The sequence below is a fragment of the Marmota flaviventris genome, chromosome 2 (genome assembly GCF_047511675.1).
Source record: "Marmota flaviventris isolate mMarFla1 chromosome 2, mMarFla1.hap1, whole genome shotgun sequence".
Taxonomy (NCBI): Eukaryota; Metazoa; Chordata; class Mammalia; order Rodentia; family Sciuridae; genus Marmota; species Marmota flaviventris.
Window position 1 is genome coordinate 65,744,361 of NC_092499.1, and position 1,153,433 is coordinate 66,897,793.

Sequence of the window (1,153,433 nt, forward strand, 5' to 3'; positions counted from 1 at the left end):
TGTCTGACCACCAGACAGTGACCCTTGTATGTCCCTCCCAGCTCTCTGCCTTTGCTTTTAGTTCTGCCTCTGTAAATCCTGCAGCCTCTGTCATCCCTCTCACAGCCTTTTTTGCTGTATCGGAAGATTAAACTCTGAACTCCCCACATGCTAGGCAGGTGCTCTACCGCAGAGCCACATCCCCGGCCCCTTTCTCAGCCTTTCTGTGACTTATGTATCATTGTGCAAAGTGTGATGTGTGACTCGAGTGCTGTAGGTTTTAGTGATTCAGACTAGAACAGATGCCAGGCACAGTGGCATACACCCGTAATCCCAGCAGCTCGGGAGGCTGAAGCAGGAGGATTATCAGTTCAAGGCCAGCCTGGCCAACTTCACAATACTCAGAATAAAAATTTTAAAAAGGGCTGAGGTACAGCTCAGTGATATAGCCCCCCTGAGTTAAATCCCCAGTAATACACACACACACACACACACTCATGCACACACACACACACACACACTTGAATGGAATAAGTGGAATAAGAGAAGTGATAAGTGTCGTGGTCACAATGCCAAGTGAAATTAAGAGTACTTGGTGAGTTAAAGCTGGTGAGACTGATGTAGCTTGTGACTTTATTGTTATTTAGTTAGTTGAATGACACTGTGGAAAGATACAAATGGTTTTGGTCTCTGTTAATGGCATAGCTGCTCACAAAAATAACTGGTTTGTTTTGCAGTAGTGGGGATTGAACCCAGGGTGTTCTGCCACTGAGCTACAGCCCCAGCCCTTTTCATTTTACTTTGAGACAGGGTTCAGTAAATTGCTAAGGCTGGCCTCCAATTTGCCATACTCCTGCCTCAGCCTCCCAAATATCTGGGATTATAAATGTGCACCATTGTACTGTGCCTGGCAACAACAATAATTCATGAGGAAAACACTGTTTAAACTGTGAAGCTCTGGACACATGTGGCAGCCAATAGCAGTGGCCTGTGAAGCAGGAGCAACAGGATGAAGGGGTGGCAGGACACATAGGCCTTCCTGTGTTCTTTTTCCCTAGGTGGGCTCTGTGTCCTTATTGAAATCATATAGTTTTAAAATTTATTTTATTTTTATTTATTCATTTATTTTATTTTTATGCAGTGCTAAGGATCAAACCCAGTGCCTCACACATGCTAGGCAAGCGCTCTGCCACTGAGATACTTTTAAAGAACATTTCAATGTGCAACAGAGGAAAAAGTAAAACTGTGTGCCCTGGTCCAAGTTACAGGCTATGAGAAGACTTAAATGAGATAAGGCAATAGAAAGGGCTTAGTATTGGTTCCTGGTGTGCAGTAAGCCTTAAATAAATGTTAGATATCACCTTTATCATGGTCGTTATTGACAGAATAAGCCATTTTTAGTATGGTTTTAGGCCAATTGAGCTTTGTGAATTTGAGTAAGTTGCTTCATTTCTGTGGGCTCTGATTTTATAGAAAAGGAGAGAATGGGTCTTGAGCCTTAACAATCCCTTCCAGCTCTAGGATCCTACAATCTCTTTGACTCTAATGGGCTAATTCCACTAGCCAGGGACTGACCTCATGACAACAGATACGGTGGCCAGCTGCCCACAGGGCCTGGCAGGAGGTTGCAGAATGTCCACTAGCTCCTCCAACCAAAGCCTATCTGTCTGCCCAGCAGCCTCTGAGGCCCACATCTTGGGCAGCAGTGGGGAGAGGCTGCAGGTAACCAACAGTGAAGGGGAGGAGACAGGCCTTAAGCCCAAAGTTGGAAGAAGGGGCAGTACTGAATACAACAAATGTTTGCCCTCGCTGAGTCCTAGTGAGGGAGGAGGTTGTGAGGACAGACTGAAAATGCAGTGCCCTTAGCTCTTTTAAGTGGCAGTGTGTGTACTGGTTAGAAGTCTGGCTAAGGAGCCAGGACTGCCTGAGTTGGAATCATGACTCTTCGATTGATTTATTTATCCCTGTGTGACTTTGGTCAAAGTACTCCACCTCTCTGGGCCTCACATTCCTCATGTCATAACAATAGTTCCCCCTAGTGGGTCCTTGTGAAGATTAAATATATATTAGTACTTAGAAAACAATCAGGCAGCTGGGTGCCATGGTGCATACTGTCATCCCAGAAATTCAAGAGGGAGAGACAGGAGGATCTCAAGTTCCAAGCCAGCCTTAGCAACTTAGTGAGACCTTATCACAAAATAAAAAATAAAGAGGGCTGGGAATGTAGCTCAGTGGTAGAGCACTCATGGGTCCAGGACTGGAAAAAAAAAAAAAGTGCTAGGCATGTGATGAGAAGAATGTGTTGGTTGTCACATCCCCAGCCCTTTTTGAAAATTTTTTTAAATTTGTTTTAATTAGTTATAAATGATAGTAGAATGCATTTATGCATTTTGATATATCATACATAGATGGGATATAATTTCATTTTTATTTTTGAGACAGGGTCTTCCTAAGTTGTTGAGTCTGGCCTAGAACCTGTGATCCTCCTACCTCAGCCTCTGAAGCTGCTGGGGTTACAAGTGTGTGCCATCCTGCCCAGTGTGGGGAGGTCTGAGGTGTATTGGAGGTAGAAATGGCTTTCCTGAGCCCCTGTGAGACACCTGGGGAGCCTGGGAAATGTATGCAAGAGGAATGTTCCCATAAAGGTGTCAGAACATGCCAGAAAATATGGTCTCTTACAGTTCCTATACCCCCCCCTCACCTCCCCACCCACTCCCAGTGCAGAGGCCTGAGAAAACTCAAATTAGACCTGCTTTGCTTTCTTTTTCTTTCTTGCAGTACTGGGGATTGAACCCAGGATGCTTAACCACTAAGCCATGTCCCCAGCCCATTTTATTTTTTAATTTTTTGAGACAGGATCTCACTAAATTGCTGAAGCTGACCTTGAACTTGCAATCCTCCTGCCTCAGCCTTCCCAGTCACTGGGATTATAGGCTTTGCACCACTGCACCTGACCAGACCTCCATTCTTAGGAATTAAATGACAGTCTGTGTGTCCCTGAAAGAGCTAAACACTAAATTATCTGCTCTTAAGTATCTGGTGTAAATGGGTCTTCAGATTAACAATGTTTTAGAAGAACTGAGGGAATAAGAGCTAAAAATGGATGGAGACCTAAGTCTTACCTCTTAGGGCACAGCAGGTGGGTAGGGTCCTGTTTGGAGGGTAGTGTGGGGATTCCAGACAGAAGCACAGGACAAAAGAGGGCAGCTTCATCTTCTCCTGGGAACCCCTGGGCCCACCGATGGCTGCATTTCTGCCAGCCACAGCCCTCAGGGCAGCTCCTTCTTGTACTCTCCCTCTATAGACCAAGGACCTTACCTGCCAGCGGCCGCCTCAACTGCGTGGGTCTCGGCCTCCCCCTAGTGGCCAGTAGGTGGAAGTTCCCTTAAAACTGGTGGCAAGGATGTGATTTTATAATAGCATTTGAATAGTGCTTTAGAGTTATAGGGGACTGTCACAAGTATTTAAGACACCTACATCATCCACCTTGAGCATCCTCCCCTCCCCTGCACTCCAGTCACCTCTGATACTCCACCTTTCTGATTCCACTGGCTCAACTAATTTCTCCTAATGGGTAGAGGAAAGAGTGCTGGAGCCCAAGGAAACCTAGGGAACTGTGAGTTCTGGCTTCTTTAGGACCTTGGGTCCTTGCCCCTGCCAGTCAACACCAGCGCAGGAAGCAGGCTGGAGAGTGCAACCAGAGACTGCAACTGCCCTCACCTGGCTCCTTTGCTCTGTGGTCCCAGCTCCCTGCAAGATGCTCAGGGTTGCCCTGCTCCCCAGCTACAAGAGTTTCAGGCTTTCCTAAAACAGAACATTACCGACACTATCTACCCAACAAGGCAGGTCCCTTCGGTTTCCATATATTTAAAATCTCACAGTCAGGGTTCCTGGTCATTGATTCTTTACTGAACTCATCGTGGAAAATCCCAAGGATGAGATTCCAGTCTTTTCCTTTCTTCAGCAACCAGGCTAGAGATCCTGTCAGACCCAACAATATTCTCCCTTGTGTGCAGAATTTTCTAGACTGCTGTTCTGATGATCTATCTATAAAAAGTAACCTGAGAATCATATTGAATATTTCAAATGTTAGATACTGAGTGTGTTTGGGTTTTTAATGTGTTATTTTGAGAAAACCACTTAGAGACATTCTGTTTCGAGCAGCATAAGCCAGCCATTAAAATGTTCTCATTCCTAGTATTAACTTTGTTTCCACAGGCAGGGAAAAGCTGGGTGAGATGATGTCCTGTCCTTCCAAGTGGGACTTGAGGAGGATTAAGATGATGAGAGGGAAGTCTCAGGGAGGAGGGGATGGAGGGGCACTGGGCCGGCTCTGCTGGACAGGGTTGGGCTAGGACCCCCTGAGAACAGACTTGCAGATCATAGCAGTGGGAGTACCCTTGCTGAGTCCATGAGGCCCCAAGGACCAGCCAGGCCTGTGGGCTTCCTGCTGTGGGGAAGCAGTGCCCTGCTCAGGCAGGTCCTGGCCCAGGACAAGGAGAATGTTAGATACTGAGACCTGGATGATGGGAGGGAGGATGAGGGAGGGGCAGGGGGTTAGGTCCACCTCCTTCTTTCTTTACTATCCCCTACATTTCAGATTCTGCATTTTTCCTTTTTTTTTTTCAAGAAAGTGCCTAGTGCTGGGCATGGTGGCTCATGCCTATAATCCCAGCAGCTCAGGAGGCTAAAGTGAGTTCAAAGCCAGCCTCAGCAATTTAGTGAGGCCCTAAGTGACTCAGCAAGACCCTGTCTCTAAATAAAATGTAAAAAGGGGCTGGGACATGACTCAGTGATTAAGTACCCATAGGTTCAATCCCCAGTACAAAAAAAAAAAAAGTGAACAGTGTTAAGCATTCAGCTCCATCAGACCATGTAGATGGGAAAAGGGAGATGGATTCCTCCAGCGATTGCAGGACCCCTCAGCAATCCCCAATCCAGGGCTAACTTGCTCTTGGTTGTGACTGGGTAGGGTGGCAGCTCGCACTCACACTTGCCAGGAGGAAACAATGCCCAGTGAGATGGAAACAAACAATATGGCCCCTGAAGGAAGCTGTGTGGGCACGAACTTCAGGGTCCACACCCTTCTCCTCAGCTCTGCCCTTCCAACTGTAGCAGAATGTGCCACAACTCTGTCCCATCTTTTCCCAGACTTACCACTTCCTCCTTCCTGTGCTGTGGGCACCCTGAAGCTTACTTCCTTCTGAGTGCTCCAGTTCTGCCCATGGATATAACCCCTGCCATGCCTGTGTCTCCCTACAATCAGCCACTCTTGGCCCCTGCAGAGCTTCCCTGCTGCCGGCGCGGCAGGTCCCAGAACTGTGCTAGGAGCTGGGGAAGCAGAGCCCTAAAACAGCACTGCTGTGGAGAAGCTGGCAGCAGAGGGGCCTGGAGGGGCGGGCATAGGTCAGAAAAATAATTACACAACCACATTGTAAGCAGTATCTTAGAAGTTTCTACAAATGGCCAATTTTTAAAATTCAGTCTTATAAGCAACATGCCCTCCCCAACCCCTTTTTGTCTTTTTCCTTCTGCTTGGGATAAATGTGATGTTTGTTGCTGTGGCAACAATACACTAATAATGGAAGCAAAAAAAAAAAAAAAGAAAAAGAAAGAAAGACAGAAAGAAATGAGAAAAGCCTAGGTTTTGAGGGTAGCATAGAACACTGAACCAATTCTGGAGCCATCCCCTGGACTTTTGGTTGGTGGGGGGTGCTGGGGAATGAACCCAGGGCACTTTACCACTGAGCCACATCCCCAGCCCTTTTTTAAATATTTTATTTTGAGACAGGGTCTCACTAAGTTGCTAGGCTGGCCTCAAACTTGCAATCCTCCTGCCTCAGCCTCCAGAGCTGCTAGGGTTTCAGGTGTGTGCCAGCATGTGCGGCTCCAACAAGTATTTAATTAGAAACTGAGCCAAGCAATAAGCAGTTGGAAGAAGAAAGGAGCAGATGCTGTGAGAAAATAGGGTGTGGTTGCCCCTCCACATCCACAGGTTCTCCATCCACGTGGGAACAGAAAATTGCATCTGCACTGACCATGTACAGAATTTATACCCTAAACAATATAATATAACAACTATTTAAACAACAGCATGTACATTGCATTAGATATCATAAGTAATCTAGAGATGGTTAAAAGCATATGGGAAGATGTGCATAGGTTATAAGCAAATATACCATTTTATGTAAGGGTCTTGAGCATCTGTGCATTTCGGGCACTCAGAAATGTACCCACCCCAACAATGTGCTTTGCTAATTCTGTAAATATGTAGGGGCTGCCTGATCAAAGCCCCATGCTTCCTTTCTTTGAGAACACTGCTCTGAGCAACCCCAGTGCTCTCTGTTGTAAATTTTTCTTCATTCTTTTATCTTTTGGTCTTGCTTGCTGGCTTCACACTTTGTGTAGAATTCTGGAACGAGACCCCCATGGACATGGAGGGACCACTATTCATATACTGTAAAGGCTGGAAACCAGAAAGGCCTCTCTGAGAAAACAGCCTTTAAGCTGGGAGCTGAGGAGGGAGGAGGAGGAGGAGTGAATTAGGCAGAAGCTAGCCATAGCTGGGAATAGAGCTAAGGGCTATTCATGCCAAGACCCTGGCACAGGGGGAACTAAACCCGCTGGAGAGCCCCCGAGGAGCAGGATAGAGTTTGAACTGCTTTAAAAACTTGTCTTTGGTGAGGCGTGGCGGCTCATGCCTGCAATCCTAGTGGTTCTGGAGGCCAAAGCAGGAGGATTGAGAGTTCAAAGCCAGCCTCAGCAATTTAGTGAGGCCCTAAGCAATTCAGTGAGACCCTATCTCTAAATAAAATACAAAAAAAGGGGCTGAGGATGTGATCAAGTGCCCCTGAATTCGATCCTAGTACCAAAAAACAAACGAACAACAACAAAAATCATGTCTTTAGTGTCTCCCCCAAATCTGTGTCCCCACGTTTCCTACTCTCACTGCTCCTTCTTCCACACTGCCCCCTCTCCCACAGAGAACCCTGTGTTCTGCAGCTCTTTGACTATACACCCTATTTTTGAGGTTCCCCCAGACCAGCCTTTCCCTGTACTTAACCTTTGAAATGACCCTCCCTCTTTTCCTCAAAAGCTCTAAAGAACTGCACTTCTCAAAGACAGCAAAGACCAACCTGTAATTGGGAGGATTCAGACAGCAAGCAAAGGATTTTAGGCAGATGGAGGGCCCTGGAAATCACACCTCCCACCCAGCAGCCTCCCTGCCTCCTTCACAGGAGGTCTGTGGGCTCTACCTGGGAGGTATCTGCGGCAGGTCGGGCTCTGCGTGTGGGCCAGCTACTCCCTTTCTTCTCTAGATACACTAGTAACCTCTGAAGGTCTCTTTTATCCAAATTCCTCACAGCAGCAGTACCTGGGGCTTTGTGGGGGAGGCTGAACAGCCCTCCAAGAACTAACTTTAAAAGTTCCTAGGCAGGAACCAGGTGTGGTGGTGCACGCCTGTAATCTCAGCAACTTGGGAGGCTGAGGGAGGAGGATCACAAGTTCAAGCCCAGCCTCAGCAATTTAGTAAGACTCTATCTCAAACAAAAAGAATAAAAAGGACTGGGGATGTGGCTCAGTGGTTAATTGCCCCTGGGTTCAATCCCTGGCACGCCCTCTTGCGTGTGTGCGTGCACAAACATGCACACACACACAAAGTCCTAAGCAAGGCTGGGGCTATAACGCAGTGTCAGAGTGCTTATTTGCATGCACAGGACTTGGGTTTGATCGCCAGCACTGCTACCAAAAACCTGTACTAATGAGTGGCAAAGATGAGCTAGAGCTCAAGCAGAGATCTCACATCTAGAAATTATGGATCCAGTCCCAATTCCCAATATTTTGTTCTACATGTCCACTCCCGTTCGTTAGGCCATGGGGTCCTGAGCTTCAGTCTGGAAAGCACGATGATCCTCACTAGTTGAGATCTGTGTCATCTACTTTGCTAGCCACTGGCCACATGTGGCTAAGTTCTAATTAAAATGAAATAAAATGTATACTTCAGTTCCTCAAGTAGCCGCATTTTAATGCTCAATAGCCATTAGTGGTATTGGGCAGAGCAGATATAGAATATTTCCATCAGCAAAGAACAGTTTGTGGGACAGCACTGGCTGAGAGAAAAAAGACCACTTGTGAGTAGGAGATCAGTCTATTTTACTGGTCATCTTGCTTAGCTGCTAAGCGAGGCAGGCATCTTTAGGGGCGAACTCCTATGTTAATGCACCTTCAGTGAACTTTCTTTTTATTTAAGCTAAAACTTTTTGAAGAAACCTATGAAGAATCAGCCAAGGTCATTGAAGTCATTCTGACTCACTCTTTTAGGTGCCTAGAGTCAACCTGGCTCATTATAATGCTGAGTTCAGCACACCCAGAACATTCATGATCTGTTATCTTCTTTTTGAACATTTGTTCTATGACCTTAAGCTGAACATGCCCAGGAATGCATCCACCATCTTTCCTTTATGAACTTAAACTGAGTACACTCAGACATGTATCCACCTCAACCTGTGCTTTCCTAATGTGAGTATGTATAGGCTCCCTGAATCAAAGCCCCAAGTCTCCTTTCTTTGGGGGGAATGCTGCTTTGAGCAACTCCAGTGCTCTCTTTACCTGTTGTGGGTAGTCAATCTTTCTTCATTCTTTTATATTCTAGTCTTGCTCACTGGCTTTACACTCACCAAGAGGGGAACCCATTGCCTTCAGTTATAATCCCTCTCCTGAACCAAGAGAGAAAAGGAATCAATGGGGAGTTGGAGAAACACTGGGAGGTTGGCCTGTGTGTATGTATGTGCAGAAGCACATGTGTATGGGTGGTGGGCAGACTAGGAGTCTAGCCCTCAAGGCTCCCAGATGAACCTAGCAACACTCACCACTTGCAGAGTTGGACCTAGTAGGTAAAGTCACAGAATGGGGGTCCTGAGGGACATAGATGTCCTGAACTTGTTCTACCTGGGAGAGAGTAAGGTTGGGAGCAGGGAGGAGGCCCACCACTCTGGAATCCAATCCTGACTCAGGACTGAAGGAGGACAGGTCCTTCTGATGCTGTTTCTGAGACAGACAGAGGGGAGAAGCAGTGTGAGAATATGCAATGCCAAGGTGCAAGCCCTTAGGACAGAGAGAGGGATGTGCAACCCTGATTTGCTATCTTGGCTCAGGGCTAAGACAAAGATTTAGTGGGTGCTATGGACTGAAGGTTGGTGACCCACACACATATCTAACAAGCCCATATGTTAAAATCCTAATCACCAATATGATGGTATATGGAGGTGGGGTCTATGGGAGGTACGGTAGTCAGCTCAGATGCTATGACCAAAATACTTGACAAAAACAACTTAGAGGAGGAAAGGTTTATTTTGGCTCACAGTTTCAGAGACTCAATCTGTGGTCAGCTGACTCCATTGCCCTGGATCTGAGGTGAGGCAGACATCATGGTGGAATAGCCTTTGGTGGAGGAAGGCTGCTCAACTCATGATAGCCAGGAAGGGGTGGGGGGAGGGAGGGAAGGGAAGGAGGGAGAGGGAAAAGAGCCAGGGACAAAATATAGCTCCTGTTATGGTTTGGATGTGAGGTGTCCCCCTAAAGCTCACATATGAGGCAATGCAAGAAGACATGATTGGGTTAGAAAGTCTTCATCAGTGAAGTCCCCTGATGGGATTAACTGAGCAGTGAGTGAAAGCAGGTGGGTGTGGCTGGAGGAGGGGGGTCCTTGGGGACGTGCCTTTGAGGTCTATATTGAGTGGACTCTCTCTCTCTCTCTTTCCTGACCATCATGTGAGCCGCTTCCCTCCACCACACTCTTCTGCCATGATGTTCTTGCTCACCTTGAGCCTCAAGGAATGGAGCCTGCTGTCTATGAACTGAGACCTCTGAAACCATGAGCCCTCAAACTTTTCCTTCTCTAAAGTTGTTCTTGTCAGGTCTTTTAGTCATACCAGTAAAAATGCTGACTAAAACAATCCCCAGGAGCACACCCGCAGTGTGCTGTTCCTCCAGCCGTGCCCTACCTGCCCACATTACCAACCAGCAATCCACTCACATTATTAATCCAACCTATGGATCAAGCCACTGATTAGATTATAACTCTCTCATTCTAATCAGATCACCTCTGAACGTTGCTGCACAGGATAACACATGAGCTTTTCGGGAGTCATCCATAACAAACTCTAACAGGAGGTGATTAGATCACGAGGGGAGAGCCCTCATCAGTAGGATTAATGGCCTTATAAGAGGAGACATGGGAGAGATGGTCTTTCTCCCTTAATGTGAGGACACAGGAAGAAATCCAGCTGCAAACCAGGAAGTCAGCCCTTATGAGGAATGGAATCAGCCAAAGCCTCAATCTTGTGTTTCCTAGTCTCCAGAACTGTGAGAGAGAAATTTCTGTTGTTCAAGCCATATAGTCTGGTATTTTATTGCAGGGCCCAAGCAGTGAGAGTGGGTAAAAGAAACAGACTTCCCAGGAAGTTTGTTCTATAGAAGATTTGCAAGGGGGGGGGGGGGGGACTGGGCAGTTCCAGGGCCTGCTGCATACCAGGTCTGCTCTTGCTGAGTGCCTGAGTCTCTTACTGGGATAGCATTCTCCCAAGTTGTTTTTGTTTTGGGGTGGGGAGAGATTGGTACTGGGGATTGAGCCCACAGGTGCTTAACCACTGAGCCACATCCCTAGCCCTTTTTTATTTTGTATTTTGAGATAGGGTCTTGTTAAGTTGCTCAGGGCCTTGCTAAATTGCTGAGGCTGGCCTCAAACTTGCAATCCCCCTGCCTCAGCCTCCCAAGTCATTGGGATTACAGGGGTGTGCCACCAAGCCCAGCAAGTTGTTCCTGGTTCTGAGGGAAGTGTGGACTATTCTCTACCAGGACCACTTTCCAGACACCTACACATGGTAGGTGGTAGACTTCCTACCCAAGTCTACTTCCAGAAGCCAATAGTGCCCTGAGCAGGAAAAGCACCCCAGGGTACCTCAGAGTAGTTCAGTCCTGTAGCCCAGGCAGGTCTCTGGAGTTGTGCTGCCCTCTGATATGCCTCTATCTCCTGTATTGATTGATTGATTTAGTCCTTTGTTTTGTTCAGTTGGAGCACCAGGCCAACTGGGCTCATCTGCTCCTTAGGAGATCATCTCCACAGAACACAATATACTATGTCAGTGCACCTCACAAGAGCCCATAATTTGGAATCAGACCCAACAACCTTGGCAAGTTAGTTCACCTGCAAATGCAAAGTGAAATGTCTACCTCACAGGGGTGTTGGGATTCATGGGTGAGTTAGCACGGTGCCCCAAATATGGCAGATATTATTAGTATGAAGTTGTTCTGAGCCTGACTCTGGGGCTGCAGGAGGGGGCTTCAGAAGAGGGGCCACTGAGGTGGGTCTGAGGAAGAAGTATCATCCTACTGGAGAGGGAAGTAGGAAGGACCATTCTGGGAGAAGGGTTGTCATGCTCAGTCCTTGGGGCTCTCTGCTTGGGCTGGACCTCTCAAGCCTCACCCATTTCTCCTATCCTAAGCAGATCACCAGACATTTTGAGGACTAAGAAGTGGAAGGGAAGCAATGGCCATGATCCTGGTGCTCTGGTTGGGACTGGACACAGATCTGAGGGCTGGATTGCTCATAATGCCATAGTGCCCCCTCCACCATCTTCAGGAAAGTTGTAATTCGGGGGTCAAGGGCAAAGTGTTGTCCTCAATATAAACTGACTGATGGCGGCTGCTAGAAAGGGAGGGCAACAACCACCACTCTAGCATGGAAAAGCAAGAGCTGTTCTGGTTCTCAGAATGACCTCAGAAATCCTCTGTCAATCTTTGAATAATGGTCATTAAATACTAAATAGTGGCAATAATTTTTTAAACCTGCAGCTTTTCTGCTATCAGTTTTCTTTCATGCTCTAGAGATAACTCATTCATCCAGAGTTCACTCTCTGGCAATGTTGCTCACATGAAAAACAAGGCACAGACTCAAAAATCAGGTGAACAAGAAAAAGCCTGGACCTGAACATGGTAGGTTCATACCTGTGATTCCTGAGATTTGGAAGGCCGAGGCTGAAGCACAGCAAGTTCAAGGCCAACCTTGACAACTTAGAGAAACCCTGTCTCAAAAATAAAATAAAAAGCGTTGGGGATGTAGCTCAGAGGTATCTCCCACCAAAAAAGAAAGGAAAGAAAAGAACCTGGAGAAGCTGTGTTTTGTGTGTCTTTTATTTATTTTATGGGATGGTCAGTCAGGTGTGGTCACAAGAGGGCACACACGATAGGTGCAGGCAAACAAAGTTCTATAGGCAGGAGGTGCAGCCTGTCACTTGGAGCCTCATAGGTGATCGATCACAGGGGGCCGGAGGCAGAAGACTGTAAGTGATGAAAAGGCAGAGGCCAATATCTTTATTGGGTTCCCACGGGAAAGGCCAGGCAGGCAGGGTAAACCGTTTGGGAGTGGCTAGTTTGAATACTTTTAGAGGGCTCTAAACTATAGGGTGTCTCTAGTTGCCTGGTACCTGGTCCTAAGATGATTAAGGCAGAGGAACATTATCTCCAGGGTGTAGAGGCCAGATAGTAGAGGCTGGCTCTAGGTTGGCTGATCTGCATATCATCAAAAGCATGTTCCTTGCTATTTCTAAGAATTGACTAGCCCTGAGAGAGGCTGTCTTTCCACAGGGTTTGGAGTGGGGTGTGTGTGTGTGTGTGTGTGTGTGTGTGTGTGTGTTTTCAGTGCTGGGGATGGAACCCAGACCCGTCTGCATGCCAGGCAAGTGTTCCACCACTACACTACACCCCCAGCCCTCCAACTAGGTTTTTTAAGAAGTCAAAACATTATGATATATAGAAAAAAAATTTTAAAACGCACACAACTGGAGAGCCTTGCATGCCTCACACAGATGCCTCATGCAGATGTTGTCTATCGTTATTTTAAGCACCATTTTCCAAGTTGAGGCTATTTATTTGAGTCTATCAGATGGTAAGCAATTTACAGAGTAACTGCTGGAGGTGGGCACTCTGACAGCAATGAAAAGTGGCCGTAGGCAACATAGGAGAAGACAGAAAAACAGACCAAGGACCCACAAAGCACAATGCCTGGGTCCATGTCCAAGGTCAAGTGTTTGAGGAGATCTCTGTTCCTGCCTAATCCGCCTCTTACCCAACATTTATTCTTCTAGCTCCTATCATCAGGCTCAGTTTCCTCCTTTGTAAAAGAAAATGATGGCCCACACAAGGTCACAGCCTGATAGTCAGGATGTTCAGGGAGACTGTTGGGCTGGGCAATGACAGTCCTTTTCTTGGATTTACCATGCCCCTGATGCTTTCTAAGTGCTAGGTGACTAACTTTGTTTAGTCCTTTCAACAACCTTAGGAGTGAGGCTCAGGCAGTCCTATAGTTTCCTGTCTGTTTGGAAGAGTCCCATGCTTGTTTTAATACTCTGCTGGATTTTTCCAGTTCGTTTGGTTCCCCATACTTTTTACTGGTGACTTATAATTATACATAATAGTGGGATTCATCCTTACATATTTATTCATGCGCATGCTAAACAGTATAATTGGGTCACTATTTTGAGAAATCGAAAGTCCAGTAGTCCATTTCAGAATACAGTATTTAGCCTTAATTGGGAGGTAAGACCAATTGGAGCAATTTAAACTAGAACCCTTCCCTTTGCCAGTCCCAATTTTAAAAACTAGCCATCGAGTAGAACATAATCCAGAGCTCCTCCTATCAGAGCCAGAGGCAGTGCTGCTTTAGGAATAAAAACAGACGGCTTGCACGCCCACTACACCTTGCTTGCCAGACTTTGAAGTACACCCTTGCACACCAGCAAATTTGCCCTGCCCATCTACTTCTGATCATGTATTTGATTCTTGGTGGCACCCGGGTATTTCTAGCAATATCATCCTCCAGTATTTTCCCCTAAAGCTCTGCAGTTAATGTCTTGAAGTTCTTGATAATTCTGAAGCAGGGGCATGCCCTTTCCGTTTGCCCCAGGCCCTGCAAATTATGCAGCTCGCCCAGGGTTCGAGGTCTTTCCTTTAGAGTGCTGGGTAACTTGCCCAAAGACACTTAACTGTTTGCCACTCAAGGTGTGGTCTCTGACCAATGGCATCAGCGTCACCCAGCGTCTGTCACCGTTGCTTTTTCCATCTCTGTATTTACTGGAAACATATCCTTATTTGTATGGGAAAGATTTCAATTTCTGATCTTCAAGTGAGATTACCTTTACACTATTTAGAGAAGGTGGGCTTCTAAAGGCCCCAAGTTGCAGTCCACCGGCAATCCCGCGCGCCAGCTAATTGGGACTGTCTACTCTCACTAGGGCGGAGCTAGCAATGTGCTTTGAGAGCAAATTTAAGGAGGCATGTACCCTCGGGGCCTGATCCTGCACCAGCAAGTCTCTGAGAATTTAAGCCTCCTTAAATTTTGCAACCAGGGCTCCTTTTTGCCTCGCCCTTCTGACCGCTAGTGGGCTGCCTGCCCAAGCGGCTCTGCAACTCTGGGTCCTTAGAGCCTCAGTTTCCATTCGGGAATTCCTGGTTAGAGAGGCTCCTGCACGAGAACTCTAAAAAGGGGAGTGACTGCTTAAAATTAGAATTCAATTTTCCCGCCATCTCTTCCCATTTTTTTTTAACTCTGGGAAGTCTGCAGCTTCCTCCGCCCCTCCCCGCGTCTCTGTTCACCGCTCAGCGTTGGAGATGGTTGGGGCCGGCCGCACCTTCTGTTGATTTCCCCCAACAAACAGCTCCACCCGGCAACAGGCAGCCCCTCCCATGGGCGGAGCCGGGGCGCTTTTACACCCGCCTCGTGCAGGTGGGAGGCCAGCCCCGGGACTGGCTGCTCTCCAGAACCCGCTCCAAGCCAGTCCCAACCCCCGCGAGGGCAGAGGCTCCCTGGTGAGCCTCCTCGGGATCCTCCTCAGCAAGGGACCGATATTCCGCGGCCTCGGAGAGCCCTTTCCTAAGGAGAGCTGGGGAGGTCAGCGATCTTCCACGGCCAAAGTTCCCAAGAGCCAGCTAACCTTCAAACCCGCTTGGAGAGACTTCTTTTTTCTACCTCCCTTCCCCTCTCTTTTCCCTCAGTAGTCCACATGTAAGTTATAAGTGAGATTTCTTAAAACGAGGATTTCCTAACCCAGGAATCAACATCTCCTGGGAATGGACACAGTTCCTTGCTGCCTTTCCATGACATAGGAAAAAAAAAAAAAAAAAAAAAAAAACTTGTGCTATGGAAAAATGCGGTCCTTTATGTGAGAAACCCCCTCCTGCTGGGGAGCACTGGAATGCAGCCCTGTGCGGGGGCACGTCTTGGATTGTGGAACATGGACTGCCCTTGGGCTGTTCACCCTCCTACTGGAGTCCCTTTTGTGCAGTAAACAACCTGCATTGTTTTAAGTGGTGGCTCTGGTAAAAGTCCTGCTGGTGATTTTTTTTTTTTTTTTTTTTGGTCCTGGGGATTGAACTCAGGGGCACTCGATCACTGAGCCACATCCCCAGCCCTATTTTGAATTTTATTTAGAGACAGGGTTGCTTAGTACCTCACAGTTGCTGAGGCTGGCTTTGAACTTGCAATTCTCTGGTCTCAGCCTTCCAAGCCACTGGGATTACAGGCATGTGCCACCGTGCCCAGCCCTGCTGGTGATTCTGATGATCAGCCGAGTGGGAGCCTCTGAGGCCTGGAGAGCTGATGTGACCAGAGACATACCCTGTGGTCAGCACATGTCATTATGGCCATCCCATTCTTGCTCTGGAGTTCTGCATACATTCCCAGGCCAAATCTCTGCCTGTCCCTTTAGCCTACACAAAATCAGCTTCCAGGAACAACATTTAGGGAAGGGTGGATGGAGGAAGTACAGAAAGAGAAAGGAGCATGGAAAGAGGGGAGAGGCTCTTATCTATATCCAGCAATTCAGCCCTGTCTGATCAATCACATGGCTGAGTCATCCTGCATCCTGCCCCACCCCATCCCTTTGTCTACCCCAGGAATTTCTCCTTCCTGGATGGGTTATGGGGGGTAGGTAGGGTTGATGACCCTAGTAGGGATACAGGGAGTGTGGGCTCTGGAATTGGCTAAAAGCTCACTGAGCATTCTGGAAAGTAACAACCTTCTCAAGATGCCCCAGCTCTTTCAATAGGACAGGAAGGAAAGAGATGTTGCAAGCCAAGGAGTCCTTCTGGCATTTCCCTGTGGCACCAGTATATGAGGGAGTACTGGGATGGAGAGGTGAGTGGGTCAGTCTGCTTTCACTAAGTTACATTGTGTTTACACCCATGTGTGTGGCCTGGAGGCCAAGGCCTATGTATCACCCTTTGTGCTTTGTACTTAGGATATGCTCAATGCAATTCTTCTGCTCTGGTGAAAGAACTGATGAATGGTTGAATGGTTATGGATGTTCTCGACTTATAATGGAATTATGTCTGAATAAGCCCAGTATAAGATGAAAATGCACTTAACACCCTAAGCTACCGAACATCATAGCTTAGCAACACTGTAGAGCATACTCTGTTTCCCCTTATGATAGTATGGCTGGCTGGGAGCTGCCTGCTGCTCACTGTGCTGTACTGCATTGACAGAGTATGGAACTCATATTGCTAGCCTGGAAAATGAGAAAAATTCAAAACCCAAAGTTTCCATTTAATGTGTATCACTTTTGCACTATTGTAAAGTCAAATAAGCTGAACCATTTTATTTTTTGATGGTGGTGGGGTTTGCTGGGAATTGAACCCTGAGCCTCTGCATGCTAAGCCTATGCTTTACCGTGGGGCTACACCACCAGTCCAAGCAGAACCATCTCAAGTTGAGGAAGGGCTGTATATATTTCTGCTATAACAGGGCAACTTGATGGATGGCCTTGAGCAAAGCCATGGATTAGGCAAAATTTCTGTTTCATGTTTGTCTGTGGCCCTTCTAGCTCCTTCCTCTCCTGGCTGATTTTGCTCTGCTCACCACTCCACACCCCTTCCCTTGATTGAACCTGGGATCTCACACATGCGCTCTGCCCCTGCACTACACCCTCAGCCCCTGTGTGCAGGACTCCATACTTCCTCCTTTTCCTGTGGGTGGTGCCCTTGTCTGGGACTTCCACTGCTCCTTCTCAGCAGCTTCCCAGTTCTGAGCCTCTTGCAGGAGTCTCCTATAGCTGGTTGCCCCTAGGAGGTGGGTAAGGGAGCCAGTTCTACTGACAGGTGACACAGACTGTGCAAATGAGAACCGCCCCTGCTGATTCTGAGAAAATTTGCAAAGGTTTCTAAAAAGTGCTGTATTTGATGCTGGTGTGGACAGTTACACTGGCATCAAACGCAGCTGGTGAGGATATCAGGTGGCATATTTCTAGAAAGCAGTCTAAATTTTTAGGGCTAAGGCTGTAGCGCAGTGGCGGAGCGCTTGCCTAGCATGTGTGAGGCACTGGGTTTTATCCTTAGCACCACATAAAAATAAATAAAGACATTCTGTCCATCTACAACTACAAAAAAATTTTTTAAAGAATTTTTAAATTTTATACCCTTGAACCTAAAATTATACTTTAGACATTTACCTGAAATAATAGAGATGTGGCAAAATGTTTATGCACGATATTTATCATAGTACTTTTTTACATAGTAAAAAATGAAATTCAATCAAAATGAAAGGATTAAATATATTATGATACAGTTATAATGAAATTTTATGCAGTCATTAAAATTATGGCTTTGGGTTATTTTAATGGTCTGTTAAGATGTTTATTAGCTATAAGTGACAAAATTACTGTTCTTTTTTTAAAAAAAATTTTTTTAGTTGTAGATGGACACCATACCTTTATTTTGTTTATTTATTTTTACATGGTGCTGCGGGATCGAACCCAGTGCCTCACATGTGCCATGCAAGTGCTCTACTGCTGAGCCATAACCCCAGCCCCATAGTGTTCCTTTTTTAAAAATAAAATTTAATAAAAATAAATGTTAAATAAAATAAATAAAAATCCTGATTGTCAGCTAGGCATGGTGGCTGTAGTCCCAGAAACTTGGGAGGCTGAGGAAGAAAGATCCCAAGTTGGAGGCCAGTCTTAGCAACTTAGCAACATTTTGTCTCAAAATAAAAAATTAAAAAGGCTGAGGATGTAGCTAAATGGTAAAGTGCCCCTGGATTCAATCCCTAGTACCAAAGAAACAAACAAAACCCTGATCATTTGTCTGAGTGATAGAATTTGTGGTTTTATCAACTTTTTCCAAATTTTCTATGATAAGCACAAATTTATTTAAGTATTTATTTATTGGTACAGGGGATTGAAGCCAGGGGTACTTTACCACAAAGCTACACCCCAGCCCTTTATTATTTTAGTTTGAGACAGGTTTTTGCTAAATTTCTGAGGCTGACCTTCAACTTCTCATCCTCCTGCCTCAGCCTCTCAAGTTGATAGAATTTTAGGTATGTGCCAACACACTCAGCACAAATTTATTTTTATGGCATTAAGAATTACAGATATTTGTTTTGAAGTCTTTTCTGGATCTGCAGACGGCTCCCTTCCAGGCCTTCCTTAGCCACACTCTTACTGCAGGACTCTGATGCTGGTCACTGCTAGGGGAAGTGCCCCTGTGTTTGTCAGGGACCAGCCTTAAAGCACACAGCTCTGGGAGCCTGTATTCTGGCACTACTTTTGTCACTAACTGGATGAAGACCTTGGACAAGTCAATTTATTTCTCTGGGGCTTTGAGGGGGGTCCTCACTTATAAAATGAAGCATCTGATTAGATGATTGTTAGGGGTTGGATGGTGATCCTGTGATTCTGATGAGTGTCTGGAGTCAAAGTATTCATTTCAAATAAAGTTTCACGATTTACCCTTCATATATATATATATATATATATATATATATATATATATATATATATATATCTTAAATTAAGGATGCTCACTTAAAACTAAAGAAATGACTCTCTAATGGTGGAATGTTATATCAGTTTGTGAAACACCTTCACCCAAACACTGACCTAATAGCTTTGGACACACAGCCAACACATGCTAGTCATTACTGGTCCTTAATGACAAAAAAAGGGAGGAGGGCTGTGAGGGTCAGGGACTCTTTTATCTCAGCCCCAGCCTTGAGAAGTGTCTGCCTGCAGAACAAGATGAAACCCTGGGTCTGGAACTTCCTTTCCTGGCAGGCTCCCCTATTCGCTACTGTTTGCTTCCTTCTGTCCCTCCACCTCCCTGTGGTCGAGCTGGGCTTATGTCAGCAGTGTTCCCTGGTAATCTGGTGGCCCAGCCACCACAGCCTGGGGAAGGAAGGGGTGTGACTCATGCCCCACGTCCAGTGAATCACAGAATGGGCTGGACCAGGGGCTTCCCTAGGAGGGCAAGAAGGTTCTAGGTGTGCAGAGGGCTGAACTCGCTGCTGGTAGGAGGGCGCTTTCTCCCTTTCTCATTTCTCATTTGGGAATCCTTCTTGCCAAAGACATCTCTTGCAAATTCCACCTCTTTTAAGCCTCAGAACCAGGACAGCTTCTGTGAGGAAGAAGGAGCTGAACAAAGCTAAAGAGGATTAGAACTCCCCAGTCTCTCCTGTCCTGGGTTTGAGCCCAGCCAGCTTTCAGAGCTGGGACAGGTCCTGGAGAAGCAAATGCATTTGTGATGCTCTGGGCAAGTTATTCAAGGCTGAAGAACTGAGATGAGAAACCCACCACATGGGGTTACTGTGTATTAAATAAAACAAGTATAACCTAGCGCCTCTAAAGAAATCAGAGTGGAAATCCCGTCCAAAAGCCAGTGTGTCATTATCCTGGCAACACAGTGCCCTGCCAGCTTTCCCTGGGGCCTGGCTTGGACTCACAGGGGCAGCAGTGTGGCAGAAGGCCCAGCTCCGGGGCCCCTGGGGTGGCCTTGGAAGCAGCGGTGGGGCTTTGGAAGACACCCTGTCCCTTCCACAACCGGGGGGCCCCTTCTTCCACTATGGTCTTCTGGTCCCTTCTGGGCATCTGAGGGCCTTTCCCTTACCTCATCAGGCAAGGGGAGTTTGACAGGGCCCTTCACACTGAGTGCAAATGGGTAAAGGTGACTGTGCTCCAAGACAGGTCAGTGCTACTGCTACTCCTGTTTCCTTTTGGGTGATTCTGGGGATTGAACCCAAGGGCGCTTGCCATTGATCTACATCCTCAAGCCCCGTCCCTATTTTTTTTTCTTCTTACTTTCTTTCTTCTTTTTTTTTGAGACAGGGTCTCACTAAGTTGCCCAGACTGACCTCAAACTTGCCATCCTCCTGCCTCAGCCTCCAGAATAGCTGGGATTGCAGGTGTGTGCCACTGTGTTCTATTTCATGTTTCCTGTTGTTTCAGTGCCGGTATGGCTTGGTAGTGCATTGTTGTTGATCTTGTCTTGATACTTGATAATCTGTTCATTGTGGATGTTTTGGGCATTAATTTTGATTTTTTTTAAATATATATATATTTTTTTTAGTTGTTGATGGACCTTTACTTAATTTCTTTATATGTGGTGCTGAGAATGAAACCCAGAGCCTCACACATGCTTGGCAAGCACTGGACAAGGATCAACAACCCCAGCCGCGTTTTTTTTTTTTTTTTTTTTTAAATGGGGATTGAACCACGGGGAGCTCTGCCACTAAGCTACACCTCCAGTCCTTTTATTTATTTATTTATTTTAATTTTTTTTAGTTGTTGATAGATCTTTATTTTATTTATTTATACGTGGTGCTGAGAATTGAACCCAGGGTCTCACACATGCCAGGCAAGTGCCTTACCACTGAGCCTCAGCCCCAGCCCTTATTTTTTATTCTGATACAGGGTCTAAGTTGCCGAGGCTGGCCTGGAACTTGCCATCCTCCTGCCTCAGCTTCCTGAGTTGCTGAGATTGTCACCACCATGCACCATTATTTTTAAAAATGTTAAACTCAAATATTATTTATCTACGTTATTGAGTTCCTTGGCTCCTCCTTAAATTTTGCCCGGAATGCTGGATTCTTTGGTTCTTGTCCCCCCACTCCCTTTGGCATGGTAGATCTTGGGGACAGAATGTTTCCTGGGCACCAGCTCTCTCCCTGCAGACTGCACCAGCTGTCTTAAAGTTGTGACTTTCCGGTTAATAAGGACTCTTCTCTGCCTCCACCAGATGCCCAGAAACACTTGTCATCGCACTTCCATCCTACCCATCCTCCCACTTCCATTTCCACTGAGTGCAGGGAAGGTTCCCAAATCCTTTCAGTGCCCTTTAGTTGCGTAACTATCAACCCAAGTGCCAGTCTAGCACCGGGTTAAATCTGGGGCGGAGGAAACTGGGCAGAGACTGGCAGAGTTATGAAGCGCAGGGCACCCCAAGGGCGCCCTGCCAGGTCGGAGAAAGCTGGGGCGGGGTTGGCAGACTCTGCACCTAAGTCTAATCACCGGCCTTGGAGCACCTTCAGGTGGGACGTGGTGGCAAAGATCCCAACCCTGCCCGACTTCCTGCCCGGGAGGCCCCGCGGTCTCCGGCTCTGGACAAGCGCCAGGGAGGCGTCGCCCGCCGGTGTCGGAGCGGCTTCCTGGGCGCAGTGGGCGCGGGCTGCGCGGGCGCGGAAAAGCGCGAAGCGTCGGGACAGCTCACTGGGGTGGCCCGGGCGTGCGGGCGGCTACATGGAGGACGGCGTGCTCAAGGAGGGTTTCCTGGTGAAGAGGGTGAGTGCGGGTCGATGCGCCCACGGCGGGGCCCCGCTGCTTCTCACCTGAGCGGGGCCAGGCGCGCGCCGAGTCCCCATCCCCAACCCCATGGTGGGATCGGGTGACTGGGGCCCTGTTGCGCGGAGCTGCCTGCCGGTGGGAACAGAGGGGTGCACGGAGGTTGGACGCTGGCACCAAGGCGGAGTAAAGCTTTCCAAAGAAAAGAGGGGCCGCGGCAAAGGCACGGCGAGGATCGCGCTTGTATAGTGCGGTGTGGGGTCAGGCGACGCGTCTGAAGTGGGAATCTTAAAATTTATTGGGCCTGGGAATGTAGCACAGTGGTACAGCGGGAGTTTAGCCAGCACGAGGCTGTGGCGCTCATCCCCAGCACCACACACAAAACAAAACAGATTAAAATATTATGAATAAGGGATGGAGAGAGAGAGGATAGTTAACCGGCACAGGGGTACAGTTGCAAAGAAAGAGTAACTTCTAATATTCTGTAGCTCAATAGGATAACTATGATTGACAGCAATTCAAAATAGTTAGATGGGAGGATTTCAAAGTGTTCCCAACCCAAAGAAATGATCCATGTTTGAGGTAATGGATATGCCAATTACCCTGATTATTATACATTGCATACATGTACTGAAAGGTCACATTGGACACCTATACATGTGTACCACTATTATGAGTCAATTTGAAAAAGAAAAAAGTTATGAATAGTATATTTAAATATATTTTTATTTATTTATTTGGTACTGATGATTGAACCCAGGTCTTGCACATGCTAAACAAATGCTCTACCATCTAGCTCCACCTCCAGGATAAATATAATTTATTAAAACAACAAGAGCGTGCTCCATAATTACATCTTGGAGGAAGGGGGAATGCTGTATTTCTTTAGCACTGACTGTGCCAGTCCTGGGTATTGTCTTGTTTAATCCTCCCCTATAGTCCGTACAATGTGAATAGAGACACATTGCCCATTTTCACCAAGGAGGAAGCAAAGCTCAGAGTGGTTAAGTAACTTGCTCTGAAAGTAGTAAGTGCTGGAGCCGGGATCAAATCCCTCTGGTTGACTCCCTCCTGTCTACCAAGCAGCATGTGCGGTGGATATTATTTAAATGAGGAAAATGAGGATCAGAAAAATGAAAGAGTTTGCCCAGAGCTAGTAATAGCTGGGATGAGAACAGTCCTTCCTCAACCTCGCCCCATATGGCCCACAGTGAGCAAGAGTGCAAACAAAAGCAGAATGCTTGCAGTCAAGGTGGAAAATGAATGAAAGAGCAGCCACAAGAGGGGATATCAAATACCACCTTTGATATTTTAAAGAATTTTTAGGAGTGAAGTTGTAGTTTAATGGTAGAATGCTTGCCTGACATTTGCAGGACCCTAAATTCGATCCTCAGCACCAAACACAAAATTAAAAAAAAAAAAATTAACCCTGATGTTAACAGTAACTGTTTTAGCTAACATCATAATATAACATGCAGATAAATGAATCTGGGACTGAGCATTTTGCTCTTTCCCCTGAGTTACAGCTTTGGGACAGGGTGATGAGGGATGAAGGGACTGTCCCTCTTACTGCCTTTCCTGGTGGCCAGATCCGCTCTATCTGCCCTGAAGGCTCAAATTGTTTTCTTATTCCATTTATAGTGTGTCCACCTTGTATTGCACGGTATTTGATATTAGAAGGCAGGTGTGTTATTTGCTCAAAGCTGTAAGGAGGATAGGAGGCTGATGCCAGATCAAGGGTCAGACTGAACATGAGCAGTCCCAGAATTCCATGCCCACTTCATGCCCCTGTGACTATGATGACAGCCTGGTCCCCTAGGGTCTGTGGAGGTCGCTGCACAACCTGTGGGGGGACTTCTGCTGTCTCCCACTGCACTGTAGCTTGAGGTGGTGGGATGAGGTGGGTGGAGAGTTTTGGTCCAACTGTGGATCACCAGTCCCTGGTAGGGGCCTATGGAGGGCTGGAGTTTACTTGAGGTTCGTCCCCCTCAGATGGGGCTCTATTCCAGGGGTTACCTACATGATTTCCCACCTCTGCTACCACACTGAGTCAGATGACCTGCTTAGGAAAGCCAGGGTGCAGAGAAGTGAGAACCATATGGCCCCCCAGCCTACCAAAAGAAAAGGGCTTGGTTGAAATACCCAAATACCTCATTTCAGCCAAACCCAAAGTGTGGGATTTGAAGTCTGATCCTAAGGCAAGTGGAATCCACGCCTCTTCCTGCTCCCTGAGGAAGGTGGCCTCAATGCCCCTGCTATGGGCACCACCTGCTGATCAGTCCCAATCACCATGCTCTGTGTCCCTTTATCTGCCAAGTGGACCAGCAGCCCCTGTGTCCACTGAAAGTTACAGGAGCAGGACACTAGGAGTCTGAAGGTTTAGCAGGGTTTACAGCCCAGAGGTGGGGGCAGGGCCCAGCTAAAAGCCAGAGTACAGCATAGTCATCAGCTTTCAGCAGCGGGAAGGCCATGCTGGAGACAGGCAGGGGCATGATGGATTTGGTTCGTAATCCCGCCCAGACAAGAAGGAAGCAAAGCTACAGGCAAAATGCAGGGAGCTCACAGGGTTTGGCTATCAGGAGAGAGGGGGGAAGGAGGCAGGAAGCCTGGGTGGTGGGACCACAGGTAGGTGGCCCGCAGAGGTAGGGGCACTTTGAGGCATTGCCACAGGGCTCATTATCCTGAACCACATTGCAATGTTAACATGTTTTGACCTGGGAATTTTATATATAGGACTCCATCCCAAGGAAATACTATAAAAGCTTTATGAACAAAGTCTTAGATCTATGTTTGAAAACAACCTAGAAACTACAAATATGTCCTCCTAAATAAATAAATGATTAGTTAAATTATGGTTATGTGGATGTTAAAAATGTTTATTGTGTTAAAATCCAAGGAGTTAAAAAGACACAAGATATGAGAAAAGAAAAGATATGCATAGAAATAGAAAGACCAGAAGGAGTTCTGGAGGCTGGAAGTCCAAAATCAAGGTGTAGGCAGGGCCATGCTCCCTCTGAAACCTATTGGGTAGGATCTTTGTCAATTCTTGGTGTTCCTTGCCTTATAGATGTGTCTCTGCAATCTCTGGGTCATCACATGTCTATCTTCTCCCTGCATGTCTGTTGGTGTCCAAATTTTCCTCTTCCTCTAAGTGTCAGGTAGGCATTCAGGATGCCAAGATGTGGAGGCAGGGTATAAAGGATGCCGATGGAGGACTAGACAGGAAGAGTCATGTCCCTGTTTATGGTAAATCCCATTACCATGACAGCTCCCTCCCCTGAGGACTTATCACCATGACAATTCTCAGCACAGGTTTGGTGTTTTAAAATGACCAATGGGATAGGAAGGATAGTAGAATGAATCAGACATTATGACTCTATGTGCATATATGATTACCCGACTGGTGTAACTCTACATCATGTACAACCAGAAGAATGAGACGTTATACTCCATTTATGTATGATGTGTCAAAAGGCATTCTACCGTCATGTATAACTAATTAGAACAAATTAAAAAAAAAAAAAGACCAACTAAGAAAAAATAATAAAAAATAAAATGACCAATGGGGGTAAATTAGATGGTATGCGAATTAGGTTTTCTAAAGTAACTAGAGGTGGAAAATTAGACAATATTCCAATCAGGTATCATAAGATAACCAACAGGGGGAAAGTGGGGTAAGGTCTTCAATCAGGTCTGTGTGGGGAAGAGAATGCCGCACAGCTCAGCATTGTAAGACACTGATTTCCAGACATCAGGGCCCTGAGCTTCTCTTGCTTGGCCTACTCTGCTCTGCTCTACCTTACTGAGTGCTACTTCCACCGTCATCTATACTTTGCCTGTTACTTGTGTATGTCTTGCTCAATTCTTTCTTTGGGTCACCAAGGACCTGGACCTTGACAATAACATAAGGACTCCAGTCACACTGGGTTAGTACCCACCCTCATCTGGTATGACTTCATTTTAATTTAATTACATCTACAAAGACTTAATTTCTGAATAAGATCACATTCACAGGTACCAGAGGTTAGAACCTCAAGGTATGTTTTTGAGAGATACAATTTATCCCGTAATAAGTACCATCTTTGCTTTTGGGCGGGGGAGAGAGGATTGTAGGGCCTTGGGTAGACTGTTTTGGGCCCCTGTTTCCTCATCTTTAAAGTTGGGGGTAGAGTAGGCCTTTCCTAACTGTCTCTTCAGCTGGGACATTCTGTGTCACCTAATCCCAGCCCTGAGGTGCCATCCCATCTTATGGCCCCCTCTTTCTTCTAAAAGGGCACCTGAAACTTAGCCACTCAGTGCTCCAACTGGCCTCTGGACACAGCCAGCTACTTGCAGACAAGGTGTATAAAGAGGGAGGCTTCTCTGTGCCTGGGGACAAATGTGCTGGTAGAGAGAGGCCTGGGTTCTTTCTCAGCTTTACCACTGTTTTTAGCCCCTGACCCACTTGGTCCAGTGACTTTGGACCAGTTACTTACAACCATGCTCACTGTGTCACTTACTGTAGATCAGGGACACTGGTGCCTTCCTACTAGTTTTGTGTAATGTTCCAGCAGCTTCCAGCTGAGCTCCCTACTGCAGCCTCATTTGCTTCATTCAGTGGTCTCTTCCTAGGCAGGGTGGGGTCTCTTTCTATGCTGGGCAGGAGCAGTGCTGCACACCTGTAATCCCAGCTGCTCAGGAGGCTGAGGCAGGAGGATGGTGAGTTCAAAGTCAGCCTCAGCAATTTAGTGAGGGCCTAAGCAACTCAGTGAGGCTCTGTCTCTAAATAAAATGCAACAAAGGGCTGGGTCTGTAGCTCAGTAGTTGAGTGCCCCTGAGTTCAATCCCCCAGGACCAAAAATAAAAAATAGATTGATTAATTAATTAATTTAATTTAATATAGAAAAGGGCTGGAAATGTGGCTTAGTGGTTAAGCACCCACGAGTTCAATCCCAGGTATATATATATATATATATATAAAGAGAGACCTTCTCTCAGAACAACAACAACAGCAAAATGAGTTGGGGATGTAGCTCAGTGGTTAAGCACTCCTGGGTTCAGTCCCTGATACCAAAAAAAAAAAAAAAGAAGAAAGAAAGAAAGAAAAAATAAAAACAATCAGTGATCTCTTTCTTTCTCTTTTTTGTGAGAGAGGGAGGCAGGGACTAGGAATCGAACCCAGGGACACTTTACCACTGAGCAACATTCCCAGCCCTTTTTATTTTTTATTCTGAGACAGTCTAGCTAAGTTTCTGAGGCTGGCCTTGAACTTGTGATCTCCTGCGTCAGGCTCCTGAGTTGATGGAATTATAGGCAAGTGCCACTCGCCTAGCCAGAGTGATAATTTTAACACAAGAATCTAAACCTATTGAACTTCTGCTTAGAATTCTTCAAGAACTCCCCTCCCAATATTAAAATCAAACTGCAACACGGAACCTAAAGCCCTTGGTGACTTAATCCCTGTCACTTCCCCTCTTTCTTCCCCACAGGCCTTGGAGCCCAAGATATGTGAGCCTATGGGGAATTTCCCCAAAGCATTAGCATTGTTTTGTTTTGTGGTTCTGGGGATGGAATCCAGGGCCTTGCTCACGCTAGACAAGTTCTTTCTCTACCACTGAGCTGCGCCCTCTCCCTGACAGTGGCGTTATGCAAAGCCTTTCGAGCCTTCCTGACTCCACACAGCCTTCAAGACTCAGCCCCCCAAAAGAATTAAATAGACACTTCTCCAAAGAAGAAATACAAATTGTCAACACATATATGAAAAAAGGTTTAATATCATTAGCAATTAGGAAAATGAAAATCAAAACTACACTGAAATCTCCTCTCACACCAGATGGCAGTCATCAAAAATAAAAATAATAATAAATGCTGGAGAGAAAGTGGGGGAAAAGGAACACTGTTGCTGGGATTGTAAATTAGTATAACCACTACGAAGATCAGTATGGAGGTTCCTCAAAAGACTAGGCATGGGGTCTGGGGACATAGCTCAGGGGGTAGAGTGCTTGCCTTCCATGCAGGAGGCCCTGGGTTCAATCCCCGGCAACACACACACACACACACACACACACAGACTTGGCATGGAATGACCATATAACCCAGCTATATCATTCCTAGGTATTTATCCTAAAGAATTAAAGTCAACATAATATAATGTCACATGCATACTCATGTTTATAACAGCACAATTTACAACAGCTAAACTGTAGAAGCAGCCTAGGTGTCCATCAGTGGATGAATGGATAAAGAAAATGTGATATATATATATATATATATATATATATATATATATATATATATATATAATGGAATTTTATTCAGCCATAAAGAAAAATGAAATTATGTCACTTGCAGGAAAATGTGTGGAACTAGAGACCATCATGTTAAGTGAAATAAGTCAAACTCAGTAGGTCAAGGGTTGTATGTTTTCTTTCATATGTAGAAGCTAGAGAGGAAAAAGGAAAATAAAGGTGGGGGAGGGGAATCTCATGAAAATCAAGGGGAGATCAGTAGAAGCAAGGGATTGGGGAGTGGGAGGGAGGGAGGGGGAAGTACTGGGGAGTGATACTGGTCGAATTATATGGTTTCATTGTGTGCATGTACAAATATGTAACAGCAAATCCCATCATTGCATACAACTCTAATGCACCAATTTAAAAATGTCGGGGGATAATCTTTAAAAAGTTTAAAAAGACAGCTCCAGTATCAGCAGGGAATATGCCTTACCCCATTCTACCTCTTCTGTGCTTTCTCGTCCACCTGGACTCCTCCTTGGTGTTAGGTATCTATCAATTACCTATTGTTTGTAATAAATTAGCCCCAAACTTAACATCTTAAAACATCAAGCAATTATTGTCTCACAGTTTCTGAGAGTCCAGTACACAGGAAACCTAGCTGTAAGATTTTGGCTCGAGGTCTCTTCTGAGGTTGCAAAGCGTTGCCCTTGATGAGACAGTCACCTGACCTGGTCAGCAGGAGGGTTCACTTCCAAGCTCACTCCCGGGCCTAAGGTCCTCACCTCTCTATAGGGCTGCTCACCACGTGGAAGCTACTTTCCCCAGAGCAAATGATCAGAAAGGGAGAGAGACAGAGAGAGTTTGCACGAACCAATAAGAAGCTGCAGAATCTTTTATGACCTAATGTTGTAATTGGTGGTGCATTCCTATAATCCCAGCTGAAAGAAAAGTGGTGCAGCACACACACCTGGGATAAGAAGTGGATTTATTGTCAGGAGCCTGACGAGGCTGCTCTGTACAAGAGAGGGACAGCAGTAGCAAGGAGGGAGAACAGCAGCAACTTCCCCTTGAGTGTTATCTTTCATAGGCTAGAATCCTGGCCATGCACTAGGGGCGGGTGTAGTCTTGACTGACATACTAAGCATCCCCTCATCTTGTGGAAGGCAAATTTGTTTCTTGGGAACAGAGACAGGCAGTTTTCCTATCTCAGAGGGGGAATAGGAGAACAAGCATGTCCCTTTATCGTCTCAAGGAGAAAACAGGGAAATCAGTAAGTTCCCATCTCAGGGGGCAGTAAGTTTCCTCCCATCTCTTGGTGAGAGAACAGGGAGAGACCAGCACGTCTCCGGGCTGGTAGGTTTTATCTCAGGCTAGTTTCTGTTTCTTGGGAAAGAACAGTATTCATAAAGTGGGGGCTGGGGAAAGGAAGATGGCTGCATTTGTGCTAACCAGTGACTTGGGAGTCTGAGCAGGAGGATTGCAAGTTTGAGGTGAGCCTCAGCAATTTAGCAAGGCTCTAAGCAACTTATCCAGATCCTGTCTCAAAAAGTAAAAAGAGCCAGGGATATGGCTCAGTGGTAAAGCGCCCCTGAGTTTAATCCCCAGTACATCAGCAGCAGCAGCAGCAACATCTTCATCATCCTTAACGTCTCTTGTCAGAAATGATTTACCACTATGCCATATTCTACTAGTCACACAGACTGACGCTTTTAAAATGTGTGAAGAGAAGGAGAGAATCACGGGGAGTCTTGTCAGTCAGTTGACTATTTGGCTATTCTGGGTCTCTTATTTTTCCAAATGAATTTTAGAATTGCTTTTTCTAGTTTTGTGAGGAATGTCATTGGGATTTTAATGGGAACTGCATTCACTGTGTATATTGCTTTTAGTAGTATAGCCATTTTGATAATATTAATTCTGCCTATCCAAGAACATGCCTTTCCATCCTCTAATGTCTTATTCAGTTTTTTTCTTCAGTATTTTATAGTTTTCATTTTAGAGAACCTTCATATTCATAGTTAGATTAATGCTCTAGTATTTTATTTATTTGAGGTTATTGTAATGGAATAGTTTTCCTAAGTTCTTTTTCAGCACATTCATTATCTGAATATAGGAAAGTGACTAGGTCTCCATCATTATACAAAGTACATGTATGAAGACTTGAATTAGGTGTCAACATACCTTATATACAAACAGAGATATGAAAAATTGTGGTATATATGTGTATTAAGAATTGTAAGGGGGCTGGGTTATGGCTCAGTGGTAGAGTGCTTGTCTCGCATGTGTGAGGTGCTGGGTTCGATCCTTAGCACCACATAAAAATAAAATAAAGATGTTGTGTCCACCGAAAACTAAAAAAAAAAAAAAAATTAAAAAATTCTCTCTCTCTCTTTAAAAAAATAAAATAAAAAAATAATTGTAATGCAAAGAAAAGTACATGTATAATGGCATAAGTTGACATGAACATACTTTATATACAGAGATACGAAAAATTGTGCTCTATATGTGTAATAAGGATTGTAATGCATTCCACTGTTGTCGTGTATTTTAAAAAAATAATAAAATCAATAAAAAAAAAAGAAAGAAGGTGACCAGGTCTTACCAAGTTTCCAAGGCTGCCCTTGAACTTAAGATCCTTCTGCCTCAACCTCCCAAGTATCTGGATTACAGATATGTGCTACTGCCCCCAGCAACTCAGGATTTTTTGTGAGGCCAGAGAATCAGGCTGGAATGCCTTACAACCAAGAATGTTGCAGCCAGACAAAAGTACCCAATGCCGTGGGTTAGTGTTATCTCTGTTAGAAGATGTTTCTACTGGAAAATTTGTTGCTGAAAGTTTTGGACACTTGTCTTTGATAACTCTAGGATCTGGGTGTCAGAAGAAACTGTCCTACTATTGCCCTTGCCAGAAGTTCCCATTTCCCCATGTTTGTTTGCTGTCAAGCACACATCTGGGCTCTGCCTTGGATTGACAGAAGCCTGGTCACCTACCTATTCTCCAAGTGCAAGGGATTCTGGGAAGTTTAACATTTTGTCCAGGAAAGTACATCTCTGTATTTGTTTTTTTCTGCTCAGCATCTGTTGGTTACATTTTTCTCCTCTTCCATCACCGGCCTCCTTCCTCTTTTCCCTTTTAGGAAGTTTGGTAGGGCTGTCATAACGAGTATCACAAACTGACTTAAACATCAGAGGGTTTTTCTTTTTTTTCTTTTCTCAAAGTTCTAGAGCCTCAAAGTTCAAGATCAAGGTGTTGGCTGGTTTGATTCCTTCTGAGGATTTTCTGCTTGGCTTGTGGGTGGCTGCTTCTTGCTGTGTCTTCACATGGTCTTTCTTGTGGAATGTAGATCTCTGGTGTTTCTGTGTGTGTCCAAATCTCTTCGTATAAGGACACCAGTCAGATTGGATCAGTGCCCACCTAATGATCCCATTTTAACTTAATCACTTCTTTAAAAGGCTGTCTCCCCTTACAGTCTCATTCTGAGGTATGGGGTTGGGACTTCAGCGTATGAATTTGGAGGCACGCAAGTCAGCCTAAAAGATCCATGTTTTAAGGTTTCAGATTATTTTCCCTCTCTTCACCTGATGACAGCACCTGTACCATCCATTAACCTTGCATGCTTTTCTCCCTAGCCCAGCTACAACCTGGTGTGCCAGTCATTTTCTGCCTTGAATTCTTCAGCATCCAGAAGCCCCAGGCCAGCCTGGCTAGTGCCAGGAGTGTCAAGACCCCCACAGCAGGGGGCTCCCAGGGAATGAGGACCAGAGACTGGACCATGTAGAGAGAAGCAGAGGGCCCTAACAGCTGAGGAGTCAGATTTACATCTTTTTTGTTCCTTTAAATGTGTCTTCCTATGTCAGGTACAACTGTCAATCCTCGGACTGCATGTACCTTTTGTCAGGAACAAAGGGAAGGGATCCTGCTCTTTTCTGTTGTGGTGGTGGTTCTGGGGATTGAACCCAGGCTGCTCTCCTATTGAACTACATCCCCAGCCCTTTCTCTTTTTTTGAGACAGGATCTCACTAAATTGCCCAGGCTGCCCTTAAACTTGTGATCCTCCTGCCTCAGTCTCCTGAGTAGCTGGGATTATAGGCCTGTGCCACCGTGCCTGGTTCTACAACTTTTGATAACCTAATAGTTCTCATTATGTGCCGAGCATGGAATGGAATCATAGCACCACAGATATGAGAACTGAAGGGGTCTTTGATATTAATAAATGCTAGGCAAGGCCATGAGTGATTTCGGGACATGGTCTTTGATCCAGATAAAGCTCATCTTTCTAGGTTAGAACATAGTTCTAAATTGGGTTCTGCTTAGAAATATGCCAAGAAGGTGCTTTCCTGTGTACCAAACCCTACTTTCCAGTCCCTCAGCAGAATTCCTCTATCCATTGGTATGTTCTAGAAACTAGTTCTCTGCCTGCACCTGACTATGCTGACCCATCTGAGAACATCTCAAACAACCTGCCTTGTATGCCCACTGCAGCTGGTTAGGCTAGCCTGGCAGGTCCCTTAGCGCTGTAGAGTGACTGGTGCTTCAGCTTTAGAGATTGCCCAGACCCTTTGACTAGTAACATTCTTTCTAGGGATTATATTTTAAGGAAAGAAAATTAGAGACATAATCAAAATTTATGTGTGAGAATACTCATTGTAGCATGGTTTATAACAGCAAAAAAAAAAAATCAAAACAAATTCAGTCACAAATAATAGGAGATTGGCAAGTAAATTATACATATGAAGAGTAGTCATAAAGAATATTCTAGGGGGCTGGGGTTGTGGCTCAGTGGCAGAGCACTTGCCTTGTACATGTGAGGCACTGGGTTCAATCCTCAGCACCAGATAAGAAATAAATAAACAAAATAAAGGTATGTGTCCATGTATAACTAAAAGCAATATTTTAAAAAAAGAATATTTTAGGGCACAGTGGCACAGGCCTGTAATCTCAGTTAATCTGGAGGCTCAAGCAGGAAGATAGCAAGTTCAAGGCCAACCTGGGCAACTTGGCAAGATCCTACCTCTAAATTAAAAACAAAATTAAAAAGGACTGGAGATGTAAGTCAGTGGTAAAGCTCCCCTGGGTTCAATTCCTACTACTGGAGATGTAAGTCAGTGGTAAAGTTTCCCTGGGTTCAATTCCTACTACTAGAAGGAGGAGGAGGAAGAGGAGGAGGAGGAGGAGGAGGAGGAGAGAGGAGGAGGAGGAAGGAGGAGAAGGAGGAAGAGAAGAAGGGTTGCCCTGGGGTGGGGAGGTAGAGCTCGATCTGCACCAAGGCTACCTGGGGGCACCCTGGTGCCAGCCGTGAGTACTGGCAAGTATGGAGGGGCTCCCGGAGGACAAACGCAGAATCCTCTGTGTGGTTACTTTGCTGCTATAGCAGGACAGGATGAGCAAATAGATGCTGCTGAATTGCAGAGATGTCTGCCATAGTTGTGCATTGCTGGAGGATACAAACCTTTTAACCTGGTGACTTGTCAGCTTGCAATTTCAATGGTGGATATAGACAGGTTTGGCATGATGGGCTTCAATGAATTTAAAGAACTCTGGGCTGCATTGAATGGCTGGAGACAACACTTCATCAGTTTTGATGGTGGTAGGAGTAGAACCGGGGATCCTCAAGAATTGCAGAAGGCACTAAGGACAACAGGCGCTGAGGCGACTCCCCAAACTGAGTTCAATTGCAAAACAATACAGCACCAGTGGAAAGATCACCTTAGACGACTACATGCCCTTCTGTGTTGAGCTGAGGGCTCTCACAGAGAGCTTTTGAAGAGGGGACGCTGGGCAGCAAGGTGTTGTGATTTTCCTTTAGGATGATTTCATTTAGTGTTTCCTGACTGTCTAAGAGGAAGCTGTAGGGCGGAGCATGCATTCTCTCTGGAGTCTGCATTTGCTAACTCTTTGCCTTCAGCAACATGTAAACGTACATGGCTACTTCCCCTGACAGCTATTGTAAAGGTTTGTAACTGTATACACAACTGAAGGTTTGTTTGTAGTTTTGATAATGAATTCTTTGGAACTTGATAAGGCCAAGTCTGTTATACCAATTAGAACTCCTTGAGCTATTATCAATCATGCTTTATTTTCCTGCTAAAGCTCTTTTATGTAAATCTGAGTGTGCAAAATGTTTAAGTCACATTATAGACTTTACATTGTGAGACATGTAAAGCTTTTAATGAAGCTACAGGTGTTATCTTTCCTAGGAGAATGTGGTTGAAAGTTTTGTGTATGGAATATTCTTATGAAATGGTGCATGCCCATTTGGATACACAAAATAAACAAACGTGGTATTCCATGTCAGGGTTCACTGAAGTAGAAATTTAGCTCAGGCTTTTGATTGATACATATATATTTTTTATATAGAAGACAGTTTAATGTTTTTTTTTTATTAAGCCAAAGAATAAACAGTAGGTCAATGACAAAGTTGTGAATCTGCTTCATGTGAGGCCATCCTTACATGTAACTCTTATTTGATTGAAATAAAATCTAAAGCAAACATAAAATTAAAAATTATATTTACATCAGGAAATGATAAAATCTTTTGGACAGAAGAGATACACATAGGTTTACACATGAATGCACAATCACATAGTTTACATAACTCAAAAACACTATATTATCACCCAATTATGGAAATCATATTCTGTATGCTATTCAGCCATTGGTTGACTGATACATATTTTGATTGCTTTATAAATGGAAAGGGAACATTGAGTGATTATTTTCTGCCTCTTTTTTTTTTTAGTTTATTTTCTGCCTCTTTTTTTTTTAGTTTCTTTTTTAATATATGACAGCGGAGTGCATTACAATTCTTATTACACATATACAGCACAATTTTTCATATCTCTGGCTGTATACAAAGTATATTCACACCAATTCATGTCTTCATACCTGTACTTTGGATAATAATGTCCGTCACATTCCACCATCATTTATAACCCCATGCCCCCCTCTCTTCCCCTCCAACCCCTCTGCCCTATCTAGAGTTGTCTATTCCTCCTATGCTCCCCCTCCCTACCCCACTATGAATCAGCCTCCTTATATCAAAGAAAACATTCGGCATTTGGTTTTTTGGGATTGGCTAAGTTCACTTAGCATTATCTTCTCTAACTCCATCCATTTACCTGCAAATGCCATGATTTTATTCTCTTTTATTACTGAGTAATATTCTGTTGTGTATTCGTGCCACATTTTTTTTTATCCATTCATTTATTGAAGGGCATCCAGGTTGGCTCCACAGTTTAGCTATTGTGAATTGTGCTGCTATAAACACTGATGTGGCTGTGTATTTTCTGCCTCTTTAAAAAACATATAGATAATTTGAGGGGCAAATACTGTTCCCAAGTCTGTCTTTGTCATCATGCTTTCAAACCTTTGTTAATTAGACTGAAGAATCTCGTATACTATAAACTTAACTGTGTAAAAAGAAAATGGATAAAAACAACTAAGAAAGTGTATGAAAATATTAGCTGTGGTTACTTTTGACTAATGAGATGGTAGGTGACTTTAATTTCCTTTCCACTTTTCAGTGTTTTCCAAATTTTCTGTGTACGCTTCCACTTTAAAGTCAGAAGATGTGTTTTTAAAATGCTGGTGACCCATGTTGACATGTCATGTGTTCGTGCTTTTAAAAATATACAGCAAAAGGACTGGAATGAGTGTCTCAAATGTTGATCTGGCCACTACCTTGTAAGGCAGGTCATGAATTTGTTTTTCTTCCTTCCTACTACTTTCCCAAATATTCTCTAATAAATACTGTTTCATATATATATGAAAAAAGAAATATAATGGTGTGAGAAAATGCTCAGCAAGGCTAAACAAGACAAAAGTGAGAAAATAAAGCCATATGTAATATGGTCTTTTTATGTGTGTGTGAGTGATGCTGCGGATTGAATCCAGGGGCACTTTACCACGGAGCCACATACCCAGTCCTTTTAGCTAATTTTTTATTTTGAGACAGGATCTCTCTCTAAGTTACTTAGGGCCTCACTAAGTTGCTAAGGCTGGTCTTGAAATTGCAATTCTCCTGTCTAAGCCACCCAAGTCACTAGAATTATAGGCATGCACCACCACTTCTGGCTTGTAATATGATATTTATTTTTTTCTTTTCAGAACTGGGGATTGAACCCAGGGCCTTGCATATTCTAGGCAAGTGCTCTACCACTGATAAATATGGTCTATTTTTTTAAAAGTGAAAACTAAAAGGGAAAAAGACTGAAAGGAAGTGTCAAATGTTAACAGTGGCTGTCTCTTAGTAGCAGAATGATAGGCGTGTGACTTTTTTTTCTTCCTAATAATTTGCAGTTTATCTAAAGGTTCATGACCAGGAACAGATGGTGGGTATAGCTCTGTGGTAGAGCACTTGCCTGCATGTGCAAGGTCTGGATCCACTCTCAACACTACATAACACACACAAATTTATAACCAGAAAAAGGCCAAATGGCAACCAGAAGGTCAGTGCCAAAGGTATTTGCCAGATATCCCAAAGAAATGACTGAAAAAGATCCAAAATACTGCTGTGACTCTGTTTCCATAGCACATCTGGTTAGCACTCTCCATGAACATGGTGTCCTCCCCTCTCTCCCTCACCTCGGGCTTTCCTGTCTGTTCACAGGGCCACATTGTCCACAACTGGAAGGTGCGATGGTTCATCCTTCGGCAGAACACACTGCTGTACTACAAGCTTGAGGGGGGTCGGAGAGTGGCCCCTCCCAAGGGCCGGATCCTCCTGGATGGCTGCACCATCACCTGCCCCTGCCTGGATTATGAAAACCGTCCGGTATGTGAAGGTTCCTGCTGTCCAGCTCCCCACCCCAGACACTCCTCACCTCTGGCTCTTTGGGAAGGTGGTGTGGGTAATGGGAACAGCTCGGAGTTATAATTGAAAGACTTGGGTTCAAGTCATGGCTCAACCATCTCCCAGGTACCTGACCTCAGACCAGTAGTTAAACCTCTCTCAGTCATCATTGTTGTCTGTAAGATGGGATGAGATAATTACACCCAAATATCTCCTATGAAGATATGGGGATATGAAGACATGGTTTAGATGCTTTATGGAGAAAGGCATGGTGGCACACACCTGTGATCCCAGTGACTTGGGAGACTGAGACAGGAGATCATGAGTTCAAAGCCAGGACTGGGGATGTGGCTCAGTGATTAAGCACCCCTGGAGTTCAATCCTAGTACAAAAAAAAAAATATTGCAATGAATGAAACCCCTGAACTCATAGGTTAATTTGTTGACCTACCACCTCTTTTTTTGTGTATCTGTGGTATGGGAATTAAACCCAGGGGTGCTTTACCACTGAAATATACCCCTAGCACTTTTTATTTTTGAGACAGGGTCTCACTAAGTTGCCCAGGCTGGCCTTGAACTTGCAGTCTTCCTGCCTCAGTCTCCCAAGTAGCTGGCATTACAGACGTGAGCCACCACTCCCAGCTAACTTGTTGACCTGATATCTCTTAATAATCTTTAGGAAACAGTGGAGAGCAGAGGTATTGGTAGATGGGATGGAGAGCAGTGGCACACACCTGTAATCTCAGTGACTTGGGAAGCCGAGGCAGGTGGAGCTCATGTTCAAAACTATGGTTTAAATTTCAAAAAAAGAGAAACAGGCTAAATTTGCTGGAGTTATGAGCTTCATGTTAATTCTACATAAAATTCTCAAGCGGATTTGTGATTTGCTTAGTTCATGAGTACTTGGACTAAAAGACACTGAGAGTAGCCAACAGATCCACTAAGAACAAATCATAAAGTATATATAAAATTACGGAAGCTGTAAAAAAGGGTGCACCTAGATTTTTTTTTTTTTTAATTTCTCGTCTCTCCTGAAATTCTTTTCATTAAAATGGTTAATTGCAGACTGACTGTACAGGTTCTGGATCTGATTTCACTCTCTTTTTCCATGATACTGATGAGTGAATGTTAACTTGGAGGAATATCTTCATGGGGTTCCTTGGGGCCGTGAGCCAGCCATGCCTTATTCACCATTTTCACTATTAGGTTTAGGTGAAGAATATTAAGTTTGCAAGCAAAATAAGTTGGGAGTTGACATTTGGGAAGCAGAATCAGAATGAAGTAGGATGTTTCAGAAGTGGTAGACCTGGCCTACTTGGATGACAAAGATCCCTCAACTTGTCAAAGAAACTCCTTAAATGCCCATTTAAATTAAAAAGTGCCAGGTGCAGTGGCACACACCCGTGATCTCAGTGACTTGGGAAGCTGAGGCAGGTGGAGCTCATGTTCAAGGCTAGCCTCAGCAACTCAGCGAGACCCTGTCTCAGAATAGAAAATAAAAAGGGCTGGAAACGTGGCTCAGTGGTAAGCCCCTGAGTTCAGTCCCCAGGACCAAAAAAATAAATGAATGAAAGATGGAAAAATGAAAGACTCTACAGTGCCCGGAGCTGCCCACACTCCTGTGCTCCCAGGCAGTAGCCTCTGATGTTTTGCACCCCTCAGATCCTGGAGCAGGGCATTCCATTCCGTGGGCCATCTGTGAGGGTGCTCAGTATGTGCAGAACACTTAGCAAGAGTGAACTGGTTGAGGGTTGGGGATGTGGCTCAGTGGTAGAATGGTTGCCTAGTACGCCCAAGGCCCAGGTTCGATCCCCAGCACTGCAAATATAGTAAACTGGTTGAGAAGGAGTGTAAACTATATCATATCATAACACAGAGCATGGAGTTGGGTTCTTGTTTCATGAATGTGAAGAATGAGAACCTTGGATACAAGGGTGAGAGTAAAATAATAAGTAATAATAATAATAATTGATACTATTATTAATAGTTATTATTAATAATAAAATAACAGATAATAATAAGTAATAATAATTACTTATTAGAGTAAGAGGAAGAAAGCAGAGCTCTCAAAGAGAGAGGGGTCTCAAGAGAGGGATACCAAAGAGTGACTCTTGTCTAGGAGTTTATATAGTTTATATAAGTTTAAGGAAGTCAGCCCCTGCCCAATCCTGGGTGTGGTGTTTATTGTCCATGAGGTACTCGTGCAGCCTTTAGGCCCATCAAAATATCCACCAGGCATTTCCCCTCTTTGGAGAGGCATGGATCCCAGTCACGTAGATCCTGATTTTAAAATAACCTTTTTGTAAGTTTCTTAGCAAATATCTGCAGGTGCTGATTGTGCTTTACTGCCCAGGAAGTTGCCCGGGGGCCCATCTCCCAGTCCTGCCTGCCTTATCTCTTTCTCCTGATGTCAGTGGAATGTGTGAAAGACCTGGGAATGTTTAAACTGGAGGGAAAAGAGGGTCAAAGGTGGTGTCACTAACAGTTTTATTCAAGGTGACCATTAGTAAGAAACTCAGACTCAGTGAGCATCTCTAGCTAAGGGGCAGAGGTGGGTCTTGGTCCCATTCAGCCTGGCTGCCGAGGCTGAATGCTTCCCATTTCAGTGCAAAGCTGTCGTGGGAGGAGAGACTGCGTGACCCCAGAGGCAGAATCAGGACAGTGTCCTGGAAGCAGTCCTTGTGCTGACTAATCTGCCCCAAGGGGAAAGGCTGCCTTTGGAGGCCTTGAGCTCCCCACTGCTGGAAGTGTCTGAGCGAAGTTTCACAGACCACTGGGGTATAGACAAGGGGCCAGGGCACAGGCGGTCACTGGACTACCCCACCTTGGCCCTGTCGTTTCTGCTGACCGCGTGCTCTGGCCTGTTGTGCCTTTGAGTGCCGGTCTGACTCTTTCTTCCCACAGCTCCTCATTAAGCTGAAGACCAGAACTTCCACAGAGTACTTCCTGGAGGCCTGTTCTCGAGAGGAGAGGGACGCATGGGCCTTCGAGATAACAGGAGCCATCCATGCAGGGCAGCCCGGGAAGGTCCAGCAGCTCCACATATTAAAAAACTCCTTCAAGCTGCCCCCTCACATCAGTCTGCAGTGAGTGCCCTGCCTGCCCCACCCCTTCAGCCTCTGGCCTCTCTGCAGCCTCTCCTGTGCGTGTGCGCCCAGTGGGGAGGGGAGAGGTCTTTGGGGAGGGGGGCTCTGTGGTGCTACACAGGCCTGGCTGGGACCACCTTGTGCTTCAGGGCTGTCAGCTGTCCCTGTTTGGGTCATACTGACCTGGGAAGGAACTGAACCACTAGCCCCACTCCTATGTAACCTCTTAGGACTTTGCCACTTTTGTCCACCTTGTGAAGGAGGTAGAGACCCCCCCAACTCCATTTTAGACAGGTGCTCAGGGCTGTGTCAGTTTCTTAGGGCTCTCCACCAACCAGGTCACTGGTCTTTTTGTAGCCTGGTGGCACAGATGATGTTTTCTGGTAGCAGCTGCAGTCTTGCTGGGTGGGGGTTCCTCGTTCATTCATTCAACAAACTGTTACTGAGTACCTCACAAATATGCGCAATTATCATGTACCAATGTTTAAAATCAGAAAGAAAATAAATAGTTATTGAGTGCCTACTGCATGCCATGTACTGTGTTGGATGCTTAGCAGAGGCAGGTAGGAGTAAACAGGATCTCATCTCTGCGGCCTTCCAACCCCAGTGTATACACATAAAATGAGGAAAGATCTTCTGTTGGAGGGAGTGATCGTCCCATAGAGCAGAAGGAAAGCTGATCAGAGGTGGAGGTGATAAAGTAGGGACGAATGTTGCAAACACTCCCAGGCAGCCAAACCCTCACACCCATCACAGATGAGGGATGTGGGCTGGGAATGCACCCCAGTGACTCAAGGGTAGAGCACTTGCCTAGGATGTGTGAGGCCTGGGTTCCATCACACACACACACACACACACACACACACACACACACACACAGACATTGTGCGTCCATTCTGGGCTTTTAACTCCATGCCAGGAACTGAAACCTGGCCTGTGCGCTTTCTGTGTGTCGAGGGGCTGGTAAGCCGTGGCACATGTGGGGAGGACTGGGTGGGTGGGTTGTGGCTGGATTCAGAGAGGCTCAGCATTGAGAAGTAGCTGGAGGATTTGAGCTGAATGCAGCAGATCATAGAGAACCGTGGCGGCTCCTGCACACTCATGTTTTGTGTCTTGCTGTCCTGGGGATTGAACCTAGGGTTTTGTGCATGCTAGGCAAGTTCTCTCCCACTGAGCTATACCCTCAGAACTATTGTTGCTTTTAAGTAAATCCACAGCTCTTTCGCCTCACTACAAGGGTGATGATTAGATGCCCGAGAAGAGAAATGTCTGAGAATCCTATCAGATTCTGATGCGTCATGGAAGGCCCCCTCCCCTCTGGTGTGTATCACACCCCTTGCCACATGCCTTATTCCCTGGCAGTGGCTCTTGGGCCCTCCCTTGAAGCTCTCTGTGACGAGGATCCTTCTCCTTTGCCTTCCTTCCATACCAGCCGCATCGTGGACAAGATGCATGATAGCAGCAGCGGGATCCGGCCAAGCCCCAACATGGAGCAGGGAAGCACCTACAAAAAGACCTTCCTGGGTGAGCCTGCCCATCCCAGGGGCCGGGCGAGGTGGTGGACACTTGGGACCCTTGGGACCCGGGGCTCAGTGGAGCGCTTGACTAGCCCATATTGAAACCAGAGCTATTTGCTGAGCAGTGGTCTGGCCTGAGATGGCCACATGAGTGTGGCCGCAGCTGTGTGTGGCCGGTGCAGCCTTCAGTCTGCTCTTGGCTAGAGCCCGAGTCTGCCTAGGAGGAGGGGGAAGGTCACAGATAAGCACCCTAAGGAGGGTGGGTGGGCGCCCGTGGTCTGATGGGTGCTGCCCTTGCCCTGATGCAGGCTCCTCTCTGGTGGACTGGCTCATCTCCAGCAGCTTCGCGGCCAGCCGTCTGGAGGCGGTGACGCTGGCCTCTGTGCTCATGGAGGAGAACTTCCTCAGGCCTGTGGGTGTCCGGAGCATGGGAGCCATTCGCTCTGGTGACCTGTCTGAGCAGTTCCTGGACGACTCCACAGCCCTGTACACTTTTGTAAGTTAGTGGGTCCCCTCTTGCCACCAGGGGAGAGGGAAGAGGCAGAAAGAATGGGCACAGGGAGAGGCCGAGGGTTGGGGACAGCTTTGTCTTTCCCCTGCAGCCCCAAGCCTGGGCCTGGGGCTATTTCTGTAGCACAGTCCTTGCTCCCTCCTTCCCACTAGGCTGAGAGCTACAGGAAGAAGCCAAGCCCCAAGGAAGAAATCAGTCTGAGCACAGTGGAGTTAAGCGGCTTGGTGGTCAAGCAAGGCTTTCTGTCCAAGCAGGTATGGCTGCCTTTGACAGGGAGGAGGGGGACGCTGAGGAGAGGCAGGAAGGAGCCCCTGGGGGGCGCTGAGAATGCTAGAACACCCCCATTACCAGCAGGGTCTGCAGAGCAGTTGCAGAAGCCAGTCAGATCATCACACACCCAATCACATGTGTACCAGTTGTGGGGAGTATTCCGGAAAAGCATAAACACATGGAATCATCACAGCACTAAAAAGCAACTTCTGGGCTGGGTGTGGTGGTGCACACCTGCAATCTGAACAACTCGGGAGGCTGAGGCAGGAGGATCACAAATTCAAAGCCAGCCTAAGCAATTTAGCAAGGCCCGAAGCAACTTAGCAAGGCTCTGCCTCAAAATGTGGTATATATACACAGTGGAATATTACTCAGCCTTAAAGAAGAGTGAAATTATGGCATTTGCTGGTGAATGGATGGAGCTGGAGAATATCTTGCTAAGTGAAATAAGCCAGTCCCCCAAAATCAAAGGTTAAATATTTTCTCTGATATGTGGATGCTAATTTACAATAAGAGAGGTGGCTAGGGAAAAATAGAGGCAGAGGGGAGTGAAGGGAGGGGAGCAGGTATGGGGGTTAGAAAGGATAGTAGAATGAATCAGACATTATTACCCTATGTACATAAATGATTACATGACTAGTGTGATTCTACATCATGTACAGTCAGAAGAATGAGAAGTTATACTCCATTTATGTATGATGTGTCAAAATGCATTCTACTGTCATTTATTACTAATCAGAACAAATTAATGAAAAGAAAAAAGGCTGGGGATATGATTTAGTAATTAAACACCCCTGTGTTTAATCTCTGGTACCAAAAACAAACAAAAAAACCCCAAACAGCTTCTGCATGATTGTTTCATTTCAAAAATTTGTGACCTGCTTCTTGCACAACAGGATCCCCGTCTGCGTTTAGGTTCTTTACCAGCCACACAACTGTGTGTTGACCCCAGGCCCCTGCTTCTGCTGAGCCTGACAGGAGTCCTTACTGAGGGCAGTACTGAGGCCCCTGGAGGAGCATGAAGAGGGTACAGGAGAGACTCATGAGTGTCTTTCAGGCCAGAGGCTAAAGAAGGTTTATGATCTAGGGTCTCAGGCCAAAGAGAGTCTTTCTCCACACACACATGCAGATTAACCTTTTACACATTTAGTTTTTATCGCGTTCTATAATGGATTGCTTCTTTTTCTGATGCAGAATGTAATGGTGGTTTTGCTGTAGATGTATGCATGTGTAAAAAATGCACAAATATACATGCAGCTGTAGTTTGTTTTTGAACTAAGTTGACCATTAAAAAGCTGGTGGGAGTTGGTGGCCTTGGGTTCAGGTTGACACCTGCTGCCTCTGTCCCTCTCTTTTGCACCAAGTAATGTCAGGATAATGCAATCCCCTTCCTTTTGATGCCAACTGTCCTTGGCTCTGTCAACTAAATATGAGGGTGTTTTTACAGGAGGCTCACTGAACGGGGGTCATGTCATGTGAAGTCTGTGACATATCATTGCAATCTTCAGGTGTCCTGTGGACTGTTATTATTTACTTATTTTTTTATTTTTTATTTTTATTTTTGACTGGGGATTAAACCCATGAGTGCTTTATCATTGAGCTACATTTTATTTATTTATTTATTTAAAGATTTTAAAAAAAATTTAGTTGTAAGTGGACACAATACCTTTATTTTATTTGTTTATTTTTATGTGGTTCTGAGGATTGAACGCAGGGCCTCACGTGTGCTAGGCAGCGCTCTACCACTGAGCCACAACCCCAGCCCCACATTTTTTATTTTTTATTTTGAGGCAGGGCCTCGATAAATTGCTGAGGCTGGCCTTGAACTTGCCATCCTCCTGACCCAGTCTCTTGAGTTGCTGGGAATACAGGCAGTGCCACTGTGCCCAGCCAGACTCTTTTGTTTTTAATGTGGTTTTTATTGGGGTAGGCTGGCTTGTTGGGGTTTGGTGCAGGGAAGTGGAAGAAGATGGAGAGCTGTCACCAAGGACCGTGGATCCGTTTCTTTGCTGCAGGGTCACAAGAGGAAAAACTGGAAGGTGCGACGCTTTGTTCTGAGGAGGGACCCTGCTTTCCTGCATTACTACGACCCAGCCAAAGTGAGTGCCGGGAGCCCTGCTGCCTCCAGACACCTCCCAGCAGAGCAGCGGCCTGATTCCTCCCCTCACCCTGCAGGGCCAGCTGCTCCTTCCTCTCCCTGTGCGGTCGCCTGCATAGCGAGTGGATTCTTCTGTGCCCACCTCTTACTATGGAAAAGCTTCATTATTTTGAGAAGAAAAACATCTTTTACTTTCCCTAAAGCCTGCTTCCCAGCCTCTTCCCCCTTTGCCATCTGAAGAGCCCATGGATTCTGCCACTTCAACTCCTTGTTCTCCCCTATGCTTTGAAACATTTCTTTCGTTATTTTCTTTTTTTTTTTTTTCTTTTTTGTGTGGTACCTGGGACTGAACCCAGGGGCATTGTGTCACTGAGCTACATCCCCAGCTTTTTATTTTTCATTTTGAGACAGGGCCTTGCTAAGTTGCTGAGGCTGGCATCAAGCTTGTGATCTTCCAGCCTGAGCCTCCAGAGTCCCTGGGATTGCAGGCATGGGCCACCATTTCTTTTATTTTCTTTCTTCCTGTTCTTTCCTGGTTTTCTTTCTTTTTTTCTTTCTTGTACTGGGGATTGAACTCAAGGGTGCTTTACCATGGGGCTACATTCTTTTCTCCAGTTCTTTTTATTTTGAGACAGGTCTTGCTAAATTGCTGAGGCTGGTCTTGAACTTGCATTTCTCCTGCCTCAGCCTCCCAGGTTGCTGGGATTACAGGGGGCGCCACTATGCCAAGCTACTCCATTTCTTTTTATTATATGTAAGCCATAATTTACTTGTTTTCTTTTTTTTTTCATAGATCCAAGAATTGCTTGCTCTGAATTTCAGAAAATAAGTAGAGCCTCATGCTGAATTGATCTAAAAAAAAAATGAATGGTCTTATAGTCAAGGCAGGCCGCTCAGCCTTATCTTGGTACATGTATGATTTTCATTTTTTTTGAGATAATGAAGAGTGGTTGGGTTGTAGTGGCTCATACCTGTAATCCCGGATACTCTCCGGTTGAGGCAGGAGGATCACAAGTTCTAGGCCAGCCAGGGCAACACAACTTAGTGAGACCCTGTCTCAAAATAAAAAAAGTGCTAGGACGTAGCTCAGTGGTAGAGTGCTTTCCTAGCATGAAGCTTTGAGCTCAATCTTTAGTGCCCCCAAAACAAAACACAAAAAGTAAAGAGTTTCAGTCAGGAACCCCTACCCTAAACACAGAGCTGGTAAGAGCCTATGGTGCTCTGTCAGGCCATAAGGGGGGTCAAGGACCAAGGAGGGACATGGCAGGAGGGCTGCCTGAGGGGTCAACCAATGAGCCTTCCAGATGCACAGTTGAAGCTGGGTGTGGTGTACTCACCTGTAATCCCGGTGACTCAGGAAGCTGAGGCAGGCGAATTTCAAGTTTGAAGACAGCCTCAGCAACTTAGCGAGGCCCTAAGCAACTTAGTGAGAGTCTGTCTCAAAATAAAAAATCAAAAGGGCTGTGGATGTGGCTCAGTGGTAAAGTGCCCCTGGATTCAATCCCCAGTATCCAAAACACAAAATAACACCAACACCTTCTTCAAACAACAACAACAACAAAAACCAACAACAAAACCCCACACATTGATCTCAAGCCTACTTATAGGATAAAGGTCAAACTTCTCTGTGGCTACCTCAAGTCCTTTTTTTTTTTTTTTTTTTTTCACTGCTGGGGAGGGAACCCAGGGCCTCAAGCATGTGAGGCAAGTGCTCTACCACTGAGCGACACCCCTAGCTCATCAATTTTTTACAAAGCTGGGGGCGGGGGAACAATCAACAAAAAGAATAAAATAAAACTTCAGTTTTGCCTTAACTCAGTCCAAGGGACAACTACTGTCCCTTGATGAATTTACAGAAGCCCAGTCAGCATTCCTTAAAGACAATTTAATTTCTCCCTGGCTTTGCCTTCACCCTTCCTCCTGCACGGGCTCTCTGCCCATTGCCACACCCAGGGCTCACTTCTCAAGGTTGATTCAGGTCTTCCCCCAGAGGCTGCCCTTGCTCCGTCCCTCTAGGTGTGGATCTCCTCTTCCTCTGGACTGTCCCTTCCTTAGCATGATCAGTATCATCATCTCTGGCATTGTTACTTAACCATTTCATTTTTGCCCTATTTCTTGCTGCCTACACCACTTATTGTGAAATTCATTATTGATTAATTGAAAGGACCCAGGGGGCTGAGGCTCCTGATGTGTAATTGTCTGAACCATTCAGAGATACGACAAGCCACTTTTGCTTCATTCAGTTTCATATCCACCATGTACCAGAGACTTGTATAACCGTGTCTCCTATGCAGGAATATCAGTGTTCAGAAGTATGACTATGTCTTTTTCTGATTGCTTGGCAAGACACACAAGAAGGTTAACGAACTGGTGCATGTTTCTCCTGGTAGTACTGGATCAGAGGCTCAGTTTGAGATATCTCCAAGAATGAAACAGATTGATATTTAACTCTGCTAGACCTGGTGACAGAAATGTTGGTGGCACTCCTGCTACTGGGTATGAAAGGAAGAGGCCCAAACTTCCTTACTGGTAGTAACTTGGACACATGATGCCTCAAATTTAGCCTCATCTATTACAATTTATCGACTCCCTCGGTGCTGGGAATTGAACCCAGCAGGCAAATGTTCAACCACTGATCTACACCCCCCACCCTACACATAACTTGGAATCCTTCTTTAACTGTCCTGAGGATGATTATAGGGGAGAGTGCAATTCTTCCTTTTTGTGCGTTCGCAAAATTCCTAATTAGATCTCTTTTTCTCTGCAGGAAGAGAACAGGCCAGTGGGTGGGTTTTCTCTTCGTGGTTCACTGGTGTCTGCTCTGGAGGACAATGGCGTTCCCACTGGTAAGGTGCAGCTTCAGTCCTGGCCTGAAGATCTCAGGGGCCTTCCTCTGCATTTCAGTAATCCCCCTCTCCTGCCATGGAAGACTGAGCTCTGGGTGCTGAGTAGGGCTTTAATCAATGAGACAATGAATGGTGTGAGTTTTGAAGTCAATTTCAGAAACAGAGGAAAAGTCCATATGGCATGTTCTTAAGAGTTTTAAGGATACAACTCAATATTTCTCATTTTAAATATTCTCTTTCCTCACATTCTGTGATTGCCCATAAACTCCTACCTATGAATCATAGCTCGGCTCCCACGGTGCTTCATTTAGTAGCGCACTTTTGTATCTGTTATCACATTAATTCTACAACAGACAGCTATGGTAGGAAGATAGTCCCATTTTGTGGATGTGGAAATTGAGGTTCAAAGTCATACAATTTCAAGTCAGACACCGTATTCTGTGCCTGCTCTTAACTTTCACATACTGGATTCTTGGATGATTCTTTGAATGACACTGTAGGTCTGTGGCTAGCATAAGGGGCCAGAGAGAGGATTTCCAGGAAATGTCCAGACTAACCAATAGCAGGCCTTAAGGTGATGAGGAGGGAGAAGGAAGGAGAAGGCAAAAACATGCACCTCATGGGATTTTCTAACCATGTACATAAGAAATATTCCTATTTGTTCCTTTCTCAGATGACTTTCATCTGGTTCAAGCTGAAAGTAGACATGGATATTTAATCACTGATTTATTTTTCCTACCTAGGGGTTAAAGGGAATGTCCAAGGAAATCTCTTCAAAGTGATCACTAAGGATGACATACATTATTATATCCAGGCCAGCAGCAAGGCTGAACGAGCAGAGTGGATTGAAGCTATCAAAAAGCTGACATGACAAGACTCTTGGGGAGCAGGACCAGGATTCCTTCCTCCTACCAGATGATAGACAGGATTTCCTGAGAATGGAGTGTGTAAAGACTATCATGTTGGGCTGGGGATGGAGCTCAGTGGATCTGGGTTTGATTTCCAGCATCAAAAAAAAAAAAAAAAAAAGTTTAACATTATACATTTTGCACTGCTTTGGAGTGAGACTGCTGGAGTGAATTCCTCAGGTGCCAGTGGTGGTGCTGTTTCCTTCTCTATTTTCCCATTACCAACCTGGAAAGCTATTCTAGGACAGCCATTAGGCATCAGTATCTTGACTTCTGCCCATCAGGATAGACAGCTATGTCCTTGGATCCCTTTTTGGAACTCTCTGTATATTTAGTTTTTTTTAAATGTGGTGCTGGGGTCAAACCCAGTGCATCATGCATCCTTTTTGAAACTCTGGCCATTCTGTAATAAATAAAATTCTACTCTCGAAGTAGCTTTCTCTGAAATGTCAATATCTTTTTTTTTTCAAATGCAAATCAACATTTGTTTCTGCTTTTAACTTCTAAACAAAGTTTTATAGTTTTCAAAGGTTTCATAAGTTGAGTATGGAAACATTTCAAGTGATCTGTCACTAAGACTTTTTTTTTTTTTGCCCAGGAGCATTCTACCTCTGAGGTACATTACTTTTTGAACTGCAAATTGAATCCAGGGGTGCTTTACCACTGAGCTAAACCTCCAGTCCTTATTTCTTGAGACAGGGTCTTACTGAGTTTCTGGGGCTGGCCTGGAACTGGTGATCCTTCTGTCTCAGCTTCCTTGGGGTTATAGGCCTGCATCTCCATTCCTGGAGAAACTTTGGTTTTAGAATGAACACTGAGACAAATAGGTACCAACGAACACCCCCAGTTGGGAGATTAACCTAAAATAGTGAAAAGTCTGTATCATAGTATTTTTAAACAACATTTTTATTATTTTCAAGTTTATACAGTGATCTGGCATAAGCCATTGCCAGTGTTCTTGCCAAGTACAAGTGCTTGGACTTCAATGAATAAATAAAATATGTAACCTATATTTAAGGGGAGTGGCTACTTCCATAGTGCTTAAATAAAAACTTGTCCTCTTAAGACTGAACCGTCTCCTCTATTAATTTTGTCCCATAATAACTGACCAGGATTGGGGAGTCCAAGCTGTTTTACCTTATTCCTACCCTTTAAAGCACCATTTTCTATTTGGCCTTTTGCTAATGTCTAAAGTCTATTGAATTTTATTGCTTTAAAACAATTTTTAAAAAGCGTTTATTGCTTTTTGAGTATTGATTGGTGCTTATCTGAATTAAAGTACACTTGGTTTAATGACTGCCCAATCTCAAAATTGGCACAATGGTGCCTTTACATGGGAAATAGGATTTCTAAGAATTGGAAAGTAGGTGACCTTCAGCTTGAGGCAAATCAGCGAAATGGTACTAGCATTAAAGCTTCTTAAAAATCCCTACCATTTAAATTGTTCTTGATGTACACGTGAATTATAAATGGCTGAAGTATGCCAGCTGAGTAATAACTCTGCTTAGCATGATAGTGATTAACATCTCTATAGCTCCCCAAAGTATCTGAACATTGTATAAGAATCAGCTTGTCTTGCTATAAAATCCATAAAAATAAAAGAAGTTCAAACCTTCCTATTTCCTTTTCACCATTTTCAATTAAGGTATGCACAAACAAGACTCAACCTGTTGCTAATTTGGTTGTCAGAACTAACCATTTGACCACAGAGGCTGAGGTGGAATAAACAGGTAACCATGAATATTTTCAATGAAAACGCTTTGGTGGAGAATTAGGATTTGGATAGGCTGCTCAACTGTCATTGTCTGTCCTGTTAGAGTTGTTCAGGAATATGTTGTTTACCTTGTCCTCATGTATCTTGTCCCTGTTTTAAGTCAGCATATAGACACTTTAGTTTAGTCTGTTCTCGTCCTCTTATCAGTGAAACACTGATCCTTTCTTTGGCTAGGGTCAACAATTTACAAAATTGTTGCAGAACTGAGCAAAAGGCCCACATAGGATAAAAAAAAAAATCAGTCACCATGGAAACCACCAATATTTTCCAACAGTTATGGCTTTCAAAGTATGAAAACTTCAGTAAACAAAAAAAATTCAATTTCCATGCATACACCAAATGCATACACCAAAGGAGCACCTGTTGTATTTTGGTAACATTTTGATGCTAGGAATTTTTATAAAACTTTCTTTGATGTTTCAAATATAGAAGTAAAAATTTTGTGTCAATCTTTAATACATCCAGATTCTATTCCCCATGTGGCATGTTGGCTGGCAAACTTCTTGGAATGGGCCATCTGAAGTTAAGTCTTTGTATTAAAAAGCTCACACAACCTGACAAAGTAAACAAACGGACTAACTTTCATAATTGGCAGAAACTCTTTCACCAATAAATTCTTCTAAGTATTTTCTAGTCAGTTCCCCTTAAAAAAAAAAAAAAAATAGGATCATACTTTGTTGCCCAGGTTGGCTTCAAACTCCTAGGCTTAAGTAATCCTCCTGAAGCAGGTCTGACTATAGCTGTACACTAGAGCACCCAACTCCAAAAGCTTTAATGAGTTACATCTAGTCCTGGGTTGACTAGGATGAGTTAAGATTGATCTGCAGAGTTTTGTTTTGTTTTGTTTGGGGCACTTTACCACTGAGCCACATATATTTAGAGACAGGATCTTGCTGAGTTGCCTACGGCCTTGCTAAGCTGCTGAGACTGGCTTTAAACATGAGCCCCTCCTGTCTCAGCGTCCTGAACCACTAGGATTATAGGTGTGCACTACCGCGCCCGGCTGACCTATGTTTTAATAGATGTTCTTAGGGCTAGCAGTAAAGTTCAATAACTAGTACCTCAAATATCCTAAGAGATTAAATCTACAAACACACCAAAGTAAATCAAGATTTTCTACACCGGACTACTGTAGCTGTACCATCAGATATATTACCTGTGAAATTAATTTTGTGCATATACTTTTATAACAACTAGTTCTTGAAGATAAAATGTCAAAAAACCCACTATAACTGCATTCAGACAGATCTATATTCTGTTATAAAGAGAACCAAAGATCTATGTGGTACCTAGCAGATATTTTAAAGGGGGTGAAAATATATCAAAAGTTGGGTAATGATACTCAAAATAAGTAAATCAAAGAAGCAGCATCTTTAAATACAAACATACTTTACCATCTTGAATCAAACTCAAGCCAAGTGGTTAGTAGATCAATAAGGACCCAGTATCATAAACTCTCATAACCACAAGTTGTCATCAATCTCAAATAGGTTAAAAGGCACATAACAATGTAATTCTTTAATTGCATTTTAAGGCTTTACACCCTCTAAGGGTCAATATCACTGTGATTGAGTTAAAAATCATTTTCTCTTAAAAGGGTTTGTTGTACATATCCTTTGATAACTTGCTCTTATATTTCTGCATCTAGACCAAAATAAAGATAAAAGAATTAGGGTCTTATCATTCAGAATGCTTTTAACTGGTGACAAGAAGGAAGAGGCCTATAGTTAAATATCCCAGAAATTTATTTGATGTTTGCTTTAATACATTTTATATAGAAAGATTGGGATTGTTATTGTTTATTTTGGGGGCCCCTGGTAAATCTCACGGAGGCACTGAACTACAAAGGGTGCCAATCTGGAGACATCAGAAATGGAAATCACAAGCCCAATTTTAGGACTGTTCTAAGCTCAAAGATTTTCTCTCGTGAAATTGGGCTGCTCCCTTAAAAAACGTGTCAGAGTTACTGTGTGAAAACAGCTGACATTTAGGAGGACATTTCATGTTTTACAGTGTTGGAATACTTAAATACTTGGAAATAAAAAATATTCGGCTTTGAAGTTTTCAATACTGGAAAACTTTCAAGTCTAGGGTTTACAGCCAAGTCATGTTCCTCAAATTAGACTATGCTTCCCACAAAGTTAATCTTCAGCTTTTGCTTCCATTTCTTCTGCATCATCATCTCCATCCACTTCTGCATTTTCTCTCTCAAGCCTCTCCAGCTGCCTTGCAAGTTCAGTCTCATCTGTATCTGTGACCACCTTGGGCTGTGGAAGCAGAGGCATAATTTCAAAGTAGTTAAACAGCAAATTCAATTTCAATACTACCATTGCTTAATGTTTTAACTCTTTTCCCTGCCCCAGTACTGGGGATTCAGACCAGGGCCAGTCTACCATTGAGTTACATCCCCAGCCCTTTTCTGAATTTTACTTTGAGGAGGGTCTTGCTAAGTTACCAAAGTTAGCCCCGAACTTGTGATCCTCTTGCTTCAGCCTCCCGATTAGCTTGGATTACAGGTGTGCACCTGGCTAATTTTAACTCTTAAAAAAACCTTTCCTTTCTTAACAACTGTCATATCTATTCACTTTTGAGTGTTGACTTAACACTAACAAATTCTACTAGTTAAAAAATAGAAGAAATTTGAGAAGTACAAGAAAAAGAACTGTGTATTAAAATGGAACTTTATTTTCCATCATCTTTATAATCTAAAACTGTTATCAGTGGATATTACTCCAAGACCAAAAATGTCTTACAAAGAATGTATCTTCTGGGCAAAATAAATTACTGTTCCTTTTCAGAGAAAGAATCATACATATATACACACAAGTACATAGTATGGAAATTATGTTTCAATTCTTGTTGAGCTGAGGGAAAGACAAGAGCTTATTCCTAATTCTAAGGTCCAATTTTAAACATCCCACATTCAAATTCTAACAATAAATTTCTCATTTCTACTGTCTATTTTCTCATTTCTACTGATGTAACATCATCAGTGAATGCAGGCCTGAATGTCCATCCCACAAAAACATTCTATTATCTATAAAGCCCTTTTTAGGAACTCTCTGAATCAATGATCATTCTATATTTAGTAGATTTACAATCCTAAATATATTCAAAAGGCAGTGATCAGGTATTTTGGAATAAAAATCATTTATAGGTGACTCAAGTTTCCTACAAACTTTAAGAACAAAGGAAAAATGAAAGCACTGAACTCACCTCCATTTGAACATTGAACACACCCCTCTTTTCCTCAATCTTTTCTTTGATAACAGCCATAGCTTGATTGAGGACAGAGAGACCTTCTGTCCTCTCCAGGGTTGTCGTGGTCATCACATACCGAGGAGGAGCTATTAGATTAATCTAAAGAAGACAAAAACTCAATTATGAATGTACCTATACAACACAACTACTAAGATGTTTGAGGATTTGTTTATTAATCTCCTGCACTAACAAATCATCCCAAAACTCATCTCTCAATTCTGTAGGTTAGCAATTTGGAATGTTTATTAATGTAGCAAAAGCTAACTGATATAATGATATTATCTAGTATCATGATACAGTCCACTACAAGACTATGAAAAATTATGATTTGGGGGTCTATGGTGGCTGACCTAACTATAGTTATCATTAGCACAATGGTGCTAACTGCCTCTAAACTGAAGAAATCCTTAAGACATTCAATTTTAAGAACATAAAACATGATCTTTCTCATGTGTAGTGCTGGGGATTCAACCCAGGGCCTTGGGTGGAAGAAGACTCACCTTGATGGGCATTGTTTCTGTAGAACAATTCAAACCTGCTCTCAGGGCTTCTTTTACAGCATCAATGCCTTCATAACCATAACAAGCCACTTCAATATCTAAAATTATAAAAATCCAAAAACTGATACCAAAAACACAAGAAACATTTAAAGGTTTAAAAGAATCAGAGATATAGCAAATGTACTAGCATTCAAATGCTTATGAAAAGGTCCATCATCCTATCAATTAGAAATCAATCCCATTAATTTTCACAATTAAAAATATTTGACTATGTAGTAAAACTATCTTATCTATATTAAACCACCTAATAACAAAACTATAGAAGACAAATTTAACAAACACTTTAATAGAAACCTGTCTAGAATTGCTTAGGAATTGCTATTTGACCTAGCAATTCTTAGGAATTAGTCCTAAAGAAAACTATGTAAATGAGTAATTTATGAAATATTATCCAGCTATCAAAAAGAACAAGATTCTTATGCTCTGCAAGGAAAGGTACCAGTGACAACAGAAAAAGTTAGGTGGTGGAAATTCTACATGGTATGATTCAAGTTTTGTAAACAAAAATTATATATGACTGTAGACCACTTTTTTGGGGCGTGGTGGTGATTGTGGTGGGGAATGAACTTAGGGCCTCTTGAAGCATGCACTCTACTATTGAACTACATCCCTACTCCTAGTGTATGTTCTTATATAGTATTTGTATAGGAAAAAATATCTCAAAGAAAATATTTCCAGCTATTAGCAATCATTCAGTCCAGAATCATAGTCTATTGAAATATTTTTTTTTTTGCTGGGCGCGGTGATGCATGTCTGTAATCCCAGCGGCTGAGACAGGAGGATCACAAGTTCAAAACCAGCCTCAGCAAAAGCAAGGCACTAAACAACTCAGTGAGACAAAATTGGGCTGGGGATGTGTCTCAGTGGTAGAGTGCTCCTGAGTTCAATTCCTGGTATTAAAAAAAAAAAAAAAAAAAATTTTTTTTTTTTCCTTTTTCACCCATGGTGCTAGGAATCAAATCCAGGGTCTTGCACACACTAGATAAAGTACTCTACCACCAAATCACACACCCTACTTTAAAAAGAGGCTAACCTCAAGTTAGCTGGACTCATGACAACAATATATACATTTTATGACTCTGAACAAGCAAAAATAACTTCTTGGACTGGGAATGCAGCTCTGTAGTACAGTGTTTGCCTAGAATGCAAGGGACCCTGGGCTTGATCTCTAGTACTGGAGAAGGGGAAAAGCACCCAAATCTCAAACTTTTCTTATTGTAAAAAATATTAGAATAATTTATACTCGTAGATGCAGAAACATACTCCTTGATAAATCAAATTACTTAACAGCTTTTTTGGAACATGCAAAATATTTTAAAAAATTATTTAGGAAGTCAATTACCTGCTCGAATTTTGACAGCTTGTGGGGTCAAACGCCTATTAATATTGTTAATAAGTACTTCCCGTTCATCTTCATTCAAATCTAAACTATCCAAAATAGATGGATCTCTGATTAAAAAAAACAAAAACAAAACAAAGGGCAAGGTTACAATATCGATAGTTATGAACCATGACACAATACACCACAGAACAATGCATGTAACAATAAAGCACTGGCTTCAGTGTCAGAATTAGAGTTGAAAAGCTGGGCATGGTGTTATATGCCTGTAATCCCAGTAACTTGGCGGGGTGAGGCAAGAGGATCACCAAGTTTGAGGCCAGCCTCAGCAACTTAGCAAGATCTTGTCTTAAAAAAAAAAAAAAAAAAATCATGGCTATAAGAATGGTAACACCTTAACAAGCAAAGGGAAAACAGTTACAGAAAGTTATGATAGATAAGGAATGGCATGAGTAAATATCAGGTCTGTATAACATGGGGTATAGTTAGGATGCTGAAGGAAGACAAATGAATACAAAGTTGGCAAATGACATATGTTTCATAAAAGAAGAATCATCTATCAATAAATTATCAATAAACGTGAAAAGCTGCTAATAACAATATGCATGCTCACCAATAATCAGGATCATGCAAATCAAAAGGTATTAGCAAAAGGAAAAAAAAAATCTTGAGACACACACCAAATGGTGTTGAGAATAAGGGGATATAGGAATATCTACAAAGTTGTTAGAGGGAATTCAAATTAGAGAAACAATCTGAAGAGTAATTTTGAAAATCAAATCAATAATAAGAATACACGTGTGTGTGCGCACATACTCACACCTATGCACACATAATCTGATGACTTGAAAATTCCATTCCTGTGTACATATCCTAGAAACATGTACACATGTACATGGATATTCACCATAATACTGCTTGAAAATAGAACGAAAGAAAAAAACCCCCTAAATATCGCTTAATTTTTTTTTGGTACTGGGGATTGAACCCAGGGGCACTTTACACTGAACCACATCTCCAGTCCTTTTTTTTTTTTTTTTTAATTTAATTAATTAATTAATTTATTTTTTTGAGAGAGAGAGAGAGAATTTTTTACTATTTATTTTTTAGTTTTCAGTGGACACAATATCTTTATATAGTGCTGAGGATCGAACCCAGTGCCCCACACATGCCAGGCGAGCCCGCTACCGCTTGAGCCACATCCCCAGCCCATCTCCAGTCATTTTTATTTTTTATTTTGAGACAGGATCTCACTAAGTTGTCCAGACTGGCCTTGAACTTAGAACACTTGTGGTCTAAGCCACATAAATCACTGGGATTACAGGTGTGTGCCATTGTGCCTGGCTAAATATCTCTTAATAGAGGAAAGACAAAGCATATTCTCAAAATGAAATATTATATGGAAATTAATATGGATGTAGTAGGTATACATCTATTTGAAGAAATTCTGCTCAGTAAAGCCTTATAAGGCAAAAAGATACAAGAGATTAAATGTTAAATATACAAATTATTCTACGTGACTTTTATGGATATGTGTACACGTTGCAAATCCCTTATCCAAAATTCTTAGAACCAGAAGTGTTGTAGATTTTTTTCAGATTTTGAAACATCCGCATATACAGAATACAGTATTTTAAGGGAGGGGATCCAAGTCTAAACATGAAATCCAATTACTTTTCATATATATCTTACACATATATCCTGAAGGTAATTTTATATAGTATTTTTAGTACCTGTATTTTTTGGAGTGTGTGTGTGAGGTACTGGGCATTGAACTCAGGGGCACTCAACCACCGAGCCACATCCCCAGCTCTATTTTGTATTTTATTTAGAGACAGAGTCTGGCTGAGTTGCTTAGTGCCTCACTTTTGCTGAGGCTGGCTTTGAACTTGCCTTCTGAGCCACTACGATTACAGGCATGTGCTATTGCGCCTGGCAGTGTACCTAGATTTTGACTGCATCCCATTACAGGAGATCAGGTGTGAAATTTTCCACTTGTGGCTTCATGTCTGTGCTTTAAAAGATTCAGATTTTGGGGTATTTTAGATTTTTGGATACAGGATGCTCAATGAAATACAATGAATACAATGAAACCATAAAAACAAAATGATAATGATACACACTAGTAATTTCAGAATAGAGGTTACCACTGATACATGAGGGGAATGGGTCTAGAGAGGAAAAGCACTGTTTCTAATGATTTCAGAAGTTTAATTTCTTAATTAAAAAGAAAAACATGAAGCACACACAGCAAAGAATCAGCATTAGTTAAACCTGGGGAACTGCTACACAGGTTGATGAAGCCAGAGAAGAGTAAAAGGGAGTAATACATGCCAAGGCTTAATGGTAATGGAGGAGGTGCTGGAGACAAAAGCTAAAGGGGCAAGCTAGGACCAGTGATGACAGTGAACCAGAAAATATACTGACTGCCTAGGTGTGGTGGCACACACCTGTAATCCCAGCAATGCTTAGGCAGGAGGATTCTAAGTTTGAGACTAGCCTCAGCAACCTGGAGAGACCCTAAGCAACTTAGTGAGACCTGGTCTCAAAATAAAAAATACAAAGGGGCTGGGGGTTTCACTCAGTGGGTTAGGGTTCAATCCCTGGCCAAAAAATAAAATAAAATAAAAAATAAAAGACTGGGCTGGGGATGTAGCTCTATGGGAGAGCACTTGCTGGGCATATGTGAGAATCTAGGTTTGATCCTCAGTACCATAAAATAAAAAAATAAAAAAAAATAAGTAAAAAAAAAAAAAAAAAGAAAGAAAAGAAAAAGAAAAAAAAGGCTGGGCATGGTTGGCATGTCTCCAATCTCTGTTGACTTGGGAACTTGAGGCAGAAGGACTGCATGTTCCAGGCTAACTCTGGCAACATAGTGAGAAACTACCTAAAAACAAAAAACGAACAAAAATGCTGGAGATATAGCTCAGTGGTAGAGCGCCCCTGGTTCACTCCCCTGACTGCAAATAAAGAAATGAAAATGTACTGATCAAAGAGTGCAGAACAGAAGAATAAACAGTGCTTAATGGTTAACAGAACAAACTCTGGATGGAGCCACAATGTCTGGGATTGAATACTGGCTCTATGATTTGTTGGCTTGGTTACCTTGAACAAATTATTTACTCTTTTCCTCAATTTCTTCAACTATACAGTAGGGATAATAATGGCACTAAACCACAGATTGTTAGAATTATGAGAAGTTAGCTATTATTATTATTATTCCCACCTTTCTACAATGTGATTAAAAAAAAAAAAGTCACATGAAGACAAACTGGAATGGTATGCTGGGGGCTCTACTAGATCCATCCAGGTCTTGCTCATCCACTCTAAAGTTTATACGATCAACACATCCTGGCAGCAAAAAGGCTGGAAAGTAATCTTAGTGGTGAGGCAGCTCTAGAGCATTAACATCTAGGAAGAACTAAGAGGTAAAGAAACAGAGACATCAACTACAGAAAACTGAAAGATTCTGGCTGCTAAATGAAAACAGTGCTTGCTAGAATTTGAGGGAAGGTCAAACATTTTTTTTTTTAAAGTATAAATCAAAGAAACCAGAGAATATTTTTATGCTGATGGAGCAAAATCAACAAAGGGAAAAGATGAAGATCAAAGAGGAAGTAACAGAAATCACTGAGCAGGAGCTGGGCACAGGGTAGCAAAGATTAGATTGAACAGGAAGGAAATGAATTCCAGGAGCACAGAAGAAAATAACAGGTAGGACAGAGATAAGTATGTTCATCATAGTGGGCATAAGTGGAGAAGTGTCATGGTTTGGATATGAAGTGTCCTCAAAGACCCATGTGCTAAACGCTTGGTCCTCAATGCAGCAATGGAGCTTATGAGAAGTGATTGGATCATCAGGGCTCTGATCCTGTCAGTGGGTAAATAATTTGAAGATATTATTGGGAACTATAGAAGTGAGACCTGGTTGGAGGAAAGTCACTGGAGGTATGCCCTTGGGATCTGTATCTTGTCCCTGACCCCTTCTTCTCTCTCTGCTACTTGGCTGCCATGAGGTGAGCAACTTTCTTCTGTTACACACTCCAACCATGATGTTCTGTCTCACCTCAAGTCCCAAGTCATGGAGCCAGTCAACCACTGACTGAAATCTCTGAACTCTTTCCTCCTCTGTTGTTTTTCTCAGGTTATTTGTCACAGTGATGAAAAGCTAACATGAGAAGTCCTTGTGCAATGGCTTCTATTTTCTTTGTAAAATAAAAAGGGAAGTGAACACACCAGCTAAGAGTGAGAGAAGAGAGGTAGAGTGTTTCTGACAAAGAACATAGAAAAGCTCTAAAACAGTCACTATAAAAATGGGAGGAAGAACTGACAAACAGCAGAGAGAATGTGAGGCAGCAGTGAAGATCCAGCAGAGGTTGGAAACCATGAATATACAGTGGCACCAACCTGTGAAACTGATTTTTCCTAGCAGCACTCAGCAGTCTATAAGTACACAGAAAGAAAGCAGGAACATCAGTCCAAGGCTGGATGTAACAGAAGGGAAAACAGGGCAAAAGCTCATGATATTGACAAGAAAGTTCTTGAAATGATAGTTCATGGCATCTACACTGGGTAAGAAAGAGAAGGCAGGAAAGGGTGAAAAGACAAAGAAAAAAAAAAAAAAAACAGGTTTAGAGTAGAGAGTATAAACCTAGTGAGTATAACACAAAAAGGAAGTACACAATTTAGGGTCCTAAGACTTGGAATAAGCATTTATAATATAAGAATTTAAGAAACAGAGTAGGACTAAGTGGGAGCCAAGACAGAAAGAACAGAATATGCATACATGCCAAGGTGGCACACACTTGTAATCCCAACTGCGAGGGAGGCTGAGGCAAGAGAACTCCAAGTTCAAGGACAGGCTGGGCAACTTAGTGAGACTCTGTCATAAAATAAAATAGGGTTGACGATGTGATTTAGTTGGTAGAGCACTTGCTTATCATGTGTGAGGCTCTGGGTTTAATTCCTAGTAACTAAAACACATGGGTGCACACAAATAGAATATGTGGATTAAAGGTTTTAGAGGCACAGCAAAACCTGCTGATAAAAAGGCCCAGAGTGAAACATGGAAGAATGGCTAAAGTGGCATGGTTGAAGGTCAAAGAAATGAGGTAAAGTAAATAAGAAATTATAATTTTGGATGAGATATCCACACTGGTCTGAAGTCATCTATAATAAATAATGAAACCAGGAAATAAAAAATAATGTATAATGGAGTAGTGTTAGATGAAAGCAAATGGGTTATGAACTATGTAACTATTGTATATGAAATTACAAAGACTTGACTATGTAGGATTGTCCTAATGCATGGGGCTTTCGTTTAATTTTTTGGTACCAGGGATTGACCCAGAGGTATTTTACCACTTAGCCATATCCCCATCCCCCCTTTTATTTTAATTTTGAGATAGGGCCTAGCTAAGTTGCGGAGGCTGGCTTTGAACTGGCAATCCTCCTGCCTTGGCCTGCCAAACTACTGGGATTACAGGTGTATGCCACCATGCCCAGCTAGCATGGGCCTTTTTGTACTTAAGATATTTTTATCTAAATATGGCAAGGACTTAATAAATGGATGGTGTGAGTAAAATGCTGGGCTATCAACCTGTATGCCAGACCCAACAGCTGACATATCAGTACAAGCAGAATCAAGGTGTTCTTACGAGACTGCATGCTTAAATGCATCATAGGCACCATAACCAGGTCTCTTGTATTTGTCATCAAAGACCCAGGCAGTCCTCTGGAACAGGCTTTCCAGTTGCTCATCCTTGGTATATTCTAATACCTCAGCAACATGACGAAGAATGCTATAAACCTAGAAACAGAATTAAAAGCTCAATAATTTCAAGAAAAGAAATCTATAAAAACGTTATTGCTACATTTCAGTAGATAGCATAATTTGACAGTAATTCTTTAACAACAAAAGTTCTCCATACTAGCTTTTTTGAGCTAAAAAGAAATATTCACTTTCTCATAATAATGTATTCAAGTGAGTATAACACATAAAGGAAGTACACAATTTAGGATCCTAAGACTGGGAATAAGCTTTGACAATGGGACCAATTAACATCTCTGAATTTGTTTCATTTGGGAAAGGGAGCTACTGCAAAGAGCTCTTACATGTATCAGATATATACAAATACATACTCTAAATAGAAAATTGGTGTATAAACATAAGTTCTTATTACTCCACATGAAAACATAGAACCAATTGAAACTTTAAGATTTCTTTTTCTCTGCTATCATGTAACAATTATCCTTCAGCATCACTCACTTGCAAAACTACTTTTCTAAGCTCCCCAAAATAACACAGGATTTAAGAAAAGAAAAAGTATTTGTTTTTCACATATACTTTTTAGTTGTAGATGGACACAATACCTTCATTTAATTTACTTATTTTTATGTGGTGCTAAGGATCAAACCCAGTGCCTCACACACGTGCTAGGCAAGCACCCTACCACTGAGCCACAACCCTAGCCCTGAGGAAAAGTACTAATATTGGCTGTTTCATTTTATCACCTTATCATTCTGGCAACTTTTTTTTTTTTGAGACAGATGAAGTCTTGTTGCATTGCTCAGGCTGGTCTTAAACTTGTAGGTCCAAACAATTCTCCTGTCTTGGCCTCTTGAGTAACTGGGGCTATAGGTACATGAAATCGTGCTGGGCAAGTTTAACAATATAAGGGAGACCCCCCCCCCCCCCCCCAAAAAAAGAGGAATGTCTTAGAACATTCCTCAAACTTGGTGGGACTTGAGATTCTGCATTGCTATTAAGTAGTGGGGTAATGCCAATGGCCCATGTTGCTGCTCCAAAGACATTATGAATGTTAAGGTCCTATTAAAAAGACATTATACTGATAGTATTTTCAAAGATATAAACCATAATATATTTTACTGATGTGGGAATGCATTAGTAAAACAGAGACAAAGAGAGACCTAGATAATAGTCTGATGGGCATTAGACTTTTTTTCTCTTTTATTGAAATTTAAAAAATTGGAACATTACTTCCTTGGTATTTTATCTAGAGGACAGGACCGCACATGACAGAAAGGAACAAAAGATACCAGTGGAAAACACAGAAACCATAAACAATGGTATTAAGAAAGGAGGGTCCTGGGGCTGGGGTTGTGGCTCAGCGGCAGAGAGCTCGTTAGCATTTGTGAGGCCCTGGGTTTGATCCTCAGCACCACATAAAAATAAATAAATAAAATAAAAGCACTGTCCCCAACTACAACTAAAAAAATAAATATTAAAAAAAAAAAAAATAGAAAGGAGAATCTGAACTGAGGGTATAGCTCAGTGGTAGAGTGTGTGCTTAGAATGAACCAGCCTTGCAGTCCACCCCCAGTATCACAAAAGGAAAGAGAGAGAGAGAATGATCAACCGCCTTATTAATAACAGGTTCCTGTTTTGATATTTTAACATTTGTCTCTGCTACCTTTACCTGAGAACAGTGTTGAAAGATAAGAACTACATTTTACACATCCCAGTCAGAAATAAGCTAAGCTGGTGGAATGTGATGATCATTATTATCCAAAGTACTTCATCCAAAGTATGAAGACAGGAATTGGTGTGAATATACTTTGTATACAACCAGAGATATGAAAAATTGTGCTCTATATGTGTAATAAGAATTGTAATGCATTCCACTGTCATATATAAATAAAAGATAAAAAATTAAAATTAAAATAAAAAAAAAAAGAAAAGAAATAAGCTAAGCTACCACATGTGGTGGCATATGACTGCAATCCCTGTTACTTGAGAATCTAAGGCAGGAATATCACTTTTTTCCCCTCTTTTTGGTGTTGGGGGATTGAACGTAGGGCCTCACACATGCCAGGAAAGTACTCTACCACTAGGTCATATCCCCAACCCTAGGAAAGCCTACTGAGTTCAAGAGTAGCCTGGGCAACATAGCAAGACCCTATCTCATAAAAATAAAATGGGAGTTGGGGTTGTAGCTCAGTGGAAAAGTATTTGCCTAGCATTTGTGAGGCACTGGGTTCGATCCACATTAAACAACAACAACAACAACAAAAAATAAAGGCATTCTGTTTACCACTACCAGAGTTAACTTATTCTATAATGGCCTCAAAACACTAACTTCTAGTACTGACTTGAGAACATTAGATCACTAGAAATGCTTTCTGGTAGTGGCTTGATGAGATAAATAACATTGTAATTGTACTTTTCTGGAATTAAGTCTTCAAATTAGATTTCCATTAACACATAATTGAAAATAGAGTAACAAAAAAATGAAAGTTTTTGTTTTTCATTTTTCTGCCAGGAAAGGCATATGCTGATATTTATTAAATACAGTGCACAAATTTGACTCAAAAATGAACTTACGGTTTTAGATTTTGTGAATTTGTCTTCACATTTGATTGCTTCCTCTGGAGAAACTCTTCTTTTTGACAAATCGATATATCCTATGAGAAAATTTTGGAAAAAATCATCAAGTGCCAGCATACCATTCTGACCAATTCTTACAACCAAGTTGATTACTATAATCTTACAATTATTCCTCACTAAAATCTTATCAACAAAAACTGTGTAAGAAAGATGAGAGATTCTGATCTGTTTTCAGAAATGTCTTTTAAAACAGTCTCTATTACTTTGGTGGAGGAAATTAGCTAGTCAAATGACTCTCTTTCCTCTACTTTCTTCCCTGAGCTTTTACAGAGTAGAAAGTCACTCTGATTTGGTTTAGTTTAAGAGGTTAACCTCAACAGAGGTCACATACAGACATCAAAGGAACATATTAAAATTATCATCTAGCAAGTGACTACCATATCCAAGTGATAATGATAGACGCTTTACTTAAGCACCTCATTAAACTCTTACAACAATTCTGCATAGTAGATCTTTCTTCTAGGTTAACTTGTCAAGGTGCATCTGTAATCCCAGTGGCTCAGGAAGCTGAGGCAGGAGAATCACACGTTCAAAACCAGCCTTAGCAATTTAGCAAGGCCCTGTCTCAAAATAAAAAAGGGCTGGGGATGCAATGGTTAAGCACCCCCAGGTTCAATCCGTGGTACAAAAAAGAAAAATAAGTTCTAGTGTGGCAAAAACCCGCAAATTTGTTCCTTGTTAGGATTTCCAGTGCAATGCTAAATAACAGTGATGAGAGTGAACATTCTTGCCTTGTTCTCTATCCTAGAAGAAAGTCTATCTGTAGTTTTTTTCCTAGACACCCTTTATTAGATTAACAAAATTCCCTTCTATTTCTAGCTTGCTAACTTTTTATTAATGAATGAGTATTGAGTTTTGTCAAATGCTTTTTTACATTTATTAAAATGAATGACTGGAATTCCTTTGACATTGTTAATGTACCTGGACTGTTTCAGATTCTGAGCATTTCTTTCCTCAAAAAAACCATGATTTATACATAGTAAACTTCACCACTTTAGTGTACAATTCTGAGTTTTGTTAAAAAATACAGTCATGTAACCACTACAATCAAGAACCACTAACCCTTAAATCACTGTAAAAAAACCGAACAGGTTTTGTTGTGAATATACATTTTAATTTCACACGGATAAATACCAAGAAATTGGTATTGTTGGGTTGCATAGTACATGTACTTAATAACTGCCAAATTGTTTTCTAAAGTGCATGTACCATTTTTGCATTTCCATAAGCAGTTCGTATCTATCAGTTTTTTTAAAAAATATATATTTTTTAGTTGTAGGTGGACATAATACTTTTATTTTATGTATGTATATGTGGTGCTGAGGATCAAACCCAGGGCCTCACATGTGTTAGGTGAGCATTCTACCACTGAGCCACAACCCCAGCCCCCCAGCCCACACTTTTTTTTGAGAATAGTCTCACTTGTTGCCCAGGCTGGACCCCAAACTTCTACACTCAAGCAATACTACTACCTAGACTCTCAAGTAGCAGGGACTATAGATGTATACCATTGCATGCCCCAACATCATTTTGTTTTGTGGTGCTGGGTATCAAATCCAGTGTTATTAATGTGTATTTCCTAATGACTAATCTTGTTCAACATCTTTTCATATGCATATTTGCTATTCATTTCCTTCTTTGGTGAACTATATATTCAAATCTTTCTCTCATTTTTTAAATGAGTAGTTTAGGAAAATATTTTAGGTTGTTAAAATAATCTGGTTTGTTTTTATCCCATCCAGTTGTCCTACCACCATCATTTAAGGGAGTTACTTCTACTCAGTTACTTCTGCACTTCTGTTGATCAATTATATTAATAAGAGTATAATCAAGTTTTTTCTCCCTTTTTCCTCTCTTTCCAGTACTGAGAATTGAACCCAGGGATGCTCTAACACCAAGCTATGCTTCCATCCCTTTCCATTTTTTATTTTGAGACAGGGTTTAAGTTGCTGAGGCTGTTGTGATTCTCCTCCTGAGCCTCTAATGTAGACTGGATTACAGATGTGTGCCACCATGCCCTGCTACATAAAGTTTTGAGTGTTAAACCAACTGCATTGCATTCCATATACTCTACTTGGTCATGCTTTACTATCCTTTTTATACATTGCTGGATTTGCCTTTTTTAAAAAATTTTCTTTATATTGCTAGGGGTCAAACCCAGAAACAGAGTGCCTGCCCTGCATGTTGGGCAAGCCCTTTTTTACCTCCTCCTCCTCCTTTTAATATTTTACTTGTGGGTAGACACAATACCTTTGTTTATTTATTTTTATGTGGTGCTGAGAATCGAACCCAGTGCCTCACATATGCTATGCAGATGCTCTACCACTGAGCTACAACCCCAGTCCCTCCCCTTTCTACCTTCTTACAGTCAAAACCTAGATAACTGTTTGCAGATTTTTAATGTTTTCTAACACAAGCAATTAAAATTATAAACTTCTCAAGCCTTCTTTAATATATGGATTATTTAGATGAGCTTTTTTTTTTTTTTTTGTGGTGTTAGGGAACGAACCCAGGGCCTTGTGCATGTGAGGCAAGCACTCTACCAACTAAGCTATATCCCCAGCCCATTAATTGTGCAAATACTTATTTTTTCCACTCAAGATATAATGATATTGATTTTAAACCAAGTTCTGGTGTGATCCAAGAACATACTTTGTAGCTAGGCGTGGTGAAACATGCCTATAATCCCAGTGACTGAGGAGGCTGAGAAAGGAGGATCATAAGTTTGAGGCCAGTCTCAGCAATTTAGTGAGACCCTGCCTCAAATTAAAAAATTTTAAAAAAGGGATAAAATACAGTTGTAAAGCACCCTGGGTTCAACGCTCAGCACTCAACCCAAAAACATACTTTATATGTACTATTTCAATACTTCCAATGTTGAAATCATTGCTCAAATTATCCTCTATCTTGGTGAATATGGCATGCACACGTGATAAAATGCATATTCGTTTTCTGGAAGTAATGTTCTCTCTATATAACAGTCAGGTAAAGGTCTTTATTGGTTTTCTTTTTTTAGTGTAGTTGTTCTATCAGCTATTCAGAGTTTCAGCAAGATCCTGTCTCAAAAAAGGGATTGGGGATGTGGCTTAGTAGTTGAGTGCCCACCTCTGGCTTCAATCTCTGGTGCATTTACACAAATCTAGATGGCCTCACTATATTGCTGAGGCTGGCTTTAACTTGGAATCCTCCTGCCTCAGCCTCTTGAGCTGATTACAAGCATGTATCATTGTGCCTGGCTAAACTCATCACTATCTTTTTTTTTTTTTTTTAATTTTTAATATTTATTTTTTATTTTTCGGCGACACAACATCTTTGTTTGTATGTGGTGCTGAGGATTGAACCCGGGCCGCACGCATGCCAGGTGAGCGCGCTACCGCTTGAGCCATATCCCCAGCCCCAACTCATCACTATCTTAAGTGATAAATAAATGTTTTTTCTTTAATATAGATCCCTATGATAAAGTTAATAACTTAAACACAGTAAGAGATTAATAATAATAAAACAGAATAATTAGAACACCATTGTATAGTAAAAGTTATGTGAACATAGTCTCTCTTGAAAGAGTTAAGACAAATAACATTTATGGAATGTGAATGGTTAGGAAACCATGGAAAGTGAAACCAAGGAAAAGGGTGGATTACTGTATTAACTATATTTTCTGTATTCTTTTTTATTTATGTTTATTTCTATTACACACATTAGCAAATGCTTTACCACTAAACTATACTTGCAGCCCATGAATTCCTGTTTTTTTTTTTTTTGAGATGGGGTCTTGCTATGTTTCCCAGGCTGGCTCCAAAGTGAACCTCATTCCTCAAGTAGCTGACTATAGGCATGAGCCATCACACCTGGCTTCTAGTTTATATATTCTGACATTTGTGGCTTCAATGACTAGAATAAGAATGTCCCTTAAGACTAGCCCCAAATCAACCCAGGAAATACCAGACAACAGGCAGAAGCCTACAACTTAGCCAATTCTAAGTTGTTTATCCTGCCTTGGCCTAGGATTTCCCGCAACTCCTTCTGCTTTCTGACTAAAACTTCAAGGTATGGCATGGCATGGGAATACCCCTTCTCTCAAGAAATATAATAAAAATCTTCCTTTGATGGCATTGACCTCTCTGTGCCATCAGTCATCTTCAACAAATTAAAATCTTAAGTGTACAAAAAAGACAAACACAATACTTCCTCACAAATGCTAGGCAAGTGCTCTACCACTGAGCTACAACCACAGCCTGATAAATGAATTTTAAAAAAATTAATAAGAGGGGTAAAATAGTATTTTACAATTACTCACATATTTCTCATATTTTTTTTACCGTGAAGAATTTCCTTTATCATTTCTTTATTTATGCACGTGTGTGTGTGTGTGTGTGTGTGTGTGTATATATATTTAGTTGTAGGTGGACAGAATATCTTTACTTATTTGTTTTTAAGTGGTGCCAAGGACGAAACCCAGTGCCTCACACATGCTAGGTAAGTATTCCACCACTGAGTCACAATCCCAGCCCCCGCTTACTATTTCTTATAATGCAGCTCAATTCAGCAATTGATTCTCTTAGTTTCTATTTACCTGAAAATGTCTTTGTTTTGACTTTCATTAATCAATATTATCTTAGGATACACAATTCTCATGTGACAAATTTTTTTCCTTTCATTGGCTTAAAAATATTAGGCCTCTATTATTTCCAATAAGAACACCATAGTAATTTGTATCAGCATTCTTATGTATGTAACATGTTATTTTCTTCTAGTTATTTTCAAGATTTTCTTTCCTAGTAAATTTGGTGTGCCTAGACATAGTTTCATTAGCATTTACCCTGTGTGAAGGCTATACTTTGCAAAATTTACTTTTCTAAACAGATATAGAAAACTTTTGGCTGTTACTTTTTCAAACATACTTTCTGCCCCCTTTCTCTTGTCTCTTCTATTATAATAGAGCTTTTGATATTGGGTAGATGATTGAGGCTCTCTACATATTTTTGTACCCCTATCTTTTCTGATTTGTTTATTTTCAATGAACCATCTTCAAGTTTCACTGAGCCTTCTGTTTTCTTCAATCTATTGTTAGCCCATACAGTGAATTTTTCAGATATAATTTTCAGTTATGATTTATATTTATTTCTTCTTTAAAAAGTTTTAAACTTCTCTAAGATCTCATTTTGTTCATTCCTTACAAGTATATTTTCCTAATATCTTTAAGCAGTTATAACATCTGATTTTAAATCTTATCTCCTAATTCCATCATTTGGATCACTTCTGAGCCAGTCTTCAGTGACTGCCTTCTCTTTCTAGAGGTTATATTTTCCTATTTCTTTGTATGTATATTAAGTCAACTTTACACTGCTGTGACCAAAAATATCTGACAAAACAACTTAAAGGAGGAGAAGTTTATTTGGGACTATTTGAGAGGTTCAGTCCATGGTTGCCTGATTCCACTGCTCTGGACCTAAGATCAGGTAGAATTATCATGGCAGAAGGGCCATAATAGTTACTATCCAGCACAATAGTTCAAATTATTAATTCTTCAAATGGATCAATTCACCAATTAACTCACAGTCCTTATAAACTAATCACTTCACCTTTTTAACATTCCTGGCACTGTCACATAGGCTTTTGGGAAATACTTCATACCCAAACCATTTAACAGAATGTTTAGCAATTCTGAACGCATCCTGGACATTGTTGAGTATTTGGCAGAGACTCTGGATTCCTGTGAGCTACTCTTTTTTTTTTTTTAAAAGAGAATTTTAATATTTATTTTTCAGTTTTCAGCAGACACAACATCTTTGTTTGTATGTGGTGCTGAGGATCGAACCTGGACCGCACGCATGCCAGGTGAGCGCGCTACCGCTTGAGCCACATCCCCAGCCCCCTGTGAGCTACTCTTAAGAATAGGATCCCAAGTTCAAAGCCAGCCTCAGCAACTTAGCAAGACCCTATTTCTAAATAAAAAATAAAAATGGCTGGGGATGTGGCTCAGTATTTAAGTACTCCTGGGTTCAATCGCTGGTAACGGTACCCCTGCCCCCATAAAAAAAAATGATTTTTAAATTCCACAACTCAGGAAGCTGAGGCAGGAGGATTGTAACTTTGAGGCCAGGCTTGGCAACTTAGCAAGACCTTGTTTTAAAACAAAATACAATAAAAATGGTTAGGGAGTAGCTCAGTGGGATACTGGGCACAATCCCCAGTATCCCAATTAAAAAAAATATATATTTTAATAGGCAATTTACTGTCTGTGGGAAGTAACTGAAATCTTCAGATTTTAATCCTGTTAGGCTGCTTGCTTAGACACTACTCTCATGTTAGTAGTTCATGGGTCAGCCAGAGATTTGGGCAGAATTTACATACAGACTTAAGGGGTCTTCCTTTGTGGATTTCTCCTTTAATGCTATCATTATCTTTAATCATATCATAATGCTATGATATCTTTAATGCTATCATTACTACCATTTTCCACCTGCTATGATTGTCTAAAATACAAAACTGCAAAATATAAAACATCCAGTGTAGTTCCTTTCTTCAAAGTATTGACTTGCCTTCAGTTTTGGCCTGCTTTTGCTTTTTTCTCATTGTCTTTTGGTAGCTGTATTTTTATGTGTCCAGGGTTTATATATGTACATAGTCCTGATAAATAGCTCTTATGTTAAAAGTTTCATCTAATAGGACCCTAACCCTTTTGTATGGGCTCTTCTGCACTGATTTTTTCTTTAATCCTACCCTCTAGGATCCAGATCTAGATCTTCCCCTATCAGAATATTCAAAATCTCATTTTGAATAAAAACACACTGATTTATTTAACAAGTCTCCATTTTGATTGTTTCTTTTTAATTAATACTGTACAAATGCTGCTTAGAAATAGTTATATGTATTTAGCCAGGCACAGTGGCACAGCCTGTAATTAAATAAACAAATACTAACCCAAGTGGTCTTGCTTAGATGGCTAACTGACATACTTCTCCAGCAACTTTGGTTTATAAAAAAGAAAGAAAGGAATTTTTAAACAGTAGTACACAAATTAAAAATACATATATTTAAAAATAAATTGAGTTAAATTCTTATAATTATTTTATTAATTTTTCTCTCCCACTCCTTTTGGGTAGTATTGGGGATAGAACCCAGGGCCTTGGCACATGTTCTTGAGCTGAATTACACCTCCAGACTATAATTTTAAAAGTTTTAAGATATTTTTCTCTTACCTTTTTCTTTGTCCACTCTAATAACAACCACACATTCATTCCTGCCAATTCGGATGAGTTTGTTTATAGAACGGATACGCCGTCTGGATAATTCACTGAGAAGAATCATGCCTTCAATGTTGTTGTATTCTAGCAAGCTGACATAAGCTCCCATTTCAGCAATGGACCTTACATTCACCATCACTACATCTTCCACTTCAGGAAATTTGTGTTGGTAAAATCTACAACTTAGACCCGGCATTCTGCAATTTAAGCAAGAGAATCAAATTAAGTGTTCAGTTAAGGTCAAAATAAATGTCAATTTTCTACATTTTGCCAGCGAAAGTAAATAAAAGATAAATATAGTTATTTGTTTTCTCATCTCTTTGAACTTCTTAAATAGTATCAGAAAACAGATGGGTATCCAGGAACCAAGCTTTAATTTTTATTTTGCTCTACCTTTTGTAAGCTTGGGTGATCCTTTGCCATGAGTTTTAGCGAAATCATAAAAAATAATGACCATCTATAAAGTACTCTGAGACTTAAGGATTAAAGGAATATTCAAGAATAAAATACTATTTTATTACTACCACTTTAAAGAATATGAAATGATGGGAAGCATCACCACTGTTATAAACTTGTCAGCAAAATCCAAGCTACTCTTTCTCCGAGTCAGTTAAGATTGCATGTTACCACCCAATAAGTAAAGGGAAGAATTTTCTGACAACTTAACCCTTAGCCAATATACCAATGATATATACAATCTTTTTTATTTTGTAGTGCTGGGAAATGAATACAGGGTCTCAAGCACACCAGACAAATGCTCCAACCCTGAGTTACATCTCCAGCCCATTATCACTTATTATAGCCAAAATTAAAGTATCAGATATCAAGGAAACCAAAACCTAAAAATTTATTAATAACAAAATGTTTAACAATTTTTTTCCTTTTAAAACACACTTTCCCCTCTAATTTTTATTTTGTTGAGAACCCAATTTTGAGAACAGCTTTATAAATCTTCGTTTACTACAAAGTTCAAGTTTCTCTCAACCTCTAGGCTACTTTCAGTACCACCTTTCTTATGATCCATAAGCTGGCATTATGTCATGGGTAGAAGTATATTTGAACAAAGAGGCTCTCAAATTAATAGTGGCTGATGATTTTCATGTTTTTCTATTAACCTTAACCCATTTACTGTTGGCAGAGTTCAGAAGACAGGGAGAAATAGGACAGAAAAGCCTAAGAAAAATCTGTGAAAACTTATTTAATAATATTTTTGTTAACAGGGAAATATGGCTGCCAATAACTGACTTTAGGCAGACCACCTACATTCAGCATATGGAACACCAGAGTTATGCTGCAGTGCAGTAATAGAGCTGCCACCTGTCACCCATGTACACCTTACCACTGGGAAGATATCCATGGGACTTATATATCCTTCCATTAACTACCAGGTCTTATATGATCTGGCCACCACCTATCTCCTTGAGGTACCACTTTCTCACTTATTTCCACCATTTTACAGATAAAGAATTTGAGGCACAAAAACAACTTGCTCTTTCATATACTGATACCTATGAAGTTTGGATCCAAAGTCTTTGTTCTTATAAATCAGTATATATTTTTTCTCAGTATTACTGGCAAATGTGTTGCAGTAAAAAAAATCTTAAACAAAAAGCAACTTCAATATAGATATTCAGTGTTGGTAGCATATACTACAAATTCAGGCAAACTATTAGCATCAATCTATCTTGTTTAACAAAAAACAACATATGTGGCAGTGAAGTATTTTTCTTGTAGCTTGACAACATAAGGATTTAGCAAACAAAGGAAGCAGACACTCAATGGCCAGAATTATCCACTAAGAAACAGCTGAAATGGTTGTTTCATTTTAAAACAGGGCTCTTTCAGGGGTGAGGGAGCAGCTGTTGTCAAATATCTGTACATAATTATATTTGAAAGTTTAAAGAGTCTCAAATAGATACCAAATTAATGATATGGAGCAATTTTTAGAGATTTAACAGATATCAACTACATTTTCTTTTTTTTTTTTTTTCACCAAGTTTCTCCAAAAAGTAAAAGTGATGCTTTCAGGGAAACAAGGTTTAATTTAATGGTTAACAAACATAGGAAGTTAGAAAATAGGGTAAGAGAATCCTGAAAAGAGATATAAAAACTACTTCTTTAGGAGGCAAAAAAATCTCTTCCTAACATACAGAATAATGTAATGCTGCCAATGATGTTATTCATAGCAATGAAGGAAAGTAGCTAGTCACTACAACCATCTGCATATTGTTTAATAGATTTGAACATGGCATCTTATGAAATGCTAGTAACATTTTTTAAAGTGAGTTTAAAAAAAAAAAAAAAAAAAAGCTTCCCCCCGCCCCCTCAGGAAAACAGAAACCACACTAGATATTTACTTGGCCTTTCCTATCATTTTCAAAACATTCAGATTTTTTAAATTTGGACTTCAACAAGTGTCAAGTCAGGCCAGTAGCCCCCTTGTTCTGCCCTACTTACTATCTATAGTTGCTAGGGAAAGGTTCCCTTTGAACTGTTTTTCTCATCAATACTTCACAGGTTTGTGAAGGTGTCAATTGAAAATATATGTAAAAATATTTTGAAAAGTGTATCATACTACCCTAAAATTCAAAAAGGCAAACGAAGTATCATTTCTATTTTATAACTTAATTTGTTAATCTACTAGGTACTATACATTACTGATATAAGATTCTTACCTAAGGAATTAAATATAAAGTATGCAAACAATTACAATATAAAGTACTACAAAAGACATAGTGAAACAATCAGTTAACAGGGAGCCAAGAAATAGAAATATTAAATGACTTCCTCAATGATAAATGCATACCAATTACTAAAGCAAAAGCTAAACTCAAGTCTTCTGACATTAAGTCTGGAGTGTCTAACTAGAGAGCTTCAATAGGCCAAAGCACTACACAGCTATGTGTTCTGATATAAAAGAAACCAATTACCTTTTGAAAGATAATAACCAAACTTCACACTAATTTCAAATACTCTGCATTGTCAGTAATGTTGCCAGTGGTCGGTAGGACTTATCCCTTAAACCAGGGCATGGTTAAGTCACCATAATGGATACAGAAGTCTACATTCCTTTCCAGTGTATTGTGTTGGGAAAACTCATGCGCCTCTAAAATAATTCTTGGTTTGTAAGTGCTATACAAACAAAACTTTCAAACTGTCTCAATCGGGAGAAGAAAGTTAAGACTTCTTTGTCAAGTCCTTTCTAAAAAAAAAAAAAGTGCTTCTTGCTTAACAAAAATTAAAGCAGCCTAAGTTTGGCGGATAACTAAAGGGACCGTACGATGTATAGGCATTTAACTCTAAAATTTTGGCTTTTAGTTATGCAAAATTCTAAGACGTTAGAATTTTGCATTCTCACAGTTTCCAAAATGAGACGAACAGATACTAACAATATTCAAGGGATAATTCATTCTACAGAAACGCACAACTCGAGGGATAAGGTATCTTAAACTTCAGTTTTAATTATCAGATTAATAAACTATTCTACGACCCAGCTCTTTTCCGCATGGGAGCCCATTCTACTGGTTGTCTGAGAGAGTCAGGTATGAATTCCAGAGAACTGGGAAATTTCTGGCAATATCGCTGGGCGGGAGAAGTGGGGACATACAGATTTAAAATAATTCTCAGACTAGGAAAAGGGCCAAGCGCTCAGCGCCCCGGAGCAGGGATGGGGTGTCAGGGCGTTTTCCCGAGATCGCCCCACCTCGGGGCATGCTCTCTTTAAACATACTGAAGAGGGAGTAAAATCCACTTGGCCCACTTTCCTTCCCGAGATTTCTCCGCTGATACAACGCTGGCTCTGGCACACAGGAAGACGGACACAGAGCCGGAGAGGAGGCCCTGACTGAATCAGCGGGCGGTGGCGATGGTGTCCAGACACTTCCCGCGCCGGGTCGGGAAAAGGAGGGGGAGTTAGTTCGGGGCCTACCCTGTCGACCACTCCTGTCAGTAGACAAACTAACGTGAGTTCTCGGGTAAACCGAACTGCGGGATTAGTCACCTGAGGTATGTGTGTGAATCCCGCACTAAAGTCCCGCGTGGAGCTCTTTAGTCCGAACGATCAGACTTGGTAGATCCGTACCAGCCGCCCAGCCGCCGCAGCGTGCGCCTCGCACAACCCCAGCGCGCATGCGGAACCACCTCGCACCACGCAAGCGCCGAAGTAAAAGGCCCCTCCTCTCCATCGATCATAGAGTGTGGGTCCTCCGAGGACCAGGGATGTGGACCACAGAAGGATCTAAAAATTACGTTTTCTAGCTATCTTTAGATTTTTACAAGTAACCTCCGAGGCGTGGCAAGCAGGCAAGATTCTGATTCGTTATCCTCGAAGAATAAATCCTCTCAAAGTTTTAATTAACCATGAGATGGCGCTGTGACTAGAGACGAAAGATGGAGGAAGAGAAGAGGTGTTCTCTTTTTTCGCTCAGCACGTGCAGCGATTTGCTCAGCAGCCAGGGAGCTGGAAGGGGAGGGGCTGGGAGTCGAACCGGAATTCCGCGGTGCGCGCGCCTTCACATACGGGCATCGTCTGTGTCCAGCCCACTCCCTGACGTCTCTGACAACTGGAAGCGGAAGTGAAAAATGGGTATCCCTGCTACCTCTTAGCAACGCGAGGGGTCAAGTGACACAAACGTTGACTCCAGTAGAGGAAGAGACGGTGGCGGCCAGTACTGGAGCTCTTGCACCCTCGTTTGCCCGGCCGGGGATCCGAGCCGAACAGTCATCGTCAGAATGTCGGGCAAAGACCGGATCGAAATCTTTCCCTCGCGAATGTAAGTAAAAGAACGAGAGGAGTGGCGCTCTCAGGTTCAGGAACGCCTGCCTGGAGCGTGATCCCTCCGTACCCTGGACCACCAGTGAGGTTCCTAGTTTCCCGGCCTATCCTGAGCTGTCTTCCAGGGTCTTGTCTTGAACCCAGGATTCTCCTGGGTGAACCAGACAGGACAGGGAGATAGGAAAAGGCGCCAGACCTGCTGGCTTCTGTGGAGGTCCGCAGTCTTTATTCGTTAGTCGAGTCGTTTATTCCCCTTACGGTTGTTGAGCCACGCACTGGATTTATATAAGTCAAATGTCGCCATCTCTGCCTTCACAGAGATCACCGTTTAGCGGCGCGACGGAAAAGTCGAGGGGGTTTGTTAATGAGAAGGGACGTTTACCGCCACGGGAAGCATATAGAAGGTCCCTTAGTCAAAGTGGGGATTGATTCGAGTCTCCCTAGCTTGGACGTCAGATTCAGTCTTGGATTCCCTTACTCATTTTCCAAGATCCTGAAGTGTCAGCGGCGGTGGGACGGTATCTCTGCGTTTCTGAGGCAGTCCTCTTGCTATCACCACTGCACCCTTTTAGACCTCTGTTAAGACTGCTCATCACATTGTTAAGAGGATATTTGTTTACTACGTATCGTTCTTTCCCATCAGCCTGGGGGCTTTATCTAGGATGAGAGAGCATCTTGATTAAATCGTCCATAAAGAATCTACAGAGAACCAACCCATGCTTTGAAATCTGTTCAGTCCTGTACTGCCTTTTCTATTGCCCTGAAATCCTTGTCACATCGTTGGCCAGTTGTAATGAAAGTTTTAAAGTTTTCACAAATGTGCTTAACAACTTGTGAGAATAAATATTGTTCTTGTTTGTGCTCTTTTCTTTCTTTTTTGTCATCGAGGAAGCAGAAAATAAGTTTTGATTCTGATACTTAGATCTCTGCGTTATCCTGTCCTATGGGGTGTTTTTCCTCATCTTGTAATTTTTCTTACAGTATATGAGGACTCTTAAACAGTTATTTTCAGACTCTAAACTTCTGTCTTTGCCAGTGTCACTATAGCTCTTAATGAAATGAAAGAGTTGTAAATTTGCTCTTTACTTTCACTCAACTGACTTCCTAATGGTTGATTGTACTAGGCAGGAAAAGAGCTAGTTGTGGAGAAAAGCCTATCCTGTGAAACAGATAAGGATAGTACTCCCTTGGGGTAACTCCGCAACTCCATCCAAATCTCTGCACTGAGAAACAACAGTGGCTTGGAGCAGCATAAGGCCATGTCCTAGGATGACCTCAGATTCCCATTAAAATATGGTCATGGGGTATAGCTCAGTGGCAGAGCACTTGGCTAGCATGCATGAAGCTCTGGGTTCCATCTCCAGCACTACAAAAATTACAAAATAAAATGCTTGCCTGAAAAAGCTGAAAGCTGCTAGGAGAATTAAATATTTGTTCTATCCAACTCCTGATCAATACAGCCATGACTTCCCTTTCTTAGAGCATTTACTGAAAAGAGTTTTTCTGTAAATCTTTAAGAAGTGTCCCTCTGAAGGATCTGAGAGTACTTTTGAAATTTAATCATTGGGAAGGATAAGGTCTCTGTCTCCCAGTCTCTGTGGCAGGATAGAACCCTAACTTCCATAATTGCCAGCTAACAGACACACCAGGCCTAATTGCATTTACACTGACCAAAGCTTTGTTATTTTTCACTTCTCTCATTCAAGGCCCACTCCCTCATTTTCTTTTTTAACAAGCCCAGTTACTTCTACACAAATCAAAATGTAGCCCAGTGCTTTCCCTTATGTGACACAGTGGTTCCTGAATAAAATCTTTCCCCACTGTTTTAGCTAATGTCTTTTCTTTTCAGTAGTCAGAATGATAACATGTTTTTGTTTTTACTTTTGAATTTTTTTGAGTCTAGAGAAGCACAAATGGACTTTGGGCTTAGACAAGAAAAATGATAGGTTTGTGAAGGTGGAAACTGCTATTTGGGAGCACTCAACTTGTGAGTTGAGAGGAAAATCAGTTGCAGGAAGTAAATATTTTCCCCAAGGCTTGACAGCAGTTCTTTGTCATGTAGTCAGATGTCTTTGATTCAGCTGAAAACAAAGTCATTGTCCTAGCTGAAGGTCATTTTTTTTTTTTTTTTTTTGGTAGGCCTGAGCAGTTCTGAAATATGTAAAAGAACAGGTTTTAAAAGTCCTAGGCTAGGGCTGGGGTTGTGGCTCAGTGGTAGAGTGCTTGCCTAGCACGTGTGAGGCACTGGATTTGATTCTCAGCACCGCATATAAATAAAAAATAAATAAATAAAGGTTCATTGACAACTAAAAAATATTAAAAAAAACGTCCTCGGCTAGAAAATGCACTGGCGACTTCTGTTTCATCAACAGTCCACTCATGATATATCCTCTGAAATGTTGCTTTTACTCACTTATGCACCGAAGAAAACAAAAGTTTAGAGTGGAAGCAAAAGAGACATGAAAGATTTGGAGTCAACAGAAGTCAGGCAAATCCAGGTTCTTTTGCATATTAGCTCTAAGTGCTTGGGTGGGTCATTCATAGAGTCTTCTGAAATTAAAATTTGCCCCTTTCATTGAGATGCCATCATCTAGCAGGATACTAAAAATAATAATAAATTAGCAGAATATTAAATTATTATTAAAATTGTAGGCAGACACTGTGGTGTACATCTGTAATCCCAGCAGTTTGGACACTGAGATAGGAGGATTATAAGTTCAAATTGCCAGCCTCAGCAATTTACTGATGCCCTAAGCAACTTGGTGAGACCCTGTCTCAAAAAATGAAAAGGGCTGAGGATATATAGTCTGTCCCTGGGTCAAATTCCCAATTAACCCCCCCCCCCCACCAAAAAAAAATTATCAACCAGTTTACCTGTACACTCTAAACTTATTGGAATCTTCAGTACTGGGATTTTACCAAAATTTGATCCAAGTCCTTTCAGCCCCAATTCTGGTATGTAGTGTAAACAATACTGTATATTAAATGCACACATTAGTGTGGATAGCTCCTGTTCAGGCTGGAAACTGAACCAGCTTCACTTGATTAGACCTCTTGAGGCCAATCAGGGCAAAGTCAGCCACTGCTAACTGCTTTGCAAGGCAAGAACTGTTATTTGCTGCTACTAGACATCTTTAATGTGGGGCAGAACTGAGAGAGTGCAGCTTAGTGGTAGAGCACCTTCCTAGCATGTGCGAGACCCTAGTTCAGTCCCTAGTACCATGAAGGGGTGTGGGGGTGTGGGATGGGGGGGTTGAGGGGTGAGGAGGTTGAGAGAGTATTAAGATGAGGCAGTGTGGCAGTGGTTGGGGTACAGTGTCCTAGGTTGAGCCTTTTTAAAAAATGGTACTGGGGATTGAACCCAAGGATGTTCTACCACTGAACTATATACTCCCAATCCCTTTTTTTTAGTTTTTATTTTGAGATAGGTCTCCTTAAGCTGTTTAGACTGGCCTTGAACTTGTGATCCTGCTGTCTCAGCCTTCCTAGTAGCTGGGATTACAGGCATGTGACACTGCACCCTGCTTGAGCCTTAATTTTCATTCTTTTGCTATTAGAAATAAGGATGGAGTACTCATCCTTAATTTTAGATGTGTTTTTGTATACATGTGGGAATAAATCTCTAGGATAAGTTCCTTGAAGTGGAATTGTTGGTCTTGAGGTTAATTGCATTGCAAATTTTTCTTTGGGGTGCTGGGGGTTGAACCCAGGGCCACATACATGCTTGGCAAGTGCTCTACTACTGAAGTAATCAGCACCCAAATTTTGATTTGTGTTAGTGAACAGAATATTTCAATCTCCATGGAAATTGAAACATTATTAAATATAACAAGTTAAGTAAGTATTTGAACTATGCTGTCATCATAAAATAAATTTCCTGATAGGGCATATTATGATTTAATAAATACTCCAGATATTGATTATAGAATTGTTTCTGTTGTAAGTAAATAAACTTTTATGGAACAATAAGGGTAGAAATTTCTAGTATTGAGAAACAAGTTAAACTTCTCAGCTACAAATTTTGTATTTTCTCTCATTATAGCAAAAGAATAAAGGATAATTTTAACACTATGTTACAGAGGTATTTTATGTCTTTGAAGCAAAAACAATGAATGTTTTTGTTTGTAATTTCTGTAGGGCACAGACCATCATGAAGGCTCGTTTAAAAGGAGCACAAACAGGCCGAAACCTCCTGAAGAAAAAATCTGATGCCCTAACTCTTCGATTCCGACAGATCCTGAAGAAGATCATAGAGGTAGAGTGAACTTTGCTTAAGCAGTATTTATTTTATAAACATCTAAGGAAAATCTAGCATGGACCTTGGCATTTTATTATTTCTTTTTTTCTTTTTTGGAATTGGAATTTGAACCCAGGGCCTTGTGCATGCTGAGCACAACTCTACCTCTGAGATATATCCTTAGCACTTAATTTTTAGTTATTTTAATTAAATTTTTTTCCTTCAAAAGTAAAAACACCATTATGACAAGTGTAATACTAGAGAAATGCTAGCATACATACATATAGATTTTAGTTTTGGGTAGTTCACTTAATGAAATCCAAACTCCTTAATATGCCTGCAAAGCCACAAAGCCTCACTTGATCTGATCTGCCTCCTGCCTGCCTCTCTGACCTCATTTGGAGCATTCTTTCTGATGTCCTCCAGGGCCTATCAACTTTTTCTTCTCCCTAAAATGCTCTTTAGGAGTGGCTCACCTGGCCATTCCAGTCTCTTCAGAGAGGTCATTGTTGATTACACAATCTGATGTAACCACCATTTTTACTACTGTCACAACTTTGTATTTTATTTGTATTGTAATATGTACTACTACATAGCATTTTCTTCTTTGTTTTGCCCCATTAGACGATATAAGTTTCAGAGACTTTTCAGCACTGTATTTCTAATGCCTAGAATAGTGTTGGCGTATAGTAAGTTTTAATCAGTACTTTTTGGGTGAACGATAAGTGAATACAGAATTATATATTTTAAAAAGAAAAGGTTCTCTTATATCTTTCCTTTCCCCACAATAATCCTTTCTTTGTTTTCCAGAGGTAGTTTTTCTTGACACTGGTTTATGGTCTTTCATCCCTATGTCACCTATTTGGTAGCGTGTACAAAAATTACCACACATGCAGAGGTTATATACATATATAAAATCCCATAATATTTCCTGGTCTGCTCCCTTCTCTCCCCTGCCCCATGATGGCAGAACGTGGACAGCTTTCTATGTCAATACATAAAAATCTGTCTCATTCTTCTTCTTCTTCTTCTTTTTTTTAGTTGTTGACGGACCTTTATTTTATTCATTTATTTATATGTGGTGCTGAGAATTGAACCCACTGCCCCACACATGTGAAGCAAGTGTTCTACCACTGAGCCGTAACTCCAGCTCTCTCATTCTTTATAATAGCTTCATGGTGTTTCATTGCATGGATAATGGAATTTAACCTTACCTCTGTTTTTTTTTTAAGGTACAGGGGTCTGAACCCAGGGCATCCTAGGCAAGTGCTCTACCACTAAGCTACATTCCTGGCCCTTTTTAAAAAATGTTATTTTTGTGGTACAGGGGAGTAAACCCTGGTGTGCTTTACCACTGAACAATATACTCAGCCCTTTTTGCTTATTTTTTTAGGTACACATTTTATTTTGTAATCATTTTAGATTTATAGAAAAGTTTCAAGGACAGTGCAGAGAATTTCCATATATCCCTCACTCACTTTCAGTTTCCTTTAATGTCATATTTCTGGATATGTTTGTGAAATCTAGGAAACCAACATCAGTATATTACTATTAACTAGGATTTCACCAGGTTTTCTTTAATGTCCTATTTTTGACCCAGATCCAATCCAGGATGCCATGTCACATTTTCAGTTTTCTCAGTCTTGGTTTCCTTATTTTTTCCTGACCTCTTTAAATGAGGCTGTGAATCAGGCATTCACATGCTGGGTCTGAGCATTCATTTGGCCACCTACACGTCTTTCTCTGCTCAGTGGAGCTCATTATAGTGAATAGGAATATATGTGGTGAACTAAGGTTTTCAACAGCAGATCTGAGTGGTCAGAATAAAAAAAAGGCATAGTCCAAGTAGAGTGATTGATATCATCTACTGATTTCAGAGGTTTCAGTCCACTTTTGGAGCTCTGGTCCAAGAGGTGAGACAGAACATAATGGCAGAGGAATGCTGCTCAGCTTAGGACAGCCAGGAAATAAAGAACTTTTTAAAAATTTTGCAACAGGGTCTCATTAAGTGACCCAGACTAACCTCAAACTCCTGGGCTCATGTGCTTCTTCTATCTCAGCCTCTTAGGTAATTGGGACTATAGGTGTGCACCACTATGGTTGACTTATAGTTTTTTTTTTTAAACTCTATTTCTAAAATGTCTAGATCATTTTATTTATTTATTTCTGGTTGGGGGGCAATGTAAGGGATTTATCTTTATCATTTGTAAATGGATGAACAGTTGAATGGTTGCTTCATTATACTAAATTCCCATTTATATCTAGGCATCTTTTTTTTCTTTCTTTTCCTTTTTTTCAATACTGGGGATTGAACCCAGGGGTTTTCTACCACTGAGCTACATCCCCCACCAGCCCTTTATATTTTTTTATTTTGAGATAGCATCTCACTACATTGCCATGCCTGGCCTTGAACTTTCAATCCTCCTGTCTCAGCCTCCTGTCTCTCAGATTAAAGGTGTGTTTTGCCACTCCTAGCCTGGGCTTATTTTCCTATAAAAACACTTTGTTCTACTTCTTATCTGTTCCATACTAGATTTCCTTATTGTAGCTGTAGATTTTTACTACTTGGTCAGCCAACTCCCTGCCCATCTGACCCAATTTTTCTCCTCTTTCAAAAAAATTATTGGATATATATTGCATATATATATATATATATATATATATATATATATATATATGCAAGCATTAAATTTTCCAGCTGTCCTTTAGAATCAGTGTGGCATTAGGATTTTTGACTCTTTAAATTCACTGTAGTGAATTTAAAAGATTAATGAGAGCAAATCACATGTACATGTTTAGGAGCAAGATAAGTTCTTCAGTAAATATTTACTTTTGTATTTACTAATGCATGTGTTCTAATGTTTTAATTATAAAACTCATAGTTTTGCAATGGTATTACTGATCATAACCAAAACTGTTCAAAATTGGTAATTTTTATTTGTTTTGTCATTATCAAATCAACATTTGTTACTGATATTTCATACTTAGCATCAAATAGGATAGCTATTAAAGGAACTTAACTTTAATATAATTTTTCCTTATAAAAAACTTGATTCGATCTGCTGTGGGTTTATACTTTTCCAGACTAAAATGTTGATGGGTGAAGTGATGAGAGAAGCTGCCTTTTCACTAGCTGAGGCCAAGTTCACAGCAGGGGACTTCAGGTAAGATGACACAGCAGGCTGGTTTAAAACAAGTTAGTGCTTTCAGTTTGTGATTTCATTGTAAATCATTCTAAATTTTAAAATGTATAAGCATTAAAGACAAATAAATGACTTAGTAATAATAAGGAGAAACACTTAACCCCCTCACCACTGTTACCATCCACAAGTGTCTTATGTAGTTGCAGGCACAGGATACTTGATTTTTATAGTTCGTTTTTATTTAATGTGGTATCATAAACAATTTTTCCTTATTTTCACATGGCTATACAATCTTCCTCAAGATGTACCATGATTTACTAATTTTTTTCTCCTGATGCAGGTTCTTTGGGTTGATTTTCAGGTGTTTGAATATTAGAGAAAATACATGGGTATATATTTTTTGTTTCTATTTAGGCTACATTTTTGAGAATGGAATCCATTAATTAAAAGGCAGGAGCTTAGCTGGATGTGGTGATGCACACCTGCAATCCCAGTGGCTCGGGAGGCTGAGACAAGAGGATCTCAAATTTGATGCCAGCCTTAGCAATTTAGTGAGTCCCTGAGCAACTTAAAGACCCTGTCTCAAAAAATAAAAAGGTCTGGGGATGTGACTCAGTGGTAAAGTGCCCCTGGGATCGCTCCCCAGTACTAAAATAAGCAGTAGCTTTATGGCTTTTGTCATATCAGTATATTCTTTTTTATTTTTATTAACTTTATTTATTTATATTTATGTGGTGCTGAGGATTGAACCCAGTGCCTCAAACATGCTGGGCAAGAACTCTACCACTGAGCCACAACCCCAGCCCCAGTACATTATTTAGAAAAAGGATACACAGTAGTTTTCAAACAGTCTGTGTCAATTGAAAGTGTTGGTGATTCTCCAGATAACCTTGTGAGGTAGGTAAGCATTGTTATTCTCAGTTTAATACTTCCAGAAGTAAGATGGCTTGTGAGGGACAAGTGGAAGTTGTTTTTAGGATTTTTTAAATTTAGTTTTCTTTTCCCAATGACATTATATTTTCTGAAGTAGGTGCTTTCCTTGGAGGCAGGCCTTACAGTCTGAAGGCCTTATGGCCAAGTGAGGTGGTAGAATAATGTTTGCCAGTGCTGGTAGGATAAACAGCTTGCATTGAAAGTTTTCAGCTCAGGGAGGAAATCAGTAGTATGTAAGTGTGCTTTAGAATGGATATGGGGAAAACACTTTATGTTGGAGCCAGATAGGGAGTCAGGTAAAACCTGAAAGGAAGTTGGAGTAAAACATTTGAACCACAGCTTAACCAACTACACAGCAAACCTAAAAGAAAGAAAGTTTTCTCCAAATTACACTAGCAGAATGGGAACCCCTATCACAGATCCATGTACTGACTGAAAATTCAAAAAATCCATGTACTTTAGAATCACCCGTTGAATATTTCTTATGCCTAATGTTTTAAGTATTGTGCATTGTCTGTTCTCTGAGCCCTTCCTATGGCAGATTTTCCCCCTTTTCTGGCAGAAAGACAATTACCAAAACTTACTTCATTGTGACATCTCATTCTTGGTCTCATTTAATGTGGAGACAAACTCATTGGGTCTGTGTAGATTGATTTCTAAAAATAAAACTAAATAAAGGCTTTGTCTTTTTCTGTAGCACCACAGTTATCCAAAATGTAAATAAAGCCCAAGTGAAGATTCGAGCGAAGAAAGACAATGTAGCAGGTGACTTTTCAACTCTTTAGAATCCTTGGAGGAAAAAAGGTGACATTTAAAAATTAACCATTTGTACAATAATACCTTGATATGCCATTTTTTTCTTATACTTAGAACAACTTGACTGACTTTACATGTTAAAACCATAGGTCCTTATCATTCAGAATTGAGAAGACAGGTTCTGAATTCATTAATTGAAACCAATTATAATTCTAGGCCTAATCTCTTGACTTTTGAGTATTTGGTGAAAAAGAAATATAGGGAACAGTAGTTAAGAAACAGTACTTCAAGACCATGTTTATAAATGCTTCTGTATTTAACAGGTGTTACTTTACCAGTATTCGAACATTACCACGAAGGAACTGACAGTAAGTGTGACACCTTTTTTTTTTTTTTTTTAATATGTGTATCTGGGATCACCTTTTTCCCCTTTATTTTTTTATTTTTTATTTTTTTAAGAGAGGGGGGGACTTTTTAATATTTATTTTTCAGTTTTCGGTGGATACAACATCTTTATTTTATTTTATGTGGTGCTGAGGATCGAACCCAGCGCCCTGCGCATGACAGGCGAGTGTGTTACCGCTTGAGCCACATCCGCAGCCCCTCCCCTTTATTTTTTAATTTATTTTTTCTTGGGTGCTGGGGATCAAACTGAGGGCCTTGTGCCTGTGGGCAAGCACTCTACCACTGAGCTACATTCCCAGTCACCTCTTTCCTCTTTAAATGAACCTGGTCCTGGAAATGATGCTAGTCAGACTGTTTTACAGTTCAGAAGTTCCAGTGTTAGAAGTTCTCTTATTAGCTAAGGTCACATTAGTTAATCAGATAATCAAAAAAGTACTTTGGTAGGAGTCAGAAAACATTGTGCATCTTAGAATATTTCATTTGCCAGGTGTAGTGGGGTGTGCCTATAATCAGCTACTTATGAAGCTGAGGCAGGAGGATCACAAGTTTGAGGCTAGTGTAGGTAACTTCGTGAGGCCCACAATCAAAATAAAAAAGAATAAAAAGGACTGGGGATGTAGCTCAGTGTTAGAGGGCTTGTAGGTTCAATTCCTAGTACTGAAAAATGTTTTATTTTAATGTAGATATATATATATAATTTTATAATCATTTGCTATTTAAAAAATATTAAGCCTTTTCTTTTGTTAAGAATACACTGATTAGATTTCTGTGTTGTCTTTCTGCAAAAACTATACCTATAATGCATTGTTTATAATTCTTTGTAAAGTGGAATAAAATCTTAGATGCTATGATGTAATCTTTTTCTTTTTTAGTTGTAGTTGAACACAATACTTTTATTTTATTTATTCACTTTTATGTGGTGCTGAGGATCAGACCCAGTGCCTCACATGGGCAAGGCAAGCACTCACCACTGGGCTACAATCCCGGACAACTATGATGTAATCTTAATGCTGAATCTTTTTTTAAACCAGAATTGAACCCAAGGGTGCTTAACCCCACTGAGGCGTATCCCCAGCCCTTTTCATTTTTTTAATTTTGAGACAGGTTCTCACTAAGTTGCTTAGGGTCTCACTAAATTGCTGACGCTGGCTTTGAATTTGTGATTTTTCTACCTCAGCCTCCCAAGCCACTGGATTTACAGTCATGCACCACTGTGCCCAGCTGAATCTTTTTTATAGCTCCTTTCCAGTATTTTGTTCTTGTCTCACTCATTCCATTTCTGATTTGGTAGCATTTTTTTGTCTTCCAGAAGTAGAATTGCTTTTTCTCCCTAGAAACAATATTCTTTCTTTTGGCACTCGTGCCTTATTGGTTTGTGTTATATATTCAATTATGAAATAATGCAATATTAAGTATGGCTTATATACAGAAATAGAGAGCATTTCTGAGAGTCCCCTCTTAATGGAGAGCCACTATTGTTAGAACAAAGAGACCAGGCTGGATGCAAACTTCGCAAAACAGCCAAAAGCCTTTATTCAGGAATGGGGTCATGGTTCTGATAGACCCACTCTCCTGTGGAAAATGAGCCACTGAACAAAGGAGGGGACTGGGTTTATATAGGTTATGGGTGATTTAGTGAGTATGTCAGTTTGGGCACTCAGGAATTTGGTCTTTTGCTTGGGGGGTCAGTGGCCAGCACCTGGCAGGATTTATCTTGGAAGAGATTAGTGTTTCCTAGAGACTATCATTCTAGGTTTAATTGAAGCACTTTTTTCCTCGCCTGTGGCCAGCATCTGAAAAGGATTTATCTTGAAAGAGATGAAAGCCATCAATGTATGGCTTTCTTTTTCATTCCCCTTTCCCAGGCTTCACTATTTTGGGATTTTTCGTTTTCCATATCTAATACTGTCCTGTGGGCAACAGGCAGTGTAGTTTCAAAGGGAATAGGGGGTGTTAGCTAATCCGGCAAGCTAGTCAAGTGAAGGGTGGTCAAAAGCTTCTCTTCTAGGGCTGGGGTGTGGCTTAGTAGTGGAGGTCTGCCTAGCACACGCAAGGCTCTGCCAGCCCCAGCCCCAGTACTGGGGAAAAAAAAAAGTTGGGGCTGGGGCTGGGGCTCAGCAATAAAGTGCTTACCTAGCACGTGCGGGACCCTGGGTTCAATCCTCAGCACACATAAAAATAAATAAAATGAAGGTATTGTGTCCAACTACAACTAAAAAACATTAAAAATTAAAAAAAAAAAGTTTTCATCTCTAGCTGTAATAGACTAGAAGCCTTCAGGGAAACTGTTTAGCAGATGCTTCTACAGTATCTGGGAAGTGAGATAGGCACTTTATGTTTGCATTTAATAGGAAATAAGAGCATTTGTTTTTCCATATTTGGTGTTTTTCTGAACTACCTTTTAGGAATTTTATGGGAGATTATTTACTCTCTAATTGCAAATGTTGTCTGACTGGTTTTTTCAGGTTATGAACTAACTGGTTTAGCCAGAGGTGGGGAACAGTTGGCTAAATTAAAGAGGAATTATGCCAAAGCAGTGGAACTACTGGTGGAACTAGCTTCGTTACAGGTAAGTAGCAGCAAAGCTGGAGAACTCCTGTCTGATTTCTCTTATGCTCGTGGAGACATTCAGAGATTGTGCAGGAGCACACTGCCCTTTGTACTTTATGCTTTGCCTATGATCCTGTGTAAAACATCCCTAATGTTTTGATTTCTACAATGGTGGCTTCTGCACAATTGTTCCTACTTTTCCTTATTTACCAAATGTATGTGTAGTGTTTCATTTTCACTCTAATGGTGAGAACAGCCATAGTCAATATTAGTTTCAAATGCAAATATAACATGATTTGTGCATGAAGCCATTTTTTTCTTTTTGTGGCCACTTAATGTATTTTATCTAGGTTATTAATTTTTGTCTTTATATTGGTGCTTTTGTAATTTTTGTCTTTATATTGGTGAGTCTGAAGTAAACACATTATAATAACATGGAAATAGTGTTAGCTCTATGGAAATCTCTCACAAATTTTGTTTTTTAAAGCATGTTGAAAAGAAGTTGTCTTTTAGCTTCCTAAATGTTTTCTATAGGTACAGTCTGAGTAGAGCCAAGTGAACAGGGTATTATTAGGAAGACTTTGTGCTTACAATACTAATTTGTTCTCTTATTTTAGACTTCCTTTGTTACTCTGGATGAAGCTATTAAGATAACTAACAGGCGTGTGAATGCCATTGAACATGGTGAGTCAAAGCTGCTGAGAGGTGCTTTGTTCATTCACTCCTCCCTCCCATCTTGTTAGGCAACTACTAGGACTTAGGCTCAGTACTGAAAATTGAAAGGTGAATAAGACACTGTGCTGCTCATAGTGTGAAAAACGTAGTGTCAGTAGTACCAAAACTTGTAGTGAAGTGAGAGATCCATGTGTATGATCTGGGGGAGTTAAAAATTGTAGAATGTCTTACTAATATTTGGTCAGGCATGCAGGTGGTAAAAGGCAAAAGCTGTTTCTCAAGAACCTTGATGTTTTCTTTAGTTCTTTCTAATGGTTGAACAGTGTATGTTAAATATGTAATTTTAAATCCATCTCTTTAGACTATCCTAAAAGTAAATTTTTCATTTGATACATTTGTTTTCTGTTTCTTTATTTCATTATTTCAAAAACATGACTGCATAGTATTAACAGTGCTTTTTGTTCAAAAAACTGTTTCCATTAAAGTTTTAAGGCAAGAAAGGAGCAAAATTTGAAGCAAAAATTTTCCTTTGGTACTCTGTTAATGTTTTAAAGGAACATTTTTTAAAAATCTAGAAACTTTTTTTGGTGGTGCTGGGGATCAAACCAGGGCCAGGCATGTGCTAGGCAAGTGCTCTGTCACTGAGCTCCATCCCCAACCTCCATTGCTTGCTAGGCCAGGGCACATGGAACTGCAAGCAAAACAAAATGGATATGGTAAATAGTTCCCACCTTCAAGGCAATTCATGTTCTAGAAGCTGAAGAGGCAAATTCTGTGTAAAGTAGAGCTAATAACTCACATAAAATTAACTTATTAGTATTCTCACAGCTTGTTTTTTTGTTTTGTGATAATAGGGATTGAACCGAGGGGAACTCTACCACTGAGCCATATCCCCAGTCCTTTTTATTTTCTATTTTGCTGTCCTCGAACTTGTGATCCTCCTGCTTCAGCCTCTCCAATTGCTGGGATTATAGGCATGTGCTACAATGCCCTACTCCTCTACTCAGTCTTTTTCTTTCTTTTGTACCCAGGGTTGAACCCATGGGTGCTTAACTGCTGAGCCACATCCCCACCTTTTTTCTCTTTTGGTACTGGGGATTAGACTCAGTGGTGCTCTACCAATGAGCTATAACTCTAACCCTTTTTATTTATTTGTATTTGGGACTAAGTCTTGCCGATTTGCTTAGGGCCTCACTAAACTACTGAGGTTGGCCTCACACTTCTAGTCCACTTGCCGCAGCCTCCCATGTTGCTGGGACTATAGATGTGCCAATATGCCTGGACTTTGCTTGTTTTTTTTTTTTTTTTTTTTTTTTTGTGGTGCTAGGGATTGAACCCAGGGCCTTGTGCATGCAAGGCAAGCACTTTACCAACTGAGCTATGCCCCCAGCCCTCTGCTTGATATTTTTAATCGTAGATTGAAATTATATTTTAAAATAACATTTGTAGTTCAATGTTCCCTATTCATGTATATTCAGTATATTCATTGTTGGATCTGTTGTGGTGCAATGTGTTATCTGTATAAAAAAATAGAAGGGCACATACCAAAATATTCATAGTAGTTACTTTGGGGAGTTTGAATTATATTTCATTTTAACTTTGTGTTTTTGTTTTCCAAGTTCTCTGCATTAAATGTATGACAAAGTTTTATAATTAGAAAACTGAGCACTGGTAATTTGAAAAAAGCAACTTTGAATTTCATATATATATATATATATATATATATATATATATTTTTTTTTTTTTTTTTTTAAACTCTAGTCATCATTCCCCGGATTGAACGCACCCTTGCTTATATCATCACAGAGCTGGACGAAAGAGAGCGAGAAGAGTTCTATAGGTTTGTTGAAACTGGGCAGTTACTGATCATTTTTTGTTTTCCGTAATCCAAAGGCTCAATTTGTTGAATGATAAGTTGGCTTATGTTCTTTAGAATTAGCATAGCTTGTACTTTGTTGTGATAAATAAGAAGCAAAAATTAATACAACAGTACTTTTATGCGCAGTTTTGCTTTTCATGATTTTAGTTATCTGTTGTCAATTGCAGTCTGAAAATATTAAATGGAAATTTCCAGAAATAATTTAGAAGTTCTCATTTGCATGTTGTTATAAATAGCATGTAAAATCTCATTCTGTCCCAGTGTTAGGAGGTGAATCATACTTTTGTCCAGCATATCTACACTGTATACCCTACCCAGCTGTCACTTAGTAGCCATCTCAGTTCTTAGATCAACTGTTGATTGTCTTACTAGTGTAATGCTTATGTTCATATAACTCTTACTTCATTTTATAATGGCCCCAAAACACAAAGGTATTGATGCTGGTAATTCAGATATGCCAAAGAGAAGCCATAGCTTCTCTTTATAAGGGAAAAAGTAAAAATTCTTAGTAAGAAAAAAGATCAGTTATTGTATCTAATTTATAAGTCAAACTATAATAGATATGTATGTATAGTATTTTCAATCCACAGTTTGTTTAATCTGTAGATATGAATTTTGCAGACACAAAGGGCCAACTACATAAGAAAAAATACAGTATACAAAGGACTCAGTGCTATCCAGTTTCAGACGTCCACTGCAGACCTTGGAATAAATGCCCTGCATGTAGAAGGGGACTACTGTACTGCCAAAGGCTGTGGAGACACATCAGTGTCAGGTTTTGCATATATCTTAAATGTGGCATCTCCAGAAATTTAGGCCTTTGAGAGAAACTGTTAAGACCTGATTATTCTTTAAAATGAAACAATTTAGATTGGGTGTCTCCTACATAAAAACTGAGAAAGAAACTAGAGTCATTTAATCAGCAAATATGTACTGCATGTTGAGTGTGTGCAGTAGATGGCATAAAGTATTTGGGGCATTTCCAGATAGAATTAGCTCAGCTTTGGAAATATTCATGTTCAGGAATTGGTCATGAAGATTTAGAGTTAGTAGGGATAAATATTAAATTGGTGGTATATGGGGTCAGCATTCCTGGTTCAGAAGAAGCAATAATAACTATCATGTATGAAGATAAGGTTTGTGAATGGCCCTCCCTTCTTCCTTACTCTTAGATAATGCTCTTGTCCCTTCAGCCAACAGAGGAACCATCTTGCTTTCTTTTCAGCACCAAGCAGATCTACTGGAGGGCCCATCCATCCTCTGTACCCCAGTTCCAAGGAAAGGTCCATTGTCCTCCTTAAATGATAAATCCTTCTCTCCTGGTATACTAGGTCCTAGCCAATTTTACCACAATGTGATCTCATTATCAGCTTGTCTCTATCTTCAGTCTTTCCACATGTACAGTTACCTACTAAACACATCTACCTAATGGTCCTATGGCCCTCAATTTTAAAAGATTCAAAGCCAAACATAGGTAGGTGAAAGAAGTAGCATTTAGGGAAGACATGTTGTCTTAAGTGCTTGAACAGCATCTTTGTATGATGTATACTCGCCTTCAGTGATGTTCAGCATTGATCCAAAATTTTAATACATATCTGAATGCTCAAAATTTTTTCCATTAGGGAATGGATTTCAAAATTTATTTAACCTGGATAGGAGCTTGTGAAATCAGCTTATATCTTAAATTAGCATATTATACCCCATATCTTTCTTTAATGGGTTATAAATTACTGATACTGAAATTAATGGTTATCACATTTTGTCCTAGTTAGGTTTATTATCATCCTTGTTACAAAACTAGAAGAAATCAAATCCACTTAATAGTGAAGTTGTGTTTAGAAAATCTCCCCTTTTATCTTACAGGTTAAAGAAAATACAGGAGAAGAAAAAGATTCTTAAGGAAAAATGTGAGAAGGACTTGGAGCAACGGAGAGCAGCTGGAGAGGTGATGGAACCTGCTAACCTTCTGGCTGAGGAGAAGGACGAGGATCTTCTGTTTGAATAATCTTGCCTGCTCTGTTCTTTCAGAAACCCCCAACACTGGTTCCAGCTTAATTCAGTGTAGGTTTGATACATGTGGCTATTTTTTGGCCTAAGAATTTCACTGGTCATAAAATTTACCTGGGTGTCCACTTATGGGGTTACTTTTGCAGACTCATAATTCAGTTATTTATCACAGGTGAATGGGATTTGTAAAACCTGCCCAGTAACTTACAGGATTTACTCACTGAAATGTCATGCTATTCTATTTACATTGTGTTACACATGATCTATTTACCAAGCATTTTAGGACATACCCTTTAGGGAACATTAGTGGTCTTAGGCCAACTACAGTGGATCTGCCTTTGTTTCTACCTACAAGCCTTGGCGCTCTTTCTGACGTTAGTGCAGTCTTGTTTCACCTTGGTACTTCTCTCCTCAAGCTTTATGAAAATCTTCATTTCCTTGCATGACAGATCTCTTCTCATCTGTCATGGAACAGTTCTGCCAATTTAAATGTGTGTTATGAACAGAGTAAAATGATATAAAAAGTAAGTTGTTTCCTTTTTATTATTAATTTACTGCTAAGAATAGTAGCCACATTATTATGCTCAGATTAGTGACTATATTGCCATCCACAAGCTTTCTCTTGCTGAAGTGTGTAGTAAGTGGTAAGTTGCTTATTTATTTTTTTTAACTCCCTCTAATTATCAATGTTTTACTAAAAGGCTTTTTTTGAGGCATTTTTGCATTATGGAGTTACTAATAAATGATTGCTAGTGAGTTAGGAACTTCATAATTCTTTCCTAAACATAAATTTTCATTTTGAAATAAATAATGTAACTTTTTATTATTTTATAAGCAATAATAACTATCATGTATGAAGATGAGGTTTGTGAATGGCCATCACAGGTGATGACTGAGGTTTTTGGTACTATTTGATTTGGCATATTTACCCATGATTCCTCAGCCTTTCAGTCAGTTCCAGGCATTTTGGGCATGACATCCATGGAATAACTCTTAGTTTTAAAATTGTGACACTAGCCTTAATATGTTTTAATGAATCGATTTCACAGTTTAGGCTATTTTTAAGTACTAAATGATTTTACAGACATTTAACGCTTGCTATCAAATAATAGATTAGTTATTATGTGTCATCACAATAATCATAAAAGGTATACTTTAATCCCCATTTCATGGAGGAAAAATTTGAGGACAGGGAACTTCAGTAATGGCCTTAGGTTAAAAAGCGAAAAAGTGGTGACATGGGGTCTCACCAGGTTGTCCAGGCTGGCCTTAAATTCACCATTCTCCTAGCTCAGCCTCTAGAGCAGCTGGAATTATAGGTGTGTGTTTCAGAGTTTTTATACCTCAACTTTTATCCTTTGTGCCTCCCATGTGTTAAAACTAAATACCTTATCCAGGAGATGATCTGTAGAAAGCGTGGCTCACAGAATAAAATCTGAGTATAAATTCTGTGGTGATTAGAAAACCAATTACTGAATTCACAAATATTTTAAAAATAGGCAACACTGGCTGTTTAACTTCTAATTCCCCGATATCTTGATGAGGTAAATTCTCCTACACCCACTCTGCAGATGAGGAAATTGAGGTTTAGATGGGCCAAACAGCATAACTGCAATGTAAGTCAAGTGGTATCTTGATTTCAGAAGCTTGGTGCTTAAACAAGCTTCTGAAATCAAGAAGCAAAAGAAGATGGAGGTAGAGAACCAGAATTATTTGGTGAATTTTCATTTAGATAAATTCAGTATTTCTTAAAAGCTCTGGAGTTTATTGGCCTTGATTAAACTGCCTTTACAACTGCAAATGATCCTATGGTTTAGCATTTATTAAAAAGAAATCAAGAGAAAATAGTGGACAGTTTGTTGTATGGAACTGGAGTGATCTGATCCATAGGAGAAGGGGATAGATCAGGAATAGGAATTGAAAAATAGAATGGGGTAGCAGGTGTTTATGTGGATTAAACTTTTTGCTGGTGTATGATTTATGTCCTTTGGGAGATACCGAATGGTCTGGTAGAAAAAGGGAAAATGAAGTATGTTATGTGTTTGCCAACAATTCACATGCTATCCTTGGCTTCCTTAATTCCTGTTTAATTTAAGGTAAATTTGCTAGAAGTATTATATACCTCATTCCCCTGAAAACTTTTCAAGTTCACAGCCTTAAGTTATCCATTTTTGGTAGTTGTTTTAACTATTATGGAACAGGACCTTCTTACTGTACCAACAGAGGACATTCTGTTGCAACATTCCACAATAAGCAATAGCTTAAAAGGTAATTTGTGTTCTACCCAGAGGTTCCAATGGTATTACTTTTGGCAAACACTTTTGGCGAACACTCGCAACAAGAGATTGGTCTTTAGAAACCTTGAATGGCAGTGGATATAAACATGGCAAAACAAAGTACTCTGTGGCTGTTTGTATTTGAAATATAATTTTACTTTTTATTTTTCCATACAGTGTGCAGTATAACATCTCAAAATAACAGTGCAGATACAAGAATACAAAGGGGATTAACAACAGATGTCAGAATGGTTACCTTCATTAAGGCTATAACCCTGGTTTATATTTTCCACACACATTCATAAAATTACATTCAACTCATTCCTTATCAATACTTATTCCTTAGGCCAGGAGAAACGGGGAAAAAAATCCAGATGTTAATTTTCATAGAAAGTAAATCTGGATTCGTCTAGATAATATTCTTCCACTTGTTCTGACTTAATGAAAATTTAATAAATGAAGACACTTCCTGGTTTGGATTTCCCAGGCATATTTCATTAGCTATTGGTATAATTTCTATAATAAGTGGTTAAAACCTCCATGACTGCAGTTTCCAATCAGAACCATGGAGGGACAAGATAGAACTGGCTAAAATGGCTGTACAACCAGATGTATAGCACGGGTTTTCTCCGTGTTCTGCTGAGGCAGTCGGCACAACAGTTTTCATATTGTTGAAGGACTGTGTTGAACATCAGCACATCTGTATCACTAGGACTCAGGAAAGTTCAAGACAAACATTTCTATCCCCCTACTTCTGCTGATGAAGAAGAGAATTATAGGATTTCATTTTTCCTGGAAATGTCTAATACCTTAAGAGTTTCTAGATGTCATCATGGTTCCTTGGAATAGATCTGTTTGTGAAAGCCATGTCCTGATAAGGTGGGAGCCTAGTGTGGCCCTACGATCAGCAGTGGCACAACAGCCTCTTACTGACACTACCTAAAACCTTACTCAAACTTAACATGGGCTGTCAAAATTTTCAATCTTGAGGTTGAAAACAGCTCTCAGTTACAATATGCAGTTCACAAAACTCCACTGTTGACCACAGACTACCTTTTGTACCTGAGAAAGAAAACTGGAAAACTGAAAAAAAAATTAAGTGCTAAGTATATTCCTTGTTTTTCAATGCAGAATATGGTGTGTCCTTTGCATTTTCCTGCTACCAGCTGGAGTGTTTTAGGCCTGAGGAGACAGTATGAATAGCATTCCTTTCCTCAAACCAGGAATGTTACTTCTTCCCAAGGAATATTATCTTGAAAGTATTTTCAGATAAGACACTCCCCAGCCAACTGAAGAGGCCATGCAAATTTGAATAGAAAAAGGCAACATATAAACTGTCTACATTTGTTCAAATAAAACCATGTAGAAGAGAAAAAATCACATATATACATGACACCGAGACAAACTACTTATTAACAGTTGCTTGTGTTAAATTAAGTGACAAGTCAATATCATTCCAGTGTTTGTTTAGCTTTGGGAACAGGAAATGCTGTAGCTAAAGTTGTTATAAAAACAAAAATAAGGCATTCACATTTGTGGTTGTTTGTCACACAACACATCACACTACCTTAAAGGCACGAAAAGACTACAAATTAAACTTTCTATGACAATAACAGACACTGCATTTTAAAGCTACAGTTACAGAGACAGTATAAAAATCCCATTAGCTTAAAATTTCTTTTACACTTTAGCAAACTGTTCAATTGAGTCAAGAGGCAGACATTGTTAGGATAAACACCTGTTTCTATGTGCTTAATAACTTTTCCCTTCCAATGTTATTTTCCTAAAATGTTCAAATGACTTTCAAGTCTTCCTTTCCTTCTGATCTCAAAGTCAAGTGTCAAGGTATTCCGTGTGTGTGTGTGTGTGTGTGATTTTATTCTAATGCTGAGCAAATGTTATCAATGACTATTTGTTGGTCTATTAAATATTAGTATATGTCACAGCAGCTATAGTCCTCAACAGAATTCCAGTTTGTTAATGTAGCACAGTCAGAATAATACTGTGCTCATATGTAAAACTGCAAAAAACTCAAATGTGCCATGTCTTCCCATGTATATAAAAAACTATTTGCATCACAAGGAAGAAACTTTTTAAACAGTCACACAGTTTGAATGTTTGCCATTCATAAAAAGCATAACTGATACATCCTATTGTACTATTCATATCAGAGAAAGGAAGCAAAGCTATCAAATCACTTGTGATAATTTAACAAAAATATTCAGAAAATTATATCTTTAAAAAGATCAGCGTGTTTTTTATACCTTTAACTACATTAGAGTCTGCTGAGTGTGCAGTCTTATTCACAAAGTTTGAGCTTAAAAAATGGTGCTTCTAATGGAATGTTTTTGTTTTGTTTTTTAAGAATTAAAAGACACATAAATGAATAAAAACCCCCAAAGCAGCTCCAAACCAATGTGGCACGCACCATTTTTCTTTTTCTTCTTTAGGAAAGTATTTCTGATTACTAAATCAGTCTCCTAAGCAAATACTGCTTTTGCTCAGTGCATAGAAGCATAGACCCCAAAATACTCCCAATGAAGTCATTTAAGTTAAATGTTAAATAACAGCAATATTTATAACTATTTGAGACATGGAATATTGTGTATATACATACAAGTTTTTCATAGAAATATGATCAAGCAAGCAGAAAAGATTTAGTTAGATGAAAACAAAAATTTTTACCAGGATAAAATGGAACTGCTCTGTTGAAGGCTTTCATTTAAAATCCCCAAATGAGCCAAGAGCCCCTAAAGCCATGTATGGAGAATGAAGAATGTTGTGCACAAATAGCCTTAGGGGACTTCTCACTAGTTAAAAAAATCTAAGAGCAGGTCTGCAGTTTATCCTGCTGTCTTCCATCTTTATTCTCAATCTTGCTGAAGTATTGGGGCCATCTTCCTATGGCAGTTTGCCAGATCAAGTCCAATCATGCCACAGAAAGAATGTTTCCTTCATCTCAGCCAAGTCGATGGCACCCACTGAGGTTCTGTATCAAGTTTGTTAATTAATCTCAGCAATTCCTGATAAGCTTTATCAAGATCTGAATTCACAATTGCTGTGTCGAAGTAGTGGCCATTGTTCTGCTCCATCTCTCTAGTCTTTTCAATGATTTCTCTCAACTCTTCAGGCTGCAAAGAAAAGTAAAAAAACAAAACAACAACAAAGAAAACTCTGAGGTCATCCTTATCCTTACCAAAATACAGGATGAGTCAGATGGCCCAAGAACAAGGTGTGCCCTTACATTGCTTTCACTGTTTCTCAAACACTTGACCTCAAGAGTTCATTTCCAACCTCTCAATGGGGCCCACCATGGTTTCCTCTGTCTGGCACCTTTAGAACTTACACTATGAATCATTTGGGATTCTATTTCCTGTTTTATACCATCATTTAGGTTTTCATATATTTCTGTCTTACTCTGCTATAAGACAACAAGCTCCAAATGTTAGAAACATTTTTTAACATTTTAGGGCATCATAACCTCTTCCTAAAAGAAATATTTTCTGTAACATACAGTCAACTTTTCTAGTTGGAGCAAGGATTCAAAATCCTTCTACTCTTGACTCTGTTAAAAAATGCCTGCTCTTTGTGTATCTGAAACAGTTATGTAGAAATAATTATGGGGAAAAGGAATGAAAAACAGGTTATTTTTTTCTAAAGAAATATCTTGGGTAAAAACTTTTTTTTAAAGTTTTTACAGGTGTCCTATATATAAGACTATGGGACACAATGGGTTAATACTATATTTGAACCCACAAAACAACTTATGTCATTCAACCCAACTAGTTGTAATAGTAGGAAAATTAAAATTACAACTAGCTTGTCCTGAGGCAGCTTCTTTGTATAGCTCTCTAATTTTCATTCTGGAATGTCATGCATCTGAATATAGTACACAGAATCCTTTGTTCCCTAGCAGGGACTCTATTTCACCATTGCAACTAAATACAATATAATATTTTTGCTAAAACTTAAATCCACTCAAAGCTTGAGATCAGTTTTTATCAAATTTAAGGCATTATTTCATCTATGCCAAAATGGCTTATTTAATACTTTATGTCTGAATTTCTTGTTGAAATTACAATCCATGACCAAGAGGAAATAAAATATTTTAGCTTAAAATGTTCTGAACTGAAAAGCAGACAAAACTGACAATTTCATATTGCCACTTAACTACTCTTAACCCCTTTCCATTCTAGAACAGATTCAGGAATTCAAAGCACAATTTGTTAATGGATTAAGTGGTTACATTTTGCATCATTTTTTTAGTTAGTGCAATTTCATTATATTAAAGATTTGTTTTCACGCAACACTTCACATCACCTGAGTAACAAAGCACTATCAGAAACAGCAAAGGAGACAGTAACATAAATAGAATAAAAAGACCATCAGATACCACCATCTAATCAACAACTAAGGAGTACACATTTTTATAGGTGTGCATGAAACATTCACTAAGACAGAAAAGATGGTGGACCATAAAATAAGGCTCAGTGAATTTCAAATGACTGATATCTGTCAGGGCCTATTCCCTGATTACAATGATTATAAATCAAAGATATTTTTTAAAAATCCCCAAACAAAAATTAAATAATATAGTTCTAAAAAACCCATGGATTAAAAAAGAAAATTTCAAGGGAAATTAGAAAATATTTCTAACAAAATGACAAAAATGGGGAAAATATAAATAAAATGATAAAATAGGGACATAGCTCAATGGTAAAGTGCTTGCCTGGCATGCATGAGGCACTGGGTTTAATTCCAGCACTGCCAAAAAAAAAAAAAAAAAACAATATTAAGCTTTCATCTTCAGAAACTAGAGGAAGTGCAATTAAAGTCAAAGTGTAAGACACTAAGTGCATAAAGACAAAAGCCCTCCAACTCAATTTTTCTGAAGTATTTTGGTAATTCCCTTTACTTTCTATATCAATTTTAAAATAATTATTTCACTTTCTACAAGAAAGGCCTGTCAGGATTTTTATTTGAGGGTGGTGGTAGTAGTACAGCAATAGCTTCTTGAGCTATTATGCATATACCAGACAATTCCACACAATTCACCCCTTTAAAGTATATCACACAATAGTTTTTAGTATGGTCACAGAGTTCTGCAATTGACACCACAATCAATTATAGAACATTTTTATCACCTGCCCCTAGCCCCCAAACCAAAACCCATAACCATTAGCACCTTTTTTCCCTAACCCCAATCACTAAACAGCCATTGATCTACTTTAGGATTCCAGATTTGCCTTTTCTGACATCGTATATAAATGGGATCATATAACATGTGGTCTATTACATCCAGATTCTTTCACTTAGTATAATGTTTTTAAGGTTCACCCATGACAGCATATAGCAGTACTTCACTCCTTTTTTATTGCCTGTTTTTCAAGACTTAAAATGATGCTACATAGAGTCCAGACCCATTTAACCATCATTCCAATGCATCTGGTCAGTTCATTTTCAAAAAAGGTGCCAACATAACTCACAAGGAAGGGACAGTCTTTTCAGCAAATGATGCCAGAACAATTAAAAATAAAACCTCCACCCTCACCTCAAACTAAAACTAAGATTAATTTAATGTACATTACAGACCTAAATGTAAAAATTAAGAAGCTTTAAGAAGAAAATGTAGGATAAAATCTTTACAATCTTAGAGGTAAATATCTTAGACATGCACAAAAATAATTGACCTTGGGAAAATGAAAAGTGAACTTTATTAACATTTCTGATCTTCAAAGGATACTTTAAAAAAAATGGTACAGGGCTGGGGTTGTAGTTCAGTGGTAGAGCGCTTGCCTCACACTGTGAAGCACTGGGTTCGATCTTCAACACCACATAAAAATAAGTACAAGATATTGTGTCCCTCTACAACTAAAAAATATTTTTTAAAAAAAGTATCAAAAAAATACAGACTGGAGAAAATAATTATAATACATACATCTAATAAGGGACTTACATGAAAAATACATTAAAAATTCTTATCAGAAAATGAAATAAAATTTTTAAAAATGAGAAGGCTTGAGGCATTCCACAAAAGAATATGTACAAATGGCTATATGAAAAATCATCAGGAAAATGCAAATGAAAACTTTAATAATAACATTTCACATCTATTAGAATGGCTTAAAAAATTACATATAGCCAGGAATTGTGGTGCATGCCTGTAATCCCAGCAATCTAGGAGGCTGAGGCAGGAGGACTGCAAGTTCAAGGCCAGCCTCAGCAACTAAGCAAGGCCCTAAGCAACTGTCTCAAAATAAAAAATAAAAAGGGCTGGGGATGTGGCTCGGTGGTTATGTACCCCTAGGTTCAATCTTTAGTACCAAATATATATGTATAAAACATATAGATGATAAACATTTCTAAGAATATGGATCAACTGGAACCATTATATACTGGTGGTAGCAGTGCACAATTTTTTTATACAGCTAAAATAGCAAAGGAGATAGTAACATAAGTAGGAGATATTATCATATGATCCAGCAATTCTACTTCTAGGTATTTATTCAAGAGAAATAAAGACATGCCCACCAAAAGAGTACATGAATGTTTGGAGCAGCTTTGGTCATACCAGCTCAAAACTGGAAACAAATCAAATGTTTTTCAACTGGAAAATGAACAAACACATTTGGGTGTATTTATATCACAGTATATTACTCAGCCTTAAGGAGGAATGAACTATTTTTAGATGTAACATGGATGAATCTGAAATCTTATGCTGATCAAAAGTCAGACACAAACATACTGTATGGCTCCATTTATATGAACTTCTAGAACAGACCAATCTATAGTGACAGTAAGCAGATAAATGGTTGCACAGGAAGGAATGGATGAGTAGTAGCTTCAGAGGGGCATGAGAGAATTTCTTAGAGTGACAGAAATGTTCTAAATCTTGATTGTCACACATGGGTAAACATTTGGCCAAATCATACTGAATAAATGAATCATACAATTAAAATGTATATGCACTGAGGTAAAGTATACATTAAAAAATTTAAGTTAAAAGTTAGGATGTTCTAATTAGAAAATCAAGTATACTGTATATTGGTAAAATATTTTGGTATTAAGTTCTTGCTTTAAAAACATTTATAATATGCATCTTTCTAGATTTTGCTCAATTTAACACAGACAGAATTCAATATAAAGAAGACAAAACATCCATGAGAAAACTGTCAGAAGAAAGTTGCTTAACTTGCTTTGGAAGTGTAAAGCCTATAGTATAATGCTGAATCTTTGTTTATGCATTAAAATAATAGAAAATTAGGCTGAACGAGCAGAAGAGAATTCACTCTATTCCGCAGTGTGCTTTTTTTTTTTTTTTTTTGGTGGTGCTGGGGATTAAACCCAGGGCATTGTGCATGTTAGGCAAGCACTGTACCACTGAGCTATACCCCAGTACCTTAGTGTGCATATTTTCCTTCAGCAACCATAGTGTTTCTGGTCTACCTAAGTAGTTTTTAGACACTAAGTTTTATATAGTATTAAGCTAATTTCCGTTATTATATTATATTATATTGTGATCCTCCTCCTCTAGAATAACCAACAACTATGTCTCATATTTCTTTTGTACTGTCCCAAGTGCAGAGGACAACAGATATTCTGACCCCAATTATCTGAATTTACAAGTATGCTGCAAAAATGAAAAAGGAGTAAAGCTCTATTTTAACCAGGTAGCCTACTTAGCTTAGACAAAGCAACCAGAATTATGCTCAACATAATTGAAAAGACCCTGATGTGAAAAAAGTCCCTAATGTCTACAGTTAAAGACATTAAAAAATAATACACAACATACAGATTGAATAGGAAATGTTAAATAGATGTAGAATGGAAAAAGATATCTAGGGGTTGTGGCAGGAAGGTTTGTGGTCATGGTAGAAGGTCAAGATTCAAAAGAAAAAAAAAGTATTATAGTACTTTTGATGCCTATCTTTAAGGAGGTTTAGAGGTACAGCAAATGAAATGAGGCAATGGTGGTGATCCCTCTCTCTTTGTAGTGCTAGGGATCATCCAGAGCCTCACATGTGCTAGGCAAATGCTGGACCATAGAACTATATCCTCAGCCCATGATCCCTGTCTAAAATTGATATATTTAAGAAGTTAGTAACAAAAAAAAGGGGAAGAGTATTTATTACTTTGCCATACAGCAAATCACTTGACAGAATTATTTTATATATTTAAATAACATCATTACCTTCTGATTGATGTATCAGTATATTATTAGTCATTTAACTGTTAATAACATTTAGTATAACATGGACTATCTCACCATATCCAGCACAGATCTAAATTAATTAAAAAATTTTTTTTTCCTGTTCCAGATTATGTAAGAAGACCCAAAGGAAAATAAAAACAGAACAAAGTTAGAGGGGAAAAAAAAAAAAAAAGCAAGGACAGCCTTAATTCTGGTACCATACAAATGTGGGACAGTAAATGAGTGATCCCTAAGAATTTGCTAAGAGTTTTTGGGGTGGACGGTGGCCCACAGAATCCTCTTGGAAATGTCGCAGATTCATGCAAAGAAGATTAAAGAAGCTTTAAAAGAACCCCAGAAGTTATGATGCATTTGGAGTTAACAATAGGAAATGTCTGGGAATAACAATAGCTTCCTCTGATTTGGACAGCTGCCATGGTCTAACCAGTGGCAACTATGGCAATTTTGGGGCAAGAGATAACCTTGAAAAAATAATCAGTTTGAAACCTGAAGCTCATATAGCTTTTAAGCACTGTAATAGGTTAGATCAGGATTATTTTGTGTTTATCTTCCATGAAACAGTACAATAGTACAATTTTACCTTTGGATTCTTGCCCTCTTTGGCCAATAATGCCCGAAGTCTTTCTTGTGAAGGAGGTGCAATGAAGATAATATATGGTTTCAAATCTGAATTCCGGAGGGTCTTCAAAGACTGCATAAGAAAAGATATATGGATTTTTAAAATTATTTTCATCATTGAACTATTTCTTGATAATATACTTGGAACATAATAATGTCATTTAAAAAAACACTGCTGATAAGTATTTTGAAACATCCTCATAACAAACAATTCACAGTATTTTAAAAAAATATTTACTCTTAAGCTTTAGGTGGACACAATACCTTTATTTTACATTTATATGGTGCTGAGGATCAAACCCAGTGCCTCGTGCATGCTAGGCGAGCCACAACCCCAACCCCCAATTCACAGTATTTTAAGATTATTAAGAATATACTACATGACTATACATTCTTATATACTGTTAGCTTGCTCTTTTTTGTTTTTGTAATGAAATATAATTGAATGACACTGAAGGACACAACCATGTGATGCTAAAATATCTTGCTAAGACTGCCTAGAAATTATAATAACCAAATTAAAAATCCATTTTGGAGGAATTAGATTCAAGGCAATTGTTTTTTCTATGTGCTAGGCACTAAATACAAATAATATTAGAGAGAAAATTTCAAATATATATGTTAAAGAAAATTCTGGGAAAGAATATCCAAGAAAAAAGCAGACTGTTTAAATGGAAATTTTCATTTTGTTTTTACCACTGCATCACTGTGTATTCTCCACTGAAGAATTCTACAAAAATGGAGATGATAGACACATTAAGATAATAGGCTTAACTATTCTGAGTTCCTTGGTAAAACCTGTTAGCCCAAATAATACAAAGAATTCTGAAGGAATTTAGTAAAAAAACTTCTTCTTTTACTTCTCTTAAATCAAATGTTCATAATTGAAATAGTACTGCCTTAGTGCCTTTGTCCACTAAAGAACAAAGAAAATCTAATTACTATTTTAGGGTAGCCATTTTAGAGTCAATTCTCCTCCATGTACAACTCTTTAAGACTTTAGGATGCCCTATAGAGTAGAAGGATTCATTATCTTCTAGCTGAGAGGCTACCCCATCCTGGTGGATTCTCTAAGTGTCCTGCTGTCCTCCACCCCCACTTTGGCTCCTGCTCCTGTAGCAGTGCCCCCCACCCCACCCTCTTGCTCTTCCCTGACTTGGGGCAGCTGTGGCCATGGCTAGAGAGTGCTGGCACCCACTCAGATGTGCTGGGGATACCAACACTACACATACATCATTCTCCTGGCCGTTGCTTGGTTCTTCAAGCAGAATCCCAACGAGCTTATAATCACCTGGATCCTGTGGGTGCACAACCAGGGGGCCCAGATCCGTCCCTGAATTCCAGAGGGCTGGAACTGCTGGGTGACCTAATCTATGACACCATCTTCAATTACCACTGTAAGACGCTGTGAAGCAGCTGCGAGATGTTGTTTACCTGGCTGCTGAAGGTCTGGTGCCAGCTGGGAACCCTTGCTGCACTTTGCAGCCACTAAGCTGCCCTTCTGTCCCTGGACTATCTGAAAGGAGGGCATCCAGCTGGTGCACAAGCTGGATATGTTTGACTGGAGCTACTGCAAGCCTCCCTCACCTCCTGCATCCAAGCATGCAGCGCCAGAGGACGTGCCCTTCACCCAGGCATGCAGCAGTGCCAACTGACAGCAGCACCCTTGGAGCTGTGGCTCTCACTGGTCAGCCTGCTGGTCCCGGGCATGAGAATGCTAGAGGCTGTGATGGAAATCCAGACCATCACTGATAGTGGGCTTGTTCTGGTTGCAGAGCTAGCCAGGCTGTCCTAAGATCATGCTGGGGCCCAACCTCACACATAAGGACCTCAAGGGCTACTCAGCCATGGGGTGCCCAGGAGCTGTACAATCAAGTACAGCCAAAGCCAACCAATCTATGGGCTAGGAGAGGAGCAGTTCCTCTTCACCCCACTATTCTAACCAGGCCTGTGGAGAGGAGCCATTCATGTGCTACAACCAGTCCCTTCCTGCTGACAGAGGACACCCAGTGTTCCCAGTGGGCGGGGTGGGAGGCCAGACTCTAGAATAGAGATGCTTTCAGCCAAGAATTCAGGGGAGGTAAGAAAGGAGCCTGGGATATTGTAAGGGAGACAGAAGCCTTGGCCTGTGTCTTCTCCATTATCTTAAGCACTCTTACATCATGTTTAGGGATGCCAAAAGAAAGGGATGTCCTTGTCCCCAGCCACTTCCATGGACAACAGTGACCACAGCCATGGAGGGAGTGAGCCATAAATGCAGTCTCTTGTCCAGTTGGGTTCTGGAGCAGGTGGTTGGGCACAGCAGTGCATCCACCCCTCTACCACTTGAGCCCCAAAGCACTAAAGGGCAAGTGGAAAACCTATGGCCCACAAGTACATCTTAAGTTTTTACTTTTTTAAAAAAATGTTTTAGATGCAATATTTTTACTTAATATTTTAGATGAAGCATATGCGAAACTTTGATTTTAGTGAGGTCTTTATCCTTTGTAATGGCTTTCTCTCAAGGTCGTGTTTTTCTTTAACTGTCTTGTAATGCTTCCCTTTTAATGTGTGCTTTGCTGAATGCCCCTCAAGGAGGGGCTGTTAGCCTCTCTAGATGGGTCTGGTTTCTCTTATTTGAACATGTGGCATCAGGCCAGTGTCTGAGGTTGGATTTAGGGTACCTGAGCCAAAATGACAGTTTTGTTGACAGACAACTCTGTTTCTGCTTTCACAGGCACCCATAAAATGGCAGATATATTACCTCAGAAAGTGCACAAACATGATACAGGATTAGGGCCTACTTTTTCTCCTAATAAGTACAGGGTCTCTGGTCTAATGCTTAGGTTTTTGATCCACTTTGAGTTGAGTTTTATGCAGGGTGAGAGATAGGGGTTCAATTTCATTCTACCACATATGAATTTCCAAAAATCCAAGCACCATTTGTTGAAGAGGCTATTTTTTTCTCCAATGTATGTTTCTGGCACCTTTGTCTAGTACACGGTAACTGTATTTATGTCTCTGTGCCTTCTATTTGGTTCCATTGGTCTTCATTTCTGTTTCTGTGCCAATACCATGCCATTTTTGTTACTGTGGCTCTGTAATATAGTTTATATCTGGTACTGTGATGCCTCTTGCATCACTCTTCTCACTAAGGATGGCTTTGGCTATTCTGGGCCTCTTACGTTTTCCAAATGAACTCCTAAAGCTCAAGAAGTACAATCAAGAATCAATAAATGGGGCTTGGGGTTGTGGCTCAGTGGTAGAGCGCTTGCCTAGCATGTGTGAGACACTGAGTTCAATTCTCAGCACCACATATAAATAAGTAAAATAAAGGTCCAAATAAAATAACACCAACTTTATTAAAAAAAAAAGACTATGTAGTGCCTAATCATAGGGAAATAAGTTTTAGGAAAAGATGAATGAGTGTTTTAAGTGCAAGATGAAGTGATTTAGAGTAAACATAAAATGGATTAAGGTAACTAAATTTAACTTAAGATACTACAAATACATTTTTGTTCATATCTCAATCTAAAATAAGAACAATTAGGAAATAAGTTTAACCACTGGGTTAGACAAAGGAAATGAAGGGAAGGGGGTGGGACAGGAAGGATAGTAGAATGAACTGGACATAACTTTTCTAGCCTTGTATTTGAATACATGACAAGGATAACTCTGCATTACCATAAGAATAGGATCCTAATTAGAATAAGTTATACTTCATGTAAATATAATATGCCAAAGTACATTCTATTGTCATGTATAACTAAAAAGAACAAATAAAATAAAATACAATAAAATAAAAAAGAAAACAAACCACTGTGTGGCCTCAGTTGACATGAGCAACAGATTCAATCACATTAAAGAAACTACGCTGATGCTGAATAGTCTAGAAAAAGTTAAAAAATTTCCATAGGACACAATCTTTAAAACCCAAAATTTCTAAAAATTTTAAAAATAGAAATCTAAGAAAAAAAAGAAATCTAAGAATCACTGATAATTTTAAATTTTTGCTTAGTCTGCCAAATAACAGACACTGACTGAAGTTTCATTATTTATATAAAACCTAACAGACACTGACTGAAGTTTCATTATTTACATAAAACCATTCATTGTGACACTTGTTATTACTTGAACAATGACCTTTAAATTTTCTACCTGTTGTCAAATCTGAATAGAAAAATAAAATTCTTTTATAATCTCTAAAACATTCAAAGTATTACCAGATGTTACTATATTTTAAGTTTCCAAAAACATAAACATATGTAAAGTGAACCTATTTGATTTTACATGCCAAGTTCAACATCCTAAGCCACAATTCTTGCCTCACCTGTGTACGAAGACTTAGAAGACATATTTTGCCAGAGTTGATCACTTGCCGTACAGAATCTATGCTGGTTCCATACAAATTTTTTTCAAATTCACCGTGCTCAATGAACTTTCCAGCTGCTATATCTGCCTCAAAGGCTTGCCGTGAAACAAAGTGGTAATCTCTACCGGCCACTTCATGGTCTCTCCTACTCCGAGTTGTATCTAGGTAAACAAAATTAGATAAGATAATAAGCATGGATAAGAATGAGGAGTGGGGATAAATACATCTAATCAAAAAGAATTTTTACTTTTTAACACAGATTAGGAATTAGTGAATTGAGGAAATATTATGAGCCCATGTGTTTAACATTGATCTTATTCCAGATTGAGACATGAACAAAAATGTGTTCATAGAATCTTAAGTTAAATTTAGTTACCTTGATTCATTTTATGTTTACTCTTTAAATAACTTCATCTTGCACTTAAAACACTCATTCATTTTTTCCTAAAACTTATTACCCTAGGATTAGGCATTATACAGTCTTGAAACACTTTAATTTTCAGAGATGAAGTCTTAATTTCTATCTTCACAATCAGTTTATAGAACTAGAAGCTGATTATGAAGAGGGAATTGTTCAGTGGTCCAAACTGAAATTCACTTAGAAAATAATTAACTATACTGTTAGGAAAATGTAAATTACTCAAGAACTATCTTTACTAAAAATATGCCACAATATTTTGTTAGGGGCTGGGTTGTAGCTCAGTGGTACGGCCCTTGCCTAGCATGTGTGTGGCCATGGATTTGATTCTCAGCACCACATATAAATAAATAAAGGTTTATTGACAAAAAAAAAAAAAAAAATTTATTAAAGTTCTTCTTTCATTGACATTATTTCAATTAAAATAAATGTAAATTTGCCCAGTTAGGTCCTGAAGTGGTAAGCTGACAAGCACAGGGAAATGGAAATGTGGAAATGTGTCCAAACTTACGAGGAACTGCAGATGCAAATCGATCTTTTTCTTTGTTCATGAGCCTTTGACGTAATTCATTCTGGCCACAGTTCTGTGGACCAATCAAGATGATAGGTCTTTTCCTATTTGCTGGCTGATGATAAAGTGACATTTCTTCATAAGTTAAGATCTCCTCATTGTCATAATCTTTAGGAAAGAAAAAGTTAAGCCCTTCAGACAGAATTACTACACATCATAGAGATATGAATACCTATAGATCTTCCCCCCCAAATTGGAAAGAAGCACAATTTACTGTCCTTACAATGCTTAACTTTTTGCATTATGATAGAAACATGTGAGTGATATAATATCATGAGCATTTTCCCATGCTATTATATCCTTGCCAGGGTGCTATGAAAATAAATCAGATAAAAATATATTAATCCTTTTAGAAATTTTTACTGCTTCTTTCATACTGTGTTTGAATGTCTAATACAACTCAATTATACTAATCCTAACATAAAATCACCAGTTTGGAGTGAATACTTTGACAGAAGGTAGGGTGCCAGGGAATAAACTAAAGAAAATATCATTTTTGTAAAATGCAGAAACTAATACTCTACTTAAGGGGGTTGTTTTTAAAATCAGTCATAATGGATATGCTTATACAAACAGCAGGCACAGACAAACATTTAAATGTAGTGCTAGAATACTGTCCTACAGTTGTATAACTTGAAAACAAGTTAGACTTATGCTATACACACTTTCTACACTTATATCTACTTTATTCTAGAATACTAATGCAGAATCATGACTCAAGATGAGATACAAAATATCATGGGGTGGAGTAACATTTGTAAAGTCCATAACCCAAATGAAACGGAGCTAAAATGGTAAGAACAAAGGTAGACAACTAGCAGCCTGCCATGTCTTCACTCACAATACTTCACCTAACTAGGAAAGGGCATCAAACATGAAGTCAAACTTTTTTTTAGCTATAAATTCCATAGGGTCAGGGACCATCTTAGTCTTGCAAATGCTCAATACAGAGTTTGGCACAGGGTCAGTGCTCAAACTACATTTGTTTAAATTCCAGCTCAACTGTTTAAGCTGTAAGAATTTAAGCAGATCATTTTAATATATGAACTTGAATCTATCATCTGTAATCTCAAGGTATTTACTGTGAGAACTAAAAGCATACAGATAGATGCTGCCATGGAATAGAGTAGATATTACAAATGGTAGCTATTCATTAAAAATATTATTGGTATAATTATGAAGAACAAATGTAATTCCTTCCCTTCTCAAAATGCTTTCTCTATTTTGAGTTCCTTCTAACATGTACAACCAGACAACAGTTGCATTTTGATTTATACAGTTAGTTTATCTCTCTACAGGCTTCAGATTTACCAAGTTTTCCACGGTTTAATAGCTCTGAGAGATAGAACAGTTAATTTTACACTGTTTCAAAAAATTAAACAGATATTAATCACAACTATAGAGATAAGATAAAAAACTCAATAAGTTTTATTTTAGAAAAAAATTAAAGCTAACTGACTTTCAGGTTTAGTATAGTATGGAACAGTTTAGTAATCTGTAACATTTTATCTTCATTACTTTGATACTCCTAAAGATTTCACATTCTTGAGTTAATACGTCTTATAAATTGTTTAAGAAGGGGTGCTTTTATTATTTGCCTTGTTTCTAACATGAACCAAAGCACAGGTAGCAAATTCAAATGCCCATGAAGACCAATCAAGAAGATAATTAAACCGAAAATGAGAATGGGTTTTTAAAAAGCTAGGAATGATAGAGACTGTTGAACAAGACAGCAGGTTCTCAAATATAAGGATAGCAGCTATTATTCATGTCCAGTGATAATTGTCAATTAGGAATACAAGCCAGTGTTATTAGAGCTCTTGATTTTAAGAGAAGCTACAACTTCAACACTTTTTAATCTTAGCAACCAGTCAAAAAAAAAAAAAAAAAAAATTCCTGTGCTCCTGACTCAGCTAGCAAGTAACGGGCTCTGTGAAATGAGTTGCCTCTGGAATGTGTGCCATGAATGACAAAATATGTATTTTTCACTTCAGACATGTTTTGTAAGAATTAGTTATAAGCAAGCCATATTTTTAGAAAGAATTTAAGAAATTAAAAGAAACCATCAATATAACACCACATATGTTTAATATTACTTTACTTTTTATCAGTTTTTCCCAGAATTTAAAACATCATATTACTCACAGGACTCTAAAAGAAAATAATTTCTACTTAATGACTTTCTTAAGCACATGTTACATTTAGGGTCAATATAGGACTGGGGAAAAAAAACTCATTGAAAATACTATTTTAATTTCTTTCTAGCATTAGATTTAGACTCCTTTCAGATATAAACCCAGGTATACCTGAGAGTAGAACTTACCATCATTTTTATTGGCATTATATAAAACCTTTTTCCTTTTCTTTTTATTCTTCTTTGCACACCATAGTTTTCCTGTTGAGAAATCACAAGTGAGTGTAAATGTATGTTTTATCAAACAAAGGTACACATTTCAACCTGAAGAACTCAAACTTGTTTTTCATTTAAATTTATATACATTCAATACACTATTCATAGAACTATTTCCCAAAAGTATTTATAATTTTCCATTAATACACTACACAGAGATAATCTTTAATAACTTAAAATCTTTCTTTATCAATCTAATATAATATTTTGCCTCTTACATCATATTTCCCATGAATATATCTTTCTTGACAGTTCTGATATGCAGGTTTAAACATGGTTCCAGATGAAAACTCAAGACATCTCTTATTAATATCAAGTATAAACGTCTAACCTGACTTTTCTGGCTCCTTATCTTCTTCTATGGTTTGCTTCATGGCTTCCCTTTGCTGCTGAAAGCTTTTCCCTTAATAACAGAAGGAAAAAGCAGAAAGAGTAAGATATTTAAGATAAAAGGATAAAACTATTTTAAAATTTTTATTAGAAGTAATTCTTCGTGTGTGTGTGTGTTGTGTTATCCCTTGCAACTCCTTCTGCCACCCATTAGATTAGTAATGTTAGCTATCATATATAAGCCTCCAAATGTTAATCGTTTCAATACTGCTCAATCAGTCCTTGTATCTCACTAAATTATTATAACTATTATAAAAAGATAAATAATAAATCCACTTTAGAAAATGTAATTAGTTCAACTTCCAAAAAGTTTTCATTGAGCATTTAGTATGTAGTAAGTACTATGCTAGATCTTATAATGATTTTGGTCACTTAGGATTATCTCAAACATCAGTTCTAGGCATTAGCTTTCTAAAGTAATATGTGGGTATTCATCACGTTTTGATTCCAAGGCACAATCAACACGCCCTCTTGCATTTATTATTTGTAATCCCTCCTTGTGTTTGTATGTATGTAGACGTTAATAATTTTTACTTTTTATCTTTAAGTTACCAATGATACAAACAATGGAAAATGTATTTTCCTCATAAGATTAAGATTTTAGTATAGGAGTCTTTCAAGATGACTGACCTTCATCTTCTTTTCAGACCTATACCTGAAAATAATTTTTGGGGGGGAGGGGTGCTAAGGAATAAACTCAGATCCTTGTGCATGCTAAGCACATGCCCTACCACTAAGCTATACTCCCAGTCCCTTAAATGTTCTTTTAATACTATGTAGTTTCTATTATATTGCTGGTTACCTGGAACAAGCCCAGCTAGAGGCTGATTATCTTCATCCCCTTCCCTGTAGGCCTGCCACCAGTTTGGATCTTCTTGACTGATGATATGAAGTATGTCCCCTTTTTGAAACGACAGTCCTAACTCTCGACATGGAACATAAGGATCATCTGAGGGGTCATAGTCAAAATGAGCTTTAACATGGATCTAAGGATGGAAAATAAAAAATAAAGACAATAAGCTACAATAATAAAATGGCAACGAAAATATTTATCACAAATATAATTTAAATGTTAAAATGCTTTATCAGTGCACAGAAATGAGCTGAAAGAAGGGTATTTCGTTAAGTAGCAGTATTTTGGGGCTTAATTTGCTGGGCTCATCTGTTGTTTTCTCTCTGTGGATTGCGAATATGTAAAGAGTGTCTAAACTACATTACTGTTCGCAGCTAAAAAGCTAGGGTGCAAAGGTGCCTTAGAAAGCTTGAGAAGCTGAAGAAATGTAACAGAAATTGTCTGACCTGTGAGAACAATGAGACTTCAATAAAGTGTGCAATTTCTAAACCACTGCTTCTCAGTAAACGTAGACTCTAATCTCACTATACCTCTCATATGAACAAGTGTTGGTTTCCCTGGGGCTGTTGTAAGCCTCGCTCCCACTTTCAGTGCAACTGCACCTTAATCTCTCAGCACTTCTTCGAAAGGTTAATGAAACAAACACTCCAAACTGCTAAAATTATCTATGATTATAATCAATACCTGTTTGAATACTAAGTAGGATTGAAATATTATTGAAAGTACAAGTTATAATTTTTGCTAACATGCTTTTTGCATATCAGAATAAATCAAAGAATTGTGCCATGTTATTTTGCATGAGAGGTAATTAAGAACTCACATTAACTTTATGGAAATGTAAGCTATTTCCTATGCCATTTTTTCCCTATGCTTCCGTAAAATATAACAAAGTATTCTTACTTCTAAGGAGGCATAACGGTATTAATATTCTCTTTAATTTCTAATTTCTGCCTAACCTGAAAATGTTATATTTCTAAAATCTGTAAAAATGTATCTTCATCTAATGAAATTTAACCCTATATAAAATGAGTGTTTCTGATCTAGAAAGGTTAAACTACAAGTTCTGAGTTCAGTAAGCCAAGCAATATATCAATAGCCTATAATTCTGAGTCCATTTCTATCCAGGTGCTATTTGACTTTTCCTGAATCTTTTACCCTTACCATCACTGTGGTTGTATACCATAAAGATAATACTGGTCTGCCTCAAAAATCACTTTAATGATGATAGTATAGTATCTTTTAAGCACATGAAACACTGACAAAATTAACTTCTCTCAATCAATGATAACAGACTATATGAAATTTAATAAAATACCTTTTAGCCAGGTATGGTGGTTCACACCTGTAATCCCTACAACTGGGGAGACTAAGGTAGAAAGATGACAAGTTCAAGACCAGACTTAGCGGACCTTATCTCAAAATAAAAATAAAAGGGCTTAGGATGTAGCTCAGTGGTGGAATGGGTCCAATCCCCAATGTATCAAAACAAACACTTTTTTTTTTTTTGTACCAGTAATTGAACCAAGAGGCATTTAACCACCGAACCACATCCCCAGCCCTTTTCATTTTTTATTTTGAGGATCTTGCTAAATTGTTTAGGGCCTCACTAAGTTGCTGAGGATGGCCTCGAACTTGTGATCTTCTGGCCTCAGCCTCCTGATTTGCTGGGATGATAGGCATATGCCACCATGCTTGACACAAACACTTTCTAAGCCATAAAGATAGACACATACATATATGTATATCTGCATTATATAGAGCCTAGAATCTTAATGAAAAGCAACAGCCTCTATTGGCTAAACTGTGTTGTTAGAATGTATGCATATATGAATAAGTAACAAGTCCCAACATCATGTACAAATATAATACACCAGTAAAAAATAATTGGGAGGGGGGATATTCTCTTTTAGAAATTTGGTTTGAGGTATCAGATACAGAATATCTCTTAACTATAAAAAAGTTATTAACTAGTATAAATAAGAGATGAGGAACACTCTGAATATGCAAAAAGCAACACTGAGAAAAAAATGTAAAACAGCTAACAAGTAGAACGTAAATATTGGTCTGCTTTTGATAGTAACTTTTCATTGATATATTTTTACAAGTATAAAAAAAATAAAAATGATCCTAAGTATAGACAGCACAATACATTTTCATAAATGGAACACATGTATAATCAACACCTAATTCAAGAACCAGAATATCACCAGCATCACAGAAGTCCCCACCTTCTTTCACTTGTGTCATGGAGTCACTATTTACCTTATCCTCTCCAAGGGTAAACACCATCCTAATTTCTAGGAACACTGATTTCCTTATATTTTATTTCACATGAATGAAATGGTATGTAGTCTTGGGTCAAATATGGTTAAGATATCTTGCCCAATTTGATAGTATGCTGCTGGCATCTAACTATAGCCCCAAGGAGCCTTTTCTTGATGTGAAAACATTATAGAGTTTTCTTGAACACTTTATCAATCAGTACAAAAATGAATTTTAGAAAGTTATGTGGATTAGTAGTGAACTGAAACACAGTTGGGGGCTGGGGATATAGCTCATTTGGTAGTGTTTGCCTTGCATGCACAAGGCACTAGGTTCAATCCTCAGCACCATTAAAAAAAAAAAAAAAAGGAAACATAGTTGGGAGATTTATTAAAAAGAGTATATATACAAAATTATAATCTTGACATGAGAAAAGTATCTTATAAGTAGAATGATCTAGAGAGATGCATTTAAAAAAAATTGCTGGAGTGCCATCCCTGTCAATTACTAATGCTTTTAAAATTTGTTTAAATAGTTACCTATTAGCCAAAAAAAGCATCACTGAAGTAGTGGAGGGATCATTTTTTGGTTGTTGTAGATGGACAGTATGCCTTTGTTTGCTCTTTCTTTTTTTTTTTTTTTCAGTTGTAGATGGACAGCATGCCTTTATTTTATTTGTTTATTTTTATGCATTGCTAAGAATTGAACCCAGTGCTAGGCAAGTGCTCTGCCACTGAGCCACAACCCTAGCCCTAGAGGGTGCATTTTAATCAAGCTTTTCAAAGATCTATCAAATTGGACTAGTGGTCAGCCTGACTGAGAATTTATCAAATCACTTTCTGAAAGCAGAAAGTGTTTTGCTAAGTATTTAGCAAAGTGTTTTGCCAGATCACCTGCCTGAGATTTTTATTAAAATGGTGAGTTCTTATGCCACACTTTAGACTTTTAGATTCTGCATTTTCATCAGATTCCTGGGATAACTGTTAGGTAAAGAAATCTTTGAGAATTTCCACCCTAAGAGAAATAAAAAGACCAGTGAAGAGAGAACACCTAGGTTTATAACCTTTGCCACAGGTCAACAAAATCTCCCAGATACTTTTCCACTTATTCCTGCATAAGCAGTTCTCATCCTGACTATCCTGATTTAAATGGATTGGCATGGAGTCCCTCTTTGTGTAGGATGGGAAGAGGGGTCCATAAAAATGTGCTTTGCTTATAAGACAAGTTTATCTAGTCACATCTAAAATGTACCCTAAAAATAAGAGCAAAAGCAACATTGAAAAATTAATAATAAATTCTTTAATATTTTTCCAAGCAAAATTTCAGGTCGGAGAAATATAACTATGTGAATGAGCTAAAGTCTAGATACTGCCTTAATATGTATTATATAATGTCTGCCTATATGTTTCACTGATAAAGTCTTGTCAGTTGTAGAAGTTATCTTCACCAATGGTCCCTGTTAGTTGCTTATTTTGTTTTCTATATAAAAAAGAACAAAGTCTTTTATAAATGAAGGAGAGAAGCTTTAGGGTCTAATAGTGCTGTGATAATTCCAGCACAGTGTGGCTGCTCAAAACAGTTTCTAAATAAAATGAAATCTTCTGTTTAAATTTCAAATTATAGAACTGTTTGTACAAAATTATCTCTGGCCCAACATTTTTCTTCTCCATTTTTTTAGTACCTATAAGCTGTTCACAGATGAAGTCTTAAATGATGAAATGGGAATAAAGGGATAAGGATTCATTAGTTTATTTACATCTTTCCTATGGGGCAAATGTTCTAAAATAATTTTCTTAGTAATTTTTATTTCTATATTATATAGAAATATTATATTATATATTCTATATTATATTCTTATTATAGTAGATTTACCTTTAATTTTCAAAACTACTTGTAATTTTTAAAAAATTTTTTCCAGTTGTAGTTAGACACAATATCTTTATTTATTTTTATGTGGTGCTGAGGATCAAACCCAGTGCCTCACACGTGCGAGGTGTGCGCTCTACAATGAGCTACAGCCCCAACCCTTACTTGTAATTTTGTAAGAGAAAAATAGTAAAAATAGTAAAAGTGAGTCAAAAAATGTTGCAGCATCAAGCCACAGTTTTCAATCATCTCCCACTGACTCTGGGATTCCTCCTCTCCTTCATCCACCAAGAAAGAAATTTTCTTTATAATTTGTTCTCTTCTGTTTTTTTAAATAGGGGATAAATTTGCGTTATCTGTAGGACATCCAATTGATGTTTACTAGACAAACAGATATTACCTTAGAGCAACAATAGCAAACCAAATAGAGCAACTGCCCTAATTTGAAAAGGAACATTCATCCAATATACATGGAATTTATATTTTTGGTATTTTCTGATAAAATACTCATTCATAAAAATGTTCTTCCAAATGAGAAAAAAAATTAAAATGAAAATTGTATAATACGTTTTATTTCGTTGATGGTAAAATAAATGCATCTAAACTTTTCTTTACTCTGTAATGCCAGGGACAAAGTAAATAGTATCTAATATTTACTGAATACTCAACAGTCTATGAATTTTCAGGTACATATTCCATCATTAATAAGCAGTGTAATTCCCCCTTCATTTCAATGTACTCCTCTGTTGCATTAGGGCATTAAAGTAGATTTTAAAAAGTCTTATTCTTATTTTAAAAAAAGCAAATTATGTCCTTTTATATTATTTTTCATTCCAAGAAAGAATAATCTAAAGTTTTACAGACTTGTTTGGGAAATATCTGACCTTTTAATTAAGGTTCTATGAGAGAAGAAAGCTACACAATTTGAACAATATTTATGTTTTCTAGGAAAAATGTGCCAGTCATCCAGGATGTGAACTACAAAGGTGCCAGACTCTTGTCCTGTTCTACTAAAATAGCAGCCACTGTTTTGCTGTGTGATACAACAAATATTTAACATCTCAGACACTAGTTCTCTTGATCTAGCTTATTCTGGCTATGTATGACATTATAATTTGGTAAGTGATTATACTGGGGCTGCAGATAATGTCTATTTTGTACATCTTCTTAAATACTTAAATGCTTCTTTTTAATACCACAAAACAGAAGATAAAGATATCTTTTGCTGTTCTTATCAAATTCTGATCCATACAATAATGATTGTCAATAAGCTGGTTTTAATTTATATAGACACTAATTCCACAGATATTTATTCTGCACATCGACACCAAAATTATGATTTCCTATCATTGTTTCCTTTGTGGAAAAGCTTCAATGAGAGTTTTAATAATAGAAGTCTATTTTAAGCCAGATAGCTTTTGATAAAAACTTTGCAAGAGATAGTGCAAAATCAGAGTTGAAAAGGAGGAAAGGAAGGAAAAGAGGAACCCTACACATCACTCTTTTTACTTTGAAGATACCTAACCTATTAATCAAAAGCTATATTTTAACAGAGGTAAACCTGGCATCATTTCTCTTTTCCTCTTTCTCTCCCCTTCCCTTTCTTTTTTAACTATTTATTTTTATTAGTTGTTCAAAACATTACAAAGCTCTTGACATATCATATTTCATACATTTGATTCAAGTGGATTATGAACTCCCATCTTTACCCCGTATACAGATTGCAGAATCACATCTGTTACACATCCATGTTTTTACATACTGCCATACTAGTGTATGTTGTATTCTGCTGCCCTTCCTATCCTCTACTATTCCCCCCTCTCCTCCCCTCCCCTCCCATCTTCTCTCTCTACCCCATCTACTGTAATTCATTTCTCTCGTTTTTTTCCTTTCCCCTCACTTCCTCTTATATGTAATTTTGTATAACAATGAGGGTCTCCTTCCATTTCCATGCAATTTCCCTTCTCTGTCCCTTTCCCTCCCACCTCTCATCCCTATTTAATGGTAATCTTCTTCTCATGCTCTTCCTCCCTGCTCTGTTCTTAGTTGCCCTCCTTATATCAAAGAAGACATTTGGCATTTGTTTTTTAGGGATTGGCTAGCTTCACTTAGCATAATCTGCTCTAATGTCATCTATTTCCCTGCAAATGCCATGATTTTGTCATTTTTTAGTACTGAGTAATACTCCATTGTGTATAAATGCCACATTTTTTAATCCATTCATCTATTGAAGGGCATCTAGCTTGGTTCCATAGTCTAGCTATTGTGAATTGTGCTGCTATGAACATCGATGTAGCTGTATCCCTATAGTATGCTCTTTTAAGGTCTTTGGGGAATAGTCCGAGAAGGGGAATAGCTGGGTCAAATGGTGGTTCCATTCCCAGCTTTCCCAGGAATCTCCATACTGCTTTCCAAATTGGCCGCACCAATTTGCATTCCCACCAGCAATGTACAAGTGTACCCTTTTCCCCACATCCTTGCCAGCACTTCTTGTTGTTTGACTTCATAATGACTGCCATTCTTACTGGAGTGAGATGGTATCTTAGGGTGGTTTTAATTTGCATTTCTCTGACTGCTAGAGATGGTGAGCATTTTTTCGTGTACTTCTCTGAGAAGTGTCTGTTCAGGTCCTTGGCCCATTTGTTGATTGGGTTATTTGTTTCCTTATTGTTTAATTTTTTGAGTTCTTTGTATACTCTGGATATTAGGGCTCTATCTTAAGTGTGAGGAGTAAAAATTTGTTCCCAAGATGTAGGCTCCCTATTTACCTCTCTTATTGTTTCTCTTGCTGAGAAAAAACTTTTTAGTTTGAGTAAGTCCCATTTGTTGATTCTTGTTTTTAACTCTTGTGCTATGGGTGTCCTATTAAGGAATTTGGAGCCCGACCCCACAATATATAGATTAGAGCCAACTTTTTCTTCTATCAGACGCAGAGTCTCTGTTTTCTTATCAAGCTCCTTGATCCATTTTGAGTTAATTTTTGTGCATGGCGAGAGAAAGGGATTCAGATTCATTTTGTTGCATACGGATTTCCTGTTTTCCCAGTATCATTTGTTGAAGATGCTATCCTTTCTCCATTGCATGCTTTTAGCCCCTTTATCAAATATAAGATAGTTGTAATTTTGTGGATTGGTCTCTGTGTCCTCTATTCTGTACCATTGGTCCACCCACCTGTTTTGGTACCAGTACCATGCTGTTTTTGTTACTATTGCTCTGTAGTATAGTTTGAAGTCTGGTATTGCTATACCGCCTGATTCACTCTTCCTGCTTAGAATTGCTTTTGCTATTCTGGGTCTTTTATTTTTCCATATGAATTTCATGATTGCTTTATCTATTTCTACAAGAAATGCCGTTGGGATTTTGATTGGCATTGCATTAAACCTACAGAGAACTTTTGGTAATATCACCATTTTGATGATGTTAGTTCTGCCTATCCATGAACAGGGTATATTTTTCCATCTTCTAAGATCTTCTTCTATTTCTCTCTTTAGGGTTCTTGTAGTTTTCATTGTATAAATCTTTCACCTCTTTTGTTAGGTTGATTCCCAAGTATTTTTTTTTTTTTTTGAGGATATTGTGAATGGGGTGGTTGTCCTCATTTCCATTTCAGAAGATTTGTCGCTGATGTACAGGAATGCCTTTGATTTATGTGTGTTGATTTTATATCTTGCCACTTTGCTGAATTCATTTATTAGCTCTAGTAGTTTCTTTGTAGAACCTTTTGGGTCTTCTAAGTATAGGATCATGTCACCACAAATAGTGATAATTTAAGTTCTTCTTTTCCTATTTTTATGCCTTTAATTTCTTTCGTCTGTCTAATTGCTCTGGCCAGTATTTCGAGAACTATACTGAATAGAAGTGGTGAGAGAGGGCATCCCTGTCTTGTTCCAGATTTTAGAGGGATTACCTTCAGTTTTTCTCCATTCAGAATGATGCTAGCCTGAGGCTTAGCATGGATAGCTTTTACAATGTTAAGGTAAGTTCCTGTTATTCCTAGTTTTTCTAGTATTTTGAACACAAAGGGATGCTGTACTTTGTCAAATGCTTTTTCTGCATCTATCGAGATGATCATATGGTTCTTATCTTTAAGTCTATTGATGTGGTGAATAACATTTATTGATATCCCTATATTGAACCAGCCTTGCATCCCAGGGATGAATCCTACTTGATCATGGTGCACAATTTTTTTTTATGTTTTTGTATCCGATTCGCCAGAATTTTATTGAGAATTTTTGCATCTAGGTTCATTAGAGATATTGGTCTGTAGTTTTCTTTCTTTGAAGTGTCTTTGTCTAGTTTCGGAATCAGGGTGATGTTGGCCTCATAGAATGAATTTGGAAGAGCTCCCTCTTTTTCTATTTCCTGAAATAACTTGAGAAGTATTGGTATTAATTCTTTAAAGGTTTTGTAAAACTCCGCTGTATACCCATCCAGTCCTGGGCTTTTCTTGGTTGGTAGTCTTTTGATGGCTTCTTCTATTTCCTTGATTGATATTGGTCTGTTTAAATTGTGTGTATCTGGGGCTGGGGATGTGGCTCAAGCGGTAGCGGGCTCGCCTGGCATGCGTGCGGCCCAGGTTCGATCCTCAGCACCACATACAAACAAAGATGTTGTGTCCGCCGAAAACTAAAGTAAATATTAAAAAATTCTCTCTCTCTCAAAAAAATAAATAAATAGTGTGTATCCTCCTGACTCAATCTGGGCAAATCATATGATTTAAGAAATTTATCGATGTCTTCACTATCTTCTATTTTATTGGAATATAGGGTTTCAAAATAATTTCTAATTATCTTCTGTATTTCTGTAGCGTCTGTTGTGATATCACCTTTTTCATCCCGTATGTTAGTAATTTGATTTCTCTCTTCTTCTCTTCGTTAGCATGGTTAAGGGTCTGTCGATCTTATTTATTTTTTCGAAGAACCAACTTTTAGTTTTGTCAATTTTTTCAATAGTTTCTTTTGTTTCAATTTCGTTGATTTCCACTCTGATTTTAATTATTTCTTGCCTTCTGCTGCATTTGCTGTTGTTTTGCTCTTCCTTTTCTAGGGTTTTGAGATGAAGTGTGAGCTCATTTATTTGTTGGTTTTTTTCTTTTTTTGAGGAATGAACTCCAGGCAATGAATTTCCCTCTTAAAACTGCTTTTCATTGTGTCCCACAGATTTCGATATGCGGTGTCTGTATTTTCATTTATCTCTAAGAATTTTTTGATTTCCTCCTTTATGTCTTCTGTAACCCACGGATCATTCAGTAACATATTGTTCATTTTCCAAGTGATGTAGGATTTTTCCTTCCTTCTTTTATCATTGATTTCCAGTTTCATTCCATTATGATCAGATAAGATGCATAGTATTATCTCCACACCTTTATATTTACTAAGGGTTGCCCTATGGCACAATATATGGTCTATTTTTGAGAAGGATCCATGTGCTGCTGAGAAAAAAGTATATCCTCTTGATGATGGTTGATATATTCTATATATGTCGGTTAAGTCTAGGTTATTGATTGTGTTATTGAGTTCTATAGTTCTTTATTCAACTTTTGTTTGGAGGATCTGTCCAATGGTAAGAGAGGTGTGTTGAAGTCACCCATAATTATTGTGTTGTGGTCTATTTGATTCTTGAACTTGAGGAGAGTTTGTTTTATAAACGTTGCAGCACCATTATTTGGTGCATAAATATTGATAATTGTTATGTCTTGTTGGTGAATGGTTCCTTTTAACAGTATATATTGCCCTTCCTTATCCCTTTTGATTAACTTTGTCTTGAAGTCAATTTCTAATTTAAGTGGCTCCTAAGACTGCTCACAATGAATCTATATTTTCCCAGAAACCTCTAATAGATATTTCCTTGATATTCAGATTAACCAGTCTTTTATTCTAAATAATGAAGGCGAGAGTTAGCCACTGAAGCGCAAGTAAATGCATTCTTATGCTGGAGCAATCTGTGTTCTAAATTAATTACTTCAATATTCTGATTATGCAGAAAATATCAAAATTAGTATCAACATAACACTTAGATTCATTTTATATATTGAAGATATGGGTTTTCTTTTAGAGAATTCCAGACTGCATGAATAGAGGAAATGTTGATAAAATGTATCAACCTTTGATATTCATTTTTTTAGATATTTATTTTTTAGTTATAGCTGGACATAATACCTTTATTTTATTTATTTATTTATTTTATGTGGTGCTGAGGTTCAAACCCAGGGTCTCACATGTGCGAGGCAAGTGCTCTACTGCTGAGCCACAGTCCCAGCCCCTTGACATTCATTCTTAAAAGACAAAAGTTATTTATTCAGGAAGGATACATTATAAATTTTTAAGTAAGGGATATTCCAACCCTCCTCTGTTTGCAGAGCTACTTTTGAACTTCAGGGATTATTTACAGGAGAGATATATGGAAAGGAAAAGTGCACAGAGAATCAGACTGTTCAAATTCAGAGAATAACTTTTTTTTTTTTTCATTTCTCTTTCTACAAATTGCAAGCAGAAGGAAGGTTGCAGATGCAGCATCAACTTCAATATGTTCCATAAAGAATAAGGGGAAAACATAGAATAATAGCCAAAATACAAAGCATGCCTATGATGAAATATTGAGAAAAAAACGAAATGGTGTTCTTTCTTAAACCATTATGCTTTTATAAAGATAAAGAATAATCAGTAGGAATAGTTCAGGCTTCCCTGTTAATGAAGCACTTTAAAGTTTATCATTTTAAAGTTTGAGATATAATTCATATACTATCAGTTCATTTATGTTTACAACTGGATGATTTTCAGTATATCTGCAGTTATGTAATTATCACCATAAACACTTTAAAAAACATTTTTATCACCCCCACCAGAACAACCTGGGACTGATTAGCAATCATTCCCATTCTCTCCCAAATCCCCACCCCTAAATGTAAGGAACCACCAATCTATATTCTATTTCTATAAATTTATCTATTCTAGATATTTCATATAAATGAACCAATACATGGTCTTTTGACTGGTTTCTTTAACATGGAATAACTTTTTCAAGTTCATTCATGTTGTAGCGTGTATACTTATTATAGACTTTTTTATTATCAAATAGTACCCCAATGTGTGTATAAATCAAACTGTTTTACATTTATCAGTTGATGGATATCTAGGATTTTCTACTTTCTGGCTGCTATGAATATACATATACAAGTTCTTCTGTGAATATGTTTTCATTTCTCTTGGATATATACCAAAGAGTGAAATTGCTGGGTTTCTAAGGTAAATGAAGGCCATCCTTTCACAGAGCTCAATAAATGTCTAACATACAGCAATACACTCTAAGACTTATACACACTTTATAAAAGAACTATTTCTCCTACACTAAGTTAAATAAACCTACTTATAACTTGAGAAAAAGACAAAGTTCAATGTTCAGTGTTAGACAAAGCTCAATTTTCAAAAAAATTATGAAACAGAAATTATTTTCTTTTAATTTTAAAAAGATTCAGAGTTTCAGTTTGAAATGTTCATTATTTTATATTTATTTAAATATAAATAATGAATTGGCCTTTTTTACTTGAGTGTAAGAAATATTCACAGTGAAATTTCTGATATAGATAAGTAATAATAATCAAGGAACAATAAATAATGGACATTTAAAAAATCACTTACTACTGTTTCCTTGGCTGGAGGAGGCTTCATCTGTTGACTGGGAATCAGAACAAATGTCAAAGTACCATGCATATCAGACTATAATGAAAAGATAAAGTGATTGTTAAAATCCATATTTATGAAAATCATCCCATAATATTATGATCAATATTTCCCAAACTGGACTATTCTGGAACTCCTCCATAGTCTTATATGCAAATGTCCATAATTTCCAGATGCCTTGTGTGTGTCATCTACTGTTTTTTTTTTTTTAACTATATAGAGTTTTACTGCTAGGTTCCCTATTATTGCCTAACACTGACTGCTTCATTCAGCAGAAGCCTTCATTCACCTCCAAACTTGACAGGAATCATTATAACTTCTGGTACCTAAGCAGCGGGAGCATTGCTCAATCTATAAAGTTAGTCAATAAAAAGGGTTAAAAATAATGATCAGAAGGCACTTTGCACCAGGCATGGTGGTGCATGCCAGTAATCCCAGAAGTTTGGGAGGCTGAGGCAGGAGGATTTCAAGTGTAAAGCCAGCCTCAACAATTTAGTAAGGACCTAAGCAACTTAACAGAGCCCCGTCTCTAAATAAAACATAAAAACAGGAATGTGGCTCAATGTTTAAGCACCCCTGGGTTCAACCCATAGTACCAAAAAAAAAAAAAAAAGAAAAGAAAGAAATTCTAAGTCTAACAACAACAACAAAAACCCAATTTCTTTAAAAAAAAAAAAAAATATTTATTTATATATCTTTAGGTTTTTTTTTTTTTTTTAAGGTGGGCACATTATTTTGTTTTTATGTGGTGCTGAGGATCAAACTCAGTGCCTCAGGCATGCTAGGCGAGCACTCTACCACTGAGCACCAACCCCAGCCCCCCAAAACTTAGTTTCTTAAGAGCTATCAATTATTCTTCACCTGTATGAACTTACCAACAAGTCAAAAACCTCATTGACATCTTTCCCCCTAATTTCAATGCCATTAATCTCCAGAACTTCATCTCCTTCATGTAAGAGACCACTTTTCTCTGCAGCACCTCCTTTCACTATCCGGCTAATGATGACAGAATCCATTTCATTACGAACTGTGGCACCCTAAAAAACAACAACACCACCACCTAATTTAAACACAGAAATGCAATTTTTTAAATTAAGAATTTCATCTTTAAATTCTAATTTTTTCTTTTCAACAATACTAGCCTTCAATTATCTTGAGAAAAAATTTACTCACATAACTAGAGTAATAATTGTAATTAGATTTGAAAGCTGACTATTTTCTCCACAATAGTTTCTGCTTTAGAAACAATTAGAATTCTGAAATCAAGCAAACTTTTGAAGCATACAATAGCAGAAAAAAGCACTTGCTTTAAAAAAGTGTGAAGATCTATAATCATATTTGTTGTCTTCATGCTGATCCTATTCAAATTGTTTTAGTACATGTAGGCATGATTAATGAACATGACTTTTAACTACAAAGAGCTTTTTAACATTCAAAACATGATGAAGAGGTGAACTCCAATCTGGTTGATTATGCAAAGGTTAATTATTGAAGCTGCATTCAATTAATATTAAAATGTATTACATGGGCTGGGGCTGGGGCTCAGTGGTAGAGCACTTGCCTGGCATGAATGAGGCCCTGGGTTTGATCCTTAGCACCACATAGAAACAAACAAACCAACAAAAGAACTATTGACAACTAAAAAATATTTTTTAAAAATGTACTACACATAAATATTAGTATACAAATTGGAAGCACAACTGAAAAATTGTGTGCTCAAAAACTGAAAGTAAAATATAAAGAATAAAATTTGTTCTGCTAGACTTTTTTTTTATTTAAACATTTTCTCATGACTTTTCCAATTTGTATTCTCTTGGTGGAAGAACTACTTACATAAATTCCTATAAAACCACATTCCTTATATCAAGACACAATCTGAGACACAGGGATTAAAGAATATTTCTCTGATTATAAAGGGAAGATATGTAAGGCAATAATAACAGTCTGAGAAAAGAGATTTGAAAAGTTTTACTTCTAAAAACTGTAAGACAAATAGTAAGGAATATATACTTTCTTTAAAAAATTATTTATTTATTCTAATTAGGTATATATGAAAGCAGAATGCATTTTGATTCACTGTATACAATTGCAGTGTAGCGTCTCACCATGCATAGTCATACATGTACCTAGGGGTAATGATGTCCTTCTCACTGCACCATCTTTCTTGCCCCCATGCCTCCTCCCCTCTGCCCAATCACAGTTCCTCCATTTTTCCCATGCCTCCGACCCCCCAATTATAGATCAGCATCTACTTATCAAAAAACATTCGGCCTTTGGTTTTTTGGGATTGACTTACTTCACCTAGCATGACATTCTCCAACTCCATCCATTTACCTACAAATGCCATGATTTTATCTCTTTAAACACTGAGTAATATCCACTGTGTATATATGCCACAGTTTCTTTATCCATTCATCTACCGAAGGGCATCTAGGTTAGTTCCACAATTTAGCTATGGTGAATTGAGCTGCTATAAACATTGTTGTGGCTTCATTACTATAGTATGCTGATTTTAAGTCCTTTGGGTATAGACCAAGGGGTGGGATAGCTGGGTCAAAAGCTGGTTCCATTCCAAGTTTTCTAAGGAATCTCCATACTGCTTTCCAGATTGGCTGTACCAATTTGCAGTCCCACCAGCAATGTATGAGTGTGTCTTTCTCCCCACATCCTCACCAACACTTATGGTTGTTTGCATTCTTGATAACTGCCATTCTGATTGGTGTGAGATGAAATCTTAAAGAGTAGTTTTGATTTGCGTTTCTCTAATTACTAGAGATGTCGAACATTTTTTCATATATTTGTTGATCAACTGTATATCTTCTTCTAAGAAGTATTTGTTCAGCTCTTTAGACCATTTATTGATTGGGTTGTTTGTTTTCTGGTGTTAAGGTTTTTTAAATTCTTTATATATCCTGGAGATTAGTGCTCTATCTGAGGTGCGTATGGCAAAAATTTTCTACCAAAATGTAGGCTCTCTCTTCACCTCGCTGATTGTTTCTTTTGCTGAGAAGCAGCTTTTTAGTTTGAAACCATTCCATTTGTTGATTCTTGATTTATTTCTTGTGCTTTAAGAGTCTTGATAAGGAAGTCAGGGCCTAATCTGATGTGATGAAGATTTGAGCCTACTTTTCCCTCTATTAGGCACAGGATCTCTGGACTAATTCCTAGGTCCTTGATCCACTTTGAGTTCTGTGCAGGTGAGAAGTAGGGGTTTAGTTTCATTTTGCTGCATATGACTTTCCAGTTTTCCTAACACCATTTGTTGAAGAGGCTATCTTTTCTCCAATGTATGTTTTTGGTTAGTATGAGATAATTATATTTATATGGGTTTGTTTCCGTGTCTTCTATTCTGTACCATTGGTCTACATGCCTATTTTGGTGCCAATACCATGCTCTTTTTGTTACAACAGCCGTGAAGTATAGTTTAAGGTCTGGTATTGTGATGCCATCTGCTTCACTCTTCTTGCTAAGGACTGCTTTGTCTATTCCAGGTCTCTTATTTTTCCAAATGAATTTCATGATTGCTTTTTCTATTCTAAGGAATGATTTAATTGGAATTAAATTTTAATTGGAATCACAATGAATCTGTATAGCGCTTGGGGTAGTATGGCCATTTTGCCAATATTAATTTTGACTCTCCAAGAGCATGGAAGATCTTTCCATCCTCTAAGGTCTTCTTCAATTTCTTTCTTTAGTGTTCTGTAGTTTCCATTGTAGACATCATTAACCTCTTTTATTAAATTGATTCCCAAGTTTTCTTTTTCTTTTTTTTTTTTTTGATGCTAATGTGAATGGGGTACTTTTCCTAATTTGTCTTTCAGAGGATTCATCACTGATGTATAGAAATGCATTTGATTTATAGGTATTGATTTATATCCTGCTACTTTTCTGAATTCATTTATTAATTCTAGAAGTTTTCTGGTAGAATTTTTTGGATCCTCTAAGTATAGAATCATGTTGTCAGCAAATAACAATAGTGTGAATTCTTCTTTTCCTATTCGTATCCCTTTTAAAAATTTTTTTAGCTGTCAATAGATTTTCCCTCCCTCCCTCCCTTTGTGGTGCTGAGGATAGAACCCAGGGCCTCACACACTCCAGGAAAGTGCTCTACCATTCAGCCACTACCCCAGCCCTCTTTCTTTTCTTCTTCTTTTTTTAATATATATTTTTTTAGTTGTACATGGACACAGTACCTTTATTTATTTTCATATGGTGCTGAGGATCGAACCCTGTGCCTCACACGTGCTAGGCAGCACTCCAACACTGAGCTACAGCCCCAACCCAAATTTCCTTTGTTTGTCTAACTGCTCTGGCTAGAGTTTTAAGGACTATGTTCAATAGAAGTGGTGAAAGAGGGCATCCATGTCTTGTTCCAGTTTTTAGAAGGAAGAATTTTTCCAATTCTTCTCTGTTCAGAATGATGATGGCCTTGGGTATAGTATAAAAAGCTTTTATAATGTTGAGGTATATTCCTACTATCCCTAGTTTTTCTTGTGTTTCAAACATGAAAGGGTGCTATATTTTGTCAAATGCTCTCTCTGCATCAATTGATATAATCATGATTCTTATCTTTAAATCTACTGATGTGATGAATTACATTTATAGATTTCCACATATGGAACCAACTTTGCATCCCTGGAATGAACCCAACTTGATCATGGTGCACTATTTGTTTTAATGTTTTTATATGAGATTTGCCAGAATTTTATTGAGAATTTCTGCATCTATGTTCATCAGGGATATTGGTCTGAATTTTTTTTTCCTTGATGTGTCTCTGCCTCGTTTTGGTATCAGGATGATACTAGCTTCATAGAATGAGTTTGGAAGGGTTCCCTCCTTTTCTATTTCATGGAATAATTTGAGAAGTATTGGTATTAATTCTTCTTTGCAGGTCTTATAGAACTCTGTTGTGAATCCATCCGGTCATGGGCTTTTCTTGGTTGGTAGGCATTTGATGGTGTCTTCTATTTCCTTTCTTGAAATTAATTTGTTTACATTGTGTATGACCTCTTGACTCAGTTTGGGTTTATCATATGCCTCTAGAAATTTATCGATGTCTTCAAGGTTTTCTATTTTACTGGAGTATAAATTTTCAAAATAGTTCCTAATTGTCTTCTGTATTTCAATATTTCAATATGTTGTGATATTTCCTTTTCATCACAAATTTTAGAAATTTGAAATTTCTCCTTTTTGTTAGGGTAGCTAAGGGTTTGTCAATTTTATTTATTTTTTCAAAGAACCAACTTTTTGTTTTGTCAATTTTTAAAATTGTTTCTTTTGTTTCAATTTCATTTTCTGCCCTGGTTTAAATTATTTCCTGTCTTCTACTACTTTTGGTGTTGGTTTGTTATTCTTTTTCTAGGGCATTGAGATACAATGTCAGGTCCTTTTTTTTTTTTGGTTGACTTTTTCTTCTTTTAATGAATGAGCTTAATGCAATGAACTTTTTTCTTAGCACTGCCTTCATAGTGTTCCAGAAATTCTGATAAGTTGTATCAGAGTTCTCCCTGACCTCTAAGAATTTTTTTTTATCTGCTCCCTAATATCTTCTATTATCCAGGCATCATTCAATATTGTATTGTTTAGTCTCCAGGTGTTGGAGTAGCTCCTATTTTTTATATTATCATTGATTTCTAATTTCATTCCATGAATGCAGGGTAGTATCTTTACTTTTTTATATTTGCTAAGACTTGCTTTGTGGCATAACATATGATCTAGTTTGGAGAAGGATCCATGTGCTGCGGAGAAGAAAGTTATTTGCTCGTTGATGGATAGAATATACTATATATGCCTGTTAAATCTAAATTACTGACCGTTTAATTGAGTTCTATAGTTTCTTTGTTTAGTTTTTGATTGGAAGATCTATCCAGTGGTGATATATATTAAAATACATCATAGTGGTGTGGTGTATTAAAGCCACCCAGTATTATTGTGATGTGATCTCTCTGATTCTTATAGTTGAGAAGGTTTTGTTTGATATACATAGATGCCCCATTGTTTGGGGCACAGATATTTATGCTTGTCATGTCTTGTTGATGTATGAAATGTCCTTCTTTATCCTTTTTCACTAGCTTTGGTTTGAAGTCCACTTTATCTGATATGAGGATAGAAATCCCTGCTTGTTTATGTGGTCCATGTGAGTAGTACATTTTTTCCCAACCTTTCACCTTCAGTCTGTGGATGTATTTTCCTGTGAGATGAGTCTCTTGAAGGCAGCATATTGTTGGGTTTCTTTTTTTAATCCAATCTGTCAACCCTTTAATTGGCTTTTAATTGATGAGTTTAGGCCATTAATATTCAGGGTTATTATTGAAATATGATTTGGATTCCCAGTCAATTTGGTTTATTTTTGGTTTTTAACTTGGCTTGGTTTCTCCTTTGATCGGCCTTTCCTTTAGTGTAGTTCCTCCCTTTGCTGATTTTCATTGTTGTTTTTCATTTCTTCCTCGTGGAATATTTTGCTGACAATGCTCTGTAGTGCAGGCTTTCTCGCTTTAAATTCTTTTGTTTATCATGAAAGGTTTTCATTTTGTCATCAAATCTGAAGCTTATTTTTGCTAGATATAAGATTCTTGGGTGGCATTCCACTTTGTTCTAGAGCTTGATATATATTGTTCTAGGATCTCGTGGCTTTGAGGGTCTGGGTTGAAAAATCTACTGAGATCGGAATTGGTCTCCCCCATATGTAATTTCACCTCTCTCTTGTGGCCTTTAAGAGTCTATCCTTATTCTACATGATAGGCATTTTCATTATAATGTGCCTTGGTGTAGATCTGTTGTAATTTTGTACATCTGGAGTCCTATAAGTCTATTGTATTTGATTTTCCAACTCATTCTTCATGTTTGGGAAATTATCTGATATTATCTCATTGAAGAGATTGTGCGTTCCTTTGATTTGAATCTCTGTCCTTCCTCTATCCCAATTAATCTTAGATTTGGTCTTTTGATGCTATCCCATAATTCTTGGATGTTCTGTTGATGGTTTCTTAGCATCTTCACTGTGTGATCAACTTTATTTTCAAAATTATATATTCTGTCTTCATTATCTGATGTTCTATCTTCCAAGTGATCTAGTGTGTTGGTGATGCTTTCTATTGAGCTTTTTATTTGGTTTACCGTCTCCTTCATTTCAAGGATTTCTGATTGTTTTCTTTCCAGAATCATTCTCTCTTTCTTGAAGTAATCTTTTGCTACCTGCATTTGCTCCCTTATCTCTTTTCTGGTGTTATCAATTTTTTGCCTGTATTTTCTCTCTTATGTCATTCTTTAATTAGCAGATCATTTTAATTATGTACATTCTGAACTCCTTGTCTGATATTTCATCAACTGCACTGTCAATGGATTCTGTTGTAGTAGAATCTTGGTTTGTCTGAGCACTTTCTTCCCTTGTTTTTTCATGTTGTCAATGTGTCTTCCTTTCTTGCAGTGCAGATCTGAAGTATTACAGTTTCTACCCCATAATCTTGTAGTGGTAAGGTACAGGTAATCTGCATGGACACTACAAGATTATGGGGTGAACAGTCCATGGCTGGTGTTCACTGCAACTAAAGATGGTGGCAGCAATAGCATTGGTCACTCAAAAAAGCCATGTCCCAAGATGGATATAATCACTTTCAGAGATGAGTCTAAGCCTGGGCTCTAGGGTGGGTTGACAGGGGGTGGTCTTAGGCCTGGGTCTGAGCTCAAGCGTGGGTCCAAGCAATATATACTTTTTAAATAATATCTAAAGTATACAAGTAATTGTGTTTCAATAAACTCAACTGAATTAAAAGTTTTGTTCCTAATTATTGTTTTGAAAAAGTAAGTTGGGAGAATAATAAAATAAATTACTTATCCTTCTTTGTTCCTCAATAAATATTCCATAAGCTATTATATTCATTGACTTATGGATGAGTAAAACACTATTACTGCTGGGAGCAGTAGTGCACACCTGTAATCCCAGTAACTTGGGAGGTCAAGGCAGGAGTATCCAAGTTTGAGGTCAGGCTCAGTAACTTTGCAAGACCCTTAGTAACTACCCTGTCTCAACATAAAAATAAAAAAAGGACTAGTGATGGAGTTCAGTGGCAAAGGTTCTTTGGGTTCAATCCCCAGTACCAAAACAAACAAACAAACAAAACCACAAAACCAATCCACATACACACATACAAAAAAAATACAATTAATAATTTTTTCTCAACTGAATAAGGAGTATAAGATGAGCTAGAACACAGAATGAAGTACTCCAAACAGAACTCCAATAAAGTACTTCAAAAGAGAAAAACCACTATGAATATACTGGGGTCTTCTACTACTTTCCATATATGAGATCTCTGTGTAGAAAGTATCACTGGTCAGAGATGTGGGACACTTACCAATGGAATATCACGAGCTTTTTCTATACGAACTATTTTTACAGTTTCTCCTCCATACTGGCCAATGCTTTCATAAACTTTTTCATCTGTAATGGGTTCTAGCTGCATTTCCTGCTCAGCAACCTTATCATGGGCCAATAAAAGTGCCTGTTTCAAAGAAATCCACAGCATTTTAAGTATCAGCATGTTTTATTTCTATAAATAGATTTTTAACCTTATCATATATGTAGTATTCTGATCATTAAATCTTTAAAAGTGCTATATTTAGTTGTATGCGCAGAACCATTTCCAAAACTTCCAACTTAAGTATTGATGCAACCCTGTATCTGTTGGAACTACTGATCACTAAAGGTGTGTTAAGTGTACCACTGAATCCTCTGAAGTGGCTTATTAAAGTTCAAAATGCTTATCAAACTTCATACAAACAAAATCAATGTAAAGGCATAATTACTCTAGATAATTAAGATTCATGGAAAATAACCAAAATATGAACTTTTGTCCAATTCTGAAAGAAAAGGAAGTTGTTTACAAAATAATTTGATTAATTTTAAATATGAGAATATATAATCCAACAATAATAATCAATATGCAGAGGAGACTACAAACATCAAGACTGTCTAGACAATGTCTAAGGTTTCTTCCAATCCTAGAGAAGTTTGATTTTGCAAAAACTAAACAAAAAACCAGATAAATTTCAGAAAAAACATATAGATGATGGTTCTGTTTTCTACCTGAATATGTGGAGCACTAAGCAAAGCAGTTAATTCTTGTCCTTCCTTCTGATGAACTGGCCTCAAAATGGTTTGTACCTAAGAAACAAAAACAAAAACTAAGATGATTCTTCCTAGGTTACAGGAAATAACAATTGCACCTACGCAGTAAAATCAAAGTTTAAAAAAATAAAAACAACTTGTAAGAAAAAAAACACAAGGAAAAATTATGAGGAAAAATTAGAATATACTTTTTCACACAGTTTTAAATCTTATGGAAAAAAACAGCATTCCTTATTTTAAAATAAACACTAAATAAGATTTTGGTATTTATACCTATGAATGAAGTACTTCCATCTTGCAAGTTTCTCCTAACATACTACAAAATGCACTAATAATGATTACATAAGGGAAGAAAACTGTTTTAACTTTGCTATTTTATAGTTTTTTAATCCTATGTTTACATAACTGTATTTAAAATCAGAGATGACAGAGCAGACTAACAAGACAAATTTATATGCACATAATAGAGCAAATACTATAACACAATGAACTGCATTAAAAATTTTCCCCAAAGTAGGACAATCTTTGAACTCCTAGGATAAGTACCCATTCTTATGATGAACTGGGGGCGGGCAGACTTTCTATTGCCTCAGCTGTGGGAGGATGGTACTTACCATTTAAATTTTCTTCACAGACTCATGAGATAACCTCAATCTGTGTCTGCATTCATGCTCCTCCTTTCTTTTCTAATGCTACTTGGGTTTTCTTTCCTTCTTTTTAAAAATTCATCTAATTCAATAAACTTTTGTCTATTTTCTTATTCTTTTCAAAGAACTAGCTTTGGAAAGTTTTGAAATCTATTGTTCCTTCCACTTAAATAATTTACACCTTTTCCTTCCCCATGCTGGGGACTGAATAGAGGGCCTTGTGCTCTACCACTGAGTCACATACCCAGTCCCAAACAATTTTAATTCTCTTGTTTTATTTCTCTTTTCAGTTTCTAATCACTTGAGTAAGTTCAGTTCAACTATTTTCAATCTTTTCTTCCTAGCATAAATACTGAAAAGTATAATTTTTGTCTCTGTACACACATCACTTTTCCCCAAAGATTATATCATGTGCTTACTGTCAGACCTCTGATTTTCCCCCTTTTTCTATCTCCAAACAGAACTACCCACCAAAAAGAGCACTTTGCAATAATCAGGATTAACAAAACCAATTAGTGAAATTATATAGAAGTAAATCCATATATAGACTTTTTAATAAGAGTAATTCATGAGATAAAAAGAAACCCAGTAATTTCCTCCCTTTTATGGCTATTTTATATAATTCCCTATTCAAACCTAAGGGATGATAATCTGGGGATTAATTAATTTTCCCACAAGTATATCACAGCAATTATAAAGTAGAATCAAAACCAGTCTGTCCTTTGGTTTTGGTACCTAGAAAAATGTGTATCCAATAGTGCAGCTCTCTGTGTAAAAACAGGAATCGCACTGCAAATATTATCTTGTTAACTCCATTAAAATCTTATTATCTTCTTAACTCCATTAAAATCTTACTAATGGGGGCAGGGGCGTGGCCCAGTGGCACAGCACTTGTCTAGCACATGTGAGACACTCAGTTGAATCCTTAGCACCACATAACAAATAAAATAAAGGCATTCTGTCCACCTACAACTACAAAAAAAACAAAACAAAAAAAATCTTACTAATGGACAAAAGTCATGATCTAAAACTATGGATAACAAAAGGCTATTTTTAAAATAAGGTGTTCTTTAACCTTTATCAAATCTACATCAATTTAAAAGAAAGTCTACAGTCCCTGACCATACACTTTTTAATTGCTGGAGGAAGCAACTCTGAAGAAGAAAGACAACTTTGGATTTAAAATATACCAAGAGTATACAAAAGATACAACTCAACTCAATATAATTTTCTGTACGAGATATATTTTCCTAACTCTATTTTTAAGTCAGTTCTTAAACATCTCTGAGATATTCCCTTTTAAAGACATTTAAAACTCCTGTAAGTACTCATTCCCTTCCCCTATAAATCCAATTTAAATATTGAGTGTCAATGTACATCATCAGCTACTTCTCAAAGGTCTAAGGCATTAAGTCTGTTCTTATAACTCCTTTCCTTTAAAAATGCTCTAGGGCTGGGGTTGTGGCTAAGTGGTAGAATGCTTGCCTAGCAGTACCACATAAAAAATTAAAAATTTTTTTTTTTAAATGCTCTAAATGTTTATCTTAAAAAAATACTCTCGCTCAATGTTCTACTCTTTGGTAACTGTACTATTATTTCCTATTTTTTCTTCAGAGGCAAGTTTCTTTTTTACTTTAGAAATAATTTTAAATTACAGAAATGATATATATTAAATGTAAAAAATTAGAAAAAATATAATCAAAAAGAAAGATATAAAAGGAAAATCTTTTATTATACCTAGGGATAATCATCTCAGTATATATCCTACCTTTATTTTTATATTTCTTTTTTACCAAACTATTCACACCTTGACATATATATCTGACAAAGGATTATCCATATTAAGAACTCTTTTTTTTTTTTAAAGAGAGAGAGAGAGAGAATTTCAATATTTATTTTTCAGTTTTTGGCGGACACAACATCCTTGTTTGTATGTGGTGCTGCTGAGGATCGAACCCAGGCCGCATGCACGCCAGGCGAGCGCGCTACAGCTTGAGCCAAATCCCCAGCCCAAGAACTCTTGATTTTTACAATGAGAAAATGATCTCACCAGTCATTTCATGAAAGTCAGGGAAATGGGCAATAAACATATAGAAAATGCTCAGTATCAATAGTCATTATGGAAATGCAAATTAAAGCAAGATACCACCACAAAGCAGATAGAATAATAAAAAGGACCACACATTTGACAGAATGATAAACAGGAAACAACCCATATATGCATCCCTACAATAGGTAAGCAGCTAAACAAATTGTGGGATAGTCATATAATGGAATACTACTCAGCAAGAAGTTACAAACTACCGGAATTAAGGATTTAGCTCAGTGGTAGTGTCTGTGTAGCATGTGTGAGGCTCTGGGTCTGCAAGGGGGAAGGGGAGAAACAGTTACAAATTACTATTAAATATACAATATAGATGAATCTCAAAAACATTATGCTAAGCAAAAGAGGTCAGATACAAAAGACTATATACTGTCTTATCCCACATTATATGAAATGTCCACAGACTGCAAATTCATAAAATCAAAACATGATCTATGAATGGTAACAGGGCTTGGGAAACGGAAGAAGTGGTTATTGTCTACAAAGGGCCATAAGGGAGCTTTGTGGAATAATGGATGTTTCTACAACTTGATGTTATGGTAGATTTTACAGATATACATATGCCAAAACACATTGAAAAAACATAAAACAAAACAAAAAAAACACCCGTTTTTAAGTGTATGTGGACTATAGCTCAAGAAAGTTAGTTACCAAAAAAGCAAAAGCACCCATGATTATGAAAAAAAATCTGTCATCCCTTACCCCCATACCAAGGTCATTCAAGTATAACCTATATACCTTTCTGCCCAGACATTTAAAATCATCTTCAGATTACTTATATTATTTAGGGAATGAATGTATTCAGTTCAGATGCAATTTTTTAAAAAATGTTTTGTAGTTGTAGATGGACAGAATGCCTTTATTTTATTTGTTTATTTTTATGGTGCTGAGGATCGAACCCAGTGTCTCACACATGCCAGGCAAGCGCTCTGCCACTGAGCTACAGCCCCAGTCCCCAGATGCAATTTTTTTTTTAATGAGGTTGGCTGAATCTGAAGATGTGAAAGCAGCTGACATCCTCAGCTGTACTATTTCGTTATTCTTTATACTTATTTTTGCCAAAGAGATAATGCTATTCATACTTTTATAACAGTTTTTAAAAACTACTTGACTTAGTACTAATAAATTATTAAAACTTTATACTTTTCTATTGCCATTAAATATCAATTTCAATTCAAAAACAGAAATTTGACCATTCTAGTTCTTACTAGCTCTATCATTTGCAGGATCAAATCTAATCTCCTTAGCATTAAATATAAGGACTTTCATCATCTGATTCCTCTTTTCCAGCTCTGGCATTACTCATGTCTTAACCTTTTTGTTCCAGCATTAAACTGTTGGTTGTTCCCTACAAATGCTATACCGTCTCTCCACACTTAACTGTGATTGCACTAGATGGTTCAGCTACCTGAATTGCCTTATTCTATTTGCTTAGATACTATATTCTCATTTTATAAGACTGAACACATTTTATTTAAAATTGTGGAGAGACTGTATCCTCACTGGACTGCATGCATTTGAAAATAAAATGGTATTTTATTCAATTTTATATTTGATTATTGGCAGAATGTTTTGCAAAAACAGCACGAAAGCCAGGCATGGAGGCTTAAACTTGTAATCCCAGTGACACAGGAGGCTGAGGCAGGAGATAGCAAGTTCAAAGCCAGTCTCTACAATTTAGTGAGACACTGGTTCAAATTAAAAAACATAAAAAGGGCTGGGGATGTGGCTCAGTGGTTAGGTGCCCCTGGATTCAATCCCTGGTACCAAAAACAACAAAATAAATGGTACTCAAATGTTTGATGAATTCAGTGAAAGGAGGAGAGGGTAGGAAATCCTCTTTTAATGTCTCCTGTATCTTTATTCCCCACAAAAGGACAGTATGTCCTATTAATTTTCTGTTTAAATCTTTTTAATTCCATGTCCAAATGCTATTTGAAATCTTACATCTGGACAATAACAAATAGGCTCTCTATGCCTCCATTCTTGACCTCACATACCTTCTACAATGTTGTTAGAATAATACTTTAAACTGGGCACTGCGGCATATGCCTGTAATCCCAGTGACTCGGGAGGCTGAGGCATAAGAATCTTGAGTTCAAAGCCAGCCTTAGCAACTGCGAGGTGCTAAATTTTCCTTAGTAACACATAAAAATGGAGAAACACATACAAATCGAAATAAAAAATTACCTATTTATCTACCAATTCAGTGAAAGCCTTGTTAAAAATTTATATGATTATAATATCTTAATGGAATATAAATGTGCATATGTATATACTATACCTATATTTTAGCAGTCAATATGTTGAATACCATTTTATAAATTTTTTTATTATTGTTCTTCTAAGTAACTAATATGACTCATTCAAATTGGGACAAATTTAAACTTTACCTGTCCCTTTACTTTATATTTCACCACTTCTTCTGGTATTATTGCAGTGGCTACTATTTACAGAAAAATGATGAATCCTAGTGGTGAGTCTGGGTATCTTTAATCTTAATGCAGTCTTAAAAGGTAATGCATTGGTTGTTTCACCATTCAATAAGATGTTATTGGTTTCCAACATCAATCTTTGTCAAGTTAACTAACAAAATATGTCTGATCTAAGAATTTTTAATCACAAGGAAAAAGTATTTAATTTTTTTCAGATGTCTTTCTTCCATCAAATTGATTTCTCCTTTCAACTAGTTATTACTTAAAATTTTTACCAAAGTAGATCAATCATAAGATACTTTTAAATTTATTAATATAACTTACTTGGCCCTCAGGACCTAGATTCCATCTTTTAAGATCATATCCTACCCTTTACTCATTGTTCAAGAAACATGTCAGGCTTTCTCAATCACTATCACCTTTGTGCCCTTTGATAATAGAATGCCTTTTCTTAGGCTTCCTGCTAATTTCTCAATCAACCTTCAAGACTCAGCAAATTAAATCACCTTCTATGCTTCTTCCTCATTTCTATCACTCCCCTCATCTCCACCACACAAAGAATTTGGCACATCTCATTGTGCTATTGGCTTGTATTATATTCTAAGATGTTTTTGGATAAGCAAAAGTTCACTTAATGAAGTCCAAGTTCTCAATCTTTTCTTTATAAAAGCACTATAATAACCAAAAATTATGTTTTGTGTTTATTAATAAATACCCTAGATGATCAAAGATTTAATTTATATCTTAATATGTGAAGTTTTCTTAGACTTCATTATTATATAATAATGTTTAACTGATATTTTAAGTGTATAAAAACAAAGAACACTTCCTAATGTCTCACTAAAGTCCTTGAGTTTTTCACTTAAATTTCCACTTTAAAATGATAAAACTGGCTGGGAGAGGTAGTTCACGCCTATAATCCCAGTAGCTCAGGAGGCTGAGAGAGGAGGATTGAAAGTTCAAAGCCAGCCTCAGCAAAAATTGAGGACCTAAGCAACTCAATGAGACCCTGTCTCTAAATAAAATACAAAATAGGGTTGGGGATATGACTCAGTGACCAAGTGCTCCTGAGTTCAATCATGGTACCCCCCACCGCCAGGCAAAAAAAAGATACAACTGTCTCAGTGGCTTGGGAGGCTAAGACAGGAGAATCGCAAGTTCAAAGCCAGCCCCAGCAATGGCAAGGTGCTAAGTAACTCAGTGAGACCCCGTCTCTAAATAAAACACAAAATAGGGCTGGGGATGTGGTTCAGTGGCTGAGTGCCCCAGAGTTCAATCCCCAGTACTGTCCCCCTCCAAAATAAGACACAACTGAAGCATGAGGTAATTTCTTCTTTTAAATTCCAGATTGTTGGAATTATGAATGCTAAAATGTAATCTATGGGCATATGAACAGCCTAATAATTCTTATTTTGTGACTACAAAATCTCACCTTTAATATCCAGAAATACAAAATGGGACAGAGGTGAGGGGGGATAAGCTGATAGCTAAGATTTTTTTCCCAGTAAAATAAACGCAATGGGTTGATTTAACCTTTAGAACTTTGTTATCAGATTTAATAGTCCTCTTTGATGAGGACTATAAGTATGTGCTTTTCTGCAATTGTAATTGCATTAAATATAATGGTCTGAAAGTTAGGGCTATTTCACACCCATGCACTGTACCAACTCCAGGGGAAACCATTCACATTTTAGCACAACCATGTATTGTGGCCCTGACTAGGTTAGCCATTTGCACTCATTTTAAGACTACACTCAGTTCAAGGTCACTCCACCAACACCAATATAACACAAAATTATCAAGTATTTCCCTTGGTGTGAGTTAACTTTTCTCAATTGGAGCAGTTCTGAACTCTTTCTTTTCTCATTCTCTTCTCCAACCACTGTTTTATTCAGCAAAAACAAAGGCTAGCTAGATAAAACATTCCTCACTTAACTGGAGGGAAGAGAATGATGATAATGATTTATTCAGGATTTCTCTCAACCCCACACATTGATTTTTACAATTACACTATATTTGTGAATAGTAATAAGATCAAAGTAATGCTAGTTATTTTTCAGTTTCTGTAAAGAAAAAGTAATTTTCAGACAAACTTTTTAAACTATCATAAGTAAATATAGGGGCTGGGGATGTGGCTCAAGCGGTAGCGTGCTCGCCTGGCATGCATGCTGCCCGGGTTCGATCCTCAGCACCACATACAAACAAAGATGTTGTGTCTGCCGAAAACTAAAAAATAAATATTAAAAAATTCTCTCTCTCTCTCTCTCTCTCTCTCTCTCTCTCTCTCTCTCTATATATATATATATATATATATATTTACTTATTTTATATATATATATATAAATATATATATAATAAGTAAATATAATTTTAAAAATAAATAATCTTGCAGACAAGTGGTTATTTTAAAAATAAAACTAATGATGATTCTTTGTGTGTGAGTGTGTGTGTGTGTGTGTGATGCTGGGGATTAAACCCAGGGCTTCAAGCATGCCGGTGCTCTCCCACTTAGCTATATCTCACCCAATAGTTCTTTTAATAAAACATTTTGCATAATTAATTTCAATAATGAAAGATGAGCTCAATAGGATTTAAGTAGTTCTTTTCTTTAAAACTCTGGTGGATGAAAAGTTTCCTCTCTAGGAACAGATCCCTAGACCATTTTCTCCTAGTTCTGTGTAACACTAGACTTCTCTTCGCAGCTCTTGAATGTTAGGTCTCAGCCATCTTAGACACCTCAATGAGGAAAATACCTCTCCCTTTGGAACCACTCTATGCTAATCTGAAAGTTATCTCCTAACCTAATGTTCCAGTCTGTAGCTCTGAAAGTCTTACCCTTCCTGCAGTCCATTTTCTATCTTGTGTTTGGATTCAATGAAACACATTTACTTGAAAGGCTTTTAGAATTATTATTTAAAAAAAAAATTTTTTTTAGTTGTAGATGGACACAATACCTTTATTTTATTTATTTTAATATGGTGCTGAGGATCAAACCCAGTACCTCACACAAGCTAGGCAAGCACCCTACCACTGAGCCACAACCCTAACCCCTATTATTATTTTTTTAAAATACATTTTAGTTGTAGATAGACAGAATATCTTTATTTTATTGATTTATTTTTATGTGGTGCTGAGGATTGAATCCAGTACTCAAGTGTGCAAGACAAGCACTCTATCGCTAAGCCACAACCCCAGCCCCTAGAATTATTATTTTTATATTATCAAAATAACTTAAAACCCAAGAAGAACGACATAACATCCACTCCCCTGCAACTAGAGATGGTTTATTTATATCTTTTTTAAGCCTTTGATTTGAGAGATATTTGCTGACAGATTAAACATTAGCAACTAGTATCAGAACCTAGAATTTGTCGGCTGGGGTTGTAACTCAGTGGTAGAGCACTTGCCTAGCATGTATGAGGCACTGGGTTTAATTCTCAGCACCACATATAAATAAGTTTTAAAAAAAAAAGTCCATCAACAACTAAAAAAGAATTTAAAAAAAAAAACTAGAATTTAAAGTCAGCATGTTAACAGAAGAAAATTTTACAGTATATTAGAATTCAGTAATTTGGAACATCCACACAGTTTTTTATAGAAAAAACTTCAAAATACCTACAATTAATAAATCTTAAAGAGTTACACATTTATGACCCATGGTTATCTCACTTACAATTTTATTGTATCAGTATTCCTTTTTCTGAGTTTATAATGTTCAATTCTTAAAATTAATAAACCACACTAAAAACATTAAAGACTTGACGTATAGTAATTGAAATAATTTTTACTACTAGTACTACAATTTTATACACAAAATTAACTTTCTACACAAAACTCTGACTCTGAACTAAATATACATTTTTTTCAGGATAAAATACATATAACCAACTTTTCCTATCACAAAAATTGTTAAAATTTAATTAATTTAAATAAGCTTGATAGGTACATCAGTTACTTTACAATAATATTGACTTACTATCATTATTACCTTACTGATGTCAACAAGAAGTTCAAAATACATACCTCTTGTGCAAGATCTTGTGCGCTGGAACTAAGAGGAAATGGAGGACTGGCCTTGTTCATGTGTACAGTGACAGCATTGTGTATCTTAAATGCATTCTGAAAATCTTTATTTTGTACAAGTTGCAAGAGCAGTGAAATATCCTCCTGGCTCTGAGAATCTACTAAAGTATGTTGGATATGTTTAAGTGAAGAAAACAAGTCTTCCACTTCTAGTAAAAGAAAGAAAAAGTATCAAAAGATTAATTGTTTTGGTCTTAATTCAACATGTATTTTAAGAAAAAAATTTCTTAAATCAATTTACATTTTCAGGGAAAAAAACAAAACCTGTAAATATTTTGGAGTGTTACAATCCATGTTCTTTTATTGATTTTTAAGTAAAACTATAAACACTGTGCAAGAGGATAATTTGCATCTTTGAAAGTTTTTTAATTACAAACTAATTTATACTCCTTATAAAAAAAATGAGGGGAGGAAAACAAATTAATAAAGTTAAAACCATCAACAGTCCCATCTCCTAGAAGCAATTTTACTTAACAGTATATTTTCCTATTTTATTTAACAGTATGTTGTAATTGTTTTTTCATATCACTAAGTAGTCTTTTGAAACATATATAATGGCTCCATGATATTTTACTTGGTTAAACCGTACTTTATAATGACCATTACACAAAAGTTGAACATTTAGGTTGCTTCCATTTTTTGCTATTGTAAGTAATAATAAATATTTTAGTACATAATAATCAGTGCTAAATATAAATCTGAGACATATTTTATTAAAATAGTTCCTAGAAACAGAACTTAAGAGTCTGGCATTTTAAAGTTCGAATAGACTTCTAGGGAGTTTTTGCTAATTTAAATCCCATTAGCAATATTTTTTAATCAGTAGTCATCATTTTCAAAAACTTTGATTTCTGTGATTAATAGGGAAGCTGAAGTTTATTCATGTTTACCAGGAACTTCTGTTGTCCCTAAAACTCTAATGAATATGTGTATTTCTTAAAATTGTACTTGGAAGTTCTGGGCATCTGTTTTGTATCATAGGTCTACTAAATGAATATATAACCATACATTTTTCTAGGAAATGGTTATTCCAAAATGGTTAAGAACCATTGGTAATCTCTTCCCTACTCCCCCAAAAGGTCTATATGTAAGAGCATTAAAATAAAAAGTCATTACATTAAAAGTCATCATTTTAAAATTTTTTCTTGGCTTTTAAAATTAGTTAATCATTTTTTCAGTATACCTCCTGTTCCCTTTTCCCCACTCTTCTATAAAGAAAAGTCCTACTGAGGTACTGACTGAAATAAAACCTATAAATGAACCTGGGAAAAAGTTATAGTGGATACTGGTTCATATATACAGTCATATGGAAAAAAGAAACTTCCCATTTAAGTCTTTTTGTTGTTTTTTCCTATAAAACCTAATTTATTGATTGAAACATTTAATGAACTAGTGGAACATATCAAGTTACCAAACACTCAAGTGTTTTCAAATTAGCATTAATATGGGCTGGGGATGTGGCTCAAGCGGTAGCGCGCTCGCCTGGTATGCGTGCGGCCCGGGTTCGATCCTCAGCACCACATACAAACAAAGATGTTGTGTCTGCTGAGAACTAAAAAAATAAATATTAAAAAATTCTCTCTCTCTCTCTCTCTCCCCCCCACTCTCTCTTAAAAAAATAAATAAATAAAGATTTTTTAAAAAAATTAGCATTAATACAAGGAAATATGAACAATACCAAATGTAGCTAAAACAAATAAATCACTTAAGAGCAAATCTGAAATACCAAATGACACATGCCCTGTGATAAAATGAATATGTACTGACAAATAAGTTTAGCAACTTAAAGGTCATTAAAAGTGATATGGCTTCTGTCCTATAAGATAACATACAAAGTAATAAATACCTATGGCATTAGCCCTAATGCTGATTATCATAAATGAAATGAGTTCATTTTCTTTACTCAGTTCTTCATTACTATATTCTGACAAGATTTTTTCCTTTGATATTAAGAATGATGTCATAATGAATAATAAAATCAGTAACATTAATGCAGGGATTCTTATTTTGGTACACATTCTCATTCATATTTTAATTTCATGTAAAAATTCTTAATTTCAAAGGTCAGAATATTTAGTTGTAGATGGAAACAACTTTGTTCCTAAGGGGTACATCTTAAAAAGTACTTTATAAACTGGACAGAGTGGCTCAAGCCTGTAATCCCAGCAGCTCAGGAGGCTGAGGCAGGAGGATCACAAGTTTAAAGCCAGCCTTACCAACCAACTTAGCAAGGTTCTAAGAAACATAGCAAGACCCTATATCAAAATAAAAAGGGCTGAAGAGTGGCTCAGTGGTTAAGTGCCCAGGGGTTCAATTCCAATTAGCAAAAAAAAAAAAAGTATTTCATAAATACATATTATTCCAAAATGATTTTCCACTCATTCAGAGAAATGTTACCTTCTCTGATGGCTATATTTATAACTTAAAATAAAAATTCACCTAAGTTCTTCAATGTTCTGTGCAATTTCAGAGGGAATTTAAAAAATCTAATCAGATCCTACACTAAATCAGTACTGTCAAATATGTACACTCTTCTGTAATTAAGATGAAGACAGGGCTGTGGCTGTGGCTCAGTGGCAGAGCGCTTGCCTAGCATGCATGGGGCACTGGGTTCGATCCTCAGTACCACATAAAAATAAACAAATAAAACAAAGGCATTCTGTTCAACTGCAACTACAAAAAAAAATTTTTTTAAAAAGATGAAGACAGGAGATTAGGCGTGTAGCTCAGTGGTAGAACACTTGTCTAGAATGCCTGAGGTCCTGAGTTCATTTTCTAGCACCATAAAAAAGATAAAGACATACCACAGAAGAGAGGACAGAATACCAATAGAAGAGATTCCCTTCCATAACTCCATTTACAGACAACAGATATAAGGAGAAAGAACCATATACAGAGAAAAACATGCATGGAAAATCACACAGTTACCATGAAAGACTGACATAAGTACTAATTCAGGGAATGGACAAAGAAGGGAGTACTGAGACAGAGAAGAACCCAGAGCAGGGCAGAATAGGGATATATGGTAGAGGAGAAGCAGAGGCAGGCATAGCAAATCTGCCTTTGATAATAAGTTCTAGTCTATAGCAATTTTCCTACAAGGAAGTTCTTTATATATAGTTTAAATTCCTTGCCCTGAAGTTTGATCTATTTCTCCTTACTTGATTTTCAGTAGAAATTATTCTAAGTTTCATCATGGTCTCTAACATTTCATATAATACTTAAATTCTGATTATTTATGTTAAAAGAAAGGCTAAATGATCTTAAAGGGAAAAAATCATTTTCATTTGCTTTAGAGTACAATCAATCAGATAAATAGAAACATACATAGTGGTCCACAAATCCATCCCTTTAATTCTCCAGTCTTAGCCCTCTCCTGAGAATCTAAAATGTAAAAGAATGAAGATTCTAAAATAGGCAACAAAAAGCAATCACCAGGGTTGAGATTGTGGCTCAGTGGTAGAACCCTTGCCTAGCATGTGTGAAATGCTGGGTTTAATTCTCAGCACTGCATGTAAATACGTGAATAAAATAAAGGTTCACCAACATCTAAAAAATAATTTTTTTTAAAAAAGCAATCACCAAGAGTTACTCTATATGAAATCCTATCTTCAAATACATAAGACTCTGGGCAGCAAGATGGGAGAATTTTTTAATTATATAAACACTAAACTTACCTAAGGAAGCTAAGGCATCTCCATCTCTGGAGATGTTTCAAAGCAGATAAATACAAATATAAACAGTAGTACACTCTGAATTAACTTTATTTTTACTTTTTACTCCCACTTACCCCACAAGAAAACAGTTTCTGGTGATCTATTTCAGTATTAAGATTTCTTTGTTTAAATATCAGGTAGTCTTTTTTTTTGGGGGGGGGGTGGCAATGTTGAGATTGAATCTAGGGTCTTGAACATGCTAAGCAGATTTCTCTACAACTGATGTGATGTCCCCATCCATTTTTCTTCTTTAAATTTAAGAACATAAAAATCCCCGAACTTTGGTTTTCAGTGGCCTAGGGCAACATAAATTTTTATAAAATAATCAGAAGCTTAGGAAAGATCCTGAACAGTAATTACTCATTAATAACTTGTTAACAAATTAAAAACAAATACTAGATAGGCTTAGTATTTAGTATTTAGCTCAGTGATAGAGCACTGGCTTAGTATGCACAAAGCCCTGTGTTTGAGCCCCAGCACTAAAAGAAATAATAAAATAAAATCCACCCCCCCACAATACTAAAGTCCAGGGGGCCCCACAATGTTAGAGGAGTATATACTCAAGGATACTTGAGAGATAACAGAGCAACAATCTTATTCCTAAATGTAGAAAAACAATGGAAAACTGTCTTGAAATGACCTCTATTCAACTAAGTACAAAAACCTCATAGTTGTTTCCTGGACAGAACTGAAACCCACCTGGAAAGGAAAACGTCCTAAATCTACAGTCAGAATGCCTAAATCATAGCAAATGATCACTCTTTAATTGTATTATATGTTACTGGATAACCCACCTCAAGTCTCTGGAACTTTCTATAAGATGAAGGGGTTTGAAGCAAGCATGGTGAGACACACCTGTAATCCCAGTAACTCAGGAGACTAGGGCAGGAGGATCTCAAGTTCAAGGCCAACCTCAGCAATTTAGCAAGATCCTCAGTAACTTAGCAAAACCTGTCTCAAAGTATAAAAAAAAAGGGCTGGGACATAGCTCAGTGGTAAAGTGACCCTAGGTTCAATCACCAATACCAAAAATAAAAATAAAAATTAGAAAAAAGACTGAAGGGGGTTGACTAGAATAGAATTTCTCAAGCATATGTTGGTAACTGCATTAAAATATACATAATTTATTTCAACCCAGTATATACACTTGATTTTTAAGTTAAAGGCTAATGTATACTTATGCAATATACTTCCTATTTTCTATTTATTCTAGTTTATTAAAAATGACTGGGTGGTAAGATGACAAATATTAAAAGACACTAAGAAGTGGTGATAAACATGTACAGAAACTGGAACCTCCATACATTGCTGGTACAAATATCAAATAGTATAGCCACTGTGGATGAGTATGGCAGTTCTTCAATAAGTGAAAAACAGAACTACTATGTGACCCAGCAATTGCACTCCTGCATATATATCCGAAAGAACAGAAAATGGTTGTTCAAACAAAAACTTGTAAATAAGTATTTCTAACAATACTATTTACAATAACAAAAACAAGAAAACAACCCAGATATTCATCAAAAATTGAAGAGACAAACATAATATGGTACATCTGTACAATGGGATATTACTCAGCCATAAAAATGGGAAAAAAAGGAATGAAGTACTGATGCATGCTGGATAAACCCTGAAAACCATAATGCTAAGTGAAAAGAGGCCAGTCACTAAACGATACATATTGTTTAATTCCATTCATATGAAATATCCAGGATATCCAAGGAGACAAAGTATATTAGTGATTATTAGGGGAGGGAGAAAAGGAGAATAAAGAGAATGGGTACAGGATTTCTTTTAGGGTGATGAAAATATTTTATAATTATACAGCAGTGATGCTTGTATAACCTTCCAAATATTCTAAAAACTAATGAACTGTATAGTTTTAATGTAAATTTTATGATATGCACATGATATCTTAATAAAGCTATTATTTAAAAAACTTAACAAAAAATTACTAGTTAAGGCTAATAAATTAATTTCATTAGATGATCTCTCTGGTAGCTTCTGGTTCTTACAAAACTTAAATTTTAAGGCTAGAGATGTAGCTCAGCATTTCTGAGGCCATAGATTCATCCCCAACAACACTAAATACATACAAACATACATACATTTTCTTCAAACCTACACTGTGTCACTTACTTAGATATAGCTTTTTCATTTGATCCTAAGAAAGTCCTGAAACTGAGGCTCAGAAAAATTTACATGACCAAGATCAACAGCAATTAAGGGACTGATTAAAAAGTACTCAATTCTGACTCTGACTTCCCTACAATGTCTAATAAACAACTGTGTCAAGTGTTTTTAACATGCCATCAAATAATGAAACAAATTTTTGCAAGAAAAAAAGTTAAAAAGTTAAAAAACTATTACTACTTAATGAAGTAGAATGAAGTTTTTTTTTATATATATATATTTATTTTTTAGGTGTAATGCATGCATGAGGCACTGGGTTCGATCCACAGCACCACATAAAAATGAACAAATAAAATAAAGGTATTGTGTCTATCTACAACTAAAAAGATATTTAAAATGGAAAAAGAAGATAATATTAACAAAATACTTAGGGAGGAAGGGAAGGAGGAAAGGAAAGAGAGGGAGGAAGAAAGAAAGGAGTGATGGAAAATAAATGCTAGTAAGAGGTAATTAGGACCGAGGTATTTTCATCACTATAAAAAAAAATCCCTTACGAAAAAAAAAACATTAAAATTCCTTAATATACTGCTGGAGCAAATAACTCTGTGGTATAGCACTTGTCTAGTGTGTACAAGGCCCTGGGTTAAAGCCCCAGTACTAGCCCCCAAAAAAATCCTTCATAGATATCTGGGTTTGGTGAGTTCACATCCGTAATCTCAGCTTCTCCAGCAGCTGAGGCAGAAGAATCACAAGTTCTAGGCCAGCTTGGGCAATTTCTTAAGACCTTGTCTCAAAATAACAAAAAAGGTCAGGGATCTGTAGCTCTGTGGTAAAGTGCCCCTGGGTTTAATCCACAGTACCACAAAAAGAAAAGAAAGAGGGACTAGGGTTGTGGCTCAGTGGTAGAGTGCTCACCTAGCATGCATGAGGCACTGGGTTTGATCCTCAGCACCACATAAATGTAAAATAAAGATATTGTGTCCATCCAAAAAAACTAAAACATAAATATTAAAAACAAAGAAAATATTTTTCACAATTGAATTAATATATAATCTTTTAATTTACACTGTAATTATGACATCTTTTTTTATATAACACTATTGGTCAACTCTTTTTTTTAAATAATTTTTAGTTGTAGATGGACACAATGCCTTTATTTTATTTATTTACTTTTATGTGCTGCTAAGGATCGAACCCAGTGCCTCATGCATGCTAGGCAAATGCTCTACCACCGAACTACAGCCCCAGCCCTAATTATGACATCTTGAAGGCATTTAACTAATTTCACTATTACTCAACATATTATCTATAAATTCTTAAAACACAGAGAAAAATGCACATTTGAAACGTGAATACATTTCTAACAACAACAAAGAGTCAAATGATGTGACAGTAGAAACTGTTTCAGACTTGGAATAAAGAGACCTAGTGAGACAAATGTAGTATATACATGGTAGCTATCAGCAAATCAGAAAAATACTTTACTATGGGTAGCCACCACTCTGGCCTGGTGAGTAAAGTGCAAGCTCCACAGGCAGTTTCCATTCAAATTCTCCACTTTGTACAGTATGTATCAACTCCAGATCTGGTAAATTAATTCTTAGTTCTACCACTTATAAGCTTTGTGACTTAAGCAAGTGATTTAACTGGAGTTCAATTTCTTTATCTCTCAAATGGAGATTACAGAATCCTTGGTTCACAGGATTATCCTGAATTACATGGAATGTGCTTATTAGAGCACCTCATATAGGGCTCAGTAGACATTTAAATGGGTGGAAAAATGATAACAATAACAACAAAAACTCTCCTTCCATAAAAAAGTGAAAGCATCTCTTTCTTTCACATCTAAAAAAAGTAAACCACTAATAAGTAAAATATTTCATTTGACTTAGCCTAGTTTTAAAGGGAGCAAGAATTAATGTTTAAAGGCAGCATTTTTCAAACTGACTTCTATCAACTTCTAACACTAGTTCAAGTGAGAACATCAGCATATGCAGGAAATATGGCAGTAAATTCAATGAGCAGTTTGGGAATGTATGTTTGATATCTATTATCAATCTCACTAGATTCATAATGCCTATTAACATTATAAACACTCAAAGAAGTCCTAAAGTGAGAAGCTATTTAACCCGGTTTTCTTAAGAATCTGAGTTAGTTTGTCACAGAATTTACATATAAATAAATCCCACAAAACTAGTTTTATTTTTTCATACTATGAAATTTGGAGATAGTATAAGGAATTGGAGCCATATTCCATGTTTCAAACTTGGAATAAAGAGACCTAGTGAGACAAATATAGTATATATATGGTACCTAACAGCAAATCAGAAAAACACTTTACTCTGGGTAGTCACCACTCTGGCCTGGTGTATGATGCTAAATGAACAGCACTTGTTTATCTTATTGAGTCATTAAAGAAATAAATATAATTTAAGCTGCAGTTATTTGTTTTACTACTCTTTTATGAAGTTTAATGAAATTTGAAAATTGCTCTTAATATTCTGATATAAAATTTTGTGAGTATGATATAGAATATGAGTTTCCAAACTTTAAATGTTAGGCCATGTATGTAATTTTTTATACTAAAAAACATGTTGTAGCTAGGCACATTGGTGCACACCTGTAATCTCAGCAACTCAGGAGACTGAGGCAGGACAATCTCAAGTTCAAGGCCAGACTCAGCAACTTAGTGAGACCCAGTTTCAAATTACAAATAAAAAAGAGATGGGGATATATGTAGCTCCATGGTAGAGCACTCCTTGGTTAAATCCCTAGTACCACACACACACTAAAAAAACTACACAAACACGTTGCAGCAATTGAACATTTAAGCTACATGTTTCCACTCTATGTGACTAAAAGTATATAACAATACTTCTATGGCCCTTCCAAGGAAAGAACTGATCTTGGTCTGGAATTCAAATTGCCATCACTTACATTCTCCTCAACTGTTGCTCTTTCCTACGCATTCATATTAAGGCATATATTAACCAAAGCAAAACATTTTTTATTATTCTGCTATGTTTACTTACCTAATATTTTCACAGTATAATGAGGACTTTCTAAGACAATTCCTTCTTCTGTGTCAAACATAGGGTTATCTATTCCAGTCTTTGGAGGAATCTGGGCTAGTTTCTTGAGTCTCATGGAAGAATTAAGGTCAAGTTCTTGCTTTTTCCCTTCTTCTTCTCTCCTACGTCTCATGTCCTCCTGCTGCTGTCGAATACGCTCCAACTGTGCACTTCGTCTTACTGGCATCATCCTGGTGCCCAAATCTCCAGGACAGTCAACAGCCATCTCTCGGTGCTTCTGGTGTTCCTCTGGTGATGCAAGATCAACATTTTTTACTTCGCTGTCTGATTCCTCTGTAACATGCCCATTCATATGGGATGTTGTCATGGTTATCTACAAAAACCTGTACCACTTTTTATAAATCAATTTTTCCTATAAAGCCAATTTTCTTGATTCTGTAGTATAAAATCCATGTTACTTCACAAAAACAAAAACAAAAACAAAAAAACTTCTCACATCACATAATAATGCTACGAAAAATATCCATGAGGGAAATCTAAGGGGAAAGATGGGGGAGAAAAAGTGTAAGAATTACAATATAAAAGCAGACTTTACATAGCCCACTTCCACTTCCACAAAATATTTTTTAAAAGTCTAACAAGCATATAATACTATTTTGCTATGTAGATTATGTACACACCTTTCAATTTACAGTTAATGCTGAGAAAATCAAAGTGCTTTAAAAAAAAAGTCATCTCCCAATAACTTGAAATATACTATTCAATCTTAGGGATAAGCAAAATGATACAATGCAAAGTTTAGCAAAGTAGGAAAGTAAAAAGTTTTGGATACTAATTTTATAAATAATAGGTTGCTTAAAGTATAAAAAAGTATTAACTTATCCTTTCTTTTTTTTTTTTTTTAAGAGAGAGAGAGAGAGAATTTTTTATATTTATTTTTTAGTTTTCGGTGGACACAACATCTTTGTTTGTATGTGGTGCTGAGGATCGAACTCGGGCCGCATGCATGCCAGGCGAGCGCACTACCGCTTGAGCCACATCCCCAGCCCTTAACTTATCCTTTCAAAGTTGCCTCAACATACTATTTTGTTCTCACTTACTACACATAGAATTAGTTAACTGCTAAAGTCATTGATAGTAATCAATCTGGCACATAGCAGGTCATATTGGTGGCCTCCTTAAAATACAGGTAGTACTGCGGGGGAAAATTAATTCATTTTTAGGAATTTTGAGATGAAGAAGTACCCAAATAATGAGAAACTTCAACTAGCAGCAAAGGCATCTAACTATAAAACATTAAAGTAGGAAAGGATCAGGTAGATTATCTGTCTTTGGCCACATTTATAAAAACAAGTAGAGTTAATTTTTTTTTAAATTTGTTTAGATGCCAGGATCACATTGGTTATGCAGCCACGTTTATACATACAGCAATGCAATCTGTACACGTGGAAAAATGAGAATTCATACCCCATTTGAATCAAATGTATGATATGTCAAGATCATTGTATTGTCTTGAGCAACTAATAAAAAAAAAAGAAAATTTGTTTAGAGAAAAGGTAGTATCTATTACTACTCAAAAAGTATTTAAAGTCATACTATACAGGAAAAAGAACATTTTTGAACTTGAAGAAAACTAAATATTCATTTTGACTCTGCCACTTCCTTTATGATTTGAGTTTCTCTCAAATTTCAGATTCACTTAAAAAATTATTCATAGGATTATTCTTAGCTTTAAATAAGATAATGTATGCAAGTTATAAAGTGAAGATACATATACTAGTTATTAGTATTAATTTGTTTCTCCCATTTAAAAAATGTCCCCAAAATATTTTAGACAAGAAAAATATTTTATAGGATGACACTGGCTTTTCATCAAGCCATTTCTTGTGCATAAGTAGGCAGATTGTTTATACAAGTGTAAACCCACACATTAAATCTAATTAGCCTTCTTTTACTCAAGGCTTTAAAAATATTTACAATAATAAACCTACTACCTCCTTGAGTTGAACATCATTTCAGTAAAGAAAATGGTTAGAACAGAATGCCAACTAAGCAAAAACCATGTTTTTAAATTATATTCCTAACATCAAGCTTATTAAAAATATGTTAGGTCCTAATGAAAACAGGAACAGAAACTGCTTAAAACAGATCTACCTAGGCTACCAGGAAAACCATCAAAGCTGACAATCAGGAAAAGAGACAAATTACATGTGGCACTAAAAGTCACATTTTCACAAGAATAGATAGATTGTAGTCTTCCATTCAAAGTTTAGCTTCTTTATTTATAACCATGTTATCTACAAATAAGTGCCTCATTTACTATTAGTTTGTATTTTTTTTCATTAAAATGGGAGCTATTAGACTTATGCTAGGTGATTCTTGAGCGTTATGTTGATTATACAAATGCAAATTCAGCTTATTTAATATTTTTACTACAAACAAAATGAAATTTTTGTAGGAGTTACCCTAGTGTTATTTATAATTTTAATTTTTAAAATCTAGGAGTGTACCTATTTCTAGAAAATTAACTCTCAACCTTCTTTGTTTATATCAATTACTAGATTATTAAAAATTGAACTTAATGAATATAATATTTTAACATATGTTGAGAGCCACAGCCGAAGGGGCCCCAGCAAACTTCCAGCTGCCGGCTGATGATTGGCTCACAGCAGCCCCAGCAACATCTAGCTGATTGGCTCCTCTGCAGTGATGCTCATTGGGCTGTTTCCCTGCCCTTTCAGACCACGGAGCTGCTCATTGGGGGACTTTTTTGGCTCCGCCCACGTGACCCAGCCAATCAGCCTCAAGAGCAGGAGGATTGTGGGAGGTGGAGAGAAGCTTGTGTGGGAGAGAGAGGCTTGTGGAAAGCCAGTGGTGGCAGTTGAGGCTCTGAGGGTTTTTCCTGAGAGGCTGTTTTGTTTGGCGTGTGTGGTTCTAAAAATAAAGTTAGTTTCTTTTGACAAGTGGCTCCTGATTGTGCCCAGCCAGACTGCGGCAAACATATATGCTAGTCTATACAAATTATGATCTAAAATTAAAACTCTTAAAATGTTTCTTAAAAACTCTTAAGAATGTGTGCACATTCACTACACTAGATCATGAAGGAAATTACAGACCATGCAAGAGAGACTGGGCTAGGTGATTTGGGTCAGAATTCTTATGAGTGGACTATTATCATCATGCTTATCTTTATGGATCTAGTCTTTTACTCTTAGAAAAATTTCTGCAATCTGATAGTAATCCACTTAAAATTCCACTTTGGTTATCTCTTTTGGTGTTCACAGTACACTGGGAAAGATGGTATAAATGAATGAATGATTATTCTCCAGTTGGTTTCTCCTCACCAGATCCAAATGCATGAGACAGTTATTTTTATACCCCTAATACTTAGAACAATCATGTCGTATAGAAAATGCTCAAGAAATATTTATTCAACTAAATTTGGAGTGTCACAAATATACAGAGAACATACAGACATGTAAAACTTAGTCTGTGATAGAGAATGACTGAAAACTTAAGGATACATTTCTGTGCACTACTTTTTAAAGGACAACTAAAATTTAACCACATAGAGGAGGAGTCTGTAACAGACAGAATCACATAACCAATAGGAAGGTACAATATGAAACAATAGCACCTTCAGAAAATAACAATGTAGTACCGGATGGGACAATGGAAAAATGTCCTACACGAATAACAATAGGAAAGGGAAGTAGGAGGACAGACCAAGGAGAGTTTTAGAACTAAAGAACTTTATCCTGAAAGTAGTTAAGTATCATTAGAGGCTTTTAAGCAGCGGATGATAAAAATCACATTCAGTTTTATAGAAATATTATTCCCATATAAGGATAGAGGGTTGAATGAAAGAAGGCAATGAGACTAGTTTGAAAGTACCTGTAAGAAAAGGGGTCCTGAACAAAGAGAGTGAAAATGAAGAAAAATTACATTTAAGAAAAATGTAGATTATATAATCAGTTGAACTTTGTGTCTATTTAATATAGCAGGACAAAAAAAGAAAAGAGACACAGGATGAAAAGGAAGTGGTAGTTACAATTATAACAACAGCAACATTTACTGAATACTTCTTTATGTGCCAGAAATATAGTAGTCTGCCCTTACTCAGTTTTGCTTTCTTCAGTTTCACTTTTTTGTGGTTTGTTACTTGTGGCCTCAAAATATGAAATGAAAAATACCAGAAATAAACAATGTTTAAAACTGAATGCATTCTGAGTAGCATGACAAAATCTTATGCCATCTTGCTTAGTTCATGTGGAATGTAAATTGTTCCTTTGTCCAGAATATCCACACTCTTATAGTCATGCTACTCACTCATTAGTCACTATTATATACATAAGAATAAACATAGTACACATAGGGTTTGATACTATCCTGGGTTTTCAGCACCTGTTGGGGGAGTATCTTAAAATGTATCTCCCAAGAATAAGAAGAGACTACTGTGCAATAAGCACTTCACATAGTATTCACTCATTTAATCCTCATGAGAAATTTAGAAGTAGGCCCCAAAATGTCCCCATTTTGTAAATAAAGAATGGGAACTGAAGTAGGCCTTGAAGAGGAGATTAAGAATAAGGAAGGGCCATACAAACCAAAGGTAGAAAGACAAAAGATAGGCGAGAAAAATACAAATAAGGCTAGTTGACTAAAAAAGGAGAATAGCAGACGATAACTTATGAAATATCTTAAAACTTACTTTTGATGACAGCAAGAGAATCATTAAATGTTTATAAAAGGGGGTGATTTATACATAAATTTAATTGAACATTCACCCTTGGTTAGGTACTAGGGTTACAAAGATAAAATCCATGCCCATTACTCTAGCTACCAAAATTTCCAACAGGGACCTAGAAATTAATGTGTACAGAATTAAACTCCTATTTCCCTCTAATCTGTTCATATTTTCTTTGAACCTATTCCTCTGTTTCCAATTCTAATTAATGCTGTAACATCCATGCAGCTACTCAAAACAGCACAATGTTTAAGAAAATAGCTTCCAAGCCTAGTGTTGTGGCTCAAATCTGTAATCCCAGTGACTTGAGATGCTGAGGAAGAAGGCTGAGGCAGAAGGATCGCAAGTTGAAGGCCAGCCTTAGCAATTTAGCAAGGCCCTGGGCAACTTAGTGACAACCTGTCTCAAAATAAAAAATAAAAAGGTCTGGGGATGTAGCTCAGTAGTAAAGCACCAATGGGTTAAATCCCCAGTACCCAAAAGTAAAAAGAAAAGAAAATGGCTTCCAATCAGAATGCCTAGGATCTAGTCTTTGTCTACTCTCCTTTTAAGTCTCAGCTCAAATATATCTGTGGAATTCTCCAATCCCTAACACATTCTTAATTAAGATAGATTACAACTATTTATATCTTTGTCTTTCTATTCCATCAGATAGAACATCCCTGAGGTCAGGACTAGGCTAATTTAACTCTGGATCTATAACACTGCTTATGTTCAGGCCAAGCAAATAGAAAACTTCAGAATATAAACTCCAGCAGTGTGACCTCAGGTTCATACTCTTAACCACTACCCAATGGTTTGCTAAGTATATGACAATATCATGAAGTATGACAGAGAACAGAGAAGGAGAGTAAGACAGAAGGGAAGGAAAATAGAGGTTTAGTTCCAGACACATTAATTTCAAGGTGCCTACAGATCACACAGATTAAATTACTTAATTGGCAGGGGTCTGTTTTGTTCATCTCTATAGCCACGATAACTAGAGTAAGGGCTAAATGCTTAACCAAGTATATGAACAAATTATTCCTCTGTTCAGAACCTCTGATAGTTTTAATACTACCTAGAGAATGAAGTCTAAACTTACAAGGTGAATCTAAGCTTTTAACAGTATTTTATACTTTCCTGCATGAGACTTTTAATTTAGTCTCCTCATTTATGCCTATCCTATACCTTTTTTGTTGTTGTGACTTGCCCAAATTCTGTATGAACTATATCTCCTTTCATCTTCTACCTTCAACACATACCTCAAAGTCCCTAATTTCTCCAAGAAATCCTTCTAGACCTCCTGGGTTCAATAACAAGCTCACCATAAAATAATCCAAAAGTCTATGTTATGTTCACAAGCTAATTCATGAAAGCCATGAAATATACTGAAGTTCTTAAACAAACCAACCAATATATGTGTCCCACAGTTTTTGCATTATAATTTTTAAGCAGGCAATCCACAAATACTCTAGTTTGTTTATATATTTCTTTCAATATATATGAATACAGAGTAAAAGAGTCCTAGTCCAAAGGAACTGCACTCCCCTCCTTTAAAAAAAAGTCTTTTTTGTGACAATTCAGAAGCTGGTAAATGACTGAACTAGAGAAATACCTCCTGATTATATAAACAATAGACTGTCTTATGAAAATAATGGAATATACAAGTTATTGGACTAATTTCCCCCTTTCAATCTTCCAATGGTAAATTAAATAAAGGAAAGTTTCAAAGGTCTATATTTCATTTTCTCATCAGAATTCCTGCTCCCACCCCAAAAACAAACATGATAAAAATAAATCTCTACACAGTTCACAAAGCAAGAAAATACATTTTCAGGTTGGCAGGCCAAAGCTGTTTCAATAACTTCAAACTAGTTTGAGGAGAAAGGGCTTTGCTTGCATGAATTGGTTATAGGACAAGGTAAAAGGAAGTTAAATAAGTGTCAATAAGTGCAAATGATTCAGATTGTGGGGATTGAAATAGCTTAACCAGAACGGGCCCACTGAAAACTCAGTACCAACAAACATAATCATTTGTGTAAGAGCTGGGAAACAAGACATGTCAGCAGGAAAACAATTTCCAAAAACTCGGTAACTTAATTTTTAGGCAGGGGCAAATGGAAAAGACATATTTTGTATGTATTAACATGTTCACAGTCTATACTAGTATCCAGAACTCTTCCAATTTTTTTTTTCAATTCGTCCTTCCTCCACTTCTCCAGCAAGTAATGCCCTCTGACCAGCAGCTGGGAAGTCTCATTGTAAGTGATCAGCATTCCTCTGACATTCTAAGAGGCTGGACTATTTGTTTCCATAGAAACAGCTTTGTCAGCTAACACAGGATTCAGGCCAAGAATAGTGAAAATAACTTACATTATGCAAACTGGAAAAAACCTTGTCTACTATCCTTAGTTTCTCTTCTCTGGTTTTTCACAAAACTCAAGATAACTTTCTTACTCTGTAAAATTCAAAAATCAGATAATTAATCAAGTGTCAAAATCTGTTTCTGAGGGAGGGGAAAAGGAGGGAAAGGTTAGTTCCATATGATATCCAATTCTGTTTGCAGACAACTAGAATTTCTTAGTACAAAGTTATAAAAAGACATCATCATCACCCGTGTCTAACAGAAAACAATTAAAATCGGTGCTGTGTATTATTAGTGCTGTTTGAAATGTCAAATGGTGCATTCATATTGAAAACAGTCTGGAAATTCCTCAAAAAGATAAACAAAAGGAAACCATATGTCCCAGCAACTTCACTCCCAGGTAAAAATCCAGAGAAATGAAAACATACTTCTACACACATGCACACAAATTTGTGCACAAGTGTCCATAGCAGCACTATTCATAAAAGAGAAACAGTAGCAAGACCCGAAATGTCCAACTGATAGAATCAGGGATAAATAAAAAGGTATATATTCATATATAAAATATTATTAGATTTTAAAAAAGAAAGGAAAAAAGTACTGAAACATGCTGCAACTGAGATGAAACTTAAAAAACAATGTAAGTCAGTCACAAAGGACCACACGTACTATATAATTCCATTTATGAAATGTCCAAAATTCACAAATCTATAGAGACAGAAAGTAGATTAATGGTTGATTAGAGTTAGGGGTAGGTGTGTGGAAAGGAGAATTATAGTTGGGTGCAGGTTTCTTTGGAAGATAAGGTAAATTAATTGTGGTAAGCTGCACAACTCTAAAGATAGTAAAAGTCACTGAACCGTACACATGAAATGGGTGAGCTGTATGATATATGAATTAAATTTCAATAAAGTTATTTAAGAAACACAATGAAATACTACTAAAAGCAATAAATTGGTTACAAGTGAAAAGACTGATAATACTAAGCAATAAAGAGGATGTGGAGAATCCAAAACCCTCAGAGAGAATTTAAAATGGTAGAGCCTGACCGGCAGTTTCTTAAAAAGTTAAGCATATATGCTTACCATATGACCTAACAATTCCACAAGAGAAATAAAAATATATTTTTTATTTGTAAAAATCACAAAGATCTGTAAGGAATATGCATAGCAGCATTATCAATAATACCTTAAAACTGGACACAGTGCCCTTCAAATAGTGAATGGATAAACAAAACAAGGGATATTATTCAGCAATGAGAAAAGTATACAGTTAACCATAAATGGTATATAGTTAAGCATAAAACTACTGATACAACATAGATGGTCTCAAAAACATAATGCCACACACGACAGTACATATGGTATGATTCCAGTTATATGAAATTTCTAGAAAAAGAAAAACTAGTACTTTTATAAAAAGCAATTTGATGGTTTCCTAGGACTAAGGGTCAGAGCAAAGACTGACTGTAAACTGGCAAAGGGAATGTTTCATGTCAAAGAATTGTTCTAAAATTAGATTCCAGTGATGACTGTGCAATCACATAAAATTTATTAAAACCCAAACTGGACCCATAAAATGTGAATTTCATAGATATGAAATATATCTGGATAAAGTTGTTTTAAAAACTCATTAAGTTGAACACTTAATGAGTAAATATTAATATGTTATACCTATTCATCTGATTTTTTTTTAATATTTATTTTTTACTTGTAGGTGGACACAATACCTTATTTATTTTTACGTGGCACTGAGGATCGAAACCCACATGTGTTAGGCATGTGCTCTACCACTAAGCCATAACCCCACCCTCATCTAAGAAAACAAAACCTTAAACTATACACTTAAATTGGACATCCTGTTTCATATAAATCATACATCAAAGAAATAATTTTTAGAAGACCATTGCATATTCCAAAAAACAAGACATATGCTGACATCATATAAAAGACCCTGTCATTGTGACAACATGGATAAAACTGGAAAATGCTGTGCTAAGTGAAATAACACGACATGTACATGTAATCTAAAATAACTGAACTTATAAGGAAGTGGAGAGCAGAATGGTAGTTACAAAGGCCAGAGGGTAAAGAATGGGAAGATGATGGTGAAAGGATAAAAATCTCAGGAGGACTTTGAGGGAATATATATTTACAGGATCCACTGCATAATGTGGTATATAGTTAATCATAGAGTATTTTCCATTTCAAAATTATCAAGAGAATAAATTTCAAATGTTTTCACCACAAAAAAAAAAATGTTAAGCATTTGAGGGGATAGATTTAACTAGCTTGACTAATTATTCCATATTGTATTTATAAATCCTAACATCATTTTGTATCCCATAAATACAATTCCTATAATCTGTCAACTTATAATTTTAAAAAAAAAAAAGTATTAAAAGCTTTTTATTCCCAAATCACCTTGGCTCTTCTGAAACATTTTTTGGATGCCAATGTTTCTTAACCAGCGTGACTTTGCCTCCCACCCCCATTCCTAGGGAAATTTAACAATCATTGTACACTATTTTAACTGCCATAACTTGGGGAGGGAGGGGTATTACTGGCATCTACTTCATCTCTGATAAGGCCAGAATGCTTAACATGCACAGGACAGCTCCCCACAACAAAGGGGCCTGAGTTATGGCTCAGTGGTAGAGCGCTCGCCTAGCATGCGTGAGGCACTGGATTTGATCCTCAGCACCACATAAAGATATTGTGTCCACCTACAACTAAAAAATAAATATTAAAAAAAAGAATTATTCAGTTCAAAGTGTCAATAATGCCAATCCTGAGAAACTCTTCAGTTAAACAAAGCCAACCTGGTATATATTATTTTCACTGAAGCATTCAGTCATTCAATATTTAGGATGTTTCTCACATACAAAATTTAGTGAAGTTTCCTTGCTACACAACTAACAGTGGTATTTTAGCTTATTGTGTTTCAAATGTGTTAAGAATTATTGATTTCCAAATAACTAGTAAACAATGAAGCAGAAGATCCTCAGATATCATTCAATTCAGAAAGATATTTAATTTAATCATTAATGTTCAGGAAGAAACTTCAAGGGTCATCTTCACAGTGGATGGGAAGATAAGAGCAGAAGTTCACTTCATCTTATTATCCTGTAATTTTTAAAGTCCAAGTGAATAAAAGTTCTGCTGACTTAAAATGTTTAAAAAACAAAATAAAGCTGGGCATGGTGGCACTCACATGTAGTCCCAGCTACTCTGGGGGCTCAGGGAGGAGAATCAGTTGAGCCCAATAGTTCAAGGCCAGTCTGAGCAATACAGGGGGACCCTGTCTCAAAGAAATTAACAATAACAACAAAAAAACTCTTATTCAGATTCATTCCTCGTTTTACAAATGACAAAGGAAGATCCAGAAATTTTAAGTCATTTGCCAAAATTATACAAATACTAGAGGCAGAGTACAAAAAAAGAGAAAAGTCAACGTGATAATGATCACCAACAGAATAGTAATAAAACAAAGGGAACAAAAACAACTGCCAAGTAAATCACCTTACACTGTCTATTGGGGTCTGAGGAAGAAAGCAAACACACTTACAGTAACATATTCCAATATACGAGCCATACCCAGCAACTGCTTACAACCTGCCTGGAACGGCACAACACTTAAAATGATAGTTAAACATTAAGAATGGCCCACACAAGGAAAAACTAAAAACAGATTCAGACAAAACATTTAATGGTTATAAATGACCATTTTGACACTCTCTATGGTGAACACTGTGTTATGTACTTTAAATATGATTAATCCTAAAAAAAAAAAACCTACAGGTTTAAGAGTACTACTGTTATCCTGAAAGACAAATAAGGAGGCAGATTTAAAGAAGTAAAGTGCTACACAGAACCTCAAAATAAACATTCAAAAATTATAGCAGGTATTTCTGTGTAAATAGTTACATGACTATGTAAATAAATGGTTTAATGTTCATTAAACATATCATATAACCCTTAAGATCTTTATTATATAGTAATTTAAAAGTAATTATTATCCTTATTTTACAGAGAACAAAAGCAGGGTGATTAATTTTAATGGTTTGAGTAATTAGTGATAAAGGTAGTCATAGTAAGAAAAGTAAAAACGCAGCAGCAGTAGTTAGCAGGCATGATGCAAACATTTCCCATATATTCTCATTTAATCCTTCCAACTCCTCAATTAATTTCAGTTTACAGATGAGGTTAAGTGTTGGGTATGGTGGTACATGCATGTAATCTTAGGGACTCAGGAGGCAGGAGGATCTCAAGTTCAAAGTCACCCTCAGCAACTTAGAGAGGCCCTAAGCAACTTAGTGAGACCCTGAATCAAAATTAAAAAAAAAAAAAAAGTGGGCAGTGTGGTGGGGATGTGGCTCAGTGTTTAAATGCCCTGGGTTCAATCCCCAGTACCACCCCACCCCACCCCACCCCACGCAAAAAAGAAAGAAAGATGAGGTTATATTGTTTCTCAAGGTCAGAATTCTAAGTAGCAGAGCCAAGACTCATACTAAGTTTGTATGAATCAACATTAAGAGAAAGAAAAAAAAAACTTCTATTGATCATTAAGATTAATTCTCAGTTTAGTGTTTTGGGTATTTCCTAAAAATTTTTTTAGGAAAAAATTCTTTTAAACGTTGAAATTCCATAAAAAACAAAATCATAGATCCAAATACCTAACCACTTCTTGCTTTTTTTGTTGTTGTTGTTTTAAATTTTTTTTTTATTTGTAGGTGGATACAGTAATTTTATTTTAATTATTTATGTTTATGTGATGCCGAACCTAGTGCCTTACACATGCTTGGCAAGTGCTCTACTACTGAGCTACAACCCCAGTGCCTCTTCTTGCTTTTTTAATGCTTAAAATTTAGCTTTAGTTTTAAGTATTTCCAGGGAACAATGGGGCTGCATACTGGATCAGCCTTCACAAATCTGAATAGTATTGTTATAACAGTACTTTGAAATATAAGAAATAGTGAGGGAACAAGAGCCATGATTCTTTGTTCCCCTTACCTGATGCTCATGCTGGGGATGGACTGAGGACCTCATCCATGCTAAGCAATCAATGTACCTTAAACTACATCCTTATCCTCCATGATCTTTTTTTTCCCCCTGCAACCACATAAGTGGAGTTCCTATATATGTACTGAAATAAAATATTTTGTTTTTAAGCAGTGGTAAGTTTTGCATTTGCTCAAATCAACACAAAGTTCAAGGTCTTTGGAGATAATTAAAGACCACACTCATGGCTGCAATTGGTTAGAAGCCAAATAGTATCAAAGGTATCAAATGACTGGTTACTTGAACTGCCCCATTATCACCTTCAACTCCTCAGTAATAAAAGATTTAATGCATCCAAAGGTTAGAAAAGTTTTTGAAAAAGATATTAGGACTAAAGGTAATTTATAACATTTTCAAACTGACCAGAAAAGGATTTTAAAACATGGTTTAAAAAAACCTGCACAGTGGCTTTTCTATATATGGCTACTAATCAAGAATATACAAGACCTAGTTGGAGAATTAAAGCAGTCTAGATAAGGAACAGAGCCAATGTAAGAGAAAAGATAAAGCCAGGTTTGACTCTGACTGCTAAACTAAATTATCTGAATTTTTTCCTGCAAGCAATGGGAGACAACAGGTTTCTGAAATCTAAATCTATACTGTAACCAGAGTTGACAAGGGGAAAATGTAAATAAAGTAGCCAAAAAAGACAGTAATATTTTACACATGAGAAGATAAAAGTAGTGGTGAAAGGAAAGAAAAGGGATAGTTTCAAACAATATTTATTACAAAGGATAATTTGATAGGATTTAATAACCAGGAAATATAATATTCTATATATCTATATACATACATATATACACACACACACATATATATATACACATACATACACACACACACACACACTAACATATATAATTCTAAAGTACTCAATAAACAACTGAACCTGTGAGAGTTATGTAACCTTAAAATAAGAAAATCCAGAGAATCAGATCCCTCCTCTCACTCTTAGGGAGGCAGAAAAATGGGGATAAGAATTAGAAAACAGATGATTTAATTCCATTTTTTAAGCATTACATTTAAAGTGGGAGTTTTAGCAGGCAGTTAATTACTAAAAAGGACACTAAGGAGATAAGCCAAATCGTCCCATTTTCCAAATAGCACTGAAAAGTTAGATCACATGGCTCAAATGGGATATAAACTAAAATCCAGATGGGTGAACCCTTTTGTAGATCCACAGTACTATATTTCTATAAGATGATATCATGCTGATTACATGCTTCCTTTAAAAGTCTCATAATTACATAATTCTTTTGCCTTTAAAATATGATCAGAGAAAATTAATATTTCCCCTTAAATGATTCATACTATATATGTTAATAGGCTACAAGTTTATTTTAGCACCTGATTGCAGTAACATCTATTGCTCAGTTACTAAAAACTGAGTTAACCAAGTAGCAGACACAACCAAGTGGAGAAATGGCAAAAATAAATGTGAATTTTCCTACTGAACATGAAAAGTGAAACTAAGCTACCAACATTCCAGTTTCCTAGTGATGCTATTTTTAATAATAAAATATTAATTTATAGCTTAAAAAATGAATATCTGGAAAGTACAACAGAACAGCCCATTAGATAAATTAGTTATCCTCTTGGGGTAAAATTTAGGTAGCTTGACAATCGTATCTGTAATATCCCTAAATACATTTATAACCAATTGTATCAAATTGCATCAATCCCACCTGAGAATATCTCAATATACCCCAGCTTGTCTGTTCTCATGCCACTACCTTATTCATATTCACTTTATTTCTTGCATTTCTTTTTTTAACAAGCTGCTTAACTAGTCTTGCAAACCTTGGTATTTCTCTGTCATTTTACATAGTATAGCTAGTCAGATTAACTTTCCTGAAGCACCCCTATTACCATGGAAATGTTCTTTTGAATGTTTTTGTTCCTTTTTCCTTGGCTTACTGTGTACCATTCATGCACCAGGTTAAGCACCTGGCATGAATTATCTCATTTAACCTTTAAAACAGCTCTTTGTTCATTTCTGTACCTTAGCTTAGCAAAATACGCAATTTGCCCAATTTCAAAGGCTAAATGGCACAGCTGGTTCTGAAGTCTGTTTGACTCCATTGCACTTTAATGATTATTCTGTAGGACACATTTTAAATTCCTTCACCTGACATTCATATGGCTCCTTTTGACTTAGTTCTAGAATACTTTTCCCACTCTATTTCTCCTTCCCCTATCTCCCAAATCAAACCAGTTGCTATTTTCCCATACTAGCCCTGCAATTTCCCACCTCCACAGCTTTGACATATTATTTTATACCCAGAAAAACATTCTCTCCATTTATTTTTTTAATATGTTAAATTTTACTCCTCCACTGAGTCTTATGCAATCTTCTTTAAACCCACCTGTTCACAACCACAATCTACCCTCCCAATACACTTAAATCTGTCTCTGCTGTACCGTTTAATGTCTACCTTGAAATCAGAATGTTTACTAGTTTCATCAATCCTAGTAGATTGCAAGCCCTCTGAGGCTTAATATGTGTCTCATATCTAATAAGCTTATACTATGTGCAATACAGTCTTCCCCCGCTTATCCACGGTTTTACTTTCTGCAGTTTTGGTTATCTACAGTCAATAAGAAGGGTGTAGTAGAGTATAATAAGATATCTTAAAAGAAACAATTTTTTTCTTCAGATAATTTTTCTTACGGTATATCATCATAATTGTTTTATTTAATCATTATTATGCTATTAATCTCCTACTGTCTAATTTATGAATTAATCTTTATCACAGGTATGTACATACAGGAAAAATCACAGTATTTATAGAGCTTGATATTATCCACAGTTTTGGATATCCACTGTGGGTCTTAGAACATGTCCCCAAGGAGGGACTATTGTGCTACAAATATTTTTCTGAATGAAAATCTTTTTGCCCAAAGAATTACTTTTTTGTGGCGGAGAGCGGGAACTTCTTACTATAAATGTTCTCATTCATAATTTTACACACACAGTTAAATCAATATGGTCTTCTAAGAAATGGTAAACTGGCCATCAAACTTAAAATACATTCAAAGGTAGGAATATCATTTAACAGAGATATGTACATGAGAGGATGAGTTATGGCCATTCGTCTTCCATCAAGCATGTACTTTCCTTTGAAGCAATGAAGAGTTGATTCCCAGCACAACAAAAATAAATGATGAGAAAAATAACAAAATGTTTTTGCTTCAGTATCTCTTCTGGAGATAAATGTTCTCAAGATTTGAAGAACCACAAAGTCGGTAAAATGAACCAAAGGTTAAAGTCAAAGAACCTTAAGGTCTAAATCTATTTATGAAATACATATATTCCTAAGTTAATATGAAGTAGAAGTGCATTTAACAAATTGACTCCTTAGAAAAGTCCCTTTGTGGGGCTGGGGTTGTGGCTCAGTGGTAGAGTGCTCACCTAGCATGCACGAGGCACTGGGTTCGATCCTCAGCACCATATAAATGTAAAATAAAAGATATTGTGTCCACTTAAAACAAAACAAAAATTTTTTTTTAAAAAAAGAAATGTCCCTTTGTTTTTATCCACCTCAAAAAATAGTCCATTATTTTAGACATTTCTTTACTTTGGAATAAACTAAAACCAAGACCACAGCAAATAGCAATACAATATACATACATAGAAATAGGATATATGGCTGGGGGGTTCATCTCAGTGGTAGAGTACATGACTAGTAAATGTAAGGCCCAGGTTCAATTCTAAGAGCCAGAAAAAAAAGGAAGAAAGTAAAGAAGAAACAGGGTGTATGTATACGTAACATATATACAAAAAACATCTAGGGTAATATTTATGATAATGTTAAAACCACACAAACCCATTTTTTTGAAGGAAAAAATCATTAAATAATTTCAAAGAGTTATTATCAAGGCAATATTCTGAAATCACACAAGTTTAAGGTTCCATGTCAAGCTTCCTGCCTATACTCATCAAAATCTTTTCCACACTAAGAGGGAGCCCCAGAAAGACCTATTGATGTTTCTGACTTAATAATCAAGTCCTAAAGCACTTATTTTTCTGTACTACTTACTTTGTGATTAATATGTCCTACCTGGCATTGTCATATATTATTAATTATCTGCATATGAGTACCAACCCCATCTACTAATAGTGGCTCTTCCAGGCCCTGCACAGTGCTGTATATGCTCACATTATAAACTTGGTACCTATTGCATTAAATCTGAATGAGTATTTAAACAATGGGTGGGGAACATAACTATTACTTCAAAGTACTTAATAATCCAAGGAGAGAAATATCTACAAATTCATTAATGACAATAATAAGGAAGTAAAAGTAAACTGATACAAATAATCACTAGCATAGTGAGAGCATTGTTTTTTAATTACTTTACAAACTGAGACTCTGATACACTTTTGTGTTGTCCGCACAGTTGTGTAAAAAAACCCTACATATCTGAATACAGTTTTTTTTAAAAAAAGAAAATAGCCTCATAAAACTTACTAGAAGACTAATTCAATGCCTTACCCCCTCTACCTGAGTTTTGCCTAGAGAATCACTTTTTTTTTTGTTTTCATTTTTTAATTGATGCTCTGTAGTTGTATATAATTGTGGGATTTGTTATCACATATTCATATATGTATACAACATGACAATTTAGCCAATACCACTCTTCAGAATATCCCTTTTACCTTCCTTATTTCCTCTCCCTAGTCCTTTTCCTCTATTGATCTCCATTTGACTTTCATGAGACCCCCACCTTTCTTTTCCTTTTTACTCTCTAGCTTCCACATGAGAGAAAACGTATAACCCTTAATTTTTTAGTTTGGCTAATTTTTCTTAACATTCTCAAGTACCATCCACTTTCCTGCAAATGACATTAATTTCATTTTTCTTTATGGCTGAATAAAACTTCATTCTTCATTGTGTGTGTGGGGGGGAGGGGTTCCATTCTGGCTATTGTGGATGGTGCTGCTGTAAACCTGGGTATGCACATATTCTTAAAGTATGATGACTTCAATTCTTTAGGATAAATGCCAAGAAGCATATAGCTCGGTCACATGGTGGTCCCATGTCTAGACTTTTGAAGAACCTCCATACTGATTTCTATGGTGATTGTTCTAATTTACAATCCCATCAACAGTGTAAAAAGTGTTCCTTTTCAGAAAATCACTTTTAACTCAGCTGTTTTCATCTTGAATTTACCTCCATATTTCAGCAACATGCATAGAAAGAGACCACATGCATATCTTATGTACACACACACACGCCATTTCCTGTGACTTTTTCAATCACAGCTAATATCTGTTGACCATTTTCTATAGAAGACGAGAATTAACTCTCTTATTACCTCTTCCAATAAGTTATATTTCACTTCTTTGTTAAAGTACTAACATATCCCCACATTCTCTGGTAGAAGAATCAATATATTCAAACTAATCGAGTAATCTATCATTTTCTTCTTTGTGTTTGTGTGTGGGATGGCTTTTGGAGCCCTCCATCTTCCTCTCTCTACTGGGATATTTTCCCTTTGCTCAGATCCATTGATCATCCTTCTCCATCTACTCCAAGTTCTAGAAAGCTGATTACAAAGACTTTGTGACCTATATTCTCTTATCTTACAGAGAGAAGTATCCATTACCTATGGGACATACTTACTTACCTATGGGAAGAAAGGAAAAGGTCTCTGGGTTCTTCATTCTTCCAGTTTCCTCCTATGGTCTGGCAAGGGTTAAGTTCCTCTAAGGTCCCATCAAGTCAATCCACTTCTATAGCAATAGCTCTAGGTAAATTATAGTAACTATTCCTCCCTTGTTCCTTCAAAGTTGAGCTTAATAGGTTTCCTGTTGTTGCTAAGCCTAGGCTGGTTCAGGATCCTTTGTTAATTCCTTTATCATCACCTACACCTTTGTGAATAGTCTTTTCATTAAACTCTCTTCCATTACTGCAGTTGATTTTACCACACTATACTGCATGGAATCCGACAGAACCATACTCCAATGTGAAATCCTTCTCTCAATGTTTAGCACTTAGAGCCATCATTTCTTCATCCCAATCCTGGAGAATTCTCCTCACACATCCCTCCTCTTTCTTAATCTAGCCTCCTCTTCTTGAGAGTCCTCCAAGAATTTCCTGATAAAAGGGGTAAATTTTTTTTGAGATGTTTATATACTTAGTAGTAGAGCAGTTAACATCCTTGAGATATTCTTTTGCTTCCTTGCCCCCTACCTGAATTCCTTATCTTTTTTTTTTTTTTTTTGGGGGGGGGTGATACTGGCAGTTGAACCCTGAGTCTTGTACTTGCTAGGCAAGCACTCCACCACTGAGCTATGTCCCTGACTTTTGGCTGTCTTTTTTGTTGTATTCCTCAAGGAAATATTTATAGTGAAATGATTCTTTTCTTCCAACCGGAGTAAAAGAAAAACATGGTTGCAAAAATAGTTATTTTGGTATAAGGTTTTGTGAGTCTGTGTGAGTTATCAATAATGCCCACCCAGTACTGGGAACTATACAGGGAAACAAACATTATGTATTATTGACTCTATAAAACAATTCAATGTTTTGGGAGGGCAATTTTGCCATATCTACCAAATATTTAAAATAAACCATTGCTAGGCTGGACATGACAGCACTTTCCTGTAATCCCAGTGATCTGGGAAGCTGAGGCAGGAGGATCACAAGTTCAAGCCCAGCATCAAAATAAAAAATAAAAACAAATAAAAAGGACTGGGGACATAACTCAGTGGTAAAGTGCCCCTGGGTTCAATCCCTAGTACTTCTCCCAAAGGCTGGGGATATGGGCTGGTGGCAGGGTGCCTAGTGAGGCACTGGGTTGATACCTAGTACTACGAAAAATATACTTAACTTCAGATTCATGATTCTGATTGTACTGATTGTTTTATCATGTCAATAACTCACACAGACCTCAAAGAATCCTAATTACTTAACTCATACAGCTGTTTCTTTGTTCTTGATGTATTCCTTACAGATTTTTTCCTCCCCTCCAATTATTTTTCCCAATACATGTTTCTAAAGTTTCAGACCTCTTTAAAAACATTACAAGACATTCCAACTTCTGATTTACAGCTTACAAGAGGAAAAAATATGCTCCAAAGGTCAACAAATTAGTAGATGATTACCTCTACCTAGATGGTTTATTGGTATGCAAATAAAATGGGGGGGGGCAGGAATGCATTGTCACTGATGAAATACAAAATAACCATTTTAGAGTCATCAAAACAATATTAAAGAATATTAAAATTAAAACTAATAAAGACATAAAGGGGAGGAAAACATGTTGGGATATCTTAAATAACAAGAGATTAGAATAAAAGGTCATATAGACGGTTACTAAACTGTAAATTCTATAATTTAAAAAAAGGGATAACTAAACTACATTTTCATTCAACATTATAAGTACTCACTTGGTACAAAACCCCTGGCACACACACACACACAAAAAGTTCCAAAGGCAATCTTTATCCTTAAGAAACTTAAAATCTAGCATGGACATCAAAAGTAAATAACAACAATCAAAAAAAAAAAAAAAAAAAAAACCAATACAACTGTAATACTGTTTGATAAGTGCTGTACTAGAACTGCAGAAAATGCCCCAAGGGTTACCTTCAAAGGAAGAGCATCCTAAGAGAACTGGCATAAAGATTATAAGGCCTAAGATAGATAGGAAAGGCATCCATTATGCAAAAAGAAAAAAAATTAATACAAACATATTAACATTGGTAAAATTCAATGCTTTATCCAAACATAAGAGTTAATTCACTACAGTAAAATGAAGTGAATTAACATCATTCTAAATGTAAAATGTAGGCTGCGGGTATAGATCAGGGCAGAGCACTTGCCTAGTATGGATGAGGCCTTGGGTTCAATCCCTAGTACCACAAAAAAAGAAAGAAAGAAAAGAAAAATGTGTAATGAAAATTACCTAATGAAAAACAGCCTCTGATAAAAAGCTCATATTGGGCTGGGGATGCAGCACAGTGGTAGAGCTCTTGCTTATCACGTCCAAGGTCTTGAGTTCAAGCCTTAGTATCATTAAAACAAACAAACAAACAAACAAACAAAAAAAAACTCAAAAAGCTCAAGTTTAAACAAACAAATGATAAAACTACAAACTAGAACCAAGCACAAAGTATGTGCCATTCTGATCTGCTTTTCACTATGAATACTTTGGATACCAAATGTGTAGATCTCTCTTCCTTGTACTAACTAATCTCTAATCCTTCAAATAGCAATTGGGTATTCTACAATTCAATTCACTTATGGTACCATCTACCTGCAGTTAGTTTCAGACTCCATAAGCCTTCAAATGCCAACCACAAATCCTGGGCATCTTGTACTTCTAACCATGCAGTTATTAATGGGGGGGTTCCTCCTTTAATGTTCATAATTTACTAGAATGGCTCAGGAACACAGGAAGACACTTTACTTACTGTTACTGGTTTATTATAGAGGAATGGCCATATGGAAGAGATGCACAGGGCAAAGCACAGGAGAATTGGGAGGGGAGAGTGGATTCCATGTATAACACCTTCCTAGCACCTGATATATGTACCAACCCCAACAATCTCTAAACACCACTGTTTAGAGTCTTTTCTGGAAGCTTTCAGTAAAAGACAGTCATACCTTCACAGGTATGACTGATTAAATCATTGGCCATTAGTGACTAAGTACCCTAACCCCTTTTACCTCCCCAGAGGTAAGGGATGGGACTTAAAAGTTCCAATCTCTAATCATTTCTTGATCCTTCTGGCTCCCAACCTGAACTTATCTAGGGGCCCAGGCAAGAAGTATCTCACCTTCTTGCAACAAAAGACACTCTTATCACTCCTATCACTAAAGAAATTCCAAGGGATTTAGAAGTTCCATATTAGGAACAGGGACAAAGATCAAACATATTTCTTACTGCATCACAACCACATTAGACACTGAGATACTAAGATTTAAAAGTTATAGCTCCTATCCTTAAGGAGCTTATTTACAATTTATCTGCTCAAAATTCTTCATTTTAATTCAAGTATATTTTAAACACTAAGTCAAAGATGATTTTCTTCAAAATAATTCTAATCTTATCAAGATGACAATGTTAAACAAAAGTTCCTGAGGCATGCAATAATACTGAGAAAAACAAGGAAGGGCCTGGGGTAAAATAAACTGAATTCTAAACAATAGAACTTTGGGTAAAATACTCTTGAGTCTCAATTTCCTTGTAAAAGGTATAACACTGATAAAGACTTTAAAATGTAGTCAGTAATCTTAAGAAATATACACAGAATATAGCATACTGTTTAACAGAGATGAAGCAAGGGATACAATTCTGGATAAGAATTAGGAGAAAACAAAATGTACTAGGATTTGATCAAAAGAACTAACAATCTTGCTCTAAAATTTAATATAAAAGGATAAGGTATAAAGTATAAAAAGATGAGATTCTTTTTAAGATGCCTACAAAAAAAAACTATTAGTTCCTTTTGTCAACTGCTAAGTATCTATTGATTACCCTTAAGTGAATCATTTTGAAAAACATTTGCAGGTCACTTTTATAGACCATAGATGAATCACCTGGTTCAAAGGATCTGCCTCTATTTCCATGAACTCTGCCTCTGCAACACCACACACACACACACACACACACACACACACACACACACACCTGTGTATGTTTCAGAGGAAGGACCCAAATGACAATCACATTCACAAAATAATCTCATAATACTGGAATCTTTTATTTAATAAGAAACAGTTAAATTTATAGGTTTATTATATATAAAGTGGAGTTCATATAGTTTTTTCAATGGGAGGCCATTTGATTTCTAATACCAAAAGAAGTACTTGTTTAATGCTTAACATTTTCTTCTGGATTTTTGGTCAGGAAATAGATTGTGTCCAGAACATAGTTAAATGAATACAAAACAATAGTTACAGCCCTTGATAAGCTACAAATTAGCTATGAAGAAAGAATATAAAACAATGAATGCATAGTTTTCCAAAGCAATGGCAGGAATATGAAAGGTTCCTACAGGGAACAGGAGTTTGGACAAGTTGAATTTTAAATGAAAAAAATGAACATAGATTCCTGGAGAGTCATTATTCAAGTCTAGATCAGTGGTTTTCATGTTGCAGGATATGACACATTTGTGAGCCATGAAATGGATTTAGTGATTCTCAACCAACTTTTTATTTTATTTTTTAGTTGTAGTTGGACACAACACCTTTATTTTATTTATTTATTTTTAGGTGGTGCTTGAGGATCAAACCCAGGGTCTCACACGTACTAGGCAGGTGCTCTACCACTGAGCCACAACCCCAGCCCTCAACCAACTTTTTAAAAAACAAAGTAGAATATAAAATCAGAATACACTACGTGTAACTAAAGATGTTGTTTCAGAAAACTTTAATGCAAAAACATAAATGAATTGGTTCCCTATGTAAAATATATTTCTTACTGTGGGTCTGGTCAAGCGTTGGAATGCCAAAGTTCTAGGTAAAAGGCATGGCATGAACGAAGCCTGAGAGGAAGAAATGACCAATTATACTCTCCCCTCCGTATCTATGGGTTCCACATCCATGGATTCAACCAACTGTAAATGGAAAATATTTTAAAGAAAAAATTCCATCCGTACTAAACCGATACAGACATCTTTTGTCACTATTTTCTAAACCATACAGTATAACAACTACTTTCACAGCATTTACACAGTATTAGGTATAAAAAATAACCTAGACAAATTAAAGCACATGGGAAGATGTGGAGAGGCTATACACAAATACAGCACCATTTTTACATAAAAAGCAAGCACATTCAGAGATTTGGAATGCTAATCCCCAATGGATACCAAAAGATAACTGTATATGAAAAGAACAAAGAGATTAATTTTGACTGTACGCATAAAGGAGCAATCAAAAAAGATGATAACTTGGTGGGTTACACTTTAGGAACCCAGACTTTAGGCTAAGGCTTCAAAAGCTACCATGGGGGCTGGGGGCAGTGGCACACATCTATAATTCCTAACCACAAAAGAGGCTGAGACAGAAGAATTGCAAATTCAAGGCTAGCCTCTATAATTTAGGGAGACTCTGACTCAGAATAAAAAAGGGCTCAAGGTATAGCCTGGTGGTAGAGTATCCCTAGATTCAATTCCTCTGTACCACAATAAAAAATAAAAAAGGTAACACTAGGCTTCTGAATAGGTTTTAAATTATTTAGCAAAACACATTATCAAGACAAAAATACGTTGCCTGATATCTAAGAAACCTAAATAATCATATGCAATTCACTATGTACTGCTAAACAACAGAAACATGCATGTTTTAGTTTGGGGATGAGGATTTAACCCAGGAGCGCTTTATCACTGATCTACATTCCCAACCATTTATATTTTTTTAATTTTTTGCATCAGGGTCTATGTTGCCCAGGCTGGCCTAGAACTTGCAGTCCTCCTGTCTCAGTTTCCCGAGAAGCTGGGATTACAAGCATGTACCACAGCACCTGGTGAAATCTATACTTTCTTATGTATTTTCAGTTAATCTTGTTTCTACAACCCTTTGAAGATTTTTTTAATTAAATATTTAAATTATTTCTAAATGTTCTGGTTTTGCCTAATTCCTATCAAAATCTACAGGAATGAATTTTATAGAACATAGATTTCTGGGGAGTCGTTATTCAAGTCTAGATCAGTGGTTTTCATGTTGCAGGATATGACACATTTGACAAGCTTATTTTAAAATTTATATGAGCTTAGCCAAAAAAATTCTTGAAAAAGAATAAAACTGGAGAACTCACATTATCTGACTTAAAGACATTAGTAGTTAAGGCTCTACAGTATTGGCAAAAGGACAGACACACAGATCAGTAAAACACAAGAGTTCATAAATACTGATAAAGGCAACAGTTTTTGATTAACAGACAGGGCGATTCAATGAAAAAAAGACAGCCTTTTCAACAACTGGTTATGGAACAAGTGAATAAATTAAATGAAACTCAACTTATACCTCACACTTCATATAAAATTCACTCAAAATGGATGATAAACCTAAATATAAAACTATGGAACATGTAGAAGAAAATATAAAAGAAGCTCTTTATGACCTTGGGTTAAGGGACACAGTCCTTAGATAAAAACCAAAATTGAAATCAATTTAAAAAAATTAACAAAATTCGTCTTCCTCAAAATTTAAACTTCTGTACTTTATATACAGAAAATTATTGTCATTTCCCCTACTGATTTTTTGCCTTAAAGCAGAGGTATGCAAACTAAGTTCAAAGGTCAAATCAGTCAGGTCCTGCTTTTATAAGTACAGCAATAAGAGGAAAAGACATTTCAGTCAAGGACACACCATATATAAAACAATGATCCCATAAGATTATAGTAGAGAGTAAAATTCCTATCATCTAGTGATGTCACATTTCAATATATTACAAGTCTGTGGTGATGCTTGTGTAAACAAAACCAACTGCATATAAAAGTATAACACATAATTTATGTATAGTATTTACTTGATATTGATAATAAGTATCTATTTTATGGTTTTTATACTTACTATACTATACTTTTTATCATTATTTTAGAGTGTAATCCTTCTACTTATAAAACTGAAACAGTATGCTGGGTTAAAACTGACAGCAACCTCATGTATCTCATGTTCTCTGCATCTCTTTACCATCTCAAAAGTGACTTACACCAAGTGACTGACTTATGCCATCTAGATTTGTTTAGGTATACTCCATGATGTTCACACACAAAATCACCTAACTACCTAAGACATTTCTCAGAACATATCTGTCATCAAGTGACGCACAACTGTAAAGTTTTATTGTAACACAATCACATTCATTTGTTTGGCTACCTTTGTACTCTAAAAGCAGAACTGAGTACCTATAACAGAGACAATATGCCCCACAAAGCTTAAAATATTTACAGAAAATATTTCACTACTGTCTTAAATTAGTAAAAGATCTCAAAACTTCAATATTTAGGGTCTTTGAGACAATTATTCAAACAATTATTAAAGAACTATAAAATTACGAGACAAAAGGCCAAAACTGCATGCATTGTTATAATCTTAAGTGATAAGCCCAACTTTACAAAAATGATAAAACACCTTGATTATAAAGTTTCTGAAGCTTTATTCTTCATAATTAAACTGTCTTCTATATTTGAATGATGGGAAAACTTTACAATTCAAAATGTATTTAATAAGAATGCACCCACATTTTTCATGAAGGAGCATACTGAGTACAAAACAAAATAGTCTGGCTTTTTCTTACAGGCACTTTATTTTATACTTCACTTCACACTTTTTGATTTAATATAGTCACTGAAATCCTTCAACTCTGATCAAGTCAAACCTTTATGTGACTAATAAGCTGGGTGTGGTGGCACATGCCTGTAATCCCAGTGGCTCCAGAGGTTGAGACAGGAGGATTTCAAGTTCAGAGCCAGCCTCAGCAATGGAAAGGCGCTAAACAACCCAGTGAAACCCTGTCTTTAAATAAAATACAAACTAGGGCTGGGGATGTGGCTCAGTGATTGAGTGCCCCTGAGTTCAATCCCTGGTACTCAAAAAACAAAACAAACAAACAAAATATACACACACACTTAAGTGACTAATGAAGGGTCTACAGTTGATTTCCTAGTGTAAAGAAGAAACCTGATATTTCCTTTAAACTTCCATAGGTTTTATTCTTAAAAAACCCTCCAAATTAATTCATCTTCATTCAAAATACAATTCAGTACCTTAAAAGACAGTTTGTCATTTTGTACTTGATTTCTAGAGAATTTCAACCTTATCCCATGGGGCAGACTGAATTAAGATTTCTACACTAAAATTTCTGAAATTTTATGTCTCTCACTACAGCCACAATGACCTTTTTTCAGCTCTTCAAATGCACATCTGATCCACCTATGCTTTTGCACAAAACTATTCATTCCATCAAGAAAATGTTCCCCTTAGTAAACTCTTATCCAACTTTCAGATCTCAACTGAAGTTCTTATGAGAAGCTTTTCCTCACATCATCCTAAGTTAGGTCCATTTGTGCTACATTCACATAAAACTCTGTTCCTTTCCTTCAGAGTATGTAATGTACACCTATGCTTTTATTCTGTCTCCCCCCTTTTTTTTATGATCTCAAACCTCCTAGCTCATGGTAAGGGCAGGGAAAGCAAGGCAATCATTAATTTGTTTAAAATGTAACCCACCTTTTCAAGTAAGTAAGCTCTGCCCCTTCTCAGTCTAAGGTCTCTTTTAGGCAGTAATGGTGATGGAAGAATAACAGAGGCAACATGTATGTGGAACTACTTACATATTGATACTTGCTGTACCAAACTTTTGTTGAAATACCTCCTTAAATCCTCAGGTGTGCAAACTCCATTTATTCATTTTATATACCTCAAATTCTTACTCTCAAGGTCTCATCATCTATAAGAAGTGCACTTCCTTTCAAGGCATTTCTTCAGATTCTATGTAACAACTTATTAGACATTATTCTACCTTTAAGTACTTCATGATTTTTTTTTTGAAATTTTTTTTTGTAGTTGCAGGTGGACAGAATGCCTTTATTTTATTTGTTTATTTCTATGTGGTTCTAAGGATCCAACCCAGTGCCTCACACATGCTAGGCAAGCGCTCTGCCACTGAGCTATAGCTCCAGCCCACTTCATGATCTTTTTTTAAAATCTAAATTAGACTTTATATTTTGAGATAATTTCAAATTCACATGTAGTTATAATAAATAATAAAGATCTACATATCCCTTACCAAGTTTCCCCGACACTAATTTTTTTCCCTCCAGTATGGGGATTGAACACAGGGCACTTTACCACTAAACTACATCCCCATCTCCTTTTTATTCTTTGAGGCAGGGCCTCACCAAACTGCAGAGGCTGGCCTCTAACTTGCAATTTCCAGCATCAGCCTCCTGAGTCACTGGAATTACAGGGTGCATCCCCAAGCCTGCTTTACCCCAAAGCTATTAATTTGAAAAACAATAGTACAATGTCACAATCAGGGTGCTGATAGTGATACAGTTAAGATATACTTCCTCCTTTTTACAGTCACACCAACTCCCCTCCCACCTTTAAAACTTCCATAAACCCCTGGCAGCAACTAATCTGTTCAATTTCATAATTTTGCATTTCAAGAATATTATATAAATGGAACCACATAGTAACTTTTGAGATTGACTTTTTTTTCATTCGTATTATCTCTGGAGACTCATCCAGGTTATAGCATGTATCAGTATTTTGTAACTTTTTACTGCAGAGTATTATTTCATGGAATGGATATACAGTTTAACCATTCACCTACTAAAAGATATATGGCTTTTTTATTATAATACTTTGTTGAAATAAACTCTGCACAAGCAATGTTTGATTAAAGTAATACAAATATCATTTTCTTCCTTCACTTAGCAATTGTATTTATGTTTTTATTTACTTATCCCCAAGCCTATTTTATTTCGAGACAGGGTCTCGCTAAGCTGCTGAGGCTGGCCTTAAACTTGATATCCTCCTGTCTCCTAAGTTGCTACCTTGTCTGGCCTTTTAAACAAGAGTCCTCCAAGTCTCCAAACACCAGTATAGATCAAGTCCTACTAACACGTAAAATGTAGGTAACAGTTATTAAATTATCCTGACTCTTCTGTATACTTTAGTTTATAAAAATCTTATATGATTTTTGTTGTTTTGTGGTTTTTGGAGTTGTTTTTGTGGGGCTGTTTGTTTTAATGCTAGGGATCAAACCCAGAGCGTCATGCATGCTAGGCAAGTGCTCTGCCATAGGAGCTATAACCCCAATCCTCCTTCTTCATTTAAGTATTATTGTATATTTGTTTTTATTTATTCATTCTTATACTAGTTGGGATAGAACCCAGGGAAATCTACCACTAAGCTACATTCCCAACCCCTTTTATTTCTCAGTTTGAGTCAGGTTCTCACTAAGTAGGTGAGGTAGGGTCTTGAAATTGCGATTCTGCCTCAGCCATCTGATTATGTTAGTTTTTAAACAAGCAAAATTACTTTTTAAAAAGTAACCTTGGAGTTACTCCCAGAAGCATAAAAGGCTAGCTCAATATTGAAAAATCAGCATAAATAATCATGTTAATAGATTAAAAGAAAAAAAATCTACACCATCTGAATACATGCAGAAAGGTCATTTGACAAAATTCAACTTCAGTATTAAAACAAAAGCAACAAACAAAAACTCTCAGTAAACTGGAGACACACACACAAAAAAACTTTCTTAACCTGGTTATGAGTGTTCACAAAATGATCTACAGCTAACATATATTAAAGATGAAATACTCAATACTTTCCCTTTAAGATAGTGATTAAGATAAGGATGCTCTCTCTCACTTCTTTCAACATCTCACTGAAATCCTTAGCCAGTGGAATAAGCCAAGAAAAACAAATACAAATAAAGAAAACTTCAAATAAAGAAAAGGAAATGAAAGATATACAGACTGAAAAGAAAAAAGGCTTCTCTATTCATATACAACATGATTGTCTACTTAGTGAATCCCAAGAAATCTATAAACAAACAAAAAACTCCATTAGCAACAACAACAAATTCAGGCTACAGGGCATGGGGGCAACACCTATAGTCCCAGCTACATGGGAGACTAAGGCAGAAGGATTATTTGACTCTATCTCAGGTCAGCCTGGTCTCTAAAAAAAGAAAAAAGAGAGAGAGAGAGAGATACAAAGTTAATTTATGCAAATTAATTGATCATCTATATATATCAATGATCAATTTGAAACTAAATTTTTAAAAATTATCCTTTATACAGGCTGGGGATGTGGCTCAAGCGGTAGCGCACTCGCCTGGCATGCGTGCGGCCCGGGTTCGATCCTCAGCACCACAAACAAAACAAAGATGTTGTGTCCACCGAAAAACTAAAAAATAAATATTAAAATTCTCCCCCCCACCTCTCTCTCAAAAAAAAAATATCCTTTATAACAGAACCAATCAAAATACTTAGGTACAGACCTAATAAATTAACTGAAGGATCTATATGTTGAAAACTATAAAACCCTCATGAAAGAAATCAAAGACATAAGTAAATGAAGAGAATACTGTTTTCATAGATTAGAAGACTCAATACTGTTAAAATGTCAGGTTGATTTATCTATCAAACATAATCCCAATCAGAAGCCCAACAGATTTGTGTGTGTGTGTGTGTGTGTGTGTGTGTCTGTGTATCAATAAGGTATTTTAAATATTATATGGAAAGGCCAAGAAACTAAAATAATCACAACAGCTTTGAAAAAGAATTAAGCTGGAGGACTCACCTGATGTCAAGATATGTTTAAGTTCTGATAAGACAGTGTGTTACTGGCAAAAGTATAGATAAACAGATCAATGGAATAGAAGTTGTCCGTATCTTGTGGATTTTAACAGACAAGGGCAATTCAGTGAGAAAGGAGGATGTTTTCAAGAAACCATCAGGTAGCAACAAAAGAAAATAAATAAAAATCTACTTATAGTACTCTCATGTAAAAATTGACTTAAAACAAACATACATCTAAATGTAAAATATGCAAATATAAAATATGTAGAAACAATATAAGAAAAAAATCTCTGTGACCTTGGATAAGGCAAAAAATTCTGAGCTGCAATGGCAAAAGGTAAGATTCATAAAATAAAAAATTGGTGATTTGGGCTTCATCAAAATTTTAAAACTTCAGTACTTCAAAAGACATACTAAGAGGATGAAAAAGTAAACCACAGACTGGGAGAAAATCTTGGCAGGATACTTATTTGACAAAAGACAACAAAGAACTCTCAAAATCTGGCACTGGGGCTGCAGTTCAGTGGTAGAGTGCCTGCTTAGCATGCACAAGGCCTAAGGTTTAATCCTCAGCATCCTGCCCCCCAAAAAAGAACTCTTTAAGAAAACAATCTAAGCTGGGCAAGGTAGAGCAAGCATATAGACCCAGCTCAGGAGTCTCAGGCAGGGGGATCCCTAGAGCCCCAAAGTTCAAGGCCAGCCTGTGCAACAGAGCCAGACCCTATCAATCAATCAATCAACAGAAGATTTGGACACTTCACCAAAGATAAAAGACAGCAAAGAAGCACATGAAAAGCTGCTCAACATGATTAGTCACAAGGGAACTGCAATTAAAGACCACAATGAGATACTATTATATACCTTTTAGAATAGCTAAAATTTAAAAGATTGCCCATACCAAGCTGCTGATGAGAATATAAAGTTACTGGAACTCTCATACATACTAGTGGGAATGCAAAGTGCTTTAAAAAATTTGACAATGTTTTGGGGCTGGGATTGTGGCTCAGCAGAAGAGTGCTCGCCTAGCATGAGCGGGACCAAGTTTGATTCTCAGCACCCCATAAAAATAAAGGCATTGTGTTGTATCCGTCTACACCTAAAAATAAATAAATATATATTTTTTTAAAAAAGTTTGACAATGTTTTCATTTACTATGCTGGTGTAACAAACTAGATGTCTTAAAACAACACAGATTTGAGTCGGGCAAAGTGGTACACACCTGTAATCCTGGCGACTCAGAAGGGTGAAGCAGGAGGACTGCAAGTCCAGGCAAGCCTCAGCAACTTATGGAGGCCCTAAGTAACTTAGTGAGACCCTTTCTCAAAAAAAAAAAAAAAAAAAATTTTAAAGGACTGGGGATGTGGCTCAGTGGTTAAACGCCCCTTGTTCAATTGTCGGGACCAACAAAACAAAACAAAACACCCACAAATTACCAGTTTACAGATCTGTAGGTTTACAGAACACTCTGTATACAAATCTATAGTATTTGGCAGGGCTGCTTTCTTTTCTAGAGGTTCTAAAGATTAATTCTTTTTCTAGTATTTTCCATCTTCTAGAGCTCACCTAAATTCCTTCACTTGGGGCCTCCTCTCCTCTTCAAAGCCAGCAACTCTGCATCTCCCTGACCCTATTTCCATTGTTACAAGTTTTTTCACACTATTCTTTAGCTTTTCTCATTCCTTTTTTTTTTCCTTACATACATGACAATAGTGGAATGCATTACATTCATAATTATCCATTCACAGCACAATTTTTCGTAACTCTATGTATAAAGTATGTTCACGCCAAATTCATTCCCTTTTTTTAATATTTATTTTTTAGTTGTAGTTGGACACAATACCTTTATTTATGTATTTTTATGTGGTGCTGAGGATGGAACCCAGAGCGTGCCTCAAGCTAGGAAGCAGCGTTCTACCACTGAGCCATACCTAACCCCTTCTCATTCCTTTTTAAAAGGCAATTCTGATACTTGGGCCCTCTGGTATTATTGTATTTAGACTAATTAACTACCTTAATTCAATTTTTCAATTTTGCCTTGTAACCAAACGTATTCACAGGTTTTAGTTATTAGAATTTTTTTGGGGAGGGTACCAGGAATGGAACTCAGGGGTGCTTAACCACTGAGCCACATCCTTACCTGCTTTTTATTTTTTATTTTGAGATACGGTCTTGCTAAAGTACTTAAGGCCTCACTAAATTGCTGAAGCTGGCTTTGAACTTGCAATCTTCCTGCCTCAGCCTCCTGAGCCAGCCACTGGGATTACAGGGTGCACCAATGCACATGCAAGAACATCTTTAAAGACTATTATTCTGCCTATCACAGACTAGGTATTTTGTTTTGTTTAACAAAGCTAAGCAACTTTACCCATATGAGCAGCAACCCCACTTTCAGGTATTTACCCAGAAGAAAAGCAGACATGTTCACCAAAAAAAAAAGAAATCAACTCAAATGTCCTTCAATTGGTGAATGGATAAACAAATGATGGTACATCTATATAAAGAAATAGGATACTCAACAATAAAATATAAGGAATGTGTATTTGCTCAACGACATGGCTGAATTTCCAATATATGCAAACAAATGAAAAAAAGCAGAAACAAAAAGCTAAGTATTGTATAATTCTGTTTAAATGATATTCAAGAAAAGAAAATTACAAGGAGAGACAGTCACTGGTTCCCAGGGATAAAAGATAGGGGAAAGTTGACTACAAAAGGGTAACACAAGGAGATTTTAGGAGATGGAACTGTTCTGTATCTTGCTGGTAGTATGCATAAAAAACTCTTTTTTAAAGAAAGGAAGCATATATAATTTCTTATTCAAATGGGCAGAAATTTTAAAAATCTGACAATGCCATTTGTAGGCAAGAATGAGAAACCACTACTGGTAGGAATGAAAATCATTACACCTTTAGAGGGTAATATGGCTGTAACTAGTAAAGCTGGAAATGAATATCAACCTATTATCAGCAATTCCCCTTTACAAATGTCATGAATTTCCACCACACATGTGCTCAGAGACATGCACAAGAATATTCATTTAACATTGTTTGAAATATTGAAAAAAGGAAAAGGAAGCCAGCATGGTGGCATGCACCAGTAATCACAGCTACTCTGGAGGCTGAGGCAAGAGAATCTCAAGTTAGAGGCCAACCTCAGCAACTTAGGGAGACCCTGTCTCAATGTACTGTACCTCTGGGTTCAATCCCCGGTACTCCACTTAAAAAAAAAAAAAAAAAAGTGGGGGGATGCATAAGGGAAAGAACTGACCCTACCAACCACTTATATGATTTGGAGACGGTAATATATTAATTTATTTAAGATTAAGTAAGGAGACACTGAACTTGGAATGGAGACAATCATTTCAGCATCTATTTCCAAGTCCATCACTAGTTAGCACTCAAACTATAGGCTATTTCTACAAACCTTTCTTTTTCCTGGAAAATGAAGATAAACTCTATAACCACAGCAACTGCTTCCAACTCAATACTTCTGTGATTCAATAAGTATATAATAAAAAATTATGTTCTAAATCACATGTTAAGATACTCTTTTTTCCAAACACACTAAAATCAGAAAAAAAATCACAGAGAAATAGGACATCTTAGTTAGTGTACTGAGATATAAACAGACCAAATTTCTTGGTATATCTGTGAAGAGATTTTTAATAAAGATAATTCAGGAAGGTCATATAAATAGCTAAACCACTGTACTAACCTGAGTCACCCTTATGTAGAATTTATATAACCTCTCTTATTTTAACATTCTAAAATGAGTTAATATTATTGAGCCCCCCCCTTGTCAGGTCTGTCTTAGCCAAGACATCCAAGTAAGTCATACATGGTAAGATTCACTCAACTGTTTTAAAACAACGATAAAATAATGCTTTTCATATTTTTACCTATTTCATACATAAAACGCTTACATTTTGATAATTTCAGTATGCCACAATAGTTTAGACAGGCTTTTAAAACCGTAATATGTTATGTTCACAGGAATCTCGTAAAAAAAAAATAGTAGTTCATATTCAAGAAAGCTTATTTAATAATTTTCATTACCGTCAATATTTACACTTCAAAGACACCAATAACCAACACGTCATTTGTTCCTATGCAGAATTTAATAGGTTATTAATGTCTGGTATAATTCAAAAGGGTAATTAGGGTACGATTATTAAAACATGACATTGCTTTTTTAAAATTAGAAATATCAACACTTTCCATCTTGTAGGTCAAATCAATACTTGAATCAATTTTTGTTATACAGACTTTCTAAATCAAAATCCTTAGACTTGTAAAGGAGAAACGGGACAAACTCACACTATATCGTACTTCATAAAGGGCCTGGAAAAATCTTTCGACCGAAACCTAAATTCCACACGCATTACTGTGTCAATCAACTAAACAGAAGATGAGTTATCATTAGGAAGTTACATAATTTACAACAGAGATCGTCTAAAGCGTCTTTCAATGAAAATAGATTACAATTTACAGGCTTCCAAGTCTAATTTACAATCTCAGAGCAAATTACCAGAAAACATTAACGAAATTAGGTTTTCCTTTCAAAGCGGGCACAAGGAAGCAGGAACTGTTTATCTGTTTAAAGAACGCAAGGAGTAGCAGAATACCAGGAGCTGACTCAGTCAGCTGGCTACATTCCGTCTTCTAAAGGAAAGTGTTTCCCCCGCCGATTTCCCGACCGGCCAGAAAGGCGTCCCCAGTGTCGCCAACTCCCGGCCCAGGCTCAGCAGGCAGACTACTCAAAGCCGCGCGACCCACAACTCAGCTGGGGCGGGCTGGAGCCGGCGCCAAGGTGCGTCCCTGGCCAAGGCACAGGGAGCGGGCACCGCGCAGGCAGCGTTCCTTTGAGGGACAAAGGTTGGACTCGCACCCGCCGCAGCTACCGATCCCACTGCCAGGGGCTGCCGGCCCGGCAGCCTGGGGGTCCAGCCCCCGCCCGAGCGCGGCGTGTGGGGGAGGGAACGAGGGGACCAGCCCTGCCGCCCCTCCCCCGCCGCGCTCCCGCGGACCTGTTGATTAAGATCTCCACAACCCAGCTGCCACCGGTCCGCCTCTTACCTCCGCGCTACGGCGCCGCCAACCTTCGCGCCCCAGCTGCTCCTAAGCACTGCAAAAGCCACAGCCCTCCGGTGGCCCTCAAAATACCGGATAAAGACTCCAGAAACTCGATTCCCCACCTCAGGATCTTTAGTCTCCACCCCCTCCCCACCGCCAGCCTCCTCCGTCGCGGCCGTCGCCGCCAGCAACTCCAACTCGAGACCGCGCGAGACCGGCCCCCGCGGCCGCCGCGAGACCGCGCACGCGCCCCCGGGACTCTGGCGCAGCGGACGCGCCTATCCCAGTCCCTCCCCGGCGCGTCCCGCCCACTGTCAGGCTGAGAGGCTGGCGCGGTTCGCCCAATCCCGAGCCGGCGCGAAGAGAGTGCCCACTCATTGGTCTGCTCTGTAGCTCTGTGCGGTCGGTCGCGCGCACTCGCGCGCCTCTAACTATAAAATGCGAACCTTGTCGCGCTCTCAGGAATTGGGAGGCCGCTTCGGGTTGAACCCTCGGGTAGGTTTTGTGAGGACCTGTTATATCTCTGAGCCAGAGTCGCGAACGGCTAACGCTCTACAGCCCTGTGGCGCTGTGGCCCTCTGTCCCTGGATGACAGTCATCTCCCAAGAAAAATCCGATTCCCCTTGAGCCGGCTTCTCACATCCTGTCAGGCACGTCGCAGAATCTTAACACTTGCTTAAAAAAAAAAAAAAAAAAAAAAAGACACAAACACCTGGATGTGTGTAATGTCCCACGGAAGAATTCCCTGCTTCCACATGCGACTACGAAAAGCTATTTAGCTGGGACAGAGTTCTGCAAACCAGAAAGGAAAGATGCCAAGGGCCACAGCTGTTTCACAAAAACTCTCTGGAGTGGATTTAGTTACTTAGGCCAGAGCGTGCCCATGCCGCCCTCTGAATAGGGCGGGACTCGGGAAGGTGCTGTGAAAGCGAGTCCGGGGGAAACGGAATTCAGAAAGGACTGAAATGGGGTCTAAGGAGAAATACTGTTCCAGAATATTTGCTTTAGCACTGATTTTGTTGTTGAGATGAGGGCTCACTGTGTGCCCAGGTTGGTCTCAAACTTCTGGGTTCAAGTGATCCTCCCACTCTGTCTCCCTAGTAGCTGAGACCACAGGCACATGCCAGCCTTGGCCAGCTTGCCTCACCACTTCTTAAAGCCTCCGGCTTGCTTTAGCTCTTCTAATATCATAAAGTGTGTTTTGATCGTAAGCAAGAACTCTACAAAGCTTCTTATCCGACTTTGAACAGTTCTAATATTTGCTAATCAAACTTCTATTAAGCCCAAATCTGCCTATTCAGATTAATTCCACATTCCTAAAGGGTCACACCGTACGTAGATTATCCTCACTCAAAGTCTTCTGATATTCAGTTATTGTCTTTCCTCATTTCTTCTTACCGTTTTCTTTATTGTCATTTCCAATGTCCCCAGGTCCTTCCCACACACATTCTTGCCCTTAACTCTCCTATGGACACCTGTGGGTTGTTAGTGTTCTAGTGAACTGTGATGCTCTGACTTTAGCAAACTATCAATCCAAGTAGTCAAGATCTTTTAGAGTCCTACCTTTTGGATCATTGTATTCAAATCTAAACAGCAATCTATCCCAGTCTTTTTTCAAGTTGTTTATAAATGTCAAATAATACAAAGCCAAGGACAGAATTCTGCTGCGATGCCAGTAGAGACCTTAATCCTCTTGCCATCAAATATTCCTCAATAGACTTTTGAGTACAATTGGACAACCAGCTCCAAATGTATTCAACTGAACTGTCTTCTTGATCTATATTCCTCCACAAAGTTGCCATGAGAATTTGAGAACTACAGGTAAATGGTCTCCAGAATTCTTAGAAACTGTTAGCCACATTTGAGCAGGAAAAACAACAACAAAGATTAGTTTATGTAATTTATTTGCTTTTGCCTTTTTTGTTTGTTTGTTTGTTTTTTCAGAGAGACAGAGTCTCGCTGAGTTACGTAGGGCCTCACTAAACTGCTGAGGCTGGCTTTGAAATCCTGATCCTCCTGCCTCAGCCTCCCAAGCTGCTGGGATTATAGTGTCTTAAATACATAAAGTGTATTAAAAATACATAAAATAACAAGCCAAGAATCTTCCTCCAGTTCCTCAATGAATTTTTCTCCCTCTGATTTACAGTTTTTAAACCTTGGCTCTATTTACATTTAGGCTGGATTATTCATCTTGTGGGAGTTGTCCTGTGTATTGTAGAATGATTAGCATCATTCTGACCTCTAGATGCCAGTTGTATATCCTTTCCCATTGTAACAATCAAAGATGTTTCCAGACATTGCCAAAGGTCTCCTGGGGATCAGAATCACTTCCTGTTAGTTATGGATCACTAATCTAACTGTTGTAAAATGATCTCTTTAAATAATATCTCTTCATCATACCTTCCAATATCCTGGTCCAGGGCTTTTTCCAAATCACCTCCATTCAAATGAACCCCAGGTATCTACTCTTGCTAACCCAGTCACTTAAATTCCCAAGTTATAGGATCTCAATCTAAAAAAAAATGATGATCATTTATTAGTGTGAAATAGCAGAGCAGCTACTAATCTCAAATTATGGAAATTCCTTTATAAAGTTCCATAAAATATTATTTTACCTCCTAAAGATATTTTCATTTTAAAAGATGAATGAAAAATCTACTCTTTGGTGAAAAGCCATGCCAGAATACCCAAATCAAACTGGTCTTGTATGGAAAAAAAATGAAGCTGGAAGAGTAGAAGGTATAGAAATTGGAGGCAAGCTGATTGGATTGCAGTTTCAGCTTTGTTGCTAAATAGTTCTGTGATTGGATGTGTGACAATCTTCTTGGGCCTCAATTTTCTCATCTGTGACATAAGATAGTTTTTATTTTGTTTCTGGTTTTAAGATTCTGGCATCCTCTGTATTTGAAGTATAACATGAATAGCATAAGAGGTTAAGAGAATATAATATCCACAAATAGAATGAAATGGGTAATCAGTTGTTTTGAAACCTTCTGTCTGAAGAGTTGTTTATCCTTGTCACAAAGCAATTGACCTGCTGAGTCACCCTAGCAAGTTTGTAACTAAGTATTATGGGTGAGTAATGAAATCTGAACTGTAAAATCAAGTGAATGGAGGAGAATAACCTTAGTATAAAAAAAAAAAAAAACTTTCTTCCTTCTGGGCAATTGCTTACCTGTCATCTGCCAATATCCCTTATTAGATATTTATGTAGTAAAATGTCATGCTGTTTTATTTCATTAAAAATTTGGGGGAACATATTAAGACTTCATTTCAGTCGTTTGTAACAGGTCTGAAATCTCAGTTTTCAAATTCTACCATTCACCATTATGGGTGAAATCTTTAAGTTATTATATATCTTCTTTGTGCTAGTAAAAGCCAGGTTATCATAAATGAATTCATAGCCAAATCACTTATAATTGTATGAACCAAATGATCAGGGATAATATGAATTAAAGGCAGAGTATTCATTGCTTCAGATATAAGAGAAGTTATGAAACAGATATTTTGTAACAAAAAATTGCAAAAAGGAAATCATAAGCTTTTCTAATTTGATTGGATTTAGTTAGTATTGTTAGTTTGATATTTTATAATAGTATCTAATCTTTTAATAGATCTAGCTAAAAATATTACATCCCTAAGCTAAGAACATTACATAGTTAATATTACATGGAATATAATATTACAGTGGAAAGTACCACTGTCTACAGTTAGCATTAGTATAATTTAGTACAGGTATTATTCAACTGAATTGACTTTAACATGTGTTCACTCATTAGTAAAAAATATGCTGATTTTTTTGTTACTAGGAATTGAACCCAGGGGCACTCAACCAGTGAGTTAGAAACTCAGTTCTTTTTATTTTTTGAGATGGGATCTTGCTAAGTTGCTGAGGGTCTTGATAAATTGCTGAGGCTGGCATTAAACTTGCTATCCTCCTGTCTCAACCTCCTGAGTCACAGGGAGTACAGGTATGAGCCACTATACCCAGCTATACTGAGCACTTCTTTGTGCTATTATGCTGTAGGAATTGAAACACATGACAAGGGACAAGACAAATAAAATACGAGGGAAAGTATGACAAATGAAAATCAGGTGCTTTGTGGCTTCAAAGAAAGATAAGGTTTTATATCAAGAGGAACTTTCCTAGCTAATTGGGAGGGGGTAGTTAGAAACAAAGAATAAACCGCAGTGAAAGACCTAGGGTAAGAAGAAAACCAAAACTTTAATACATGGCTTTAAAAAAAAATAGACATGGGGCAGGGCAAGTTGGGAAGGTGTTGGTCAAAGGATAGAAAATTTCAGTTAAATAGTAAGAATAAATTCAACTAGTAAAGAAGGAATAAACTAAAGACACAACATGGTGACTATTGTACAGTATACTTGAAAATCTCTGACAGTAGAATTTATTGGTCAATTTAAATTTTTTTAAAAAATTAAATTTTAAATAAAGACAAACCTTTTTCTAAATTTGAATGGCACACTAAGATATAGCTCAATGATAGAGTGCTTGCCTAGCAGGCACAAGACAGTGCATTCAATTCCCACTACAAAAAAAAAAAATCTAAATTTGAATGACAAGTACACATAGAAAAGATATTTGGACTTCTTATGAAAAAATAGAAGTCAGCCTGGGGATATAGCTCAGTTGGTAGAGTGCTTGCTTCACATGCACAAGGCTAGGTTCAATCCCCAGCACCAAGATAAGTAAATAAATAAAAATAAAAGTCAATAATAACCTCGGGGCAGTATATTTAATACTTAGGATGTCATTCACTTATCACAAAAGTTATTTGTATGTTTCTGAGAGGTCCTTTTTCAGACTGGGAATATTTAGATATATAAAACATCATTAATAAGAATTTTTATCTGGGAGAGAAGAGGTAGGTAAATTTGGAACTCTGAAAATTTTCAAATGAAGAAAAGATCAAGACTAAATGTCAAAAAAAGAAGAAATTAAAGTTCATTTTTGGAAAGGACTGAAAAATTGCTTGTATTTTTCTCTCACCAAGCTCCCAATCAAATTTCAATTTTATTTGTATGGGAAAAAAGTCTCACTGTTGCTTTAATTCATATTCATAGGTGAAAACTTATAAATGAGTCTGAGGGTATCTGGCCTGACTGCCAAAAAATGGACTGTAATGCCTTCTGTTCCTTCCTGAACCCACTATGATTGAATTTTTTTTTTAAAGAGAGAGTGAGAGAGAGAGAGAGAATTTTTTAATATTTATTTTTTAGTTATCAGCGGACACAACATCTTTGTTTGTATGTGGTGCTGAGGATCGAACCCAGGCCGCACACATGCCAGGCAATGGCGATACCGCTTGAGCCACAACCCCAGCCCATGATTGAAATTTAACTCTGCTAATTCTTCAAAACAGCTTTTGTGGTAAGCGCAGTGATATGTACCTGTAGTTCCAGCTATACTGGAAGCTGAGACAAGAGGTTTACTTGATTCCAGAAGTTCAAAATCAGCTTGGGTAACATAGTGAGACCTCCTCTTAAAACAAACAAAAATCAGCTTTGTTGGGCTGGGGAATGTGAAAGAGAGCTTTTTCTATTTGTATGAAGCCCTAGGTTTTCCATCCCCAGCACTGCATAAAACAAACAACAAAAAAGATCATGGATTTTAGCCACTTTGGTAAATGCAAAGTTTAATTTGACATGAACTGTCAGCAGTATCTGATACAGTTGATTTTTTCCATTTTCTTCTCTGAAAAGACTCGTGTTTCTCCTACCTCACTAGAATTTCCTTCTCAGTCTTCTATGCTAGTTGTTCTTCATCTCCTTGAATGCTGAAAATTTGAGGTGTCCCAGAGCTGTACCATTAAATAATTTACTACTGGCTGCCTGGGTTTGAATCCCATTTGCTAGCTATCTAATCAGAATAAAGTCGCAAAATTTCTCAGAGATTCACTTTCCTCACTTGTAAAATGAAAATAATAAAAGTACTATTCTATTATAAAAGTAAATTTATATGTGAAAATGGATTAAAAGGAGCTGGATGTGGTGGTGCATGCCTGTCATCCCAGCAACCGGGGAATCGGAGGCAGTATTGCAAGTTCAAGGCCAACTTCAGCAACTTTGAAAGACCCTTGGCAACTTAGTGAGACCCTATCTCAAAATAAAAAGGGACTGGGGATATAGCTCAGTGACAGAGTCCCACTGGGTTTAATCCCCAGTACCACAAGAAAAAAAAACTAAATAAAATGAAGTGATTAGAACAAAGCCCAGCAGAATGTGCATTAACCATTTTTATCATGCTATTTTATTCTTTTGTGTGTTTCCATCTGTGTGTGGTGCTGGGGATTGACCCTATGCCCTTGCACATGCTGGGCATTTGCTCTACCTTTAAGCTATATATACCATATATATACCAGCCCTATCATTGTTATTTATCACTTACTCTCTTAGTGATTTCATCTTGTCTCATAGCATCAAATTCCATGTATACACTGTTAACTCCAAATTTATCTCTAGTCTGAACTTCTGCCCCAAACTCCAGAATCATGTATTCAGTTGTCAGCTCAAAGTTTCCATTAAAATTTCTAATAGGCACTGCAAATTTAACTGTTAGAACTATAGGTTTTTGTCCCATTTCCAGATGATCAGGCATTCTTTCACATTGCGCAAATTCATCAGGAAATCTGTCATGTCTACCCTCAAAATATATCCAGATTTCAACCACTTCTCCCTAACACTCTACTCCAAGCCATAATCATCTTTTGGCTGGATTACTGCAATAACTTCCTTTCCAGTTCAACATAGCAGCCCCAGTGCTCTCCCCAACCTCAGCTCTTACTACTCTTTTCTTATTTCACATCAAACATACAGCCATCTTTTTTGTTCCTCTTATGTTCCAATAGCTTCTGCCTCAAAGCCTTTGAATTTGCTGTTTCTTATATTTGAAATGTCTGGTCTCCAAATGGCTACTCCTTCTCTTCCATTAGGTCTAATTTCAAATATTATCAATGAGGCCTGTCCTGCTCTAGATAAACAGCAACATCTCCCACACCCACATCCAGCACTCCCTTACACCCCTATCCAACTTTATTTTTAATTGTTCTTATTCACCATCTGAATACTATTGTTTATTATTTATCTCCCCAAACTAGAACGCAAGCTCCATAAAGTCATGAACTTTGTCTATTTTTTAAATTTATTTTTTAGTTTTAGGTGGACACAATATTTTTATTTTTATGTGGTGCTGAGGATCAAACCCAGTGCCCCATGCATGCTAGGTGAGCACTCTACCACTGAGCCACAACACCAGCCCCAAACTTTGTCTATTTTATTCAAAACTATTTATTTTTAGATCCCTCAGCATCTAGGATAGTACCTGATATGTAGATGGTAATCAAATGTTTGTTGAATGAGTGAGTGAAATGGAACGTAAGTATGTAGAATAGGAATAATGAAAGGTCAAAGATAAGCTTCAGTTTTGTCAAATATTTGACCTATGACTACCTCATTTTAAGAAAATTTTCAACATAAGGATTATTGTTGTTGTCCCCTGGCCCCTTTCTACCATCCGAATACTAACCAGATGTAGACCTTCTTATCTTCTGAGGTCAAACAAGATTGGGTGCATTCAGGGTGATATGAATGTAGACTGTACCTTGCTTCCATGCGACAGGAGGGAGATGGAAGAAACATTGGCCAATGCAAACAGAAAACTATTGTCCTTTACAAATTCTTTCCTATGGTTCATGGGTAGCTACTATGACAATTCCTCATCTAATTGATACTGCTGAGAATTAGAAAGCAAAATGTCTCCTGAAGGGCTGGGGTTGTGGCTCAGTGGTAGAGAGCTTGCCTAGCACATATAAGGCACTGGGTTTGACCCTCAGCACCACATAAAAATACTAAATAAAGGTATTGTATCCATCTATAACTTAAAAAAATGTTTAAAAATGTCCCCTCAAAAGACAAAATAGATATGACTAATTACTTGCACTTAACTTTTACTTCTGAACTTATTCAAGTTTCTGACACTTAACAGACTACAAAAGCCTTATGTGAGAACCTTTAATGGCCGTGTCCGTTTGGAGCATACACACCTGTGTCGTGAGACTGGGGGATATCAACCACAGGATGGGAATTTCAGATTACAGATTAGGTATAGGAAGTACTTCTAACTAGGAACTTCTAAGAACTGTCGGTGGAAGCAGATATATAAGACCTTGCAAATCTCTTACAGAAAACTCCTAACCTTCCCATGTGGTAGATTCCAATAGAATTGGAAAAGATAGACCTTGGCCCCCAACCAGGTTTTTAAAAGTATATTGGTGGAGTGAGAGATCTGGAACGCAAAGTGGATCCCTTTAGAGCCATTGAGGGAAAAGGATACTGGTTTCTTGTTCTTTTTTTCCAGAGTAATTTTTAGAAGAATGTTTCAAACCATATTTGGAAATATAAACTGTTCTAAATCAAGTAAATGTAAACAACATGTAGCTTGTTCCAGGGTCTGATTAACCAAGTACTTATTAAAAGCCTTCAGGCCTCAGGGCCTCTGGGTTACATTTCAGGCAATTTCAAGAAGGCAGAATAGCAAACAAGTCTCTCAAGCCTTGTAATCCCAGTTCAGAGCACTGATGAGCTGAGAACGACTTGGTGCCAGGAATAAAAATGAACCAATGTTTTTCCTTTTAAATTTAGAATGAATATGGGAGATGAACATACCTAGGACCTTAGTAAAATATGTGAATTTGCTATAATGAAGAAATGCAATGGATTAAAGGGCATCCAAAATTTCAGTAGCATCATTTCATAAAACATTTGGAAATTCTCATATAAAATTTATCCAGAAGGACAAGCTCTTTTAATATTAGAATTAGGGATAAATGAGGTTTTGTTACAAAATTATATATATGATATATAAATAATATAATATATAATATATAATAATATATTATAGTATATAAATATGTAGCATATATAATATATATTATATGTATATGTGTATATATATATATATACACACATACACACACACACACACACAAATGTAAGCTCTTCATTTCTGTGTGTCAGGAAACCAGAAGCAATTTAATTAGGTGGCTCTGCCTTGGGGTTTCTACTGAGGTTACAGTCGGGATGTCAGCTGAAACTGCAGTCATCTGCAGTTCCATCATGACTTGGGACTGAAGGGTCAGCTTCTAGGGAGGCTCACTCACATGGCGGTTAGCTTAGGGCTACAATTCCTGTCATTTGGCCCTCTCTGTAGTATATGACAGCTGGCTTCCCCCAGAGCAAAGGATCCAAGAGTGATCCAGACAGAAGCCATAGGGTTGTTATTTTGTTGTTGTTGTTGTGTGTGTGTGTGTGTTTATGATTTAGTCTCCAAAGTAACACACACACCGCTGCCACTTTATTGGTTAGAAGCAAATCACTGAATCTAGTCCACAGTCAAGAAAAGGCAAGTAGGCTCCCCCTATTGCAGTGAGGAATGTCAAGTATTTGTGGACATATTTTTTGTTTTGTTGCTGTTTGTTTTGTCTTGCTTTCGTGGTCGTGAGGATCCAACTCAGGGCTTTACAAATCTAAGGTAGGTGAGTGATAGCCTTATATTTGAGCTACATCCCAACCCTGAGGATTATTTTTATCTGTGACTTTAGAGCTTTTTACTGCTCTCTAAGTAAAGGACCACTAGAATTGGGTAGATAAAATCAAATAATGCCCAAACCATTATCACAATCTATTATCTGTGCCCACATTCGTGGGTAATAAAAGCTGTATTATCTGCTTTCTTCCCAAACCCTCCCATCCTCATGTAATTTGCCCGCTTCAGTTCTTGCAGAAAATCCTTACCCATTCCTTTCTTATGAGTACTAAAGAAAATACCAAACTCCCATAGCAGGGTTACTTTTCATCCATAGCTAAATATTTTTGATGTGGGACTCTGTCAAAAGATGCCAAAATTTCAAATAAGTTCAAACTTCTATACAGTTGCCCAGGTCTTCAAATTTAGTCCTCAGAAAATTTTAATACATTCCTGTGGCATGAGTCTCCCTTTCAGAAGTTTTGTTTCTTTTCCTCTCAGGGAGCCATAGAGACTCTGCACTCCAAATTCTCAATCTGCTTGATGTGTTTGAAGTTATGTCTAAGGCTTCCCCCAAATAAATGAGGGTAATGAGATTCCTTGTTGTTCATTTGTTTTTGAGATAGGGTCTCACGATGTTGCCTATAGTGTGTGCTACTGTACCCAGCAAATGGTGACGTTCTTATACCAGTTCAACACATGCATACACGCATACACACACAATTAAAAAAACTTATTTGATCTATAAGATAGCTCCTATAGTACTTCACTACAAGTCTATTAGGAAATGTATTCCAAGTTAAAATCCCACACTGGGATTTGATTGACAGCAGTGTATACTCATGCTGTCTATTCAGCCATAAAATGTAGGACACACCCCTGCATCCCTGCTACCATGCAGTGCTGGCAGCAGCATTTCTAATAGTGGGGAAAATAAGCACGGTCTCTGCGGCACAGTAGTGGTGACCAAAGAAGAGTGCACTACTAATGTCTTAGACTGTTTATATCCTAGGGCTCTTCTAACTCAAGTACTTTACATTTAAGGAGTGATTTCATATCTAAATCATGAAGATCTACTTCCTGGGAAGGTAACACTTTTCATTCATATGTAACAGCCATGTAATTGGCTTATTAGTCTTCAGCTAAATTTTTCTACAGTACTGACATTATCCAGACCAGTCTATCTAATTTGATAGCTAGATACATGCAACATTAATAGCTGGTGTTTGTATGTATCACTCATTTGTACATTCATATGGAAAAATCTGCATTTTATTTAAAGATTTCCAAAATATTGCTCAAATTTTTGTTTTTAAGTAGAATAAGTAATGAATATATTTCCCTTATAGTAAGTGTTGTCTTAGGAATCATATTTTAAAGCTATAATTGTCTGTGTTGGGCAGCACAGGTATTGAGCACAGTTAGTACTGTTCTAAGAAATCAATGTTACTCCATGAATTATTTTTATAATAGGTTGATTTGAGAAATATAAGTATAAAAGGAGTACTAGGGGCTGTAGCTGTAGCTCCATGGCAGAGTGCTTGCCTAGCACGTGAGGGGCACTAGGTTAGATCCTTAGCACTACATAAACATTATCTGCAACTTAAAAAAAAAATTCAAAAAAAAAGGAGTACTAGTACAAGATTTTAAAAGCTTAGGTAAATTTAAATGGAGAATGTAATGAAACTTTCTTATGTATTGTTAAAAAGAATAATGAATATTGCAGAAAGTTATGGGATATTTACAAATTTTCTTTGAACATAAAACCTATGTTAAGAAAAATATTCAGTATATTATTAAGATATTATTAAGAACAAGCAGTTTTGTGTTATTTTTTAAACCTAATAAAAACTATTTGTCAGTTTTCTGTTATTGTGACAAAATACATGAGAAAAGTGAATTTAATAAAAGGTTTTGGCTTATAGTTTCAGAGGTTTCAATCCATGTTTGCTTGGACCTGTTGCTTTGGACCTGTGATGACAATATATCTTGGTGGGAGCACATGGCAGAGGAGAATGCTCACCTCCTGGTGGCCAGGAAGCAAAGTCAGAGAGAGGGAGGGGCAGAAGTGACCAGGGTCTCAATGTCCCTTTCAAGGGTACTCCTCCAGTAAATTTACTTCCCACTAGGCCTCACATCCTACAGGTTATACTACCTCCTAATAGCATCACAGGCAACTTTCATGATCCAAATTATAGAACTTAAAGGTCCAGTCTATGAATATACGGTATTATCTTTTAAATGACTTATTGAGGTATAAATTAAATACAATTAAAATCACCCATTTTAAAGTATTTAGTTTAATAAATGTATACACCAGTGTAACCACTCCACCAAATAAGAGAATGTTTCCATATCCTTAAAAAGTTCCCCTAAAATACTTTGCAGTCATTACCTTCTACCTCCCTCCCCCTGCAGTCACTGATTTATCTTTATAAGTCAGTTTTTTGTTCTAAATCTTCATACAAATCATATAGTATACTCTTTTGGTATCTAGCTTTTCTTTCACTCAACATGTTTCTAAAATGTACTCAGGTGTTGTAGCATTTATTAGCAATCTGTGGCTAAGGAGTATCACTGTATGAACATACCACAATTTGCTTAATTACTTATCTGTTGATGGCCATTTGGATTGCTTCCAGTTTTTTGCTATTATAAAACTCCTATGACCATTTCTGTGTGAGTCTTGTTATAAATATGTTTTCATTTTTCTTGAGTAAATACTTAGAGGTAGAATTGTTTGGTCATATGTAAAGAATGTCTCAACTTTCTACAAGGGAACTACTATCTCCAAATTAGAAACTGTTGGTTTATGTATGTTCCTAATTTTAAAATGTCCCCAATGGTAGTGTTTTCTTGTTTTTTTGGAAAGCATCTTCACTCCTGATTATGGAGATGGGAAAGACACTTCTTCCACCTTTGGCACAGCAGCAAAAGTAAGAAGAGGAATTCCCTAAGCTGTAAGCCAAGAAAATGAGTAGAGGCTTTTTCTCTTGAGCGATGCCTTTTCAATGGAAATATACCATGAATCACATGTGTAATTTTGTGATAAATTATTTAATCGCTACATTTTTAAACTTTTAAAAGGAAACATGAAATTAATATTTAAATATTTTTATTTAAGCTAATATATAAAAAATTAAATAGTCAATATATAACTTATTAATAAGGCATTTTATATTCTTTTTCATACAAAGATTTCAAAAATTTGATGTGCATTTCACATGTAAAGCATATCTCAATTAGATGCTAAATTATCAACCATCAACATGAGAAATGTAGCACCACTGTGCTGGGGATGTGCCTTAGTGTTTGAGCACTTACATAGAATGTGTGGGTTCCATTCCCAGAATGGCAAAATTTCTAAAAAAGTAGTCCTACTAATAATAAAGTTGTGTTTAATTGAAAAGTATCCTATAATTCTTTCATTTTCAAATTTAAATTTAAATTAATTAAAAGGAATCTAAAATTCAATTTCTCAGTCACACTAACCATATTTTAAGTGCTCAACAGCCACATAGGCCTAATGGCTACCATATTGGACTGCAAAGTTCTAGAGGGTTGTATGTGAGACAGAAAAGAGGAGATGAGGTGAGAGAAAGTAGCTTTGCAACTCAGTTCACAGTAGAAATGCAGTGTTATTCGTGTGAAATTTGAGTTAAATAGATTTCTATAGTCTTTTAAGAATCTAACCTCCTTCCTCTCTAATTTAAATGAATGAGTTCTAATGTGAATTGTAAATTTGCTTTTAATTTAGCAATTGCTTGGGATTAAATGCTAACTCTACCATTTTCTATTTGTGTGACCTTGAACACATAACTTCTTAGCTTAATTTTCACCATCTATAAAACAGGGAAAATAATAGTTTTTTTTTTTTTTTTGGATTACTGTGGAGACTGAGATAGTGCATGCAAAGCATGTTGTAGAATGACCAGTGTAGTTTTCAGAAAATAAGAGGTGACTTTAAAAAATTTGAATTATTCTTTGGACAGGGACTGTCTACAGTTTCTTTTCTTTTTTGAATTTTCAATGCTGCGGATCAAATCCAGTGCCTGGAACATCCTAGGCAAACACTTTACCACTGAGCTATATGCCTGGCTATAGTTTCCTTTTAATTTTTAAAATTGGGGCTGGGGATATGGCTCAAGCAGTATCCCGCTCGCCTGGCATGCGTGCAGTCCGGGTTCAATCCTCAGCACCACATACAAACAATGATGTTGTATCTGCCGCAAACTGAAAAATAAATATTAAAAAAAATTCCCTCTCTCTCTCTCTCTCACTCTCTCTTAAAAAAATAATAATTTTTAAAATTGAAAATGACCCTATTGATTCAGTAAATACCATCTCCAAGATCTCAGCTATAACACAAAGATGGTAAGAACATAGCCCACACGTTCAAAGACAATGCCCAGCTCATTTTCTTATTTGAAAATGAGAAGAATAAAACCATAGCAAATAAGTTTTTCTAACAACCTCAAAGAAAAAAAGCATTATAAAATGAAAACTGAGTTTATAAATAAAAAATTACATAGTTTTTCATAATTGTTTAGCTCCATTAAAATAGACATCCACAATTAAAATAGTTAAGATTTAAGAAATTAGATTGACATAAATGTGAATTCTTAATGGTTAGTATTGACTTTATTTCCACCACTCAGAAGACACTCTTTGTTTTCCCCTTGCATGGTCTTGTCCTGAGATGAGCTTGTTTAGTTGGGTGGTTTGTATTTACCTGACAAAAAAAAAAAAAAAAAAAAAGCCAGTTTGTTTAATTCAAAATGTATGAAATACAGAATTTCCATACTTTAAATGCAGAATATTCTTAAAGTTATTACTTTCAAGACTTGAAACTAATACAAGTAAAATAAATCATTTTAAAAAGTAAAATTATATAAATTATATTTATAATACATCTTTATTTATAGTATAAAAATAAAGCTCCTCTGGCAATATTAGATTTTAATTATTTACTTTTAGGGCTGCTCATGAATGTTGAGCAGGCACTCTAATATTAAAATATGAGATTGAAGGAATATCTAAAACCTCTTCAGATTTTAATTTCTTAAAATGTTTGTTTTTTTAGAAGCCATCCCCATTTAGGAATCTGAACATGCAAGAGATTGTTTTTTGTACTTTAAAATTATATAAATGTCACTGAATTATTTGTAAATTTTTTTTTTTTAAATTTTTTCGGCAGACACAACATCTTTGTTTGTATGTGGTGCTGAGGATCGAATCCAGGCCTCATACATGCCAGGCGAGCACCGCTTGAGCCACATCCCCAGCCCCAATTTTGTAAATTTTTTATCTAAGCTGAACTACATCCTAAAATTTGGTCATGAGATTTACATATATCATAATAAGCTCAAATAACTTTCACATTATTTCAGCTGTAACAGATTTTCACATTTTTTATTTATTAAATATATAGTATTTCTTAATAATTAATTAATGTTTAATTTTTTGAGCATTAAAAAAATCTATCTTTTTCCATGTATTAGTAATTCAGTTTAAGTATTTATGAGTCACTTTTTAAATTTCAGAAGTCAAAATTTAAGTATGTATATAATTTTTTTTTCATTCTTTTTACTTGTGAATTTCTCTCAATGAGACCCTAATATTTGAAATTTCATTGTTAGAGAATATATCAAAGAAAGAAATCATTGTAAAATATTGAATTATATTTTGAAGATTTCTCTTTTTAAATTCTAAACTATGCTGAGATATGGCCAGACTTGGAATTTTCCCTAGGTGGATGTGGAGACCACCCTGTGTGCTATCCCATCACTGTCTACCAGCACAAAACAAGCCAAAGGGAATATTAAAAGCATTCTTTTTTTTGTGGGGAGGGGGATGCTGGGCATTGTTAAGGAGGAAAAGAGATGACAAAGAATCAGATACAGACTAAAGAAGGTCTCTGCAGCCAAGGGATTATTGTGTATGGAAATTTGGTTTTGAGCCACATTGTTCTCCTTTAAGGTGCATTCCCTCCAGTCCAGAGTATGTATCTTGGCTCTGGTAGCAGAATACAACAGTTACTAATATGGCATTATGTAAAAATGTGGATGTGTAACCGATGTGATTCTGCAATCTGTATTTGGGGTAAAAATGGGAGTTCATAACCCACTTGAATCTAATGTCAAGAGCTTTGTAATGTTTTGAACAACCAATAAAAAAAAAGGAATTAAGCTTATCAAATAAAGAAAAATAAACAGAGTGCTCAAGTGCTAAGCTGCTTTGACAACAAAATGGCAGAAGTCGGGCAGAAGGGTGTGCTCCTCAATTCCATCAGCTGAACAATGACAACGTCTTGCCTGGTTCACCAATCTTTCCAATTCTGTGAACTCAGTTCTTAAACATACCTGCACACATGCAGGCACACAGAGTATTAGCTATAATACGGGAGACAGAGAAAAACAATGCCTCTAAAATTATATTGCTTCCTCTCTCTGCTCCTAGGTTCTTTTTACCATGGCTAAGAGAAATTTTGTTCTTTAGCAACTTACTGCAAAGCTGGTGTTTCAAATTTCAAATACAGCAGTCCAGGGAAATCCATATAGTTGTATGGGTTATGGATTGTACAAAATTACAGTTTGGTGTGCCCTAAATGATGCAGTATACAAGCTGCATAACTGTACATGACAGCACTATTGGTGTTCTATAAATATATTTATAATTTGGGTATGAAAGAAAGAGGGGTTTTCCCCCACATTTTTTACTGGTACATTATAATTATAAACAATGGTAGGATTCATTGTTACATATTCATACATGCACAGGATATAACTATGTATTTTTTATTGGTTCCTTTTAGTTATACATGACAGTAGAATCCACTTTGACATAATTATAAAAGCATGAAATTTACCTTGTTTTAATTCAGTCCCCAATACCTTTCCTACCCCCTTCAATCCCCCCAACCCCTTTTCCCTTCTCTTTATTGATCTCTCTGCCATTTACCCAGTTATTTTTTAAAATTAATTTCTTATGGATGTACACAATGGTGAGATTCACTGTGGTATATTCATACATGTACATAGTAACGTTACGTCAGATTCATTCCACGGTCTTTCTTTTTCCTATACCTCCTCCCTTCCCTTCATTCTCCTTTGTCAAATCCAATGAACTTGTATTTTCCCCTCCCCACCTTGTTGTGTGTTAGCATCCACACATCACAGAAAACATTCTACCTATGGTTTGGGGATTGGCTTATTTCACTTAGCATGATAGTCTCCAGAGCCATCCATTTACAGGCAAATGTCATAAAGTCATTCTTCTTTATGGCTGAGTAATACTCCATTATATATATATATATATATATATATATATATATATATATATATATATAACATTTTCTTTATTAATTCATCCATTAAAGGGCACCTAGTTTGGCTACATAGTTTAGCTATTGTTGAATTGTGCTGCTATAAAAATTGATGTGGCTGTATCACTATAGTATTCTGATTTTAAATTTTTTGGATATATACTGAGGAGTGGGATTACTGGGTCAAATAGTGGTTCCATTTCTAGATTTCTGAGGAATCCCCATACTGTTATCCAGAGTGGTTGCACCAGTTTTTAGTCCCACCAACAATGTATGTTGCTTCTACATCCTCGCTAACATTTATTGTTACTTGTATTCTCGATAATTGCAATTCTGACTAGAGTTAGATGAAATCTCAGTGTAGTTTTAATTTGCATTTATCTAATTGTTAGAGATGTTGAACATTTTTTCATATATTTGTTAACTGTTCATATTTCTTCTTCTGATGGGCTGGGGCTGGGGCTCAGTGGTAGAGTATTTGGCTAACATGCATGAGGCACTGGGTTCAATCTCCAGCACCACATAAAAAAAACTAAATAAACATAGTTCTTCTTTTGAGGAGTGTCTGTTGAGTTCTTTTCCCACTGATTTTTTTTTTTGGTGTTAAGCTTTTTGTGTATTCTCTGGATATTAATGCCCTATATGAGGTGGGGATGGGAAAGATTTTTCTCTCATTTTGTAGGCTCTCTCTTCATGCTCTTGATTGTTTCCTTTGCTGTGCAGAAGCTTTTTAATTTGATGCTATCCAATTTATTGATTTTTTATTTTACTTCTTGCACTTTAGGAGTCTTATTAAGGAAGTCAGTTCCTGAGTCAATATGTTGGAGTGTTGGGCCTACATTTTCTTCTAGCAGGTACAGGATTTCTGGTCTAATACATAGGTCTTTGGTTCACTTTGAGTTTTGTGTAGGGTGAGAGATAGGGGTGAAATTTCATTCTACTGCATGTGGATTCCCAGTTTTCCCAGCACTATTAATTAAATAGGCTATTTTTTCTTTAATGTATATTTATGGTGTCTTTGTCAAGTAGGAGATAACTATTTATGTGGGTTTGTCTCTGTGTCCTCTATTCTGTTCCATTGGTCTTCATGCCTGTTTTGGTGCCAATAACATGCTGTTTTTGTTGCTGTCGCTCTTTAGTACAATTTAAGGTCTGGTATTGTGATGCCTCCTGCTTTGCTTTTTTTGCTAAGGATTGCTTTGACTATTCTGGGCCTCTTAATTTCCTAAATGAATTTCATGACTGCTTTTTCTATATGAAGAACGTCATTGGAAGTTTGATGGGAATTGCACTGAATCTATATAGCGCTTTTGGAAGTATGACCATTTATAACAATATTATTTGATCAATATCATTCTCTAGTATTTCCCCTTTCTCTCTACTCCTTCTCCCTTGGTCCTTTCCTCTATACTACTGGTCTACCTTCTATTTTCATGAGACCTTGCCCTCTTTTTTTTTAATATTTATTTTTTAGTTTTAGGTGGACACAATATTTTATTTTTATGTGGTACTGAGGATTGAGCCCAGTGCCTCATGCATGCTAGGCAAGCACTCTATCACTGAGCCACAACTCCAGCCCCCCATTTCTATTAAATGAAGAAGCCTTTAAAAAAAAGATTGGGAAAGAGCATGAGGAAGCAAAGAAGTGTAGGTGTGTAAATGAGAAGAATCATTATAGCAGTAGCAGGCAATTCTCTTCCAGTGTGTCTCACCAAAGCTCCCCCTTTTCTTCCTCAGGCTGATATTACCTTTTGACCCATGATGGATTCTAAGACAGAAACCATTAAAAACCCCTCAACATTGTATTCTACCTCTTTTGTAAGATTCACTTTTTTTCACCACTACTATTAAAAGATTCCATTTATTAATAGCTTTTTCTGAAAGCATCATATCTATCATTTGAATCTATAGAAACTCATAATTTTAAAAAGTTACTTACCTTTAGTTTTCTTACACATTTTTTTTGGTCAACTTTGCCTCTTTCTGTTTTACTCTCCTTTCCTCACATCTATTCCCCTGAGAAAGGGGGAGACAGGTGAGGCACAGGGTTGAGGAAATTAGAAGTGGATTTGATATGAGAGGATAGAGGTTGAGGGAAAATGGGTAAAAAAGTGGGGGAAAGTGGAAGAGATCATTAGAGAAGAAGTGAGAAAGAAAAAGGCCAAAAGCAGGAGAGAAAAAGGCACAGAAGGAGAAAGAACTTAATTTGGGTCTTAAATTCAAATTATGTTCTAACCACCTCACCTCATCAAAAATGCCTTAATTCTTTCCAGTGGTGTTCACTGTTAGATTTCACAAACCTGTTTCCTTTTAGGGGCATCCTTCCATTTTTATTTTTAGCCCAGACTTCATAAACAGGGAATGAACCTGACTGTTTAGGATTCCAAGGAATATGATTTGTAATATTTAAGAGGAAAGTAGAAAAGAGATAGGAGTGGGAAGGAACTCTCAATATGTCATAAGTGTTTTTCCTCTCTGTTAGAGTCTGTAAAAAAGTCAGGATGGCTCCTGGCATTTTGCCAGAGAAATGTTAGAGTCTGTAAACAAGTCTGGATGGTGCCTGGCAAAATGCCAGAGGGAGTGGTTTGTGAAGTAACACCATCGAGCCATTAAGTGTGGAGATTCCTTATCTAGTTTATGCTAATTAGATAAGCTGTGTGGAATGTATAAATACTGCTCCTGTCCTGCAATAAACGGCTTCCACTCCTGCTGTATCAATCTACACAAGTTGTTCGTCACCCCCCGGTTATTTTGCTGCAGCCGGACTGCGGCACCTCTCTATATACTTTGTCTCATTTCTTTCCATCTTGGAAAAATACCATGGAAGCACAGATAAGCCTATCATTTGGGCTCACTGTAAAGAAATCAGAAAAGCTAACAAGAATAAAGATTAGAAAAACAAGAAATTAAAAGTTAAGAAAGGAGAGAGATGGACTTAGATCCAGAGAGACAAGTTTAGCTTGGGACCTATCATGTAGGTACATAGGCATGTCATAAAAATGGTGTATTGGAAGTATCATTTTACCCAAAAATCTCATGCTGCAGAGATTAAAAGTAAAATTCTCTCAAACTGCTGAGTGGTGTGAGAGATCATTGTCCCTAACTAGCATTGAATGCCAATCAGAAATTTACTATTTTGGGGAGAAATTATTATTCTGGTTTCTAGCTAAAATAGAAATTGGAATTACAGACTCGTTTTTAGTCTACACTTAGACTAAATTTAATGGAAAAAAATATTAAGATTTGGCTTTTGCGGGAAATAAAGTAGTGTTAAGGGTAAGAGTGTATGAATGGGGAAAAATGAATAAGAGGAGAGTGAAAAGGGGGAAAGAAATACTAATCAGGGGGAAAACTGAAAAACTATACAAGCCTAAGGAAAAAATGGGAAGATTGGGAGAGAGAAATAGAAAGAAATGAAAAAGTACATGAAAGAAAACAAACATGGAAAATAGTTAATACTTTGTGGAAAACTGTGTTGCCAATTTTGTATATTGTACTATCCTTGTTATTTAACAAACTCAAAGTGAACTTTGCTACTGCTCATTCATTGTATTTTTGCTTAGCTCCTGATTTCCAGAGCCCCATTTTAAGCTGCCTGCTAGATTTTAAAAGATGGGCCACCAAGACCACAAACATTTCAGCTTAAAATATTATATATTATAACTGCCTCAAAGGCCTTGAGACTACTCATTGCCCTCCTCATCCCAGCTCCTGAACCACGTGCAAGCACATTTTATGGTTAGAGAAACGAGGGTCAGAAAAATTAAATGTTCACGTAACAGAGGAGATACAGTTAGATCTAAACCTGGGGCTTTTGATCCTAACTTCAGTGTTCAGTAGCTGATTTCTTCATCCTTTCCAACCTTCCGATAATTCCTTTCCACACCTCATTTTATGGACTTACTCCTCCTCATCATGTAGTCTCCCAAACCATCATCCTCAGTATTTTTTTTCTTGTTCTCACAGGCAGGCTGTATGAGTAGCTTGTTGACTGTGTATTTTTGTCCTTAATTTCATTCTGACAGCTCCTTACATGGTTCAAGACTTTGTCACTCTTCACCTGGACTATTATAATAGCTTCCTAACTGGTCTCTACTTCTGGGCCTCCTCTGTCTTTTATTACAGTCAGCATATCGTCCTAAACATGACACCAGTTTTGTCATTTTCCTATATTTTAGCAGCTCCTCTTTAGCTACCTAACAGTTGTATACAAATTTCTCAGCAAATATTATATATCTGGCTCCTGCCTTGCTTTCCAACTGCATGTCTCACTACTCCTAAATGGAACTGAACTGCCTTGTACTCTCCTATTGTTTTGATGTAGCTCACATCATTCTCTATCCAGGGTATCCTCATTTCTCCTTTCCTAACTCAAAACTGCTTCCTTTACAGTTTTGCATGATTTCTTCTCCTGAGCTAAAAATATTCTCCACTTTCAAAGTAGAGAATAATAACATTCTGAATTATGTTATTTGTACATGTTATAAGGCCAGGTAACCTGTCCTGTTATTTTTTAATCTCTCCCAGAGCCTACACCAAAGACTCTTCCTGCCTTATATGTAATATAGTCAGGCACCAAATGCTTGTTCAATTGAACAAAATTGAGTTTGTGGAAGAAGAGAATGAAAGAATTAGTCACATACAGAATAAAGTATCAAAGCCCTATGTTAATTTTAAATTTCCAAAGTCAAATAAATGAATGCCTCAGAATGTATGTAAAATGTACTAATTATATAACAATGTTGTTTATAAAACTGCCAAGTAAAATATTTGCCTGTACTAGACATCTCTGAAATTTCTAAAAATTATCTTGATTTCTTTACAAAATACAATCTGTAGTAGAAATTGACAGATGAAAATTCTATAAACCGCAAAGGAAATTTTGTATTTTTCTTATAAATGTCAGTAGCATTTCCCTACCATGTTCTCAGGTTCAAACCTATAATTGGAACATAGGCCTCATATTACCATGATGTTATCCAATACTTTTGGACACTAATACCCAAAAGGAAAGCCTATAATCATTTTTTTCTTTCTTTTTTTTTTGTAGGACTCATAAATGTGACTACAAATGCTTTCAAAGTATTCAAGCTTTTTGAAATATCTTTTTTTCTCTCTCCACTTAAGCCAAGTTAAATGTTACTGTTTCTTGTACAATATTTGTATGTGTGTGTGGTACTGGGGATTGAACCCAGAAGTATTCTGAGCTATACCTCCCCTTTTATTTAATCTTTTTATTTTGAGGCAGAGTCTCACTAGGTTGCTTAGGGCCTTGCCAAATTGCCCAGGCTGGCCTTGAACTTGTGATCTTCCTGCCTCAGACTCTAATGTGGCTGGGATTATAGCCACTCAGTACAGTACCTGGCCCTATACTACTATTTTATATGCATAACTTAAGCTGAGGCCTGTTCCATCTCCCTAGTTAAAAAGAAACTTGGAAGTGGGTCAGTAGCCAGCAAATGGAGGGATACCCATGTATGTCCATAAGACAACCTTCATGTCATAAGTTTGTTATTCCAAGTTATCTTATTAGACAAGGGATTTTATAAAGAAGAAACTGCTTCTCCCCAGAAAATGAAATAGTATCACCTAACAGTGAGTGAGAGACTAAAGATATAAGCAGGAAGAAACGAGGAGCTAAATGATTTAGATTTACCAAAAATTTAGTTGTGCACAATCCCCCTTTATAGTTTGGATTCTTCTTGCTGAGCTAGTCTTGGATTAGTTCATGCCTGATGAGTTATTAAATTCAGGTAATTGGAAAACCAAATGCTACCAGCACAGAAAAAGAAATGGGAAGCAATGCCTGGCCACTTGAAAAATAGTCTGAGGATAGGCTTTGAGGAAGAATTTCTAAATGTAGGGCTCTCAGAATGGATTCTTTTCCTCTTAACTACTCTACTATTCAAGAACCAGAGGCAACTCCCAGACACCAAACATCACAATGAAATATGTGACGGAATTTGTTCCATACCTGAAGGATGTGAATGAGTTCTCATGCTCCTGTAAAAATAAACAGCACATTTCAAAAGTTTTCCATCATAACCACAACTATTTAGAAAAGAATTATTAAGTATGAGATAACTAGTCATTCTCTAAATGCTTTGTGGGTAGTAATGAACCATGTTTGGCAAGCTGAGGCTGTTATTGATTACAATATTAGATAAAATTATTTATTTACCGATTATCCAACCTGTAAAAGCTATAAAAGCAAACTTTATGTAATAACATATAATCTTTTTTATTGCATTTCTTTCTAGTCACTCAGTGAGGTTGCTGGCATCCCTAGTCCTGCTGCCTGTTAGTCCTTCCTTCTGGGCAGAGACAGATTCTAATTGCTGCTACTCAGGAGAGTAAATAAATAAATAAATCAGTTTTATTGGTAATATAAGGTCTCATAGAGACCTTGGAGTAACTTCTGGATTGGATGGTTTTGAGAAGTCACCAATCTGCTAGCTTCTTCACCAACCTCTTGCTAGGAGTAACAACAATTGGGAATCTTGTAGGCAAAGAACATACCTTTATGTATACTTATTAATATTTCTTGTGGCTTATTGGATTAAACAGGAAATTAGTGGTCAGTTTTTCAGATAATTTAACTTTCAGAAATGTCTTTGGATAAAGAAACTTCTTTTTCAGTACCCCTGATTTATTAAAAAAAAAAAAAGTAGCAATAGTTAAAATACTTATTTTCTTAACTTCATTGGCATGCTAAAATATAAACCTAAGTCATTTAATTTTCTTTTCTTTCCCCCTTGGATTTTTTTATTAGAATTTTATGGTTATAGAAGTCATTTAACTTTCAACATATTCTTGCTTATTTGCCAGATTGTCAATAAATATTTTTGACACATGCTGCTTGAGTAAAACACAGAGTTTAGAAAAGTTCCCTAATTATGATCCACTTTAAGGAGTCAGGCAAATACATCCAGTTCAAGTTCTAAAATTAGTCTTTCAGGAAGTAAATTTAAAATAGTAATTTTCTGAAAGATTCAAGATGGCAGACTAGAGGAAGGCTACATTCCTAGTTGCTCCATGGCTCAGGATTCAAGAAGCAGGAGTATTGTACTTCTGTGCAAGGTGGGTAAAGTAGGGATTTCACTGAAACTCATATTGAACAGACAGGGTGTCTTAGAGATTCAGAAATTTGGGTACATTAAACAAAGAAAGACTACATTGGAGCCAAGCTGTTTGCGACAGCAGTGGTAGTGGCATTGGTTCAGCACAGAAGGAAGGGGAACAGAGAGAAACACAATGGACAAATTTAGTTTGGAAAAACCTGAGATCAGAAAAGCAGCCTGCCCTTAGCTGATGCAGAGGCTGTACTGTGCACTGGTGCTTGAAAAGTGGCCTGTGTTTCCCAGCTGGGCATTCAGAGCTGAGGTGGGAGCTATCCTGAGGCAGCCATGATGCAGCTGCTGCTGGGGGAGCTGGCAGATCTGAGTAAACATGGTTACACTGTCTTAGCAAGCTCCTTCCACCTTCTGTATAGCCTAGGGTGTACTTAGCAGAATGGGAGCAAAACAGGCACAGAGAATATTTTACCCAGGGGGATGCAAGTTGGAAAAGTGAAGGGGAGCCCAACTCACTTCCCCTTTGAGTCTGGTGGCTCACATGACTAGCTGAAGTGGTCAGGAATCTGAATGGGCAGGTATGAATATACTCACAAACTAAGCCTGGGAACCCTGGAAAGACTGTGTTTGTGGCCAGAAGAGTAGGTGAAGGATTGGCTCCTTTAACCCATAAGAAGAATTTTTGAGAGGCTCCTGAGATGCACACTCCCTGCAGAGATAATTGCCAGGCCCTAGGGGTATGTTGATATAATCTCTCCAAAGCCGAAACACCCAGCAAAGCCACTGAGGCCTGATTAGATCTAAGCCTCACCTGCTGGAACTCCACTCAAAACTCTGCAGCAGCAACCCCCAGCCCTGGAGTGCATTGACCTGGTCTGTGTCGATAAAACTCCAACTGACAGTACTTCCCTTCCCATTCTATCTCATAGCAGGGAGAAGAGAAGCTGAGAATTATTTGAACCAGTTTCATTTGTTTCTTTTTTTCTCATTTGTAGCATTTTAAAAATATAGTTATTTTTCCTTATCTTGTCTTTTGAGGGTTAGGGATTTTGATTAGTATATTTTTGTTTTATTTTATATTGTTTTTCATTTGTAAATTTCTCTTTCTCTCTTCTGCTAACAGCCAAATTCTATTGTTCTCTCCTTTATACCTCTCTTTACTATGTTATTTCTATTTCTTCTTCTCCTTCCTTACAACCATCACATATTATATCTTTTCTGCATTCTCCTTGTTCACTTTTTGAAATTATGAACTTTTCCCTACCTTTCTATCACATTTTCTTTTATCTTAATTAACTGCATTCTTACAGTCTTTTAGCACTAATTGACTTATATAACCGCTGTCCCCACCATTAATACTGATGTAATTATTACTGCTGTGGATGACATAGTTGACACTTGTTGTTTGTTTTAATGCCAGATATAGTTAATAGTTACTTATTGGTTTTGCTGTTGGAAATTTCTGACCCTACAATTTCTGTTTTTTTGTTTTTTGCAATTAACATTGTAGATGTCATAGTAGGAACCAAGAACTTAGTTTAATGCTTTGTGTTGGTTGTTATTGTTATTTGTTGGTTGTTATTGCTATTGTTTGTTTACCCTTATTCTGTGAAGTGCTGGGAACCTACAGTTCATTAGGTAGAAACTTTGCTGCTGAACTAAACTTTACAAAAGATACAGTGCACCTTGCTCCACACACAAATTAATGGCATTCAAGCTTCCACTATACTTTAATATAAGAAATAGATAAAAACTCAAGCTAATGACCAGGCCCCCGGAAACAACTAGGGGTAGGACCCCAGGTAATACCTATGGATATCCATTGCTATAGCAAAAACAGAGAGAAATAACACAAAAGCTGTTGAACACCTACAAGGGGTCTCAATCCAGATCACTCTAGGACATTTTAGCAAGTGAAGACTGTGCTGTACAAAGAATGGAAGAGAAATTCCTTTTAACAAAGGCATAAAACCTACCATATAAATTTAAGAAATATGAAAAAACAAGCTAGCACAATGCCTCCTAAAGTTCAAATATACCAGCAAATAACCCCAAAGTATTGAAGTGGATTAAATATCAGATAAGGAATTCAAAAGAATCATTATAAAAATGATCAATAAATTCCAAGAGAACACAGAAAAATAACTGAATGAATTAATGAATTAAGTACAGAATATGAATGAGAAATTCAATAAGGAGATAGAAATAGTGAAAAAGAACCAAAAAGAAGTCTTGGAAATGAACGATACAGTAAATCAAATAAAATGTCTGGTTGAAAGTCTCTGATAGAGTAGACCATGCTGAAGACAGAATCTCAGAGCTGGAAGACAAAGTGGTTATCCTTGTATATTCAGGCAGTACTAAAGGGAAAAAAGTAATCAGGATCAGAATATAAAAGAAATCTGGGACAACATGAAGAGACCAAATTTAAGAATTACTGGAATTAAGGAGGGCCGTGAGATACAGGCTAATGGAATGAGTAAACTCTCCAGGGAAATAATAACAGAAAAATTTCCAAACCTTGAGAATAAGATAGACATCCAGATACAGGAGGCATTCAGAACCCCAAGTAGACAAGACCAAAAAAGAACCTCTCCATGACACATTATAATTAAAATGCCTAACATACAAAGAAGGATAGAATTTTAAAAGCCTCAAGAGAAAAACATCAAATCACATTTAGAGGCAAGCCAATAAGAATCACTTCTGATTTCTCTACACAAATTGTACAAGCTAGGAGGGCTTGGAACAATATATTCCAAGTCCTGAAAGAAAATAACCCTCAACACCAAGAATGCTATATCCAGCAAAAGTATCATTCAAAATTCTTCAATATTTCAACTGAAATAAAAACCTTCCATGGTAAGTCAAAACTAAAAGAATTCATGACTACTAAACAAGCACTATAGAACTTACTTAAATACCACACATAGAAGAAATAAAAAACAAACCTCAGAGCTCACTAAAGAACAAATCTAATTTGAAGAGTAGCTAAGCTAATGATAAACAGGACCAAATTAAACATAATACTGATGCAATACGATAAATAAATCAAATGGCAGTAATTAATAAATATTTCTCTATAATAACATTGGATGTAAGTGGCTTCATCTCTCCAATAAAAAGATGTAGGCTGACAGAATGAATTAATAAAACAACATCCAACTATATGCTGTTTGCAAGAGATGCACCTTAAAGGCAAAGACAGCTACAGGCTGAAAGTAAAAGAATGAAAATTGATATATAATGCAAAAGGAGCCTCCAAACAAGCAGGATTAGCTACTCTCATATCTGACAAAGATTTTATACCAAAATTAATCAGAAGAGACAAAGAGGGTCACTTCATATTGGTAAAGGGAACAATCAAGGAGGTATAACAGGGCTGAGGATATAGAGTTGGTAGAGTGCTTGCCTTGCATGCTTAGGCTCAGGGTTCAATCCCCAACACTACCAAAAAAAAAAAAAAAAAAAGAAGAAGATATAACAATAATGTTTTTTTTTGCCCAAAATGTGTGTATAACTTATTACATAAGATATACTACCCAAATTGAAGTCCTGGATAGACCCCAGTACATAATACTTTGCGATTTCAACACACTTCTCTCACCATTAGGTAGGTCATACAGACATAAACTTAGTAAAGACTCATTGGACCTGAAAAATATTATAAATCAAATAAACCTAACAGACATTGATAGAATATTTCATCCAACAACAGCTGAATACACTTTCTTCTCAGAGGCTCATGGAAACTTCCCCAAAATAGACCTTAAGAGTTGCCACCAAACAACTCTTAGCAAATACAAAATATTGACATATTTCCTTCTCTCTCTCTCTCTCTCTCTCTCTCTCTCTCTGGTACTAGGGAGTGAATCAGGTGTACTCAACCACTGAGTCATATCCCTAGCCCTATTTTGTATTTTATTTAGAGACAAAGTCTCACTGAGTTGTTTAGTACCTCGCCGTTGCTTAGGATGGCTCTGAACTCAAGATTCTCCTGTTTCAGCCTCCCAAGCTTCTTCTCTATTATTAGATCATAATGGAATGAAATTAGAAATCAATATAACCAAACCCTGCAGAAACTATAAAAACACATGAAGATTGAACAATACTCTTTTGAATAATTTAATGGATGATAGAAGAAATCGATGGACAAATTAAAAAATTCTTAAGACTCAAATGAGAATGGTGGTATAATATACCAGAACCTCTGGGGCATTGTAAAGGCAGTTCTAAGAGGAAAGTATATAGCTATGAGTGCCTACATAAGAAAATCAGAAAGATCCCCAATAAACAACCTAATGGGACACCTCAAGGCCCTTGAAAAAGAACAAATTAATTCCAAAACCAGTAGAAGGGAGGAAATAGTTAAGATCAGTCCCCAAATCAATGTACTTGAGAATAAAAAACAATACAAAGGATTGATGAAATAAAGAGTTCATTGTTTGAAAAGGTAAATAAGATTTATAATCCCTTAGCCAAACTAACCAAAGGAAAAAAGGAGGAAAAACCAAATTAATAAAATTAGAGATGAAAAAGAAGAAATCACCATAGGCATCTCAGAAACCCAGGAGATCATTAGGAACTATTTTGAAAACGTACATTCCAATAAGTTGGAAAATGTAAAAGAAATGAAGACATTTTTGATACATACAATGTGCCAAAATTGAGTCAAGAAGACACAGAAAACAAAGATCAATGACATGTAATGAGACAGAAGCAGTAATAAAAAGTCTTCTGACAAAAAAAAAAAAAAAAAAAGCCTAGGACCAGTTGAATTCTACCTGACTTTCAAAGATGAACTAATTAATATCACACTCGTTAAACTATTCCATGAAACAGAAAGAGATGGAACATTTCCAAATTCATTCTACGAAGCCAATATCATGCTTATACCCCAAACCAGAGAAGGATACCTCAAGGAAAGAAAACTACAGACCAATATCCCTGCTGAACTTAGATGCAAAAATATTTAATAAGATATTAGCAAATTATGTTCAATTGAAAGGTTAATAATCTTGAGAACTGTTTGCTAATCTTGTTCCCAGAATGTGCTGTCCCCAGCTGCCAAACTGCAGAATGTATTCCCTCACCTGGTTGCAGGCAAACCGCCCACTCGCCCTGACCCATCAATGAACTTCCCTCCCTGCCCTCTCCAAGGAAAGTATATAAGCTCTGCTTAAGCTGTTCTCAGGGCTCTTTGCTCTATTCAAGTGAGCTCTGAGCCCCAGCATGCTGGACCCCAATAAACCCTTTGCTGTTGCATGAGACAGTCTCTTGGTGGTCTCTTCCTCTGACACTCGCCTGACCTTTACAAATAACATATTAAGAAGATTGTATTCTATGACCAAGTTGGTTTTATTCCAGATATGCAAGGATGGTTTAATATATGCAAATTAATAAATATAAATTCATCACATTAACAGAATTAAGGACAAAAATCACTTAGTAATCTCAATAGATGCAGAGAATGCCTTCAATAAAATTCAGCACCCATTCATGATAAAAATATTGAAAAAACTAGAGATTAAAAGGAATCTACATTGAAAAACTCAAAGCAAGTCTCATAGCAATGGGTAAAACTGAAAGCATTACCTTTGAAATCTGGGACAAGACAAGGATGTCTACTCTTACCACTCCTATTTAATATAGTGTTAGAAATTCTAGCCAGAGCAATTAGGCAAGAGAAAGAAATAAAATGGATGAAATATAGGAAAGAAAGAAGTAAAATTATCACTGTCTGCAGTTGACATGATCCTATACCTAGAAGATTAAAAAAGAAAACTCCACCAAAAGAATTAATAAATTTGCCAGAGCTCATAAATTTGGCAAAGAAGCACATTACAAAATCAACGTACAAAAATCAATAGCTTTCTTATTTAACCACAACAAATCTGCTGAGAAAGAAATCAGGAAAACAGTTCCATTCACAATAACCTCAAAAAGCAAAAGCAAAACCTAGGAATAATTCTAACCATAGAGGTGAAAAGGTGAGAAAACAAAAGAAACAAAAAAGAAATTCTATGATGAAAACTATAGAGCACTGAAGAAAGAAACTGGAGAAGACTTCAGAGGATGGAAAAACCTCTCATGTTCATGAATAGGCAGAATTAATATTATTAAACTGGCCATACTACCAAACACAATATATAGATTCAATGCAATCCCTATCAAAATATCAATGGCATTCTTTACAGAACTAGAGAAAACAGCAAAGATATCATCAGCAGAGCAGAGGGTGAGAATCTCGGAGTTCACTTTGAGGAATCAAGTAAGCTGGAACACCTATTGAGGAAGGTTTGCCTCAAGGAGCCCAGGAAGTGAGTACTGTCCAGATTCAAGTTTAAGTTCAACAATGGTATAGCGCTCTCTGTAGGCATTTATAACTTGGTCCAGAAGGCTGGCAAGATTTTTCCAATGACCTCCAGGGAAACAAATGAACCAGAAAAACTAAGACTCAACATTTGATGTAAATACAGGCAAAAGATACTTCAGATCTATGGGAGTTTTCAGATTATACTAGAGAAAAAGGAAATGGAGGAGCTGAAGCAGTTTGATGAACCAGGTTTTATTTTCCTTGACTTTAAGCCCTTGCTCATGCTGAAGAAGCACCATTAACCTGAGACCTTCCCTGTTCCTTTACCCTGAGAGACCATGGTAAACGGGAGCTCAACCCTGTTTAGTGCTCTACTCACCAAGTGTCTGGAGAAGGCAGTCAAAGCAGTATGCAGATACTCATTCCACGAGAACATCCTTCCTTATTTTGTGGCTTTGGTGCCACAGGAAGAAGAGCTGGATAACCAGAAAATTCCGGTGACCCCTCCAAGCTTCCTACCCCTATGCTGGGATAAATGGAAACTGCCTCTTACTAAAAAAGTCATGGCCAACCCTGAACAGATAGCCAAGATGAAAGCCATTGTTAAAAAGCTGTGCTTCAAATACAGAAGTCATAGCTTTGAGAATCCAGTGCTGCAGTACCACTTTAGAAATCTGGAGGCCTTAGCTTTGGATCTGATGGAGCCTAAACAAGCAATAGATCTGACATTGCCCAAGGTTGAAGCAATGAATAAAAGACTGGGCTCTCTGGTAGATAAGTTTAAAGGAACTTGTCTACCCCACCAAATTACAATCCTGAGGGCAAAGTTAGTAAGTGAAACCAAGATGATGGAGGTTCTGGAAGCAAAAGGCTCAAAGTAGAGGTATATGAAGAGGAAATGAATGGTCATGCTGTGGAACTCACTGTGCCCATGAGAAAGAGGCCTACAGGTGTACAGGCTGAAGGGGGGTGTGTGAAGAAGCGGGAGTTGCTGGCCACTCTCACTAAGCATTTTCAGAAGGACTGACTGGTGACCACACATCCTTGCTGTGGCCAGTTGCCTGATTTTTATTCTCAACAAAACGTGTTTTTCCTGAGATGGGAAGAGCTTCTTTCAGAAGCTGAAGGACTTTACATTTGAAACTTGTTGGCACAGAGACTGCACAGCTCTCCCACTTGGCCTGTGCCTTACTCTATGTGAATAAAGAACCCCAACTTTGTACTAAAATATAAAAAAAAAGTTCAAAAAAATAAAAAAAAGTTCAAAAGGCCTGTGCCTTACTCTATGTGAATAAAGAACTCCAACTTTGTACTAAAAAATTAAAAACAGGAGATCAGTAGAGGAAAGGGATCAGGGCTGGGAGGAAGGGAGGGAGGGAAGAAGTGTTGGGGAGTGGTATTGGCCAAATTATATTGTTATATTGTGTGCATGCATGAATATGTAACAAGTCCCATCAATCTGTACAACTCTAATGCGCCAATAAAAAATGTGGAAAAAAAATATAGTAGTAATTTTCTGAAGAGTTAGTAAATAAGAATTCATATGGCCTGTACCAAAATTGATCTGTTGATTTGAATGAGACTGATAATAAAAGTTTTTAAGAGACTGAAGATATAAATTAAGTATATCTTTAATAAATAGGTACAAGTTAAAATAAAGCCTGCTATTATTCTATTATTAACAGTCATGGTAGCACTATTGTCAAGGCATAAGAAGGAATATACATTCTTCATAGAGTAAATACTTCATTTCTAAAAGACCTAAACTGACAGTATTGAAAAGTTTAAGTCTCCATCTTTTTTATCTTTCATTCATAATTAACATTCTTAAATTAGACTCCAGCTAGTCATTATGTTCCTAATACAAATAGGCAATAAAAAAGAATTCATGATTGATTACATTGAACTTAACAGGGTTACTTAGAGTGAAAATTTGTTTTTGTTTTATTTTGTTTTTCTTCATCTGTTTATTTCTCCCCAGTGAAGTCAGTAGATTAATGGCACTGGAAGCCCAGGGATGAAGCCTTGAAGAATTTAAGATAAGTTAAATAGTAAGTTCCTTTATATCTTTTTAAAAATATTCTTTTGGTTGTTAATGGATCTTTATTTATTTATGTATATGTGGTGCTGAGAATTGAACCCTGTGCTTCACACTAGCTAGGCAAGCGCTCTACCACTGAGCTATGCCCCTAGCCCAAGATCCTTTATATCTTTAAACTTCTATAATTTTTTCATTTGTATAGGGGTTCATTTTATCATTTCTAATAGTTATCATAACATGAAACTAAAAAACTTAGCACCTGCAGAACATTTTTTATCCTAAAAATGTGTTATCTTCGTAATTTTAAATATTTTAAAGAGCAGTTAAAAGTTAGCTTAATGATGAGGAAGGCTTTTTAGATAATAAATTATTCTCTGCAAAGATATAATACTGGTTACCTATTATGCATTTGTCAAAATTCACTGAACTGTACAACACAAAGCACGAACCTTATTGTAAACTATGGAGTATAGTTAATAATAACATATCAGTATATCATATATAAGATATATAGGAGAAACTGTGGGGGTGAGGAGAGGAGGTGGCAGTGAGATGGAACTCTATCTCCCATCTGCCCAATTAGTCTGTAAATCTAAAACTGTAATAAAAAGTAAAGTTTGTCAATTCCTTAAATGTTTTTTAAAAGGCATCAAATATTAATCTAATGGTTTTAAGGAATTCGTTATGTGCAAAAGGGCAAGGAGGAAGCTGAAATGATTTAAGTAGTTAACCTTATAATATTTTGATTCATGGTGTGTTTCTTTTTTCTTTTTTTAAAGAGAGAGAGAGAGAGAGAGAGAGAGAGAGAGAGAGAATTTTAATATTTATTTTTTAGTGTTTCGGCAGACACAACATCTTTGTTTTGTATGTGGTGCTGAGGATCGAACCCGGGCCGCACGCATGTCAGGTGAGCACGCTACCCCTTGAGCCACATCCCCAGCCCCCCATGGTATGTTTCTTAAGTATTAGACAATAGCTGGGGACACTGTATTTAAGATATGAGAACAAAATAAAACAGGAGCACATCAGAATGATTTGACTTGATCAATAATTATTTAGGGGAAATTGCTAAGTTGGATGAATTGATTTTATCTTGCTCCTATCCCCCGTTTTAAAATAAATCATAGGCTTTTCTATTAAACCTGTATTTCTGCATAGTAGTCAAAGGAATATTCCCCACTGAGTGGCACATTTTTATGTCCCTCTGCATCTAACAATTCTGTCTCCCCTCTCTATTTCTGATAGCTTCTCTCTCTTTCTCTCCCTTCGTTATCCTCCTTTCTTTCCTTTTTTTTTTTTTTTTTTTAAATCTTGGTCTTTCTTTCTCTGTAACACATTAGACTTTCCAGTACTCCTTCTGGTCATTGTTTTGTTTCAGTGAAATAATTCAGTGGTTACCATCAAGAAATAATAGGTCAGTGTTCTGGGTGAAATTTGTATCTATTTTAGCTACTCTGTGCCTCCAATAGGAAGTAGGGTGGGTGATAACAGCAATTCTCACTTGAGACACATACATATACAGTCATGTTCTGTTGTTTATTAATATATATTTATTTATTTATCTATACCTATATATTAGCTCCTAGTCATATAGGAAAGATTCCTGAAAAAGACTCCTTTGAGTTTGAGGGTTCTTTTTATGGCCTTAAAGGGAAATCCTTATTTTGACTCTGAGCCTATAGGAGAGAGAGTATCCTGGCTCAACCCCACTTTGTACATAGTACTGGCTCCTCAATCAGGCAATGAATGTTCTCCCAAACTTGGGCATGCATTAGAATCACTTGGAGATCAATTAAAACACAGAATGCTATGTCCCTTCCTCAGATTTTATGATTCAATAAGATAGGCCTGAGAATTTAAATCTCTTAACAAGTTCCTAGACACTCCTGTTATTGCTGTCGCTGGTCTAGCAGCCACACTTCGAGAACACTGGCATGAGAACCCTAGATATTAAATGATGTTTCACCCGAGCAGATAATCAGGATCCAACACATTGGATGTCTTGACACTTGGACCTAGAGGCTCTAGAATTAGGGGAAATGTGTTAAGGATACAACATAAACATTACTCTGATTTCAAGGTCTGTGGCTCTCCTAAGGATCATTCATGTTCCTTTGCTTCCCTTGACCCCCTACAACTTTGCTAGGAAAGATTAAAAAGAAAACCAGTTTTGAGTAATTAATCCTTAATCAATTAAGATATTTTAAGGTAGCTATTTTTTGACAGAATAGCTTACTTTCTTTAATCTACATGAATGTAAATGAATTATTAGTGACAATAGTGATCATCTAATATATCCCAGCGCTCCTTTATAAACTTCTGTCACTCTACTTTTTATAACCCTACTATTTCCATACCACCACACTCCTTTTTAAGGAATCCTCCAGAATACACTTAGATTTAACTTTAAGCTTACATTCTATCATTTGTTTAAGCAGTAGATATTCCCAGTGATTAAAATTATATAGTAATTAGAAACACAAAAGGATCTAGATACCTCAAAGGAGAATGTCTAAAGTCTATCCAGGACAAACGACTTAATGTTCATTTCTGAGATATTTCCAGGGACAGATTCCATAACCTATAGAGACCAGCCCTGTTATTTGTTTTTTTAGTACTAGGGATTTAATTTAGGGCCTTGCACATGGTAGTCAAGAACTCTACCACTAAGCTACGGGATCCAGTCCTTTAAAATTTTTATTTATTTATTTAAATCTTGAGACAAAGTCTTGCTAAATTGCAGGTGGCCTGAAATTTTTAATCCTCCTACCTTAGTCTCACAAGTAGCTGGGATTACGGTTTGTGACACCTTGCCTGGTTCAGGTCTGTTGTTTATTGGTATCAAACCCATGATATGTACTTATTTTTATTTTATTTATTTTTTGTGGTACTAGGGACTGAAACAAGGGGTGCTTTGCCACTGACCTAATCTCTAAATTTTTATTTTTATTTTGAGACAGAGTCTTGCTAAATTGCCAAGGCTGGCCTTGAACTTGTGATCTTCCTGCTTCAGCCTCTTGAGTAGTTGGGCTTATAGGTGTGTACCACTGTGCCTGGCTTTGTTTTTGTTATTTTTAACTGACCGCGTGTCTGCTGTTACTTTACTCCATAATAATTTTTGTTCCTTTGTGTTTAAACTAATTTTTATTTTAAATCTACTTTTTAAATTTAGCCCTCTGGTAGACTTTATCATGTATTAGAATAACGACATTTTCACTTACTAAATTAACATTCTCCTATCACCTCAATTTTTTTGCTGCATTAAAAATATTTAATGAGTTTTGTGCCCTTTAATTTTTTCCCTAGGTTCAGTTTATTGGGTAGTATAATAGAAAAATTATTTTAGAGGTACTGCATAATGTAGAACCATTTTTTGTACTCTATTCAATGTGAGTCAAATCTACATTAGTTTTTTTGCTAAGTCTAATCTAGAATTTGAACCAACCAACCTTCCTTCCCTCCTGCCTTCCTTCTTAACCTACCTACCTTCTTTCCTTTCTTCTTCCCTTCCTCTCTCTCTCTCCTTCCTCTATTCATAATATATATATATATATATATATATATATGTATATATAATATATATACATTTATATATATATATATAGAATTTATATATATACACACATATATAGAATTTATATATACATATATAGAATTTATACATATATATAGAATTTATATAGAGAGAGAATTTTTATATACATATATAGAATTTACATATATAGAACTTTTATATATAGAATTTATATATATAAATTTAAAGCAATTACCATGAGCCTGACATGTGTTTTAATTCCTAAGATAGTTATATATGGTTGACATTCCCATTTTACAAATGAGAAATCTAAAACCTAAAGAAGTTAAATAACTTGCTAAGATCACAGAGTTAGTAAGAGAGGAGTCAAGATTTGAACATAGAGATCTAACTGCAAAGCTCATCCTTTAGTTGCTGTGTTAAATTTCTCCTAATTAAGGCATTAATCTTCTTTTTAAACTGTATATGTAATCAATTACATAATAAAACTTTAATAGAAACATCTATCAATAGCTACAATAAATATCAATTCCTCAATCATCAGCTATGCTCAAACTGTGGTTTCTTCCAATCCCATAGTAGAAATAAATATCATTGTATATACATTTTTGGAATTTTATTTTTCCAGCTTATAAGTCCTATTAATTATGTAGCCCTTTTTCATTGAAATTCTATTGCTTTTCCTAATGAGAATCTGCTGTTTCACTAAATCCTGGTTAGCCATTCTTCCACTATTGGTCATTTGGATGACTTACAGGCTTAAAGTATAAAACACTATGTTCAGGACTGGGGTTGTGGCTCAGTGGTAGAGCACTTGCCTAGCACTGCATAAAGGTGAATAAATAAAATAAGGGTATTGTGCCCATCTACAACTAAAAAAAGTTTTTTAAAAACCACTATGTTCAAATAAGTTACTTTCTCCTTTGACTTATTTCTTTAACATGTATTTCTATAAGTCAAGGGTATAACCATTTGTAGCATTGAGTTTCCAAGTCACTCTGTAGAAAGCCCTCCACTATTTACGGTGACATCATAAATGTTATGGACAGCTAGTAAAATGCCAACTGGTAACTGCTTTACTTGTATTGTATTTCTTTACTATTAATGAAGTTGATGACTCTTCAAGAATTTGTCTTCTGGTATTTTCTTTCTTTCTTTTTATAAATTTTTATCTTGGTTATAGATGGACACATACCATTATTTATTTATTTTTATATGATGCTGAGGATTGAACCCAGTGCCTCACACATGCCGGGCAAGCGCTTTACTACTAAGCCACAACCCCAGCCCCTCTTTTTTTTTTTTTTTTTGGTACTAGGGATTGAACTCAAGGGCACTTGGCCAGTAAGCCACATCCCCCGCCCCATTTTGTATTTTATTTAGAGACAGGGTCTCACTGAGCTGTTAAGCACCTTGCTTGCTGAGGCTGGCTTTGAACTCGAGATTCTCCTGTCTCAGTCTCCCAAGTTGCTGGGATTACAGGTGTGCGCCATTGTACCCAGCCTGGTGTATTTTCTATTCCTGTTCTTAAACCATTTGTTAATTGGATAGTTTACAAATTCCTATCAACCATTTAAGTATAAAGATAATCCATTCTTTTTCCATTCTGTTGTTATGCATTTATTTAAAATTGTTTATTTGGCTGATACTTATACTTGTTATGCAGCTTGGAACTCAATTCCCCCAGAGCTCCCATTTCCTCAGCTTTCTGCTCAAAAGTCCCTTCCTCAGAGAGCATGCCCATGACTACCTGTGTAAAATATCCCTCTGCTTTTCTCAAATCACTCTTTTTTCTAAGTTTTTAATCACAGTGCATTCCAGTTGGCATATATATCTTATTTGTTTATGATCTCCCTAGTAGAATAAAACATTTCAGGAGACAGGGGCATGATTATTTTTATAGTCTATCTCCAGTGCCTAGCACATAGGAGGAATTTAATAAATATGGGGAATGACTCCAACTTGGCCATTGAAAATTATTTTTATTGCTTCTGTGGACAAGAAATGAACTTTCCTCTGTAACAAAGGCAATGATAATATTGCATTTTTTCCAGCCTATTTTAATTATTTATTTACTCTTTTCTCATCTGAAATTTTTTGGTTGTACAGTGTAAATCTTTGGCTAACATTTTTCTTTTTGTATATTGTCTGATCTCATCGATTCAAATCTATTTTTGTATCCTTATTTCTATATTCTAAACTTTGTACTGGTAATTATTTTTAATAGGGTGCCGGGGATTGAACCCAGAGCTTTGAGCATTCTAACCATGTGCTGTATCCACTGAGCTGCACCTCTGGCCCCTGTCTTAGAATTCTGAGAGCCTTAATTATGACATGCCTTAAGATGTTATGGGACCCAGTGCCCTGAAGACATTTTCTTTTCTTTTTAGTTTTTGGTTCTGGGGATTTAACTCAGAAGGGCTTTTACCACTGAGTCACATCCCTAGCCCTTTTTACTTTTTATTTTGAGACAACTTGTCTTCCTAAGTTGCTTAGGTCCAGGCTAAATTGCTGAGGCTGGCTTTGAATTTGAGATGCTCCTGAGTCACTGAGCGTACAGGTATGTGCCACTGTACTTGGCTCCTGAAGACACTTTCCATCCCAACTGTTTCTTTGAGACTCATACCCCTATCTTTTCCATATATTTTTAATTATTTTGTTTTGGTACTGGAGTTTTATCTCAGGGGTGCTTAACCACTTATATATAAGGCTATATCCCTAGCCTTTTTTATTTTTTGTTTTTTTCTTTTTTGAGACAAGGTCTCACTAAGTTGCTAGGTCTCACTGAATGGCTGAGTCTGGACTTGAACTTGAGATCCTCCTCTCTTTGCCTCCTGAGTTGCTAGGATTACAGGCAAGTACCACCATGCCCAGTTTTTTAATAATTTTAAAATTTCCTTGAAATATCCTATTGAGATGTTCATTGGTTTTATATTAAATACATAAATCAGTTGAGGATATCTTCTCAACTTTGCTGTTTTATTAAACTTACTGACCCATAAGGAAAGCCTCTTTTCTTTTTTCAAGTTGTACTTTATTTCTACCATGTAAGTTTTATGTTTTTAAAATCAGTTATCTTATTACCACACTTGATTTTTGTTGCTGTTGCTATTAAAAAATGCATTCTTTTTTCAGTATTCTTTATGTTTATTAATTAAAAAAAAATTGAGAGGCAGGTGTAATGATGTACACCCTACTATCAACTACTTAGGAAGCGGAGGCAGGAGGATTGCAAATTCAACATCAGCCTGGGCAACTGAGTGAGACCCTGTTTCAAAATAAAAAACAAAAAGAACTAGAGATGTAGCTCAGTGGTAGAGTGCCCCTAGGTTTGGTTTTTAATCCTGCAAAACACAAATAAACAAAATATATATAAATTTGTTACATGTGTTTAAATTATCATAACTTTTCTATTCTTTTGTATTTATATGATTAATATTAATAATTTCCTTAATTTTACAATAAGCTTGTTGTGTTTTGCCTGTTGAGATTCTAAGAATTTAGTATTTATTGTAGACTAAACTAGAATTTTCTTTTTTGTGTTGTCTTTGCCTGGCTTTATAATCCAAATAGATTATTTGCTTCATGAAATTGTGAAAACAAAACAGAATATTTTTTCTATATTTCTATATTAAAACAAAACAGTACATAAAATAGAAACAAGTCTTAGAGTATCTAAAAAACTGTTCTGGAAAAGTCAAAATTGTCTTACTTAAATGAGAGCTTTTTGATAATTTTTTTCTATTTCTTCAGTTTTCAATTTCTGGTTGCATTAATTTTGCTTTTTTCTTTTACATTTTTAACCTTATTTAGCATTTTCAAGTTATTGAAACAAAACTGTATTTGACCTTTCTCAATAATGTTTTACCATTCTTCTTGATATAACATCTTTTACATTTTTCAATTTTACTTTAAAAACAAAATAGCCAACCCAATGATTTGCCAGTTTTATCCAGTTTTGTTTTGTTGCTCTTTTTGAAGAATCAACCAATCTTTTTAGCACTTCAAATTATTTTAAAATTTTCTGGTTAATTAATTTTTAATGTCAATTTTTTCTGTTTTCCCCTGTTTATATATATATATATGTGTGTGTGTGTGTGTGTGTGTGTGTGTGTGTGTATATTTTACATTCCTCATTTTATTCTTACTAATAGGGGTCTTGCTTTGTGGCCCAGGCTAATTTTGTTTTGTTTGTTTGTTTGTTTGCATTCAAGTTTGCAATAAAGCTATTGAAATTATGAAAATAGTTTTTTGAATTTTCATTAGTGCAAATGTCACTCATTAGATAAATATAAGAAATATATAGAGGCTATGTAGAGAAGAAGATATAGAGAAGTATAAAGATATAAGAAAATATACCCACACAAGCCCTCCAGAACTCAACGTCCTGGCTTCAAAATGTGAACACTGTGATTCTCTTATATTTTGTAAACACAAAATGGACAATAGGCCAATAGCCATAATACTAACTGAGTGGTGTAAGAAGCTGGTTTAAAAATTAAAATTATCCAAGGTTGAATCAAGGTTGTGGGTAGTTAAGAGTTGACTATATCATTGGGCAATTACACTGTATCTGTCTCTGAGAATCTTCAGAGACAAATGGCTCAATTATAAGGACTTTAAAGCACACACCTATTTACATTGCTTTACATCTTAGAAACCTCCACAGCATTTTCTTGCCACATACCTGGAGTCTACTGCCTTGAGAGCTGTGTTTTTTAAATCAGTTGTCTTTTCTTCAGAGGTTTTGTCACTCATTTCTTTTGATATGTTTGCCTCACTTCTTGCTGCACTCAAAGTAGTATGAAAACACCTTTCACCTTGGAAAGTAAGTGTTATGTCTGAGATGGTGACACGTTTTGAGGATTCTTTGAATTCACTCTTACTTTTTGTATCTCGTAGACATCCAGGCTTCATAGTGCTTTCCACTTTTTCCTTTGAAAATGACAAAGCAATAGCAAGTCAGGTAATAGAAGAGTGTGATATAGAAATAGATTATTTATGGAGCAGTATCTAGTACAGTAATCATTTCATTCACATTTACTGAGTGTGCACAGGTGTTGGAGGCAGGCAGTGTGGGAACTATGGCCTGCCTCACTGCAGCCTCATTTTGTGATGTGCACCAGTGTCACCTCACATAAAACAAGTAGCACTTATAATTACAGCATTTCTTGTCTGCGAATTGTGGGGGCAAGGAATGTTTTCTGAAAATGTTAGTCTCCTAGTCTACGAGCAACAAAGATATGATAGAGGCTTGGAGTTCATAATAATACTAGTCTTTGTTTTTCAAAAGATTAAAAGCCTGTACCTAAAATCTAATACCCTAAAATCTCTCCCCATTCTTCTAATTTCCTGGAATCTGTTACTATGCCACTTCTTAGTCACTTACTGATCACAGCAGAATCTCTCATTCAGGCTGGTGAACCCCAAAGCTTGTGTTAACATTCCTCACATCTGTACCTTCTTCCTCCCATTGCCCCTACCTGGTCCATTACCTCTATTATATTTCCTTAAAAATAATGTAGTAATCTGGATCTGGGGTTGTGGCTCAGTGGTAGAGTGCTCAGCACTACCTAAAAAAATTAATAAATAAAAATAAAGGTGTTAAAAATAGTGTGATAATCTTATTTTAAAAGATAACACTTTCCTTTTTTTCCCTGAAAATTAAAGCTATTTATATTATAGAATACTTGGAAAATCCTCTAAGGAATAAAGTGAAAGGTAGAAATTATTCCTTGCATGAAGCCACTGTCCAAAAAAAGCCATTCCTCTGGCACAATTATTTCCCATCTCTTTGTTAATTTATTTATTTTTTATTATATCTGCTTTGACATTGTTTTGAAGTTGCTGCCTACATTTTTTCACCTAACATTTCATTACTATAAGCATTTTCCTCCTGTCATTAATAATTGTGTAAAAACACTTGATTTTTTTCATAATTAAAAATAATTTATCTTTATTATAGGAAACAGAGAATCCAAAACAGTATAAACAAGACATAAGTGGCCCATAGTCCTACAATCTAAAGATTAACTGCTATTCACTATATATATATATTTATTTCTTTGTATGTGTGTGTGTAAATGTATTTTTACATCCCAGAGAACATATTGTTCATTTTTCACTCAAATTTATATCATATACACTTTTCCAGGTTAAGAAACATTCTTAAATAATTTTAATAACTACAAAATAGTAATTCATTTAACAAAGTTTTACTCAGTGCCTATGATATTATCAGGCACTATGGTAGCTCCTGAATAAGATAAATATGACATCTGCTCTTCATAAAATTTGTTTAGCTATTCCTAGTAGATATTTAGGTTACTTCCGTGCTTTCATTATTATAAGCATGGGAAGCATAAGATATGATTAATGTGTGTGCGTGCGTGTGTGCTCAACCAGAACCTTGTGAGTGCTAAGTATGTTCTACCACTGATATGCACTCACAGCCTATAACTAACATCTTTGTAATTAAATCTTCATTTCTGTCAAAGGGTACAAATATTTTTAAGGTTCTTGACTCAGAATTATTTCAAGAAAACTGACCCAATTCTCATTTATACTATAAATCTCTACAAATTCCCAGTTGACTACACTTTTGCTAATATTGATAGTGTTTATTCTTTTAATTTTTAACTTTTTTGCAGTGCAGATTGAACCCAGGGCCTTGAACATGTCAGGCACTCTACCTTAAGTACTCGTACAGCTTTTTTTTTTGAGATGGGATCTCACTAAGTTGCCCAGACTGGTCTCAAACTTGAGATCCTCTGCCTGCCTCAGCCTCCAAAACAGCTGGAATTACAAGCATGTGTCCCTGAGTCTAGTTCTGTGTCTGTTCTTTTTTTTATTTTTTTAGTTGTTGATAGACCTTTATTTATTTATATGTGGTGTTGAGAATCTAACCCAGTGCCTCACACATGCCAGGCAAGTGTGCTGCCGCTGAGCCACAGGTCTCAGCCCCTGTGTCTGTTCTTTTAATTAACAATTACATGGGTTAAATATTTTTTGTAGGAGCTCTGTGCATGGAGAAATAGGAGTCGCTGGTCAATAGGAAGAACAAGTTCTGATATTCTATTGCACAGCATAACGGCTATAGATTGTAAAATACCAGAAAAGAGAAATTTAATTTTTTTTCTAGTATTATTTATGCTCAACTTCTTCTGTGAAACTTCTGTCCTCATCCTTTGATCTATTTCTATTGTGAGCCTAGTGGAGAAATTTTAGCAGTTTTCTTCAGACTGATCTCTTCACCTATTATGCATCCTGCCATCAGATTAATCTTTAAAACAAACAAAAAACAAAACAACTCCTTCATTCCCTTACACAGCCCTAAGTTGCTAAGGTTTTCTCAGAATGAAGTCTCCACTTCTTGATTTGGCATTCAAGGTTTACAAGCAACTTTCCAATCCTATATGCTAATATTCTCCACACATATTATGCTCCATCTTATTTGAATTAACCTGAATATGGCTTTGTTTTTCCACTTCCTGGACTTTGCCTAGTGAAGTTTCATCCCTTTCTTCAAGTTACTGGGCACTTCTCTATATATTTAAAATTTAAAACAGTCTTACTTTTATTAATGTCCTCATTTTGGAGGTGAAGAAACGGAGGATCACGTAGGTCCAGTGAGCTATTCAAAGTCACACAACTAACATGCAGCAGGTTAAGAATCTAACCCAGGTTTTCTGACTACTCCTCATTTCTTTCTATTACACCATAGCTTTCAGGCACTAGGTTAAGTTTGACAGTAAGGATGGTTGCTGCCTATTTCAAGAGATATCATACAACCCCTTTACACCAGGTCTCAGGGATCAGATCTCATTTTTAAACTTAGGTCACTCACAGACGGCTCCACAGGTGATAATTAATGTCACCTGACTGAGAACTGTGACCTTGTTTATTGCTCTAGTGCTTGATTATTAAAGAATCAAAGTCTTCCATGTCACATACCTTTTCCTATTGTTTGGCTCTTATTATGTCATCATTTTCAAACACCACAGTGACTCCTGAGAAGTTTGAGGCATTAGAGCTATGTGTGTCTTCTGTGGCCTCTACGACTTCTGTGATTTCTGTGACGATATTTACATCTGGAACCTCTGGGACCTCATTTTCTGGAACATCTGTCACATCTGTGACGTCGGTGACATCTTCAAGTTCCGAGAAATCTATGCTGTCCATGACATGAATGCCTTCGGTCCATGTGTATGGATGTGGGTTCTGTATAGTTGAGAACTCTGTAATGTCCATGATGTCCACGGAGCCTGTGATATCTGTGCTGTTTGTGATTTCTGAAAAGCTTGAGACCTCTGATGCTTTGAGAACTTTGATTTTCTCATGATTCAAGAGGGAGATGAGGTCCACCCACTGAGAAAATAAGGCCTCCTGTTTATATGGAGGAGCACAGAGCTGTAAGTAGTAGGCTCGGCCACTCACCAGCTTTAATTTGAGGCGCAAGTTCTTAGCATCATGCACAGAAAGAGTAACAAACTGCAGAGGGAGAAACCTGAAAATGAATGCAAATGTAACATTATCTGGAGACCTGGTTGGAGACCTGGTTGGAGACCTATAAAACAACCTTTCCTTTTATATTTTGTGTCAGCTTGAAGAGTGAGACTCAGGAAAAGGACTTTTGTCCCAGATAGTTCTGAAGGAGGACTCCTCAGAGTCATCTCATCCTAATCATGTGTCTAGAACTCTGATATACTAAAAAATGAGAATGCCACCTATTTATCATGAGAAAATATGCATTTTAATTAACTCTAAAAGAGCTGTGTCTCAGAGAAATTAAGTGATTTGCCCAACATTGTAGAGCAAGTGACTGACCGAGACAAGACCAGAGCTAATTCTGATGGCAGCCAGGACGTTGCGTGGAGAGGAGGCGTGTTCTTGGGAGATTATTTATTATGAGTCATCAGTTTTTGTTACTTAGGTTTATTTATTTAATTTTATTTATTTTATTTTTAAAAAAATATTTATTTTTTAGTTGTAGTTGGATGCAATGCACTTATTTTATTTATTTGTATGTGGTGCTGAGGATTGAACCCAGGGCCTTGCACATGCAAGGCAAGCGCTCTACTGCTGAGCCACAACCTCAGCCCCAGGTTTATTTATTTTTAAATTAACTGCCTGTTTGACTTTGTCATAAACCATGTTCCTTGACTTTGAGAACAGTTTTACGTCATTTGCATTAGGGAATGCAAGTGAGATGCTTCTTTGGAGCAATTGTCATCAGCGGTTCCATTTCCACAGGGCTCATGCATATTTTCTAAGAGATTCTTAACCTCTTCTCTTTGTAACTCACCTTGTAAGCACCAGCTTCCCTGTAGAAGGGGATGTCAGGAGACTTTCAAACAGGGGTTCTGAACGTTTTTTAGCAGCAGGTGTCAAATGTGCTAGCAGCATCACATTGGGAGTCTTCTGGGTGGAACTGGAAGAACAGATGCCTACAGTCACCCAGTTGGCTTGATTATGGAGGTAAATGGATTCACCTCTTCTGTTGACCTGAGTGCAGAGAACAAGACAATGATTTAAAAAAAAAAAAAAAAAAAAAAAAAAATATATATATATATATATATATATATATATATATATATATATATATATATATATATATATTTAGTTGTTGTTGGACCTTTATTTTATTCCTTTTTTTTATATGTGGTGCTGAGAATTGAAACCAGGCCTCATGAGAGACAAGGGTTCTCCATAGAACCACAGCCCCAGCCTGAAGATGATTTTTGATGAAAGTCACAAAATAGGAAGCCTCCCTTACTGGATCAATGTAAGAGAAGTCAGGATACAGAGGGGAAATTAATCATGATGTATTTATTCCTTTGTTTGTTTGGGTTAATTTTTGGAGATACCACAAGTGAATAGACATAATCCCTTCATGTGTGGGGGTCTCCCAGGGAAGACAAACATTAAACAACTTAAGTAACTAATTATTACTGTAGCAAGTATTACCAAGAACAAATTCTGGGAACATTTAACAGAGCACTTAGCTTAGGGTGGGATATAGCCAGTGATGTGACAGTAAATGTTTAACAGAAGATTCACTTACTCATAAACTTTTTGAAAATGTAACTGATAGTTGGGTAGCAGGAGATGAAAGCTAATCTCAGCAACTTAGCAAAACTTGCAGCAACTTTGTAAGACCCTATTTCAAAATAAAAAAGGACTAGAACTATGGTTTAGTGGTAAAGTACTCCTGGGTTCAATACCCAGTATTAAAAACAACAACAACAAAATGTTACAGATACATTGGGCAGTGGTAAGAGGGCTTACATAGCATGCATGAGGCCCTGACTTTGATCCCTGGCAACACAAAAAATAAATACATAAATAAATGAAAACTAAAATAAAATGTTACTGATATAAAAGATGAGCACCATACAATTTACATAAAACACACAATATTCTTTACTTTTAATACCATAGAGTCAAGTAACGTATTCTATAAACCTTTGTCAAACTCTTGCATCCGTAACCTCAAGAACATAGATAACTCTTGGAAGATCAAGTGGCGGCGAGGGGGCTGGGGATGTGGCTCAAGCGGTAGCGCGCTCACCTGGCATGCGCGGGGTGCTGGGTTCGATCCTCAGCACCACATAAAAATAAAATAAAGATGTTGTGTCCACCGAAAACTGAAAAATAAATATTAAAAAAAAAAAAAAAAAAAAAAAAAGATGGCGGCGAGGGGAGTGCATTGCCCCCGTGTGCCGCGTCACTGAGTGGGAAAATGACGAGTCAGGACGGCTAAAGGCTATCTTGTTAGGAATTTCCAGCAATAGTGGGGTGCTCCGGAACCTGGAGGAAGGATTTCCATCGCACGAGGATCAGCTACGGGGACTCAAACGTGAGAGATTTGTTGCACGGAGGGTTACACTGCTTATTCAGCAAATCGCCCCACGGCTAGAGTCTGCAGCGCGTGCTGGGAAATGAGGAGATAGCGACGCAGGGATACAGCGCTTCAGTTTCTGCCAGCTGTGCAAGCACCGTACTCAGTGATGAATTCTGGGTTCGAGACAGGGGAAGGAAGCGGTCCAATTCGGTTCTCCACACCGGTCAGACCACAGAGGAGGCCAGCGGCCACCATCTTGGAGAGCTGACGTCACCATCCCTGTTTTCGACTGACCGCAGCTCATTCAGCCATAGAACAGGTAATTTCAGGCTGCAATTCGCCTGCAGCTTGCAGACAGATTACTCAGGCTCAGTGCTAAATAACACGCGGAAACTGCTTCTTGGAGCCTGCTCTTATCAGAGCATACACCGAGCACGGAGCGGCTGAGTTCCGGCTCCCGGAACTGCTCTGGCCCAGGGCTAAGGAGCCCGCGGAAACTGCTTCTTGGTCTGGGTCCTGCTGAGTACTGTGGAGGTAAATACCAACCGAGCCTTCGTGGGCAGCGGCAACAGGACTGAGACGGGGCCTGTGAGGGCCGGTCAGGACTCACCCGTTGCTTTGGTTACCCGGCAAAGGGAACGAAATGCTGCCATTCGCATAGGATACCAACATGGCAGAGATCTGATGTCATCAGAAAGCGGCAGAGGAGAGAACTTCATCAATACCAGCGGCGACAGAAACAGTTGGTCTCCTGGTAGGGAGGGTGAGTCACAGACACCCGAGTCTCTCTTGCTTTGTCTTCGAGCCATAGGGGAGGAGCCGGGCCGCCGCCCACACCCGGAGCAGGCCCAGCGGCTCGCCGGCGTGGTGGTCGCATGACCCCAATTGGAGAGGGGGCGGAGCAGAGCCGCCACCTGCGCCCGCAAGGTGGGCAGACCTGCGACCCAGTGGTACGCGGGCGTGGTAGGAGGGGCAGGGCAGAGCCGCCGCCCACGCCTGCAAGGTAGGCAGACCTGCGACAGACCGGCGGATCAGGCCCAGCGGCCTGCCGGCGTGGTATACTCGTCACCGCAATTGGAGTAGGGGCAGAGCAGAGCCGCCGCCCGTGCCCGAAACAGGCCCAGTGACCTGCTGGCGTGGTAGACACGTCACCCCAATTGGAGTAAGGGCAGAGCAGAGCCGCCGCCCATGCCTGCAAGGTAGGCAGACCTGCGACTGACCAGCAGAACAGGCCCAGGGGTCCGCGGGCGTTGTAGACACCTCACACCAATTGGAGGAGGGGCAGAGCAGAGCCGCCGTCCGCGCCTGCAAGGTAGGCAGACCGCCGCCCGACCCTGCAAGGGAGACTTTTCAACTATACAAGAGCAATATAAATATATAGGGGGAAAAATTTTTCAAAACCACAACAGTTTCACCAAGCAGAAAGAAACGCAAGCAGTATGAAAAGACAAGGAAAGAAAGGACCACAAGCAATGCAGGTCAACTCAACTTTAGAAGAGGTAACAGCTACAGCAGATGGAATGTCAGATAAAGAAATCAGGATATACATGCTTCAGATGATCTGGAGTCTCAAGGAAGACATTAGACAGCAAAATCAGACAATGAAAGATCACTTCGACAATGAATTACACAAACAAATCCAGGAAGCAAAGGATCAACTATACAGGGAGATAGAGGTTATAAAAAAACAAACAAACAGAAATCCTAGAAATGCAGGAAACAATAAACCAACTTAAAAACTCAATTGAGAATACTACCAGCAGAGTAGAACACTTAGAAGATAGAACATCAGACAATGAAGACAAAGTATTTCAACTTGAATATAACATAGACAGCCCAGCAAGACTGTTAAGAAACCATGAGCAGAACATCCAAGAAATATGGGATAACATAAAGAGACCAAACTTAAGAGTCATTGGGATACAGGAAGGTATAGAGGTCCAAACCAAAGGAATGAGCAATCTATTCAATGAAATAATACGAGAAAACTTCCCAGACTTGAAGAATGAGACAGAATCCCAAATCCTAGAAGCCTACAGGACGCCAAATGTGCAAAATCATAAGAGATCCACACCTAGACACATTATAATGAAGATGCCCAACATACAGAATAAGGAGAGAATTTTAAAAGCTACAAGAGAAAGGAAGCAGATTACATTTAGGGGTAAGCCAATCAGGATAACAGCTGATCTTTCAACACAGACTCTGAAAGCTAGAAGATCCTGGAATAACATATTTCAAACACTGAAAGAAAATGGGTTCCAACCAAGAATTGTGTATCCAGCGAAATTAAACTTCAGGATGGAAGATGAAATTAAAACCTTCCACGATAAACAAAAGTTAAAAGAATTTGCAGCTAGAAAACCATCTCTTCAAAACATCCTCGGCAAAACATTACAGGAAGAGGAAATGGAAAATAACAATGAAAACCAACAGTGGGAGGTAGGACAGTAAAGGGGGGGGGAATAATCAAAGAGGAAAACAAACCATGTTTAGTAACAGAAATAAACAAATATGGCTGGAAGAACAACCCATATCTCAATAATAACCCTAAATGTTAATGGCTTAAACTCACCAATTAAGAGACACAGGCTAGTAGAATGGATCACAAAACAAGACCCAACAATATGCTGCCTACAGGAGACGCATTTGATAGGAAAAGACATACATAGGCTGAAGGTGAAAGGTTGGGAAAAATCATATCACTCATATGGACTTCGGAAACAAGCAGGAGTGTCCATACTCATATCAAAGAAAATAGATTTCAAGCCAAAGTTAATCAAAAGGGACAAAGAGGGACACTACATACTGCTTAAGGGAACCATACACCAACAAGACATAACAATCATAAATATATATGCCCCAAACAATGGTGCAGCTATGTTCATCAAACAAACTCTTCTCAAGTTCAACAGTCTAATAGACCACCATACAATAATCATGGGAGACTTCAACACACCTCTCTCGCCACTGGACAGATCTTCCAAACAAAAGTTGAATAAGGAAACTATAGAACTCAATAACACAAAAAATAACCTAGACTTAATTGACATATATAGAATATACCACCCAAAATCAAGCAGTTACACTTTTTTCTCAGCAGCACATGGATCCTTCTCAAAAATAGATCATATATTATGTCACAGGGCAACTCTTAGACAATATAAAGGAGTAGAGATAATACCATGCATCCTATCTGAGCATAATGGAATGAAACTGAAAATCAACCATAAAAGAAGGAAGGAAAAAGCATACATCACTTGGAGAATGAACAATAGGTTACTGAATGATCAATGGGTTATAGAAGACATCAAGGAGGAAATTAAAAAATTCTTAGAGATAAATGAAAACACAGACACAACATATCGGAATCTATGGGACACACTGAAAGCAGTTCTAAGAGGAAAATTCATTGCTTGGAGTTCATTCCTTAAAAAAAGAAAAAACCAACAAATAAATGATTTCATACTTCATCTCAAAATCCTAGAAAAAGAAGAGCAAAACAACAGCAAAAGAAGTAGAAGGCAAGAAATAATTAAAATCAGAACTGAAATTAATGAAATCAAAACAAAAGAAACAATTGAAAAAATTGACAAAACTAAAAGTTGGTTCTTTGAAAAAATAAAGAAAATCGACAGACCCTTAGCCATGCTAGCGAAGAGAAGAAGAGAGAGAACTCAAATTACTAGCATACGGGATGAAAAAGGCAATATCACAACAGACACTTCAGAAATACAGAAGATAATCAGAAATTATTTTGAATCCTTATACTCCAATAAATTAGAAAATAGTGAAGGCATCGTAAATTTCTTAAGTCATATGATCTGCCCAGATTGAGTCAGGAGGATATAGACAACCTAAACAGACCAATATCAATTGAGGAAATAGAAGAAACCATCAAAAGACTACCAACTAAGAAAAGCCCAGGACCGGATGGGTATACAGCAGAGTTTTACAAAACCTTTAAAGAGGAACTAATACCAATACTTTTCAAGCTACTTCGGGAAATAGAAAAAGAGGGAGAACTTCCAAATTCATTCTACGAGGCCAACATCACCCTGATACCTAAACCAGACAAAGACACTTCAAAGAAAGAAAACTACAGACCAATATCTCTAATGAACCTAGATGCAAAAATCCTCAATAAAATTCTGGCCACTCGGATACAAAAACATATCAAAAAAATTGTGCACCATGATCAAGTAGGATTCATCCCTGGGATGCAAGGCTGGTTCAATATACGGAAATCAATAAATGTTATTCACCACATCAATACACTTAAAAATAAGAACCATATGATCATCTCGATAGATGCGGAAAATGCATTCGACAAAGTACAGCATCCCTTTATGTTCAAAACTCTAGAAAAACTAGGGATAACAGGAACATACCTCAATATTGTAAAAGCAATCTATGCTAAGCCTCAGGCTAGCATCATTCTGAATGGAGAAAAATTGAAGGCATTCCCTCTAAAATCTGGAACAAGACAGGGATGCCCTCTCTCTCCACTTCTGTTCAACATAGTTCTCGAAACACTGGCCAGAGCAATTAAACAGACGAAAGAAATTAAAGGCATAAAAATAGGAAAAGAAGAACTTAAATTATCACTATTTGCAGGTGATATGATTCTATACCTAGCAGACCCCAAAGGCTCTACAAAGAAACTATTAGAGCTAATAAATGAATTCAGCAAAGTGGCAGGATATAAAATCAACACGCATAAATCAAAGGCATTCCTGTATATCAGTGACAAATCCTCTGAAATGGAAATGAGGACAACCACTCCATTCACAATATCTTCAAAAAAAAAAAAATAAAATACTTGGGAATCAACCTAACAAAAGAGGTGAAAGACTTATACAGTGAAAACTACAGAACCCTAAAGAGAGAAATAAAAGAAGATCTTAGAAGATGGAAAAATATACCCTGTTCATGGATAGGCAGAACCAACATCATCAAAATGGCGATATTACGAAAAGTTCTCTATAGGTTTAATGCAATGCCAATCAAAATCCCAATGGCATTTCTTGTAGAAATAGAGAAAGCAATCATGAAATTCATATGGAAAAATAAAAGACCCAGAATAGCAAAAACAATGCTAAGCAGGAAGTGTGAATCAGGAGGTATAGCGATACCAGACTTCAAACTATACTACAGAACAATAGTAACAAAAACAGCATGGTACATGGTACTGGTACCAAAACAGGCGGGTGGACCAATGGTACAGAATAGAGGACACAGAAACCAATCCACAAAACTACAACTATCTTATATTTGATAAAGGGGCTTAAAGCATGCAATGGAGGAAGGATAGCATCTTCAACAAATGGTGCTGGGAAAACTGGAAATCCATATGCAACAAAATGAAACTGAATCCCTTTCTCTCGCCATGCACAAAAGTTAATTCAAAATGGATCAAGGAGCTTGATATCAAATCAGAGACACGCCATCTGATAGAAGAAAAAGTTGGCTACGATCTACATACGGTGGGGTCGGGCTCCAAATTCCTCAATAGGACACCCATAGCACAAAAGTTAATAACTAGAATCAACAAATGGGACTTACTCAAACTAAAAAGTTTTTTCTCAGCAAAAGAAACAATAAGAGAGGTAAATAGGGAGCCTACATCCTGGGAACAAATCTTTACTCCTCACACTTCAGATAGAGCCCTAATATCCAGAGTATACAAAGAATTCAAAAAATTAGACAATAAGATAACAAACAACCCAATCAACAAATGGGCCAAGGACCTGAACAGACACTTCTCAGAGGAGGACATACAGTCAATCAACAAGTACATGAAAAAATGCTCACCATCTCTAGCAGTTAGAGAAATGCAAATCAAAACCACCCTAAGATACCATCTCACTCCAGTAAGATTGGCAGCCATTATGAAGTCAAACAACAACAAGTGCTGGCGAGGATGTGGGGAAAAGGGTACACTTGTACATTGCTGGTGGGACTGCACATTGGTGCAGCCAATTTGGAAAGCAGTATGGAGATTTCTTGGAAAGCTGGGAATGGAGCCACCATTTGACCCAGCTATTCCCCTTCTTGGTCTATTCCCTAAAGACCTAAAAAGAGCATGCTACAGGGACACTGCTACATCGATGTTCATAGCAGCACAATTCACAATAGCAAGACTGTGGAACCAACCTAGATGCCCTTCAATAGACGAATGGATAAAAAAAAATGTGGCATTTATACACAATGGAGTATTACTCTGCATTAAAAAATGACAAAATCATAGAATTTGCAGGGAAATGGATGGCATTAGAGCAGATTATGCTAAGTGAAGCTAGCCAATCCCTAAAAAACAAATGCCAAATGTCTTCTTTGATATAAGGAGAGTAACCAAGAACAGAGTAGGGACGAAGAGCATGAGAAGAAGATTAACATTAAACAGGGATGAGAGGTGGGAGGGAAAGGGAGGGAGAAGGGAAATTGCATGGAAATGGAAGGAGACCCTCAGGGTTATACAAAAGTACATACAAGGGGAAGTGAGGGGAAAGGGAAAAATAATACAAGGGGGAGAAATGAATGACAGTAGAAGGGGTAGAGAGAGAAGAGGGGAGGGGAGGGGAGGGGAGGGGGGATAGTAGAGGATAGAAAAGGCAGCAGAACACAACAGACACTAGTATGGCAATATGTAAATCAATGGATGTGTAACTGATGTGATTCTGCAATCTGTATATGGGGTAAAAATGGGAGTTCATAACCCACTTGAATCAAAGTGTGAAATATGATATATCAAGAAACATGTAATGTTTTGAACAACCAACAATTAAAAAAAAAAGAAAAAAAAAGAACATAGATAATAGTAAAATGTAGTAAAAAGTAGGAATTGTGAGTTTTGGCTATTTATTGTCATTGGTTTGGATGTAAATTTATATATGTTATTATAATTATTACTATTATTATTATTTTGCAGTACCAGGGATTAAATTCCAGGCTTCATACATGCTATATCCCACTGAGCTATATCCCTAGTAATATAACTTAATTTTTAATAATGGCTGGATTAAGCCAGGCATGGTGCATATATTTGTAATTTCAAGTACTCAGGAAATTGAGGCATAAGGATCTCTTGAGCCTAGAAGTTTATTGCCAGCTTGGACAACACAGCAATACCTTGTTTCTGTTAATAAACAAATAATAAAATAATGATAATAATGGCAGGACTTAAAGACCAACTTGTAAACTTCCTGAACACTTGCCAATAGGCCCAAGTCCAGCCCACCATTGGATATGGGGTCATGGAAATATACTCTGAGGAGGGGACTCCTAACTGAGACCTGAAGAATGTGAGAGGTAAACTGACTGGTGGAGGGAAGAAGTTTCTGGGCATAGGAACAGTATATGTAGAAATCCCAAAGTCCAGTAATCTTGGGCAATAACATCTCTGTTAGTTGGCAAAAGAAGAGACTGTTAAAGGGGTTGACAGAAATGTGAAGGAAACCACAGAAGAGCTACACTGGTTTCTCAGTTGTATGAGAACTAGTTCAATTAAAAAATAAACCACTTATAAACAAATATATTCCAAAAGAAGTTGTGATCCATACTCCTCACAGCCTACCCAAAGCTGTGCCTCTGATGAACAGAATCCTGGATTTGTTCATTATCCACTCTTCAGAGATGGTGACTCAGTTCTGAGGTTAAATCCCAATTAACCTAAAACTGACTTGGGACCCCTCCTGCTTGCCTGTGACTAATTTCAACAGGGGCATGTGGAGAAGGCCTGGCCAGTGAGAAGCAGGTGGGGGCCTCCTGGTGGCTCTGGGAAGGTTTCTCAACCCTCACAAGAACACAGCAGGATGAGATGTTTCTCTTGTGTTCCTGGCAGCTGTCACTGCAAATGTCTTGTTAGAGAGCAAAAAGAGAACCCAGCACCCTGGGCTCTTCACTCTATTTGAGATTATTGTTTTTGTTTGGTTTGGTTTTTTTTTTTTTTTTTCATTTGAACCCATTGAGTCAGGAATCTGAGTAGCTTGCTACCAAGGACATACTGACCAGGAGAGGTTGTGGTGTATCTTGAAGGGTATGACATTTTTTTTAAAATAGTTTTTTTAGTTGTGTATGGACTCAATGCCTTTGTTTTTATGTGGTGTTGGATCGAACCCAGTGCTTCACACTTGCAAGGCAAGTGCTCTGTAACTGAGCTACAATACAACTCTAGCCCTGAGGAGTATGACTTTTTCCCAAATTATCATGTGGGGCTGTGTCTGATCTATAGACTGTTAACTATCTCCCCAGTGTAGGTCAAGTGTCATGCAATGAAAATATTCCAAAGGTAATTTGAAAAGGGCATAGGAAGAAAAGTGAAAAAATAAAATAAAATATTATTGGTAGGAAACAAATATGTAGAAGGCAAAGAGCATCAAATCATGACTTGTTACTAAAACAAATGTTTCTAGAGGCTTCACTTCCTGCTATATTCTACTGGGGCTGGAGGGGTCATGCTAAGTTAGGAATCAGTGCCCAAAACATGTTTACGAAAGGTGAAGTCTCCTTACCTTTGAAGAAGGGTTTGTTATCCTCCCTGTCACCCCTCTGTGGAATCAGCTGAGTAGCTGCTAGAATATGTTGGAATTGGAATTCAGTGTGGCTGTTAGGCATTGATGAGGCATTTCCCAACCTTTTCAATTAGAAGTATGGCCCACCCACTGAGCTCCTTTCTCCATTTATTTATCTGAATATTCTAATGTCAAATGTGTAGAGGAGAGTTTGTGCAGCTTACAGATGTGCTGACAAGCAGTTGCATTCCCAACATAGGCACGTTTTTTAAGGAAAAAGTCAGGTTTTCTCCCTGACACTATCTGAGCTAAGATTCATTATAATCCTTAGTTTGTTACAGATGTTTTTCTTTCAAATATCTTGTAAGTCTAAGAAAGAAGTTATCTGAATGTTTTTCTGTGACAGTATGCTTTAAAAGTCACTTGCTGTGACTTTGGGAATATTATGTTAGAATGACAATTATGGTAGCATCAGGACAGAATTACTAAGAGTTTGTTGGGAACATTTGAAATTAATGATCCTTTAACATTGTTATTATTTCAGTTTCTTTGAAGTTCCAAAACTGTTCCCTTTAATGTTATCACATATTCCCTCACTACATTTAAGACAAGTTTCTTCCCAACCTTTTCAATTGTCTTTGAGAAAATTAAATGCTATGATTACTGGAACTGAATTTAGGGCCCAAGTTTTATTTACCTGTATAAAATTGCTCTCTAACATGGGAGGAGACACAAAAGGGGCATATTCTCCTCCATCCAACATATTTTGAAGATCTCCTGGACTGCAAGGTTGTGGGGCACAGAGTGCATCTTGCTCATTGGTCGACTTCCTATTGATTTTCTTCATTATGCTTATATGCAAACATCAAAAAATTGAAGGAATGGAAGTGCAATTAATGAATACAGAGAGAATACAATATAATTAAGTTGGCTCATTTTTCATTAATTCAGAAAATTTTATCAACATCATGATATGCTTGGCATTTTGCCAGGCACTATAGATACATCTAAATAGGACTGATAAGATCCCTCATGTAGTTTATATGCTATGGGGTGACAGATAGTAAGCACGCCAAAAAAGTGTGTGGGGGGATTGGATAATAGGAACTATAAAGACCATAAAAGAGATATCTGTAATAAAGGTGGCTGAGATCTGTGGCTGGCAACAACACCTATAGGGTAATTAGGAAAGACCTTTCTAGGAGTTTTCTCAATATATACCCTTTCCCCAAATATAATTTCTTACCTCTGTAACTAATGATCCCACTGTACTTTATGTCATCCAGTGTTCTCTAATCCTTTTTTGTGAGTAGGATAGCGAAAGTAAACTAAACTGGTTAGCTTCCTGTTCTAAACTGAGAACACTTCTTTCATGCTATTCATCTATGACTGAGGCTTAGCTTTTGGTTGAGAGGAACTGGTGGACATTTGTTTGCTGTCTAACTCTAGTGCTCTCTTGCTCTCTCTCTCTCTCTCTCTCTCTCTCTCTCTCTCTTTCTCCCTCCCTCCCTCCCCCTGAAAACCACTTCAACAGACAACAGTGACTCTATATATTTGGATTTCACCTTTCACTTATCAGAAATAACAATTCTTAACAGAGTAAGAACCCAGAATGTAGTGTGATCAGACATTAAAAAAATCACCTTTCCCACTTAAACAGATATTCCTCCAAAGATACACAAATGGCCAATAACCACATGGATAGATGCTAAATATCACAACTCCAATAATACATCATATCCTTCAGGATTACTGCTATTACAAAAAAAGAAAGAAAGAAAGAAAGAAGGAAAGAAAGAAAAGAAAAGAAAAGAAAAAGAAAAAGAAACAGGACTGGGGGTGTAGAGTGCTTGTGTAACATGTAGAATGCCCTAGGTTCAATCCCCAGTACTGGAGGGAAACAAACAATAAACAAACAAACAAACAACAACAACAACAAAAAACCCAGAAAATAAAATTATTGGCAAGGATGTGAAAAAATTTGAATCCTTGTGCACTGTTGTTTGGAATATGAAATAGTATGGCTGCTATGGAAAACAGTATGGTGTTATCTCAAAATACTAAACATAGAAATGCCACATAACCCAGCAATTCCAGTTCTGGGAATATACCCAGAAGAATTGAAATCAGAGCCCTGAAGACATATTAGTACACTCATATTCATAGCAGTAATATTAACAACAGTTAAGATGTAGAAACAACTTAATGTCCATTGGAAGATGAATGAGTAAACTAAATCTCTCTCTCTCTCTCTGTCTCACACACACACACACACACACACACCCATAGGAATATTATGCAGCAAAAAAAGGAAGGAAATTCTGACACACACTACAACATGAATGAAACTACTTGAGGACGTTATGCTAAGTGAAATAAGCCAGTCACAAAAAGATAAATGCTCGATGATCCCACTTATAAGGAGGTGCCTAGAATAGTGAAATCATAGAGGCAAAGTAGAATGATGGTTGCTAGGGGAACAGAGGATTGGAAGATGGGGAACCAGTGTTTATAAAAAATGTTTCAATTTTACAACATGAAAAGAGTTCTGGAGATGAATGATGGTGATTGTTGCAACATCATTGTAAATCATTTAATGCCACTAACATATATTCTTAAATATAGTTAGGGTGACAGTTTCCTTCCTCAGAGACCCCTCACCCAAGCAAAAGGATAAGTAGTGAGCATGTTTGTTGTGGTCCCAGCCAGGACTGCAGGATACAGAGACCTCTGCTGCCAGATGTGCTCTGAGCAAGGGCTTTGGGCACAATAAGCTGTGGCCAAGGCACAATTATCCCCATCAGACTTTCCACTGGTGGCAACTTCATGGCACCCCTTGACCACATCTTATGCATGTACAGGGAAAATCAAAGAGTCAAGAAGAGCAAGAAAATAAAGAAATTGAAATAATCCATACGAACAGAAATGTGATGGGACTGGGGATGTGGCTCAAGCGGTAGTATGCTCGCCTGGCATGCGTGTGGCCCTGGTTCGATCCTCAGCACCACATACAAAGAAAGATGTTGTGTCCGCTGATAACTAAAAAATAAATATTGAAATTCTCTCTCTCTCTCTTTAAAAAAAATGTGAAAATCAGACCCCAAAAAGAACATTCAGAAAAAAAAGAAGAGATAACAACCACCACCACCACCACCTAAAAACAAGAGGATGAGAAATAATAATTAAAAGAATGTATTTAGTGCTTGTTAAGTGGCAAGAAATAAAGGCTTTAATGCACTCTCTCATATAATTCAGAAAACACTATGAAATAACAGCATTAAGACACTTACTTAAGGCAACTGAGACTTAGAGAAATTAACTTCCCAACATAACATAGCCTGGAAGTCCCCAAACCAGGATTCAGACCCTCCTAGCAAACTAGAAGAGCTCATGTTGTTGCCCAATGTTCCACCCTGCCTGAGGTGCTTGGAGAGGTGGGTGTGAGAACTGGAAAGGGTGAGAGGTGGAAGGAGGAAAAGAGGACAAAAGAATACAGAAAGCACCCTTCCCCTCTCTTCCTGTTCCCTCCTCTTCCTGAGCAATAGAGCCCTAAATGTGTTGGTGGGACAGAGAGAGAGAGGTAGGAATCTGTGCTGGAAGAAGCGGGAAGCCTCAGTTCAGAACCTAAGGAAGGAAGAACTTTCCCCATCCCTTCTACACATGCCCTGCTCAGCTCAGACTCTCCTATCAGTTCATACATCTCCTCTAAAGTCTAGAAAAGCTGTTCCTGTGGGCAGACCTCAGGAGTGAGGAAGGGAAAAAGAGAACTTGGAAAGGGAAGAGGAAAAGGAAGGGAGAGAGAAAGGGAGGAAGAGAGCAAAGGGCAAGAGTAGGAGTGGCACACCCTGTGCATGTCACACCCACAGGACTGTCAAATCTTACCTCCACTCAGGACTGAACCACATCTTCTTTTGGAAAAGAAGTTTGTTACTCACTTCAGTTTGGGCTTCCTCCTTTTCATGATGAAACCTTTTGTGAAAGAATCAAAAAGAAAAGTAAAGTATTTAGCAAGGAAGCTAATTTCATTCCCCACTTCTATTTCATATTCGAGGTCCATGAGTCAGTCTTCTAACTATACTAGGGTGAGACCTGGTCGGAGAGGGCTGTTGTCGATTATCCTATTTATGGTCTGTGAGTAGAACTGGAGTCATGAGTCCCTAGCTCATTGTTGGCCTGAAACTGCCAAACAGGGAAATCCTGGGCTCTTGTGGCCAAGGAAGATATTTGATAATGTGGCAAAGGAAGTAATATCAATTGTACTACCTGGGTGTGTTTAATTGCCATTAAAATGTGTTCTTGTGATTCCCTGAAGCTTTTTGTTGTCAACTTCTGTTAAGAATAAGAATGTCTCAGTACAAAACCAACAGAACACATGTCAGAGACTTGGAAGAAGTTCCTAGGATAGCCCTTTAAGAAATGTGCAGAAGATGATGGCAGAGAGGAACAACAGGTAGATATTGTAAGGGAAAAGTCTAAGTAAAAAGAAGCATCAAGTTATATGATTAACAGCATTTTTTCTTTCTTAGTGATCCATAAAATAGTATCATGTCTCATCATGATCTTGAGGAAATGCAGTAGTCAGCTGGTTCATCCAGAGGTAGGTGATGGACCTGGGGACATAGGGCAGTGTCAAAGCACTTGCCCAGTATGTGTAAGACCCTGGGTTCGATCCTTGTGCCACACAAACACAAAAAACAACAATAAAAACCCAGAGGTGGGTGATGAAGTACACATTTTTGAAAAGAAAAGAAAAAAACCCCACAACATTCCAAAAAAGTGAAAACATCCATGTGTTGGAGGGTATGTCTACTTTTTACAGATACTTGCTAATCAGTAGGTGCCACATGGTCACTGGGTCTAGGGAGTGTTCCTTCTCAGTGCAGTTATTTATGTGGCCACAAGATCCCTTGGATTTAAGACCTAGTCCTCCAGAGATCAGTTGAACAGATGATCTCCCAGGGGAGCTGGTGGACACAGAGAGGAAGGAGAAGATGAGAGAAAGGGAAGTGATGGAAGTAAAGCAGGAAATCTGCAGCCATAAGGGGGTGTTGCCCCTATTTTTGAACTCTGGCACAAAGGTGAGGTCAGCTAAGGGGCAGAAAATGTTACAGGCTCTTTTATAATGTGGTGTGATGACTTTTGTTTCTATATATTTTTTCTAGAATTATTTTGAAGTTTGGACTAATGGTTAAATTTTGATTAGTTTTGTTGTAACTATGATTTTATGTTATCTGTAAATTGTACTGTCTGACCACTCCAATTTTGTGTGTGTGTGTATACACACACAGACACACACACACTCACACACACAGATATATGTATGTGTATATATATATATAATATATTTGGTCTACAATAAAAATATATACGTATTTTGGTCTACAATATATAGATGGTCTAAACATAAAACTCAAAATAAAAAAAACTAAATTTTAATATTTAAAGACTAATTACATTAAGGCATGACAAATGTATATATAATGGAATTATAATACTTACCTGTTGAACAAATTTGTAAATTAAAGCAGAGAAACAAAGCAGGATTTCTACAGACTGTTGTGGGGAAGCAGAGTTAGCTTTATTCATGGATGTACAGTATGTTTTGGTTTTGAGGTCCTGGAGCAAACCCAGGGTCTAACACCCCCAAGTACACTACCACTGAGCTACACCGCCAGCCCCAGAATCTTTTGTTATAAGGTTCTACCAGGATTATGTATTAATTTTCCCAGTCATAGTTTATATTTTCCCCCCAATTTATGCCTTTTGCATGGTCCATCCAACACCCTATACATTTAATTAGTAAGCAAGAAATATACATAATAATATCATAGATAAGGGCTTTAATTATGCTATAGAGCAAGGACTGCACAAAGGAATCTAATTTTATTTGAGAGGGACCCTGACTTATCCTATCACTAGAAGATCCTTAGTCTCTGTTATTTTGTTTAGTGCTAGTGCTAGTGCTAGCTAGTGCTTCAGTCATTTATTTAGTAGACAGTTCCATTGGGCTGTATTTTTCTGCAGAATTGTAGTGTAATTTTCACCTGAAAAAGCATTGTTGGCTTTTTTAGTTAAAGAAAAGGCAGAGAGATCCCATATTAAATCTGATTATAGACCACAAATCATTGCCTGTCACGCACTGGAAACCTATCGCAGTTGTCAGGAGGGGAGCTCCTTCAGCTTTGCCCCTGACTCCATGTGGTGCTGCTGTCCCTAGGACTTCCCCATCTGTGCTTATTGTTTCAAGATTGACCAAGGCCTGTTAAGGATGAGTACAGTATTGGTATGGGGTATATGAATACTGCATTGATGGTCGGGTATCTTTATTTTTCCAGAATAAATGCAATCATCAGAAATTTTTTTGAAATGTGAGAGGTTGAGTCTTAATGGAAATCAGGAAGGGGAGGCAGTGGGAGCCCAAGGAGCCATCATGGAAGTGTTTCGTTTGGGTTTTCTGGTTGCTTAATTCAGTGGAATGTCTATACACACCCCTAAAATGTTCTCTGTAAATGTTTACATTCCCATGTGGTCTTTTCCCGTCAATGTTTTATTATAAATAATTTTGAAGCCTATGGAAAAGTTGAAAAAAATTCTATAGTGAACATCCATATATCTACCACCTATGTTCTCATGTGGTCTTTATTGTGCTTTTTTCCCCTGGTGCTAGGATGGAACCTAGGGCCTCACGTATGCTCGCAAACCCTCCATCACTCAGTGGCATTGCCAGCCCCTATTATGCTTTTTCTTTGTAGTTATATGATAGCTCTTAAATTATGTTGTTTACCAGTCATTCATTAATATGTTCTCTGCGGTACTTTGCACTTGAGATTAATTCTTCACAGTACTTTGAAGCATCCTATTTTATCTACAGGATTTTTTTCTAAGATTCATAATACATTAAAAAATTTTTTTAGGATAGGTCTGTCATGATTCTAGGTTGCAATTCTGGTTTCCTCTTGGAAAAAGATCTGACTGTGTAGCCTCTTCTTTCTTCACAACCATGCTCCCACCTCAATCTTTCAGCTTTGAACAGCAGACTCTGCATTTTGGATCTTCTTTTGCATTTTACTAACTAAAAATAATGTTACTCCAATATATTTAGTCAACTCATAATTTCTAATGGAAGAAAAGTAGATTAGTAGTTTGAAAAATCAAAATTTAATAGTAATCCTGATAGCAAGGTTTCATTTCAAACTCAAACTGTCAATAAGATTTTTAAGAAAAAGGAATTCAATCACTCAGGTTTAAGTTTCTGAGTTTCCTGATTGTTCTGGTTGAAGTACAAGAAAAGAAAATAGAAGGAAAAGAAGAAGATGGAAAGAAAGGAGACATTTCTACCCTCAAATGATCAGCATTACTCAAATTATTGATTCCCTTGTCCCTCAGGTTCACACCAAAGTTGCAGCAACCAAACAGACACTTACATGGAGATGAGGCTGAAATAGGTCTCTGGAAATCTGGATGTTGAATAGGAGAATAACCTCCCAAAACACGTTACCACTCTTTTCACATTGCTTTAGGAGGAGGTGTTTATGTCTACCAGGCAGGAAACTAACCACTGGCAAAAGAAGTGCAAGCCAGGCTGCTCTGGGCATTGTTCTATTGCTCCTGCATCATAATGTGCTGACATAGCCCTGAAGTAAGAGAAGAGCACCAGCGAGAAGCAGGCCTGGAGATCAGCCACTGAGGTGACTTATCCTCAGCATTCCTGGGGAACAGGTAGAAGTTCTTGTGGCCTGTGACAATTTCAGGGTTTCCTTGGGGGAGAAAACAACCTAGAAATAGTATTACAGTGGAAAAGATAGTATACAGTGAAATTTGAAAATACTTTACATCGTTTATCATTCAACTGATAATGTGACATTCAGTCTTCCTATATCCTAATTTTCAGATTTAAACATATTTAAGCCACTTTGTGAAGAAAAGCTGCAAAAGGATGCAGCATTCTTATAGTGCAGCTCTACTTGGAAACAGGGTTGAGGGCCAGATGTATAACTTGGCTGTTTTATCTTGGTAACTTCAGCATCTAGTGTTTTCTGGACACTTGTTAAGAAGGAACTCAACAACTGTTCATCAGATGAATAAATGGCTTCAAATAAATTCATGGTTTCCTTTTTCTAAAGGAATCATTTCTCTTGATAATATGTGATTAGGGTTGTTTTTTCCTGCCTTTCTGTGTGTCTGGGGTTCTCCCTATATCCTTCACTTTTATATCTAAGTCAAGTGCTACAGATGCCCATCTCTCTAGCTCCCTTATTGCCTACTTATGAGGACACACACCAGGGGCTGCTAGCTAGCTACTCAGGCCTGGGAGGGGAATTCAGTCACTCAGGTTTAAGTTTCTGAGTTAACTCTAGTGAATTCACTTCATTTAAGTCTTTATATTCTGCTTGCTTTTGGCCAGGCCCAGATAGTATTATAGTTTCTCAGAATAAACATGAACAGTGATGGTGTTCTTATAACAAGAGAGTAACTGCCATTTGGGACCAGGTGTGGCTGTCAGGGAGTTGATGGCATTCACTCCCACAGGATACGCATCAGGAAACTTTCCCAGAAGCAGAGTAGAGGGCTGGATGTATAGCTTGAAGAGTTGATGGCTCAGGCTCTGCAAAGAGTTCAAAACACGTATGTTCAGTCTTCAGAAAAGGGCAGGCTCTCCCTATGAAGGCACTGGGAATGTGTTGTTTTTTTGCCTTGGAAGCTCAGTTCTCCATATTTTATGCTGAGTACCAACTTTCAGATGGATGAACTCTTCCTATAGTCATACCTCTAGGACCAGTGACTAGGTTTCTATTCACCTATTCAGCATATTTCTTACCTAATATAGCATCATCAGGAATACTTGCCATGTTCCTATTCTTCCTGTTCCACAACCAGGAAACATTTTTGCATAAATCTAGTTGCATTTATTCAGTTTTGATGATATTAATTTAATTCTGAAGTAGCTTGATAAAATCATTTGGTGTTTCTTCTTTTTTGAGGCTACTGAAGTATGAAAAAGTGAAGAAATACCAAAAGAGAGAAATAAAAATTATGGTATGTTTTAATTATTTACTTTTCAAATATTAATGCTTTTTAACATGCACAAAATATTAAAACATATTTATGACTTTGTCTGGAGATGATGCCATAAATCAAATTTGAAGCACTTTGTCAACATGAGATCCGTGACCAATTACCCCTGTCCTTGCTCCCATGAGCTGGGCCTGCTTGTTCTTGCCTTCATTGGGTCCTCTCTGCTGTGTGTTGTAAGCTTTGAATAAGAAGGTTCTTCCATGTTCTGTCTCTGGCTTTCTGGTGAGTGCTATGCAAGATCAGTTCTGTTGATCAGTTCAGGAATGAGCACCTATTACACACTGGGAACCAAGCCTTGATAGTCTACAAAGATGAACAGTCTCTGCCTTCAAGGAACCTGCCATAGAGTTGGGGAGAAGGGATGTAAACAAATTATTTCAAGGTGTAGTGAGACAGAGGGGACTCTGGAGCACAGATGAGAGGCACTTTGTTCAATCTGGGGATTTAGGGAAGGCTTCCTGGAGGAGCTACTGCTTAAGCTAAATCTCTGTGTGTGGTGTACTAGGCAAGTGCTCTGTCACTGAGCTTTATCCCAGCCCTCCCTCAAGTAGAGTCTTGAAAGATTAGTTAGCCTGAGCAAAGTCAATGAGGCATCAAATGACAGGGTTTGAAGGAGTAACTGGAAATGGTCTGGTCTCACATAAAGTTGGAGTGGAGAAAAATGAGGTTAGAAGAGGGAGGGAGTAGACTGTAAAGGGCTTTGAATGTCATAACTGGGCACTGGAACCTCATCTCTGCAGAGGTTTTCTACTAAAGAGGTTTCCATGGGGAGATTTATTTTCTGAATTGATCACTCTGATAGCAGTGAAAGGGATAGATTTTGGGAAAGCAATTCTGGCGAGGCACAGAGTCCAAAGTAGTGGCAGAAGGAATGGAAAAGAGGGAGATAATTTAGGAACTGTTAGTAGAGTCAGAATTTGGTGACTCACTGGATGTGGGGAGTGAGAAGTAAGACGACTCAGAAATTTCTCATTTCAGAAACTGAGTGAATGATGGTGCTAGTAACTAGGAAACAAAATCTAGGCAGAGAAACAGGTCTGGGAGGCAGATGGAATGAGTTACTTGTCCAGGAACCTTGTTTAACATGGCACCTTGCATCCAATTGGTGTTTAGTAAATAATTGCCTTCTTTCTTTCTTAAATTCTAGTGGCTTCCCAGTGCTCTTAGATTATGTGACACACATCATAAGTTGTGGGTGTCTATTTAATGCTACACCCACAATACTATACTCTGGCGAGCATGATCTGACTCTGTCCTGGCTTCAGTTTTCTCCAGTTGTATTTCAGACCACTTTCCCCTTCCTCATCGTACTTCTGTCTCCATCCTGATGTTATATTTTTTAAGCCCTTTCCTCTGAAATGCTCTTTTCCCAACTTTTCATATATGGGGCTTATTTTCATATATTAGAACCCAGCTCAAATGTCACCTATTTGGAGAACTCCTTCTCAGTCATTTGATAAGTGATGATCTCTCAGCTCAAAATCCACTATTGCAGTTCCCACGGGAGATCCGGGCTGACCGATCCGCGCGGCCCACTCCGCGGCTACAGACAGAGGGCACCACCGAGAAGCAACCAGCAAGCAGGAAGAAACATTGCTGCAGATTCTGTGGAATCCTGCCGGCTGAGCACCCACTGAGCCCCGGGCTGAGTTTAGGATTTCAGACGGGGAAGGAAGCAGTACAGTTCTATCCCCCACAATGGAAATTCCACCAAGGAAACCAGAGGCCACCATCTTGGAGAGCTGAAGTAACCACCACCACTCTCCGACAGATTGCAACAATAAAACAGGTGTGTGTTACTCAGCTCAGCTCCCATACAGCGGGGAATTCGCATAAAATCTCTCCTAGGCTTTCCGGGGGAGGGATTATCAGAGCGAGCCTGCATAAAGACGAGGAAAACTAGAGACACCTGACCTTCAACTCCCCCTCCCATCAGCAGTGAAAACGAAACCTGTCTAGCCAGCGCTGGGGGAGGGGCAAGCGGAAAAAATCAAAACAGTAGAGTGCTGGGGTTCCCAAGAGACACCCTCCACACCCAACAAACGGCAGGCCCAGAGTACAGTTTGAACTGCCGAGAGGCATCACTCAGGGGAAATCTGGTCTGACAGGAGAAACCAGGACGAGCAGGAGAAACCAGGGGACTAGAGGCCAGACCCTCGCGACTGGGCGGCTGGAGACCACATGCCCGCCGGCGACAGTCCACCCGTTGCCCGTGTGACTGGGCGGCTGGAGAACGCCCGCCCGCTGGCGACCGACCGCGCGACTGGGCGGCTAGAGATCGCCCGCCCGCCGGCGACAGCCCACCCGCTGCCCGCGCGACTGGGCGGCTGGAGACCGCCTGCCCGCCGGCGACCGATTGCTCGCTGGCTGCCCACGCAACTGGGCGGCTGGAGACCGCCCGCCCACTGGCGACCAACCGCACGACTGGGCGGCTAGAGATCGCCCGCCCGCCGGCGACAGCCCACCCACTGCCCCTGAGACTGGGCGGCTGGAGACTGCACGCCTGCCGGCAACCGATCGCTCGCTGGCTGCCCACGCGACTGGGTGGCTCGAGATCACCCGCCCGCCGGCGACAGCCCACCCGCTGCCCGCGTGACTGGACGGCTGGAGACCGCCCGCCCGCCAGCGACCGGGAGCTGAAACCAACCAGAGACAGTCCAGTCCCACCCCCCCCCATTCGGACACCCCGGCAAGGAGCCTGGGGCCCGCCATAGCAGAGAGGTGACGTCACTGGAGCTTGGCCGTCGGAATTCCTTCCCAGCGGATTCCACTTTAGCAGGCATAGTCTACCAACACAAAGGAGAGACAACAGAGATATACAAAACCAAAACAAATCTATAGGAGAGAGCAGAAACACAGCAATCAAATAGAACTGGAAAGTAACGTGAACATCATGAAAAAACAAGGGAAAAAAGGAGTACAAACAATGCGGGACAACTTAATTCTACAGGAGGACCTAGAAGCATCAGAAACAGGGATAGGGAAAGAACTCAAGGCATACCTAACTCAGATGGAAAGGAATATTAGACAAGACATGAGGTAGCAAGTCCAAGCAATAAAAGTATATTTTGAAAATGAATTAAACAAACAAATTCAAATGGCAAAGAACAAGCTTTACCAGGAGATAGAGATCCTAAAAAAAAATCAAACAGTAATCCTAGAAATGCAAGAAACTATAAACCAAATTAAAAAATCAAACGAGAATATTACAAATAGACTAGATCAAGTAGAAGTCAGAACATCAGATAATGAAGACAAAGTTTATCAACTTGAAAAGAATATAGTCAACACAGAAAAGATGCTTAAATCCCACGACCAATCTATTCAAGAGATATGGGATGTCATAAAAAAACCAAATTTGAGAGTCATCGGGATAGAAGAAGGCATAGAGATTCAAACCAAAGGAATGGACAACCTATTAAATGAAATAATTCTAGAAAACTTCCCAGAGATGAAAGATGGAATGGATTGCCAAATCCTGGAAGCCTACAGGACCCCAAACATTCAAAACCGTAATAGACAAACTCCAAGACATATAATTATGAAGATAGCCAACATACAGAACAAGGAGAGAATATTAAAAGCTACGAGAGAAAGGAGGCAGATTACATTCAGGGGTAAACCAATTAGGTTAACGACTGATTTTTCATCACAGACTTTGAAAGCGAGAAGATCCTGGAACAATGTATTTCAAACGCTGAAAATTAATGGATTCCAACCAAGAATACTGTATCCAGCAAAATTAAGCTTCAGATTTGACAATGAAACTAAAATCTTTCACGATAAACAAAAGCTAAAAGAATTCGCAGCCAGAAAACCAGCACTGCAAAGCATTTTGAGCAAAATACTACAAGAAGAGGAATTGAAAAATAGTGCCCAAAACTAACAGCAGGAGGTATCTCAGTAAAGGGGGAGGAAAATAACCAAAAATTAAAAACTAGCCAAACTAAAATAAATAAATAAATAAACATGACTGGAAGTACAAATCATATTTCAATTGTAATCTTAAATGTTAATGGCCTAAACTCACCAATCAAGAGACATAGGCTAGTAACCTGGATCAAAAAAACAAATCCAACAATATGCTGCCTTCAGGAGACTCATATGATAGGAAAAGACATACACAGGCTGAAGGTAAAAGGTTGGGAAAAATCATACCACTCGCATGGCCCTCGGAAGCAAGCAGGAGTGGCCATACTCATATCAAATAAAATCAACTTCAAACCTAGGTTAATCAAAAGGGATAAAGAAGGACACTATATACTGTTAAAAGGAACCATCCACTAACAAGACATAACAATTATCAATTTTTACGCACCAAACAATGGTGTTGCAACGTTCATAAAACAAACTCTCCTCAAGTTCAAGAGTCAAATAGACCACAACACAATAATTATGGGTGACTTCAATACACCGCTATCTCCATTGGACAGATTCTCCAGACAAAAGCTGAATAAAGAAACTATAGAACTCAATAACACAATCAATAACCTAGACTTAACTGACATATATAGAATATATCAACCATCATCAAGTGGATACACGTTCTTCTCAGCAGCACATGGATCCTACTAAAAGATAGACCATATATTATGCCACAGGGCAACTCTTAGTAAATATAAAGGTCTGGAGATAATACCATGAACCTTATCTGATCATAATGGAATGAAACTGGAAATCAATGATAAAAGAAGGAAGGAAAAATCCTACATCACATGGAAAATGAACAATATGCTATTGAATGATCCATGGGTTACAGAAGACATAAAGGAGGAGATAAAAAAAATTCTTAGAGACAAAAGACAATACAGACACAACATACCGGAATCTATGGGACACAATGAAATCAGTTTTAAGAGGGAAATTCATTTCTTGGATTCTTTCCTCAAAAAAAGAAAAAACCAACAAATAAATGAACTCACACTACACCTCAAAAACCTAGAAAAGGAAGAGCAAAACAACAGCAAATGTAGTAGAAGACAAGAAATAATTAAAATTAGAGCAGAAATCAACGAAATTGAAACAAAAAAAACCATTGAAAAAATTGATAAAACTAAAAGTTGGTTCTTTGAAAAAATAAATAAGATCGACAGGCCCTTAGCCATGCTAACGAAGAGAAGAAGAGAGAGAACTCAAATTACTAACTTACGGGATGAAAAAGGCAATATCACAACAGACACTACAGAAATACAGAAGATAATTAGAAAGTATTTTGAAACCCTATATTCCAATAAAATAGAAGATAGTGAAGATATCGATAAATTTCTTAAGTCATACGATCTGCCCAGGTTGAGTCAGGAAGACACACACAATTTAAACAGACCAATAACAAAGGAAGAAATAGAAGAAGCCATCAAAAGACTACCAACCAAAAAAAGCCCTGGACCGGATGGGTATACAGCGGAGTTCTACAAAACCTTCAAAGAAGAATTAATACCAATACTTTTCAAGCTATTTCAAGAAATAGAAAAAGAAGGAGCTCTTCCAAATTCATTCTATGAGGCCAACATCACCCTGATTCCGAAACCAGACAAAGACACTTCAAAGAAAGAAAACTACAGACCAATATCTCTAATGAACTTGGATGCAAAAATTCTCAATAAAATCCTGGCGAATCGAATACAAAAGCATATAAAAAAAATTGTGCACTATGATCAAGTAGGATTCATCCCTGGGATGCAAGGCTGGTTCAATATACGGAAATCAATAAATGCTATTCACCACATCAATAGACTTAAAGGCAAGAACCATATGATCATCTCGATAGATGCAGAAAAAGCATTCGACAAAGTACAGCATCCCTTTATGTTCAAAACACTAGAAAAATTAGGGATAACAGGAACTTACCTCAACATTGTAAAAGTTATATATGCTAAACCTCAGGCTAGCATCATCCTAAATGGAGAAAAACTGAAGGCATTCCCTCTAAAATCTGGAACAAGACAGGGATGCCCTCTTTTACCACTTCTGTTCAACATAGTTCTCGAAACGCTGGCCAGAGCAATTAGACAGACGAAAGAAATTAAAGGCATAAAAATAGGAAAAGAAGAACTTAAATTATCGCTATTTGCGGATGACATGATAATATATTTAACAGACCCAAAAGGGTCTACAAAGAAACTGCTAGACTTAATAAATGAATTCAGCAAAGTGGCAGGATATAAAATCAACACGCATAAATCAAAGGCATTCCTGTATATCAGCAACAAATCCTCTGAAATGGAAATGAGGATAACCACTCCATTCACAATATCCTCAAAGAAAATAAGATACTTGGGAATCAACCTAACAAAAGAGGTGAAAGATTTATATAATGAAAACTACAGAACCCTAAAGAGAGAGATAGAAGAAGATCTTAGAAGATGGAAAAATGTACCCTGTTCATGGATAGGCAGAACTAACATCATCAAAATGGCGATATTACCCAAAGTTCTCTACAGGTTTAATGCGATGCCAATCAAAATTCCAATGGCATTTCTTGTAGAAATAGATAAAGCAATCATGAAATTCATATGGAAAAACAAAAGACCCAGAATAGCAAAAGCAATTCTAAGCAGGAAGTGTGAATCTGGAGGTATAGCGATACCAGAGTTCAAACTGTACTACAAAGCAATAGTAACAAAAACAGCATGGTACTGGTACCAAAACAGGCAGGTGGACCAATGGTACAGAATAGAGGACACAGAAACCAATCCACAAAATTACAACTTTCTTATATTTGATAAAGGGGCCAAAAACATGCAATGGAGGAAAGATGGCATCTTCAACAAATGGTGCTGGGAAAATTGGAAATCCATATGCAACAAAATGAATCTGAATCCCTTTCTCTCGCCATGCACAAAAGTTAACTCAAAATGGATCAAGGAGCTTGATATCAAATCAGAAACACTGCGTCTGATAGAAGAAAAAGTTGGCTACGATCTACATACTGTGGGGTCAGGCTCCAAATTCCTTAATAGGACGCCCATAGCCCAAGAGGTAATAACAAGAATAAACAAATGGGACTTACTTAAACTAAAAAGTTTTTTCTCAGCAAGAGAAACAATAAGAGAGGTAAATAGAGAGCCTACATCCTAGGAACAAATTTTTACCCCTCACACATCAGATAGAGCCCTAATATCCAGAATATACAAAGAACTCAAAAAATCAAACAATAAGATAACAAATAATCCAATCAACAAATGGGCCAAGGACCTGAACAGACACTTCACAGAGGAGGACATACAATCAATCAAAAAGCACATGAAAAAATGCTCACCATCTCTAGCAGTCAGAGAAATGCAAATCAAAACCACCCTAAGATACCATCTCACTCCAGTAAGATTGGCAGCCATTATGAAGTCAAACAACAATAAGTGTTGGCCAGGATGTGGGGAAAAGGGTATACTTGTACATTGCTGGTGGGACTACAAATTTGTGAGGCCAATTTGGAAAGCAGTATGGAGATTCCTGGGAAAGCTGGGAATGGATCCACCATTTGACCCAGCTATCGCCCTTCTCAGACTATTCCCTGAGGATCTTAAAAGAGCTCACTATAGGGATACTGTCACATCAATGATCATAGCGGCACAATTCACAATAGCTAGACTGTGGAACCAACCTAGATGCCCTTCAATAGATAAATGGATAAAAAAAATGTGGCATCTATACACAATGGACTATTATGCAGCACTAAAAAATGACAAAATCATAGAATTTGCAGGGAAATGGATGGCATTAGAGCAGATTATGCTAAGCGAAGCTAGCCAATCCTTTAAAAACAAATGCCAAATGTCTTCTTTGATATAAAGAGAGCAACTAAGAACAGAACAGGGAGGAAGAGCATGAAGAAAAGATTAACATTAAACAAAGACGAGTCGGGGGAGAGAAAGGGAGAGAGATGGGAAAGCATATGGAAATGGTAGGAGACCCTCAATGTTACACAAAATTACATATAAGAGGTTGTGAGGGGAAAGGGTGGGGGACAAGGGAGAGAATTGAACAACAGCAGATGAGGTAGAGAGCGAAGTTGGGAGGGGAGGGGAGGGTGGATAGTAGGGGATAGGAAAAGTAGCAGAATACAACAGTCACTAATATGCCATTATGTAAAAATGTGAGTGTGTAACCGATGTGATTCTGCAATTTGTATTTGGGGTAAAAATGGGAGTTCATAACCCAATTGAGTCAAATGTATGAAAGATGATATATCATGAGCTTTGTAATGTTTTGAACAACCAATAAAAAAAAAAAAAGATTACCAACCAGGAAAAAAAAAATCCACTATTGCAGATTGCCATGTGTACTGTGGCTGGAACTTGGCAAACTGCATTTCTCTCTCCACCTGACTTTGTTAGGTTCAACAATGGGTTGTACTAGGTTAGAGAGAGCTTGGAAAGCAGTGGGAGGGGAGAAGGGACTGCTCCTTCCTATTCTGTCAATGTCACCCTGGCAACAGCAACTTGTTCTAGCTTGCATTTGCTTCCCCTCTTTGAACTCAGCATCTGGCAGTGCCCTCCCCTTAACCTTAGTTCCAAAGTGTCTGACCTCTGAGGGTTTAGATCTGATCACTTTAACTTCTCTCTCCCTTCTAATTGCCCAGTTCATTGTAGGTACTTCCTGTTGTTATTGTCTGATATCTCTGTTTTTTCTTTATGCTTTTCTAGACCTCCAACATCTATTTAATTTATTCCTATATTAAAAGCTTTGTTTTGAAATACTTAGTGTGCAATTTTTGCCTTTCACAAAATGTCTGGGCCCTAACATAACTACTGAACCTGATTTAGGCCTTCACCCAGTCATTCTCTAACACATAATAGTATTTTCTTCAGAGACATTTCTTAGTCTATATTTAGAATACTTTTTCCTTTCCTGTAATCTATATTCTCCACTTGAATATCAAAAACTTTGTGCTATTTATCATTATATCCTCAGTGCCTATCATGGAAACCGGAATACTTAGGAACTTAATTAATACTTGTTATATAAATTGAAATATTACAAAGGACCACATGAGAAATTCTCCATACCAAAAAAAAAAAAAAATCTACAAGAGAGCACTTTCTCATCTTTTTGGTCTTAGGCCAAGTTATTAATGAGCTATGTAACAATATAAATCTCTTAAGAGAGTCAAGCATAATACTTATAAACATTATTTAATCTATACCCATCATCATTACAATAACAACACACAATTTATTTGCTTTGAATTCTTTACTTACATAAACCTAACTTTCTTTACCTAGGAACGATAATGACTTACCTTGTTAGGGTTTCATAAACATCAAGAGGGGTAATTAGATCTACAGATTTTTGTTGGTTAGCAAATAATTTAAAAAATGAAAGTCATCCTACTTGCGTAACATGTAACATCACTTAATAACATTTACTTGGTAAACTTAGTCTGTTTGTGTTCTTTTTTATATTGTGTGGTATGGATTAAAACAACCAAAACAGAAACAATAAAACTGGTTAACTTCTGTACAGCTATATGTAAGAATCTGAGAACATCTTCTGTAGTCTTTAAGTATGAATTACTAAGACAAAGAAGATTTGTTGTTATTTCATATATGCTTAATTCTTAAAATTTTTGGTCAAATAAATGTGAAGAAAGTGAATGAAATTAATGTTCACCTTGCCAAGTAAAGCCATTCTGTTGATCTTCAAGGTTTAAATTTCTTTTGTGTTCACTTCAAATATGTTCATATGTTTTCCAACTCAGAAGGAAAAATGTCCTTTTTCTTCCTCAGGTTAATTGGGCTACCAGAATCCTTAAATCCAGCACTTTATTCTTTTGCTATTGTTTCTCCTTTTTTCAAAAGATACAAAAATCTTCTTTCCACCTTGTTTTCAGTTCAAGTTATCATCTTGTGTCTTTCCTTTCTCAAATTTTATCTCATGCACAATTTCCAAAGAATTCATATTCACAGTTCCATTTTATAATCTTTTGCTTTCAAACCGCTATTGAAATTCTTACTTAGAGCTCACAAATGACTGCAAAATCAATAAATCCTTTTTAGGCTTCATCCTTCTTACTTCTTTTGCATTTGACAGTTGATTCTTCTTCCTTTTTGAGACTCTTGTCCTTGGTTTGTGGAATGCTGCACTTCCATTTCTTTTCTTCTGCAAACTGCTTTCCCCTTCATTCCATTTTCCCTCTAACCCCAAGGTCTCTTCTCTTCTCTTTACAAAGCTTTCCTTGACAATCCTTTCATCCGCCTATGGATCATTTATTTATGAACTCCTAACCTGAACTTTCAAATGCCAACAGGACATGGTCACTCAGTACTCCTTTGGCATCTTAAACACATGTCCAAACTTACTAGCTCCTCCATAAAATCCAATTTTCTGACTTTTTAAAAAAAATTAAGTTTTACATTTTTCTCAGTCAAGATTGAAGACTTTGAATTAGTTCTCCTCTAACCTTCCCATTCTCATCATTTCTACCCCTCATCTGTAAAACCTCAATTACTGGTTCCTTCCTTTTTTGCAGTGCCAAGGATCAAACCCTCAGCCCCTTTTGAAATCTTATTTTGAGACAGGGTCTCACTAAGTTGCCCAGGCTGGCCTTGTGATTCCTTACTGTGTGCCTCAGCCTCTAGAGTAGCTAGAATGACAGCCAGACGCCACCGAGTCTGACTTGATCACTTAACTGGTTTCTCTCATTTCAATTTCTTCCTACCCTAATCTGTCCTACTAGATTCTGCCAAAGACTTTCCCCTAAAAGGATAGCTGTGATCATGACATTTCCTGATCAAGAATCTCTAACAGTTTTATCATCTCTAGAATAAATCTAGACTCCTTAACTTGATATTTAAGAACTTCATAGTTTGGGCCTTAACTATGTACCTTTTCAGCCTTAAAATATATCAACTTTCTGTTTTTATAGCCCAGTGTTCAAGAGTATGGACTCTGGAGCCAGAGTGCTAAATTTGAATCCTTGGTCCTCTCCAAAGCTAGCCATGTAACCATGGTCAAGTTTCTTATCTTTTGGTGCCTTGGTTTTCTCATCTGCAATATGGGAATAAGAACTACAGGGTATTGTGAAATAAGTGCTTACAATGGTGTCTGGCATATAGTAAGCTCCCTATAATGTATTTACATATATTTACATATGCCAGGAACTTTTCTAAGGATTTGGGAGATCAGTGAACAAAATAAAAATCTTTGACTTTGTGGCATTTAACTTTTATCATAAAACAATAATTATTATGGTCCTTAATTCTGTTTTTAGAATATTCTTCTTCCTGTACCTTCATTTTTAAAAATTCTACCCTTCCTTCAAGATCCACTGTAATGTCATTTTACACCTTGAAATTTTACCCTATAGAAGTTATCATTTGAACCCCTCCAATCCTTTTTAGTCTGCTATAGCAACTACCACTTTCTACACACTCTATCATATATTATCAAATATTAAATATATACAACATTATTGTTACTTGCACATGTTTTTGTTATCTCCCCTGATGGAGTGCAATATTAGCTACTCTGTCCTATTCATTTCTATAAATAGTAGCTTAGCATACTTTATACACAAGCACATAGTAAATACTTAACAAACATTTTGTAAATGAATGTAAGTAAAGAACTCTGTATGTGCTTTCATTTGACTTCTATTAACTAATCTTTCCTCAATTGTACATACAAGAGAAAATTTAAGGGGCTGGAGGGGTAGCTCAGTGGAGGCTTATGAGTTAGACACCCTCGTTTGATCCCTAGCACAAAAAGAAAAAGTAAAAAAGAAAGAAAACTTAGAAAAATTTGTTTTCCACTCTGGAATTATTGAGTATTAGTGTCCAATATTGTCGTCTACAACTTGCCTTTGTCATTGTCATCTGGCACCTTTGTAGTCATTTGTCAGCCTTTATAGTTTGCTTTACTATGCCTACTCTACAACATATACATCTCCCTGTTACCATCATTTGAAAAGTACCCCTAAGTTTTTATTAAAGGAATCATTATGGATAGAGTCTATTTTATTTGTTATATTTTTTATAGTCAACACAGATTTTCCCTACTTCTTACTTCATTAAAAAAATTTCCATGTACTTATCTGAAATTTTCTAGTTCATTCCTTGATTATTTCCCTTCATTTCAAAGAACAGTAGCTATTTGAAATTTGCTTTTATGGCATCTAAAGTAGGATTTCTCACTCTAACTCATTAAGTATCTTTCCTCTATAGTACTTAGATACTATTCTCCAACTATAACCAGCAAGGCCACACTAATGGGAGGTTCCTTTATTTTCTAATCTATATTTTCACAATTCTATAGATCATGATGGTATTTTTTTTTCCAAAAACTGTAGTAAGATACAGAGTTTTATTATCCACATTCTAAATTTCCCTCATGCCATTGAACCTTGGTAGGCCATCTTAACTGTTCCTTTTATACAGGCAGAACCCCAACAGAATGGCATGTCAATCAATCTTCTTTTTTTAATAAAAAGGCCAACACAATAAATTTTTAAATAATGATCAAGGATTTTTTTTATTCATTAAGTTTTAGTATCATTACAGAAAATGTTATGGTACAGAGTTGTTTAACATTATTTTGTCTTTGCTCTTGATTTCCACGTGAATGCTGGTAACACTAATATCTGTACAAGATCAGTCTTTGATTTTTTTTTTGTTGTTGTTCTGTACAATTTTAAATGTATTGGTTAAAAAGGCTGTCAGCACTTAAGGAAGCATTTTCTCCCTCAGTTTGTTTGTTCAAATAAAAGGTATCCAGTTACTGCCCAAGAGTACTGTGCCACGAGGCTACTAGGGTAAGAATCTTCCCCGATGCTCTGCAGAGGATGGTTCTTGAGGCAGGGCAGGGCCTCCACCCAGTTACTCTTCTTTTGGCACAGTGCACATAAACACGAGATACATGATAAAGAACAAGCAAAAGCTCTCTGTAAAGCAGTTATGAAGCATACTAAGAAGGGAAATCCAAGTGTTGTCTAAGCTAGTATAAATAAGCAGACAGCCTTGATTTAAGAGCATAAGTAGTTGTATTTTAAAGATGAGAAAAAACACAAGTTCTGCAGGCACCTACCGCTGTCTATTAAAAGCTATCGCTATCAGACCTAGCATTGAACACACAAAGCAATTTGCAAGAAAGGAAAAAATTTGCTTTGATATAATCAGAATAGAGTTGTCTGTTAAGATTTATTCTTAGGTGTTTTTTTTTCTTTTAAAAGGTATTTAAATTCATTTGAAATATAGTTCAAGATGTTGACTATACAGATCAACTTTTATCCAAATCAGAAAACTAGCTGTGCCGATGCATATTACAGGATACAGTCAATGATATGTGGACATGCATCAAAGCTTTCTCCTGCTGGTGATCATCATAGCCGTCCAATGACCATGACATCCACCACCTCGCCCTTGTGGAGCTCCACATACTGCTCTGTCTTTGGAGGTAGCATCAACAATCCATTGGCACTGCGCATGCTCATCAGACGGCTGCTCATCTGATTACCTGGAATGAAATACTCTCATTACAGCAACATAGGCATCACAGTGTATATACTTGAAGCCCTTGCAGACATTTTTTTTTCTTTAAAACTGGCAAACTAAAATGCAGGGCCACAAGAGGGAAAGAGATGATTAATCTTCCTAGTACTTTTTCAGTTGGCCTATAACCTATACCTTATCTCTAGAACTTCAAAATTAGACATTAGAAGTTTCTATTTAAAAGAATAAAAATGAGGATTTTTATAGCATTATGCAAAATGCCACAGATTTTTCCCAATTCAGATCAAAATGTTATATTTAAAATAAAGGCATATATATACATATATATACACACACATATATATGTATATATATTTACTTATATTTTGCAGATGGACACAATACCTTTATTTTATTTTATTTATTTTTATGTGATGCTGAGGATCGAACCCAGTGCCTCATGCATGCTAGGCAGGCGCTCTATCACTGAGCCACAACCCCAGCCCAAATACAGGCTTTTAAAACCTACCAAAACAATAAGGATAATAACAGTAGCAGCTACCATTTCTTTACTAAAGGTCAGACTAGGAACTAGGCATTTTACTTAACTATCTTATTTGACTTTCACAAGATTTAAGAGCCTTAGGTAACCAGTTTAGGTCATGCTAACTGACCAATTAGAAAGCAACTTTCTCTGACAGCAAAGCCCATGTGTTTTGCTGATGTTGGCACTTCATAGATCCTTTGTTTAAAGGGTAATACAATTTTTGTGGAGTTGCATCAAATTTAGGCAAAGTATGCCTAGAGAAGCTGGGGACAAATGTTGAAAGCCTAGGGCAGGTAACTATAAAACTCTGAATTATCAGCATTGATCTCTCTACCTTAAAATTTACCAATAATATTTAGAAAATAGTATAGTCTACAAAGATCATATTATAACTTAGGTTTTCATCTCACACTTCAGGGTGCCCTCCTTTTCCTACAACCAAAATTATGCTTAGAATATTGCTTGAACAAACAGAACAAAATCTTCTGTAATTCTAGATTTATATTTCAAGTATTCAGAAAATATGGCTCAGTGAAATAACTACATTTTTATTAATTCTTCTTGTCCTGTTATTCTGTTTAGGAATGATTTAGCTCATCTAACCTTTCAAAAAGAAAAAAGTGCATAATAATTTTAAAATTAGGTATAACCAATGAAGATTTTATATAAATTTGTGTTTTAACAGAATGAGTATACAAGGGTACCTGCAGATCTGAATGACTAACCTGTACTCTGTGCCCAAGGCAGTGGTTCTTGGTGATGCCAAGTCAATATACAACGATGATATTCTGGGCGAGGATCTAGTTTTACATCACATGATAACTATAGAATAAAGAGAAAAAGAAAGCAAACTTGGTTACCTCATAATTTCTCAAAACTACAGGGTAATGGAGGTCATACTGAAAATACAATTGACATGGAAGATATCCTTGGTATTCTGCTATTTTTATCACTTCCACTTCATGTTTTCAGTATGGGCAGTCAGTCTAGGGGTTTAGTTGCTCTGATGGAAAGAAAACACTAAGAAACTAGTTTTATAGTATGGAGAAGGAGAGATGAAAAAGATAAAGTCTAATTCTTCAGTCTGTTTTTATGGGTTGTGAGGACAGAAACTCCTTCCTATGAATTGGTAAACAGAAGTAGTTATAGTGACAATAAAGGAGTTAGACCTAAATAAACAAATTCAGTATCCATTCATCCATCCATCCATCCATCCTTCCATCTATCCAACTATCCAGTAAATATTTACTGAGGACCTAATATGCACTAGGTACTCTTTAGCTACCCCAATCCCAAAGTTGAAATATATAACTATTTTCAACATAAAAGGGATAGGTGTTTTCCCTTTTCTCACTCTTTGACTTGATTATTTGCATTTATATTTACTGATAGGGTAAACTGTCATTATTCCTAAGTCATTTTATGCTTCTCTCAATCTGTGTGTTCCCTAGTACTAAACTACAAGAGCTACTCATGTGGATCTTTTTTTTTTTTTTGGTAGTGGTGGTTATCAAACTCTAGGCCTCATTGATACTAGGCAAGTACTCTACCAGTGCACTACATCTCTGGCCTTCACATAGCTATTTTATTTGCTAGTGTTTCAGAAAGGTTTTTGTTCCCCCAAACTAGTAATAGCATTATTTGGTTCATGGTGATACTGTGGATGGACACTGGACTAGGATGATAACAGACATCTAGGTTCTTTGAGCTCTACTGCTAACCAGTCTTTTGCGTTAGCAGGCTATTTTGCTTTTCTATACCTGTTTATTTAACTTCAAAATGCAATTGCATTACAAATGGCTAAACTGTCTTCAAGCATTATGATCCTATTTTTTAAATAACTGAATTGGGAAACAGTTATATTATTTTTCAGTAATATATTTGATGACTGAATCTTGAGAGTAAGGAATTCACCAAGCTAGGAATTCACCAAGAAAGGAATTATGGTAGTCAGAGAGAACTTACTAGGAAGGAGAAGAATCACAGTATATATATTATTTTTCAGTCTTAATCTAACTCTTAAAATTTATGTTTAGAGGAAGATATTTATGTAAATTTAAGAAACAAAAGTCAAATATATCAAATTGAAGTGAATGAAAAAATTATTTTTTCATAGACTCTTTACAAACAGCTGTTTCTAGCTGGGCATGATGGCATGTGTCTATAAACTCAGCTGCTCAGGAGGCTGAAACTGGAGGATTATAAGTTTGAGGCCATCTTGGTCAACTTTGGGGGACCCTGTCTCAAAATAAAAACAAAAAAGGGCTGGGGATGTAGTTCAGTACTAGAATGTCCCTGAGTTCAATCCCCAGTACTGAAAACATACAAAAACAAAAGCACACAAACAGTTATTCCTTTTGTAGTCAGAAATGACACTGATTGGGTTTTTTTTTTGCGGGGGTACTTTATTGAAATGCAGAAGTTTATTAACCATTTTTTTCCTTTTTTTTTTTTGTATTAACACTGTTCTGGTCTATTACACTGCTTAATTTAAGAAAGCACTTTTTACTGAGTTTCAATGCTTTAAAGAATGATGAACATTTTGTAAACACAGACACATTCTTTGGTGCTCATTCCCACAATATCACTATGAACCATATAGTGCTATTATTGGGGGAAGAAATGAAAGCCTTGCTGAAACACTAGTGAATAAAATAGGCCTTTGAAGGCTGGGGTGTATAGCACTGGTAGAACACTTGCCTAATACCCATGAGGATTGGTGAAAATGGTTGATATTCATTTTCCAATGACTTCCTTTATTCATTAAAAAGTGGGCAAAAGGCTGGATGTAATAGTGCATGCCTGTAATTCCAGAGGCTCAGGAAGGTAGGAGGACTGAAAGTTTGAGGCCAGTCTCAGTAACTTAATGAGGCCCTAAGGAACTTGGTGAGCCCCTGTCTTTAAAAAAAAAAAAGCCTGGGGATGTAGTTTAGTGGTAAAGTGCCTCTGGGTTCAGTACCCTTCACCTCCACAATGCCCCCAATAAGTGGGCAGAAGGATGTGGACCAAGAGTGTTTTTGGTTTTTTTAAAAATATGTGCCTGGTACACAATAATTATTTAAAAGAAAAAATAATATTATTTGCTATAAGTAGTATTATATGGTATGGCCTACATGTAAATGTCTAAGGGAAAGAATTAGTTTAAAAAAAAAGTCTAGGAAATGAGAAGACTAGCCATAGACTGAGAGAAAAATTTTAACATAAGCTAACATCTGATAAAAGATAATTATTCAAAATATACAAAGAACAATTGAAACACAATTATAAGAAAATGAATAATACAATTTCAAAAATGGACAAAAGACATGAGTAGACACCTCACCAAAGAAGATCTATAGATGGGAAGTAAGGATATGAAAAGATGTTCAACTTAATGTCATTATGAAATGACACATTAAAAACAACAACAATGCATGAACTATATGAACATACACCTATCATAATGGCCAAAATCTAAAACACTTATCAAATCCTCACAAGGATGTGAAGCAACAGGGACTCTCATTCACTGCTCATGGAAATGTAAAATGGTATAGCCACTTTGGAAGACTGGTAGTTTTTTATAAAATAAATATACTTTTGCATAAATCCAATAACCATATTCATTGGTATCTACCCAAATGATGTGAAAAACTTACTTCTACACAAAAGTCTGCACATGGAGGCTTCATTCAAAATTGCCAAAGCTTGGAAGTAACCAAGGTGTCCTTCAGTAGGTTAATGGATAAACTGTGTACATCCAAATTATGATATTGTTCAGTAGTAAGAAGAAATAAGCTACTACTCCATGAAAAGACATGGAGGAAACTTAAATGCACATTACTAAGTCAAGTTAATCCTAAAAGGTGACATATTGCATGATTCCAGCTATATGTTATTCTGGAAAAGGCAAAGTTATTGAAAAAAACAGATCAATGATTGACAGGGATTGAGAAAAGGAAGGACAAGTAGGCAGAGCACATAGGACCTTTAGGATAGAGAAACTATTCTGTATGATATCATGATAGATTACATGTCATTATACATTTATCAAAACCTATAGAATATACAACACCAAGAATAAACATGAATGTAAAGTATGGACTCTGGATGATCACAATATGTCAATGCAGATTTGTCAATTCTAACAAAAATGAACCACTCTTGTGCCAGATGTTGTTAGTGGGAAAACCTTTTTATTTTTTTTTCACTCAATTCTGCTATGAACCTAAAGTGCTCTAAAAATAAAATTTCTTAATTAACAAAAGGGAGAATATTCTGTTTTTCCTCTTTGTCCTGCTCATCTTATAGAAAAGTGACCTCAAAGTGACTTTAAGAAAAGCTTTACAGGGGATGTGATGACTGAGTCTTGAGAGTTAGGAATTCACCAAGCTAAGAAAGGAATGATGGTGGTCAAGAGAGAACTTACTGGGAAAGAGAAGAATCACACATACAGGCAGGGAACCTAATGTTCTTTCTAGAAGCTGCAAATACCTTGTTATGGTCAGAGTGAGGACGGGAAGAAGATGAAACTTGAGAAGAAAACTGGGGCCTTCAGATGAAGGTCCTATGCCCTTTTGAGGAGTACGGATTTAACCCTGGTATCATGGCAAGCACTGATAGATTTTAATTGGAGATAGATTTTAATTTGAATTAGACATAAAAAGGATTTAAGAGCAGTTAAGATTAGAAATCATTAAATATGTCCAAAGTTATAATATTAGTTAATGCTAGGCTATCATTCAAACCCAGGATTATTTGGCTATGAAATTCAGGGGGTGTGTGGATGGGAGAGAGGCTTGAGGAGAATGGTGAAGATTTCAAAGACTGCAGTAGGGAATGAAAGAAGTTGATCCATATGTATAAAAGAACAGGTAAGGTCAATTTTACTTCTGCTGCTAAACTATAAGTTGGAAGTGGTAATTCAAAGAGCTGTATACTCTTTTTAGTGTTTAGTGCCCTGGAAATAAAAATGAAGAGCAAAGAAGAGACAATTGCCAGTCAGAATGTCAGTTATCAAGAATACAAACAATAATATCTGTTGGTGAGGATGTAGGGGAAAAGGCACACTCATACACTACTGCTGGGACTGCAAACTGGTGTAGCCAATCTGGAAAGCAGTATGGAGATTCCTTAGAAAACTTGGAAACCACCATTTTACCCAGTTATCACACTCCTCCGTATATACCCAAAGGACTTAAAATCAGCATACTACAGGATGCAGCCACATTAATCTTTTTTAAAATTATTTTTTATTTATATATGACAGTGGAATGCATTACAATTCTTACTACACATATAGAGCACAATTTTACATATCTCTGGTTGTATACAAAGCATATTCACACCAATTCGTGTCTTCATACATGTACTTTGGATAATAATGTCCATCACATTCCGCCATCATTTCTAACCCCATGCCCCATCTCTTCCCCTCACACCCCTCTGCCCTATCTAGAGGTCCTCTATTCCTCCCATGCTCTACCTCCCTATCCCACTATGAATCAGCCTCCTTATATTAGAGAAAAGATTTGGCATTGGGTTTTTGGGATTGGCTAACTTCACTTAACATTAGCTTCTCTAACTCCATTTATTTACCTGCAAATGCATGATTTTATTCTCTTTTATTGCTGAGTAATATTCCATTGTTTATATAGGCCACAATTTTTTTATTCATTCATCCATTGAAGGGCATCTAGGTTGGTTCCACAGTTTAGCTATTGTGAATTGTGCTACTATAAACATTGATGTGGCTGTGTCCCTGTAGTATGTGGTTTTTAAGTCTTTTAGGTATAGACCGAGGAGAAGGATAGCTGGGTCAAATAGTGGTTCCCTTCCCAATTTTCCAAGAAATCTCCATACTGCTTTCCAGATTGGCTGCACCAATTTGCAGTCCCACCAGCAGCATGTGAATGTACCTTTTCCCCCACATCCTCGACAACACTTATTGTTCTTTGTATTCATAATAGCTGCCATTCTGATTGTAGTGAGATGGTATCTTAGAGTAGTTTTGATTTGCATTTCTCTAATTGCTAGTGATGATGAACATTTTTTCATATATTTGTTGATTGATTGTATCCTCTTCTTAGAAGTGTCTGTTAAGTTGCTTGGCCCATTTATTGATTGGGTTATTTGTCTTTTTGGTGCTTAGCTTTTTAATTCTTTATATACCATAGAGAATAGTGCTCTATCTGATGTGTGAGGGGTAAAGATTTGCTCCCGGGCTGGGAATGTGGCTCAAGAGGTAGCGCGCTCGCCTGGCATGCGTGCGGCCCAGGTTCGATCCTCAACACCACATACAAACAAAGATGTTGTGTCTGCCGAAAACTAAAAAATAAATATTAAAATTTCTCTCTCTCTCTCTTAAAAAAAAAAAAGATTTGCTCCCAAGATGTAGGCTCTCTGTTAACCTCACAGATTATTTCTTTTGCTGAGAAGAAACTTTTTAGTTTGAGTCCATCCCATTTATTGATTCTTGATTGTAATTCTTGTGCCAAAGGAGTCTTATTAAGTAAGTTGGGACCTAATCCCACATGAAGGAGATTAGGGCCTACTGGGATAGGTAAAATTAATATTCCCAAAATGATCACACTACCAAAAGCACTATATGGATTTGATGCAATTCTGATCAGAATCTCAATGACATTCCTCATAGAAATAGAAAAAACAATCATGAAATTAATTCCTGCTAAGGATAGCTTTAGTTATTCTGGAAAAATAAGAGACCCAGAATAGCTAAAGCAATCCTTAGCAGGAAGAGTGAAGCAGGTGGCATCACTATACCAGACCTTAAACTATACTGCAGAGCAATAGTAACAAAAACTGCATGGTACTGGCACCAAAACAGACTGGTAGACCAATGGTACAGAACAGAGGACACAGAGACTAACCCACAAAACTGCAATTATCTTATATTAGACCAAGGTGCTAAGAACATGCATTGGAGAAAAGATAGCCTCTTCCACAAATGGTGCTGGGAAAACTGGAAATCCATATGTAACAAAATGAAATTAAAACCCTATCTCTCACCATGCACAAAACTCAACTCAAAATGGATCAAGGACCTAGGAATAAAACCAGAGACCCTGAGTCTAATAGAAGAAAAAGTAGGTCTTAATCTCCATCTTGTGTGATTAGGCCCCAACTTCCTTAATAAGAGTCCTTTGGCTGAAGAATTAAAATCAAGAATCAATAAATGAGATGGACTCAAACTAAGAAGTTTCTTCTCAGCAAAAGAAATAGTCAGTGAGGTAAATGGAGAGCCTACATAATGAGAGCAAATCTTTACCCCACATTAATCTTTATAGCAGCTCAATTATTAATAGCCAAGCTATGGAACCAACCTAGCTGTTTGTCAACAGATGAATGGATAAATAAAATGTGGTATATATACACAATGGAATATTACTCAGCCTTAAAGAAGAATGAAATTATGGCACTTGCAGGTAAATGGATGGAGTTAGAGAATATCATGCTAAGCCAAGTAAGCCAATCCCCAAAATCCAAAGGCTGAATGTTTTCTCTGATAAGTGGATGCTAATCCATAATGTGGGGAGGGTATGGGACGAATGGAGGAACTCTGGATTGGCCAAAGGTGGGGAGTGCAGGGGAGGGGACATGGGGATAGGAAAGATGGTGGAATGAGATGGACATCATTACCCTAGGTACATGTATGATTGCACAAATCATGTGACCCTACTTTGTATACAATCAGAGAAGTGAAAAACTGTGCTCCATTTGTGTACAATGAATTGAAGAGCATTCTGCTGTCATGTGTAACTGATTAGAATAAATAAATAAATAAAAGAGGGGAGAATTGAACCAAGTTTGTGAATTCTTAGAGTTATAGAAAGAAGAAGAGGCAAAAAAAAAAAAAAAGGTTGAGTGTTTTAGAAAATGTTGTGTGGGGTGTTGTATCACACATCCCAGGATTTGGGCTGGATAAAGAAACCTGTGAGCCAAAGGGGTTTACAGACTGAGGGAAAAGGGGAAGAGTTATAGGAGTGAATATTTATGCTAGATTTTCCATCTACCTGTTAAGTAATTTGCTATTATTCCTAAATGGTCTACCAAAACTGTCAATTTTTGAGATGGAGCCATTCAGAATATGAAAAGGGTGAGTTGCTGAAGCAGAAATAAAGGTATAATGGAGGTAAAACATCTAATGGTCGGAGACAAGGTAGAGAGGAAGATGTAAGCAATTTCCAAATCTGAAAGTCTATGGAGAATGGTGTCTGGAAGGTTTGATGGTAACAATGGGGAACTGAATGTACCAGGGGATTCAGGGGAACAGTTGGCACTAAGAGCTGCACAGTGTGGAAGAGACAGTTTGTGAGAAAATAGGTGTCTAAAGTGGATTCTATTTGAGATAGAGGCCCAGGATGACAAACAGTGACACTGGGTATTGCCGGAGTCCTCACCTTAGCTGGGGTTTGGTTGAAGCTTCCAAAGAATGGTTAAATGAGCTTTATCACACTAACTTTTTGAGGAGCGCTATATAAGTTATTATGAGGTACTATTTCCATTATTCTACCAGAGAGGGCTTTGAGCATATTTTCTTTGTAAATCATGTATCTAAAACTTGTCAAGAAGCTTCAAAATCCTTGCATTTGCTGGTACGGATCAGTTTCATGTTCCTGTTTCCAAAGTTTCCGTAGCCTAGTTATAGTTCTCATTTCCTAATAAGTTAAAGTCAAAGTACTTTGCTTCTAAGTAATGTGCAGTTCTGTTGTTTTAAATATTTATTTTTTTAAATCTACAGGCCATAATATTCTCATGTAACAGGCATTTCATAATATCTTTTAATGATCAATCATTGATCTTACCACAATAAACAACCATATTTCCCTCTACAAATGCAAATACCTCAGCAGTTTTCAAAAAATAGGAACATTTGTTGAAATGCTCTGTATTTCACTGCTTTTAACACCACTCAGGAGCAACCATCAAGTTCTTATAGTGTGCAGTTCAGCAACGCTCAATGAAATGAAAAGGTGGACACATCAGAAGTCTGGTGGATATCCAACATACTCATACTCTCCCCGGACTGACCAGCCCCGTGGGAGATGAAGGTATTTTCCCCTTTTTTATTTCTCAATCACTGCCTGAGATGAGTTGTTAATACTAATGGGAGCTACCTCAGGTACATTTTTAGTGGGGAAAAAGTTGAGAACAAGGGCAGTATAGGGTACTTTGATGGGATATTAAGGAAACACATGATAGGATATCCTTGTGTGGAAGGATTGGGTCAATAATTCTATTTGATAAATTTCTAGGATTCTGTTTCTTACAATGGGGTGAAAATCAGAAGTATTTCAATTCCCAACCATAGGGGGGGAATATTTATTTTAAACTGTTGCTCTTCTTAATGCTTTGATATAAAAGGATGACTTTTTCTGTGCTGACATTTTGAAAATAATGCAGTGAGTCAGTCAGCTTTTTGTTGCTGTGACTATGGCCAGCAGGCTCCATTGCTCTGGGCATGAGGTGAAGCAAGACACCATCATAAAAGGCCTGGCAGAGAAAAGCAGAGACCAAGCAAGGCCCAAGAGACAAAATATAAACCTCAAAGGCATGCCCCCAGTGACCTGCTTCCTTTAGCCATATTCACCTGCCTACAGTTACTACCCAATTAGTTAATTCAAAATATTAATCCATTAAATGGAAAAATTCACTGATTAGGTTACAGCTCTTGTAATCTAATCATTTACATCTGAACATTCCCTCATTAACACAGGAGCTTTGGGGGGATACCTCAAATCTGAACTATAACTTGCAACATTGCCCTACTCATAGGATGGTGACAACAGAGTCTAGCAGAGTATGAGCAAAACCAGCATTAACATCTATCCCACTTCCCCAAGGCAGCAAGACAAAGCAATAAATGACTGTGGCATCTATTTTGGACAGCAATATTTATGTAGTGTCTGTAAACTGTATCTTTTTTTTTTTTTTTTGTACCAGGGATTGAACCCAGAGGTGCTTAACCATTGAGCAATATCCCCAGCCCCTTTTTATACTTTATTTATAGAGACAGAGTCTTGCTCAGTTTCTAAGGGCCTCCCTAAGTTGCTGAGGCTGGCTTTGAATTTATGATCCTCCTGCCTCAGCCTCTTGTGCCACTGGGATTATAGGTGTTTCACCACAGAGCCTGACTCTAAGTTGTATCTTGCATTGGAAAAGAGACATAGTGATTTATTATGCTTCAAGGAAGTGAATAGAATTTTGCACTAAAGTGGCAGTCATGTCAGTGAAGATGTGGGGGGTTATTTTTTGTTACAAACAAAAAGGACAAATAGCCAAGTGTACTGATGACGATGCTGGCAGTTCCATGGAAAAAAGGCATCTAATTCTTGGACCAGTTCTCAGTTCCCTGAATTGACAGGAAATGTGCAGCATGTGAACAATATATCAAGCATCAGTTTGATTATAGAACACAAACTCATCATTGCTGTCAGAATGAATGGCTGCCATATGTAGGCTTTAAGGAGGAGATGGTGGAGGTTAAAATGAGAAATAAATAAAAGGATTCAAAAGAGTTTTGCAGAGTCAAAGAGAAGCCATCTTAAGCTGCTTTACTCTCTTTCTTATATCAATATAGATTTTTCTTATTTTCTTAGTGTTGTAAATATGAAAATAGTGAATTCATTATTACCAGTTTGGATGTCTAAATCGAAGCTTTAAGACTCTGACTTTTTGACTTGATTGGAATACTTTTTGTTCAATGATGGCTTTTTTTTCTTCTGCTGTTTAATGTCAAATAAGACCAATACTTCACATGATTATAAAAAAATCCAGCTGATTCTTTAATGAAATTTTAAGGAAAAGAGATTTTTCTATCTGTCCATCCACAAAATCTCAGTATTTAGAAAGTCAATTATAAGAATATCTAAAGCCTAAATTTTCTTAGTGTTTTGTCCTATGTATTATTAGAGTAATATTTTATTTCCTCTTCCTCTTATATGCTTTATGTTCTTTCAGCTAATCATAACACTCGGTCATACCTGAAGTTCTTTCAACTTTTTTTTGGGGGGGGGGGGGTACTGGACATTTAACCCAGGGGCAATTTACCACTGAGTCACATCCCTAAACCTTTTTTAATCAAGTGTTAATTTTGAAACAGGGTCTTGCTGAGTTGCTTTAGGGTCTCTTAAATTGCTGAGGCTGGCCTTGAACTTGCAATCCTCCTAGCTCAGCCTCCCAAGTTTCTGGGATTACAGCACCTTGGTGTGCACCACCATACCCAGTTATTTCAGAACTCTTGAAAAGTAATGTTTTGGAACTATAGTTTAAATTACCAAGAAAGTTGTTCATCAGTAATATAGAAAGTGTACAATTAGTTGAGTAGTAAGTTAAATTGAGTGGTGTTGCTGGAGAAAGACTCTAATTTCCAAGTAACTTTTACTATACTTCCTCAGTCTTAATAGTCCTTTTCTAAACAATATCATCACCTTTTCCTCTTGAAGCACTAGGATCGCTTTTTAGTTTTATGATTGTTTTTTATTTTTTTTTTAAATTTAAAGACATTTTTAGGTTTTGCTGGACAAAATACCTATTTATTTATTTATTTATGGATCACCAGGTATTGAACTCAGGGGCACTCGACCACTGAGCCACATCACCAACCCTATTTCATATTTTATTTAGAGACAGGGTCTCACTGAGTTGCTTAGTGCTTCGCTTTTGCTGAGGCTGGTTCTGAACTCACAATCCTTCTGCCTCAGCCTCCCAAATTGCTGGGATCACAAGAGTGCACCACTGTGCCTGGCCTATTTATTTATTTTTATGTGGTGCTGAGGATTGAACCCAGTGCCTCACATATGCTAGGCAAGTGCTCTACCACTGAGCTACAACCCCAGCCCCTCTTTGATTGTTTTTTTTTTCCTGAACTGTTTGAAATTTATCAATGACATCACTGAAAAAGTAGATTAACTGCCATTCTCTGTGGTTTATATTAGAAAAAGAATTCTTATCTCTCATTCCATATAGGTCTAGTGTTAGGGCTATGTTAGCTGCATTGTATTGCTTGTCTTGTTCTTAAGTATCCACTCAAAAGTTTTAAGTCTTTCTCTCTGGACTCCTTTATGGATGTCTAGCTGAAGAAAATAATTCACTTCAGAAGCCATGTAGGAGGGTAATAAATGCAACCCTTTCTTCTCCATTTTCTAACTTGAAGGGGTGAATATTACATTTGCCTACAAGATTACTATAAAATCCTAGATGCTTATTCTGAGCAGTTAGAAAACCCTATTCTTAACTGGTCATCAGACTTCCATGTTGGTTTCTGATCATTAGAAGACATTACCCTGGCTTTGATGATGGTTGGCCGAGGATCCAAGATGCCTTGCATCTTTCTCAGTGCAGGCACAACAAAGAGATTACAGGTGACCACGGCTGATACAGGATTCCCTGAAAGTCAACCAAACAGTTATTTATAGCACCTACCATAAAATTTTGCCAAATAATGACATGTGACTAACCACTAGTCTTCCTCTTCTGAAACACTTGGAACCCAACAGGATGACCAAATAAAGGTATAGTCAACCAAATATCATGGAAGGTATAAACATTTGGGTCTTCCAGTAAAATGAATTCTGATACCCAGAAGCTCTTTGACACTACTTATTTCTACTTTCCTGAAAGCCATGAATTGAAAGCCATTACTACTTACTAATCTTGATAATTCTTTTTTTTTTTTGTGCTGGGGATTGAACCCAACCAAGACTTTGTGTATGTGAAGCACATGCTCTACTATTGAGCGGCAGCCCCTTATCTTGGTAAGTTTTAAAGCAGTTAAAATAAACCTTTAAGATTTTAAAATTACTATAGTAACAGTGTTTTGTAAATATGACTTAAATATGAAAAATTACTGTAGTAACATAAGCCTGGTACCAAAAAATTAAAAAATATAGATAAGCATAAGGAAATTTACCTGTAATCATCTCTACCTAGAAATGTCTTTAAATTTAAAAAATGACATCAATTTAGCCTATTATTATATAAAATCGTAATTTCAATTATCTTTTACTTACAAAAATTGGTTAAGAAAGGACTTATTTTTAAGTAGCAGAAAGTGATGAGGGATACTAATATCAAATAAAAAATGAGTTGCCCAACAGAACAGAACCTGGGAAGAGGATGGTGAACCCAGTGTTTCATACACGCTACGTAAGCACTCCACCACTGAGCTACATCTCCAACCCCTTTTAAAATTTGAAACAGGATCTTGCTAACTTGCCCAAATTGTCCTCAAACTACAATCCTTCCCCTCAGTCTCAGCAGTAGCTAAGACTATAGGTATGCATCACCACACATGGCTAGAAAAGCAGATTTTTAAGGAGAATACATTACTTTACCAATTGCCTCAAAAATACATCACCAATGATTATAAAATTCCCACAATACTACTTTATATACAATTACTGTTAAGAAAGTAATTGCTCTTTACAAGAAAAAGAACTAGAAGGAAAAAGAATAAAAAGTTATAAATAATGGTTATTTCTGGGTGGATGAGGATTATGAATAACATTTCTTTGCTTATCTGTATTTTCTATTTTTTTGGTAGGAAATATGTGTTACTATATAATTTTAAGAAGTTAAAAAATAGGGAGCTAGAGTTGTGGCTCAGGAGTAGAGCGTGAGCCTTGCACATGTGAGGCACCGGGTTTGACCCTCAGCAACACATAAAATAAAGGTATTGTGTCCAACAACTAAAAAAAATATTTTTAAAAAAAGTAAGTAAATATGCAAAACTTTTAGGGCTGGGATTATGGCTCAGTGGTAGAGTGCATACCTAGTTCGTGTGAAGCACTGTGTTCGATCTCAGGACCACATAAAAATAAATAAATAAAATAAAGTCATTGTGTCCATCTACAACTAAAGAAAAATATTTAAAAATATGCAAAACTTTTAAATTGTTTAAAATGTGTTAAGATTAGTGATCTTTAAATATATGTCCTCAAGGAAAGTAGAAGTATACTTTAGAAATTGAAAATCCTCAGGGGGGCTATATGTATAGCTTAGTGTTAGAGTGCTTGCCTAGCATGCATGAGGCCCAGAGTTCTATCTCCAGCCCTGTAAAAAAAATTTTTTTTTGGAAAGTCTTGTTTGTAAACTGAACAACTTTGCTGTTTCTGGAATCCAAACATTTGAGTTGCTGCTGCCCTCTTTTGGTTCATTCTGGTTAGGCAGAGAAAATTTAAGTAGCAATTTGAAGATAGGGTTTATTTATTTATTTGGCAGATCATCAACACTTTTATTAGTAATGCTAAAAAAAGTTTCCCAAAATAACATTATTATACTATCACTGATGCTCTGTAGGTTAAGTCAAGACTTCTGTAGACAAAGCAAATATTCTCTTCAAGGCAAAATGTAACTTGGAAGAGGAATCCATTTCTTTTATCTAGTGGTTTTTCAGAGAAGTCAAGGGAACATTAAAGGTCCTATGGAGTTTCTTGCCATAGATATATGGTGAAAAAATACTTAAAAAATTGATTTTGAAAGTGCATGTAAGCTGAATCACTTTTCTTTTTCTACAATCTGAACTTGTGAGGTTCTACTCACATGGGAGTAAGAGTGGTGATGGTAATGTTGTCAGACTGAAAATGTGAGGGATCTGGCTGAGATGTCACAGTATCAGTAGTCCCTCCTCTCTTTCCCATTCCTCCTCTTTCCAAACCACCCCAAGTCTGGCAAGGGCCAGAGGCTGTTTTATTTTTATTTGTTTATTTTTCTCCTGCATGCTAGGCAAGTGCTCTATGACATAACCCCAGCCCTGGCTTTGTATTTCTTAATTTAGTATTTGCACAAGTGAATTAAGCAAAATGCTTATAGTTGTGAGAGGTGATTCAACTGTTAATTTTGACAAATGTTCTGTAAAAGGCAGGTGCCTTGAAAAGATTTAGTGATAGCTAATACTTGATTATCATCTTAGGGTCTGGAATGTGCTTTGGAAGATACTCTCTAGTTAGACTTTCATACCATCCTGTGATGTGGACATTAGTTTCATTTTATACATGAACAGCCTCAGAGAAGGTAAGCAATTTTTAGTTAGTAAAGCTGAGACTTGAATCTAGGACTTTTAGATTCCACTTTGAGTGATCTGATTGGGGACTCGTCAAATGAGAAGTCCAAAAACATTTTGGTTATTTTTTCAGAAAAAACAGAGAATAATTTCAATGATTCTTACCTGGTAGTGCAAAAATAATTTTTCTTACACCATCAATATCCAAAGTTGCAAATGTTGTTGGCAGGCTAGAGTAAAAAAGAGTTATACTTGTTAGTGACTGCTAAATAACATGACAGTAAATTAAGTGCTCAGTTTTTCTGTTATGTGACTACCCATACAGATCACTTATCATGTAAAAACACTTTTCTGTTGACTTACTTGTAAATCTATATACTCTGAAGTATTTCAGTAGTATTTAAATAAAATTTTTTTAGCATCTTTTGTTTTCAAATAACCAAACTTCTTGGTTTTCTGAAATTCATATTCTTTTCTTCTTGACAGTCCATAGAAATATATTTCAAATACCAAAGCGTCTATTTCTCCACCGTTGTAGTCAACAATATCTATACCATTTTTGCTGGATATTTACAACAATCATTCTTTTTATCAGAATATAGCCTGCTATGTCTAACTGCTGATTGTTGAAAGTGAACATTTCTTATCCTTTTAAAATTATATTCACCAGTATACATAAACCTCCTTCCTATCAAAGGAGTTTTTTCTTAAAATATTTATTTTTTAGTTGTAGTTGGACATAATACATTTATTTTATTTATTTATTTTTATGTGGTGCTGAGGATTGAACCTAGGGCCTTGCATGTGCTAGGCAAGCGCTCTACCACTGAGCCACAACCCCAACCCTCAAAGGAGCTTTTGAAACATCTAAGTAAATAAAATACCATGGCTAGAACAGAATTAAAACAATAAACTAAAAATATTATCAAATTATACTTCCTCAATATTCTGACTCTAACTCTTATCATAGGGAGTTCATGAGGGGTGAGTGGCATGGAGGAAGTAGGCAGTTGATATCAGTGATTTTTTAAAAATTAATTATCCTTATGTGAAATTTTTGCTATAATCTTCTTTATATTACTGAAAACTAATCAATACAGAATCCCTAGAGAAGGCTGAAATTTCCATATGGATAAAATTTTATCCTTTTAAGCACACAAATTATTTTTATTTTTATAGGTTGATGATTCAAAACTGAATTACTCATTATTACTTCCTGCAAAAATATGGTGACACTGGTGGGGCTGGGGTTGTGGCTCAGTGGTAGAGCACTTGCCTAGCATGTGCAAGGCCCTGGGTTTGATCCTCAGCACCACATTAAAAAATAAAAAAGATATTAAAAATTTTTTTAAAAATGTGGTGATACTGGCATTTTTGATCATTTATAGCTATCATTAGTATAATCTATTTATCAGATAATATAATACAGTCATGGTAGTTCACAATGGTACTACGGGCTATTTTCATCTAGAAACCATAACTGCACAGTGTTGTTTCTATGGTTCTCATTTCTGTTTTATTACCCTCGTTTTTTTCTGTCTTCCCTTAATGCCAGACTGTTATTTCAAACATTAAAGCTGGCTTCAGGAATAAAGGTCAAAGAGAAGGAGTAATAGTTACATTGTTGGAATGATAATAGTGATAATATAAATTACTATTTTAAAATAATATCTAAGTATAACATCAACTATATAAGTCTCACAATAATCCCAAGAGGTGACAAGTATAATCCCATTTCATAGATGAGTAAAAAAGTGAGAGATTATACAATTTGGTCAAAAAATCACTGAGCTACTAAGTTGGGAAATAAAAGAGCTGAACCAAGGTTGTTTTAACATTATGGTTCATAAATCTTTGTGGGATGTTCTGTGAAGTGTTAGTACATGAACTTTGTGACCTCTATTTAGATCTTCTGAGACTTTTTTTGTTGTTGTTTACTTCTTGATTCTTTGCTGTGTTTTAGAAAAATGAGATTAGATTGTCATAATAGATTTATGGATAAGCAACTTAGCAATGATTATTACTGTGTGATGAAAATAATTTCCAAGATGTATTCTTGATAACAGCTATGCTCACTATAGATGACTATAAAATCAGTGATTGGTAGATTGGTTGATAATAATGCTTTTCTGAGTATCTTTGTCTCTAAAATGACAAAGATAATTATATTGGAAGGCACTAAAAAGAACAAAGCTAAACTGTATTTGAGCTTTTTATGTTTCCTTTTCTTCTACTAGTAATAATTACCTTTAAGTTCATCTTACCTCTAGACAAGTATAAGTATAAAATTCTGACTAATTAAAGGAAGCCCACTTAAACTTAAATCACGTTATTATAGCAAACCAGCACCCAGATAATAAGAGTAAGAAAGGAATGCAAAATACTTCTTGCTTCTAGTGTATGTAAAGTAAATTTTAATTATAAGGCCACTTAAATTTTGCATCTTGCAAATAGGTCATGATAGGTAACGTGGTTTCTCTAAAGGTACTCACTTTAAAAAGATTCTACTTACAAGGAAACATTTTGCTATCATGCATTATTAACCCAAGTGTCTTACTGCTAATCTGTGAGATTTCTGTTTAAACTCTGGAAACCTTTTTTTCTTGGAATTCAACACTTATTGTTCGTTTTGATCTCTTGAAATCAGAGTGTAACAACATTTATACAATGACCGAGGTCCCAAAGTAGTAATGAGTTTAGAGAGAATAAACATTAGCAACTGAAGAAGCAAGTGGTAAATAATAAACTGAAAAAAAGTGTGAAAATTATCACCATAGGGTGTTGTATTTTAAATAACAGATATTATGCAAATAATTCTCTAGAGGTAAGGGCAAGTTATGTCAGCTTCCTTCCTGCCACAAAAGGAAAAATTAATTCAGTTTTTGAGATTAATGGAAAGTACATTGACGTGCTTTTGGGATGTGTTCTTTCTTCTAATCAAATTAATACCATCTAAAGGAATACTATCTAAACCTAGCATAACAATATTTGCTTATGACAAAATATTATCCTTAATAAGAATGATACAAATCCCACAGTTTGAACAAAAAATGGCCCTGTCAGCAATAGCCACATTGGGGCACATTCAGTACAGAAATATACTGCTAAGATTATAAATTCCGTCAAACTGTGGAAAAAGCTTTAGTGATAATCTTAACTTTATATAAAATGACCAAATCATGGAGGTAAAGCCTAATCTCTGTCCTAGAATTGAAACCAGGTACTAATAAATCAGGCATATTAGAAGGGCTGGCTTGTCATTCAAAAGGCTTTGGGAATGTATTGATGCTTCCCATAGCTCCCTGAAAACAACTGGGAAGCCAGTACTCCATTCTCTTAGGGCATTTGACAACATATCATTCTAAACTAATGCATCATTACTGTTGCACTTTACAACACAGAGGTGTGCTGAAATGCTCACCCATATGCCAAAGTCTTTGAAGAGGGAATCAAAGGTTCATTGAGTAGCAGGGCTCTGAGCAGGCAGACTACGCTTGAAGACATGGCTATTCATGTTTCACTAATACCAATGTTTGGCATTCTTTGAAGACTTACAATTAACTACAGAACTTCCCTCCACCTGCCCTTCCTTAGAGTATTATTAGATTTTAGGAAATATGAAAATATTGGTATGTGGTTACTTTTTTTCCTCCCAAGAAACAATGTGAAATCCCACTTATGAAGTATTCTTGTGAAGAATAAAGAAATTAGATCTAAATCTAATTAAATCTTTAGATCTAACTTTCAATCTATAGAATATATGGGAAAACAGGAACATTTTAAACTCAACCCATGAATATAATTAGCCAAATCCATTCTCAGGACAAGTGATTCAGTTTCTCTAACAATTCAATGGCATAACCAAAAGGGAGAAAAATGTCAAAGAGGAGTAAATATTCTCATTTAATAGAGACTTAACTAAATACAAGGAGTGGAACTTACTTGAACCCTGATTCAAATGGAACAATTATAAAAAGGCATTCTTTTTCTTGACATCTGGGAGGAATTTGAATATGATAAGCATATTAGATGCTATTAAAATATTATGTTTATCTAAGAGAATGCTATTGTTGTTATTATTTGAGATGTATACCAAAATGACATGATGTCTACCAGCCCTCTCCCACCCTCCAAAAAAAGAGGCAGGGTAGGGGGGATTAATAAAACAATTATAGACAAACATTGATAGGTACTGAAGCTGGGTGATGGGTACACGGGAGGGGTTCATTGTACTTTCTTCTTTTATGTACATTTGAGAAGTTTCATACTAGACTGTTTAAAAAAAAGAAGATAAAGTAGTTTGGGGAGAAAGAAAAAGAGGAAGAATAAACTGGTCATGTGAATTAAAAAGGAAAACCTGCTTTGCTTTGTTTATACCAAATTCACTGATTCATAAGGAAGATGAATACTTATTTGAAATAGGAGTTACACTTATTTCTTTTATTAGCACAGTTAACTTATAACAGAAAATGTAAAAAGAAAGCAATTAAAACTTGATCAGTTAGAGTAATCCCAACCAACCCAAGAGATAAGATTATTTTCATACCCTGGTTTCATAAAAACCCTGCCAAAATGGATCTGAGCATGAAGATCAATGTCCAGCACCTGCTTGAGATAGTCCTGCAAACATCAAAAAACAATCACTTTACTTTCAAACATTTCAAACAGATTTTCAACACTTTAATGAAGATAAAATGAATTTATAAGATTGTAAAGAAACATCTTTTTATTTTAATGAAGATGATTTACTTAACAAATATGACTTTATTCCTTATTTGTTCATTTATTCATTCAATACATACTTGTTGAGTGTCTGGTAAATGCTGGTACCAATATAGGTGCATGAGGATACAGCTTTTTGAACAAAAGAGAAAATGTCTCTACTTCATAGAAAGTACATTCTAGGGGCTGGAATTATGGCTCAGCGGTAGAGCGCTTGCCTAGGATGGGCAGGACCCGGGTTCAATTCTTAGCACTACATAAAAATAAAAAGGCATTGTGTTGTGTCCATCCACACACACACACACACACACACACACACACACACACACACAAAGATTCATATTCTCTCTCTCTCTGTCTCTCTTTTTCTCTCTCAAAAAAAGTACATTCTAGTTGAGGAAGCTAGATAATAAGTAAAATAGCTAAATAGCAAAATAGTATAATATCTTTACTTGATAGATTATTGTCTCATTTCAGACAGAATTTTATGCCTGAGAGAGAATGTAACAAATATATCTTATGAAGTTATACCTAGGCAGGGAAGCCAAATCTATGTGTCCTACTCTATTCTTCCTCTTTTTTAAATATTTATTTATTTATTTATGGTGCTGGGGATTGAACCCAGGGCCTTATGCATGCAAGGCAAGCACTCTACCAACTGAGTTATATCCCCAGCCCTCTATTATTCTTTTTAAATATATATATATTTAATATATTTAAATATATATATGCATATATACATATATATTAAATATATTTAAATATATATATTTAGTTGTAGTTGGACACAATACCTTTATTTTATTTATTTTTCCTGGTGCTGAGGATTGAACGAACTCAGGGCCTTGCACGTGCCAGGCAAGCGCTCCACTGCTGAGCCACAACCCCAGCCCTCCTCTATTCTTCTTAGTGGACTTAAAACAATATACTTTCCTTGAAGAGAGACTTGGACATTTGCTCACAGATTACCAAATCTAAATAAGTCAATTAAAATGAAAAACAGAAGCAAACTGTGAAACAGATATTCTGCTAACAAAAACCTACACCACCCTGTGGTTATGACAACCTAGAGTGATCTGATAAAACCTGATCTTTGGAATGAAAGGTAACACTCATTGCCCTGCAGTTGGCTTTGTAAAGAAAAAAAATTTACAGTCCTTAAAATTTCTCTTAATTAATGCAACCTCTAGATCTATTACTGAATCTCTTCTCAGTGGATTAGAGTGTCTACCAACTTGCCGAAATTTTTAATGTTTTACAAGCTATGTATGTGTGTTTTTACATATTTGAAGTCTATATATTTTAACTCTATATAATTTCCTACACATACAGACAATATATAGTCTACGTATATATTTATAATATTTTAAATATCACAAGACATTTTGCTTCTTAATCCTTTTTGCATTTCCAAGATTCTGAATCCTTTTCCCTAAAAAATTCTAGTACAGATCTGAACAATTTTTGTTTGATTGAAAATTTTTTTATTTCATCTTCATTTTGGAAGATAATGTTTTGCTGGATATACAATTCCATATTGGCAGTTTCCTGAAATTTAGAATGCCAGTTCATTATTTTGTGGGTTCTATCATTTATGCTTAAATCATTTGTTATTTTCTTGTTCTTCTGAACACAATAGGTTTTGCTGGAACATTCTATGTTGTTGGTTTTCATTAATTTTGCCATGATTACCTAGGTGTAATTTCTTTGCATTTATCCTGTTTGAGATTAGAAGAGATCCCTGAAACTCTGGCTTACTGTCTTTTTATCATCTTTGGAAAACTACTAATATCTCTTAAATATGACTCTTTCTTTCTCCACTCCTTGAACTTCAATTATACATGTTAGACCTTTTTACCATATCCCCACATGTCTTTTATGTACTTTTCCATATTTTATATTCTTTTAATAAAAATTTCATTTGGTTCTTCTCAGTAGATTTGTTTTCTCGTGAAATCTATTTATAAGAGCCAAATGAAAAATTGTTATTTTTTGTAAATATACAACACTTATTTAAAGTCCATGTGAGACAATATAAATATTGGGATCATTTTTAGGGCTATTCTAGAAATTTTTTTCTTCCCTTAATTTCTAGATATTTTGTTCTTTCTCTGGTAATGTCTGGTAATTAAAAAAACTATAGCCCAAATATTATGTATAAAAAATCTGAAGAGGCTCTGGATCATAATACATTTCTTCAAAATTTATCCTGGCAGTTAGTTAAGGTAAACTCCAATTATACTGATCTTATTAGGTACTGAGATAATTTGATGGTAGATTTCAGTCCCTGTGAAGGCTAGTTTATTTCTGATATGTCCTTATTTCTAGAGCAAAACCCTTCAAGGGTTTAAACTGATTTAAGTCTCAAAGTTTGTGGCAGATTCTGAACTCCTAGGCTGATGAAAAAAAAATCTACTTATTTCATTAGCTTCTTAGCTACTCTTTTATGCTTGGCTTCTTGTTTCATTACCTCCCTCCCACCTCACTCTGGTTAGGAAATTAGTAAATTCTTTGAGGGAAAATATGGTGATCAGGTACAATGGCACACACCTGTAATCCCAGAGATTCAGGAAGCTAAGACAGGTGGATTCTAAGTTTGAAGCCCTAAGCAATTTAGTGAGACCCTGTCTCAAAACAAAAATTAAAAAATAAAAATAAAAAGGGCTGGTGATGTAGCTCAGTGGTAAAGCACCCCTAGGTTCAAACCCCAGTGTCAATAAATAAATAGATGAATAAACAAATAAGGTGAAAGAATTCCAGTTTGATTTCTCAGTGGTTCATTTTTCTCTGAGATCTTGGTGTCTTGAATTCTTGCTATCTTAGTTGTTCTCTTCAGACACCTGCCTTTTCTTTTTTTCTTCTTTAAAAAGTTTTCTACAGCTTTTATAGATGAAGTTGGTCTAAATATTCTGTTTTATCATAGCAGGTACAAAAAATCTCTGGGTATTTCTCATGTGCTGTTACAGCACTATGGCCTTCTGACATCGTGCATGTAAGTTCTACTGCTCTTGCTTATAGTTCCTTATTGGACTACAAAGTTTGTGAGCCCAGGGACCCTTTCTAAGTGTGTGTGTGTGTGTGTGTGTATGATTGTTTATATATATAAAATCAATGTATCCCTAGTGAATATCACATACCTTTCACTCATTCATTAGTTCAACAAACATATTTTAGTGCTCTTTGAATATCAGGAATTCTGTGCTGAGGATTTAAGAGTAAACAAAACAGACACAATCCCTGCTACAAAGAGGTCATTCTATTTTACTAGGTGCAAACAGACAATATCAGGTAAACCAACAAATAAAATAATTGCCATTTTTTTTACATGTTATGAAAGATATAAGCAGGTGCTAGCATAGTGAATAAGGGGTGGGGTGGACAATAAGGAAAGTCCATTTTAGAAGAGATGGTAATATATTATCTATTCTTGAAGGATAAGAAGGATTCAGGCATGTGATGTGTAGACAAAAGAGAAATCTAGAGTAAGGGAAATATATATGAAGGCTTCTAAAACAGTAAAAAGTGTGTCTAGAACTGAAAAGCCAACTGGAAGCAGTGAATGAGTAGGTCAGAGGCATAAGCTGTAGCTGCTGAGACAAGTAGAGGTTATTCCAGCAGGGCCTTAGTTTATGACACAGAGTTTGAAAAGCAGATGCTTACTAAATGAATGGGAGGAGTATATAATTTTTCTTGAAAAAAAATTCTTGTTTTCAAAAATTCTCTTTTTAGATCTTTTAGAACAGGAAGGAGTGCTTCATTTTCCTGTGGCATAGGGAAAGCATTTACCAGATATAGTGATACAGACAGACTGAGGATCACCATTGTTCTTAAATTTTTGTCTACTTATTGAAGCAGCAAGAATATTTTGGTATTCTGAAACCTGGCATCAGATGAGAAGAAGAAAAACAAATAGATGAAGGAGCAAGGTCTTTTTTTTTTTTTCAACTCTGGTAAAGACAAATATCAGTGTCAGAAAAGTTGTAAAGACTTTGAAACGAACAAAACACATTGCTGGGTATTCAGTGCAATACAATCTCTGGTTTGTCTTTGAGCTATTTTACAGCAATTATCTGTAGAAAACTGATAGTAAATGTAATGGACTAAATGTACCCCCCTCCTCCTAATTCATATGCTGAGAACCTAATCCCAATGTGATGATAGGGCCTTTGGGAGGTAATAAGGTCATGAGTGGAACCGTCATAAATGGGATTAGAGCTCTCAGAAGAAGAGGCCAGAAAATTAGCTAGCTCTTTTTCTACTACATGAAGATATAAGGAGAAATCAGGTGTCTGCAGCTGACCTCTGGAGGAGAACCCTCACCAGAACCCACTGTATTGCCATCTTGATTTACAAATTTCCATGCTACAAACTGTGAGAAATAAATAAATATATGCTGTTCAAATTACCCAGTTTATGGTATTTTATTACAGCAGCTTGAGCTATGACAGTGAACTAAATGTTTAGCCAAAGAAATATGCAAATGAACACTGTCTGATGAATATAATTGAATACACCATGGGTATCAACCAGTTTTGCATCTATTAGTAACTTTATTTCAGCATTTCTGACTACCTGTGTGTGTGTTCTTTGTTTTTTTTTCACTGCACAATTTTTTTTATTGGTTGTTCAAAACATTACAAAGCTCTTGACATATCATATTTCATACATTAGATTCAAGTGGGTTATGAACTCCCATTTTTACCCCAAATACAGGTTGCAGAATCACATCGGTTACACATCCACATTTTTACATAATGCCATATTAGTAACTGTTGTATTCTGCTACGTTTCCTATCCTCTACTATCCCCCTTCCCCTCCCCTCCCATCTTCTCTCTCTACCCCATCTACTGTAATTCATTTCTCTCCTTGTTTTTTTTTCCCTTTCCCCTCACAACCTCTTTTTTGTAATTTTGTATAACAATGAGGGTCTCCTTCCATTTCCATGCAATTTCCCTTCTCTCTCCCTTTCCCTCCCACCTCATGTCTCTGTTTAATGTTAATCTTTTCCTCCTGCTCTTCCTCCCTGCTCTGTTCTTAGTTGCTCTCATTATATCAAAGAAGACATTTGGCATTTGTTTTTTAGGGATTGGCTAGCTTCGCTTAGCAAAATCTGCTCTAATGCCATCCATTTCCCTGCAAATTCCATGATTTTGTCATTTTTTAGTGCTGCGTAATACTCCATTGTGTATAAATGCCACATTTTTTGAATTCCCTTTTGAATCAGTTGTAATATCTTATGGTTTCCATATTATAAAATTAAATAAAATATGTTACACATGTTCATTTTACATATGTATGAGGTACACAGTTTAATCTTTAAAAATTATACTTCAATTTTAGAGACTCCATTGAGATGTCCCACTGATTTATTTGATAGAATCAATTAAACTTCATTGCCAGATAGGTGGTTTTTTTTGGGGGGGGGGTACAGGGATTGAACCTGGGGCACTTTACCACTGAGCTACACCCTCAGTCCTTTTTACTTTTTGAGACAGAGTTTCACTTAATTGCCCAGGCTGTCCTCAAATTTGTGATCTTCCTACCTTAGCCTTTGGAGTTGCTGAGATTATAGCCATGGGCCACAGCAACTGGCTTAGAGAAGTGCATTTTATGGGCTGCTTGAACTTGGAAATAACTTTTCTTGGTTCCTGAGGTGAATTCAAAAGAGCAGTATAACTCTTTTAGTTTCTCTATTTTGCCTTGGTCCTTTTTTTTGTTTCTGTGCGCAACCAAGAATGTATTCCCCCATGTGACAGCAGTGATTGGAAATCTGGTTTTATGGCCTAAGTATGTGGTGATAGCTGTTAAGTGGATAATACAAATCTATTCTTAATAGAAGACGACAGATAATCTAGTTTATTAGTCTTTCTTGTTTATTTCTCTTATTGTCCATTTCAAGCCCAAATTAAGAATTCTGTGCCTTCTAGGAAAGAAAATAGCTCTTTATTAGTATACAGATTAATTTATGAGTGGCTGAAACTGTAGAACTTAAGTGATCATGTTCCTTATGGGTCTAGGTGTCAGTAATCCAAAAGAGCACTTATCTTACTGAGTGTGAGATGTTTTCTTGTTTCAGGGGGGTATTTATAAACTAGATTATATTGTATCTTAAAAGTGCTCTGTTCTGATTGGCTTAAAGAGGTAATAAATGCTTATATAAATAGAATATTTATAAAATTCTAGATAATAAAGAAACTTAGAGCATTTATTTATTTGTTTATTGATTTTATTAAGAGATAGAGTATAGCTATTTTGCCCAGGTTGGCCTCAAACCCAAGTTTCAAAGGCTTCTCCTGCCCCGTCCTAATGAGCAGTTGGGCCTACAGACACATGCCACTGTACTTGGCAAGTTAACATATTTTAAATGTGCTACACTAAGAAAAAAAAATCATACAATTTTAAGACTCCAAGTTCATATAGTGAAGATAAATCTTTGGCAAATGTGACTAGTGTAATAATTTTAGTTAATAAGAACCCCCCTACCACCAAAAAAAGAAAACTCATCCATATTATTTTCTTTATCAGTGTTAAATATAATAAAAAGTATGTATTTTATTTCAATTGGGTGTTTCCCCCACAAATTATACAGCTTTACATACCAAATGAACCAACAATATTCCCACATAGAATTTAAGATTATAAAAATGTAAAACTGAGTCAGGCATGATGGTGCACACCTTAATCCCAGTGACTTGGAAAGCTGAGGAAGTAGGATCACAAGTTCTAGGCTAGCCTCTACAACTTAGCGAGATCTTAAGCAACTTAGCAAGAGTGTCTCTCAAAATAAAAAATAAAAAAGTGGTTAAGCAACTCTTGAGTTCAATACCCTATACCAAACAAACAAACAAAAAAACCAAACCAAACCAAACAAAAACTAAAACTGAGATCAATGAAGGAAAATAATTACTCTGAGAAACTTAATTTCTTTAGTTATGTTTTTTGTTTGTTAGTTTGAAGGCATGGGAAGTGTGGCTGTAGAAAATTGTATTCTGTGTGTTTATGAGATTTGCTAGTCTGCTAAAATGATTATATATGATTTCTCAACTATCAGTGTTTTCTCAGAGAAATAGAAATTAGTTATTTTCTTAAACATTATAATTAATATGGGTATTTATAATTATGCTAGGAATAATGACAAAGTATATATGTAAAAATAAGTATAATTATGTGTGTTCTTGTGTTTTCCAAGGGAAAATGATATTTTTTCTTTTTCTTGTTTTAGTTTTTTAGTTGTATATGGACATAATACCTTTATTTTATTTATTTATTTTTATGTGGTGCTGAGGATTGCACCCAGTGCCTCACATGTGCTAGGTAACGCTCTACCACTGAGCTACAATTGCAGCCCTAATTTTTTTCCTTAAAGTCAAGTTCCCCAAATTTTTGGTCTCATGACCCCTTTACATGCTTTAAATTAAAATTCATTAATAATTTTTGTTTATGTGTTTTTTTAACCTATAAATATTTACTGTGTTAGAAGTTAAAACTAAGAAATTAAGAAAGATATTTGTTGGTTCATTGGAAAATAGCAATGATGAAGCCATTTCATGTTAATACAAGTAACTTTTTTGGGGATGGGTACCTTAGGTTGAACATAGGGGTGCTTTACCACTGTTCTGTATCCCTAGCCCCTTTTAATTTTCTAGTTTTGGGACAGGTTCTCATTACATTGCTTAGGGTCTTGATAAATTGCTGAGTTTGACTTTGAACTTGTGATTCTCCTGTTTCAGCCTCTCAAGTTGTTGGGATTAAAAGATGTGCACCTCTGTGCCCATCAAATAATAAATTTTTAATACACTGTTTTATAATTTTGAAGATCTCTTTAATATTTATCTTAACATAAGTCTGCTAGGCTCCTGTCTGCTGCATTCAATTGAATGAGATATCACACATCCTTTAGCTGCTGGGAAAACTACACTATATACTCAAAAAAGAAAAAGAATAAAAAAGGTAAATAAAGTCCTAATATTCTTATGAAAATAGTTTTGACCTTGTAGGCCACCTAAAAGGTCTCAAGGACTCTGGTACTCTTTATTTGAAAGTAAAGTGTCAGTTTTTACAGAATATAAAAGAGTAAAATCAAAAACAAAACTTTGAAAGTGACTTATATTTGCCTTGGTTTATACCTCTGAAATGAAACTGAGAAATACATAAAAATTTTAGTAAGTTCACCTCATCCCTATTCCTTTTTTATTTTGAGACAGGGTCTTGCTAAGTTACCTACAACCTTGCTAAGTTGCTGAAGCTGGCCTAGAAGATCCTCTTGCTTTTTGGGGGGTATTAATTAATGCTTTCTCTATTATATGAAAAGCTTTTATTATTGTGTATTCTGCCTTTTGTGCTTTATGTTTATTTTGTCTCTAAGAAATAAAAAAGCGGGGCTGGGGTTTTGGCTTAGTAGTAGAGCGCTCACCTAGCATGTGTAAGGTGCTGGGTTAGATCCTCAGCACCACATAAAAAAATATAAATAAATAAATAAATAAATAAAGGTATTATGTTCGACCACAACTAAAAAAAATAAAAAAAAAAATAAAAAGCAAAGAACAAAGATTCCTCATTTATGAATGAGTCAAACATTAAAAACATGTTATTTACAAACATGTTATTTTCAAATATTTCAGTGTTGCTTTGAAAAATTAGGTAACTAAGTAATTCTTAAATACATATGATCCTATCATAATGAAGTACCCATTTCTCTTTTGATAACTCCTTTGATTTTGTTTTCTAAAAGTCAGACCTAAATTTAGGGGGAAAAACTCAGAGTATCTTTTACCTCTAAAATCTTTGAAATTTCCTAGATAAATTGGGTGTGGTAGTGCATGCCTATAATCCCAGTAATTTAGGAGGTTAGGCAGGAGGCAGGATTGAAAGTTCTAGGCCAGCCTCAGCAACTTAGCAAGGCCCTGTCTCAAATAAAAAAATGAAAAGGGCCAGGCATGTGGCCTTGTGGTGAAGCACCCTAAGTTTAATCCTCAGTAGGGGAAAAAAGAAAAAGAATTCTTAACCAGAAAAATCACAGGTTTGTTTTCTCATAAGAAGACATGCTGGAGTGAGGCTGGAGTTGTGACTTAGCGGCAGAATGCTTGCCTGGAACGTGTGAGACCCTGGGTTCCATCCTCAGCACCACATAAAAAATAAAAAAATAAGTGAAATAAAGGTATTGTGTCCAACTACAAAATAAATTAAATAAACCAACAAAAAAGATGCTGGAAATAATTAGGTTTGTTTGATGTGCTACTATTTTAAGAGCTGTTATATCTGAGAAGCTCAGTCTGCCCTAGGTTAGATTCATATAGGTAAAATTGTAATAATACGAAGATTTTCAAATTGTTTGCTTTATGGAAAGTCTCTGGAGATTTGACAACGTCCTCCCTGTTTTTCTCTCAGGGAAACAGTGAGCAAAACATTTATGAAATTGAGCTGGGGATTAGCTCAGTGGCAGAGCACTTTTCTAGCATGCATGAAGCTCTGCATTTGATCCCTAGCACTGCAAAAACAGAAAACACACACACACACACACCGAGTTATAAAATATATCCCAATACACAGTTTTACTTATTGGCAAATTAAACAGTCATTGAGAATTCATTATCTATAGAAAGTTTGTTTTATTCTAATGTTTGTCTGAAGGCTATGATAAGCAAGTTGATAATATGTGTCTGGGACAAGACAGATTCAGTGCACTATTGAAAAGGACTATAATAGGTACACTAAACTACAGACATTTCAAAGAATAGCCTCTTGGATACAGTTTCTGTATTGATAAACTTTGGATAACTTTTATTCCACAGCAGTGGACTGAATCAGGAATTCCAGAGCTCTTTTGTTTGTAAGCAGATAGTTTCATGAAAATTAAACTGCTAACTCAAACTGCTAACAGAACAAGAAGACATAGGACTGAATGAAGCGTAAGGAAGATTTTACTGTGTATATTTATTTGGGATATTGGTAATTAGTTTAAAACATTTTGTGGCTGCATTGCTCTAGATTTGGAAAACAAAGAAGGCTTATATGGTCAATTAATATTCTTGTGTTCAAATCTGGCTAAACCTATTGAGATTAACCCTTTTTTGTGTTCAATAATAATATCTGAGATACTTTGATCATCTGGGTGGTGGAGACACTGTTGGGCAAAAGTAAGAGACTTTGAAATGGGCAAAAAAGATTACTGCTGTCAATTTAGGTATCCTTCTGGCATATTTCATTATCTTTGAACTATTTTATCATTTTGTAGGGTGTGAACAACTTACAGTAATGCATATGATTCTTTAGTTTTCAAGGCAAAAAGCAGTTATTATTTAAATTTAACTGAAAACTTTCAGTGTTGAATAAAGATGAAAACTGTGAAAAAGCTGTGTGGGGGCAGGATGAGAAGATCTGTAGGGAAGCAATAAGCAATGGTGGAAGAGTCATTTCTTCTTGGCAGGAAAGAGGACAGAATTCTGTGGGTTCTGCAAGCAGCAGGGGCCTCTCCTTCCACTCTGCTTAGCAGGTAATTTGCTGGGGAGGTGGCCAGACTTCAGAAGAGATGGCTGAAGGAAAGAAGCTGGCTGCCCTGAGGCTCCCCACCTCCCCACCATCCTAATGCTGGTAGCATGGCCCAAAGGAGCAAAGACCTGAGATTGAAGGGCACATAAGAACACTCTGGACATTTACAGTATAGATTAGACCGTTTCCCTGATGCTTTCATGCTGCTTGAGCTCCTCCAGATTCTTTGGCATAATTCTTGGAGGAAGTGGGTCTCAGTTGTGGCTTAAATAAAATTTCCTGCCAGTTCTGTTGAATAGGTGATTAGAGTATAATTTAATCAAATAAATTTCTTGCATACTTAAATTTTTACACTTAAGATTCATGTGTGTCTTCTACATAATGCCTCTGGATCTTCCTTTATCTCCCTGTCTTTTCAGTGACTGGTTTTCAGGCTTTTCTTTCTGCTACCAAAGTACAATGAATTTCTTTTTGGGAATATAATTGGCAGGAGTTTGCTGCATGTTTTACTTCTTTCTTCCTGGTTCCTCTATCATCTCATTGTAGTTCAGAAGGTAATAAAGACAATTATAAGCTCCTAGGGCATACTTTGGCAGGCCCAGGTCCTAAAATCTCTCTCTTAGTAAATTAAAGGTGTAAGTGTCTAACTGCACAGAATATAACATAAATAAAACCAATATACTTTATTATGTTGGCCTTATTTACTTGTAGTTTATTTGTAAGCAAATCCCTAGGATAATTGACATCTTTGTTAACAATAATGAGGAAGGTTAGTTTCACAAGTGTTCTGTCCTTTCTAAGGTTGAGCCATACTGCCAAGCCCATGTGTGCTATAAGCTTCTTGCCTCTCTAGAAGTATTAGAAAAGATAAACTTTACGTCTGTCAAATAAGTATTATCCCACAATTAAATTCATTAGAAATTAAGACAAACCCTATATGAAACAATCCCTGAAAATAACAAATTTGTCATATAAATAATCCTGGCTTCAGGATGTGCTCTTGTGATACTGAGAGCAATCTCGTAGTAATGAAAATAGACAAGTTGCAAATTATTTTTTATAGTCCGAAGCAACTGGCTCTACTTGGAGCTAAATACTTCTGGGAGACTTGGAGGAAAGACTAACCCAGCCACCTATCTGAGAATACTTACCTATGCTTCAATATTCTCACACCTGAATGTAATTTGAGATTGTACTCTTGAACTGAGATTCTTTTTTTTTCTTTAGTTTTTGGAAGCAAGTGCTGTTCTCAAATACTCTAACACTAAAGTTTGTGAATGGAAGTCAGTAATTCCTTGTTCAGGGTGTTGAATTCTGAATTTGCTTTCAAAGCCAATGCTCTCAAATTCTAACATTTGCTCTTAAAGTTCACTGTCTAAAGAGGCAGATTATAAATTTAGGCAGTTTTGTAACTACAGTGGGCAGGGACTAAGAACAAGTGTATAAATGCTAAATATATACTACATGTAAAATACAGTTTAAAATAAATCATATTCTTAAAAAATATGAATCTTGTTATAATTTTCAGTTTAAGATTAACATGAGATAAAAGAAAACAATGGGGATTATAAACTATAATATATATTTTATATTTCTGTGATCTGAAATATTTTTGAGCCAAAACATAAGTTGGTTATTGCAGTAAAGAATATTTTACTTTAATAACATTCAGGCTGGGTATGGTGGTACATGCCTTTAATCCCAGCTACTTGGGAGGCTGAGGCAGGAGGATCATATGTTTGAAGCCAGCCTGAGCAATTTAGCAAGATTCTGTCTCAAAATAAAATAAAAAAGGCTGAAAATATAGCTCAGCAAGTGTGAGGCCCTAGGTTCAATTCCCAGTATGAGGAGTGGAGACCATTATTCATGGATCCAATAATCATCACAGCTAACACATTTCATTAAGATATATAAACTTAATGATGCCAAAATATTCACATTGGGATTTTTATAGGACTAAGCACATACCATGTACACATATACTTAGCCCCAAGAAATCATACATATTCCTGTATTTACACATATATTCATTACATTATTATTATAAAAAGAAGGGCAAAAGGAATGTTTAGTTTTTTCTTTCTTTCACTTCTGGGAAGGTGAGCTAAAGGATCTTGTAAGGTCTGCAATAAATATGTGGTGAGTGAGATATATGGTTGGCTCTAGGAGATTATGTTTTAATTTAAGTGGACGTCTTGGGGTGCAGCTTATAGGTTTAGTGCATGCATAGGCCCCAGGTTCAATCTCTAGCACCTAAAAAAAAAAAAAAAAACTGAGTAGAAGGGAAGACATTGGAGCTTTACCTTGGGCATAAATATCATACAAAAAGGAAGTCCTAATATACTAAAATTCATGACAACCAAACAAAAAACAGAAGTCTCCAGGGCAAAAGAAAAACAAACAAAATCAAAAAACCAAAAAAGCATTCTGCAAGTTTCAAGATTCTCTAGGCTGTTCCTGAGGTATGCTCTCTGACCTATGTGCACTGTATTCTTTTTGTAGAGACAAGTAATTTCTGAAGGCCCATGGGCTTTCAGCTTTATGGGGGACTGGTTACAAATACCAGACCACAGTTAAATGACTGTAGGCAAGAATGTTAAAGGGGATAGATCTTTATGAGCCCATTTTTCATACCTTTTCCCCCATGGATACGCCCCCCGATGTGATGATGACATCAGCACGACTGATACCCTCATTCAAGGCATTGAGTAAGTCATCTGGGCTGGAAAAAATAAAGACAAATAAATTAATAATACACACTAGATATAGTGCCAACTTAAAACTGAACCACCTTATTCACTGAGTAGGCATTACCATGAGTACAGCAATAGATTTTGCATGAAGTGAAAATCAAAAGTGTCTCTGATCAATAGAAGCATTCTTCTTATTGTGGAAAAAGGATCTTGTAAATGTTGAAGTAGTGACTACTGGTGCTTTCACAGTGTTTTTGTCTCAGCAAGGCTGTCCAATGAGGGGAGCCAGTGTGGTGTTATAGGATGCCTAACAGTTTTGGATTGTCTAGGAATATCCTAGTTTCAGTGCTAAAAGTCACATGTCTTCGCAAATCCCAGGCAAACCAGGATAGTTAGTCATGCTAGATGTTGGAAAGATCCCATAAGTCTCATTAGAGGGAGTGACTTAAGTGAGCCCCTGAGAAATGGACTGGATTTTGATAAATGGGCAGGAATAGGAAAGGGCTTTGTATGCAAGAGGATCTGCGCTATCAAGAGCTGGAACAGTGATTAAATCTCTTCTGTTACCTAGGTTGATGTGGACGATGGTTTGACTAGAGTAACAGACTTGACTGGAAATGACTGGTTTAGACAGGGTAAGGTATGATTTTTTTTTGGATTGTCTAGGAATATCCTCACATTCAAGAATAAGGAGTTCATCTAACAGGAAATAGAGGGGGAATCCCTAGAAATATGAAGAGCCCATAGGTATTTACTGGGAAAAGAAAAGGTAGAGAGAAAAAAAAAAAGAAAAAGGATAAGGAAGGCAGAGGCTGTAATGAACTTTTCTGAGAGGGTAAAAGTTCAGGATGAATCTTAGGGATTGATACTAAGCACATTCTTGACTGTCAGCAGAAAAGGCAAGTGCACCAGGCCCTTTGATGACATATATGAAAGGCCTGGGGAAAGAGATGAAAAAGATGAAGGTCCTCATTATTGCATGTTAAGAGGGTTGTAAAACATCCCTATCTTGGGATTCATGAAGTGAAAATAAACAAAATCAGAACTTAAGGAGGGACTGGATGGCAGAGCGCAGCTGAAAGGAACTGTTAAACTACTTTAAATCCAAATAAAGTTCCTGGGCAATGTGACCTGAACCTAGAATTTCCCTTTAACTGATGGAGTATAGAAAAAGTGTCTTTGAGGACTACATGTTCAGTCTCTTGTTTTTCTGAGAACTTCTAAGATAGAGGAGATGGTATTTCCCTTTATATTACTTGACTTCTTTTCCCTTCTCCTCCATAGATATCTAACATGGTCATCTGAAAAGGAAATGATACTGGCTTCTGGTTTTCTAGTTTCTGCTTTTAGTCCCTCTTGAGGCTGAGCTGTATTTTTGCTCTTGAATTCCATCAGATAACTCTCTATCCTCCCATTATTTGAAGTCCCTCTTCTGTAAAGCTAACTTCAGCAGATTGTTATTTGAAATCAAGTAATCTCTAAATGAGACAGCATATGTTTTTCCAAATTTCTCATGACTGTGAAGCTTAATGTCCCTTCACTTTAATGCACAACTTAGTAAGAGAGGAAGAAGGAAAGTCAGAGACTACAGATGGTAAGAACTATAACAAGAATATCATTTTACTTTTTTATACAGGCATGAGAGAGGGGAGAAGAGGAACCTAATATCTATCAAATACACAACCTTCATAGACTTTATGAGATAAGCTAGTTGGTAGGTGGCATAGCACAGAGATTAGTACCATGGACTCTAGAGTCAGACTGCCTGAACTTGAATTCTGGCACCACTACTTGCTAGATGTCAAACCTTGGACGAGTTGATTACCTTCTCTTTGCCTCATTTTTCTCTAAGTAAAGTAGGGATAATAGAATTGTTATGAGGACTTAATAGCATAACATATATAAAGCACTTAGAATAGTACCTTGAGCAAATTAAGTTTTAAAGAAAGCATAGAGGTTGCCATTACTATTGCTGTCGAACTGACAGAAGTTGTTATGGTTTAGATATGAAGTATTCTCCAAAAGCTTAAGTGGAGACAATGCAAGAAAGTTTAGAGCTGAAATAATTGCATGACAGCCTTAACCTAATAAGTACATTAATCCACTGATAGGGATTAACTGGGTGATAACTGTAGGCAGGTAAGATGTGGATGGAGAAGGTAGGTCATTGGAAGAATGCCGTTGGGGTACATATTTTGTCTCTGGTGAGCAAAGTTTAGTCTCTCTGCTTACTGATTGCCATGTCCTGAGCAACTTTCCTCTTCCACATCCTTCTTCAGATGTTCTGCCTTACCTTGGGCACAGAGTACTGGAGTTGGCTATCTATGGACTGAGACCTCTGAAACTGTGAGTGCTAAATAAACTTTTCCTCCTCTAGAATTTTGTCAGGTCTTCTCGTCATAGCAGCAAAAAAGCTGATTAAAACAGAAGTTAAGCACATGAACATACACAACAACCTGGAAAAATACAACTTTAGCACCTGGGCAGTTTTTATTCTGGAGAATACCTATGACTAACAGAAGAAAATCTTAGATTGGGATGTAAATATATTCACAGAATATCATGTGGAAAGTCCAGAGGGCAAGATAGGCCATGTCGAGTTTGAATAGTTTCATTTACTACAGGGTATGAGTAAAATTTCCTTGTCCTTTAGATTGGCATGTCCAAGGATATACTGGGATTGTTCTGGCTCTGGGAAGTAATCTCCCAAGAAGAAGGAACAAAAGTAAAAGTTTGAAAAATGGCTCACATAAGGTCCAGCCTACCAATATAGGGACCCTTTTGAGTCATTCAGTTAATTGTTTATGCAACCACAAAATTACCCAGCTATTCCCTGAAAGTAAAATCTATGTATAAAATTAGAAACTTTAAAAAAATTCATGATATACATTTGAAATTAGCTGTTTGGGCAAATATCTAAGAAGAATCATACTGAATAATGGGTATATTGAAAGTATTTTTGAATCAAGTATTTTGAACATATTTCTCATTAATCCTTTTAATTTTGCTTTAGGGAAAAAGAAAGGCAAAATCAATATATTGTATGGAAGCACTATGTGATATACATATGATAGGTTCCTGATGCTCAGAGTTCTGGACTCCTTGCCTTTCTGGATCACATTATCATTGAATTGAGCCAAATGAATAAACAATGGAGTAAGTGGGGAAAGCACCATGTAGATTGTGGTTCCGGTGAGTGGCTAATGAATATTATCAACAAAATATGATTTTCTGCCATTACAAAGAAACATTAACTAATTTCATCAAACTCAAAATATATAATTTATAACATCAATTCTATTAGGATTGCTGTAAAGCCAATAGAAACAAAGAAGCAATGATATGTATATCATCAGGGTACTAGTAGTCTTTGTAGGTGGATAAAGTATGGTTCTTTAGCTGATGATTAGAAATAAACATATTTTTCAGTGATTTTCAAAAATTCATTATTTTCATATTATCCAGAAAGTTTTTCCTATTTTATAAAACTGTGGAGTCATCAACTGTCCACATAAATTTTCTAATTTGCAGAAATAAATTAGAAGGGATTTTGTTCATAATCTTTACTATAATATACCATGTTTCAAAGAGTATGCTCAGTGCTACTTTCTACTCTGTGGCCAGTAGATTAATAAAGTCATTGACTCTGAAGTTGGAAAGGTTATCTTGTCCATCATCACAGCTGGGCCTTTTATTTGGATCCTGCTCTTCTCTGTTCTTATTTGTCCCTCTCTCTCACTCTACTTTCTGCTACATACTCTGGTGTTTGAGGATCTGGTCAAAAATCATGGGTGCTACAGATGCAGACCTGACAACACTTAAAATGATCTATAACTTCATTTATGTTGCATACTAGATCTTCACTTATTACCTCATAGTAAATCCATGAAGTAAACTGAGTATTATTATATCCATTTTATAGAAAAAGAAAGTGATATTCAGATAGGCAAAGTAGCATATTAAAATCTAGACAAAGCAGTAAGTGGCAGAACTGGCTAGAATCACAACCTCTACCTCCTCATGTTTGTTTTATTCCCTCCCTAATCAGAAGTGATTGTGCATTTTTTCCCCAGGCATATGATCTGTAATAAAAGCAAGATTCTCATGAGACTGGACCCTTATGTAAGGTACCTTTTACCACTTGTGATCCTCTTTACCACTGTGATGGCATGCATATGAGGTCCAAAGTGCCCTACCAGCTTCTTGAACCCTTAGGGTAAACAGGACTTTCAATAAAAAAAGGAAAACACTGTGAATATAAGAAGCCAAAACTGGAAGCTAGAAGAATAAGCACAACATTTAGTACAGCTCCTAATGAAATAAAAGCAATTTAACAACAGCAATAATCATAACAACACAAAAAACACTAATGGATATTCAATTTCAACATTAGAAGGGTGTTATAAAACAAAAAAAAATTCAAATTTAGTAGATAGAGGTGAGCATAGTCTCCATGGAAAACTCAATTAGTGGTCTAGAAGATCATGTGTTGTATCTCCAAGGATTGTATAAAAATACAAAAAGATGGAAGTCATACAGAAAATAATAAGAAACTTGGAGGACACAGCAAGAGACTGATATAAGACAAACAGGAATAAGGAGAAAAAGGAGGGGGGGAAATAGGAAAATTTCATTTATTTGGAAAGAGCTGGACTTGAAGAATGAAAAGGTCTATAAGTCCAGGTAAGGACTGTGAAAAAATACAAATCTAAGCATGTTCTGATAAAATTTTGTAATTTTAAGAATAACTTTTAAATCTTAAAAAGCTGCCAGATAGAAAGATTGGTTAGTAACAAAGGAAAAATGATATTGGCCTTGGGCTTCTTATCTATAATATAAAAAAACTGGAAAATAGTATATTAACATCAACATTTCTCTCAGAATAAAGGTGTACAACCCCCAAATACTGTACCCAGTCACACACCTTCACCAGTCAGGATAGAAGAATATTTGTTAAAATGCAAACATTCACATAACAAATCAAATAATGTTCTAGAAAAGTGATTGTAAATAAAAAAGTGAATCAAAATAGAAATCCCAAGATAGGGGAAGATAGACGGAGAGAAAACAGTACTGAAATACACACAGAGACACATATTCACTCATTTATAAAAATATATAGCTAAATCTAAATGGATAATGATTGAATAAATTGGGTAGTTATAATTGTGTTTTAAATATGAATTCCTGAAGTTATAGAGATTTACTATAAAATAATACTTATAATAATACTCTAGAATTAAAAACATTCTAAAGCATTTAAATAAAGCATTACTCAGAATTACCTAAAAGTTGAGAGATTGGGAGGAGATGGAATGTAAAAGTACTCTAACGTTACTGCCTAATTGATGCAGGGAGTGCACAAGAGAAATAAGTACATCTTGTGGGAGCGATATAGTCAGCACCTTGTTTTTATATAATAATGAATAAATATATATTTGATTATGAGTATCACTAATTGGAAGGAGAACATGAAGGGAATTAGAAGATATAGCATGACTTCCAAAATAATAAGGTGATAAAGGATAGCAAGTAGTGTCTGAGTCTAACCACAACAGAGGAAAGGAAAGTTAGAAATAATAAAGTTGCATAATTCATAATAAAAAGTAAGATAGAAGCAAAAAAAATAATGGGCACTATTTATAGCACATTTGGGTAAAGCAAAAAGAATTTTATGCTAGAGTTACAGTAATTTAAGGCAAATAAAAATTAGATTTTTTGTTTTAATCTCAAATCCCATTTTAATATGATTTATAAGGGACAGACTTAAGAAATAAAAGACTGAAAATAACAAGTAGGGCAAAAAGTCACGAGGCAAATGTTAATGAATAAAAAACAGGAATGCCAATGTTAATGTTAAAATGGATTTTAATGTCAAAAGAACAAAAAAGGATAAAGAGAGTCAACAAATTGTGATAAAAGGTAAATCTGTAAAGTATATCTGTCTTATAGGATGGTCTCATCTCATCTCATCTCGTTTAGGCTTGGTGACTAAACTGCCAAATCTTTGTACACTGTGGTCACTCTGTAAAGGTGTTGATTGAACCCTGAATTCAAGTCAATCTCTCTGTAGTAGCTTTGGGAATAAAGAGTAGTTAGTTATTACATTTGTAACAATATTGTAGAAAATACTGTCTGACCATGGAGCAGAAGATGCTACTTAACATTTACATAATCATGGTTTGTTCTTTGAGAAGATATTAATGCAAAACAGGACTGTGTATTAAAATATCTGAAAGGCTATCATGCAAAGGGTGAGTGAATTTATTTGGTATTCCTTCAAAGGGCAGAGTTAGGACTAATGGATGGAAGAAACAGGAAGAAAGACTTTGGCTCAGTGTCATGAAAAATCTTCCTTTCTAGATAGTCACCCAACAAGAGAATGTGCTGCCTCATGAGGAAATGCAATCTTTTCATTAAAAAACAAATTAAAACAAGGGCATGGGATATGGCTTAGTAGTTAAGTGCCCCTGAGTTCAATCCCTGGTACCAAACAAACAAACAAACAAATAAATAAACAAACCTCAAAACAAAAACCTGATGGCTACCAGGAAGGGATTTTTCTTAATTTCTCTATTGAGTAAAGGCTGGACTAGTTGATAATAGAAGCTCCTTTTAATTTTAAGATATTGTAAGTCTATAGAAATAATAAAAGTTACATAAACACTATTCTCTTTGCACATCAAGACTGAAGCATTGAGGGATAAACTGATTTGAGCATTGCAATATGATACTATCTTTTAGATCAAACTCTTTTTTTTCTCATTTTGTGAACATTAGGGGCATTCCATTCTATTATTTGACTTAAGTGAAGGGGAAAAAAAATACAAGTATCTTTTTTTTCCTAAAGCCATGCCATTAATTTTCAACTTGGGAGATGGCTACCAACAAAAGTAAAAACATCCTTGGGCTGAGGTTGTGACTTAGCGGTAGAGTGCTCGCCTAGCACATGCGAGGCCCTGGGTTCGATCCTCAGCACCACATATAAATAAATAAAATAAAGGTATTGTGTCCAACTATAACTAAAAAAATATATATTTAAAAACAAAACAAAAGTAACAACCTTCCTAGAATTCTAAGTCAGTCCCCATGTCACAGAAGTATAAACTTAATAGTTAGAAAAAGAGAAAGGAGAAGTATATCTCAAAATAAATGTATCAGAGAATGAATGTGGCTTTCTCAAAACTATATGGACTAATCAGTTTCTGTGAAGGAAGAGTATAGTGTTTTAGAGACTATAGACCATTTTTTTTTTTGCTTTGCAAATCGGCAAGTCTGATTGCATAGGGGGCCCTACTTCATTAAGAGTTTTTTGCTTTTTAAAATTTGAATCTGCCTTAAATGACTATAATCCTGATTCTGGCATATATTTCTTTTTGCTTTACTACTAGTCTGCTGCAAAATCCAAAACCAAGACAGAGCATTTACCCAAGTTTAGGATTTGTAAATTTCAGACAGCATATTCAGAATGCAAATGCATTTTTTATTTTAAAATATTTAATATAAACACACAGATGGACAACAGCTGCTAATTAGTTTTCTGTTTCATCTGTTACATCAACTGTAAGTTGTATCATTTTAAGATGAGTGACGATGACAGTTGAATGGTGAGAAAAATTCTAGGATTTGTAGATTAAGGAATGGTGAACCAGGAGCGGTGACACATCTGTAATTCCAGCTACTTGGGAGGCTGAGGCAGGAGGATCACATGTTTAAGGACAGCATCAGCAGTTTAGTGAGACCCTATCTCAAAATAATTACAAAGGGCTGGGGGTGTAGCTCAGTGGTAGAGCATCTTTGGGTCAATACCCATTTCCAAAAAAAAAAAAAAAAAGAAAGGAGAAAAAAAAAGGAACAGTGACAGTTAATCATTTGAAGATAACAAAAAAGCTTAGGATATATATTAATTCTTCAAAGGTCAAGGATAAATTCCTCAATTACAAAATTTTCTGTGTGTCTACTTCATGTATGGAATAAAACTATACTATATATAGTCATCATTTTGCCCTTCATCAATTCCGATAGATGTTCTTGTGCTAAAGAGTCATATAAAGAAAAAAAAAGAGAATATGGTTCCAGTTTGAATTTTTAAAAAATATTTTTAAAATTTTTTATTTAAAAAACTTTTTTTTAATATTTATTTTTTAGGTGTATATGGACACAACACAGTACCTTTATTTTTATGTGGTGCTGAGGATCAAACCCAGGTCCCACCTGTGCTAGGGGAGCGCTCTACCGCTAAGCCACAATCCCAGCCCTCCAGTTTGAAAATTAACAAACTAGTGTAAACAACATTTGAAAAAAATTTTAAAAATGAATAAGCAAAAATAATATCATTAATTAAATTCAATTATATAAAAAATTAAAATGAAAATACAAATGGTGAGACAGAATGATCAGAATTGGTTTGGGACAATTAAGAAAGGCTTTCTGGAGGATATTACTTTTTATGAGGTGAGGGTAGGAAAATAATTTCTAGAGGTACAGTAATACCTAGAGGTTATTATTAGAAGAAATGGAAATATCAACTATAATAGCATTTTTTTAAGGATTAAGAAAGGCAACTGTAATAGCCACTAAAAAAATCTTTCATAGTATGAAGAATCTCAACATTAAACATAAGTTTGTTAAGGTAGGAAGAATATTCTTTGTTAATCAAAAGAAAATGAGAGATGTTTGCTGACAAAGTGATCAGAAAATAAATCTATTATTTTGATTTAAAAATTAAAATTTTGTATTTTGAGCACAAAAGGGTGTTTATTCCATAAGGAAAGCAGGTAGTTATAAAGACCAATTGACCAATTAAATTAAAGTCTAATTTCTCTTTGATGATTAGAAAATTCCTTTAAGGACATTAGGAAATAAGCACTAAGAAGTTAGGACACATTTGGTTCAAAAATTGGAAATTGTAAAGTCCTGGGCTTTGCCCATGTAATCACCATACTGTTAAGTCTATCTTGGTAATTTCTGCTAAATGTGCTAGTTTTGTAAGAACTCAATTTGCTATCTCAGTACTTGTTAATCTTCTACTTCATGCTTTAATGTGAAGAGGCAGCTTCACAAATTGGCAACATTGAGAGCAAGCAATTCAAATTCAGAACACAAGACTATGACAGAGGCAAGCAAACCAAGAATGATTTGAGTGGGGCAGGCTTTTGTTTTTCAGAAGGGGGACCCTTTTTTTAAATTTCCCAGTTCTTTAGGTCTTGAAAGGCTACAAGGTCCAAGTCAGCATTTGGTAAGCTGTATTAAAGCTGAAGTAGAAACACAACTCAATTGTCACAGTTTTAGGAATGATTTAAACTCAATTAATGCTGAATTTTATTTTTAAAAAAGTTCCTCAAGTGGATTCTGTATATTTGGAGCATGATTACCACTTGTTACATTAAAGAGGTAAATGTGTAAGATTTAAGCCCGAGAGAAGCTCCCCAATATTTAAAATAGCCTTCTAAATCCATTTTAATTTACACTTCTTTCTTTCCCCTAAGATCTTTTTCTTCAGAAATATAAAACAAGTCATCCCAGTCACAAAACTTTTGCGTTGTGCAATTTTCAGGGATTCATTTTGTTCAGTTCAGAGACACCCAGATGGCAGAAACAGAGTATTAGAAAGAAGCTGCTGTTGGAAAAGACAAGGAGACAGTCCTATCCCTGTTTAAAATAAATCCCATTATCATGACAACTGAGGACTTATCACCATTACAACTCCTGCCATAGGTTCAAATTTTAAAATGACCAATGGGAGTAAAATGGCAGTATTCTAATTAGGTTTTCTAAAGTAAACAATGGGGGGAACTGGAAAGTATTCTAATCAGGTATCATCTGGCAGCCAATGAGAGAAAATGGGGTGAGGTCTTTAATATGATCTGTATAGGGAAGAGAATGCCCCATAGTTCAGGATACAAGACCCAGATTTCCAAACATTGAGGTTTTGAGCCTCTCTATTTTGCTCGCCCAATCTGCTTTACCTAACAGAGTGCTGTCTTCACCTTCAAGCCTATAGAAGGGCTCAGGAGGCTGGGGTAGGAGGATCTTGAGTCAAAGCCAGGCTCAGCAACTAGGAGGCATTAGGCAACTCAGTGAGACCTTGTCTCTAAATATAATACAAAATAGGGCTGAGGATGTGGCTCAGTGGTTGAGTGCCCCTGAATTTAATCCCTGTTACCAAAACCAAAACCAAAACCCAAAACCCAAAACCCAAAAATAATCAGAGATGCACATATGTCCAAATGACCAATATCTTGAGTAAATTCTGGCCTCACTCTATTAGCTGGCACATATAGTACTCTGTACTTATATATTTATCCAAACTTCCTCCTTTGTCTTAAGACTCTTGCCCCTGTAATAGCTCATGCTGCCTAGAAGGACAAAAAGGAGGCTAGTAGGTTACTGAACCAGTCACAGGAAAAAGAAAACTAGGACATCCATGATCCCATATTCAAGGCAGCTAGAAATGGGTTGGCCAGTGAAAGAATATAAACTCACAAAAATCTGTGACAATTTGGAATATCTGTGCTTGACTAGTTTCACATTCAGGGTAGGGACATAAGATTTGGGAGTCCTTGGCATAAAGAAACAGAAGGACAGAAAATTAATGGTGAGCCATGGGAAGTTATTTTTAGGGAATAAGCATAGGAAGAATTATTTAAAAGTCAAAAGAAACAGACTGCAAATGGAGAATAAAGATGAGGAAAGAATGTTGCTAGAGGGGGATATAAAAATTGTGGCAAGAGGCCTAATAGCTGGTTTTGTGGGCATTTAGTTTGTGTTTATAGATTCCATTTCAACAAAGTATTGTTATTCAGATGAAGATAAATCAAAGCTGACATCATTCTGTGGTAAAAGTCACAATTTCTGTTAATTTAATCTTTCTTTTTTATTGGTGGGGACTGAACTCAGGGGCACTTAACCACTGAGCCACTCCCCAGCTTTTTCTTGTATTTTATTTAGAGACAGGGTCTTGCAGAGTTCCTCAAGGCCTTGCTAAGTTGTGGAGGCAGGTTTTGAACTTGTGATCCTCCTTCCCCAGCTTCCTGAGCTGTCAGGTTTACAGGCATGCCCCACCAGGCCCTGGCTAATCTCTTTATTTTTAATTCTACTTTCAAATATGATATTAAGTGCTGGGGAACTTTCTAAAATATTTTTACTATTAGGCTATAATTTCTTAGTGGTAGGATCTATGTTTATTTATTTCAACTTTGTATCTTCAATATGAGTTGGCTTAGAATTCATGGTAAACACATGATTGAATTTATTATATCTTTGCTTCTTCCTGCAATCAATGGATCAGCAGTTTGGTATCAACTGGAAGTTTGTTAGAAATGCAAAATCTTAACCCATCACAGATTTGTGAATCACAATCATCATTTTCAATAAGATCTCCAGGTGATTCTCAGAGGAATCAGTACTTACTGGTGACTGAAAAAACAGTGAATAAATAAATTGTATTGGTCTTATTTCCAGTCCCTTTCATCATAGCTCATGTGATACATCTCAGTTCAATTATCTTTCTAAAATAATAATTTATTATGTCATTTTTGCTAAAAAAAAAAAAAGCTTCAATTTTGACAGAATTGGATAGTTCTGCCTGGATTGCAAAGCCTTTCAAAATATGGCCTCAAATTTTTAGTATATTTACCTGCATTATCCTTCTACTAGACCTTCCTGTTCTAATCATTTGAACTGATCTGAGTAGATACTTATTTCTTCTTCTTTATATTTATTTGGTTCTACTTCTCTATTTTTGATCATTCAGTGTTCCCTATTTGGATTAACACCTCATCTTTTCCCATCTAAATCTCACTCATTCTTCTAATTATAGCTAAAATTGCACCTTCATAAAAACCTCTGACCACTCCAGCCCATAGTGCTACTACTCTTCTGACATATAATATCTTGGCTTCATGATGATAGCAGAGAATTGTGGACTGTTAGTCTCAAGAAATTTAGATTCCATTTCTACCTCTGCCACTAACTAGCTGTATAATGCTGAGTAAGTTATTTAACATCTCTGAATTCCAAAATTTGCCTTTTTAAAGAAAGGAACTAGGAATCCCAACAGTATTATGTTCCATATAGTGTGTGAAAATGTAATTTGGAGAATGTATTTTAATATACACTTAATATTTGTAAATGAATGCTTTTCAGATACAGTTGTTAACTCTCAGGTATCTGAAGTACCACTTCTATAATTTTACTATACTAATAAATTATCCTCTTCTTAGATAAAAGGTCCAATAAATGAAGACAAATTTTAGGCCAACTTAATCTAAATATGTAATGGCTTACTCTTCTACTTCACATTGTCAAAATTATGGTAGGTTTAGATAAGACCAAGAACTGAGAGACTGAATCATATAGAATTTAAAAACCAGATTCTATCCTTTTTATATGACAAGAAGAGAACTGTCACTCTCTACCCATATGTGTGATAGCTTAGACAGGGTTCTGTGCTTGCTGACATTCTTGAGTAATTTCTCTTACTTGCTTTAAACACAGAGCAGAGTTTCTCCTATGACCCTGCTTTGTGTTCCTGCAGAGTTTCCTGCAGAAGCTTATATATAACATTTGCATTCATTAGCAAAAGGCTATGAGAAAGAATGAAGTGAGAGCCAACCTACACAGAATATCAAAAGGCTGTAGGAGAAATGTACTTGTTTTCCTTGCTAAAGTCCTAGTGCAAATTTCCATTAAAATAGTTATAAATTCTTTTCTCCCACATTCTACCTCTGCATTCTAAACCATTCACTTTGGATTTCTAAGAGTAACAAACCTAAATTTGCATGTTGCTTAAAAAAAAACAAACCAAAAAATTGTTCTCAGTTTGATATAAAGCACTGCTATCAAATAAAAGGGTAAACAGTAGAGACTGGCACATTTCTTGAATTGTCTATACCTGCTTATAGTTTGTTGTTGTTTACGGCTATACTGAAGGTACATTTTGGAGTTAAACGTAACAGCAACATTAATAGGAAATGTTCATAATAAATCAACAGTTTGGATTCCAAACAATTAAATATTATCATACCAAAATAAGAACCTTTCAATGGTGTTTGGCCTTTATAGAAAAATGTCAATATAATACAGTAACTTTAAAAAAAAACCCAAAAGTCTAACAATAGAATTAAGAATGGACAGAATTATAGTCCAGAACAGTTTAGGGCTAAGAAGAAAAAGAAAGCTTCTTTTATCTTAGAATATTTCTTAGAGCTTATTAATGCACTGGAGGCAGGGCTAGCACCATCGTTGGTTGGAAAACAACTGTACTAAATCTAGTAAGTTTGTTTTCTACAGTTTGGGGCCTGCTTGCCTTATTTCTTTCTGGCTTTTAAAACTCTTAGATTCATCTTGTCTCTTTTCAGAAGTTGATTTTTGTGTTCTTTAAAGCTATGTCTGCATCAGGATAAGTTCTAGGTGCTTGAAATTTATGTAAAAGAACAGACTAATTCCCTTTCCTTGTAGTAGGTCTTTTCTACTATTTTCCTAGGACTACCGACCCTGATACTGCGTAACTTGTACACTGTATGGGTTCTGAGTTGGCTGGTGGACTTCTTCAGAACTAAAAATCCAGGTAAATAAAAAATGGCAAAGATTTAATAATAACTCTTATTATTATAAGTGTTGTGTTAGTAGTGGGATGCTCAGAAAGCAGACTTGCTTTTGATCACATGTGAGACACCACTAAAGAGTCATAGAAATATTTGGGAAATTTACAAGAGGGCTGAATTAATTTGGTAGGTGGGGATAATATACTCTTTTTTTTTTTTTTTCAGGAGAAATAGTTTTATTTGGACCCAGAGTTGAAGAATGAGAGTAGGACCTGAGATAGCATATTGAGTTAAGGAGTAGAGATTAGCTTACAAAAGGGCAGTCGGAGATCATCAGCCAAGTGGACTCTACTTCCCAGCAGCCTTGCTGTTAGTACAATCAATAAAAGGACTGCTGGGAAATATATTCGCCACTAAATCACCCCAGTGTGCCATCATTACAAAAATGTACAGGTTTTTCATCATAGTGAAATTTCCACAAACCCACCTTTTAAAATGAAATTTTAAAAGATCACATTTTACAGAATTTATACTTGTCTTCAGCATTTAGCTCAGAGGTCTCACCATCTTCAAAAAAGCAGCTTCCCTGCTAAACTTTTCAGCTATAAAATCTATTAAGCAGTGAGAAGGCTGCCTTTGCTAGCCCATTGCAATTCTCTTCCCATTTTCCCTAGCTAGTCAGGACTGAACAGCAGGGTAAGGCTCAGGTGGGGACAGGATGGAGGGGTACAAGGGCTAAATTCTCCCAGTACAACACGGCAGCTGGAGCTTGATGGGACAGCAGAACTGGTGAGACTTGAGGGGAGGGTCCAGGCCCTGTATTCAGTCAGAGTCACGGCTGGAAGAGGAGGAATGCTTGCCATGCTTGTGGTGTTTGTGCATCTTTTTATGATCTTCCTTCATTTTCTTCCGAATCTTCTTGTCCATTATCATTCCTGGGTCTACCATGCCAGGAGCCATGGGGTTCACAGGAGGCATACCAGGGGCAGGTGGTGGGTATGGAGGAGGATAGTGACCTGAGGGTTGATGTCCTGGATATCCTGGTTGTGGAACAGGATAAGGGGAAACATTTGGAGGAAGACATGGCATCCCCTGGGGAAGACCTGGGGGACAGGGACCAGGAGGAAAAGCTGGATTGACAGGTGGTGGATATGGTGGATACCCAGGATTGGAACCTCCAGGGTACTCCAAGTTGGGGGGATGTGGATTTGGCCCTGGGTGCCCGGCACTGGGATTCCACATATTCAGGTGTTTCCCCAAGCCTTCCCACAGTCGCCTGGGCTTGATCCATCCTCCTCCAGTCTCAGCTCTCACTTCCTGGTTACTCCCATACCATGCTTTGGCACCCGCCTCTATTATCCGTTATAATATACTCTTAAATATGGGCAATTATAGTCACTCTGCTTCCGTTTGTATTTTCAGTAGGTGGAGTTGGGAGAAACTTGTGTTACTCAAGGATTCAAAACTCAATATAAAAATCCTACAAAGCTATTATACTTAAATTTAAAAAAAATTAATAATGAAAAATTTGACCATCTCTTTTACTCTTCTCACCTGTGTTTTTCATGTATTTCTTGAAACCAGTGAAAGTGTAAATAGGAATAACACTATCATTAGTAGTTCTGATAGGTAACAGACAGTCACGAGTAGTGGGAACATGAAGTTAAAGGAATAATTCTATAAAGTGGACCTTCTGTGTTGACTCCTTCACACTTGCTTGCTTATTTATGGTAATGGAGATTGAACCCAGTGGTGCTTTACCACTAAGCTACATCTCCAGCCCTTTTTTATTTTTGAGACAGGGTCTCAATATGATGCTACGGCCTTGCTAAATTGCTGAGATCACAGGCATGGGCTACCACACATTTGTCTGCAGGAGAAATGCAGCTCTGAAATGCTGATAAGTTATCCTGAAGAGGGGGACTTTTGTGACTCTATACAGACTAGATTCCAGAACTCAGGGACAAAAGGATAATTCCCTTAACTATAAAAATTTGTCAGAATAGGTTCCAGTTAGAACCTGTATGCATGGGCTAATGTGACCCAGAGTTGTCTTGGATCTTTGCCATGGACAGTGGGGGCTTGAAACTCTGATGCAATCCCATTGTCAGTCAAAAGTCAGAGAATGGATCTGGGTGAGACCCTGGAAACTTACTTGGGATTCCCAATAAAATTGGAGAGAAGAAAGAGCATGCAATCCTTCTTTTCTCTGAAAGAATCTACTCTCTTGGGAGTATCCCCTTTTTACTTTTCCTATTCTTTCTAAAAAACTCATTCCTGCTACTCTGAGCCACTTTCTGGAGTGATGGCAAGAACCAGTAAGATGAAACTTTATAGCTGCCTTGGATCAGTTGGCAGGTCCTGGCATAAAGCAAACACTATATAAAAAAAATCTCTGTACACTTAATACATCCATAGCAAAGTAAAATATTACAATAACATTCCAAGAAAATGTGTATTCTCAAAGTACATAAACACCTCTATAATTCTTTAGCCTCTGAAGAATGTGATCAGTGAAAAATTATGGTATTAGATTTTTCTCTTTGAGAGCAATTCCAACTGGTTAGTGTTTTAAAGTTAAATTTGTAGTAACAATAACAACTTTTCAAAATAAAATACAATACTTACTTGTCTCCAACAATTCCCAAGTTGATTGTGGGGTAACCATGTTCCTGAATTGTTGCTAGGAGGGTTGAACGATTGCTGTCTCGAATCTTTCCTGGTAAGAGGTCATCTTCAGGATTTAGCAGCTAAAAGCCAAAAAAACACCACTAATTATTTTCTTAGAATAATGTTGCCTATTTCTAATGGAAAAATAAACAGAACCAAACAAAACAAGAGCCCCAGATGTACTAAGCATAGTTCGGCACTCCTAACACCTATAACAGTATCTGGCATCATATGTTCAAAGGATCTTTGGAAAAATATTCAAGTAAAGGAGAATGAGAAAATGTTCTTAAAGAATTTAAAACAACAACAACTGCAACAACAGAGATTTCCACTGTGTTGAACAGCAGATCAAATATCACACCATCTTTGGCTACAATTTGACAATAATGTTTTGGAGATACTGGGCCTTCCTAGTAATTGGTCCAAAAACAAAAAACAATGATCTTTTGTCCTCCCAAAATTATTTTCCAACATATCTCTCAATGAGAACATCTGAATGTGTGACATTATATTCAAAAGTTTGAAGAGAATGATCATTTTTTTCAAAAATTTTTTTCTTTTTTCTGAAGTGGGATCAACAGTAATAAAGAAATTAGACCTTTCTAAAGGAGGCAGATGTCTCGTCTCTGAGACAAACTTAAGTAATACTTAGCTCACATTCATAATTCTGTTACTCTGAATTTAGTTGATCTTTAGATATTTAATATCTATTATTAGTATGTCTTGGAGAAAATCAGAAAATGCTATTCTATGGTATGAAGTTCCAATAAGATAGAGCGTATAATAGGAGGAGCTTTGGATTCAGACCCAAACTCTTTTTTCTTAATTTTCTCATTTGTAAAATAATTATAACAACTATCTTCATGGTACGTCTTAGCACTGAGATAATGGGTACTCAGTTTTTTTGCAGACAAATATACAATAAATGTGTTTCTTTTTCCTTCTTTATGATATATGATGTTGAAAGGGCTCTATTTTCTTCCTAGTTGTTCTTATACTGTTATTCTTAGATGCACATACACATGGAATTAGTTTACAATGTGAACATAGACTATTAGATTATAAAATACTTAAGAAAGGGAGTCCTTAACGCAGAGACACACACAAAATATAACTTTAACATTAGGTATAAAATACACTTTGACTTCAGAAAGGTAGAATGTTTTCTCTGATATGCGGAAGGTACATCAAAATAAAGAGTGGTAGGGTTAAAAAAGGGGGAGAGAGGGGGGGAGAGAAAGGGAGAGAAAGGGGAGAGGGAATTTTATCAAAATAGAGTAAAGATCAGTAGAGTAGGCAAAGGGGATTGAGGAGGATGAAAAAGGGACAGGAAAAGGGAAGCACAGTGGAATGAATTTGACCAAATTTTCATATGTGCAAGAGTGGATGTGGCATGGTGGGTCCCAGAATCAGGTGTATCCAAAGGACAGTAATTTTTTTTAAAAGTATGTATTTTAAAAATGTAAATAGATTGAAGAGAGATCAATCAATGGATGGAGGAAGGGGAATGGGATGGAGCAGTGGCAGATGAGGGAGTACTGGGGACTGAATTGGAACAGGTTGTGTTCCATGCTTTTGTGATAATATCAGGGTGTATCCTAGTGTTGTATATAACTAAAAACAACCAATTAAAAGAGACACTTTAATTTCAGAAATGTCACAAGGTTTAAAAAAAGTATTGTTTTTCTTTTTGTGATGTGGAGAATTAAACCCAGGGCCTTACCTAAGCATGTACTCTACTGTTAAGCTGCATCTCCAGCCTAAAAAGTACTTCTTTGAAGTGAGAAAATCTGAAATATTTATTTAGGAGGTCGAAGGCAAGCCTACACACCCCAGAAGCTTAAGATAGTCATACGGCCAATACCTAGGGCTTCATATATCAGTTCTCTTAAAACAGTAACTGCAAGCCCCTTTCATCTTTATTCTGACTCAGTGATACTATGGGGTCAGACTTCTGGCTTTATGTTGCAAAAGTAGCTTTGTAGTCACCTGTCCCCTTATATAGATTAAAGAAAAACTATGAGTATCTCGGGTAGAATCACCTGAAATTCTCCCCTTTAAAAACTATGCTGATTTAACTTAATCACATGCTTTGTGACACTGCAACCCACTTTCATCCTTGGTCATGGGTAGGCAGTGCTTGAAAAGTTGCTACGCTAATATAGATTAATTTTCTGATCTTAGTTAACATATTATTGAAGTCACTCTAATTTTAAAAAGTCAAGGCTTGTATCTCTTTAACTTGTATGGTTACATTTTTTTCCTTTCCCTCACAGCAGGGTACTTATTACCAATTAAGTAAGATTCTCTCGATATTGGGGTGTTTTCTTTGCATTCATATTCATTTCTCATTTTGCTGCAGTTCCAGAAATAACAGAAGAATTAGAGATCATTAGAGGATGAGTTATATGTCTGAAAAGTTCACCTAATAATAGTTGGTTAAATGAGGGTGTGGAATTTACAGTATATTTTAAGTTATTTTTAAAGAAAACACAAAGAATTAAATAGAAGATTCTAAAGCTAAATATACTAGGAAAAACTCACAACTTTCCTGTTTATAACTAAAACTTATTTTCTCTTATACTTCTAGTCATTTTGGAAATGATACCTAACATTTATTATAGTTAAAATACAAAAGAGAAAGAAAAAGAAAACAAAAACCCCTCAACATCTCCATTTTCTATCTACAACATATTAAATTTCAATTTCCTTCTTTTTTTGGCATTGTAACTGGTGCCATTACCTTCCCAGCTTTCAAATATTCAATTTTGAACCCTTTCCTCTCTTTATAGTCTACTTTCTTCCCAAAGGCCTTGATTATTAAGATTCTAATCTATTTCCTCCTTATCCCTACATTTTTCATTCCTCCAAATTCCACAGTAACAGCCTAAGTACCCTGTTCCAAGCATTCATTATATTATGTATGAATTTTTGTGAAAGCCTTATAATTGGCTGCCTTACTTACAAATGCTTTCCTTTTGAGAAATAAATCAGACATCAACTTGCAAAACCATACTGTTACTTGCATAACAGATGTTTGTACCAAACTATGACATGTAACTCAAATTATCTTAAGTTAAAATTTTTTAAGTTTGTTCAGATCTATATCCTCTGACATAGAACCAAGAACAAATTGATTAAGAATAACTTCACATGGCCTTAAGTGCTCCAAAGATAAGACTAATTGTTCCAGCAAGTCACTTACTTTACAAATTCTAATTCGGCATGGACCTTACTTATTATCTTATGCCTTAAAACCAGCCCATAATCAACCCTAGTTCTCAAAATGTTTAAGTACCTTTCTGTAACTTCCTCATTTTGAGACATTACTGAAGATTTGTTGAAGGGCAGTGGAATATGTCACTCCAAAATATACCAATTTGGTATAAGGATGATATTTGAGCTGACAGCATTTGAGAAGAAACAGATACAAGAACAGCTCTCTGCTTTCCCCTTATTTACAAAAAAATAGGAAATAAATTTCCAAATGTGTCCCTCCTTTCCTCTCCACAAGGAAGGACAAACTTATTGGTCTGAAGATGGAACTAGAGGTATCTACAGAACAAACTTTATTAGCTTTTATCTATCATTAGTTTCCCATATATCTGCTGTCTTGTCACTAAAAGTTTAAGATAATTGTTCAATGTTAAAGAGGCAGTACAAGCCAGACTTATAACCATGTCTTTGAGAATTACTCACTTTACCTTGGGTATTGGCCATGTATATATACATGAGGTATACATGGTAATAAATTTGTTTTTCTCTTATTAATCTGACTCCTGTTATGGGGGGGTCCCAGCTAAAAATTCAGAAGGGTAGGTTCTTCTCTTACACTGACAAGGTGATATCCTCTCTTGGTCAGAAACTTTAATATATTCAGCTTGCTTTGATCATCAGGTTTCTGGTGGTCTTTGTATTAGGACTAGGATAGTTATGAAGGTCTTACTAAGACTTATGCAAGAACCCTCGCCATTGGTATTCTCATATTGGTTACATTGCACTTCACTGAATTCTCTGAGACTCTGCTTGGGGGATCTTTGTTTATGATGAAGGAGTAAGTCTAGAGCTTATCTTGAGTTATGATTCTTTTTGTTGAGCTTTGAAAGCTAGGTGATATTTATTTTATTGGTTGTAAGAATAAGATTCTCAGGACTTTTTGGTTATTTGGTTAGATTTGTACTATTTTTGATTTTCATTGGTGGAGATCTGCTAAAGCATTGATTTGATACTAACAATCCTATATAAAATGGCTACACTGTGTCTACAAGAATTTAAAAATTTTGTCCATGTTTGAGAGACAGCTTTGGGAAAGAGCTTCTCTTACCAATCCTGGCCTGTTAATTTTTACGGTTAACATTCAATGGTTTTAGTGTTAGCTAATACATTGATAGATTCATCATAAACTTGTGTTACCATCCTGGAATGACTTTGGCTTCTGTTTTTTCTTTCTTGCATTTATCTTTCTAAAATGCATAACTGCATTAAGGAAAACTTGAAATTACAGTGGCCATTTTGGAGTAGTTTTGACGCATGATTATATAACTATTCACTTAAAAGTATTTTCAGAGCAAAAGGGGGATATTATTCTGGGTATTTTATGATTAGCACTTTTAAAAATTATTATATAAACTTGAAAATGAAATTCTACTGAAAAAGTAAAAGTTCTTTTGTTAAACCCTCTTGAAGAATTTGTCTTATGGTTGTAGTGTTAGCTAATACAGAGAGAGAGAGAGAGAGAGAGAGAGAGAGAGAGAGAGAGAGAGAGAGAAAAAGAGAGAAAAATTTTTTTAATGTTTATTTTTATTTTTTTTAGTTTTCGGCGGACACAACAGGCTTCCTCCTTAATTTCTGTTATTCAGAGATTTAATCCCACAGGCTTGACAGCAAGGGCCTAAAGACAGTATCTGAACTGGTTGGTCACTTTCTCTTTTTTCATGTATTGAAATGGGTTTGCCTGCATCTAACACTTTTCCTCTTTTTGCAAAGGGAGGATGATTAAACTTTTTAGAGTGGTCAATAACTCTTTACATACTCACTTTTCTTTCTCCCTTTTCCTGAAAATTGATATCTCTCTCTCTCTCTCTCTCTCTCTCTCTCTCACACACACACACACACACACACACACACACACACACAAACACACACACGAAAAGTCACATTATAAAGTCTGATGGAGCACATTATTATTCCAAATAGCTTTTGGTTACACTCTGGGAAAAAAAGTTTTAACTGAGAACCATGACAATTGCCTAAGTTACTTGGTTATAAGATAAAGAGGAACATTCAGAGATTTTAGATATGATTTAAGGAGTGTCAAAAATTTTGGTTTATAGAGAGCTGTGGAATTGCTCAGAAGTAGACCACTTCTCTAGCATGCATGAGGCCCTGGGTTTGAGCCTTGCACTGCAACAAACACCCAGAGAGAAAAAGAGAATTTGTTTTATAAATATAGATTTACAAATTATATTAGACAAATGTATATAATGTTTCTATTAAGATGATTTGATGATTTTTTGATTATTTATTATTTTAAAACTTATTTTGATTTTTTCCTTTTTGAGGCTGGGTAGTGGGGACTGAACCCAGGGGAGCTCTACTACTGAGCCACATCTCTAGATCTTTTTATTTTATTTTTGAGGCAGGGTCTTGCTAAGTTGCCCCGGCTGGCCCTAAAGTTGTGATTCTTCTGCCTTAGCCTCCTGAGTTGCTGGTATTACAGGCATGCACCATCAATGATTCTTTAGACAGATTAATAGTTTTGGTTTAAAAATTGTTTTCTTCCTAACTTTGTGACCACGTAAGAAAATTATATTAGAAGAATATTCTAATTATGAAAGCCTTGGGTTTATTTTCCACACAAAAATCCTAATTTGAATAATTTAAATTCCTTTAGTGGTTTTGCTAGAAAATAGCAAAATTTATGTTTATCTAAATTGAATAATGATATGGAATGACTCTGAAAAGAATTTTTTTTTTGGCAGTGAATCTAGGGCCTTATGAATGCTAGATGAGTGCTCTACCATGAGTTACACAGAGTTACATATCTAGCCTATGATGAATTCTTAAAATGCTTCTAAAATCATAAGATTTTTTTATGAATTTAAATTTTAGTCAGATCCTTAGTTAACTCTAAGACCTTAAATTAACATTGATTAGAGAAAATGATAATACTCTTGGATATGTGGACAATATAATGTTTAATGTTCCAGAGCTCTTCTTAATATATTATAAAGTAATCATCACTAACAGGTTTAAAAAGATATATAAAGGTAGAAGAATGCTTATTTGAGATAACTAATAGGTTTTATGTTTACCTATAAAAAAGAATAATTTTTTAAGTAAAAATTATGTGATTGTGCCAGAATATGAAGAAAAATAATAAAGAATAAATCTGTGGGGGCATTATACAACAAACATAAAAAGTTCTGAAGGGAAATGACATTTATTTTCTGGGGAATAATAACCACTGTTATAGTTTGGATATGAGGTATCCCCCTAAAGCTCCTGTGCTAATGTATAAATATTCAGGTGAAATGATTGGACTATGAGAACTGTAACCTAATCATTCCATCCTAATTTGAATGGACTAACTGGATGGTAAATGTAAACAGGCGGGGCATGGGTATAGGAGGTGGGTGACTGGGGATATGTCCTGGCAGTATTCATCTTCCCTGTGACCCCTCCTTTACCCTTCTGCTTCCTGAATGCTATGAAGTGAACAGAATTGTTCCATGCCTTTCTGCCATGATGTTCTTCCCACCTTGGGCCCACAGCAATGGACTTAGTGGACAATGGACTAAACCTATGAAACCATGAGCCAAAATAAACCTTGCTCTCCTTTCTGTTGTTTTTGTTGTGTATTTTGGTAACAGCATTGCAAAGCAGACTAACACAATTATGTAAAATACATTTACATTAAGAACAATATATGGGGGCTGGGATTGTGGCTCAGCGGTAGAGCGCTCGCCTAGCATGGGCAGGACCCGGGTTCGATCCTCAGCACCACATAAAAATAAAGGCATTGTGTTGTGACCATCTACACCTAAAAAATAAATATTAAAAAAAAAAGAACAATATATGTGTCATGATCTGAATATTTGTGTCCCCCCAAATGCAAATGTTGAAATCCTAACCCTGGAGTGATGGTAATAGAAGGCAAGCGTTTTTGAGAAGGTGACTGAATTCTGTCAGAGTTCCTTTAAAATAGGCCCATGGAAGCTTGCTTGCCCCTCTACCATGTGAAGATGCAGTGAGAAAGTGCTCTGATCTTGGAATTTTTAGCATCCAGAACTGTGAGAAACAAATTTCGGTTGTTTATAAACTACTTAATTTATATTTTATTAAAATAGCACAAATGAACTAAGACAATGTGTTAAAATTATTAACAAAACAGTTACATGATGTATTTATTCATAAGAAAAAAAAAGCCTTATAAATTCTGCAAATTGTTACTGAAATTTGATTTGTTTTGTCAAAAATGGTCAAGGTATTTTGTGCCCAAATAACAAAGGTCCCTTTTATAGCCAAACACAGTCTGTTAATTCTCTTGGGTTTTGAGATGCTCTTGAACTATTTTAAATATAAATTTCTAATACAGTTACTTTTTGCTCGTTTTAAAAAATATTGTTCTTTTTTAAAAATAGTACTGAGGGTCAAACCCAGGGCCTTGTGTATGCTAGGTAAGCTCCTGACCACCAAGTTATATCCCCAACCTCTGTAAGTGTTTTTTGACTTTATTTATGACATGTTACTATCTTGCCTCTGACAACTCTTCTGGATTTTACTTTTCCCAAATGCAGAATAATAAAACTGTTAAGATGTCTTTTAAGCTCCATCTGTATTTGAGTTTCTTGGGTGGCTAGTAAATAATACAAAAATTAGCTCCTTTCTCCTTATAAAAGGAGGGATGCTAAGATATTTGCAAACTTTAGTGATAATCTTGTTTTACTTTGTGTTCATATGGCAATGGTCAAATGTGTAGTCTATACAGCCTTATCTGTTGTTGAGCCATATAGGTACAATAAATTATCATGCAGTAAAGAGAATATGAAGGCATGGTGCTTGTAGAGATAAAAGTAACCACAGAATACCTAAAATACAATCACAGTTTATAAAAAGTAATACAAGTCAATCTTGATTGACTCGAATCTCCAAAAGATAATAGTATAATTTGGCATGAAAAGTGACCAGAAGTGGGGGAACTGAAAATGAAACAGAAATTAACAACTTGCAAAACTATACTTAACTTTCAAAACAGACAAATTGCACCATATCATGACATGGAATGCAAACCATCTTAGCTTTAATTGTTTTAATACTAGCTCCTTCAGACCATATGTTCTAGAAGGAAAAGCATGAACAATTTGATTTAATAGTAACTTCACATAGATCAATATGTTATACAGATAAAACTGACTATTCTAGTAACTTTTCCAGATTATAAATTCTGACCAAGCCTCATCCAGATCTTCCCGAGCTTTAATTTCCTTATGACCAACTACCATAACCTAAATGGTATACATACCTGTTGTAATTTTCCTTTTAGAGATACTACTGAGATTGAGTCAAAGTTCTGCCCTTCCTTTCTGAAAATTTAATAGATGCTTAAAAAAACTAATTAATACGTTCTGCAGGGAGTCTTTGTATGAAATTTTGACATGACTGTACAATACCTCAGTGATGCAGAGTTACTGAGGTTATTTTTCTCAAACATCAATTTCATTATTTTTTTCCTCTTTAACTTTACTCACTGCTATCTGCCAGTCAGCCAATCCATGGCACTACAAAACATCCTTGGCAAAATATTCCATAAATAGGAAATGAAAAACAACAATGAAAATCAGCAGAGGGAGGTATTACACTAAAGTAAAAACTAAACAAAGGAAAAACCAAGTCAAGTTAAATAACAAAAATAAATAAAAATGGCTAGGAATACAAATCATGTCTCAATCATAACCCTGAATGTTAATGGCCTAAATTCATGCATCAAAAGATATAAGTTAGTTGACTGGATTAAAAAAAAAAAAGAACCAACAATATGCTTCCTCCAGGAGACTCATCTGATAGGAAAAGACACACACAGACTGTATGTAAAAGGTTGGGAAAAAATCATACCACTCACATGGACTGGACTGTGGAAGCAAGCAGGGGTTTCCATCCTTGTATCAAATAAAGTAGATTTCAAGCTAAAGTTAATCAAAAGGGATAAAGAAGAACATTTCATACTGCTCAACCATACACCAATAAGACATAACAATTATAAATATATATGCCCCAAACAATGGAGCATCTATGTTCATCAAACAAATTCTTCTCAAGTTCAAGAGTCAAATTGACCACAACCCAATAATCTTGGGTGACTTCAACACACTTGTATCACCAATGGATAGATCTTCCAAACAAAAGCTGAACAAACAGACTACAGAACTCAATAATATAATCAATAACTCAGACTTAACTGGCAGATATAGAATATTTCATCCTTCAACAAGTGAATAAACTTTTTTTCAGCAGCACATGGACCCTTCTCTAAAATAGACCATATAATATGCCATGAAACAACTCTTAGAAAATACAAAAAAGTAGAGATACTACATTGCATTTTATCAGATCATAATGGAATGAAATTAAAAATCAATGACAAAATAAAAAATAAAAATTACTCCAATACCTGGAGACTAAATAATTTGCTACTGAATGAACAATGGGTTGCAAAAGACATCAAGGAGGAGATTAAAAAATTCTTAGGGGCAAATGAGAACACTGACACAACATATCGAAATCTTTGGGACATTATGAAGGCAGTACAAAGAGGAAAGTTCATTGCATGGAGTTCATTCCTTAAAAGACGAAAAAATCAACAAAGGAATGACCTAACATTACATCTCAAAGCCCTAGAAGAAGAAGAACAAATCAATACCTAAAGCAGTAGAAAACAGGAAATAATTAAACTCAGAGCAGAAATCAATGAAATCGAAACAAAATAAACAATTAAAAAACTGACAAAACAAAAAGCTGGTTCTTTGAAGAAATAAATGAAATTGACAGACCCTTAGCTACAATTATGAAGAGAGGAGAGAGAAAACTCAAATTACTAATATATATGATGAAAAAGGTAATATCACAACAGAAATGCAGAAGATAATTAAAAATTATTTTGAAAACTTGTACTCCAATAAAATAGAGAATATTGAAGAGATTGACAAATTTCTAGAGGCATATGAGTTGCCCAAATTGAATCAGGATGATATATACAATTTAAACAGATCAATTTCAAGTAAGGAAATAGAAGATGCCAACAGAAGCCTAGCAACCAAGAAAAGCCCAGGACCAGATGGATACACAGTTGAGTTCTACAAGACCTACAACGAAGAACTAATACCAATACTCTGGAAATTATTTTGTGAAATTGAAAAAGAGGGAGCATTTCCAAACTCATTTTATGAGGCCAATATCATCCTGATTCCAAAACCAGGTAAAGACACAACAAAGAAAGAAAACATTAGACCAATATCTCTAATGAACATAGATGTAAAAATTCTCAATAAAATACTGGCAAATCAAATATAAAAACATATCAAAAAGAGAGCGCAACATGATCAAATGGGTTCATCCCAGGGATGCAAGATTGGTCCAACATATGGAAACCAATAAATGTAATTCATCACATCAACAGACTTAAAGATAAGAATCATATGATCATCTCAATAGACGCAGAAAAAGCATTTGACAAAATACAGCACCCTGTCATGTTCAAAATACTAGAAAATCTAAGGATAACAGGAACATATCTAGGCATCGTAAAGGCTATCTATGCTAAACCTCAGGCCAACATTATTCTAAATGAAGAAAAATTGAAGGCATTCCCTCTAAAAACTGGGACAAGTCAAGGATACCCTCTTTCACCACTTCCATTTAACATAGTTCTTGAAACACTGGCCAGAGCAATTAGACAGATGAAAGAAATTAAAGAGATACAGATAGGAAAAGAACTCCAATTAACACCATTTGATGATGATATGATTCTATACCTAGAAGACCCAAAAAGTTCTACCAGAAAACTTCTAGAACTAGTAAATGAATTAGGCAAAGTAGCAGGATTTATAAAATCAACACCCATAAATCAAAGGCATTTCTAATCAGTGACAAATCCTCTGACAGAGAAATGAGGAAAACTACCCCATTTACAAGAGCCTAAAAAAACAAAACAACAACAAGAACACAAAACAAAACAAAACAAAACCAAAAAGCCAAAAAACACCTTGGGAATCAACTTAATGAAAAAGGTGAAAGACCTATACAATGAAAACTACAGAACCCTAATGAAAGAAATCAAAGAAGACCTTAGATGATGGAAAGATCTACCTTGCTCTTGGATAGGCAGAATTAATATTATCAAAATAAACATACTACCAAAAGCACTATACAGATTTAATGCAATTCCAATCAAAATCCCAATGGCATTCCTCACAGAAATAGAAAAAGCAATCATGAAATTCATCTGGAAAAATAAGAGACCCAGAATAGCTAAAGCAATCCTTAGCAAGAAGAGTAAAGCAGGTGGCACCACTATACCAGACCTTAAACTATAATGCAGAGCAATAGTAACAAAAACATCATGGTATTGGCACCAAAATAGACCTGTAGACCAGTGGTACAGAAAAGAGGACACAGAGACTAACCCACAAAATTACAATTGTGTTATATTAGACAAAGGTGCCAAAAACTTATATTGGAGAAAAGATAGCCTCTTCAACAAATGGTGCTGTGAAACCTGGAAATCCATATGCAACAAAATGAAATTAAACTCCTGTCTCTCACCATGCACAAAATTCAACTCAAAGTGGATCAAGGACCTAGGAATTAAACCAGAAACCTTGTGCCTAATCGAAGAAAAAGTAGGCCCAAATCTCTATCATGTCAGATTAGGCCCCAACTTCCTTAATAAGAGTCCTATAACACAAGAATTAAAATCAAGAATTAATAAATGAGATGGACTCAAACTAAAAAATTTCTTCTCAGCAAAATAAATAATCAGTGAGGTGAATAGAGAGCCTACATCTTGGGAGCAAATTTTTACCCCTCACACATCAGATAGAGCACTAATCTCTAGGGTATATAAAGAATTCAAAAAGCCTTTATATACCCTAATCTCTAGGGTATATAAAGAACTCCCCCAAACAAATAACCCAGTCAATAAATGGGCCAAGCAACTGAACAGACACTTCTCAGAAGAGGATATACAATCAATCAACAAATATATGAAAAAATGTTCATCATCGCTAGCAATCAGAGAAATGCATATCAAAACTACTCTAAGATATCATCTCACTACAGTTGAATGGCAGCTATTAAGAATACAAAGAGGGCTGGGATTGTGGTTCAGTGGTATAGCGCTCGTCTAGCATGTGCGAGGCCCTGGGTTCACTCCTCAGTGCCACATAAAAATAAATAAATAAAGGTATTGTGTCCAACTACTTCTAAAAAATAAATATCAAAAAATAAAGAATACAAAGAACAGTAAGTGTTGGCAAGGACGTAGGGAAAAAGACATACTCATAGGTTGCTCTTAGGACTGCAAATTGATGCAACCAATATGGAAAGCAGTATGAAGATTCCTTGGAAAACTGGGAATGGAACCACCATTTGGCCCAGCTATACCTCTCCTCGGTCAATACCCAAAGGACTTAAAAACAGCATTCTACAGGAGCACAGCCACATCTATGTTTATAGCAGCACAATTCACAATAGCTAAATTGTGGAACCAACCAGATGCCCTTCAGTAGATGAATGGATTAAAAAATGTGGTACATGTACACAATGGAATATTACTAAGCAATAAAAGAGAATAAAATTATGGCATTTGTAGGTAAATGGATGGAGTTGGAGAAGATAATGCTAAGTGAAGTTAGCCAATCTCAAAAAAACCAAATGTCAAATGTTTTCTCTGATATAAGGAGGCTGATTCATAGTGGGGTAGGGAGGTGAAGCATGGGAGGAATAGACGAACTCCAGATAGGGTAAAGGGGTGGGAGGGGATGGGAGGGGGCATGGGGTTAGAAATGATGGTAGAATAAGATGGACATCATTACCAAAGTACATGTTTGAAGACAGTAATGGTGTAAATATACTTTGTACACAACCAGAGATATAAAAAATTGTGCTCTATGTGTAATATGAATTGTAATGCATTCTCTGTCATATATAACAAATTAGAATAAAAAATTTAAAAATATATGTAATTTATTTACATCTTGTCAGTCAGATTGATTTTTTCAGTGCTGGGGATCAAACCCAAGGCCTCACAAATCCTGGGCATGGGGTCTACCATTGAGGTCTTGATGCTAACTCCCTAGTCCTCCAGCTGAATGTTCAATTAGAGAATTCCTTTGTGGACATTCTGGCATGTAATAGATTCTTGATATATATTCATTGAACAAATGTGTGAGATTGGGAATACATGTCCACATCACAAGGTCTCTGGTTTAATTCCTAGATCCTTGATCCACTTTGAGTTGAGTTTTGTGCATGGTGAAAGATAGAGGTTTAATTTCATTTTATTACATGTTGATTTCCAGTTTTCCCAGCACCATTTGTTGAAGAGGCTATCTTTTCTCCAATGTATGTTTTTGGCACCTTTGTCTAATATAAGATATTTGAAGTTACGTGGGTTAGTCTCTGTGTTCTCTATCCTGTACCATTGGTCTACAGGTCTATTTTGGTGCCAATACCATGCTGTTTTTGTTACAATTGCTCTTTTAATATGTATAGTTTGCTGAAATCAATAACTATCTAAATAGGATACTCTGTATTAGAATTGATAAGTTTATTTCCCTAATTTTGAAATAATTCTTCATTCTTAACAAGGTTATACATTTACAGTATATTGGGCAGGTTCCAAAAATGCACAGCTTTTTCCCCTTAGCTTTTGAAACAAAGAGGGTTACACCTCTGAGGTACATTCCTAATTTTTTTTTTTTTAAATCTTGAGCCAACATCTCACTAAGTTGTAGAGGCTGGCCTTGAACTTGTGATCCTCCTGCCTCAAACTCCTGAATAGCTGAAATTACAGATGTTGTGCCATGATACCTGGTTACTTAGACAACTTGTACAATGTTCTTATGTTGCCTTAAGCAATTGTCCTGCTCACCAATATATCACATTGGATTTGAGAAGTAGATCATACATATCAAGGGAAATCAGGACCAATACTTAAAGGGAGCTTGCACTGTGACTAGCAAAATTATGTAGTCTTATCACATTAATAGATAAGTGCAAAACTTTTTTGGTCTCCCCAAAAATAAATAATTTTTTTTTCCTGTTATTGTTTTCTGGGTATCTGAGGATCTCAAGCATTCAGAAGAGACTACACTATGCTTTATTTATCTCTTTAATCACCAATTTCCAGTGTAGTGCCTGGTATAAAAGTACCCAGTAAACATTTATTGAACTAAACTACGTGGTCACGGAGAGTCATAACAATAGCTAATTTTGAATAAGACTGGGGGAGAAATGTCGAGCATATGGAACCAGAGATTGCAGAATTTAGAAGCAAATTTCTTTCTGTTAAATATATGTTATGTTAAATATAGTGCTAGTTGGTTTTAGAGATCAAAATCAAAACTATACAGATTAAAATGAAAACAATGTTTATTTTGGATCAATCAATAGTTTTAGGGAATAACTAGTGCAACTATTTGGAGAATAATCAAATTTGGAATGTTGATTTAGGTCTCCATTAGTAAAACCAAAGATTGTATTCTTTCTTTTGCCCTAACCAAAGAACTATAAGGGTCATAGAGAGACCTGAAAAATTTTCATTCCCACGACTTCAAAAATTTAAAAATAATTCTAATAAAGGGCTACTTTCAGAATAAAGTTAGCGATTTTAAAATTTTGGTCCATTATGAGGAGCATGCCACTAGAGATGCAATCAATAGAGAAAAACAAATAAACAGTATAATCAAACTCCTATTGGTGATCAAAGATTACATGGAACTTTAATAAGAAAACCGGTTAGCCACAGTATTCTAATTCATTGATTTATTTCCCACACAGAGGTGGCCTATCATTTCAGCAAAAGGATAGACACAAGTCGTTCTCTTAATAGGCTAAGTACTGAGTATGCACAGTTTGGTATCTATAGCTTGCAGCTAACATTCTTTGTTTATGTGTACTGAGTATGTGGAAATGCCATTGGTTGCAATATTTCATTCTAATAAATGGAAGGAAATATTTCTTAACCTGTAATTACTAGTGCTTTCTTCTTTTCTTTACCCAAATTATCCTAAGGCCAACTTCTATTTCCCTCTTACTAGAATGTGATGTCACTGGTAAGAAACATGATCTACAGTGTTCTATTTATAACACAGAACAGGTGTCAGAAATGGCCTTGAAAACCCTCCCATAATATAAAAAATATCTATATAAATAAAATAAATATATTATATATATATATATAAAATACACACACACACACACACACACACACATATATATAAATAATTTTTTTTTTTACCTCATTTCCTGTTGACATGACTGCAACCACTGGAAATTTATTAACTTCAACTTCTGTGACACCTACAGTTGCTAGAAGACCAATCTCTGAAGGGCCCATGTGGGTTCCTTTGGCCAAAACGCATTCCCCTCTTTTAATATCATGGCCGATGGGTCTGAAAAATCAAAAACAGATCCATAAGTAGAATGACTAAGAATAAAATTTTCTCAGCTCAGAGGGAAACTTTAGTGTCAAAGAAGAAAGAATCTTAGGGGACAAAATATCCAGAAATGAGGCAGGAAAAAAACAATGAACAGATTCTAAAAACTGTATGCTTTTTTAATTTTAAAAGTTAGACAAACAACAGAAGACAGAAATAAGATTTTTATCTATTTCTGCTAAACAGAAATTTTACTTCATTTATGAAAATTATTTTACAGATAGCTTTGTAATATATTATTGTTAAAAATGTCAATTGCAAACTTTCTCTGGTATAAGGCAAAGATTTATATAAAAATATCTAATGGCATTAATAGAGCTAGATAGCTGTTTAACTTTGTGATGAGACTACACAAAGAGGTTATAGTGATAGAAGTAATTTCCATTAGGACCACTTAAGTTGGTCTTGATCTGAAGTGACAGAGGTCTCAGTTAAGTTGCCGAGGGTCTTGCTAAGTTGCTGAGGGTGGCCTTGAACTTGTGATCTTCCTGCCTCAACCTCCCAAGTTGCTGGAATTATAGGCATGTGCCACTGTGCCTGTTTTGATTATTTCATTTTTTAAAATATTTTATTTTTTAGTTGTAGTTGGATACAATTATTTATTTATTTTTATGTGGTGCTGAGAATCTAACCCAGGGCCTCACACATGCTAGGCGAGCACTCTACTGCTGAGCCACAACCCCAGCCCTTGATTATTTCATTTTTAAGGGTAGTTAGTGGAGGATGTGCTATCAGACAATTATGTGAATACCCAGGTCTGGGATTATCTGTGTTACTACAAATTTCTAGATAACCCAGGGGTGGGGTTGAATATTTATGGATTATCTAGGGGTAGAATTAACTGTGGATTATGTATGCTTATGATGACTTTACCTTCTCATGTTGGTTTTGATTATTTCATTCACCTTTATCATCTTCATTAAAAAGTAGGCAGGGAAGATGTTGGATATAGAATTCAGACAATTCATTTTGCTTCTTGTTAAAGCTTGAAAGCAAACTATTATAAATCCATAGCTATAGCAATTATGGCTAATTGCTATAGCTATGGAGATGTAATAGTTATATGCTCTCCTGAGTTTATGATCTTGTAGAAATGAAAGTTGGCTATATATTCTGTATATAATGAATTTACCTGATATCTTGGCCTGGTCGAGCCTGCACCAGAATTCGCACTTCAAGTTCTTCAGTACCCTATAATAAAAGCAGGTCTTATAATTTCAAATAGAACAATCTAACAAAATTTCAGTAGAATTAAGTTTCTCTGACTTTTGTCATCAGATAGACCCAGAATATGTATAATTACAGAGAAACACAAAACAATCTGCTAACTCTTTGAAAATACTATGAATTTCTAATATAGTTTCCTAAAAATTTAGTAGTTTGGTGTCAATAAATAAATAAACATTCTCTATAATTTTCATGCTTCTAAAAATATATCAATTCAAATATTCAATCTTACTTGTGAGTAGCATTTTCAAGGAGTGAATATGTAAATATGTGTGTATATATATATGCATATACATACATATATGTGTATGTATATGATATATGCCTACCCTAATACGTAAAATGAAGATGCATAAAGGAAATCTCTCCCTCTTCAGTTCCCATGAATCGCCAATTCAAACCATGTTGAGGTTCCCAAACATCTGCAGAAATTTCAGTGAAGGACTTAAAGTTTGCCTGAGAGTAGATTTCTATAAACTAATAGTGATCATTGATTTTATATTTATTGGCTGTGAATAATATCGTGATATTGAAACTATGTCCTGTCATCTGTCAGTCTAAGGATGCATGTGTCCTGGGTTTCAATGGTCTGCTGGCTTCCCTGATGCAAATAAATCCCTGTGTGGACAGCTTTAACAGCAGGCACTGTGATGTGTACGCCAGGAGTTGAATTTTATAAGCTGTGCATGTAGGAAGGTGATTAAAAAGAAAATCTCCAGAAAAGTGGCTCTCAGCAAGACTGAATTTTACTATCTCACCAATCTAGGAGAATATATATCTATTTTTAACCTCTGCTTAAAAAATAAGATATCTTAAACTTCTTCACAAAACAAGTAAGATTGCCAGTCATTAAAACCTCACTTGAATCTTCCCTACCTGTATTAGTGGCTGATAATTTGGCTTCAATAATTGCCACTAATTTCAGTGAGAAAAAGGCCTGCTTAGCACACAAAAAATCCAAGCATCCTTCATTTGAGAAAATGGGTGGGGGGGGATTTGAAACTAATATATATTCAATATTTCTAGGCTATCTTTTTGATAGTATAACTTTTTCCTGAACTGAAGAAAATCAAAGGAGAAAGGTTCATTTGGTTGAAATGTTTGGCTTAGTGTAATATTCAAGAACTTGCCCAAGGGTTCCTAGTTGAATTCTTCCTTATTAAATTCTGATTTCATGAACTCCATCACTCACATTTTACAAAAGCTGGTTTCAATGACACCCTTCTCAGCTGCAAGGCACGTAAACTGTTAAAAATCACTATTTTTATCATAAGTCATTTTCTTTTCCTTGTTTGTACGTGAATCTTCTTCAGTTACTCATGTTTCAAATTTAGCTATAACAATAGTATAAAAGAACCCTCCTATGACAAAAGATTGATTTTTGAATGTTAAAGCAATTTCTTATTTATTGGAGACCCAAACATTACATAACCCCTCAAACTAGATTAACCTCATCAACATTGCAGAAAATGGGTGTGACTTCTTATATTGCCTTAGGAACAGTAACATGATAAGACCTGGTGGTTACGTACATCATCTGATTCCCTGATAAGTTCAGTATCTTCCACTTGCACTACTGCATCAGCACCGCAGGGGATTGGAGCACCTGTTGTAACTCTCATAACTTGTCCTGGCATTACTGTCTGAGTTGGCTGGAAATACAAATATGAAATAGACTGTTGATTATCTTGCTGTTGCAAAGGAAAATATGCAGGGAATGTAACATTTTCAGATACAAACCATGAAAAAAAGTCTTATAGTGTTATTCATTTTGGGCCAATGTAATAGATCTTACCTACAAATAGGTATGCTCACACCCAAGCTGACTTTATAGATACTTTAAGGTAAAAACTATTAGATATCTTTCTTTGCACCCTGTTCTCCTCTTGAAGAACTGTCATATTTACCACTATTGTTTCTCATTCAATAATGTGAACCTTCTTAATGTACGTGATTTGACAATCTGTAAGAAAAAAAAGTAGGCCATATGATATGAACAATTCTGAAATCCTAGCACTTTTGTAATGTCATAAACTTTTCATGTTTGACAAATGCAGTACTTTATTATCTAAACTTCCTGGTTAAATAAAGGCAAGTCAGAAAAGCATTTTAATTATTGGTCTAGAAAACTTTCTAAAATATATTAGTTCACTTAATTAATACTAAACATATGACAAAAGTAATAACATCATAAAAAAATGACCCAGTGTTTGTAATGATCTGTATTAAACATTATTTTTTAAATTTAAAAATAAGAGTTCTCATTTGGTTGGTATAAGAGATAGGACCTGCCCTGCTAACTTCTCACTGCATGAAGAAAAGTATATTTCTGTATGATTCATCTGATAGACTTGATCAGACTTTAGGAAAATCACTTGTCTGAGGCTATGATTTAGGTCAGATTTGGAAAAATGAATGCTTCAAATTTCCCCTAAAAGAAAATCCTCAGACAATATTAATTTAAAAGATATCTTTTTAAAGACATCTGTTTAATAAGTATTTAAAATGTTAAGTCATTATAACAAGAATATACTTATCACTATTGAACTATATGCTTAAAAATGGTTAAACAGGACTTTTAATGTAATGTGTTTTTAACACATACACAAATCTCTCCTTCTCCCTCTCTCTCTGTCTCTCTCATTCACACACACACCACTTAGGGATTGGTTAAAGAAAAATACCCCACCTCACCACTGAAAGTACAATCAAAGTAAAATTAGATATTTGTTAGAAAAGCTTTAAAAACCTCTTTATAATATTATTGTCATAAACTATGCCACGAATTACTAGTGTTTATTGAACTCATTGTTTATGCTACGTATAGTATTAAATGTATTAAATATTTTAGAACATAAAATCTATAAAGGCAGAGATTTCTTTCACTTTCTGTTTGCCTCTTCTGATCACATCATCTTATAACTTCTGCTGTGGTCTAAAGGGCTGAACTTGATGGGTTGTTTTAACCAGGTTCACATCACTTTGGCATCTGTCTAGATTCAGCCAATGGGAGAGGCTAACAAGAGATTAGAGGGTAGAAGAGAGAGACAAGCAGAGTTTTCATTTCCTTTGTACTTTTCTTGCTGGGCTATAGTTTGGTAATGATTAGGGCACCTCTACTCAGTGAGAGCCACAGCCCCTTTGGGAGGTCCTGTTCCATAGCTATGAATCTCTGGAAGTTCAGGTACCACAATTTCACTTTACTCTTTCAGATCTCGAGGTGGTAAAAGAACCTTACTGCTGTTAACACCAAGGTGCTTACTTCCCTTTGATGGGTTCCCTTATCCTTATCCATATTTTGGAAATAGTTCCTGCATTAATCTTCTTTAACCTACCCTTTTCCAGACATATTGCTTTATCATCCCAGGGCTTATAAGTGTCTAGCACATAATAGATAATCAAATATTTCTAGATTGAATGAATACTCAATATCTTATTATCACAATTGCATGAAGTATGTGCCTGGTTTCTTGGCTTACAACTCCATTTTTCTCCCTGTTTTTCTCTCACACTCTTGGAGAAAGAGCTGCTTGGGATCAGATCTGGCATTAAGTTATGTAACTTAGATCTTTTTATTCTTTATTTGAACAAAAGACATTCTAGGATTATTCAGAATTATTACATTTTAATGTAATTTTCCACCAAAATAATGCATAGAATTTAAAATGAAAAGTTGAGGGCCCATCGTTTTTTAAAAATTATGTTCTTCAATTCCAGATACCACATATTGTTTGGGGCATCTCTTAATCCACTATACAAAACTATTTTGTGGTACAGTATTTTTTTTTGATGAAAAAGCATTTAAAATTTTCATATAATATGTGTTTTTTTTTGGAAGAGGGATTACTGCCAAATTATCTTCTGAGGTTTTGGAAAAATGGCATTTAAAATAGGCCTAAAGAAACTCTTGGTGGAAATTGAATTCTTAAGTGGATTTCAGGGTAGTTGCTGCTGAAACTGAACTTTGTTAGCCTCTTTGATTATTTCCCCCCCCTTTTACTGTCCTACCTCCCACTGTTGGTTTTCATTGTTATTTTCCATTTCCTCTTCCTGTGATGTTTTGCCGAGGATGTTTTGAAGAGATGGTTTTCTAGCTGCAAATTCTTTTAACTTTTGTTTATCGTGGAAGGTTTTAATTTCATCTTCCATCCTGAAGCTTAATTTCGCTGGATACACAATTCTTGGTTGGAACCCATTTTCTTTCAGTGTTTGAAATATGTTATTCCAGGATCTTCTAGCTTTCAGAGTCTGTGTTGAAAGATCAGCTGTTATCCTGATTGGCTTACCCCTAAATGTAATCTGCTTCCTTTCTCTTGTAGCTTTTAAAATTCTCTCCGTATTCTGTATGTTGGGCATCTTCATTATAATGTGTCTAGGTGTGGATCTCTTATAATTTTGCACATTCGGCATCCTGTAGGCTTCTAGGATTTGGGATTCTGTCTCATTCTTCAAGTCTGGGAAGTTTTCTCGTATTATTTCATTGAATAGATTGCTCATTCCTTTGGTTTGGACCTCTATACCTTCCTGTATCCCAATGACTCTTAAGTTTGGTCTCTTTATGTTATCCCATATTTCTTGGATGTTCTGCTCATGGTTTCTTAACAGTCTTGCTGGGCTGTCTATGTTATATTCAAGTTGAAATACTTTGTCTTCATTGTCTGATGTTCTATCTTCTGTGTTCTACTCTGCTGGTAGTATTCTCAATTGAGTTTTTAAGTTGGTTTATTGTTTCCTGCATTTCTAGGATTTCTGTTTGTTTGTTTTTTACAACCTCTATCTCCCTGTATAGTTGATCCTTTGCTTCCTGGATTTGTTTGTGTAATTCATTGTCGAAGTGATCTTTCATTGTCTGATTTTGCTGTCTAATGTCTTCCTTGAGACTCCAGATCATCTGAAGCATGTATATCCTGATTTCTTTATCTGACATTCCATCTGCTGTAGCTGTTACCTCTTCTAAAGTTGAGTTGACCTGCATTGCTTGTGGTCCTTTCTTTCCTTGTCTTTTCATACTGCTTGCGTTTCTTTCTGCTTGGTGAAACTGTTGTGTTTTTGAAAAATTTTTCCCCCTATATATTTATATTGCTCTTGTATAGTTGAAAAGTCTCCCTTGCAGGGTTGGGCGGCGGTCTGCCTACCTTGCAGGCGCGGGCGGCGGCTCTGCTCTGCCCCTCCTCCAATTGGTGAGACGTATCTACCACGCCCGCGGACCCCTGGGCCTGATCTGCCGGTTGGTCGCAGGTCTGCCTACCTTGTGGGCATGGGCGGTGGCTCTGCTCTGCCCTTACTCAAATTGGGGTGATGTGTCTACCACGCCGGCAGGTCGCTGGGCTTATTCCGGGCGCGGGAGGCGGCTCTGCTCTGCCCCTACTCCAATTGGGGTGACGTGACTACCGCGCCGGCGGGCCGCTGGGCCTGATCCGCCGGTCGGTTGCAGGTCTGCCTACCTTGCAGGCGCGGCGGCGGCTCTGCCCCTCCTCCTATTGGTGTGACTTGTCTACCACACCCGCGGACCGCTGGGCCTGTTCCGGGCGCGGGCGAAGGCTCTGCTCTGCTCCTACTCCAATTGGGGTTACGTGCCTACCACCCCGGCCGGCCGCTGGGCCTGTTCCACTGGTCGGTCGCAGGTCTGCCTACCTTGCGGGCACGGGCGCCGGCTCTGCTCTGCCCCTACTCCAAATGGGGTGACGTGTCTGTCGCGCCAGCAGGCCACTTGGCCTGTTCCGCTGGTCGGTCGCAGGTCTGCCTACCTTTCGGGCGCGGGTGGCGGCTCTGCTCTGCCCCTACTGCAATTGGGGTGTCATGACTACCACGCCGGCAGGTCGCTGGGCCTGTTCCGGGCGCGGGCGGCGGCTCTGCTCTGCCCCTACTCCAATTGGGGTGACGTGTGTACCACGCCGGCAGGCCACTGGGCCTGATCCGCCGGTCTGTCGCAGGTCTGCCTACCTTGCAGGCACGGGTGGCGGCTCTGCCCTGCCCCTCCTACCACACCCGCATACCACTGGGCCTGTTCTTCCGGTCGGTCGCAGGTCTGCCTACCTTGCGGGCACGGGTGGCGGCTCTGCTCTGCCCCTACTCCAATTGGGGTTACGTGACTACCACACCGGCGGGCCGCTGGGCCTGATCCGGGTGCGGGCGAAGGCTCTGCTCTGCCCCTACTCCAGTTGGGGTGACGTGTGTACCACGCTGGCAGGCCGCTGGGCCTGATCTACCGGTCTGTCGCAGGTCTGCCTACCTTGCAGGCGCAGGCGGCGGCTCTGCCCTGCCCCTCCTACCACGCCTGCGGGCCGCTGGGCCTGTTCTGCCGTTCGGTCGCAGGTCTGCCTACCTTGCGGGCGCGGGTGGCGGCTCTGCTCTGCCCCTACTCCAATTGGGGTTACGTGACTACCACGCCGGCGGGCCGCTGGGCCTGTTCTGGGCGCGGGTGGCGGCTCTGCTCTGCCCCTCTGGCTTGATGACAAAGTGAGAGAGACTCGGGTGTTTGTGACTCACTTTCTTTACCAGGAGACCAACTGTTTCTGTCGCCGCTGGTATTGATGAAGTTCTCTCCTCCGCCGCTTTCTGATGACATCAGATCTCTGCCATCTTGGTATCCCATGCGAATGGCAGCATTTCATTCCCTTTGCCAGGTGACCAAAGCAACGGATGAGTCCTGACCGGCCCTCACAAGCCCCGTCTCAGTCCTGTTGCCACTGCCTATGAAGGCTCGGTTGGTATTTACCTCCATAGTATTCAGCAGGACGCGGACCGAGAAGCAGTTTCCACGGGTTCTTTAGCCCTGGGCCAGAGCAGTTCCGGGAGCCGGAATTCGGCCGCTCCGTGCTTGGTGTATGTTCTGATACGAGCAGGCTCCAAGAAGCAGTTTCCGCGGGTTCTTTAGCACTGAGCCTGAGTAATTTGTCTGCGAGCCGCAGGCGAATGGCAGCCTGAAATTACCTGTTCTATGGCTGAATGAGCTGCGATCAGTCGAAAACAGGGATGGTGATGTCAGCTCTCCAAGATGGTGGCCGCTGGCTTCCTCTGTGGTCTGACCGGTGTGGAGAACCGAATTGGACCGCTTCCTTCCCCCGTCTCAAACCCAGAATTCAGCACTGAGTATGGTGATTGCACAGCTCGCAGAAGCCTGCAGAAACTGCAGCGCTGTATCTTTGCGTTGCTATCACCTCGTTTCCCAGCACGCGCCTCAGACTCTAGCCGCGGGGTGATTTGCTGAATAAGCAGCGTGACCCTCCGTGCGGACAAATCTCTCGCGTTTGAGCCCCCGTAGCTGATCCTCGTGCGACGGAAATCCTTCCTCTAGGTTTTGGAGCACCCCAATTTTGCTGGAAATTCCTAACAAGATAGCTTTTAGCCGTTCTAACTCGTCATTCTCCTGCACAGTGATGCGGTACACGGGGGTAATGCACTCCCTTCGCCGCCATCTTCAGAATCCCCCCTTATTTTTATTTTTATATGCTTTGTATAAATGTAAAAATGGTTGAAATATGACTTTTCCTTAATGAAAGTACTGAGTTTGATTTTTTGAGCTTTGTTTAAAGATAGCACTTTATAAACACACTTGTGCTATTCAATGAGCCCAAACTATAAGTGATTTAAGGTTAAGTATTTTAGTACATCAAGAAATCATTTTATAAAATCACTGTCTCATTGTATATATGGCATTCCAATGGTCAAGTTTAAGTACTTTCAGTAAGTGAGCAGTTTGGCTCTTGCAAGTTCTCTGAGTTTGCTATAAAGTATGTGTGACACATTGATTATAGATAAAGGGCATTATAGATAATTTAAAGAGAAACACACTTTGAGTAGGGTTTTGATTTTTTTCTTGTAAAAGTTTTATAAGAACTTATAAGCAGTTTTATAGTTCTTTTCTTCTAGGTCTCTAGTATAGTTGGCGGTCTTAACTACTAGTTTAATAAGGTTTAAGAGGTTCAGAAGGCCCCTAATCTGCTGTTATGGCTACCACAAATAATTTGCAGTTTCATAAGCATTCCATGTAACTATTTTTTAAATTCACCTCTGGATCATTGATTCATGCTGTTCTCTCTGCCTAGAATCCCCCTTTCTCATTTCTGCTTTTGCAGAACTCTAATAAGGTTCTAATTCCATCTCTCTACTCTGCTTATGCTGAAGTGCTCAACTTCTGTTTTGTGGTCCATTGAACTTGAGTGATACCATTACCTTAACACTTAATATATTCTCTTACATTTAGTTGTATATGATCTATTCATTATAAGAGTAGCAATTATGTATTAATGTATTCTTATTTCCAGAACCTAGCAGCAGGTATACACACACATAGTGTCCTTGATAAATGATGGATGGATTTAACTAAAGATTAGGCAAGTATTCCTTGAGTATTCCTGCTCTGTGGACTTATTATAAAATGATTTCTTTAGATGTCCACTGCTGATGGAAATAGGTACTAAGAAATAAAATAAATTGAGAGTCACAAGGTAAGTCATTTATAAAAAAGAATCAAGCCTAGCTATTATTTTATTTACAAAATGGTCATAGGGACTATAGTCAGCTGTGTGCAACATGTCAAAGGTACCAGGCTTAGCTGGGGTTGTGGCTCAGCAATAGACCGCTTGGCTTCCTCCTCCTAGGCTAGGATACTCAACCACTAATATAAAGCACTCATAAGCGCTGTATAAAAATACAAATGGAAAAAATATACAGACATATTATTTAAAAAGGTGGAAGTTTGCAAAAACTATTTCTTCCTTGGCTTAACATGCACTTTCATATGTATCAACATTAGGAGAGGTTAAGGAAACACACAGAAAGATGATGCCAATATTAGTGACCCTAGTTTCCTTATTATAGCATCCATGCATTGAGGAGATCCAGTTCTAACCAGAAAAATCAGTATTTTTACAGGAAGAAAGAATCACTCAATCACAGAGCTAGAAAATGCTTGAGGAGCAGTCTCTGGGGGATATATCAAAATTATGCCATATATTAGTAAATGAGGATTCTCTAAGAGAGACTTATTTTGGTTTTCCAGGTTACCATTCTTTCAACTCTTTGATAGTCTTTTGAGTAATCCTCTAAGATCTTTCACAATGCTCATAGGAGTTTAGAATTAGAGTCCCAAAACTCATGAAGCTGAAATCACTAGTGTTTTTCAGGTCTATAAATCTTACCTGTTCACCAGCTTGGGATTCCCCAATGATGAAACGATCTCCTGGGCCATCAGCAGCTGAGAGATGGAACAAAGTCAAAAATAAACATCAGTATGGACCTATATCAAGGAACAATAACCTAGATTTGGGATTCTAAAATTTCACTCAGATTATGTGACAAAGTTTCAGTAAAGTGGGATATATTTCTGATTTCCTAGACTAGATAATGGCTTTGTTCTTACTGGTTTGATTTTTTAAGTCTTCAACTCCCAAATACCAATAGAAGTGGTCCTACTTGTGTCTTTTCTTGGTGTCACAGGAGATTCTTCCTGTCACCTCAATTTCCATACTTGTGGTTTTCCAATAGGAGGTTCTTGTAGCTTATTATTCTAAATAAAGAATCAATCACAGGAATGGAAAATGCTTGAGGGGCAGTCCTGAATACCACCTTATCCATGTGCATGTATTTGTGATACGTATGTGCATACTAATGGATATCTATGTGAATCTTAACACTTACCATATCATACTTTTCCATCTTTCTATAAATTTATTTTTATTTTAAACATCAGAAATTTATTGGTTGCTCAAAACATTACATTGATCTTGACATATCATATATCATACATTTGTTTCAAATGGGATATGAATTCTTATTATTCCCCCATGTACAGATTGCAGGATCACGTTGATTATACAGCCACATTTATATATACTGCCAAACAAGTGTCTGTTATAATTTATTATTTATCTACTATTCTTGTCTTCATGATAACCAAGTGAAGTAGGATGAATATATGTTCCTTTCTTCATTCTACAGCTGAAGGAAATCACTTACAAAATGAAGGAATTCAGACAGAAAAGATTTAAGTACCTAAAATAAATTCTGGTCGGTGGTAGATGTAATACTAACATTCAGCTCTTAATTCCTAGCACAGTATTTTTAAAAATTATGCATCAGAAATTATGTTACTTCTGAACCAGAATACATAGGCGGTACTGAATCACGTTTTCCACTGCACATTTATTTATTTATTGTAGTGCTGGGGAGTAAACCCTGAGCTTTGCTCATGCTAGGAAACATTCTAATACTGACCCATACTCCCAATCCTGGCTATTTATTTTTAAATTGGAAAATTGGAAAAGACATTTCCAGAATTGGGTGGAAAAAACTTCTCACCCAATCTTTTTCTCCTTGCTACATACAGTGTAGTAGTGGCTGGATGAAAAAATATTCCTGGAAAACTCAGAAGGGTTTTACTGACATATCATTTGGGCTTCAGACCAATACTACTGGCAAGGAAGTGCCTATCTAATGAGTTTATGATCATGACCTTACCTCTACATCATCTGTGTGTGGCAAGAGTTTGGGGTACATATATAGAAAACATAACACCTTATGTATGAATATTTTAATTGTATTTGCAATAACACTGATAGATAATAAGGCAATTTGTCTTAAAAACATGAAATTGTTTGTTCTTATAACTATAAAGTAGAATTTTTTCTAAAGTTTTAAATAAAATGCTATATATAATAAGTGTTTTGTACAGATAATTTTGGTTAACTTGATGGGGATAGGGATAAAAATTAACATTGGATTTTTCTATTGCTAAATGTACTTTATAGATATTATTTCAGTTAATAAATTCTTGGATTTCTTGTATTTTCTTGAAATCCTGTTATGTTTTAGGTGTTCATTATTATATTATAAGAGTGATGCTATTTTTTTTTCCTTTGGTACCAGGGATTAACTCAGGGATATTTGACCACTGAGCCATATCCCCAGCTTTATTTTGTATCTGATTTAGAGACAGGGTCTCATTAAGTTGCTTAGTGCCTTGCTTTTGCTGAGGCTGGTTTTGTTGAGGCTGGGTTTGAACTTGTGATCCTTCTGTCTCAGCTTCTCAGCTACTGGAATTATAGGAATGTGCCTTGTGCCTGGCCTATGATGCTATTTTTATTGTGTCATTTTCAAAAATAATTTTTAAACATAAATTATTTAAATAGTGATAAAAAGTCACTTCTTTAACAATTAACAACATCTTACCAATGTTGTTTAACCTATTCTCCACTTATTTTTGCAGTATTTTAAAGCAAATTATGATTTTTCTTATGGAAAATAATTAACCCGTCATTTATCTTCCAGAATTCCACAATAACTGTACCTCCAGTGTGAATAAATTTATTTTTAATTGTTTCTCTAGTAGAGTAATAATTATCAGCTTGCCACCCTCCAAATAGCCTAGATATTTTCTCTTTTTACTTCTTGCCCAAGAGGAATTAGTATGTTTTTAGATTAAAACAAAACTGAATCTGAATCATGATTCTGCCATTGGCTTTAGGACTTTCAGCAAAATTACTAAACCTTCAGTTTTATTGTTGATAAAAATGAGGATAATCATACTATAAAAGTAACACCTTTCATTGCTTATTCAATCCTCTTATTTATTCAGTAAATTTCTACTGTCTGCTATTCTGTGTCATACTAGGGTCTGGGAATAATGTAGAGTAAAATCAGATATTATATTTCTATTTTAATGTAGTTCCAGTCTGTTACAAGGTTTTTCAAATTCTGGGTCACAAATGAAGGTGGGCAATAAAATCAATTTATACTGTATACTCTAGGCATTCTTACCTTCTAGTACTATAGTTCTAGTACTATATTTTTCTAATTAAAAAACATAAAAAATATATCTCATAGGCTGAGCATGTTGGCAATGCCCATAGTCCCAGCTACTCTAGAGGGTGAAGCAGAAGAAACACATGAGCCCAGAAGTTTGACACCAGCCTGGGCAACAAAGCAAGACCCTGCTTCAAAAAAAAAAAGATCTCATCATCCCGGTAAGAATGGTTAATGTTTCATGAAACCTGTTTTTGCATATATATATATATATATATATATATATATATATATATATATATATACACATACATACACACACACACACATATTAGTGTGTGTGTGTTTGCATAGGTATATACTATTGGCTTATAATGTAACAGAACTCTTAATTAAAGTCACTGATTTTGTGGGGGAAATAGGTATGAATCAAATAATCACATTCATGAATATATAAATACAAATTTGGAAAACCATTCCAAAGGGGAAAAATGGTTTTATCAGAGTATACAATAAAAGTACCTGAGCTACCCTGGAGGGTCAGGGAAAGCTACCTTGACAAAACAATATCTGATTTGAGTATGAAGGATGAATAAGAACTAAGCAGGTCAGGGGTGTGTGTATATGAGGGAGAGGGAGATGCTCCACGATTATGTACAGAGAGCATTATGTTTAGAAGCCTATGGTTAATTTATACTGTTTACTCTAGGCATTCTTACCTTCTAGTACTATAGTTCCTTGAGTACCAAGATGACTCATATTTCAGCTCCATGACAGGCTATTTCTACTACTTGCAGTATCCTTTCCTTGTCAGTGTTTCCTTCTTTTGGGTGGGGGTTCGGGGGATTGAATTCAGGAGCACTTGACCACTGAGCCACATCCCCGGCCCTATTTTGTATTTTATTTAGACACAGGGTCTCATTGGGTTGCTTAGTGCCTTGCTTTTGCTGAGGCTGGTTTTGAATTCGTGATCCTCTGCCTCGCCTGCCTCCTGAGCTGCTGGTATTACAGGCGTGTGTCACTATGCCAGGACTTATCAGTGTTTCTTGATTAAAGACTTCTTAGCTGCAGGCCTTATCAGTGTTTCTTGATTAAAGACCTCTTAGCTTTTAAGACTCAACTCAAGTGGCACCTTCTTTATAAAGTTTTATCTGATTACCCTCCCCTTAAGTCACCTACTTCCCCAGGTATTCCAAAATAATTCTAAGTATGGCTTCAAAAATGTATTTGCAGTTATTTGCTTACTCATTTCAGGGGAATCCCTAGATTTTGTCATACAATAGATGTTAAATAAATGTTCAGTCACAGTGTAAATGTTCAATAAATAGTAAGCATGGTTCTTAAGAATCTTTTTAGAGGCCTGGCATGATAGTATTTAACATATTTTAAAATCAGCTATCATCAAGTTAAATAGGTTGATCATTTTTTTCTGTGTCTGTAAGAAAATAGTGACGCTTATTGTTCATGTAAAATAAGGTCTTTTGTGCTTTTGTGACTTAATCCCAGTGACTTGAGAGGCTGAGGCAGGAGGATTGCAAATTCGAGGCAGTCTCAGAAACTTAGTGAGGCCCTAAGAAACTTAGGGAGCTCCTGTCACAAATTAAAAAAGAAAAAGGACTGGGGTGTAGCTCAGAGGTAAGTGTCCCTGGGTTAAATCACTAGCACCAAAAATCCCAAAACAAAACAACACAACAAAAACCCACCAAACCAGGGCTGGGATTGTGGCTCAGTGGTAGCATGTGTGAGGCCCTGGGTTTGATTCTCAGCACCGCATATAAGTAAATAAAATAAAGGGCTGTTGACAACTAAAAAATATTTTTTAAAAACCCCACCAAACTGAAACAAACCAAACCAAACCAAAAACTCTTTTTAGAAGATGCAAGCAATAATAGTTTACAATAATAGTTTGTTTTCCAGTGGTAAATGTATCTCTATATTGCTGGCTAAGGAAGATTCAGTCAACCAACAACATAGAAAGTTCTTGTTCCCAACAGGAGTTATTTTTATCATTTCCCTTTAACCATGTTTCCTAAACTTTAATGTTCATCCAAATCATCTGGGGAACTTGTTAAAATACAGATTCTGGTCAGTAAGGTCTGGGATTAAGAAGGTGATGCTGGTCCTTAGACTTCCCTTTTTGAGGGGCAGAGAACTACAAAATCAATTGAATACAAAAAAGGTCTAACTAAAAAAACAAAACAAAACAAAAAAAAACAACCAATAAAAATTAGTCAACTACAAAAGCACAAAAGACCTTATTTTACATGAACAATAAGCGTCACTATTTTCTTACAGACACAGAAAAAAAATGATCAACCTATTTAACTTGATGATAGCTGATTTTAAAATATGTTAAATACTTTTTAAAAAAGCTTCTATTTTCCAAGATGAATTATATAAGCTAAGGGGGGAAGGAACAGAAGTGGAGGTTTGGTGGCACATGAACCTAAAGCTTGGAAAAACAAAACTAACCACTGTATGCTATCAGAAAAGATAGATGGGGCTGGGGTTATAGCACAGTGGTAGAGTGCTTGCCTAGCATGTGTGAGGGCACTGGGTTTGATCCTCAGCACCATATAAAAATAAATAAAATAAAGGTCCATCAGCAACTAAAAAAAATAAAAGATAGGTAGATTCCAAGGATTTCTGTAAATTCCTTTTCCTCCTAATTCTGACATAACTGCTAATAAGTTTTCTTTTCTGCTTTGTAACTTTAGAATTTAATTTAAAGGAAGTAATAAAAGCAACATAAACCAAACTCTAATAGTACATGCATTATATAAATAATGTATAAAGCTTAAAGTTAGACTTTGAAATTGCTCTCTTTCTCCTCCTTTTTTCATGTCCAAAAAACACTTATCTTTTTTTTTTTTTTTGTACCTGGGATGAACTCAGGGGTACTTATTCACTAAGCCACACCCCCAGACCTTTTTATATTTTATTTAGAGACAGGATCTCACTAAGTTTCTTAGGGCCTCACTAAATTGCTGAGGCTGGCTTTGAACTTGTGATCTTCCTGCCTCAGCCTCACAAGCTGCTGGGAAGACAGGCATGAGCCACTGTGCCTAGCAACACTTTTACTTTTGTTCACATATTTATTTGAAGAATTTATATCATTTGACATAAAATTGATTCTAGGAGATAACTATTCATTGTGGCACTGTATAGAAAATAGTCATCTTCAAAGCATTTGCCATAGATTTATTCTTTATTTCTTTTTCCAGCACCATATGTAATCTCTCCTTAAGCCTCTTGAAATACTGTATAGTTATTCATTTATTTTCAATAATAAATAATTTCATCATTTCTATGTTAGGACTGAATAAACTGAGGCCTCTATAAATAACATAACTTTCAGAGATCCTAGAAAATATTTTTGACAGAGGAAGAAGGCAGAAGTGTTAACAATTCATCTGCTCTGATTGTATATACTAAAATCAAGATTACAGGAAGAGTTGGGGCAGGGAATGTGAAAAGAGAAGGTAACAACACTGGGGTGAAAGGGTCAATATAGCAATTACGTGGGGAACTAAATTGGGGAAATTGTTTGGAGTTTTAATTGTACTGTCTTTTCTTATGGACAAGTGGGAGCTGGGAGTAGGATGAGAGAGAGATATTTGGTATTCTTTTCCAGGGGAAAATGCCTGTTTATTGTTACTATTGGGAAAGAAGGTATTTATTTCCTCAAATATAGTATTTTAAACTCTCTAAAAATAACTAAAATTAATTATTCTAAGTTATTCATCACATAAGTAATATTCCTCTTTTGCATCTGAGTATTCTACAGTGGAAGGTAATAACAGGCTACCAAATGGGTTGAAAAACCAGATGAGGCAGAAGATGATTCAAATAGAATAGAAACCCTGAGACATGAACATCACTGCAAGAATAATAACTGATTCTAAATCAGAATGGTTGTGGACTGTTCATATTGAATTTTAGTGTACTTTAGAATAATGGATTTCAGTTAAACACATAAACTGTTAATAATAGCCAAGCAGTAAGATAATGGGTTGTTTCATAATGTTCTTTTTGATTTTCTAATCAAAGTATTTTAAACCAGAATGTAAAAAAGAAAAGAGAAATTAAAAATTTACTCAGATGGCAAGAATTTCTCTTAATATATCCTTTCAGGATTGTATGTTATACATGGTTTTCATAATAATTCCTGGGTTATTAAAATAGTCCCTTTCTCTAAATGATGCCAACACAAGTTCTGAAGGGATAAATCTTTCAACTTAAACTTTTTGAATAAATTTAAACTTGAGATTCAGAGGTATTTTTGCCTTTATTAATATCTAGGAAGAAACTGTGAGACGATAGGTACCCACATTGATACTAGTGGGTATAAATGCATCAAGAGGATGATCAGTGTGATCAGTGTTAAGGAAGAAATAAAATTTCAAAAACATGAGGAATAAAAATATTATAGTGATTCTAATTCTTAATATGCCACTTTCATTTTCTTTTTTTTTCTATTTTTATCTTTCAAATTCTCTCCTTCCTGAATATGGTTTTAGGTTTAGTAGATCTTCCTGTTACTTATATCATTATCACTTGATTCCTGCATTCCTGACATTCTATTCTTTCTATGTTTTTAAAAAATCTTTTTAAAAAAATTTTCTTAGTCACTTTATTACTATCTTGACTGTTCAACCCACATACCTTAAAGCAAGTGATCCTCCAACTGGTTTGGAGTTTTATCCCACATGTTTCTGAAGGATACTGGCTAATGCTTAGTGCTCCAGAGCAAGTTAGCAACCTCTTACACCTAGAGGGTTAGCAATGCTCACGAGTGCCACTGGTTATTACTGGAAGGCCTAAGGCAAAGGCAAAGGGGAAGAAAAAAGGGAGAATAAAGGAAGTGGGGAGAAAGGAACTGAGTAAAGGAAGACAGAGGTGGAGAGAAGGAGGTACACAAAGTAGAAAGTGGTAGAGAGCCATAACAATTGCCTCAAGGATTTTTTTTTTTTTTTGGACTAAAACACTGCCTGGGGTGATAGTATGTCAGTGAAGAGACTAATGAATACAGTTTCCTTATAAATGAAAATCTTAATTACTAATAGAGTTTATCTTCCTGAATTAGAGACAAAATATACACTGAAAAATTCAGCTTTGTTAAAAAAAACATGTCTTTTTGTCCACCAAAGACTATTGATACTTCAATTATAATGTATAATAAGCATTCCTACTTTGAGATTTAACCAAATCCACAATAATCATGTTATATGTTATGTCTTTGTTCTAAGTTCATATCTTAGAGAACTAGGAAAATTTTATGAGAAAGAATGTGAATCAGTTGCATGTTAGATAATATCTTAGACTTTTTATACTGTGAAATGTTATTTGAAAATTTTCTTTTTGGGGGAATAACTAAAAATAACACCATTCCAAAACAAAAGAATAAAGAAGATACTGAATAGTAACTTTATATAAAAAAATAATGGATTCTATAGTAATAGAAAGGCTCTTTTATGGCTCATCTGGGTTAAATTTTGGGTAACAAAAAAGGTAAGTGCAATGGTTTCTTTTTTATTGAGTTGCTTTTAGTTACCTCAGTTAAAAATTACAGAATAACATTCTCTTTGAGAACAATACTGCACAAATAATTTATTTCTCACTCTTCTACTGTATATTTCTGTAGTATTTCATCTGCTGTAGTTGTTTTACTCTGTAAGTAAGAATTGTCATTTTATAGTAATACTGTATGGCCACAAATTATAAGATCAAAACTGAATTTAGATGGGGAATAAGAAATAAGAATAATCAATAAAGCTATGGGAAAAATAAAATAATTTTCTTTCTGGACAGTATTAATTCTCAAATACTACAGAAGGAATTGATTTGAAAGGAAAAAAATACAAAAGCCATTAGAAGTTATTTATTTTGGCTTTCTCAGTTTCAGAAGTAGTCTGATCTAGTGATATCAAGCTAAATGAGGCACATTCAAGATAGATTTTTTGGGAAAAAGTACACTAGGGGAAATTAAAATATAAAACCAATCTTCCCACTATCTTATTTACACAGACTATGAGAGTAAAAATTCAGATAAATATCCTTTTTTCAGAGATTTTTTAAGAAAACATGTTAATAATAATAATAATAGTAATAATAGTTATTACCACTAAACATTTAAAAAAATATTGAGTTCTTTTTTTGTGTGGCCAGGCATTTTATAAGGTTTTCTATGGTCTTATTTAATCCTCAAAACAACTCATCAGAATAAGTGTTATTATAATTATCACTATTTTACAAATGAGAAAATCAAGGCTTAAAAATTTTGTGACTTTGTTAAAGTTACATAGATGATTCTAGTATTAGAACCTCAAGTCTGACTTTGGGCAAAGCCCATACATAGCCTTAACCATTTGCTACACTGCCTTCCAATATAAAAAGATACTGCTAAGAAATACTAATAGAACATGAAGGAGATTAATGAATACATCTAGTTACAAGAAAAAATTTACTTTAAGGCTAGATGTGGTTAAAAAAAAAAAACAAAAAGCAAGTAAGAGAAGATACATATTTAACTGACATTAAAAAGGAATTGGCCTATGAGGAAATAGACATGTTTAACCTAATTGAAGTATTATAAAATATATACATGTACTGAAACATTACATGGTACTCCAACAATATGTATAGTTTTTATGTTTTAGTTAAAAATAAATAAATGATTGGACTTTTAAACAATGCTGATAAATTAAGAAATTTTTAATTTTTTTTGTTATAAGCCTTGAATCAATAATTAATAATGTAATAATGATGTATTGTTATTTTGAAGTTGCTGAGTAGATTTTAAGTGTTTTTATCACAAATAATAAGTATATTAGGTAATGCATATGTTGATTAGCTCAATTGAACCACTGTACAATGTATACATATTTCAAAATATCATGCTGTACATGGAAAAATAAAACAAAAACAAAAAAATCCAATAATAGTTTCTAAGGGATTTAGTTTATTTTCATTTTGGGTTCTTAGATTGGATTTTGGGTAGGCATGTGCTATTTAGTTTTTGCTTTTAAGCTTTATGCAATCTCAGGCAACTCTGAGGGCATGGCTGCTAGTACCATCTGGGGCTCCAGAGCTTTGAAATATGGCATCTTTCAGAGAAAGGTTTCCCTCATACTTGCTTTACATGAAGCCCTTTACTAATGTTTGAGTTTGAAGCAAGAGAACAGACTGTCTCACTTAATGCCTATGTTGAAAATTGGCTCACTTTCTTGAGACTGTATAGATATTTTCAACAGAGAATATTTAGAACACTAGACAAAGACCGATTTCTGTCTGGCATGTGTAGGGGTCAATAAATAAATTATAGTAACTGTGTTTTTATTTGATCACTATATATTATTTGTAAACAAGAGTTGTCTTATAACTATCATATTTTCATTGAAAAGTTTTAATTATGATTGTGCCATAAAATTCATAATGGTAGATAAGCATGATTATCTGTGAATTTAAGATATTCTAACAATCACAGGGGAAATAACATAACAGTAATTGGGTACCTGGGCTAAGACAAAAAAAATGAAAAGAAAAAAAAATACAGCATGAATATGATGAACTCAAGTAAACAAAAACATTTACCTCGGACAGCATAGCCATCTTTTACTGATGCTGGGAAGGGGGGTAGGTTGTCTTTTGCATATACATCTTGAGCAAGGACTCGCCCCATTCCATCTGATAGAAAAAAAAGGAAATATGAATATTGTTAACAATGGGGTGAGCAAGCAGTCTTAAACAAGATGGGTGTGAATACTTGTCTGACACCACTTATGATGGGCTCAGTCAGATTTCCTGATTTCAGTCCTAGGGATTAGGAGACAGAAAGAAAAGGTGCATCCTAGTACTTAAAATAAAAGATTACGTTCAGTTAACCATAGTAATTTTGCAGAGATTATATGAATGTGGGTTGCTATACAATCAACAAAGATGTGCTCTGATGATGTGTCATTATTTCTTTAACAACCCAAATACGATGTTCTTTAAAAATAAAGCCAAATCTTCAACATTTTCATATCCATTGATTCAGTAATTTCCCTTCTAGAAATCTACCCTCAGAAAATAGATTAATTTTGATGCACATTTATTTTTAATTTTTATATTTTTATTATTATTATTATTATTTTAGTTATACACGACAGTAGAGTATATCCTGATGAATTTAAACAAATATGGAGTACATCTTATTCTAATCAGGTATCCCAGTCTTGTGGTTGTATATGATGTGGAGATTCACTGTGGTGTATTTATATATGTACACAGGAAAATTAAATCAGATTCCTTCCAGTGTCTTTCCTATTCTTATCCCCCTCCCTTTCCTTCATTCCTCTTTGTCTAAACCAATTACCTTCTAATTCACACCCTCCCCCACTTATTTTGGTGAGTCTCCACATATCAGAGAAAAATCTGATCTTTGTTTTTTAGGGATTGGCTTATTTCACTTAGCATGATAGTCCCCAGATCCAGCAATTTACCAGAAAAAGTCAGGAAGTTATTCTTTTTTTTAATGGCTGAGTAATATGCCCATGTGTATACATAACACATTTTCTTTATTCATTCATCTGTCAAAGGACACCTAGGTTGGTTCTATAGCTTAGCTACTGTGAATTGAGTTGCTATAAACATTGATGTGGCTAGATCATTGTAGCATGCTGATTTTTAGTCCTTTAGGTATAAACCTAGGAGTGGATAGCTGGATCAAATGGTGGTTCCATTCCAAGTTTTCTGAGGAATCTCCATACTGCTTTCTAGAGTGGTTGCACTAATTTGCAGTTCCACAAGCAATATATGAGTATACCTTCTTCCCCACATCCTCAAACATTTGTTGTTACATGTATTCTTGATAATTGTCATTCTGACTATAGTGAGATGGAATCTCAGTGCAGTTTTAATTTGCATTTTTCCAATTGCTAGAGAGGCTGAACAATTTTTCATATATTATTCACATAGTTTTTCTTCTGTAAAGTGTCTGCTTAGTTTTGGTGCCCATCTATTGTTTGGGTTATTTGATTTTTGGTGTTAAATTCTTTGAATTCTTTATATATCCTGGAGATTAATGTTCGGAGGTGTAGGTGGCAAAGATTTTCTCCTATTCTGTAGGCTCTCTCTTCATGCTCTTGTTTCTTTTGCTGTGAAGAAACTTTTTAGTTTGATGACATTCAATTTATTGATTCTTGTTTTTACTTGTTGTACTTTAGGAGTCTTGTTGAGGAAGGTGGTTCCTAAGCAAACAAAAGCCTTCTACAGGGCTTTTGGTCTTTGATACACTTTGAATTGAGTTTTGTGTAGGGTGAGAGATAGAGGTGAAATTTCATTCTACTATGTATGGATTTCCACTTTTCCCAGCATCATTTGTTAAAAAGGCTATCTTTTCTCCAATGTATGTTTTTGGTGCCTTTGTCTAGTATGAGGTTACTGTATTTATGTGGGTATGGCTGTGTGTCTTCTCTTCTGTTCCATTGGTCTTCATGTCTGTTTTTATGCCAATACCATGCTATTTTTGTTACTATAGCCTGTGGTGTAATTTCAGTTCTGGTATTGTCTCCTGCTTCACTTTTCTCACTAAGGATTGCTTTGGCTATTCTGGGCCTCTTATTTTTCCAAATGAATTTCATGATTGCCTTTTCTACTTCTATAAAGAACGCTATTGGATTTTAAATAGGAATTGCATTAAATCTATATGGCGCTTTTGGTAGCATGGCTGTTTTGATAATTTTAAGTCTGCCTATCCAAGAACATGGGAGATCTTTCTGTGATACACATTTATTTCAGAGTTGTTTACATTAGTTCAAAAATGGAAATCAAAAGAGCAATAATATAGGTATTTAAAAAAAGGTCTATCCTTATGATTAAATATTATGCTGCCTGAAATAATACTTACAAAGAATATTCATGGACAAAAGAAAACTCTTAAAATGTATATTTAAAAAATGCACAATTGAACATTTAATATATAATCTTAACTACATTAATATATAAGTATCAATGGGCAAGACAAAAAGGACATGCAGGAAAATACAAAGCATTTGTTATTTCAGAATGTTGGAATAATTTATGATAATTTTTATTTACTTTGCTATCCTTTTATGAAAATTTCCAAGTTTTCTACAATAAGCACAAGTAATTTTTATATTCATAATGGTTTTCATTATTAAACAGAAAAAATTAAAAATAGGAAGGAGTTTCCTGGTCATTCCATTTGAGTTTTAGCATTTGATTTTGACTTCATTAACCTAAATGATTTAGTGACAGTTAAAATGCATTAGGGGATGGGGATATAGCTCAGCTGGTAGAGTGCTTGCCTTACATGCACAAGGCCCTGGGTTCAATTCCCAACACCAAAAAAAAAAAAGTGCACTAGCAATCTATGTTGTAGAGAATATTTTGATAGAGTCATAACCAATTCCTCAGAAGGTATCTTTATTATTAGTTTAAAAGTAGAAGAATAAAAATAAGTAGAAGATAGAAGAAGAGGAAGCAAAAAAAATCAAGACAAGAAGTAATATAGGGTTGGATTTACATGAAGTTTTTCTGTAATTGACAAAATTTCATTGTTTCCACAGCTAAATAAGTGAATCTGTATTTTGGGGGATTTTGATCTTCTTAGCCATCTATGGCTGTACTTTCCAGATCCTAGGATCCAGAAGTTGTACAGAGACATTTTAAATTTTGTACTCTGATTTATAGCAAATAGTATTATTGACTCTTTCCTGTTAGAGAAATGATATCTAAATTGGTAGGGAGTGCTTCTTGATGGATCTGAGCTTTGGATATTCCTAGAAGATTGAAGTTATTCTGGATCTTTGGACCATGTAAGACAGGGAAGTGGTGGTCTGATTTATATTCACATATACAATATTAACTCCTAAATAGATCAGAGGCTATAAGGTAGTCCCTGGTAGTAAGCATTAGGATATTTGTCTAAGATCATGATTAAGCTCTAGGGCTGGAGATTAAGCTCAGTTGGTAGAGTGCTTGCCTCACATGCACAAAGTCCTGGGTTCAATCCCCAGCACAAAATAACTAACAAACTAACTAAATTAATTAATTAAAATAAAATAAAGGCATGCTGTCCATCTACAACTACAAAAATTTTTTTTTTTTTAAAAAATGTAAGCTCTATACTAGCTCAGATTCTAAGAGAATGAGTTTGCTGGTATTTCTGAATAGTTCCCTACTAGTGGTTAATAATTAAAAATAGTACAAGGGCTGTTTTCCTGGCAACCAGCCCTGTTAGTAAACATTTATTAACATTTTATAAATTAATGAGTAACATCACATACAAAATATTATTTAATCCCACAAAAATCTAGTAAAGCATTACATTTACTTTACATATGAGGTTTAAATAACAATAGGTTATTTACTCAGGTCATATATGGCTAAATTATACATAGTAATGGGATTAATTTAAAAATAATCATATATGCATGGAATTTAACTTGCTCCATTTCAGACCCCAGTGATTTCTTTCATTCCCCTTATTCCTTTCCCTACTGGTTTTCCTTCTATATGTATGATGTTTTTTTAAAATTGGTGCTTTATAAATATATACAAAGGTGGAATTCACTGTAGTATATTTGTATAGGTACACAGTATAATTTTGTCAAATTAATTCTGTATTTTTTCTCTTTCCCTAACCCTTCTCCTCCCCGTCAATTTCATTCCTCTACTCCACTGATCTTCCATTTTTGTGAGATTTGGCCCCCTCACCTCTTTTGCCCTTACTTTGTTCTAGCTTTCACATTTGAGATAAAAACATTTGACCTTTGACTTTCTGAGTCTGGTTAATTTCACTTAGCATGATAGTCTCCAGTGCTACCCATACACCATAATTTTATTTTCCTTTATGGCTGAGTAAAACTCTATTGTATATTTAAACTACATTTTCTTTATTCATTCATCTGTTGATGGGCACTTGGGTTAGTTCCTTAACCTGGCTTGTGAATTGTGCTGTTATAAATGTTGATGTGCTTGTCTCACCTTATAAATACCCAGGAGTGGGACAGCTGGGCCATATGGTGATTCTATTCCTATTCTTTTGAGGAATCTCCATACTACTTTCCAAAGTGGTTGTACTAATTTGTAGTCCCAATAACAATGTATGAGTATACAATTTCCCCCACATTTTCATCAGTATGACTCTTTTAATATTCATATTCCAAGAAGATAGGGGCTGCCGACTTAGTATGCTAAATTTGAAAGACTACTGATACAGATAACTGTAGATCTCATAGTAAACAAATGAAATAACACAATACTCTAAGGACAGAAATGATGATTATCTGCTGCTTTTGCACATTTGGAACACATGGAAGTGGAAGGAAGTTGATTAAGGTATCACTGAGAAAAGATTATCAGCTGGCTTGATTTTTCTTTTAATTCCCAAGTTATTCATATATTTTATTGTGCAATTCCATTAAGGAGGCCTTTTATGATACAGAACCTACTCAATCACAATTGGATAAAATTTCATTCTGGAAACTAAAGTATAGTTTGTTCTGGTAGTTTGCAATAATTTTTTTGATTTATAGTTAAATATACAATAATACTATTTGCTATGAATCAGAGTAAAAAATTTAAAATGTCTCTGTACAACTTCTGGATCCTAGGATCTGGAAAGTACAGCCATAGATGGCTAAGGAGATCAAAACCCCAAAAAATTCAGAACAAAAAACTTTGTTCTGGTAGTTTGCAATAATAATTGCTCCCCACCCCCATCCTAACAAACACACAAACATCATAAAATATCCCTCAGATTTCTGAGGATGACTCAAATAATAACTTTGGTTTGAGAAAAATGTATATATGTAATAACAGAGTTATTTAAATGCCACTGAAACTTCATTAGGCTATAAAATAATAATCGTATCATATCACTAAGAATTCTTCAGTGTTAGTTGAAGAGTCATCTATCATAATGTGGGAAATGTTTATATTGAGAATGAGCTTTTTTTTAAAATTTTTTTTTATTGTTGGTTGTTCAAAACATTACATAGTTCTTGATATATTATATTTCACACTTTGATTCAAGTGGGTTATGAACTCCCATTTTTAGCCCATATACAGATTGCAGAATCACATCAATTACACATCCATTGATTTACATATTGCCATACTAGTGTCTGTTGTGTTCTGCTACCTTTCCTATCCTCTACTATCTCCCCTCCCCTCCCCTCTTCTCTCTCTACCCTCTCTACTGTCCTTCATTTCTCCCCCTTGTATTATTTTTCCCTTTCCCCTCATTTCCTCTTGTATGTTCTTTTGTATAACCCTGAGGGTCTCCTTCCATTTCCATGCAATTTCCCTTTTCTCTCCCTTTCCCTCCCACCTCTCATCTCTGTTTAATGTTAATCTTCTTCTCATGCTCTTCGTCCCTACTCTGTTCTTAGTTACTCTCCTTATATCAAAGAAGACATTTGGCATTTGTTTTTTAGGGATTGGCTAGCTTCACTTAGCATAATCTGCTCTAATGCCATCCATTTCCCTGCAAATTCTATGACTTTGTCATTTTTTAATGCAGAGTAATAATACTCCATTGTGTATAAATGCCACATTTTTTTAATCCATTCGTCTATTGAAGGGCATCTGGGTTGGTTCCACAGTCTTGCTATTGTGAATTGTGCTGCTATGAACATCGATGTAACAGTGTCCCTGTAGCATGCTCTATTTAGGTCTTTAGGGAATAGACCTAGAAGGGGAATAGCTGGGTCAAATGGTGGCTCCATTCCCAGCTTTCCAAGAAATCTCCATACTGCTTTCCAAATTGGCCGCACCAATTTGCAGTCCCACCAGCAATATACAAGTGTATCCTTTTCCCCACATCCTCGCCAGCACTTGTTGTTGTTTGACTTCATAATGGCTGCCAATCTTACTGGAGTGAGATGGTATCTTAGGGTGGTTTTGATTTGCATTTCTCTGACTGCTAGAGATGGTGAGCATTTTTTCATGTACTTGTTGATTGATTGTATGTCCTCCTCTGAGAAGTGTCTGTTCAGGTCCTTGGCCCATTTGTTGATTGGGTTGTTTGTTATCTTATTGTCTAATTTTTGGAGTTCTTTGTATACTCTGGATATTAGGGCTCTATCTGAAGTGTGAGGAGTAAAGATTTGTTCCCAGGATGTAGGCTCCCTATTTACCTCTCTTATTGTTTCTTTTGCTGAGAAAAAACTTTTTAGTTTGAGTAAGTCCCATTTGTTGATTCTAGTTATTAACTTTTGTGCTATGGGTGTCCTATTGAGGAATTTGGAGCCCGACCCCACCGTATGTAGATCGTAGCCAACTTTTTCTTCTATCAGACGGCATGTCTCTGATTTGATATCAAGCTCCTTGATCCATTTTGAATTAACTTTTGTGCATGGCGAGAGAAAGGGATTCAGTTTCATTTTGTTGCATATGGATTTCCAGTTTTCCCAGCACCATTTGTTGAAGATGCTATCCTTCCTCCATTGCATGCTTTTAGCCCCTTTATCAAATATAAGATAGTTGTAGTTTTGTGGATTGGTTTCTGTGTCCTCTATTCTGTACCATTGGTCCACCCGCCTGTTTTGGTACCAGTACCATGCTGTTTTTGTTACTATTGCTCTGTAGTATAGTTTGAAGTCTGGTATCGCTATACCGCCTGATTCACACTTCCTGCTTAGCATTGTTTTTGCTATTCTGGGTCTTTTATTTTTCCATATGAATTTCATGATTGCTTTCTCTATTTCTACAAGAAATGCCGTTGGGATTTTGATTGGCATTGCATTAAACCTATAGAGAACTTTTGGTAATATCGCCATTTTGATGATGTTAGTTCTGCCTATCCATGAACAGGGTATATTTTTCCATCTTCTAAGATCTTCTTCTATTTCTCTCTTTAGGGTTCTGTAGTTTTCATTGTATAAGTCTTTCACCTCTTTTGTTAGGTTGATTCCCAAGTATTTTATTTTTTTTGAAGATATTGTGAATGGAGTGGTTGTCCTCATTTCCATTTCAGAGGATTTGTCGCTGACATACAGGAATGCCTTTGATTTATGCGTGTTGATTTTATATCCTGCCACTTTGCTGAATTCATTTATTAGCTCTAATAGTTTCTTTGTAGACCCTTTTGGGTCTGCTAGGTATAGAATCATGTCACCTGAAAATAGTGATAATTTAAGTTCTTCTTTTCCTATTTTTACGCCTTTAATTTCTTTCGTCTGTCTAATTGCTCTGGCCAGCGTTTCGAAAACTATGTTGAACAGAAGTGGTGAGAGAGGGCATCCCTGTCTTGTTCCAGATTTTAGAGGGAATGCCTTCAATTTTTCTCCATTCAGAATGATGCTAGCCTGAGGCTTAGCATAGATTGCTTTTACAATATTGAGGTATGTTCCTGTTATCCCTAGTTTTTCTAGAGTTTTGAACATAAAGGGATGCTGTACTTTGTCGAATGCTTTTTCCGCATCTATTGAGATGATCATATGGTTCTTATTTTTAAGTCTATTGATGTGGTGAATAACATTTATTGATTTCCGTATATTGAACCAGCCTTGCATCCCAGGGATGAATCCTACTTGATCATGGTGCACAATTTTTTTGATATGTTTTTGTATCCGATTCACCAGAATTTTATCGAGGATTTTTGCATCTAGGTTCATTAGAGATATTGGTCTGTAGTTTTCTTTCTTTGAAGTGTCTTTGTCTGGTTTAGGTATCAGGGTGATGTTGGCCTCGTAGAATGAATTTGGAAGTTCTCTCTCTTTTTCTATTTCCTGAAGTAGCTTGAGAAGTATTGGTATTAGTTCCTCTTTAAAGGTTTTGTAAAACTCTGCTGTATACCCATTCGGTCCTGGGCTTTTCTTAGTTGGTAGTCTTTTGATGGTTTCTTCTATTTCCTCAATTGATATTGGTCTGTTTAGGTTGTCTATATCCTCCTGACTCAATCTGGGCAGATCATATGACTTAAGAAATTTATCGATGCCTTCACTATCTTCTAATTTATTGGAGTATAAGGATTCAAAATAATTTCTGATTATCTTCTGTATTTCTGAAGTGTCTGTTGTGATATTGCCTTTTTCATCCCGTATGCTAGTAATTTGAGTTCTCTCTCTTCTTCTCTTCGCTAGCATGGCTAAGGGTCTGTTGATTTTGTTTATTTTTTCAAAGAACCAACTTTTAGTTTTGTTAATTTTTTCAATTGTTTATTTTGTTTCGATTTCATTAATTTCAGCTCTGATTTTAATTATTTCTTGCCTTCTACTTCTTTTGCTGTTGTTTTGCTCTTCTTTTTCTAGGATTTTGAGATGAAGTATGAGATCATTCATTTGTTGGTTTTTTCTTTTTTTAAGGAACGAACTCCAAGCAATGAATTTTCCTCTTAGAACTGCTTTCAATGTGTCCCATAGATTCCGATATGTTGTGTCTGTGTTTTCATTAATCTCTAAGAATTTTTTAATTTCCTCCTTGATGTCTTCTATAACCCATTGATCATTCAGTAACCTATTGTTCATTCTCCAAGTGATGCATGCTTTTTCCTTCCTTCTTTTATCGTTGATTTTCATTCCATTATGATCAGATAGGATGCATGGTATTATCTCTACTCCTTTATATTGTCTAAGAGTTGCCCTGTGACATAATATATGATCTATTTTTGAGAAGGATCCATGTGCTGCTGAGAAAAAAGTGTAACTGCTTGATATTGGGTGGTATATTCTATATATGTCGATTAAGTCTAGGTTATTAATTGTGTTATTGAGTTCTATAGTTTCCTTATTCAACTTTTGTTTGGAAGATCTGTCCAGTGGCGAGAGAGGTGTGTTGAAGTCTCCCATGATTATTGTATGGTGGTCTATTAGACTCTTGAACTTGAGAAGAGTTTGTTTGATGAACATAGCTGCACCATTGTTTGGGGCATATATATTTATGATTGTTATGTCTTGTTGGTGTATGGTTCCCTTAAGCAGTATGTAGTGTCCCTCTTTGTCCCTTTTGATTAACTTTGGCTTGAAATCTATTTTATTTGATATGAGTATGGACACTCCTGCTTGTTTCCGAGGTCCATATGAGTGATATGATTTTTCCCAACCTTTCACCTTCAGCCTATGTATGTCTTTTCCTATCAAATGTGTCTCCTGTAGGCAGCATATTGTTGGGTCTTGTTTTGTGATCCATTCTACTAGCCTGTGTCTCTTAATTGGTGAGTTTAAGCCATTAACATTTAGGGTTATTATTGAGATATGGGTTGTTGTTCCAGCCATATTTGTTTATTTATGTTACTAAACATGGTTTGTTTTCCTCTTTGATTATTCCCCCCCCCTTTACTGTCCTACCTCCCACTGTTGGTTTTCATTGTTATTTTCCATTTCCTCTTCCTGTAATGTTTTGCCGAGGATGTTTTGAAGAGATGGTTTTCTAGCTGCATATTCTTTTAACTTTTGTTTGTCGTGGAAGGTTTTAATTTCATCTTCCATCCTGAAGCTTAATTTCGCTGGATACACAATTCTTGGTTGGAACCCATTTTCTTTCAGTGTTTGAAATATGTTGTTCCAGGATCTTCTAGCTTTCAGAGTCTGTGTTGAAAGATCAGCTGTTATCCTGATTGGCTTACCCCTAAATGTAATCTGCTTCCTTTCTCTTGTAGCTTTTAAAATTCTCTCCGTATTCTGTATGTTGGGCATCTTCATTATAATGTGTCTAGGTGTGGATCTCTTATAATTTTGCACATTCGGCGTCCTGTAGGCTTCTAGGATTTGGGATTCTGTCTCATTCTTCAAGTCTGGGAAGTTTTCTCGTATTATTTCATTGAATAAATTGCTCATTCCTTTGGTATGGAGTTCTATACCTTCCTGTATCCCAATGACTCTTAAGTTTGGTCTCTTAATGTTATCCCATATTTCTTGGATGTTCTGCTCATGGTTTCTTAACAGTCTTGCTGGGCTGTCTATGTTCTTTTCAAGTTGAAATACTTTGTCTTCATTGTCTGATATTCTATCTTCTAAGTGTTCTACTCTGCTGGTAGTATTCTCAATTGAGTTTTTAATTTGGTTTATTGCTTCCTGCATTTCTAGGATTTCTGTTTGTTTGTTTTTGATAACCTCTATCTCCCTGTATAGTTGATCCTTTGCTTCCTGGATTTGTTTGTGTAATTCATTGTCGAAGTGATCTTTCATTGTCTGATTTTTCTGTCTAATGTGTTCCTTGATACTCCAGATCATCTGAAGCATGTATATCCTGAATTCTTTATCTGACATTCCATCTGCTGCAGCTGTTACCTCTTCTAAAGTTGAGTTGACCTGCATTGCTTGTGGTCCTTTCTTTCCTTGTCTTTTCATACTGCTTGCGTTTCTTTCTGCTTGGTGAAACTGTTGTGTTTTTGAAATTCCCCCCCCCGCATATATTTATATTGCTCTTGTATAGTTGAAAAGTCTCCCTTGCAGGCGCGGGCGGGGGCTCTGCTCTGCCCCTCCTCCAATTGGTGTGAGGTGTCTACCACGCCCGCGGACCCCTGGGCCTGATCTGCCGGTCTGTCGCAGGTCTGCCTACCTTGCAGGCGCGGGCGAAGGCTCTGCCCTGCCCCTCCTACCACGCCCGTGGACCGCTGGGCCTGATCTGCAGGTTGGTCACCGGTCTGCCCACCCTGCGGGCACGGGTGGCAGTTCTGCTCCGCCCCCACTCCAATTGGGGTCACGTGACCACCACACAGGCGGGCCGCTGGGCCTGATCTGGGCGCGGGCGAAGGCTCTGCTCTGCCCCTACTCCAGTTGGGGTGAAGTGTGTACCACGCTGGCAGGCCGCTGGGCCTGATCCGCCGGTCTGTCGCAGGTCTGCTTACCGTGCAGGCGCGGGCGGCGCCTCTGCCCTGCCCCTCCTACCACGCCCGCAGACCGCTGGGCCTGATCTGCAGGTTGGTTGCAGGTCTGCCTATCTTGCGGGCGCGGGCGGCGGCCCCGCTCCTCCCCTCTGGCTCGACGACAAAGGGAGAGAGATTCGGGTATCTGTGACTCACCCTCCCTACCAGGAGACCAACTGTTTCCGTCGCCGCTGGCACCGATGAAGTTCTCTCCTCGGCCGCTCTCCGATGACATCAGATCTCTGCCGTGCTGGCATCCCCTGCGAACAGCGGCCGCTGGTTCCCTCCGCCGGGCGACCAAAGCAACGGGTGAGTCCCGACCGGCCCCCACAGGCCCCGTCTCAGTCCTGCTGCCACTGCCCACGAAGGCTCGGTTGGCATCCACCTCCACAGTACTCAGGAGGACCCTGACTGAGAAGCAGTCTCTGCGGGCTCCTCAGCCCTGGGCCAGCAAATTTCCAGGAGCCGGAGCTCGGCCGCTCCGTGCTCAGTGTATGCTCTGATAAGAGCAGGCTCCAAGAAGCAGTTTCCACGGGTTATTTAGCAATGAGCCTGAGTAATTTGTCTGCTAGCCTCAGGCGAATAGCAGCCTGAAATTACCTGTTCTATGGCTAAATCCCATTTTCTTCTCTTCCAGTAGGCGGAGCTGTGCCCTCTGAGCCGAGCTTCTGCCCTCTATGTGCTGACAGAAATCCCTGTAAGGCGGCTCCTGGGAATCTCTCAATCCTGTTAGTCCAGAGCCCTTTCACTTATCCGGCCCCTCCCCCTGTTCCTCCTGCCAGCCAGCCAGCCAGGTCCTGTTCACCGGAGGCGGTTCCCCAAGGATCTGATTACACTTGCAGCCCCACCGTGTGTCCTATATCCCGAACGATGAACACCCTCTCTGTCATTCATCTAAGCCCCAGTGCTGTGGTGGGGTGATCTGGGAACCAACAGTTTAATTTTTCCGGACCCCTTTGGTGGGCACGCCCCCAGAAACTGGCGGCTAAGATATTGGGTGTCGCCGCTGGTGTTAAGGGGAGGTGGGGATCGGGAATCCCCTCTGCTTCCCCACAGACACGTCCCCGGAGAGATTCCGGAGGTTTCCTGGCTGCTTGTATCTGGAAGGGGTGGGAGTCACACACCTGCTAACGTGGATTCCGCTGGGAAGGAATTCCGTCGGTGGAACTCCGGTGATATCACCTCTCTGCTATGGCGGGCCCCAGGCTCCTTGCCGGAGTGTCCGAAGGGAGTGGTGGGACTGGTCTGTCTCCGGTTGGTTTCAGCTCCTGGTTCGCTATTTCATGAAGGCTTGGCGAGAGACCTCTTCCTAGAGTCCCTGCACCGCTCCTGCTGCGCTGCACCTCGGAGGCTATCCGCCCAGACGCGGGGGCCGTGTGCAGGCAGCCGACAGTCGCCGAGTCGCGCGGGCAGCGGCTGGCGGGTCTGAACCTCTGCGCTGTGTGGCGGAGATTCACTCGTCTGGGGCAAACTGTCACCTCCAAAAATCCTACCAATTCCTGGCCGGTCTCTCTTTAGTGGAATTTTGCTAGGAGTTTCTCAGCAGGTCGAATCTAAGCGTATCAATGCGTCTCTCTGACCCCGTTATTGAGGAGGTACTGAAAGCGCTGCCTCCCCACTCGCCGCCATGTTGGATCCCCCCCGAGCTTTTTTTTTTTTTGACAAGCATCAAGCTTTTTTTGTGACAAATGTCTAGTTTCTAATAAAGTGTAATTTGTCATTTTTGTGTGTGTGTGTGTGTGTGGGGGGGGGGTGCTGGGAGTCAAACCCAGAGCTTCATGCATTCTAGGCAAGTGCTCTACCACTGAGCTACATTCCTGGACCAGCAATTTGTCATATCTTCCACATGCTTTTTTTTTTTTTTCTCATTTCTGTGCCTTTGCAGATAATGTTGCTTTAGACAGGAGTGCTTTTTTTCTTTCCCCTTTCCTCCTACTGGCAAATCTCATACATCTTTCAAAGGTCAGATCATATGATGCCTCACTGGTTTTCTTTCTTTTACCAGGGCAAATTAATTCATTGACTAATTTATTTACTCATTCATCAAATGCTGGGATCTACTATGTGCTAAACACCAAGGATAAAAACAGCAGTAGGACTTAGCTGATGTGCTCAAAGAATTTATGTGTATAGTACATGTGAGAAAGAAGAAAAGGAGAAATATGCAGAAGATTATAAGATAGGATAATATGAGCAATCACAGAGATACGTACAGAGTGATACAGAGACATACAGAAAACTATCAACCAAGAATCTGTGGAACATCTAGAAAATTTTCCTAGATGAAATAAAACCTGAGCTAAAATTTAGAGAGTAAAAAGCACCAGGTAGAAGAGGGGGGCATTTTAGACAAATAAAACAGGATAAAGGAGTTCAAACAATCTTGTAAAACCAAGAATCTAAGAAGGGACTTTAAAACAGATAATTAACAGTAATGACTTCAAGTTAACTTACCAGCAGAGTATAAGTCTCTTAACAAATAATGAGATCTGACTTAGGAATTTCTCTCGTGACAAGGTAGAGAATATTTCAGAGGGACTGCATTTATTCTTAATGTTTTGATAATATTTGTATCCATGTTATTATATACTTTTCACATTATATTATGTTTATCTGTGGAACTTCTCTGACTTCTCCATCAGGCTATCAACTTCTTATTGTCATAGCATCTATTACTCATCTTTGTATACTAGTACCAACACAGTGCTTGGTGCACAAAAGATATACAGTAAAGGTTTGTTCAATCACTGAGTATATTAATGGTTATGTCTCATGAAGAAATATCAGACAAGTGGAGAAGAAATTCTTAGCAATAAAACATAACCAACGTTAACCAAAGAGAATAAAAATAGGAAAGGATCTCTTGCTACCTACCCTTTACTCTCATTATTCCCCATCTGGATTCCTCCCCTACCCCCGTATAGTGCTTCCTGATCTCCAGACCTATGATCCTGACTTCCCTAAATCTGTATTATCATTTTCCTTTTTGCTAACCAAAGGAACAATGCATTTTCAAGACTTCATTCAAACAGTGAATCTTTTTTATTAAATTATTTATTTATTCTAATTTGTTATATATGATGGCAAAATGCAATTCATTTCATATTATATATAGAGAGCACAATTTTTCAAGTCACTGGTTGTATACAAAGTATTTTCACATCATTTTTGTCTTCATACATGTACTTAGGGTAATGGTGTCTAACTCATTCTACCGTCTTTTTTACCCCCATCCCCACTCCATTTCCCTCCCCTCCCCTTTGCCCTATCTAAAGTTCATTGATTCCTCCTATGCTCCCCCTGTATCGCCATTATGAGTCAGCATCCTCATACCAAAGAAAACATCTGGCCTTTGGTTTTTTGGGATTGGCTTACTTTACTTAGCATATATTCTCCAACTCCATTGATTTACCTGCAAATGCCATGATTTCATTCTCTTTTAATGCTGAGTAATATTCCATTGTACATATATATACCAAAGTTTCTCTATCCATTTATCTACTGAAGGGCATCTGGTTTGGATCCACAATTTAGCTCTTGTGAATTGTGCTGCTATAAACATTGATGTGTTAAGCACCCCTGAGTTCAATCCCTGGTACCAAAAAATGAGGTATAAATAGTTAAAAAAGATATGAAAAGATACTCAATAATTATCAGAGAAATGAAAAATCAAAACAACAATGAGATATTACTTCATACCCATTAGGAGTCTTCTATCAACAAAACAAAACAGAAAATAACAAATCCAAATTTTGGTGAGAATGTAGAGAAATTAGGACCCATGTACATCATTGGTGGGATTTTAAAATGTTGTAACCACTACAGAAAATAGCAAGGCAGTTCCTAAAAAAAAATCAGAAATATAACTACCATTTAATTCAGCAATCCCACTTCTGGGTATATTTCAATGGAGGGCCTTGAAGAGATATTTGTTTTTCTTTTGAGACAGTGTCTCACTATGTTGCCCAGCTGATTTTGAACACCTAAACTCAAATGATCCTCCTATCTTAGCTTCTGGAGTGCTGGGACACCAGACACACATCACCATGCCCAACTTTTTGAAGGGATATTTGTACACCCATATTCATAGACACAATATTCACACTAGCCAAGAGGTAGAAGCAACTCAAATGCCCATCGATGGATGAACAGATAAATAAAATGTATCTGTTTTATTATCCATTAAATGAATGTATTATATACATTCAATGGTGAAATTAAAATTATTCAGCCTTAAAAAGGAAAGAAATTCTATCACATGCTATAATACGGATAAACCTCAAGGACTTCATACTAAATGAAATTGATTAATCACAATAAGACAAATTCTTCATGGTTCCACTTATATGAAATATCTGAAGAAGCCAACAACATAAGAACATAAGGTAGAAAGAATGTGGTTGCTGGGCACAGCAGTACACACTTGTTTCAAAATAAAAAAATAAAAAGGACTAGGGATGAAGCTCAGTGGTAGAGCTTAGAATGTGCCAGGATTCTGAGTAGAAGAAGAAGAAAGAAAGAGAAGGGGGAGGAGGGAGAAGAGGAAGAGGAGGAGAAGGAGGGAAAGAAGAAGGGGAAGGAGAAGAAGAGGAAGAAGAAGTAGAGGAGGAGAAGGAGGAGGAAGGGGGAAGAAGAAGAAGAATGTGGTAACTTACAACAATGTTAACATGTTTAACAGTATTGACAGTACTGTTTCTTTCTTTCTTTCTTTTTTTCCTTTTGGTGCACTTGGGATTGAACCCAGAGGTCTTCTAGAACTGAGATGCATCTCTACCACCATCATCCCTTTTTGTTTGTTACTGGGGATTGAACCAAAGGTGCTTTACCACTGAGATACATACTCAGTCTTTTAAAAAAATTTTATATTGAAAAAAAATTAATTTTGATACAGGGTCTTGCTAAATTGATTAGGGCTTTGATAAGTTGTTGAAACTGACCTCAAATTTGTGATTCTCCTGCCTCAGTCTCCTAAATTGCTGGGATTACAGGGGGGTGCTACCATATCTGGGTGAACTGTATACTTAAATATGGTTAATGTGGGATTTAAAATGTAATTATTAAAAAAAGAGAGAAAATACTGAAGGGCTGATATATGATACAACATGGTGGGATTTTGAAAATATTATAAATCAAAGAAGTCATTCAAAAAAGTCAAATATTATATCATTCTATTTATACAAAATGTCCAGAATAGGCAAAATAGACTAATAATTATTTATGTTTGGGGGTCAGGTAATCAGAGGATACGAGGATGATAGCTAAAAGGGATAGATATTCTTATTAATGTGATGAAAACAATCTAGAATTGATTGTGGTGATGGTTCACATATCTCTGAATATACTAAAAACTTTTGTGCTATGTACTTTAAAGCTATTATTTCTTTTAAAGTCAAGGATAGAAGTAGTTTTTACAAGGAGAATATTTCTCTCATCTCAATATATAACTATATTTATAAAAGTCATAATTATAGCACACATATACCAGTTAATCTTTATAGACCTTCTTTATATATATTGGGAGAAAAAAATAAAACATTTTATCTGGAAAGGAAGAAATGTCTCACACTTGGTTAAGATTATTAATATAGACTTAACAGTATATATAAGTGACCATCTTTTTATTTTGAACTTATGATAAATATAGGGGTTGCCATTTTTAAGATAAATTAGATTCCTACTAAATTAGAGTCCAGCTTTTGGAGTTGGTATTAATATACCAGTCCAGTTTAAGTCTCTTCAAAGAGAAAAGCATGACTCACCTCAGTTTTGATCTAAGAGTCTAACAGAAGAGAAAAATATTTGGAGAAAAATATGCAATCTAGTGGAACATGGTGAAGGATTCCAATTGGCAACAGACACAAAAGAACTGACGGAACAAATATCAGACATACCTCCTCACTACACAAGCTACTATACCCCTGTGTCTCTCATTAGAGTTTAGGACCAAACAATTACAGGGTCTTTCCATGCAGTAAATATGAGATTTCATTGAATGTTTAACCAGATAGATGATCCACTTGAGAATATAAAGAATACATAGTAGTTCTGCAAATTTATATTATCTCACAACATGAGACAGTCTCTCTTGCATACATGTAAATAACTTACATTGATGTTAAACAATCTTTCCCCTTACTCATAGGTGAAGCCTAAGCATTAGTGTTGAATAAACTTTGGACATGTGATTTTTAGAAAGGGAGGCTTAGTCTTCAAGCCTAAATGGGAACCAGAAGCAGTAACTTCTCGCTGGGTTATTATGACTGTTTTGAGTTTTGCATTTGGTAGAGAAACAACAGTGGGCAGCTGAAGTAGTGGCAAGCAAAGGACTTACTGAACAAATGTAATTTCAGGAAAACATCAGCAAAATTTCTTTTCTCAAATTGCCCCATTCCAATGAGACCTCAATTTATAATAAGCAAAAAGAACAGTTTTCCCAGTACGTAATTAGTGCAACTAATATTCTTACTTAGGAACATTTGGTGGTGAGAGTCTGTAGCCCTTAACAGACTGCAGTGAGCTTTTAATTTTGTTGGAGGTTAGGCTGCATGCCAAGAAGCTATGGTCCTGCTTTCAGAGTCTAAGGAGATAATGTTCCTTCTGTTCTACTTTTATCACACATTGCATATCCTAAATTCTGTAAAATAATGTCTTCAATTTGATAAAGATGAAGACCATACATTATATACACATATTTCTGGTTTATGTAGTAAGAAATCCTAAAGGTAGAGCTATGTATCATTAAGGACTCTGGCCATATATAATAAATGACCTCAAAAGGCTGATGACAAGGAAGCAGTGGAAAATACTGACTGGTACACTGTTGTTTTGTGTGGCATGCTTGCTTGTGTTGCAAGAAAACAGTGGTAGAGTAGTGGATCAAAAAGGGATAGTTGTTAGAGTCTGTAAACAAGTCAAGATGGTTCCAGGGGATTAGGCTCCACAGGTGTGGATTGGGCTATGCTGTCTTTAAATTTAGATTCTCGCCCAATGCTAAAACTAAATATTCAAGGACATGAATTTAATGGACTACTGGACACAGGTGCTGACCTTAGCATCATATCTCGTCAAAAATGGCCAAAACATTGGCCATTACAACAAGCCACTCAAACGCTTGGAGGCCTAGGAGTGGCAACTAATCCCCATAGAAGTGCAATGGTATTAGATTGGAAGGATCCTGAAGGAACTATACAGCCATATGTATTGGATCATCTTACTATAAATTTATGGGGACGAGATGTCCTAGATCAATTAGGTTTGACATTAACAAATAACATCAATCCTAACGCGCCCACTACTAGGGCTAGACAAGGTTTTAGGAAAGAAAAAAGATTAGGAGAACAAGAACAAGGTATAGCAACACCAATTCAAATAGATCAAGGAATAAATAGACATGGATTGGGTTTTCAGAAGGGGCCACTGAGACATCAAAATTACTTGGAAATCAGAAAGATCAGTATGGGTTCCTCAGTGGCCCCTGACCAAAGAAAAGATACAAGTAGCCCATGACCTGGTCAAACAACAATTAGCGGAGGGACATATACAACCTTCTGTATCTCCCCATAATACTCCCATTTTTGTCATTAAAAAGAAATCTGGTAAATGGAGATTATTGCAAGATTTAAGAGCCATTAATAATGAGATGGTTATTATGGGACCTGCTCAATCGGGGATTCCCCAATTGTCTGCTTTGCCAAAAACCTGGTATGTTTTAGCTATAGATATTAAAGATTGTTTTTTTCAATTCCAATTCATCCTGAGGATAGTCCACGTTTTGCATTTACTATCCCTGCACTGAATCATGAAGGTCCTGATCAGAGATATGAATGGAAAGTACTCCCTCAAGGGATGGCTAACAGCCCAACTATGTGTCAAATTTATGTTAACAAAGCAATCCAGCCACTTAGAAATCAAAATCCTGAACTACAAATATTTTACTATATGGATGATGTATTATTGGCACATAAAGATAAAAACACATTGCTAGAATGTTATGCCACACTTAAACAAATTTATTAAAAAATTATAATCTAGAGATAGCAATAGATAAAGTACAATTAAATCTTCCAATTAATTATTTAGGAGTTCTATTATCCTCAACCATGGTCCGTCCACCAAAAATTCAAATATGAGTAGATCAACTCAAATCACTTAACGACTTTCAAAAGTTATTGGGAGACATAAATTGGATAAGGCCTTATCTAGGCATACCAACAGGAGATTTGGGACCTTTATTTGATATCCTAAAAGGTCCATCAGATCCAAATTCACCCCGCATGTTAATGCCTGAAGCAAGAAAAGCATTAAAAATTATTGAAACATATATGGAAAATATGCATTTGGATAGAATTGATAAGTTTGCCTTTATTATTTATTGTACTACCAACAAAAAATATTCCTACAGGAGTATTTTGGCAAGAAGGTCCATTATTGTGGATACATTTATCTTATTCTCCTAACACTATTCTTACTAGGTATCTTGAGGCTGTAGGACAATTAATACTCAAAGGAATAAAAGCAGCAAAGGGAGTGTTTGGAATTTCTCCCAATAAAATTATTACTCCATATACTATGGATCAAATTGATGAGTTAGCTAATGAGTTAAATACTTGGGCAATAATCATGTGTAAATCTAATGTTTCATTTGATAATCACTTACCATCTAATCCTTTGTTGTCTTTTTGGTCTTCACATCCTGTAGTTTTTCCAAAAATGACAAGGAAAACCCCTATCATGAATGCTCCAAATATATTCACTGATGGGTCAAATAATGGTACAGCAGCAGTAGTTACCCCTGATCAAACTTTTACATTTTTAGTACCCAAACAATCTGCTCAAAAGGTAGAGCTTAATGCAGTATTACAAGCTTTTGTGATGTTTAAAGATTCTGTATTTAATTTATTTTCTGATAGTCAGTATGTAGTTAATGCTATAGTATCCTTTGAAGATGCTGGTAGGATTTCCCCTTCCTCTACTGTTTTCTCTTTGTTTTCCACTATACAAAGTCTAATCTGGGACAGAAAAGATCCATTCTTTATAGGACATATCAGGGCACATACAGGATTGCCTGGAGCCCTTAGTTTGGGCAATGATTTAGCAGATAAATCTACACATGACATACATATTTTCTCCACAATAGAAGAAGCTATAAATTTTCATAAAAGGTTCCATGTCAATGCTAATACTTTACAAAAGTGCTTTAAAATAACTAAGGAACAAGCCAAACATATAATAAAACAATGTCAAAATTGTGTGACCTTTTTACCACAAGTTAATCTTGGAGTCAATCCTAGAGGATTGATACCTAACCATATTTGGCAGATGGACGTCACACACTTGCCAGAATTTGGAAAATTAAAATATTTGCATGTTACAGTTGATTCTTCTTTTGGATTTTTGATGGGCTCCCTTCATGCCGGAGAAAAAACTAAAGATATTATAGCTCATTGCTTACAAAATTTTGCCACTGTGGGCGTTCCAAAACAGTTAAAAACAGATAATGGTCCTGGCTATACCTCTACCTCTTTTAAACAATCTTGCTCATCATTTGGCATTACTCACATAACAGGAATTCCATACAATCCACAGGAGCAAGGCATAGTTGAAAGAGCTCATCAAACTATTAAAATGTACTTATTAAAGCAAAAAGAGGGAATTGGAAAGGGGTATATATCCCCCAAAGATAAACTTAAAATAACACTTTTTACTCTAAACTTTTTAAATTTGGATTCATCAGGACTTAGTGCTGCGGAAAGACATATGTATCCAAAAAATGTATATAAGCCTAAGGTACTTTGGAAGGATATTCTAACATGACAATGGAAAGGTCCTGACCCAGTGATAGTCTGGAGTCGGAGTTCTGTTTGTGTGTTTCCACAGGGAGAACAGCAGCCGATTTGGATTCCAGAGAGACTAACCAAAGTGATTTCTACAGACCAAAAAGAAGACGATTTGACTCAAATCCATAACAGCTGATATCCAGAGCTCCAGCTTGGCTATTCTTACATCTGTGACAGTGATTAACCAGGATGCTTTTTTCAATATCTATTTTATCATTGCCTTTTCCCACATCATAAAGTTCTATTTTATTTTTTGAGCTCATACAGACCTAGGTTAATGTTTTTCTGATCAGTTTTATTTTTTGACTGTGGACTTTTTAAACATTGTAATGGAGATTTCACCTGTGTAAGCTACAAGGCCTTTACTATTGTCTTATGTGTTGTATGTTATGTGTACAAACTTGTGTTTTGTGTTGTATGTCTGTATGTGCATATGTCCATAGATCCGATATGAAGAGCGCTCATGAAAAAATGGATCCAAATATTTTTTATTATTCACGTGATTTAAATGGTTTAATTTTAATTGGGTAAACAGCGGTTGAGGATTGTTTTAATATGTGAACAAATAAGGAGGTTAACAGATCTGTTTGTTTACTTTCACCTTTCCTTCTCATTATATTTAATAATTCTGTTCAGAATAATGTAAATTGTTCAGAAAATTGTTTTCTTAGTGCCTGTTGGAATGTTAATTTTTTTTTAGCCATCATTGTCAGAGTTCCTGCCTTCGTCCCAGTGCCGGTGAGGGCGCGGGTAGAAGAATTTCCAGTGTTGCTGAGAACCGGACAAGACTTCGGATCAAGCTAGCTGCCTGCAGAACTTACCTGGACTGTGATTTACCTGGACTGTGAGTTAATCTATTGAGACACTGCTTTACCTGGACTGAGACAACAAACTGTAATCTACAACAAATTGTAACTCGGTATCTTTGCTAACAGTGTCATTGCTGGTATAATTTTTCCAAGGGCTTCTTGCATGAAGCTATCAATTGGCTTGGTATTGTGGCATTTTGTATCTTCCCTTTCTGTTTGTAGCAGGTTATTTATGGTGTTTGTGTAAAAACCACTATGGTCGTTATTTAAATTAAACAAAAGGGGGAAATGTTAGAGTCTGTAAACAAGTCAAGATGGTGCCTGGCATTTTGCAGAGGGAGTGGTTTGTGAAGTAACGCCAGCAAGCCATTAAGTGTGGAGATTCCTTATTGGTTGACTGCTGTATCTAGTTTATGTTAATTAAGATAAGCTGTGTGGAATGTATATATACCCCTCCTGTCCTACAATACACTCCTGCTGTATCAATGTACACAAGTTGTTTGTCACCTCCCAGTTATTTTGCTGCAGCCGGACTGCGGCAGATAGTATTTTTAGGTTGTAAACAGGACACTCATAAAAGATTCTGCTTCCCAAATAATAGTGATTTACAAATTCCCTATTAGCCTGAGTACTGATGTTTTTATACTGAAATTTGCCTAGAAAGTATCTTCATAAAGAATCCTTACAGATTCAAACATCTGACAATGAACATTCACATCAAATTAAGACAGGTTCTGAGGTTAAGTATGAAAGTGAGCATACACTCAAGTGTATTCTCTAAAGGATAAAAGTTAAATATTTAATTGGTTTGGGTGGGTATTTATTCTGATCCAGATAAGCTCTCCTTGCTACATTAAGATATTAGAAAAAATAAGTGACTTTTCAATGTAAGATTGGAAAGGATCTTAATTTCTTACTTATCAGAATGATTACACAGTTATAAAGTTCCCTGTGTAGTTAGCTCTAAAAAGGCTTTACAGGAGGTGAAGGGAAAATTCTATGTTCAGTGCTCCTCACCTTGGCTAACCAAGATTCTATTATTTGTATGAATCAATAGTATAGTGAGTAACAATGTTGATGGATAGATACCACCCAAGACTTCCTAATATATAGCATAGACATAAAACCTTCTGCTATTAATTATAAATTTGTCAAAAAGTTTATTTATGTCATTGCAACAGCATCAATACTGCAACATTAAAAAAATACCATTCCACCTAATACAGGTGAGAAGTTGCTAAAAGGTCTTTTTTACTTTATTTTTTTCTTTTTCACCTAACAGTTATTCACTGTGCTCACCAAAATAGTTGAAGAAGGTAGTGTTGACATATATCCTTATCTGGTCAAAGGGTCATCAGTAAGAACAATATTGACTAAGGCCAAGGGTTAAGAGAGCTACTAAGAAAGTTAAAGCCTGTGTAGATTTGAGTCTCTACATCCTTCAAAAAAACTTTAAAAATGAATATAACATACTTTTAAAATATTGTTTTTTTAAATTTTTTAGGTGTAGATGGACACAACACAATGCCTTTATTTTTATGTGGTGCTGAGGATCGAACCCGGGTCCCGCCCATGCTAGGCAAGTACTCTACCACTGAGCCACAATCCCAACCCCTGAACCACAATCCCTGCCTCAAATGTAACATACTTAAAGAAAGCTTAGTGATTATTTATGACACTAAAATAAATGTTTAACCAGTGAATGTTCAAAAGCATATTCTAACTCAATTTATTTCCCACAACTTCATTTGAAAGACTAACTAGACAAAATTTCAGTGCATTATAGATGTAACGTATTTAAGATTTCACATGTATGAACTCAGAAAGACTGAATGATTTAGGGGTAAAAGCCTTGTGTTAATTAGCTTTCTGTTGCTTTGACAAAAAATCTAAGAAAAATAATTTAAAGGAAGTAAGATTATTTTGGCTTATTATTTTAAGATTATTTTTGGTTTCAAAGCTAGCTCCTAGCTTCATTGCTTTTGGGCCCGTGGTGAGGTACAGTATCATGGTACAGAGGGCATGGTGTAAAAGAACCCTTCAGCCCTTCACCTAGGAAGCAGGAAGAGAGGTTGTGTATTATAAAAGGTAGGGAGCTGGACATGGTATCACACACATATAATCTGAGACACTCAGGAGGCTGAGGCAAGAGGATTATAAGTTTGAAGCCAGCATAAGCAACTTAGAAACCTTGTCTCAAAATAAAAAATAAAAAGGGTTGGGAAATGTAGTTCAGTGATAGAGTGTCCCTGGATTCAATCCCCAGTACTGGCAAGGAAAAAAAAAAAAAAAGAAGATCCAGGGTCAAGATATACTATTCAAGGCTATGCCCCCAAGGACCCACTTCCTCCGACTAGGCCCCGCCTCCCAAGGTTCCACCACCTCCCAGTAGTGCCACTAGCTGGGGACCAAGCCTTTAACACATGAACCTTTGGGGGACATTCCAGACTTAGACTATAATAGGCCTCCTCTGGTAAAAAACAACAACAAAAAAACCCCCAGCCTATTAATTAATGCATACTCATCCCAGCAATCATGTATATAGAATAATACAATAAAATTCCTATGCCTATAAAATATATAGCTTGTTCAAAGTGTTAGCATGTAATGCATTTGTATATTTCCATTTAAGGATGCTCATTACCTGCAAATGTGGTAAGAAAGGGAGAGTATCACAGTTCTTTTGCCATTAAAAAAAAATGTCCCAAACTTTCTGTACAGTTATAGGGTTTGGAATAATAGAAAGGTTATGATTATCAGAAATGATTGTCATAATTTAGCAATATAAAAAGATATAACAGAATTGATAATTAGTTCTTGAGTTGGATTTTATTTTATTGTCACAACTTACATCCGTTATAAATATTTCTATTTATGAAATGTTAAGCTTTTAAAATAACAACTGTGCTAACTATAAAAAGAATAATAATTTTAAAAAATATTTAAAATGTTCTTGGGATTACAGAAAATGCGTCAATCAAGAGCACTGAATCAAGAGCTCACTCTTGTCAGTAATAAATAATGGAAATCTTGCCATACTCGGGGTGTAGGGTGTCACTGACAAATGGGTAGCACTATGTCCAAGGTGGGAATTATTTGGTCAGGTTTTGATGCAGACAAAAAACCCAAAATGTTTATTTCATTGTTTAAATAATTTAAATTCTTCTTTAATGATAATCTTCTTCTTCTCCTTCTCCTTTTTTTTTTTTTTTGTATCGGGGATTGAACTCAGGGGCATTCAACCACTGAGCCATATCCCCAGCCATATTTTGTATTTTATTTAGAGTCAGGGTCTCATTCAGTTTTTTAGAACCTTGCTTTTGATGAGGCTGGCTTTGAACCTGTGATCCTCTTGCCTCTGCCTCCCAAGACTCTAGGATTACAGGTATGCACCACTGTACTTGGTGATGATCTCTTAATCAGTGCCCTAAAAACTTCCATATGGTCCACAGGGGACAAATATTTTCTTACTATTGTTTTCTGTGATTTTGAACCACAGAATCCAGTATTTTAAAATTAATTCCTAACTTTTCCACCATAGATTGGTCCTATGTCAGGATATTACTGTGGCTATTAAAAAAAAGAAAGATCCATTTCGGAAATTTTCATCTTAGAAGGAATAGGAAATTTTGATGCTATTCTTTTTTAGATAAATTTTTAGATAAAGATTTAACTGCAATATTTTTTTCATTGCCTATGTTATGAATCCTAAATTAATGCTATTAATATAGACTATGGCACATCAAAATTGATACTGAATAAACAGATTGTTAAATACATGTACCAAATAAGAGATGAATATTGAAAATGTGAAAAACTAATGAAGTGCCTAAATAGAATAGAGAAATTAAGAGTTGTATTTAAATACTATCTTGTTTTAGCCACAGATACATTCTATAAAGCTATGTGTAACACCTTTAAAAATCTTATTGAAAAATTAATTGCTCCTTACTTTTCTAGCTAAACATGAATTATGTTCTATCAAAATTGCTTGAAGTGAGATATATTCATATGCTTTAGTTTTTATATACAATTATGTAATGGTATACACATAGAAGAAAGTATGATATAGAAAGACAAGTCTGTTTGGTTATGATATAGGGCAATTAGGCCAAAAATTGTCCAATTTCTATGTGAATAAGTTAATTTTATTTAATTATATAACTATAAAAATAACCTTTCTATACAAGGGTGTTTAGTGTGTACTGTGATAAATCACACATGTGGAACTCACCATAGTGGGGGAAAAGAAGCACCTGAAAGCACATATACAGAAAGCTGATTGGTAATATAATATAATTTTTGGATATGAAGAACATAACCATAATTACTTAAGGTAATTATGATTATACTCATACACACATACACACACATGCACATGTCACAAACATTTATAGAGTAGTCCCTCTTATCTGCAGTTTTGCTTTCCACAGTCTTAGTTTCTGCAGTCAACTGTGGACTGAAATATTAAATGGAAATTTCCAGAGATAAACATCAGAAGTTTTAAATTGTATGTTGCTTTGAGTAGCATGATAAAATCTTGTGTCATCCCACTCTGTCTGACCTGGGATGTGAATCATCCATTTTTTCATTGTATTTACACTGTATGCTCTACCTGCCCATTAGTCACCTAGCAGGCATCTTTGGAATCAGATGAACTGTGAAGATATTGCAGTGATTGTGTTCAAATAATACTCATTAAAAAATAACACTCATTTTACTTGATAATAACCACAAAGCAAAGGAGGAACCAAGACATAAAACATGGAGGACAGATTAATTCTGGTAGTATGTAGCAATACTAAAAGGCCTATACTAGAAAAACATAGTATATAGGGTCCAATATTATCAGCAATTTCAGGCATTCACTGAGGGGTCTTGGACAAGAGAGAGAACTAATATAGAGACACTTAATGAAATGTTCATAGTTGAAGAATACAGGGAGAAGTAATGATGTCATAAGATGCAGAAACAGAAGAATAAAATGAGGTGTACATATTTTAGAGACTTAATGAGGTTCATTGGACTAAAGAAATAAGAATAACTGAAAGACCAATAAAAAAAAAGAATGACTGAAAGAATGGTACAAGTGGCCACATTCATGAAAAAATAAAATATCTGTAGCAAATACCAATGCAGACCAATATTCCAGAAGATATCTGCAAGCAGACAGGGTCACTGAAGTGATGACCTTATTAGACTGTAGACAGACATCAGGGGGCAGTAATTTGTATAATAAAAATGCATTCTTTTACTAGAAAGATTAGAATAATCATTCTCAATTCTTTGCTTCGATTTTATAAAGCTCAACCAGGAGTAAGTCAAAAAACAATGAAAAATGCTGCTTAAAAAATTTCTAATGAAACACAGAGTACATGCCTGAATGACCTGAGTGGGTGGAATGTAATTATACTAGATCAAAATGCATACAGTATCTAGAGTCTATTAATGTGGACCAACAAATGGAACTGAGCCAAGGAATTCTAGCTTTTACTTTTGTAATTTAAAAGTCTTAGGGCTATGATCTTAGAATTCCCAAGAGGGGAGAAGGAATTCAGTTACTAAATCCCCAATATAGAAGCTTAGTGAAAGTTAGATTTTATATATATATATATATATTTTTTTTTCCTTTATAGTATCCTAAAATAGGCCTATACTGGGTGGACATTATTTCCATTTTACATTGGTTCAGCTTGTGAAAGGCACAGCAAGGTAAGGAATGTCTGATGGTAAAGCTTCTTCCAGTATACTTTGCTTCCTTTTTCCTTATTCACTGACAGCCCCTGAATAATCAGGTGGAATTAATTAACTCACCGCATGACTTGTGAATCACCTTGATAAGTACTTTCTACTGCTTGGAATCCCAAGTTTCTGAATTTCTCTAAAGGGCAGGGGATTTCTATTTAAGATAATTGCCCATTTTCAGGCAACTAACTAGAAGTCAGAAACAGGAACATGTGCTTCTGTGCTGTGGTCAGTATTTTAAAAGAAATAATTCACTGTTTCAAATTGAATTCGAGCAGCAAAGATTAAAGTTTCCTTGGCTAGAACTGCTAAAACTTTTTCAAAAAACAAAGAGCCTAGGTCAGAGATACTGAAGTCTTTGATCATGTAATCATAAACAAGAAAACTTAGCATTTATGATATAAGATAAAGCTCCCAAGAGAGCAGAATGATTTCTTTGGAAAACTATAGTTTTTCCATCATTAACTAAGAATTACAGAGTGATGCCAGAATATTTTAATCTTACAGTAGTTGTTATCACATAAAATATGAAGTTGTGATTTATTCATGTCACACATTTTACCAGTAAAGAAGATGAATCATAAATGGTAATCTTGCTAATATTATCTGCAATTTTTTTATGCCAGGTATGCCTTTCCCAAGAAATCAAAGGAAAGCTATTTATATCAATGGGGCTTGCTCCTTAAAAGCCTTGATTGCAAACAGGAGCTAAAATGAAAAGATATACTAAAGGACAGATCAGAGACAATAGAAAATTAGTTCATAGCCAAAATGGACTAAACAAACAAATGAACAAAAACCAATTTACACACATATACCACCTTTACGTATTTGCTTCAAAAGAATAATTTTCATACTGATTTGTGAAGCAGTATAGCATACTGAAATGAGCATCAGACTTGGAGTTAATAATCCTGGATTCTAGATGTTTTAATCATAACTTTTTTTCACTTTAAGAATCTTATCATAACTTTCCTCATCTTTAAACTAAGAGAGACCACTTGATTTCCAGGTTACCCTCTTACTATTATGGAATTCCTATATTTTGGAACTCCTTCACTGAGTTGTCTATGGCCTTCACAGCAATCACCTCCAACATTTCTCTACATGTTATATCCTTAGTCTTCTGATCTTATTGTTGAATTTTTGGAGACATACAAAAAAATCATTTTAGAGATGTCATAGCTCCAAACTGGCTCAAAGATTCAGTGGTTCCCAACTTGCCTTACAAAAACATAGAATTTCCTTGAAGGGCTTCTTTAATTATACCACCAGTAATTGCAAAGGCAAAAAATATATATATATATTTGAGAGTTCAGAGAACTGGAAGGTCTTTCAGTCCCCTCAAAATACTTTTCCTATTCAGTGATTAAGGGATGAAATGAAATAGTTTAGAGGTGCATCTAGCTAAAATCAAAATTAACTTTGAAGTTTTGCTCATTAAAATGCAAATGTACAGGGTACATATAACATTTTAAAGTGCAGTGAGAATAAGTATCTAATCCCCTTTCTGTGGAGTTCTGTTCCATTAAGTAAGAGAATAACAAGCCATATTTCACACATAACAATTGAACTTTAAGTGATTCACACTTGGGACTGCTTTTTTTTTTTTCTGTTGCATTCCCTTTGTTCTTTTTTTTTTTTTTATTGGTTGTTCAAAACATTACACAGCTCATGACATATCATCTTCCATACATTTGATTCAAGTGGGTTATGAACTCCCATTTTTTACCCCAAATACAAGTTGCAGAATCACATCGGTTACACATCCACATTTTTACATAATACCATATTAGTGACTGTTGTATTCTGCTACCTTTCCTATCCCCTACTATCCCCCCTCCCCTTCCCTCTCATCTTCCCTCTCTACCCCATCTGCTGTTGTTTAATTCTCTCCCTTGTTTTTTTTTTTTTCCCCCTTTCCCCTCACAAACTCTTATATGTAATTTTGTGTAACAATGAGGGTCTCCTTCCATTTCCATAGTTTCCCTTCTCTCTCCCTTATGCCCTTGTTATTTATTAGGGCATTCATGATAGACAGTTAACAAATATGTCAGTCGGTTCTATCATAGAACATAGGAACAGGAGGGAAGTGAAGTCAAGCCAATTGAGAAAAGACGGAAGTGGACATAAGGAAAGTCTTCATGGAGAGGCTCCTTAAACTTTGATCTTAAAAGAATATATGGTAGTTAGGCAGAAAAGTAAGATAAAGTTTCAAGGAAAAGATAGTGTAAGTAAGGATGTAGAGATAGAATAAGAGGCAAGAAACAGAATGTCAGACTTGGAGAGAAGCAAGTTCTGATGATAAGAAAGTGAGGGAGGAAACTGAAAAAAATTAGAAAGATAGTACATTAGAAAGCACCTTATATGACGAATCAAGGAGTTTGGTTTATTTTGAGGTTATGGTCATCTTCACTATACCAAAGTACTGTAGATAGACAGCATTAATAACAAATTTGCCATTTGAACAGATTACCTTTGCATGAAATTGGATAATGGGTTGGGATGTTGTTAATTGGAGGGAGCTTGTTACAATAATCCAGGAAGCTAATAATGAAGACTTAAACTAAAACAATAGCAGTGGAGATAGAGAAGAAGGAATAGATTTAAGAAGCAAGTTTCATTGAGGTACAGAAAATAAGTTTAGTATTTGTCATATTAAATTTATTATTAGCAGATATAGATATGATAAATGAGTTTGGAACTCAGGCAAGGTCTAGACAATAACATAGATTTCAAAATCACTTTATAGGTTGTATCTGAAACCACTGGCATGTATGAGATCTTGTAAGGAAATGTACAAGATGTAAAAAGAGACAAAGAAAAAACTCTAAAGAAGCTAAATGAAGGAATTGACACAAGGTGTCAAGCCTGCAAAAGAGCCAATAAAAGAGACAAAGTATCACATTGTTTACTTATCTCTTTTCTGTACTAGCCTCTAAGATCCATGGGGCAAACATTTTATTTTTAATTCATCTTTGTACACACAGGACTTAATAAATAAAATACCCATCTTAGTAGATGCACAATCAACATTTGTTGAACAGAATGAGTTATGTTTTTATATATTATGCTGTTTTCTAAACACCTAAAATGCCTACAAGTTCTCATTATAATACACTTGCATAAAAATTTGAGTTTGATCCAACTCCAAGGTTGAATACAAATCTCATTATTATTATTTTTTTATATTTATTTTTAGTTGTAGTTGGACTCAATATCTTTATTTTACTTTTATGTGGTGCTGAGGATCGAACCCAGGGCCTCACATGTGCTAAGCGAGTGCTCTATTGCTGAGCCACAACCTCAGCCCATAAATCTCATTATATTTTATCATTATTGGGGAAACACTTGATAAAGAGGTTAACCATCCATGAACAATTTTCTTACTTATGAATGACAACTGTTCTGATGAACAAACGAAGGGGAAACAAACACATGAAAGGAAAAGAGAATGTTATCTGACAGTATTTTTCTCCTGAGGGAAAAATGAAATGGCCATTTCTAAATCTCTTTTTCCTTTAAAATCTCTTTCTCTAGTTAAACATGACTTAAAATACAGTTTCCTTCTTCTTTCCTTTCTTCCCTTCCTTCCTTCCCTCTCTCTTTTTGTATCATTCTCTCTCTCTCTCCTCTTCCCCACACCCCCCCACCTTTGCAGTTCTGAAGATAGAACCCAGGGCCTTATACATGCTTGGCAAACATTTTAATTTTTTTGGCAGTTTGAAAATTATATTTCATTAACTTAAAAGGTGAACAAAACGTGTATTTAAAATCTTATTAAACTTTTATCTGACATACATAGAGGACAAACAGGATTTCAAATGACTTATGAGACAGTCCACTGCCATTTAAAAATATTCTTTTTTCCACAAAACCTCTTAATTGAAAGACAAAACAAAACCACCAAAGCAACAAATACCTTGTCTTTTATACTGTACAAATGCTAGATGCAAACTTCTGATTTATTTATTTCATTGTCAACTCTGATGATGAAGATGGGAGGCATAAATGTTCCCAGTGCAGTCAAATGATGAAAACAAAAAGCTGTTTCCCTAGATACAAAGAAGTTTTCTTCATTCATGTCTCTTACAGTAGGATCACATACTTGATGCTCATACCAGACCACTTCTTCTTCTTTCCTCTTTTTTACTTCCCTCTCCTTGCTGAAGACTTGGGTCACCACTTCCTGTTTTTTGTGTCCTTGTTTTTAGCTTAAGTATCATTTCTGATGCATACAACATTACTGATTTACGTGAAGGGAACTGTACAAGACAGAGGCTTGGCAAGCATTTTACTACTGAATTATACCCCAGCACATTTTTATTTTTGAGACAGGGTCTTGTTAGGTTACCCATGTTGGCCTTGATTTTGTTCCTCTTGAGTAGCTGGTATTGCAGAAGTGAACCACTGCACCTAGCCCATTTGCTTTTTCCAAGGACCGACATTAAAGGAAACTCTTTTGAAATTTCAAGAGATCAGGGATGGTTAATTTATTTTTATGATAGGCAAAACATTATTAATTTGTTTCATAACTTAATTTTATATTTATATTGTCTTAGTTTAGATTGATATCAATAAATAGCTTAATATTCTAATTTAATAATAAAGAAAATCATTTCATTAAAGTTGATTTCTGAAATAACATAGTTAATTCCTGAAAATTTCCTTACACCAGTGAGTTTTCTAATCTTTATTTTTGTTAATGAGGAATTAAAAAAAAAGAAAAAGTTGAAGCCTAATTATCTATATATCTATCTACCTATTAAAAGAATGTGAGTATGGGGCTGGGGTTGTGGCTCAGCGGTAGTGCACTTGCCTGGCATGTGTGAGGGACTGGGTTTCTCAGAATCACATAAAAATAAATAAAATAAAAGGCCTATCAACAACTAAAACAATATTTAAAAAAGAATATGAGTCAATTATGGAGAATGAATGGAAACTGTATAAAAACTCTTTTTGTCAAAATAGAGTCAGGACTAGAGAGCTAAATCTGGCATCTAATATTTCACTAAATTTTAGGTCTTTTCATATAATTTGTTAGTTTAGCTAGGATAATTTTAAAGTATTTTAATGCTGAAAGAAGTGCATTATCACGTAGTTAAAAAGAAGACTGTAATTGACACTTGAAGCCTATCCCTTTTCTGCTTTTCTTAGAGTTTCCTTGCAGAAAAATTAAAGTGTTTGTACAGATGCTCTCTAATGTTCATTGCAGTTTGAATATTTTATGACTGAATAAAGTCCTTTACTTATAAGATTTACTTAATTCTTTTGTGTTGTTTCTGCATGACAAACTAGTAAGAAACAATATTTTATTCATATTCCATTAAGCAACTTTTTAGCGGGGAAGGAACTACATGTTATTGGCAGTAAGTTCTTAGGAGCTTTGGCTACTGGGATTACATGTTTAAATACAACTCCAATGGTAAATTATTAGAAATGGAAGTTGTTGATTAAAAATTGAAAACACTGGAGAAAACTACTATGATAGTTTGGATGTTGACTGTTCCCCCAAAGGACCATGTATGAAAGGCTTAGTCTCCAGCTGGGAGGTGCTGTGGACTTTTTAGAAAGAGGAAGCTTGTAGGAAGGAGTTCCTTAGGTAAATGGAAATACGCTCTTGAAGGGCACTGTGGGGCTGCAGTCCCTTCCTCTTCCTTCTTTTTTGTTTGATGACTTACTGTTTGTTCTGCTATGTGCTCTCACCATGATGTGCTGCCATAATAGAGACTCAAAGTCATAGGGCTGGAACCTCCAAAACAAGAGTTAAAATAAGCTTTTTCTCTTTATGAGCTAATTGCCTCAGGCATTTTGTTATCATGATGGAAATATGACTAATACAAATTACCTTTCCATTATCTTTCTATAAACTGTTCTCAATATGCTACTAGTAAAACAGCAACAAATAAGATAGATGAAGCAGGGAACTGAGATTAGACTGATTACTTAGTGATTTATGAATAGTGTATTTTTTCATAGGTTACATTAAAATATACATGCTCTTCAACTTAAAATGGGGTTATGTTCTGATAAACCCATTGTACATTGAAAATATTAGTAAGTCAAAAAGTGCACTTAGTACACCAGCCTACTGAACATCATAGCTTAGAAACACAGTACTGTTTATCCTGGTAACCACATAGCTGACAAGGAGCTGCAGACTGCTGCTGCTGCTGCTCATTATCGCAAGATACTATCATACCACATACTGCTATCCCAGGAAAAGATCCAAGTATAAGATTCAAAGTATGGTTTTACTGAATGTATATTGCTTTTGCACATAATAAAGTTGATAAACTGAAAGTCAAATCGTTGTCAGGGACTATCTGTGTTTTCTAAAACATGATTTTAAGACACATTAGCTTTTTTGAGATAATCATGTTTATCTGTTTTATTTTTTCTGTTTATTAGTTTATCAGTTTTTTCAAGAAAATCTAATATGTATTATAATCATGTTTATCTGTATTAGAAAACACAGACAGAAAATGGGCTAAGGAACTGAACAGAGACTTCACAGAAGAATACAATCAAGCAACAAAGGTATTAAAAAATGTTCAACATCTCTAGCAATTAGAGAAATGCAAATCAAAACTACTCTAAGATTTCATCTTTCATCTCACTTCAGTTAGATGGCAATTATCAAGAATACAAGCAACAGTAACTGTTGGCAAGGATGTGGGGAAAATGGTACACTCATACACTGTTCATGGGATTGCAAATTGGTGCAAAAAAAAAAAAGCAGCATGGAGATTCTTTGGAAAACGTGGGATGGAACCACCATGTGACTAGCTATCCCACTCCATGGTCTATAGACAAAAAACTTAAAATCAGCATAATACAATGACACAGCCACATCAATGTTTATAGCAACTCAATTCACAATAGCTAAACTATGGAACCAACCTAGGTGCCCCTACAACAGAAGAATGGATAAAGAAAATGTGTTATATATATACAATGGAATATTACTCATCCTTAAAGAGATTGAAATCATGGCATTTGCTGGTAAATGGATGGAGCTGGAGAATATCATGCTAAGTGAAATAAACCAAACCCAAAGAACGAAAGGCCAAATGTTTTCTCTAATATGCGGATGCTAATTTACAATAAGTGAGGGAATGGTACTGGGAACAAAAAGAGGTACTTTGGATTATACAGATGGGAGTGAAGGGAGGGGAGAGGGTATGATGCTAGAAATGATAGAATGAATTGGGCATTATGACCCTAGGTGCATATGTGATTACACGACCAGTGTAATTCTACATTATATACACCAGAAGAATGAGAAGTTACACTCCATTTAGGTATGATGTGTCAAAATGCATTCTACTGTCATGTATAACTAATTAGAGCAACAACAACAAAAAGACATTATTTATATCCCATTTCTGACAGAGAAATCATCAGACAGACTCAGAGTTAACTATTTTCCTCACTCAGCAATGATAGCTCTCTCTTTAGAGTACTGGTATTTTGAATCAGAAACACACCTGATATCTCCCCCAACACTTTTATTTTTTTGGTACCGGGGACTGAACTCAGGGGGCACTTGACAGCTGAGCCACATTCCGAGCCATATTTTGTATTTTATTTAGAGACAAAGTCTCACTGAGTTGCTTAGTGCCTTTCTTTTGCTGAGGCTGTCTTTGAACTTGTGATCCTCCTGTTTCAGCTTCCCAAGCCACTGGGATTACAGGCGTGCTCTACTGTGCCCGGTTCCCCCCATTTTTATGAAAAGCAACCTTTATGGTGTTATACTTTGTATAATGTTAAGGCTGACCCTATAGTAGAATAGAAATAAAAAACAAAAAGAATGATTATAATTGTGACAGTGATAAACAATCTTTCTCTTTCAGGGCAATTATACCTTCGTGTTTTATGAATCTTACGAAAAAAAAAAAAGAAGAAATAAAAGGGCAAATATGACAGTACCTCGGTAATTGATGATTTCTGTCCCAAGCACCGGAGTCATCTCCAGGACTGTGATAAAGGCTTTGTCCATAGATGTCAGAGGAAAAGGAGACATGCGGTGTCTTCTAGCCACCTTGGTGATATCAACAGCACTGTGACCTAAACAGGAAGATAATTAACTGAGAATATGATGCTGAAACACTGATCAAAAAGTGGAAATGACTTATAAATATCAGTAACTCCTAATTTCAAGTGTCCCCAAATGAATATTACCAGCAACTTTCTTTACTTCTTCCAAAACACAGCTTGCTCTGTGTGAAAAGTTAGCATTGTTATATCATATACCCAAAGCTGGTGAAATTTAATGATACTGGCTAATGGTATTTTTGTCAAGAGACTGTAGTAAATAAACTCATTAATCTTCACAACCACATATGGTGAGGCACCATTCTTATCCTTACTTACAGATGAGGGAAGACAGGCTTTGAGAGGCTGTATACCTTTGTGTAAATCTCAGAACTAGTAACAGAAGAGCCAGGAGTCAAATGTAGGTAGTCTTGGCTTTAGAGTTCATGTGCTCTACCACTGTTCTCAACTTTGAATACTAAAGAAACTAGTTAGCAAAATTAAGTTTTAAAACATCAATTTTTAGGATATACAGGAAATTTTCTTTCCTATGTAAAAATGCATGGAAAATATTATGTTTTTATCTTTCTACTCCCTATATGACCATTCTAGTCCCACAGCATTAATATCACCCATATACTAAAACAACCAATTTTTTTTTTACCTCCAATTTCAGCTTTTATCCTCAATTCTAGATTTGTATGTCAACCTATAGCTATGAGATGGTATATATTTTCAGACTTGGAATCACTTATCCAGCATGTACTTGAATGTGTATGTCAAACATAAAGAGCCCAAAATTAAATTCTCAATTCTCAACCCTCCTATTCTACCCATATGATATCTTATTCTTGAGCAATTAACATCTCAATCATCAACAGTAAATCCATTATTTCAGCGATTATGCCAAAACCTTGGAAACAACCTTGAATCTTCTCTTTTTGTCATAGCAATATTTGAAATATATTAGAACCTGATTATTGTCACTTCCACTGGTACTGCAATAGTTGGAACTATTGCTTATGTCCTGGAAAACTGAATAGCCTCCTAACTGGTCTCCTTGCTTCTATCCTTGTTCCACTTCAGTTTCTTCATAGAGTAATTTACAGTGATCCTTTTACATTTTACATTGGACTATGCAAATCTCTGCTTACAACTCTCTAAAGACTTTCTATTTCAATTACAGTAAAATCTTTGCTAGGTCCTATAAGGCCCAACTTATTATCACTTCCACTGTTCTTACCTCCTAATATTTCCTTCCTTGTTCACTGTGCTATAGCCATACCGGTTCCTTCCTTTACAATGATCCTACTAAATTTATCTCCCCACAGGGCCTTTATACTTGCTGTTTCCTCTCTTGAACCATCTATTCCAGATAGCATCATCCATCCCCCATTTCTTTCAAGTCTCTGCTCAGATTTCACCTCATCAAAGAGGTATCATCAGTATTATCAGAGAGGCATTTCTTGAATACCCTATATATAATACTGCCTACTATTAGTTCACTTTACCCCACTTAATTTTTTTCAAACACACACAGATGTTCATAACCATACAAAAATACATCAAATAATTATTTGTTGAATTAACAAAGGAATCATTTAATGACAAAAAGATTTCTTGGGGCACTATATCCTCATGCATAAAAAAATTGGCCTTACCCTTGGAAGCTTATAAATGTACAGACCAAATGGTAAAGAGAAAGGAGTAATACAAACACTATTGGTTGGCTGTCCTAATTGCTATTCACAGCCTCCTTTTTCTTCCCTAGCCACCCTGCAAGTTAGGAGTAGTGTTATGATATATGATATTTTGGCCATTTAAGATGCCCCTGGGGGCAATAATCTTATTACAAATAAAGAGATAAAGAAACAAAGCTTTAAAAGAAAACAGCTTTTTCCCTGCTACCTTCTTTCTACCTGTAACATGGCTGGATACTGGGAGCCATTTTTCAAGTATGAGAATGTAAGCTCACACAGTAATGGAAACAGGAGGACAAAAAAACAGTCTGAGTCTCTGATGAAAAAGATGAGTTGCTAGGCAAGCCTGTGGACTCCCTGCCTCTAAACTTTTGATGTGGGAGATAAATAAGCTTTTAATGCTTTAAACCACTTTATAATGATTACACATATCCTTCAGAATCGTCATTGCATCTTATTAAATTTAGCACTTTACTCCAACCCCAGCAGCTGCTCCAGAAATGCTCATTGAATTGGCTTAAAGGCACTACCCCAAAGAGTTTCTATGATTAATAACAATATCATAAGTCACCCCCAAAAGACACAGAAAATTACTTATACTCTCAGTATGACATTTATTTTCATGGATAATCAAGATCACAAGAATTCAAAGCTTGTAGGATTTTATAGATTATTTTGTGGTAAATATGAATAATGTTTTCTATTCAGAATAGTGGGTAAACATTTAAAAAAGACTTATGTATGATTTGTCACATATAATTGAAATGTAAATTTACTTATAACTCACTTTTTTTGAGGTCTGAGACTAGTCAATCAAATATACAAACACACTGTCCCAACCAGTGTAATTGAAAAGAATGATAGAGATAGCTGCTTCTGCTTTCTATTCTGCTATATAGGTCTCAGATATCTTTCTATGATATGCTGCACTTAATGGTGCAAATTTTATGTAATCTTATAAAAAACTGTCCTTAAAAATGTTTAGTTTCTGAGAAGAAAACTATATTTTTAATTGTATAGTTTATTTGTTGAATATGCTTTGTAATGGTATAAAAATAATTTTTTAAAGATCAGACAAATATATATCAAGTGTATTTTATATGAACTAGGTCCAGCAGAAAAGAAAGACATGCAAATAAATAAATAATAAGAGCAAAAGGTTTGTAAACTACATGATGGTCCTTTAACTGTAGAGATTGGTAGCTATTATTTTCTTGTTTGTGAATTGCAGCATGAGTAGGTACTAGCCAGGAAATATCACTTTCATTTCTAAAATACTTTTGTACCTTGTTTATAATTCTTCTGGCACTTACCATGTACCATATTACGTTATAGATATTTAAATATCTGCTTCACCTCTGTAAGATTATGAACTTGAAGGCAGAGCCTATAAGCATATTAATCTATTTTTTTAAAGCATATTAATCTTTGTGTCTGTTGCCACTTTTAGAACAGTGCCTCCCTCATGCTTATGAAAGCAGATCTTTTAAACAGAAAGTCCAAAGTTGGGAAGAAAAAAGCAAAGTGGTGCTTCCTGCTTTGTCCTTTTACTTCTCTAAGCCATGAATATTTATAAACTGTGTCACAAAGTGACTACCTTATTGGGTAAATAATTCATACATTTAAAAATAGGATAAACATTTAATTTTAAATTGAAATTAAACTTACTTTTAACTAATATATAAAACAAAATTATACATATTAATGGGATACCATGTGAAGTTTCAACACATGTATATACATTGTGTAATGTTTAAGTCAGGCTGAACATATATGTCTCCTCAAACACTTATTAATTTTTTATGATGAAAATATTCAGAATCCTTTCAAGAAAATAATAACTACCAATCTCTGCAGTTAAAGGACCATCAGGTAAGTACTCCACTGTGTATATGTATCACATTTTCTTTTTCTTTTATAATATTTTTTACCTTAGTTGTTGATAGATCTTTATTTTGTTTATTAATATATGGTGCTGAGAATCGAACCCAGTGCCTCACACATGCAAGGCAAGTGCGCTACTGCTGAGCCACAGTCCCAGCCCTGTATCACATTTTCTTTATCCATTTATCAGTGGATGGATACTTCAGTTGTTTCCATTTCTTGACTATTGTGACTGGTGCTGCAATGAACATGGGAGTGAGTGCAAAATGTCTCTTGGACAGAGTGATTTCACTTCCTTTGGAAACATACTCAGTAATACCTTGCTAGATCATATGTTAGTTATATTTTTAATTTTTTGAATGAAACTCTATAATGTTTTCTACAAATGGCTGTACTAATTTTTATGCCCACCAATAGAGTGCAACAGTTCCCTTTCTCCACTACATCAGCAGCATTGTTATTGTAAGTCTTTTTGATAACAACCATTCTTACTGGGATGAGGGGATATGGTGATACATGGCTTTGATTTGCATTTCCATGATGACTAGTAAGGCTAAACATTTTTTCACACACCTTTTTGCCATGTTTATCTGCTTTCGAGAAATGTCTATTTAGGACTACTGCCCATTTTTTCATTCAGCTATTTGGGAGTTTTAGTGCTTCTGAGTTTTTGGAGTTTTTTTAGTTAAAGAATCAAAAATAGTATATATTTAAGACATATGATATGTTGTTTTGAAATTTTTATACATTGTAGAATGGCTATTTGGAAGTCAATGGGTCCTTGTCGATAGTATTTGCAAGTTAGCCCAGGGATCTTCTAAATATATAATAAGTTAACTGCAAGGAATGTCTCAAAGAGGATAATTTTAATTTTATGGCACATTAGCAGGTAGAGGTGTGTGTCCGCACATGTGTGTGTGCATATATATATATTTTCAACAAAAACTTATTGAGTACATTTCATGTGACAGGCTTCTTCTGACTCATGATCTGTACCAAATCACATAGTATTAAGAACAGTCATCTACTTCATCAATAAAGAAAAGTTAACTTGGTCCCATAAATGTGAGGAAAACTATGTTTGTGATTTTTTCCATTTGAGAAGAAAATGAATGAAATAGATAAGCTAAAGGAATGGCTAATGTATCTTTACCATACCCAGTTCTCTTAGATCCTTCACCAAATGGAGGAGGATTATATATCCATTTAAAAAGAACCCATTTAGAAGAGGAGCAGCGGCCTGCTGAGAGGCAGAGCCGCCCCCTCCCCCTGCGCCGGCAAGGTAGAGGGAATTGTGACCACCCACAGAGCAGGCCCAGCGGCCTACTGAGGGGCAGAGCCGCCCCCCTCCCCGCGCCTGCCAGGGAGGCGGAACTGTGACCACCGACAGAAAAGGCCCAGTGGCCCGCGGTGGGACAGAGCTTCCAATCACTCCTGCAAGGTAGGCGGGCCTGCGACCCACCAGCAGAAGAGGAGCAGCAGCCTGCTGAGAGGCAGAGCCGCCCCCTTCCCCCGCGCCTGCAAGGTAGACGGAACTGTGACTACCATCAGAACAGGCCAGACCTACAACCGACAGACAGAACAGGCCCAGTGGCCTGAGGAAGGGTAGAGCCGCCCTCCCCCCCGCGCCTGCAAGGTAGGCGGACCTGCGACCCACTGGCAGAACAGCCCCAGAGGCCTGCAGAGGGGCAGTGCCGTTGCCTGCGCCTGCAAAGTAGGCAGAACTGCGACCACCAACAGAACAAGCATAGCGGCCCGCAGAGGGACAGAGCCGCTGCCCGCGCCTGCAAGGTAGGCGGACCTACTACCGACCAGCAGAGCAGGCCCAGCGGCCTGCCGGCGTGGTAGGCACATTGCCCCAATTGGAGGAGGGGCAGAGCTGACGCCCGCGCCTGTGAGGGAGACTTTGCAACTATACAAGACCAATATAAATACATAGGGGGAAAATTCAATAGCACAACAGTTTCACCAAGTAGAAAGGAACGCGAACAGTATGAAGAGACAAGGAAAGAAAGGACCACAAGCAATGCAGGTCAACTCAACGTTAGAAGAGGTAATAGCTGCAGCAGATGGAATGTCAGATAAAGAATTCAGGATATACATGCTTCAGATGACCTGGAGTATCAAGGAAGACATCAGACAGCAAAATCAGACAATGAAAGATCACTTCAACAATGAATTACATAAACAAATCCAAGAAGCAAAAGATCAACTATACAGGGAGATAGAGGTTATCAAAAACAAACAGAAATCCTAGAAATGCAGGAAGCAATAAACCAACTTAAAAACTCAATTGAGAATACTACCAGCAGAGTAGAACACTTAGAAGATAGAACATCAGACAATGAAGATAAAGTATTTCAACTTGAAAAGAACATAGACAGCTCAGCAAGACTGTTAAGAAACCATGAGCAGAACATCCAAGAAATATGGGATAACATCAAGAGACCAAATTTAAGAGTCATTGGGATACAGGAAGGGACAGAGTTTCAAACCAAAGGAATGAGCAATCTATTCAATGAAATAATACGAGAAAACTTCCCAGACTTGAAGAATGAGACAGAATCCCAAATCCTAGAAGCCTACAGGATGCCGAATGTGCAAAATCATAAGAGACCCACACCTAGACACATTATAATGAAGATGCCCAACATACAGAATAAGGAGAGAATTTTAAAAGCTACAAGAGAAAGGAAGCAGATCACATTTAGGGGTAAGCCAATCAGGATAACAGCTGATCTTTCAACACAGACTCTGAAAGCTAGAAGATCCTGGAATAACATATTTCAAACACTGAAAGAAAATGGGTTCCAACCAAGAATTGTGTTTCCAGCGAAATTAAGCTTCAGGATGGAAGATGAAATTAAAACCTTCCACGATAAACAAAAGTTAAAAGAATTTGCAGCTAGAAAACCATCTCTTCAAAACATCCTTGGCAAAACATTACAGGAAGAGGAAATGGAAAATAACAATGAAAACCAACAGTGGGAGGTAGGACACTAAAGGGGGGAAAATAATCAAAGTGGAAAACAAACCATATTTAGTAACATAAATAAACAAATATGGCTGGAAGAACAACCCATATCTCAATAATAACCCTAAATGTTAATGGCTTAAACTCACCAATCAAGAGACACAGGCTAGTAGAATGGATCACAAAACAAGACCCAACAATATGCTGCCTACAGGAGACGCATTTGATAGGAAAAGACACACAGGCTGAAGGTGAAAGGTTGGGAAAAATCATATCACTCATATGGACTTCGGAAACAAGCAGGAGTGTCCATACTCATATCAAATAAAATAGATTTCAAGCCAAAGTTAATCAAAAGGGATAAAGAGGGACACTACATACTGCTTAAGGGAACCATACACCAACAAGACATAACAATCATAAATATATATGCCCCAAACAATGGTGCAGCTATGTTCATTAAACAAACTCTTCTCAAGTTCAAGAGTCTAATAGACCACCATACAATAATCATGGGAGACTTCAACACACCTCTCTCGCCACTGGACAGATCTTCCAAACAAAAGTTGAATAAGGAAACTATAGAACTCAATAACACAATTAATAACCTAGACTTAATTGACATATATAGAATATACCACCCAACATCAAGCAGTTACACTTTTTTCTCAGCAGCACATAGATCCTTCTCAAAAATAGATCATATATTATGTCACAGGGAAACTCTTAGACAATATAAAGGAGTAGAGATAATACCATGCATCCTATCTGATCATAATGGAATGGAACTGAAAATCAACGATAAAAGAAGGAAGGAAAAAGCATACATCACTTGGAGAATGAACAATAGGTTACTGAATGATCAATGGGTTATAGAAGACATCAAGGAGGAAATTAAAAAATTCTTAGAGATTAATGAAAACACAGACACAACATATCGGAATCTATGGGACACATTGAAAGCAGTTCTAAGAGGAAAATTCATTGCTTGGAGTTCATTCCTTAAAAAAAGAAAAAACCAACAAATAAATGATCTCATACTTCATCTCAAAATCCTAGCAAAAGAAGAGCAAAACAACAGCAAAAGAAGTAGAAGGCAAGAAATAATTAAAATCAGAGCTGAAATTAATGAAATCAAAACAAAAAAAACAATTGAAAAAATTGACAAAACTAAAAGTTGGTTCTTTGAAAAAATAAACAAAATCAACAGACCCTTAGCCATGCTAGCGAAGAGAAGAGAGAGAACTCAAATTACTAGCATACAGGATGAAAAAGGCAATATCACAACAGACACTTCAGATATACAGAAGAAAATCAAAAATTATTTTGAATCCTTACACTCCAATAAATTAGAAGATAGTGAAGGCATAGATAAATTTCTTAAGTCATATGATCTGCCCAGATTGAGTCAGGAGGATATAGACAACCTAAACAGACCAATATCAATCGAGGAAATAGAAGAAACCATCAAAAGACTACCAACTAAGAAAAGCCCAGGACCGGATGGGTATACAGCAGAGTTTTACAAAACCTTTAAAGAGGAACTAATACCAATACTTCTCAAGCTACTTCAGGAAATAGAAAAAGAGGGAGAACTTCCAAATTCATTCTACGAGGCCAACATCACCCTGATACCTAAACCAGACAAAGACACTTCAAAGAAAGAAAACTACAGACCAATATCTCTAATGAACCTAGATGCAAAAATCCTCAATAAAATTCTGGCCACTCGGATACAAAAACATATCAAAAAAATTGTGCACCATGATCAAGTAGGATTCATCCCTGGGATGCAAGGCTGGTTCAATATACGGAAATCAATAAATGTTATTCACCACATCAATAGACTTAAAAATAAGAACCATATGATCATCTCGATAGATGCGGAAAAAGCATTCGACAAAGTACAGCATCCCTTTATGTTCAAAACTCTAGAAAAACTAGGGATAACAGGAACATACCTCAATATTGTAAAAGCAATCTATGCTAAACCTCAGGCTAGCATCATTCTGAATAGAGAAAAATTGAAGGCATTCCCTCTAAAATCTGGAACAAGACAGGGATGCCCTCTCTCATCACTTCTGTTCAACATAGTTCTCGAAACACTGGCCACAGCAATTAGACAGACGAAAGAAATTAAAGGCATAAAAATAGGAAAGGAAGAACTTAAATTATCACTATTTGCAGATGACATGATTCTATACCTAGCAGACCCAAAAGGGTCTACAAAGAAACTATTAGAGCTAATAAATGAATTCAGCAAAGTGGCAGGATATAAAATCAACACGCATAAATCAAAGGCATTCCTGTATATCAGCGACAAATCCTCTGAAATGGAAATGAGGACAACCACTCCATTCACAATATCTTCAAAAAAAAAAAAATAAAATACTTGGGAATCAACCTAACAAAAGAAGTGAAAGACTTATACAATGAAAACTACAGAACCCTAAAGAGAGAAATAGAAGAAGATCTTAGAAGATGGAAAAATATACCCTGTTCATGGATAGGCAGAAGTAACATCATCAAAATGGTGATATTACCAAAAGTTCTCTATAGGTTTAATGCAATGCCAATCAAAATCCCAATGGCATTTCTTGTAGAAATAGAGAAAGCAATCATGAAATTCATATGGAAAAATAAAAGACCCAGAATAGCAAAAACAATGCTAAGCAGGAAGTGTGAATCAGGCGGTATAGCGATACCAGACTTCAAACTATACTACAGAGCAATAGTAACAAAAACAGCATGGTACTGGTACCAAAACAGGCGGGTGGACCAATGGTACAGAATAGAGGACACAGAAACCAATCCACAAAACTACAACTACCTTATATTTGATAAAGGGGCTAAAAGCATGCAATGGAGGAAGGATAGCATCTTCAACAAATGGTGCTGGGAAAACTGGAAATCAATATGCAACAAAATGAAACTAAATCCCTTTCTCTCGCCATGCACAAAAGTTAATTCAAAATGGATCAAGGAGCTTGATATCAAATCAGAGACACGCCGTCTGATAGAAGAAAAAGTTGGCTACGATCTACATAGTGTGGGGTCGGGCTCCAAATTCCTCAATAGGACACCCATAGCACAAAAGTTAATAACTAGAATCAACAAATGGGACTTACTCAAACTAAAAAGTTTTTTCTCAGCAAAAGAAACAATAAGAGAGGTAAATAGGGAGCCTACATCCTGGGAACAAATCTTTACTCCTCACACTTCAGATAGAGCCCTAATATCCAGAGTATACAAAGAACTCAAAAAATTAGACAATAAGAGAACAAACAACCCAATCAACAAATGGGCCAAGGACCTGAACAGACACTTCTCAGAGGAGGACATACAGTCAATCAACAAGTACATGAAAAAATGCTCACCATCTCTAGCAGTCAGAGAAATGCAAATCAAAACCACCCTAAGATACCATCTCACTCCAGTAAGATTGGCAGCCATTATGAAGTCAAACAACAACAAGTGCTGGCGAGGATGTGGGGAAAAGGGTACACTTGTACATTGCTGGTGGGACTGCAAATTGGTGCAGACAATTTGGAAAGCAGTATGGAGATTTCTTGGAAAGCTGGGAATGCAGCCACCATTTGACCCAGCTATTCCCCTTCTCGGTCTATTCCCTAAAGACCTAAAAAGAGCATGCTACAGGGACACTGCTACATTGATGTTCATAGCAGCACAATTCACAATAGCAAGACTGTGGAACCAACCTAGATGCCCTTCAATAGATGAATGGATAAAAAAAAATGTGGCATTTATACACAATGGAGTATTACTCTGCATTAAAAAATGACAAAATCATAGAATTTACAGGGAAATGGATGGCATTAGAGCAGATTATGCTAAGTGAAGCTAGCCAATCCCTAAAAAACAAATGCCAAATGTCTTCTTTGATATAAGGAGAGTAACTAAGAACAGAGTAGGGTCGAAGAGCATGAGAAGAAGATTAACATTAAACAGGGATGAGAGGTGGGAGGGAAAGGGAGAGAGAAGGGAAATTGCATGGAAATGGAAGGAGACCCTCAGAGTTATACAAAAGTACATACAAGAAGAAGTGAGGGGAAAGGGAAAAATAATACAAGGGAGACAAATGAATGTCAGTAGAGGGGGCAGAGAGAGAAGAGGGGAGGGGAGGGGAGGGGAGGGGGGATAGTAGAGGATAGGAAAGGCAGCAGAACACAACAGACACTAGTATGGCAATATGTAAATCAATGGATGTGTAACTGATGTGATTCTGCAATCTGTATATGGGGTAAAAATGGGAGCTCATAACCCACTTGAATCAAAGTGTGAAATATGATATATCAAGAGCTATGTAATGTTTTGAACAGCCAACAATAAAAAATTAAAAAAAATAAAAAATAAAAAAATAAAAAGAACCCATTTAGGGACTGGGGATTAACTCAGTGGTAGAGTGCTTACCTATCAAGAACAAGATTCCAAGTTCAATCTTTAGGGAAAAAAAAATTAACCTAAGATTTTAGCCAAAAAGTTTGAAAACTATTGGTTCAGTGCTCCATTTTCAAATCAAAAGTGGGTGAATAATGCTCCAGGAAATGTCCTAGGGAAACACAGAATGGAACTAGCAGCTGGAGCCCTAGGCTTAGAATGCATAGCATTCACATGTCTCAGGGTCTCTTACCAAGGGCTGGCAAAGGGTAAACCATTTTTTAGAAAGCATGTATTTCCAAAATAAATTTGGTAAGCAAATACTTGTATTTCCATTTTAAAAAGAAAAACAATTTAAACTATTTTTCTGATGTTGATATCAGTGATTTATAAGGAGCTTCAAAATGAAAGCTTCAAAAAACTTATCTATTACTTCTCTTATTTTGAAAGTTATAACCCTAAGACCCCTTTATTGTCTTGGGCCACAAGAAAACTCAATTGGTGGGAAAAAGGATAAAAAAAGTTCCCCTGCACATCGTAACCTTCTTCTTCATTTTGAATCTACCACAGAAGTCTAAGGAAAAGAGAAAAAACAAAAATGAGGGAGAAACCCATTCATTTTTGCCCCTTGAAGGCCATGTGAATTATAGCCTGACAGCCAGTGGTCCATAAAATTCATTTAGGCAAAAGTAGGAAAGGGGGGCTGTGGCTGTGGCTGAGGCTCAGTGGTAGAGCGCTTGCCTAGCATGTGTGAGGCGCTGTGTTCTATCCTCAGCACCACATAAAAATAAACAAATAAAATAAACATATTGTGTCCAACTACAACTAAAAAAAAATTTTAAAAAGTAGGAAAGGAAGGAATGAGACTTTTTTTTAATGTATGAATGCTGTAATGAAAGGAAGTTGGATTTTTATTAAAGAAAATAGTCTCCTATAAAGCAAAAACTGGTTTTTGGCCACAAATATATTCTGATAGCTACCTCACAAATGAATACCAGTTGTGAGAAAGAGAATGTGTGAGAGCATTGATTCCATTAAACTAATTCATACTACAAAATGGATGAAAACAAACATGTGAAAACACAGCCTACTGAAAAATTACAGTACTCAAGGAAATATTTGTTGTAATAAAAATTACTTGGTCATATATGATTGCTATTGACATTTGTAGGTTGTTTAACTAATATGGCAAAAAGAAAATACAAAGAACCTTAGGATATGGGATCTTTTTGTGGTGTAGGGGGTAGAAATGAGGTAGACAGTCTAGAGAACCTTCCCTCTTATAGCTGTCTGAATTGAGTGACAGGTTGAATTATTATAACATTTAAATTGATAGAATTCATCTGCAATGGTTTAATTTTCTGAAGTAGGTTTACAGGATTAAAGCTCTTCTACAATAGCTTAAGAAAAACAATAAAAAGCTATTCTTATAGATAGCCACAAATGGTTGCTAGAGTTTTCTGTAATAAGCTTAGTTTTCCGTAAGTAAAACTAAACTGGTCTTTTTTAAAAAAAATATATTTTGGGGTTCAATCCAGAGGTGGTGTTGATCATAGTTTCGTTCTAATCTTGTTAGGGAAAGAACCTGAAATGCTCCTGCAGTTTCCTATTTTTCATGTAACAGTTATAGTCACTGAAAAGGCTATGTAAGAACTTATGCAAAAAGAATTTAAGAACTTATGCAAAAAGAACATGAGTTTGCCAGGACTGCCATTATTAAGACACAGTTAAATACTAACAGTAATGTTTATGATATAAAAAGCCTTTATAGGGGCACTTAGAAAATACAAATGATTCCCTTCTATAGAGTAAGGTCACAACCTTCTTTTTGTGGCATAGTGGTCTTGAAATAGAGCATTTACATCAATGAAATCATTGTTCTCACTTTCAATGCATCATTTAAACTTTTGTTGTTGTTGTTCTGGTTTGTAAATGGATACAATACCTTTATTTTATTTTTTTTATTTTTATGTGGTGCTGAGGATCAAACCCAGCACCTCACACATGCCAGGCAAGCGCTCTACCACTGAGCCACAACTGCAGCCCCTCAAAAGTACCATTTTTAACCTACCAATTCTTAGTGTTTGATGTTTCATCTTGATTTGAAAATTCATTTTTTAAATTAAAAGTAAGTGAAGAAAAGATTCTTTCAGGTCTTAGGATAGACTATAATAGAAAAAAAAAAGTTCACAAAGCTTCTTCTTGATTAAATAAAAACCCCAGGTGGAAACTTTATTCTTCAAAATAATCAGTAAAAGAGTTTCCTGAACTGCCTAAAGTATAAGTCATTATTCATTCTTTAATACACAGAAAATCTCAAAGAAATCTCAAAGAATAGACTTGTCTGTCCTATTAACATTACTACTTATGTTTCATGCAGTATTTGCAGATAGAGAATTCCTTGCATTTCTATTTCCTGGATCTTTCTGAATAAAAAACTACCTATGATGATGAATAGCTCTCCTAGGACACTTAAAGAGTGAAGATGATAGTAATATGCTCATCTTAACTATTTAGGACCTTTGGTAATTCAAAGAATGTGTGGGTCAGATGTTCAAAGCATTTAGTTTTTCATATACATCTTTCCAATTGAGAGAAGTGGGTTCAAAAACTCTAAGAAAACACTGGTAAATGGCAGAGTTCATAGACTCAAGACTATAGGGCACTTTGTATTATCTGCAAATAATTTCTCATATTGTCTTCAACTGATTAGTTTTATAGGTTTTCTTATTTGCTTATTTAAGATAATAAATCTCTTAGCGTTTCTGACAAAACTTAGCATGTCTGAGAAGATTACTTATTTTCTAGACCTGAATAAAAAATACTAAAGAAAGTACCTAAGATTTCTGTGCATCGGGATTGTAAAACATAGCACTGATGTCACAAAATGTTAGCTCTGCAATTATATCAACAGTTTCCTATCACTCACAGATTAATATTTCAGTTCCTTAAAATAGTACAGAAAATCCTTCTTTGTTTCCTTTTTAACCAAATCACTCATTGTGCTACCCTTTGGAATATGACAATATCATAGATATCAGAACAGTGTTATTGTTTCATATTTTTCTGCCTGGTATATTATGTTCTCTCTGCTTAGAATGCCTTTTCTTTCATTCTTTTGTTCCCTTGGGAAATTACTACTCTTCCTTCACAACTTTTTTTTTTTTTTTAAGTAAGGATGTATGCAAATAGTGATGGGAACATGTCAGAAGGACTTGGTGTAAGCTTGAAGAGACTTCCTTTGGTCTATTAAAAAAATACCACTTTGGGGCTGGGGTTGTGGCTCAGCGGTAGAGTGCTCACCTAGCACATGTGAGGCCCTGGGTTTGATCCTCAACTACAACTAAAAAATAAATAAATATTTTAAAAATTACTACTTTGGTAACTATCATAGCAATAATTGGTTCAGGCAAAACCCATCAACTGATGCTAAGACAAGAAGGCAAAAACCTCAAAAAAAAAAAAAAACCAATATATTTATATGATCTCAAAGTATATTCCCATAAGACAGTTACCAAATACAAAGCAAAAAACTGTATTTTTCAGTGGAGAAACCTGGCATATACAATCTTAGCCAAGTGATCAAAATTAATAAAACCAGTAATGGAACACATTAACATCATAGGTCCTCTGATATGATGCACTAAAAGGATATATCATCACATGTGAGGTATTCCTGACAAAATGCATAATGAATTGAATCATTAGGATGCATCAGAAAAATCTATATTAGAGGGACATTGTACAAATTGCACAATTGATCTATACTGCTCAAATATAATAAGATCATTAAAGATAAAGAAAAACTTCATGAATTGTTCTAGATTAAAGGAGCCTAAGGAGTCATGATAACTAAATGTAATATATAATTCTGGGTTGGACCCCAGATAAGAACAAAAGAATGTTTTTCCCTTTTGTTATATAGAACACTATTAGAAAAACTGGAAAATTTTAATGGAATAAGATTATATAATGATATTGTGACAGTGCTCATTTCTTAATTTTCATAATTTTACTAAGGTTATATAACAGAATGTCTTCTTATTTTCTTCCATTCACACTGTTTTTTTGAAGGAAATGCACAGTGAAGTAGGGTGAAGAAGTATCGTGTCTACATTTGACTCATAAGCAGTTTAGGAAAGAAATGATAAAGCAAATGTGGTTAAATGTCAAGATTAGAGGGAGTCTAATTCAAAGGTATATAGGAAGTCTTTGTCTTGTAACATTTGTGAATTTGAAATTATTTAAAAAACAATAAAAAAATCAAAGATATTTGCTTAAAAATACCTCCTTTATAAAGCAATGTATGCACTATAAATATTAAGATTTATTGAACACTGCATTAACTACATATCTCATACTAATTGTACTTATTTATACACATCTGTTTTCTTAACTAGATTCTCAGCTCTTTAAGGAAGAAAAAGTATTTTAACATCAAGATCCAAAGATGCTGTGTACTTAGTACAGCCTAGATTATAAAGATTGACATGGGAGATGGGCTGAAGAGATAAACAACACTCTAAAGAGGTTGTAAGTTATTCAGAGACATTAATATAAGTACAGGTTTTTGGAAATATTTTCATTGTGATGTCATTGATATTAAAATACAAAAATTGGAATTGTGTTTTCTTCAGTAGGCTATTGTTCCAAACATTCTCTAAACAGAAGTAGAGAAAAGTAATTTTCCTTTAGAAATTAGAAGTTATTATATCACTAAAAGTAGAACCTGAAAAGTACATTTTAAAGCCCTTAACAAACATTAACTAATAGGTTTCCATAATGCCCTGGAAGATGGACCAAGAGAGGTTCAAAGGTATTTTTTTGAAGTTAAAGGTATTTAACTTTTTGCAGTTAAAGTATTTTATCAGCTCATAAAAGCTACATTTCTGTTACTCAACCTTAGTTGCCCTACATGATGGTGTTTCTCCTGTTACTTCGGTATAAGCACAAAAGGCTTCAACTTCTAGAACACCTATTCCAAATATTAACATCAATGACAGACTAATAAAAAAGCAAATTTCAGTAATATCTTTTCTAAGATATAAAAAATGGGAGAGAAGATGGCAGATTAGAGGAAGGATGCACTTCCCCGCAGTTCCTTAGCACCAGACTTACAAAGCGGGAAGACTGTTCCTCTCAGAAAGGTCGGTAAATTAGGGAATTTACTGAAACTTAATACTGAACTGTAAAAGAAACCATAGAAACACAGAAATTCAGAAACTTCTAACATAATATAAAAATTATTCATCAGAGACACTGCCATGTCAGCTGTATATAGTGGTGGGGAGAGGTGGCGAGGTTGAGACAGCATGGCAGATAAAAACTAAATAGATAAATAAATAATAAAATTGACTTGGAGGAACTTGTGGATTACAGAGGGAGGCTGATCTCAATGAGTATAGCGCTCTTAAAACTGATGGAGAAATAAAAACTTTCCACGACAAGGATAAACTTAAAGAATTCATGAATACCAAGTCAGCACTACAAAGAATACTCAAAGATAAACTGCACACAGAGGAATCCAAAAACAAGCCCCTGATCCCCAAATAAATGAAGTTGGTTACTAGAAGAGTAACCAACCAACTAATAAAAATCCAGACAGAATTAAAAATAGCAAACAAAACAAAATGGCACGAAACAACAAACATATTCATAATAACATGAAATGTAAATGGTCTTAATTCCCCAGTTAAAAGACATAGATTAGCAGAACAGATCGAAATATGCTGTTTGCAAGAGACTCATCTCCTAGGCAAAGATACCCACAGGCTGAAGGTGGAAGGATGGAAAAAAATATTCCACATAAATGAGAATCTGAGAACAAGTGAGAGTAGGTATTCTCATATCTGACAAAGCATATTTGAAGCAAAAGTTAATCAGAAGAGGCTAAGAAGGCCACTATATCCTAGTTAAGGGAAAAATCCAACAATAAAATATTATGATAGTAAATTTATACCTCCCAATGGTCAGCGCACCCAATTACATAAAAATATACTTCTTAATATTAAATCTCAGATATACCCCAATACAATAATACTGGATGATTTCAACACATCATTTATCCCCAACAGACAGGTCATCCAAACAAAAATCAATGACAACATTTCCAATCTAAATACTACTACAAGTCAAATAGGCCAAATAGATAGATATCTATAGAACATTTCACCAAAACAGCTGAATTTAATTTCTTCTCAGCAGCTCACGGAGCATTTTACAAAATATACCAGGTTCTAGGTCACTGAATAAGTGTTAGCAAACACAAAAAATTTGATATAATCCCTTGTACACTAACAGATCAAAGGGACTGAAACTAGAAATCAACAGCAAGAAAAATGATAGAAACTATATAAATACATGCAAATTGAATGACACTTTTCTTTTGGTCCTAGGGATTTAACACTGAGCTATATCCTCAGCCCTTTCTATAACTTCTTTTGAGGTAGGGTCTCAACAAGTGCCTGAGGGCCTCTTTAAGTTACTGAGGCTGGCCTCAAATTTGTGATCCTTCTGTCTCAGTCTCCTGAGAGGGGAATTAGTGGCATGTGTCACTGTGACTAGCTGAACAATACTCTTTTAAATGAAGACAGGATCATAGAAGAAATGAGAGAAGAAATAAATAAATTCTTAGAAACAATTGAGAACAGAGATACAACATATCAAAATCTCTGGGACAATAGGAAAGCAGTTCTAAGAGGTAAAGTTATAGCACTGGGTTACTACATTAAAGAAATAGATCCAAAATAAATAAGTTTATGTTCTACCTCAAGGCCTTAGAAAAGAAAAAACAAAGTCAGTAGAAAACAGGAGATAATTAAGACCATAGCCGAAATTAATAAAATTGAGAATAAAAAAATACAGAGGATCATTGAAATGAAGAGTTGGTTCTTCAGAAAGAGAAATAAGATTGATAAATCCATAGCCAAACTAACCAAAAGAAACAGAGAGAAGACCCAAATGAACAAAATTAGAGATGAAAAAGGAGATATTATCATAGACATTTCTGAAATCCAGAGTATCATTACAAAGCTTTATAGTCCAATAAACTGAAAACTCTAGAAGACATTGATCAATTTCTTCACACACATCATTTGCCCAAGTTGAACTGGGAAGATGCAGAAAACGCAAATAGACCAATATCATGTAGTGAAATTGAAACAGCAATTAAAAGCCTTAAAACAACAACAACAACAACAACAACAACGCCCAGAACCAGATGGATTCTCGGATAAGTTCTACTAAACCTTTAAAGAACTAACACGAATCTTTGTCAAAGCATCCAAAGAAATTGAAAGGGAGGGAACACATCAAAACACATTCTATGAAGCTAGTATAAACCTGATACCAAAACCAAAGATGCATCAAGGAATAAAAACTATAGAGCAATATCCTTGATAAAAAAGATGGAAAAATGCTTAAGAAAATATTCATAAACTGCATTCAAAATACACATGAAGAAGATAAGCCACCATTATTAAACGTAATTGAGCATAAGAATGAAAGGTTGACTCAACAGATGCAAATCAATAAATGTAACTTACCACTTAAATAGAAGTAAGGACAAGAATCATATGATCACTTCAATAGGTGCAAAAAAGTCCCTCCACTAAAAACTAGTACCCATTCATATTTAAAATGCTGGAGAAGATAAGGATAGAAGGAACTTACCTCAATATTATATGACAAATCCAAAGTCAACATCATATTGAACAGGGAAAAACTGAATTTCCTCTAAACCCCAGAAAAAGACAAAGATGTCCACTTTGACCGCTTATATTCAATGGAGTTCTTGAAACAACCAGACAAGAGAAAGGATATAAATAGAAAAAGACAAACTATTTTTGGTTGCTGATGACATACTCCTCTATCTAGAAGACAACCCCCGCCCCCCAGCCCAAATTTCACCAGAACACTTCTAGAGGTCACAAATGAATTCAGCAAAGTAGCATGATAGAAGATCAACACTCATAAATCATTAGCTTTCCTATACTCCAACAGTGATTCTGCTGTAAAAGAAATTAGGAAAACCCCATTCAAAATAACATCAAAAACAAAATTAAATATTTGGGACTTAATCTAACCAAGGAGGTGAATGATATTTAACGGACCTAGAACACTGAAGAAAGGAATTGAAAAACCTTAGAAGATGGGAAGACCTTTCATATTCTTGAATAGGCAGAATTAATACTGTAAAAATGGCATATTTCCAAAAGCAACATACAGATTCAATGCAATTCCCATCAAAATATCAGTGACATTCTTCACGGTACTAGAAAAAGAAGTCATTAAATTCATTTGGAAGAATAATAGATACAGAATAGTCAAAGCAATCCAGAGCAAGAGAGTGATGCAAGAGGCATTACACTACCTAACTTCAAATTGTACTATAGGGCTATAATAACAAAAACAGTATGGTATTGGCATAAAAATAGACCCACAAATCATTGGTAGAGAATAGAAGACATAGAGACACGTCAACATACTTACAGCCATCTGATACTTGACAAAGTATATGTTGCCAAAAGATAGCCTTTTAAACAAACTGTGTTTGGAAAACTAGCTATCCATATGTATAAGAATGGAACTAGATACCTATCTTTCACCTTGAACAAAAAAGTCAAATTAAAATGTATCAAAGACTTAGAAATTAGACCAGATAACTTGCAACTGCCAAAAGAAAACAGGGTCAACACTCCATCATATTGGTGTAGGCACTGACTTCCTTCATAATATCCCAAAAGGTCAGGAAATAAAACCAATAATCAACAAGTGGAGATTTATCAAAAAACTAAAAATGGAACCACCACATGATCACACTATCCCACTCCTTGATATTTACCCCAAAAAACTAAAATCAGCATACTGTAGCAAAATGGCCACATCAGTGTTTAATAGCAGCACAATTCACAAGAGCCAAATTATGGAATCAGACCAGATGCCTGTCAATAGATTTGTGGATTAAAAAAATACACACACAATGGAATTTTACTCAACCTTAAAAAAGAATGAAATTATGGCATTTGCCAGAAAATAGCTAGAAATGGAGAAAGCCATGCTAAGTGAATTAAGCCAGGTTCAGAAAATCAAGGGTCAAATGTTTTCTCTCATATGTGGAAGTTAGAGCAAAATAAGGTAAAGAAGGTGGGGTGTGGTGGTAGTGGGGAATCAGACAACACAAAGATATAGGGAAGATCAGTGAAAGCAGAAGAAGATGATCAAGGAGGAGGAAAGATGAGCTGGGGTTGTTGCTCAAAGGTAGAGTGCTTGCCAAGTATTAGAAAGGCACTGGGTTCAATCCTCAGCACCACATAAAAAATAAATAAAGATATTGTGTCCATCTACAACTAAAGAAATATTAAAAAAAAAGAAGTTGGCAAGAAGCATAGAAAAGGGGAGGAAATGTGGAATGAATTTTACAAAATCATGCTATGTGCAAATATAAACATGTTACAGGGAATTTCACCTTTATGTACAGCCAGAAAAATGAGAAGTTATGCTCTATTTGTGTACAATGAGTTTAAATGCATTCTGCTCTCATGTCTAACTAATTAAAACAAATTAAAAATAATTAAATAAATAAATGAGTGAAACTAAGATCAGTAGAGTAGAAGGAGAATAGAGGGAGGGAAGAGGAAAGGGAAAGGGGCGGGTATATGGGAACTGAAATCAAATTCCATGCATGCATGATTTTGTCAGAATGAACCCAATTACTATGTATGACTGTAATATTCTAAGACAAAGATGTAAAAAATATTAAACATGATCTTTAGGCACAGGTAGATGTTAATCTGTATAGTCACTAAAATAAATCTTAGAATGGATAATCACAGAGAATGAGGTAGAGTCTCTCCATATAAATATTTAGATTTTAATGTATTTTGTTCATATACAAAGTACATATTTATTAGGCACTGGATATAATCCAGTCTTTCTGTAGACCTAAAAATGGAGTTACATTTATAACTAATATCACTCACACAGTGATATTGTTAAAAAAATCATAGTATGATTATAAATGTGAAGAACAAAATAAATGAATATACTGAAAGGGAATAATAAGTAACCTTTCTTTCTTTCTACTTTTCTGTAGATTTTACAATGACAATGTATCATTTTAAAATGTAGTAAATGCTTTTTAATTTTAAATAATTGTTTTCTTAGTCAATCCAAGGTCAAAGTCCAAATTTTGGGAACTCTAGGTAAATTTCCTAACAATATCTGGTTTAATTTTGTGTGTGTATGTTTGATTTGAGACAATGTCTCACTTAGTTGCTAAGGCAGGCATGGCATGAAACTTTCAAATCTTCCTCAGCTTCCCAAGTCACCTGGATCATAGACAGGTGCCATGCACTTGGCTTTGTGTTTTTTTTTTTTTTTTAAATTTTTTCCTAATTAGTTATACATGACAGAATAATGCATTTTGACATAATTTTTTATGTTGACATTTTTACATAAATGAAGCATAAGTTCTCATTCCTCTGGCTGTACAGATGCAGAGTCAAACTAGTCATGCAATCATACATGTATATAGGGGGGTAATAATTCTGTCTTATTCTACCATCCTTCCTACCCTAACAACCCCCTCCCTTCCCTCATTTCCCTCTGCCCAATCCAAAGTTCCTCCTTTCTTCCCTAGCACCCCCCTGCCCCCCAGCATCCGCATATGAGAAAACATTTGGCATTTGGTTTTTAGGGATTGGCTTATTTTGCTTAGTATGAAATTCTCCAGCTCCATCCATTTAGCTGCAAATGCCATGATTTCATTCTTTTACGTTGAGTAATATTCCATTTTCTTTATCCATTCATCCATTGAAAGGCATATAGGCTGGTTCCACAGTTTAGCTATTATGTATTGAGCTGCTATAAACACTGATGTGGCTATGTCACTGTACTATGCTGATTTTAAGCCTTTTGGGTATAAACCTAGGAGTGGGATAGTTGGGTCAAATGGTGGTTCCATTCCAAGTTTTCTGAGGAATCTCCATAATGCTTTCTAGAGTGGTTGCACCAACTTTTAGTCCCACAAGCAATGTATGGTGTACCTTTTCCCCCACATCCTTGCCCACACTTACAGTGCTTGTATTCTTGATAATTGCCACTGAGATCAAGTGAGGTGAAATCTTAAAAAGTAGTTTTGTGAATTGCATTTCTCTAATTGCTACAGATGTTGAACAGTTTTTCATATATATGTTGACCATTTCATTTCTTCTTCTGTGAAGTGCCTGTTCAGTTCCTTAGCCCATTTATTGACTGGGTTATTTGATTTTTTTTGGTGTTAAGTTTTTTTTTTTTTTTTTGAGCTCTTTATATATCCTGGAGATTATTGCTCTATCTGAGGTGCATGTGGTAAATATTTTCTCCAATTCTGTAGGCTCTCTCTTTGCTGAGAAGAAGCTTTCTAGTTTGAATCAATCCCATTCTTGATTTTACTTCTTGTGTATGAAGGCACAGGAATACAAACCATAGGAATGCATAATCTTTTCAATGATATGAAAATTTTCCAAATCTAAAGAATGAAATGGAAAATCAACTACAAGAGGCTTTCAGGACTCCAAATGTACAAAATTATAGCAGACTCACACCAAGGCACATTATAATAAGAATGACTAACATACAGAGTAAGGATAGAATTTTAAAGGCTGTGAGAAAAATATCAAATTATGTATAGGGGTAAACCAATTCGGATCTCAGCTCATTTCTCAACCCAGACCGTCAAAGCTAGGAGGTCCTGGAATTATATAATCAAGCTCTGAAAGAAAATGGAAGCCACCAAGAATTTTACAACCAGTGAAACTAAGCTTCAGATTTGAATATGAAATAAAAACTTTCCACCGCTTTGTGTTTTTATCCATTAAAATCTTTCCATTATTGTAGGGATGAAGTATAGACTGCCTGGAGTGATATGTTAGCTCTTTACTGACTTACTTCCTTTTCATCTTCATCTCTCTCTGCTTTTATACATATGCTTATTCAAATTATAGTAAACTTAACAATTTTTACATGTTTTTTTTCCCCCATATCTGTTTGAACTGCCCTTCTTCTTCGTGCCTAACTAGGAAACATGCTTATCTTTTGAGACTATTAAGATAAGATGTGGGTAGGTCTTAGAATGTAAATCATAGTACTCAAGTTAGAAACTATGAATCATTCTTGACTTCCTTCCCTTCCACATACAGTTCTCAATTCTGTCAGTTCTTGTTTCATAAATCCTGCTCTATTTTTCTATTTATAATGTTCCTACTTTAATTCAGGCCTCTTCAGATTCCTCCTTCTGATCTTGCCCAGACTCAATTAATGTTCTACACAGTAACAAATATTCTTTAAAAAGTTCAACTCTGATCTTTTCATTTCCATATTTCAATTTCTTTACAAGAAAGTCCAGATCCATTAGCACTGCACTTAGGAAGCTCATCTATATGGCTCATTGGAAGTCAAGTTTTGGTAATTTCTCAAGTCTCTTTTCCCCTTACTCCCTACCTCAGCCTCCCTCAACCATCCCAATGCCTGGAGCATAGTAGCAGTTCATAAATATTATTTCCAATCAATAATATTTTTAATTAGATCCTTAATCTGAGGTACAGATTTAAGTTGAGGTGGGAAGAACAATTTGAATAAAGCAGCTATGTAGGATTTTCTGCATTTACTCCTCCAGATCACTCTCCACTCTTCACCTTGCTCTGTGCCATAAGTAGCTAGCATTTATGGAGAGGATCAATATTGTCCCTTTCGCTATGTATTTTGCTTGAAGGCATTGGCTGGAAAATGGAGAGCAAAAGATCGCAGAAAAAAAATTTATTCCTTTGATCCTCTATCAGTTGGCTGGAAGTTCCCAAGTTAGCATGAGACGGGATTTTTTTTCCTTTAAAGTTGAATAATATTCCACTGTATGTGTACAGCTTGTTTTGTTTATTCATTCATATGATGATAGAAATTTAAGTTGCTTCCACATCTTGGCTATTATGAATAATGTTGCAATGAAACTGAGTGTGCAAAACTATCTCTGAGATCCAGTTTTTAAATATTTTGGATATATTCCCAGAAGTGGTACTCCTGGATCACACAATAATTCTCTTTTTAATTTTTTGAGGAAACTTCCTACTGTTTTCAAAAGGAGGTGTGCCATTTTGAAATCCTACCAAAAGTGCGTAAGGGTTCTAATTTCTCCCCATTCTTGCCAACACTTGTTATTTTCCTTTTTTTCTAAAATAATAGCCTGTTTAAAAAAATAAATAAGTAGATGGGAAACCAGTAGTATAAAAGAAGGGGAGCAGTGGGAGAGAGAAGAGAAAACAAAGGGGGAAATACTGGAGAATGAAACTGAGAGAATTGTTATGTGTATATATGAATGTCACAATGAACCCTACCAATATGTATAATCATAATGTACCAATAAAAATACATTAAAAATAGTAAGCTGGGCACAGTGGTGCATGTTTATAATCCAAGGAATTCAGAAGAGAGGCTGAGTAAGGAGGATTGGATCTTTCATCCCACCATGGGCAATCTAGGGGGACCCTGTTTCAAAATAAAAAATAAAAAGGGTTGGGATGTAGCTCAGTGGTACAGTGCCACTAGGTTAAATCCCAAATACCAAACACACACTAAAAAAAGTAGCCTCCTAATGGGTGTGTGGTTTATCTTTTGTTCTCTTAATGTGTACTATATCTACTGATTTTCATACAATGAACCATCCTTGCATCCCAGAGACATATCTTACATGGCCGGTATATAATTACAGTATATAATTCTTCTAATGTGTTGCTCATTTTGGATTCATAGTATTTTGTTAAGGATTTTGGCATCTAGTATTTAAAATCAGATATCTTTTCTTATGGTATTTTTGCCTAGCTTCAGTATCAGGGTAATGTTTCCCTGATAAAAAGAGTTTTCAAATATTTCTGCCTCTTTTTTTCTCCCCAAATAATTTTAAAAGGATTGGTATTAATTCTTGTTTGAATCTTTGGTAGAATCCTCTAGTGAAGCCATTTGATTATGGGCTTTTCTTTGTTGGGATATTTCTGTCTACTGATTGAATAACCTTAGAAGTTATAGATATGCTTAAACTTTCTATTTCTTTATGATTCAGTCTTGGAAGGTTGTAGGAATTTATCCATTTCTCCTCAGTTATTCAATTTGTTGTCATATAATTGTTCACAGTAGTCTCTTAAAATCTTTGCCTCTCTGGCCGAGCACAGTGGCACACACCTGTAATGCGAGAGACTTGGGAGGCTGAGGCAGGAGGATTTTGAGTTCAAAGTCAGCCTCAGCAAAAGTAAGGTACCAAGCAACTCAGAAAAACCCTGTCTCTAAATAAAAAATACAAAATAGGGCTGGAGATGTGGCTCAGTGGTTGAGTGCTCCTGAGTTCAATCCCTAGTACCCCCCAAAAAACAAACAAACAAGCAAAAACCAAAAACAAACAAACAAACAAAAACAACCCAAACAAAGAAAACTTTATTTCTGTGGCATTGGTTTGCCATATCTACTTATTATTATTATTATTTTTTGGTACCAGGGATTGAACTCAGGAGCACTCGACCACTGAGTCACATTCCCAGCCCTATTTTGTATTTTTATTTAGAGACAGGGTCTCATTTTTTTTTTTTAAATTTTTTATTGTTGGCTGTTCAAAACATTACATAGTACTTGATATATCATATTTCACAATTTGATTCAAGTGGGTTATGAGCTCCCATTTTTACCCCATATACAGATTGCAGAATCACATCAGTTACACATCCATTGATTTACATATTGCCATACTAGTGTCTGTTGTATTCTGCTGCCTTTCCTATCCTCTACTATCCCCCCTCCCCTCCCCTCCCCTCCCCTCTTCTCTCTCTGCCCCCTCTACTGACATTCGTTTGTCCCCCTTGTATTATTTTTCCCTTTTGCCTCACTTCCTCTTGTATGTACTTTTGTATAACTCTGAGGGTCTCCTTCCATTTCCATGCATTTTCCCTTCTCTCTCCCTTTCCCTCCCACCTCTCATCCCTGTTTAATGTTAATCTTCTTCTCATGCTCTTCGACCCTACTCTGTTCTTAGTTACTCTCCTTATATCAAAGAAGACATTTGGCATTTGTTTTTTAGGGATTGGCTAGCTTCACTTAGCATAATCTGCTCTAATGCCATCCATTTCCCTGTAAATTCTATGATATTGTCATTTTTTAATGCAGAGTAATACTCCATTGTGTATAAATGCCACATTTTTTTTTATCCATTCATCCATTGAAGGGCATCTAGGTTGGTTCCACAGTCTAGCTATTGTGAATTGTGCTGCTATGAACATCGATGTAGCAGTGTCCCTGTAGCATGCTCTATTTAGGTCTTTAGGGAATAGACCTAGAAGGGGAATAGCTGGGTCAAATGGTGGCTCCATTCCCAGCTTTCTAAGAAATCTCCATACTGCTTTCCAAATTGGCTGCACCAATTTGCAGTCCCACCAGCAATGTACAAGTGTACCCTTTTCCCCACATCCTCGCCAGCACTTGTTGTTGTTTGATTTCATAATGGCTGCCAATCTAACTGGAGTGAGATGGTATCTTAGGGTGGTTTTGATTTGCATTTCTCTGACTGCTAGAGATGGTGAGCATTTTTTCATGTACTTGTTGATTGATTGTATGTCCTCCTCTGAGAAGTGTCTGTTCAGGTCCTTGGCCCATTTGTTGATTGGGTTGTTTGTTCTCTTATTGTCTAATTTTTTGAGTTCTTTGTATACTCTGGATATTAGGGCTCTATCTGAAGTGTGAGGAGTAAAGATTTGTTCCCAGGATGTAGGCTCTCTATTTACCTCTCTTATTGTATCTTTTGCTGAGAAAAAACTTTTTAGTTTGAGTAAGTCCCATTTGTTGATTCTAGTTATTAACTTTTGTGCTATGGGTGTCCTATTGAGGAATTTGGAGCCCGACCCCACACTATGTAGATCGTAGCCAACTTTTTCTTCTATCAGACGGCGTGTCTCTGATTTGATATCAAGCTCCTTGATCCATTTTGAATTAACTTTTGTGCATGGCGAGAGAAAGGGATTCAGTTTCATTTTGTTGCATATGGATTTCCAGTTTTCCCAGCACCATTTGTTGAAGATGCTATCCTTCCTCCATTGCATGCTTTTAGACCCTTTATCAAATATAAGATAGTTGTAGTTTTGTGGATTGGTTTCTGTGTCCTCTATTCTGTACCATTGGTCCACCCGCCTGTTTTGGTACCAGTACCATGCTGTTTTTGTTACTATTGCTCTGTAATATAGTTTGAAGTCTGGTATCGCTATACCGCCTGATTCACACTTCCTGCTTAGCATTGTTTTTGCTATTCTGGGTCTTTTATTTTTCCATATGAATTTCATGATTGCTTTCTCTATTTCTACAAGAAATGCCGTTGGGATTTTGATTGGCATTGCATTAAACCTATAGAGAACTTTTGGTAATATCGCCATTTTGATGATGTTAGTTCTGCCCATCCATGAACAGGGTAAATTTTTCCATCTTCTAAGATCTTCTTCTATTTCTCTCTTTAGGGTTCTGTAGTTTTCATTGTATAAGTCTTTCACCTCTTTTGTTAGGTTGATTCCCAAGTATTTTATTCTTTTTGAAGATATTGTGAATGGAGTGGTTGTCCTCATTTCCATTTCAGAGGATTTGTCACTGATATACAGGAATGCCTTTGATTTATGCGTGTTGATTTTATATCCTGCCACTTTGCTGAATTCATTTATTAGCTCTAATAGTTTCTTTGTAGACCCTTTTGGGTCTGCTAGGTATAGAATCATGTCATCTGCAAATAGTGATAATTTAAGTTCTTCTTTTCCTATTTTGATGCCTTTAATTTCTTTCGTCTGTCTAATTGCTGTGGCCAGTGTTTCGAGAACTATGTTGAACAGAAGTGGTGAGAGAGGGCATCCCTGTCTGTTCCAGATTTTAGAGGGAATGCCTTCAATTTTTCTCCATTCAGAATGATGCTAGCCTGAGGCTTAGCATAGATTGCTTTTACAATATTGAGGTATGTTCCTGTTATCCCTAGTTTTTCTAGAGTTTTGAACATAAAGGGATGCTGTACTTTGTCGAATGCTTTTTCCGCATCTATCGAGATGATCATATGGTTCTTATTTTTAAGTCTATTGATGTGGTGAATAACATTTATTGATTTCCGTATATTGAACCAGCCTTGCATCCCAGGGATGAATCCTACTTGATCATGGTGCACAATTTTTTTGATATGTTTTTGTATCCGAGTGGCCAGAATTTTATTGAGGATTTTTGCATCTAGGTTCATTAGAGATATTGGTCTGTAGTTTTCTTTCTTTGAAGTGTCTTTGTCTGGTTTAGGTATCAGGGTGATGTTGGCCTCGTAGAATGAATTTGGAAGTTCTCCCTCTTTTTCTATTTCCCGAAGTAGCTTGAAAATTATTGGTATTAGTTCCTCTTTAAAGGTTTTGTAAAACTCTGCTGTATACCCATCCGGTCCTGGGCTTTTCTTAGTTGGTAGTCTTTTGATGGTTTCTTCTATTTCCTCAATTGATATTGGTCTGTTTAGGTTGTCTATATCCTCCTGACTCAATCTGGGCAGATCATATGACTTAAGAAATTTATCTATGCCTTCACTATCTTCTAATTTATTGGAGTACAAGGATTCAAAATAATTTTTGATTATCTTCTGTATTTCTGAAGTGTCTGTTGTGATATTGCCTTTTTCATCCCGTATGTTAGTGATTTGAGTTCTCTCTCTTCTTCTCTTCGCTAGCATGGCTAAGGGTCTGTCGATTTTGTTTATTTTTTCAAAGAACCAACTTTTAGTTTTGTCAATTTTTTCAATTGTTTCTTTTGTTTCGATTTCATTAATATCAGCTCTGATTTTAATTATTTCTTGCCTTCTACTTCTTTTGCTGTTGTTTTGCTCTTCTTTTTCTAGGATTTTGAGATGAAGTATGAGATCATTTATTTGTTGGTTTTTTCTTTTTTTAAGGAATGAACTCCAAGCAATGAATTTTCCTCTTAGAACTGCTTTCAATGTGTCCCATAGATTCCGATATGTTGTGTCTGTGTTTTCATTAATCTCTAAGAATTTTTTAATTTCCTCCTTGATGTCTTCTATAACCCATTGATCATTCAGTAACCTATTGTTCATTCTCCAAGTGATGTATTCTTTTTCCTTCCTTCTTTTATCGTTGATTTTCAGTTCCATTCCATTATGATCAGATAGGATGCATGGTATTATCTCTACTCCTTTGTATTGTCTAAGAGTTTCCCTGTGACATAATATATGATCTATTTTTGAGAAGGATCCATGTGCTGCTGAGAAAAAAGTGTAACTGCTTGATGTTGGGTGGTATATTCTATATATGTCAATTAAGTCTAGGTTATTAATTGTGTTATTGAGTTCTATAGTTTCCTTATTCAACTTTTGTTTGGAAGATCTGTCCAGTGGCGATAGAGGTGTGTTGAAGTCTCCCATGATTATTGTATGGTGGTCTATTAGACTCTTGAACTTGAGAAGAGTTTGTTTGATAAACATAGCTGCACCATTGTTTGGGGCATATATATTTATGATTGTTATGTCTTGTTGGTGTATGGTTCCCTTAAGCAGTATGTAGTGTCCCTCTTTATCCCTTTTGATTAACTTTGGCTTGAAATCTATTTTATTTGATATGAGTATGGACACTCCTGCTTGTTTCCGAAGTCCATATGAGTGATATGATTTTTCCCAACCTTTCACCTTCAGCCTGTGTGTCTTTTCCTATCAAATGCGTCTCCTGTAGGCAGCATATTGTTGGGTCTTGTTTTGTGATCCATTCTACTAGCCTGTGTCTCTTGATTGGTGAGTTTAAGCCATTAACATTTAGGGTTATTATTGAGATATGGGTTGTTCTTCCAGCCATATTTGTTTATTTATGTTACTAAATATGGTTTGTTTTCCACTTTGATTATTTTCCCCCCTTTAGTGTCCTACCTCCCACTGTTGGTTTTCATTGTTATTTTCCATTTCCTCTTCCTGTAATGTTTTGCCAAGGATGTTTTGAAGAGATGGTTTTCTAGCTGCAAATTCTTTTAACTTTTGTTTATCGTGGAAGGTTTTAATTTCATCTTCCATCCTGAAGCTTAATTTCGCTGGAAACACAATTCTTGGTTGGAACCCATTTTCTTTCAGTGTTTGAAATATGTTATTCCAGGATCTTCTAGCTTTCAGAGTCTGTGTTGAAAGATCAGCTGTTATCCTGATTGGCTTACCCCTAAATGTGATCTGCTTCCTTTCTCTTGTAGCTTTTAAAATTCTCTCCTTATTCTGTATGTTGGGCATCTTCATTATAATGTGTCTAGGTGTGGGTCTCTTATGATTTTGCACATTCGGCGTCCTGTAGGCTTCTAGGATTTGGGGTTCTGTCTCATTCTTCAAGTCTGGGAAGTTTTCTCGTATTATTTCATTGAATAGATTGCTCATTCCTTTGGTTTGAAACTCTGTTCCTTCCTGTATCCCAATGACTCTTAAATTTGGTCTCTTGATGTTATCCCATATTTCTTGGATGTTCTGCTCATGGTTTCTTAACAGTCTTGCTGAGCTGTCTATGTTCTTTTCAAGTTGAAATACTTTATCTTCATTGTCTGATGTTCTGTCTTCTAAGTGTTCTACTCTGCTGGTAGTATTCTCAATTGAGTTTTTAAGTTGGCTTATTGCTTCCTGCATTTCTAGGATTTCTGTTTGTTTGTTTTTTATAACCTCTATCTCCCTGTATAGTTGATCTTTTGCTTCTTGGATTTGTTTATGTAATTCATTGTTGAAGTGATCTTTCATTGTCTGATTTTGCTGTCTGATGTCTTCCTTGAGACTCCAGATCATCTGAAGCATGTATATCCTGAATTCTTTATCTGACATCCCATCAGCTGCAGCTATTACCTCTTCTAACGTTGAGTTGACCTGCAATGCTTGTGGTCCTTTCTTTCCTTGTCTCTTCATACTGTTCGCGTTCCTTTCTACTTGGTGAAACTGTTGTGCTATTGAATTTTCCCCGTATATATTTATATTGGTCTTGTATAGTTGCAAAGTCTCCCTCGCAGGCGCGGGTGGCGGCTCTGCCCCTCCTCCAATTGGGGCAATGTGCCTACTATGCCGGCAGGCCGCTGGGCCTGCTCTGCCAGTCGGTAGCAGGTCCGCCGACCTTGCAGGCGCGGGCGGCGGCTCTGTCCCTCTGCGGGCCGCTAGGCTTGTTCTGTCGGTGGTCGCAGTTCTGCCTACTTTGCAGGCGCAGGCAGCGGCACTGCCCCTCTGCAGGCCTCTGGGGCTGTACTGCCAGTGGGTCGCAGGTCTGCCTACTTTGCAGGCGTGGGGGGCGGGGGCGGCTCTACCCTTCCTCAGGCCACTGGGCCTGTTCTGTCTCTCGGTTGCAGGTCTGACCTGTTCTGATAGTGGTCACAGTTCCGACTACCTTGCAGGCGCGGGGGGGAGGGGGCGGCTCTGCCTCTCAGCAGGCCGCTGCTCCTCTTCTGCCGGTGGGTCGCAGGCCCGCCTACCTTGCAGGAGTGATTGGAAGCTCTGTCCCGCCGCGGGCCACTGGGCCTTTTCTGTCGGTGGTCACAGTTCCCCTACCTGGCAGGCGCGGGGGGAGACAGGGTCTCATTGAGTTGCTTAGCACCTCACTTTTTCTGAGGCTGGCTTTGAACTCGCACTCCTCCAGTCGCAGACTCTGGAGCTGCTGGGATTCCAGGTGTGCACTACCACATCCAGGTCATTTTAAAATTTTAGTTGAGTCTTGTTTTGTTCTTAGTCTAGCAAACAGTCTGTTAGTTCTGTTGATATTTTCAAATATCCAACTCTTAGTTTCATTGAATTTTGTCTATCATTTTTCTATTTTATTTTGTATTTCTAGTCTACTTTTTTATTATTTCCTTTCTTCTGTTAATTTTCAGTTTAGTTTGTTCTATTTGTATATGTGTGTGGTACATGATCCCAGTGCCTCAAGTTCTTTACTACTGAGTGCAACTCATCACCCTTCCCTTTTTTGAGATGAGGTCTTTAAATTTTTTTAAAAATTTTTTTGTTATATGTGACAGTAGAGTATATTTTGATATATTATACATACATGGAGTATAGTTTCCCATTCTTGTGGTTGTACATGATGTGGAGTTACACTGGTCATGTATTCATATGTGAACATAGGAAAGTTATGTCCAATTCATTCTACTTCTTTTCTATTCCCATACCCCTGACCTTCCCTTCATTCTTCTTTGTCTAAATCAATAAACTTCTATACCCCCACCACATCATCGTGTGTTAGCATCCACATATCAGAGAAAACATTTGGCCTCAGTTTTTTTTGGATTGGCTTATTTCACTTAGCAGGACAGTATCCAATTCTATCCATTTACCAGCACATGCCATAATTTCATTCTTCTTTAAGGCTAAGTAATATTTCATTGTGTATATATACCCACATTTTCTTTATCCATTCATCTGTTCAATGGCATCTAGGTTGGTTCTGTAGCTTGGGTATTATGAATTGAGTTGCTATAAACATTGATGTGGCTGTATCACTGTTCTATGCTGATTTTAAGTCCTTTGGGTATAATCCTAGGAGTGGGATAGTTGGGTCAAATGGTGGTTCCATTCCAAGTTTTCTGAGGAATCTCCATAATGCTTTCCAGAGTGGTTGCACCAATTTTTAGTCCCACTAGCAATGTATGAGTGTATCTTTTCCCCAACATCCTTGCCAACATTTACGGTGCTTGTATTCTTGATAACTGCCATTCTGACTGTAGAGGAAATCTCAATGTGGTTTTAATTTGCATTTCTCTAATTGCTAGAGATATTGAAAATTTTTTTTCATCTATTTGTTGACCAATTACATTTCTCTTTCTGTGAAGTGCCTGTTCAGTTCCTTTGCTCCATCTATTGATTGGGCTATTATTACTTTTGTGAGGGGGTTAAGTTTTCTGAGTTCTTTATATATTCTGGAGATTAATGTCCTATTTGAGGTGCAGGTGGCAAAGAATTTTTCCCATACTGAAGGCTCTGTCTTCATGCTCTTTATTGTTTTTTTTTTGTTGTGAAGAAGCTTTTTAGTTTGATGACATCCCACTTATTGATTCTTGTTTTTACTTCTTGTGCTTTAGAGTCTTGTTGAGGAATTTGGAGTGTTGGGCCTACACATTCATCAAGCAGGTGGCAGGGTTTCTGGTCTAAAGCCTAAGTCTTCGATCCACTTTGAGTTCTGTACTGGTTGATAGACAGGGGTTAAATTTCATTCTACTATATATGGATTTCCAGTTTTCCCAGAATTATTTGTTGAAAAGGCTATCTTTTCTTCAATATGTGTTTTGGCACCTTTGTCGGAGATAACTGTGGTTGTAGCTGTGTTGTCTATTTTGTTCCATTGGTCTTTCTGTCTGTTTTGGTGCCAATACCATGCTGTTTTTGTTGCTATAGCTCTGTAGTATAATTTACCATTTGGTATAGTGATGCCTCCTGTGTCACTTTTCTCATTGAGGATTGCTTTGTCTATTCTGGGCCTCTTATTTTTCCAAATGAATTTCATGACTGCTTTTTCTATATCTGTGAAGAACACCATTGAAATTTTTATAGGGATTGCATTAACTCTGTATAACACTTTAGCAGTTTTGGTAGTATGGCCATTTGATAGATTGTTATAACTATACAATGTTTTATGTAAGACTCACATTAACTATACACACACACACACACACACACACACACACGCACACACACACAAATACCTATAGAAAATACAGGAAAAAACGAGAAAGGAGTCAGAGCGTATCAATAACACAAAGGAAGACAGCGAAACAAAAAATGAGACAAAATGTTAATTTTGTCTATCTACTAAGAACATGGGGGATCTTTCCATTGAGATGGGGTCTTGACTATGTTGCCCTGGCTAGCTTTGAACTCATGGACTTAAGTGATTCTTCTGCCTTATCCTTCTGAGTATCTGTTTGTGTTGTTGTCTGTTCCATTGGTCTTCCTGTCTGTTTTGGTGCCAATACCATGCAACATCACACCTGGCTTGCTTGTTTTCTTTTTTTCTAGTGGAGGTGAAAAGTTATGCTGTTGTTTTGAGATGTTTCTTCCTCATTTATTAATGTAGGTGTTCACCTCATAAACTTTCCTGGTAGTACTGGCTTTTGTTGCAACCCATAAACTTTAGCATGGTGCATTTTTGTTTTTGTCTCAAGATGTTTTCTAATTTCTGTTGTGATTTTTTTTCTTTCATTTGCTGTTCAAATGTATGGTGTTTAATTTACAGGTATTTGTGTATATTCCAGTTTTCCTACTGCTGTTGATATCTAATTTTATTCCATTGTGGATAAAAAGGATAATTGGTTTTTTCAATCTTCCTAACTTTGTTAATATTTTCTTTTTAGCCTGCAACATGATTTATCCTGGATAATGGTCCATATGTGCTTGATAAGATAGCGTGTTCTGTTGCTCTTTGGTGGTATGTTCTGTATGTTTGTTAGACCAAATCTGTTCTATAGTATTGATCAAGTCCTGTTTCCTTGTTGATCTCATTGTTCTACACATTATTGAAAATGGCACATTAAAATTTCTTATTAGTAGCCAGGTCGTGAGGTGCACCTATAATTCCAGTGGCTTGAAAGGCTGAGGCAAAATCAAAAGTTTGAGGCTAGCCTTCGTCAATTAAGTAAAATCCTGTCTCAAAACACAAAAAGAAAATGAAAGCTGGGAAAGGAGCTCAGTGATAGTGCCTTGGTGTGGGTTTCTTTGGATTCTTCCTAGTTATAGTCCTTTGAGCTTCATGTGTATTTTCTCCTTAGAGTTGGAATATTTTTGACTGTTAATTCTTTAATTTTTGTATCCTTTTCTCTTTTTCTTCTTTGATAATGTTTATTTTGATCTGCATGATGGCATCTTATAAATTCCTTTAGTTTTCTTTACTTTTTTTTTCTTTCTGCTCCTCTGATTGATAACTTCAAATTACCTGTATTCAAATTTACTGATTCTTTCTTCTGCTTGGTCAAATCCACTGTTGAACTCCTCTAGTTATTACATTCTTCAGCTCCAGAACTTCTGTTTGGTTTCTTTTAAAATATCTTTAACCACTTTGTTCATATTCTAGGTATGTTCATGCATATTTTCATGGTTTCATTTAGTTGTCTATGTTCTGTTTCAGATCACTGAGTTTTAACAAATAAGTACTTTGGATTCTTTGCTAGATACTCAGCTCTTCTTTTCATGGGTTGGTTTTGTAGATTTATTTTGTCCCTTTGATTGGATCATGTTTCCCTGATGTACCTTATAATTTTTTTTTCTGAGTTTTATGCATTTGAGAAAGCAGGCACATGTCCTAATCTTTACAGAATGGCTTTGAATAGGAGATGACCCTTACCAATCAGCCCCCTAGACTAGGTTCTGGGGAGGTCCTGGAGAATTCTTTTGAGAATGTGATACCTTTGGGCTTAGGCATGTGATTTCTTCCTTTCTTTTTTTAAAAATATTTTTAGTTGTAGATTGATACAAAATCTTTATTTTTTGGCTTATTCATTTATTTTTATGTGGTGCTGAGTATTGAACCGAGTGCCTCACATGTGCTAAACAAGCTCCCTACCTGAGGTACAACCCCAGCCCTGGGCATAGGATTTCTAATCAGCAAAATTTGTAGTTTTCTTTTTTAAGAACTTCAAATTTTTTTTTTAATTTATTTTTTTTATTGGTTGTTCAAAACATTATAAAGCTATTGACATATCATATTTCATACATTAGATTCAAGTTGGTTATGAACTCCCAATTTTACCCCAAATACAGATTGCAGAATCACATCAGTTACACATCCACATTTTTACATAATGCCCTATTAGTAACTGTTGTATTCTGCTACCTTTCCTATCCTCTACTATCCCCCCTCCCTCCCCTCCCATCTTCTCTCTCTACCCCATCCACTGTAATTCATTTCTCTCCTTGTTTATTTTCCCATTCCCCTCACAACCTCTTATATGTAATTTTGTATAACAATGAGGGTCTCCCTCCATTACCATGCAATTTCCCTTTTCTCTCCCTTCCCATCCCACCTCATGTATCTGTTTAAGAACTTCAAATTTATTGTTGCTTCTGGTGTTTGTCTATAGTACCACAGGGTCCCTGATGTTGCAGTAAGCTGCCTTTGTTTTCTTTTGTATTCAGTGACACCCTTGCCCCCACTAGGCATCCAACTTTTGCCAGTTCACTGTCAGCACTACAGTTATGAAAGAAAGAAAGCAGACATCTGAGCAGCCCCCACAAAGAGCTGGATACCAAATGTATGTTCCATTCTCCCTCTTTACTGAGGGAGAAACCAAGATTTGGGTACCTCCTCCTATTTGTGCTGGGAGGTGCTAGCATCTATGTGTGGCCTGTAGACTCTGTGGTGCCAAAGCAAGTCAATCCCATTCTTCCATGTTTTAGCAATCTGCACACATTCAAATTATGCTTGTTTTGTCAATGCAGTGAGACAAAATGCAGCCCTTTGGGCAACACTATGAAACATTGGCATTTTGAATGCCTGTCCCACTCTTCTGCAAGGAGAAGCCATGAGTCAAGTGTTCTCTCCTGATAATGCTGAACTGTGATGGCTTAGGAGAGAGGGGAATCACAGGTAAAGCAAATGAGCTCTTCTTATTCATTTCAGTGTGGCTGTTCTCACTTCTACCTACTTGGGATGATGTAACTTCTTATCTGTTTTCTGGTGTTCTCATAAAAATACTGTGATCCAGGCTAGGGTTGTGGCTCAGAGGTATAATGTGCACCTAGCATGTGTGAGGCACTGGTTTGATCCTCAGCACCACATAAAGTAAAATAAAGACATTGTGTCCACCTATAACCAAAAAATAAATATTTAAAAAAAATTGTGGTCCATATATTCCTGTTAAGTGTTGTCTCTGTTGGAGAATTGGAACTGGGAGTTCCAATCTGTCATCCTATGAATTTAATATTTTTAGTTAAACCAGCTACAATATTGACAGTGAAGAAGGTAAAAAGATTGAATAGAAGAAATTAAAGATGCAATTTTTCATATAGAATAAAATGTGATGATTAAGACAATAAGACAAGTGAGACCAAATTTAAATTGAAGGCACATACTGTTTGGGAGTTAGTAGGTTTCATAAGTTAAAAAATAAAAATATTTAAGAACTTGGTAAAGCATGTAAGGATATATTAAAGAAAACTGATTAAATTTTTGGTTATTAAGGAGATTGGATGAGAAAGTTGAGAGAGACAGTACTTATAAACAGTACCTCAATGAATATTTTAGTCAGTTGCTAATTATTTTTAGTTATTTAAAGAAAGATTGTCTGAGGAACTATAAGCAGCTGTTGTTAGATCCTGTGAATGTTAATCAAGAAGATAAGGGATTAAATTATAGCAGGAGAGAAATAGGAAAATTTTCCTAAACTAAAAACTACATGAAATTAGTGTCCTTTTCCAAGAATTATTTCAAAATTCTCTTTCCTGGGGAATCATAAAAAGAACATTTCATGTCTCTTAAAGCAAGGTGCACGAAAATTAACTAGAAAACCTACCTATCTGTGACGATTATAACCAAAAAGTCTAAAAATATGCTCCAGGGAAGAGATAGTAATAGGTAATGAACTTGGTTTGCATTAGTCAGAATAAATTAAGGGATAAAGGCCAATGTGAAAATATGAAATAAACAGAAGAGAAGTAGTTAGGAAAAACAGCATTTTTAATAAAGAAATTGGTTGTTGATATGTATTGTTTACCTTCTCTGCTTCAATTATGGTTTCTTATTCAGGTGTTGTGTCTCTTGCCTGTTCTGCCTGTGCAAGGTCTTCCTCTCATTTATTTACTTACCCACTGAACACACTTACTGAGAGAAAGTCACTATGCTAGATTCTAGGGATGGTATCACAAATAAGAGAGATGAGGTAGTGACAGGAACTTAGCGCAAAGTGAAGAAGAGAGTACGGAAGACAGAAGTACTGTTCAGTAAATATGCTAGCAATAAAGTAATGAAATTAGCAGGCTTTAGTAAAAAACATGGGGCAATTTGCTTATATTTGGGAGGCAACAGAAAACCTCCAAGAGGAAATACAGCACAAGTTTTGGAAGTGATATGAAATCAACATTTTAGGAAAGAGGAAACAACTTGTAAATTGAATTTCATTAAAAAAAAAAGAACAATGATGGTATATAATAATAATAGTAGTATTTGTAGTACTACTAGTAGTAATCACAACAATAATAATTGACAGTTGTGTAATGATTATATACCAAGCAATTAACTATTTAATTTATACAACAACCTTCTTATTATTCTCATTCTATAAATGAGGCACAGATACTGAACCCTAATGAAAGTCACACAACTAGTAAGCACAGAAACCAAGATTTGAGTGTAGGTAGTTGACTCTAGATCATGTGATCTTTTATAACTTATGCCAGCGAGGATGGGTGTTTGAGATCTGCTGATATTTTTATTGTATATGAAAATACACTACAAAGGTAAACACTTGCTTTGCTTATGTGTAAGCTTGAATTTGGACAAGAAATTAAAGATGCAATTTTTCATATAGAATAAAATGTGATGACTTAAGACAATAAGATAAGTGACACCAAATTTAAATTGAAGGCCCATACTGCTTAGGGAGTTATTAGGTTTCATAAGTTAAAAAATAAAAATATTTAAGAACTTGGTAAAACATGTAAGGATATATTACTGAGAGATGTAATAAACTTGTTACATCAAAATTATTGGGTAACTGAAAATTGTTTTATTGCTTCCTTAAATAGGATGAAAATTTGTGACCTGTAATATTTTAAATGCTAAGGAATTTTAATGGATTGGATCTATAATTATAGGTAATATTCATCAAATCTAGTGGTAGTGACAAACAATTTATTAAGGGTATTTTAATTCAATAATATTAAAAGGAAGCTGCATGCAATGGTGCACACCCATAATCTGAACTACTTGGAAGGTTCAGGCAGGAGGACCAAGGCAAGTCTGGGAAATTTAGCAAGATCTTGCCTCAAAATAAAATTTTAAAAAGACTGGGAATATAGCTTAGTGGTACAGCATCCTTGGGTTCAATTCCCTGTTCTATTAAATAATGAAATTCTCTAATCAAGTAGTAATGTCTCCTAGTAAACACATCTCTGAGATAAAATCTAAAATTTAAAATCACAATAAGCCAGGGATGAATATTTTAGTCTTTGAGCACTGACAAAACAATTTGGCAGAAAAGAGTTCTTGAAAAAGAGGGAAATGCTAAGACAATTTCAAATTAAAGCCACAAAAAATTCCTTACTTTGGTAGCAGTTTAACTAAATCATTATTCCAGTTTCTTGAAAGTGAAGTAAAATCTCTTAATTCATTAAAAGGAGAAAGTCAGTTAGGTCTTTACATATTTAAAAGCTAAAAGCCTCTTTTTCCTTACATTTTACTTTTTTAACTTTCTGTTTTATTCTAACATGAATATCCAGCAATTAGCATAGAAATTTACATATGGTTGAATAAAGGAGGACTCTTTTTCATTAAATGTGGGTGTAGATAAATTATTTTATACTCTAGGGGTATTTTATTTCTGCCTGTATAACTGATCCTGCTTATTACATTATAGTGAGAACTGAAACATCAACTTCACTATTTACTATTACCTTCATCAACATAGTTTTATTAATCTAGAAAACTATTAGGAAGATAATAGTTGTAAATAACTTTATAATTCATTCCTGAAAGTTCCACTAGTTCTTAAATAGAAAGTATCAGAGTGATGTCTTTTGTTTCCTTACAAAGACATCCATAAACAGAACTTGCTCTAGGAGGGCTTCATTGTCTAATTAAGAACCTACAGCAACACATGGAGCAAAAAAGAAAATGTCTGCACAGAAAGGACTGCTGTGGAGATTGGCATAGCTGAGATATCTGGAAATAGCCAAGAACAAAGAGGGGCAAGGGTAAGAGCCATGTAGAGAGTATCATATGGTCCCCAAAGGCCTGATCTGCAGAGGACAATAGCAGGTTTCACCACTGAGGTAACAAATAGTCATTATTTGGTAGAATCCTGAAAGGGGAGCTTCTTTTCAAGGAGGAGCCATTTATTGTTCTGCCTCAGATTTGTGTCCTCCAATCCCATGCATGTTATGGATCCTGGCTCCATGAGCAGCAATGGCTAGGACAGTAGATCATTGCCACAGTGTGGGTGTATACACCCATGAGTCTCTATAGATTTGTGTGTACCTATACTCAGACCCCAACTCTCCAGCTGTTCAACAAAGTACCAGCACCTCCTACCCTATTGCCAACAGTGCAGTTGAGGCACCTGCAATCTGGGCACCAGTGCTAGCATCAACCAGGATCCCTAAGTTGAAGTCTTTCTACATGTATTCCAAAATCTGGTTCCATGGCGACTTCAGGGGCACTGTGCATAGACACTTGTGTCACTGCCACCATAAGCACTCTCATGAGCCAGACCTAGTGCTAAGAAGGATCCCTAGGACATGGCATACTCCTTGGGAGAAAAAGAGATCAGATGGTCCCAGCAGACTTCATCATCAAAGACTTCAAAAGTTTTCACCACTGCTGTGGACACCACAGTTTTTATTGCTGAGGACTTCTGCAATCTGTTGATGCTGACCTCAGCTGATGAACTGTGCTGTTGTGTCCTTTCTGGAGTCAGAACTGCTGTACCCCATCCAGCCTACATCCTCACATCCACCTCTACATGAAGGTCTTTATCCACCAAAACAGGTCTATAAAGTCTAAAAGAGATGACTGTTCCATCAAATATGCAGAAATCAATACAAGGAAACATGGAAAAAAAAAATCAAGGAAACATGACACTACTAAAGTAACAAAAAATTTCCAGCAACTAATCTCAAAGAAATGGAGATTTATGAATTGCCTTAAAAAAGATTCAAAATAATTGTTTTAAGGAAATTGAGTGAGCTGTAAGACAATACCCTCTACAAAATCAGAAAAATGATACATTAACAAATGAGAAGAAAGAAAGGACAAAAGGAGATAGAAATCATAAAACAAACAAAAGAGGAGTCCAGGAGCTAAAAAATATAGTACATGGGAATGAAAAAAAAAATGCAGAGAACATCAACAGCAGATGTGATCAAATGGACGAATCTTTGGAGGTGGCAGATATGTGTATGACCTTGATCTGATTTTACACAATGTGTACATATTGAAACGCCACACTATGATGTATAGATATGTATGAATATATAATTACTGTATGTTAATTTAAAAATGAAATTAAAAATGAATGTTTTTGTTGTGGTGGTGGTGCTAGGGGTCAAATCCAGGGCCTTGTACACTCTGAGCATGTATTCTACTACTGAACTACATCATTAGCCCTCAAAAATAATCTTTGAGCTTGAAGACAGGCCATATGAAAGCATCAAAGAAAGTTTATAACCCAATATGCTTTTAAACCCTTGCACCCAAATTCTTGTGTTGGGATAGGCTTGGGCATTACTGTGACATTGAGCTTTTCTCAGTGAGCTGCGCTATGGGCACAGGCTCTTGATCTCTGCTGCTGGCTGATGCTACCATGGGAATGATGCTCTTCCTGGCCTTTATGGCACCAGACTCTAACTAGAGGAGCAGCTTGGAGGAGTGCCTGGAGTCTAGCAGGGCAGACTTTACAAGTCTAACACTTGTATGCTATTTTTACTTCTAAGGTAAGAAAATGCAAGAGACATTTGTGTGATAAAATTTCCTCCAGAAATGTAATGTATAGCTTAGGTTATGATTGGGAGTGGAACCTCCACCCAACACATACTTTAGCCTACTACATGGAGGAAATGTAAAAATATCTGAGATGTAAAATGAGCCTCACATTACAATCAAATTAAAAGAGCTTTTAATGGAAAGCTTAATTAAAAAACTAAGAAAACTTGGATGGTAGACTGGAAAACTTGTTAAGAGATGGCAATATTACCCAAAGTAATCATTAGATTTATACATTTGCTATCAAAATTCTACAACCTTTCTTTTTTTTTCCCTCTCCAGAAACAGAAAGGCCAATCCTCAAATTTACATGGAAAGGCAAAGTCCTGACTCTTAACGTCCCTATTTCAAAACCTTACTATAAAGTTACGGAGGCTAAAAGAGGGTAGTAGTGGCATGAGGACAGACATGCCACTTACTAGGTATATTCTGAGAAAAAACTGAAAACGGGTACTTAAATCTGTACACACGTTTCCACCAGCACTATTCAAAATAGCCAAAATGTGGAAACAACTCAAATATTCATCATCTGCTCAATGAATAAAGAAAGTGTGGTGTGTACTAAAATGAAACATTATACAGCCTTAACAAGGAATGAAATACGTAGGCACTCATGATCCTCAGCAAAAGCAAGGCACTAAGCGACCCAGTGAGATTCTGTCTCTAAATAAAATATAAAATAGGACTGGGGATGTGGCTCAGTGGTCGAGTGCCCATGAATTCAATCCCCAGCACACTCCCCCCTGAAAAAAAAATACACAGGCACCCTACAACATTACTGAGATTTTAAAAAATTAGGCTAAGTAAAAGAATCTAGACAAACATCATATATTATATTACATGAAATATCCAGAATACAGGCATAAATCTCTAGCAATAGAAAACATTGATGGTTTCTACAGGCTGATGGCAGGGGGAAAATGAAGAGTATCAGTATAATTTGCATTGGGGTTTCCTTCTTGGGTGATGAAAATGTTCTAGAAGTAGATAGTGCTGATCGTTCAGCAACATTGTGAATTTATTAAATACAATTGAAATGTTTACTTTAAAATGGCTGATTTTACATTTTATGAATTTCACCTCAATTAAAAAAAATCAAAGGGAAGAATATGGCAGACTGGCTATGCATGAACTTAGGCAGCCAATGATGAATAATTTGATGCTTACACAAAAAAAAATCCTATGCATTATAGAAATTATGGAATTCGTGTTCCTATGGTGATCAGTTCAGATAGCATTTGAAACATTACCTGATGTTTCATTCTTGGAATAGGAATGACACTTCAGTGAAATTCAAATGTGAATAAATGAAATGAACTGCTTTAGTCATTTTGTATTTGGATTGACTAGCTTCTGAAAAATATGGCTCCCTATCCTCATGTAGTTGGTTAGCCTGTTAACATAATCATTGACTATCTCATGGTCACTCATGCTGAGTGATATCTGAATATTGTAATTAAATTGTATATTGAGGTAACACACAAAACAAAACAAAACCATAAGAACCACACACAATCTGTTCAAGCCAAAACTTTTACCATGTCATCTATATCTCTGGAGATCCCAGCAGGACTTCTCAGAGTTAGCATTGCCTTTTTGTTCAATTTGAGCTCTGCTCAGGTTTTAATTAATTTTGCTTACATACAAATCTTATTCTGTAGAGTAGAATGGCCAACAAGCAAACACATCCCCAAACAACTACTCCCTTTACATACAATCCATGCCTTGCAAACATCCACTGTTTCTAAATTATTTGCTCAGTTTTAATCAAGTCACCACACTTAAAAACTCAACTTGAATTTGACTTTAAAATATCATTAATATTCCAATGTTGAACCTCGCATAATGTGGGGAGCCAACATTCAACATTCTTGGAGATCCTAGGAAGACCCAGTCAAGACAAAAAACTCTTTCCTACCACAGCCCAAGAACCTTGATTTGAAAAATCCTGAGCCTCCTAATTAGAAAAGGGATAGCAATTTTAACTGTTAATAATGAGATAGTCTGGCATTAGAATAAATTCTGATTTCTTTTCTTTGAGCACCCTAATTGCTAAGTTTATTTTGTCTCCTAAGAGTAAAGAATCTTTTAAAGACTCTTTAATCTGATTAAATTTGAAAAAACTTTTAACCTTGGTGAATATCTGCCGTATTATTAAAAACAGACGAATGGTCTCTGTCCATCCTTATCATTTTTTTTTTTGTATCTCCATTAGGTTAAATTTCATAAGGGAAAAGATGGGCATAGGCTCCATTAGGTGTTTTTTTTTTTTTTAAATCTGTATCTGGAAACAAAGAGTTTTAGGTTTCTTCTGAGATTGGTGTCCTTTGAATAAACTTTGCCTTGGGTCATTCATTGCCTATAAGAACTTTCCTTGTTTTTATATATATATATATATATATATATATATATATATATATATATATATATATACACATATATATATATATATATATATATACACTTTGTTCTAATTCAGTCTCCAGTATTTTCCCTTCTCTTTCCTTCCTCTCCACCGTGTTCTTTTTCCTGTACTCTATTAATCTTTTTGATCTTTACTTACAGTGGTTTTTAAAATTAGTGTATTCTGGATGTACATGATGATGAGATTCACTGTGGTATATTCATATATGTACACAGGAAAGTTAAGTCAGATTCATTCCACTGATTTTCCTGATCCCTCCTCCCTTTCTTTGATTCCCGGTTGTCTACTCCTCTGATCTTACTTTTATTCTTTTTTTTAATCTACCTCTCCACTTATTTTGGATTAGCTTCTACATATCAGAGAAAACATTTGACCTTTGACTTTTTGGAAGTGGCTATTTCACTTACAGTCTGCAATTTTTCTTTGTAGTTGAGTAATGCTCCATTGTGCATTACTCAATGATGAATGGATATTTTCTTTATCTATTTATCAGCTATTGTGACTTGTGCTATTATAAACATTGACGTGGCTGTGTCACTGTAGTATGCTGATTTTATATCCTATTGACTGATATATACTGAGGAGTAGGATAGCTGCATCACATGGTGTTTCCATTCCTAGTTTTTTGAGGACTCTCCATACTGCTTTCCACAGGGTTGCACCAATTTGCAGTCCCATCAGCAATGTTGGAGTGTACCCTATTCCCCACATCCTTGCCAGCATTTATTGTTACTCATATTCTTGATAATTGTCATTCTGACTAGAGTGAGATGAAACTGAGATTTAGTTTTAATTTGCATTTCTCTAATTGCTAGAGATGTTGTACATTTTTTCTTAAATTTGTGGGCTATTTATATTTCTTTTAAGAAGTATCTATATAATTCCTTTGCTTATTTACTCATTTGGTTATTAAAGTCAACACCCACCAATCAATCATGTTCCTTTACTCCAAGGATGAATCTTCTGAAAAAGAAATTAGGAAAACTATCCCATTCACAATTGTCTAAAAACCAAAACCAAAACCAAAACCAAAACAAAACAACAACAACAAAAAACAATGACGACAACCTAAAAACCAAAAAACCAAAACCAAAACCATGGGAATTAATCTAACAAAAGAGGTAAAGGACCTTTACAAGGAAAGCTCTCCCATGTTCTTGGATAGGTAGAGTTAATATTGTCAAGATGACCATACTACCAAAAGTGCTCTACAGATTTAATGCAATTCCTATGAAAATTCCAATGACATTCTTCATAGAAATAGAAAAAGCCATCATGAAATTCATTTGGAAAAATAGGAGACCCAGAATAGCTAAAGCAAGCCTTGGTGAGAAAAAGCAAAGCAGGAACCATTGATCTATCAGACCTCAAATTATACTACAGAGATATAGTAACAATAACAGCATGGTACTGGCATCAACATAGGCATGAAGACAAATTGGAATAGAATACAGGACAAAGAGACAAATCTTTATAAATACAGCTCTTATACTAGACAAAGGTGCCAAAAGCATGATGGAGAAAAGCTAGCCTCTTCAACAAAAGCTGCTGGGAAACTGGAAATCCATATGTAGTAGAATGAAATTTAACCCCTATCTTTCACCCTGCACAAAACTCAACTCAAAGTGGGTCAATTAAAAACTTAGGCATTAGACCAGAAACCCTGTACCTGCTTGATGAAAATGTAGGCCCAACCCTTCAATATGTTGGCTCAGGAAATAACTTCCTTAACAAGACCCTTAAAGTGCAAGCAGTAAAATACAAAAAAATCAATAAATTGGATGGCATCAAATTAAAAAGCCTACTCAACACAAAGTAAACAATCAAGAGCATGAAGAGAGAATCTACAGAATGGGAGAAAATCTTTGCCACCAGCTCCTCAAGGCATTAATATCCAAGATATACAAGGAATCCAAAATACTTATTATATCTTGTTATTAAAACTCTGGCTATGGGAGACAGCTTCCCTTTAAATATTTCCACTAAAAATGTGTCAGTTTGGATGGCTTAGCCATTAGATTGCATGATATACTCAAGCAACATTTTGGACCAACTATTTCCAGGTTCTCAAGTTTGTCTTAGTTTAAAACTAAATCTATACTTCTTCCAGGTCAGGCTCCTATTTCTTACATGTATTTATGATATAACTCAAATTTATGTACTCATCTTTTAAAATGGCATAATTTCACCAAGGATAATTTAGAATTACAGGGGCCATTTGTGAACCACTGATGTTACCAAATTAGGATAAACTTTATTCCTACAATATGAACACCTTTGCCAGGGGCAAAGCTGCCCAGATGGCAGAACTCATTGAAGTCACACAGTTTATCAATGAGAAAGAAGTGGGTTAATATATGTATTGATAGTAGATATACTTTTGGTTTAGGCCATGATTTTGAATTGCTTTGGGAAATAATGAGGGGGTTCTTGACTCAGTAGGAAGCCCAGTTAACAGTGGTTAGTACTTAAAAGAACTTTTAAGTGCTTTAATGCCTTCTAAGGAAGTAGATAGTATAAAAGTAGGAGCTCAAACACAAGGAGATGATATAGAGGCTAAAGAAAATTTGTGATCTGATATCATGCTAGATGGGTAGTTCTCATTAAGATTATAGCCTGGGGTGAAGGTGGGAGTTCATAACCCACTTGAATCAAAGTGTGGAATATGATATGTCAAGAAATTTGTAATGTTTTGAACAACCCACAATAAAAAATTAAAAAAAAAAAAGATTATAGCCCTATTAAATCCCAAGAGACTAAATCTTCAGTTTAAAAGCAGTTTGAAGCTGTTACTGTAGAATGCCAGTGATCAGCTACAGAAAAAGATAAAGATGTACTGAGAGAAATCTGATGTAATTTGGTTTGTCAGCTAGCAATCCAATAATAATAGCACCAAAGGACCTCAAATGGAAAATTGCAAAAATTTTACATGAAATTATCCACCACTGTTGCTATGGTTTGAATGTGTTTCCACCAAAATCCAGGTTGAAATTTAATTCCAAATTAATATATATATGCTGTATATATTTCCATATTCTTAATATTGTTCTTTGTATCCTTAATCATTTACTAGCAAGTGTCCAATACCTTGTTATTTAGTTGTGAACTGGTTAAAGGAATCAACCATAATTTTTTGTATCTGTTTTTGTACACATTTTTTTTTTATAGCCACACTAATTCCTTAGGTTCCACTTTCTTGAAATCAATCAGTTTGTTTCTTTGGTTCAACTACCAGGTGAATTTTCAGATGACAATGCGCTAATAAGCCAGAGAGATGGAAATCCAAAATCCCCTATGAGCTCAGTCCTAAATAGGAGGTTCTTATCTCCACTGCTGTTTGTAACTAAACTTTAACAGAAATAGAACTAATAAGAGAACTAGTGGGGCTGGGGATGTGGCTCAAGTGGTAGCGTGCTCACCTAGCGTGCGTGAGGCACTGGGTTTGATTCTCGGCACCACATAAAAATAAAATAAAGATACTGTATCCACCTAAAAACTGAAAAATAAGTACAAAAAAAAAAAAAAAAAAAAGGAGAGAGAACTAGTGTCAGATGTGGTGGTGAATGCCTGTAATCCCAGTGGCTTGGGAGGCTGAGACAGGAGGACTGTGAGTTTAAAACTGGCCTCAGCAATTTAGCAAGGCTCTAAGCAACTTAGTGAGACTCTGTCTCAGAATTAAAAAAAAAAATGCTGAGGTTCAATCCTTGCTACAAGGAAAAAAAAAAGAGAGAGAGAACAAAAGAACTAGAAAATAAAGGTATATTATTTGTAGGCTATCTTATTTTTATAGATCTTACAAGTACTTCTCTTCTGTTTTAGATCTGCATAATGATCTTACCATTATAAAATGTTCTATTTAGTACAAATGAGCAACAACAAAATGTTAGAACATATCTGACAGGCTCCAGGGGTATTCTGGCCAGAAATAATTCCCAAGTATCTCCCAGTAGCTGGTATTGGATTTGCAGTATAAAATTTTTGACTACTACATGCAAACTCAACATGAACTTATTTTTGTTTCTTTGTTTTGGTACTAAGGATTGAATCCTGGATGCTTTACCATTGAGCTATATTCATATCTCCTCCCACCCCTTTCTGCATTTCAAACAGGGTCTTTCTAAATTGTCAAGGCTGACCTCAAATGTCTTCTTTCCTCAGCCTCCCAAGTCTCTGGGTTTAGAGGCATGTGCCACTGTACCCACTTGGACAGAAATACATTATCTTGGCAAACTGATGCTTGTGCTTTTAGGAGATTCCTGGACATTATCCAGGTTCCACTTTAGCCTAAATCTTATTCTACAGGTTGGTTGCTCAGATTGGGGATGAAGTTCTATTCTTTTAGCTTTAGATTCTCCTGGCTCCTGGTTAAGAAAAAGATCATAAATTCTGACCATAATCTTTTTCACATTTGTGTAACATGACTCAGATGTGTGATATCCACAGTCTTAAATGCTACTATACAACTGCTCTTTCATTAGATGATTCAATAAATGATCATCCAACAATGAAACTGAAAAACTTCATATTTCAACAGCATTCCCAAGACACTTCATATACTATTGTGGTACTTCAAGTAGGAGTGAAGATGTGGACTGATCACATTCCTAGATGTTAATAGCCTATCTTTTAACTCAAGCTGAAGAATGATCATAAGGGAACTCTGGTACCCGAAAACATCTATAAATTCGAAGCTTACTATCTTCATTAGCATAACATTATTATTCCTCTGTCTTTATCAACTCAACTTTATGATACCAGAAAACTCTTCCTTTGAAGATAACAGTTGTAAATAACCTTATTGTTCATCCTAGAAACTTTTGGAACAATTCATCAACTCTTAAATGAAAACTATCAAAAGACAGTTTATATACCAAGACTACAAACTGCTTGCCTTGCTCTTACCATCAATCCTGAATGATTATATTATGATCCTTATCCAATGCTAATCAAGACTCCATACTGTTTTAATCGGAACTTCAAAATCTTGTAAATATCCTGATCTTATCCTTTCCTTCCTGAGAGTCTGACTTCAAGACTAAGACTCCCTTACTACAATAAGAATAAACTCAGTTTTTTCATTACTGAAACCATTTTTAAGGAGTCAAAGTGACCTCTTCCTTTGACAAAGTTACCAAAGTTATCTCTTTCACTTTTTAATATTTATTTTTTAGTTGTAGTTGGACACAATATCTTGATTTATTTATTTTTATGTGGTACTGGGGATTGAACCCAGGGCCTCACATGTGCTAGGCGAGTGCTCTACCACTGAGCCACAACCCCAGCACCCAAAGTTATATCTTTATTAAATGATATAGATAAATTCTATTAAGTTCTAACTTTTTTTCCTTTTTCTAGGATCAACTGATATATTGTGCTAACACATTTTGATATATGTTGAAAAGCTGATTATACTTTTCTTTATGTTGATTACAATTTGGAAATGTCTTTCTTGAGGATAGTTAATTCAGTAAATAAGTGAAAAAAGAAAGTGAAGGAATAAGAAGAATTCATCCCCTTGAACATAGGAAACTCAGAGATATCATCAAAGAATCATACCTGATCTGACTCTAAATGAATAAGTAAGAGTTTTCCAAGAAAACAAGGGAATAGACAGTTTATGTAGGGGGAAAGTTCTCAAAGGAACAGAAGCAGAAATTCACACTGAGAAAGTGAAGAATTACTGATAGGTTCTATCGAACTGCAATATGGTAGCTCATGGCAAAGGAAGAAAAATGGGGAAATAAAAATAGCCTAAATAAGCAATGGGGGTATTATATTAAGAAGTTTTCAGGAAGAACAGCTTATGGTGCTGAAAGGTTTGGGTGTGGCCACAGGTATGGATATGAGTCAACATGGAATTGGAAGAAAAGACCATAAACCACAGAACTCATAAAACTATGCATTATGATGTTGAAGAGGCTCCCTAAATGGAACTAAGTGGCAATCTGTGCCATCCACATGACTATTTCATCCTAAGAAAACAGGATAGGAAAAAATTGAACCATCATGATGTCCATCCATCCAAAGTGATTGTTAGCCAACAAGCCAGTAACAGAATTATTGAAATGAAAGACATTTCTAACAACCCAAAGAGCCATGGTAGAAGTGAAAGAAAGTTCCAAAGAATCTTTCATCAGTAAGAAACAATTTTTATTTTTAGTTACCATAAGCACCACCAATGGCTCATCACCATTTCAGGATAAACAATAAATGGAAATTTTATACCGATCATCAGAAAATGTTGCTTTAAAGTTAATTATCTGTATTGTTTAATTTTAGTGAACTTTCAATCATTATTCTTCTGACCCTTAGATTTCTCAAACTAAGGTATTAGGGATTGTGGGATTTAATACATCATTAAAGAGCATCCCTCAAATTCACTTATCTGTCACTTATTTCTAGAAGGTAAAAAACTGAATATTCACATTGATACAAGTGAAAACTTCTGAAAGGATAATATTAAACAATCTTGTTTTATTTATTTAATTATTCATTTACTTTTGTGGGTGCTGGGCAATTTTAACCCAGGGCCTCTCACATGCTAGGAAAACATTCCATCACTAAGATACACCCAAAGCCCTGCATTTATTTTTAAAATAAAAAGTTAATATTTAAATTTATTATTTTTTAAAATTTAATAAGTAAACAATATAAAGGTCTTTAGAAAACAATTACAATGTGGGTAATTGTCCCAGTGTTTGGAGCTAAGTTAACAGATCTACAATACAGAAATGAGAATAAAACAGATTTTTACCCATTTGAAATTCTCCAATTACTATCTGATTGTGAAATAATACTGACACTCTATAAGAAATATAAGCCATTCCATTTGCTAAAGCTCCCAATAGTGTAGGTATCCTGTAGACCCATTTCAGTGTGGACCACTTGTACTTCTCTTGATAAAGATCAGGAAAAATATGGGATGATGTCAGAAAGCTATTAAGTAACAGAAAACAATTATAAAATAATTATCATTTATCCAGAGTTTTATCCTGGGAGCCCAAAACATTTATGGGAAAACTTTCAATATGACATAATTACAGGACATAGTAAAGGAAAAGCTATTTGTAGTTTATTTTTATAAAATAGGAAAATGAATAATATACAAAATTAAATGACTGTTAATTTAATCCAATTAATGATCAAACCAAAAAGCAAAATAAGGATGCTTTACTATTGTTTCAGGATACTACATTTTAAAACATTGTACCTGCCAGGCACAGTGGTGTACACCTGTAATCTCAGCTACTAGAAAAGCTGAGGCAGGAGGATTCCAAGTTTGAGGGCAGTCTGAGCAACTTAGCCAGACCCTGTCTCAAAAAAACCCCCCAAAACAAAAAACAAACAAACAAACAAACAAAAAACCCAAACACCCAAAAAACAAAACAAAATGAAAAAAACCCAAAAATAAAAAACAAAAATCTCTAAAAAACAACAACAAAAAAAGGGTTGAGGATATAGCTCAGTGATAGGCAAGTAGCACTTACCTAGAATGTGCGAGGCCCTGGGTTCAATCCCCAGTACTGCAAAACAGACAAACAAAAAATCCCCACAAAAACATTTTGCCTGTTGAAGGTAAAATCTCTCAGGAATTCATATTCACAAAATGATTATCATGTACCCTCTTAAAAGTCACATATATTCTTTTTGTTTTTAAGTTAGCCTCCTTTTATGGATTTACTTCACTATATTATTTTTAGGCAGTCTGTTTTCAAATAACTTTGTGTCAGTGAAGCAATTAAAGGGGGTATCATCTTAAGGTCAGAGCGGAGTTCATTTCTACCTATTAGAAATGCATCAATGTTCTGCTGAAAATCAATTGGATTAAAGAAATATTCATTTAATAATGATATTAATATTTTAGAAGGTAAAAAATTGAATATTCATATTGATACAAACTTCTCTTATTGCTCTTCTTCATTCTTTAATCAAAATGTTATTTTTAGCATTATTTTCTGTTGAACCATAATTTCTAGTTCAGTAGCCTGCCACAAATGATGAAATACTCACTGGCTCTGAGAATGTTCTCTTTGCTGCTGCACCTGGACTGGACCTGCAGAGAAAGCATAAACTCAGTAATTCAGAGCTTATAATATAAATGGCCAAATATGCAAATTCAACGGGCAAGCTCCTGAGGTCTAGGAGCAAAGGTTTTATATATCTCAGATTTTATAGCATATTAATAAAAATGTTACATTTGTTCCATATATATCTTAATTCATCCTTACTTTATGTAAAGACTGACTTCCAGAAAAAACTGCAGGCACAGTATTACAAACTGGACAGAGATAAAACCAAAGGTAATATTTTGTTAATGTGTATTTGAAATCAATATTGTTGGACCTCCATAATCATTGGTTTCACATTCATGAATTCAATAAACTATAAACCAGAAATATATATATATAAACTATCTGTACTGAACATATACAGACTTTTTTCTTGTCATTATTCCCTAATCAATATAGTATAGCAATTATATTTATGTAGTATATATACTGTATTAGGTATCATAAGTAATATAAAGATGATTTAAAGTATATGGGAAGATTGCATAGGTTATATGTGAATACTATGCCACAGTATGTAAAAGACTTGAGTAGTAGAATTTGCTATCCATGAGGGTTTTGAAACTCTTTCCCCAAGAATACTGAGGAATGAATTTATATGAAAAAATTAAAGTTACTTCATAGTTGTGAATACAAACCTTTAATTTTAAAGCATTTAGCATATCTCTTGACCAGAGTAATGATATAATTCAAGAAATAAAGTAAAACATTCTATTGTAGTTATTTTTATTATATATATGTTAATGAGGGGAAATAGAAAAATCCTCATGTACAACATTTACCATTGATTTAATAACTGTTGTGATTTGTTGATTATAATAATTTATTATAATTATATGTTGGTTATAAAAGATGCTTCTATTGAAAATTAATTAATTCATTTATTTGTCAGCTCTGAATTATGTTTCTAATTTAATAAAAAACCCTTATGTTCTGACTCAATATTCAGGTCAAAGTGGAACATTCTTTTAAAGGTTTCAAAACATTCAAGGACCATGTTGGATGGCATTAACATTGTTGTTAATGTTAGATATAACTGTATTAAAGCTCTATACCTCTTTTTCCCACTCCACAGGAGCTTGCCCCAAGTGGATATGTATACAACAAATTAATTTATATAGCTTAAAGCAATCTACTATTATATGAAACAACTTATGAAAGGAATGTTGTAACTTAGGGTGGGTTATGGTTGTCCTCCCCTGAAAAAAACTGTTAATGTTTAAAGAAATAACAATAAAAAATGTCACAAAATACAGACGGGGGATGAGGGGGTAGGGAAAAAAATCACACACACATACACACAAAAAAAAGAAAGAAAGAAAGAGAAAATAATTTCAAATGTTAAAGTTATTCTCTTTTGGCCCAGATTGTTTTTACTAGTTTTCAATAAACTACAATGAAGAAGCTGATCAGAAAGATAAAACTCTTATATTCTTCTACTTGGAAGTCTAATTGAAGAACAATTCTGGACCAAATGGGAAAGAAATTAATGAATCTTAAGGGAAAAAGAAATACAGAGAAAATGACAAAAAGAAAAGAAAAGGAAGAAAGAGAGGTGGAGAGAGTAAATCTAGATAATAGAAAAGAAGGTATGTGTTAATAAAAGGGGACAATATGTAAATGGAAAATGTTCTGCTAATTTCTTACTAAAAATTCATACCAAGAGGGTAAGAATGACTAATGAACTTGCTGAAAAAGAAATAAGCAAGTTACCATACTATGGAATGAAAATAAGTGTTAACTATACCACTACAGCTTTAAAGGAGAAAAGAAACACATACTAACAAACAAATTAATAGACAAGTTTAATAAAGAGAGAAACTACTTTTTAAAAAGTGATTCAAAGAACACAAGAGAAAGCTAAAAGTGTGAGAGAAAAATCTGGGAGAGAGAAAGAAAAGAAAGAGGAAAATGTTGAAAGACAAAAAACAGTTTAAAGAAGTCAAATGGAAGTCAAGAAAGTCTTCAACAAGATGTGAAACAGAAGGAGCCCAAATCCATAGCGCAAAGCAATGTTTGCGAATGGAAAGTAGCTCCTTTGATCAGTAATAGTTACTCTTAAGTCGAAGCCTCTATTCCTCCAGAGTTCATCTTTAAGCCCTTCCAATCTAGAGTGGAGCTAGTGTATGGATAGAAACAAGAGATTTACAATGAACAGAGCAGTTCAGATGAGTAGTTAAAACGTCTCATAAAATGTTCCAACAGATTTACATAATGTCAATTATATACATTAGATAATGTATATAATGGAAATGGTGGTGAAGAACCAGCTGTTTTTTTTTACCAAAACAACAACATAATACCCTCTTCTCCCCTAGGTGGCTTAAAAATTAAATAACAAAGAAATCATTTATAACATGAATTTAATAAACCTGTATTGCTTTGTGACAATCCAGTTTAGAATTATTTTTTCCATATAGCTTTAGAGGAGACATTTGGATGATGAAAACAATTCAATTCTCTGAATATGAGCATTTATCAGGGTTTGTAATATGCCAAGAGTAGTAGAACCAATGTTTTCTCATTTATGTTACATTGGCTATATAGCCAGATTTGAGGGAAATCATTTAAAATATGTGCGTGTATGTATGTATGTATGTATGTATGTATGTATATACTGAGGATTGAACAGGGGTACTTTACCACTGAGCTACATCCACAGCCATTTTCATTGTTTATTTTGAGACAGGGTCTCATTAAGTTGCCCAGTTTGGTCTCAAAATTGCAATTCTCCTGCCTCAGCCTCCCGAGTAGCTGGGATTATAGGCTTGAGGGAAATCACTTTTGAAATTAATGATTATGAAATTTTCTTTACTTTAGTGATTTTAGCACATATATATTTAGAAAAGCACGAGGAAAATTCTTCTTTAAAAAACTTTATCATTTACGCATTCACCAAATGATATACTATGAACCTGATCATATTTATAAAAATTACTTAATTTCATAAAATCTTTTTATATGCTCATAATGTAATGGGATTTACTTGAAAGAATAAAGAAGCAACTATTACTCTTGTTCTCACATCTAGGAACTATAAGGAAGGAAACACATAGGTCTGTCTTAAGTTTTATGGTTCGTTGTTTTTTTTTTTTCTTCTTTATGTTACACTGGCTTTAATCAGTGGGGGGAAAAAGGAAAGTCTGAAAAGCAAACAAAAACCAAACCAAAACCCTGAGATTTTGGCCTAATATCAAATTTGTCAGGGATTAAAATGAAGGACTGAATGAAGGGTATGTTATAAGATTACTCAATACTGTATTCTTTTGGGTCATGTTCTTTTACTACAGTTAACATCTGACTGATTTTATGGTGCTGACAAAAAAATTCCCCTTTCAATTGGAATCAAAAATAAAATAACATGTAGATATAGTACATTATATTAAAGTCAATGGAGGAAATGAAAAACATAAGAGACTTACTGAAAACACCAGTATTTATTTTCTAATCAAGAGTGCTTTGGGGCATCAAATAATTCATTTCAACATATGTTTACATATAATTTTTGCTGAAGATCACATTGTCCATTAGGAAATATTAAGATATGAAACAGAAAACAAAAGGGGGGAAAGCACATAATAAATGGTAAGGAAGAAAAATGAAAATGCCTTAAAAAAAAGCTGAGAACATTTTAACAAACAACCACAATCTTTAGATACAGTTAGAGAAATCACTTACCTTATGCTTAGGTCATAATAAGAATAGCACAGTGTTTAAAGTCAGCTCTTCATTATGGGAGGTACAATTGAAAGCCATAGGTTATAATAACATGAACTGCTACACGGAAATCAAGATTTTTTTCAGCCCAACATGAAAAGCTAACTCTTATGGGAGAACTTTCAACTTATGTTTAATGCGACATGAAGGACAACTGAGAATATAGACATAAAAACACACTAAAACATAAATCTCATACCAAAAAGGGAGAGATGGCTCAATCTCTCAGGACACAGATTTCATGTGATCATAGTTTGTGACATATAAGGGTAGGCACATCACTCTAACAACAGTGAAAGAAGCATGCAAAAAGTATACTCATCCATTTACCTTTTACCCTCTACCCCACTCATACACAAACAAGCCCACCAAGATACAGGGAAAGAATGTAGTGCCAAGCTGTTATGAAGAAAGCAGGACACACGGAAGCACAGCAGTGGTCATGTGATTTGAGAGGTGTTCTTCCCTTAAACCATCCCATCACCATGCTTATTTTAAAGAAGCCAGGAAAAAGATCCCCTTTCAATGCTGCAGTAGCTACGAGCCCCCAGCATGAAGCTAGTGTGTGGAATTTTGATCACCGTTCCCTGCGATGTCAGGGGCTCTCCAGTGGAAGCCAGATGTGTAACAGCAGTTAGTGGGGATACAAATGTATGAATAACAAACATCCTTTTCCTTCTGCATTTCACAGAAGAGGAGAGAAACAAATAAAATAAAACCCATGTTAAAGATAGGTTCATAACAAGATAATATATAAATATTAAAATGAAGATCACATTTGATTGCTGGTTAACACAACTCAGGTTTCACAAAAACTACCTCTATTTGCTGCTCACCAGGCTAATTCATATTCTTTTTCTTGTAAATGCTACACAGTATAGTCCATATGAAAAAATTTTGAGCAATTGGTCAGATGGGGTCCAAGTCAAGAACAAAAGTCATCCTCTTTGATGTACATTAAGAAAAATCTATTTTTAGCATGATTTTACTGACCAATAATCACATTTTAAATTAGAAATTAAAATTCTATGTGTTTGATTACCTATGCAAACTGAGAAGTTCTAATATTTTAAATTCTTTTTTTACATTGTTAAAACTAAAAAAACAACCAAAAAAGTTTATCTATTTGGAAATGAAATTCCTTACATACTTTACTCTAACTTACTTAACATGGGCTCTTCTTGTCACTAACAGGGTTATATCAATTCACCAGAAAACATTTCAACATTGCTTTCCTATTATTGATGACAGTTGTTAACTTCATCTAGTTTATATTCTTTGTATAAGATGAACTTTAATTCATATGGGCATCTCAAAATTTAATTAGAAGTTCTGTAACTATTCAAAGATGCTGTATTTATTTTACCATTTTCTCTCCCTCATTTTATTCTTAGCAGGTCAACATAGTTTGACCTTCCCTACAGAATGGCTTCAGTATTTTAGGCTATGAGTTTCTTCCATAATCTTGGTTTCCTCATGGGAAATAAAAAAAATTATTGTGGAGCTCAAAGAAGATAATGTATGCACCACTGACTTGAAGTAATAAAGATGGAAATGAAAGTCAGTAGTTATGATCAGGGGATCCACTCATATTTGTAAGATAACTATACATCCTCCTCATTACAATTTCCTCATTGGCTCAAAATTGAGACAAGCTCTTATTTTTGACCCCACAAAAGGGGGAAAAACCCAATAGGGATTGGCCAGTACTTTTCTGAAATGTCATAGTCATGACCACAGGTAGGAATGCAAGTCACATAATCTATTATAGGACAAAGTCTGAACCAGTTCATCTAGAAAATGCCTTGCATTCTTGAGCTTTTAAACTTATTTCCTGATCCAAATTCTACTTGTCCTTTTAGATCTCAGCTTAGATTATATCAGTTGCAAAAAATATTTTAAAAATCCTGAATCAGAAATATCTTCTTTTTCTAAACTCTTTTGAACATTGTTGAGCTATAATTACCATAAAACTCAGTCATTTTAAATGAGTTAAATTGATGACATTTAATGAATTCATGTGGTTGGGCCACCATCACAACAATTTGGTTTAAATTTCCCTAAATTCTCTTAACTTTTATCTTGCAGTACTAGGGATTGAATTCAGGGAGCTTCTTTCACTGAGCTACATCCCCAGCCCTATTTATTTTGCAACAGGGTCTCGATAAGTTGTCCAGACTGGCCTGAAATTTGCAATCCTTCTGTCTCAGTCTTCCGAGTAGCTGGGATTACAGGTGAGAGCCACAGTGCCCAGCTCCTGAAATTCTTAAAGCATCTTATTTAAACCTCTACTAATTTATCATAGTTACTTATATAAAATTTATTGATATGAGCCCCACATAGACTGTAGGTTTATACCTTTAATTCATTTTATATTTCCCACTATGTCAAATAGTTCTTTGTACATAGCAAACAGTTACTAAATCTGAATGTTTATTTTATGTTAATTATTCTTTTCAATTTGAGCAGATGGGAATAATTTCTGTTAATATAAGTATGACTGGAGCCATTTCTATAGTATGTAAAGCTGTTTTACTGCCCACAAAGGATTTTTGCTTATTTGAGACTGATAGTATTAAGATATATAACATGAAAAGTGAATGAATTATAGCTAAGAGATATCTGATACCTTATAGAAAGATCTCAAGAATTTAGGAAACACATAAAGAAACATGGTTATTTAAAAAAGTTATAAGAACTTTAGGGTTAAAAAATTCTGCTTTACTTGCTCTTTTCCCATTGGCTTAGATGATTAATTAAATGGTATAATCATTTAATAGTCATCACATTTAAAACCCTTAACCAAAGGTAAACACACACACACACACACACACACGTGCCTGTGTGTGCACATGTGCACACACACACATCCATAATTAATCTTTGAAATTTTAGTCATCTATGTACTATCTATATAATAACATAAGCCTATGCAGGCACATAGACAATATTTATAAGTAAAACAATTTTTAAATCTTATTCAGAGGACAATTCTTGAATGTTTTCCTACTGTTATATAAACTTTTATTACTTTAAATTTCACTGTTTTCCTAAATCCTGGGTTAATGTGAAAAATTCTTCTTTTTCATATTAACTTCTTCTAAAAATGCTAAAACTGTGGAGGCAACACATCTAATGAAGTGAATGATAATTACAACTGAAAACCAAAGCTTATTTATGTTCCACTATCAGTAAATTGATTACTTATTTGTACTTAAAGGGAATATTGTAGTACTAAAATATATGTATGGCATACCTAAGAATAGAATTGGTTATTTCCATGATTCGAGAAAATGTTAATTTGATAACTTAATTTGATAATTAGTAGTGATTAATGGTGAATAGTCTTAATGTATTGCCTAAATTTTCTAAACAGAGTCACTCTCAGTGACCTGTAGAAACTGCAAGTACTGCTAGGCCTGGTGGCGCACACCTGTAATCCCAGGAACTGGGGAGGCTGAGGCAGTTCAAGGCCCACCCTCAGCAACTCAGAAAGGCCCTAAACAACTTAGTGAGACCCTGTCTCAAAATATAAAATAAAAAGGGCTGGGAACATGGTTCAGTGGTAAAGTGTCCCTGGGTTCAATCCCTAGGACCAAACAAAACCCTGCAAATCCCAGCCTGGTCTCCCTTTGGTACCAATATTTTTGATTTGGTATTTGTTCTGAGAACTTTAATGTTGATCATAAGTATAAAAATGAATATGCTACCTGGTTAAATAATTATTTTAGAGCTATATGAAATGTTTTTGACTAGCAGGAATTTCAGATTATTCATGACAATATTTCCCAACCTTTGATGAATAATTGATTATTTTATAAAGTAGTTTGTCCTCATTCTAGAGGTTAGCAGTCAGGGATTATTACTGGTTTTAGGTAACACAGTAAGGTAGTAATAGAATTTAGCCCTTTTGACTTTCAAACTTAATTGTCTTTGAAGCCAGAATTAGACAGGCAGTCAGTATAGATAGGTAGATCCAGTCAAGTCAGATCAAGGAGGCCAATTTTGAGTGAGTCTGGGAAGTTGGAGACTGTCTCCTGAGGGATTGAAATGTTAATTGCTTCAGAGCCCTTCCTCCACCCTTATCAAGAACCTGCCCCTGCTCCAACCTGTTGCCAAGGTAATCTGTCCCAGGAGAATCTGTCCCTACTCCATCCTACCCTTCCCCCTTCAGCCCACCAGTTTCCCACCTTTGGGCCATCCCATCAAGCATTCCTGGGCCTTGTTATGTAAGCAGGAAGGAGAAAGAGAAGGGGGAAAACAAAGGAAGCCTATGACAAATAAAAAGGGCAGAACACCTCAACTCTTGGTATACCAGGATACAAGCTATGGCCCCTTTCTCCCTCCCGGGAAAAGTCTATGTTACCCCTTTTTAAATAAACCCTGCTTTATTTAAAAATATGCTTGCCTCAGTGTGCTTCTCTAATGTTCAAACTTCAATATGTGGGGAAGCAGGACTCTTCACTGATAACCAGTGGTATGGTCTTTATACCAGTAGTTGACCCTATCTTTCCAATTTACTAAAGACAATCATTACATTTCTTGTTTTTTATTATATATTTTTTATTTGTTCTAATTAGTTATTCTACCTGACAGTAGAATGCACTTTCATACATCATATATAAATTGAGTTTAACTTCTGGTTGTACATGTTGTAGAATCACATCAATCATGTAGTTATATATGCACATAGGATAATAATGTTTGATTTATTCTACTACCTTTCCTACCCCGATACCCTCTCTTCTCCTGTCACTCCCTTCTGCCTAATGCAAAGAAACACTATTCTTCCCTAACACCCCGGCTTCCTTATCGTGAATTAACATCCTCATATCAGAGAAAACATTTGGCCTTTGGTTTTTTAGGATTGGCTTATTTTGTTTACCTTGATAGTCTCCACTTCTATCCATTTACTGGCAAAATCATTGCATTTCTAATGAGACCTCCTGAATTTCCATTGCCTCTTTGCTCCCGAGTATTTCTCTTAGTACAGAGAAGCACTGAATAGGAATGTGTATAAAGTGAAGGAAAACTGGTATAATCAAAGATATTTTGTGGAGCAGCACTCTGAGCTGCCTAGGTTTGAATCTTGGTTCCATCAATATTAGCTGTGAAATACTGTCTGAGTCATAATCTTTCTAGGCCTTTATTTCCTTATGTATAAACTGAATATAACAATAAAATCTATTTATACTCAGAAAAATTATAAAAAAACAGTATATATAAATGTTTCTTTAGAAAAGTATCTCAGAGTGAAAGTATTATGAGTGTTAGTAATTACATTATTACTAGTATTATACTTTTCTCTGGATGACATTCTGAATCTGTAATAAAAATGTTGACTTTTTTTTTTGTGATTTTTGGCAACTCTCATAAGTAAGATCAAGTAAGATTACTTTATGTAAGGCCTGACCTGTATCAAAAGTGTTAAAAATACTAATTAAGAGATAGATGCTAAAGGATAAATATGACCAATAATATAAAAATTGGAAATATTGAACATCATGATTATTATGCATTTTCTGGAACTTCTAGAAGAAAGTTGCACTGGTTTTCATTAAACGTGAGTTTTAAAATACTGAGTTTCAGGGCTGGAGTTGTGGCTCTGTAGCAGAGCATGTGCCTTGCATATGTGAGGCACTGGGTTCGATCATCAGCACCACATAAAAATAAACAAAATAAAGATATTGTGTCCATCTAAAAATTAAAAAAAAAATACTGAGTTTCTAGTTTCAGTCTTCTTGGTTTTCATTATTGAGTGTCTCATCATATCACTTATTCATTCATAAAAGAAGAAAAACTAATGCTTCTACAGAGTATAGTAGTTTTCCTTTATAATATACCATTATTTTCCTTTTTAGTATGTTTTTATTTATAGTTTACCATTGCTTCCCTTTCTAAATCAAAGGCTGCAAAGTCATTATTGGTTGAAAAAGTAGTGACTCTTATTTCTCTAAATGCTTAACTTCCACTAAAAAGGCACATAGAAGATATATAAATGAGATAATCATTAATATGGCCCATTTAATCCAAAAGAAGATTTAAAACATGCACACATATGAACCATTAGAAATATTAAAATGAATTTGCAGATTGATCAACTGATTAATAACAGGGAAAAAGTCAATTACATTGCCAATTGGATATAATTTGCATTTCTATAAAATATGAACATTATCTGTATACCACAACTTATGGTAGTGCAATAGCTCTGAAAATAAAAGGAAGAGAGGTGATTCAGAGAGTCCCAAACAGTACAGCCAGTAATATTTTTTTTTATTAAAAATTATTTTTTTTAGTTGTAGTTGGACACAGTACCTTTATTTTTATTTGCTTTTATTTTTTGTGGTGCTGAGGATCGAACCCAGCGCCTTGGAGTGCTAGGGGAGTGCTCTACCTCTGAGCTACAACCTCAGCCCCAAGAGCCAGTGATCTTTTTGTCTGTTTCAAACTCTTGCATAATTTTATCTGACAACTCTATGGCTTGGGAGTACCTGACAGAATTTACGTCTGTTAATTGATTCTAGTTTTAGAGTTTGTTCCAATTATATACCTTGATTTCAAAGATTGTATGTAATACCTCTTACAGTCACTTTAAATGGACTGCAGTCTTTGTTTTTACTGCAATATTATAAATGTAGTTTATCATATTAAAAATGGAATGAATTTATGAAAATACATTATTATTTTAAAAGTTCAACTTAAAATATAATTTCAAATGCTAAATACATAACATTTTGTGTGTGTGTGTGTGTGTGTGTGTGTATGTGGTGATGGGGATTGAACTCAGAGTCTTGCACATGCTAAGCAGGTTCTCTATCACTAAGCTACTACACAGCCCCAAAACACATTTTTGCAGTTTTCTTTTTCATAAAGTCTGATGAAAACTCAGTTTGGTTATTAATCTTATCTTGTCAAGATTCAACCAAGAGTAAGTCCTAAGGGAAAGTCCTATTAAAATCAAAGAACTGTAATATAAAAGATAACTATATGGTCCTTGTGTTACTATGGAATTCAAGCACTACATTTTTTTTTGGATAAGACATTTTAGACATCTTTAATCCAAAAGGAGAAAGGTAAATAATGATGTACAAGAAAAAGTCTGAAGAAGGAAAATTCTTTCTTAGAACATTGATTTTGGGTATTTTGGGGTACTAGAAATGGAATCCAGGGTACTCTGTCACTGAGTAGCATATCCATCACTTTTTATTTTGAGATAGGGCCTCCTTAAATTGTCCAGGTTGTCCTTGAATTTATAATCCTCCTGCCTCAATTTCCTGAGTCACTGGGATTCAGGTATACACAACCATGTTTGGCTTCTTAAAGCATTGTTAAATTTGAACTTATATGTAGTTAGAGTTGTTTCATCCACTTTAATTTCATTAAAAATTTGCATTTGCTCCATCCATACTCCCTCATACTAGTGTAAATTCACATTCATATAACTTATTCCCAGCATTATCAAGATAAGTCAGATTATTTTAGATGTTTGTAAATTGTTTTTCAATATAAGCTGTATAGCTGTATATCCAGAGGCATGAACTAATTTGATCTCTTAAAGCTAAAGTCTTAAATTATTTAATTTTATAAGCATTAGTTTTCACATCAACAAAATTTCAGAAGAACAATACTATTCATTTATTGAACAAATACTTCTCGAATACCCACCCAATGCTAGGGTCTGATCTAGAAGCAGGGTAAGCATAAATAAGACCTTGGAATTTACATTCTGAAAGAAGACAGCTAGTTAGCAATTTAGCAAGTATATAAATAGGCTAGTTTCTGATAGCAAGAAGTGTTATAAAAAACAAAACAAAACTCAGTAATGGGATAAAAAGTGACTAGGGACAGGATACAGCTATTAGACAAGAGTTCTCTGAATAAGTATTATTTTAGACCTGAGACAGTCAGATGAATATCAAGGGATTAGAACTTCCAAGGCTGAGGGAACAGCTTAGTACTGTGCAAAAGGCTCAAATGTTGGTTGAGTTCCTAACTTCTATGATTATTGTTGAGAACTAAACTAATGCAGGTAGAATGTTTATAACTACACCTGACACAAATATGTTACTGTGATGATAACAATAGGGGTAATAGTAATAACTATTAAGATTATTACACCAACTACCAATTTCTAGATCCTAGAACTACTTTCCTCAATCTCTATTGATCTAGAACTGTTTGCAATCTCTTCCAAATACAAAGAAACTGTTGTGATTGGTCAGAAAGGCCAAAGATTGGTAACAAAAGGAGACACAGATAGTATTTAGACTTATGGTTTTATCAAAGCAGTATAAAAAAAAGGTCTTTTGGGAAAATCTGATATTTCCTAAAAATTAACAAAGGTATCTATGATTAAAGAGAATATAGGAATTGGACACATACACCAATAATTCTAGCTACTTAGAAGGCTAAGGCATGAGGATTATACATTTGAATACAGCCTGGGAAACTTATTGAGACCCTGTCTCAAAAAAAATGGCTGGGGGTATAACTCAGTGGTAAAGCATCCCTGGGTTCAATCCCCAGTACTAGGGATGGGGTGGGAGAGAAAGAATATAGGGATTAGGGATATAGTTCAGCAGCAGAATCCAGCATGCATGAAGCCCTGGGTTTGATCCCAGCACTGTAATTTAAACTACACACACACACACACACACACACACACACTTTTTTGTTGTTGTTTATTCAAGTTTTACTATAAATAAATTTTTGCATAAAAACTCTTGTGGTAGCATATTACAGTTGACCCACTTGTTAGTATTTTCCAAATAGTTGGATCTGTACTTTGAAATGTTGAGGCATTTCAAAATTTATGGGAAGATAAATCACATGGCATTCAATAATCACCAAACTAGTAAAAGTTTATTCATAAATAATTTCTATTTTTAGCAATCATTAACAACCAAACCCAAAATATATTGAGATGCTTTGATTCATTGTTTGTGCTTTTTGTTTCCTTTAAATTCCTGTTTTGTTTGATTTGGTTTCCTGTGTATTTCTCCCACAGATTTATGACACATGGCTTGGTCAGGGTCAGCCAGGGTAGTTTTGGGATATTTTCTTTGCTTTTGGGTTAGTTTATTTTATTGCTCTCTCGGCACAACAAATAGGAAACTGGTCAGAAATGTGTGTGTATACCATATCTCTTTCTCTACATATGATTTGTGTATTTATAAATGCAACACACACAGATACACATTTTTGTGTATGTGCATATTCTATCCCCACTAGCACTTACAAAATATTAAAGTGGTACTATAAACCAGTTGACTATTTTAAAGATAAATTGAAGCAACTAGACATGGTAGTGTATATATGCAATCCCAGCAACTTGGAAGGTTGAATGGCAAGTTCCAGGTCAGCCTGGGCAATTTTAGCATGACTTTGTCTGGAAATAAAAAATGAAAGGGCTGGGGATAAAGCTATGTGTTCAAATATGTTCTATTAACAGATATATCATTGTGTTTTTAGAAATGTAAATAATTGCCAAGGATGGCTGTGATTACCAAAGAGTTGGTACTGCCCTAAGCCATGCCTCAAGGATCTACACATATTTGTTATGATTACACTGGTTTATGGGCATTATACCTACAAATCCGTTAGCTTAGATTTCTCAAATTCAGAATTTGAGATAATCTAAAAAGCCTATCATACTCTTTATTCTAGAAACAAATACAATGCCAATATTTTCAACCCATATTTTTAGATATAAGTATCTATTGAATTGAGAGTGCTGTTAAATTTTGAATTGCTGTCCTAGGTAGTTTCACCATGAACTCTTTTGCTTTTTCTACCCCTCTTAGGGTTGTCTGAGATAGCTTTGCTGTGTCTTGTATAGCTCAGGTGATATAATGAGTAATACAATCAAGTCAAATTGCAGAAACTCATTCAGCAAAGATTTTCAACTCAAAACTCTTCCATGTCAGCTATTAAAACTTTTCCACAATTCTTCAATGATAATTCTTTCTCCTATATATGTTTTTTATTCTCTATTTACCTTATATTCTCTATAGAATTCCTTACTTTTTTCTCTTTCTCCAATTCACCATCCTATTTCTTCCTGTTTAAATGTTAACAACAATTAACTTGGGAGGAATTCAAGCATGTTTTTTTTTAAATTTCTTCTTTGCATACCTATTTATTTACTGAAAATATGAAAAACAAGACAAAGTATAATTAAAATGAAAGAAAAATAGAAAATGCTATTGAATTTGACAATGTTTGATTTTTTTTTTTAAATTCTACAATTCCAAACTTTTACTGTAGGCTTACTCTGCTCAAATATATTATTTGCTCAAATCAATGTTACTCAAGTGTTGATAGATCTAGTCTGAACCATGAACACATATATATCTGTGATAAGATACTTGGGATCAGTTCACTGCCTATTGTCATGGAACAGCTGTGAAGTTCACTGACTTCACTGTGGACTCATCATATATAAACAGTCTGTAGACAGGGTCACTGTATGATTTAAATTTTGTGGGTTTTTTGGGTACAGGGGGATTTGCCTCAGGGGCACTTGACCACTGAGCCACATCTCCAGCCCTATTTTATATTTTATTTAGAGACCAGGTCTCACTGAATTGCTTAGCACCTCATTTTTGCTGAGGCTGGCTTTGAACTTTTGATCCTCCTGTCTCAGCCTCCCAAGCTGCTAGGATTATAGGCATGTTCCACTTCGCCCGACTGATATAGAATTTTTATCCCTGGAAAAGATATTCTTAATTACACTGCTGGTGGGAGTGCAAATTGGTGCAGCCAATTTGGAAAGCAGTATGGAGATTCCTTGGAAAGGAATGGAACCACCATTTGACCCAGCTATTCCTCTTCTCGGACTATACCCAAAGGACCTAAAAACAGCATACTACAGAGACACAGCCACATCAATGAATATAGCAGCACAATTCACAATAGCTAGACTGTGGAGCCAACCTAGATGCCCTTCAATGGATGAATGGATAAAAAAATGTGGCATATATACACAATGGAATATTACTCAGCACTAAAAAATAATAAGATCATGGCATTTACAGGGAAATGAATGGCATTAGAGCAGATTATGCTAAGTGAAGTTAGCCAATCCCCAAAAACACAAATGCAGAATGTTTTCTCTGATATAAAGGGAGTGACTCAAAATGGAGAAGAGAGGAAAAGCATGAGAAGATTATCTCTACATAGGGAAGAGAGGTGGGAGGGAAAGAAAGGGAGAAAGGGAATTGCATGGATGGTGGAAAGGGACCCTCATTGTTATACAAAATACACGTATAAAGATGTGAGGAAAAAAAAAAGAATAGCGCTATCTTAGATTAGGTAGAGAGAAGTGATGGAAGGGGAGGGGAGGGGCTGGGGAGATAGGAAGGATAGTAGAATGAAACAGACATTATTATTACTGTGTGTATATATGTGAATGCATGACCAATGTGATTCTGCAACCTGTATACTCAGAAAAATGAGATATTGTATCCCATGTGATTCAAGTATATGATATGTTAAGGTCATTGTACTGTCATGTGTAACTAATTAAAACAAATAAAAAATGTGGAAAAAAAGATATTCTTAATTTATTTATAGTAGTTGTATCCAGAGTATATCTTCAGATTCCTGTGAACTATATGACCTAGAATTTTGGCACAGTATATTGGAACATTAAAGCTATTCCATGCTATTTCATTAAAGCACACTGAGGCATATACATTTACTTTAACAATAATTAATACGATTCATCTTCTTTCTCAGTGGCTCAAATGGGCTACCATTTGCTGAAAAGGGAAAGGGAAATGAAGAGAAACAGCTAGAGATAAAAATATTGGGTGATTCCTAATGGGAAAAACACTACCATAACTACCATCACCACCATCATACAGACACAGACACACAGACACATACACAGACACATAGAAAAAAAGCACAAGAAAAAATGAATGAGAGTAAGTTGGTTAATGTAAATGAGGTAATAAATAATGAAATGGGGCTTCTTCTAGATTATTCTCTTCTTCACACTTCTTCAACTTTCCAACTACAAGGCAGAACTTTAAAACAACTATCATTGCTGATCTGAAATTATCTCTTAAACCCAAATGGGCAATATTCAAAAAGCGTACCTTATAAAATTTGAGAAGATATATATATGTGTAAAAGAAAAGATAAAAAGATAGACATTTTGACTCACATCGTAGCTAATCTTAAAGAGCTATAGCAGGGCTGGGGTTGCGGCTCAGTGGTAGAGCGCTCGCCTAAAACATGTGAGGCACAGGGTTTGATCCTCAGCACCACATAAAAATAAATAAATAAAATAAAGGTATGTGTCCATCTACAACTAAAAAATAAATAAAAAAAGAGCTATTGCAAAATTTCTTTGTGGGTAGGGTGTTTTATTTGTTTGTTTTTCTTTTGTGGTGTGGGGGATAAACCCAGGGCCTCACACATGCAAGGCAAGTGCTCTACCACTAAGCCATTTCCCCAGCTCAAAAGGATGTTTTAAAAGGAAGTTAAAGAGATTTCAGACACAGCTTAAAGAAAATGATTATGATTATGAGTATAATTATTACATCTTCAAGGATATATGACTCTGTTAAAAAAACATAATAGTTGGGCTGGGATGTGGCTCAAATGGTAACACGCTCGCCTGGCATGCGCCGGGTGCTGGGTTCGGCCCTCAGCACCACATAAAATAAAATAAAGATGTTGTGTCCACCAAAAACTGAAAAATAGATATTAAAAAATTCTCTCTCTCTCTCTCTTTAAAAAAAAAAACACATAATAGTAGATAGCTCTAGCTGAGGAACGTTTTGGGCTAGAATCTTGAAACAAACTTAGTTATGTCTAAAAGTTAGGTAACTGCAAGTGATAAGACAATGACATATTTGGATGGAAAAAGTGATACTTACATGCCCAAGAGCACTTTAAAGATGCTACTATCAGGGATGTGGTGTACTTCAGCATATTGTGTGCCTTGCATGCTTGAGGCCCTAGGTTTATTTTTGGGAGAGCTGAGAGAAGCTACTATCTATAACAGTGAGAATAGTGACTTATAATAATGAGAATGACTATAGTTTTCTTTTATTCCTATGTTGACAGAAGTCCAGCTGATAGACAAGGACAAGCATGTGGGGAACATTTTTAGTATTTGCTATTAGCAAATATTTACAGAATTCTGTCAAGTTTCCAATATATCCAAATGTTCCATAAACAGATATGTCATTGTGTGTTCAGAGATGCAAATAATTGCTAAGTATAGGTGTGTTTACCAAAGAATCAGTATTGCTATTGAGACCCTTGCTAAATAGTGGCAGCTGAGGTTAAACAAATAACACTAGATTATTTTGGCCTGTCCTTTTGTTACAGAACAGTAGCCTTCCAAGAAACTGATGCCCTGCAAAGACCCTCTCTTCAAACCCCAATTCTTGCAATCAAGTCAAAGATTTCAAACATGTCATTCAGAATAACAGGAATGAGTTTATTGAAGGGACAGGAAAAGGCAAAGGGAGATTCTCAAGGGAGAGAGTGGGTCCTCTCAGACACACAGAGAGGACCTCTCCTGCACTCCAGTTCTATTGGGGATCCCAGAGGACTTTCCAGAGAGTCCTGCCCAGATCCACCTCTTGACTTTTGACTGATACCAGGGTGACATCAGACTTTCAAGTCCCCACTGTCATGGCCACTCTAGGTCATCTTGGTTCATGCTACCTGGTTCTAATTGGATTCTTAACCATATACTCTTACAGACTTTATGATTAGGAAGAACTATCCTTTTCTCCCAGAGTTTCAGGATTTGGTCACAAAAGTCCTGGGCTTCTTTTATCAACATTATTTTGGGCCTGCATTTCTCTTGCAGTTAAAAGGTAGTTTGCTGAGTAAAAGGTAGTTTGTAGGCACATTGCCCCAATTGGAGGAGGGGCAGAGCCGCCGCCTGCGCCTGCGAGGGAGACTTTGCAACTATACAAGACCAATATAAATATATAGGGGGAAAATTCAATAGCACAACAGTTTCACCAAGTAGAAAGGAACGCGAACAGTATGAAGAGACAAGGAAAGAAAGGACCACAAGCAATGCAGGTCAACTCAACGTTAGAAGAGGTAATAGCTGCAGCAGATGGAATGTCAGATAAAGAATTCAGGATATACATGCTTCAGATGATCTGGAGTCTCAAGGAAGACATCAGACAGCAAAATCAGACAATGAAAGATCACTTCAACAATGAATTACATAAACAAATCCAAGAAGCAAAAGATCAACTATACAGGGAGATAGAGGTTATAAAAAACAAACAAACAGAAATCCTAGAAATGCAGGAAGCAATAAACCAACTTAAAAACTCAATTGAGAATACTACCAGCAGAGTAGAACACTTAGAAGACAGAACATCAGACAATGAAGATAAAGTATTTCAACTTGAAAAGAACATAGACAGCTCAGCAAGACTGTTAAGAAACCATGAGCAGAACATCCAAGAAATATGGGATAACATCAAGAGACCAAATTTAAGAGTCATTGGGATACAGGAAGGGACAGAGTTTCAAACCAAAGGAATGAGCAATCTATTCAATGAAATAATACGAGAAAACTTCCCAGACTTGAAGAATGAGACAGAATCCCAAATCCTAGAAGCATACAGGACGCCGAATGTGCAAAATCATAAGAGACCCACACCTAGACACATTATAATGAAGATGCCCAACATACAGAATAAGGAGAGAATTTTAAAAGCTACAAGAGAAAGGAAGCAGATCACATTTAGGGGTAAGCCAATCAGGATAACAGCTGATCTTTCAACACAGACTCTGAAAGCTAGAAGATCCTGGAATAACATATTTCAAACACTGAAAGAAAATGGGTTCCAACCAAGAATTGTGTTTCCAGCGAAATTAAGCTTCAGGATGGAAGATGAAATTAAAACCTTCCACAATAAACAAAAGTTAAAAGAATTCGCAGCTAGAAAACCATCTCTTCAAAACATCCTTGGAAAAACATTACAGGAAGAGGAAATGGAAAATAACAATGAAAACCAACAGTGGGAGGTAGGACATTAAAGGGGGGAAAATAATCAAAGAGGAAAACAAACCATGTTTAGTAACATAAATAAACAAATATGGCTGGAAGAACAACCCATATCTCAATAATAACCCTAAATGTTAATGGCTTAAACTCACCAATCAAGAGACACAGGCTAGTAGAATGGATCACAAAACAAGACCCAACAATATGCTGCCTACAGGAGACGCATTTGATAGGAAAAGACATACACAGGCTGAAGGTGAAAGGTTGGGAAAAATCATATCACTCATATGGACTTCGGAAACAAGCAGGAGTGTCCATACTCATATCAAATAAAATAGATTTCAAGCCAAAGTTAATCAAAAGGGATAAAGAGGGACACTACATACTGCTTAAGGGAACCATACACCAACAAGACATAACAATCATAAATATATATGCCCCAAACAATGGTGCAGCTATGTTCATCAAACAAACTCTTCTCAAGTTCAAGAGTCTAATAGACCACCATACAATAATCATGGGAGACTTCAACACACCTCTCTCGCCACTGGAGAGATCTTCCAAACAAAAGTTGAATAAGGAAACTATAGAACTCAATAACACAATTAATAACCTAGACTTAATCGACATATGCTAAGTGAAGCTAGCCAATCCCTAAAAAACAAATGCCAAATGTCTTCTTTGATATAAGGAGAGTAACTAAGAACAGAGTAGGGTCGAAGAGCATGAGAAGAAGATTAACATTAAACAGGGATGAGAGGTGGGAGGGAAAGGGAGAGAGAAGGGAAATTGCATGGAAATGGAAGGAGACCCTCAGAGTTATACAAAAGTACATACAAGAGGAAGTGAGGGGAAAGGGAAAAATAATACAAGGGGGACAAATGAATGTCAGTAGAGGGGGCAGAGAGAGAAGAGGGGAGGGGAGGGGAGGGGAGGGGGGATAGTAGAGGATAGGAAAGGCAGCAGAATACAACAGACACTAGTATGGCAATATGTAAATCAATGGATGTGTAACTGATGTGATTCTGCAATCTGTATATGGGGTAAAAATGGGAGCTCATAACCCACTTGAATCAAAGTGTGAAATATGATATATCAAGAACTATGTAATGTTTTGAACAGCCAACAATAAAAAATTTAAAAAAAAAATCTAAAGGATTAGATTATTATATGAATTTTTCTTTTAGTGTATATGCACACAGCAGCATCCCCAAGAGCCATGCATTAATTCAGGCCATGGTTCTCAACAAGAACTTTTAAGCATGGTTGCCCAAGCAGAACTGAATTGAACTGCTGTGCTGGTATAGTGGGCTAAGAGGGAAAAATAGTAGCAAGTTGGATTTTTATGACTCCAGGCAATACTGTAGAGAATGGCATGGAAAAAAATTTCAAAAATAGATCCTGTTCTTATCCTGAGGCTGACTTAGAAACAGGACAAGGAAAATAGCTAATATAATTGAAAACTATGCCTCTAAAAAGTCCATATGAATCTGGGTTCCATTCATGATTTCATGGAACATGAATCCCAAAATATCTTTAATGTCTTTCTGAATTTGCCCTTGTTCTATAAGTTGCTGCTATGATCTATAACTAATATGGGAAAGTTGGGAAAAGAGATCTATTCTTTAAATACTGAAGCAGAAATAGTAATGAAAGCTACAGCTAATTTCTTTCCTTTCTTCTTTTTGTTCCATCTCTCCCTTCTTTCCCTTTATTTTCTATGACCCCTACTCTTTTTCATTCTTTTTTCCCCTTAAATACAAAACACTTGAGGGCTGGGGTTGTGGCTCAGTGGTAGAGAGCTTGCCTAGCACATGTGAGGCACTGGGTTCGATTCTCAGTACCACGTAAAAATTAAATACAGATATTGTGTGTCCACCTACAACTAAAAAATAAATATTTTTAAAAAATATAAAAATACAAAACACTTGAGTACCCATATACTTACTTATTTCTCTCCTATTACAAGGTATATGTGCAACATTAGTCTTTTCAAGCATAATCCACATCCAACTATTTTCATTATAAAATAATAGTATTTTATAATAAACCTTACTGTCTTTCATAGTTTTTTGTTTTCTCTTATAACAAATCACATGGAAAGTGAGTCAAATGCACTATAAAAGGTAGATTCAGAAACAATATATTCATAATATATCAAGCATGTTTATTTCAAAGGATGTACGTGATTTCAATTTATCAACTACTGTGTTAATACTTCATTCACAGATAAAAAGTAAGTAACAAAAAACTAAACATGAATCTGGGTTCCCAAAGTATTTAAGCTAAAGAGAAGTCAGCATGATGAAAAAAACATATCTATGAAATACTTTGATGTCATAGATATGAAACTATACAAGTTAGAGTTTTCAAAGCTAATGGAAAAGATATCACCTGCATTTTTATATCTAACTTAGCCTATTTCTGATGATGGAATATCTTGTGAAAGTACCCTGAACTTTTCTAATTTTGTACTTTTTATTTAAAATGAGAATAGGAATGCAAATCCTGTCTGAAGGAGATGCTGCCAAAAGGTAAAAGAATACAGTTAAGTAAATTGTGAATAATAGGTATTGATGGATATAGAAAAGCAACCCCCAGGGAGAAAAGGACAATGGGTCCTAGGAAGAGAAGGAAAACAACAGGCTCTGGATTTTCATTATTTCCAAGCAACAAAGGGGTCTGAACTTTCACAAGTGTTCCCTCTGACTGTCCAATCAACATATTCTGCTATGATTCAGTCTCACTGAACCTATAAAATTCAGACTCCTATTGTAACCAGCTGCCATTTATTTCTCTTGAAAATGTGTCCCTCAAGTGCTTAATAAAGCATCACTGATCCGTTGAGGTCTGTTTCCATTTCTTTTTCTCTTTCATTTGGTGCCGAAACCCAGGAAGAGGGTCTTTACCCCACCCTGTCCTAACAAACCTCTACCACTGTTTCATATTTCCTCCCATTTCTCTCTCTCTACCTTATACTCAAAGGTTAATAGCAGTCATATTAAATGGCTGATGAGACCTGGAAAGTGGCTGTTGATTGTCCCACACCTCTGTGACCCTGGGGCTGCGGAAGCCCCTAGCCAGGACTAGCATGGCTGAATTCCCAGACTGTGTTTTTCTCTCTCTCTTCCTTTTTTCCTTATAGATAGAGAGCCTTCGAATCCTCTGAGTCCACTTTGGCTAAATAGCAGCCAGTGTGCGACCTGAAACTGACCCCATTCTTGGGCTAGGTTTTTGTTGCCTCATTGCTACATGGACAGAGAAAAGACCTGTATCAGGTACTTATGGGCTTTGGAGGCATCCTCCTTCTAATCGTCTCCTCTCCAATTCCTCCCTTCTCTTACACACTTAGACCTCAGAGTCAGAGGCCACTTTTTGCCATTTTGTTCCTGCATGTAACACTGGCCTTCTCATTCTTTGGTGAGGTAAAATCCCTTCTGGTATAATCAGGTAAACAGATGAGAGTAAAGATGTCTTTAAAATTACTAATTCACAAGTTTTTCTAGGTGGTCAGACAATTAAGAGAGTGTTGGTTTCTATAAAATGTCTAGAATGTAATATACATTGTTTCTAGCAAGGAAGCGGTAGCTAGTACTGTTAACTACACTTGTCAGATAACTTGGCTTTTACAGTTAAAAATGAGTAAATTAGATTTAAAATTAACAATGGGATTAATCATAAATATGTTAGAGGAGACATCTGATTAATTTACAAAGTTAAAGTGCTAAAAAACATCAACTGTAAATATAAAATCAAGTACTCTTAACTTCTTAAATTCCATAAGATAATATATTTAAACATTGAATTTGTTTTTATAAATTGGTAAATAAACAAGTTTAAGATTGCTTTGTTTCTGGGTCTTCACTAAAGAAAAGTCAAAGATTCTAATCAGGTGTAATTTATATGCAAAGAGTATAAGAGGTTTCAGTTGGGTTTCAACTAAAGTACCATAAAAACATAAAAGTATTTCATCTTATTAAATGCAGTATTTTATCTAAATTCAGAAATTTTATAAGGGTAGTTTCAAAATGTGAATTTTAAAAAGGGGTAAACAGCTAGGAAAGAGATCTAAGAAGGTTCTAGGTATGGAAATATATTTTCTTTAAAAAAGTAAAACTTACAGACAGGATATAAGGCTAACTTCCAGCACTAATACTGACCCCAATTAAATAGAAGGGGTAAATAACTGTAAAGTTATAGTAGACATTACAGTTAAAATCCAGTACTCTTAACTTTACAACTGGATGTTTAAGACCAAAACTTGGAGACTAAAGTTAAAGAATAAAAGGGCCAAGAAAAAAATATAGCAAATATTTGGCTTTTGCCCTCTGAGGTCAGCTTGAACCCAGGGAAAAAAGGGGACTTCTCTAAGGACTTTGCAACTCTGGGCCCTATGACTTCCCAATCAGGGAGATTAATAAGACCCTGGAGAAGAAAAAGCTGATCAATGCACAGGCTGCAAAGAAATGTGTCATGGAAAAGGAGACATTCTTGATGCTTCCAAGGGAAGCCACATAATCAAGGAGAGTCTGACCCATCCTGGCAGATGGTGCTAAAGGAGCTAAGAGGCTGCTCACAAGTTCCCAAGAGTGATCTCCCTGAGGGAACTCAGCTGACTCTTAACAACAGATAAGAACAAAGTCAATTTGACCAGCTTGGTCTTAAACACCTAGCAAAACCAGTTATAACCAAAGTACAGCAACACCTGAGCATTTAAAAGAAAAGACAATAGTTCTTTTAATGGAACTTAAGACATACACTGTGTCAGCCCCAAAGCCGTGGTGCCCCCAAATTCTGAGGATTTTTTTCCTTTGTGAGTCTCGTTTTTATCCATGCCTACCAAAAAATTGGACTGACCTCTGTATCTTGGTATTCCTTATTCATCAAACTGATGTTTTACCTAACAACCAACATTTGCCTATCCTGATTATGGTGCACATTAGACACAAGAGAGCCCTTCCTGCCATGGACTGGCAATGTGACATTACCCAAATACTCCCTATAAGAAAAACTAACTATCTCCTGGTCCTAGTATACAACTTTACTGGATGTGTTGAAGCCTTTCCAACTATCAATAAAAGGGCTTCTAGAGTTGCAACCTTACATTCCCAAGAAACAACCCCACATTTTGGTCTATACGCCTCACTCCAATCTGACAATGGCCCCAAATTCACCTACTCTTACCCCCAAATCAGTTAAATCTTTGCATATAAAATGAAACTTCCACATTCCCTATTATCTGCAGTCCTCAGGAAAAGTCGAAAGGACAAATAGCACCTTAATGGCAACCTTAATTGAACCATCTATAGAAACCCACTGGATTGGATTAAGCTCCTCCCTTTGGCCCTTATCTAAATCCGAGTTTTTCCTAAGAAACCTCTCATGATTAGCCCATTTGAACTCCTCTACAGATGCACCTTGTCCCACTTGCCATTCAACCTCAATCACCAAGCATTCTTTCTGATGTCCTGAATCCTTTCCTAGCTCACCTCAGGACTGCCCTTTGGAAATATGCCCACTCCCATCTTCCCCAGCCTCAATCTTCATGAGGCCCCTCCTGACACACACACCTATATCCCCCTTAAAAGAAAATGGAAGGTCCTATCAGAGTCATTCTGACCACTTTAACTGAAGCCAAACTAGAAGGCCACTCTTCTTGGGTCCATCCGAGCAACTAGAAACTTGCTCCTACTGATGCCGCTTATCAATCTGTTTCCATAGATTCTACCTAACTACACATTAATTGCCTTCCAATTATTTCTGAGAAAAAACTGATGCTCATGTCTAACCCTCCTAATGTCACTTTCTCAGATGTCCTTCCACACTTTCTTAACAACTCAGAGACGAATTATATTTATCACATACACTACCCCTTTGTCTTTCTCCTCCTCAAACACTAGACTTTATCTGGGAAATCTGACTTTAAGAAACATTCATCGACTTGAGCCCCACCCAAATCTTCTTCTTCTTATGTTTTCTATATATCATCTTTGACTTCACAAACAACACATACCAGATGTAGGAGAGCCCTCCAAATTATTTCCTTACTCATGGGACTAGGCATATCTGCTGGGATTGGCACAGGAGCAGCAGGATTGGGAACCTCAATTCATTACTATAAAAAGTCACCAGGTTATTGAAGACATCCAACAAGTTGCTGACACAGTACTAACTTGAAAAAATCAATTGGACTCCTTGGAATCTGTCTTCCTGCAAAACCAATCAGGGTAGAATGCTGTTTCTAGGTAAACCAATCAGGATTGGTATGAGACAAAGTTAAACAGCTCTAGGACCATCTTCAGAGATGAGAAATAATTGATTTCTGTTAGTCCTGGGGGACCTAAAATGATGGACCTCTTGGTTATTACCCTTTATGTCTCCTTTAATATTCATCTTTCTCATAATAACCTTTATTTTTTGTATTAATTTTATACAGAAATAGCTTCTAAATAAAGTGACCCATTTAGCTCAAACCACTTCCCAGAACACATCAAAGCCTTTCTCCTCCTGCACTCACAATCTGATTCTCTGAACTACAAAAATGGGACTTCACCTATGATGACACTGAAGCTCCTTCCATATACCCCTCTTTAAGTCTCAACTGCTGGGATTGCCATATTCTCTCCCAGAACTCTAAAAGGAGGCCCCCCTCTACTTTGCTCTTTTTAGCAGGAAGCAGCCAGATGTGCTTCCAGTACCCCTATTCATTATCCTCTTTCAGAGTCTGGAATAAAAGACATGGAAAAACAACCTCCAGGGAGGAAAGGAGGACAATGGGTCCTAGGGAGAGAAGGAAAACTGGCTCTGGACTTTCACCATTTCCCAGCAACAATGGGCTCTGAACTTTCCCAACTGTTCCCCCTGACTGTCCAATCAACATATTCTGCTATGGATTCAGTCTCACTGAAACCTACAAAACTCAGACCTCTGTTGTAACCAGTTGTCATTTTCTCTCTTGAAAATGTGTTCCTCCAGTGCTTAATAAAGCTGATCCATTGAAGTCTGTTTCCATTTCTTTTTCTTTCTCCTTCATTTTGCTATCAAGTATATAGTACATTTTCAGTTATTAAGACTATAAATATCATAATACACTTTGGATAATGACAGTTGCAACTGTAAAGAGTAACAGGTGTCTACTAAATAACACAAGTGGTTAAAAAATGCATGGAAAAGCCTCAATGGACTCATCCCTTCTCAAAAGATGCCCTTAAAGTCAACTGAGTGGACTTTAAAAAAAATACAATTCCTTTTTACAAACTATATTTCCTATAAATGTATGAATAATTCTGACATATAAGGCTTACTGGACTCTTCTTTGGGGTCTCCTGTACCTCCTAAATGTACCAGGTAACTCAGCAAAGCAGAAAAAAGGACTTAAAGGGAAAAAATTGCATTCTTTTTTAATAAGTAATGTTTGTTAAAAGTAGTGTATTACTTTGCCTTTATCTTTCCTTTACAAAGAGGTTTTTACTTTTGAAATTTTTTAAGGTCACAAAAGCACAAATCTGTTCTAGGAAAATCTGCATTTAGCAAATTGTGTTTTAGGGCTTAATAATATTTTGGTGAATTTTAAAATAACTCCGCCATGACTATTTTGTGAACACAGGATACAAGAATGGTGATTTTCCTACAGAAATTTTCTAATCCTAATGTTAAATAGCTTTGATTTTCAAAGCCAAAGGCACTTCTTCTATTAATATTATAGAACAATACAGCCTGGATACATAGATTATGATTTTTAAAAATCAACAATATTCTAATTGATAAAATTCTTTAGTGATGTCCTATATTTAATTTTTGCAACATTTTCTGTATGCTTAACATGATAATATCTACTCTGTAGTACAGGGATAAATACTTATACTCTATTGGTATTAGCACAGCTGAAAATAGAGCCACGAGTCCGAATGGCCCCTGGCATTTTGCCAGAAGTAATGGTTGAGAGGTGAGCCATTAAGATGATGATATTAAATTAAGCTGTCTATAATTGCTGTGACTGGATGATGCTGGATTGAAACAGGCTGTGTATTCAATTGTATATTAGACCTTTATTGTCCCCCTTGGGAGCCCACTACTTTGGAGATCCCTTTGAGTTCTCGAGGTTCCGAGAGTGAGTGCCCGCTGCAGCCGGGTGGGGTTCCGGGAGAGTTCTGGTTGGTGTCTCGAGTGTTCCTGGAGGAGCCACATGGGTGGCGTTTGGGAGAGTTCCCGGGGAGTGTGCGTGGAGTGCTGTGGGAGTTCGGAAATAAAGTTTGTTCCTGCTTGAGTGGCTCGTGATTTATGCCCAGCCAGACTGCGGCATTAATAACCAAGTAAAAAAAAACAAAAACACCCAATTTTATCAATTTCAATTTTTACATTCATGCAGGAAATATAAATTGACTTTTGAGTGTTTGTTGGGCTTTAGAAAACAATACACCAGAAGTATGACACTTTGACACGCTGAGCACATGGAATTAAAGGAAACTGGGAGGCCTTGGATGATACCTTAGAATCAGTTCCTAGTGCAGTTCCAGTCCTCACCTTTCTAAACCTATAGTCACCTCCCCCAAAGCCCAGTGGATCTTTGTCCCAAGCTTTTGTCTGTTGTTGGAGGGCAGGAGTCATTCATTTCTCCTAAAGTTGCCTATAGCCCCTGCCCTCCTTTTACTTTCTCATATGAAGAAGGTATTTTAGCTTTAATTATTCAGTCCCTCTGAGTTTTCATATTTAGTGTGGTTCCTGCCCATGTATACATCAATAAGTTTAAGTGTCTTTTCTTTTGTTAATTTGTTTATTGTCAGTTTATCAAAATAAACCTTCAGAGGGGTGGGAGGAGTTCTCTTTGCTCCTTCATTTGCTAATCACATCTGGCCTCCTGACTGAGTTTTCATGTAGAAAGTAAAATACTCATGGGATAATCAAGATCCAATTCCTTTAAAATTGTATTGCTTTAATAGGATTAAAAACTTTTTTTTTTTTGCTACATTCATAGTGAATTAGATGTTGCATGAATCCCTTCCATTTTCTGTAATTTTATCAGAACATTCCCTGAGGAACTTAAAGGTCTAATTCATTCCAGTTTTAGAGATGGATTGGGGCAAAGAGAAATTCAAAAACATCTAACCATGTCTGATTATATGAAGCACAGACCTGGCAGTAAAAGTCATCACCTCTTTTAAGTCAAACATATATTTATTTTACTTTGCTCAACTGAATCAAAAGCCTACATCTTGTTTACAAGATACCAAGGAACAGAAGATATTTAATAAGTAGCACTAAATAAAGAATAAGGAACGATTCTGAAAAATCAGCATGTACTAGGAGGAAGAGGAGTAGGAGGAGGAGGAGTAGGAGGAGGAGGTGGAAGTATCCTATTTATAGGTCTAGAATAAAACCATAATATACAGTTAAAATTTAACTGTATTGACATAGAATTTCAATATAAATATCCAGCTCACACATTCATTCAATAAGAATTGATTTATGATGCTGTGAGGAAATTCTTGTCCCAAATTTCCACTTTCCCCTCTTCCTTTACCATCCACCACAATGAGTATTCTAAGAAATACTGACCTGTTAGTATCACCAATCAGAACTTGCCAGGTAAAAACACATTAGAGCAGGCTAAGTCTATTATACATTAAAATGCATTTCTCTGAGAAATAATGTTAAAAGTAGTATATAGATTTCTGCATTAATCTATATATGTCTATTTACCCCACAATTCAGTTAACCTATGGTACAACTATAATTATAAGGTTACATAAACTTCTGAACACTAGCCAAGACATACAGTATCATTTATAAAGTAGTTTTCATGGGAAACTGCTTTCTTTCACAATTTTTGATTGCCTGTAGAGTTTGACACATAATGGAACTCAAGAGCAATACAACAATGACTGACAAAAAAAGCACCTTTTACATTAGCTAATCTTTAGAAGTGTGTATATACACATAAATAATCTAGATACTAAACAAGAAAATGACTCTAGAGAAAAAAACAATTAAAAAAGCCTATAAAACAGTTAACTAGAAGATGAAAAGAAAGACATATCTTTTAAATAGATGTTTATATATTTCATACTCCACAGTCTTCATAATGATTAGGAAAAATCAAGGGAAGAATGGTACAAATGCTGACTTAAATCAATCTGGCTGCAAAGGTAATGACACTTGATCTTTCAATCAGGCCCTGGCTGATTACTACATACAAAACATATTTTATTTAATGAAAAATGTAGCAGATAATGAATCTGAAAGAGTTCATTTGAACTCAACATAACTTTATCTTTGAACCTTTACAATTATTATTGTGGTTGCTCTTTTTGTTGTTGTTATTGCTATTTTGCAGTACTGAGGATTCAACCAAGAGGTGCTGAGAGCCATAGCCAAGTAGGAATGACGCATGGCAATTTCCTTGTCAGCCTATCCAATGTTGCTTAGAGGGAGGACTCTCCATTGTGGAAATGGGCTTGCCTTGGACCCAGGTCATTTGCAGTGATATTGCATGAATGTTTGAGAGTTTTGGTTGAAAGGTGACCCTGCTCAGGGATTAGGGTGGATCCGGGTTTAGGGTGGATCCTGCTGGGAATAGGGCGTATCCTGATGCCTCAGGCGCCCGCTCCTGGAGTTCCCGTGGAGTTCTCATGGGGTTCTGAGAGTATTTGGTACGCAGAGCCCAGTGGAGGGTGAATTTTCCCAGAACGTGTGTGTAGAGTGCCGGTGAGAGTTCGGGAATAAAGAATTGCTGTTTGAATCTACAAGGCGGTGTGGTGGCCCGGTTATTTTGTGCCCAGCCAGACTGTGGCAAAGGGGCACTCTAAAAGTTGGCTATATTCCAGACCTTTTAAATTTTTTATTTTGAGACAGGGCCTTGCTAAATTTTCTGACCTCAAACCTGAGATTCTCCTCCTCAGCCCCTCAGTCTCTGGGATGACAGGCATGTGCCACCCTGCCCAGTCCTTTGGATCTTTCACGTTAAGTCTTGATAATAACAGTTAATACTTATTGATTACTCTGCATATCAGGCATTGCACTAAGCAGTGTTAAGCTGTTCAGTCTTTAGGTAGCATCATCCCCATTTTATAGAAATAGGAAATATAGAAAAGCTAACTTCCTTAAGTTACAAAGCTAGTAAGTTTTCACATTTAGGGGTAGAATTCAAATTTAGCTCCAAATTCAAACATTTAAACTCTTTACTGAATTAATCTTTAGTAAATTTGCATCAAAACCATAAGAAAACTAGTACTATATTAATAATTACCAAAGTATGAAAATCTTTACAATACTGTGAGAAGCTGATTGAAGTTCATTCTTTCAGAAAAATAGACCTCAGACTCTCACATCTGAAGCATAGGCTATTAAGACTATCGATTTAAAAACAAACAAAACCCCAAAACAGGTTATATGAATGATTTCTGAAGATGGAGAGTAAAAGTGTGGCTTTAAATAACAAATGGCTTCAAGGATTAGTGAGCTACTTAAAATAAACAATCTTTCTCAATTCTAGGGTAAGAATTAAGCCCCAACGCAGTTAATACTTTCACTATATAGAATGAGTCAGCCTCTCTCTTTCCTTTTTATTTTGAAACAGGGTCTTGCTAAGTTGCTGAGGGTATTGCAACATGCTTTCCTCCTGTATCAGCTTCCCAAGTTGCTGGTATTACAGGTGTGAGCTATTGCCCTGGCCATGAATAAACTTCTCTTTAAAAAATCTAGAAGTGCACCATCTTTATAAGAACTTAAGAAAGTAGCTACATAAATTACTTCTGATAATCTATGGTTTAGATGAAGAACACTGGTTGAGAAGGAAATACTTTAAAATGAAAAAAAAGGTGACTAGAGGAAACTGATAATTCTACTTGTTGAAGTCCAGGGCATACCTATTTTTCATTACACTAAAATGCACATTTTGTGTGAATAAGCAAAGGAAAACTTACACTGCTGTACTCAAGAAAATACTTATCTGAATCTTTAAAAATTACACTAGGATTGATGATTATCCAAAGCTGTCTATAATTCAATCTACAAGAATGAATTGTAACATATGACCATGAGTTGCTCAGCGTTTGTTAAATTCCTGTTATTTATAGGAAGCTATGCAAGAGTGCATTGACATTACCTCCTAGATCAAAGAAACAATGTGATTATTAAGAAAGACAAGGAGAAATGAAGACAAAATACTGGCCTATGGTACACAAGGGCCCATGAAGGAAGAGAATGATGAGTATCAGCATAATGGGGAATTAAAATCTCTCTAATGTCCACTTCTCTTACTATTGCAAAGAGAGTAATAAAAAAAATACAAATTTATATGATGTTCCTTCTTTTGAATTGGAGTTGGGGAGATATGAATCTAAACAGAAGAAAAATTGGGCAGGTTACTCCTCCTATTTATTTATAAATGGAATATCAGAGTGTAATGTAGGAAGAATCAGTCAGCATACATTTAAAATATTTTAGGAGCATTTACATAGGTTAATATATGCGTTAGGGATTTAGAAAAATGCATGCTAATCTCATGGATATCTTAGATTGGGTTCTAATTCATAATCTAGTCCAACATGTGTTTATTAAATGCTTACTTGTGTGCTAGAAGGGGAAAGGGAAAAACCAAAAGAAGTTGAGTCAGTATCTTTACTGAACCAAGTTCATACACTACTACACATATAGTGATTTGTACATAATTTCCATTCAATCATTAATTCAAATCATAATTACTGAATATCTACTGCTTATTCTAAATGGATCTAGTTTATAAAGTACAGGGGGGCAGGAAAGCACCCCCTAGTCTCCAGCAGCTCAGAACACAAAAAAGGAAGTCAAATAAACATACAATATATTATAAGTGCTATCATAGAAGTAGTGCAAACAGCTAGGGGGATATGTTAGAGATGACTGGGATGGAGGTGGTGGAAATATTATCAGGAAAGTATTCCTGGAGCTGCTATATGAGTTTTCTCTTTTCTTTCCCCCCCTTTTTTTGTGGGGAGTTCCTAAAATAACCAAAATTTATCATATCAGTAATGGATGTTAAAATTTAAAAATTAAATCTTCAAAACAATGGGATCACTAAACCAAGTTAAAAATTCAATGGAAAGCATCACCAATCGACTAGGGTACTTGGAAGACTGGGTTTCAGGCAATGAATACAAAATGTAAAATCTTGAAAATAAAGTTGACCATGGAGAAAAGATGTTAATAGTCCATGAACAGAACTTCCAAAAAATATGGGATAAAATTCAAAGGACAAATTTAAGATTCATCAGGATAGATGAAGGCTTTGAAATACAAACTGAAGGAATGCACAATCTTTTCACTGAAATAATATCATAAAAATTCCAAACCTTAAGAATTAAATGGAAAATCAAATACAGGACTCCAAATATATAAAATTATAACAGACTCACACAAAGGAACATTATTATCAAAATCCTAACATAGAGTATAAGGGTAGAATTTTAAAAGTTGCTAAAGAAATAGGTCACATTTAGAGGTAAACCAATATGGATTTCTTAATATAGTCCCTAAAAGCTAGGAGGTCTTAGAATAATATGTACAAAGCTCTGAAGAAAAGAGATGGCAACTAAAAACACTATACCCAACAAAATTAAGCTTTGTAATTGAAGATGAAACAAAGACCTAAACAAAAGTTAAAGAATTCACAACTAGAAAGACTATACTACAAAACATAATAAAATATTTCATGAAGAAGAAATGAAAAATAAAAATGAAAACCAGTATAGGGAGGAACTACACTAGAAGAATATCCAATCAAAGGAGAATTGAATTTAACTTAAAAACTAGAATAAATCAAAATGACAGGGAGTAAAAATCACCTCTCAATAATAACATTGAATGGAAATGGTCTAATTTCATCAATCAAAGACAAGGCTGGCAGATTGGATTAAAAAGCAAGACCCAACAATATGCTGTCTCCAAGAGACTCACCTCATAGGGAAAGACATCCACAGACTGAATTTGAAAGGATGGTTAAAAACATCATTCACATGGATTTCGTAAATAAGCAAGGGTTACTATTCTCATATCAGATAAAGTGGTAAATCAGAAGAGACAAAGAAGGTCATTTTATCTGTTTAAGGGACTCATACAGCAACCAGAAATAACAATCATAAATTTATGCCTCAAACAATGGAGCATTTACATATATCAAAAAAACTCTTCTCAATATCAAGAATTAAACAGACCACAACGCAATAATACTGGGTGACTTTAACACACCTCTCTCATCACTGGATAGATCTTTCAAACAAAAACTAAATAAAGAAGCCACAGAAGTGAAAAATACAATTAATAATTTAGACTTAACAGGCACATATAGAATATTTCATGAATCAATGACTGAGTATACTTTTTTCTCAGGAGCACATGGATCATTTTCTAAAGGAGACCATATTTATTGTAGGCCACAAAGGAATTCTTAGCAAATATGGGGGGGGGGGAAATAGAGAGATAAATAGCTTGCATTCTATCAGATCATAATGGAATGAAATTAGAAATCAACAATAAGATAAAAAATAGAAATAACTCTACTACCTGGAGAATAAATAATACATTATTAAATGATGAATGGATAGCAGAAGAAATTGGGTAAAATTAAAAAAAAAATTTATAGGTAACTGAGAATAGTGATTAAACATATCAAAATCTCTGGGACATTATAAAGGCAGTTCTATGAGAAAAGTCAATAGCATTGAGCTTATTCATTAAAAGAACAGAAAGACCCCAAGTAAATAATCTAACATTACATCACAAAGCCCTAGAAAAGGAAGAAGAAATCAATACCAAAATCAGAAGAAAGAAAATAATTAAAATGAGAGCTAAAATCAATGAAATTGAGATAGAAAAAACAATTCAAAAAATCAATAAACTAGGGCTGGGGTTGTGGCTCAAGTGGTAGAGTGCTCGCTTAGCACACGTGAGGCACTGGGTGATCCTCAGCACCACATAAAAATAAAATATTGTGTCCACTTAAAGCTAAAAAATAAATATTAAAAAAAAAATCAATGAAACAAAAAATTGGTTCTTTGAAAAATAGAAGATATTGATAAACCCTTAACTAAGTTCACCAAAGAAATAGGGAAAACCTCAAATTATTAAAATTCATGATGAAAAAGAAAATATCAACAGAGACAATGCTGAAATACAAAGGATATTCAAAAACTATTTTGAAAATTTATACTCCAATTAACTAGAAAATCTTGAAGACATTAACAAATTCCCAGAGACAGAGGACCTAGCCACCTAGAACCACGGAGATATAGAATGAAATTGAAGATGCCATGAAGTCTATTAACAAAGAAAAGTCCAGGGATAGATGGTTTGTAAGCTGAGTTCTACCAGATCTTTAAAGAAGAAGTAATACCAATCATCCTCAAACTATTTCATGAAATAGAAAAGGAGGAAACCCTTTCAAAATCTTTCTGTGAGACTAGTATCACCCTGATATCAAAATCAGAGAAAGACATCAAAGAAAAAGAACTTTAGAGCAATATCCTTGATGAACATAGATGCAAAAATTCTTAATAAAATGCCGCCAAATCTCATACAAACACACACAATTAAGATAGTACATTGGCTGAGTGTGGTGGTGCACGCATTAAAATAGCTACTATAGCTGGGCACAGTTGGCACACCTGTAATCCCAGCAGCTAGGGAGGCTGAAGCAGGAGGATTGCGATTTCAAAGCCAGCCTCAGAAAAAGCAAGGTGTTAAGCAACTCAGTGAGATCCTGTCAACAAATAAAATACAAAACAGGGCTGGAATATGACTCAGTGGTAGACTGCTCCAGAGTTCATTCCCTGGTATCCCCTCCACCAAAAATAAAAATATAGTACACCATCATCAAATTTCATCCCAGGGATGCAAAGCAAGTTCAACATATGGAAATTAATAAATATAATTCACCACATCAATAGATTTAAATACCAGAATCACATGATTATTTCAATAAATGCAGAAAGCATTTGACTAAATGCAGCATCCTTGCATATTCAAAACACTAGAAAAACCAGGGATACTAGGAACATACCTCAACATTATAAAAGTTATATATGACAAATTGAAGGTCAACATCATCTAAATGAAGAAACACTGAAAGCATCCCTTCCAAAACCTGGAATAAGACAGGGGTGCCCTCTTTCACCCCTTGTATTTAACACAGTCTTTGAAACTCTTGCCAGAGCAATTAGGCAAAAGAAATAAATTAAAAGAATATGAACAGGAAAAGAAGAGCTCAAACTATCTCTGTTTGCTACTGACATAATCCCATATTTAGAAGACCTCCAAAACTCCACCAGAAAACTTCTAGAACTCAAATGATTTCTGCAAAGTAGCAGGATACAAAATAAACACCCATAAATCTACTGTATTCCTATTCACCAGTGATGAATCAGCTGAAAGAGAAATTAGGAAAACTATCCCATTCACAACAGCCTCAAAAAAAAAAAAAAAATTGGGAACCAATCTAACAAAAGAGGTGAAAGTCATCTACAATGAAAATTACAGAATAATAAAGAAGGAAACTGAAGAAGACCCTAAAAGATGGAAAGATCTCATGTGTTCTTGGACAGGCAGAATTAATAGTCAAAATGGCCACAATGCTAATAGTGCTATACAGATTTAACACAATTCCTATTAAAATTCCATTAACGTTCTTCATAGAAATAGAAAAAGCAGTCATTAAAATTATTCGGAAAAATAAGAGGCCCAGAATGGACATGCAATCCTTAGAAAAGTGAAGCAGGATGCATCACAATACCAGACCTTAAATTAAACTAGAATTATTCTAACAAAAACAGCTAGGTATTTGCACCAAACTGGCATTAAGAAATAGAATAGAAGACACAGAAACAAACCCACATAAGTACATTTATCTCATACTATACAAAGTGCCATAAACATACATTATAGAAAAGATAGCCTCTTCAATGAATGGCGCTGGGAGAACTAGAAATTCCTATGGAGCAAAATGAAATTAAACCCATCTCTCACCATGCACAAAGCTCAACTCAAAGTAGATCAAAGACTTAGGAATTTGGGGGCTGAGGCTGTGGCTCAGCAGGAGGCACTGGGTTTGATTCTCAGCACCGCATATAAATAAATAGAATAAAGGTCTATCAACAAGTTAAAAAAGAGACCCTATGTCTACTAGAAGAAAATGTAGACCCAACACACCAACATTTTGCCTTAGGGATTGACTTCCTCAACAAGACTCCTAAAATGCAAGAAATAAAATTTAAAAAATCAATAAATGGGATGGATTCAAACTAAAAACCTTCTTCACAGGAAAATAAACAATCAAGAATTAGAAGAGAGAGCCTATAGAATGGGAGAAAATCCTTGCCACCTATACCTCAGATATAGCATTAATCCACAGGATATACAAAGTACTAAAACCTTAATACCAAAACCACAAATAAACCAATCAATAAATGGGCAAAGGAACCGAACAGATAAAAGTGGATTTCTTCTTCGCAAAAGAAGAAATACAAATATTCAATAAATATATGGAAAAAATGTCCAACATCTCTAGCAGTTAGAGGAATGCAAATTAAAACTACACTGAGATTTTTATCTCACTCTAGTTAGAATGGCAATTATCCAGAATACAAGCAACAATAAATGTTGGAGTATATTGGGAAAAGGGTACATTTCTACATTGTTGATGGGACTGCAAATTGGTGCAGCAATTCTGGAAAGCAGTATGAATATCCCTCAGAAAAATGGGAATGGAACCATCATATGTCCCAGCTATTCTATTCCTTATTATATATCCAAAGGATCTAAAGTCAGCATACTATAGTGATGCAGCCACATCAATGTTTATACCCGAACCAGTTACAATAGCTAAGCTATGGAGCCAACCCAAGTGCTCTTCAACAGAATCATGTATAAAGAAATTGTGGTATATATGCACGATGGAATATTACTCAAATGAAGAATGACTTTATGTCATTTGCTAGTAAGTGGATGGATGTGGAGACTCTTATGCTAAGTTAAATACCAATCCCCCCAAATTGAAGGATGAATGTCTTCTCTAATATGTGGAAGCTAACTCACAATAAGGGGGGCCAGGAAGATTAGTTCAGAGGATCAGACAAAGGGAAAGGAAAGGAGGGGAAAGTTTATAGGAATAGGAATGACAGTGGAATGAATTTGACCTAACTTTCCTCTATACATATATGAATATACCAGGGTGAATCCTATCATCTTGTACACCCATAAGAATTGGGCCCTAATTGTAATAAGATATGTTCCATGAATGTATCATTTTATCAAAATGGATAAAACTGTCATGTATAACTAAAAAGAACCAATTGAAAGTTCAAAATTAAGCTGTCAGCAGGCCCACTCTGTCTGAAAATTATAGGGGAGTTCCATCTTTGCCCATGAACAGAATTTTAAGGGACAATTGTAATTTAGTCAGGTGAAACAAAAAGTGACATAAGAAAAAAATAAAGGCCTGTAAAATTCACAGATGTTAGGGACTCTGACAACTGGGAAACTGCAAATAAGTATGAAGCTAACTTTAGCCTGATATAGTGAGGGGTTAAGATTGATAGAGACCAATTCCTAGGCATCATGCAGAGCCCATGAAAGAATTTAAATAGGAGAATGATACAGTGACATTAACATTTAAAAAAAAAAAATCTCTGTAGTGAACAGTGTGAAGATGGATTATTTATGGAATAAATAATAAGGGAAGAGAAGTAGTTCGGAGATTGATTTAGTAATCCAGAGGAGAAACCCAACTACATAATTTAAAGTAGTTCTGGAGAGTCTGATATAGATCTTAGAGATACAAAAAAGCTCAAAGTTGTAGAAGCCTGACTGGTCATGTGCGATAAAGGTAACTCCCAAAATTCTCATCTGAATAAATGGGTAGTGTCATCAGGATACAGTGGATACAGGAACAACTTTGGGGACCTGATTTACATTGAAAGTGTTCGTGACTTCGGAGAGAGATGTGGAATTGATGTAATAGTCATATATATAACGGAATTCCAATATAGGAATTGATGTAATAGTCATATATATAACGTTCCTAGAACAATTCTTGATAAAAGTAAATATTATAAGTAGAAGTAATAATCACAATGATGGATTGCAATGATAATAACAACAACAATGGTTGAATAAAATATTACCATCTGCAAGAACTGTCTGTAATAATGAAATTATTCTACATCTAAAGTTTATAATGTGGTAATCACTAGCTCCATGTGGCTACTGAGCACTTGAAATGGCTACAGCAACTGAGAAATTATGAACTTTATTTAATTTTATTGCATTTAAATTTTAAAATCACATTGTATTAGTGAAGATATGGCTATTCTATTAGTGAAGATCTATGTTAGGAAATGTTATAGAGAGTGGGAGAAAATCAAGGTGATTACCAACATGTAAAGAATAGAGAAAAACTGGCAGGTAGACAGGTAAAAATGGTAAGACTACAAAAATGAGGTTTTCTGGAGGAAGATGGATCAAAGCTATAAAGTGAAGGAGGCATTTTTGGCAGGCCAAGAAGAAAGAAGGAACATAAAATGACAGGAAGATTCACCTTGATCAGAGTCATGATAGTTATGTGGCCAACTGTCCTAGTTTGTCAGGAATTGAGAAGATTCCTAGGATGTAGCATTTATATTTTTTTTTTAAAGAGAGAGAGAGAGAGAGAGAGAGAGAGAGAGAGAGAGAGAGAGAGAGAGAGAGAGAATTTTAATATTTATTTTTTAGTTTTCGGCAGACACAACATCTTGTTTGTATGTGGTGCTGAGGATCGAACCCAGGCCGCACGCATGCCAGGCAAGCGCGCTACTGCTTGAGCCACATCCCCAGCTCATGCATTTATAGTTTTATAACTGGAAATTCCCAAGATATGGGACATTCAGTGCTAAAAATCAGTAAAATCCCTTGCAAACCAGGAGGAACTAGTTACGAAAAAATAATGTTAGAATAATGACTGTCCAAAGTATGAAGGATTTATAGAAAGAAAGAAGCATTTATGCTTACTATGGTAAGAAATAGGTATTGTTTGTAGCTTTTTGGGGTTAGAGAACTGAGGGTAATTAAAGTAATGTTCAGGATAATCAGTCTGGCCTAAGAGGAAAGAGGGAGTATGCCAAAAAACGCCCCCTGATTTTTTAGTTACTGTAGTAATTCAAGTCTGAGGTGACTGGGGCTTAAATATCAACAATGAAGAAAAACCAGATCCAGAAAACCCCTTTATTTCTCTAATGCTTACAATGTTTCAGGTACTATACTAGATATTACATAAATTATCAATTCTCTTGAGCCTCTAATGCAGAAACTTCATAAGTTTTAGAAAGTTTATATGTTTGTTCATGCACTCACTCACCATTTCCTAAATATTTCTTTAGTGCCTCTTATATGGCATGCCAAGTTTATTATCTACTTTCAAATCTTCCAATGTTGTAAGTTTATGTATTTTCAAATTTACCACTATAAAGTTTACCACATGTATTAGAGGTAAGAATTCGGAGGACATAATTCAAGTGAAGAAATAACAAAAATGATAAAATTTATAATACACTGGATGTCAAAGGTGAAAAACAAGAAAGACTAATTGATAACTAGATTTCTATGCCAGGAAACTTTAAGAACAAGACCTCTGACAGAAACAAGGAGTTTAAAAAGCAGAGTTCAACATTCAATGTTTGGGATCATAAAAGACATTCAAACAACAACTGGATATGTTAGGTATGAATATGGGTGAGCTATGTCATTATAGCTCATATTATAAAATATCATTATTTGATCTCTAGCCATTTCTAATATATTTAATTTGTAAATAACACAGGGAAAAATATTACCTCATGATAAGCTAATCTGTATTTATGTAAATAAAGTTGAACTTTTACATAAATACTTTATAAATTCTTGGCATCCTTATATCCATGAAGAATAAGATATCTTTCTCTCTTTCCTCTTACCTCCTTCCTCTCAGATATACCAAGCTTGTATATTAGTTTTAAGATATTTACTTCAAAAACTTTATAGTTATTCAGGTACTAATAGTTTATCTTAAATTTTAAATTTCATATGCTAAATAGGCATATGAAAATATCAATGATGACCTCTTTTGTATTTTAAATGATCACAGTACAGAGGCAGTATAAAAGCAAAAGTTCACTAATGAAGCTACAATGGTGTTTAAGAAAATATTTTTATTATAAAAATTGAAAAATGTGTGTCTGAGTAGACAGAAGTGTCCATCATCTTGTTTCAATACTTATCAACTGATTAAAAAATGCTTTAAATAGACAGATTTATCAAATGTGCCTGTCAAGAAAAATCATTATCTTTAAGGCTATGACTTATGTGGATGTCAAGGAAAGGTATATACTTAATTTTCTTATTTTGATCAAAACAATTTATATATTCTAATTCATTCTAAAAATTCAAAAATGAGGTAAGAATCAAAAGATGTTAAAAAGCAACACTTGTATTGTTTGTGAAATATATTATTTCTAATATTTCTTCATGTAATCTCCAAATTCAAAATTCTTGTATACAAATGGCATGAAAATAATATACATAAGAGTGAAAAGAAAGAGAACATCAGAGACAACTACATTGTAATAAATAATAAATCAATTATTAAAGATAGAATTTCTAAATTTGATTTTATGAAGTAGGTGATTGCTTAGGGGTGCACAGTGAAGGTGCAATCTTAGGTGATTGCTTCACTGTGCAAAATCTTTATTTAATGGATACAGTGTCTTTTACTTTAAACATTTTCTAGTTCTGTGCTGTTTAAAAAATGGTCTTTTTTTTTCTTAAATAGGAAATGCTATGGTGTTTAAAGGCCAGCTGTCTTTCTTTTCTCTTTGCCTTCTTTGACAAATCTATTATCTGCAATTTTACTGAAACGTTGTTTGCAAAAGCTCCACACTTATTCAATCAAGGTTGTTTGCATCAGAGTTGTTATTCTTTTTTTCTTACTCTTTTGTACTGGGGATTTAACCCAGGGGCTCTTTACTACTGAGTCACATCTTGAGCCCTTTTTATTTTTACATTTTGAGACAGGGTCACTCTAAGTTCATTAGGTCTTCACTAAGTAGCTGAGGCTGGCTTAAAAACTTGCCATCCTCCTGTTTTAACCTCCTGAGTCTTTGGGATTATAGGCATCCACCACTGTGCTGGGACAGAGTTGTTATTCTAATAAGTATGTTAAGAGTTCAAAGGACAACTGTTTTACATGTTACAATTTTAAAATAGCACCATTTCTTTAGGGTGCTGAAAGTTCTTAGGCAATAAATAAAAATATGGCTAAGTTTTAGTCTTTGTCCATTCAACAAGAAATAATTTATCTTCAAAATTTAAATTATCTAAATCAACCTTGTAACTCAGAAATCTAAGGTAAGGTTTTAAATGGTTCAATCTGGACTAAAAGCATGACAACTTGAACATTTATTTATTTATTTTTTTGGTTTAGATACTGTGTTAGACTTATTTTATATATATATATATATATATATATATAATATACACATATATATTGGAGAATACACACACACACACACACACACACACACACACACACACATGAATGTTATTTCTACCAGGAGATAGTTCTTATTCTATTTTGTTTTTTTAAAAGGAAATTCTGAAGTAATCTTTTCAAAGGATTTAAGAAAATGAAACAGTGTTGGAAAATTGGAAAATGAACACTGGTTAGAAATACAGAAAGTGAGGTTCCTCTCCCTGGGCACAGTTTTTAAGAGACAATCAACTACGTGGAGTAACATTTGCCCAGTGGTATCAGCCAACTGAGGTTAAAAATCTTCTTGTTCTTGTACAGTTATAAATAGGTTCATTTTTGAGCAAGGCTTATTTTTTTCATCTAACAAATGCCTAGAAGATAGTGATGTACAATTCGTAAAGCCAATGTGCTACATTAGGGGTTGGAGACTTTCTTCAGTAGTGGGGGTAAGTGAAGATGAATTAAATGAAGATGAATTAAGGTGGAAAAAAGATACCACACCATGTTTGCCTACTTCTATAGGGATGCTATAAAATAAACACTGCACTTTACAAAACATGCCTATCAAGAGGCTTTTATGAAACTGAAACACGAGGATATTCCTTAAAATTTTAGTTATCAAATTTAGTTTTAAGTCAAAAATTTTGTGAAATAAATATTGTAAATTTAAGATTAAATAGAAAGCCATTATAAGTTATTTCTGTGTACAGGATTATTATGAATATTAGGTTCCATAATTAGTTCTTCGATTTATTGGTTTTTATAAATTAAACTTAAATACCACCTACGAAGACCACAGAAACGTGATATTGGGTGGACTAGAGAAATCCTAGGACAAATGACAATAAAGAGAAACACTTATGACAAAGAAAGCCCAGATCTCACAATGGAAGAAACAAACCCAGATGAAGCCAGAGTTTATTTAAGAGCTGAGTGCCATGGAGCAAATGCCACAGCACACACAATCCCGCCTCCCAAAAGCCACTTCCACATTCCAACCTGAGAACCCTCCTGCACACATGCTGTCAGAGAGAAAGTAATACCCTGATGGATGCTGTAGGCTGTGATTGGAGATGATGCCAATGGTAGACTTCTTATACACTCTCATGGGAAATGGAGAATTGCCTGGATGAAGTGGCAGAAAGAAATGCGTTATATATTTTTTTACACTGGGAAGCATAATCCTGGGGAGTTAAGAAAGACCTATGAAAAATGTAATATGAGATGATATCAACCTTCTCTTTCAAAAGTCTTTGTTGATATCACAAGTAGTTCATTTGCCTGTTAGTACTTTGTTTCTCCATCAGTATGTTTCAAGAAGAAACTAACTCTTCATCTTTATGTTAGCAAATAACATGCATGTCTAATAATGCCATCATTTTTTTGGGGGGGGGGAGACTTGTTCCATTGTGCATATTCTTCTTAAGATTACTTTGTAAGTTTAAGTCTTCCATACCGATTGAGATTATAGTTTACTTATAAAAACATTTTATATTGCTCAAGGATCTTTATTAAAATAATTCTTCAGCCTTTTATGAAATCTCATTATGACAACAGTAGCACCATATCAAATGCATGCTAAATGTATTCCTATACATTTCAAGCACTATTTGATGCTTAATATACCAGATGACAAGGAAAAAGTAAAATAAAAAAATTTACATTGTTTCCTAATAGTTTGTTGTATAAGGATTCTCCTATAACCAGAACTTTTCAAAGATTTGCATTATTTTCCTGAACTTTTCTGTAAATATTTTCTATCCTTTTAGAACTGTATTCCAGATCTAAACATATAAGTTAAAAAGTATATATATATATTTTTTGTTTGTTTGTTTTATTTTAAAAGTATGCTTTGTGAATAAAAGAATAAATCCCTTTTCATCTTAAAGAGAGAAATTAACTTTTCACAAAACCAGTTTTAAAAGAAAAAAAATGTGTTATAATTTACAAAGTAAAATTAAAGAAGATGGCTGTAATTCTACCAACTCAATAAATTCAACTTTGTAAGGCTATGAATTTAGTAAAGCTATTTCTTTCAAAGCTTCTTCCTAAAATTTGAAATCTAAAGATGATAGTCTACCCGTGGTTCTGCATATATTACTTGCTATTTTATTTTATTTTGGTACCAGTGATTGAACCCAGGGGTACTTAATCAATGAGCTACATCCTCAGCCCTTTTTATTTTTTATTTTGAGACAGGATCTTACTAAATTGCTTAGGGCCTTGCTAGGTTGCTGAGGCTACCCTCAAACTTGTATCCCAGGTCACTGGGACTATAGGCATGCCCCATGGTGCCTGGCTGATAGCTGATACTTATGACGGTGTTTCTGTTTTTTTTTTGCATAATATTATTCTGAGATAACTTTTTGTGATCAGAATTAAGTTAACAATACTGGCCTGAATATGATAGCTACCAGTTGCTGTTTAAAGTAAATATATCATGTTGTAAACTCAAAAACTGAGATGTTAAAATCCATAGATTGTTAAAGTCCTTTTACTAAGTAGTCATATTTTGATTCCTCTCAGTTACTCAACAATACCTCTGCTTTTGAAAGTAGACTTCATGGATTGGATATTCAGTTTGTTCATAATTTTAACAAATATGCTTTATAAATAAAAGAAAACCCATTTATGCTATAATTTAACACAACAGGAATAAGAAATCAAATCTCTACAATGGCAAAGAATGAGGCCAAATTTCATGTTGTATATTTTGTTAAAAGAATGTGATTCTCATGACTGATAAACTCTTTTATTAGATAGTAAGAACCTTATGAATATACAAGTGTCAAGGGAACTATTTAAGTATAGTAAGTTTTTTTTTTAAAAAAAGGAAATGAATCCTTTACTTCATAAAAAATAGAGAAATTATATTTCTTATTTTTCAGATTTTTTTTATTGAATAACTAACTTTGGATGCTTTCCTATGTCTTTGTTTAATAGGATGGAATCATCACTACTTCAATGCAAATTCTCAGCTACCAAAGAAATACACAAATAGGTATGCAAAGTGGATCTTTGTCTTCAGCTAATGAGTTGAACAAATTACCTGGCTCAAAAGTTTAATTCTATAAATCTTTATGGAATTAAGGTGGTAACAAGTTGGCTATTTGGGCTTAAGCTATTTCATGTGACTTCTTTTCTTTTTCTGGTGGTATTAAGGATTGAACCCAGCATTTCATTCTTGCTAGGCAAGCACTCTATCACTGAGCTACATACTCAGCTGGCTTTATCCATTTTAATGTGATACAGTGGCTGCCCCACCATACCCCAAGTTATTCCAACAACAATGCATTATAAAAATATAGAAATTTCCCCCTAATAAGTGATTTTTTTCCCCTGGTACCCTCATCCCTTTCAGCCAAGTGCAAAGTGCAAGGCAAAATAAATTAAGGCAGAAGGAAAATAAAATAAAAATGGTGAGGGCGAGCATGTTGTTGACCATGTAAGAAAACACGTGCAAAATATACCTCAGATACACTATAGGTAGATGAGCACGAGGGAAGTCGAGCCTGGTTTTGCAGTGGGAAAAAGAAAACACTGTTAAAGAGGAAACGACAGAATAATAAGGGTCCAGAGGCTCAGATGGCTCCATCACAAACACATTTGCCAGATAATAAAACAGGCTTACAAGCAGACACTTGAGTTTGAAAACATCTCAAGCCTCAAGTTACTTGAAGGAGAACCTTGTGATTTAAAAAAAAAAGAAAAAGAAAAAAGAAAAAACAAAAACAAAAAACCCATGAAAAAAGATAACATTGGACAAATTTTCCTATGGTAGCACACTAACCTTCGTTGGCTTCACATTTGGAAACTACAAGTGAGGGTATTTACACCTTTACTGTACAACTTCATATTATTCCCTAAAGCGAGCACCAAAGCCAGTTCGGTATTTTGATTTATGATTTCCTGTTCTTACTATTACATTTTCAGTATTACTAGATGCCCGCCTTCTTGCTCTTCCTTTTCCTATATGTCAATACCAACACCATATAAAGTATAGAAACTTAAAACATAAAACTATTTGAGACATCTCTTTTATCAAGATGTTTCAATGATTTTCTCGAATAGTTATTTTGTCACTGATTTTTTAAAAGTTATTTTATACTTAAAAATCATGTTTAACCTTACGACGTGGCACATTTCTTTCTTTCTTTCTTTTTTTTTTTTTTTGGAAACAGAGTCCTGCTGTGTTGTCCAGGCTACTCTTAAAAACTCCCAGGCTCAAGTGATCTCTCTGCTTCAGCCTCCTGAGTAGTTGGGACTATGAGTGGATCACTGTGCTGAACTAAGCTTTATTAATTAGAATTGGTAATTTTCTGACCTGTTCTTACTTTCTAGGTTATCATAGTGCCATGTTCAATTATGTGGCTTCTTCCTTCATAAAGTTTTTTTTGGTTTGTTTTCTCTTGATTTGGTACTAAAGTTGAACTTAGAGGTACTTTATTATTAAGCTACATCCCCAACCCTTTTATAAAAAAAACTGAGGCAGGGTTTGCTAAGGTGGCTCAAGTCCTCACTAAGTTGCTAAAGCTGGCCTCTAATTTGTGATCCTCCTGACTCAGCCTCCCTCTCAAGTAGGTGGGATTACAGCATGGATTATCACACCTGCCTCTTTTCTTTTTTCTTTTTTTTAGTAATTTTAATTTTAGATGGGTACAATACCTTTATTTAATTAATTTATTTTTAGGTGGTGCTGAGAATTGAACCCCATGCTTTACACATGCAAGGCAAATGCTCTACCATTGAGCTACAACCCCAGCTCTACACCCAGCTCTTTGAAGTTTTACAATGCCACGTGAGCTAAAATTGTTAAGTATGTATTCTGTAGTTACAAATTGTGCATGAAATTTCAAGATACAAAGTTAGAACAAGGAATTGTAGAAGATGACAAATTGGAAGAATCAAAAACAACTTATCAGATTTGTTCTTTAACTATATTTCTAGCACAACACTGCAGAATGTAAGAGGTGCTCAGTAAGTGTTTATTGAATGAATGAATGAATGAATGAATGAATATATTAACTCTTGTTTCATTTATACTTAAAATAACTAAACTGATGAATTAATATTCAGAACTATTGAAAGCTTACTTTCAAAAAATTTGTGATACGGCTGGGGGAACATTTCAGTGGTAAAGCTTTTGTCTAGCATGTGTGAGGCCCTGGGTTCAATCCCTACTAATGAAAAAAAAAGATATATTGTGATTTATAAGTATCAAGGCCACTTACTACTTTGAGGTAGCTCTTAAAATATGCTCAATTCTACACATTTTAAGAAATTATGCATTTTTCCAACCATACATATCTCATTTTCATAGGATAATAGTCTTAAGAAAACTATGCTATGTCTGTTCTGTTTGAAACAGTTTGAGAACCTTGTTTTCTTTTTTTCTCAGTTCTCTATCTTTTATTATTGGGGAAAGTTACTTGTCAATGAGATCTTTTATTAGTGCCTTATTTTTTAATTAAAGTTAATTCTGAGAAGGTCAATTCTGCTTTGAGTATTAAGTACCTCATAGATGCATCACTTCTATTTCAAATTATTCCATTTCAAATGGTTATTTTATAAATATTAGAAGAGAACTTGATTTGAAGAATAGGATAAGATATACTATTCTTATTTTTTAGCAGAACCAAAAGCTTAAGAGAATTTTATTTATTTTTCACAGTAAAATTGATTTATTGTCATCAGCATTATAATTTATGATATTTATATACTTAATATTTATATATTTAATTTATATATTTAAAAGAAAACAGCCACCAAGATACTCAGGATGTTACCTAATTACTATAGTAAATAAATACATTTTTAAAATATAAATAAATGCCAAAATATCAAACAGGGAAGACTTAGGAAACTCAAACAATGTTCTGCATATAAGAACTGAAAGACATTGAAATTTGCCTAAAGAAAATAGATTCTACAGACAAATAGATGTTTAGATATCTAAGGACTATTGATTATTTACTCTTTAAGAACTAATGTTCTAGCTATTCATCCCTGCTCAAAATTGGCTGATTCAAAACAGATTACTTTCAGATTTTACATGCTATATATTAAAATGTTTTATATTACTTCATCATGTCAGGATATCTTTCTCAGTTATATAAAACTTTTTGTAGAGGTTATAAGATTTTAGGTAAGGTCCAATAGGCTATTTAGCATAAATCAAAAGTCCATCATGTGCTTCAGGGAATTAACTTTTTTTTTAAAAATGCAATATATACAGAAAAAGTACTCATCACATTTTTAATAAGTTTTGAATATGAGGAATGAATTTTAGTTTTATATTCTAAGTCCCCACAGGGACCCTTTCTCTCATCAAGAGAAGAATCTATAATATATACGTTTTATAATAATATTTTTCTTTTCTTTCTTTTTCTTTGGTACTGGTGATTGAACCTAGAGGTGCTCTACTATTGAGCTATATCCTCAGTCACTTTTTACTTTTTATTTTGAGACAGGGTCTTTTGTTAAGTTGCCCAGGCTGGCTTCGAATTTGCAATCCTCTTGTTTCAGTCTCCTGAGTTGCTTGGTCCAGCAATGTGCCCAGAAATAGTTTCATATTTGAAGACTCAGTAATGGTAATTCCATATATTTACTTTGTGTGTATGTGTGAGTGTGTGGGAGAGGTAGTATGTGAAGAGAGAATAGGGAAAAAAAAAGTAATATATATATATATTTGTGTGTGTGTATGTGTGTATAAACTATCTCAGGGGACTAACTCTTTTAAACATGAATCCATGCAGAATAATTACAAACCATATCCAGAAAAATGAGCAGCTCTCTTTTCCTCAAGTTCTAAAATGAACATATTTTACAGTGTCTACTATAATCATTTTTTTTTTTTTTTTGGTGGTACTAGGCATTGAATCCAAGGGCACTCTATCACTAAGTCACACCCCCAGGCATTTTTATTTTATTTTGAGATAGGGTCTCCAAGTTGCTGAGGTTGACCTCAAACTTATGATCCTCCTGCCTCTGTCTCCCTAGTAGCTGGGGTTATAGGCATGTGCCATCACACCCAGTTTATGTCAATTTATATTGACACACTACATAGTTATAGCAAATCTTGGCAAACTTTTTTTTGTAAAAGATCAGAAAGAAAATATTGTAGGCCTTGTGCATTGTTGAAATTTCTTCTTTAACTATTCAACTCTCTCTCTCTTGCAGTCCAAAAGCTACAATTGAGTTGAATATGAAATGAAACAAAGATGAAGATGTAGATAATAGGCAAATGAATAAGCATGTCTATGTTTCATTAAAACTTTAATTTTGGACACTGAAATTTGAATTTTATATAATTTTTACATGTCACAAAATGTTCTTTTTTGATCCTCCAACCCCCACCATTTAAAAATGCAAAAATCATTCTTAACTAGGGCTGGGGATGTGGCTCAAGCGGTAGCGTGCTCGCCTGGCATGCGTGCGGCTCGGGTTCGATCCTTAGCACCACATACAAACAAAGGTGTTATGTCCGCCGTAAGCTGAAAAATAAATATTAAAAAATTCTCTCTCTCTCTCTCTTAAAAAAAACATTCTTAACTAATGGGCCTACAAAAGAATGGGATTTGGCCTACCAGATGATTTGCTGACCCGAGTTATAGAACTCACTTAATGAATATAAAAGTGCAAATATCCCCCAAAATAATAACCTATTCATTAAAACTGTAAGAAAGTAATTTAGAACTAAAGCTAAAGTGAAAATGCTGATCTTAAGAAACCTAAAAAAATTGCAGTCATGTAAATCATTGTATTAGCCCAACTTCCAAGTTCTAAATAACTTCCTTGTAAATTTACCTTGCATGATATTATCTAAACAAAGCATTAGTTTGCAGTATCTTATTCTGTGCTTTTCTATCTTAACACTGTCTGTACTGGTTTTTGATCCTATGTATTAACATTTGTGTTTTCCCTACTAGATTCATGTTTGATTAAATGGAAAATTTTTCTTATGTTGTTTTATTCTTTAGTCATTACTCTCAACACATTGATCGATCTAAGGATTTATAGAAATTTTTGCACTTATTAAATAAGACAAATACTGCTTATGTATTAACACTCATTATTAAAATCACTAAAAACCCATTTAAGGGTTCAAAATATCCTGCTCTGTAAATATAAAGAAAAAGATGACTCATTCTTAATTCAGAAACCAAGAGTCTAATACATCCTGCTTTTTGCTACAGAAGAGTCAATGTAGAATGAAAAATATGTTTTCATATGAGAAATAAATAAGACAATATTATTCCAAAAATTACAAGGATCATTCATCAAGAGAATGCAGGGCTCTTTTCTTTCTTGAAAAAAAAATGTGTCTCTGTGTGTGTATGTATATATTTATATATATACATATACACTTAATATTTTATATATAAATATGTATTTATATATATACATACACACACATACACACACACTATGCATCATATAAATTGATGCATCAATGATTAATTAAATCCTGTCCCACAGCTCTGAATGATGTATCACATTCTCCAACTATTAAATAAAATGTTTAATTGGCAACCTGGTTCTGAAACTTTCACTTTACTGAAATTATTCCGTATTGTTTCAATGAATTGAAAGGTATCCAAATCCTTACTCTTGTTGTGTGAACACATGCAATAAATTTCCACAGAATGGAATGGTCACTGTTTGTCACTTCATTTTAGAAACAAAATCTGTTTAATTTGGTCTATGGTTCTGAGAATAACTTTATTTTTAAGCAACAATTTTTAATATACATGGCATACTTGAGGTGTACTTGGGTAGTAAGAATTAAAAAGTAAAGAAACTGATCACTTAGTTGAGACTTTGATTTGCAAGTTTTCTTAGTTGAAATTTTAAAATCTGGTAGTTAACAGATCCCTTAGAATGATATATCCCATATTTAATCTTTTACTGTAAAAATGTAATCAGAACAAAGTATTTCTGATTGAAATGGAACAAAATATGAAGATGTTGAGACTAGTTAATATATAGCAGTACAAGTGCTTAAAACAGAAATTAAACTTGTAATTTAATCCTAATTTTACACCAACTCCCTATCATGTAGACGTTAGCAAGTCTCGACTTTCTAGTCTTAATTTGACTAAAAGAAAAATATCAGTTTTCATGACTGGTTAGGGAAGAGCATGACACTAAAATACACGTATTGGAATATTTTAGAGGTTTCTAGGATAGTATTCAGATATGTTTAGTCATAAAATTCATAATAACCTTTTTTATTTTAACAACTGTGTAACAGATTCTAGGAACTGATTTTGGACAGTCTTTCAGATTCTATTAAGAATATACATAGAAAAGGACTGGCTCAAAAAAAGTAGAGAAATGGAACATGTACAATTTCTTTTTCTGTTTAGCTATCAGAATTAATGACTGGTAATAGTAAAAACCACTACAGACTTTAGTAATCAGAAATGTAATATGGAGACATACATAATTATACATGGAATATAATTAAAAAGAGGCTGAGATCTCAGAGAATTACCATTTTCCTAACTTTTATTCTATTTTTTAAATAACAAAATTACTATGGCAATATGAATTACATGAATGGTAATAATCTTTGGGGAAGTATATGAGGTGCTAGATTAACAGGAACTTTTTAGAAATCCCAGGAACAGGATGTCAAGGTTAAGTCATAAATTATTTAGTTTAATAATTTAATTATTTTGCTGTATTTAAATAATATACTATTTTAGAAAATTTTAACTTGACTTTTATTCAAGAGATACATTAAAAGGAAGACCAAGCATTCTAAAAGCCTGAATTATTTGTCATAAAAAATACTGTGTTAGTACTGTCTATATGATATGTACAGGATTGAGCGGCTGTGGGTATTGTTTTCCTTCAAAGGTTGTCTTTGGTATATGAACCTTTAGCTCAAGAATTTGTAATATGTTACATGAAGGTGTTCCTGGTGAAGAGAATTGCTGCTAATTTTCTTATTTTAAAACAAAAAATGACATAATTATTTAAAAAATCTGAGTTAAGATTATAGTCTATTAACTCAGAATATATGTGCCTACTTACTTGTCTGATTACCTATGATACTTTAACATTGATCATTTTCCTTGAAAAGTGAAATTGAATAATCAAAGCTCTACTCTTTGAGTCCAGTCCATAATTTATAATGTTGCTGACACATCCAACAAGGGACAAAAGAAATGGTTAATGGAAAAGCCCCAAAATAGAAGTCCCCTGAAAAGAACATCAGAAAAGTGTACTACTATAAAAGAAGCAATGATTTCGAAAATTTTTATTTTGCATTGGGGTCAAAATGTTATCAAATCAACTGCAATGTTAGTGTGGCTTAAGCATCCTCTATCCTGCCAATATAATCTTTATTTTACAATGTGAGCATGATGCTGTAGCTAGAAAAGAAAAAAAGAGGGGGGAAAGAGACAGAAAGTAAAAAAGATGGAGATGAGAGGACAAACCAGTCAGATTTGGAATTACCAGTCAGCAGAAGTTTAAGGGGGGAAAAAATCATCAAGTGAAATCGTACATTTACTCTGAGAGAGTATCCTTTCACATTGCCTTCTAGGTGATCTCTGAGCTCCTCCAGCTTTCGATGGAGCTACATGTAAACATCAGAAAATGAATTGAAAAGGCAACTTGTTCTCTTTTCAGTTTTCCTCTTTTTCCTTTTAAAAATAAGATCATAGCATTATACATTTCTCACTGCCTTTGGCAAACATTTCAAAGCATCAAAGATTTTTGTATAAAAAATACATGCTTAACAAACCCAAGACTGAGAAGCCAACATTTTACTTTATTTTTTAAATTAGAGTATCTTTTCTCCCCAGCTTTAATGTAAATAAATACTATGACTATCCTTATAATTCCCAAGAGATTAACTTTAAATTTTTCTAGTTGGCAGAAATATTGAGTAAAATTATTTAAAGAATATGAAATTTGCCTTTGTTTCTCAAACATACTTTTTAAAATTTAAGGCTGCATCCATATTGAAATAACTGATGAAACTGTAAATATGTCAATTTGTTCGTAAGCATATATGTATATATACATAATTATACTGTATATACATTTAAAAGTAATAAATACACATTTATAACCTGATGTGAACTTGAGATAATCACACACACACACACACACACACACACACACACAAAATTTCACATATAATCCAGTTTAAAGCAAAAGATGCTACAGTTATGGATGCCATTTTTTCCTTAGTTAACTACCATAATTTTTAAAAATGTTGTACTGCACCCTCTCACTTGAATCTGTCATAATCCATATTCTAAACAATAATGGAATTATCTTCTCTTAAAGACAAGGTAAGATATGATACCTCACAAGCAGACAGTGAGGAATGCTACTGATATATCATCACATTTTCCTGAATGAATAATCTTAAGTTGCCTTGTTTTTGAAATAAGCATACAATCAACACTTCCCACCCCTCTGATTATCCTTAGTGAAATAAGATTTTAATATAATAGTTACCCACTATAAAGCAGTGTTAGAGAACAGAGAGGATGGCTTTTCAGGAATAAGGAACACAAACATACAAACACACCTTCATCCATGTGCACTGGTGTGTGCACACACAAATAAATAAATAAACAACAACAAAAAGTAAAACTAAGAAGGCAGAAGAGGCAACAAGAGAAAAGAGTGCAGAAGTTTGTGTTTCATAAATTGCTAAATGGAAATAAATTAGAGGTGTGTAAAATTTTGAAATGACTCAATATTAAGTCTCAAGGCAGTTACTGAATTTTAAGACACTTCAGTGCATTGAATTATTTGGTATTTTGATTAACAGTTACTATTACTGTAAAGACAAATGGGATTGAGTTATAAAAAAGTGCTTAACTTTGTGGGTGATTATTCTGCATGTTTTTAGAGTTCAGCAATTTTCTAACTTGCACTTATGGTGGCAGCATTAAGTGATCAATGACTATGTCTGTTTCTTAAGGGTGAGAACTTGCTTACCCTTTCATTATGATTAATTGTTAAGAGTACTGAGTGACCAAGATATATTGACCAAGTGGTATTTAGCCATTAGCAAATAGCTAAATCAGAAATCTACAAGTTGTATATTGTATACATGAATGGGTAAATGTTTAGATAAACCTGTGTTAATGGCTATAGTTATATCAATTTTTTTTAAACTTAGAGGAAAAAAAGGGGATTTAGAGTGTTTAAACACTTAGCTATATGTGGGCCCACTTACTAGCATCTTATAAAGTTCTTTTCTAGTTCCTAAGATTATATGTATTCAATACAATTATTAACTCACAACGATTTTTTTTCTGGACTGAACTATAGCTGATAATGACACTAACATAGCATTTAATTTTTTTAAAACAAAAATGTTAAAGGGGGAAATAACATTCTAAAAATATATTAGTTCTCTGTGTAAGAGGATATTAACACACAATCAGTGACATCAGTCAGAGGAACGGTTTACTCTAGAACCCCAAATTATAGGCACCTGTAAGGAGGCAGTTGCCCTTTCTCTTGTTTGTGGTGCCATTCAAAGCTAGTTATTTGGCATCTTGCCTTCAGCTGGTTGCTCTATGTGTAGCTGAAACAAAAAAAAAATAATATGACCCAACAGCCAATAAAAATAATTAAAATAAAAAAAATGGGATGGTGAAAAATGGAAAAAGCCCCCTTCCTCCCACCACCCTCCAAAAAGGAAGAAGTGTAGGCTATAGACGAAATCTTGCCAAAAAATGTTAGAAACATATTTACTTTGAGGGATCCAACTCTACTAGCAACTCCTTTGCTTTCATCCGGCCGTCTAATTTGCTACAATGAGGGAAGATGGGTAAAAAAGACAGAATAAAGAAAAAGTGAACTTAAAAATTTTTCTACACATTATTAAGTAATACATGCAAAAACATTAATTGACTCTTTTAGGTATGTATTAGGAGGCCAAGGAGTTAATTAACCCAGAAGGCTGTATGACATGCTTTGTAAATAGGCTGACCACTAGAATTAAATCTTTGTTATGGCACTATTCCTGAGATGAGGAAATTGGCACTTACTTTTGGTTATCTTGGGGACTTCTGATGAAGCAGTATCTGCAGTAGTGTTACATTTGCATTTGGCTTACAAAAAACAAAGAATTACAAATATACCTATGCACTTATTCTTTTTCAGTCTTGAAGTGTCTATTCCATTGTAATACCAGAAAACCTCAATGGTATGACTAGAAACATGAGTGTTCTCTAAGTAAAAGGATCGGTCCTGACAAGCATCATTCTTGATAGACGACAGAGTGAAGCTCCTCTGCTTGCTGACCCAAGCATTGAGGTTGTTCAGCTGTCAATGAGATTCCCAATTAAACAATTGTGCTGCCCAACCAGAAAATTTTAATGCCAGACCAATGTTAGAAAGATTCACTCCTTCAAAGCTTTCTGTTATTTCAGCTGAATTTTCCTCATGTAAGATAGTGAAAATGAAAAGTAAAATTGCTATTTTTAAAAATTTGTTCCATACCATTATACAAGGAATAAAGGAAGATTCTCAATACAAAGTATCTTTCTAGATGAGGTGTTTTATAAATAGAGCTCTATAAGAACTAATGTTTTGGTGAAAGAGGGAAACAAGCCAAAGAATAAAAAGTAAAAAATAAAAAGGGTGTGTATGAGTGTGGAAGTTTCAGATCAAGTGGTTTTTTCCTATTTTCCTTCATTTTCTGTGTTTTTAGCGATTGAACCTTTGCTACATGCAAGGCAAGAAACCAATGATTTTGTAATATAAATTCCTGCAACTGAAAAATAAGGTCTCAATTCAGACTAGCATGGGTGAAGTTAGACATGTTGTTCCTTATTTATCAGCAGATAGTAGAAGAAGTATCAGTGTGATGCCAAGTCCCTAGCTTTAAAAATCTCAGAAAAATAAATAATACCAGAAAACATCTATGGTATACTAAAAACATAAGTGTTCTCTTAAAATAAGAAAACTAGCTATAACTACAAAAGTTTATTTCTTGGAAGCAGGATATACATTGTCTCATGCCTTTTAGGAATGTCTCTGATAGCACAAGGAGATTGATGAGAAAACTGAATTTTTGTTTTGAAAAAAAGCATCTTTGTACATTAGAATTACATCAACTTTTGGTTTTACGTGATATAAATAGTTTGTGTTAATGTTTCATCATTAAATAAATGTTTTGACTAAAAGATAATCATCAATTCTCACTCTTCTTAGTCAAACAGAATTGCCAAATTTAGAAAAAATGCAGATGAATTAGATCATCAACATTTGACCTCTCAAGGGAGAGTTAATTCACAGTGAGTTCATAATATTTACTCACTTTCTTGTGCTATTTCCTTTTAATCTCAGAGAGCACCTTCATTTGGAAAGCTGTCTCTCATCTTAAATGGAGACTCACAATATTTGAGATATAGTCTTGATAGTTTCCTATAAAAATAGAATCTAATGCCTTTCTAAAGGTTTTTAGAAACTGAAGATTTTTGAATTATTGTACAATAACAAGTGCACACTATTTTCTACACTGTTCTTTATTTCTAAAAGGCTTAAAACTGTATTAATTCAGCAACATGAGTTGTCTTCTTCAAGGTTACAGGGGAGGCTAATTACAAGTCTAGGAACAATACCCACCATTGCTGATTTCTAGTTTGAACTTGTATTCTCTAATAGGTCTAGAAATAAATGGGGCTCGAAAAAAAATTGATGTTTATAAAAAGATGTAAATTTGTATGTCTATCTATTTCTCCATCTATGTAACAAATTTTATCTGCTAATATATTTATATATAAAAGAAAAATTCCCTGTTTCATTTCAGTTCCAAATGTAAGCACAAGCACAGAAATTTAAAGAATAAATTATAAGAGAAAAAAAGACAGTTACTCCTGAACTCTGAATGTGAAAAATAGATCATAGAACCGATATAAAGACTCTGGGAACCATTTATTAATGCTTGACATCACTTTTTGACCACAAGTCTGCCTATGAAACTATTATAAAAGAAAGACTAGAAAACCAATGTGGTTTTTAAAGACAGAAGTGGTGGCAAATCAAGTTTCATGGTATTTTTTTTTTTGTTTTGTATTTTTTGGTGGCTCCTGAAACAGATAAAAATACCTAATACTGAAAATTTTCAGAAAGAATTGGAGAAAGGTTTGTCAATATAAACTCAAATTTGAGTAATGGGAAAAAGTGAAATTAACAGGTTTAAAATGTAATATCTTCATTTATTCTAGTCAACTTTTAATGGTTAATTATAATGGAGTAGTATAATTCAAATCTGATAATTTTTTCAGACAATAATTAAAAAAACCATAAGAGTAGCATTTGGATAAGATGGATTCATTTACTTTATTATAATGTACAAGCCTCACCTTGTTAGCTTCTTTTTGAATACTTTTCTATAAAGCCAAACATTCTCTGTCATTAGATAAATAGTTTGCAAAGCTTGAATATCCCTTACCCAAAATGTTTGGAAGTAGAAGTCATTCTACTTAATAGAATGTTTTGGATTTTGGAATATTTGCATAGATTTTACTGGTTGAACATCCCTAATCCTGAAATCCAAATTACTCCGAAATCTGAAACTTTGAGTCCTAACAGGACACTCAAAATGTTTAAGATTTTGGAACATTTTGAATTTCAGATTTTCTGATTAGGGGTGTTTTGTCTTGTTTTTATTGTACAGGGGATGATTGAACCCAGGGGTGTTTAACCACTGAGTCACATATCTAACCCTTCTTAATTTTTATTGGTAGTCAACCTGTATTACACATAGAATCATTGCAATATGAAGCAAGTTTGAGAATTTGATGTTAAGAATTATGAGGATTACCAAGTCTGTTGAGATTATTAGAATATTTACATCATGGAAATCATTTTACTACACTGAAGAACAAGCGAATAACCAAGAGATCAAAAACATTTCAATCATCTATTCAGTCTCTTAGTTAGAATATTTTAAACAAAATGTCCATTAGAAATATTCTGAAAATACTGTACTACACTGTACCATTTCTTTTGCAATATTTGGGAACTCTTTCTTTATGGATTAATTACTGATGCAGCTATATTCAGGGATCATTAACAGGATGAGGCCTAGTGAAATAATTCTGCCATTTGTGTTTACCTTTTCTCTAAGAATATGAATTCTAGAAATATCATGTAACACAAGAAATTGCCTGGATACTAATCTAAAATGATGTCCATTCACTTTCATTTAGTCCACTTTTCTAAAACTGAGCTTACTGCAAAACAATTTCTGTTGTTACTAAGATAGAAAACTAACGCCACTCTGACTTTTGTGGAAATAATAAAAAATTTAAATACTATATTTTTCATTAAAATTAGTATACACTTTGGAGTAGAAAGCCTACTTTTTAATTTTTTTAAAAAAATAAAATATGAAATTTAAAAAAATTTAGGCTTATGCAGTTATGTTAAGGAGGCTCCTATATAACTGGGCATAGACATTTACAGTTTGCTTCAGTTATAAGATGTTTGATGATAATATTTTAGAAAAGGTTATATACTTTGTTTTACTAATGAGGAAATTGATGTCTAGAGCAGTTCACTGGTTTTCTGAACATATTAATTAAAAAGAAAAGCATAGCTGCTATTAAATTCTCCACTCTAAGGTCTTTCCTCTAAATTTAGGCTCTTGCCTATGGAAAGGAGAATAATGTAGGTCTCCTTTCTCCCCAGGATAATATTTTATATTTATTTAGATTGCATAGATAAAACATTTCTTCTTGTTTGCCCTAAACACTGGATCATCTTATTTTTAGAAGTATCTAATTTACTTTCAGATCTACCTTGAAAGACAAAATTTTAACCATATGATATTATATACCGCTTTAAAAATATTATAGGTATCAATGATATATAAATTTTTTCCTTAAAAATTGCTTATCTTCCAACTAATATCACTGAGTATACACTGATATAGCTATAGATTATTTCTGGTAGCTATAATTTGAAGAAGTAGATTTTTTTAAAAAAAGTTTTGCTTAGGAGAACAACAGTTAGGGCTGGGGCTGTAGGTCAGTGGTAGAGCACTTGCCAAATATATTTGAGGTCCTGGGTTTGATCCTCAATATGAGGGGTGGGGTAGGTTCAGCATTAAACAAATTCCTATAAATAAAGAATATACTTTAGGGCTTTGGTTAATATTACACTTTACTAGATTATTCATTTTATATTATTCAGCTCTTTAAAAAAACTGATGTAAAACAACTGTTTCATTTGTGATTTATTAAAACAAAGTAAAAAATAGTGAATAAATAAGTAAAAGTTAAAAAAAAACGAGGACAAGTATATCAAGGAAAAATAATTAATCTAGTGTTTCTGGAGGAAAGACAATGAGATTATAAAACTAAGCAAATAAAAGCATAAAAAAGGAACATTATAAAGAATAAGGAGAAAATGAGAAGTAAAAAATTAGAATCTTCATACAAGTTACAGATTCTCTATACCCTTCCTACTCCCATATATTTTTATCCTTAGGAAATTGTCTTTTAAAAAGGTTTTCACTTCTCATTGTTTATTAACATTTGTAGTCACTAATTTTTACTTTTTATAAATTTATAATTGTGATTCTTCAATTCTATAATAGCTTTGATTCCAAGAAAATACAGTCTATATAAAATCAGTCTTTTAAACAAGTTATTTCCTATACGTTAGTCAGAATCAATTCAATCATGTGTTTTTAGACAAATTTTTATCTGCTTAAAAATATAAAGCCTATCTTTTATGGTATGAATTATAAGGCATCTTAAAATATATAACTTGTAAAGAGTATATTATATGTTATATGTTCTTTAAAAATTTATTGTTTATTTGTATATGAGTAAAAAAAAACCTATAACTTTTTTTAAGATTACAGAATAACAGATATGCATCTACAAGTTATTTAACCCATACACATTAAGTCTATTTCTCATTTTTATGAATATTAATAATGATGTGGGAAATAATCTTGTACATAGTCTTTGATGACCTCTGAAATTTTTGCATAAATTTCTACAAACAATGCGGTATATTAAAACAAGACTTTTAACCTTCTTTGTGAGTGTGTATGCAGTACAAATAAATACATTTTAAGCCAATGTATGCTCGTTGCTTAAAAGGCTATATAAATTTATTTTCTTACTTGTGTGAATAGGAATACTCATGTTGCTGCTCACTATAGCACTGACAATTATAATTTAAAGATAGTTATAAATTTGCAACATTTGTGTTGTTTTAAGTTTTCAGAAATTTCTAATTAGGGCACTTTTTTTCATATATTTCTTTATCTATTTTTATAGGGGGCTACAGGGGATTTGCATGCCTCTTCCTGTCCTTTAATCATTCTATTATTTTTTTTCTACAGGATTAGAAAAACTCTTTGAGTCTATCAATTCTTTGTCTGACATATTTGTTATAAATATTTTATTTTTGTATCAATGCCACTATAGCTCCTTGAGGGCAGAGTTAATAAATAAACCTATTCATTGCTATATCCCCAACACAGTACAGTATTTGACATATAAGGTATAATACAAAATATTCAGAGTCAACTTCTGAATTAATATGTTTTATCCTTAATAAAAAAATAGAATGAATAAGGAAACCTGATAATCCTAACATTTTGGGCTAGAAAATGTCTGGCTAATCTTTAAAATATGTGTAATTTAAATATATGAAGATCTACAGAATAGTTTTGAGATATACTCTCTAATAAAGTCATCAATGGGACATGGATAGTTAATTATACAAATTTAAATCATGACTATATCTAATCAATTTTGTTGCTGAAATGATGTCACAGGTAATTTTTATTTCTGCATTTGCAGAAAGTATTACCAAAGTATTAATTTTTTTTATAGCAACCAAAGCTGAAAGCTAGTTTTTTTTTTTTTTTAATTTGGTACTATTGGGACTGAATCCAGGGGCTCATGCATGCTAGGTAAATATGAATAACATATATATCTGCCACTGATATATATCTTCAGATCTTTAAAAATTTTATTTTGAGACAGGTTCCTGCTAAGTTGTTTAGGCTGAACTCAAATTTGTTTGTTTTGCCTGTGGTTGGGATTACAGGCATGTTATACCACACCCAGTTGAAAACTAGAATTTTAAATTTCATTATTTCTTGTACTTCTACAGTTCGCTTCCTATAACTTGAACAAAAATCTAGGGTATACCAAGAGAAGTCAACATTCCATTCAACAGAGACAAGTCTGATTTAAATGAGAAAGATTTTAAGGAAATTAGTATATATTTAGTAAATAATCTCAAACTTTATGTACTAACATAGAAGGCAAAGCTAAAATAAATGTATTTTTTCTATATTACTTGGAGATTAATAAAATATCAGGAAGAAGGGCTAAAAAGAATATTTATTCAGTTGGAAGAACTATGCCAAAAGAATAAGATTACAGGCCTGTGATAGGCTTTAAAGCCTACTTCATTTAGTATCTTGATGTTACAGATAGAGAAACTGAGCTCTACTAGCTCTTATAAAGACATACAAATTTTAGGCTAGGACTTATGCTCATTATTTAGTGCCTCGTAGTGCAATAATTTTACATACTCAATGTTGTTAGCTTTTCAGACAACTTTGGGTCCATAATTTTTAAGGGGTTGCCAGTAAATCATGTAAATGCAAATGCTAGAAACAGCTTCTTCCAATATAATATTAAGTTGAGTTCATAAAGAAGCAAAAATAATTTATATTGATATCCATATAAGTTATATGAATCATGAGCCTAGAAGTTCTGCATATACTCTCAATAAAGGTAGAGTTAACACAAGTTGCTCAGTTTAATTAGGACACTACTCCAAAATATTTAACTTCCAAAAGATTGCCAATAGTATTGTTTTTAAAACAGGAAAATAGAAAAGAACAAAATATCTAAATTAAGATCTAATGAAAAATTTATGCACATTTATCAGTTAAAATTAAAAATCAAAATAATTTTGTAAAATATTATTTATTTATTATTTTGTAAAATATTATTTATTTATTATTTTGTAAAATATTATTTATTTATTATTTTGTAAAATATTATTTATTTATTATGCTCTACCAGTTTAAAATAATTACACTATGGGGCACTAAATAATGAGCACAAGTCCTAGTCTAAAATTTTTATGTCTTTATAAGAGTTAGTTGAGCTCAGTTTCTATATCTCTAATATCAAGATACTAAACTATAAATCCAGCCTTTTTTATTTTTTTAAATTTTGAGACAGGATCTTGCTAAATTGTCCAGGTTGACACTAAACTTGTTATCCTCCTGCCTCAGTTTCCTGAGTAGCTGGGATTATACAGGTGTGTTTCAATGAGCACAGGTTTATAAGAAAATTTGAAGTATATAAAGATGTTCATGACATAAAAAGATGTTTATATTATCAAATAAACAAGATAAGTTACAGTTTAAAGACAAAAGCTAATATTTATTGAGTATTTTATTTCAAACACTATGCTAAGGGATTTATTTGCATTTTAAAATTTAATTCTTAAAATAATACTATGAGGCAAATACTATTATTATCATTCTTTTTTTTTGGCACTGAAGATGGAACCCAGGGGTGATTAACCACTGAGTCACATCCCAAGTCCTTTTTATTTTTTTTATTTTGAGATGGGTCTCGCTAAATTGCTTAGATCCTTGTTAAGTTACTGAGGCTGGCTTTGAACTTGCAATCCTCCTGCCTGAGCCTCCTAAGTTGCAGGGATTATAGGTGTGCAATACTCTACTGGGCTGTGACAATCAGTATTATTATTTTTCATATTATGGATGAGATAATTCAGGTTATAGAGGTGAAATAACTTTCTGAAAGTCACATATTTAGGAAGTGATAAAATTGTGATTCATTACCAGGCCCACTGGACTCTAGAACTTGAACTCTTAATTACTGCCTTTCCATTATGACAAAATATTTGAATGCATAGGAAAAAAAACAGATTGATACTTAGCAAAAATTCAATAGTGTTTTTTTATAATTAAGGGCATTTTGTGATACATTTTTTAATACTGAATTTTCTAAATTTTTCAAAGTGAGCATATAAATTACTTTTGCATTTTTATTTTAAAAGTAAAAAACCCATACAACTTATAGTTTGTCCTAGCTATAAAATTGTTACTTACATGTTTAATAATTTCTGGTTTGTTTTATCTTAAGAGGTTTCAAATCTCATTTAAAAATTCAGATTTCAGAGTGGTAATTATACATTTCATAGTTAAGTTATACCTAGCTTCAATAATGGACAAAATTCTGCAAATAGTGAATAATTATAAAGGGATGAGTGCATTCCATTTTAAGAATCATTATAAAAGCATAGGGGAATCTTAGACAAATAAAGACACAAATCCATGTAAAATCCTAAATATATAGCAGAATGTTATAGAAAAATGCAAATAAATGAAAAACTCAAAGTTAATAGCAAAATATAATATTATCTAATTTCAGTTTTATCAAAATGAAACGTTCTACAATATGGGCTATGTCTTTTACTCATTAAAAAGTAAAAGAAATTCTTTTATTTGAAGTTTCAATATTATGTTTCACTATCATATCAGAACAAATATAAAACAAGCAGGTTGTTATAAAGGAGGAGACAGTAGACAATAATGAATTAGAGCAGAAGTGGGTTACTCAAATGTCTGTGGGATCAGGTATTGAACGTAAATGAGTAAATAATCTAGAGGATCTAAAGAATGCCAACTAAGTATGGGTTTATGTCAGTGCTAGTCCAGCAAAGTTGATCTGAGTTTTAAGGAGCTTCTGAAAAAAAATGTGTCACTTTTACTTGAAATTTATTCCTTCCTTCTTTCCTTTCTTTGTCTTCTCTCTCTGTTACCTCCCACCACCCCTACTCTTTTGCTGGGGATTGAACCCGGGGCCTTGTTCATGCTAGACAACTACTCTACCACTGAGCTACACCAGCCCTGAAATTTCCCAAATTTTAAATGCTTCAAACTAATTTTAAAAATGAGCCCTCCTTACTATATCCTCAACAAAAACTATCTGTGAACTATCTGTGAATATTATTATTTAAGAAAGGACTTTGTGTGTTTCCTGTGGAAAATTAGTTGTACTCAAATGTAGAAAGTAGAATCACACTGAAAGTGAGTAGGGCCAGCTAGAAATGTCATGAAGTTTTTTCTCATTTTGAATCAGAGTAACTGTTCCCTGCCCAAGAATCAGACTAGATTATGGAGCCCAAGTAAACTATTTACAATACGGAAGCATAATACTGATAATCATTTACATAAAGGATCAGATCTTTTGGACTGAAAACATAACGGTAACATTGTCTTTATGGAAAATATATAAAAAAAGATTCAACATACATCATTTTGACTCACAAGATTTTCAAGAAACATATGCCAGTTTGTTCATTTCTTTACATCACTGCTAGCTAAGTGTGGTTTATGAACCCATTAGGGTTTCTAAGAACCTTTCAGTGGTTTACAAAATCAAAGTTATTTTGCTAATAGTAATAAGACATTATTTGCCTTTTTTGCTATGTTGACATTTGCATTGATAGTATAAAACCAATGGTGAATTGGCAGTTTAATTCAAACCAAGGAAGTGGATCTAATAGTATGAATAGTCATTGTGTTATTCACTGTTGTGTACTAAGAATTTGTTTTAAAAAATCTAGTTTCATTTAACATTGTCCTGAATGAAACAGTAAATATTAACCTAATTATATTAATGCAACTTGATTGTTGAGTGTTACAAAGTAGTAAGTATGAATTAAATACTTCCACTGCATACCAAAGGATGGATGCTAGTTGTCTCAAGAAAAAGCACTTTATGCAACTCTTTAAGTTATAAGCTGAACTAGCCAGTTTTTATATAAACACCATTTTTACTTGAAAGAATTTAAAAAATAACCATTTCAATCATGATTATTAAGATTTAGATGTCTAGTATACATTTTCTTAAAAATGAACAAAGTGAAACTGTCAATCCAAGAAATATTGACAGTATTTTTTTTTCGCCAAAGATAAACGTCTAGCTCCTAAGAAAAAATAAGTCATAGAAAATGTGTATCTGTTACTTTCAGCACTTCTAATACTTTGAAAGTTTTTAGATAAGCTGGGTGGTTATATTAACAAAGATGTTTTCTTGATATAGTAAAATAAAATTCATCAACACTTGGAAGAAATTATACTTTTAAAATGACAGACATGTTAAAAAATTATGCCTGGGTAAAATATCCATTCAAAGTATAAGAGAGATCAATGTATTTGAGCATATATGCACAAAAGACAACTTATTTTTTTTAAATCAAGAGTATTTTTTATTTATTTTTTTCACTAATTTAATGGTTTCTGATCTTTTTGTTGATTCTATGTATAGAACCATATATTTCTATGTTATTAACAGCTGAACAGACACTGGTATGTCAATGCTGAAAGAATTTAAGATAAAAACAAAGAAAGCTGATGTTTAGTCTTCTCATTTTGTTTAGGCTCTTAAAAATGGTAGAAAATAATTTTGGGGCACAAGTAGGACCTTCATTTAGGCTAGAATTTTAGAAACTAAATGAAATTATCCAGAGACTTGGGAATCTCAGAGTTAGTCAATGCACTAGCCATATGACATAATCATTTTCATTCAATGGAAAACAGTGACAATAAGGAAGAGTTTTTAAAAAGCAACATTACTAGGAGAAAATACCAGGGAAGATTATGTTGATATTGGATAAATAATGTCATTTTTATGAGTAAAGGAAATCATATTGCCCTTCAGATTCATACATTAAAAAGAAAAGTAATTCATCCAGTGTAATCTATATTTTTTCTCAAAGAACAATAATAGAAACCTGCAAAAAAGTTGTAATTCTGCATTGTGTTTGCATATACAGTTAGACAATGGTGTACTAAGGAACATACTCTTCATACAAAGATATTTCAAAAACATACTTTAAAGTCACCATATGAATTTTAGTTCAAGAATATATTAATACAATTTATATTTTTTTCTCAGAGGAAAGTATCAACTTGCTAGTTAGTCTGGGCACAAAATTCTTTTCCCACTTTTAATGTATAAGAGAATATGTGATTATAAACTACATTTACTTAAAGTTAAATTTCAGTTGTTTAGGGAATAAAAGAATAAAATTAACCTTTAAAAATATTCTCAAGTTTAATAAAGTCTAAAGAGAATAGCAAAATGATTGAAATTTTATAGTTTTTCTTTTATTATTTTTGACCTTAAGCTTCCTAATTTAATTTCTAAATAGAGATGCTGTTGCCCTTCATAATTGAAACTCAGCAGTCACTTAATTTGTGAATTATACTTATTTTAAAAGAGAAGATACCTGTTAGAGAATTATTCTTTCATCATACCGTTTTTTGAAGACTATCATTAATTTAGAACCTGAGTGCTCTATATACTGCTTAAACTTGTTTAAATAGAATCTATATACCATTTCACTTCTTTTGCTTAGGCAATGAAAGACTAAAATCCCCAGTTTGTAGTTAGAAGATTCACTGTCATAAAGCAAGAGGAGTGAAAATCATTCATCATTCAGTCAGATTTTATTTTATTTGTTGGAGAAAATACCATTCTATGAATAATCGTTTAGAATAGAAAATATATTAGACTTTGATAAGTTTACTAGAAGAAAAAAATCAAAACAGCATATTTTATAGAGAGATCTTGCTCTTATAGTAAAAGAAACTTAAAGGATCAAAAAAAATCTATATTGCAGTATGCACATAAAATGTTAATTTAAAATTAATGTTTAATATTATAGTTGAACCAGAGAAATAGGTATGCACATACAAATGAATATAAAGTATTTCAGTTTAACTACTAATCAGTGATAAAAGCAATAGAGGGAAAGATAGGAATTGGTAATTTTGAATCATTACTTGGATATTTAGCCATTTTGATTTCCTTTTTGTGTGTGTGCTGCTGAGGATTGAGTCCAGAGTCTTGTGTATGCTAGGCAGGCATACTATCACTAGCTATATCCCCAGCGCTCTATTTTGAGTTTGTACAGACGTAGTTAAAAGCTTCTGAATTTTATTCACATAATATTCTGTACTGCTTATGATAAATTGTAACATTTAATTATATTTCATTATAATTTGTGGTTGTCTGTTTCATCTGTTTGTAAAGGCAGGAGACTACTTAGCAAAGACTATTTAATAAATTAATCAATCTGCTGGGTAAACAGAGATTGTGGATTTTATAATAGACACAAAGCTCAGAAATGTTAAGCACCTTTCCTAATGTAGTGTGGTTATTAAGTAGAGAAACAAGCCTTTGAATCCAGACTTTTCATTATCAAATCAAGTGCTTTTTAATGCTGATCATTTAAGACCTTCTAGTATTTTTGATGTAAAGAAAATTCATTTGCACATATATTTCTGTATATGACAGACTGTGCATGCTTAATCTGAAACATAGAAAGGGGATTTCTGTGGGGTTTGGCCAATACTGATAGGTTATTAAATTATAAGTATTCTAATAAAGATGAAGAAAAAGCTTGAATTGTATTTCCAATTTTGTCTTGAATATCATTACATGGATATTTTACACATACCTTAGATTAAATACATTTAGAATCAAAATGCACTTCCCCTTTTCTTTAACCCTGAGAAATTGCTGCTTCTCTTTTACCTAGAACAGAGATAAATACTAAAAGATTTATGGTCTTGAATATGACTCAGTGGAGAAAAGAAAAAAAAAAAAGCATCACTTAAAAAATACCTGATATGTGAAATTAGATTACTGAAGTCACTGAATTAAAACTATTCATGTACTAATGAAGTTTTACCCTGAGAATTCTTGATTGGTGACAGTGCCTTCATAGTGGTCATTATTGCTGAAAATAATTCTTAAAACTTCTACCCAGCACAAATGCTCACGTTTGGTTTTCATGTATCCTTCACGCTCCTAGTAGAATGCTGCTAGAGAGGCCTTCTTTGATCACTTTACCTAAATGAGGTACTCCTACTATACATTTTTGTTTCTTCTTGCTGTGATTTCAATAAGTATTAAATTATTGTGAAATTATAATTTGTTGTTTCTCCACAAGTATATATTAACATACATTTGAATAAAATACAAACTCCACGAAGACAGAGGCTATTATCTGTTACTGGTATCAAAGCACTGGTAAGAGTACCTACTTTCAACTAAGCAGTCTTATAAGACTTTCTATTGGACAGATTAATTTGACTTTCTTTACTCCTTTTAAAAAACAGTATTCAAATTGGTTTCTTTTCCTGTATTAGTATACTAATTCAGCATTAAAAGTGTATTTTCAAAATTACAGAAAGACAATCATTTTTATCTTTAAGGCATAATAGTGTTAGTAAAAATTATCTGAAGGGAATGCAATCTTATTCCTAAAAAAATGCAGTGCTTGGGCTGGGGTTGTGGCTCAGCAGAAGACCACTCGCCTAGCACATGCAAGGGGCTGGGTTCAATCCTCAGCATCACATAAAAATAATTAAATAAAATAAAGGTATTGTGTCCAACTACAACTAATTTTTTTTAAATGCAGTGCTTTATATGAATTCATTATCAGTTTAAGGAAAAAATATGAAGTCTCCTGCTTGCCTAAAGTTTCTCAATCAGCATATTAATTTAATAAATGTCAACTTTTTTATTTTTAGAATTTTACTTTGGTGATTTAGAAATACAAGTAATTTAAAAATTGCTGTAATTGCAAAGTTTAAAAAATGCTCAATAACTACTATGTATAATCAAATTTAGCTAAAACATGTTCTGAAAATATTTATAATTATTGCATGTTATTAAGGAAAAATTATACTGTGGCTGGTTCTGTATTCCCAACATTTAGGTCTTAATACCTGATGAACTAAACTTTTACTTAAATTAGTGGACCTAATAACTTCGACTTAGTAAATAAGTCTAGCTGATACAGTTCAAATTTAATGCAGTCAAATTATAAATTATTTTGTTTTAATAATATTATAACACATATGAGATTTTCTATGCAATTGAGGGTTTGATAACTCATTTTTTTATTCAGATGAAAATGTAGGAGACTGACTCCCAAAGGGCATTAACATTCATTTTATATCTAGAATATTCTGATGGTTTTTCTTCACTGAAAATTTACCATCTCAATTTTAAGTGATAAGTTAATATCAGTTATTTTGGACACATGTGTAAAAACAATGATATACAACACTAACACTCTGAAGACTTTGCTGAGAAGGTTGTATCATGTAATGTACAAACTGCACTATCCACATCAAAAACTGTTTGAGATCAGTTTGAGTCAAATGCAATTATAACACTTATAAAACTAATAGAAAAGTTGGAATTGAGGAACACAGTTACATAGGTTCTTAAATGTGATGACAGGAAAAAAAGTCACAGTTTGAAAAATTAACTGTTAGATCCTTAGGATAAAGATAGTATGTAGCCTGATATCTAACACTATGTTTTATTAAAGAAGATAAAATGTTACTCTAAGTCTTTTGATACTAATATTAGATTCATCACAGAGAGAACTTGAATGCAAAAATGACTAACTTATCCAGAGCAGTGACATTTCAGGAGAAAAAAATTACAGCAATAATTAAATTTGCTAACTAATTTATTATACACATAAATATTTGGAAAGCAAATAAACTGTCTCATCTTGCCCCACCCTGATTCAGTGACAGATTATAAAATATAAAGACTAAGAAATTTCCTCCCTTCCCCAAAGGTTGGCATTAAAACTTTCTAATAAATTTAGATTTGTTTTCAAATATTAGGCAGCAACATTCCAAGCTGAATATGTTTGAAAAAATCTGGAATGATACTAGAGCAGGGAGCTACCCGAGCCTGAACAAAAATTTTAAAAATCCCTTTGGTTACAATATTTTGCTAATCTTGCTGTTTACTGGCCCCAAATACATTTATCTTCAGTATAAACAAATATTTTTACATCTATATTGATGAGTATGCTCAAAAAATAACAGATCTAAAATAAAGAAACAGGAGCTACAGAAAGTGATACCCTTAACCGTGATGTTAGAGTAGATATCTTGCATGAAATTTCTATTTCCTACATCTATTGGGCTAATATGACAATTTGTGAAACAATGGGTGGTGACTACATTATATTCCATTTATTTCTCATAGTATCTTACATGCAATCAAAACATGACAAGCAGGGGATGAATACTGGTTAGTTTTCCCAGGTTTCATAGTAAAGCAAGTATAAGGTGCAAAGAAACTATACTTACTTTTGGTGTTGGGCAGGAAGCTGTAGAGAGGCGAGATGTAGCCTGAGCACGAGGCGATTCTGAAGGAGTAGTGCTGAGGGATGCTGTGTCTCGTGGGAGCACCTGAACACCACGAGAAATAATGGAGTCTGGAATCTGCACAAGAGGAAGAATTACAGTTTAATATTCTGAAAATCTGAATAATGTACAAAATCAATACTGACATCTAGTTTAAATTGTTTTTTTTTTTTTGTTTTTTTTTTGGTACTTGGGATTGGATTCAGTGACACTCAACCACTGAGACACATTACCAGCCTTATTTATTATTTTTTAAAAATATTATTAGTTGTAGCGGGACACAATACCTTTGTTTATTTAGTTTCATGTGGTGCTGGGGTTCAAACCCAATGCCTCACACATGCTAGGTCCTTGCTCTACCACTGAGCCACAACCCCAGCCTCCCAGACCTATTTTGTATTTTATTTAGAGACAGAGTCTCACTGAGTTGCTTAGCATCTTGCTTTCGCTGATGCTGGCTTTGAACTTGCGATTCACCTGTCTCGGCCTCTGAGCCACAGGGATCACAGGCGTGTGCTACCGCGCTACACCCCCATAGTTTAAATTATTTTTGGTATTCTTTGCTGCTCAGGTTTCATGTAGCTGCTGTTACTTATGGTAAGTTATAAATATATCCAAAAGTTTTGGACAGGATAGACTTTCAGATTTAAAATATTTTCCTAACAAATAATATGTCATAAAACATGTACTTGAAAAGCAGTACAGTACCATAAGTAAAAGTAAAGTGCTTATTTTTAAAATATACTAGCCCTGTCATTTAATAGTTTGAAATTTGATGAAAGATACTCAATTCCTAGATATTATTATCCAACATTCTTTACCCTCTCTGCTTATAACTGACCTGTATGGACAGCACTGACAAGATATTTTGTGCTCCCTGACATCCAATTGGGTTTAGTCAGTGGGAGGCACTGGCAGGAGAATGAGGCTTAGGAATAAGGAATGGTATTCTTTTCCCCTGGCTCCCTCTCGACCAGGTCAACATAGGTTAGCTGTGTCCCTCAACTCAAAATCACAGTTCCTTTTTGTTTATAGCTCTTTCTCTGGATTCCAATAGATTGTCTGGTTCCCTTAATCACATTAGGACTAGGAGAAATGATTCTAATGTTACTAATTCCATAGTAATCCACAATGCTCAAACCTGTGTAAATACTATAGACCCTTATTAAAAACCTCTTAAAATACCTATTAAGGTATGTTTTCCCAGGATTCTGATAAATATATCATTTGAATCACGCTTTCCTTTAACTGAAAAATGAGGATGATAGTATTTGCTGAATTACTGTGACAGCTAAAATAATGTAGGCAACATTTAGCACGCTGATACAGTAAATAGTTAATAAATGTTGGCTATTTTTATTTATACCTATCAATATAGTAAAGACTAAAATAAATGAGTCCTATTCCCAAAATACAAAAACATAATGACAAATAGTACAGAGCATTTCTAATATTATTATTTTAGGGAATGAATTTTTTTTTTTTTTTTGGACTGGGGATTGAACTCAGGGGCACTTGACCACTGAGTCACATCCCCAGCCCTATTTTTGTATTTTATTTAGATACAGGGTCTCACTGAGTTGCTCAGCTCCTCACTTTTGCTGAGGCTGGCTTGAACTCATGATCCTCCTGTCCCAGCCTCCTAAATTACAGGGATTACAGGCATGTGCCACCGCACCCGGCTATGCATATTTTAATTTGTGTTTTTGGATACTAGTAATAGCTATGGGTCTACTAACCTAAGAATGGGAACTAGAGCAGTTTCAAGTTATGTACACAAACTTTTATTTTATTTTATCTTGTTTTTTTGTGGCCCTGGAGATTGATCCCAGTGGCCTCACACATGCTAGGCAAGTGCTCTGCCACTGAGCTACATCTCTAGTTCTGTGTATAAGACTTTGAAACACATATCATAAAGGAGGCTTTGAATCATGCAAGCTATAAGATTATGGGTAATTCAATGTCTATCCCTGAGAACTCATTCCTTTGGTGCATATTAAATAGCTGGGATTATTTTAAGACAGAGGATTAAAGAAAAGAAAATTGAATTTTCTTCTGTAACATAGTTTGGTCCCAATATCAATTAGAGATTAGAGGCTTGTTCTGTAAATGGAAGAAAAATGGTCAGAGGTCTGACTATTTTTTGGCTTTTTTTCCCCAGCTACACATAAATAAACTAACAGTTATTCAAGTCTTGTTATTTTAAGCAATTATTCAAGGGCTCTTAAAGTCACTTGGGACTAAAGGAATGACAAGAAATCTTCCCCTGTAGAGGGCCCTAAAGAGGGGGATAAAACTGGTGATTGTTGAAATGGACAAGTGGCCACCTGAATAACTGATTCAGTGTTCATCACAACTGATAGATCCTGCTGTAGCTATGTCCAACTATACAGGCCTCCCCCTTGTCTGTGTCCTCTTTTCTATAATCCATTACTTACTGTGTTACTTTCTGAAATAGTTGTATATGGACACAATACCTTTATTTTATTTGTTTTTATTTTTATGTGGTGCCAGGGATTAAACCCAGTGCCTCACACATGCTAGGCAAGTGCTCTGCCACTGAGCCACAACCCCAGCCCCACTTTCTGAAATTCTAAATCTGTCCTGTACTTTGTTTAATGAGCACCTGTAACTTTCTTGTCCCCTACTTGTGGGTACCCAATACCTTATCTATGTGAACTTTTTTTGTTTTTGTTGTTTTAAAAAGTCTCTTTATTTCTTTTTCAAAATCTGTCTTACAAGATACTTTCTTTTCTGTTTCTTTATTAAAGGGGATATCTGACACATTGGTGGTTTTCTGTTAAAAAAAAAATAAAAGATCTCTATAGACCTTAGCTTTGACTCTTGCTCTAAACAACAGATAAGCATCTAACAAAGAGTTCTAAAAAAAAGCATCAGGCAGACATTTTATTAACAAAAGTTTTGAAAACTCAAAGGAGGCTTTCCCAGGTGCTCTTTGGTCTACTCATTGGAGGGATACCTTTGATTAACCTGTTTAAAAGGGATTTCCATTTGTAAGGGTGTCTCCCTCTGTTGGTTGCTCTTAAACTGGGAAAGGACATTAACTTAAGTATGGAGAGTGGTGATTTGGATCATGGTCTCTCCTGTCTATCTATGCCTGTGCTTGTGGTGGGAACTTTCTGTGCAAAGATGCAGGACAGATTGCCCAGTTGCTATGGTGATGCCCTGGCTGAGAAAATTCTGTGCAAAGCATGGAACTATATCAGTCTTGAACTTGAGTGCCGGGGATAGAGAATTCGGGGCATAACAAGATAACCACAATGTCTCCCAAGTGCCGTGACCTTCAAGTTTGTCTGCTTTGCAGAAGCTTTCCCACAAATAACCTTTTGATGATAAATCATATATAATGAATGGGTTGTACTAGCTCTGGATCACTGTTCCTCTATCAGAGTTCTGTGTCCCTAGTTCCAGTTTTCTCTAAGTGTTTATTTGTCTTTCCTAATCCCCCATTGCTCCTTGCTGGTTTCTAGGGTTTGACCATGCAAGTCTTGGCACTTAAATTTGCATAATAAGCCTCACCTTTAAAATTTTGCTTTCACTGGGCCTAGCCTATGCCCTTCTCAATGATGTTTAGGCTAAACTCTGTGTCTTTAAGATGTAAATTTTCTCCTTTGTTTCAAATAAATCATAACTTTGCAAGGTCAGAGTTAAGATTAAGGATTATATAGGATTATGGTAACCATATCGACAGATTAAAAAATCTAACAAATGGTATAATTTTGCTTTTTATCTATATTTTTATGTATGTTTGTATACGTGTGTGTAGTGTATGTTGTGTCTACATGGTTCCAAATCATTTTATAAATGAGTATTCATAAATAAAAAAAAATGGATCCAAAGATTTTTTAGTTCATGTGAATTAAATAATTGGCAAATAATTTAAATTTGTTGGTAAGATTGTGAGAAATAGAAAGTCCAGTGGTCCATTTTCATACTACAGTATTTAACCTTAAATGTAAAGTTACTGGGGCTATAAGATAAACAGTTGGAAGAGAAACAGAGCAGAGTGGAAGGTTACCCACAATTAATTCACACAGTGCACAAGAGCCTGCCTGCCTATGTAGCAGATTCAAAGTTCTTGCACCTAAACAGCCCCTTGACTAACAGGATGGGGGTGGGGGAGAGGATAATCAAATGAGAAAGTAAGAACTGTCTAAAGTGCCAAAATGTACTCACCCCAGGAAGGTCTTCCTACCACAATGTACAGAGAGAGGTGGAAACAACTAAAAGTATATTTCTTTAAATAACCTAAGAGGAAATAGTAAAACCTTTGGAGATCCTGCACACTGTAGTAAAGTACTCAGCCAGTGAAGAATCAGATGTGGGACCATGCACACTGGAGATAAAATACTACTTGTAAAACACTCTGGATGTGCCTGTTCACCAGACACCTGATCTTGCAATTAAATTAATTAATTAAATTAATTAAAGTCTTGCTTCCACTGAACTTCATGTCTCTGAGTCCATTATTTGGATTTGGGCAGTTCAGCATGTTTCACACAAGACACAAAAGTAAAGATGTCTTTAAAATTACTAACATAAACTTTTTTTCTTTTTCTGCCTAGGTTATAAACCAGTTGGAACTGTATTTGTCCCTGTTAAGATGTTTAAAGTACAGTGACTATTGCTTTTTGGGTTTTTCTTTGTAGGAAAAAGTGGCTTAAAATGTTAAATATGCTTGTTGGCTATCTTAGTTTTTATGGGTAATCTAAAAATAGCTGTTTAAAATGGGTAAATTAGGTTTGACATAAATGAGATGAACATTTTCAAATGTATTTGCTAGAGAGGACATTTGAGACATATCTAAGTTAACATATTAAGACATCAACTGCTAAATATAAAGTCAAGTTCTCTTGGCTTCTTAAATTCTATAAGACAATATATATTTGGGTCTATTAATGAATATGTTTTTATAAATTTTTGGTTTATGGAAAAACAGATTAAATTACTGTGTCATTGGTTTTTTCACTAAAAAGCAAGGTTATTTTTTATTTTCTTTAGTTGTACATGGACACAATATCTTTATTTATTTATTTCTATGTGGTGCTGAGGATCACACTTAGTGTCTCACCTGTGCAAGGCAAGCGCTCTACCACTGAGCTGTGGCCCCAGTCCAAAAGCAAGGTTATTAAGAGTTAAAATTCTAATAAAATATAAAGAATATAAAATTTTAAGTTGTATTTTGATTAAAATACCATAAAAAGCATAAATAATTCTATATTATTGAGAAAAAGGAGTAATTACAATTTCAAATTATTAAGTAATTATTAAGTAGTTCAGACATTTCTTGAAGGTGAGACCTGGACTGGTAGCACAGGTAATGAATGATTGAGTCAGGGAGATGGGGGCTAATTCAAAAGGAAATAAAATGCTAATACCTCTAAAACACTTCCCTTCTCCCAAACAGCTGACAAGGTTTCCTGCCTCCAGGGCATTGTTCTGCCCAGCAAGGAAGTGTTAATGAATATCCACAAGGACATTCCTTTCTCACCTTTCATCATTCACACCTTTTGGTAGACAGAGTGGTAGAAGGGGGCATAGGAAGAAAGGAAACCTGAAATTTATAAAAGGGGCAAGACACCCCCAACTACCAGAAGTCTCTTTCTCTTTCTCTCAGCTCAGTCCCTTATTTTACTTATTTTATTTTTTGGAGTACCTGGGATTGAAGTCAGGGGCAGAAGGCCACTAAGCCACATCTCTAGCCCAATTTTGTATTTTATCTAGAGACAGGGTCTCACTGAGTTGCTTAGCACCTTGAATCTGCTGAGGCTGGCTTTGAACTATGGATCCTCCTGCCTCAGGCTCCCAAGCCACTAGGATTATAGGTGGACATCCTGATTTTCAAGACCTGTTTCAAAGGTTGTTTTAATTTATAAACTTAAAAATGGGAGTTCATAACCCACTTGAATCAAATGTATGAAATATGATATGTCAAGAGCTTTAGGATCTGACTTCCTTAATAAGACTCTTAAAGCACAAGAAGTAAAATCAAGAATCAATAAATGGGATGGAGTCTTCTGAGCAAAGGAAATGATCAATGATGTAAAGAGATACCTATAGAAAGGGAGAAAAATCAGCCTATTCAAGAAATGGGCTAAGGAGGTGAATAGATACTTTTCAGAAATATGAGTGGTCAATGAATATATGAAAAAATGTTCAACATCTCTAGCAATTAGAGAAATGCAAATAAATCAAAACTACTCTAAGATTTTATCTCACCCCAGTCAGAATGGCAATTATTAAGAATACAAACAACAATAAATGGTGGCAAGGATGTGGGGAAAAAATATACTCATACATTGCTGGTGGGAATGAAAATTGGTACAACCATTATGGAAAGTAGTATGGAAATTCCTCAGAAAACTTGGAATGGAACCACTATTTGACCCAGCTATCCCATTCCTAGGTTTATACACAAAGGACTTAAAATCAGCATAGTACAGTGATGCAGCCATATCAATGTTTTAGCAGCTCAATTCACAATACTTAAACTATGGAACCAACCTAGGTACCCTTTATTACTCAGCCTAAAAGTAGAACAAAATTATGGCATTTGCAGGTAAATGGATGGAACTGGAGAATATCACGCTAAGTGAAATAAGCCAATCCCAAAAGACCAGAAGCCAAATGTGTTCTCTAATATATGGATGCTAATTCCCAATTGGAGAGCTAGGGAAGAAGAGAGTTACTTTAGATTAGGTAGAGAGGAGTGGAGGGAGGATAGGGGATATGGTGGTAGGAAAGATAGATAGTAGAATAAATCAGACAATATTACCCTATGTACTCATATAACTATATAACTGGTATGATTCTACATCATGTACAACCAGAAAAATGAGAAACTATACTCCATTATATATGATGTATTAAAGTGCATTCTATTGTCATGTATAACTAATTAAAACAAATAAAAAAAGGCAGAAAAGAATTATGTAGAAGAAAGATATGTACTACAGTCATAGTTATGAAGATATATTTCAGTAAGGAAAATTAGAAGAACAAAGAAATGTTTTCTATGGTAAAGTAAGATTTTTGTCCTAAAGTCTAAAATAGAAAAGAACGGACAAGACTAAGGATATAAACAATTGTAGAATGTCCAATAAGTCAGAGAAGGTTTAAGGAAGAAAATTTTAGGAAATTTGCATTTGTGATTAAGTTGACTATAATTAAGTTATTGAAAGATTTTTCTAAGGTCAAAATTTAATGTACTAATATGAAACTAGAATCTAATAATCTACATTTAAAGCAACAATGTTTTCTATAAACATTAATATGATTTATTTTATTTTATTTTATTTTTTGGTACTGGAGATTGAACTCAGTGCACACAAGTACATCCCCAGCATTATTTTGTATTTTATTTAGAGACACGCTCATGCCATTGCTGAGGCTAGCTTTGAACTTGCAATCCTCCTGCCTCAGCCTCAAGTTATTATGATATATTTGCTACTCTAAATATCTGACTAGAGATGTATATATATCTAAGGTCTAAATATACCATTCTGAGCTTTGCCTAACTATTATAATACAAGAGGTTGTAAAGTTAAGATACGTAGGTTTAATAAATGGTAACTGATAAATGCTCTCCTTTGTACAATATGAGGCATTTTTTTTTATTATATATTTGCTATGCACTTACAATTACCTTATTTCCTAAGCTTATAAAGGTCTAGAGTTATTGATTTTTGTAAGTGCTATTAATGTACACAAACCTGACACTTCTATGTGGCTGTGATGTTAATTATTACTGGCTTCTCTGTATGTTAAACTTATTTGTGCTCCCCGAGTATACAAGTATTCTACAATGCAAAGCTTAGGAAAATATCATGCTACTTTGCTCCAAACTAAAACTGTAGGGACACCCTTTTCCAGGTTTAAGTTGGTTTAACAGTGGTCCAGCTTATGCTTTAAATATAGCCATTACTGCTCTGCCACTAGGACTTATTTTTTTTTTAAATGCTTTTCAGACTATCTTATTTTTTAAATAGCTTTATTCTATTCATTTATTTTTATGTGATGCTGAGGATTGAACCCAGGGCCTCATACATGCTAGGCAAGTGCTCTACCGCTGAGCCACAACCCCAGCCTCACCGTGACTTATTTTTAAAGGGACATGTTTCTTCCTCTTCCTTTCTCCCTTCCCTTCCATAATCTTGGGGGAAACAGGTTACCTTTCTTTCCTAGCATAGGCAGAGTTATCTGCCTATGTACCAAAATAAATAAATAAATAAATAAAATAAAATAAACCATATTAATGTTTTAAGAAAATATTGTTGCTGTCCTTGAGCACACACCCACCACAGAAATGAAATAATTCAGACTTTAGAGATGGCACCAGAGGATCTCAGAAATAACTCTCTCCCAAAGTAATTCAGACTTTAGAGATGGCATCAGAAAATCTCAGAAATAACTCTCTCCAAAAGTAACAAGTGAATTATAACCCAGGACAGGGAATACATGGAATGTGGCCTTTGAATAACATCTTTAAAAACCCTTGTTCCTCAATTTGCAGTCCCACCAACAATGTATGAGTGTACTCTTTTCCCAACACTCTCGCCAACGTTTATTGTTACCTGTATTCTTGACAGTTATCATTCTGACTGGAGTGAGATGAAATCGCAGTATAGTTTTAACTTGCATTTCTCTAATTGCTAGAGATGTTGAACTTTTTTTCATATGTTTGTTGATTGATTGTATATCATCTTCTGAAAAGTGTTGTTCAGTTTCTTTGCCCATGTATTGATTCAGTTGTTTTCATAGTGTTTTTTTTAATATTTATTTTTCAATTGTAGTTGGATACAACACCTTTATTTTACTTATTTATTTTTATGTGGTGCTGAGGATGGAACCCAGGGCCTTGCACATGCTAGGCGGGCGTGCCCTCTACTGGTGAGCCACAATTCCAACTCCAGTGTTAAGCTTTTTTGAGTTTTTTTTTTTTTTTTTTTTTTTTTTTTTTGTGGAGATTCCTCAAAAATGGAATGGAAACACATTTTTGACCCAGTTATCCCACTTCTCAGCATATATTTAAGGATTTAAAAATCAGCATACTACAGTGACACAGCCAAATCAATGTTTATTCACACCCCAGTGTAAAGACTGAGATGATTTTATGATTATACCCTCCACCACAACAGGTATAGTAAAAAACCAAGCCGCACAATCCACAATAGCTAAGCTATGGAGCCAAACTAAGTGCCCTTCAACAGATGAATGGATAAAAAAAATTGTGGTATAAATACACAATGGAATATTACTCAGCCATAAGGAAGAATAACTTTATGACATTTGCAGTAAATGGATGGAGCTGGAGACCATTATGCTAAATGAAATAAGCCAATACCAAAAAAAAAAAAATTTTGAAAGTTTTCTGTGATATGTAGGAGCTAAACCACAATATTGGGGGTGGGGATAGAAGTTCAGAGGATTAAAGGGGAATGAAGGGAAGGGAATGGGTATAGGAATAGGAAAGACAGTAGAATGAATCTAACATAATTGTCCTGTGTATACATATGAAGATACCTAAGTGAATTCCACCATCATGTACACTCACAAGAATGGGGTTCTCATTAGAATACGATATATCCCATGATTATATAATTTTATCATAATGGATTCTACTGTCATGTATGATTAGAAAGAATAAAAAAAAAAAACCTACCTAGAGTGCATATTACTCAGAACTCTGTCATCAGAGTGCCCTAGAATCATGACTATAGAATAAAAGAGCTTTACCGTAAACAAAAAACAACAACAAAAAATCTTGTTCCCCTGGATGGGCAGAGTCCCTGTGTTTCTCCTTTGCTAGCAATGCATTAAAACTTCTTCTTATTCTTCTTTTTAATCAAAACTATGTCCTTATTTCTGGATTGGCATCAGGAACAAGGACCATGCTTTTGGTAACATTTGTGTACTCTTAATTATATTAGAACTATCATCTTTGAGCAAAAATAATTAGCTGTGTCCAAATGTATGGCATTCCAAACTGGGCCACTGTGATAAACAAAAAGATTGGACATTAGTCACCTAGGGAGTACATCTGTAAACAGTGTATTCTATTTTATTTTTAAAACATTTAATTTATTCTTAAAAGACAAATTAAGTTGGAATATATTTGCCATTCAATTCTTTGCAGTTGGATAAAAGTAACCTGATATTGACAAGTTAATATGAAAAACCATCTCAGTCTTTACACTGGGGTGTGAATTTATATGTATTTTTGAAAAGATAATAAGAGCCTGACTAATTTAAATGTTGGCAATGTAAACCATAAAAACCTTTTGCCAATTTTCCACAAGGAAAGGAAAGGAAATTGAAAGATCTTTTTGTCTTTTTGTTTGATGAATCTTTCAGATGTGATATTATTATGTTAACTGTTCTTAAAATAGACTCCAAAAAACAATACATGAGAACTCTGCTTCCTTATACTCCTAAAGTGAATTTAGAAAGGGGCAAGGATTAACTTCAGACATAAAAACTTTAGCTCAGATTTTTTTCAAAAGGTCCATCTTACTTGGGACAAGGCTGTGCCGCTTGCCCTGCTCCATGTTAGGCTTTAACGTATTAATTTTAATTAAGCCCATCATTTAAAGTTCTGTTCAAATGTATAAATTTTTATCATAAAGACTACTATGATCATACCCTCCCCCACAACAGGTATAGTACAAAACCAAGTAGGTGTTTGGGTAAATTATAAAAGGTATTAAAAAGTTTTTTAAAAAATAGAATTTGTAAAAGATTTTTATGTGTGATTGAACTGACAAATTGTCTACCTAGTATTGTCAGTATTATTAATTAAAAAAAAATCTAGTTAGGTATGTAAAAATTTCTCACTGTGGTTTTATTTTCACTTTTCCTGATTGTTAATGAGATTAAGCACCTTTTATACATTTAATGAGAATTTAGATTTAGATTAGATTTGGATTTATGTGTTTTTGTAGAACTGAAGAGATATCAAAGGTACACAAATATCATAAAAGTTTGGTTTCTTGGTTCAGAGCTATCATACAAACTGAATGTCTTCATTCTTATTAATTTTATTTTGTATTTTCCTTGTAAAGCTTTATAATTGTTCCCTGCTAGCAGTTTGCAGACATGCAACTTCTAACAGAGTAATCTGAGTTAATTTGAGATAATAAGCCATTACTTACAGGACACCTAAGATATAATACTATGACATTACTTACAGGACACCTAGGATATAACACTATAACTGACTCCCAATACTAATACTGACCCCAGTTAAATGGAAGTATAACTAAAATTACAAAAGTTAAAATTAAAACTGTCTAATCCCACGTCAAGTCTGGTAGAAATGGTCATTTGGATATTTAACATTTGAGAAGTGAAGCCCCTAACTAAAGAAAATAAAAGGGCTAAGGAATAAAATGGCCATTAATTTGTCTTTTGCTCTCCAAGGTCAGTCAGGACCCAGGGAATTATAGAAGCCCTTTAAGGGACTTGCAACTCCAGTTACCGGGCTCCTGATTATGGGGATAGTGAGAACACTAGAGAACAGAAAGCCAACCCATACTCAGTAAAAAGGAGGGTCATTGAACAGGGAAATGTACCTAGTACCAAGGGAAGCCACATGTGGTCAGCAAGATCTTGACCTACCCTGGTAAAGGATAAGAATGAGGAGCTAGACTCCTCAAATACTCTTAACCACCACCCCTGAGGCTTCTCAGCTGATCTTAATAGTAGAAAGAAAAGAGGTTAATTTTTGGCCAATAGAGGGTTCATCTACTTGGTCTATTTGTGTATGTGTGTGGTATTTGGGGTTGAATTCAGGGTACTCTACCACTGAACTACATCCTCAGTCTTTTTTATTTTTTATTTTTGAAACAGGGTCTCATTCAGATACTTAGCCTTGAACTTGGCCTCAGCCTGGTGAGTTGCAGAGATTATAGGTGTATGCTCCCTACCTGTGATAACCACCCTTCTACTCAACTCCTATTAGATTAACTTTTTTTTTTTAAAGATTCCACATATGAATGAGATAACATAGTATTTATCTTTCTGTGCCTGGTTTATCACTTAACACAGTGATCTCCAGTTTCACTCACATCAATGTGAATGACAGTATTTCATTCTTTTTATGGCTAACAGTCTAAATAGATATTCTCAAGTTGAAAATTATAACTAAAAGGAAAAATCCACTATAGAGATTCACTAGCAGATAAATAATTAGTGAAGCTGAAGATAAGTCAATTGAAATTATCTAGTCTGAGAAGCAAAAAAGGAAAATTAGAAAAAAGAAAAGAAAAAAGTGAGCTATATATGTTAGGTCGGTGGCAGCGACTTGGTGGCAACTTAGTGGCAACTTAGAACAAAGCAGCCCGCGCTGCTTTGAACATCAATCAGATGCTGGCTGAAACGCCTGTCAATCAGCCAGATCTCCTGACTAATGCCTGTCAATCAGCAGGACCCCCTGGCCAATCCTGGAGTTCAGCCAACTCCCCTGACCAATTCCAAGGGGGCAAGGGACCCTAGAGACACCTTTTCCTGTCCCAAGCCCTTCCCTTCCTGCTGTAAGCCCCATAAAAGTCCAGTCCAGTCGAGCTTCCACTTGGTTTCTCCTCAGACCCTTCCCCTGTCCCCTCTGTGGGTCTGATAGAGTTCCACCCGGGAGTGATATCTCAATAAAGCCTGTTCAGCGGCCCTTTTAAATCTGCCAACTTTGGTTGCTGCCTGCCCAGCCTGATTTGACAATATATATATACATACATATACAATGGAGTTTTACTCAGCTATAAAAAAGAATGAAATAATTTGCTGGTAAATGGATAAAACTTGAGAGAAAACATAATGCTAAGTGACATAAGCCAGATTCAAAAAGTCAAGGGTTGAATATTTTTTCTCATATGTGAAAGTTAGAAAGACAATAGGAGGGGTTGGGGATGTGGCTCAAGTGGTAGCGCACTCGCCTAGTATGTGTGAGGCACTGGGTTCGATTCTCAGCACCACATAAATGTAAAATAAAGATATTAAAAAAGATATGTTATTTAAAAAAAGAAAGACAATTGGAATAAAAAAGGGATCAAGAAAGGAGAAAGGAGAAGGGAGAAGAGAAGTGCAAGTGAACTAAGAGGGAGGAAGGAGGAAAGGAAAAAGGGAGGCTCTGGAAATGAAATTAATCAAATCATGCTGTGTGTATGTAAAAATACATTACTACAAATCCCACTTTTATGTATAATTACAATGTACCAATTTAAGAAAAATGAAAGGGAGACTAGTGGAGCAAAGATCAGGAAGAGGGAAGAGCGGAGGAAAAGGGAAAAACTGGGCAACAAAATTGGTTAAATTATGTTATATGTATGCATCAATATATTATAATGAATCCAACTATTATATATAATTGTAATGCACAAGTAAAAACATTAAATTTGGGAGTCTAATGTGAATTTCTTGTAGATAACATATAGTTAAATCATGTTTTCTTCAAACTATACAGCCCATTTTTTAATTGGGTAGTTTAATTGATTTATACTTAATGTAATTATATCAACAGATTTTTTTGCATTTTGTCTTTTTTTTCTATATGTCATCTTTTTTTTCTCATTTCCTCAATAGGTTCCTTTTTTATCATACATAACTTTTACTATACTATTCTGATTTCTCTCATTTCTTTTACTAAGGAGTTTTTAGTTATTTGGTTAGTGATTTTCCTTGGAATTAATTAACATCTTAGTTTATAGCAATCTAGTTTGAATTAGTTTTATTATTATGTAAAAATTTTGCTGTTTCCTCTGTTTATGTTCTTTTCACAAATTACATATTTGTATGTGGGTACCTGTATCACCATAGATTTATAATTGTTTTATGTTGCTTTTTTAAAAAAATTATATTTACCTACATAGAGTACTTTAACTTTGTAGAGTTCTTTATTTATTCATATGAATTTCAATCACTATACAATAGCCTTTCATTTCAACTTTATAGACTCCCTTTAAGATTTCTTATAAGACAGATCCAGCAGCAATAAACTTAGTGTTTATTTGGGTCAATTAGGGCATTTTGAAGTATTTATAAGCGCACATATATGGTTTTTTTGTTCTATCAATGATGATTGTGGAATTTTAAAATTTTAAATTGAGTACCAGTCACTTTTCTAAACATTTTACATACATCAAATATTTACATTCACCTTCATTTTGCCCGTGAGAAAATTGAAGGTGAAAGAAATTATAGTATTTCATGAAAAAGTATCCAAAAGAGACCTAGAGAGGCTATAGTAATATCAGACAAAACAGACTTGGAAGATCAAAATTATACAGGGAGAGAGAAAATTATTACATGGTGATAAAATATCAGTTAATCAAGAATTGGATAACAAATATATAAGAAGCAAAACCTGACAGCACTGAAGAAAGAAAAGTTCAACAATATGATAAGAGACTTCACCATCCTACTTTCAACAATGCTTAAGATAGTTATCAAGACGATCAACAAGCAAAATAGAAGATTTAGACAACAGTATAAACCAACTAGCCCTATATTAACCATATGTAGAACAATTCTCCCAATAACAGCAAAACATTTTTTTTTCTCAAATGAATAATAAGCATTCTCCAAAATATACCTTATAATACTGTACAAACTGTACAAAGAAAGTTTAAAAAGATTTAAATCTTATAATGCATATAATGGAATAAAATTAAAAGTTGATAAGTATTCTTTAAGGAGCAATGGGCAAAGAAGAAACCACAGGGTAAATTAGAAAATAATTTGAGATGAATGAAAATGATAACAAACCAAAATTCATGGAATACAAAAAAAATCAGTGCTCAGGGAGAAATTAGTGGCTATAAATATCTATTTTAAAAATTTAAATTCAATACCTTTTACTTTAAGGAACTATGAAAAACCCACGAAGCAATATTAAGAGGAAAGTAAATGATTCAAGTGAATATAAATGAAACACAGAACAGAAAAGTGTTGAAAGTTTCAACAAATCAGAGTTGGTTCATTAAATAGACCAGTAAAATCTCTGCACAGACTGATCAAAAAAATAAGAGAAGACTCAACTTATAAAAATCAGAAATGAAAGCGTGGGGGGGCACTGCTATTGATCTTATAGGAATAAAAATGATTATAAGAGAATATTATGAAAAATTGCATGCCAACAAATTGGATAACCTGGATAAAATAGATAAAATTTTAGAAGTACAGAAACTATCTAAACTGATTCAAAAAGAAGTAGAAAATATGAATAAAAGTATAAGTAGTAAAGAAATTGAATCAGAAATAAAAAATATTTCTAACAAGGAAAAATTCAGGACCAGATGGATTCTTTAAAATTCTACCAAATGTTTAAAGAAGAATGAACACAAATCCTTCAACTCTTTCACAGAATAAAAAAGGAGGGATCATTTACTGATCCATTTCATGGACCAGTATTCTTCATCACACTAAAGACAAATAAAAACACAGAAAAAGAAAACTGTAGACCAATATCCTTTATGAATAAATTTGCAAAAATCTTCAACAAAATAGTGGGAAATTAGATCTAATGGGATATTAAAAGTATTGTACATCCAGACCAAATTTGATTTATTTCAGAAATTCAAGGAAGGCTCAACGTAAAAAAAAAATGTCACATCACATTAATAAAATGAATTTAAAAAACCCTCAAATGAAAACCTCTCACAAAACACACTCAGAAAATTAGGAATAGAAGGAAATTTCTTCATCTTGATAAAGCATCTATAAAAAAGCATAGACAACATACTACTTAATGAGTGAAGACTGAAAGCTTTCCCATAAGGTCAGGAAAAGGATTTCTGCTCTCCTCACTTCTATTCAACATTGTACTGGAAGTTCTAGCAATGGTGATTCCACCCCCACCCAACCCCAGTACAGGAGATGGAACCCAGGACCTTGCATATGCAAGCAAGTGCCCTAACACTGACCTATACCCCTCAGCTCTTTTTATTTTATTTTCAGACAGGATCTGGCTAAGTTGTCCAGGCTAGCCTCAAATTTGTAATCCTCCTGCCTCAGCGTCCTGAGCAGCTGGGATACCATGCATGCGACATCAGATTTGGTTTAGACATGGAATTTTGAAAAGAAAAATAAATAAAAGGCATCTAAATTACAAAGGAAGAAGTAAAAACACCTATATTCATAGAGACATGATTATATATGTAAAATACTGAAGATTTCACAAGATGAATGGATAAACAAATTAGAGCTAATAAACAAATTCAACAAGGTTGCAGGATAAACAAAGAACACATAAAAATCAGTTATATTTCTATATACCAACACTGAAAAATTCAAAGAAAAAATTAAAACTATTTCATTTATAACAGCATCAAAGAGAATTAATACCCACAATAAATTTAACAAAGGGGGCGCAAGACTTATACATTAAAAATTACAAAACATGGAGAGGAAGAAGATGGCGGCGAGGGGAGTGCACTGCCCCCGTGTGCCGCGTCACTGTGCGGGAGAATGACGAGTCAGGACGGCTAAAGGCTATCTTGTTAGGAATTTCCAGCAAAAATGGGGTGCTCCGGAACCTGGAGGAAGGATTTCCATCGCACGTGGATCGGCTAAGGGGGCTCAAATGCGAGAGACTTGTCCGCATGGAGGGTCACTCTGCTTGTTCGGCAAATCGCCCCGCGGCTAGAGTCTGTGGCACGCGCTGGGAAATGAAGAGATAGTGATGCAGGGACACAGCGCTGCAGTTTCTGCGGGCTTCTGCCAGCTGTGAAAGCACCGTACTCAGTGCTGAATTCTGGGTTTGAGACGGGGGAAGGAAGCGGTCCAATTCGGTTCTCCACACCGGTCAGACCACAGAGGAGGCCAGCGGCCACCATCTTGGAGAGTTGACATCACCATCCCTGTTTTCGACTGATCGCAGCTCATTCAGCCATAGAACAGGTAATTTCAGGCTGCCATTCGCCTGTGGCTTGCAGACAAATTACTCAGGCTCAGTGCTAAATAACCCGCGGAAACTGCTTCTTGGAGCCTGCTCTTATCAGAGCATGTACCGAGCACGGAGCGGCCGAGTTCCGGCTCCCGGTACTGGTCTGGCCCAGGGCTAAGGAGCCCGCGGAAACTGCTTCTCGGTCCGGGTCCTGCTGAGTACTGTGGAGGCAAATACCAACTGAGCCTTTGTGGGCAGTGGCAACGGGACTGAGACGGGGCCTGTGAGGGCTGGTCAGGACTCACCCTTTGCTTTGGTCACCCGGCAAATGGAACGAAATGCTGCCATTCACATGGGATACCAAGATGGCAGAGATCTGATGTCATCAGAAAGCGGCGGAGGAGAGAACTTCATCAATACCAGTGGCGACAGAAACAGCTGGTCTCCTGGTAGGGAGGGTGAGTCACAGACACCTGAGTCTCTCTCCCTTTGTCGTGGAGTCAGAGGGGAGGAGCGGGGCCGCCGCCTGCGCCCGGAGCAGGCCCAGCGGCTCGCCGGCGTGGTGGTCGCATGACCCCAATTGGAGTGGGGGCGGAGCGGAGCCGCCACCCGTTCCTGCAGGGTGGGCAGACCTGCGACCGACCGGCAGAACAGGCCCAGTGGTCCGCGGGCGTGGTAGGAGGGGCAGGGCAGAGCCGCCGCCCGCGCCTGCAAGGTAGGCAGACCTGCGACAGACCGGCGGATCAGGCCCAGCGGCCTGCCAGCGTGGTACACACGTCACCCCAACTGGAGTAGGGGCAGAGCAGAGCCTTCGCCCACGCCCGGATCAGGCCCAGCGGCCCGCCGGTGTGGTAGGCACGTCACCCCAGTTGGAGTAGGAGCACAGCAGAGCCTTCGCCCGCGCCCGGAACAGGCCCAGGGGTCCGCGGGTGTGGTAGACAAGTCACACCAATTGGAGGAGAGGCAGAGCAGAGCCGCCGCCCACGCCTGCAAGGTTGGCAGACCTGCAACCGACCCACGGATCAGGCCCGGTGGCCTGCCGGCGTGGTACACACGTCACCCCAATTGGAGTAGAGGCAGAGCAGAGCTTTCGCCCGCGCCCGGGACAGGCCCAGCGGCCCGCCGGCACGGTAGTCACGTCACCCCAGTTGGAGTAAGGGCAGAGCAGAGCCGCCGTCCACGCCTGCAAGGTTGGCAGACCTGCAACCGACCCACGGATCAGGCCCGGTGGCCTGCCGGCGTGGTACACACGTCACCCCAATTGGAGTAGAGGCAGAGCAGAGCTTTCGCCCGCGCCCGGGACAGGCCCAGCGGCCCGCCGGCACGGTAGTCACGTCACCCCAGTTGGAGTAAGGGCAGAGCAGAGCCGCCGCCCGTGCCTGCAAGGTAGGCAGACCTGCGACCGACCAGCAGAACAGGCCCAGGGGTCCGCGGGCGTGGTAGACACCTCACACCAATTGGAGGAGGGGCAGAGCAGAGCCGCCGCCCGCGCCTGCAAGGTAGGCAGACTGCCGCCCGACCCTGCAAGGGAGACTTTTCAACTATACAAGAGCAATATAAATATATAGGGGGAAAAATTTTCAAAAACACAACAGTTTCACCAAGCAGAAAGAAACGCAAGCAGTATGAAAAGACAAGGAAAGAAAGGACCACAAGCAATGCAGGGCAACTCAACTTTAGAAGAGGTAACAGCTGCAGCAAATGGAATGCCAGATAAAGAATTCAGGATATACATGCTTCAGATGATCTGGAGTATCAAGGAAGACATTAGACAGCAAAATCAGACAATGAAAGATCACTTCAACAATGAATTACACAAACAAATCCAGGAAGCAAAAGAGCAATTATACAGGGAGATAGAGGTTATAAAAAACAAACAAACAGAAATCCTAGAAATGCAGGAAACAATAAATCAACTTAAAAACTCAATTGAGAATACTACCAGCCGAGTAGAACACTTAGAAGATAGAACATCAGACAATGAAGATAAAGTATTTCAACTTGAAAACAACATAGACAGCCCAGCAAGACTGTTAAGAAACCATGAGCAGAACATCCAAGAAATATGGGATAACATAAAGAGACCAAACTTAAGAGTCATTGGGATACAGGAAGGTATAGAGGTCCAAACCAAAGGAATGAGCAATCTATTCAATGAAATAATACGAGAAAACTTCCCAGACTTGAAGAATGAGACAGAATCCCAAATCCTAGAAGCCTACAGGACGCCGAATGTGCAAAATCATAAGAGATCCACACCTAGACACATTATAATGAAGATGCCCAACATACAGAATAAGGAGAGAATTTTAAAAGCTACAAGAGAAAGGAAGCAGATTACATTTAGGGGTAAGCCAATCAGGATAACAGCTGATCTTTCAACACAGACTCTGAAAGCTAGAAGATCCTGGAATAACATATTTCAAACACTGAAAGAAAATGGGTTCCAACCAAGAATTGTGTATCCAGCGAAATTAAGCTTCAGGATAGAAGATGAAATTAAAACCTTCCACGATAAACAAAAGTTAAAAGAATTTGCAGCTAGAAAACCATCTCTTCAAAACATCCTCGGCAAAACATTACAGGAAGAGGAAATGGAAAATAACAATGAAAACCAACAGTGGGAGGTAGGACAGTAAAGGGGGGGGGAAATAATCAAAGAGGAAAACAAACCATGTTTAGTAACATAAATAAACAAATATGGCTGGAAGAATAACCCATATCTCAAAAATTACAAAACATCGCTGAAAGAAATTAAAGAAAATGCAAATGAGTAGAAAGACATCTGTGTTAATGTATGAAAGACTTATGGTTAAAATGGCAGTACAACCCAGAGGGATCTACAAATTCCAATGATTCCCCCATAAAAAATTTAAAAATTATGTTGAATTTCATGGAGCCCCAAATAGCTTAAAAAAAAATCTTGACAAAAACAAAGCTGGAAGATTCTCATTTCCTGATTTCAAAACTTACTTCCAAGCTGTGTATACAAAACAGTAGGACACTGACATAAAGGCAGATGTAGATCAATGGACTAGAGTTCAGAAATACTCTTAGGAGATATCCATATACAAAAAGTAAATATGAAGTCTTACCTCAGGCCACATATAAAAATTAGCTCAAAATCAAACACCTAACTATAGGAGCTAAAGCTATAAAATTCTAAGAAGAAAAAATAGGGGCAAATCTTTATGAACTTGGATTTGGTAAAGGAGTCTTAGATAGGACATCAAAAACACAAGCAAAACAGAAAAACTAGATAAACTGGATTTTATCGAAATTAAAAATCACTGTGCATCAGAGGACATTATCAAAATACAAGATATGAGATACAAAATGGGAAGAAATATTTTCAAATCATGTTTCTGATAAGGGTATAGAATACAGAATATATAAAGAACTCTTATAACAATTCACTTTAAAAATGAGCAAATAATTTGAATAGACATTTCTCCAAGGAAGATATACAAAATACCAATGTTATGGTTTAGATGTGGTATCCCCCCAAAACTCATGTGTGAGACATGCAAGAACGTTTGGAAGAGAAATGATTGTGTTGTAAGACTTTTAGCCTAATCAGTGAATTAATCCCTGATGAGATTAATTGGGTGGTAACTGGAGGTAAGTGGGGTGTGGCTAGAGGAAGTGGTTCATTGGGGGTGTGGCTATGGGGCATATATTTTATATCTGTAGAGGGCTCTTCTTCTTCCTAATCATCATGTAAGCCACTTCCCTCTGCCATGCTCTTCTTAGGAATGGAGCCAGCTGTCTATGGATTGAGACCTCTGAAACCATGAGCTCTTAGATAAACTTTTCCTCCCCTAAAATTGTTCTAGTTGGGTCCTTTAGTCACAGCAGCAACAAAGCTGACTAAAACAACCAACAAGCACAGGAAATGATGTTTAATATCCTTAGTCATCAGTGAAAAGCAAATCAAGGCAAAAGTAAGATATAGTTTCACACTTACTCAGATAACAGCAATTAAAAAAACAAAAAACAAAACAAAAAAAAAGGAAGGCTGTGGTGGACTACACCTGTAATCCCAGCAGCTCTGGAGGCTGAGGCAGTTGGACAGCAATTCAAAGCCAGCCTCAGCAACTTTGGGAGGCCCTAAGCAACCTCAGTGAGATCCTCTCTCAAAAGAAAAGAAAAGAAAAAAAATTACTAGGGATGTGGCTCAGTGGATGAGTGCCCCTGAGTTAAATCCTCAGTACCAAAAAGGGGAAAAAAAAAAAAAAAAAAAAAAAGGGAAAATAACAAATGCTGGTGAGGAGGTAGAGAAATTGGAAACCTCATACAGTGTTGGATATGCAAAATGGTGCAGATCTGTGAAAAGTATTTTGATACTTCATAAAAAATCTAAACAGAGTTATTATACGATCCAACAATTCTACACCCAGGTATCTATCCAAGAGAACTGCAAGTGGGTGTTCAAACAAAATTTTGTACAAGAATGTACATCACAGCATTATGCCTATCAGTGGATAAATAAAATGTGACATATCTATACAATAGAATATTGTGTAGCCATAAAAAGGAATACTGGTATATACTAAAATATGGGTGAATCATGAAAATATTATACTAAATGAAAGAAGTCAACTATAAAAACCTTATATTATATGATTATATTTAAATGTAATATCCAGAGAGGCAAATCAATAGAGACAGAAACTCAATTAATGGTTATTAGCTGCTGGAGGTCAGAGAGATGGGGAACGACTGCTTAATGGATGTTAGAGTCTGTAAACAAGTCAAAATAACACCTGGCATTTTGCCAGGGGAATGTTAGAGTTCGTAAACAAGTCTGGATGGTGCCTGGCAAAATGCCAGAGGGAGTGGTTTGAGAAGTAACAAAAGCGAGCCATTAAGTGTGGAGATTCCTGATTGGTTGACTGCTGTATCTAGTTTATGCTAATTAGATAAGCTGTGTGGAATGTATAAATACTGCTCCTGTCCTGCAATAAACGGCTCCTACTCCTGCTGTATCAATCTACACAAGTTGTTCGTCACCCCCCGGTTATTTTGCTGCAGCCGGACTGTGGCAAATGGACAATGTGTTTTCTTGGTGGGTGGGACGTATGTGAAGAAATATTTTGGAATTAGATAAAAGTGATGGCTGTACAACATTGTAAATATACTAAAAGCCAATGAATTGAACACTCAAACATTTTTTTTTTCAGGAAATGTATATCATGTATGTCTTCAGGACTTCTGATATTGATCCCTTTAGGGGCTATGAATAAGTGTAATAAAAATTATACCAAAGAATGAAACTGTCAAACAAGTATATCTTGAGTTCAGTTAAGTATCTGTCAAGACACTCAAAATCCTTATGGACAAGATTCAGAAAGTGGATTTTTTTTCTTATAACATTTTTTAATTGCAGATGGACACAATACGTCTATTCTATTTATTTATTTTTATGTGGTGCTGAGGATCAAACCCAGTGCCTCACACATGCTAGGCAAGCGCTCCACCACGGAGAAATACATACATCCCCAGCCCCAGAAAGTGGATCTTGATGGACTATAATAGAAGGACATGTCAACTAGTTAAGAAAGTATAAGCAATAGGGTTTCTGGTACTATGTGAAGTGGTCTGAGCTAGTTTTTGATGCTATGACCAAAATACCTGACAAGAACATCTTAGAGGAAGAAAAGTTTATTTTGGCCTCACAGTTTCAGAGTCCATGGCTGGCCAATTCTATTGCTCTGGGTCTGAGATAAGGCAGAACATCATAGCAGGAAGGGTGTGGTGGAGGAAAGCCCTTTAGTTCATGGCAGCCAGGAAGTTAGGGGAAGGAGGAAGATACGCTTGAGAAGGCAGCAACAAGATATAGGCTCCAGAGGCATAACCCCAGTGACCTACTTCCTCCAGTCATGCCCACCTGCCTTACCACACAGAAATGCAGATTATTAATCCACCAAATGAATTAATCAGTGGATCAATCCACCAATGAGGCTACTACTCTAAATCTAATAATTTTCTCTCTGAACATTCCTGCATTACCTAATATGAGCGTTTTGGGGGACATTTGAGGATACAAATCATAACATGGCCTATCCTAAGAAAAAATTTTATCAGTAACTTGAATGAAATTATGCTTAATATACCTGTGAGAGGAGGTAGAAAAAGGTAATATACTAGATGGCTAATATAGATTTTTAAAAGATCTAGTTAGTAAATTAATGGCAGAAACCAGCAATATGAAATTTAGTAATAAACATGAAGACCTGAATTTAGATTAAAACAGTGATGCAAAATAGTCCACAAGAATTTATGATTCATATTTATAAAGGAAAATCATGCTTATTAATTTTGTGTAGGTGGTGAACATATAAATATGAGATATTTTCTTACAAATTTAAAAACTAAAATAGAAGCTTGTTTTTTTACAAGGAATATTTATAAAACATTTTAAAGTTATTCTTCTATGACTTTAGAAATGTCAGCTTTTCTGATGCTTTCAATGGTAGTAAACAGTCCTTATCATTTTAGTTCTCCATATAAATCTGTGTTTCAGGACAATTAAAGGTAAAATCTTGCTGGTGACTACATTCTAGTATCAGTTTTCTATATTATATAGAAAAATTTAGTAAGCAATCAAAAAGTATTTTCATTATTACTTTAATCACTTAATATATTGGCATATCATTCTCTAGGACAAAAATATGCTGATTATTGGTCTCTTTCTTTTTCAACCAACTGTCAGAGATGTTTTACTTTAATGTTTAAATCCAAAGGTTAAATATAGCTGAGTTGTAAAAATGAAATCCCACCTCATCTGATTCACATGAATACTAATACTTAATTCTACAAAGTCCAAGAATGAAAATTTGGTATTAAATGCTGAGCAAGCCACATGTTTAGGTAATACTTTAAAGTTTTAAAGAAAAATTATGATATAGGACCTAAATTTTCAGTGGTATACATGCTATTAACACATGTTCTGAAATCTGGTAGATAACGTTAGTCCTCAATTCTTTTTAATTAAGATAAAAATACAGCTTTTTATAACTTTTCTCTGCTACCATAGCTTTCTTTCACATTGTAATGTCTAGCTTCACTTTATGCTGTTTTTAGTATTCTTTAAAAAAACTTTTAACAGTAGTCCTCTGTCCGATCTGATGTCTTATGAGTTCAGTTTTAAATGGACTGAGTGCCACTTTCAGATTTAATGTCTTCCCTGGTTCCACTGATCTCATTCTTAGTATCACTTTTCTTTGATTGAGTGTTTGGATCCTCACTCTGTTTTTCGAGTACTGGACCCCACACTACCTTTCTTTTAAAAAAATCTTATCATTAGATCCCTTTTTTCTTTCTTTGGATTTTCTCTCTTGTCCTTCTCAACTTTTGCTCCTCTGCTAACCTGATTTTCTATCCTGGCTTAACAAAATAACTGAATAAAAGTAAATATTCACTATTCAAGGGTTGGTATCTTCACTTTCCAAACTCAGCCTTCAAGGGTTCACTTATATGATTTGCCCTTTACACCTTCTCTCATGACTACTGATAACCTTTAGTTCTTCCTTGAAATTACTTAACAGATTTACTAGTTCCCTTTCATTAATTAGTTAAATAAAATCTTTGACAGACTTATTTTATATTTGTGTAAGAGGTACAATTTAATCTTTAAAAATTAATTGTTAACATGCTTCATACTGTGTTCTCCAAAGTATTTGGTTTCATGAATTAATCTAGATATTTTTCTCACTCCAGTGCTGCTTAGAGCTCAAAGCTCCCTTGCTTGGATCAGTAAGCTTCCACACATGCTACTGGTTACATTTCTTAGGTTGCATAGTGCATCTTATTTCAAGGATTTCAAACCAAGGTTCAAAACACTAATTTTCATTTGTAATTAGCTGGTCATCTCTTAGAACTTTACCCTTTTTCTTTTTCGATTGTATTGTAAGGAACTATTGCAGAGTAGTCAGAGTGCCCATGTTGGAACTAGACTGTCTGGACCTGAACACCAGTTCAGCCAACAGGCAGTTCTAAGATCTTAACCATTCTGAGCTTCAATTTTCTCATGGGCAAAATGAAGGTGAATGTAAATATTTGATGTATGTAAAAGGTTTAGAAAAGTGACTGGTACTCAATTTAAAATTTTAAAATTCCACAATCATCATTGATAGAAACAAAAAAAACCATATATGTGTGCTTATAAATACTTTAATCTTCTGACCCAAACTTTATAATGTATTTATTCATGGTCATTTATAATAGTGTCATTTATTTCCAGGCAGGTTCTGTCTCATGTTCTAATCAAATGCTCTAGAAAGACAGATTTCTTCCCAAGTGATCATGTGAATCTGACATGGTTTTCTTCATATCTTTTTACCAGGAGAAAATCACCATCTTTTCCCAGGGCAAACAGAAGATTTTCTTTCATTCAATGCTTCTTGAGAGAATTATTCTTAATCTTGATTTATCCAGAAGATTTAAATCAGTCAGTGAGATGGGATTTCCTATTATATATTTCCAAAGGTATCTTTCCTTTTTGTCTTAAATTTATACTTTTCCTGTCATTATGAATTTTTTTGAACCTATCATTTGCCTTCACACTATAAAGCACAAATTGTCTTCAGATTTGTATCTAGTCTCAAGGAGATGAACTTCACATTTATTTTATTTTATTTATTTATTTAGTTTTTTGTTTGTTTTTATTTTTTATTTGTTTTTATTATTAGTTGTTCAAAACATTACAAAGCTCTTGACATATCATATTTCATACATTTGATTCAAGCAGATTATGAACTCCCATTTTTACCCCATATACATATTGCAGATTCACATCGGTTCCACATCCACTTTTTTACATACTGCCATACTAGTGTCTGTTGTATTCTGCTGCCCTTCCTATCCTCTACTATCCCCCCCTCCCCCCTCCCCTCCCCTCCCCTCCCATCTTCTCTCTCTACCTCATCTACTGTAATTCATTTCTCTCTCTTGTTTTTTTCCCCTTTCCCCTCACTTCCTCTTATATGTAATTTTGTATAACAATGAGGGTCTCCTTCCTTTACCATGCAATTTCCCTTCTCTCTCTCTTTCCCTCCCCCCTCTCGACCCTGTTTAATGGTGATCTTCTTCTCATGTTCTTCCTCCCTATTCTGTTCTTAGTTGCTCTCCTTATATCAAAGATGACATTTGGCATTTGTTTTTTAGGGATTGGCTAGCTTCACTTAGCATAATCTGCTCTAGGGCCACATTTATTTTAGAAGCATAGAGTGGCAGGAGTTTTTTTTTGTTGTTTTTTTTTTCCCCTCTTCTTCCTCCTTTATGTCTCATTCTCCCTACTCTATCCTCTAAAATCAGGTTAAATCCCTTTACTTTCATATTTGAGTTAAATCTAACCCAAATATGAAAGTAAAGGGAGTCCTATTTGATATGACGTAGTCATTATTAGAACATTTTTCATCTTTTTGATGAGACAGTAATATTGATGCATGTTAGAGAAATGCTTTTGGTTATTAACAATAGTATACCTATCTACCTCTAATTGGCCTTTTAAAATTTATTTTAGTTCATAGAACTGAAAAATCAAGAGTTACATATAGCTCTTCAGGGCTTGGGTTGTTGGTTCAAATAATAGAATAAGGATCCAGTATCTCTATCTTTCATTTCTTAGGGTTGTTCCTTTACAATTGATTGTAGGACATCTTCTTTGCAATATTACAAGAAGGATATTCTTGGAATTGTACATATTTCTTTATTCATTTTCAGCAAAACTCCAGAATTTGTGTCCTAGTACTTCAAATAAAGTCTAAGAGACAAGACCCACTGGCTCTGACTGGTTTGAATTAAGTATTCATTGAATCAATAATGGTGACTGGTTGAAATAGTTATGCTACTTACATTAAGCCACTTTACCCAAACTACACGATTGAAGTGCAGTGTAGTATTACAAAGAGGGAATGGGAAATGGCTGCTTATGTGGAACTAACAAATGCCCATTACAAGAGGCATTTCCCAAGTCTTTTTATTTCCTGAAATAGCAAGTCGATCTGTTTGACAATAATTAGTAACTAAGTATTAAAGAATCAGTACATGGATTGTTTCATTTTCTTAAGTATAAGAAGTAGAAAATGGAGTAAGGAAAGTGAAGAAGTAATAAAGAGTCCAACTCTAGCTAGGCTGTAAATTCTTTATGGCTGAAACAATCTATTCATATTTGCATTTAGAAGCACTAGAGCATTAAAGGCTTTCCTTTTCTTTATTTTCTGTTACCTATTTCTTTTCATTCTTTTTTATGGATGCCAGGTACCAAGAACAAGAATATTATACTCTGACAAACTCCTCTTATTATCATTTATCAAAGAAAGTACAATAATGTTATATCTGTTAAAATAACCAATACTACTACTTAGACAGGATTATTAAACATCAATTAATAAATGAGAAGTTCTGAGTGATGCCATATGAGGACATGCAGTAAGTACAGTTTAACAGCCATTCTCAACTTGTTCCTCTAAAGAACAAAGTCCTAAAAATTTAAGGCATGCGTCATATGCAGTAAATAACTTCCCTTTGAGTCATGGTCTAACTTATCACTACTTAGTGATTTATTTTTGCCACTTTATACTCTTTAATCTGGAAATTTTTGGAATTTTCAAACTATCATTCAAAGTATATGCTTTTATATGCTTAAAAGAATATAAATACTTGAAAGTTTGATTCTAAAGATATGTAAATCATAGAATTTGCGTTAAGATTCAACTCCTTAAATGGTTGTAATGAGAACACAGTGAAGGAAAATAAATGAGATGCAAAATCATGAGGAAAAAAAAATGTAGAAAGCAAGGTAAATACAAATTAAATATTAGCTTGACTAATCTATCTAGATTTTTATGACCCCAAAGTAATCCTTTAAGGGGTTATCTTAATTCAGTCAGTCTATTTATTTAAAGATTATCCATAAATTTTCCAAGAAAAAAAATTTGGAGCAACAAAATTCTTGAAAGTCATATGATCAATGCTCATTATCACAAACTACAGAATCAATGATAGCAGAGATAATTAGGCACAAGACAAACTATTACGTTACTTGATAAATTATGCTCAATGGCAGTTATACTTTCACAAGACACTGTTGAAAATCCATCAGAATAAAATAACACATCTTCCATGATATGTTATAGTCCACCTCCAAAGAGAAGAAGTAGGGTGTATATCTGCAAAATCATTAATGAGAAAGCCTTGTCTTACCCGTTCATCTGTACTGCCTGTTGCATGATGGGGATAATTGATGAGACCAGGGATGGGCTGCGCACCATGTGCCATGATAACAGCAGGACTGGTGTAGAATGGATGCTTCTAATGCACAATACATAACAATTATGAATATAGTGACAGGAAAACATGCAACTACACAAGCAAAATGACCAAAAGGAAAAATGGTAAAAACAAATGGAACAATGAGATGCCATAATTTTCTAACTACGGTAACAAAATCAGCTTAGATTTCAAATTCTATAAACGTTTTCCTTAAGACTGAAACTAATGGTACTTTTCACTTTTAGTTAAGAGTAAAAGTGAAGAAAATGTACCTATTTAACCATTTGTTCCAATAAAAAAACACACACAACTTAAATACTTACTAGTATTAACTAAGGACTTAATAGATCATTGAATAATCTGGATATAGATCATCTTGTCTTCATTGAAGGAACCATTTGATACTTGCCTTAATAGAAACTTAGAAAGGATTTCTCTATGATTCTAATCTATATTTTCTCAATAAAAACCTAACTATGCTCATAGCCAAAATATCTGAATGACCTATAAAACTCTGCAAATTACTTCTAAAGCAATTGAATTTCAACCTTCGTGCTATTAATCAATAAATAAACAATTATCATTTTTACAATTGATATGTTCCTTTCTAAAGATACTAAAGAAGATTAGGTGAATTCTACCAGGTAAGAATAACAGTGTAAGTCATTTAGTGACTTTAAAATGACTGAAGTTACTTTAAATATCTCAGAAACTGTTCAAAGAGAATTTGTAATACTTTGATATTATTCTAACAATATTTATTAGTTTATTAAGTTAAAAATGCAAATGTATTATATTCATTTTTTTTCTATACCACTAGGGTAATTTGTGTGCAATATTATTTAAATAAATGTTTAGTTAAGGAACATTTGACAACTGCTTAAAAGCCTTGTGTTTAAATTTTTTTTATTAATTTTTCTCAACTGATTTCTAAGGTTTTTTTAACTTGTTTTCTGCTCTGTTAAGAATATGTTAAGTTTTGATGTTTTTCATATATAAATATTATGTTTTAATATGCCCATAAAAATGATATCTTCAAAGAGTTCTTAATGTCACATTGTTTGTCATGGAAGCTAAACTTCAACAAGTGATAGTAGTATCTATAATGTCTCACAGCACAGAATAAACTTCATTGTCTTCAAGGTCTATATCAAGAAGGAAACATAGTAATAGAGTGTAATGGATATCCCAGTTCTTTAGTTCTTTAGTATGCTCTAAAGAGAAGTATGGAAGAATGGGATGGAAAGAGGGATGTAATCAACACATTCACCTGGGGGTCCTCCAGATCTCTGAGCCTCTCTCTCTCTCTCTTTTTTTTTTTTTTTTTCTGAGCCTCTCTTAACAGGCTTACCTTGGCAGCAATGGCTGCTGCAGTTATATGTGATGAAGAACTATCTTCTGTTGAAGCAACACCACTGTCTTTCTTCTCTTCTTCCTCTTCTTCACATTGTACCCCTTTGTCTTCTGTCTGTTTATGGGGACTCGTTGTAGGAGGAGGGGAGAGAGGAGGTGGTGGAGAAGGTAAATCTTCTAGTTCATCGTGTACCTCCTTTACTTTTACAATGGCATCACGTAAAAGGTCAATGGCATGAGGTAGAGCTGGCAGTATGAACTGAAAGCATTCCTGTCCACAAGAAGAATAAAGGAAAAAAATGAGGATGAAGCTTTCTCTACACATATAAAATGGTGTCAATCAAATTGACTCTTGATTTTGGATTTGCATTTCCTTCTATCAATTTCAAGAATGAATTACATTTAAAGCATTGCTTTTACAATGTGAAATATGAAGTAAGCATGGCATACAGTATTTTCCATAAACTAGAGAATGACTAAGCTAGTATTACAGTACTAGATAAGCACATGCTGCATTTTTTTTAAGCTAAAATCTGATACAACTTTAGGGTTTAAAAATACATCATGAGAAAGGTGAGAAAGGCAAAAGTTTTCAGTTATAGTAGGACACTAGAACTGACAACCCACAGGACAACTAGATTATTTTGTTCAGAAAATAGTCATTATGTGACTATCATAATAAAGTATAACCAGGAAACATAGTACAATATGTAAAAATAGAAATGAGCTTATATATTGACTTGCATAAAGTAAATATAATCTGCAGCTCAAGTGCTGAGATTACCTACAATGTATTACCAAAAGATAAATGTGAGAAGTTATAACCAAAACATAGAGCCAGGTATGTTGGGGAATAAGTAGAAGTATTTCTCTTTCTCATTTAAGGTAACACTATATCAACTAAGATGTAAAGAAATAACTTAAAATTTTGGAGAGATTACTGGAATACTGGAAGGCTGCCTAAACTTTTGACTTCTCTTTGTATGGCTCAATCAGTTTACTATATAATAAGAATTTAACCTTGACAAAAGGGCATTTAGGGCCTTTACTCTCAGCTTCTGGGAAGTTTCTCTAGACCCTTGGAATGACATGCCTGATAAAAAGTCTTTGCCTGGAGAGTTTAGCCACCAGGCACTAAAACTCTGGATACCACCAGCTAAGGTTAGCATTCTTAGCTGGCAATACTCTGAAAGTACTATTATACACTGATGAAGGATAACATTTCCATGTCCATGACTCCAAAAGGAGAGGACAATGTAATTTCCTTGTTTGATATCTTTCTTGTATTCTTCCCTATGTACTTTTCTCCTTAGATGATTTTAATTTGTATCCCTTCCCTATAAAAAATAACGATGAGTATAACAGCTCTCAGTGAGTTTTGTGAATCCTAATGAATTATTAAACCTAAGAGTGGTTTTAGGTATCTTAAATTTGCAATTGGTATCTGAAGTGAAGGCAGTCTTTTAAAGTATTCCAACTTTGTAGTTGGCTGAAGAAGATAAAAGCAATTCAACTCGATGGTCCGAAATACATTATTCTTGCCTCTAAATTTGGGTTTTTGCTGACTCATGAGTGGTGTCCAGTGGGCTGGCCATATGGTCAGGCAGAAGGGCAACGAAAACTGATCTATTAAAGAAATGTCTGCTTGGGGCATGGCCTTAAGGAAATCATTGGGGGAAATTAACAGGTGCATTAACTGATGGATATGTTAATGTTCATCAGAAGAACTTCCTTGTAAGATTAGAAGTTGATTAGAAATGGAGAGTGGATATAAAGTGTAATTGCTTGATGCTGCTACCTTGGCCCATGAGATGATTGGACACTGAAGGGCTACCCAAATGTAAAGATAGGCTGAATCTAGATATAGTTGTACCCTCTGAGACAAAATGCTAAGAATTGTTTTAAGAGACTGCAGAAGGCTATGGGGCAGAATCCAATGGTTTGGGAAAGGCCCTGCATGTAACTGGCAAATCATATTGATGCAAGTGGCTGCTGGTTTACACAAAGAGATCCTAATATTTTCATCCTCAGAGTAAGAGTTTGATAGAGAATAGAATGGGCAACTGAAATATATGTTGTTTTCAGTGAGAGGAGATAAAGGTATTAAGGGCTGGTTTGTGTGTGTCTTCATGAGTACATGATCACATTCAACATAGGAAGTGGAAAAGGAAGGTCCCCACTACAGAAATACTTTCGCTTTTCTGGGAAATGGGATTTGGGGAACAATGCTGGTATGACTATACTTTTTCTTTATAAGTGTACTTTTTCTTTTTCTTCCATGTTACCTCAACTTTCTTTTTTTCTACCTGATGCAGTGGTCTCAGGATCAGTATACAGCTGTAGGTACCAGAAGAGGGGATGATTCTGAAGTGAGAAAACTGTTAACTATATCTTTAAACTTTTATGTTATAATCCTTAAGGGACTAATGTTACCATCTGACCAAATTAGGTTTGAAAGAGTGCAGTTATATTGCCTAGTCGGTTACGGCAGTCTACTAGCTCTTTACCTTTATAATCGTACCCTATATGGATAGGAATGGAGTGAGTGGGAAGCATTTGCAAAACTAGCATTATTGATGACAATCTGGACCACCACGGTAATTGAACCTTGTGTTCCTTTCAAAGAAATGTTTGGGTAAAAATGGATACAAGAATGGAAGCTTAGGTGAAGAAATGCATGAAAAGGTTATGCAGTGAGGAAAACAAAAGATAACACTGGTGTCTCAAAAGAGGCTTAGAACAAAAGATGATATTGTTTCTTAGCACAACAATATCAGACACTTGAAAGGATGAAGTCATATGTTGCTAAGACCACTCCTTTTTTTAGAACCTGACACGCTTGAAAATCTCAGTGGTAACACCTTGGGAGACATTTTGGTCATCCGATATGATGATAGATGAGCTCACTGTTAATTTCTGAGGAGGACTCTAGTATTGGGTCAGTATCTTTTGACTTGTTTATCTACTTCTATACTGTAATGCTGTAATAATGTCATTATTAGTAATATTGCAATATTGAAATAGATGATCAGATGTATAGAGAAACTGAGTTAAAAATTAGTTTCCTCAGAATATAATATCAATAGAAAATGACTGGACTAATGAAGAAGTGAAAATTAGTTCAGCTAATTTCCTTGGTATACAGTTTTGCACAAATATAGTACAAAAAGTACAGTAGGTCAAGGTGGAAAATGAGTATACTACAAAAATATAAAAGTGTTTGCAATAGTCCACATTACCTCTTTCAAATCTATAAATACTGATAATATAGATGTCCTCTTTGATTAATGTTAATTTTTTGCTATATGAAAGCTTGGGCAAAATGCCAGTGGCAATTTGTGTAGTGAAGAACTAACATTACCTCAAGAGAGTTTGACCTTTGTTCTCAGCTACTGGGAGGTGATCCTTAGGTCCTCAGAATATCATGCTTGATAGAAGTAAAAATCCTTTGTTTTCCTGAGCCTTTGGCTACCTAACAGGGGCTTTGGGTTACAAGGGTATTGGTTTTGTCTTTGGAAGGTAATAGAGAGTATACCTTCCAAAGACATCAGTCCAATCTCTGGAAAGGGCTAAAAAACTAAAGGTTAGCCACATAGTCAGTATGTAACACCACCACCTCTGGATACACCAAGAGTGCAGGTGATGATCTCTGACTGACAATATTCTATGTGTACTTTCACACACTGACACCAGGAAAATAAAGCATTCATGACTTTACCAGCAGAGGACAATAAAAACCTCCACATTTGGCATTTTTCCTCTGTATTCTGTCTTATGTATTTTTTCTTTTGGTTAATTTAATTAGTATTTTTCCCTTATAATGAACTATAACTGTGAGTGTAACAAGGGTTGAGGGAGTTCTCTGAGTCTTTCTAGTGAATTATTGAAACTAAGGGTGATTTTGGGAATCCCCCAATTACTGTCAGTAATGTGGAATGCTCCAACTTTTTGGTTTGCTAACTCCCAATACTTGGTTAAAAGTCCTCACACTAAACCATAAATGTCAAGGATGCTTACCTGAGATCCTTTCTTGCTACCTGGTAGGTTAATTATGAGAGTTTTCCCTCTGATTCCACATACAGGCCTGAAAGGAAAGAAAAAGTGGATGAATACTAAATTGCAATGAATGTTTGGTTTAAATATATTCAATAACAAAAGCCAATCAAATTTTCTTTACATATAAACAACTGTTTTAGGAATAAAATCATTATAGTAAGAGATCTTCCAGTTGCTACACAAATTGGGCATTCTGGTTAATGTTTTTATAATAACAATTAGTATGGTGGATTGAAAAAAGGCACTGAATGTGGAATCAGAATAAAGAAGCTACTTTGAAACAATTTGATTATATTCAAATTAGCATTTTCCCCCTAATATAAGTTTTTTCATATCTCATACAGTTGTAAGATTTCAATCAGTGAATAAAAGTTATCAAGTGTAGTAATATTTATGTTCAAAAGTCTAACATATAAAGCACTGAACAACTGAGTGAGATTTAGATTTGTGCTCCTGCTCAAGAAGTATAGAAGCTTTAAAGTAAAATAAGATTTTTCATAAATGAATGCATTAGGGAAAAGGTTAGAGAGCTCAGTTACTAACAGGCTCATTGGTGGACACAGATCACTGAGAGATCATTATCAATTTCCAGTCTACATTTTAACCAATAGATTAGATAAGAAAGATAAAAAGGTGGAAAAGCCCTGCAAGTCTATTGTCAAAGTTGAAGGTCTGGATTTTTGTGTGGCAGTTAGAATCATGTTCTTTGTTACTTTGATCTTGTAACATTATTTCTTTTTCATCTTTTGAAAACAAAGAAATTATGTTAATTAAAAAATTTTACAACTAATATTTTTTTAGTCATGTAAGAGAAGAGTTGTTCACATTTATTTAAAACTTTTCTTATATCTGAAAATGACTACTGAGTCACCTTTAGACTTCTTACGGAAATTCATGTTTTCATTAAAAAATTTAAGGCTTATTTTCTATCCTTTAATTTTAGTTATATTTCTTTAAAATATGCTTTTGTTCTAGCAGTCAAAATTGGATAATGTACTTTAGTTATTCTCAAAATGGCACCGGATAATTATATAGTTGTTAATATGTTTCTATTTCTTAGGAATTTTGCCTGTCTTTCCTAACCAAAGTGCTGTATTACAGCCTTTTATAATTTTGATAGCTAATTCATTATAATATCAGTAATGTGATTGGAAGGCCAACAACTTCTGGCGATTTATTGGATAAATCTAAAATTTCAGTGAAGAACTTTAGTATGCCCTCATAGAATACAATGTTCAGAAGGCTTTTAGCACTTTGCCTCCTCTAAGAATTAAAAACATTCCCATAATAGGGCTGGGGATGTAGCAGAGTGGTAGAGTGTTCCTCTAGAATGCATGAGACCCTGGGTTTGAACCCAGCACTGGGAAAAGAAAAAACAATACACACATACACACATTCATTCTCATAACAATTCTGGCATGTTATGCTCTCACCATTTCTGTAGAAGAGAGAAAAATATAATTTTTTAAAATAAAACATGATAAAATAATCTGACACGCAAAGAATTTGACTGACCCGTGGCCCTGTGAACTTTGTAATTTTACATATTAAGTTCATTCTACCTTGTGTTTCTGTAGTTTCTTTTTCAAAGTATAGTGTCCATGATTTTATCCTGACAATGATGTTCTTTCTATATGTATTTTTTTTCATTCTTTTGGCTAAGCTATGTTTTTTAAAAAAAATTTTTCTATATGTATTTTAAATTTATTGGATATTATGGAAGTTGAATTTTATTTCCAAGAAAATCATAACATCATACCACAATGTTAATAAGAAATGAAACTACAGTTAATTTTTTTCCAACTGTTTAATTTGCAAGCTCAGATTTGTAATATTTCCAAAAATACTTCATCTTCTCTAGATTGACACCCAAAGAGCAGTGCTAATACAACCAATGGCTATATTTTGACGACTATTTCTGTGTGTTATTTATATGTGTGTGTGTGTGTGTGTGTGTGTGAGAGAGAGAGAGATAATGACAGGTTTTGCTACACAGTAGGAGAAATTATTTCTGTTGTTCAATTTCTTTGGCCTTTTATTTTGCCAAAATTAAATTTGTCATTTTTTATTCTCTGTGAATTCCCTGATCTCTTTAAGTGTTTACAAACTAATTATGAAATGTGCTTTTTTATTTCTGGGATGCTCAGAGTCTATGAAAGACAAAAGTACATCATCTTTATATAACATTTCATGGTTAATAAAGTATTTTTACATGAACTATCATATTTAATAATATAAAATAAAAGCACTAGAGTCTTAAAAATAGTCCAGTATTTACTAAGCATTATGTGATAAACAATTAAGGAATTTATAAATGTAATACAGAACATTAAAATACATAAACAAATAGCTACAACACAAGATAGTAAGTGATGATAGAAACTGGTATAAAGTTCAATGAGTTCAAAAATAATAGCAGTACATTTATAGCATGAGATAGGACTTTAGAGAAAAGGGGGCATTTGAGCAGCTTTATAAAGGAAAGTTACTCCAACAGGTAAGGAATGATAGGGGGAAGGGCAAGAAAAAGAAAGTAGCTATGTGTGGGGAAAAAATTAAAAAGTACAAAGGAAAAAAAGCACCAAGTGCATTTTGAGTATCACTCTTTCAATTGGCAAGAGTGCATTATACTTATGGAGGAGTAATGTGAAACAGGAAAAGAGAAAACACGTTGTAGTCTGGTAGATCAGTAATGTTTCAATGTGTAGTCTCTGAATGACCATAATATACATAACTTGGGAACTTGGAAATGCAAAATCTTCCACACTGTCCCTACCTCTTCCTCTCTGTTACTGATCTATGGGGTAAGAAGCTATGGGGTTGGGATCTAGTAGGCTGTATTTTAACAAGCTGTCTGGTTGATTCTGATCCATGTTAAAGTTTGAAAACTACTGTGATAGACTGCTTGAATTTTGATACTAGTTACTATCAGTATGATCCTGGATTAATCACTGAACTTCTCTACTCCTTAGTTTTTAAAACCTAAATTATTGAAAGGAGTAACATAATCTCTTAAATATAATGTATGCAGTAGGTAGTATATAACTGGCCTGTCTTCTCTCAAAAAGTACACTGGGATTAGACAGTGGAAGACAAATTCGCTGTAAGAAGCTAGAATATATTCTTAAGGCACTGGGACCATTGATGGATTCTGCTCAATATTATTAAGAACTATTTCAGGAATAATAGTCTAAGATGAACTGAAAGGGGGAAACACATGATGTAAAGGAAAGAAAATCTAATAATGCAAAACATTAAATATAAGTTGAATGAATTTTGGTTCATGTTCTCTGAGATATCTATTTCAGCATGTTATGCTCTCACCATTAAACAATGATTTGTTCTTTTCTCCCTTCTATTTTTTTTTAATTTTCCCTTCCTTTTTCACAGTGGGTGAGATGTGGAGGAACTTTTCTTTTAGTCAGTAATATTATGGCAATTCAACTAGGATGACATGTAAATAATGTAGCACATAACATTTATGTGTTACTGACTGCTATGTACTTACATATTATTTTCATATTATTCTCATAGTAGTCCCATGAAGTTGGTATTGATTCCAACTTTATAAATGAGGAAACAGTATGAATTTGACCATGGTAACAGTTAAATGTACAACTGGGATAAGAACTTTTCCAAAATATGATGTAATAATATTACTGCCTTTCAGGAAATCAGTTCCTCTTGAAATCGTGTATCTTACTCCCTCCCTCACTCCCTTCCTCCTTTCTCTCTCTTGTTCTTTCTATGTTTTTTAAAAAATCTTTAAACTTTACTCCTTTCAGGTAGACTGAATTAAAAATGAAAAGGAGTTGAATTGTAAATTTAACAGTAGACTGGTTATATGAAGAAATAATCCAGTATATGACTTCAGATGCAACCAGAGCTGGATAAATAGATTATTAAACCAAATAATTTGGGCTTAAATTTTTAGTGAAATGTTTAGAGAAAGAGAAATAAAATAAAACTACCCACCAAGTCCCATCTCAATAAAGTCATCTCTCATGTGCATTATCTTCTAAATTTTTCACATGTAAATATAAGTAACCATCATCTTGGATAGAGATGTTACTTGCTTTTTAGTTCTAGTTTTTAGATAACTTTTTCCATTTCAGATTTTTCTGATATATAGAAGACTAAAAATGGCACTTTTGTCAGAATTGTAGTTAGGATAGCATACACCTTAGTCAATGAAAAACTGAAGCATATTTGCCAAAATTTATACTTGCAAACTTCAGATATTAAAAAGAAAATAGAAGATATAAATTTTTCTTTTTTAGATATCTTCATTTACTATTTTATTTCTTATTTTTTTAAGATACATATTTTTATGTATTTCCTTTGAAAGGGTTTCAGTTTCTTTAAACATCAAATTATAGGAGGCATGAACACCTAATATATTCAATATTAAATGTCCATGTAGAAGAAATTTTTAAAAGCAAAATAAAGAATATATTAAAATCAGTCAACTAGGCTAGTGCAAAAGCCTGAGTAATAGTTTTAATTGTCAGTAATTTTATTATAAATTCATCTAGTTCATTCAATAAATAGTTACTGAGTACTTTCCATGGGGGCTAGGCAGTGTTAGGTAATGGGGCTACAAAAATAAAACAGTCTTGCCCCGGGGGAATTTACAGATATACAGAAAAGTATCAATAAGTGTTAATATGCTTAAATAAATACTACAGGCATATTACTGCAAAAATACTAAGGGAAAAATGGGAAAGGCATTTTAGCTATATGTGAGGGAGGGTTGGGTGGCTAGGGAAACTTCTAAGAAGAAAGGAATATATAAGCTAAACCTTGTAGGTGTTACAGAGATGGAAAATAAGAAGTACACTTTCAGGCTGAGAAAATGGCATGTACCAAGGATCCAGAAGCTAGCAAGAGAACAACCTTATGTGTGTGGTAACAATAAATATGGGTGGAAGATACTGTTAAAAAAAAAAAAGGGAAATTAAATGTTGAGAGCCACTGCCAGTCAGAATGATGCCTGGCATTTGCCAGAGGGAATGTTTGAAAGGTGATGCCAGCGAACCACTGAGATGATGATTTGAGTTAAGCTATATATAATTGCTGTGATGCTGGATTGATTGTATTGTATATTTGACCTTTACTGTCAGACAATGGGGCAGCTCTTGCTGCCTCAGGCACTGGCTATTTTCCAGTTCTCCCGGGGATTCCCGGAGAGTTCCCATTGGTTGGGAAGTGCGAGAGGAGGGATTTCTGGTTGGGGTGTGGTGTGTCCCTGGAGAAAGCTGTGTGCATGGCTTCAAGGGAGTTCCTGTTTTGAACCTACAAGGCTGTGTGGCTGCTGGGTTATTTTGTGCCCAGCCAGACTTCGGCAATTAAATAGGCCTTGGAAAGTAATCTTAAAGTATTTAGTTTTTATCCATAAACTATATCCACAGCAGAACATGAAATTTCACTGAAGAGTTCTGATCAGAGAAATAACAAACTATCTGTATTTCCAAGAAATATTTCTGACTGCAATATGGAAAACTGACTGGGGAAGTCCAAGTCAGGAAACCAGGAAATCAGTTAATAGGTGAAATAATATAAGAGGTGAATTAGGTTGGTTACAAACACAATGAAGCAAAGTAGGCAGGTTATCGTTAAGTGTATTCTGATATACAGAATACAATGTGTTGGGTACCTTTTTCTCCAAAAATACTTTTGGCAATTTTAATACATAAAGAATAATTTTTAACAAAGGGAACATTTTGAGGAAAACTTGTACTGATCTAGATTTGTAGTATATTTATAGCATATTCTATATTAAACTTGATCATAACAGGTATGGGTGTAAAAATATAAAAAAGTATTAACTAAAAAAATTTTTATTAAGTATTAAATAAAAAAATGTATAAAATATACACAATAACAATAAAAACTTACTGATATGCCTACCATCTAGGTGAAGAAACAGACTATAACTGAAATCCCAAAACACTACTTGGTGCCTTGCTTAGATTTCAACTCCCTTCTTCCCCAGATAACTATTATCCTGAGTTTCAAACCTATTATCTTCTTACTTAATTTTAGCAGCATTATTGATATAATTAGGACACAATTAATGGATTTAAACTGTACAATTCAATGGTATGTAAAGTATATACATAGTTGAGTAACCATTACCATGATCAGTTTTAAAATATTTTCATCATTTATGGGGTAAAAATGGGAGCTCATAACCCACTTGAATCAAAGTGTGAAATATGATATATCAGGAACTATGTAATGTTTTGAACAGCCAACAATAAAAAATTTAAAAAAAAAAGAGAAAAAAAAAATATTTTCATCACTCCTGACAAAAATACCACAGCCATTAGAATTCACTTCACATTTTATTCCAACCCTCAACCACTAATCTACATTCTGTCTTTATAGATTTACCTATTCTGAACCTTTAACATAAATGGAATCATATGTGACTTTTTGTGACTGGCTTATTTTACTTAGCATATGTTTTCAAGGTTCATCCATGTGGAATGCACATCAGTCATTTGCTTACTTAAATTAAAAAAACCCAAAATTTCCTTTTCTTGGTGACAGGGTCTTGTTTATATTGCCCGTGGTTGGTCTTGAAGGTTTGGGCTCAAGCAACCCTTCTGCCTTAGCTTCCTAAGCCAGGACTATACTACAGGCATGCACCATTACAACTGGCACTTAAGCATACTTTTGCACACATGTTAATCAAAACATATTGTTCAGTTTAGCATGTTTTAAAAATTTATACAAAAGAAATCATACTGTATATGTTACACAACTGATTTGCTTACTCAATACTGTGTTTGAGATTCCTCCTTCCTGATGTGTGCAAAGCTATAGAACATTTTCACTGTTGTATACCATTCCATTGTCTGGCTATACTTCATTTCATTTATCCATTTTTCTTTTCTTTTTTTCTTAAATACATTTTTTAGTTCTCAATGGACCTTTAATTTGTTTATTTATATGTGGTGCTGAGAATCGTACTCAGTGCTTCATACATGCTAGGCAAGAGCTCTACTACTGAGTCACAACCCCAGCCCCTTATCCATTTTTCTTGATGGACATTTGTTTTCATTTGCTGCTACTATAAACAATGTAGCTATTAACATTGCTTTATATTTCACGTGAGGCTTTCATTAGGATAATGTTCTTCAAATTATTGATCATAAATAATTAATAAGGTGATATTATGGTTTGAATGTGTTCCCCCCACAAGCATGTTGCATTAATCCCTAATGCAACAATGTTGGGGAGGGGGAGCTAAAGGGAGGTATTACTTGATGAACCCAGCCTAATTCCATCTTAAGATTGGGAGCCAACTCCTCACAAAGTCATGAAAAGTTAATTTCTGTTTTACTATAAATCACTGCAATTTCTAAACTTGCTTGGAATGCCTGCTCATGCCTTGAACTCACCCATGCCTGGTTTTCCCTGACCAGATAACAACTCTCTCTGAAACCTTAACTAGGTTATATATATATAAGCTTAACTCATAAATTCTGGCTTTTCCTGACCAGATAACAACCCTCTCTGAAATCCTAATGATGCCTCATAAATTCTGATGTTGGGATCTAAATTTACTCCCTAAGTGCTGAACCATTTAGACCATTAACCTACTACCTTAATGGTCTATGTATTATGCTTGTCAAAATCCTGTTTTCTGTAAGTTCTCAAGACACCCCACTTTTATAACTTTTGTGCTATAAAACTGTGATCCTTGAGAGCTGGAGTACTGTTCTCTAACGGAAGGATTTCGGGAGAGACAGTCCAGGCAGGTCAGAATTACACGCTTGCTTTAATTTGATCTGAAATTGGTGTTGGTGGTCTTTTCTTTGTGTTGTGGTTTAACATTAATGAATTCTCCATCCTCATGAATGGATTATGGGTGATTATAAAAGGGCTTTTTGGTTATGAGCTCAATCTCCAATCTCTGTCATGCATGCTCTTTTACATTTCCACCATTTGCTGTGGAAAGACACAGTAAAAATATCCCAGTTTGATGTGGGCCCCCTGATTTTGGACTTATCAGCTTCTACAACTGTAAAAAATAAATTACTGCACTATATAAACTACCCATTCTCAGATATTGTTATGGCAGCACAACATGAATTTAAGACAGGTAGAAAAAAAAACCAGAAAGTATCAAAAAGCCTTCCTTAAAGTTACAAAAAGTATTGTGTCATAAATTTGTGAGCTCTGTATATACCCACATGTGGTGTATATGCTTAAACACACACACACACACACACACACACAAACACAAAGACATGACTATATGCATGTGTGTGGGTACTAGGTTAAGATGTGAAATATATTTGGTCAAAAGTTTGAAAGCTACTGTTCTAGGGTATCTAGATAGAAGTAAAACTTATGAGTCATAGGAATAGGCAGATGTGCAGCTTTAATACATAAAAGCAAATAGTTTTCCATAATGTTTACCAATTTATATTCTTATCAGCACTGCTGCTACCTGTTCTTGATATTGCTTGAGCTGCTTTTAAAAAAATGTATTTTGGAGTCTTGTTAAGGAAGCCGGTTCCTATTATGACATGTTAAAGTGTTAGGCCTCTATTTTCTTCTAGCAGTTGCAGGGGGTAGGGTTTCTGGTCTAATTTCTAGTTCGATGAACCAAGAAAAGCCCAGGACCAGATGGATACACAGCTGAGTTCTACAAAACCCATAAAGAAGAACTAATACCAATACTCTACAAATTATTTCGTGAAATAGAAAAAGAAGGAGCATTTCCAAACTCATTTTATGAGGCCAATATCACCCTGATTCCAAAAACAGGTAAAGACACAACAAAGAAAAAAAATTAGACTAATATCTCTAATGAACATAGATGCTAAAATTCTGGCAAATCAAATAGAAAAACATATCAAAAAGAGAGTGCAACATGATCAAGTTGGAATCATCCCAGGGATGCAAGGTTGGTCTAACATATGGAAACCAATAAATGTAATTCACCACATCAATAGACTTAAAGATAAGAATCATATGATCATCTCAATAGATGTAAAAAAGCATTCGACAAAATACAGCACACTGTCATGTTCAAAACACTAAAAAATCTATCTAGGGATGACAGGAACGTATCTAGGCATCTTAAAGGCTATCTATGCCAAACCTCAGGCCAACATCATTCTAAACAGAGAAAAATTGAAGGCATTCCCTTTAAAAACTGGGAAAAGGCAGGGATACCCTCTTTCACCACTTCTATTCAACATAGTTCTTGAAACACTGGCCAGAGCAATTAGAAAGATAAAAAAAATTAAAGAGATACAGATAGGAAAAGAAGAACTCAAATTAGCACTATTTGCAGATGATATGATTCTATAGCTAGAAGACCTAAAAAGTTCTACCAGAAAACTTCTAGAACTAATAAATGAATTAGGCAAAGTAGCAGGATTTAAAATCAAAAACCCATAAATGAAAGGCATTTCTAATCAGTGACAAATCCTCTGACAGGGAAATAAGGAAAACTACCCCATTTACAATAGCCTCAAAGAAACAAAAAGAAGTTGGATCCAAGATGGCAGAGGAGAGGAGGTACTGTTTCTGGCTGCTCTGTGGAATTAAACCAAGAAAACAGGAGGCGTCTCCACAAGGTGTCACCTAGATGAAATACAACATCTCAGAGCATTTGACAAGACCCCTATACAGTGGATTTTCACAGAAACCATCAGAGCTACGAACACCTGTGCAGAAATCAGAGTGTCTATATTCCAATAAGACTTTGGACTCCGGACACAAAGCCTGCAGTTTTAGCGCACACATGGCTCTCAAGCAGCGTACCAGAATCACATAGTCAGCTCCGCGCCGCTCCCACGCAGGCCACATGGCTGCAATCTAGCTAAAGGACAAAGCCATCCTAGATCCTCCTGCCTCACCAGACAGCTTGGCACTGGAAGTAGTCCGACTCCATCTTGGAAAACCTCTCTAGCCATTTTGGTGGGCGTGGCTATCAAATGGGACCTCCATTTGAGAAGTATATTATCCTACATCCGACCTCCAGTTCATTGGCCACCGCCAGAAATTATAAACCTTTTTATGAAACTAATTATTATATTTTAAATAATAATTGAATCCAACATTTCTGGACATTGAGACTAAACTGTAAATGTTTTAATAACAATAATTTGTTCATTAGGATCTGTTCACATTGTCCTTCCCCACAAAGGAGGGATCATGGAACCATACAAGAGCACTACAAATATATAAGGTAAAAACAATAACACACCAGTCACACAGAGGTGGGAAAAAAAAGAAATGTGAGCAACATGAAAAGACAAGGAAAGAAAGTACCACAAATAATTCAAGACAACACATCATCAAAAGAATTGACAGCTACATCAGAAAGAATTTTAGAGAAAGATTTAAGACATTAGAGAACAAATACAGGCAGTGAAAGATCACTTTGACAATGAGCTAAATAAACAAATCCAAGAAGCAAAAGATCAAATCAACAGGGAGATAGAGGCGATTCAAACAAACAAACAAACAAATAAACAACAACAACAACAAAAAACCAAACAGAAATCCTTGAAATGAAAGAACTAATAAATCAAACTAAAAACTCAAAGGAGAGCATCACCAATAGAGTAGACCACTTAAAGATAGGACATCAGATAATGAAGATGATACACTTTATCATCTTGAAAAGAATGTAAACAGCACAGTGAAAATGATAAGAAACCACAAGCAGAATATTCAAGAAATATGGGATGGCATAAAAAGACCAAATTTAAGAGTTATTGGGATACAGGAAGGCATAGAAGTACAAACCAAAGGAATGAACAATCTGTTTAACAAAATAATATCAGAAAACTTTCCAGATATGAAGAATGAAACAGAAATCTATATCCAGAAGCCTACAGGATGCCAAATGTGCAAAATCACAACAGATCCACACCAAGACACATTATAATGAAAATGCCCAACATACAGAACAAGGAGAGAATTTTAAAAGCTACAAGAGAAAGGAATCAGATTACATATAGGGGTAAACCAATTAGGATAATGGCAGATTTTTCAACACAGACCCTGAAAGAAGATCCTGGAACAACATATTTCAAGCTCTGAAAGATAATGAGTGCCAACTAAGAATCATGTATCCAGCAAAATTAAGCTTCAAATTTGAAGATGAAATAAAAACCTTGCACGATTAGTAAAAGTTAAAAGAATTTATTGCTAGAAAATTGGCACTACAAACATCCTTGGCAAAATACTTAATGAAGAGGAAATGAAAAACAACAATGAAAACCAGCAGAGGAAGGTAGCACACTAAAGGAAAAACTAATCAAAGAAGAAAACCAAGTCAAGTTAAATAACAAAAATAAACAAATATGGCTGGAAATGCAAATCATGTCTCAACACTAATCCTAAAAGACAATGGCTTAAACTCACCAATCAGAAGACAGGCTAGCAGACTGGATTAAATAAAGATCCAACAATATGCTGCCTACAGGAGACTCATCTGTTTAGAAAAGACATACCCAGATTGAAGGTGAAGGGTTGGGAAAAAAAATCATAACACTCACATGGACTACGGAAGCAAGCAGGGGTTTCCATACTCATATCAAATAAAGTAGACATCAAGCCAAAATTAATCAAAAGGGATAAAGATGGACATTACATACTGCTCAAGGGAACAATACGCCAACAAGACATAACAATCATAAATATATATGCCCCAAACAATGGTGCAGCTATATTCATCAAATAAATTCTTTTCAAGTTCAAGAGTCAAATTGACTACAACACAATAATCATGGGTGACTTTAACACATTTCTCTCACCACTGGATAGATCTTCCAAACAAAAGTTGACTAACGAAACTATAGAGCTCAATAACACAATTAATAACTTAGACTTAACAGGACATATATAGAATACTTCAACCAGTATCAAGTGGATACACTTTCTTCTCAGCAGCACATGGATCTTTCGCTAAAATAGACCATATACTATGCCACACAGCAACTCTTAGCAAATACAAAAAAGTAGACATACTACCATGTATTTTATCAGATCATAATGGATTGAAATTGGAAATCAACAACAAAATAAAAAATGAAAATTTATGCATCACATGGAGACTGAACAATATGCTACTGAATGAACAATGGGCTACAGAAGACAGAAAGGAGGAGATTAAAAAATTCTTAGAGGTAAATGAGAACACAGATACAACATATGGAAATCTCTGGGACACTATGAAAGCAGTACTAAGAGGAAAGTTTATTGCATAGAGTTCATTCCTTAAAAGAAGAAAAAGTCAGCAAATAAATAACCTCACACTACATCTCAAAGCCCTAGAAAAAGAAGAACAAATCAGCAGCAAAAGCAGTAAAAGGCAAGAAATAATTAAAATCAGAGCTGAAATCAATGAAATCGAAACAAAAGAAACAATTGAAAAAAATGACAAAACTAAAAGTTGGTTCCTTGAAAAAAGAAATAAAATTGATAGACCCTTAGCCACACTAATGAAGAGAAGGCGAGAACTCAAATTACTAGCATAAGTGAAGAAAAAGGCAATATCACAACAGACAATACAGAATTACAGAAGATAATTAGAAAGTACTTTGAAACCTTATACTCCAATAAACTAGAAGACATTGAAGGCATCGATAAATTCCTTAAGTCATAAGATCTTCCCAGATTGAGCCAGGAAGATATACACAACTTAAATAGATCAATAGCAAGTGAGAAAACAGAAGAAGAAGAAAAAAAACGAAGAAAAGCCCAGGTCCAGATGGATACACAGCTGAGTTCTACAAGATCTTTAAAGAAGAACTAATACTAATACTCTTCAATTTATTTCAGGAAATAGAAAAAGAGGGAGCACTTCCAAACTCATTCTATGAGGCCAATATCACCCTGATTCCAAAACCAGTCAAAGACACTTCAAAGAAAGAAAACTTCAGACTAATATCTCTAATGAACATAGATGTAAAAATTCTAAGTAAAATTCTGGCAAATCGAATACAAAAACATTCAAAAGGATTGTATACCATGATCAAGTGGGATTCATCCCAGGGATGCAGGGTTGGCTCAACATACAGAAAAGCAATAATGTAATTTATCACATCAATAGACTTAAAGATAAGAATCATATGATCATGTCTATAGATGCAGAAAAAGCATTTGACAAAATACAGCACCACTTTATGTTCCAAACACTAGAAAAACTGGGGATAATAAGAACATATCTCAACATCGCAAAGGCTATCTATGCTAAGCCTCAGGCCAACATCATTCTAAACAGAGAAAAATTGAAGGGATTCCCTCTAAAATCTGGAACAAGACAGGGATGCCCTCGTTCACCACTTCTATTCAACATAGTTCTTGAAATACTGGCCAGAGCAATTAGACGAAAGAAATTAAAGGGATATATATAGGAAAAGAAGAACTTAAATTAGCACCATTTGCTGATGATATGATTCTATATCTAAAAGACCCAAAAAAACTCCACCACAAAACTTCTAGAACTAGTAAATGAATTCAGCAAAGTAGCAGGATATAAAATCACTACTCATAAATCAAAGGCATTTCTGTATATTAGTGACAAATCCTCTGAGAAGAAAATGAGGAAAACTACTCCACTCACAATAGCCATTAAAAAAAAAGGGGGGTACTTGGGAATCAACAAAAGAGGTGAAAGATCTATACAATGAAAACTACAAAACCCTAGAGAAAGAAATCAAAGAAGACCTTAGAAAATGGAAGGATCTACCTTGCTCTTGGATAGGCAGAATTAATATTATCAAAATGACCATACTACCAAAAGCACTATACAGATTTAATGCAATTCCAATAAAAATCCCAATGGCATTCCTCATAGAAATAGAAAAAGCAATCATGAAATTCATCTAGAAGAATAAGAGACCCAGAATAGCTAAAGCAATCCTTAGCAGGAAGAGTGAAGCAGGTGGCGTCACTATACTAGACCTTAAACTATACTACAGAGCAATAGTAACAAAAGCAGCATTGTTTTGGCACGAAAAACAGACTGGTGGACCAATGGTACAGAATAGATGTCATAGAGACTAACCCACAAAATTACAATTATCTTATATTAGACAAGGGTGCCCAAAACATGCACTGGAGAAAAGATAACATCTTCAATAGACAGTGCTGGGAAAACTGGAAATCCATATGCAACAAAATGAAATTAAACTCCTATCTCTCACCATGCACAAAACTTAACTCAAAATGCATCAAGGACCTAGGAATTAAACCAAAGACTCTGCATCCAATAATAGAAAAAGTAGGCCCTAATCTACATCATGTGGGATTAGGCCCGGATTTCCTTAATAAGATTCTAATAGTGTAAGAATTTAAACCAAGAATCAATAAATGGGATGAAATCAAACTAAAAAGTTTTTTTTTTTTTTCTCAGCAAAATAAACAATCTGTGAGGTGAACAGAGAGCCTACATCCTGGGAGCAAATATTTACCTCTCACACATCAGATAGAGCACTAATCTCTAGGGTATATAAAGAACTCAAAAAGCTAAGCACCACCAAAACAAATAACCCAATCAACAAATGGGCCCAAGACCTGAACAGACACTTCTCAGAAGAGAATATACAATCAATCAACAAATATATGAAAAAATGCTCATCATCTCTAGCAATCAGAGAAATGCAAATTAAAACTACTCTAATATTTCATCTCACTTTAGTTAGAATGGCAGCTATTATTAAGACAAACAACAGTAAGTGTTGGCGAGGATGTGGGGGAAAAGGCACACTCATACACTGATGGTAGACTGCAAATTGGGGCAGCCAATATGGAAAGCAGTATGGAGATTCCTTGGAAAACTGGGTATGGAACCACCATTTGACCCAGCTAATCCTCTCCTCGGATTATACCTAAAGGACTTAAAAACCACATACTACAGGGACACAGCCACATCAATGTTTACAGCAGCACAATTCACAATAGCTAAATTGTGGAACCAACCTAGATGCCTTTCAGTAGATGAACGATTAAAAAATATATGGTACATATACAGAATGTAATATTATTCAGCAATAAAAGAGAATAAAATATGGCATTTGTAGGTAAATGGATGGAGATGGAGAATATAATGCTAAGTGAAGTTAGCCAATCTCCAAAAAACAAATGCCGAATGTTTTCTCTGATATAAGGAGGCTGATTCATAGGGGGTTTGCCAGGGGGAGCATGGGAAGATTAGAGGAACTCTTGATAAGGCAAAGGAGTGAGAGGGGAAGAGAGAGGGCATGGAGGTAAAAGATGGTGGAATGAGATGGATATCATTACCCTAAGGACATGTATGAAGACACACTTACACATTGTTGGTGGTACTGCAATTTAATATAATCACTCCAGAAAGTGAGGCAATATGAAGATTTCCCCCAAACACTAGGAATGGAACTACCATATGACCCAGCTATCCCACTCCTTGGTATATATTCAAAGAGTTTTAAGTCAGCATACTACAGGGATGCAACCACTTGAATGTTTATAGCAGTACAATTCACAATAGCCAAGCTATGGAACCAAACTAGGTGCCCTTCTACAGATGAATGGAAAAAGAAAATGCGGTATATGTACATAAGGGAGCATTATTCATCCATAAAGAATGAAATTATAGCATTCTCCAGTAAATGGAAGAAACTAGAGACTACCATATTAAGTAAAATAAGCCAGTCCCCAAAATTCAAAGGTCAAATGTTATCTGTGATATGTGGAAACTAATTTAAAAAAATAAAAAAAGAAGAAAATAGAGAGTACAGAATGAAAGAAAAAAAAGAGTGGAGATCAGTCGAGTAGATAAAAGGGATTGAGGGAGAAAAAGGTGGTACAGAATAGAGGGAGACCAGTTGAATGAATCTGACTGATATTTTGTATGTACATACATGAATATAGTACAGTGAATCTCAATATCAAGCATATCCACAAGAAACTAATTAAAATAAAACAAACAACTACTACATATTATAGAAAGATCAGTAGAATAGATGGAGAAGAGAGGGGAGAGGGGAAGTGCTGTGAGCTGAATTAGCGCAATTATAGTCCATGCTTTTGTGATTATGTGAAAATGTATCCCAGTGTTAACTAAAACTAAAAAGAATCAATCGAAATTTAAAAAGTAGGGGCTGGGTTGTGACTCCGAAGTAGAGCACTTGCCTAGCATGTGTGAGGCACTAGGTTTGATTCTCACCTCATATAAAAAATAAAATAAAGGTTCATTGACAACTAAAAATATTTAAAAAAATAGTTTTTTTAAAAATTAAAAGAATGTACAGATAACATTGTACTTAATGTAAAAGACTCCACATTTTCCCCCTAAGATCAGGAAATAGGCACAGATGTACATTCTCATCATGGCTATGCAGCATAGTTCCAAAAGTTACAGCCCCCAGCACAAGGAAGAGAATAAAAGACATACAAATAAGAAAGGAAATATGAAGAGCAGATGAGACCCGGGTCATTGGCTGATCCTGCAGTGTCAGTAAAAGCCAAGCCTGGGAAATAATCCTTGTCAAAAAGGTAAGGATGTTAACAACCTTGACACTTGGCTATGATGCTAACTAACAGTTATCAGGCATTCCACTACAATTGGCTTCCTGGGTGCTTCCTAGAACTGTAACAGCAGGATAGCCACAAAATTGTTTCTATCTCTGTAACTTTTTAGTGCACAAAGAAGCCTCTAGATAACTCATAAGCCTTGAACAATTTATAATGCCCTATAGTTAACTTCCTGATTATGTGACCCTACATAATAAACTTGTGGAGCTAGTTCTGGGTCACTGTTCCTCCATCAGAGTGCAGTGTCTCACCTGGCCACAGCTTTACTTAAAAATGTCTCTCTGTTTTCTTTGTGTGTTTTTCTCCATCTCCAGTTGCCCCTACTAGAGATCTTCTGTTGATGCTGCACAGGTTGCAGCAAGGAAGAACTAAAACTAGCCCATTTTCAGATATAGAAATTTCTAAAGAATAAAAGCAAACAAGCAAGCAAAAAGAAAACAAAACCAAACAAGCAAACAAAAACCAACAAACACACAAGCCCTAAGAACAAACCCTCCTAAAACTAGTACTATCAGGTAAGAAAGCTAAACTATGAATATCCAATGAAATATATAGTAGCAATGACTATGTGATGGACACTGAAATTAAAAATGCCACTTAATAATGATTCAAAGCAAAATAAAATACATATGTGTAACTCTTAAGAAAAAAAATACAGAAAGTGTGTGCTTAAAACTGAAAAATACAGATTAAAGAAATGAAAGACAGGGCTGGGGATGTGGCTCTGTGGTAGACCGCTTGCCTAGCATGTGTGAGGCCCTGGGGTTCAGGTGTGGTGGCACACGCCTTTAATCCCAGTGGCTTAGGAGGCTGAGGCAGGAGAACTGAGAGTTCAAAGCCAGCCTCAGCAAAAGTGGGGTGCTAAGCAACTCAGTGAGACCCTGTCTCTACATAAAATACAAATAGGGCTGGGGATGGGGCTAAGTGGTCCAGTGCCACTGAGTTCAACCCCTCCCATAAACACACACACACACACACACACACACACACTTTTAACCCATTAAACAGTTGATGGACATTTGTGTTCTACTTTTTAGTTTATTTGAATAATGTTGCTATGGACACTGATGTACAAATATCTATTAGAGTACTTGTTTCCAACTTTCTTGGATATTCTCCAAAAGGTGGAATTGCTGGCTCATGTGGTTATTCGACGCTTTTTTTTTGTTTGGTTTTTGGAAATGCCATATTGTTATACCATTTTACACTATCATGAGTGATAAATAAGATTTACAATTTATCCACAGCTTCTTTAACACTTGTTGTTTTCTTTTTTCAAATATCACCATGCTAATGGATGTAAAGTGGTTTACCATTGGGGGCGTTGAAGATCTTTTTAGATGCTTATCTGTCCTTTGTACGGTTTCAGAAAATATATGTTCAAGTTCTCTGCTCATCCCCCCAGTTTTTCATTGGTGCATTATAATTACACATAATAGTGGGATTTGTTGTTACATATTCATATATGACATGATAAGACAATTTGATTAATATTGTTCCACAATATTTCTATTTTCCCTCTCCTCCATTCTCCAGTCTCTTTCTTCTACTCTCTCCCTTCAATTTTCATGAGACACCCCCCCCCCTTTCTTTTCCTTTCCCCCACTAGCTTCCACATGTGAGAAAACATATGACCCTTAACTTTTTGCATAGCGGTCATACTAATTTATAATTCCAACAACAAGGTAAAAGTATTATTCCCCCACCCCATCCTCTCCAGCATTTGTTATTATTTGTATTCTTGATGGGTGCTTTTCTAACTGGAATGAGATAAAATTTCAGTGTAGCTTTGATTTGTATTTTCATAATTGCTAGAGATGCTGAATATTATTTCCATGTATTTGTTGGACATAATACAATGTAGTTCATTTACCCATTTATTGATTATTTGTTTTTTGGTAGTGTTTTTTGAGTTCTTCTAGCTTCTGAATATTAATCCTCTAAAAAGAGTAGATAGCAATGACTTTCTCCCATTTTGTAGGTTCTTTCCTCATGTTCTTGCTTCCTTTGCTGTGCAAACCTTTTTGTTTAATGCTATCCATTTATTATTTCTTGGCATTGTTTCCTGAGATTTAGGAGTCCTATTGAGGATCTTGTTGTCTGTGTCTATAATGTTGGAGTGTTGACCTTACATTTTCTTATAAGAGTTGCAAAGTTTCTGTTCTAATTCTTAGGTCTTTGATCCATTTTGAGTTGACTTTTGTGCAGAGTGAGAGATAGGGATCTATTCTTGTTATTCTAAGGGATATGCAGTTTTCCAACCACCTTTGATAAAAAGGCTATCTTTTGTGTAATGTATGAAGGTGAAGGTGAATATTCTGCTGCTTAGGTATTTTATATACATGCATTAGATCTACTTGGTTTATTGTGTTGTTCAAATCCTGTATTTCTTTAGTTTATTGTCTAGTTATCTCTCCTTTATTGAATCTTAAGTATTAAATTCTTTAATTATTATTGCATAGCATTCCTTTAATTTTGTAAGTCTTTGCTTCAGCTATTTGAATTGTCTGTTATTAAGTACATATATGTTTAAAAGTATCATAGGTTTGTAAGTATCATATTAGTATGCTGTCTTGAAACTTTCAATAATATATATACTTATTTGTCTCTTGCAAGCTTTTTTGATTAAAGACATTTAGGCTTTTATGATCTAAAGGCTTCTATAAGCTGTCCTAGGGACACTAGCCTGCTGTGGTTCTAGGGGGTTGGGAGATAGCAAGTCCTAAATTAGGGTGAAAGTGATCAAAATTAAATAAAATTTGCCATCAAGACTTCCCCTGAAATCTGCAAGCTTTTGAATACATTCCTAAATTCCAAAATAGTTACTTCAGAAATATTTTGCCAGTTCAACTGTTGTACAGTTGGACACATTGCTGATGCTCACAACTCAACCATCTTCTTTTTACATGCATTAGATCTACTTGGCTTATTGTGTCGTTCAAATCCTGTATTTCTTTTAGTACCATCACAATAAGTACTTCTTCACAATAAGAGTACTGCTAATGTAAATTATTTTAAGTGACACATGTTTTAACAATAAATGGTAAGATAAGTCAATTCAGATATCAAAATTTAAGTTTAGTAATTTTTTGCCCTTAGGAAAAATTATTTTAAACCAATATTAGCATAAATCTATTTTTAACATCAAAGGGAAAAATTACCTCCTCTTCCCAAACAGAAAATGTATTTGTTAAGAATTTTTATATTTTATTCTAACAAGATAAAGCATAAAGACCAAATTGGAAATTATGGCAGGTAATAGGATAAATCATAACAAAAATAGATTGGTCCTATTCTATTTCATATATTTAAAAAACCAATTAAGTACCTCATCTAAATGAACCAAATATTTAAAACACAATTGAAAGATGGGGTTAGGATTATAATGGTAAATGTTTCTATAAAATAAAACACTAGCACTCAGTTTTTCTTTTTATAATTTAGATATGTTTCAGTGAATCAACCTATGCAAGTAAGACATTATTTCATATCTATAAGTTATGTGATGTCCCTGAAAAATTAAGTAGAGATCAGAAATTAAGAGATAAGAAATTAACTGAGAATAAAACCCAGGATAAATCAAACTTAATTTATAGCCACAGTGGTTGCTCTAGTATTATTAGTTTAGAAAGAAAAAAAAAATACTTGATTTTTTAAAATGAATAAGCATAAATGACAGACTCACAGGATTATATGCGGCTATTTTGCAAGCAGTGTAATTAGCTACTGGTACAGAAAGTGCTAGATTTAGCTAAATAACTTGCCAAAGGTGGCACTAAATGTTAGGTAATACTAGGATATGAACTCAAGTATCTGACCTTAAGGATAAAGTTGTTGCTCTTGGATCTTGTGGTGTTGGCCAAGAAGTTAAAAAACAGCATTTCTTACTGATTGTTGGCAGAATACACAGTATTCTGCCTTACATGCAGAGTCACTACCTAACAAATCTGTATGTGAATAATAGGAAGATTTGAGACTGAAGTCAAAACCTGAATAACAATCCTTAATGAGGCTAGTCTGAGTTTGGAGCTGCAATATTATGACGATGATAGTGTGAATACTTAAATCCCAGAGAAAATACTGATCTCTCTGGCTAGTGGAAACTGAAAATGGGTCCCTACTATCTACAGAGCTGGGGTGAAAATCTTAGTTTTTTCTTTTTTTAAATCTTTTGTCCTTTTGTCCCAAAGGTGTTCCAATTGTACAGAAGAACATGAAAGCAAAGTATATTAAGGCTCTGCAAGAAATGTGTTTTATTCAGAGTAACTGGGAAGGAGGGTCCCTAGAAGCTTGTGTGTGAGGAGAAGAAGAGAAAGTGTGTATGTGTGTGTGTGTGTGTGTGTATACATATATATTTTAAAAATACTTATTATTAAATATGTATATATACAAATACATATTATTAAATATATATGTATACATATGTATATAAATTTTCAAAACCTTCAGGAAAAAGATGATTGATTTATTCCAAAATACTTAGAAGTAGCTCCTGCCAATTAACTTTTCACATTCAGAGGGCAGTGCTCAGTAATTATGGGGCTATAGAAAGGGGAGAGACTAACCCAGAAAAGCCTTTCAATAAGAAAAAAAAAAAAGTGGTTAATTCTATACTATATCAAGAAAGCTATCCTTATGTTAAAGGTTTATCTTAACAGTTGTGAATAAAAATTTCTTCAGTTAAATTGTTGGATCCTCAGTTAAACTGTTTACCTTAAGGTAAGGATCATGTCTTATTTTTCTTTCTATCCTTATAATCCCTCATGTTTATTATGGGACCTGGCAAATAAGTATATTATTATGCCTCCTGAATTAAAATGTTATTACAAAAAATTAATAAGAGATGAAGATTAATTATTTCTTAATTATATCTTGTATACCAGTAAAAGTTCTTTTTATGTTCCAAAACCTCTACTTAATTACATAGGAAAAAAGAGATCAAATATAACCCTGGACTACAGAGGTATAGGTAATATCAGTAAGGGTTTTTAAAAAAAGATATAAAAGAATCAACTTGAATTCCTTAAACTCTGGCATGGACTTTTACATATAAAATCTCTACAATGCTATATTAACTCTTGAGTTATTCTTACTAAATTTAATGTTATATAGTACATGTGAAGTAAAGAGAATATAGTAATTAATGCACAGTTTACATTCTCCTGTAGCAGCTGACATTGATGGAATATTAATTAAGTAACCAAAAGAACATCATGAATCACATCCAGTACAATTAAATGGGTACATTTACCTTTACATCCATACTGCATACAGGATGTAAATGGCTATAAATGATTAAGAAATTCTGAAATCATAAAGTTGCTGTGCATTTTATGGTTGCTCTGAGATCCAGTGTTTATAATCAATGGTCATTAAATCAACAGATTCTGACTAAGCTGATAGTTCCATCTTAAATGATGTATATTATACTCATTTAGGAGATTTTAATCTAAGAGTTGCTAAAATAGTAACAACTCAGTCATCAGATTGAAGATGGATGTCAACGAAGGTACAATTTAAACTATATAATTTAATGAAAGTATATATTATTAATATAATAATTTAAATATACTAAATTGCCAAGAGATTATAAACATGAATTGAATTTTTCTTTCATGATTGTAATCAATATTCTCTAAAGGTTTTAACATAATATACAAAAAATAAGTAAAGAAATAAAAATAAAAAAAAATTTAAAAACCCAAATAAAACCAAAACCCAGAAATTGAAAATGGCCGAGATCTAGCTAGACAACATACTAAAACTGAAACCAGGAAAAAAGGTGTGAACTTAAGTGTTGTGACTAAAGTTTCTGACACTTATCAGTTGGGTTATACTGCATAGTGGTCTGGAATTAACTTTCTTTGTAACATATTGGTTACTTTCTTACCTAGAGAGCATGCCCAGAGGTGTAACATTAAGTGATCCCATCAGCATTGCCAGGGCCATCCCTGGCGCTTCCCGTTCTATTACTTCTTTTGTGGCCTGTAATTAAAGATTAAATAGCAAACTGAGTGAAATTAGCCAAAAAAAGAAGGAAGGCAAAGTAGTAAATTCACTAAAAGATAATTATAACCCAGGCATTCTTATATATATTTAGCTGTTGACAGATATTTATTTATTTATTTATTTAATGTGGTGCTAATAATTGAACCCAATTGCCTCACACATGCCAGGCAAGTGCACTACCACTGAGCCACAACCTCAGCCAATAACCCAGGCTTTTTATAAACCATACTTTGTAATTCCTCAAACATCTGTATTTTTTTCAGGCTCACTGAATTAAAGGTAAGGACCCCCCCACCCCCCCAAAAAAAAAAAAGAGAGATAACTTTTATAGTAGCAGTCTTATCATATTCCTTTGGTTTCAATAGTATTTGATAGAAATCACATTTTGCTTAATAACTAAATTCCAAGAATGAAGTCTCAGAGTGTTATTAATAGTTCAATAGATTTTTACAGGGTAAGAAAGGTGGGCATTTTTCTTTGCCTAGTACTCTAGAAATAATTAGTCCATGAAAACCTGAGATCATCTTATATCCCTCCTACTTCTATGATTTTATAATATAATTTAAAGGAACAAGAAGTTATCAAGTCAACTTTACCCATGTGCAGGCTCGAAGAAAAACTCTCCATTTATCATTGATATCAATATAAATTAACCATCTGATTTTTTTAAAAGAATTAATGAAATGATAGGCTGTATATATTAGGAAATTTAGGACAGTACATTTTAAAGATAAGGATAAGGTAAACCTGGAAGAAGCCAGTGAAGGAGAAAGGAAAACTACATTTTCTAAGGACAGGTATAAAGGCACACCTGGGAGACAGTCCAGGTTTTGTGCCAGATAACTGCAATAAAGTAAATATCTAAATAAAATCACACAAAGTTTTTGGTTTGTTAGTGCATATGTAAGTAGGTTTACACTATCCTATTATCTATTAAGTATAAATAGCCTTACATCTAAAACAGTATATAATTCAAAAGTATTTTCTTGCTAAAAATGCTAATGATCATCTGAATGTTTTGCTGGTTGAGGGTGTTGCGTTGATATTGATGGCTGCTGACTGATCAATAGGTATAATAATAATAAATAAGTTTGGATAATTGCAAGAATTCCCAAAATGTGACACAGATATGAAGTGAACACATTCTATTAGAAAAATGCTGCTAGTAGACTTGCTTGAGGCAGAGTTGCCACAAATCTTCAATTTGTAAAACAAATAATTAATGCAGCACAATAAATTGAAGCTCCATAAAATAAAGTACACCTATATGTTGTACTACAATGGTAAAGATACATTTTAGGCTAAATGTAGGGGGCCAAAAACATGACTTAATCCATTTCTAGTCTTGTTTTATATAAGTGAAACAATTTACAATAATTGAAAGCAACAAAGGAACAAAGCTTGCAAAATAAAGTATTCCAGTAAATAAAGGAATATAGAGATATTTTATATCTCTATATAGGAATATATTGATATTTTAATATTCATTAGACATAGAGTGACAGTTCTAAATAAGATTGTAGCTCTTGTAAAAAAATTTTCTGGGCAAAAATTGAGGACTTGATAAAGCAGTGAAAATGCAAATATGTATTAGATGCTAATTGATGTTATAAACAAACTTTTAGAACACATAAATTATTAGTTCATCCCTTAAATTTTTTTCAAATATTACTGTTTTTTAGTTTTTTTTTCAGGTGGACACAATATCTTTATTTTACATTTATGTGGTGCTAAAAATTGAACCCAGTGCCTCACGCATGCTAGAGGAGCACGCTACACTTGAGCCATCCCCAGCCCGCACCCCTTAAAATTACATAGAATATAGGACTACTAAAATTGATACAATCTACTGGTTTACCAAATCCCTGCATGTGCAGTATTTAACAACAGCAGAAATTTTAAAAGAAAACTAACAAAGAATACTTCTCAACAAAACCTGTTTAAATACAGAGGCCATCAGGCAACAGAAAAGAAAACTTTAAATTCTTTTTTTTTTATAAAGTTTTTTTTTTGGTTGCATATGTTCACAATACCTTTATTTTATTTATTTATTTTTATGTGGTACTGAATAGAATCAGTACCTTATATGTGCTAGGCAAGTGCTCTATTACTAAGCTACTATCCCAGTCTAGAAACCTTAAATTCTTAAGTTTGAAAGTGAGTTGCCATCAGTTAAGTTTGTGTTAAGCTAGTACTATCTAAACGTTGTGTTAGTAATATCTATTATGATTTTGAGTCTTCCTGAGAAGGAACACTATTTCTGTGCTATAAAATGCTTTATTAAGGCTTATAATTTCTGAAATCTTAGAGCCTCCAAATCAAGCATAATAAGAATGAAAATAATATAAAAGGAGCTGTCTGGATAAATACTTCACTATGTACTTGAAAAAGTCATCCATATAAGCAGTGGCTGACATTTGATAAGTTTGGAGATTGCTATGGACTCCCCCCCCTCCCTGCCCCCAGGAAGATTCAGAATTTTAAAGTCAGTCAAAATTTAAGATGTGGTATTCAGTGTGAGGAAATTAGATCACTGGGGGGTACTGTTTCAGGATGGATTAATCCTGGTCTCCTGGAGTTGTTTCTTGAGAAAATTAGTTATGAAAAGACTGAGCTTGACCACTGCCTTTATGGCTTTCAGTTTTGCTGTGTGATCCCTTCTATAAATAGCAGTTTCTGCTCCTCTTCTGTGTTTTGATGCAGTCAAGGGAGCCCTCATCAGAGGCTAAAAAGGGCCGTCCAATTTTGGGATTTGAGCCTCCAAAACTATGAACTACAAACTTCTTTTCTTTATAAAATATCCAACTTCAGGTATTTTGCTGAAACAAAGTGATATATGACTATAGAGATCCACATAAAATGATGTATTCCCAGACTAGCACAATAAAAATTGCCTAACAATTGCAATTCATTAATTTTTCTAAATTCTATAAAAATATACCATGTTTTGTCCTGAGGTCACTGAAGAGTGATCTGCCTGGAATATCTATTTTTATTTTTCATAGAATTATCTTATTGAACTTTGATTTTTTTGATATGCAATTGGATCTAATAAAATTGCTCAGTGAAATTCTTATTTACATTATGCATTACTTGAAGTCATTGTTCACCATGTTATACTGTGATCCTCCTTAGAAATACATACAGGTGAAATTTCCTTTAAAGTGTCATAACAAGATATGAATATTCTTCTGTGCTACTAGTTTAAATTATGATGCTCGTGAATCAAGTTACCCTGGTAAACAGAAAAATCTATGGATATCTTTCAGGAGGCTTATTAAACACAACCTAGTTTCATTTTATTTTCTCTTGTCCTATTTTTCACCTTGGTATTTCAAAAAATTCTGTTGTGTTTATTTGGGTACGCCATCATAAATATTTTTCAGGGTATAAAAAATGTATGAATGGGTGGATTGATGAATGTGTATATTCTTTATGTAGAGTTTTTCATCTTTTTAAAAACATACTTCTGGAAGGATCATTAATTCTGTCTTAAAATCTTCTAGAGAATTTGAGCCTACAAACACAGATTTTGTGTATTTTAGAACATAAAAGAAAAATATATATTGTAGTGATGCCATTGAAAGGCATTAGTGCTAATAGTGGTGACATGGTGGGAGAAGCAGAATGTCAAAATTCTCTACAGGACTACATACAATAGGGTATTCTTACAAATACAGTCTTTCTTACATGGGTAGCAAATGTGTCTATTCCAGAAAACAACAGAACACCTTTTTTTCCCTAATTTTTATTTTCTGTTCTTCTTAAGCTGTCTGGTGTAGCAGAAAGATCACCATCTGTGAAGTCAGACATAGCTAATGTCCAAGAGAGTGGATGTTGGATCTGCCACAGAACCTAGGGCCATGACCATCACATAGTATGTACTCAATAAATGTTTGTTGAATAAGGAAATGAATCGATAAATGAACCTACTTAGATTTGAAACCTGTCTTTACTTAGGTGCTCTGTGAGCTAGAAGAAAATATTTAACTTTTCTGAACTGTAGTGTACTTATAAGTAAAATATAGATAATAATAAAACATATCTATATCGTTTAAGAGGGTTGAGAACTAAATTAAGTAAGTCACCTAACACATGGTAGGTATTCGATACACATCAATCTTTTATGTGTTTCTACTTTGCAATTCAACTTACCACTTTACAAGTTTGATCATCCCAGAGAACAGGAATAATACGAAAATCCACAAACCACCTAGAAACAGTTGCTGCTATCCAGAGATGAAGGTATAATGAATGGAGAGCTAAAACCCTAGTTTAAGAGAATTGGTAATTGCAGGGCAGGAAGCAGTAATGGAAATAGTGCAATCTACATTAAGGAAAACCAGCCTAATGAGGTGGGATTGGAAGATGGACAAGAGAGCAAGAGCAGAGTGCAAAGATCTATAAGCTTTAAGTGGGGAGGCACAACTAGAAGGCAAAGAGCAAAAAGAATAAAACTTAATTTAGGATGAAACAAGAGAAAAATACCTGTGTAAATTGATAGAAAATCCAAACAGAAGAATGGTTTTAAGAACACAGCCTTTTCAATCACATGTATTAGTACAATATGAATAAAGGTTATCAGTGACAGTTAATGTGCAGATAGCAAGAATTGATTATCAAAAGATTATTCATTATCAATGGCAAAGAGATGCTATTAAAAGTTTTAAATTATTGTTCTTAATTAGCTTAAAGTTTGACATCTCATTTTCTTATGAAAATAATTATTAATTATTAATAATAAATTAATAATCGTACATTACTAATTTATAAAATTCAGATATCAGTTTTTTGGAATAAGCAGTGACCAGAATAGTGAGGTTTAGTTTGATCTAGCTGCTCTCTTTAAATGACTTTTATTTTTAACCTCTAAATATTTTCTTAACTCTGAAAGTTGCAAATGCATATGAAAATATCACACAGTTGTGATATTTTTCTTGACACTCTGAAGATAACATTCAAATCATAAAGATCTTTCAAAGACTGCTAAGTTGCAAAAATGGTGTCCTAAACAGTGGGTTCTGTAGCTGAGAGAGCTTGTTGATGAGGTGCATGTTCACTTTTTAACTTCAGGGGAAAAAATGACCTTAAAAAGTTATTGCTAACAAGCAATGATGTTTAAATACATATTAAAAAAAGGGTAGCTAAATCTAAATATGTATACATTTCTTACATGCACAGTGATTCTTTATGAAAAATAATTTAGTATAGTGCTTTACTTAATTATATGGACATACTTTTATTAACATAGCAGAATAATTTGTGATTTATATTAATATATTTGTTACCTGACTATGTAAATTTAATACAATTTCCTTCTAACAATTATTACAATGCTCTCTGTTGATTAAATAAACATAAATAGCAAAGACTATCTTTGAAACTCCAGCGAATGACCACTAACAACTTTGTTACATTATTAAGGTGAGACATGCTTAGAGCAGTGGTTCTAAAACTTCAGTATGCATCATAATTTTCTAGAGGCCTTGCTAAAACATAAGTTTTTTGGCTCCACTCCCACATATTCTAATTCACAATGTCTGACAGGCCTCAAAATGTGCATTTCTAAAACTTTCCCTGGTGATGTTTATGATGCTGGTCTTAGGACAAAATATTTTTCTTAACTAGCTTAAAGTTCTATATCTCATTTTTAAAATTATAAATTATTAATTTTTAAAGTTCAGACATCAGTTTTTTGGAATAAGCAGTGTCCAGAACAGTGAGGTTTAGTTTGATCAACAACATTTTGAAAGCCATGCTGCTGATGGAAGGAATGAAGTGAACAATGTATATCACTTGGTCTAATCTTCACAGATACTCTATAAATGTGAGAATCCTTCATCAGAGTCAATTATAGACCTAGCGAGAAAATAAATAAGACGAAAATAGGCAGTTTACTGAGTTATATTTCATTACTTCTTTCCAGTAAGGCAAATAATTTAATTTTATATTTAAAAGAGATTATAATAAACTAACAATTCTGAGGTTGCTCAAGTAAGAATCCTATGGTATACCGAAGCTATCCTTAAAGTATTTTTTTCTTGGGACTACACATGATGGATAAAATTTACATAATGTTCAAGGAGTGTCAGCTATAAATCTCCTTTCTATTCTCATTTAGGAAACACACCAGAAAAAAATAGTCATGCTACTACAATAGCAATATTGAATCTACTTTAATTTAAACAATTATTTGTAGATTTCATTATTTTCATATTTGTTTCAATCAATCTATTTTCTAGATAGTCATAATAAATGACTGAATGTAGGAAAACTAATGCTAGAAAGAAAGAAAAGATACATCTAGGAAGTCAAGGTAATTTAAAGTTTCTGTACGAGATTAAAATATTTTTTTAACTTAAAAAAACAGTATCCCAAATTTACTTGGGAAATATAATCTTTTTGCTAATGTGTACCTTTTCTTTGGAGTTTTAAAGTTCTTAAATATTTATACCTTCTGCTCCTGGAAGAAGCAAAAAACTTTTTGTATGAAAAGAGATACTACATTTTGTTTTTAGTTCAAGTTTCACAATATGTAAATAAGATCCAGCTGTAATGAAAGGTCAGAGGAGACAATATCATTGTAGGAAGAAAGCAAGAAAAAGAGACCAGAAATTTGAGTACTGTAGTCAATTTCATTTTATATGGCATTCAATGAACATATACTGTGCGGTGAGCAAAAGTTGATGAGTTGAGTCAATTGTTCTCAAAGTTTGTCTTGTTCAAGTTTTTAGTTCAAGATTCACAATACGTAAATAAGATCCAGGTATAATGAAAGGTCAAAGGAGACAATATAATTGTAGGAAGAATGCAAGAAAAAGAGACCAGAAATTTGAGTACTATAGTCAATATCATTTTATATGGCATTCAATGAACATATACTGTGCGGTGAGCAAAAGATGATGAGTTGAGTCAATTGTTTTCAAAGTTTGTCTTAGTTCAAACTAGCTAGGTAAGCTTCCAGTGTTTAAAAGTAATTATCTATCTTTAAGATTATAGCATGGCCCTTAAAACAGTCAACTAGTTTACTTAGCTCAACAAAATGACTTCAATGTTGGAGTAAAACCAGGTTGTTGGGCTTGCTGAGAAATAATATGGCTTTGTACAATATTTAAGGCTGATTAAAAGATTTCCAAATGCCTTTTCACTTTATGAAAAGTCTCACCTTGTTTGCTAACATTTAGAAGTCAACATTCTTTTGCATTAAAATGGTTCTCTTTATACATAGACTTGTTTTTCATATTATTTTATTTCTTTATTTCATTAATTTTATAATCAAATTATCAAACAAAAAACCTGGAAACTCAGATGAGTAAATTACTTTTTAGAAGAGATTTTCATGAGACTACTTATCTTCATATTCTGCTCATATAATTAGCATTATCTTATTTCTAACTTCAGGAAAAGGTGAAAAAATATTGACATTTCTATAAATAATTAGCATATACATTATTCATTTTCAGTATCATATAAAAACAACAATGAAAGGGTGTTGGCTATGTATGCCTTTCAATCTACATAGAAAAAAATGTGTTACTCATTTCCTCAAAAGTTATACAGAGATATGGAAAAAATGTTTGGGAACTTTAATCTACAACAGGGTGATTACAATTAATAATACTGTGTTATATACCTGCAATTTGCTAAGACAGCAGATCTCAAATGTTCTCAACACACATCAACAAAAAGATAGATATGTGAGGCAATGAACACAGGTTAATTAGCTTAACTGTGGGAATCATTTCACAATGTGTGTGTGTTTCTGTGCACGTATAAAATCAAAACATCACATAGTACATCATAAATATATGCCCTTTTTGTTATTTATACCTCAATAAAGCTGTGGTTAAAAAAATATGAGGTTGAAAGGTAATCTAATTTGATATTGTTCTGAAAGGCTACTGTCTGATCAGTGAACTGATTAATATATGACCAACCTTTTTTTGATCTAGGCACTGTGGAGTTTTATTTTATTTTGTTATGTGGTTGTAACATTTACTCAATACAATGGCTACCCTAAAACAATCTATACATTGGATTCTTGATATATTATTATTCAGGCTGTGCTTCAACATGCTAATTTAGAACAAAGGAAACACAGTCCTTCTTTAGGCTTATAAGTACTATTTGCAAATGGCTTATAGCAAAATGATTTTATAAAATCTAAAAATTTGTTTTTTGTCCTGAGATGTGATAATTCTCAGTGGTGGCCTTTTAATGAAAGCATCCATATTGAAAACATGTAACTATTATATCTGAGGTTTCCTTTCTGCAAACTGAATTCAAAACAGTCATATGTGATAAAGTGAGAGAAACATTAAATAGGTGAGGTAAGGGAAGTGGCATGAGCAGAACTGCTTAGAAGGGAGAAAAATTAAAATATATAATATATAATAAAATATAATATATATTATTATAATTATTATTTAAGGTATTGCATTTTGTCATCTCATATCAGCCTCACTAGTTTTTAAAATTGGGGGACAACTGGGCAAAAGAAATGGTTATAGTACTTCTTAGAAGCAAGAAAAATGGGCACAGAACTTCTTATCACCTTGAGATAAGCTTAACAAAATAGATATACACACATATTTGGAAGCTATGACATACTGTACATTGAATTAAATAACTTGCTTTCCGCAGGTTTTCTCATAGAAAGACTGATTTTAATTCTACTAATCTCTCACTTTGTTATCAGATTTTTTTGTTCCTGATTTGTAATTTAATTATCTAATAGTCCATCATTATTCATATATTATATGAATATCAGCTTTTATTCTTATGTCTCCTGAATTTTTTTTCTCAGATTTCCATTTGTAGAAAGAAGGCAATGATATTTGCTACCCTTCTAATAAGTTGAGAGTATTAACACAATAAAGCATTTTTGGTTAACTAAATCTCACAACATTCTTAATGCTAGTATGATAACATTATATGTCACATAAACTTACAATGCACTAAAACACTTATTTCTCTTTTACACTCTATTGGGGAGCTAAGTATGAACACCATTATTTAGCTGCATAATTCAGTAATAAAAGAAATATTGATATTAGAAGTTTTAATTTATGGTGTCTTTCTTTAAATATATCAGTAGATATTCTTTATTTAAATAGTTAACATTTCTATCTTGTGTAAAACAGAGGATATGTGATTTATTACTTCTCTTTTTATAAGTGAAGAAATAGAAGAACCAATAAATTCTTTACTAATCCAGAGCCACAGTGTAAATCAACAGAAAATTCCAGAAGGAAATTCAGACCTGTAGACACCAATTCTGACCTTAATCTGTTAATCTAATATTTTATATTTTAAGTTTGTAAAGCACCCTATTCAGACATAGGAAGGATATTTGTACTTGGCTTAAATGTGTTAGAACACATAGGACCTTAGAATCACTCTTAATACATAGCTCAACAAATACTGCGTACTACTACCTATACCGACACACATATCTAAAGTCACCTCTGTTGTGAACTGGAGTCAAACTAATTATAAAAACTGATTAGTTCTATTATAAGCACCATAGAATTGAAGCTATATGGTTTCTGAGTGTATGTAGTTAATTTGAAGATACCTGAAGAATGCATCATGTCAGCAACAACCTTAAAAATTTAAGAGATTTATGAAGCAGTAGCAATTTTGGAGACAACAATTGCCAAGAACAAAGCCTTGGGCATTACTACATAACCTCTCAATAGGTAGACTGGGAAAAGAATGTGAGAAGCTTAAAAATATCTTGTGAAGAATAAAAGTAGCTTTTACTTTAAGTCCAATGGAAAATAGCAATGTAATTATGTACTTGAGTAAAGATGAAAATATACAAACAAGTGTCCATAAGTACTTGTGGTAAGGAGTTCAAATCAGTAAGTCAAATAAGTTTATATTGTTTATTTTTTTCAGGGCAAGCACCAAACTCCAGGCCTTGCATGTATTTGGCAAGCACTTTGCTGCTAAGTTAAATCCCCAAACCCAACTATATCAATTTTTAAATTCCTATAACAACCATGCACTAAAAATATAGCAGTGAAAAAAGTAGCAGCCTATTTTTTTTTTCCTTGTTAGGATGGAAATAAGACAAGACACGTTGAAATAGGGAAACTCAAAGATGCAATGTCCCAGTCAACTTGTCAGTGTTCTGCTATACACTTTGTTATCAGATTTTTTATTAACTAAACTTGACCTGTTAGGTGAAAAACACTTTTGGTTTATTTTCGAACAGAAATAACAGAGGACTTAAAAATAATCAGAAGCCTAATTTTTAAAAACTTCAAAAAAGAAGTACATTTAAACTTTGCCATTAAAAGAAGGCAAAACTCCAGAAATGCAAAGAACCTAAAAAAAAACCAAAACACTTCTTTAAAAATATAAGCTTTTAATATATACACTAAGCTGAAACATTTTATTCTATATTGAGTTTTTTTTTTAAAAAAAAACAAAAACATAATTTTAAGTGTGTGTGTGTGTGTGTTTTATAATACTGATCTGAAACCTCAGAGCCAGGAATTTAATCTCTATTTCAGAACATCCAGACTATGATGCTTAAGAATAAAAATAAGGCAGTTCACTATTCAAAGAAGGCCTATCTAGTCTACTACATTTGACACTGAGAAATGAAAACAGAGTCCATTTCTTGAACAGAACAAATTATACCTCAAAAATGGAGCATAAAGGTATGGATTGGGTTCTTTAGATGAGGACTATATGCAACTGAAAAGTGACTTTATTAGGGCAGAAGACAGGATGCGAGTAAAAAGGAAGAAATTGGTTGCCCCTATTGGCATTAAAAAATTCTGTTTTCTTGTCAGAACGGATAGAAATGACTATTTCTATTGATTCATACACACACACACACACACACTTACACATATATGTTCACTGCTGAGGCTGTTTATTTATAACTTTTTTCCTTCTATATGCTTAGACTCATAATTTTTAATATTTAAATATTTAATCCACCTATAGCTTAATTTTTTGTTATATAATCAACCATTTCCACCAAAATGGATAGTCACTTTTTAAAATACCTTTTATTAAATGATCCTCCTTTCTCCCAGTGATTTTTGAAAATCAGATTTACAAATGTTAAGTTCTAATATAACACATAGGCATGTTAATGAAATACCATTTGGTTGTATTTATGTACTAATTCATTTTCTTGTAATGTATGAAATATTTTAATCACTGTGCCTGTTCCATTTTCACATCTAATAGAATGAAGCCCTCTCATTGTTTCACTATAAACCAACTCTCCCATAGTCCACTAGCTATTTTTATAAATTTGCTCTTATTAAAGGACATTTGGAATTGCCTTTGTATATTCCTCTCCTCCAAAAATTGTGGATTATATTAAATTAATCAATAATTTAAGGCATATAATTTCAAATGAACAATTGTGTCTAAGAACATGTTATGTTGTCCTAATCATTCAAGTTATATTTTGTGTTCACCTAGAATATTTATTTATTTCTGGTAAATTTCTTAAGGTTAGTTTTAGGTATTGTGAAGTTTCCTTTTTTTTTTTTCTTGCTATTGTAAATGAATTCTTTATTGTATTTTCTATTGGCCTGCTACTAATTTAGGTAATATCAGTATGTGAATTGCCATAAAATAAAATATAGCCACCAAATCATTCAAATCCTTTTTCAATTGATTCTTTTGGGTTTTATCACAGGAAATCTTACGTTTAAATGCAGTCTGGTTTCTTCTTTATAATATTCAGATGTCTTCTCTTGTATTGATATATTGAGATGGACAAACTTTTAATGGTGACAGTAACTATCTGTTATTTCTAACTTCAATAAGAATTCATCTCCTCTATTGCTTCAGACTTTTTATATTTGTTGTTTTTTTAAATGAAGTTGAATATTTTATTTCTTATTTTGTTGCATGCTGCTGTTTCAGTGTATAAAAATCACACCAGTAAATGCAGTACATTATAAAACTAAGACAGTACTGTTCTTCTGACACTGTACAACACTCACTTTTCTCCATGCCCAGTTTTTTCCAATGGAAGATCATTAAGTATATTGACCCAGATCCAGGGATGGATGTAAGCAAGTTACAATATTATATTAGGCTTATAGTAAGACTATCCTTGAATTACATACTTTTTATAAGTAGTTTTTACCACAGATAATTTCATAAATTCTGATATCAGCCTAGTACCTACTCTAAAAATCATAAGGAATTGTAAAAAAGATGCATATTGTTTTTATCTGCAGTCATTGGGAAGTTAAGGGGTATCTTCTTCAAGTAGCAGTGTTGAGAGTAGGTTTTTAAATCTTATATCCACCACTAATTTAAGACAACTCCTGCAGTTATTCCACACTAGTTTATTTAGGATGCCATTTTTACTCCTCAATAGATTTTACATATTTCTCATATGCTTCTTCGCTCATTAGGTCATCTAGTTCTGAAGAGTCACTCAGTGTCATCTTTATCAGCCAATCATCTTTATAACAAGATTTGTTCACAAGCCTTGGGTTTTTTGCAAGTGCCTCATTAATTTCAGTTACTTCTCCTGATAGAGGAGAATAGAGTTCACTGGCAGCTTTCACATTTTCCAAAGCACCAAACTCATCTTGTTTTTTCAATTTTGTCCCAACTTCAGGCAGACTACAATAAACAACATCTCCCAGAGCTTCCTGTGCAAAATTGCTGATTCCCACTGTTCCAATACCATTTTCTATAGTTATCCATTCCTGTTTCTCTGTGAATTTAGGGAAGGAGAGCAGAGCAGGTCCCATGCACAGCTTCAGAACAGCGCCCATCCTCACCCTCCAGGGCCTAGGCAGGCAGAGCACAGAGGGCGCAGGAGTTGCATGCAGGCTGCAGGCCACAGTTAGCAAGCTCTGCATGCTCGCAGCACCATATTGGCAAGGGTACAGAGGGTTGCTAACGGCGCCTCTGCCCTATTTGTTGGTTTTTGTGATTAAAAATTTTTATCATGTTTACAATTTTAAAAAATTCTAATTCACTATGTGTTTTTCCAGAAAAATTATACTGAATTTTATACTTTTTTGGCTTACACGCAGATGATTGTATTATTTTTGTGATTTACCTAATAATGATACAAATGGAATTAGAGGGTGTCTAAAATTACTGTCCTTGAATTCTTAAAATAAATCTTACTTGGTGAATGATGTGTATTAAATAAAAACTTGTTGCTGTTTCATGTTTTTGTATATTATTTTACTATTTCTACATATAATCTTCATATGTTATTAGGCCTATAGTCTCCTTGTTATCTTTATTTCATTTTGGAATTAAGGGTTTGTTACCTTTATAGAAGGAATTGGGATTTTATTTTTAATCCTGTGTCATGATATAGCTTAAATAACAGAGGAGTAAGACAGGAATTACCTGTTCATTAAAGTTTTGATTGAACTTACTCATGACACCCCCACACTTCCTTCTTTCAACTCTCCAACTCTTTCTCCTTTCATTTCCTAATACATTGCAATAGCTACTTTATTAATTGACAGATGCTGGAAATCAAGGTACTACTGAAATTTATTTTTACTTTAATTTGAATAAAAGTAAGTTAAATACATAATTATAGGATGTAACACTGACATGTGCATCTCCTCTTCCTAACCATCTAAAGTGTATTTTGATGTAGAACCATTGTTTGAGTTTGTATAGAGCAGAGGTGAGGCCAATTGTATATGCATAGCACAAAATCAAAACAATGTTTCCATTGCTCTTTTTAAACCAAAGATACCTCTCAGTAAAGAAGTGTCAGTTGCCTTATCACTTACAATGATTTCCATATTATATTGCAGTCTTTTTATTTTATTTTTATCTAATGACATTATTTGATCAAGTCTCATTAGCTTAAAAAATGTTTGCATTAGTGTTGTTTGGCTGCAGTGAATGCCTGTCAGAATGATTAATAGAAAGCAGTATGACATGTGATTACATTGTGAATATTAGGATATAATTGTAGGATGAAAGAAAATAACAAGTTTTCGAATGTCAGGAAAATGGGTACTTGAGGTTTACAATAACATTTTTAGTAACACTTTCAAAGTAAAAAATTTTAAATGCTGTGTCTTCATAACTAAATAATAATATGAACCCCTAGCTCACACCATCTACAGAAATTAACTCAATATGGATCGAGGACTTAAATATAAGAGCTAAAACTATACATTGCTTAAACAGTTTGATTCCTTAAAATACAAAACATAGAATTACTGTATTATCCAGCACTTCCAGATATATAATTGAAGGAACTAAAAGCAAAAGTTTGAAAATTATTTATATATATATATAAATAATTTTCAAACTTTTGCTTTGAGATTATATATATATATATATATATATATATATATATATATATATATATATATATATCTCAAAGTTCATTGAAGCACTATTCCCAATAGGAAAAAGATGGAAAGAATCTGAATGTCCATCAATAGAAGAACAGGTAGACAAATAGTTGTATATCCATACAATGGAATATTATTCAGTAATAAAAAGGAATAATATTCTCATATACATTACAACATGGGTAAACTAATAAGCATTACACTAAATGAAAAAAAGCAAAAAAACCTACAAAAGGGCAAATATTAAATGATTCCACTTTTATGAAATATCTATAATAGGCAAATTTATGGAGATAGAAAGTTCATTAGAGGTTATCAAGGTTTAGGTGTGGGAGAAATTGGGAGTTATTGCATAATAATTACATTCTTTCTGCTTGGGTGATAAAGTTCTTAAAATTGGTACTGGTTATGACTGCACATTATTGTGAATATAATTAATGTTAATTAATTGTGCATGTAAAAATGGTTAAAATAGCAAGTGTTTTTGATATATATGTATATATATACATATATATCACATACACATATACATATATATATCTCGGACCACAATCTTAAAAAAATAACATACCAAAACCCTTTGAATTATACATTTTTAATGGATGAATCATAAGGTATGGGACATATACCTCAAGCTCTTAAACAAAAAAGAAAGGTTGATAAGTAATGGAAAACTTGCAGATGGCTTACAAATTATCCTAACAATGAAAAACATTGATGTTAATAATGTATGTTAAGATTTTGAATAAAACCTTGTATAAAATACAATTATCTTAAATGACATTTTATATATGGTAATTTGTACTTTAGTGAATTAAATACTTCACTAAGATGGAAATATTTAATATTTAACTCCCCCAATTTTTGAGTCCTTTCATTGGAAAATAGATGATTCATGTTATAGTTGGTATAATTTTCCATTAAGGCCTGTTACTATACAGTAATAGTTTAGAGAAAGAACAAGGAATGTATTATTCCACCCATTTTCCCATGATTCAGGATAAAAGAGCTGTGAACTTAGAAACAGATTTGAGTTTTTGGACTGATAAATGAAAGGTATTAAGGTACCAAAATGACATGTAGCTATTCCTGTAGTGACTAAACATTTAGACCCCAAAGATCTGGTAGGTTATATATTCTTTGTATTGTACAGATATCTGCATTTAGGGACTAAATTTTTGCTCTAGACAATTTATATTAATTCTTTCTTACTTTTTTAAGGTAAGGAAAGTCTCAATATTCTTTTTGACTTCTTATAAGATGATGCCAGAATGCTTTTAAAAGCTTTTCAATTGCTGATTTTATAACTACGTTTGGTGATAATGTGAAATCAGAATAAGATATTTGATGCAAAACTTAAAAGCAAATATAAAGCTAACAGGTGCTAACACTGCCCCCACCACAATTATAGCATTCTGTTCTTTGAATATGTGCTGAAGAGTAATAGGCATACTTCATTATGCCTTCTTTTTTAAAAAAAAATAAAAATAATAAGTAATGTCAGCAAAGGAATACCTGTTTTTTCCAAAAAATTAAAAAAAAGTGAACCCTGTTGGTGCTATACATATTGTTTCTGAAATCAGAAGTTTACAAAAAATTATATAAAGATTCCCCTTTACTTGATTTTTAAAGGACTATAATACATTTGTTAATTCAAAAAATAAAATTATAAAATTTACAAATCCACATAAGTTTGGGCTAAATACAGTTGGTCATAAAATGAAAAACAAGCAATATGAAAATTATAAGGCTTCATTCAATTAAGGTAAACAGCACTGATTATATGATGAATAAGCATAAATTTCAACTTACGTGTACCACACTTTTTCTTGAACATAGATATAAATTCATTTAAAAATCTTACATAAATGTTTATAATTTAAAATTTTTTACATATTTTATTAAATCTTCAAAGAAATAATTACTATCAGATCAGAGTTCACTAAGTTTTTTGTTAGAATTCTTTACATTTGAAATCATTTATAGGCAGTGCTCTGTTTATCAAGAGCTAATTCTCAATCTCCAGGTCACAGACAACTAGCCTGACCACTATCTCCAAAAGTAATCAACATACTAATGCTACTGCCTGGTGACTACAGAGAACTTTCTGAACTTATTTTCTTTAAAGATGAACCCACAAACAAAATTAGAATAGACAAGTTATCTCTCCCCACTTAAAGGTAACAACTGTAACATCCATACCTAGTTACTCCCAAAGTACTATTAATTCTATCCAGAGAGTCAAATGTCCCTTTATACCCTCACCTGTATGGCCCTCATACAGGTTCTTACATCTTTTATCTGAACCATTCCAATGACCTCTTGATTGTTGTTATAACTCAGTTTATGCCCATTCAACCCATTCTCCATTCTGGTGACAAAGAGGTTTTTCTAAAATGTAAGTTTCAACATATTCTTTCCTTGTTTAACATTTTTCAAAAAAAAAAAAATCTCATTTCCTACAAGAAAAAAAAACTAAATGCTTTTTATATGACAAAGATATCACCTATCCTACCTACTTCTCCCTCTCCTGCAATTTCCCTCTCAAAATTCATTCTGTAGCCCAAGTGACCTACTAGCTAACTTGTTATAGCCATTGTGTTTTTACAGTAGAATGGATTAATAAATATTGATATGCATACAATGGACTATTGGTCAGTAATGGGAATGAACATACAACTACATGAAAAAATGAGTCTATTTTAGAAAAATAGTGGTGAATAAAAGAATCAGACACAAAATGCTACAGACTATGATTCCATTTACATAAAGTTTAGTAAAAACCAAAAGTAATCTATAATGGTAAAGGTCAAAGAATAGTAGTTACTTTTTGCGAGGAGGCACTGGAATTTAACCCAGGGCTTTGCAAATGCTCAGCAAGTACTGTATACTGAGCTACATTCCCAGTGTTTTTAAAATTTTATTTTGGACAGGTTCTTGTTAAGTTGCATAGGCAACCTCCAACTTGTGATCCTCCTGTTTTAGGCTCCTGAGCTGCTGGGAATAAGGTGTTGCTCCAGTGCTAGATTATTAGTTACACTTTAGGTTTGGGTTGTGATTGTAAGAGCATACTGGGGTTTTCTAAGATGCTGATAATATTCTGGTTTCTTGATTTGTCTGCTAGCTACATGAGTATGTTCAGTTTTAAGTTAATTAAGCAGTGCCTATACTATGCATATATATATTTTTTGCATTTAAATAAAAGGTAAACAACAATGACAACCTCAGTGTCTTGTCTTTGAAAGTCTCCCAAACTATGTCCCTCAGATTGACTTCATTTTTGTTCCTAAAATGTCACATATATGCCACTACTGAATCAATTGTTATATTTATTCATCTATTTTTTCTTTTCAATAATAGTTGTTCTGAAATATTTCAATCATAATTTTCTAGCCATATGACCCCAATCTTCAGTACAGTGTCCGACAGTTAATAGGTACTCAAAAATGTTATGTAAATGAAGGTTTCTCAATATCTGTGTAATCTACATTTTGGGCCAGATAATTCTTTGTTGTAGGGGATGTCCTGTGCATTGTAGTATAGATGTTTAGCAGCATCTCTGGTCTCTATTCATTAATTGTTAGTAGCATCCCTCAAAACTGTCAAAATCAAAAATATCACCAGGCATTGTCAAATGTTGCCTGGGGACCAAAATTGCCTCTGAATGAGGAAAACTTGTACATATACATGTTTTTTTATGGGGAAATATAAGCTAAGTTTTAATTTTTTAACCTATAACAAACTTGGGTTCTGAAATGGTTTGCATGTTAAGGATGACTAAAAAGCACTGGAGGGAATGTTGAGCTCTACATGCTAGAAAATGTTTATAAGATGCTTTCAATGTCTAGATAGTAAAATATAATCTACATTAACTGCATCTTAGAACAATGTTTTCTTGGAATTTCCACATAGAAAAGTGATTTTGGCAAGTAAAACAATTATGTAAATAAGATTCTATATATGCAATTAAAAAAGAGTGCAAATAGTAGTCATGTGTACTCAATGTCCTAATTATAAGTTATTTCCCAAGGTCTGTATATATGAATAGGCCATTAGTTCTAAATTATGGAGATTTAATAAATTTCTGCCAAATACTTAATAGTGAAGCTTCCACAAGAAAAGGATAGCTACAAAAGAAACAAATGCATCAGTAATAGGGAGAAAACTCACAAAGGGCAAATCCAGTTTATCAGAAAAAAAAGAATTTGTATTTTATTCACTTCATGCCTTAGGTTCAGAATGTATTTTTGAGTTGTCACTGTGAATGATAAACTAATTGAGTACTTCTTTGTTAATGGAGTCTGAGAAAAGAGAAAGTGAATTGGTTTATATTTTGATTCAAAATGATACAGCAAAGATATGTCAGAATTAGCCAAAATTATTTCTTTACAAGCAATTTCTTAGACTATTCCTCATAATTAGAATCAGTTTTTAAGAAGAGAATATGGATCCAATTTTATGTATAACTAGAATGCACCAATCAAAATATAAATACAAGGCAGGCCAAAACAGTAGAGGAACAGGATTAGGGGAGAGAAGAGGGGACAGAAGTGGGTAGTACTGGGGTCTAAAATGAAGCCAATTATGTTATATACATTTATGAATAGGTAAAAAAAAAAAAACAACAAAAAAATACAAAAAACAAACACTGAGCCAAAAGAAAACTGTACAAAATAAACAAGCATTTTAAAAGAAGAAATAAAACTTGACAATTATGAGAAAAGTTTTCATTTCTACCATATACTAAAAAACATAATATTTTTGCCTATCAAATTTCAAGATTAAAAATGTTAAAGGACATGCAATCTCATAAACATATATGAATTTGTACATATATTCTAAGAAGGCAATCTGGCAACATGCATTAAAAGACCTCACAATTTTGAGTCAGTTATTCTATTTTAGGGAAATATTTCTAAAGTGATCATCAGAAGTTTATATGACAATTTATATACAGAGAATGCTTGTGATAGGAAATAGGAAAGAATCTAAATGTTTAATGGCAGAAAAATTAAATTATTCAGACCTTGTTTCTATTCCGCAGTGACTGAAAATCCCAGTTTTTTTTTTTTTTTTTTTTTTTTTTAGAAGAGCTATTAAATAGAGAAGAGCTTACATTATGAGAAAAGGAGATAGGTTAAAGCAAAGGCTCTGGAGTTATGACTACCTTATACAAATTCTAGTTTTTTAACATGCTAGTTTCATGATCTAGGCCAACATATTTAATCAGCTAATTTTTCAAAAACTGACTTTCCATTTTGTGGTACTGGGGATCTACTACTGAATGACACCTCCAACCCCTTTTAATTTTTATTTTGAGATAGAGTCTTGCTAAATTGCCAACTCAAACTTGCTATCCTGACTCACCTCTTGAGTTGCTGGGATTACAGAGTACTTGTTTTTCAGGTTAAATAAAATATTAAATATAGTGCTTATCATAATGCTTGCCATAGAGTAAGTGTATAATACAGCTATAGTAACAATTAGGATATTAAGACTCTTAAGACATAAAACTGTATATATGTTATATTCCCAATTGTGCAAATTAACCAACTAGTTCTAGGTATAATTGTGGACTGGGATAAATGATGGTTTTTATTTACTTCATTTTAGTTTTTCATATTTTCTAAATTATTGTTTGTAAGAAGCATATATTACTTTTATAATCAGAAAAACAGTATAGTTATTTTAAAAATTTATTAAAAAGATAATAGGAAAAACGTCATCTTTTCCTCCTCCTAAGTAATTTTAGGTAAGAATTAGATTTTTAATAATATTCAAAAAGATTACCAACTTATGCTTTTATGAAATGCCTATGTATGTGTATGTGTGTGTATGTGTGTGTGTGTGTGTGTGTGTGTGTGTGTGTGTGTATATATATATATATATATATATATATATATATATAGTTCTTTTTAGTTATATATGACAGTAGAATGTATTTTGACATATTATACATACACGGAGTACAACTTCCTTTTCTTCTGGGTGCACATGATATGGAATTACATTGGTCATATATTCAGTATATTCATATATGAACATAGGAAAGTAATGTCTGATTCTACTGTCTTTCTTATTCCCATTACCCCTCTCTTCCCTTCATTTCCCTTTTGTCTAATCGAAAGCAATTCCATTCTTCCCTAGTCCCCTGCCCCCAATTGTGAGTTAGCACCCACATATCAGAAAGAACATTTGGCCTTTGGTGTTTTGGGTTTGGCTTATTTCACTTAGCATGATAGTCTCCATCATTTTACTCAAAATGCAATTTCCTTTCTCTTTATGCCTGAGTAATATTTCATTCTGTACATATACCACATTTTCTTTATCCATTTATTTGTTGAAGGGCATCTAGGTTGGTTCCAGAGTTTAGCTATTGTGAATTGAGCTGCTATAAACATTGAAGTGGCTGCATCACTGTAGTATGCTGATTTTAAGTCCTTTGGTTATATGCTGAAGAGTGGGATAACTGGGTCAAATGGTGGTTCCATTCCAAGTTTTCTGAGGAATCTCCATACTGCTTTCCAGAGTGGTTACACTAATCTGCAGTCCCACAAGCAATGTATGAGAGTACCTTTTCCCCCTACATCCTCATCAACATTTGTTGTTACTTGAATTCTTGATAATTGCCATTCTCACTGGAGTGAGGTGAAATCTTAGTGTAGTTTTATTTTGTATTTCTCTAACTGCTAGAGATGTTGAAAAATTTTTCATATATTTGTTGGGAAATATGGAAACTTGAAGACATATTTTCTTGGTGATAAAAGAATAGCTTCCTAAAGGTGGTGTTCAGTTTTACTTTGTAATTAATTACTAACCTGTGTAAGAAACAGGCCTTTTTTTTTTTTTCTTAAAACAATTGAGTTGAATTTATTCCTAAGAAGTTATTAAGGAATTGGAGGTACTGACCAAGCCTGGAGTGGTGGTATGCATTTGTTGTTTTTTTTTTTTTAATTTTATTTATTTTTTTTATTGTTGGCTGTTCAAAACATTACATAGTTCTTGATATATCATATTTCACACTTTGATTCAAGTGGGTTATGAGCTCCCATTTTTACCCCATATACAGATTGCAGAATTACATCAGTTACACATCCATTGATTTACATATTGCCATACTAGTGTCTGTTGTGTTCTGCTGCCTTTCCTATCCTCTACTATCCCCCCTCCCCTCCCCTCCCCTCCCCTCTTCTCTCTCTGCCCCCTCTACTGACATTCATTTGTCCCCCTTGTATTATTTTTCCCTTTCCCCTCACTTCCTCTTGTATGTACTTTTGTATAACTCTGAGGGACCTTCCATTTCCATGCAATTTCCCTTCTCTCTCCCTTTCCCTCCCACCTCTCATCCCTGTTTAATGTTAATCTTCTTCTCGTGCTCTTCGATCCTACTCTGTTCTTAGTTACTCTCCTTATATCAAAGAAGACATTTGGCATTTGTTTTTTAGGGATTGGCTAGCTTCACTTAGCATAATCTGCTCTAGTGCCATCCATTTCCCTGTAAATTCTATGATTTTGTCATTTTTTAATGCAGAGTAATACTCCATTGTGTATAAATGCCACATTTTTTTTTTATCCATTCATCTATTGAAGGGCATCTAGGTTGGTTCCACAGTCTTGCTATTGTGAATTGTGCTGCTATGAACATCGATGTAGCAGTGTCCCTGTAGCATGCTCTTTTTAGGTCTTTAGGGAATAGACCGAGAAGGGGAATAGCTGGGTCAAATGGTGGCTCCATTCCCAGCTTTCCAAGAAATCTCCATACTGCTTTCCAAATTGTCTGCACCAATTTGCAGTCCCACCAGCAGTGTACAAGTGTACCCTTTTCCCCGCATCCTCGCCAGCACTTGTTTGAAAAAATAAACAAAATCGACAGACCCTTAGCCATGCTAGCGAAGAGAAGAAGAGAGAGAACTCAAATTACTAGCATACGGGATGAAAAAGGCAATATCACAACAGACACTTCAGATATACAGAAGATAATCAAAAATTATTTTGAATCCTTATACTCCAATAAATTAGAAGATAGTGAAGGCATCAATAAATTTCTTAAGTCATATGATCTGCCCAGATTGAGTCAGGAGGATATAGACAACCTAAACAGACCAATATCAATAGAGGAAATAGAAGAAACCATCAAAAGACTACCAACTAAGAAAAGCCCAGGACCAGATGGGTATACTGCAGAGTTTTACAAAACCTTTAAAGAGGAACTAATACCAATACTTTTCAAGCTACTTCAGGAAATAGAAAAAGAGGGAGAACTTCCAAATTCATTCTACGAGGCCAACATCACCCTGATACCTAAACCAGACAAAGACACTTCAAAGAAAGAAAACTACAGACCAATATCTCTAATGAACCTAGATGCAAAAATCCTCAATAAAATTCTGGTGAATCGGATACAAAAACATATCAAAAAAATTGTGCACCATGATCAAGTAGGATTCATCCCTGGGATGCAAGGCTGGTTCAATATACGGAAATCAATAAATGTTATTCACCATATCAATAGACTTAAAAATAAGAACCATATGATCATCTCGATAGATGCAGAAAAAGCATTCGACAAAGTACAGCATCCCTTTATGTTCAAAACTCTAGAAAAACTAGGGATAACAGGAACATACCTCAATATTGTAAAAGCAATCTATGCTAAGCCTCAGGCTAGCATCATTCTGAATGGAGAAAAATTGAAGGCATTCCCTCTAAAATCTGGAACAAGACAGGGATGCCCTCTCTCTCCACTTCTGTTCAACATAGTTCTCGAAACACTGGCCACAGCAATTAGACAGACGAAAGAAATTAAAGGCATCAAAATAGGAAAAGAAGAACTTAAATTATCACTATTTGCAGATGACATGATTCTATACCTAGCAGACCCAAAAGGGTCTACAAAGAAACTATTAGAGCTAATAAATGAATTCAGCAAAGTGGCAGGATATAAAATCAACACGCATAAATCAAAGGCATTCCTGTATATCAGCGACAAATCCTCTGAAATGGAAATGAGGACAACCACTCCATTCACAATATCTTCAAAAAAAAATAAAATACTTGGGAATCAACCTAACAAAAGAGGTGAAAGACCTATACAATGAAAACTACAGAACCCTAAAGAGAGAAATAGAAGAAGATCTTAGAAGATGGAAAAATATACCCTGTTCATGGATAGGCAGAACTAACATCATCAAAATGGCGATATTACCAAAAGTTCTCTATAGGTTTAATGCAATGCCAATCAAAATCCCAACGGCATTTCTTGTAGAAATAGAGAAAGCAATCATGAAATTCATATGGAAAAATAAACGACCCAGAATAGCAAAAACAACGCTAAGCAGGAAGTGTGAATCAGGCGGTATAGCGATACCAGACTTCAAACTATACTACAGAGCAATAGTAACAAAAACAGCATGGTACTGGTACCAAAACAGGCGGGTGGACCAATGGTACAGAATAGAGGACACAGAAACCAATCCACAAAACTACAACTACCTTATATTTGATAAAGGGGCTAAAAGCATGCAATGGAGGAAGGATAGCATCTTCAACAAATGGTGCTGGGAAAACTGGAAATCCATATGCAACAAAATGAAACTGAATCCCTTTCTCTCGCCATGCACAAAAGTTAATTCAAAATGGATCAAGGAGCTTGATATCAAATCAGAGACACGCCGTCTGATAGAAGAAAAAGTTGGCTACGATCTACATAGTGTGGGGTCGGGCTCCAAATTCCTCAATAGGACACCCATAGCACAAAAGTTAATAACTAGAATCAACAAATGGGACTTACTCAAACTAAAAAGTTTTTTTCTCAGCAAATGAAACAATAAGAGAGGTAAATAGAGAGCCTACATCCTGGGAACAAATCTTTACTCCTCACACTTCAGATAGAGCCCTAATATCCAGAGTATACAAAGAACTCAAAAAATTAGACAATAAGAGAACAAACAACCCAATCAACAAATGGGCCAAGGACCTGAACAGACACTTCTCAGAGGAGGACATACAATCAATCAACAAGTACATGAAAAAATGCTCACCATCTCTAGCAGTCAGAGAAATGCAAATCAAAACCACCCTAAGATACCATCTCCCTCCAGTTAGATTGGCAGCCATTATGAAGTCAAACAACAAGAAATAGGCTTTTTTTAAAAAAAAAAAAAAAATTTGGTACTGGGGATTGAACCCAGGGGCACTTAACCATTAAGCCATATCCCCAGCCTGTTTTTGTATTTTATTTAGAGAATAGTTCTCATTGAGTTGCTTAGGGCCTTGCTAAATCACTGAGGCTGGCTTTGAACTCACCATCTTCCTGCCTCAGCCTCCCCAGCTTCTGGGATTACAGGTGTGTACCACTGTGCCTGGTGACAAGTAGGATATTTAAGGAAGCTTTGCCTTTTAGGACTCTCATGAAATCTATCTTAATTTTGATCAAAGTCAGTGAACAAGGAAAAAAATAACTTTTCTTTTAGGATATTCACTTAAGTTTCTATAAGAGGATTATTACCTCTGATTATAAAGTATATATACGCATGCACTATTGTATTATGTCCATAAATATACCAAAGAAATTCTGATTCCTGAACATGAGGAATCAAATCTAAGCATTTTTATGTTGCTGATATGAACAGAAAATATTCTCAGTTTCCTCATAAGTACTAAATATTACAAGAAACCTAAAAAGCACTCTAAGATAGTATAAAAATTTTGACATTGGCTTCTATTTTATAAACATCTAAGTACCTAAGTAGTGAAGTTTTCAGGCATTTGATTCCGATGTTCATGAAATTAAAAACTGTTAAATTTGAATAAAGAAGATTTTTATCAAATAGTTTATCCCTTTGAAGCAATTTATTTTATTATTTTTTAAAATTACCTTTTGTAGTTGAAGTTGGACACAAAAACTTTATTTTATTTATTTATTTATGTGGTGCTGAGGAGCGAACGAAGGGCCTTGCATGTGCCAGGCGAGCACTCTACTGCTGAGCCATAACCCTAGCCCAGCAATTTGTTTTCTTTCAATGATATCATATGACACAATTTTTTCATAGCAACATTGAAATATTTGATTGTAGGAGGAAATGGGGAAAGAGATCACGGGATATAGAGAATGGTTATTAGTGCCTGTTATTGTTACTATATTCAAAAACAAAGAATAAACCTACTTTCACAAAATGTTCATGTAAGGAAAATACATCTTTCACATGTTCAACTATCATTTATTTGAGTGGGAGAAAAAATGAAAAGTTAGACGATGATCTGTTTGAGAGTATTTGCCTACAAAGAACTGCCTGATTGCAAGGAAATTTAGAGGATTTTTGTAGTAAATATAAAAAGACTTGAAGACTAATAAAAAGTGAGATAGAAATATTACCTTCTTGGGTTAACTTCACACAAAGAAAGCACATTATACAACTGTACTTTCAGTTTAGATTTCCTTGAAATAAAAATAGGAGCTCAGAGATCACAGGAAAAAAGCATACTTAGTATTAATAAAATAATATTACTTATGTTTTCCTTTATCCTAGGTCTTTAAAATATCTGCATAAGGGGTTTTTTTTTTTAACTTTAGAGTGCTTTCCAGAATGAACACAAGTGAAGAACAATCTTTTGAAGTTTTTCATTATTGTTAAGAAAACAAACTAAATCTGGATGTAATTTCTATTTTAGTGTTTTTCTCTTGACATGAGAACTTTGATCTTCCCAAAGCTGTGTCATTAAAATCAACAACTTTACTAGGACAGTCAGAAGAGGGAAGAAAAACAGCTTATTAAAGTTTATCATAAATGCAGCTTTAAAGGAATCAGCCTGACGTAGTCAGGAATAGGAACAAAAACAGACAGACGTCAAGTTTGAGCCCACATCGACACAGAGAGAACAAATAAATTCCAAATTAAGGTGATTAGTTCATCAAGTATATAATAAAACCAATACATATTTCTGAACCTTCTGACACCAGGAATTTGAGCAAGTATCAATTAATAGGATAAATTAAATCCCTGAACACTGTCAATATTGACTGGTACAAGAGCCGATGCAACTTAGGGCAAAAAAATTCCTCACTGTGTTTGCATTTATATTTAAGAAGAAGCTCATGCATTCTAGTTATCCATTTATCTCTAATCTTTATCTACTCTTTTACTGTACAATTAACATGCCTGGTTTTAGCTAATTATGTTTATTAAAAACTACCAATGAAATCTCTAATCTGTCACTAAAGGCACTAGACTATAAAATCAAAGACTTCTACTGGCATTTAAATTATTGTCATTATCTATAAGCTGTGATGAAGGTTTTTTTTTTTTTTTTTTTTTTTTGTGGTACCAGGGACTGAACCCAAGGGCACTCAACCACTGAGCCACACCCCGAGCCCTTTTTTATATTTTATTTTGAGACAGGGTCTTACTAAGTTGCTTAGGGCTTTACTAAGTTGCTGAGGTTGGCTTTGAACTTGTAATCCTACTGCCTCAGCCTCCTGAACTGATGGGATTACAGGCAGGCACCACTTGATGAAATTTTAATAAGAAGACATTCTTATTCTTCAATGTGATATTGAAGAGATAAACAATTTCCTTATATGCAGCCACTCTGAACATTTACCTCAAAGAATTAGAAGAAAAGAACAAAATTTTGTGGATGGCACCAGAAATGAATTTTTTCTTAAATATCATTTTTCCTGTCCTGGAATGTAAGCTCCTTGAGAGCAAGGTCTTATAACTGGGTCACATACAATTGGCAAAATACATACAGAGCAGTGTTTCTTACCAAGTTATGAAACAATTATTGTATGTACTGAATTAACTTCTCTCCCATGCATATAGAATGATACTAGTTTATGTATCACACATGGGAGAACTGAAAAGATGTTATTCAGTTTTATGTTTAGATGAGGAACCTCAATTGAGAAAGGGTAAATGAAGTATGTAAAAATCTTATCAAAATTGTTGAATTAATGAGTGCAAACATATATCCATTACTCTTTTAATCACTCCACTTTTAAGCTTCTTGAAGACAAAGGCCAATTCTTTGTAACTTTTTTAATTCCTGTAAGGTATACAAAAATATTATATAGAGTTCAATTTAACTCACATTGTGTATCTGTTCTCCCCCAACCCTCCCACTTTACATCATATCCCCAACTTATTGGATCAGTATTCTGGGAGTATGGCCTATGATTTTTTTTTTGGTAAGAAAAGTCTCTATATTAATTGGTGGGTATATAGGATGAAGGACCATTGAATTAAAAATGAATTCCTATTCCCACTGATGGTTCTGCTAAACAGCTAGGTTTCCTCATCTCAGTCATTTAAAATGCTGCATTTCAAATGTGTACATCTTCTCTATAAAAATCCACATTATTCTATTTCCAAGACATGGTATCATTCTATTCTAAAGTTGGCATAAGAAAGAGCCAACAAACTTAACCTTTATCAGAATAATTTATGCTAACTTTCCAGCATCTAAGATCTGTGTTAATTTAATTTAATTTTTCCTTTTATTCTTAAAATATAGGGTCTTCAAAATCGTACCATTTGGCCCTTTTAGTCTTCCTAAAAGTATATAATTTCTTCCGTTCCTAATATAGTATCTTGGACTTATCCATGCTTCATGTTAATTATGTAGTTTTCTTGATCTCTCTGCTAATTAATTTTAATTTCCTCCAAAGCAGACAAAAGTATTAAAAGCTACCAAATCCACTCCTACTCACATAATCAAAAGAACTGAAAGAAAATCATACTTGCACACCAAATATTCATAGCAGCATTATTGATAACAGCCAGAAGGTGGAAACAATCTGTGTCCCCAACAGATGAATTGATAAACAAACTGTAATATATACATCAAGGCAATGTTAGTCAGTCTTTAAAAGGAATTAAATTCTGATACATGTTTGAATAGGAAGGAACCTTGAAAAGATTAAGTGACATAAGACAGATACGGAAGGAGAAAAATTACGTTTCCATTTATATGAAGTACCTAGAATAGGCAAATTCACTGAGAAAGTAAATTAGGGTTCACCAGGAGTTGGGGAAGAAAGTAAATGGGAGTTTTTGTTTAATGCATATGGAATTTCAGTTGGGGATGATGAAAAAGTTCTGAAAGCAGTGGTGATGCCTGTACAAAGTATACTAATGCCACTGAATGTACTAATACCACTGAATTGTACACTTAAAATAGTTTTGTCATATATTCTTTATATAACAAATATTAACAAAATGATTTTTTAAAGCTAGTCAATGAATCTCTTGACTTATATAAAGTGGCTTTTATCTCCATTAAAGTAAAATTATTTAAAAAATCTTGTCTATACTTGCTTTCCATATTCCCTAAATTTATCATTCTCTTATTAGACTTTTTTCCTTTTCCTATTTGTTTTTATAAAAACAAAATAAAATTTAATATGGTTACTCGGCATTTTTCACATTTTTAAGCACAACAATGTTGTGGATATACACATAGAACATCTCAAATTTATATACACATTATGTGCATGCACATATACACACTTCACTTTATATCTCAGACTCTTGCAAATTTAATTCCCCCAAATTCTCTGCCTTTCATTTATTTGTAAGACTACAAGCTTTACAGTCCAGAAAATTTTATATTGCAACTTATCTTTAGATGCTAAGTATTATGTAAATAATGAGAAAATATCAATTTCAAAAGTCTACCCACACACACAAAAAGACAGTTTAAAAGGAGCGCAAGATAAATACATCAAAAGGATCTCCAAAAAACAATATTATGTAAGCTATGGGGAGGCTAAGAAATGATATTCTCAAAGGAAAAAAAAATGGATCAGAACTGAAAGCGACTTTAATCTGAACTACAAAGAAGCAAAAGATAATTACATATATTATTTTTAGAGACGATACTTGTAAGTAAAGTTTCAAAAAATTCTCATGATTGTACTAAAAAGAATAAAAATTATCAGAGTAATCTGTTCTCATGAATCCCTGAAAAGTTGGGAAAAACAAATTAAGAAATAAATTTAGAATATGGAAAATAAGTGAAAGATCCCATACTTAAGGAATAAATTAACATAACATGTGATGCAAAAAGATAACTGAAGCAAGGGTGATAAATGATTTAGACCAAAAAAAAAGTTACTAAATAAAGAGAAGAGTGTGAAGTTGTGTTTGAAAAAAAAGCAGAAAGGACAGGTGGTACTGAATTTAAAAAGTCAGTTTAGGAGTTAACTGGACTGGGGTATTAAATAGCAAAGCATTTTCCTATTTCAAAGATATATCTGGACAATATGTAGGCAGAATTTTTCTTGGAGGTAAAATCTGATTAAAGTGACAAGACAACAAAGGAACAATGCCAGTGATTTACTAGATGCAGGGAATTATAAAGGAGGCAATATGAGCCAATCAGCAAGTTGCCAAGTTCACAGGAGATGAATGCAATGTCTTAAGTAAATTAATGTGGCAGCCATGGGCAGCAAATAGACAAAGAAGGCCATTGTCAAACAAACTCAGTCAGCAGTCCAACTCAGTGGCACAAGGCAAGTGGAAATAGACAGCAAAGTGCTAAACAATCTGCACCTACTTACAATATTACAGGCATAGATTTGACAGGGCAAGATCAGGCAGGCAGATGGCAGAGCATTTGGTAGGCCACAGTATAGGAGGATAGTAGGAGAGCAGATAGACAATGCTGGGCAATCTAAAAATGCTAAAATAGCAGATGGATATGGCAGCACCCTGGCTTTTGCTGATAGACAAAGAATCAGTGAGTAGAGAATGCAAATTGTTCAGCAGATGAGTGAAGTGGAGGCAAAAAGGGGACAAAATCCAAAGGCAATCAAGCAGGAAGACAGAACAGTAGAGAAGCAATGGTAGATCATCAGAAGCATTTGGGTAGGGCAGAGACAAGCTGTCAGCAGGGGAACAAAACACCGGTCAGGAAAAGTTGAGATTAAGAGTGAAACAGTCTCTGAATTGGGTGTATTCCATTTAGGAAACAGTAATCTATAAACTGCATATGAGAATCCACAAGAGAACAGCACACAAATGGAAATAGCAGATGGATCTGAACTCTATTGCCCAGGGATATAGAATAACCCTAGAACATAGATACATAACAATCCACAAGGAAATTAAACGGATGGGAAAAATGTGTCCAAGCATTATTTTTTTAATGATGATAAAAGAAACCAAAACACTAAAAATTATTAATCTGGAAATGATTGGCTGGGATTGAAGTCTTCGCTTACCCCTTTCTGGAGCCCACAAAATGGGAATGTTGGGAATTTCTGCAGCAGAAAAACAGAAGAGAAAAGGGATTTCTGATTCCCAGTTTAAGGAAAGCAGGTCAATTTAGGGCTGTATAAACTGGTTCAGGGAAATAAGAACCAGCCTGAACCTTTTCCTTTCCTCAGAATCAACCACTTCTGAGGTCTGAGAAAGGTTTAGGAAGCCCTCACCCCATCATTTCCCACAACCGCCCCTTTCACACTTACCTCCAGTGCAAACACTTTCCAGCAAGGAGGTATTTGGGAAAATTCACTCCCCTGTTTACATCATGGCAAAAATCTGAGGAATGCCAACTAATGGTACTTTCTGTGCAGGTCATGTTTCTGATCAGTGGGATTCTTCCCGCTTTTTGTGAGTGAGCAGAGGGGACAATTACTAGAAACTACCTACCTCTTTTAAAGTAGATAAGAAAAGAATCAGGGGTAGTAATAACAATTATACATAGTAATACCAGTAAATACTTTGGTAGTCTCATCAGTTGTCATGAATTTTAATTCAATTTATATGTTGATGACTATAAAAAAATAAAACTTCTAGCCCAGACATTTCCTCTAAACTCCAGATGTACATAACTGACTGTAATCCAACATCTCCACTGAGATATCTAAAGGTACTCAGTTGCCATGACCAAGCAAAACTCCTGATTTTCCTCAAACCTACTCTTTACACACTCTTGTCTGTTTCAGTAAATGGTAACTCTTATCCCTTCAATTGTTCAGGTCAAATACTATATCTTTTACCTGGTTTCATTCTTTCTCTTATTCCATCTGTTACTTCTACCTTCAAATTTACCAATAATCTACTTCTTTTGTCTGAGTCACTATCATTTTTCCTCTGGATTATTTTAATAGCTCCCAAACTGGTTTCCCTACTAAAATGTAAGGTCATGCCATGCCTCTGCTCCATTACAAGAAACATAATATGAAAGTTTTCTGTGATCACAGATTCCTCTCTTTCCTCCTTTATGTCTTTGCTCAAATGCAAATTCCTTGAAGAATGGACTATTTTAAATTATAATGCTCATTCCTGCCTAGACTGTCTAAACTCCTTCCCTGGTTTATTTTTATCCACTAAAATGATCATCTCCAATACTATGCATTTTTTTCTGTATTCTTATGTTCGTGTTCCCTCATTAAAATGTAAATTCCATAAAGGTAGGGACTTTTTAAATTCTAATTAGTTATACATGACAGTAGAATGCATTTTGACATATTATAAATAAATGGAGTATAACTTCTTATTCCTTTGGTTGTATATGATGTAGAATCATACATCATATACATCACTACACCACTCTGTAGTCATATATGTATATAGGATAATAATGTCTAATGCATTCCATTATCCTTCCTTCCCCCATACCCCTCCCCTCCCTCCCCTTCCCTCTATAGGTAGGGACTTTTTAACTTCTTTGTTCATTGTTATGTCCCTGATACCTTGAACAGTGCCTGTCATATATACATAAATATAGCTGTTACATATTTGAGTGTCGGGAATATTAATTTCTTGTGGGGTTTCTCATTTCTTAACCTCAAAATTTGGGCACATTTTTCTGAAAGCTCACATTATCATGAGATTTTGGAATAACAGAGCAGATAGTGCACAGTTGGATAGGAATATTCTAAAACAGAAGTTGGCAAACTGTAGCCCATGGACCAAATTCTGCCTAGTGCCTGTGTTTTTGGTATAGCCCACAAACTGAGAATGATCTTTACATTTATAAATCATTCAAGAAAATCAAAAGAATATAATTTCATGCCATGTAAAATTATGTGAAATACAATTTCAGTGCCCATAGCAAAATTTTATTGAAAAAAAACCAGGCTTATTCATTTATATCATCTATGACTGCTTTTGTGCTATAGGTCTGGCAGAGTTGGATAGTTGTGACAGGCCAGATGAACCATAAAGACTCAAATATTTACCATCAGATTCTTAAATAATGTTACTAACCCCTGTCCGAAGGTATTTTATAGACTATAGCTTATTAATAATGCTGTTGCCACTGTTGTCCATAATATAATTCTGAAAGTGCCTATATACTAGGATTTGCTTTCAATATTATGTAAAAGCATCCCTCTAAATATTATTTATTTCTGCTGGTAATACTCATCCATGTATCTGTCCACAGACTGGTACCAGTTTAGAAGACAGAATATATAGTAAGGGTAAGTCTTGAAAATGGCAAAAAAGGGGAGGGAATGTAAAAGAAAGTACATAGGGCTTACAAACAGAACTCATATCAAAGTATCATATAAATATCCAAACTTCTATATAAAATGTTTAAGAACAGTGGGAACTCTGAATGATGTGACTTAATTTTGAACCTCATCAATGGAGTTATTATTAAAGTGACCTTATTATAATAGGGCTGCATTAGGTAGTCCTGAATCATAGTAAGAAAGAGATACATTATAATAGGACTCCACTTCATTTATGCAAAATTTAAAACTAACAATTATATTCTTACTGGTTCCAATACATTTTGTAGAAAAGCATTTTTTTAAACTCTTTTTTTTTAATATTTATTTTTTTTAGGTGTAGATGGACACAACACAATGCTTTTTTTTTTTAAATGTGGTGCTGAGGATCGAACCCAGATCCCGCCCATGCTAAGCGAGCGCTCTACCTCTTAGCCACAATCCCAGCCCTAGAAAAACATTTTAAAAATTTGTAAAACTACTCAAAATCACATCCTAATAAAAACTGACCTACCATATCCTTTCATAAAATCTCATCCTGAGGATTATTGCATGTGAGGAACAATTATATTATTTGCTGCAAACAAACTTATGGGAAGGGGTGAAGAAGCTAAGGGAAGATAACTATTCCAGTGACATCTATCACTATGATGCTATCTTCATTCTATGCAGAGGAATATAATTTTTTGCCTTTTTAAAGTATCAATTAGTACTCTCAGCATGATCAACTGCTTCTTCTGTATTTTTTGTTTTGATCTTTGTTTCCCCTCTCTCAGTGAAGCAAATAACAGGTTATCTTCAAACTCCAAGATGTTTACTGATGTTTTTCTGAGCATCTTGTGAAAGAATTTGGATCCTTTCTGAAAATTGTCATCAGTGAGTCATTAATGATTATTTGAAATGGTTATTCCCTTCACTGGACATTTCTTCTCTACTCTAATAATATTCATGCTTTCCCCAAGTTCCAATATAAGCAAATAATATTGATAAAATTATTAGAATAATTCCAAATAATTTATTTAGTAATTTGTATCCACTTTTTGACTTGTTACCGATTTCCTCCTATGGTAGGCAGTAACATAAAATTACAAATATTCTGCCTTTCTAATACAGTGATATTCTGAGAAGTTCATAGTAATTGACAAATATAAACCCATTTGTTGTCACCTAATTACATTTTGTGTAAAAAAGTAACATGGCCATTTTATAGATGGATATCTAATACATAGAGATAAATTTACATTCTTGCTTTTAGAAAGTAATGAAGAAAGGATATATTAAAATCTTCATTCCTGTGACTTTCTAGATAAATCTGCCTTTAGCTCTTTTTAAAAAATTCATTTTGTTTAATAGTTTGTTCTTGACAAAACATAAAATAGATATTTAAAAGGAATTGTATAGTATTTTTTTACTGTTTGAAATTGAAATACTTTTAGCATTTATATTTGCAAAATATTTAATTATTTTTATTGTCAATGCGTTAGCATGTATTTTGTAAAACCAAAATATTCTGTTATGCCAGCCTCCATTCATTTTATAACAGTGGGCTTGGAAGGCTGAGCTGAAATGCTGACTTTAAGCATCTATCATTGATAAATTTAAGGTAAAATAAGCATTCAGAATGTCCTTTCTGATACTTCTTTTTTTCCTCTATTATACTACTGTCTTTAGTTACTATTCTGCTTATTTTTTTCCTCCATAGGAAAATTTTTTTCGTATTTTTTCCAATAATTATCCAGTAATGCTCTTTTTTTTCTATTACAGAGAATGAAAGACAGGGCTGGGGTCATGGCTCACTGGTAGAGCACTTGCCTTGCATGGGTGAAGCACTGTTTTGTTTCTGAGCACCACATATAAATAAATGAATAAAATTGAGCTCCATCAACAACTAAAAAAAATAAAAATAAAAATAAAAAGAATGGAAGACAAATATCCAATGGAGGAAGTAATAATTAATGATTATTTTAGATAATCAAAAAATTCCCAAATAGTTATACAGCATATATGGTTTTTAGAGTGGCTATAGATTAGATGTGGGTTATTATCCCAAGGGTTCATGTGTTTGAGGCATGGTCCTTAGTGGAAAATGGTGTGAAAGTTTTAAGAAGTGGGGCCTAGAGGGAAGTCCTTAGAGGAATTTATTAGGAGAGCTGTCCTCAAAGTGACCCGAGTCCTCCCAAGAGTTTGTTGTTATAAAAGACTGAGGTCGATGGCCAAATTCTTCTCTGGTTTCCTATCTGACAATGTCACCTCTCCTCACTTGCTCCCACCATGATGATGTCATTAGTTCCTCAGAAGAGACTGAGCCAGTAGGCCACCTGATCTTGACCTTTCAACTTTTAATACTGTGAACTAAATAAATTTCTTTTCTTTATAAGTAACCCACTTTCAGTTATTTGTTTTGGTTACAAATATAATGTAACCAAAATATAATGCCTTAATATAATGCCTTAATTATATTAACTCACATAACTATTCTATGAGGTACATATTCTTCTTCATTTGACATAAGAAAACATAGATATAGAAACTTAAGTTGTGATAAGTTGGACATGAAATTCAAATCCAAATACCTTGTGCTTTTAATCAGTGTTACATTGATTAATAAATCTTTAGAGAACACTATTTTTCTAGTTAGAACTTCAATTATAAACAGAATTTGCCATCATTTGTATTTAATTAATTTGTATGTTTACTTAAGGTATGATCTCTCTTCCCTATAATGGCACCATAAAAGCTAAGAACATATTGTGGTATAGAGTAGGCATGCAATTAAGATATATTTAAAGAAAACTGAAGACATGATTTTATTATGTGTGGGTTTTTCATGTATGAAATTTTTGGTTTTGCTTCATTCTCAAAATTCCAAAATTGTGACCCAAAGGAGTAATGTACATTTCCCCTTAGTGTTGCTATGTGGAATAGGGCCCTTTCAAATCTATAGTTTTAAATCCAAGGTCACTTATTGTCACTAATTATTTATTTAAATGATATCATTTCATGCTTGTAATTTACCCCCAGATCCATTATATGATTGAGGTGTTTTTTTTTAAATGGATAAATAAAGTAGAGGGTATAGAAATTGGAAAGTTTGTGGCTGGTAGGAAAAAAAATGAATGTAAAAGCAATATAAAAGTAAGTGAACTTAAAGGGAAAATGCAATATTTTACTTCAAATACTTTCATTGAAAAGAGAAATTTGAGCTTTTGTGTACTGCCAAGTGTGGAATAAGCAAGTAGTAAAAATCATAAGGTTACAGATTTCAGTTTGAAGTGTTTGAACTTTGAAACAATTGGAATTTTCTGAGCAATGAACTTTCAGATGGAAGAAGTGGTAAATGAGATGTTCAGATAAAGGCTGGGAATGATAAAAAAACAAACAAACAAAAAAAAAACGGGCCTGCTAGAGCTTTAAATATGATGGTATTTAGTTTCTTCAAACTATAAGATATTGTGATTTTTTTCTCTATTATTATAAAGTTTGTAATTTTTATAAAATGCTAGCTATACACTAACTATATACAGCACTGACAAAATCTATGATAAAATATTTCTTGATTGTTTTGCTTCTGAGAAAATATTGGCAAAAAGATTCCCAGACAACAAAATCGGGGTTGGTGTGTTACAGAAGTTTAAAATATGCACCCAAATAATGGTGTGGACAGTTAATAGATTTGCAGATTAAACCAGGACTCTCTCTCTTTTTCCCATATGCTGGGGATGGAGTAAATCCAGGACATAAAAACAATCTTCAATAAGATTGAAATTAATTTTGTTGGGGAAAAAATGCTAGATGTAAAAAAGGATATATTTTAAGTGAGGCTTGATGACATGATTTTAGTGACTATATTGCCTGATAGTGGACTTAGCAGTTGTGGTTTCCAAGATCTTTGAATAATGACAATTACTGTTTCTCATCTCTATATATGGTACCATTCTGTTATAAGAAAGTAATAAAATAATATAAGTCCAGTTAATCCATCCTTCTATATAAAGGGGAATTTTCTGTCTACCCAGGAACACTTTACATTTATATTCATATGTATCTTGCGCATATATTTTCCCTTGTTTCTTACTCTCTTCAGTGATGTCTTCTTTCCTAACCAGAATCCTATTTTTGTCTTTCAAATTTTAATTTAAATTCTACTATCATAAAAATTTCACAGATACTCAGTTCTCTTTTAATCTTTCGGCCTGAATTGACTGACCATTTCATTATTAGGTTTAAATTTTCTTGATTTGTTATTTGACCACTGTAGGAGTACTTTAGCATTATGCTTAATAAAGGACAAGGCACTTCATAAATATTTGTGAAATTGAACAAAGACAATGAATGATGTTCTTAAAAAACTGGAAGGCTGTAAGTATGCTTGTGCTCTGAAACATACATTGCTTTGTAATAGGTAATGCAAAAACAGGGGCTGGGGTTGTGGCTCAGTGGTAGAGTGCTTGTCTAGCACGTGTGAGGTACTAGGTTGGAAGGCACTGTGTCCTCCTACAACTAAAAAAAAAAAAAAAGGAAACACATTTTAAAAAATTATAAACCCAATACATAAAGAAGGATATTACCTTTTAACCTGATTTAAAATTATACAATGCATTCAGGTATTAAGATGTCACATAGTACCCCATAAATGTGCTGTATTTTTTGTGTTATGTATTAATTTTAAAAATTTAGTTATAAAAGAGAACAATTGGGGCTAGGGTTGTAGCTCAACAGTAAAGTGCTTGACTAGCATGAGTAAGGCACTGGGTTCGATCCTCAGCACCACATATCTCTCTATATATCTATATCTATCTACCTATCTATCTATATATAAATAAATAAATAAGGTATTGTGTCCAAATACAACTTAAAAACAAAAACAAAAACATATATATATATATATATAAAAAAGGGAACTATTACAAAAAGTTATCCTTTACACATCTGAGCTGTATCAAGCAACATCCAAGAATTTAAAAATACAAAATAAATAGATCTAAAACAAAAATAATAGATTTAGTTGTGATAAATATGTTCCTAATTAACTTTCCATACTGAAACCTTTAGAAGTAGGCTATCAGGTGCTAGTGAATCCAAGTGTTTTAATAATCTATATTTTCCATAGCATATAGATTATAGAAATTTTTATTCTTGTTACTTTGTTTCATGCCTTAAAGCAGTAGTGGGGAAATGTTGCCTGTAATTCTTTTTTTAATAGACATATATTAATATTTTAAAAGAAATATATTTACCAGATGTATAAGGGTTCCAGGAGTATAAGGGTTAGTAGCAGAAGTATTTGAAGTTACTATATCTAGAGATCATAGGTGTTATTAAAGAAACAAGGAAGAAAAAAGATAAAAATGAACACCTATTAAGTGTTTATGAAGTTGAAAGGAATTATATTTTCATATGCATTATTGTCACTTACTAGCTTGGATTAGCTTGGGCATATCTGTATTCAGCTTCTCCATCTTTAAAGTAAACATAAAAATATTACCTGATTCATATGACTATGAGTCATATGAATTAAATGAGTTTAAATGTGCTTAAATTAGATTCTGATGGGCTGGGGTTGTGGCTCAGTGGTAGAGTGCTTGCCTAGCACACGTGAGGCACTGGATTCGATCCTTAGCACCACATAAAACTGAAATAAAGATATTGTGTTCACCTACAACTGAAAAGTAAATGTTAAAAAAAGAAAAACAAACAGCTTCTGACACATAGCACAGTTATTGTCTATTTTTAGTATCTTAATTATTAGAAACAAAACTTTGAGAGAAAGGCATTAAGTTAGCAGATGAGGAAACTAAGGTTTGAACAGGTTAATGTGACTTGAATTTCACAGCAGTGAACCAGTAGTAGAACTGGTTTTCAAATTCAGGTCTGTCTAACTCAAATTTTTCAATTATACCTTATTAAATCCTAGTATGTTTAAGAAAAGGCGAGACATCGTGTCCAAAACTACTTCATAAATACCATAGGAAGAGCTCCTTAAAATGACGTCAACTATAACCATCAAATCTGATCATAGAGGGAGGTGTATTTTATTCAATCTGATTTAAAATATTTTAAAAATAAGGGTTTCTAGTATTTGGCTTTGCCAGAAAGTTCCTATTGTAAAATTCAAATTATTAAATTCAAATTCATAACATTAATTCAAGATCCTAGTTCATTATGTTATTTTTAGTTTTGCTATACATAAGTTATTTTATTACTCAAAATAGCACTAGAACTATAAAAGAATATGCAGAGTATTTCTAGTATAAATATTCTAGAGTATCAGTATATGGCATTTTGCTACTAAAATAATAAACGTTTTCTAGACTGTTAAAAATAACCATATAATGTAAATGATCTACTTTGTTATCAAATTTTCTTTCAGAAACAAATTACTAAGCACACTGTTTATCCTATGCTTCTGTTACAATATAGGAGAATTTTTTCTGACTAATAAAATGTCTGATGTTAACTTTTAGCTGAACTTTTAAATGTAAATTCTCACTTGCACAAAAGTAACAAATTGAGCATCAATAACACGTGGTTAGTAACTCAGGTTAGTTTTGTCTTCTTCCTGGTGCTTAACATAACATTCTTATTTTTCAAGAATTACAAGAAAGAATATTGATTAATGATTGAACAAAATAATACCTGACATATAGTATGCATACCTAAAATTATAAAAAACATAAATTTCAACAAATTAATTATAAAAAGTACTTATAAGATAAAAAGCATTTCTTTTCTTCATACTAGAAATTCTACATTTACATGAAAAAATAAAATCCTAACTACCTAAGTGGAAAATATTAGTAGAAAAGCTTAGATAGGAATCTGTTCTAAAGAAATCTAAAGTAGGCTATATACAACATGTCTTTGGAAATTCCTAGTCTTGTCCATAGAAATTCATACTTCCTTTGTACAAGAATTTGAGTATTTCCCCCCATTCAGCATTGGCCATTTTGTCAGATGACTCTTTGCTTCCATAAGAACAGTCATAAGAAACTATCTATCTATTTATTTTTCATTCTTTTGTTTATTTTTTATTGGTACTTTCTATATTTAAATAAAGGTGAATATTCTTTATATCAAATTTAGAGTTTCCTGAAATTTTTGTTATTTCTTCTTCTGTATGATTAATTCATAATGAATAATTATAGCAATGAATTTTGTTAGGAGGCATTGCTAAGAACATTAGCTTATAAATTTCTTTGTGTGCAGTTTTATATAATTAAAACAAATTCATCAATTTTGAACTTTCAAAGTGTGTTATACATTATTTAGAATAAAGGATATTTTATTTTTGTTATTTTATATTGGCTACAGAGACAATGGAGCAATACACTTCAATATGGCAAAAAAAGTATTCTTCCTTTGTTCCATCTAAATTTAAAAAATTAAAAAGAATAAACCTAACATCACTTCAGATTATTAAAAAATAAAAGATAAAAGTAGGAATTTTTTTTTTTAAATGAGTAGAGATGACTTATTTCCATCTAATAGATCAGGGGTTTGCAAATTTTTCTGCAAGGGATCAGATGGCAAATACTTTGGGTTTTTCTAGTTAAACAGTCTTGGCTGCAAGTGCTCAATTCATGTATTATAATCATAGATAGTACATAAATAAATGAGAGTAGCTGTTTTATAATAAAACTTCATTTATAAATACTGAAATTAAATTATAAATAATATACACATGTCACAAAATAAGACTCTCTTTTAAATTTTTTTTCTAGTCATTCAAAAATATAAAACTCATTCTTCGGTCACAAGTCATGCAGAAAAGGTGATAGGATAGATTTGGCCTATGGCCAGTTGGTCAATCCCTGAGTTAGAAGATGAAGTTTTTGAGTACAGGTACCAAATCTTACTCATGTTTAAACTCTTGCACCCAACATTACATTGGATAAAGGATTAAAAAAAAAAAGTGCTTAGGGTCTGGGGTTGTGGTCTCAGTGATAGAGTGCTTGCTTAGCATGCGTGAGACACTGGGTTTGATCCTCAGCACCACATATAAATTTAAAAAAAAAATGGTCCATCAACAACTTAAAAAAAAAAAAAGCTTGAGGAATAAATGAGTGGATGAGATATAAGCATACAATAGACTTTTATTAAGCTATTTAACTTATGATAATAATAATATATTAGTATATAATCCTTAATTCTGCTATACCCAAATACTCTAAGTGTTGAAAGTTATTTTTTATCGTGTAAATATTAAACAATTTAATATTTCAATTTTAGTATAAATATTATCAAAACACTTTTTAATAATTATATATACACTTCATATGTATCTTCATTTTCTAGTCAAGATTTATAAAACTATAACTAAACTTCCATTTTTTTAAAAAAAATTTAAATTGTAGATGGAGACGATACTTTTATTTTTATGTGGTGCCAGGGATTGAACCCAGTAATGCCTCAAGCATGCTAGGCAAATGCTCTACCACTGAGCCACAACCCCAGTCCTAAACTTCTTTTTTTTTTTAAGAATAGAAGATTCTTCACATGATAGTACATTTGTTAGACACACATTGCTTTTAAGTGATAGAGACAATCTGTATAGCAATGAGTTTTACTGAATTTTACAATTAACAGCACTTCATCAGTGACAATGAATTTTCTAGCTTTCACTGTTTTATAAGTCAATAACTTATAAAATATATATATTATATTTCAAAAATATAGTGAAATATATTCTTGAAAATAAAATTTTCTTATTAAAATAAAACTAAAAAGTTAAGGCATGTGGTTATGTTATCAAACATAAGTTTTGATAGCATCTGAAATTTAGGCATGTATATATTGAGTGAACCATATTCTATGAAAAAAAGGTCTAAAAATAAAAAACAAAACCATCATTTAGGGAAACTAATTCTGATAACCTTATTCCTAAAACATGGAAACAAGATAAACTTTGCTAAACTTGCTATTACTTTTTACTAGATGTGGGAAGAATTCTAACTTGATTAAAAAAAATTGATTTCCTTTAGAGTTCATATTCACTGACAGACACTTGAGGGTTGTTTTTTTTTGTTTTGTTTTTTGTATTTTTGGAGTTGTAGATGGACAGCATGCCTTTATTTTATTTGTTTCATTTTTACGTGGTGCTAATGATCAAACCCAGTGCCTCAAAATGCTAGGTAAGCTCTCTGCCTCTGAGCTACAGCCCCTGATCCTTGAGGTTGTTTTGTTTCATTCACTTTATCATTTCCCATGTTCATTTTCTCCTTTAACAACACAAACATCCACAATTGTCATATGTGTTTATAGATCAAACTAGTTATTGACTGTAAAATATTAGTATTTAATTAAGGGAGACATTTTATATTACTTTAACTTTGTTAAATTAATAAGTCAATAACTTAAAAGTCAGTAACTTCTAACTTTATTTGAAAATATTTGTTTACAGGTAAATATATTTAGAAACAGTTTCTTTTCTTTTAGGCACAACTATCAAAGACAGACACATTAAAGACAACTAGGTAATTCATGTCCAGAATAATATTTCTAAATTCGTATTTGATTATATTATAAATATTATAAGACTGTTACCTATTTAAGGGTATAAAGAAAATGAGAAATCAGAATTATTTTGTTGGTTCTTTATTGCTTTTGTTTATTTTTAATTAGTTTTAAAAATCGGTGTATTATAATTATACACAATAGTGGGATTCATTTTGACATATTCCTATCACATGTATTCCTACCTCATGAATTTATATATGTAAAATACAAAGTGAAGTGAACCTTTAACAGAATCAAGTTATTACCAATCAGATAAATTAACCCTTCTCAAACACAGTTAAGAAGACAAATTTATGTATATTTTAAGTGCAATATTTAAAAAATTATAATATTACTTTACCCAAAGCATTAAGGATAAGAATATCTCTATGATATTCAAGTAATTACTAATTACTTGTAAACTAATTGTAATGACCATCAAAAAAAGGAAAAATAAACAGATACTAGAACAGCAGAAATTCAAGATTAATATGTAAATGTGAAAGATCAATTTTGAAACTTAACTCTATGAAAATTAAGAAATAAACTAACAAGATAGCAAAGATTTTATGGACATGCTTTGAATCTATGACTATATTTGTCTTTTATAGTTATAAAAAAAGAAACAACTAACAAATTTGGCAGTTACAGAGCAATTAACAAAAAATATTTAAACCTTATAAGTTAATTCTTACTTAAAATGCCAGGAATAGTTCTCATTGAATGCTCACAGACACCTTGGTAAGTAGGTACTTTCCTGATTTTAAGTACCTACTTAAGTAGGTACCACAGAGTGGTTAAACAACTAGTATAGTATAACACAAAAATATGGCTTTTGTCCATATATATGTTCATGTATGTATGTGTGTGTGTGTGTGTAGATAGCCTCAGGATGTTGCTGATCATATGAAATACCAAGTAATAAGAAAGTTGGACCTTTCAATTTCACCCACTTAGGGGGTGGGGCTGGATTGAGCTTTCTAAAACTCTTATTAAACAATAAGATATACAGAGCTCATGAATTGGTGAACACCTCCAGGTGCTAGAAGGTACTGTGGCTGAAGAGGGCATGGGACTTCAGTAATTCTCCCTCCTTGCCCTATGAATCTTTTCCAACTGACTGTTCCTCAGTTGTAACCCTATAATAAACTGGAAACAGAAATATTTTCCATAGTTTTGTGAGCCATTCCAGCTAATTATAAAATCTGATAGGGGGAGACTAAGGGAAAACCCATAGACATTGTAATAAAGTAGGACAGAAGTGTGGGTAACCTGGAGACCCAATACTAGAGACTAGCCTGTCAAATGAAGCCAACCTGTAGTACAGAGCCTTTAAAAATATGGAGTCTGACTATAACTCCAGGTAGGTAGGTAGGTAGGTAGTGTCAGAATTGAATTCAAATACATCAGAGAACATTTGTTGTCTGAAGAGTTGAAGTGGCTGGTGTGAGAAAAAAATTCCATGTTTGTTATCATTAGTGTGAGTAAAATCAACCTATCTGTGATCATCTTTTTTAGTCAGTAGCAGAACCAGAATTCAAAGATTTGGATTTTCAGCTTAGGATTTTGGTATTAACTTGAAGTTCACAGGATACCAGATACTGGTGATATAAATTATTTCCTTACAATTAAAAATAATGCTATTTGTTTATAAATGAAACCTGTGGTAATTTTTTAAACTTTTTAAATATAAAAGTGAGTAGTAGTATGAGAATATTAAACCACCATACAAACTCAAGGTCATAGACCTCAAAAACTGAATACCCAAATTACAAAAATGAATGCCTTTATATATGTAGTCAACTTTCTTATAAACCAAACCAAACCAAATCAAACCAAACCAAACTAAACCAAACTGAATACACACACACAAAAAAAAACCTCTGTAGAAGATGGTTTCCTGTCCAGTTGTACTTTTTTAGTTAGTCTCACAATATAAACAAAATGTAAAAACTGACCAAAGGACCATTTCCCATTAGGATCCAGAAACTTAATAAATGTGGAAAAGTGAATTTCCTGTTTGTACAGTTGAAATTAACAATCTCCTAGTACAACTCTTGTGATTGCTTTAAAAGCAAATCTATCTTATTTATAATCATGATTATAATAATAAATTTGTAATATTTATACAGAAAAACAGAAAATATTTTACCACTTGTCTTAGAAAATTGCTTTTCATATATTAGAGTAGTGGTTCTCAAAGTTTAGAAGTATACTCTATGAATCAACATCTATCTTGGGATCTACTACATTTTCACTGAATCAAAAACTCTAGAGGTGGGGGTCCAGAAATCCGTTTTAAAAAGTCATCTGGTAGATTTTCATGCTTAGTTAATGTTTGAAAACCACTGTATCAGCATAAGGAGGGCAGTAATTATTTAATAAATGCAAAGAAAAATATCTTGCTGTTAATAAGGCAGTATATACAATAGTGTACTGATTTGAACATAGACTTAATTAACATTTAGTAGAAACTGAGCCAGGAAACACTTTTCTGAAAGGGTAATGCAAACACCATCCCAAGCGTAATGTAAGTTTCCATATAATTTCAAATATTCACCTGAAATTTATGGCTTCATTAAAGGAAAATAAAGACCTTTTTTTCCTTCTATATTAGTGGACACTGCTTACTCTTTACTATTTTCCTAATTTCTCTTCCTATGCAAAGGTTGAAGACAATTCTTGTATCATGAAGCCTAGAAATTTTGCTTTGTCAAATTAAAGTCTGCATTTAAATGTAGTTCACATTTAAAAAGGTAACCCTTTTTCATCAATAATACTGTAATATTGGTATAAATTTTATATTAAAGTTATCCTATTATACTTTGAGACAAATGAATAAGATCCAATTTTGAAATGGATCAGATGCCATGCTAACAGAATTTTTTTTATAATTTTCTTTGGTAATGCTGAACTTGCAGACCACCAAGCAAATGAATGATTAACTTTTAGAACTGTTCAGTTTTCTTCAGATTCTATCATCTCTAGTTTAAGTCCACAATAAAAACTCAAGAAACATTTTTCATAATTCTTCTGTAGCCACGTTTTTGTGTTCTTATAAGTCATTCTTTTACCTAACAAAACTATAAAAATAATATAAAAAAATAGTAAAAAGGATGGAAAATAACATGATTATTCCTTAAAAATGAAAAAGACATGTACTATCTCACCTCTGGAGTGACATCTCGTGGTGCAAACCCTGTTCCTCCAGTTGTTAATATTAAATTAAGTTCCTTTTCATCACACCAGTCTATCAGAGTTTCCTGAAAGAAAGCAACATTATTGTCACATTCAGAAAGACTTGCTTTACTTGCTCAAAACATCCAAGTCCACAAATACTTCATATATAGTAAACATATACTTCCTATATAGTGAGGATATAGATACTTTTTAACAATGAACAAGAAAAAATTGAAGGCAATTCATGGAAGAGGCTCACTCCAGATCAATAACACTGCAGTTTTGGCTATTTATTAAATATTTAAAATGAGGATATAAACATCAAATTGTTGAAAGCAAGTGAAACACAAGAGATACCTTAAAGTTATAAACTTTAAGAATTTATAACTACTGTTTATATGTACTTTAACAAAATATGTGAAGTTCTTTTCAACCATATAATATATACTCCAATTAAATCAAATTGCCCACTATCTATGTGTTAATGATATGATCTGACTTCTTAATAAATGTATCAATCCTACAAGTTGACTATTTCATACATTTAATTTTATATATATTGAAACAGACTCATTCATTTTTAATTAATAGATTCAGAGAGATTAAAAACACTTGCTCACAAGCTCACAAACTAGAAGGAGGAAGAGTAGAATTCAAATGAGAACTGTTCGACTCTCATTAATGTTTTCCTATTATTGAGTCAATATCTTATGCTCAATTTCATGTTTTATAATTTACATTTTTCAGTATTAATTTTATATGTATTTCTTAAACTCAAGGAGTGAAATAAATGACTGCTTAAGGTTCTTTTTGTCACATTAATACTATGACACTTGTAGAGGTTAGGTTTATTTTTATTTTTTTTATATTTATTTTTTAGTTGTAGTTGGACACAATTCCTTTATTTATTTATTTATTTATGGTTCTGAGGATCAAACCCAGGGCCTCGTACGTGGTAGGCGAACACTCTACCGCTGAGCCACAACCCCAGCCCCAGAGGTTAGGTTTATATACCATAAAATTTTGGAGCTACTAGGGATCTTATTAGATTTGCCTTTCTATTTTCTAGATGAGAAAAGTGAAGTACAAAGTAGTTAAATAATTTACTCAACGTTACACAGGTAGTTTGTACAGAAGTGGAAGTAGGATATGTGCCTGGTGACTTTTTCTATCTATGCTAATTATGTGAAATCCATCCTATATTTTTGGTTACTCATTTAACAGTATTAACAGTCATAAAATAAATGTAAAAACTAATCCTGATTTCAGAAAGCTAATGGTCAAGAGTAAGATGTTCAAACTTGATTGCACACTAAAATGTCTGTGAAGCCTAAAAAATACTTGGCTTCTACCTCAGGGGTAAAGCCTGAGTTAGCATTGGAATTTTTCTTTTCCATGCTAGGAATTGAACCCAGAGGCTTGTGCATGATAAGTCTGTGCTCTACAATGAGCTATCCCTACAGTCTCAGAGTACTGAGATTGAAAAACAAACAAACAAACCAAAATACTTCTAAGGTAATTCTAAAGTGCAGCCAAACAACTGAGAACTACTAGTCCAAAGAGACAATCTATACAGTTATCTGAGGGTATATTTCACAACAAACTCAATTGGGTAGTCCTACCAAGATGTCAGACTGTTTTAAATCAGTAGCACCACAGAAATATTACTCATTTCTATTTCCAGAATGAATAACAAGTAACACTGTGTAGATTTATTTCACTTAAATGATATTGTAAGCTCAAGTGAGGATTTAAGTATATGGGAAGTAATATTTTATTGTCCAAAGTGGCTGTGTGATTACAGTAATTTTGCATCTGAACAAAATTTTAATTATGCTTTTAGACTTTTGAGATGAAACAGTAATCTTATTATTGTCCTAATTAGTTGGGTTCTAAAACAGAAGTAGTCTTCTTCTTCATCTACTAATATAAAATACAAGTATTCCATGCCCCTAGTGCCATGCACTTAATGATTAATTAATTTAAAAAATATATATAACAGCGGAATGTATTACAATTCTTATTACACATAGAGCGCAATTTTTCATATCTCTGGTTGTATATAATTTATTTATTTAACAAGAAAATATTTCTGGGTGGACATTTATTTAAGGCACATCACTAGGTAATAGCATTGCAAACATAATTAGGCAGATCCTTGCCTCATGTTTTCATTCAAGTACAGGAGTTCTGAGTATGTAGTTTTCGAGAAGTTTGTTAATAACAGTGTAATCTGAATGTGGACAATATTACTACCACCTGGGAGCTAGTTAGGAATAAAGAATTGGGAGCCTTATCCAAGATCTACTGAAATCAGAATCTGCTACATTTTTAGAAAGATTCCTTAAGTTGATATATATACATATATGTACATATACAAAATACTAGGTTAAATATGCTTTCTAACCATGTACTACTCTAGATATTCTGAGTCTTATTTTTTTATACTACATCAAGAAGGCAATTTATCTTAGCTAGTTATTTTTCTTAGCAATTAATCTTCTTTAATTTATCTTAGTAATTTATCATGGCTTAGTCAGAAATCAATTTATCTTATCATATTTAACTCCTTACCTTAAGATCTCTTTCATGCTTAGATAAACCTTAATGTTTGGACATCTCTACTAGGTAGGATGTTACTGAGGAGTTTTGCATTAAACAGTTTTATAAAAAAATTTTTACATCTCTTTCTAAACTGGAATTGAGGACATTATTGATCTGAATGATGAATTCTCCATTATGTGGAAAGCATTTCTTTAAAAATTTACTGCCTTAGATTTATAGGTTAGTGGAGAATAAAGGTATATTTACAGACTTCCTCCTTTACCCATCAGATAACAAAATGAACAAAAAAGGGTAAAACCAGAAAATCTCCAGTAGCAACAACCATGTGAGAAAAATATCTAGCTTCATATCATATATCTCTAAAGTTAGGTGATCACGGACAGAAACAGAAACTCTTTAAAGCAGCATTGGGGGTTTTTAATACTCCTCTGGGCCCCCCAAAAGCCATAAAAGTGGATTAGTGCTGGGCATGGTGGCACAAGCCTGTAATCCCAGTGGCTGGGGATGCTAAGGTAGAAGGATAGCAAGTTCAAAGCCAGACTCAGCAATTTAGTGTGGCCATAAGCAACTCAGGGAGACCCTGACTCCAAATAAAATATAAAAAAGGGCTAGGGACTTGACTCAGTAGTTAAATGTGCCTGGGTTCAATCCACAGTACAAAAAAAAAAGGATTAGCAAATGCCTCAAAATTCTCACTAATACTCCAAATATAGAGAAATGCAAACTAAAATATGGCCCTTATCTTTTTTGTCTAGTAAGCAAGTGCTATCAGAAATAGATATAACAAGAGACTGCCTAATTGGGATCAAGATAAAGTTTCACAAATACACACTGAACTGAGGAACTGATCTGAAATTTGATGACACTCCCCATATAATCATAAACCAAATTCTAAGAAGAAAAACTATAGTAATGGACATTTAATAACATTTCAGGGAGGAAGAGTAGAGTATTACAACAAAGATTGCATATTGTCTGTGGTTTCTTGGTTCCCTGTTTTTCCCTGTGTAAGTTTCAGACTTTTAAGCTTTTCATCTACATCATTGCAATGGTTTTGAAATTAAACTCTAGTAGGAGGAGGCCTGGCTATTGCTCTATTAGTCTGAAAATCCTATAATGAACAGAGACTTAAAAGTAAGGAGAAGGAAGGTGCAAAGAGATGTAACACTGTTTATGTTGTTATTTTTCATAACAACAAATCCTATAAGGTTTGAAAGATAATAAACATTGCTGAAACCTCTTAATGTTCCTAATTTTGTTTTTTACATTTAGAGGAAGTTCATTTAGTGCATAATAGGTCTTACAATATAAAATAGTTATTTCAAAGTCAATGTTCTTTCATTCAGTTTCTTTAAAAAAATGTAAATAAAATGCTGTGTTGTATTAGATTTACAGAATTATCCCAAAGTAATACATATGATTATGTCTTTCACCTATGTTAACATTCATCTATTCTATCTACATTACAGTCATAGAAAGATGTTAGAATGTTTTACAACTTAAAGGTTAACAATGGCTACTTCTGGCTAATTACATGTGGAATACATTTTACTTTTACTCTTTCGGCATTGTTTGAATTCTTTGTAATTTTCATGTATAATTAAAATACATTTTATACACTGAATTTACTGGTATTTGGCATTCATCCTGATAGTGCATTTAATTTTCCTTTCCTTCTTATTTTACCAAGTTCAGAAATAAATTTTGTATTCAATAACTAAAAGTATATTATATATATTTGATAATAATACTATACATATTTTTAAAAATAACATAATTTTCTCTATATTTTTAAGATACAGTAATACTACCTATATAAAAATATGTATATATAATACTATGTATAATAATACTATATAATATATATTGCATATATAGTATTATTATTTATTATTATTATTATTATATGCAATATATGTATTATTATTATATATATTATAAGAGCCATATATTCTTAGTAAATCCTCCTGTCAAGAGTTAGGGTTTATTTCCACAACCTTGCAACTGGGCTAGACTTTCCAAAACATTATAGGTCTGTAGAGTTTTTGTTAATTTCTAATTTCATTCCATTATTATCGAATAACAGGCAAGAAATTAGATATTTATATATTGTTATTATTATTTTATATATATTATATATTATTTGCTAAGAGTTGCTTTGTTGCCTAAGATATGGTTTATTTTGGAGAGGGTTCCACAGGCTGCTAAGAAGAAAATGTATTTGGCTGTTGTTGGATAAAATATTCCATAGAAATCTCTTAAGTTCATTTGATTTATAACATTTTCAGGTCCAAAGGGTCTACTGAATTTATGTCTGGATAACCTATCAGCCCGAGAGGTAATCTGAAATCACATTAATATTGTAATAGGGTCTGAGTTTTTAATTCAAGTAGTGTCTGTTTTATGTAATTAGGTGTACCAGTGTTTGGGGCATAAATATTTACTATCATTATATTTTCTTGCTGGATTGTTCTCTTTACCAGTATGAAGTGACCTTCTTCATCTCTTTAAATCTTGGGTTGAAATTTGCTTTCTCAGATATGAGAGTAGTTACTCCTACTTATTTTGGGGCTCAATTTGCATAGCATAAAAATTTCTATCCTTTTACTTTCAGTCTGTGGCTACCTTTGCCTAAGATCAGCCTCTTGCAAACAACATATAGTTAGGTCTTTTATTTTAATGTATTCTACCACTAATGTACTCATGTCTTTTAACTGTAGAGTTGAAACCAATTTCCTTCAGTATTATTGTAGAGAGATTTCTATTAATTCCTGCCATTTTGATTTATATCTAACATTTAATTTGATCCCTGGATTTGCCTCTAAATGTAACCTGATGTTTTTCTCTTGACGCTTTTGAAATTCTGTTCTCGTTCTATATATGAGGCATTTTATTTATAATATGTTTTGGAGAGGTGAGGGCCTTCTAGCTCTTCATACTTTGGGCCTGGTCATTAGGTTGGGGTTTCTGTCTCTTCCATTCTGTGTATTAAAATATAGCTGAGTGTGGTTAATTTGCATGTGGAGCAAGGTACATTGTTTTTCAGCTAGGTTTAGTTCAGCAGCAGAGTTTCAATGCTGTGAACTTCTAGTGTCCCTGTAGATTTCCAGTACCTCACAGAAAAGGGAGAGACAAACAATAACAACAACTGAAGTAAACAATATATAGCATTAAAATAAATACCCAATGCTGACTATGACTTCTACAACACTAATTACCACAAAAACAGAAATGTTGGGGTCAGCAATTGCCAGCAGCAAAAACAATAAATGTGAATTAGATCTGGTATTAAAGTAAACAGCAGATATCAACTATATCATACATAATGCTAATACAACAACATGAATGATGCAGGCAAGAGTTACATAAACCTAGTAGTATTAAAAGATGATTAAAAACACAGTTCCTTAAGAGAGAAGACAATGTGATGGGAAGGTAGAAGAAAGTTTAGAACATTCAAAATGTAAGTAGAATGCAGAAGAGATTTAGCAAGCAATGGTTATAAAGAAGGAGAAGAAGAAATAGGAATTAACAAAGAGAAAAACAAGGAACAAGAGAATTTGGATGTTATCAGGAGAAGAAACAAGAAGAAGCAACAAGAATAAAATGAGAGAAAGAGAAACATCATCATCAACAACAACAATAACAAAAACTGGAAGATGAAATAACCAAGAACTCTAACTCTCAGAAGTCAAGACAGGGAAAAATGACTTTTGTAAAAAGATAAGGAAAAATGAAGAAACAAATATATGTATGTGTATATATGTGTATACACATATATATCCATGAACAAATCAGTACAGAAAGAACACCAAAAGAAACAGGATGCAGGGCATTCTTAATGAAGAATAACAGTGTACACTGAGAAGGTAAAAAGAATCAATGAGGATGGATGGTCACTGCCTGTGCTTGACTATTCTTTTTTCTGTTTCTTCCTGGGTTATGTTCTGAGAGAAAAGGGGACTGGGGGCCTTGGGTTTGTCAATTCCTTTCTCTTTCTGTGTTGCTCACTGAGCTGCCAGCTGGAGTGGCCTAAAACTGAAGCTGGTTGAAATAACTCTCAGCTTCCCTTTTCACAGGCATAAGGTAGGATGGAATGGGAAGTACTGTTGGTTGTGAACAGACCAGATGGGTGCTCTCCCAGAGTGGGGCTACTGCAGAGTTCTGTGAGGGTAGTTCTAGCAGCTGTGGCTTAGATCAAATCAGGCCTGCAGGGTGTTTTTTGGTGGTATCTGTTCTGCAGAGGTTAGCTCAATGTAAACCTAGGGCCAGCCTAATGATGATCTCTGCTAGAAGTCTAGATCTCAGAAGTATCCCAAGAATTCTACTCAGGGGCAGAGGGACCAACTCTACACACTCTGCAGTCCATGAATATGGCCTTCCCATGCTTAGTTCCTTAGTATATTCACACCCACCTATTCAGTTTCCAAACCCTCTTCAGCTGGTCATGTGAGCTACTATACTTAATTTTTCTGACCTGAATCCCCCTGGATATAATTTTTCCTGTGCTTGCTTCACTTATGTACTTATAGGTACACCCTAGGCCACCTGGTGGGTATTTGCCCAGACAGTATGACAGTGTTCACTATGATCTCCCAAGCTCCTGCATCATGGCCTCCTCAAGGTGTTTCCCACCTCAGCTCTTTCCATTGGCCAGTTAAAAAGTACATAGTATTTTTCATACATCATTTTGCTGTGTAGCCTCTGGATCAGTTAAGTTCATGCTGATTTTCTGATCCACGGGTTTTTTCTTGCCAAATTATTCTTTGTATTTCTGAATGTTATCCTTCCCCTCTGATGACTGTTGCTGCTGACACCAACTTGGCTCCAATTGTAATCTTTCTTGTTCTTTGTTAAATGCACCCAAATTTGAGTCTCTAAGAGACTCTGACTGATATTAAATTTCAGTGAATTTCCTCTTTCACCCACCTGGCTGAGAAGAAGTATTTCTACTGCTTGAATCCCAAGCCATGGTAAATTGGAAATACAGCCTTCCTCTAATATGCTATCTTGAATCTCAATCCTCTAAAATCTTAACATCACATCACTTGTACAGTAGTAAGAAAGACCAACAATTACTACTGCCATTGCTATAGACACTAAGAATATGATATGTGAACTTTGAGTGTATGACAATAGATTGAGAATTGTCAAATATCTAATAATGTCTCTTCCTTGCCCAGTATCCATTAATAACTTTCCCAGTATGTTCAAAATAAAGATCAAAATACTGAAAGTGGTCTTTAAAACTTTCCTTCCAAAATCCTATTCATACCTCTATCTTCTATTACAAAATTTTTTTCTAGCATTGAACTCTCCCGTTTTCCTCTCACTTTCATCCCTATCCCCCAAACAGCCTGCCTAAACCCACTAAGCTTAAATTTCATTTAGGAAAGTCTTCCCTAATGCCCTTGACTAGGTAAGCACCTTATATATTTATTCTTCATGGTGCTTACTTTTAGCATGTAATTTGTGTAATATAATTTTAATGTTTATAAGAGGTGAAACCAAACTATTTTTCCTACCTTCATATAGAACTAAACATAAAATTTCTGACACTGTAAATGTGATGCTATTTCCCAATACACTAAACAATTTCCTAGCAAACATAATCTAGATGTCCAATAATTTAATTCAATTTTCACCTTATCTACCTGGAGATAATATCAGGTCCCAGAGGTAATGGATTAGTTTCATGAGACAGCCTCCTATTTCAGATGCCAATAATAAACAGTAAGTTGTCACCTATATTGCTGACCAACCAGATATAAATTTGGAATCCCACTAACGATTCCTTGGGTTGTTTTGTTAAAGTACCTTACAGAACTCTAGGAGCCAGAAAAATATTGAAAGACCTCCCATGTTCATGGACTATAAGATTAATATTATTAAAATGTCCAATTACCCATACAACCAAAACAACATGGTACTGGCATAAAAACAAATTCACAGACTAATAAAATACTATGGAGATCCCCAAAATTAATCTGTGTGTCTATAGCCAAATGATTCTTAATAATGGAAAAGTTACAGTCTCTTCAACAAATGGTACTGGGAAAGCTGGCTATCTATCTACAGATGAATAAAACTTGACCTTTGTCTTTCAGCCTGTACAAAAATCAACTCAAAATGGATCCAAGACCTACCTGAACATCCTGAAAATATAAAACTACTATAAGAAAATAGGGGAAATATGCCAAGACATTGGTATAGGCAATGATTATTTGGATAAGACCCTCAAAGCACAGGAAACAAAAATACAATTTGATAAATGAGATTATATAAAACTATCTTCTATAAAATAAAGGAAACAATTAGCAAAGTGAAGAGACATGGGAGAATACTTGGGAACTCTTCTCCTGATGAAGGATTAATGTCCAGATTACATAAGGAACTAAAAAGTCTTAATAGTAGCAGCAGCAACAACAACAACAAACAAGCAATCCAATTAAAAATAGGCAAATGACATGAATTGATATTAATGGCCAATAAATATATGAAAATATGCTCAAACATATGAAAGTACATTCAAAGAGTTTACAAATCAAAACTATTATGAAATAACATCTCACCCCAGTTAGAATTGGAATTATCAAAAAAAAAAAAAAAACAAATAAAAAGCTAGTGAGACTGAGGAGAAAAGAGAACAGTCATATTTGGTTGGTAGAATCCAAATTAATATAACAATTGTGGGGAACAGAATGGAGGTTCATTAAAAAAAACCCTAAAAATATATGTACCATATGATCCAGCTATCCCTCTTCTGGGTATGTATCTACAGCAAATGAAATCAGCATACCAAAGAGATACCTATATCCCCATGTTTACTGTGGTACTTTTCACAATAGTTTAGATATACAATCATACAAGATGCCCATCATTAGATGCGTGAATAAAGAAAATGTGGTACACATACACAATGGAATATTATTCAACTATAAGGAAGGATGATATCTTGTCATCTGCAGCAAAATGGATATAACTAGAGGATAGCATACTGAATAAAAAGAAAAAGCCAGACACAGAAGGACAAGTGCCACGTGTTCTTTCTCATATGTAGAAGATTAAAAAAAAAAAAAAAAAACTTCACATCTATTTCTGAATGTAGAATAATTGTTAATAGAAACAGAGAAGGGGATAAGTAGCGGAGGATAAAGGAAAGCTGGGTATGATCAATGCATGCTGTATACATGTATTGAAATACCACATTGGACTTGACCAGTATATACAACTAATACATGTTTTAAAAAGTTTACTGTGATTCTGGGTTCATATTAGAAACTAAAAAAAAGAATTACCTATTTCTATGTGTGTACCCACACCCACACACAAAACTATTAAGGAACAATGATACCTGGTTAAACTATATTGTTTATTATTGATTTTTGTATGCATCAAAATTTGGGGTGAGAAGGTATCATCATATTGAAATTATACAATTAGTATTAAAAAGAAGAATTTTCATCACAGTTATAATGCTGTCTCTCAAAGGTTAATGACACACCTCTGAAAAATTTTCATATATAATACGGCTTTTCCTTTGAATATTTTATTCTAGGCTGAGGTTACACAAGTAATTGGTCATGGGATGTATATTATTTAATGAATTTAATTCTATTTAAAAAATATAATTTAGTTCGCTGATATAGAGTTTTATGTAGAATATAAAGGTCTGATTCCTAAACAATTTTTAATATTAAAAACATCCGTGTGGTTTAGCTTTCTATCAGAACATCAGCAGTTCAAAAAATATGTTCAAGATGTTGCAACAGACTTTCTATGTCTATGTAAATAAATGTCATGCTAAGTGAAATAAACAAATCCCAAAAAAACCAAAGGGTGAATGTTTTCTCTAATATGTGGGAGCTAACCCATAATAAAGGGGGATGAGGGAAAGAATAATACTTCAGAGGATTAGATAAAGGGGAATGAAGGGAAGACAGGAATACGAAAGACAGTGGAAGGCATCTGACATAACTTTCCTATGTATATATATGAATATACCACAATGAATCCCATCATTATGTATAACCATCAACAAGACTAGGGCCCTTGTGAGAATAAGATATATTCCACGCATGTATAATTTTATCAGAGGCACTCGACCACTGAGTTATAATTTTTAGTTATACTCTCATGTATAACTAAAAAGAACCAATAAAAATTGTCTTTATATGTAAAGAATTGCAGAGGACATTCATCACAGTTAAGTCAAGAAATTAGTAATTTAGTAATTTGATGGAATTTTAGCCAAGATTTTTTAAATATAGATATGCAATATTCAGTAAAAGAAACAAAAGAACATTGATCTATCAAAGAAGCAAAAACATGGCAGAAAGATGGATAGTTTTAAGCTATCTTTTTGAAAAGAGCCAAGGAGTATTCTCTTTACTAGGGAATGTTCTGCTGTTGAGAGGAAAATTACCCACTCCACGTTACATATTAGTAAGACTAAATTCTGTTTTTTTTTTTTTTTTTTAAGGTAGGTGGTACCAGATGATCGAAAATACCATAGAGAGAAAATCTGCAGCTACATTATATTGTTACTACTTGAAAGAATTGTATTTCTTACGTCAATCCTCTGGGATATTTTTATTCTGAGAATAACATATTAGAAAACAGGGCTCTCACTTATGTGAATACCAAGAAATATCAACATTATTTACAACGAATAAAGCAGAAATAGGTATGTTCTTGACTGTATGCCTGAAAGACCTCCAACACTCATTTTCCTCCCCCAAATATGGTACTCCTTTGGATTCACTGACTAAAGGACTGGTTCTATCTTTCATAAAGTTGTGTAAGCTAACTTGATGTAATCTTTATTTCTATTCCTCAATTCTCAAGTCTATTAGAATCACACCATATGGTTGCATTTACTGGGCATTTACTATGTAAAGCATTATGTTAAGTACTTTAGAAATATTTAATCTTCATGACAGCGGTAGGCTATGTTATTCCCTAAATAATAGGTTTCATTACCTGTGTTTTTAGGCAATCTCAGAATTGTTGAGAAGCACATAATGTCACCATCCTTTTAAGGAGCAGAGCCTTTTATATGGAGGATAAAATATAATATACCTTCCAAATTTTCCATTTCTGTTTTCACTGTCTTATATAAGTTTGTTATCTTTATCATCATTCATCTAGATTTGGTATACGGCATCCTAAATGGTCTGCCTTTATGCCTCCTTATAATCCATTTTGATAAGAACAGTAAATTCCCTGAAATAAATATGAAAATGATTTTCCTTTGTTACAAAATATGTAGAAATATATTTAGAAAATTGCTCTGTGGCTATACTGCTTATTTTTTTCTTCTCTTTTTTTATACCAGGGATTGAACCCAGGGATGTTTAACCACTCAACCACATCCCAGCCCTTTTCATTTTTTATTTAGAGATAGGGTCTCACTAAATTGCTGAGGGCCTCGCTAAGTTTCTGAGGTTGGTTTTGAACTTGTGATCTTCCTGCTTTAGCCTCCTGAGCCACTGTGCCCAGCATGTATTTATCTTTATAGTGTTATTCCAGTCCACATTATCTTCTGTTGGTATTACCATCATCATCATCATCATCATTATCCATATTAGGGATTGAATTCAGGGGCACTGGATCACTGAGCTACATCCTCAGCCCTTTTTTGTATTTTATTTGGAGACAGGGTCTCACTAAGTTGCTTAGTGCTTTGCTTTTTGCTGAGGCTGGCTTTGAACTTGCAATACTCTGCGCCTCAGCCTCCCAAGCTTCTGGGATTATGGGTGTGCACAACCTCGCCTGGCTCCTGTAATTATTCTTAATAATCATTTGACTTTATCCAACCTTGCACTTTTGAAAAACACTGTGCTTATTCATATTTACTGTTTTTGTTCACATTTCCTTTACTTTAAAAGTCCCCCCTATTATATTCTCCATGAAGAAGTCTTTGACTCCATAGCCAGCTAATCAGTTTTTTGTGCTCTAAAAAATATTTTAAAACATAAATTTGATATATAACTTATTTCATAATGAAATTATTCAGCTCTAAACATTGAACTACTTTAGGATCATTCATTTAATCAACAGATATTTATTCACTCACTGTAATTAAAAGATTGACAAGCTAACTCATTAAAATTAAGAATTTCTATTTGGCAAAGATATTTTATGAAAAGAAAAAAAAAGAGTGGAAGAATAAATAGGTGCAATACATGCATCAAGGGCTCATATTCAGACTCTATAAAGTATAATTATAATCTACTAATTAATGAGAAGATAGATAACCTAATTTTTAAACAGTGGGAAAGCCATGAATCAGTACTTTATAAGAGGAGGTTCAAATGACCAAGAAGAAATGCAAAAATGCTCAAAAACATTAATTATGAAGGGAAAAATTAAAACCATATTCAGGGATCACTATTTTCTAAGATGACTACAATGAAAAGATTTACAATACTTTCAGTGATATGGAAGCAAACTGGCATTCTTTATGAAAATGTTAAAGGAAGTATAAATTAGCCACCACTTGGGAATATTATAGAATCTAGCATGCAGCATTCATTTGCAGATCTATAACCCAATATTTAGGTTATCTCTATCCTGTCCACTAGTTGGATATCTAAAGGAAATTCACACATGTGCACCAAAAGACATGTACAAAATTGTTTCTTGTAGCTTAATTTACCATAGCTCCTAACTAGAAGCAACCAAAATATCTTTCAACAAAATAATTGATAAATTGTTATATATTTAATTAAATAAAATACAGATTTTAATTTATAATTCCATAGATAAAACTTTTTAGAATCACAGACAAACTGTTCTAAAAAAAGGTAAGATAATCTACCGTGCTAGAAATGAGGACTGTCATTACTTTTGGGGAATAGCAAGTAAGAAGGGTTATGTGGAGATTTCTGGGATGCTGGTATTATTCTATTTCTGAGTATGGTTTAGATGTGTTCACTTTGGGAGAATTCATCAAGGTTCATCCTTAAGAATTAGTGTACTTTTCTACATGCACAACACACAAAACCTGTTATAATTCAATAAAAGTTTATTTTAGGAAACAGATCCTAAAAGATAGCTATGAAACTGAATAAATTAACAAAGGGAAAAGTGGGTTTGCTAGTAACAAATTCAGTTTTTGTATTTTAGAATAACTTATTTTACCTTCATTTTCAAAAAATAATTTTCCTCTATATAAGATTCTTGGCTGTTCCACAGTTTTTTTTTTTTTCTTTCAATACTAGGCCGATGTCATATGATTTCAGCCTCAATTCTGATGACAAGACATAAGTGAATTTTACTGGGTTTATTTGTATATGATGACTTTTTCCTCTTATCTACTTTTAAAAATTTCTCTACATTTTTTAGTACGTTTACTGTGGTATGTGAGTGTGGATTTAACCCATCAGGGGTTAACAGAGCTTCTTGGATATACGTATTTATGTTGGTAATCAAATTTAACAAGTTTTCAGCCATTATTTTCTATAATATTTTTCTGCCCTCTTCTTATACTCCAATCAGGCAAACGTTGGTGTACTTAACAGTGTCCCACATTTCTCTGAGATTCTATTCAATTTTCTTTATTCTTTTGTTTGTCTGTTCTTTGGCTTCTATTGTTCTATCTTCAAGTTCACTGATTTTTTTTCTTCTGCCAACTCAAATTGGTTTTGATTTCCTTTATAGTGAATCTTCCATTTCAACTATTATATTTTCAACTCCAGAAACTGCATTTGTTTTTTTAATTTAAAAAAATAATATCTATCGATATTCTCTATTTGTGGGAATTAGTTTTATGTGTCATACCCAGAGTACTGGTAAAACATTGTTTCTGAGTGTGTCTATGAGACCATTTCTGAGGAGATTAGCATTTGAATTAGAATAAAAAGGATCCACTCTCACTAATGGGGGCATGCATTATCCAGTCTGCTGATTGTTCAAAGAGGAAAAAAAGGCAGAGGAGATGAACTCTCTCCTTTTCTTTTCTCAAGCTGGAAAACTCCATCTTCTTCTGTACTTGAAGCTCCTGATTCTTAGGCTTTTTAACCCTTGGACTTAATATCAATAAGGCCCTGGCTCATAAAGTTTTGGCCTGAGAGTTGGAGTTATATAATCATCTCCCCCAACTCTCAGTTCTTTGGATTTGGATTGATTTATCCAAATCAATCCAATTTATCCATTGGCTTTCCCGATTCTCCAGCTTGCAGATGGTATACCATGAGACTTCTTGGCCTCTATTATCACATGAGCAAATTCTCAGAATAAATTTCTTCACATACACACACACACACACATTTCCTATGGATTCTGTTTCTCTAGAATACCCACTAATATGCTACTTGATGAGACACTGTCATCATAACATGATTTAATTATTTGTAGCATGGTTTCCTATAATTTCTTCTTTTGAACATATTTATATAGGCTGCTATGAAATCTGTTTATTAATCTAACATTTAGAACTAGTCCTTGGCGGCTTTTGTTTCTTGCTTTGTTTTCTTTATATGGAACACATTCTCCTCTTCCTTACATACCTCATAATTTTTATTAAAACTAGATAGTTATGTAGTCAACTATAGTACCTCTGGATACTGATTGCCCTCTCCCCTCTCTAGGGTCTTTTTGTTGTTGTTTGCTTTCTTACTTGATTACTGAACTATATAGACTAATATGCTAAAGTCTACTTTCTACCCAGGATGAAGCCTCTGATATCACTTCTTGGAGTACTCAACCGAGGTAGGCACATACTCACCCTAGGATGGCTATTTCTACTTTACTAGAGAATTATTTATTTACTGTTAGCTTATCTCTGTTAAGCTATTTGACTTTGTTGTTGTATTGTTTTTCCACTACACTATGTTGTAGGACTCCATTAATTTGCAGCCAATTGCACTATGGGTTTAAACAATGTCTTAGGATCAGACTTCAAAGTCTCATCCAATTAAATTCAATAAGAGATAGCTTTGTAGTCCAGACTTCAAGTTTTTTTTTTTTTTTTTCCTGAACCATAGAGGACTCTTTTCAGTCATGTCTTTCTCAGGTTCTTTCTGGTAAATTAGTCCATTTAGTTTATTGCTCTTATAGAGTGAAGATCAGTCTCATTTTAATTGCTTACCTAACATCAAAATTTCCATTGTTTTAGAGAATGTCTTTAGGCTTGAATATTCCCAGATTCTGTTTCAAAAAGGTCAGTTCCTAGAAAAGATCTTTGTAGTAAACTGTTATTATGGACTACCTCTCTCTCTGGACAAAAATCTCTGAACCAGTGTTCTAAGGGTAGAGCTTGGTCTTCTTGGCTTACCTTTCCTGATGTGGAGAAAGTTGCTTATTGAGAGCGATTACGGTCCCAGTATTCTAATATTGCTACACTTGAGCTAGTGCTTCCATCCTATGAGCAGGGGCAGGATATAGGAAGAAAAACATGATCTTTCCACCACACTGATAAGCAATTTAGCCTTTGCAAGTCAAGAGATGAAGGCATGAGAAATAATGGAGGCCTGTCCATCCCAGAAAAATACTATATCCCTTAACTGGGGACTCAGGAAAGTGGGAGCCCCAAACTCTAGGTCATATCTGTCCAGAGTAAAGCTTCTATCAAACTGAATCAGGGTAGGAGAAAGACTCAGGTGTAGCTCAAGTAGCCACCAACTCTGTTCTATCTTATATTTAGTAGCTTTTCTTGAATATGTTTCCTTATTTTTTATAGCCTTTATAACAATATCCAGAAACTTTAAATGGTTGTTTCTTTATGATTTTCATCAGTGATGGCTGCTTCCTTGAAGAAAAGTTTCAAAGTTCCTCATGTACCATTTGCAAATGTGGTTTTACTGATAATCAAAATTTTAAAAAGTATCCTAAAACTCTATTGTGTTAAAATAAAAACACATAGGAAATGTGAAAGTAAAATGTTTATGTAGTAAAAATATATGTAAAAAATACTCCATTTACAGTAGGAAATAAAACTACGATATATATAACTAAAGACAATTATAAAAGAAAATGCTAAGATTTTTTTTTAAATATTTATTTTTTAGTTTTCGGCGAACACAACATCTTTGTTTGTATGTGGTGCTGAGGATCGAACCTGGGCTGCACGCATGCCAGGCGAGCACTCTACCGCTTGAGCCACATCCCCAGCCCCCATGCTAAGATGTTTTAATGACTTTTACTTATAGACAAATTACATTTCTGAATATTAACACTCATTATTGTAACAATATGTCTACTTCTCAAATCCAATATTAATAAATGGTCACTTAAGTGTATTAATATTTTTTTAAATTTAATGTTCTCAGGTAGTTGTAAAAAATAAGACAGAGAAGCCATATACCTACTTTTCAGCCATTTTCTCCAATGACTTGCTTAACCCTAACAGTATCACAATGAAAAACCAACAATAACAAAATCTGTCAACCTTATTTAAATTGTAGTAATTTTACATGCACTCATTTGTGTATTTATTTCTACACTATTTTATTCTACATATAGATTTGTGTGAACCCTACCACAGTCCAGATGCATAACAGTTCCATCATAAATATCCCTTGAGCTACCCTTTTATATACACAGCAACCTTCCTTCCTATTTCCCCTCCCTGATCCTCTGACTCTACCAGTCTATTTTTCATGTCTAGAATTTTGTCATTTTGAGAATACAAATGAATAGTATGCTTTGTAATCTTTTGAGATAGTCTTTCTTTCTTCAATTTGTTGCTTAAGATCTACTAATAGTGCATTTTTTTCCTTCTGATCACTGAATATTATTCCAAATATAGATATAATGACACTTTGTCTAATCATTCATTGATCTATTGAAGGACATTTAGGTAGGTTCCTGGTCTTGTCTATTCTGGCTAAAGCCAAAATGAAAAAAATCATGTACAAATTTATACACAAAAACAGATTTTCATTTCTCTGGAATAAATGCTATACAGTGCACTTGTGCTAGTGCATGAATAGCTTTATAATGAAATGACATATTCTTTTGCAGAGTGGCTGTATCATGTTATTTCACATCAGTAATATATGAGTACCCAGGTTCTCCACGTCCACTATATCATGTAGTGTTATCATTATTTTTAATTTTAGCCATTCTTATGAAAAAATGTAGTTTAATTTTTTGTTTCCTATATATGTAAATTTTTGGTACAAACACTTAAAGATCACTGTTTTTTTCTCGTTGGTTGAGCCTTTTGCACAATGGAACATTCCTACTGACTCTAGTAATTTTATTTGTTCTAAAGCCTTCTTGGTCTGACATTAACATAGGCACTCCTACTTGTCTTTTTAAAAAACAGTGTTTGCATGGTATATCTTTTCCTTTCTGTTTACTTTCAACCTACATATGTCATTGTCTATGAAATGAGTTTTGAAAATGGCATGTATTGGATTAAGAAAACCTACATTGTGTCAAACTGTCTTTTAATTGTCATATTTGGGTTATGTACATTTAGGGTAATTATTATATTTTAGGATTTAAATCTGCCATTTTCTTTTCATTTTCAACTTGAGTCCTTGGTTTCTTGTTCTGTTTTTTTTTTTTTTTTTTTTTTTGGGTACTGGGGATTGAACTCAGGGGCATTCAACCACCAAGCCACATCGCCAGCCCTTTTTAGTATTTTATTTAGAGACAGGGTCTCACTCAGTTGCTTAGTGCCTTGCTAAACTGCTGAGGCTGGCGATCCTCTTGTCTCAGCCTCCAGAGCAGCTGGGATTACAGGCATGTGCCACCGCGCTCAGCTTGTTCCTATTTTTTATATGCTTACCTTACTGAGGATCACTTGAACATTTATTAAGATTCCATCTTTACTTATATATACTGCTTTGTATAATTTTCCTAGTGATTTTCTCTGGATATTACCATATATTGATGTAACTTGTTATAGGAACTGATACTGTAATTTAACATAGAAACTTATGTACATTTGGGTATCTTTACTCTTTCACATTTGATTGTGTTAAGTATTTACTCCACATACACTGAGTACAGTATCATAGAGTGTTATAATGTTTAACTTATTATAACTTCAAATATGATTTCAAAAAGGTCATGAGCAAATACTTTTTATCCATTCTATTCTTTCCACTCTTGAAATTTCATGCCCCCTCCTCTTCTTCTTCTTCTTCTTCTTCTTTTTTTTTTTTTGTTATTTCCTTTCTGTTTCGATAACTTATTTAGCCGTTCTTTCAGGGTAAGTTATCTAGGCAAATTCTTTTAGTTTTCTTTTGTTTGAACATGGCTTCACTTTCTATTCACTCCTAAAGGGATAACTTCAAAGCATACAGAATTTGTGGTTGGCAGTTTTTTACTCTAGCGTCTGAAAAATGTGTCACTTTTTCTGTTTCTGCCCTGTGAGTTTTCATATTGGTGAATGTATTTTTCAGTTGTATAACTGCCATTTGGTTCCTTTTTGTAATTGCTTCATCAATATTTCCTGTCGGTTTTTTTTTCCATTTGTTTTAAGAGAACTCATTTGCTTGCTGAAGTATTTTTATGGTAGCTGGCTTAAATAACTTGTCAGTTTCAACATTTAATTAATAATTGTGTTGATGTATATCGATCATTTTTTCATATTCAAGTTGTGATCTGCCTGGTTCTTGGTATTATGAGTGATTTTTTATTTTACCAAGATGTTTGGGATTTTATATTCTGAGACTACTTTATCTTCTTTCAAAGCAAATGTTCCCTATATTGTGGAGTAGTTTTTATGTTCAGCTTCTTGATGGCTTCAATGACCACTCAGGCAAAACTGAAGCGCTGATTCATACTGCCTATTTGAAGGTAGAAGGTGGAAGTGCGTGTCCCTTTCTGGCCTGCTAAGAATTTTCTGGGGAAGTGGGCATCACTTTACTCTACTGTTGATACTAAGGAGTAGTATATGCTGACCCCAATGATGGGGAAGAGTAGATGGTTGACTCATACTATGAGTAATGTGTCAATTGGCCCCACCTTGTTCAGGTTTCTTGTTGTAGTGAGGGGTGAAAGCTTATCTCCCTGCCAGGTGTCACTGACATAGGAAAGGAAAAGTGGAACTGCAGAGTCTGACTCCACCTTGCAATATTTTATTTAACCTTCTTTCTGTTTGTTGGGTGTCTTCATCTGCTTAGTTTTGCTATAACAGAGTAACTGAGACTGGAAAATTTATAAAGAACAGAGGTTTATTTCCCACAGCTGGGATGATTGGAAAATCCAATATCTAGGATCCGTATGTGGCAAGGGACTTCTTGCTGCATCATCGCATGGTAGAAGGGCAAAATAGCACACATGCTCACATGTGCCAAGAGAAAGTGGCAGGAGTGAGAAATAGAACTTATAGTTTCTGGCCATATTATAATCAACATTAATCCATTCACCTGTGAGGAGACCTCATGACCTTAACAACTCTTATCAGGTCCTATCACCCAAAACTGATTATTGGAGATTAAGTTTCTAATACATAATATTTTAGAGACATATTCAAACCATAATAGTGGGGATGGAGGCTCTGTTAATCACTGGATACCAGTGACACTACCTGGGTGGGAGAAATAGAACATAGCCTATTTCTGTTGGGATGGTGATGGAAGATCAACTTTTGCTTAGCACTGCTACAATATTCTGGCCAAAGACTCAGTGTGACAACTGTTCCTCCAGGTGAAAGATGAAAAAATCTCTCCCTGGTCTGCCAACATCACAAGGTAAAGGATAAAGAAACCTGTAAGCTGCTTCATGGGACAACAGGAAGTGAGTCGGAAGATCAACTTTAGACTGGCTCTGCTAAATCTGTGAGAGAACGAAGTAGTTCCACCATTGATGTTTGGATAGAGTAGGGTGAACATTGTTAAAAAGTTTTTCTATTCTGTTAGGTGCCTACTCTCTTGGTCTTTTGGCTAGATAAAGAGGCTTTTCTTGGAGCATTTTTTTTTCTATGCCTATTGGTGGTTCCACCTTGAAGTCTTCTTCAGCACCCTGTCCAGAACATATGGGAAATAGTAAGAAAACCCAGGGAACTAACTGCTACGGCATTTCTTAAGTCTTCAGGTTCCTCAACAAACTGCAATTTTCTTTTCACCTCTTAAGAGTTTCTCTATTTATTTGGTAATGCCCAGGAAATTTTAGATTCCTGATACAAGAAAATGAATCTAGAGGAATAAGGCCATTCTATCTCGGCTGGAACTGGAAGTCTTTACTTTTGAAATTTGATCAACTTATTATAATATTATCCAGAACAATTAATACATGAGCCATGTATGAACTAAATAATGGTTTCTGCAGTAAGAAATACTGTGGAAGATTACCACATCTGACAAAAATTGAGTTATGTTTCATCAATCAATCACACTATCCTATGGAAAGATACAAATGTATATTGATTTATATATGGTATTATCATACACAGCAAATCAAACTTAAAATTCAATTGTATTATTTATATAACTTAAGATTATTCAGATATTTTCCAACTACACTCATTATTTCATCCATGTTTCCATTTCCTTGAGACAAAAAAAGATTATATCTGATTTTAACTGAAAATACTAATAATGCCATGAAATGTAGACAAAATACTTGTAACAGTTTTTTTCCAATATTTAAAAAAATAAGATGGCTTCAATATTTTGTATGTTTCAGGGTTCAAACTTTCTGACATTATTGTGTGTGTGTGTGTGTGTGTGTGTGTGTATGTAATTGAAGAAAAGTAGAATTGATAATATTTGATTTGTTAGATATTTAGGAGAAGATGAAAAAGTTGGATCATGTTTCTGGCTTGGGAAGTCTGAGCATATATAATGCTGATAGACAGGATATATAATAGAAGAGAACCAAGAGGATAAGTTTCAGTTCTAGTGAATTTGAGGTTCCTTTCAGATAATCAAATATTCACTAAATCATTGGATAAATCTGGCAGAAACTCAGAGAGAGATACAATTCAGTGATTGATATTGGAATCTGTAATCACATAACAGTTAGCTGAGGTCATGCTAGTGAACACAGAGAATCACATGTAACTGCTATATAAAGGAATAACTGTTGACTGAGGTTGTAGCCCTTATGTCGACACATCCTAAAACCAGAGAACTAATATATTCATTTAATTAGTTTAGTTTAATTAATTTTTAGAAATGCTGCTTACCTTTTAATAATGACTCTTCACTAAAAGAGCATTCTTTCATTATGTTTTCTAAAAACAATTCTAGAGTTGTCTCTCAGAAAATTCCTTTAAAAAACGATTTGTGATGATGCTTGACATGCTTTTTCCATCAATTACTGGTGTTATATCTAATCTTGGTAGCACAGGCTGGCCTCAAACTTTTGATCTTTGTGCACTCTACCACTGAGATACATTCTGAGCTCTTTTTATATTTATGTTGAGACGGCTGCACTAAGTTACCCAGGCTGGTCTTGAATTTGTGATTTTCTTGCCTCAGTATCTAAGTAGCTGTGATTACAGGGGAGCATCACCACCCATGATCTAAATCATATTTTTTGCATCCATTTTTTTCCTCAACCTTCACTGCCACAGTTTTAGTACAGATATTAATCATTTTATGTCTACATTCCTAAAACCTGGTTTCCTTCTTCCTACTAAGAATATCTTCGTTGCTGAAAGCATTTCTTAATCGTCATGAAAAATATTTAAAGAAATTACCAAGCTGATAATGTTACTTTTTCTCCTAAACTCCTAAATGAGTACACAATAGCACCTTAGGTTTTCAGGATAAAATCTAAACTTCTTAACATGACACAAGCCACTTCTAGCCCTATATTTCTCCAGAACTTACTTTATATCATTCAATCTGGAGCTACATTATGTCATATTTATGTTCTCACAAATATCTCTGCCTGCCTGTTTGCCTGTCTCTCCCTCTCATACTGGGGATTGAATACAGGGCCTCATGTATGCTAGACAGGTGTTCTACTGCTATATTTCTGTCCCCAGAGTTTACCTCTTGGAAAGACTTTTTTGCTGATCACCTTTTGAAACAGCCAGGTTACCTTTCTATGTGTTACCATAAAATTCTTTGTTTACCTTTATCATTTAATACCTATTTCAATTGTATTATAAGACAGAGCCCCGTCAAGAAAAATGCACTTCAACTTTATTTCCTATAAATGTTTCTTAAGACCCCTTCCCTTTGTCTCTCTCTCTTTCTGTACATATAGATTAAATATTCTGAAGTTAAATATTTTTTGAGTAATTATAAAGTATACATCAAGAAGTAACATATTAATGTTTCTCTCATCCTTTAAGGACAATTACATTTTCTGAAATAATTATTAAATGTCAAATGAATAATCCAAAGTTCATCTTTATACATTTGCATTTCTAAATCTGTAAAATGAGGAATGTAAATTAGAATCAAGTTTCCTCAGAGTTGATTCCTCCAACTGTATGAATTTACAGAGGTTGGAATGAGACTCTTGAAACTTACTTTTAATGCTAGAACTTGATATTGAAAATTTTAATTGAATTAGGCATGATTATTGAAATCTTTATTATGCAATGAAACAACTCAACAACTTAAGCAGTATTGTTTAGCTCTGACTATTGTTATGCAATTGTTAAATTTCATATATGAAACAGGAAGTACAATTCTCAATATGTGGTAAATTGCCTTTGGACAAGGGCAACATGCTGTGCTAGATGATTAATATTCCACAGACAGAAGAATATAGTAATGACCTAATTTTCAAGGAATAAGGTCAATTCTTAATTTATTATAACATAAATTTTAATTGAAATTGGCATTTGTGTTTTAAAAGGAACCAGGAGATATTTACTAAAAGATTGCTATTATTTTATAATTAGTAAAGGCTATAGGAAAAAAAAATTGCAAAAAGATTTTTCAAAGATAATCTATCATGTACACTACTGGTTATAATGCTTCTTATGTAGATTTTCAAAGAACTGCATAAGAAAGGATTACTTTTTGATTCTCCTAATATTTTTCTCAGAAATGCATTGCAAATGGTAGATGAAATCTGATGATAATTTATTTATTATATATACATTTTTAATTCAAATAGAATAACCAGGAACTTAATGGTGTCCTAACATACCCAAAGATTCAATGATATATAGGAAAAGCAAGATTTTCCCCAACTTCCCAATAAGATACTAAGCCTTTGTAGAGGTGAAAAGTGCCATACTATACCTTGATTTCTTCTATCTCGTCTGGTACTATCTTGTATGCTGATATAGTCCCACCCAACCTGAAATTAGGAGAAGAAAATATTCTCAAAACCAGCAACAGTGCATTAAAAATATGGAAGAGTTATAGCATAAGCATCAGAGTGCTACCAATAACTGTCCAAGGCCTAGCTCCTCAATAACCAGAGAGAAAAACGTTTTGTGAGAAAGTTTTCCATTTATTAGTTTAAAAGAGGTAGGTAAAAAAAATGACTTTTGAAAGAACAAACATTAAGTTCAATTTTTATCCATAACTAAATTTCTCTTATTGATGGTTTTAATAATGCTGAAGCTTCCAGTTTTATTGCTGGTTTCGATCACAACTAACATGTCTCAGAAATCAACAGACATGTTGTTTGTCTTTTTGTTTGATTAATTAAACTGTACTTCTTAAAGTAGTTTTAGGCTTATAAAAACTGAGCAGAAAGTAGAGATATAGTCTCTCATACCCCAACTTGCTCCAGTTTCTTATTTTTAACATCTTGAATTACTATGGTATTTTGTCATAATTGATGAACCAATGTTGATTCTGCTTTTTAAAAACAATTTAAACAGGGATATGTGTTTACCTTGCACTGTCAAAGGGAACAAGAAAAGAATTTAGGGGTCACAAATAATTTAATACCTAAAATATTTTCTTTGCCTTGAAAGGAAGATGCCATTAATGTCATGCTTATGTTTGAAATAATTTTTAGAAAATGACAAAGATTTCTATAACACCATAAGCCAGGCATGTCATATATGTTATTTAATTTATTCTTGTAATTATCTCTATTGTAAAAATGAGGAAATTGAGACATGGAGACATTTAGCAATTTTTTAAAAAATAACTGAAGTAACTAGTAAGTGAAGTAGTTAATAGAGATGTATACATAAATGGAAAATACATTATCAGAATTTGAATACAAAGTATAAAAATACTAATTTGAAAATATTGATTATATGTAAAAATAACATTCTGGATATATTGAATTAAATATGGTATATTATTAAAGCCAAGAATAGATCTACTTCTTCTTTTTTTTTTTTGTACCAGGGATTGAACTCCAGGGCACTCGACCACTGAGTGACATTCTCAGCCCTATTTTGTATTTTATTTAGAGACAGGGTCTCAAACTGAGTTGCTTAGCACCTCACCATTGCTGAGGCTGGCTTTGAACTTGAGACCCTCCAGTCTCAGCCTCTGGAGTCACTGGGTTTACAGGAGAGGCATGTGCTGCTATGCCCCAACCCCTCTGCTTCTTTTCAGTTTTTAAATGTGGCTACTAGAAAAAATTTAAATAACATTCAGGGCATTTGGAGCTCCCAACATATCTCCTTCAGTTGCTCCAGGCTCTTAAAATACAAGATAAGTAATGTGTATGGGTCAATATATTCCCACTTTGATTACAATGGACATGAACTTTCTTCAACTTCTGTGCTTACAAAGGAAACTTCTGATTACTCATCCTGAGTTTATAATTATCTCAATATCCAAAAAAAGAGCATCATACATAAGAAAAGCCTAAGATATTTCCTCTCACAAATGTAAATTAGAAAACAACAGGAGCTGGGGCTGTGGCTCAGTGGTAGAGAGCTTGCATAGTACATGTGAGGCACTGGGTTGGATTCTTAGCACAGCATATAAATAAATGAACAAAATAAAGGCTAATCAACGTATTAAAAGTCCAATAAATAAATAATACTCTGGTTTCCACTAAAAATTAATTCAACAAAATGATTTTCATTGAAACATTCTAATATTTGTTATTTATTCTTGCTAATGAAACTACTGTTAAGATCTTGACTAAGAATTATTTCTTAGATTAAAAGTGCCATGATTAAATGGTAGAAACAAATGAATTTCAAATTAATTTACTTCATATAAGGCATACTATGGATGTAGTATACAAGACCATGGTACGATAACTAATAAAAGAGAAGTATTAGAGGTTACTAAAATGGAAAGTTACAAAAATTTTGTAAGAGGTTCAAAATTAGCATTTAAAAATACTTTCATTTTCAATTATTAAAATTACTCAACTAGAAGCTAAGATTGTATACATCAATGAAAACATTAGGACAAAAACTACTGAAATCTCTTAGGTCTGTAATTCATAAATTTTGAATTTATTTCAAAATAAAAAATTTTAAAAATACATATCATTATAAAATACACTGGCTTTAATTAACGTGTTCTATAATAACTGTTACATAAATGGAAAAAAGATTACAGAAATAGTTCCAAGTTGTTAGTAAAATAATGATTCAAAGATGCCATGGTGACTTAATGGAACAAAAAGCAAAACAAAGTTGCTATAATAAACTTCAATTCTATTCCACAAACAATTTGCTATTCTCTTGGTTAATACTAATTAATAGTATTCAAAACTGGCTTTCCTAATCCCAGGAAGATGTTGGGAAGGTAAACTTCCAGATTAGTATTCCTACATCAAATTTAAACCAATGACAATAGTTTTGACTGTTAAAAAGGTGGGACAAGTAATGTGTATGGGTCAACATATTCCCACTTTGATTACAATGGACATGACATATATACATATGCATATAAATAGTATAATAATGAAGTAATAGCATAACTTTATGATCAAGAAGCTAAAAATAGAGTAAATGTGGAGGGCTTCCATATTATATTAAACACAGAAATGAGAAAGGTGACAAAAGCTTATGTAAATACCAGGAAAAAAAATCCCATGAACAAAACAGTCTAGTAAATAAAGTCACAAATAACTCAGTCATGAGCAGTTTACATTTTAAAAAACACACTGTTCAAGAATACACTTATTTCAGCCATCCTTTTTTCTGTTCCCTGAAATACTATTACCAAAGTAATAATAAATTTTCCAATTATGACTTTTGACTTTTGAACTGATTTCTGAAAATGACATTTGTATTTTCATGGTATCATTTAGTAGAGATATTCAACATGTTATCTGTATTAAATAGTTACGAACTTAGGTCTAGGCCATAAAATGATTCCAAATTACATTACACTACACCATTCTTTTCATTACACTATACTATCCATTCACTGATGAACAAAGAATACACTCTGGAGGTAGAATTATATTATACTCTAGTCATTATATAAAAGGCATTACACATTGGAATTGTAGTGGTAATAATATTAGAAATATTACTACAAATATTATATATACACACACATATAATTGGGATTCTTTGCATAATGAAATATCTTGTGGAATGGATCCAATTCTAAACACAAAATTCATTTATGTTTCATGCACATTATATACATACCCCAAAGATTATTTTATAAAATATTTTTAGTTTACTTGCATTTTGACCATGAACCAATGTCACTTGAGATTAGGTAGGAATTTTTCCACTTGTGGAATCATGTTGGTATTCAAAAAATTTCAGATTTTGGAGCCTTTCAGGTTTCATATTACAGATGCTCAACTTAATCTGTATTTAGCATTTAATATATGCCATGTATTGTGTTAGGCTTTACATGTATGATGATTATGAAACAAATGAAACCAGTAATTTTTCAAAGGACTCATATCTAGGAGTGGTAGAACTGGGCTTAAGAAATGAAATTTAAAAATTTATGAAAGGATCATTAAATTTATATGGAAATTCAAGGGACACAGAAAACCATCTTGAAAAGATATTGGAGGATTTCCACTTCCTGATTTCAAGTTACTACAAAGCTGTAATAATCACTAAATTTGCTACTTGTGTACAAATAGACATATAAAACAATCTAATAACTCTCCCCCCTGACCTCCACACTTGGCAACCTCAAATGTATCTTTTATGTCTATGAATTTGCCTATGCTAGAACATTTTGCCTACAGATTATATATGTCTTATTTCACTAAGCATAGGTTTTCAAGGTTGAGTCGTGTTGTAGCATGCAGCAGAACTTCATTCCTTTCTAATGGCTGAACAATGTTCCATTTCATGTCTGTACCACATGTTTACCCAGCTGTGTTGATAAAATCTTTAATTGTTCTATTTCTTTTGGCTATTGTGAAGAATGCTGCAGTGAACACTGGCATACAAGTATCTGCTGTTTGAGGCCCTCTTTTCAATTATTTTGGATACATGACTAAGGAGGTAGAATTGCTTGGTCATTCTGTGTTTAGCTTTTTGAGGAACTATTTTTCACACTTCCACCAGCAACATATGAGGGTCCAATCTCTCCACATCCTTGCTGCTGTTGGTTATTTTCATTATATTTTTATGATCAAATTGATATGTCTGAAGTGGTACCTCATTGTGGTTTGGATCTGCATTACCCTAATGACTAAAGATTCTGAAGATGTTTTCATGTGCTTAGAGGCCATTTGTATATCTTTGGAGAAAATTTAATTTAGGTCCTCCACCCATCTTTAAATTATTTTTCTCATATGAGTTGTAGTTCTTTTAGATTCTGGATTTTAAAATCTTATCAGATATGATTTCCAAATACTGTCTTCCATTATAAAAGTTTCCATTTCACATTCTTGATGATGTTATTTTAAGCACAAAAGTGAAGTTCAATATATCTGGCTTTTCTTTTGTTATTTGCATCCTATGTAAGAGCTTATTGTCGAATATAGGGTAATAAAAATTTATCCTTGTTTTTTTTTTTTTTTTTTTTTTTTTTGGTGATCTTTATGGTTTTAGTCTTACATTTAGGTCACTGATCCACCTTGAATTAACTTTTGTACATAGTGTGAAGTATAGTTTAACTTACAACAAATCAGTTGTCTTACATTCATGGGTTCATTTCTGAATCTTCACTTTTATTCCACTCTTCTATAAATCTTCTTTTTTGATTGACACATAAAAATTGTATATATTTATGGGGCACCATGTGATATTTCAGTACAGGTATACACTGTGTAATGGAGGTCATTCTTTGTGCCAGTACCATAAATTTTGATTACTGTAAGTTTTGTAGTAAGTTTTCCGATATTGTTCTTTTTCAAGATCTGACTGTTTTGACTATTTGGGATCCCTTGAAATTTCATACTAATTTTAGGTTCAGACTTTTCCATTTCTGTAAAAAAAAAATGGTTCCTGGAATTTTGATAGGATTAAATTGAATATGTAGATCACTTTGGATAGTACTGACATTTTCATAATATAATGTTTTTTACTCCATGAAGAAAGGATGCCTTTCCACTTGTTTGTACTTGTTTAGGTCCTCCTAAATTTCTTTCAGCAATTCCTAGGGTTTTTATTCTTCAGATGCTATTTTAAAAGTAGTTGTTTTGTTTCCTTTTTGGATTGTTTATTGCTGGTGTTTAGAAACACAAATGATTTCTAGGTGTTGATCTTGTGCACTGCAACTTTGCTGAACTCGTGTATTGACTCTAGTAAACATTCATTTTGGATTTTTTATATATAACACCATGTTATGTGTGAATAGAGAGTTTTGATTTTTTCTTTCCAATTTAGAATTCTTTATTTTTCTTGAGTAACTGGCTAGAACTTCCATTAAAATGTTAATGTTTATGAATTCCAAATAATGAAAAAATGGATGTAGTTATAATTTTTAAATGTGACATAAACTATAATGGGAAGGATAGAGAGTGAATCTTAAGAAGTAGTATTATCTTGCAAAATGGGAAAGTGAAGTAGCAGAATAATACCCCTCCCCTCCCCCAAGAAACCTAACTCCTAATCCCAAGAATCTATAAATATATAAAATTACATGGCAAAGTGACATTAATGTTACACATGTAATTGAGGTGACATTATATTCTGAGTTATCCCCATAAACCTACTATACTTAAAAGGTTTCTTAAAAGTGGAACAGGGAACTCTGAAAGATGGCAACATGAGGACTAGGCCTATCTGATATTACCAGATTTGAAGACAGAGGAAGGGGCTACAAGCCCAAGGAAGGAGGTAGTCATTAGAAGCTGTAAAGGGCAAGGAAACAGATTCTCTTCTACAGCTCCAGAACAGAATGAAGCCCTGATCACATCTTGATTTTAGCTTAGTGAAATTTTATACAGGATTTCCAAACTATAGATTTATTTGAAACAAAATTTTTTAAGCAATTAAATTCTTGATAGTTTGTTATGGCAGACATAGAAAATAAAACAGAAGTTAGCAAATGATGTCTAAAATTGATGTAGCAAAAGACACACTTTGAAATATCAATGTAATACCAGAAGAGATAGCTAAAACACAATGGTGGCTTTGGGGAATCGGCAGGGGAAAAATGACTATTTTCGTGTGGTCATGAGCTATTACAGTATCATTTGATTTTTTTCAACATGGGACTATAAGTATTACTTCAATGAAAGATAAAAACTAAGTTTAAGGAAGGAAAATTGCAGTAAACCACCCGCGAATTACTTGAGGATCTTCACTTAGTATGGAAGCTAGGCTCAGATCCCCAGAGATAGATTGCCCAGGGCACATGATCTTTATCTCCACTCTACTAGGAAGACCCCTCAGTAGCTCTGGAGATGGGCAAGACCCACTGGGAACTGAACAGCCCAGCCCACCTTCTACCTTTTTTGGTAAAGAACATTCCATGGGAAACCTTTGATGTTGCCCAATATAAATAAAGGAAGCACAGGCTCCATTTTGCTTTTTAGTGTGGAAACTCCAACCCTGTGATGGGCTAGCCCATCCTGCCTCCGTTTTTTTTTTTTTTTTTAAACATTTCCTGTGTTATGTGGATTTTTTGGTCACTCTATTTTTCTTGGCCTTTATTCCACAACCAGCCCATTCAACCAAAAGGAACCCCATTTCCACTGCCCATGCAGGACATGGGTGGCAGAAAATATTGAGGAGACTGTTTAAATGAAAGAAAAATCTGATCATCTGCTTTTCTGAATTTTGCCAAGAGTGAGTGTGGAGCGTTTAGCTAGGTTAAACCACAGTAGATCTTTTTCCTGCTTTTTATTTTTATATTATATATATATATATATATGGTTATAGATGGACACAATACCTTTATTTTATTTTTTTATGTGGTGCTGAGGATTGAACCCAGTGCCTCACACATGCCAGCCAAGCACTCTACCACTGAGCCACAACCCCAGACCTTATTTTTATCTTAATCAGCACTTATATTTTAAAGTTTTCTGTTCTTATCTCAAACATTTGCTCCTTCCTTCTCCATTACTATTCTTGGCTATCTGTGGGTACAAAGTAATGACTAGTTGTTTTAAGAAATTTATAATCTTGATGGAAAAGCAATACACAAACACACATATTTATATGCCCAAAATATAAAGATTATATGCATTTACTGCATAAAGATTATGTTTATATACTATGTGATATATACACATTATATATTACAATATATATGTTTACTGATATATGAGAAATAAGATGAAAAACATTTCATTTTATTTTTTATTTTTTGTCTTGGACTACATTTATTTGCAAATATTTTTCTTTACTAGTAGGGGAAAACACTTTAAATAAAAGACACATCAGGGGCTGGGGATATAGCTCAGTTGGTAGAGTTCCTGCCTAGAATACACAAGGCCCTGGGTTCAATCCCCAGCACCACTACTAAATGTATAAATGAATAAATACATCCTATAAAAAAAAAAGATACATGATATGAATGGGATTGTGGCTCAGTGGTAGACAGCTTGCCTAGCATGTGTGAGGCACTGATTCTAGCACCACATGTAAATAACTTAATAAACAAAATAAAGGTCCATCAACAATTTTTAAAAAATATTAACAAAAATATATGATAGAGGAATAATAATGTATATTCTCAGAACACTGACAAATTTCTAAAAGTTCTTATCGCGTAGGCAAGAATCATACACCTCATTTACACTCCCATCTTTATGAAACTCACTGAGTGCTTTCCACTAACATTAAGCTTTCTTTTGAATAATTCTTCTCTAACCACTTGCATACAATATGAAGAAATCTAGTACAATTTTGGTTTCGCTAGGATGTCTCTTTACTTATTATCCAGAAAAGGGGTGAGGAGATGTGAAGGGTGGAAAATGTGGTAATATAAGAGATAAGACAAAAGAAGAAATATTTCTGAGGTGCCTATGAACAAATAAAAACATAGGAGAAGAAATCAGAAATAAACATGTAGAGGACAGAGGGCAATGAGAAAAAAGGAAAGTACTGAAGCTTTGTAGAAAATAAGTACATGTAAATAAGGAGGAAAAAATTATAGGAGCACTTAGGAACACATAATGAAATTCTGACTAAGACAAAAATAATTTTCATAACTATAGTATGCATAAAAATTTAATTAGTGAAAGATTAAGGCAGAAAGGTGAGAAGGTGGTGTTATAAACAGCAGGTTTAGAACACTATATAAGGCTTAACACTATATAAGGCTAGTGGAAACTAACAAATGGAAAGAAAATTATATATCCCATAATTTATTTCATTTTTATATAAAATAAATAATTATGAGTAGTCTTCATAAAGTTAAAGGCAGACACTTAACTTAAAGGTGAATAAAATTTAGTTCACAAATAGAAAAACAAAAACAAACCAAATCTAATGTCAGTAGAACGAAATAACCAGATTAGATCAGAATAAAGTAAAATGGAGATTGAAAAATAATACAAAAGATTAACAAAACATGGAACTAGTTTTTAAAATAAAAAAGAGCTGTACCTTTAGGCAGACTAAGAAACAGAGACATAATACTCAAACACATAAAATCAGAAATGAAAAGGGAAACATTACAACTGAAACTAGAGAAACACAAAGGATTATTAGAGATTATTATGAACAACTATTATCAATGAATTTGATATTCTACCAAGACTAAATTTTGAAGAACAGAAAATTCAAACAGACCAATAACAAGATTGAATCAGTAATAAAAATACTTCCTATTGAAGGAAAGCAGCAATGGGTGCACTGCTGAATTTTACCATTTAAAGAAATAATAACAATTCCTTAAGTCATTCCAAAAATCTGAAGAGAAGAAATTCTTCTACATGCATTGTATGAGGCCAGCATCATGGTGATACCCAAATCAGATAAGGACACAATTTAAAACAACAACAAAAAAGAAAACTATAGGTCAATACTTTGATGGACACAAATACAAAAACCCTCAAAGAAATTCTAGTAAACTGAATCCAACAGCACATTAAATAGATTCTTCACCATGATCAGGTGGGATTCATCTAGGAACATAGGGATTATTCAATACATGCAAATCAATAAATGTTATATGAACAAAATGAAGTTCAAAAACTGTACGGTCATCTCAATATATGCAGAAAAAGCATTCAACAAAATTATATATCCTCTGGGTACAGTGGCACATGCCTGTAATCCCAGCAGCTTGGGAGGCTCAGATAGGAGGATCACAAGTTCAAAGCCAGCTCAGCAATGGCAAGAGACCCTGTCTCTAATTAAAAAACAAAAAATTGGGCTGGGGGATGTGGCTCACTGGTTGAGTGTCCCTGAGTTCAATTTCTGGGGAGGGAGGGAGGAAGGAAGGATGGATGGATGGAAGGAAGGAAGGAAGGCAGGCAGGCAGGCAGGCAGACTAAGAATTGCTCTACTTCTGAGCCACATACCCAACCCCAATAAAAACTATTTATAATAAGACAACAACATTTTACTGAATGAAGGAAAGCTGAGAGTTTTCTAAGATATGGAATAAGACAAGGAAGCTCAGGTTAACCACTTATACTAAATATAGGTTGGAAGTCACAATCAGAGCAATCAGGCAAGAAAAAGAAATAAAAGACACCCAAATTAGAACACAAGTCACTGTTTGCAAATGACACGATTTTATACACAGAAAAAAACCCTGAAGACTACACTAAAAACTATTAAAACTAAGGAATGAATTCAGCAAAGTTTCAGCTTCAAGATCAACATATAAAAACTGTGGCCTTGCAATATGCCAATAGCCAATTTTCTGAATTAGAAAAAAAGAAAGCAATTCCATTTACAATAGCAGAATAAACAAACAAAAATACAAATAAAATATCTAGGATTAATTTAGCCAAAGAAGAGAACAATATTCACAATGAAAATTATAAGACATTGAAGAAATAAACTGAAGAGAACACTAAAAACTAAAAAAAATCTGTGTTTATGAATTAGAAGAATTAATACTGTTAAAATGTCCATACTACCTCTAAAGATCTACAGATTCAATATAATCCCAACCAAAATAGCTATGGCATTCTTCATAGAATTAGACAAAAGGATACTGAAATTTATACAGAACCATAAAAAACACAGAATAGTCAAAGCAATCTTGTGCAAAAAGTACAAAGCAGGAGGCAAACACGATCAAAATATAATACAAAGCTTTAGTAGTAAGGACAGTATGACATTGATATAATAACTAACTGATACACTAATTCAACAGAATGAAGAGCCCAGATGTAAATCCACATATCCACAGCAAACTGATTTACAATAAAAGTTATGAGAACACCCACTGAAGAAAGGAAAGCCTTTTCAGTAAGTGGTGCTTGAAAACTTGGACATCCAAATGCAGAAGAATGAAAATTACAAAACTCAACTCAAAATGGTTTAATGATTTAAAGTTAAGACTGAAAACTAGAAACTGTAGAAGAAAATATAGGGGAATTGCTTAAGGATATAAGAATAGGCAAAGATTTATTTATTTATTTATTTTTAGCAAGACCTCAAAGCACAGAAAACAAAAACAAAAATAGGCAAGTGGCTTCACATCAATTTAAAAACTGTTTGCACTGCAAAGCAAAAAATAAATAAATAGGGCCGGGGTTGTGGTTCAGTGGTAGAGTGCTCGTCTAGCATGCACGAGGCACTGGGTTCGATCCTCAGCACCACATAAATGTAAAATAAAGATATTGTGTCCACGTAAATCTAAAAAAATAAATATTAACCAAAAAAAATAAATAAATAAATAACAAGAGTGAAAAAATAATCTATGGAATAGGAAAAAATATTTGCAAACTATAAATTTATCAAGGGTTTGATATACAGAATATATAAGAAACTCAAAAGCCTCAATTGAAAAAAAATAAACATTACCTGATTAAACAATGGGCAACAGCCCTAAATAGACATCTCTCAAAAGAAGATATACAAATGGTCTACAGGTATATAAAAAATGATAAATGACTTTTATTTTCTGGATTATGAAAATCAAACCACAAAGAGATATCACCTCACCCCAGTAAGAATGTTTATTATTCAAAAAGAGGGAAGATAATCTGTGTTGGGTGGATGTTGAAAAATGCGGAACACTTTGTACATTATTGGTGGGAATGTAAATTAGTATAAACATTGGGGAAAACAAGATGGAGCTTCCTCACAAAATTAAAAAGAAAATTACCATATGATTCAGCATTCCCATTGCTGGGTAAATATCCAAAGAAAATAAAGTCAGTCAAGAGCTACCTGCACTGCCTCCAATGTTCACTGCAACACTATTCACAATAGCCAAGAAACGGAAATAGCCAGTGCCCTTCAACTAATGAATGGATAAAGAAAATGTGGTACATATAAAAAATGGAATATTACTCAGTCATAAAGAGAATAAAATCCAGCCATCTCTGACAACACAGATGTAACTAGAGAAGATTATTGAAATAAGCAAAGTACAGAAAGACAAGTACTGCACAAACTCACTCATAGGTAGAATCTAAAAAAGTTGATCTCAACAGAAGTTGAGAATAGAATGGTGGCTACTAGAGGTCAGGGACTGTGGGGGATTGGGGAAGTATTGGGTGCAGGTTGATAAATGAGAAAGAAGTTACAGTTAGGATTAAGAAGTTTTGGTGTTTTGCTACTGCACAGTAAGGTAAATACAGATAACAGTTGTGTACTGAACATTTCAAAAAGCTAAAAGAAATGACTTTGAAAGTTTTCAGCACAAAGAACATGATAAATATTTGAATACATAGATATATTTAACCTTATTTAAAATTACAAATTTTACACATTTACTAGAACATTATATGGTATGGTATGGTATCCTACTAATATGCATAATTTTTCTGCCTTTATATATTAGCTAAAAAGAAATTGAAAACATGGCTGGATATATAAAATTTTACTTAACAGGCAGAACTGAATGAAATAGTAGCATTCTCAAAAGCAAAAAGGTAGGAAATGTTAAATATTAAACAGTTTTTTAAAAAATTATTAAGTGGACCAGAACAGATTTGGAAAAACATTACGTCAAATTCTGGTAAACAATGAAAAAATAATGATTACAGTTTTCTTTCATGTAGAAAAATTAACTTGTTACATGGAATCATTATTTTTCATTTAAATTACTTGTTGGAATACATAATAATTTCACATATTACAAATAAATTTAAAGTTAGGAAATATAGTGAAAAATCTTACTCCCTACCCTACCATACCAGTTTTCTGTGTGTCCCTTTGTGTACATTAAAAGTAATTGCATATATATCTCCCATATAGAAAAAATACATCTCTCCCTTTTCATATAAATATATATATAGTATTGTGTATATTTATTAGTAATTAACGTAAGTTTTATCTATGTCTTCAAACAAGATGATTTTATATATTGAAAACCTCTGATTATTAGGGATGCTGTCAATTTTAGTTCAAATAAAACACTGATTTTTTTTTTCATATCTCCATGGCTTTCCCATCTCCATTTCATATTACCTACTCTTGATTAAAATATCTTGTTCTATTTTTTTTTCATTTCCATTCACATTCTGTATGACTGCTAAATGCATCGGTTTTAAAGAAAAAAATGTAAAATTTAATGACTCAGGTATTTGTAGGACCATGCAAGAAAATAACTAATTTAGGTGATTCAAAGGCCACTAGATAGGATTTCTATTCTTGCCTAAAACAATTAATTTATAAATATGGCTGCTCTGGTGCTCTGTTGTTTTCTTTTATGTGATTCGGATTAATTCAAGACAACCCAGATTTATGAAACTGCAATGTTTATTGTAAAAATGATTACTATTTTAAGCATATGTCAAATAATAAAAGTATTCATTTATTTATTAGATTTTAATGAAAATCAAAGACAATTTTGTAACCATCCTTTCATTAATAAAGAACTGGCTATATTAAACATAGTTGAAGCTATCATCCATGAATATTAAAAACAAATGTTTTGGGCTGGGGTTATGGCTCAGCAGTAGAGTGCTCACCTAGAATGTGCGAGGCCCTGGGTTTGATCCTCAGCACCACATAAAAAATGAATAAATAAAATAAAGATATTAAAACAATAACAACAACAAATCCAAATGGTTCAAGTCCAGGATTTATCACCTTAAAAAATCTATGTGACCTTGGAAAAAATAAAAAAAAAATTTCTATTTACACATTATAAAATTGAAACAATACCATCATTTACCTTATAGCATTACCATGAAGAACAAATGATGAAAATGTGTGTAAAGTTTAAATAAGCAGTAAATTACTGAGTTGTCAAAATTAGTATATACATATGTGATGCACACACATTTTTATTACATGCATACTAAATCTACAATCCCTCCATAAGTACTTTTAAAGTTAATTTGTTAGTCAAACATTCAGATTCATGAATATATTCAACAAATACTTTTTTATTTGCCAAAAAATATACTGTGATTGGAGAGAAGAAGATAGGCAATCTCTATCCTCATATAACTTATAACAAAGAAAATAAGTCATTAAACAGACAAATGTACAAGCTTTAATTAATTATAACTGATAATCTAGCAGAAAGAAATGCTTGAAGGTCAAGACCTGAGGTAAACTGTCATGAATAACCCTGTACTTCTCTTACACACTCAACAGCCCAAATATTTTTTAGTACCTTGTTTATAGGCTTCCTTCTTACCTATTCCTTTCATCTTATCCATTGTACAGACTAACAGTATACTGCATTTCAATCAGTACCCTTCTGATTTTAACTTGCACTATACTAGAAATATAAGGGAAAAAAAAACATGCTGCTTAAGTTTATATCATAATATCAGTTGGCAATATTCATGGGTCATAAAATATTTTTTTAAATTTTTATAGTTAAAAAAATATGTGACAAGGGCTGGGGATGTAGCACAGCCCTTGTGATATGACTTGCATATCACTTGCCAGGACCTAGGTCTATTCCCAAGTCCTGTTGAAAAGGAAGTGACTAAATAACTGTAGTTATACATAAGTGTAAGGTTTTACAGAATCACCAGTCACACAGAAGGAGATCTGAAAGGATCACTAGAAAATAATAAGGGTCTATGTAGCCTACTACTTAAACAGCAAAGAACATAGGGAAATTTTTCCAATTGAAAGGGGTACACTTTAAACAACTTGATAAGAAATGTCTGTTATTAATGAGTCACTAGTGCTCATTTTTATAAGGTTTCAAGCACTGAGATACACTTGAAAAAGATACCCCAGAGCCAGATTAGTGATATAAATTTACAGTAACAGAAAGCTTAATTTAAAAGTTATGTTATGGTTTATATACTTGATAGATTTATATTAAGCAAACATAGTCAATAAAATCAAGTTGATTCCTATTGGAAAACCCCACTGAATTTTTAAAAGTATTTGCTTGCATAAATTCCAGAAAAATCTATACCTCTATAACTTTTTAGATATTGAAGACAATAACCAAAAGCCTTAACTTTTGCATAAGATGAAAAACAAAAATTACTAACTAACTTGTAAAGTATGAAGACTACAAATCAACAATTATATTCCTTTATTTAAGATCTACAGATAAATGTGTCACTTGGGCACAGGTTTTCATCATACTGCATTGTAGGTGAGAATGCTGATTACGGCCAAAAATTTACTGTTAATGTTATTTGCACAGAAGTGTAGGAAAAACAAACACAAAACCACCCATTAAGGCTTTATAATAGATTCTTATTAAAGTTCATATTCCCATAGGGGCACCATGAAAACTTCCTTAAATAAAAGAGACACACACTATTGTACTTTTACTCTTTTTAAAGAGTAAAAATTAGTGTGAATCACACTAAAAATTAGTGTGATTTAACATTTCTATAGGTATAATTGCACAGAGTGAGTATGGTGCAACAAAGTACTGTGAAAAATACAGTTCCTTATTAATTTCATTCAGTTCTTTAATAATTTCATAGGCTGCTGGTAGAAAATATATATATTTTATTTATATTATGTATTTTTATTAGTTACATTATTTAGAAAGCCCTGATAAGATTTAAGATAGTATTTTAAAAGGTCTATTTCACACATTCCTTAAGCAGCTGCATAAATTATACAAATATTTACTGGCTCTGGGATATCTTTTTCAAGTGTATTGAGGTTTTGAACAACTGATTATAAATTACAATCTATTGACATTCCATTCTGTACCTTATGGATCAATTTGAGAAATTCTATGGTGAAAGCATTTACTATATACTATTGTAAATATATTTAGAATTCTCATGATGCATTTAAGCCTATGTTGAATGATACACAAGTTAGGTAAGTCAAACAGACCAGAGGGATTTCCTAAAAAAAAAAAAAAAATGATAGAAGAAACATTATCCAATCATTACACAATCTTAAAGGTTTCCATTTCACTTTTATTAGTTAAGGTACTGGTAAGAAACAGATTGCACATGCAAACTAATGGTAGTTAGGGAAACCATAAAGGGATAGGATAGTACTCATAGAGCCACAACAGTGAGCCATTAAACAAGACTAAAGAGGACATTCAAGATATCACCCTAAAATTCAGAAGCTTAAAACAATGAGAACTTATTATTTTTCTTAAATTTGCAGGCTGGTTAAAGAAAATTTGTTCTAGGCTAGACTCAACTTGGTTTCTCATTACTACCTCAATAAGTGGTAGTAATGGGGTATGGTAGAATGGGCTTCACAGGGAGTAGCTCTCCTCCAGATGTCTCTCAATCTTCTCCTGAAACCTATTAATAAAATGCCTTAATGTATTACATTACATATGCAAGAGAGTAGTACATTACATATGCAAGGGAGTTGGCAGGTACATGGGTACTCATTCCATTAGTAAAAAACAGGTTAAGTGGGGCTGAGGCTATAGCTCAGTTGATAGAGTACTTGCCTCGCATTCACAAGGCCCTGGGTTCAATCCCCAGCAACACACACACACACACACACACACACACACACACACACACAGAGCCCTGGGTTCAATCCCCAGCAACACACAAACACACACATACTCAAAAGCAGGTTAAGTGACCAAAAATCATAAGGCAAGGAAGATCATTACACCTATAACAGGAGGCTCTAAAAAATTATGTCAAAGGGCACCCCTTAAAAACTGGAGTCTGTATTAGAATCTACCATACATTTAAATTATTTGAATTAAAGCACATGTTCGCATATAGTTTTCTGTGAGCATCTCAGGGTTTGACGCTTTATGTCTTAAATCAGTCTTCCTTCTCTTTTTCAACAGGGCTCCTACTTCACTTCAAGTATTCCTTACTTAGACTAGGGTGTTTGTTTCCTTCCTGTAATGTATTAATTCCAGCTCTTTCTAGGTCATTATTCATTTTGTTATTGAAGTAATCTTTCCAAAATTGGACTATTTGGCTACTTTTATATTTAAGTATTTTGATAGTGACCCACTGACTATGCAATAAAATCTAAAACCATTACATGATGTAAAATTTTTCCTGATCCAGTCTTTATTAACTAACCTATCTTTCTGGCCCAATGTTAACAAACCCAGTGCCAGACTTCTTTTCAATTCTCCAAATGTTATAATGTGCTCTTGCAAATACACTGGGAGGCAATATTGAATAGAAGTTGAGAGTCCATGCTTTGGAGCCAAACAGACAAAGGTCTGCATCTTATCTGCAACATTTACTAGCTGTATGACCATGGGCAAAGTTACTTGCCTTCTGAGAATAACCTAATTTTTTATTATGATTTAATGAGATGTGCTCCTTTAAAACACACATACACACACACACACACACACACACACACGTACGTATATAACATTCCTCATTTATAGTAAATGCTGAATAAATGGTACTTTAATTATACTAATGATAATAAAAATGCCTAGTGTTACTGCTACTGATATCATAACTTAGAATATTCTTTTATCATCTTGTCAATTCTGAAAACTTCCCATTCCTCTCTCAAGAATCTTGTCAAATGTTGCCTTCTATAGCAAAACCTTCTCTGCCTATGGAAATATTCAGATATATTTACTCTTTCATTCACTGTCTCATTGTACTTTGTACATTCTTCTATTTTGTTTGCACAGTGGAGTATGGTTATATATGTATTAATTATCAATGAAAACATAAACATAAGAACATTAACAAAGCTGTGAATTCTGTGACTTCCCATATGCACAGAGTATGGCATAATTAGGCTTTCAGGTACTGAATACATGGATACAACTTGATATGACTAACACCATCTTGAGTCTTAGCCAGCAAAATTGCCCTGAGTAATCCTCGCTGCTTCTTCCTGCATAGCACCCCAGTAAACCATAGATAAAATCATTGCAACCACAATGGCACTTTATAACTGGACAAACCCTGGCTCCAGAGATATGCCCGACTCTTCAATATTATCTTAAGATAAAACAGGTAAGATCCTGAAGTCCCTTTTGTGAAAATCTATAAATACACCCCTTTTTCAGACCCAAATTGCAGCTATCCAACTGGTCTTGCTGGCAGCAAAGACCATGTTTCTGTCAGCAAGTACCAGTAAATTGCATTCTTTATAAGGCTAGGCATGTGGCCTTTCTTTCTATAGTCTCCTGGCACCTTGGTGCTTATCCTCATATACTAAGGCACAGTTGTTTGAGAACCTAGAATAGACAAAATCTACAAGATTATATGACATGGAAATAATAAATAAAACCTCAATAATTTGACTTGTTCCTTTAGGAATTAAGAAAAAATATAATAAAAATTCAAAACCGTAGTGTGTAGAGTAAGACATAAAAGTACAGAAAAATCAAAAGAAAGCAAAAAAGAGCAGATAATACATAAGAGCAAATATTAGTACCATATATATGATGTTAATTTATTTGATTTGGGCATATATTATACTTCCTAAGAAACAACTGTGATAACATCATCACCCCTGAAGAATAAGAAACTAGCTCTTTAAGCTGGGACTCTTTGGCAAAAATAGATGATGTTGCTTCATGATCTGCAACTTAAAAAATTCCTTCTGACCATATAAGGGTGCATTGTAAGTATGAAATTCAAACTGTACCCTTAAATGCTATACATACTAGGTATATCTAAGAGAAATATGCAAGTATCATTTTCAATAAATCTAGACTTATTCAACACTGGCCACTAAAATCTCCAGGTATCCTTCTAATGTTCTGGCATATTAAGTCCAATTTTCTTGGTTATTTGAACCATATATCTACTTATTTGTTATTACATAAAGAGTGGGAGGCAGAAAAAAAAATTCCACTAAAACTGAGATTGACACTTTCCTTCAGAAATAAGATGTCAAATATAAATGTAGACAAAATTTATTCTTAAAAATTTCAATCAAATTCATTAACAAATATTAATTAAATGGTTAGTGACCAGTTATTAATGTTAGGTGTTGGGACTAAAATAAGCCTCTACAAATTTTAGTGGATCTGATTTACACAAACTAAGTTCTGTAAACACATTTTTAAGTTGAAAGTCAATAATAATACAATAAATCAGAAAACCACAGGCATGTGGAAATTTGAAAACATTCTAAAATCATCTCATGAGTCAATGAAAAAAGCAACAACTACAACAAAAATAATTCATACCAAATTTGTAAGATGCTATAACAACTTTATGGATCAAAAAAGTGGAATATATACATAATAGAGAATTATTCATAAAAAAGCCTTTATTGCCTTTGTTAATAAATGGATGGAAATGGAGACTATGATGCTAAGTGAAATAAGCTGGCCCCAAAAGAGTCAAAGGTTGAATGTTTTCTCTGATATGTGGAAGCTAATCCAAAATAAGGTGGGGGGAGGGGATAAAAAAAGAGTAGAAGAAAGACCAGTGAAGTAGACAAAAGGGAATGAAAGTAAGGAAGGCGGGATAGAATAGGGAAAGACAGTGGAATGTATCTGACCTAACATCCCTATGTATATATATGAAAATACCACAGTGAATCTCACCATTATGTACATCCACAATACACTAATTATAAAAAAAAAAATCTGCAAGTAAATAGCAGAAAGATCAGTAGCATAGAGGAAAAAAAGGAATGGAGGAAGGGAGGAAAGGGGAAGTACTAAGGACTGAATTAGAACAAATTATATTCCATTATTTTATAATTATGTCAAAATAAATTATATTATCATATATAACTAAAAAGAACCAATTTAAAAAGAAAAAAAGACAATGCACATCAAAATTGTATATTGCAATCACAGTGTTATTTAGTGAAAATTTATAGTAATAAAAGTATACACTAGAGAAGGGAAACAATAAAAATTCAGTAATTTTATGTAGAATTTAGGACAAAAACAAAACAACAGAACACATAATAACAGAGAGGAAATAATAAAAAAAAAAGAGAAAACATGTCTAATAAAGTTCAGTAAGTTAGAAAAGTTCCATCTTTTTAAATTAGTGCATATTAATTCATACAGAATAATGAGTTTTATTGTGACATATCTGCACATGCCACATATGGTACTTTTCAATAACATACTTTAACTCTATTGCCCTGCCTCCCCCCTCAGGCCTTTCCTCTTTTTTAATATTCTCTTCTATTTTCATGTCCTCTTTTCTTTTTCTACATTCCACAGGAGAAAAACAACAACGTGATACTTGTCTTTCATTTGGCATTAATATTTTTTCTAATTAGTTGATATCTACAAAGGAACTCATTTAACAGAGATGAGTTTTACATTTTTTTTTACCATAAACAACCATAAAAAAGACATTCTGTCTTACACTATAGTGTAGATATACATGTAATTTAAATGAGTTCTATAAAACAGCAATTAACCTTTACTATGATGATATTTTTCTACAGTAACCAAAAATCGCTGGTAGCATTTTTATAGTATATATCATTTAACAGATTTAGAAATAAAGAACTGCACTACCATTTTTTCATTCATGTTGCACTAAAAATTTTAAAATTAAAGATTTCAACATGAAATTAAGACATAGTTAAAAGTACACTACCCCCAGCAGCTGGGTAGGTTGAGGAAGGAGGACTGCAAGTTCAAAGCAAACCTCATCAAAAAACAAAAACAAAAACGAGGCACTAAGCAAAGGAGACTCTGTCTCTAAATAAAATACAAAACAATGCTGGGGATGTGGCTCAGTGGTCAAGTGCCCCAGAGTTCAAACCCCCGGACCAATCTCTGGTATCTCCAACCCCCAAAAATAAGTTTCCACTGAAAATACATGAAGATGTAAGGAGTACAAATTATAAATTTTTAAAATCATTACAAAAATTAAGATTGTAGGATTGAAAATGTAGCTTGGTGGCAAAGCACTTCCCTAGCATGTGTGAAGCCCTGAGTTTGATCCCCAGCATGTGGTGGTTAAAGTCAGTTGTGTCTATATCCAAGTTAAAAAGTAACTATTCAATATGAATTCATCTAATTTCATGACAAGTCAATAAACCTCACTGACCACACATTATAGTGTCATGTAACATTAAATTCTGACAAGTTTTTAAAAACACATTGAACTGTCCCAAGTGTAAGTCGGAAACAAGCAATAATTTATTAATGTTTTACAATCAGCAACATTATCCAAGAATTCCACTAAGACTTTCATATGACTACATCACAATTGTTGGTTAAAAAAAAAAAAAAAACAACTCAATTTCAGGTCAAATTGGTTTGTATTAATTCTACAATTACAATCATAGAAACATTATAAAAGATTTTTTTAAGCTAAGGGGCAATTTAAAAGTTCACAGCAGGCTCCTAAAACTGACATTCATCTTCCTATTAATCTCACTTATATATGTTTATCTTGCCCAATAACATAAAAATCATCAGTTCAAATTTCACCTAAAGACAATTTATAAATAGCATATGTGCCATCTTCATCATGAAGATGAAAAAAGAAATGGAGAATAAGAATTATTAAGTGGAAACTGACAGTTTCTAATTTCCAAGTTAGTGCTTATCATCTGTAGACTAGTGCGGTCCAGTGGATTTTTATGATAGCTACACTGTAATTTTTGTTTATCTAGTAGTCACATTTTTAAATAAGCAAAAAGAAATACACAAAATTAGTTTTAATGTATTTCATTTAATCCATCATAATAACATAATGAATTTTAACATATGATCAATGTTAAAAATTATTGAGATATTTTACATTCTTTTTTAAAATGTCTTCAAAATTGATAAGTATTTTCCATTTACCCAGTCTAGAATAGCCAGCCACATGCTGATTGCTCAAAAGCAACATGTGGCTAGAGGTTACCATAATGAACAGTATACATCTATATCAATGTTTTAGGATTATTTTTTTTTGATTAGGAATTAATTTGTAAAACTCTTTAGCACACACTGCTAGAGTGTATCTATGTATTTATTTATAAATTATATTCATATGCTGTTATCCTTAGATAATATCTCAACATAGATAATATTAAAGTGAGTAGTTCACTACTCAGGAAATCCATTTTTAATAAGTTTCCTTAATTATTATCATATTTGCACCGACCTTTGATTAGATATTTTTTAAAAATATTTTTAGGTGAACACAATATCTTCTATTTCATTTTTATGTGTGCTGAGGTTCGAACCCAGTGCCTCATGTGTGCTAGGCAAGCGCTCTACCACTGAACCACAAACCTAATCCCTGATTAGATATTTGAAGCCATTTTTTAACTTTATAATGTAAAAGAAATCAAGTTCTGCTAAAAGAAGTTTGTGCTGCTACTATCTTGTTGCTTGTATTATTAGTATTATCTGTAACAGAAATCAAGTTCTGCTAAAAGAAGTTTGTGCTGTTACTTTCTTGTTGCTTGTATTATTAGTATTATCTGTAACAGATGGAATATTTATACAAATCTTTTAAAGAAACATAATAATTTCAGGAGATTTAGCATTATTGTAATTATACAGTAGAATACATAAGTCCACTTAACTTGGGTACCTATCAACTACAAGCAAATTGATGAACACGTGAAAGCATCACTGTCAATAACCTTATATCATGGAACCTCCTCTTCCCTTGAGATACCTGTCCTACACATACATGACATTGTCAATCTCTATATTAAAATTGATAAATTTTATATTTTTCTAAAGTTTTAAATTAAGATAAATAGGAGTATAAGTCTATTTTCTTCAAATCCCCAAATATTTCCATATTATACAGGTAAGTATCCTAAGGTGCCAAAATATCTCTTCCAAAATTTAATAGCTTAAAGAACAAGAAATTTCTTCCTTTGTCATACAACAGTTTAGGACATGGGCTCCCAAGACAATAGTGCTTCTGCACAAAAAAAACCTTAAGCTTATATTCCATAGGTTTGCAGTCAACACATGAGCACACCTAATTGCAATGCAGGCTAGGACATGTAGTCCAATTGTGTGCTAAGTTAGCAGGAAAGAATGGATTTTGGTAGACAGCCTACTGTTTCTTTCACAAGTCTTTAAAATGCTCTATTCTGGGGTATATGCAACACACTTCAGAGACCACTGCTCTAGATTAAGTGCATGTGAACTGCTAGAACGTTCCTAAATTTCATTTCTAGGAGATTATGATTCAAAAGGCTTTAGATAAAAGCAATAAGCATGTATTTTTAATAAGAACTCTAGATGATTCTGATATAAGTGACCAACAGAAAACATTTGGAAAAACACTGCTTGTTCAAACTCTGGCTCTTAATTTGTGACTCATAAGCACCAATAAATTTTCTATAGTAGGGAGGTATTCTCCTCAAATAGAATTTGTTTCAAGTAAAAAAAAAAAAAAAAAAGACTAAAGACAAAAAAAAAAAAAAAAAAGAATGGTATCCTAAGACCAATCTACTTTAGAACAATGTTTCTTTTAGTAGCCTCTTGACGACATGAACAAAATGTGAGTGCCACAAAATTTTCTGTATCATTTACTATCCTCCTATTTAAATTTTTTACATGTTTTAGAAAAAGAGAATATTATAACCACAGTATAAATATACATACAGCCCTAAAATTATATTCAAAGAGCATAATTAATTCTCATCCAAACCCCTACCCCAAAATTAGGACAACCATATGATAGTCCAGCAGTACAAATATATTATGTTTAGATCTATTGTTCTAGTATACCTGACTTGCTGGAATCTAAATCAATCTCTCTCACTCTTTCTCTTCTTTCAGTATTAGGGATTGAACTCAGGGGAGCTCTACCTTTCAACTACATTCCTAGTCCTTTTTATTTATTTATTTTTTTTATTTTGAGATAGGGTGTCCCTCAGTTGTTTACAGTCTCACTGAATTAGCTGACATTGGCCTCAAACTTATGATCCTCCTGCCTTCAAAGATCCTGGGATTACCACTCCTGGCTGACTGGCTACAGTCAAAGTCAAAGTTACCTAACACAATTAAGACTGATAGTAAACACAAAATTAGTCAGATGCAACAAAATGATGAAGTGATACAACAGGTTCAGTGTGGATTCGTTTCATTTGTTTTTAATTTAATCATCAGATTTTCTGTAAGGTGAAATACAAGAGGGTCAATGATATTTTTTAATTGTGCTAAACCTTGGTAAGCTTTAAATTATTTTGTACCTACTACTAAAAAAAAGAGTGAACAAAAAACCTAACAACAAAAAGAGGTACATGATATCCTATCTCAACCTTACCTCTGTTAAAAAAGAAAAGAACAGAAAGAAACAGAGCTACATGTTGTGGTTCACACCTGTAATACCAGATACTCAGAAGACTAAGACAGGAGGACTTAGCCTGGTCAACTTACTGTGAGACCTTGTCTCAAACAAAACAAAAAATGACTGGGGATGTAGCTCAGTTTCAGAGCGACTTCCTACATGCACAGTGAAGCCCTTGGTTTGATCACCAGTATAGCAAAAAATAAATAAATACTAAGTAAATCATAAATACATAAGTGAAATTTTTAAAAATATTTAAGGCACGGAAACAATCATGCTTTCTCCCTCTTATAAAATTAATGTACATTTCTCTTCTTTTTGAAACTTACCACAATGGCTAGTACATTTATTTAAGTCCTTTTCATATTTCTAGACTCAGATGGTACACCATTGCAATTGTAAGATTGATTATAATGTCAGAATATTGATACATGCTGTCAGACCCAAAATCAGAACCTCAATTCAGTTTTAAAATTATATTTGTGATATAATTTTTTAGAAAATCTATTTCAGTTCTTGAGTCAATAATTTCTAAACTATGGGAAAAGTGAATTTAAAATAAACATCAGGCTTTTGGGAGAGTGTTTTTATCTCTACTTTTGGCATGAGGAAAAGTTTGTGGAAGACTGAACTACATGGGCATAAGAAGAAACATTATATTGTGTAAACAGTATATTGTAAAAAATACTATGTTCAGGATTATAAAAGGCACAAAATTTTTAAAAATTATTATTCTTTAAGATAAAATTTTAAGAGGTTCATATTCTATTAACTTTGAATATACATTAACAAATTTATATATGGAAATAGCTGAGAATTTTGTTAAACTGCATTTAAAATAATAACAGATAAAAGGAATTTAAAAAACTTTTGTAAATTAACTCATAAATTATCCCCTTAAGTCTTCAAATACCATATTGTACACATGCCACAGATATACATAATTATTTATTAGGAAAGAAAATATAAGCTTTTATGCAATAATTATCTAACTTTCTTTACTTTATAATTTTTGGATATGCTTAATAATGGAAAAATATTATTATCACACCATCACATAATTAACATGTTCAGAAGGTTAAGACCAAAACGAGGTGCTAGATTTTCTACAGAAAAATTATAAGAAATATAGCTCAAACTGTTTTTGACCCTTAACCATGACACCACTCTAGTGGATAAAAACATGTTAAAACTGAAAAGAGTAAAGGCAGAGTTTTCAGAAAAAAAAGTTGTTGAAGTTCTTTGTCATTTTATGCCTCCCCCAATAGAAGGACAGTGTCAAGAAAGAGCTTGCAAGAAACTTTCAGAGTTTGATATGCATTTTTTTTCAATTGTGAAGAGAGTTGCTTTTGCTTGAGAATAAAGAAAAAGGACTAACTGAAACAGTGAAAATAGTAGGAAAGGAATAAGGACAGTAATAAAAGAAGTTACACTTTGGTCATTTAGCATGGCAAGGATTAATGAATTTCCCCTGGGCAAGTTAGAAAATACAAAAGGTAATGAACCAAAGACAACTAAAAGGACTTCATTCGTTCAAGGGAGGCTTTCAGGATGAGGAAACACTAGAAGGAGTTTGTGGGTTATGTTATTTACTTTTTTAAAAAAATGATGTTTTAGTTGTAGTTGGACACAATAACTTTATTTCACTTATTTATTTTTATGTGGTGCTGAGGATCAAACCCAGGGTGTGGCATGTGGGACGCAAGCACTCTACCCCTGAGCCCTAGCCCCAGCCCTGTGGGTTATGCTATTTACCTCTATGTTTTCCCCAACCTTTTATGTTAATGGATTTATATTATTTATATTTCTAAGTGTGTCTGTATGTATCTCGGGGTGGACATTGGGAAAGAACAGAGGATAGAGAAAGAAAAAGAGAGCAGACGTATCAAAATATTAACTAATTGATAAATCAAGATAAAAAAGTGTACACTGGTGATCATGGTACTCTTCTTTTAACTATGTATACATTAGTAAACAATCAAAGTAAAAGGCTATGAAATGTAGCAGCGAGAGAAAAAGACTTAGCAGCCATTCAATGATGCTGGATAGTCAAGAATAAAAAAAAATTAAAAAGTGATGATGATATAGAAGTTGTAAGGAAAAAAGAAATGCTTGGGAGAGGTTAAATATGTAGTAAAGTAAATAAAATATTGAATAAAAAGATGAATAGTTAAAAGAAATTTTTAGTACATTTCCTCTACTATATTCTAAATTCTATGTGATCAAAGGCCATACTGTATATAGTTTCATACTTAATCTCTAAAATCTAGTGCAAAGTGTAGTACATAACATAATAGATAGTCAATAAATATTACACAAAAAAGTTAAATTATTTGTACAGTTGAAATGTCCTTTTAAAAAAGTCAACTCCAGTGCTGAGGTTATGGCTCAGTGGTGGAGCGCTTGCCTTGCACATGTGAGGCACTGGGTTTGAGCCTCAATACCACATAAAAATAAATAAATAAAGATGTTGTGTCATTCATATCAGATAAATTTTTAAAAAGGCAGCTTCAAAGAATAATTGCATTTATAAATTTTAATATATACAGTAAAGTCTCTCATATGTGCCATGTTCAAAAAAGATATGTCCCAACAATGAAATATTTTAAGTAATTAATTCATTACCAAGCATGAATAGTCTTTTAAAAACCTAAAATACAATGAAACAATAAAGAATCATCATATAAATAATAAAAATAAAAAATAAAATAAAAAGGGACATTGACGATATGGTAACATTATAGGATCTTGCATTCATTACTGTATATGGAATTAAAGAACCCTTGCAAAATTGCTTACTAAATTGAAGAATGACAGCTTACCTCTCCAATAATCCAGAGTTGAGCATACTGCACACATATTCAGGATTTACTCTTCAGAAGTTTTCCATTAACTTTTAGTTTTCACCCACTTTCAATTAAATATACTTTAAGAATATCTAAGGTCCATAACCAGTCTTTAAAAAATATATAAGACAGGACCTACCGCAGAATGAAAACACAAAAGAGTTCTTTTGAAAAACACGACTTAAGTATCACTTTTAATACTTACTGGTAGCTTTAAATTTTTTTTTTTTTTTTTAAATTTAAAGAAGTGCTCTACGTCTAAGCTACAACTCCAGCCCTTTTTATCATTTATTTCAGGTCATAGCTTGCTGAGTTGTCCAGGCTGCCCTAAATTTATAATCCTTTGACCTCAGCCTCCATAGTAGTGGGATTACAGACCACTACACCTGGCTGAAACGAAAAAAAAAAAATTTTTTAAATGCTCACATTAAAACAATTGGAAAACTTAAAGAGCAGAAAAAAAAATTTTAGTTGTATGTAGACCCAATACCTTTATTTTATTTATTTTTATGTGGTGCTGAGGATCAAACCCAGTGCCTCACATGTGCCAGGCAAGCGCTTTACTACTGAGCCACAACTCCAGCCCCCCTTTAAAAACTTTTAAAGTGACTGTAACACTATATTCAGAAGTAAGCTCTATTATTATATAACATATTTTTAAATTCTTGCAGCTATCATATAAATATATATATCACTATTAGTTGCTTTTGAGATCAAATTTATAGATGTTAAACCCTTAATGTAAGTATTTTTCTCATGACAGTGTTTATAGAAACCTCATTTCTATTGGATGAATATCTGTGATTCTTCCTCAGTTCCTAGACACATCCCCTGCCTCCATTGGTTTCTGCATATAGAAAACTACAGAATAGTATATTTGACTATATTTAATTATTTTTAGGTATTTTTGTGACAAATATCAAGTGTGTATTAAAAAATACAATTTCTTGACCTTTCAAATTTTTTCTGTCTCTCATGTCTTATCAGTAACATAACTTAATTTTTACATCACTATTTCTCTCTTCAATTGGATCTGATTGGCTGTTATGGCATTCCACTTGATTTTAAACTTTGATTTTTTAAGTTCAAGAATTTCTAATTGGTTCTTCTTCAAATTAACTAGGTCTATTTTATGGTTGTTTTGTTCCCTACTGGTGTTTTGTTGTTGTTGTCTTTCTTTCAGGCTTCTTTCAGTTTTATTTTTTGGAATATAGTAAGCATGGATGTTTTATACATTGTATCCCACCATTCCCATACTGAATATCTGTGAAAAGTTGTTTTTAATATACAGGATTTCTGCTGATTCTCATTCATGGTTCCTTATGCCTTTTTAGGTTTACTGGTAAAAATTTCACAAAATTCTTTGAATTTTAGGATGAAGATCCATACATCAGAGAAATTGCATTTGTTTCTATTGGGTGCCAAAAGGCATTATCAATCATGGACTAGTTTAAATGTATAACATTAGAGGATGTTTTTGTGTGATCCAGAGAATATGAATTTGAATTGCAAATTCAAATTCTCAGGCTACAAATTCTCAGGCACTTTTCTTATACCCCCTATTCTTTCTAGCTCTGAGACTTCTTTATTTCAGTTTCTAGACTTCTGGAAATAGAAATGGTAAAAGGGGGACAGAGAAGAAAGGTGACTAATCTCTTTTCATATGTACAATACAATGCCATCCAAAAAGGAAAAAAAAATGAAAAAAGCGCTCAATAAAATATGTATTTATAATGATTTATGATAAAAAATAACTAATTTCCTGGTTTTATGAAGACAATTTTAAAATGAATAGGCAGGGATAGCAAATAAATTTTCCTCTTAACATTCTTACCCAAAATTTTCTTGGTTAATTAAGGTAGTGACTTTTTTAAGGTAATGCTTTTAAAACACAAATATTCATCTAACAGAACTAAATTTAACAAATTAACATATTTACTGTGGGAAAGAACATATTGAGTGAAGTTTTTATTTAGACTTATTAATTTATATAAAGAAATGAATATTTTAATGAAATCATCTTATCCAGATAAAGACAGTCCTTTATATAAGAGGGTTAAAATTTTATCTTCATGACACTAATGTAATGTTTTACAAGTAAGCTGTGTGCGTTAGTATATCTCGCCTCGAAGCAAAATAGATGCTACTTAAAACAATCAACTGTCACAATACAAAGGTTTTCAAGTATTTCCATTTTTTAGATTTTACTAAAATTTGTTTTTAAAACACTCATGTATATTTAACAGAGCAGATGGCTCACAAAGATAAATATTTGTAGTCTATCATTTCAAATAGAGACTATACCCTTTATAATAAAATAACTTTATAATAGAATGATTTCTATGACAACAAACTGCTCTTATGTAACTATTTTGAGGAAGAAAGAAAGTCTATTTTAGACTAACATATTATAATTAAACAGGAATGAGTTTTGATTTTCATTTCTAATTTGAAATGCAGGTTATTCTTTTCTGTTAATGTTTGTGAATGAATATAGAACATTTAAGAACTGGTTTTCTATCACTACTACCAACTTAATGTACCTTTTCAGAATTTGTTATAGCCTTCTAAGAGTCTGATCTCCCCTTTAGGCAAATTTCACCATTTTGAAAGTTCCATGAAAGAAGAGGAGTGACTTGGATATTACAAAGTAAGCCAAAGAATTGTAATTCCACTTTGGGATAAGTTAACAACAAATTCATATAAAAGAGTTCTAAGGTTTGTAAGCTGCTTCTGTCTCCAATCTGCACAGATTCCTATCAGAGTTTTCCAGAAAATCAAATGGATTATCTTTTTGTACTACAGCAAACCAAAATATTCAGTTAATGTTCCTCCTAGTATACCACATCTATGATTTTTAATTATATATATATATATATATATATATATATATAATATATATATATATATATATATATATATATATATATATATATATATATATATATATATATATATATATAACTTATTTAAACATATGGTTGAGCTGGTCGGAAACAAAGAATTTATAAAAGGACATAAACATAAAGGAGGCATATATCCAGAGAAAGAATCTGGGGACCAATATTTGTTGGACCCTGGTAGCATCTGTGGATTTTAAAGGACCCATGCATAAGAGTCACAAACTTAGTGTTCAATTTGATCATTTTAATGGTTTGTATGTGAGATGTCCCCCAAAAGCTCATGTTGAGACAATGTGAGAACTTTCAGAAGGAAAGTGATTAAGTTGTGAAAGCTGTAAATTAATCAGTGAATTGATTAGCAGACAGGATTGACTGAGTGGTAACTAGAGGCAGGTAGGGTGTGGCTGGAGGAGGTGGGCATTGGGGTGTAGCTGTGGGATATACATTTGTGCCTGGGAATGGAGTCTCTCTCTCTCTCTGCTTCCTGATAGTCATGAGAGCCACTTCTCTCTACCATACTCTTCCATCATATTGTTCTGCTTCACCTTGTGCCCCAAGGAATGAACCCTGCTGTCTATGGATTGAGACATCTGAAACCATAAACCCCTAAACAAACTTTTCCTCCTTTATACTTGTGCTAAGTCATATTTTAAAGTCACAGTGGTAAAGAGGATGACTTAAACAGAAACTGGTACCAGTAGGGTTGTTGCTATGACTAATCTGACCATGTGGTTCAGAAGCTTTTGGAGGTTTTTGAAATTGGTTGGGAGAGTTTTGAGATTGTAGCAGTGCAAGCTGGAAATGCTTTGAATTGTAGTAAGGAGAACATTATGGCTGATTCTGGTGGCAGCTCAGAAGACCAGAATGCCAAAAGAACATAATGGCTGATTCTGGTGGACAGTGAAGACAGGGCTCAAGAGGGTTTGGAGCAGGAGGACTCTATTGGAATATTAGACTATGGGCCATTCATGTTGTGTTCTGTCTGAGAATCTGTCTACATTCTTCCCATGTCCTGAGACTTTCTGAGAGGCTGATTTTAAAAGAGATAGATTTCTTAATATGGTGGAAGAATGTTTAGGCAGCATAGGCACTCAGACAATGGCATGGATATTGCTGGTGGCTTTTAGCCAAGTTTACTGTGGTATTCAGGAGCAGAAACAAAGAAGAAAGATTTAAAGAATGTGGACTGAAAGGCCTGAGTCAAACTAGGGCCCAGAAAGTTGTAATTGTTAAATACATTAGCACTACTAAAGAAATGCTGAGAACTTGCCTAGAGATAAGAAGAAAGAAGGCTTGAGGGCATCTAAGGAGCTGGCAAGACCACAACTACCTCAAGCTCAAGGGGATAAAGGTGAAAATTCTCTTAAGAGACCAGTGGGGCACACTCTTCTTGCAAAGGGGGCCTAGGAAGGTTTTTCAACATGCTTACCCACCCAGATACTCAGAGGCTGCTGCAGCAAGGGTTCCCTGAAGGCTTGGCTACTGCTTGAGATGGCTGCAGATCTTGACATCAACCACATAAAGCTGGTTCTGCAGGAATGCAGGATGCTGGAATTAGGGGTTCATGGAGGAGTCTACCAAGATTTGCCTCAGAAGCCAGGCAAGGTTCAGCAGGGTTGGAGTTCTGCAGGCACCCCCTGAGAAGTCAAAGTCTGGAGGTATAAGGAAGAAGCTGAAGCTTCAGTAGAGAATCCTGAGATTAAGAAATTCCAGTAATATGGGACATCATTCTAGGAAAGCTGGAGGAATCCAGCAGAAACAAGCCAACAGAAAGGCCACTTGGGCTGTAACAAACAAGGCCATGGGGCAGATACATAAGCCCTTTGGAGAGGACATCAAGATGCCATGTGCTTTAGATGCCAGAAACAGAACAACAGGACTTGTTTGTCCAGCTGGATTTCAGTCTTGCTTTGGTCCCATCCCTTCTTTCTAGGCTCCTATTAAAATTGCTTTTAATTTTACAGGAGTTCACAATGAGAAATTGCCTTGAGCCTCAGAGAAGACTTTGGACTTGAACTTTGAGTGATCTTGGAACTGTTGAGACTATGGGGAGTCTTGCATTGTCAGATGAGTGTGAGCTTTCAGGAGAAAATGTTATGGTTTGTATTTGAGTTGTCGCCCAAAAGCTCAGACTGAGATAATGTGAGAGGATTCAGAGGGGAAATAATCAGGTTGTGAAAGCCTTAAACAATTGGACTGGGTGGCAACTGGAGGTAGGTGGGGGTTGTGGATTTGAAATTTGTATCTGGAGAGTGAAGTCTCTCTTTCTGCTTTCTGATTGTCATGGGAGCTGCTTCCCTTCACCATACTCTTCCATCATGTTGTTCTGCCTCACCTTGAGTCCCAAGGAATGGAGCCTGCTGTCTACTGATTGAGACCTCTGAAACTGTGAGCCCACCAATAAATTTTCCTCCTCTACAATTGTGCTGGTTGGGTCTTTAAGTCACAGTGCCAAAAAAAGCTGATTAAAACAGTTGTCAAGTTATGTTATATAAAATCCAGATACACTGAATAACTTCCAAAGGATAAACTACAGAGAAAACAAAACAAAACAAAAATAGGGTGTTGACATAGATATCTGTCTGCCTGCCTTGGATCTTGGAGAAAGAATAAGAGACATCAAAAAAAGAAAGGGAGGAAGAAAAAGAAGTGAAGAGGAGGAGGCACAGAGGATGAAGAGAAGGAGGGGAAGGAGAAGGAGGTGGTTTCATGAAAGGCAAGTGACTCACCCGAGACAGAGATTCAACCAAGAGATTTTATTGGGGGCTACCTGAAGGGGAAGAAAAGGAGAGGCAGAGAGTAGAGAGAGGAGAGAGGAGGGCAGAGAGAAAGAGAGCAGAGGAAGAGAGAAAGAGAGTAGAGAAAGGAGAGAAAGAAGAGGAAGAGGGCAGAGAGGAAGAGGGCAGAGAATGTGAGCTTGCAAGCTTCAGCTTACAGAGGGTTGCATAGGCAACCTGGAGAGTGCCAATTGGCAGGATGACTCAGGAACCTGGAGCAGACACAGTGTCCCCTGGGGATTGGTTGAGAATTGAATTTGGCGCTCTTCTGCTTGGCGTCCTTTGGAGAGGAGGGGAAGGGGTAAGGGATTCTGTGATGTTCTCCCGAGACACAAACTTAACTTCAGAGGGTAGTCATCCACACACCAAACAGTTTCCATGAGAATTAATAAATACAAATCCATACATATAAATGTTTATGGCCTGAATCTATACCACTCGAAGCTCTAATGAGGTTCTGGACTAGTAGTATATCTTGGGCAATGGGAAATCCTGTTCCTCTGTTAAGAATTAAAATCCACACTTTCAAAAGTCACCAAATAAAAGAGAGAAAGAGTGAGAGTGGGAGTGAGAGTGAGAGAGAGAGAGAGACCAAACTATAGAATCCAAATTCTACAGGTATTAGAATTATTAGATAAAGAACATTGATATGTTGCATATGCTTAAGTAAATATAAAAAACCTGAATAGGCAGATTTAAAATAACAACAACTATCATGAAAGAAACATATAATAATATTTTAGGCTTGGGGAAAGAAGCCAAGATACTGCAATATATAAGATATAGCTGAAAAGAGAATCCACCCCCCCAAAAAAACCTGGAAGATATGTCTCAAGAAGTGACATAGAATGTAGCAAAAAAGAGCCAAAATAAAATAAAAACAGATTTTTTAAAAACATGGAGATTGTCTGCAATGATTCAAATTGTCTACAAGTTTCAGAAAGAGTTAAAACAAAAAACCAGAGAGTAAGTTAAAAAAAAAAAAAAAAAACAAAAAAAAAAAACGCCATTGTATGGGCTCCAGATATTTACTTGTGCTCTGGAAACTTACTGGCAAAAATATATTCAAAATGAAAATTCACAAAGAAAAGCTAATTCTACAACACTTGATTTCTATGGGCTATTAAATTGTAGATGACCAAACTGTGATTTTAATATGTGAAATATTTCAACAATCTTCACTGGCTCTATTAAAAAAATGCAACTACACAATACACTCAAATGTAATAATCCAGTAAATGATGCAAAATATTACAGATACAGTAGGGACTAAAAATCAACATAACAATATTCTAACCTTTAGTGTTTACTTCCATTCATAAGATCTACAATACAGATTTTCATTCCCTTGAGCCTCCATTAATTACCTTCACAAAGTTGAAAATAATACCTTAAGTAACACCTTGAGAAGCCTTTGTCACAGGTTCCCATAAACAGGAAAATCACTTATCTTTAATCATGGAAATAAATCACTCAAACAGTAGAACTAGATTTACATAAGAGTTTCACCTAGAAAGATGTATAGCCTTAAGTAAAATATTTAATTTTTTTTTGGTTCCTTGACAAATATGGGAATATCACCACTTGTCTCAGGATTGCTGAAAGCATTAGATGAAATATAAAATCATGTCTATAACATAGTAGGTACTCAGCAAATATTAATTCTCCTTCTCTGTGCTTCTATAATGCTCTGTTTACCACTTACTACATAAAGGAATTTCATCTAGAATGGCTACAAAACAGTAAATCTCTAAAAAAACACAATTAAAAACAGACCAAAATCATATTTGAAATTAAAAAACAAAAAAAGGCTACATAAGAAGTTTCCAAACTTTTTCAGTCAAGGTGCCCTGAATATATCAATAATTGTTTTGTGGTACCCAAGGTTAAAGAAGTACCTGATGATTCTATGTAGTAAGTTAGTTTTTATGTCCTGACAACTTAGTAGCTGTTTAGGGGGAGGGTGGGTGGACACAAAAATTGAAAGTTAAAGTAGTACTTTTATCTTATTCTCAAATAATTATAATTACTAATGGGATGGGCAAGACTATTGGGCCAAGGCATATTCTAATACTTTGGAAACACATTGATACCATTCCTTCCTTTTTCGTTCCACACTGATTTACTTATACTACTTACTTTTTATCACAGTTACCTGTAGGAAACTCAACTTCACAAAGATACAGTGTCCTAAAGGTACAATCCAATGTTGAAATTAAATTCCCCTGAGCTAGTATTTTCTGTCATGTATGAAAAATGTGGCTGGTTTCCACCCAAACATATCCCGTGGATGCCTCTAGGAGTTTTCTGTGGCATCCTAAGGATTTCTGGGTATAATTCAGGAAATGTGGGACTCAATAATGGCTTTGTGAAGAAAATAGCTATTAAAACTAGTTGACTTTCATGATTTTGACAATGAGGAGCTTCACTCAATTTCTATACCAGACCTCCAAACACCTGCCACATTGAGAATGCATATTAACATTTACACTGTCTTTTCACTAAAGTAAATTGTTTGTCTAACACAAGGCTGAATACAGTCAGAAAATACTGAATTAGCAATAACTTTGTATATATCAATCCTTACCTTTACCTTACACCCCTAAAATTAAACCTCTTTCAACTGTAATAAAAATATTCACTGACTTAACTTCTGAGAAATAATCAATAATCAATATTATTACTTTATATGGGTGATATATCACTGTCTGCTGTGATTATGATCCTGTAGTATAGCTTAAACTTCTCATAAGTCTAAGGAAATATCCATATCAAACATCTATTTACTGAACCCAAAATGCCAAATGTTTCTCTAGCTAAAACAATGATATACAGAATGATCTTACAACTTTCATGGAACTTTAGCAGATAAAAGTTAAATTAGGAAGTAAATAAAATAATATAATAACTTTTGATCAACTCTGTAGTGATAGAAATTACTTTTCACAGGTTTATTTCAGAAGGTCTGAATAAGAAACATAATTTGACGTATATAAGCTAGCCACATAAAAAGGCAGAGGAAAACAATTATAGGTAGAGGATAGCAAAAAGCACCAAGTTAAAATAGGACTTGGTGTATTGTTACTGGAATGAAAAGGAAGCCAGTACACCTTGTATGAAGAGAATGAGAGAAAAAAAAAATGATAGTATTAAGCTGAATCTGGAGAGAAGCCAGGGTACCAGGAGCTATCTTTGATAGATTGGATTTTTTCCTGAATGTTATAGAAAGTCAATAAATACTTTTAGGAAGAGATATGTCATGATCTGATTTCCTTTTAATGAAAGGTTTCTCTGGATGCTACAGAGAACAGATTAGAGGATAATAGAATTCGAAAAAAAATATTTAGAACTACTGCAACAAATCGAGTAAGAGATAATGTTGATGGCTCGTAAGAGAATGGTGGGGAAAAAATAATACAGATTTGATATAATTTTGGAAGAGGAACTAATGGGATTTGGTAAGTGACTAGATTGGTTACCTAAGTGGTAGTAAAGGAATGAGACCCAAAACTAGAAATATACCCTAGATTCAGGGTTGAGCATCTGTGTACATGGTTGTTTCATTTGCTGAAATATGATAGAACAATGGAGAAAGAGATCTGAATAATGAAGGAAGGAATGATTAGTAATTGCCATTCAATAATCTACTCTCAAAACAACTCAAAATTGCAAGTATCTACTTGAAAATTATTTCCAATATCGTTTTAAGATTTTTGAAACATATTCATCATCATTTATAAGCATGGTGCTATATTATTTTTGGTAATTTCCATTCAAAATACAATACAAACTATGTCTCCTATAATGAATGAGAATTAGTGGGTTATTGAAGTCTTAACCAAAGTTTATCTTTAATTCTGTTATACTTAGTATGTAATGAAGAAAAATTAGAATGATTTGATTAATAAGTGCCTTTACCACAAGTCTACAGGTTACAAAAGATAAGGACTCATGTTGGTCTTTGGTCACTAACATGCTCAAAATTATTAGTAAAGGAGTATATGAATGAATATTTATGTAGACACAAAGTAGATAATTGGAAGCTCTATAGTAACATCATGAAAAGAGACAATAAAAAACAAATTATTTTAAAACTGAGTGAAAAGTAGTACTTGTAATCTAAAAATCATATGTTTTATCAAATCATTACTTATTATTACATCAAATTATTATACATATTATTTCCTGAAAAAAGAGATACTTCTCATGAAGTCTTTCAAAGAATTATCAGGTGTCAACTTGGAACAGAATCACCATTTGATCCAGCTACTGGACTCCTCATTCTATACCCAAAGGACTTAAAATCAGCACACTATAGTGTCATAGTCATGCTAATGCTACAGCAGCACAATTCACAATAGCTATGGGACCAACCTAGAGACCTGTGAAGAGACGAATGGAAAAAAAAAAATGTGGTATATATACACAGTGGAATATTACTTAGCACTAAAAGAGAATACAATTATGGCATTTGCAGGTAAGTGGAGGGAGGTGGAGAATTTATGCCAAGGGAAGTAAGCCAATCCCCCAAAACTAAAGGCTAAATATTTTCTCTGATTAGTGGATACTGATGATTAGTGGATGCTGATCTATGATGGGAGGCAGGGCTTGGGAAGAATGGAGGAGCTTTGGATTGGGTAAAAAGAAGGGTAGGGAAGGGTTATAAGGATAGGAAAGATGGTGGAATGAGATGAACATCTTTACCCTAGGTACTCATATGATTACTGGAATAGTGTGTGTCTCTACACCGTGTACAACCAGAGAATTGAAATGTTGCACTCCATTTGTGTATAATGAACTAAAATGCATTCTGCTGTCATATACAAATAAGTAGAACAAACAAAAAAATTAAAAAACAGAATTATCAGGTGTCTGATACTAGAAACATATTCAATATATATTTATTGAGCAATCAATATATATCAGAAAATATGCAGGGTGCTCAAAATTAAAGTAAGTAAATATTCCTTCAGAGGAGGTAGCAAATAGTTGACATGTATGTATTAATCAGTACTATTTATACAACTTAGCTAAAATGCATCTCTTTTCACAGATCAAGAGGTAATGGGGGCTGGGGTTGTGGTTCAGTGTTAGAGCGCTCACCTAACATGCCCGAGGCACTGGGTTCAATCCTCAGCACCACATAAATATAAAATAAGGATACTGTGTCCACCTAAAAAAACTTAAGAATACATTTTTTAAAAAAAAGAGGTTATGAAATTAATTTTTTAAAAACTATTTATGGCTGTTTTAATGTGACTTTTCTTCTTTGACTTTAAGCTTTATGGACTTCCATGTCTTTCAAATAATTAGTGGCACATCACGTCTTTGTTTCCCCACTCATCATGCTACCCCAGTATTTTCTTGAAAACTGATATCAAGAACTTTTATTTCTGACAAGATGAAATGATAGATACTGATTTTCCATACTGCTCAGAACAATTTAAAAAGTCAGACAAAATATGTAAAACCAAAGTGTTGGTATACTTAGAACTTAGGTGGTAAAAGAAAGTGTTCTTTACTTTTGGCTAGCTTTCAGAATAGTTCGGGATCATAGTAGGGCTGCATCTTTTGGACCCTCTTGTGTTGAAGATTATGTCATAAAAAGACTTATTGATTCTGGTTTGAGTCACTTATGATAGGTATCTTTGGGCTTTTTTTTCTTAAAGGGGGGTAAGAGGGCATTAAATACTGCCCTGAAATATTTATTATTTGTCCTGATGGAAATCTTATAAAATATTTGAAAGGATTTTTTTTTTAAATAAAAGAGGCCTACAGTCTGAAGTTGTCTAATTGAAAGCTGATATTCAAAGCCTGATAGAAGCCTTTTATTTATTAATTTATTTATTATTTTAAGGGCTCTGTTCTATTTGATCATATTTCTCTCTTGGCAACTTCTCAGTCAACCAAAACTCACTTCTGAAATCCCCACCAAGTATATATTCTGCCAAATCTGTCTACATTTTTTTTTTTGTACGCACGATTTTGATGAGGGTAAGCTGGAGCTCAATTGTCCATTTTAGGAAACTTAAGATCTCCCTAAATTGTTTCCTTTAAGAATTCTTCCCATTTCTTCTATTCTTCCTCCTTTGCTTGCCATCTTTGATCTTTTCTTCAGCTCCCTGAATCTTCCATATGTTCATCTTTAAACACTTACCTCCTCCATCCCTAACTATCCCTGCTAGATTTTTTCCTTTCCCACTTCCAAAGCTCTCTGTCACTGGAATTTTAGGTCTTCTTGTGCTCAAGGGACACAGCACCCCTCCCCAAAACAAACAAACAACAACTACCTTAATCTGAAAATAAGCTCGATATTTAATCAACTCAAATGAAGTTTGGAGACCTCTTAAGAGCTTCTAACTTCTAGCTTCTAGTGACATGCCTAAAATTTATTCCACAGCCTCCATAAGATTATTTATGAGGACAAATGAAAATCTTAAACACATACTCCACAAATATTGACAATAAATAATAAATCTCATATTGGGTAGGAAAGGTTAACTTATCCAATCTGCCAGAAATACAATTCAGGTAAAAATATAAAGTGGAAAAAAGAAAAGAAAATTAGAGGTAACTGTTTTATAGAAACCAATGAGTTTGTTTTGTAATTTAACTGAGTCATTGCTGAAATTTTGGAATAAAAGCCATAAGATCCTATAATTTTCTGCATATATGTGCCTATATAAAAGTAGGTTATAGATTTGTGATACTTCCCTATCTCCATATGAAATTGCCAAATTAATTTATAAGTCCCATAAAAGAGTTCTATTTAATTGATTAAAAGGAAAATAGGTGGTTGTATCAATTAAGCATAACTAAACCCTCAGAAATAAAGAAACTAGGCCAAACCTTTAAAAATTCATGTGACATAATGTAATATTTCGTAAATAAAGCTGATTTAAAAATTGTCAGCAAATAAAGACAGGGATGTCTCCAAAGTTGTCAGCATCAAATATAATACTTATGCAATTTTTTTCTATTTAAGTTTACCAATCAGAAAATCTTAGGTTATCTCTATTAGATTTTAAGATTAGATTTCAATATTAAAATTAAAAAGCTATAAATACAACAGAAGAACAAAATGTACAATGAAATGAATTGATTGATGTATATAATAAAAGAGTGGTGGGCACCATAAGTTTAAAGGTATTTGCTTCTGTGATTGCTTAGATATTTGTCTGATTTGTCAATAAGAAAAAAATAATTTCAGAGAATAGCTATTTTTGCATAGTATGTTTTGATATTTGATATTTTAATGAACAACTCAAGCATAATCAAGTAAATTAAATAAAGGTAGGATAAAATTTATGCCAAATTTAACAATAATTATGCTTTATAATGTCTTCTTAAAAATATTTTTCTCTTTTTGGTAACATAAGCCCTGAAAGTTATACTAAGTAAAATTAAAGTAAAAAACAGGTCATATGGTCAATCACTATTTTTTCCTCCTTAATCTGTAATTAAAATTATTGACTTAATTTTCCAAACAAATTAACCTTACTTTGATCAATATTGAAACATAGGTGACCACAGAAAGATTATGTTTCAATAACCATATATCCTTTGGGAATTAAGTTCCAGTCCTGTTCATTGTATTTAAAATTTTTTCATCTACCTATGCTTTACTATTTGGTATCATATCACTCAATAAAGTGGTTATTTATCTATTAAAAGTTACCACAAGAGATTAGATAACCTAATTTATACATAATAGTTTTTTTGAAGTATGTTATATATGTATAAAATCTGGTATTTTTAATTAATTATCAGCTATATTTTGATATGCCAATACCTGAGTAAAAAGTATCATTAATACTTATTGTTATGTTCTAAAAGTGTGTTCATAATTAACACATTTTCTCAATCTTTGAGAGTTAGACAAGTCCCTGAAGTTAAAGTTCTATTTATTAATGGACTAGAAAAAACTCAATTTGTCTGAATTTAAAGAAACATGATTTATAACGATACCTGTAAAGTGGGTTTTTTGTTACTATTGTAGTTTTTTTGTTTTGTTTTGTTTTTGTTTTATCTTACGAGAGATTATATAATGCAAAGAAAGCTGAGCCTAAAAAGATGTTTTGTTAAAGTTAATCAATACAAATGCATTGTGAGGGGCTGGGCCTGCTGCTCAGTGGCAGAGCACTTGACTAACATGGATGATCCACTGAGTTCAATCAGGCATTCTGTCAAGAAAGAAAGAAAGAGAGAGAGAGAGAGAGAGAGAGAGAGAGAGAGAAAGAGCATTGTGAAAACATCTTGTGTTCAAATATTCATTTGTCTACCTTTTAAATTAATACTAAGCCAACTTGAAAATCTCAACATATTCTCTTCATTCTTGGTACATCTGTCTATTTATGTATTTGCCAATTCTTTCATAATTGCAAGTGAAATGTGCATATAAACTATGTTTTATCTATTTATTTCTCTATCATACTGTAATATTCCATAATTATAAATTGTAATGGTTATAATGATCCACTGAAAAGTTGCACAAAAATTTAAATATCTTTGTCATCTATGATATCCATTTTTGGAAAAAATAGATTAATATTTTAGATTATTTCTTTAGGAAACACTATAAAAATGAGATTACAGAATCAAACTGGATAAAATGTTCATAATTCTTGAAAAATATGCCAAATTTCTTAAAGTTGTAAGATTTACATGGACACTAGTAATATCTGAATGCATGCAGTTTTATTATAATAGTACAACTATAACTTTTTCTGAAGCCCTAAGAAAATTTCTGAAAATGTGTTGGATGAGCTTATCTGTAATGCTTCTTAAAAATGTAAATTTCCCTATTTTAATAAATCAGAGACTCTTAGCTATAACCAAAGAATATAAGTTTTCAGTAAACTCTTTTTTCGGGGGTGGGTACCGGGGATTGAATTCAGGAGCACTTGGCCTCTGAACCACACCGACAGCCCTATTTTGTATTCTATTTAGAGACAGGGTCTCACTGAGCTGCTCAGCATATGGCTTTTGCTAAGGCTGGCTTTGACATTGTGATCCTCCAGCCTAAGCCTCCCAAGCCTCTAGGATTACAGGCATTTACCACCAAACCCAGCAAATTTTTAATAAATTCTTGACAGTTATATAAATTAAATTTGGAAAATAAAGTTTGGGAACTATTCTAGTAATAATATATGATGTTTTCTCAGAATATCTAAACTCAAATTATAAAAAATGATTTACAGTTAACATCAATGAATGGTTTCCATTTATCCCAGTCTGTTCCAAGTTTACATGTATTATGTTATTTAAGCCTCAAAAAAATCTATGGAGTAGATATATTATTCTAATTTTTCAGATTTAGAAATTGAAGCACAGAAGTTAAGTTTTTTCACTGGAAAACCTATAATTTCATTCCAGGTTATTGAGCTCAAATATAAGCTCTGAACTTTTGTACTATACTGTCTCTTATATCAAGTATTTCCCAAGCTATTTACTATGCCATAAATTGTTCATTCCTTTAAAAAATGTTGCTATACTTTGAATTTTAAATATGCCCCAAAGCTCCACATATTGAGGGCTTGGAAACAAACCTATGACACTACAAGGATACGGTGCAATCTTTAGAAAGTGGAGCCTACTAGAAAGAAGTTAGGTCAGTGAGAGCATGTGTTTTTGATGGGGATATTAGGAGTTTGGATCCTCTTATTTCTGTCTATCTCTGCCTCTTTTTCTAAGCTGATATAAAGTTAAAAAGTTCTCCTCCATGTTCCAGTCATGATATGCTATCTTGCCACAAACTCAAGGCAAATAGAACCAAATTATCTTAAGTATTTTGTCACTATAATGAAAAGCTGATTAACATGTTCTATCTGAAAGTAAGGAAGCAGACCTTATTAAGCTGCCTAAAAAAATTAAAGCAGTAAAAAATAAATATAAATGAGAAATAATATTTGTCAGTCATCATATAAAGAAATTTTAAACATATATTTTTATCTTTTTTTGTAAATTTTTATTGTTGGTTGTTCAAAACATTACATAGTTCTTGACATATCATATTTCACACTTTGATTCAAGTGGGTTATGAACTCCCATTTTTACCCCGTATACAGATTGCAGAATCACATCTGTTACACATCCACTGATTTACATATTGCCATACTAGTGTCTGTTGTATTCTGCTGCCTTTCCTATCCTCTACTATCCCCCCTCCCCTCCCCTCCCCTCCCATCTTCTCTCTCTACCCCATCTACTGTAATTCATTTCTCCCCCTTGTTTTTTTTTCCCGTTCCCCTCACTTCCTCTTGTATGTAATTTTGTATAACCATGAGGGTCTCCTTCCAATTCCATGCAATTTCCCTTCTCTCTCCCTTTCCCTCCCACCTCTCTTCCCTGTTTAATGTTAATCTTCTTCTCATGCTCTTCCTCCCTACTCTGTTCTTAATTAGTCTCCTTATATCAAAGAAGACAATTGACATTTGTTTTTTAGGGATTGGCTAGCTTCACTTAGCATAATCTGCTCTAATGCCATCCATTTCCCTGCAAATTCCATGATTTTGTCATTTTTTAATGCAGAGTAATACTCCATTGTGTATAAATGCCACATTTTTTTTATCCATTCATCTATTGAAGGGCATCTAGGTTGGTTCCACAGTCTTGCTATTGTGAACTGTGCTGCTATAAACATCAATGTAGCAGTGTCCCTGTAGTGTGTTCTTTTTAGGTCTTTAGGGAATAGACCGATAAGGGCAATAGCTGGGTCAAATGGTGGTTCCATTCCCAGCTTTCCAAGAAATCTCCATACTGCTTTCCAAATTGGCTGCACCAATTTGCAGTCCCACCAGCAATGTAGAAGTGTACCCTTTTCCCCACATCCTAGCCAGCACTTGTTGTTTGACTTCATAATGGCTGCCAATCTTAGTGGAGTAAGATGGTATCTTAGGGTGGTTTTGATTTGCATTTCTCTGACTGCTAGAGATGGTGAGCATTTTTTCATGTACTTGTTGATTGATTGTATGTCCTCCTCTGAGAAGTGTCTGTTCAGGTCCTTGGCCCATTTGTTGATTGGGTTATTTGTTTTCTTATTGTTTAATTTTTTGAGTTCTTTGTATACTCTGGATATTAGGGCTCTATATGAAGTGTGAGAAGTTAAGATTTGTTCCCAGGATATAGGCTCCCTATTTACCTCTCTTATTGTTTCCTTTGCTGAGAAAAAACTTTTTAGTTTGAGTAAGTCCCATTTGTTGATCCTAGTTATTAACTCTTGTGTTATGGGTGTCCTATTGAGGAATTTAGAGCCCGACCCCACAGTATGTGGATCGTAGCCAACTTTTTCTTCTGTCAGACGCCGTGTCTCTGATTTGATATCATGCCGCCGGCGGGCCGCTGGGCCCCTTCTCCAGGTTGCGTGGTCTGCCTACCTTGGGGGCAATGGCTGGGCCCCTCCTCCAATAGGGCTGATCTGTCTACCATGCTGGCGGGCCACTAGGCCTGTTCTCCAGGTTGCAGGTCTGCCTACCTTGCAGGCGCAGGCAGCGGCTGTGCCCCTCCTCCAATTGGGGTGATCTTTCAACAAGGCCGGCGGGCCGCTGGGCCTCTTCTCCGGGACGAGCGGTCTGCCTACCTTGCGGGCTGCAGCTGGGCCCTTCCTCCAATTGGGGTGATGTGTCTACCACGCCAGCGGGCCGCTGGGCCTGTTCTCCCTGTTGGTCGCAGGTCTGCCTACCTTGCAGGCGCGGGCGGTGGCTCTGCCCCTCCTCCAATTGGGGTGATATGTCTACCACGCCGGCGGGCCGCTGGGCCTATATAGTTATCTTTATATTTGTATATAACATGAAAAAGGCATTTCATGAACTAACAACTTCTGAAATGTGATGATACACAGACTAAGATTAGATTCACTTTAACGTGGCTCATATATCATATACATTTTTTGGAAAATTCTAAACCTGGATCACATTCTGAGATTTATATCAAAAAGAGAACAACTTACTAAATTATATATGATTGGAAGTAATTTAGCATATATTTGTATTTGTAAAAGCAATTATAGTGTTTCAACTATATAGTCATAAATTAATATTTAAAATATGAATAACTGGGAATCCTGAATAATTTAAGCACATAGTATGTAAAGTATATACAAATCTAGTAATACTCTACACTTTTCTGAATATAGTCTATTTTATACAGGGTAACTTCAATTAAGGACATCCTTATATGCCTTTCCTGCTCACAAATTTTCTCTTTGTCATTCAAGTATCTCCTTCCAACAAAGCTTCAATTATGTTGTTCACATACCTAAAACTCTAGATGCTCATTATTTCTCAAACAACACCTAGACTTTCTTTATACCCACAATTTGGCTTCTGCAATCCATCTTATTTCTGGAAATTGATAACTCAAACACCCTGTACTTACTAGCTTCTCCTGACTAACCAAACGGACTGGCCTTTGGAATATTTTGAGTGTCTATTTGATACATATCTTTTAAACAAGAAGGACTTGAAAGTAGTTCTTCTGACTTCATTAAGGAAATTACTAAGTATAAGGGACTTTGCTAGACTATGAGAACACATGTCAAAAGCAATATAGTTCCTCCTCTCAGGGTGTTTTTAATATTTCAATGTGGTAGAAAGTTCTAATCCTATTTTATAGTGTTATTCTCTCTCTCTCTCTTTAAAGGAATGGTTTAGAAAATTCTGGTAATCTTTCATTTATTTAAACCTCTAGTCATAATATTCACACCTTAAATACATAACAAGAACCGTGCAGAGTAACACCTTATATCAATTTTGTAGGTAAATTAGCTATGATAAAAGCATTTTGAAGTGAAGATTTACAAATATATTATACTACTGTATTGTTCCCTTTTAATATCTTTGAATCCATTTAAAATCTACTTCATGTTTTGATTTCTATAAGTAAGGAGTTATTAAGAGTTCCTCACATTTGACTTAATAATTTTAAAGTATCATAGTCTAGTGAATTCATTAGGAGCACTTTCTCAATATAAACTACTGGTGATGTGGAATTTCTGACTCTGTATTTCCTACTAAATTCAAGTTAAGTGGAAGAAAAAAGGTGGCTGACTAGTCTACAATGCACAGTGTAATTTAAAAACTACCTAATTAGCCTTCTTATTTTATATCAAAATACAGAATATTGATATTTTTACTTTTATCTGATTTTAGAGCTGGCAAATACAAGAGAAATTCAAAATTGATTCTCAGAGTCAATAAATCAATACTATAGATAGAAATATTTTTATAGTTTCTTATATTGTGTTATATATTAAAATTCTCTAGCTTATAAAATATTCCCATCATTAAAAGACAATTATTTATCTTGAATGTGGCTCAATTCTTGTAAGGTACACGTATGAAATAAAGTACTGATAACAAGATTTTAGGATATATAATGAGTTAGCGTTTGACCAAGTATATATTCTCTAAGAATACTTTCAAACCAACCGAGCATAGAAAATGAATACTGTATAGGCTCTACCCTCATTTACATCATCTAACATTGCAAACTCCCCATTGTTGGAAAGCAAACAAAGTAAGTGGGGAGATGCATAGGAAGGGACAGAATACTGTGTTTCCTACTGTTTTTCTAAAGAACACTGTGCATTTTTTAGTTGCATCTAAAATTAGCAAAATACATGGAACCTTTGAAGGATTATTTTGTAAATCAACCTACATGATTTACAATGATATTGAGCACTTTTATAAAACAGTGAACTCAGCATGAGAACATGTTTGTAGAAATCAGAAATCATTAATCGGCATTCAATGAAATTAGCATCAAAACCTACAGCTTTTGAAGTATTTTTGTGAAAAGTAACATGGACAATAAAGCTTGTAAATAGGAAAATTTTGAAATTAATCCCTTCAAAAGCAAGGGAGGTGTTATGGTTTAGATGTGGTCTCCCCCAAAAGCTCATGTGTAAAACAATACAAGAAGGTTTGGGGGAGAAATGATTATGAATCAATCAGTGAATTAATCCCTGATGGGATTAACTGGGTGGTAGATTGGGGTAGGTAGGGTGTTGCTGGAAGAAGTGGTTCATTGGGGCTATGGCAATGGTGTATATATTTTGTATCTGGCAAACAGAGAGCTCTATTTTCTAATCATCATATAAGCCAATTCCTTCTGCCACATTCTTCTGCCATGATGTTCAGCCTCACCTTTGGCCCTGAGGAATGGAGCCTCCTGTCTATGGACTGAGATCTCTGACACTGTGAGCTCCAAATAAACTTTTTCTCCTCTGCAGTTGTTGTGATGAGGTTTTAAATTCACAGCAGCCAAAGAGCTGACTAAAACAGGAGGAATGGGAAACTTAAGTGATAAAAAGTTCATATAGCATATAAGATTCAATTCTGAAGTTATGTAACACTGCTTTATAATTAGAGAAATGCAAATTAAGACTACACTACTTGGGAGAGTTTTTTTTTTAAATACCATCCCTATTTTCAAATGAAATTAATATATTTATATTTTGTATGAACTTCAATAAAATTGAGAAGGTTTACAATTTTACACCATCTAAATGTATCACAACCTTCCAAAGAACCATATATACAAACTATTTTAAAATAATTTAATTCTTTAAAAATATTTGTTAAAGAAATATTTATAAAAGAAAAGTAAGTATTTGTTAAAGAAAATCAATAAATGTAATTCATCACATCAATAGACTGTAAGATAAGAATCACATGATTATCAATAGATGCAAAAAAAGCATTGCACAAAATACAGCATCCATTCATGTTTAAAACACTAGAAAAACTACAAATACTAGGAACATACCTCTGACCTTATAAAAGCTATATATATTAAACTCAAGGCCAACATCATTCTCAATGTAAAAAAATTTAAAGCATTCCATCTGAAAACTGGAAAAAGATAGGAATGTTCTCTTTCACCACTTCTATTCAACATAGTCCTTGAAACTAAAGCAATTAAGAAAAAGAAATAAATTAGAGAGACACAAATAGGAAAAGAAGAGATTAAACTATCCTTACTCACTGATGATATGATTCTCTATTTAGAAGACCCCAAAACTCTACCAGAAAAGTTCTAGAACTCATAAATGAATTCAGCCAAGTATCATGATATAAAGTTAATACCCATATATCAATTGCATTTCTATACATCAATGATGAATTATCTGTTAGAGAAATTAGGAAAACTATCCTATTCACAATAGCCTCAAAAAAATCAAATATTTGGGAATCAATATAACAAAACACATGAAAGACCTCTACAATGAAAAAACCTCAGAACACTAAAGAAAGAAATTGAAGAAGACCTTAGAAGATGGAAAGGTCTCTCATGTTCTTGGATAGGCAGAATTGAAGGTCAAAATGGCCAAACTATCAAAAGCACTATACAGATTTAATGTAATTCCTATTAAAATTTCAAAGACGTTATTCAGATAAATAGAAAAATCACTCATGAAATTCACTTGGAAAAAATAAGAGGTCTAGAAGAACAAAACAGTCCTCACCAAAAAAAGTGAAGCAGGAAGCATCACAACAATAGACCTCAAATTATACCAGAGATATAGTAACAAACACAGCATTGTACTGGCACCAAAACAGACATAAGGACCCATAGTACAGAATAGAAAACATAGATACAAACTCACATGCACTTATTTCATACTAGACAAAGTCACCATAAATATACATTGGAGACAAGATAGCCTTTTCAACAAATGGTGCTGGGAAAACTGAAAATCCATATGTAGCAAAATGAAATTTAATCTCTCTATCCCTCACCCTGCACACAACTCAACTCGATGTGGAACAAAGATCAAGGCATTAGACCAGAGACCCTATGCCTACTAGAAGAACGAGTAGGCTCAACACTCCATCATGTCAGCTTAGGAACCAACTGCTTCAACAAGATTCCTAAAGTGCAAGAAGTAAAATCAAGAATCAATAAAAAGGGATTGTACCAAACTAAAAAGTTTCACAGCAAAGGAAAAAATCAAGAGCATGAAGAAAGAGCCTACAGAATGGGGAAAATCTTTGCCACCTGCACCTCAGATAGAGTATTAATCTCCAGGATATATAAAGAACTAAAAAAATCTTAACACCAAAAAAAAAAACAAACAACCCAATAACTACATGGGCAAAGGATCAAAACAGATACTTCTCAAAAGACGAAATGTGAATGGTCAACAAACATATAAACAAATGTTTCAACTTCTAACAATTAGAGAAATGCAAATTAAGACTACACTGAGATTCCATCTCACTCCAGTCAGAATGGCAATTATCAAGAATACAAGTAACAAATGTGTTGGTGAGGATTGTGGGGAAAGGTACACTCCTACATTGCTGGTGGGATTGTAAATTGGTACAATCATTATGGAAAGCAGTATGAAGATTCCTCAGAAAACTTGAAATGGAACCATCATTTGACCCAGCTATCCCACTCCTCAGTTTATACCCAAAGGACTTAAAATCAGCATACTATTTTGATGTAGACAGATCAATATTTGTAGCCACTCAATTCACAGTATCTAAGTTATACAACCAACCAAGGTGCCCTTCAACAGATGAATGGATAAAAAAATGTGGTACGTACACACAATGGAATATTATTCAGCCACAAAGAAGAATAAAACTATGGCATTTGCCAGTAAATGGATGGAACTGCAAACTATCAGGCTAAATGAAATAAGCCAGTCCCAAAACACCAAATGTCAAAGGTTCGCTCTGATATTCACATGCTAAACACAATATGGGGGAAGGAAAGAATATAAGCACTTTGGATTAGACAAAGGCGAACGAAGGAAAGGGAAGGAGGATGGGAATAGGAAAGACAGTAGAATGAATCAAACTTTACTTTCCTATCTTCATATATGAACACATGACCAGTGTAATCCACATCATGTACAACCAAAAGAAGAGGAAGTTATACTCTATGTATGTATAATATGTTAAAGTACCTTCTACTGTCATGTATAGATAAAAATAATAAGATTTTTTTTAATTTTAAAAAATATTTGTTAAAGGAAAGAACTGTGAATAGAGTAGAAAAAACAAAAAACATAACCCATAAAAAATACTTGGGTTAAAATATTTCAATAGTTTTGAAGACAACTACAGCTTATTTATTTACAAAGTTAAATTAATAAGAAGATTCAAAAATTAACCCTTTTAGTGAAATATCAATAGTATAATTTTATGTATTAGCATGGGCTATAAATGACAGATATATGAACATGTACAGTTCGTGTTACTTGTTATTTTAAGATAATCGATATAAATAAAAATATTAACTGTTTCTTTAAGAAGTAATGTAATTTTTCAAGACAGCTTTGTCTTTTAAAATAGATCAATTTCATGTGCTTATCAACAGAAATCAAATTTGATTAATAAGTAAAAATTTCAAAAATGCACAGAGCGCTCAGCAGCATAGATGGAAGGGCGCAGAACACAGAGGCTTTGCTTGCTGTCCACCAGACCGAGCTCTGGCCCCAGCACAAAGTCACCCCAACACCACCACCTAACCAAACACCCAACACGGGAAACAGATGGAATCTATCTTGGAAAATCTTACTCGCCATCTATTGGGGGGAGTGGCTACCAGCACGGTTTGGTGGCTGATCAGGTACCCGGGTTCCAACTCCCCCACCCCTAGCTGTGATAATTCAAAATTTTTCTCACAAGCTTTTGGGGGGCAGAGCTATCAAACAGAACAGCATCTGTATAGGCACCTGGTTTCCAACTCAGAGACTAAGAACAGGGAGGCTCCAGGTAGAAGCTTAACGAGCCCTCGCACACTGGATACCTCCACCACCCTGAGTGCAGAGACTCAAACTTGGAATAGACAACGTCACCTACTGGAAGAAAAGAAAAGAGAGTTCTGAGAGATTTTTCTTTTCTTTTCTCTCTCTTCTCATCCATTCTCCTCGACTCTTCCCCCTCTAGTCCTCATAACCCCAACATATGTGAAACCAAGAACTTTGCATAAAATAGGACTTTAAGAACTGAATCACCAGAATAATATAATATAGAGGAATTGCATATGCCCCACATCCCCCCTTTTTTTTCTTTTCTTATTGTCTTCCTCCCTCTATCTTTTTTTTCTTTCTTTCCTTGTTATTTTTTCTTCTTCCTCCCTCTATCCCTCTTTCAACCTCCTAACTTTTACTATTTATACTTAGGGTAATTTTCTAAATACAGATAGGAGTTTCAATTTATACATTCTTCCATAAATTACCCCCTGTCTATTCATTAGAGTACTTCTCCAAAGTTGCTAAGTTAGATTAACACCATACCCTCAATCCTTTCCCCCTTATTATAACATCCTACGCCTGACCCTCAGTTCTCTATACAACAAGAAATGGTATGCCTTTTTATGAAACTAGTGACTATACTCTAAAAAATAATTGAAGCCAACATCTCTAGACATAGAGTCTAACTATATATGTATTAATAATGAAAACTTGCTCATAGTTGATGTATTGGTGATATTGGGAACTGTTAACATTTTCTTTCTCCACAAAAGAGAGATTTCGGAACTGTACAAGAGCAATATAAATCTATATGGGAAAAACATTAATATAAAAGTCACACAGAGCTGGAAAAAAAACATGAGCAGCATGAAAAGACAAGGAAAGAAAGGACAACAAACAATGCAGAAAAATTCAACATTAGAAGAGATAACATCTACAGCAGAAAGAATGTCAGGTAAACATATCCAGATATACATGGTTTAGATGATCTGGAGTCTCAAGGAAGACATTAGACATCAAATGCAGACAATGAAAGATCACTTTGACAATGAATTACATAAACAAATCCAAGAAGCAAAAGATCAACTTTACAGGGAGATAGAGGTTATACAAAAAAACCAACCAGAAATCCTGGAAATGAAGGAAATAATAAACCAAATTAAAAACTCAAATGAGAGTATCACCAGCAGAGTAGAACTCTTAGATGACAGAACATCAAACAAAGACAAAGTATATCATCTTGAAAAGAGTGTAGACAGCACAGCGAGACTGATAAGAAACCATGAGCAGAACATCCAAGAAATATGGGATAGCATACAGAGACAAGAGTTATTGGGATAGAGGAAGGTATAGAGATCCAAACCAAAGGGACGAGCAACTGTTCAATGAAATAATATTAGAAAACTTTCGAGACATGAAGAATGAAAAGGAAATCCAAATCCTAGAAGGCTATGGGACGCCGAATGTGCAAAATCAAAAGAGATCCACACCAAGACACATTATAATGAAAATGCCCTACATACAGAACAAGGAGAGAATTTTAAAAGCCATAAGAGAAAGGAAGCAGATTACATTTGGGGGTAAACCAAATAGGTTAATGGCTGATCTTTCAACACAGACTCTGAAAGACAGAAGATCCTGAACAACGTATTTCAAACCCTGAAGCATATCGGGTTCCAACCAAGAATCTTGTATCAGCAAAATTAAGCTTCAGGTTTGAAGATGAAATAAAAACCTTCCAAGAAAAACAAAAGTTAAAAGAATTTGCAGCTAGAAAACTGCCACTTCAAAACATCCTTCGCAAAACATTACATGACGGGGAAATGAAAAATAACAATAAAAACCAACAGTGTGAGGTAGTACAGTAAAGAAAAAACTAATCAAAGAAGAAAAGCAAATCAAGTTAAATAACAAAAATAAACAAATATGGCTGGAAATACAAACCATATCTCAACAGTAACCCTAAATGTTAATGGCTTAAACTCACCAATCAAAAGACATAGGCTAGTAGACTGGATTAAAAAAAAAAAAAAAAGATCCAACAATATGCTGTGAACAGGAGACTCATCTGATAGGAAAAGACATACACAGACTGAAGGTGAAAGATTGGGAAAAATCATACCACTTACATGGACCTCGGAAGCAAACAGGGGTATCCATACTCATTTCAAATAAAATAGACTTCAAGCCAAAGTTAATCAAAAGGGATAAAGAAGGACACTACATACTGCTCAAGGGAACCATACACCAACAAGACATAAAAATTATTAATATAAATGCCCCCCAAAATAGTGCAGCTGTGCTCATCAAACAAACTCTTCTCAAGTTCAAGAGTCAAATAGACCACAACACAATAACCATGGGTGATTTTAACACACCTCTCTCACCTCTGGACAGATCTTCCAAACAAAAGTTGAATAAAGAAACTAAAGAACTCAATAAAACAATTAATAACTTAGACTTAATTGACATATATAGAATAAATCAACAAACATCAAGCAAATACATATTTTTCTCAGGAGCACATGGATCCTTCTCAAAAATAGACCATATATAATGTCACAGGGAAACTCTTAGCAAATACAAAGGAGTAGAGATACTACCATGCATTTTATCTGATCATAATGAAATAAAATTGGAAATCAGCAATAAAAAAGGAAGAAAAATTCCTACATCACATGGAGAATGAACAATATCCTACTGAATGAACAATGGGTTATAGAAAACATCAAGGAGGAAATTAAAAAATTCTTAGAGGTAAATGAGAACACAGACACAACATATCGAAATCTCTGGGATACTATGAAAACAGTACTAAGGGAAAAATCATTGCTTGGAGTTCATTCCTTAAAAGTAGAAAAGCCAACAAATAAATTACCTCACACTACAACTCAAAGCCCTAGAAAAAGAACAAATCAGCAGCAAATGCAGTAGAAGGCAAGAAATAATTAAAATCAGAACTGAAATCAATGAAATTGAAACAAAAGAAACAATTGAAAAATTTGACAAAACTAAAGGTTGGTTCTTTGAAAAAATAAATAAAATTGACAGACCCTTAGCCATGCTAACGAAGAGAAGAAGAGAGAACCCAAATTACTAGCATATGGAATGAAAAAGGCACTATCAAAATAGACACTACAGAAATACAGAAGATAATTAGAAATTATTTTAAAACCTTATACTCTAATAAAAAGATAGTGAAGGTATCAATAAATTCCTTAAGTCATATGATCTCCCCAGATTGAGTCAGAAAGATACACAAAATTAAAACAGATCAATATCAAGTGAGGAAATAGAAGAAGCCATCAAAAGATTACCAACCAAGAAAAGCCAAGGACTGGATAGATATACAGCTGAGTTTTACAAGACCTTTAAAGAAGAACTAATACCAATACTCTACAATCTATTAAAGGAAATAGAAAAAGAGGGAGTACTTCCAAATTCATTCTATGAGGCTAATATCACCCTTATTCCACAACCAGACAAAGACACCTCAAAGAAAGAAAACTTCAGAGCAATATCTCTAATGAATATAGATGCAAAAATCCTCAATAAAATTCTGGCAAATTGGATACAAAAAACATATCAAAAAGATCATGCACCATGATCAAATGGGATTCATCCCAAGGATGCAAGGTTGGTTCAACATATGGAAATCAATAAATGTAATTCTTCACATCCTTAGACTTAAAGATAAGAACCATACGATCATCTCAATAGATGCAGAAAAAGCATTTGACAAAATACAGCAACGCTTTATGTTCAAAACACTAGAAAAACTAGGGATAACAGGAACTTACCTCAACATTGTAACTATCTACTCTAAACCTCAGACCAGGATCATTCTAAAAAGAAAAAAATTGAAGGCATTCCCCCTAAAATCTGGAAAAAGACAGGGATGCCCTCTCTCACCACTTCTATTCAACATAGTTCTTGAAACACTGGCCAGAGCAATAGGACAGAGGAAAGAAATTAAAGGAATAACTATAGGAAAAGAAGAACTTAAACTAGCACTATTTGCTAATGATATGATTCTATACCTAGAAGACCCAAAAAACTCTACCAAGAAACTTCTAGAACTAGTAAATGAATTCAGCAAAGTGGCAGTATATAATATCAACACCCATAAATCAAAGGCATTTCTAAATATCAGTGCCAAATCCTCTGAAAAGGAAATGAGGAAAACTACCCCATTCACAATATCCTCAAAAAAATAAAATACTTGGGAATCAACTTAACAAAAAAGCTGAAAGATCTATACAATGAAAACTATAGAACCCGATAGAAATAGAAGAAGACTTTAGAAGACGGAAAGATCTACCTTGCTAATGGATAGGCAGAATTCATATTATTAAAATGACCATACTACCAAAAGCACTATACAGGTTCAATGCAATTCTGATCAAAATCCCAATGGCATACCTCATAGGAATAGAAAAAACAATCATGAAATTCAGCTGGAAAAATAAGAGACCCAGAACAGCTAAAGCAATTCTAAGCAGGAAGAGAGAAACAGGTAGTATCGCTATTCCAGACCTTAAACTATACTACAGAGCAACAGTAACAAAAACAGCATGGTACTGGCACCAAAACAGGCCGGTAGACCAAGTTTCAATGGTACAGAACAGAGGACACAGAGACTAACCCACAAAATTACAACTACCTTATATTAGACAAGGGTGCAAAAAGCATGCACTCACTGTAGAACGGATAGCATCTTCAACAAATGGTTCTGGGAAAACTGGAAATCCATATGCAACAAAATGAAATTGAATCCCTATCTCTCACCATGCACAAAAGTTAACTCAAAAGGGATCAAGGATCTAGGGATTAAATCAGAGACTCTGCGCCTAATAGAAGAAAAAGTAAGCCCTAATCTCCATCATGTGGGGCTGGGCCCCAAGTTCCTTAATAAGACGCCTATAGCACAAGAATTAAAACCAATAATCAACAAAAGGGATGGATTCAAACAAAAAAGTTTTTTCTCAGCAAAAGAAATAATATGTGAGGTGAATAGGGAGCCTACATCCTGCGAACTAATTTTTACCCCTCACAAATCAGATAGAGCTCTACCCTCTAGGGTATATAAATAGCTCAACAAGATCAGCACCAGAAAAACAAATAATCCAATCAATAAATGGGCCAAGAATCTGAACAGGCACTTCTCAGAAGAGGATATACAATCAATCAACAAATATATGAAAAAATGCTCATCATCTCTAGAATCAGATAAATGCAAATTAAAACTATTCTCAGATACCATCTCACTCCAGTAAGAGTAGCAGCCATTATGAAGACAAATAACAACAAGTGCGGGCGACGATGCGGGGAAAAGGTACACTCATACACTACTGGTGGGACTGCAAATTGGTGCAGCCAATTTGGAAAGCAGTATGGAGATTCCTTGGAAAGTTGGGAATGGAACCACCATTTGACCCAGCAATTGCTCTTCTTGGACTATACCCAAAGGACCTAAAAAGAGCATACTACAGAAACACAGCCACATCAATATTTATAGCAGCACAATTCACAATAGCTAACTGTGGAGCCAAGCTAGATGTACTTCAGTGGATGAATAGATTAAAAAAAATGTGGCATTTATACACAATGGAATATTACTCAGCAGTAAAAAAGAATAAGATCATAGCATTGGCAGGGAAATGGATGGCATTAGAAAAGTTTATGCTAAGTGAAGTTAGCCAATCCAAAAAAAACAAATGCCGAATGTCTTCTATGATATAAGGGAGGTGACTCAAAATGGGATTGGGAAGGAGAGCAAGGGAGGAAGATTACCTCTAGATAGGAAATAGGGGTGGGAGGGAAAGGGAGGGAGAAGGGGAATAGCATGGATGGTGGAAGGAGACTCTCATCATTATACAAAATACATGTATGAAGATGTGAATTTGGTGTCAACATACTTTATGTACAATCAGAGATATGATAAGTTGTGGTATAAAGGAATATTAAGAATTGTAATGCAAATAATAATAATAATAATAATAATAATAATAATAATAGCTCATGTATAATGGCATAATTTTGCATGAACATACTTTATATACAGAGTTACGAAAAATGGTGTTGTGAATGGATAATTATGATTGTAATGCATTCCACTATTGTCATGTATGTAGGAAATTTTTTAAAAGTTAAAAAAAATTTCAAAAATGGATATAATTGTATGTTTTTTAAAGTCCCTTTTTTTCAAATATGAACTCATTAGGAATAATAAATTACATGTTCAGCATATTGAGAAACTGACACCTATGTGAGTGACTCTCACTCACAAAAGCATTAGAAATCATCTGGATCTTAGATAAAGTCCATAGGAACAATGCTCGGGACCCTGGTCAATGAAATAAAATTCACATAAAACTAAATGAAATGTTTAAGTTAAAGAATCAACATGATGATCCTTTTAAGATCAATTCAAACCAGGTGTGGTGGTGTATGCCTATAGTCCCAGTGGCTCAGGAGGCTGAGGTAGAAGGATTGTGTGTTCAAAGCCAGCCTCAGCAACTTAAGGTCATAAGCAACTTAGCAAGACCCTATCTCCAAATAAAATATATAAAGGGCTAGGGATGTAGCTCAGTGGTTAAGCACCTGAGTTCAATCCCCAGGATCAAAAGTTTAAAAACAAAACAAACAAAAAAATAAAAAACAGGAATATTAAGGGAAAAAATGGAATTCTGGAAAGGGATTCAATTGTTTCACTATTATTTTATAATTAACATTTTGAACTACAGTGAGTATGTATTTTCTGAATCACAGATTCTACTTTGAGAAATTTCTCCTATAGTCCCATGTTTGTGCATGTAAAAAATAATACATGAGCATACTTTTATTACACTGATATCTAAGGAACAAAAAGGCGTGAACATATTCAAATGACCATCAACAAGGGCCTATTTAATTGAATTGTGTCACACTGTTATTATGAAAATCAATGCAACTAATAAGAAGCAGTAGGTCTTTTTATGCTAATATGGAGTTATTTGCCATTTGTTTAAAAAAAAGAGAAACATTCAGAACAGGGATGAACATTCAGAAAAAGGATGGACATATTTTGATCAAATATGTATTGTGTATATACACATATGTATATATTTACATATTTACATTTGTGTCTGGGGTGTGCATGTCTGTGTTATATTCACATATAACCTCTATAACGGATGTGGCTTCTACAAAGGAAAACTGAATAAGTAGGAAAGGTGGGTATAGGATTTTTACATATTTTTCTGCATACCCTCTGGTAGTTTTATGGACTCATTTTACATAATTTCAAATTAAGTAAAATAAAAATATTTTTTAAATGATAAATATCTTCAACTTCATCTTTTTTTTCCTATCCTAGAATGTATAATTGCATGCAAAGCCAATAGCAGAAATATCAATTTTGAAAAAGAAGTAGAAAGCTTTAGAACACCAAGAATTGACAAAAAATTATTAAACAACAATAATTTAATAAATAGAAAAATACCAAATTTAAATCAGATTATAAAAAATGAATCAAAAAAGCAAAATCCAACATGCCTGTATGTATTACTATTAGATTTCTCCAGTAAATCTAAATCATAACTTTATTTTCTACATTGAATTTAAGCTATAAACTTATTTTCTTTTGGTCATTCAGCCTGGAAATTCCAACATTTCTGTCAAAAATGAAGTAAAATATTATATTTTAGTAACTACATGATTCTTTTTGAAAGCTTACAATCACACTCAACTAAATCACCTCATTTTCTTGCCTTCTACGATAAAGATAAATAGGGTTTTGTGAAGTTTTTCCTCTCACTGACAAAGAATTTTTCTTTAATATCTTCTATAGGAATACAAAATATTTACCACTGTAACTGCACCAAATTTTTCGAAGTAGATTTTCTACATAAAGTAATGCTCAAAACATGTAAGAGGCACAATTTTGATTTCTTTCTAAAAGGACAAGTTCCTGGATATAATCACTTTCATTTTATAGGCCCCTAGTCAAAACTAAGTTTAAAACAATAGCAATTATCCAATCATCAACTGCAGGCAGGACATCTATTTTTATGCTACTGTACAACTGCTTTATTCAATTTTAATCATCTTTTAGCATAACTCCATTACTATTTAATTTCACATTTAGTTTTTGTTTCTTTGTTTCTATGGGGTGCTAGATTGTACAGTTTATTTCTATTTGGTGTAAATGTTCCATTACCTCATATTTATTTTAGTCTTTCTTTCCTTCTAAATCCTAATAATTTGTACAAATAGCATAAAAACAGAAAATAGGTAAGACATGAGTTTAGAGAGCAGGAAGGGATAAAGTCATTACTTATCTAGCATGCAGTACTAAAAAGTTGGTTTATATGCTTAATTATTTTACATCAAAACAAACAAACAAACAAAAAGAATGGTGAAGATAACGCTTTAAGGTTAAAAAATGGAGAAGTTAAAAAATTTATATTTGTATCTTAACAGGTACATCTAAACATCAATCCATACAGCAGTTTACTATTTCATAAAATAAAGAATTTTTACGTCTAAATAGCAGCCATCAGCCTTCAACTTCTGTTGTTTTGTTTTGTTGTTGTTTTATTTGTTTTTCTTTTTGATTTTGTTTTTTTTGTATTGGGGATTGAACCCCGGGGCATGTAACCACTGAACTACATCCCCAATCCTTTTTACTTTGTATTTTGAAACAGGGTCTCACTAAGTTGCTTAAGCCCTCAATAAGTTATTAGTCTAGCTTTGAATTTGCGATCCTCCTGTCTCAGCCTTCCAAGTTGCTGGGATTAAGATATCTAAGTTTATTCTGAGGCAACTCTTTAAGAAAAAATTAATAGGGAAACACAGTTCAAAAAGTAAAATAAACATAAAGAGTAACAAATCATTTTCAGTGGAAAAAATACATACTTACACACACTACACAAGGAAAATGCAGCTCTCTTTTCATTCATTGATATTCCTCGGATAATTAAAGACAGGTGTATATTCTAGCCTTCTCCAAATATCTTCAGCTTTTCCAACTATTTCATCAATTACATAATTTTTGTGAGTTTCACAAATTTATGAACTACTATCATTTCATAGTAAAATTCACATTTTATCTTAATGTTCTTTTTTTAACATTTTTTTTAGTTGTAGATGGACACAATAATTTCATTTATTTTTGTGTGGTGCTGAGGATCGAAGCCAGTGCCTCACACATGCTAGTGAGCGCTCTACCTCTGAGCCACAGACCCAGACCCTATCCTAATGTTCTTAAAACAAGGTATACAGAACTGAACCTAAGACTCTAGAGATAGTTTGATGTAAACTTAATATATAACCTAGATAACAGGCTTCTACTTAGTCTAAGGTTTTGTTCTTATTTGTTATTATTATTTATTATTGCTTACGTATTGGTAGTTACATTATCACTAGTTCACATTATAATATGCTTAACTAAAATCTAAAAGACTGTTTCATACAGCCCCCTCTAACTTAGCACGTCCCATCCTATATTTAAAATACACACTCTTGTTTTCACTAAAATAAGGTTATTTTTATGTTTTTCTCACAATATTGTAGCCTTATCCAGTTAATAGAAATCAATGATAACTGATTGAAGATATAGTTTAAAATCAATCAATCTCCACTACACTATGTAAACATGCATTTGATTGATGAGTTTTCCAAATTTGAAAAAGTGAAAACATTCAAGAAAAACAGAACATTTAAATACTAGAGATTTTCTTCCAGATTGAAGTAGAATTATTAAACAATAACTTTAAAAATAACCCTAATGAAATATAGTTGCAAGGACATAACAGAAATCTTATAAAAATATCAATATCAAAATTTAGTGTCTTGGGCTGTGGTTGCGACTCAGTGGGAGAATGCTTGCCTCACAAGTGTGAGGCACTGGGTTTGATTCTCAGCACTGCAAATAAATAAATGAATAAAATAAAGGTCCATCAACAAATTAAAAATTTTTAAAATATACTGTCTTTTTTACAATATCTCTGATTAATGATCATTCTTAATATTAGCATTACTTATATTTTAGTATAATTTTAAAATAATTTTCTTTTAAAAATGCTATGATATACACTGAACAGAATAATTAGCTTCATTAAAAGCTGAAAAACTTGGGGCTGGGGATGTGGTGATGTGGTAACGCACTCGCCTGGCATGCGCGGGGCGCTGGGTTCGATCATCAGCACCACGTAAAAAGAAAATAAAGATGTGGTGTCCACTGAAAACTGAAAAATAAATATTAAAAAACTCTCTCTTTTCTCTCTTCTCTCTCTCTTTAAAAAAAAAGCTGAAAAACTAAGATCAAAAGGTTAAGTAAGTTAGTTATCATGTCACACTGCTGATAACTGGAAAACTAAATAATACGACAAAATTCTTTTTATTACCTTCTGGGACTAGTAATTAATTCATATATTTTTAGTGTATTTTTTACCTGTATCATGGATCAGCTAACTTATGTAAAGGGTCAGATTCTAAATATTTAGGGTTCTGTGAAACATCTGAAGCTACTCAACTCTCCTATTTTAGACTGACAACAGCCATAAATAATAAAAAATGACTAGGCAAGGCTCTATTCCCACAAAACTTTATTTAACTTTCATTAATCATTTGTTTCCAAAGAAAAAGGATATTTTGGTTAAAAAAACATACCAGTTTATAAATAAAGTACATTATATTTCTCTGACTCAAATAAATCCAGAATAATTAGTTCCTAATATCTATTCATTTTTCAAAAAAATAAGAATTAGTCTCTAGTATCTATTAACTTTTTAAAGAAGATGACATTGCTATTGTAATATGAGTTTATACTCCCAGAACATTTAGTTTCATTTTCTCCAAAAATTTCTATACCTGTTTTCATCTTTACAAACGATAATTTCACACTGATTAGAACTTACGTTTTAACAGTGACAGCATAAAACCAAATCAGAGGCCAAATCTCATTCAGCAAATATCTAAGCATTTCTATTTAAATAGCACATGCAAAAAATGACTCCAAGTGTAAAAATCACCAATAGTAAATTGATATCATTTTCTTTTGTTTAATTAATTAATTTACTCTAATTTGTTATATGACAGCAGAATGTATTTCAATTCATAGTCCACATATAGAGCACAATTTTTCATGTCTCTGGTTGTACGGAAAGTAAAGTCACCCAATTCATGTCTTCATATATGTACTTGGGGTAATGATGTCCATCTCATTACACCATCTTTCCTAACCCCCTGTCCCCTCAACTCTCCTCCTCCCCGCTTTGCCCTATCTAAAGTTCCTTCATTCTCCCATGCTACTCCCCCACATCCCCATTATGGATCAAAATTCTCATATCGGAGAAAACATTCGGCATTTTGTTTTTTGGAATTGGCTTACTTCCCTCAGCATAATATTCTCCCAACTCCATCCATTTACCTACAAATGCCATGATTTTATTCTTTTAAGTCTGAATAATATTCCATTGTGTATATATACCACAGTTTCTTTATCCATCAAATGCTGAAGGGCATCTAAGTTGGTTCCACAATTTAGCTATTGTTAATTGTTCTGCTATAAACACTGAAGTGGCTGTGTTATTATGGTATGCTGTTTTTAAGTCCTTTTGGTATAACCCAAGGAGGATAGCTGGGTCAAAAGGTAGTTTCATTCCCAGTTTTCAAAGGAATCTCCATACTACTTTCCATTTTGGTTGCACCAATTTGCAGTTCCACCAGCAATGTATGAGTGTGTCTTTCTCCCCACATCCTTGTCAACACTTATTGGTGTTTGTATTCTTAATAGCTGCCACTCTGGAGTGAGATGAAATCTGAGAGTAGTTTTGATTTGCATTTCTCTAATTGCTAGACATATTGAATATATTTTCATATATTTGTTGACTGATTATATATCATCTTCTAAGAAGTGTCTGTTCAATTATTTGGCCCATTTATTGATTGGGTTATTTGAGGCTTTGGTTTTGTTTTGTGTGTGTGTGTGTGTGTGTGCGTGTGTGTGTGTTAAGATTTTCGAGTTCTTTATATAGCCTACAGATTAGTGCTCTATCTGATGTGCCTGTGTTAAAAAAAAAAAAAATCTGTATTCACCTTACTCCTTGTTTCTTCTGCTGAGAAAAGCTTTTGAGTTTGAATGCATCCTATTTATTGATTCTTGATTTTATTATTTGCACTATAAAAGTCTTATTAAGGAAGTTGGGGCCTACTCTGACATGATGCAGATTTGGGCCTACTTCTTCTTCTATTAGGGTTTCTGGTTTAATTCCTAGGTCCTTGATCAAATTTGAGTTGAGTTTTGTGCATGATGAGAGATAGGAGCTTAATTTCACTTTGTTGCATATGGATTTCCAGTTTTCCCAGCACCATTTATTGAAGAGGCTATACTTTCTCCAATATATATTTATGGTGCCTCTGTAATATGAGATAGCTGTATGTCTGTGGGTTTGTCTCTGGGTCCTCTATTCTGTACTATTGATCTACAAGTCTGTTTTGGTACCAATACCATTCTGTTTTTGTTACTATTGCTCTGTAGTATAGTTTAAGGTCTGGTATAATGATGCCACCTCCTTCACTCTTCTTGATAAGGATTGCTTTACTTTTTCTGGGTCTCTTATTTTTCCAAATTTCATGACTGCTTTTTCTATTTCTATGAGGAATGTCATTGGGATTTTGATTAGAACTGCATTAAATCTGTATAGTGCTTTTGGGAGTATGGTCATTTTGTCGATATTATTTCTGCCTATCCAAGAACAAAGGAGATCTTTCTATCTTCTAAGGTCTTTTAAAATTTCTTTCTTTAGAGTTCATTGTAGTTTTCATTGTAGAGGATTTCCACCTCTTTTGTTATGTTGATTCCCAAGGTTTGTTTGTTTGTTTGTTTTGTGGCTACATATAGTAATTTTCCTAGTTTCTCTTTCAGAGGATTGTCACAGATGTACACAGCCTTTGATTTATGGGTGTTGATTTTATATCCTGCTACTTTTCTGAATTCACTTATTAATTCTAGAAGTTTTCTCATGGAATTTTTTTAATCTTCTAGGTATCATCAGCAAATAGTGATAATCTGAGGTTTTTTTTTCCCCTATCCATAGCCCTTTAATTTCTTTTGTCTAATTGCTCAGGCTAGAGTTTCAAGAACTATGTTAAATAGTAGTGGTGAAAGAGGATATCCCTGTCTTTTTCCACTTTTTAAAGGAATACTTTTAATTTTTCTCCATTTAGAATGATGTAGGCCTGGAGCTTAGCATAGATAGCTTTTACAATATTGATATACGTTCCTGTTATCCTTAGTTTTCCTAGTGTTTTGAAAATGAAGGGATGCTGCATTTTTGTCAAATGCTTTTTCTGCATCTATTGAGATGATCTTATCTTTAAGTTTATAATATGTAATCAATTATATTTATTGATTTCCATATGTTGAAACAATCTTGCATCCCTGGAATGAACCCCACTTGATCATAGTGCACTATCTTTTTGATATGTTTTGAATCTAAATTGGCAGAATTTTATTGAGAATTTTTGCTTCGATGTTCATTAGAGGTACTGGATTGAAGTTTGCTTTCTTTGATCTGTCTACAGCTGGTTGGTAATCAGTGTGATATTGGCATCATCGAATTTAGTTTAGAAGTTTTCCATCTTTTTCTATTTCAAAAAATAATTTGAAGAGTATTGGTATGAGTTCTTCTTTGAAGGTCTTGTAGAACTCAGCTGTGTATCCATCTGGTCCTGGGTTTTTCTTGGTTGGTAGGCTTCTCATGGTGTCTTCTATTTCACTGCTTGAAACTGACCCTTTAAACTTGTGTCTATCATCCTGATTCATTTTGGGCAAATTACACGACTCTAGAAATTTTTTGATGCCTTCAGTATTTTCTATTTTGTTGAAGTACAAGTTTTCAAAATAATTTCTAATTATCTTCTGTATTTCTGTAGTGTCTGTCATGATATTTCCTTTTTTATCATGGATGTTAGTAATTTGAGTTTTCTCTCTCCTTCTCTTCATTAGCATGGCTAATAGTTTATCAATTTTATTTTTTCAAAGAACCAAATTTTTGTTTTGTCAGTTTTTCAATTGTTACTTTTGTTTCAATTTCAATGATTTCAGCTCTGATTTTAATTATTTCCTGTCTTCTACTGCTCTTGGTGTTGATTTGGTCTTCATTTTCTAGGGCTTTGAGATGTAATGTTAGGTCATTATTTGTTGACTTTTTCTTCTTTTAAGGAATGAACTCCTTGCAATGAACTTTCCTCTTAGTACTGCCTTCATAGTATCCCACAGATTTCAATATGTTGTATCAGTGTTCTCATTTACCTCTAAGAATTTTCTAATCTCCTCTTTGATGTCTTTTGCAACTCATTGTTCAGTTAATAGCATATTATTTAGTCTCCAGGTGTTGGAATAGCTTCTATTTTTTATTTTATAATTGATTTCAATTTCATTCCATTATGATCTGATAGAATGCAGGGTAGTAACTCTTCTTCTTTGTATATGCTCAGAGTTGCTTTGTGGCTTAAGGTACAGTCTATTTTAGAAAGGGATGCATGTGCTGCTGAGAAGAAAGTATATTTACTTGCTGGTGGATGAAATATGCTATATATGTCTGTTAAGTCTAAGTAATTGATTGTACTATTGAGTTCTATAGGTTCTTTGTTAGGTTTTGTTTGAAAGATCTATCCAGTCGTGAAAGAGATGTGTTAAAAGTCACGCAGAATTATTTTGTTGTGGTCCATTTGATTCTTGAACTTCAGAAAAGTGTGTTTGATGAACATAGATGCTCCATTGTTTAGGGCATATATACTTATATTTGTTACATCATGTTGATGTATGGTTCCCTTAAGCAGTATGACATGTCTTTCTTTATCCCTTTTGATTAACTTTGGCTTCAAGTCTACTTTATTTGATATGAGGATGGAAAACCCTGCTTCTTTCTGCAGTCCATGTGAGTGGTATGTTTTTTCCCAAACTTTCACCTTCAGTCTGTACATGTCTTTTCATATGAGATGAGTATCTTGAAAGCAGCATATTGTTGGGTCTTTTTTTTTTTTTTAATATAATCTGCTGGTCTATGTCTTTTGATTGGTGAGTTTAGGCCATTAGCATTCAGGGTTATTATTGAGACATGATTTGTATTCCCATTCATATTTGTTTATTTTTGGGATTTTAACTTGATTTGGTTTCTCCTCTGATTAGTATTTCCTTTAGTGTAGTACTTCCCTTTGCTGATTTTCATTGTAGCTTATCATTCCCTCCTCATGGAATATTTTGCCAAGGATGTTCTATAGTGCAGTCTATCTACTTGTAAATTCTTTTGACTTTTGTTTATTATGAAAGGTTTTTTATTTCATTATAAAATCCAAAGCTTAATTCTGATGATCGTAGGATTCTTGGTTGGCATCCATTTTCTTTCAAAACTTGGTATATGTTGTTCCAGGATGTTCTAGCTTTCAGGGTCTAGGTTGAAAAATCTGCAGAGATCCTAATTGGTTTCCCCCTATATGTAATTTGAATCCTTTCTCTTGTGGCTTTTAAAATTCTCTCCCTATTCTGTATGCTAGGCATGTCCAGTATAACGTATCTTGGCGTAGAGCTCTCACAATTTTGTACATTTGGTGTCCTGTAAGCCTCTCGTATTTGATTTCCTAATTCATTCTACATGTTTGAAAATTTTTCTGACATTATTTCATTAAATAGATTGTTTATTCCTTCAGTTTGGAACTCTATGCCTTCCTCTATCACAATATTCTTAAACTTGGTCTTTTTATGTTCCCCCATAATTCTTGAATGTTCTGCTCACGGTTTCTTACCATCTTCATGGTGTGGTCAACATTCTTTTCAAGATCATATGTTTTATCTTCATATAATAAAGGTCCTATCTTCCAAGTGATCTAATCTGTTGATGATACTTTCTATTCAGCTTTTAATTTGATTAAATTTAATTTGTTTCTTCCATTTCAAGGATCTCTGGATTTTTTTCAGAACCTCTATCTCTTTATTGAAGTAAGGTTTGTTTTCTGTACTTGCTTATGTAGCTCTTTATCAAAATGACCTTTTGCTGCCTGTATTTGCTCTCTTCTATCATCCTTGAATTCACAGAACATTTTAATTATGTACAACCTAAACTCCTGCTCTGTCATTTCTACTGTTTTGCTGGTCATCGATTCTAATAATGTAATAATGTCTTGGTTTGTTGGGGGATATTTTCTTCCCTTGTTTTTTCATGTTGTTCATGTGTCTTCCCTTCTAGCACTTCAGATCTGAGGCATTACAGTTTTTATTCTATTGGCTTATAATGTCCCTGCAGGTTTCTAATACCTCTCCTTTAAGGGGGAGAACAATGTGAACAGATCCCAAAACAAACAATATTCATCCTTTAACCAAACAGCTGCTATTAATAAGTTTACGGTTTTGTCACAATATACAGAAATTCAATATTGGACTGTCAGATATTCTTAGAATCAAGAAATGTGGGTGAATTAATCTATGCTGATTAGTACATGAATAGACATACATGTAGATATCTGATTCTTTTTGTTCTCTCATTTTAGTATAGTTCTGTTACTTTTTATAGTCTTGTCTTTTGAAGGTTTTTTTTTTTAATTGGTGTTGGTTTTATTTCTCTCTCTCCCTTTCTTCTCCCTCTAACAGCCAAATTTCCTTGTTTTCTCATTCATTCTGTTTCAATTACTTTTCTACTTACGTATACCCATCACTTGTTTCATCTCTTCTGTTCCTAAACTATTTTTAATCTTCTAACAACATTTTCTTTTCTCTTAATGAAGTGTATTTTTACCATCTTTCAGAACTATTTGGTTTATATAATTGCTGCGCCAACCTTTCATGTGTTGCAGAGATTAGAGTTGTAGATGGCAGAGTTGACACCTGATATTTAATGTCAGATCTAGTTCACCTATGTATTTTTGCTGTTAACAATTACTGATCCCAGTAATCCTGTTTTTGTGGTAACCAGTGTTGTAGATTTCCTAGTAGGCATTAGTTATTTATTGTAGTGCTGTATATTGTTCTGTTATTCATTTCCCCATTTTCTCTTAGGTACTGGGAAATTAGTGGACCACTATGAGTTCACAGGGTAGAGAATGCTGTTGAGCTAAACAAAGCCAAGTGATAGTGTACATTGCTCAACACACAAACCACGCTCAAACTTCAACAATATTTTAATACAAAGAACAGAAGAGACAGGATCCTCAACTAATGATCAGGCACCATACAGGAAAAGATACAAGGAGCCATCAGGACTGACTCAATGACATTCACTCTTATAGCAAAAACCAGAATTAACACAAAGACTGAGGATACCACACTTATGAGAGGTCTCAATCTGGAATTACTCCATATGGGGTTGTTAAGTAAAAAAGAACAATCGCATATAGTGCAACCCACATATCCTTCTACGTACAAAACAAATGAAATGGAGCCCCAAAATAATCAGGAGTAGCTACTCTTATTTGAAAAAGGAGAGCATAAGCCAAAATTAATCAGAGGAGACAAAGAGGGTTACTTCATAGTAGTAAAGAAAACAGTCCAACAAGAAGATATAATAAGAAATATTTATGTCCCAAACATCAGTGCACTTAATTATATAAAATAGACATAACTTGAATTAAAGATTCTGACCCCACAGCAATAATACTAGGTGATTTCAACAGACTTGTGTCACTAGAAGATAGCTCATCCAGCCATAAACTCAGTAAAGGCTCTTTGGACACAAAAAATATAAAATCATACAATAAAAATATTATAAAGTAAATGGACTTAACAGACATCTACAGAACATTTTATCCAACAATGGCTAAAATTCATTTTCTTCTTAGCGGCTCATGAAATGTTCTCAGACCATATTTTAGGTCTCAAAGCAACTCTTAGCAAATGTAACAAACAAACAAACAAACAAGCCAGAATTCCATTCATTTTATGTGACCATAATGGAATGAAATTAGAAATCAACATCCAGAAAAACTAAAGAAACTATATAAACACATTGATATAGAATAACACACAGAATATATGAGATAATCAGAAACCCAAAGCATCCTTAGGAGGCCAGCATGATGAAAGCTAATTAAAACACAATGAAATTACAAAAAGAACTAGTTGAGATTCCATCAACATGTCCTAAAACAAACTGCATAAAGAAGGCAAAGACTAATATTGACCATAAAAGAACTGGGAGGTTTGCAAATGAAGTAAAAAATTTTAGGAGAGGTTGAAAGAGAAAGAGGGAGAGAGAAAAAAGAGAAATGGGGGGTTGGGGTTGTGGATCAGTGGTAGAGCACTTGCTTAGCATGCATGAGGCACTGGGTTCGATCCCCAGCACCACACAAAAATAAACAAAGTAAAGGTATTGTGTCCACCTACTATATATATATACATATACATATATATATATATATATATACACATATACATATATATATATACACATACATACATATATATATATACATACACACACACATTCACATATATGTATATATGAGAGAGAGAGAGAGAGAGAGAGAGAGAGAGAGAGAAATGGAGGGAGGAAGAGATTAGCCAGAAAGAGACTACTAACTCCTTCAGTTTGCCCTTTGCTCCTAGTTCAGGGAGGCATAAACTCTACTCTGGTAGATACAGCCAAGGATAATGTGGTTTCTTGTTGCCTCAGATACTAGCTAGGGCTCCAGTACATCCCTAAGAGTGGCAGGACATAAACATTTCAACATATCTACCTCCGTGAAGAAGTATTATTCCAACAAGGAGACAAGGAGAACATGAAAGGTCTGGTTCTTCTCCATCATTCCTTTCCCACTTCAGAAATGAAAGAATGCTCCATTTTAGGTAGGAGAAACCAAAAATGCTAGACCCTTATTCCCCTTATTCCCATTAAGTTTAAGGGTATAGATTTCAAGAGAAGTAAGCTTAAGAACACAAGAAACTACCAATTCTTCCCAGTTTCCTATGCATAAAGCAAAAGTGCATTTCACAAAAGGGTGGTCACTGTGTTTGCCACAAGCACCACAGAAGTACTGCAGATGTTTTGATTGAAGAAAAGCAAGTCATAAGGAAAAAAAAAAAAGAAGAAAGAAAAAAGCTCAGTAGCTCTAGCAGACTGACTTGATTTTGAACACAGTGTGTAGAATTTGAAGCCTAAGAGTGTTGAAGAAAACAACAGAAATTGGGATGTAAGCAACTAAGAGGAGACTAATAGCTCCAGAATAGCAATTGTTGAAACCTAGATAAGTTAGACATTTCAGAGAAATAATCAGGAAAAGCAACAGTGAAGAACCATCCTCCTACCTAGGATGTAGCCTCAAAGTGTAATCTCAAAATAATTCCTGCAAATGGGCCTGAATATAATTGGAACAGACTGTAGACCCATTTATGTTTATAACTGGATAATCAAAATGGCTAAGTGACTAAGGGGTAAGTAGTATAGATAATATGAATATGATAGAAAACAGGATGATATACATCCTGGGCAAGATAGAACAGGATGGTGTAAAATTTCAACACACTACTCAGAAGAATACACAATTTAAAACTTAAGAATTGTTTATTTATGGAATATTTCATTTAATATTTTGGAACATGACTGACTTTAGGTAACTGAAATCATAGAAAGTGAAACTACCAAGTTGGGCATGGTGGTACATGCCTGTAATCCCACCTACTTAGGAAGCTGAGGTTGGTGGATCAAGAGTTGAAGTTCAACCTGGGCAACACATTAAAATCCTGTCTGAAAAAATAACAGTATGTAGGAAAGTGAAACTATGAATAAAGGAATGACTATTATACAAGCTAAACAAAGTAGGGGAAAGGGACAATTAAAGAGGCTCACTAATAAAACCACTGTTATCTTAGTATAACTGTGAATAGGGTCCCCAATAAATGACATCAGAAACTGCACATCTACTAAGGAAACAGATTCACTGAATTAGTCCAGCCAAGTCATTAGATTAAAAAAAATAATAAAAATAACAATCATCCCAGGGAGAAGGAGGGAATCAATATCAGAATTATTATAACCTTAACAATTGTTACAGTCCTGGTTTCAACAACAAGAACAAAATTAAGACACATCAAAAAAAAAAAAAAAAAAAAAAAAGAATCAGAGAAGTGAGACCAAGGGGAAAAAAAACAAAGAACAAGCAACAAGATCTGCTTATAAAAGTTTCCACAAGTCAGACATAGCAAACAAAATCAAATGAATATGTTATAAAGCTGTTAGAAATATATTCAAATGCCTTACTAGGAAAGCATACAGAAGTTCAGGAAAGAATGATGGTCTATTTCTCATCAAATAGAGAACAATAAATAGACATAAATTATAATACAGGAACCAAACAGAAATTCTGGAAGTAAAAAGCACACAGTAAAATGAAAAATTAATCAGGGGCGAGCAACAAACTTGAATTGGCAAAAGAGAAAAACTTGCAAATTTGAAGATAGCTTGGTAGACATTATGTAAACCAAAAAAACAGAGAGAAAACAGAAAACAAAAAAAAAAAATGGAACTTCAGAGAAATGTCAGACAACACTAGGCACACCAACATATATATATATATATATGTATGTATCAGAAAAGGAGCATAAAGTTAAAGGTGATAAAAATATTTTTTTTAAATGTCAAAATTTCTAAAGTTTGATTAAAAGCGTTGATCTACATGTATGAAACGTATATGAAACCAACTCTAAATAGCATAAAAAATCCACACAAGACACATCATCATAAAATGTTGAAGCAAAAGACAACAAAAAAGTCTTAAAAGTAAAAATGAATCATATATACAGAATTCTAAAAAGATTAACATATGACTTCTTATCAGAAATAATAAAGACTGGAGAGCAGGAAGATGAATGGCAAAAAAAAAAAAAAACTGGTTAAAGGGGGGAGGAGAAGAACTATGCAATAAGAATCTTATATCCATCAAAACAGTATTTGAAACCTGAATGTGAAGTAAAGATATTAGTAGCAGACATATCTTACAAGATATATGAAATGTGTTCAAAAACTAAGTGACACAAGACAATAATTTGAATACACAGATAAAATCAAAAGTAATCTTGTAATTATTAAAGACAGTACAATTGCATATCTCTTTTCCTTTCTTAACTGATTAGAATTAAAAATTGTGCAAAATAAGATAGATAGATAGATAGATAGATAGATAGATAGATAGATAGATAATCATTGAGTCTATAATACAAGAGTTTCATTTGGGAAAGATGAAAAAGTTCTGAAGATAGATGATGATAATGGTTGAATTATACTATGAATGGACAATATTACTATACCATACATTTAAAAATGGTTAATGTGGTAAATTTTATGTCATGTGCATTTTACCACAATAAAAAAGGAAAAAATAAAAAGAATGAAAAAGAACTGGCACTTCCTCAAAATGTTGAAGATGAATTTGCCATATTACTTTGTAATACTACTAGTAGGTCTGTTACCAAAAGCTTGAAAGCTGGGTCCTTGTCCCCATGCCAATCTAATAAGGAGGACATGGTTTTGAAAAAATGAAAAAAGGCATTTTACTGCTTTGCTAACAAAGGAGAAAAAGGGGATTCCTGTCCTAGAGGCTGGGATTCTGCCCAACTTGGGAACAGGGAGTTATTAAAGGGGTGATTCAAGGGCTACATTCTATGTGCTCTCTGTGGGAGTTGTAACTCATTTGTTAATTTGGGAGACAGTCATTTCTGAGATCTTCTGGCATCCTTCCCAAATCTGGATTACTTCCTTCATGCATTGAGTGTGCACTCAAGGACAGATAACTCCACACAGGATAGGAAAGAAAGGTATTACTATTTTCCCTGAGATTAGGGAAGGGGAAAGATTATGTAGGAGGTAGGAGAGAGGAAGAAACAGAAACATGTTCTTTTAAAATTAAGTTGCAGTGGCAGAGCAGCCAGTGCTATATTTAAAGTATAAAGTAGACTATTGTTACAGTAGTCTACTTTACCTAAGTGACAAGAAAATTTAATTCCACACAAAAACTTTTGGCTATTACTTATAATAGCCAAACATAAAAAATACATGAATATTTTTAAAAATTCCAAATGCCTATCACCTGAAGAAATGTGGCATATTCATAGACGGAATACTTTTCAGCAATAAAATTAAAGCACTCATATATGCTACAACATGGATAAATCTTGAAAATACCATACGAAATAAGTTATTCAAAAACATTACATTTGTATGATTTTATATAACATGCTCAAAATAAATATATAGAGACAGAAAATATACATGCTTTACCTAAATAAGATGGTTGAGGAAAAACAGAGAGTATCTATTAATGCTTATGGGTTCCTTTTTGGGTAATAAAAATATTCTACAATTGATATGGTTGTATAATTCTGAATATATTAAAGACCACTAAAATACAAACTTTATAGGGGTAAATTGTATGGTATGTGATTTACATCTCATAAGGAACACAATTATATAAAATTTTTAGAAGATACCTTAAAAAGGAAGGTAATGTAGCTGACCAGGCTTCTCAATGATGAAAAACATTTGAATTACAAATAACAATTTTAGCAGAAGTGTCAGTCTTCTTGAGGACATCCAAGCCATATCTAAAACACTGCATTCGGTTTTTGCTATTTGGTTTAGAGAGTTATACTGACAAAAACTTATTCTTTGTGGCTTTCTTGAGTTCATTTATGTGGATTGAGTCACTGATATAAATACATCAAAAAATAATTAAAAAGTTGTGAATAATATATACATGAAATTATCTAATTTTATCCATTTTGGAAACACAACATACTATACCAGAATGCACAACTGATTTTTAAATTACATCTTATTAGCAACATCTACCACATTTCCAAAGAGGCAACCAGGGAACAAAAACAGTAATCTGAGTTCACTTAAAAAAAAAAAAAAATTTACATATTTTTTTAGACATTGATGGACCTTTATTTTATTTATATGCGATGCTGAGGATCTAACCCAGTGTCTCACACATGCTAGGCAAGTGCTCTACAACTGAGCCACAGCCCCAGCCCTGTGTTTTATTCAACTGGCCTGAAAATGTGGCAGAGGTCATGCCTCCTTTATTCATCATTATTTTCCATTATTTTGTGTGATACATAGTAGGTACTTAGTCAGTATTCACTGACTTTTTAAGTTCTCTGGAATTTATTGGCTTAGTAATAAAGAAGAAAAAAATGTTTTAATCTATGTATTTTTAAATAACCTAAGTATATTTCACTCATCTGTACTAAAAAATGTCAAGACTTATTATGTTACTTCCAGCCTAATTGAACTGTAAGATTCGCACAGGTGACTAAGTAAAATTCTGACCAGAATACAAATGTCATCCATATACTCTACAACTCATATTTTTCCAGGTTTGACTATGCCCTTAGTTAATTTATAAGAGAGGGAGAGAGAAAATTTTATGAGAATAAATAAAACACCATGTGTATTTGTACTTGAACTATCGCCTTTTAAGAAACAAAAAAATTTAGGCCTGAACTACTCAAACTATTTTTTTTTCCTAACAAAATCATGCTATGAAGGTTGTTCTCAAAAGGAGCTGTTCAGAAAATACATTCACCTCTGAAAATACTTTGGATAATCCTTCTTGATTTTATTAGGAAAGAAGGGAATATTTTCTTGGCTATATCTGTTTCTAGGCCTGAACTACTCAAACTGTTTTTTTTTTCTTCTAACAAAATCATGCTATGAAGGTTGTTCTCAAAAGGAGCTGTTCAGAAAATACATTCATCTCTGAAAATACTTTGGATAATCCTTCTTGATTTTATTAGGAAAGAAGGGAATATTTTCTTGGCTATATCTGTTTCTAGGTATTCTGAGCAACAAGTGTCTCTTAATTAAATATATATATATATATATATATATATATATATATATATATATATATATATATATTAGTTGCTAATAAGATGTAATTTAAAAATCAGTTGTGCATTCTGGTAAAGTATGTTGTTTCCAAAATGGATAAAATTAAATAACTTCATGTATATATTATTCACAACCATATATATATATATTTTTTTTTTCACTCCTACAAGTTGCTCATTATGTCATACATACTTATGAAGATGCTGAGGCTGCCCAAAGAATCAGTGTCAATCAAAGTTTTAAGTGCAGGCATCAGGTTACCAGAGAACAAAATTTTGAAATTAATACAGAGCAGGGAAAAGGCAGGGTTTGTCAGTGTATATTCACTATACTTTAAGACTGCTACTGCTTACTCTATTACCTATTCTTCTATTTGCTCATTAAATCACTCACTCATATGATCATTCATTCATTCTTTTTTTCATCCATCTATTTAGAAAATTTCTGGTACCCCCACTTTGCATTAAACACTGATAGGTGGTAATGATATAGGCATAAACATCAATATAATCTCTGCTCTTAAGAAGGTTATAAGCCAGTGAGAAACACAGAGAGCATACCAACAATTCTAATAGAGCATAAAAAGCTATGATGTGTGCTAAGAAAACATGCAGGAGCAAGACATAGGAGATCAGCAAAATAACAACCCAACTTCACTCATTTCAACCAGGTTTTTTTCTTACATAGATTATGTTAAATTTCAAAGTTAGGTTTTCTTCTAAATTTATTTTACATTTAATTCATCACAGAGTGCAAAAATATTATCATAGCAATTATCATTTACTATGCTGTCTATGTAACAGGAAATGCTGGTGTGTCTCCTTGAAACTGTTGCCCAATAGTCTAATATTACGGAAATTTTCTCAGCTAGGTAGAGGTGATTTAATTCTCTATAATCTCTCAAAATGTCTTTTAGAAATTTAAAATTCTTAAAACATCTAGAAAGAAAACAAATGTTATCTCCTAGCTTTTCTTTTGTCATTTTCTTCCTAATTTGGGGTGAGTTATAAACCAGTGTTCATTAGCAATCTGTACTTATACAGACTTTTGATTAGCTAATTTATTTGCTTGGCTCCCAAACCACAGCCAGCAATCTTTCACTAAAAAATCCATAATTGAGTTAATATACAAGATTCAACTATCATTCTTTGATGCTTTTCTTTTGCAGTAATTAAATGCCACTTTCAGTCTTTTACTCTCCTATGTCTCACTGTAGACATCAAAATATACCAAAACTGAAGAAAATAAAAAAGTCTATTCCTCCTTTTACAAACAAAAATTGAGAAAAAATAATTTTTTAAGTTTATTCTGAGACACCAATGAAATGTTCCAAAATAACAGACCTAGAGTTCATTAAAAAATTTTTTTCAAACATTTTTATGCCAGGGAATCTAGTGCTTAGATGTACTCATCATATTTTTAATAAATTTAGCAACACAAATTAAGACCAAATACGATAAACAGAGAAATAAGAAAGCCAAAAATGTGGGAATGGAAAGTGCATAATACTTGGTTGTCAGGTGGTCCATTACTGTGTAGTTTTATGACTTTGGGTAAATCACAACTTTGTAAGCTTTAGTTTTTCAATTAAATTAATTGAATATGGTTCCCCAGTTGCAAAGAACATTTCAAAAGCACTTTGCCCAAAAATCATAAGGTAATACCTAATTCCTGCCACCCCTTTTCTTCACACCCTTATATCATCTCCATCTTTGAGTGTCTGCAGAACCTATGACTTGCTTTGAACCAACAAAAGCCAGTAAAGGTGATAGTGCACACACCCATGATGAGACATATGGCAAAGTTGATAAAAGCTTCAGAGAACAAAATCAGCCAAAGGCATCAAAAAGTCCACAGTTATACAAACCACAAAGGTATGAATTCTGTCAACAATATGAATGTATCTGGAAACAATTCTTCACTAACTGAGCCTCTAGATGATAATGCCATCCAACTAAAATTTCTTTTGAAATCTTGGAAGACCCTCAAAAGACAAGTGGTGTAAAAAATCATAATTCATTGAAACTATGAGATAATAAATATGTTATTTTTTAAGCAAGCAAGCTTGTGGTGATTTGTTATACAGCAATATACAACTATGCAATAGGCAATGTAATTACAGATGTCAAAACTTTGTTTTAATAATTAATTTTAACCTCTAAACTTATTCATCTTCAGCCAACTGGGCTTCTAAACAGTGCTACATATTAATGAAGTTTCCATTTCTTCACATAACCACTTTCCTCCAGCTTCTCCTCTATCTCTCCAAGGTTCATTATGTTTCTCTTTATTTTTTAACAAAAACTTCATTTCAAATATTGCCTCCTCCAGGAAAAATTTAACAGTCTTACTATTAAGACTTTGCATGTCTATATAATAATATTTTTCAGTTATAGTATCATGATGGAATTCTGAATGTTAATGTTTAACTTCCTTTTCCTTTTGGTTTACAGTGAAAAAGTTTCTCTTTTTGAGAAAAATGAAGTTATAGAAAAGTAGAAATAATCTGTTGCTAATACACCTGCTGTTTGACCAGGAGTAAATAAATGAATGAATTCATGTGCGTCACTTCACATTTATGCATGTGTATTATTATAATGTCAACAAGTATGGAAGAATCATTACTAATTAATTGAAATATATAATCCTTTATATTTGTTATATTATTACCAATATCTGATACAATTGTGTAGGCAAGCAAAATGTGCCACTTTAATAATTATTCTTGACAATGCCTAAGTTCTTTTTAAATGAACTTAGTTTTTATTAGTCTTTTCTTTGGGAACCATGTTTTCCCACATTTACTTACACTAACCCACCATTTCAGCCACAAATATTTGTCTCATAATCAGTGAATCAAAATATCCCACCATTTGGTCATACTGATTAGTTTGGGTTGATCAGTGGATAAGTTACAGTTAAGAATAAGAGGTTGTGGTGTACCATTCCACAGTAACGTGATTATAGATAAAAATAATGTACAGTACATGTCAAGAAGCTACAAGAAAGAATGTTTATGATTTTCACCATAAAAAGTCATAAATGTTTGAGGAAATATATAGTATATGAAAATATAAATGAAGTTTTTACTCTTCTATGATTTTTTACATTTGATAGAGCTCATGGTGCCAGAAAGAAGAGGAGGAAGGAATTATAATAAGTTGGCAACCATCTTCCTGGTTTTATGTAGAAAGCCTGGTAAGACTAAACTCAAGAAAGATAAGAAGAGATAATGGCAGAGGATGTGAGAAATAAACCCAGTGACATAAAAGCCCAAATCATATTCCCTGAAGTTCTCACAGTTCTTTCTTGGTTCTGAGAGAAGTACTCTTTACATACCTTAACCAGTCAAATCTAGGTTTGCTTTTTAAATTATTTTGAATTAGGTTCTATACACTCTAAAAATGAAGAATCAAGTAAAATGAAAATTGAAGAATCAAGTAAAATGATACACTATTTCATTAAATTTTTTCATTTTCCATTTTCTAAATTTTATTTTATAATTCATAAATAGAGAGTCTATAAATTAATGGGGTACCATGTAATTTTTCAATACATAATAAATTGCATAGAATTTAAATCAGACTATAAGCACATCTCTCTCAAACATTTATGATTTCTTTATGATGAAAACTTTAAAAAACCACTTCTCATACTATTTTGAAATATACAGTACATTACTGTTACCTATAGTTACCCTGCTGTCAACAGCATATTAGAACTACTTACTCTTAAGTAACTGTAACTTACTACCTACTTATCAACCTTGACCATCCTTCTCCAACCTCCTCCACCAGCCTTCCCGGGCCTCTGGTGAATACCACTCTACTCTCAACTTCTATGAGATAAATTTTATAGATTCTACATGTGTAATATGATGACACATTTTTCTTTTGGGGCTTGGCTTGTTTTTATTAACATAATAATCTCCAGTTCCAAATATGTCATCACAAGTGAGAGGATTTCATTCTTTCTCATGGATGAATAGTATTCCATGTATATGTGTATATACACACAAAATTTACCCATTCATAAGTGCACTTTGATTTCTTCCATTTCTTGATATTATGAATCATGCTTTAATGAAAATAGGATTGATTATGTCTCTTCTACATATTTCTTTTGGATAGATACATAGTAGTGGAATTGCAGGATCATCTGTTAGTTCTATTTTTAATTTTTGAGAAATCTCCATGCTGTTTTTCCCAATGGCTATCCTAAAAGGGTTCCCTTTTCTCCACATTCAGGTCAGCATTACTTATGTATTTAGTCCTTTTTGATAATAGTCATTCTCACATGGCTGAGGTAATCTCTCATAATGGTTCTTTGATTCATTATACTGAACATTTTTTCATAAACCTTTTGGCCTTTTATGTTTTCTTTTGATAAAAGTCTATTTAGATCTACTGCCAACTTAAACCATTGAGTTTTTGGATTTCCTTATATATTCAGGTTATTGACTTCTTATTACATGTAGTCTTCAAATACTCCTTCCCATTCAGTAGGTTATCAAAACATCATGCTACTTGTTCCCTTTACTGTGCATAAGCTTTTTTATTTGATGCAATCCCACTTATGTAGTTTTGCTTTTGTGGTCTGTGCTTCTGGAATTCTTGTCAAAAAATTATTGCCCATTTCAATATCCTGAACCATTTCCCGTGTTCTCTTCTAGCAGTTTCATATATTGAGGTCCTACATGTAAGGCTTTAAATCTTGTGTTTTTATCACTGGTGAGAGATAGGGGTTTCATTTCATCCTGCTACATATGAATATCAAATCTCCCAAGCACCATTTATTGAAAAGACTGTCAATTCTCCAATAGGTGTGTTTTTAGCAACTTGGTCAAAAAAATCAGTTGGCTATGTCTATATGAGTTTACTTCTAGGCCATCCATCTTGTTCCACTGGTCTGTATCTGTTTTTATGACAATACCACAATGTTTTGATTACAACAGCTTTATAGTATGTACTGAAGTCAGGTAGTATAATGCCTTTTGCTTTTTCTTTTTGCTCAAGATGCCTTTGGCTACTAAGGGTTTTGTGGTGGTTCCCTATAAATTTTAGAATTGAAGAATGTGTAAGACTACATTTAACAATACTGATTCTTCCAATCCATGTACATGGAATATCTTTCCACTTTTTGGCATCCTCTCCATTTTTTTTATCAATGTTTCATAGTTTTCATTGTAAAGTATATTCCATCCCATTGGTTAAATTTATTCCTAGGGTTTTTTTTTTGTTTTGTTTTGTAGCTATTGAAAGTTCTTGATTTCTATTTCAGATAATTCATTGTTAGCATATAGCAAACCTACTAATGTTTGTATGTTGGTTTGGTATCCTGCAACTTTGCTGAATTCATTTATTATTTCTAATAGTTTATTGGTGGGTAAACTCTTTGGTTTGTGTCTGTGTATAATTATATCATCTGCAAACAATGATAATTTGATTCTTAGTTCCAATTTGGATGCCCTTTATTTATTTCTGTTGCCTGATTGCTCTGGCTAGTACTTCCAGCAATATACCAAATAAAAGTAGTGACAGTACACATCCCTTGTCTTGTCCCCAATCTTAGAGAGAAACCTTTCAGTTTTCCCCCATTCAGTATATGTTGGTTTATTTTTATAAATGGCCTTTATTATGTTGAGATATGTTCAGTGAATGTGCAATTTGTTCAGTGTTTTTATCAAGTAAAAATGTTGGATTATAGCAAATACCTTTTGTGCATCTACTGAGACGATCTTAAGGATTTTGTTCTTTACTCTTTTGATCTGGTGTCTATTGTATTTACAGATTTGTATATAGTAAAACCATCCTTGCAACCCTGGCATGGATCTTACTTGAACATAATGAATAATCTTTTTAATGCAATGCTGGATTCAGGTTGCTAGAGTTTTATGAATTTTGGAACTATGTTCATCAAGGGTACGATATGTAGTTTGTTATGTCCTTATTTGGTTTGGCTATTAGGGTATTGTTGGCCTTGTAGAATATGTTTGGAAATTTTTCATCATTTAAAAAAAATAACTTAAGGAAATCTGATATCAGTTCTTTAAATGTTTGGTAGAATTCATCAGTGAAACTATCTTTTCATGAACTTTTCTTTGATAAAAGGCTTTTTGTTACTTTTAGTTATTGGTCTGCTCATGACTCAGTCTTCATAAGATGTGTCTAGAAATTTATTCATGTCCTCTAGGTTATCAATTCGTTGGCATATAATTTTTTATAACAATATCCAATCTTTTCGATTTCTGTAGTATATTTATACTATTTCTCCTTTTGTCTCTCATTTTTTATTTAGTCTTCTCTCTCAGTCTAGCTTATGATTTCTCTATTTTTTTTAAATTTCATTCATCATTTTTTTGTTAATATCCATTTCATTTATTTCTGCTCTGGTCTTTATTATGTCTTTCCTAATATTAATGTTGGGTTTGATTTGTTTTTGTTTCCCTAGTTCTGCGACTTTTAGCAATGGACTGTTATATTATGAGATCTTTCCAATTTTGATGTGGGATTGATTGCTATAAATTTTCCTATTTTTGTCAGATCTCATGTTTTGGGCATGATGAATTGTCAAGAAGTATTTTTAATTTCATTCCTGACTTCTTCCTTAGCCCACTCACTAGTTGTTCAAAACTAAGTTTTTTTTTTTTTAATTTCCATGTTTTTATATAGTTCCCAGAGTTTTTTCTTGTTATTGATTTATAGTTTCATTGCATTGTGGTCCAAAAAAATACTCAATCTGATTTCAATTTTTCAAAAATTCATCAAGTCTTATTTTGTGGCATATTATACAGTATATCCTGAAGAATGTTCCATATGTTGATGAAGAAAAAAATATGTGTTATCAAGAAGTTGAAAGGAATGTTCTGCAGATGTCTGGTAGGTTCATTTGGTCTTTGCTGATTTTCTGTCTGGATGATCTACCCATTATTGAAAGTAGGTGGTAAAGTCCACAACTATTACTATATTGGAGTCAATCTTTCCCATTAGGTTTATTAATATTTGTTTCATTTCTTTGGGTACTACAATATTGGTTGCACGTGTATTTAGAATTGTTATTTCCATCTGATAAACTGACCCCTTCATTATTTCTAATGACCTTCCTTTTTTCTTTTTATTGCTTTTGATTTAAAGTTTGTTATATCTGATATAGGTATGCTATTCATGATTAATTTTGGATTCCATTTGCATAGAATATCTTACTCCATTTCTTCACTTCGGGTCTATGTGTGACTTCAGAATTGAAATGAGTCTCTAGTAAGCAACACTCTGTCTTTTTTAAGTGGAGAATTTAATTCATTTACGTTTAAGATAGTTATTGATAGGTAGGTTCTTACTACAGCCACTTAATAAAAATTCTTCTATTTTTTGGGGGGTGGGAGTGGGGGAATTCCTTACTTTTTAATTTTTTTCAGATCTTCTGTGTTAAATAATTTACTCTAGCACTATATTCTGATTCCTATTGCTTTTGGTTTGTCTAGTATTTTTCCTTTGTGGTTACCATGAAGCTTACAATAAACATCATTTTATTATAACATGCTATTTTTGAAATTATAGCAACTTAATATGATCATGAAGAATAGAAACAAAAGAACAAGAGAAAATATACCAATAAGAAAACAATATTTGCACTCCCTGTCTTCTCGCACTGTTTAATTTCTTATATCCTATTTGACATCTTTCTATATTACCTCTCTCCCAATATACTAATATAATAATTACTATTTTTATTATTGTATTTTAGACTCCATGCTAAAGATATGAATAATTAATCACAATGCTTATATAAACAGATCCTTTTTGAGTTGTGTAATTACTCTTACCAGTGACTTTTATAGCTTTTTTTTTGGGGGGGGGGGGTATCTTTATCTCTTCTTCATTTCGAAAGGATAGCTTTGCTGACTAAAGTATTCTTGGTTGACAGCTTCCCAATTCTATCCTTCCAAACCTCCCCTTGCCTGCAATATCATGAAAATCTCATGCCACTCTATTCTGGTCTATAATGTTTCTTTTGAGAAGTTTCCTGTCTAGTGAATTGGGACACCCGTCTGTATTATTTCTTTTTCCTTGAAGCACTGAGAATCTTCTCTTTCACCTCTGAGAGCTTGATTCCAAGATGGGGTAGATTCAATTGAGTGAAATCTGACTATTGACTTCTGAATTCCCTCTACCTGGATATTTGTAGCCTTCCCTATATTATTTGTTATTATTCTCTATATTATTTCTTTCCTTTTATTAATGTTGGGTTTCATTTGTTCTTGTTTTTCTAGTTCTGTGAGATGCAACAGTAGAGTATTTATATGAGACCTCTTACTTTTTGAGGTGAGATTCTTATAAACTTTCTTCTTAGTCCTCTATTTTTTGAAATAATAACAGAAAACTTATTATTTGTTTGGATGCACTCTCTACCTGTTTGACATTCAAATCCTTCTTGAACTGCAAACCAAATATTTGCTCTTATACTACTAAACAAAAGTTCACATAAGCTTTCTTCATTAATTTTCTTTTCCAACTGTATAATTTCAAATAGCGTATCAAGTTCACTAACTTTGTCTTCTGTTTCATCTATCCTGCTATTGATGCCTTCTATCAAGTTTTAGTTTCACTGAGTATATTTTTCAGCTCAAGATTTTGTTTGCTTTTTAAAAACTGTTTCCATCTCCTTGATAAGATTCTTTATTAGAGTATTGCAATGTTTCTGGGGTTTTTTTGTTTGTTTGTTTCAGACTCATTGAGTTTCCTTAAAAAGAGTTGTTTTAAAATCTCCATGTGTTCTCCCAACTGAATATTATCTGGTCAGCTTCTGGAAATTATTCTGAGTATTAGGTGAGGTAATGGTTTCTTGAAAGCTCTTAAAACTTGCAGAGAAGAGATGTCATCCAGGCATTGAAGTATTGGGTATTTATTCCAGTCTTGATAATCTGGCTTTGTTTGTGCTTATCATTCCAAAAATTCTAAACAAGATTCTTATGATCTCTGGAACTGTAGTAACTTCCACTATTCAGCACTGGATGGTATCCAGGTCCAGATTTGCCTGTTGGTGTGTTGTTACTGTTCTAGCACTAGAGGGCAATCCAAGTCCAGGTTTGTACAAATATATGTTGATGTGCTATTCAAAAAGAAACAGAAGAGTACCTATAAAACATAGTCTATCCCTACAAGCCTCTCCCTGGGGTTGCAGTTGGTCCTGTCCACAGTTACCACTTTGTATCATGCACTACAGGATTATGCCTATGGATGTACCCGCCAAAGGCTCCTATGTCATACCTGTAACCAACAATGCTGTCAAGTTGCCTCACACCCTGAGCCCACAGCCTGCCAAGACCAATACAGCACTGTTAAAGGACCCACATTGGTATGAACTACCTATTGCTAAGATAGACTCATGGCCCAAGAACACTGCAACCAACTCAATTGGGACTACATGTCTTAGAACTTCTGGCACTACAGCTATTCCAGAGGTCTGTATTCAGGCAGTTCTGGGAAGGGTGCTGTTAGAATCTATTCAATGTTAGGTTTCACGAGCCTAGTTCTATTTTCCAGGGAAAAGTCTTGCGGGTATTACCTTGACCAACCTCCAACGAATAGGTTAAAGTAGTCTCTTGGCCATGCAAGCTAATGCTTAGCTGGGTTACACCTGAATTTCATAGTCACAGGGGCCCACACAGTCTCACAGGAAGGATAAGTGTGCTCCAGGCCCAATTCAAGGCTATAAATAATGCAGGCCAAAACTCCAGTCTTTCCCAACACAGCTGACATCACCACCTGATGCCAGTCTTATCTAGAGGCATGGTCTGTTAGTCCTGGCCTGTGAACCAGGCCTTCAGTTTCTAGACAATTCTAAGTATTAACCACAACAGGCCTTACACTGGGCTTCAAGACATCTGTGCTAGTTAGTTTTCATACACTATTCCCCAGCAGCTATAGGAGTCTTGTTCCCCACTCTGCCTTATATATTTGGAGGAGAGGAGATTGTTGCAGTCAATTGCCTGGCCTTACATGGTTCAAACAGGTCAACCCATAGGTATTAGGCTGGGGGCAGAGGTCATAGAGCTTTGCTAAGCATTGGGTATCATTATGGCAGGTCTAGTACTATGATTCAAAAATAAGGTCTGGATTTAATTCTTTCTCCTCCAGCAAGCAGGAGACATCTGTCTCCACCCTGAGCTGCTTATGGTTGGAGGAGAGGTCACACAAACAATTCTCTCCTTGCTTTCTTCATTTTGTTATACTAAAAGCAGGCACGATTGTTTCTCATCTGATGCAAGGATCTTTGTCAACCATCTTGCTCTCCCACCTTATTTCATTTAAATGTTTAAAGATTGAATTGTCTATCTATATGACTCAGCAGAAATATTAGATATTATCCATCTTCAATCATATTTCCTTAATCATAGGAACTATGTTTTATATTAAAATCTACTTTTAATATAAATTTTAAAGTGAATAATCCATTTAAAATTAAAAATATACTCTCAGGAGTAGGGGAAAATGAACGAGTTTTCTAAAAGTACTATTATGTCTTTTGGTTTGTTGTGCTAACATAGTATAACAACACCATAGCACCAACCAAGATTAAACTGTATTGTACCTATATGCTTTATAAACCAAAATATATAATTCATCAAATTAAAAAGAAAACAATTAAAAATAATAAAATTTTATACTTAGAAGACAACTTTGATAGCTCTTTTAGATTTAGCAGAAATACTGGAAGTATGGGAAAGTAAAAAACATCAATAGTGTTTAAAATGATGCCCTTGAAAAAATAAATTTCTACACCAAATTAAATTTATCTACAGGAAAACAAAGGATAACAATTCAAAAACACTTCTGTTTTGTTTAATAGATAATAAAGGCCTCAAATATACTCTAAAAATAAAATGTTATAAATAGTTCATTAAAAAAACATTAACTAAATTCATCTACATGAGAATGTAATGCCCTATGGAAAATAACCCCTTTAAAACCACTGTTTATCCTCTCCTGACTGTCATTTTTAAGAAATTCAATTCACCATAGCAACCTGCCTTAACACCAGCAGATAAGTACAAGCTATATTTAGTGATGATTGCTTTTCAGACAGAAATCCTGCCTTTCCTTCATATTTAATGCCATGATCCAAGGGACTAAAATATCATTTAATCAGACTGTTGTATGATGACAAGTATACTCAGGGGGATAAGGCTGTGTTTCACAACGACCAAAAGAATAAAGATTCCATTGAGTGGTAAAATTTGTAATGTACACAAAGGAAAATAAAATATCCATAAATATAACTATATAATTTTGCCTTTTTTCTTTAAATTGTTATTCTTTAATCACTAATATCTGACATAATATATTTCAATTAGCAGGTTGCTACTGTTGTTTTTTAATCAGTGCACTGCACTTCCAAGCTGGTATCAATCAATTAAAGAAATTTTCTTTCCAGAAAAGTAAGGGGGCTGGTGATCTTATGAAAATCAAAGGGAAATCAGTAGAATAGAGATTTGGAACCATGGGGAGGAAAGGAGGGAAGGAAAAGCGAAATACTAGGGAATAATATCGGCCAAACTATATTGTTATATAGTGTGCATGCAGGAATATGTACCAAATCCCACCATTACATACACGTATAATGAGCCATTAAAAAATATGGGGCAAAAAGAGTTTTTTCCAAAAAGCAATCTTTATAGGTGAGTTATAATAACAAAAACACCACTATATAGAGGAGTTATAATAAGAATAGCAGCAGAGCAAAAATGGAAGAAAAACAATATAAAACTGAAAAGATGAATTTATCAAAATGCTACGGTTACAAAACTACTATGGATTTAATTGTGCTTTTAATATTCTTTGCAATAATAGTGAAGAGAATTTCTGTATTGAACTGACAGTTTATATAGTTTGCTTCAGAATATAAAACAGTATTATAACAATAAAAAAAAAACCCACCTGTTTCCTCCTTCACTTTCTAAAAGAGGTGCATCAAAGTCATTATTAAAGACAAGATAAAAAGAAGTAAAGTTCAATTAAAAATACCAAGAACAGGGCTGGGGTTGTGGCTCAGTGGTAGAGCACTCACCTAGAACAGGTGAGGCACTGGGTTCAATCCTCAGCACCACATACAGATAAATAAATAAAGGTACTGTGTCCAAAATATTTTTTAAAATACCAAGAACACATACTGGATTGTTGGGTCATAATTCTTTAATGTACTTTTTTTAGTTTAGATGAATACAATACCTTTATTTAATTTATTTTTTTGTGGTGCTGAAAATCAAACCCAGTGCCTCACATATGCTAGGCAAGCACTTTACCACTGAGCCACAATCTCAGCCGGGGTCATAATCTTATACCCATTAGAATAGCTATTATCAAAAATAAATTATAGCAGTGTCAGTGAGAATGTAAAAAAAGAAAGTGGAACCCTAATATATTAATTGTGGAAATGTAAAAAATGTAAAAAGAATGTGCAGTTGCTATAAAAAAATAATTATGATGGTTCTTCAAAAAATTAAAATTACAAAAGATGATTCAGCAAGCAATTCCACTTCTGGATATATATACAAATGACCTATTTGTACATTTATGTTCATAGGAACATTACCCCCAACAGCCAAAAGGTAAAAGCTATATAAGTGTTCACTGATGGATGAATGGATAAACAAAATGTGGCGTATACATACAATGGAAAAATTTCCCTATTTGACTCAAAGGAAAATTACAAATATGCTTCATTCTGGATTATACTTCCAGTATTCTGAGATGGCCAATTCTTCCATGCATTAAACAACTTTTTCTCTGTCAAACACAACACATATCTAAAATGGTCACACCTAAGATAGTCCTTAATTTTAAAAAATCTTAAATTAAACACATCCACATACATGACATAAAATCAGCTATAACACCCACCCAAAACAGTTGTATGGGCATCATATATAGTCCCAACAAATTTTTATAGTTCTTTTCTCTTGTATGTTTTCTTTTATCTAAGTTCAAATAACTATTCCAACAAAAATAAACAACAAGGAATCTAAAACACAAATATGATAACATGCTTTGAGTCTTATCTACAGCATATATTCAAAGGGATTTAAAAGTATTGAGAATTTAAAAATCATCTCCATAGAAAATACAACTGAATATAATTTAAAACAAATAATATAATTTAAATATTTTACAGTATGTATTTAATAAATAGTAGTCATCTCTCCAGAAGAAATGTTATAAATTATTTTTATAACTTAAATAGTGTACATTTCTATACTTAAAGAGAAGAAATAATAATATCATGGTAATAATGACTTCTTGTTTGGATGAAAATTGTGTAAACTTACATGTTTTTAATATGTGATGACATCAAGATAAACTTGACAACACATTTCAATATCCTATTGAGAAACCACAACAGTAAGAAGAATATGTATAACATAACACAAACTAATAAATTATACATATAGCAAGGGAAATCAACTTTAAAATATTCATAACCATAAACAGAAGATAAGCTATAAAAATAGTCATTTATTTTGAAATGTAGCATGCATGCAAATTATTAATTCAAATAAAACCTTAGGCAGTATAAGTTTTCAAAAACAGTCTCTGATTATCCTCTGTATGTCTCTGGTGGTATTTCTTTTTCATTATGAATTTTAATAATTCAAGTTTTTTCACCTAATTCTTTTGGCTAGTTTGGGTAAGGGTTTATCAATTTCATTTATTTTTTTTTTCAAAGAACCAAATTGTTGTTTTCAAACAACCAGCAATTTCTTGAATTGATTTTCTCAATCATTGATTTTGACTGTTAATCAGCTAAAAGTGAATGTCAATTTTCTCTTCTTTGTCTTAGACTTAACAGTTATAGGATTGTAATCGAAGCATCCACATGGTCTTACACTTTAACCCTTACAGGCTTGTGAAAGAAGCATGTATTCTCAGAAACTGAAAAAACTCATCAGATACCCACTTCTCCTCAACCTTGCCAAAAGCCACATTCAGCTCCCATAATTACAACAGATCCAAAGTTACTTGCAAAACCAGGAAGTCTTGCTTAGAAATTTACAACTTACTAAATATCTCTCCTCCCATGTTTATCATGTTTGCCCAATAGCTCACTCAGTTCATTCACGTCTAGTAATTTGTTCCATTACAGTGGAAGCAAAATTTGGGGATAGGTATTACAGGTTAGAAAAAATACAGAGTACCTATCATTATGCCATTAGCTTGATACAGATTTATAGTATGAAATAATTTAAATTTTGCCCTTTTGATCTGCCCTCAGGTAGTAAGGACCACATCTAGCTCAGACTACTTTTGGTGAAAACATCATTTATTTGTTTATGTATGTGTGGATACACACATATGTATATGAGAAAATAAACACATATGTACATATATACACACATACACATATATAAAAATAAATGATTCAATTTTATTTCTATACTTTGTTCATAGAAATTCTGTAGCTGATGACTTGTCTGATTAAGATACTGAACATACTGCTATGAGTATTAATATTATCCAAGTCTGAGTTTTTTTCAGTCCCACTATTTCCTCCACTGTTATTCTCTTGTGGAGTCTCCTGGAGACAACATATTGTCATGTCTTATCTTCAAATCTAATCTGCCAGTCTATTCCTTTTGACACAAGTGTAGGACATTTACATTCAATGTTACTATTGAGAAATGATTTTTTATTCCATCATTTTCATTTATTCCTAGTTTTTAATTTGTATTATTTTTTCCTTTGATTGACTATTCTTCTAGTTTAGTTCCTCCTTCTGCTGTTTTTCACTTTTATTTTTCATTTCTTCTTCATGAAATAGTTTACTGAGTATGTTTTATAATGTAGGCTTTCTCATTATGAATTCCTTTAAGTTTTTTTCTTTTTTATCATGGCTGGTTCTTATTTCATCTTTATTTTTACTGGGAATAGCATTCTCAGTTGACATCCATTTTCTTTAGAGCTTGGTATTATTCCAAATCCTCCTAACATTTAGGGTTGGGTTCCTAAAATCTGCTGAGATCTGGATTGGTTTAGCTCTAAATATGACTGGCTATTTTTCTCTAGCAGCCTTTAAGATTGTATCCTTATTCTGTATGTTAGGCATTTTCATAATAATATGCCTAACATAATGGTGGGGGTCTGTTGTAATTTTGTGTATTTGGTTCCTGTAAGCCTCCTGTTTACTTTTCCACTTCATATTTAAGATTTGGGAATTTTTCTGAAAATATTTCACTGAAAAGATTGTGCCATGCATTCCTTTGGTTTGTATCTCTGAGCCTTCATCTCTCCCAATAAATCTTAAATTTGGTCTTTTCATGTTATCCAGTATTTTCAGAATTTCCACTCATGGTATCTTAACATATTTTCTCCGTGATCAACTTTATTTTCAACATCACTTATTTTGTCATCCTTGCATAAAGCTCTATCTTCCGGGTTGTATAGTCTGCTGGTGATACTTTCCATTGAATTTTTAATTTGGTTTATTGATTTCTTCATTTCGAGCATTTCTGCTTCATTCTTTTTCAGAATCTTTATCTCTTCATCGAAGTGATCTTTCCCTTCCTGTATTTTCTCTTTGATTTCACTCCTTACATCATCCTTTACCTCATATATCAATTTAAATCTGAACTTTCAAACCTTCTCTGATATTTCTTCCACTGTAGTGTTGATGGATTCTGTTATTGAAGTATTTTGGTTTGTTTGGGGTTGTTTGTTTCATTGCTATTTCACATTGTTTGCATGTCTGCCCATTATCAGTATCAGTCTGAGTTGTAAGAGTTTCAACCAAATAACCTTATAGTGTTTCTGAAGGTATCTAGTACTTCATGGTTTGGGAGGAAAAAATAATAATGACAACCAATTTAAACAATATACAGCATTAAACCAAATAGTTCCTAGTATGACATCTACAATAATAATTGTCACAATAAACAGAAATGATGTGATCAGTTATTGCCCATAGTAAAAACAGTAAGTTTGCAAAAGGTATTACAATTTCAAAGAGTGAACAGGAAGAGAACAGATAGATATAAGATGGTTATAAGGGAGGAGGAGAGAAAATAATTAAAAAATGAAAGGAGAAGTGGAAGACAGAAGAAAAGAATTTGGCTGTTAGCAAAAGAAAAGAGAACTAGAATCAAGATAAACAAACAAGTAAAAACAACATGAAACAAAACCAAAATGTATACTAATCAAAAATCCTAGTCATGAAAAATAACTTACTTCAAAAAATGCTAGAAATGAGGAAAGTTAGACAAATATGAATGTGTATAAATGTGCATGGAACAATTCAGGAGAGTCAAGAAAATAAATAGATAAATAAGTAGGTAAGTAAATAAATAAATAAATAAGGCTCTTGATGAAAAATTAAGGAATTCCTTCCACTGTGGTGTTCAAAAATAGTCAATGCTAACACATGCTGGTTGTTTGTTCCAAGTTCTAAAATTCTGATGCCATGTAGAGTTTCACAATACAGAAAATTAAAACTAGATCCAATATGTTTGAGTATATATGGTTATTATATATAAATCTTATTCGTGTTTCTAGCTGTGAATACAAATAAATATTTAAAATATATTCAATGAAGCTTTAAATTGATATGAACCAATTTGATCTCACTTTTCCAAGCAAATCATTTTTCCTGTCCACTATTTACTACCACATTAGAAAGATAACATCAGCCATAAAATCTGCTTCTTGAAAGTTAAGTTTATGATGACACAATTCCATCTTCTGAAATCTCTTCTGTTCCTAAAAAGAATCTATTCCATCCAGTTTTACTACATGTAAAACAAATTATTCAAAAAGAAGAAACTACTGAGCCATAAAATATTTCTCAGTTATAATTCTTTTAAAAAGTTAACACCAATAATAAAGTTTTAAATTATACTTAGTATTAAAAAGCAAATACTCACAAAGAAGGATCTTGTACAAGATCTTTGAGATTTATCCCACTGCGGTCTTCTGCAAGATTCCTGAAGCAACTATCACTCACTACATAGAAAAGAGAAGAAAAAAGAAGATTAATATTTTATTACATTTCATTTAAGCTACTACTGACAAAAAAATAATTTTAAAATGAAAATTGGCCTTTAAATTTTTTTCCAAACTTCAAAATATTCACTATATTTCAGGACAGGGAGATTAAGTAGCAAATGTTAATATTAAGTAAATAAGTCAACATTTCAATAACTACTAATTTAAGTACACAGACCATATATAAATATAAGATGTAAAATAATGCACATGTTTGTTTAAAACCCCCATAAAACCTCACTGATGTGTGTGGACTGGTATGACAGACAGAATCTACTAGAGCCAAAAAACGCAAAAGTTTTGGAAGCTGATTAGCAATTCTAAATATCTAATTTAAGATTCTTAAAAACTTACATTCATAAAAACTAACATTCTACTATTCCATTATAAACAACAATTATTATATACAATAAAAATTACAAATATGACAAAGAGAAAAGTCTGACCAATAATCAAGAGACAAAGAATAACTCCAAGGAGATCCACAAATCAGTCAGAAAACTTTAAGAAAATTATTTAACGTAAGTTACAGAAAAGAGCAAAAAAAAACTGTTCACACTAAGTGAGAACATAGAACTTCAAAAAAGAGTTAAAGTCAATGAAAAAACTAGTAATTTTAGAAATAAAAAATAGAACATGAAATTAAGAATTTGGCAGGCAAGTTTCATAGATATTTCAACACAACAAAAGACAGGATTAGTGAACTTGAAGATAAATGAGCTGAAAATATGCAAACTGACAGAGCAAGAGAAAATGGGAAACAACATAGCACAAAAGATGTAGGAATCAAACAATCAAATGTATTAACAGTCATAACAAAGTGAAAGCAAAGAATGAAAGGAGAACCATCAGAAATAATTAAAAATTACTGTAAATATACCAAAATTGATTCAATATATTAAGTAGCCTTAGGAAGTATAGCTAATACCACATTAAGAAAAGTCAAAGAAAGGGTTGGGAATGTAGCTAGGTGGGATAGCATATGGGGGTCCTGGGTTTCATTCACAGAACCTTAACATAACAATAAAAACAGCAGTACCAGCATCAACAACAACAAAATAAAATAGAAAAAGTAAGAGAAAACCACAACTAGAAATTAAAAATGATAAAAATTAGCCAGGCATGGTGGAGCGTATCTATCATCTCAGGAGGCTGAGACAGAAAGATCGAGAGTTCAAGGCCAGCCTCAGGAAATTATCCAGGCTGTAAACAACTTAGCAAGACCCAGTCTTTAAACAAAATACAAGAAGAGGCTGGAGATGTGCATCAGTGGTTAAGTGCCCCTGGGTTTAATCCCCAGTAACAACAAACAAAACCTAAACTAAGTATTCAAATACAAACTGTGGAATCCAGAAAACAAGGTAAATTATGTTCAAAATGCTGGAGAAAAACTACATATCTAAAAGTCCATAGGTTGCTAAAATATCCATCAAAAACAGAGGTTAGAGGGGAAGGGAGGGGGGATGGGGTTATTAATAATAGTGAATGTGATGATCATTATTATCCACAGTACAGGTATGAAGACACAAATTGGTGTTAATATACTTTGTATATAACCAGGGATATGAAAAATTGTGCTCTATATGTGTAATAAGAATTGTAATGCATTCTGCTGTCATATATAAATAAAAAATAAAAAACAGAGGCAAACAAAAACTAATATACACATACAAAACATTTTCTCATTATTAGCATAAAAATAGTGATTATTTTCAATTACAACTTAATGGTTGCAACTGAAATATACATAAGAAAAAAGAAGAACACTTTTAGTGTTCCATTCAAAGACATAATAATACATTTTTAATTTATATTTTATATAACTTTTATTGGACCCTTAAAATTACAAGTTTTAAGTTCTCAAATCTAGATATGCCATTGATATAAATGATTTATACATATAAACAATTTTTCATTAAAAATTGGAAAGTGGAAAAGTTAGGATTCATTCCTTACTAATTGTAATAAAATATTCTTTTCATTGTGTTTGTAATCAGAAGAGTAATTTAGGTTAATATATAATTTTCAAACTATGTTTACTAGACACTGAGCCCAAATTGTTGATTTGTTACAAATTTTCTGATTTTCCAAATTTGAACAGAAATCTCTTTACTATTTCCACAGCAGCGACATAAATGAATGAATGAATGTTGCGCGCTATAAGACTATAAGAAAAGTTGTTTTCCAGCTGAGTTTAACTAAAATTGAAGGTATATTATACCATAAATTTGTTTTCATAATGTTGCTTGTCCATCTTGCCAAGGAGAACAGCTTAGTTATAAACTTCAGAGCTTGGGAGTTTGAGTTTGGGAGACTTAATTAAAATGGAATAAACTTTTGGTCTTTTTTTTTTTTTTTAAGAGAGAGAGAGAGAGAGAGAATTTTTTAATGTTTATTTTTTTTATTTTGGTGGATACAACATCTTTATTTTATTTTTATGTGGTGCTGAGGATCAAATCCAGCGCCCCGCGCATGCCAGGCGATCGCGCTGCCACTTGAGCCACATCCCCAGCCCAACCTTTGGTCTTTTAATGACTTTCTAATCAGCTATATGTAAAACAACTTCTGCTAAGGAAGGCATTTTTCTAAATACAAGTTGCATCCAAATTTTCAGTCAGAATCAGAACAAGAAATCAAAAAAAAAATTCTGAAACTTTGGTTTCCTACTAAATAAATTTATCATTTCTAATTAAGATTTGTCATCAATGCAAAGGATTTTGATTTTGAATCATAATTTTAAAAAAAACACTACACTTTAAGAAGCTAGTGACTGTGTTTTCATGTCTAAACCACATCAAAATCAATCATTTTTTGGTCATTTAATTTTTCTGTTTTTCTTTCTTCAGTATATGACACCTACTAGAATTACTAAGAACTTAGCTCCACTGATTAATAAAAATTATGCATTATTCCATCACATAAGTCACACAAAACAGGAGAAATGGCACTAACAGCATGTAGTAAAAATGAACAGTACTAATACAAAAATTTTAATAAACTTGTATCCCAACCTGGTTCATGTCATAATTATATTTGACAGAAGAATGGAAAATTCCTTGAAATATTCCATAAAAAAATCCTAAGTAAAATTCTTAACTAGCTATTTTGCTGTAAATGTCCATCCTTCTGATCTATAGTCATGAGTTGATATTGATATACTAAGCAGTTCACATTAATTATGTCACTTAATTGACACAATCATACAGTGTTAATACTACATGTATCCTCATTTTACAAAGGAGAAAACTGAAGCATGGAGAGATTAAGCATTTCACTACTGATCAAACAGCTAATAACAGCAGTTATTAGGAGATCCCAAGCCCTGTAACTTGAGTCTACAATCTTAATCACTATGTCATACTGACCATAGTCCTCATATATATCTCATTATTCTGGATTGCCATGCATTTCTATAACTGTATAACATTAAAAGTGATTTAATGAAAATTTATCATTTTAATAAATGCCATTCCATAGCATTATTCAATAAATGCAGATTTTTATAGGTCGAAAAAACAACAGGAATCTTTCAGTCAAATGATTTGGTAAGAATGCTACATGATATCTCATGGATTCTATGGAAAAATCAATGGTATTCCTTCCCCATTTCCAGCCAAACAGCTCTGTTGTTATTTGTTTTATATATTAGAATGCCTTAAAAGATTTTACTTTAGGAAATTTTAATAATGAAATTTGATACAAACTGAGATACACACAGACATCAAAACAACATTAAATTATGCCCTCCCTATTATTTATTCATGTATTTATTTATTTTTGTGCAGGGAATTGAACCCAGGAGCACTCAACCACTGGGTTACATTTTATATAGAGACAGGGTCTCACTGAGTTACTTAGTTCCTCACTAATTTCTGAGGCTAGCTTTGAACTCGGGATCCTCCTGCCTCAGCTGTCCCCGCAGCTGGGATTACAAGCATGCACCATTGTTCCTGGATACCCTCCCTTAATTTATAAAGAAAAATGATGGTTTATCTATTATCAGCAAGAATTGGCACTCAAACTTATGAAATTCTTGGACATATTTGTAAAATAAACCATTTAGGAGGGATCTAAACTAATAATAAGGATCTTTCTCTGTATATACTCATCTTTCTAGTCTAGAATCAAGGCATTAGTTAATATTCATTATGTCCTAAGCACTGCAACTATAATGTACTATTATGTATAACCAACGGATTTTTGATTAAATCTTTATATTGCATTTATGGATTATCCCCCATCAGATTATCTCTTTCTCTTTTCAGTGAAAGGGACTGAACCCAGGAATATTGTGCATGCCCAGATTTTGTGTCCTTTACCACTAAGCTACATCTCTAGCCCCTCTTTCTTTATAGAATGCCATTAATATCCTACCTTTCTATAATCAGGAAGGATTTTTGTGTAGTAAGAGAATTACTATCTTTAAAAGTTCATGTTTAAAATACTATATGGGAGGAACTAAGCACAATATTTACAATTCTGAGTAGACAATACAGTCTCATGTTTATGACCGTAAACATAAAGCACTTACCAATTTGAAAATTGCTAAGAAGTCAGTAAAAATGAATCAATAACTTATTCTTTAGTTTCTAAATATTCAGTGAAATAAAACTCAAAAGCAAGAAATGACCCTGCAAAAGCAACTGACAATTTTTAAATATAAATTTACACTTTAGATTTCAACTAATTTATTCAAAACACTTCTGGTTCTAAGCGTTTCAGATAAGAGATGCTCAATCTATATTTCTCTTCCACATCTAAATCTAAACACTTTCAATCTAGTATAAGAAAAGTTCACTTAAATCCTCTACTAAAGAGTATGAACTAAATATGAAGAATTATTAGTGAACAAACTGAATTGGGTACATAAATAAATAAGAGAGGACTTTTAATTTTTGTAAGAAGCATGAAAGTTACCATTCAACCTTAACCACAAGGAAACAGTCAACCAAACTGAAAGATAATAACTTCTCTTAGATTCATAAGAGAAGTGAGGTCACAGCAAACTACTGCTCTCACAACTAGGGAGTCCAACAGACAGACCATTTACCACTATAGAAATCCAGGAAAATATTCTCCACAGAAACTAATACAGCAGTAAAAGAACCTGAATTGTACTTGATGAATGCTGATATTTTGGTGTAAACAAGTCTGAAAGTCAAAAGCTCCAGGAGGAGCCAGTTGTGGATATCAGACACACAAAACCACAACCTGATGAATTTTACCTTCAGGAGCACAACCAGATTCTTATAAATAAATATCAGATAAATTGTCTTGACAATCCAGCAGTGGGAGGGGTAAAAGGAAACATTTTAAAATATGGCAGACCACACTTCTTTACAACAAGGTCTGCACACAGAAAAATATTATTCAAGGAGAGCATAATTTGCTAGGATTTTATCATGTGTTAAATAAAACGTGAGAAGGAAAATGTACACAATTATAGCCAATTCTAGCCACCCTGTCCCAACTAAGCTGTTAGAAATTGAAAAATACTTGCAAATATATAAGTCTAGAATAAAAAAGTGAGTAAAAGACAGACCAAACCACAGGACTGTAAAATATTTTCCTTCTACCCACAGTTTACCACCACATTACTAGCAGTCAATGACAGTAATTCCTTTTACAAAGCAGATCATAACTGTCTATATAAAAAAATTACAAGGCATACTAAAAGGCAAAAAGAAAAAAACACAAAACAAAATGAAAAAATAGAGCAAGCATTAGAACCAGACATGATAGGAATACTGAGTTATCAGATCGGATTTTAATTAACTGTAGTTATAATCTAAGGGCCCTAATGGATAAGGTAGACAGCAATGAAAGAACAGATAGGCAATGTAAGCAGAGAGATGGAAATCCTAAGAAAGAATCAAAAAGGAATGTGACAGATTTAAAAAAGAAATTGTAATAGGAAGAATGTCTTTGGTGAACCTATTAATAGACTGGACAAAGGTTAAAAAAATCTCTGAGCTCAAAGACAAATCAGAATAACCTCCAAAACTACAAAGTAGAGAAAACAAACACTTATTTAAAAAACAAAAAAAGAAAAATAGAACTTAACATTCAAGAACCAAGGGACAACTACCAAAGTTAGGAATGTATATGGAATACCAGTGGGATAGAAAAAAATACTTGAAGCAATAATAAGTTATAATTTTAAACAAACCATCAAAATGCAAATTTGAGAAACTCAGAGAATATTAAGCAGGATAAATACCAAAAATACTACACATAGTCATGTTATATTCAACATATAGAAGAGTAAGGTAAAGAAAAAATCCTCAATGAAGTCAGAGGAATAGAAAGAACTTACTTTAGAGGAAGAAAGATAAGAATTCATCCAACTTCTCAAAAACTATACAAATAAGAATAGATCAGAGTGAAATATTTAAGTGTTAAAAGAATAAAACCTAGAATTCTATATTCTATAAAATAATTCTTTGAAAAAGAAGGGCAATGACATTTTGATATAGTAAAAAAATCAAGGTAATTTTTGCTAATATTCCTGACTTGCAATAAATGTCAAAAGAACTTGTTTTCTTATAACAGAGATTGAACCAGGGGTGCTTAATCTAAGCCATATCCTTGGGTTCCTTTTACTTTCAGTTTGAGACAGGGTCTTGTTAAATTGCTGAGGCTGGTTTTGAATTTCTGATCTTCCTCCCTTAGCCCCCAAATTGCTGGGATTATGGACATGTGCCACCACATTCAGCTAAAGTAAGAAAGAAAAAAACTATATAAACCTGGATCTATGAAAAGAAAGGAAGAACATGATTCTAAAAACAATAAATGAAGATAAAACAAGAACTTTTCTTTAAACTTAATTAATCTAACATAATGGTTTGTTCAAAATAATTATAGATTAATGTTTTTTATCATGTATGTATGTATAGGCCACTTTTGAAAGATTATACATGAGTTAAATGAATGACAGTAATGATACAAGATGCAGAGGTGAAAATAGGATTATTTAGTTACTAAAAGGTGTTTACACTATCCACGAAGCAATAGAGTGCTATTTGAAAGTCTACTGGGTTAAGGAGTAAATATATATTGTAGTCACTAAGACAACTACCCTCCCACACAAACATAATAAAAGCAGAAGCATAATGTATATACTTAAATAGTAGAGAAACTCAAATTATTTAAAATGTTCAACTAAACCACAAAAAGCAGACAAAGAGTGGAAGATAAATAGAAAGAAAGAATACAGTCAAGAAATAAAAATATCCACAAGTTGTGCATGGTAACATGCACCTATATCCAAGGCAGGAAGATCACTTGATCCCTGGAGTTCAAGGCCAACTTGGGCAACACAGCAAGATAACATCTCAAAATTTAAAAGGTTAATAAATATGGTAGCTATTAATGCAACTATAACAGTAATCGCTGTTAATGCCAATGATCTAAATGCATATGTTTTAAAAAAACAGCTTTTCAGACTGAAACTAAAAACAACTCACCTATATGTTATCTGCAGGAGACTCCTTAAAACTATAAACACACATAGATTTAAAGTGAATTGATTGAGATATGATAACACTAATCATAAGAAAACAGGAATGACTATATTAATTTAAGGCAAAGCAAATTTAAAACCAGGGATAGAGGATAGGGATAGAGAGGAGCACTACAATATGCTAAAGGGATCTATTTTCCAAAATATACCAATCTCTACCATGTATGCAGTAAACAAGGTTAATATATATGAGGCAAAAACTAATAGAATTTTGAGGAAAAATAGATGAACACATTACTATACTCACAGATTTCAACACTCCTCTATCAGAAATAAAAATAATTCAGCAGGTAGAAAATCATCAAGAGAAGTATTCTATGTCACTCCGTGATCCAGATCTCACCTATTCAGAATACTGCATCTCAGAGAGTGTTAGAGGACCCCTATACAGCTGCTTCCCACAGAAATCACCAATGCTGTGACCCCACACAGAGCTCTGAGCCTCAGGGTTCCAGCAGGACTCCAGACTCCTGACTTCAGACATTGAAAGCCTGAAATTCTAGCCAGCTAGGGTTCGCAAGCGCATTCACAGAATCACCTATCAGCACCTCTGCAGAACTCCCAGACTTCGCTCTGCTCTGATGCAGGGCACTCAGCTGCTACCTACCCATAGCACAATGTCATTGCCTGGCTCCCCCCACTCAACCCAACACACTGGCACTGGAAGCAGGATGCCTCCATCTTGGCTCACCCCCATCGCCATATTATGTGGGGGGAGCTCCCAGATTGGATCTCCAGCTGGCCAGGTACCAGGTTTCCAACTCCTCTCTCTCCCCTGTGGTGTAACCCAACACACTAACTGCCCAACTCAAAACAACTCTCAGTTGGACAGGTGAACAATGTGACCAGGGCTCTGCCCATGGTAGCCACGGTATGAGACTTCCCTCAATTGGGAACTACTAAGGGAGAGGGAGACGGGGCTAAGGTTTGGAGGTTAACAGAGACACCAGGATCTCGGAAATCCCCAGGCAAGACAGGGAGATAGTACCAGGGCTTAAGTCATACAAGTGGTCCTAAAAAGAGACCCGTGAGGTGCAGTCTCCCTGCAGGGACTGGCAGGTGCTGCTCCCCGCTTCCAGGAGCCCTGCACTAGGACCAGCCTTCCCACACTGGTTAACTCCACCATCCTGAGGGCAGAGACACCAGCTTACAACAGACAACCCCAACTACTAGATGAGAAGAGAAGTAGGGAAGATACAGATCTCAACATTTAGCAACAATCCTGGTTTCTTCCTTCAAGTATTTTTTTTCTTCCACCCCACTATCCTGCAGCCCTCACGTCCCCAACATATGTAAATCAAGAACATTGCATGAAATAGGATTTTGAGGACCAAGTCATCTGAATAATATAACATGGAGGGTTATATATGCCCTTCCTTTTTTCCTCATTAATTGTTCTTTCTCCCCTCCATCCCGTATTTTTCTAAATACATATGTGTGCTTATTTTATGTACTCTTCTGTCTTCCCACATACTTGTCTACCCTAAATTACATCCTGTCTATTCTCTTGCTACTAACCCTCTTCATTAGATTTCTCTTTCACACTTCCTAAGATAGATAGATAGATAGATAGATACACACACAAACACACACACACATACACACACACACACACATTCATATATGACTGATTTCCTTACTTCATACCTCCTCAGAATATTGTCCTACTCCCCACCCCCAATTCATTGTCCACGGTCAGAAAATGTAAACCCTATTAAAAAAACTACAGATTATATTATAGATAATAATTGAATCCAACATTCCTGTACATTGAGACTAAACTGTAAACATCTTAATAATAACAAATGGTTCATGGGTGGTATACTGTTGATATTGGGATCTCTTAACATTGTCCTCCCCCATAAAGGAGAAGTCTTAGAACCCTACAATAGCACTACAAAGCTATAGAGTAAAAACAATAAACCCCAGACCCACAGAGCTGGAAAGGAAGACATAGAAGCAACATGAAAAGACAAGGGAAGTAAGTGCCCCAAACAAATCAAGACACCACATTATTAGAATCATTGGCAGCCACAATAGAAAAAAATGACAGAAAGATTTCAGGATATACATGATTAAAATGTTCTGTGAACTCAAGGAAGATATAAGAGAACAAATACAGGCAGTGAAAAACCACTTTGACAAAGAGCTACATAAACAAATACAGGAAGCAAAAGATCACCTCAACAGGGAGATAGAGGTTCTAAAAAACAAACAAACAAACAAGCAGAAATCCTTGAAATAAAACAAACCATAAACCAAATTAAAATCTCAAATGAAAGCATCATCAACAGAGTAGACCACTTGGAAGATAGGACATCAGACAATGAAGAAAAAATATATAATCTTGAGAAGAACGTAGACCACACAGTGATAATGGTAAGAAACCATGAGCAGAATATTCAAGAAATATGGGATGGCATAAAAAGCCCAAAATTAAGAGTTATTGGGATAGAGGAAGGCATAGAGGTCCAAACTAAAGAAATGAACAATCTATTCAATGAAATAATATCAGAAAACTTTCCAAACATGAACAATGAATTGGAAATCCAAATTCAATAAGCTTACAGAATGCCGAATGTACAAAATAGCAACAGATCCACACCAAGGAACATCATATTAAAAATGCCCAACATACAGAATGAGCAGAGAACTTTAAAAATCACAAGAAAAAAGAATCAGATTACATATAATGGAAAACCAATTAGGATAAAGGCAGATTTTTCAACACAGACCCTAAAAGAAGATCCTGGAACAATATATATCAAGCTCTGAAAAAAAATGGATGCCCACCAAGAATCTTGTTGGTATCCAGCAAAAGTAAGCTTTACATTTGATAAAGAAAAGTTAAAAGAATTTACAGCTAGAAAACATGCACTACAAAACATCATTAGAAAAATATTCGGTGAAGAGAAAATGAAAAACAATAAAAATCAACAGAGGGAGGTAGTACCCTAAAGGAAAAACTAATCAAAGAAGAAAATCAAGTCAACTCAAATAACAAAAATAAACACATATTGAGAATACAAACCATGTCTCCATAATAACCTTGAATGTTAATGGCTTAAACTCACCAATCAAAAGACATAGGCTAGCATATTGGATTTTTTTAAAAAGACCCAACAATACTCTGCCTCCAGGAGACTCATCTGATAGGAATAAACATACACAGACTGAAGGTGAAAGGTTGGGAAAAAAATCATACCACTCACATGGACTTCAGAAGCAAGCAGGGGTTTCCATCCTCATATCAAAAAAAAAAAAAAAAAAGTAGATTTCAAGCCAAAATAATCAAAAGGTTATAAAGAAGGACATTACATACTGCTTAAGGAACCATACACCAACAAGACATAACAATCACAAATATATATGCCCCCCAAAATAGAGCAACTATGTTGATCAAACAAATTCTTCTCAGTTCAAGGTTCAAATTGATTACAACACAATAATCTTGGGTGACTTTAACACACCATTCTCACCACTAGATAGATCTTCCAAACAAAAGTTGAATAAAAAAAACTATAGATCTCAATAATACAATTAATAACTTTGACTTAACTGACATATATAGACTATTTCATCCTTCAACAAGAGAATACAATTTCTTCTCAGCAGCACATGGATCCTTCTCTAAAATAGAGCATATATTATACCACAAAGCAACTCTTAGCAAGTACAAAAAAAATAGAGATACTACCATACATTTTATCAGATCATAATGGAATGAAATTGGATCAGTTTCAGCAATGACAAAATAAAAATTACTCCAACACCTTGTGAGACTAAACAATATACTACTGAATGAACAATGGGTTAGAGAAGACATCAAGGAAGAAATTTAAAAATTCTTAGAGGTAAATGAGAACATAGAAACAACATCGAAATCTCTGGGACACTATGAAAGCAGTACTAAGAGGAAAGTTCATTGCATGGAGTTCATTCCTTAAAAGAAGAAAAGGTCAACAAATAAATGACTTAACATTACATCTCAAAGCCCTAGAAAAAGAAGAAAAAAATCAACAGCAAAAGCAGTGGAAGGCAAGAAATAATTAAAATTAGAGATAAATACAATGAAATCAAAACAAAAGAAACAATTGAAAAACTTGACAAAACAAGTTCTTTGAAAAACTAAATAAAATTCACAGACCCTTAGCTGTACTAAAAAAGAAAGAGAGAGAGAAAAATCAAATTACCAGCATATGTGATGAAAAAGACAATATCACAACAGACACTACAGAAATACAGAGGATCATTAGAAATTATTTTGAACACTTATTCTCCAATAAAATAGAAGATATTGAAGACATCGACAAATTTCTGAACTCAGACGATTTGCCCTGATTGAATCAGGATGTGATACACAATTTAAACAGATCAATATCAAGTGATGAAATAGAAGACACCATCAGAAGCCTACTAACCAAGAAAAGCCCAGAACGGGATAAATACACAGCTGAGTTCCAAAAGACCTTTAAAGAAGAAGTAATACCAATACTCTTCAATTTATTTCAGGAAACAAAAAAAGGAGCAACACTTCCAAACTCATTCTATGAGGCCAATATCATCCTGATTCCAAAACCAGGCAAAGACACATCAAAGAAAGGAAACTTCAGACGAATATCTCTAATGAACACAGACGCAAAAATCCTCAATAAAATTCTGGCAAATCAAATACAAAAATATATCCAAAAGATAGTGCACCACAATCAAGTGCACCACATTCCAGAGATGCAAGGGTGGTTCAACATATGGAAATCAATAAATATAATTCATCACATCAATAGACTCAAAGATAAGAATCATGTGATCATCTCAATAGATGCAGTTTGACAAAATACAGAACCTTTCATGTTCAAAACTCTAGAAAAACTAGGGATAACAGGAACATAGCTCAACATCGTAAAGGCTATCTATGCTAAGCGTCAGGCCAACATCATTCTAAATGGAGAAAAATTGAAGGCATTCCCTCTAAATACTGGAACAAGACAGAGATGCCCTCTTTCACCACTTCTATTTAACACAGTTCTTCAAACATTGGCCAGAGCGATTATATAGACAAAAGAAATTACAGGGATACGTATAGGAAAAGAAGAATTTAGATTAGCACTATTTGCTGAAGATATGATTCTATAACTAGAAGACCCAAAAAGCTCCACCAGAAAAGTACTACAACTAATAAATGAATTCAGCAAAGTAGCAGGATATAAAATCAACACCCATAAATCAAAGGAATTTCTGTACATCTGTCACAAATCCTCTGAGAAGGAAATGAGGAAAACTATCCCATTTACAATAGCCTCAAAAAAACACAAAAAACAAAAAAAAAAACCTTGGGAATCAACTTAATGAAAGAAGTGAAAGATCTATACAATGAAAACTATAGAACCCTAAATAAAGAAATAAAAGAAGACCTTAGAAAATGGAAATATCTACCTTGCTCTTGGATAGGCAGAATTAATATTATCAAAATGACCATACTACCAAAAGCACTATACAGATTTAAGCAATTCTGATCAAAATACCAATGGCATTCCTCATAGAAAGAGAAAAAGCAATCATGAAATTCATCTGGAAAAATAAGAGACCTAGAATAGCTAAAGCAATTCTTAGCAGGAAGAGTGAAGCAGGTGGCATCACTATACCAGACCTTAAACTATACTACAGAGCAATAGTAACAAAAACAGAATGGTATTGGCACCAAAACAGACTTGTAGACCAATGGTACAGAATAGAGAATGCAGAGACTACCCCACACAATTACAATTATCTTATATTAGACAAAGGAACAAAAAATATGCATTGGAGAAAAGATAAATAGTGCTGGGAAAACTAGAAATCCATATGCAACAATGTGAAATTGAACCCCTATCTCTCACCATGCACAAAACATCAAAGTGGATCAAGGACCTAGGAATTAAACCAGAGACTCTGGGTCTATTAGAAGAAAAAGTAGGCCCTAATCTTCATCGTGTGGAATTAGGCCCTAACTTCCTTAATAAGACTCCTATAGTGCAAGAATTAAAACAAAGAATCAATAAATGGGATGGATTCAAATTAAAAAGCTTCTTCTCAGCAAAAGAAACAATCAGTAAGGTGAATAGAGAGCCTACATCTTAGGAGCAAACTTTTACCCCTCGCACATCAGATAAAGCACTAATCTCTAGGGTATATAAAGAACTCAAAAAGCTAATAACCCAATCAATAAATGGGCCAAGGACCTGAACGGCTACTTCTCAGAAGAAGATATACAATCAATCAACAAATATATGAAAAAATGTTCATCGTCTCTAGCAATCAGAGAAATGCAAATCAAAACTATTCTAAGATATCATCTCACTCCAATCAGAATGGCAGCTATTATGAAGACAAATAAGAGTAAGTGTTGGCAAGAATGTGGGAGAAAAGGTACACTCATACATTGCTGGTGGGACTGTAAATTGGTGTAACCACTATGGAAAGCAGTATGGAGATTCCTTGGAAAATTGGGAATGGAACCACCATTTGACCCAGCTATCCCTCTCCTTGTCTATACCCAAAGGACTTAAAAACAGCATACCACAGGGACACAGCCACATCAATGTTTATAGGCATTATTAACAATAGCTAAACTGTGGAACCAAACTACATGCCCTTCAGTAGATGAATGGATTAAAAAATGTGGCATATATACACAATAGAATATTACTTGGCAATAAAAGAGAATAAAATCATAGCATTTGCAGGTAAATGGATGGCGTTGGAGAAGATAATGCTACGTCAAGTTATACAATGCCCCCCCCCCCAAAAAAATGCTGAAGGTTTTCTCTGATATAAGATGACCCACTCACAGTGGGGTAGAGAGGGAGAGCATGGGAGGAATAGACTAACTCTAGATAGGGCAGAAGGGTGGGAGGGAAAGGGAGGGGGCAGGTCTTAGCAAGGATGGTGGAATGTGATGGACATCATTATCCAAAGTACACTTATGAAGACATGAATTGATGTGAGCACACTTTATATACAACCAAAGATGTGAAAAAATTGTGCTCTATATGTGGAACAAGAATTGTAATACATTCCACTGTCATTTATTTTTTAAAAACATTAATAAAAAAATAAAAGAAAGCCCCAGTCACTGAGCTGCCGCCAATATGCTCTGTCCCCACCGCACGCCTTCTCTCGCAGCTGCCTTCCTCAGGCCGTTTCCACGGAAGAAAAGGAATTGTATCATATGTCCGGTATCCAGAACCTCCATTCTTTCGACCCCTTTGCTGATGCAAGTAAGGGTGATGACCTGCTTCCTGCTGGCACTGAGGATTATATCCATATAAGAATTCAACAGAGAAATGGCAGGAAGACCTTTACTACTGTCCAAGGGATCGCTGATGATTACAATAAAAAGAAACTAGTGAAGCCATTTAAGAAGAAATTTGCCTGCAATGATACTGAAATTGAGCATACAGAATATGGAGAAGTAATTCAGCTACAGGGTGACCAGTGCAAGAACATATGCCAGTTCCTGGTAGAGATTGGACTGGCTAAGGAGGATCAGTTGAAGGTTCATGGGTTTTAAGTGCTTGTGGCTCACTGAAGCTTAAGTGAGGATTTCCTTGCAATGAGTAGAATTTCCCTTCTGTCCCTTGTCACAAGTTTAAAAACCTCACAGTTTGTATAATGTAACCATTTGGAGTCCGGTTTTAACTTGGACTAGTGTAATTCCTTCATGCAATAAGCTGAAAAGAGCCATGCTGTCTAGTCTTGAAGTCCCTCATTTAAACAGAGGTCAAACAGTAGGTGCCTGGCAGTGTTTACCCTAAAACAAGGCAATAACGTGATGTTTCAGCAAAGCCCAGAGCCCCAAGATCAGATGGCTATGTCTGACCAGAAGCTTCTCAACTCTCCCTTAGCTGAGGCCCTTGCCCTAAAAGTGTCATGACCTGATCAGGAGGAATGGGGTAAGGCAGCTGTACCACTAGAAGGGAGCCTTTGGTAATTCTGGAGGGTTTTTTGTTTCATTTTGTTTTTTAAAAAGAATCCCTGGTGTCTAACCTGACCAGGTGGGCAAAACTCAGAGGCCACCTTCCTTCCAGTGAGGTGATGGGACATCTGGCTTGCCACCAAGGTCTTCTTTTTGACTAGATGTATTCTAGCTAAGGGGTGTCCAAAACAACAGAATGTGAGGCCAGCTTAATATCAGTCAAACTTTTGACAAGGGAACAAATTTCAAACTGATGTTATCAGTCCTGTAGCTAGCTATAGAGCCTGCAACTCACTAGCAACAGCTGCCCAGTGCCATGTGAAGTAATAAACTGTTTTTTTTTTTGTTTTTTTCCCTTCCAGTTTTAATGTTATGTAATGTATTTAAACCCTTATTTAAATAAAACTTGTTTTCAGAAATAAATAAATAAATAAATAAAAGAAAATCATCAAGAGTATAGTTGAGCTCCATAATACCATCAATTAACTTGATATAACTGCCATCTACTGATTTCTTCATACAAAAAAAGCAGAATACACATTCTTCTCAAGCTCACATACAAGAGTCACCAAGATAGACCATAGTCTGGTCCATAAAACAAATATTTTTATTACTGCATAGTAACTATACAAAATAGTGGGTTTCATTGGGGCACAGTCATACACATGTAACATATTTTGATCATTTCCAAACCCTGTTAACTCCCACCGCCTCAGCTAATCCTCTTATAGTCTTTCTTGTATTTTTATGTCATCTGTGCTTTGGTTTTTGGGTACTTTTGTTTGTTTGGGTTTTGTCTCCTAAAATTTCACATATAAGAGAAATCATAAATACCTCTATTTCCAAATCTGGCTTAATTTGCTTAATATGATAATCTCCAGTCTACTGAAAATGATACAAATGACTTGATTTTGTTTTTCATCGTGGCTTAATAGTATTCCATTGTATTTATACACCAGTGAATTCTTTTCTTTCCACCTGTTAAGGGGCACCTTGGTTGATTTCAATATTTGGGTATTAAAAACTGTGCCCCAACAATGGTTATTCAGGCATCTCCATTGTATGCTGACAATAATTCCTTTGATTATACAACAAAGACTGGCATACTTGGATTATACAGTGGTTCTATTTTTAGCTTTTTTACGAACCTTCATACTGATTTCCATAGTGGCTGTACTAATGTACATTTCCACCAACAAGGTGTAGGAATTCCTTTTTCCCTGTATTTTTGCAGCATTAATTGCCATTAGTATCTTGATGGTTGTCATTCTGATTGAATTTCAATGTAGTTTTGATTCATTTCCCTGGTGGCTAAAGAGTTTGAAATTTTTTTTCATATAATCATTGATTATTTGTACTTAGATTGAGAAGAATCTGTTGAATTCATTTGCCAATTCACTGATTGGGTTTTTTTGTTTTTGTTTTTGTTTTGTTTGTTTGTTTGTTTGCTTGTTTTACTTTCTGTTTTTAGTTCTTGATATATTCTAGATATTATTCCTCTGTTGAAACAATAGTTAGAATTATTTTCTCCAGCTCTGTACATAACCTCTTCACTCAGTTAAGTGTTTCCTTTGCTGGGCAAGGAGAGTTTAAATTTGGTGCAATCCATTTCTTTATTATTACTATTATTTCCTGAACTATAAAAGTCTATTCTGGAAGTTGTTGCCTATGCCTATATCTTGAAGTGTTTTCCCATTTCCTTTTAACAGATTAAAATTTTACACTTATGTCTTTGATCTTCTTAAAATTGATTTTCTCATAGGGTGACTGCACACTGCACACCTATCTCTCAAGATAGGGCTCTAGTTTCTCTTTCTCTCATATTCTCTCTCTCTCTCTCTCTCTCTCTCTCTCTAGTGGAAAAGAAACATGAAGATTATTTTTATTTTAAAAGATTAAGCTGGAATAGTTTCATGCTGTAGAAGTCAAATTGAAATTGAGTAGTGGACCATAATGAATGGACATGGATTGGAAAATGGCAGTCTAGCACCATTTTAGAAGGCTGACTCCACAAGAACTGGTGGCAATGGAGTGAGGAGGAAGAAGGACTGAAGACTGCTCCAGAGTGTATGCACTGATGGTGGGCAAGATGCCCACCCTGCCTAAAGGCCTTCCCAAATGCATTATTATTCTCTGATGTAGAGTAAGATGGGCAATCTGGCTGAAAGCTTTCCTGCATTCCTTACAGTAAGGTTTCCCTCCCATAGGAATTCTCTGATGAAGAGTCAGGAATTTACAATGGCTAAAGGCTTTCTCAAACTTTAAACTTATAAGGTTTCTCGCCAGTATGACATTGTTTATGACAGATCAGGGATGCTCTCTGAATGCCTTCCCACACTCAATACACTCATAGGGATTTTTGCCAGTGTGCACTCTCTGGTTCTGAACAAGAAAGGAGCCATCACTCAAGGCCTTCCCGCCCTGCTCACATGCAAAAGGCTTCTCACGAGTATGCATCCTCTGGTGCTGAATGAGGTATGCAATATGACTGAAGGCCTTGCTGCACGCCTGGCAATGGTAAGACTTTTCCCCTGTGTGCATTTTCTGATGTTGTGCCAGGTATGCATTCTGGCTGAGGGCTTTGCTGCAGTCCTTGCATTCGTATGGTTTCTCACCAGTATGAATTATCTGGTTATAGGTGAGATGTGCTCTGAGGGAAGGCTTTCCCATATTCCTTACATTTGCAGGGCTTCTCTTCGTGTGAATCCTATGATGAAGCCTAAGCAAGCCTCAATGGCTGAAGGTGGCACATTCACAAGTCTTCTCTCCTGTGTGAATTCTCTGATGCATGGTCAAGGATGAGCTTCAGTTAAAAGCCTTCTCACACATGCTGCATTTGTAAGGCCTCTCTCCAATATGGATTGTCTTTTGCTGGATGAGCCTTATGTGATCTGTGAATGTTTTCCCACAATCAATACAGTCAAAAGGCTTCCCTAAATGTGATAGTTCCGGCAATAATGTATGAGGGAAGCGTTCTGCATTCGTAGGATCTTTTCCCCAGAGAGGATCCTCTGGTGATGAGGCAGGGATAAACAGTTACCAAAGGCCTTCCCAGATTCCAAACATGTGAACCCTGTGCTGAGTTACATGTGTGAGCTGGCTACTGCTTGCAAGGGTACAGCTTTTCTCTAGTGTGGACTCTCTGGTGTTGTGTAAGTTGAGGGTTCTGGCTGAAGGCCTTCCCATATTCAGCACACCTCAAGGGTCTTTCTCCAGTACAAATTCTTTGATGAAGAGTAGGAGTCGAAATTTCACTAAGTTTTCTCATGGTCATTACTCTGATGCAGAGTAAGATGGGCAATCTGGCTGAAGGCTTTGCTGCATTCCTTACAGTAAGTTTCAAAAGTTTCTTATCTCCCTAGACTTGCTGTGTTTTTTAGAATGAAAGGTGTTTTCTTATCTGTATCAAAATTATATATACTTTCACCCATGGGGAAATCTCTATTATATAAGATAACATATTCAGATAAAAATTTGTCCTGAAAAAAAAAATTTTGTCCTGAATTTGGTAGAATGGTCTCTTTTCTCAAGAAGGATATTTACATGAGTGACTTTTTCTTGCCTAGAATGTGTCTTCTGACCTACTAGCTCTCTCTCAAGTAAGTCTCCCCATTTCTAGTCTTCCCCTAATGTGGACCATTCAAGGCCACAGCTTGTAAGTCTTTCTGTTATTACTGCCTCATATATGTCCAGATTTGAAGATAATTCCCTGATCAACCACACACACTCTGGGTCTGGGCACAGGCCACTGGCTATTTCTCTTTGTATCATTCATGGCTCGTTCTCGTGCTCCAGGAAGGAGATCACGTCTGGTTTAGAAATGTAAACCAGTAGTTTATATTTACCAGTACCAGATTCCAGTAGTTCTCCAGCATCACCTTCTTGTACAGACCTCCTCTGAGCAGAGTTCGGCCAATCACACTTATCTTAGGAAAAGTTTATGGCCACATCTATGACAATCCCCAACTTCTGGTGAACATGATTTCAATCCCCACATATTTTCTAAGAAATCTTAGTGTTCTTGAGATGTTAAGAGGTGTGCTGAGGACTTGGCTTCAAAAGTTCAATTCCTGTCACCTACACCTTTTTCTGGCTCTTCATGTGGAGAAGTGCCTTACCCAAAACAGAGTTCCAGAGAATGCCCAGGGTATCCACTGCATGGAGACATATCCTACACAGCCCCTCTGCCAGGCAGGCTAGGAAAAAGGGCCCAGTTACAGCCCTTCACGCACACCTCCCAAGGCCCCAGGATCTGGCCAACACAGGGGACCCAGGGGCGCCCACTCCCTGGTCCCACCTAGGGCTCCCACCTCCCACTCAACCCCGCCAGTGTACCAGTCCTTACTCACCCCTCAGCTCTATCCACCCACCCCCTATAGGCTCTCTAGTTTTCTTCTTCCTATAGATATCCACCTTTCTCAGAACCACTTCTTAAAGAGGCTTTTTTCCCTCCCCCCAAAATATTTTTGACACATTTTTCAAGGTTCATATGACTGTAGATGTGTGGGTTTATCTGTGTCCTCTATTCTATTCTGTTGAATACATGTCTGTTTTTATGCCAGTATCATGCTGTATTTGTTACTATGGTTCTATAATATATTTTGAATTCTGGTATCTCAAAAACTGTTGTTCATCAAGAATTACTTTGGATATTCTGGGTCTTTAATGCTTCCATAAAAATTTTAGGATTGTTTTTTCTAGATCTGTTTAAAATGTCATTAATATTTTGAATCTGTAGGTCACTTTTGGTAGTATGCTATTTTAGCAATATTAATTCTGCTGATCCATGAACATGGGACATCTTTCAAGCCTCTAGTGTCTTAAATTTTTTTCTTCAGTGTTCTGTAATTTCCAAAGTAGAGGTCTTTTTGCAACTTTAAGTTGAGTGAGGAGGAACATGAGTTCAAAGCCAGCCTCAGTAACAGCAAGGTACTTAGGAACAAAGTAAGCTTTCCAGTTATGAAAAAGAGCTGTGTGATATTATAATTTTTTTTTTCTACATTCATGATTATAGCACATGTCCATGAATTTTCAAAGAAGGTACTTAATGGATTTATGTTCTTTACATTTCTGGTCAGAATTTACATCAAAATATAAGTTCTTTGTGAAACCTCTCAAATATCTTCTTTCATCCTCACAAAGGTTCTCCTACCAATCCTTGCCAATGAACAATAAGTAAAGACGTAGCAAGGAGCCAGACTAGCATGTTCACTCAATAGTAACATACAGCCCTCAACCCTCAACCTCAACTATCAAAGAGTATAATTGGAAAATCTGATTTGCATCATAATCTGGCAGTATAGAAGCAGCACCATTTTCCCTTTACCTACTTGATAGGGCAAATGAGCCAGTGACTAGATAAGACTGAAGTAAAGTCCACAATCACATAACATAATACATCAAATGTACAAGTTACAATTAAAAATTGATTGTCAAATAAAGAACCAGGACAATCTCAAAATAAAAGGAAGAAAAGAAAAGTGACATGTGCAAATATCAAGACAGTAAAGACATTAGATGTATCTGACAGAGATTTTAGCAAAAATGCTTCATTAAAAAAAAATCATGTAAACACTAACCAAATAAAAACAAAACTAAGAAACCAGAAAATGTCAGCAAAGAAACAGAAAATGTCCAAGGAAACAGAAAATACAGAGAACTATGTGAAAATTTTATAACTGGAAACTACAATAGCAAATACAAAACTCAATGGAGATTGAAAACACCAACAGATTGGAGAAGCCATGAAAAAAAATCAGTGAACTAGAAGATAGCACAAAAAATTATCAATTCTAAAAAATAGAAGACTGAAAAAATAACATACTTAAAATATTAGAGAACTGTGAGTCAATAACAAAAGATCAACATTCCCATTATTGCGAAGAACAACAATGGGCCAAAAAAGTATTTGAAGGAATAATAGCTTTTAAATATCACAAATTTGATGAAATAAACAAACATACAATTTCAAGAAGCCAAACAAACCTCAGGCAGAATTGAACTTAATGAGATATATGCCATGTTGATATATGCCACAGCTAAGAATATGAAAACTAAAGGCAAAGAAAATATCTTGAAAACAGCACCAAAGGAACTGCACTAACCCTAAAGAAGAAAAACAAGTCAAATGATAGAAAATTTCTTATCAGAAACTAGGAAGACCAGAAGGAAGCACTTTTTCAAGTATTCAAATAAAAGTACTGTGAACCCACATACTATATTGAGTAAAAATATGCTCTAGAAAGGGGAAAAAATTGACTTTCTTAGATGAAGATTAACAAAGGAAATTTGTCACCAGAAAAAGTACACTAAAAGAATGTACATGAAAAATATCCTTAAACATAAACAAAAAAAAAATAGTAATAACAAGGAACCTTAGAATAGAAGATAGGAGTAAGGATTCTACGAAGCAAATACGTGGGTTTAAAAAAAAAAAGACAATATTCGTCTATATACTCATCTTGGTATTTTATATTTGAATGCTGAAGCAAGAATTTTAAGTATTTGACATAGTTATAGAATTACATAGAAAAATTTCAGACATTTGTATAATAGATGGGAGGAATAATAAGACATAAAGGGAGATAAGTTTCACATTTCACTTTAACTAAGAACATTTTATACACACACAATGTAATCCTTAACCATTAAGCAATCACTATAAAAGCAGATACACTCAAACATATTATTGATAAATACAGAATTCCTGACAAGGTTGAAATAACCACAGGATGGAAAGAAAAATAAATCAGAGAAACAAAAAGGAGAACAATAGTAAACAAGAAAATAAAATAGCAGACTTAAGCCCCTATATATCAATAATTACATCAATACAAAAGATGCCCATACATCAATTAAAACTCAAAAATTAGCAGAATGAATTTAGAAGCATGACCCAAATAAATGTCCTCCATAAAAAAATTCATAAAAATAATCATGATGTTAACAAGTTCAAAAAAAAAAAAAAAAACAATGAAAAAGATATACCATGTACACATAACAAAGCAAGAGGGGCTATATTACTATTGGATAAAATAGATTTCAGAACAAAGGAAATTACCAGAGTTAGAGTGAATAAATATATATAATGATAAAAGGGTTAATCAACCAAGAAGACAAAGCAACCACAAAGGTGTATTCACGAAACAACAAAGCTGCAGAGTACTTTAGGCAAAAACTGACAGAACTAAAAAAAGAAAGAATCCAAACTACAATTACAGGTGTCAACGCTCCTCTCCTAAAAATTAAAACAACTATATATAAAAAACAAAGACACAGGAGAAGTCAAAATATCATTAACCACCAGGATATGATTAACATTTAAAGAGCACTCCAGCCAATAAAAAAAATTAATGCCTTGACAACTTATTCAAAGATATACCATCTGGGCCTTGAAACATGTGTCAATAATTTAAAATAATTGAAATACTGGAATTAATAACAGAAAGATAACAAAATCCTCAAAATCTGGAACTAAATAATATACTTCTCAATAATCCAGGTAACAAAAAGAACGTCTAAAACTACAAAACACACACACATGCACACACACGCACACACACAAAGAAACCAATGAAAATGTAAATAATACCTATCAAAATTTGGGTAATTAAATTATACTACAGGACTATAGTAACAGAAACAGTATTGTTATTGGCATCAAAATAATAAACGATGCAGAGAAAACTATAAATCCACAAGTTACAAAATGAAATTAGACCCCCCTCTTTCATCCTGCACAAAACACAACTCTAGGCATTAGACCAGATATCACGTGCCTACTAGAAGAAAAAGTTGAAATCTCCATCATGTCAGCTTTAGTAACTAAATTCTTCAAAAAGACTACTAAAGTGGAAGAAGTAAAATCAGGAATCAATACATGGGATGGTTAAAACTAAAAAACTTCTTCACAGCAAAGGAAATAATCAAGAACAGGAACAGAGAGCATAGAGAATGGGGGTAAATCTTTGCCACCTGCACCTCAGAGCATTAATCTCCAGAATATATAAAGTACTCAAAGAACTTAAGACCAAGAAAACAAATAACCCAAGCAATAAATGAGCAAAAGAACTGACAGAAACATCACAGAAGAAGAAATGTAGTCAACAAATATATTTAAAAAATGTTCAACATCATTAGCAATTCGAGAAATGCAAAGTAAAATGATGCTGAGATTCCACCTCATTCCAGTCAGAATGGCAATCATTGAAAATATAAGTAAGAGGGGAGGGGAGAGGTGGGGAGGGGGGAGGGGGGAGGATGGGAAAGGCAGCGGAGCACAACAGACACTAGTATGGCAATATGTAAATCAATGGATGTGTAACTGATGTGATTCTGCAATCTGTGTATGGGGTGAAGGTGGGAGTTCATAACCCACTTGAATCGAAGTGTGGAATATGATATGTCAAGAAATTTGTAATGTTTTGAACAACCAACAATAAAAAATTTAAAAAAAAAGAAAATATAAGTAACAATAAATGTTGACAAGGATGTGGGAAAATAGTGTACTTATACATTGCTGGTGGTATTGCAAATTGGTGCAACCACTCTGGAAAACAGTGTACAGACTCCTCAGAAAACATGGAATGGAACCACCATTTGATGCAGTTATCCTACTCTTCGGCATATACCCAAAGGTCTTAAAATCAGTATACTATACTGACAGGGCCACATCAACGTTTATAGTAGCTCAATTCACAACAGCTAATCTATGGAACCAACCTAGGTACCCTTCAACAGATGAATGTATAAAGAGAATGTGATACATACGCACAATGAAATCTTACTCATCCATGAAGAAGAATGAAATTATGGCATTTGCAAGCAAATGGAAGAAAGTGAAGACTATCATGCTAAGTAAAATAAGCCAATCCTAAAAACACAAAGACCAATATTCTCGCTGATATGTGGATGGTGACATACAATAGGGCAAGGGGAGGGAGGAGTAGAGATTCACTGGATTGGATCGGGAGGAGTAGGAAAAATGGAGGGGGCATGGGAATGGGAAAGAGAGTAGAATGAATTGGACATAACTTTCCTATGTTCATACATGAATGTATAAGCAATGTAACTCCACAATATGTACAACCACAAAAATGGAAAGTTATGCTCCATGTAAGTATGATATGTCAGAATACATTCTACTGTGATATATAACTAAAATGAACAAATGAAAAAAATAAAATACAAAAAAAAAAGAAAAAACATATTTGGGTAAAAGAATAATAGTAGTGTTGGAAAAAATTTATAGGAACAAATATATTTTTTGAAAGCAGGATTATTCTTAAATCAATAATACAAGAGTAAGAACCTAGAAAACGAAGAGCAAAATAAAACCAAATCAAGCAGAACAACAACAACAAACAGGCACAAATCAAAGAAACTGAAAACATAAAACAATAGACAAAAGTCAATAAAAACAAAGAGCTCTGAGAAAAAAATCAATAACATTGACAAATCCCTTAGAAGACTAACAAAGAAAAAAGAAAAGACCAATATCACTAATGAAACAGGAGATTTATCACTACCAACTATAGAAATCAAAGAAATAAAAAGGGAATGCTATAAGTAATTGTATAAACATAAATTTATTAACCTAAAGAAAATGGACAAATTTCTCAGAAAAAAACAACAAACTACCAATACTCACCCCATACCAAACAGATAATCTGAATAATCCTACAACTATTAAAATAACTAAATGTATATTTTAAATCCCTCCCCCACAAAAGAAACTTCAGAAACAGGTGGTTTCACTAAAAATCCTAGCAAACATTTTAATAAAAATTCATAATAATTCCAATTCCTTTCTTCTAAAAAATAAGGAGTGAATACATCTAAATTGATTTTACAAAGCTATTATTATCCTTATGCAGATATCAAACAAGTACAGAAGAAAAACCCAAAAACTCTCATGAAATATTTCTCACATGAATATAGACCCAAAAGAGCCTTAACAAAATATTTGTCAAAGAATTCAGCAATATATAAGAAAAACTATACACTATGACCAAAGGGTGTTTATTGCAGTTATAAGACCAAAGCATTCCAAGAATTCATTTAAAAGACAAATAACAGATAAAGAGAAATTATTTTAAGCACATCATAGATTGAGGGTTAATATCCTTAACATTTAAATTATATTTTAAAAATTTAAAAGGGAGAAAAATAACTAAAAACATTACCTAAGTATATTCAAAAGCACTTAAGTATATAAAATGACATTTTATCTTCACTCACAAAATAAAAACAGAAATTTAATAAAACTAAACTGAGATACCATTATTTACCTATAAAATTGGCAAAAATTTGAATGCTTGGCAAAGTTACTCTCTTTCCTTTTGTGTGAAGCTGTGTACAAACAGGCAATCTCATCCATTACTTTTAAGAGTACAAAATGCTGTACCTTCTAATTTTACCATTAATTTTAAAAGTACATATGATTATATCTGACCCTAATTGGACTGCTGGGAATTTACCCAGATATTTCCAACAATATAGAAACATTCACATAAGACTACTCACTTATATTTGCAAATCAAAACACTGGGGATAGAAAACAATAATTACTCCTATCTCTACAATGTGGACTTTTATGAAATTGTACAATATATGGAAAATCTCCACAAATTTCATTTGGAGTTATTTCTGGGATTAAAAGTAGGTGGTAAAATGGAAGGTGGAAAAGGTTATTGACGCTGTTTTGAAATAGGTAAGAAGCCAGAAACTTACAAATATCGCCATATTTCTGGAAAAAGACACAGAAAGGATAAACCAAAAACTGAAGGTGGCTCCCTACAGAGAAGGAACAAAAACATAAGTTGGAATGGAAAAGGAAAAATTGAAATGTTTCTGAGAGTATTTTCTACTGTAGTTTGAATATTTGAACAATGTAACATAAAAAAAATGTTAAGATGAAAAGGAAAAAAAATGGAATAAAAATAGACCCAGCTGGTTCAAAATTTTATTCTAATGATACAAAAGAAAGAAAGATAAATGATCTAAATGATTCTTGAGCACATTATTTCAACTGTGCACCTTTAGTGTCATATAATTTAAGTGCAAAGAACTCCTGAATTTCACTTGTGAAATTTATTACAATAACAATAAAATTATTTTGTATGTTTAGTAGATTTAAACAAATGAGTAACAACACTGCTACTGGGAGTCAGGCTTTTATCTGTGAAAAAAGAAGATACAAATATTAGAAAGGGGGGGAAAGAAGAGGGAGAGGAAGAAGGAGGAGGAGGAAGAAGAAAAAGAGAAGGAAGAGGAGGAGGAGGAGGAGGAGGAGGAGGAGGAGGAGGAGGAGGAGGAGGAGGAGGAGGAGGAGGAGGAGAATCCTGTGATGTTGGATTGTAATTTTTTTCTCATTAACCTTTTGTTTTAATGGGTCTCAAAATTATGTGACAGATTTTAGGTCAAGTTGATCCCATTAAAAAGTACTGACTTTAACTGGAATGAGACAGGGATGCCCTCTTTCTCCACTTCTATTTAACATAGTTCTTGAAACACTGGCCAGAGCAATTAGACAGACAAAAGAAATCAAAGGGATAACGGATAGGAAAAGAAGAACTCAAATTAGCACTTTTTGCCAATGATATGAATCTGTATCTAGAAGACACAAAAAAAATACACCAGAAAACTTCTAGAACTAGTAAATGAATTCAGCAAAGTAGAAGGAAATAAAATCAACATCCATAAATCAAAGGCATTTCTGTATATCAGTGACAAATCCTCTGAAAGGGAAATTCGGAAAATGACCTCATTTACAATAGCCTCAAAAAAAAAGAAAAAAACTTGGGAATCAACTAAAGAAGTGAAAGACCTCTACAACAAAAACTACAAAACGCTAAAGAAAGAAATAAAAGAAGACCTTAGAAGATGGAAAGATCTCCCTTGTTCTTGGACAGGCAGAATTAATATTGTTAAAATGACCATACTAAATGATCAAAACCACTACACAGATTAATGCAATTCCAATCAAAATCCCAATGACATTCCATAGAAATAGAAAAAGCAGTCTTAAAAACAGCATACTACAGGGACACAGCCACATTAATGTTTATAGAAGAATAATTCACAATAGCTAAATTTTGGAACCAATCCAGATGCCCTTCAGTAGATGAATGGATAGGGAAACTTTGGAATATATACACAATGGAATATTATTCAGCATTAAGAGAGAATAAAATCATGGTAATTGCAGGTAAATGACGAATATTTCCTCTGATTAAAGGATGGTGATTCATAATGTGGTTTGGGAGGAGGGCATAGGAGTATTAGATGAACTCTAGATAGCGCAAAGGGGAGAAAGGAGAAGAAAAGGGGTGTGGGGGTTGGAAAGAGATGGACATCATTACCCTAAATACATGTATCTTCACAAATGGTGTGACTCTACTTGGTGTACAATCAGAGATATGAAAAATTGTGCTGTATGTGTGTAATATGAATTGTAATGCGTTCTGCTGTCATATATAACAAATAAAAAAATTTTAAAGTACTGATTTTTAAAACTAATAACTTAAAAGTACTATACACACTAAACAATGGTCCACGAAACATTTTCCTTTCCTTCTGAAGATTTTACAATGCATTGTCATCATTAACCAGTATTTTACTAATAAACTTAAATGACCATTTGAGACAAAAATAAACATGGAATGCTTCACGAATTTGCGTGTCATCCTTGCGCAGGGGTCACGCTAGTTTTCTCTATCATTCCAATTTTAGTGTATATGCAGCAGAAGCAAGCACTTGGATTGTAACCAGGATGAAATTGTGATTTTTATATTCTTTTAATTATTAGTTTGCTAGCTGTGTCTACTATAAAAGACAAGGATCCATGATACCCAGTAGCAATGAGAATATTTAGGACCATGGAGAAATATATGATTCCAGGGATGGAGCAGAAACAAAAACATGAAGTGAAGTGGGAATATCATCTTGTAATAAAAAGAAAAGTGTTTAAGCATTGATAGAGAAGATATTAAAAAATAAGAGACATCTCAAAAAGGATCTGCAGATCAATGGGAACAATTTAAATATCAGAATAAACAATGGCAGGAATAGGTTATAAAATACATAATTTTTCAAAATAGGATTCATGACTAAACACTGCTATTAATATTTTTAAAAGTCAGGAGAAACAAAAATCTCCCCCTAATAGAAGAATGCCAATAACTGTAGAAACAATGATAAAATTAACAAATTTTCATTTTGTAAACTCCAGAGTAATAACTAATATAGGAAATAGTTTTCAGTGGATGTTAAAACACTGGGTGAATGGTTGTAAGAGAAGCATTCTAAAGGACATTAATCCAGAAAACATTCTGAGTTACAATGGGAAAAAAAAAAAAAGAAAACTTCATGTTTGAGGAATCAGGTATATACAATCTTAAAGAAGTAAACATTTAAAATCATCAACTGATATGAAATAGTGATAACATATGGTACTATTCCTTTCAAAATTGCTTAACCTGTATGTGACATAAGGAGATAAATATCAAATCCAAACTGTGACATTCATCAGAACAAATGATCAAGATTCCTCAAAAATGCCAATGTACGAAAAGATTTAAAAAGAGAAAAAAAATGAATAAAGTTCTATATTACAAAAGATTAAAGCGTCATGACAATCAAAAGCAATTTATTATTGCTAATTGACTCCTTGATTACAGATGATGATGATATGACAATGACAATAATGAGTCATATATCTACACAAAACTTCCAGAAGAAAACAAAAAATTTATTGTTAGTTGTGGGGTAGGCTACAATTTCTTAGACTGGAATTCAAAACTAGAGTAATTGAAAAAATTGGTAAATTAAGAATTCATCAAGGGGCTGGGGATGTGGCTCAAGCAGTAACGCACTCACCTGGCAGGAGCGCGGCACTGGGTTCGATTTTCAGCCCCACATAAAATAAAATAAAGATGTTTTGTCCACCGAAAACTGAAAAATAAATATTAAAAAAAATTCTCTCTCTCTCTCTCTCTCTCTCCTCTCTTTCACTTTAAAAAAAAATAATCAAAATAAGATTTAGTTATCAAAAACATTCCATTAAGAAAATGAATAGGTAAGTGACAAATTGAGAGGAAATATTCACAAATCACATATCTGACAAGGAGCTGGCATTCAGAAAGGACTCCTAAAAATTAATAACAAACCAAAAAAGGGAGAAAAAAAAAGCCCAAATAACTCAACAAAAAATAGCATAATACATGAACAGACATCTCACAAAAGAATCTTCATAAACAACCAGTAAGCTCATGACGATGGTGGATGGAGTTAGGGTGTTGTCAACATCATTAGTCATAAAGGAAATTCAAAGTAAAACTATAATGCGATATTACTACAAATTCAACAAAACAACTAAAATTAAGAAGACTGATAAATCTAAATGTTACACAGGTTGTGGGGCAATTAGAATTCTCAAGCATTTTTGGTGCGAGCAGAAAATAGTAAAACCACTTTTGTAAAAGATTACTATAAAACCTTGTTATACAAAACCACTTATTTATTATAGAAAAACATTATTATAAAACCAGTTTCCTTATGACCCAATAGTTTCAATCCTAAGTATTTATTTAAAAAAAGAAAAAACCCAAACATACATAAAGCACTTGTATAATAATGCTTACTGTAGTTTTATTCATGCTTAAGTCTTCAAAGTCCAAACACATGGCACTGGCATCTGGTGAGGGCCTCATTCTTCATCATAACATGGTAGAAAAGCAAGAAAATGTACAATACAGAGAGAAAATGTCAGGCTAGAACTTAGCCTTTTTATTCGGAGCCCATTCCTAAGATGACTAATTCATTACAGCAATAAAAGCTGAACCTTATCACCTTTAAATACAGACACAATGGTAACTAAATTTGAATGTGACTTTTGAAGGGGACATTCAAACCACAGCATTCAAATAATGGAAACAGTATTAAAATAGAGGAAGTAATGATACATGCAACATGAATGAATTACAAAAATATTAATCTGAGAAAAATCACACCCAAAGAGCACATACTAAGAGTCTATTTACATGAAATGCTAGAACAGATAAAACAAATCAAAGGTGAAAAATGATAACAATGGCTGCTACTGGAGATGAGGGCAGGAACTGACTTGTTTTTTCTGGGCTTTTTTTTTTTTTTTTTTTTTTTTTTGAGTTCCGTATATATTCTGCCTATTAACCTTCTATCAGATGAATAGCTGGAAAATATTTTCTCCCACTCTGCCTTTTCATTCTGATAATTACTTCCTTTGCTGTGAAGGTTTCTGATCTTATCCCACTTGTCAATTTTGTTTCCTGTTCTTTTGGGGTCTTCTCCAGAAATTCAGTGACTAAAGAAATTGTCTTAAAGTGTTTCTGCTGTTTTCCTCTAGTGCTTTTAAATCTTACATGTACACATTTCAGGTAAGAGAAAGGGGCAAAGATTTAGCCTTCTGCATGTGGATATCCAGTTTTCCCAGTACCATTTATAGAAGACTTTATGGAGAATTAGGCATAGCTGATGAGTAATGATAAAATAATTCTAAGAATAATAAAATAGAAGTGTTTCAAGAGAGGAGAAAAATAAGACCACTATGATACAAAAATATATCCAAAATTTATAAAAGAGGCCAATAACTACATGATAATCACAAATCTATAGAATGATTTTATATTTAAAAAAAACAATGGAATTTTCTCTTGGCTCTGTAGAAGGCCTCTTTAAAAAATAGTACATATTATAAAATATCAATCCTTATATAATCTTAGAAATGCTCAAAAAAGAAACTTAAAACTGAAAAAGTCGGGGCTGGGGATGTGGCTCAAGTGGTAATGCACTCGCCTGGTATGCGCGGGGCGCTGGGTTCGATCCTCAGCACAACATAAAAAATAAAATAAAGATGTTGTGTCCACCGAAAACGAAAAATAAATATTAAAAAATTCTCTCTCTCTCTCTCTCTCTCTCTCTAAAAACAAACAAACAAACTGAAAAAGTCTAGTGGACCTGGTAGTATATTGTGGGCTAAAGGCCACTAAGAGAATCTATTGTTTTTTAAGAGAAGCATACACAAAGTTAATCCAAAACTTCAGTGTTCCCACTGTATTTTATACATGCCTGATTATTATAATCATTAGTGTATTGCACATATTCATGCTTGATTCTCTAGCTTACTACATTTATAGAACTTAGGAAAATGCCTCAAACATGATAATCCTTTTAAGTATTTGTTGATAGTAACTGTTTTTAAACTGTTAGATAAACAAATCAAACAAGTTCCTGAACATCAAAAGAATGATAGGAAAATTTCTAGTAAGGGTTGGATTTAACATAGTAAGAACAATTTATCTATAGTCTAGCTCATTGCTTATCTATATGTTACTATTTGTTATTACCCTGAAGTTATGTTTTCTGTTTTATCTTATTTTCTGAAGAAAAAGAATTAGCTCTCCAAATTTATTTATGTTTCATTGTTAAAGGAGAAAGATGTGACAAAGTGGAAAGATACGCCAATGTAGAAAGATTACGAGGTTATATATTAGCAAGCAGTTTGTAATTAATCCTAAGAACAATAGGTTATCATCCAAAAGTTTTAAGCATGTAGAGGCTATTAATTGTAAATCAGATAATACTCTCTTCTAGAGACTGAAATCTTAATGTAAATATTCAATGAAGTGAAGAATCAAGTGATAAAGAATCAATATTATCCAATATTACTTTCCATTTCTTCGAAAAACATGCCTATCAAAGGCAGCATCAAAGTTATTGAGGTGAATACTTTCAAATATAGTTAGATCTGAACCAAAAAAAAAATCCAGGTATTCATTCAGAAGACTCCTATATACTATTTTTCCTTCTTTTCTTTTGCTTTGTTTCCCCCACCCTCCCCATACTAGGGATTGAAACTGGATGTGTTTTACACTGAGGTACATTCCCAGCCCTATTTTAACTCTAAGATAGAGTCCTGCTAAGTTTTAAGGTTGGCCTTAAACATGTAATCCTACTGACTCAGTCACTCAAATTGCTGGGATTATAGGTATTCAACATCATGCCCAGGGTATATGCTATTTTAAAGTACTATTTTAAAAGCTGATTTGGCAAGAATTTTAATTAGACAATGATATATAAATAACAGAAAATTCTGATTATTTACTCTTTTGATTATATTAGATTGCCATGCTAAGACCAGTAATCTTTTTTAGAGCCTTATTATATATTCTGTGAAACAGCCTGCTTATTAATTCTTCTTTGGAAAATGGATACTGAAAGCATCTTGGTTTCTACAGGAAGCTATAAAACAATTTTGTATATGTGATTTGTGGCACTCTAATATCATATGAACACTTGTGAAATTCAGTACATACCTTTTAAATAAAGATGTACTGATATAAATAGAGTAATTTTTAAAACTCTTAGCAGGAGTTAAATTGATGTCTGTAAAATGTCACTATAGTTAAATGTAATTTTTATTTTTATGATTTTATTTTTCATCTTCAAGACACTGACAAATTTTTTAAAATCTACTGAGTATAAATCAGATTATTTTATAAATATATTAATTCTACTGGGATATATGACATAGCCACATTGGAAAAATCTGCCCTATATTTTTTGTATTCTTTGTTATATTTTGTATTTTTTGTTATATACTGTATGGATACCTACAGTATATAACAGAATTGGCAAATAAAATGGGAAATGCAAAAAAAAAATAAAAGATCCATTGGTTTTTAATATAAAATTATTCTATAAGCTTCCTGGAAGCTTAAAAAATAATAAAAAAGGAGGCAGATAAGTAGCCATATGCCCATATGATATAGAGGCACCAATAATGGATTCCAATAGTTTTAAAACTTATACTGTGATAATACAGAAAATCTTGAAGACATTGACAAATTTCCAGAGACATATAATCTACCCAAAGTGAATCAGAGGGACATGGAAAAGTTAAACAGATTCAATTTCAAGTAATAAAATTGAAGATGACATCAAAAGCCTACCAATAAAGAAAAGCCCAGGATTGGATGGATTCTTAGCTGAGTTCTGCCATATCTCTAAAAAAGAACTAACACCAATCCTGCTCAAATTATTCCATGGAATAAAAAAGGAGGAAACTGATCCATACTTCTTCTATAAAGCTCTTAGAACGCTGATACCAAAACCAGACCAAGGCACATCAAGGACAGAAAACTTTAAACCAATAACCCCAATGAATATAGATGCAAAAATTATTAATAAAATACTAGCAAATCAAATACAAAAACACATTAGAAAGACAGTGCATCATGATCAAGTGGGTTTCATTGTGATACAAGATTGGTTCAACATACAGAATACAATCAATATAATGCACCAAATTAATAGACGTGAAGACAAGAAACACGATTACCTCAATAGAAGCAGAAAAAGCATTACACCAAATACAGTATCCATTCATGTTTAAAACACTGGAAATACTAGGTATAGTAGGAACATACCTCTGTGTTGTAAAAGCTATATGCATAAAACCCAAGTCCAACATTATTTTAAATTGAGAAAAGTTAAGAGTATTCCCTCTAAAAACTGGAACAAGACAGGGATGTCTTCTCTTTTTCCACTTTGAACATATTCCTTGAAACTCTAGCCAGGGCAGTTAGGCAAAAGAAAAAAATTAAAGGGATATGAATAGGAAAAGAATAGCTCAAACTATCCCTATTTGCTAATGACATGAGCTATATTTAGAAGACCAAAAAAAATTACCAGAAAACTTCTAGAACTCATAAACAAATTCAGCAAAGTAGCAGAATATAAAATTAACACCCATTAATCAACTGTGTTCCTATACGGTATGATGAATCACCTGAAAAAGAAATTAGGAAAACTATCACAAGAGCCTCAAAAACACAAAAAATAAGAACCAATTTAACAAAAGAGGTGAAAGACCTCTACAATGAAAACTACAGAATAGTAAAGAATGAAATTGAAGACCTTAGAAGATGGAAAGATCTGACATATTCTTGGATAGACAGAATCCACATTGTTAAAATAGCCATACTACCAAAAGTGCTATATAGATTTATTTATTTATTGCATTTCCTATTAAAATTCCAATGACGTTTTTCATGCAAATAGGAAAATAAAGTCATGAAATTCATTTGGAAAAACAAGAGAAGCCCAGGATAGCCAAAGCAATCCTTACCAATAAAGATGAAGCAGGAGGAATCTCGAAAAAGACCTTACATTATAATACAGAGCTATATAAACAACAACAGTTTGGTACTGTTACAAAAACGGATATGAACACCAATGAAACAGAAGACCTAGAGAAAAACCCACATACATTCAGTTATTTTCTACTAGACAAAGGCACCATAAATATACACTGGAGAAAAGACACCCAGAGTTCAATAAATGGTGCTAGGAAAACCGAAAATCCATAGGTAGCATATGAAATGTAATGCCTATCTCTCACCCTACACAAAACTCTATTCAAAGGGGACCAAAGACTTAGCCATTAGACCATACACCCTGTGCCTACTGGAATAAAGTGTAAGCCCAACTCTCCATCATATCAGCTTAGGAACTAACTTCCTCAGTAAGACTCTTAAAGTGCAAGAAGTAAAATCAGGAATTGATACTTGGGACAGCATCAAACAAAAAATCTTCTTCATAGCAAGGGAAACAACCAAGAACATGAAAAGAGAGTTTACAGAATAGGAAAATATCTTTGCCACCTGCACCTCAGATACAGCTTTAATCTCCAGGATATTAAAAAAAAAAAAAATCAAAAAACTTAACACCAAAAAATAAATAAATAATCCAGTCAATAAACGGACAAAGGATCAGAATATACATTTCTCAAAAGAAGAAATACAAATGGTCAACAAATATATGAAAAAATGTTCAACATCACTAGCAATTAGAGAAATGCAAATTAAAACTATAAAGAGATTTCATTTCACTCCAGTCTGAATGGCAATTATCAAGAATACAAATAACAATAAATGCTGGTGAGGCTGTGGGGAAAAGGGTAAACTCCTACATTGCTAGTGGGACTGCAAATTTGTGCAACCACTCTGGAAAGCAGGGTAGAGATTCCTCAGAAAACTTGGAACAGAACCACCATTTGACCCAGTTACCCTACTCCTCTTCATATAACCACAGGACTTAAAATCAGCATACTATAGTGACATGGCCACATTAATGTTTATAGCAGCTCAATTCACAACAGCTAAACTTTGGCACCAACCTAGGCCCTTTAAGAGAGGAATGGATAATGAAAATGTGGCACATATACACAATAGAATATTACTCAATCATAAAGAAGAATGAAATTATGGCATTTGTAGTTAAATGAATGAAACTAGAGACTATCATGCTAAGGGAAATAAGCCAATCCCCCAAAATCAAAGTTTAAATGTTCTCTCCAATATGTGATGCTAACATACAATAAGTAGGGATAGGCAGGGAAGAATTGAAGTACTTTGGATTAGACAAAGGGGAATGAAGGGAAGGGAGGATGGAAATAAAAAGACAATATGAATCAGACATTACTTTCCTATGTTTGCATATGAACACATGACCAGTATAACTCCAAATCATGTACAACCAAAGAGTGGAAAGTTGAACTCTATATATGTATGTCAAAAGATTCTACTGTCAGGTATAACTAATGAAAATAAATAAAATTTTAAAAAAACTACACTGAGATTTCACCTCACTCCAATCAGAATGGCAATTAACAAGAATATAAGGAACAATAAATGTTGGTGAGGATGTGGGGAAAAGAGTACACACATACATACATTGCTGGTGGGACTGCAAATTGGTGCAGCCACTCTGGAAAAACAGTACAGATTCGTCAAAAAACTTAGAATGGAACCACCATTTGACCCAGTTATCCTAATCCTCTGTATATACCCAAAGGAGTTAAAATCAGCATACAACAGTGACAGAGACACATCAATGTTTATAGAAGCTCAACTCACAAGAACCAAAGTACCCTTCAACAGTGGACAGAATATTACTCAGCCATAGAAAAGAATGACTTTATGACTTTTGCTGGTAAACGAATGGAACTAGAGACTATCATGCTAAATGAAATAAGTCAATCCCCAAAAAACAAAGTTCAAATGTTCTCTCTGATAATGTGGATGGGGGAAGAATCTAAGTTCAGTGAATTAAACAAAGGGGATTGAAAGGAAGCAGGCGGATAGGAATAGGAAAGAGATTGGAATGAATCTGACATAAATTTTCTGTTCATGTATGAACATATAACCAGTGAACCTTCACATCATATATAATCACAAGAATAGAATCCTAATTAGAATCTAAGTAATAGTCCATGAAAGCATAATATGTCAAAATACACTCTAATTTAATGTATAACTTAAAAGAACAAATAAAAAAAATTAACACTACTAAAAATAAATAAATAAATAAATATTCCAGGCCTAGTGGCACATGCCTGTAATCCCCATGGTTTGGGAGTCTAAGGAAAGAAGATCTCAAGTTCAAAGCCAGCCTCATCAACTTTGCAAGGCCCTAAACAACTTAGTGACACCTTGTCTCAAAATAAAAATAAAAATAAAAAGGGTGGGGAATGTTGTGTAGTGGTTAAATGCCCCTGGCTTAAATTCCCAGGACCAAATATAAATAAGTAAATAAATAAATAAATATTTAAAATGTATTCATTTACTGCCTTTGAACATAATGATATCAATAATACAGACTACTGGTATTTTGATTGGAAGCTTAGTAACAGAAGAGAAGAATAAAAATACAATATAGACCTGAAACTGGGGTAAAAGTAAAAAATAAAAAGGGGGGGGAAAAAAGAATGTCTAGAAGGCAATTGTTCAGGCCTAGAAAAAGACTTGAAATCATTTGCATAAATGTTAAATATCATTCTTTAGAATGTGAAATTTCTTTAATATAAAGAATATAAAGTAGAACTACAAAGCAACACTAGTTGCTAATAAAATTAATTTAATTAACTCAAAATTAATATAATACTTGGCACAACATGAGTCTTAATACTATAAATAATTGCCATATAGACCCAGACTAATAGTTATCAATTGTACAAAAGAATTACTTCATGGTCTGGGGTTGTAACTTAGTGATGGAACACTTGCCCAGCTTAGACAAGACCCTGGTTTCAATCCTAGCACTGAAAAAAACAAATAAAAAAAAAATTACTTCACTGTGGAAACACTGTTTTCTGCTGATGTAAACTATCTTTACATCAATGAGATGGAATTATATACATATTCAAAATGACGATCCTATCCTATTTGCATTATACCTACCAGGAAGCTCCTCAGGATTCACAAAAACCTATGTAAATAAAACCCTCACAGAATGACCTCTGAAGAAAAATAATTAAATAGAAGTATCCAGCAATAATAAAGTATTGGAAATTTAAATTTGCTTATAAGAGCAGAAACGATAATGAATGCCTTTATTTTGAGCTAAAAACTGCTTTTTTAAAAGAAAATTGTCATTAACAAAAATCTGTTTTTATCCTGACACTTCACCTTAAGTTGAACAGAGGGAATAATATAAACACTGTTAAATACAAGGAAAATTAACCCAATAAACTGACTGAAAATGAAATTATTTGTTAGTGACAGGCTAGATGAAGTCAATATAGGAAAAGTCATAGATTGTGTATAATTACTTGGAATGACAAAAATCACCTATTTAAAATAGAATTGAACTCAGATGCCCAACCACCACGATAGCCTCACTGAATTGGCCATTTTTATTTCCCTTCCAATTTTTCCCTTAATATTTATTCTATCTCCTTTAGAGTTTTTGTTTCAAATCACTAAGGAAATGTGAACAGATTCTACTTTATGATGGATCCAAATTGAATACACACATCTCTGCAAAATTACCTGCCTTTCTTCTGTTATATTATCTACTTACAAACTGTCTTATCTCTAATAAAAGCAGTAAAAAATATGGAAAGGAAAATAAACCAAGTAAAATTTTAAGTCTGTTAAGAATTCTTTCAACATCTCTCATCTTACCATTTCTTCTCTTCACCATTTCTTATATCTTCTTATTATCAAAGATGTCTAATGAGTTCCTCCAGAACCATCCTTCCTCTAGAAATAAAGTAGGCTTTCCTCTTCCCACATCAATATTTAGCCATTTCTTATTAAATTTAATTAAAGTAACTTGCTGGCTGGATGGGGTAGTACAGGCCTGATAATCCCAGAGACTCAGGAGGCTGCGGCAGGAGGACTGAAAGGTCAATGCTAGCCTCAGCAACATAGCAAGGTCCCAAACAACTCAGTGAGACCCTGTCTCAAAAAAATATAAAAAAGGGCTGGGGAGGCCAGGCTTGGTGGCACAGGCCTGTAATCCCAGTGGCTCTGGAGGCTGAGGCACAAGTATGGCGAGTTCAAAGCCATCCTTAGCAACCTAAGAAAGCACTAAGCAACTCAGAGAGACCCAGTCTCTAGATAAAATATTTTTTAAAAGGGCTGGGGATGTTGCTCAGTGTTAAGCTACAATGGATTCAATCACCTGTACCAAAATAAATAAATAAATAAAAATAACTTGTTAATTTCCCAGGCGATATCCAGGGAGAAGTCAACATAGGTAAATCTCCATCTTTTAGGAATCAAGTCAATCAAATAAAAATTATTTAAATTAACTGAAAAATCAGGACTTAGAAGGTAGAGTATCACTCTATAAATATAATCAGATAGTGGGACTTTTTTTATATGCTCATATATTCTTTATTCTATTCACAGTCAACTGATATTAGTAACTGAATTTTCTACAACTTAGATCCCTGATTATTTACTCCCTCACTCTATTATTCTCCTACTATCATTTAGACAACAGGCTCCGATCTTTCCTTTACTAAAATCTGACACCTTTCAGGGGGGGTTTAAAACAAAAAAAAAAAAAAGGAAAAGGAAAAGAAAAGTATTGGTGTTGTTTTAATTTAGTTGTTCAGCACAAAATAAACCAAACCAAATGGGGTCAATGTAATACACATAGTCTATTTCTTCTTCATACAGATTATATGATAAAATTGCAAACAAATAGAAAAACAATCTAGTTTTAACTAGAAGCATATCATGACTAATTTAAAAAAAAAAAACAGAGAGAGATCACAAAGGATTTGCTTTTTATTTTAAAAATATTTAAAACCAAAAACTTGCAAAATAACTCAACAATAACAAGTTTCAGTGAAACGTCATCAATTGTTGATGAGAGTAAAAATGGATGGAAACACTTTGGAGAACAATTTTTAAAAATTACTAAATCTGAAAAAAAATGTAGATGCTAGCAATTCTGTACCTAAATACACACACACACACAAACACACACACCCCGGAGAAATTTTCATATATGCATAATTTTTGAAGAACTATTTGCAAGAGTAAGAATTAGAAAATAATGATATATTCATGCATTAAAAATCTTGGCAGTTAAAATGAAGTCAAGAACTAGTTCTATCAATGTGAATATGTCTGAGAAACAATTAAAAACCATGTTCCAATATACTATGCAAATGTAGTTTAAATTATGCAAAACAGGACATTTATTCTGCATATAAGGAAAAGCATAAAAGTACAAACATAAGCATAGAAGTGAAGAACACCAAATTCAGAATAAAAGTTACCTGTGGGAAGGGGATGATGAAGGGTAATAGCATTAGAAAGTGATTCACAGTCTACCATTTTATCTATAATGTTTTATTTAGATTTGGTGATTTAGCGGGGTATTCATAAGATTAATATCCCTTGTAAGACAAGATTCATATATTGCTATCTGACCCTTATTCCACAAGTAGAAATGTTTTATGTAAAAGATCGATAGTAAATTATAATAATGTCAACATATAGGCATTTCTAATAAAGCAAATCTTTAGTAGTTAAAAACAAAAAATATACATGATAACTGCAGTTTTCACATTTTGTGAAAACATACAATTTTTTTACTTATACTATCAGTTATTGAACTTCCATGAGAATATCCCTAACACACACACATGCATCAAATTCGGTTACAAGTACATCAATTTAAATTATTTTTCATTCAGCACATATATTGACCTCTGAATAATGAAGATACTTTGACAAGTGTTGTGATATGCTTTAATTAAAAGGTAGGTATATTATATCCATCCTCATTAACTAGCTATAAAACCCAGGGTCAAGAAAAAACAATTAAAAGTTATTATATATATTTTTAAAACTCACAATAACTAAAGCCATGTCATTCAATTCAGTGTTCTGGGGATTCTTTTTTTTTTTTTGCTGTTTTTATTTAAAAGGCAAATATCCTCAAAATATTAGTTTACCTATCTTTTAACATTTTATCGTAATAAAAATCTACTTAAATATAGTACCATCAGTGATCCCTATTAAATCTTTTTTTCTTCAATGAATGTTTTTAATCACAACAATGTATCATAAAACAAAAGCAATTACTCAAATAATTGCAAATGTCTTAGAATACAGTTTATTTATTGCTTCAAATAAAACATGTTGAAATTTGGAAGAAATTCATTATGAAAAAGGGGTAAGAAGCAGAAAAATGTGCATTTTAAGCTAGATTCAATTGTCCCATTTACAAGATGAAACCAAAAAATTCAGTCCACGCCTATTAAGAGGGTAAACAGATTATGATGCTCTATAATTATCTAAGCATAGTAAATGACACAGGATAGGCACTTTGTGAAAAACAAGAGTCTGAATTGAAAGTAACAGAGTAACTGGTGAGAATTCTGGTCCCTTATACCACATGGTTAATAGAATACTGTCACCAGTTTGTATCTTCCAAATAGATCAAAGGACTTACTCTTAAGTAATGAAATGGTCTGAGGGAAAATACCCTAATACAAAGACACTTTATGGGCCTCTCAACAAAATGGATAGACAACTCCCTAATAATCCTACAAAGAAATGCACAACATTGTAAGGCCTAGGCCATCACAGGGAAAAGGCAAGTCATTCTTATTGCCTCCTACTAATTAAATCTGTGCAGAAATCACAAGATATATGAAAAACTTACTCATGAGCAACATAAATAAAACTAAACAAGTTAACAAACAAGGATCCTGAAAAAGACACAGGCAAACAGAAGAATCTTTAAAAATGTACTGTAATTTTACTAAAGGGAAAAAAGAACAGGAAAATTATTTTTAAATGAACATTCAAAAACCAAGAACTTTCAAATTTGTTTTTTAAATGTTAAGTAAGATGTAAAATTCATTAGAAAGTTTGAAAACAACTACCGAGTAGAAAAAAAAACTATCAGGAATCAAAATAAAACAATAAGAAGTCATATGATAAGAGAGAAAAGCTAAGAAAAGTGGAGGATGAATTGAGAAACTCTAACATCCAACAAAAAGGGAGGAGGGGAGGAAGGGAGGAAGGGAGGAGGGGAGGAAGGGAGGAAGATAGATGGGAGAGCCTGATCAAGGAAATAAGAATATCTCCTGAACTGAAAAACGATGCGTTTCCAGACTGAAAGGAACTAATTAGCAAGTACCTAACAGCAAATTTTAAAATCCCCACTAAGAAACATTCTCAAAAAGATGTACAGAGAATGAATAAATGAATGAATGAACAAACACAAAAGATTAACAGTCAAAATGGTATGGTTTATGATTTCAAGTTTGAATGTTAAAAACTTTATAAAGGTTGTCACTCCAAACCTTCTAACTAGGAAACACAAGGTAAACTAAAAATCAATGATTTCTCTTGGACCCATCAGCAATAGAAAAGGAAGACATTACAACTCATAGCACAGAAATAAAAAGGTCATGAGACACTATTATGGACAATTACACACCAACAAATTGTATAGCATAGAAGTAGATAAATTCCCAGGCACATACTACATATCAAGATCTGAATAGACTAATAATAAAGCAATGAGATTACATCAATAAAAAAAAATCTCCCATCACAGAAAAATCCCAGGACCTGACGTCTTCATTGCTGAATTCTATGAAGTATTAATCAGAACAAATATGTATTATTCTCAAACTATTTTTAAAAGATGGTAGAAGAAGAAATACTTCCAAAGTCACTGTACAAGACCAGCATTACCATGATAATAAAACCAAAGACGGAAAACTATAGGCCAATATCCCTAGTGCATATAGATGCAAAAATCCTCAAGAAAATGATAGAAAAACAAATCCAACAACATTTCAAAATCCATTTGCCATGATAAAGCAGGATTCATTGCAGGGATATAAGGAGCATTCAATGCAAGCAAAACAATGAGAGTATTCATATGACAACAATACGATACAGAAAAAGCATCTGATAAGATCAATATCCCTTTACGATTAAAAAAACTCAACAAATTAAGTATAGAGGTAATATACCTCAACACAATACAGTTAATATATTACAAACCCACAGCTAACATACTGAATGGGAAAAAACTGAAAACTTTTGAACACTCTTGTCACTTTCATTCAACTTAGTACTGAAAATCCTAGCTAGAGCAATTAGACAATGGAAAGAAAGACCATTCAAACTGGGAAGAGTGAAACTGGCTTTTTCTCAAATGACATGATCTTAAATACAGAAAACTCAAAAGACCCCATCCAAAAACTTTAGAACTACTCAATGAATTCAGTAAAGAGTCAAGATGTAAACTCAACATAGGAATATCAGTAGCATTTCTATATACTAACAAGGAACTATCTGAAAAGAAATCAAGAAAACATTCCGGTGTGACAGCCCAAACCTGTAATCCCAGCAACTCAGGAGGCTGCGGCAGGAAGATCACAAGTTTAAAGCCAGCCTCAGCAAAATTGAGGCCCTAAGCAAGTCAGTGAGACCCTGTCTCTAAATAAAATAGGGGATGTGGCTCAGTAGTCGAGTGCCCCTGAGTTCAATCCCTGGTACACCCCCCGAAAAAAAGAAAGAAATCAAGAAAACAATCCTATTTGCAATAACTGCAAAAAATACATAAGAATAAATTTATCCAAGGAGATGAAGATCTCTATACTGACAACTACAGAACATTGATGAAAGAAACTAAAAATGACAAATCAAATGGCAAGATATCCTGTGTGGATGCACTGGAAGAATAAATATTGTTAAAAAATGTTTATACTACCAAAAGTAATCCACCAAGCCAATGCATCCTTATCAAAATTCCAATGTCATTCTGACTAGAAAATTTTTTTTAAATCCTAAAACTCATGTGAAAACATACAAGATCCCAAATGGCCACCATCATCTTGAGATAAAAAAGACAAAGGTGGAAACATCATGGACTTCAAAATATAAAATATATAAAGCTATAGTAATCAAAACAATATGGTAATCCCATAAAAACAGACACACAGACTAATGGAAAATAGAGAGCATGAAAATAAAACCATGCATGTACAGTCAACTGTTTTCAACTAGGGGGCTATTATGTTTTGGATATGAGTTGTTCCCCAGAAGCTCCTGTGTTGCAGGAATAGTAAGAGGTGAAATGATTAGGTTATGAGAACTATCAGCTAATTAGTCCATCCTAGTTTGAATGGACTGACCAACCATGTGGTAACTGTAGACAGGTGGGGTATGGTTGGAGGAGGTGGGTTCTGGGAACATGACAGGAAAAGGTGCGTCTTCCCTGTGACCACTCCCCCTTTCCAGATCCCACCAAGAGCTAAGCAACTTTCCACCAATGTACCCATCCCCCATGATATGCTATCTCATCTTAGGCCCAGAGCAATGGAGTCAGCTGTATATGAACTAAGACCTCTGAAACTGTGAGTCCCAAATAACTTTGACTCCTCTAAGTTGTCTTGTCATTTATTTTGCTTGCAGTGATTAAAAAAAAAAAAAAACTGACTAAAACAGGTGCCAAGAACCCACAATGGGGACAGTATAATCTCTTCAATAAATAATAGGTAAAACAGATATCCATGTGAAATTATACCCTTTCACCATATCCAAAATCAATTAATCAATCAACCAATCAATCAATAAAATGTATTTTAAAGATTTAAATCTAAGATCCAAAACTATGAAACTACTAGGAGACAACACAGAGAAAATGCTTCATGGTAATGACATGGCCAATACCTTCTAGACTTAACATTGAAAGAACAGGCAACAAAATCAAAACTACACAAATGGAATTATATCAGCCTAACATGTTAATGCACGGCAAAGAAATAGTAGTGGAGAGACAACCTACAGGATAATATCTGCAAACCATATATCTGTTAAGGGGTTGTTGTGGTTAGATATAAGTTATACCCCAATAAACTCACAGGGCAGTTCAGGAATGTTCAAAAGTGAAATGACTAGATTATGAGAGCTATAACCTAATCAACAGATTGATCAATGTGTGCTGGATTATTAGTTTGAAAGTACTAGATAGGGCACTTCTGGAGGAGATAGGTCCTGGAAGTATGCCCTTAGGAATTACATTTTGTCCTGGCTCCTCTAGTCTCTCTCATATTCCATGAGTTGAGCAGCTTTCTTCCACAAGGCCCTTTGGCCATGATTTTCTGCCTTATCTCGGGCCCAGAGCAAAGAAGCTAGCCAACCAAGGATTGAACCTGTGAAACCATTAGCCAAAATAAACTTTTTGTCCTCCAAGTTGTTCTTGTCAGGTATGCTGTTCACAGAAACAAAAAGCTGATTAACACATAAAATGATACCAAAAATATTAAAAAGAACTAAAATACCTCAATAGCAAGAAACAACCCAATTAATAAATGTGCAAAAGAACTGAAAAACATTTCTATAAAGAAGACATTCAAATGGCCAACAAGTTTAAGAAAAAATATTCAATCTAACTAATCATCAAAGAAATGCATATCAAAACCATGATGAGATATCAACTCACACCTTTTGGAATGGCTATTATCAATAAGACAAAAGGTAAGTGTCGTGGAGAAAAGGAAACCTTTTTCTAACACTGTTGATGGGAATGCAAATTAGCAGAGCCATTCCGGAAAACACTACAGAGTTTCCTTAAAAAATTAAAAATAGAAATATTATACAATCTAGCAATCTCACTTCCAAGTGTATATCCATAGGACATCAAATCAGTTTGTCAGAGAGATATCTGTGCTTCCATATTCATCACCGCACTATTAACAATAGCCAAAATATGGAATCAACCTAAGTGTTCACCAATAGTTGAATGAATAAAGAAAATGTGATATACAAAACTGGCATTATTCAAATACCATAAAATACGAAATCTTGTCACTTGCAACAATATAGACAAATCTGGAGGACATCATTTTATATAAAACAAGCTGGACAATAAATGTCACATTACTTCACTCATGTAGAATCTAAAAGAAGAAGAAAAGTGGATCTCATAGAAATTTGAGAAAGTGGAAAGTAGAATGGTAGTTTCCAGAGACTGGGGTGGTTAGGAAATACAGGGAGATGAAAAGATGTTGATCAAATATATGTGATCAATAATTAGGAAAAATAAGTTCAAGACATCAGCAGTAGAATGTGATAACTATAGTTAATGAGGATATATTTTATACTTGAAAAATGAAAAAAGAATAGATGCTAAATGTTCTCACCACAAATATGATAACTATGTGAGGTAGGCATGTATTAATTAGCTAGAGATGAGAGAGTTAGAAGCAGTTAGTTTGACTAATTATCTGAGGAGTTCAAGCCAGCGCTCAACAAACTAAATTTACCATTCCACAAAGTATATATACTTCGAAACATTATATATAATAAATGCATTGAATTTTATGTTTAAATTTTTTAAAAAACTGTTTTAAAGATAATTTTTAAAAGGCATGGTCCTTAGAGACTTCTGCCTCTTTCTGCATAAACTATAGTCACAGGAGAATGTCACTTTCATCTAAAATCAAGAACATGTTGAATAAACAACAACAACAAAAAAAATCATTTCAAAAACTACACAAACCTGGGACACAAATAAAGCTAAATGAACTGAAATCTGAAACATGCAAGAAGAAAAAAAGCTGTTTTCATTCATGGTGAAGCAATAAGCAACCATGGCAAGGAAAAGTTACCATGAATGGTAAAAGAAGAAACCAGAAAAAAAAATCTAATGAGTATTTAAGGGCAATTGTCAAATACCATGATGGTCAAAATCTCTAGAACCGCAGTCACAAATAAAATTATGGACTCATTAGTCAACTCTCCTCTTCTTGTGACTAAGCTCTCACCCAAAGAGTACATCATCCAGGTGCTTTGGACTTTCATTAGAGGAAAAGAAGTCTCATGTCTAAGAATGGTCAAGATAAAACTCAAAGCTTCAAAATAGTTCTATGCAATCCCCTAATCCTTTTATTCTGATCATTAGCAAGAAAATCAGTCAAGTGGACCTTTTGGAGGATGGTCACAAGTTCTAAGATATATGCAAAAGTAAGAGGTGAGAGAGTTAGGGGCAGAGTTTGGAGTTGGTATTTGAGGAGTTCAAGCCAGTGCTTAACAAACCAAACACCTGTGGTTGCTATGCATTATAGAACCTCCATCATATGCTTTGACTACTGGCCACTGAAGTTAGCCTTTGTGATAAAAGGTGCACCATTATCAGATTCTAAACAGGAAAAAGGCTAAAAACATGACACATTGATTTCAAGAGACACAATGGTATGGCCTAAGTAAGCTGTTCCAACTGGACATCAGTATCATAACCTGAAAAAGGTGTCAATAATAGTGAAGCACCAACAGCAGACCCAAGATGAAGCCAAAGGTCCTTTACAATGAGAAAAACAAGTCAATATTTTTTTTAAGAGTAATAAACTGATAAGTAGTAAGGGCTTTTGCATCAGACATAATCCTTTATTTCTGGCCAATTTTGCCACACTGCATACAAGATGTAGGCAAGGGGCCATGGAACAATCTGGGTAATAAAGGCTTAATTATAAGCCTGAATCCTATTAGTCTCATGGGGGGATAAGGCCCTTCCCTAGGCATCAACATGAGTAAAAGACCTTACCACTGGCAAGTATGATTTGTCTCCACATTGTGTGACCCCATACAGCCTGTGTCTATAATCTCTTATTCTTACCTAAGTGAGGCTACTGGCCACCCCTCAAAACTTAAGGAAAAATATAACATGCTCAGGAGTATTGTTGAAGGCAGGAGTTCTCAAACTTTTTTCTGAAAAGGGCCAACAGTACATATTTTAGGCTTTGCAATCTCCATACAGACTCTGGTGCAATTCTTTAAAATTTTTAAAAATTCCAAAAGTATTCCAAGCTTAAGAGCAGCACAAAACAAGCTGCAACTAGTTTTGGAACACTGGCTTAATTCTACCCTGGTCAAATACAAAGGAAACAGCTTTCAATTCAGCTCACTGTGCTGCATCAACTTGGTATTCCAGAGGTGGCCCTGGAGCTGGAAGTTGGCTGCCACCCAGTGGACACCATCAGCTTTTCACTTATCTGAACCATCGGTGAACCAAACCCATACATTTAAAATAAGATGTACGTATTACATGGAATCAGTCTAAGTGCTTTATCCAAAAAGTCAATTTAATATAATTTCTCACTTAAAACTATTTAAAACAATACCTCACAAGAACAACTTAGAGTAACAACTTTATTTTGGGGCTCTTGTTTTTGAAGATTCAGTCCGTGATCAGCCAACTCCACTGCTCTGGGCCAGAGGTGAGGCAGAACAACATGGCAGAAGGGCATGGTGAAGGAAAGCGTCTCAGCTTATGGCAGCTGGGAGGAAGAGAGAATAATTGAGGAGCCAAGGACCAAATATAATAGCCAAAGAATGACCCCAGTGACCTACTTCCTCTAGTAATGCCCCACAAACCTATTGTTACCACCTAGTAAGCCATTTAAATTGTGAATGCAGCAAATTGATTAATCCATGGATTAGGTTATAGCTCTCACAATATGATCCTTTCACCTCTGAATATTACTGCATTGCTACATGAGCTTTGTGGGGAATGTCTCATATCCAATCTAGAACACCACCTTGGCTCCAGAATACCACTGCAGTTCTTCCTGTCAGTTTTTAGCATGTCAAGCAATCCCCACTGCCCATACGTCCCTGTCCACAGGGATAAGAAAGGAGGGTAACTTTGGCAACAGTATTTCACAAAGCAATAAAAGTTGGAGTACCTCCTCAAAGTTTTCCATGGGCACTTAGTTTTTACCTGGAAAGCAGTTGAGATCAGGTTATATGGGAATACGGAGATGAGAGAATACAGTCTGAGAAAGTGGCATAGAACAATAAACATGGCTCTGCATTTACTTTCAGCTTGGAGCAGCCTTCCCACATTTTAATGCTGTTGATTTACCCAAAGTTATATATCACTGCAGACACAATTTATTTCAGACTCAAGAGTTCATTGACTGTGGAACTACCATAATATTGTTTCTTCATTAGGGTCATAGGACTTGCTATCATACCATCTGGATAATCTCTTTTTCTCTCATACATATGAGAGTGAACAGCAACCAAAATACCATTTGAGAAGGTTGTGTGAATCAGACTAGCTGCTTTACTTCTAACCATTCATTAATATTCAGGGCAGTGGGGAAATTCCCTCCCCATCCACTCCTCATGCCTAACTCTTTGTCAAAGAACTGACAATCATGTCCTCTGAAATCTCCTCACATCTCCTAACCTGGCCTAAGGTGGTCCTTATACTCCCTTCTTCCACAAAGCCATGTCTCTATCAGTATCCTATCTACTTAACAAAACCACATTTACTATATTACCATAACTAATGTTTAATAAGGTTCCAGAACACAAGGTTAATATATAAAAATCAACTATTTCTATATACTAGCAATGATCAATAGGAAAATCTTTAATGTATTAATGACAGTAACATCCAAAATATGGAAAATTTTAGGAAGAAATCTGATAGATATTAATGTTCTATATACTGAACTATCAAACTGCTGAGAAAACGTAAAGATCTAAATAGAGCTATATACTTTCTTTGTTGATCAAAAGACTCAACATGGTTAACATGTCTCAAATATCCCCAAATCAAACTATATAGATTCAACACATTCCATTAAAAAATCTAAGTAGATGTTATTGTAACATTTGATAAGCTGATTCTAAACTTCCCATGGAAATGAAAATAATATAAAAAAGAAAAAAATTACTTGAAACAGGGTTAATACTACCTGTTTCAAGAATTATTGTGAAGGAACAACAATCAAAAGAGTGTGGTACTGATTTAAAAACAGACAAATAGATCAAAGAGAGGGGGGTAGAAAGGAGCAGAAACAGACCTTCATTCATGTATATGAAAAAAAAATTAAGACAAAAGTGCAAAAGCAACTAAATAGAGAAAATATTAGCCTTTTCCTCAAATATTGCTGGGAAAACTGAATAGGCATATGGAAAAAAATAAATTTCAATCGAAACCTCACACCAAATACAAAAACTAATTCAAAAGAGATTTCAGACCTAAAACTTCAAATTGTTTGTTATCTAAAAATAAACTAGGAGAAGATCTCCTAAATTTTCTGTAAGAATTTGAGAATTATGTTTATTATCTAAAAATAAACTAGGAGAAAATATCCTAGATTTTCTGTAAGAATTTGAGAATTTCTTGCAACCAATACCAAAAATATACTCCAGAAGACAAACTGATAAATTGAACTTCATCATAATGTAAATTTTTATTCTGAGATACTTATAACATTCACAGGAAGTTGTAATAATTCTAGGGTCCCATATATTCTTCACTCACTTTTCCCCAATAGTGACATGTTATAAAGTTCTAAATAAAATTGACATTTGCACATTACTGTTAACTGCATACAAACCTATTCAGTTTTTGCCAAGTGTACAACTAAGCATATTAACACATGAATGCATGTTTATGTGCTTAGTTGTACACAATTTTATATCATATCATAAGCAAATTTGTTTAACCACTACCACAATCACGATACAGGACAGTTTTGGAACTACAAAATAATTTCAAAACTATAAAATAACTTCTTCATAATTACTTCTTTGTATTCTTTGCACCTCTAATATCATTCTTGGCCAATGGACCTATGGCAACCACTAATATATTCTTCATATCTATAGTTTGGCTCTTTTTGTTTTGTTTCATTTTGAGAATGTTATATAAATGGAATCATAAACTACATAACCTTTTGAAACTGACTTTCATTACTAAACATAAAGTCCTTAAGGTTCATCCACATGTTAACATTTATCAATAGTTTACTCATTTTCCCATTGCTGAGTACTGTTCCATTTTATGGATATACCAGGGTTTGTTCACCTATTCTCATCCACTGAGAATATTTGTTTTCAGTATTTAGGTTATTACAAATAAAGTTCCTAGTAATATTTATGTACAGGTTTTCATGTATATAAATTTTCATTGCCCTGGTATAAATGCCCGAGATTGCAACTTTTGACCCATATGGGAAGTATATATTTTACAAGAAACTGTCAATTCTCTTTCCAGACTGACTACATCATTGGACATTCAAATCATCAATGCCTGGGGGATTACATATCCTTACAGCATTCAGCATGATGACCATTTTTTATTTTAGTTCTTCTTACAACCCTGTAGTTTGATATCTTATTGTGGTCTTAACTTTCACTTCCCTAAACACAATGATGCCGAACTTTTTTTTTTTTTTTTTTTTTGGTGCCTATTTGTCAAATTATCCTTTTTTGTGAAAAACCTGTTCATGTCTTTGACCCATTTTATAGCTGGATCATGTACCAGTTTGTTAGGATTGCCATAACAAAATATCATACATGGGTGACTTAAACAAGGGAAATGAATTTTCTCACAATCCTGAAAGCTAGAAGTCCAACATCAAGGTGTCAGCAGGGATGGTTTCCTCTGCGGCTAATTTCCATGGCTTGCAGAACTGTCTTTCTTGCTGTGTCTTCACATAGACACCCCTTAGTCGTGTGCATCTATATCCTAATCTCCTCTTCTAATAAAGACACCAGTCATATCAGATTAGAGCCCATGACCTAATTTTTAACTTAAACACCCTTCAAAGTCTCTATCTGCAAATACAGATTCTAAGGAACTGTGGGTTGAACTTTAACATAAGAATTTGGCAGGGGGGTATTCAGCCCTTAAGAAATTATTTTGTAATATTTTTAAACATTGCGTTATGAGGGTTATTTATGTTATAGACATAAGACTTTCATTAGACATGTTGTTTGCAAATATGTCCTCCAGTCTTTCATCCTCTTCTTACAAAAGATTTTCATTTCAATAAAAAATACAATTATTAATTTTGTCTTATAACTAGTAGTTTTGGTATAATATCAAAGAAGACTTCATAGATTACTAGATGTCAAAGATATTGTACTATGTTTTCTTCTAAAACAGTATTTTATTAATCATAATTTGAAATTGTTGCTCTTTGTAAGATTGATTAAATAGTGAAAAGACAAGTCATAGGATGTGTGTAAAAATCTTCAAAGCATATATCTAACTACCATTCAGAATATATAAAGAATTCTTAATAATAAATAAAAATCAATTTAAAATAGATAAAAGGTTTGAATCCTTCACCAAAGAAAATATAGATATATTTATGATTTTAAAAAACTGTGAAAAGTCAGGCATGTTGGAGCATGCCTATAATCCCAGTGGCTCTGGAAGCTGAGGCAGGAGGATAGTTCAAAACCAGCCTCAGCAACGGGGAGGCTGTTAGGCAACTCAGTGAGACCCTGTCTCTAAATAAAATACAAAATAGGCCTGGGGATGTGGCTCAGTGGTTGAGTGCCCTGGAGTTCAATCTCCAGTTATCCCCGACTTCCACCAAAAAACAAAAACAAAAACCTGTGAAGTCAAAGTAAATTAAAACTACAGTCAGATACAACTAGTTACCTTTAAGAATGAATAATACTTAAGAGGCTCATAATAAAAACTGTGAACAAGAATGTAAAGGAAACTTACATACTACTATTGAGACCTACTACTTTGGAAAACAATTTAATAATTTCTTTAAACATTGAACACATACCTACCAAATAATCCAGACATTTCAATCCTAGGAAATCAGTCAAAATGAATAACAAACTGAAAGTCCACACAAACTTACTCATGTATATTTATACCTGTTTTATTTGTAATAGTCAAAAGCTAGAAATAACCAAATATCTATGAACAGGTACATGAATATGCAAATTCTGGTATAGTCATAAAATAGAATATGGTAAGCAATAAACCATTGATATGATACTATGACCATATATATATAAATCTCAAAAACTAAGGTAAACTAATCATTGCAAAAATAAATAGTTCAATGAGACTCAGGGGTGGGGAAACATTAGAAAAAGATTACAAAGAGTCACAAGAAAACTTTTGGGGTCTGATGAAGAGGTTCACTACCTTGTTTGTGGTGACAGCTTCACAATGAATATACAAATATATAAAGCTGTACATTTAAAATGTGCCATTTTTGTATGCACACCACCCACCTTCAAAAAAATCCCATTAAAAATACCTTCCAACTCCAGTTCCAGTCACAGATGACTTTATTGTTAAATTCTGTCAATTATTTAGCTTCCCAAAATATATTATGAGGCCACCATAATCTGATACCAAAATGATGAGTAACAGTACTCGAAAAAAATTACAGACAGACTAGTATTTGTCAAGGGTGTAGATGCAAAATCTTTCTAAAAAAGAAAAGGAAGAAAATGTGGTACAATAAGGATAACACATCATGATCAAATAGAGTTTATACAACAAATGCAAAAACTGAATTAACATTTTAAAAATCTCTACATACACCGGTAGATAAAATTACATAATCTTCTCAATGGATACATTTGCTAAAAAAAAATGTTTTTCCACACAAATTACCAATTAATAACATCAAATGCTTAAAATTCTTATAATTTTGAGGTGATGAAGGCTTTCCCTGTGATAATTGATAACAAAGCAAGGATATTCACTCTGACCACTTCTAGTCAATATTATACTAGAGATCCTGCAATAACAAGGAAAATTATAAGATAATCTCTCTTATAATCATATAAATCTCATAATCATATAAAATTCAAAGCACATAAAATTCAGATATCACAAAATTTATAATATACTGATCAAGTTATTGGAAAAAATGATTGGTTTAATATTTTAAACAATAATCCATGTAAGTAATTGCATTGACTCTTTCTTGTAAAGGAGAAAAAAGAATGTATGATCATCTCAATACCTACAAAAAGGTTCTAATAAAATTCAATATCCATTCATGATTAAAAAAAAAAAACTCAATCAGGAGCATAAAGAAACTTCCTTAATTTGATAAAGGATATCTACAAAAACTAAAAGCAAGCATATATTTTATCATGAAGAGTTAAAAATTTTCCCTTCATACTGGGAATGAGATAAAAAGATTCAATATGATCTTCTATTCAAATTTGAACTAGTAGTGCTAACCAAAGCATTCAGGCAAAAATAAAAAAAAGTAACAGAATAAAAATATAACTATTATTATTCTCAACAAGTGGTATACATAAAAAATGCAAAGAATGCACAGATCAAACTATTAGAATGAAGTGCATTGAGCGAAGTTGAAGGATATGGAGTCAAATAAAAAATCAACTGTACAGCTGGGGTTGTGGCTCAGTGGTGGAGCACTTGCCTAGCATGTGTGAGGTACTAGGTTCGATTCTCAGCACCACATTAAATAAATAAATAAATACTATTGTGTCCAACTACAACTAAAAAATATATATTTTTAAATCAACTGTAACAAGAAAATACATATAAAGACTTCTGTAATTATGGCACTTACAAAGACATCACAAGATATTATCTAATTGGCAATGTGCCTAATGAAAAATGTGCAAAATCTCCAAACTGAAATTATGTACTCTTATTCAGAAAAAAATTAATGTACCTAAGTAAAGGAGGCATATACTATACTCATAAATTGGAAGGCTCAACATTTAAAGATATACCCTCCATTCCTTTGCTTCTTGAAGATGGAAATTTAATGATATACAATAGGCTTCAAGGTGAGATTTAGGTAGCTGTATTGTGTAGAACACTGACTAAATGAAAGGGCTTTAAAGTTGGTAAAATTTGTATTTGACATCTTGTTCGAGAACTCCCTACACATTTGATCCAAGATAAGCTAGTTTTCCAAACTAAAAAGTTTATGGAAGAGACCCAAATTAATACAATTATTAAAAATTCCTTTACTGGTATGTCACTTATATTGTCTAAGGTATTAAAACTTTTAAATAGGAGAACAGAACTTTGAACTTTAGCAATCTGTCCCCAAAGTTTGTATGCATAACAACTTATAGTACTACTCCAAAATATTAGTTTGGCAAATACAAATATTATAGTATAAATTGTATAGTATAAAATAAATTATATACCATCACCAGAAAGTTTCTAAAAGAGAGAGAGAAGACACAAACAAGAAACTATAGCAAGTAAACAAGAGTACTAAAATTATTCAAATTAAAGACTGATAAGATGAATTGCTGGTGAATATAAGAAGCAATTCGAACTCTCATGCATTGCTGGTAGGAATTAAAAACCATATAATTATTTTGGAAAATGATTACTATTGTTGTTCAAATCAACTCATTAATATTTATCCAAGAACAAAGAAAATATACAATAATGACTGTTCTCAGATTTAATATTTTTAATTCATATATCTGCTAAAATGTATTTGAAACACTAAAATCAATAATTATAGTACTATCACAAACATTTGTAAACAAGCCCAGTGTGTTGGCACACGGTTGTAATCCCCCTGGAAGGCTGAGGCAGGAGGATTAAGGTCAAAGTCCGTGAATTTTCATGTATGCTCAAGATCAGCCTGGGCAACTTGAGGAGACCCTGTCTCAATATAAAATAAACAAATAAAAAGGAACAGAGATGTAATTCAGCAGTAAAGTGCTTATCTAACATGTGATACCCTGGGTTCAACCCCTGGACTGTACCAAAAAAATAAACTTGAGCAAAGTCCAAAGAAATTGAGTCACCTAATAATGAACATAACCTCCACTGATGTGAAACATGGCAACATTCTACTTTATTTCAGTTCCCACACTGTAAAAAATTGTCCTTTCATGGTCCACTTAGTGCTATATTTTTCAAGTTATTATTGTTACAAAATTATTGTTATGTTCCTGATTGTGCTATTTGAAATGGCATAAAGCTTAAGTGCTGTCTAAAGTTTCTAAGTATAGAAAAGCTAGGCTGTGCCTTGAGAAAAGATATATTTTAGAGACGCTTCATTCAAGTATGAGTTACAGTGCTATAGGCTATGGATTCAACATTAATGAATCAACAATATATATTAAAGAAAGTATCTTTAGATAGAAACTAATAAAGTTATATGTTGATTGGTTGACCAAAAAATGTTGAGAGACCTAGAACCTAATCCTGTATTTCTTCTCAAATCAATGGCTCAGTATTTGATAATTCAGTGTTCATGATAACTTTATAAAATATAACTACCATGAAGAATCAACTATATCCATGAAGAGAATTATAGGCAAATATACATAAGACATTAGCCCCTGGAACAGTACTTAGCAACAAAATAGAATGAAATAGTATTTGAAGCAATAATAAGGAATAAACCTTAGAAATACCATGTTGGGCAAGAGAGGTTTTACATAAAAAAATTTAATTGCATTTGCAAAGAAAGAAAAAGAGGCAAAACAAATACTGGAAAAAAAAAATTAAGCATGGGAGGACTGACAGAAAAGGGGCAAGAGAACTCCCTGAAGATATGGAAACATTCTACCTATATTAGGAAATGGAACGAATTTATCATTGTATAAAACTGTTCTGCCAAGACATGTAAATTTTAATATATGTAAATAATACTTCAAAAATATTAACCATAATGAGTAGAGGATGAAAAGTAGGGGAAAGCAAAATTGAAACAAAAATGTTATAATGATAAATTTTATCTGCATGATAGGTACATTGGATTCACCTATTCAATGTAGATATCATTGTGTTAACTGTGAGTGTTAATCATCTTTGCACTGTGGTGACCAAAACACCTGACAAGAACAACTTAGAAGAGGAAAAATTTGTTTTGGCTCACAGTTTCAGAGGTCCCCCCATGGTGAGCTGACTCCATTGCTCTGGGCCCAACATCATGGCAGAAGGGAATGATGAAGGAGAGCTGCACCATTCATGCCACCCAGGAAGCAGAGAGAGAAGAGGAAGGGATTGCAGGGAAGATAAGCTCTTCCAGGGCATGTTCACACTGACTCACCCCTTCTAGCCACACCCCACCTACCTAAGGGTAACACTTATTTAGACTATTCAAACTAGGATGGACTGATCAGATTACAGCTCTCATAATCTAATCATTTCACAACTGAATATTCCTGCATTAACAAAGGAATTTTTTTGTTTATATCTAAACTACAGCATACCACCTCACAATACAAAGCACATTGGTGTATCTCCAAAAGTCCCCAAAGTCTTTCAACAGTTCCATCATTTCCCAAAAGTCAAAGTCTAAAGTCTCATCTAAGACTCAAGGCAAACTCCTGGCTGTGAGCCCCTATAAAAATCAAAAGTTACATATATTCAATATACAATGGCACAGTGTAAACATTTCCATTGTAAAAGGAAAGAATAGGTCATAGAAAAAAGGCATGGGAACAAAACAAGACTGAAACTCAAGGCAAACAGGTCCCAGAACTCTGTATATGGCATGTAGGAGCTACAGAGGTAAGTTGTGCTCTCCAAAGGACTTGGGCATCCCTCTCCTTTGGCCTTGCTAGCTGCAGCACACATGGCTTCTCTTTTAGCCTACCTCTCTCTGCATACAGCAGCTTTTCTTGGCAGACAATTCATATTAGTGGCATCTCCAACTTTCTTGGGTCTCCATTCCACCTTCAGCTTCACCTTCACAACTTTTCACATGGCCCTCTCAGGGGCAGCCTACAGGGATTCAGACCCTGCTACACTCTACCTGGGGGCCATCTAGGTCTCTGAAATCTCCTTGGAAACTTCCATGACTCCTTAATTTCAACATCATGCATTTCTGCAGAACAAACAACACAAGGATGATGCTAAGGTCTTCACCAGCTTGATCAAGGTTGCAATGGCTTCTGACTGTTTGGGCAGCTAAACATGGTGAAATAACATCCTACTCCCTCCCACTCCCCACCATCCCATGAGATTAGAATACCACCCCAATCCTTCTCAAAGGAATTTTCCCTTCTTCACCTATGAACCTGCAATGGATGTTGTCTTCCAAATTCTTGAGATGTCCTCAAGCCATCTTTCCTATTGTCTGTTTGCAAAGTCTTTAGTTGTGGTGATGTCAACAACCACAAATTTCTAGGCCCAGTTTCACAGGCACTTTTCTAACCAAACTGCAAGATTTTAAAATCTTTTTACTTTGCTTTCTACTCCAGAGATTCTCACAGTCAACCTGACTAAAAGCTGCCACTGACTGCTGTATTGCCCTAAAATTTCCTCAGTCAGATTAATCAGTCTATCAACTTTAAATTCTGCTTCATGTAGTCTTAGGACATGGGCAAAATGTAGAGACAAGTTTTGTTTTTTGTGGGTTTTTCTTTTTTTTTTTTTTTTTTTTTGGCAGAATTTAACATGAATGACCCCTAGTCCAATTACCAACAGAGTCCCAGTTCTGTCTGCACCCTCACAAACACACCCAAGTAGTCTGCATTCCCATCAGCATTCTAGTATTCTGGGTTCCCACCAGAATTGCTCATAAAGCTCTGCTTACAACATTTTAAGACTTCATCCTGCATCTCCAAAATCTTCCAAACTCCTCCCATAAGCCATTTCCAAAGGCTTCTAAACCACACTGTCATATTAGTCACAGCAAGAACCCCATGTCTTGGTACCAATTTCTATGTTAGTCTGCTTTGCACTGCTATGACCAAAACACCTAATAAGAGCAACTTTGAGGAGCAAAAATTTATTTTGGCTCCTGGTTTCAGAGGTTCACAACATGTAGGCTGACTCCACTGTTATGTGCCCTAAGTGAGGCCAAACATTACAGGGGAAGAATCCCCAGTAACCCACCTTTTCTCACCATGCCCCTTCTGATGACAGTTACCAACCAATTAGTCCCAGTCAGGGCACAGCTCTCATAATTAATCATTTTTCCTCTTAATATTCCCACATTAACATAGGAGATCTTGGGGTGGAGAATACCTCATTTTTAAACTATAAGGCTTTACATATTCCTTAAATTTTCCAAAATGAAAATTTAAACTAAAGTGAAAGAAGTAGAAAGTACATATAAGAAACATGGAAGAATAGAAAAGGATGCATTTTATAAGAGAAAATTTGTTTTAAGAGGTGAAAACTTGGTTCGAAGACCTTCATATAAGTATTAGAAATGGACACATTTGGTAGATTTTAGACATATAAAGATTAAGAAAGGCCATTTCAGAAAAAAGAAAACAATGTAAATAAAATAATAAACATATTATTGGTGTTGGACTGTTCAAGTATATAAGGTCAAGAAAAAAAGAATAAGTCATAAACCTAAAAAATTAGATGGGGAATGAGAGCACCTAACAATAAAAAAGCCAGAAATATGGGGCTGGGATTGTGGCTCAGCAGTTGAGTGCTTGCCTCCCACGTGCAAGGCCCTCAGTTCAATCCTCAGCACCACATAAAATAAATAAATAAATAAAGGTATTGTGTCCAACTACAACTAAAAAATAAATAAAGTTTTTTAAAAGCCAGAAATATTAGGCCACAGAAAATATATAAGGCAACAGGGAATTACTGAATACATTTCAGTGTGGGAACAACTAGATACAAAATAATCTTTAGAAATTTTGGCAGTAATATGAAGATTATGGAAGTTATTACAATCTCCCTATAACAGATGATAATGAAACAGAGCAGAATAGGGAGGATGGTGAGCCAAGGACACAAACATTTGAGTAGATATTCAATTATTCAATGGCTAAGACTTCAAAAGAGCAAATATCAAATTATACAGCTATTAAAAGGTTTAAACATTGAGATTTTTCTCCTTAGCAAAATATAATACTGAGAAAACTAACCTACTAAAACAAAATATGTTTGATGCCAATTTTAAGTCTGATGCTAATTTCCTCAGGATATATGACTGCAAGTGTAATTTACAACTAGAAGTGTCTATCCAATTAATGTTGGAGCTTCAGTTTTAAAAATAACCTTGTTATAGAACTACTATAAAAGCATAAGCAAGGATTCCAGATTTGCCACCAAGTACTCTAAATAGCAATGAATATACTTCCTATGCTTTGTAACTTTAATAGAAATCTTAAAACAAAAGGGACTTATTTTGATGTTAAGGGCTTCTTATTCAGTACATTTCTTTTTTCATGCCACCAGCACTATCAATGACACTAGATATGAAAATAATGCTTCATAATCAAGGAAATAAACTTTAGTTGACAGAAGTCATAACTCCTCTCACATCATCTCTAAAGAACAAAAAAGGGGTGGGACACATAAATAAATTACTAGTAAACATCACTGTATATATTTCAACTATATTACCTTCTTATCTGGATTTTATTTAAAGATTAGACTCACAAATATTAAAAATGATTTTATTATATGAAAAGTTACGTGACAAAGACTTCTTCATTTGACCAAACTTTAGTCAGGTGTTTTCAACTAGAATCCTATTAAGTTACTTTAGCCAGAATCCCTTATATCCCTGCCATTTCCCCCTTACTAATTTTCCATCCACTGACTCTCAATGGTTATAAATTTCCACTTGTTGGGGCTGGGGAGGTGGCTCAAGTGGTAGTGCGCTCGCCTGGCATGCGTGTGGCCCGGGTTCGATTCTCAGCACCACTATAAACAAAGATGTTCTGTCTGCCAAAAACTAAAAAATAAATATTAAAAATTCTCTCTCTCTCTTTAAAAAAAAAAAATTTCCACTTGTCCATGCTATATTCAGAATTGAGCCCAACCTCTTTCCCTCACTGCAGGGAGAAAAAAAAAATACATAGCAGTGGTCCCAATACCTATGACAATGAACAGTCATCATTATAATGCTGAACAAGTATCACTGTTTTTGTTTAACATAAACACAAACAACTATTATCCATCTTCACAAGAACAAAAACACAGGCTTAAATTTAAAGAACAAGTAATTTTAAGTCAGACATAAGCTCTTCTGAGTATAAACTGGAGAAATTTTCTAAGATTAAAATCTTATTTTCTAATTTTTTAAAAAGAGAGACATCTAAATTTATATTTCAATTTTATTCTAATAATGGCTAGGAATAAAATTTTACTCAGAGAGTATTATTCCATACTCTCGAGTAACTAATTTTTGGGGGTCTGTTCTTAGTAATTTATTACTCTTAAAAATTCTTTTTTAAGATTTAAGGCAGGCATGATAGCGCATGGCCTGTAATCCCAGCAGCTCAGGAGGCTGAGGCAGGAGGAACAGGAGTTCAAAGCCAGCCTCAGCAAAAGCGAGGCCCTAAGCAACTCAGTGAGACGCTGTCTCTAAAATAAAATACAAAATAGGGCTGGGGATGTGGCTCAGTGGTCAAGTGCCCCTGAGTTCAATCCCTGGTATCCTCTACGCACCCCCAACCCCCACCCCCCAAAAAAATATTTAGAAGTAGAAGCACCTTTGGGAAATCTGTTCCTAATACTTTTTTTTGGCTTCATTCATTCTCTTGAACAAAATCTTAGCACATTCTGCAGTTTCTTTCTTAATTTTCTTGGTATGCCATTTCTTCAGAGGACTATTCTGGTGGTTATGTTGCAGGACATATGGAATAATAAGATGCTGAATCTTGGGTGCTTTTTCCTGGGTTTTTTACATATAAAGTACTCAAAGTCCAATTGATCCACATTATTCACAGATCCTATACTTGTGAATTCTCATATACACTAAAAATTTATTTGTAACCCCAATATCAATACCATGAGCACTTTTACAATCACTTGTGAGTGTGTACAGCATGGGGAAAAATTTGAATCACCTGACTCACATGCTCTCAGCTAATGCTGAACAGAGTGATGTTCTGCTTTGTTTCAACCCTCATATTGTAAAGGAGTATTCTTTTCACACTCTAGTGCTGAAGTCAAATTTAGACAGGCAGTCAGTACAGATACGTAAATCAAGTCAGGTTGGATCCAGGAGGTTAATTTGAGTGAGTCTAGGAAGAGGGAGAGGGATTGAAATATTGATGCCTTCAGAGCCCTTCCTCCACCCTAATCAAGATAACCTGCCCCTGCTTCAACCTGTTGCTAAGGTAACCAGTCCCAGGGACTGTCCCTACATACAGGGACAATTTTGTTAATTTTGTCCCTTTCCTGCCCAGATCACTCCACCTTGGCACCTCCAGCCCATTTGATTCTCACCTTTTGGCTATCCCATTGAGCATATCCTGGGCCTCTTATGCAGGAAGGAGGTAGATAAGGGAAAGACAGCAGGAGAACAATGGGAGTCTAGGACATCTAAAAAAGGCAGAATGCCCCCATTTATTGGGATATCAGGATACCAGCTATGGTCCCCTTCTCCCTCAAGGGAGAAGTCTGTGTTACCCCTTTTAAATAAGCCCAGCTTTATATGCTTGCCTCTGCGTACTTCTCTAATGTTATACTTCAACATGTGAGAGAGCAAAACTTGTCACTTGTCACCGATAACCAGAGGTATCATTGCTATACTGTTCTCATTTTTGTACCTTTTGTTGTTTGGAATGGCCCCCTGGTATAAGGTGGAAGAGCTGTCTACTGTTCTTAAGCACAAGATGGTTGTGATATGTCTTATAAGAAAATGTGTGAGTTACAAAAGCTTCCTTCAGGAATGAGCCATACTGTTGTTGGACATAAACTCAATATTATTGAATAAACAAAATGTATTAAATAAGGTATTTTACAAAGAAACACACATACAACACGGTTATATATTGACAAGGTTGAAAAATATTGTGACCAGAGGTTTGTAGGTACCTGGCCCTTAAGAGAATGGTTCCCTTATGGTTCAAAATCTGCTAATGTAATATTCACAGCAGCTTCATAGAAGAAAACTATTGCAAGCAACAAGAACCAACTGCACTTAAAATACTGCCAAATTCATAATAAGAACTAAATAATGATTAATTACCTTTTCTATTTTTTTATTATATGTGTGTGTGTGTGTGTGTGTGTGTGTGTGTGTGTGTATATATATATATATATATATATATATATATATATATATATATAAAATTGTCAATGGACCTTTATTTTTATTTATTTGTTTGTTTATATGTGGTGCTGAGAATCGAACCTAGTGAGTCACACATGTAGGCAAGCGCTCTACCACTGAGCTACAGCCCCAGCCCCCTATTTAAATTTACTTAGTCAATAGGAAGTAATCAAATATCTGTTAAAATATTACCTGAATAAAACAAAAGTAAAAACCAAATTTTAAAAAGGAAGACAAATTTCCAACTATTTTTATAAAACAAAACAGGTATAACATTGGCCTCAAAATGTCACAAAATTGCACAAACCTTACAGATCAATGATACTTGAGAATAATGACATAAAAGTCTTAAGCAAGATAAAACACCAAAAACAAAATGAAATAGATACAAAAAGAGAACACATACTCCAGAAATTCAAGGTGATTTGCCATTTTTAAATACATTAATAAAATCTATACTAACAAAGTTAAGACAAAAATTATATATTCATCTTCATAACTGCTGAAAACTCAAGTGACAAAATTCAACACCATTCATGTTTAACAAAAAATAAATCAAACTAAAATTATTTAAAATAAAAATACTTTTTTTTTTTAATATTTATTTTTTAGTTCTCGGCGGACACAACATCTTTGTTTGTATGTGGTGCTGAGGATCGAACCCGGGCCGCACGCATGCCAGGCGAGCGCGCTACCGCTTGAGCCACATCCCCAGCCCAAAAATACTTTCTTAATCGGAACATATAACATTTGGGTGTGCACTCAATTAGCCATCATCTTAATGAGAAACCCTTGATACTTTCACAATTAGTATCCCTCAAAACCTTTACCTTGAATTGGAAAGAGGACAAACAGAATTTTATGTTTTTCCATCCAAAAATCTGTTATTTCCTACTTCTGCCTGGTAAAAAGGTTTAAAAACAGTAGTAATGAACACTTCTATCAGATCATGCTTCTTAATACCACCTTCCACTAAAAGACATTCCCTCCAGGTACAGGATGTATTTTCACAAAATGAGCCAAGGATATATTTGTAATAAATAAATAAATAAATATTTGTTATAAGCCAACAAGGTAAAGAAGTTCCTTTGTCTCACACTTGTTACTTTCTGTCTTTTTTAATTACAGTTATTCTAACAAGTATGAAGGACTCTTTCATTATGGTTTTGTTTTTTACTGACATTATCATTTCTTCATAAAGCTGTTGGCTCTTTGTGGGGATTTTTGTTTGCCTGTTTGTTGGCTATTTGTACATCTTCCTTTGAGAAATATCTATTCAGTACCTTTGCCCGTTTTAAAAAAATATTTATTTTTCAATTGTAGTTGGATGCAATACCTTTTATTTATTTATTTGTTTGTTTATTTGTATGTGTTGCTGAGGATCGAACCCAGGGCCTCACACATGCTAGGCAAGCACTCTACCACTGAGCCACAACCCCACCTGGTCCTTTGCCCATTTTTTAAATTAGATTGTTTAGTTGCTATTGAGTTGTTTGAATTCCTTATCTTTTTTTTTTTTTTTGATATTTACTCTGATCAGATGTATGGTTTACAAATATATTCTCCCATTTGATTAGTGACCTCTTCTTCCTGTTGAATGTTTCCTTTACTGTACAAAATCTTTTTTAGTTTGATGTCAATTTTTGCTTTTCTGGTCATATCCAAAAAGCCTTTACTTATACCAAACTCATGGAACTTCCCTGTTTTTTTCCTACTAACTCAATAGTTTCAGGTCTTACATTAAAGTGTTTCATTCATTCTGAATCAATCTTTATCTGTGGTGTGAGATGAGGGTCATCGTTTGGGTATTCCCAAAGGGTCTATTGTAATTTGGATGCTTGGTTCAACAGGTACAACAGTATTGGGAAGTGCCATGGAATCCTTTGAGAAGGAGGGACATATTTTAAAAGGTGAGAGTTCTTTAAAAGGATACAGGAATTATGCAAAGTTTCTATATTTATTTGCTATTTTAATGATCTGTCCACAGTTTAAAATGGGGTTCTAAAGCCTCTAATATCATTGTATTGTAATCTATCACTTTCTTCGGTTTAATTAACATTAGCTTTACATATATTTATTTAGGTGCTCTGCTCTGATGTTGGGTGCATATATCTTTACAATAATTTTCTGATTAATCAATCAGCCCTTTAATCATTGTGTAATGACCTAATTTATCTCTTCTGATAACTTTTTATTTAAAGTCCATTTTATGTGACATAAGTTTACTTACTCCTACTCTCAATTAGCTTCTTTTTACATGTAATATCTTCCCATCCCTCACCCTTCAATCTGTATATACTTTAAGGTGAAGTGAGTCTCCTATAAGCATATACATGGGTCTTTATTTTTAGTCCATTCAGTTGCTTCATAGCTTATAATTGAAAAATTTAACCCCTTTACATTACATTAACTACAAGTAGATAGGACTTACTACCATCATTTTGTTCATTGTTTTCTGACTTTGCACACTTGTGGGTGGATATGGGTATATGGATACTTGTTGTTTTTCTCCAGCTCTCTTCCATTGTGATTGGTCAATTTTTGCTAGTGGTATGCTTTTAATTTTTTTATCTTTTGTGTATATACTGCAGTATGTATGTGTATCATGAGGCTTACCTAAAATACAGCTATAACAGGCTTTTAAGCTTATGATACCTTCATTTGATTGCATAAAATCTATACTTTTATTCCATCTTCCTGCTGTATTTTACATTTTAGACATTATAATTTACATCTTTTTATATCATTTCATATCCTTTACACAATTAGTAAACTTATTTTTAGAACTTTTGTCTTCACACCAAAGGTATGGGTGATTTATATACCACAATTGTGTTATTGGACTGAATTTGAAGTATATTTACTTTTACCATTAAATTTTATACTTCCATATATTTTTAAAATATTTTTATTTGTTCTTTTTTAGTTATACATGACATTAGAATGTATTTTCACATGTCATACAAACATGGAGTATAACTTGCCATTTTTGTGGTTGCACATGATGTGGAGCGTACATGATGTACACTGTTCTTAACAGCAAAGGAAACAATCATAAGCCAGGGTACACAATGTGCACTCTTCATGTATTCCTGTGTGAACATAGGAAACTTATGTCCAATTCATTCTATTGGCTTTCCCATTCTCATTCCGCCTTCATTCCCCCCACTCCTCCCTGTCCAATCTGGTGAACCTCCACTCCTACCCCCCCTCACCAAGCTACTATGAGTCAGCATCCAATATCAGAGAGAACATTTGGCCTTTGGTTTGAGGAGGTTGGCTTATTTCACTTAGCATGATAGTCTCCAGTTCCATCCATTTACCAGCAAATACCATAAAAAATTTCACCTTATGAGTAATATTTCACTTTGTATATATACATTTTCTTTATTCATTCATCTGTTGTAGGGCACCTAGGTTGGTTCCATACTCAGCTATTATGAATTGAGTTGCTATAAACATTGATGTGACTGTGTCACTATAGTATGTCAATTTTTAAGTCCTTTGGGTTTATGACAAGGAGGGGGTAACTGGGTTAAAGGGTGGTTCAATTCCAAGTTTTCTGAGGAATCTCCACACTGCTTTCTAGAGTGGTTGCACCAATTTTCAGTCCCACCAGCAAATTGAGTGTACATTTTTCCCCACATCCTCACCAACATTTATTGTTACTTTTATTCTTGATAACTGCCATCCTGATTGCAGTGAGATAGAACATCAGTGTAGTTTTACTTGGCATTTCTCGAATTGCTAGTAATGTTGAACTTTTTTTTAATATATTTGTTGACTGATCAGAAATGTCTGTTCAGTCATTTTGCCCATTTACTGACTGGGCTATTTGTTATTTGAGTGTTGAGTTTTTTTAGTTCTTTATACATTCTGGAGATTAATGCTCTGAGGTGCAGGTGGCACAGATTTTCTCCCATTCTGTAGGCTCTCTCTTAATCTTCTTGGTTGTTTCCTTTGCTGTTAAGAAGCTGTTTAGTTTGATAGAATCCCATGTATTGATTCCTAATTCTACTTCCTGTGCTTTAGGAGTCTTGTTGAAAAATTCAGTTCCTAAGCCAACATGAACTCCCATACATTTTCAAGTTACCAATTACATTCTTTCTTTTCAGCTTAAAGAACTGACTTCAATATTTCTTGCACAATAGTCTAATGATGATAAACATTGTTTGCTTCTGTATACTTGGAAAAGCCTTGAGTTCTCCATTTATGAAGAACAGTTTTGGTGGTACAATATTCTTGGTTGGCAGTTTTTCCTTCTGCATATTATACATATCATCCCATTGTTTTCTGGCCAAAGAAATCAACTGCTAGTCTTACTAAAATTCCTTTATATATAATATGCTACTTTGCTACTCTTGCATTCAGGATCTTCTGTTTTTGAATACTTGATTATTAACACTTTGATTATGATAAGTCTTGAAATTGTCTTGTTTGGATTGACTCTAACTAAAGACTTCTTATCTTCTTTATGTATATTTATATCTTCTAAATTTGGAAAGCTGCTTTCTATTATTTTTTAACAATTTTCTACTCTTCTTGTCTCCTTTTTGTCCACATATAACTTGAACATTAGCTCTCTTGATGTGGTTCTATAAATTCTATGATCTTTCTTCATTCCTTTTCATTCTTTCTCCTTTAAGACCATACACTATTAAATAACCTCTTACAGTTCAGAGATTCCTCTGCTAATAATGATCTCCACTGCATTTTTCATTTCATTCATTGTATATGTTAATTCCAAATTATTTTATTTTTTTAATAATTTTAATTTTTACTAAATCTCTAGTTTTGGTCTTTATTGTATGCCTCCTCTGGAGTTGCTTCTCTGTATTTTATTGAACTACAGTAAGTTTACTTAAATTAATTATTTTGAATATTTTGTCAAGCAGTTAGTACTTTGCCATTTCCTTGAGGCTGCCTACTGAGAGATTATTGTGCTCTTTTGGTTATATCTCTCTGGTTTTTCATATTTCTTTTTGCCTTACATCAATGTCTATGTACTTAATGGAAGGGTCACTTCATGCAGAATTAACAGGTTAGTTTGTGGGAAAATCTTTTATATTGGGGAGCATATGGGTATCTTCTTAGTGGAGTTCAATGATTTCTGTACCAGTGAAGGTGTCAGCTGTAGAGTCTCTTGGTAGCTATTTTAACTGATGTCAATGGTGACAAAGACTTCAGTGACACCACTATCTAATTTTATGGATGTCTGCAGTGGATGCAAGGATTATTGGGTCTTTGGTAGCAATGGCAAAGGTCCTCTCAATCTTCTATCCCCACCATGGAAACTGTGGCTGATGGGATCCTTCCTGACACTGAGACTGGTCTGTGGGCTCACTTGCATTTGTGTTGACATCAGTTTAGTAAGTGACACAAGTGTTGTCGTCACAGAACTGAGGCCTTAAGTGTGATTCACATGGAAATATTACAGTTCTAGGATCCTGAGCAATAACGAGACTGGTACCCAGAATGTGAGCATGCCATGTTGGTAATAGTATGCAAAGTGCAGGTGCTATGCAATACCCAGGGAGCTATGAATGAAAGCACTGGTATACTCAGAGTTAAAGTGGCTCTAGGGTTGCAATGGTGTCTAGCTGTCTATGGCAATCTGGCCAGTGGTTTAGAGTATGCATATAGGCAGCAAGGGCAGGGTTCTGTGGCCAGGAACTGGCTCACTGTTATGACAGTTCTGGTCTCTGAAACATAGGAAGGCCCAAAGTAGTTACAGAGACTGGGTCTACAGAGTGAGCATTTGCATAGTGGGCACAGTTCCAGTGTTAAAGCACACACAGACCTGAAGGAACTGATAAATCTTTTCTCAAAGCAGCAACCACTTCTTGGTGAAGGAGGAGTATATAGCCCTGTCTACCTCTCTAGGTTTCCCTGGAGGTAATGGCTACTAGTTCCTGAGTGGCAAGAAATATCCAAGTCCTTTACACAGCCAGCCACAGAGGACCATGGTAGTTTCAACTCAGTGCTAGTATCAGTAGCTTCCAACTTCTTTGCTTCCAGCCATTTCTTTGTATCTCGGGTATGCTATTCTCACCAGTGATCATTTCAATGTAAATTTTCTCCTATTTTTTTTTCTCCACTATGTTGCTAAAGATTGTTTAAAGGCTCCTTGTGTTAATCAGCTTTTCACAAAAATATCTAACAGGAACAATTTACAGGAAGAAAAATCTATTTTGGCTAATGGTTTCAGAGGTTCAGTTCATAGTGGATTGGTTCCACTGCTCTAAGCCTGAGGTGAGACAGAACATCATGGTGAAAGGATGTGGCAGTAGAAAGTACTCATTCCTGAGAGCCAGGAATCAGAGAGAGATAGCATGAGGAATCAGGGACAAGTTATAGTCCCTAAAGTCATGACCCAAGTGATCTTCCTTTAACCATGCCCACCTACATACAATTACCACCCAGTAGTTCTTTCAAATTACTAATTCACCATATTGATTAATCCATTCATAAGATAATAGCCCAAGACACTGCCTAAATGTTCTACCTCTGAAACTTGCTGCATTAAGGATTATGCCTTCAAAACATGAACTTTCGGGTAACATTTCTAAATTTAAACCATAACAGCCTTTATGCCCAATCTTGGCTATTTATTTGTGGATAGATTTCCATCTTTGGTTTTGTTAGGAGGATGAAGGCTGATAACTTCCACACCACCATCCTGGGGAGAAACATTCATCAGTACTCTCATGGGCCTAATTTAAACTATTAGGAAAGTTAATTAGCGTAGTACCTGGCATAACAAGTGATTAGAACAAATGAAAAAGAAATAGCATACAAAAGAAATATGGCTAAGAGTTTTCCCCCAACAGATTAAAGATACAAATAAACAAATACAAAATAAAAGAATCGTGATTTAAAAACTACAAATCCATACTTATATGTTTTACTGAATTATAGTGGGTTTCTTTTGTTTGTTTTTGTTGGTGCTGAGGATTAAACCCAGGGCCTTGTGCATGTGAGGCAAATACTCTACTAACTGAGCTATATCCCCTAGCCATGAATTATACTATTTTAAGACAAAAGATTTTTTAAAGGGAGCATGGGGGGGAAAAAAAGAAAGATTGCTTTCAAAACAGTATCAATTACACTGATAAGTAATTAATCAATAGTCAAAACAAAGCCAGAGGAGAAAGAAATAATACATCAATATGCTAACAGAAAATCACTATCAATCTTAAATGGTAATGTTATAGTTAAAGCTTTGTCCCAGGGTTTCATAAACTGACTTCCAGACCACTCACGTATAATCGAATCAAGCCTTTATTGAAGCACACCGGTGGTGGCTGACCAGAACATAAAGCTGTTCCCCTGATCAGCCCCGAACAATTGCAAGGGCACTCCTTATAAGCCTGAAAACCGCAAAAGGGATGTTCGGGGGTCTAGCCAATGCAAGCAAGCCAGGTTACAGAAGCGGGACAGTGCAGTCAAGCGGAGGGAAGCCTAACCAATCACAGTTTGCCCAGTCACCCCACTTACAGAAACAGAGCCCCGTTACCCTAGTTACAGAAACAATGTCCCATTAGGTAGTTCCGTGTTCTTAAAGGTTTCTATAGCAAAAGGAAAAGAACATCTTGCTCCAGTCATGACTCTTCTACTTGGCATGGTTGTTTTACAGGACGAAGTCATAAAACAAAATGGAGTCACATTTGCTCCTACTATCACAGTAATAGTGTACCACAAAGGATAGAAAGAATCTCATCCCAATAACAAAGCCAAAACAAAAACATTTTCAAGTTTTTCAAACTTTGAAAGAACTTTTCAATACTGTATGCCAGAAAGGAGGGAATATGTCCTTAAAAGGAAGCTACAATGATATGAGAAAAAATGATAACCAAAAACTTGGTAAATATATAAGAAAAGCTAAACAAACACAGTTAAAAACACAATATAGTTGCTTTAGTTTGGTATAAAGAACTAAAAGTTTAAAATAAATAAATAATTTCGGCCTAGAACAATACCAATTCACAAATGATTTTAAAAAATTAGTAAAAGGATAAAATACATCAGAAACTAAAGTAAATGGGAATAAAACAATGTAGCTTAAACCATATCTGATGTAACAGACCTTATTAAATAGTGAAGAATTATATGATCCTTGCTACTAAAACAGAAAAGTATGACAAAGACCAAACTCTCGTATGATTTAAAAAAAAAACAATTATGATTCTTATCTTTAAGTCTTTTTATGATTCTTATCTTTAAAATGAATTAAATTTATTGATTTACTTATGTTGAACCAACCTTGCATCCCTGGGATGAATCCCACTTAAGCATGGTACACAATCTCTTTGATATGTTTTTGTATTTGATTTGCTAGAACTTTATTGAGAATTTTTGCATCTATGTTCATTAGAGATATTGGTCTGAAGTTTTCTTTCTTTGAAGTGTCTTTGTCTGATTTTGGAATCAGGGTGATATTAGCCTCATAGAATGAGTTTGGAAGTGTTCCCTCTTTTTCTATTTCCCGAAATAAATTGAAGAGTATTGGTATTACTTCTTCTTTAAAGGTCTTGTAGAACTCAGCTGTGTATCCATCAGTCCTAGGCTTTACTTGGTTAGTAATCTTTTGATGGCTTCTTCTATTTCCTCACTTGATATTGGTCTATTTAAGTTGTGTATACATTCCTGATTCAATCTGGGCAGATCATATGACTTAAGGAATTTATCGATGCCTTCAATGTCTTCTATTTTATTGAAGTATAAAGTTTCAAAATAATTTTTAATTATCTTCTGTATTTCTGTAGTGTCTGTTGTGATATTGCCTTTTTCGTCACTTATGCTGGTAATTTGAGTTCTCTCCTTCTCTTCGTTAGTGTGGCTAAGGATCTGTCAATTTTATTTTTTCAAAGAACCAACTTTTAATTTTGTCAATTTTTTCAATTGTTTCTTTTGTTTCAATTTCATTGATTTCAGCTCTAATTATTTCGTGTCCTCTACTGCTTTTGCTGCTGATTTGTTCTTCTTTTTCTAGAGCTTTGAGATGTAGTGTGAGGTCATTTATTTGTTGACTTTTTCTTCTTTTAAGGAATGAACTCTATGCAATAAACTTTCCTCTTAGAAGTTGGAAGGAGAAAATATATCATCCAAAGCAAAACTTCAATTGCAATGAAACCAGACTCATCTGGAAGAAGATGCCCAGTATAACCTATAGTCATAAAAATGCAAGGAAATATTAGGGCATAAAACATGGAAGCACAGATTGACTTCAGTACTATGTGGCAATGCTGCAGGGCATATGATAAAGCCAGGTACAGCATACAAAGTAAAAAACATATGTACTCTCAAAAGCAAAAATTATTTGCCTATCTTCTCATAAAATAATCAGACAATGTTGAGTGCTGGCCATCTTGTTTATGGAATGGTTCCACCAATATTTTATCCCAAAAGTGTAAAACAATACTTGGAAGAAGAAGGGTTGGGTTTAAAGACCTCTTAATAAAAGACAACACACCTGGCCATCATGAATCTGTTTGATAGCACAATGAAAAGGTTGAGGATGTATTTTTACCTCCAAATACAATGTCATTATTTTAACCCTTTGACCAAGGCATTATTCAGTTTATCAAGATCAGATACAACCCCCTGGTATTGGATCACATTCAATTGGCAATTGAAGAATATCATAATGTGAACACAATGCAGTGCTGAAAATCATTCACTGGAGTTGACATAGCAATAGTTATCAAAGCTACAATGGATGAATTAAAAACAGACACGTAAACACCTGCTAGAAGATCTTACAGAGTGAAGTAATGATTTTAAAGGCTTCACACAGATATGGAAAAGTTAGGAAAATCATTCAAACAGCATGGCAAGTTGGCAAAGAAGGACTGTCAACTTGCTTGATGAAAAAGTGGAAGGACATATTGAAGGCCACTGAGAAGCATAAAAAGGATGAATTGAAAGAACTTGCTTAGTCATCTACAAAGGAAGAACATGAAGAGGAAACTGAACCAGAACCAGCAACAAGGACATTACTGAAATTTACCAAAGGGTTTCACATTGCATAGACGTTAAAAAATTTGAAACTATGGAATATAATCCCTAATGTAGAGCACAGCATTAAAGTCACCTGTATGATTACCAAAGGATTACAGCCTCAGCAGCAACACTATTTTTTAAAAAGACAACAATTTCTGATTACAATGTTCTTTCAATAGGTTTCAGCAAAAATGTCTTCAACTATCAAGGATCTTCAATCGAGATCATCATGGCTTTAAGGTTCAGGATCACACCAAGCAGATGATCCTCCTTCTGAAATACTATCAGAGAGTCAGTAGTACTCTAACACTACATCAAAATGCCTACATCATTCTCTTGGTTTCATCTCATCATATAGACACTGTATCAACTCATGTTGTCACAAAATGAATAAGGGTGAATATAGTACAATAAGATATTTTGAGATGACATTTATAAACTTTTATTTACAATATATTGTTATAATTGTTCTATTTTATTATTGTTGTTTTATAGTACCTATTGTGAATTAAACTTTGTTATAGAATACACAGGGTTTAGTCCTATTCACAGTATGAGACATGTACTAGGAATCTTGAATGAAATACTCATTGGATAAGCAGGAGACCTACTTTACAAGCAAAGAAAACTACACATTAATATCTGTCATTTACTTAGATGACAAAATCTAGTAAATTAACAAATTAAGTAACAATGACTCAAAAGAATTATTTATAAAGAAGTGAATCTATTACAGGTATAGCAGCAAGGCTTTTTGATATTTAAAATTAATCAATGTAATTCACCATATCAACAAAAAGAATAATATTAATTCACATAGAAAAACTATAGACCCAGTGTTCAAAAAAAGGAAATTTTATAAATTGCTAATTTACTAATATCACAGTTGTGTTTACTATATGCCCAAGAATTTATTTTTACTGAAAATTTTTATTTTCACACCTAAATTTTGCTCATTTTATTATTTTTTTAAATGACAAATTATCTAGGAATTCCATTACATATTCTGGTTTCTATTTGCACGGAATATCTTTTTCTATCCCTTCACTTTCAGTGTATTTGTGTTTTAAAAGTAAAGTGAGTCTCTTATAGGCAGCATACAGTTGGATCTTGTTTTTTGTTTGTTTGTTTGTTGTTGTTGTTGTTTTAATCCATTCAGCCATTCTACATCTTTTGGCTGGAGATTTAAACATATTTATATTCATGATACTTACTGAAAAGCAAAAACATTCTATTGGCATTTTTAAATTGCTTTTTGGTAGTTTTGTAGATCCTTTGTTCCTTTCTTCTGGCCATCTTCCATTGTGGATGTGATGGTTTTCTGAAATGGAATGCTTTGATTTCTTACTTACCTGTAGTATATCTACTAAAAGCTTTCTATTGAGATTACCATGGGGCTTTTATATGTGATTATAATAGACTATTTAAAGTTAATAACTTTAGTCACATACAAAAACTATATGCTTTCACTCTCCTCTCATGTTACTGATGTCACAATTTGTATCTCTGATACACTGTTTATCGCTTAGGAAATTATTATAACCATAATTATTTGTAAATATTTTGTCTTTTGTATTTTAATTTCCATACTAAACATATAATTTATGTGTATCACCACTATAGTATTACAGTACTCTAAATGACTACACACTTACTTTTATGAATTACATATGCATTTTATACTTTTATATATTTTCCTGTTACCAATTAGCAATCTTTTTGTTCAACTTGAAAAACTCCCTTTAACATTTCTTATAAGGCAGATCTGGTGGTAAATTATCTCTTTCTGGGAAAGTGTTTACAGTCTTCCTAACTATACAGTATTCTTGTCTCACAAGTTTTTTTTTTTTTTTTTTAAACACTTTGCACTCCAGCCTGGACAAGGTTTCTGCTGAGAAATGTGCTGATAACCATCTTATGGCTCCTGATCATGTGATATACTTCTTTTCCCTTGCTGCTTTTGTAATCTAGTTTTTTGTTTATTTGCTTATTTGTTTGTTTTATTTTTGAAACTTGGTTATGTCTTGTTTTAGTCTTACTTGGACTGAACTTCACTGAATAACTCTTGAGCTTCATGCACCTGGATATTTACATCTTTACTCAGATTGAGAAGTTTTGTTATTATTTCTTTAAATATGATTACACTCCCTTTCTCTGATTCACAATACATATATTAGCATCTTGATGGTTCCATTATTTTTATGGTCTTTGTTACTCCTTTTCATTTTTTAAAAATTTTTGTTCCTCTGACTTTCTAATGACTTGTCCTCAAGCTCACTGATTCTTTCTTCTGCATGATCAAGTTTCTACTGAAGCTCTCTATGAAAACCTTCAGTTCAGACACTGTATTCTTAAGTTCCAGAATTTCTGTTTGGTTCTTCTTTTTTTTTCTCTCTCTTCTTTTTCTTTTTGACATTTTTTCTAGCTGTCGATGGACCTTTATTTATTTATATGTGGTGCTGAGGATGGAACCCAGTGCTTCACACATGCTAAGCAAGTGCTCTAACGCTGAGCTACAACCTCAGAACCATGTTTGGTTCTTTTTTATGCTTTCTATTTCTTTAATAAATGTCTCAATTTGATCATGTATTATTTTTCTGACTTTTCTTAGTTTTTCAATATCTTACAGCTCAATGAGCATCTTTAAGATGATTTTTAAAAAATTCTTTGTCAGGTAATTAAAAAATACAAATCTCTTCAGAGTTTGTTGCTGGTGCTTTATTTTTTTCTTTTATGTTTTCCTGATTATTCAGTTTCTTAGCTATGCATTGGTGTCCACATATTTGAAAAGATAAGGACTTATTCCAATATTGGCACACTGATTTCAATTGGGAAAACACATCGCTGATTAGCCTGTCCAGAGATTCTGGGAAGTATATTGTCTGTAGGTAGATTTATTTAAGAAATCCTCTGGCAGACTGACCTGGTACCTGACCATCAGGTGGACAGGCCTAGTGCCAGGGTATACAGTGTTGAGCCTAGAGACCAGATCCACTGGGGCAAACTCAGAGCTTGATTCTGCTGGGATAGACCTGGTTCTTAGGTTCAAAGGGCCAGCTTGAAAACAGGATATACTGGTAAAGGACCTACTAGCTATGTTCACTGTGGCAGGTCTTGAGCTTGTGTCTATAAGGCCCTGGCCAGGCACAGGAACTGATACAAGAACTGGGTTCATAGAGGTTGAGCTGGCACTGTGATGGGCCTGGGTCTTTAGCTGACAAGGCAAAACTGAAACCTAGAAATGCAAAGGTACGTCTTGGAGTCTGGGCCCACAGGAGCTCCTAGTGGTGGGGTCAACTACAGTGGGTCTAATGGTGTGGTTAGGCACAGAGCTGGCCTGCCACTAAGAAGGCATGCAGCCTGTGTACACAGAGGCTGACCTAGAGATATGGATCTACAGGTATCAGCCTAGTACCTAAGGCCACAGGTTTCATCCTTATACTTGGGTGGGGCTAAAAGCTGGTCCATGGGTGATGACCTGGATAGTGGAGCTCCTATAGTTTGGCACTGGGGTCAGTCTATAGTATGGGTCTATAGGCTAGAGTCTAGAGAAACAAAAGCCAGCATGAGGCTGGGTTGAGCTACATTCTGGGTTGGCAGAAGAGTATGGAGGCTGAGTCCATAGGCTGTAGGTTGGCATATGGTATTATTGGTTTCCACTTGGAGTCTTGGGCTGTAGATACTAGCCTGGAGCCTGAGCTGAAGGAGCCAGCTTAAGCTTAGATAAGTTGAGTTCATAAGGGACAGCCCAGATCTGGGAGGCATTCTGGAACTTCGGGCCAGTCTAGTGGTGGGAACAGGCCTGGTCCCTAAGGTAGGTCTGGAACGGAGTCTAAGGGGGCCTTCCTGGCACTGAGGTGGGGCCAATCTAGCACAGAGGATGGCCTAGATCCTGGGACCAGCCTGGAAGTGGGTTGAGCCTGGAGACTAAAACCACAGATCCAGGGCTGGAGATGTGGCTCAAGCGGTAGCGCGCTCGCCTGGCATGCGTGCGGCCCGGGTTCGATCCTCAGCACCACATACACACAAAGATGTTGTGTCCGCGGAAAACTAAAAAATAAATATTAAAAAAAAAAAAAAAAAAAAAAAAACCACAGATCCAGTTCAGAATCTGGGATGGCAAGGGCTGACCTGTCACCAGAGCAGAATTGGAGGTTATCATCCTGGAGTCTGGGGTTTGTGAGTTTTACTGGGGTTTTTTTTTTGTGAGTTTTACTGGTTTGTGAGTTTTACCCAGTGTTGAGGTTGAAGGCAAAGTACAGTTATCTCTTATCTCTCTTTCGTCCATGAGGAGGGTATCTTTTTCAGCACTGCGCTACCTACAGTGGAAGAGGGATGATACAGGAAATATGAAACTGTCCTTTCTACACTCATTCATGGTTTTTGTTTTTGTTTTTTACTTCTGTGCTGCATCCAAATGCTGTAATCTCTCACTTGGTTTCCTCAGTCTTGTGAACGTATTTTTGCATGTAGATAGCTGCTTCTGAGAGTTAATACATGCTGGAATGGACTACTCTAATATTCTGTCAACCTTTTTCAATCTATTGGACTTTTGTTGTTGTTGTTCTAATTAATAATACAGGACAGCAGAATGCATTTCAATTCATTGTACATTTCATTTCTCTGGTTGTACACAATGTAGAGCTGCACCATATGTGCAGTCATGATGGCAGAATGAGATGAACATCATTACCCACTGGACTTTTGATAGGGCTACCAGTGAAGACTTAACCCAGGCATAACCAACCATAATAATCTTACCAACAGGTGACTGAGATACTATATCAGGGATGAAGAGGCATTTCAACTGCCCACAAACCGACACCATAATGGTAATAGGTTATCTTTTATTTATTTATTTTGATACCAGGGATTGGACCCTGAGGTGCTTAACCACTCAGCCACATCCCCAGCCCTTTTTCATATTTTATTTAGAGGCAGGATCTCGCTGAGTTGCTGAGTTGCTGAAGCGAGCTTTGAACTCATGAGCCTCCTGCCTTAGCCACTGGAGCCGCTACAATTACAAGGTTATCTATCTTTTGTCAGGAACAATGAAATTCACTTACAGAGGAGTAGAGATCAGAGAGAGACCTAGGGAGGCAGAGAAAATCTTGATGGCATATTCAATTCCCAGATTCTAGCTCCCCATGTTTTTGAAGTGACCTTGAATCTGTGCAAAATGTTCTCTGAGATACCAAGATAACTTGTAATAACCTTATTCCAGCAACTTCCTTTTTAAAGACTTGGGTTATATCACTTGCATACAAAGTAACTTTTTGTTTCTCATACACAGCAATGTTGCCAGTCCATCTTTTATACTCATCTGCTGAAGAAGCAGACTCTACATTTGTCCTCACATTTAAATCTTTCTATGGGCTAGAAAAGACCCAAATTTATATTACTCAGCACTAAAAAATAACAAGATCATGGCATTTGCAGGGAAATGGATGGGCTTTAGAACAGATTATGCTAAGTGAAGTTAGCCAACCCCCCCCCCCAAAAAAAAAAAATGCTGAATGTCTTCTCTGATATAAGGGAGGTGATTCAAAATGGGGTAGGGAGGAAGAGCATGAGAAGAAAATTACCTCTAGATAGGCAAGAGAGGTGGGAGGGAAAATGGGAATTGCACGGAAGATGGAAGGAGACCCTCATCGTTATACAGATTACATGTATGACGATGTGAGGGGGAAAAAAAATAAGTGTGTCACATTAGATTGGGTAGAGAGAAGTGATGGGAGGGTAGGGGAGGGGAATGGGGGATAGGAAGGACAGCAGAATAAAATAGACACTACTATTGCTTTATGTATATACGAGACAATACGACCAATGTGATTCAGCAACCTGTACACTCAGAAAAGGGAGAAATTATACCCCATTTGATTCAAATGTATGATAAGTCAAGATCATTGTACTGTCATGTGTAACTAATAAAGAAAAAAAGAAAAGCCCCCAATTTTACCATTAAGTCAAGGGTTTAAAGACAAAAATTTCAGTTCACAGGTCACTACTGTTTTACATTTTTATTGCCACTCTTCTTTGAGTGATTAACATATACTTCTACTCAGCTCAAGGAGTTGGAAGAAAACTAGTTATTACAGTTTGGATTTGGAATGTCTCCCAAAAGCCTATGTGTTAAATGTTTGGATATCAGTTCATGGTGCTATCGGGCAGTGGTGGAACTTTAAAGAGGTGGAGCCTCAAATTACTGGGATGATGTTTTGAAGGGTAGAATGGAACTCCAGACTTTTCTTCTTTCTTTTTTCAATTCCCAGCTACAATAGGAGGAGTTTTGCTATGCCATGTATACCCGGTCATGGTGTACTACCTCACCACAGGCCCAAAAGCAATAGGGCCTATCAATTATGTTCAGAAACCTCCAAAATCATTAGATAAAATAACCATTTTCTGTTTACAAGTTGATCATCTCTGGTGTTTGTTATAGTACTAGAAAGCTAACACACAAGTGACATCAAAAATGTTTGAGACAATTACTAGTACAAGGGACAATTTTTATAGTGAAAGAGTAAGTTTCAAAAATTCCAATTTAGGCAGGTTCTGCACATAGACACCTTCCTGTCTCTATACTTTAATACAAAAGAATCTTAATGTGAGTAAAACTTTGGCTGGGTATCTTTTCCAGTCTAAGTGTTCTCTTACTACTTCTTTAGAAGCATTTGGGGCCAAGTTGCCTCTCTGTATATAGCTCTTTACTTCTCCCTCCTTGCCAATCTACTGTTAAATGAAATTTCAACAAGACTCACTTGCTTTAAACCATTCATTTGACTACTGTTTTCACAGTTGACAGTTATGTACCATGTTATAACTAATAAATCTCAATTTTACTAAAAACAAGTTTGAATATTATGCTAGTCACCTATTGTCTTTGGTCCTTAAAATAATTTCACAGGTTTTTTTGAACTTTAAGAATTCTACAATTCTAAATAAATTACCTGACTTAACGGCTTTTCAGTTCACTTAAACATATAATTAAGTCCCTTCTGTGTACCAGTCACTGGACAGGGTGCTATAGGGAAACAAGCTTCATTTCCTGTCCATAGAGTTTTAAGCTTTTGTGGGAATTATCCAGGTATCAATTGAGAAATAATATGGTGTGCTATGATGTTTTTCAAAGTATATGACATTCAGATACTTGTTTTTCAGATACAGCATTAAATATGAAATCACATGGAAAGTTTACCCTTTTTAATTCTTTCAATTCTTCTCACTATATCCCAAAAACATAAGTTCTTACCACTCTTTGAACACTTATCATTCTCCATTTTTAACAAAGAAAGGCTCAGAGTTGGAACACTCTATGAGCAACATTACCTAGAAGAAATTAATGACATATATTTACTCTTATTTTTATTTATGGCAAGTTATTTTTGCTAAGTTATGACAAAATTATTATGGGTTTTTGTTTAACAAGGGAATTGATTAAAAATAACTAACATTGAAGAGCTGGTTATGCTATTTTAAAATATGCCAAAATTAATGATGTTTTCTTTCTTGTCCAAATTGTTTTAATTTTTTTAATCACAACAAAATTGAAATTTTAGGAGATGGTTCAAAACGATTCATTCTTCTTTTACTCTTTATCAAGTGTAGAGTCTTAACATTTGCATATTCTCCTTTCTGTCCTGTGCCTCAAAGCAAGAATCTTCACTTGTCCAAATGATCTTGGTTCTACATATAGTATTGATCCTTCAATGACTGGGGACAGACAAGTAGAGAGGGACTGTACATAACCTTTACTAGGACAGACATTCTGGGTTTTATGATGAAATTTAGTCACAATACCATCCCATGATGAAATCCAATAAGACCTCTCCACACACAAAATTTCTTTCCTTCTTTCTTTTGCTTTATTTAGTAAGCCACAGGATAAGTTTGCCCTAAAATGTCTTAGGGAGAGAGTTCTCAAAACAGTAAGAAGCAGAATTTCTGAAATTCTGTAAATTTGCATATATTATTCATTTTTCCCTTAGTATTATAGATTTACAGATATCACTGAGACCCTGGGTTAGCAAATCTTGCCATAATTTTTTAAAATATTTTTTTAGTTGTAGTTGGACACAATACCTTTATTTTTATTTGTTTTTATTTTTTATGTGGTGCTGAGAATCAAACCAGCACCTCGCACTTGCTAGGCAAGCACTCCACCGCTGAGCCACAACCTCAGCCCCCCACCATAATTTATTAATATATTAGTTTACCTGAAGAAGAAATAATTGTAATGTAATACATTTCAGGGATTTCAGGCTCCTTGTAAAGATTTTTCTGAGTAGCCCCCATAATATACATAAATAACTGAGATTGAGTGGAGAACACATAGAAATTGTAATTAGGATAAATTGGATTGTCTGTCACTAGCTTCCACTAGCTTTAGGGACTTTGCCCAAGACACTTAAATTCTTAGTTTTAGCAGCCTCATCCTAAAGCAGAATTATGTGCTTATTAGATGGATTATCATTTTGTCAAGTTCCTTTCACCGCTAAGAGTTTGTGATAACCTACTATACTCTCCTATTTTAAGTCCCTGGCTAATTTAAGTATGGTCTATAGACCAGCAACATCACTATCTACCAGTTAGTTAGAAAATCAGTATTCCAGTGCACACACTTAGACCTAAGATCTGTAGTTCAACAAGATTCCTGTGCAATTATCTGGAACTGAAAATTTGAGAAGCACTGCTATAGACTATCTTTTAAATTTTCTGTTATTACATAAATATCCAATTGCCCATCAAAAGAAACGCAAAGCCCTGAGAGGTGGCACACACCTGTAATCAAAATAACCAGGAAGCTGAGGCAGGAGGATTCCAAGTTCAAAGTCAGTCTCAACAACTGAGGAAGGCCCTAAACAATTTAGGGAGTCCCTGTCTCAAAATAAAAAATAAAGGACTGGGCATGTGACTCAATGATTAAACACCACCTGTGTTCAATCCCCAATATAAAAAGGGAGGGAGGGAGGGAGGGGGGAGAGAAAAAGAAGGAAAAAGTGAAAATGTTTTAAAGGCACAGGAATTAACTTGAGAAAAGGGGAACTGTGGCAATTTGTACCCCCTAAAAGATCAGGATAACTTAAGCGGAATAAATTGAATAACACTATTTCAAGTTATAAATCATTTAGATTGTTGGAATTCATTTTAGAGAGTAAAAGGGGACTGTAAAACAGTTCTTTTTAATGTATTTTAATACAGAAGAGGAAGAAGATAGAAGACATTTACTAAAAATACACTAGTCTTAATTACAAAAATGTATTGTTCTGTAAGCAGCACTGAGGATACCTTCTTCCTATTATTTCCACCAAAACTCCCCACCCCACCTTATCTTCCAAATAAACTTAGAATCACATGCAGAAACTATAGTTGCCATGAAAATTCAAATTGTCTTTTGGCCTCCTATTCTCCCCCAGGCAGACTGCTATCTGCCTTCATTGCTGAGAGAGATTTACATTAAATTGGCTAAGATCTTTCAACTACTAAATGGCAGAGACATGATTTTATGTATAAGGCTGAATCTAAGTCTACTTCTCCATCCTCTATACCCTACAGTTTCTCTCTTAAAAAAAAAAAAAAAAGAAAGAAAGAAAAGAAAACTTCATATTTATTTCAAAATAGCTAAAAGAGATAAATATTTTCTTTATAAATAATTATACTTCCTTTTAAAAATACTACAAAGCCAGTATGAGGCAGTCCCTATGGCCCCAGGATCCAGACCAAACCCTATGGAATAAGACTCCAGGATGAACCCAAATCCCAAGGCTCCAAACCTGTCACTGCAACCCCATAGTAGGAGGCCAGCCCCATGCATAAGGCTGGTCCCTGAAGCCCAGGGTTCCAACAGATCTAGGGTCCAAGACTGCCTACACTGGACTCTATTAGGCCAAGGGTCCAGCACCTTCCACTTGCACCCACGTTTCAGACTCCCTTAGACCCAAGACTTAGGCCTGCCTACTTTGATTTGACCGAGTCCCCAAAAATTCAAGTGTTGAAAATTTGATCCCTAGAGTTCAATGGTATTGTGAGGTAAGGGCTTCAAGAGGTGTTTAGTCATGAGGACACCAACTCTCATGAAAAGATTAACTATTATCACAGGAAAAAGTTTGTATTGCTGGAACAGTTTGGATCCCATCTTGCTCTCTCTCACCCATGTTATGACGCAGCAATGAAGGCCCTTACCAGACATGGAAACATGATCAGATAACTTTTGTTCGTTATTAACTGTCTAGTTTATGATATTCTAGTAGCAAAAAAATGAAATGAAACAACAATCCAGTGTCAGGCAAGCCCCCACGGACTCAATGGACCCCCCCATGACAGGCTATCCCAGCAAACTCAACTTCCAGGCCTGACCCCACAAAAACAGGCTCAAAGCAGGCCCGTGCAGACAGGCCCGTGCAGATGTAGGCATAAGGCCTACACTGTTATCCCAGATACCAGACTGGGCCCTAGAGCCTCAGGCTCCAGAAGACCCAGACCCAAGACTGCCTAGTTGATACTGGCACTGACTTGTTCCAGCAGACCAAAAATCCAACAGCAAGACCACCCAGAAATGATTGGCTGAAAGATAAATGGTTCTTTATCTATAAAGTCAGGCAGAGGTACCTACCTCTTCAAGTCTACAGACATCAACACAAGGCCTTAAAATCACAAATAATCAGGGAAACAGACACCACAGGAACAAAACAAGGCACAAGTAAATGGGCCTAAAGAAGTTCTTGGCTAGCTATGGTGGCACACACCTGTAATTTCAGCGACTCAGGAGGCTGAGGCAGAAAAACCATAAATTCAAGATCACCCTCAACTTAGCAAGGTCCTAAGAAACTTAACAAGACCCCTCAAAAAAAAAAATTAAAAAGACAGCTCTGTAGTAAATCACACTTGAGTTCAACCTACTGTTTAAAGGGAAAAAAAGAACATCCCTGCCTATTAATAGGTAACACAAATGTAAAAGGATTAAATTCTCCAATTAAAAGGTACAGAATAGCTTAATACATTTTTTTATTAAAAAACGTGTAAACTATATGATGAACTATATGCTGGCTGTTAAGGGAGTTGTTTTACCTTTAAGAACACAATAGGGTGAAAGTAAAGGATGGAAAATGATATTACATGCAAAGTAAAACCAAATAAGAACAAAGGTGGCTATGTTCATAAGAGACAAAATTGATTTTAACACTGAAGAATACACCGAGGGGTACTTTACCACTGCACTTCATCTCTACTTCTTTTTTTTAAAATTTTTTGTTTATGTTTTAAATACATGATAGCAGAATGCATCACAATTCTTATTACATATATAGAACAATTTTTCATGCTTCTGTTTGTATATAAAGTATGTTCACACCAATTCATGTCTTCATACATATACTTTGGATAATGATGTCTATCACATTCGACCATCCTTATTAATCCCCTGCCCCCTCCCTTTCCCTCCTGCCCCACTTCCCTATCTAGAATTCATCTATTCTTCCCATGTTCCCCCTCCCTACCCTACTATGAGTCAGCCTCCTTATATCAGAGAAAACATTTGACATTCGTTTTTGGGGGGTTAGCTAATTTCACTTAGCACTATCTTCTCCAACGCCACCCATTTATCTACAAATGCTATGATTTTATTCTCTTTTATTGCTGAGTAAAATTATCCATTGTGTATATATGCCTCGTTTTTTAATCCATTCATCCATTGAAGGGCATAATCTGTTCTAATGCCATCCATTACCCTGCAAATGCCATGATCTTATTATTTTTTAGTGCTGAGTAATATTCCATTGTGTATAAATGCCACATTTTTTTTATCCATTCATCCATTGAAGGGCATCTAGGTTGGCTCCACAGTCTAGCTATTGTGAATTGTGCTGCAATAAACATTGATGTGGCTGTGTCCCTGCAGTATGCTGTTTTTAGGTCCTTACATCCTTTGGGTATAGTATGAGAAGAGGAATAGCTGGGTCAAATGGTGGTTCCATAATACCTAGAAGACCCAAAAAACTCTACCAAGAAACTTCTAGAACTAGTAAATGAATTCAACAAAGTGGCAGTATATAAAATCAACACCCATAAACCAAAGGCATTTCCGTACATCGTGACAAATCCTCTGAAAATGAAATGAAGAAAACTACCCCATTCGCAATATCCTCAAAAAAAATAAATAAATAAAATACTTAGGAATCGACTTAACAAAAGAGCTGAAAGATCTATACAATGAAAACTATAGAACCCTAAAGAGAAAAATAGAAGACGACCTTAGAAGATGGAAAGATCTACCTTGCTCATGGATAGGCAGAATTAATATTATTAAAATGACCATATTACCAAAAGCACTATACAAGTTCAATGCAATTCCAATCAAAATCCCAATGGCATTCCTCACAGAAATAGAAAAAGCAATTATGAAATTCATCTGGAAAAATAAGAGACCCAGAATAGCTAAAGCAATTCTAAGCAGGAAGAGTGAAACAGGTAGTATCGCTATACCAGACCTTAAACTATACTACAGAACAATAGTAACAAAAACAGCATGGTACTGGCACCAAAACAGGTTGGTAGACTAATGGTACAGAATAGAGTACATAGAGACTAACCACAAAATTACAACTAGCTTATATTAGACAAAGGTGCTAAAAGCATGCACTGGAGAAAGGATAGCATCTTCAACAAATGGTGCTGGGAAAACTGGAAATTCATATGCAACAAAATGAAATTGAATCCCTATCTCTCACCATGCACAAAAGTTAACTCAGAAGGATCAAGGATCTAGGAATTAAACCAGAGACTCTGTGTCTAAAAGAAGAAAAAGTAGGCCCTAATCTCCATCACGTGGGGCTAGGCCCCAATTTCCTTAATAAGACGCCTATAGTACAAGAATTAAAACCAAGAATCAACAAATGGGATGAATTCAAACAAAAAAGTTTTTTCTCAGCAAGAGAAATAATATGTTAGTTGAATAGGGAGCCTACATCATGGGAACAAATTTTTACCCCTCACACATCAGATAGAGCTCTAATCTCTAGGGTATACAAAGAACTCAAAAAGCTAAACACCAAAAAAAACAAATAACCCAATCAACAAATAAGCCAAGGACCTAAACAGACACTTCTCAGAAGAGGATATACAATCAATCAACAAATATACGAAAAAATGCTTATCATCTCTAGCAATCTGAGAAATGCAAATTAAAATTACTCTTAGATACTATCTCACTCCAGTAAGAATAGAAGCCATTATGAAGACAAACAACAACAAGTGCTGGCAAAGATGCAGGGAAAATGGTACACCCAGACACTGCTGGTGGGACTGCAAATTGGTGCAGCCAATTTGGAAAGCAGTATGGAGATTCATTTTTATTTTGAGACAGAGTCTTGGCTAAGTTCCTGAGGGTATTGCTTAATTGCTGAGACTAGCCTTTTTTGTAATCCTCCTGCCTTAGCCTCCTCAGTCACAAAACAGACTTTAAATTAAAAATTATAAAAAGAAACAAAACATTCATTATATAATGACAAAGATGTCAATTCAAGAGAAAATTATAATTGTAAATTTATACGCACCTAACATCAGAGCATCTAAACATATAAAAAAATACCAACACTGAAAACAGAAACAGCTATAGGTGACAATAATGGCCCATTTTCAGCAATAGTTTCACCCATTCAAAACATAAATAAGGAAAGAGCAGAATTCAACGGCAGTAGGGACTTAAGAGACCTAACAGATATACAGAGGATCCCTGTCTTAAGATGGTTCCACATATAATTTTTTAGGTTTACAATGGTCCAAAAGTGATAAAAATTCAACAGAAACTGTACTTAAAATTTTGAATTAATTAATTAACACATACTTATTTACTTATTTATACATACATACAATTGAACACAGGACACTTAACACTGAGCCACATCCCCAGTCCTTTTGTATTTCGTGAGGGGGTCTCACTAAGTTATTTAGGGCCTCACTAAGTTGCTGAGACTGGCTTTAAATTTTTGTAAACCTCCAGCCTCCACCTTCAAAGTCACTAAGATTACTTGAATTTTGAATTTTCCTGGGCTAACAATATGTGGTGCTGGGCAGAACCAGAAAGTTGCAATTCCTAGTCAGCCACACACCCATGAGGGTTAACAACCAATACTATGATGTTCCATAAATTAGGTATATTAAATGCATTTTTCAACTTACAATGGCTTTATTGGGACATAGCCCATCATAAGTGAAGAGAAACCTGTACAGAATATTCACTCAAATAGGAGCAGAATATACATTCTTAAAAAGCGTCCACCAAAGCCAGGAGTGGTCATACATGCCTGTATTCCCAGCAACTTGGGAGGTTGAGGCAGGAGGATTGAAAGTTCAAAACCAACCTCAGCTAGTGAGACCTTGTCTCAAAAAATAAATAAATAAATAAATAATAAAAAGGGCTGGGGATGTAGCTCAGTGGTTAAGTGCCCCTGGGTTGAATTCATGGTCAAAAAAATTCACACCAAACCTTCTCTAAGACAGATTGTATGTGAGCCTACATAACAAGTCTTACCAAATTTAAGAAGATTCGGATCACATCATGTATTTTTTCCAATCACAAATAATATAAAACTAGAATCAATAACAGAAGAAGTTTGGAAATGCACAAATATGTGGAAATTAAACATGCTCCTGAGTAATACTGGGTCAAAGAGGAAATCAAAAAGGAAATAAAACAATTACTATCGAAGGACATTCCATGGCATAATAAAGGCCATATATTACAAGTCCAGAACTAACATCATACCCAACAGTGGAGAGCAGAAAACTTTTCTTCTATGATCAGAAATAAGACAAGGAGCTGGGCATGGAGGCACACATCTACAATCCCAGTAACTCTGGAAGCTAAAACAGAAGGATCAAATAGTTCAAGGCCAGTCTCAGCAACTTAGTGAGATGCTGTCTCAAAAAAAAAAAAAAGAAAGAAAGACAAGAATGTGTATTCTCACCATTTCTATTCAACACAGTATGGAAGTCCTTGTAAGAACTAGACAAGAGAAGAAATTAAAACATCTAAATCAGAAAGCAAAAAGTTAAACACTCTTTGCTTGAAAATGACATAATCTTCCATATAGAGAACTCTAAAGATTCCATCAAAGGCTAGTTAGAACTAATCAACAAATCAATAAAGTTGCAGGATGCAAAATCAACATACAAATATCATAAGTAGCATTGTTGAAGTAAACCACTTTATATTTCCCTCTTTTTTCCAAAAGTTTTACTTAGTGCATTATAGCTATAAATAATGGTGGAATTCATTGTTACATATTCATAAATGCACACAGTAAAACCACATAATTTAGCCAATAATCAGTAGCATTTTAATGCAGTAATAACTTTGAAAAAGAAGTGAAGAAAACAATCATATTTATAACAGCTAAAAATAAATAAAATAGGAATAAATTTAAATGAGAAAGTAAAAGATCTATACTCTGAAAAGTATCAAACACTAATGAAAGAAATTTAAGAAAATACAAATATATGGAAAGCTATCCCTTGCTCATGGACTGGAAAATTAACATTGTTAAAATGTTCATTCTAACCTCTCTAAATTGTATTTTGTGAGTGAAATCCACCAATTCAGTATCAAAATTCCACAGGCATATTTCACAGAAATAGAATAAACAATCCTAAAATATACATAGAACCACAGAAGATCCCAAAGAGACAAAGCAATATTGAGTTACAAAACATAAAATTAAAGGTATCACATTACCCAAATTGAAAATCTACTACAAAGCTATAGTAATCTTAACATCATCATACTAGCATAAAAACAGACATGTAGACCCATGAAACAGAATGACAGTCCTGAAATAAATACAAATTTTACAGTTAATTAATTTTCAAGAAAAGTGCCAGAACACACAATAAGGAAAGGGCAGTATCTTCAACAATGATTCTAGGGAAAATGGAAAAATTCATATGCTAAAGATACATGATATCTGTATACCCATGTTCATTTCAGCATTATTCACAATAGCCACAATATGCAATTAACAATTAAATGGATAAAGAAAATATAATTAATATATATACACAGTGGAATATTACTCAGCCTTAAAAAAAATAAAGAAATCCTGTCTCCTGTGAAAACATGGATGAAATAAGGAATATTATGCTACATGAAATAAGCCAGGAACAGAAATACAAATACCACATGGAAATATATATTGAAATCTAAAAAAATCAAACTCAAAGAAGCAGAGTAGAATGTTGTTTCACAGAGCCTAACACTGGGGGTGTTGGAGTCTGTAGACAGGTCAAGGTAGCACCTGGCGTTTTGCCAGGAGATTGTTGGAGTTCGTGGACAAGTCTGGATGATACCTGGCAAAATGCCAGAGGGAGTGGTTTGAGGGGTGGCAAGAGCGAGCCATTAAGTGTGGAGATTTCTTATTGGTTGACTGATGTAGATAAGCTGTGTGGAATATATGAATGCTGCTCCTGTCCTGCAGTGAACGGCTTCCACTCCTGCTGTATCAATCTACACAAGTTGTTCGTCACCCCCCAGTTAGTTTGCTGCAGCCGGACTGCAGCAGATGGTGGCCCGTGCGGGGAGCCCCGGGACACTCGGGGGTAAGTGACGAAAAAAAAAGCTGCCCGTCCATAGATAGGACGGGAGCAAATCTACTCCTCCCTAGGCAGATAGGGCGAAAGGAAAAATGGCCATTTCGAGAAAATGGAGAAGATTGATACAGTATGTTTGTGTCTTGTTTTGTCTCAGTGTATTGTATTGTCTTTGTGATGAAAATATGGAAGGGGTGAGAAGTAAATTGATAAGGGAAAGAGGCACCCCAATGGAACCAAGAATAGTTAGGGCATATGTTGATAAGAGCCCAGGAACTCTAGTCAGAAAGAAAAAGAAAGTTCAGAAGAAGAAGGATTATCAGAAAAAAAGTTGCAGCAAAAGATTATTACTAAATACTTTTCGTTACCGGAGGGTGTGTGAAGCGGAGAGGCAACTGCCGAGTGTGCAAGCCGGTCACAGCGCAGCAAGGATTTTCCAAGAGGCGGCGGCGACTGGCCCTTCCCCGCCTCCTGGCCGGGGAGCTGGCTCTTCCACTGCCACAAGCCCAAATATAGACCTGACCTGGAGGCACAGTCTCGCAGGCTCTTGCTCCCTGTGCCCAGTAGCAGTTTGAGTCGGGGACACTCCCCAGGGCCATCTGGGGCTGCCCAGGCATTACAGCCAGCAGAAGACACTACTGGTGTCCCTGATGTTTGGTCATTTTCAATGCCAATAACTAAGCTACAATGGTTCTCCCACACCTGGAAGCTGATGAGTAATGAGCACTATTAATGCTTATTTCAAATGCAAAAAAAAACCTTGAGATAATGTACTAAATTGTTCAGAACGTTGTTTTCTTAGTAGAATGCTATAGGATTTTCTTTAACATCATTGCCGGAGTTCCTGCCTTCGTCCCAGTGCCGGTAAAAACAAAAATGGAAGAATTTCCAGTGTTGCTGAAAACCGGACGCTGAGAAACAGACGAGATTTCGGATCAAGCTAGTTGCCTGCAGAACTTACCTGGACTGTGATTTAAGCTAGCTGCCTGCAGAACTTACCTTGACTGTGATTTACCGGGACTGTGAGTTAATCTATTGAGACACTGCTTTACCTGGACTGAGACAACAAACTGTAATCTACAACAAATTGTAACTCGGTATCTTTACAAATGGTGTCATTGCTGGTATAATTTTTCCAAGGGCTTCTTGCATGGAGCCATCAATTGGCTTGGTATTGTGGCATTTTGTATCCTCCCTTTCTGTTTGTAGCAGGTTATTTATGGTGTTTCTGTAAAAACCACTATGGTCGTTATTTAAATTAAACAAAAGGGGGAAATGTTGGAGTCTGTAGACAGGTCAAGGTAGCACCTGGCATTTTGCCAGGAAAATGTTGGAGTTCGTGGACAAGTCTGGATGATACCTGGCAAAATGCCAGAGGGAGTGGTTTGAGGGGTGGCAAGAGTGAGCCATTAAGTGTGGAGATTTCTTATTGGTTGACTGATGTATCTAGTTTATGCTAGTTAGATAAGCTGTGTGGAATATATGAATGCTGCTCCTGTCCTGCAGTGAACGGCTTCCACTCCTGCTGTATCAATCTACACAAGTTGTTCGTCATCCCCCAGTTAGTTTGCTGCAGCCGGACTGCAGCAGGGGGTGGAAAGTGGGATCAAGATGTTGGTCAAAGAATACCTAATTTTTTAGAAAAGAAGAATAAGTTCAAGAGATCTGTTTTATATCATGCTAACTGTAGTTAATAACAATATATTGCATATTTTAAAATTACTGAGAGTAGATGTTAAATTTTTTTCACCACCAAAAAGTATATGAGGTAATACAGGTTAATTACCTAATTTAGTAAACCTACAATGTATACATATTTCAAAACATCATTTTGTACACCATAATATGTATAATTTTTAATTTCAATTAAAATGTCTAAGTATATTAGGAAGAAGAGGATTTATTCAATGGGAAAAGTTGCTGGGCAAAAAAAATAGCTATTATATTTTAATGTCACAAATAGTAACAGTTTTCTCTTTCAGCAGTATAAAACAAATGCCTTTGGACACCAACAAATTTACTGGTGAATGAGGGAACAGATTTGGTTAATTCTTGAGAAAGAATGTTTTATTAGTCAGGTTTTTAACTATTTACAGAGACACTTAAACACAGTCTATCAGAATTAATAAATTTTAAAACCCAAATAGAAAAGTAAATTATATACTATTTCATCTGCTATATATGATTTTAATTCAGTTATAGTATACCACATAATATATTTATTCAGAAAGTGTTTTTATTGTTGGAAATATATATTTTCAATGTATCTTTTCAGGAAAAAGTATAATATGTTTATAAAAATGCTGTTAGCTTAAGTACTAATGATGGAATACTGACATCATTTTCACAATGCAGTCAATTATACCTCTGAATTGCAAAGACAGGAATTCAAGCCATTATACAAAATTATTTGGCCTGGAAAGTAGAAAAGATATGCTTGGAAGAATAGGGACTATAAAATTAGGAAAACATGGGATGATGATAGATAAAGTGATATATACTATAAGTAGTACAAGTAAGCTTTTGATAGAATTCAATCTGTTTAATGTACTAGAAAGAGAATGTATTTAAAGTTCAAATTCAATTGCTATTTCCAACTAAGGAAATTTTTAGAATCAAAGCACCTGCTTAACACATATTTCTTTCATTAAAATTTCTTTTGATACTGAATAAAGACGCAAACGAAAAATAAAATAGGAAATAAAAATAACTAAGTAAACATATCTTCCCCTTTTTTTCTCTGAAAATAGTTGATGGCATATCATGTTGGTGACTCAGTAGATGGCACTGTTCCCATTACATCAAAATCGATCTAATAATCTGGCTTGAAATGTCATAACAGGAAATCAGGCATAAAGGTTTAAGCAAGAACACTAATGTGCTTTTACCAAAAATATCAAACAATATTTTAAACTTTTTTATTAATTTTCTAAACCAATCAAATCTGAATATAGTGAATGATTACTTACAAAACATTTATTTCTTTCCTACTGTAGCTTCACTGGAATTCTATTTTCTTTTGGAAATATTAATAAATGACCTATATAATACCTCTGATGAAAAATAAAGTGGTTATCTCCCCCTATTTAAAAGGTGAAATAATAGTACTTCTTGTCTTTTTTTTTACCAGTGCCTTGTGAAAAATAGGTAAGTGTTAGAGAATGTTTTCAAAAGACTAACTAGGCTGCCATCTTTCAGTTTGAAATGTGCAGTTAATAAAAATTTTCTTCTTAAACAACACTTGTTGCACTCTTCATTTACTGACTAACATGGTTAAGCTAATTTTCTATGCATTAGCTACCCTAATTAAGCTCCTTAATGGCAAAGGATAAATCTTACAAGTTTTTATAGGCCCCCCAGTGCATAAGTATACCCATAATACCCTCAAAAAAACAAAGGCACAGAATAAAGTTACTCACTAAATATAATGTTCAAAGACAAAAGGAACTAAATAATTCTGTGCTGAGTGGGTATATATTTTAGTCAACAAAAGTAACAAAAGAAATAGCAATAAAACCTATCCAGACTGGTAATTTAACCTGCAGATTTTATGCTCCAGTTATAAGTTATAAAATTATTATTTCCTATAAAGGAAATAACTTACATAACTTAAATGGGTTATATTAATTGTCATAGGAAAACTGGAGTGGCCACTTCATTTATTTTTTCAAAGTATTTGCTGAGAACCTAACCATGTACTACATGGCTTCATAGTTCAGGATCTAAACAAACCTAGGGATTTTAAAAGAACTCAAGGCAATTCTGGATCTATCAGTTCAGTATCCCACCTCTTTCATCTTTTTGTTCCATGTTCCAACAGAACATATTTTCAAGATTCCAACTGAAAGTAATTCAGTATTAAAGTAGCCTTATCTTTTAGGTCTTAGCTAGCCACTTTTCCAGACCAAGCACTGACATAGAGCCACTCCTGCTAAAAAGACCTAAAATAGATACCACCTTGAGACTACAGTAGGGCTCTCCAATCTGAGCTTTCTCTAACTCTCCAGTGAAGATTCTACAGTTGGACTTTGCCTCCATATATGCTTTGGTTTTCTTAACAGTCCTGGAGAGATTTGAAGCCACACCTTAGAAATCTCCCATGGGAGATTCCATGGAAAAATTTTGCTGCAAGAAAATAATCACATCTCTTCATGATCACCTATACTGAATTCCCTGACATGTCCTGCTCATTTGATTAGTGTTAGCTCAATCTGAAAACATTTAGTGCCAACCATACTGTTTTAAAGCCAACCTAGCCTGCTATATCCTTTGGATACTCTTACATGTTCAGTCAGTTTAACTTAAAAAGTCAACATCTACATCTAAATCCCAAAGTTTCAATAGTTAAGTCTCTAAGTCCCAAGCTCCTTAATAGCCTTGACCTAAACTGTGGTGTCCCTTTGCAAATATTTCTGCAAAATATTCAGGAGTCAATAAATATTCTTAAGCCTCTGAGGCTCAAAATATCTCCAGTTCAGAAAACAACAAACAAAATGATTACATCCAGTGGGAGAACTGATTAAAGAACAGATGAAAAAGAAAAAATGCCTTCCCTCTAAGAACTCAGTCTAGTGGGATTAAAAGACTTACAGTAGGGTTGGGGGTTAGCTCAACCACAGAGCACTTGCCAAGTGTGCACAAGGCTCTGTGTTCAATCCCCAGCACCACAAAAACAGTACTTACACTAAGTCAACATGGTATGAGAAAGTATACAGTTCTGACTAGGAAAATATAAATTATAAGGATGTGGTGACACATACTCATAATTCCAGCTAATCTGGAGGCTGAAGTATAGTGAGCTGAAGGCCAACCTAGGCAATTCAAATACCATCTCAAACACACACACACACACACACACACACACACACACACACACAAACACACATACACACAAGATAATTAAAAGGAAAAAAATTACCGACTGCCAATACAATTCCTTAGTATTTTATTCCTTCATAAAACAGCCAAACTATCTTCTCAAGTTAGCTGAATTTTAAAAATACACCAGAGCCAAGGATTTAGGTCTCTTATATGCCTACCTATTTGATTAAAATGAAGTATCTCTTCAATGCAGGCTATTAAATACTTGAATGGATTACAGGGAAATGGTGGAATCTTTTTCTCTAAGGATTTTTAAAAGTAGGCTATACAAATTCAAATGTCAAAGATGCTTTAAGGTTATTTGAGGCAAGAAGATGAATTACCTAAATTACTAGTAATAAAAGGTAAAGGAAGAGGAATGGAGGGAAACTGTGAAAAATTACACAAAATGATGAGTTCAATAGGTGCTAAATTATCGTTCGTACTGAAGACAAGAAACACTTCAAAAATCTGCAGGATTGATAAACTGAGAGTATAGCAATGAAACAGAAGAGTCTAAAATGAATAGATAGAAAATAAAAAGATGAATTTTATTTTTGCTCTTGTTTTGGTTTTGTTCTTATTTGGTTTTTTTTCTGAAAGTTTTGAAAGAAGTTTTTGAATCTAAAATTATTTTTTAGTTTTATGTCTTTGTTACATCCATACCTATTTTAAATTATTTATGTTAACATTATATGAAATAATGGTAAAATTTTAAATGCAAAAAATAACAATATCTATTAGTTTATATATGTTACACAGTATCTTTTGCTATGGCTTTATAAAAAAATTGAAATGATAATAACCTCTACTTAAGATAATAATAATCATAAACATTTTGTAATATTACCCTTCTATATTAATTTAATCCTAACAATTATATAAGGTTAAAAGTTTATAATCAAATAATATATAAGTAAACCAATGCTCAAAATGGTTAATCATCTATCCAAAATCAGAATCTGAAAAGAAATGGAGTTGGAATAAGTGACCTCTAAAAGCCCTTATAAGTCCTAACATTTTTAGTGATTGATGTTTCAAGCCCTGTTTTAGTCTTTGCCATTCAGTGTTAAAAACAGCATATCTCACAGTTAAGTGAACACTACTTTTCTTACAGTGGAAAATTCACTTTGTGGCATTTAACTTAAGTAAATTTGCATCTGGACCAAGAGGGTGAATTTTCAACAATGGATGGAACATATGAGGAACTAACACAGTATCATTACCTCTTTAATCTTCTACTTAAAAAACAAAATAACAACAACAAAAAAAAACTTACTTTGATTCTTATTTCCTATAAACCTAATTCTTTACAATTAAACACCAATGTATCATAGGCAAGAACATGGCATTGTTCCAATTTTAGTAAAGCAACCTTTACCATTTATTCATTTCCTGTGACCTACAAACTGTCATGAAAATAACAAAATAAATTTTTATTAGCTTTGAAGCTTCAATAATCTTAACACGCACTCACCTTCTCTTCCTCTTCCCCTCTCTCTCTCTCTCTCTCTCTCTCTCTATATATATATATATATATATATATATATTTTTTTTTTTTTTGTGGGGGGGGCGGTTACTGGAAAATGAACTCAGGGGTACTTTACCACTGAGTTAATCCCCATCCCTTTTTATTTTGAGACAGGGTCTCACTAAGTTGCCTAAGCCTGGCAAAGTTGCTGAGCCTAGCCTCAAATTTGTGATCCTCCTGTCTCAGTCTCCTGAGTCACTAGGATTACAGGTTTGTGCCAACTCACCTGGTTTAAATATATTTTTGGGAGAACACAAATTAACATTCTTACACTACCCCACATTATTTACACTTTTCTATACAAACTATTAAATCCATCTTCAGAATAACCTTTTTAAGTAGGTTAATCAACTTAATTTGCTGATAAGGAAACTAAGACAGAAAGAAGATTCATGATTTCTCTAAAGGCACTTGAATCACCAAGTTAAATCCAGGTATATGGTATTAAGTACAATGATTTCCCCCTATGTTAGTCAGCATTTTGTTTCTGTGACCAAAACACCCAACAAGAACAACTTAGAGGAGGAAAAGTTTCTTTGGGCTCACAGATTCAGAGGTTAAGTACATGATCAGTGAAAAAATTCTATCACTTTGGGCCCAAGGCAAGGCAGAAGTGTAGCAGAGGAGAAAAGCTCCTCACTTCTTAGAGGCCAGGAAGCACAGAAAGCAGCCATGGGGACAAGCTATAATCCCTAAGGGCATACTCCCAGTGACCTAATTTCCTCCAGCTTTGCTGTACCCGTCTAGAGTTACCATCCAATTAGTCCATTCAAATTAGGATGGACCAATTAGGATAGAACTCTCATAATCTAATCATTTCACCTCCTGCATTGACATAGGAGCTCATGGGGGAATACCTCATATCTAAACCATAATATCTCCTCTGACACAGCAATCAACAATCAGATAAATATAAGACATTATTATTATATTTAAAAAAATCAATTCCCAAAGGGGTCTAAGATTCCTTGTACCACAGTGTAATGACTTGTTCCATGTGTTAACAAATCACAACCCATGCTACTAGGACAAGTACCTCTTCTTATTGACATGGATTACATATTTTTCCCTGAGGAAAAAATCAATAATTTCCTCAAGTTCTCTGCTCAAAGATCTCTTATTGCGCTTTCTAATGTTTGATGTCTTTGCCCTCATAAATCAAGGACAAACCTGGCCCCTAGTTTTCCAAAAAGAACTCACTGAATACTATAATTTCTGCTAAAGAAAGTAATATGAAAAGTTAGAATACTTCTAGTTTTATAGGGGTAGTCATTTGCTAATACTTATGGATGGGTGGACACAAATTAAAGGCAAAACACTTTTATCCAACCTACAATTATTGACATAAAAAAGCTAGTTTTGAGTTCATAGATTTTGTGGACAACCAAGAATTCCCACTTTCTAATGGAGGTACTGAAACAATACCAGTGTTGTTTGCATTCCACTAGATAGGAAGCAAAAGGTTTAAGAAACTCTTTTTTTTTAATTGGTTGTTCAAAACATTACAAAGCTCTTGATATATCATATTTCATACCTTAGATTAAAGTGGGTTATGAACTCCCATTTTTACCCCAAATACAGATTGCAGAATCACATCGGTTACACATCAACATTTTTACATAATGCCATATTAGTAACTGTTGTATTCTACTACCTTTCCTATCCTCTACTATCCCCCCTCCCCTCCCCTCCCATCTTCTCCCTCTACCCCATCTACTGTAATTCATTTCTCTCCTTGTTTTTTTTCCCATTCCCCTCACAACCTCTTATATGTAATTTTGTATAGCAATGAGGGTCTCCTTCCATTTCCATGCAATTTCCCTTCTCTCTCCCTTTCCCTCCCACCTCATATGTCTCTGTTTAATGTTAATCTTTTCCTCCTGCTCTTCCTCCCTGCTCTGTTCTTAGTTGCTCTCATTATATCAAAGAAGACATTTGACATTTGTTTTTTAGGGATTGGCTAGCTTCACTTAGCATAATCTGCTCTAATGCCATCCATTTCCCTGCAAATGCCATGATTTTGTCATTTTTTAGTGCTGCGTAATACTACATTGTGTATAAATGCCACATTTTTTTATCCATTCATCTATTGAAGGGCATCTGGGTTGGTTCCACAGTCTAGCTATTGTGAATTGTGCTGCTATGAACAGCGATGTGGCAGTATCCCTGTAGTACGCTCTTTTAAGGTCTTTGGGGAATAGTCCAAGAAGGGGAATAGCTGGGTCAAATGGTGGTTCCATTCCCAGCTTTCCCAGGAATCTCCATACTGCTTTCCAAATTGGCCGCACCAATTTTCAGTCCCACCAGCAATGTAGAAGAGTACCCTTTTCCCCACATCCTGGCCAGCACTTGTTGTTGTTTGACTTCATAATCACTGCCAATCTTACTGGAGTGAGATGGTATCTTAGGGTGGTTTTGATTTGCATTCCTCTGACTGCTAGAGATGGTGAGCATTTTTTCGTGTATTTGTTGATTGATTGTATGTCCTCCTCTGAGAAGTGTCTGTTCAAATCCTTGGCCCATTTGTTGATTGGGTTATTTGTTTTCTTATTGTTTAATTTTTTGAGTTCTTTGTATACTCTGGATATTAGGGCTCTATCTGAAGTGTGAGGAGTAAAAATTTGTTCCCAGGATGTAGGCTCCCTATTTACCTCTCTTATTGTTTCTCTTGCTGAGAAAAAATTTTTTAGTTTGAGTAAGTCCCATTTGTTGATTCTTGTTATTAACTCTTGTGCTATGGGTGTCCTATTAAGGAATTTGGAGCCTGACCCCACAATATGTAGATAGGAGCCAACTTTTTCTTCTATCAGACGCAGAGTCTCTGATTAGATATCAAGCTCCTTGATCCATTTTGAGTTAACTTTTGTGCATGGCGAGAGAAGGGGATTCAGTTTCATTTTGTTGCATATGGATTTCTAGTTTTCCCAGCACCATTTGTTGAAGATGCTATCCTTCCTCCATTGCATGCTTTTAGCCCCTTTATCAAATATAAGATAGTTATAACTTTGTGGATTAGTCTCTGTGTCCTCTATTCTGTACCATTGATCCACCCGCCTGTTTTGGTACCAGTACCATGCTGTTTTTGTTACTATTGCTCTGTAGTATAGTTTGAAATCTGGTATTGCTATACCGCCTGATTCACACTTCCTGCTTAGAGTTGCTTTTGCTATTCTGGGTCTTTTATTTTTCCATATGAATTTCATGATTGCTTTCTCTATTTCTACAAGAAATGCCTTTGGGATTTTGATTGGCATTGCATTAAACCTATAGAGAACTTTTGGTAATATCGCCATTTTGATGATGTTACTTCTGCCTATCCGTGAACAGGGTATATTTTTCCATCTTCTAAGATCTTCTTCTATTTCTCTCTTTAGGGTTCTGTAGTTTTCATTGTATAAATCTTTCACCTCTTTTGTTAGGTTGATTCCCAAGTATTTTATTTTTTTTGAGGATATTGTGAATGGGGTGTTTTTCCTCATTTCCGTTTCAGAAGTTTTGTCGCTGATATACAGAAATGCCTTTGATTTATGCATGTTGATTTTATATCCTGCCACTTTGCTGAATTCATTTATTAGTTCTAGTAGTTTCTTTGTAGACCCTTTTGGGTCTTCTAGGTATAGAATCATGTCTTCTGCAAATAGTGATAATTTAAGTTCTTCTTTTCCTATTTTTATGCCTTTAATTTCTTTCGTCTGTCTAATTGCTCTGGCCAGTGTTTCGAGAACTATATTGAATAGAAGTGGTGATAGAGGGCATCCCTGTCTTGTTCCAGATTTTAGAGGGAATGCCTTCAATTTTTCTCCATTCAGAATGATGCTAGCCTGAGGCTTAGCATAGATAGCTTTTACAATGTTGAGGTAAGTTCCTGTTATCCCTAGTTTTTCTAATGTTTTGAACATAAAGATAGCTTCCAGCATACTGGTGTCCTGAAATATTCATCTTCTGATAAAAATAATAAACACAGATCTAGTTTTAAAAAAGGCAATTTCTGCATCCCTAAACTGGGCAATCTGATCCTGAGAGCAATTGTTTTGCATTAATCCACAGAATAAAGGAATTAAGAGGTCAAATAATAACTCTCAATCCAAACACAAATTGGAATAAAACTACTAAGTAATGGTTTACACACAGCATCCAAAACAATTGCCCTAGAGATCTTGCGAGTAGAAATTCTGACAGATATGTAAAAGGAAGATTGACCATTTTGTGCTACACCTAGTCAAATAAACTGAATTTTTTTAAAAAAGGAATCTAGAAGAGTTAATCAGTCCTTACTCTCTAATTCATCATTGACCTGTCACTTTTTCTAGTTCTCTTATTGATACATTAAAATATTTATCCACTGTCTAAAGTCATCTATGGAATTGCTCTCATTTTCACTGGTCCTTGCACCTTTGTTAACCATTCTAAACAATTATTCTTTCTTCACCTTTTCAATCAATTTCAGTTACCTTTGTGTAGTCTAATTAGGAAGGACTTCTCAAGTTTCTTAAGATTGAGTTTCTAATGATCTTGAAACATTCTCTTAAAATTTACAGCACAAGGGGCTGGGGCTGGGGCTCAGTGGTACTGCACTTGCCTAAGGCACTGGATTCGCTTTTCAGCACCACATATAAATAAATAAAATAAAAATCTAGTAACAACTAAAATATATATCTTTTTTAAAAAAATTATATCATAAACATACCTTCTGCTTATATTGTTTTGGTTTAACACAATAACTATGCCCTCTTTCCCAATCCACTCGGACCCCAGTACAGCCCCTTTCTTATTTTCCTCAATCCAATCTAGCTATTCCTTCCTTGTTCATTTTCGGAACTTTCTTTCCTTTCCTAAATTCTCCTATTTGAACATAGATTCTAAAATGCCATTATAAGTAACTGGGTTTCAAACAACCCTTGTGACAGGATTTTATTTAATACCAAACATTACCTTAACTTTTTAAATACAACAGAGAGCATTAAGTAGTATGCTGCTTTCAGAAAGTGAATAAGTAAATTTTTAACAATAAAGATGGCTTAACAATTTGCAGATTAGGTAATTCATTTGCAAATTTAATGCAGAAATTAAAATGCTATGTAGTTATCTTGATTATACAACTTTTACCCTGATTGACATTTTTATAATAAAATGTATTATTTTGCTTTTTTTCATAACTCATGCAAAACTGTTTATTAAATATCTACTACATACCAGGTATTTTTTATTAAATATCTACTACATATTAGGTATTGTGCTAGCCACTTAGATACAGGAGTGGAAAAACAGCCTATTGCTTTTAGTTAAACTACTACCAATGAATTCATATACTTAAAAGTTTGATGTTCGAGCTGCGGTTGTGGCTCAGTGGTGAAGCACCTGCCTAGTATATGTGAGGCACTGGGTTTGATTATCAGCACCATATAAAAATAAATACATAAATAAAACAAAGATATTTTTTAAAAAGTTTGATGTTCATCTGTCAGAAAAAAATACACATTCTACTCCAGAGAAGAAAATATATAGGAATAAGGCCCTACTACAGGAATGAGGTAATATATCCCTTAATCATAGTTTTCTTGCCTTTTTTTAAAAAAGAAGTTGGGTGCTGATGTTTTTGGTGTTTATCATGTTTTTAGTTTATTACTAAAAACATGCCAAATTTTCTTCATATACTTTAAAAAACTAAACAGAAAATGTATGTGAATGCTAAATTTAAAATCCTGTAAGCTTCCATTCTAATTCAGGAGTCAGTAAACTACAGCGTTGTGAACCACCACTTATCTTTATAAGTTTTATTAGAACACAGAGTTGCCAATTCATTTATATACTGTCGCTGACTACTTTTGAAATACAATGGCAGACCCAAGTGGTAACAACAGAATCATATGGTCTACATGCCTAAAATACTTACTATATGGCCCTTTAAGAAAAATTTTGCCCAAGAACCAATGTAATTGACTGATTTCTAGTCTCTACATTAAACAAGTACACTTGGCCAGGCATGGTGGCTCATGCCTATAATCCCAGTGACTCAGGAGGATGAGATAGGAGGATCACAAATTCAAGGCCACTGTCAGTAACTTCATGAGGCCCTGAACAACTTAGTGAGACAGTTCCAAAATAAAAAATTAGGGCTAGGGTGTGGCTCAAAGGTAGAATGCTGGCATGCATTAGGCATTAGGTTCAATCCTCAGCACATGAAAAACAATAAAGGCATTGTGTCCACTTACAACTAAAAATTAAATATTACTAAAAATTAAAAGAGCTTGGGAGTATACCTCAATAGTAAAGTATCCTCTGGGTTCAATCCCCATTACCAAAATAAATGAATAAATAATTTTTAAAGAAAGTACCACTAAACAAATTTTTAAAACATTAAAAAAAAATCCAACATACACATTTGTGTGTATAAAAATAAAACCACAAAGACATGCTTACACTACTTAAATGCTATATTTACACCGCTTAATTTCTAGGAATTTTTTCAACAAATTTTTTGCCGATGTCTGTACTTCAGGTTCTTCATTTGTAAAATGTGTAAAATAGCAATTAATAATTATTACAAGTTGTTATAACAATATAGTGATTATAAAAATTATACAAGATGTAAAAGGTTTAACAAGATGACAAAGCACAGAATTTGCTCCAGAGAAAAAATAATAATAATATAGCTTCTAGGTCTGGCCATGGCAGAACAAATAGTATCTGACCAGCCCTCTCACCATATACAACTATAAAACTAGAAAATACATATAAAACAACACTGATTTTTAAATGTTGTACAAGAGACAGCCTGGGATTGTGATCTCTATGAAAAGGAAAAGATTTGGTAAGCTCCATGATTTTCAAAGCTTCCTGCCTAGCATCATATTACAAACTAGTCTTCAGGAAGAAAGAGTCCAAGCAGAGGGCAGTGGTCTCAAGGAAATGAGGATGTGGAGAGAGAAAAGTTTAGGGGAAGTAGAAATAGATGGAATTTGCAGGGCATATTCCCAAAAATGAAGTCATTTTACAAAGAAAGAACTCCAGAAGGTGCAAAAAGGCCTAAGGCTTTAGCAAATTCTGAGCTAAACAAGTACAGGGTAAAACCTTCTAATGTCAGATAGACTGTAGTCTTAGGAATTTGGGGCTAAACTAATATCACTGCACAACTTTGTAAGGTGTGACAGAATGTAGTCATAGGAATTTTGGGCTAAACCAATACTCCATTAATCACGTAGTAAAATAGTACAGAAAACTTACTGAACAGTGTAAGTATTCAAGTCAATCCTAGAAAGGCCACACCTTGATACAATTACTCTAGACCAGCTTGGCTTCAAACAAACAAAACTTCAAAAAGATCAAGTTTACCAAACAGCATCCATGATTTAAAAAACAAACAAAAACATAGAAATTAAAAAGGGAAAATGTAACTCATAAGAATTTTTAAAACAGAAACAACTGAAAATAAATATAGGCGGGAGAAAACAAAAATTTTAAATCAGCTATTATAAATATGTTTAAGATTTAAAGAAAGACATGATAAATGAATAGATGGGGAACTATGGCATAGAACTTTTTTTAAGAAAAAATGTTTTCAATTTAAAATTTAAAAAATGGCAGCTGGAAATAGCTTCACTCCCACCAAAAAAATAAGAAATCCAGAAAATTTCCAAATTAATAACTTTTTGAGCCCATCAGAAAACTAAGGTCACAGGTCAAACAATGTGCCTGAAATATGGAGAGACAGGCATGGGGCAGGGGGTTGGAAACAGGATCCAAGATTTTCCTAATCTGGGACAGATGCCACTTAACACTACCATAAACTGCCAAGACTAAACTAGAAATCTTCACACATTTCTAGAGACTGGCAGTGAGCTACCAAGCCAGTGTAAAACCCTGGGGGCTACAAACATAGGAGGTCGTATATCTTCTTGCACCATCTTTCTCCTGGAATCCTATTAGGAACACATGGAATATAGAAAGGAATTCTAAGATAGTTCCTCCTCATTGCTACTACCTGAGAACAGCAGCTACAATTGAAAGACTACCCAGGACCATCTAGCCTACCTCCTCTACAAAACAAAAACATTAGTGTAAACATTTGTACTTAGGGGCACTGGTGCAAGTCCAGTGTGAAATTAGGTGTGAAACTCTGCCTAGATTCCTCTGTCCTATGTTGCCTAAGCAACAAAATCTTTAATCTTTAGGGTGAAGGGCCTCACAACCATAGCCTGGAGGATATTCACTAAAAGTGGGAGAGGGAAACATGGGGGAAAAGGGTAGCTCTACTCCTAGAGAAGCAGCAGAAAAATCCTAGTTCCGGAATTATACCTGGAAAAGGAACAGAAACACTTATAAAGATTCATAAAATTAAAAATTAATGATAACATTATTTGATAGTAAAGTGTGTACAAACACACACACACACACACACACACATACATTTACATATTTTAGCTGCTACAGTTTGGATCTAGAATGCCCCCACTCCAACATAGCCCATATGTTAAAGACTTAGTTACCAGATTGTGGCACTATTGGAATCTTTAAAAAGTAGAGCCTAGTGGAATGAAAGTTCACGGGAGATGTGCCTTTGGCATATTAAGAACCCAGTCCCTTTGTGCCCTCCCCCACCCCTTTCCCAGTAAACAGATCTCCTCCACCATAAATTTCCATGATGCACAGTGCTGTCACTAGATCAAAGAAATAGTGCCAAGGCAACCATGGACTGAAACCTCTGAAACTATGAACCAAAATAAACCATTCCTCTTTTTAGGTTGGTAATCTCAGGTTATGTTGTACTGGCAAAAAAAATGACTAACATCCACCAAAAACATACACATATACACTCAGAATCTTACCATGTCATCTCACATTAGCCTATTACAACTTAATTCCTTGATTTGATTGTACACTTTGATCAGCTAAAGGATTATTAAGAAGATTTTGTCTGATTTAGAATTTGCATCCTCTCAGTTTATAAGTCCTAAACCACATTGTACATCACATAATGATCTTTCAGTCCACGACAGACCACATATATGATGGTGATACCATAAAATTATAATGAATCTGAAAACTTCCCATTGCTAATGCCATCATAGCTATTATAATGTCATAGCACAACATATTACATGTTTGTGATGATGCTAGTGTAAACAAATTTACTGTGCTACCAGTTATATAAAAGTACAGCCTATACACTTATGTATACTACAAATTATTAATGACAATAAAAGACTATCATTAGTTGATGTATTTACTATATCATACTTTTAACATTATTTTAGCACTCCTTACATTTGCTTTTTTAAAATGTTTACTATAAAATAGTAAATTGAATGGTCTACACTGGCAACAGCCTCATACATCTTGTTTTTAACCTGATCTCGATTGTATAAAAAATACACATTGACTGACTGACATACACCATGTAGGTTTAAATAAGAATACTCTATTATGATAATCTCACAAAACCAAAAAATCACCTAACGACTCATTTTTCAGAATGTATCATTAAATGACACATGGCTGTATAAAGAAAAATGTAAATAAAATGCAGTTCAAAACTACCTCAAACTAAGGACAGAAAAACAGAAAAAAAAAATCATGTTTGCCACTGAGTTTTCCAAGGGAATGGATTTCAGATAAACTAAAAATTCAATTCTGCTATTTTAGAAGTAAATAAGCATTTTCTCATGGTGTAAGTAAGTTGGTCAATGTGTCTTTTTTATACAATTGAGATATATATAACTAAGTAATGACAGAGTTGGAGCTGAAACCCAAATTTACTCAGTTCTTAGGTGAAAAATACAATAATCAAATTTGCTTTCCCATTAATTTTTTCAAAGAATTTTAGAATTAAAAAAGAATGTTTTAAAGAATAGAACTTAATAATATTAAGTTTTATTCTCTGACAATAAATTAAGAATAGTTTCTCATAGCCTAAAAGGAGCAATTCCTTAACTAACTTTGAATACTGTAAACTCAAGCTGTGTATCACTTTGAACTACATATATCAATAGTCCTTATCATTACAATCACAACACTGATTTTGGTATGAAGACAAAGTTTCAGACAACAAAAGTAATTTAATAATCAGTAGTCAAGTTGCAAAAGCTTAACAAATATATCTATATTTGCATTTTTATGTTTGTATATAAAGTACATCAGGCAAGGACCAAGAATAACAGTTTGTCAATTTTGTGAACTATACCATGGAGTCAACTCATTCAGGATCATTTGGCTTATGTAATCATGCAGAATTGCCCGAATTGTATAATCATTTAGATCTATCTAATTTGTGTAATCAGTCTAAATGCTTTGGTTATGAATAGGGAAAGTTTTTCTCACCTACCCAAAAAGTTAACTTAATTTCAAAAGGTAAACACAGCATTAAACCTCATGTTAGTTGCTTTTTTATAAGAAGTAATTTTTATTACAAATGGCATATCTCAGTTAAACAATATGATAAGAAATGGTATGGTAATAACACACGAATCCTATACCAATTTACCATGATTTCCTTTGTCAAAACACCAAATTCACTGAAAAGCCCAAGTTCAACTCAAAGGATGTATAAAGCTCAAAGTACCAATCTATTCTATCATCAGAGGACTTTCAGCTGACAATTCAGTAATCTGTCCCAACTTTATATATTCCAACATGAAAGAGAAATGTAATCAAAGAAGGACTTAGCCATCATTTATAATGAAAATAACCAAATAACTTATCCTGTGACTGCTAAGAAAAACTGCATTTTTATGACTGGGCGTGGTTACTGGCATATAATATACTCTCCTTCTTATCATAATTAATTTTAATTCCTTTCTAAATAAACAAAAATATGGCACACACATTTACCCTTCCCTTCTTCCTCCCCATTTTATAGATGATTCATCCAACACAAAAACTAAATGATTCATCCAACACAAAAACTAACTAGAAACATCAGATTTTACTTCTTGCATATAACTTTGCTCTTATGAATTGGGGAAAAGACTTAATGATATACATAAGAAAAAACATTTAATAATAATTTAACTGATAGAAATTCCTGGCTTATAATCATATCACACCTTGAAATGAAGCATTAATAATTATCAATCTGGATTTAACTGTATCATATGGATAAAGAAAATGTGGTGTATATATACAAAGGAGTATTACTTGGCCATAAAGAACAACTTTATGACATTTGCCAGCAAATGATTGGATCTGAAGACTATCATGCTAAGTAAAACAAGCCAGTCCCAAAAGCCAAAGCTCGAATGTTTTCTCTGATATGTGGATGCTAACCCACAGTAAGTGGGGAAAGGTGAGAGGAAGAATAGAAATTCAGTAGATTAGACAATAAGAAATGGAGGGAAGTGAGGGGGGTTGAAAAGGAGAGATAGTAGAATCCAACATAGTAGACTCTAACATAATTTTCCCATGTACATATATGAAAACAACACAATGAATCCCATCAACATGTATATCCATAAGAATGGGATCCTAACTAGAATAATATATATCCCATGCTTGTATAATTACATCAAAATGGATTCTGCTGCCATGTGTAACTAAAAAGAACCAATAAATTTTAAAAAATAAATAAAAGGAAAACAAAATTTGACCAAGTAAACAAAAAAAAAAGGATAAGACCGCACTAAAACCAGAAATAAGGCCAAAAATATGTATCATTAGATAACCCCATGGGGTATGTTTTAATACACACATGAATCAGAAGACATATTTAAGTATAGCCATCTACTTTTAATGTGCATCAAATATTTTCTGAAATTATCAAATATTTACTAGAAATTATTAATGATAATTATCTTTAGGGAGAAGGACATATAATTGAGGTTGGTAAATAAACAATGAGGATGCAAATAAAGAAGCTAAATTTATCTTTCAGTTCCTACATTTCTGTATTACATTGAATATATCATGTATATCTATTTTAATTCTTTTTAAAAAGTCACAAAGTACTAAGCAGACAGGAGAAAAGGCAGGAATGTGATTTTTATTTATTTATTTATTTATTTTGGGGGGGTAGGAAATGGAGAGAGTAGTAAGGAAGGCAAAAAAGATAACCTTCTACATACTGTATCAAAATGTTGGATTTGTGGGCTGGGGTTGCAGCTCAGTAGCAGAGCGCTTGCCCCACATGTGTGAGGCACTAGGTTCAAATCTTAGCACCACATATAAATAAATTAAAATAAAGGTCCATCAACAACTAAAAAAATATTTTTAAAAAATGTTAGATTTGTATTCCAAGGGAATCTTCTACTACTAAATTCCTCCAATTCCTGGATTTCGATCAGTGGCTACTTTTAGGAAGTCACACACTTCTGAACCTAAGGCTTAAGTAAAAAAGGATGACTATATTAGTAGTACATAAGATTACTTTTTAAAATAAGTATTAATCATTCTCTGTAACACAGAAAAGTAAATGAACATTTTTCTATAAAGTTAAATTTATTTTACTTTTATAACTTTTTATTCAGTAATTTTTCTAATTTTTAAAAATATTTTATTGGTGATTTTTTTTTTTTTTTTTTTTTTTTTGGTACTGGGGATTGATCTCAGGGGCAAACGACCCCTGAGCCACATCTCCAGCCCTATTTTGTATTTTATTTAGAGACAGGGTCTGACTGAGCAGCTTATTAGCACCTCGCCATTGCTGAGGCTGGCTTTGAACTCATGATCCTCCTGTCTTAGCTTCCCAAGCCACCAGAATTACAGGCATGCACTACTATGCCCAGCTATAATTATTCTTAATAGTGGGCTTCCTTATGATATATTTACATTAGCACATAGCATAATTTGGGCTCTTTCATTCCCTTTGCCTTCCTTTTCCCTCCCCCTGATCTCCATCCTCTCTTTACTGGTCTCCCTTTTGTTTTCCTAAGATCCCTTCTTTTCTCTTTTTTCTCTTCCACATTAGGCAAAACATACAATCATTGACTTTCTGAATCCAGCTCACTGTACTTAACATGATATTCTTCAGCTCCATCCATTTTCCTGCAAATAACATAATTTTATTCCTCTTTATGACTAGTAAAACTCCATTGCATATACCATATTTTCTTTATCCATTCATCTGTTGACAGACACCTAGGCTGCTTCCATAATTTGGCTACTATGAAGTGTGTTTCCATAAACATGAGTATGCACAGACCACTATAGTACACTTTATTTTGGATAAATACCAAGGAGTGAAATAATTAATTGGGATATATGGAATGGTTACACTCCTAGTCTTTTGAAGAATCTCCATACTGATTTCCATAGTAGTTGTACTAATTTACAATCCCACCAACAGTATATAAACTACTCCTTTCCCGTTTCCTCACCAGCATTATTTGTATTCTTGATGATTGCCAATCTCACTGGAACATGATTAAATTCTTAGTGTAGTTTTGATCGGCATTTCCCTGATTGCTGAAGATATTGAGCTTTTTTAAAAATATCCTTATTTTTATTATTTTTATGTGGTGCTGAGGATCGAACCCAGGGCCTCATGTGTGCGAGGCAAGCGCTGTACCACTGAGCTTCAACCCCGGCCCAATATTGAGCTTTTTTTTATATATTAGTTGATTATTTTATTTAGAGACAGACAATACTTATATTACTTTTGAGAACTATCCCTTCAGTTTTATTTTCCCATTTATCGACAGGATTATTCTCTGGGTGTTAAGGGTTTGTTTTTGGTTTTGGTTTGTTTTTGAGAGGGGGTTAGTTCTTTATGTTATGGATATTAATCCTCTCACAGAAGAACAGCTAGCAAAGATTTTCTCCCATTCTGCACTTTGTCTTCACACTCTTGGTTGTTTCCTTTGTTGTACAGAAGCTTTTTAATCTGATACCATTCCATTTATTAATTCTTGGTTTTATTCCTGAACTTTGGGAGTTTTATAGAGGAAGCTGATGCTTGTGCCTATATATCGAAGAGCTGACCCTATCTTTTCTTTTAGCAGTTGCACTTTTATCCACTTTAAGTTGAATTTTATGTAGGGTGAGAAATGGGAATCTAGTTTCATTCTTCTACATATGGATATCTAATTTTCCCAGCACAATTTATTAAAAAGATTGTCTTTTCTACAAGATGTGTTTTTAGCATTTCTGTCAAGAATTAGATGACTGTATGTATGAATTTGTCTCTTCTATCCCACAGGCTTACATATCTAGTTTTATGCCACTATTATGACGTTGTTACTGTAGGTTAGTATTTTAATTTGAATTTTGGTGTGCAATGTCTCCAGCATTGCTCTTATTGCTCAAAAACTGCGTTGGGGGCTGGAGTTGTAGTCCAGTGGTAGAGTGCTTACAGGTGTGAGGCACTGGGTTCAATCCTCAGCATCACATAAAAATAAATAAATAAAATAAAGTTATTGTCCAACTTAAAAAAAAAATTAGAAAAAGAATTCTTAGTATCCTGGGTCTGTTATTCCTCCATATGAAATTTAGGACTCTTCTCCCTAGTTCTGTGAAGAATGTCATTGGTATTTTGATGGGGATTGCATTGAGCTGTAAATCACTTTTAGCAATATGGATATATTAACAAAATTGATTCTGCCTATCCAAGAACATGGGAGGTCTTTCCACCTTCTAATGTCTCCAGTTTTCTATAATTTTCATTATAGAGGTCTTTCATCTCCTCAGCTAGATTTATTCCTAGGTATTTATATATACACAGACATACATATATACATATACATACACATATATAGATATGGCTATTGTGAATGGAATTGTTTTTCTAATTTTTCAGTTGGTTCATTATTAGTGTATAGAAAATCTATTACTTTATAATGATCTAATATCCTGTTATTTTTGTACAACTTGTTTATCAGCTCTAGACATGTGGAGTATTTTTGGGTCTTCTAAGTATATGATCATATCACCTGCATACAGTGATAATTTCACTTCTTCCTTTCCTATTTAAACCCCTTTTCTTTCCTTCCAGTCTAATTGCTCTGGCTAAAATGTCAAGTACTATATTAAATAGTGGGAAGAGAGTAGATATCCCTTGTCTTAGACTTTAGAAGAGATGTTTTCAGTTTTTCCCCATTCTGTATGATGTTGGCTTTAGGTTTATCATAGACAGCTTTTATGATGTTGAGGTAAGTTCCTTCTACCCCTAATTTTTTAACATGAGTGTATACAGGAATTTGTTGAAGGATTTTTCTGCACATATTGAGTAGATCACGTGGTTTTTGTCCTTGATTCAATTTATACAATGAATTATGATTACTGATTTGCATATGTTGAAAAATCCTTGCATCCTTGGAATGAAACCAACTTGATCATGTGCAAAACCTTATTATGTTATTGAATACAACTTACCATGTAGCAAACCCTACATATATAATATAGGAAGATGAAAGAAAGCAACCACATTCTAACAGACTTTGTCATAAACTATTGTTCATCTCCCGAGTGCATTCATTCTTCCAAAGAAAATCATTTATGAACTAGTGTCTGTCCTTCTGACCCAGTCATTCCTCTTAAAAATCATTTACTATTACTAAAAATTGCCTATATTTCCCCCACTTTTGTTTTTTCTATGAAGAAGGGAATATAAAGCATCTGAACTTCACCGAATAATTGGATAATCATTCTCTTAAGATTATCACCATGCCTTGCTCCTGATTAATCTGTTTATTGTCAGTTTATTCAAGCAAACCTTCAGAAGTTTAAATTACATCTTAATATATTGCATAAAAAATTAGTCACAATAGTTTAACAGCAATAATGGCTACACCACTGTGTCTTATGCCTCCCTATTCTAGATTAGTTCTATTCGGCAAATTGCCCCTTATAAAGTCATTCTTTGTTTTTCCCCGTTGCCTGGCATTGTAAATTCTAATGAAAACAACATTTAAATGACTGAAATACCAACTGCTAAAGTCAGCTATTATTGCAGGAAAAGCAACCTGAAAAAAAAATAGTAGCAGAACCTACTAATCCGTAATCATTCTTTAGTTTTTCAAAACCAGGAACATTAATAGCTTTCAGATAACATCAAAATGTGGGACAAGAACTTTCTAGTCCTGTTCTTTTATTAAAAGTTTATGTTTAACTTATAGGGAAATAGTATATCTGTCTAAAAAATTACAGGAACTAGCCTAGAAGAAGGCCAGCTGTTATCACAAGAATATTCTAGCAGAAAACAAAATACTTCAAATGATGGATATACTTATGGAGCCTAGATGCACAACAATATGTACCTTCCTATCTATTATTACCTCTTTACTCTCTTTTCCTCCCCATAAAAGCCCCTTCACGTACCTGAGTTCCCTAAGGTAGATTCAGGGATACCTGAACCCCAATCTTATTAAGGTGCCAGCCCTTGAATAAACCTGAATACTCTCCCTCCAACTCTCATCCCCTGAGTATTGGCTGTTGAGAAGCAAACAGAAAGATATGAATCCAGTAACACTACTGTTACATGCTATATTCTTTAAATCATATTTTTAAGAGAGAGAGAAAGAATTTTTAATATTTATTTTTAGTTTTCAGTGGACACAACATCTTTATTTTGTTTTTATGTGGTGCTGAGGCTCGAACCCAGCGCCCAGGGGCGTCCATGCCAGGCGAATCCGCTACCACTTGAACCACATCCCCAGCCCCTTTAAATTATATTTCTAACACTCAGGAAACTAAGTCCATCAGTTTATACTTAAAACAATTATTCTATGAAGGTCTAGAGCTTTTACAGTTTAATAAAAGTTCTTTCCAAATTATAAATCAGTAATATCCTCTAAGGGGAAAAAAACAAGGACCTTGTATGCAAATTTTTGTAGGCAAAATCATGCCTCCCCATCTAAACTGTCAATGTCCTAATACCCAGGCACCTGTGAAAATGTTACCTTACATGTGAACGAGTTCATAGTATGTCGCCCCAAAATATGCCACTTTTGGCATAAAGATTATTTTAAGCTGAAACCAACTGAGAAAAAATAAGACAAAAATCTCCTACCTTCTCCCTCAATACCAGGAAGTGCAGGGCAAGTCTTAAAGGATTCTTAATCATCAGAAACAACTCTAGACTCATCAACCTACAGAAGACAGTACACCAAAGGAATCTACATAATGAATCTTATTAACTAGCCCTAATTTTCTATTAACTACCCTCATTTATTTTCCTTCCCATAATTTGCTGCCCCTAGAAACTCATCTTGTCTTTATCTATAAAAGTACTGTTCACTGGTTAATATAAATGATAAGCCCAAGTTCTAACCATGCCTTTGAGTAATTACTCATCCCTCAGTACTGCCATGTGAATGAACAATCTACATGTTAAGCTTTTGTTTATTTTTCTCTTCTATTTTCCCCTTCTCTCTAGCCTTATTAAACTATAGCTGACAAATAAAAATTGTATATATTTATGGTGGGCAACATATTTAATATACATATACAATGTAAAATTAAATCAAGCTAATGAACATATCCATCATCTCACATATTCATCATTTTATGTGGTAAGAACATTTAAAATCTACTCAAAGCAATTTTCAGGTACATAATACATTATTATTAACTACAGTCATCATGCTGTACAATAGATTCCCAGAATTTATTCATTTGGTTTAACTGAAACTTAATCTGTTATTTGTTAATCCAATTTATAGGGCCCCAGAAAGGGAAACAAGGACAGCAGAAGGAGAGGAAAGGATTATTTTGCTCCCCTACACATAGCATCATGAATTTTGCAAATGTAATTAAAAGATTAAGAATTTGAGGTAGGAAGATTACTTGAGATCATCTGCATGGGCCCAATCTAATCACATGAGTCCTTAAAGACAAAAACTTTTTCCAGGTGTTTTCAAAGAAAGACAACAGGACAGTTGAAAGTCCTGGCAGTGTGATAAGGACTAAACTCACCACTACTGACTGTGAGGAAGGAAGAAGGAAACCATGAACCAAGCAATGAAGGTATCCTCTAGAAGCTGAGAAAGACAGCTTACTGTTACTTCCCTAACCTCAAGAAACCAATGACACCTGCTAACACCTTGATTTTAGTCCCGTGAGGACTAGACTTTGACCTTCAGAAGTGTAAGGATAACAAATTTGGATTGTTTAAACCACCAAATATTGTGGTATAAATTGGTGTAAACAATCAAAATTTGTGGTAACTTGTGATGGCAGCAATAGAAAACAGAGTACATATTCTTTAACATCAGTTTTCTATATTAGATGTTAACATTAATTTGCTCAATGTAATTTTAGAAATAATACATATCCAACATAAATACAAACAAAAACACTAGACTAAGATAAACTATATTATAGTTATATAATGTTAAATATCTGTGCAACCTTGGCAAAATATTTTTCACTTTGATATTAATCTATTTATTTGCAAGATGAAATAAAAAGCAACTATTACAACATAAAATGAAAACTATAGTTAATACTGTCTCAAATTTAAGAAATCTCTGAATTAAACATAATATAGAAAGAACTATTAATTCAGGATTATGTTAATGAGAATAATAACATATCATGCCACCTGGAGAATAAATTCTATACTGAATTATATGAGCAATTAAAATAAGAATGATTTAAAATGTATAAGAAAGCCCTTAACAGTAGAATCACATTTCAAGTCTCAGAGAACATTAAAAATTTCTTAAGGGCTGTGGTTGTGGCTCAGCGGTAGAGCACTCGCCTCACACATGCAAGACCCTGAGTTCGATCCTCAGCACCACATAAAAATAAATGAATAAAATAAAGGTATTGTGTCCAACTACGACTAAAAAATAAATTTTAAAAAGTGGGGGGTGCTGGGGTTGTGGCTCAGTGATAGAGTGCTCGCCTCGCACGTGTGAGACCCTGGGTTCGATCCTCAGCACCACATAAAAATAAATAAACAAAATAAAGATATTGTGCCCATGAATAACTAAAAAAAATTTCTTGAAAAGAAGCTTATGGTGTAAAAAAATCACAAAGGTCTGATGAGTATCATTATGTAAGGTACAGATAATAAAATATGATTATTTTTTACTGACACCTTGTCTTTTCATTGTTCTGATTACAGAATTTCACAGAAAAATTGTTTCTTATTTTCACAGTACTACGGTTTCTTTTGTGTATTTTCCTCATCAAATTTCAGTACTTTTATACAAAAGATCAGTTATAACAAGGTATTTATGTCATTTCTGAAAATAAATTCAAAGGAGGAGTGTATATTGTCATGATGTTGTAGAGCTTCTCAGGAAGTTATAAATCAACAGTGTCTTACTTTGTGAAGCTTTCTGTGGTAATAATTAACAAAACTTTAATTGGGAATCCAAATTTGGCTTGAGAATTTGGGCTTAGGAGGCAAAAATCATTTGCTCTGGTTTCTAAAGAGAAAAATATTTTTTCTTGTGAAATTTTAAAATAATTTGTCAAATGAATCATTGAACTCTTTCTTAAATAATGTTCATCTACTTAAGACCGTCAAACATTGCCTCAAGTGAAGACTAATTCATATCATATTACAAATTCCAGCTAGATCAAAGAAAGGACCTCAAACCAAAATGAGACCTAAAGGTAAACAGATTCTCACAATTTGGAATTCTAATTCTACAACCACTAGATATATTAATAACTTGCAGAACTGGAAAATAACTCAATTTTAAAAGTTCAAGTAATTTTTTTATGACAGCCTTGTCTACCCACACTAAAACCACAGAATCCTGCTGATGCACAGGAAAATATACATATAATTTGAGTTAGCCCTCAAAACTACATTTCTTGTATTTTAGCACATTCACTTGATGCATGAGAAGCATGTAGGCTATATGAAAGAAATTACATACTGCCTTTAATACCCATGTAGTAGTATATTCCACCTTACTGCTTAATGCAAAAAAAATGTTTTTTTCCTTAAAAGGAAATACAGAAATCCCCTTAAAATCATCATAATTCTGTCAATGCAATAGGAAACAAATTTCTAAAGATAAGAATCTGAAAGGTGGGCTGGGGTTATGGCTTAGAGGTAGAGTGCTTGCCTGGCATGAGTGAGGCACTGCGTTCAATCCTCAGCACCACAAAAAATAAAATGAAGATATTGTGTCAACCTATTTAAAAAATTATTAAAAAAAAAGAATCTGAAATTCACCATAAGCAGTCATTCTAGTTGTGTCAAGTGTCTCAGTGGCTGTTCACTTAAATCAGTGATTTTTTTTTCCTGTACTTTAATTACAAGTTCCTTTGCAGTGAACCATCATTTTATCATTATATTCTTAACAAAACTTGGGAAAACATTTTAATATCTTAACACTAATTAAACATGTTCATTTTTTAAATTAGGATATGTAGCAAATGCTTGAAGTAAAAGCCTTTGTATATTCTAGCACTCAAAGACATTATGAGAACTGCCATAAACACCAATTTAAAATCATGAGAAAATAAAATATGTCAGTATGAAGTACTTCTATAAATCCTCCATTCAATGGAAAATGTTTAAAATACTTAATATAAAACCATATAAATTAGACTTTGAAAACTAGTTTTTAAATGCAGACATAAAACTATGGGACCAAAATTCTAGCTCCATGGCTTATACTAATCTTCGAAATTAGTTGACCTGAATATAAATGGTTTCATTTCATTTTATAGGTCAAAATATGCTTGTAAAAAAAGAGTATCAAGCAGGATTATTTAGATATTCTCAATTACTTTGTTCCATCTCTATTCCATTAGTTTTCTGGAATCCTTTAATGTAAGAAATGTTGACCTCAAAAATATTCAACTTTGAACTTCCAATCAACATGGCATAGTGAATACATACTTAAGACTCACCCTATCAGCGTCAAATATATGGCAATAGCAGGCAAAAGAGAAAAGAAACGGGGGCGGGGGGGCAGTAACAAATCTGGCTAGACTTAAATAAAATAAAATAACCAAGTTAAAAACTAGGTAAGGCGCTGGGAATGTGGATCAGTGGTAGAGCGTTCGCCTAGCACATGAGAGGCACTGGGTTAGATCCTCAGCACCACATAAAAATAAGTAAATAAAATAAAGGTATTGTGTCCAACTACAACTAAAAAAATTTTTTAAAAACTAGGTAAAATACTTAAGACACTTCATAAGATAGGATATATGATGGTAAATAAGTACATGTAAAGATGTTTAATATCTTTATCCAAAAGCGAAATATGAATCACAAGAAGATTACAGTACATGCCTTTCAGAATGACTAAAATAAAAAACAACATGTGCTAGCAATGTTACAGAGCAACTGGAACTCTCATGTGCTGTTGGTAGGGATGCAAATTGGCACAGCTATTTAAGAAAACAGTTTGGTGATTTATTAAAAAGTAGACATTCATAAGAGGATGCAGCAATCCTATTCTTGGGATTTTACCCTGGAGAAACCAAAATATATATTCACACAGAAACCTATATGTAAAGCGTTTAGAGTAGCTTTATTTAAAACCTAAAAAGAAAAGGAAAGAAAAGCACCCAAAAGTCTTTCAACTAGTGAATAAATAAACTATATTCATATAATGAAATTCTACACAAGAATAAAAAGAAATGAGGGCTGGGGCTGTAGCTTAGCTGTAGAGCCCTTGCCTAGCATGCATGAGGCACTGGGTTTGATCCTCAGAATTACCTAAAATAAAAATAAATAAAATAAAGGCATTCTGTCCATCTACAACTACAAAAAAAACATTTTTTTAAAGGAATGAACTATTGATGCATGAATCAACTTGAATAAATCTTAAAGATAACAAGGGAGATTTGAGGGATGAGTGTTCTGTAACCCAATTATGGTCATGGCTATGTAAATATATATGTGTTAAATTAATAGAACTGTAACAAAAAAGTCCATTTTACTCAATGTTGATTTAAAATTTACATATATATATCATTCATATATATAAATGTATATATATGTCACTCATACACACACACACACATACATATACATATGTCATATATATTCCCCCTTACTCTCACCCTGTGATCCAAAAGTGAAAGAAATTAGAAATTGGAAGCAGAACTAAAGAGTTAAAGCCAGAAACTTACTTAGCTTCTTTGTACAAAAGCAAGCAGTCCCTGTAGGGCAATAGGAACTAAAGTCCTCTAATTCTACCTGAGACCATAGCTAAACTTCTGCTTGTATTTATACCTCAAACCACTACCAGAGTCTTACTCAGCCATAAAGAATGATGTTATGGCATTTACTTGTAAATGGATGGAACTGAAGACTATCGTATTAAGTGAAATAAGCCAGTCCCAAAAAGTCAAAGATATAATATTTTCTCTGATATGCAAAAGCTAATCCAAAATAACGGGGGGGGGGGCAAAAAATAGAAGAAAGATCAGTGGAGTAGACGAAGGGAATGAAGCGGAGAGAGGAGGGATGAATGGGATAAGTAAAAACAGTGTAATGAAGCTTACCTAATTTTCCTATGTACATATAGGAATATACTCACCATCATGTATATCCACACGACACTAACATATATATATATATATATATATATATATATACATATATATATATATATATATATATACATATATATATATATATATATATATATATATATATGCATATATATATATATATATATATATATATATTTTTTTTTTTTTTTTTAAAGATCAGTAGAGTAAAGGGAAGGGAAAAGAGGGAGGAGAGAAGGGAAAGGGAAAGTACTGGGGACTGAATTAAAACAAATTTTATTCCATGCTTTTATAATAATGTCAAAATGAAATCTGATGTTACATATGACCAAAACGAATCAATAAAAATCGCCTATCACACCACCACAAATAAATCTATACTCTATAAAGAAGGCCAGGGAAAAAACAAAACTATGATCAAACTATCAGTGGAGTTATCACTTTAAAGAACTGCAGAAAGAAGCCCCCAAATTCCATAAAGACACTCCCTAAAGTTATTGCTTACTTCTAAAATGCATTAGAGATTAAAATCTCAAGAATGCCAGCTGAAAATGGTAGCTGGAAAGCTAAAGATCTGAGCACAGATTTCACAGTCCCATAATTCTCGGGAGAACTGTAATTTAAATACTGTTAAGTTAAAAAAAGACCTTAATAAAATACCCAGGGGGTTTAAATTAAATTTGTCAGAAGGGTCTGGGCCTAGAACTATAAGCCCCAGCATAGAATAATAGAAAAAGTCAAACAGTTCACCCTGACAAAGCCTAAAGTGAATGTTTGAAGGGATTACAAAAGATGACACAAGAAACAGGCACAGATTTGACATTAAAATGACATTCCTCTTTTCTTAAGTATAAAACTTCAAATACTTAATGTTTCTATTTTGTATTATAAAATACCTAATTCAGATAAAGCCAGTTAATGTCATATACCTATGTATTCATATAGCTCTTGTTCTGATCTCTCCACCAACAAGCTTGTTTAGCTTCCCTTCCATTCTTTCATTCCTGACTTCAACTGGTAAAAATTCTGCTTACAAGCTACGTCTACCTCATGAAATCTCATTAAAAATTTGTTAGCTAGTCTACAGACTAGGCATTATTTAATTTAAAGTATCCTTTCCTAAATCCAAATGTATATAGCTGGAAAGAATGATATCAAAAGATACAAAATATATACCTGCTTTGGTATACCCTTTGTGGGAGCAAAAAGTACACAAGCTGATTGCTGCTGAAAGATAAGCCTATGAAAGAGCCATTAGACTTGAGACTCTCTTAGGCTTACAGATCATCAAAGTCTCAAATATAATTTCACTCAGTAATTATCGAACATCAACCACATGAATAATACTATGTGTTTTAGTCAGCTTTTTCACTGTTGTGACTAAAAGACCTGACCAGAACAACTTCAGAAGAGGAAAGGTTCATTTGGGAGCTCACAGCTTCAGAGGTCTCAGTCCATAGGCAGCTGGCTGCATTCCTCAGGGCTCAAGGTAAGGCAGAACATCATGATGGGAGAGTACAATAGAAGGAAGCAATTCACACACTGATCAGAAGCAAAGAGAGATACAATATATATACCAAAGCCATGCCACAAAGCCCCACCTCCTCCAGCCACACCCCACTTGCCTTCAGTCACTACTCAATTAATCCAATCAGGGGATTAATTCACTGATTGGGTTAAGGCTCTCATAACCCAATCATTTCTTCTCTGAACCTTCTTGCATTGTGTCATGTGAGCTTTTGGGGGACACCTCACATCCAAACCAGAACACTATGCTACACGGCAAACCACTGTATAAAATTAGACATTTAAGAACTACGAAATCAAAGCAAGGAATAGTGGCACACACCTATAATCCCAGCTACTCAGGATGCTGAGGTAAGACATTGTCTCAAACATAACAAGGGAGGGTAGAGAGTGGAATAGAAGTTCATTGAATTAGACAAAGAGGAATGAAGGGAAGGGATGGGAATAGGAAAGACAGAAGAAAGAATCAGACACACCTTTCCATATTTGAATACATGACCAGGGTAACTCCACATCATGAACAAACATAAGAATGGGATTCTAATTAGAATAAGTTATACTCCATGAATATAAATATTTCAAAATTTACTCTACATTCATGTATATCTAAAAAGAACAAATTAAAATATTTTAAAAATCTGGAAAGTGAAAAAAAAAAGAATCCATGCCAATGTAAATAACAATTCTTTTCAAAATAATTGTGAAGTCTTTCAATTAACTTTGCATGGTAATTCTTTTCAATATTTTGAGATGGCAAGTATCTACTTTAATCATACAAACTTATGCTTATTTAGATTGTTTTTTGCTTTTGTATAGTTTTGAAATTGGTCACTTTGTTTCAGTTGGTTGCACAATAAAAAGATTGACATTGCAAAAAAACTTAACAAAAGTTATATTCTATTATACGTGGACTATTTTGGTAAGCTTTTCTATTCCATTAATTCATATATATTCTTGAACCAACATATTTCAATGCATTAATAAAATGTATAAAAAAAGAATTTCATTAAATTCTAAGTCAATCAGATGATTTATTATAATTAGCATGCCTTGGAAATAACTTAGCATTATTTTATACAAATACACTGTGACCAGAAAACCTGTCTATTTCTGATTCTCTCTAACTATATTTTATCCCCTTGGCCCATGCATTATAGGGCAAAAATCAGTCTTTACTCAACACTTTGTATCAACTCCATAGTTCTCAGACTGTTTTGCTTCTTATAATCCATGGAAGAGACCATGTTTGTTTGAAAAGACTGATTCCACTAAACAGGAAAAAATAGAGCCATTCAAAAATGTGTTGAGCATTAACTACATGCCAGGAATTGTGAACCAGAAAATAACATAAGAGAAGAGACCTATTAAAATGAAAGAAACATTACTACAATTTAAGTCTCACCAGTTTTCTGCCCATCCACAATAAGCTTGGATATCAGAGGAAAACTCCTCTCTCTTTAATTCTCTTTCAAACTATTATGTTGAGTAGAGAAAGAAAGCAAAAAAGAATGAGGGAAAGCTGAATTCAGCTGCAAAGGCTACTATAAGAATGAGATGAAATATTCTAGAAATCTACAGTATTCCAATGCTTCCAGGTATCCAAGTAAACAAGAAACAGAAAGAAAGCAAAATTACTGAACATGTACAGAATGTCACTCATTGCTTAAAAAAAAAATTCATATAGTACATTATCGCATTTAATATCTATACAACCCAGAAAGACAGACTTTCTTCTTTCACTCAACAAAAATTCACTGACACTTATTAAGTTCTAAGTACTGTTCCAAGTACTTGGAATACATCAGTCAACATACACAAAAATACATGAAGATCTATTTGTGGTGGAAATTATTCTAACAAAAGAAAAAAGACAAATATTCACACAATAGGTAAATGAACAATTATGTTAAAGGCCAATAAATACTATAGAAAAAAAATAGAGACAGTAAAGGGAGTTATTATAAGAATATAGGAAAAGGTGTGTATGAAAAAGAAGAGGACATTGCCATTTTTATTACAGCAGTTTGAAGTGACATTTGAGAAAGCTGGTCATGTGGTTCCTCGAGGGAGAGTAGTTTAGGTAAAGGGAACCATAACTGCAAAAATTCTAAGATCAATACCTACCAGGAATAGCAATGAAGCCAATGTGGTTAGAGAAGGAAGAATTAAGAAAGAGTAAAAGCAGAAGGTAAGAAATCTTGTAGGTAACCTTTGGGCCACTGTATTTTACACTTAGTGAGATGGAGAGTCACTGGAGAATTCAAAGCAAAGAAGAGAAATATTTCACTTAATTTTTGAAAGGATCATTCAGAATACTGTGTTGGGAAAGAATGTAGGAGGATGCATAACATGGTAACTGAGAAACATGTTAGGGGGTCACTACATAATCTAGATGACGGATAGTGGTGGTTTGGAGCAGAGTGGAAACAGCAGAGCTTGACAAGATTTTGATGACAAATTGGTTGAGGAATAAGCAAGAGAAAAAACAAGGATAGTTCTTCCTATATTTTGGATCTTGAGCATCCTTTGAAGCCTCGTGTATTGAAAGCTCAGTCCCCACGATGGCACATATGGAGGTGGTAGAAACTTTGGGAGGTAGGGACTTGTGGGAGGACTTCAAGTCACTGGGGACATAACCTCAATGAGGAATGTGTACCCCTGAACCCCACTGCCTTTGCTCCCTGGCTCATGATATCGACACTTTTGTTCCACCATGCATTCCCCACACATGATGTGTTGCGATGCCAGAGGCCCAAAACAATGAAGTAACTGATCATGGACTGAAACCTTAGCTATTTGTTATAGTGATGGAAAGCTAGTACAGTTCCATTTAGAAAAAAATAGAGTAGACACATTTACTAAGCTGACAAATACTTTGTGGAGATCAATTTTTAGGCAGGTAATCAATCAGTAATTTGGTTTAGGACATACTCTGTTAATAAGACACCTACATGGCAATGTCAAGTGGGATACATACAGATGTGTATGTATATGTGATTCAGGAGAGAGATCTTTCATAAGTACACAATTAGGAGATGTCAGCATTTAGTTGGTGTTTAGAGTCACAATCATAGAGGAAATGAATATATAGAGAGAAAAAGATGAATACTCTACTCTAGTTTGAGAGAACCAAAGATGAATACTCTAGTTTTTTTTTGTTTTGAGGGGACTTTTTTTTTTTTTTTTTTGGACTAGGGATTGATCCCAGGGACTCTTAACCACTGAACCACATCCCTAGCCCATTTTTGTATTTTATTTAGTGACAAGGTCTCACTGAGTTGCCTAGGGTCTCGCTAGGTTGCTGAGGATAACTTGGAACTCATAATTCTTCTGCCTCAGCTACTGAGCTGCTAGGATTATTGGCCTATGTCACCTTGCCCAGCTACTCCAGCTTTTAAGAGACTGGGGAGAATAGATGGGCAAATCACATACGAAGGAAAATTTTTATAAAGTATAATGTTGGAAGCCAAGAAAAGGAAAGTATATAGAAGAAGGAATGATGAACTATATTAAATAGCTGCTAAGTCAAGGAAGATGATGAGTAGTGAGAAACTAACATGAGATTTAACATAGAAGGTAATTGATGATCTTATGAAGAGTAGTTCCAGTGCAGAGATAATGGAAAATGCCTAACTCTACTGGGCTTAAGAGGAAACAGGGAAAAGGGGATTGGAACCAGGCACAGTAGTGACTTGAGAGGCTGAAGCAGGAGGATCACAAGTTCAAGGTTAAACTCGGCAACTTCCCAAGACCCTGTCTCAAAATAAAAAATTAAAAGGATTAGGGATATAGCTTAGTGGTAAAGAATGCCTGGGTTCAATACTCAGTACCTCCCCCTACCCTTCCACAGCCAAATAAAAGGAATTGGAAATTGCATACACAATTCTTTCAAGGAGTTTGTCGCCACTGGGAGAAAAATAATGTTACCTGGTAAGGGAAGTATGTTCAAATAAACAACAGTAGAGACAAAAGCAGGTTTTAAAGGTAAAAAGAGCAGTAAGTTTGTCTTCTTATGGCAGTGATGCAGTACTGAGAAAACTTTATGACATAAGAGTTAGAGAAGAACTGCAGAAGGAAAAAGAATATAATGCACAAATGAAGGGCTCACCTCAGAAAGGTAGAAAGTAATGGAGAAGACAATAAATGATCAAAGAAGCTGCTAGGTGGGAAGATATGATAAGAAGTCTATGCAAATTTTGTTCTAATTGCTTCGATTTTCTCAGTGAGGTAAGATGCAAAATCATCATCTGAGGGACAGATCAGGGAATAAAATGTTGGGAAATTCGATAAGAAATATCATGAAATATATCATCTAAGAAAAGAGAAGAATAAATGATCTAGGAAAATATTCAATGAATGCCAAATAGTATTAAAGACTTAATTGACTCTTGATATTTGTGACTATGCATTTAAGTAAAACTAGACAGCATGATTTTGCAGTTTACTCTAAACCAATACAGCTACACAGATACAGAGTTAGAGTTGAAAGAAGACTGGATTCAATATGGATTCGATTTTTTCAAAATGGGTATGACCAACTCAGAGTAAAACAAGAAATTTAAAAGCACATGCAAGGGAGTTGAAAAGACACATCACATATAATGAAGGACCATGAAATTAACGTTGGATAAAAAAGATGATTTAAGGAACACAGGAACAAATAAAAGACGGTAGGATCTGAAAGTTAATTATTATCTCTATTTCAAAAACAAAACTTAAGTATAGTGCCCAAATAACAGAGCATTTTAGTGACAACCAAAATATAATGGGAACTTAGATCTTCTTCATTCAAGTCATTCTGTCTATGGGAACCATAACACCTAGCTACATTGCAAATTTGATTTTTAATGGCATACCAACTTCCAAAAGGATAGACCTGAAGCCAAAATAGCCTTTCCTATGCTTTTTTTTTTTCCCCTCTGTACATGTCCCAATGCTCAGAAACCCTCAGAATCCAAACTCTCAAATGATACTTGTACTCACATATCATGTACATAATTTTGCTCATTTTTCCCTGCAGATGGAACTTCATGAAAACCTTAACTACTAAGAATTATTCTGAATAGAAAAAAATATTTAGATATCAAATAACTAAATAAATCAATTCTCCTCATGAGTATTTTCATTCTAACAGGGAGTCTGGTTAACCCACTTTAATCTCTGTGAAATATATTTGGTAAAAATATCCAAGCTGGGTCAAGAACTTTTTGTTTCTGGCTTTTATTATTTTTAGCACCCTTAACCTTAAAATTATGTCCTAATAATAAACAAAAATTTAAACATATACATATTACAAAACCTCAGGGTTCTATTTTTAATCTTCTCTCAGAAAATAAGTGATGATATTTGCATACCATGGATCAGAACCAAAGTTTTGCTAAAGATATTTATATTTAGAACTGTAAATTGAATATTATAGTAAGCCTAGGACTACCTGACAAATCAAGAACTGAATGTAGCCCATTTGAACAATCTACTGTTCTTATGAGCAAATGACTGAAAAAATAACTCTTATTCATAATTTATGTCAAGAAGATATTTATTTTTAAAGAAACCATCAAAGAGAGACCACCGCAACTGGAGGAGGGGCCCAGCTGCCCGCCGGTGCGGTCACCTGACCAAGCTCTGGACAAACATAAGGTTTCCCCAACACCCCCCACCTCATCAAAAACCATATGAGAAAATCTGATGGAACTCATCTTGGAAAATCCCCCAACACTTGAAACCCACCAACAGGTGGGCATGACTACCAGCTCGGTTCTGCAGCAGATCAGGCACCTGGTTTACCTCTCAGAGAATAAGAGTAGAGAGGCCACAGGTGGAAGCTCAAGTCCTCTCACACTGACTACCACCACCAACCTGAACCCAGAGACTCAAGCTAGGAATAGACAACGCCACCAACTGGAAGAAAAGAAAACAGAGTTCTGAGAGACATTTTTTTGTTGTTGTTTCTTTTTTCTCTTCTCTCTCTCTCTTTTCATCCATTCATCCAGTCTCCTCTACCCTTCCCCCTCTGGTCCTAGCAACCTCAACATATGTGAAACCAAGAATTGTGCATGAAAAAGGTCTTTAACAACTGAATCACCAGAATAATATAATATAGAGTAATTGCATATGCCCCACCTCCCTACCCCCCTTTTTATTTCTTTACTTTTTTCTCTTATTTTCTTTTTGCTACTCTCTTTTTTCTCTTTCTTTCCTTGTTATTTGTTTTTCTCCTTCTAACTCCCTCTATCCCACTTGCAACCCCCTAAATTTTACTATTTATAAGTAGGGTAATATTATAAATACAGATAGGAGTTTGAATCTATACATTCTTCCATAAATTACCCATCTATTGGTTATAGCTTACCAAAGTTACTAAGTTAGATTAACCCCATACTCTCACTCCTTTCCCCCTAAACATAACATCCTACACCTGAAATTCAGTTTTCCTCAAGCTACCAGAAATGGTATGCTTTTCATGAAACTAATGACTATATTTGTAAATGATAATTGAAACCAACATTTGTAGACATAGAGTCTAGATATAAATGTAGTAATAAGGAAAACGTGTGCTTAGAGGATGTACTATTGATATTGGGAACTGTTAACATTGTCTTTCTCCACAAAAGGGAGACTTTGCAACTATACAAGAGCAATATAAATATATAGGGGGAAAATCAATAACACATCAGTTTCACAAAGCAGAAAGAAACGTAAGCAGTATGAAAAGACAAGGAAAGAAAAGACCACAAGCAATGCAGGTCAACTCAACTTTAGAAGAGGTAATAGCTGCAGCAGATGGAATGTCAGATAAAGAATTCAGGATATACATGCTTCAGATGATCTGGAGTCTCAAGGAAGACATTAGACAGCAAAATCAGACAATGAAAGATCACTTCGACAATGAATTACACAAACAAATCCAGGAAGCAAAAGATCAACTATACAGGGGGATAGAGGTTATAAAAAACAAACAAACAGAAATCCTAGAAATGCAGGAAGCAATAAACCAACTTAAAAACTCAATTGAGAATACTAAGAGTAGAACACTTAGAAGACAGAACATCAGACAATGAAGACAAAGTATTTCAACTTGAAAAGAACATAGACAGCTCAGCAAGACTATTAAGAAACCATGAGCAGAACATCCAAGAAATATGGGATAACACAGAGACCAAACTTAAGAGTCATTGGGATACAGGAAGGTATAGAGGTCCAAACCAAAGGAATGAGCAATCTGTTCAATGAAATAATATGAGAAAACTTCCCAGACTTGAAGAATGAGACAGAATCCCAAATCCTAGAAGCCTACAGGACGCCGAATGTGCAAAATCATAAGAGATCCACACCTAGACACATTATAATGAAGATGCCCAACATACAGAATAAGGAGAGAATTTTAAAAGCTACAAGAGAAAGGAAGCAGATTACATTTAGGGGTAAGCCAATCAGGATAACAGCTGATCTTTCAACACAGACTCTGAAAGCTAGAAGATCCTGGAATAACATATTTCAAACACTGAAAGAAAATAGGTTCCAACCAAGAATCGTGTATCCAGCGAAATTAAGCTTCAGGATAGAAGATGAAATTAAAACCTTCCACGATAAACAAAAGTTAAAAGAATTTGCAGCTAGAAAACCATCTCTTCAAAACATCCTTGGCAAAACATTACAGGAAGAGGAAATGGAAAATAACAATGAAAACCAACAGTGGGAGGTAGGACAGTAAAGGAGGGGAAAATAATCAAAGAGGAAAGCAAACCATGTTTAGTAACATAAATAAACAAATATGGCTGGAACAACAACCCATATCTCAATAATAACCCTAAATGTTAATGGCTTAAACTCACCAATTAAGAGACACAGGCTAGTAGAATGGATCACAAAACAAGACCCAACAATACGCTGCCTACAGGAGACACATTTGATAGGAAAAGACATACATAGGCTGAAGGTGAAAGGTTGAGAAAAATCATATCACTCATATGGACCTCGGAAACAAGAAGGAGTGTCCATACTCATATCAAATAAAATAGACTTCAAGCCAAAGTTAATCAAAAGGGATAAAGAAGGACACTACATACTGCTCAAGGGAACCATACACCAACAAGACATAACAATCATAAATATATATGCCCCAAACAATGGTGCAGCTATGTTCATCAAACAAACTCTTCTCAAGCTCAAGAGTCAAATAGACCACAATACAATAATTATGGGTGACTTCAAGAAACCTCTCTCACCACTGGACAGATCTTCCAAACAAAAGTTGAATAAAGAAACTATAGAACTCAATAATACAATTAATAACCTAGACTTAATTGACATATATAGAATATACCACTCAACATCAAGCAGTTACACTTTTTTCTCAGCAGCACATGAAACCTTCTCAAAAATAGACCATATATTATGTTACATGGCAACTCTTGGAAATTATAAAGGAGTAGAGATAATACCATGAATCCTATCTGATCATAATGGAATGAAAATGGAAATCAAAGATAAAAGAAGGAAGGAAAAATCATGCATCACTTGGAGAATGAACAATATGTTACTGAATGATCAATGAGTTACAGAAGACATCAAGGAGGAAATTTTAAAATTCTTAAAGATAAATGAAAACACAGACACAACATATCGGAATCTATGGGACACAATGAAAGCAGTTCTAAGAGGAAAATTCATTGCTTGGAGTTCATTCCTTAAAAAAAGAAAAAATAAATGAATTCAGCAAAGTGGCAGGATATAAAATCAACATGCATAAATCAAAGGCATTCCTGTATATCAGCGACAAATCTTCTGAAATGGAAATGAGGACAACCACCCCATTCACAATATCCTCAAAAAAAAATAAAATACTTGGGAATCAACCTAACAAAAGAGGTGAAAGATTTATACAATGAAAACTACAGAACCCTAAAGAGAGAAATAGTAATAGAAATAGAAATCTAAGAAGATGGAAAAATATACCTTGCTCATGGATAGGCAGAAGTAACATCATCAAAATGGCGATATTACCAAAAGTTCTCTATAGGTTTAATGCAATGCCAATCAAAATCCCAAAGGCATTTCTTGTAGAAATAGATAAAGCAATCATGAAATTCATATGTAAAAATAAAAGACCCAGAATAGCAAAAGCAATTCTAAGCAAGAAGAGTGAAACAGGCGGTATAGCGATACCAGACTTCAAATTATACTACAGAGCAATAGTAACAAAAACAGCATGGTACTGGTATCAAAACAGGTGGGTGAACCAATGGTACAGCATAGAGGACACAGAGACCAATCCACAAAATTACAACTATCTTATATTTGACAAAGGTGCTAAAAGCATGCAATGGAGAAAGGATAGCATCTTCAACAAATGGTGCTGGGAAAACTGGAAATCCATATGCAACAAAATGAATCTGAATCCTTTCCTCTTGCCATGCACAAAAGTTAACTCAAAATGGATCAAGGAGCTTGATGTCAAAACAGAGACTTTGCGTCTGATAAAAGAAAAAGTTGGCTCTGATCTACATATTGTGGGGTTGGGCTCCAAATTCCTTAATAGGACACCCATAGCACAAGAGTTAAAAACAAGAATCAACAAATGGGACTTACTCAAACTAAAAAGTTTTTTCTCAGCAAGAGAAACAATAAGAGATGTAAATAGGGAGCCTACATCCTGGGAACAAATTTTTACTCCTCACACTTCAGATAGAGCCCTAATATTCAGAGTATACAAAGAACTCAAAAAATTAAACAATAAGAAAACAAATAACCCAATCAACAAATGGGCCAAAGACCTGAACAGACACTTCTCAGAGGAGGACATACAATCAATCAACAAATACAAGAAAAAATACCATCTCTAGCAGTCAAAGAAATGCAAATTGAAACCACCCTAAGATACCATCTCACTCCAGTAAGATTGGCAGCCATTATGAAGTCAAAGAACAAGTGCTGGCGAGGATGTGGGGAAAAGGGTACACTTGTACATTGCTGGTGGGAATGCAAATTGGTGCGGCAATTTGGAAAGCAGTATGGAGATTCCTCGGAAAGCTGGGAATGGAACCACCCACCATTTGACCCAGCTATTCCCCTTTTCGGACTATTCCCCAAAGACCTTAAAAGAACGTACTATAGAGATACAGCTACATCCATGTTCATAGCAGCACAATTCACAATAGCTAGACTGTGGAACCAACCTAGATGCCCTTCAATAGATGAATGGATTAAAAAAATGTGGCATTTATACACAACAGAGTATTACTTTTCACTAAAAAAATGACAAAATCATGGCATTTGCAGGGAAATGGATGGCATTAGAGCAGATTATGCTAAGTGAAGCTAGCCCATCCCTAAATACAAATGCCAAATGTCTTCTTTGATATAAGGAGAGCAACTAAGAACAGAGCAGGGAGGAAGAGCATGAGAAGAAGATTAACATTAAACAGGGACGAGAGGTGGGAGGGAAAGGGAGAGAGAAGGGAAATTGCATGGAAATGGAAGGAGACCCTCATTGTTATACAAAATTACATATAAGAGGAAGTGAGGGGAAAGGGAAAAAAACAAAGGGGAGAAATGAATTACAGTAGATGGGGTAGAGAGAGAAGATGGGAGGGGAGGGGAGGGGAGGGGGGATAGTAGAGGATAGGAAAGGCAACAGAACACAACAGACACTAGTATGGCGATATATAAAAACGTGGATGTGTAACCGATGTGATTCTGCAATCTGTATACAGGGTAAAAATGGGAGTTCATAACCCACTTGAATCAAATGTATGAAATATGATATGTCAAGAACTATGTAATGCTTTGAACAACTAATAATAAAAATTAAGAAACCATCAAGTTAAGACAATTATAAGGTATTAATCTTAAATATACACCAAACTGTATATCAATCACTGATTATCCAGGAAGTCAGAAGGTAGAATTCTATAAACACTGCACATTTCTGCTTTTAATTCATTTTCAATTAGTACGTATGGAGGATTCTACTGAAATTTGCAACTATTAAATTTATGTTCCTTCAAAAGGATAAGAACCCCCACTTCTTCCTGTATTACTTCCTGTATACTTCTTACAGTATTCCTCCTGTAAGAATAGATATCCCTGTCCCGTTGACTTTGCCCATGCCTACTGATTTGCTGTGCTCAGTAGCATATAAAACCATCATCCAAGCACAAGTTTTAAAAGCCACTGTGTTTTTATGCCAAATCTCTTTCTTTTTCCCTACTATGTTACAAGAACAACATGGCCCAAATAGGAGTTGTTCTCCAGCCTGGTTCTCAGAATTAGAAGATATGTGGAGCAAGCTACTGCCAACCATCAGCTAACATGTAGCAATAACAGAAAATAAGCTATTGTAAACTGCTGAAATATTGAGGTCATTGGCTATGCAGCATAACTTAGTAAAAGTTAATACAGCATACTATATTATAGTTAGAAAAAAAAATAGATTTCACAGTTTTAACCTTTAAGGACCTTTATGCAGTTATTACAATACTTGAAAAACAAGTAGAAAAAAAAACAGAGTACCTGTGAAGTAATATGAAATAGAAGAACTAAAATTCTAGAAAGAGGTAAGCCTTCCTATGTATCAATCACATGCCATTTTCTTCCCTAGGTGCTGGGGATTGAACCCAGGGCTTTGTGCATGTGAGGCAAGCACTCTACCAACTGAGCTATATATCCCCAGCCCTCCTAGGAGAATTTTCGGATTCCAGGCATAGACTAAGAATTGAGATTGGCCAGGCAGAAGGACTCTACGGGTCAAAATAGGAAGTAGTGGTGTTTTTTAGTGTGGTAGTCCGCAAGCCAAAAAGCCCCCACTGCAAGGTGGAAAGGAACATTTGCTGAATTCTACCTGATGCTGGAGGCTGCAAATCTGAGCCTGTAGATTAAAAGACATGACAGAGTGAAAATATTGCTAGAAATAAGGGACTAACCACAAACAACACATGAAAGGTCTCCAACATTTGCCTGAATTTGAAACTGTTAAGCAAGAGAAAAAAGGGCTAATCTCAAAACCTCCAACAAACAGAAAACAAACTCCTGCAGTCTTTCAGGACTGTGGAGAAGAAATACCAGTCTTTCAATCAAAAACCTAGTAAGTTAAGGGAGATAAACCAGGGTTAAATGAAATCTTACCAAAGCTGCAATTCAGACTAAACCTAACAAAATCCAACTCAACTTCTAATTAAACTGAAGTGACAATACTTCACTCAATTGGCCTAAGAGTTGAAAAGAGGAATTAGCCTCTATGTAGTTGAATTATACACAATATATAGTATTAAATTTAAGATTACAACATATGTGAAGAATCAGAAAAATGTAACTGATAATCAACAAAAATCAGAAAACAGAAGCAAATCCAGAGATGATGCAGATAGTCAAGTCAAGAGACAAGGGCTTTAAATTAGTGATTATTAATATACTAATGTAAAAAGAGAAAAAAATGAAGATAAAATGTATGAAAGGGTGCAGATATTCAACAACAACAAAAAAGACTTTCTAGAGCTGAAAACCTAAGATACTGTTTTGTAATACTTGAAATAAGAAGACAAGAAATACTATTAGAGATTTTTTTAAAAGTTCTTTCATAATGGCAAAAATTATAATTTAATAAATTATAGCAACCCTAACTTTTTATTTTAATAAATAAATTTATTGGGTGGATTTAATATTAGGTTGGCATAATAGAAAACTAATACATTTTAAGAACAGAAAATACTAAACTGAATGACAGAGAGAAAAGGGTAAAAAGAACAAGCTATAAAAAAAACCCAACTGAATAACACAAAGAATAGAGAGAACACACATAAGAGACATATAGAATATAGTCAAAACATATAACAGTTAAATAGGAAAAAAAAAAAAAAAGACTGGGATGAAAGTAAAATTTAAAGAAATAAAAGATAAAAAATATTTCCAAGTCAAAAAACATCAACCCAGCAAATTCCAAACAGGATAGATAAATGCAAAGAAAATTATGCCTAGACACCACATTGTCAAACCATTACAAATTTAAAACAAAATCTTAAAAACAGTCAAAAAGTATATACTTCTTTAAAGGAGCAACAGTAAGTCTAAAGGCTAACTTTTCAACAGAAATCATGGCAGTGAGAAAACAAGAATCACATATTTTAAGTGCTGAAAGAATAAAAGATGACAACCCAGAATTGTATACCAGGTTTTTCCTTCAAAATGAAAATCAAAATAAAAATATTCTCGGACAAACAAAAGCTAAAGAAATTTGGCTCTAGCAGAGTGGAACTATATAGAAATAGTAAAGGAAGTTCCTCAGGCTAAAGCAAAATTATCCCAGAAGGTATCAACAACTGTAAAAATAAATGAAGAACACTAGAAAAAGTATATATATGAATAAATACAAAAGAAAATTGACTGTCTCATCATTTTCTCACCAATTATACTATCATGTATACCCCCAAAACATTAACTTAAAAAAAATTAAACAGCAGAAAGATCAGTAAAGGGGAGAGAATGGGATTGGAGACATAAACACTGCAGACTGAATTAGTGCAAATTATATCCCATGCCTTTATAATTATGTCAAAATGAATCCCAACATTATGTATAACTAAAAAGAAAAAAACTGATTGTTTACAAAAAAATCATGTGATTTAAATCATATTAAGTAAAAAACACGAAATAATAGCGTAAAGAACAGAAAGGAGTAAATGAAGTGTTTTGGGTTTGGCATTTTGGGGAAAATGGTCAAGTATTAATTTAACAAATCAATGATATTTATTAAAATCTTTAAGATTGGCCTGGGGTTGTAGCTCAGTGGAAAAGCTCTTGCCTAGCATGTGTGAGGCACTGAATTCAATTCTCAGCACCACATACATATAAGTAAAATAAAGGTCCATCGACAACTAAAAAAATATGTAAAAAAAAAAAAAAAAAAAAACTTTAAGATAGGTATCAAGTGTAATTACAGAAGAATGTATAATTGAAAAGCTAATGAGTAAAAATAAAATCCAAAAAAATTTAAAAATAAAAAAACAAAAGAACTTTTAAAAAGAACAAATGGGATAGAAGAGAAACATTGAGATGAAAGATTAAAAACTAACTGTATTAGTAATTACATTAAATGTAAATGGATAAACATTCCAATTAAAACAAAAAGACTGTCAAAATGGAAAATACAAACATGTCCCATCAGTATGCAATTTCCAAAATACCTTACGTACAAAAATACAGATAGGTTGAAATAAAAATGAAGGGAAAATATACCACTCATATTTTTTACAATATTTAGAAATACTGATGAAAAAAGAAAGGTAAAGATATTAATAAAAGTTCAAACTAGACTTCAAGGCAAGAAATACTATTAAAGATAAAGATGGGTCTTTCATAATGGCGAAAAGATCAATTCAACCATAGTTAGAACAACTGTAAATTTTTATACACGCAATAAGAACTTCAAAATACATGAAAGAAAAGCTCAAACAGCTCAAAGGAAAAACAGACAAATCTATAGTCATTGTTGACAACTTTAAAACACCTCTCTTGTAACTGCATGAACAAAAAAAAATATAAAAACCAATCACATGAAGATCTGAACAGCTTGATTAACCAATTTGGTCTTGTTGACACTGAACACCTACACCAACAAACTGCAAAAAAACAATCTTTCCAAGTAAACATGAAATGTACCAATTTAAAAAAACTCTCAGAGAATAAAAAGGAAAAGATTTCACAATTCTTTTAGGGAGGTCAACAAAACTTAAAATTAAAAATCTCACAAAAATATTATAAAAAAGGATAATTACAGGCCAATACCTCCTATGAAAAGATGTAAAAATCAATGAGTTGAATTAAATCATACATAAATGGGATTATACATCTTAACAAAATGTTTATCCTTGAAATATAAGGTTGGTTTAATATCTGAAAATAAATCAGTGTAACTGACCACATTTCAGAATTAAAGACAAAACATATGGTTTATATGGTTTATCTCAAAAAAGCACAAAAAACATTTGATATATTTAACAACCATTCATAATTCAGAAAACTCTCAAAAATCTGGGAATAAATAAGAATTTCTTTAATCTGATAAGGGGTACCTCCAAAATCATAGTTAACATTAATGATGAAATATTGAACATTTCCCTAACTTCAGGAATGATTATCATTACTTCTATTAAACATTATTTTCAAAGTCTTGGCCACTGTAATCATAAAAACAAAGAAATAATTATAAATGCTGGAAAAGAATAAATAAAATAGTCATTATTCTCAGATGACATGGTCACAATATAGGAAATACAGAAGAATCTATAACTTATTAAATAGTAAAATAACCAAATTGAGAAAGATTGCTGTTTATCAAATCAAAATACAAAAAATAACTGCAAATCTATGTATTAGTATGAAACAACTCAAAAATAAAATTTAAATAAACAATCCCACTTACAATGGCTTTTTAAAATCATTAAATACCTAGATTACTTAAAAGATGTGCAAGACCTCTATTATTAACCATAAGACATTGCTGAGAGAATTTTCAAAGCTCCAAATAAATGTATCCATGATTATGGACTAAAAGACTATATTGTGAAGATTGCAATTCTCTCCACACTGATCTGCAGCTTCAATGCAATCCCAATCATACCAATAGTATCTTTAAAACTGCAGTATGATTCTAATGCATAGATGCAGTGTATCAAAAAATATTGAAGATAAAAAAATTGGGGAAACTTATATTATCAGATATCAAGACTCACTGTAAAACTATAGATATTAGGTCAGGGGAGGGACTGGGGGCATAGCCCAGAAGCAGAAGGTCTTAGCATGCACAAGGCCCTGGATTTAATCCCCAGTGCAAAAAAAGAATAAAAGGGGGGTGAGAAGTGGAACAATTGGTACAAGTATAGACAAAGAACCCAATGGAGGACCTTAGGAAATAACCCAAGTGATTTATATCAAAGATATTCTACAATCCAGAGGGGAAAAGGCAGTTTTTCAAACTATGGTGCTAGAGCAACAAAATATCCATGAGGAAGGAAGGAAAGAAGAAGGAAGGAAGAAAGGAAGGAAGGAAGGGAGGGAGGGAGGGAGGGAGGAAGGAAGGAAGGAAGGAAGGAAGGGAGGGAGGGAGGGAGGGAGGGAGGGAAAGAAAAAAAGAGAAAGAAAGAAACCTCAATCTCTACCTCACATCATTCATGGAAAGGAATTTGAAAAGTATCTTTACTTTGAGTAAAAGGAAAAACAATAAAACTTCTAGAAGAAAATGCTGAAGAATATTTACTTTCATGATCCTGAATTTGGAAAAGATTTTTTAAATGAGATATTAAAAGAAAAAAACTAACCAAAAAAAAAACACAGTAAAGTGACCTTCACAAAATTAAGAATTTTTGTTTATTATAAGATACTATTAGCCAGGAACACTGTAATCCCAGAGACCTGGGAGGTTGAGACAGGAAGACTGAAAATTCAAGACTAGCCTCACAACTCAGCAAAACCCTAAGCAATTTAGTGAAACTCTGTATAAATAAACAAATAAAGCTGGGGATGTGGCTCAGTGGTTGAGTACTGCCCCCTCAACCCCCACGCAAAAAAAAGGGGAAAAATGATACTCTTTATAGAGTAAAAAAACTAGTCACAGACCAGAAGATATTTGCCATAGAAAGTTCTTATATTCAGAATATATAAAGAACTTCAACAAATCCATAAGACAAAGACAGCCCAACTTTAAAATATATTAAAAAATTAATATATTAAAAAGTGTTCACTATCATTACTCACCTGGGAAATGAAAATGAAAGGCTACTACACACTGACTAGAATGGCTAAAATTAAAAAGACACAATTTCCAACCTGGACAAGAATATAAAGTAGCTCAAACTCTCCTGCACAGCTGATATGGATGTAAAATGGCACAACAGCTCTGGAAAACAGCCACCCAGAAATTTTATTTCTAGAAATGATTCAATATATTCATCAAATGACATATGCAAAAATATTCATAGCAGATTTATAATAGTAGAAAATTAGACATAATGCAAATGTCCACTAATAGAAGAATAATCCATTCACTCAATGAAATACTATATACTACCAAAAAAATCTACAACAATATCATGGATGAATATTATAGACATATTGCTAAGTGAAAGAAGTCATTCCATTTATATAACATTCAAGAAAAAGCAAAACTAATCTATAATGATAAAAATCAGGCTAATGACTACTTAGGGGTAGCAGAGAAGTGATGATATTGATTGCTAAAAGGCATAAGACAGACTTCTCAAGTGCTGGAAATGCTGATCCTGATCATTTATCATCTTGATCTAGTTACACTGGGTGTGTGTGTGTGTGTACATATATGTACATCCTTGTGTATCTACATCCTATATATACATATATAACACATATAAGCACATATGTGTCTATATATATGAAAAACTCATGCTGTATAATTAATATTTGTGCATGTTATACTTCAAATATTAAAATTGCTACTAAAGAAGTTCAAATAAGTGTGTTTTTGGAGCAAATCATCTTACTATACAGAATACACTTTATAATTCTTCTAAAATATCAAGACGGGGTAGGTTGCTGGAATTTGAGCCCCAGTTCTATCATTTAGATGTTATCTTAGGTTGTTTGGTGTGGCAATAAGAAAATGTCTGATACTGGATGATTTATAAATAAAAGACGTTAATTTGGTTCATGATTCTGATGGTGGCTGGAAAATCCAAACAGCATAGTTCCAGGTAAGGATCCCCTGGCTGTGTTACAACGTGGTACAGAATGAAAAAGAGAAACAGCTTTATGATCCTTCTGCACAGGTATAAGCAAGGAAGCAAAAAAATGAAGAGGGACTGAGCTCACTCTCAAACTACCTGTTCTTGTAGTAAACTAACCCACTCATGCAGGACTTAACCAACTGGCAGGACCAACATTACTCCCTTCTTCCTAAGGCAGTCATGGCTCACTCACCTCCCAGTAGGCCCTTCCTCTTAAAGTTTCCACCACTTTTCCATACTGCTATTGGAGAATAAGCTTGAACCTTTCGGGAACAGAGCATATCCAAACCAGAACAGATGTGTAACTTCAAATAAGTCATTTAACTGGGTCTTAGTTTCTTTACTTACTAGAGTGGGTAAAATAGTATAGATAATCCTTAAAGCTCTTTCTATACCCAAAAATCTGAGTCATCAAAATAAACTTTTTAAAAAACTGAATTTTCAAATTTCAAACTATCCTCAAGTCACCAAAGGCTTGAATGTAGTAAAACTGCATTAGCTCTTGTAATTCTAATTCAAGAAGGTTTAAGCCAGGAACAGTCACACAGACCTATAATCTCAGGAGCTCAGGAGGTTGAGGCAGTTCAAAGTCAGCCTCAGCAAAAGCGAAGCACTAAGCAACTCAGTGAGACCTTGTATCTAAATAAAATACAAAATAGAGCTGGGGATGTGGCTCAGTGGCCGAGTGAACTTGAGTTCAATCCCCAGTACTAAAAATAAATAAATAAGTAAGGTTTAAATCAGAAGATAACTACCTGTTGCTGTTGATCCTGAATCAACACTTATATTTAAACCCATCTACTTGGAAAAACAAGCTCCGATCCAACATGGCGGAGGGCACTGAGAGATCAATTCTGTGACCTCTTCAGCTGCGCGGGCAAAGGGAGTCTTAAACTGACTGAATGCTGTTTGCTCAGGATCACTTGGCAATGCTGGGCTGAAGTGGACTTGGGGCGAGCAGTTTGTGCCCCTCAGAACCCACACTGAGCCCGGAGCGAGTGAATTCAGGCTCCTCGAATGCAGTTTCTGGCTGATTGCGTCTCGCCACCAAACCGCTGTGATTCAGCACTACAGATGCTCCCGTGGAACAGAGAAACAACTCATCAGTTCCTCCGTGAACCTTTTGAGGTGATACCAACCGAGCCTTCATAGGAATGGGCCCAGGATTGAGACGGGACCTGGGAGAGCCGGACCAGACCCACCCTTCGCATCGGACAACCGGCAAAGGGAATGAACGGCCGCACTTCACATCGGACACCACCATGGTAGAGAACTGACATCACCAGAATTTGCTGGAGGGGATAGCTTCATTGAAACCGGCGTCTGCAGGTGTGTGACCCCCGGGCCTCTCCTCTCCACACAGCAGGGAAATTTCAAGGGCCCCCCCAGCTCTCCCGTGAGCACGATTGTCAGACGAAGGGATTGTCAGATAGAGGCACCTGACCCCTGGCTACTGCTCCCACCAGCGCTGACAACCGAGGTCTCTTGCACCAGCTCCCAGAGGCATGGGTACCGGAGGGCAGCCAGAATAAGCTGATGGTTCCCAGCCTGGCACTCCACAACCTTAGGGTCTGGGGAAATGGCAAACAGATAGAGTGTGCCCAGTAGTTCAAGAAAATAGGGCTCCCGGGAGCAGCAGACCCGGCGTGTAGCCAGTTTTGTGGTGAACGTCACCGGTGAGCGGGGCCTGGCTGGAGGAAAAGCAGGGAAGTGACTGGACACCAGGAAAGGCCCTGGGTGCCCAGGATTGGAGAGCCGCCCAGTGGGGGAGGAAGAGCCGCCTCACAGGGATTGGTTCCTGCATATGGAGAGGAGAAGCTTGGCCCAGTGGGCACAGCTCCACCTACTGGAAGAGAAGTTAATCAAACTCTAAGACTACATTTTTAAAATTTTTTTTATTTTTATTTTTACTTTTATTGTCTGTTCATTTCTTTTTAATTTCCTTATTCCCCTTTTCTTGAATTCTACCTATTTACTCTCATTCTCTTTAGCGACTTCTTCCCTCCCCTTCTAATACCTTTCCTCCCAAGCATTACAACACTGTTTATCTGTAATTTACTAAATGTGTAAAGGTAAATATTCTGAGGCATTATATAGTGCTACCAATTACCTAGCTACCCCCAAATACTCCAGACCATTCTCCTGTTAATATCCCTCATCAGTAGGGCAATCTTCCAAGGTTGCCAAGATATACCAACCTTTATACCATCACATAACTCGACCTAAACATAAATTCCAAGAACAAACGACAGATCGCTATATGCCATCAGAATCCGTACGCATTTTATGAAACAAATGAATCTGCTTTAAAGTGCAATAAAATTCATCATCTCTAGTCACAGTCTCCCATCACAAAGGAGAGACTCCGGAGATACACAAAACCAAAATAAATTTATAGGAGTAAACAGTAACTCAGCAGTCAAACAGAACCAGAAGTAACATGAGAAGCATGAAAAAGCAAGGAAGAAAAGGAGTACAAACAATGCAGGACAGCCTAAATCTACAGGAGAACCTAGAGGCATCAGAAAAATGGTCAAATAAAGAACTCAAGGAATACTTTATACAGATGGAATGGAATCGTAAAGAGGACATGAGACAGCAAATTCAAACAATGAAAGAACACATTGAAAAAGAACACATTAATTACATAAACAGATTCAAGAAGCAAATAAGCAACTTTACCAGGAGACAGAGATTATTAAAAAAAAATCAAACAATAATCCTAGAAATGAAGGAAACTATAAAACAAATTAAAAACTCAAACAAGAGTATCACTAGCAGAGTGGAGCAAGTAGAAGTCAGAACGTCAGACAATGAAGACAAAATATATCATCTTGAAAAGAGTCTAGTAGCCAACGCAAAAAGGCTGGTAAGAAACCACGAGAAAAACATCCAAGAGATATGGGATAACATAAAAAAAAACAAACTTTTTTTTAAGAGTCATCGGGATAGACGAAGGTATAGAGGTCCAAACCAAGGGAATGAGCAATCTGTTGAATGAAATAATTTTAGAAAACTTTCCAGATATAAAAAAGGAAACGGATGTACAAATTCTAGATGCATACAGGACACGGAGCATACAAACTCACAGTAGACCAACACCAAGACACATTGTTAGGAAGATATCCAATATACAGAACAAAGAGAAAATATTAAACGCTACAAGAGAAAAGAGGCAGATTACATTCAGGGGTAAACCAATAAGGTTAATGGCTGATTTTTCATCACAGACGCTGAAAGCGAGAAGATCTTGGAACAACGTATTTCAAACACTGAAAGGCAATGAATGCCAACCAAGAATTTTGTATCCAGCAAAATTAAGCTTCAGGTACCACAACGAAATAAAAATCTTTCATGATAAACAAAAGTTAAAAGAATTCACAACCAGAAAACCAGCATTGCAAAGCATCTTGAGCAAAACAATACACGAGGAAGAAATGAAAAACAACAACCAAAACCAACTGTGGGAAGTACCTCAGTAAAGCGAGAGTGGGGGGGAGCTAATCAAGGAGAAACAAACCAAATTAAAAAAAAAAAAAAAAGATGAATAATCAAAATGACTGGAAGTACAAACCATATATCAATAGTAACCCTAAATGTTAATGGCTTAAACTCACCAATAAAGCGACATAGGCTGGTAACCTGGATTAAAAAAAAATATATCCAACAATATGCTGCCTTCAGGAGACACATCTGATTGGAAAAGACATACACAGACTGAAGGTGAAAGGTTGGGAAAAATCATACCATGCACACTGTCCTCGGAAGCAAGCAGGGGTGGCCATACTCATATCGAATAAAATCGACTTCAAGACTAAGTTAATGAAAAGGGATAAGGAAGGACATTATATATTGTTAAAAGGAACCATTCACCAACAAGACATAACAATTATCAATATTTATGCACCAAATAATGGTGCTGCAACGTTATAAAACAAACGCTCCTCAAGGGCAAGAATCAAATAGATCAAAACACAATAATTATGGGTGACTTCAACACACCTCTCCCACCATTGGACAGATCCTCCAAACAAAAGTTGAATAAGAAAACTATAGAACTCAATAACACAATCAATAACCTAGACTTAACTGACATATATAGAATATATCAACCATCATCAAGTGGATATACATTTTTCCCAGCAGCACATGAATCCTTCTCAAAAACAGACCATATATTATGCCATAGGGCAACCCTTAGTAAATATAAAGATGTGGAGATAATACCATGCATCTTATCTGATCATAATGGAACGAAACTGGAAATCAATGATAAAAGAAAGAAGGAAAAATCCCACATCATGTGGAAAATGAACAATATGTTACTGAATGATCAATGGGTTACAGAAGACATCAAGGAGGAAATCAAAAAATTCTTAGAGATAAATGAAAATACAGACACAACATATTGGAATCTATGGGACACAATGAAAGCAGTTCTAAGAGGAAAATTCATTGCCTGGAGTTTATTCCTTAAAAAAAGAAAAAAAAAACAAATAAATGAGCTCATACTTCATCTCAAAACCCTAGAAAAGGAAGAGCAAAACAACAGAAAATGTAGCAGAAGGCAAGAAATAATTAAAATCAGTGCAGAAATCAACGAAATTGAAACAAAAGAAACTATTGAAAAAATTGACAAAACTAAAAGTTGGTTCTTAGAAAAAATAAATAAGATCGACAGCCCCTTAGCCATGCTAGCGAAGAGAAGAAGAGAGAGAACTCAAATTACTAACATATGGGATGAAAAAGGCAATATCACAACAGACGCTACAGAAATACAGAAGATAATTAGAAATTATTTTGAAACCCTATATTCCAATAAAATAGAAGATAGTGAAGACATTGATAAATTTCTTAAGTCATATGATTTGCCCAGATTGAGTCAGGAGGATACACACAATTTAAGCAGATCAATTTCAATGGAGGAAATAGAAGAAGCCATCAAAAGACTACCAACCAAGAAAATCCCAGAACCGGATGGGTATACAGCAGAGTTTTACAAAACCTTTAAAGGAGAATTAATACCAATACTTTTCAAGTTATTTCAGGAAACAGAAAAAGAAGGAGCTCTTCCAAATTCATTCTATGAGGCCAACATCACCCTGATTCCGAAACCAGACAAAGACGCTTCAAAGAAAGAAAACTACAGACTAATATCTCTAATGAACCTAGAAGCAAAAATCCTCAATAAAATTCTGGCGAATCGGATACAAAAACATATCAAAAAAAATGTACACCATGATCAAGTAGGATTCATCCCTGGGATGCAAGGCCAGTTCAATACACGGAAATCAATAAATGTTATTCACCACATCAATAGACTTAAAGAACCATATGATCATCTCGATAGACGCAGAAAAAGCATTCGACAAAGTACAGCATCCCTTTATGTTCAAAACTCTAGAAAAACTAGGGATAACAGGAACTTACCTCAACATTGTAAAAGCTATCTATGCTAAGCCTCAGGCTAGCATTATTCTAAATAAAGAAAAATTGAAGGCATTCCCTATAAAATCTGGAACAAGACAGGGATGCCCTCTCTCACCACTTCTATTCAATATAGTTCTCGAAATACTGGCCAGACAAATTAGACAGAAGAAAGAAATTAAAGGCATAAAGATAGGAAAAGAAGAACTTAAATTATCATTATTTCTGGATGACATGTTCCTATATCTAGCAGACCCAAAAGGGTGTACAAAGAAATTACTAGAGCTAATAAATGAATTCAGCAAAGTGGCTGGATATAAAATCAACACGCATAAATCAAAGGCATTCCTGTATATCAGTGACAAATCTTCTGAAATGGAAATGAGGACAACCACCCCATTCACAATATCCTCAAAAAAAATAAAATACTTGGGAATCAACCTAACAAAAGAGGTGAAAGATTTATACAATGAAAACTACAGAACCCTAAAGAGAGAAATAGTAATAGAAATAGAAATCTAAGAAGATGGAAAAATATACCCTGTTCATGGATAGGCAGAAGTAACATCATCAAAATGGCGATATTACCAAAAGTTCTCTATAGGTTTAATGCAATGCCAATCAAAATCCCAACGGCATTTCTTGTAGAAATAGATAAAGCAATCATGAAATTCATATGGAAAAATAAAAGACCCAGAATAGCAAAAGCAATTCTAAGCAAGAAGAGTGAAACAGGCGGTATAGCGATACCAGACTTCAAATTATACTACAGAGCAATAGTAACAAAAACAGCATGGTACTCGTATCAAAACAGGTGGGTGAACCAATGGTACAGCATAGAGGACACAGAGACCAATCCACAAAATTACAACTATCTTATATTTGACAAAGGTGCTAAAAGCATGCAATGGAGAAAGGATAGCATCTTCAACAAATGGTGCTGGGAAAACTGGAAATCCATATGCAACAAAATGAATCTGAATCCTTTCCTCTTGCCATGCACAAAAGTTAACTCAAAATGGATCAAGGAGCTTGATGTCAAAACAGAGACTTTGCATGTGATAGAAGAAAAAGTTGGCTCTGATCTACATATTGTGGGGTTGGGCTCCAAATTCTTTAATAGGACACCCATAGCACAAGAGTTAAAAACAAGAATCAACAAATGGGACTTACTCAAACTAAAAAGTTTTTTCTCAGCAAGAGAAACAATAAGAGAGGTAAATAGGGAGCCTACATCCTGGGAACAAATTTTTACTCCTCACACTTCAGATAGAGCCCTAATATCCAGAGTATACAAAGAACTCAAAAAAATTAAACAATAAGAAAACAAATAACCCAATCAACAAATGGGCCAAAGACCTGAACAGACACTTCTCAGAGGAGGACATACAATCAATCAATAAGTACACGAAAAAATGCTCACCATCTCTAGCAGTCAGAGAAATGCAAATTAAAACCACCCTAAGATACCATCTCACTCCAGTGAGATTGGCAGTCATTATGAAGTTAAACAACAACAAGTGCTGGCCAGGATGTGGGGAAAAGGGTACACTTGTACATTGCTGGTGGGAATGCAAATTGGTGCGGCTGGAGATTCCTGGGAAGGCTGGGAATGGAACCACCATTTGACCCAGCTATTCCCCTTCTTGGACTATTCCCCAAAGACCTTAAAAGAGCGTACTATAGGGATACAGCTATATCCATGTTCATAGCAGCACAATTCACAATAGCTAGACTGTGGAACCAACCTAGATGCCCTTCAATAGATGAATGGATTAAAAAAATCTGGCATTTATACACAATGGAGTATTACTCTGCACTAAAAAATGACAAAATCATGGCATTTGCAGGGAAATGGATGGCATTAGAGCAGATTATGCTAAGTGAAGCTAGCCAATCCCTAAATACAAATGCCAAATGTCTTCTTTTATATAAGGAAGGCAACTAAGAACAGAGCAGGGAGGAAAAGCATGAGAAGAAGATTAACATTAAACAGGGACGAGAGGTGGGAGGGAAAGGGAGAGAGAAGGGAAATTGCATGGAAATGGAAGGAGACCCTCATTGTTATACAAAATTACATATAAGAGGAAGTGAGGGGAAAGGGAAAAAAAAACAAGAGAGAGAAATGAATTACAGTAGATGGGGTAGAGAGAGAAGATGGGAGGGGAGGGGAGGGGAGGGGGGATAGTAGGGGATAGGAAGGGCAGCAGAATACAACAGACACTAGTATGGCAGTATACAAAAAGGTGGATGTGTAACTGATGTGATTCTGCAATCTGTATATGGGTAAAAAATGGGAGTTCATAATCCACTTGAATCAAATGTATGAAATCCGATATGTCAAGATCTTTGTAATGTTTTGAACAACTAATAATAAAAAAAAATGCTAAAAAAAAACCCATTTACTTTAGCCTAGATACTCTCGTGCCACCCTTCATCAGTCAAGAAACCTGACAGATTACTTTTCTTTCACTTTCTAAGGCTGGATTATTCATGCTTCCAACCTTTACTCAAACACTACCTTCTTTAAACTGCCATCTCTCCTACAGCCACTCAGTCAATATTAATTGTTCCTTCCTCTATGCAAACACAGAATATCACCTGTGCTTCTATCATAGCTCTTATTTCATACCATATTTTAGTTACAGTGATTGCTTTCTTATATACAAAGGAAGTATACACTTAGCCAGCCAGACAGATCAGCAATATCAATCCTGGAAATCAATGGGTAACAACACAATAGAGTCACCTTCATATCTGATTCTATGTTAATAGTGGCAAAGCGAGATACTAGGTACTGAAAGTTGTGTACCCTACTTACAGCAAGAGATTACAATGAATAATCAAAATACTAAACTAATGCCAGTACATACTTTAGCTTACTCTCCAAGAGAATAATGAAACAGCCAAAGACAAGCAGCTGAATAAAGTTAATCAGGCCAGTAATGGGGAAATATATTATTTGCTGAAATAACTAAAAAATTCATGTCAATAAATAGATAGGGAAGATAAAATTGGACCATTTACTTTTAGTAACCCTTTTCTTTTAACTGAGCCACAGCTGATATAATTTCTATCCCTTGATCACTGATTATCTAAGACAATCAGATTTCTTCCTCAAAAACTTCAGAAACATTGCTGAACCACAGGAGCACATGCCTGTAATCCCAGCAACTCTGGAGTGAGGCAGGAGGATTACAAGTTGGAGGCCAGCCTCAACAATTGAGCAAGACCTTGTCTCAAAATTTAAAAAGACCATGGATGTAGCTCAATGGTAAAGGGGGAAAAAAAAACTTTAAAAACACTGCAAAATAACTCTGAATGGCTAAAATAGCTAAGATGTAAAAGCTATTGGTGAAACTATTTTTCCCAGTGTGAACAAGGCAAACCTGTGCTAAGAAAAAAAAAATGACATAAAGCAAAGGTGAAAAACAGTTTTCAAGACCTTCAATCCTAAATCCAATAATCCTATGACCTTATCCTATATTTGGGTTTTGTGAGATAGACACCTCAATAGTCTTATAATAAAGACTATTTATTCCCTGTTACTAAAGCTAGATTGAATTGTCACTTGCAATCAAAGCAATCCTGTACATATTACTAATTTGATGACCCATAACTTATGCTTCCTAATACTAACACACTTCTACAGTCTCTTCCCACCCATGAAGACTATGGGCTAAGCATGTGACTATTTGACCAACAAAAGAATGGTGGAAGTAAAGCTATGTAAATTTTAATCCTAGCCCTCAAGTGGCCTGGCAATTAAAGCAACTACTCTTGGAAAACAGCTACCATACCATGAGACTAATGAATCATCCATGTAGAAACATCCACATGTAGGAAAATAAAAGTCCTGGATAATAGTCCCAGTCAAGCCTCCAAATGACAACAAGTATATCATGTCCCCAAACAATACCACCTGTAGCAAAAATGCAAAGTTAATTCACAGAAATGCAAGAGCTACTAAATTGTAGTTTTAAGTAGCTAAGTTTTATAGTATTCTAAAGTACAATTTTTAACTAATATAATCCACATACAGATAACTTAGAATTATATTTTTCTAATATAGACTATGTCTTGGAAAAGGAGTTGGCAAACTATAGCCCTTAAGCCAACTCTGCTCTGCCATTTGTTTTTTGTTTTTTTTTTATGGGGGTACAGGGATTGAACTCTGGAGCACTCAACAACTGAGCCACATACCCAGCCCTATTTGTATTCTATTGAGAGATAGGGTCACACTGAGTTGATTAGTGCATTGATGTTGCTGAGGCTGGCTTTGAACTTGCAATCCTCCTGTCTCAGCCTCTTGGGGCGCTGGGATTACAGGTGTGTGACACCTCACCTAACTCTGGTCTGTCATTTGTTTTTGTGAATAAATTTTTATTGGGCCACAGTCATGCCCATTCATTTACATACTGTTTGTGGCCCCTTTCATGTTACAAGGGCAAAAGCTTAGGAACTGTATGACAAAAATAACAGCCTACACAGCCTAAAAAAATTACTATATAGCTTTTACAGAAAAAGTTTGGCAAACCCTGTTATATAGTATTTGGCAAGTGTTTTAATATAAAAATAAGTCAAAATATAAACCAATTTTACAATCAACTTCTTATGCTTAAAAGTACAGCATTTTAAATATTTAATAGTTTTAACAATGCAATGTACAACATAAAGTACGTACTGAACTGAATTGTATTATTTGTGAACAAGTGAGGCTATGCTCAAACTAATACACTTCTCATGGACAGGAAAACAATAGAATAATTAGGTCCCTTCCTACTAAGCTGCTTAAATATTTCTACTGTGAGGGACAGGGAATCTCCATTATTCATCTTTGAGTTTCTCTGGTATATTAAATAAGACATACTTTTGAATGATATTAAGAATCAGAAAAGAATGAATGTTTTATCATGATGCACAATTGGCAATGTTTTTAAATTAATACTTCACAAACCCATCTGCAGAAGAAAATCAAAAAACCTAAGTCCAGTATTAACCCAAGTTAATGATTACCAAACTATCCCACCAAAACATCTTTGGCAATGCTTGAAATTCTACAGATCCTCTTTTGGCATCTTGCCATGTCATAAATTATCCTTCCCACTTTATACATAATGTTCTTTTTCATAAGGCCCCAAGTCATTGTCTATTCAACCCCAAACACAGTCCAAGACTTAGCTCCTTATCCATGGGGTTTACTATTTTCATCAACTAATAAAAATTCCTCTACTATAAATTATCATTTATTTAAGCTTTCTTATTTTGCTACTGCTTTATTATTCTGCATTACTAGAGCATTTGTATAAAGCTTAAAACTTTCAAAACACTCTCTAAACTACAGTACATTGTATTACACAACTAAAGTATCCCTAGATATGTATGTGCAGGCAGTTTTCTCTTCAGATCTTAAAAAGCCTTAGAGAATATCAGAAGGAATTTCTTGTTCAGACTTTACTTCAAACCTATACCTCAAAAATATCAAATATTCTTGCCCCTAGTAACTACACTGAAAATAGCATCTTCTAACAGTAACTGCCCAAAATTTAAGCTGGAAGATAAGAATTCAGATCATGAAGAACCCCAGTAGAACCCCTAGTATTGATCTTTAATTATATTTCCTCAAATAAGACAAAATAGTAGGCAAACAGCATGGGAATAAATCAAGATTAAGGTCAGATATATAAAGGTTGTATTAGTTCCTGCCTGTTGCCATGTTTTTAAAGGTAATTATATTAAAATTTATTACAATACACAACATTTAATGAATATTTATTATACATGGGCACACTCATTAAAAGCTTATCTCACTTATCACAATAACCCTTGAAAGCGGGCTTTCTTTAATTTACCATTTTACATATGAGAAAATTAAAACTTGAAGAAATAACTCTGAAAACTTAACTTAGATATAACCCATGTGGTCTAATTCAGAGCCTGCCTACTATTCTAAATATATACGTGAGCCTAAAACTTAGGGTGTAGGTCTTATTTTTACAACAGTTTTATTTTAAATATAGAATAGCAAAATAATCATAACTTTTTGGGAAAAGCATTAATTTTTGCTTTTCAGGTCTGTTATACCAATATATTTTAAGTTTTAAAAGAAAAGTAATTACTCCTAAATAACTATTATTCTACTAAGTGTGATTATAGGATTTAGTCATTGCACTTACATTCATGTAATTTTTATTATAATCCTTATGCATTTTGGAGTTTCAACTCTCTATAGTATATAATACTTAATGAAATAAGATTGCACATATTATGTAATGGAAGTAACAGACATTTATTTCTATTTACAGTTGATATGAATGTCAGAGTCTTTTTCCAGTAATTGTTCCTGTTTGAAGGAAGATATTTTGGATCAAAAACTCTGTCAGTAACAGACTGTAGATAATATGAATGTAAGCAATCACAGATGGTAAACACAAGGTACATTCATATGATTGGGATTAATAAGATTTTAGAGCTAAAGGATATTTTAGAGATCATCTAGTCAACCTCCCACTTTACAGATAATGATACTAAACTACCATGAAAATATCTAATTAGGGCTTCATCCAAAATTCTTTCTCCACATAGTAGTAACAGAATCAAGAGTGGCTAGTTTCTAGCCTTTGCTATCATAGACTTTCTGAATCAAACAATAATATATTCAGTCAATATCTTAATATAAAAAGGAAATAGAAAAAATGGGAGGTGGTGACTGGATAAAAAATGTTTTTAAAAGTAAACCCAAAGGGCTGAGTTTGTAGTTCAGTGATAGAGTGCTTGCCTAGTACATGTGAAGCCCTGGGTTTGATCCTCAGCACCACATAAAAATAAATACAATACAGGTATTGTGTCCATCTACAACTGAGAAGAAAAGTAAACCCAGGATAAAACAATTTTCACAGTAGAGATTATTATAGGAAACGAGTATTTCTACAGCAAAACATTAGAATAATATAAAGATCTTAAACTGACTTACAAAAGATAAATTACAGAGGAAAAACCATCATTTCCTAACTAATTGTTGCACAGAATTCTCATGTGTCTTAAAAAAGCATTTCATTTTTAAATAAGGTTTAGATACACTAGACTATACAAAAGTTAAAATATTACATAATTGTAACACTGCATCTTTAATATGTAAATATATCCAAAAGAAGGGATACATTATATAGCACTTTTCAAATTTATTTGACCATATAAAAACCTTTTCAGACTATGCCTATTATAACATCACCCAGACAAATGTTGGAGAGCAAAATTCAGGGAAGACTGGAAAGCAACATTTGTTTAAAAATAAATAAATAAAAATTTAAAAATAAACCACCAAAGACTCACAAATTCAAAATAAAGCAATAAAAAGGTTTTGAGGGGTCAGGGATATAGCTCAGTTGGTAAAGTGCTTGCTTGCATACACAAGGCCTGGATTTCCAATCCCCAGCAACCCCCCCCCCAAAAAAAAAGGTTTTGAAAACCTTAAACCTTACTCTCTATTACATGTATACTACTATTCCAAAAATACCCTTAGATAACCATTCTTATATAGAGTATGAAAAATGTGGAAGTCAATCACTGTACTACTGATATATAAATTAACCACAAATTAACCATTCTTGATATTAGGGGGCTCTAAGTTTAAGTCACTAATTGTCACACCCTAACTTGCTCTGCTTCTAATTTAAAGCCATCTGCCAGATGAGCATTTTCATGGAAAAAGCAAGACAAAAAGTGGAAAATGTAATTAACGATATTCTTTGGGGAATAAAAAGAAAGCAAAAAAACATCAGGACTTCAGGGACGAGTTAGGGTTGTAACTCAGTTAAGTAGAGTAGCATTTGTGAGGCACTGGGTTTGATCCTCAGCACCACGTAAAAATAAATAAATCAACAAATAAAAGGTATTGTTTCCATCTACAACTTAACAAAGAAAAAAGAGACTTCAAAGAATCTCTGGAAAGGTAACTACCTGCACACTTTTCTGCTTCTAGTGATAGAAAAGCCTCACTTCCTTTTCCCCCCACTACTATGGTCTGAATGTATATGTTCTTCCAAATCCATATGTTGAAACCTAACCCTCAAAGTGATAGTATTTAGAAACAAAACCTGTGGGATGTGATTAGCTCATGAGATCTCTGCCCTCTTGGATGGGATTAATGTCCTTATAAAAAGAAAAGGAAGGAAAGCCTTTTGGCTTTTCAGCCACTGGAGGATACAACTAAATGGCACTACTCCTGATGAATAGGCCCTGATTAGATATCAATATACTGGTGCCTTGATTTTAGACTTCCCAGCTTCCAGAACTGTAAGAAATATATTTATGTTAATTACCCAGTCTAAGATACTTTATTAGTGCAGCCCAAGCACAATAAGCTACACTCTCCATGTGAGTCTGGTAAGGCTATCTATTTAGTGTTCCTCTCCCAAGGGTAGATACATGGCCAACCACAGGCCTCACTAACCCTTTTACTCAAAATAATTGGCCCAAAGATGAACATATAAACCAAGCCAGGTGAAGGAATATCCTGGAATTTTACATATAAATGTCATGAGAAAGAAAATATTTCCTCTGGACTCACTAGTTAAAAAAGGGAAAGCCTAAAATTGTCCATTTCTGTAACTTCCCAAATTATCCATTCCCTCCCAATTTTGACTACAAGAAGGAAGTCAATGTACAACATACTCAAAAAACAGAACATTAAAATGAAGAATAATTACATTAATTTCCTGTCCACAGTGTTTGAGTCCCCAAATTCAGCTCCTTCTCTTTACTCCATGATTATAAAAGTTAATGAGTTTCCCCTTTTCACTTAAGCTAACTTTTGAGTTCAGTATCTATCATTTGCAATAAAATGATTCTAACACATACCTACATAAGCCAAGAAAAGAGTTCTCAAAAGAAGTTATAAATATTAAAAAGTTAATAAAAGTAGAAATATTAATAAGTACATCTCTTTTGGAAGGCAAGTTGGTAATTTCTATCAAAATTTTAAAATTAATAAACCCTTCACCCAAAAAATTTAATTAACCTTACATTGTTTTTTAAAAGCTCACAAATATGTAACGAAAATGTGCAATATTACCATCTATGACATTTGTGAAAGCTAAAAAATAGAAACTTCCAATGTCCATTAACTGAGGGCTGATAAAGTATAAGATAATCTATAATGCAATAAAATAGAGCCATTAAAAAAGATGTATATGAATATCCTTAAAAAATCTATATGAAATAATTTTTATATGCCAAGAAGAAATATAATATAGAAGGAATATAATCTTATTACAATAATCTGAGCAAGTTACTTAATCACTCTTGGTTATACTTTTGCAACTGTAAAAATGTGATATTAATATTATTGTGTGAATTAAGTAAATTAATAGTCTCTGTAACAAGTTCTATTTTGTTTTTTTGTTTTTAGGTGCTGAGGATCAAACCAGGGCCTCCTGCATGTTAGGCAAAAATTCTACCACTGAGATACATTCCCAGCCCTTCTAGAAAGTAATTTGCACTTGGTAAGTTCTCAAAAGTTAACTATTATATGCTTATGGGAATCATGCAGATAATATATTAGGTTAAGTGGAAACTTAAGAGGACATCCTTTCTAACCAACTATCATCATATCATAAGGAGGTCATAGAGTTGCTAAATGTTAATAAGCTACAAGTGTAAGTTTTATATGAAATATATCTTTTTTAATGTTAGAAACTAATACTTCTTCTAAAAATACAATATAGACCTAATAAAACAGTAATTAGCATCAGTGGTCCATCAATTTGCAAACTCTGATATATAATTCCATATATACATATTCAAATATAATAAAAACAAAATTTTTAAAAGTAGTAACACCCAAGAGACTGGAGAAGTAAGGTCATTGAGCTTAATTTCATACATTAGGGGCTAGGGTTGTGGCTCACTGGTACAGCACTCGCCTAGCATGTGTGAGGCACTGGGTTCGATTCTCAGCACCGCATATAAAATAAAATAAATAAAATAAAGGTCCATCAACAATTAAAAAAAATTCATACTTTATCAATACATATTATTACATTTTCTTTGCAACACACAAATTATTAAGTTTTTTAAGCTAATTAAAATCACAACTTAAGGATTTAGGAACTTTCCCATTTATATAGTTTAATTCAATGTAACATCTACCACTTGGATATTAATTTTATAAAAGCATAATTTTTTAAAGTTTGCATTAGAATTGAAATGTTCAATACTAACTCTTAAAAATGGCACATACCCTTGAAATGTTTCATCTTTTTGATATACGAATGTACTTTTTGATATCTGAATTTACTGTATTCAGCTTATTATGTCCAAGATATTCAATAGTTCTTAACCTGAATAAGATTCTAAAGATCATTAATTTCAAGTAAACTTTTTTCTTACTTAAAAAAATAATAATAAATAAAAAATTTAAAAATTTCTACTTAGTACTTAGTTTGTACTTGCTCTTTCCTTTTAACAAGATTCTGTACTTTTATTAACATTTCGGCATCATGCAGGCACAATTAGTCATGATTCTGAAATCATCAATTCAAAGGAATAAGTAAAATTACTTGTTATAGTAATACTCATTCATCTTCTGATTCCCTAAATACAAAAGTAAATATCCTCACTTCTGGGCTGGGGATGTGGCTCAAGCGGTAGCGCGCTCGCCTGGCATGTGTGCGGCCCGGGTTCGATGCTCAGCACCACATGCAAACAAAGATGTTGTGTCTGCACAAACTAAAAAATAAAATATTAAAATTCTCTCTCTCTCTCTCTCTCTCCCCCCCCCCTCTTTAAAAAAAAATCCTCACTTCAAGTTTAATTGACTACAATAGCATATAATTATCAGCAAGTTCTTAATGTGCTTCCCAATATGGTAGATTAGAAACTAAAATGGGAAGGTCAAGTGTGTAAAGTCACAGTAGAAAAGCAAATACATTACAGAACTGTACTATCACACTCCATAATAAGATATTTAGAAGGAATATAGAACTGTTATTTATTGATAATAGTATAATCAGAGCTGTATTTGAATCCTAGAACTTCCACTGGTATATTCTTGAGCAACTTACTTAACCTTTTCACTCCTCAGTCAGTGTAAGGAATATACCTCAGAGGAATAAGATAGCATCTTATAAAAGTTAAAAGGATTAAATAACATATCCAAAGCACTTAACACAAATAAAACATAAACATACTGATTAAATGTTAGCCATAATTACTAAATCCCCCCCAAAAAATAATGATGTTCAATATCTTATTGAAAGCAGGGAAGGTATAGAAGTTTAAATATTTGTATCAAAAATGGCTGATTGTGAAAACAGCTTTGCAGCTTATAGTTAAGTTATCTACATAAAAATAAAAAATGGGGGCTGGGGTTGTGGCTCAGGAGTAGAGAGCTCGAGCTGCCTAACACATGCGAGGCCCTGGGTTTGATCCTCTGCACCACATAAAAATAAATAAATAAAATTTAAAATAAATATGGCTATACTTCATTTTTTGAAACACAACATAAATGAAACATGAATCTGTCAATATCCAAGTTGACTGAATAACATTTTCATGATAGTGCTAGAAAATAATATCCAAGAAGATAAGGACTGATCCTGTCTTATTCACTACTATACTCTCACTTAACAGAATGCCTAGCATAGTAGGTACTGAATGTTGAATGCATTATTTCATTTGTTTCTCATAGTAATCTGACATGGTAAGCATAATTATCCCATTTAAATCTAAAATCACATAAGTAGAATGTCAGTGAGTAAAAGTCTTAAGTAGAGGATGCATAATTTTTGACCCCTATCAAGTGTTATTTTATTCAGCAGAATTAAATACTGATTATGAGGTATCCCCAAAAGCTTCTGTTAATGCAACAATCTTCAGAAGTGAAATGATTCAATTATGAGAGCTGCAATCCATTTATCCTAGTTTGAATCCACTGGGTGGTAACTGTAGACAGGTGGCATTACTGGAGGAGGTGGGTCACTGGGCACATACATGCCTTGGAAAGGTGCATTTTCCATTTTAATCCTTCCCCTTTTCCTCTCTCTCTCTCCTTCCTGGTCCCACTATGAGCAGAGCTGAGTAGCTTTCCTTCTCTGGGTCCTTCCCCCATAATCTTCTGACTCAACTTAGGTCCAGAGCAAGATAGTTGACCATCTCTGGAATGAGAACTCTGAAACCAAAAGCCCCAAATAAACTTTCCTTAATCTAAGTTGTTTTTGTCAGGTATATTGGTCACAGTGATAAGAAGCTAATTAAAATAGAAATTGGTACCAGAATTGGAGTCATTACTGTGTCTAATCTGACCATGTGGTTCAGAGATTTTGGAGCTGTTTTACAGGAAGAATTTTGAAAATTCTAAAGATGCAAGCTGTAAAAACTTTAGAATGCTGTAAGTGGAGCTTAATGGGTGCTTCTGGTAGAAGCTCAGAAGACCAGGACACACAAATGAGTTCTGTGCTCATAAGGTTTCAAAGGAAAACAAGGACTCTTATTGGAAATAGGAATAGAGGCCACTCATTTTATAATTTGGCAAAGAACTTGGCTATATTGTGCCCATGTCCTGAGACTGTGTGAAGCTGAATTTAAAAGTGATACTTGTTAATCTGGTGGAGAAAATTTCAAGGAAGCATACCATTCAGTCAGTGATGTGGATTTTGCAGACAGCTTTTAGCCAGGTTTACTGTGAGAAATGGGAGCAGAAAATAGGGCTAAATAATTTGAAAAACTTTTAGTTTAGCCAGTAAAGTGCATGTAAAACTGGACATTACAGCCACTAAAAAGATGCTAAGTACTTAAGAAAGATCACTTGAGGGAATCTCTTGTACCAGAGTACAAGAGAAAATTCCTTTAAAGAAAAAGAGTTCATGAAGGCACCCTGTTCACAAGATTGGAGAGGCTAGGAAATTGTTTCACCATGCTGTGCCCCACTGGTACTCAAGAGGTCACTGCAGCTGTGATTCCAGAGGGCCCAGGTATTACACAACCTTGGCACCATCCTCATGGTGCTGGTTCTCCGGGAATGCAGGATGCTGGAGTTAAGGCCTCAATGGAGGCTTCCACCAAGATTTTTGAAGAAGGTCTATGAGGCCAGGCAATGTATAGCAGGGTCCAAATCCTTATGAGCTGCCATTGAGAGGGCAATGTGTGCAGTTGGTAAAGGTAAAGCTGATGCTGGAATGAAGACCCCAAGAAATTAAGAGATGCCAACAACATGGATTGTCTGCCGAAAAAAGGCTGCTAGCTGCAGAGAGGGCCAAGCTAAGAGACTAAGACAATTAGATTATTGAGAGCTATAACCTAATCAGTCCATCCAAGTTTGAGTGAATTACTGAGTATCTACTCTTAAGACTTACATGCTAGGCATTTTCATATACTTTATATCAATTCTTAAAACTTTAAGAAAGAGACCCTGCCATCTTGATTTGGGAGAAGTAAACTAAAATACAGAGAGGTTAAATGAATTCCCAAAATAAAGGACAAATTAGGGTCTAACATCCAAGTCTGTCCAACTCCAAAGTCCTTTTTTTATTTTTTTTGGTTTAACTACACCATGCAACCTCACTAATATATATAATTACAGAGTATAGCCAACATTTTATAAACACTGTAGGAAAACAAAAATATCACTGAAAAAAACAATTCCAAGGAAAGGTTTTATTGAAAAACCGAGGCTGAAACTACTAATAACAGAAAGAAAATTAATATCATAAAAATTTCTAAATAAAAATCTGAATTTTTCTTTGGTCTATAATTATAGAACACAATCAAGAAAAGTTTATATTTCTTTCCATTTCTTATTCTCTTGCATTTTTTTATGTAAAATCTAACCTTCCCCCCAAATCATTCCCATTACAAAGACAAAAAAAAAAAAGGTCTAATATCCTTTTTATCTAATTTCTCTTTTTATCTGTTCAGAATGTTGAAGTTTAGAAACATTGTTATTAAAGCCCACAATGAATGAGTCCTTCATTCTAGTGGTAAGAAAAGCTAAAAGAGTTAAGTACTATGCTCAAGGCTATAAAATTTAGCCAGACTAACATTAAAATATGGGCCTTCCAGCATTCTATGAACCCGTGCTCCTTATATTTTTTCACCAAAATTCCAATAACAGAAAGAAATGACAAGGTCTGAAGTCATATAATGGGTTCACTTGAAATTTCTTTGAAATGTCTTCATTTTATTTTAAAAGCTCATGTGAATTCTTTACTCTGTGCCTAATTTACTCATGCTTACCTTAATATTAAAGTGATTTAACATGAAAACTTGTGTAAAACTGATACTTCAAAAAATAATTATGTTTGTTCCCATAGCTTAAAGTCTAAGCCATAGAGTATCCTTGATAAAATGCCATATATGCAAATTGAGAAGCAGGGCACAAATTAGAATAACACTTTTTTCACATCTCATTTCCTTGTTCCTTTACTTTTCAAATTAAGATTTTTTTAAAATATAGTAGATTTAATCTTACTCTTTCAAAGTGTATAAATACTGGCAAAGCTACTGTGCAAATTATTGGAGTTGTTTATTACAAAATTTTCAAGAAGTTTTACTTAGTTAAAATTAATTGATTAAATGCATATTAACTTGTGAATTTATCAAGCAACCTGGATAGACTTTCCACTTGGCAATATTTCATTAGACATTTACTTTTGGAGAGGTCACTCAAAAATTTACTTTAATGAATATAAAATTACATGCTATTCATATTGACTATAGTGCCAATTACTTTTATGCATGTTAAATAATCATCTTTTTTGGTATTTTCCCCCTCTGCCTAGATGTAAAGGAGGAAATCCTTTATAGTTACATTACTTTCTTTTTTCAGAATTTCTTTTTTTAACATTTCAAATTCCAAATAAATTTTATTATTCATCAATCCTACTTACAGAAGCAAAATATAGATTTTATCTGTTCTACTGACTTCCAAAAAAGCATGCTGTTCAACTTATCCAGGAATCCATCATCAATAAGAGTAAAAATAGACTCTTATTCTCCACTTCCTCCCCACTAACATACCGTTGATTCTTGACTACATACTCAGTTTGAAGTCAGTCATAGTCATATGTGTTTTTAATAAAGTTAAAATTCTTACTATGCAGCAACTAACAGTCTACAAAGTCTCTGGCCAATGATGATAGCATTAAGTATATTGATTAAAAATTAATAACATTTCCTCACATTTAATTCTTTGTATTGCTTCCAACCAAAAATTAATGAAAGAATAATCAAGTTTGAAAAACAGGCTTTTTTAAAACAAGTCATATAGCTTAACACTAAAACTTTTTTTTAAAAGAGGTAAGTTTAACAGAACATAGAATTCCATTTGATAGGATACATTTGTGTGCAGTAATGAATTACCTACTCAATGACAACATTTATTCTCAAAACAAAGATATGTTTATATCCTTAGCAGTAAATGAGCTTTTCATAAAATATTGAGACTATGAATGTAGCTCCGTGGTGGCACACTCACCTAGCACATGCAAAGCGTTGATTCTCAGTTCGAAAAAAAAAGAGGAGGAGGAGGACTCAGAGGAGGAGAACAATGGGACATAACATACAAGGTAAGTTTGAGGAATAAAACAAAATAAATGCTTGAACAATTCCAGAGTTCTAAGAGTAGCATCTTGTCTTTAGAATGTGGTTTTGAATATTATGAATGACTATTTATGAATGACTGAAACACTCTCTACATGTAACTGTAATACTTCTGATGTCTTAGTTTGCATTTAGCCTTTAATCTCCACTCCCAGTTTTATATCAATATCTCTTATTGATTTCAAATTTATAGCTTAGTGAAATAAACATATGTATTACTATAAAATATGATTTTTTAAATATGCCCTTTCCTAAAAATTTTCATCATCTTCTTTCCCATGTCACTGTTAGTGAAAACTAACAGATTATCATCCTTAGTTAAATACCTTGGTAACAAACATTAGCCATGAATAGCTGATATATATTAAATAGCCAATGGAACATAATTAATTCTATATTACATACATGTATTCATTGTTTTCCTGGTAATATTTCTGTGAAGCTTTTATAGTAGTTGAACAAATGTGCTGCCTTGATAAATAGTTTCTTTCAAAATAGAAAAAGTAGGTGAAAAGTGACACATTCAAGATATAGTGAGCCTGCTATATAATTATTTAGACTGACTATATTTACCACAGAAGCTAGTAAAAAAAATTCTATATCTGCCCTACATCTTATCTTTAGTTTAAAAGCAACATATACTTGTTTATTTGTCCCACATCATTAAAAATCATCTTTAGTTTCCACTATAAATAGTAATACAAATAGAGAACATTAGAAACAAAAATAGTAAAAACTAGATCTTAGGTCACCAAAAACCACATAATTTCATTTCTGGCAAATCAACAAAAGATAGCTATTAATAAAGATAATGCTCTTAGAGAGGAACAATAATCTTCACCACAAAATGTTTCCACCTACAACCTACTTTCAAATGCATATATGTTCTCTTTCCTGATAAAAAGTTAATATAACTAAAATATCCACACAACATTGTAGTCTGATTTCTAAGTCTTAAATGATTCGAGATAGTCAAGCAAAACAAGAAACACTCTAAATATTTCACTTTTTGCTGTCGCTTTTTTCAAAATTCTAACAGTTAAATTCACCTGGTGAGAAACTTCAAAAGACTGTGTACTATATTTGCAGAATTCATATTTGAATAAAAACATGTAGAGGATGAAGTTTCAAAGTACAAGTATCTTTCAAAAGGTAATCAAATTGTCACAAAGAAGTCAATTAAGAACTTTAAAAATAACAATACAATTTCACTAAAATATTAAACACATTGTAAAACATATATATGTTGGTAGACATACTTTTCATTACTTTGTAAAACAGATTTAGATAAAATACCTAAAATTACTACTGCAAAAAATGCCAAGGAGATTTTATAAACAAGACCTCCACTGATTAAAAAAAAAAAAAAACAAAAAGAAAAAAAAAACACAAATATAACTTGTAAAAAAACCACATTTAAGTTTGGCTTGTTAATTCAATTTTCTTTCTTTCTGTCTTTTTTTTTTTTTTTTTTTTTTTTTCAGTCTTGCTGATTAAACCGAGGGGCCTTGTGCATGCTGGGCAAGTGCTCTATTACTGAGCTATTAACTCAGTCTTTTGTATTTTGGAATTTGTTTTTGTTTTTATTTTTTATTTATTTTTTGTACCAGGGATTGAATCCAAGGGCACTTAACACTGAACAACACCCCCAACCCTTTTTTATATTTTATTTAGAGACAGGGTCTTGCTAAGTTGCTGAGGCTGGCTTTGAACTTTTGATCCTCCTGCCTCAGCCTTCAGAGCCACTGGGATTATAGGTGTGCACCACCACATCTGGCTTTACTCAGTTTTCTTAAATATGGAATCATAATACTTTAGTTGAATACAGAACAATTTTACATAGTAATATTGCTAACACCTGAAGTTCTAGAATATACAAAATTCCAAAATATACCTTCAGGGGGTTTTTTTTAGCTTCCACCCCCCCAAAAAAAAAAAAATCACAAGGAACAGCAGGACTACAATAATTAAGCTGTGTGTAATAAATGCACTGTTCACAGATAGCTAGTGCTCTTTCCTGATACTTCTCCAGGTTTTTAGGTTTCATCATAGTTAATAACACTGTATTTACAGCATTCTCTTGAATAACTTCAAAGTTATTGAGTAACTTTTCAAAAAAAAGCACTGAAGTAATTTCTGAGTTCAAATATCCATTTTATCATCAAATTCTATTGCCCTCTGTTACTTCTTCCAAATTTTGCATCTTCCTTTTCATTCTTTCAGCTACATCCTTATTCCTGATCTAGACTTTTCCTGGTAGACTACAATACCTCATTCTCATGAGATAACTCCAAATTGTCTTAAATTCCACTGTCAAAGTTATAATCTCACCTTGACAATATGTCACCCTATTTCTTGGAAAAAAAAAAAAAAAAAACCTGAGTTTTTCAAGGAGCACTTTTATCCTGGTCAAGAGACTCGGCCTCAATTACATATTTACTTATAAGGTTGCTGTTGACTTTCAACTCCCCTTAAAAATGCCAATTTCTTCTAGACCCTGGTAAATGTACTAAATTCTTCCTTCAGGTAATCACTTTTGCTACTATTCCATCTGAATGTGGAATTACTTTTGCATTTAGCTCCCAAATGTGTAATATATAGACATTTCTTATATGGTAATTACATATTGTTCAGTTGTTTGCTTATCAATGTTATCTTATTGGATTGTAGTCATATACCAGGTAAGAAAAAATCTCTATAGTTTACCTCTTACATATCTGTTTTTCGTCTTATGGACAACTTACATATTTTGGCGTCTATTAAACTTCACTATTAATATTCTATAATTTTCAAAGCATGAAAATAAGTGTAAGTTAAGGATTGATAGAGTACACACCTTTATATACCATGATCGGATTCTTTGAAAATCAGTAATGTCAACTCTAAGAATTCTGAGACACAACTGAATCTTCACACAAGGAAACAGTTTCAGCCCCAACACAGAAACGTGCTTCATCTTGATTTAAGGGGTTCCCTTTCCTACCGCTGGTTTAGACTAGTTTCTCTATCCCAGGGCGTTTTCAATTAGGAAAATCCAATAAATCGCTGTTATGTCTGCAAAGTATGCTAACGAAAGGCAATCCGTTTCCTTAAGAGAGGAAAGGGGGCAGTGGGTATTCTCTTTTCATAAAACTCGGTAGCTAAATTAAGCATTAAACTCGGCATCTCCCTACAGTCGCGGAGATTTTTTTTTTTTTTTTTTGCTACCTAATAATAAAAGCAAGTCTTATTCAATTTAGTCCCTTCTCGAGCACCGTCTCAACCTGTCAGAATTTGACAAGGAAAAAAAATTAAAAAAGAAGTGGGGGAGACACTAGGATTTCCATCCACATTGCTTCTTTTTCCGAAAGAATCTTGAATTTCCTTCACTCCAAACTAAGCCCTCGGATTCCAAATATAGTTCTTTAACCCCCGCCTCGCCACTCAATTACACATAAATCCTGCCAATTACAGAACCACAGCAGAAACCCCTACAAATCGGCTTGCTATTCATCTTGGAAGTCCGTACCCTGCAGCAACTGCCTATCGCCAAACTGAGGGACGTTACCCAAATACAACGCAACGGAATCAGACATGCAGAGCACACACGATTTCCGCGAGGGAGGGAAACGCCACCCGGGAAAAGTGCGCTCCTACCAGCCTCGGGACCATCCACGGTGGGGGGGTTGGGGGAGGAGTAGTGGGGTTCCCAGAAGGGAGGCGGAGAAAGGAGCCAGAGTAGGGGAATCCTTCCACCTCAGGTGAAAAGGGCCGGATCCCCGGCCGCAGCCTGTAGCCGGTCCTCGCTAAGGACCTGATGAGGCAGGCAGAGGGCCCTTAGCTCCGAAAAGCGGAATGCAGACACTTTCTGAGGTCCGGACCCAAACCGATTTCCCAGCTCTCAAAAGAGACGAGGGGTGTCCCATGGGTGGCCAAGGGGGTACGGAGAGGCAGCCTGAGGAGGAGCATAGTTTCTCCTGTGAACACCAGAGTCTTGTCCGGCCGCTACCCCGGGCAAGCTCAGCTAGAGCGGCGTGGGGCCGCCGGGTGGGGGGAGGGGAGAAGGGGGTGGAGATGGGATTCCCCCCTCTCTGAAGAGCTTTAGCTGAGGATGCGCCTGGCCAGCCGGGAGCGGCGTGCTCCTGACTGCGGAGCCGGGATCCCGCCGCCTGCACCGGCAGCGCGGAGCCCCGCAGCGCCCGCTGCACCGGCCGCTAGGTCCCCGGGGGCCAGAGACTTCTGCTGCCCAGGCGCTGGGGCCTGACACCCCACGGGGCCTCCCCCAGCTCTCAGGGGAACACGCGGAAACACCCCAATCTCCAGCAGTTTTCAGCGGTTGTAAAATGCACCCCCAGGTCGCCCTCCTCAGCCTCCCCTCTTCCCGAGGCCGCAGAGAAGGGCCACCATAAGCGAGAAGCCCCAGGCAAGTCGGGGACAGCGGCCGCGGCGGTCCCGGACCTCCTCCCCGGGTTACCTGTGAGGACTCCGACACGGATTTGATGGTCGTGGTTAGTGAGGATCATTCCCTCGGTCGCCATGTTTCCCAGCGCAGTCACCGCACTGACAGGAGCCGGGAGAAGCCGGAGCCCGGAGCGCGCGGCCCGGGAGCGCGCCCGCCTCGGAGAGCGCGAGAGCGAGGGCGCCCTGAGAGCGCAAGGCGAGCGGAGATGGAGGGGGAGGCGGCAGAGCACCCGGTGGCCTGTATTTGGGGGAAGGCCGCGCCAGGAATGCGCGGGTCCGCGGAGGGGGCGGAGCCAGAGGGCGCGACCCCGAGACCTGCTGAGAAGAGGCAAGCTGTCGTGGGGTACGCGGTGGCCGCACTGGGGAAGCGCGTGGAGGCGGCGGAGTGAGGCCAGAGACACGCGTGCAGTTCTGCGGGGCGTGAGACCCAAGACGCCTAGATGCCAAGAGACTGAGGGAAAAGAGAGCACACGCTCAGGAGGTTGCGGAGGCGGACTCGGGGACAGGGGCGGAGCTACACCCCGGGGCGTGCAACTCGTGGAGAGTGAGGGGAGGAGTGAGAGCGTAGACACGGAGTACTGGGAGCGGGAAGGAGCCGGCCCAGCCAGAGTAGGACCGGGGAATGCTTCGGGCGCGCGAGTAGCTCCGGATTGGCTGGGAGAACGCGGAGCGAGTGCGCGCGAGGCACGAACGCAGCTTCAGCCGGGCCCCAGACAGAAGCAATCCCCTGCCGAGTCTGGCCCCTCGGTTATCCGCCACCTGAGGCCGGCTCTCCCAAGCGGCGGAGCCTTTGGGGAGCGTGGCAGACTCAGCCCTCTGGGCTTCTCCCCATAGCTCAAGGGAGCAACCGGCCGGTCCGCTGAAGACGCGAGAGAACCTAGAGGTGGTTTAGAAAGCTGAGTGGGTGGAAGAACGGCGGCTACATGACAAGAGTCCGCTGTGGGCGGTGAGAGAGGTATACTGTCCCGCCTCATAGCCGCTAGCTTCCTCGGTCAGCCGGCCCTAAGGGAGGCTTTCTGTCTCACCTTGCTTTAGGATCCCATTTCCAAGACAGTACCTACAAGAGGGTCCCCACAAACGAAGCTTAGGAGTCTGCAGCTGAGCATCTGGAATGGAGACAACTTGCTTCTCTTCCTCCAGCTTCCCGTGGTTTTATGGCCTCAAGCTTCCTCGACACAACCTCTGCTTGTAGATGAAACGCATCAATCTACTTAGAGAACGAGAAGAATGTTTTTCACACCTGGAATTGTTTTGCAGTTGTTTCTGACATGAGAGTACCATGAAAACAGCCTTTGTTGCCATTTATTTCCATGTGCCTTTTATAACAGTCACCTGTGGCTATTTATGTACCGTTCTTAGTTACCTTTTTTCTGACTTTTTAATATCCGAGGGGAAAAAATATACATGAATGTGTATGTATTGTGTGTACACACATAATTTTTTTCCTTCAATTCTCAGCCATGATCAAAAACCTGGAAACATAAAAATAAAAAGCAAAGGGACTGGAGTTGTGGTTCAGCGGCAGAGCACTAGCCTAGCACATAGGCGACCCTGGGTTCAATCCTTAGCACCACATTAAAAAAAATAAAATAAAATAAACGTATTGTGTCCAACTACAACTAAAAAGTAAATATAAAATTTTTAAAAGCAAAGTATCAAAAAATGTATAATCGCTAGCGTTTATACACAATTAAAATCTCAGGGCCGATTTGATAGTTATGAGTTTTGTTCAGTTGGAACATAAAATTTCTCACCATGTTCAGAAGATTCAGACTGTTGGCCCAGGAAGGTGGCACAAGCCTGTAATCCCAGCGACCTGGGAGGCTGAGACAGGAAGTTTGCAAATTAGAACCCTGCCTTAATGTAGTGAGACCTTGTCTCAAATTTAAGGACTAGGGATGAAGCTTGGTTGTAAAGCACCCCTGGATTTAATCCCCATTACCCCTCCCAATCAAACTGTTGAGTATTTTGTTTTAAATAATGGGGAGTACAAAAAAGATGACGGATGGAATCAAAATGAGTTAATAATGAGTTTTTAAATTTTTTTTGTTGTAAATGGACACAATGCCTTTATTTTTATTTATTTATTTTTATGTGGTGCTGAGGATGGAAGCCAGTGCCTCTGCCTCACCCACACTACGTGAGTGCTCTACCACTGAATCACAACTGAAGCCCTGAGATTATGAATTTTTTTAGGACATGTATTGCTAGTATTTTTGACAGTAGATTAAAATTTTAAGCCAGATCATAAATTTATTTTCCACAATTATCTCCATAAATCCTAGTGGCCAGCAAAGATTTAACTGACTTCAAATCGTGGATATAGATGAGAAAGTTGTCCAAAAGTTATCTCAAACTAAAGATGAAGAGCAAGTAGTTGTTTACATTGTTACCTTTCTAAACTATCTTTATTCTCTAAGCACTGTCATGTTTTAACTAATTAGGAAATAATAAGCTCACTAACAGGCCCAGTGATGCTAAACAAATTTGGACCTTCATTCTTTAATTGCAGAATAAATATGTGAATTAAGTAAAAGGGTACACAAAATAATTTCAATTTAGAATACAGTTATTCATGAGAAAGAAACCAGCACTCTTGTTTCATAATCAATAAGAAACCAACGGACTTTATGCATCTATAAAAAGTAGTAATGACAAAATTCATGAACATTAAATTGAGAAATATTTTAGTCAGCTTTGCAGGGCTGTGACAAAATTCCCAACAAGAACAACTTGGAGAAGAGAAAGTTTATTTTGGCTCATGGTTTCAGAGGTTCAGTTTATGGTTGGCCCACTCCATAGCTCTGGGCCCAGGATAAGGTCCAATATAATAGCAAATGGGCATGGTGGAGGGAAGCATCTCAGACATGGCAACCTGCTCACCAGGGACAAAATATAAACCTCAAGGCATGCCTCCAGTGACCTACCTTCTCCAACCACACCATACCTGCCCACAATAACTATCCAGTTGATCCATATCAGAGGATTAATCCACTGATTAGGTTAAAGCTCTTATAATCTGATCATTTTATCTCTGAATTTCTATCATTATTTCACACATGAGTTTTTTGGGGACAACTCTTGTCTAAATGATAACAGGTCAAATGTGAACTCTGAATTAAGAAATTTATTGAAAGTTATAATTTGCTAAATATTAATACTAATTTAAAATATTAGAATTAGTTATAAAAGATACTTGTCAAATGCCTCTATCTTTCCCAAACTCTGCAAGTTTTAACAGGTAACATTTACACAGGAAGAACTCATTGTCTAGTGTGATATTTTCTTTTATTGCTGGTTATTGAATGAATAGAATAGTACCCCATTTATTGTTTTTACTAGTTTCAGTTACCTACAGTCCACTGTGGTCTAAAAGTATTCAATGGAAAAAAATCCAGAAATAATAAGTTTTAAGTTGCATGCCATTCTTAGCATAATGAAATCACATTTCATCCCACTTAGTCCTACAAGAGATGTGGACCATCCCTTTTGTCCAGCTGTTAGTCATTTAGCAGCCATCTCAATTATCCTCAACAGTATCCATATCACAGTGCTTATGTTCTGGTAACCCTTATTAAATGATGTTCCCAGATCACAAAGTAGTGATGCTAGATATGCCTTTGGCATATCTAGAAATTGTGAAATGCTTTCTTTCAGTGAAGAGGTGAAAGTTCCTGATTTAACAAGGAAAAAAATCATGTGCTGAAGTTGCTAAGATCTATGGTAAGGATGAATAAGAAAAAATTAATAACTATAGGGTTTGGTACTATCTGAGATTTCAGACCTCCACTAAGGGATTGGAATGATAAAGGGGAATTACTATATTATAGCATGTATACCTTTAGTTCTATTGTGATGTGACTTTTTTTTTCAAAATTCATCCTTAAAAAAAGTGTTCAAATTTTCTCAAAGTTAGAAGGAGTGTAGCATTTCCAAATATTAACGAATGTCTCAGGAAACATCAAGTCAAGGGAAGAGAGAACCAGAAGTAAAAAGTTCAGTTTTATGTAAAGAATAGTAAGTGCCCAGGGATTACTCTGTCTGTTCTTAAGGTTTTAGTAATTAAAACTACAAGAGTCTACATTAACCATCTGAGGCAACATAAAAGATAGGCTTTCATAATGTTTTCATTATGAAAATGAAACTTTGTATTTATCAATAGAAATAAAGTTTAGAGGTTTTTCTAATAGTGGTATATTTACTATAGTTAACTCTTAGTTTTCCTATCTTTAATCACAATTTCAGTGTAAATAAGGCAAAATTTTCTGGGCTTCCTTAGGCTTATTCCACTCCTACATCTTTTTGATTAACTAATACCCACAATTAAAATGGAGTCCATTAAAAATGGGTGCAAGAGGGCTGGGGATATAGCTCAGTTGGTAGAGTGTTTTCCTTGTATGCACAAGACCCTAGGTTCAATCCCCAGCACCACAAAAAAAAAAAAAAAAAAAAGAAAGAAAGATAAGAAAGGGTACAAGAAACCTTTTGAATACATTTAATGCCACTGAATTTTGTACTGCTGAATTTTGTGTATGTGCATGTTACCACAAAAAAATAAAAAGATGCATATGAGGTGAAACTCTGGTTGATTTTAGCCAAAATTTGTTCCCAAAGGTAGATTATATTGGAGAACATTCTATATGTTATTGAGAAAAATATGTATTCTGCTTGCAGCTGTAGGGTGGAATATTCTGTAAATATGTGAGGTCCATTTGGTTTAGAGTAGGGTTTAAATCCAGTGTTTCTTTATTTTCCATCTGGATGATCTGCAAAACACTGAGAATTGAGAGTTGGCATTCCTTATAAACATTGTATTGCAGTCTCTTTCTTTAGATCTAATAATTGCTATACGTATTGAAGTGCTCTAGTTTTAGGTGCATACATATTTAAAATTTATATTCTGTAGAATTGACCCTTTTGTCATTATATAATGACCTTCTTTGTCTCGTTGTATAGTTTTGGCTTAAAGTCTGTACTATCTGATGTAAGTATACTGCTTTGTCCTCTTTCAGTTTTCATGTAATATTTTCTGTTTCTTCACTTTTAGTCTTTGTGTTGTAATAAGTGAAATGAGTTTTTTGTAGGCCCCATATTGTTGAGTCTTATGTTTTCATCCATTTACTCTGTATCTTTTGATTGCAGAGTTTATTTTGTCTAGATTCAAAATTTTATTGATAGGTAGGGACTTACTCCATTTTGTTGGTTTTCGATTGTTTTATACATCCTTTTTTTTCTCCTCTTTTATTGTTTTCCTTTGTCATTTAGTGGGCTTTTGTAGTGGTAAATTTTGATTCATTTTTCTTTTTCATTTCTGTATCTGCTATAATTTTTTTTTTCCTTGTGGTAACGTAGGGCTTATATTTAAAATGTTAAGAGTTGGGGCTTGGGTTGTAGCTCAGTGGTAAAGCACTTGCCTACATGTGTGAGATACTAGGTTTGATTCTCAGGACCACATAAAAATAAATGAAATAAAGGTCCATGAAGAACTAATATCTATATATCTATAACTATATATGTATATGTATAAATGTTATAGTTGGGCTGGGGATATAGCTCAGTGGTAAGTACTTGACTATTTTAAGTTGATAACAACTTAATTTTGATCACATACAGTATTCTAGCTGTCTCAAACATGCACATACACACAAAATTTATGATTTGGTTGCATTTATTTAGATCTATTCTTATCATGTATTCCTCAGTAACTTATCATTGATAGTTATCATTGATCATATTCACTTTTAACATTCATTCTTGAGATTTGAAACATTATAGTCTACCATTACAGTAAGGTACTGTTCTGAATTTGATTATGAATTAACCTCTCCTAGTAAGATTTATACTTTTATATGTTTTCCCCTTAATAATTGTCATACTTTGGGGCTGAGATTGTGGCTCAGTGATAGAGCATAAGGCACTGGATTCGATCCTCAGCACCACATAAAAATAAAAACAAATAATAAACGTATTGTCCAACTACAACTAAAAAAAGTATCTAAAAAAATAACTATCATACTTTTGTTTCTGGTTGAAGCACCTCTAGAATTTCTTGTAAGTGTAGTTTAATGGTAATGAACTTACCCAGATTTTACTTGTTAGGAAAGATTTTATATTTTATTTATTTCAGAAGGATAGCTTTACTGGGTATAGTATTCTTGGCTGGTATTTGTTTCTGCCAGCACTTTGAAGGTGTAATCCTATCACCTGTTAGCCTGAAAAGTTTCTGCTGGAAAATCTGATAGTCTCATAGACATTCATGTATGATATATATATATATATATATATATATATATATCAGATTTTTCAGCAGAAACTTTTCAGGCTAACAGGTGATAGGATTATACCTTCAAAGTATATATATATAATTCACATATAAATATATATATATATATATATATATATATATATATATATATATATGAATTGATGCTTTTCTCTTGCTGCTTTTAGAACTCTGTGTTTGACTTTTGACAGTTTGATTATAATGCGCCTCAGAGTGGACCTTTGAGTCAATTCTATATGGGATTCTTTGAGCTTCATGGATAAGTATGTCCATATCTTCCCTAGGAGTTGAGAATTTTCTTCTATTATTTCATTAAATAATGTTTTCTTTCTTTGGGATTTCTATAATGTGATTTTTTTTTTTTTTTTTTTTTTTTTTTTTTTTTTTGCTTAATTGTGTCTCATAAGTCCTTTTCACTCCTTTTCATTTTTCTCTTTTTTCTTCTGACTGGATTATTTCAAAAGACCTGTCTTAAAGTTCCAAAATTCTTTCTTCCATTTGATGTAGTCTGCTATGCAGACTCTTGATTCTATTTTTTTGTTTCATTCATTGAGTTCTTCAGTTCATAGATTTCTATTTTGTTCTTTTTTGTGGTATCATTTATTGGATTTCTGATTCACATCACAAATTGTTTTTCTGATTTCACTGAATTGTCTTTTTGTATCCTCATATCTCTCTGAGTTTCCTTGTGATGATTATTTTGATTTCCTTTTAAAGAAGTTCATAAATTTCCATTTCTTCGGGATCACTTACTGGAGAATTATTGTGTTTTGTTGATGGTTTCATGTTTTCTTTTTCATCTCTCTTATATCCCTACATTGATTACTATACATATGGTGTAATGATCATCTATTTTATGGAATGTAGTGGTCATTCCAATTTTATAGAGTAGCTTTCATAAAGAAAGGCTTTTGTCTGTATATGTGTCTTTTTTAAAAAAGAGAGAGAGAGGTTTTTTTTAATATTTATTTTTTAGTTTTCAGCGGACACAACATCTTTTGTTTGTATGTGGTGCTGAGGATCGAACCTGGGCCGCACGCATGCCAAGCAAGCGCTCTACCGCTTGAGCCACATCCCCAGCCCTGTAGATGTGTCTTAAGGTATCAGTTGGGTAGGATGAATTGATTTTGGTGTCAAATAGTTACAGTACTATAATCTCTGGGCTGTTTTATACATTTTTTTTTTCAGTTTTTGCCACAAATGAACTACTGCTGAACACTGTGTCCCGCAATTATGCATGAAGACTCTTAAAATTGATAATTTTTTTTTTTAGAAGGAGCAGGGGAGCCTGCAAAACTGCAGACTGCTTTGTTGTCACACAGCACCTCTTTTATAGGGTAGTGTGAGTTTAAATCTTAACTGTCACATAACATATTGAAAACAACAAACTTGTTTGTACTAAGAAAATATTTTCCCCAGTGACAAAATAGAATATGTTCTCATAAAATGCCAGGAAACATACACCTAAAGTACATAGCAAGTAATACGGTTGGGGCCTTATATTTCTCCTTAATCAGGGTCATTTTGCCCCACAAGAAGTAGCCTACCGCAAGGAGTTATTACTGTCCTGCCACATTCAGCATTCCAGCCTCCTTAGCTTCAGCTAATAAACAGGAACTCCATGTTTGGATTCTTCATGGTACACTCTCCATGACTTCAGGAGATCAGACCCCAACAGGTTTCAGTCAAAAGCAGCTATGCTTGCAAATGTGTTGTTGGCCTAAACCACAGGAGTTTATGAGACTGATCTGCCAGTTTTGGGTGGGGCTCCCCTGGAATAACACATTTAGCTGGTAGATCTGCCCACTTTGTGTATGACCAATCTGGTCTCACCTCCTGTGCTGGGCAGAACTGCCTGTTCCTTGGGGACAAGGTACTTTGTGGATTAACTCCAGGACTGAGTCACTCTGGATCACTGTAGTCACTGGAATGTGGAAAGTGGAATGTATATTAGGCAGTTTGGTTCCAGAACATAAGTACCTACATTAGTTCAGCATTATCATGTGTAAGCACAGTGTAATGGAAGAGTAGCCAGTGGCTACTGGTACCTAGAGTAGGACATTCTCTACTTGTAGATTCAGTGATTCAGTGTGAAGATGGTATCAGTGATTCAGTGTTAAGATGGTACTGTATGGCTACAGCTTGGGTTGGGAATTTGGGGGCTTGCGCAATGTGAGCTCTTTCTCTAGGATAATATGAATATGTGAGCTTCTCTCTAAACTGGGCTCAGGGAATGAGGATGGTGGGGGCAAGATTTTCTAGCAGCAAAGTCTATAGGTGTCCATGATGTTAATGGGGGCTGCTATGGACTTCCTTCTTACCTTAGTATCACTTGAGGGGGAGTATGTTCTTTATCCTAACCCTAACTGAGAATACAGTATGGCAAAGACAGGGTGTTTTGTTCTATTTTCTGTGAGGTAATCTTTAGCCTCTCTACTAGGTCTCTACTATTTTCCTGCTGTACTCCAGTGCTCTCCCTGAGATACACCAGCCAAGTGTTGATTCAGTGTTTTGGTCTTTAAAATATATATGTATATATTGGAGATTACAGGTATTAGGAACCTCTAATCAGCCATTTTGCTGATATTCAATTGGTATTGGTATTTGATTTCGTAAAAGGGCTCTCTGTCTACATTCAAATTTTAGGATTCAGTATATATAAGTCAAGAAGACACAGTCCCAATTATAAAAACGAACATGGGTTGAATTTAAGGGAACCTTTTTAAAAATCAGAACATTCATGCTTAAATTATTAATTGGTTTCAGTGTGACCAAAACTTAAAATCCAACTTCCCAGAAAAGTATTTTTTTCTGTAAAATAAATTTACAGAAAGAAAATAATTTTGTTAAACTAAACAATCTTATTTTCTACCAGATCAACTAATACTTAGAAAATGGTGTATAAGAATGTTTATGTTGTGTTTTTTGCTTTAAATGAGCCTTATATAAAAGTTTTGAATGTTAGGCAGCATAAGTGAATTTGTGAAAGCAGCAGAGAAAATGGATTTTTAATTTTCATGAAAATTATCATTTTTACCAATTAATAATTATATTTGTCTGCCTGAATATCTCCTGCTATAGGACTGATTGGTCTCAATCTCCCTTTCTAACATGGAACTTTGTTCTCTTCCCATTTCCTAATGTTTGGTGACTAAATGCAAAATATGAAGCAATGGGGACTTTGAACTGGAAGCAACTCAGACTCCTTCCAAAGTACCAGGCAGGCTGTTAGAAATTTATCTGAACAAGCAACAGATTGCAGAAGTCTCTACCTATAAAATGAGACACTGTGATAGCCATAGTCATACAACTAAAACTGAATTTTATGTCTGGATCTACAAGTTTAAGGCCAAAATGTTGTACACTGTCACTTTCCCTCTTTGATGATTGCAATTCCAGATGAAAGATGAAAATATCAAGCTGTTGTTGAACTTATTTCAAAAAGTGTGACAAAATCCCTTTACCATTGCAAAAAGGCAGCATTTGTAGGTAAAATGTTAGCAAGTAGCCAAAAAACCTCTGAATAGGTAAAAAGTCAAGATAATATAAATATACCACAAAAATAGTATCACCCAAAGTAATGGTTTATAAATATATTGCCAATAGGACAGGGTTTTTCCTCAACTGGATGGGAAATTAAAAAGTATCTCCCAGGTATAATAATTAATGGTTTTATCCTGAGAGAAATGTAATGAGTGTAAATAAACTGTAATAATGATGTCTCAACCCCAAGTATTTCTGCTTACTAACTCAGTACATCTTAGTTGATTTAGAGATGAGAATATAATATAGACATATTTTAATCAAGTTGGAATTAAAGTCCTCTCTGTAATTTAAGTTAATATTTGGTTTATCTCTTAGTCTGAGTAGCTCGAATGAGTCTCTGATCTTTTGGACAAGTGTACTCAATAAATTTGTATCTGTAAAGCTGAGATCCATATCCATGACTCAATAAACTTGTTGACTAGTCAGCCAATGACTAGAAAGCCAATCTGATAACTTTGCATCATGATAGGCAAAAATCTGAATTCAATTTGGAATCTTAAAAACAAATGATTGAGTTTATTCATAAGAGATACGAAAAATTGTGCTCTATATGTGTAATAAGAATTGTAATGCATTCCGCTCTCATATATAAATAAAAAACAAAAATAAATAAGAACTATTTTCTCAAAGTTCAAAAAAATGATAAAAGGCTACAATATTTCAGTTTCATGTTTGAAGAAATTGAAAGGTTTGGAACATTTGAAGGAAAGATGGTAAGCCTGAGTGATGATGAATTTACAATTGAAATACTTTGAGAATAACAGGATTCATTTTTAAAGAAATTATAAGCCTCTAACAGCAAGTAAACTAGCTTAGTTAACAACCAAAAAAGTTGGGGGCAGATATTATACAGTAATCTAAACCCTTTGTAGTAGTAAAAATTAACATTTTAAAAAACATTCAAATGGTGCTCTTTAATCCAATCTTAAAATTAAGAATCTAAGACCCTTAGGTTAAACAATTATGTCAAGGTAGTCAGTAGTACAGTCAGATTTTATGTTCCTGTCTTTTGTCCTCCTTGCTCTGCCTAATTCAATTGATTTGGAAAATCTCAGGACTTCCAAGTCTCTCAGGAACTAAATATGCAGAGGTAGCTTTCTTGAAACAGAATGGGGATTACATATTCAGCTAACTGGGCTAGCAAAATATAAAACTAATCATGTCATGGCTTTAGAGACTTATTTTTGTAGTTAGGAATGGGATGATAATGTGTTAGACTGAAATATGAACTGGCTGTGGTGACTTATTCTGGCTCAAATAACTATGAGGCTTTGGACACCCTTTCAATGTATATGAACTCAAGTTTCTTCTTTTGTAAAGTGAAGGAAGTTGCTTACGTAAAATTCCTTCTAATGCCAAAAATTCTGTGATAGAAATGTTTTCCACTCGTTAAGTACACTTACCTTTAGAATTTACCTTCAAAGTACACATTTAATAAGGATTTAAATTGATGTTGGTAGAAAAAAGATTTTGCATTGGTTAATTGCCTTTACTTGTTACCAGAAAAGTATAAGAGATTCTGATGAATCTCTTATTATGAAGCATTTTTTGACAAATTAACTTTTCCATATTGAAATGAGATAGGAAATTAATGACAACTTTAAGAGCTGAAGATCTTAGGAGCTATAATGTAACTTAGGCATTTTACACAGGACAGGGCATCAAGCAGGGCACAGTGGCCCATGCCTATAATCTCAGCAATTTAGGATGCTAAAACAGGAGGATGGCAAGTTTGAGGTCAGCCTTGGCAACTTAGAAAGACCCTTTCTCAAAATTAAAAGAACTAGGAATGTAGCTTAGTGATAGAGTGCCCCTGGTTCAATCCCAAGTGCCAAAAACAAACAAAAGATACAATAATAGGGACATGGCAATTAACTTTCTATATTTTTATACAATATCATTTACTGAGCTCCTGTTAAATCCCAGGCACTGTATTGGTTGATTAAAAGGAAAAGATGAACAAGACATAATCCTGTGCCTCAAAGAGCCCACCATTTGGTGAGAGAGATATCTGGGTAAATCAATAATTGCAATGTAGTAAATTAATAATTGCAAGTAAGTGCTATAATAGAAATATGAAAGCTTGGAGCAATGATTCTCAAATATGGCTCACCCTAGAATTTCCTGGGAAGATTTTCTAAAAGACAGATGTTTTTGTAATGATTTAAATGACCTGGGGAGGTATACCCAGTGAAATGCTCTTTTTCAGAGCTCTCAAGGGAATGATAATCCACAGCTAGGATTGAGAATGACCAGGATAGAAGGGCACTAAACTCAGCCCTTAAGAAAAATAGGCAATGATCAATAAAACAAGAAGAGAAGAATCTTTAAGCTTTGTGCATGAAGATAATAAAACTTGTGGTATATCAAAGAAACGAATAGTTCTGTAGAGCTCAATATAGGATGTATGAAGGAAGTGAATGATAAGTCTGGAGAGGTAGGCAGGAGACAGAGCATTTATGGTCTGTGAAGGAATCCACAAAAACCCAATAAGGAAGTTAACATGATCTCATTTTTCTTTTAGTCAGAAAAGATAGCTTCAAAGGTACTGTGAGAGATGGACTAGAGGAATAGGAAGCAGGGAAACCAATTAAGAGGATATGGTAATCCAGGAAGGAAAGAGGGCCTGAACTGAAACAATGGTACTTGGAAGGTGGAAGATATTTGGCACATAGCAAGCAGGCAGAATCAACAAGGCAACTGGATGTGGTTGGTGAAAGAGTAAAATCAGTCTGAGGAATGTAAGTTTCTTTATTTTGTACCTATTACTCACTTGCCATTAGTGGATCTACCCAGAAGTAAATACCTCAGAAATAGACAACTCCTTTTTATGAATTTGAACTACATACAATGTGGTTTAAACCTAGAAATTTCAAATCCAAGAATGATGAAAATAATCAGAGACTGTTTACAATCCCTAAATGACTGAATTCCTGACATGCTTAAACTAAGCATCTAACAATTCTACCTAGATTGGTGGGAGGAGAAAGGGAAAACAGCAGTAAAACAAAGGTTTGAGAGATTTTAATTAACACAAATGGTTGTGCCTAGTCTTTAAATCTGTCCAAAGCAAATGGAGTGAAAGCCTTTTAATCCTTCAGAGCTTCCTTTGGCAGTGACCTCAGAAATAAGAGCCTCCCTCCTGCATCATCAGACTGATTTCCTTTGGCTCCTTGTTGTGCATTGTAGGTCTTTGATCCCAGAATTCTCTAAAATAGGAGGAAAAAAAGAGAGAGAGAAAGACAGCTAAAATATTGAGGACCCTGGTACTCATTTTGTGAATCTCCTTAAAAAAATAATAAATTAGAATGTATGCTAACAAATGCATTAAAAAGGCTGGGAATGTTGCTCAGTAGTAGAGAGCACTTGTCTAGCATGCATGAGGTCCTGGGTTCAGTTCCCAACACTACAAAAATAAACCAACAAACAAATAAACAAATGCATTACAAATATTTACCCCTTCTATCACTCCAATGTCTTAAATAGGGAATTTTAAAAAGAAAATAATTCTCACCACATTGAGTTCATTTCTGCCAGTAGTTGCTCTTCCCATAGTTGTAGTGCCCTTAGAACCTAGATTTTGAGTTGTAAGGCTATTAACATTCATCACAATATCATATAATTTTATTACTATAGGACTAATAGATATTAGTATTGTTATGAATTTTATAATTATTATTTCATAAAATAATTTCACCAAACAATATTTTAACTTTGGAGCAGTGGACCTCTTGTTTTCTGCCCACAGTGGGCAGCAACAGACAGAGGGATCATTTGAGAATGACTTGCAAGTTAAGCATCTTTGTAAATCTGCAAAATGTACTCTAATACAATATTTACATGAAGTGGAAAGATAAAACATTTACACATGTACATGTACTTGGATAACCCAGGCAGAGATTCCACAAAAATGGCCAACTGTGAATAGTAGAGAATGAACAAAAGATAAAAGTAGGGTGGGGGAAGAGAAAGAGGAGGCAAGGAGAATGACAGGCATAGGTTGAGGGGAAGGGAAGCAATAAAAGGGGGAAAGAGGAGAATTATAGGGGGCTGTATATAGGCGCCATGGTGAACTTGCCCTGGATTAGAGTTGCCAGACTAAAATATAAGACACCCAGTTTAATTTGTATTTCAATAAACACCAAAAATGTTTAGTATAAAAATGCCCCATGCAATATTTGGGACATACCGATACTACAAATTATTTATCTGAAATTCAAATTTAACTGGGTATCCTCTTTTCATTTACCAAGTATGATGGTCACTCTGTCCTAGATATCCTGCTGCTCCCCTGAGGGTGTGATGCAAATAAGGTGAATCTATTTTCATCTATTATGATAACCATACATTAATAAAGGTACAGTTTAATGGTTTTAATTTTCAAAATTTATATTTAGGGGAAAAAAAGGATTTTTATTCTCCCCTTGGACTTCTGTGAGGTTTTGTAGGAAACAAAAGAATGACCTTAGCTTGGAAATTAGCTGCATAACCTACTAATATTATAAACCTAACTCTGACATTCAAAAGGTTAAGGTAGCCTCAAAACTTTAAAAAACTATACTTGAGAGCAATACTATTTATCAAGGATCAAGATTTGAGCTAGCGATAGTTTTCCATCCCAGCCTTTCAGCAATTTAGCTCAACACTACTATTTTCCCTTCAGCAGCACCTGTCGAAGTGTATTTCAGCCATCAGGTAGAGTAACACTGAAGCAAACTAAAGGTTAAAGGCAGGAGGAATGACTTGCTTTTGGAACAGAAGGTTATAGAGAAAATAAGGGCTCAAGGGTGTTCATTTCCCATCTCAACAGGCTTTCATTTGAATTATAAGTGTAGGAGAATATCCACATCCAACCTTCAGGTTCTTCTTGAAGGAGAACCTTCTGTCTCAAAGATCCAAAGAAAATGCTAAGAGTTGGGGGCAGGTGAGAGAAAAGCCAGACTGTCAAAATCAAATATATTATCACAAGTTATATTATTATTGAAGATAAATCTCTTCCTTAAACACCAGCAGTGTGATGAGAAATTTAGCTGAATTTAGAGACTGCTTAATGTATGCACTTTAGAGGTGACTTCCAAAGAACACAAACTGCTTTCTTGACACCACAAAGGCCAGGAAGGGTCTGTCATGCACCCTGTGTCAAATTATAATTTTTTTATTGGCTGGGGAAGCAAATTCCTTCAAAAGTGAGCTGTCTCTGGAAAAGTCAAAAGGAAAGCCTTCACCCTAGATATAAGTAACAGAAAAATATTTTTCTCTTTTAGAAAACTAGATGATAATAGCATACTAACAATAAGATAGCCAATGGTAATGGTACATCCCGGGCCTCAAGGAAATTCCTTAGTAGAGATTGCTTGAAGTGTACATAAGTCAGTAATATTTGCCAACCAAATAGATCACTCCACTAAAACTCAGCCAACCAGCTCATCAGACAGAGGGAGGAGGGACTATTGACCAAGAGCAGTGGTGTAAAACCTTTTTCTATTCAGAAAGGCCTAGAACAGAAGGGCCTGTACCCTGATTTCTCTGGGAGGTATGACCAAAATTGCACTCCAACCTGTCTCTAATACAGGTTTATGAAATTCAGCTCATTTGAAAGCATAGGGAATGGGACATCATCCAAGAGCACTATCAAGTACTTAAACTTTAAATAGTCCTTGTACAATTGCCCATCCCGTGTTTTACTTCAGTATCCTAATTGCCTGATTTACTGTGGTGGAGAGAAACAAATTAGACAAGAATTGTGGAAGAAGTAAATAGACTTTTTTTTTTAATGGAAAGAACTGAAGATCAGAGAGAATAATGATAAGTAAGCGTTGCACAACAGAATACTGAGTTTAATTTAGTTTAATCAAGGCTGCGATTATTCATCTTGGTGCCACAGAGCATGACACAAAACATCAATAGGTTGTTTTCCTTTTTTTCATTATATATAAAATGAAAAAAAGGAATATATATATATATATATATATATATATATATATATATATATATATATATGAGACACATTTTGTCCTAAGAGTAATAGAAAGCCAGGGCCTTCCACAACTTTTCCTGTTTCCTGAATAACCACTATTTGTGGTGACTTGAAGCCTAGATGTGGTTGGTGCCACCTACTGGGAATAATTTTAAATTACAAATACCTCATTCCATTTTGTAACCATATTTTCTTTACCACAGAAAAATTAACCTTAGGGAATATGATTCCTCATTGGAAGGATGGTACATTAAACAATTGTTAAGTTTGGATTCAAATCAGTGTTTTAGGGATGGAAGAGGCATGAAAAATCACACATTTTAACACATAGTCCAGGAACTAAACTTTTCTCTAAGTTTGTTTTTGTTCTAGAATTCCTATTCCATAGAGTAATTTGTAAGGGTTACACGAAAATGAGGATTTTTCAACCTGGTCTATAAAATGTCATGGTTGTTTTAGGAAAGGAAAAAAGAAAAAAAAAAAGAAAGCTAAATGACTTGCCCAGGTCTTGTAGCTAGTAGATTTGAATAAGGCCTACAACTCATGTATGAGACTCTAAATCAGTACTTTTTCCATTAAATTACAACTTTTCAAAATCTGATGGTGAGATGATTTGAGGTAGCAATTTGGATAAATTTAGGAGGTGTTGGAACACGGCATTAAATACTAAAAATCACAGTGAGAAAATTGTTCCCTTTACATTGCTTTTAACTTGATAGCATGAAGAAGAAAGTTCCAAGTTGGTGCTGGTTTACTTTAAAATTCTCTATGTCATGCTAATTTTACTTTCTAATAAGGATAAAGTAGATCTCAGCTTTGAACATCTTGCTAGAACATTAAAATTTTGGGCTGGCTGCAGTGGTGCCCACCTATAATCCTAGCAGGAGACTGAGGCAGAAGAATCACTAAGGCCAGTGTCAGCAACTTAGCAAGGTCCTAAGTAACTTAGTGAGACCTTGTCCCATAACAAAAAATAAAAAGTGCTAGGGATGTAACTTTGTGATAAATTGCCCAGGTTAAATCCACTCCCAGGACCCACCCACTCCCCCCAATTTTTTTTCCTTAAGTGTACCTTCTATTATGGAAAACTATATTAGTTTTTCATTTAAAATAGTAATATACATTTAGGTTTCAAGGAATGCATTTATGAAAAAAATAAATCAGTGTAAATAGCAAAAATTGTGGAAAACACCACCACTAACTACTTCCCTATTATAGCACTGTTTATAATAAGGTCTTAATAAGGTTACTTTAACAATTCTTCCATGATGATAAATAATTTTTTTTTTGAATCAGGGATGAATCCAGGGGCACTTAGCCACTGAGTCACATCCCCAGCACACACCTTCCCCTTTTTTCAAAATTTTGAGACAGGGTCTTGCTAAATTGCTGGGGCCAGCTTTGAACTTATGATCCTCCTGCCTCAGCCTCCCAAGGAAGCTTGCGCCATCACGCTCAGCCTAATATTTCTTTTTAATAATCAAACACTAGAGGCTATAATTATAAATCAACATAACTAAAATCGAGAACTCTGTTAGATTTCAGATCCACTAGGGCTCTAATAAACCCAAAGATTTTATGTGTATTAGAAAATAAAACAGGAATATAATCAGTACTCGGTGAATGTAGAATCAGTAAAACACAGGACCAGTGGGTCATTCAGGCTGGGGCTACGTTAGTTTGTAGTAACCTAGCAGTATAGTACCCTATCTCTTAATTTTCCAGGAGTATAGGAGAAGAAAGAGGAAATATGTTGATCTGTAGGCAATTCTAGTTCAAATTGATTCTATGTTCTGTGGGCAAGGGGGAAATAAAACCCCACTGAGACAATTAAGTTGAATGGAATTCTTCACTACTTAACTAATCTGGGCTTGACTTGAATCTGGAAAGACATTTGAATCCTTGGCTCTGTGAATCACTTGAGATGACCTTTGGCTAATTTTCAATGAGGTAAACAGGGGGCTGTCTGTCTTCCTCATAACTCTCCTCTGTCTTTTTTTTTTTTTTTTTGTATCTTAGTAACTATATATTGCTTCTGGTTGCATTCCAGGTTCTTTCTTTCCAGCTTTCAGCTGTCAAGTTCTTCTCAAGACATAAGTTGAAAGAAAAGTATGTGTGGAACATTACCTGGAGTATAGGTAGTCCATCTATTCAGTTTTCTAGATTTTCTAAATTTTAACCAATGGATCAAGATAGAATGCTATGTGCCTGTACCAAATCATCTTAAGTTGATCTATCCTTTTTAAAAATTTCAGATTAATAATTTTTTATTATATTATGCTGAGGAACAGGTGATAAAAAACCTACGAATTTTAGATTTTTTAAATCATTTAAAAATATCATTGAAGATATCGATATTATTAGATATATAGGGTCCTGTCTTCATTACAATGATGAAATTTCTCACAGGTCTGAGTATCAAGAAAAGCTATGCTTCTCCTGAGCAATTGGTTTGCTGTTATTTTGTGGAAGCTACAAGTTCATTTTTTGTTTTGTTTTGCAAGGAATTTGGAATCAAATTTATAGCCTACCACTACCAACTACATAGTACTTCCATCATTATTTTCATTTATTTACCTAGTTTCAACTAATTTTCTCTTGCCTTTGAGTTATTCATCTAATCTAATTTATTATATGTGTTGTGTGTGACTTTTATAAGCCTTTTGAGCCTTTTATGGAATAAAACTGAGAAGAAATTAGAGACCTACATACTTACACAGATAGAAAATTGTCATTCCTTGGTTATGATTTCCCATTGTGTGTCCTTTTTAAAACTGCAGTTTTAAGTTCATATATACTTGAAAATGTATGAATTCTTTCCCTGGACCTCAGCATCATTCTTTTATTCTATTTTTTATGGAAAACTATATGATTTCCTGTAACAATGCCATAAATTACTTAGAGAAAAATCATTGAAACTCCCAGAGGAACTTCTGGATAAGTGAAACTCAACAACAGTTGTCAGATGTCTATCTCCTTGGCCTTCTGCTCTGAAATAAGAGAGTCTATTTCCTTTACATTCATGAAATCAAACCATTCTGATTTCTAGGTAAGGGGAAAAGATAGAAAACTAATATTTTATTGCATGCTATGTTATCAGCATATATTAAGAACATGACATATTACTTAATCTGTACAAAGAAAACAGTTTCCTCCAGAGAGAATATTTACCTTGGTACAAGAGCTTCTGAATAATACTAATAATGATGATATTGAAATAATTTATTATTATACCACTAATATTTAACTTACCATGTAAACAATGTTTTTCATTTTATAAGTAATGGGATCTCGATGTCAACAACAACAACAAAAATCCTCCAAATGTGTAACTATATGATACTTTACCTACCTTGGAACCCTGGAAGATTTAAAAATGTTTGCTTTGGTGCAAAATTCTGTTGTAAGTACAGTGATAATTTCAATTCATTGGCCTTCTGGTAGTTCTTCAAGGCTTCAATTCTCAGCTCAATCACTTTACCATGGAAGTCATTCTGAAAGAGGACATTTTTTCAAAACTACTCATACAATATTGATTTCTCTAAATCTATGGTTATCTGAATATTCTTCACCCAGAAATTAAAAAATAATATCCTCATGCTCAGTCTTTTAAAGTTGGGCAGATAGTACTTGTCCTCCTCCCCCCCCCATTTTAAATAGAACAAAATCAAGAATTTACGATGAAATACTATTTATTACAAGTTATTCAAGGTGAAGACAGAGATAGGTTACTTCAGCCATCTCTCCAGGATACATTCCTTTAGCAGGACAATTGGTAACCCAGGATGAAGGAATGGGTCTTTAATAATATAAAGCTATAAAAGCCCTTATATTGTATAAATGAAATTGCATCCCATGTCCAGACATTGAAGACCTTGGTACCTGAAGAATGTTGGCTTGTTCCTGATACTTGACCCATTCCATTTTCCTCTGTTGCTTTTCCTGGTGGAAGAAAGAGCCTCTGGGTGACAAAGTAAATTGAGATCAAAAATCAGTTTTCTCAATATGCTGTAACAACCTTATAGCAAAATTACGGTGTCATAGATTCACTATTCATTTGGTTTCAACTGTATAGTCCTCTTACTTGGCCTTCCCTGTATAATCCACTCTCTAAAATCTAAAAGATAAATGAATAGGCCATTTTTTGTGAACGAGTCAGTTACGAGATGATGATATACAAATATAATACTCTAAATGCATTCTCTAAGACAAACTAATAAGTGTTCAGACATCAAATAGCTATTCTAGAGTTGTCATTGTTGGTATAGCTTTTCTCACTTTGTCCTGGATAACATGATTTCCCACAAATTTGTCATGTCACTCCAACTCAAATATAATATCCACAAGAAGTGGATTGCTTATAAAAATTTGCATTGGTTCAGGAGTACACCATAGCTTTGGCAGATAACTGCTACATTAAAGATACCTAATTTATCAGCTCCAAAAACTACTATCATTCACAATGGTTGTACTACCTTCCTTATCTCCTTTACTTTCTCTGCAAATGATGTCTCCAGTTCACTCTTTTTTTTAAGAGAGAGAGAGAGAAGAGAGAGAATTTTTTAATATTTATTTTTCAGTTTTCAGTGGACACAACATCTTTATTTTATTTTTATATGGTGCTGAGGATCAAACCCAGCACCCCGTGCATGGCAGGCGAGGGCGTTACCGCTTGAGCCACATCCCCAGCCCCTCCATTTCACTCTTGATCTTCCTAGGTGATGAGGGGAATTTGGGAGCCTGGGATGAAAGAAGAGAACTAAAGAAATAGGAGGTCCCAGGAAAAAGTGCAATATCTTGTAGTCCATAAGATCTACTATACTCTAAAAGCCCAGATCCTACCTATCTGCCTACCCAAACCAGACCTGATTAGTAACAGGTTATTTCCAGCTATGTGGCACCAACAATCTTATAATTCCATCCACTTGCCTTTCCATCATGTAAATCTGCCCTGGTTTTTATCTGTGGTGTCTTTTGTTGATCATGGAGTTCTTCTGTCTCTAATGTCTGTGGAGAGACATTGTGGCAGAGCTTCAAATTAGCAGGAATTAATGAGGGAAGTGGAAAACCAATATGAATCAAGGCTTTTGGTTCCTGCCAGTCTGCAACTTCTCAGGGCCCAACTTGGAAACTGCACTACCTACCAAAGGTGATTCATAAGATAATGAGTCTTTCCCTTTGGTCCCTGAGTGTAATATATATATTTATGAATGAATAAAATTATATATATATATGTATATATATATATATTTATACATGTATATATGTATATATAAATTTTTACATATGTGTGTATGTATCATATATGTATATATTTAATATAAATTTATATATTTCATATAATATATTTTATATAATATCATTTATATCATAAATTACACACACATACACACACACACACACACACATACACGCACACATTTTTGGTACTGTGGATTGAACCCAGGAGCACTTTGCCACTGAGCCACATCTCCAGCTCTTTTTATTTTTTATTTTGAGACAGGGTCTTACTAAATTGCTAAGGCTGGCCTAGAACTTGCAGTCCTCCTGCCTCAGCCTCCGGAGTTGCTGGAATCACAGGCATGTGCCACCACACCCAGCCCAAGTATACCTTATAATTAAAAAGATACTAAATTCAACCCTTATTATGTGCCAACAGCTACTAGAACCTACTTACTACATTACTGTCACTAGTACATTACAATCATTCTTACTTAATCCACACAGCTCTTTGGGTACTGAATTTTATTTTCATTTTCATGATGAGAAAATTGAGACTTGGAGAGGTTAAATAATTTATTTAGGGTCACACAGCTAGGAAAGTTCAAAGCTGCTATTTGAAACATATTTATGTTCAAGCCTGTGTTCTTAGCCACTAGGCATGCTGCTTGTCTCCATTTCTCCCAAACTATAGATAGAGAAAGTTGATCACAAACTAAGGTGTATAGACATATGCTATAAAAAGTACTTTGGTAGCTCTAGAGAAGCTGGATTTCCATAGAATAATTGTGCTGGCACATATCTATCACAAAGACTCAAGAACTTAGAAACTAGAACTTCTCATAATTTATAGAAGTGATTTGTAACTGCTGCTGAGAAGTAGGAGCAGATCTTACTTCAAGATTCAGGGCTTAGAGTTATCCTGATTATTTGTGGAAAGGCGAGATGAAAAAAAGCAGTCAGCTCACACCACACACCTGTTTATGTCACAAGACTATCCACTCTTCCAGTTGCAGTGCTAATCTGTGAAATAACACTTTGGTTCCAAGGGCTAGTTCACAAATGTATTTCCCCTCCTGGTTTTCCAGGAAAAGGTCCTAATATTATTATCTTAAATAATGCATGATTATTGCAAAATCATATGGGCATTAGAATTAGGTATTCCTTTGTTCATTAATTCAACTTATATTTATTGATTCTCTTCTATTGTTCCAAGCATTGTGATATGTGTTAGGGATTTGGAAAATGCAATCAAGATACTGAAGGAGGTTTTATCCCAGAATGGGGTAAAGGGACAAGAAAGGAATAATAATAATAATACAATAAAAAGTAATAAGTTAATATTATGAAAAGTGCTACTGAAGACATGAACAGGAGGGTGCTCTTCTTTAGATGGAATAAACATGGAGGGCTTTTCTAAAGAGGTAATATTTAAACTGAGATCTGAAGAATGAGGATAAGCCAATCATAATAGCATTACAGACAGGGAGTAAAGCATGAACAAAGGCCAGAGATAGGAAAAGACCGTCACAAGGAGAAACCACAAGTCACCTGTAGGGTGATTGCATAGAAAGTATGGGGAAGACTTCTATGAAAGGAGACCAAGAGAGGTAGACACGAGCTACATTATGCCACAATAAGCAGGCTATAAAGGATTTTCATAAGAGTGACATGCTTTGACTGTTTTGAAAAGATCGCTTTGGCTGCTATACCAAAAAAAAAAAAAAAAAAAAAAGGGGGGGGGGGTGTTGAAATAATGCAAGGATGGAAGCAGAGCATACAAAAATGAGAATGGGGCCAGAGGAATTGGGGATTCTTTGCATTATGAACTGTAGGACAATACTTTCAAGAGATCCTTAGAGGCACACCTTGTTCCATAGCAACTCCATTTCCTTCCAAAGCATCTTGTTTTTCCTTTCCTGTTGGAGGGGAGGAACCAAACAAACAGAGACATGTGTTTGTCTAGTCATTAAATTGAGGTTTGAAGAAATTACTAAGCTAATGGTGGAAAAGGGATCAGGGACATAGTAAACCACAGAGAAGGCAGTAAATGGACCTAGCCCCAAATCCAGAAACATGAGAGATAAGTTTGATGATGGTGATGATGACAATGGTTAAAAAATGTTATTATTTCAAGTAATAACTTTAATTATGATATTATGAGCTGGTATTAACAGAAATAAGTTCCTAATACTTAAGATGTTCTCATCATAAGACAATTTCTCTGGGGCTTAGACCACTAATTTCTAATATTTAAGATACTTTTACATTGTTGATTTAATTTTAAAAGATTTTTTTTCTAAGACTCTTAGAGCAAATTATTTCTTTTCTTTTACTTTAATATGTATATTCTGTTCTTTAGATATATGAATGGTTAATGCGCTTATATCCATTAATGCATACATGAAAAGCTATTGAAAAGTCAAAGAAATAGAATTTTGCTAGCTAGTCTTTGTCCTTCCCAATAAACCATCTGACTCTCTTTGAATCACCTTGGACTTTCTAGATCAAAGAGATCAGAGTATTGAAGCATCAGATGCTGGAGATGAGCACTGTGTGTTTACTTCCACATCTGACAACAGCAGTGGAACTGAGCCCTGTTTAGAAAGCTGTTCCCCAGAGTACCCACCAGCCTCTTACCAGGTTCTGTTTCATCTCCTCTGCTTCTTTAATGAGGTCCATGACGGAGGATTCATCACATCCTTTCCCTGCCATGATTTGCCTCATGATCTGCAAACTAGAAGGAGAATAGACATCATAAAACATGCAGACCTTCCTAAAAGATAATATTAGTATTCTGCAACCAGCCAGAAAGTGCTCTACCACAGAAGTAATAAGGGGGCTGGAATCTTATGGGTTTCAGAAGTCCTTTGGGACATGGAAAGTCTCTGTAACTGGGACTATTCTATCCCTAATTTACATTTGCCATAGCTGTGTTCTCAGTAATGAGTTCTGTGCTCTTCAGTGCTCAAAACTTTGGTCTTCAATAGCCAGCAAGATTATTCTCTGTCACCTCAGAAAAATGTTTTGGTGTTATATTTCAGGGAGGAAGAAGCAGTTCTGCCCCTGTAAAGGAGGAGGTTTAAAAACCTGATGTCTTCAGGATAAAATTCCAGAGTTATTCCTTATCCCTTCTCTGTCTACCTCCTCCTACTCCTTGAGTTTCCAAATAAAGACATTTGACTTGTTGGGAATCCATATATCCTTGGTGGCCCCCCAAAGAATGCAAGCCATCAAGAAATTCCTAACAAAATCTGAATCAATATCAAGTCTCCACACTGTGAGAGAAGATGTTTTTTGAAGGCATTGATTATATTTCTGTTCCTTGCCCTTCTTCCTCCTCAGGTCTAAGCCTTTGTTTCCGTTGCCCTGAGAGAAGTCTGGTGTTGTAAGTAACTCGTAGAAGCAGCTGGTGCTTGACCACAATTTTTTTGTCTATTTTTTTTTTAGTTGTAGATGGACACAATACCTTTATTTTGTTTATTTTTTTTATATTATTTTGTGGTGCTAAGGATCGAACCCAGTGCCTCACACATGTTAGGTGAGCACTCCACCTTAGAGCCACAACCCCAGCCCTTTTATCTGTTATTTGTTTTCCAAAAGTCTAGGTTCCTCAAGAGGCTTATGAAGAGGGTGTATGAAGATAGATCAATTGACATGAGATTTTCTAAGGCCAGAAAGGAAACAGAGTTTGTGGGTCCTAGGAACAGTGAATGTTGTAGCAAAAAATTATGGTTTCCTCATATGTTTACAGAGGCAGAATCCTAATCCGAAGGGCTCTTAGGCTCAGAAAAGATCACTACTCCACTGCTTGAATAGAAAAAGCAGAATATTTTTTTCTTAAAATGAGTTTATAAACATGAACAAGGAAGCTATGAGTCTAAACATGATAGACTGAAGCTGTTGAATTCTGTTACCTGTTCCTTGAGTAGGCATTTTATAGAGGAAGAGTAACAACTGTAGCCTCATGAGATGAGAGTTGATTTAATTTTTTATTTAATTTTACCAAAAAATTAAGGATTCATCTTCACCCCTTTGTGATTACATATTCTTTACATTTTACTAGACCTGTTTGTCCAAATTTGAAAACAAAAACAAAGCAATGTAAATACTTATTGCTAATGTTATGGAGATTAAATTCTCCAACCTGAGTAGGGAGCCCTTACCTTTTTTGTTTTTCCTCCAAGTTAGACATTAACTTCTGGAATAAGAGGTTGTTCTTATTTTCTAGAGGTTTTAACATATCTAAAAGTTCCTGCTTCCTCAGCTTTAAGTCCTCATTCAATTCCTTCAAGTAGTTGTCATCTATTTTAGAACTTCTGTGGGAAGAGACATCAAATAATATTTGTCTTTAGCCTGGGTTAATCAGACTCTCCTTTCCCTCCTGGGTAGTTGTCATTTGGCTTTTTCCAAACACTCACCGTTTTGAGGACAAGTAAGAACCTGAGTAATTTGCACCACTTGTCATCTTGAAGGGAAACTTCTACTTTAATAATAAAGAGGCCTTCTTGAAAATATGTGCCTTCTTTTCCCATCCAGTTAAGACATCTTTTGGGGGCTGCTGTTCTTGAAACTCCTGTTGCATTGGACTGATTTTAGTTACAGTTTGAGGTCACAATAGCCCTAAGACCACAAAATCAAGAGGTCTTTTAAGTAGCACCAATGGTAGCTTGTTGACCAAAAAACTTAACTACATCAGATCAATTTTTGTCTTTAGCTTTAGACAAACACCAAAAATTTTATTCTGAAGTAGGGTAGGATCAAAATCTATCTACATTATGGAATTTCTACTGTGTTAGAAAATAATGACCTATCAAAAATAACTCATCAACATTAAGGCAACAAACCTCTATGAAATTCCTATCTATACCAAGTGCTGGATTCTTTGAGAATGGAAAAGATGAAATGGCACAGTCCCTACTTCCAGGGGGTTTAACAAAAGGAGGAGCCATTACTGTTTAAAAATAATAGAGGTCAAATTGGCAAATGAAGGGTATGAATATAAAAGTTATAGATGAGCCATTGTCATTATTTTCCAATCTTTAAAATCTGACATAATGTCAAGGTTAAAAAATATTGGACATGTAGCAAGAGGATATAATTTGTGAAAGATCCACACTGTCTGTCACTAGATCCTTCTATAGCCAGACTCTTTTTAGAAAGCTATAATTCTAGACTCACCTCTAGATTTTGATTCTGCCTCTATTTTCCTCTTTTTATTAGAACCACATTGTCTTCTGGACCCTAAGATCTTCTGTCTTCATCCTGTCATTTAGTGAGGGGAAGATAATAATCCAAGAGTTAAATATTTGTGTCTTCACGCCCTTTAAACACAGTTTTAGGGCAGTATTTTTCAGGGAATGTCTCCAATATAAATTAAATCATGTCAATTTCAAGTACTGACTGAGCATTTCCAGCCATTTTCTAGGGGTATTCTCCCAAGTAACTTTAACCTTTTATCTTTTGGAAAACCTTAAGGGCAGAATATTGTACTGGGAGAATACTAGATTGTTTGTCATAGCTTGGTTTAGATCCCAGCTTCACTATGAGCAGGGCTGCCTGTGAGCAAGTTACTAAATTCTCTGAGCCTCCGTTTTTACTTTATAAAAAGAAGACTGGTAGATAAGTTTGTTGTGAGCATGAAATGTGATATGTAAAATGCCTGGCTTATGTTAGGTATTTGCAGTTCATAAGTTTTTGTTTGACTTAGGTTTGTTTAATGACCCAATTAAGTGGCCAGATTAAAAAAAACTGATTAATCTGAAGCTAATGAAGCTTAAGCTTCAGAGCCCTTCATTTTCAAGATTGCTTCCAAAGATTCTGAACCTCATTTTTTTATTATAATCTTGTATCCTTTTGTGGAAAGACAAACTTCCCAGAACTATATATGGTTGGATTCCCACAAAATCTGGATCTGCCCTGGGTTACACAGGATAAACATCTCCTCTAAACATCCTCTACATCAAAGCTTCTTTTTAGGCAAATTCTATAAACACTTTTACTAAAGCATACATGTATCATGTGAAAGTTTCGTGTGATAACTAGTTTAGTATGATATTAAATTTAAAAACCATAACAAGCTAACCATAATTCCCATTGGTTTTCCTAGGAAATTTTTTTTCTATGAAAAATCTGGAATGAATGAAGGTGAGTAAACTCTCACAATAAAAAGAGATACTGGATGGACTAGTTATTAATAACATCTTAAATTGCACATGTTAGCAGGTAGTACTAAACAGCAGAGAACAAAAATGGCATTAATCACTAAAGCACAATTTCTTTAAATTCACTTGGTGACATTTTGCTGACACAACTGTGATAGAATTTAAAACATTTAATGGACAGGCAGCATCCCAACTCACCTTCCTTTCTGTCCTTGCTTTTGAATGACTCAAAGAGGAAGAACACTTACTATTCTGATGTGGTCTTTTCTGTAGCCAATCAGCAATGTTTATTTCCTAACATTCTAATGTCCATTTCTTCAACTTGGAATATGATTTCCAAGGAGAATATTTATCTTATGATAATGTATACAGAAGAGCTTTAAAACAAACAAACAAAACCCTAATGGTATTGAGAGGAGGGCAATTGATGCACATTTCTTCTGGGACAGAGAGAAAGGAGGCTGATTCTGTAGAAGACCATTAGAAGTGGGAGGGAAAGAAGCTGAACACTAATTTTTCCTGAAGAAGGAAGTTAAATCAACCATTGGTTAGGGAGGTATGGTAGAAAACCTTGGAAGAGTGATGACTTGGAGCAGCACCTGAGCAGTGGTAAAGGAAGTCAACTAGGCAAGAGTGAAAGGACTGCCATGTAGTGCTAAGGGTCAAGGTGAGTTTGAAAACTGAAGATTTGTCATGCCGTGAATCAGCAGTTACACAATTTTCTCCAGCAGTCTTTGGCAAACTAGCAATAGTATAGGGAATAGATGGTTGGTTGACTCTAGGCTGGGACTTGGCAGAATAAATAAGTTCAAGGGAGTCAGAGGGCTGAGAATGCTGGTGAGGATATCCATTAAGAGGTTGACCACGGCGTTCAGGCTGTGCAGGGAAGAAAATGAGAAGATAGATGGCTCAGAGAGAGGGAAACCAGAAAGGGAGCATGGTTTAAGAGTGTGAGGAAGGAAGAACAGAGATTATGGTCAGTCAACATGTTTCTTATGAAATAACCTGTGGAACTTCATCACTACTTGGATAAATTATAGTAGCAATTCATAATTTTTTTTCTGCAGCAAACTTTGTATCCTGTCACTGCATAATATTCACTGAAAATCATGTGGAACCTCAAAATAGGCCTTATAACAAGTTATTCACTGTGACCTCATCCAACATTATAGCATTTGGTTTTAGTATCTGTTAAAAAAAAGTGTGATTGCTCTATAATTAGAGAACTCAGAGCAATACCATTTTAGCGTTAGTTTTGCCAGCAGAAAATTAGATTAGTCTAATTAAGCCAGGTCTCCAAGAGTAGAGGCAATTATTTTCATATTAAAGTGAAGAGGGGTAGAGGGAGGAAGAAAGGCTCTAAGACTTTTTTATCCACTTCCCTCAGGTTTAATGTAGTAACAAAATTACAGAATACCTCATGAGGTTTCTGACCCACAACCAGTTCAACCCTTGAGGGGATTATAAGAATTCCATTTACTAAAATAAAAAGAAGCACTGGCAAAATCATAATATCAATAACTTGTCAGCTCTTAAAAATCACTCACATCTCCCTTTGGTATTTGTTATGACCATTTTGTTGGATCCTTCTCCTTAATCCTTTGTTATAACTGTCCATACTTGGTTTGTACACACATTTGGAGGGAACTCAGGTACTTGAGAAGATTGAGTAATGCATTTTCTTAAAGTATTCAGATAATTAGTACAATGGTCTTCAAACAGAGGTATGTGAACTTTCACAAAGACTTTTTAAGAAACATGGAAGCAAAGGTAGTTCTTAAAGAAACTTTTCCAGGATCCTCAATTTTTCACAAGTATTCTTTACTAAAAAGGGTCTACCTGAGAGTGCCCCTTGTCTCTTCTACCTCCCATTTCCCAATTGCTTTTGACTTACTTATTAAAATAATAAAATAGCTTTTAACTATCTGGAATCTTATTTAAGTGACTCCCTTTAGGGGTGTATAAAATCCTCAAGGACATTAAACTAACTGCAATTCAAAGTACTGGTGATGGGGTTAAAGAGAGTGAAGGATTGTTAATATTCTTTTATAGCTCCAGTGGTCTAATTCTTTGCTTTCAGCAAAATTGAAGGAAGACATCAAATTTTACTTTAAATTTATTAAATTAAATTGTTTAATAAATTATATATGAAATTTGTCTTATAATTGAGGAGTTTCAAAAATATGAGTGACACTGCTATGACAAAACATCTTCTATTCCCATCTACTAATTTTCTCAATGATTATTATATGTAATACAAAGAATATGAATAAAATAGATTCTGTAAGCCTGTCTTATTCTAGCAATAAGTAATCTATGAATACATAAACTAACTAGGGTAAAATAGTCTATCCATCAAATTAATAGAAGTATTTTCAAAAATATTGTTCTACTTAAAAATTGTTTATAAAATGTATATGACATATGTTTTGTTACTTGTGTACTACTAATAATTATAATATTGATATGATTCTGAAGAAATTTTAACACTTGGTCATAGAAAATAAAAAAATAAAATTTCAATGTATATGTACATCATTTTGCAGAGAAGTATGATAGAACCTGATACGAGCATTTAAGATTCATTGAATACTTATTAAAGTGATATGAACCAGGTGGTGGTGCACACCTGTAACCCAGAGGCTTGGGATGCTGAGGCAGGAGGATACCAAGTTCAAAGCCAGCCTCAGCAACTTAAAGACACCCTAAACAACTTAGCAAGACCCTGTCTCAACATAAAAAAAAAAGGGTTGGGCATGTGGCTCAATGGTTAAAATCTCTGGGTTCAATCCCTGGTACCAAAAAATTAATAAAGTAAAATAAAGTGATATGAAATATTTATTTGAAAATGTCAATATTAGAATATACCAGAAATTATATTTATTGTGCCCATTTAAAATTAGAATGAAAAATTTTAGGTGAGAACTTAAAACCATGTGAAATGGTACTCACCTTTTCAAAATTCTTTTAGAAAACACAAGCAAAATTTCTAGAGATCACTGCTCTAGGGCAGAGGTTCTCTGGCTCTAATGGGATTTAAAAATTACTTGGGGAATTTGTGAAACTGCAGATTTTCAGGCTCATGCCCCAGAGATTACTACTCTGTAGATCTGGAGAATGTGTGGTTTTAACAAGCAGTCCTTGGTGATTCTGTGTATGGGATCTGCATACCTGTCTTTGAGAAATACTGCTTCAAGATTTCTTCTCAGATCACAATGTATCACAATTATTTTTTGTTTTGTTTTGTTTTCTGGGCCATCTGTAGAACTGCCTCCTCTGAGTCATATTTGATGTAATACCTTCACCTTTCACTCAGGATGCCCTGAGAACCTTTTATGAACGAGAATGTAGCAGTTCCTGAATTTGTAAAGGAAATTATTCAAGACACGATTCCATGACAAACACCACCACCCCCATCACCACTGCTGCCCATATGGCCACACATCACACATTTATTTCAGAATAAGGTAGTAAAGAAAATGTTGCTTCTTTGGGAGAAATATTGGCATGTATTTTTCTTTGGGTACAAATCAGTAAACTAGTTTTGATTTTCTTTTCTTCTGATTTACTAAGGATCTCAAAAGCAATTCTGTGACTTTGTACTTTCGTTTCCTGATTTCTGCTTATGACCTAATCTAACTAATTTTTTTCATGGTCTTGATTTTTGTCAGTTTTTTATTCTTATTTTTTCCTGCTTTCATAAATCATCTAATCCTTTGCAGATAAGTAACAAATGAGCAAAAATTAAATTATCTCTGTATATATTTCTAAAATATATGGATATCATAGATTATAAACAAAACTCTTTTCTAGTTTAGTGTGTGTGTGTGTAGGGGGTATGTGTGGGTATTTGTAAAGAAAGTTTGCTTTGCTTGCAGAAGTAGAGAATGATTGATGGGAATTTTGTGTTGTATAAAGGCATATTGGGATTTCAAAGTGCCCAGTGGTAAAGGGAAATAGAAAAGACTAGATGGACTTGGAGCTGGGTGGCTGGATGCCCAGGCCTCAGTCTCATCATGGAACTCTAATACAAATGCAAATAGGAAAAGGAAGTGGAATCTCAATATGGAAAAATTCAACTAGTCAATAAGAGTTCAAAAAATTCACCTTAAAGGAAGCCTAGCTACTATAAGCTAGAAATTATGAAGGTATCAATGTTTCTCAAATATACCCTATGTCTTTTGAGAGTCCTTGAAAATAATGTTTGGTAGAAGGTAGGAGCTAGAAACATATTCAAGAATCATTTATTTGTTCTACATTTCTTGAATCCTATTGTATGTATCAGACTTGCCTAACTCTAAGATTATAAAGTCAAATGAGACAAGTAAGACAATTCTTGCTCTTAGGAATTTCCAAACTTAGATCAGAACCCTGAAAGGGCTAATCCTTTGTAAATGACAAAAGGTGACCCATCTAGGCAGTAAGGCCCATAGGTACCAAGAGGAGGGGAGGAGGGAAGTCCCAATTTGCCCCTTTCGTGAGAGTGTCTTTATCAGGAAACCACCAAACAATGTGCAGATTAGGCACCTTAAATGTGCCAGTTGGCAAGTGGAGGTGCTAAGTACAAAGGTGGAATCCAGGTATGGTGAGGGTTGTGCAGCATTAGAAGGCAGCAGAGGCCCTGTTTTGCAATGGGATGTGAGAATGGGGAATCAGGTACAGCTGAAAACTCTGTGTGTGGGGCGGGGACAACTGACTTCCTATCCTAACTTTTAAATGCTCTGTGGACCAAATGTGTATTTGTGGGCTGCATTTGGCCTGCAGTGTGCCATTTTGGAAACTGAGTACTGTTAAAGGGAGCTGCTTCAGAAAATACTCTGAATTCAAATCAAAGAGAGCTTTAATTACCTGGCCAGTACAAAATCAACTATTTTTTTTTTCTGTGCTAAGCTTTTTTTTTTTTTTTTTTTTAAATTTTTTATTGTTGGCTGTTCAAAACATTACATAGTTCTTGATATATCATATTTCACAATTTGATTCAAGTGGGTTATGAGCTCCCATTTTTACCCCATATACAGATTGCAGAATCACATCAGTTACACATCCATTGATTTACATATTGCCATACTCATGTCTGTTGTGTTCTTTTTTCATTGAAATGCTAATTTTAAAAAAAGACTTTGAAATCCATATAATTTAAGCAATGTTTTGCTTATATTATATGAAATGCCAATTTGATCCAATTCTTAATTAGATTTCAAATAAGTGTGTTTGATAATAAATGACAGAGGTAAACCTTTCAAAATAAAATGAAATCCTAAAGTAACAGATATTTCTTGATACCTATTGTCAGGCATTATGTGACCATAGGAAAGTATTAAACAGATAAAATGTAAACTCAGTCAGAGCTTGGGGATATGTAATGTATCTCAAATCAGACAATCTAATCATATTGCATGGACAACCAAAAATAGGCTCAATAGTCTAAATTGAGCAAAGAATTCTCTAGATCTGCTTTAGCTCTTCCTATATGCTCCCATGCTGCCTCAACTGAAATGATTGGATAACCTAAAGTATTCCACTGCTGCAATTTTCTTAATTTAGTAATAACCATCTATAATTTAAAAATAAAAATAAATATCCAATTATGTACTCCCATCCTCTACACTGTTTCAACGATCAAAGGCTAAAAGTAAGAGATGACATTTATCATATTATTAAGACTTTCTTCTGTACAGCAGTATTTTTCTGGGATTTTTGCATTTGCATTTGCAAATAAATAATTAGATGAGTATAAATGATAATTAAGAATACAGAGAAGCAGAGTCAGAGCAGGGATTTTTTTTAAAAAAAACTATGTAGTCCTGGTAAATTTGAGAATCTTTTAGATTTATAAATTGCTCTTCTCATGCCCCCCAATTTTTTAAATTCAGAGACCTGTTTAATATACTAAGTCATACTCCTTTCTATCCAATTTTAATTTTGGTGTATTTTAGGAAACTTTCTGAATGTTACAAAATAAACTATCAAATAAAACATTATTTATGAACTACAGAGCTATTTTAAATAAATGAAATTTTAATATTTGGGTATATGTAGTATAAATTAATCTATAAGCAACATTTACTAATAAATAAAATGAAGAATATTATATAGTAACATATCATGATAATAAAAGATATGAATTAGGACAATAACCCAACTTTTTAAACTCATTATAAACTATTCACTCTTGTGTCCAAATGCTCATAAAGCTTGATTTAAAGAGTTCATATTAATTAAAATTTCTTTGGAAGTTAAGTTATGATATGAATCAACATTTAAAAATATGACTGTTCTCAGGCCATTAAAAAGTATAAAAAGATTACATGTATTAATCTGGAAAGTCCCTATAAAGCCACTCTTGGACATGTGCTCATGATGAAGGGGAGAGAGATAACATTCTTTTGTGTTTGTTCTTAAACAGACTTAATAATTATCAAATCAAATTAGAGTAAATGGTTGAAAGCATCCTCATTTTTCAGTTTGAAACTTTCTTATGTTTAGCAGATAATGTCATTAGTGTCCATCACTGCTGCTTCCTTTTTCTTCCTTATATTTAGTCCAGAATGAGAATCACAATTGCCAGTGGTGGCAATTCAGATATTCTTTGCCAGAGATAAAGAAGTAGGCCTAAGGACCGACATGTGATTAAGTGCCTGTTGATGAAATAGCAGAGAAATAATTCTGGGGTTTCTGGGCAAAATTTTACCTCTGTAATAAAAGAGGAGGGGGAAAAAAGGAAAAAGTATATTTATTTTTTCCCTTTCTTTCCGGCTTTGGGCACTGCCCCCAAAGCACAGAAAGCTACTGTAGCCATTTTGCACCAAAGAAGTAGAAGGCCAAAAAAACTGTACTGACCCAACCCCTTGAGATGATGGAGTTGCTGAAACAATCTTTGAACCACTGTCTCTATTTCCAAGTCTCTTGCTTAGGAAAAAAATTAAATGCCTTCACTGTTTAAGCCACAGATGTCTGAATTTTGTTATTTGTAGCTGAATGTATTCTATCTGCAATACCACAGTGTTGAGCCAGAGCTAGCTCACACTGACTTGTGAGATGATGGTGTTCATTTCTTTCCAGCTCTTCATTTGATGAGTTCCATTGGTAGCTTTAAATCATAAATGAAAACATTTACTCTATGGGATGAGGTTAAAGATATATATCAGAGGTTTTTTTTTTTTTTTTAATTCAGAGAACTGGTTTTTAAATATCTATCAGGAACACACCCTTAGATGACAACCTTACTCCTCAGATAACATAACAACTACTATGCTAACTCTCATCTTTTAAAGTGCATTTTAATAGTAAATGGGTAATGAATATATCAAGATATTTTTAAGTTGTAGAATTTTGTTTTTAAGTTGTAGATATTTTTAAGTTGTAGAAGAAGACACTGTAAATTCAAGAAAAGCATAATTCAATCTCAAGTCATTTTAAAACTAACCTAACATTATATAACTAGTTAATAGCAGAATTAAGTCTACAATCTGACTCTGCATTCTCATGTTAGCGATCTTTTGACAAAACCATGGATTTATTATATAATTTTTATAATGATAATAACAATACTTAGCTTGCCAATAGTTAGCTAGTGAGATACTCAATTTTCATATACCAGCCTAATTTTGATAATGCATACAATAAACCTTGTTAAATTACATATTCTAAGTTTTGGTCTATTCAGTGAAGATACAAACCTTGCAGAAGGCTGACATATGGAAATTAATAGCTTGGGATTACAAGCTGCCAACAACCTTTAATCATCATTATTCACAGTAAATCCTGATGAGTAACCGAATGGATCCTCACAATGTTGTTGAAAGTGAAAATTGGTACATCTTTAGAAAGCAATTAGCAACATATTGCATATCATAAAAGTAGTTACAAAAATTTGACATATTGACAATGGAATGATATGTATAAAGGAATTGTGTACTGATCTCTATTTTGGGGTATGATTGAAATTATTCATAAAATTTAAAGAAATGTTTATAGTATTTGGGTGAGGAATTCTAAATTTTGTGATGTATTTTAAGGAAATATTATAGATGCAAGGATTAATTAACATTAATTATAGAGTTGTAAAAATTGGAAATAATTTAATTTCTATCAATGAAAAGAGATGGATAAGTTATGATGTATTTATACAATAGAATGTGATGAAGCCATTGGGATAATATAATTTAAAGATATTTAATAAGAAAGTATTCGAAATGTAATGTCAAATGAAAAGGAATGCAGAGCAGTATAATGTGTATATGTATGTGTTTAGAACACTGGAAGAAAAAAATGCATTAAAATGAAGATGTTCTTAATGATTGTATTAGTCCTCTATTTTTCTGAATATTTCAAGTTTTCTTTAATGGGCATACATAAACATTTAAAATGAAAATAACTTTTTTCTTATAAAATCAACCTGGGTATTACAAATAGAAAGTATAGTGACTAAGAAAATATAGGAACACCTAGACTTAGAAAAATACTACAAAATTTAAAAACAGAAGCAAAACTCCTTAAGTCACTTGGATGAAATTCTGACAGTAAAGGACATCTGTCTTAATCGGCATTGAAGTGTAGAAAGGAAGGAGCCTTGTGCCCAAAGCAAACACACTCTTAGACAAGGTAGGTTGACTGACAATGACATCAGGGAGATGGGGGGAAGAAAAGAGAGAGATGTCCTCATTGGGTGTGAGATAAATGTTTCCAAGGAGTCAAGAAGTGAGAGAATGCTTTCAAGAGCCACATGTGTGAAGCTATAGGGATGGGAGTGGGAAAAGGACTTGAAAGATTCTTGCTCTGTATTCAGAATGCACTTTCCTCTTTGGAGTTATCAAGAAACTAAGTCAAAAAATAAAGAGTGAAGAGAGCATTATACTAATAATTACTTTGTATTACCCAACTGTGTGTCTCTGAATGTGAGAATGATCTAGGTGAGGCTCAACTCAATTTATTTGAGTTATATCACAATCCCGGAACTTAATCTTGGTTTCCCCAGATATATAATTACATAGCTCTAGAAATCTAAAAACCTTTCTCACATGACTGTAAAAGCCCTAGTCTAGACCAGAGGTTGTCAACACAAGGGACAGATGACATTCCCATGAGCAACATATATCCGTGACACATTCAGGGTTGAGAAATTTCTCTATTGCCAATTCTTTCTTTTCAAATTAAGAAAGTAATATTAGTGAGTATAATTTATTAAAAAGAAACCCCTGACTGCACTTTGATGTGTATTTGAAAATGATGATTCACTCATAAACTTTGGCTCTCTTTAACAAGCTCCTTCTTTGTGTAAGGCAACCAGGGTAGGTGCCTTGAGACTCATTCTTGGGGGAAGGGCCATGCAGATGTTGTAACTGATTCCTCTTTTCTGAATGTAATTAAAATCACTTTCAAAATTTCTGTCTACAGTGATACCTAAAGAAGCTTATTAAAGTTGCTGACAGTGCAGCCTCCTTTCAAGTAAGATTATCTTGGGCAAGCAAAACAGGTTGAGTTGCCAGGATCCTACACCCACCTGGAGGTAGCCTTAATCTTTTAACTTTTCTCCAAATCAAATTACAAATAATCTCACTTGAAAGAAGGCCACATTTTCATCTTAAATAGGCCTTATTTAAAATTAGAATTATGGGTCAGAGGGAAGTAAGAATGATGGCAGATTATTTTTATTCATTTATTAACAAATTATTTAAGTATTTACTATGTGTAGGCACTCTTCTAGCAGTGAATATAGTGTTCTCTGGGCTGGGGATGTAGCTTAATGGTGGGGCTCTTGCCTACCATGCATGAGGTAATCTCTACTTTCATAAGGATCTAATTCTAATGGGTGGGGACGGATATTGGACAGGAAGCAAATTTGCAAGCATTGTTGGTTCATTTGCTCGCTCATTCAGTTTATTTATTTAGCTAGCAAACTAAAAACACCTAATATGTGCCAGGTATTCTACATGCTTTCACAAACTATCTCATTTAATTTTGCTACAACCCTGACAAAAGATTATTATCTCTTTTTTATAAAAATCTATAAATAATTCATTTAAAATAGTAAAAGATAAGAAGCAATCAGTGAGATCCAACATGGCGGCGAGAGGGGAGGCAGCGCTTTCAGTACCTCCTCAACAACGGGGTCAGAGAGACGCATGGATACGCTTAGATTCGACCTGCTGAGAAACTCCTAGCAAAATTCCACTAAAGAGAGACCGGCCGGGAATCGGTAGGATTTTTGGAGGTGACAGTTTGCGCTAGACGAGTGAATCTCCGCCACGCAGCGCAGAGGTCCAGACCCGCCAGCCGCTGCCCGCGCGACTCGGCGACTGTCGGCTGCCTGCACGCGGCCCCCGCGTCAGGGCGGATAGCCTCTGAGGCGCAGCACAGCAGGAGCAGTGCAGGGACTCTAGGAAGAGGTCTCTCACCAAGCCTTCATGAAATAGCGAACCGGGAGCTGAAACCAACCAGAGACAGACCAGTCCCACCCCTCCCTTCGGACACTCCGGCAAGGAGCCTGGGGCCCGCCATAGCAGAGAGGTGACATCACCAGAGTTCCGCCGACAGAATTCCTTCCCAGCGGAATCCACGTTAGCAGGTGTGTGACTCCCACCCCCTCTAGATACAAGCAGCCAGGAAACCTCGGGAATCTCTCCGGGGGCGTGTCTGTAGGGAAGCAGAGGGGATTCCAGATCCCCACCTCCCCTTAACACCAGCGGCGACACCCAAGATCTTAGCCGCCAGTTTCTGGGGGCGTGCCCACCAAAGGGGTCCGGAAAAATTAAACTGTTGGTTCCCAGATCACCCCACCACAGCACTGGGGCTTAGATGCATGACAGAGAGGGTGTTCATCGTTCGGGATATAGGACACGCGGTGGGGCTGCAAGTGTAATCAGATCCTTGGGGAACCGCCTCTGGTGAACAGGATCTGGCTGGCTGGCTGGGAGGAGGAACAGGGGGAGGGGCCGGATAAGTGAAAGGGCTCTGGACTAACAGGATTGAGAGACTCCCAGGAGCCACCGTACAGTGATTTCTGTCAGCACATAGAGGGCAGAAGCTCGGCTCAGAGGGCACAGCTCCGCCTGTTGGAAGAGAAGAAAATGGGATTCAGCCATAGAACAGGGGATGCCAGCATGGCAGAGATCTGATGTCATCGGAGAGCGGCCAAGGAGAGAACTTCATCGGTGCCAGCGGCGACAGAAACAGTTGGTCCCCTGGTAGGGAGGGTGAGTCACAGATACCCGAGTCTCTCTCGCTTTGTCGTCGAGCCAGAGGGGAGGAGCGGGGCCGCCGCCGGAGCCCGCAAGGTAGGCAGACCTGCGACCAACCTGCAGATCAGGCCCAGCGGTCTGCAGGCGTGGTAGGAGGGGCAGGGCAGAGCCGCCGCCCGCGCCGGCAAGGTAAGCAGACCTGCCACAGACCGGCGGATCAGGCCCAGCGGCCTGCCAGCGTGGTACACACTTCACCCCAACTGGAGTAGGGGCAGAGCAGAGCCTTCGCCCGCGCCCAGATCAGGCCCAGTGGCCCGCCTGTGTGGTGGTCAAGTGACCCCAATTGGAGTGGGGGCGTAGCGGAACTGACACCCGTGCCCGCCAGGTGGGCAGACCGGCGACCAACCTGCAGATCAGGCCTAGCAGTCCCCGGGCGTGGTAGGAGGGGCAGGGCAGAGACTTCGCCCCCACCTGCAAGGTAGGCAGACCTGCGACAGAACGGCAGATCAGGCCCAGGGGTCCGCGGGCGTAGTAGACACCTCACACCAATTGGAGGAGGGGCAGAGCAGAGCCCCTGCCCGCACCTGCAAGGGAGACTTTTCAACTATACAAGAGCAATATAAATATATAGGGGGGGAAAAATTTCAAAAACACAACAGTTTCACCAAGAAGAAAGAAACGCAAGCAGTATGAAAAGACAAGGAAAGAAAGGACTACAAGCAATGCAGGTCAACTCAACTTTAGAAGAGGTAACAGCTGCAGCAGATGGAATGTCAGATAAAGAATTCAGGATATATATGCTTCAGATGATCTGGAGTATCAAGGAAGACATTAGACAGCAAAATCAGACAATGAAAGATCACTTCGACAAGGAATTACACAAACAAATCCAGGAAGCAAAGGATCAACTATACAGGGAGATAGAGGTTATAAAAAACAAACAAACAGAAATCCTAGAAACGCAGGAAGCAATAAACCAACTTAAAAACTCAATTGAGAATACTACCAGCAGAGTAGAACACTTAGAAGATAGAACATCAGACAATGAAGACAAAGTATTTCAACTTGAAAAGAACATAGACAGCTCAGCAAGACTGTTAAGAAACCATGAGCAGAGCATCCAAGAAATATGGGATAACATTAAGAGACCAAACTTAAGAGTCATTGGGATACAGGAAGGTATAGAACTCCATACCAAAGGAATGAGCAATTTATTCAATGAAATAATATGAGAAAACTTCCCAGACTTGAAGAATGAGACAGAATCCCAAATTCTAGAAGCCTACAGGACGCCGAATGTGCAAAATTATAAGAGATCCACACCTAGACACATTATAATGAAGATGCCCAACATACAGAATAAGGAGAGAATTTTAAAAGCTGCAAGAGAAAGGAAGCAGATTACATTTAGGGGCAAGCCAATCAGGATAACAGCTGATCTTTCAACACAGACTCTGAAAGCTAGAAGATCCTGGAATAACATATTTCAAACACTGAAAGAAAATGGGTTCCAACCAAGAATCGTGTATCCAGCGAAATTAAGCTTCAGGATGGAAGATGAAATTAAAACCTTCCACGACAAACAAAAGTTAAAAGAATATGCAGCTAGAAAACCATCTCTTCAAAACATCCTCGGCAAAACATTACAGGAAGAGGAAATGGAAAATAACAATTAAAACCAACAGTGGGAGGTAGGACAGTAAAGGGGGGGGAATAATCAAAGAGGAAAATAAACCATGTTTAGTAACATAAATAAACAAATATGGCTGGAACAACAACCCATATCTCAATAATAACCCTAAATGTTAATGGCTTAAACTCACCAATTAAGAGACACAGGCTAGTAGAATGGATCTCAAAACAAGACCCAACAATATGCTGCCTACAGGAGACACATTTGATAGGAAAAGACATACATAGGCTGAAGGTGAAAGGTTGGGAAAAATCATATCACTCATATGGACTTTGGAAACAAGCAGGAGTGTCCATACTCATATCAAATAAAATAGATTTCAAGCCCAAGTTAATCAAAAGGGATAAAGAGGGACTGCTTAAGGGAACCATACACCAACAAGACATAACAATCATAAATATATATGCCCCAAACAATGGTGCAGCTATGTTCATCAAACAAACTCTTCTCAAGTTCAAGAGTCTAATAGACCACCATACAATAATCATGGGAGACTTCAACACACCTCTCTCGCCACTGGACAGATCTTCCAAACAAAAGTTGAATAAGGAAACTATAGAACTCAATAACACAATTAATAACCTAGACTTAATCGACATATATAGAATATACCACCCAACATCAAGCAGTTACACTTTTTTCTCAGCAGCACATGGATCCTTCTCAAAAATAGATCATATATTATGTCACAGGGCAACTCTTAGACAATATAAAGGAGTAGAGATAGTACCATGCATCCTATCTGATCATAATGGAATGAAACTGAAAATCAACGATAAAAGAAGGAAGGAAAAAGCAAACATCACTTGGAGAATGAACAATAGGTTACTGAATGATCAATGGGTTATAGAAGGCATCAAGGAGGAAATTCAAAAATTCTTAGAGATTAATGAAAACACAGACACAACATATCGGAATCTATGGGACACATTGAAAGCAGTTCTAAGAGGAAAATTCATTGCTTGGAGTTCATTCCTTAAAAAAAGAAAAAACCAACAAATAAATGATCTCATACTTCATCTCAAAATCCTAGAAAAAGAAGAGCAAAACAACAGCAAAAGAAGTAGAAGGCAAGAAATAATTAAAATCAGAGCTGAAATTAATGAAATCGAAACAAAAGAAACAATTGAAAAAATTGACAAAACTAAAAGTTGGTTCTTTGAAAAAATAAACAAAATCGACAGACCCTTAGCCATGCTAGCGAAGAGAAGAAGAGAGAGAACTCAAATTACTAGCATAAGGGATGAAAAAGGCAATATCACAACAGACACTTCAGAAATACAGAAGATAATCAAAAATTATTTTGAATCCTTATACTCCAATAAATTAGAAGATAGTGAAGGCATAGATAAATTTCTTAAGTCATATGATCTGCCCAGATTGAGTCAGGAGGATATAGACAACCTAAACAGACCAATATCAATCGAGGAAATAGAAGAAACCATCAAAAGACTACCAACTAAGAAAAGCCCAGGACCGGATGGGTATACAGCAGAATTTTACAAAACCTTTAAAGAAGAACTAATACCAATACTTTTCAAGCTACTTCAGGAAATAGAAAAAGAGGGAGAACTTCCAAATTCATTCTACAAGGCCAACATCACCCTGATACCTAAACCAGACAAAGACACTTCAAAGAAAGAAAACTTCAGACCAATATCTCTAATGAACCTAGATGCAAAAATCCTCAATAAAATTCTGGCGAATCAGATACAAAAACATATCAAAAAAAATTGTGCACCATGATCAAGTAGGATTCATCCCTGGGATGCAAGGCTGGTTCAATATACGGAAATCAATAAATGTTATTCACCACATCAATAGACTTAAAAATAAGAACCATATGATCATCTCGATAGATGCGGAAAAAGCATTCGACAAAGTACAGCATCCCTTTATGTTCAAAACTCTAGAAAAACTAGCGATAACAGGAACATACCTCAATATTGTAAAAGCAATCTATGCTAAGCCTCAGGCTAGCATCATTCTGAATGGAGAAAAATTGAAGGCATTCCCTCTAAAATCTGGAACAAGACAGGGATGCCCTCTTTCACCACTTCTGTTCAACATAGTTCTCGAAACGCTGGCCAGAGCAATTAGACAGACGAAAGAAATTAAAGGCATAAAAATAGGAAAAGAAGAACTTAAATTATCACTATTTGCAGATGATATGATTCTATACCTAGCAGACCCCAAAGGCTCTACAAAGAAACTATTAGAGCTAATAAATGAATTCAGCAAAGTGGCAGGATATAAAATCAACACGCATAAATCAAAGGCATTCCTGTATATCAGCGACAAATCCTCTGAAATGGAAATGAGGACAACCACTCCATTCACAATATCTTCAAAAAAAAAATAAAATACCTGGGAATCAACCTAACAAAAGAGGTGAAAGACTTATACAATGAAAACTACAGAACCCTAAAGAGAGAAATAGAAGAAGATCTTAGAAGATGGAAAAATATACCCTGTTCATGGATAGGCAGAAGTAACATCATCAAAATGGTGATATTACCAAAAGTTCTCTATAGGTTTAATGCAATGCCAATCAAAATCCCAACGGCATTTCTTGTAGAAATAGAGAAAGCAATCATGAAATTCATATGGAAAAATAAAAGACCCAGAATAGCAAAAACAATGCTAAGCAGGAAGTGTGAATCAGGCGGTATAGCGATACCAGACTTCAAACTATACTACAGAGCAATAGTAACAAAAACAGCATGGTACTGGTACCAAAACAGGCGGGTGGACCAATGGTACAGAATAGAGGACACAGAAACCAATCCACAAAACTACAACTATCTTATATTTGATAAAGGGGCTAAAAGCATGCAATGGAGGAAGGATAGCATCTTCAACAAATGGTGCTGGGAAAACTGGAAATCCATATGCAACAAAATGAAACTGAATCCCTTTCTCTCGCCATGCACAAAAGTTAATTCAAAATGGATCAAGGAGCTTGATATCAAATCAGAGACACGCCGTCTGATAGAAGAAAAAGTTGGCTATGATCTACATACTGTGGGGTCGGGCTCCAAATTCCTCAATAGGACACCCATAGCACAAAAGTTAATAACTAGAATCAACAAATGGGACTTACTCAAACTAAAAAGTTTTTTCTCAGCTAAAGAAACAATAAGAGAGGTAAATAGAGAGCCTACATCCTGGGAACAAATCTTTACTCCTCACACTTTAGATAGAGCCCTAATATCCAGAGTATACAAAGAACTCAAAAAATTAGACAATAAGATAACAAACAACCCAATCAACAAATGGGCCAAGGACCTGAACAGACACTTCTCAGAGGAGGACATAGAATCAATCAACAAGTACATGAAAAAATGCTCACCATCTCTAGCAGTCAGAGAAATGCAAATCAAAACCACCCTAAGATACCATCTCACTCCAGTAAGATTGGCAGCCATTATGAAGTCAAACAACAACAAGTGCTGGCGAGGATGTGGGGAAAAGGGTACACTTGTACATTGCTGGTGGGACTGCAAATTGGTGCAGCCAATTTGGAAAGCAGTATGGAGATTTCTTGGAAAGCTGGTAATGGAGCCACCATTTGACCCAGCTATTCCCCTTCTTGGTCTATTCCCTAAAGACCTAAAAAGAGCATGCTACAGGGACACTGCTACATCGATGTTCATAGCAGCTCAATTCCCAATAGCAAGACTGTGGAACCAACCCAGATGCCCTTCAATAGACGAATGGATTAAAAAAATGTGGCATTTATACACAATGGAGTATTACTCTGCATTAAAAAATGACAAAATCATAGAATTTGCAGGGAAATGGATGGCACTAGAGCAGATTATGCTAAGTGAAGCTAGCCAATCCCTAAAAAACAAATGCCAAATGTCTTCTTTGATATAAGGAGAGTAACTAAGAACAGAGTAGTGACGAAGAGCATGAGAAGAAGATTAACATTAAACAGAGATGAGAGGTGGGAGGGAAAGGGAGAGAAAAGGGAAATTGCATGGAAATGGAAGGAGACCCTCAGGATTATACAAAAGAACATACAAGAGGAAATGAGGGGAAAGGGAAAAATAATACAAGGGGGAGAAATGAAGGTCAGTAGAGGGGGTAGAGAGAGAAGAGGGGAGGGGAGGAGAGGGGAGGGGGGATAGTAGAGGATAGGAAAGGTAGCAGAACACGACAGTCACTAGTATGGCAATATGTAAATCAATGGATGTGTAATTGATGTGATTCTACAATCTGTATATGGGGTAAAAATGGGAGTTCATAACCCACTTGAATCAAAGTGTGAAAGATGATATATCAAGAACTATGTAATGTTTTGAACAACCAACAATAAAAAAAAAAAAGAAGCAATCAGTATGTCAAATACCAAAGACTTATGAAGTAAATTAGAGTAACAGCTATTAGGAAGACTTCTATGTGCTGATACAGAAAAATGCCCAAGAAAAAGTGTTAACTTAAAAAAAAAGGCAAAATGTAGAACAAGTTTCAAAATCAGCTTTTCTTTATGCTTTATTAAAAAGATACACAAAAATATATTTGTATATGAAAAGTATGAGAAAGGTTACAAAAATAATTCAATAGTGATTGCTTCTGGGGAAGGAGACTGATGATTTAGGATAGGAGGGATACCTACCTTTAATTATATATACATTCTTTTGAAAGTCCAAAATGTTAACTTACATTGATTACTTTCTAGTTAAATTTCTTATTAATAATGTTTTTAAAAATAATGTTTGGTCTTTAGGGATATGAGTAGTTTATTCAGGGTCATGGGAATTCAATAATTCAATTTTAGGTCCTCAATTTAGGAATGAAGATAGGAAAATGTCATGTTAGAGAAAAACATATTTATTTGTATGCTTGCAGGTAAGTGATAACCTGTGTGCACATGCAAATGTGTTGAAGGGTAGGTGGGATCCTGGGGCTAAGGGCCCCCAGATGAATGGGAAGATTTAGACAAATGCTGATGTTTCATTCTTTTGTATTCATAGTACCTAATATAGTGCTTGGCACTACTTGGTAATTAATGTTTGTTAAAAGCATATAAGATTATCTGCTGATATTGGAATGAGAATGCAAAGCAGGTGATTTGCATGAAGTTAAAGCAGTTTCTGGGGTTTATAATATGATCTGATCATCTTGGCTGGATGAAGATGCAAGAGAAAATGTGGTTCAGAATGTAAATTACTAAGTACCTTTGTATCCCCAGTGGGACAACATATCCCCCAAGTCTGCTGATTTGGAAAAATCCTTTTTTTGCAAGGACTGAATTCTTTTGCTGCTATTTATCAACATTCTGCTGACAAGCCTTGTTCCTTTTCTGTCCTTAGACCCTTTTTAAAAATTTTTTTAATTAAAATGTCTGTTTTTAAAAAAAGCAGTTCAGTAGTCTAACTATTTCAAAATCTCATTTCATTTCATTTGTCGTTTATTAATGGGCCTATTTTCTCTCCATTCTTTCTTATTCCCCAGGCGTTTTTGAGGAAACTCTTCTAAATCTCTGGGGCTATTATTACATCACTAGTTCTTTTTACTGCCTTTTAAAAAAATCAGTCTCAAACTTTAATCACTCTCTATATTATCATCCCCGCCCCCACTTTTCTATTTCAAGTGGTGTGTGTGTGTGTGTGTGTGTGTGTTTTCTTCTAAATCTAGTACTCTGAGAAATCCCTAGTGAGTCCAGGCTGGTTGTATTTTTGTTTTGAGAAATTCATCAGATGAATTACAATTTATACCGATTACCTCTAGGTTATTTAAGGATAGTCTGATTTTTGTTTTTTTTTTTAGCTAACAATTTATTATATCTTTTATCATTACGGTACAGGAAGATGCAGCTTGTTTTGTGGGCATTTCATATTTCCTCCTAATTTTGACTTGTATTGGTTTCTTAATTTTTAAAAAATAGGTTTATTGAAATCTGTTTTTTAATAAATCCTGCCTTCTCAACATGTCTCTTGCCTATGTCCAATTCTGAAGGCCATTTTAATGTTTTACCTTTGCTTTTCATTATTAACTTGATGCTCTGAACAGCAGACCCCTTTGCTATCAGAAGGATAGTGGAAAGAACATTAGGTTTAGGGTCAGGAGTGTACTATTAAGTTTTCTGTCTCATATTTATTTATTTATTGGATTCAACTTTTACTTATCCCTCTTTCCCCATCTAGAATCAATCATCTCCTCTCTCATAAGAAATCTTGCAAAACACTATGAATGCCTGTGAAAAGGGCATTATGTAAATGTCCAATATTATTATGCTGGAGTTTTGCCATTACTCTGTATTCAAAGGGATGAGATTTAGAATAATATTAGCTCCTTTCAACTTCTACTACAAGGTAGTTCCATTACCAAAATACTAGGAAAATGAGTTGTACATAGTAGGCTCACAGAAAAGCTCCAAGACACTAGATTTATGCCATTATTTTTTTATGGTTATTACTGTCCTTATTATTACATTTACCCTGTTAGGACAGTCATGACAGTGGAGGGATATGTTCTGTCTGCGTTATTTTTCTTTGATGAAGGAAAAGGCAGCAAGAGACATGGGTCAAAAATACCTTAGTTTAAATGGCGTTGGGGGGAGATACAAAGATATTACATAATGCAAATGAAATTTGTCTAAATATTGACACTGTGGTAGAATATAAGAACATATACGGCCTTTAGAGTTATTTGAAGGTATAAGGAGAGACTTACACATTTCTAGATTTCAGGGAGTCAGCATCCTATAATGAGCAATTTAAGGGTGTAGAGAAACCCTCAGCCTTAAAATACCTCTTGCTTCCTAAGTGCCACAGTCTGAATTCCCCACCATGAGATCCAATCTACTGAATATTCTATTCTAATTGTCAAATATTAGGAACACTTGCAGAAGATTAGGAGCCCCTGTATAAATGTTACTAGCATTTAATGCAACTAGCAAGTAATTGACTATAAGTATGCAGATAACTGGTTCTCAACCCTTTGTAGAAAAGATGGGATCATGAAGGATAAGAAGAGGTTACAAGCTCAAATACCTTGTACAATCAACATAAACACACAAAGTAGACTAGATACCCATAATAGGTACTAAATTGCTTTTGTTGCTGAGTAAGAATATTATCTACCTCATTCCCAACTCCAGACCCAATGTCATGACCAAGCAAAACACATTCAGGCCCTGTGGAAATCCTTGGCTGCTATTTGAGACCCCTGATAGTGAGTTATTACAGATTGAAAGAGTAACAGGGGAAAGAAAAAGTCACTGTGACTTGCAAGTTACCTAAGCGATGTCTATTGACATTGATTAATTTACCACAGGGACTGGCAATATTACAGAAATGGGGGTACAAGAAATGACCTTTATTCTTGTGAGGAGATAGAAACTGGTAGAATAAGATCTGGTAGCCTACAATGAGCAAAGATCATCTTAATGGTTCCAGGTTCCAAAATATTTCCTATGAATATTTCACTATTTATGCTAACATATTCTTCTTTAAAATGTAGATGTCAGTCAAACACATTTAAATCAGATCACCTTGTATAACCTAGCTGAGATTAACCCCCAAAAGGGAATGTAATTTTATATGGGGGAGAGAAAGGGGAAAAGTTTATATCTTGAGGCTTGGGTGGAAATCAAAACCGTAGGTGGGAGTGAGTGCTCTGGCAGGCTGAAGGCAATTGAAGGAAGCTTGCAGGTAGAGGGGGTGAGTACTGCAGAAGAGGGAGGAGGCAAGCTTTGCCTACTGTGCAGTTTTGCCAAGGGCAGCTAATTGCTTGTGCCCAGAAAATTGCCTCTGAAAGCCTTGGGCAATATGCAGTAGGTTTTCCCTGTTGCCTAGTTTATCAGGTTAAGTTGAAATTTGGTGGGGAGGAGTGGGGGAATGATGAGCTGAAAGAATTTCTGAGCTGAAAGAAACCTCAAAGGTCACCAACTTTCTCAGCAACATATCTCTGTTAAGAAAGGTAATTTGAACTCCCAGGAATCTGGGGCCATGTTTTGTTTGTTTTCAATATAAAGAGATTTTAAATTACCATACTCAACACACCAATTTCCAAGTAAAATTGTGTAAGTCCTCACCCATGACATGTTGAATGGCTTAGCTGAGATATAGAGCTAGTGAGGGTTACAGATAGGAGAAGAATTCCATTCTGACCCCTCTGCCCTATCTTAGCAATGTACCAACAGAGAGGAATGGTAATGATGTAAGGTGAAGACAGTGAGTAACTGGGGAGGAAGGAACTCAAAGGGAAAGTGGAAGGAGATTGTGCTTTCTAATTTTTTCTAGGATTGACTCTGGTATGAAAGGTATATAAAGAAAGGGAAGATATTTAACATTCATTGAGCCTTTGTAGTGTGACCATACTTTGTGTTGGACACCTTCTATTTATTATCTCAATTTGCATAGCAAGTTATCACCATCATACAATACAGGATAAATAAATCCTGAGACTAACAATTTTGCATGTGACTGCTCAGCTGGTGAAAGGAAGAGTTAGAATTTAAATCCAGAGGTATCTAATTAGGTTAGGCTGCTTCTTTTCCACAGGCATTTGTTAAATAAATGTCTACTATATGCAAAGTACTACACTAGGTACTTTAAAAATGGCAAAAGAGTCGATGTTACGGATATAAATAAGGAGCTCTTAATTTTCTTGTTCTTGGGAGTTTATAATATAAAGAAGAAACTCTTTAATTAACTGGCTACCTTATTTTCTATTTAATATCTCAATCTGATGAAGAAGTATGTAAAATTCTACACAGCCAAATAAATTGGAAGATATTCTCAGTGTTCATAAAATCTCTTTAAAAAACTAAGCAATGTGCCACACATGAATAAAGCCCTTTTTATTAATCCTTAATAACTTTGTATGGCATATAGACAATGCTTCAAAACTACCCTAAGATATTTACAGGTTTGGCAAAACAAAACAAAACAAAACAAAAACAAAAAACTTGGTGTTAGCAATATTTTCTTCAAAAGTGCATTTAAAAATGTAATGTAAGAAAAATATTAAGCACCTTTCTTTTATTCTTATTATACAAAAATCTGTCTTTAAGAAATGGTGGTCAGATGAATGGATAAAAAAATGTGGCGTATATACACAATGGAATATTACTCAGCAATAAAAGAAATAAAATTATGGCATTTTCAGGTAAATGGATGGAGTTAGAGAAGATAATACTAAGTGAAGTTACCCAATCCCAAAAAACCAAATGCTGAATGTTTTCTTTGAGATAAGGAGGCTGATTCATAGTGGGATAGGGAGAGGGAGCGTGAGAGGAACAGATGAACTCTAGATAGGGCAGAGGGGTTGGAGGGGAAGGGAGGGAGGGGGCATGGGTTATTAATAATGGTGGAATGTGATGATCATTATTATCCAAAGTACAGGTATGAAGACACAATTGGTGCGAATATATTTTGTATACAACCAGAGATATGAAAAAATTGTGCTCTATATGTATAATAAGAATTGTAATGCATTCCGCTGTCATATATAAATAAAAAATAATTAAATATAAAAAAATGGTGGGCAATCCTCAAAACAAAGGAAGTTTCATATGTTACCTGAAGGATAAATGACTCGTGCTCAGTTAGTCAATTCAGACTCATGTTTTACCATTTTATCAACTTACTCTAAATTTTGATGTAGGTCCACTATTCTATGATCTTTATTAAGCATATTTCTGATATGATATAGATCAAATTTTGATTATGTTAGCAGTTACATTTACCTTGAAGCCATTTTTATTGTCTCCTTTACCCAGATGCCTACTATATTTCATGAGCTCATGTTTATCTTTCATCACCACATTGTAATGTGTCTTGAGATCAAACATATTTGGGGAAATACTGATCTAAAACTTGCTGCCAAGTTAGTACATGCTCTAATTGCCAGTTTCCCAAAGGATATGCGGATCTTCTTGATTTGATTTCTTACTTTTTGAACTTTTAGAAATCATTAAACACATCTCCAGTGTCCAATACACAGACATATGCAATATAAAATGCACATATACTTAATATTTCCCTTACAGACTTGAAAACAAGAAACATATAACTGGAATGGTTAAAGAAGAAAATTTTATGTTATATGTATTTTATTACAATAAAAATGTAATGGAGTAATAATGTTACATAGGGAAGAAATTTATAAATTATAAATTTATAGAATTTATAATTCTACAAATTATAAAAATAATATTTTGGTGTCATAATTGAAAGTAAAACAATGATAATATTTTATTAGTGTGAGAAAAAAAACACTAAGAGCTAAATGTCCTCTAGGATCTACACAATAAATATACTCATGAGAACATTTACATAAAATTAAGGGGAAAAACTGTGTCATAATTTTCATGAGGAAATTGTTCATTAGTATGTTCTCAACACTTGGCATAACGTGTGACACATAATATGTGTTCAGTAAATATTTTTTGAATGTATAAGAATATTATTTCAGCTCTGAAGTTCTTTCCCTAGTTGTCCATTTAACTGTTTACTTCCTAGAGAAAATTACAGAACTTTTACCCTTAGAAGTAGTGGGGCTACATTAGTGTGATTACAAAACTCTTCGTAATATCATATTAAAAACAAACTCTTATATATAACAAATATATCTGGGTAAAAATATTTTTAGGAAACTTTAAAATTCATTTACATTTCTTTACTACCCTATTAGGATGAATCATGGAATTTCTAATTTTTGTAGATTAAAAATTGGCAATTTCACATCTCATTTTATAAATTCTTGGCTAATGTGTGCCTCCAGTTTCAAATGATGGAGACATTGAAACTGGAGAAAATGTACTCTAATGTCCATTAAAAGGACTCTTCTTTGCTTCCAAATGCCAGGGACTTAAAAGTGATCTCAGAAATAAGAACAAATATTACAGCACCTTCATTAAAATATGTGAAGCTGACACTTTTACTTCTAGCTTTTATGGTTAATCACAAATCTCCTACCAGATACTGTGGAATGACCATCTGAATGCATTGTAAGACTTAATGGCCTTAAATATTGATCACCCTAACACATAATATTCCCTTCCATTTCTGACATTAAAGCAAGAATTCCCAATTACTATGGTTAAAATATGATAATATAGTAGATCTGTAATTTGTGAAAATATTAATGCTAAAGGGTCTGAGGTTGTTTGTGGCTCAGTGGTAGAGTACTTGCCTCACCTGTGTGAGGCACTGAGTTCAATTCTCAGCACTGCATATAAATAAATAAATAAAATAAAGGTCCATCAACAACTAAAAAAAATTTAAAAATATTAATTATAAGAGGCATAGAAATTAATTTGATCATTCATTACTTGACTAATTTTAAGTCTTTAAGTGATTATGATCACTTGAATGACCCCCAGAGCCACAGAAGTGACCATGGGCAAAGTCTAACATAGGAAATATAATAACTCTTTGCTTTTGTCATCATTTGTGACACCATTAGCTACTTGTGACACTGCCACTGAGAGACCTCGGGGGGGGGGGGGGACTTTGAAGCTGAGAGGTATAAAAGGGAGAATTAAATGCAGATGACCACTATTCCTACCTTCTAGGAGTAAGCACTTGTGAGCAGTATGCCTACTTTCTTTTCTCAGTTTCTGCTTAGCAAGAGAGTTTTAGGCTGAGATTATTAAGAATGGCCTAGTGTTGCTAGTAGATTCTCCTGGTGGTAGTAGGAGAGGCGAGTGGGTGATGTACTACATTTCAGTGGCTGTAAAACACTCCAGAGATATCTTATGCTTATATTAACATAAATATTTGGGGAAAAGTATCATATGGAACAACCTGCATCATACTGCTTTTTAAAAATAAAAAAATGTACTATAAACTTTTTTCATTTTCTTTTATCTTTGAAGTGAGGGATTAAACCTAGGGGTGTTCCACCACTGAGCTACATCCTCAGTACCCACCCCCACTTATTTATTTATTCATTCATTCATTTTGAGACAGGGTCTTGTTAAATTTCCCAGGTTGGCCTTGAATTTGCAATCCTCCTGCCTCTGTGTCCCCAGTTGCTGGGATTTGAGTGTAGCATTGTGCCCTGCAGAACAACTCTCTTTCATCATTATTCCTATGAAACATACTTTTAGGAATTTCTTAAAATTTTATTGTACATGTATTATTGTACAGTTTATCCAATCAATTCCTTATTGCTTGTTGGAGGTTTTTCTTAATTCATTTCTTTGCTGCTGTTAACATTATAGCTGAACCTGAACAGCAATCCTTAATCCTTTCTTTAGAATTGGAATTTCCTGATTGACAACGGGGGTTTTAAATGATTTCTTGGAGAAAACATTTAGCTCCCAAGATCAGAGATAAGGATGCAATAGAGGCAAAAGGATGGATCTTTTCATACTAGGAAAGCTTTGAAGAGAGTCTAGCCTAGTCATATTAGGAATATAATATATAGATTTGCCACTTTAAAGGCAATTATTTCAAACTAAGACTAGAAAAATAGTAGGTAGGGTAAGAGAATATGCAAATGGTTTATATTTTTGAGTATTTATTATATGTCAGGTGGTGCTCTGAGCATTTTCCATGTATATGATAAGGAATGTAGATAAGAAACACTAAACTATTTCCCCAAGGTCCCACATATGGTATGTGGCAGAGTCCAGGGCTGTCCCTGCTCTTGACACCTGTGTGTTGTTGCCTCCCTTCCAACACACTGGCCTGCTTAGGCAGAGAACCTCGGAAAGACTCAGAGTAAGAATTTACAGTGCACATGATATATTTCTAAAGTTTCCTACTTTTCCAATTTACACAAGTTTCCACTTTCTACCAATGTAACATTCTTTCTTACTAATATAAAAGCGAATATAATCTTAAAATTTTTACTATTTGCTGCTAATTTGGATAAGTAATTTTAAAAAATGGATCTATGTCAATAATAAGGTACTGTGTTTACTGTTGCTATAGTTCAATCACTGAATTCTAAAAACTATAGTTACTGAGTTCTGATATTTGATGAAAATAAACAATTTGCATATAATACTTGGTCAGGATATTGCTGAATTCTCATAGTTAAATTCATTATGTTTCAGTTAGACTGAAAGTCAATCAAGGATGCAGATAGAACAGGGAAGATTGTGGTAATTGTTCTTTCTAGGGGATAATCCTGGAAGGTTTTAATTTTCACATAGTACATCAAAACTTTTATTATATATAAATACCTGGCAGTTTCCAAGTCAACATATTCTGCAGAAAATATGGACTCCCAAAACACTGTCTCTTCCTTTAAAATGATGGAAGATATATACATATTGTTATTGAAGAGTTCCTTAAAGCACATTTGAATAAATGAGAATTATGTTAATATTCAGGTACAATGATCAACTGGAACAGATGTTTTCTTTGCTCCTTTTACTGCTTTCTCCATCCTTCAAAATTCTCAAGTCAACTTTTAAATCCCAAGGAATAGTATAACACGTCAGTTAAGTGTGTGAATTCTGGAACCAGACTACCCAGATTTTAATCCCAGCCCTGCCATTTACTAGCTCTGTGACTTGGGAAGGGCTCGTTAGATTCTCTGTATCATAGTTTCTTCGTCTGAAATTCCAAACCTTCATCTCCACATTTGACTACTCCTTACAACTGTAGATTTTTTATGCAGTTGTTTAATTGGTATATCTACTTGGCTAACAAGCCTCTCAGACTTCAGATCATCAAATAAAGCCTGAATTATTGCTACTCTTCCCTGTCTTATAAATGGCAACAACCCTCACCCTTTGCTCAAAACACAAATCTGGTAGCTATCCTTGATTATTCCCCTTCCTCACTCCCACACCCATTACATCATCCCCTTTATCTCTGAAACAAATCTCAGATCTGCCCACTTCCACCAGCATTGCTTTATCCAAGCCATGTCATCTCGTGCCTGGGCTCCTCCAATAGTTACTTTCCTGGTCTCTGCTCCTTCTACTCTTCTCTAAAATCTAATCTTCCCATATCTAGAATGATTTTTCAAAAGTATAAATGACATTGGCCATTCTTTTGCTCCAAATACCCCAATGGCATCTTATCACACTTAAAATAAGTCAAACCCCTTAATCTGACTTTCAAAGTCTTACAAAATTAAGTTCTGCAAGTGGCTTGCCATCTCCCCAAAATTCACATCCACCTGGAACCTCAGAATGTGACCTTATTTGGAAACTGTATTTTAGATGTACTTAAGAGGAGGCCATATAGGATCAGGATGACTAAGATGTTGATGACTGGTGTTTTAAGAGAAGACAAAAGGATACATGAACAGAAGAAATATAGAAAAAGAAGGCCATGTGAAGATTGAGACATTGGTTGCAGTAATGTGGCCACAAGACAAGGAATATTAGAGATTTCTGAGAGCCATTGGAAGCTAGAAGAGGCAAGAACCCAGAGTCTAGAACTTCAAGCCTTCAGAGAAAGTGATACCTGCTGACCTGCTGATACCTTGCTTTCAGCTTCAAACCTCCAGAACTGTGAAAGAACACATGTATGTTATTTTAGGCCAACAAGTTTGTGGTATTTTGTTGCAGCAGTTTTAAGAAGCTAATACAGTTGTATTCATAACTCTCCAGCCTCAACTCTATTGTTCTCCCCTTCCTCTCCACCCTCTAGTCACACTGTTCTCTCTTCTATCTATGGTATTGGAACATTAAGTTTGTTCCCAACTTAGGGCTTTTGTACTAGCAGTTCCTTCTATTTGGGATGCTCATCCCTAGATTTTTTGGATCATCCTTCTTATAATTCACATCTCAGTTTAAAGTCACTTTTTCAGAGAGACTTTTCTCAACTGCCCATTCTAAAGCAGCCTTACAAACAATATCTATCACATCAACCTATTTTGATTTTCTGCTTTTCACTTAATACAATTTGATGCTTTTATTTATTCATGTATCTAGAGTGTGTTGCTATCCTCTCAACACATACATACACCACATACTCATGCATTTACTAGAACTGTACTGTCCAATGCGGTAGCCACTAGCCATGTGTGACTTTTTAAATATAAATTTAAATTAATTAAAATTAAACGATCACTTAAAATACAGTTTCCAAGCATTCTGCTGTCATGTGTAAGTTATTAGAACAAATAAAAAATAAAATAAAATACAGTTTCCGAACTTTAATAGCCACATTTCAAGTGATCAATAGCCACATGTGGCTAGTGGCTATCATAATGGATAGCATAGTTGAAAACATTTTTATCATTGTAGAAAATTTCTATATAGAGTGATGCTCTAGAATCTAAATCCCAGAAAAACAAAGAATCTTGTATCTTTGGTACTTTGAATTTGCAGTAGTATAAATATATTTTGAATGAAAAATGAAACAGTTTTCAAAAACTCATTGGGCTTTGATACAAATGAGACTTGTAAAAGAAAAGGGCCATCATTGCTACTGGAAAGCAATATGGCTTTAAGGGACAGATGACTTCTTCTCACCTGGGCAGAGTTCCTATTTTCGTATTTGTCACTGATTTTCTTTTTATTTGTTTTCTCAATAAATATTCAAAAGTATACAGGTTGTAAAGAGAATTTCAACAAATTCTCTTTCCCTGAGTGGTCACTTCTTTGGCTTATAAATATTTTTCCCACTAATGATACACTGAGAAGTGGGAGAAGGGCAAGTGGGGGGTTTGGGTTGAATATTATCTTCGGTGCAGTATAGCATTTGCTCTAGATGTTGAGAAGACAGTATTATCAATCTCATATCTCTAGTAATCATTTCTCTATGCTTTGATTAATGTGGGTGTAAAATGTGTCTGATGTAGCAGCATGTGTCTGAAACATTCTGAGGCAAGAAGAATCAAAAAATATTTTAATTTTAAAACTGAACTTTAAATAGGCTAAAAGGGATAAGATTACTTTAATACAACAGGTAAAATATGATATTACTGCATTAGAAGAAAAATTATGGAAATATATCTTTGTCAGATATACAAGACAAATATATTTAAGAACCATTAAATCCTTGGCTATAAGTGCCCTATTCTGTTTTCAAATCATTAACATGAGAGTAAGATTAAAATTTGTGAGTATCTGATACTGTATGTAGCATATAAAAAAATCAATGTTGGTATACCTATAATGCATTAATAAAAGAAAAAAGTCAATCTTAGTTTCTCTTCTTCAACTCATACCTCTAGTTTATGCTCAAATATATGTAAAAGCTCTTACAAGGAAGATCATTGATTAGCTAATAGAGAATTATTATTGATTAACTAATGGAGAATTATTACTCAGGAACACGTTGATTGAAAAACTAGGGACTAAAAAGCAATTTGAAGGCCCAGTTTTGAATGGGTGAACTTGAATAATATTTGATAAAACTTACCCATTTATTATTACAAAATTGACCACAAAACTTACCCATTTACTATTACAAAAGTAAGGTTAGGGTTCTGTGGAAATGCAGAAATCATAACTTGGTCTGAGCCCTTATACAGTTGTCCCATGTATGATATGTAATTACATACCATTATATAATAATATTTCTAAATAATAAACTTCATGGCTTTAGAATCATTGCTGATGATTTCACATGCAATTGAAATGGAAAAAAATACAGGAAACCAACATGAGAATTCTTTGCTGTAGCATAAAATAAGCAGGAGAGAGAGAGATTTTGGAAATCAAGAAAATAGAACATAGAAAGACTTTCAGAAAGTTTGATTCCTATGCTTGATGATTTTTTCCTCTAACTCTCCAACACAGAGGGACAAACTCTCTGTGTTGTATTCAGTGGCCAGAAGCCTATGCTTGAGTGAGGTGAGTTTACCTCATTACCACTGGAGTTCTGGTAAGAAAGAAGCATGAGGATTGTAGCACAATGATTCTTGAAATCTTGATGAACAGTGCCATGGTTAAAGTGACCCAATTTAGATCTATCAAGATAGGAAAGAAGGGACTCCTTTAGCCATGGACAAAAACGACAGTGAAACAAGAGTGTCCTATTGGGGATTCCTCTGAACAGTCTCTTTCAGAACAGATCTTCTCTATTAGAGCCATATTTCTTTAAGGAAGTCACCATATTTTCCCTTGGTTTGTGTGGTTTTTCTGCCTTAAATAGAAGAGCAAAGCCAGGAAGAAAAGGATGGGAAGAAGAAGGGAGGGACAAAATATGGCGGAAAAGAACATTCTCGAGGATTCTAGATGGCTGGGTTCTGAGCAGAACCACTCTACCTCCACTTCTTCATATTTACTGCTCTCCCTTCTCCTTCCCAACTCTTTAGTGATGTACAGAGAGACAGGTTTCTTTGGCAGCTCTCACGTTGTTTTGATCTGCCTTTGCCCTCCAGTGCTTCTTATCCCAGGAAAAGCTTTGAGGACCCCACAAGACTCCTGGCACTATTTCATCTCTGTCAACAATCACCATGTCTGGAAATTGAAGGAAGGAAAAGGATTAATGGTTCCCCTTCCCCCTGACTCTTATTTAACTCAAGCTAGAACCAAAGAGTAGATAGGAAGACTGAAAAGTTGGGTAAATAAACAATGGTTCTGTTCTTGAGAAAATCTTTGCAAGAAAACTCCTGATTGGACAAGTAGGATTAGCACTTTATATTGCTTAAGCCATCTGTCACTGCAGGTTTAGTAAATCAAATAACACAAATGATATGTTATTCTATAAATGATAAGAGCAATAGGTGTGAATTGAATGTTGCAGAAATAGATATATATATAGGATCCAACTGATTATAGTTGCTGCATTCTAGTCAATATGCACTACCAGACCAATATCCTTTAAACCTCTGTTATCACATCTCTCTCTCTCTCTCTCTCTCTCTCTCTCTCTCTCTCTCTCTCTCTATATATATATATATATATATATATATATATATATATATATATATATTTGTATCAGGAATTGAATTGAACTCATGGATACTTAACCACTGAGCCACATTCTCAACCCTTTTTATTATTATTTTTTTGAGACAGGGTCTTACTGAGTTGCTTAGGGTCTCACTAAATTGCTGACACTGGCTTTAAACTTGTGATCCTCCTGCCTTAGCCGGCCGAGCTGCTGGGTTTACAGGCATATGCCATTGTGCCCAGCCTTATTCCAGATATTTCAACCTCTTTCTATTTCAAATATTTTCTGTCTTCCTACGTACTTTCTTCTAAAATGATATTTGGTCAAATTTTTAATTGGGCTTTCAAAGTCTACCTCTACTTTCCCATCATCTGTCTATAAGATCTCTGTTTCAGTAAAAACACATGCCTGTAAATACTCTGTGATAATTTGTTATACTCCCTCCTTTTTTGGGGTCTCATCACTTTCATCAGGAATGTGCTGCTTTCAATACAACTTCACCTGCTCCACAATAGCGCAATATCTTGGCTCAAATCCTTTAACTTCAATGCAGCTATCCCTGAATGTAGCCCATGATATCTTTCTCCTCCAACCTTATCTAGCTCTTAAAAGACTACACAATCTAGATTTTAATTGTATATACTTGCTCACTCTTAAATAGCCTAATATGCAAAAAAGAGCCTTATAGTCTAAAAAGCATGACAGTGTCTGGCATAGTCACCCAATAAATATTCATTCATCTGTGCATTCATTCATTTGTTTTTATTATTGCTAAATAATACCATTTTTTTTTCTGACAAGGGCGGAAGCTAGTTGAAGAAAGTGATCTCTTTTATATGTTTCCTACGGGGTCTAGCACCCTAAAGAGCACTCAATAGATAATCAATAAATACTTATTAACTGAATGACTAATGCACTTTGCATTTGGATTTCAAGTAAAGAAGTCCTTGAGGATGCCCTGATTTTCCTCCAGATGATTTAAGTTTGACCTCTAATGCATGATAGAAAGTTCACTGATCTTTTGCAGATGGGAAAGTTGAAGTATGAAGAGAGGATTAAAAACCTTTCAAGGTCAAACAGAGATTAATGATAACTGCAAACTGAAATTCAAGGCCAAACATTTTGACCACCACCTCATTGAATTTAAAATCAATGAACTGTGCTTTTTTTCTGACATAGGTAGCTTTTTTCCATCTGATAATCTCTGATCTATAAGCTATGTCATGTTGCTATATGAGTTTGATTTTCTTTTTTTGTTCTTTTTTTTGTTTTGTCTACTCTTTAATGACTCTTACATGTCAAAATATATCTAATTGTCTATCATGGTGGGGTTTTAAAAAATATTTATTTTTTAGAAGTAGTTGGACACAATATTTTTATTTTGTTTATTTATTTTTATGTGGTGCTGAGGATTGAACTCAGGACCTTGCACGTGCTAGATGAGAGCTCTACCACTAAGCCCATGTTGGATTTTTTAAAAAACGTTTGTTTCTTTTTTTAATTTGATTTTTTAAATGTTTATTTCTTTTTTGTTTTACAGAGATACAGAGATTGTTTTAGGAAAGAGAATACCCATTCAAGGGGGAATGTGGGCTATTTCAAGAGAAAGATGCCTTTTGCGGGTAAGGAAAGGAATTACACATTCAAGAGAGATTTGTAGGCTGGGTCAACAGTGAGAAACAGCCTGGTTTTTTGTTTCTAAGTTGTCTTTTAAGGTTAGAAAGTCTACCTCATGTGTCTTTAGAATTTTGGTTTAGCACAGTACTTGGTACATAACAGATGCTTAATAAATATTTGTTGAATGGACAAATATTATCAGATAAAATTATTTTTGGAGTATTGATAAATTAATATCCTTAAACCCTCTTTATAGCATTGAGGGGAATTCAGTGTGTAAACTGCCTATTAATTCATAGCAACCTATTCTTAGTGTCAGATTGTAATTCTTTTGCCTAGTTATTGTCCTTTAGGGATTAAATAAGAATTTGAACTCACTATAGCACTATCCTTGGTTTGATTCCTAAACTGTAGGCTAAACTAGGCTTTAATTTCCATGAGTAAGAGTGTAACAGTTATATATTTAAAGAAAGAAAATAACTCTCCCATCTGAAATAAGAGGTAATTTAAGGCAACAGAATTATTGGCCCCAAGTTAGCAAAAAATATTTTAAACCTGACTCATCTGTGCCTTATGGATTTCATAACTGATGATTAGCTTCTCTTAATCAGTTGAACATCCATTTAAGGGACAAATTGATTAGCTCCTTGCATAATTAACAGAACATTAAGTACCATCACTTTGAGTTGAAAAAATTGTTTTGATTAACAGCAAATATTCACGGTTTAACATTAAGACATTAAAAGACACTTTATCATATCATTATTAATCTGTTTCTCCCCCCAAAATGTCAATGAGGTGTTTGCATGTAGTTCAGTGGTCAATGCTTGCAATTCTCAAAGTATTTTCATTTTTCTGGCCAGCATTAAATTTAATAAATCTTTTCCACAGAGAATGAGAACATAATATAATACATAAATAATAACTAATGCTACTATGTGAGCAAACTCAATTTGTACTAACTCTTTACTTAGTGAAATAGTAAACAACATGATTATGAGGCATGTAACAGTGAAAATAATTAAATATTAAATTTTACAAATAATTTCAAAAAGAATTGGTGAGGAAGAAGATAACTGACAGGAATGCTAAAATTGAGAGATTGGTTATTAAAAGTGCCAGTAGCCAAAAAGGACAAAATTCATGAATCAGTAGAAGTTACATAGTTGAACAATGCATAAATAATAATAATAATAATAATAATAATAATAAATGAACAAGACATTAGAAAAACAAAAGACGCAAAAGGCTCTTCTTAAGTTGCTTAAAGATGTACTATGTCAGTAATCCATAGAAAATTGCATTAGAATACACAAACACATAATTAAAGCTAAGTATTCAGAATGTTAGGCAGCACCATCCTGAGTCAGATGGTAGTTGATTCTGACTACATCTTGGGCACCTAGGACCTAATTAGTCTTTGCAAGAAGGTGTGCAGGTATCAGTCAATTTGGGGGTTTGTGCTGAGCAGGACAGGTTAATGGAGAAATTGGAATATTTGAAACTGATGAGGCCTGAGGCAGATTTCATATAGCATTTGCAGAAGTTTAGAAACTTAGAGAACATACAGGAAATTTTGTTTAGGTCTGTTTCTAAAAATCTACAGGTATGTGCTATGTGTGTCTTTTTTAAAAAAATTCTTCAGATAAAATCACTAGTCCCAGTAAGGATTAGTTTAAAAGGAGACTGTAGGCTCCAATGAATAGAATACTGAACTGCTAATCTAAAATGATCATGTTTATTTATTTATTTATTTGGTACTGAGGACTGAACCCAGAAGTGTTTAACCACTGGGCTACATCCCCAGCCTTTTTTCTTTTTTCATTTTGAGACAGGGTCTTGCTAAGTTGTTTAGGGTCTTGCAAAATTGTTGAGGTTGGCTTTGAACTTTTGGGATCCTTCTGCCTCTACCTCCTGAGCTACTGGGATTATAGGTATGCACCGCTGCACCTCGGCTATTGTGTTATTTTAATGCTATTGCATTCTACCCATTCACTAAGGGATATGTGGATATGACAATGCAAATATTAGCTGAATGGTAATAGAGACCACATAATTCCTGAGAAACAGTCAATTAATTTGAGTTCTGCTAGATCAACTTCTCAAATGTTAGTAAGTGTTGTCTGGCTGACAAGTTGAAAACCCAGGTTCAAGGATGGTCCTCAGTGATTCTGATTTAGTAAGTATAAGGTCCTTGCCTAGCATCTGCACAGCCATATGAAGTGACAGCCGCCATTTTAATAAAAATTTCACTTTCCTGCCCAAGGGCATTTCTGAGAAAGGCTCACCACCAACCTCACACCAACCTAACAACTGCCTGCATTAGGATCTGACTGGCTCTAATCCCTCAGCCTGCTCCATAAAAGTCCTGAACCCCAAGCCTGTTTTGCTTCTCTCTCCTATAGAGAGATGGCCTTTATTTATCAGCTCTGACAAATAAACTCTCATGTATATCTCTGTCTGGTCTCTGTCTTTCATTTCTCACTTGCCAGTCTCCTGGTTCCTCACTTTCCTTTCAGTAAGCTTGTGATGAGAATTGGGAATCTACCCCAAATCTGATAGGAGACTATATTTTGAAAATCACACACAAGCCAAGAGTTCCTTGAGAGTTAGGACAATTACTGTGTCATTTTTTATAACTGCTTCATAACTAATGTGATAAGGCTCTGCAACAGCAATGATTTTTTGAACGAATACATAAGTAAATGAGTGGATATCTTGTTTCATGATTATTTATTGCTCTTCCTTATTCGCAATATCAAAAAATATTTTCAGGTTTTTCAATGTTTGACTACAAATTGCAGTCTTGGTGCTGGGGGCATAACTCAATGTTTTAATCCCCAGCACTAAAGGAGAAAGAGGGCGGAGTTGAGGGAGAGAGATCCTAATCTTAAATTTTTCATTCCAAGCAACAAAATCATGTTTTGTAGTTGGTGTTCCTGTGCATTCAGTCATTCAACATTCAAAAAATATTCATTGGGTTTACAGTATATGCCAGGGACTCCTTTAAACTCTTGGGATATATCAATGAAATAGACAAAGATATCTCCCTCATGGGGTTTGCATTCTAGAAGTATGCATGCATCATACTTCTGAGGTTTAAAATTATTTTCTGGGAATATAATTATATAAGTTCTTCACACCAAATAGAGTCTTGAATTAAGTAAAAAATTCATTTTGGAAACTTTCAAAGCTCACTGGGAAGAAGAGAGATTGGCTTAAAGCACCAGGGAGTTTTATTTTGGCACATAAATATTTATGTGTGTAAAGGGGTGTGTGGTTAATTATAAGCGACAGAAAGAGAATGACAGATGCTTAGATCCTCTGTCCCCATGGAGAGACAGACCTTGCTTGTTGGAGTGTAGTGGCACATCGTGTGGTCTGTGTACTGAATCACTGATTTAAATATTGCAGCAGCTGGAGTGCAAAGTATATCAGCAAATACTACAGGAGGAGAAGTGCGTGTGTCCTGAATACAAAGCAAGAATGAAATAGGTTTGCAATGTCGCATTAAGCAGGGCTGTGGATGGCTCTTCATTTTTTATATTTCAGTTTTAAAGGAGAACTAGGGAAGGGCAACTGGACAGTCCAGGGAACACAAGCAGGTAAATGAGTAGAGAATCTGATTTTTTTTTTTTTTTTTTTTTTTTTTTAGGATTAATGTCTGGGGATGGGGGGAGACTCATTCTGTCACGGAAAACCTACTCAGAGAATTCATCTCCATAATGAAAGCACTAGGCCAACTCAGTATTGTCCCTACTTCAGTGCTCATGGGGAGAATGAGGAAAAATTGCTATTTTCTTTAGCCACTTTCATTTTATCATCTCTACTGTGGGTGTGACATGAAGTTCAAAATCATTTTCTCAATTTTCCTTACATAAATAAAGTATATAAGGGCTTTCTAGTTTTTAGAGACCAACCCTTACATCCTTTACTAATTATTTTCCCCATTTTATAAATTAGGAATCTGAGACACAGTGTGCAAATGATGTTAGACAGAGAGCACTTGTTTAAATGTAGCAGAACAAAGACTAAATTTAGATTCTCTGATTACAAAATCTGTTTCTACCATCACATTTCCCTTCTTACACCTATTCCTTTTCCTTCTCTCTCTCTCTCCCTCTCTCTTTGTTCATTATCATCTTTTCTCTTTATAATTCCCAAAGTCAGAAATGACAGAAAAACTGGAGGAGTGAAGCTGGGGGTGGAAGACAAAGAAAATGGTTAATGATGATTGGTAAAACATTTCTCTTTACAGACATGGTGTTGAAAAGGAGTAGAAAAAAAATAAAAAGCAGATTTAGAACTATGAATTCAAAAAGCAAATGAAAAGATACATTTCATACGTGAAACAATGGGATAACTAAAAATGCTAACTCCTCAATATTCTAGAACTCTACCACTTGTACTGAAGATTTCATGTCATCTGATGAACTTATTGCAGAGATCACCTGGCTGAAAATAACCCCCAAAGTTCCAAGATATCATAAGAAGAGGCACCCTAATCTCAACCTGAAAACATCTGTGATGGTCATCAGAAATTATGGCCCAAGGTCACTTAACATGATAATTCTTCCTAAGTCAGAGACACAGCTTACCATCCATGTTGATGCCAGTGAGTTTTGAAATGTTCATGGGGAAACATCAGGGAACAGTGAGCTGGATTCCATTCTGCCTCATGCCTCATCAACCAGATGGTTGGCTGTATCAAAGCCAGTAATGCTGATGTCAGAGGCGAGAGAACACAGCTGGATTTTCAGGTTCAAGGGGAAAGAGGGAATCTATAATGCTTAAAGTTTGGGAGGAAATTGCCTTTGGACTAGTAGATAGAGCCAACTAGAACTGATGGAGAGTTTTTAATGTTAAGTCCTACAGCAACATTTCTGTGTAATTGCTTTTTGGGCCATGGTAGGATTTGAATCTTCTTTTTCTCACACCTGCTAACAGGACTACTGGTGCCAGTTAGAGAGCTATTGTGTACCAGATCTAGAGGAGATTTCAGCACTGACATATTAAACTCCCACCAACTCTTGGCTACTATTGTGTATCTTCTTTCGCCCCTGGGATTTGGTGACTAGCTTGAAATCAAAAACTGCAAGGATGGAAAATAGTTCAGAAGGCCAGCTCCTAGGAACTTGTTGATGAAGATTTTATTTTTTATGGGTATATTAGTATGATTTTACATTTTGGCTAGGATGTGAGAAAGATTAATTCATGTCTTGTTTTCTGGCTTGATCATGCTGGGGCTAGCAGGAAATTTAATTGCAGGCATAGGGGACAGGGGAGAGGGAACTGGGCTGATCCCCTGCCAGGGCTTATACAATGTAGGAAACTTAGAGAAAGGGCCTCAGGTCTATTGTAATTACCACTCAAATGCTACCTGGTCCATTTAAATAAGAAAACTCCCTTGTATCAAATTTGGTCACAGTTCCAAAGGCCATGGTATCTGCTATCCACGTATTACCACATTAGAGGACTTACTACTCCCAGGCTACTCTGAGTCGTTTTCTATACCTGAAACATATCCTCTCCAAATGCTTCCTACTCTATGGGAATACTTCTCTCTCTCTCTCATTTAGGACATTAATTCATTATTTTCCAAGCATCAGCTTCTTCCCAAAGATCTAGGGCTGAGGTTGAGGGTAGTGGAAGGAAGGGGTATTGCATTCAGAGTCTCTTCTGCAAAACAAAGAAGCTACTGTAATAATTTCCACAAACCAAAGAAGACTGGTCACAGGGGTATGGTTATTATTCTTGGAAGAAAGGTAGGATGAGAAAAATTTCCTTTTCATTCCTTGTGTTTTCCTACAGCAGCAAGAACAAGGTAGAATTAATATCTCAATAAATTATTCTGCCACACAGAAGTAGGTGACTTGTAGGTTACTGAGGTTCAATGAAGACTTGTGGGATATGCCCACACTATCTATGATTGAATCAAGTTTGGGAATGTAGGACTAGAGAATGATTGAACAATGATTTGCAGATGAGTGCTTGATCCAGGAAGATTCAGGCAATACTTCACTGGGACAATAAATGTGACATTTGGTGTCGGGAGAGTAACATATCCAAGGAGGCAGGGCTGTTCGGACCTAAATATACAAGAGCAATAAACAGTATTTCTGTTGCCAAGAGTGCCCGCATATAAGTGTGCATAAAATGCTTAAGCAGTGATCCCTCTGTGATGCTGCAGAAAGGCTCTCCCATAGCTGCTGCAGCAAAAGGGGTGCCACGAATTTTTAACCCCCAGGAATTAACTTATGTAAATGACTTCTGGGTAGCAGGAAAGATTTTTTCAAAAAGCACTCAGCCCAGAAGTAGCTCTTTTCTTGCCAACATCCTGGGTGATTTATACAAGTGTTCCTATTGAAGAGTGCAGAGAAAGAATTTTGCAGCAGAATGTGATTGTAGAACCGGAGGCAAGAGGTGTCCCCTAAAGTTGTAACTAGCGCATGGAAGCAGAGTGAAAAGAGTTGGATCAAGACAAGGACATTTATTTAAGCCATAACAGTATACTTATGAGACAGAATTAACAGTTAACTCCCCAGCTACATGGTTCTTATTACTGCCCCCTCCTTTTTTTTTTTGGTAAATAGTAACAACTACATGCTTGTTAATATATTACAATAAGATAAAGAAAAAACATTAAATATTAAGAGTTTTACTAAGTGTCTATGGTAGATTGCAAAAATCTGTACAAATTTGTCTTCTCACCATATCCATACCACTGATGGTACTCTCCTACCTTCACTCTGGGCTAGGTCATATGACTTGCACTGGTAAATGAGAAATCACCAGGTGTGAGGCTGGTAGACTTGAAAAGTGCTTGAGAAACGCAGTTGCACTGTTGTTGTGCTTAGGACCCTGAACAGTCATGTGATCAAGCTCAGGCCACCTGTGGGAGAATGAGGAACACACAGTCCACTAAGCCCCATCAATCAGCCAACAATGAGCTCTACTCCAGAAGGAGGATGGACTCACTGATCAGCCATCACCATAGGTGTGTGTAAACTGGGTTGAGACCAGTGGAGAACTTCCTAGAGAAATCTAGCCCAAATTTTGAGCTACATAAATGGCTCTCCTTTTATGCCACTAACTTTTGGAATGTTTGTTATGCAGTAATAGAGAATATAGTTCTTTATGCTATGGCTCATTGAATGTCCACACCAACCCTATAAAATAGTATTGATTTTTCACTCATTTTTAGATGAGGAAACAGTGGAAAAGAAAGAATAAGAACATAGACCAGTCTTACACATCTTTCAAATGGTGGGAGCATGATTGAGGCAATCTGATTCCAGCATCCACCCACTTAACTGCTCTGTATCATCAAACATTAAATAGGTCTGAGACAACAGGATAAAACAAAACAGGGCTGGGGTTGTGGCTCAGTAGTAGCACACTTGTCTGGCATGTGTGAGGCACTGGGTTCGATCCTCAGCACCACATAAAAATAAATAAATAAATAAAATAAAGGTATTGTGTCCATCTACAATTTAAAAAACAAAACAAAACATGACTTTAAAAAATGGATTAACTATTTTTTAAAGGCACTTTTTATGTATAATTATTTATTATATAAGTATTATTGATATATAAAAAGCTATACATATTTCAACTATACAACTTCATGAGTTTGGACATAAGTATGACCTTGTGATACCATCACCATAATCTATGCAAAAATATGTCCATCACCTCCAATAGTTTTCACCTGCCCTGTTTATTTATTGTTATTATTATCATTGTTTTGGGATGAGATCACTCAATGTAAGATATACCCTCTTAGTAAATTTTTAAACATGCAATGCACAATGATTACCTATAGTATTACACTGTACAGAAGATTTCTAGGACTTCTTCATCTTATATAACTGAAACTTTGTACCCTTTGGCTCATATCTTCTCAATTCCTCCTCTCCTTGGCTCCTGGTAGCTCCATTCTACACTCTGCTTCTGTGTTTTAGATTCCTTATGTAAGTGGTATCATATAGTGTTTGTCCTCCCATATCTGGCTTTACTTAGTATAATATCCTCCAGTTTCATCCACTTGCTGCCAGCAGTAAGATTTCCTTCTTTTTTTTTTCAAGGTTGAATAGTATTCTATTGTATGTGTATTAAGTGTACATACCACTTTCAATTAGTTCTTTCATTTGTCTCAAAATATAACTTTTATTAAAAGGAACCACTCATTGGGGCTGAAGTTGTGGCTCAGTGGTAGAGTACTCACCTAGCATGTGTGAGTCCCTGGGTTTGATCCTCAGTACCACGTATAAATAAAGGTATTGTGTGCAATTACAACTTAAAAATAAATAAACATTAAAAAAAGGAACCACTCAGGAAATAATGGGGAATGACATTGGCCAAATTATATTATTATATTGTGTGCATGCATGAATACGTAACAACAAATCTCACCATTATGTACAACTATAATGAAACAATTTTAAAAATGGGAAATCAGGAGCCCCCCAGCTAAGTTCTGGCCATGATGATGTAACAAGGAGCATATTCACTCACTCTTTTTAAACAACTATAAACCAGATAAAGCAAATGAAACATAGGTTTCAGGCTTTGGACAACAGATGGCACAGGTCTGTGATCCCTGAGATGAGAAAAACAAGTGAACCTTACAATTGTAACTGCTCATTACCTAGTGAACTTTCAGATCAAAGCATGGGGAATTGGGCCTCAAAGTAAGATTAACAACTATCCTGAGTTGAATGTAACTGTTAGATGGCTAGAATTTCCAGGGCAAAATATAGGAGAGGCAAGAGCTGTTCACACAGACACACAAACACACACACACACACACATAGGTGTGGGGGGTGTGGAGATCATCAGTTATCTGAAAAGTGAAACTTTGAATCTTTGACTGCTCATGTATGTGAGAAAATTACCTGAGATCTTAGAAAGAATGCTGGAAAGAAGTACATAGATTGTATAGGCCTGGGAATAGTTGGTGTTCTCAAGAGTCCAAGTGTAAGATCTTCTTTTATATAAAGGCATAAAGTAGAATCCTCAGAGAAGTATTACCTAAACACTGGGGCCAAATTAACACTAGATTAAAAATTACTTGGAATACATACTAGCAAAACAGAAGAGGAAAGCCTGAAGTGATCCAACTGATTTCAATACTTTAACCATGTCCCAGAACAAAGCTTAATGACAGTTAAAGGAATATGACAAATCTAGCACCCAACAACATAAAATTAAAAATGTCCCACATCCAGAAATAGTTTCAGGGCATCTAAAGAAGCAGAAAAATATGAACCATAGTCAAGAAAGAAGCATATCCAGAGGTCTTGGGTTGTAGCTCAGTGATAAAGTGCTTGCCTTGCGTGTGTGAGGCCCTGGGTTCCATCCTGAGAACCACATAAACTTAAATAAGTAAAAATAAAGATATTGTGTCCATCTACAATTCTCATTTTTTAAGCAGAAGGAAAATGATGGAAATACATATGTGAAGGAATGAAAAGGACTGGAAATGACAACTATATGCATAAATATATTACTTTTTCTCATTAAAAGCTCTTAAAAATAAGAACAATTTAAAAAAATTTTAAAAGAGAAGCATAGGGCTGGGGATATAGCTCAGTTGGTAGAGTGCTTGCTTTGTATGCAAGGCCCTGGGTTCAATCTCCAGAACTACCACCACCACACACACACACACACACACACACACACACACACACAAAAAGACTAAAAAAGAAGCATATCCAGAAACAATAGAGATGATGGAATTATCTGACAAAAACATTAAAACACCATCCCCTTATGTTTGAGAAAAAATAGGAAGGTATAAAAATGATGAGATAAAGGAAAGATATAAAAAAGACCCCAAATGAACTTCTATAAATTAAAAATACAAAGTCAGAAATAAGAAATAAATCAAATGGTAATAAAGGGCAATTAGAACTCTGTAGAACAAAAATAAGTGAATGTGAAGTCCTCACAGCATAGAACGTCCAAATGAAACATACAGAGAAAAAAAGTCAGTAGAAAGAAAATTGGTGTTTCGTGGAGATGTCAGGTGGTTTAATGTACATATACTTGGGTTCCAGAAGGAGAAAATAAAAAGAAGGGATAGATATATTTCCAGAAATATTAGTAAAAATAATTTTCCAAATGTGATGAACCCAAGTCCTCATTCATAGCCAAGAAGTTTAATATATCCCAAGCATATGAAACAGAAGAAAGGCACACAAGGTACTGTTAATATACAGAGATGAAAACAAAAATCTTAAAACAGCCAGACTCAAAAGACATACTACATGAAGAGGGAAAACTTAATGAATGATATTGTACTTCTTGATAAAAACCATGAAAACCAGAATACAAGGGAATAATGTCTTTATAATACGAAAGGGGAATAAAATCTGTATATCTAGGACTTTAAAACCAACAAAAACATTCTTCAAAAAATAAAGCAAGTTGCATTTTCATAAACACAAAAGCAGAATATATTCATTACCAGCAGACTGTATGGCAAGAAATGTGAAACAAAGTTCTTTAAGCAGAAGGAAAATATACAGATCTATGTGAAGGAATGGAAAGAACTATAAATGACAACTATATGCATAAATATATGACTTTTTCTCATTAAAAACTCTTTAAAATAAGAACAATGTATTTTGTGATTAATAACATACAGAAATAAACTATAGCACTACAATAACACAGTGGACAGGGGAGAAATAAAAGTATACTGTATTAAGATTCTTATGCTGTAAGTTGTGGCATAATATTATTTGAAGGTAGAAATGATAAATTATAGAGATATGTTTTAAACATGAGAAGTTCAAAGTTTCTATAAACTTAGGAAAAGGTTTTAACCATGGTGAAAGTAGCCACCAGAACCAATATTATACCTGTTTAATCAATCTACAACTCACTTCAGTGAACATGCTTTTTCAAGCCAGCCAATCAATGTTAGCCTCTCAATGCTGAAGTCAGTCAATTCAGGATGGATTAATGTCCATAAACATGCCACTGAGTGCCAGCCAATCAATGACAGTTTCAGCTGAATAACCACACTTTTAGAGATGATATCAATCTACTTATACCTCTCAAAGTCTATCGGTGCCTGAGCTCCACATCTCTCTCCAACAAACATAAAATCAGTTTTCTGCACTGCTCAGATACTATAGCTCATCAGCATGGCTCTTCCTTTTATATTATTTTTTATTGGAGAAATGGAGTGGTAGTCTCATTATCTTTTGACAAATCCTAGACAAAGAGGTACAAGTCCATGATGAAAATAAAAATAGACTCATAGAAAAAATATTTAATGATTACAGAAGAAGGCAAGAGAAAAAGGGACAGAGAAGAGATGAAACAGAAAGAAAACAAATGATAAGTTTATAGATATATAAAGCTAACCACATCGACATTCACATTAAATGTAAGTGATTTAAACAGTCCAACTAAAAGGAAGAGATTTTCAGATTAGTTTAAAAAGAAAGTCCTAACTATACACTGTTCATTAGCAACAGGCTTTAAAGACAGATAAGTTAAAAATAAGAACATAGATAAAAATATAACATGTAAATACTATTTTTAAAAAAGATTAAGTGAATACATTAATACCAGATAAAGTAAACTTCAGAGCAAGAAAGCTATGATGTGTTTTTTTTTATTTTTTGTTTTGTCTGATTCTGCCTTTAATAATCACTAGAAAGAACAGTTTAGAAGTGAAAAAAAAAAGTTTCAGATTAATCAGTGTCCTCCTTAAACTTGGGATTACAATTTGAAGTTTTATAAAATTTGTGATCTTTTACAATTTTAAAGTTTCTTTTCTAGCCTAATCTTTTTTTAATTCATTTTTAAATTTATATATGACAGCAGAATGCATTACAATTCTTACTACACATATAGAGCATAGTTTTTCATATCTCTGGTTGTATACAAAGTATATTCACACCAATTCATGTCTTTATACATGTACTTTGGAGATTTCTTGGAAAATTTGGAATGAAACCACCATTTGACTCAGCTATCCCTCTCCTCAGTCTATACTCAAAGGACTTAAAAATAGCATACTACAGGGACACAGCCACATCAATGTTTATAGCAGCACAATTCAAAATAGCTAAACTGTGGAACCAACCTAGATGCCCTTCAATAGATGAATGGATAAAAAAATGTGGCATATATATACAATGGAATATTACTCAGCAATAAAAGAGAATAAAATCATGACATTTGCAGGTAAATGGATGGAGTTAGAGAAGATAATGCTAAGTGAAATTAACCAATCCCAAAAAACCAAATGCCAAATGTTTTCCCTGATATAAGGAGGCTGATTCTTAGTGGGGTAGGGAGGGGGAGTGTGGGAGGAATAGATGAACTCTAGATAGGGCAAAGAGGTGGGAGGGAAAAGGAAAGGGGTCATGGGGTTAGAAATGATGGTGGAATATGATGTGCTTTAAAAAGAAAATATCTATTTCAGATAAATCTGTTATCTGTGAGTTTAATGTTAATGAACCAACAACATTTATTAAATAAAACACCTTTAAACAGAATATACATAAAACAAGATTATGCACTGATCAACTGATGAAAATGTTACCCCAGACCTGCAGGAATGTAATCTTGTATTTTCCCTAGGAGCAATGAATGTTCAGTATTTGCTAATTCATTGTTTGCAGAGACTTTATTGAAAATAATAATAAACGAATAATGAATAATTAAAATCACTTATACTTGTAATGAACAATTAGAAGATAAATTTTAAAATAATATTTATAATAGCATTTAAAGCTCTGTAATATTTAGAGATACATTTAGCAAAATTTATATTAGATCTGTACATTGACAACTGTAAAACATCCCATTGCAAGAAATTAAAGAGCTAAATAAATAGATATTCTGTCCTCTTGAATTACATGACTCAGTATTGTTAAGATGTCAAAATCTTAGCAGAATCCTAGTAGTAATACGCAAGTCATTCCTCAAATTTATGTGGAAACTTAAAAGATCTTGTGTAGACAAATCAATTTTGAAAATAAAGAACAAAGTTGGAGGATTTACAGTATCTAGTCTTAAGACATTATAAAGCTAAACTCATAAAGATGGTCTGATTTTGGCATTAAAAATAAACATACAGGGGCTGGGGCTGGGGCTGAGCGGTAGAGCGCTTGCCTAGCATGTGTAAGGCCCTGGGTTTGATCCTCAGCACCACATAAAAATAAATAAACAAAATAAAGGTATTGTGTCCAACTACAACTAAAAAAAAATAAATATTTTTAAAAAACATACAAATCAACAGATTAGGATAGAGGGTTTAAAACCTCGCATTTGGATCCCCACATAATACCTAAATCTAATTTTGTTTTTGCTAATAACCTCCACAGATTCTTAAAAGTGAGCTTTTATTATGATGTAGCTAATAATTAGGCAAGCTTACTAATTTGATTCTGGTTCTTTTCTCATTTCCATGTTTACCTTTGGGAAGGCAAATGGTTAGAACCTGGACTGCAGGGAGAGTTGCAAGGCAGAAACATCTCACAAAAACTAATTGGTTGCATTAGGTGAGGTTCTGTGTTGAACTCTGTAGGAAAAGAACTGATGACAGACAGATCTCAGGATTTCCAGGTATGATGCTGGTTGGCAATACTGACAGGCCACTGTGAGGGAAATACGCAACCTATGTGTATTACACGTGATACCAACTGGGTCTATGGTAAGTGAAATCTGTAACCAAATACATATGAAATGTGTAAGGACTATAAATATCTTCCCAGCCAGGTCTGTGGAAAAATGAGTTATGAAAACCTTTCAGTTTTAAGAGCACTTTGTGTTTTGTAACTGTAGATAAAATTGTATAGTTTTGAGTGAATTGTGCTGGTATCTTTTGAGTTGAATACATGAAATATTAAAAAAAATACTAAAAGTGTCATCTTGTCTAAGATGTCTAGCATCTTGTAGGAAATAAAATTATTAAATAAACACTTTAAGATGCCAACCCTGTATTACCCCACTTAATCTTGCTTGATCATCACATTAACAAATGTCAATACTAGCTTCCAATAGAAGATCAGACTTAAATAATATTTGGGGAAATCAAACAAGGTTACTTACTTATTAAATGACACAGCACAAAATAAGCATGGGAAAAGTTCTCTAATGAGACAGAAATCTAAGATTTCAAGATTTTCTCCAAAGGGCCACACACACCAGTGGAAAGGCAGGAGTTGGCTGTTTAGTCTGAGTGACAGCATGTTCATGAAAGCAGTTATTCCTGAATGGTCCAGTTAAAAATAATTTTCTAGCAGAGGGGAGTGAAGGGAGAGGAGAGGTCATAGGGGTAGGAAATATAGTAGAATGAATCAACATTATTATCCTATCTGCATATATGACTACATGACCAGTGTGATTCTACATCATGTGCAACCAGAAGAATGAGAAGTTATGCTCCATTTATGTATGATGTGTCAAAGTTCATTCTACTGCCATGTATAACTAATTAGAACAAATTAAAAAAATAATTTTCCAGCTTATGATTCAGCTTCCTTGGCCTTAATTTCTATTAGGAACTCTGATTATAAAATCCAGGGTTTATTAAGTACCCACTAAGTCCCAGGAACATTATCACTTGTAATCCTCACAACACTCAAGGTGGATACTTTTACTGCCATTAACAGGTAAAGAAACTAATATTCTGATGTACTAAATACCTTGACTTGTACAGAAGAGGATTACTTAGGATTCTAACATGGACTTTCTTTTCCTTTATAGTACAGGCTTGAGGTTCTACTTTAAGTAAAGTGCTCTGTAGAAGTCTAAATATCAGCCTAGATAAATTATAAACCTGTTATTCACATTATAAAATAATAATTATTTTACAAACAAGTTTCCTTAAATAGTAAGACTTCTTTAAATTACAGTTTCCTTGACACATTTTGTTTATTGGTCATTAATCAACTTGAATTTTGGGAACCATGGCCAAATATTGATCAATTAGAAAAGAAGACAAAGAAATACCAAAGAAAATCAGATGGAAAGTACAACTAAATATATTCCCCTTTTTCCATAAATACATGCATCCTAGAACTGGATTGGTTTGAGCTGGAAAGATATTCTTCCACGGCAATTTGGAGATGAATTTTAGAAGTCCTGAATTAAAAAGAATCCTGTCAGATGTCATTAAGAGATTCACTGAGCTTCACTGAAAACAAGAGCAGACCAGATAAGTAGTTTATCCGAAATGCTATAAAAAAAAGAGAAAGTTGCTAAAACCCAACCAAAAGTATTACAACAGTTATTTTTAGTCCACCAAGATCTTCAAACTTAAAGATTCTCTATCCCCCCTTTTAATTATTTCTATTTAAGATATTACTCATAGAGTACCCAAGTAATAGTCAAGGGGCACATTGATTAGGACCAGAGAAAGTCATTTAATACCACAGAACAAGAGTAGGGATTAGTGGAGAAGATGTAATCGAGTTCATAACAAGCGTATTTTGAGTAAACAAAAATTAGCTTTCTTGAAGAGGACTCTACAGAATGAAAAAGTGACGAGATGAAAATGATATGAAGGGAAATTGAAAAATAAGCTTTTGCTTTAATAAGCCCCTATGATTAGATAACAAGATATTTGCATGATTAAACAGGACCCAACCACTATGACATTAATCTGATTCAGGAAAGCAGTTCTTCCTGAATACTCCATTTGAAATAATTTTCCAGCTTTACTTCTTCAGCTTCATCAATCTCTTATTTTCTATGGTGTCATTGCTTTTCAAATCTAAGCATTTGATTTTAGCATATTTATCTTAAGCACATCTCATTTCTCCATTTTTACAGGCTTCTCCACATTTTGATTGCTCTGCCTCTAAAAGATACTTCAGTAGTTTCCTTCATAATAATAATAGCACCTGCTATTTGTGGGCTTCGTTTTTGCTAGAAGGTGTGCTAAGTGCTCTATGTGATTTATTCTCACTTACCCCAAAATAACCTAATGAGGAAACTGGGGTTTAGAGAAATGATGTGATTTGTTCAAGGTCAAACAGATCTAAGTGGCAGAACCAGAATTTTAAGACAAGGGTCTACTTGACTTTAGTCTTTGATCTTAACTATTGCATAGCATCTGCTGTCCCTGCAGGTTTTTAAGGCTGTGGCATCCTTGTTTGTGGTGTCATTTGAGGTCCCATTTTAGTCAGGGAGGAAGGGCTCTCCAAGAGATTCCAGGCTCTGTCATCTGATAACTGGGCGTAACTATTTGGTCCCTTTATCTTCATATATATGACTCTTTAATTCCTGATTATTCTCTAATCTTTGGAAGAGTAAATAGGCAATTATAATTTTAAATCTCAAAGTTAGGTCAAGAAAGAGAACTAGTCAAAGATTAAATGACTTGCTAGGGAAATGGAACTTAAGAATTTTGAGCCAACTACTTGGGTAGAAGCTCTACAGGACAGTGAAAAGCAAACCAGATGGGGTAATTGCCCTTGCCCTGGGGTTCCTGATCTCATGGAGTTCAGAGCTAGAACTCTTGGTTCCCCTTCCACTCCAGCGATGATTTATTTTTTTCATTACTAATCTTTGCTCCAACAGAAAGGTGTTAAGTGATTTATCTCAGAGAACCTCGAACCATGGGACTACCCCTGGAAGGCTAATCTATAATATCTATTACCACGTAGTGGTCAACTGAGGTCCGTGTTTCGCTAATGAATGGAAAGGAAGACAAGAAAACAACTCATTATTTTAAATGTGATTTTAATTCTCCTTAAAAAATAAAGCAAATGGCATGATAGTTTGGCAGCTTTTTGACAGCATCCACATTTGATTTGATGAGATGTGTGCTCTTATTTGAATTGTATCCAAAAGAGGGCAGACAGATGGAAGGCTTTTACAAAAGGGAAAAAAAGTCCTGGTTAGCGTGAGCTTGGAATTCCTAATTTGCTTTTATTTTTTTTCTCTTAAGAAGCAATAAATAAGTCTTAACAGATGGGCTAACACTTGAGTTAAAAGCATCCTTTGAAAAATTACAAGCAATGAGTGCCTTATACAGATGTGGAGAGTTCAAATACATGCAAATCATAGCAAACCACACAGGGGGAGGATAGAGATGCAGAAACTTTCTGAGAAAGGAGGCTTAGAGAAACAAATACAGACTCAGAGCTATAAAACTATCATCTGTGACCTTGCAGCATAGTTTTTCAAACTGCAACCCATTATTAGGTTGTGAAATCAAGTTAGTAGGTTGTAAACTGGAAATTGAAAAAATGCTGGTGGTGGTCAGGGTGGGGACAAGAACAAAAACTGTTTAGAGTGTCCCACGCATAGTAAGAATAAATACTGTTTCATGATGGTTTGTTTCTCTTACACACTCTATACTGGGTCATGATGTATATTTTACTATATGTAGGTCATAGTTAAAAATATACATATTTTAAAGATGCTGGTCTAGCAGATGACTAATACAACTCTATTGCTTCATTCATGAATAGCCACACTTTATTCTATAGTATTAACACTTGAGTTATGCTTCTGAATGTGCCAAGTATAGTCAAGAAAATTCTAGTTGACTTGAGCAGGGCTGGCTTGGTGGTCTGTGAAAATGTCCTACTTGCCAGATGTCCCTTGGAAGTCTTGTGTCTTGTTGGCATGAGATGAACACACAGAGAGCAGGTGATCAACTGCCTTTGTTTTGTAGACTCAACTCAGAGAGATACTACTTTCAGATCTGATGTGAATGGTGTAATTAGGCATGCAATAAGGAGCAAGAGACCCAGAAGCTGAGCTTGTGGAGAATAAAAAAGTCATAGATTGTTTCCTTGTAAGTCATTTTTAATGAAAATAATAATGGTAGTCTAATAAATGCTAGTCATTTATTGAACAGTTACTAGATACTACTACTATGTTAACATTTTACATGAATTATCTTGTAACAATGCTACGAGACAGGCACCATTATCGTCATTTTATAAATGAGGGAATGGATATTCAGAGATGTAGGAAAATTTGCCAAAATTTTTGCCAATAACTATTATTGGAGGAACCAGAACTTAAATTTAGGCTTATTGCCAAAAACTGAATCTTTTCTAAATCTGTACACTGCTTTGGTTGCTTTGATTTACTATATCCATTTCCTAGGCTTAAAGGTATATCCCTCACCAATATAGACAATAAGGATTGACTCTGTGAATTATTCTTGAGTACCTTTTTTCTGCCATTCTCCACAGCTTGGCCCTTAGCTCTCTGCCCAAAATATGAGCTATGTCATATCTGTCCACTTCCTCCCATTTCTCCTGCTCTCCTCCCAGCACAAGCCATTATCCTGTCTCATTCTAGCCTATAGAATGTTATTCAAGTGTTCTCTGGCTGTCATTTATGCTGCCCTGCAATTCATTCTCCATGTTGCAACTAAAGAAATCTTTAAAAAAAAATAATCATCCTTCTGCCTTAAATGCTATAGTGTTTTTCCTTTGAATTTAGAAGAAAATCTAAACTCCTAGCATATGGAGGCTACATAGACTGGACCTGGCCCTTCTCTCAGCTTCATCTCCTGCTGTCCTCCCACAGACTCTTACTTGGCTCAGCCTCAGGGTCACATATCTGCTCTTTTCTTTGCCTGGAAAGTGCTTTGCCCAGATTTTAGCAACGCTGACTTTTTCTTCCACATCTATCCTGTGCGGTGTCAGTGATGGGTTCTCTGACCTATCCTCCTTAAGTGCTGAAAACCTCTCACCCTCCCTATTGCCAATTGCCTCAGACATACCTTCTTTGTAGCACTTCATTGCCATCTGAAAGTATCTTGCTAGTTTACTTGTTTATGATCTGTCTTCTCCTCTAAGCACCAAAGGTATGTGACCTTGTCTGTGTTATCCTTGGCTTTATCCCCAGCTTTTAGAACAGGGCCAGCCTGACAATATCACGTACTAAGAATTATCTGTGGATGAACGAATGAATTTTGTTTTAGAATTTTTCAAAAGGTCCACATTATTTTTCTAATTTTTAATTATTAATTGAAAAATAATCTTCTATATTTATGGGGTTTAATATGATGAGTTAATATATTGAGGAATGATCATGTCAAGCTAATGAACATATGCATCACCTCACATTCTTATGTTTTTGGTGGTGGGAGCATTTAAAATATTTCTTTAATAATATTGAAATATACAATACATTATTATTAGCTATGGTCACTATGTTGTGCAGTAGTTATTGAGAACTTATTCCTCCTGTGCAGTTGAAATTTTGAGTCCTTCGATCAACTTCTCTCTATTCCCCTACTCTCAGCCTTTGGCAACCCTCATTCTACTCATTAGTTCTATAGTTGTGACTTTTAAAAATTCTACATGAGATGATGCAGTTGTTTGTCTTCCTGTGTTTGGCTATTTCACTAAGAATAATATGCTCCAGATTTGTCCATGTTGTCACAATGACAGAATTTCCTTCTTTTTAAAGGCCAAATAATATTCTACTCTGAAGATATACTATATTTCTTTATCCATCAATCTGTTGGTAGACAACTTAGGTTGATTCCCTATCCATTCTAAGAGCATAGAACCTATCATAAAGAGAATTGTGAAGTGGCGCCAAAATTGTGAAGAGAATGAAAGTAGGATTTCTCCTTATACTGCCAGATGGATGTGGCATTGTTTGTGTTTGTATGTGTGTGTGTGGTGCTGGGGATTGAATCCAGGGACTTGAGCATGCTAGGCAATGAATGTGGCGTTTTGAAAACACAGGTCCTATTTGAACTCTAGACCAGAGCTCCTGTGGGTGTGGATTTCTTAATTACTACTATATTTGGTTTTTCTTTCCTAAAACATCATCTGCCATGACCTTGATAGACTTGAAAATGTTCATTATGTGGTGTCAGAGTTGGAATCTCAATTCCTATAACTGTAAAGATAAAAATAAATCTACCTAGTAGGAATGTTTTGAAGCTAAACTAAGAAAGTATATTTGAAAAACGAATGTTGGGATTAAATAAATTTTTTGGAAAAAAAATTGTTTTCAGTGCTGGGGATTGAACCCAGGCCTCTGCACATGCTAGGCAAGCATTGCACCCTGAGCTATACTGGCATCCCCACTACACTGATGACCAGTCTCTTCACATATTTTGGAGCGGTGAGAAGTGGATGTGGAATTGCTTTTTGTTAATTCCAAATGTGAGAAAAATATCTCTATCCCATAAAGTACTCATCAGAAATTGGGGTGTCATCCTCAAAGCCTCATTTCCCTGTATCCTCACGTCCAGTAGCCTACCAGTTTCTATTAATATTTCTTCCTCTCTATAAAGTGGGGACACCCCCCATTTCCATTTGCAGTTTAGTGGTGAACCAACATGCCCTGAGCACAGAGATCATTTTAAATATTAGTTTTCTTCCTTTGACTGAATAAAATCCATTGGTACCTTCCCTTAAGACACCCCTATTTTTTGGTGCCACACAAGGCTCTCTGGCACTGTGTAGTTTGGGGCGCTTTCTTGGGCTTGTCAATGCTCATTTGTTACCTCCCTCTTATATAGACACAGAAGAAAGGGGCACATCTTCCTAGTCTCCCCCTCACATTCTTCATGTGATTAAAATAGTTGCTGAAAGCTGGTGTGAGTCCACTGAGGGACCTTCCTCCTAACATCTAACTGGCCAAACCAATTGCCTACTTTCACCAAACCAGCCTCAGGCCCAGAGTCTTCCTTCACTTTCTTGTCAGAAGGCACTTACATTTTTACTGGCTTGCCTTGCATTTGTGCTGGTAATAAACCACCTTAGTTTATTATGATTTTTTTAATAAACTTAATTTCTTCATTCTTTTTTCCCTTCTCATCTAATTATTTACCAGTTGGACTACTGTAATAGCCACCAAGTGGTTTTCCTGCCTTTAATCTCACACCCCTCCAATCTAACTTGCTGTTCTTGTTATTATCTCATCCCCTCAGGACCATCTACCAACTTTCACAGTGACAATTAGGCAGTCTGGGAAACAAATTAAAGCCAGAGTGGTGGAGCTGGTGATGCACGGCTCCTACCTTTCTTATTCATCTCAAAGGAGCTACTCTGTGTGTGCTGACTGTGGACCAGATAAGAGGGTAGTGCCCCAGCAGATCAATTTCAGGTCTGAGTGTGTATTAAATTGCTGGTTAACCTGGGCAGCTCACATCATGTCTCTGAGCCTTAGTGTGCTCATCTGAAACAACAACAACAATAGACAACGGTAATAGTTGAAAGTTCTTTTAAATTTACTAGGTGTCAGGCTACACATTGCATCTATTAAGTGCTACACATTGCATCTATTTATCTTTTCCCTTGAGGCAAATACTACTATTGTCTGCATTTTACAGATCAGAAAAATGAGGCAGAGGGAGGCTAAGGAACCAGAGCAAAGGTACAGCTAGTAAGCGTTGGGACTACAATTCAAACTCAGGTTCTAAAGTTTGCACTTAGGTGCTGCAAAAAAAGGAGTTGAATCTGATGAGCTTCTGGGGTCTCTCTAGCTCTAAAAACAACGTAAGTTCCTGTGCTAGAGAAGGGCTGGTTCCCCAAGCAGAAAGGGTAGGAAGAGAGCGAGGTAAAGGTGTGACACTGCAGCCAGTACAGTTCATCCTCAGGCTGGGAACACGGTCTAAATATAGAACCTCACTTACCATTGGAAGGTCTGACTAAACTGGGTTAGTTGCTGGGCAGGCGAGGTGCTAGAGGCAGTGCGTGCAGAAAGGTGTGCCAGCTGCGCAGCAGCACTGCATCACAATGTAGGGCAAGGTTTCTCCCTGAGCACTGCCCTGCTTGCATCACAGTTTTCCTTGCACGTCCTATAGAGGGATTATATAATGCTGACTAAGGTTGATTACTTTATGAATCAATCTGCCTCTTAGAGAAACAAGGGCATTTTGCCAAACCCTTTTCCACCAGGTCGACAGTTTCTTGCCTTTAGGTTGATTCCCTTTCCATGTGTTTTCATTTGTAAGGGAAACTCTGGCATGTGTCTAATCCATGCACAGCTGGACTGGTTTTGAACATGCAAACCTTCCAATAGAGTTAACTTCCTCTTCGGACTTACTCTTTGGGAGATGTTTCCAGATCCTTTAGATATGGCATTGAATCATGTCCCTCTCCTCCACCCAAAAGAGATTTAAGTCTTAACCCATGCAACTTGTCAAAGTGACCTTATTTGGAAATAGGATCTTTGCAAATGTAATGGAATTATGAACAAGTCATACTGGATTTGAGTGTGCCTCATCCAATATCCTGTGTCCTTTGAAAAAGAGGTAATTTGGATATAAACACACTGACACATTGGGAGCATGCCAGGTAATCATGGAGGCAGGGATTGGAGTGACGCATTGAAAAGTCAAGGAATGCCAAGGGTTGTGAGCAAAACTCCAGAAGCTAGAAAAAGGCAAGGGAAGGTCCTTCCCTAGAACCTTCAGCATGGTCCTGCTGACACCTTGATTTCAGGCTTCTGACCTCCAGAACTGTGAAAGAAGTGATGATGCAGAAACTGAGGGAAGATGCTATTTCAAAAAAAATATTTCAAAACTTATTACACAGAAGAGAGAGGGACAATTGCTAAAGCAATAAACTCTGTTCACATGCTGCTGACTGGTGGAGTTAGGCCAGCACTAAGTTGTTCTTTAGTGTGGCACTTTGGAGGTGATGAATAAGTAACCTTCATAAAAGCAGTTAAGGTGCAGGTGGGACAAAAAGGATGACAGTGGATTCAAGGGAAAGAGGTGGGAGGTGAAGTACAAACTCTTTGGGGGATTTTTTTTTTTCTGCAAAGGGGGCATAAAAAATAGTGTAGTAGCTGCAGGATAATTTGATGTCAAGGGAAAGGGAGATTTGTTTGTTTATTTATTAAACAGGGAAATACTCATGTTATTGCTAACAATCTCAAGAAAGAAAAAAAAAATGATGTAGGGGATAGAAGGGAGAATTGCTATGGTGATGTCCTTGGGTCAGGAAGGGAGATGAGAGTCTGTGAACGAAGGGGAGGAGCTAGCCTCAGAAAAGAGCAAGCAGATTCACTGTCACAGGAGGGAAGGCAGAATAGATGAGCGCAGGCACTGGTAGGTTGTTTGTTATACAAGTGAGAGCTCATGGGATTTTTCTCTGATTGCTATTTTCTCAGCTATGTGGGAAGCAAGGTCATGAGCCAAGAGTGAGGAGGGGGAAGAGGTGTGACATCCGGGAGAGCCAGAGAGTGAACGGACTAAAGAAATGTAGTCATAGAATTTCCAGGCAGCATTGTCTAAAAATGTAAGAGATTATGTAGGTGAGTAGAAAACAAGGACTGAGAATTTCATACATTTGTCATCAGCCCACCCATGGAAGCTATACTACAGGCTTTGAGATTCAAAGAAGAATTCTGACCCCACGGAATTTAAAACCAAGTGTAGGCAACAAATAATAAACACATGAAAGGTTCAAATAATAATTTAAGACAATAGAAGAGATATATGTGACAAGGAAACATATAAAACTGCTGAATATGTTTAAAGAGAGGTGATCTAAAGTGATGTGATGGTTGATCCTGGTAGAGAAGATAAATTCAGAGAAGGACAATGAGGATAAAGGAAATAATAGGAACAAAGTCCAAAGACTGAAGGGAAAGAGGCAGAGGTATATCATCACCAAGTAGTATCGCCAGACAAAATACAGAACACCCAGTTAAATTTGAATTTCAGATAAACAACAGATCATTTTTAGTATAAATATGTTCCATGCATACTTATCTGAAATCAAATTGAAATGAATGTCCTATACTTGTATTTGCTAAGTTTGGCAACCATACCACTAAAGTTAAGAAAAACTGAAAGAATGTTCCCTTCCCCCAAGAGAAGGGAGAATTCGAAAAATAAAAAGTATATTCAGTAGTGGCAGATGCTTCAATGAAGATGCAGAAATGAGGCATTTGATAGAGCAACAAAAGCAGAAGCTCAAATCAACAGATATGGAATACCCAATAAAGAGACTTGGCAGTAGGGAGAGAAATATATAGTCTAAGGCCAAATGAAGAGATGGAGCCCAGGCCCTTGTCATGCAATCACTGTGATGCTGCACATATTTAGACAGTGTGTGAGCAACCAACATTCCATCTCTAAGATACTCTGTAACTGCCAGAGTATCAAACAATGAGGTCACAGCTTTGTTGGTTTGGTAATCTAGGGATCAAGTATCCCCTAGTTAAGGAGCAAGACAAGGAAAGGAGGCACATTTTGGCACATAAAATATAAAAGAAATTAAAAAAAGAAAGAACAGAAATCCTACTGTTGTAAAAATATTTATTTGTATTCAATGGTAGGCCAAATTCAGATACTCCCAGATGAAAATCAGACTGTGAATTTCAGATTGTAAATCATTTTTAAAAATATACTCTTTTGCCCAAGGAGGCTTGCTCTTTAGTGGATTTTGTTTGCTTGTAACTGGGTGGATGAAAATGTCCAAGAGATTCCATGAGAGTCAAGCCCTGCTGTGAAAAAGGCAATGGCAGAAGTTTTCCCCTGCCGGGCTGCCTGTGTTTGGGGGCTTGGTCACTGAGAATGGCCTGTCCAAGGGCTGTGAACTATCAGTGGGTAGAAGTGTTAGAATGACAGTGACACATACTTCTCTAGTAATGTTTTATCTTTGGGGGACTCAAGGTTCCATAGTATTATTAGAGAATATTTATTACTGAAATGCCTGCCCCCAGGAAGAAAAGGTGAAAACTTTTGGAAGGGATATTAAAAAATGAGGGTTAGCAGAGTGACCTTTGACAATAACTGCTAATGGATTAGGGTCAGGAACAGCTCAGTGCTCACAGATCTTAAAAATATTGTCATCTATCTTTCTCCCTGAATGGAGTGTTCATCTTGCCAGTTCCTATAGTTAATTAGATTGTTAAGTCTATTTATAGCAGCAAACACTTCACTGGCATGTAGCAAAGGCTGATTATTAATCAGGGGGCTCTACTGACTCCGGGTGGAATGAAATGTAATTATTCAAATTAGGTTTAGGCCAAGGTCCAATGACCTCACAGACATCATCCTGATTTTTAAAGTTCTAGTTTCCGTAAGCTATGTCTCTGGAAGATGTGGAGATTTCAGTCTTTGGAAGCCTTGGAATAAATAGTAATGTTAAGTTTAGGCATTCCCCCTCGTCCTTAAAACGACTGTACTCTCTTCTATAAATGTACCTGTGCACCTGCCAGCTCATGACTCAAAATCAGCATTACTGAATAAATCATTATACAAAGTAGTTATGGATGTAGAATTTTAATAGCAAATCAATGAAAGTTAATTTTCATGGATGCTATTAGAGAGAGTGTTCACCTAGTCTGTCTCCTATCATATATCATATTATTTTATACTCTGGGAGAAAAGATATTATATAGGTGATTTTAACAAAAGACAGACATTTGAATAGCTTAACCTTCTTGACTAGATTTGGCCAGTGTCCTCCCCCACATTTAACCATGTATGCCTTTAATGGGAAATTAGGATACTCTCAGGGTTAGTAGGATAAAGGAAAAAAAACTTCAGAGGAATTCTCAGAGCAGTTTGCTGTGGCTCTCAGGGGCGTGGGGGGGGGGCGCTTCCCTTAAACACTGATGGAGGAATCACGTGAGATCAGCAGCTGCTGTCCACTCTATACAACTGCCCCTCAGGTTACAAATATTTTACTCTAAACTCCTTCTGTGTTTGGCCCTCAGAGATTTTCAAGTCAAGGTGGGCTGACCTAGACTAGCTTTCTTTTTCTCCAGGAGAATCAGGTGTTTGGCACTTAAGCCTCTTTTCATTTTCACTCAAGGTGCTGAGAAACCTAGAAAATACTTTTAATTTCTGGATGGAGTAGGGCGGGGCACAAGTATTGACTGTATTACCACTTAACCTTGTGCCTGTCTTAGACAGGGATTGTTTGGTTGGAAGTAACAGAAATGATCTCTAGCAATCTAAAGCAAAAAAGATGGAGAATCTATTAAGTATGTCCATGGTTATCCATCCAGGGGCACAGAGTTTAGTTGGGTCTTGAAGAGATCCCTACTAGGACTTGGAGAACTTTGTGCTCAGCAGGGCTGAGTTGTCATGTCTCTGCTCCTTCTCTAGGGCAGACTAACTTTCTTTGCTTAGTTTGTATATGGTTTATCATGGATGCCCTTAAGTGGTATCCCCAGTCTTTGAGTTTTAAGATGTTCATAATCTAGATCTTACAGCTCCTGACTTAATTCCCTTTTAAAAATAGGACTTTAAAAAATCCAGACATACTTCATATAAGGGTCACTACTTAAAAATGTACAATTCAGTGGGTTTTAGTGTTTCCAGTCATCACCACTATCTAATTCCAGGATATTTCCATCACCCCAAAAGGAAACTCCATACTTATCAGCAGCTACTCCCAATTACCCACTCTCCACACGTGATGTGCAACTACTAATCTATTCTCTGTCTCTATGGATTTTCCTATTCTGGACATTTCATATAAATGGCATAATACATATATGGTGTCTTACTTCACTCACTTAACAAAATGTTTTCAAAGTTCATCCACACTGTAGCATGCAACAGCACTTCATTGCTTTTTATGATTAAATAATATTCCATTTATGGATATACCACATTTTGTTTATCTATGCACCAGTTAATGGATATTTAGGTGTTTTCACTCTTTGACTATATTAAAAATGTTGCTATGAACATTATTTTAAAAATGTTTAAATATTTATTTTTAAGTAATAAAAATAAGTTGTGTATATTTATGTGTATAATGTGATCTTTTGATTTGTGTGTTCATAATTGTGAAATTATGGCTGATTATAATATCTATCACCTCACATTCTTATTATCTTTTTTTTTTTTTTGGTAGTTGTACACAATAACTTATTTATTTATTTATTTATTTTTAATGTGGTGCTGAGGATCGAACCCAGGGCCTTGCACATGTGAGGCGAGCGCTCTATCACTGAGCCATAATCCCAGCCCCACATATTTATTATCTTAGTGATGAGGACCTTTAAAATCTGTTCTCTTAGCAACTTTGAACATGCTTTATGTCATTGTTAATTATAGTCAGTCACCATGCTGTACAATAGATCTCTAGAATTTATTATTCCTATCTAACTGAAACTTTGTATACTTTAACCAATATCTCCCATCCTTACCCCTTCCTGCTACCCATCTCCTGGTAATTATCATTCTACTTTGCTTCCGTGAGTTTAAATTTTTTAATGGGATCTCACAAAGTATTTGTCTTTCTGTGCCTGGCTTATTTCACTAAACATATTACCCTCTAGGGTCATACGTGTTGTTGCAAATGACAGAGTTACCTTTTTTTATGGATGAGTACTATCCCATTGCATATATATTCCACAATTTAAAAAAAGTTCATTTGTAGATGATTACTTAGGTTATTTGCATATCTTGGCTATTAATGAATAGTGCTGCAGTGGATGTGGGCGTGCAGACATTTCTTTGGAATGTTGATTTCAATTCCTTTGGTGTGTTCCCAGTAGTGAGATTTCTATATCATATGGTAATTCAGTTTTTAGCTTTTTGAGAAGCCTCCATAACATTTTCCAAAATGACTGCACTAACTTATAATACCATCAATAGTCTATAAGTTTACAATGCCACCAACTGTTTCCTTTTCCCCACATCCTCCACATCACTAGTTATCTTTCATAGTTTTGATAAGAACTAATCTAAGAGAAGTGAGGTGATACCTCATTGGGTTCATATTTTGAATTTCTCTGATGAGTAGAGATTTTTGAATGTTTTTTTTTTCATATATTCACCAGTCATCTGTATGTCTTCTTTTGAGCAGTGTCCATTCAAGTCCTTCATTTTAAAATGTGATATATTATACCTAATTGATTTGCATGTGTTGAATCATCCTTACATCCCAGCATTAAATCCCAGTTGATCATAATGATTGTTCATTTTGATGCATCACTGGGTTCACCTTATTAGTATTTTGCATCTATGTGCATCAGGGATATTGATTGACTTGTAGTATTATTTACTTAATTGTGTTTTTGTTTGGCTTTGAGATCAGGGTGTGATATGACCCTGTAAACAAATTTCGGTAGAAGCATACATATGTTTTTAATTCTCTTGGACATATACTTAGGAATGGAATTGCTCAGTCATATGCTAATTCTACATTTAACTTTTTTCCTTTATTTTGTTTATTCACTTTTATGTGGTGCTGAGGTTAGAACCCAATGCCTCACATGTGCGAGGCAAGCCTTCTGCCACTGAGCCACAACCTCAGCCCCTATATTTAACTTTTTGAGGGACTGCCATATTGTTTTTCATAGTGGCTTCACCTTTTTACATTCTTACCAGCAATCTGTGATGAGGCCCATAGGCCCTTTGCTTTTTCATTTCAAATTTCTAGGAGTCAGAGTCTACCTGCCCCTTGCAATCACATGATGGGTTCCTTTGGGTAATATTGGTACTCTGTTCAATATAGCTCAGGAAGAGGGTGGATGGTGGGGGCATGTATGTAAAAGCCCATCTTGTAATAGTTCTCAGGAAGGAGTGGCTTCTGTATTTTGTATTTATCCTTAACTTCCGTCTTATCCCCAGGATGTATCACCTTTTATTTGTTTGTTTATTTATTGGTACTGAGGATTGAACCTAGGGACTTTGCCACTGAGCTATATCCCCAGTCCTCTTATATTATTTTTAAAATTTTGATACAGGGTGTCGCTAAGATCTTGCTAAGTTGCCTAGGCTGAACTCAAACTTATGATCCTCCTCCCTCAGCCTTCCAAGTCACTGGGATTACAGGTATTGTACTACCATGCCTGGCTCTATCACCTTTAGAAGGGGTCAGTTAATGACAATTTATTATTTTTAAATTGAATTGATCCTTGAACTTTTCATTAGGACAAGGTACAAAACTCTGTATTGGCTAGTAAAAAGTAACATGTTCACTTTGAATAGATATTTCTTATCTCAATCTGTGAGGCAAATGGAAATTGCAACCCAATTCAGCGCTGTTAACTGACATGTGTAAGATCATAAAGTGAGTTGATGACCATCCTGGAATTAGCATTTGGAACCTTAGTGCTATTGATTGGATTCTCAAGCTACTTGTTGGATGGAACTTAATTATTGTCCTTCTTTGTTGTTTTGGGGCCCAAACTCCCATTCTTTATTCATTCCTTTATGGAATTTGTAGACAAAACCTCACTCACACTTTCCAAAATGAGTTGCTTTATAAAAATCCCAGAATGCAGTCAAACCCATCTGTTTCTTCTTCTACATTAACTTATTTGCTGCAATAAAGCCCCAGACAGTCCTCAGAGAGATGCAGTTATAGAAAAGAAAACTGATTATGAGGGAAAGATTTTTAGGGTCATTGAAATTTATTCCCTCTATATGCAAAGTCTGCTGTGTAATGTGTGCAATAGCCCGCGATCACCTTGACATAAACTATTGCTCACGTTTGAGAAGCTAATCATGCAGCCTGTACATGAGAGGAATAGTAAGCAAAGGATTCCCACTACAGAAGGTTTAACAATCAGGAGCTTCAGGCATTGCAATGGAAATGAGGCTGGTCGCACAGCATTTTAACTGAGCTTTACTCTGGAGCTTGTCTCCTAGTATTAAGATTCTCGAAAACTGTTGATTTGGATCCAAATGTGGAGAAGGATTTAACATTTGCCTTGTTTTCTCTGAAAGTCAAGATAAATGTACAGCCACAAAGCTGAATCTGAGTTGGACTCGTGTGTGTGTGTGTGTGTGTGTGTGTGAGAGAGAGAGAGAGAGAGAGAGAGAGAGATATTAAATAATAGATGTAGAGATCCGAATGTGGAAGCTTGGAAATAAACCTTACATAACTTTGATTTATTTCACATTATTTTCGATAATTTTTATTTATTCCAAAATATTGATTATTTACAAGCCTTCAAAGTTAGCTACCTGAGACCTGATGGAGTCATAATTTGAATGTTATGTGAGTCTGCTTCTCAGTTTATGGATTGTGGGTCATGTTGTTTCTCCCTTACTCCTGTTTCTAAGAGAGCCTCCAGACATAGCAGGTGACACTGATGGATGGTCCCTACCTGGCTCTTTATTGAAGCCTCACATTGTACACAGAAAGGGTGAGATAGTTGATGCCTCAGTCAGGAGTAGACAGCTAACAGGTCAATAGAAACTCAACCTGAAATTGCTGTCACAGCAGCTTGTTATAGCTTTTGGCTTTGATGTACAGCTACTCCACTTTGTAATTCAGCAAGTGCGGTGCTTGGGGACTGCTCCATTAGGTGCAGCTGTAACCAGAAGTCAGGTGATCTGGAGCCCAGCTCCAGCTAGAGCTCTGTGACCTTGGGAAGATTCCTTAATGCCTCTGAGTTTATTCATCTGCCAGAGCAGTGGGGTGGATGTTAGACTTACCTAACCAGGACTGACTAGGATAATGCATGTGAAAGTACTTTGAAAAAGGAAAGTATTGTCAATACAATAAAGCTAAGACAACCGGATTCCCTCAGGGACATTTCTCCTTATAAGGTGAGGAGAGTGGGAGAAGAGAACTAATGTGACTTTGAACCAGGCATCACATATTTAAACTCATTTAATCCCACCAAGGTAGGTGTTAATTATTCCCATCTTGAAGATTAATTAACTGAGGCTCAGAGAAGATAAGTCACTTGCTCAAAGTTTCTCTGTTTGTTGGTACTCAGTAGAAGCCAGACTGGAATAAGTGGGTGTGACTCTAAACCTCTGACTAAGGTAGGTGATCCCTGCCCCATTGTTCACCCACTATTTACTTTACATCAACATCCCATCTTCTTTCCCTATTGTTCACCCACTATTTACTTTACATCAACAACCCATCTTTTTTCCCCTACTTCTGGCCCAAAGGAACTCCTTTGAGCCTGGCTTCTCATCTTTAAAAACAGAATTACACCACTCTTTTTGCAGGCTAGTGTGAGCATTAAATGAGTTTGTCTATCCACAGTGCCTAGTCAGGTGTGAGCACCAAAAAAGATGCCTCACGTCTCCCCACATCCAGGCTGTGTGCCTCATCCAGGCTGCTGACTCTCTAGTGCTAAGTTCAACCTGTGCCTGAGGCTTCCCTTCTCCCTTCAGCAAGAAGAATAAGAAAATGTCACTGCACATTATCTTTCCATTTTTACTGACATTAAAACTTTTTTTGAGAAATACCCTTAAATATCCTCTAAGCTAGGCACCTAAGCAAGTTCTCTGGGGGAGGATCACTCTTCAGTGGAGGGGAAGAATATGCCTTGAGCTGATGCTCAGTGACAGATGACTCAGGGTAGGGATTTTTGATAAACTGGTCATTTTATCTGTATTTTCTTACTAACTGAAAGTCATGGCACCATTATTTCTTCCAGTTCCCATCATTAATCACATTTCATATATATCAGTAAGTGAGATACTAATAAAACTTGTGAAATAATATTATTTTACTTTAAGATGTGATTTGAATCCACACACTCAACTCTCTTCCTTCCACTCAATTCATTTGAAATGACCCAAGTAATATTGAGCACATCTGTAGTAAAGTTAGAAAACAAAATACCACCATCAGACCAGAAACTTCAAGAACTTTCTATAAGACACAGTTTATATAAAATGATTTTGGATCTTACTGTATAGAAATGAGAAACTTTTATGAAATTATTATTAAAACTTTGTTGTGGGGCTGGGGTTGTGGCTCAGCGGTAGAGCATTTGCCTAGTGCGTGCAAGGCGCTGGGTTCGATCCTCAGCACCACATAAAAATAAACAAAATAAAGGCATTGTGTCCAACTACAACTAAAAAATTAAAAACAAAACAAAACAAAACAAAAAAACTTTGTTGTGGGTTGAATCCCCGCCCCCATCCCCAAAGATATGTTCAAGTTCTTACTCCTGGTACAGGTGAATGTGGTCTTATTTGAAAACAGGTTCTTTATAGATGCAATCATGCTGAAATAAAGCGACACTGGATTAGGGAGACTAGTGCCCTTATAAGAAATAGGAAATTTGGACACAGACCTACAGGGAGAAAAAAAACATTGTGATGGTGAAGGCAGAAATTAAAGTGATCCAGCTGCAAGCCAAGGAGTGTCAATAATTGTTGGCCACCACTGGAAGTTATAGACAGACAGGGAAATCACCTTCCCTAGAGTCTTCGAGGGAGTATGATCAGCTGAATCCTTGATTTTGGACTTCCAGCCTCCAGAACTATGAAAGAATAGTTTCTGTTTTAACTCGCCCAGTTTGTAGTAATTTGTTATGGTAGCCCTGGGAAGCTAAGACTTGAAAACTTGAAACTTTAAAAAATGGATTCAGGGAAGTGTTGATACAACTGTAATTCAACACATGTGAAGGAAAGACCTGGAGAATAAGTGCTCCTTAGCAGAGCTGGAGGTAATTTTCAAATGCAGAGCCACAGAGGTTAAGCAAATAGGGAACAAATCTGAATCCTACAAATGATCTTAGGAAGTTGGATCTTAACTCTAGACAGTGCAGCTGGCCATGACCTGCTATGTCAAATACAACAGAGGTATCATCACAGCAAATTCCTATTGAGAAAAGCCAGGGCAGATAGACAAGAGGCTGATGTGGGAACACAACGCGTATAGGAAAGCATCCACTAAGCACAGGAGTAAACTTTCTTGCCTTCTCCTAACTTGTTGTCAAAATAGAACTATAAGAATATGAAAGTTTCAGACAAAGGAGAAAGGAAAGTTTTCATTTTTATAGTTCTCTTTATTCCTTAAACTCAATTTTCATTGAGCACTTATTGTGTGCTAGATATCACGCTAGGTTGAGAGTTTAATTCAGAAGCCACTTCATATGCAAAGATCTGAGGTCAAGACAGAAAAAGTACATGGCACAATCAAGGAGTTGTGAGGATGGGTAACAGGGAGAAACCACTGGCATGGAAATTTTTCAATAATTATTCAAATTATTTACATAAAGGAGGCCAGTCAGAGCAGTAAGAGGAAAACCTCTGAAATGGACTTATTCCAAGATACCAGAAAAAGAAAAACTTATGTGAATCACCAATTCTTTTAAGTATTTCAATACAAGATTAAAGAGGATACTATTTAAGAAAATCAGGCAATATGAGACCAGGAAATATTGCCACCAGATCAAAAATATAATCGTCAAATTAAAATTTAAATAAAGGTAGCAAGGAGAAAATTGAATCCTGTGGTAAATTAAATTGGTGAATTAGATGATTAGGTTGAGAAATTCTTCCGGAACTTGGAGGAAAATATGCAAACATAACTATATGCTTATAAAGGAAAGATATGCAGAAGACAAATCCAGCAGATCCAATATATGTATAATTTAAAAAAAATACCAACAGGGGAGAGCATCTAAAGAAAGGTAACAATAAAGAAATTTTTAAAAAAGGATCCTAAGCTTGAAGAAACACTTGAGTTTTCAGATCCTATTAGCTATTAAATAAAATGAGTGCACAGACTCCCACACTGAGATACAGTCTAATGCACTTTTCTTCTTGCACTCAGGCAAAACCAAAAACAAACTAAACATATTATTTAGAAAGGGGAAAAATAAGTGTTTTTCAGTACACTTCTTTTTTACCACACCAAGTGTTAAAAGACTGAGAATACAGAATTTTGAGAGAAAAGATTGTTATTAAGAATTTCTTATTCGGTTTGTTCATGAGGGGAACCTAACATCTATTCATAGACATTCAAGAACTCATGATTGTCATCTTCTGGAGAGAGATTCCCTAAAGAAGTCCTAAAATAATTAAGAAAGAAATCACAATAAATAATTCAAATTGGAGGAAGCCAGAGTATCACAGAACATTTTGCAAGGAATGAAATAAAATTTAATATCAGTATATAAATAATTACTGTTAACATTATTAAAAATATGAAATTTTTATTAAAATTCATATTATTAAATTCATATTAAAAATAAAAAATTAAATAAAAATAAAATATTAAATAAAATAAGAATTATTATTATTAAAATATGGAAATTTATTATTATTAAAAATATGAAAAATGATAAATTCCCTAGGTTCAGAAGCACATACAACTGGAGAGGCTGAGGATCCCAAGTTTGAGGCCAGCCTGGGTAACTTAGTGAGACCCTGTTGCAAAATAAAAATAAATTGGGGATGTAGCTCAGTGATAGAGTGCTCATGGGTTCAATCCCCAGTACCAGAAGAAAAAAGGTAAATTGGATTCACATTATTTTTAATACTTTTTGCTGAATTTAAATTAACATGAATGACTCTTATGAGTTGTTTCAGTCAGCTTTTTTGCTGCTGTGACTAAAGAACCTGACCAGCACAATTGCATAGGAGGAAAAGTTATTTGGGGGTTCACAGTTTCAGAGGTCCATGGACTAAGGTCCACAGAAGGCCAGCTTCATTCCTAGGGGCTTTGGGTGAGGAAAGATATCATGGTGGAAGAGTGTGGCAGAGGGAACTAGCTCACATGATGATCAGAAAGCAGAGAGAGACAGAGTCTCCACTTGCCATTTACAAATATATACACCAAAGCCACACCCCAATTCCCACCTTCTCCAGCCATACCCTACCACTTCAGTTACCACCCAGTTAATCTCTCTCAGGAGATTAATTCACTGATTGGGTTAAGACTCTTACAACCCAATCATTTCTCCTCTGAACCTTCTTGCATTGTTTCACATGTGAGCTTTTGGGGGACACTTTATATCCAAACCCTAACATGAGTCAATAATAAGACAATCTAATAGAAAGATGACACAAAGACATAATTTACAGGCCATCTGAAAAAACAAAAACTCAATGGCAAAAAAAAAAAAAGAATAAAGAAAGATTGGTAAAATATAAATTAAAATAACAAACATATACCAATTCCCATCCATTGATCTAATTGTTAAAGATCAATATGTCTAATGTTACCAAGTACTGGTGACTGGGGAAATAGGAACTCAGTCTATTGGTGGGAGTTTAAAATAGTGCTAACATGATGCAGAATTTGGCAATAACAAGCAAAGTTGAAGATGTGCACACCTTATGATTCAGCAATTTCAGTTTTAGGTGTCTATACTAAAGACACTTGCATATGTGGCCCACATGAACTCCTCTCTAAGGATGTTCTGCTCATTAGGCATTGTTTTTAATAGTTGAAAGTTGGAAACAATCTGTCTAACAAAAGGGGCCCATATAAACACATAGTGGTTAATTCATACAACTGAACATATATCACTTAAAATTAGTAAATTACATTTGTGTTTCTACTTAATATCAAAAATGTAAAGTGAGTGCTGGGCATGATGGCACACACATGTAATCCTGGCAGCTCAGGAGGCTGAGGCAGGAGGATTGCAAGTTCAAAGCCAGCCTTAGTAACAGCAAGGTGCTAAGCAACTCAGTGAGACCCTGTCTTTAAATAAAATACAAAATAGAACTGGGGATGTGACTCAGTGGCAGAGTTTCCCTGAGTTCAATCTCCAGCACCCCTTCCTCCCAAAATAAAGTAGGAAGAAATCAGTATATTCTGCAAAGGTAGGTATACCATGCTAGCATGTATGTACAGTTAATAAACTCTCAAAGCTGAACATGCATTACTGTGAGTTGCATATACCTATCTAGATGGTTAATAACTGTAAGAAACAAGAACTAAAAAGAGATAGTGGTTGCCTCTGAGGAAGAAAGGTTAGGGGAGTTTTGAGATTATGGATTGCAACAGAGCATTTCAGCTTTGTAATGTTTTATTTACTTAATTAAAAAAAAAACAAAACTAAAGCCAAGGGACAGAATATTAGCATTAGTTAATTCTGAGTAGTGGATACAAGGGTATTTGTTTTATTATTCTTTTACTTTATTTTTAAAATCGTTCACACTGCCCCCATAGTGAAATAAATATCTAACCTTATGTTCTTATAACAGTGATTTCACTGGAAGATTGACTAATGGGTTTCTAGAGGGGAGATAGTAACTTCTGAAATGATATTAACAACAACAACAACAACAAAAACTTATGTGTGTGTTCTGTATGTGTTGTTTTTGGAGAGGGCACTATATTATTTCTTTCAAAGGTATGTAGGGAAGATTTTGATTTACCTCTATAGTTGAATTGTGCTACTGGTATTTAGCACTTGGGGCTGGGGATGCTAAATATCCTGCAGTTTGCAATTCTTCCCCCACACAATAAAGAACTGACCAGCTCCATATGTCAATTATATACCTTTGAGAAATAACAAGTTGGGAATTGCATTCTACTAAAAATAACAGAAAAAAACCTATCATTAGTTGTTTAAATGCATAAGCACTTTTCTTTTCCTTATGTAACAGGGAGGCTAAAGGTTGCTGGCACTGGTTCAATGGCTCAAGCCACGTCAGGGTCCTGGTTACAGTGTTCGGATTTGCCCTTTCTTCATAGCCTCACAATGGCTGTTGAAGCTGTAGGCATCAAGTTCAGTGTCCAAACAGGAAGAAAGAAGGACTGGAGGAGGACTGGTAATATCTATATTTGGAAAGCAAGACTCTTCCAGAAATCCTCAGTAGTCTTCTACTTAGGCCTCATTGTACCACAAGGCCTTGTTTGATACAAGAGTTAAGTTTTGCTTTTGTATTAGAAGAATAAAAGAAATAAAAGGGTTGGAATGAGTGTTAACTAAAACTAACAATATTTGCTGCAAAAGTGAATAGGTTACATTTTCATACTAAAATAAAAAGAATGATTGTATCAAGATTTACTGAGGAAAACCACTCTTAACATTTAAAACAAAGGGAATTTAATGTAGGAAATTGGTCACACAGGCCTAGAAAAGTAGTGAAAATAAATGAAGCAGCCTAGAGAGTATAGCCTCAAGAAGTCACTGCCTGCTCAGTCCTGGAAAGACCAAAGGAGAAGGCAGGATGACTAGGGTCACTTGGCAGAAGCTGGAACCAGGACAGGCCTATCCATTAGGAGCTGGAGCCAGAGATGAGCTGCAGATATCACAGAAAGGAGCACGGAGAGGCAGGGGGAGGGAAACAGCCTGGCTGCAACATTTCTCCCCCTGGTTTCTTCTATTGACCAAACCCAGCTAGAAGCCAGCTGAGTTAGTCTGTAGGGACCCCATTGGATTGTAGAACAGAGCAAGAGAATGTCATGGAATAAATAGAAATGTAAGCAGGTCTAGGACCATGTACACTAGGTCAGAAAACAAAACACTTCTATGTAAAGTCAAGGAAGGTACATATGGACTATAAATCATGAGTGACAAAATGAATATTAGATGGTGGTATAGAATTTAAGGTGCAGATCATTAAATAAGATGAAAAAGAACCACAATTTTAGAGGGTGACTTTAATTCCTTTGATAGATCAAGCCAACAAAGCTAAATAGGATATTCAAAAATATAAAAGTTCATATTAAGACACATGGCAAAAGCTAAACCTAAAACTGGAGATATTCACAGCTTTAAGTGCTTTCATTAGTACATAAGAAAAATGAAAATAAATGGATTCAATTATGGCCTCAATTCAAGAGGACATAAAAAACCAATATAACTTTGGTAAAGCAAGAGAAAGGAATCAATAAAAATAAAAACAGAAATCGATACATTTAAAATAGGAGTGGAATTGATCAATTTACCAAAAGCCCATTTAACAAAGATCAATGAAAAACAAGAACTCTTGGAAAACCTCATCACAAAAAAGTGAGAATAAAACCAAATACACAACATTAAGAAAAAAATGGTAATAAAATTAAAGCTATTGAGATCAAAGCCACCATAAGAGTTATACTATGTATGACTTAATACACTTGAAAATCTTATGATAAGGATGTTTTTATAGTGAAAAAGAAAAAAATACAAAATTGAAAGAGGACTTATGATTGTTAATTTCAGTCATACTCTGGCATGGAACCAGAGTTTCTTCTATATGGCATGTATCATGGCCTATCAGTAAGGTTTTCCCATTTAGAATATAAGCCTCCTGAAGGCAAGGATCTTGCAACTCTGGTATCTAGCTAAAGGATACATTGAGGATGCTCAGGGGATATTTATTGAAAAAAATTTATTCTCTCCTCCCTCCCTTTCTTTCTTTCTCTCTCTGCCTTATGTTCTTCCATTTTTCTTTTTCTTCTCCAACATCCTGTAGAATATTAAAATAGAGTGTTCCTATTGTCATTCTTTGTGTTCTATCAATTACCTATTCCTTTTAGATCCTACTGCCCTGCAAAGGAGACAGACTTTCAGGCTCTGGTGTGGGACCCACAGAGGGTTCCTCTGCAAGCCATGCAGTTTAGCAGTTTATCCAGGCTGCCCTGAGCTGGTGACTCATAGAATGGCCCAGCAGGCTCTGGCTGTTGCTAGGAAACTGTGGTTCCCTTGTGGAACCCAGCACCACACTTGCAGGTTGCCCCTGATAACTTAGAGGAAATGAAGAGCTGTCAGAAAAGGTAGAGGGAAAAACAAAAAGCTAAAATGAAGAAAGTAATTTTCTTTGCCCAGCGCTAAATGACGTATCTATGGAGATTAGAGACAAAAATAGTGAAAAGATATGTTGGCATCATTAACCAAACACACTTTTCTGCTTGCTACTTTTGATATTGTAAAAATGTGCTGTGAAAACACAGCCAAAAAGATATCTGTTCTGCAGACAGTCTCAGGGCTTTCTGGAAATTTTGGTCATCGGAAAGGTCTGGGAATGAGAGGCTTCTCCCTCAGAATCCCTCTCCACACTCTGATTTGGATTTCTCTGGCTTCCTTGTCAGCCTACTTTTGCCTTGGCCTCTAACACATCTTTGACCTATTCCAAATCAGTGCTGCCCAGGTACACTAGGCCAGGAAGCAGAAGGAGAATAAAAAAACTTGACTGCAGTGGTTCTCAAATTTGTGCATCAGAATTACCTGGAGGGTTTTTTCAACACAGATCTTAAGGTTTTATTCTCAGAATTTCTGTTTCATGAAGCCTAGGTGGGAGGTGAGAATGGACATTTCTAGGTTTCCTGTTTATACTGATGTTGCTGGTTCAGTGACCACACTTTGGAAACCTTTGCCCTAGACTATTGGATCTTGCCCAATCACTGCCCTTCTTAACTGCCCATCAGTTAACCAATCACTCAACTGATGAAGAAACAGAGGTCCGAGGTCCAAGGTCCAAGGAATCTTAACGGATCACCTAAGGTCATTTAACTACTGTGGTGGTTAAAACCTACGATTCCCGAATTGAACACCAGTGCTTTCTCCACTAAAAATTGCTTTCCAAGCAGGGACTCTTTAAAAATCTTCCAAAAGACTCCAGATGGCTGCCAACAGGGGTGGTCCCACCAAGCGAATGCCAAGTTGCTAAATCCAACCCTGATAGCGACAGCTTTGAAAATGAAGCCAGAGACGGGTTGCAAAAACCTTTGTGTTCTTCGCAGCGTCGTCTCTCATATTTCTAAATACTGTAGATAGAAAAGGAAGCATGTTGGGGAGGAGCAGACACAGCTAAGCAGGGATCTGCCACGTTTCCAAAGAGGCAGGCCTCCAGGCCTCGCTGCCAAGCAAGGGCTGCTGGCGGGAAGCTCCATCCGCTTTGGACTCAACCACAAAGCAAACCCCCTCCTGCCCGCCCCCACCCCCAGCCTCCGTGGGTGTTGAGATGGCTTCAGAGATAAATTTAAAATGTAGAACATACACATTCCTTCCACTTTTGTTTGAATATGGGCTCCATCATTCATCCAGGCCAATTGTAAGCTGTAGGATAGAGAAGAAAGTCAGCCAACCAACAATTTTTTTTTCTACAAGGCCTGACTGATGCAAAACTAGGAAGAGTATGGAGTTTATCTTTGGCTTCACTCATTTCCCTCTTTGACCCCAAGGTCCTCCACTTTCCCCTGCCCTTCTTGATTTCTATTCTTATGGGATCTTGCTTTTTCTTTATCTTCAGTTAAACTCAGTTAAGAAATGAGAAAGAGATTTCCCCCTGAGTCTTAATTTTAATAAAAGATGTTTCAAGATTAAAAACCATCCCATATTTGAAAAAAAAAAAAAAAAAAGTTCTAATGAGAAAACCGGGAATCTGACAGGGTGGACTAGGGGGAGGATCACTAAAAACCAGGACCTTTCCCAGAATTCTTTATGTTGTGCCTCGATGGTGGCCCCAATTTGTCTCCTGCTAAGGCTAAAGTTTGCCTGTGTATCCATAACACTGACAGAGGCTGGTGTTTTATGAACCATTACACTTATTTGTAGTAGTTCTGTTCTCACAAGAGCTGTGTGTCCACTAGATGGCATTCAGATAGAGCTAGTGGACAGATTCCTATCTCTATAGCTTCATGATGCTACTAAAAGTAACAGAGGGTTCCTCCATCCTACCAGGGGTTTAGACTACTTCACGTTGTCTTTGCCTCAGGGGTGAACTCCATTTATGACTGCTCCATTCTGTTGAGTGACTGCAGAAATACATGGCATTTACTTGTGTATGGCACTTGGTAGCTTTTGATGTGCATCATCTTTGAGCTCACTTCTTGAATTTGTAGAAATTTTCCTTTTCATTTATTTTTGGGGAAACTGAGGTTCAAATACGTTGACTAGAAAGTAACAGAACTAGAAATTGATTCTGAATCTTCTGATTTCTGATTCTAAATGGACCATGATTCATCCCCAAACAATAAATCAGGGATGTTTCACAGAGGAGTTAGAAGTTGGCTAATTGGGCAGAAAGGCCCTTGGGAGACAGACTGGAGTGGGGAAGTAATTCTGACCAGCCTCTGAAAATACAGAGAAGGGGAGCATTGTGGCAGCAGCCTTCCCTCTGGTGACACCAGTAGAGGCTGAGATTAGAGTGTTTTAGGTCCAGAGCAGTGGGGCACACAATATCAGTGTAGCTGTGACTTTCAAAAAGGCAGGAGATTAAGAAAATGTGGGTTGGGCTGGCAGAGAGGAAAGACTATGCGGTAAATGGAGCAGAGAATTTTCACAGTGTCTTCTGAGATTCTACTTGTGCAGTCAAGACAAGTACTGAGAAGGTGAAGTACAATGTGTTTCCAAATCACATTCCAGCTAGGAATGCAAAAATGACTGTGGGCTCATAGAAGGGCTTGTGCTGAACAAGGTCCCCCAGGAATTATATGCATGTTGTCTACTTACTTAATACTGCATATAAGTGTTATACAGTAGTGTATTTAATTAATATTGTCTTGTTTTAGCATGCCTGACCTATATTTTGGATGTTCCCAGGGATGCTGGGAGAAGGGATTATGTTAACCAGCAATGTTCCATGCATTTGGTTACTCCTGGGAAATTAATATCCCAATAGCTTTGACTAAGGAGAGAAGAGAAAGAGAACATTTCAGATATGTAACTTAACAGAAACAAATATACTAGAGGAGAAGGAGCTTAATCTGTGGAGAAGAATAAAGTCCTTTGCCTTGTTGAAGTGAAGAATTTGGGAATAATAAAAAGTCAAGTTGGACAGGTAAAGATAACGGGACTGGATTATAGCGCCTGGTGTACCATACTGCCAAAGACCTGCCTTTGTTGTGGGCATTTGGACATCACTGAAGGTTTTTAGTGTCATTCTAGGAAGATTATTCCAGAAATGCACAGGATGACTTGGAGTGGGAAGAGTGGGAGAAAAGATATAAGGCTTCTGGAATAATTTTTAAATGAGGTATAAAAGACTTTTTACCTAGTTGGAAATAGAGAGGAAAGACAGATATGAAAGATACTAAGGTGAGTCCCTTTTACTTGCTAGTGAAAAACTCAATTGTTTGTGGAACATATTGTTCCCACTGGGATCTTGTGGGTATGAAGCAAATTTTCCTGCTATTCTCTTAACCTCACATTCTTGCTGCTTGTTTTCTCAATGTGGTCCCCTGTTGTCTTAATAGAGCAGTAGAGCCCTGCTCATTAAAACTGTGAAGCACATTACAAGTATCACTCATTTTAAGTAACTGATTTTATAGCTTTTCAAACCTGCCAAGTTGATAAATTAGGCACTGTACATTTTACACAATCTGGAGTCTCAGATGTAGGGAATTTTGAAAATTATCAAATCCTGTGGCAAATGGCAGCACCTGCTGGCAAATATGATATTACAGGCTAACTCTACACAGTAGACAGTACAATGACCCAGAGAAAGAAGAACAAAGAGAACAAAATTACAGAAGGGGAATTATAGGTTTCAGAGAAATTAATATGTTCTGAGGAATGACAAGAAAAGCAGCCATGGTAAGAAAATCCCAAATTTGGGCAACTCAATCCAGAGAAATTTTGATGTGTCTATCACTATGCTAGTTGTTTTGAACAATATAAATGGGAAATCACACAAGATTTCTGACCTCATAGGTGATTATACATTTGAAATGATACAGTCTAAAGAGCTAAATGTTGCAAACAGTTCTTTTAGGATAGCACTGCAACCAACATTTCATATTTGTCTGAGCTCCTCAACTCTCTCTCCAACTCAAGAATAACTTTGAATTTAATGCATGTGAAAATTATTTTGGGGAGAATTGTTTTCTCTATGAAAAACACTTTAAATATCATATTGGAAATTGGTATGTGGGGATGGGGGAACAGATTCACTTTATAGCCCTTGCTACCAGAATTCATACATTCTAGTAGTAAGATTTTCCAGACTGTGATTCAAGGAAGATGATAAAATTCTTCACAAGGTCTAGTTACAGATTTTCAGAAATATTGGTGTTCAAAAAAAAAAAAAAAACCTCAAAAATTTGTTTCTATTTATCTCCCCCACCTCCAGTCCCAGAGAGCATTTAAGACAACTCTAAGGCAGACATGATCAGTAAACCATAAAGAACTAACCATGTGCAACTCGTTATGGAAAGAGATAAAATGAGATATGAGACAGGGATTACCCTTAAAGATCTGACTGGGAAGATAGGAATAAGCACAAATAGTTAATGGATAATAAAAGATTATCTATCAAATATGTAGTATGTTCAAAAGCATGATTTCTAGTGCTAACTGGGTCAAAATTCTGACTGTAGTTCTCTAGCTGGGTAACCGTGGGCAAGTTACATAAACTCTCAGTGTCTGATCTTTCAAAGAGGAAAAATAATAGCACCTGTCCCATAATGTTGCTGTGAGTTTAAAAATAGATTAATATGTGAAAATAGTATAGAGAACTTGGCATATAGTAAGCACTATGGTTAGCTACTATTATTATGGCAGGTGGTAAATGAATGGCATATTCAGCAATCTCTTTAGGAGTTAGCTCAAAATTCTCTTGGGAAATAGTGACATAAATAAAGAGATAGTATTTATTTATTTTTAGTGCTTAGTTCAATCCCAAGGGCCTCACACCTGCTGAGCACATACTTAAACACTGAGCTACATCCCCATCTGGGGCAATTTCAATGAAGAGGCTTAGATCTATGTCCTCAGTGTTTCTAGGTAGAGGGGGCCCCTTAAGTATAGATACATCCCTAGACAAAAAAACAAAAACAAAACCAATAATTTTCTCAGCTTTTCATTTTAAGTATATGTAATGTCATTATAGGACTAGTGATTTCATTGCTTTTAGGCTGAGTCTGGGTAATATTTGTCTGAGCTCCTCAAAAAGCACTTGAGCAATGGATTGTTTTCATCATTATTTGCACTAGCTCTGGCCCATCCATCCTGGCTAATTCACAGTCAGACTTTTGTGCTGACTTTCTGCCGGAGGACCCCAATGTCTCGACTTCCAATTTAGCATTAATATTAATGATGACCACTGGAGCAGAAAATAGATCAGCATGCAAAGTCATAGATCTGCTCCCTGAAGAGTTGCCAGTTTGCCCAAATGCAAAGGTCTGGGGTGTTCTGTCCTTCAGGTGAAGTCTGGTAAGTGATGAGAACTCCTTTCCTCATGTGAAAAGCTGATACCATTAGAGATGGTTCATTCTTTGCAACCTCATTTAGCAGCACACTAAACAGTGGTTCATTAAGCTGTAAGCAGCTGTGTAGTGGCACCAGAGACTTTGGAGGGCACTGGGCTGAGATGGTGGCTTCACTGTTCAACTTCTGAGTCTGAGACCATTTAGAGCTCTGTAGGAAGAATAGAGTAGTGAGTGCAATGAAATTGAACATGACCAGATATACCCTAACATTGAATTAAGGTTACAGGTTCTGAGATCCAGAAATAGTAATAACATTACACATTAAACAAGATGCGGTAAATTTTGCAAAGAATCATCCATTCATTTTCCTGCTTGAGTGGCCAGATGTAATGGGAATAGGAAGTAAAGTAGAAATAAAAACGGTCCCTGTGGCCAAATTGTGGTTAAGTGCATTTTAGTATGTCTTTAGTTTTTATCTATATATTTTATATATTTTTTTTCTTAGGTGGCATCATAGATGGGTTCAAAATTACCTTCAGGTTGTGGAATTTCTCCAGCATGCAATCTGTTCACCTGTTTTCCTTATAAGTCGGCAATGCCCCCAGTGGCAGTGAGCACAAATAGCTCAATATGCTTTGAGTCATACTTTCCATTTTTACAACTTTTGCTTGTTTTATGGTCTAATGTTAGCCTTGACTTAATTTTTTCTTTCTAAGTGCTATGTTAATAAAATTCACAATGCTTTGACTGTAGCAAAGAGTCAAATATTCATTGGATGACAGTTTTATAATCATGATAGACAAGAAAGAGCTCAGGAAGAAAGCTGTCCCCCAGCTTTGGTGATACAATTATGCAGGCAGTATGGGCATGAGTAAGGCACACTCGGGTTCCAATCCTACATGACTACAGCAATTACTTAAAGTATCTGTGTCCTAGTTTCCGTATCTGCTAAATGGGGGTGTCTGACCTTCACAGAATCCTTGTGAGGAATGGAGAGGTAACATATAAAAAGTGCCTACCAGAATACCCAGTGTATTAATAGAAAGTCTTAGAAAGTCTTTGCTGAAGAAATGAATAACTCCAGGGGAAAATTGTAGAGGACAAGGACGATCTTCCAAATACAGCAGCTTCTGAAGCATCATACTGATGACATAACGTCCTTTATGGTGCTAGTTACGTATTATAATCTGCTTTTTCTGTATACATTTTTTAATTGTGAAATTTTTGATGAAAGTGAACTTTCATATTTCCTAAAATGATATGGATTTTTATAAGATTGATTTAAATACTTTATTCTTTACTTTTAATTATGTAAATGAAGAGCCAACATGGGCTCTGGGAGGTCCATCCCAGTTTCTATGAGACCTTAGGACTGCTTAAAATGATGAATAAACAAAAAAGAATTCATGTGAAGTGACCTGTATGAAAACTTCAGTGTCTCAAAAGAGAATTTGACAATACACTGCTACAATGGCCTGAAGATTGGACTGTTCCTCCTGAGAACTTGTGTGTTCATGGACTTCTCAGACCATTTGTGAGTAGCAACATCTCTAACCATCATGAAGAAGGATAGTATATTTTCGGTTTAGGGCTCAATTACTATTTCTTTGCAAAGCAGTGAAGTAGAATTACTTCTGGGAAAGAAGTAGAGCTTCTTGCTGAGAGTACTGGTAGATAATTTTGTCTTTCCTATCTGTAACTCAAGCAATCAGAGAAGAGAGATGGGCTTAGAATTAATAAACAAAACAGTCAACAAACAAATCAAGTAAAAATGAAAGCCCACAGGTTTTTTTTGACCAAACAATGTTGGCAATGGAAATTGAGCAGGTAGTCCTCAGGGAGACTAACTCCATGGGCTGCAAAGCCAGCAGGTGCACCCAAAAGGTTATAACCTAAACTCCCATCTTCCACCATTTGAGGGGGGTACTGGGGATTGAACTCAGGAGCACTTGATCACTGAGCCACATCCCCAGCCCTATTGTGTATTTTATTTAGAGACAGGGTCTCACTGAGCTGCTCAGTGCCTCTCTTTTGCTGAGGCTGGCTTTGAACTTGCAATCCTCTTGCCTCAGTCTCCGGAGCCACTGGGATTACAGGCATCTTCAACCATATTTTTAAAGTGTGATGCCCTCTCCAGTCATGCCCACTTTTGGACAGTAAATCTTAATCCATGTTGCCTCTTAAAGGGAGAAACATCATTTCATAATATTAAGTGTAGGCAAAGCTGCCTTATTAGGGAATGATCTTAAGCTTTTATGAGAAGTCACCTTATAGTAGTCACCTAGTGTGTCTGTTTTCTTGCTGCCACTCAAAATTCCTGGAAAGGGTTATGAGGCAGTATCCAACTTACTTGTAACTTTATTCAAATATGACAATGGGGAACTCCTGAAGATGGCAGCAGCACTTTAAATTTCGCTGGCCTGGGCAGGGCCTATGGTCAAAACAACCAGAAAGCAAATGATGCAGTCTCTTGTTTGTTCTCCCCATTCCCCAGCCAGCATTTTTGGCCACTCTATCAGGTTTCAACTTTACCTTGAACAGCATAGAACGTAGAAAGAGGGACTTAAACCTGGAGAAATGTGAGTCAAATGCTTTCTATCAAAGGAGGGGATTTTTAACCTTTCAATATCACCAGCCCTCCATTTTCTTCCCAAATATGCTTTCTCTCTCCCCTTGAGTGTGAAACCCAAGAAATAGAAATAGGAATTGTAGATCATGCACTGATTTTTAAAATGATATTACTCTCTACTAGCTAGCTATCCTATTAGACAAAGAATGAACAAATGATTCCTTCTCCTTTTTGTTGTCAGAAATTCCCATTAAAGAAAATTAATGTTTATTCTGTAATTGCTGAAAATTATAAATTGCAATGCCTGTATGTAATAGGTCTCCACAAATATAAATAACTCTTCACATTTGATTTGAAAGGCTATATTATTCATATGATTTTCTATGTGGAACTGGAGATGTAAGACACATTTTCTATGCTGATTATTGCATTTACATTTATAATTATTTTAACTCAATTAGATATTTAAATTGTAAAGGCATCCAACACTTGTATACAAATCAAACACCTTATTAATATGTATAGAAAAAGTTAATAATACCTCTACTCTATCCTATTTCCTCAGCTCACTGTTAAATATGCCCCCAAATCCTATTTACACCCCTCCCCCCTGCAAATAGGACTATATACAGTATTGTAGCTTTTTCTAGATCAATAGATACAGATTGAACTCTTATATAATAGTTATTCCATACCGTGAATGCAGCATAATTTATTCAACCATAGCTCCTGCAATGGTCATTTGTTCTATTTCAAGCTTTTTCATCACTGTAAGCAGCCCTGCAATTTCATAGATTGCCTTATATACTGGTGCTTTTGTTCTTGCAGGCCAGAGTTCCCAAGGTGGAATATTGTACAGAGCATTTTCTGTACTATAAATTTCTATGAATACTGTTGGATTACCTTCTGAAAAAAAATTGCAACAATACATAGATGTTGATTTGCCACATGTTTAACAGAGCTTGTTGGTATCGATGTTTAATTTTTTGGGGGAGGAGCAATCTCATGAATAGAAAATAGCATCCTGATTGAGTTTGCATTTCCCTAGCAATTGCTCATGGCATAGCACCTAAGAGCATGGACTTAGAGCCCAACTGCTTGACTGTGCATCTTATTGATTGTGTGATCTTAGCAAGTTACCTAACTTATTTATGACTCAGTTTCATCACTCCCACTAACAATGGAGAAAATTATCATACCTGTCACATAAGATTTTTATTTGAATTGATTGAGTTACTACTTACAAAGACTTGGAATGATTTCTGGTGCTTAGGGCAGTGCCTGACCCATAATAAGCCCCACATGAACTAAATAAATGATTTCTGGTGATGCTGAACGCCTTTTTATATGTTCATTAGGCATTTTCACTTGTTTTATTGAATATGAATGTCAAAATATTTTAGTTAGAACAGTGGATGGGTATTTTCTTCACTTTTGAAATCAGATCACTCCTAGGGAAAAAATACAATCCCCACCCCTCCCTTCTCTGGGAAATACTCCACTGCTTAGAAATACCAGACAAGGAGAATTTTTCTGAAATGTTTGAGAAGAAAAATTGAAAGGTTTCAGAAAGCAGAAGGATAATTTTCTAAATAAAAGAATATTCCAGGACTAACCCCAACTAATATAAAAAAGAGTAACTTTTATTCTGTAATAGGCAGAACCTCAGTTTTCCTGGATAGAGATTTAAATCAGGAGGGAGGGGCAGATATTGATTTGAGGCAGTTGGAAAGCTATGTCATTGCCAAGAGTAACAATGTTACAGCTGAAAAACAGTCATTTGATATCTTGGATTTCAGGAGAGCTCAGCCTTTTCTGTTGAGATTACTAACCACATACCTCTCTTCTCAATTGGGTGTTTTTCACTTGGATTTGTCCTCTACAGGGAATCTTGTATTATTTATCAGTCACATAAATCTAAAACCACCCAGCATCAGGCTTACTTAAATGTCAGAGACAACTATTTCTTGTGTTCTTACTCTCGGCTTCTATCAGCAATATGCTCTTTTTGTTTCTTCTACCTCTTCAGTACGAATGGAGGAGAGATGCTCTTTCATCAGGGGTTGGTTTTCATCTGTTTCAGTTAAATTCACATTTGAACAGTTTATTTTATTTCAGAATTGGGGGGGGGAGGAAGGTTCAAGGAAATGTCAGGAGATGAGGTGTTTTGGGTGAGGAAAAAGGGGAGGAAAAGAGAGAGGGGAGAGTTTCTGAACCATATTGGCATTTGTGCAGCATTTTTAGGCAGCGTCAAACTGATTTTTATTGAGCTTCTTAATGGCAATCGATGGGGATGTTTATGGAAATGCACCCTTTCATAATTTCGACTCCAAACATCCTGATCTGCTACCATTGTCTATTTCTTTAGCTCATTCCCTCTGGAACGTACCAGCTCTTGTGCCTCACGTCGAGTCCCTGGACCCCATCACCTTTGCTCTGATCTTTGCCTCCCCTCATGTCTTTCCTTCCCTCCTTAACAGGATGTATTAGTCTAATTCAGGTGTTATAACAAAATACTTTAGACTGAGTTTTTTTTTATAAACAACAGAGATTTATTGCTCACAATTCTGAAGGCTGGGAAATCCAAGACAAAACATCAGCTGATTCAGTGTCTGGTGAGGGCGCTCTCTTTGCTTCATAGATGGCACATTTTTGCTTTGTCTTCACATGGTGGAAGGGGTGAACTAGCTCCCTCAGGCCTCTTTTATAACAGTACTAATCCCACTCATGAGTGCTCTGCCTTAATGACCTAGCTACCTCTCAATGCCGCCCCCCCCCCCCCACCAATACACACACACTTAATAGCAACACCCTGGGGAGTAGGTTTCAACAGGAATTTTGGAGAGACACAGGATTACAGTCTATCGCCCACTACAAATAATTCATTTCATGCATCCTCAATTCCTTTACTTCTTTCTTTTCCCACCATCCTTCTCTGAATTAATTACCACAAATCTCAAGCAGAATGGTACAGTCAGCCAATCTTATAGCCTTGCCATCATCAGCTCCTCCCTCCCTCCCTCCTAGACTATCATGTCATCCTAGACCATCATTGTCCTCTGGCCTCTAATACTCCTTACTCTTCACTCTCAGCTCCTGGTCGAATTTTTTCGTTCACTGAGAAGAGACAAGCAAGCAGAAGATAAATTCCACGTTCTTTCACCACCAGAACTCACCACCTAGCCACATCTGTACTCACAAACCAGCTTCACTACTGTTGCTGTGGGTGAACTGTCACTGCATCTCTGAAGCCGAGTCCTTCTGCTTGACACCCCCCAACCTCACTTACACAAGGACAGCACCTTGCAATTGAACATTCTCTTTTCTGCATGATCAGTTTCCTTCTCTTTCCTTAATCATCTCCATTAGAATACAAGCACATTGCAATATCCCATTTTTAAAAAACCTTTCAACATTGATGTTGATCACAAAGCATCATAGACGCATATAATCCATCAGAGGAAATGTTCTCTGAACAGGAACAAAATGTGAAGCAGGCTCCTTGCCTTTAGTATAAGGCATTTTATCAAAACCCAAATTAGTGACACAGTAAATATATATTTATTTATTTAAATAGGTCAAAGAAAACTTTGTTGTTATATTTACAACTGGATAAATGCTAATACAAAGTACAAACTGGAGTTATTACCAAGTTTCTGTGGAAGAATTAATAAAATGGACATTGAGGGACCACCAATTTCTAGTAAACTTACTAAATCATAAAACTTTGGTATAGAAAATGTTAAAATTAGATCAGGGGTAGTATAATTCAGATTCTCCCATTCCCAAGAAAGTACCAGAAAGATAATATACATATTCTTAAATGTGAAGCCTATTTTGACCACAATAAAAAGCATACATATTGTCTAAGGATACTGAAGACTCCTGTTCAAACTCTTGAATTACATTTTGAGCACTGATAGAACACAGTGTCTGGGAGGATCCAGAGGGCAGGTGCCTTATGTCAAATCAGCTGTCAGTCCAGGTCACTAGACTCACTGGTGCCTCTCCTCTTACCCTGCTGAAACTTCTGGTCCCTACTCAGGGAGTACCTGGATGCCAACTCTGCTGCTGATTTTTTTTTATTGGATTTTGAGTCTCCCCTGGTCACCTCCTTCATCTTGGTCAAGTCCTCTGTCCCTACCACTAAACACTTCAAGGACATTCCTACAATCTAGTGTTAGCTCCTTGAAGCCCAAAACATTTGAAGAGTAAAAATATGTGTAATATCAGATTCATGATGACTGTCCCTATCCAGAAACAAAAATCCCACAACTTAGCAAGACCCTGTCTCAAAATATAAAATGAAAAGAACTGGGGATGTGGCTCAGTGGTTAAGTGCCCCTGAGTTCAATCCCCAGTACAAAACCCAAAACAACGACAAAACAACCAAGAACAACAGCAAACAGAAATAAAAGCTCTAATTGCTAAAGAGACAACTAGCCATTGTTTTAGATTTCTCTGGTTTTCTAGAAGTCACAGAAAGTAGCATCCTCTGTGCTCAGTCACACAGTTCCACCAAATGCTCCAGGGGCAGGAGACCTAAGTGCAGAAGCCCTTTTCACCCCAGAGACAATAGTACTTCCTGGGGATAAAGTTATCCTAGTGTCTACTGCATGCATCTTGGGCAGTCTGTTCTGGGAACCACAGTGACTCTTCCACACTTACCTGGCTGCTGAAGCTCCATGTTTGCATGCCAGGAGAGAAGCAGTTTCTTGGTGCTAAGTAGTCAGCTACTCTAGGGACAGGGTGTCACTTCAATCACCTGCCTCAGCTGATGACCACTATCTAAACAGAACAAAACAAAACAAAAACCCACTCAACTCCTTTTACCCCAAATCACCCTCCAGTTACTGACCCATGTTATGTTCCATTAGAGTAAAACCCTAAAAGAATTGTCTGCTCTTGTTCTCACTGGTTTCTCTCCTCCCATTTTTTCTTGAACCTGCTCCAGTCAGACCTTCCTTTCCCCTATGCCACCTGCATTTTGCAAATCCGGCACTCTTAAGTGCAACTGGCACAATCACCCCCCTCCTTCTTGGAACACTTTTTCTCTCAGTTTCTAAACACTGTGTTTTCTGTTTTCCTTCCAGTTCCTTCACTTGTTTCTTTTCCCCTTTCTCATCTCTCACTATTTCAGTGCCCCACGGCTTAATTCTTGGGCCCTTCAGCTACTTCTCTTCCCTCTATCCTTCTAACTTTTTATGTGATCTCCATCAGCCTCACCCTTGGGATTGACAGATTAAATACAGAATGCCCAGTTAAATTTGAATTTCAGATAAACAGCAACTGTTTTTTTTCAGTCCTTTGTTTTTATTTGCTAAATCTCCCCAGTTTCTATCTCTAGCTCAAATCTCTCTGTTTTACAGACGGGGGAACCAAATCTCATATCTAAACTGACCTGATACCTTCATTCAGATTTCCAGTAGGCAGCTCAAAGTCATGTCTAAAACAAATCTTGATTCTTTTCTCTCCTCTCAAACTTACTCTAGTAAGTTCTAGTCACTGCTGCCCTATCCTTGGGCAATGGCGTCAGCATTCTCATTCTCCAAGTTGAGGTAGGTATCTTTGACCCTCTTTTCTGCCTTGCTACACACCTCATCCATTAGCAAACTCCTGGAGACAGTGTCTTCACAATATAATCAGAATACTTCCTCTGCTACCATGCTAATCCTACCAATCATCACTTGTCACTGTAGTCTAGACTACAATGACCTCCTAATTGTTCTCCTTGCCTCTGCCTTTGCCCCACTCGCCTAATATATACACCTCAGAGGAATCTTTTAAACATATAAATCAGATCATGTCATTCCTCTGGACAAAAACCTACAATCTCTTCTCACTCTGAGTGAAATGTGAAATCCCATATTCTCACTGTGGCCTGCAAGACTACATACCGTCTGGCTCTCTGCTACCTCCTGGACCTCATGGCCACCATTGTCCCCCTTGCTCCTGCTGTGCCAGGCACTGACCTCTCAGCTCTTCCTAGAACATGTCAAGCACCCTTATGCTCCAGCATTTCATTATTGTTCCTTCTGCTGTGCTTGCACAGGCCTGAATGACTCCTTGCCTTGTTCTGTTCAAAACTCAGCTGAAATGTTACCTAATGTATCATCTGTGCTTATTTCTTGTCTGTTTCCCCTACTTCCACGACTAGAATCTAACTCTATGACAGTAGGGCCTTGGATTTTCACTTCCAGATTCCTAGGGCCAAGGACAATGCCTGCAATCATGATGAACTGAAATGTGAAGCCGACAGCCTCGTTGCCGAGTCTGTGGCCCTTTCACCACACCACACAACCTTACGCATGTGTTAGGAATGGCTATTGATGAGAGAGTTTCCTGGTTATTTGTTCAATGACTAAAATAGACAAGCAATGTGGGGGATGTGGTGAGAGTTAGAAGAGAGGCAGCAGCATGAGTTAAGGAAGTAAATACTGGATATTGCACCAGAAAGTTGGGCCTCTGGGACTGGGGTTGTGGCTCAGTAGAGTGCTCGCCTAGCACATGGTGAGGCACTGGGTTTGAGCCTCAGCACCACATAAAAATAATAAATAAAGGTATTATGTCCATCTACAATTTAAAAAGTCTTACAAAAAAGCAAGGAGGGCCTCCGAATGGGGTGAGGGTGCTCTTTGTATGCTCTTTGGGATAATTTAGGCTATGTCTACAGATACTAATAGGAACAAAACAAAGAAAGAAACCAGAAATAGCTATTTGCAGGTTTTTTCCTGGCTTCCTCTAGGCTTGAGGTTTGTGAGTTAGTACTTATTTTCATGATTGCTGCAGAATTTCAGATAGGAACTCTTTAATGGGTTATAATCTGAGTTCAAAATGTTCATGTTTTGTACCTGGCTAAAATCACTGCAGGTTATTGGATGTTCCGATTCTGAATAGGAACTAGATGTCTTCAGTGTCCTTTGCTTGAGAAAAGAACAAGTTAGTCTCATGTCATTTCCAGTTAAATTTTTTGACATTCTGGATTTTTCTACCATTTGATAAGTTCTAAGATCAAAGAACAGTTAAGTGACTGACTTCCTGTCACCCCACTAAAATGTATGTTCTGTGGTCAGTATATCCCTAGTCAAGACTTTGACTTTTCAGACCAGGCAGGCAGCTATATTGTAGCTTTAACATTTCCAAAACCAGTTTGGGATTAGTCATGGGGTGATTGTCAATATGATTAAAAGTTAAGGATCAGAAATGAACCTTGATGCTTTCTCTGTGGATATAACAACAATCTCATCATTTAATCACCTTTATCATCATCAGCACTAAGTAACATTTATTGTATGGTGCTCCACAATTGGCAACTCTTGACACACAATGTTGAGTTTCTTTTTAAAAATTTTCTCTTTTACATTAAAGGATAATACTAAATTATAGAAAGTTGAAATTGTTACTCTGTGTTAAAAATGTGTGACTGTTTTAAATGACCAACTCTTACTTATCTAAAATAAACAAAGATGATATGGGTTTTGAATGTTACAACATCATCAGGCTTTGTAAGGCCAGTATATGGGAGGACAATTCCAAGTATGCAGTCTTTTACATTAATGTTATTTCATATTCAAAACTTCACTTTAGAAGCACCTACAGCTGATTGCTATAATGAATAAAGAGAAACATATTAGGATTTGAGTATTAAAGTTGCTACAGTTTGACCTGAAAAATGTCTGAATGGACATTACCTGTTTCACAACTGGGATTGGGAATATGATGACTATATAACTATTTTCAATTCTTGCTTAAGAAGTATGTTCTCATATATTGTTTCTTCATTTAAGATGCTAGGCAAATAACTTATCCTCTCTGTGTCTCATTTGCAGATTGACATTCTCTGGTCTGGTTTCTCCAAGAAGGTTACTTCTGAAGCCAACTGATGGGAATGCTTATGAAGAGCAGGGCTATGTAAATGTCAAAACCAATGATAATGATATAGAGTAGAGGAAAGGTAAACTGTCTCCTTTACTTAAGGCTGTGTGCAGTTTGACCTCCAGGAAAGTCACAGTTTTTGAGCATCTTTGCATATGTGCATACATTCAAACTCTTATGGAATAGAGATTTAATAATTTTTCAAGTCAGGTTTTTATTTTTATCTCAATGGCTTCAAGAATTTATAGCTGTCAAATCAGTAACATAATCAAATTTGTAAAATGAAGGCATTTTCCTGCACAGACATTTTTCCTTTTGTATCTGAGTTTAGATGTCTAGATGGAAACACTGAGTTTTCTTTGTCATTAACCAACTTTCAAGGCAACTTCAGTTTAATAGGCTGTAGCTCAGTGCTCCCAGCCCAGTCAGCCTCTCTCTGCTTGAGCGCAGGCAAGAGTAATTCATTCTCAGTGGGAAGCAGAAAGGGCATGTACTATTTTCCTAAGAAACCAAAGTAAAAGCTGTGTGTCTGACAGGCAGTGACATCCCCCCTCCCACTCCTAGTGGCAGCTTCATTGCAAGTCTGTTGAGAACATTTCTCAACTGTTGTCACTGAAATGTGTGGATTTATTTCCTGGAGGGATTTTTCCCTGGAACATTCTTCCTGGTATGACTGCCCTCCCAGAGAGATCTCATTCTAATTTTGCATTTTGACGGTTACTTCCTGGAAGAGGGTCTGAACCCAATTAGAAAGTGCAAGGTTAATTGTAGCAGAGCCCCAAATATTGTTAAGAAATGAGGATCCAGTTTCCAAATGAAATACCTCATTTGAGAGAACTCGGTTCTCCCTTGAAAACTTAATTGGACTGTATGAGTTTTGGTTCTTTTAAATTCAGCAATATTTGGTTTTGTTGTATGAAAAATACTGGGAAATTGTGCTGTAAAGAAGCACTTCATTTCTGAAATGTTTTTATAATTAAGACAAGATTTCTATGGCAAAGGTGTCGCAATGTTTGGCAGTATTCAAAATACCTCCTATTTTTCTGCTCTTATTGGAAAATATATCTGGGCTTATAACCTTGAGTCTATAAAAATCATCTATTGTTCCACCACGTTCTTTTTGGGAGAAATCCATTGTTCCTTTCTACTTGGCACTTGGCCTTGGAGGCCACGTGGAGAAAGATCTTTTCTTACATGGACCTTAATTGCAATGCTGCGTCTGCTGTGAATCTGTATTCCCCCACATCCTTGATAGCATGCTTTCTGCTTCCGAAGGAAATGCAGTGGAAAGTTGTCCATCGGTCACGGTTTTGACCTTCATCATGATATTTCTTTTTTTTTTTTTTTGCCAATCTGCCTATCATCTGTGATCAGGGCAAACTCCCTGTGTTTTCATCTGGCATTCAAGAATAGGTAAAACAAAGTCAAACTTCTCTTCCTCCACTTCTTGAAGCACCTACTATACTCAAGACAGTGTTTGTGTGCAAAGCTCAGTACTCTCCTGCAATTCAGTTGGAGAAACCATCAGACAAGAAAACTCCTGAGCTTTCTATATTTTCTTCCATTTGTATCTCAGTGGTTTATCCCTTCTGAATGTGACTCCACAGAATAGAGATTGGCTCTAATTATACCTTGTGTAATATCTTTGCTGGCATTCAATGTGTTACTCTTTTATGAAGAGTAAGAACGGTGAACTTATTTTTTGTGTCAGCTAGAGTTGTCCTAGGAAATGAAGGAAGAAGGATGTAGGATTCTTTTGGGGTCTCAAAAGACTATAAAGCTCTCAGAGACCTTGATTTTCCTTTCTCCTTTCTTCCCTTGGGGTATTATTTGATGTACACCTATGAGAAGGGGTGAGGTCTGTGTCCTCTTGTGCAGTCTCCAGGGTGTGAACATAGGACATGATACCTAGTCAACTGCATGGAGTTTTAGCTTTGATGGATGGTCCTTTGATCTTGCTCAACTGTTAGGGATTTGTTTCCAGATACCTAACAATAATCACACTCAGCAGAAACAGCCTGCAGTCTCCCCGCCCACCCAGGGAAATCATCAGCCATGACCTTTCATCTCTTTCATGAAAACCAGATTGTGACTCTGGTCTGAACCTGATGAATTGATATTAGGGCTCTACACTTGCTCACTCTTTGTTTTATTTTTATGACTCAAATAAGGAAGCTGTTACTGAACTTTTGGTCCAAATTGAATGAAATTGAGACCAAAGTTCAGTAACTCTTTAGAGGACTCTGGTGCCTGGGGAGGTATCAAAGGGGAGATGTGGGCAGGATTTCTTATAAAACCTGTCTCATATTTCCACCCACTTCTTTGCTTCTCCTGGGTTAATGATTCTCAATGCTGAGCACAACTGAAATGTAGAAGGTAACGTGCACAACTAGGACAAGGACTGCCAGGCTGGAGATGGCACAGGCAGAAAAAGAGCAGTGATTAACTATATAGCAGGGAAGAAAGTGTTTATTCCAGGCTTCACCAGTGAAAAGCATAACTGAATAGCATATGTCTTTGTCAATTTGAAAAGGAAAAAAAGGGAAAGATTTGGATTTCTTCAGGTAGAGTTATAAACTACTTACTCAAAATGGCTTTTTAAAAAACAACTTACTCATGCTGTTAAATGATAGGACTTAATGATGATGGAGGAGATTAGTTAGCAGGACACTTCCTGGAAAAAGCATACCAGGTCACCCATTGTCAAACAGATTTTTTTTGAACAATAAATTGGTGAAATTTTTGATAAAAATGTTAGAAGAAGCCAGGTAACATTTTAGCAGCCCAGCGCACTTGATAACTATTTAAATAATACGGAGAATTCATATCAAAGTTATGGCGAGAAAGGAGAGATCACTGTGAAAAGGGCTGGGAAGGGAAGGATTTGGGGAGAGATGATGATAATGGCTATTGGAGCATTTCTTTACATATAAACTTCTATAGTTCACACACTTGTTGAAAAGAGGCATGATTACCTCCATTTTATAGATGGTGAAACAGAGCAGCTGAGAGGCTTTCTTGGTCCTCAGTGGTACAGGTGGGATTTGAACTGAGGCAATTAAGAATCTAATACCTTCTTCTATGCCACATTGCCTTTGCTTGGGCTGGCCCTGAAAGATGGATGTGATTTATCTACAAGGTAGAGCAGCTTGGTAAGAGCATTGGAGGGGAGTGGCCATGGAGAAGGTAAGATGACCAAGCACTGCTCCTTACCATGCATACCACCCTGTTGTATCTGGGTGCAAGAAAGAAACTCATCTAGAGAGGAAAGTCCAGCCTAGATTCATGAACCCAACTCTGCTGACACAAAGTAAAATGCTCTTTTTTTTTTTTTACTACATTTTACAATCAAATATTTTATTCCAGAGTTGTAATAAAAGATAATAGGTCTTTAAATGCTCAAGCATAACATATTGTGAATCAGTTTGTTAATGTATAAAAGGATCAAGGGGGAGGAGAATTTGAAGGCCAAGTTCTTAAAATGAGGTAGCGAGAAACTGAAGACGATAGATTTCTTTGCTGGTTTTACCCCAGGGTCGTGTGTGTGTGTGTGTGTGTGTGTGTGTGTGTGTATTCATGTGCATTGGTGCACAACTAGAGGCTCCCAGGGATACTTCCTGCCCTGTTTGGCAGTGGGCCCACCTATTCTCTGAAGACAGAACTAATTGTTTCAAGATAGAGATAGCTTTCTGTACTTTGTCATTGGCAAGACTTGCTATTTTATTTTCCATTATTCAGCTCCTAAAAAAAACAGCACCCCCCTCTGCATCCCCTTTTCCAGGCTGGTAGCCAGGTTGTAGATGGGCTCCCCCACAGCAAGAACTATTTATGATGATTCTGGCTGGGGTAAAATTTTGTCACACTGTCCAGGCTTGATATCTACTTGTTCTGAAATCATAAGTGTCTGATTTCTGAGTTTCTTTCATTACTGAGCATCAGCTTGCTTGCATGGATTCTCTTGGTGCTCTGAACTTCTCAGATGCAGCTCCTAGAAAGACACAAGATCTTTCCTTTTAGTCCTGTTGTAGATCACCTGGTCTGGGGCCCTGTACTGGACATCTACTGCTTTTGCCATCTTTCAATCTTTCCCTCCAGCTATTAACAACTACCCACCCCATATTGCCTTCAACTCTTGGTGAGATTTCCAATTGAAGTATCATGCCATCTTCTAGTGCACTCATATGCACAACATGCATGCGTGCATGGCACATTAAAAGCCAGGCCAGTCATATACTCTCCTGTGGAGTGTAAATCTTAAAACAGATTGACTGAAGGAGAGAAAATGTTGGAGGAATGACCTGAAGTGACTCTCCGTTAGTTCTACTATTGACATTGCCTAAGATGCCTTTGTTTATGACTACTTTAAGGGAAAAGATCCTGTATTTCTTTAATTTTTGTGAACTGCCTCATGTCCTGAACAGAGTTTCTTTTTTATTGTGATTCAAATTAGCTATCATCAGTTTCTAAACAAAAACTTTAATCAATTCAAATTCTTTCTTATTTGGATCACAACCGTTCAAGGACTAGGTGGCCCTTACAGAGATGACAAAGTCCTTTCTATTTGAGTCCTAAAACTGCTCAAAAAGTATTGGGATGAAACTGTTTTCTTTGTGGTCTCTTGAACCTGGACTGGCAGCCTTTCCTATGTTCTGCCCTCTTGATTCAAGCTAGAGTTGGCCTTCCGGCAATCTATCCCAGGCCAAGCTGCCTCTTTTCTACCTCCTGCTTTACCATTAGAAGCTTCTACGTTTTCTATCTTGGGTAATTAACTTTGTAAATTCTGCAGCATGTCCAGCTGATTTTCCAGACCATTTTAGGAAGAAGTCCTCCATTCTGAATGGTCCATAACACCAAGAAATAGAGTAGTGATAAAGGGGAGAGTCTGGGATTGGGACACACCTGGATTAGCATCTCATTTCCACTACTTATGGTTGGCTTTGGGCCAATTACTAAACCTTTCTGAGCCTGATTTGTACAGAAATAAATGCCTTTCATGGCTTGCACTTCAGACCCTTGTCCACATCTTGATACTGGTGTGAACTGAAGACAAAGGTTTCTGGGCAAAAGAGTGCAGATAACTCAGTAAAAAATATTGTGTTTTTTTTTTTTTTTTTGGGGGGGGGGGATGGAGATGACTCTGCAGGAGCTGTAAAGATAATAAATTTACTGGCATCATCTTTACATATGAGACGTCACTAATAAGGAAATGCAGGCCCAGAGGAAATCAGTTACTTGACTCTGGGTAGATTTAATTAGTTACAAAACCATATCTGAAATTCATCCCTGCTAATTCCCAATGCAGAGCTTTAAAAAGCAGATCCGACCTCCTGCCCCGGCCTCCGCAGGCGCGGGGTCGCGGGCTGCGCGGCTCCCTGGGCGGGCGTTAGAGGCCGCCTCGAGCGCGCCCGGTTCGCGCACCCCAGCCACCGGCGGCCTGCGACCTCCTGGCGCCGGATCAGGACACTGCCCAGGACCAGGCGGGCGCATGTGGTGGGACCTGCGGCCGCTGGAGAGGGGCGGGCGAGGACCCGGGCGTCCCTAGTTTGCCTCTTCTCCCCCGAGGACTCCGGTCTATGGCTGCCACGTCCAACTACGCTGAACATTTCAGTGCGGAGAACTTAAAAAGATGGCCCCAGCCCGAGTCAGTGCCGCTCATGGAGGGAGGTATTAGCTAGAGAAGACATTGATGAAGCTGTACATGCAATATTATTTAGAGAAAATTATGTTGTGAAGAGATTGGATACATATTTTCAGCATCTGGATACTTTTAAGGAAAGAAGAAAAGAGATGTTACACAGAAAATGGATTATGAATGTTGCAGAGCCCATTCAACAGAAAATTATGGGAAAAGTAACTTCAAATAGAGGAGCTGAAAAAACAAAGCGAGAGAACTTTGAATGTTTTTTTTTTTAAATCCACAGATAAAACGGCTCCAGTCCCTCCGTTTTGTGGTCCTCTGCTGCGAAGACAGCAAAAAGGCAGAGGAAGAGGCCAGAGCCAGCCGTCGATATGAGACAGGAAAAAAATACTTCGCCAAAGAGCTCAAGGAAACCAAGGACAGACTGCACGCCAAATGGCCCCCGTTCATTTTCACTCTGCAAAACGTGATTCCGAAAGAGTCTCATAAAGCCTCTGGGGTACCCAGGAAAAGTAAGGCATTCAGTCCTGAAAAGCCTATCTGTATGGAAAAGAAGCGTCTGTTTGGTAAGGAGAAGACGACCAACCTCAGTCAGCTTGCTTTTGAAAGGCAGTTCCCTTTCTCCCAGCTCTGCAAGAACAAAGAGGCTGAGAAGAAGGGTCTGTGGTGCTGGGATTGAACCTAAGGCCTCGTGCATGCCAGGAGAGCTGCCCCAGCCTTAAGAGGCGGTTTATATGCAGGGATTTTGCTATCCGTTTTCCACCCAGTGCTCATGGTTTGCTGGGCACAGCAGCTCCTCGCCTGTGCCCCCCATCCCTCTCCCACAAGCCCTGAAGCCTGAGGTTAGCCCCTGGGGAAGTGCCTGCGGTAGGCTAAGTCCAGGACCTGTTGTGAGTGGACAGCTGCACTTTCTCCTTCCACCAGCCACATGCAGAGGGCCAAGGACCATCTCCTCTCTCCAGTTTGAAAACCTGGTTGGATATTTTGGGACCCAGCTTCTCCTCAGCCTGTTGTTCTCCCAGTCTCTCTGGAGTCAAATGAATTCTCCTTAGATGGCAGGTTACCAGACTGCTTTCCTCATCAGCTTTTTCTGAGCATAATTATATTTGAGAGCAAAGGAGCCCCCCATTCAATTTTTTAAAATATTGAATGTGGGTGATGATTTCATGTACATACTAATATATCCTTCACTCAACATTGTTACTGTGTGTGTGGTGAGAACACTTAAGATCCACTCTCTCAGCAAGTTTCAGGTCCAGTTGTCCCTTGGTATCTGTGGGATTGTTTCTAGGATGCTCTGTGAATCCCACAGCATGTGACGCTTGAGCCCCTTAGATAGACAGTGTAATTTTTGCACATACCCTATGCACATCCTCCTATGTACTTTAAGTCATCTCTAGATACTTAAGATGCCTAGATCAATATAAATGCACTTTTAAATAGTTCTGATGTATTGTTTAGAAAGTAATGATCAGGAAAAAAAGTCTAAATGTTCAGTACAGATACAATTTTTCTCCCAAATATTTTTGATCTGCAGTTGATTAAATCCATGGATGTGGAATCCATGAATAGGGAGGTCCAACCGTATATAATAGAGTATTAATAACTTAGTCACCATGCTGTACAGTGGGTCTCTAGAGCGTCATGACTAAAAGTGGACAGCCTTTGACCAAGGGTTCCCCCTTTTCCCACCTCTCACCTGACACCTGCTCTCTGAGTTCAGCTTTTTTAGATTTCACACATCAACCAGTTTTTGCAGTGTTAATCTTTCTGGGACTGGCTTGTTTCATTGAGAGTGATGTCCTCCAAGTTCATCCATGTTGTTACAAACGATAGGACTTCCTTGTCTTTACCAATTCACCTATCAATGGACACTTAGTTTATGTGTCTTAGCTGTTATGAATAATGTTGCAATAAACATGGCAGTGAAAATTAAAAAAAAATAAAAAGCAGATCCATGATCGAGGTTGTGATTGATGCCATGTCTGCATGGTTTTTGATTGGTTAACGGTAGTGCTGAGTTCTGTCACTGGAGAGATTCTGCCACCTATTGCGGGTGCTGGTAAAGGTTAAACATAGAAGGGGAAGGAGTTTTCCCCATCATAAGGAATAGGACAGAACCCTGTATGGTTAATCAGGAAAGTACAGGCTCTTTTTTAACTCAGAGTTTGAGACTCTATTATCTGAGCGTCTCTCTATAGCATATGTACTTAAGAATACTTGCACTGCAGGCTGTGAAGGCCAAAGAACAAACTCCTCTTCCTTTGGATGAAGCTCTTTACTGGAAGTTAACCTATAACCTTCCTGAGTATTTGAAGTCTCTCCAATGATTTTTTTAGGACACTGCTGGTGTTAGGTCTTCCAACTCCAGCCAGCAGGGATAGTTTATATGACTGGCCTATGTCTGAGCAGGTAAAGGACACCAGCAAGAGTGATCTAGTCATTCTGAACTTGTACACTTGATTTGGCCAAGAGTTACATATATCCCCAAAGAGCCAGCTGAGCTGCTTTGCCAGCTTCTTATCACTTATCAGTCTGGGCAGGCTTCCCAAGCAGGGGGAGACATAAATGAATCAATACAAACCAATTCTTTCACAAAAGAAAACCTAATTAGTCGCACTGCTGCCCCAATCAACGACTTCTCTCTCCTAGCCGTTAACATTCCAATTCCAGGATACAACTGCATTCTGACTTCTACTAATGAAAAATACATGTCCATTTTGTTATCGAAAAGTTCCTAAGCCTTGCCAAGTTTGTTTTCTTCATATATATATATATATTATTCTTTTCTTTTCATATATATATAATATATTAATATATATATATATGTATATATATATATATATATATATATATATATATATATATATATATATATATATATATATATATATATAGCTATACATGAATACAATATCTTCATTTTGTTTATTTATTATTAGGTGGTGTTCAAACCCAGTGCCTCACATGTGCAAGGCAAGCACTCTGCCACTGAGCTACAACCCCAGCCCACCAAGTTTGTTTTCTAAAGCACTACCAATAATGGAAACTTTTCTGTGGTCTTAGAAAGATTTCCAGTTTAGAGAAAAGCCAGGTTCTGCATTAGGGAATAGAGTAAGTTCACAGAAGGTGATGATCTAATCAGAGGTGGATTCTATCTTGGCTGCCTTTGCAAAAGGAAGATGCAGAACTGGGGAATAAAGTAAGAGGTGTGGCTCCATGGAGATGGTGCAACTAATTCTACCTTCTAGGAAAAATAGGCACTTCCCACCTATTCTTTCTGTTCACAGATGCTTTGTATCACTGAAGGAAAATCAGTGACATCGAAGGTCACAGATCAAGAGAAACTCATTTTTTCATTTATTCATCATTTATCACTCTTCCCAGCAACACCAGCAATCAAAGAAAAATGCAGTTTTCCTGGAATAGTGCAGAGCATTCATTACCACACTGGCAACTCAGACTGAGTGGCAATGACCTATGGAAAGTGGGTCTGCAGATAGCTGAGAACGTGTGTTCATACTCCAACTCCCTGGGTTCAAATTCTAGTTTAGCCACTCATGAGATACATGACTTTGGACAGGTTTCTTCACTTATTTATTTTCAGTTTCCTTACCTGCAAAGAATGAAGCTGATACTGTGTTTCCTTGAATCTAGAGTACAACTAAGGAAGAAAAATTGCTGCCAATTAAACTACGACACAACATTGATTATGAAGCTCATCAATTTTAGAGCTGTTAAAATGTAAAAAAAAAAAAAAGCATATTACAATTGAGGATATAGGATAGCACTTCATGATACTGATGTGAAGATTAAGTGATATAATTCATATAAATGCCTAGCATTTTGTCTGCCACACAGGAAATCCTAATAAATGATTACTACTATTTTTACTACCAGAAGGTGATGATTTGGGTAATTCCAGCAAATCATTTAACCCTCTGTGCTTTATTCTCTTCATCTTCAAAATGAATGGGCAACCATATGGCTCTGCCACCCAGAATTAGGAAGAAAAACTAATTAGAGAATGGTTTTAGGTCCTTAGCAGTTCTAATTGTGAAACACTATCAAATTCCTTCCGCTACTCATCTTCTGCATCTGAAAACTGAGAAGGAAATATTTTCTGTATATTTTTATGTATGTATCTATTTAGCTGAAATTCCAAGGACATTTTAAAGTTCTATATTTCTATTATAATTATTTTTAATAATTATGTAATTATTATTTTTAATAATAATGTAAGTTTTATGTATCCCTTATAATTATTTAAAAGGAATTTTAAATATAATACTCTTAATGTTGGGCAAACCTAAAGAAATAATATGTGATTGCAAAATTTTGCAGATGTGTGAACTCCCACATATTTTAGAGCACTGATAGAGTTAATCTGTTATATTGGCTGGGTGAAAAAGGGAAATAAGTTTTAGGTTATTGCAAATGATTATTAAACACAAAAGAGATTCATTTAAAGCAAGTCCCTAATATTAGTCACAGAGCCCTTACCTCTTTGAGTAGTAAGAGACCGACCAATAGAGCCAACAGTTGTGGTAGAGAAGTTCAATTTAATTTAGCTTTCAGTTATTGAACCATTAGTATAAAGGAGGCCTGATACTAGGTTATAGACATGAAAAGAAATTTAAGATGAAGTTCTTGCCCTCTATTTATATTTGGATTAAAAAATGACAACAATGAGACAACTACTATAAAAGTGATATGGGAAGCAGCAACCAGTTCTACCTGGGTGAGCAAAGGAAAGCTTTACATGTTGTAAAGGAGTTTCTAATACAGGCTGGGCAAGAGTACTGCCTGAACAGAGAAGTGTTTGTAGAATTGATGGGTATAAAGACACATGGATTTCATGTAGCTTTGCATGGCCACAACGTATGTATATTGCCTATGGGTGTTTATATGACATGGGGTCTGGCACAAGCTACATGCTTATGTAAGTGTTATCATCATCATCATCATCATCATTATTATATTTAAATTTTTAGATCATAAACTGAATGGGGTACCCCATGGCTCCCACAGAAGTAGCTATTTTCCACCGTTAGTGACTTTGTTCAGTTCTGTAAGGACAGTCCCATATTCAGTCGGGTTCCTTTCCACTGAAGCATTCTATAGGCCAGTGAAGCCGTGGACCGTGGCTAGCCTCTGAAATGGCTCCTCTGTATTAGATAGGATATCTTTCTCCCCCAGATTCTGCGTGGGAGGCTGATACATTTGGTTTGGTAATGAGTTTGCTTTCTGAGCCAAAGAAGAGAAGAGAATAAGAGAGAAGGCGTGAGAGGCAATCATAGAATCCTGGAGGCTCAGATCCTTTAAAACGAAAAGGGAGCCTGCGTTTCTGCAGAAACAAGAGAGAAACAACTAACAATCTCAAAGCTCATTATGATTTAACTTTCAGATAGCACAAAATGACAGTAATGTGACTACTGACGCCTGTTTTAACCGTAAGCAGGACAAAGTAGTGGAAATGGAGTGTATTAGCAGCAGCATTAAGATCAACTCCTCGCTCACAGGCTGTGCATAGACAGGTGCGTGAATGCACTGCTAAATGCTACTCAATCTCACTAAAGTGGCCATTGCTCTTCCTTTGGCAAGTGATTGAAAAATCTTTGTTGTATATTTACTTTAACAAAATTCTTGGAACCTTTTAAGACACTCACTCTCTGTTAAAAGAATGCAAACTGATGCTGATGGCAGCAACAGACAGGAAGGGGTAATGCCTCAAAGGGTACATTGCCTTGCAAATCTCAAAGGAGTAAAGTATACACTTATTTAATTTTTCCCCTGAAGATGAGCACTTCCTTTTGTGTCAAAGTGTTGTAGAAGATTGAAAAATAAAAGAATCTGAGTGCCCTATTTTCCCATTGACTGATGATGTCAGCTCCTTTCCCTTGCCACGTGTCTGTTATTCCTAAGAGAATGGCTATTATCATCTTTCTTTGACTTTTCCCATCTGAGAAGTACAAATTATCTTCAGCATCATATTTTGAGACAAAAGTCTAAATGGAAGTGCTAGACACTGGTGTTTGGGTTAATTGCTTAAGTTGGGAACTTTATGGTTTCCTTTTGGGCATTAGATGAAGTTAGTGTCCATAATTCTTTAACTCTATCAATATTCATCATTCTAAGGAGAGTTTTAAGGACACTGATGGATCTGAAAAATTTTAAAAGTTTCAAATGAACTGAGTCAGCTCACTAAAATGCACTTCAAACTGATATCAAGAGACAAGTGCACAATTGTCCAGCAGAACCACAGGTCTGTAAATGTCATCCAGTCAGCCATACTCGCTAAATTCAAGTGAGGGTATTGAACCCTTATAGTAAAATGCAAAAGAAAGAGACTTTGTTTGTTTTGTACCTAGGAGGTGTTTATTCTGTATTTTGGTCTCATGACTTTATGTGTATGATAAAGTAGAAGATGGTATGAATCGGATTACCAGGGGCCAATGCCCCTCCCTGGCTCATTGTGACCTTGAGGAAATCACTATAAATTCTTGTGGGCTGAAGTTTCTGCATTTACAAAATGAGCAAGCTACAAAAGATATTTTCTATTATTTCTTTCAGCTCTAAAGTGTATGATTCATAGAAAATGCAAATTAACACGATGTGAACAAGATGCTTTGTTCACTTATTCAGCAACACTGAGAGCATCTCAGGAGCTAAGTACTCTAATAGGGCTGGAGATGTAAAAGACAGGAACACTTAGTCCTGCTTTCCAGAAGCTGTTAAAGGAAGAAGGGAGATTGACCAGCAATTATAATGCACTGTGCTCAGTGTGGGCAGACTTAAGCTGTGGGGGTCCAGAGAGCAGGGCTAGCCTGGAGTTGAGCAGAGCAGCCCTTCTGGTTGTAGCGATAAAATTTGTGATCTACATCAAAATGTGAGCAAAAAAAAAAAAAAAAAAAATCATCAGGTAGAGATAGGAGAGGATGCTGCTGGCAGAAGGAGCAGCATTAGCAAGACTCGGAAATGCAAGCCTATATATACCCTGTGCTTGAAGGGTTAACTCACATAGGGATATATCAATAGTGGGAAGTGAGGACTCCTTGAGACTTGATTGTGAAGAGTCTTGAATGCTATGCTAAGAGCTTTCGACTTTATCCCAAAGGCATGGGAATAAAACTTTCAGAAAGTTCACTCAGGTAGCGCTGTGGAGTATGACTAAAGGGAGGATGGAAGGGAGAGGAGGAAGCTCTTAGGAGAAACTTTTGAGGGTCCAGAGGAGGAAAAATGAGAGGGCCTGAGGCCATGACAGTGAGAACAGGGATGAAGGGACACTCAGAGACTGAATCCACAGACTTCACTTATTCATTCATCACTCAACAGATCTTTACTGAGCACCTGCTATAGATTAGCCAGTGTAAACCTGGCACTCCACAAAGAGTACAGAAACACTGCTGAAACTCCGAGGCAGGAGGGCCAGAGTGAGACCAGGAAAGTGATGCTAGTTTGGGTGGGTTTCTTACAGGAGGTAATGTCAGACATTACCTGACCTGTGTTTCCAAGAGGTGAAAAGAGACATGAATTTGTAGAGAGAGGCACGGGAACATTTTAATGCCTGGCCACACAAGGGAAAGAATGAGGAGATGATGGGCAGGTATGCTCGGTTAGCAGAGAATTGTCAATGCTGGAAAAGATGGATGGGAGGATAGGAAGTCCAAGTAGAAATATTTAAATTTGATGTGTTAAGTCATAGGAAACCATTGTAGGATCTAGAAGGAAAAGAGTTATATGCTACACAGGAAAAGAAACTGAATTAATGCTTGAAGATCTGGGTTATACTGCTATCTAGCTGGGTTAACATTTCAGTCATTTAATGTTTCCTGGACTCAGATTTGTGTCATTATGATGGGAGCAGAAAAGGTGTTAAGATAGAAACCCAGTCAAGAGTCAACTACAGTAGTTCACTTGAAAATGCATGTAAAGTGCATTTTCGACTGTATAAACCATTGGCCAGAAGTTATATAGAATATGCAAACTCCAGAGCAGACATTCTACCGGCAGTGGAAAAAAGGTAGGAATTATCAGCCTGCTGGGCACCTTGGGACCAGAGATATTGTCCAGGAATATCTGAATACCTGCTTCTCATTTCTGCTGTCCTATCTCATCTTCTTCTACCTCCTGACGTGGCCTTGCCAGTACTGGGTTTGACTTAAGAACCAAAAAGATGATGACTTTTTGAAAATATTCTCCTTGGAAATATTTTCTATCAAGGTCATGTATTATATGCACATATTCTTTTTTCTTTTGGTACTGGGGATAGAACCCAGGGAAGGTTTGCCACTGAGCTACACTTCCTGTCCTTTTAAATTTTTATTTAGAGATAGGGTCTTGCTAAGTTGCCCAGACTGTTTTTGAACTTACAATCCTCTTGCCTCAGCCTCCCGAATAGTTGGGATTACAGATGTGCATATTCTTGAATAATGATGCTAGTCCTGGGGAAGAAAAGACTACACCTGGCTCCTGGTGCTCTGGGCACCAAGGGTAACTCTTCTGTGGGCTGTTGCCTCTGCCTCTGTTCTGAGTGACTGCCCTGCTGCTTCTGGAATTCTTGGCCAAATAAACCAGGCATATGATCTTACAGAGTGAGTGAATGTGGTCTCTTCCTGCCTATTAGAACTACCTGAGCCTCATCAGTCTTTGTCCTCAATGGATTACTTTCTAATAGGAAAATAGACACATGAACAAATGAATTACAATGTGACAAGTGGTCTTTAGTCCTGCAGCTGGCAGGGTGGTGCTAGGGACCCAAAGTAAAATCACACAGCTGAGTTAGGCTGTGTCTTCATTTACTTTGGGCTTGTTTATATTTCTTTCTAAAATATCTCACTGAGTCCTAACAAGTGAAGATGTCCTGATTGCCTAATAAAGAATTTTTTCTCAGGGACCGGGCAGTGGTTTGAGCCAAGGGCATGCGATTCTCTTTGTCCTTCTGAGTAAACCCAGATTTTTCTGCCTAGAATTACACTGCCTGATTAGCCCAATACCTTCCCATCTTTCTCTGTCCTATTCCTTCCTGGGCTACTGATCTTGGGAAGCTGATTGATTAAAATTCCTTTCTTTGTCTTCTGTAGATGCTCATCAAGAGGGCAAGCACTGAGTTGGCAAGGCAAGAAAGTTGGGCTCCAGAGGTCATTGGAAGGGGCCTGGAGGTCACTGAATCCATTTCCCCAAGACATGTAAACCTGCTCTGTCCATACGTAGGTATGGAAGTAAGGCAAGTCACTTATCCTTTTGGATCTAATTTTCTTCTCAGTTAAAAAGAGACTATCTTTCTTACTCAAAAGGCAAAAATGAGGATGAAATGCTATTTGGGAAGACATTTTTGCAAAATAGAAATAACTAAATATAATGTACTATTTAATTATCAATCCTTTCTACAGCTTCTTCTACACTGGGTATCTACTAGCAATTTTTAGTTTCATTAGCTGTCTTCAAGTGTGTCCCTTACAGTCTTTCAATTGCAATCAAACTACTGATGGGCAGCCCTAATTCATGCTTTTCTTGAGGGACACCTAAAATCAGCTTTCTTCCTAACCGGGTATCTAAAGCCAGATTTTTATTTCTTTTTTTAAAAGTGGGGGAGGGGAAATGAAAGCCTCAATAGAGAGGTTGTCTGGCAACCAGATAAAGAAAGGAATTTCTTTCAGGCTTTCCAAGAAAACAGAATGGAAGTCTTGAAATATAAATTACTTTTTAATGGTGTCTTGAAAAAGGTGTTATTCTTCTTTATTTGCCTCTCTTTCCCTGCTTCCTGAATGTGGCCAGGAAAGCAATTAAACCATTGTGTATCTTTAAAATGAATAAAAGTAGAGATATTTTAGGAGATGGAAGGAACCTTAGAGATATTCTGGTTTATCCATTTACTTTTTGAAGTAAGGAAATGGGATTTAGAATAGGTTAAAGATTTCCTTCTTCTTACCAATGAACCAAGACTGTTAGGGTTTCCAGCTCCCAGTCCAAGGCTTTTACCACCGGCCAAAGGTAAAATTAACACAATAACTACACTGGAGGCAGAGAATGGTATTCTAAGACCGCTACCAGGGCTCCTTGTCCAGCCTGGAGGAAAAAAGCAGTCAAAAGACCCCAGGCCAGAATGACATCAGCATTTGGGACTGAGATCATCAGTGACATTTCCCATGTTTACCTTGGGGTAAAAACATCTGCTTTATTGAATTGTCCATATTTCACAGAGAAGGACAATTGATTAGTTTTCTTTCTTCTAGCTCAGAATTGTTCAAGTTATTCTGATCTCTCTACTGTGGTTCTGCTCTCTACTGGGTTCCCCTCTGGAGCTCTGCTTCAGTGGGAAGCCAGTAGCTTTCATGGAGTGTCAGGTCATGTATGTCTAGGCATAGAGAGAGCTTCCTTCTGGTTGAATCCCATGACAGTGACCCCCAACCCCCACTGTCTACATTTTCTGGGTGTTATACAAATCAACCCCAGTGAAACAGTGTAGGCCAATGCCTGGGGTTTAGAAACGGTGTTTTACATGATTTCACTGTGACAAACATTCTCTCTCCCCTGTCCCCCATCTTTCTCATAGAAATGAGTTTGTGATGAGGCAAGAGTGTGCATAGCAAGGGTGGGCCTGGTCCCTCCTTTGTCTCCTCAGTCTGACCCTGGGTGACACAGTTCTCCACCCTTTGCAGTGCAGGATCTGTCATGTGGTAACTGCCCTTTTGCCTCCCAGGACCTTGGACTTGGTGGCTAATGGGGGTCTTCCCAAATCCTTTAGGACTTGGTGGCTAATGGGGGTCTTCCCAGATCCTTTAGGGTCTAACCTCTGCAGAAGTAAGGTTTTTAGGGGATTATTTATAGTTCTATAACTTCATGTTAGGGTGGGGCAGTGGCTCCTAGACTGGGAAATTTAATGGTTAAGATATCCTGTGCATAGGGGATTCTGGGCACAGGGTACATAGCGTCCTAGAGCTGGAAGGAGTTTAGGATTATCAATGTCAGTAGAGATGAATTTGGGTGGGAGACACTTTGGGGTCTGGCTACAGCATGAGATCAATTTGGAGGCAAAGACTTGGCAGAGAAAAGTATGTTTGCTCATGGGGATCTTGCAATGCAGACTTTTGGAGGAAAGTAGGCAGGAGAAAAGAGGCAGGCTCTGTCCAAACCTGAGTGGTGAAGTGACTTGCCTAAGGACATGCAGGTAATTCTCTTTCCCGTGCTATGAATTGGTGGGTCTTCTTTCCAGAGCAGGTGGTTCAGGAAGGTGAGGGGAACTGATCTTCATTAAATGAGTCAAAGAGAGGCCAGATATTTGCGGCTGGAGTTGGGCTGCATGATTTCTGCCACCTGCTGCCACCAATTTGTTCTTGGATTGACCATCTGATCTTTAGTCCATAAAATGAAACAGTGAAACACTTCTTTTGCCAATGCAATAAGGGAACTAGCCCTCCTCTCACTGACCCATGATAAAGTAGCATATCTGATGATGGTTATTGTTTGAAAGTGCCAATTAATTATGCCAAATGCCAAGTGGATCCTGAGCCAGATGAGAACCAGGCATAGAAGTCCAAAAGGGCTCAATGTACTGACTTTATTCCAATCTAGAGAGAACTCTATGGATCTCGGCACAAAACGGACTTCTGAATTGAACTGATGAGCCCGTCACCAGCAGAAAAGCTAGATTCCACAAGGGGGAAAGGTAGATGTTTACAGCATGGAATCCTGGGATGTGTGCAGGAAACCACCTGAGCCTGTCCAGACTTGGTCCAAGTGAGAGCCAGTGAGAGCTAGCCACATGCTCAGGACACTTCCCTGTTTCCGTAAATGGGACATAAAGAGAGTAGAGAAGATGAAGGTAGAGGAGAAGGACTCACATATCAAGAGGGCACACTTTTTAGAACTAATGCAGGAATGGGGGAGAAAATATCTCTACTACACTGGCACTCTCTTTCTCAGAAAAACCTTGCTGCCTGTCTCAGAAATTGTCTTCCATTCATTTTGTGTTCCCTCTCAGCCCACACAGTGCTGAACCCAGAGCAGATTCCTTAGCAAATCCACATTCTACACCTTGGTGAAGTAGGGACAATCCAGTATAGCAAGCAGCTGTCCCTGGCTGTGTGCTCCCTGAGATAAAGGCTGGGGAGGTGATGCCAGGGAACACCGGTAAAGGAGGAGGGAAGTGAGATGAGATGGGAAGGGAAAGCAGCCAGTAATGGGTGTCATCAAGTAAGTCATCCCTCGGAACTGGGGCTTATGACCCTGGGCTCTCCCCTCTGCCTTATAGACATGTCAATCTCCCACTTATAGCCTCCAGGACTCTGAAATAATAAATTTCAGTTGTATAAGCCACCCAGATTGCAGTGGCTGTTCTGGGAGCCTGGCAAACTAATACAACACTCAGTTTTTCCTTTTCATTGATCACGATAAACTTGATATTGCCAATTCAAAGCAAATTTGAGTCTTTGGTTAAACTTAGCCTTTTTCAAATAACTCAGGCAATTCAGATTTTCCTCCCCTTCTTTCCCTTTCTCTCTCTCCAGGCTCTGGGCTTAGGCAGAAGTTTTTGTTCACTCTAGATTCTGCCAATGTCTCTGTTTCTCTGGTGTTGGCTGTAAACGCTCCCTGTCTATTGCTGGATTCACTCCTCGTGCCTCCCCTGGCTTCAGGCAACTGGGTTCAACTAATTAGTTTCAACACTTTATTTTAACTGGGAGGCTCCACCAGGTCCACCCACTCATTCTTAGCCTCATCTATACCTGTCTCAGTGACATGGGGTAAAAGTCCTCAGTGGGAGAATGATTAAGTAAAAGAAGTATCCCTTTCATGGGATACTATGCAACTGTTAAAAGTACAGGGACCTCCCTTTATCCCTACATAGAAAGATCTCCAAGACATATTAAGTTCTATGACATGAATGGTTTTGTTATGGTTTGGATAAATCTCCCCTAAGGGCCCTTTTGCTAAAGATTTGGTTGCTAGCCTGTGACACTGTAGGGAGGTGTTGAAACCTTTAGGAGGTGGGGTCTAGTAGAAGAAAGTCAGTTCCTTGGGGACACGCCCTCGAATGGGAGATTGGGAACCTGGCCCCTCCTGTCTCTCTCTGCGTCCCACCTGCCATGATGAAGGCAGCTTTGCTCCTCCTTTTGTTCCTTTCATGATGTTCTGCTTACCACAGGCCCAAAGCAAGAGGGCCAAGCAACCAAGGACTGGAACCTCTAAATCCACCAGCAAAATCAGATTTTCCTTATAAATTGACTATTGTTGGACGTTTGCTGCCGTGACAGAAAGCTCACATAGTTCTGGTTCCATTTTTGTAAAAACAAAACAATATAGGTATATATGGATGTAAAGGCACAGAAAATCCTAAACATATCTATGTGTTAGTGCTACCAGCAGAGCACCTATGGATTAGGAGAGAGATGCAGGTATGTGAGAGAGGGTGCTCCCCTTTTCCTCAGAATGCTTTTTTTTTAAAATATAAAATATTAACAGGACTGTATTAGTGAATTATGAAATTTTAACAAAAAATAAACCCAACGCTAACAAATGCCTGCCTGTCCTTTCTCTCAGTGCATCTAAAGTAAGCAGCTCCCTCTTTATTAAGCCTGAAAAGGATCAGGCATCCTCACAGGCTTTCATTGAATTCTCTTTTTTTCACAGAGATATTGTTAGCTCAAAACTCTAAAAAGGACCAGAAACTAGAGCTCCCTCCTGCCCTCCACACTACAGCCTATGTTGTCACAAAGGCCTTTGGCAATCTGAAGGAATGAAGTCGAACCAAGTAACAAGGGGAATCAATAGCTTGTTCATGTTAAACCTGCCCTAATGCCCTCCGAGATGTGATTCGCCATGAGGAGAATCGATCTGCTGCTCTGCTGGTGGACATGGGGGCCTTAAAATGTTCATTTATATATATTCATTTATAGGAAGAGGACTTCACTTCATGGAGCTGTTTCCTTTCTCTTGAAAGTGAGCGGATTCATAGCAGAGCTTCAGAACCCCTCATGTTGGGGCTCCAGTTCTGCATACTAAGTAAACATTCTTGAGGGAATAGTCCTTGGGTCAGGAGAAGGATAATAATGGTCATTAATATCCATCATTCATTACAAGGTTCTTCTTCCCCTGAGCCCTTCGAACCTACTGTTTATAAATGCTTTTTAATGTGCCGAATGCAGTTCCGGCCCCTCTCCCCTGCAAGCACACACACACTTGGAGGGAGGTTAATTGCTGCTGTCTTTATGAGCCCTGACCTGTGCAGACAGCATTCTTGGATCACTTCTTCTACCTCTGGGGTAGAGGTTAATGGTCACTGTGCAAGACTGCTTGGGACAAGAAACTGGTAGAATCTAATTACTGCCTCTTGTGAATGCGCCCAGGAGTGTGCAAGTAATCTCCAAGTCTGCATGCTAAGTACTTTCTAGAAGCTCTTGTTATTTTGAAGACCCTAAGGAAATTATATCTTAATTGTGAGTCTAAAATGTCCCTTATTAACTATTTGTTGCTCTTACCTGATTCTTACTGCTTTGAAATCTGTTTGATTCAGATGCTACCAAATGCCTTCTTCATTTTGTCTAAGAAACCTACATTATTATTTCTGTTTGTGTAACTACTGAACCCAGTGTGAGTCCCTGTTCTTATTTGTTCCCTGCCTCCCCTCTTCAGGGGCTCCTCCCCAACTGGTAGATTATCCCTGGGTATCAGTGCATAATTCTCTTTTGAAACAACTTGGAACTAATTTTCTGCTTTTTGAAAATATGGCCGGACACCTTGAAACAGATTCTTGCGTCTGCGTTTTCCTGAGTCTTTTGGGTGGTGACTGGGTTATTAGAAGTAAAAAAGAAAAATCAGGATTGAGGCAAACATAATTATAACTGAAACTTGAAACGGAATTTGTGAGCTATTGTTAATATGATTTTATCCCTCTGATTTGTGTGTGTGTGTCTTCTCATAATATATATCAACATTTATTTTGTCAGTGGGCAAATTATGTATTGCCTGAAACCCCTGGAAAACAACATTACTCTGTTGTTAACACGCAGGTGAAAATTCTGCACATATATACATCTCCCTGTTGTGAATCTTTCAGGCAGACATTTTTTTCTGTGAGGGCAGGAACTAAAATTTAAAATCACCTCACCTGACAAATGATTAGGGAATTATTCTTCTTAAACCAAATGAATGACAAAACAAATCAGCTCCCTAAAGTGATGCGAGATCTCCTCAAGCTGTGCCTGGAAATATTAATAAATGAAGAGACGCCTCTGCCTACAGCTTGTCATTTCAGTGTGCCTCCAACACCGCAGGCTGCAAAGTGGGAAAGCTGTGGGGCTCCTTTAGGAGGTTAAAGCCTGCCATCTTGTGACCACTGTGGAGAATTACACCAACATTTCATAAAGTTTAATAGTATCTGTTGAAATTTGCCAAAGGCATTATTGGCATGTGCTCACAAGTGGCATCTGGATTTGGGGTGTGCTTATTCTTTGATAGGTACCAAGAGCTTAAAGGCTTGAAAACACCCACCAGGAAGTTTTGGACATCTTGCCTTCAGGTTGCAAAGGAGAAGGTGGATGTTGAGGTGTGAGTTCTATTGTACTGTCAAGTTCTTCTAGGATCTGTAGTGCTGAAAAGTGGGACCATCTGGGATGGCAGTGACTGCAGCCGCCTACAGTTCTAGACAAATGGGTAATTTCTTAAAGAGCCCTTCTGATGAGCAGAAAAACTTCAGGCTTGTTAGCTAAAGTGTCATTTTCAGATACACGTGGAAAGATCATGGCAGGTGGTGCAGTGGGGCGCCGAATTGGAGAGGCTGATCCGTCCATTGGGTGCTCAGCAAATGAAAACCAATGATGTCTGTCTGCTGGTGGCTGAGGGATTTCCCTTCCATGGGGACAAATGAGGATTAAAAATGGGAGCATCTTCCTTCTGGCTTGTGCTTTTTTTTTTTTTTTTTTTTGTAAGGATTGAGAACACCTGGACGGTTTGCTTTTTAAAAACCATTGGCTGGATTTTGATAATTTTTCCTCAGATCCTAGAATTTGAGGAATGACAGGGAATGACTGTTGTTAGGATGTATACAGTCTATCTGGAGGTCGGAGCCTGAGATGAAAGGGAATTTACGCTTATTGAGTCAACCAGCTCCCTCCAAAAGTTAAAGCCAGTTTGAGGGGGCTGAGTAATTTACACATTTTCCCAACACAGCTGCCTGCTTTTCAGTTTTCCATCTGTGAGCTGGAAATGATGGGAATGATCAAATTTGCCAACTGATTGTCTTCAAGGATGTGATTGTAGTGGGACAAGCCGTAGGATGTTCGTGTAGCCGTTAGTATACTCTATTAAATGGGGTGCACTCACAGATTAAATTTAAGGTCTTTTTTTTTCCCCTTTTGCAAAAAAAAAAAAAAGTGCCATCTGATTCACAGTCAAACTGGGAACAGAAAATCACCTTGAAGTAAATGTTCCTTGTTCTTCAGAGAATGCTTGAGTAGGCTCCCATGGTTATGTAAATGTCAGAGGAGTAGGCCTCCTGTTCCCTAGAGAAGGGTATAACAAGATGTGTGTGCTTTGAAAAGGTTGCCTCTTGTCTCGTGGGAGGAATTGGTGGTGCAGGGCAGTGGGGCGGGCAGTGTGTTGCATGCGTTGTGTGGTCAAGTGAGATGAAAAATTAATTCTGTGCCTCTGGGATTTGGTTGATCACTCCCCTTATCCCAAACCCCTGTGTTACCTTGACTTTCGTGCCCACACACTCCTGCTTTTTTTCCTCCTTCACTGGTTGCCTTTGCCTCCTCCCCTTTGCAAGAACATGCTTCTCCCCCTGTTCTGTTGCGTTTCCTCCAGGGCTTGGTCCTGCTAAAGTTTAATTTTTCCAAAAGGTAAAATCGAAAGTCTTACACAAATATAGAGGGAACACATCAAAGACGTTATGTAACTCATCAACAAAGAAATCTTAACAAAGATGTTAAGAATCAGATCAAAGGACTATTGAAAGCACAGACACATAGGTTCTCGGAATACTGAACTAAATTTGCTAACAGATGCAAAATGGTTAGTATTTCATAGAACAATAAAATATAATTCTTGGGGGTCATTGTTTCTACCAGGTTAAAAATCAACAAGGTATCTATATGAGGACAAAAATCCATTCGCAGTGCTATGGACAACAATCATCTGCATTTCTATCAGTTTTCTACAAATTAACTTCTATCCCTAGAGAATTGTAAATAACTTTAGCCAACAGGAAGACAGTCAATGGTGCATAGATCTGTAGAATAAGAACTTCCCGAGGATGTGACCAGAACTCTCAGTAATCTCTATTGCCCTTGATCAAGTTTTTGACAGTTTTTTTCCTGAGCTCTCTAGCCACTCTATACCCTGGGCAATCTCACCTAAACCATGTCTTCAATTAACTCCATTAACAGCTGACTTAAGTTTATATCTTCCTTCTAATTCTCTCAGCTGTAAACCCATGTGTGTATCTAACAACTTGTCTTAGACACTTTGGGAGCAAAGAGAGAAGGAAATCTGTGTAAGGTATTTTAGCTTGTTAGAGGAGCAGAAATCTGAACTCCACATTTTCCAGTTTCAGAACTGGAACCCAAAGCCTCCAACATTGACAGGAGGATGTCATTTTGGAGGTGCCCAAACTTCAGGGGCTGGAACCTCGGTGGTGGTTCTCGTCTCCTTCTGTCTTAAGGACAGAGGGGGTTTTCCTCTGGGAAGCAGGAGGCTGGAGGCACCGACCTCATCCTTTTTCTAGCTGAGTTACGGATAAACGTCAGTGCTGCTGCCTGCCCACGGTGAGTGTGGCTGCTTCCTGTGATGAAGCAAAGGTTGGTGATCACCCTTTATTACTGTTGGGTTTGAGAGGCTGGGGGATTCCCATGTTGTACCCTTGATCTAGCTATCTCCTATTTTCCTCTACAAAAAGGAGGCCTCCAGCAGGGGCTTTGGTGGGTAGGGGGTTGGATTTTTCCCAGAGGGATGCTGTCCAGATTTTCTGGTGGTTTTCTACATCTGCTGCTTTGCCCTGTGGACCGTGGTTTCCGCTCTCCTCTGCCTCGAACTCATCCCTCCTTCAGCGTCCACGGTTCCCTTTCAAGCCCCAGCAGTCCCTGACTGGTCTCCAAGTTTAGCAACAAAGTTTGTCCTCTGCAGTTTGTCCTTATTCCTTCCTCTGTGGTCTCTTTTTCTTCTCTTTCTGACTTTCCAGGCTTGAACCTAGAGATGTTCAATCTGCTCAGATGAAAACAAATGACAGGGAGGTGAGGATAGCCAGTAGCCATTACCCTTGCTCAATGGAGCAGAGCCTGTGTTGGAAGAGTTGATTTCCGCCTGGTGAAAGGAATGTGGGGAATATCCTTATGTGTGTGTGTTTGGGGGGGGGGGGCGCCAGGGAGCCCTGCGGGAGGCCAGCTCTAGCCACTTGCTGATTCTTTACTCTTTTCTCTGCCAGGGAGCCACCATTTATGTAATCCCTGCTCTGGCAAAGGCCATCTCAGGAGGTGCTTGCTCTACCAGGAGGACAAATGGAGATGGGCTCACTTGGCCTGAGCATTGGTACAGGTACTAGGGAAACTGTATTTGGTTGAACCTGGCATTCCCCAACACGGGAATGTTCTTAACATAGTAAAGTTCTGGATGGCAAACCCTCGGGAAAAGAGAACTGCTACTGAGGGGGTTGAGGGTTAGGAGTGAGAGGTGCACTTACCCTGTCCCCAATAGTTCAGTTACCAACCATATTTAGATATGGGCTCTGCACGGTTTTGTCAAGGGACCATGTTGCCTTCATTGTCCTTAAATCAATTGCAGATCCCACCTTAGCTTCGGAAGGGTGGCAGGGAGAAGGTATGAGAAGCAGCCTTTGCCCAGATGATTCTTCTCCCTGGATTTCACAGCCTACCCTGAATTGTGCCTGGGGTGGGGCTGTGGGGTTGCAGGGGTGGGGGTGGGTGGGGGGGTGACTCCCAGCTAGGGCTGGCTCTCAGGCCCCAATTACACTCTCAGCCTGCTCCTTCTGAGCACATTCCTAGTCTTATGAGATTGAAAACTTTTCTGCAGTCAGAGAATCCTATACAACTCCTTTCAACTCCTGCTACTCTGAAAGGAAGGAAAAAAAAAAAAAAAAAAGGAACCCTGCAAATAGCACTTTTTTTTTTTTGGAAGTCTTTTTCCCTTTCTATTCAATCAGAACTGTCTAAAACCACTTTCTAGTTTAGATGTCATTACCGTTTGGTGTGGAACTTCAAACATGAATACCTTAGAAACTGTCTATAGTTCTCTTGAATTAAGAAAAAAATAAGAGAACGTTCTTTTCAAGGGTCTTTCTCTAGGAACAAGGTGAACATATCCCTTGTAGACTGATTCCCTCGCTTTCCAGGTCACTTTCCTCTGGTTGTAGTTGATGAAAGGGGGACTTTAAAAATGGTTATTATTAAACTGAGGAAAAATCCACATATAGAATTTATGCTTTTCAGTGTACAATTGTTAGTGTAGTCTCAAAATTGTGCAACCACCATTATTACTAATTCCAGAACATTTCTGTCACCTGCCAAAGAAGCTCTGTACCCATTACCAGTTACTCCCCCTACCTCTTTTTCCCCAGCCCCTGAAAACCACTGTTGTATTTTCTATCTCTATGGATTTTCCTTTTATGGACAAGTGCCCCCTCCTCCAGCTCCTGGCAACCACTATTCTATTTGTTGAGTCTTTGAGTCTGGCTGCTTTAGATATTCCATGAAAAAGGTAACCTGCAGGATTTGTTTTACTGTGACTGGCTTATTTCATGTAGCATAATGTCCTTACTTTCTGTTTTAGTCAGCTTTTTTTTTTTTTTTTTTCCCCACTGCTGGGACTAAAAGGGCCCAACCAGAATAACAGTAGAGGAGGAAAAGTTTCTTTGAGGGCTCACGGTTTCAGAGGTCTTAGTCCATAGAAGGCCAGCTGCATTCCTCAGGTGAGGCAGAACATCGTGGAAGAAGAATGTGGCAGAGGAAAGAATGTGGCTCAGAAAGAAGAGAGAGAGGGAGACTCCATTTGTCAGATACAAAATATATACCCCAAAGCCATGCCCCCAATATTCCACCTCCTCAAGCCACACCCTACAAGCCTTCAGTTACCACTCAGTTAATCCCTGTCAGGGGATTAATTCACCAATTGGGTTAAAGCTCTCAGAACCCAATCATTTCTTCTCTGAACTTTCTTGCATGGTCTCACAAGTGAGCTTTTGGGGAACACCTCACATTTAAACCATAACAATGTTCATGCATATCATAACACATGACAGGATTTCCTTTTTATGGCTGAATAATATTCTACTGTATATATATGACATATTTTGTTTATTCATTCATCCTCTGATGGAAATTTAGGCTGTCTCTCTACTCTTGGCTCTTATGAATAATACTGCAGTGAACATTGAAAAAGCAGATATCTCTTCAGGATTCTGATGTCAATTCTTTTGGTTAAATATGTGGAAGTGGAATTGCTGGATGGTATGTTAGTTCTAGTCTTAATATTTTGAAGAATCTCCATGCCATTTGCCAAGGTGGCTATTCTATTCTACATTTCTACCAGTAATGCACAATAGTTTTGATTTTCTCCACATCATCACCAACAATTGTTTATTTTGGTTTGTATTTTTTTGACAATGGCCATCCTACAGGTGTAAAGTAACCTTGCATTGTGGATTTGATTTGCATTCCCCAGATAATTAGTTGTTTTGAATATCTTTTCAGATACCTTTTGGTTACTCCTGTATCTTTTTTGGAGAAATATCTATTTAAGTACCCATTTTTTATATTGAGTTGTAAATATATTTAGATTCTTATGAATTTGGGGAAATAGCTCCTTATCAGATATACAGATGGCAAATATTATCTCCTATTCTGTATATTGTCTTTTCACTGTGTTTGTTATTTCCTTTGCTATGCTACACACAATTTTTTTTTAGTTTTGTGTTAGACCCACTTGTCTAGATTTTGCTATTGTTTCCTGTATGCTTTTGGTGTCATATCCAGGAAATTATTGCCAAGACCAGTGTCAAGAACCTTTTCCCCTATGTTTTCTATGAGCAGTTTTATAACTTTAGGTCTTATGTTTAAGTGTTTAACTCTTTTCTGTTGGTTCTATCTTGTATATGGGGTAAGGATGCAAGTTTACTCTTGTAGTTACTTAGTTTTCCTAATACAATTTATTGAAGAAATTATCCTTATCCCATTGTGTAGTCTTTGCCCCCTTATCAAAAATCATTTGACCATATACATTCGTTTATTTCTGGCCACTCTGCTGTTCCATTGGTTTTTATGTCTGCCTTTATGCCAATACCATAATGCTTTGATTATTGTAGATTTGTAATATATTTTAAAATCAGGAATCATGAAATGTATTTTTAGGGCCTTATTTATTTTTTTTAGTTGTCCAGTTTGTTGGTGTATACTTGTTTACAGTAATTTCTTACAATTCTTTTAATTTTTGTGCCATCAATTGTAATCTCTTCCCTTTCTTTTCTGATTGTGTCTTTTTCCTTAGTTGAGCTAACTAATGATTTTTCAATCTGTGAATCTTTTAAAAAATAACTCTTTGTTTTGTTGGTTTTTAATGTTGTCTTATTTTCTCTAATTTTTAAAATTTTGGTCTAATCTTATTTCCTTCTTACTAAGTCCAAGGGTAGAAGGATCACCAGTGTGAGATCAGCCTCAGCAGTTTACCAAGACTCTGCCTCAAAATAAAAAATAAAAGGAGTAGCTGGTATTACAGGTGTACATTACCATGACCGGCACTTGCTGTCTCCATTGATTTCATTCATTGTTTCATTGATTTTCTTTTTGTTGTTTTTGTTGTCGACATGCTTTGATCCATTTCTCATTTTCTTTTGTGTATTTTATGTATTTTACTTTGTAGTTATCATGGGGCTTACCCCAACATCTTACATTTATTTTTAAGCTAATGATTTAACTTTAATCTCATACAAATACTGCCCATACTGTTAGATGGGTAGGTACACAAATAACATGAAAAAGCAAGGGAACAAATTGCTCCAAACAAAGGAAGATACTTCAGTAACAGAATCCATTGCCACCACGTTGGAAGAAATGTCAGAGAAGGAGTTTAGAATGTATATAAACTAATCTGCAATGTAAAGGACGATGTAAGAAGTGATATCAGAGAGATAATACAGGAAGTGAAAGATTACTTTAATAAAGAGATAGAGGTTCTAAAAAAAATCAAGCAAAAATCCTTGCAATGAAGGAATCTATAAACCAAATTAAAATTTCAATGGAAAGTATGACCAACAGAACAGACCACTAAGACAGAACCTTAGGCAATGATGATAAAACATATAATCTTGAAAATAAAGTTGACCATGGACAAAAGATGTTAAGAGACCATGAACAGAACTTCCAAGAAATATGGGATAACCTGAAAAGATAAAATTTAATATTTATTGTGATAGATGAAGTCTCAGGCATACAAATCAAAGGAATGCACATGTTTTCCAATGAAATAATACCAGAAAATTTCCTAAACCTAAAGAATGAAATGGAAAATCAGATACAGAAGGCTTACAGGACCCCCAATATACAAAATTACAACAGACCCAAATATACAACATTACAACAGACCCAAATATACAAAATTACAACAGTCCCACACCAAGGCACATTATTATGAAAATACCTAACATATAGAATAATAAAATTTTAAAGGCTGCCAGAGAAAAGTGATAAGTCACATTTAGAGGGAAACTAATTTGGATCTCAGCTGATCTCTCAACCCAGACCCCCAAAGCTAAGAGATCTTGAAATAATATACACCAAGTTCTGAAGGAAAACGGATGTCAGCCAAGAATACTATACCCAGCAAAATTAAGCTTCAGAATTGACAATGAAATAAAAATCTTCCATGACGAACAAAAATTTTAAAAATTCACAACTAGAAAGCCTGTTCTATAAAACATACTTGATAAAATATTTCATGAAAAATAAAAGAGAAAAGAAAGTGGCTGCTGTATTATATTGGTGCATCCTTCTCCTGCTGTATGTGAGGCCTGATATGGCAGCTTAACTCAAATGTAGTGCATGTGGAGAAGAGAGGACAAAAATGCATGTAATATTATAACTTTTGTGATAAGAAAAAACACTTGAATTGAGTAGAAACTCATTTTTTAAAAAAAATGTTTAAAGTAAAGAAGGTAGAGAATCAAAAGCAGAGACTCCTTGAATTATTTCTGTTTATCTGCAAAATGGATTTTTATATCTATGTTGGAGAGGAGGCCTATGATCTGGGAATTCTCAGAATTTCATGCGTAACAATGAAACCAAACCCTGCACACATTGTCTCCAGTCTGAAACTTCAGCCCTTCCAGCTTCCTCCTTTATGCTGTTGAAATGCTTCAACCTCTTTTCACGCAGGGATGGGGACTTAAGATAAAAGTGATTGATTGGTAGCCTGGAAACACAGTATCTCCCACTTGCTCACAGAAGAACACATGGCCTTTAAACTACCCTGGAAATCACCTTCTTGCCTCTGAACAAGGTTTCCTGTTTGCCTGACTCCTGCTTGGGGAAGAATGGAGAAAGAGGGAATAGACTATCTTCCAGAAGCAAAATCTCACTTCCTTACAACTCCATCCTGTGGGATGGCCCCCTGGACCTACGTACGTATGAAGTAGTTGAGGATATTTGGTATTATCTGAAATGAGTTAGTTCTGGTATGTTAATTTCTCCACCATTGGAGTTTTCAATGTGATTGTTAGTTGGCTGAATTACTGAAGAAATATACCTGCAGCCTATTGTATAATTATCTCAGGAATTATAAAGGCAATAAATGCATGATTGTTTTTTATGAATACATTAAAGCAGAGATGTGTAATTGGCACTTTAATGATCTAGTGGCAGCAGATTATATATTAATGTGATTACAAAATGATAATTGCTTTTGGCAATTAATTGGCATCACCTTTCAGTAGCCCTTTCAGTACATTGTCAGGGACTCTCATTGCCAATAAGAAAAAGGATCCTGCAAGGCTCTGGGGGGAGCTCTGGGGGAAGAATAAGTTAATTACTTAACAAAACAAGTGGTTGATCTTTATATTCTCAACCAACGAGTCTTTGGGGTTTAATAACAGCAGTAACATACTATATCTTTTTTCCTGAGTGGTGCCCAAATGATGTATAAACTTTTTGTAATGTAATTACCACCCATAAATCACTTCATTTTTGAAATATGGTGGCTTCTGAGAAAATGAGATTGCTTTTTACAGTCTCATTAATTTAAGAAGAAAAGAGTAGAAAAAAATTCTTGCCTCTAATAGAAAGGCAGGTAAGGATGGGAAGCTGATTTGGTTACATGTTACCGGCAAACTGAGAAACAAACAATGGCATTATATGTATACTTGAGCGTTCGCAAAGCATTTCACATATACAAATCAATTTAATTCTTACAGCTTTGTGTTTTGGTAGCAGTGTGTTTATGCAAATTGTTCTAGAAAATGTCTCCAAACATAAATTTATATCTTTTTTTAAAAAAATCTTTTTGGCGGTTCTAGGGATCCAACCAGGGCCTTGTGTATGCTCTACCACTAAGCTACATCCCTAGCCTCCAAAACATAAATTTGATGCATTGTCTCAACATTCTAAGACTCAACCAGGAGAATTTTCTGTAGCCTTTCTATATTTGCTAGGGCATTCGACTTGCTTTTCACCGATTAAAAATATTAATAATCAGTATATAAAAACAAATATTCCTGCAAAGTTTTGATTAAATAGTCACAATCATTGATAGGTAAACTGATGTTGAAATTGGTAATTGAAACATTACTCTGTAGTCTGTTGCTATCTTATCCTAACCCAATCTGTTGCTATTTATATTGTCTGTATTGACTTTTACCACATGCCTCCTGTTCTATCCTGAAACTGAATAATGAGATTAAGCATCTCTCAATAATGAGAGCAGACACTATATTGACTGATTTCTAACTGCTCAGCTTTATCTTTGATTTTTCTTTTGCATGTATCTCAGTCTCTAAACAGTTCTTTCTGCATTTTAATATCTGGCACCAGAAACTGTGTTGTATAAGCAACTGAGAACACTGGCAGAGTAAGAGCTGAAGTTGAGGTCACCCCACCGAAACATTAAATCATTTATTTGAAAAAGCTATCTTTTGGGGCCAGAGCAATAGTTCAGTGATAGCCTCTAGGTGCAAGCTGAGGGACACTCCTATCTGGAATTGTGATTCCAAATGCTGAGTTAATGCATGAAAGCAGTCCTTTATGTTTTTGAGTTCTTGGTTGCAGAGTGAATATTTATGACTCTAGAGACACATGTAACACTCATTCATTTATTCATTTTCACATTCAACAATTATTTATTAAATGCCTATGATGTTTCAGACACTGTGTTACCTAGTGGGCATGCAGAAGTGAGCAAAACTGACAAGATCTTCACCTTCACAGGGAATATAGCAGAAAGGAGGAGACAGAGGGCCCCAGATGAAGTGCCCCCCCATATCTATGTCTTTCCTTTTTTCTCCCACCTTCCCTCCCATCTATCCCTCTTTCTTCTCCTTTCCTGCCTCTCTTCCCTGTCTTCCTTTCTGCATCTTTCCCATAGGGTTCCAAAAATTATTGTCAGTATAATACAGAGCTGATATCACTAGTTTATTAGATAATGCTAATTTGAAAATGTGAGATAAAGTCCCAGGGACCTGCCATATATTAGTCTAGCTCACCTTCTTTTTGTGATGGTTTTTAGGTGTCTGGTAGTATTAAATACCCCCAGGAGAAGCATTAGTGTTTATGAATACCTTTTTCTAGCTCTCACTTCCCTCTTCTTCAATTATTTTTATGAACAATGAATAAAGAGAAAGGCCAGTATCTGTTCCACTGAATAAGTATCATTTATTAAATTACTGTGTGCCAGATAATTTCTATAGATAATTCTGATTTCTCACAGGAAACCATTGAGTGGCATTGTTATCTTTTTATAGATGAAGAAGTCAAAGTTGAGCAAGGTTTGGTAACTGGCCTAGGGTCTTACAACTTGTAGGTGACAGAGCTGAGGCTCGGAATCATGAGAGGACAAAGCCCTTGTTGCCTTCTCTAGTTCTTACTGCTTCTAGAGCCCTGAAGTGCCCTTATATCCTTCATATCCTCTGCCTGATATTTATTTAGACTTTCCTTGTTTTCTTTAAGTAAGGATATAGACAGTGGAGACTTTTCTTTTTCCTCTGTCTACAAGACTGCTTTTGCTACCTTTCTGTTTATTTCATTTAAATTGGTTTCTAGAAAGAGTTTTAGTTTTGACTTGGTTCTAATCATGATACACAGTTTGATTATATCTTCCAACCAATTTAGAAAAAAAAAAAAAAAGGAAACTCCCTTTTTCTGGGATAACAAAGCAGATGACCCCATCATTAAAGTGTATTAAGAGCACGGAGTCTCTTCAAAGATTGCATCTTCACATAGCATTAGCAGCTACTTTTGCAGGTAGTAAAAAATGAGGTGCAAAGGCATAAACAAATTCATTTTGTATTACTCAGAGTTAAAGATTAGTTCTAAGAGTAATAAAGATTGTTTGGTTAGGGCCATCATGTGAAGATAATCATTTTAGCAGAAAGATTGTGTGGGTTATGCCGGTGCCTTTTGAAATTCTACCCATCACTTAGCATTTCTTAGAAGGTGGTCATAGGGCATTTGCAAATAAATGTCAGTGGCTGCACATTTTATTTTAGGCACACTATTTGCTTACCACGAAAATGGAGGCTTTAACTTGACTTTGAAGTCTGTTTAGCTCAAAAACTGTATTTCTAATGGAATCAAAGCTTTTAACTATTGACACATTGTCTTTGGTTGCTTTTATGCATTCTTGTGATAGCTTTTCAGAAGGTCCATGTGTAGCAAACCCTAGTGTTAGTAGATAAGGGTTTTTAGGAGTTAGAATTAATTGCTAGGGTCTAAGTGAGACACAGTGCTCATTTGCTAGGGCTTCAAGATTTGTCTGGAAGCTCAAGGTTAAATGAAATTGCTTATGGTCACAATTACAAGCAATGGTGTTTTCAAATGCACACGCTGGAAGGAGTCTACTGAAAAAGCTGTGGAGACTTTTGGAATATTCGGTAAATATGAAACATTTGTTCATTGATTTATTATTTCAATGATTACTGGATGCTTATTGTGTACCTCTTTAGAGAAACAGAATAGTCATGACGTTATTTCTTCTGAAACATTTTGTGAAAGTCACAGTAAATCCCTCTGGACCTACGGGTTTTTTCCATGGGTTAATGTTATTTACTTCATTCATTCTTTGATTCATTGATATTTACAAGTTTCCTTCTTGATATCCTAAAATAGAGATTTGATTTTCTAGTTATCTAGCTTGATTCCACTGAAGTGAAGCAATATACTCTGCTCTGATTTTGATTTTTTAAAAAAAATATGTTGAGACTTCCTTTATAGCTCCAAATATTGCAATTTTGGAAAATGTTCTGGGTGTTTTCACATAGAATATGTATTCTGCAGTCATTAAATGCAGTTTTCTCTAATATATGTCAATCATGAAAAGTTGTTAGTTGTGTTGGTTGGATCTGTGCCTCTAATAATTTTTTTAAATATTTATTTTTTAGAAGTAGTTGGACACAATACCTTTATTTTATTTATTTATTTTTATGTGGTGCTGAGGATCGAACCCAGGGCCTCACACTGCTAGACGAGTGCTCTACTGCTGAACCACAATCCCAGCCCCTCTACTAATTTTTTTGACTGTTTGTTTTAGTTATGAGAGAGGTGTAATTTCCCACTGCAGTTGTGAATTTGAACATTTCTCTTTCTGTTTATTTTTGCTTTCTATATTTTGTGGCTGTGTTGCAAGATGCAAGCAAATTTAGCATAGTTATATCTTTTTGGTATATTAACATTTTTATTATTATGAAATGTTTTTCCTCAATTCTAATACTGTTCTTGTTCTATATGGCTACTGCAGCTTTTTTTGTTTGTTTAGTGTTTTTATAATATATTTTTTCCTATCCTCTTGCTTTCCACCTTTTGTATTATATTTAAATGCACCTCTTTAATCAGTGTGTGTGTATGTATTTTAAATTTTTAATCCAGCCTTATAATCTATTTTTAACTGAAATAGTTGGTGCATTTACATTGAAGGGAATTACTGATGTATTTGTGTCTATATTTGTCATCTTACTATTTGCTTTTTAAAATTTTGTTCTAATTATTTATACATGGCAGTAAAATGCATTTTGACACATCACACATAAAAGGAGTATAACTTATTCTTCTGGTTGTAAATGATGTAGAATCACACAAGTCGTGTAGTCATATATACACATAAGGTCATAATTTCTGATTCATTCTACTATCCTTCCTACCCCCATACTGTCTCCCCTCTCTTCCCTCCCTTATGTCAAATCCAAAGTACCTCTGTTCTTCCCTAGCACCACACCCCATTGTGAATTAGCATCTCTAAATCAGAGAAAACATTCAGCCTTTGGTTTTGGGGGGACTGGCTTATTTTGCTTAGCATGATATTCTCCAGCTCCATCTATTTATCAGCAAATGTCATAATTTCATTCTTTTTTAAGGCTGAGTAATATTCCATTGTATGTGTATACCACATTTTCTTTATCCATTTATCTGTTGAAGGGCACCTAGATTGGTTCCATAGTTTAGCTATAAACATTGATGTGGCCGTGTCACTGTAATATGCTGATTTTAAGTTCTTTGGGTATAAACCTAGGAGTAGGATAGCTGGGTCAGATGGTGATTCCATTCCAGGTTTTCTGAGGAATCTCCATACTGCTTTCCATAATGGTTGCACCAATTTGCAGTCCCACTAGCCATATATAAATGTACCTTTTTCAAAAAAGGTATGGATTCAATCTAAAACCTTCTTCTCAGCAAAGGAAATGATCAATAAAGTAAAGAGAAAGTCTACAGAATGGGAGAAAATCTTTACCACATGCACTTCAGAGCATTAATCCACAAGATATATAAAGAGCTCAAAAAACTTAACACCAAAAAACCCACAAATGACACAATTAATAAATGAGCAAAGGAACTAAACAGACACTTCACAGAAGAAGAAATATAAATGGTCAAAAATATATGACAAAATATTCAACATCTCTAGCAATTAGAGAAATGCCAATCAAAACTACTCTAAGATTTCAACTCACTCCAGTCAGAATGACAATTATCAAAAATACAAGCAACAATAAATGTTGGCAAGGATGTGGGGAAAAGGTTCACTTATACTTTGACATTTGCATTTTATTTGTCTCACCAATTCTTTGTTCTTTTAAAAACCTCTCCTTTTTTTTTTTTTTTGTCTTTGGATTATTTCCTGTTATTTCAAGTTAAACATTATCTTACCATTCTTCTATTGGTTACCTTAAGGATTTTATCATGTATCCTAAACTTATTAGTCTAATATGTATTAGTACTTTTTCCTCAAACCAAATAATGCAAAAAATTAGAATAGTGCTGCTCAAATTGTTGTTCTTTGATCAGCTCCTGGTCCACAGACTGTTTCTAACAGAATAAAAGATTGTATAAAAGCCTTTAACTCTTGATAAATTGCCTTTGGTTGCTTTTATGCATGTTTGTGATAGTTTTCAATGAGCTAAAAAGCTTGAACCAGAGTGTAAGTTAACTATATCACTAAGCATACTATTTATTTCAATGACATTGAAAAAATGTAGTTTATATATTATATATTTTGTGTATACATGTGCACACACTCATGTATTTTTTTCTTTAAGCTGGGGATTGAACTCAGGGCCTCACTAATGTTAGGCATGTACCCTAGCACTGTGCTATACCCTGAGACCAAATGATTCATTTTCTAACTAAAGGAAGTATTCATGGATATACATTATGTAGCAAATTCCTTATTTTGCTATGAAATGAGGTTTTTAGTAGAAATGTCTGAGAACACTGTGGCACTATTTAAATCAACTCTCATAAACAGAAATACTCTTTTGTCAAATATTATGATTCTCTCTATATTTTGAAGTGCATGAGACATTATTATTGTGGTTTTATACAGCCAACCTATTTCATATTTACCCACATATATAACCTTTCATTATGATTCATTCCTTTTTGCATCTCTAAGGTATCATATGGGACCTTCTGCTTTTAAAATACTCTTTAGTGAGTTTAGTGTCAGATTGTCTTTGTTTTTATTCATCTGAAAATATTCAGTTTTCTTCATTTTTGAAGGATGATTCCTAAGTACCATTCTAAGCTGAAATTATTTTCTTTCAGCACTATTTTTTTTTTAGTTGTAGTTGGACACAATACCTTTATTTTATTTATTTTTATGTGGTGCTGAGGATGGAACCCAGGGCCTTGCACATGCTGGGAAAATGCTCCACCACTGAGCCACAACCCCAGCCCCTTCTTTCAGCACTTTTAAGATAGCAATCCATTGTATTTTGGCTTCCCTGGTTTATAAGCTGCTAAACTGATAAGTTCTCCTGTGAAAGTAATAAACTCCCCTCTCCCAGTCTTTTTTGTTTTTTGGTACTGGGGATTGAACTCGGGGGCACTCAACCACTCAACCACGTCTCCAGCCCTTTTTTGTATTTTTATTTAGAGACAGTGTATCACTGAGTTTCTTAGGACCGGCTAAGTTGCTAAGGCTGGCTTTGAACTTGCAATCCTCCTATCTCAACCTCCTGAGACACTGGTATTACAAGTGTGCACCACTGTGCCTGGCTCACCCAGGCATTTGTAACACTTTCTCTTGGTCTGTCTACCAACTCTATTATTTGGATCCTTTAAGTGTCTATTTTTATAGTTTGTTGTTTCTCTTAGTTTTTGGTCATGTTCCCCTGATTCCTTATATGCATGGTTATTTTAGAGTATGTTCCAAATATTATATATGAAAATTAAAAATATTATTTGAGGCCTATGATACTTTTACCTCCCTTTAAAGAAGGGACATGTTTGTTTCTAGAAGTTACTGATTGGAGTAACTGATCTCAACAGGGATTGAGAAGATTGGGACTTCAGTTTCTACAAAAGATGGCTTTTTCTTCTTTACCTTTACTTTTAGGTATATCACCTGTGTGATTACAGATAAAGGAAGGTAGAATTCTGGAGGTGGAATTCCTTCTTTCTCAGAGGACCTCTGTCTTTTCTCTTAAGGTCTCCAACAGATTGAGTGAGGGCCACCCACATAATGGAAGGTGGTCTGCTTTACTCAAAGTCTATTAAGTTATGCCAATTTCTTCTTAAAAAATCAAATCAAAACAAAATAAAACAAAAAAACCCCTTCACTACAACAGCTATACTGGTATTTGGCATAGTATCTAGGTACAGTGGCCTGGTCAAGTTGTCACATAAATTAACCATCTGTTCTTTTCTCTGCATCTCAGTCATTTCTACATGAACTGGTAATTTTCCCAGGAAGAAGAGACCCCAGATGTCATCTATCTTTCTTTTCTTAAGTCTTGGTCTCATAATTATTTTCCATCTTAGTTCTCTGATGCCCTCAAACAGATTTTGAAATGTTTTCTCAGCTATTCTAGTTGTTCTCAGTGAGCTAGTCTGATTAATCTAGCTTATCATTGCTAGAAGTTATTCTCCTGGGATAAATGACTGTCCTTCTTGAACAAAATGTTTGCATTAAATCAGGGGAGGATTCAGTTTTGCTTTTTTTTTTTTTTTTTTTGAGGCACCTAAAATTATAGGAAAGTGATTGGATTAAACAAATCTAGAGTGAGGAAGAAAGATCTCTGTAGGGAAGAATTTTAGCATTATACAGATAACATTTAAAATGATGAGAATGATTGAGATTACCTAGGAGAAAATTGAAACAGAAGAATAAAAAGGGACTGAAAAACTCTTCTTAAGAATTCAACAATTAGACATCAGTTAAACATAGAAGAAGAGGCCCAGGTGAAAACTTGGAGAGGGTTGTCAGAATAAGAGTATGGTGTCATAAAAGGATGGGGGAAGAGGGAGAAGGAGAGGAAGAGGTGGGGAGAGGGAGAGAGAGAAAAAAAAGAAAGAGAGAATCAGTGAGGGAGAGAGAGAGAGAGAAGTAGAGAATGATCAAATATGATTTAGGTGATGAAAAGTCTGACAAAAAGGGCCTAAAAAGTTTCTGAGTATTTGAGCCTCAGAAATCTTCTAGAGAGACTTGATAAATGGCCATACTTGTGCAGTAGTGTGGGTGGACAGCCTCAGGAAGAGTGATTCAGGGATGCGGAGGCCTGCCCAGCAGCAATCACCCTGGTGGCTTTCAATCTCTAATCTGATAATGAGTTCTCTGCTACCTCAACCTGAAAGGCTTATTTGAAACCTGTGCTCTGTCCTTTTGGCAAATTATTTAGGTAATGCCTGTCAAGAGCAAAGAAGGATAGTGGTGTTCCCACTCCTTTCTAATACTTGCCAGCTCTTTAGGGGGCAAACCTGCACATCTTCACTTGTCTAAACCTCCTGAGGTGAACTTGCACTGCTTGCCCCCACGGAACTCCAACTAGATGCCTCGTCACAACCAGGAGGCAGTGGAAATGCTGATCTCTCTCTCTCATCCTAAAGATGTGTGCTTTTCCACAGCAAGTTTTTCCTATTTTGAGATCCCAGTGTAACTTTCTTTAGTCTTTGATCCAGAGGAAAATCAGGCTAAAGAGAGCCTATTCTAGCTGCCAATATTTCAGAAAAGTCTAGAGTCAGAAATTGGAAAAAGTGGCAATAATATGCATGACACATCTTGCTATGGTCTTCATATTTCTCTAGAAAATGTTAAAGAATGGCTGCTTCCCTGTGGCAATGTGTTTGTACACTGGTGGTGAGTTCGACTATAGCAAGAAGAGCATCTGGGTAGCGAGGAAAGCAATGATCCCAAAGCCCATTGCCTGGCAGATAAGTATGGTGTAAAACAGAAGTCTTCCTTCTGGGCCTATTGACTTGGAACCAAGTGTAAAATGAATTTACTTATTTCTTTAATTTATCTGACTTCTACTTGATGAGGCAAGCAGAGCCCAGGAGTCAGGCATGAAATTATAGCAAACTGCTTCACTCACTGAGGGTGTTTTAGAGAGAGACTATTTTGCTGCATTGGGGAAAACTATTTGGATATAGTTTAAGGCCCCATTAAGTCTGGTCTTTAATCAATGCAGTCCCAGCCAAGCTACTCTACTCATTTGGTGGATCTTGATGGCTATTAAAAAGGCTGTACTCATATATGGTAATAACTTATGAGTGAGATTAAATAATTGGTTGAGTGATTGGAAAGATGATATAACTTTTTGGAATGTGTTCATTCTGTATAATTGAGTCACTTAGTCTCTCTGATTTTGATCTTAAATTTAAAGTGGGGATAATAGTACTTATTCTGCCAATATCACTAGGTTATAAAGAAGATCAAGCACGATGATGTAAGGAAGGCCCTAGATAAATATAGAACTTTGCTTACCATAATATATTCACTTTCTTTCTGGAACTAGTGACCATGGCTTCTCCTCCAGTCAGTCACTGAGTGTTGGGAAGTCTCTGTGCCATCACAACACCATCTAGGACTTATAACCACTCAGGGCTATCATTAACACTTGGGAAACTTTAAAAAGTACAAGTCCTGAGGAAAATAGCCAAGGGATTAAGCTGAAAATGTCATAGACAATGCCTTATAATTTATCATTTTACTATCTCAGAAGGAAAAATATATTTTCATTGGTTGGTGATAGCCATAATAGACAACTCTGCCAACACCAAAGCATGAAACATAGCAGAGAGAGCAGAGAGAAGAGATGTTTGTGTGTATGTGTGTATGTGTGTGTATGTATGTATGTATATATATATATATATATATATATATAGAGAGAGAGAGAGAGAGAGAGAGAGAGAGAGGAGAAGAAGGGGAAGGAGGAAGAGGGGATGATGATGATGATTTAGGAAAGAATAGCATCAAGTTGCAACAACAATTGAAAGTGTTGATGAGAACAAAAATAAGAACCTCTTGGGCTGGGGATGTGGCTCAAGCGGTAGCGTGCTCGCCTGGCATGCGTACGGCCTGGGTTCCATCCTCAGCACCACATACAAACAAAGATGTTGTGTCTGCCGAAAACTGAAAAATAAATATTGAAATTCTTTCTCTCTCTCTTTCTCTTTAAAAAAAAATAAGAACCTCTGGATAAGTGGAGGAAGAAATTATAAAGTTTTTAGATTTGGAAGGACTCAGAGATCATTTAGTCCAGGAATGGCAAATTCACAGGTGATATGGGACAAATTTCCCATCTCACATCCTTGGCAGATCATACTGATCAATCATCATACTCTTCCTACACAGTCAAGATTATCAAAGCAAAGCATCATCTTAAAGCTGAAATGCTTTGTTATGTGGGAAAGGGAGGTATCTGACCTTCAGCTTATTGGAACAGGGTGTGAAAGGGATCAACAGAGCTCATTCAGTAATCTGATTCTCCCCTGATGAGGTGAACATAGCTAGTAGTTCAGTCACAGAGATGTAGGGATTTGGTCCAACCAGAGGGATCAAGATAGTGGCCCCTGCAAATTGGCTGGCATGAGAGGTGAATCTTATTCAACCTTCCCACATTACAATTAGGAAACTATGCTATAGAGATGTAATATATCTTGTTCAAGTTCACACAATTAGTCAACCAGGACTAAAACCCAAATTTCTCATTTCTAGTTGGAAACTCATGACTAATCTCCATTTAGAACTATTTTACTGAAGACTGATTCCTGAAATAGTTGGGCAAAGTAGAGAAAGAACTATTTTTAGATTAGGGTTTAATCCAATGGATATTGAGTCAGGACTTTGAAGGTGAGTATATTAGTTTCCTGAGGCTGCTGTAATAAACCAACACAAACTGGGTGACTCAAACATCATTTAATGACAATGTCTTGCAGTTTTGGAGGTTAGAAGTCTGAGATTAGGTTGTTGGCAGGATTTCCTCTGAAGGCTATGAGCATCTGTTCCGTATCTCACCCCTAGTTTCTCATGGCTTGCTGGCAATTTTGGACATTGCTTAGCTTGTAGACTAATTACCTGATGTCTGTCTTCATGTTCATGTGGTATTCTCCCTGCACCCCTATGTGTACCTTCATCCACATTCCCATACTTTATCAGGGCAAAGTTATGTTGGATTAAGGCCCATCATAAGAATGTCATCTTAAATTAATCATCTACACAAGACCGTATTTCTAAATAAGGTCAGTCTGTGATACTAGGACTTCAACACAATCTAACCCTTAACAGTAAGGTTTAGTTTCTTCTAAGTGTTGGTTCTCTGTCTTTGGGAGCTAGCTAGAATCTAGTCTAATGGTTTCCTTAATGAAGTTGCATTTAGCATTAGAGTTGATTCTCAAGAAGTTGCCAGTAACAACCATGCAAATGAATTCATAAGCCATTTTGAATTCTGTGTTTATTGTATAATGTGAAAAATGCATCTTATGGTGGTTTAGAGGAGGGGGAGGGCCAGATGGAGGTGATGCCCTGCAGCAGAGAATGAGTCCAGTGAGCTTTGGAGTGAGGTTATGATATTCTGTTGTTGAAAGAGTAGGCAAAACAACTGCAGGATGATCTCTTTTAAAGATCCCATGTTAAGAAATTAAGAAATGCCAGAAATCTATCATATTCTCTGCTACTGGACAGAGCACAGAAGCACGTGAGGTGGTCAAAGCTCTCTGCTGCCTGAGAGCCTTCCTCACAAGAAAAATAAATGAGCTTTGTCTTTGGCGTTCATTCTGTGCTTCCTATCTTTTCTTCTCAGTTACTTGGCTCTGTGGTGGCACCTCATTTCTACCTCCCTCAAACACTCAGGCTGGGTTTTGTTTTCTTCATGAAGGCTGGTTTTAAGGGGAGTTCTAAAATATATTTACGTTCATTTAGACTAGTGATAAGAGTGTAAAGTGGGCTCTGTTTTTGCAGGTGATTGTCAAGGCTCATAGCAGAGGAGTAAAGCTCTAAGCCTGGAAGTAGGGGACCCGTCACTTCTAAATAGGACCTCTTTCATTAGCTAATCAACCCCTAAATTAAAATGCTGTAATTATTAATTTATCCTCTGCAATTGTCAGTGACCCAGGAATTTTCTGATCACATTAGCAATTTTCTTTAGTTCCAGAAAGATGCAAAATAGAAAATTATGAGGGTATGAACCAAATCTACCTTGTTTTCAGTACTTAACTTACCTGCATTTGTGCTAGAAGTCTTCATCTGACTTTTTCAGAGTATGAGAGGATATGCCAGTCAGTCCTCATTCCAATCCCCCTCTTTTTAGCTGGCTTGGAGGTCTGAAATCCAATCCTGTTTGCTCTTTAGCAGTCAGAAAGTCTCTTTCCACTATGATCTCCTTGATGATGGTAATAATGCAGAACCACTTTAAGAGAGGGGCTCCACCTACTTCTTTAAGAATGAAATTTACCAGCTTTCCCTTTCATTTGATTACATTCAATCTCCTTCAGTCTTTTGACTGAGTCAAAGAGAAAGGCAATAGATGTCTTGGTGCAGGTGTAGGTGAGGGATGGGACCTGGCAGAATCTGTGAGAGGTGAGGGCAACCTTGATTTGACCCTGGACACTTCTTGGAGTCTGATGTCCCTCACTGGCTCTGAAGCATGGCTTGATCAGCCCTGAAGGTGGTCAGCCGTGGGCATCCCTGGCAAAGAGCCAACACCCTCCTCCCCACAGGAGAGTTCACAGTGTCCTCAGACAGACAGGATCAGTCCAAGGGATTAATGCAAAGACGGAAAACCCTGCTCCTCTCTTTCTTACTCTAGCAATTAACCTAACAACTTTGTAGACTACATTGGCAAGTAGTGAATACAGGCAACAGGATCAGCAGATAATAAATAATTCAGTGAGAAATACATTCTAGAAAACCAAGTTATGTGATTAGAGAGTTCTTGACAAACATAACATGTTTACAAACACTTATTACATTGTATAAAAAAGCTAATTTATTCTATTTAAAAAATATTTTTCCGTGAAAAGAATGTCTGGGGAAGTGAAAATTTCTGGGAAGATCAACCCCCAAATTATATCTACATAGCTTCTTTAGAACAAATGCATTTTTTTTTATATTTAGTTTTTAGTTGTAACTGGACACAATATCTTCATTTTATTTATTTTTATGTGGTGCTGAGGATTGAACCCAGGGCCCCCGCACATGCTAGGTGAGCCCTCTACTGCTGAGCCACAATCCCAGCCCTGGAGCAAATGCATTTTTAAGTTGATTATTGGCTCACTGGGTTTTTTTGGCCTTGGGATCCAGTGGGTGCCATTATGTGCTTTGAGGTTTCACCTTCACAGAGGATGGAAAGGTGAAGATTCAATTCCTATGAAATAAATCATTGTTCTCAACAGACACCTCAGGGCAATAATTTCTTGTTCAGTTGGATGAATTCTTTCAGGCACATGCTGAAATTGATTGATGACTTGCTTGACTGTCTGATTGCCCGCCCATCCACACTCTTTCCTTTAGTATTTAATTATGTTTACTTAATTTTTGAGTAAAAAGTTCAAACATACCAATCCCTCCCAACATGAAAACTTCAAATAGTACCAAAAATTTCTTAAGAAGTAGTTCTACTCCCACTATTGACCCATTTTCCTGGTTCTGTTATCTAAAGGCCACTGCAGTTGGTACTTTCTTGCATTTCCAGAGATCTACTAAGTAGATATTAATGTATGCATCGCTCTCTATGTACATAAAAGAATACTATATTTGAGGTACTATGCCTTGCTTTTTTTTTAAAATTAAACAAGATGTCTTGGATTATTACCCATCCTTCTATATATCTATATACTTATCAACCAATCATATATCTCCTTATCAATTTATCTATCATTAACTTAACTCTTTGTAATGGCTTCATTGCATTCATTTTGTGAACATTTCATTATTTATTTAGTCAAGTTTTCTATTGATGTTTGGGTGGTTTTGTCTTTGCTAGAAAGATTTCTACCATGGAAGTGGAGAAAGCATACAACCACCCTTGCTTTGTTTTGATGGTAGAGCATGATCTCCTAGATTGTTGAGACAATTGAGGGACCTCTGTAGAGGCCCAGGTGGGAAAAAGGACAGGAATTAGATCAGAGAACAGCTGGCTGCACAGTGATGTCTTATATGTGATATGATTTCATTGTCCCCTTCCATTTCCCTAGGAAATTCTCAGAAAAAAAACCAGTCATCACTGGCAAATGCATTTAATGTTTACATATTCAGCAAATATTATTGTGTACCTTCCACGTGCTGGGCACTGTTCTAGGTGTTGGTGAGATAGCGGTGAACAAAACCAGGTTCCTGCTATCAAGGTGTTTACATCTAGTAAAAGAAAATAAAATTAGAAGTAAAGAAATATATAGTTTTTTTAAAACAAAGCAGGGAAAGGGGCTTGAGAGTAACAGAGGGTGAGGATGCCTCACAGCAAGGTGGGCTCAGTGTGGGCACTGAGACTGCCAGGCAAGTACCACAGTGTTGACATTACCTGGAATTCTGGGGGCTTCCTCCGCTACTCCCATATACATTTCCATGCTGGGAATTCCCATTGCTGCCTCTGTAGCCAGGAATGAAGTACCATCCCCTTTTCGGGTATGTGATGAAACTTGTTGGGGAGGGAATGGTGGGAAGGCAGAGAGATTGAGAATTAGGAGTTTGGTGGCCTTGGGGAAAATGTGGATACTCTACCAATAGATTAATTCAACATCACTAAATTACCAAAGGGCTTCTCATCCTTCACTGTTTAGCAGGGGGCAGGGGAAATTATTCATTATTCAACATGAGCTGAAATGAAAGCACCACATTTTGTAAAACATGCAAGGTTACCTACTATGGTAACTGCTTGCAGAGTTTTAATGTGTCTGCAGCATGGCTAATTAATTTTCTCTGAGCTTCACTGGTATTCTTATTTGAGATGATTGTCTTGGTAACTGAATGCACCACAGAGAGCAAGAACATTAGAAATGCCTTTTGGGGCTGCTGTAACAATCTGAGCTGTTTTCAGGGCTTTCTCAGCCACCACCAGCAGGGACTTCCTCACAGCTCCTGTACAGCTCCATCAGACTTTCGAGCAGGGTTTACCAGAAGTTGCATCATCTATAGGACCATGTAGCTTGGAATCTAGTCTCGGAAGTCAGAACAGTCTGGGATTTCATATTTACTAGTAGCCACTTACTGTGTGACCTCAGGCATTTAACGTCACTGTTCCCTCACTGGTAAAGTCAGAGTAATAATTTTAGTACCTACCTCAAAGAAATGTTGCAAAGATTACAGATATTATAGATACATTTGCAAATATTTGGTCCATCTCCCTGTTTTCTCCTTCTCCTTGTCTGTTTTCCTCTCCCTCTTCCTCCATTTCCTTCTTCACACCACCACCACACCCTCATCATTTTTTCCTTTCTATTTGTTATATATTGAATTTGTGTGTTAGGATTTGAACTATTGTATCCAAATTGGGCAAACTATAAAGGATAGTATTGGCACAACTGAACCATCTTCTAAGGCATCTAAGAAGTGAGAAACTGGATGATCCAAGCCCTGGTCTGGGCTCTGCTGTGGCCATGTGATTTGATCAATCCCTTCATCTATCTGGGGTCCACCCTCCTCTTCAGTAGGAGAGATTGAAATTAATGATCTCTCTGGTCCTGTTCCACTCTGAAGGAAGTGCTGTCTAAAAGATCACAGCCAGATAAGTTAGGGTATGTTTGGTAGCAAGTAGCAAAGTACCATTAATAATGGCTTAAACAATGGAATAGCCTTTAAAAAAAATTCCAAATAAAATTTAACAAACTAAATCCAGCAGTATGTAGAAAAGATTTTATATTACAACTAAGCTGGAGAAATTTCTTTGTATCCTCTGAAGACAATTCATTTAATAATTCACTTACATGTAGATAGCATCCTTAACAACACTGGATGTTTCCCAAGGACAGAAGTGGTAGCTTATAAATCTTTATCTCTCCCAGAGTGTTTAGCTTAGCTTTTTGCCAAATAAATACCTCTTGAGATAAATGAAAAAAAAATTAGAACAATACAAAATCCTGAGTAATCAGCAGATTGTCCATTACTTTACCACTTTTAGGTCTCAGGTCGAACAACAACTTGTAGATTAGTATCTAATGGTTTGCATGTATAATTCCTTGGAAGCTCTGAATTCATCATAAAAATATTATTAAACAACAATTAACCTTGTGAACAACAGAGAAGTCACTAACGTTATTTATTACTTTGCCAGTTTCAATAAAGATCTAATGTGCAAATAGCTTTTCAGGGAGACAGCTGCCATCAGTTAAGTAAAAACATCATCAATGGAGGCAGAAGCTACTAGTGTTCTGATTGCTGATGGGCATTAATTGGTTTATGGCTATCCATTTCAATAACTTTCTGTTGTATTGTGTTATTTTATGACTGTTTGTTAAACATGTTCACACCCACATGTACTTATTGAATGTTACAGCTGAGAGGCACTTTAAGAATGCCTTACCCAACATTTTTCAAACAGTGGCCAACTGGGGGTCTTTTAAGGGACTTTCTGGGTATTGACAGTGGATACTTCTGTGGGGTGAAACAGGAGGGCATTTTGACATGGCCATCTCAATGAAAGTTTAATCTTGGCTCAGTCTTTTTAGAAATTTATTATTATTATTAATTTTTTTTAGTTGTAGATGGACACAATGCTTTTATTTATTTATTTTTACATGGTGCTGAGGATCAAACCCAGTGCCTCACATGTGCTAGGCAAGTGCTTTGCCACTGAGTCATAACCCCAGACCCAGCTCAGTCATTTTGATGCAGATATTTTGTCATGTCACAGCTGCACAAATGGATCTTGTAAAAATCATAAAATTACTGATCCTTATCAGAAATGATTTGTGCAATAGCTATCCTTGATCCTTACTTTATCCCAACCCCTACTTTTGTTATGGTGATTTTCACTTTCTATTTTATTTGCTTAGACTATTGTTGAATTTTAATGCATATTTATTACTTTTACTCTGAAAAAAATATTAAAAACACTTCTTAGAAGTCTTGTTATATTGGAATACATTCTTAGGAGCATCAGGCTTATCTCCTCAAACCAGCATTACCCAGGAATATTATGAAATGAAAATGTATATTGCCAAAAGTTCTGAGAGAACTACTAGAAATGTAATTGGCAATTTCCTTGCATTCTGTGGCTGAGAACAAGAAGCTTGATATCCATAAACAGAGTGTCTTTAACTCTGATGAATGAATGAGAGAATCTGATATTCAGACTAGCCAAGGTGTAAGTAAATTCTTAGAGAATTCCTGGGCCTCACTCCATTCCTGAACCTCATCCCCTCTCACTGAATCTTTCAATTTGACTTTATCTCCAAATCTCTTCCCTTGAGTGGTGTTGTAGTGCAATAAGCTCAGGTTTTCATTGGGTTTATTAGTATTTTTTTTAATGTTACTTGAAACACAAGCTTCTTGTAGCTGCTGAAACAAGAATGAACTTGTAGCTTAAATAGTTTAGTCACTCACATTTCTGGAGCCTTAATTCCAAAATCAAGATGTCCTCGGGGCTGTGCTTTCCTCAAAGGCTGTAGAGGAGAACCTCTCCTTGTCACCTTCAGCTCTGCTGGATGTAGGTATTTCTTGGCTTGTGGCTGCATCATAGTGATTTCTGCCTCCATTTACAAATGGCCTTTTCATCTGCATCTTTTCCTCTTTTGTATCATGTAAGGATGCTTGTCACTGGGTTTATGGTTCACTTAGCTAACCCAAGATCATTTCATCATCTCAGAATCCTTAACTGAATCTGCGAAGACCCTTTTTACAAAGAAGGTAACATTCAGTCTTTTACTGGATAAGACAATATTTACAGGTCCTGGGGATTAGGGGCACACAGGTTTGTGGTGTACGGGGGCTATCAGTGACTTCTTTTTTTAAAAAAATATTTTCTTCATTGTAGATGGACACAATGTCTCTATTAATCCATTTTTATATAGTGCTGAGGATCGAACCCAGTGCCCCATGCATGGAAGGCAAGCGCTCTACCACTGAGCTACAACCCCAGCCCTCTCATTTACATCTTATATTTGATAGTTAAAATAAAACTGGTAATTTCTTTAAAAGATATACTTAATAGATTGTATTTTCTTCTGAGTCAAAAAGTTTCTTGGTCAAAACATCTGCCAGTATCAAAATGTCATGTACCTGACTCTGGAGACCACCTCTGCTTTAGCAAGAGCTACTTTTCTGCCTTTGGCTTTTTTCCACATGTGCTTTGGCTAGAATAAAGCTTTTATAACTAAATATAAGTTTGAAAACTCATACTTCTTGTACAATAACTTCATTTTCTGTGAGGAAAACAGACTGAAGGTTGAGAAGAACATGGCCCCTAGAGTCCTTAGACCACAAGCTTCACCTCCTCTCCCTCCCCACACCTCTGAGACCAAGTTAGTGTAGGACCATCTTCCTTACTCGTTAGCTCTTTTTGTCAACAAAGAAAGGATAATACTTCTGTTATGAACCTGTTAGAATTGTTATGAGTATAAAATTTTTTGAAAATAGGTATAAAGTTCCAATTATGGATTGTGTTGATTTTTACATATGTATTTGAAATTGCTCCTAAAAGCGTTTATGCTTCTGTATTAAAAGGGAACAGGAAAAACAAGTAATTATGAACTCGAAGTTAGAGAAGACTCACTCTTCCATCGTAACCTCCAGCTACCTAGGGAGCTATTGGGAGAACACACAAACATTACAACCTAAAGTTTCAGAAAGGGAAGTAAGGAGGCTGTTATGAATAATGCGACTCATTTAGAGCAGAATTGGTAGTCTCACAAGTTAAAGAGGCCAGGCAGGTAATATAAACAAATGAAGCAGGGTAAGAGGAAGAAAAATAGGAGCACAGACACAGTAGAAAATAGTTAAGTGATACAAAATAAGGCAGCGACGATAGGAAGTAGTAGGGATTGTAGGGAACATGGAACTAGGGAACAGTTTTTGGTTCAGTCTAGAAGAAACTGGGGCTCTTTAGTTGCTCACTGATGGTTGCTATGCAGAGATATAAGCCCCACAGGCAAGATCATCCAAAGAATAAACCTGGATTTTTGCATAAAATATTTTCTATATCATTATGTGGCTAGGCTAGGCTTTGCTGTGATAGCAAATAGCTCTTCAAATCTTAACGACTTAACAAAAGGTTTTTTTTCTCCTCCATAATAAAGTACTTGTAGAGCCTGGGCAACTCTCTGGGACAGCTTTTTTCTGTATATCAATTCGGCCATTCAGATTCTGTCATCTTAACACTAAGACCCAAGCGTTATGTGTTGAATTGGACCCAAGGTCTCATGAAAATCAAAGGGAGATCATAGAGCAGAGGGAAGGGACTAGGAGGAGAGAAGGGGAGGTAAAGGGGAAATGTTGGGGAATAATATTGGCCAAATTGTTATATTGTGGGCATGTACAAATCTGTACCATCAAATCTCACCACTATAATGCACTAATAAAAAGTATGGAAAAATAATTGTATCTTTCCAAAAGATAGCTTGGAGACTTAATCACAAGTTTCTCAGACTGTGATCTTACTTAGAGATAGGGTACCTTTATAGAGATTATCAAATTTAAATGTGATCATTGAGTGGGTTTATATTAGTCCATTTTATGTTGCCAGGAATAGACTACCACAGATGGTGAGTTATAAAGATAGAAAGGGTAACAATTCTGGAGGTCCAACATTGAAGGGCCATCCCTGGTGATGGCCTTTTTGCTAGTAAAGTTGTAAGGTGGCACTGGGCATCCCATGGTGTGTTAGCTTTTCACTGCAGTGACCAAAAATCCCTGATATAAACAACTTAAAGAGGAAAGGTTTATTTTGGCTCATGCTTTCAGAGATTTCAGTCCACAGCCCTCCAGCTCCATTGTTTTGCACCTGAGGTGAGACAGACCATCATGGCAGAAGGGTGTGGTAGAGGAAAGCTGCTCAGCATATAGCAGCTGGGAAGCAAAGAAAGAGAGAATGGGTGAGGAAAGGTCTGGGTATAAGAAATACCCTTCCAGGGCATGCCCCAAGTGACCTATTTCCTTCAAGCAGGTCCCACCTTCTACAATTACCACTGCCTCCCAGTAGTCCATTCAGCTATCAGTGATGAGCTCAGGGCCCTCATGTTCCAATGATTTGGGCCAAATTGTTGTACTGTGGACATGTACAAATATGTATCGCTTCTCAAAAGCTCTACCTCTGAACATTGCTGAATTGGGGACCAAGACTTCAACATATGAATCTTTGGGGGCCTTTTCATGTCCAAACCATAACACATGGCAAGAGACAAGGAATGTCCATGTGTGTCTTCTGGTTGCTTTCCTTCTTGTTATATATAAAGCCACCAGGATTCAATCACAGGGGCTCCGCCTTCATGATGTCACCTAAATCTAATCAACTCCCAAAGGCCCTCCTCTAAGAACCACAGTGGGATTAAGTTTATACCCTCTTAACACTTCACAATGGACATTAAATTTTCACAATTGTGCCTTGAGGTATTCACTCAAAGCATATCCAAACCACAGTAGGGCCCTAATCCAATGTGATTGCTGTTCTTTAAAAAAGGGGAGATTTTAGACAGAGAGAAAAGCACACATGGAGGTAGAATGCCATGTAAAGTTTGGAGTTATGCTGTGACAATCCAACAAACTACAAGAAGAGTCAGGACAGAGGCCTGGAACAGGACCTTCCCTAGTGTCTTCAGAGGGAACATGGCCATCTGACTGATACCCCCAATCTCAAGCTTCTAGCCTCCAAAACTGTGAGACAATGATTTTCTGCTATTTAAGCTACTTTGTTTATGGTACTTTGTTATAGCACCCCTAAGAAACAAACATACCAAGAAACAGAAAGCCTGGGTAAATCACATATAGGGAGTTTTTCCTGCCTCAGCCTCAAAGAAATATGCCATTTTTGCTTTGGTCTATTGGTCAGAAGCAGTCATCTGGCCCAACCTATTTCTAGGGGACTGGAAAGTATTCACAGAAAAGGATAAGTGGATATTGGTGTGCCTTCATAATATCTACTTCATTTCTGATTTTAGAATATTTGCAACTAAATCAGTTTGGAAATAAAGAAAAAATAATTAAGCAAGCCTACATTGAAGGATCTAAACAAACTCTCCCTTGGTCTCGGTTTCACCAGTATGTTCCAAACTGGGATCTGCTTCTGAGGGCAAAGTCACATGCAATGCTGGTCTGTCCATGGAGTGAGATTTGTGAGATGTAAGGCAACAATGGAGGTCTTGGGGAGAGGAGGATGTGAAGACCACCTTTCACTAACAGGTTTTGGATGGAGCTGAGTTTTTCAGTCCTCTGCTCCCCTCTCCTCCTCCCTTCTTCCCTTCTGGAGATAGCCCACTGTCCCTGGGAATCAGTCCTACCCAGTTCATCTGAATTATAGGTGAAGTTGATTTTTGGAGATGACCTTGGGAAGCTGCCATCATTTATGCATGATTTCCGGAAATGTGCAGTCCAAATTTCGAACAACCAGCTTAGAAAATAATTTTTACAAAACAGCTCACTGGCAAATTTGGGACCTTGTGAGTGTGTGTTTTGTGTGTGTGAACATATTTATAGTCTTGATTTATATGCAACCTAGCAACAGCATTTTAAAATTATTTGTATGCAATATACTTTACTCATGTGCATATAATTTTAAAATAATATATCTAGGTTCTTCCAACTGAATTTGTCTTAGAACATATATCAGAATAACTTGGCTATGGATTGTGCTCAAAATTATTCTTAAAGAACATGCTTGGTTGGTTTCACTGAGCCAAATTTCTTTTTGAATAGTCTAAAAAGTAAGAAAAAGAAATAAGACAAATTGTACTTTTTATGTACTGTGGCACAAACTAGAAAAATATAATTGGGCTTCAGGCCAAATTCTGAAGGCAATTGGAGCTGCTTATGTCAATTGGGCATAATTATTCCTCAGCTCCCGTTGACAGAAAGAAAAATTGGTAGTGATCTGCTTCCCCATGCTGAGGATTCAGAAAGAATACTTGGGCTCCAGATCACAGCAGATGGGTGCATGTAAAAGCTGCTGATTTGTCATTTGTGGGGAGTAGGGAATCCTCCAGTTTAGAGAAGGCTTCGTGTATCAGTTGCCTTGGGCCATCTGTTCTACGGTTGAAGGCAACACCATACGCTCAGTAAATGTTTGTGGAATGAATAATGAATCTTTCCTAGAGAGCTTCCCTGCAAGTGTGTCTGCTTTTTCTTTTCACCTATCATATGGCCCTTCCTCTGGTTGTTATGGGTAGAGGGTCGATGCTGAACAGGCTAAGACACTGTGCCTAGATTTATTTATTCAGTAAGTATTTATTGAAGCTATTAGGCACTAGCGACTGTCCCAGACGTCTAGCTAATGATAGTCCAACCTGGAAAAATGTGTTGGGCCTCAAGAAGAGGGAGATATCTGAGCAGGACAGAGACTTCCAGTAAAGTAGAAGTGGCAACATGAAGAATTTAGTCCCAAACTTATGTGTTAATGGGAGACAGAGGTAGGAGCCTGGTCATTTTGATTTTCTGCTTTGATCTCTCCTTGACATAATCTGTCCATGCAAGACATATTATGGGCTAGACCCTGGATTGCTAATTCTTTGGGATCTTTTCATTGTCAATTTTACTTTATTATGTCTTCAGCCTACCTACCTGTTAAGTGGCATATACCACTCAGCTTGTAAATATGCTACTTAAGTCTTTTACCTGAACAAAACTAAATTCCTAATTTACTTAAAAATTCCCCTTTGGTTTTTATTCTTTCCTTGTCATTTCCTTCCAGTCAAGCAAATGAGAAGGGGGAGGTTACTCAATGTCTCCCCTTCCTCATCTTTCTTGTCACACCTCCCCAGTGGGCTTTGGTCTCTTTTGCTGTGCTGCAACTCTTCTGATGGAGGTCACTGGTATCTGTGTGCTTAATTCACTTTTAAATCCACATTGTCAAGGTTTTGATGACATTTGACCCAGCTGACGAGGCCTTTCCTGAAATCCTCTCCTCCACTGCCGTTAGTGACCACAAATGCTCTTTATTTTCCAATTCCTTTCCTGATTCTTTTCCTCAAGCACCTTCACTATTATCTCTTGGTCCACCCACTTTTAAAATTATATTTTCTGAAGTCTGGATTTGGGCCACCTATTCTTTTCATTCCAGTCACTTGCCTTGGGTGACTTCATCCACTTGCAGTCCTTAGCTAGTCTCTATCCAGGCTGATAATTCCCAAATCTGTATTTCTAGCCTACATTCATTCCTGAGCCAGATCATATACCTGCTATATGCTTAATTTCTCCACTGATATGTCCCCACAGAACCTCAAAACCAACAGTTAAAAATTGAGCACTTCATTTTCACCCACATTGTGCTGTCCCTTCGCCCTCCACCTCGTGAGCAGTGTTCACTCCCTCTGTGGTTGCCTGAGTTATATCGCCATTCGGCCGGTAATCATGGCTCATCAATCCTTCCAACTTTTTATTCTTCAGCTTCTTCCCCTTTTCATCATCCCTATGCCTACTAACTCAGTGCAGGTCACAGAAATTTTTTTGCTTGGATTGTGTCAACTTTCTCCCCTTTGACTTGCCTGCCTATACAAGTTGGAAGCTGGCCCACTGTTATGGATGGAATGAAGTCAAAAGGGTGGGTCCCTACTCCAATATAATGGCTGACTTAGAAGAAGACAAAGAGACACTAGGAGTCTAACAGATGGAGGAAAGGCCCTGTGAGGACACAGAGAGGAGGCAGCCATCTGCAAGTCACGGGAGACCTTGATACTAGCTGTTGCTTTGATCTTAGACTTCCAGCCCCCAGAACTGTGAAAGAATAAATTTCTGTTGTTTCAATCACCCAGTCTGTGGCTATTTTGTTGTGGCAGCCTTAGCAGATGAATAGATTCTTTCAAAATTGAATTTGATCATGGCGCTATCCTGCTTAAGTTATTCTTTATGTAGAAGTTCCCTCCAATCCCATTTCCATCTCTTTCCTCTCCACTCAGTGCTCTGGCCTTGCTAAAGGTCCCAATCTCTCTCCGTACCTTGTCAAATGTTCTTTCTGTGGCTGGGTTTTTCTCCCTCATCCAGACTACCCTCTTCTTAGTAATTTCCACTTGCCCCTCAGTCACTGTTTCTTCCATGAAGCCTTTTGTGACCTGAATCTTCACTCCCTAGTCTGCTGGGTGCTGTCTCAGAGTTCCCCTAGATTTCCCCTCTTCCCCTAGGCTGTGAGCTCTGGGGGAACAGGACTGAGGTCTTATCCGTCTTTCTATTTGATAATCTTTACATAATAGTTGGACCATAGTAAGTATTCACAAATGATTTTGGGGTGAATGATCAAGAATAAAGATGATTTGGGGAGATATGGAAGAAAATTTTATAAGTCACCATGTTTACCACAGTGGTAAAAAAGCCAGTCAGGGAGAATTCTCTACCTATTGGACCTACATACACTGGTGGTCCAAGAACAAAACAGCAACAGCAACAGCAACAACAGCAACAACAACAACAACAACAATAACATTATCACCATCATTGTAATGACAGTAGCAGTTTCGTATATTCAGCCTATACAGTATGCCTAAAGTATGCCATGGATCATATATAAAACATCCCAGTTAATGTTCACCACTACTCTATGAAGATTTAATATTTACTTTATTTTTATTGCCATTTTACAGGTGAAGAAACAGAGGCTTAGAGTAATTAAATAGCTTAGACAGATTGTAGGTGGTAAGGCGGGAATTCAAACTCAGCTAATGCTCTTTTTTGCTCTCTTAAGAAATCTCTAGTTATGCTTGCTGTTATTTCTAATCCAGATGGGGCTGTGTGACTACTTATGGCCTAAGAATCATGAGCAAAAATGACTTGTATCAATTCTGGGTTGAGGCCTGCTTCTTAGCATCTCTTTCTCTCCTGATGTGAGTCCTAAAGCCTCACCTTGAGATGGTAAGGCATTGATGGGTCTGGGTCCCTGAAGGACTAGCAGGAGTGGAACCCCTCACCAGTGTGCAGTAGAGATGCAGTGTGGGTATGCAATGCAATCCTGTAATTTTAAAGCCACAGGGATTTTGGGATTGTGGTTCATGTTTTATTCTATCTTGATACTCAGCATCCTCATTTCTCCACCCACAGGGCAGCTATGGGACCCATTGCAGCTGTGCTATTCCCTGTAAAAAGAGAAATATGTGGGATGTACTGTTGTAGTTTAGATATGTCTCCAAAAGTTCATGTGTTGGAAATGTGATCCCCAAATACATGTTAATGATATTTGGAGGGGGGCTTTGGGATGTAGCTTTCTGTCACTGTGATAAAATACCTGGGGAAAACAAATTAAAAGGGGAAAAGATTTATTTTGATATATGGTTTCAGTCCATGGTTAGACAAATCCATTGCTTTTAGGCATGTAGTGGGGAAGAAACATCATGGTAGAGGCTTGTGGTAGAAGAAACCTCACCTTCTGCAAGCCCACCTCTGCTGTTTCCACCACTTCCCAATAATCTAATCAGTGATGGCCTAAAAATGAATTAATCCATTGATGAGATCAGAGTTCTCATGCCCCCATCACTTCCCCAAAGCTCCACCTCTGAACACTGACATTGGGGACCAAGGCTTTAATATATGAGCCTTTGTGGACATTTCATATCCTAACTATAACAAATGAGATTTTGAAGGTGGGTCCCCCATGATGGCATTAGTAGCTATATAAGAAGAGGGAGGAGACCTGAGTTTGCATACTTCTACTCTTTTCATGTGATGTCTTCCACCATGTTATTACATAGTAAGAAGGTCCTCACCAGATGTGGCCCCTTGGACTTCAGCTTCCAGTAACTGTGAGAAAGAAATTCCTTTTGTTTATAAATCACCCACTCTCAGGTGTTATTTTACAGCAACACAAAAGAAACAAAGAAACTAAGAAACTTAGTACTTCCCAGCAACCTAAATAGTATCTGTCAACACAGAGAAAGACTGCCAGATGCCAGTTGCTTAACCAGATTTTATTGGGTTACTAAGTATATATTAAGTATGCTTCATTTCCTTGAAGACCTTAAATATCTGAGTTGGAGAGACAAGAACCTGTAATCAACAAAATACATACAAATACATGCAGTAATTATGTGAGTGCATTGTGGAGGTGGTTAGTGACTGAATAATATTAATAGAAATGAGGGATATAGACCTTGAACTGTCAATTCCAAGTTGGAAGGTTGTTATTTTTTCTTTTGTTTGCACAGTTTATAAATCTGAGAACTATGAACTCTCTAGGCTAGATAGTGCTTTGTTGTGGGGGATGATCTTGTGCTTTGTAGGATGTTTAGGATGTTAAGAGCCTCCCTGGCCTCTATTTACTAGCTATCCATTGATCACCATTCCACTCTGAGGCAAAACCCCAAAATGTGTCCAGACATTACTCCCAGCTTCCTGGGAGCAAATTTGTTCCCACTTTATTTGTCTACTGAATGGACCTGTGATGCTGGCTTCTCTTATATATTTACAGTAGAACCTAAGCAAGTTTAGTTTGGTAAAAATGGCAAGTAACTTATACTTTAGGTTTAAGGAGGTCCAGGAATGTCAACCTACAAGTGTTTCCTTCTGTAAAAATACATTGCTGGAGACCTGATTAGAGAGTCCCTGTTGCAAGTCAAATCAGACAGGTCTTGTTTTTCCTTCCAATTCCAATATCCTTGGGAGGTATTTGCAAATCATTCAAGGGAAAATCTGAGAATAAATTTTAACCAACAAAGAAAAAAATAGCAAGACTTCACACTGAAAAAGCAGCAGAGCCAAAGAGGCAGAGGCAGAGCTAATGGCAGGAAGGGAGAGGGGTTTGAGAATAGTGTTGCTGCAGGCTAGCCAGGAGGAGAGCCTGGTGTTTTCCTGGGGAGGAAGGAAGAGTGAGAGAATTTTAAAATGCATGAGAAAAGTGAGCAAAGCTGTCAGATGCAAGCTTGGGGGAAACTGTGAGAACATTAGGCTCTGGGATGAGGGGATTAAGGATGTCCTTGGGGGACTGGCTTATGTACAAGGATCTGCTGATGTAGCCATGGCCTCCTTTTGTGGTCTCAACTTGCTGTACTCCCTCTCATGCTTGGGGCTCAAACAAACTGGCTTTCTTCTAGTTCCTGAAATGCCCTGTGTTTCTTTCTACTTTTCCACGTGCTGACCCACCTGCTTGGAACCAGTCTCTTCCACCCGACCCAGTTTCTTCTCTAATGCCTCTGCCTACTTAGCTGTTACTCATGCTTGAGAGCTCAGCTCAATCTGTTACATCTTCTGGGATGCTTCACAGCATCCTGCTCTTCATAGCACACTTCCTAATTGATAACTAGACCTTGATTTTTGAGATTATTTTGTTCCTAACCATCTATTAAAGTTTGAATGATGGTAGAAAGTATGTCAGTTTTGCTTATCATGGCCTCCATAGGTCTTAACTTCAGGACTGGAATGTAGTATATTAGTAAAGGTTTGGAATGAACTCATAAGGGTCTGGATTTTTCTACTTCATAATTATTCCTATTTAGGTAAAGATAGGATCCAGATGGAAAGGAAAATTATATGAGGAGTAAAGAAAAAGGTACCAACTCATCATACCAGTAGTTTTATCTTTGCTTTTTGAAAATACTTGTTTTCTTGTTTTTGCTTTTTGTTTTGGTGCTGGGGTTTGAACTCAGGGGCACTTTATCACTGAACCACATCCCAATGTGAGACCCACAGAGTCTCACTAAGTCGCTTAGGTGCTCGCTGAGTTGCCGTGGTTGGCCTCAAACTTGCAATCCTCCTGCTTCAGCCTCCTGAGTCAAATACTTGTTTTTTATCAAAGCCTAGGCAACCAAAAAATGACTTTCCTGGCCTGTATAATTAAAGTTATCCTGAAATCTGTCAATAATTAGATTATGGGACTTCTTGGACCAGACCTCAAATTCTTATTTTTTTTAGAGTTGAATATATTGGTCAAGATGTCCTGGGTTCAATAAACCTGAATCTCAGGCAGAAAGGGGATTATGTTTCTAGATCTATCTTTCAGAACTGAGCCAAAGGCGCTGAAGCAATCCCAGAACCTCTTAGATTGTTCAGAGAATGTTTGGATCCTGAACATTTTATTCTGTAATGATCTCCAAGGGGAGTTGAACTTGAGTTTGAACAACTGTGTCTGGAGGGACTATGTTTAGGATTAGCTGGTAATACTAAAGTTCTATGTTGCCATGTGACAATTACTTCAAGGTGATCTGTACCATGAAAATCAGCCTCAAATTTAATTCCTTCTAGATATTCCCTTATTTAATGGGTTAGCAAATAGTAGAAAAGAAATGAAAAGAAGATTTTCTGTGAATTATTCCTTAAAAAGTCAGTCCCAAGGAAGATCAAGAACAACACAAACTTTTTAAAGTGCTGATTATATACCTGACATTATGATAAGGGCTGAGGTTATATTGTTGAACTTCACAGACATGGAGTTTAAAGACTAGATTTCTAAAATATTGAAATAGTGGGATCTATTTATTATGTGTCCATCTATCATCTCTCTACCTCTTCTAACAAAGAATATACTCAGAAATTAAATAACAGAAGACTCCAATTTGTTGACAGTTTAAGCAAAAGTATTAAACTCTTAACAATAAAAACCCATTAAAAGGAAAGAAAATTTTGCCTGAATATAACAGGCAGGGGAACAAAGGTTTAAAATATTTAATTACTTTATTTCTTCAGGAATGGAGGTTATTTTTCTTGACAAAAATTAACAATGCAATGTCCTTTTAAGAGCTGTTGCTCCTATATAGAGCTCCCCCCCTTACATAAATACACACACTCAGAGAGAGAGAGAGAGATGTGTGTATATGCGTATACATATATGCTCTTTAGGAAATTAGGTGAATTTTATTCATCTGTATCTAATATGAATGTATTTTATATACCTGAAAAGGTACATGAGGTCTGGTGATGGGCCAGAATATTCAAAATGGAACAATCCCGAAATTTCTTTTTGGGGTATCAGGACTTGAACTCCGGGGCACTCAACCACTAAGCCACATCCCCAGCCCTATTTTGCATTTTATTTAGAGTCAGAGACTCACTGAGTTGCTTAGCACCTTGCTTTTACTGAGGCTGGTTTTGAACTTGCAATCCTCCCGAGATGCTGGGATTACAGGCATGCACCACTGTGGCTCGGCTGAAATTTCAAATCATGTGTTTATCTGCTAGCCCTTCCTGGTTCTTCTCTGGTTTCCTCTTCTCTAATGACAGAAAGCTGTTCTCTTGAAAAATAAGTATGTGTAAAAGATGGTTCTATTGCCTATAGAAGAGCCTACTTTGTATGGTCTCATAATGATCTTCTTCTCTGTACCTCTTCTTTCCTCCCTTCTCATCCTATTGACATAAAGTCATCCATAGGGCTTCTCTCAGCAAGACTCATGTATTAATCCAGGTCTTCCAGGAGGTAGATGCCAAAACAGAATTTCATCGAGGAGATGCTGACAAAATAAGAAGAGAACTGGGTGAGATTTGGGAGAACCATCAGATCATGACAAAATCTGACCATGAGTGAAGGAGAGAGGAAATAAAGATTTTGGTGAAAGCATTCTGTACTGCTGACAGAGCTAAAAAAAAGTTCTAAAGGAAGTTTGGTAAGGCTCTTTGGGGAATTTTTAAGCTAAATTCAACCCTCAGAGGGGTCCTCTATATCCCAGAAAAGAGTCTGCCTTAGAGTCCCTGCCACGCATAGCTGTGCTTGGGAGCAGCTAGAGGGAAAAGGAGCATTAAAGCCAGAGCACTCATGGATTTCAACAAATGTCTGAGCTTAGCAGCAGCCTGGAGTCTTTTGTTGTGATACTTTCTGCAGTGGGAAGTCTGTGAAGTACATTCACATGGCTGGCGTAGTTCACAAGTTCATTCAGAACTTGGTTTGGAAAACAGACCTACTCTATGCAAAGTTGGGAAAGCTTTCAGGATTCCACAAAAACATTCAGTAAGGTGAATACCAGTCTCAATTTCTTCCTAGAATGTTGGCTATCTTGTTTATAGGTGAAGTAATAAAAGAAACAATATTTGGAGAGTGGGGTGAATTCTGTTCTGTATCTAATGTGAGCAAGTTTTACAAAACCCAAAACGGACATGGGGTCTTATCATAGGTTCTAATATTTAAAAATTGGAAAAATCCTAGAGAATCAAGGCCATAGGGTGCTTACTATTTATATCTAAGCCTTTCTTGTTTCATCCTCTCTCATGACTGGAGCCTGTTCTCTTGTTAGATTGAAAGAGGTTTGCCACATGGATTGGCTCTTTCAGCCTTCCCTCCACCCTCTCTCCTGTTTGGAATGTTAGAAAGCTGTAAGAGCTACGTGCCTCAGACTCACAGATACCAATTTCGATCTGCCAATTAGATGTACTCAGGCCGAGATTTAGAAGAAAGGAGGCAGATGCCATTGTCCTACAGCTTTTGTTGCAAGCTAGGTCATGACATTGTAAGTGTTGGAAGAGATGTGCTGGTGGGTCCAGGATCCCAGTCTAGTTGTCAGCTTTGTGGGATGAAGGTAGGTCATGACCACAGCCAAAGCAGCAGCTTCCTGATCTGTGGATAATTAAATGGACAAATGAACATTTGTTGAATAAATACACATTGTAAATTAATGAACAAAAAATGAATTTATGAAAAACAATTTTCCTCTCTGGGGAATCACATTGGGGTGACCTTGAAAACTGTAGTTGAATGGCAGCTCTCTAGGTGATTGGAGGCTCTCTGCCTTGCCTGATGCTTCTCTGGTCCTCCTAATGTCCTTTTTTTTTTTTTTTTTCTTTTTGTGAATGTTGGGGATTGAACCCAGGGATTCATGCATTCTAGGAAAGTGCTCTACCACTGAGCCAGTGCAGCATTTTAAAAAAATTATCTTGAGACAGGTCTTGCTAAGTTTCCCAGGATGACTTTAAACTTGTGATCCTCCAGCCTCAGCCTCCTGAATAGCTGGGATTATAGGTATGTGCTAACATGCCCAGCTCCTACTGTCTTTTTAGGCCCCTAATGCCCATAATTATTAAGCTCTCTCATTCTGTTTTTTGTTCTCTACCTGGACTATGTGGAATAAGAAAAGGAAGATGTTGCTCTCATTAATTCATTTATTCATTCATTCAGTCATGCATGCATTTATTCAACAGATGTTTATTTTTAAATTTAGTTGTTGACTGTTAGCCTTATGGCACTGTGTGGGGTACTGAGGATTCCTTGGCAAACCAGACACAGATTCTGCCATTATAATTTACAACCAAAAGCCAGGGCCCTATGAGAGGGTCAGGGAGAGGATTATTAAAGGCTAAAAGGCTAGTGTATCAATAGCTAAGTAAGCTATGGAACCAACCTAGGAGCTCTTCAACAGATGAATGTATAAGGAAAATGTGGTATATATGGAATATTACTCAGCCATAAAGAAAAAATAAAATTATGGCATTTGCTGGTAAATGAATGTAACTGGAGACTCTCGTGCTAAGTGAAATAAGCCAGTCCTCCCAAACCAAAAGCTGAATGTTCTCTCTCATATGTAGATGCTAACACATAATAAAGGTAGGAGAAGGGAAGAATAGAAGTTCATTGGATTAGATAAAGTGGAATGAAGGGAAGGGAGGGGAAATGGGAATAGAAAAGACAGTAGAATGAATCAGACATAACTTTCCTATGTTCATATATGAATATACAACCAGTGTAACTCCACATCATGTACAACTACAAGAATGGGAAGTTACATTCTGTACGTATAAATACATGTCAAATACATGTATAAATACATGTCAAAATACATTCTACTGTCATGTATAACTAAAAAGAACAAATTTAAAAAAATTTTAAAAGGCTAGTGTAGGATGCCCAATTTGGGGAAAGAGGGATAACGAACACGGATTGAGCATCCATTATATTATCAGGTTTTATTATGGGATTTTATATATTTCATTATATTTAGTCACCACAACAATCAATGAAACAGATTATTAGCCCCATTTTGCAGATGTACAAAATAAAACAAGAGATTAAGTGTCTCGTCAAAGTATCTGAATCAGGATCTGCCTGACCCCAGACTCCACATTCTTGGAAAGCACACATTGGTAACTTGGGACAATGCTTTGCAGTCACTGCATCTCCTCGAGACTCATATTAAGGACAATACCTTAATATACCTCATTAGTTTTGTCACGTCTCTGCAGCCCACTCAGCCCTCTTAATTCACCTTTACTTTCCCTTTTCATTTGGTTCTTATTGGTTTTCCTTTCCTTTTTTTCCCCCCTTTGGCTTGCCCACCAAATGCCTTCTTTACCTTTGATTCTGCTTTTAATTTTCCCTTTGCTACTTTGCTCTTCCCCCTACTTTGGACCTTCTGCATTTCTGTGTACCCATCTCTTTCTCTCCTTCATCTTTCTTGTATCATATTCTTTCTGTCTCATTTCTCTCTCTGATTCCCTCAGGTTCTTGGTCTCCCTTTCCCTCTCCCCCACCTCCCTTACTTACTTTCTCTCTCTCTCTCTCTCTCTCTCTCTCTCTCTCTCTCTCTCATTCACTCTCCGTCTGTCTACTATATATCCCAAAGACAGTCCCTGGCTTGGAGCCCTTGGACCTCTCTATTTCTGGTCCCATGTTTAGGTTGAGAAGATAGATAATTTTACCCTTTCTCTTGGTTCTGCCATTGGATGGGAGAGTTAAAGAATTTTTACCTCCTAGTTAGTGAATATACTCCTTTCCTCATATATTCTTGTCATGGTTTGAAACCTGATGTGTTTTTAGCACATTACTCTTGCTCTTAGAAAATTCATCCCAGTGAAGCCACTCCTCCTTCTTCTTTCTTCTCTGCCTGACTCTGTAGGGAAGGAAGGGTTTGAAGATGTGCCAGCTGTAAAATACTGCCCTCATGTAGGGATGACATGGAGTGTAGAATTCCATGCCAGATTTTTTAAAGTACTACTATTGACTTGGGATACAAATCAAATGAGAAATAGAAAAATCTAAATGAATATTGCTCCCAGTTAATCTTCTCTTACATGCTATTATCATGTGCTGCAATTGTGGGCTTTTTGCTAAACTTTCTTCTCTTCTGATGGGCAATGTGCCCTGATCAGACATCTTTAAGAAGGAGGTGTGGTGGCTTAAAGTCCAAAAGGGTAATGTTTAAAATGATAGTCTTTAGAAAAAGAGAGAAATCTCATCCTGTTTCCTTTTTTTAAAGGCAATTTTACCTTTTGAAAAGACCTACAATTTTTCTTGTTTTCTTTTGAGATGGGAAGGTGAAATCTGTAAAATCATGGATTAATTTTACTCTTTATCTTCATTTGCTTTGATTGTCAGACTTCATTTCAATACTCTGCTTATCTCCCAATGCTCTAGCAGAATGGTTGCCTTCCAAAATTTCCAAATCTCTTTCCCAACATTTCAGTAGTAAAGATGCAGATGACTGTTTTATATTTTGTGGTAAGCACATTAACCTTTTCAAAGAATGTAATAATCACAAATGAATTATGTAATTCAGGATCTCATTTCCTTTCAATCTAATAAAAACTTAAATGGGGGAAGTTAGGTGGTTTCTTCCCAATAAATCACTGTTTCACGGCCCTTGGGCTAGAAGGGCCCTTTCCCATCCCTGTGTAGAATGGTTGCTGAAAAGTTAATGGAATTTGGGACTAAATTTGTGTGCAAGTTATCCAGTTCAACAGAAATAAAAGCCCCATTGTACTTTGTAATGGAGAGCTTGGTGTTCAGCCTTGGAAGTCACACTTTTTGAAAATCACTTACAAACTTGAATTTTATGGAGAACAATTGGGATGATGAGTTGGCTGAAACATATACTATGTAAAGACTGGTGAATAAATACGCTGGCAAAAAGAAGGGGGTTGGAGTGAGAAACAGGAGAGAGGCAAATAGATAATACTGTATTTATCACAGTATGGGATTCATCTTTTAATTTAAAATATAGGTGTCACATCCACACTCTAGTTGTGGCAGGTCAGTAGGGCAAGTTGCAGAAAGGTGAAAGAAAGTTCCTGGAGACAGTGTACAAGACACTGACTGAGAAAAGATGACAAGAGATCAGTAATTTTGCAAAAAGAGTTTAGTGGTGATAGACAGAAAAGATAGCACCTCTGTCCCTCAAAGTGCTTCACCAATCAGTGTCTCCTCAGCTTCATGGCATTTTGTCTAGTGGCAGCAGGCTGGATGAATGACATGTTTCCTTCTCACAGTGCCCTCAGTTCTGCATCTATTCTCACTCAGAGAGAGGTTTTATATGTTAGGATGCAGAAGCGGTGATATCATCAGCATTAGCTTATATAACCAGCATCTCAAGGAACAACTGTGCTGGTGTACATGCAAGACTGCAGCCTCTACAGATAGCACTAACTTGCCTTGGTTCCAAGTTTGCCTAAGAGAAATCCAGTGTCTTTCCAATTAATATGAACCTGGATTTTCTGTCCCAGACTTATTCCCATTGTTTCCTTAACCTGACTAGGTTTTGGGGAGCAGAAAGAGCATATTAGCATCAGGGTGTTTTACTGTTCCCCTTTTCTTCAGGAAAGATACACTCTACCTACCATGTATCTGAATGTCTTCATAATCTTATTGTGCCTATCTTCCACAACATCCCTCAGGAGGCTCATCAGAATGTAGACTGTAACCAATTCCCACAATAGCAACACAGAGAGCAAAAGAATGTGGTAAGCTCTGCTATAAGGGCAAGTGGGCTAAACAATATAGGAGGCGATTGTAACCAAACAGAAAAAGGATCAACACTAAGCTTGCCTATTAGAGTAATAGGGGTTTACAACTTGTAAAGCCAAAACCACACTGTGATAATTTCAGGAATACATACACAACATCCTGTTTAAATGAGGGTATGGGTGCAGTTAGCATATCAAACACTTTCTACTCTGAAGTATCACCTTCCACAATTGGGTAGTTTCTTCATTAAGCCAAGTTGTGCCTCTATGAGTATTTAGGCAGCTACAGTGTGTTTAGGACAAGTTTCAACTGGGAACTCAATGCTCATTGCTTGAGGAGAAAATATGGCAAGTGGGTAAAGTCACCACTTGCCATGCTAGCTTTTACTAGGTTCCAATTAGTAGGGTTGTAGACAAAGTGGGAGGTATACAGGCTGATGTATAAGGTCTTTTCCAAGTGCATCAGCTAATCTAGTTATATGACAGGTATGACCACGCGTGGGTGTCACAGTCCATAACCACCCCCAAGGGGAGGGATTGCTCCCCAACATGTTGTCTTACTTTGCTACCCTAAGTAGTTAGGGTCTTTGAGTATAACTGTTAAGTTTCACTGATCAGTAGGGATCTAACCCCTAAACAGAGGGCAGAGAAGTGTCACTGCCATTGTTTCTTTCTCTACAGACAGGAGTTTCCTTCTCATTTCCACCTGTGTTGTGCTTAGCCACCATGAGCTGTCAAATAGTGTACCCCAGCGAAAGCTTAGCCAGGTCTATTGTTCCCATGCTAAGCAGAATACATGATATTTAGTGTTCTTAAAAGAGGGTTAATTTAAGTTCAAGTCCATAGGGAAGTTGTCCAGCTATAGCCAGGAGTGGTGGGTGTCACTCCAGCTTAACATTCACTTCCACTGCATTGAGGTGACCAGTTGTAGGTGCCATGGGAGACCAGTGGAAGAGGATAGAGACAGCTTGCTATATATCCATAAGTCTCTTTGTTCTTCACTTCCACAATGGTTCTTGCCCATTCTGAAAATAGATTAGCTCTGAGGATGAAATATCAGATATTTTTAACAGGTGTTAATACAGGCAAATCTTGATTATTCAACAGATAAGCAACCTTATCATTTTGAGAACGGTGCTGGCCAGTGGCCCTATCTCGAGGTTTACAATACTGTATTTCTGATCTCATTGGTCCTTTTCCTCATGGGCTTGGGAAACCATTCACATGAAAAATAGACTATGTGGGTCCCCTGTGGCATGTCTTCTGGCAGCAGCAATAGCAAATTGTTCTGTGTTCCCATTTGTGGAGTACAGGTATCCTTCTTAAGCATTATTATTTGAATCCAGTAGGTTTGTTTGTCCAAAATCTAAGCTTATTTTTACCATATCTGTGGGAGTAGCACACATGAAACCAAGGAGTTGAAGGCTATTTATGGTTGCTTTCTGTGATGCCCTTCTGCAAGCATGCCCATAGTGGTCCAGTGTACGTGTCCATCCATGTTAGGGCAACCTTGCAGCCTTCCAATGGGAGGAAGGTCTGAGGAAGTCAAACTGCCACTGTGTGCTGGTTACCTCCCTCAAGCTATATACCCCATCACATAAAGCATTGGCCATAGTTGCTTCAGGAACAGGCAGAGCAAGAGTCACCTACACATACAAAAGCTTGGTAGGAGCCAGCATTACTTTGCTATGGGCCAGAGAACTCTTCTTTTTTTGTGGTCTGTCTTCCTATCTAGCCAAGAAGCCACATATTTAGTGGCATATCTTTTAGCTATTTACCTTTAGTTAGTTTATCTGGTTCTTCATTTCCTGGAGGAGAAGCATGGCTGTATTATGCCACATGATATAAAGTCAATTCCTAGTGTGGCAATTGTTTCTGATGCCTTTCCATATCTTTGCCTTCTTTCATATCTGTGACCAAGGTCCTAAGGGAACTCATTTATTGCCCTGCTCTTGCCACAGGATCCACTCAAACTTATCATGGCAGCTAAAATCATCCAGTTCATGGGGTTGCTTTTGGACTAATATGCCCGAGGTTTGTAACAGCTCTATTAATATTTTTGCTTGGGAAGAGGCTTTGAGGTCCTTAAGTTCCCAGTTCCATGAGGATTTCCTTTTTATTAAATAATTAGAGTGGTTTTAACATTTGTAACAAGTGTAAAATGGAAGGACGCCAGCATCTCAACACTCCCAAGAAGGTCTGACTACTTTGGAGTAGGGGAAACTTGGACTTTATCTATAATAGCAGATAACCCTTGAATACTTGGCAGACAGTCCAGGTCTTTGCAATTTGGAAAAGTTGACAGCCTTGGAAATGTTCCACCATTTGATCTGCTTCCTGTAGGTGGGAAAAGGACTCAGAAGTTAACATCACATCATCAATATAATGAAACATCTATACTGTTAGGTTTTGTTAATAGGCCATAATACTACCACCATCCCATGACATATGCTTTGGCTATTAAATATCACTGGAGAAAGACACTGCAAGTTCATTGTTGCTCTTCCCATATATAAGCACATTGCTCCTGGCTTTCCTTATTGGACCCCTTGTGTTTCCTTTGCTCCCTTTCTCCCAAACTTCCATTTCCCTTGATTCCTCATCTTTTCAGTTCCCCTCATATCAGCTATAGAATAGGCTTCTTGAGAAACAGGAAAGACCATTAAAGGGGTAAGGATTAATACCAGAGCTCCATAATATTCTCTAGGAGCCATCTGGAGAATGGTGTCCTTCATTCCCACTGTGACTGTTTCATTATCAGGACCAGCGTAATTCAGTGTATAAATGGCATGCCTCTTCCTAACTCTGTTAAGATGGCATGCAATTCTTCCATGGATTGCCATCATGGGGGCACCATGGGCAAATACCCAATATTGGGCCGCATAGTTTTATACGCAGCTATCAGTCAGGACAATAAAATGATGGCACAGTTCTCATTAACAGCTAAATATAAATGTTGCCTCAGAGTCGGTGCATGGTGACTGAGGCAATTTTACCCATTTTACTCCCTGATAAGAGCATGTTTTCAGCACCAAACCAAACAGCCTCATTCTGCTACAGTTTCCCTGGCTTGCTGCCTAAAATACCCTACCAATTTAGCAGCAGTATGATCTCTCATGCAGGCATGCATATGCCCTTTGGGAGTGGGCAGATTTTCAACATCTGCTCCCACCAGCCATGGCAGATCTGTCTTTAGCTTTGGAGTTATGACCAGTCTGACCCTTTGTGCTGGCAATTTGACCAGCTCATCCCAGTCCTCATCCTCTTAGTTTGAGGTGCTGGGTTCACAGGGTCCCGTTTATGGGGCTTCCATTCCTTTTGAGTAACTGCAATCCTTACACTAGCTCATTGTAAATGTTTACCTTTTTAGTTTAGCAAAATGGCAGGCTAGAGTTTCCAAATTTCCATCAGCCCTCTTCACATAAGCAAGTAATTGCTCAGTAGTTCCCGCTTGAGTTAAAGGGGCTTCATGCTTCAGCTTTAATCCTTCCTACAATTCCTGAGCACAGACTCAGACTTGTAGATCTGCCTCTTTTGCTGCTCACAATGATGTGAGGAGGGGCCACCCCACAGCTGCTGCTATCTTGCAGAGCATTTTCTTTTTCTTTACACCATGTTTCCTATGAGCAACAGTACTTCCCCTAATGCTTGGGGCATTTGGGGGACATGAAGGCCTCCAGGCACTCATAATAGCTGCTGCTCCAAGAAGAGTTCAGTGGTGATAGGCTGAACAGATAGCAAAGTGTTTCACCAAGAAGTGCCTCATGATGTTCAGTTCAGTGGTGGCTGGCTAGACAAGTGACACACCTCCTTTTCATAGTGTCCTCGGTTCTGTCCCCACTCAGAGAGAAGTTTTACATGTTAGGCTGCAGAAGCAGTGACACCATAAGCATTATCTTCCTTAGTTACCTTGTATGACCAGAATCCCAAGGAACAACTGTCCTGGCATACATGCAGGAAAGTACCTTTCTACAGATAACACTAGCTTGCCCTGAATCTCCGTGTATATAAGAGAAAGCCAGAGTCCTTTAAAATAATATGTATCTGGACTATCTGGCCCAGGCTTGATCTCATTTCTTCTTTAAATTTGCTGTGTTTTGGGGAACAGAAAGGAGACATTTGGGGACAAAGTACTCTATTGTCCCCCTTTTCTTTAGGGATAATACAATAGGACATTGAGAACTAACAGTAATAAAAAGAAGCCTTTATTGAATATTTAGTACTACGCTTAGTGCATTATATTCGTTTTGTTTGTCTGTTTTAGTCATGATAGCAACCTCAAAGGAAGGCATTGTTATTTCCATTTAACAGGTGAGAAATTTGAGGCTCAGAAAGTTAAGAATCTAGTCCAAGTTTAGGCAATTAATAAAGGCTAGAGCCAGAATTGAGCACAGGTTCCTTTGACTTTAAAGACAATGCCCTTAAAAATAATACAAGTATGCTTCAAAAGAAAGAGATAGTGAGCAAACAGTTGCTTGCATGGAAAAGAAAAAACAGTCCTTTGTTTTATGCATGGCTGTATCTTGACACCTTCCCACTAGGTACAGTGAGAAACTGCATTACCTCTTATTTCCATATATTAGCAAGGTGAATGTGCCTCACTCATCTCTATTTACCGAGCAAATGCCATGGCATGGGTTCAATGAAAATTTTCTCCCTTGTGTTCCAATCTATTGCTGATGTGACAAGGACAGAATTGTCAGAGCAGCTCCTAATTAAATAGTTCAGAGCTTCATTAGGAAGATGTAGCTGAATGCAGGACTTACCAGGCAAGTGCTGACCACAGTTGACACTAATTGGTCCCTGGGATGCCAACCTTACACAGCATGGGAACTAGACACTGAGGAGAGGGGAGGAGCACCAGGCTTGCTGAAACCACTTTTGAGGTAGATTTTGGGACCATCACCATTGGTCAGGAAGGGAATTCTTGTAGGCACAAACTAAGGATCAGATTTGAGAATGTCACCTTGGCTTTTTCTCCTTCAGTGAGTCAGTGACCTACTGGACCCAGAGCATTTGTACTGTGGTTGATACCCTTTCAATGAATGCATGTGTATGTGTGCATGCGCTCACAGACCACAGAGGAATGAAACAGCACAGAGTTGTGTCATCTCTGTTAGAGAGGCAGGACTAATCTATTTAATTAATCTTCTACCTTTGGGGGTATGGTAAGTATTCAAGAGACACTCCATCTTAGGAGTCTTCCTGTTTAAAAAAAAATGAATTCTTGCCCCCAAACCTTAGTAACTAGGGCAGGTGAAAAGATGTGAGCACCCACTGGTTCAGTCCTAGCTTTCATGACAGAAGTTCTGTGTGGGATTCTCACTGCACTGTGGGACCTTACTGACTCTCAGACCAAGGGACTAATTCTTTTTTTCATGCTCAGGTTCGCATAGGCCACTCTGAGACTAGTTAATACTAATACAAACAACACTAGATCTTCAAAACAGATTTCAAAATCTGTTAAATATCAAGATTCTGGATGTATCACTGATTTTCTTTGTATTTTGCTTCCTCCTTGAGATCCTGCATGGAAAAATCCAATATTTTGATCTCACAAGAGACATTTTATTATTTTCTCAATTTTGTAGGTGATGAAACTGGGGCCTAGAGAGTAAGACCTTATGCAAGTCCTGAGCATTGGAAAGAGGCAGAGCAATGACATGTTTCAATTCTTTTGACCCTAAATTTAATAACTTTTCTGCAATGTAGCTTCCTCTGTAACAGTTTCTTCTCTTTCCATTTGTTCTACTGTAGACTTCACCATGGTAGACTGTACACACTTTCAGCATTCTCTGCCTTGTCTCCAAATAATTTTGGTCAAGTTTCTACAGGTGCTTGATATGTAGACTTTGTAGGGTACACACATGCCCTATAAAAACACAGGGCAAATAAAGAACAACTGAGAGGTGGTTAACCTTATCCCCAGACACTACACTAGCTCACTCTGCAGGGAGACTTCGCAAGAAGTTTGTGTCTGTAACACCTTCACAGTGGCCCTAAGCAAAGAAAGCACTGTGGCTGTCATTTCACCCATCATCCTACAAAGGTTTAATGGACTTGACTTTAGGAGTAATGTGTGTCCTGTGAGATGAGGGGTACATTCCTAAGATTAGAGAAGTACTGTGACAGTTCCTTTACAGTTTGTTTTTGACTACTTCTTCATCTATAACTTAGTACTGAGCAATGCATTTTTTAAAGTGCTTCTTTTTAAATCACCTTATACATCTTTCATTCGCATCTGCCTTTCAGCTCCAATGGAATTCTGTCAAAGGAGAGGAAGCATGCTTTTGTTGTTGTTGTTGTTGCTGTTAGAACTTGAAACATAACTTTAAAAGTCTGGATTCACACGCAGTGGTATTTTTTTTAATTATATGGAGCTGTTTCTTCATGTATTTCTGAGGAGGACATTGTTACTCTCCTTATATCTAGTCTGGGGAGTTTGAATTCTGGGCTATAGTGTATTTTGGTCTCCTAATCTGTTCCAAGTAGCTTAACCTTGTTCTCTTGGCTACTGTTTTAATGTCCCTTAGTCACTCTTAAAACTGGCCTTGTTGTGGCTCCTCCTGAAACTTTCCAATTGATTGCACTGGGGCCCTTCTCTTCTTCCACCTTTACCCAAGGGTATGGTCTTATCCCTGGGACCTCCCTCTAGGCATACTTCCTTTGCTGTGGACTTGGTTGTCAGAGTAAAGGAGCACCAAGAGGGGGCGATTTCTCTATCTTCTGATTCTGAGGAAAGCTGGGTTTGTTTTGAGAGGGAAAAGGATTCAGTCAGTGAGCTCATTGAAATTTGACACCATGTCAGCCAGGCATCAGGGCCCTCTGCACTGCAGCTTTGTTTTATTTTTAAGCAGTGCCATCCTATTGTCTCAGGTCAGAGTGACTGCAGCTCCTTTCAGTGGGACCCTTGGTCTTTGCATGGAGGAGCAATATCTCTGACTTTCAGAAGTGCCATCTTGGGTGAGCAAGGACATCTTCCCTTCCCTGGAGCTCACTGACCAGCATGGCCTATTGTAGAAACATTTCTGAGCTGCTTTCAACACTGATGCTTAAGGGCTATTATGAATGAGAATTTCTAGCTCGGGGAAAGGAAAGGAAAACTCACTCTCTCTCTCTCTCTCTCTCTCTCTCTCTTTGGTACTGGGGATTGAACTCAGGGGCACTTAACCACTGAGCCACATCCCCAGGCCTATTTTATATTTTATTTAGAGACAGGATCTCACTGAGTTGCTAAGGGCCTTGTTATTGATGAGGCTGGCTTTGAACTTGCAATCCTCCCATCTCAGCCTCCCCGGCCGCTGGTATTATAGGCGTACACCACCGCGCCTGGCCACTTCTCGTTTTTAAAGAAAAGAAAATAAACATTATTATTTGATAGCAATTAAATATTACTTGTGATGACTTTTTATTTTTACTCTTTGCTTCAATCAATAGTTGTTTTTAAAAGTTTTTTTTTTAAAGAATATACTCATTCAACAGACATTTAAGATACCCCTTCTATTTCTTTAATGATAATAACAAAGATTAAGTTGTTACTTTGTTCCAGGACTTGCTATCCTACAAGCAGTATTTTATTTGAGCCTCTCAAATTTTCTATTAAAAAGGCATTATTATCATTCACATTTGTTAAATGAGGAAAGAGACCCATATGAGGTTAAAGAAAAGTAAAGGCAAATATCTAAATATTATGGGAGATGCTAAAAAGTCACAATCCTTGCCTTAGAAGAGAAGTATGTCAGAATGAGAAGGAACCTTAGAGACCTCTGACAATACCATCACATCTTATAGATTAAGTCCATCACTTGCCCAGGGACCACAGTCAGTAGAGGAAGACCCTGGATGGGAACCAAGGCCCTCATCCCAGTGCATGTGCCAATATGTGCTTTCTTCCTCCAGGAGTTTAAAGTATTGTTAGAAATACCATCCCACTTCTTCCCTCTAGCATCACAACTCTGGAAGAGGGCATGTTCTTAATGTACAAATGAAACTTGCAGATAAAAGTTTCCATAGGCACAGAGAGATCTTTTGGAGGTTTCTGATGTTCCTGGAAGGCTTAGTACAGAAGAGAGCCTCTAGCTCAACCCCAAAGGGTGTGAAAATTTGAACTCATAGAAGGAGAAGAGAACAGATGTTCCAAGAAACTTCCTGAATAAAAGCTTTGAGTTTCAGGAGATTTTGTCCATTAGGCAGAGGATTCCTGTAAGGGAGTAATGGGAGACAAAGAAGCAGGTTATTCTGAGCTTTGCTTGCCAGATACATGAGGGACAGATGGATGCAGAACCAGAGGTGGTTACTGGAAATAATCTAGATGTGAGCTGATGCTGCCCTGAGCAAAAGTGGAGACCAAAGAGGAAAGGAAATCTTCATGTTGTGACAAGATTGAGGGCATTTTAGGGTCTAAATATACATTGAGATAAAGAGGCCATTACTGCAGGGAGGAGGTTACGATGAGCAAGAAGCTGTCTCTGGGAAGCAGGAATGATGTAGTTCAATTCTGGGGTCAGGTGGAGGTGCAAGGCTACAGGCTTGAATGCAGTTGATTTGCACCCTATTGATTTTCCTGAGCAGACCATTTTCACCTTATCGATTTTCTCGGTTGATTGGGCTGTGTTTTCTTGTTGGTTAGAGGTCACTTTGTTCCCTTTAGATTAATTTTTGGCTTCTTGCTACTTCTCTTGTTAGTGTGTGCTGCTCCACTCATGACTGGCAGCTGTGGGCCAAATACGACATTTCCACTTGGTAGTTTTATTGTTTGGTGAAAAGTTGAGGGTGCAACAGGAAGTTAAATTTACAAAGGAGATTGAGCCTAGCTCAGCCATCTGTAAAGAGGTGTCACCGTGGCTATCATAGCGAGACTAGGATTACAGAAGCTACACTGTCCACGTGTGCTAGATGCTTGGGTAGAAACTCCTGGGAGAGTGACAGGAGTTGCCTGCTCATGCTTCCCATACCCTCCAGCACAGCTGAGCCAAGCTTGTGGGAGACAGCCTGGAAATAACCCTGGGGGGGAATTCCTTCATTATCCTGGCTCCATTTTCTTTACTCCTCTATAAAATTAAAAGTTGGTACTGATGCATGAGAATTTCATGGACAAAAGTCAGGATTTGCAGTTAGAAGACTTGAATTTTGAGTCTCAGCTTGTCCTTGGTTGGTCTCTTGTCATATCTGTATTCCTTATTTGTAAAGTAAGGATGCTGACATCTGCCCAGCCTACTTCACTGGGTGAGATACTGTGTCTGGCAATGCTGGGCATACTTTTAAAGCTCCAATTCCAGCTCATCTCAGCATTAGGACTGCCCTGAAGCAAATCCCACTCTTCCCAGCAATTCAAGGGGGTAAGTGAAGCTGGGGGAGCCAGCTTGGGCTTGTGTCAGTGGAATCACAAACACTGCCCTTAATGATGGCCATGATATAGAAAAGGTTGAAGCAAAATCCTGGCCTGGCCCTGGAATCCCTGTACTTCTTGTTTTATTTACAAAGCTTATCACCAAATGCTAAAAGAAAATAAATTGATTTCCATCTTTACTGATGTGTTAAAATTGCTGCAACACCTCATATTACCAAATAGATTTACTGTATAAATTGGAACATAATTGGTACTTCAGGCAGGTCACAAATCTACTTTGGCAGGAGCGAATCGCTCACAGTACATTGATTATCAAAATTAGTTAATTCAAGACAAACATTGCATTCTCTGATTCCTGGCACAAATCCCTCCAAATCTTCCATGCATTACTGCTGTAGAGCTAAAAGATAGATATCCATCAGGTCACTGATTCTCTGCAGGGCTGATTTAGATGGTACTTATGCTAGTGCATCCACCAAGAAGAGATAGATCTCATTTATTAAAGCTGCCAGGCGGGAGCTTAAATGATGGGATTTAGTAATATTGTACTAATCTGTTGCCTTTATTTACTGCTTCCTGTCTTACTGGTGTAAATCTTCTCATGGAAGAATGTCTCCTAATTCATTCAATTTGACTTTCCTCATGAGGAACAGAGGCAAGGTATATCCTCATGGGAACTAGCATTTTCTGAGTGCCTCTGTGTAGATAATATCGGTGCTTCACCCAGATTCCCTTCAATAATGTTGTAATAATATGGCAGGGAGCAAAAGGGACAGCAGGCTGGGCTGTGGTGTGTTTTCACTTCCTGTAGCCAGCACCTGCAGCTCCTTTTTGAGGAGGAGGCTTCAGACTTACCTCCTTCAAGCTACTGGAAATTGCTTTGCCACACAGAGAAGCAGGAGGGCCTGGGCATCTGTGTTTCTGGGAACATAGTGGTGGCACATAAATAATGACTGATAGGTTCAGGAGCGTGAAAGCCCAGTTCCCTTCCCGCAGGTGTAACTTACACTCTGGAATTCTCCTGCAGGAGCAAGCTGAAGCCAGTCTCTCTGAACTTGACCAGAAACTGCATCTTTGTGTGGCTTCTTCCCTTTCCATGCCTATTCTCCCCCCTACGCCTAGTGGACCCCCCAAGGGTACTTCCTCAATAAATCAGGTGTATATGAATCTCTGTCTCAGGGTTGGCTTCTGGGAGATGTGATATGAGACACTCTGAATTCTAGATAAAGGCTGGGCACTTTAAGTCTACTATTTCATTTAATCTGTATGATAAACAGAGTTAAGTTCGTGTCTAATATCTCATTCAAACTTTGTCATAAACCCAAAGAGTCAAGTATTATTATCACTCTCATTTTGGCTGTGGTGAGGGTACTGGGGACTGAACTCAGGGGCTCTTGACCACTGAGTCATATCCTCAGCCCTATTTTGTATTTTGAGACAGGGTCTCACTGAATTGTTTAGCACCTTGCTTTTGCTGAGGCTGGCTTTGAATTCAAGATCTCTTGCCTCAGCCTCCTGAGCCACTGGGATTAACGGTGTGAGCCATTACGGGCGTGAGCCACTGCACCCAGCATCACTCATTTTATAAGTGAGAATATGAAACTCAGTGGATTTGACCACTGGTGTTCCAGTTATCTATTGATACATAACAAACTACCCCCAAACTTTGTGACTTGAAACAACAAACTTTTTTTGGCTCACATATTGCAATTTGGGTAGGGATGGTGGGCCAGCTCAGCTAAGTGTCAGTTGGAGCAGCTCAGTTGGGACTGGATGATCTACTTCCAGCATGGCTCACCCACACAGTTGGCAAGTGGTTGCTAGTTCTTGACTTCCTTCCTCTCTATGGGGTGGCTTAGTCTTTCTCACACTATAGTGGCTGTGGTCCAAGATTAAGCATCTTAAGAGACAGGTAGATGACAGTTTTCTCAGGAACTGGTCCTAGAAATTGTTATAGATTCACTTCTACTGTATTCTAGTAATCAGGAATCCAGAACATAGGTCTATCTCTTGATGGGAGGGGTATCAAAGAATATGGGGGCCCTTCTTATTAATTTCAGAAACTGCACATATTTAATATATACCTTTTTATAGCTTTGAACAAATACATACACCTATGAAATCACTATCCAATTGAAAGTGATAAATATTTCCATTGTCTCCAAGAGTTTTCTTGTGCCCCTTTGAGATTTTGTTTTGTTTTGATTTGATTTTTTTCCTCTGGTAATATACTTCACATGAGATCTACCCTCTAAACAAAATGTGAAGTGAGCAATACACTGTTGTGAACTATAGGCAGCTCTCTGGAACTCATGCGTCTTGTGTAAATGAAACTCTATACCCATTGTGCTAGTTAGTTTTCTGTTACTGTAACAAATACCTAAGACAAACTTTTAAGGAAGAAAGGTTTATTTTGCTTCATGATTTCAGAGGTTTTAGTTCATGGTCACTTGGCTCCATTGTCTTTGGGCCTATATCAGGGCAGAACATCATGGCTGGGAACATGTGACAGAGGAAACTGCTCACCTCATGCTGGCCAGGAAGTGGGTAGAAAGAAGAGGTCAGGATCATAATACCCCCTTCAAGGACAAGGGCCTAGTGACCTAACTTCCTTCTACTGGACCCCACAACCTAAAGGTACATTGGGCTGGGGACCTAGCCTTTAACACAGAGACCTTTGGAGAACAATCCAGATCCAAATATATTAAACAATACTCCCCATATCTTTCTTCCATTAATTCCTAAAAACCTTCATTCTACTCTTCTCCTATGAATTTGAGTATTTCAGATACTTCATAAAAGTGTAATTATGTAATATTGTCTGCCTGTGTCTGACCACTTAGCCTAATATCCCCTAGACTCATCCATGTTATCACAACTGGCAGGATTTCCTTCTTTTTAAAGGCTATATAATATTCTTTTGAGTGGACAAATTATATTTTCTTTATCCATTCATCTATCAATAGATATTTAAGTTGTTTCCTTATCTTGATTATTGGGAATAATGCTGTAATGAATAGGATTTTGAACAGGTCTTGATTCTAATACTTTTGGATATCTACCCAGAAGTGGGGAGGAGGAAGGATATTTTAATTGCTATAGTAGTGGGCTAGTAAACAGGGGACAGGATTCAAACCCAGGCCTACCTAAATTCATAGCCAATCCTTTAGCTTCTAAATGTTCTTAGCATTTAACACTTGTTCCTTCTACTTAGTGGCTCATCTCCTTTCTTGTGTGATGCTCTGGCCTTCATAAAACATACACTTGAAGAGAGTATTCTAGCACCTTAAAGACAGACAGTCTACACTGGTGTGTGATATTCAATAAGTCATCCCATTAGTGGCTATAAAAGGGGATAAATAAATTTGTAACTGGAACTTATAATTTGGGATGTTAAAATATTTTAATGGTAAAGATTCACTTTTTAAATTTGTATTAACTAATCAATAGTCAGAAAGGAGTTAGCTGTGTTAGGTGGCAGATAGGAATGTGTGAACAGAATATGTTTGGATTCTGGAGAAGGAAGAAAGCTGAAACCTGGGGCTGGCTGATACCACAGCTCAATAAATATGTGAATTTATAGAGAAAGAAACATCACGGCATGGTGTTGGTCAAGAGTAGACATCTGGAAGCTGGAAGTCATTTGTGGGAAGAAGGTGGAAAAAGGATATTTGGGAGAACAATGGTATTCTTTGGCTCTTGAATCGTAGATACAGGGACCTGGTCCTGAGGTTGAGGTACCAGAGAGGTATTGGTAATGAGGTAAGAGATAAGTGGGTAAAATTAGGATATAAGTCAGAAAGAGACTAGAGAGTGAGTTGGCTTGATGATGGGCCATTAAGCCCTTGTCTTGAAGACTTCCTGAATTTACCAGCTCCAGTGCAATGGGAAGGGGCCATAAGTAAGTCATCATTCCAGGGGTTCTGGTTGATACCCAGAGGTTGTGAGACAGACGTAGGCTTTAGATAAAAATAAATTTTATTTTAAAAACCAGCCCCATCACATTTGGCATCTTGTTTTAGAATTCTTATCCTTAGTTTAGCAGTCTGTAAAATTGGGATAATAATAGATATTTGAAAAATTTTAAGAAATGTTACCAAGAATGCATACCAAGTTCTCAGCACATTGCAGGTGCTAGTATATAGTAGCTAACATGAATAGTCAAGGATGGAGGAAATACTTTTCGTGGGAGTGAATGGATGGAGCAAAAATTGAGTTGGATATTTGTGTTAGAAGGAACCAAGTTGTGCCTTGCACCTAAGATGGATGCTAAATTTACCTCCTGGGCAAGATTTTGTGCTCTGAAATTCCTTATTTGTAGACTAGTTCTTGTTGTGTGGTCAATAGGATCTGGGTAGTATGACCTGGATGTTTCCGTGTGGGTACATTGTTCAAAACAAACACCAGGGACTAAACTTTGAGATAGAATTATAGAATTTTAGAGCTAAAAGGAATCTGAAATGGTACCATCATAGATAGTTGAGACCTAAGAAGGAAAAATGACTTACTTAAATTCACCCAGATGGTCAGTGGAAGAAGAAGAACTGTAACCTGGTGATTAGATCTCAGTTTTCTATGGTGGCTTTTCAATTAGTACCACTGATGTACAAGTTGCTTCACGTTTCAATAGTAATAATAATAACAACAAAACAATAATAATAATAACTGTTATTATTCACAATACTTATTAAATGTTTGTTATGAACTACTTATAGTGCTTTATATCTATATTTCATTAAATCCTTACAACCATATGAGATAAGCACTATGATTTTCTCCATTTTTGGTGAGAAAGCTGAGGAAAAGCACCCAAGGATGTGCCCAAGATCATGGAGCTAGGAAGTGGCAGCTTCAAAGTATGGCTCCAGATGCCCTGCTCTTAATACTAGGCCACACTGCTTCCTGTGCATTTCAGTGGCTGGGAAGATAATGACTATGTTGGATGGAAGGTGACCAGGGAGTGTTCAGTCCTGGTATAGTGGCCTTCTTGCTGTCCTTTACTGTTGTTTCTAAGTCCTGTGTGACCTGCAGGGTTTACTCTACCCTGTTCTTTAGAATAATTGTGATACTCTTTTGTTGCTACTTTCCATATTTTGGATCTTGAATGTCTGTCCCCCAGAGTCCCATGTGTTTGATCTCTGGCATGGAGCACTATTAGGAAATGATGGGCCCTGTAGGAGGTAGGAAATAGTGGGAGGAAGTTAGGTCACTGGGGGAAAGCCCTTGAAGAGGATATTGGGACCCTGGCCTCTTCCTGTCTATGTCTTTGCTTCCTTGGCTGCCAGGAGGTAGACAGGCCTCCCCCACCACGTGCTCTCACCATGATGTACTGTGCTTCTGTAGGCCCCAAGCAACAGAACCAAGTGACCACAGACTGAAACCTCTGAAACCGTGAGCCAAAATAAACCTTTCCTTCTTTCAAGTGGATTACCCTGAGTACATTGTCACAGGGAAGGAAAGATGATAGCATATGACTTTTCCATTGATCCTATTCAAGTTATAGTTCAGCTCCTCCAGCTATACACTAACAGTTTTACTTAATTTTACATAAGGTTATTATAGCTAAAGCCTTTGCTGTTTAGATCCTCCAGCTATACACTAACAGAGCTTTCTTTTAATTTTGCATAATGTTGTTACAGCTAAAGCCTTTGCTGTCAAGGCAAAACATTACCTTCCAATAAAAAGGAAAGGTGAATGACGAAGAAATTGAAAGCCTCCAGTCCAAGTTTTTCCTCTGGGTCCTGTGTGTTCTGGTTAAATATTGTGAAATATCTCTGTAGTGAGCTGAAAGAGGGACTTCTTGAACAGCTGAAAGATTGTTTTAGACAGAGAAAAAGAAATTTGGTAACAATAATAACAGAGGATAACCAGGCACATGAAAACTAGAACTCAATTTTCCAGTATTCCTTGCAGCTAGAGGTGATCTTGTGAACTACTTCTGGCCAATAAGGTAAGAGAGCAAACTTTCACAAGATATCTGATAAAGAGTCTAGGCAGGGGAAGAGAATATCTATCTCCTTGAACTTGTCTGTGATGCCAGAATTGTGGTTCTCATCTTGTGACCATAACAGAACAAGCATGAGGATGCAAAGCTAATATGCTTAGATTAGTAGAGCAGAATTACAGAATGAAACTGAGTCCTTGATAACATTTTTGAGCACCTAAAACAATACCAGCAATAGCCTACTTATGATCTTGTCATGTGAGAAAAATAAAACCCTACTTGTTTGCAAAACAAACAAAAAAAGTACTGTGATATACTGTGATATTTCTTAAGTGAAAAAAGGTAAAAAAAAATTCTAAGAGATTTGCAAAAATTAGGGAATGAGTGAATTAGTTATAAGGGTAATCAGAAGCTAACAACTCTGATTAAAAAGGCAGCAGCAAGCTACTGGGAGAACTGAAGAATGCAGTCAGTTCGATAGCTGGATTTTAAGTTGAACTTGTTCCTGTTTCTGCAACTCCAAATTGGAAGTCTCAAACAAATCATTGCTTACCCTTCTGGGGACCAGTAAAAAAACAAAAAGCTGACAAAAAAAAAAAACAAAAACCCAGCAAGGTAAGCTCTGTGAATGTTGTCTCTGGATTTTCTGCTGTGCACAGTTGGAGCTCTTTACTACTTTGCTGAGAGGCTGATTCTAACTTAATTTTCAGAAGCTGGCTTTGGAAAGCATTACCCTGTACCTAGCTCCCTCACTGCACACACCAGCCTGCATGGGAATGTGCTGTTGTGCACTTGACATCTTCTACAAGGTAAGATGCTAGAGAACCTGGTCTGATCTGTATTTGGTGATTCAGAGATCAACATAATGCCTGGCATGTGGGTGGCATTTGAATCAGTAGGGTCCTGGCAGAAAGCAGATGGTGCACTCAAATTTAGTTCACTGAAATGACTATTTACAAAGGTGTGAGCGTATATAGGGAACTGGATGGTATGGTGCAGCACCCTGAGTTCATGAGAGTGTGGAGCCATTATCACCCCAAGTCTAAAGGATGCTTAGGGAAGAGGTGGCTGTAACCCCCAAACACAGGCAGCTATGGGCATATTTAGGGCTGCAGCCTGCTCATGGCAACCCCTTAGAGAGGAATCTGGGAGAGTCAGCTCTTGCTTTCCTCCCTCCTTTGATCTACTGCTGATGCTTCCCAGTGATTGACTCAAACTGGGATCCATCCATAGGAAGATTAGAAGATAATCTGTATCGTAGTGTGATTTTAGGAGGGATGGCAAGACCTTTTGATCCCAGCTATCAAAACCTCTCTCACCTTGTAGCTGATACCTGAAACTCCATCTTCATTGCTCATTTCCTTGATTTGACTTTATTTAGAAGGCAGTGCCAGCTAGGAAGAAGAGAGGGGACTGAGGGATAACAAGATAAGGTACACATTGAGGAGAGCATTATGCCAATACAGAGTTGGTGCCAAATTAATGCAGTTGGTAGAGTTTGGTTTCCTGAGATACAGTACTAGATGGACAAGGGTAAAGAATGGATATAGAGAGGTGAAAGGGAGATCTCCAGCCACCACTTATAAATATCTGTTGAGCAAGTGAGTGGTATGTTCTCTTAACATGCTCTCCAAGGAGTTCCTCCCCCTCCTTTCTTACTCTTTCCTTTGTCTATTTGCACCTCTTTCACTCACTCACTCACTAATTATTACTTGCTTTGTACCATATGCCAACAGTGCTAAGTGGCAGGAATATAACAACAGAATCCATTGTTAGAAAGAACACATTGGCCGTGGGGGGCTACTGGGGTTGTGGCTCAGCAGTAGAGTACTTGCCTCGCACGTGTGCACGTGTGAGGCCCTGGGTTTGATTCTCAGCACCACATAAAAATAAATAAATAAAATAAAGATATTGTGTCCATCTACAACTAAAAAATAAAGATTTTTCATAAAAAGAAGGAACACATTGGGATAGGATTATGAGAGTATTATGATGACATTTGGTCAGTAGCACTTCAACAGCCACACTTCCTTGCAAGGTTCCTGAAGGAAATACACGTGTGGAGAATAGAGCGATATAAAGCAAAGTATCATTGTTGGTGGAGACTGGGAAGTTGTGCTGGAACATGCGGAAAGCCTCTTCTTGCCTCACCAGGAAGGCCCAAGTGGCTTAAGTCAGAGAAGGCCAGAGGTCTTTCCTTTCCACCCATAACTCCTAACCCCAATATTGACATAATCATTCCTACTGGAGCAAAAGCTGCTTACTTCTCTCTACCCTGGTATTCAGCCTGTTCCCTGCTTAGGGATTTTTCCTTCTGTACCCCTGAGGAGTTTTAGTACTACTTCTAGGCCATCTTGTTTCTCTCCATAACAAGACCATCCATAGGAAGATTAGAAGATAATCTGTATCGTAGTGTGATTTTAGGAGGGATGGCGAGACCTTTTGATCCCAGCTATCAAAACCTCTCTAATCTTGTGGCTGATACCTGAAACTCCATCTTCATTGCTCATTTCCTTGGTTTGACTCTATTTAGAAGGCAGTGCCAGCTAGGAAGAAGAGAGGGGACTGAGGGATAACAAGATAAGGTACACATTGAGGAGAGCGTTATGCCAATACAGAGTTGGCCCTCCTCCTGGTCTGGTGAGATGCTTTTCTGTGACCCTGCTGACTCAAGAGTTTACTGTTTTCTCCCTGCCTGCCTCCCTCCCTCTGTCCCTGCCTCCCTCCCTCCATCCCTCCCTCCCTTCCTTTTTCATTTATTTTTGTGGTTCTGTGACTTTAACTGCAAGTATAGGTTTGTGTAACCACCACTACAATCAGGATATAGGCCAATTCCTTCACTCCTCAAAACTCCTTTGCTCTCCCCCTTTATAGTCACACTTGTCCCAAACTCTTGCAGCTGGGAACCACTGATCTGTTCTCTACCATTATCGTTTTTGTCTTTTCAAAAGTGACATATAAATGGAATCATACGGTGTATAACCTTTTGAGACTGGCTTCTTTCACTCAGCACAATACCTTTGAATTTCATCCGACTGATGTGTTTTAAACCATCTGGTTTTGTTCTCTCATGGATTGGATCTGCCTTCACTCAACAGCACATTGCCTGCCATCTAGAGACTAGATCATTGTTCTGTCTGTTGTTCAACTCTTATTAAAAGCCTGTGTTTTAATCAGGCTCATTTGTTTGCAAGGAATACTCATTCAGCTTCCCCCTCAAAAAATGGGAGTTTATTGTAAAGATCCAGGGCTCCTCTGGGAATCCAAATAAAGGAGGCTCTTATCATGGTCAGTTTTGGAAATGGGAGGTGGTTTTGGATCTAAGACAGCTTTGAGGGAGAGTTTGTAACCACTGTATCTCCCTTAGAAGATGCATGGATTTCCCCTCATCCTGTTTCTCCCTTTGTATCTTTGTGCTCTGTTTTCACTCTTCTCCTGATTACATGCTGCATCTACTTTCCTTTTGCATTTAGCACATGGTCTACCTTTGCCCTATGATGGTTTGACAGCTGTCCCTGCTTCCAGCTGGAATTTTAGATTCAAATTCCTGAGGAACTATCTGATTAACTCTGCTCATCTTTTGAGTCCAATATCTTTTGGGTTTATGGCCATCTGATAGTCTCTGGCCTGCTTAGTTCTAACCACCTGTGTCCAGTTCTGATGGGGTCATGGTGGACTGGTAGAATAGATTCTTTAGAATGGGGGGAGATGAGGGTGGAGTGGGCAATGGTTCATGGTTCTAGTATTTTCCATTAAGAAAACACTTTTTATGTTTCTTCTTCAGATATTCTGTTGTTCATTTGATCAAATTAGGTCATAGGAAAAGTGTATTTGGTCCATCTTGGTTACCCTTCAGCAGACTGCTTTCACTCAGCTGTTTTATTACCCTGCTGACTCTTTCCAAGGGAAATTTCAAGGAAGAGTCCTGTTGAAATTGTGACTTAATTTTCTGTTTTGAGGGCATTATCTATATAGTGCTTCTAATAGGAAGCTCCATGTGAGAAATTTGTTTTAGGTATGAACTTAAGAACACACGACTTCCCTTAAGGAATTGGCACGTTTCCCTCCTCTTAACCAAGGAATACTGAATAATTAATTCAGTTTCCTTTTGTTGGTGCTCAGAAAACTCATTCCCAATCAATCAATCAGCTAGAGCAGCTATTCAATTTCTTAGTGTTCTTGGCCTTATCTTGACATTTTCTAATTTTTCTTGATCTTTAATTTTAAATACATGTTTGTTCCCTGTGACCCATCATATAAATGTTAAAGAATGGAGACACTGATAAATAAATAAACAAATAAAATCATACTAGAGAGAACACTGGGATATGGAGTCTAGTTCTTGGACCCAGGCTATCATTTGACTTGTTCCATTAGGTCTTTTCCTATGATAAATGTCCACTGAGCTAATAATAATAGTCATAGACTTTTTAAGATAGAGAAAACCTATCATGAAATATATATTGGGAATTATATGAAGAGTTCTAAAAACTTATTTGTATCATCTCATCTAATCCTCATAATTCTTGTAGTGTTGTGGTGTGAACTGATAAATACAATCAATAAGAGTGTAAGTTATAGGTTATAGATTAGTAAAAAATATAGACTATAGATATAAGATTTTGATAAGTGAGATAAGATAATTATAAAGCAAGAACTGTCATAGACAGGCCTAAGTCTCCATTTTGCTGCCTTCTGTTAAAAAATATAAAAATAAAAAAAACTGTTACAAGAGCTGTTTCTGAGAAACTGAAATGAAAGCTGTTTTCTTATATTGTTTTCTGTACTTTGTACCCCACAAAATGTACTCAACCCAGGTTATGGTGGTCTTGGTGACCCAAGACTTTGAAGTAGATTCTCGCCCCTGCTAATCACCTCCTCAAACTCAGGATACAATTGTCTACCACACGCTCAGACCCCAAATGTGGTTAACTGAGTTGCAAATCTGACTGCTTTTTTTCTAGCTTCTGTGATTGGCTTGCCTGCATGACACTAAGGAAAGCCCCTGAGTTGTGGTTTTCATTTTTAAATTCCCAGGAAGCGGCTGTTCTCCCACAGAGCTCTCATTGATTTGAGATAAATAAAATAAAGCTCTCATTGATTTGAATTTGAATTTCTGAAGCGGCTCCCCGTAACAGTAGGAGATACATATTAGGGTAAGTAATGATGAGCTTAAAGCTTCGACTTCTCCTGTAGTCTTTGGTGGGCTTTCCATGGCTCACATGTAATGTCAATGCTGATATTCTAAATGAGGTTTTTTATTTTTAGTGTCTTGGTTCTCTCATCTACAAGTACTTATCTGACCATGACCAGGGCAGGAATGGTGCCTAACTCCTTTGCCTAGTGGGAAGACTAGAAAGGCAGTTCCTAGGAAATTAATTTTTATGATAAAGATGAGATTTTACCTGTAGAAATTTGTGCTCACCCTTGGAGCTGGGCATGGATTAAGAAAAAGCTTGTTTTCTGCCAAAATGTAGGGCTGGCTCTGGTAGACCACTTGGCTTTCTTTTGAGGGGATGGGACTTGAGAAGGGGGCCATTGCTTGAAGTGTCTCTGGAGTCATTATTGCTGACCTGGCCTGTATCTGTGAAGGGATTCACCCATGCTCCTCTGCTAGGAACTGCTCCTTGTACTGTGGGACATTTGGGAGCCATTAGGCCTTGGCTGAGGCTTTATAATCTTTATTATAATCTATCATGAGGCCCATAAATATTTAGCCAGAGAGACTGCCCCTGAGCACCAGTGACGGAGCAGGTCAATAGCAGGTCAACCGTTTTATAAAGCCACAAGGGGCTGCTTAACACAGTAGTACTTGACAAGGCATCACTTCCAGGCAGATCTCAAATGAACACTGTGATTCTCTGTGCACAGAGCTCAGTGCCAGGAGTCAATTAGGATCTGGGGTACTATCCTTGTCTTTCCTCTACCTACAACCCCTTGAAAGAGACACAATTTTGTCATTGAGAGAACAAAAAGACTATTTATGCAGAGTCCAAGAGATTGCACTTATATTTCATATGCCTTTGATAGACTGGCTTCTAGGAACAATGCCTTCTCATTATTAATAATTTCCTGGACATTATTCCAAAATGATCTGTCCTGAGACCAGGCTGATAGGAAAAATTAGGATGCTACATCTCGAGTTTTCACCAGATGATTTAGAATTGAAGGTCTCAGTCAAACATTTTTACCAACCTTCATCTCAGACATTGAATGACTGAAAATCTGATAAAGGAGGGAGCCTCATTTTCTGGTCAGTGACTTTGACTTCAAATTTTGAATTACATAGACAGACATTGTGTACTCAGGAGGATCAGGAAAGGAACAAAAATTGGAAATCTTCCTAGGAAGTCTCTAGAATCATGGAATTCTATCCAGCCAGATTGTGTCACCTTCTTAAACTTGAACTAGTGAGAGTTGGGGTATCCTTCCTTTGGGGACAGTGTTTTGAGCAATTCTATAGACACCCTTATCCTCAATCCCCTTTCCAAGAAACTTTCATTTCTTGTATTATTTTAGATGATTTCTCTTAGTCAGCAATCTTAGGAAACTAGATGCCACCCCCACTTCCCTCAAAATAGGAGGGAGAATCTTATTTGGAGACTGAGGACATACTTACATTAGTCACCTCCCAGTAAGGAGAGGGCAGAAGAGCCAGAGATGTAAGTAATTGCAACCCTGTCCCTCCAAGACAATGACACTATTGTCCACAATCTCTAGGGCCTTCAGAACCATCCTAACTAGACTCTCAACATTCTTTGTTCCCTTTCAGGAAACTAGATGCCATAAACTTAGTGTGCCCTGCAATTCTATTCAACACTTCAACACCTTCCTTTCATTCAGAACGCCCCTCTGTGACAGCCACCAGAAGCCTCCCCAAGAAAAGCAGATGCTGAGCAAGTGAGAAAGGGAAGGAGGGGATGAGAACTCCTGATCTAAGGGGGATGGAAACCAAAGGGGAAGCAGAAATAACCACCACGAAAACAAACAACAAAAAGCAGCAAATGTCTAGGGACTAGATTAAAATTCTATTGTAATTGACCATGTGAGCCTAGAGTTTTAAAGTTGGGCTTCAATCATGTTTGACTGTGACCCATAGTAAAAAATAAGTTTTGTGTTACCAGTGGGTACACACACACAGTTTTACAAACAACATTCACCCTTAACTGCAAAGGATGTATACTGACTTTTTTCCCTCTATTTTATTTTACACCATTTTATCTCACCTTATCTTACCTTTATCAATTCAAGCCTTTTCTGTTCTATTTCATTAAAAAGGGGGAATGGCGGCTACCTATTAATTAATTCCATGATTCACTAATAGAACATAACTGGCAGTTTAAAAATAGTAGTTTGTTAAAATTCATGGATAAGACTTCTGGATTCATAGGCATTCAGAACTGTGGATCATCCATTTCTAATGTAACCTCATTTTACAAGTGAAGACACTGAGACTTTTTAGAGAGGATGTAATTCATCCTGGATCATATAGTTGGTTGATGGCAAGACCCATGTTCTTTCCTGAATTCACATGGTGATGCCAGAGGAGGTGTGGTGTGGGGCATAGAGTCTGGGTAGTTTGAGGATGTGGTCTGTTTAGAGTTCTGTAACCTTATGCACATCACTAAAACCATTTGGCCTCAGTTTCCTATAAAGTGGACTGTTGTGAGGATTGATTAGGTTAAGATACAAGAGAGCTGGAGGTGAAGTTCACAGGCAAAGAATACCTGTTTCTTTTCCTTATCTCTCTGATAGCCTGTCATGCATGTGCTATCTGTATTTCTCCTCATTAGTGCTACAATAGAGACCCCTGTCTATTCTGGAGCCTCCCACAGGCAGAACAGGAAGGGAAAAAGTTAATGTGGTATTTGGCCTCTTCTCTTCACCATCCAGAGACCCCTGTCCCGCAATTCCCCTACTCAACCCTCTCCTTTTTTCCGATTTGCTTTTTCTTCTTGGTTTATCTTGCCATTTTTTTAAAAAGAGATTTTTTTTATCAATATGTCTTGAATTTGGGGACCTCTTAAATTATCCAAGGCCAATATATGGATAGAAATAAGCAGTGTACATAGAGATGATAAACATACTCAAAAATACCTGTATGGATCTATAACAACCTGTAGATCCCAGAGTGGGGTCTGGGTGTGGGAAATGGGAAGGGAGCACAATAAATATCTGGAAATTCATCAAAGATGTTCCACCTGGGTCTTAAGAGGATGACATTCCACAAAGTCAGACATGTGGATTTTGTCCTCAGTTGGTGGCAGGGAAGCACCATGTTGTCCCTTGGGGCAACTAGATGCATGAGATTTTCTGTGGTCTAAACGTAAGCAAAAGTGAATAGTCATATGCCAGGAGACCCCATTCTTTCATGGGAGGGCTTCAGATGGCATATGAAGGACAGTCTCATACATAGGTGGTTTTGTCAAGAGGGAGGTTCAGTTGGCATCAACCACATGCAATGCTTTCAGAAAGATAATTGAACTTAGTGTTATTTTTTTTAAGTCACCCTGGGATCATTTCTTTCTCTGTATTGGAAGGGGTTCAAAGAACTGGAGTTCATTTCTCCAAAGACCTTCACATGTTTTAGAACCACAGGAAAAATTTGCGTGAAAAACATTTAAATAACTCCATCTGCTTTTTCCTCCTGTTTCTTATTTGAAAGATAAGGCAAGGGTAAGGCTCATTTTGTTTTTTCTCTTATCAACATAAATTCTGCTCAAATATCTGGTTCAGTTTCCTTAGTAATTTATGCATTCTCAGCTCAGTGATTTTCTGCAGAACCAGTCTTTTATGAGAAACTAGAATTTTCCCGGGGAGAAAATTGCCTTCTCTGTCACTGTACTCTATATTTAGTGCATAACCACCTGTGTGACATGACCTGAGTTTCCACATCTAAAATGAAGAAACTGCACCTAGAGAGGACATCTTTTGTGATGGTTAAGAGCATAGATTTGGGAGCCAGGCTGCCTGGCTTGATCTCGACTTTTCTACTTATTGGTGATGTGACCTTGAGGAAAATTACTTAACCCATCTGTGTTTCAGTTTTTTCACCTTTAGATTGATGGTGATAATAATAGTATCTGTATCATAAAAATTATATGAATTAATGCAGTGCCTAGTTTTAGTAATTGCTATATGAGATTTAGTGTTTTTCTCACTGAAATGAACTGTAAGGTCTCCTATGGTTTTAAAAGTGGATGATGAGATTACAATAATACTATTTTTACATTAGAATAGCTATTTGTTGTTTATAAGACTTAGCTCCATATATTATCCTCCAGATGAGGAAATTGAGGGAAAGGTTAAATGAGTTGAATAAAGACACTATTCTGACACTTGCCTCACGGGATGATGCTGCTCAGCTAACTTTTCCCTCTTAGATGGTCCTCCTCTGGAAACTTTTCATTATATTTAAGTAGTGCTGTTTTCCTTCAAAATGTTGGATGCTACCATAAAGCCTCTGTGACTTTTCCTGTCCCTTTCTGCTTTAACTGAGAAATTCTATTTGTTCTGATGGGCAAACACAGAATCTTAGTGGGACGGTCACAATACCAATTCATGTCTTACGTAAAGGAGAGTATCAGTGTTCTCAGTTGGTAGGGGACCATTCAAGGACCCAGGCTCTTTTCTCTTTCAGGGCTCTAGAGTTCTTTCCTTCTAGGTGGTGGACAGAACAAAAGACCATGAAGATTTTCACCTAAATTTTAACCACATTGATCCAGAAGCAACACACATCACTTCCTTTCACTTTTCTTTTATTTTTTAGTTTTCGTTGGACACAACATCTTTTTATTTCATTTTTATGTGGTGCTGAGGATCGAACCCAGTGCCCCACGCATGCCAGGAGAGCGTGCTACTGCTTGAGCCACATCCCCAGTCCTTCCTTTCACTTTTCAATAGCAAAAGTATACTATGTGGCTCCATGTAGGGCCAGGTGGGGCTGGGAAATGTGACCTCCATGGGGCAGTCATGTCTTGACAATTTAGAGGAGCATGAACTTTTGATCATCAGTTGCCATTTCTGCCACACTAATTCACCCCCACAGCAATCACGTATTATATCTCTCCACATTTTCTCTTCCATGGCCCTCTACTTCCATTCCCATAGCTACCACCCTGGTTTCATCCCTCCTAATCTCATACTAGCATATCATAGCTACTTCCTGCTTCTATTCTCTGTATTTTTCCATCTCTCCCTCATGCCACAGCCAGATTAATCATCCTGAATAACTCTTTCAAAATGTCATTTTTCTATGTTTCCATTTAGCAGCAGCTCAACAATGTTTGTGTTTCTGTGTCAGTCACAGTGCTAGGCACTGAAGGAGTTCATAAAGAAATAATGCTTGGTTCCTGCATTTCAGCTGCTTTTAAGCAGGGAAAACTAACATGCATACATTAAGCTGTGAACCAGGATAGGGAGTAAGCCCTAGGATTGAAGTACCAGTACCTTCCTATTTGCATATAGAGGAGGGGAATATTAATTACTCAGAAATGGTGAACAATCCTGGGTTATCACAAGACTTGGGAGGAGGTAATGAGTATGTACTAAGTGTCTGAAACTGAGCTCAAATTTCTGGGCTTGGTTGAATTTCATTTCAGGGAATTAAGAGAGAACAGTTGAAATTGCTAGGGAGGCTGGGTTACACATACATATAAATATACATACAAACACATACACACACACACATATATATAGAATACCATTATATATATATGACAATTATATATAATTATTATATATTTTTAGAAAATAAAGGAGATAGGAGATTCTATATTCCATAGTCTAATGAACTCGGTATCTCTACCTAGAAAAATTATAAAATTTATTAATAATAAACGGGGCTGTCTTGGGCTTACTATGAACAAATCATTTCACTTTGGTCTTGTTTTCTCTCTTTTAAGGTTAATTTGATTTAAGATCAATATAAGATAGAGATTGGGTTTTTCTGAATTCCAGCTAGGATTTTGATCAGTTTGAATACAATTCTTAAAAAAGAAATTAGAACAGTATGGATGATTGTATGGTTTGGTGGATTAACAGAAAAATCAATGTGAACGTGGAGGAAGGTATGGAGAGATTTGTTTCAGGAACCTATCCCCTGCCTCCTGTCCTTTAAAAAATATTAATTTTTTTTGTGTGAAAGACTTGATTCTCAGGTTTATGGTTACTGTGAGCAAGGATAGTATCTTTGAGATAGAGTGATTTCTGCTTAGAGTTCTCTGGATGACTTTCTAAACTTGAGGTTAGAATTAAAAAGATAAATGAGGTATTGAACTATGTATGGTCATTTACCTCTGCATATGTTTATCCCCTTTTGAAAAAATTGAAGCCAAAGAATTTCTAATTATAGTTTGGCTAAACAGTGATTATGCATTAAACATTAACTTTGTACCACTCAGAATGACTATGCCAGAAGGGTTTTCTTGCTTATTAGTTAAAAAATGGTAAAATAGAAATTAAACCCTGAATCCTTCCCTGGAATTTTCAGGGGGAAATAAGTCAATGAATTGTACCTTCCTCCTTACCCCTATGTCCTGTACCCTACACCCTGCTTCTGAAATAACAGCCTTAGAGAATAGAATCAATTGGAAGTAGACTGTGCCATAATGAGCAGAAGTTTGGAAATTCAACATAAATATTGGAACCCTGGGTGATAGCTGGAAGTGCTATGGTTGGAAATATTAGGAGATGCCTGAAGGCCTATCTCTACTCCCCTGGATACCACAAAATAAAAAGCATGAACGTATGGTAAGTTGTGCTGTGGTTTAGATGGAATGATTAAAATCATGTGACTATAAGCCAATTCCATTCCAAGAGGAAGAACCCTAAATTATGAACATCTTCTATTCTTGGGCCGGGGATGGGGGTGGTTGCATGCACCTAATAAGTGGGATTCTCTTCATTTATAAGTGTTCAGTGCTAAAGAATGCTTATTTCAGTTGAGTCATACAGTGTGCTTAGTCAGCAAAGGGCCAATTTTGGAAGTTACATGGCCTCATGTCAGTGATGTTATAGAAGGAGTTCTTAAGCTGAACAGAGGACAAGAAGGCTTTAGGAGAAAGGGCCTTTGAATATCCCTTTGGGTACCCAAAAGATCCAAATTTTTGACTTATCATGTATGTCCTCTGCTTAAGAACTTGAACTTTCGTGTCTGAAATATCTGTGTTTTAATGCCAACTCTGCCATTTCATTTGGAAACATTGAACAAGTTACTTTACCTTTCTATGCCTTGGTTGCTTGACTGTAAAGTGGGGATATAATATTAATATGTCAACTGTTGACCTCTCAAAAGATTCAGCTAAAAGCTCTGTTGATCAAACATGGCTAAGTTTATTAGACTTGCTGTTATAAAGGATGGATCACCACTTACCAAAGTCTTTAGAGTGACTCAAAGGAGGGAAATCACGAGAAGGTATTTATACAATTGTTCTTAAACTCTTCCAAAAATAGAACAGTGTATACTTCCAAACTCTTTTTTTTTTTTTTAATGAGGCCAGCATCTCTCTGAAACCCAAGCCAGAAAAACACCACAAGAAAAGAAAACTCTAGGCCTGTGTCCCTGATGAACATGTATGCAAAAATCCTTAGCAAAATATTAGCAAACCAAATTCAATGGCACATTAATAGGATAATATACCATGACCGAGTGTGATTTATCCCCTGGGATATAAAGTTGATTCAACATATAAAAATCAGTTGATTTAATATACAACACTGACAAAATAAAAGATAAAATGACATAATTATTTCAATAGATGCAGAAAAAAGCATTTGACAAAAGTCCGATACCCTGACATAATAATTCAAGTACAGAAGGACCTTGCCTTAACACAATAAAAGCCATATATGAAAAATCCAGACCTAACCTCATATCCAGTGGTGAAAACGTAGAGTCTTTTCTCTAAGATCTGGAGCAAGATAAGGCAAGGATGCCCAGCCTCACCTCTTGGGTTCATCACAGTACCAGAAGAATTAGCCAGAATGATGAGGCAAGAAAAATAAATAAAAGGCATCCAAATCAGAGAGGAAGAAGTAAAATTATCTGTTTCCAGAGGACATGATCTTATATGTAGGATCTCCCTTAAACTACACAAAACTGGGCTGGGGGTGTAGCTCAGTGGTAAGGCACTTGCCTAGCACATGTGAGGCACTGGATTCTATCCTCAGCACCACATAAAAATAAGTAAGTAAAATAAAGCTGTTGTGTCCATCTACAGCAAAAAATATTTTTAAAAAACTACACAAACCTGTTAGAACTAATAAATAAATTGGGCAAAGTTGCAGGATACAAAAATCAGTCGCATTTCTCTGTGCTAACAATAAATTATTCAAAAAGGAAACTTTATTGTTTAAATTTATTATTTTATTATGTAACTCTTATTTACAATAGCACCCCAAAGAATAAAATACTAAGGGATAGCTTTAGCCAAAGAGTAAAAGACACACATGCTGAAAACTACAAAGTACTGATGAAAGAAATTAAAGCAGATACAGATATTCTTTGTTTATAAGCTGGAAGAATTAATACATTTAGATTGCCTGTATTACCCAAAGTGACTTAACAGATTCAATGAAACCCCTATCAAAATCCTATTGGTATTTTTTACAGAAAAAGGAAAAAGAATCCTAAAAGCCACATGAAACTACAAAAGACCCCAAATGGCCAAAGCAATTTTGAGCAAAAGGAATGAAGCTGGAGGCATTTTTTACATTTCCTGATATAAAAATAGATTACAAAATTATGTAATTAAAACAATATGAAACAGGCATAAAAACAATATATAAACCACTGGAACAGAATTCAGAACCCAGAAACAAACTCATGCATATACTATCAACTGACCTTCAACAAAGGTGCCAGGAATGTACAATGGGGAAAAGTAGAGTCTCTCCAATAAATGTTACTGAGAAAACTGGATATCCAAGTGCAAAATAATGATTTTAGATCTTTATCTTACACTATACATAAAAAATCGACTTAAAATGAACCTAAGAACTAAAACCATAAAACTGCTAGAAGAAAATAGCAGGAAAAGTCTTCTTGATTTGCCTCAGCAATAATTTCTTAGATATGACACCAAAGGAACAGGTAACAAAAGTAAAAATAGAAAAGTGGGACTATTTTATGGCTAAGTAATATTCCATTGTGTATATGTACAACAGTTTCTTTATCCATTCATCTGTTGTTGGGCATCTAGGTTGGTTCCACTGCTTAACTACTATGAATTGTTTTGCTATAAACATTGATGTGGCTGCATAAATGGATGGACCTAGAGACTAACAACATGCTAAGTGAATTAGGCCCATTCCTCCAAACCAAAGATTGAATGTTTTTGCTGCTATGTGGAAACTAAACCACAATAAAGGGGCAGAGAGGAAGACAACAAGTTCAATAGATTAGACAAAGGGGAACAAAAGGAAGTGAGGAGAGATAGGAATAGGAAAGACAGAAGAATAAATCTAACATAATTTTCCTATGTACACATACAAAAATGCCTAATTGAATCCCACCATGGGGCCCAGCCACAAGAATTATTCCTAATTAGAATAAGATACATTCCATGCTTGTATAATTTCATCAGAATGGATTCTACTTTTATATATAAGAAGAACCAATTAAAAAAAACTAAAGTGGAATTACATCAAATTTAAATCTTCTGCACAGCGAAGGAAACAACCAGCAGAGTAAAAGGCAGCCTTCAGAATTGAAGAAAATATTTATAAACCATGTATCTAATAAGGGGTTAATATCTAAACTATAGAAAGAATTCATACAACTCAATGGCAAAAAAGTAAATAATTGGATTAAAAAAGGATAAAGGGTGTAAACAGACATTTCTCCAAAGAAGACATATACATGTCCAATAGGTATATAAAAAAGGTGCTCAACATCACCAATCACTGGGGGAATGCAAATCAAAACTATAAGGTAGTATCCCCTCGTACTCATACGATGGCCATTATGTAAAAAAAACAGCAATTAAAAAGTGTTAGTGAGGATGTGGAAAAAATTGAAATCCTCTTACACTTTTGATAAGGAATATAGAATAGTAGAGCTGCTATGGCAAGCCATATGGAAGTGACTAAAAAAAAAAAAATAGAACTAACCGTATGATCCAGCATGTTATCCATAGTTATGTGCATTGGATGTTAGTTCTCCTCTTAAACTCTTAAGATAATGCTTTTCTACTCTTGCAGCCCCCACCCCTGCCCGTGAATGTTCAGCCCAAGTCTTGTACCTGGAGTACAGAAATCACTGTTTCTCTTCAGTGATGGTCATTGCTTGTTAGTTTACAACACTTAACATTTCCCCTCCTGGGATCTGACAGGTTCCATATTATTTTTGAACTTAACCTTGGAAATAGAAACCTAATTTTTTAAAGTTAGAAACTTATGGTAATTTACTATTTATTAAAGCTCTCATACATAAGTAATTAAACATTTTAATAAAAAACATGCAGATTATTTCATAATAACAGCTATAGTTTTATAAATGTGGTGCTTTATTTTGCATAATTAGCTCATTAGCCCTTACATTAACCTTATGAGGTGAGGTGGTTTGGTTTTTTTTTTTTTTTAATTTTTACTCTCTCTGGGAGGAAACTGAAGTTGAGGAGGAGCTGCTGGGTAAGTAACTTGCTCCACCCTTCTTAGCTGAAAGTGGTAGGGACAAAATCTGAACTTAGGTTTGCTTTACTTCAAAGTCATATTTTCAACCAAAAGAGTAATTGAATATAGATATATTAAATAAGATTTTCATCTAAAAGTAAGATTTTTACTACATGAAGCTGATTGGGAAGGATCAGGAGAGAGATTATGAAAGAGGTAATATACAAATATTACATAAAAACATACAAGATTTTCTAAGAAACTTACAAGGTTTAAAGTACATATAAATATTATAAATATAAATAAAATATATATTTTTATGAAATTTTCTCAAAGATAATTAACTTGAACATTTTTATACTCTTACATGTTATTGTCAAAAGATATATATATCTTGTAAATATATATATATATATATATATATATATATACACATATATATTTATCTTGTAACTCTATATATGACAATATACATATTTACATTTGCAGGGGTAATTAAATAATTAAGAAATATCTAACTCAAACTTTATTATTTCATTTACTTACATAAACTAGTAAGTATAAAGTGACACAGGGATCTCAGACAAGGCCTTCAATGGACTTACATTTATATATTTAAATTTTTTTTTTCCATTTCTATTTTTCCTGCCAAGACATCAAGCACAGTCAATGTCATATAGTAACATATGAAAGTGGCCCAGGGTGACACAACTAACACTTGACTTTGCATTTCATCTTTAAACAGGATATCGTCTGTCTTTTCAGATGACTCTCCTCTCCTCTCCCTGGAATCATTAAAATAGAGGATCCTTCCTCATTACTGTGGTTGCACCTTCCTCACAAATTAGCCAGAACCATTTCCAAACAGGCATTATTTCTGAGTGATGGTATTTCTGATGTTTCCTGAACGTTTTCTTTTCTTTCCTAGGGAATCTGAACTGCTGGGCCAGCCCTCTAGAAAGTTCCAAGTCTTGCTATAGTTGAGAAACGCTGGGTTGAGCCTTTCACCAGGTCCTGTAGCTGTTGGCAAAACGATCCCAGTTTTCTTGACACTTGTTTAGAGTCCTTTGAGCTCCATTACTTTGTGTCTGTCCCTGCCTGAGCTTACACATGGTATTTTTTTTTTCTTTTTGGCATTCTTCTGGAAGCTGATATTTATTCATTTAGTTTTAATGAGGTCCAGTCTAGTTGCCTTTTTCTTCCTCTCAGCTTGCTGAGAGATTTAAGTTCAGGGGCTATTACCTAATTATATTAATTTCATGTCTGGGGATTTTTAACAACAATTTCCTCAAATTGAAGTCTTAATTTGACCACAAATCCTTGCCCTGAGCAGCGAGGTACAGTTAGTTCTCCATGTTCCTAGATTTTTCTTTGCTTTTCAAGCAAAGTTCAGCAGCCAAGCAGATGCATTTGCTTCTACTCTTCTGGGTAGACAAGAAAGGCTCATGTCCTTTCATAAGCAATTTTCTTTTTCTAGTGACAGTTTCATCCTATTCTGACAAAACCACACATCAGGATTATCCCTTTCAACTTCATTCTCAAAGCTCTGGCTTCAGTGCCACTTATCAACGCCCCTTGTTGAAAGAACGTGGCCCTCAGAAACTTCTGAGGTTCTTCCTTTGCCTCAGGAGACCCCATGCAAGACAGACAGCCTTGTCTGATCATCCTCCACTGTTCTTCCATTGTAGACTCCACGTGGTTGAGCTTCCAAGAGCCATCTACCTTTTAATCTCTCTTCTCTTGGTTTTTTCCCTTGGCTTCCATTCTCCAGCTAGAAGCCTGTTGTGGTCACAGGTCCTGGCAGGAAGCTGTGGTTTTAATGACTTTTTTTCTTCAATGGAAGAAGTTTGAATGAGGGCTGAAACTTTTGAGCTCAACTGCCCCTCTGCTTGTTGTAAGGCTCGGCCTGAGCCCAGAAAACTCCGAGGGCTTTGGGACTTGATGTTTCTTTCCCCCCTTCAGGGGAGTTTCTGCAGGAGCTCTGAGCCAGGCCATGCCAATCCAGAGAACTCTCAGGAGGCCGGGGCTCTGGGGCTGAACTGGAATGTAGTATACTCCTGGTGGGCCCTCAACCAACACTGAAACCCATCCTGATGAGGCCCAGAGGATGTAAAGTTGACTTAGCCATCCAAGGGTCACTTGGGGTGAGGCCACTTGTGAGAACTGACCAAAACCTGGTAAACTGCAGGAAGAGAGAGGTGAAGATTTCAGGGAATTTCTCCTAGATACTTTCATTCATGACATCTGTCTACTTGAGGTTTGATTTTTCAGTACTGAAAACTATAAATACTAATAGTTTTTGGTGAGTCTGGGCTTGGGTTTAAGAGTCTATCTTTGCATGGTGATTATATTTACATATGAAGTTGTGGCTTCCCTTGATACATAACAAATGACAAAGATAATAATAATACTAATTACTATCATGAAATATATGCTCCAGTTTTCTCTGGTGGGCATGTTACAGACATTGCCACTAATCCTTCTACCCTCTTGTCCAGGTGAGGAGACAGGCACAGATATTCTCAATTACTCAAAATAAGACACTAAGTGAGGAAATTTAGTGTCAGTTTTCTTCTTTTGTGAGGACTTGATATAAGGGGTTAAACATATTGGCTCTGGGACTGGGGATATAGCTCAGTTGGAGTGCTTGCCTCGCATGCACAAGGCTGTTTAATTCCCAGCAACACACATACACACACACACACACACACAATCACTTGTATATAAATATCACTTCACACTATAATATCTAGTTATACCCAATTCCCCTTATACCTCAGTTTCCCAATTTGTAAATTAGGCATAATGGCATCTACTTTGTAAGGTTGATGAAAAGGCTTAAGGAATTAGTATACATTAAGTACTTAATAGCTGGTGAAAAATAATTTGTTATATGAACATTGGGCTATTAAGAAAATGCAATGCTGAAAGAAAAAGGCACTGTTTCACATTATTTGCCAAATAAACTAATCCTTTACAGCAGCATTTCCAAACGTTTAATACTCGTTTTTGCCTCTTTTCCGGGGTTGGTTATAAAATAATTCAGTAGTTGGTAAGAAAAACTAGGAAGGGATATGTAATTTTTACTTAGAACAAATAAGCCATTCATTACTACCCTTGCCCCCTCTCTCCCTCCTTTCAGAGTGCTCTCTGGGTCCCCTGTACCTTTGTGACTCATGTGGCTGCAAATCACACAGCAGCCAGGGCTGAATCCCATTTGCAGTACAAAGAGCCTGGCAGGGAGGAACGGGCTTAATTAGTCAGAGATGTTCAAGGTAAAGCCTTTACAAAAGAGCTAACTGTGCTGTGTAAAGGGAAGAAACACGATGAAAGCCACCATTACCGGAGCAGGGATGATGCATATATTTCCTTAGCTTTTTCTTGCCACATCATATCTGCTCAGATGTCACAGCTCCAATTTCAGGGGTAGTTCAAAGCGGAGGTTTCTGACTAGGAAACCACAGAAATAGTCAAGAGCCTTGAAGCTGATGCCATCAGATGTATAACCACTCTGGCCCATTAGCATGCCGGCTTGGGGAAGATGAAGGTGAAGAAAACAAGGACTTATCTCCCACAGCTGTATGTGAGAAACAGACATGGAAATAGCTAATCACAAATGCAATGACAGATTTCTAAACCTAAGCCTGGAAATAAAAGCACCGTGGGACACAATGTTACCTGAGGGAGAAATTTGGATGGTTAGATAGAAACAGCTAAACAGAGGCAGGGATGGCTCAAAAGAACATGGACTTGGCCAGGTAGCTAGGTAAAAGGGAAAGAGGACACAAACAAAACAATATAAAGACTCAATCCTAGCATTGACATTGACATTTACCAGTTTTGTGATGTTGGGTTTGTCTTTACAGCTATGGGCTCTAGGTCTTTAAGGTCTTGCAAATTATTCTTAATAACCTCCACATTTCATTGAATCCCATCTAAGAGCTTATAGAAGAAATAGAAATCTTCTTCAATAAATTGTTGGAAATGGGGCCCATATTTATTTGACTTAAATGGAATCTTTGCTTCTCCTTAATTCATATATCCTACCCTGCAGTGAGTGCGCATCTTAAAATTTCTAGATAACAGAGAAAAAAAATTTTCAAACCATAATTAGGTGGTTGTTAACTACTTCCTGGCTTTATCCATGGTCATTAGTAAGTCATGTTGTTTCTGAAATTGATTTTCTGGGAGTTTAGAGGAAGTTTTTTTGATCACACTAGGTGTGTAGACTATTTGGAGCATTCTAGGTTTAGAATAATCTTGTGAGGATGCTTGAGGGTATGTGATATTGAGATGATGTGTAAATTGAGCAAACCTGATCATTCATTCAACAAATATTTAAGGAACCCTGATGAAGTTCCAGGCACTACACTAGGTGCTGGGAAGATGGCAGAGACCATGACAGTCCCTGTTACAACAGAGTTAAAAAATTTCCTGTGTGACAAGTAGTGGCATATGCATTTAAAATAGGACACAGTTTCATGTTAGAAGTGTCAGAAGCCCGCAAGAGACTTTGACACTCATTTACCTGTCTACTTTTCCATATTCCTCAGCCGCCTTGCATCTAGTAGGGTTGTGTGATTCGTTTTTACCAAGGGTGTGTGAGTGGAAGTGAGGGTGTTACTTTCATTCACGGTGTGTCTTCTCCACACTCACTCAAGCCTACCTGGATAAGTTTGGAGACCACATATTCCAGAGAACATCGCTCTAAGATCAAGGAGGACTGTCTGGTCTGTCTCAGACTGTGATGTGAAATATAAGCTTTCTATGTCAACCTCATAAAAGACAAAGACTATGGCAATGTTCCAGATTTACAAAGACTTGAAGAGACATGACAACTAAATGCGATGTCTGCCCCTAGACTGGATCCTGTACTGGGAAGGGAGAAAAGCTACAAAGAACATAATTAGATCTGCTGAAAAAAATCGGGGTATGGATGTCAGATTAGATAAAACAAGTATTGCATCAGTGTTAACCTGGGAGGATGACAATTGTACTATGCATATGTAAAAGACCTTTCTAGTCTTAGGAGATATACACTTGAAGTGTTTAGGGGCAAGGGCTATCATTTATGTCATTTGCCCTCAGATACTAAAATAAATGGGATAAAACGTTGACAAATCTGAGTAAAGCCTATGTAGACATTCCTTGTACTATTTTTAGTATTACAACCTTTTCTAAGGGTGAATTTATATTCAGACTAAAAATAATATAAAACATTACACTGTTAAGTCACTAAGGTTTAGGGGTTTACTGTTGCCACAGCATAACCCATACTATCTTGACTAGTGGAGAGGGAATTAGGAACACATTGCAGGGTAAATAGGCTGCATTTAGTGGGCCAGAGAAAGACTTTCCAGAAGAAAATGATTTGAAAAATAAATAGAAGCTAGCCAAGTGAAGAGGGAGGAAAATTCCAAGTAGAGAACTAAATTTTTGGAGGCCTAGTGGAGAGAGTACAGTACTTCAATAACACAAAAAGAATTCAACATGGCTGGAGGGAAGACATGAGAGGTGAACTTGGAGATGTAGACAAGGCCAGGTCCTGAGGGATCACATAAGCCACGTTAAGACATTTGGACTTTATACTAAGGGCCAGGAAGGGTTTTAAGCATGACTAATGTGATAAGATTTACATTTAAAAAAATTATCCTGGGTGCAGAATGGATTGGAACAGAAGATGATTATATATAAGAAAAGATGAATGGGGTGGTGGCCATTGAGGTGGAGAAGTGTCGGCAATCTGAGAGTTAATTAGGAGAGGGGGTTCTTTGACCTGGGTGACTGATCAGTGTGAAATGGGAGGAGTGAATGACAACTCCCAGTTCCTGCTGAGGGAATTGGGCAGGTGGTGCTGCCATTCCCTGAACTAAGAGACCCAGAAAAAATATTAGGTTTGGTGAGGAAACATAATGATTTTAGTTTGGACATTTTAGCTGGGACATCTGCTAGAGACGTGTTTGGGAGACAGTTGCATGAATGGGCAGGGAGCTCACAAAAGAGGTCCAGGTACAATAGAGATGTGGGAGCTCTGGACACCTTTGTGGGAGGGGTGAGGTCACCAGGAAGAGCATAGCATGGAGAAGAGGACCCAGAGCAGAACCCAAAGGCAAACCAGGACTACAGATGGATAGAGATATGCTGATGAGTCTGGGCTTCAGTACAGGGTAGCTGGCTATCGCAATTCTTGCAATGCAGTTTCTCCTTTTGAAAATATGTCTTACCTCCTTGCAGGTAGAAAAGCTCTGTTAGATGAGGGCTTATTAGATTTAGAATCTTTAAACTAGCATATGTTTCTATTTAGTAGGGTTCTTTGCACTGTATAGTGATTAAAGTCACTGGGAAATATTTTGACATCCCATTTTACAAATAGGGACCATAGAGTTCAAAAAGTTTTAAATATTTTACTTCTTGTTTCTCTGGGATTTGGCTGACAAACTTGGGATTTGATGCCAAGATTTTGGCTTCTGTACTTAGTAAAACTTTCAAATTAGTTATTCAGAGGTCAAGACATGTTACATATGCCATTAATATTCCTTTCTAAGTTTTAATCCTCAATTGAATCTCTGGTTCAATCAGCAGATGCTCTTCTTTTCACCAATATGATTTTTAGAAGGTTATAGGAAAGCACAGATTTTTGGCCAATTAACTAATCACCTATTCATGCTTCAAGATGTATTCAGGTATGCCCCCAATGCAGCGGGCATACCTGAATATGCTAGGCTGGGCTAAGTGTCCTCGGACAAACTTCCAGCATTCTGCAGACAGGTTTGTGTGTATGGTTTTCTCCCCTGGCTGCAAGCACTGTGAATCTCCAGCACTGTGAGCAGGGCTCATAGACTATGCTCCACCTCAGGACTAGGGAGAGGATATCGAGGAGACCTGGGTTGTGGTTGTGATTCTGTTGTGGGTCTGTCGTTGGCTGTGTCAAGGCTGCAGACATTTCCCTTGTCCCCGGAGGACCTCCTCTCATGCAATTGTCGGCTTTCAGAGTCGGCCATCGACCACAAACCTCTCTTCTCTGTCACTTTCTCCTTTCTATCCCCTCACCATTCCATACAGCAATTTGACTTTTGGCAGAGAATAATTTGGCCTTGCCAGCAATTTATTGGGTCTTATAGGACACAGGTGGCTTGTCATCTTTTATAAAACTTGCACATAGCAGGCACCTAATTAATGATGATAATAGTGATAATGCAAGGACAATTGCACTAGACACATTCTGTTAGTATTGTGTCTGGTAGGAACTGTGGTCTTGCCTCTTTTTGGGTCAGTGTCTTTGTGTTTGTATTTTAAGATGATGTGTGTGTTGTGGAGAAGAGCATCCAGGTGAGCCAGCATCCCCTATGTGCTGATATTGGTGGAGTAGCTGGAAATGAATTTCATGAGAAGGTAGGAGGGAGGGAGAGAAAGAGAGAGGAGAGGCAGGAATTCAGAAATTTGGGATGTATGGATCTACAGGAGTAATGGTATTATTTTTGACTTTATAAATAATTTAATCCTCAAAACAAACCCCAACCTAAATATTGTCTTCATTTGAAAGGTGAGAAAACCAAAGCCCAGAGAGGTTAAATAACTCGCTTAAGATCATATCCTTGGAAGTGGCAGAAGTAGGATTCGAACACAGGTCTGAGTGACTCAAAGCCATGCTCTCAGCCCACAATACCTCTACCTCACCTCCCAGGACAGTAATGCTCAATAGTTAGTTTGATCATTAGGAAGGCCCGGAGAGATACTTGTGGGCCATTCTTTTCACCTGAAATCAGAAATACCAAACATACTACCCCATGGGACCACCTTGTGCCCACTGAGTAGTTAAGGCAGAGTTTGACTTAGGATTCGCCTGAGGTACAGAGGCTTTGGTAATCACTACACAGCTGCTCATGGTGTAGCAGTAGTCTGTCTCCTTTGAGAATATTCTTTCTTGCTTGGACATATTTAGCATGGCTCTATTTGAATTGCTGAAGTTATAGCATCTGGTATTTTGTATGCATTTTCTCTGAAATTAAAATTTTTTTAAAAAGTCTACTATTGTTCTCCCTGCAGCAAAGTGTCTGTCTCTCTCTGTTCCCCACCCCCACCTGCTTTTTAATTTTAAAGCATTTCTTTGGCACGGTCTCCTCTCCTGACTGTGTCTGCCTTGATGGAATTTGGGTTTCAATAGCATCTGCTCTGATTCCAGCAGGATTTTGAGGACTTTTAAATTTATCTGCCAATCCTTTTAAGCAACAGGCTACCCTTTCAATAATTAAGGGAAAAACCCCACAGCCACTAACAACCTGCCCTTCCTCCCCTTTCTTTCACACTAGTCCTAGCATTTCTGGTTAACAGCTCTGCTGGATAAATTAGAAAACAAAATCTCTGTGGGTGACCAGGCAAAACTTATTAATCAATCATATAACACTAGCAGACGACACAGCCCTAATACAAATATTTGTGCTTCTGTCATTGGCACTCATCTGATCGCTGCCAAATAGTGACAGATTTTAAAGACAATCACATTAAGTATTAATCAGGCTTGAAAGACGCAGCCATGCAGAGGCATACTAACGAGTAGGCCTCTCCTTCCTGTGTTCTGCACTAGCAGCAATCCACACCAGCATAGTATTGAAACTGTCCTTTTCCTTCGTAGAACATCCTTTTCAGCATGCTGCAAAATCTGAAACAGTGTTGGCTGGCTGAGTGACCTTGAGCCAATGACACAGCTCCTACTAGACAATGCCATGGTCTCCAGGCTCCCCTGATTATGCCCACGTTCCTTACTCTCTCTCTTCCGGGCGTGAGCAAGGGCTAGATGGTGGATAGGGGTTAGAAAAGGGGAGCAGACCATGGAGAAGGCAGCACAGAGACAGGGGTTCAGCTGGGCCTGGAAGGAAGAAGGCAGCTACAGGAAAGGGACCCAGGTAAGGCTGGGAACAATGGGCTACCATATCTGGGCATCTGTGAGGGCAAAGTTGCCAGCCTACATGCTCTGGAGAGTCAGTGTCAGAGAGAAGGGAATTATTTGGAGACTGAGGCTTTCCAATGGGTGATGGATGCTCAGAGGATGTAGAGAAGAATCAAAGTTCCAGACCCACCATAGTTCTTCCTTGAGTTGCCTGGTCCACCGCAGAAGGAGATGAGAGGTTCCAGAGCTATTCAGAGTTCCTGGGTATTAATTTTGAAGTCAGACTATACAGAGTTGCCAGATAGAAAAGTGGACTGACAACTCAGTCAGGGTCCTGTGGGGCCTTGTCCAGCTGGGGTTGGCTTTTAAGTTCTGTGATGTGAGAGATGTGAATTTATCTGTTCTGAGATGTCCAGATTCAGGGAACTGACTCACAATGACCAAACTCATGTCAGATTGATGTTTAAGTGGAAGAAGTCCAGTTTCTTACTGAGGTGAGGTAGGGGTAAGTGTGTGTGTGTGTGTGTGTGAACAAACGAGAGAACATGGAATTGACTAGTTGGTGCCTTCTCTCTTTATAGGCAAACCTACAAGTTATAATTTAAAATGTGATTTGTTAAGTGCAAGTTCCCAAAATGACATATTATCTTCTGGACAGTGACACAAACATACCAGCAAATTCTTGTGACTTGATCTGTATTTTTCTAGACCCTTTGAAGAGCACTTGTTCTCAATCTACTTTCACAATCTTTTCTGAACATTTAATGGGGGCTCCAAGTCATTTCCTGGACAGTAAAGCCCCTCCAGTTAGGGTTTTCTCAATGGGTAGGGAGGGAGTTAGAGGCCTGTAGGTGAAAAACTAGGAGAGAAACTCAGATGGTAATGATCTCTTGGCCCCTCTCTCGGCAATCTATTTAAGCTCCTAATATTCCTTTCTTTCCTCATAAACTAGAAAATTACTAGAATCATAGAATTGCAGGAGTTGGAAGAGGCCTTAGGCATAAGCTCCTTGGATGCAGTTTTGCCTCTTAGGCACACATCTTGTTACTTGCTTAGGGGACATGTGAGTGAGAGATGGAAGGAAGGGCAGAAGTTCTTTCCCCTGAATCCCCCAAAGGCAGATATTTCTACTGGGGGTTCAGGGTAAGGATGCTGGCAAGAAAAATAGTTTCCTATGAGCCATCTTTCCTTATGCTTCTTCATGCTTCATTCACTCCTACGGCTCGACTTTACTCCTACCCAAGAGCCACCTGACCTTCTCCATTCCCCACCCTCCTGCTGGGGCGGGGACCTGGCCCCACAGTGTCCTTCTTTTTTGCAGTGCCCCATGTCTTTGCCTCCAGTGTCAGTACACACCCCTAGGAGGCCCCATCCATAGCCCCACAGCCCGACACGGGAAGGCAGGGCCCCCCCTCACTTATCTTTGCTCCTGGCAGAGAGCCCAGCCTAGGGTGACAGGGCAATAGATATTTGTTAATTGGAATTAAAATGTGGGACTGTGAGTGGAACTTTGGGGGTTCCATTTGTAGCACTCTTTCTTCTTCCTCAGAAAGGATGAGTATTGGGAGTCTCACCATCTCTCTACAGAGAGGGAAAAACAAATAATGTGCCTTGAGCACCCCTCCACATAGCAGGAGTTCAATTTTCATGGGTAGTGCCCCATGGGGGATAAAATACAGAGTCCAGGGGTGTTGGGGCATCTGGATTTCACAGACTGATGAGATAAATTGTTATACCTGAGTTTCTCTCAGTTTTGGAGTTTTAGCCCTTCCTGTCTTTTAAATGCTGAACACAAAGCCCTTGTTAGTCTATCAAGATGTCCTGGGGGACTGCCCAGGGATTCCTTTGCAGGTGTTGGTGGACCCTGGTTTGACCTGGGGGTGTGGTAGGATAGATTATTTGCTGGGACTTATGAAACTTGTCCAGCTCTATTAGCATGGCTAGAACCAGTTCCTGACCCCTTTCCATCTTCTGCCACAAATTTCCAATGGTTCAAGAAGAATAGAGTTCATTTCCCCTGATTACTTTCTTTTCATTATTTTAATATCAATCTCATCTTGGTTTCTCACTCACATCCTGAGTAGCAATGAGGAAGAAAATATTGATCATGATCCAGGAAGCTGTGTCAAGTGTCTCTTGAGAGCATCAAACACACTGTTGAGAGCCACAGCCGAAGGGGCCCCAGCAAACTTCCAGCTGCCAGCAATCCAGCTGCCGGCTGATGATTGGCTCACAGCGGCCCCAGCAACATCTAGCTGATTGGCTCCTCGGCCCCAGCAACATCTAGCTGATTGGCTCCTCTGCGGTGATGCTCATTGGACTGTTTCCCTGCCCTTTCAGACCACGGAGCTGCTCATTGGGGGACTTTTTGGCTCTGCCCACGTGACCCAGCCAATCGGCCTCAAGAGCAGGAGGATTGTGGGAGGTGGAAAGAAGCTAGTGGGGGGAGAGAGAGGCTTGTGGAAAGCCGGTGGTGGCAGTTGAGGCTCTGAGGGTTTTTCCCGAGAGGCTGGTTTGTTTGGTGTGTGGTTCTAAAAATAAAGTTAGTTTCTTTTGACAAGTGGCTTCTGATTGTGCCCAGCCAGACTGCGGCACACACTTGGTTTTTGTATGGGGTCAATAGATCAGAAAATTCTTCCAGCTTCTAGATATTTCTGTTGCATAGAATCTTCCATTTTATAGTCTGAAATAGATGATGCCACTTTAGATCATTGGCAGATTCAGATCCAGCCCGTGTCAGGCGCAGTCGCTTTTTTTTTTTTGCTGCTGGGAATTGAACTCAGGGGCCACTGAGCCACATCCCCAGTCCTATTTTGTATTTTATTTAGAGACAGGATCTCACTGAGTTGCTCAGTGCCTTGCTTTTACTGAGGATCAACTCACGATCCTCCTGCCTTGGCCTCCTGAGCTGCTGGGATTACAGGTGTGTGCCACCATGCTCTGCTGAGTCACTCTTGACCCCTTTGTGTATGATTGTGTCTTCTTTTCCATGTTGGTGCACATTTGCTTCCATCACCTGCCCCGCCTCCCTGCTCTTGGAGGACTGTCCCAGCCACTAGAGGCCCTCTGTCTAGACACAGAGCTGTCTGTCCAGTGCCTGGGAGCTTATGATCCTAGCCTCCTTAGCCAATGATTGACAGGCCTGGCGTATGAAGGGTCAGCCACCTTTCTGGGGCTGGGACACACTCAGGCATACTTTATACTCCAGAATTTCCCTGTGGACCAGGTGGACGCAACTCTCCATGGGCCCTAACCCTGAAATTGCACCTATGCTACGCTTCTTTTTCTTCCTGTTCTGCCTTCTCCACTTCCTTACCTGTTTCTCCTGGGAATCTGTCTGTCTTCCTTTTTTGCAGTTGTTGTCCTGAGGATAGAACGAAAGCCTTGTGCATGCTAAGACTGGGAGCACTTCTTAATAAATCCCTTGTCCGTGAATCCTCATTTCAGGCCTGTTTCTGGGGAACCTGACCCCAGACAATGATGCCACATTGAATTCTCACAGCAACCCTGTGGCAATTGAATTAAAATAGTACTTTCATTAGTCTCATTTACAGATAAAGAAATGAGATGCCTAGTTAGTTCTCGAGTGATTTCCATAGGATCATTCAACTAGTAAGGTACGGAGTTATGGATTTCAGAACCTCTGACTTCACAGCCTGGACCTGGTTATTTACAATTCTCTACTGTAGAATCCCCTTCCATCTCATATGAAGGCTGGTAGTTTAGGCCAGTGACTATGCAGAAAATATCTACTCTATCACATATTATGGACAAAAATGTAAGCAAAATAGTATTGAATTAATTTATAAATATATAATTATAAATCATGATGAAAGCTATAAAGCTATCCAGGTTTAGATTGGGTAATGTGTATGTGGGTGTGGGGTGTATCCACCCCCTTTTAGGGAAAAGATAGGTTTGCATGAGAAAACAAACAAACAACTCACTCCTGTTTGCCTGAAATGCAATGGCATGCAGCTGAATGAAATTAAGCTTAATTTTGTATTTTCTGTTGAGGTAGGGTTAATTTTGTAAGCTTCCTGTGATCTGAAGCTGTGTTTTTGTAGCTTGCTTTCACTATCTGTCAACAACATGTAAGAAGTCTATCCACACACAACTCACCGCCTCCCTTGCACAAGCCCCAAGACCTTGGCAAGCCTCCTTGATGCCAATCAGCAGCCCCTAGTAATGTAAAAAGTGGTGGCAGCTTTGGCTTCCCCATCGAAGAGTTCCTCATTAAAATCTGTGCTTGGCAGAACAGTTGGTCCCAGATTACAGATTCTGGCTTGTGGTGGGGCAATTGAAGGACAGAGACAATAAATGCTCACAGCTTGTTAATGACACTCTCAGAAGATGGGGTTACCTTCTAGATATTTTTCTAGAGAAATTTGGGCCACTGATCATACACACAGACACTTATTCACTCATTTCTAAGCTTTCATATTCTTTCTCTATAATGTAAGACAGATTAATAAGCACAACTTTTCAAAGTTATGTTTTTATTTCTCCAATTGGTAATCATAAAAGAAAGAGGGGCTGAAACCTGAGCTGTCATTCAATAGACCCAGTTTAAGTGACAGGGAAGAATCTAAGAGGCATAAGAAGCTTCCCTGACCTTAAGAGAATCCCTGTGATTTAATTATTATCAGGGATAACAACAATACTTATGACAATTGTTAGATTCATCTCTGAGCTGCTATTTTACAGTTGATGAAAAATTTTCAACTTTTAAATCTCATTTTTCCCACAATCCCTTCCTTGGAGTGGAAACTCAGAAGTTTTTTTTTCCCCACTGATTCACCGTTAATAAAGAGAAAGCTGGTTCTGTTACTGCTGATCCAATCCCAGTTTCTAGGGTTGTCACCTGTGAATGACTCAGACCCCAAATTACATTTAAAAAAATCAATCTATCTATTTTCAGAAGTTGTGAAGTTGGAATCAGAAAAGGCTAAAACAGCATCTATGGGTACTAATTCCCCCAAGGTCTACTTTAATGAACTTCTGGTATAACAACAGGGATAACAAGCATAATCATATTTCTAGCTACAGAAATGTCCACAAATACCCAGAACTTCAAAAGTCAGGGTTGGAAGTTTTTTGCTTAATAGACACTAGATAGTGCATGATGATTTTTTAAAAAAAATTGTTATAGCCTAACTAAATTCTCACAATACAAATGATAATGATAATGGTTTACACTTATTGAGTTCCTACCACATGCTGGGAACTTTGCTAAGCATGAGGGAGTCAAAGAGGTATAGGATGGGGTCCAAGCCTTCAAGCAGTTTGTATTCAAGTTGGGAAGCTCCACTTTGGCTAACTGGTTGATGATTGCTATGGAGAAGAAGTTTAGTGGATAGAGATATTGCCATGGTCTGGCACAATCAGAGGTAGCAAACAGAGGAAATAGAGCAATGTAAAGACCTTAAATGAGATAAATAAAGGGGCATGGGAAGAATGCTCCAGGCAGGGGTAGCGAAAAGAACTAGTGTGTAGAGCTGGAAATGTATGAGTTATGAGTTATATTTAAAAGACAATGAAGAGAATAATACAACTGGAGTGAAATATAAGAACAGAGGTAGAAACATAATCCTTGAAATCCAGGTGCCAAACAGGATACTGGTGGTGGCTACAATACATTGGATGGTAATTAAATATGGCAAATATAACAGCAATAGTGATTGATGCCATCATTAATGTCTAATATTTACCTGTTCCTGCTGTAGGTATTTACTGTTCTTTCTCATCGAATCACTCTTTAAATCAGTAAATTTTCATTGCCCACTATAATTCTCACAAGAATCCAAAATACTTGTTTTTACTTCCATTTTAAAATGAAAATACTGAAGCCCAATAGAACTAAGTAACGTGTAGAGTCACACAGCTAATTAATAGAGGAGTCTTGATTTGGGCCCATGCTGTTGGTCACAGCCTGCAGTTTCCCCCATGCTATCCCTTTACAGGGGTGGGCATATGGAAGTTGTTTGGAAAGGTGAAGACAGGATGTCATAACAGAGAGAATCTTGGAGGTGGGCAACTATTGCAATAGGCCAGACACTGTAGTGGTAGCTTGTGGTGTGAGGAGAAAGGGAGGGAGGGAAAAGGAGGGAGAAGGGGAATAGCAAGGATGGTGGAAGGAAACGGTCATCATTATACAAAATACATTTTGAAGATGTGAATTTGGTGTCAACATACCTTATATACAAACAGAGATATGATAAATTGTGGTATAAAGGTGTATTAAGAATTGTAATGCAAAAAAAGAAAAAACAAGAGAGCTCATGTATAATGGCATAATTTGGCGTGAAAATACTTTATATACATAGTTACAAAAAATTGTGCTGTGAATGTATAATTATGAATATAATGCATTCCACTATTGTCATGTATGTAATAAATAAATAAATAAATATGGCTTTCCACTATTAAAAAAAAAAGAATATGTGCATCTAAAGGACAGAGTCCTTCAGGCTTGTTATCTTAGGAGACTTTGGCCTTGTTCTGACAATGCTGCCATTACTCAAAAGTATTGAGAACTTCCTTCAGGATTGTCTTCGACCACATGGGAAAAGTTCTAACTTCAGCCACCATGTCATTACTCAGCCTGATGACCCACCTGATTTTCCAAGCTTGATTCCAACTCACTTGTTTTAGAAAATGAAAACTGTTAAGGGACAAAGCTTGGCCACTTTTGAGGGCGAGCTCAGGTTGTTCTCACACCCAGGGGGACAGTTTGGATCATGTGGACATAAGGAAGTCCTGGTTTTGAACCCTGACTCAACCAATTCCTTGGCCAAGTTATTTAACTCAGTATGCTTCAGGTCCTTGAGCTGTAGAATGTATATTATGATTCCTTTCCTGGAGTGTGGTAGTTTTAATTAGGATGCTTTCAGCAGCAAATGAGAAGTCAACTCAAATTGGCTTAAATAATGTAGAAATTTATTTGCTCACCTATGGATAAGTCCAGAGGTGAAGTGGGTCCCAGGAAGAATACAGCTGTGGCTGACTTCAGTTCTCTGAAGTTCTCTTGGCTCTGTCCTCTTCTGATGTCCAGCTTTGTCATCTGGCTGATCCTGTTTGCAGTTCTCAAGTCATTAACAACATCTAGGACAGTTTCCTTTCTTCTTTATTTCTAGTCTTTAAGAGAGAAAAATCTCTTTTAGAGTTGAATATTTACACTTTCCTTTCGTCTGTTGGGACCAACTTAGGACACATGCCCACCCATGGACCAGTGCTCAGTAGTGAAGGGCCATGTGTGAATTGGCTTAGCGCAGGGTAGACTGGGTGTTAAAAGGGATTAAATTGTATAATTCATAGGCATTATTTGGTCCACAGCTAATACTCAATGAAAGTTTGTTATTTTTCCTAATAATGAGGAGAGTATTCTTTGGGTAAATTACACATGCATGCCTGACATCCATCATCTATCTATCTATTTATCTACCTACCTACCTACCTACCTATCTATCTGATATATTTATATATGTATGGAATGTCTTCTCTTTAAGGTTTATCCTCATTCTCTTCTTTGATTCAGGGTCACACTCTTTCTTCTCACCAGAACAGACTACAGAACAGTGCACAAGCTGAGATGGTAGCCCCAGACTTGTTTAGTGCATGAGAGAAAAACAACAACAACAACAACTCTTGTTGTAAATGGAGACAGAAATTGGAACGTATGACCAGGTATGGAGTGCTGAGTGGGGGTTGGGAGAGAGGAGGAATCAGGAGAGGAGGCACCAAAATTGTATTGATTTTGCTTTTGCTTTATTCCTTCCAGCTCTGCTCCTGGTGCTATCTCTGTCTTCACATTAACTCATCAGGGCAGGGTGCTGGGATGATGTTGGTGGCTCTTACGTGCAATTTGAAGAAAGTTTTAAACAGCTCATCCATCCAGGCATTTTTAGGACCCATTTCATCTTTATGTTATTTGGCAAGTAGCTGGGAAAGACCAGAACTGAGGCTTTACACCTATTTAGCACCTGGTTAAGCATCACTTGGCACCTGCCAAATGGGTCTCTACGTTTTAGGGGGAATTTGCACTGATTACTGTACTAATTAAGCAGAAGTCATTGCTACTCGCAATCATTAGGCTAAATCGGTTTCTGGGGAAAAGTCTTGATAAGCAGCTGCCCAGTTGAAGTGGATTTGAAGGCGCCCCACGCACATAGCTCATGCGTTAGCAGTTGCTCTCATGCTATCGGGTCCTTAATGTGACTGAACTCAGGGATAATTGACAGTCTCAATGCTGGGTGACATGGGTTGGGGAGTCTTAAAAGGTGAGATGCTCAAACTTAATTGAGGTAAATGATACTAAGTACTGAGCATAAAGGGCATGCCCAGGAGTGAGTAGATATTTCATACATGCTTAGGCTCACAGTTATCTTCTTTGTCATTTTTGCCTGCCCTGGTTCCTTTTCCTACCCCAGTGACCTTCAACTTACCCTTTAGGTTACTGGGAACATTTTGTAGACAATGTTTTTGTGCCTAGGGTATGGTAGACTCTCTGAACTTTGATACTTAGGATTTATGGGAACTTTTGCTGGAAAATTTGGGGGAGGAACATTGTGTGGGAGAGGGGTGGGGAGGGTATACAGCAATTGCTTTGATTTCTAAAATGTTGGGAGTGCTTGTGAGCATCTGAGGACTTTTCCATGGGCAACAGATTGTCATAAGAGACCAAGAACCTCTCAAAGAGCATCAGATCCTCTGCCTGAAGACAAGCATTTTTGAATCAGGCACAAACTGCCTCTGAAGACTTATTTTTCTATCTTTTTTAATAACACAGCCACTGAGTTTTATAGAATATTGTGTTGGAAGTTAGAGAAATGCCAAACTGGATGGGTAGCATGAAAAATACAATGTGGCATAGAACCTTATCTATATTTGTGTACAAAATTTACTACTTTGAGATAAACTTAAGACATTGTACTGGCTATTTCTGAGATGCTAATGTGCATCATGAGGTCAGTAAATTTTCCCAACATTGCCTGTTTTCACAAGCCTTTCCTGGAATCCTGAGGGAGGTAATTTCTTTTGGAGGAAGAGGTAGATAGCTCCATATTATTAAAAATTGTGATGATGTTTGGGGGCAATTGCATCTCACTTTCTGGAAGGTTGGAGAAAAGGAATTCAATTTGAAGCCAATGGAAAATTTCAAACATGGGTGCAATCCCATATAAGAAATGCCACTGTAATGAACATCTCCACATCCCAGTGATTCCCAGTGGCCTATTTGTACCAGGCAGTATTCAATGAGGAAAAACTGCTCTAAATAAAAATGTGAATAATCCCTTGAAGTTTATTCTAATAGGAAACTATGGCTCCAAATCTTCAGGGGGCAGGGCTGAGAGTGATAAGAGATACTGCCTTGGAGAGCAGCCTCTGCCAGACAGTTTCCAAGGGGGTTATTTGAGAGTTTAGTGGCGAAGGAAAACCAGATAGAGGACCATGAGGACATGAGCCCTTTCAGAAACATTCAGATAGCTTGACATTTAATGAAGGTAGAGAAGCTCCAACCATCTAATTTTTCAAATTGAAGAGAAGGGTAATTTGGGAATGCTAGAGAATTCAGTACCATTTTGCTAGGGGCTCCCTTCCTATTAGTGTAATGCCTGGTGCCTGCTAGGGCTGCATTAAATAACTATTGTGCATATAAAGTGAGAATGAGCACAGAGTTGTCCTATAAATAGTAAAGTGCTACACAAAAGTTAGATACCATAGCTAATTATGTTAATGATTTATCAGGTTCATTTCCAGGGAGGCGATGGGATGGGACATGGATGAGAGATGATGCTGAAAACAAGAAAAGGGCACGGAGATGGAAAGGAGGGAATATGGAGACTTCTCTTCTTGTTATAGACTCTTGATTTTGGAGATGGAAAACATTTTCAAATGTTTTTCCAATTTTGTGACTAGCCCTTTCTTTGGAGTCTGGTAGTCAGGTAGTGAACTTCTGTGTCCAATCCAAAGAGCCACACAGCCCTGCAGTCTCTTTTTATTCTCTGGTGTGAAAGACACACATAGATGGCCCAAGATCTCATTTTCTCTTGCTTCTGGCACCTTCACAGAGTTCTGGCTCAGTTCTGAGTCAGCTCAGTGGAGAAGCAAGCCACAGGGATTTGAAGGCCCCACCCCTAACAAGGCTGTTGTACACCAGGAAGCTCGAGTTTTCAGTAGTCACAAAGCTGTTCCGTGGCCCTATAAATGAGAGAGCATCAAGGTGCGCCCGTCAATGGCAACCTTGCATGGAGCACATGGCCATCTGTGCTTGGCCTGCGCTGTGGGGTGGAGAGAGGTCTGTGGGTTACATGTGTTCCACTGCTTCTCTGCAGGTCAATTTCCCTCCAAAAATCCATTTTACATCAGTACCACATGATCCCTTTGATCCTTGGAATTCAGGTTCTTTTTGAAATGAGGTTCAGGTTTTCTAGGCACCTGAAATGGCAGGGGTGCAATTCTCCTGCCATGAGAGATTAATAATAAAGAGAACTTTTCCTTTGGAATAGACAGACATGACTGGTTAGCAAGAAGCGTGGAAAGATAAAAGGGAAGAAAAGTAGATGCAACTTTCAAAAAAGCCCCATACCAATCTGTCCCTTGACAGGAATGCCATTGGCAGTATCTGATATTTCCTTCCCACTTCCAGAAGCTTCCTAGAGCTGCCAGGCTGCTCAGGGCAGGATTGTTTTCTGCTTATTGCCAGGGAAAATGAAGATGGGGTTGCTGAGGAAAAAAAAAAAAGATTCTCCCTAGCTCCTAAATGAGGACATAATGAAAGATGTCCCTGGAGAGGAAGGGCAGGCTGGTGCACTACAGGAAGACCCACGACAGCTATGGACACAGAGGCTGGAGCGACTGCCTATTTCTTTCAGAAAGTGCTCTTTGGAGTCTGGCAGTCAGGTAGAGAACTTCTGGGAGCCTGCCTGAGGCCTGTGGACAGATGGCCTCCCACCTCCTGCCGGGGAAGCTCCTTATTCTGGTTGGGTGATGCGGCTGTGCTGTCTCAGGAGGATTATCTAAAGTAAGTACAGAAGGAATTGATTTATTTTACTGCTGAAATGCTGCCTTCCTGCAGATGGAAGGTGGCAGCTCTTGATCCAATATTATCGATTTGCTGCAGCTGGTCTGCTGAAGTCGTAGAAAAACTCCACACAATTGGCTACCCAAGGAAGCGGAGAGGTGGCTCAGCCAGACAGACTCAGTTGGGTTCGGTCAGGTGTGGGTTGAGCAAGTAGGTCTTTGGTAGCTCAAAAAAGAAGATTTTTCTCCCTGGGTTTGGTCCCTGTCTACACAGTACTGTGGTTCAGATTTTAGCCTGGGAGTCAGTCAGCCTTGGCTTCCAAGTTTCCCTCCTCATTTACTAACTGTATATACTTGATTGCATATTTAACCTCTTTTTCATTCATTTTTGAATGAAAAAAAAATTTAAATGAACACCTGGAAAATCTCTGCACCTTTATATACCTGTGAAGTAGGTTTGACTCCATTTATGTCTTGGGTATGTGAAAAGAGCCAAAGATACAGATGGGAGTGAGGTGGCCTGACTTTCTTCTCTGTCGTGGTGGCACATGTCTGCAATCCCAGTGGTTTGGGTCTGAGGTAGGAGGATAGCAAGTTCAAGGCCAGCCTCAGCACCTTAACAGAGCCCTAAGCAACTTAGCAAGACCCTGTCTCAAAACAAAAAAATAAAAACAGACTGGGGATGTGTCTCAGCATCCCTGGGTTCAATCCTAGTGCCAAATTGGGGGAGGGCAGAGTCTGGAAGCAACTAAATGCTCTGCCTAGAACAGTAGGACAGCTGTCACCTGAGAAAGGCCCCAGAATAAATGACAGCAAGATCGGTAAGGAGAGCAGGTCCAGGCAGAGCTTTAGGGCACTCTTGTTTTGATCAATCAATGACCTGTCAGGGAACTGGGTCGGGTTTCCTCTGCCTTTGCCTCCAAATCAGCTTTGCCTCTTCAAATAGAAATAAAGGGCAGCTCTGGACACCTGAAGTTAGCCCTTTAGGCCTCTCCTTATCCATGTCTGCTTTCCCAGGGCAGTTTGCTGAGCTGACTGTCTGTTAGCACTGTTCTCTTGCCAAGTCCCTTCCTAGGCAGCCTGGTGCCATGGTTGCAATGTGCCAAGGTTCCAGGTACACTCCAAAATCATAGTTACAGTCATGTACCTCATTACAATCTTTGATCAACGATAAACTTCATATCTGATGAGAGTTCCATGAGATTATATCTCCTAGTGATGTGGTAGCTGTCTTAGTTTGTGTAACTACATTTTCTGATGTTGGCACAATAATGAAATCAGCTAATGATGCCTTTCTCAGAATGTATGCCCATCAGTAAATGATGCATAACTGTACTTCCAGTTAAAAATGACAGTTAAACCCATTCCTCTCTTCTTCTTCCTGAAACCTCACGAAAATGCGTGCCAAGGATTAAAAACCCCAAAGATAGAGGAAATGTGAGACACTATGAAAGAGGTCAACCCATTTTTGGAGGATGGAAAGCAAATGAAGGAGGAGCTACTGATTCAGAGGGGGAAGCTGTAACTTCAGTGTTCCCAGGGAAGGGCAAGGATGAGAACCAAGATGATGGCCTGCAAGGTCCAGCAGGTGGGCTTGACACATGGGATCAGGCCAGGCCTTTGTTTGAAGTCTGTCTAGGTTCAATTAGAACCCCAGGTCTCTCCTGGATCCAGGCAGAGGTGATAACTGTCCTCCTCCCCTCTGTTTAGAAATTGGACCTGGAGAGGCTAGGTTCAGCACATGAGGACATCATACACCGGAAGTAGTGGGGGTAACACACAGACTGGCTATGCCGTTTCTGAGGGTGGGGGCTTTCACCTACCTTCTTTGTTCTGCTATCCCAGATGCTGACAGCCAGGACCTGAGCCCTAGAGTAAAGGTGGCTTCTACTCCAGGGAGACTGAATTGGAATTGGTTACAGATCCTGAAGTTTGAGGACCCCTTAAACCTTAGAAATTGATACGCCATGCTGAGGCATTCTGAATTTCTCATCTATTTAAAAATTTTCAGGAATTTAACTTTGAACTCAACTCAAACTGCACCGCTCCTGTGGTGGGTAGAGACTGAAATCTTGGTTCAATTTTTCAGCCTTAGCTGAGCTATTTAAGTGTCTGCCCTGCTTATGCATGGTTCAGGAGGCAGCCAGAGATCAGGTGGGAGTTTATTCATAGAATATAGGGCTTTCCCTTTCTGGCACTTTCCTTTCTGGATAAAGTATTTCACAGTTTTGCTCTTGCCCAGTACTCAAAATATTTGAGCCAGTAAGCCTGTAGGTGTCTGTTAGAATGTTTGCCCTCTGCTTGGAGCTGAATGGGACTTGTTTTCAGGCTAGAAAAAAAAAAAAAGGAGAAATGACCCAGCACTTCCAAATGTCAATTTGTCTCTGACTTCCAGATACTCTTCAGTGCCTTCAGGAAGGTTTTTTTGTTTGCTTGTTTGATTGATTTTAAAGTTCAGGATTATAGTAGTTTTCGGAGTGGGACAGGGTGGGAGATTGGTCTGGTAAGAGTTGATTGTTGGGGCTGGGGTTTTGGCTGAGCGGTAGCTCACCTAGCACATGGGAGGCGCTGGGTTCAATTTTCAGCACCACATAAAAATAAATTAATAAAATAAAGTATTGTGGCCAACTACAAGTAAAAAAAAATTTAAAAAGAGTTTATTGTTGATTGGAGCTAATTTTTGGTAGCCATTACTTTTTAAACTTATATTTTCTCATTCCCTTTCTCCATCTTTTAAATATGAAAGAACAGTTAAGGACCAGCAAAAGTTTGAGGAAATCATGCAATATGAGAGATAGGGAAATATAAACAAAACTTTAAAATGGGGGAAAATTTGGGAGACAGATGCTCAGACAAAACAGAGGTACTGTCCAAGAAGAATAAAGTACAAAAAAATAACTCTCCACAATAATACTTGCAGAAAGACAATAAATATTTTACCTGTATATCAAAAACGGGCTGCTGTTTTAAAAATAAATTTGGAGGACCAGAAATGTCTTATAAATTAAAAAATAGCATTACACACATGCTAAATAGTGAAAGAAATTGACTAGAAAGTAAAGCAAAATGATAGACATGAACATTAAGAAAGAAAATATAAGAATCAACCTAAGAAGGCTAATATCTGACTAACTGAAGCTCTAGAAAGGGAGAATAGAGAACCAGGAGAAAAAGATCTTTTCAAGGAAATAACACAAGAATGTATTCCTGAGGTGAGTACCCTAAATATCTAGAGTCTAGATCAGAGTTGGTAAACTATGACCCATAGGCCTGTTTTGTAAATAAAGTTTTATTGAAACACAGCCATGCTAATTTGCTTCTATGTAGTTCATGGCTAGAGGATAGAGTTGGAAAGTTAAGAGAGAAACTGTATGGCCTACAAAACATAAAATATTTACTATCTGGTCCCTTATAGAAAAAGGTGCTCACTGCTGGTTCGAACGATGAGATCCCTCCATTGACCAACACCATGAATACAAGAAGACGCAGATATAAGGACATATTGTGAATTTTCAATACACCAGGAGTAAAGAGAAAAATCTTGAGATTCCAGAGAGAAAAGAGAGCCACGTAGAAAGAACCAGAAATCAGAATGGGATTGAACTTCTCAAAAGCAATGGTGGAAGTCATAAGAAAGTGGAATGATACCTTCAGGATTCTGCAGGAAATAAAAAAAAAAAATTTAATCTGGAACTTAATCCAGTATAAAGATGAAATAAAGGTGTTTTCAGACGGCGACATCTCAAAGATTGTACTTCTAGTCTTCTTCAGAGGATATGCCTCAGCACAATGAGGGAGTAAACCAAGAAGGAGGAGGACATGGAAGCCTGTGCATAGGACAGTGGTGGGAGATCCTGAGGATGCTGCCGGGTTCTAGGCCCAGAGAGCAATGGGTCCAGGCTGAAGGGCTGCGGGTGGGTGGTCATCTGGGAAAAATACATGGAACTGAAGCTTGTCTGTGTGCTGGACCAAGTAAAGGAGAACACAGACCATTAAGGGTTTAGAAGCATTTGGGGCTGGTTATTTGGTAAACTAAACAGATCCACCAAAAGTGCAATTATTCCATGGGAAAGATTGCATGATAAAGTATAACTGCAGCACTGACTCACCAGTGGAGAATATTTACACAATCTGCCTGGTGGCTGAGTGGTCCCCCTCCTGCTTTGTGATCTGAGAAACATTTCATCCCACTAGTTCCTTCAGCCCTGGGGGAGGCAGGAACTGGAGTGACTGGCCTCTGTTTGGTCTTTCAGCAATTCTAACGCTTTCTACCTAAAACCCTATATGAAATTTCCTTCTATTGAATGATCTGGCATGGGTTTGTGGAGTCTGACGGTCTCTGAAATTGATAAAGCAAGAAATAGCACAGGTAGGCATTGAGTTAGAAATATGGAAGTAAACACCAAGGGTAAAAAACGACAACGGAAAGAGTGGAAAGTCTGCTATTGAGGAAAAGAACTTGGTGCTGGGAGATGAGAGAGATATGTTAGGGAAATGTTATTGTTGGTTATGTCTTTTATAACATTATTTGACTTAAGCTAGATACATATATTATTTTGAAAAACAAAAGCAAAAGCAAAAATTCACTGAGAACATTTGTCAACCTCAAAACCAGGGTAGTCATCAGGTCTCATATTCCCACAGATGAAGCTATGAGCAAGTTAGAGATTTAGGTGGGTGTGGGATCCTCTGAGCCAACTAGGTAGGTGTTAGTAGGAGACAAAAATTGCTCATCTGCTAAAGGTGGCTGGGCCATCTGGTCATCAGTACAGGTGTACCCCACCACAAGCCAACCTCAGCCCAAGGCAAAGGACTGGAGTGCCCCTCCTCAGAAGGAGTTATGATGCTGGTGAAGCACGCGGACCATCCTCATTATAGCTACAGACAAAGGCACTGGGCAGGATTAAAGCAACATCACTTTAAAGTTGAGAGACTTCCACTAGAGGCAGTTCCCTTAGCTTTCCTTATGCAATCTAGATCTTATTTCACCATTCAGAGTTCTACTTTTTCCTGTGAGGACCAGAGATACCTTATTAAAAAGTATCATCTTTCCATAGTGTAGATATTAATACTTCATCAGAAAAATAGCTAGTAAATATTTTTTCCCATTCTGTAGATAATGGGCAAACAAATTAAACAGACACTTCTCAAAAGAAGAAATACAATGGCCAACAAATATATGAAAAAATGTTCAATATCATTTACAATTAGGAAAATGCAAACCAAAACTACACAGAGATTGTATCTCACACTGGTCAGAATGGCAGTCAGCAAGAACACAATAATAAATGCTGGAGAGGATGTGGAGGAAAAGGAACACTTTTACACTGTTGGTGGAATTGTAAATTAGTACAAACACTATGGAAATCAGTATGGAGGTTCCTCAAAACACTAGGATAGAACAACCATATGACCCAGCTATATCACTGCTAAGTATTTATCCTAAAAAACTAAAGTCATAATACTACAGCGATACATGCATACCCATGTTTACAGGAGTACATTTCACAACAGTCAAACTTTAGAACCAGCCTGGATATCCATCAGCAGATGAATGGATAAAGAAAATGTGGAGTTATAGTCCACAATTGTGTGTGTGTATATATATATATATACACACACACACACACACACACACACACACACACACAATGGAGTTATAGTCAGTCACAAAGAAAAATGAAATTATGTCATTTTCAGGAAAATAGATGGAACTTGAGAACATTACTTTAAACAAAACAAGGCAAACTCAGAAGGTCAAGGGTTTTCTTTCATACGTGGAAGCTAGAGAGGTAAAGGAAAAGAAAGGTGGGGAGATCTCATGAAAATTGAAGGGAGATCAGGAAAGGAAAGGGACCAGTGGGGATAGATAAGAGGAGAGAAAGGGGAGTACTAGGGAATGATATTGGCCAAATTATATTGTTATATTGTGTGCATGTACAAATATGTAAACAAATTCTATCATTAGATACATATATAATGTACCAATAAAAATATGCAGATTAAAAATATAATTCTGAAAAAAAAGTATCATCTTTCCAAATGAATATTCATTTCTTCTTTCCTCTTCTTTTTTCCTCTCTAACTCAAGACCCTCAGCTCTTTCTTGTCTCCTGGTTTTGAAACAAGTTCCAGGAAGTTTCCTAATAAAGCCTACTCCAAGGTTCTGTAGCCAGCCTTTAATAAAACTCCAAGGAATTGTGGCATTTCAATGAACCCCACACCTTTATTTTCCATATAAGGGGTGCAGTGGGAAGATCAAGGCTGTAGTCTTTCTCTCTCTCTTACACACACACACACACACACACACACACACACACACTTGCTCCATGGATATTTCCTTTCAGTCCCTCTGCCCTACAGCATCTCTTTTCAACTCTGTCACAGATAGAATTATATCAGCACAGTGAGCAAAGACCTTGAGGCACAAGAGCTGATGGGATAATTTATGGAAATGCAATTTATCCTTGGCAGAGTGAAAAAAAAAAAACAAAACAAAACAGAAAAGGCCTGGCTGCTGTGGTTTGTTCTGGAAAGGGGAAAGGGCTGTGGATTCTACAGGATTTTGGAATACTCTACTTAGGTTCTTATGTTTTTACTTTTGCTGGAGAAGTGACACGGGGTCTTATGAAGCTCTGAGAGGAAATGTCTCCTTTCAAAGCTTCCACTGGTTCTTGGTATAACTACAGGGTCAGGGAGATGAAGAGACATGTTACTGGATTTTTGGTTTTAAAAGACAAGGCTTTGGGCCAGGTGAGGTGGCACATATCTGTAATCCCAGCAACTTGCGGGGGAGAGGCAGGAGGATGGGGAGTTCAAAGCCCCTCAGCAAAAGAGAGGCCCTAAACACCTCAGTGAGACCCTGTCTGTAAGTAAAATACAAAATAGGGCTGGGGATATGGCTCAGTGGTTGAGTGCCCCTGAGGTGAATCCCTGGTTACCCCACCTCCCCAAGAAAAAGCAAGGCTTTGGTACACTTTGGAAGAGAAAGATCATAACAAAGGGTCCCACCTCCTCTGCTCCAACAGAATTTAGTCTCCCCCACCTAATTCTGCCACCCCTAATCTGTCAGAATGAGAACCAAGACCAGGGGTGGCCAGAACTCCAGGGAGAGGGGAGATGGGAGAACCAGTCCCAAGCACCTGAAAGGATATTGGAGCTTGGGTGGGAACTGTCCACAATGGGGTCTCTGTGGCAGGAATGGTCTGGAGACTCAATTTTCAAGGGGAATGTGTTCCTGACCAGGGCTGTAATCCTCTTCTGCTGTTGAGAAAAGGTCAGCTTCACACAGCAGCATTGGATTAGAGATGTTGGAGGGGGTAAGGGAGGCAGGGGCCAATATCCATTTTGGTAAACAAAGAGCAAGAGAAGAGAAGTGGCCAGTGTGGTGGCCACTTGTGTTGGATCTCCGAGTGAGCTGGTGATCTTCACTGTGAAAATGGAAGCACCTTCTCCCCCGAGTGCTCAGGAACATTAGGGAGAGAGATGGTCATGCTGCTGTTCATTCTTTCATTGCTCCAACATGTAATGACTTCTGTCTACTAGGCACTGTCTGGTCCCTGGAGACACTGAAGGAAACCAGAATATAACTCCTCAAAATATGAAGAATTGTGGAGCTGGAGACAATTAAGGTGCAGGGCAGCTCTTTGCCTTCTCTCTGTTTTTGCCTGAAAGCAAAGACAGATTTACAAAGACAAAGCTCTTCCTACTGCCCCACAAGGAAGGACAGAAGGCACATTCTTTTGCAACCCTTATCAGCCCTGAGATGGCACCAGAGGAATCTGGGAGCAGCCTTCCCTCCTTCCCACCCCTTTCCTGCCTTTGGAAACCTGGGACTATTTTTACTTGGTCTTATCACCTCTAAAATGTATATTGTTCTGTTAGACACACTGTGCACCGCCTGCATTAATAAACTTGCTTATTTTTTGCTTGTTAATTTCTTTCGTTACAGAAGTCTATCCTGACTATGAATTTATGAGCATTGGTGGCAGGGGGATGCAATTTTTTTTTTTCTTCTCTTCACACAGGAGTAAACCAGACAAAGTCCTTGCACTCACTTGTTTTTCTGAAATTGATTTATGTACCTTTTGTTTTACCAGCCCCTCTTTAAAAGGTATCCTTTCATCTAATTAATCCCATAGGCTAGACTCAGGCCACCAGCCCTCTAAGGTAAGGTCATAGGAACCAGAGATACTTCTGGTGGCTTCATCAGTGATGGCCATTTATTATTGGGTGCTACACGCCAGGCATCTTGTCAAGCCCCTTACGTATCTAATATACATGTGACAATGTAGGGAAAGAAAATATTTTCTTTAACCCCCAGAAGCTCTTAGTTGGAATAGACTCTGGTAACAAAACACAGATTAGTGAGAGATAAACAAGAAATTTTTAATATGTATATTTCATATACACATGGGAGGGACCCAGGAAACGAGTAGTTCTCAAAAAGTTGGCTTTGATTTCTAGCACATCTTTCAACAAAGAACAGTAAATTTTTAGAGAAGGGACATGATAAAAGAAAAAAGCTTTGAGTCTCTTGGGGAAGCAACTTGTGGGAAGGCAAATAAATAGCAGATAAAGGCTAATTAGTAAAGTATATTAATGCTGATTCTCTGGTACCCACTCCAGGCAGATAAGGGTCTAAAGTGGTCTGCATTGGTTAACCTTTGTTCTTCCTGGTAGAAAGAGGGTCAGGATACTTGTGGACTTTGGAAACCAATGTCTTGTTTCTAGGCAAATAGAGGGAGGGCAGAGAGCTTCCCTGAGTCTTCTGCTTCTTATCTTTAGCTCAGCAGTTCCATGTATTTGAGTGGCATATTCTGGTCCCCACAATGACCTCTCTCTTTGTCTGACTCCAAAGCTCTTTGCTGGACCGTGTTACCATCACTCAGATATAAGCACCTTAAAAGTTTAACTGACTTTCTGATTCAAGTACTTCTGACCCAGTTGGTAGAGGGTATTTTAGAATTCACATCTTTTTTTAAAAAACAAAAAATCCTTCCCCCCAGAGAAATTTTTTGGTTTTCTTTAGATCCAGTATGCCTAGGCTTAAATAACATCTTGTTAAAACATTTAATTTCAAATGTTAAGACACACCCTTTCAAACTCTAATCTCTTGTTTACCTATCTCTAGAAAGTACTTTCTGGGCTGGTACCAACATTAAACATGTTCATACACAAGAGAATACATCTTCAAACACAGACAATGAGATTCCAGTCCCCACAGAGTCTCCTGAAGGTCAGATGGGGGAGGTGGAATCTGACATGGCCTAAAAATCTCATGAAAAATGTCCCCATGCTTATTAGGATATAACTAAGGCCATCTCAAGGGACCATCCCAGAGAAATCCCTGGGAGAAAGAAAAATGCTAATTTCTTATTCCAATTACCAGTATGCTCTTTAATTCAAATGAAATGCCCCCAGTGTGCTACATGCTTTATGAGATGTATCAAAAGACATACCCCCAACCCTCAAGGGACTTCTATCAAGAAAAGATTTGACACATGCTGGGGCTATAGAGGGTCAGACAAGTAATATGAAGGAAAAGGAGAAGGACGCTTGAATTTTTTTTTTTTTCCTATAGCAGAGTCCAAAGAGACTGAACCCTGATTAGCCTTTCTTCTGTTTTATGGAATGTCTTGCTGTGGCTGCAGAAATAGAGAGGATGGAATAGGAGTTTTGCTTCTTTTACTTTAGGGTGCACAAATTCACCCTGAAATCAAGCCTTCAATTTTCAGTGCCTTTGAGATAAGTAAAAGCCACATTAGGCTCAAGTTTTTATTATAGCCAATTTCCCCTCCTACTAAAGTGTCTCAGAAATTTATGAGGAAACTGATCTTTTTGAGTAACCGACCTGGCTCATTCTCTGCTGCAGGGGATGAAGACTAGGGAGTCTGGAGGATACTGGTTTACCAGGGTCTGCTAGAATGAGTTGTTTCACCTGGTTTGTTTTTGTGACGGGGGCTTTAGCTATTGCCTAGGTACCCATAGAGGATTCGGCATATACTTCAAAATATGGCATCCTGACATTTTGATATTTAAAGCTGAAGGAATTTGAGAAATGGCACATCCAGGAAGAATTCTGCAAACTTCCCCTGAAAGAGATCATAAGACGCTCATGTGAAAGAAGGCTTCCCTCTGCCTGGAGGAAAGGATTCCTAAATCCAAAGATGGAGGGATGCCAAGAGGAATCTGGGTGGACTGGCCTTGCCAAGTGTCCCCTAGCTCATACTCCTTTGTCCAATCACAGTTTTTCTGTGACTTTACTCTTCATCAAACGGAGTACAAACATACTCAAGCTTTGCAACTTTTTTAGGTCTTCATTTCCTTATGAAGGGTTTTGTGCTATGAAACATTTATGTTGAACACATCTGTTTTTATCTGTACTCCTCTGTTGATCTGTTTTTTTGTTACAGGTGCCCCAGATGAGAAGCTGGAAAAGTGGAAGGAAAAGATGTTTCTTTCTTCCCTATAGTTTCTGGTGACTGCAAAAAGATAATCAAAGGTTGGGACACCCCATTTACCACAGAAACTGCAGGTGAGGTCTGGGACAACTGACCAAAAGCCAGCAGAATGCAAGAATTCTTAGTAAGTCAGCTTCTTGGATCTCTGTAGCACCAGGTTGAGAGAGGAAAGTCAAAGTTTCTCCCTGTGTATTCCTTTTCAAATTTAGGTTTGTAGGAGGTAACCATTTGTAAGAATTAGTTCCTTTGGATTGTGACTTTGGTAAACTTGGTTTTAGTTATCCATTGATTATTGAAGGAAAATATATATTTTTCCCCTTTGCATCAATTTACTTGAATACAGCCATGTTAAGTGTAAATGTGTCAGTTGATATTACATATTTTAGTAAGGCTACAAATAATTTAAAACTCCATTTAAAGGAGAAAATATTTTAAAAGGGGTAAAATTATGACTCTTATACAAATATAGAATGAACACATGCCAAAGATTTTATTTAACTCATTAATTAAAGAGGAAACTGGTAAGATATTACAGTCAATTCAAAGGAAAATCCAAGAAAAAAATATATATGTAATTAGGAATACTAAAATGAATTTGCTTAGAAGAGCAAAACTGTGGAAGAGCAATTGCACCTCTGCCAGATGGAATTCATTTGCATGTTTATGGACAAGAGTCATTTGCTTTGCTGGAAGTTACATATAATTTACACAGTTGTAAAATAACTCAACAACACTGAAAGGTGCAAAGACAAAATAGAATCAGATAGCCTGGAAGAGTATATAGAAAATATCTAGTTTTCCACTAGAGACAATTGGTTGTTTTAAAGTCTTTCAAGTAATTTTCCATTTATGCTACAGTGGTTTAAACCAGTAAGTTAATTTTTCTCATGCGCCAGGAATGATATTGAGATAGAATGATATTGAGATTCATATAATATATATATATGCTAACAAGATGACTGATAGCTGGGATGGCTGGTGAAATTTCAGCAGGACCATTAATCTCTGACCTCCCACCTTTGGGAAGGGGAGTAAGGTTTAAAGTTGATTGCCAGTGTCCTATGATTAAAGCAATCATGCCTACATAAGGCCTCCATAAAACCCCAAAGGATTTAGAGAGCTTCTGGATTGCTGAATGCATACAGGTACCTGGAGGATGGTGTGCCCTCCACCCCACCCCTGTGTCTTGCTCTGTGCATTTCTCCATGAGGCTGTTCATCTGTATCCTTTGCAATATACTTCATAATAAATGGGTAATGATAAATAAATCTTCCTCTGAATACTTTGAGCAGCTCTAGCAAATCACTTGAGTCCAAGGTATATGTGTGGTAGCGGGCAAGGTAGGTAGGTCATGGGAACCCTGATTTATAACCAGTCCATCAGAAGTATAGATCACAGGTGGGATTTGTTGGCATCTGAAGTAGGTGGCAGTTTTGAGGGACTGGTATCGTCTCCAGTGTCAGAATTGAATTTAATTATAGGCCGTACAGCTGATGTCCACTGGAGAATTTGGTGTCAGAAGTGCTGTGTTGAGTGAATGTATAAGAAAGTCGAGTAGGAAAAGCATTTTTTTCTCTGTATTTCTGAAGTAGTCCAAGGCTGGTGCCAAGATAGTACACCCAGTGGCATCAGGTCAGTCTCTTTCTATGCTGCTTTTCATCTTTAGTTTCATTCCCTGGGCTGTGTGATAGCTGCTCTGCCTCCAGGCAGCTCTTTCTAATTCCAGGCAGGAAGAATGGGAAAGTACCCTAGTTCTTCTTCTGAGAGTTTCTCTTTTTATTTAGGAAGGGAAAACCTCCTAGAGAATCATATGGCCACCCCTAGCTGAGACAGAATAGGAAGGTGAATATTCTGGCTGTTTGTCCTCTATAGTAAAAGAAAACAGGAAAAGGGGGAATCCAGTCGTTTTTAAGAAGTCAGTTTATATTTACCAGAGTATACCAAATCACTCATTTTAAGATGGGGGTTCTAAAAACAATTTCTTTACTTTGAACTATAGATAAGCTTTTATTTATTATTTTTTAAAATATATTATTTTATTCTTTGCCTTTGCCCCCTATGAATAGGCCAGGGGTATGCATGGTTAGCTCCTCTTTGAGAACTAGTTTCAGTAGTGTTAGCCTACTAACCCAAGACAAATTTAAATTGAGTATATGCAACTAATTACATGTGTAATGATCAGGCTACAAAATGTGAAGCTTAAATATAAAAGCCCAACCTGCTACTGGGAGGATTCTGATCCAAAGCTCCAGGTTCAGAAAAGTCCTCTGACATGCTGTGTTATTTGGAGAGAGAGGTATAAGAAGTTGAACTGAAGTATGGAAGGAAATTTTTTCCTTCACTTTGTATTTTTTTAGGAGTAAAAATTGAATCTGAAAATATGACAGCTAGAAGCTTTGTGAATGTAGGTGGAATTTGTAGCAATGGAATATTTGAAGTGTTGTGTTTGATCCAGGAGGGTTATTCTCTCATGCCTTTTCTTTTAGATTTTCCATTCTTTTTGATAAGAAAACAGGTCCTGATGTGTGAGCTACATGTTCCTAGATAGTGCTTAGGAAAGTCTTACCTGTTCTTTGGAGTAGCTCCCCACTCCCCTCTGGGAGCAGAAAGACTCAATCTCATTTACATGTGTCAGTGCAATTATCTACTTCCAAATTTCTCTTCTGCATTTCTTTGCCTTTGCCCCTATGAATAGGCCAGGGTATGCATAGTTAGCTCCTCTTTGAGAACTAGTTTCAGTAGTGTTAGCCTACTAACCCAAGACAAAGTCTCAAATGATATTTGGAGGGGTAGATCCAAGATTGTCTGCTCAAAAGTCAATACTTGGGGTGCAAGAGTTGGAGGGAAGGAAATCAGATTTATTCAAGGGCTGACCCTGGGAAGATGGAGGGGGCTTCAAAGCTCCCTCCTGAAGAAACTCAGGTACACAAAAGGGCTTTTATAGAGAAGGAAAGGAGGTGGTGGGGGGATAATGTACAGGAAGGCTGCATGCTGAATGGAGTCCTGGTCATGCAGGACACACAAATCAGAAAGGACCTTGACCTCCTGGGGCTAGTTACCAACATATTACTTTTCTGCAAGTTAAACATCATAGCAATTTACATGCTCTTTGTTGGTTGATGCACAGAATTAATGAATGAGGAGGGGGATAACACATTCTGATGATTTCTGAAGGTCACCAGATGTTCCTCTTCTGTAAATCTGAAGAAAGATTATTTAGCAGTCAACATCTTAATCCTTTAGGTGCAGCTTTTCTTTTGAATTCAGAATGCCAGGCAAAGGCAGGGGAAGTACCTCTGCAAAAGGTAACTCCCCAGCGAGCAGCTCCTGTTAAAGTGAGATTATAACTATGATTTACTGGGTGTTACTATCTAGGTGTTGAGAAGCAATTCCCTATGTTTTACACCAGTTGATACCTCTTCACTTGGGAAAGTGCTAAGGGTTGTGTGACCATGGGAGTTTAGATGTGCAGCTCCTTTCTGTGTGGAAGGCTGAACTGTCATCCTTGCCTGGTGTGACCTGTGATGTTGCTGATGGTCTTTCCCATGGAACAGCTGTCATCTTCCATAGCTCTTTTGTCCTTGATTCTCTTCCTGCTATGTGAATCCCATCAGCTCCCAGTTCTAGTTTTCAAATTTCAAATTTCCCCCCTATTCTATGTAGCAGTTTTCTCTCCCTTTTGCTGTATGAGAGGAAAAACAAAACCAATACTTTTTTTTTTCTTTTACATGTCTAGGTTCTTGATTGGGTCTCTGTAATAAAGGGCAGATTAATAAGAGAAAAGCAAACAGAAGTTTATTAACATGAATATCTCATATTTATGTGGGAGAAACTCAGAGATGAATAACTCAAAAGGGTGGTCAAAACTTTTGGGTTTAGATTTCAACAAAGAATAGGATCTTTGGGGCTTCTGGGTAGGGGAGGCAAGTTATGGGAAGGTAACCTGGAAAAGTAGGATAAACAAGAGTAAGTTTCATTATGCAGGTTTACGATTCTTTTTCATTAATGAGAGTCTCCTGGTACTGAATGAGGAACACCCTTCTGAATGGAGATTTTCTTTATAAATGTAAAATTTTCTTACAAAACCTCTGCCACCAGAACTTTTCCTGTATCTGCTGAAAAAAAATATTTCTCAAAGTAATCAGCTCAAAATACCCTTATGGCAAATATCCATATTTTAGAGTGGCATATTCTGGTCTCCTACATTCGTGTGCCTTTTCTTGTTTTAGAATTGATTTCTCTGTTTTTTTCAAAGGCCTGCTCTTTTTTTTTTTCCCCCAGCTTCCCTCTTCTTTCCTCTCAAAGTGAAATCAGGAGAACAGTCTCCTCAGGAAACAGACTCCCTGTTTCTGGGAATTCCTGCTTTTTAGAAGCAAAACCAAAGCTTTACTTCAAAACATCTATAGTCACAGCTAGTGGCAGAGGCCTGCAGGGGTTTGAACTGCTGCAGTTCAAAGGCTGTCTGCTGATTAGCACCCTGAAGAGAGCAGGGAAAATATCCCTCAAGGCTTTTAACCTTCTGTGTGGGGACCATAATCCAAATCGTCCATTTACATTTTGATGAATAATGTGGAGCTGCAGAACCCTTAGCTCTCTGGGGAATGTCAGTGACAATGTGAAAAGGGTAAAGAGGAGTTGCTGATTGGAGAAGTTGTTGAGCTCCTCTACTGCCACAGCCACTGCCACAGCCACAGTGAACACAGTTATGGCCAACATTTGTCCCAAGGCACCCACGAGCAAGTGGGAAGTAAAAGAGTGTTCAGTGAGAACAGCGAATCCTGACTACTCTCTTCCAAATGTGGATGAGGAAAAAAAGCCCTGAACCTGAGAAATTGATGTGACTCCATTTTTGAAAAAACTAGCCTCTACCTCAGAGCAAGGTCTGTCCAAAGGTGGGAGGGGGATGACCCAGCGTTCCTAGGCACATAGCCACCCTGCTGAGTTATTTGTCTATAAATAACAGGAAAGACCTGCGGAGCCAGATACCCCTAAAGGCAGTGACCAGATATCCTTGACTCAGCAATGCAAGACCAAAGAATGCTTGAGACCTAATTCCGGACCATAGCAACAACCAATTAGAGTGAGGCAGGGAACATATCTGAAATGCCAGGTGACCCGTCCAATAGTTTCAGTGATTGATAACATGATTATGTAACCCTGCAGTTTAGCATATACACTCTTGCAACCCCTCCCAGCCTAAACCAATCAGTTCAAATGTATCCCCCTCTTGAACTAACTTGTTCCCACCAGTGAATGTACTAATCAATGTTAAGAGTCCTTGTTTGATTTTCCCATGAAATGATTTGCTGTGTGATATTGTGACGCATAGAGTATCCCCCCAAAACCTATAAATCCTCACTGAACTAAGGGCCACGACTCACTCCTCGGGACCGCTGCATTGGGAATGGTTGTGAGTCCAGGCTCCAGCTTGCAATAAAGACTCTTAGGTGATTGCATCAGATTTGGCTCCTGGAGGTCTATTGGGGTCCCACGATTCTGGCATTACAAACCCAAAACAAAGAGATTTAGTTTTAGTCTTGGTTGGCTTTGCCTCTGATTACATACGTGGATCTTTCTATCAACTCTTTGAGCTTTATTTTTTAAAAAATCATTAAATTTGCAACCATCAAGATTATTTCCAATTCCAAACATGGGATTTTTTTAATATGCTAGAGGTTTTATTCCCAGTGAGTTATATCAGCAGAACCCCACTGAAGAGCAAGGATATTCCTTTGAAGGAATAAGGTGTGTTCAGCAGAATAGGCATTGAAAATGCAGTGCAGACATTGAATTAAGAAGTAGCAGTGCTTTGGAGCTGGCCTCAAAGAAAGGATTTTATTATTAAGTCAGACTAGAACGTCCCATGCTGTTTCTCTTGCATCCTTGGAATGATGGATTCAAAGAGCTTAAACAACTTCAGAAAAGAAACTTCAAAGGATACAAGAGCAGAGACAGCACAGGGGCTTTATCTCCCATTTTTTATCCACTGCCCCCCTGCAATTAAAAAGCAGAAACTTGACTCTCAGGTTGCAGACACAGGGCTGAAACAAAGATATGAGACCATCAAGAATAAGTGCCTCCACATTTCAGACCAGTTGAGGGAAAGGTCCATGAACAGAAAGGCCAGTGAACTGACATTGTGATTGTCGACTTGTTGGAGAAGAGAAAAATGGAAATGTGACTTTAAACTGCAAGATAAACAAAGAATCACTCCTCTTGAATCCAGACAGTGCTTGAATTCCAGATAAAATGAGCACTAATAATATAATTACTAGTTAAGGTGTGCTAAGTGCTGCTGGCTATTGAAGTGTTTTGTGATTTCCTCATTTGCCCTTCACAATGGCCCCATCGGTAGGTAGTATTATAAATGAAGAAACCATGGTCAGAGAAGTTATTTATTCAAGTTCTCAAAGTGACTAGGTCAATGTCAGGATTTGTATGCATATCTGTGTGTGCAATCTGTAGCAATGGACTATTTGAAGTTTTGTGTCTGATCCGGGAGGATTATTCTTTTGTGCCTTACCTGTCTCTGGAGATTGTGTTCTCGTGTCTCTAATGCTTGTCCAGAGGCTACAGCCTCACTCGGCACAATTACTAGCATTGCCACTGTAGACAACCAGAATATGCCACCCCCAAATATGCCACTTCGATGTAAGGATTATTTTGTGCTTTGGGCAATTGATAAGAAACAGATATAAGAAAAACTCTCTGCCCTCTCCAATTTGCCTAAAAAAAAAAGACAAAAATTAATAAAAGCAGAATTTTCCTTTCTCCTTTCTCTATCAGGGACAAACATTGACCACTAGAGAACAACTCTGGGCCCTTTACAATCTGAGGTGGCACCAGAGGAATCCATATGCCAAAAACCCCATGTGATTATCTTCCCACAGTTGGCTATGGGAAGAGACTCAAAGACCTTTTTCTTTGTCATGTCACTTTTCTAAAAATTTGCCTTCTTTGTTGAAAATTCTATACAAGCTGTATTTTCTTTCTTTCCTTTTTAAACTTTTAAAATATTTTTTTAAATTAAGAAATACAAAAAAAAAAAAAAAACACACTTCAGATATTATAAGAACAGGACTAGGAACACAGGGAAGCAAATTAAAGGTGTACAAATGAAGGCCATACATGTAAAACAAGCTAATTGAGTCTAAATGAAGCTTGGAATTTAACTAGGTCCTGTCTTTCCCCTCACAATAGCATTTTCCTCCTGGTTGTATACAAAGTATACAATTCATGTCTTCATACATGTACTTTAGATAATGATGACCATCACATTCCACCATAACTTCTAACCCCATGCTCTCTCCCTTTCCCTCCCACCCCTCTGCCCTATCTAGAGTTTGTCTATTCTTCCCATGATATACAATCAATCAACAAATATGTGAAAAAATGTTCATCATTGCTAGCAATTAGAGAAATGCAAATCAAAACTACTGTAAGGTTTCATCTCACTCCAGTCAGAATGTAAGCTATTATGAATACAAACACCAATAAGTGTTAGCAAGGATGTGGGGAAAAAGGTACACTCATATTTTGCTGGTGGGACTGCAAATTGGTGCAGCCAACATGGAAAGCAGTATGGAGATTTCTTGGAAAATTGAGAATGAAACCACCATTTGACCCAGCTATCCCTCTCCTTGGTCTGTACCCAAAGAACTTAAAAACAGCATACTACAGGGGCACAGACACATCAATGTTTATAGCAACACAATTTACAATAGTTAAACTGTAGAACCAACCTAGATGCCCTTCAGTAGATGAATAGATTTAAAAAATGTGGCACTTATATACAATGCAATATTACTCAGTAATAAAAGAGAATAAAATCATGGCATTTATAGGTAAATGAATGAAGTTGGAGGAGATAATGCTAAATGAAGTTAGCCAATCCCCAAAAACCTAATGCCAAATGTTTTCTCTGATATATGGAGACCGATTCCTAGTGGGATAGGGATAGGGAGCATGGGAGGAATATACAAGCTGTATTTCAAAAATACCTCTTTGAGAAGTACCATTACTTGGGCATCTGCCAAGTATGCATGAAGAATAGTTAATAACCTTCTTTGTGTTTTTCTCTTGTTAATCTGTTTTTTGTTATAGAGTACCTCTGAGCTAAAACTTTTCTTTCCCTAAACTATTTTAACATGTAGAGTAGCATAAGTGTTTCTTCTAGAACTCCAGGGTTTCATGGAAAAGTACCAGGGTTCTGTGGAGCTGCTTTTCAAAAGAGATATCCTGTAGCTGACTTTATGTAAACACTGTCTTCCTCCAACTCCTATTTTCATGTTTGCGAACATTAATTTTTCCCCATTGAATTCAAGACCTTTTTCTTTCCTTCTCCAAATTATACCCTCATCTTTATTTCTAATGCAATTAGAATCTGTTCCAGAAAGCTAAACCTGAAATGTTTCTGGCTAAAGCAGAAAATTCATTATATTTGTTTAATTGTAACCCAAATAGGAAATAACACACGGATGAGATTTTTATTACAATTCCCATCCAACCTACATCTCTAATCCCATTGACCTGTTTTTCTACCTAACACTCTGGTTATACAAAGCTCCCTCAGGGGGGACTGGGGAGGGCAGGCAAGATGTTCTAGTGTGACTGCCTGGGTGTGACTTGGGCATCCTGGGTCCTTGGTTATGGCCCCTCATAATGTTGTCTTTAATTTGTAGAAGTGGAGGGCTTGTAACAGTGCCCCTATGGTTTTCTCCATCTTGAATGGAAAATTTGTAGCAACAAATGAGGAAAAAACATGCTCCTGTCACATTTATCCTTAGAGTTATGTTTTAAATTTGATTGTTACAAATAGATGTGGTATGTACCAGCCAGACTTTAAAAATTAAGTTTTAAACTAAAAAGTCTGTAAGGAACAATCAGGTGACATAACCAAACTGAAGTGCATTGAAGCAGGGAATCGAACAGAATGGGTGAGAACCCTGAGAGGCTTGTGCCCCTTTGTAGAGGTTGTCTCCATGGGGCCCTCGCTGATTATTGCCACCTAGCATTGGAGGTTCAACATAACCATCTTTCAATTTTTCAAGAGGATCTAGAAATTCAGAAAATTACAAAAAACCTCTCAGGTTTTTTTTTTTTTTTTAATGTTGGCAACATAATTTTTCAAAGTGTAAAATACTATGTAAGATAAAATAAATTTGGTACTGTAGGCTGCCATTTTTCAGCCTCTACTCTAGAACTTCATTGAGCAAAGGTAAAGGCAGGACTTGGATAAAAATAAAAGAAAGCATTAGTCCTTTTGAAACTGGGTGATGTTCTGGAGAGTCAAACTTCTTTCACAATCAGCTGGGTGAAGTCAGAACTGAAGGCCTTGCTAGCAGAGGCTGCAAGGCCATGTGCCGGTGATATTGGAAACAGAACTCCTACTTGATACATGCTGGCATTTGGCTTTCTTCTGCTTTCAAAGTTTGTCATTTTGTACAACGAAGAGATAAGTGCTATGAGATTGAAATGCAGAAACAAGTTACTTCCGGTCACGTGAATCGAGGCTCATCATAGCTAGCACAATTGCTCTTTAAGATTTCTTTGAAAGGAAGGTAGAGGGGTGATTTGCTAGAGACTAGCCTGCTGGGTACTATTTTTAAGAGAAAACTAACTGGAGCAAGAGAAACAACACAATTGACATAATGGTATTGCATTTAAACCATGACATCAAAGAATAGGAAGACTTTGGACAAAAAAAAAATGTTTGAATGAAAAAAAAAAGTAATCTTGGAGGAAGTATCAGTGGAGGTAAAGTCACAGAGATGAGATGTCATACCAGGCAGCCTTGTGGTCATTAGATTTGACTCTTTCTTTTCTTCAGTTTATTCAACACACATTGGAATAGTTTCTAAGGGCTTTAACAAATATTAATTCACTTCAGTTTTATGTATCTAATGATACTAATTATATTCATTTTATAGATGAGAAAACTAGCTGTTTTATTATCTAAAGACTTATTAGGCTCTCATGATGGTGGGACAGAACACAGTGGCCCCTGGACAGATGAAGAATGTTTTATTATTCACAGTTCCCAGTGAGGGAAAACCACCTTGAAGAGCCATGAGGGGTGTTGTGCCAAGGGGAAGCGCAGCAGCAAACTGGAACTGTAGGCGGTGCTTTTGTGTAGCAGGTAGGATAGAATTGGCTGGATTTCACAGGCTTCTTGTAGAATGGATTTTTTAATGATTCTGCAAGCTCAGGGAAAAGGGGCCGCATTCTTCAATGTTTGATACCAGGCAGTTGGGTGTGTATGTCGCAATCCAGCTGTGTTAGAGCCCTGGGAGGGAAATGATTAAGCTAGGGGTTTAGCAAACTGCCTGCAAAGGGAAATTGAAAGCCTTTTAGCCAGAAAGGCAAAACTGAGTCAAGATAGCACTTAAGAAATAATACTTTGAGGCGGACCCGATAACACACTCACTAGTAAGTGGTAGAGGCAGGAGTCAGCACCAGATAATCTAGTTCCAGAGTCCATGGGAAAATAGGTCAGGAAAAGAAATTCAAGGTGAGATTATGGAGTTATTTGAAAGCCAAACAAAGTTCCTTGGATTTTCTTTGATCTAATGAAACAACAGAGATAAAGAAATACAATGGGAGGACAAGGACAAACATGTAGAAGGGTATATGGTGGGAGGATGGGGCCTTGGTTTCAAAGCAGCTGTCATCCTTGCCAAACTGTGTATCTTATATCCATACATTTTTCTAACCTTTTGTTGTTGTTTTTGGCAGTGTTACTGAAAGCTTGGTCCTTGTCTGAAAAACCAGCCTCCACCTCAGAGCAAAGCCTGTCCAAGGAAGGGGGCGTGACCCTTGTCCTTGGAAAGACCCACAGAGCACTCCTAGGCACACACCCACCCTGCTGAGTTGTTTGTCTACAAATAACAGGAGAGATCTGCTGCGCCAGGTGTCCCTGACTCAGTCAGGCTAGGTGGGGATCCATAGCAACCCCTTAGTAGCCACCAATCAGCATGAGACAGGGAAATACCTGGGATGCCAGAGGACCCTCCCAGTAGTTTATGGTGGTTGATAACATGTTGGGAAACCATGTAGTTCAGCACGTACACCCCTCATGGTTTAAACCAATCAGTTCAAACAAATCCCCCTCTTGTACTAACCAATCACCCTTCCCCAACTTGTTCCCGCCAGTGCTAATCAGGTTTTAGAGTTGTTTTATGATTTTCCCACGGTGTGTGATGATTTCCTAAGAGATGCTATGATGTATGTAAAGTCCCTGCCTTCCCCAAAGAGTGTATAAAACTGCTGCAAACCCTGGGCTTGGGGCCTCTCAGCGTCATCAGTTGCTGGGTGTGCATGGAGGACAGAGCTAGCTCGCAATAAACACCTCTTTGCTGCTTACATGGATGATCTTGGTCCCTGGTGGTCTTTTGGGGGTCTTGAACTTGAGCATAACAGGTCCAACCCAGTAAGGAAGATATAGTTTTGAAAAAAAGGAAAAAGAAGGTTTTTTGCTTTTCTAGCAAAGGAGAAACACAGGAGACTCCTGTTCTGGAGGCTGTGATTCTGCCCATCAGCAGGAACAGGGGGCTTTTAAAGAGGTGATTCGAAGGCTACTACATTCCACATGTTCTCTGTTGGAGGCGTAATTCACTTCTTCATTTGGGAGATAGCCATTTCTGAGACCTTCTGGTACCATCTCCCAAACCAGGATTACTTTGTTCCTAAAGTGGGTGTATACTCAAGGAGAGATAATTGTTTAGGATGGGGAAGAAAGGTAATCCTAATTCCCCTGAGATAAGGGAGGGGGAGAGATTAGGGAGGAGCAGGAATAGAGGAAGGGAGAGAAACATGCCCATTTTAAAATTAACTCACTGTAGCAGAGCAGCAGGGTCTGCGTTCAAAGCATAAAGTGGACCACTGTTACAGCAACAGAGATAACTTGCATTTGCTCCTAATAGGTACCTGAAGACTGTAGCAATGTGGATGCAATTTTTGTAGACAAAGGGAAAAGTACCTTTACGAATATTTCAGTATCAGTATTTAAAATTCCTATTTAGGAAACCCTGAATGTGTGCCTCTAGGCAAAGACCAATTATTTAGAAATCTGGACCTCTCCTTCTGCCCTTACTCCTACTTCTTTTGAACTCAAATTGGGATTCACTGAATGGATGGCTATAAATGCCTTTTTGATTAACTCTTTCATCCTATGTGAACTTCTATATTCATGTTGATCAAATAAATCATTAAAGCATCATCTGTTGGTTTTGTCTTTGTCCTAAAACACTTTCCCTACGTGTTGTAAGTGAGGGACACTGTGTGGAATTCCCAGAGTCACTCTGCTTAGATAGGCAGATTTTGTCCCTCCTGTCCTTTCCTTACCCCCCTTACCCTGGAGGTGCTGGTTAAGCATTTGGAAGCTGACTTCTCATCTGATCTTGAAGGGCTGATTACTGGAACAACTGTGGCAGAGGCTGGGGAGGGTGGTTGAATTGCTGGAGACTTACCTGCCTGGTGCTCAGGTCTCTGAGGAAACCCAGCCAGCACAAAGGAAGCTGATTCAGGATCACTTGATCCGAGCACATTGGGGCTTATTGTCATCACTCCCCAAGATGTGAATTACACAAAAAGCTCATTTCTGTCCGTTGTCAACCAGCAGGGCTGCAGCTTAGACAAGCATAAATTCTGAGGTCTCTCACAGACATGCTGGGGTGGGGTCCTTGTTTTCTTTCCACTCATGGCTGAACAGGGCTGGCCCCCACTGAATATTGGGCAATAGACATTCCCCAATTCAAACTCTTTTTACTATAATGTTAATTCCAAAATTTGCTTAGGGGTTTCCAATTAACTACCAAGACCTTTACTTATTTTGTGTTGTTTGGACCCAAACAACTTTCTAGGCTGATCTTGCCCATATCAAGTTTGCTCCCTCCTGCATGGATCTGCCTTTAGACTTCAGCTGGTGTGTTCCTGCTCTCTCCTGTGCCCAGCACAACTCATCCTCAAGCATTTGTTTGGATTGTTGTGAATTGACTCTAGGCTCATAGGTCTGTCCCAGTTTTCCATCTCATAGTTTAATTCCTTAAAGATATGGTGGCCATGAGTGAAAATGAGTTTGATTTTGCAAATGAGCACCTGTCAGGGCTACTTGCCTTCTACATTTGCTTTTAATGAGAACCTCAAATAATAGTTTTTGTTTTTGTTTTTTTTTAAAAAGGGGAAAAAACAGGTTTCTTTATTGGAAAGTTTGAGGCTTTATGTCTAGTTGCAATGGGGAAATTATCTATCTGGAAAACAACTTTCCAGTTGTACCATGGAAGCCTATTTTTTATACAATCTTGAACTGCCTTCCTACTTCCACCAGATACCTACTGAAGGCCTTTCTACAGTGAACACACTGAATTAGGTCTCTGAGAGGAAAATAAATATCCTCAGTGTGCAGCTTGAAAGGTCTATGGTACACTCGTACATTTGTGGTGGGACTGCAAATAGGGGCACCCAATTTGGAAAGCAGTATGGAGATTCCTTGGAAATCTGGGAATGGAACCACCATTTGACCCAGCTATTCCTCTTCTCACACTATACCCAAAGGACTTAAAACAGCATACTACAGGGACACAGCCACATCAGTGTTTAAAGCAGCACAACTCACAGTAGCTAAACTGTGGAGCCAACATAGATGTCCTTCAGTGGATGAATGAATACAAAAATGTGGCATTTATACACAATGGAATATTACTCAGCATTAAAAAAGAACAAAATCATGGCATTTTCAGGTAAATGGATGGCATTGGAGAAGTTTATGCTAAGTGAAATCAGCCAATCCCCTTCAAAAACAAATGCCAAATGTTTTTTCTGATATAAGGAGGTGACTCATAGTGGGGTAGGGAGGGAGAACATGGGAGAATTAGATTAATTCTAGATAGGAAAGAGAGGTGGGAGGGAAAGGGAGGGGGAAGGGGATTAGCAAGGATGGTGGAATGTGATGGTCATCATTATACAAAGTACATGTATGAAGACTTGAATTGGGTGTCAACATACTTTATATACAGACAGAGATATGAAAAGTGATATATATATGTGTATTAAGAATTATAATGCAAAAAAGTACATGTATAATGGCATAAATTGGCGTGAATATACTTTATATACAGAGATATGAAAAATTGTGCTCTATATGTGTACTAAGGATTGTAATGCATTCCCTGTTATTGTGTATTTTTAAAAATTAAAAAAAAAAAAAAAAAAGAAAGGTCTATGGAAGAGGCCAAGAGAAACAGCCAAAGGAATTGACATCCTAGGAGCGGATGAGAAATGGGTCAGATAAATATGTACAAATCACACCCAAACAAGACCTGGAAATTCATAACCACACAATAGAAGACGGAGTGAGTCAGTAAAAAGACTACAGTTACAGCCAATCCTATGTCAATGAGGATGAACACAGAAGCATGCTCTGGGGCTGGTGTTTGCATTGGAAATATCTACTAAGTTTAAAAGACCACTTGCAGTAAAATCAAGGGGTAAGATAAGATCTAAATAGATAAAAGTCAAAGAACTTCTCTATTAGTGAAGTTGAAGCTCCCTGAAATGCAAATGCTCAGGATGGGAAAACTTAGGTGGGGAAAACCTTGCTGTGTTGATGGATCATGTTGGAAGGCAAAACAAACAAACAAACAAAAAACTCCCTAAGAATTCCTGAACCATAACTTACATAAAACCCCTAATTTATGATGGTTGAACTTGTGAGATTTTTAAAATTTAGGATGATGCATAAATGTACACATTTTATAGAAACAGTACTTTGACTGTTATATTTTTAACTTTTTTATGTTTAAGTGTGATTTATTTATTTATTTTTATTTTAATTTGTTATATATGACCCCAGAATGCATTACAATTCACATTACACATATAGAGCACAATTTTTCATATCTCTGGTTGTACACAAAGTAGAGTCACACTAATTCGTGTCTTCATGCATATACTTAGGGTAATGATGTCCATCTCATTCCACGTCTTTCCTACCCCCTGCCCCCTCCCTTTCCCTCCCTCCCCTTTTCCCTATCTAGAGTTCATCTATTCCTCCCATTCTCCACCCCTAAACCCGTTATGGATAAGCATCCTTGAATCAGAGAAAACATTCAGCATTTGTTTTTTTGGGATTGGCTAACTTCACTTAGCATTATATTCTGCCGCAGTCTGGCTGGGCACAAAATCACGAGCCACTCAAGCAGGAACAAAGTTTATTTTTGAAACTGCTGCCAATGCCCCGTACGCTCGCTCCCGGGGGAAAAATGCCGACCCGACACACGTGGTGTTCTCCCGGACCAACAGGAAATCCCTCCTCCGGAATTCCCTCCTACTGCACTTCCCCAACCAATGGGAACTCTCCAGGAGTCCCTAGCAAGCCTAGGTGGACAACAGGGGTCTAATATCCATATGAATGCAGATCTTAACATAATCATATCATCTCAATGGCTTGCTGGCGTCACCTTTCAACCAAAAATGCCATGCATCATACTACTTGGCTATGGCTCTTAGCAATATTCTCCAGCTTTATCCATTTACTGCAAATGCCATGATTCTATTCTCTTTTAATGCTATTGAATAATATTCCTATATATATATATATATATATATATATATATATATATATATATACACCTCGATTTTTGACTTTTGATATTTTTCCTGAACTAGCAATATGTTGCAGGATCCTCTCATGAAGCTGGGCAGTGGTGGTGAGTGCAGCTCCCGGTCAGCTACAATCAGGAGGTAAACAATTGATACTCTATGGTGTGCTGTGTTGCTGCATATGATGTGCAGTAGGTTAGGTATAGTAAATACATTCTGACTTATGATATTTTCAGCTTACAATGGGTTTTATCAGGGTGCAACCTCTTCATTAGATAAGAAGAATCTGAACTTAAAAAGATTATGGGCTAGAATTTGTGTTAGTATTTGGCCTATTTTAAAAAAATTCTTATTTATTTTTCATTCATTTAGGTACTGTGACACACACAATTTGAAAAATCCTTAAGGTTAACTTTTCATGAAAATTGCCTTCCTGGATTCATCATTAAGAAATAGAACCATGATGTATTTAAATTTTAACTATTCAGGAGACCAAATTTTTAAAGTAAGATTTTAATCAAAACATGAACCTTAAGATCTGTATATAATTGTACCAGTTAGTAGTGTTTTCTCTCTCACAATTGGTTCAGTATCTATTATTAAGTGTTTATTGCATACAGGACCAGCGTAACTTTATATCATGTACAACCACAAGAATGGGATCCAAATTGGAATGGGTTGCACTCCATGTATGTATAATATATCAAAATACATCCTACTGTCATGTATAGCTAAGAACAACAACAACAAAATAAAAGAAAAAGAAAAAGAAAGAAAGAAAGAAAGAACAACATTTCATTAACACCCAGGGAATGATAATAGCCTTCTGGGACTATTTGGTGATGCATTACTTTTTTTTATGTGACTGATGGCCTATTTTTTTTTTTTTTTTTAAGAACTGGTTGTGTCCTCGGGTACCAATCAGGAACAAATGCAAATTATCTCTGCAGAGTCTCACTTTAAACTTGACCCCAAGAAAATTCCACACATCAAGTTCCCAGCAATATGAACTTGTAGGTACAAGTCACTAGACATGAGGATATAAGCTGTGAAAGAGAGTTAACAAAAACCAGTAACCATAGAATTAGACCAGCAAAGATTGTATATCATTGAAATTACCAGTGATAAAATATAAAAGAAGTATATTCAATGATTAAAGAAATCAAACAGAAGTTAATGATAGTTATGAGAAGGTAATTTATTTTCAGATTTGAAAAAGAACTGAATAGAATTTCTGGAAATGAAAAAATAATGATGAAAATTAGAAGACTATGGTTTGGCTAAAATAGCATGTTTGATACAGTTGAAGAGAGATTTATTAAGCAGGAAGATAAAATTACTTGTAATCCACCATAGGAAAACATAAAGATGGAAAATATAAAAGAGAATGGATATGGATAATAGTAAAAGAAGCTCCAATATATGTCTAATCATAGTCCCAGAAGAAGTAAATTGAAGTGGTAGAGGAGAGATAATATTAGAAAGTATAATACTTGAGAATATTTCAGAATTAATGAATGATACAAATTCCAGATGCAGCATATTTGAGGAATCCCAAGAGTAACAATAAAAAGAAAATCCACACATAAATACATTATTGCATCTACATCTACACATATCTGCTATTATGACATTGCAGAACACAGTAGTGTTCTGAAAAAGATCTTAAAAGCAGTAAAAGAGAGATTACCTGCAAAGAAGGTATGGCTGATTTTAAGTAGCCACAGAATAAGCCAGAAGACATGGAATAACTATTCATAAATTCAACTCTTTAGTTAAAAGACAAAGCTCGACATCCTGAATTTTCTTTAAAAAAATCCATACAATAACTGTTTATATGAGACACACTTAAAACATAAAAACATAGAAAGTTGAGAGTAAAAACATGGGAAAAAATACATGTAGGCAGATAATAACCAAAAGAAAATTGGCAGAACTATGTATGTTATTAGATAAAATGGCTTGAAGGCAAAGGACTTTACTAGGAATGAAGAGGGTGTCTAAATATTAAAGCTTTAATTTACCAGGAAAATAAATGATTTTAATCTTGGATGCACCTAATTACATATTTTTTAATTGATGAAACATCAAGGAGAAATAGACAAAACTACAACCAAACTGGGAGATTTTAACACATCTCTCTCAATAATTGATCCATCAAGCAGACAAAAAAATCAATAAAAACATAAAAAATTTGAACAATACAAATAGCAAATCTATTTTAATGAACATATGAAACACTTTATTCAAAAATGGATAACATACATTTATATCAAGTTATCATGGAACATTTATAAAACGATTCTAATTAAACAAGTCTTCAACAAAATTTAAAGTTTTGATGTTAATAAGACCATATTTTATGACTGCAGTGCTAATAAATTAAAAGTAAAAACAAATAAAACTTATGAAAACTCACATTTACACATTTTATCACTTCTAAATAATTCATATGTCAGAAAGAATGGGCATTAAAAATATGGATTAAAGCAAAAAGTAATAACTGAATTGAGCATTTGCTAACATTGTATTAAGGATTTATATTCATCAATATATGTATACATGTATACAATGGATATAGTCACAAAAGTGACTCCCCAAGGATACTTGGAAAATACTTTTTATCCAGGATGAGAGAAAAGAAGGTTGTTTACCAATAATGAATGAATTATAACTTCATATGGAATGAATGATATGTTGTCCTAGCCTGTTCAACCACTGTTTTGTATTCAGATCTTAGAAACAGTTTATGCTCAGGTTATGTATACTATTAGTACTAATTAGTATTTCATGGCTTCTTGTTTTGGAATTATTGGAAAATGTAGAAAATAGATAGATTGTAAAAGATAGTGGTGGTTGTAAATTGTTAGCAATATTCAGATTTTAAGAATTTCTTACAGGATTTTTTTTGTATTTGGAACTGAACAACAAAGAATAATAAAACATGGTATTTTAAGAATTTTAAGATTTTAAGAATTTCTTACAGGATTTTTTTGTATTTGGAACTGAACAACAAAGAATAATAAAACGTGGTATTTGGTGGTACCTAAATGGAAAATGTATGGTCTTAAATGTATGTGGTACTTAGAAATTTATAGTCTATTATGCTCATATTAAAGAAGAAAGCCTGAAAATAATCTAAACATCTAAATTATAAAATTACAAAAATATAATGAGCTTCCAAAAACTATAGAAGAAATAAAATAATCAAGAGAACAGAAATTTATCAACAAGGAAAAAAGTTACAGCAGAGTGATCAACCAAACTAAAAGTTTTTCTTTGAAAAGCATTAAGAAGTTGACAATCTCTGGCAAAATTAAAGAAGCTACAAATAAACAATATCAAGAATGAAATGGGACAAAACTACAGTTGCAGACAAATTTAAGATAATTACAAAAGACTAGAATGAATAACAATGGGAATGAAAGCAGAAGCATGAGAACTGTTCACATTAGCAGAAAGTATGTATTATCATATATGTTCTCTCTCCCTCTCTCTTGCCCTTCCACCTTCTGCCATGAGATGGCAAAGTTCCAATGCTCTCAGCAGTGCGGGCCCCTTGGTCTTGGACTTTTCAGCTTTCAGAAAGTATATATCTTCATAATATCATAAAATTGAGAGATAAAGCAGCCAAAATTCTACTACATTTCTTGTCTTGCCCATTGCTCCATCCCTAGCACCTGTCACATAGGGGGGTTCACTGTTGTACTTTGAATGTGTCACCTACAGTTCACTGTTGGAAACTTAATCCGCAGTGCAATAGTACTGAGGGGTGGGACCTTTCAGAGGTGATGAAGTCATGAGGGTAGAATGGATTAATGCTGCTGTCATGGCTGTCACGGGAGTAGGAGTGGGCTCCTGATACTAGACTGAGCTCAGCTCGCCACTCTCTCCCCCTCTCTCTTGCCCTATGTAAGGATTCTGGCTGTGGAAATGTACAAGGCAGCGTTCCTCTGGTGAGCAAACCCCTGGAGAGTAACAGGTGCCCTGTTATCCACATTTAGAATATTCTACAGTTCCTTCTGGAACTAGTAAGATGACTAGTATGTGCCTAGCTGCTATGGTAATGTCCTTTCAGAGGAGGCTCTGTGCTAGAGTCTTATCAGCCTCCACCTTATCTCAAACACTCAGCTTCTGGGAATAAAGGAATTCTCTAAGACAACACCAATGTGTCACTGCACCTAAACCTGCCCACATAACAGTAACTTTATACAATGAGCAATATGTTCTAATTATGTCAGTGACCTAATGTGACCTATGGATATAAGTAAAGCTGGCAGCTCAGATGAGCTGTCCCTTTTTACTTTGCCCCTGCACCTTGCTTGCTTCTGTCTCTTGTTGTTTTTCTTTACAGCCCTTCTACCTTCTGCCATGACATACAAAGCTCCAAGGCCCTCAGCAGATGTGGGTCCCTTTATCTTGGACTTTCCAGCTTCCAAAACTATAAGGAATAAATCTCTATTCTTTATAAATTTCACAAAATGGATACAGCAACTGTTGATATTTTAGTATACTTATGTTTATATTTATTTTAAAACATAGTTCACTCATTCATTGATTTTTAAGCATCAATAACACAGATACTAGATGAAAAATGATTAAAAAATAAAGCACAATGACAGACAGCATCTGCTTTGTTATTCTTTAACACTTAAAAAACAACTATGAATTTTAAAGCAGATGATCTTATTTAAATTTCCCTGGCAATGAAATGAACAATATGTGCTTCCTACAGCTATGCCTTTGTGAAGGAAACAAGGAAAGATTTTTTTTTATTAGCAATTCTCTTAGGCCAACATCCTAGCTACATAAAGTTGGTCATTACTAGCAAGAACTAGAACAATATTATTATTATTTTATAATGTCATCAAACAAAATTAGCAGTTTCTGGCAAGTGGTTTAAGAAGACACAGTTTCCTGGCACACAGAAAGGTGTAGAAACAAAAAAAGGAAAATTAATGTGAAACATGGAAAAAAATTCCTCTGAGAACATACTAAGACCTTTGCCATCTAAACTGATGGAGTTGACCTATGAGGTCTTTGTCATCTTTTGAAAATCTTTCCTTGATAAAATAATTTTTCAAAACTCTTTTTTCAAGGAGGATACATGGTAGTATTTTTTAAAGAACTTGCATATCTGAGCATTTTCTTGTTGTTGCTGCCTTTTTAGATGCAACATTCTCAAGGACCCTATACCTACATTCTCCTGAACTAGTAGTAAGTACTGTTTCTAGGTCCATATGTACATCTGTAAAGGAATAGAGAAAATTCTGGAAGAATGCATACAAAATCTTCAACAGTGGTTATTTCTGTTAAAGAGGGTATTTTGAGTGTGCATGTATACACATATGGTGTTGGTGGGGGCAGTTAATACTACCTGTAGTATTTTAATTTTAAAAAATATTTTAAGCAGGGAAGGTATAAAGCATTACCAATAAAATTAAAAATAAAATTAAAATGAAACAATTCCTTGAGTCATATCATATTTCCTTCAAGATGTTATAGACATTATTTTATTGCCTCTAGCACTTAATTCAATAAATTTCTTTAATCATTTTTGAATGTTGACTATGCATCATTGTACAGGAAATCTAAAAGTAGAGCTTACACAAACTGTAAGACAGATACTTATCAAGTAACCATACAAATAAAAACAATAAACAACAAAAAAGTGCTTTGAAAGGGCTCTGTCTCACCAGGTGATGCCCTCTGTTGTGTTCTGATGCAGCACTAATGCCCCCACCAGATGATAGCACCATGCTCTTGGACTTCCCAGCCTCCAGAACAGTGAGCCAAATAAACTTCTATTGTCAAAATTTACCCAGCCTATGGCATGCTGTTGTGGCAACAGAAAACTTACTGAGAAAATTGCCAAGAAATTATCTGGTTTGGAAAGTTAAAAATTAAAGGAGAAAAAAATAATTTTGAATCAGGAAACATTTTTTTCTGTCATAAAAATGAGAAAAAAAATTCCAGTGGCTCATAGTGAGGCCCTAAGCAACTCAGCGAGACCCTTTCTCTAAATAAAATATAAAAAAGGGCTGGGGATATGGCTAAGTGATTAGCCTCTGGGTTCAATCCCTGGTTCCCCCCAAAGAGAGAGAGAGAGAGAGAGAGAGAGAGAGAGAGAGAGAGAGAGAGAATAATGTAAGTAGATCAATTAAGATTTTTTTTAAAAGATATTTTTAGTTGTAGTTGGACCCAACACCTTTATTTTATTTATTTATTTTTATGTGGTGCTGAGAATCAAACCCAGGGCCCCGCACATGCCAGGCGAGTGCTCTACAGCTGAGCCACAACCTCAGCCCTCAAATAAGATTTTGATATTATCTATTCTTAATGAATATAAACAATGTGATAAGTGATTAGAATTTTTGAAGTTAAGTAAAAATGTTAATTTAGTGCACCTAGTGGATTTGTTATTTTGAATATTGAGAATTTGGTATATAATTTTTAAATAGAGTCTCCATTACTTTTTACTCCATAAAAACAAATACAAGACAAATACTTGAGAAATATTTATTTGAAGGGCCTCCAAAGCATTAAGTCTCCTTATGGGAGAGATGGAGAAAGTAAGTGCAACCTATTGTGAAGATATTGCCCATGTTTCTGGTTGGCACAGACCTGGGTCCTGAAATCACGATGCAGGGAGAAAGACCCAGCCACTAGCCAAGGGCAATGGTACTTGCCTGTAATTCCAGTGGCTTAGGTGGCTGAGGCAGGAGGGTCGCTATTTCAAAGCCAGCCTCAGCAACTTAGGCCCTAAGCAACTTAGTAAGATCCTGTTTCAAAATAAAAAATAAAAAGGGTTGGGGATGTGGCTAAGCACCCCTGGGTTTAATCCCTGGCACCAAAAACAAAACAAAACAAAAACACCCAACCCCTACTCTTCTAGGTGTTTTTATTTGCCAGGAAGAGAGAAAGAAGCATGAAATAGATTAGTTTTCTCAGTTCATCTTTTCAATAGTTAGCAAAAATTCTTCTATATTTTGATAACTACTAGTTTATGTCAATGTTTTTATTGTTATTGGAAACTCTAGCAATATGTATTTTAGTGTAAATGTCAGAGAGATTGAATAGGGACTGCTAGCTAGATGCTATTTAAATTGGAAGGCTCCCCACCTCTCTTTATAAAAATATTTTGTCAGTTGTCAATGGACCTTTATTTTATTTATTTTTATGTGGTGCTGAGAATTGAACCCAGGGCCTCACACATGGTAGGTGAGCGCTCTACTACTGAGCCACAACCCCAGCACACCCCCATCTTTTGCAAAAGAATGAACATATTCCCCACAAGTGGGAGTTCAGCTGCCAGCTATAGAAGATGCTGGAGCTTAAGGTTTCAGTGCAGAGGAGAGGAAAGAGGCATTGAGGAATTATGTCACTCCTTTGCAACACCCTGGGATGGGAAAGTTGATCAGGGCAGTAAACCACGTATGATGGTGTATGGGGGTGCTGACAAGGGCCAAAATTCCTCCCAAGCTCTGGTGTAAAATCTAGGCTCACACAAAGGGAAACTCTGTTACTTGACTTTCCAGAGGCAGTGACTTTCATTAATGTGCACGGAGGCATCTCATAGTTTAGCAGAGACTCTATGCACTGTGTTTATTTACATGAGTATATGCTGTAATAGAAAATGAATGTAGAGTAGATGGAGGCGAGTTCTCAAAACTCATGGTTATTTTCTAACTGATGTGTTGGGAAGTTTGTACTTGCTTAAGCTGCAAAGTTGGGTTTCTATAACACATAACTAAATGTTATTTCTAGTCATATAATTTCTGTTCATTTTTTGTCACTACACTTTCCTTTAGGTTCCCATGATCTCTTCTCCTTGCTCTGTTTTTATGCCAATCATACCTGGTATATAGTATGTGCTCAATAAATTATAGCCATTACTAGTTTAATGACAAGGTCAAGGATATGTAGCAAGTGTCTTTTTAAAAAGTATGCTTGCCTTGAAAGATGACAACATGAAGGTCAGTGAAGAAAATGTTTATCTTCTGTTACTGCTATTTTGATTCAACAAATGTAACCTTGGGTTGTCAGCATTTCTTAAATGCAAAACAAAAAAAGTGTAGTCTTTGCTACACAAGACAAGAATAGTTATCCACATGGAAGTAAGTTTAAATAAGTTCCTTCTTCTGGTAAAGTAAATTTAAGGAAAGAGAATTGAACCTGGAAAAAGTCTTGGGACTGTAGCAGAAAGGTACCCTGCTCTTGGAAGCCTTTTAAGCCCAGACTGATGCCTCTGACTAACAGGAAACAGAATTACTCCTGGCACAGAGAGAAGTATCCTTCTTGGAACCAAAAGGTCTGTTGCAGGTAGTGGCGAGCTAAATTTCACCATCCTTGTTGTCTAACATAGTACAATGAATAGGCTCTTGTTTAAACATCTGAGTGTATAGGATGCTTGAATTTGAAAACCCATGGGGCCAAGTGTGGTGATGCATGCCTGTAATCCCAGCATCTCAGGAGGCTGAGGCAGGAGGATCACAAGTTCAAAGCCAGTCTCAGAAAAAGTGAGGCACTAAGGAACTCAGTGAGATCATGTCTCTAAGTAAAATACAAAATAGGGCTGGGGATGTGGCTCAGTGGCTGAGTACCCTTGAGTTCAATCCCCAGTACCCACCCCCATCAAAAAAATAAAAAGAAAGAATACCCATAGGATTAGGCAGCCTATGGAACAAGGTGCCCCCATTTCTGGGGAGTAGTTAGGCCAAATTATTAGCACATTACAAGTCTACCTCTGTGGTGAGGTGCCCTGGGAGGCTACAGAATCCTGAGTTTGGGGGAGGGCAAAACTCTAGAATTTTCTAAAGCTATTCCTGAACTAGACCTGGAAATCCTTCCAGTGTAACCTCACCACTATTTCCATGAAAAATATCCCTCTGTCTGCCTCCTCTTGTTCCATTAGGGAAACACAACCCAGGCTCATTTAGAGCAGGAATCAATCCTCTGTATGCCAGTTAATTTCATTCTGTTCCTCTGCTCCACTGCCTGGACCACTAACGCCATTTTGAAAATGCATTGCTATTGTACACAGGGCTGACTGAGAGAACAGGGAGGATCGCTTAAATTATTAAGACTGGGAATCCAGAAAAAGGGACTTATGCAATGTTTGTGGAGGGTGATTGCTTGACATGACCAAGTGACCAGCTGTGCAGCTAAGTTGCTGCCCCAGATCCTTCACTAAGACTTGGAGTCCAGGAGCCCTGGCTTCCTCCTGGGGAAGCACCTGAATTCCTTGAGTTCATGACTTCCCATCTGGATTGAAGACTCCCGGGTTGAGGAGACAGCCAGTAGGAACATGACATTGTCAGGGCTCTTCTGTGTCCCATGGGTCAGGACCAGCTTCTCTGAGAAAAGTGGCACCTGATCTATGGATGGTGGAGGGGACAGTGTGAGGATCTGCCTGTAACTGCCTCTGTGTTAAGTGCCATCTTAATTAGCACCAAAATATACTCTCTCTTGCAAGAGGCTGGAGAATGCATGCTGAATGGATCTTTAGAAACACAAGACGTGGGCTCTGGATGCTAACAAATGCTGACATGAGTCAACACTTATTTCTTATCTCAATTAGATTCTCACTCTTTTTTGGACGACAGCTACCCCAACTGCTGGCAGTGTTGTCATTAGCTGGAGGCTAACAGGGCCTCCGGAATGGAGCTTATTAAGAATAAATGAACCTTGGGTTCAGACCCCTTAGGGGTTTGGTTTTCCGAAGCGAGGCACAAATAAAAACTCAGCTGCGAAGGCCTTGCATTATTATATTTTCTGGGTTATATTGATCTCCAGGGAATCTATTTTATGCATTTCTAAGTTGTTTGTTTTTTTTTTTCAACAGAGGAAATCAAATTTTAAACAATCCTCAATTATCAGAGCGGCTTCTTCTAAAATGGAAAGATAGCTACTTTAAAAATGCCCCTTCTTCCGTCAATACCTTGGTTCCCTGAGCCTTGATCCTGGCTGCTGACTTAACTGTGGGGCCACAGCTTCTTACTCTAGTTAGCAAGTTTGTGGAGTGCAGCGCGGCTCTAGACGGAGAAATGATTTCTAATTTTCCCACTGCCTCATCAGCAAAATGGACAGGTAAATCCCATTTGCTGAGGCTTTATTACTTTTGAAGATGTAGGAGCCAGAAAAGAGCCCAGCTGGGTCCCTCATCCCAGGTGGAGCTGGCAGGACTGGCAGACAGAAGGATCAGCTTTTGACTGTTAACTGAGGACAAGGTAGTCTGAAGGTGATGGTGGGGAAATGAAAGTGGAAACCCTTGATGTTGGTTTCTGTGAATAACTGCTTTTAGGAGAGCTGGGCAGGGTTCAGGACTGCCTCGGGTAAGTGTGAACTAAAAGGCCAACAGCACCATGTTGGAAGAGGCCCAGCTGCCACGGCGAGGTGGGTGGGTTGTTGTGGTTGACAGCTCGTCCCATTTTCTTGAAATGCCAGTCAAGAGGCATCACAGCTCAGCCTGAGGAAGGGTGGCCCAGTCACCGTAGGATCATAGGGAGCTTCTGTGTGATTCTGTGGGCAGAAGAAGCCAGTGAAAGGCCTTCTAGGCTGGGGTCTTGGTTGAATCCTTAGGTCGTTATTTCGTGGTCACATGTTTACAGGTTTCTATTTCCTCAGGTGAATGTTTATCTCAGAGAAGATCCTATTACAGGAGAAGGGCACTCGCCCAGGAAGCTCTTGCCAAACCTTACCTTTCCTTCCGCCTGTGCCCTCGCTCGAGACGGTAATTTACCAAAAATGTGTAATTACGCAGTTGGAAAGTGTTTAAATTGAATTGTCAGGGAAATGGCACGGAGTACCTCGCTATAGGCCAGGTGTGAATTTGAAATAATGAGACTAACATTTCAGTTTTTATAGAGATGGACAAAAGAAAAGCACTAATTCTGAGTTCTGACTTCCCTCTTCCTCAATTTAACTTGGGACAACCGAAGGCAAAACCCTGCACACTTACTGTTCCAGAATTGTTTTCTCTTTATTGGTTTCCAAACTCTCATTGAGAGTTCCTTTTGCTTTTTTCTTTCTTTTCTTTTTTTTTTTTTTAAATTTATGGTTGACACATAATAATTGTGCATATTTCTGGGGTTCAAGGTGATGTTTCATTACATGACTACATGGTGTAATCATCAATTCAGGGCAATTAGTATATCCACATCTTAAAATTTATCATTTCTTTGTAATTAGAATGTTCAAAAACCTCTCTAGCTATTTGAGATAGATATTATTATCCAATCTAGTCATCCTGCAATGCAGAAGAACACCATAATTTATATTCCTTCTGACTATCCCCTGACCAATCTCTCTCCATTCCTCTTTTCTCTTCCCTTCTAGAGGCTAGTATTCTACTCTGTATTTCTGTGAAACAACTTTTTTACATACAATGTATGAGTGAGATCATCCAGTGTTTGCCTTTCTGTATCTGGCTTATTTATTTAACATGATATCCTCCAAATTCATCCAGGCAAATTATAAGATTTGGTTCTTTTTTGTGGCTTAATAGTACTCCATTTTGTATATATAACACATTTTCTTTACTCATCTATCAATGAATGCTTAGGTTGGTTCCATATTTTGACTATTGTGAATAGTTTTCCAATAAATATAGGAGGGGAGATATCTCTTTGACATACTGATTACATTTTCTTTGGATATATACCCAGTAGTGACATAGCTGGATCATATGGTAGTTCTATTTTTAACTTTTTGCGGAAGCTTCATAATGGTTTCCATAATGGCTGTTCTGTTTTATAATCCCACCAATAGTGTATAAAGATCACATTTTCTCTACATCCTCAATGCTAATCTTTTGATTTTTTTGTACTAGGGATAGAACTCAGGGGCACATAACCACTTAGATGCATCCCTAACCCCTAGCCCTTCTTATTTTTATTTTGAGACAAGGTCTCATTAAGTTACTTAGGGCCCTCTAAGTTGCTGAGGCTGGCCTCAAACTTGCAATCCTCTTGCCTTGGCCTCCAGAGTCACTGGGATTATGGGCATGCACTGGCTGATTTTTTTTTTTTTTAATAGTTACCATTTTAACTGGAGTGGGATGATATCTCATGTAGGTTTGTTTGGCCTAATATTTAGTGATGTTGAACTTTTTCTTTAGTTGCAGATGGACACAATATTTATTTGTTTATTTATTTTATTTGTTTATTTCTACGTGATGCCAGGGATTGAACCCAATGCCTCACGCATGCTAGGCAAGCACTCTACCACTGAGATACAGCCCCGGCCCAAACATTTTTTTTTTTTTTCATATATCTGTTAGCCATTTGTATTTCTTCTTTTGATAAATATCTAATCAGGTCTTTTACTCAATTTTCATTTTTATTGTTGCTATTGTTAAGTTCCTTGTGTGTTTTGGATATTGACGCCTTATTTGATGTATACCTTGCAAACATAACTCTTCCTCTCTGTAGGTTTCTTTGTTGATTATTACCTTTGCTGCGCAGAAAACTGTGTTTGCTGTAGTCCCATTTGTCTATATTTATTTTTGTTGCTTGTGCTTTTGAGCTTTTATTCAAAATATCCTTGCTTAGACCTATGTCTTCTAGTAGTTTCAAAGTTTGGGGTCTTACATGTAAATTCTTAATCTGTTTTGAGTTGATTTTTTATTTGGTGAGAGACAAGGGTCTAATTTAATTCTTCTGCATATGGATCTCCAGTTCTCCCAGTTTATCGCAGAGGGTGTTGTTTCTTATTTATTTGTTTATCATGTATAAGGAGAAAAGATCAGTTTAATCTAAGGCTTGTTGATGGTGAAGGCAGAAATCTTCTTGGATCCTCTCTCTGCACACGTGGTGGTTTCAGTCCTCTCAGCTTCTGAACTAGAACATGAAAGAGGGGCAAAGCCCCTTTCTAGCATTTTGTTGTCTTTTGTTCTCATATTTCCCCAGGAAAGAGTATATCTAGTTACCAACTTTCTACCATTTTATCCAGAAATCTTCCCCTCATTTAAAATATAACGCTTCTCTCTCCCACCCTGTGGCTGGTTTCTGAACAGGAAGCTAATGTGGGCCTAACATTCTTAGTAGAACCTAAGGCTCCTGAAGTGAACATGGGCATTTTATAACATAGGCATTTCTGTCAAGAGCCCCTTATTTCTCTTCAAAGTAGTCCCCTTAGGATACCATTAACTTATTCCAACAATGAGGACATTGCTCAAAATGCCAACAGGTCTCCTCTTCTGAAATAGTCCCCCAACTGGGTTAAGAAGCATATGGGAAGACGTGGATCCTCATGACTGTGCATCCTCATGACTGTGCATCATATAGAAACACACAGCCTTACTTTTTGGGGGACCAAAACCAGTATTGCACAAGTGGGTCACCTACATTCAACTTTTATCTTTCAAAGTGGGATCTAAACCACTTCTGTTTCTCAAAATGAAAACCATCTTCAAAGGATGAATATTTACCAGCCACCATTAGTGAAATTCTAGAGAAAATGCCATAGGCTATGA

At 36.0% G+C, this 1,153,433-nt stretch overlaps 8 protein-coding genes, 1 non-coding gene and 6 pseudogenes across 15 annotated transcripts; 7 read left to right on the forward strand and 8 right to left on the reverse strand.

Moving 5' to 3' along the window:
- Positions 1-21,191: 21,191 nt before the first annotated feature.
- Plek2 (pleckstrin 2) lies at positions 21,192-48,895 on the forward strand. Its single transcript, XM_027929512.3, has 9 exons — positions 21,192-21,587; positions 36,406-36,570; positions 39,492-39,673; positions 41,106-41,197; positions 41,499-41,686; positions 41,854-41,955; positions 43,987-44,070; positions 46,837-46,915; positions 47,659-48,895. Exons 1-9 carry the CDS (start codon positions 21,231-21,233, stop codon positions 47,784-47,786), a joined length of 1,377 nt encoding a protein of 458 aa, XP_027785313.2. The 5' UTR covers positions 21,192-21,230; the 3' UTR covers positions 47,787-48,895.
- LOC114088062 (sorcin pseudogene) lies at positions 29,031-33,636 on the forward strand (annotated as a pseudogene).
- Positions 48,896-51,324: 2,429 nt separating the features above from the next.
- Eif2s1 (eukaryotic translation initiation factor 2 subunit alpha) lies at positions 51,325-74,547 on the reverse strand. Its single transcript, XM_027929514.3, has 8 exons — positions 74,412-74,547; positions 70,367-70,608; positions 63,102-63,181; positions 60,415-60,566; positions 54,761-54,867; positions 53,359-53,456; positions 52,814-52,957; positions 51,325-51,864 (listed from the first exon to the last, which is right to left on the reverse strand). Exons 2-8 carry the CDS (start codon positions 70,605-70,607, stop codon positions 51,739-51,741), a joined length of 948 nt encoding a protein of 315 aa, XP_027785315.1. The 5' UTR covers position 70,608; positions 74,412-74,547; the 3' UTR covers positions 51,325-51,738.
- A 419-nt stretch (positions 74,548-74,966) lies between these two features.
- On the forward strand, positions 74,967-92,298 carry Atp6v1d (ATPase H+ transporting V1 subunit D). The gene is made up of 9 exons (XM_027929500.2): positions 74,967-75,183; positions 79,323-79,440; positions 82,507-82,586; positions 84,196-84,263; positions 84,578-84,622; positions 87,125-87,228; positions 87,827-87,893; positions 89,646-89,724; positions 91,627-92,298. The coding sequence occupies exons 1-9, from the start codon at positions 75,143-75,145 to the stop codon at positions 91,766-91,768; spliced, it is 744 nt and encodes a 247-aa protein (XP_027785301.1). The 5' UTR covers positions 74,967-75,142; the 3' UTR covers positions 91,769-92,298.
- A 1,889-nt stretch (positions 92,299-94,187) lies between these two features.
- Positions 94,188-185,644, reverse strand: Pals1 (protein associated with LIN7 1, MAGUK p55 family member). Of its 3 annotated transcripts, none has more exons than XM_027929499.3 (15): positions 185,458-185,644; positions 158,056-158,140; positions 150,954-151,489; positions 142,013-142,221; positions 132,762-132,839; positions 132,031-132,177; positions 124,552-124,713; positions 123,635-123,712; positions 111,819-112,002; positions 110,958-111,029; positions 110,540-110,611; positions 108,157-108,324; positions 107,186-107,388; positions 102,839-102,949; positions 94,188-97,177 (listed from the first exon to the last, which is right to left on the reverse strand). In XM_027929499.3, the coding sequence occupies exons 3-15, from the start codon at positions 151,318-151,320 to the stop codon at positions 97,001-97,003; spliced, it is 2,028 nt and encodes a 675-aa protein (XP_027785300.1). In that variant the 5' UTR covers positions 151,321-151,489; positions 158,056-158,140; positions 185,458-185,644; the 3' UTR covers positions 94,188-97,000. The 3 variants fall into 3 exon arrangements, with proteins under 3 accessions (XP_027785300.1, XP_071464052.1, XP_071464051.1); XM_071607951.1 differs by having other exon boundaries at positions 150,954-151,241; positions 185,458-185,643; XM_071607950.1 differs by lacking the exon at positions 158,056-158,140.
- Positions 102,317-106,626, forward strand: LOC139704699 (uncharacterized; annotated as a pseudogene).
- A 19,911-nt stretch (positions 185,645-205,555) lies between the features above and the next one.
- On the reverse strand, positions 205,556-241,487 carry Garin2 (golgi associated RAB2 interactor family member 2). The gene is given in 6 exon segments (XM_027929656.3): positions 205,556-205,689; positions 208,294-208,322; positions 225,972-226,219; positions 229,238-229,790; positions 230,589-230,788; positions 241,338-241,487. Coding segments are annotated over 6 exon segments (1,314 nt in total).
- Positions 211,568-216,735, forward strand: LOC114088097 (X-ray repair cross-complementing protein 6 pseudogene; annotated as a pseudogene).
- A 20,669-nt stretch (positions 241,488-262,156) lies between the features above and the next one.
- Positions 262,157-885,702, reverse strand: Gphn (gephyrin). 5 transcript variants are annotated; one of them, XM_071607955.1, is made up of 24 exons: positions 885,249-885,702; positions 722,455-722,533; positions 631,688-631,745; positions 608,000-608,092; positions 562,414-562,508; positions 539,931-539,997; positions 535,912-536,184; positions 506,333-506,467; positions 490,861-490,917; positions 481,596-481,637; positions 436,839-436,881; positions 384,636-384,773; positions 349,090-349,182; positions 338,895-338,950; positions 331,284-331,403; positions 329,657-329,715; positions 328,326-328,479; positions 312,767-312,888; positions 296,533-296,620; positions 283,234-283,307; positions 278,853-278,917; positions 275,970-276,073; positions 264,412-264,508; positions 262,157-263,164 (listed from the first exon to the last, which is right to left on the reverse strand). In XM_071607955.1, the coding sequence occupies exons 1-24, from the start codon at positions 885,310-885,312 to the stop codon at positions 263,031-263,033; spliced, it is 2,310 nt and encodes a 769-aa protein (XP_071464056.1). In that variant the 5' UTR covers positions 885,313-885,702; the 3' UTR covers positions 262,157-263,030. The 5 variants fall into 5 exon arrangements, with proteins under 5 accessions (XP_071464056.1, XP_071464053.1, XP_071464055.1 ...); XM_071607952.1 differs by lacking the exons at positions 481,596-481,637; positions 490,861-490,917 and adding exons at positions 436,316-436,351; positions 534,492-534,599; XM_071607954.1 differs by lacking the exons at positions 481,596-481,637; positions 490,861-490,917 and adding an exon at positions 436,316-436,351.
- LOC114088167 (proline-rich protein 13 pseudogene) lies at positions 310,648-311,445 on the reverse strand (annotated as a pseudogene).
- LOC114088166 (glycine cleavage system H protein, mitochondrial-like) lies at positions 574,854-583,472 on the reverse strand. Its single transcript, XM_027929750.2, has 2 exons — positions 583,459-583,472; positions 574,854-575,393 (listed from the first exon to the last, which is right to left on the reverse strand). The coding sequence occupies exons 1-2, from the start codon at positions 583,470-583,472 to the stop codon at positions 574,886-574,888; spliced, it is 522 nt and encodes a 173-aa protein (XP_027785551.1). The 3' UTR covers positions 574,854-574,885.
- On the forward strand, positions 737,293-737,760 carry LOC114088168 (eukaryotic translation initiation factor 1 pseudogene; annotated as a pseudogene).
- On the reverse strand, positions 750,703-750,807 carry LOC114088304 (U6 spliceosomal RNA). Its single transcript, XR_003581966.1, has one exon. It is a non-coding gene; the product is annotated as a U6 spliceosomal RNA (small nuclear RNA).
- A 12,451-nt stretch (positions 885,703-898,153) lies between the features above and the next one.
- Ccdc196 (coiled-coil domain containing 196) lies at positions 898,154-910,729 on the reverse strand. Its single transcript, XM_027929427.1, has 11 exons — positions 910,683-910,729; positions 910,428-910,580; positions 908,902-908,998; positions 908,130-908,180; positions 905,971-906,048; positions 905,723-905,781; positions 905,517-905,562; positions 904,924-904,983; positions 904,394-904,535; positions 898,579-898,637; positions 898,154-898,273 (listed from the first exon to the last, which is right to left on the reverse strand). Exons 1-11 carry the CDS (start codon positions 910,727-910,729, stop codon positions 898,154-898,156), a joined length of 912 nt encoding a protein of 303 aa, XP_027785228.1.
- Positions 910,730-1,004,391: 93,662 nt separating this feature from the next.
- Positions 1,004,392-1,005,135, forward strand: LOC114088099 (protein FAM228A-like; annotated as a pseudogene).
- The last annotated feature ends 148,298 nt before the right edge of the window (positions 1,005,136-1,153,433 follow it).

Bases quoted from the DNA above. Each gene is read 5' to 3' on its own strand.
- Plek2 (XM_027929512.3), top strand. From the start codon at position 21,231: ATGAAGCGCAGGGCACCCCAAGGGCGCCCTGCCAGGTCGGAGAAAGCT. The intron at 41,198-41,498 runs GTGAGCCTGCCC...GCCCTGATGCAG, and splicing joins CTACAAAAAGACCTTCCTGG to GCTCCTCTCTGGTGGACTGG. The intron at 41,687-41,853 runs GTAAGTTAGTGG...CCTTCCCACTAG, and splicing joins CCACAGCCCTGTACACTTTT to GCTGAGAGCTACAGGAAGAA.
- Eif2s1 (XM_027929514.3), bottom strand. From the start codon at position 70,607: ATGCCGGGTCTAAGTTGTAGATTTTACCAACACAAATTTCCTGAAGTG. The intron at 63,182-70,366 runs GTAAGAGAAAAA...ATTTTCTCATAG, and splicing joins TAGAGTGGACAAAGAAAAAG to GATATATCGATTTGTCAAAA. The intron at 60,567-63,101 runs GTAAGTTCATTT...TTCTGTTTCTAG, and splicing joins AATTCACAAAATCTAAAACC to GTTTATAGCATTCTTCGTCA.
- Atp6v1d (XM_027929500.2), top strand. From the start codon at position 75,143: ATGTCGGGCAAAGACCGGATCGAAATCTTTCCCTCGCGAAT. The intron at 75,184-79,322 runs GTAAGTAAAAGA...TAATTTCTGTAG, and splicing joins GAAATCTTTCCCTCGCGAAT to GGCACAGACCATCATGAAGG. The intron at 87,229-87,826 runs GTAAGTAGCAGC...CTCTTATTTTAG, and splicing joins TGGAACTAGCTTCGTTACAG to ACTTCCTTTGTTACTCTGGA.
- Pals1 (XM_071607950.1), bottom strand. From the start codon at position 151,320: ATGACAACATCCCATATGAATGGGCATGTTACAGAGGAATCAGACAGC. The intron at 124,714-132,030 runs GTAAGTGTCCCA...GTTGTTTTTTAG, and splicing joins AAGCTCGTGATATTCCATTG to GGTGCCACAGTTCGTAATGA. The intron at 102,950-107,185 runs GTGAGGCAAGAA...TTTCTTATGCAG, and splicing joins TTCTAAGTCTTCGTACACAG to TCTTTGAAGACCCTCCGGAA.
- Gphn (XM_071607952.1), bottom strand. From the start codon at position 885,312: ATGGCGACCGAGGGAATGATCCTCACTAACCACGACCATCAAATCCGT. The intron at 608,093-631,687 runs GTATAGTATGGC...GCTTTCTTTCAG, and splicing joins ACGAGATAGAAGAAATCAAG to GAAACTCTGATAGACTGGTG. The intron at 338,951-349,089 runs GTAAATGTTTTT...TCCATCTCTCAG, and splicing joins AGATGGCTATGCTGTCCGAG to CTGCTGATGGCCCAGGAGAT.
- Ccdc196 (XM_027929427.1), bottom strand. From the start codon at position 910,729: ATGACAAGTGGTGCAAATTACTCAGGTTCTTACTTGTCCTCAAAACG. The intron at 908,181-908,901 runs GTAAGAGGCTGG...CCCCTCCAACAG, and splicing joins AGGAGATGAAACAGAACCTG to GAAAGGAAAAACAAGATGCT. The intron at 905,563-905,722 runs GTGGCTCAAGCG...TAAAAAAAAGAG, and splicing joins GAAATGGAGGGGCTGGGGAT to TGAACTGGAGACATCATTTG.